This window comes from Gopherus evgoodei, chromosome 2 (genome assembly GCF_007399415.2).
Source record: "Gopherus evgoodei ecotype Sinaloan lineage chromosome 2, rGopEvg1_v1.p, whole genome shotgun sequence".
NCBI classification, from domain to species: domain Eukaryota; kingdom Metazoa; phylum Chordata; order Testudines; family Testudinidae; genus Gopherus; species Gopherus evgoodei.
Window position 1 is genome coordinate 262946849 of NC_044323.1, and position 1038657 is coordinate 263985505.

The window sequence follows — 1038657 nt, forward strand, 5'->3', positions numbered from 1 at the left end:
ACCAGCAGAGGGCGCCCCAACACAAAAAAGCAGGAAACATGACTTCCAGGGCAAAACTGGGTACAGAGAAACAAATCAAAGATGCACACCACAAGCGACAAATGGAAAAAAGAGAAAAGAGTGGAGCTGAAAGAAAGAGAAGAAAAAATCAAACTGGCAGCCCACAAAAGAGAACAAGAAGTAAAAGATGCGGCCCACCAACGAGATATGGAAAAGCAACAAAAACAAAGTGAAGAGAGGGAAAAAGAGATAAAGTGTGAACTAGAATTAGCACAGGCTAGGCAGCATGCTCCAGCCAATCCTAACAACCCTTCGCCAATTATGGTTCCACATCCCAAGAAATTTCCCACCTACAAGGCAGGTGATGACACTGAGGCCTTCTTAGAAAATTTTTGAAAGAGCCTGCCTTGGGTACAGCATCCCTGAAGACCAGTACATGATAGAACTGAGGCCACAGCTCAGTGGACCCTTAGCAGAGGTGGCGGCTGAAATGCATAAGGAGAACATGAACAATTATAAACTTTTTCAAACCAAGGCCAGATACAGAATGGGGATAACACCTGAGCATGCCCATCGGCGGTTCAGAACCCTAAAATGGAACCCAGATGTGTCATTCCCCCAACACGCCTACCACATTGCAAAGATTTATGAAGCCTGGATATCAGGAACAAAGGTTAACAATATGGACGAGCTGCACCTCCTGATACAAATGGAGCAGTTCTTAGATGGTGTTCCTGAGGAAATAGAGAGGTACATCCTAGATGGGAAACCCAAAACAATAACCGAGGCAGGGGAGATTGGAGCCAAATGGATCGAAGTGGCAGAAAAGAAAAAAAGCTACTGTCAAGGGGAGCGAATACCCCAGGGGGCACACTGACAATAAACCCTATAACCAAGGGCAGCCCAAGACCCTACCTACAACCAAGGAAAGCCCCAGACGCCCTATTCTCCCACCTCACCAGTCTCCAGTAACCCACCTCGACCCAGTGACCGGTCAGCTGGAAGATGCTTTAAGTGTAATGAACTGGGACATATAAAGGCCAACTGTCCCAAGAACCCCAACCGAGTGCAGTTCATTACACCACCATCACACCAACGATCCCCAGGCCCAGATGCTTCTAAAATACCCTCGGAGCGAAGGGAAATTTTGAGAGTGGGCGGAAAGAAGGTTATCGCGTGGAGAGACATGGGGGCACAAGTGTTAGCTATCCACCAATCCTTTATGGACCCCAAATTCATCAACCCAGAGGCCCAAGTGACAATTTACCCCTTCATGTCACAAGCTGTAGACTTGCCTACAGCTGAACTGCCTGTCCAGTACAAAGGCTGGTAAGGAATGTGGACTTTTGCAGTCTATGACAATTATCCCATCCCCATGCTGCTGGGGGAAGACTTGGCCAACCAGGTGAAGTGGGCCAAGAGAGTGGGAATGGTTACACATAGCCAAACCAGGCAAGCTTCCAGACCCATTCCTGTTCCTGACCCATCGACAGAGCCCCCGTCTGTGTTACCAGAGACTCAGACAAAGGTAGTGAATCCGGATCCCCTGCCAACGACTGAAACAGCCACAGTGAATCCAGTCCCAGACCAGGAACTGGAAAAGCAACCAGCACCAGAACCATTGCCAGCACTGATGCCAGCGTTTGCAAACCCATCTTCAACCCCAACGCCAGAGGGCGCCAGTGAGCCTGAACTGGCAGAAGCAGCAGACAACCACACCCAAGAGGCTCAGCCAGAGCCTGAAATACCACCTGGTGCACCAGCAGAGAGTGGTTCACCAGCAACGAAAACAACCCCATCACCTACATCGCTTCCAGAGGGACCAAGCCCAAGTCCACAGTCTAAGGAAGAACTGGAGTCTCCAGCTTCAAGGGAACAGTTCTAGACTGAGCAGGAAGCAGATGACAGCCTTCATAAAGCTTGGGCGGTGGCACGGAGCACCCTACCGCCTCTCAGCTCTTCTAATCGATCCCGGTTTGTTGTAGAACAAGGACTTTTATACAAGGAGACTCTTTCTGGTGGACACCAGGAAGACTGGCATCCGCAAAAACAGTTGGTGGTTCCAACTAAGTACCGGGAAAAGCTCTTAAGCTTAGCCCATGATCATCCCAGTGGCCATGCTGGGGTGAACAGAACCAAAGACCGGTTGGGGAAGTCCTTCCACTGGGAGGGGATGGGCAAGGACATTGCCAAGTATGTCCGGTCTTGTGAGGTGTGCCAAAGAGTGGGAAAACCCCAAGGCCAAGTCAAGGCCTTTCTCCAGCCACTCCCCATAATTGAGGTCCCATTTCAGCGAGTAGCTGTGGATATTCTGGGTCCTTTCCCAAAAAAGACACCCAGAGGAAAGCAGTACATACTGACTTTCATGGATGTTGCTACCCGACGGCCGGAAGCAGTAGCTCTAGGCAACACCAGGGCTAAAGCTGTGTGCCAAGCCCTAACAGACATTTTTGCCAGGGTAGGTTGGCCTTCCGACATCCTTACAGATTCAGGATCTAATTTCCTGGCAGAAACCATGAAAGAACTGTGGGAAACTCATGGTGTGAATCACTTGGTTGCCACCCCGTACCACCATCAAACCAATGGCCTGGTCGAAAGGTTTAATGGAACTTTGGGGGCCATGATACATAAATTCGTCAATGAACACTCCAATGACTGGGACCTAGTGTTGCAGCAGTTGCTTTTTGCCTACAGGACTGTACCACATCCCAGTTTAGAGTTTTCACTGTTTGAGCTTGTGTAGGGCCACGAGGTTAAAGGGCCATTACAGTTGGTGAAACAGCAATGGGAGGGGTTTACGCGTTCTCCAGGAACTAACATTCTAGACTTTGTAAGCAACCTACAAAACACCCTCCGACACTCTTTAGCCCTTACTAAAGAAAACCTAAAGGATGCTCAGGAAGAGCAAAAGGCCTGGTATGATAAACATACCAGGGAGCATTCCTTCAAGGTAGGAGACCAGGTTATGGTCTTGAAGGCGCAACAGGCCCATAAGATGGAAGCATCATGGGAAAGGCCATTCACGGTCCAAGGGCGCCTGGGAACAGTGAACTACCTCATAGCATTTCCCAATTCCTCCCTAAAGCCCTTTTATTCCAGAGACTTACAGATTTGTCAGTTTACAGCCCAGGGAGCAGATGACGCTGAGTGGCCTGAAGGTGTCTACTATGAAGGAAAAACTGACGGTGGTGTGGAAGAGGTGAACCTCTCCACCACCCTGGAACGTCTGCAGCGGCAACAAATCAAAGAGCTGTGCACTAGCTTCGCCCCATTGTTCTCAGCCACCCCAGTACAGACTGAACGGGCATACCACTCCATTGACACAGGTAATGCTCACCCAGTTAGAACCCCACCCTACCGAGTGTCTCCTCACACCCAAGCTGCGATAGAACGGGAGATCCAGAACACATGTCATGGTATATTTCCCCAATCTGAACCTTAGAGTCCAAAAGTTGGGGTACCAGCATGAATTCCTCTAAGCTTACTTACCAGCTTAGATCTGATAAGCTGCCACCAATCAGGAATTCTAGTGCCTGATACACTCTGGTCCCCTCAATGCCTTCCCTGGGGACCCCTAAGACCCAGACCCCCTGGATCTTAACACAAGGAAAGTAAACCCCTTTCCTCACCTTTGCCTTTCCCAGCCTTCCCCTCCCTGGGTTACCCTGGAAGATTACTGTGATTCAAACTCCTTGAATCACAACACAGAGAAATTAGGTCTCCTGGAGAGATAGACAGATTCACGCTCTGTGAATCTAAAACAAATTAGATTCCACCCTTCCCCTCCCTTCTCCTTCCCTGTTAAGTACAGACTCCATTCCCTTGAGCCTCAACAAGGGGGAAAAATCAGACAGGTCTTAAAAGCAAAACTTTTAATAAAAAGAAAGAAAAAAGTAAAAGGTGTCTCTGTACTTTAGATGGTAAAAGTTACAGGGTCTGTCAGCTTATAGAAACTGGAGAAAAAGCCTCCTCCAACAAAAATACAATTTAAAATACTTTCAGCCAAATACACATTAAAGCTCTACCAGCCAGATACACATTTGCAAATAAAGAAAAACAATCAAAAAGACTAAACTGCCTTTCTACCTTTGTACTTACTAAATTTGAACAGAATATTAGAGAGCCTATAGGTACATGTGGTTACTCTCAGAACCCAGAGAGAACAAAGCCAACCCCAAAAAAACACAAACAAAGGCTTCCCTCCACCGAGATTTGAAAGTATCTTGTCTCCTGATTGGTCCCCTGGTCAGGTGTTTGGTTCCCTGTTTGTTAACCCTTTACAGGTAAAAGAGACATTAACCCTTAACTATCTGTTTATGACACGCCCCCCAAATCACAGACAGTGGGGAACCTCACTGGCTATAATTTCTTCCTAGAACTTTAGAATAAACAGATTAATACAACACATGCACCTTTACATATACTACTAAGTATGCAAACTACAAGACTTTTTACATTTCAAGGACAAATTTTAACCAGTGGATTCTGGGAAACTTTCACGAGAGAGTGCATCAGCTGCTTTGTTAGAAGCTCCTGAAGTGTGTTGAATTTCAAAATCAAAATCTTGGAGAGCTAAACTCCATTGAAGCAGTTTTTTGTTGTTCCCCTTGGCAGTATGAAACCACTTTAGCGCAGCATGGTCGGTTTGTAGCTGGAACCGCTGTCCCCAAACGTATGGGCGTAGCTTTTCCAGGGCGTACACAATGGCGTAGCATTCCTTTTCACTGACTGACCAGTGACTTTCTCTCTCAGACAGTTTCTTGCTGAGAAACACGACAGGATGGAAGTTGTGATCCGGTCCTTCCTGCATGAGCACTGTTCCTATACCACGTTCAGATGCATCTGTGGTTACTAGGAATGGTTTGTCAAAGTCCAGGGCCCTTCGCACAGGGTCAGACATGAGCGTCGCCTTAAGCTGGGTAAAGGCCTTCTGACACTCATTAGTCCACTTAACTGCATTTGGCTGGGTCTTTTTGGTTAGGTCAGTCAGTGGGGCAGCGATTTGGCTGTAGTGTGGTACAAATCGCCTGTAATACCCGGCCAAGCCTAAGAAAGATTGGACCTGTTTCTTTGACTTGGGACAGGCCACTTTTGGACAGCATCCACCTTGACCTGTAGGGGGTTTATGGTTCCTCAACCCACCGGTGTCCCAGGTAAGTCACTCTGTTTTGGCCTATTTGACACTTTTTGGCCTTAATAGTTAGTCCTGCCTGCCTGATGCGCTCAAAGACTTTTTCCAGGTGTTCTAGGTGTTCGGGGCAGGAGTCAGAAAAAATGGCCACATCATTAAGGTAGGCAACTGCATATTCTCCCAATCCTGCTAGTAGACCATCTACCAGTCTTTGGAAGGTGGCAGGTGCATTTCGCAGCCTGAAAGGAAGCACATTAAATTCATACACCCCCGCATGGGTGATGAATGCTGACCTTTCCTTGGCAGGTTCGTCTAGCGGTACTTGCCAGTACCCCTTGGTTAAGTCTATTGTAGATATGAATTGGGCACATCTCAACTTTTCCAATAGTTCATCGGTGCATGGCATTTGATAGTTGTCTGGACGAGTTATCGCATTTAGCTTACAGTAGTCCACGCAAAAGCGTATTTCCCCATCTGGTTTGGGTACCAGAACCACTGGAGATGCCCATGCACTGGTAGATGAGCGTATTATACCCATAATTATTCCAGTGTAAATTTAATCCAATAGAAAACATTTACAGGAAAAGATTAAACGAAACAAGTGATATATAAGGAAATGTAGCAATTGAGCCCTAATGCATGGAAGGTATTTTAAACATTTTAGTTCTTGGAAGGCAAAGTTGTGCACCCCTTTACTTACGTGAATGGGAATAACTCACATGAGCAGGTGCAATGAAGACAACGAGCCTGCATGCGCAAGCAAACATTCACAAGGATGAGCACCAGGCTCCACAATCTGGCCCTAATAAAAAGGTAAAGTAGTAATATTTTAAAAACTAGTAAAAATACATTAAGCAGAGGTTATCAACAGGGAGATCACAGCCCAGAGGTTGCAAATAGGGGATCGTGACCTTCCTGCACTCCCCATATTACTAGATGAGAGAGGAATGCTAGCTAGACTGGAGCTCCTGCGTTGGTCCCTGCATAAGAGAGGCTGAGAACTTTCTGCTATAAAGATATCCAAGCTTTTCTAACTATGATGGTAAACATTGCCATTTAATTTTCAAAGGTGCATGGGAATCATTAAGCAAACAACATTAATAATGTAACAAACCAAGCAACAAATTAATTGAAATTACAATATCTCTTTAGCTCTTCTGGGGAGGAAGATGCTTCATTAGCTCCTGTCCTGGGGTAACAGAACCGACAGCGAGTACAACCCATAAAGACTGAGCAAAGGAAGAGGAGCAGGAAGGATAGAACTCAGCACTTCAGAATGTAACCAACCATCCCAATGTACATTAGCTGAGGATCAGGTGCACAAACTTTAAATTGTATTTTATGAGTTAATTTACTTGTTTCCTGCTAGTCTTGCATTTATGGATCAACTATTTGATGTCAATTCTCAGATTAAATTAAAATGATGCAAAACTGAAGCAAAAGATCTTAATACTTCAGCTACTTTGTCTTGATTGGATAAGCCTACAATTAATATCTAAAAGGAGCAAAATTTCTAAATTAGCAATAAGAGTGAATCTTAAATAGGTTTTACCCACAGTGTGCAGGTTATGTTAATGAAGGGTGCAATCTCTTACATCATTGATTACACTTTGAACCTGCACTTTCAAACAAAGCAGGTCTGTAAAGTTCCCATCAAAGTGCTCCTGCTATTAGTTTCTCAACATGTATTTCAGGCACATGTTGACATTTAGAAACTTTATAAAAGGATGTGTCATCTCAAAGTACATATTCTACAGGTATATGAAATTAGTTTGCCCAATTTACAAAACGAATCACGGTGGTTTATGTTACAGAAACAAAATTTGAGCTGGCTGTTACTGAAGTAACATTTATTTGTGCACAGAAATTAGGTGCATTCAACTGCATGCATCTCTCTTTGAAAATATGACCCTTTTATTGCACCATCAATGATAGTAGCATGACAGTCTTCAGCTTATCAGCTATTCTATTGCCATGACCATTTGCAACACCCAACCCCCCCCTGCACATTCTAAGGTTATATATTGCTGACAGAGAAACCTAAAATTATAAACTCTGTCTGACGTCTTATTTGCCTGAAAGTATCAGCCTGCAATGAGTCCTGTTTGGAACAGATCAGTTGCTGAAAGCCCCTTGCGATGGTACAACTATATGAAACCCACTTCAACAAACTGTGGTATAGTTCATCTTCCACCTGCATTGATTGTTTTTTTCAAATCTTAATAGTGGTCTGATGATGTACTTGCCAACCCAAAATATATTTATATAGCAATATCCCAGACACAATTCCCCAAAGAAGCTAGGGGTGTCTGGGGCTGATAGGCTACAGGCTGCAAAAGTTTGTCTGCATACTGGTTAATACAAGATGTTTTGCTTCTTTTATACATAATTTAATGGTCAGGGTCTCAAAACTGATGCACTTTTGAGGCTACTCTTATATATCATCTCCTAGGAGACCAAGAGGACAAAGCACAAATGATACTCTGCCAGACTACATTGTCTGTAACGTTTAGTGTATCATGCCATTACATCATTTCATGAGAATGTGTTTTTTTTCACAGAAAATGCATTTTTAAGGAAAATATTAAAAGTATAATGGGGAATATCCTAAAGATTCAGGCCCCAGGTTGGTTCAGAAAAGCATCCTAATTTTTGGATGCTTATTCAAGCCCTTGGAGGCTGCCCCTGAATCCTTATCCCTTCTTTGGTTCTCGCTATCTACTGTTCTTTCAGGACCAATTTGGGTGTCCTTCCTCACACTGGTAAGCATTTACTCATGACAGTAGAGCCAGTAACATCAGTGGAACTATTCACATGAACAGCTGCTCACCAGTGAGAGTAAGGACTCCACCATAGGGTTTTGTTTGTTTGTTTGTTTTTCTGCAGGGAAGCGTATGTGCCCAGTAGCCCCATCTGATATGACTGAGCTGGAGAGCTGGCCCATGCTCCCTTCCAGCACTGTCAGCAGTTCATGAGACAAACCCTCTACTAAGATGAGCTCCATAGTATGAAAAAAGATTGAGAACCCCTGTGTCATAGGTCATGCATACACCATCCCCTTTTGGGATGGGGCACAGGTCATTCTAGACCCCTTGCTAAGTCTGCACAACACCTATGGGTCTCAAAGTAATGTAACCTAACAGCCAAAGTCAGTCTACTCACCTTCTCCATTGGGGCAGGGTGGTCTACTGTCAGAGTCCCAGTCACCACCCGCTGTGCCACCTAGTGACCAGAGTCAATAGGGAGACTCTATAGAGTTTCTGCCACAATCAAGGCTGTGCAGCCTAGTGGTCGGAGTTAATAGCGCTTCTGAGGTGGGCCAGCAGCAGCCAGGATGGGGGACCCAGGCCCTCCCTCTCCACCAGGTCCAAACCCAGGGCCTTGTCAGTGGCTGGGTTGCCCACCACCAGCTCAGCAGGGATCCAGCTCAAACACACCAAGCTAGCCTCCAGTTCGCTAACCCACCTTCCCACAAAGACTCCCTGTGTTACTTCCTACCCACTTCTCTGCAGCTCATTGTTCCTACAATCTCACCTCCCTGTGTGGCAGCTGGAATCTGTGGGTTGGGGGTCATTGCCATCTGCTGGCCTCTGCAGTGTGGCGTGCCAGCAGTCCTTCAATAGGAACCTGCAGCACACCTCCTTGCTCTCTAGCAGGCCACCACAACTGAACTGGACTGCTCCACTTTAATACCTGGTCTCCAGCCAGAGAATGCCCAGCAAGCCCAGGGGTGTGTGGTCTCCTCAGTCCAAAGAGAGGAATTATCCCCTGAAGTTCCAGGGCATGGGATGCACACCCTGTCACAACCTGTCTATCCAGTATATACAATGGAGCATGTTGACACTGGTATTAAAGCATTCAGAGTGGGGTTTTCTAAACCACTCAGTACTGGCCTTGGTTGGATGCCATTGAAATCAAGGTGAGTTTTCTGAGTCCAATGATTGAATTCATAGAAGATTAGGATTGGAAGAGACCTCAGGAGGTATCTAGTCCTACCCCCTGCTCAAAGCAGGATCAACACCAACTAACTCATCCTAGCCAGGACTTTGTCAAGCCAGGCCTTAAAAAACCTCTAAGGATGGAGATTCCACCACCTTCCTAGGTAACCCATTCCAGTGCTTAACCACCATCCTAGTGAAAAAGGTTTTCCTAATATCCAACCTAGATCTCCCCCATTGCAACTTGAGACCATTTCTCCTTGTTCTGTCATCTGCCACCACTCAGAACAGCCGAACTCTGTTCTCTTTGGAACCTCCTTCAGGTAGTTGAAGGCTGCTTTCAAATCCCGCCTCACTCTTCTCTTTTGTAGACTAAACTAGCCCAGTTCCCTGAGCCTCTCCTCGTTAAGTCATGTGCCCCAGCCCCCTAATCATTTTCCTTGCCCTCCGCTGGGCTCTCTCCAATTTTTCCACATCCTTTTTGTAGTGGGAGCAAATTTAAACCAATCCTGGTGCTTTTGAAAACTCTAGTTGAAGTTTTTAATTCTGGCTTTTCTGTGATTACAGTTGCAGTAATATTTCTGCTTTAACATAAGGGTTTGACTATAATAGTATTCCACTTATTTAGCTGGTGGCAACAGTAGTAGCTTGGGTTTCTAGACTGTCTTACTCCTTGTTGAAAGAGAAATGGGTGAACAAAGTATTATATTTGTTTTTATCTATGTTTCTCTTAATGCTTTGCACAAGCAGAAAATAGTGACAAATCTTACAAAAGCAGTACTACTTTCGGAGCCCCAGCTCTGTCTTCAGGTCCCAGCTGGATTTTTCTTTTATACAAGTGGTCATCAGTGACTTGTGTTGGATCTATGAACCCCACACTGCCACAGCCATGAAAGGGTTAATGGGGAACAATGACTTCCCCAGCTAAGTGTCTGGCTAGCAACAGCTTGGGTAGAAGGCTGCAGCTCAGCCAGAGAGGGGTGGCTGTGAGAGAAGTTATTTCAAGGAGCCTCATCAGCAGTAGTCTGTCAAGGAGCTTCCCAAGTAACAGATTCAGAAGCCTGCTATGATGGGTTGGATCACAGAAACCCCCCGGGAGCTGTCAACCAGTGTGCCAAGACTACCTCTGCTCCTGTTTTCCCTGCCAGTTCAGGACTCCAGCACCCTGTCTTGCTGAGCCAGACACTCTTGTTTGCTCCAACACAGACCCAGGGTCTGAATTACTTGCCCCAAAGCTGCAGGTTTACCTGAAAACAGCTCACAGAAGTGTGCTTGTCTTTAGCACTCAGATGCCCAACTCCCAATGGGATCTAAACCCAAATAAATCCATTTCACCCTGTATAAAACTTACGCAGGGTAAACTCATAAATTGTTACCCACATGCTACCTTGAATGTCCTCAAGTAGACTTCTTATGTGGATTGGAGTCTTCCAAGCTCTTTTGTCTGTTAAGTGCTTCCGGACTGAGCACTTAACTTGCACATTCCTTTCCCAAGAAGTGACCAAATGTTCTAACTAAGGTTACTTAGAAATCAAGCAATTATACAGCCAATGTTCACAACTTTAAACACATAAATGGTGCCTGCATACAACTAGGATGAACATAACCAATAGATCATAACCTTTACATAGATAAGTTACATGGCAAAACTCTATTCCAATTATATCATACATATATTTATGAGCATCCCCTCATAAAGCCTTATAGGGTACACTGTCACACCTGCCATAAGGAGTATGGTAAGACTGCTGAGTAATAGCAATAGTAAAAGGGATGTATTTTTCCTTCCCTAGCCTAAAAGATGGGATGGAAGACAGATTTCTGGAGGACCATGTTGCCAGGCCTTGGAGAGACTACTATATAGTGTCAAGGAGTAACTGGCACAGATTCAGAGAGCTGGGAGACTGGGCTCTTACAGGACTAGTGTCTCATAATAACCTCTTGGGTAAGGGGTGAAGACACAAGCCCCTTTACGCTGCTATACAAAACTTTGTATTTTAACTCACCCTCAAACAAAGTGAAATCCCTGTGTAAGGACATATGCATGAGCTATCACTCTGCCCAGTGCCAGGCAGCTTTGGGATACCTGAATCAATAAAAAAGGAGCCTTTTTAACAACTTCAAATGGAAAAGAACTTTTTTCCAGACAAGACGTGAGACAATGCGGTAATGCTGTATTATGTTCCCAGCTCTGATGTCTTCAGTCACAGAAGTTGAGATTAACCCTGTGTACAGGGCCTGCACAACACCACAGGTAATATTTTAAGACTAATGTGGATGCTCTGTGAGGCCCTACTGCATTTCATCCTGTCATTACATAGTCCATTGAGGTATTTGATTGGACCCTCACATACTGTAAATCATCAGAGCATCAGTGAAATCAATGATCCACAACAGCTGAAGATATGGCCCAATAAGAGGGTTTCCTGAAATTATCTTTATATTTCATCATTCTACAGGAAGCCTCATCTGAGGCAGTAGTTTCGATAAACTTAATCTTTTCTTTTTTTTTTGTCCATCTCAAATGAGGTGTGTGTTTCCTCATGGAAGAGGTTTTAAATGAAAACAAACTAGTCTGAATTATACTAAATAAAACGTGTTTAATTATCCTCACAAAACTAGCATCTGCTCCCTATATTTGTCTGATTCTCCTTTCACTAACATCAATGCAATTTAGCGGATACTCTATTGAACTAATTGGCTTTACAGTGGTAAAACACCAGTGTAAGAGAAGAATCAAGCCTAACAACTGAGGAGCACAAGGTTTAAATTTTAATACTGTAATGTTAATAATTGCTATGAAGATGGATTTCTTTAGGGCTATTTGCTATGCTTGTTACACTACATTGACATGGAAACAAGTTAGCTAAATTGTAATGCCCCTGTGTGCAGAGTTCACTAGAAAGAAGGCTAGTCTGTACTACTTTAGTCTCTGTTTACCTATATGTCTGAGGATAACCTAGAACATTGGGGCCTTTCAATAGGGTATAACTTAGTAATAGAAATGAATCACTCTCTGGTAGTTTAGGAAGTAGAACAGAGATGAAAAGAAAATCAAAGTTTGCAGAAAAGTAAAGAAAATAGTTTGTTCAAACGTATGGTCATGGGAGAAAGAGCTTTTCTCAGTTAGGTCACTGGCTCAAATCCAGATCAGGTGGATATTGACTGAAGTCATTTATTACTATCTGGCTGATGTTCATTTGCCTATGTGAAATTATTTCAGTTGGAGTAGGTAGTAGTCTGTGTTACAATGTTTCCATCATTATTGTCATCAAACCCTGGCTAGCAATTCTAGCATAGGGAGCCAGGATCCAATCAGCAAATCTGACCCAACCTTAATCTTTCTGGTGACCCTTCCAGGGCATTGCTGATGCACATCAGGATACTAGGATGAGGAATCTTGCAGTAATGCTACCCACGCTGTGCGTGTTCTGTGTACAAAAAGACTTTGGTTTCCATGGCTGATATCCTTTTTGAGCACTAAATTAACTGCAATGAAAAAGAGGTCAAAGTAGGTAGAATACCATGTAATTCAAATGTCTCTTATGAAATCTGTAAAGAATAAAACAATATAACAAAAACAGAATATAGTGTGTGCATTAGGTAAATTTCCATGGGAGCAGGATTAGACCTAGAATCTAAATACTCAGGTAAATTCACTACCATTTCCTCCAAATCAGCTTCTGGATTGATTAGAAATATAGACTAAAAGGCCAAAGTCAGAGAAACAACACTGAGATACTACAAAAAAAGAATCTGGTGGCATTTCTGTGATGAGTAATTTCTTTATTGTTCAGAATTTGGTGATTATTCCTTTTTTCACATCATCATGGACAAATAAGGGCCAGAGGTTGAGAAAAATCATTAAAAACCTCTTTGCTGTCTCAGTGTGTTAAATGGCTCAGTTTGTTGCAACGTATCATTATTTGCACCTGTTGACTAAATTACATTCCTTTGGCTAAATTCAAGTAAGTGTAGTCTCAATTTTATACCAGGTGTTTTCTGTATGAAGAAACTATATCCTGCACTAGCAGAAGGATAGATCTGCTGTTCTGATGTCTCTTCCACTATAAATTCTATGATCTTATATAATAGAGAAGATATAGGAGTCCTTCATTTTGAGTATCTGAATTGAAAAAAGAGAATTTTTATTTTTAATTGAGATAAATTGACTTGGTTTAATTCAATGCCTTTTAGTATTGAATTAAACCAAGTCAGAGGCTGTAATTAGAGCTAAGACAAGAACTGGCTGGGGAAATTTTGATGGAACAGTTTTTCCATGGAAATGAATCTGTTTTGACAAATCTTTCTCAGGTTATAGTATAGGATTTCTGGTTATAGAGATACAAACCCCTACCCCACAATGGCCAGTAGTTGGGACACTTATCTGGCACTTGGAACACTCAACCTCAGATATAGGAGTCTCACCTTCAAGTCTGTAGTCTAAAGCAGGGAGAATGTAGGTGTTGTGAGAGGTTAGGCTGCAGCCAAGCAGCAGTTTTGCAAATTACTGTGGTGCCTAAACTGCAACTTAGGTGCCAAAGTTGGGGGTTTAAGTGATAAAATATTTTTGTGGATCTGAGCCATGCTGGCTGATAGAACCTGAAAGACCTAGAAGACAAAGGGTTAATTCCTCAATGAATAAGCATGTAGAAAGAGACTGGAAGGCCAGTACAAACTAAGTGAACAACCTAGAAATTCCAGCCATTAGCAATTAGAAAATGTAACTAATGCAATAGACAGTTGCTTTTATCTTCACTTAAAAGCTGACCACTTGATGTTCCAGGCTTCATAAAAAGAGGGAATGTCAGACACACGTGTTCTGCTGGCTTGGTGTGTTGATAGAAATAAGAGCTCGTAGAGTTAATTATGATGCTTATATACTTTCAGTAAAAGTAGGAATTGTACCTATAAGGAAGGATAGCTATATATAAAGGTAGAGGTATATGTCTCAGTAGGGAGGGATAGCTCAGTTGTTTGAACATTGGCCTACTAAACCCAGGGTTGTGAGTTCAGCCCTTGAATTAGCCAGTTAGGGATTAGAGCAAAAATCTGTCAGGGATGGTACTTGGTCCTACTGTAAAGACAGGTGACTGGCCTGGACTTGACTTGATGACCTTTCAGGGTCTCTTCCAGTTCTGTCAGATAGGTATATCTCCTTATATTTACATAATGACTTGTTAGGGGAAACCCCTCCCTGCCTCTGTCACTCTATTTTTAAGGGGAGGGTTTTTGTAATAGATTTCTTCATTGAATGTTAATGAAGTTCACACATGATGCTAACTGGGAAGTGTGAAACCAATGGGGATAGGGAAATCTACACAGCTTACAGTAAATTACTAAAAATAGGTTTAATTTTGGAGAAGTGCTGACTAGTTCATCCAAGAAATAATAATCAGAAATACAGATTCATGGGAGAGAGAAACCTAGAAAGCAGTATTACTGAAAGAAACCTAAACCTGAGAATAAATAGCAATGTAAACATTATGTGCAGCAAAAAAATTCAAATGCAATTTTGGGTTCACTATCAACAGACATTATTTTAAAGAGAAAGGAGGGAACAGAATCACTATATAGTCATTGGTTTGACAAGTTCTGCAGTGTGCAAAGAATATTACAATTAACTTTATCAGGGCAGTTGGATGGAATGGTGAAAACAATTGCAACAGGATCAGTTACTAGGCACAAATATTCTCTAGAATTTCAGCCCTAAAATGAAATTCAGCTTGAGAGAATGTGGAGGGGTAAGGGAAAGGATGAGGGAAATGCAAAGTAATACATCCTGAGGAAAAATAACTAGTAAATTGATACTCAAAGGCAGGGACAAGCTGAAATACTAAAACTTGGCAGTGATGTTGGACATTAAATATGAGCTTACAATGTGATACACAAACAAAAAAGACAAAGTCATCAGTTAATTTTTCCCTTGATGTCATTGTGTATTACAGCTTTCCTTTACCTGTAGGCACTGTTTCACTATTACCTATGATAAAACAGCTCAGGGGTGGTCTGTCTAGACTTTTCAGTTGTCCACTACAGTACTGGCAGTCTAAGCATATGGGCATTCCTAGTTGTCAGAATCTATTGTCTTCCTGCACTTTTCTATTTTTAGGTTCTAGTGCTGGTGCCCATCACCATAACATGTTGGTAGCTTCCACATCAAATAGATTGGCAATAGTAAAGCGACCAAGGACTCCATGGAGTCTCTAGCTCTTCCCCAGTTTAGAGTTTAAGAATATCTGCTTGGGGTAGCAGTTTTTGGAGGGAAAAAGAAGGCTGGAGAAGTTTTTGTGAACAATATTCTAGTTATGGTTGAAGAGGAAAGATTTACAGTATTCCCTAAAGGAGTCAGACTCATACCACAGATAGATTCCCAAGACAGAGAGCGTCTTGTCTTCTGGTTTTTGTGATCTGCATTGCCCAGAACAGCACAATTATTTTGTTAGTTCATTGGAGATGTAGTCTCCAATGTAGCTGAGACCTAATCCACTCATGGCTTTTAGGCACATTAATATTAACAAATTTGAGGGAGGACTCACAATGTCAAAGCCGTAATGCGGGCCCTCGGAAAGGATGTCTCATAAATAGACCTGACATTCTCAGTATTCTACTCTGCAAACTGGTGATTCAAACCCATAATTCAATGAGTACCTGTCACTTAGGCAGAGGTCCAAATAACTTCTGAGTAAGGTCAGTGTTGCTCTAACAATGTGAATGAGTTTCAACAGCAAATCCTCATAAAGTGCACAGCATGTTTATAGCTGAGTCCACAGTTCCCAGCCAGAAATGTCCCAGAGGCACCCTCAGTGGGAATAGGCTACCTAACCTGTTTTTCTTTACCTTGACCACACTTGTACTTGTAAGTTTTGCTTACCAATTTTAAATGCCTCCATCTCCACATGTCATATAGTCATGAGGATGTGCCATAGATGATCCAAGAGAACAGTCAATAAAATGAAAAGGTGGCAAATTTAAAACTGGTAAAGTGGTAATATGACCATCAAACTCATTGCCACAGGCCGTCACTGAAGCCAAGAATTTCGCAGGATTTAAAAAGGGATTGAGCATTATTATAGATAAGTTACATAACAGTGACAGTAAATGCTACCAACGTTTGGAAGAGATATTAAACCTCAAGCTACAGGGTTAAAGTCAACATGTAATTACAAAGGATTAGGAGGAGTCTAAATATGAGGCTACAGATTATTCCACTTCTGCCTGCTTTGCTCTGAGGCATCCAGTGTTAGTCATGGCTAGGGCCCTACCAATTTCACTGTCGTGAAAAACATGTTACGGACTATTAAATACACTCTTCCTTGTGAAACCTCCCCCTTGCTGCTGGAAGTGCCCCAGCTAGGGGGGTCCTAGCTGTGAGTCCCCACTGGGCTGAGGAGGGACAGGACTTGTCCTTCTCCTACATGGGTGTTCTGGGATGGGTGATGGGGTAGGGAATCACCTCCGAGTGCATCCCCTGCTGTGGGACAATGTGGGCTGGGCAGCAGAGGTTCCTGCAGCTGGTGGAAGCTTGTGGAGGTAGGTCTGATCTCCCACTTCTGCAGGAAGCACCTCAGCCAGAAGGCTCCTAGCTGTGAGTCCCCATTGCCAGAAAAGGGACCACCACAGCTACAACATCATGAAATTTCAGATGTAAACATCTGAAAATGTGAAAATGATCAGTTTTAAAACCCTCTGGCCATGATATTGATCAAGATGGACTGTGAATTTGGTAGGGCCCTAGACATGGCTAGAGACAGGATACTGGATAGGTGGCCTTTAGATCTGATCTAGTATGGTAGTTCCTGTATTCCAACTGAGTAGAATGTCCTTCAAGTTAAACATTTATGTGCGACCAGAGAGAAATTTGAATTTTATGATTGGAAAAACTTAAGAGACTCATAGACTTTGAGGCCAGAAGGGGCCATCATGATTGTAATGCTGGGCCAGCGAAGGTTAAACAATCAGCAAGCTGGGTGACCTGTAAGCAACCCTTAAGGATGTATCAAAAGGATAAAGAGGGCCATTCTTTGTAGATAATTATCAAAGCCATGTTACGTAGATTAATATGTTTAACCTGTTTGTCTCTACTGTTAGCAAATCAAAGAGTAAAGTGCTAAATGTATCTATGTTTACCTGCATCCTATTAGAAATCTAACAAGGTGATCTAATTAGCTTGTGGATATTAAATCCCCTTCCCATCTTATAATGCTTCATTATTGACTCAGACATTAAAAGAAGATATTATCACTTAGATGGATTTTGTGGTGCAATAATATTGTTATCCTCATCCCTCCTTGAAGCTTGCAATTACCCATAGTAAGCCACCTGAGAACTATTTTGATGGCTTGAATGGCTATTGCTAAAGGTATTGTCGGAGAAAGGAACCACTGAATCGAGATCACAAACTGTCGGCTCACTTTCATCCAAGCCCAAGTGGTGAAGTTGCCTGTTTATGCCCAGTCTGCTTCAAGTATAAAGGAAGCCCTGAGCCTGATCCTTGTATCTCACATCTGCTTAAACTTTAAGAGAAGCTCTAAGCCATAGGACCAAGGTCTCTAGGTAGTTGCCTGGATTATTCTGGAAAAACTAACAGATTCTACATTAGATTGGGCTATGAACCAATGAATTGATTCCAGAGAGACTTTTACAAGCCATCGTATAGAATATCTCTGCTATGATCCTGATCTATCAACCTTTGAGAATCATTTGTATGTATATTGATCTCTTAATCGGTTATAACACTCTCCTTTTTTCCTTTTATTAATAAATCTTAGATTTAGTTATTAAGGATTGGCTGCAAGTGTGTATTGGATCTGAAATATTAATTGACCTGGGGAGTAATGTGTCTGATCCTTTGGGATTTAAAAACATGATTTATGGTGAATAGGGTTTTAATAAACTCTCACTATATTAGACTTGGTTGTCTAAATGGGAGCCTAAAGTGCTTTTTGTTAATCAGTGTGGTACTTGAGAAGTGCTTTTTTTTACTGACTTGGTGAGTCTAATTATAGAATAAACCACCATTTTGGGAGATTGTCTGCCCTATTTCTTGCAGTCTTCCTTGAGTGTGTCATCTTCCATATGGTCCATCTGGGCACCAGGGTCACAGTGATCATCTAGTCTGACCTCCTGCACATCACAAACAACAGAAGCTCACCCACTCACAACAGTAACTCAGATAAAGGTTAAGAGTCTATTACAGAAATCCTCAAACCTTCACTTAAAGATTTTAAGTTACAGAGAACCCACCATTTACTCTATTTCTATCCAGAAAGTGACCTGTGCTCCATGCTGCAGAGGAAGGCAAAATAAATAAAAAATAAAAAAATAACCACCCCCCCACAAGGTCTCTAGCAATCTGACCCGGAAGAAAATTCCTTCTGACCCCAAATATGGTGATCAGTTAGATCCTGAGCATGTGGGCGAGACCCGCCAGCCTGACACCTGGGAAAGAACTAGTAGTAGTAACTCAGAGCCCTCCCCATCTCCAGCCGTTGGAGCTATTTGCTACTAGCAGTTGTGGATGCTTACAAGGGTATATGGTCCAACCTCCTCAGAACATCCCCTTGTACACTTATTAAAATCAGTCTTGAAGCCAGTTATGTTTTTGTCCCCCACTGCTCCCCTTGGAAGGCTGTTCCAGAACTTCACTCCTCTGATGGTTAGAAACCTTTGTCTAATTTCAAACCTAAGCTTAGTGATGGCCAGTTAACATCCATTTGTTCTTGTGTCAGCATTGGTCCTTAGCTTAAATAACTCCTCTCCCTCCCAGGAGATTATCCCTCTGATGTGTTTATAGAGAGCAATCATATCTCCCCTCAGCCTTAATTCGGTTAAAGTAAACAAGCCACGCTCTTAAGTCTTCTCTCATTAGGTAGGTTCTCCATTCCTCTGATTATCCTAGTAGCCCTTTTGTGCACCTATTCCAGTTTGAATCCATCTCTGTTAACATGGGAGATCAGAACTGCTCACAGTCTTCCAGATGAGGTCTCTCCAGTGACTTGTATAATGGTAATAACACTTCCCTATCTCTGCTGGAAATACCTTGCCTGATGTATGCTAGGATTGTGTTAGACTTTTTCATGGCTGCATGGCATTGTCAGCTTATAGTCATCCTATGATCAAACAATACACCCATGTCTTTGTCTTCCTCTGTTGCTTCCAAGTGATATGTCCTGAGGTTATAGCAAAAATTCTTTAGTCCCAATTGCATGACCTTGCAACTTGCATTAGCAAATTTCATCCCATTTTTATTATTCCAGTTTTCAAGATCAGCTAAATCTTCTTGTATGGTAGTCCAGTCTTTCTCCCAACTTTGTGTCATCCACAAATTTTATTAGCACATACCCACTTTTTGTGCCAAGATCTCTAATGAAAATGTTAAATAACATTCATCCCAAGATTGATTCCTGAGAAATCCACTAGTAACCTCACTCCAGCCTTACAGATGACCCAGCATAGTCTCCCCCTTAACCAGTTCCTTATCTATCTTTTGATTCTGATATTAATCCCCATCTTCTTCAATTTAACTATTGTCCCATGTGGAACTGTAACAAATGATTTATTAAAATCCAGGAAGTTTAGTTCTACTGCATTTCCCTTGTCTAAAAAAATCAGTTCGCTTCTCAAAGGAGATCAGGTTGGTCTGGAATGGACTACCATTTGTAAAATCATGTTGTGTTTCTATCCCAGTTGCCATTTACCTCTATGTCCTTATCAACTTTCTCTTTTAAAATTTGTTCCAAGACCTTGCATACTTTTGAATCCTCATTTCCATTAGCCACCCTGCCACTGTCCCAAGCTCCTTATTACTCTAATTAAAAACTGAGGCAAAGTATTTGTTTAGACATTGGACCATGCCTAGGTTATCTTCAGTCTGCACCCCATTCTCAGTGCTTAGTGGGCCCTCTTCTTCTTTCCTTGTTTTCTTTTGATTTATATATCTACGGAATCTTTTACTATTGATTTTAATTTTCTTTGCAAGATCCAACTCTAACTGGCTTTTGGCAGTTCTCACTTTCCCCCCACACTTTCTAACCTGCTATCCTAGTGGAGCATCTGTTACTTTTCTTCCATAAAGTGATTTTGTCCCAGACAGATTCCATTTTATTCATGCCATCACTTCTAATTTCTTTACTCCCTACCTTGTTTTTAACATGCAGTGATGCTCCACCTCCTTTACCTTTATTTTAGTTTTTCCTGAACAGCACATACTCTTCAGTATCTTATTCGATCAGGTCGACTAATGCACCTCTATTCCTATAATATCCGTTTTCACACCCTGCACCCATAATTCTCATTCTTCCATTATGTTACCCAGGCTCCTTGCACTGGTGTACAGACACCTTAGTTGTTTTTGCTTGGCTTCGTACAGATTTATTGCCCAATTAGGTTATCATTCTACTCCCAGTATTGGCTACCTGACTGTTACTCTCATTGGTGTTGGCACTGTTTTTCCTTTTGATGTCCATTCTCCTACCCTGTTTCTTTCTCCATTGCTGCATCCTGTCTTACTTGATTTTCCTCCTGCTCAATATTAGAATAAAGCATGGAGATTACATGAGCATCTCCCAGGTCTCTCATTCCTAGTTTAAAGCTCTTTTAATTAGTTGTGCCAATCTCCATCCCAGAAGTCTATTTCCACTCCTCCTCCACTTAGATGGAGTCCATCCCATGAGAACAGTCCTCTGTCTGTGAATGACTCCCATTGCCTCAGCCATCTGTTCTCCATCATAATCTTGTCTCAACTTCACTCTTCTCCACTGGGAACAAACAGCTAGAATCTCACTGGTGATCACTTGAATCTCTGTTTCTTTAAGCATCTTCCCCAGCCAGGCATAGTCTCCCTTGATGTGTTCCAGCAAGCATCTAGCAGTGTCATTTGTTCTGACATGAAGGACAATCAGTGGATTCTTTCCTGCTCCCATTAGGATCCTCTTCAGCCTCAGGTCTACATCCCATATCTTAGCTTCTGGCAGACAGCACACCCTTATGTTCTCCAGATCAGCTCTGGTGATTGGCCTGTCTCCTCTTCTTAATAGGGAATCCCCAGTCATTTAGATCTGCCTCTTACTGGTATTGGTGTTGTTCTCTGGACTTCCTCCTTCTCTTCTTTCTGGCTGCAAGTCTTCTTGTCTTCTGTTCTCACCTGCAATCTTCTGTGAGTCATCATCTATCCTCCTGGAACTCTGAACTCTGGCTACCTCCACTGACTCTTCTCCTTCTGTAGGACTAGCTTCTCTCTTTTTTATTGCCCTCCCATCTTCTGTTGTTGCTTGCGTCTCTCCTTAGCTTTCTAATTTTGTGTTCCTCAGCTCTGTTTCTCCTTTGCTACCCTGTCTCTGCCTCTGCCTTCCTCCCTCCCTCCCTCCCTCATCTGCTCAAATTCCTTTCAACCCCAACCATAGTTTCTACCTGCATCTACAAACCTCAGATCTTCTATTCCATCAGATTTATCAGGTGGCACTTCATACGAACAAAGTACCTTTCAGGTACTCTCTCTAGAATATATTCTCTAGAATAATGTACATTCAGTAATCTTCATCTCTTCCATTCTTTGGATCACTACCACTGCTGCTTCTGTAGCTGTAATAGCCTTCTCTCCTAAGCTCCTGTCACCACAAAAAAAAAACAACAACCAAAAACAAAAAAGCCACACACACAAACAGAACACCACTCACTCCATCACAAACTCCTACTCAAAATTCCCTGATTTCAGCTCTGTTTACCGGCTCCTGTGGTGCTTGGCTGCCTTTGGAGGCCTGCTGATTAGGGATGACACAATTAAGTCTGTGCGGTACACTCATAGCAGGGTATTGTCAAATCAGGTGACTCTTAGTTCAGCTGTAAACTCACATTCACTATGGGAGTGTTGCAAGGATCTTGGATCTCTGAAGCAAAGCACTTTCTGCTTCCCAGAGCTATGCTCACCTTGACGCATTTAAAGAGAGAGGTGGAAATACAGAGCTCTAGCAATTGAACTAGTGTTGTGTAAAATAAACACTTCCCCCCAAAAACCTCAACACTCATATGCTTAAATTAGGCATGTATTATTGTGGACAGCATTATTTGATTGCACTCTATTTTGTTTCATGGAAAAGAGCCAGCTTTGGCTGTCTGACGTCTACCAGAATCAGGTGGTGGACATAGACCACAAAAAACTTTAATTTTTTGCTTAAGTACTATTGGTGTTGGGCAGCTTGTCTGAATACATACCTTAGTGATAAGGTAGACTTTAAAAGGGGCAGATGTGTCTTTGTGTGAAATCCACTTCCCCAGTCTTCTTAAACGCAGCTCAGCAGGTTTGATAATGGATTAAAAGGGTGTCATCCGGTGTCATGGAAATCTGAAATCGCAGTAGTTGCTCTAAAGGTTGGCACTGCTCAAAGTCTCTGATCCTAATATTCCATCCTGAGCTTACTGTGAAAATCCATTCTAATTACAATGTCACTGGACAGCTAAAAACCTAACTGGGACCACTTTCAAGGAAACTGCATGATAAAACTAGATGTGACCAACACTTTTTGAGCATAGTTTTAAAGCAACACTAACATTTTAAGATTTCAGTTTTAAGACCCTCAACTAAAGAAAGACTTAGTGTGGGATGAGCAACATCCTAACTTAACAACTCAGAGTAAGCTTCACCAGAATGAGGAAAATGGAGGGCCATGTAATCGCTGCTTCTCAGGGAATAGGATTAAAACACATCTTCTAGCCTGCTTTAGTGCCTGACAGGGCATCTGTTTCATTTTGTTTCTCTTTTGATAAATGACTGTTTTGTGCATTAGTAAGACAAGGTGGGTGAGGTAATATCTTTTATTAGGCCCACTTCTGTTGGTGAAAGAGGTAAGTTTTAAAGCTTACACAGTGCTCTTCTTCAGGTCTGGGAAAGGTACTCAGAGTGTCACAGCTGAATACAAGATGGAACAGGTTGTTAAGCTAAGGAGTTAACACATGTTGCAAGAGAACATTCAAGGTGAAATGGCCAGTTAACTCCTCTGCAGTCATAAGACAAAAAAGGGGGGTTACAGACTGTTGCAATAAACCATCAACCGGTGTGTTTATTAAGTCCATGACTTTTAGTGTCTAGCAAAGTTATGATTTGCTTTGAGCATGCCATAGTTCCTGGTTTCTGTTGTAACCTTGCTAAGGTGATTGAAAAGGATCCTTAATCTCCAGAGATAACCCACCTCTGTAAAACCAAACAAAACAGATGTGATCACTGACTCTTTCTGGAGCATGATGTGTAGCGTGGAAATGCTGCTTTCATAAAGATGATGATTGATAAAGCTTTCCCCACTGTCACTATACCTAAGTCAGCAAACAAGCAGTTTAAATTCAATAGAATTAAAACAGAACAATACAACAGCCAATATGGGCTTATAAAAATCTATGATTATAGCCAAAGGTATGCAGTGTGGTAGTGAGAAAGCTAGAAACAGTTACTGCACTTGAGTGGTAACGTATGGAAATGAAGAGCAAACTAGAGTTCTGCAGAGAACAGACTTAGTACATGGAGAACTGCAATCAACGGCGTATGAGCAGGTTTCAATACACTGGGAAGATGGTCATCATTTTGAGATGGTGATTGTGTAGTGATAACTGATGGGAAAATAAAAAGGAGACAGCTGCTTTGAGCTGAGCCCAAAAGCTGGAATTTTGGGCCTCTAAGATTTCACTGAAAGCTTCTTAAGCAGGACCAGTTTTAAGTCTTTGGAAGACTGTGGCTTTATTCCACTGCCCATGTTGAGGTGAGGAGGGGTTGCACATTAATGGTCGTAATGGAGGTAAGATGCCTGAAGCAGGCACAAACCTGGGAATGCAAGGCAGAGCAGTCTCTGAGAACACTTTTTAAAAATATGAGTAGGACTACAATCTTGCACTACCACCTCTTTTTTGGGGGTGGGGGATGGAAGAGGTCGAATGTAATTAGGGTGACCAGGTGTCCCAATTTTATAGGGACAGTCCTGATACTTGAGGGTTTTTCTTATATAGAAGCCTATTACCCCATCACACCCATCCTGATTTTTCGCACTTGCTGTCTGTTTGCCCTAAATGTAATAGTCTAGATTCTGTAGACTTCTCATTATGTTAGTCCCCTGAATAGGGATGCAAGAAGTGATCCTCTCCTCTTGTGCACTCACAGAAAGTTAGATACACATTAGCCATAAGCAAATGATGAGCAAGTTATTGCAAATATAGCCTCTAACCCTAAGCAAGTGCCTACATAGATTCCAGTCCAAAGCTGAAGAAATCTGAGGAGCAAGGAATATTTCCCTTTCTCACAGCTGGTGAATGAGAAAATAGTAAGGGAATGAGCTGGAAGGAGTAAAGGGTGGAAGACTGTTATGACATTCTTTCACTTTGCATTGCTGATGACACTCTTTCACTTTGCACTGCTGATAAAACAGCACTTGAAGCTCCAAAGAGCTCTCCATTTACCAGCTCAGTCAGATGCAATGCTGGGCTCCAAAGGGTCCCAAAGAAGTTTGGAATGACAGTTTGCTTGGGCATCTCAAGAAGAAGATGCAGAGAGGGAACAAACACCAATGCCTGAGGAGGAAGGAGATTATAAATCTCTTGTGCTGAGCTCCAAGACATACTGTGCTTTCCTCCTCTTCCAAGCTGACATAGTTAACTGATGCTATACTGCTCCCAGAGGGTCCAGAAGAGGAAGCATTCTGCTGAGATGGCAGTATAGCTCTTGAAAGTTCCCCCCAATGGGTGAGAGCAATGCATGATGTGTGAGATCTAAGACTTCCAGACTTCCTTGCCACCAACAAGACAGTTGGACCTACTTTCCTAGGGTGGTGGGTTCGGCAGGGGTCTGGGAGAAGGGGGGCTTTGGATGCAGAGGGTGAGGCTTGGTGGGGTGGAGGTTCAGGTGTGGAGGCTTGGTGGGGGGTTCTGGATGCATGGGGGGTGGGCAGAGGGGGGCGCAGCTCCCTGTATAGTGACCCCACCTTCCACGACTGAGAAGCGATGGGGGCAGGAAGCGGGAGGCAGACAGCAGAGCTTCTGCAACCAGGGGAGGTTTCTAGGGGTGGGTCTGTCCCAGCCCCAGCTGCTCCTTGCAGGGGAAAAGGAAGTCACATCCTCCCCAGCCCAGGACAGCTCAGGACAGACTAGCAGCTGACCCCAGCACAAGATAGGAGCTACCAGCCAGGGCATACCCAGCCCCATTCTCCCCCCTACAGTGATTTACCTTTCTGCAGGCTGGCTTGGGAGCCCAAAATGATCACCCACACTGCTGGGTATAGGCACTTGACTTCTCTTGTGGCTTCCCTTTGCTTCCCTGTCAGAAAGCCATTTTTCCATGTGGAAGCCAAGAAGTCTGTGGGGGACATGAATTCTGCACGCACACAGTGGTGCAGAATTCTCCCAGGAGTAACATGGGAGTAGCTCTATCATCTCTTGTTTGTCCTTTTTTCTCACATAAATGGTAAAAATCCAGAGATCCCTGTCTTACTGGTAACAAAAGGGACAATAAGGCCAACTTTCAAATTCTCCGTACCATATTCTAGGCAGCTAATGACCTACTTCATGTTATTTCTCTTCTATAGTTTTATGCTTTTCAGTGTTCAATCCCTGCAGTATCTGCTGCTGTTGTAAACACAGTAGGTGGACAGTTTCACACACTTTCAGCACTCTATGTGTCTGGCATAGATGGTTAAATTGGAAATCTTGTTTCCATAAAAAACCTAATTGCTGGCATGTTGCTGGGCAACAAATGCAAAATCCAGTCACATTTTGACAATTGTTTCTTGTTTCGGGGATCTTTCCAAATAAAATCTGGGATGAGTACCTGAACTTATTTGATAATTTTCTCTGTAAAATTAGTTCTTAGAGGAGCTCGCTCACTCTTTTTGTACCAAGAGCATTCTTTTTGAAAAGTTCTGCATAAAAAGTAAAGTTGATGTTATAGAAATGCTGTTAAAGTTGTGACAGTTGCATTATAAAGTCTTTTTCTCTAGGATTTATGTAATTTAGAAATAAAAAGACTCTGACAGTACAATTTTTTAAAATATATTTTTGAAAAGAAACTCCTTATTTTCCTCTCTCTTTTCTGGTTTCTGAACCTTCCTTCATTCCAGTTGCCCCTGCTCCTGGTATTAGTGCCACAACTGCTTTCAATAGTGCTTATTTGCAGCTGCATCATCTTTTAAAATATACTTTCTATTTTTAAAACCTGGAGTTGTTCCTGCTTTAGCTTTCTTTAAAGTAACATGTTAAATATTTAAGGCTGTCTCAGAATGTGGGGGAGTACTACTATACTGAACTCCAGTCGGAACTGGCATCAAGCAGATAGCTCTGTTGTTGTATTCTTTTCCAGGTCACAGACGTTCACAAGCCTTCTCAGCATGACGTTGGTCTTGGGTTACTGTCCTTTGTTTCTCTGCATTGTTATTCATAAACTACAAGATATTGCTTATTTGATGAGAATGAATATTCATTTGCGGCAGCTGAAGAAAACAGGCCACTAAAATGTATGGTTAAGTCGATTTATTTTCCGTAGCCCTAAAGGTGTAAAACAATTTGATATTCCTCCCCATTCTTTTCACAAAGGTAAAAGCAGGGCTTGAAAACATCTATTGATCTGATGGAAGAGAGGGAGTTCCATTTGTTACCATTTGAACCCTGTATACATAAAATAATTGTTTCCCTCACCCATCTGCGACCCCCACAATAAGAAGCTGATCTGTCAATATCACTAGCTCATGAAGAGTCTAGAAGTACACTTTATGCACAGCATTATTATGAGACCAGTGTATCTTTCCCTTACACATTAATGGCATATACTGAAGAGGCTCTCAGGTTGACACTTGGCATACACTTAGTTTTGTTTTGTATGGGTGTTTGAATATATTCGACTAGTCAAAAATGATTGAAAGGAAAAGTATACGTTCAGCTATGACTGATCAAACCAGAATCAGCAAACAAGCAAGAGAAAAATTAAACAGAGCACCATCTAGATTAGCTAGTCAGAATGATAATAACCCTCCCCCAAATCAATATCTGTCTTCTTAATTCCCTGGGAAATAGAGGTCTTGATAGAAGTTCAAGAGACTTGGATGTGTCTGACAGAGTGCAGAAGATAGTTCTGTAGATGAGGGCCTCAGGTCTCAAATGACATACCACCCTCCCATAGTTTATTTAAACCAGATGAAGGTCAACTTGGTACTTTATCAGGTCTCAACTACTGTGGTATCACAAGGAGACAGGTAGTCCCTCTGGTAATCTAGACCCAGACCATTTAGGACTTGAAGTAATAGGAAAAAAACAGTGCTTTGAAGTTTGCTAACTGGAAGCCAGTGCAGATATCTGAATTATTTTGGAGAAGTTCTATGGTCTGTATTAAACAGGAACTCATACTAGATGATCACAGAGGTCCCTTCTGGCCTTGGAAAATATGAACATAAGTGTAATGTTCCCCTCTGTGAAGCCATATGAAGAAAATAGGCCACCAAAATGTGCATTAATGTGCTAAGTTTCTGAGCTCTTCAGGTATATCTTATGTATTATGGTAAATTACAATGCTGAGGAAGAGAGCCATGAGAAGTAGTAATTCTGATAACACTACTGGGGAGTAGCAGCAGCTCCTCACTCATGGGTAACTATTTTATTAGATTTTCCTTGCATTCTCCTTCCCCTGCCACCTAATATCAGTGGTCAAAATCCTCTTGTTTTTCATTAATCATTTCTGCATGTAGCTGGCACCTTCATGAGTCTATCTGCTTGGCTGGTGTCATTGAATCATAAATTTGGAAAAGTGGCAAAGATACATTTCTCATTCTTTAATGCATTTACAGTGAAGAACCTCTTCAATTTTAGCTGACCTGCTGTCAAAATGCAGTTACATGACCTCATCTATCAGCTACAAGGGTTCAGTCCTATAATAAGTTTTTCCTGAAGCAGTTAAATGGAGATCTTCAGAATGTGACCAACAGCTTGGCTGTCCAGCACTTTTTTTGACTTCTCCAAAAGGTCACAAGGATGGTGCCTTTGATTTCCACACTACTTGGCAGGTGGAAGATAGAACACCAGTCTTTCTTGTATTTTATTTCTGCAGAATTATAACTGTACTATAGAGGATGAAGAATACAAGTTCTGAGAGTGGAAAACCATGTGGCCTGTGCCTTTTGATTGAGCAGATGCAAGGTAATGGGCAATGCATGTAGCCAACAGTTAAGCTATTAAAAATACATATCTTATCAAAATTAGGAGAGTACTTGACATTACAATAGGGTTTACATTGTGACAAAATTCCTCCTCTACCTTGGTGGGTCCTGCACTTATTGGCAGATTTGCTCACCTCAGTGATCTTCCCCACAGTCTGGGTCAACTCCTCCTGTGTCTGATCAGGAGTTGGGAGGAACCCGGGCCTGCCCTTTACTCTGGGTTCCAGCCCAGGGCCCTGTGGATCGCAGCTGTCTATAGTGCCTCCTGTAACAGCTGCATGACAGCTACAACTCCCTGGGCTACTTCCCCATGGCCTCCTCCAAACACCTTCTTTATCCTCACCACAGGATCTTCCTCCTGATGTCTTATAACGCTCATACTCCTTAGTCCTCCAGCAGCACACCCTCACCCTCACCCTCACCCTCTCCCTCTCCCTCTCCCTCTCAGCTCCTTGTGGCTTTTGCTCCCAGCTCCTCACATGCACTTCCTCTCCTCTGGCTCCCCCCACGTGACTGGAGTGAGCTCCTTTTTAAACCCAGGTGCCCTGATTAGCCTGCCTTGATTGGCTGCAGGTGTTCTAATCAGCCGTTTACCTTACTTGGTTCTAGCAGGTTCCTGATTACTCTAGTACAGCCCCTGCTCTGGTCCCTCAGAGAACAGAAGCCTGCTTCCCCTGGGGCTAGTACTGGCTCTGCCTTCGACAGCTCTGCTGTAGAGGAAGGAGGGAGAGGGCTGCTACTGCTACTGCTGCTGCTGCTGCTGCTGCTGGGCACTGGGCCCTTGCTGCTGCTGTTCCTGCTGCTGTTCCTGCTGCTCCCCCGGCTGGGCTAGACACCACCACCCACCCCTCTCTCTGCTGTCTGTTTGCTGGCTGGCTGGTGGTTCCCCCCCACCTGTTACTGCTGTTATTCCACCTACAGCCCCTTGGGGGGGCTGCTGGCCTGCTTCCCAGAGAGGAGGGGAATGAGGGACCCCGGCTCCTGTTGCTGAGGACACCACCCTCTGAGCGGGGTCCCTCCTGCCTGGACGCCAGACCACCACCGCCTGGAGCTGCTGGGGCTGCTGTGGCTGTTGCTGGGGAGCTGTTGGTGCCTGGAGGAGGAGGAGGTGTAGAAGAGAACCACCTGCTGCTGGAGACTGTGTGAAGACCACTGTGGAGGGGACTTTTCTGGACTGAGTCTTTTTTGAACTGTGCTCTTGTGGTGGGGGTTTGGACTGTGTCTGCTGGGGCACCGGGGGTGTGGCGTGGAGCCTGCCCCCGATCCATCCGTGTCCCCCTTCGCCCCCGCCACCATCGTTGCCCCCTCCACCATCCCGCTGGCTGTTTTCCTTCTGCTTTGGACTCCTGCCTCTGGGTCTGAGCTGCTCGCCTGGCTCACCACGCCCACTTCCACCATTTGGGCCTGCAGCAGCAGCAGCCAACCATTGACTTTTTGGCACAAGTGCCTGTGGGTGCACCACCTCCCCCCTCCTCCTGGACTGATCCCCTGCCCTTTGCCACATTTGTCCACCCCACCTATTTCCCTCTGCCGCCTGATAGTTCTGCCCCAGCCCTGCAGCTGTCCCCGTGGTCCCTCTACCCCAATCCCAGCTCGCCCTTTCCCCCCACCCAGTGCTCCCCCAGCCCTGATCGGTCCCCCCCCATGTGCCCACGCCCCCTCCCAGGCGCTTGTGCCCTTCCCCATTTGGTTTTCCCTTGTTCACTGCACTCCCCCCTCTGCCGTTGTCCCCCCTGATCTCCTAGCGCAACTGGAGTAGCTGGAACCCCCCCTCTGCGTTGGTGCCCTGAATCCCTCCCTCCCTTAGGTCCTTGGTTGCTCCCCACGCCCCTTTAGCCTTCCCCTTCTGGCGCCCTCCTCCCCTGCCTGCAGCCTAGCGGGGAGGGATGGTCGCCTCCTCTCCTTCCCCTCCCCTCACTGTTTGTCCCCCTCCCCGCTCTCGTTATGGCGGGGGACGCGGCGGGGGAGACCCCTCGCGATGTTCCCACTGCCCCTCCTCCACCTGCCCCCATGTCCACTGCCCAAGCCTCTACCTCGACCGCCGCTGCCGATCCACCTACCACCGCCCCTGCTGGGGCACCGGCGGCGGCAAGTACTGGGGAGACCTCCGTTGCTGCCACTTCTCTCGCCCCTTCTGATTCGGGGGGAGCCCCCCCAGCCGGTGGGAAGGATCAGGGTGGGAAGAAGGGTAAGGGCCCCGCTAAAAAGACCAGACCCTCCATGGCGGAGAGTGCCCCTGCTGCCACAGCCCCGCTACCGGCTGCGGCATCCCTCCCTGCTGTTCCCTCCACCAGCGCTGCAGGTGTCCCTCCTCCGGCCCCCAGGGCGTACGCCCAGGTGGCGGCGGCCCCCCCGCCTGCTGCTGCTCCTCCGACCGCCGCTTCCGCCAACATCTACAGCGGCCGGGGCCCCTTTCCCACTTTGACCAGGAAGCACGGCATCCGTTGCCTCCTGGTGCCCGCCTCGCCCCACGTGGAGACCTACGTGCGGGCGTTGGCGAGGGTGGTGGGGCCCACGGCCATCGTGGCAGCCTCCAAAATGTACAGAAAGGTGGTCTTCTTCCTGGCATCAGAGGCCGCCACCCAGGAGGCGGTAGAGACGGGCCTGGCGGTGGGGGGCGTGTTCGTCCCCCTGGAGCCATTGGAAGACCTGGGGGTCCGCTTAATCTTGACCTCCGTCCCTCCCTTCCTGCCCAATGCCGCCCTGCTGCCCGCCCTTTCTGCCCTGGGACGCCCTATCTCCGTCATCAGCCCTCTCCCCTTGGGCTGCAAGGACCCTGCCCTCTGTCATGTTCTCTCGTTCCGCCAGCAAGTGCAGCTTCAACTGCCGCCGGCGGCGCGTGGCGGAGAGGCGCTCGAGGGGTCCTTTCTGGTCCCTTACCAGGGAGCCCACTACCAGGTGCATTACTCAACGGGGGAGGCTCCGGAGGGAGAGTCCCTTGGCACAGCACGGAGGAGCATCCGGGACCCCCGAGCCCCGGCAAGGCGCCGGCCCTGTCATCGCCGGTCCCCCTGGCTGCCCGGCACCCGAAGCTGCCCCTCCTCCTCCTTCTTGGTCCACCTCTGTGGAGGAGGGTGTGGCGGGGCTACCGCCGGACGTGGGAGAGGGCTCGTCCCAGGGGGAGTCCTCCCTGGTTTCTGCTATCCCACCACTGCCTCCCCGAGTCCTTGAGCCATTGCCCTTGCCCCCCGAGCCGACCCCTGTTAGCCAGCCCCCGGATGATGCCATGGAGGGCTGGTCCTTAGTGCAGGGGAAGCCGGGCAAGCGGAAGGCTCGAGTCTCCTGACATCCTTCGGATTCAGAGGCCCCCCCGGAAGAGCAGGAAGGGGGCACCGATGACGATTCTTCCGCCTTGCCCCCTGATGACTCCCGTTTTGTGGTGCCGGCTGGGGACGCCGTGGCAGCACTGGAAGGTGACACCGCCCCTCCTCTGGGGTCCCTTCCCGTGGAAGCCCGCGAGGGAGCTTCTCTCGCCCCCTTCCCACTCGACGCCTCTGCGAGCGCCGCAGTGGGTATCACCTCTGGTGCTGGCGGGGAGGGCCCTGGGGTGGTTGCTGGTGATCTCCCTCCCATCTACGCGGAGATCGAGGCCCTGGGTTTGATCCCGGTCACGCAGGGGGAGGACGACCCTCTGCCGGTGGGCCTCAATCTGGGCGACCTCACTACATCCCCCCGTCCCCGGTTTCCCTTCCCCTACCCGCTGTTTCTGCTCCCACCTCTGAGGGTCCCCTGGAATGTTCTATGGACCTGGCTGCGGGTGGCACTCTGTTGACGGCCACCGAGCCCCTTTGGGCGATGGCCAGTGCCTCGCTGCCGAGCCCCGCTTCCCAGGGGGTGTCCCTCTTGGGTGTGGAGGACCCACCCTCCTTCCTCAGCGGGGACCCCATTGACCACCATCTCTCTCTGGATGCCGAGGCTGCCGCATGTGCCACAGAGGCTGAGCCCAGCATCGTTAGGGGTCCCCTGCCCACTTCCCAGATCCTTGAGCCTGGCCAGGAGGAGCCACTGTCCGTTGTCTCAACTATGGAGGCTCCGGATCCTGCCTCTCCCTCCTTCCCGGATTCTCTCTCTGATCCCCGCCCTACTCCTGTTGGCTCTGTCCTTGTCCCCCCCACTTCCTGTGATGCCAGTGCCGCCCCTGGGAATACCTCCCAGGGAGCGGATTCACTAGTTCTTTCCTGTCCCGACCCCCCAGGGGCTGCTGTTCTCCTTCCACCGCCCCTTCTTGAATCTGGGAGCGGGGCGGGTCGTGTGGCCTAGGTCCATCTGCTGCCACGTTGGGGATCTGCCCCCTGCCTACCCACCTCGGTGGGCCACGGGGCCGTGACGGGGGCCCCACTGGGGGCCAGTCATCGATCAGTGACCCCACCCCCCCATGCGCTGAGGGAGGAGCTGCGGGAGTTCCTCGAGGACGTCCGTGGCTCCCGGAACAAAGTCCATCTTGCGCTCCAGCGGTGGGGGGATTTCCATCAGGTCCTCCGGGCCGCGAGGGCTCTCATGGGGGAGGGTAAGAGGACCGGGAAGCAGGCCGCCGTGGCCTACCGGCGGGTCCGTGTCTTCCGTGACTCTTTACTCACCTTTGGGGTTGGTCACGGATTGCTGCGCGGCCTGCCGGAGGCCGTGGGCGTGTCTGCCGGCGAGGATCCCCCCCCAGCCCTCCTCATGGCGCCGATCATCCTTGCCACCTTAAACACCCGGGGCTGTAGGATGAGTCTCTGCAGGAGCCAGGTGCTCACCTTCCTCCGGGAGGGGGGTACTCTGTGGTTTTCCTGCAGGAGACCCATACGGATCCTGCCGCTGAAGCTAGCTGGCGGCTGGAGTGGGGGGACGGGGCCTACTTTAGCCACTTTTCGGTCTGCGCGGCTGGAGTGGCGCGCCCGGCTCTTCTGCCATGACTATACTCGGGGTGCCAGCCGACGGCGGGATGCGGCAATAGGGCAGTTGGAGTGGGAGGTCTTGGAGCTGGAGAGGCGTCTGGCCGCCAACCCCAAGGATCCATCCCTCTGCGGAGCGTGCCGGGAGAAGCGGGAGGAGCTCCGGGCCCTCGAAGACCATCGGGCCCGGGGTGCTTTTGTTCAATCCTGCATACACCTCCTTCGGGAGATGGATCGCGGCTCCTGCTTCTTCTACGCCCTGGAGAAAAGGAGGGGGGCCAAGAAGCACGTCACCTGCCTCCTGGCGGAGGACGGCACCCCCCTCACGGATCCAGCGGAGATGTGCCAGAGGGCCAGGGCCTTCTACGCTACTCTTTTCTCCCCGGATCCGACCGATCCTAACGCTTGCAGAGTGCTCTGGGACGGGCTCCCAACGGTCAGCACGGGTGACCGGGACCAGCTAGAGCTGCCTCTCACTCTGGCCGAGTTCTCGGAGGCCCTCCGTCGCATGCCCACCAATAAATCTCCGGGCTTGGACGGGCTGACCATGGAGTTCTATTGCGTGTTCTGGGACGTCCTCGGCCCAGACCTGGTCACCGTCTGGGCCAAGTCTTTGCAGAGCGGGGTCCTCCCTCTCTCGTGCAGGCGAGCCATGCTGGCCTTATTGCCGAAGAGGGGAGACCTCCGCGACTTACGGAATTGGCGTCCCGTCTCGCTCCTCAGCACGGGCTACAAAATTGTTGCGAAGGCCATCTCCATGCGGCTAGGGTCCGTGCTGGCAGACGTGGTCCGTCCAGACCAGACCTACACCATCCCGGGCTGCACCATCTTTGATAACTTGTATCTGGTCCGGGACCTTCTGGAATTGGGGTGTAGGGATGGTCTGTCGTTCGCCCTCTTGTCCCTGGATCAGGAGAAGGCGTTTGACCGGATGGATCACGGGTATCTCCTGGGCACTCTGCGAGCATTCGGCTTCGGACCCCTGTTTGTGGGTTTTCTCCAGGTGCTGTACGCTTCTGCGGAGTGTCTGGTCAGGCTCAACTGGACCCTGACCGAGCCGGTCAGCTTCGGGCGGGGAGTGCGGCAGGGGTGCCCCCTCTCGGGCCAACTGTATGCTCTGGCGATCGAGCCCTTCCTCTGTCTCCTCTGCAAGAGGTTGACGGGATTGGTGCTTCGGGAGCTGGGGCTGCGGCTGGTCCTGTCAGCACACGCTGACGATGTGCTCCTCGTGGTGCAGGACCCAGGCGACTTGGCACGGGTGGAGGCTTGCCAAGCTGTGTACTCGGCGGCCTCCTCCACCCGGGTCAACTGGGTCAAGAGCTCTGGCCTGGAGGTCGGGGACGGGTGGCAGGCGAGCTCCCTCCCACCCGCGCTTCAGGCCATCCGGTGGAGCGCAGGTCCACTGCTCTATCTCGGCGTTTACCTTTCTGCCGCGCATCAGTCTCCGCCGGAGAACTGGCAGGATTTGCAGGGCAGGGTGACGGAGAGGCTCCGGAAATGGACAGGACTACTCCGGTGCCTCTCCCTTCGGGGGAGGGCACTGGTGCTTAATCAGCTGGTCCTATCCATGCTCTGGTACTGGCTAAACACCCTGGTCCCGGCCCCGTTTTTCCTGGCCAACCTCCGGACGGCGATTCTGGAGTTCTTTTGGCCAGGGACGCACTGGGTCTCTGCAGGGGTCCTCCACCTGCCCCTGGAGGAGGGGGGGCAGGGCCTGAAGTGCTTACGCCCTCAGGTCCATGTCTTTCGCCTCCAGGCACTTCAGAGGCTCCTGTTTGGTGCGAGTAGTCCGGCGTGGAGCGTATTGGTGCACGCCTTCCTCCGCCACTTCCGAGGGCTCCGATACGACCGGCAGCTCTTTTACCTCCATCCGAGAGGTCTTCCGCGAGACCTCTCCGGGCTGCCGGTCTTCTACCAAGACCTCCTCTGGACCTGGAAGCTCTTTTCAACGACCAGGTCCGTGGCGGCCACCGTGGGGGTTGACCTCCTTGCGGAGCCCCTGCTACACAATCCCCAGCTTCGTGTGCAGGTGGTGGAGTCCCCCACGGTGTGCCAGAGGCTGGTCTCGGCGGGAGTCACCAGGGTCGGAGACCCCCTGGACTACGACCGGGGAGACTGGCTGGATCCCCTGACGCTCGCTCAGCGCATGGGGCTCTCCAGACCTCGTACTCCCCAGCGCGTACTTCAGGAGATGAAGGCCGCTTTACTGCCTGCTGCTCGGGCTTACCTCGACCGGGTCCTGCGAGAGGGCACGCCCCGCCCACCCTCCACCCCAGGCCCCGTGGACATTTTTATCGGGCCCCTGCCCCGTGGACCCAATCGGTCCCCTCACCCTTTCACTGCCAGCCGGCTGCATGATCTGCAGCCGGTTTTGTTCCAGACCGCGCCACAGAAACATCTGTACTCGCTCGTGCTCCATACCCTTCACTACCTCACCCTCGCGTCCCGCCCCAATACCAAATGGCGGGACCTCCTGCCGCCTCTCGAGGGTGAGGAGCCCCGGTGGGCCAGTTTGTACTCTGCCCTGGTCCCGAGGCCCGCCAGGGATATCAGTTGGCGGCTCCTTCACGGAGCCGTGAGCACGGGCGTGTACTTGGCACGGTTCACATCTGTCCCTAGCACCTGCCCTTTCTGTGGTGAGAAGGAGACCTTGGCGCACGTTTATTTGGAGTGCGCCAGGTTGCAGCCCCTGTTCTGGCTCCTCCTGAATATTTTCCTGTGTTTTTGGTTGCACTTTTCCCCTCACCTTTTTATCTACACGCTCCCCATCCGTGGCCCCACGAAGTTGCGGGATCTCCTTCTCAACCTCCTCTTGACCCTGGCCAAACTGGCCATCTACAACACCAGGGAGAGGAGGTTGGCCGACGGGATTTCCTGCAACTGTAGGGCCTATTTTCGTTCCTCCGTCTGTTCATGCATCCGGGCAGAGTTCCTCTGGGCGGCGTCCACTAGCTCCCTTGGCGCCTTCAAGGAGTAGTGGGTGTTGTCCGGGGTTCTCTGCTCGGTGTCCTCATCAGGTTCCCTTCGTTTAGCCCTATGACGTCACTCCTGATCCTGTTTTTTCATTAGTTGTCCCCCATAATTACTTGGTGTCCCAGACCTGTTGGTCCTCCCCTTAGGCTGGGGGGAGGTCCTTTAGAAGTGGGCGGGCTTTGCCCGCCCACCCCCGCTGGATGCCAATAGGACCAGACTCCTGTACCCTACTGGTTTGGGTCTGTCACAACATGGAAAACATTTCATGAACTCTGCGCATAAAGCTTACTATGACATTGAAAACATTGGGCCCAATTCATGGCTTCTGTAAATCTGTGTAAATCTATTGACTTCAGTGATCACCCCCCCCCCCCCGCTGAGAATCTGTCCACTTATGTGCAGAGCAGAATTTTAATTTCAATGGCTCTTCTGGTTCTTCTCCTTTTCCTCATCCTGCCCCTCTGTGGACTGGTGGAGTGCAATAGTGGACCTTCTTGCCAATGGCCTTACCATTTGCACAGTCATTATTCATACAATACCTATTCTGAGGACCTAGACATGTAAATCTGACATGTATAATGGGCAAATTCCTTTGAACTAAGTGCTTATTTATGCTTCAAATATCTTGGCAATTGACAATAGGAAAAATACACTCTAAAGGTTCTTGCGTTATAGTACAGCCCCTATCTATATATGAATTCATGTCACATTACCCTGAAGAGTTGAAAGTGCTATCTTAAATATTCAATTTTCTGATACTCTTGTCCTGTATGCCTTTAAAGAGTGTAACATTACCTTTAAAATATTGCTGCTTCTATGTGTCAAATACTGTCAGGTTTATCAAGGTTCCCTATTATAAACAAATAAAAGCTATTCTCCAGTAAAATTAAGAGGTCTCAATGCAGCTGCAAGGACACTAATAAAAATGACATCTTGTTATGTATTGGATTGGGGAAGTGAGTGTTTTAGCATCTTAGTATCTGCTGCTTTACTGGGCTCTTATCAAAGCAGCAGCATCTGGTGGCTAACCACCTGCTATAACTCAGACACCGCCCAGACCTATTTAAAATATGTAGTAGTGGCATATATATTGCTAAGACATCCCCCAAAGCATTCAGCATAATCACTCATAGATTAAAAATAAAGTTCCTAAAGCTCAATTCCTTTTAAAGACTAGGCAATAAAATCCATGAGCAAGGATATTAAACAAATATTTTATCTCAATTCAATTTGCCTTTTATTGTGTTGCATGAACTTGAGGGAAAAGGAAACAGAACAATTGTAAAAGTATGAACTGTCCAGAATAAATTCAGCTTTGCTTAGCAAATGTAAAGATAATGAATAGAATAAGACTATATACTGTATTTTCAGCTTCTCTGTGTAAACAGCAGAGATGCTGATCATTCCAGTAGTACAAACACTTTCACGAAGGCTTCTACAGCTGTGGCCTTGAGCCAGAACTCCAGCTCTAAACAATCTGAACTTTGCAGCATGGAATCATATCTAAACACAACCTAGTGTTCAGAAGTTTGGTTCAGACTACCCTAAAATGTTTGCTTTTACAAAACTTTCTCCCTCACCACCAATAGGTGAGCCTGCCTTCCCTCCATGGGCCCCTGTGGCTCAACTTCTCATTATGACTTTCATTGGGTATAGTAGGTTGTCTTTCTTGTCAACAAATCCCTGTGGTGGGTTCCTACTGGGGTGCCACCTGGAACTGGCATACCTCTGAGCCCTCTGACCCACCAGCCTGGACTTCCTCTCACAATGTGCTGCTCTGTAGACACACTCCTGGTCTTACACTTCCTGCCAGCAAACACACACCCAGCTGTAGTTACATGCAGGCTCTCTGACCAGCCACTGCATTTGAACCAACAAAAGAGAGGCTACAGTCAAAATAACCCCCAGCTTTCCTGTCTAGGACCCCAGAGCAGTACCACCCTACCCTGGTCCAGACCCCAACCTGTATGAATTTATTATCCAGTTCTCCTCCCCCTCAATGTGGAAAGGAATATGCAACAACTCCTCTGAGCTAAGAGTCCCACACACTTCACTCCAAACTCACTGGTTCAAATTAAAACATAAAATAAATTTATTAACTACAAAAGATAGATTTTAAGTGATTATACATGATAGCAGACGGATCAAAGCAAATAAACAAAAATGTAAACTAAGCTTAATATACTAGATAGATTGGATATGAATTAGCAGATTCTCACACTAATTGATGGGACAGGCAGATTAGTAGATTCTTAAGGCACAAGCTGCATTAACTTTACAGCTTGGGTTTCTCAGGTCTTCATACACAGGCTAGAAATCCCTTTAGCCTGGGTCCAGTACTTACCCCAGTTCAGTCTTTTTTCCTCAGGTGTTTCCAGGAGTCTTCTTGTATGGGGAGTGAAGAACACCAATGATGTCACTCCCTACCTTATATAGCTTTAGCATATGGTGGGAACTCTTTGTTTCAAAACTTCGTTCCCAGACCGGTTTGTGGAAAAATACAGACATCACAAGACGGAGTCCAGAGACATGTGGCCTGGTCACATGACCTCGCAGTGTTATAGCAGCCATTGCTTACAGGCTGGACAAAACACCCACAGGAAGGTTAAGCTATTCCACAGTCCGTTGTCTTTGCTGATGGGCCATCCGCCTCATCTGACTTCTTCATTGTTATACCTGAAAGTCTAGCTGTGGGTGTTTTCCAGAATAAGCCCATTTGAAATACAGGTCTCTAGTCAATATTCATAACTTCAGATACAAAAATGATACATGCATACAAATAGGATAATCATATTCAGCCAATCAACTTTTTCAATGACACCTCACATGACTTATCATGTACAAAATGCATCATAATTATGCCATAATCATATCATAATGATTGATGAATAAAGGGTGCGGTGTCACAATCCCATTAATCAAAAAATATAGAACGTTCTTGGAGAAGATCCCAGCATGGGGCCCATAAGGTCTCCAGACTCTCTTGCTGTGCCTCAAAACAGTAGTTCCAGTTTGTATGCTAGTGACCTAGCGCTACCGGCTCTGTGTACATAATAAAGGCTATGTATAAATAACAAAATGGTGAGGCTACCACACGACATGCATTCTGTGGTATGTTATATACCAGATCTGTACTTCCTTGCAAAACACACAGGCAGGGTAGAAGACAGAAATGTCTGATAATTATGGTGGATTTTGGCCAGAATACCATATTGAAAGCTGTAGGAGGTAGGGAATGCAAATGCTGGGGATCCTGCTGTGCAATAGTGATCAGATTTAGAAGACTCAGGTTCTATTCTGGTACATTATTGAGGTTCTTAATGGGTAAGACATGGTTTGCCCATTCTTTAATGCAAACACACGCAGGCATACCAAAAGAAAGCCTGAAATTACGATATTACAAGATGGGAATAATGGATGGAATCCTGGCCCCATGTAAGTTAATGGCAAAACTCCTGTTGATTTCAACAGGGCCAGAATTTAACCCAATATCTTGTATTTTTCCCCTTCAAAAGAAGGCTACCATCAACCCCTTTCCTGCCAGACATTTCCTTGGAGAAATGTCTCCAATCAAATTTAGAAGTATCCTGGTATTGTCATCTAGAGCTGCAGTGCCATGTGCTTCTGCAGCAAAGAGTTACCTCTTCTGGATATTTAAATAACTGTACTGCTCCCTCTCACCCCTATTGGCTGTGATGGCCCTTCCTGCGAAAGCTGTGGGCTGTGATTGATCTGGTTACAGTAAGAGCCTCAATAAAAGTTATTGTGGCTGTCAGATGAGAATCCCACTCTTTAGTGGACTGAACGGGGGAAGAGAAGTGAGGGTGAAAAGCTCACAGAAACCTTTCGAAATGTACTAAAATCACACAGCCCTTCAGTGGCTGAGAACTCGGTAGCCTGTAAACCTCATTCATTTGAAAACAGAGAGGGGCCTGTTTTCAGTCCCCTCCCAAGATTTCCAAAGCGGGACTGGACAGCATGGACCATTCCAAAGATCTTATGAGAAGGTAGATACTGAAGGTCACCTGGACCCTCGATCAGCAGACAACACTGCTAAATGGGGTAGGGGGGATGAGATTTATTGGGGAAATGGATGGCTGGAGGCAGGATCCAGTGGGGAATAAAGTCTGTGGGAAGCACAGACAGGACTAGGGTGTGGGAACAAGGGCAGGGCAGTTTCTTGAAGCTTGAACCTGTCCCACAGGATTTGACTTTCAGATTTGGCCCTTTCTTAGAAGATAAGGGCTGATGATTTAATCTGAACTCACCCACAGTTCAGAGTATAGTGTCTGTTTCGGCTTTCCCTCTTATAAATCTTTATGAACTAAAAGAAACAGCACTCTCTGATCTGCCATCTAGGAATATTTATCTTTGACTCAAATCAGAATGGTGTGTCCACAGAACAGATTTTAAAACTTCCATGTTTGAGAAATGATTCCCAATTGAAAGCTGATGATTAAATCCTTCTCCCTGAGGAGAAAATGAAGCTCATTAATATTTAAATTACTTCAAAAATGAGCCTTTTTAGGTTATGAGATGTTTGAAAATCAGAATAAAACCAGACTTAAAGATCACTTATCTTCTACAAATGATGTATGAATCTTGAAAAAATGTCTGCTGCTCTTATAATGCATCTTGTCTGTATAACATAGAGGTAGCGAAGATGACATTTGATAGAGAATCATTCACACAATCTGCAGATCAAAAATGAAAACTCTGGCCAAGGAAATCCATTTGAGGTCTGTTTTACTTTCATTTTATTTTCTCTTTTTCTAAGTGGGATAATACCCCACTGACAGCACCAGGACAAAGGCGAAAGGAGGGAGCTAGAGCTACGAGGTATAACTAATGATGCTGCTAAAGCCTGAAGCAGTAACTTAAATAGTGTGACAGGAAGAAAGGCCATTATCCTTTTTTACAGTATTTCCCGCCTCCAGCTCATTTACATAGTGTGTGCTTGGCTCTTTGGGAAAATGAAGTGTTCTGTGATAAGACTGATGTAACATCGTGTGTTTCAGTTTTTAAATCCTCTGCAGGGCTATCAGCAGAACCAGACAATCAGAATGCAGAGTGGTATAAACCAGCATACAAAGAAATATGGCCCAATTCAGTGAGCAGTGTATGTTTGTATGTAGGAGCATAGAGTACAGTATGAAGGCTAGGGCACATGTCAGAGCTACAAAATGCAAGGTGCACAATCTACTGCACCCTGTTGCACACTGTGTGTGCAGAGTCACAGAGAGTGAAATGTGTACATGCTGGTGGGGCCTGGCAGGTCTGGGCATGGGTAAATGCAGTTCAACACACAGTGTGTGGGTGCAAGTGAGGTTTGCACTACTTTTGCCCCACCTTGGTCTGAGATGCTTCTTCAGCATGCTGAGGAAGGACATTGTAATGGACTCCTGCCAAGTTCCATACTTAAGGCAAAACAACACAATCCAGCTAGAACACATAGGGGCAATGAGGGCCTACACCATGCATGGCACAGCATGTTGTCCACTTTGATTTATTGCAGTCTCACTCACTATGCTTATTTCTCTGTTTTCATACCTGTAACTTTCCCTTATGCAGCACAGTCTGTGCTCATCAGCTGTTCTCCTTTGTCTCTATGCCCAGCTGCATAATGTTGCTCATGTAGGATGTCAATTACAAGGCTCGATGACCTCTGATCCACTGCGTGGGTTGACTCCCTGTGGTCACATGTGACCTGCGTAAGACTTTTCTTTGCCCTAGCCTTCTCTAAGTATACACGTAGCTATACATTTCTTTAAACAAAACCCACAACAATAAAACTAACAAAACAAGACACTCTACTACATGTCTTCTCCCCTCAGGACATGATGAGAGAACAAACAACATGTGACAGATGTGTAGTCATATTGCTTAATGCACTACCGGAAGGTGTGCCGGTACTACAGTAGTGAGCCTCTAAGATAAGAACCTGAATGGAACTGAATCACTGTCTCTGGTTCAATGGTTGGCAGCTGACAACGGCACCTGTTTCCCACTACCTTCCTGATTTCCTTTCACATCTGACTGGATACTGGAGCCTGTTGGAGGAAAACAAGTTGGTTAGATTTGACATTGCTGCTGCCTAAGAGCAGGAGGCACACATCTCTCCCAGCGCTGCAGCACCTAATTCACATCTGAATGAACTGAAATCTTCCATGATTTTCAAAAATTAGCAGTGGTTACAAATATTGATGCCAAAATGCTTCTAAGAATAGCTTATACTGCAGTGCTAGGTGCTAGGTGCTAGATTATTAAGACTTATTAAAAATCTGTCCATTTAATTTAGGCCTGCATAACATCTTGATTACCTTATGAGAAACAAAGTTTCTAATAAAATAAATTGCATTACCATGGTCTTGAACTATTAATTACATCACCATGTTAAGATGCAACTGATCCATGAGACAGTGCTCAGGAATACTCATTAACTTCGTTGTTAATTATATAAAAGGAGCTTAGTAAGGAGCCTTATGAACCATAATTTCTCTTTTCATTTAAGTTGTCAGGTTAAATTATATCTTGGAGACATTATTTATTACAAAATACCGACTATTTCTTAAACCCAAATAGACAAGGAAATCAAAACACTGAAAGAGCTCTACTTGTAATTTCCAGCATGGGGCTTGAGAATATGACATTAAATTTCTTCTACTGCCTCTTTGAAATAGTGCATCTTTGACAATAAATACAATAAATTCTAGTTCTTGGTCCAGTATAATTTTTATTTCTTGGTTTAAATGTAAACCTGAAATATTTTAGTTCAATTATTTAGATTTTTAGTGATATTCTGCATAGTTGTCTTCCTTCAAAATTCTTTAAGATTCACTTCTTTGCAACATCCCTTCAGAACAATATGATGAGTTATGTTATAACCAGTTTTTGTTTGATTGATTGAATGAGTCCTCCTCTACTTAAATTTAATTTGACATTGGAACATAAAATGGTTCATATGGACACCTTCCATTGTCATCTTTTCCATTATTGTACTCCTCTTGAACTCTATTGCACAGGATGATGGTGGAAAAGGAGTTGTAGATGGTTTTGCTGCTACCCTTTTCTCTCCTACTTTATAAAAGGAAAAAAACTGAGAAAGCTGGAGATTTCCTGTTTTGGACAGAGGGGAAAAGTGAAACTCTGTCTCTCCCTCCCCCCATCCACTGTAAGTACTGCAACATGTTGTATCTCTGTTCATATTCCAAAACTCGTCAGAGAGAGTCCTTTTAGGTAACTTTTGTAGTTTTGTTATTTAGTGAGAAAGAAATTCAGAAACATGATAGGTGCCTCCAGGGGCAATAATGATGGGCTCATGGGAGCTTATTTTAAAAAGTCCTTACGCCGACCTGAGATTGAGTGTATATTTGCACTAAGAACTCTCACATTTCCACAAATCAGAGTGATACGAAGATTCCTTCTGGTTGGTTTGCTGGTTGTCGTACCTTTAGTCCGTTTTATTAAAATCAGAGTACCTTAGGGCTAGTGTAAAAGTTGGAATGGAATGATCCAAGTGGGTGACTGAAGTAGCACTATAAAGATCAAATAAAAATATGGGCAATAGCTTGACCCAGTGTCACATACTCACTTTAACTTCTTCAGCCATTTCTTCAGAATTCTGCTGGAATGTTCCACGAGTCCATCCATGCATATACAGTACATGGAAGTCTGAATTGTTGCTGGTTTTAGCAGGGAGAACACTTCCCTCAATGGTCTAGCTATAAAACTGAGGCCTTGGTCAGTTAAAATCTCACAGACAATTTTCACCTTCAATAACTACGGCTTTTGTGCAAACTGACATTGATCTAAGAAGTATAGCCTCACAGTATGAACTGGCATAATCTAGAATCAAAAGATGATACCCAGATATGCCTTTTTAAGGGGCCTCAGGACATCTGCTTCTATTCTTTTATAGAAGCTTGATTGATTTACACCAGCTGAAGCACTGGCCCTCTGTATTTCCATGTCATGCAGACTGAGTTATTATTCCTCAGAAGAATTGTCACTGTTTTATCTGCATAGGTTGAACTACCTTTGGTGTGTTTCCCTTTGTGAGATTTAATGGCTCCAACCTGGGTACATTCTTCCTTAAGTTATTGATTATTTGCCTCATGCATTGCTGGCTCCGTTTCCTTGCATAGAATTAATACTCCTTGCTCTCTCCTTCTCCTTAATTATCAGTTATTTATTTAATAGTCACACCTAAGACTTTATCAACAGATGCAGATGTCATTTAAAAAAAAAAAAGCATTCTGAACAGAGGTTGGCGATTTTAAAAACACTTGCGAATTTGTTCTGCTTTTACTTTAGAGAATTTTCTCTTCCTGATCATAGTGATAGAAGCAGTCTTTACATGTGACTGGGAAAATAAAACTGAGCTTCTGCCCCATTTTTGATACATAGAGAAGGCCTGAAATGCTTGTCAAAAATATTTTTTTTTATTTGCTTGTTGTATTTGAAATCCAGGTCTTTTCTTTATCTAGACTGAAAGCTGAACAATTTAGTGGAGAGGAGTTTTAATCAGATTAATTAAAAACTCTAGGGATTTTGGGTTTTATATGTATAACTTAAATGGCTAATGAATACTTGGGAGAAATTATACCTTTTGTTTGAATATTTATGATGTTTAACTCTTCATTTCGGACACAAAACATCTGAGCTCCTGCAAAGGTCCTCTGTAGAAACTCAGGAAGACCAGAACTGACATTCCTGATCATTCTAAGAGGGTAAAAAAGCAGGAAAAAAAAGTCACACACATATTTCAGGCCTTTATAAATTATAAAGAAGCAAAAATAAAGGACAAAATCAATTTTTAAAAAATCCTTTGAAGGTCATTTTTAATTTGGATTTGAAAGTGCAAGCAAGGTAACCTAACAGAATAATTTATCTATTTTGAAGTACTGAAATGTTTGCTTCCTGCTCCAACCTGCAAATACAGACAGTAATGGCATAGAATATGCTATTACTGTCTGTATTTGCAGGTTGGAGCAGGAAGCAAACATTTCAGTACTTTGGAATAATTTAATTAGATTGTTCCAACAGATTTAATCACTGACAGATGCCAGATTTAATCATCTGTACAGACCAGAGTTCTTCATTTTCATCACTTTACAAGCGATGCAAATAAGCCATTTTAAATCTTTCCACTATAAAGACTAAGATGTCTACAAATTACAGTTATGATACTTGGTTACACTATTAAGTATCAGAGAGGTAGCCATGTTAGTCTGTATCCACAAAAACAATGAGGAGTCCGGTGGCACCTTAAAGACTAACAGATTTATTTGGGCATAAGCTTTCGTGGGTAAAAAGCCCACTTCTTCAGATGCATGGAGTGAAAATTACAGACACAGGCATAAATATATATTGGCACATGAAGGGAAGGGAGTTTCTTACAAGTGGAGAGCCAATGTTAAGGCCAATTTAGTGAGGGTGGATATGGTCCACTCCCAATAATTGACGAGTAGGTATCAATACCAAGAGAGGGAAAATTGCTTTTGTAGTGAGCCAGTCACTCCCAGTCTCTATTCAAGCCCAAATAGATTGCGTTAAGTTTGGACACAAATTAGACAAATAAATAAATGGATAAATGGATACAAATCAGACATCAGGAACGGTAATATACAAAAGCCAGTAGGAGAACACTTCAATCTCCCTGGAGACTCAAGAATAGATTTAAAAGTAGCCATTCTTCAACAAAAAAAACTTCAAAAACAGACTTCAAAGAGAAACTGCAGAGCTACAATTCATTTGCAAACTGTACCATATAGTGCAAAATATAGAGGTAAAATAGCCTTTCTGCTCCTATCCTGTTTATGCATCCCAGGATTGCAATACGTCATTTGGCCAGTGTCATACTGGGAGCTCATGTTTATCAGATAGTCCACCATGACCTCCAAATCTTTTCCAGAGTCATTGATTTCCAGGATAAAGTCCCCCATCCTGGAAATATGGCCTATATTCTTTGTTCCTACATGTGTACATTTACATTTAGCTGCATTAAAATGTATATTGTTTGGTTGCACCAAGTTTACCAAGAGATCCAGATCATTCTGAATTAGTGACCTGTCTTCTTCATTATTTTTACCACTTCCCCATTTTTCATGTGTCATCTGCAGACTTTATTGCTGTTGATTTCATGTTTTCTTCCAGCTCATTGATAAAAATATCAATAGCATAGGACCAAGAACAAATCATAATGCGACCCCACTAGAAACACACCCACTCAATGTTGAGTCCTCATTTACAGTTACAAAGCTGAGACCTATCAGATAGCCAGGTTTCATTCCATTTAATGTGTTCCATGATAATTTTATATTGCTCTAAATTTTTAATCTAAATGTTGTGCAGTACTGATTCAAATGCCTTATAGAAGTCTACTTACCTTTATCAACCAAATAGTAATCTCATCAAGAAAAGATATTAAATGAGTATGACAGGATCTATTTTCCATAAACCCATATTGAATTGCATTAACTACTTTACCCACCTTTAATATTTTGTTAATCAAGTCCCATATCAGCCACTCCATTATCTTGCCTGTGTTCAATGTCAGACTGACAGGTCTACAATTACCCGGGTCATCCTGTTTACTTTTTTTAAATATTTGTCACAACTTTGTCTTCCTTCCAGTCTTGTGGAATTTCCCCAGTGCTCCAAGACTTACTGAAAATTAACAATAATGGAGAAGCAAGCTCCCCAGCCAGCTCTTTTAAAACTGTTAAATGTAAATTATCTGGACCTGCTGATTTGAAAATATCTAACTTTAGTAGCTTATGTTTCCATTCGTCTAGTATCTATGGAGGATATTAAAAAGTGTTATCATAACCATATGCTATGACTACATCTTCTGTTTTCCCCCAGATATAGAACAATATTTATTGAATACTTCTGCCTTTTCTGCACAGAAGATATTGGGGTCACAGATCATCAAGGGCCCCTACAAAGTATGTGTACCAACAGGACACTAATTGTTTACGTTTGCTATCTCAGGTCGCTTGACTGGGGGAATTCATGAGTATTATCAGCATGAGCACCAGTGACCCACAGAATAGTGTTTTACCCTGTTATATTATATTTATCCCTTATTTAATATAATTATTGTGTTACAATATATTGTATGTGTTTTTTATTTCTTAGGAGTCTCCAACTATCTGGCAAATAAATGGGGTTACCCTATGGTTAGAATTTTCCTCCCAAGCTGCCCTGGTGACCCTGCCAGGAGAGCAAGGGGAGTGGAGACACCACCAAATAAATTAATATGGGAAGAAAATAAAGAAGTTATACCCTACTGAGTGGGAGACAGGATCCAGAAGAACTCAGGTCTGTCCATCAACACCCATAAGGAGACTGACACTAAAGGAAGTAGCCAGGTGGATAGGGGGCACTACATCCACATTCTTTATACTACAGTATCTGGCTTGCTTTCTCCCAAAGACAGGGAGAGAAGATGTGGGAAGGAGTCGTGGATTTTAGTTGGAATACTCTGTCTGCACACACATGCAAAGTCCAGAGCATAACAACTCAGCTGAAAGGGCCCAGAAACATCCAGAAATAGAGTGTGGCAGATACTAGACATGCTCACTAGCTGTTTCTTAAGCTGTATAGAAAGTTTTCACTGTGGGCAGTCCACAGTCAGAGCACAAGTAGTACTTTCCTCTCATGGTTTGACTGCTTTCTGATTACATGTCCAATGCTGAATAAGTGAATTTAAGGGACATTAGTTTCCGTCTACTTATTGCTTCCTAATACTTTTTTTTTTGGAAATTTTCTCATCTAAATGTTCCTGTATTAGGAACTGCTGCAGACATTAGAATGATAAAATGGATTGCTGTTAAAATTAGTACAGTTGTGCAAGAACATTGGCGTTAAACTTACTAAATTAATTGCAGACAGTTTTGCTCCGTCAACTAGTGGGTACCGGTGACCAAAAGCTATAACATATTCTGTCACTTATTCCTTCACATCTATGGTTCAGTCTACGGAACAAATCAGAGAGCTAAGCTTTGCCAGCCTTTATTTCAGCTTATGTGTTGGTTTGAGAAATGCATCATACTTGGAGATAATTGGACATACTTTTGAATAACTAAAAGGTATTTTTACTATTTTCAAAGATGACATGTTCTGTTCATGGATTCCCAGACTCATCTGCAATACCTGATTAAGGAGAAGGACAGAAGACCCATTATAGGTCTTCTTAAAAGCACTGATTTGCATCCACCGCTACGAGGGTCAAGAGGAAACAAGGCAACTGGCTGCAACTGGCTGTCCCATATTTCACCAAACATGGCTCCCTAAACAAGCAGCAAAGTTAACTCAAACTGCATGAATCTTCCTGGGCATTGGAAACAGAACCACGTTTTTAATGACTTTGGAAAGTCCACTTGATGTCCTACTATCAAAATACCTCTTCCCTGTCCCTTGAACTCTTGATATCAGCAGAGGAGGATGTGGGGTGAGAGGTAGCAGTGTTTTCATCTGCTCATGGATGCTGAATGAAAAATACTTGACAATACAGGCTAAGGTAGCCAAGCACAAAGTCACTTAGGTGATCCTAGCCAATTACAGTGGAGACAGAGCCAAGCTAAGAATTCCACACTAAATAGACACTTGTCCATAGCAGAGCCTAGGATAGAAGGCCTCTTAAACAGTGCCATACCGGCTGTGTGAGAAACTACTTTAGCTGGAAGTTTGATCAAGCTCAGTTTGTAGATGGGGTCACTGAGAGAAACATTGTTTGATATTTGTACAGAACTTTGAAAATTTAAAGTGTGTTAAGACTTTAAAATCTCTCCACTTGGAAATGCAGTCTCTAAAGCTTTCCATGGTAGTATAGAACCTTTTATAACCTTCGCCTCCTCACTCCAGTACTAAAGGAAGGTATTTCAAAACAGGTAATTTTAAGCACATATGAGAATCATGTGCATCATTGGTCTCTACCTGACAAATAAATACTACTTCAAGGACATCTCAGATGTTAAGATAAGTTCCTGTCTGCATCCTAAAAGACTTGCCCATACCGGTATTGCCCTGGCCTCTTCCTTTGTCAGTCAGTGTTAAAGGCATTCTGAACTATATGCATTTCCTCACCTTTTGGGGGCGAAGCCAGACTTTCAGGCACCTGCTCCCCTACTTGGTGTAAACTTTGCTTGTACCAATCAGAAACAAACCCACACAGTTTTTGGGCCCCGTCCCCTATGACACTTCTATTTTAGGTTGGTCTGCCATGTGCAGGCAGAAGAGGAGAAAGAAAAATGAATCCTGTGTACCTTGTACACACCCGTAACCGAGCCTGATCACCTCGAAGCCTCTCTCAGCTCACGTGTTTTAAGCAGAGTTTCTACGTTTGCCGGTCGTTATGAGTTGGTTTGTATTTGTAAGTATTGGTTATTACTAAATGCTGCATCTGAGTTTATAAATATTTTTTACTGCATCTTTGTTTATAAATATTGTTTAATAGTAAATACTTTAGCCATTGTATATTTTAAGTTCCATTAACTCTATTAGCTAATCATATGCTGCTCCCCTACCCCTTGTAACTATCCCCAATAAAACTTTTAATTAATTAATTTTAGTTGTGTGCATGCCTGCAGTTTGCATCGTGACCCAGACCCTCCTTGCATCCCTTACCTATACAGTCTATTGCCACGTGCAGCCTGGTAAATAACAGCTCTGCATTTTTCTTTCGCCCCTAAAAGTACGTGGCAATCTACATGGCGTCACGAACAGGCTGCACGGAGGTTGGGCCATGCCCGTGGCACACTGCAGATCACGCAGATAATGAAACTGAACAGTTCCAACATTTGCAGTTTCTTACCAGCCAAAATTCGACTAATCCAAAAATAGAATGGATCTGTTCTCTTGGCTCGGGCAAAACTCTAAAAGGTTATACTGTACCATTAACCCTGGCAGATATGGGATGCCTCCTTCGGTGCCACCCGAGCTTTAGGAGTCAGCCAGCCGATTGTTCCCTGCAGCCTCAGTGCACGGAGACTGTGGAAAACCTCGGTGCTGCAGATCCCTCTCAACTTTGGAGAGAATGTAGCCGCATTGTTAGAAAATCTGGAGGCACCGTTTCCAAATTAATTCCCCCACCTCAGGTAATACCTGCTGATCCGGCACATAAATTATTATGCCAAATGATAAAAGAATTAAATTTGATTAAGAAAACCAAAAAATTGCAACCCGATGAATATAAATCTGAGGATGTTTCCACCGTCCTGTTTAGCATGATATGCAAGGTCCTCGATCTGTGTTCTGTCCTCCATGGAGGCACAATGTTTGCAGCTAAACAGGCAGCCCCAGGCTCTCCTAAAGGTAATAATGAGAAGAAGACAGAAAAGGTAGAGCCCATCACTAACCCCCCTCCAAGTCCCTCTCAGAAAATTTTGCCACCCCCATATGAAGCTCCTAAAACTCCTCTGTATCCAGCTCTGCCAACAGCCCCAGAATTTGCAGAATCTGAAACCGTAGCAGAAGCTTTGCCTATTGCAATAACTAAAACTAAAATAGATGCACAAACAGGCAACACCACGCAGGTTACTGAACTGCGAACACATACTAAGGCCGAACTTAAAGAGTTTTTAAAGGAAACACAACGAAAAGCCGACGAGGCACCCATGGTTTGGGTCGAGTGGCTAGCCTTAGAACACGGAGCAGAATTGGTGGACCGCGAGGAGGCCGGCACCTTAGCCAAAACGGCCAATTGGGCACGAGGCTTCCCGGGTCACCCTTTATTAAATAATCGCATTTGGCCACTTACCACCCTGGCAGCTGCCATTTTAGCAATGAAAGGCAGTTTTAAAGGATTATATATCCCTCCGGGAACTTTAGTTACTCCACACGATCTAATATGGGCAATTGCAGGAGCTTCCATAGCCCTGTGGGATCCAATACAAAATCCACTTAATTTAACTATTCAACAGCAATTGGTGGCCCCACCCTTTATATACGTTACTGATCCCACCCAAATTCCTGTCTCAGCAGAGGCAGTTAATTTGGCATTAGAAGCTGCCCCTGGAGCTGACACCGGTGCCATGCTGCACTTGCATGCGGCTGTTGGCAGACCCATCTTAAAGTTATTTGAAGTGGTTAGTAAAATTAAGTTGTTACTGCCACCCCCGCCTGTTGTTCTCCCAGTTGATTCACCACCAAAAAACCCTCCAAAAAGTCAGTTTAATCCCCAAAAATATCCTGAGCGAGCTAAAGCTGAACGGGCACTATTTGGCTTCCTTCTTAACAAAGGGATCCCCAAAGAAGCCCTGTGTAAAATGTCAAACCAAGAGCAGCAAAATGTAGCCGAACAGCTAGGCTGGAAAAATTGGGACCTGACAAATAAATACTACTTCAAGGACATCTCAGATTTAGCCACTATCTTTTTTTCCCTGGTTACCAGTAATCTGATATGTGACCAAGATTTACCAGTATAAAACTGGAAATGAGTCAGCTGCTATAGATATATATGACTCTGTGCAGATGCACAGTCACTGCTGAGTCGTGACTTGAATAACCAACTGTTTCAAAGTGGCACATTATCAGAAGTGCTCTTTCATTGAAAAAAATCAGTAGGAAACCTGTTCTTACTTTATCTCTATTATATAAAAAGATGCATCTGTTGCCACATACTGCTATGCATAGATATTGCAAGGACGAAAACTATGAATGTGTTCTTTCTGCTTTTTATTCCTTACTGTCTGCAGTAAAGATGATAGACTGAATTATGCAGAGTTCTCTCACCCTCAGGCATTTTCAAGCCCATGTTAAATAGAATTCTACCCCTACAGAGATAAAAGGTAACTTTGAACAAACTCCTTGTTTTTGTTTTTCAATTTTTTCATTAAAGAGGATTTGTTGTTAACAAAGATATTAGGAGAATGGATAGCTCCAGAGCTTGGTAATGGGATCTGAATTTTTCCCCTCTAGGTCACAAGTCTTAATGTGGCCTAGGTGATTATTGACTAATTACCTAGGCCGCATTAAGACTTGTGACCTAGAGGGGAAAGATTCAGATGTCCCAAGCATGCAACTCTGCACATTTAATCTAGTAGTCTTTAAACGATGAAATATTAGTCCCAATAGCCTTAAAGTGATTGTGGTCCACAGGTTTGAAAAGTCACGAGTACTAACAAAGAGCAGTTCGCCATGCTTAGGGAGCCAGAATCTTCTCAACTAAGATGGACACAGCCTTAAGCATTCAATATTTCATTCTGCTCTGGGGAAAAAAGTCACCATTCCATTTAGATGTTACCGAGAGTCATCCTTTGGCAAAGACAGTAAATATATAATCCAATCTTTTCTTCGCTTCAGACTGACAAATGAGAAATATATCTGGACTTACTGAAATAAACATGTCTGTGGTAGGCTGCCATTAGAAAGATTGGAAACCTAACTCAGTTTGTACGACACTGTATGGAAAGAAAGCTGACCACATATATCACTGTTGCTACCACTGTTACACAATTGCAATAAATCTTGTACAAAGTTTGTCTTGTAAGGTATCATTGGAAAAGTTATGTGTAGCTAAATATAAATATTCTGTTTAAACCTACGTATCGTAATTGTATCTAAAGTTATGAATATTTGCTATATGTTGTAGCTCAGATATGCTGTGTTCCTGGATAACATCTGCAAAGACAGATTTGATTGGAGGCTAGTTAGCCATGTGTTGATGGCCCATTAAGGAGAATCAACTCTTCAGTGAGCCCCTCCGGAGGATACCTCAGGGAGCATGTAGGCAATGGATGCCTCATGACTCAGCAAGGCACTTAGAACATGAGATCCCCGACTCCATTTCTGAGACAGTAACTTTCCAGGTAATGCGGGGGTATAAATTGGAGACTGTGACATCACTTCTTTGCCTCTTTCCTGCTATCTCTGGACTATGATTTCTAACAAAGAAGAGCTATGAACAATGGACTAAGGAACCCATATTTGGAGTGGTCGAGAGAGACTGGCAGATTTAACATCACTGCTATTATCCTGGTCTACAAACTCTGAAATCAACTGTAATATATGTGTAAGAAGGGTCTGAATAAATGCTTCTCTAACAGCTAGCTGGGATGGGGAGAGACTTTGGGTATGTCTATGTAAATAAAGTTTTCTCTTGCTCTGCTAACAAATTCCGCAGATAGAGCGATGTCAAAGTGATCAACTTTGGCTGGTGTTGCTTTACCAATCACCTTAATACTGAATGCAGGGATAGTGAAATATGGTTACCTGTATTGTAATTATTGTGGGAAGTCACACAAATGTACCTCTGAACTTTGAGTCTGCACTGACCAGGAACAACAACTGTGAGTGGGGTGCAAAGGGGGGGAGGAGGGGCAGACTACAAGAACTTTGGTGTTGGACACAAGAATCTGAAGCAAAAGAAACTGCCCAGTGTACTCTGGGGAGAGTATCTTGCTCATGTTTTTTTGTTTATGAATACCTCTTGTGCTTTTTTTCAGATTAATGCTAGAAATTATTTCTTTATTAAAGAAACTCTTTCTACCTCAGAGTCTATGCTTGCGAGAGTGGAAGAATTGCCTCTTAGAGACACCTAGAGGGTAGAGTGAAATTTTCCCAGGTTACTGGGTGGGGACTCAAGCAGGGTTGAAAAGGAACCCCCCCTAGATATTTAACTCGGCTCTTCTTGCTATTCACTCCAACTGGCAGAAGGTTACATATGAGATTCATTTAAACCTCTTAATAACTCTCATCTTCCTCAAGTAGTGTCCCTGTGGGTGCTCCACTTTAACTTCAGGTGTCGGTGCATTCCTGCGCCATAGATTGTGACAGTTTGTCCGAGATTATTTATCTGCCAGTGTCAGGGTTGGTCAAATCTATGTGAGTTTTTATGTAGCTCTTTCTGAATTTGCTGAAAGAGCTAGTAAGTACACACCCAAAGAAATCCATAGGATCAGCTGAAGAAATGTATTGAATAGGGTTGTTCTTTGCTTCTTGAATATTTAAAGGGTTCATTTAGAGGCAGCATTTTTCTCTATGGGATTTGTTTCCATGCCTTTTCAGTGCTTCAGTAAATGTCACTATTGAAATTAATGCAATATTAAATTAGTTCTGTTCTTTCTTGACCGAGAGAGCCCGTGCTTCAACAGATTTAAAGAAATGCCTTTGAAATAACTGACCTGTTAGTAAAGGCTGGAACTGACCTGTTCCATCCACCAAACCAAATAATATACTGTAATAGAATGCATTCCCTTTTAAAATGAACCATTAATAAAAAAAAATTAAACCAAACCGTGTTAGTACATAACAGAAAGTTTCCCTGTTTCAAATAAGAAGGGCCACATCCTGTAATGAGCTCCAAATGGGTGGACCCCACTGACAGTACAGAGCCCCAAAGATTTCAAAGGTGCTCTGCACTAGTGCAGGGCTCTTCCCACCCAGAACTCATTGCAGGACTGGTACCTAAGTCTGGTAAATATATTTGGAGAGTTCTAAACCATCTTTAAGAAAACATCAGTGCTCTCTGCCATCATAGTAACAGATGCTTCAGGAGTGGGCTGGGATGCGAATCAAGACTGCCATAGTAGTCAAGGCTTTTGGACTCCACAAGAGATGGGGTTCCATATTAAATTGCTGTATCTGTGAGCAATTTAAAATCTTAACCAAAAGGTCACCCTCTGATTGGCCTACTTCAATTTTGCCAAGAAGAGGAGCCTGCCTGTGCAGCCCAGCAGAAACTTTAGGAAACACCCTGTGTTGCTCAATGTGTTGTTCCATGAAGCCAAAACATCTGTACGCAATAGACTGTAAGCAGGATCATCATCTCCTGGCCAGTAAGCACACCTTCTGCTTGGTAACAACTAAACTCTTGTCACTGACAAGAATGTTATTAACTCTGTCTTTAAAATTCATGTCTAGGGAGACTGAGGAAAATCCAAAAAGAGAATAAGAATACAGGTATCAGAGCACCTTGAATGAACCATCTGAATGAACTCGCTATCTCATTCTTATAGTCATTGCAATTGTGAAGTTGGGCTGGAGAACCTGCCTTCATCCCAGTTCCAGTGGTAGTGCCAAAATAACTTCTGTATGTTTATTGTGTATGCAAGTCAAAACTTAGTATATTAAGCTGAATGCCTCTCAGAAAGTATGTACCTGAGTTAAAACCCTCTGAATGACCAAACTGTATAATGTAAAACTGTGTTTAACTAACAAGTTAATCTCAGGCAACAGAGAGTCCTGTGGAACCTTTAAGACTAACAGATGTATTGGAGCATAAGCTTTTGTGGTGAATACCCACTTCATCAGACGTATGTCTGCTAATTATGCTAAATAACTACAGCTTGGCCTACACTACAAACTTACACCAGTTTAACTACATCACTCAGGGCTTGTCTACATTACCAGCTGGATTGATGGGCAGTGATCGATCCAGCAGGGATTGATTTATCGTGTCTAGTCTAGACACGATAAATCGACCACTGAGCACTTGCCTGTAGACTCCGGTACTCCACCAAGGCGAGAGGCGCAGGTAAATAGACTCCACAGTAAATAGATCTAAGTATGGTGACTTCAGCTACGATAGTCATGTAACTGAAGTTGTGTAACTTAGATTGATCCCCACTTCCCAGTGTAGACCAGGTCTCAGGGGTGTGAAAAATTGACACCCCTGAGCAAAGCAGTTATACAGCCCAAACTCCCAGCCTAGACAGCGCTATGTCAACGGAAGGCCTTCTCCCATTGACATAGCTACTGCCTCTCAGGGAGGTGGAGTACCTACGCCTATGGGAGAAGTTCTCCTGTTAGCATCGGTAGCGTCTTCACTACATTCTACAGTGAAGCAGCTGCACGGGTGCAGCACTGTAAGTGTAGACAAGCCCTCAGTAACTGAAAGTTTTGATGTCTGAGACATTCATGAAACTATATCTAGTACTGTTTGTAAAAGGAAACTGTGCTTCCCAACAGCAAACATTACTGTGAGAAACCCTGGGCATTTCAAATAGTTCAGCCTAAAATCATGCAGATTTTGTGGTCAAGATAATTTTCAGCTTCCTAGACAAAAAGAGGAAGAAGCTTTGAATTGGTGGGTATGCTAAAGATTTTAACACTATTTGAACCTTTGCTTGATGTGGCATTGGAGGCTACAGCACTAAAGAAATTCCAAGGAAATTAGAATAGCTTCAAAATTCTTACCTTGGTATTTTGTTCTGGGTTTAGTGTGCGGTAGTCGTGCATGTGTAAGTGGCAAAGTTTGGCTCCGAGGATCACCTGGGGAAGGTAATTGTGAAATGAGCTGACATCCTCTTATACGTAAGTAACTTGCCTAAATTCCTCAATTCTACTTTAGAATTGTTTGGTTGAGCTGAAGAAAGCAGTTCCACATGGCCATTAGCATATAAACTTGATTGGAAGGATTCCATGTTGATATCAAAATTACCTGTCCAGACTAGTATAGAACTAGAATAGAAGTTTCCCTTTGTGACAAGATTGTGATAAGACCGTGACTTAATTGAACTTATTTCGAGAAAATTGTAATATCCCATGATGAGTTCAACTTTTGATACTGTGAACACTATCATCTAGCCCTTTATTTTTCCTTTCCGCAGTTTCTTGTTTGCTCTAAAAGCAATTTTGGCTAATAAAATTAATAAATTTACAATTCTCCAGTTTGTACTTTAGCTAAGGAACACAGATCAAAAGGACAGTGAGAAACCGCATACAGGTAAAGAAGGTAATTACATTCTTTAACCAGTTTTATAACCCATCTTTCTCACACTAGCCCGCATGAATGGACATCGATCGAAGGTGAATATACACCTCTGGGCCTTTCTGCTTGCAAGCTGAACTATATGCTCCCATGATATGGATGCATTTATATTAATGCTTTCCATAGGCGCTGATTCCGTGGGTGTTGTGAGGCTGGAGCACCCATGGAAAAAAAATAGTGAGTGCTCAGCACCCACTGGCCACAGCTGTTCCCCACCCCTTCTCCTCAGCTCAATGGGGGAGAGGGGCCCAGCTGCTGCCCAACAGCTGATAAGGGGTGGAGGTGCCACCACACAGCTGATAGGGTACACAGAGAGCAGCAGGAGGGAGGGGGCCTCAGAGAGGGGGTGAAGCAAGGACAGGAAGAGGCAAAGCAAAGATGGGCCTTGGGGGAAGGGACAGGTGGGGGTGGAGCTCTGGGTGAAGTGGGAATTGAGCACCCTCAGGGAAAGGGAAAAGTCTGCACCTGTGATGCTGTCCTGGCCAGCACAGCTACACTAGTGATCCATTAACATGTGCATGTCTGGCACCAGCTGCACCGATGTTGCTTAGTTAACCCTCTTCTATCTAGGTCTGTCAGTGACAAATTCCTGCTGCAAGGAGACACCTCAGATGACAACTCCCCAAGGGATCCCTGCTTCCCTTCCCCCAGCTGGCACTTCCTCATGTGGACATTCACTGTGGCTCTGCCACTTGTAGCAGGTTTTGATGCTGTTGCTGAGTGAGTCCTGAGGACAGAGCAGAACGGACAAGGGTTGCTGTGAGCAGGGAGCCCTGGTGCAGGAGCTGGTCTCATGGCGGTGGCAAGAAATAGCAATGCTGGCTGCCCCACTGCCCACTCAGGTTTGGCCCAGTTCTCCATCATGATATCAGCACCACTCAGATTTGGTCTGTCTCAATGGAAGGGTGGCTGGGCCTAATTGGGGTGAGTGGAGTTGTGACTGGTGTGCAGGGTCGCAGCATCACGCACTCTGGGACTGCCCCCAATGAATTTGGGCCCTGGAGCCATGCCTGGTTTGCTTATGTGTTAATCTGGCCCTGGGTGTCACATCAGTGTTCTGCACTCATCATTGGCTCAAATGGCTTCCTTTACTAATTCCGGGCACTGATGGTTTCATTTTTAATGTTTTCAGTAGGTTGGCCAAAACTACATCAGGGATCACCACTCTATTCATGATCCATTGAGAGAGCTGTACTGTTCTGGGACAATACAGCTCTCAGAGAGATTGTGATTTGTCCAAAATCATAGAGTGCTTCCAGCAAAGCTACAGCTGGAACTCAGGAGTTCCCGCCTCACTGCCTAGGCTATGAACTAGACAGCTCTGCTCCACTACAGAGGAAAAAAGCATATTCAATGTTTGCACATGGAATATTGTGCTTGTCTGAACCCCACACTTTAATAGTTTGGTCAGATTCAAAAGGAAAATTCCACAGGTGTGTTTTGCTGGCAAGCTGCCAGCTAGGACAATTGCCATTTTTACTGACAACAAATCAGATGAATAGAGTGGGACTTAGCTGCGGTGAGCGGGAGGGTAAAACTTTCATGTAGACCTGTCACTTCAAGTGCTTGCTCTTGCTTTGACACTGTAGCAAGTAACTTTTATTATGCTCCCCCTTAGGCTTGTGAATCCACATATCTCTTTTGGCTTATTCCATAGGTAGATTATTCCAAGCTCTCACAGCTGTAAATCCAGCTAAAATGGAGGAAAAGGATTGAAATAATACTATTATCATGCAGAGTGGAGCAAAGCAGGATAGAACTGAAGGGAAAATAGAGACCTGGCTAGAAGCAATGAGTATACACACATGTTCCTCAAAGATAATAGGATCCCTTGCTCTCACGCCAGAAGGGTAGGTAAAAGATTGATAATGGACAGAAATTAAACTTCTGCTTTTGGATCAAAGGATCCTGATGTGGTAGTGATGGAGACTAAGAGGAAGAAGGAAAAGAACAGATTAGTAAGAAGAAATATTTTGGAAACAGCACAACTACAGTAATTTGGGGGGGCTTGCAGCTAGGGTGACAGATGTCCCTATGTCCTGATTTACTGGGGGCTTTGTCTTATATAGGACATTATTACTGCCACGCCCCGTTATTCGCCTGGTCCCCATCACAATTTAACCTCCCATTTATTTTGTAATTTCTGCTTAGGTTACTGTTTCTGTGGAATATTGTCTCAGAGTACCAAACCATCTGTTAGCATATAAGCCTGTTTGTCAGCCTGAAATAGAATTTGGGGATTGACCTTTGATACTCTTATATCTTTACTAATATGTGTGAACAAAGGACAAAGACACTGTGTATGTTGCTTCTCCCTAGCCAGATGGGTTTGTGAGTACAATGGGAACAGATAAGAGCAGTCAAAGTATTATAGGGCATGGTGGGAGTGTAATATATGAGCACACTTTAAGATTGCCCCTCCCGACTGGTTTCTTGACCTTGCCTTGAGATAGGGGTTGAGGCAAACAGGGATGGGAGGAAGATATATAACACTAAAAGACCAAAGAAATGCCTGTCCCTGACCGTAGCACAACCTCACTCCTTACCCCTCCCATGGGGTACAAAAGGGGTGCATTGCAGGTATATTCGGGCCTCCTAAGAAGGAGGAGGTGGGAACAGGGAATGGGAACACAGGCAAGGCTCTGCTGTGTCAGAACTTGGAACGGAACACTGGCAAACACACTCAGACGGCATGTAGAGCTATAGATATGCTTGTCTGGAATTAGCACCACTAAACATTGCATTGCCTGCACTTCGGACTTCTGGTCTTCTGCTTTCTGTCTGGGTGACAAGAACCAGCGAAGAGGGTGACGGGAAAGCCCTCTGATGCCATCTACCAAGAACGAGTGTGCTGATTTCTTTTTTATCACTTTCCCCTGTGTCTATGACAGGGCAGTCTAGTGATATGAGGAGATAAGTACAGCTCAAAGACACTTGAAACGTAAACAGGGATGAGTTGTATGCACATATATCACCTTTACTTGATCAATGCAATAGGTAAAAATCTGTGCAATGTACTTGATTATAAAGGAAAGCTGTGTCTGCTGGAAAGGCTGCTCTTTATACCAGCCTCTTAAATCTGTAATGAAGGGGTCTACATGGGCGCATTCTAAAAGCAGTGGGCTAAAGTAATTCCTGAAACCAATGGTGATGCAGCAGGGATGTTATAGGATGGGTTAGACCCTATTGTTATCATTTGGGTTAAACCTTGGTGTTAAAGGTCAGGTGTAACCACTAGCTTTCTTTCAGAACAAGCATAACAGAAGCCATTATAATCAGGTGGCTGAAACAGCTAAGCAGCCTCCACCCCAAACACAGGCCCAGGTCTCCAGCCAGAACAAAAGCACATCCAAAGCCACTCAGAAATTTGAATTATATGAGCAGGTGCTGGGCTGGGGTGTGTGTGTGAAGCAGCTGGAAAGCCAACCAGGCACTAAAAACCACTGGAGATGAGAGAGAGGAGAGCACTGGCTGGAAAGGCAGGCTTGGAACAGTGTGCAAAAGAACAGTGTTCTGCTGTGTGATTCCTATAGTGTTCAGGGAAACAGGACATTATGTATAAACTTTGTAAATAAACAAGATTGCATCAGAGAAAATACCTGACTGTATTATCCTTTTCTCCTCCTAACGCGAACAACCCACATCACTCATTTGGCTAATTGCTCAGGTCAAAAGGGATAACAGGAGGATGGTGGTTCATGCTCTGTAGCTCAAGCTGCTGTGTAACTGAGGAAACAACAGTATTTCGTATTTATCAGCTAGATTGTTACAGTCACTCCTTCCAGGTTGTGCAGGGGAATAGCACGGAGTAAAGTTCCCCATACTCCTCTGCCCGGGTTACTACTTTGGCTCTAACGGGGTATAGCAAGGGCTGTCCATCGGGTACCCACCCTCTGAGCAATGGGTGGGAAGTGGTAAGAGCCCTGGGCCAGAGCTCTCCTATTTATCAGGCAAAGCAGCTGGCCAGGACACAGGGAGAAGTAAGCTGCTCCATGAAAAGAGTGAAGTAACTTAGTCCCTTTTTGTCGCTGGTGAGGAGTTGTGACTGAATTAAAATCTGCTCTCTGGTCTGTTCCTGTGGCAGTGCAGGCTCACAGCACCTGACACTCAGGCTGATTCTAAAGTTAGAATCTAGCCCGATGTGTAGTCATTATAATGGTGCTAATGATTAAAATGCAAGTGCTCCAGGTGATGGGAGTGCAATGGCATCTGAAGGGCACTTCGGAACCACCCTCCTTTCAACAAAATGTGTCGTTCTTTTGTTTCAAGGGGCACGTGTTGGAAACAACCATTAACACTAATGCAGTTATACAGTGTCACAGACCCTTCAGTACACTACTGAAAAAATAGACCTCTTAATGGTTGTCTCTCAAACTTCCAGCAAAATTATAGAACATTGCTATGGCCAGTGTGAGATAAAGCTTCTGAAGTAGCACTTCACTATGACTTGAGTGCCATCTAAGGGGAACGTTCAACTGGTGAAAATAGGAATATAGAAGACGAATAACTTCCCCCTACCCCCCAGTATTGCCTAATCAATCAACACGACTGCACGTCTTGCCCTTTATTTATATCAGACATCCCTTTTATCTAAAGAATATATCTTTTGAACATCTAGTCTGGAGTACTAGTTCCAAATGTTATGCAAAGAATATTTTAAAATTAGATTTATATAACTAAACTGTGTATAATATAATCAATTATCCAGATGAATGATGTTATATATTTTCTTCATTCTAGATTTGCAGATCTTTTCCATTGACCTTATCTTTAATTCCTTTGTCCTTTGATAATAAAGTTAGCAGCAACTTTTTTATAGAAGTATATTTGTACAAGATTAGAAAGATCCCTGGAAAAGTACACCACTGTCAAGAGATTAATATTCTCTTCCTCCTACAGTAACTGGAAACATGATGACTCTGAATGAGTCAGATGTTATTCTGAAACATTCTGACATTCAGTAATAGCCTGTAAATGGAATTTGCTATATACTTCTGGCACGTCACTGACTTTTCCTTGTAAAAACTGAATGGGCTCCAGGTAAATTTGAATGGCAAAAAATTATGTATGCATTTATTTGGGTAATGTGTAGAATGAATCATTTCCGATTAGTCAGATATGGAGAATATATTTAAAATGCCAAAATTTAAATATGTATGTTAATATGCATAGCAGAAGCTATGTTAGCTTTGTAGTTAAAGAGAAAAATTTTATTTACTTTCTATAATGCACTTTTAAAAATACTGAGACAATGACCATAAGCCCTCCCTTATATACAGTAAATCTTTTTGGTTAGAATCTCTCTGATAATGCAGAAAATGTTAACTTATCTGACACTAATCTGTTCTTTCCTTGATGTCAGTTAAATTTGACTTTTTTTGCTACATTTCTTCAATCTATTTTCTTTTCCCCATAATACAGTGAGACTTATATAGATTGATGTGTATCTTAACAAAAATAAAAGTGTAAGGACAAGCAGAATTAAAGAACAAAAGTTAAGAATCCCAAACAGAGACCTGTCAAGTAGAGTCTTAGGACCAAATACAGTTGCATCTACACACAGCAGAACTGAATTTTTCCTCTAGACAATCACGTGGCAAAGGATGTGTGTCATTCAAAAGAGAAGTGGAGGCCTGCACTGGAATTTCACCATTGTGGTAGCATTTGCTTAACTGCAAAGATCATATTAATAGCAATGCAGGGTTTATTTTTATTCTCCTGGAAGTGAATTTTGTGCCCATTCTGTAGTATCAGCAGGACTGAATTGTGTATGCTATACCTACTGAAATAGTTTATATATAATAGTTTGTACGCCTTACTTAGCATGAATCCAGTTGGAAAACATACACTTGAAGAAGTAGCTAACAAAGTTGGCACAAGTTGTACTTACATCAAACCTGAAGTTGGTCTAATTTCACTAAACAAAGGTACAGAAGCAGCTTGAAAGATCATTAATACTATTCTTGGAAAATGTTATTGCTTTAGAAGTGTGTATTTAAATCTCATGCTGGCTGCCTTAAGATATGACAACAGTACACTGTTACTGCCCGCGCATGGAAATGTTCCCATGGTATATAATTTTCTTCCTGATAATGGAGGACACAAAGGCAGGAGGGTTATCTCAGTACTGACAGGCTTCACTCAGAGTCTGAAGCTCCTATAGCCACAGTCACGGAATGTAAGAGCTTTTCCAGCTCCAAAAACCGAAATAAATCAATGAAAGAAAAAATAAAACAGTAACTGTTTCAAATAGTTCACCAGATTATACAAATTCAGTACTGGCAGTAATTCTAGTGCTACAAGCAAGATTTTTAAAACAATCCAACTACTGGAGAGTGTAGCAGATTTTTTAAAATGGATGCATATATATATATATATACATATATAGGCAGAACAGATAGTGACATATATATATAGCTGGAATTGTCTAACATTTCCATTATAAACTTCTGTGTAAGTTGCTTATAATTTTGTAAGACTTGTTTGTGCTGAAATTCGCCATGTTTCTTTTTTGCCTCAACCTATGTTATTGTCTTTATTGACTGTAAGTATTAACACTCACATCCTTCTAGAGTCCAGCATATAACCCAAGCATCCTGACTCCCATAATAATCTATGAAACACTAGAGATGCCATACGTGTTAGTTGTGATGCTGCCCTTGTATTTTCAGATTCTATTCCTGCATGGGATCTGATCCGAAGGTCCTTTGAAGTCAAGGTTAATGAGTAACACCAAAATTAGATGAAGAATATTTTAAATAGCTGAAGTAGTTAAGTGTAATACCATACCATATTTTTTGTTACTTCTATAGTTCATCAGAGGATCTCAAAGCACTTAAATTAGCCTTATAATACTCCTATCTCTGTAATGACATGCCTGCTCAGTTCATTTGCAGAATGTGAACTTGGGACGTCTAGATCTGAAAGCATGAGCTAAAGGATCAAGTTCTTTAACTAGATGGCAGCAACAGACTCATAAACATGTTAAGTTATCTGGTCACTAGAGGGAGACAAAAGCTGTTAGTGTGCATTAAACAAGTATCAGTAGCACCATTTTCCAGAGCAGTGGTTTTCAACCTTTTTTCATTTGCGGACCCCTAAAAAATTTCAAATGGAGGTGTTCACCCCTTTTGAAATATGAGACATAGTTGGCAGACCACCAGGGGTCTTCAGACCACAGATTGAAAACCGCTGTCCTAGAGGAATAAAGTGAGATACGGAAAGATTAAGTAACTAGTACATGGTGAATCAGTGACAGGAAATTGATTTGTATCTGGAGCATTTTAGTTAAGAATTATATGCACTGACTAGCAAAAGATGGGAACTAAATTAAAAACAAAAATAGAAATGAAAATTATTGTCCAGCTTTTGACTTGAATATGCAATAAATAAACACAATATCTGGCATTATCAAATGACTGTGTGGGTAGATGAGAAGAGGTCTCTGTTTCCCTTTTTAAGCCAATTAAATGTTCTACTTGAAGATCCCTTAAAAACTCATTTCCTTATTTTGAGCATTATAAATTAGCCTATCCTATTCAATTCTGAAGTGCACAAAGTCAAAAAAAAAGTCAAGAGGACAGCTGCCAAGTGGAATCATTAAAAAGATTTCAGAAGATTTGTAGCAAGAAACAATAAGTGAAAACATTAACTTTCGTTCAAAGCATAGACAATGTGACTTAAAGGCTGATAGAGTGGACTGCAGTGACTGCAATGATTCAAAATGCTATTTGTGTGTTTTTTTAAAAAAAAGGTGATAAGTTCATAGAAAAAGATGTACTACCAAGTACCCTGCCCCTGAAGCGTCTCAGTGTAAGTGGCAAAACCTTTTTTTGTACACAGGATGCTGGGATTTCTAATAAATTAACAGAGTAGAACAACCAGTTAAAATAACTGTGGGGGGAAGCTATTTTTACCAAATAAGATAATCCCTGTGGAGAAAGTAAATAGTTTTTTGAGCTGCACTGCTAGAATTGTTGACTTGAAATAATAAAGCCCATCTTCTGCCATGTTCTCTGTGCAAGCCCAGAGGCATGCTTTTTATGACTTCTCCTTTATTTGTAAAGAAATATCCCTGAAAAGTAAACCACAACCATCCATCTGTCATATGTTGTGCACCTTAAGGCACCCAATAAATGCAGGAGATGTTTTTATTACTCATTACTACATGAGGACTGTTAAGACTTCCCCTCGGGTATCTTGTATGCTTCAGGATGCTATTGTAAATCAATCCTCAGGTTAGTGACAGAGGGCCAAATTTTCATGATATGATGTTGCATTGCTATGTTATGACACTGCATTGTTATTATTTGTTTGTATTATTGTTATTATTTGTTTGTATTATTGTACCACCTAGGAGCCTTAGTCATGGGCCATAACCCTGTTGGGCTGGATGTTGTACAAACACAGACCAAAAAAGACATTCCCTCCCAAAGGAGTTTATAGTCTAAGATAAGGGATACAGGATATAGACAGATGGGAGGGTACGGGGGAGTACAAGGGAACACTGTGATGTTTTAAAGAGTACAAAGTCATATTGTAATTACTTTGACCTAATGTATGACCTGGTTTATGCAGGTGCATTAGGGCATGTAGGAATGCTCTGCACTCACTTGTAGAAAGGGGACTTACATGCTTACTGTGTGTCTTTACATGGCTCATAAACTCATAGACTTCAAGGTCAAAGGGACCAATGTGATCATCTAGTCTGACCTCCTGCACAAAGCAGGCCACAGAACCCTACCCATCCACTTCTATAACAAGCCCCTAACCTATGTTCGAGTTATTGAAGTCTTCAAATTGTGGTTTGAAGACCTCAAGCTGCAGAGAATCCACCAGCAAGTGACCCATGCCCCACGCTGCAGGGGAAGACGAAAAACCTCCAGGGCCTCTGCCAATCTGCCCTGGAGGAAAATTCCTTCCCTACCCCAAATATGGCGATCAGCTACACCCTGAGCATGTGTATATATGTTGGGAAAATAACACCGCGGGGCACAGACTATCCAATAAGTTCCTGGACTGCATTGCAGACAACTTTTTATTTCAGAAAGTTGAAAAAGCTACTAGGGGGGAAGCTGTTCTTGACTTGATTTTAACCAATAGGGAGGAACTTGTTGAGAATTTAAAAGTAGAAGGAAGCTTGGGCGAAAGTGATCATGAAATCATAGAATTTGCAATTCTAAGGAAGGGTAGAAAGGAGTACAGCAGAATAGAGACAATGGATTTCAGGAAGGCGGATTTTGGTAAGCTCAGAGAGCTGATAGGCAAGGTCCCATGGGAATTAAGACTGAGGGGAAAAACAACTGAGGAAAGTTGGCAGTTTTTCAAAGGGACGCTATTAAGGGCCCAAAAGCAAGTTATTCCGATGGTTAGGAAAGATAGAAAATGTGGCAAAAGACCACCTTGGCTTACCCTTGAGATCTTGCGTGACCTACAAAATAAAAAGGCGGCATATAAAAAATGGAAACTAGGTCAGATCACGAAGGATGAATATAGGCAAATAACACAGGAATGCAGAGGCAAGATTAGAAAAGCAAAGGCACAAAATGAACTCAAACTAGCTATGGGAATAAAGGGAAACAAGAAGACTTTTTATCAATACATTAGAAGCAAGAGGAAGACTAAGGACAGGGTAGGCCCACTGCTCAATGAGGAGGGGGTAACAGTAACGGGAGACTTGGAAATGGCAGAGATGCTTAATGACTTCTTTGTTTCGGTCTTCACTGAGAAGTCTGAAGGAATGTCTAGTATAGTGAATGCTTACGGGAAGAGGGTAGGTTTAGAAGAGAAAATAAGGAAAGAGCAAGTAAAAAATCACTTAGAAAAGTTAGATGCCTGCAAGTCACCAGGGCCTGATGAAATGCATCCTAGAATACTCAAGGAGTTAATAGAGGAGGTATCTGAGCCTCTAGCTATTATCTTTGGGAAATCATGGGAGACGGGGGAGATTCCAGAAGACTGGAAGGGGGCAAATATAGTGCCCATCTATAAAAAGGGAAATAAAAACAACCCAGGAAACTACAGACCAGTTAGTTTAACTTATGTGCCAGGGAAGATAATGGAGCAGGTAATCAAAGAAATCATCTGCAAACACTTGGAAGGTGGTAAGGTGATAGGGAATAGCCAGCATGGATTTGTAAAGAACAAATCGTGTCAAACTAATCTGATAGCATTCTTTGATAGGATAACGAGCCTTGTGGATAAGGGAGAAGCGGTGGATGTGATATACCTAGACTTTAGTAAGGCATTTGATACAGTTTCGCATGATATTCTTATAGATAAGCTAGGAAAGTACAATTTAGATGGGGCTACTATAAGGTGGGTGCATAACTGGCTGGATAACCGTACTCAGAGAGTAGTTGTTAATGGCTCCCAATCCTGCTGGAAAGGTATAACAAGTGGGGTTCCGCAGGGGTCTGTTTTGGGACCGGTTCTGTTCAATATCTTCATCAACGATTTAGATGTTGGCATAGAAAGTACGCTTATTAAGTTTGTGGACGATACCAAACTGGGAGGTATTGCAACTGCTCTGGAGGACAGGGTCAAAATTCAAAATGATCTGGACAAATTGGAGAAATGGTCTGAGGTAAACAGGATGAAGTTCAATAAAGATAAATGCAAAGTGCTCCACTTAGGAAGAAACAATCAGTTTCACACATACAGAATGGGAAGAGACTGTCTAGGAAGGAGTAAGGCAGAAAGAGATCTAGGGGTCATAGTGGACCACAAGCTTAATATGAGTGAACAGTGTGATACTGTTGCAAAAAAAGCAAACATGATTCTGGGATGCATTAACAGGTGTGTTGTAAACAAGACACGAGAAGTCATTCTTCCGCTTTACTCTGCGCTGGTTAGGCCTCAACTGGAGTATTGTGTCCAGTTCTGGGCACCGCATTTCAAGAAAGATGTGGAGAAATTGGAGAGGGTCCAGAGAAGAGCAACAAGAATGATTAAAGGTCTTGAGAACATGACCTATGAAGGAAAGCTGAAGGAATTGGGTTTGTTTAGTTTGGAAAAGAGAAGACTGAGAGGGGACCTGATAGCAGTTTTCAGGTATCTAAAAGGGTGTCATCAGGAGGAGGGAGAAAACTTGTTCACCTTGGCCTCCAATGGTAGAACAAGAAGCAATGGGCTTAAACTGCAGCAAGGGAGATTTAGGTTGGACGTTAGGAAAAAGTTCCTAACTGTCAGGGTAGTTAAACACTGGAATAGATTGCCTAGGGAAGTTGTGGAATCTCCATCGCTGGAGATATTTAAGAGTAGGTTAGATAAATGTCTATCAGGGATGGTCTAGACGGTATTTGGTCCTGCCATGAGGGCAGGGGACTGGACTCGATGACCTCTCGAGGTCCCTTCCAGTCCTAGAGTCTATGAGTCTATGTGGGCAAGACTCACCAGCCAGCAGGAAAGAATTCTCTGCAGTAACTCAGATCCCATCCCATCCAACATCCCATCACTGCCCACATGGCATACTTATCTGCTGATAATCAAAGATCAATTGCCAAAATTAAGCTATCCCATCATACCATCCCTTCCATAAACTGATCAAGCTTAGTCTTAAAGCCAGACATGTCTTTTGCCCCCACTACTCCCCTTGGAAGGCTGTTCCAGAACTTCACTCCTCTAATGGTTAGAAACCTTCATCTAATTTCAAGTCTAAACTTCCTAGTGTCCAGTTTATACCCATTTGTTCTTGTATCTACATTGGTACTAAGCTTAAATAATTCCTCTCCCTCCCTAATATTAATCCCTCTGATATATTTATAAAGAGCAAGCATATCCCCCCTCAGCCTTTTTTTGGCTAGGCTAAACAAGCCAAGCTCTTTGAGTCTCCTTTCATATGACAGGTTTTCCATTCCTTGGATCATCCTAGTAGCCCATCTCTGAACCTGTTCCAGTTTGAATTCATCCTTCTTAAACATGGGAGACCAGAACTGCACACAGGATTCCAGGTGGGGTCTCACCAGTGCCTTATATAACAGTACTAACACCTCCTTATCTTTGTTGGAAATACCTCGCGTAATGCATCCTAAAACTGCATTAGCTTTTTTAATGGCCATATCACGTTGGCGTCTCATAGTCATCCTGAGATCAACCAATACCCCAAGGTCCTTCTCCTCCTCTGTTGCTTCCAATTGATGTGTCCCCAATGTATATCTAAAGTTCTTATTATTAATCCCTAAGTGCATGACCTTGCACTTTTCACTATTAAATTTCATCCTATCACTATTACTCTAGTTTACAAGGTCATCCAGATCTTCCTGTATGATATCCCGGTCCTTCTCCATGTTAGCAATACCCACCAGCTTCGTGTCATCCGCAAACTTTATTAGCACATTCCCGCTTTTTGTGTCAAGGTCAGTAATAAAAAGGTTAAATAAGATTGGTCCCAAAACCGATCCTTCAGGAACTCCACTAGTAACCTCCTTCCAGCCTGACAGTTCACCCTTCAGCCTTAGTTCCAAATTCATGAAGGGTGCCCTAATGACCTTGCCTGGTGCAAAATATAAATACAGATGAAATATTGCATAAAAGAGGCATGGTATGAATCATCCTTCAATGTGGATTGTGAGTCAGCTGAAAGTAACTGAGTTTGCACCACATGCAATGTAATTTTCTGCTGCTTGTGCAGCTGTAGTAGTTAACTCTCAGTTTGCATTCAAGTTAAATTGCTGTGACTGAAAGTCAGCTGACCAAAGCCATCTTATCTTATTTTAGAGTGTCTGTGCAAACCTCTTTGCTGATGCTGTAAGGAACCAGCGTAGTCCCTGCCTGGATGGTGAAGTAGGCTAATCACTCAGAATCTTGAAGGTGAGTGGAGTTACTTCTCAATGTGCTTTCATGTTATTGGAACAGCAGCTGGGTCACTCCCCTTTGTGCTTCTCTGCATTTATCTTTGTTTAGGCTAGATCTGTCCAAGAATCTCTATTCCACCCAATGCAACTGCCAAGCATGGAGGACAAACACTCTTTAAGATTTAGATTTGTGACTGCTCTGACTGCCGATGGAAGAACGAACAATGATGAGGAAGGATGGTGCAGTGGTTGGGGTGCTTGACGGAGACATGGACTTTCTATATAACTCTAGGCAAGGCACTTTACTTCTTTTGGCTCAGTTCCCCATCTGCAAAATGGGCTTAGAGCTGAGGTGGCTGTTAATCTAGGTGTGAAGCCAAGAAACCAGGAGAAGTTGGTCCAACCCACCATTGGTATTGGAAAAAGTGGGATGATGCATAGTGACCCCTGCCACATGACAGGGCATGGACCTTATGGCTCTGATCCTGGTCCCAGACACATGGTATGGAGGAAAGAACAGTCTACAAATAGCTCATGATTTCTGCAGAATTCTTCATTATTCAATATTGTTTTATGTGAACAAATCTCAGCCTATGGCCTACCAGCAAATACTTCACTGTGTATATGGTTTTGGGTGTTTTATATCCACAATTCAAGCTGTTTTGAATGGAAACAAAAGTCACATGGTGTGGGTCTGTTCCTTGACTGGATAAGAAATGTAAGTTAGAATTGCAATTCTAGAGCAACTATGATTACAAATTCAAAATTCAGTCTCCTCAAAATCTACAATATTTCCTCAGAATCAGCCATCACTGACATGAACACAGCTGAAGTGAATTCATTAAAGAAATGTTTACAAATATTTTGTCCAGTATTCATTCAGCTCTAATTATGCCACTGGGTGGCAGGCTTAGCAGAAAGGCAAAGGAATAAATACAAATGGAGGCTGAATTAACCATTCATCTCAAGAGATAATATTTTGAGACATATTGGTTTCAGTGTGGGAAAACCTGTCTTGCCACTGTCCAGTGGAGAAAGGGCTTCAATCCACAGGGCTGTCAGGCATCCTGGCATCTTTCATGAGCACTAAATTCACTTAAAGGGCTCAACGACATGGAAGTACTGAATCCTGAGAGGATGGGCAATGTGTGATTAGTCCTTGCATATAAACAACTAGGAGTACCATGTTACTACAATTGTTTCTAAGTAATACTGATTTAAAATTCAAAGCACCTGAAGATAAAACACGGTATTAAAACCCAAAATGCATCCATACAGTGTAATGAGGCATTAAATAGCTATGTTGGATTGCTAGAAACATTACACTAGAACCCATAAAATCCAAGTTCTTGGAGGGGACTCGAGGTTATTGAAGGAGAAAATGCATCACAATGATTAGAAAAATGGCTGTCAGAGGGCGTTGGCACAAAGATCCTCATGTGGAGGGGAATATCATAATAGCCAGGAAGCTCAGCCTTAATCTGCTTGGTGGATGCACAATAATTGTACTGTTAGTAGATTTAAAGGCTGAGGTCAAAGGCATTCCTGAAGCCAAGAGAAAAAAGAACTCTTATATAACAAAGAAAAATTCTCATCTCATCAACCACCTACCCAATAAAGGGGGATCTTGAGACTTCTTCTGGATCAGATAATATATATCAGGAGGATTTTGCTTAACAATTGTGGACATTAATGTAGTGTATAAAGGGAGAGAGCCTGCAGTATGCAGCTCGGCTCAACTCCCTCCCAGAACCTCAGGATATGTACAGTACTTTATATTATAACTAATGTTTATGCCAAACTTCCTTAACTACAGGGAGAACTGAACAAGCCAGCTTTAATTTGCCCTTGGCACATATTTAACTGGGATTTTAATCTTGAAATGTCTTCTGGGAATCCAGCATGTTTGGATAAAATCTTCTGAATGTAAAATATTCTGTTTTGCTTGCATAAATGCAGTGACTTAAAGAAAATCTGTTCCATCATATTATATCAAAAATATCCTAAGAACTGCATTCAATTACAATGAAAACTAAAGCATTGGAAGCACTGGGAGAATTTCAGAAATAAATTAAATTAAATCAGATAGGAAGCTGCCAATTTAACAGTGTATTGTATTGTACATTAAGAATCTTTTGACAATCTATGTCTTGCCAATGTGAGCTGCATTTTCTGTGTCATGTTCCCTCCCCTGGAGGGGGAAGTATCAGCAAAATGTCAGATCTCCTGGGGACACACTGGCACTATTTAAAATTATGACAGCTAGTGAAAAAATTACCAATTTTCTAAAAACTGATTGGCAGTTTAAATAGCTAATTCTTACATTAAAGTATCATCAGATGGGATTGTTAATATCTGGTTGAAACTAATGGGGACAGAGGAGTTTTTGACTTTGTATTACTGTTTTAGGCTCTCTGCAGGCTCAGGAAGGAAACACTGCATGTGATTCATGCTTGGAAGGTTTCCTTTACAAGGGTATGCATTAAAAACATTCTCTGTAAAAAAATTAAACTTAGATTTTGCAGAAACTGAATTTTGTGCAGGCCACAAATATATCAAGTGAGGTGAATCTGGTCTACGGGCTGGGCATTTGGCACCTCTGAAGTGGTGGAAGGGTCAACCAGAGCTGCAGATCTCCAGATGGATTAACGGATAGAAAGAACACCAGATCAAGTGATGTCATTGTGTTGGTTCTTGAGGTACCCAGGGCTGTGAGTAACCTTGTTATCCTCACCGCTAGTGTGAGGGAGTCAGCTCCCTACCACCAGAAGCCAGTTAGCCATTCAAATACTGTCCTCTGGGCAATGCCGGCCCTTACCTTGTCTTACAGTTTAACACTCCAGTTCCTGAGTCCCTTTGAAGTGTTCCCCTGTAATGTCCAGCCCCCTTGTCCACCGAAAACTCACAGAAATCCCAGGCCTGCTGTCCACAAAGGAAGAGTATGCACACTAGTTTGCATGATTCAACTCAGGATTAGCACTTTGCTGAATATCACTACACTTTGATCATAAACTTATTCTCATTTTCATTACAACTATATCTAAGATTCAAGGTTCAAGCGATAGTGAGGAAGTATATTGGAAACAAACGATAATATCAGAGGGGTAGCCGTGTTAGTCTGGATCTGTAAAAGCAGCAAAGAATCCTGTGGCACCTTATAGACTAACAGACGTTTTGGAGCATGAGCTTTCGTGGGTGAATACCCACTTCTTCAGATGCATGTGGTGGAAATTTCCAGGGGCAGGTATATATATGCTAGCAAGCAAGCAAGAGATAACGAGGTCAGTTCAATCAGGGAGGATGAGGCCCTGTTCTAGCAGTTGAGGTGTGAAAATCAAGAGAGGAGAAACTGGTTCTGTAGTTGGCAAGCCATTCACAGTCTTTGTTCAATCCTGAGCTGATGGTGTCAAATTTGCAGATGAACTGAAGCTCAGCAGTTTCTCTTTGAAGTCTGGTCCTGAAGTTTTTTTGCTGCAGGATGGCCACCTTAAGGGCTGCAATAGTGTGGCCAGGGAGGTTGAAGTGCTCTCCTACAAGTTTTTGTATATTGCCATTCCTAATGTCTGATTTGTGTCCATTTATCCTTTTCCGTAGAGACTGTCCAGTTTGGCCGATGTACATAGCAGAGGGGCATTGCTGGCATATGATGGCGTATATTACATTGGTGGATGTGCAGGTGAATGAACCAGTGATGGTGTGGCTGATCTGGTTAGGTCCTGTGATGGTGTCGCTGGTGTAGATATGTGGGCAGAGTTGGCATCGAGGTTTGTTGCATGGATTGGTTCCTGAGCTAGAGTTATTATGGTGCAGTGTGCAGTTACTGGTGAAAATATGTTTCAGGTTGGCAGATTGTCTGTGGGCAAGGACTGGCCTGCCACCCAAGGCCTGTGAAAGTGTGGGATCATTGTCCAGGATGGGTTGTAGATCCTTGATGATGTGTTGGAGGGGTTTTAGCTGGGGGCTGTATGTGATGGCCAGTGGAGTCCTGTTGGTTTCTTTCTTGGGTTTGTCTTGCAGTAGGAGGCTTCTGGGTACACGTCTGGCTCTGTTGATCTGTTTCCTTATTTCCTCGTGCGGGTATTGTAGTTTTGAGAATGCTTGGTGGAGATTTTGTAGGTGTTGGTCTCTGTCTGACCGATAATATGTAAAACAAAATCATAACATGCTTTCTAGAGACTAAATTTAACAGGTTAATCTCATATCTAACAAGCTCTATCTCACCCAATATCTTCTGCAGCTTTTCAACCATGGTTGGCTGCGGTCCTGTTTTCATCAATGTATATGCACTGCCCATTTACTTCTTATGTGTTGGATGATGGGGTGTCTTCTTTACATCATAAATATATTCCAGTGTTTATTGTCTTTCCACAGAGCCAGGATAACCACCTATGGTTTGTTTTTCCTGTGTGCTCCTTCCCAATTGACTTTACATGTCGATGCGAACATGGAAGTGGGCACCATTGTGTTAGCTTACAATGCTTAATTTACATTCTGACAAAGAGAGATACATTTCTGACCCTGTGTCTGAAGGAAAACTTGTTTTTCATCCCAGCCTTGTTATGGACTTTAAAGCTATATTTTCCATATATAAACATAAACTCTTCCCATAGTATTTGTACGTACATTTCACAATGATAATGATGACCAATGTGACCCTGGGCTTTTATTTAAGACCTCTTATGACTTTCTTTGGTGAACCAGAATGTACCTACCAGAATCAAGATATTCCTGTATCCCCTTGCTGGTTGGTTCTTGGGTCACAGTCATACACACTAACAGTATAAGAGAAGTTTTCCAAGTGTGGGCTTAGTTCAAAGGGAAGCAGCCTACACAGACATTTCCCTACTGACAGAGAACATATCTTGCTTGAAATGCTCAGAGTAGAGATTGCTGGCAGTAAGCTTCACAATAGCCCTAATGATTGGAGTGCGATAATAAAAGGATTCATTTTTATGTTCCTTTCTTGGGGGGTTCTTTGAATTCAGAAGCTGGAAGAAGAATGGATGCTGGTGAAAGCATGTTCCCACAGTACTCTGGGATTCTATAGAAGCTAAGCTTGGGGGAAAACACACAGATCTGAAAAGTTATTTTAGTGAGGCAGCATTATAGATGTTTTCTTCTTCTCTTACTGTTAATCTTTTAACACTGACTGATAGGTAGGTTTAACCACGCCATATTTTTCCTTACGAGTGGGATTTACTGACATGAAAACATCAGTAAATTGGTCTGCCATTAATATTAAGACAGTTTAGTGTACTTGAAAATACACATCCTGCTTCTTAACCTGTATGATTAAAGAAGTTCTATTTATTTTGTCCATTTGCTCTTTGCTATCACCTCTAATATAAAACCTTAGCGAGAAAATGTAAATACACTGTCAAAAAATCATTTTAGGAACATAGGAAATGCCATATGAAGATGAGACTAATGGTCAATTTAATTTGGCATCCTGTCTTTGACAGCAGCCGTTGCTAGGTACTTCAGAGAGAAACCCCAATATTGAACTCTTATACAATAATATGTCTATGAAGACATTTCTTCCTAACCCCAAGAGATAAATGCTTGGCTTACGTTCTGAAGCATATGGGTGCTATCTACTGGGTTCCTTTATCATCATGATCACCATCAGATATGGGTGCCTTGAGGGTTAATCTCTCATAACAAAATTCCTAGATATGGTAGCTGCAGACATTTTTTGTTCATATGAATGTCCTTAAAAATAATAATAAAAAAATAAAAAAATAAAGTCTGTCTAAGCTCCTTGCCTCTTTTCTGTGGCAGTGAGTTCCAATGACCGACTGGCATCTGTTGGTCTGTCTGTCCATCTGCTATGTAAATATGCTGCCTTTGTGTTTTCTTTTCTTGTATCATAAGATAGGATAAATATGACTGTCCAACTGACCTTGTCTATATAAATAGATGAAAATTGTTACTTACAGTAGATTTAGTTTTCTACAAATATATCCTCAGCATTGGTTCCCCTGGTATCCATATAGGTACCAAAATGTGAATTTAATACAAGGAACAGCTTGAAACAAATCAGATATTGAACTACTGCGTATAAAATATCCTAAGAAACCAACTTGGTTCAAGTCAGATATATTTAAAGGCAAAATAACAGAGATTTTTGTAATATATAAATTCAAACTACTAATGTGGTGCCCATATTCAGTTAGTTGCTCTTTGCTACCATTCATTAGATTCAAGCTTCTTGAAATGTTACTCAGCAACTGTCATTTTTAGTAATAGCAACATATTACTGACTCACTGCACAATTCATCCCTTTACATTGTCTGGGTATTTTTATCAAAGGAAATAATTGACTGAAGAAGAAAGAACTGTGAAAGGTTTTATCAGATCTTTCATTCAAGAATTTGGCTGATTAACCAAGTGAACAAAGTGGCATCTCCCAGCAATGTCTGTTCTTGGATGACCCCTTTTGTAGGTTATCAAGTTGCTAGATAAAATTGCATAACAGTTCATGATCTTACAGCCTTGGTTATTTGAAATCCTGCAACTGCGAGCACTTCTAAAAAGCAGTGTTCTCACTTATGGTATGGCAAGGTTGAATAGCCACAGGTCTTATATTTCCACATCTGAATCTAGTGATGCACTTACCAGTCAGTATATGATTGTTTGCTCTTTTTATATTTGGTCCTATTCTCAATGAGATACATTTGTTATTATTAAAAAACAATTTGCCAATTTAAGGCATTAAGGTAAGTGTTATACAATTATTATTCATAATTATTACTTTATTATGCCCATTATGTTCTCAGATGTGAGAATCAAATTGGCCCCCTGAGAATTCTGAGCCAATACGAGATTTTCTAACAGTTAAGAAACTTCTGGATCTTTAGCTGGTTTAAATGGTCCTTGTTCCACTGGTGTTATGGTCATTTACCTCAGGTGAGGATCTGCCCCTTTTAACCTTAACTGTGGTGTACATGCATGACTTCAGTGGAGCCACGATAGCAGAGAATTTGGCCTACTAACTATTCTTTGGTAAAACACATCTCAATTAGCCAGTATTGAAGCAATACATGTTTTAAGTGTTTACCTTTTAAATTACTTCTTTGTTCCTTGCTCCAGTTAAACTCATTATTGCTGTACTGATGATTTTGATTTTTAAAATAATGATTCTATCAACTAACAGTGAACAAAATAGTAAACATCAGCCATTTAAATCAAAGTTTGCAAGGAAATGGCATATCTTAACAATTTTGTGTTATGATTGTTTTCTTAAACTACTGTGTAGTCTTATAACAAGGTCTTTTTATCTATGAATTAGAACTGCAGCTTCAGTGTACAACATGAATATGATAATTTGTGTATACAAGATTTGCTCCCCAAATTGAAAGCATTGTGTATGTTCAAAGATATCAATAGTTGTATTTAATATAGTCACATCAACAAATGTTTCTTCCCATAGAATTAGTTTTGTCCAAATTGACAGGTGTATAACAGCTTCTCCAATAGAGGTGCACAGTGATTGACAATACAAAATACCTTTAATTTTGCATTTGATGATTTGGCTGGGTTATCCATAGTTACTATAAGGAATATTGTGCAGTTGTACATGCCTAACTCTGAAATCTGGTCCAGAATGTCTGCTGAATAGGACCTATTTTATTTCATGCTCCAATAGTCTCATGATCATCAAAGCACATCCCAAAGGGACCATAGCATTCTTGCAGATTTAGTGCCATTCAGATTGATCTCTAATTAGATTCTTTACAGTGGGCTGGCTGGATGTTCAATCTCTGTCCGTCATTGGCAATCTTATTGTGCCATCAAAGCTGTTGGTGACTACATGATCACCAACCGCATAGCAGCATTCCTTGCTGATTTACCCATACCAGTTCATAACATTTTTTGATTAAGGTCTCTGAATGATTCTTTTTTTTACATTTACCTGAAAATATTTGTCTGCAAAACCTTTTATTTAGAAGGTACAAGCTTAGGAACTTGACTTCCAATACACAAAACAAAACATAAGAAAGTGATTCCTAATGGGCTGTCTCACTCTTTATAGGATGCTTTCATACACTAGCTGACAGTTTTCACATAAGGGATCTCGACATTCAGCTTAAGAAAGACTTTTCAACTCTTCATGAATTATAAAGGCATTATAAAAACTTCTAAGATTAATCACAAGACAAGAATACTTCTTTTTGTACTTTTTTTAGTAATTATAACAGGAAGGCAAATAAGATTAGATCACAGATCTCCTGAACAAGAGGAAATACTAAACTAGCTTTATTTTGTCTCCTCCTTAGTATCAATGCTCATTGTCTGCACTTTCTTCCTGATTGACAAAGCCATACCAAGCTGAATGTGTTCCAGGACTCCAGGCAAAGTGCCATTGAGTAACTGAAACCCAAGCAAGTTTCATTTTAATCACTTTCGCTTTGTTTGAAATCAATCTACTGTCTGGGGGAAATCTATTATTTAAAACCCACAAGGACTGGTAGACCTCTTGACATTGTAGCATCTATTGGAACCCATGACCACTTTGTCAGTTGGAGGAGTACTTTGTCATTTTCTGTGTGTGCAGATTTCCTACCTTCCACGTTAGTCATTTTAAACAAAGTTTAAGATGAGTAAGTGAGTTTTAGTGCATGAATATAACTTAGCTACTCTAGATATAGAATCAATCACACCAACAAAAACCAAACTATTTAGAAGGGAGTTGAACAAAATGTAGTTAAAATGGTATTGACCTGTACCAGCTGGCCTTGCAGTCAAGCAGGGTTGTAATCAGGACCGGATTTAGGGGCAGGAGACCCAGGTGACTGCCTGGGGTGCCGGGCTTGGGGGGCACTGGGCTTGGGGTGCTGTTTTTGTTGTTAGCAACAAAAGGGAAAATAGAATGTGTGAAGTAACATGTTTCATGTATTCTGTCTGTGGATTCCTTTTTCACTAACTTCCTAGAATGTTCTGGACCTTTGTAGAGTCTCATGGAACCTTCCAGGCTTTCTGAGAATTACATTTTCCTTGAACCTTCTAGAATGTTGTCAGCCATGCTCTCATGAGTATATAAGTGGTGGGGCATCGCCAGTCAGTCAATGAGATATGACAATGAAGTGAAGTGAAGTGAGAGCCCACTTGTGATATTGTGAACTTTGTTTTATTGTATAATTGTGAAAGTGTACTTGTATTTTAAGACTTGAAGAGTATAGGTAGCGACTAATAAAGGATATATTTAATGATCACCAGAGAGATCCATTGAACCCCTATCTATGCAACATTATAAAAGAAATACTGTTACTTTTTTTGCAATGTTTACCATGTAATGTTTGATGACTTTCTAAAACTGTAGAGCATAGACTTTTGCTCTCCCTAATATTGTCTGTTTTCCCCTGTAGAAAATAAAAGATGCCCCTGAAGAAGCATCATATAAGAAGCAAAAAGCTCGGTTGCAATCTAGTTTGCAGCAAAGAATAATTTGGCTCGTCGGATAAGTTATTCACTGAACATAAAGGTAATTTCCTGTTTGGTGGCGCTCCTTGGGCAGTATGATGATGTCATGCCTGAACACCTATGTTGAATAGTTTGTCAAGAAGCTGTGGACCATTACTGCAGCAAAACAATTCAAAATGAATTGACTGACCTTGTGTCGTGGAAGATGCTTGATAACATATTGATGTGGCTTGGCAAAGTGAAGTACTATGCCATAATAATGGACTGCACTCCCGGCATTGGTCACAGTGAAAAGATATCATTTACAGTAAGATTTGTTGATGAGCATGGTTGTATCCAAGTAAAGGAACACTTTATTTATTTCCAGTCTGTGGATGACTGTACTGGAAGAGGCCTAACAGAACTGTTTATGAACATTTTGAATGAGAATAAAATAAAGCTTCAGGATTGCCACGACCAAGGCTACAACAACAGTGTGAACACGAAGGGAAGAAACAGTGGTGTACAGGCAAAGATCCTTGTGCTGAATCCAAAAACTTTCTTCATGCTTTGTGGCTGCCATTCCCTCAACCTGGTTGTGTCAAATGCAATGTCATCTTCTTTGGATTCAGTATCTCTCTTCAGAGTACTGCAAAGGATGTAAATCCTGTTTTCAGCATCAACTATCAGGTGGAAGAGCCTCACGGACAATGTTACAATCTGACCATTAAGCTGCTAAGTGACATTTGCCGGGAGAATGACATTGACAGTTTAAGGACAGTGAGGTGCCAAGTAACTGAGGGATAAGACACTCTGATGGAACTAGTACAGTTGAGTAAAGCTGAGCCTGGAATCCGACAGGAGGAGCAAAGCCTGAGAAACCAGATTAGTGACTTCAAATTTCTGGTCTCAACTGCGATTTGGCATTATATGCTGTTCCAAGTAAACGTTGTAAGCAAGACATTACTCAGTCAATGGACATTACAACCGCTACTACTTTAATGAGAAGCTGCCTTGATTTTGTTGTGGCCTACAGAGACAATGGATTTAAAGATGCCATCACCGCTGTCAAAGAATTGGTGGAAAACTACTGTAACACTATTTCATGCTGGTCTACTCAATGTTGGTGCACAGTTCAATTTTTTGGTGTTAGTACATTTCAGTTATTCTTAAAACTGAAACGTTTCTATAAGCCTACAGTAAATACATTTTTATTTACTTATATATGACATGAATATATACAGATTTACAGATCCTAGCATGCAAATTTATTGTCTTATATGACAGGGATAAATCATGCATTCACTTCGTGCATCGAAGTTGTGAAATGGACTACAAATGCAATAAAAAATAAGGTATTCAAAAGTTTAACAAATGGAGGTGGCGGGTTCTGAAGACACTTCTCTCCTTGGATGCCATTTGGTCAAGTGCCAGCCTGGTCGTAATGTATTACCATGCAAGTGAGTGAGCCTGAGACAAGCATTGTCTATGTTGGAAAGTTGTACCACTTTAAATATACTGGTATAGTTAAAATGGTACAACATTCCTAGTGTGGGTGCAGTTATACCAGGTGCTTTGTAGCTCTATAGCTATTTCAGTACAGAATAGGAATAATTCATGCTCATATAAGACATGATTATACCAATGTATCTTTGCCCCTACTGGGGTGGGGGTATTGTACCTCTATAACTATGCTGGTTTAAAAAAATGTCCTAACCAACTTACTTATACCAGTTAAAAATCCATATGTAGACCAGGCATCCAGTCTTTCATTCACAGGACACCATGCACTGAAAGCACTGCAGAAGTAGTGTGCTGACCCCACACATCTAGAAGGACAAATAACATCCAAGGGCTTGTCTATGCTTGAAAGTAATTAGAATTAAGGTAGGGTGTGATTTTAAAGCACAAGAGATATTCCTGAAAAGTTGTGGACATTCTGATTGTGGAATAAAAGTGCCTTTTTCCTGTTTAGCTTAAACCAAGTGGACTAAGTGGATTTAAATTGATTAAACTAAACCAGATCAAGGTGCTCTTATTCCAGAGTAAGTGTGCCTTGGTCAAGAAGGAATTTTCCCCATGATCAGTTTGGCAGTCACCCTGGGATCTTTTCGTGTTCCTATGTAGCATGGAACAAGGGTCACTTGCAGGTTTAAGCTAGCCTAAATGGTTGATTCTTTGAAACTTGAAGTCTTTAAATCATGATTTGAAGACTTTAGCAACTCAGCCACAGGGTCTATTATAAGAGTGGGAGGGGCTGGAGAGGTTCTGTGGCCTGCAATGTGCAGGAGTTCAGAGTAGATAACCATGATGGTCACTTCTAGTTTTAAAGTCTATGAGTCTACAACAGAAATGGACCCAAAGATACAAAAATGTTAACATGACCCAGTAACTGAAAACATTAAGCTGCTCTAAACAAGATTTGAGGTTTGGTATACAGCAACCTACTTAATTTCATGGCAAACAAATTTTTAATCTTTTATTAAACATACAGAAAAGGCAGGAAAACATTTAAAGCATTTGAAATGTGAAGTAAGAAGTAAAGCTTTTGTTTTAACCATAATTAGGGCCCTCCCAAATTCACGGCCATGAAAAACACATCATGGACTGTGAAATCTGGATTCACCCTGTGAAATCTACTCTTTTGTGTGCGTTTACCCTATACAATACAGATTTCAAAAGGGAAACCAGCATTTCTCAAATTGGGGGTCCTGACCCAAAATGGAGTTGCGGGGGGGTGGGTCACAAGGTTATTTTAGGGGGGGATCACAGTATTGTCACCCTGACTTCTGCACGGCCTTCAGAACTGGGTGGCTGTAGAGCGGTGGCTGTTGGTCAGGCACCCAACTCTGAAGGCTGTGCCCCGCCAACAGCAGCAATGCAGAAGTAAGGGTTGCAATACCCTTACTTCTTCATTGCTGCCTTCAGAGCTGGGCAGCCAGGGAGTGGTGGTTGCTGACTGAGGGCCCAACTCTGCAGGCAGCAGCGCAGAAGTAAGGGTGGCAATACCATACCATTGTGACATTATTGATATAACCTGGGACCATATAGAACATGGTTTGCAACCAAAGTCCTGTAATGGCACCAAATCTTATGTAAAGGGGCTCATATAAGGTGTCTAAGACCAGGTGATGGGTTGCTGGTTATGATTATGCTGTCTTATGTCTGTATCATTTTGTAGTTGAAGTTACGAGTATTGGCTGTATACTGTCTGTATTTCAAATTTGTGCTGTGTTTCTGGGAAAAATCCCAGACAAGTTGGTGTTAGCTCTGCCTAGCCTGCTTGATGGCCCATTAAAGACCATCAGCTACACAACTGACCCATTGAGAGGAGGCAGATACGCCTTGTAACTCAGCAGGGTGTGCAGGAACTTGCCCATGTGACTGCAGACTCCATTTTGCTGTAATTTTCCACAGTAACAAAAAAGAAGTGTTCTCACACCTGGAAGAGCCTATATAAGGCTGATGCCTCATCTCCATATTGTCTTCAATCCTGCTTCTTACCTCTAGAGGGAATTTGCTACAAGCTGAAGCTCTGCACAAGGGACTGATGACCCATCTCAGCTGGGGATGTTCTCCAGAGACTTGATTTGAACCTGCAGTTTATTCCATCACTGCTACAAGCCTGAACTAAGAACTTTGCCATTACTGTATGTAATTGATTCCATTTAACCAGTTCTAGATCTCATCTCTCTACCTTTTTCCCTTTATGAATAAACCTTTAGATTCTAAAGGATTGACAACAGCGTGATTTGTGGGTAAGATTTGATGTTTATATTGACCTGGGTCTGCGGCTTGATTCTTTGGGATCGAGAGAACCTTTTTCTTTTATTGGGGTGTTGATTTTCATAACCATTCATCCCCAGGACGAGTGGGACTAGTGGTGATACTGGGAGACTGGAGTGTCTAAGGAAATTGCTTGTGTGACTTGTGGTTAGCCAGTGGGGTGAAACCGAAGTCCTTTTTGTCTGGCTGATTTGGTTTGCCTTAGAGATGGAAAAACCCCAGCCTAGGGCTGTAACTGCCCTGTTTAAGCAATTTGTCCTGAATTGGCACTCTCAGTTGGGTCCTGCCAGAACCGCATCGTCATAACCATGCCATCCTTACTTCTGATAGGGAAAATAAAGTCCCCTCTACAACAGGGGCTTTTCTGTTGCCCCCCAGAGCAGGGACTTTTCAGTTGTGGGGATTTTGCAGGCCAAACCCTTGGCTGTATTAACCCTAACTTCCCTAAAACTTGTTTACACAGAGATACTGTCTGGAAAAGTACTAAGCTGGGGGCAAGGAGGGGCCCCTGGGGGAGCCATTGCAGCTTTGTGGGTTATATTGTAGCAGTAAGTGCTTGCTTAAGGTAACCGCAAGTTAAAGGTCACAGAACATTTAGGCCCACATGACCACCTAACAAGAAAAACAGGAAGATTGTGACAGAAAGCTGTTGGCTTTGCAATAGATGATCCATATAAGGAAATTATCAATTGTGTGTTGCTATGGCTTGCAAAATTGGCAATGTAAGTGCCAAATAAGGATGTATTGGATGTATTGCTGAGTGACGCTTTGCGGTTTTAAGCTCTAAAAGCTTAGTAAAATTTGTAATATGCAGAACAGCCGACCCTCTGTGTAGGGAACCGCTGTTTCTCCCTGTGTGCACACTTGTAATCAATAAAGGAGCCTTGGGCTGTCTGATCTAAAATCAACGGTGTGGTCGATTTTCCACAACACTTCTGTGCTGCTGCTGCTGGTGGTTCTGCCTTCAGAGCTGAAGCAGCACAGAAGTAAAGGTAGCAGTACCACAGCCAGTCCCCCCAAATAACCCTGACACACACACCCCCGCCAACTCCTTTTTGGGTCAGGTCCCTTACAATTACAACACCATAAGATTTCAGATTTAAATAGCTGAAATCATGAAATTTATGATTTTTAAAATCCTCTGACTCTAAAATTGACCAAAATGGACCTTGAATTTGGTAGGGCCATAACCATAATCCTTGTTCCATTTTCCTTTAACTTGAGATAGATTTTAGAAGGAAACCCTCTTCTCTGATGGTAATAACTGTCCTTTTGGAGAAGAGTGAAGGAAGTTAATTGAGATGGGCTGGAGATGTTGTTGTTACTCTTGTTGTTGAAGTCTGATTCTGTTTTCTAGAAGACAAAACAAGACAAACACAAACAAGAGGGGAGAGCAAAGAACAGCAGTGATAGAAAATGCAGCTTTTTATCTTTGGAATTGACTCTCACTTACAACCTTACTGCTGGAAACAGAGAGGGACAGCACAGTCTTATCAGCTACACTGAGACCTGACAAACTTGTACCAGCAACAGACTGTTTAGGCTATTGCATTTAGCTGCCTTTCTGGTCACAGGCTGACAGCTAAGCCAGACTCTCATTAGACAGAAGGAAAAAGACAAGAGATAGGAAAGAGAAGAAATAAAGCAGGGAAGGAAAATGACACAAAGTCTCCCATCCTTGATGGTGCTCCGGAGTTAGCTGGAGCTGGTATAGGTGGTGGCATCATCTGGATTCCTCTCTATGGCCCAGCCTGGTCAGGACATCTCTCAAGGTTAAGATAAACAAGGCATAATCGTGTCACACTGAATTCTGGGGTCCCAGGAGATAGTGGCGGTGGCCATTATGATGGTAAAGTTCACTCCTTTGCCTTCTCTTGTCTTTGAGACAGCCAGCATTTGCATTTTCTCCCTTCTATCAGCCAGCATTGCATTAGCCAGATTCCACCCCCCAACGTATCTTTTTGAGGACTCCAATAGGGAAGTGTAGGATGAAATAACCCTTGCCCTCATTATTTTGTCCACAAATTAGGCCTAATTTCTGACACACTAATTTTGGTTCATTTTTTTTTGGGCCCACACTTTTGTTTACCAAGCCCGATTTTCATACAGGCTTTGAGTTATATTAGTGGACCTATCTGTTTAGACTAATTTAGCCTTTTTCTCTCCCTTTTTCACCTTTTCTCATTAACATTTTTCCCTGTAGGCTATTGTGATACTTTATGAATTTTCATTCACTTTTTGTTGAATTTACAATTCAGGTTGTAGGACCAGTTTTTACAACACTATACACATGGAATTATTCCTGAATAGCTATTTCAAAATAATTCCATGTGTAGATAAATCTGAACATAGAAACATAAAATCATAGGACTGGAAGGGACCTTGAGAGGTCATCTAGTCCAGTCCCCTGCACTCATGGCAGGACTAAGTATTATCTAGACCATCACTGACAGGTGTTTGTCCAACCTGCTCTTAAAAATCCCTAATGATGGAGATTCCAGAATCTCCCTAGGTAATTTAACCACCAACATAGTTAGGAAGTTCTTTCTAATGTTCAACCTAAAACTCCCTTACTGCAATTTAAGCCCATTGCTTTTTGTCCCATCCACAGAGGTTAAGAACAATATTTTTTCTCCCTCATCCTTGTAACAATGTTGTACGTAGTTGAAAACTGTTATCATGTCCCCTCTCAGTCTTCTCTTTTCCCAACTAAACAAACCAAATTTTTTCAATCTTTCGTCATAAGTCATGTTTTCTAGACCATTAATCATGTTTGTCACTCTTCTCTGGATTCTCTTCAATTTGTCCACATCCTTCCTGAAATGTGGTGCCCAGAACTGGATACAATACTCCAGCTGAGGCCTAATCAGAGCGGAATGGAGGAGAAGAATGACTTACCATGTTTTGCTTACAACACTCCTGCTAATACATCCCAGAATGGTGTTTGCTTTTTTGGCAACAGCGTTGCACTGTTGACTTATATTTAGCTTGTGGTTCACAATGACCTGCAGATCTCTTTCCGCATTACTCCTTCCTAGGCAGTCATTTCCTTTTTGTATGTGTGCAACTGATTGTTCCTTCCTAAGTGGAATACTTTGCATTTGTCCTAACTGAATTTCATCAACATGACCCTGTAGCAACCTCTCTGCCAGACTTGAGACATCAAGTCTCAGACAGAGCAGCAGCCAGTATTTCCCCGCTGGGAAACTCATAAGCTCTGTTCATGTATTTCTGTTCATGTGCATCCATTACATGGCAGCCTTGCAAGCGACACACTTATGGAAGAGGCCTCTCTATACAAGGTGTCCTTCTGACCCATACTCCCAGCCAGAATAGGCTCCACAAATCTCTTCTTTCAGTTACTTTTCTGAAAGGTTAAAGGTTGTTTCAACTCTCCCAGTCAGCCTGATGATAATTTTCAGACAATCTATGACTGAAGCTGTCTAATTAAAAACAAGACTTAATACAAAGAGAGAAATCAATTAGAAGCAAAATAAATAGTATATTTTATAAAGTCTTATTTTCAACAAAAGCTAAGTGAGGAAGGTGGCTAAGTAGGTAACACTTGGGTTTAACTAACAGCAAGTTTTTAAAATGGCAAATGTCCAGAGAATGCATCTTTCTGCCCTTTGACTCTTTCAGCAGGCTGGCTTATCAGAGAGAGCCTTTTGTTACAGGTGTCTTCTGTTTGCCATTCCATCCCTTACCTGACTCTCAGGCTTCTTATACTTCTCAGGTTTTTGATGCCTGACTTGTCATACCAGAAACCAGGTATCTCTAGGTGTTTCTTCTGCCATATCCATTGTCCATGGTCTGAACCCATTCAAGGCTTTTCTATCTGCTTGGGATAAGCAGTTTGATTGCTGTTTTTCTGCCCAACCATAACAGGAGAAGCATCCCCTTGGGGCCCTTCTGGGTGCCCCAACATGGCCACAGGTCTCCCCAGGGGGGAAAATGTCTCTGCCTCTGGTGCCAACTGTAGCAGGACTTTGGCCCACCAGCTAATTGTCTCTTCAGCCTCTGGATGGGTTGGATGAGTTCAGCCCCCAAAAGTCCCACTACATAAAACAAATCCAGTTCAATCAGGACTGTCCCTTTACCCCACCTTTGCAGGGGGTGCCCCGTCCTTTCCTTCAGACTTGTTTCCCAAACTGTCTCTTACTTGTGCATCACTCACTCCTGGGGTCTAACTGATTCTCCCCAGTGGCTGCTCCAGCTAGCAGGCCTCTGTAACAGGAAGAGAGCTTGAGACATAAGCCCTTGTATCAGAGGCCTGGTATCAGGCAGGACCTGCTCACAGAATTTGGCAAGAACAGGGCTGATATTGCAGAAATACACATTCCTAAGAAGTGCTAGTCACAGAGTGCTCATGCAAACATATCCCAATATCAAGTGGTACCAGAACATCCTCATATCAAGAATGGTACAAAAACATTCCCTAAGGATAACAGGAACACACTGACTGCTCCTAAAAGATGTCAGGATGACAGTATATAATAGAGATGTTTTGATCAAACCAACATGTACAAAGTGATCAGTAATAACTAGTCACATTAAGGGGCAGTAACTAGTATACCTATATCAGAGGGGCAGTACTAACTTGTTTGTGTGAGGATATAAAGATGTATCTCAGAGGGAATATCTTTGTCTGGCCTAGGGAGGAATGGAAAGTCTCATCGGAACTGGTCCATTGTTACAGGCATAAATGTATTAGTGGTTTGTTAGAGTCTGCAGGATACTAGTACTGTGCTTTGTCAACAATAAACCTGGCCGGGTGCCTTCATCCCTTAACAGATCTTGTGGTCATTGGGGGGTTCACTCAAGATCTGCTGTGCCAGCTGTCTGCACAAGTTTGGGGTGGCATACAGAGGAAACACAAACACGCAGCCAAACATTTAACAACATCTAACCACAGACTGCACCTCTGCAACTGTGCAAGCAAAGATCCCTGCAGGCAGAGCTCTGTCCTCCAACTGAGTCAGGCTCTCTCCTGTTATTCCCCCTCCAGACTTGGTACTGGCTTCAACTACAGTGTGGCAGAGCTAGCTGGTTCCATAGGCTCTCTTGAGCCCCTTCTCTGCTGGTGTGAGGCCTCACTGCCCCATCACAAACCTTTTGAAGGTGGATGCTACAATAGATGTGTCTCAGACCACTTTTGCATCTTAAAACTTTACCCCATCACTATCTGCCATTTGTACCCTCCTAACTATTTACTGCAAGATAGTGATCAGAGCTAGAGCTGTCCCTGAAACCAGTCTGTTTTAAAGATACAAATTTAGATGATTCTCATAATTCCTTCAAAGCAGTCAATCATGAATCATGGATAGATTAAAACTACAGTCACTAGCAAAGCAAGGGCCGTTCTGATGGGTGGTGGCCATGTAGATGGCAGTGAGAGAAAGAATCTATTGTGCTTTCTAGAAACATTAAGGTTGTTACACTTTCCCCTGAAGCACATGGTACTGGCTACTGTTGGAGACAGGACACCTGACTAGGTGCATGCTGGGTCTGATTCGTTATGGCAAGTCCTATGTTCCAATAAAGTCATAATCCTTGGCAGTGAATAATTCAACAGCACACTACTTCTAATTCACTTGGGAGTGAATTCACCTCAGTGTAAACAGGCTGTACAGGGCCTCAAAACAGGGTTTAAATGGTGCATAGGCCTTGCATGGGTTCTTTGCACAGGGCAAATTTCACTCTTGAATCTAAACAAGTTGGCCCACTGGTTTGTTTTTTGAGAACATTGCCAATGCTTTCCTTTCCTACAGAAATTCCCTGTAAGTCTTGGGGCTGCATTGTGCCACAGGAACAATGTCCATAGAAAGGGACAGTGCCTTACCGCACCATTCCAGGAGCATTATGGAGAAAAAATTGTTGATCCAGGGGATAGGAGAATGCTGCTGGCCTATACCATAAGCAAACAATTAACCTACTCCGCTCACACCAGGTCATCTCCACTGGCTGGTACGTTGAGGACGGATCCAAAACTCTGCCCACTCACTACCCAGTTGCACTGGAAGGGAAAAATTGGGCATGCAGAGCTCACTTCCTTGATCATGCTCAATACCAATACCTAGGGTCAAAGTCCATATAGGGATATAAGGTACGAGAGTGGGAAGGTTAACTGTTGCCCCTGGATGGATGTGTAGTTCAAGTCACAGTCAAGCCCTTTCTCTTGTATGCTTGCTACTAGTATTGCTCAAACAGCTCAAATATTACACAGTGTAAGTGTTGGAATTCTGTCAAGCTAGAGCTAATGGCAAGAAGGTACTAAATGTACATACATGTGGTATGTGGTGTGTACACATAAACCATATTTCCATGTACAGTTATGCCACTTATAATATAAATGCCTAGTCCAGCAATAACTAAAAAAATGTAGAAGAAGGCCCATTACTTCAGTGTCCTGATGTGACTGAACATGAAACTGATCCAGTTTTTAAACTAAGCTGAAGGTAAAATGAATGGGTGTTAAATAATACTCTAGGTTCCTCTCAGCTTGCTTCAGTGACTAATTCCATTTTAAATTGTTAAATGGTTACAAGCTTTGAAATTAAATTTTAGGATGAATTGTTAAGCAGCACTCTCCAGTGTCTGTGAGAAAACACATTCCCTCTTGTAGAAACACTTGGGGTAGTAGATATGGGAGCAGATTGGTAACAGACTTTGGATTTAATTTGCTGAGCGTTGAAAGACTTCTCATAAAATAGTGAGCAAAGCACATTGCTGCTAGTTATATGTTTTAGGTAATTCTGGAAAAAATTAAGAAATCATGAAAACAAAAATCCTCTGAAATCTCAGTAGGAACCATCCAATAGAAATGTTTTATTTTTACAAGTAGTCACTTTGATCGGAAGTATATTTACAGGTCTTTAATCTGTGATCAAACAATTAATGAGTACAAGTGCTCTGTGTCCCTTAAGTCCTCAAAATGGGGCTTACGTGGGGTTTAGACTTACAAATTTCAACCAGAGTTTCTGCACTTTAATCTTTCTTAAGGAGCTTGTGGGGACAGGAAGAATAAAAACCAAAATATTTTAAAGGTCTGTTAATCAGTGTTTGATTTGGGAGGGTTGCTGGCTGTAATGTGCACCAATATTTAATGTCAGCATTGCAAAAATGTGTGCAGCAAGTTGCAACATTTTGGTGAAAAGTGTGAATTTTCATGCAACACATTAAAAGTCATGAACCCAAATACAAAATATCAAAAAATGTATCCCCAGCATTTATTCAGTATGTTGTGGTTTGCCTTCTGGCCATACACTTGATTATCTTATGCAGGACAAAAAAATAACGTTTTCAAAAATGCCTAAATAATGTAGGATCCTAAGGTATTGTGTCCAGCCAAGGTCATACCAGCCTAAGATAACGAAGTGTGTGGTTAGTTCCCAAGTTCTAGTAACAGCTCCAATGCTACAACTGCAATCAGCATTACCAGTACTAGGCCCTCAACACTGTGGGAGTGCTGCCACCAGTCTTCCAAGAAGAGTTGTTTTCAATTAAACATAACTGAGATTCATGTGAAAACAGCCCTATGGATCTATCTAAGCTAAGTCGCATGCTGTGCTCATACTGGTATAGTTATGAGCAGAACCTATGCAATGGCAATTCATACCTGTCACTCATGCTGTAGGGCAGCAAAAGCAAAGTGCTTAAAATGGCCGAGACACTCTCTATATCCTAGCCTTGAAATCTCTGAACCCATTGTTACCTTCCAGACTTCCAGGCAATGAATGCTGAGGAAGGTGTGTGTGACTGGAGTACTCCAGTGGATTTTTTTAGATCTCCACAATACATGTTGGGTGCAGTCATGCCCCCCGAAGATGTGATCTCATCAGATTTAATTCAATACGTGGAACTCTTGCTTCTGAGTCCTTGCTGAATGTTCCAACCCAGTGCCAAGGAACATTCCGTACTGTCTGTCCTTAGCTCTCTGTGAGGAATGCATGCTCTAAGCTTCAAAGACAACAGGAGGAATAATTATGAAGTGAACATAGCATACCCCACATGGGTGTGATGCTGTTCTCTTAGTGTCTTTAGCATTCATCAAGTGCAGTTACTCCAGTGCGAACACACACTCCAAAACTCCAAAGAGTTCTTGATTGCTCTGCACTTGGGAATTGTTGCTGTTCCTGAATTCTCCCTATCATTAATGAGCCGACCCCACAGAGTGGCAGCTTTGGGACTTTTCTGCAGGTCCAATAGCCAGCAGAGTCCAGGTCCAAATATCAGAATCTATGGCCAGATCCAAAGCTTAGTGAAAGTAAATGAAACATTTTTATTGACCTTAATGGATTTTGGATTAGGCCCACATTTTCAAAAGAAAAAAGCACCCAGTACCTGAGCCAGATTTTCGAAGTAGGGCAGCTCCCATTTTGACACACAAAAAAGTATGTAGATTTTGAAAAAAGTTCAGTACATTAACAGCTTAGCTCTTTTGAAAATCTGGCCACAAATATCATAACAGGAGCTTCTAGGAGCTGAGCCTTTTTGAAAATCTGGCCCTTGGCTTGTGATCATATAACAAAAAGTGTGTGTGTTTCTTCAAACTATTGCATTTGTTCCTATACAAGCTAAGTAATCAATGAACACTTTGACTATTTCAAGTCCTTGGCTTCTGTGTAAGGAGTCTGAAGATGTTATTTTTATTCGCTAATACTGTATTTCAGCTCTTCAAGTGTGGCCTTTTGTTTTGCAATCATTGGTATTAGGCTTCACAGATTCATTTCCTTCCTACCTCACATTTATTATAAATATAATAATTTGGCCAGGAACAGAAGAACAAATATGAAACAGAAGCACTGACTACTGTGATTCAAATTCTCTTGGCATTTTTCTGAGTGGTTTAAAGTGTTAACCCAATGCCTATGGTCAAATTCCAGTGATAATAAATTTTGAGTCTCTTCACTTTCCAATCACTGTGCAAATAGAAAGTAATTATGATCTGCCTACCTATTTTATTTTGTTACTCCAATTATATACAGTATTCACCTGGTCACATCCTCAGAATGCTTATTGGGGTAGGAAAAACTATTACTTAGGGCCTTCATTTGGCTTAAGTCGGAGGTGTAGGTGCACATCACCTCTCAAGATCTGGCCCAGTTTTTACTAGCGATGAGGTTGAGTCACATAATTCAGGTCAGATTTAGAGATCCAGTTAGGAAACTTTTCCAAAGTACAGGGAAGTTTGGCATTTGTGTTCTGGTTTAGTCTGTTGGGCCTGATTTAAGCTAGGGTAAAAGTGAGGCTGGAACAGAGCCTTCACTCGCAGACAACACACAGAAGGCTGTTTTTCATTAGGATTTTGCAGACATAGACAGATGTTCTCATATCCAAAGCAATTTCACTAGTGGTTTATGTTTACTGCCAATGTTAAATTCCATTATAGTGAAATTTTAGTGCATGGAAAATTTTCCCATTCAAGATTTTTTTCCTGTAGCATCTTTTGCTTTACCTTGTATCAGCAGAAAACTGGCATAGGTTTTGCATATCCAGTATGTCTAAAATCAGTCTGTTCTTGCGTTAAATCTGCTTTCTGATTTAATGAAAATAGCAACAATTTTTCCGTCTTTCAAATTCCTTTTCAGCTTAGCGTACAAGAAATGAAAAGAATCAAATTAAGGTTGTTATTAAAACATAATTTGCTTAAATTTCCATCATTATGGGTACCATAATAGCTTAACACAAACACAAATATTTCCAGTACCTGCTCTCTGGCACAATAGTTCCAAAAAGTAAACTTCTCTCAGCACAAAACACATGGACAGGCATGTTTCCAATATATGTCCCTCACTATGGTTTTTAACCATTTCAGTTGCCAGATTTTTTAAATATTTAGTGAGGATATATGCCTGAAACTTTCAATGGAAAATGGGAAACCAAATCTCAGAGTAAGCTTTGAAAATCTCATGTGAAATGTATAAGGTATATCATATCTCATGCTCTAGGGCTTAAACCAAGCCAAACTATTGTTCAATGTGCAATATATTGCACATTCATTGATTTTAATGTTATAAAATATTTACTCTTCTATAAACAATGGCTTAAGGAATGTTTGAGACTTCTTTTCTATTGTAGTCTCAGACCAAATGAGTAAATTAACTGTCAGTACATTTTGGTGTAAAACAAATAAGTAACAGCAAGCTAAATCCTAGACAGGGCCCTGGCCTCAGAGAACTATAGGTATACAATATGCAAATAGCAGATGCCATGAACATGTAAGTCCTGTGGCCTTAAACTCTAGAGGCTAAAGTGCTCTCTGATCCCATCTGTGGGAGAACAGGGGGAAAAACAGCAACAGAGCTGCTGTTTCTGCATGAACTATTAATCCAGAACTCCAGTTGAACAGAAGCTCCGGAGGAGAAGGAAACCTCCTCCTTCATATATGGGTAAACAAGGCGAAATACAACCAAGGGAGAGCTTCAGGGCCTAAGTTTTGTACCCAGCATTCCTCCAATGGCTCTTTGGGAGTCACCATAACTGAACACAAACTCAGAATTGGTTGGGTAGTGGAACTGATGAGTGAAAGGGAAAAAAAGGCTTCTGTTTCATAGTAAGGATTGTGTTCATGCTGGCAAGGAGTCTGTCTAGTTGTTTTATATGCTACTGGTATTCCTTCACTGATATTCTGGTGCTATTAGGAGAATAATTAAATTAGAAATAATGTGGTAATAACTCCTTGAAGAGGTAATAATACAGAGAGGCTCTTCACTGAAGCTATAGAGGACAGCAGCAGAGTTCTAGACCAAACCAGGGCTGTCCCTAGCCATTTGTCAAGTATCAGAGGGGTAGCTGTATTAGTCTGGATCTGTAAAAGCAGCAAAGAATCCTGTGGTACCTTATAGACTAACAGACTTTTTGGAGCATGAGCTTTCGTGGGTGAATACCCACTTCGTCAGATGCATGTAGTGGAAATTTCCAGGGGCAAGTATATATATGCAAGCAAGCTAGAGATAAGGTAGTTCAATCAGGGAGGATGAGGCCCTGTTCTAGCAGTTGAGGTGTGAAAACCAAGGGAGGAGAAACTGGTTTTGTAGTTGGCAAGCCATTCACAGTCTTTGTTTAATCCTGAGCTGATGGTGTCAAATTTGCAGATGAACTGAAGCTCAGCAGTTTCTCTTTGAAGTCTGGTCCTGAAGTTTTTTTGCTGCAGGATGACCACCTTAAGGTCTGCTATAGTGTGGCCAGGGAGGTTGAAGTGTTCTCCTACAGGTTTTTGTATATTGCCATTCCTAATATCTGATTTGTGTCCATTTATCCTTTTCCATAGCGAAAAGGATATGCAGGGACCCCATGGGGGGGGGGCTGTGTGGGGTCCCAGGCCTCCCCCTCTGAGAATCTGGGAGGCAGGAGCTGTGGGAGCCACTTTTGGGGGCCCCAGAGGCCTAGAGTGGCCCAGGGAATTAGCGGGGAGCTGGGAGTAGCCCACCCCAGCCCCAGCCCTGTCGCTTGGGGGAAGGGATCCCCCACTCACCAGACAGCAGTGGGAAGCAGAGAAGCCCAGCCCCAGCCCACTCTGCTCCGCCAGCTCCCAGTCATGGCACTCTGCTTCCCGCTGCCAGTGAGAGCCGAGGGTGATCCTTTCCCCAACCCGAGCTACATGGCTGGGACCGGGGCAAGGGAAGTGGAGTGGGCTGAGGCCACGTCTCTCTGCTTCCCACCACCGGTGAGTGCAGGGGACGATCCTTTCCCAGCACTCACTGGCGGTGGGAAGTGGAGCTCCACGGCTGGGAGCTGGTGGTGTGGAGTGGGCTGGGGCTGGATTGCTCTGCTTCCCACCACTGCCGGTGAGTGTGGGGTCGCTGAGGAAGAGGTGGAATGGGGCAGTGTAAGCCGGTTGTGTCGGGGCTCGTCCCCCTCAGGCGCGGCGGGGAGCCAGGGCGCCTCCTTGCGCGCCGCAGTCCGGGTAGGCTTAGCCCTCAGCAGGTGTTGAGCGGGGTACAGGGTCTGTAAACAGGGTAGAGCCCCGGCCCTCTAGCCGGGGTCGGGGCTCTCAAACTCAATAAGCCCCAGCCCTTGGACAGGGCGGGCAGCAATAGTTCAGGCTCAGGCCTTCAGCAGGCCTGAGCAAACACAGTATCAGCCCAGGCCCTTGAACAGGCCGGGCAGTAATAGTTCAGGCTCAGGCCCCTAGCAGGGGCTGAGCAAACACCGTATCAGTCCGGGCCCTTGGCTCGGGTGGGGCACCAAACACAAGTCTAGTTCGCTCTGGCCCTCTGGGTCAGGGCAGCGCAGTGGCAAAGTCAAAGGGGCCCAGCCCTTGGTTCGGGCGGGGCACCAAACACAAGTCTAATTAGCTCTGGCCCTTTAGGTCAGGGCAGAGCAGTAGCAAAGTCAACAGGGCCCAGCCCTGGGTTCAGGCGGGCCCCAAACACAAGTCTAATTCGCTCTGGCCCTCTGGATCAGGGCAGAGCAGTGGCAATAGGCAGGAAGAGGGGGAGTCTGCCACCCGGTTACGGTTGGCAGGGGGAACGCAGGCCCTCCCACTCCACTGCGTTCCAGCCCGGGGCCCTAGCAGTGGTCAAGACCCGCTGCGGTCAGTGGGGATCCTGGCCGCAACACACTGACATGGGTTCGGGCTCTTCCAGAGCCAAACCAGGGTCGGCTACCCCCGGGCTACTTCCAACCTCCCCCTCTCTGGGTACCTGGTTCTTGCTGGCGTCATCTGATGGGTCCCAGACCATAGGTTCCTCCGAGTACCAGTCGTGGGGAAGCTCAGGCCACTCCTCGGGATATCGGGCACACGGCAGGTCAGGCCGACATTCCTCCGGGTAGTGGGCGCGAGGCAGGTCCGGGCAGCGCTCCTCTGGGTAGTGGGCGCGAGGCAGGTCCGGCCAGCGCTCCTCCGGGTAGTGGGCGCGAGGCAGGTCCGGCCAGCGCTCCTCCGGGTAGTGGGCGCGAGGCAGGTCCGGGCAGCGCTCCTCCGGGTAATGGGCGCGAGGCAGGTCAGGCCAGCGCTTCTCTGGGTAATGGGCGCGAGGCAGGGCAGGCCAGGCAGGAGCCCAGGCACCAACATCTGTTCTCACCAGCGGCCAACTGAGTGCTGGGGCCGGGCTTTTATACTTCCTGTCCCGCCCCTTGACTTCCAGGGGGCGGGGACAGGCCATGCTGACTCCGCCCACTGAGGCGCCGGCTCTGGCTCGTCCCCCTCAGGCGCGGCGGGGAGCCAGGGCGCCTCCTTACAGGCGGGCTGGGGTGGAGCAGAGCAGGGGGGAAGGGGGAAGGGTAAGAGGCAGGGCGGAGGGAGCTGTCTGGGGCTCCACACCCCCTCTTGCAGGGGAGGCCAGCGAAGGGATAGGACTGGTCACTGGGGCTGGGATTGCTGCATATGAAGCATGCAGCTGCCTAGGGCACCATGAAATTTGGGGCAATTTGGTGCCCTAGATTTCATGGTGCCCTATGCAGCTACATACGTTGTGTATGCCTAAGGACAGCCCTGTACCCAGCCACTAAATAAAGCAGAAATCATTATGGATGGGTTAGGTGAATAGCTAAGAGTGAGCTCATGCTTACAGGGCAGGGCAATAAGGTCTTCAGAATAGCATTCTCAGTGCGATGTGACCTTACGCAGTGGGTGTGTGAGGTCACGTCACCCAGGGCAGAGGGGCGTTCTCTTCAAAATGGCACCCCCCATCAGTGATATCAGACTAAATTGCACCCAGTTTTGTCTCAATACCAGACAGACAACAAGCCATTTAAACACAGGATGATCCGGCTTAAAACCAGAAGAATGGCCTGTCTATATCCTACCCATCTAATACCATATGAAACCATGCTATGTGCCTGTGTTCAGAGTGCACAGCATGCTTTCCAAGCAATGAATCTGGCATTATATAACCAAGCAGAAGTAAAGCTGTTCTGTAATTATCACCACTCAGTACAACACAACTCTTCTTTAGCATCATCGCTATCTTTAACTTTAAAATTCACACCCTTTCCCATTACAGGTTCTAGGTTCTTGGTAGCAGTCAGCACCTTTTTAGCAGCTTCAGCTAATCAATTCATGGCTGACAATACTCAGAATTCTTACCCCAGGGCATAATTGCTAATTAAATTCTCATTCCAGATTTTATAGTTTCTAGTTGCCTTCATTCATGAGATGTGAGGAACAAAACCAGACTTGAACAATAGTGCTCTTCTTCATCTGGCTTCTTAAAGTGAGTCTACAAAGCTGAAGCTAGGCCTTTGAATGACGTCATTGGTGCTGTAAATCTGGTAGATGAGCTTGAGTGGGGGTTGTGGATATTGACTGCAAAGGGATTAAATCTTGACCACCTTGTGTGATCAGAGATTTAGTATAATTCACAAAGTTCACACACTCGTTGTCGGTGCTTGTGAAAAAAAAAAGCTGGCCAAGTGATTCACTACAGGAAACACTGTGATAGTATGAGCAGTCACATGTGGGATAACACCACCATCACTCCCAAAGCAGGTGTTTCCAGTTAGTCCATCCTCTCAGGGGCTGTTAAGAGTGGGAGGGGACCCAGCTCATTCTAGAAGGAGAAACAACAGTCATGAAGACTGGAGACATGCCAAGGTGAAAAAAACAGCTCCAGAAAGAGGTAGGAGGAGAGATACAATCACCACAGAGAGAAAAGGTACTGAATTTGCAATGAGTCGAGCACAGACTGAGGTCTGCCTCCTTGGGAAACTGTGGACTTGCCTTAGAGGTTAAAGAAATTATGGAGAAAAGGGACTAAAGACTTTGGTGGTAGACAATAAACTGGATACCGTGATGCCCCCTGTTATTAGTACTTCTACAGTCTCTCTGTTCTCCTTTTTTCCTCACATTTTCTGTGGTGATCAGGTCATCCTGGTCTACCAAGCAGTGGCTTGGTAACATTTGCAGCTGCAAGATTTGGGGCTTAGCCTGCAGGCCAAATCGCTTTATTGATTGTCTGCCAGAGAGTGGGAATGCACTGGTTCATATGCTGCTGGCTATCATCTGGATTTATCTGGTTATCATCATGTTTCCCAGAGATTGTGTAGGAAGAAGGCAGGTTTATTTTGTGACTGGGCACAATAGAAGTGCATCTGGCAGAGGGTTCCATTGGAATTGGCCATTTCCCTGAATGCTGTGGCCATGCCCCCTCCCCACCCAATTTTGGAGGTGCATGAGCTACCTGTACAGTTCCAAGTGAGATGGAAATGTAGGCACCTTGCAGTGACACAACTCCATCCAGGTGAGTGTTCTGCTGCCATGGCCCTGCACATGGGTTAAAACCAAATACTGAAAAACCAGGTCCCTTATCCATTTACCTGTATAGACATGAGCTTGGAGTAGTTTCCCTCCACACAGGAGCCGATACCTCAGTCACATACAGCATAGTAGGAGTAAAGGCCTCCTGTGTCTGATGATATCTCATTTGGCAAAAAAAAAAAAATAGCCTTGGGTTTCATAAGAAAACCTTTTAAAGATGAATCCCTTCTAATTTGATTAGAGTCTGGTACATCTAACAGCCACTTCTCACAAGGGGGAACCGATACAGCATGACATCTGACTACAAGGAGAACTTGAGTAAGTAAGGAGACACACACTCCAAATTTCAGGATGCACATCATTATGCAGGGCTCTGCAATTACAGTTCATTAGCTTATATTTTATATCTGTTGTGATACACAAGCCTTCTCTGTGTGTTGGCAGTGGAAGCTGGATGACCATCTGTCTTGGATGGTTTAGGCGCTACAAATCCTGCATCTTGGCAGGGGACTAGACTAGATGACCCTTACAGCCCCTTCTAGCCCTATGGTTAGGGATGCTGGAACAATTTTTATAGTAGAGGTCCTGAAAGCCATTGAACCATACTGTAAACCTGGTATATAATGGATGTCACTTCAAGTCAGGGGGTGCTGCAGCACCCCCCATGCTCCTAGTTCCAGCACCTAGCATATGGTTCTATGCCATGTGAGAGTAGTGAATAGAGCACTGGACTGGGACTCAGGAATCTATTTAAAGCTCTGCTGATTTCCTTGGGCAAGTCACTTCATTTCTCTATGCCTTGGTTTTCCCCATCTGTAATGAGGGAATAATGTTAGGGTCTTCTTTTGTAAAATGCTTGAAATCTATTGATGACAATACCTATGCCTATATAGTGATATTTATGTTGGATAAAGTATCTGTGATTGTGCAGGCTGAATGATTCACTCTGCCAAATGCATCTGATAACGGTAACTTATTTTAAAAGTAATAATTTCACCTTCCTTCTTCCAACCACTTTAACAGCTGCCAAACATGTCAGGTATATCAGGTGCTATGCTATACTAGAAACACTGTAACGTTCCATTGATTTCAGCAGAGATTTTCAAAGATGCATTAGGGCACATCTACACAATTTAAAAAAATACCCATGGCAGCAAGTCTCGGAGCCGGTGTCAACTGACTTGGGCTCACAGGGCTCATGCTGTGGAGCTAAAAATAGCAATATAGATGTTTGGGTTTGGGCTGGCACCCAGGCTTTGAGATGCTCCATCCTCACCTCTTTCAGAGCCCAGGCTCCAGCCCAAGCCTACACTTCTCTTTTTAGTGCTCACAAGCCCGAATCAGTTGACCTTGGCGCTGAGACTTGCTGGAGTGGTTTTTAGCTTTTTGCTGTGTAGACATATGCTTAGATTGCTTTGAAAATCCTAGCCTTACTAGTTTTTTTTTAAAGATGGATTCACAAATCAAACATCTAGCACAGCTGCTCTTCTGATTATGCAGATTTGACATCCAGCAAAAATGGGATAACCCATATATTATGATGAAAAGATCATGTACACAGAACTCATCATTGTAGTAGTATGCTAACAGAGCTGGATGAGATCATAATAAACATTTCAAATAAAATAGAAAAGTCATCCAGGAGCAGATCTTCCAGCTAAAAGATCCAGTGCCATTGAAGATGGCACAAATGCTGCCACTTTTTGGGATGGAGGGGCGAGGGGGAATTATCTATTTCAGCTCTCTTAAATCATTAATACTCCATGGGGGTGGCAATGTGGACACTTGATCTTTTAAGCAGTTCTGGGAAGATTAATGCTAGCCATTAAAATTCCATTTCTAAAATATGACAGTAAGGGACTGATCAGACTACAGAAAGCAAGAACAAAGTCAGGACTACAAAGAACTAAACTACCATTAATTTGGTAGGACAAACACTCAGTGTGTGAATACACAAGGCCTTTAGTATTGTCAGGGTGCAGCACTGAGGGAATGCTAAATGAGCATTGCTCTATGATGCACAGTAAATGTTAGGTAATGGAGAGGCTTATTAACTCTTCGCCACTTTTAACAAAGTTAAAATATGACTTCACTTGGCTGTTAGTGTTCATGAAATGTTAGACCAGCTAAGTAATGTCATTCATCATGGTGAAAGAACTTTAGATGAAAGAATGGCTATTTTGATTAGTTTTACTTCTTTTCATTTTTTTCTTCTCTTTTAAGCTAGCATTGACCTTAAGGAGCACACTTTACTGAAAGGCTTCAACAAACCAAGAAATCACTAGCTGTCTCCTGCTACTTGTATAGTAGTCCAACAATCAACTCTCCTCAGACCAGACTCTTTGGGGCTGACATTTCAACAAGACACTCTTGTGTCAGAATACTACATTTAATTAAACAAGACATTCAGTGATCAGGTTCAGGTTTTCAGACTCAACAGGGACGACTCACATGAGTTTGATTTCTCATTCAACCAGCCCTAGATTTTTCTGCAGGTGTTTTACTATACAGAATCCCATTTTGTCCAAGTGAAAGGGAGGTTGAGATAACTCAACGGCTGGTGCACCACTGCAATTTTTAAAATCCGACCATATCACTAATTCTTTCATATGGGGAAGGGATTGCTTTGTGGCAAGAAGTGGTGACTTGCTTCAAGGCCATCCACGAGCAGTCAGATGCCACAGTGACTGGTAGGGGTAGGGACACTATAGAATTGAAAAGGATGGTGGGGTGGGGGAATTCAGCATATTTATTTGTGAAAGCTTAACTTGCCAAGAAGACAGCTACATTTGAAGGCAGGGTGTTATTGTTTCTCTGGAGTGCATTCTGGACCCATAGATGTTTTCAGAGCATAGGCATAGACGGGACATAATGGTGCTCATGGGCAAAGAATCGTTCGACTTTATTAAAGAGCAAATTGGTATAATTTTGCAAATTAACTTCCCTCATATGCCAGATATGTTCTGTAGGAATTAGCCTGCTTAAAGGGTATTTAAATTATATCTACAGTAGGATCTGGGAAGCTTAATACCAACAGTTACAGAAAACCTGAAGAACTGAACTACAGCACTGACATATTAAAATAAGATTCTTTAACTTTCCTGTCAAGACTAATATTATTAGAGTTCCTTGCAAAGAATTGGAAATAGGATAAAATATTCACTGATTATTAGGCTTGCAAAGGAATGAGTTTGGCAGGCTAAAGAAACGCACATTTTATGGATGAGTTTGTTCACTCAAATACAAGCTTAAGCAGTTAAAGTTAATACTCTTTAAAATTGCTGAAGTTAATACCCTGTACGGATATATGCTCCAAAGTGCAATGCACCCAGTAGTGTATGTAAATTTTTAAACTGGTGCTTCTCAGAACCTGTAGTAAAGCAGCCAGACCTGGGAAATGTCATGGATATTAAAAGATAGGGAGAATCCAGGAATGGGATGGATCCCTTGGTGCAGGCAGGGCCCATAGTAGCTAAGAACCCTGTGCTCCTACAACTGTCAATGAACTAAATACATTAAAATTTCCAATAAAAATATCCAAAGGCAAACAAAATAAACTCAGCTTCTGGGCTGAAAAGCAGCAAGAGAAATTTCATGCCTAAAGGTAATTTGAGGTTTGGACCAAATAGTGATGTTCCCATTGTGTTCCAGAGTATTTGGATAACTAACATTTTCATCTGTATTAAAGTCATGCTGCACTACGAGGTTTTTTACATTGGCATACAGATGCTGTAGTTAGTATATTGCTTGTGCGCATGCATACTTGGCTCCTTGTATTAGTGCAGTATGTATTCACCAGGAATGCTTGTGTTGATGCACAGTGCGGTGCACCATGGGTAAGTATGCCAGTGTGCAACCCATCACCATTCAGCACATTGTCTCTTGAGTCAGTTTAGCTGGAACAGAAATGACTTGCGCAGAGGTGACTGGGAGCAAGGGGTCAGTGTTCCAGAATGCAATGTTCTCCATCCCATAATATCATCTCTACCCCATAATTTTGCACCTATTTCCAAATTCTCACAAACCCACCTGGAACTTGTCACTGTCTACCAACTCTGACAGAAGCATGGAGGCTGCACAGCTTTGCACTTTGTCATGAGGTTTGCAAGCACAGGATGCACAATCCTCCGGTATTTGCAGAGCCAGAAGAACTACTGTAGGGAATATGATGATTTCCTGGTAATCAGATTACTATGGGACCTGGCGAGAACCAATACAAGATTCACAGAGCAGCTACAAATGATGGAGGGCTGCATTTGGGACCAAGAAAAGAGCACTGACTGGTGGGATCACATCATAATGCAGGATTGGGATGATAAACTGTGGCTGCAGATCTTTCAGATGCTCAAGGCCACATTCCTGGATCTATGCGCTGAGCTCACCCCAGCCATCCAACATGGGGACATCAAATTGAGAGCCACGCTGAAAACGGAGAAGTGGAATCTTGCAATGCTGAATTGCTTCTGGTCAGTGGGAGGTCATTTTTGAAGTAGGAAAATCAATTGTGGAGGCTATTGTCATGCAAGTGTGGAGGGCCATTAATCATCTCCTGTTATGCAGGAATGTGCTTCTCAGCAATGTGGAGGACACAGTGGATGGCTTTGGACCTCTGGGGTTCCTGAGCTGGGTTGGAGCAACAGACAGCATGCCCATCCCCATTTTGGCCCCAGAGCACATCAACAGAAAGGGCTACTTTTCCATGGTTATGCAAGCATTGGTGGATCACTGGGGGCACTTCACTGCTATCAGCGTTGGCTGGTCGGGGAATGTGCATGATACTCATCTTTAAGAACACAGGACTGTTCAGAAAGCTGCAAGCATGAACCTTCTTTCCTGACTGAGTGATTACCATTGGCGATGTTGAAATGCCAATAGTGATCGTGGGGGACCCAGCTTACCCCTTACTCCTATGGCTCTTAGCAGCAGCAAGGAAAGATTCAGCTACAGGTTCAGCAGCTCCAGAATGACAGTTTAAATGTGCTTTTGGTAGATTGAAAGGACACTGATGTTGTTTACTCATTGGATTGGATCTCAGAGTGAAAATTATCCTAATGGTTATACCTGCCTGTTGTATCCTGCATAATGTTTATGAAGAAAAGGGGCTAAACTTGCCACAGATGTAGAAGATGTAGGAAAAGTGGCTGCCTGCTGAATTTGAATAGCCAGACACAAAGGTTAATTGACAAGCTCAGTAAGGATCTATATGGCTTAGAAAGGCATAGTAATGTACTGTGCTCAAACTGGGATAGCAGTTTTGGGGCCTTTTAGGAATTGTATGATACTTGCTGCACAAAGAATCATAGAATTATAGAATCATAGGGACCTTGAGAGGTCATCTAGTCCAGTCCCCTGCACTCATGGCAGGACTAAGTATTATCTAGACCGTTCCTGACAGGCTTTTATCCAACCTGCTCTTAAAAATTTTCAATGATGGAGATTCCACAACCTCCTTGGACAATTTATTCCAGTGATTAATCACCCTGACAGGAAGTTTTTCCTGATATCCAACCTAAACCTCCCTTGCTGCAATTTAAGCCCATTGCTTCTTGTCCTATCCTCAGAGGTTAAGAAAAACAACCTTTTACGTACTTGAAAACTGTTATCATGTCCCCCCTCAGTCTTCTCTTTTCCAGATTAAACAAACCCAGGTGTTTCAGTCTTCCCTTATAGGTCATATTTTCTAGACCTTTAATCATTTTTGTCGCTCTTCTCTGAACTCTCTCCAATTTGTCCACATCCTTCTTGAAATGTGGTGCCCAGAACTGAACACAATACTGCAGTTGAGGCCTAATCATTGCACAGTAGAATGGAAGCATTACTTCTCATGTCTTGCTTACAACACTCCTGCTAATACATCCCAGAATGATTTGTGCTTTTTTTTTTTTTTTTTACAACAGTGTTACACTGTTGACTCATATTTAGCTTGTGGTCTATTATGACCCCCAGATCCCTTTCTGAAGCACTCCTTCCTAGGCAGTCATTTCCCACTTAGTATGTGTGCAACTGATTGTTCCTTCCTAAATGGAATACTTTGCATTTGTCCTTATTGAATTTCCTCCTATTTACTTCAGACCATTTCTCCAGTTTCCCCAGATAATTTTGAATTATAATCCTATCCTCCTGTAATCAGAATCAGGATAAGCTCTACCCTGACATCTAGTGGAAAGAATTTCAGAGAGTGTATTTGCATAGGCATGCCTACCCTATCCCAGACTGCTGAGCTGTGGGACTGCTTGGTGACAAATGACTCACCCTCAGTTGGGTGGTATTTGCTAGACAAGGGACATGGGTTCCAAAACCCAGTGAATTGAGAGAGGCTGGGGACAGGTATCTGTGCCTGGTGGTGCCCTCAAGAATCTAAATACAGGTTACTGAGCTGAACTCACTTTGGGCTAATGGTGCACGCACTGGGGCTCCCCCACTAAGAGCTGAAATAACTAAAGAGCTTAAATAACTGAGCTGAGAGCACTGAGTACTGTGCTAACTAGTGGGGGAGCCTGAAGATATACTGTGGAACAGAACAGCTGGTGGAGTGGAGCAGTTGCGGGGATGGCTGGAGCGGATCACGGGACAGCTGATGGCAGCAGAGCGGCTGGCAGAGCGGAGTAGCTGTGGGGCGGGTGGAGCAGCCCACAGAGCGAGCGGAGCCAAGCAGTTCGCAGAGCAGCTCATGGAGCAGAGCAGCTGGTGGAGCGGAGCAGTTCGTGGAGAAGGCAGAAGCAGAACCCACGGAGAGGCAGGGCAGTTGGCCCCGGACCACGTAAGGTGCCCCTTTCTATCCAGGCTGGGAGGAGGGACCTCTACAGATAAACTCTTGAACTCTGGGGTGGCATTGACCAGAGACTTTTGGGTTGTTGGATTTTGGGGTAATTGGACTTAAAACCCTAAGGGGAAAAAGGACAGTGTGAAACGTACTTGGAGGTGGGTTTTTGTTTATGGTTTGTGTTATAACCCGGTTTGTGGTGTTTCTCCAATGGGATGCCGCATTGATTCCTCCCTTTATTAAAAAGATTTTGCTACACTCAGACTCCGTGCTTGTGAGAGGGGAAGTATTGCCTCCTAGATGCGCCCAGGGGAGTGTGGTATGTGAGTGTCCCAGGTCACTGGGTGGGGGCTCGAGCCGGTTATGCATTGTGTTACTGAAATGGAACCCCTGGATACTGAACCCGGCCCTTGTTGCTGCCAACTCAGAGGGGCAGAAGGGTTACACTCCAAAGCACTTGAAACCCCCTCTCAGCTTAGTGTCATCCTCAAACTTAAGCGTACTCTCTATGCCATTATCTAAATCATTGATGAAGATATTGAACAGAACCAGACCTGGAACTGATCCCTGCAAGATCCCACTCATTATGTCCTTCCAGCATGACTGTGAACCACTGATAAATACTCTTTGGGAATGGTTTTCCAACCAGTTATGCATCCACCAAATAGCAGCTCCCTCTAGGTTGCATTTCCCTAGTTTGTTTATGAGAAGGTCAGCATAGAATAGAATATTAGGGTTGGAAGGGACCTCAGAAGGTGACCTAGTCCAACTCCCTGCTCAGAGCAGGACCAATCCCCAGACAGATTTTTTACCCCAGTTCCCTAAATAGCCCCTTTGAGGGTTGAACTCACAACCCAGGGTTTAGCAAGCCAATGCTCAAACTACTGAGCTATCCCTCAAAGGCTTTACTAAAATTCAGATATATCCCATCTACCGCTTCCTCCCTCCCACTGTCTCCCTATCCACAAGGCTTGTTACCCTGTTAAAGAAAGCTGTCAGGTTGGTTTGACGTGATTTGTTCTTGAAAAATCCGTGCTATTACTTATCTTATTATCTTCTAGATGTTTGCAAATTGATTGCTTAATTATTTGCTCCGTTATCTTTCCGGGTACAGAAGTTAAGCTGACTGGTTTATAATTCCCTGGGTTATCCTTATTTCCCCTTTTATATATGCATATATCTGTGCATATATCAGAGATAGTGCACCTGTCCAACTTTGGGGGGGTCTGCAATTATGATGACAAGTACAGTGTTTAGCACTGATTTGATGGGTTGTGAGTGACACCACCACCACTTTCACTGCTTACAGGCATTATACATAAGGCTATATTTGTGTCACAGAGACCACCGTGACATTCTCTGCTTCAGTCCCAGGGGCCGAGGGACTGGAGCTGGCAGCCAGCAGGGCTCTGGCAGGGTTCTGGCGACAACCTCCTCATGGGATCCCCTGCCAGCGTTCTGGGGGGTGGGGGGAGGGGAAAACTCGAGTGAGTGGCTAGGGGTGTCCTGTTTCCTCTTCGGAAAATATGCTCGCCCTACAGCTCCCAGCTGCCACAGTGGTGGGGGAAACCATGGAGCCGCAGCAGCAAAAATCACAAACAGGTCACGGCTTCTGTGAACTTTTATTTATTGCCCATGAATTGTCCATGACTTTTACTAAAAATAAACATGACAAAATCTTAGCCTTAATTATACATTATGTTTTGTAAACTAAGAAAGATGAATAACTCAAAACAAAAGCATTTTATTCACTAACAAAAAGAGCTCCAAAAATCTGAAGAATGTAAAAGTAAATACATTGTAACCATTTAGGAACCCTAATAAATAAACAAGAAGAAGGAATACTGCTGTCCATTGTAGCTACACATACATCAGCTGTGGCTTTCACAGGTCAGTGTAGGTGAAACTGCAGCTGTCCAGGCCTTCCCCTGGTGTGGAGTGGTAGAAGTATGCATGTTGGCCCTGAGACCATGTGGAATGCCTGGGGGGGAAGGGAGGTGCTATGTTGCATTCCTCCACAGATGGTAGTGGGAGTCGACTCCGGGAGAGTTGAACTTGGAGATTCATCAGAGTCTGCAGCATCTGTGTTTTCTGTTGGAGAAGTCCCATTATGTCCTGATGCATTTCCGTAACCTTTTCCTGCGCTTTTCTCCTGTCCAATCTTTCGTTCTCCATACAGTCTGCAATATTCACCCTCCAGGCCCTCTGTTCAAGGTCTGATGCAGCACTGGCTTGAAGGGTCTCACAGAACATGTCTTTCCACATCTTTTTTTCTCCTCCTTATCTGGGTCAGTCAGTCCACTGGTGTGGACGGGGAACCCTCAAGGCTGCAATGGCCACAGCTACAGAAAAAACACACCAAGGTACCATTGTCAGTATAGTAGGATTGGAAAGCTTAAGATTCAAAATGCCCAGTTCCCTTGCTCCCCTAAAGTGTTAAATGGGACAAGCTTATGACACTTCTGCTTTGGAGTTCCTGATCACTGATGCTATTCTCAGCTCAAGCAATGGTTAGTATGACCTGCCAGGGGTGAAGGAAATGAGGGGGGAAGGCTTGGTTGTAGGAAACTATGGGTGTAGGGCAATGGCACTGACACCGTTTTCCACAGGTAGTGATGATTTTAGTTGACATTTCACTCGTGGGAGTAAAAAAGGCAGAGAGAGCACAGCTGCTGCTGGCATCCCAAAGGCACCCGGGCCCGTATACACTAGCCTGTTTACTGCAATGGTGCCTGACGAAGTTATTGCCATCTGGTGCAGGAAAGTGACCTACTGCAGGAGAAGAAATAAGGCTACCATTCCTAGAAACCTTCAGGAGAGGATTGCAACCTACTTCCAAGGATGTTACATCAATATCTCCCAAGAGGACTAAAGGGACATCCCTGTGCACATAAACTGCTCTGTGTGCCGTCTCCCACCCTGACTCTAGAGGGGAACAAAAAGCAGGTAGCAATTCTATCTCTCTTTGTTGTAGTGGTACTTCTACTATGAGTAAATTAATGAAAAGTCAAAAGCTGTGTCCTGCTGATTTGGGGTGCCATCCCTGTAATGGAAAATTTCTTTACATACTTACCTGAGGTTCCATCCCCTGCATTGGGCTCACCCATACTCAACTGGCAGGACTACCGTGGAGTCAAAAACAGGTCCTGGATCCCCTGGTTGCCTGTCCCTCATACTCTTCCTCCTCTTCTACCTTCTCCTTGCTGTGCATGGCAGGGTTCTGTGATTCATCGCAAATTATGGAAAAAATTCATTTTTAGTTTAACGCCAAATGATTTTTTCCCCCATTTATTCAGAGTTGCCAGTGAACCAAAAAAAAACATTATTCACCCAGCTGTATTGAATTGACTTCTTTTTTTTTGTAGACCTAATGGCCACACCCATAGAAAGAAAACTACTGCTAAGTGATGAAATAAATTGAATTGCCTTCAAGAGGGACTCAAACATAAGCCAGGAACAATAGCAGCAGTAGAACTATTGTTAGATTCCTTTGTTAATAAGTCACTTTGCATTGAATTGGCTATCACAATTTCAGGAATCAGAAAAAAATATGTTTATACTATTTCCATATAAAATACCATTCATGTGCATAATCATTGGCCTCTATAAAGGAAGCTGTTGTATCCTAGTGCAGAAGTGAAACATGAAACATGGACCACCAGGATAATCTATCTGAGAGTGAATATGAGCTGTAATTGGAATGTAATTGCACAGCTGTTGAATAGGGCTCCTTGTTTCTTTGAAATGTAAATATAATGTAGAATGCTGATTACACTACAATTACAAGAAGGACAAGCGATAATCTTAGTCTTTGGCTTTTAGTATTTCTTTCAAAAAAGCTTTTTCCCTTCGAGAAATTACTAGATGCTGCAATGTGCACAGGAGCATGTTGTATGAGCAATAAATGTCTCAATTAGCATGACTGTTTAGGTCATACCTAATGGTGGAATTCATATGAGCACACAAGTCCTAAAATAGGGACAGGAAAATAATTCAAAGCCTTCAGAGTTTAACAAGTGGGCGTGGACAGGAGTTAAGAGTATTTGTTTGTTGAAAATGCTCTAAGGTTTTGTAGTACTGAGCCCTAGCTTATGTTAAGCGCCTTGTTCAGAAGAACATTAAAGTTAGATTAAATTGCCCCTCAAATGTTTGATTCTGTTGGGGGAGAAGAGTGACTATGGGGCTGCAAACTCTCCCTTTCATGCTAGTATTTTGGCTAAAACCATGGGGGTGGGCGACGGGGGGGATGCAAACTCTTCTTGAATTTTAGAGCATACTGAAAATGAACTGGAATGATCCAGAAATGATCAGCCTGTGTAAAAGGGATGGATTTTATACTGGATTGGGGGGGATTTTCTCACTCTGACTCAACAATACTTATCGCCATCTTGTCTGGGCTGGATCACCAGCCACCTCCTTACCCCAAGCCATTTCCATCTGGTTGGATTGCATCCCTGGGATGCTACTGGGGAACAATCTTTCTATACACCACCTGTCTGAGCCTAGTTACTCAGTGGGTGAGTTAAGAGACTTATTGTGCCCTACCTATGAGTGTAGTAGCCAGACCTAATCTAACCATAATGTTAGTAATGATGGTGCAGAACAACTATACTGAGTTTATAGACATAGCCCCAAATAGCCCAAAGGATATTTATTCATGTGCATTAGGGGGTTTATGGTGATGAGAGCTCTGGAGGACTTTAGTGGAGATTATTGTAATATTTTAAATGTGCTTTAACTTCACAACAGGTTGGCCAATTACCAATTATAGCAGGTCATAGTGCACTCAGTTGCCTGCCCACAGAGATACACAGGCACATGACTATGCAGAACACTGCAATTTTGTTATAGACAGCTATGTGAAAAGCTTTTCGTTTACTCAAGCCCTAAGCAGTTAAACTCAAGGTTAACAAACAGTGCAAGGCTTTCATCTGAAGGAAAATAAGCTACTGTAGTGTCAAACAGCAGGGACTAACAGGTATTTATATTTCATTTCAGTGTTGCAGCGTTGGTGAACTTATAATTACCTGGGAAAACAGGAGGGGAAGGGACACTGGTTGAATGAATCACTTTTAACAGGACAAAAAATTACAGTTATAAAAGTGCAGATGGTGATTACATGACAGAAATGCCCATTTATGGCATAAATGGAGGCAGCAGCAGCTGCATCAGAGCATTGTAGCTAGACGTTGGCATTTGATAGTTCACAACTTACAAATCAGTGGCTGCTGTAAGCAGATGACAGCCTTTCCATATTACAAACAGAGTCAAACAGATCTAGAATTGCACCATATGCTCATTAATTTGCCCTAAATAACGTGGGTGGTAAGACACAGAGATGTAGATTGTTATAATTATAGAATATTCTTATGATGCACACTGTACTTTGTACCTGTGCTTCAAAGTTACTGCACACAATTAAATTCCTAGAGGTCAGAATCTTAGAGAAAAGGTACTAACTGAAATGTATGGATATATTTACTTGGGCCCTGTTCTGCAGCCCTAATGCACTGAGTAATATCAACTCATGTGACTAGTCCCATTGACATCAAATGTTTCATCTTCACAGACTGGACCCAAACCTCTAGTAAAAGTGGGAAACCACCACTAGTAATATAATGTAGTGTGAAGAGTTCCCTACCCACAGAGAGAAGGTGAGGGCTAGGGCTGCAGAATTGGTATTACTGGTAAGTCCTAAGGACGGGTCAGTTTTATAGAATCTGGATTGCTTGGCAAACTAGGCTCATTTGAACAACATGTATATTAATACAGCGACCTGCAAAGTCATGCATCTAGCAACACTTGCATGATAGGTCACTGTGTCCTAGAAAGCAGTGTCCCTGTAAAGGCCTTTAGTTAGTTATCCACCATGACCCTGAACTTGAGTGTCGAGCGTGATGCCATGGCTGAGAAGTAAAGTGAAACTTGTATGTGTCCGAATGGGAATCTCAAGGAAAAGTAGTGTGAAGCTATTAGCAGTGCATATAGTCTCAGTGAGAGTATTACTGGAACACTGTTTCTAGTTCCGGTGTCTGCACTTGAAAGAGGATGTTGAAAAATTGGAAAGAGCTTAGAAAAGAGCTACAAGAATGATTTGAGGTCTGGAAAATAAGGCATAACACCAATCTAGTGTCTGGAAGCTGAAACTAAGCAAATTCAGGCTAGAAATAACACACAATTTTAAAACAGCGAGGGTAATTAATAACTGTAACAACTTACCAAGGGAGGTGGAAAATTCTTTGTCACTTTTAAGCCTTAAGTCAGGAAGAGATGAAGTCTTTCCTTAAGATATGCTATAGCTCCAACAGAAGCTATGGGCTTGATACAGAAATTGGTGAGCAAAATTCTACGGCCTTTATTATGCAGGTCAGACTACACGGTCATAATAGATTTTAAGGCCAGAATGAACCATGAATTAAGCTCCCACTCTCACTAACTTCAAAAACAGTGCAAGGAAAATACAAATTCCTGTTAATTGCAGTATGTTTGAAGGCAGGTGAAGGGCTCAGTACCTCACACTACCAGACTCTAGACGAGTATTCCACTCTAGAATAAATTAAAATGAATTAGTTTTTATGTTGTTTGAGAAAGAACCCAGTTTCTTCAGAGCAGCTGAGTTGTGTTCAGTGCAAGTGGGTTGGACAAAGATGACACTAAGCCAGGGACATGCACAAAGGGCACAAGCAGGGGCACACCCTACGCCCAATCAGTGGGGCACAGAACTCCTCTGGAGCCAGGATGGGGAGAGCAAGCTCCTCCGGCCCCAGGTTGGGGCAGGAGGTCACAGCTCCTCTGGCCCTGGGGCTGTGGGGGGACAGCCAGCTCCTCTGGCTGCTGGGGGAGAGTCCACCGGTGCTGGGGCCACAGCAGGGGAGAGGGGAGGCAGCTCTTCAGGGCAGGGGAGGGGAAGGCAGTTCCTCCGGTCATGGGGGGGAAAGGAGATGAAGCAACTCTTCTGGCTGCAGGTCCTGCAAAAGTAGCCAAATTTTTATTCCTGTGCACACCCCTGCGATAAGCCATCTTTACATCTACCTGATCCCAGGGCCACTGATATTAATCTTTAAGGACTGATTGATCCATAGAACTGGCTCAAGCTACCTTGGCGTGTATCTCCCTCTTTGCATTAATATCCTCCCTCAACATCTACAGCAGTCAGCCTCAGGGTGCTGCTAACTGTGGGAGTCAAGGCCTTTCAAGCATAGGGCAAAGGCTTTGGATCTCATTCCCAGAGGTGATATATATTAGGTCGGGGCAGGCAACTATGGCACACGTGCTGAAGGTGGCACATGTGCTGATTTTCAGTGGCACTCACACTGCCTGGGTCCTGGTCACCAGTTCACGGGGCTCTGCATTTTAATTTAATTTTAAATGAAGCTTCTTAAACATTTTAAAAACCTTATTTACTTTACATACAACAATAGTTTAATTATATAGTATAGACTTGTAGAAAGAGACCTTCTAAAAACGTTAAAATGTATGACTGGCACACAGCACCTTAAATCAGAGTGAATAAATGAAGACTCGGCACAGCACTTCTGAAAGCTTGCCCACCCCTGTCTTAGGTCTTCAGCACACAATGCAAAACTCACTTCTTCAGCTTCCATAGCTGCAGTCAAACACAGCGAAGAAGAAGAGAGAAGCAGTAAGCCCAAGAAATTGAGATGGAATCAGAAAGGAAAGGAGGAGGAACACAGAAAAGAGGAAATAAATCTTTAAAAAATTACCCCCATCTGGTTCAGGAGAAGTAAGGAGGAAATTAGAATTGACATATTCTGATATTGGTGACAGCCTCTTGGATTATAGTGGGTACCTACCTATTTAATAGCCTAGATAGGTAGGTAGTCACTGAAATGTCTCATCTCATTAAAAAAAACTAGGCCAGCGAATTCATTTCCACAAATAGCTAAAGGCTTGACTTTTGTCACCCTTACAGGGAGGAGAGACTTTGTCTGAGTAGTCCTATTGATTTCAATGGGAGTACTCAAAGTATTACTCACTGTATGGATACCAGAAGCTGGTTCTAAATAGGATAATAGAGCAGATGAATAATGAAAATCAGAAACTGGGACTGAAGCTAAAACTCCGCCAAAGGAAAAAAAGCAGTGAAGAAAATAAAATTTTAAAGTAAAAATGACCTGTCACTAAATTGAGACACCTTTTGAAATTTGGCACAAGAAAGGTTTGGGTATTACTTTTACCCTATTTGGATGGAAGCAAATAGAGCTAGGATGTGTTTGGAGTACATTCATGAACACTCTGCATATCAGTCCCTTTAGCATGAAACTGAAAGCCAAAAGCTATGTGCCCCTCCAGTACCGACATTACATCCCTGGAGATGTTGTCTGTCAACAGCAATATAAAACACTAAGTTCCCATTACCCAGGGCAGGGGGAGGGAGAGAGAAGTAGGTCAAAAGATAAGTACCAAATATAATGGACATGACAATAAGTTAAGATATCAGACAATTCAGAGCAAGATCAAGAAATGCACACACTGTAGTTAGTGAGCATAGCCAGAAGAAAAAATTAACAGAAGACTGTTCACATGCTTACAAAGATGGAAGATGGACAGATTCCTGAAAGAGCAATAAAACAGATAGTAAAATCTATGGCCACTTCAATTATGTAAATTCCTAAACACAAAATCTTTGAGGAGATATTTATCTAGCACTGGAGATTTTGATGATGATGGCTAGTACTGATGAGAGAGACTGATTTGCAGCAAATTCATTTCATCATCACTTCTGAAGAAATTTTAAAGGCATAGGTCCCTCTGACCTGTCAAATTATTAAGGGGCTGATTCCCAGTACTTTACATGGGAAAATGGACACATATTTGCATGCCTACGCTACATATGCAAATGACCAACTAGAGGTATTTTTATATGTACATTTGTGCAGGCCAAGTTCTGAAAATCTGCCCAATTCTGAGTCTCTATGTAAGTGTAAGAGATTATACATTGTACTTAGCCAAAATTTCTCCATGCTGTTGTGCATTGTGCTGTGCACGAACTGGTTGCTGCCTTCCACCCCATGGTAGTTGTATGTATTTCAGTGACATTGTAAATATATGGTTCGTTGAGTTTTTGGGATATATAAAATCCATGCAAAATAATATCATGGGGAAATGTCTTCCATTATCTCATTCTGCCTGCATAACTGTACATTAATTTCTTCTCGTAATAGGGTACAACTTTAGGGTCTGATTCAGCAGTTTTACATCAGTGTAAATTCACTGACATTAATAGTTACTCCTGATTTACACCAGTGCAGGAGGAGAATCAGGCCCACAGATCATGGGGGCACATTTTTCAAATTTCAAGTCAGCTATATACAAATAATGAGTTTCATGCCATATGTTCCCCTCCTGTTCACTGTTAGACTTGTGCCTCTCCATTTAATAATCACAGTACAGTGTTTGGTCATGTGCCACAGCACTCAGCACATGATTAACTCCTCGATATCCATACTGGGGCCAATAAGTGTGATGTGTAAATCTCATCTTGTGTGCCAATTTTTTTTAAAAAATCTTTGTTTATTTTGGATGTGTGGTTGTTGTAAGCATCTCTAATTTGGAGACTGACAGCACAGGGCTGGCACATATACATGGGATACCCTTGTCTCACATACTGGGGGACTCACAAGCATATTTCATTGTGCACCAGTGAATGCAAGACTATTGGCATCTACTCTTTGTATACATCAACTATCTATACCAAGTTAGAAGCTTGGTGAGCTCTGAAAAATGCCAGTAGCTCCTAGAATTGGGATTGTCAGTGTCAGATTAGGTTAAACCACAAAAGGCCTCCCTTGCAGGCTGGTGCATGACCTAAGGAATGTAAGAATATCAAAATTTATTTGTTTTCTCTCTGCTTCAGCATTCACTAAGAGAACTCCAGCACAATGTGGAAAAGCCCTGTGGAAGAAAATGAGACCAATAGGATTCTATTGATGTGACGGGTTGAATCACAGAAACCCCCTTGGGAGCTGCCACCTGATGTGCCAAGACTACCTCTGCTCCTGTCTTCCCTGTCAGCTCGGGACCCCAGCACCCTGTCTTGCTGAGCCAGACACTCCCATCTGCTCCAGCACAGACCCAGGGTCTGAATAACTTGCCCCAAAGCTGCAGGTTTACCTGAAAGCAGCTAACAGAAGTGTGCTTGTCTTTAACACCCAGATGCCCAATTCCTAATAGAGTCTAAACCCAAATAAATCCATTTTACCCTGTATAAAGCTTGTACAGGGTAAACTCATAAATTGTTCGCCCTCTATAACACTGATAGAGAGAGATGCACAGCTGTTTGCCCCAAGTATTAATACATACTCTGGGTTAATTAATAAGTATTTATTAAATACACAAAGTATGATTTAAGTGGTTCCAAGTAGTTACAGACAGAACAAAGTAAGTTACCAAGCAAAATAAAATGCGCAAATCTATGTCTAATCAAACTGAATACAGATAATCTCACCCTCAGAGATGCTTCAGTAAGTTTTTTCCTCAGACTGGACACCTTCCAGACCTGGGCACAATTCTTTGCCCTGGTACAGCTCTTGTTCCAGCTCAGGTGGTAGCTAGGGGATTCTTCATGATGGCTTTCTCCCTCCTTTGTTCTCTTCCACCCCTTTATATATCTTTTGCATAAGGCAGGAATTCTTTGTCCCTCTCTGGGTTCCCACCCCCTCCTTCTCAATGGAAAGACACCAGGTTGAAGATAGATTCCAGTTCAGGTGACACGATCACATGTCGCTGCAAGACTTCATTGTCCACTTGCCAGCACACACGTATACAGTAAGACTTACAGGTAAAACACACCCATCTGCAGACAATTGTCCTGGTTAATGGGAGTCATCAAGATTCCAAACCACCATTAATGGCCCATACTTCGTATAATTACAAAAGGATAGAGTTATATTTCATATTTCTAGTTTCAGATACAAGAGTGATACATTTATACAAATAGGATGATCACATTCAGTAGATTATAAGCTTTGTAATGATACCTTAAAAAAGACCTTTTGCATGAAGCATATTCCACTTACATAATCACTTATTAGCATATTTTTATAAAACCAGATAGACTGGAGCATCACAATACACATTTAATAGGATTTGATAGAAATTACCCTAAAGACTTATAGGCAGGGTAGAAATCGTTATTCTAGCAATTCTCAAACTCTGCTCTGTGTACAATTTAAACAGTTACCTAGAATTGGCTACTTAGCTGGAAATGTTTATACTTGCTCAATAGCTGCCAAATTTTCAAAACTGACCAATGATTTTAGGTGCCTCACTTTGTGTTTTTCTAAATTCAGACACTGCGTAGGAAATCAGATTTTCCTAAAGTCGGTGCTCAGCAGTGAATGCCAATGGAGTTGGGCACCTAACTCCCTTACGGCCTTTGATAAAGTACATTAGCACAAGGATGGACTTGATGGCCCATCATTGTTATTTTCAACTAGCACCTAGGGCCTAATGTACCCCTAGGAGCCTTAAAAAAATACAAGAAACATTGGCATCAAAGTACTCAAAGGACTCCAGTTTACTTCTGCCCTTAGGCTGTCATTTGACACATACACCTCTACCCCAATATAACGCCACCCTGTATAACACAAATTTGGATATAATGCAGTAAAGCAGTGCTCCGGAGGGGGTGGAGCCGTGCACTCCGGTGGATCAAAGCAAGTTCGATATAACACTGTTTCACCTATAACACCGTAAGGTTTTTTTAATCCTGAGGACAGCGTTATATTGAGGTAGAGGTGTATTTAACTTATTAGTCTGTAGCATCAGTGGAGTGTCCTTTGTTTCACTGTTAATTCTTCTGTAACAGCTTTTGTCTGGGAGTCTAGTGCCCTGAAAATTGACAAATTAGCTCTTTTTACTTGGTTGTTTTTTTTTTAAATACTCTGTTCTAGCTGTAAATTTGTGCACAGAGATTGGCATTTTCAGAAGAGACTAGTGATTATAGGTGCCTAGATTTTGGGATGCTCCTTTGGAGGCAATTAAAATGCCCCTTGATTTTCAGTAGTGTTGTGCATCCACCTTCAGATCCAACCTCTTTGAGGTGTCTCAGCTTGGGCATCTCAAGCTTGAGGGACCCAAAGCATTAGATACTACTGGAAATTGAAGTACATATGCAGAAAGTAGTGTGAGTAACCAAGAGATGAAAGACAAGTACCACTATACAACAACCACTGAAATCATAGAAAGGTAGGACTGTAAGGGTCCTCTAGAGGTCATCTAGGCCATCCCCCACTGAGGCAGGATTAATTTATCAGACAATCCCTTTTCTCTAACACAGTTATGGTCTATACCACAGACCTATATGGATATAAATATGTTGCTCAGGGATGTGAAAAATTCACACACACCCCTGTTATACAAGCAACAGTTATATCGATCTAGCCCCTGGTGTATACAGCACTATGTTGGTGGGAGAGTTTCTCCTGCTGACACAATCCACCTCCCTGAGAGGCAGTAGCTAACTAGACTGATGGGAGATAGCTCTTCCATCAGGATAGAGCATCTTCATTAAAGTGCTACAGCAGCACAGCTGCATCTGCGCAGCTAGGCCTATGCTGCATTTTAGGTGTAGACTTGCCTACAGTAAGGCCTAGTTGTGACAATCTACCCCATGTTCACCAGTTTTTACAGGACTATGATGAATTTCGTACAAAGTATGCCCTGTGGGGTGTCATTTGAAAACTCAATTTACTGACCATTATTTTCATGGTAAATTGTGCATCAATATTGTATGTAGAGTTATTAGATTCTACTGTATGATGTTACCAACACATGTTCCAAGTCTGGGGAGCAGTCACAAACCAGTTCCTCAGCCAGATGTCAACAAAATCAAATAGACCATCATATGGTTAAGTGGCCATCTGTTGGCAGGAAAAAGGATGTGGGTGAAAAATCTAAATCTTGACAAAGAAACAACTGGGGGTTCCCATCTACACAGGCCTTCTGACTCCTGAACCTCAGCTGGGGATGACTCCTGAAGAAGAGAAAGTACTAAAAGAAGAGAGAGCAGACACCCCAAATTATCTCTCCTTTTCTCTTTACCCACAGATCAACAACACTTGAAGAACAAAGGAAGCAACATTGGATTGAGGAAGGAATCCTGACTGCAATGAATTCAGCCAGCAGAGACTGCTGAAATATGTGATGAGAGAGACCTTTGCTTTGAATTCACTTAACTTGTTAAACTATGTATTAGTTGCATTTTACTTTTATTTTCCTGTAACCAATCCCAACTTTTATGCCTCATTACCTATAGTCACTTAAAATCTATCTTTTATAGTTAATTAATTTGTTTTATTGTTTTATCTAAACTGGTATGTTTGAACCGAAGAGATTGGGGAATTATTTAACAGGATTTTTGCATATTATTTTTTACTAATAAAGTGACAGACTTTATGACAGCTTGTATTGTCCGAGAGTGCTGGCCAGTACAGGGCATACATTTCTGGGGAAAGTCTGGGACTGGGAGTTGCTGATGTTGCTCTGCAGTGTAATTCAAGAGTGGCTGGCTGCAGTACTCATATACTATAACTAGGAGTAACTTACATGCTGGCAGCTATATCTGAACAGACTAGGAGTGGTTGCTGTCACAGCAAAGTAATGTGACATCCCAGGTTAGAGAACTGATGAGTGTTCAGCTGTTCGTTGGTCCAGATTGTACCCTGGGTAATGTCACACTGGTTTACAGTCAGAAGTTTTACCAGCATAACTATGTTAGTCAGAAGCGTGTTGGAGTTTGGTTGCTTGTTTTTTACTGACATAGCTATGCCAGTAAAAGCCCTAGTGCAGATGCAGTTATACCAATATAAGGCGCTTTATACCAGTATAGTTAGTTATTTTGCTTGGCCAAACTGGCATAAGCTATACCAGTATAAACCTTGTATAATGAGGATATCATCTGCAATTATTTTCACCCCAGGCAGCCCTTCCAGCACTTGGATGAGTCTTCTCTGGAACCCCTCTGGTGCTGGGCCCATCAGCATGTGCAGCCATCTGTAGTGATTGGATGGTGTTGCAAAGGTTGTCAGCCTGCTGAACTCATTTCCAGGCTTATGTACCAAAACCTGATCCTCACATCAAACCATAAAGATGCTGGCTTTGGAAAGTTCTGGCAAGGTATCATCAGTTGTGGTCAGTCGACAATGGCATATTTTCTGTGCCTAGTTCAATGGTTTGAGGTCTGTTCAAATACCTAATTTGTCTGATGGCATCTTTACCAACACCTTGATGCTTATCCAGGCAGTACTGGCCTGTGCAGTTGCTATGATACCCCTGCTCTGCAGACTTTCAAGCTCCTTGTGTACTGCATTACATAGTGCCACTGGAATTTTACTTCATAATAAACACAGGTTCCACTGTAGAGTCAACTTCTAGTCACTGCTTTTCCTTGAGACACCTATTGCCTTTGGAAACATCCCCGTATGCATTTAAAATTCCCTCTATTGTTATGGGACTCCTCATTTCGCTTCTTTCATTGCAGCTATACAGTTCTGACTCTGCACCCTGACAAGAGAGGTCTGTGGTACCTCCACCACAAACTTCAGGTTTATAGGTTCGTTACTATTAAGTTGCATTTTCCTACTGACTGCACTATGCTCCCATTGTACATTAGATTGCTCCTGCTCTCTGTAATGGTTGTATTCAAGTCCAATTCACCCTACGGAGTCACACTGAGGGGTCCCCACTATCACAGTCGGCTCATGGCACCTGCACTGCAAGCAGGTTCTTGGGGTGGCCAACAGAAAGGGGCAGCATGTCTGGGTTTTCGGTGGCAATTCGGCAGTGGGTCCTGCAGTCCCTCTCGGAGGCAAGGACCTGCAGCCAAATTGCTGCCGAATAATGAAGCAGTGTGGTGGAGCTGCTGCCAAAGTGCTGCCAATCACAGCTTTTTTAAAAAAAAATTTCCCACCGTTTGGGGTGGCAAAAATTCTGGAGCTGACCCTGCCCACTATCCAGCTGAAATTAGATAACATTGGTGCATGCATTGAGGTTGATATTTTTCCATCTTGCTTTCCTGTCCCGGCAACCTGAACTTGATACACTCTTGGACTCAAGGACATCATGATTCTCTCATTACTTCCCTGTAATGTGCCATCCCCCTTTGGTACAAGTCTGACTGAATCCTTCTGAGACCTTCCTCTGCTCTGGAACGCTCTGCCATAATGGTTCAGCGTGCCACATTCCTTGCAATGTTCTCCTAGTAAGGGGTTGTCATAAACAGATAGCTAAGGGTTAATGTCTCTTTCACCTGAAGCACCTGACCAGAGGACCAATCAGGAAACCGGATTTTTTCAACTCTGGGTGGAGGGAAGTTTGTGTCTGAGTCTTTGTTTTCTGCCTGCCTGCTTTCTCTGAGCTTTGGAGAAGTAGTTTCTACTTTCTAGTCTTCTGTTTCTAAGTGTAAGGACAAAGAGATCAGATAGTAAGTTATATGGTTTCTTTTCTTTGGTATTTGCATGAATATAAGTGCTGGAGTGCTTTGATTTGTATTCTTTTTGAATAAGGCTGTTTATTCAATATTCTTTTAAGCAATTGACCCTGTATTTCATCACCTTAATACAGAGAGACCATTTGTGTGTATTTTTCTTTCTTTTTATATAAAGCTTTTTTTAAGACCTGTTGAAGTTTTCTTTACTGGGAAATTTCAGGAAAATTGAATCTGTACTCACCAGGGAATTGGTGGGAGGAAGAGATCGGGGAGATCTGTGTGTGTGTTGGATTTGCTAGCCTGATTTTGCATTCCCTCTGGGTGAATAGGAAAGTGCTTTTGGTTTCCAGGACTGGGAACGGAGAGGGGAAGTCACTCTGTTTGGATTCACAGAGCTTGTATCTGTGTATCTCTCCAGGAGCACCTGGAGGGGGGAAAGGAAAAAGGATTATTTCCCTTTGTTGTGAGACTCAAGGGATTTGGGTCTTGGGGTCCCCAGGGAAGGTTTTTCAGGGGGACCAGAGTGCCCCAAAACACTCTAATTTTTTGGGTGGTGGCAGCAAGTACCAGGTCCAAGCTGGTAACTAAGCTTGGAGGTTTTCATGCTAACCCCCATATTTTGGACGCTAAGGTCCAAATCTGGGACTAAGGTTATGACAGGGGTACTTTTTCTTCACCTGCTTATGTTGTTTTCCACAGTAAATGGGTATGGAACCACCAGCTCTCCTTTGCTGTTGTGTCACTGCATGTACTTCTGGGGGTCCTAGAACTTTCATCTTTTCTCCTGAGGCTTCAGCTGCATGCCCCATGTCTAAACTTCTGTCTAATGTGGGTAAAAAGGCTATAATGGTGAACCAGCAATACCAGTGTTGAATAAGGTGCATGCCCAGGCAGGGGCAGGCCATGACAGATGTAAATGGCACAGCATGGGCGACATCCTTATCCTTGCCTCTAGGAATGAGAGGACAGTCCCAATCTCCTTTCTAAGGAATTCATGGCCTCTATGTTGACATGGGTGCCAGTTAAGGTCAATTTTGATGGTAGATTTTTCTTTACTAAGAGCTGATAGAAAACACTGACTCACTTCACTCCACCACCAAATAAAAGGTCAGATTGTACCCTATTGATCAGTGGTAGCCCTTGAACCCATCAAGTCCAGGGATTCACATGGGGGTGAGGAGAAGGGGCAGAGAGAGCGAATGGTGAGCAGGCTGGAGTATGGGGATCTCTAATGGACGGTTGTGGCAAGGGTTAGTCTCCGGCAGGCAATCCCTGAAATGTGGCGTCAAGGGTTTGCTAATCTTTGAGATCTCTACAGGTCTTAGGGAATCTATGAGGTTTGTGGGCTAGACACAGTTCTTCCTTAGGAAAAAGGAGCAAAATCCACTCCCCCTGACAGAAGGATGTATAGGAAACTCCACAACAGGATCCTCACTTTCCTGCCTTCTTTATGCGTGTTATCAGGTAGTGGGAACAATCTGGCATAAGAATATCAGTATCACACCCGAAGAAGAGTTCTGCATAGCTCGAAAGCTTGTCATTTACCAACAGAAGTTGAGCCAATAAAAGATATTATCTCAGCCGTCCTTGCCTCAATTATGTCACATGAAATTCTGTACCATCTCTCTGAATGTGAAGTCTTATTTGCAATGAGAATTGTTATATGGCCGATACAGCATGAGCAAATTGATCAACATATTCATAGTTCCATTTGCCAGTCACAGGCACCCACTAGACTTCATTAATTTAACAAGACTGCACCTAAATTATACCATGTTCAGCAGGTAAAAAAATTATGCTGGCAATAATCCTAAGGACAATGCTATCTTCACAAGGAAGCCTTAATGCTTTGTTTAATTTTTTGAATCTAGGGTGCCAGACAGTATGTTCATACTAATTTTTTTTCACCAGCCACAATTAACTTTCCAGATAACTCTTTTCCTTGTATGTGTTTTAGGAGATGATAATTTGGGGGAGAGAAAGAAGCAATTTCATGCTTCAGGTGTAATATAAATTGAGACTCCTTATCCCGTACTCTCACTATGAAATGCAGTGTTGTAATATCAGACACTGCTTCTAATATGCATTCATTCTGATTCTGTTACTGCATTTGCTATGGTGAAGAGAGCCTCACTAGTGCTGATAGCTTTTGACTTTTAAGAGAATGATGGATAACCTTTGGAAAAGAGGGATGGCAAATGTCCCCAGTGAAATGTATGTTATCTATGCAATCTGCAGTCCTCAGTTTACCTTACATCTGATATGACACAATTTGCAATCTATTTAAAAAGCAGAGCTGCAGCGAGATGTTAGACAGAGATTGCCTTTGGCTAGCTTGCAATAAAGGGTTTTGTCTCCCTCAAAATAAGTTGTTGTTGTTTTCTTTTTTACCTCTTTACCTCTTTAAAGGAAAGAATCGACTGGTCTTTTTGCCTATTAGTTGTCACGTGTGATTGTCATGGAAAGAGAAAAACACCATTTTCTATTGTAATAAATAAAATTGCTCATCTAATAATACAAACTAAAGTTCTTCTTTTCTTCTGAAAAGAGAAAAAAATCCCATTAAACTGCATTGAGCCCTTTGTTGCTCTGTATATACATGATAGTGTATATATCTTTCCTCTCTGAGATAAAGTGCCTGCCCTATGTAAGACACTTATCTCCCACTCTGTGCAGTAGTGGCACTTGGATGTTAATGTCGCTGTTTGGAAGTTCAGGAATAGCTGGCAGATGGATGGAAGCCCAAAACAAACAAACAGTTGGCTATTTTGACTGTATTTCTGTAAAGTGAATATTTTGGGCCTGCCTTGTTAATATTGTGCCTAACATTATAGCAATATCTGCATGGGCACGTCTGCACTCTCTTTGTGCACTCATCAGCATTCTTTATTGCATACATCCGATTAAAAAAATTCCTGTAACCTTTGGCGGCAAATTTCCAAAAGCAGCCTCTAAAAATCACAGGTGCAATTTTCTGCTTCCAAGATTCAGGACCCAGATTTCTACACCTATGTTTTTAGGTACAAATACACAGATCACAACTGCAGTTGTGACACCATCTGAGAGTGGATACTTTGCCCTGCCATGCAACATGTTAAATTTATAACCCTAACCCACACCATATGATTGGGACCTGAATCAGAGTTACAAAGGTCAATACTCTATCATATGGCAGGGGTTAATATCCACTGATACCACTGTACAGTGAGACTTTGGCAAACCAGTAAAGTGCTTGAAACCACTGTGTCTTATTGTTAAAGACAGCCTAGTCAGCAAGCTGTTAAAAACAAGACTCAGCTTGACCAAGGCAGGAGGGGAGGGGGATATAGGGTGCCACCGAAAGGGCAGCTTGACACCGCGTCCTCCCTGATAAGAATTGTATTAAAATTGCTGATACATGCATTTGAAAAGAGCAGGATATACCCTCAGGAATGTCTATTGGGGTCTCAAGGCTGCAGGCTCTGGAAAGACCCACACCTGGTTAATCAATAATCAGAAGGAACCTCTTGCTCAATCATTAAAACTGCTTACTTAACAAGGTTTCTTTAATTACTAATGTATAAATAAGGGGAAAAAGCTTGAGATAGGTGGGACTCGTTTCAGGACTGGCCTCTCCCTCTGGATGCATCTTGTGTTCCCCAGCGGCAGACAGGCTGCCACTGTATCACTCAAAAGCCATACTCAGCTTTGGTAATTATCGAGGGTTGGGGGTGTTTTGCTAATTTTGTTGCAGATGTGTGTAAGTGCTTGAGACTAGTAAAGTTTAGCTTTAAGTGAAAGCACTCTTGTGTTGTCCTGTTTGTGCCAGCCATCCATCAGTCGGACAGCCATGTCTCCCCTGATTTATTTCCTGACACCTCCTCACACAGAATAAAAGTTACCAAGAGCTTTGGGTTGAAAGAACCCCGGGTAACACCACAGGTTACTATTCATCAAGCTGGATGAGCAAGAAAGGAGAAAGCCTATAAGGAATGGAAGATGGGATGGATCATTAAGGAAAGGTACTTTCTGCAGCTCAAAAAGTGTACGGAAAGAGTGAGAAAAGCTGAGCAGTGTTGGACCTTGCAAAGGAAATTAAAGACAATAGCAAAAGATTCTATAGCTATATAAATAAAAAGAAAAGAAGGAAAGAAGTGGGATTGCTAAACGCTGAGGAGGGGATGGACATTAAAGATAATCAAGGCATGGCCTAATACCTAAACAAATACTTTCAGTTTTTAATAAAGGTAATGAGGAGCTTAGGGGTAGTGGCAGGATGACTAATGGAAGTAAAAATTGCCACATTAGAGTGGAAGTCAAACTCAAACAGCTTAATCAGAGCAAATCAAGGGGCCTGAATAATCTCCATCCAATAATATTAAAGGAAGTGGCATATGAAATTGCAAGCCCAATACTAAGGATTGCTAATGAATCTGTAAACTCAGGGGTCATGTCCTATGACTGGAGAATTGCTAATATAGTGCCAATTTTTAAGGAAGGGGGGAAAGTAATCCAGGAAACTACAGACCCATTAGTTTAACCTCAATTGTATGCAAGGTCTTGGAACAAATTTTGAAAGAGAATGTTGTTAAGGACAGAAAGATATATGGTAATTGGGATAAAATATAACATGGTCTTACAAATGGTAGATCATGCCAGACCAACCTGATCTTTCTTTGACAAGATAACAGATTTTCTAGACAAAGGATCTAATCTACATGGATTTCACTAAGGCATTTGGTACAGTTACACATGGGAAATTATTAGTCAAACTGGAGAAGAGAAAGGAGATGGGGATGGATGGGGATGGCGATGAATATGAGAACTGAAAAGTGGATAAGGAACTTATTAAAGGGGAGACTACAACAGGTCATGCTGAAAGGCGAAGTGTCAAGTTGGAGGGAGGTTACTTGTGGAGTTCCTCAGGAATTAGTCTTGGGATCAATCTTCACTAACATGTGCCAATAAAATTTGCAGATGACAAAGTTGGGACATATTTCCAATATTGAGGACTGAACTATCATACAAGAAGAGCTGGACAACTTTGAACACTGGAGTAATAGAAATGGGATGAAATTTAATAGTGCAAACTGCAAGATCATGCATTTAGGGACTAGCAATAAGAATGCTTTAAGCTGCAGACATAGTTGTTGGAAGCAACAGAGAAGAAAGACTTGAGTGTAGCAGTTGATCACAGGAGGACTATAAGCCACCACTGTGATGTGGCCATGGAAAAAAATTGAATTCAATCCTAGGATGTCCCAGGTGAGGTATTTCCAGTAGAGACAGGGAAGTGTTATTATCATTATAAATGGCACTGGTGAGACCTCATCTGGAATACACTGTGTACTTCTGGTATTCATGTTTAAGAAAGATGAATTCAAATTGGAACAGGAGCAGAGAAGGACTACAAGGATGATCCAAGGAACGGAAAACCTACTTTATGAAAGAAGACTCAAGGAGTGTGGCTTGTTTAGCCTAATCAAACGAAGGCTGAGGGGAGATCTGATTGCTCTCTATCAATACATCAGAGGGATAAATAGAAGGTAGAGGGAGAAGTTATGTGCCAATGTTGATACAAGAACAATGGACATAAATTGGCCCCAAATGAGTTTAAGCTTGAAATTAGACAAAGGAATGAAATTCTGGAACAGCCTTCCAAGGGGAGCAGTGGGGTCAAAAGACCTGGCTTCAAGATTGAACTGTAAAAGTTTGTTGAGGGGATGGCATGATGAGACTGCCTACGATGGCTTGTGGCCCGTCTGCAACTGCTAGTAGCAAATATCCCCACTGGCTGGAGATAGGGAGAGTTCTGAGTTATTATAGAGAATTCTTTCCCAGATGCCTGGCTGGTGGGTTTGTCAACATGCTCAGGATCCAACTAATTGCCCTACATGGGGTCAGGAAGGAATTTCCCCCCGAGGGAGATTGGCAAAGACTGGGGGGGTTCACTTTCCTCTGCAGCATGAAACATGGGTCATTTGCAGGTTTAAACTAGAGTAAACGGTGGATTCTCTGTAACTTTGAGTCTTTAAATCAAGATTTGAGGACTGCAGTAACTCAGCAAGCACTGGGTGGGTCAGGTTCTGTAGCCTGTGTTGTGCAGTAGGTCAAACTAGGTGATCATGATGGTCCCTTATGGCCTTCAGCTCTATGAATCCTCTCTTTTTTCCAATACCAAAGTTTGGTAGGGCCAATTTATGACAGTTTCTTGGCTTAGTACCTAGACTAATAGCCACCTCAAGTCTATGCCCATTTTAAAGATGGGGAACTGAGGCACAAAGAAGCTAAATACCTTGCCAAAAGTCAGACAGAAAATCTGTTGCAAAGCAGGGACTCCAACACACATCCCAGGAGAGCATCACAACTGCTGGACCATGCTTTTCTCAGAGGATTCAATGAGGTGCCTGCTCAGTACAGCTCCATATCACTAACATATCTTTATTTTTCTAGGCACTTTAGATCCATTCTATTTAAATTCTTATTCTGTACTTATCACTGTAGTATCTGATGGATACTATGGATTTCATCTCAAATCATCGAGAGGCCATTTTCTACATAATCTCGTGTGTGTTGAATACCCGGGAAGTCCCATCTCTCCAGTCTACTGGCATAGGCCATAAGCCCAAAAGAATTTAGGAATGGTTATATTGCTTCAGAACAACAATGAATCTAGTCCAATAGCCCATCTTCTGATAGTGGCTGGCGCCAGGTGCTTCAGAAGGAATGAACAGAACAGGGCAACCATAAAATGATCCATCCTCAGTCATCTAGTCCCAGTTTCTGGCAGTCAGTAAGAATACCGAGTATGGGTTGCATCCCTGATCATCTTGGCTAATGGCAGTGATTGATCATCCTCCATGAACTTTTCTTCTTTTTTGAACCCAGTTATACTTCTGGCCTTCACAACATCCCCTGGCAATGAGTTCCACAGGTTGACCACGTAAGAAGAACTTATTTTTGTTTGTTTTAAACCTGCTGCCTACTAATTTCGTTGGTAACCCCTGGTTCTTGTGTTATGGAAAGGGGTAAATAACATTTTCCTATTCTCTTTCTCCACATCATTCATGATTTTATAGGCCTCCATCAAATCTCCCCTCAGTAGTCTCTTTTCCAAGCTGACCAGTCCCAGAAAATTTAAATCCTTGTCGTGTGTGCGGTGGACAGTCCATTACAGGAGACAGTTCTGGAGTTAACTCTGGTTGTGGTCCCACCTGACCCCTGGTCAGGGCCAGGGGGGACATGTCTTGGTTTTGGGGTTCATCAGATGGTGTGTGTAAGCAGGCCTGCAGACAGGTCTTGGATCAGATGCTAACCTTGGATCAGAAGCTAACCTGATGCTCATGCCAGAGGATGTGTGTGGATCTTGAGCCACCAATCATTAAAAGCCAAAGATTATGGGGGAGTGTGGTGAGTGGATTGTTCTGAACTGAAGGACCTCCTGATGGTCCTGAATGGCAACTCCAGAGGCACTGTCCCCAATGACAGGAATGAACCATCTATAGTTTCCAGGAGGTTAGGGACAGTCTGGGTATTCCGGTTCAGCCAAAAGGCTTGGACTGTATCAGCATCTATGAAGTGGTCTGCTGCTCCAAAGTCCACCAGCACCCACTGTGATGGGATTCAGTAAGGCTCTCCTGGAACAAGGAGTCAAACCTGGACTTCAAGGTGCAGTGAGTACTCACCATGCCTGGAGTGTGTCTAGGTGAGGAGTAGGAGGGCATTACCTTGAGGCTCACCCAGGCCAACCCCTTCTAGCGGGCTTGGGTTTGTTCATTTCCCAAACTGCTTGGGCTAGAGCTTGGAATGGGCAGTTGGCAAGAGTATGGCTGGATCCTCCACAGTAGAAACACAGCCTGTTGCAGAGCTCCCTTTCCTCAGGGTCACATGGCAGTGGATGCTGTTCAGCTGCATGGCTTAGGGGTGTGGGTTGGCAAAAGGTACCAAGGGGCCAGGTAATAGCACCAACATCCTGCCTTCCCCATATTGCTTGCTGAGCCTAGTATCAGTGTGTACAACAAGGTAAATAAAGGCATCCAAGCTGGTTGGAGCCACCTGGATCTCCTCATGTAGTCCCAACTGGAACTGATAGAGCTAGGCTGCTTCATTCCACTCAGTGTCAGAGACTGGTTGCCAAAAGTGGGCAGCATAGCAGGCGGCCAATCCCTGCCCCTACTAGAATTTTTGTAGAGCCACCTCAGCCAAATATGTACAGTGGGCATCATAGAATATGGCAGAAAATGCCAGCAATAAGGCATCCCAGTGCAACAGTGCCGGGCTTGCAATGCATCTCCCCACTAGGAGGCTAACTTTTGCTTGGTCAGGTGGGTAGGACTAGGGACAAAGCAGAAACAGCAAACAGCACTGATTAATAAACCTCCTGAGCTTTTGGTGGTCCCCATTAAAACACTCTGGGAGGGGAACTTGGTCCAGGTATGTGGCCGCAGTGCATGCCTATAGTGCAGCGTTCTCGTCCTGCAGCCAGGACACCTGTTCTTGTACCAGCTGATTATCTGTGGTGTGCTGTGCCAGTTGGGTCCAAGGCACTGCATTTTCATCATGGAGCTGGGTGGAGTGCCTGAGCAGTAGCCTGGACACTTCCTGGAATGCCCCTTGTGTTTCTACAGGGTGGGGAGGCAATCAGAAACCATGCAACTGCTGCTGTCAGACTTCTTGTGGGACTTCCCATGGTCTGTGTCCACAGTGGGTGGTGGGCAATAGAACACGGGCTGCTTATAGGTGCTGCTTGGTGGCAGCATGGAGGCCTGGGCTCTAGACCCAGGAGGCCTTACACTCCCCTCAGTCCAGGACATATCAACCGAAAGCAGCACCAGGACCTGCCAGAACAACAGATGCAACATCTGCAGACATAGCTCCACTGCTGTGATGATCAACACACACCACAACAGACCATTCAAGATCCATGGGTCCTACACATGCATATCACAACATGTGGTGTACCTCATCCAGTACACTAATTGTTCCAAGAACAATTGTATAGGTGAAATCAGACAGTCACTATGCTCTCAAATGAACTTATAGATAAAATACAAGAACACCATATCACCTGTGGGCAAATACTTTTCACAAAGCAATCACTCTATGTCTGACCTTTCAGTCCTCAGTCTCAAAGGAAATCTGCACAACACCTTCAAAAGATGAGACTAGGAGCTTAAATTCATAACTTTGCTAGACACTAAAAATCATGGACTGAATAGAGGCATCGGATTTATGGCTTGTTTCAACTGTCTATCACCCACTTAAACTGCACCCCCACCAGCTTTCTTTTTCCTCTCCTCCATGCCCCCCCTCATAACTGGAGGGATGTTAATGGGCCACTTCACCTTGAATGATTCCATTAAATATGTGTTAACTACTTATGATAAACAATCTAATCACCTCCTATTTATCTATGACATCCTGAGTACATTTCCCAAACCTGAAGAAGAGCTCTGTGTAAACTCAAAAGCTTGCCTCTCTCTCACCCATCGCAGTTTGTCCAATAAAAGCTATTACCTCACCAGGGCTGCCGAGAGTGGGTTTGGGCCCCAGTGAAAAAAAATTTTTGGGCCCCCCTAGCAAGAGCGGACTGGCTAAACAGGGCCAACAAAGCCAGGGAAGCTGGACTTCAGGCCTCCTTCCGGACCACCGGCCCCCTGTAATTTGTACCAGCTTCCCCCTCACTCTCGTTGGCCCTGTACCTCATACATCTTATCTTTCTAATATCCTGGAACCAACACAGCTAAAACACTGCACACAAAAATATAAAAGAACTTAAGAGTTTCTGGAACTCTCAGAGATTAATTTTTGTTCATTTTTATCTGAAAGAACTCTTTTTTAGAATATAGGAAGGTATTTATTTAGCAGCCTTTTGTTGAGAAAGTTATTTTGGATGTTCCTACACCAGCCTCAAATTCTTTTCTACTTGGAACATTTTCGCTTGCAACTCCTGATGGCATTAGAGAAACCCACAATTTAAACTTTGAAAGTTGAAGAATGACTTCCACTGATTCTTTATCATGGAGTAATATTTTTTACTGAACAATTCTCAAGCTTATTTTTTTACTTCAATAAATCAACAGGCTGTACCATGAGATTTAAAATCTGAGGAAGTATTTAATCCTGGTTTGGGGAAACACACACACCCCAGTCTGCAGATTTCAGAATCCTCTTAGAAGTTTGTCAGGTGTAGTAAAGGGAGAGAAATGAAGGATGGCTTGTCTAGTGCCATCATTAACAATAGCACATGATTTAAGTGACTGAATTATGCAATGACTGGCTGCCCCAGAGCCAAGGCTGCTGAGGAACTGCGAATTTGGGAGCCAGGGCTTGTAGGCTCTCAGCTCCCCATCAGCTCATCTAGCAGACTACCATGGTGTCAGGCAGGGGGGCTGCTTGGAACTTTGTCTCCATGAAATATTTGTATCTTGATGAAACGACAAATTTTGACAAAAGAATGCTTTGTCAGAATTTTCTGACCACTTCTAAGGCTATCTTTTTAAGCTAATGTAATTAAAGGTTTTCTCTGTTCAAATCTAGAAAAGTGGTTTTCAACCTTTTTTAATTTGCAGCCTCATAAATTTTTCAAAGAGAAGTGTGGACGCCTTTGGGAATTCAACTTGTGGTCCCCAACCATATAAGTCTTAGACTGAAAACTGACTGAATAGAATTCAGGTATAAATGTTGCATGTGCTCAGCACAGCATTAGGTGCAGGTGAGAAAGGGTGCTAAACATAGGACTTCTTTGGTAGCAACAACACTTCTAGGTTTGAGCTTTGCCCTTAGGTGGGGGTGTTCACATATTTATTTATTGATCAGAAAAATGAAATGCCTTTTCTGGGATCTGAAACATTATTTTCATAGTCACCTTTCATGGACCCCTGCATAGGTGCTGTAACTGGCAGGGCTGGGGGTGCTACTGCAGTAGTAATAACAACCCAAAATATGTGGTTTCCACTTCAGCACCCCCACTATAAAAATTGTTCCAGCACCATTGGGTCCATGGACCACAGGTTGAAAACCACTGATCTAGAGAATTCCAGGGAGTTTTGTGCTTCCAAAACAGAATCTGAGAGTTATTGGCTCCCTGCGTTGTTTGGTTTCCTCTCTGAAGTGGCTTTGGTGAAATGTGAAGTTTCATTTAGTCCCTATGTTTTAGGAATTCAGGAAGGTAGACAGCAGAGTTAATTTCAGTAGAGTACAATAAGTTTGGCCAGAGAAAGATACAAGGGGAAAAATATCATTAACCATGAGACATTTCTACTTGGTTACAAAAGAAAGGCAATAGAGAAGCAAGACAGCACATTAGCTTCTGCCAAGACTATTGCATATAATACCACAATAACATTTTTTTCAATATATACTTGCATTTCCTGACCAAACCTCCCAGACAAGCCTGAAGTAGCTTCCATTCTGTGACCCCTCCGCCATAGAATCATAGAATATTAGGGTTGGAAGAGACCTCAGGAGGTCATCTAGTTCAATCCCCTGCTCAAATCATCCCAGCCAAGTCTTTGTCAAGCAGGGCCTTAAAAGCCTCTAAGGATAAAGATTCCCCACCTCCCTAGGTAACCCATTCAGTGCTTCGTCACCCTCCTAGTGAAATAGTGTTTCCTAATATCCAACCTAGACCTCCCCCTCTGCAACTTGAGAACATTGCTTCTCGTTCTGTCATCTGCCACCACTGAGAACAGCCTAGCTCCATCCTCTTTGGAACCTCCCTTCAGGTAGTTGAAGGCTTTCTCTTTTCTATGTCTTCTGACCTTACTCCATCTTTCTGTTCCCTTGATTTGAATTCAGTGACTGATTCTTTGAGTCCCTCCTCTCTGTCCTATATCCCAACTATAGTATAATTTCTATGCAACTCAATTCAAGGCATCCTTTGGCTCCAGCAGGCATACATCTCCCTGTCCTCCTATCCTTATTGATATACACCTACAATTTAGGTCTACCTAACTATATCACTCACCTTGTTCTGGTCTGAAGCAGCATATATGGTGGGCCAAATTCTCTACTGGTGTAGTTGTCATAACCTTAGTCCCAGATTTGGACCTTAGCGTCCAAAATATGGGGGTTAGCATGAAAACCTCCAAGCTTAGCTACCAGCTTGGACTTGGTACTTGCTGCCACCACCCAAAAAATTAGAGTGTTTTGGGGCACTCTGGTCCCCCTGAAAAACCTTCCCTGGGGACCCCAAGACCCAAATCCCTTGAGTCTCACAACAAAGGGAAATAATCCTTTTTCCCTTCCCCCCTCCAGGTGCTCCTGGAGAGATACACAGACACAAGCTCTGTGAATCCAAACAGAGTGACTCCCCCTCTCCGTTCCCAGTCCTGGAAACAAAAAGGACTTTCCTATTCACCCAGAGGGAATGCAAAATCAGGCTAGCAAATCCAACGCACACAGATTTCCCCTGATTTCTTCCTCCCACCAATTCCCTGGTGAGTACAGACTCAATTTCCCTGAAGTAAAGAAAAACTCCAACAGGTCTTAAAAGAAAGCTTTATATAAAAAGAAAGAAAAATACATACAAATGGTCTCTCTGTATTAAGGTGACACAACACAGGGTCGATTGCTTAAAAGAATATTGAATAAACAGCCTTATTCAAAAAGAATACAAATCAAAGCACTCCAGCACTTATATTCTGCAAATACCAAAGAAAAGAAACCATATAACTTACTATCTGATCTCTTTGTCCTTACTTTAGAAACAGAAGACTAGAAAGTAGAAACTACTTCTCCAAAGCTCAGAGAAAGCAGGCAGCCAGAAAACAAAGACTCAGACACAAACTTCCCTCCACCCAGAGTTGAAAAAATCCGGTTTCCTGATTGGTCCTCTGGTCAGGTGCTTCAGGTGGAAGAGACATTAACCCTTAGCTATCTGTTTATGACACGACCCCCAAATTGCAGACAGTGGGGAAGCTCACTGGCAGTGATTTCCTTCTAGAACTTGAAAATAAACAGATTAATACAACACATGCACCTTTACATATACCCCTAAGTATATAACTAACAGACTTCTACATTTTAAGAACACTTTTTAAATACTGAATTCTGGGAAACTCTCACGGGAGAGTGCATCAGCAACTTTGTTAGAAGCTCCTGTGATGTGCTGAATTTCAAAATAAAAATCTTGGAGAGCTAAACTCCAACGAAGAAGTTTCTTGTTGTTCCCCTTGGCAGTATGAAGCCACTTTAGTGCAGCATGGTCAGTTTGTAGTTGGAACCGCCGTCCCCAAACATATGGGCGTAGCTTTTCCAGGGCGTACACAATGGCATAGCATTCCTTTTCACTGACTGACCAGTGACTTTCCCTCTCAGACAGTTTCTTGCTGAGAAACACGACAGGATGGAAGTTGTGATCTGTTGCTTTCTGCATGAACACTGCTCCTATACCACGCTAAGATGCATCCGTGGTTACTAGGAATGGCTTGTCAAAGTCCAGGGCCCTGAGCACAGGGTCAGACATGAGCGTTGCCTTAAGTTGGGTAAAGGCCTTTTGACACTCATCAGTCCACTTAACTGCATTTGGCTGGGTCTTTTTGGTCAGGTCGGTCAGTGGGGCAGCGATTTGGCTGTAGTGTGGTACAAATCGCCTGTAGTATCCGGCCAAGCCTAAGAAGGATTGGACCTGTTTCTTTGACCTTGGGACAGGCCACTTTTGGATAGCATCCACCTTGGCCTGTAGGGGGTTTATGGTTCCTCGACTCACCTGGTGCCCCAGGTAAGTCACTTTGTTTTGGCCTATTTGACACTTTTTGGCCTTAACAGTTAGTCCTGCCTGCCTGATGCGCTCAAAGACCTTTTCCAGGTGTAGTAGGTGTTCGGGCCAGGAGTCTGAAAAAATGGCCACATCATCGAGGTAGGCAACTGCAAATTCTCCCAGTCCAGCTAGTAGGCCATCTACCAGCCTCTGGAAGGTGGCGGGTGCATTTTGAAGGCCGAAAGGAAGGACATTGAATTCATACACCCCCGCATGGGTGACGAATGCTGACCTCTTCTTGGCAGGTTCATCTAGCGGTACTTGCCAGTACCCCTTGGTTAAGTCTATTGTAGAGATGAACTGGGCACGTCCCAACTTCTCCAATAGCTCATCGGTGCGTGGCATTGGATAGTTGTCCGGACGAGTTACAGCATTTAGCTTACGGTAGTCCACGCAAAAGCGTATTTCCCCATCTGGTTTGGGTACCAGAACCACTGGAGATGCCCATGCACTGGTAGATGAGCGGATTATACCCATCTGTAGCATGTTCTGGATCTCCCGTTCTATAGCAGCTTGGGCATGAGGAGACACCCGGTAGGGTGGGGTTCTGATTGGGTGAGCATTACGTGTATCAATGGAGTGGTATGCCCGTTCAGTCCGTCCTGGGGTGGCTGAGAACAATGGGGCGAAGCTAGTGCACAGCTCCTTGATTTGTCGCCGCTGCAGACGTTCCAGGGTGGTTGAGAGGTTCACCTCTTCCACGCCACCGTCTTTTTTCCCGTCGTAGTAGACACCGTCAGGCCACTCAGCATCATCTCCCTGGACTGTAAACTGACAAACCTGTAAGTCTCTGGAATAGAAAGGCTTGAGAGAATTAACATGGTACACTTTAGGCTTTAGTGAGGAATTGGGAAATGCTATGAGGTAATTTACAGTTCCCAGGCGCTCTTGGACCGTGAATGGCCCTTCCCATGATGCTTCCATCTTATGGGCCTGTTGCGCCTTCAAGACCATAACCTGGTCTCCTACCTTGAAGGAACGTTCTCTGGCATGTCTGTCATACCAGGCCTTTTGCTCTTCTTGAGCATCCTTTAGGTTCTCTCTAGCAAGGGCTAAAGAGTGTTGGAGGGTGCTTTGTAGGTTGCTTACAAAGTCCAGAATGTTAGTTCCTGGAGAAGGCGTAAACCCCTCCCATTGCTGCTTCACCAACTGTAATGGCCCCTTAACCTCGTGACCATACACAAGTTCAAGTGGTGAAAACCCTAAACTGGGATGTGGTACAGCCCTGTAGGCAAACAGCAACTGCTGCAACACTAGGTCCCAATTATAGGAGAATTCGTTGATGAATTTTCGTATCATGGCCCCCAAAGTTCCATTGAATCTTTCCACCAGGCCATTGGTTTGATGGTGGTACGGGGTGGCAACCAAGTGATTCACCCCATGAGTTTCCCACAGTTTTTCCATGGTCCCTGCCAGGAAATTAGACCCTGAATCTGTAAGGATGTCGGAGGGCCAACCTACCCCGGCAAAGATGTCTGTTAGGGCCAGGCACACAGTGTTAGCCCTGGTGTTGCCTAGAGCTACTGCTTCTGGCCATCGGGTAGCAAAGTCCACTAAAGTCAGTACGTACTGCTTTCCTCTGGGCGTCTTTTTTGGGAAAGGGCCCAGAATATCCACAGCTACTCACTGAAATGGGACCTCAATTATGGGGAGTGGCTGGAGAGGGGCCTTGACCTGGTCTTGAGGCTTACCCACTCTTTGGCATACCTCACAAGACCGGACATACTTGGCAACATCCTTGCCCATCCCCTCCCAGTGGAAGGACTTCCCCAACCGGTCCTTGGTTCTGTTCACCCCAGCATGGCCACTGGGATGATCATGGGCTAAGCTTAAGAGCTTCCCCCGGTACTTAGTTGGAACCACCAACTGTTTTTGCGGCTGCCATTCTTCCCGGTGTCCACCAGAAAGAATTTCCTTGTATAAAAGTCCTTGGTCTATAACAAACCGGGATCGATTAGAAGAGCTGAGAGGCAGTGGGGTGCTCCGTGCTGCCGCCCAAGCTTTCTGAAGGCTGTCATCCGCTTCCTGCTCAGTCTGGAACTGTTCCCTTGAGGCTGGGGTCACCAGTTCTTCCTCAGACTGTGGACTTGGGCTTGATCCTTCTGGAAGCGATGTAGGTGATGGGGTTGTTTCCGTTGCTGGTGAACCGCTCTCCGCTGGTGCACCTGAGGGTATTTCAGGCTCTGGCTGAGCCTTTTGGGTATGGCTGTCTGTTGCTTCTGCCAGTTGTGGCTCGCTGGCGCCCTCTGGCGTTGAGTTTGAAGATGTGGTTGCACTTGCTGGTGCGGGTTGCTGTTCCAGTTCCGGGCCTGGGACTGGAGATGCTGTGGCTGTTTCAGTGGTAGGCATGGAATCCGGGTCCACTACCTCTGTCTGGGTCTCTGGTAACACAGACGGGGCCTCTGTGGACGGCTCAGGAACAGGAATGGGTCTGGAAGCTTGCCTGGTTTGGCTACGGGTAACCATTCCCACTGTCTTGGCCCTCCTCACCTGGTTGGCCAAGTCTTCCCCCAGTAGCATGGGGATAGGATAATTGTCATAGACTGCAAAAGTCCACATTCCTGACCAGCCTTTGTACTGGACAGGCAGTTCATCTGTAGGCAAGTCTACAGCTTGTGACATGAAGGGGTAAATTGTAACTTTGGCCTTTGGGTTGATGAATTTGGGGTCTACGAAGGATTGGTGGATAGCTGACACTTGTGCCCCCGTGTCTCTCCACGCAGTAACCTTCTTTCCGCCCATTCTCAAATTTTCCCTTCGCTCCAAGGGTATTTGAGAGGCATCTGGGCCTGGGGATCTTTGGTGTGATGGTGGTGTAATGAATTGCACTCGCATGGTGTTCTTGGGACAGTTGGCCTTGATATGTCCCAGTTCATTACACTTAAAGCATCTTCCATCTGATGGGTCACTGGGCCGAGGTGAGTTACTGGAGACTGGTGAGGTGGAAGGGTAGGGTGTCTGTGGCTTTACTTGGGTGGTATGTGGGGTCTTTGGCTGTCCTCGGTTGTAGGGTTTATGGTCTGTGTGCCCCCTGGGGTAATCGTTCCCCTTGACAGTAGCTTTCTTGCTTTCTGCCAGTTCCATCCATTTGGCTCCAATCTCCCCCGCCTCAGCGAGATCTTTGGGTTTTCCATCTTGTATGTACCGTGTGATGTCTTCAGGAACACCATCCAAGAACTGCTCCATTTGTATGAGGAGGTGCAGTTCTTCCAAGGTTTGAATGTTGTTTCCTGTTATCCAGGCCTCATAGTTTTTTGCAATGTAGTAGGCGTGTTTGAGAAATGACACCTCTGGTTTCCACTTTTGGGTTCTGAAGCACCGACGGGCATGATCTGGGGTTATCCCCATTCTGTATCTGGCCTTGGTTTGAAAAAGTTTATAGTCATTCATTTGCTGCTTAGGCATTTCAGCTGCCACCTCTGCTAAGGTCCACTGAGTTGTGGCCTTAATTCTACCATGTACTGGTCTTCGGGGATGCTGTACCCAAGACAGGCTCTTTCAAAATTTTCCAAGAAGGCCTCGGTGTCATCACCTGCCTTGTAGGTGGGAAATTTCCTGTGCTGTGGAGCAATAATTGGCGCCGGGTTGTTAGGGTTGGCTGGCACATGCAGCCCAGCTTTTGCCAACTCCAGTTCATGTTTTCTCTGTTTTTCTTTCTCTTCATTCTCTTTTTGTTGTTTTTCCATTTCTTTTTGGTATTTTTCCATTTCTTTTTGGTGTTTTTCCATGTCTCGGCGGTGGGCCGCCTCTTCTTCTGCTTGTTTCCTTCGGTAGGCCACCTCTTCTTCTTCTAGTTTTCTTTTGTGTGCTGCCTCTTTGGCTTGTTCTTCTCTTTCTTTCATCTCCATTTCTTTTTGTTTTATTTCCAGTTGTCACCTGTGTTCAGCTTCTTTGATTTGTTCTTCGGCCTCAATTTTTGCCTTAGAAGTCATGGTTCCTGTTTTCTTGTGTTGGGGTGCCCTCCGGTGTTTATCTTCTGAACTGCAGGTTCTCTGTTGCCTCCTGAAGTCTGCCTAGCAACAGTGCCTTTAGCAAATCTTCAATGTTAAGTAAACCTGAAAAACCACTTTATTTGCATGTATATAGTGCTGGTATGACTCTCAATGGGAGTGCTATTGTGTGACAAAAGACCCTTAACAGTCTGGTAATGGCTTCTTGCTTAACATGCAAGCCACAAACTGCCAGAGAGAGCAGAAAAAAAAATTCTCTCTGGTTCCCTTTTTAAAACCAACTGTTTCTCTCTGCTAAAAAGCCCTTAGCAGAGAAAAGAAAAATATAATATTCCTACTGGCTTCTGGATTCTGTCTATATCCCACCACTGCCACTCATGTCATAACCTTAGTCCCAGATTTGGACCTTAGCGTCCAAAATATGGGGGTTAGTATGAAAACCTCCAAGCTTAGCTACCAGCTTGGACTTGGTACTTGCTGCCACCACCCAAAAAATTAGAGTGTTTTGGGGCACTCTGGTCCCCCTGAAAAACCTTCCCTGGGGACCCCAAGACCCAAATCCCTTGAGTCTCACAACAAAGGGAAATAATCCTTTTTCCCTTCCCCCCTCCAGGTGCTCCTGGAGAGATACACAGACACAAGCTCTGTGAATCCAAACAGAGTGACTCCCCCTCTCCGTTCCCAGTCCTGGAAACAAAAAGGACTTTCCTATTCACCCAGAGGGAATGCAAAATCAGGCTAGCAAATCCAACGCACACAGATTTCCCCTGATTTCTTCCTCCCACCAATTCCCTGGTGAGCACAGACTCAATTTCCCTGAAGTAAAGAAAAACTCCAACAGGTCTTAAAAGAAAGCTTTATATAAAAAGAAAGAAAAATACATACAAATGGTCTCTCTGTATTAAGGTGACACAACACAGGGTCGATTGCTTAAAAGAATATTGAATAAACAGCCTTATTCAAAAAGAATACAAATCAAAGCACTCCAGCACTTATATTCATGCAAATACCAAAGAAAAGAAACCATATAACTTACTATCTGATCTCTTTGTCCTTACTTTAGAAACAGAAGACTAGAAAGTAGAAACTACTTCTCCAAAGCTCAGAGAAAGCAGGCAGCCAGAAAACAAAGACTCAGACACAAACTTCCCTCCACCCAGAGTTGAAAAAATCCGGTTTCCTGATTGGTCCTCTGGTCAGGTGCTTCAGGTGGAAGAGACATTAACCCTTAGCTATCTGTTTATGACAGTAGTGTAGTTATGCCAGAAAAGAATTTGGTCCATGTGTTTTTGGTCTCAAGATAATCCCAGAATAGGCAGAATTTGAGGAGGGCAGTCTGCCCAGCCATGGTGGGCAGACTCCACATTTCAAGTACACACTAAGGCCCATGGATTTTGGGAAGGGATGATAAAGGTAGGAGATCTATGCTATCCAAGGACCCCATTGCTGTAGTACCTGAGCATCTTACAATCTTTAATATAATTATCCTCACAACATCCCTCTGAAGGTAGGAAAATTCTCTTATCCCAATTTTACAGGTGGGGAACTGAGACAGAGACAGAGAAACTAAGTGACTTGTCCAAGGTCAGACAGGAAGACTGTAGTGGAGAAAAGACTTGAAGCCTGATCTTCTAAGTCCCAGTGTAGCACCCTGTTACAGGCAGAATAGTCCTTAGATTGGGCAGAGGTGAGGGAAAGAGTAATTATTCTTTCTAATAAAGTTAAACCTTCAAGTAAGTTCAGGTTTCAGTCACATTTGGATTGAGGTTTGGACCAGCTCTTGTGTTGGTTTGGTTTTTTCAAACAGCTTCATCCACTCTGAAGAATACTGCCTTGTTCTGATCCTTACACAGACACACTGCACTGAAATTTAATTGCATCAGCTAGTCTCACATAAGGTCTGTAATTCCACATATCAGAAAAATATTACTGAGGAGGAATATAATACTGCCCACTAAAAAGAGACCCTGGATATATGGGATTTCAATTCTTCCATTTATAGTGAGAGATGGACCTCTTAAGTACTACACTATGGGCCATCTACTTCAATGGGAGCAGTATCAGTCCCAGAGCTTTTATGTCCTTCTGTGCCATCTGGTACTTTTGACTGGTAGATTTAAAATGAGCACAGAAAGGGAAGTGATTGTACCACCAACTATTTGATTTATGTTGTGTACCTGAACTTGTAGATTAAAAAAAAAACAGTTCAGTGTGGAAAGACTTAACAGAACAAAGGGCTCAGCATGTTTGAACTTTCTGCTGTTATATTTAGATCTTCAAAAGCTGCAGGAGTCTAGCAGAAATGGAGAAAACTGCATCAGTTGTTGCAGGAAGAGGCAAAATGGAACTTTCATGCTCTGTTCTAAGCCCAGTTTACACGAAGAACAGGGGAAGTAATTCAGGTTTATAGTGGGAAGATATTGGGCTGTGTTTTTTTTTTCTGAGAAGTGTTTTATGATTTCATAGATTCATAAATTATAAATCCAGAATGGACCACTGTGATCATCTAATTTGACATTCTGAATAACACAAGCCACAGGACTTGAGCATCTCTTCTGGAAAAATATCCCACTCTTGCTTTAAACATTGCCAGTGATGTGGAATCCATCCAAAGATTTAAGATATCTTCATATGTCATTAGTGTAGCTTGTAAATATGATCTGTTTAGAGGCAATGTACTTAGTCCCTGGGTGGAAAATGTGCTTTCTTAAAGTCAACAACAATCTGTACTGCTGATTAAAGAGCAAGTGCTGACGGGCTTTAAAGGGAGTCTCATCCGGTTTTCCTTAGCTATCGAGTTGGTGAGTAAAATGTGAGAGGAGATGGAGATGCTCCATGAGACATATGAAAGCATCCCTTCTTCCCCTCTCTGGGAAAAATAAGTGGTTTTGTTTTCTCTACCGTAGGAGTTCTCTCAATGTAGAAAGCTGGATCTAAAAAGAGAATTTCAGACTGTTTGATGATTATGAATACTGGGAATTCAAATGAACTTTGTCACCATTGCCAGTTTCATAAAAGAATAAAGTCTCCAGTAAAGCACAGATGGTATTTTTGAATGATTATGCCAAGAGACCAGCGTGCCTGGGAACACATTTTATTGATATATGAGTAAAGCTGTGAGAAAGACAGCTATGAAAAAAATAACCTGATTCCTTCTGGAACACCTGAACACCATGAGAAATTAGAAGCAGGGCAGAAGTTATTTACAGTTTTCTGCAGTTAACTTTCTGTGAATTATTTGAAACAATATGCAGCAATCCTGTGTGATTAAAATGGAATTATAGGACTTGAAAGCAGCAGCAAAGGGGAGAGTACAGGAAATGGCCCAAATCCTGCCCTGAGTCTCTAAACACTGACATATGTACTTTACTCAAGTGAGTAGTCCCATTGAGCTCAATGGTTTGAATCATAGTTGTAAAATTGAACAACAGAAGGAACCACGACATCATCTAGTCTGACCTCCTGTATGTCACAGACCACCAACCCCACCCAGTATCAACACACCAAACCCAGCAACTGAAACCGGACCAAAGCACCACAGCGCACAGGAGCCTAGACTATTATATGCCACAGGCAGAGTTTAGGAGGGACTGAGGTGCACAGTGCCTGAGGCCCTCACAGTGGCAGGAAAATGATTTAGACCCAGATAATTCTGGCAAATGACCTGTACCCAGATGCTACAGAGGAAGGCAAAACAAAAAACAAACCAAAAACCCAGAGGTCAGTGCCAATCTGACCTGGTGGAAAATTCCTTCCAAACCCCACTGATAGCAATCAGTTAGACCCTGACCCACTGAGCAAAACCAACCAACTAAGTATCTGAGAAAGAGAGAATGCTCAGTGCCACCTCAGAGCCCTTGCCCACCCTGTCCAAGTTCCCATCTCCAGCCATGGCCATCCTTGATACTGCATCGGAAGTAGATTAAAAAAACCCAACACATACTAGGTATGGGAGGCAAAATTCTTCCTGACTCCGCAGGTGGCTGGCTGAAAGTTTGATGCATGAATTTTAGGAATACAAGATATAAACTAGAAGTGAGCCACAGGGCTGTTGAGGCTTTCCCCTTATGGTCACAAGCACCCCATCATACAACTGCACTCAACTTTGTCCTGCTCATATCCTTGCTTCTGGCTAAGACCACACTCTTCCGTTATAGACTCCAGACTCCAAGGTCAGAAGGGACCATTATGATCTTTTAGTCTGACTTCCTGCACAACGCAGGCCACAGACTCCCGCCCACCCACTCCTGTAACAAACCCCTGACCTATGTCCGAGCTATTGAAGTCCTCAGCTTGTGGTTTAAAGACTTCAAGCTGCAGAGAATCCTCCAGAAAGTGACCTGTGCCCCACATTGCAGAGGAAGATGAAAAAACCCCATGGCCTCTGCGGATCATCTTCCTCTTCTGGCAGTCCACCTTCCAGTTCCTTTTGTTCGGCAGGTGTCTGTAAATCTTGAGTTCTGTGTGCCACCTCCTCTATTTTCTCTTGTGTTATACTTTCAAATCCCCATCTGAATTCCATTATCATCATCTCCAGCTGCATCTCAAATCCTTGGATCTTTTCTGCCATGAGTTCTATCAGGTGATAGTTCATGTATAGGTAGTTTCTATCGGACACCCCTTCAAGGATGATGTACATCGCACAGCTTCTGCATCTGACCATCTTCTTTGTCTCTGCTCCTCCTCAGGTCACTTCTAGTGCTGTCAGTAGCCATTACTGTCTTCTTTTCCTACACCCTATTCCTAGAAAAAAGGAAAGGAAGGGAAAAGGAAAAAAAATTCCCAAAATCCCACTTGCAAATTCCCACAGAAACTTCTCTGTTAGCTTCTTGTTGTTTGTTTCTCCAACATTTGCTAGTGTCTGACTTTTAAACCTAGCCAAACTAGGTCAGCAACACCCCCTCACAAAGGGATATCAGCAAGCACAGAATAAAGCCACATGCCTGGAATAAATCACTGCATCTTCAGAACACAAAATCATCACTCTTGTCTCAGGCCAAACTCCCACAGAAATTCCATCGATTGCATAAAGTTATGATGATGGGTATTTATGAGATCTTGGACCTCATTCCGATGTCACTTACAGTTTTACATTGCTTGAATCCACTGAATCAAGTGGAGTTACTCCTGATTTATACCTGTGCAAAATGAGAAGAGAACCTGGTCCATTGACTTCAGTGGGATTGCTGTGATTATAAATCAGGGAACCAGAGGGTCCTGTGTGAATTGTTTTAGTAAAATAAAACTAGAGAGAACATGGGAGGGGGAAAGAGTCACATGCTTTACCATCAATGAGATTTCACAAAACATGGCTCTATATTTGCCTGACTATTTCCAGCAAAACTTGAACAATATGCAGGAGCATCTCAGTAAGGTCTGCTGGAGTAGGCCGGTGGCAGGAAGCCTCCCAGCCCAGGTTAACAAACTTGGCTTGTGGGGCTCACAGTAGCACTCTAAAAATAGCTGCCTACTCTGCATTTTGAAGTCACTGTCAAGGCTGGAGCTTGGGCTCTGAAGCCTAAGGATGGGGATGGGTATAGTCTATACAGCTATTTTTAGAGTTTTACAAGAGCCCCATGTGCCCAAGTCCATTGACCTGGGCTGGGAAGCTTGCTAGTGCAGCCTGGGTAGATGGACCCTTTATGCCTACTGTGGATAGAAGACTCAGGGCTTGATGCAAGATCTCACACCAGTTTAAATTATGATTAGCTCCACTGAGATCAATAGTATAGTGGTAACTAGGAAAGCACCTTCTTATCAGCAAGATGACAAAAAAAAAAACAAAAAAAACCCACTAACCACATTGCCAGCATGGCACCCCCTTGTGGCCCTTCAGGACCTAGCCATGGGTCTCTGCAAGTACATTTCTGTATCTGTGAGGTGCAGTCCACCCTTCAGCCCTACTCCTTCCAGGGCATTAAGGTCCAAAGGTAATGGGAACAAAAGAAATATAGCTCAGGTCATTCCACAAACCTTCAGTGGGATCCCATCATTCTATTCAGGGCTCATCTCCCAAACAGTCCATGCTTTCACCAGTCTCCCAGGCTCTGGTTGTCCCTTCTATGAGGGCTGAACCAGCTAGCAAGTGAGCTCTGTCTCAGGACTGCAACCAGGCTTCTCTCTCATCAAAGTGTAGCCCCCCTCCTACTCACTGGCTCAGTATAAGTTTGTTCAAAATAGGGAAAGTCTGCCTCATGGCTTTTTATTCAACTTTGGGAAACTGGGCCTGAGGCTCCTCTGTGTGCTCTGCGTTGTGTGTATTCACCTCAGACCAGACTCACCAGGAACAAGGTTTTATTCCGTGAAGAAGCATAAGACAAGATTACAGTCCAGGAGCCTCCTCTCTGCTTTCCTGCCTCATGCTCCCAGTTTCAGTCAGTGCTGAAACTTCCTGCTGTGAGGGCAGAATGTACATCCTGGCAGGAACCAGGAAGTTCTCCCAACATGCTGCAGTTAATAGTCCACAACTTGTAGGTCTCACAGCTGCTGTTGAAGCACACTAGATCTTGGGCTACAAAGGGAAGCCAAGCTGTGCTCTCCTTCCTGGTCATCCCCAAACTGACCTAGTTCTCTTTTTAGCACTCCTCTCCATACTTGACATTGGCTGCAGGTGTAGCAAGGCAGGATCAGCTGGGTCCACCAGCTTTTCCTTATCCCTCTCACTGCCTGAACTGCAGCCTCTCTGCCCCATCACATGTACATGTAGCACTCTCAGAAAATATTTGTGCGAATGCAGGCGATGATGACAATATACAACGGATTAACAAAAGTATTTAAAGACTTCTCAGAATTTGTGCTGCATCAGACTCCCACATTCAACCAGCTTATCCATCAAGTTACATGGAGTTCCTGTTGAAACAAGTAGGATTTTTCAAATGCTCAGTCAACCACCAGAGGGAGCCAATACATTCACAGATGCAACTGAAAAGTACTGAAACTGCCATTGAAAAAGTACAGTAATTAAACTTTTAAAGAAAGGGGTGATCAATTCAATGTGCTACTTCAGGCAGAGTTGTATATGCATACTGTTTCATGATAATGAGCGCTAATACACTAGATGTTTCACTGCTCCAGATGGGAAGTACGCAGGGCCTAAGGCCAGCCACTATATAAGAGCAAAGACACCTTTGTTTACTTCCTTCCATCCTAACCCTCTTTCTCTTCTCATGTGGTCTGCCAGGAGACATAGAGGAAGACAACTCTATCCTACAGCACCTTTCCCAAGACTGAGCTTTCTACGAAGGGAGAAGATTGGACTTCCTAGGCCCCACTGTGAGAGAAGTGGTCAGAATAGAGAGCCCTCCTTTGGGTCTTTCGTTCTGTGGTGACCAGATGTCCTGTTTTTAATGGGACAGTCCCGTATTTAAGGCCTCCTGCAGGTGTCCTGATCGTTTCTTAAAAATGGGCAAATTGCCTCTTCACCCATCAGTACCGGCAGGTCCTGCTGCTGGCCAGATCCTGCTCACTAGGCACCCACCCCCCAGCAGTGAGTGGGAGGGTCCAGTGTCCGACAATGCGGGTGGAGAGTGCAAGTCTGGTGGCGGGGTGAAGTTGCAGTGCATGGAGCCAGGCCGCTCCCCCTGCCGATCAGTCAGTGCAGCCCCTATTGGGTCCGGCTCTGGAGTGGGGCGGTGGAGAGAGAAAAGCTATTTCTAGCTTCTCTCCGCCTTGAACCTTCAGGATCCACAGCAGCCCTCTGGGCAGGGGTTTAGTACCCTCTTGTCTGCTCTCCCACCCCACCCCAACCCCCACCCCTGCCATCACCTTGAGTCTTGTCCCTAGGGAGCACAGAGCAGCTTCATCCCCTAGGCACCCTCTCCTTCTGAGCCACCTGTCTGGCTAGACTCCTTGGCTGCTGAAGCCCTGGTGCACAATGCACTCTTAGGGCTTAACCCCTTCCTGCATGTGCCATAGCCGGAGGCAGCTGGTGTTATGTGAGTGGCCAGCAGCAGCCTGGAGTGTTAGCTGTGTTTCGACACTGTAGGGGCAGGAAGGGACAAGCTGCTTCCAGCCACAGGGTGTGGGGTGGGGGGAGGGAAGAGCTCTGCAAAGACACTGGCCAGGTCATCCATTCCCCTTCCCCTCCATCCCTGTGGCTGGAAGCAGCTCCTGGCCCTTCCCTCCCACACACTACTGAAAGGTTACTGCTGGTCATGTTCTGGTATGAATCCTGGCAGAAATCGGGGGGGAGGATGTGACCCTGTGTGCCCCCTTCTCCCCCTCCTCCCCCATTGCCTCAGGAACATGCCCAGCCATGGCACGGAGGGCAGAGAGTGCTGGGCAGGGAGGGTTGGTCACGACCCCTGTGTGAGAGAGATGTCCCGGAGCGCGTGTGTCACATCTCCCTGTGGGGGTGGAGGGGGAGGGGTCTGTGTGCTTTCCCTCTCCGTGTAAACCCTAAAGCTTTAAAGATAAGAAGGTAAATAAAAAGAATACAACTACACAGTATTTCTTTTTAATGGGGGCTCAGTCAACTTGATGTTAATTTGAATGTTTGTACTGCATAGTTCTGATTGATTCCCATTGAATTCACTTGAGTGAACAGTGTGATACTGTTGCAAAAAAAGCAAACGTGATTCTGGGATGCATTAACAGGTGTGTTGTAAACAAGACACGAGAAGTCATTCTTCCGCTTTACTCTGCGCTGGTTAGGCCTCAACTGGAGTATTGTGTCCAGTTCTGGGCACCGCATTTCAAGAAAGATGTGGAGAAATTGGAGAGGGTCCAGAGAAGAGCAACAAGAATGATTAAAGGTCTTGAGAACATGACCTATGAAGGAAGGCTGAAGGAATTGGGTTTATTTAGTTTGGAAAAGAGAAGACTGAGAGGGGACCTGATATCAGTTTTCAGGTATCTAAAAGGGTGTCATCAGGAGGAGGGAGAAAACTTGTTCACCTTAGCCTCCAATGATAGAACAAGAAGCAATGGGCTTAAACTGCAGCAAGGGAGATTTAGGTTGGACATTAGGAAAAAGTTCCTAACTGTCAGGGTAGTTAAACACTGGAATAGATTGCCTAGGGAAGTTGTGGAATCTCCATCGCTGGAGATATTTAAGAGTAGGTTAGATAAATGTCTATTAGGGATGGTCTAGACAGTATTTGGTCCTGCCATGAGGGCAGGGGACTGGACTCGATGACCTCTCGAGGTCCCTTCCAGTCCTAGAGTCTATGAGTCTATGAGTCTATGAATATGAGTAATTTTACCAGGTGCCCCATATTCAGTGTAGGGAAATATGGTCACCATACCTTTTCCCCTTGGATAGAGAAAGAGAGGAAGGAATAGACACCACTGGGATCTCTGTTTTCAAGTGAGAGGAGAGAATGAACAGAGGGTCTCATCTTCATTATCCATGTCAAGGGGAGAGAAGATTATGTTCTCTTTTCCTCCAATTTTGGCTAGCCCATGGTGTGGAGGATCCTGGAGAATGATCTCAACACTTGTAAGTCACATCCATTTTATGACCCATTTACAACAGTTTTGGAATATATATTTACCTTAAACACTGTTTCACTTAACATTACATTATGGAAAATTATAATGAATAATGCATATTGAATCAAACATTTATTTACATTTAAAATATTTAAGTAAAAAACATATACCGCACATACTTATACAATGGGAACATTTTCATTCTATACTTAACTATGCAATAGAGTTTAAATGACTGCAGAAGACTGTGTTCAAGGTGATTTCTCCAGATGCTTTAAGCAAAATTCCAATTTGTTGAAAATTATTGATCTGCTGAATACTGCCTGCACTTAAATATAATTAGGCTAAGTCCCATTTTGATGCTAAGAACATACAGTCTAAAGAGAAATGATACAAAATAAATATAAATCATTATCTGACATGATTCTGATGTAACATAAGCAGTGCCAAATGAGCACTTTGGTGAAAATTGCTATTCCGACGGGATGGGTGGCCTAAATTGTCTGCAACCACATTTATCACACAAGTAGTAAAGCAAATTGTACTGGGACAAAGCAATCTGTAACATTTTGAGTTGCTCATTCAACCTCACAGAAGATCATCAGCTGATGATTAAATATGAGACCTAAAAATGAAGAAACCTAGCAGAAAATGTAAGAGGTTGACCAAACAATGTGAATCATCCCCAAATCTGTATAATTCAGGATCACACTTATACCCTCATACAAGATTCAGGATCATGGTGACTTTGAAATTCCATTGCTAATGACACTGAAAACTGGACTGGATTACTAGAGGAATGGAGGACTAGAAGAAGGGGGAAGCAATTCTGCATTGGAAGTGGTATGATCTAAATGATCTAACAAGTCTTTCTCATCTCTGTTATCTTTGATTTCCTAATTCTGTGACTACCAGTGTTTCCTATGGTTAACATTTTGGGACTTAGGAGTCACAACAAATTGCTAACCCTTCCTATAAAGGAAAATTGACCTACTTCAAATGTTGGGCTGTGTTTAAATAATTTCAGTGCAGCAGAGCTAACAGTGTTCATAATTGTTTATTTTCATGTTTTAAAAGTTGCATTTCCAACATAAGTATCATCAATAAATATACTTCATTGAAAGTTTACATATGCTCACAAGAAAGACTATTTAAGTGGCATCTTATTCAACTGTACTTTGTGTGTACTCTGAGCCTTAATGGCTTACTTGGGTGACTAAATACACTTTCACTCAGAAAATACACTTTTCACTCACTACAGAGCTGACATTGGTAAAAAAGGATGGGCTGGACTGATTTCTTTCTTAAGCATAATCAACAAAATTGCTTGTCTATTACAAATGCAGGATTTTTAATTGCTTGTTATGATGAGTGAACCAAATAGATATAATGCTTGACTTTCAGTTTGTAGCGCTGGCATTGGTCAAAGCATCTTTGCACTTGCCAAATGAGTGAATTTGATTTGACAATCACTGAAAGACAATAGAATCCCATATTGTAATTATTTGGAGTATCACTTTTCTGACTACAGTACACTACAAAGGATCTCCTTACAGGAAATTCAACCCTTGGAATTGTCAATCTTTCTTTATTCTCTAGACATAGTTGGGCAGAGGGTGGGATCTAGATCGTGAAGGATCAGGTAATGAAGATATGATTTCCTTCTTAAGACAGACTGTTGCAATATTTCTAATGCAATGTATGTGGTTCCAAATATTGTGTAAACTCTCTTCCACTCTGAAAGAACCTCACAACCCACAAAAATATCTTGTCTCATCTCAGAATGATACTGAATGCAGTGCCATGAGATGGATGTCTGCAACAAGCATCACAGCTCAGAGATGCTTAGCCCTGCATCTGTGCTCAATTCATCATTCTGATCAGGGATCTGTATAAATCCAGGTGGCTGCCCAGGGTACATTTCAGGGAGCTAGTCGCTGTGATAATAATTTATTTCAGTGCAAGAAGAAGTCTGACAAAAGGACACTATGGACACTACTGCACCAAGCTCATCCCTGGATGTGTGTGGATTGTGAATGGAGTATGAATCGTTCAAAAACAAGTTTTCTGCCCTAGGCTTGATCCTACTATTCAAGCCAATAAATATTTCAATTGACTTCAGTGAGCATTGGATTGGGCCTCTTTTGAAGGGGAAAAGAGCAGAGATGGGCTGGGTAACTTATACAATGGAGGATAGGTGAAAAAAGGAGATGATGGATTCATTTTGCTGACTGTAGACCGGGGCCAAAGCAGTTCTTCTCCAGTTTTGCTCTAGCTTCACTATCATCCTGTTCTGTAGTACATGATTTGGGAACCACAGAGCATACTGGTGACTAAGAGTATAATTTTCACAGTTGCACAAAAAAAGATGTTTTGTAACACCAAAAAGTGGGATTTGAGGTGGGGAGAGACTTAGGCCTTGTCTACACCACAAAGTTGCAGCGCTGGTGAGGGACTTATAGCGCTGCAACTTAGGAGGTGTACACATCTGCAGGGCATCACCAGCGCTGCAACTCCCTGTTTGCAGCGCTGGCCGTACACCCGTTGAAACTCGGGTGTAGAGGATCCAGCGCTGGTGATCCAGCGCTGGTCATCAGGTGTAAACACTCACCAGCGTTTTTCTTGACCTCCGTGGAATAAACAGGTATCCCAGCATACCAGAGGAAACCTCTCTGGTAATCAAGCAGGTCTCCTTCCCCGTGGTTTGCAGGGGGGTTCGGGGAACGCGACAGCACACCGCGGGGAAGGAGATCTGCTTGCACGGGGGTTCAAAAAACACCGGAGCAAACCGCTGGGAAGGAGACCTGCTTGCACGGGGGTTCACGGAACGCAACAGCACACCGCGGGGAAGGAGATCTGCTTGGTGGGGGGTGTTCGGGGAACACTGGAGCAAACCGCGGGGAAGGAGACCTGCTTCCCCGCGGTTTGCTCTCGCGTTCCCCTAACCCCCCTTGAAGCCGCCCAACAGCGCTGCAGTGTGGCCACATCTAACACCACTTGCAGCGCTGGTTGCTGTAAGTGTGACCACTCTGCAGCGCTGGCCCTATACAGCTGTACTAATACAGCTGTAACAACCAGTGCTGCAAAATTGTAGATGTAGACATACCCTTAGTGTCTAGCCTGGAGGACATTTGTTAATGCAACACCATTAAAACAGCAAGAGAGGTACATATCCCACTGAATTTTGTTTTCTTAGTCAAAAATAGATCTGATGAATAAGGTTTATCATTTTCACGGAGGAAAGATGCATCAATTTGCAGAAATGCCAACACCTGGGTAGAGGTTAAAAATTCATGAATTTGTGAAAAATCTCATATTATACACATAAAGTTCACTCAAGTGATCGGATACAGCTGCTTAGTAGGATGAGTTCAGCTTTATCCAGCATGGAGTCTTTCCATGGACTTCGGAGGCTATTGGATCAAGCCTTGAGCGAAGTAGGGAACCAAGCTCCTTTTTCAAGCAAAGCTTTCACTGTTGTTGATGGGAGTTTTGACTGAGACAGGCATGCAGAATTAGGTTCTGTGAGCCCGATTCTCTGCTTAGTTACACCAATGTAAATCAGAAGTAACAGCACTAAAATCAATAGAATCACAACAGTGTAAAACTAGTGTAAATGAAAGGAGAATCAGCTCTTATACATAAATAAAAGAGAATGCAAAATCAGATATAGCATTTTAGCTGCAATTCTTTTTTAAAGCAATGACAAAAATAGAACCAATTATATAGGCCAAAAATAGTCTCACAATTAAAGTTCAACCTTTACCTCATATTTTTATTTTTCGCTGTACAGGATATTAATTAATCCATTTTATTTTGTCTCTGTCCCATCTTTATTGTCCCCATACATAGGTGTTGCTTAATTATCTCATCGTCAACCACAGCTGAGTAATTTAGGACGTTTCATAACAGGAATATTCTGATCAACTCCAGCAGATTGAAATTAGCTTTACAGGCATAAATCCTGATGAAACCAGCATAGAGATGCCGTTGAGTGCTGTCTCTCTGATCTCCATTAAAGAAAAAGGTACAAAGCGCCCAAACATTACTTAGAAGTCACAGCTAAACACACCAGACGTAATATGTCTGTGGAATTCATAGCTAAACTGTGCTGCAGGCCCTAAACCTCATGACTGACTCAAATGCATTCTTACTAATTAGCTTGATGAGGCTTTTAAGCATGCTCAGTGTTGTTACAGAGATGAGAGACACTAATCAAAAGGTCAGATGATCTGTTCTGATTTAAAGGGTAATGATTACGGCTACATTTTAGTCATGGGTATTTTTAGTAAAACTCATGGACAGGTCACGAGCAGTAAACAAAAATTCATGGCCCATGACCTGTCCCTGACTTGTACTATTTAGCCCTAACTAAAACTTGGGCTGAGGGTGCTCGGGGGGGTGGGCTCTGGGTGCTGTGGGTGTTGGGGGGGTTCCTGGACCCCTGCTGGTGCTGGGGGGGGAGGGCCCAGTGGTGGCATGCCGCCTGGAACCCCTGCTGGTGCTGTGAGGGGAGGGACAGGAGTTGGCAGGGCTGGCAGGTTCCCTATCCAGCTCTGTGCAGCTCCCCGAAAGCAGCCAGCATGTCCCTGCAGCTCCTAGTGGGAGGGAAGGCCAGGGAGGCTCTGCGTGCTGCCCCTGCCACGAGCTCCAGCTCTGCAACTCCCATTGTCCAGGAACCACAGCTAATGAGAGCTGCAGGGGTGATGCCTGAAGGCAGGGGCAGTGCACAGAGCCCCATGGCCCCTTTCCTTCAGAGTTGCAGGGACATGCCGGACACTTCCAGGGAACCTCCTCCTCCAACAAGGTAAGCACTGCCCTTCACCCCAACTCCCTGCCCCAGCCCTTAGTCCTCTCCCACACTCAAACTGCTGCTGCTGGGGTGGGGTCGGGGTGGACAGAGACTGCCTCCAAAACCGCCAGTGTGGCTGGCACAGGGGCTGCCTGATTTTCCGTGAACTCCATGACAGACATACAGTCTTAGTAATGATAAGTAGTGCACATTGCTGAGCGAGGGAGACAAAGAAAGGTGATATAACCACCACCAAAAGACAGGTATAGCCAAATTATACTCCCTGGTTGAACAGACCAGAAACATTCAGATGCCTGCCTAAATAAGGGGTTATTTTGAATAATTTTCCAATCCCAAGCCCATCTGATGCCAAGAAAACCCTAAATGAACAGACAAAAGGAGAAAGAGAGACAGAAGGTAGAACCTTGGCCTCACTGAAGTCAATGAAAAAAACACCCAGGGAATTCAGCGGGATCAGGATTTCACTCAGATATGTTTTCAAACTCAAATTGCTCACCACTAGTGATTAGCAAAACTAGCTCTGGAAATTCCAAGTAATTCCAAGTATTACAGGGCAGTGTTGTTTTTTTATGAACATAGTTTGCCATATTGGATGAGCTCACTGGTCCATCTATTCTAGTATCCTGCTTGTTGTAGTTGTTGGATCTGTGTTTGTGTCCATGCAGTCCATGATCTTGCTGGGCACATTGTCTGACAAATGTGGAGGAGCTTAATTATTGCTTGGAACAGAATTCAAAGGCTAAGAGACAGAAAAGATGAAAATAGTAGGTGCTGGCTTCAAGATACAGCATCTCATCCTGAAGCTCTCCCCCTCATCCAGAGGGATTGATGCCAGTGTTTATACATTAGCATCCTAAGACAATAAGTGAACAGACCAGTAAATATGAAAGCTGTTGGATGATTAAAGACCGCTTCTCTGGAATAAAGTTTTCTGCTTTGGTGAGTTACTGATGCATTTGATTTATTGTCTCAGGAAAGTAGGGGGATGCTTGGGAACGAAGCTCGTATTATGTAGTCTGTGCTGATTAGCTGGTTCAATGTATGGAAGAGCTCTGCTTTGAGAAGGGCAATGTATTATTAATTATTTTTGATTTGTTTTCTAAAGGGGTTTCTCTTCTCTGGAAGGTGTTGAGTTTTAATTCAAATTATTCAATTATTGAGCATACCATTAAACTAATCAAGAGGAAAAACATGAATCTTCTCTTCCTCATACCCATGTCCTGTGTGTCTGCACATTTCCACTGACTCTTTGATAGCCTTTTGCTCCAAACATTGGTGAGAAACGTATTTGGCACCCACAGGGGGTTCAGTGGCACAGAAATGTGTTCTGCCCCAGCCTTCACAGTACTTTATGTCCCTATATTCACACACTTACATGCAACACCAACGGAATGGTAGGCTCCCAATGACAGTGGCAGATTTGCTGCACCATCTGTTGCTTGTGATCCATGGAACACTTGTGCTCCAATTAGCTCCTCTCTTCTGTAGGTTCCTGGGAGCAAAGGAGGAAGGGGAGTTACTGCTTTAAGGCCTTCATTATCCCCTCCCCATCTTCCTGACAGTTCAGGGGGGCAGCCTCCTTCCTAGTCATTGTGACTTTCTATGTACAGATTCCTTCATTCCCTCTCCCGTGCTACGTGTTCCTCACCTCAGAGCCTCTCTGCAACTGTTGCTGCTCTCTAGTTCTGCTCCATCCCTCTTCCCTTTCCCCAGTAACTGCTTTTGTCCCAGCTTTCCAATAAATAGACAGAGAGACAGACAGAGCTAGACACACAGATAGAAATTCAATAAGGACAAATGCAAAGTACTCCCCTTAGGAAGGAACAATCAGTTGCACACATACAAAATGGGAAATGACTGCCTAGGAAGGAGGACTGCGGAAAGAGGTGTGGGGGTCATAGTGTATCACTAGCTAAATATGAGTCAACAGCATAATACTGTTGAAAAAAAAGCAAATATCATTCTGGGATGTATTAGCAGGAGAGTTGTAAGCAAGACACAAAAAGTAATTCTTCCGCATGACTCCACGCTGATTAGGCCTCAACTCGAGTATTGTGTCCATTTCTGGGAGCCACATTTCAGGAAAGATGTGGACAGACTGGAGAAAGTCCAGAGAAGAGCAACAAAAATGATTAAAATAGAAAACATGACCTAGGATGGAAGATTGAAAAAATTGGGTTTGTTTTGTCTGGAGAAGAGAAGACTGAGAGGGGATATGATAACTACTGCAGATAGCCTTCCCCAGTTCCATCCATGATGCCATCCTGACTCCCCTTCCCAACCTTTTAGTGTTTAAGATGGAGGCCTTGTTGGGCCCACACATTTAAATATGGTGTGATGATAGGGAGTGGAGAGCAAAGACTAAATCAGAGATCACAGAGATCTAAAGGGAGAGAGAAAGTGAGAGAGAGAGAGAGAGAGAGATGGCTAGTCTTGGAAAAGCTTCTTTACTTAGATGTGTATTTGAACTAGTTCTCTGAACTATTTTATCTAGATAACAAAGATAAAAATCTCTGGCAAGTTTTGAAGGGACAGCAGAAGATGTCTTACACAAACAACTGTGCTAACTCTTTGTGCTAATGCACAGTATTCATTAGCACTCAACAGTTCATTTTTCTCAGCTGTGACTAGGAAAGTTTAAGGGGGACAGTTCTCCTTTCACACTGGTGTAAATCAAGAGTAACTCCATGACATAAAGTGGTATAAGTGAGAGAAGTGTCAGTCCCAAGAATTTTGTTGCACCATAAATCTCAGCATGAAACCTGACAGAAGAAGAAACTATAGTTTAATTCTTTCTGACATATTTCATTGACACTGCCTGTCCAATACATCTGTGCTTTTTTACATACTGCATTTTTAAAAAGAGAAATGCACCCAGTTTTTACAATGCAATTGAAATAACAGGAACACACAGATATCATATGAAAATTTTAAAAAAGCAAAATGACATGAGTAAAGTAGGGGACAGGTTAAGTCTGGTCTTGAATATTCCACACTGCCACCTACTTCACTGCCAGCAACACAAGAGTACTTCAGTGGGTCACAGCTGAGAATGCCAGATTTGGGACAAACTGCTGAGAAACAGGGCAGACTCACCTCACACTAGTGGTTATTATACTAAGCCAATAACAAAATTAAACTTCTGTTTCACCACATTGGTTAACAAGATGTCAAAAATGCAGTCTCCTTAGGCATCCCAGAACTTATTTCACCACCCAGACACTAGACTGTGTGATGAGCGGTTATTGTAAACCAATTTAAACAAATAAAGTTTTTTTTCTGATCTCAAGATCAGCCTCATAGCCAGATTAATATATAACTCAGATCTTATATCTATAATCACGCTGTTGCCAATCCTTTAGTCACTAAAATCTAAAGGTTTATTAATAAAGAAAAGAAGAAGAAAGTTAAAATGCTTAATAGATCATATACATGCAATCATTACAGTGTTCTTATATCAGGTTTGTAGCAGTGATGTTACAGACTCCGGGCTTGTAAAGTCTCTGGTAACTTCCAAAAGATTGGAAGGTCCACAGCCCATAGTCCAATATGCTCCTTTAAGTTGTAAATCCAAAGTCCAGAGAATCAGAGTAGGAAAGAGGCAACATGGACATATTTCAGAGGTCTTTTATATCCTCTGCCATGTGCTTGGAATTTTACTGTCCCAAACACAGCTCACAGCCCCTGTGTGTGGAAAGTTACTGGCACAAGATGGAGTCCAGGGTCACATGAGCATATTACATGTACTTACATGGTTTGCTCCATCACAGGGGGCAGCCATTGGCCATATCCATGCTAAGGCATCTGCAGAGAGACTTACTGGGCAGGATGAATTTCTTCTATGGCCCACTGTGACAGTTAAGAGCCTTTAATGGGCCATCAACACATAGCAGTCTGGCTTCAATGTACATTTTACTTGGTGGGTGTTAGCCCAGGAACAAACACATTTGGAATATAGATATATAGCCAATATTCATAGCTTCAGACACAGTGATGATACATGGATTTAAACAGGATAATCTTATTTGGCAAATCATAATTTTTCCATTGACACATGAGATACTTTGGGCAAGATTTCTTGCAATTATCTAACAGTGTCAATATCAGTGATACAAATAGTCATATTTCATATTTCAATCATACAGCATCACACCCACATAAGCTGGTGAAAACTGTGATTGCAGGGCTGTAACTCGGGTGAGGTGAGAGGAGCAGAGCTGGCGGGGGCACAAAATTGAGGCAATAAAAGATCAGGCCCTGCGGCATCAGCGCCCCCAGGATTGGACCCGGCTGCATCAGCTGGAGTCCATGGGCATAATTGGGGGGTGGCATTGTCCCCCTGACAGAGGCCGGGGCCGGGAGCTGAGGGAGTATGGAGCTGCTTCTCCTACCATTGGTGTCGCTGCAGCTGGACGCTGCCTCCTGAGTCCTAGAGCCAGTCTGCTTCCACTTCTACATGCTGGGTGCCCTATATAGCCACCATCCTGTACAATGGTGAGTGCCTATGGGGGTGGGGAAGGGAGAGGGGTGCAGGGCAAAGGGGGTTCAGGGAATGGAGGATATAGGGTAAGGGAGTTGAGGGGGATAAGATGGGGAAGAGAAGGGCACAGGGAATGGGGGGGGAGTAGGAGTCCCACATGCAGTGTCCCCTCAGCAGCAGCAGTTGCTGGGGCTCCCCTGTTAAGCCGGCCTATCCCCCATCCCAGCACTGGCAGCCCACCTCTGATTGATACCTCTGCCGCAGATACCCCCTCCAGTGCCTCCGAATACCCCTTCCTGCACCCCCAAAGCTCTTTACAATACACAGACACCCCTCCATCACCCCCAAAGCCCACTCCAGCTCTCCCTCTCTCTCCCAGCAACAGTATCCTCTATTTGGGACTTTGAAATATGGTAACTCTAGGGGTCACTGCAGTCTCACAACCTTGGTTTTGGGAGCTGGCGGAAGCAAGTCTGCCCTGCCAGCAGCCACCTGCTCCCAGTGCCTGGGCTGCACACTGGGCTCACGTGGCTGAGCTCAGAACTTGGGCTATGTGACCGCGAGCCTGGCAGCCATGGGGCTAGGGCGGGGCATCCAAGCGGGTCAAGGGGGAGTTCTGCTTTGCACACAGGGAGTGTAGAGAGAGTGACCCGGCAAGTCCCCAGGTGGCGAGCAGGGTGTGATCAGGTGCCCAAGGGGGTGAATACTGCAGGGAACACCTCGTGTGACCAGGTGCCCATGGGGGTGAGTACTGCAGGGAACACCTCAGGGAGCATTTCATGGCAGCCAGGATCCATGGGCAGAGAGCAGATCCAGGGATGTGTCACTGACCAGCGCCAGGCTCCTTTAGGGAAGAGGCAGGATAGAGCATGTCAGAGACACAGCTCAGAGCTGTGCCACCTGCCCTGCCTGGGAGAGCCCGGCCAAGCAGAAGCAGCCAGCTTGGGAAGCAGGGCAGGGGAGGCTGCCAGAAAGCCAAGCAGTTCCTCAGCTCCCACAGCACGGACAGCCAAGGGTCCAAGCGGCTCTGTGCTAAACGGGAGGCAGAAATCTGGGGGGTCATGTGCCCCCGTGTGCCGTCCCCCTTCCCACGTGTCACCTCGACAGGGTGCAAATATGACTGCTAGATCTGGGAACTAAAATGCTTAGTTATGGCTCTGTAAGAATGTGAAAAATCTGATGTCTTCCCTTCTTTCCTACCAGGTACTTGTAGCCTACTAGCTAAAGCACTGGACTGGGACTCAGGAGAACTGGGTTCTGTAGATGGCTTTGCCATGGCTTGTTGTGTAACCTTGGGAAATTCACTCCATAATTCAGTTTCCCCATCTGTAAAATGGAGGAATGATATTGCCCTTGTCATAAACAGATAGTTAAGGGTTAATATCTCTTTTACCTGTAAAGGGTTAACAAACAGGGAACCAAACACCTGACCAGGGGACCAATCAGGAGACAACATACTTTCAAATCTCGGTGGAGGGAAGCCTTTGTTTGTGTTTTTTGGGTTTGGCTTTGTTCTCTCTGGGTTCTGAGAGTAACCACACGTACCTACAGGCTCTCTAATCTTCTGTTCAAATTTAGTAAGTACAAAAGGTAGAAAGGCGGTTTAATCTTTTTGATTGTTTTTCTTTATTTGCAAATGTGTATCTGGCTGGTAGAAATTTAATGTGTATCTGGCTGGTAGAGTTCTAATGTGTATTTGGCTGAAAGTATTTTAAATTGTATTTCTGCTGCAGGAGGCTTTTTCTCCAGTTTCTATAAGCTGACAGACCCTGTAACTTTTACCATCTAAATTGCAGAGATTTACCTTTTTTCTTTCTTTTTATTAAAAGTTTTGCTTTTAAGACCTTTCTGATTTTTCCCCTTGTTGAGGCTCAAGAGAACTGAGTCTGTACTCACCAGGGAATTGGTGGGGAGAAGGGAAAGGTGAATTTCCTCTTTGTTTTAGATTCACGGAGTTTGAATCTGTATTGCCTCTGGGTGAAGGGAAAAGAGGAGTGGGGGGGAAGGTAACATTCCTCTCTGTGTGGTGATTCAAGGAGTTTGAATCACGGTGATCTCCTGGTGTACCCAGGGCAGGAAAGAGCTAAGAGGGAGGAAGGAGGGGGAAGGGAAATGGTTTATTCCCCTTTGTTGTGAGACTCAAGGAATTTGGGTCTTGGGGTCCCCAGGGAAGGTTTTTGGGGGGACCAGAGTGTATCAGGCACTGGAATTCCTGATTGGTGGCAGCTTATCAGATCTAAGCAGGTAATTAAGCTTAGAGGAATTCATGCTGGTACCCCAACTTTTGGACTCTAAGGTTCAGATTGGGGAAAGATACTACGACAGCCCTCCTTTACAGAAGTGCTTTGAGACCTATAGATTAAAAGAGCAATATGTTACTGTTTACAGTATGTGTCCAGGTGATAGTTTTATCAGTATAGTTAGGGCTTGGCTACACTACAGAGTTGCAGCACTGGTGAGGGGGTTACAGCGCTGCAATTTAGGATGTGGCCACACTTGCAAAGCACGGCCAGCGCTGCAACTCCCTGGTTGCAGCGCTGGCTGTACACCTGGTCGAGCCTCGGGTGTAGGGGATCCAGCGCTGGTCAGCAAGTGTGGACACCCACCAGCGCTTTTATTGACCTCCGTGCTATAAGGAGATATCCCAGCATACCTTAGAAGCCTCTCTGGTAATCATGCACACTCCACTGCCCTGGGCTCAGCTGACCCCTCCTTTAAATGCCCCGGGAATTTTAAAAATCCCCTTCCTGTTTGCTCAGCCAGGTGTGGAGTGCAATCAATCATTCAATCAATCAGCGACCATGCCTCCACGCCCCAAACGAGCCCCAGCATGGAACAATTCAGAGCTGCACGACCTCATCAGTGTTTGGGGTAAGGAGGCTATGCAAGCACAGCTGCGCTCCAGAAGGAGAAATTATGATACCTATGGGCAGATATCGCAGTCCTTGCTGAGAAGGGGCCATGAACGGGATGCGTTGTAGTGCAGGGCCAAAATAAAAGAGCTGAGGAGTGCTTACTGCAAAGCCCATGAAGGAAATCGCTGCTCAGGAGCTGCCCCCACAACCTGCCTTTTTTATAAGGAGCTGGATGCCATACTTGGGTGTGACCCCACTGCCAATCTGAGGACCACGATGGAGAGTTCAGAGCAGGGAAAGTGGGGGAGGGTGTAGAGGAAGCCGACAGTGAGGCTACTGGTGTGGAGGGAGACACCCCGGAGTCCCAGGAGGCATGCAGCCAGGAGCTCTTCTCAAGCCAGGAGGAGGCTAGCCAGTCGCAGCAGCAGGAAGTTGCTGGTGAGGAAGAAGCTGAGGAGTGTGCTCGGGGTAAGCAGATTTTTATGTTTTGGGAGAGGAGGGTTTGGGTTATGGCTGCCTGCATGCATGCCTAAACGTGGAATAGCCCATTGATTTGCTCTATCACGTCTCTGTAATCTGCCTTGGTAATCTCTTGAAAAGTTGCAGCCAGAGCGTGGGCAATTTGCTTTCTCAAGTTTATCGGGAGAGCCACCGTGGTCCTTGTCCCGGTCAGGCTAATTCGTCCGATCCACTGTGCAGCGAGGGGTGGGGGGACCATGGCTGCACACAGGCAAGCTGCATAGGGGCCAGGGCGGAATCCACATTGCTGTAGAAGACCCTCCCTCTCTTCCCAGGTAACACGCAGCAGTGATATATCTGGCAGTAGGAAACCCTGTTGAGAATTTAGGGATACTTGAGTGCAGGGCGCCAGGTTTGCGGTACCCCCCCACAGCCCCGCGGTGCCCTCCGGTCTCCCCTCTCCCTTCCCAGCATGCATCCAGTCCCGCGGTGCGCTCCGGTCTTCCCCCCCCCTTCACAGCACGTAGCTAGCCCCGCGGTGCGCTCCGGTCTCCCCTCCCCCTTCCCAGCAGGCATCCAGCCCCGCGGTGCGCTCTGGTGTTCCCCCATCCGCCTCCCAGCAGGCATCCAGCCCCGCGGTGCGCTCCGGTGTTCCCCCACCCCCCTCCCAGCAGGGATCCAGCCCCGCGGTGTGCTCCGGTGTTCCCCCACCCCCCTCCCAGCAGGCATCCAGCCCCACGGTGCGCTCCGGTCTCCCCTCCCCCTTCCCAGCAGGCATCCAGCCCCGCGGTGCGCTCCGGTGTTCCCCCACCCCCCTCCCAGCAGGGATCCAGCCCCACGGTGCGCTCCGGTGTTCCCCCTCCCCCCTTCCCAGCAGGCATCCAGCCCCGCGGTGCGCTCCGGTGTTCCCCCTCCCCCCTTCCCAGCAGGCATCCAGCCCCGCGGTGCGCTCCGGTGTTCCCCCTCCCCCCTTCCCAGCAGGCATCCAGCCCCGCGGTGCGCTCCGGTGTTCCCCCACCCCCCTCCCAGCAGGCATCCAGCCCCGCGGTGCGCTCCGGTGTTCCCCCTCCCCCTTCCCAGCAGGCATCCAGCCCCGCGGTGTGCTCCGGTCTCCCCTCCCCCTTCCCAGCAGGGATCCAGCCCCGCGGTGCGCTCCGGTGTTCCCCCACCCTTCCCAGCAGGCAGCCAGCACAGCTGTGCATTTCCCCACTACCACCACCAGCAGGCCGGCATTAACGCGGACCCTCCCCCCACCAGCAGCTCGCCACCTTCCTGTTCACTACTGTCCCCTGTGCAGGACACCAGCTACCTCCTGTACCCAGTGCAGATAAACACCAGTGACCCATCGGTCAATTCCCCCTCCCAGGTGCACTCGGGGCAGAAACACTCACCCCATTGCTCGCCATGACTTAGCTTCCCTGGCCTCTGTGTGTTATGTGAGGTATGTGGGAAGGATGCTACAAAAAGTCTAAAAACTCCTTCACTGTGTGATAATAAACAATGCAGCCTCTGTGTATTACATGGTTCTATCTTTGTTTTTTCTAGTGACCTTGACTAAAGCAGCCGGATCACCGGCCTCACGTCGCTTGCAGAACTTGAGGAGAAATCCCAGAAAATCAAAAGAAGAATTGATCAAAGCAGTTATGAATCACTACAACAGAGAAAGTAGGAAGACACAGGAATGGAGAGAGAAAATGTATGAATGGAGAGAGAAAATGTATGACTGGAGGCAAACAGAAAGCAGGAGAAAGGAACTGGCTATCAAAAAAACCTCAAAGCAGATGATAAGCCTCCTGGCTCGCCAAACTGAGTCTTTCGAGTCTCTCGTAGCCATGCAGGCAGATATGTACCGTGGTAACCCACAGCCCTCCCAAAGCTCTCTTTCTTGTTCCCCAGTATTTGCACAAAACACCTTTCTCCAGCAGCCAGTTTCTTATTACCCCCAGCTGCCCCCAACACCTGTACGATCACCTACCAGCCCTGATAACTATAATTCTTACCCTGTGCACTCCACCCCCATTACCCTGCAGCATAGTAATCCTGAAGTGCAGCAGACATTGAACAGTAATCCAAACAGGACATATTCAAACCTCTGAATGTACAGTCCACCACCCTAACCCCCCTGGCCTTTTATGTACTGTACTTTGAATAAAGGATTTTATGGCTTTTACAATACGTTTTATTATTGCAGGAAGTGGTAAATATTGTACCCCAAGGTAGAACAAAGCACAGCAAAGGCACCAAACATTACTGTTGGCTCTGAGCATCAAATTGCTCCCTTAAAGCATCCCTAATCCTTGAAGCCCTTTCCTGGGCCTCCCTAGTAGCCCTGCTCTCTGGCTGTGCAAATTCATCCTCTAGGCGTCGAACCTCGGAGGTCCATTCCTCACTGAATCTTTCACCCTTCCCTTCACAAATATTATGGAGGGTACAGCACGCGGATATAACAGCGGAGATGCTGCTTTCCCCCAAATCTAGCTTCCCATAAAGACACCTCCAGAGGGCTTTCAAACGGCCAAAAGCACACTCCACAGTCATTCTGCACCGGCTCAGCCTGTAGTTGAACCGGTCCTTGCTCCTGTCAAGCTTCCCTGTATACGGTTTCATGAGCCATGGCATTAAGGGGTAAGCGGGGTCTCCAAGGATCACAGTGGGCATTTCGACGTCCCCTACTGTGATCTTGCGGTCTGGGAAAAAAGTCCCGGCTCTCAGCCTCCTGAACAGGGAACTGTTCCAAAAGATGCGTGCATCGTGCACAGGGCCATCCTTAGGATTTATGGTGCCCTAGGTGGGATTATTAAACTGGTGCTCCTGTGCCTGTCTTGCTCTTAGCAACACAAATATAAGCTTACAGTATTGGAAAACTTGCCACAGGCATGTTACTAAAACCAGTTTAACTTAATTAAGCACACTGTAATACTGATGAACTAACACTAAAAAGTTGCACTATAGAAAAAATTCTGATTTGATAGAATGATGCAAATAATATTTTTTTTAAATTTGTCAACATTTTATTGGAAATTTATATGAAGAGGTATTGAAACAAGGATTAGTTTTTAATTAAAAGCAGTCTTTCTGGCTTTTTTGGCTGCAAAATCAGTAATAATGTCATCGTATGACAAAGACAAAGTGATGTCTTGTTCGATTGTAAGAATAGCAAGACCAGTCAAGGTTCCTGACTCATTGTAGAGTGCAGATAGTTTTTAATGAGCTTTAGTTTTGAGAAACTCTATTCTCCTGATGCTACTGTTACAGGAATTGTCAGTAGAATACGAGTGGCAAGTTTGCTGGTATGAATAAACTGTACAATGTCCATCACTGATTTTGCATGTGGCAACAACTCAGTTCTTCGTACAGTTCAAGTCCATTTAAATCAAAATGATCACCATGCTTCAGGAGGCTCTCTAGGTCAGGGATCCACAATGTGGTGCCCGCGGGTGCCATGGCGCCCACAGGGGCTTCTCAGTGCACCCACATACTGGCCGGAGGACGAGCATCTGCAGAAATGTCGCCGAAATTCGGTGGCATTTTGGCGCCAATGCCTCTGGATGACACTGCTTGCCGTCGAATTTAGGCAGCATTTCTGCGGATGCTCGTCCACCACCACGGTCCTTCGTCTGGCGCACGCCAGACGAAAAAGGTTGGTGACCACTGTTCTAGGTTCTTGCACTTTGTCATTAGTTGCTCTTGTTTTCCTATTTCGTTGAACTTAGTCCCACTCAGCCTGCTGCCAGCTGAGTGAATAGAACCCCAGGCCGACAGCGGGTTGAATGGCTCAGCTGGGGTCTCAGCCGCTGGCCTGCTCAGCCTGCTGCCAGCCTGGGGTTCCTTGGGGGTCTCCACGCCAGCAGCAGGTGCTGAGTGGGGCTGGCAGCTGGGATCCTGAGTGGCAATGGGGCAGCAGCCGGAATCCCAGAGCAGCGGCGGGCTGAGCCATTCAGCCCACCACTGCGTGTCATCAAAAATCAGCTCATGTGCAATAGGAGCCTATATAAGAAAAAGACCCAACATATCGGACTGTCTCTATAAAAGTGGGACATCTGCTCACCCTACCGCAACCCCCTGTCCTGATTTTTCGCACATGCTATCTGGCTATCCCCAGCCCAGCCATGTGTGACCATTCCAATCCTGGCTGCCTGCAAGGAAGTGAGTCACTTTCACTGTCATTCCTCAGCAGGTAGGCAGCCAGCCTCACCTCCCCCCCAGCACCTCACCCAACACAGCCCTGACAGCCCTCATGCCAGGGGAAAGAGTCACACTCACAGGTGAGCATAGGCAGCAAGTTTGTATAATTTTTGGTGGTGCCCAAAATGGTGGTGCCCGCTCCCCTCCCCCCCCGCTGTCGCCCTGTAAGCCAATATAAAATGAAGCTACAATGCGTTGGCACCACAAGATTACAAGGGTCAATTAAAAGTGTAAACTCAGAAGCAGCACTTGCCTGCTTCAATATACAGTATTATATTTTGTTGCACTTGTGAAAAAGTGGGAATGTTCTAAATGTTTTCTCTGAATACTGTGTGGGTGCCTCAGTTTCCCCTGCAAGGTGCCAATTGAAGGTGCTGGGGACAAAGAGATCAGAAGAGATCCAGAAGAGACACAAAGGCTAGAGGAGGGAGTGTCAGTTTGGAGCTGGCTGGGGAAATGGGGAGAGGCCCAGAACTTGGGTCTAGGCTCCCCACCCTCCAAGATGGACCTGACTGAGGGGTCCTGTTTTCTGTACCTACAAGCTTTGTTTTAGACTGTGATCCTGTCATCTAATAAACCTTCTGTTTTACTGGCTGGCTGACAGTCACGCCTGACTGCAGAGTTGGGATGCAGGGACCTCTGGTTGCCCCAGGACCTGCCTCGACAGACTTGCTGCGGAAAGCGCACAGTGTGGAAGGGCATGCTGAATGCTCTGAGGTCAGACCCAGGAAGGTGTAAGCATCTTGCTCTGGAGACAGTATGCTCAGAGAGAGGAGGCTCCCCCAGAGTCCTGACTGGCTTTGTATGGAGTAGTTCCAAAGCATCCCAGCATCCTCTTCCACACCATGCACTTCCCGGAAGTCCAAACAGGCACTGACACTCTCTCCTCTGGCCTTTGTCTCTTTTCCAGGCATTAGGAGGCCACCTGATCTCTTTGTTCTCCAACATCTTCAGTTGGCACCTTGCAGGAGAGCGACTCAGGCCATCAGTTGCCCGGAGACAGGGTTTCAGCCATTCTCTGTGCAAACGGCATCACACTGGCACTCTAGGACTCTACAACAATCACACATCCTTATCCCACCATCTAGATCCTTGAGAAATGCATAGGGGAAACTGAGGCACCCACACAGTATTCAGAGAAAACATTAAGAACATTCCCACTTTGTAACACCTGTATACTTTAAAGGGTGTAAAATAATCAAGTATTGTGCTAAACACAATGATACTCCAAACTGACCACCAAATTTAAGTTGCATGTTTTTCCCCTCAAGTGAGGGCTCTGGGATGGGGCTAGGGATGAAGGGTTCACACTGCAGCAGAGTGCTCAGGGTTGGGGTGCTGGGGGCGCAGGCTCTGGCATGGGGCAGGGCTCGGGATAAGGAACTTGGGATGCAGACAGGCTGCCCAGGGCTGGGGCCAGAGAGGACTCTCCCCCCTCCTTACTGGCAGAAGCAAGCTCCAGGGAAGGGACCCCTCCTCTCTCTCCTGCCCCCCACCCGCAGCACACTCACTGTGCACCACAGTCACTGCACATGCTCCTAGTGACTCTCTCAGGTCCAGAAAGCCCACTCGCCTCCCCTATGATGGGTATCAGGGCGGGGGGGTTGCCATCATGTGTGGCCTCCCCATCCCTGCTGCTGCCACTGAGTGCCGGGGGGGGCGGGGGAGAGAGCTCCCAAGCATGTGTGTGCCTCCTTCCCCCTCCTCTCTTCCTCTTCCCCTCCCCCAATGCTCCAAGTGGCTGCCTCCCAATGATCTCTATAGCCTTAGGCAAAAGCAGCCCAAACAAAGGAGAGAGGCACTGGCTGTTTTCTTTCAGACAGGGAAGTTCCGAGGTGGGGGCAGAGGAGAAACCCAGCTCCAAATATTGGTGAAGCACAGACCCCAGCCTTGAATATTCCTGGTGCTTGAGCACCTTGAGCGCCTATAAGCTGCCACCCCTGCAGGTGAGTTCCTTCCCCTACCCCTTCCCAGAGACTTCCCAGCAGCCAATCTCCTCCCTCAGACTGTGCTGCATTCGGCTCTCTCTAGGACCCAGCAGCCCTGCTCTTATATTCTCCACTGCTTCCCCTCTGTCTGGGCTCCCTGCAGAGCGGTGCCCCCAGACCTTTTGGTATCCTAGGCAGCTGCCTATTCTGCCTATGGCTAAGGACGGCCCTGATCGTGCACCTTTCCAGGCCATCCTGAGTAAATGTCAGTGAAACGCCCACGGTGATCCACAAGCGCCTGCAGAACCACGGAGAAATACCTCTTGCGATTAACGTACTCTGATGCCAGGTGGGGTGGTGACAGAATAGGAATATGCGTCCCATCTATTGCCCCTCCACAGTTAGGGAAACCCATTTCTGCAAAGCCATCCACAATGTCCTGCACGTTCCCAAGAGTCACAGTTCTTCTTAGCAGGGTGCGATTAATGGCTGTGCAAACTTGCATCAGCACCATTCCAACGGTGGACTTTCCCACTCCAAACTGGTTCGCCACCGATCGGTAGCTGTCTGGAGTTGCCAGCTTCCAGATAGCAATAGCCACCCGCTTCTCCACTGGCAGGGCAGCTCTCAATCTCGTGTCCCTGCGCCGCAGGGTAGGGGCGAGTTCAGCACACAGTGACATGAAAGTGGCTTTTCTCATCCTAAAGTTCTGCAGCCACTGCTCGTCATCCCAGGCTTGCAGGACGATGTGATCCCACCACTGAGTGCTGGTTTCCTGAACCCAAAGGCGCCGTTCCACGGTGCTGAGCATGTCTGTTACTGCCACAAGCAATTGAGTGTCTTGAGCGTCAGGCGTTTCAATATCATCGTCTGACTCCTCACTGTCACTTTGCAGCTGAAGGAATAGCTCCACTGCCATGCGTGATGTGCTGGCAACATTCATCAGCAAGGTCCTCAGCAGCTCAGGCTCCATTTATAACAAGAGTCTCAGAAATCGCGCTGCAGAATCACAATGCCGCCAAACTGCTCGGAATGTGTAGCAAAGCACCACGGGGCATTGGAACAGGAAGCAGAAAGACCCGCACACTTCCTTCCCCTTCCCACAAGCCACAGCGCCAAAATGGGACGAGGTGCTCTGTGGGATAGCTGCCCACAATGCACCACTCCCAACAGCGCTGCAAGTGCTGTGAATGTGGCCACACTGCAGCGCTGGTAGCTGTCAGTGTGGCCACACTGCAGCGCTGGCCCTACACAGCTGTACGAACACAGCTGTAACTACCAGCGCTGCAAAACTGTAAGTGTAGCCATACCCTTAGATACAGTTAGGCATGTGAGTGATCCTTGTCCCTAAAGTCTATAGGTAATGCTGTTCTCTCTAATCTACCCTGTATATTCCACACTCTTATTGCATATGGAATGCTCATTAATGTAACTGAAGATCCTAGGCATGGAACAAGTACCAAGGATCTAACAGGGATCAGTACTGTGGATATTGTTTGTCCAGAGAGGATAATTTGGTTGTATGAATGGAATAACACTTACATGGAGCTATGAAGTAGCAGCTTTTCCCGAGGTCACATGTGGTGCAGCATATGAGGAGTAAAGGTAGTCAGTAATGTAAGAGGTGTATAAGCATATTGGGAGCATTATTTTAAAACAGCTAGTTTCTCTTTGTGCAGTTTGTGCATGATGGTTTTCAAAACTTTACAGCTCCATATCATATACACTCTTTTCCGGGTATTGGAAAGGCTGGATTAACCGATCATCCTGAAAAAGCTAGCCAGATTCCAGTTGGTTGTTCCTACCACATCCATATCTATTCATCATCAGTTTAGTCATGAGAAGGAACAGTCATGAATTCATCAATAAAAGCTCAGCCTGTCAACTATCATCAAATAAGAAAAGGTTAAGTACAGCAGTGACCATAAAACAAACCAAAGAAGCAGATGTCAAATGTTCTAAATAAATGATATAATTGAAACTATGTGAGACCGACAAATGACCTGATGACTTGAAAAGGGCAATAATGATAATACCAGCCATGAGAGGAACAAACTACAATACTATGGGAGTCCAGAAACAGGATTCTATATAATATGGCTGTAACTATTGTAAAATAACTGAATTTAAGGATTGCAGTGTTGTAGCTATAATAATAGGACATAAACCAATCTCCTAGAACTGGAAGGGACCCTGAAAGATCATTAAGTCCAGCCCCTGCCTTCACTACCAGGACCAATTTTTGCCCTAGATCCCTAAGTGGCCCCCTCAAGGATTGAACTCATGACTGTGGGTTTAGCAAGCCAATGCTCAAACCACTGAGCTATCCCTGCCCCATATGATGAGGCCCATGATATGAAAGAGATAAGGAAGGTGACGTAATATCCTTTATTGGTCCAATAAAAGATATTACTTCTTTCAAGTTGTCTACAGTGGCTCATGAGCATAAGTACCAACCTCAGGGCAGACTGTCAAGGAAGAGGGCACAAACCCCAAACTAGTTGTATGTTCTATAATTAGATTTCATCAACCAAGTAACAAGTGTGAACTCCTAAAGCACTATAACAGCCTTAACATGAAGTCACAGACAGTCCCCTTGGGATTCCAGTCTATCTCACCACCCAGGCAAGCCTGCCTTTGTAAGATATCATCTCTTACACCAAAAATCACAACAATATTGTTAGTCCCAATGGACTAACAATTTATTAATTAGGAAAAAGAAATGAGAGTTAATTACAAGGTTAAAGCAGGTAAACATGCACATAACAATGAGTTATAGTCTTAGATTTCAAAAGGTAATAGATGCTGCTGTAATATGCATGGTCTCCATGTCCTTTGGGGCTAACCCAAGCAAAGGAGCTTGAGGATCCCTTGCTTATGCCCCCTCCAAATTCCAAGCAGCAGATCTTTCCGGTCAGGGACTTTTATTCCCTTCCTCCAGAGTTCTAACTGTGATGGAATGAGGGTTTGTGCACATCCCCTCTTCATGGGTCTGGGAGGAACAATCAACAAAGGACTTCACTGATGATCCACAATGGTTTGTCTGGTGTCTGTAGGCTTTCTTTGGGTGTGCAGGAGATGACACCTCTGTGGTAAATTAGTATCTCACACTTGGTAATGCTTCTCTCCTGACTGGGAAGGGGGGGTGTTTCCCAGTTTCATATCAAATACCTTTAAAGTTACAAAGCACATTTAAACATTACCTTATAACACAGGATACAGATCTTATAAATGAGATTACGGCAAGCAGCAACTCATAAGCATTTCATAAAGTCCAAACAGCCAGCTGGAGTCCTGGGCATCGACCCCGCTCAACCCGTTGCCAGCCTGCGCGAACGGAACCCCCAGCTGGCAGCAGGCTGAACGGGGCCGGCAGCCAGGACCCCGGCTGGTAGGAGCCGGCAGACAAAACTCCAGACCGGCAGCGGGCTGAGCTGTTCAGCCCACTGCCAGTCTTGGTTCCAGCCACTAGCACTTGCCAGCCAGGGTCCCGGCCAGGCACTAACTATTCTAGTTTCCTTGCACCTGTCAGTGGAGCTGACCCAACCCAACCCATTGCAAGTTAGAAAGGGAATTTCTCTTCTAAGCAAAAATGAATGCATAATCTCTTGTATACAGCAGCCTGGCGATCACAACAAGAAGGCCTGACATGTGGAGCTGGACAGCCTGGGGACAATAAGAGGGGGAAAAAAACCTTTGAAAATAATTATTGCTGAATTTTATGTCTCCGGTATTTTTAATATGGGGGCAGAGAAGAGAAGGAGGGAATGAAGATATTTCCTGGGGAGAGAATAAATTAACGTTGTCACAGAATTGAGATGATGTTTCCATGGAATTTTGTCTCAGGCCCTGGCTTTGTTATATTGACCTGCAGTGTCAGATTTTCCTCAATATGTGATCACTACATTACTTTCTCACCTTTCCAATCTGTAATTGCCTGCTCAGAGAGAAACATGCAAACAGCCACAGAGACTTATGACCTCCTTTAGTGAAAACATAAAATTGCATTGTTCCTTTGCTTATGTACAAAGGGATAAAGAAGCATACCCTTCTACAGACCCAAGCTCTGATTCTGCAGTGACCTCTGCATTCAGTGGGGCTCCATGCACATGGAGCTTATTGTAGGATCAGGGTCCAAAAGTCTAACAGTTTGGACCTGTTCCCTACTAGTCTGATGCAACTCCTGTTAAAGAAATGAAAGATTACCATTAACTTCAGTTGGAGTTGAATCAGACCCTGACTGGAATAGTAGTTATATCATTGTGCTAACGCATTTCTTCTTAATTAAACAGCTGGAAAGAGCAAGAAAACTTTTTTTTATATTCCCATTGATTTGTCCAACCTTATAAAAGACTAACAGGAGCACTATGGTGTGGTAGGGATTGGAAGGCAGTATCAGAAAAGCAATCAATAGCAAGACTAGAACTATAGATTTTTTTTAAGACAGACTTACTAACATAAAACTCATCAGCTCATCTGTTTCTTGGCTGTCAGCAGCAGTGCCTTTCAAAAGGAACTAGAATTATAATGTTATAAGCTGTAAAGCATTAAATCACAGGTTTTCAGTAGGTCTCATGTCTATTATGAGCTAAACGGTTTTGTAAAATTCAAAAAGAAAGGTGGCAATAGGCTGAGTTATTAGTATTAGAGCAACAGTATCTCTCTAATTAATAACTGGATGGCTGCCAAGCTCTACAAATGTAACCACCACTCCCCTCCCCCAGTTATCTTACTACTGAGGTAGCTGACATAATACACATCCTTGCAGACTGGCTTAATAATAATGACAAAGGACAAAATGAAAGTGGAGGAAAGTGGAAAAGAGGAAATGATAGATGCTTGTTTGGAGCAGAAAAACGTGTCAAGTGCTTTGTCATGTGTAAGCCTAACAAAAGTGCCATAATTTAGAGCTCTGGTGTGAGGGAGTTTGCTAATAGTTGTGTAGACTCAACCGTAAGACTTTAAATGCTGTTTACTGATGTTATTTCTGTCCCTGGAGCAAATTGTTCCTTAGCTCTGAAATGGATGTTAATTAGACCACACAGAGCACATCGTAGAAGCAGGTGGGAAAAGAAGAATGATTCAGTTTGTAAAGTATGTGGTGGGTGCTAAATACTTGATCTATTGAGTTGTAATTTAAGATACAGACGCCTATAGCAGGGAAATGCAGAACACTTGTATGGACTACATATACTGTACCTGCTGAAGCCTCCTTTTGATGACATGCACGTCATTCTACCTGTTTTTCTTCCTTATTTGCTTCTCTGAGCAAGGAACAGTAACCCATCAACCTAACTCAACTGCAATTTCTTCTTCAAGGTTGTTCATCTAATTCTAAGAAAAAGTAAGCATACATCAGAAGACAACAGGGTCAAGAGATGTACTTTAGGGATGTGATGATTTGGGGAATCTGTCTGTATAAGTTATGGATTTTGATTGATATCATGGAAGATATTAAGAAGTTGTTATTATGGCAATTTCTGTATTACTAATGCCCTATGTACATGTGGAATTCACCATTTTGGACAGGATCCTCGGAAGGTCTGCACCAGACCAAGGACAAAAGGGAGTACTTAACTTTAATGATAGTGTTTTTTCCACATGATAGTCATGCTAAGGAGAGTGCCCAAAGGTGGAACCAGTTCAGCTAAGTTGGTCTTCTGGGAGGGGCCTGGGACTGGACAAACACAAAATAAAGACACCAAGGTGTTGATGCCAACATTTAAAAATCAGAGAGGCTGGGTTGGTCAGAGGGGAAACCCACAAAAACACCCACAGCAAGTTTGGGCAGTAGGAAGGAAAGGAATGGGCGAGCCAAAATCAGAGGAAAGCATGTGGACCTAGGGAGAGAGGCTCCCTGTTTCAGAAGAGAAGTCAGACAGCTGCAGAGGAAGGAATCTGGATCTCACAGAGGATCCTAACCCTATCCCAAAGAATGCTCTGGTGTGAGGAGGAAATTAAGGCAGAGAAATGCTTATTATTTTTATAGATCTGTGTATGTCTCATGGGATTAAGTAAAGAACAATAATGTGTTAGAATTCTGTACCAAGTGTTTGTGTGTGATATGCTATACTTACCATGTTCCCATGTTAAACTGTAGCCCAGAATGCTCATACCTTTGGCAGGGTTCTGTGAAAGGGTGATGCTACTGGAGGAGTTGTGGGGTTCCACATTGGTCCTGGGTGGGCTTCAGGGCTCCATTTCTATGAAGGGATAACAGACTGAGAGTCGGCACCCAGGAAATGTGCAGAAGAGGCTGAGTGAAGAAACAGTGCTGCAGCCTGCTAAGATCCAGGGAACCTTAGCACACATGGAGGATTCGGTGATGTACCCTCACCCTCTCTGTAATCTGGTGGGCCAAAAGCAGAGGGAGCCCGACCAGATTGGTGATGAGGGGAATACACATTTCCTCCTTCTACTACCCAAATAGCCTCTGGGATTTGGGGTAAGCAGTTGCTATGCATGAAGAAGGAGACACACTGAGACAGCAGGAGAGTAGGGAGGCAGCCACCAGGCACACAGGTAATAATTAGTGGAATCCTGGACTTGATGCAGAGTGCGAAGAAAGCAGGCCAGTTGGATGGGGCAAGGAAATTCACTAATTTACTTTCTGTATGAACCACGTGTTTGTAGAACATAGTGATCCTCCATCCCAGGCCCTCCCCAGTCTGTTACCCTCCCACCCCCTGTCCCCTGCCCCCTGCCCCATGCCATTCCACTATGCAAGTGTAGGTTCTCTACTTAGCACGGAAGGAGAACTAATAAGAAGACATCAAGAAGGCTGAGGTGTTCAATGCCTATTTTGCTTCAGTCTTCACTAAAAAGTTTAATGGTGACCAAATACTCAATGCAATTAATATTAATAAGGAGGAAGGAACACAAGCCAAAATAGGAAAAGAACAAGTTAGAGAATATTTAGATATATTAAAGTTAGCAGGGCCTGATGAAATTCATCCTAGGGTACATAAGGAACTAGCTGGACCAATCTTGGAATAGTTAGCAATTATCTTTGTGAACTCATGGAGGATGGGTGAGGTTCCAGAGTTCTGAAGATGGGCAAACATAGTACTTATCCATAAAAGAGGACAAAGAGGACTCTGGGGAATCAGACACCAGTCAGCCTAAGTTCAATAACTGGAATGATATTAAAACAAAATATTAAACAGTCAATTTGTAAGCACCTAGAGGATGGTAAGATTATAAGAAATAGCAGCATGGATTTCCCAAGAACCATCATGCCAAACCAACATAATTTTCTTCTTTGATATTGTTACTGGCCTAGTGGGTGTGGGGGAAGCAGTCATGTGATGTATCTTAATTTTAGTAAGACTTTTGATGGAGTCCCATATGACCTTCTCATAAGCAAACTAGGGAAATTGGTCTAGATGGAATTACTATAAAATGGATGCAGAACTGCTTAAAAGACCATACTCAAAGAGTAATTATCAATGGTTCGCTGTCAAACTGGGAGGACATATGTAGGGGGTTCCTGCAGGAATCAGTCCTGGGTCCAGTACTAGTCAACATTTTAATTGCTGACTTGGATAATGGAGCAGAGAGTATGCTTACAAAATCTGAGGATGACACCAAGATGGGAAGAGTTTGTAACCCTTCCTGTTGTAATGTCACCCACAAATTTTATAAGCATGATCTCAACTCCATTATCAAAGTTATTAATGAAAATGTTGACTACTACTGGAAGACAGGATTAGAATTCAAAACTACCTTGGCAAACTGGAGAATTTGTCTGAATTCAAAAATATAAGTAAAGACAAGTGCAAATACTTCACTGAGAAAGAAAAAAACCAATGCAGAGCTACAAAACTAGGAATAACTGGCTACATGGAAGTATTGCTGAAAAGAATCTATGGATTATTGTAATTCACCAAATTGAATATGAATCAACAATGTGATGCAGTTGAGGGAAACGCTAATATCTTGCTGGCATGTATTAACAGGACTGTCATATGCAAGACACATGAGGTAATTGTCCCACTCTACTCTGCATTGATGAGGCCTCAGCTGGAGCACTGTGTCCAATTCTGGGCACCACACTTTAGGAAAGATGTGGAAAACTGGAGAAAATCCACAGGACAGCATCAAAAATGAGGAAAGGTTAAAAAACGTGGTCATGTTTAGCCTGGAGATGAAACAGCTGTGGGAGTACCTGATAACAGTCTTCAACTATGTTAAGGACAAGAAATAATGGGCTTAATCTGCATCAAGGGAGATATAGGTAAGGTGTTAGGGGAAATGTTCTAAGTATAAGGGTAGATAAGATCTGGAATAGGCTTCCAAAGGAGGCTGTGGAATCCCCGTCATTTCAGTTTTCAAGAACGGGTTGGACAAATGTGTCAGGGGAGGTCTATGTTCAGTTGGTCTTGCCTCAGTGCAGAAGGTTGGACTTGATGACTTCTTGAAGTCCCTCTCAGCCCTACATTTTATGATTCTAAACCAGTGTTAGTGCTGACATTTCTGTAAAGCCCCTAATTTGTATTTGTGCTATCACTCTTGTGTCCACTTCTCCTCTGCACCCAGCAAAGAATCCTTCAAGGCCTCAGCTCAGTATCATGCATCAGAATCTGTAATCTTAAAACTGGACTTCATGACAGTGCAACAGTAAATTGGATCATTCAGATATAACCTTTCTCATCAGTTCCATGGGTGTAAATACCTAATACACAGTGAAAATCTGTTGTTGGGTCAGGGTTTTGTTGTTTGTTTGTTTGTTTGTTTTCCTGGCATGTAACATTTGACTTTTGATCTCACAGAGAACAGTCTTTCAGAAATGATGCAAACTGACAATTAATGTGTAGCTCATTGACATTTAGTAAGGAAATAATTTGCTGGCAGCCAGGACCGGCGCTAGGGGTTTGAGCACCCTAGGTGCACAGCAATTTTGCCGCCTCGCGCGCTGGTCCCGCGGCTCCGGTGGAGCTGCCGCAGTGGTGCCTGCAGAGGATCCGGTGCTCCATGGCTCCGGTGGAGCTGCCACAGTCGTGCCTGCGGGCAGTCCACCGGAGCCGCGCGAGGAGCCGACTGTCTGCAGGCACAACTGCGGCAGCTCCACCGGAGCCGTGGACCAGCGGACCCTCTGCAGGCACCACTGCGGCAGCTCCACCGGAGCTGCCTGCTGCCCCCTCTAGCAAAACGGCGCCCACCAATTATTCTGGAGCCCTAGGCAATTGCCTAGGCTGCTTAAATGGTAGCGCCGGCCCTGCTGGCAGCTTGTCCAGAAGAAGTTTCCAAAGCCTGCTAGTGTGCTTGTTCACCCAAAGCTCTTTCTCAGGGCCCATTCTAAAATGTCACTGGCACAACATAAACAGATGAAAAGTCATCCTAATTATAACTTGGATAGAATGATTTAGTGAGGCTGATACTAAGTACTAAAAAGGGGAAACATAAAGTATTCTAGATAAAATAAATGTGTATCTTAGATAAGGAGAAACAGTTCCTTTTTTATCCTGAAAATATAGACATATTTTTTAGTGTTTCCATTATTTTTCCAGTGTACTTGCTGAAATTCTGTAGATGACTCATTCTTATTTTCAGCAACATACCTAGCTCTGTTTTTCAGATGTTTCCACTTGGAAAACCTCAGAAGGGCTTGTGATAGTAAGCAAGTCTCCAAAGGTACTGGTAATGTGACGGACAGCAGAACAGCCCTGATTGCCTGGAAAGGGATACGTGAAGGACTGAGGACAGTGGCACACAGTGGACTGCACGGCAGCCTCTCTTCTTTCTCCTTCCATTACTATACCAAAGCCTGGCTCAATAATATTATTTTTAGGCACATTTGTCTGCCTAGTCATTTTCTTACTTTAAATCTTGTCATCAATATTTTCACCTCCAGCCAACTGTGTCAATGAAGCCATTTTGGTGTTCTACATTTAGAGTACTACATAAAAATGAAATGGACATTGCCTGGTAATCCACCATCCACAATCCACCATGGGCCCAGTTGTGCCTGGGAGGCACTGATCTGGGTGGTGCAGACTGCACTGCCCCAGAGAAATACCAGGGGGACTTGTGCCTTGGATATGGCACCATCCCTCTCTGAACTCCCCCATACACACTGTGGTGCATGGGCAGCATCATTAGAACAGCTTGCTTCCCCACGTGTGTCTGACCTGCTCTATGGGAATGGTGGAGCTTCCTATCTCTCCTTACCTATTTCCATGGAAAACTCTTCACTCTCCCTGCCTTGCACACTCACCACAGTCTCTTTGGCTGTTGTTCCCATCCTATGTATGGAGACCCCCTTTCCACAATTACCCCTGGAAATGGAACATGGTCTTTAAAACTACTTTTGGAAATGTCAAACAGGCTTGTTTTATATTTGTGCAGCTGGTGCCCGGACAATACCAGAACCTGCACTGAAGAGAACCTTGCCATATAGCAAGAAACAAAGTTTTACCTGTCCAGTGAGAAAGATAGAGCACAATGGGAGCAAATCGGCTAGTCACCGGACACAAATGAGCAGATTGAAAAGGGGAAACAATTTGACAGCTCTCGCTGTACCCTACTGTAGATATGCGGATTCAAGAGCAGGTTTTTGTCAGATATAGCCCTGGTTTTTCTGCATGACTTAAGAGTGAATAATGGATAGTGCTTCAGAAGATTTTATTGAATTCAGTTAGTGAACAGAATGCTAACAAAGCCTGTACTTATTACTTGGGATACTGACTTGGGGTAGAACAGGCAGCATAACACATTTATTGGAATTCCTGCCATTTAAGCCAACTTTAGTGTAAAAGGAAAAGGGTTAGCCTTTCATGTAAATGACCTCCCCCAGATGTCTGTATAATAATCAACCCATTGCCCTTGTGCGACTTTTTCCTTTCTAGAAGAGAAGTAGGAAGTAGAGCTGTCATGTCTGGGCACAGGCACAGAAATGAGTGGATTGCTCCCAGCCACTTCATCTCCTGTCACAGAAGGTCTGTAGTCTGGCTTGTCTTGGGGGTTTGGAGTGAAACAGAACTGGAGCAGGAAATTTCCATCCCATATTCTCCATACTGTGAGTGAGCTTTCTGGTGGATTTCTCAAAGCAATACACTGTCAGAATTTGGCCCAAATAGTTGCACAGCAAGAGTGTCTCTCAGATCTGGAGATCAGCCCCAATTTATCCCTCAGGATTCTGTCTTCTGTTCTTCATTATTATAAGAACAGAGCTTAGGGCCTAACTCAAAGCCCATTGAAGTCAATGGAAGGGTTCCAATTGATCTCAATAGTCTTTTGATAAGGACATAAGAGTTACATTTAAAATTACCTAGTTTATTTGTATGCATCACTTATAAGAAATAAATATAGTTCCACAATTCTTTACAGAACCATAATGTAAAACATTCTGTACTTTACTTCATATGCGAAAGTAATAAATATACACTGAGGGCTACAAGAGTCCCTTTCCAAAAAAAACCTGCTTCAGATCTGGTCGCTTCAGACTGTGATGAAACCAGAACTCATTTGTACACCATTTAAGCTGTGTCTGCTGCTGCTATGTTGGAATGTGAGCACAGAATTAGATAGTGCTGCAATGCTGCCCAATCTTTTTTTGAAGGCCAGGAAAAAAACCAATCAATGAGATAGCATGATGATGAACTTGAACATGATTTTTTATTTGACAGAGCCTAATCATTCAAGTAATAATTTAATAACATTATTTTCTTCTTTCATAACAGTTCTCTTACTGAAAATATTTTTTCATCTGCACCTGTTACAAGGTGCTACCTACACAACTTTATATAAATGAATAGCTGTTAAAGAAAATAGTGCATTCTCATGGGCACAGCCTGATACTTCCCATTATAAGCCCCTCTTTTCAGTTGTTTATAACTTTGCCAGTCTTAAGTGTTTGGGCTGAAATATTTCAAGCCAGGTGTCTATCTCAGGCTGAATTTCTTTTTTTTTCTTTTTCTTTTCACTAAAAATGGTTCAGCAACATCTGAGAACAAGATTAGGGAAGCACACATTGTCTACCCATGTTCAAATTCTGGCAACATTTTTAGAACCTCTAGCGCTGCTCCATTTTGGAGTAGAGACTTGAAATTGGGCAAGTGGGTGGCCTTTGTTATTCCTGTTAAATCTCACCCAAATGTAGCTAATTTACAAGTCTTTGAAAAATCTTAGTTCATGCTCAGTAGACTTCTTAGAGTTCAACAGCTAAAAGCTCTGAATGTGCCATTCTCACTGAGCATGCTCTAGCCCCTCACAATTTCTAGTGCTGACCAGACTGTGCATGCGCCATCCCCACAACCACTGAGCATGCTCCACCCAGAGCTACAGAGGCAAAGACAAAGTTTCCCTTCCATTGAAAACTGCTCATTATCTGAGCACAGTCCATCCTGTGCACTGAATGAGGGAGAGGTAGGGTAGGAAAAACAATACATCTTCATGTAATCATAATGAATACACACAGGGGGACTGAATTAAAATCACACAGGCAACCTTCTATAATGCTAATAATCTCCATTCTATGGCAATGCTGGCAGGGGGAGAATTTCAGTCTAATGCATGGATGATATACTTCATGCTGGTAAACTCACATGCTGCTTTTGATGTTATCCAAGATCAGTAAAATCAAGTGTACTTCCCACTTGGACTTTGCCAGCTCCCGAGCCCTCTTGAGAGTTTTACCAAAATAACTACAACTATGATGGCTACCAGCACCCTCTGACACCATTTCCCAGGATTCATGGAGTCAGGAGTGGGAACAGAATGAACTAGAAACCCCTGCTGAGGCTAATTGGAAAGTTTCTGTATGGGTGATCTGGATAAGCCAGTGGCTCTCAACCTTTCCAGATTACAATATCCCTTTCAGGAGTCTAATCTGTCTCACATAACCCCAAGTTACACCTCACTTAAAAACTGCTTGCTTACACAATCCAACATAAAAATACAAAAGTGTCACAGCACACTGTTATTGAAAAGTTGCTTACTTTCTCACTTTTACCATATAATTATAAAATAAATCAATTGGAATGTAAATATTGTACTTATATTTCAGTGTATAGTATATAGAGCAGTATAACCAAGTCATTGTCAATATGAAATTTTAGTTTGTATTGACATTGCTAGTGCTTTTTATATAGCCTATTGTAAAACTAGGCAAATATCTAGATGAGTTGATTCCCTGGAAGACGTTTGCATACCCCTAGGGGCATGTGTAGCCATGGTTGAGAACCACTGGGATAAGCAATCCACTGGACCAATAACAAACCAAGGCTGCAGAACCTCCAGTAAGGGACATCTCCACTGAAGGGGTCAGCCATTCAAGATGAAGTGGGAAATTAACACCACAACAGTCATAGGACAAAAGAGAGTTAGTGGATTACAAATTATGGACCCTATCAAGACACTGGCTTTATGTATCATTACAACACTCTGTAACCCACTAACCCTTCTTTGTCCAATGACTGTCTTTTCACCCATTTCTTACAGCAGGACATTGCAAGGGCAATCTGGGACCACAAAACAAATTTAAAAATTGGAGCTAGAAGCGGGACAGTGGAGAGGTACACAGACCTGGCAGATCAAACTTCTAAGAAGTGAGCCAGGTTGTTGAAGGTGCATATTTTAAGTACAGCCTGGGGGAAAAACCCTTCTAAGAAGTGAGCCAGGTTGTTGAAGGTGCATATTTTAAGTACAGCCTGGGGGAAAAACCCCTCAGCAACCTGACACCACTCTCACAGGAGGATGGGGAGAAGAGGGAGCAAAGAGTCCAGCAGCTCAGGGCAGCTCTGCTCCCTTCTGTGGAGAAGGTTGCAGGCTGACTTGGCAGGGAGCAAACTTTTCTAACAACAAGGTGGAACAAATCAACCTATTCATGGCCAAGCACGACACAATTGTAACTGGCACCTGTATGTCAGAACTCTCTGTATTTAACCGGGACAGGCAATGGGAGCAACACAGAGACTAGGTGAATGCTGAAGGCAGGCATGGGAGAGGATCTCAAAAAGATGTGGCAGCTGCTCTGGGAGCAGGCTGAGAGGGCCCTGCATGGTACTCCTGTGTGTGAACGGGATGGGGGCTGTACAGGGGGGACAGAGGCATCTCCTGCAGCTTGCAGCCTCCTCCACCTCAGCAGCTGTCGTAATGGGAGTGGGATCAGGAGGGTGGACACTTACCACAGATGCAGCAAATTTGCCCTGCTGGTGTGATGTAGTTTGGAGCCATTAATATGTGTGTTCAACATGACCTGTTTCAACAGTGGTACATATCCCCTTAGAAATGCAGGTACCCCCAGAACATTAGCATGTCAGCACCTCCCGAAAACCCCGCAAACGGCCCAGTCACCACCCTCCACTCCCAGATACTCACATAGCCATCCACCCCTCTGCCCATTCAGCATAGAAGTAGCCTACCCCATCTCAATTACACATCACTCATGCCTGAGTCAATAGTTCAAGCACCACTAGTTGGATGATTGGATTATAGCCATACTGCAGTGAAGCACAGGGATTCGCTCAGAGTTCAGTTCAGTTTCCTCCTTGCTAGCAGGCAATTTGTCTGTAGTTTTCCTGTTTCTGCCATTGATTGTGGATGATTACATGAGTTCGTCACCATACTATACAGCACCTATAAAACTCCTTCATGTTCCTCTGTAGCATGTATCTATGCATTGGGAAATCAGCATAGTAAAGGGTGTGCCACAGGAGTGCCCTCAGTCTTAGAGTGATCCAGTCGACAGTATTCCCAGGGCAGTGGAACCCTGACAGGCACCAACTGGGTGTTTCCAGTGTGTAATGATGCAGAATTTATTGTTGAGCACATTCCAAAGGTTTTGGAAGAATTTCTGGGTCAGTCTATATCCCTGTGTGCAGACCTGTTCAAGTAGCCTGAGGAAGTTGCTACAAGGTTTGTAGGGGTAACGGTGTGGAGTACGGACATAATCTCACTACCTCTGGCTCAGACAGCCCTTCCGATTCACATGCTGCAGCCACTGCCTCTTTTTGTCTAGTCTTCTCCATCTCCATGAGGAACAGAAGCATATAGCTGTTCCACATAATTTTCTTCTTTCTGGCCTCCCCACTCCCTGCACAGCTCCCTTCCTTCTTCCACCCATTGTTCATAGAATCATAGGGTTAGAAGGGACCACAAGGATCATCTAGTCTAACCTCCTGCCAAGATGCAGGATTTGTTGGTATAAACCATCCCAGACAGATGGCTATCCAGCCCGCTTTTGAAACCCTCCAGTGAAGGAGCTTCCATAACCTCCCTCGGCAGTCTGTTCCATTGCCCTACTGTTATTACAGTTAGGAAGTTTTCCTGAGATTAAATCTAAGTCTGCTATGCTGTTGTTTGAACCCACTGCATCTTGTCCTGCCCTCTGTGGCAAGAGAGAGCAACTTTTCCCATCTTTCTACGGCTGCCTTGCAGGTATTTGAAGACAGCTATCATGTCCCCCCTTAATAACCTCTTTTCTAGACTAAACATACCCAGTTCCTTCAGCCTTTGCTCATATGGCTTGCATTCCATTCCTTTGATCATCTTTGTCACTTCCCTGGACCGGATCCTTTCCAGTTTCTCCACATCCTTTCTACACTTTGGTGACCAAAATTGCACACAGTACTCCAGGTGAGGCCTAACCAATGCCAAGTAGAGTGGTTCTATCACCTCCCATGACTTGCATGCTATGCCTCTATTAATGCAACTAAAATTGCATGTGATTTTTTTGCAACAATATCGCATTGCTGACTCATGTTGAGGTTGTGGTCCACCCCAACTCCCAGATCCTTCTCAGCAGTACTGCTGCCAAGCTAGTTATTCCCCATTCTGTATTTGTACATTTGATTTTTAATTCCCAAAGTGTAGCACCTTACAGTTGTCTTTGTTGAATTTCATTTTGTTGTCTGTAGCCCATTTTCCACAGGTCTATGCTACAGCTGGGATCAACGCTCTGAGATCGAGTCACTGGTGGTCAATTTAGCAACTCCAGTAAAGGCCTGCCAAATTGACTGCAAATTGCTCTCCAGTCGACCACTCTACTCTACCCCCGATGAGAAGAGTAAGGTAAGTAGATGGGAGATTTTCTCCTATCAACCCTGCACGATGTAGACCCTGCAGTAATTTGACCTAAGGTACGTCGACTCCAGCTACGTTGGTCATGTAGCTGGAGTTGCGTAGCATAAGTCGACTTACTGCAGTAGTGTAGACATAGCCTGAATCTTCACTCTATCCTCCAATGTGTTGGCAACCCTCCCACCCCCACCATAGCTTGTGTCATCTGCAAATATAATCAGCATGCTCTCTATTCCTACATCCAGGTCATTCATAAAGATATTAGACACTCTTCTCACTCCCTAATCCTAATTCAGCTAAACTCGGGGATGCCCTCCCAGCTCTACTTCTCTGGGTTCCACCTTCCTCATCCAAACTGACTAACTAACACTTCCTTACACTCTTCTCTTAGCTTGTCTAAGTACCTTGCTAACTCATTGATCCACTAATCTAATCTCTGTCCTGCACTAGCTAACCTAAAACCTACCATTTATCTTTGTCAAATTCAAATATTTCTCCAAACCAAACATGTCTATCTCTCTGACAGAGCTATCTCATGCTCATCCTAAATTTCCCTTTACACTCCCATCCCTTTTGAATGGGCACGTTGCTGACCCTCATCTTATGGGTGGCCTGCATGTGGCTCTCCCAAAACACCTACATGATCTGGTCCCAGTTGCAAAATATACATGCCACCACATAGTTTGAAAATGTCGAATAGGTGCTCAAGGGATTCTGTTTCAGTTAGGGGGCTGCCAGATGGTGGGTGCAGATGTTCTTGTAGTTGGGTCTGTAATTTCACCTAGGAACGAGCCCTGGTTTCTGTGGCCATGACTAAGTGTCATGTAGGTTACTGACAGCACTTTGAGAAAGTCAACAGATGCCTAAGTGACTGTGGTACCTATGGGGTTTAGGCAACTCCTGAATAGTGCCTAAATGTTGGACCTAGGTGCCTACCTACATCATTAGGCTTTCATCTAGCTTTAAAAATTAGTCAATGAGACTTAGCCTTCTAAGTGCCTAAATTAATTTAGAAAATGGGGACCTAGGGCTTTTAACACACTTAAGTGCTCCTGAGAGTTTTGCCCAAGAATATTTGCAAAATAATGCATGTAGAGAAAAGCATACACTCAGAAGGTATATAAAATTGTGTGAACTTGGTACAGGCAGTGGGAAAATATTATTGAATGATCCAAACAATAGACCACATGAACTCAGAAACAAAAAAGCTGAGTTTTGAAATTATAGGTTGCCTGGACTGATAGGAAAAGCTTAATGCTTTTGCGGTGTTTTGATAAACATGTGAGAGCCAAATACAATGTGTTGTTGAATTCAGTACTGGCAGGGCAGAGGAGAAATCATTAAGAATTGTGCCAGAAATAACTGGGATGTGCATGCATCCGTCCTCCACTAAGCTTTTAGTCAAAATACTGAAACATTTCTGTGTGATTCAGATTCTAAACCAGGGGTTGGCAACCTTTCAGAAGTGGTGTGCCATTTCTTCATTTATTCACTCTAATTTAAGGTTTTGCGTGCCAGTAATACATTTTAACATTTTTAGAAGGTTTCTTTCTATACGTCTATAATATATAACTAAACTGTTGTTGTATGTAAAGTAAACAAGGTTTTAAAAATGTTTAAGAAGCTTCATTTAAAATTAAATTAAAATGCAGAGCCCACCCCCGGACCGGTGGCCAGGACCCAGGCAGTGTGAATGCCACTGAAAATCAGCTCGTGTGCCGCCTTCGGCATGTGTGCCATAGGTTGCCTACCCCTGTTCTAAACAATAGGCCTAATGGCCTATCTTATACAAGCATTCTAATAACATGACAGCAAAATTTATCGAGTATAAAGTCATTACAAAGCAAGTGATGTTAAGTGACTTGAAGATGAAAAATGCTAGCGATTGTGAGCTGTAGCCTGAAGTTTTTACTCAAGACTTAAGAAATGTTCTGCTTAAGTCTTCAGTGAGCAGACGTTGAGTCTAGACTAGTAATGGGAAGCTAGCACAGATACAGGCCCTGTTAATAGCTGAGGCCAAACATTCAGAATGCTTTTTGGGTACTGCACAGGAGTTCACCGGGGCTCAACCCTCTCCGGGGGAGAGGGGAGCCACACCGGCTCTCTACACACCCGGATGGATCCGGGGAACTAGTCCGGCCAGGGAGGTCTCCCTCGGTAGCCCTTGCGGTAGTCGGTTGCAATGTGGTTGCGTCTGGCCCTGGCTCCGACGGGACAACAACCATTGAGTCAGAAGGCTCAGGACCTCAGTCAGGGCTGAGCCGTAACACCAGTTATGAGCCTGGTCCTAGGTCAGGGCGGGGCAACAATCGCTGAGTCAGGAGGCTCAGACCCTCAGGCAGGGCTGAACCGTAACAGCAGTTATGAGCCTGGTCCTAGGTCAGGACGGAGCAACAAACGCGGAGTCAGGGGTGCTCAGGCCCTCAGGCAGGGATGAGCAGTAATGATAGGCTTTGGTCTTCTAAAGCCAGGGAGAGGGGGAGTCTGCCACCCAGGAGTTGGGTGGCGGGGGGACGCAGGCCCTCCCACTCCACTGCTTCCCAGCCCAGGGCCCTAGCAGTGGCTGAGGATCCACTGCTTAGTCAGTGGGGATCCTGGCCGCAACACACTGACATAGGCTCTGGTAATGCCCCCAGGACACTTCCACACTCCCCCTCGGGCCCTACCTGGGTCCTGGCATCGGCCTCCGCAGGGTCCTGGAGCATGAGTTCTTCATGGCAGGGGTTGGTTGGCAAGTCCGGAGGCTCCTCCAGGTAGCTGGCACAGGGTAGCTCCGGCAGCTCCTCCGGGTATCGTGCGCAGGGTAGTTCCGACAGCCTGGGAAGCTGCCTTGGGCCGCAGGAGCTTCCCAGTCCAGAGCTCCCCTAGGAACATCTGCTCTCTCTGGCAGCTGGGCTCCTATTGAGCTCTGAGGTTCTGCCTTTATAGTTCCAGGTCACCGCCTGACCCTTTGAGGGGCGGGCTCAGAGCTCCCTAGCTCCACCCACTCTGGCCTTTGGCTGGGCTCTTCCTCCTCCGGGGTGGAGGGGAGCCTCACCGCCTCACTACAGGTACCCACAAACTCCAACCTTGAAGGTGGCAGTAGGGTAATTGCATTCCTAACTACTCAGTATGTTTGTGTGAATCGTGTTGTTAGTCATGCAAACTGGAGTCATTTGAAAAACTTGGCCCTGTTCTGGAATATGCACTGCTAAGTATGGAGTCCCACTATACCTAGTTACTGAGGTATACAGCAGAGATACCACTTCTTCAATGTTATGAAGATTCTTTGCAGCACAGCATATTAAGTCAGGAAGAATTTCTTTGGGCTTTCTTGTAAATTTTTCATAGCCTTCTATCATCTCTGAAACAGAAAGTGCCATTTTCAAAAATTCCTCTGCTAGCTCTGGGATACAGGCTAATTCAAATAATCTAACGGGAGATTATCAAAGGCAAAAATGATGCCCAGCACCCACGGGCTTTCAAAGGGAGTTAGATGCTTAGCTGCCTTTTGTGCCTTTGAAAATGTTCCCTCTAGCGCTCTACAAATGACAAAGTGTATACAAATGGCTTCTATATTCACCAGGCTGGTTTGGCTCAGGGTCAGGCCCTGTTCCCACCTTTTTTTGCTTTAGCCATTGTCAATCAGTGTGGGATGATGGTGTCAAAATGAAGATTCATGAATTAAATAGGACCCTCTTCCATTGCTGGGCAACTGCTGAAGGCAGTGGAGCTCTCGGGAGAGGAGATGCTAGGCAGCAACATTCTTGGGGAAACATAATTGGAATTGGAAAAAAAACCCTCTGAAGCCCAAAAGGAAAATCCAAGTAGGGTAAGAGTGCAGCTCTGGTGGGATTAGTTTGGGGAAATGGAGTAAGGGAATGTATACGCTGTCTATCTAGATCAGGGGTGGGCAACCTTTCAGAAGTGGTGTGCCGAGTCTTCATTTATTCACTCTAATTTAAAGTTTTGCATGCCAGTAATACATTTTAACATTTTTAGAAGGTCTCTTTCTATAAGTATATATTATAACTAAACTATTGTTGTATGTAAAGTAAATAAGGTTTTTAAAATGTTAAAGAAGCTTCATTTAAAATTAAATTAAAATGCAGAGCCCCCGGACCGGTGGCCAGGACTTGGGCAGCGTGAGTGCCACTGAAAATCAGCTTGTGTGCCGTCTTTGGCATGCGTGCCATAGGTTGCCTACCCCTGATCTAGTTTCTAGGATTTTCAGTGCATAAGCCAGTCTTAATATGCAACTGTAAAGCAGCTAGCACAAGTTTGGGCACAAGATAATAATCACAAGGCAAGAATAAATTAAATGTATGTACATAATACAAGCACCTAGACGTTTCCCTTAATCTTCAGTAACCTCACTGAGTTCACACTCCTTATTGTTTTAACTACACTCTGCTCTTCTTCCTCATTCTGCAGCTTGCCCCAATATGATGTATCGGTTTTACACTGTTTAAGCTATCTGCTGTTATTTATTATATGCATTATTTTATCCACATGTACTGAAGAAAATTAATAGATCCAAAGTCCAGTAGTTCTATCATGATGGGGGCAATTTGTTACATAAGCATCTCTATTTAGTTGTTACTGATGGTATTTCTGTTGTATGGATAGTATTTGATGTATTGCTCTCAGAACCATATTGTCGTACATTGATTCTGGCAAACTTCAATTTATGAAGCAAAGAACATACATTATCTGGCATTAAGAATATTAAACAGAGGTTACAACAATTTGCTTTTAACAAGTCTTTGTGATATATCATCTTTCAGAGAAGCGAGCAGATGTTAAAACAGTTCCATACTCAGTATTGATTCATTTTTCCAGCTGATTCTTTTAACAGTGTATTATGATAAATAATGTATTGATGACTCACTGATGCATGAAGGCAGGAAGCATTTGAGATATATTTAGAATATAAACATTTCTTGCTAGCAGTCTAACAGCAGTTCATGTGGAAGGAATAAGAAAAAATATCAAAAATATATATATATAAAATTGTCTCTGTGCCTAGTTTTGTAGTGCCTTGCACCATGTATAGTTATTTACATCTCTGTGTAAATGAGTGTAAAATACTACCTGATCAGAGAAGTAATGTTACACTCAGTTTGCATCAGTGTGCATGACTAGAGAAGATGGAAAGCAATGGAGATTCAGGTCGCATGTTTAAATGAGGTAGTAATCAAATCAAATCTTTATTGTTGATACAGAATAACGTTAATAGAACTATGTAATGATTTCAATGTTGCAGGGAAATCTCAGTCAAATTCTAGACAAATCTTTCCCAAAGGACACTTACAATGGTGAAATGCATTAATTACAGTTCCTTCACAACATGATGCAATAGCAGTACCAGAAGATAATACTGCCTCTAGTAATCCTTGATTTATACTATTGTAGGAAATTGGGAATACACACTGAAAGTTATGCCAAAACAGAAGTATACTAAGACACCACTGGATGTGTACTTACAACATATGAGACTATAGAACACATAGAATGGAGGAGGGATGTGAAACTTTGGAAAATATTTTTTTACAGTACCTTATCAAAGATTTATAGATTCAATAATGTATGTTTATTGTGACTCTAAAAATAGGAGGCCATATCCTCTGTTGCAGCAAAGTTGCACTAGGATACAGAATCCAGAGTTTAGGGGGAGAAAGATGCCACTTTCCTTCCCTGATTCTGGGATATAGAGGGTCAGTTTGGTCTCTGGCATAATTAAAAGTAACCTAATAAGAACCCCTTCTGACTTCTCCTGGCAGTAGCAGTCCCCTAGGGAATATTGCATTAGATAGGAATTGCTGGAGTGCAAAGCCCATCCTGAACCAGCATAGACTGGACAGAAATTATTCTACTCTAGAGAATAACAGGTGACCTGTTAGAGTGACTTGAATGGGGAATGAAGATCTGGCCCAGCATCTTTATGTAAGAAGATTAGCTATACTCATTTCTTGTAGTTCTAGGTTTGTCTTTTTCCCCTGTTGTAGAGGGCCTTCATCTGTGTGAAATAAGGAGAAAGCTGAAATATCTCTGATTACATATCGGATAGCTTTCACTGCTCTACTTGGAAATGCTTTTTCATATGAATCAAAGAATGATGTTGAGGTATTTTTTATTGTTTTTTTTTAAATCGGATGTGAAACATCTCCCAAATGGCTGTGTCAAAGAACTTGTGTTGCAGAAGATAAGTGCTCTAGAAAGTTGTTTTAGTGATGTTGTTATAGCTATGTTGTTCCCTTGATATTAGAAAGACAAAGTGGGTGACGCCATATCTTTTACTGGACCAAATGTTGGTGACAGAGACAAGCTTTTGAGCTACACAGAGCTCTTCTTCAGGTCTTTCACCAACGGAAGATGGTCCAATATGACATTCCCTTACCCACTCTGTATTCTAGAAAGTTGTATACAGGCTCCAAATTAAAGACACATTTATCTAAATGTTCGGGTTTTCTGAGTGAATTCAAGTATGAATAGCACTTTATGTGGACCCCCAAGAAGAGGATATTACTTTAAGTACTCCAGGTGGTGGATAAGTTATTGGGAGAACCAGGATGTAACTGAGGGTGGGAGACCTGTAAGACCTCTGGCGGGCGGCTAGTGCACTTATTCCTGTTGCCTTAAGTTTCTGTCTCTTATCACTTGTGTTCTGGGATGGTACCCTGTCACAAGCCCCCACGTTCTTTTTGGAGACATTTTTAAACTCCACTGGGATGGCCTGCTATAAGAGTATGCTGGGTTTAATAAGAAAAAGAATCTATTGATTTAGGAGTAAATAAAAGAATGATGGATTGGACAAAATAATGATTCGTTTGCCAGGATAGCCTGGGAATGAATTACAATTCTACTTACACTAATGGTATTCTCTCCTTAAGGAAGCTAAGCATTATAGGTTGGTTAAATCCTTAAGTTGTCTGCTTCCTTAGAAATGAGTTAGTTGTAATTAATTCTGCAGATCCGTAATCCTGATGTAAGGCTTTCAAGAGGAAATTCTAATGGCTAGGGCTTTACTGGATGATATTTATTGCTGCATTTTGTTCACTTGTAACTTTAGTCTTTCTTTTGCCAATAAAGAAACTCCTTGGTTCTTTCCTTCATCCACCACCTCCCTCAAAATTGAATAATAGAGATTTTATATCAACACACTGAATGGTCCTTCTCTGAAAAGGCTAGTTAACAAAAAGAAACTTGAACTATTCAGTATATCAATTATTTTACAAGCTTTACTGGCTTCACATGTAGCCCTTGGAAGTTCCCTGAGCTTTTCATGTTTAGCTTAAATTAAATATTCAGCCAGAGCACTATGAAATATGTGCAGCAAGTGATGAAGTACTCTGAATCAGCCCTGGAGTCCTGAGTCAACTCAGGACCCATCTGTATATCTGTGGTAAAGATCATCCTCAAATGAAGGGATTGCCGATGATGATGATGGTTCAAGTTCAACTTTGTGACCTAGCAGTACTTCTTTAGAACTCTTTTATCTGTGCCTATGAATTCTCTAGGGGTGTTTTTGTCAACTACTTCTGCTCTATGTAGATATGAGCTAACTTTTTAAAGACTGAAGTTCAACACACTTTATGTTCCAGCTGAATTTGTTGGAAAAGTTTACATGGAACAAGTTAAATGGCAGGAATTACGTGGTGTGTCCCCTGTATCCCTGATGGCTGAACCTATGTCTGTCTATCTATGTAAGGTATATATCTAGTTGGAGGGATACATTACCATAGTATATGAGCACAATCATCACATTCAGGGAGGCAGAACAGTATTGCAAATGGGTAATGGAGGGGAGGTACTGAGACTTGGTGGAGAGAGAGAGCAAACTTTTATGTAGTAGTAATAGCACATAGCTTGAGTTATTTAAAATTAAAATGGATTTATCAAAGCACTTGAGTATATGTAACCCACATGCCTAATAGGGAGATACCTTTGTAAGAGATCTGTTGGGAGCGGGGGATGTAGGAACGTGTTGTATCTGGGTCCTTGTTGCTTGGCAGATGCACAATTAGCATTCCACACCCAGAAGTTCTGGAATTGAGTGTGGTAGTTTTGAGTATGCTCAATAGGTTCAAGAGCCCCAACCAGCTGCACCTGACCCCCACCTACCAAGCCCCACTCCCAGCTGTGGCTCCAGGCACTAGAGCTTCAAGCGTGTGCCTGGGGCAGCAAGCTGCAGGGGGGCCCTGCCAGTCCCTGTGAGGGCGGCAGTCAGGCTGCCTTCGGCGACCTGCCTGCAGGTCCCTGGTCCCGTGGATTTGGTGGCAATTCAGTGGCGGGTATGCTGAATCTGTGGGACCAGGGACTTCTCGCAGACAAGCCACCAAAGGCAGCCTGCCTGCCATGCTTGGGGCAGTAAAAAACCTAGAGCCACCCCTGGCCACTCCCCCAGCACCTGGACCCCCCCACTGATCCCTATGCACCCACACCCCTCTGCCGAGCCCCATCCCCCAACATTCAGACCCTCTTGCTGAGTCCCAACCACTTTCACCTCGACCCTCCTGCAGAATCCTGTTGCCCCTGCACCCAGAACCTCTCAAGCCCTCTGCAGTCAGATCTCCCACTGAGCTGCCTGCATCCAGATTGGTCCACACAGAACTCTCTCACCCCACCCTGAAACCCCACACACTGACCCCCTCCACAGTTGAAACCTGCTGGGCTGATCCTGACTGCCCACAGCTGGTGCCCCTGGTGCAAGGGCAGGGCCTCAGGGTGTTTCTGGGGGAGGCCCAGCCCCTGCACTGTGTCAGGGTTGGATGCAGCTGTCCCAGGGGGTTGGGGGCTGCAGGGTGATCTCCTACCTCTGTTCAGCCAGTGGTCTGTGCTCCCCACTGCCATGCTGGAGCCTCCACATTTAAATATTGACAAATAAAAGTTTCAGAAGTTTGCAAAATTTTAAAATATTGTGCACCATATTTTTATTTTTTTGGCACAGAATTTTTGTTCTGGTTCAGAATTCCCTCAGGAGTATGTTGTTAACACTCCAACAGGGAAGCCCTGGCAGTATTAAGTATAGAAAGGGAAAAATATTTTTTATTTGAACTGTATACTTTGAATGTTGTTTGATTTTAGCCAAGCTGTTTTAGTTAAATTGCCTAAACTATTATGATTCACCAACTTTTCTTTAAGTGTAATAATGAGGAAGAGTCACTTATTTTACTATTCTCAATTTTGTATTTTTCTTATAACAGTTTTTTTTTAAAATCCCATATACTTAATTGAGTGTTTTTTTAAACAGTTAGCTGATTGGCTAACAGTGACTTCAGCAGAGGAAGAGTCTGCATGGATTCCAGCTGAAGATTCCGACAAGCAAGTGGAGGGAAGATGTTGCTTTTGGCTCAGCAGACTGTATAGATTTTGGCGATCAAAGACTCTGAGACTCAGGTGAAATCTACCTTAGCTTTTGGGAACTCTGAGTTTCTTCTCACCTTGTTTCTGTGGGGACTGACCTGTTCAGATTTAATTTGTTTTCTTTATTTATGTTTATGTATAACTGTGTAGATAATGTATGTGGATTATAAAGTAGCCATGTTATGTTGTAAAAATTAAGTTATTATATTTTATTATGTGTCATCATAAAATTTTATTATGTAGGTACTTAATTAAATTCATTCCTTTTGTTCTTTTGAGGACTTGAGTGTGGGGAGGTTGATCCTATGTAATCCTTGCTGAAAATCCTGAGACCGAATTCTGGATCTCCAGGTAGTTTTCTATGGGAGCTGAGTTTTTTGGGCACTGAAGAAGGGCAATGAAGTGAACTCTAGGCTGCCCATAGGTTACATATACACTCTAGAAAAAAATCTTCTGGAGGATTGACAAGATAGCTTGATGGGACTTTCACATCTCTAATTTCTAATATCACAAATGAAATAGAAAGCCAATTTTTTAACTTGTCCCATTCCACAAGAAAAAACTTCAAAGGCAACACAGAGAAATAATCCATACAGAATTTATCATTAGCCCATGGAACTCACTGCCTCAGGACCTAAAAGCAATTAGACACAGAAATAAATAATATAACCTGCACTTACACTAGGTAGAAGAACAATTAAGAGCTACTAATCTACACTACATGACACCAGTTGAATTTATACAGTTCATGAAGAAATTTCCATCTATTCCATAAAACAATGTTTCACACATGATAAAATATTTTCATCTTACTCTGAAGCATTTGGTACAGAACATTAACTGAGACCATCTTGCATTAGATGTAGGCTAGAGCCAGGTGATCACCTTCATGAATGATATAGGAAAAGTATAGTTATTTTAAAATGTGTTTCTCTTTTATTTTATGCCAATAAGAGACATGGAGATACCTCAGCAATAGTTGGAATTAACCCTAGATAAAGTTTCAGGTTTGGTACTGATATATTTTGTTGGCATGAACAGAATTTTTTAGTGTTTGTTAAATGTGTCAAATCCCTATAAACCATATTTAACTATGAAGTGTTACCATGCAACATAGCCTCTGTGCAACACAGCTTAACTGGCTTTTAGCAGTGCAAGCTTGTTTCAGAAAATATTCAAATGTAATCTTGCCAAATTGGTTTGACTCTGAAATATAATATGAGACTGGACATTTCAGTGGTAATATTTTAGATGCTTGATGGAGCTGAATGACGATTTATAAAATGCTGATCTTTCTTCTTTCATTCACTGATTCAAGTTCCAGTGAAGTGCTGAGTTAAATGAGTATTTTCAGGTCAGCCCATATTATATAACAAAGAGAAGTTGACCACTCATAATCTCTGCACATAAAGTGTCTAGCCAGAATACATACAAGGGATAAGGAAACAATACCTCTTTCAAGAGTAAATGTATTTCATAGGGTATCTATGCTCTGAGTAGCCAGAGATGAGATTAGGTCCCCCAAAAGAGGGCTCAACCCACACTGACTGGGGCTGTTTCTGGTCTCTTTTATCAGTGTGAATCGGGAGCAATTCTGCTGAATCAATAGTTAGGCTGGTATAAAACCACTGTAAGTGAGATCAGAATCAAATTCAGTGTCTTATCTGAGGCATCAGCATATGACCGGACTTTAATCCACAGTAGCTGACATGCTGAATATGACTTGTTTACACCAACTTAGACATGGTCAGCATTATATTGACATCTCAACTCTTAACCGAAGGTTCTAAGTGTAACATTTTCTAGTGAAGACAAATTCTGAGAGACCAACCTAACTTCTACACAGTGAAGTCTGTTAAAGTAAAACAAAGTGGCTGTTGTATTGATAAAAATCTGCTTGTAGTTCCAAAAGTTTGGGACTTTTACAAAGTCAAGCTGAAGAAAATACCTATGAAAACTCCCTGATTTAGACAAAGAAGAGGACCCTACAGCTGAGGTGGGAAGACACCTGCACACATGGGCAGCAAACTAATCTTGTGTAAGACTTTCAGAACCAAATAAAACACATTTCAGTTGCTCCTGTGTAACTAAAAGGATTGCAAGGTACTTTGAGAAACTGAGGGTGCTTTATTTAAAGAACAATTATATTAACAGGAACCAGACTCAAACCCATCTCAAAAACTGCCAGGCAGTGCACAGGGCAGGCCTGGAGTTCCAGTGCTTCTTTGTATAAAAGTGCCCATCTCCATATCTGAAAAATCTCAAAACTTGGCTCCAGGCCAAACATCCTATGTTATCCACTAACCATAGTTAACAGCTGTTCTCAAATGTTCAGCAGCATATAGCATGTATATAGCTCAGCATTGCAATTTGTCATCTCTGATGACCAACAGAGAGATTAAGACCAGGTCTACACTAGAAACTTTCGCCAACATAACAATAATAGTTAGTGGGAGTGAATCTGTATGACATTTTTAGGCCAGTAAGCCCTAGCGTGGACACTGTTATACCACCCAAAAAAATCCTTTTCCCAGCGTAGGTTATTTTATGTGGGGAACTAGTATAAGCTATTGAAGAAAGAGTTCTTTTGCAAGTATAAAATGCATCTCCACTGGGTGGGTGGCTGGTTTCACTATATCAGCAATCTTGAGTCTAGTATGGATTAGGCAAGAGAAACTTGTATAGCCCACCAGAGAGCCCACCCTCCCTCTCTCAAGTAGAGCTGTGAAGAACTTCATTGTTATATTATTTATTTCTCTGTATAAAAATATGATCATTTAGCAAGATACAGTATTAATGTAATCTTTTTATAACTAGTGCATTTTTGATGAGAAGTCATAAACCTGCAAAACAGTCACTGAGCCTCTGGGGATGTGGTAGCCCCCTGACTTGAAGTGGTTTCCATCATAGACAGGGTTTACAGTTTGGTTCAATGGCTCTCAGCACCCCCACTATAAAAATTGTTCCAGCGCCCCTGAATGAGTCTGAACTTGAGTATGTAATTAAATAAAAAACTCAAATTTGATTCTGTTGTGAAATTTTGATGTGAAATTTTGATGGCAGGATAGAGCTTTAATACTGCTATGGTAGAAGGCATTAATAGCTGCCCACAAGCAGGTCTTTGATTTATATTATACTTACTCAAAGCCAATGAATGTGCTCAGCACCCTTCTTTCAGACTAAGAGGAAGAAGCAATTAAGGCCATGTTTACACTACAGAATTATACTGACCTAAGTTACGTCAGTGTTCAGCCGCTGCAATTGTTACATTGCTTGTGCATGTCCATTCTGCGCTCCTGCTGTTGGTGGTGTGCATCCTCACTAGGAGTGCTTGTATCGATGCAGAGAGCAGTATAAAATGGTGTGACAGGGTGTATCAACCCCACACTAGCAACATTGGGTTTAACAAACTGCTTTGGGCCAGTGGTGCTGGAATTGGGGTGGCCAGAAGGCCAAGGCCCATCCACTTTTCACCAGGGTGGACCCCACCCCCTTTCATCCCTCTTTCCCCAGAGGCCCCTCCCCGCTGGCCAGGCCAACATGGAGCCTGGCCAGGGATCCTGGCCAGCTGTGGGGAGCCGCGGTGGACCCTCCACCTGCCTGCAGTGCGGTAGGCCTGCCAAGAGCAGCCCCGGCCCATGTCTCTGCCCAGCCAAGAGCAGGAGGAGGTGCAGGGTCCTCGACACCACACCAACTTCCCACAGATGTGTGTGCAGCTCTCCCCAACCCAGCTTCAGCCTCACAGCCACTGCCTAGCCATGGTAAGAGTCACACAGGCAGCTGTGGGGAACCACAGACCCTCCACCTGCCCAGGGCGGGGTGCTCTGGAGATGGGGACACAGGCTGGGAGCTGCTCTTCGTGGCCCCCGCTCCCACCGAGGCTCCCCACAGCTGCTTGTGTGGCTCTTATCATGGCTGGGTTGTGGCTGTAAGGCACCCTTGCCGGAGCCAGGTCAGGGAGAGTCGCACAGGCAGCTGGGGGAGCCTGGGTCCCTCCACCTTCCCTGGGTGTGGGGTCTGGGGGATGGGAAGGACATGGGCCCCGCTCCAGCTTCTGGCTTGGTGGGGGGGCGCTCCCCCCTTTTGGGAGGGTTGTGGTGCCCCTGCACAAGAAGTCATGCCTCCTTACCTTTGCTGGGCATGCTCCCAGTGGAGAGAGCATATAAAAGGCAGCAGCTCAGCTCAGTCTGAACTGGGTGAGGAGAGTGAATGTGTTCTACCGGTGCCTGTTGAGAAGCTGACAGGACTTCAGGCTGCCAAGACCGAACACCCTGACTATGCTGCAGGAACCCAGTCAACTGCAGGGACCGAGGGAGCCTCAAGCCACTGCCAGTGGAGAAGTGCCCAAGGCAGGCCTAATGGTAGGAAGTGACTCAGGGGATGTGTTTGAGAACATGGAGAGCTGGACCCTGAACAGGGTAACTGGTTTCAGAGGGCCCTGGGTTGGAACCCAGTGGAGTAGGGTGGGTCCAGGTGATCCTGCCCTCCCTGTAATTGCCATTGGGCTATACTGCCCCTGGTTGTAGCAGTTACTGTGACTCTAACCATTGGGTGATACAGTCACTAGCTACACCAGATACTGGACTCTTACCACTAGGTGCCACCTTAGATAGGGCAATGCCTTGGACTATTGATCCAAAGCACTACTGCTACCAAGGATAGGGTGGCACCTTGGACTATTGATATTAGGCACTACTGCTGTGAGAGAGGATGGTGCCTTGAACTCTTACCACTAGGCACTACTACTGCCAGATTGAGGGCAGCTCCACAGACCCCCACTGACCCCTTTATACATGGATAGCTATCCCATTGTGCAACTTGCCACCATGTAGCGCAGGGTATTTTCAGAAGGTTTTGCAATGTCTTATAGGGCCAAAATGAGTCTCACAAGGGTGATGGGGAGCATGGGTTCAACTTCCCATAAGGCAGCATTCTCCATCCCATAATTTCATATGCATCCCATAATGTTTCATGCCTCTTTTGAAAATCACCTGCACAAATCCATGCTTCTCTCCTTGCTCTCTGACAGAATCATGACTCCTGCACAGCTCTGCATTATTGTCATGAGTGTTGCTAACATGGGCTGCCTGATCCTGCAGTATTTGCTGAGCCACAAGAGGAGCTGTGGGGAACTCAATAATTCCCTGGAGGCTAGATTGCTGTGCAAATAGAAAGAAACAAATCAAGGTTGTTGGTGATGTTCCCAGGGCAACTTCAGATGATGGAGCCTGGGTTCTGGGCCTGAAAAACAAGAACTGGCTGATTGAATCATCTTATCATGCAGGTTTGGGATGATGTGCATCCAAAAATTCTGCAGCCACCGCTCAAAGTCACATTCCTGGATCTGTGTGCAGAGCTCACCCCAGCTCCCCAGCGCAGCAACACTAAAATGAGATCAGCACTGATAATGTGGAAGTAAGTTGCAATTGCATGTGGAAACTTGCAATGCAAGATTGCTGCTGATCAGTTGGTAATCAATTTGAAGTTAGAAAATCCTTTGTGGGGGCTGTTGTGAAACAAGTGTGCAGGGTCATTAATTGCCTTTTGCTATAAAGGACTGTGATTCTGGGCAAAGTGCAGGACATAGTGGATGGTTTTGCAGCAATGGAGTTCCCAAAGTGCAATGGGGCAATAGAGTATGCATATTCCCATTCTGGCACCAGACCACCTTTCCACAGAGTACATCAACAAAAAAGGCTACTTTTCTATGGTAATGCAAGTGCTGGTGGATAACCAGGGATGCTTCACTGACATTTATGTGGACTGGTCAGGGAAGGTGCATGAAGCAAGTATCTTTAAGAAAATAAGAAAATGTTCTTTCCCAACCCAGGATAATTATTGGTGACGTTGAAATGCGAATAGTGATCCTGGGAGACCCAGCCTCCCCTTTGCTTCTATGGCTTATGAAGCTATACACTGACCACCTCCACAAAACCAAGGACCACTTCAACTACAGGCTGAGCAGGTGCAGAATGACAATTGAATATGTCTTTGGTCATTTGAAGGGTTGCTGGCATGGTCTACTCATGAGGTTGGACCTCAGTGAAAAAAATATTCCAACGGTTATAGCTGCCTGATGTGTCCTGCATAACATCTGAAAAGCAATGGGGGCAGGTTAGGGTTAGGATTAGTTTCCCTTGGGGTGGAGGTGGAGTGGCTATCTGCTGATTTTGAGCAGCCAGATACCAGGGCTATAAGAAGTGCTCAACATGGAGCTATATGTCTCAGGGAGGCTTTGAAAGACCATTTTATTGGTAAACCAGAATAGTGTCTGTTGCTGTAGTGTGCTCTACCTGGCCGTGGTCTTTTACAACCCTGTATGAATCCTTGGAGTAGTAATATAACATTACCAATACAACTACTTATACTGTCTGGGAATGATGTCAGTACCACTCTGCATATGTTCTGACTTTCTTACCACAAAATTCAGACCTGAGGCACCCCACAATGGCCTTCCTACCATAATAACCTAATTGTTAGTTTGGTCTGTTTTGGTACATAACAGGAGGTGGTCTTCCCTAGAGGAATTGCCGGGGTTTTACCAGGGAGTTCATCTCTGACTTGCAGAGGACTCCCAAGAACAAACTAGTTCAATTTACCCTTGGGAGGACACAGATACAGCCTTCCACTCAAAGGATTAACAGGCAGTAATTTCTTTGAAAATAAAATAACCTTTATTTAACACAAAATATTCACTAATACAGTAAGTCTAATGCATATACTAAAAAGAATAAACCATAAACCCTTTTAACATAACAGGTATATATTGAATACAAACAAACTTTACCAGCACATATACATATTCAAATACCCAATACTATGCTATTATACAATTAAACACAGTTTTAAGTGGTTACATTCTGAATTCAATGGCCAGTTACATGCAGAATGCTGACAGCAAGGCACATAAAACATTAAAAGACAATAAACAATGAACACACACTGTGACGGATTGTCACTCCCAAGGTGCAGTCTGGGAGCCGTGGGAACTACTGTGCCCCTCTAATCACCCAGCTTGTTGGGCCCTGCTCACATTGTTTTGTTGGCGATATAGCCAGCCTCCCCAGGCCCTGTTATCACCCAACACAACAGCAGATGATGCCACACCCCCAATTGAGATACCTGAGTACTTTACCTAAGCACTCAAAGACAGGCAGGAGACAAAGTCAATTTCCCAGCTCCGCCACCTTGCACCCTGGCTGGAGTATAAACCCAGAATTATACCATTTTACACTGCACAGGGATCTGTACAAAGTAAGCTTATTAATATGGTCGCTTTCCGCTCAATGTGGGAAAGATATGCACAACTAGCTTGTGTTAACCAAGCTGAGATTTTTCCCCAGACACTTTACTCAAAGGCACGCTGGTTTACATAAAGCATAAACAAGTTTATTAAGTACAAAAAGATAGATTTTAAGTAATAATAAGTGATAGCAAACAGATCAAAGCAGATTGCCTACCAAATAAACAAAAACACAACCCAAATATTAATTTCTCACCCTGACTGATGATACAAGCAGTCCAACAAGTTGCCATACACAGGCTAGAAATCCCTTTAGCTGGGGACCAGCACTTCCCCCAGTTCAATCTTTATTTCTCAGGTGTTTCCAGGAGTTCTCTTGTGTGGGGAGTGAGGCCAAGAGATGATGTCACACCCTGCTTTATATAGCTTTCCCATATGGTGGGAACTCTTTGTTCCAAACTCAGTTCCCAGTCCAGTTTATGGAAAAATACATGTACCAAAATGGAGTTCAGTGTTGTGTGGGCTGGTCATATGACCTAGCATGCTCTGCTGAGTCATAGCAGTCATTATTCATAGACTGTCTGGAGCATTCTCAGGAAGGCTCCCTAGGTGGGGCATAAGCTTTTCCTCAGGCCTATTGTTTCCCCTAATGGCCCATTACCCTGAATAGCCCCTTCACAACTAGCTCTCTAGACTGGAAGCCTTTTGCCTAGTGGGTGTTACCCAGGTGTAACCACATTTGAAATACAGATACATAGTCAATATTCATAACTACAGATACAAAAATGATACATGCACACAATTAGGATAATCATATTCAGCAAATCATGAGTTTCCCAGTGACACCTCACAAGACAAATCTTATACCATATGCATCACAATTATATTATAATAGCATAATCATACAATTATGAAGAATATGGGGTGCAGCATCTCACACACACATGCACAGACATCCAGATTTAATAACTCAGGCATACACATACATGCTTCAGTTGGAGTCTTCTACTAAAATCATCATGCTTATTTTCTCGACTGTCTTCTTTCCCTCTTCTCTGACTGGGTTCTTGTGTTCTGTCAACTGCTGCTCCACCACTTTGCTTCTTTCTTCAGACTTCATTGATTTCAGCTCTTTCAGCTGTTCTTCTTATTAATCTTCTCTTCCAACAACTGCTCTGCTGCTCGTTCACACCAGCCCCTTCTACTCAGAAGACACAGACTGACTGAAGCCTGTCAGCTCTCTACCTTATATAGAGACCTTGACCTATTCTTGTTGGTTATTGCAAGTCATATGATTAGAATTTACCAACCAGCTTCAAGCCCTTTAGAATCTGGCACCAGATTGGGAACCTGTGCCTTTAACTCTGGACTTGTTTGAAGACTTGTGTTCTGTCTGACTAACCCCACCCTTTGATGCTGTAATGACCTTTATTTCACCCAAGTCTCCCTGCTTGACATTGGCCAAATATTGTAAGGTCACCATTTTGGTTTTCACTGCATCAATTTATTGTGGCCACTATATTGTTTTCCCTAACTGTGACTGCTTTAAACTATCTTTATTGACTATTTAAATCTTTATAATTACCAAAAAAAATCAAATATTTATATACACCTTATCATTATGTTTTGCTGTCACCACTCCAATTTTACTAATTTTACATAAGCCCAAGTCTGGATCTCTCCCTGCGTCAGCTGATGATGACAGATCAGCACTATTGATGCTGGACAGCACCTAGTGCTGAACAGCATTTCCAGCATGCAGGGAGCAGCTGAAAAATCCTCTGTGTCAAACTAATAAAGATGAATTATGTTTCCAAAACCAGACTTTTATTCCATAACAATGCAAATAGAAAAACATTTATAACTTAATAAACTTAATAAATTAAGGTAAAAGAACTTATGAAGAGGAGAGAACAGTCATATCCATTTCAGATATACATACACCAACCATGTCTTTCATAGATCAGTATGTGTGGGGCTATGAATGTCTTTAATGTCCTCAGGTGTGTAGTGGTAGGGGTAGTGCAGTAGCCCTTGATGCCATGAAGAATGTTGAGGACATTCCTGACATGCAGTTCTCTATGGTCTGCAGAGGGAGATAAGCATGGGATTCTTGGATCTACAGGTCCACCAGATTCTGCAGCATGTCTGTTTGCACCTTGAGAAGCTCAAGCATCTCCTGCTGCACATCCTTCTCCTTTTCATCAGCACACTTTATGGTATTCATTGTCACCTGAACCAGGAGCTCTGACAGTCAAGTTCCGTGGTTCTGGACCTCAGTCTTCTGTCATGAGACATTCAACTCCATAGCATGGGCAGTGTTTTGGAGACACTAGAGAGTAAAGACAGCATCCATTACTGACTGCCCAGTGCAGCACCAGTCTCTTCCCAGTGGGTAGACTAAGGTGGGCTAAAAAATTGGAGGGCTGTGCTATAGTGGTGCAATTAGCTAGGCTGCTCTTGCTATATGGGGACTGGTTACAAGTACAGCCTGACATGGCTGCAAGATCTTTTTGAAGAGGCAGCATGCTGGAGGTGCCCAGCTGGAGCAAGGTGGCTGGAGAGTGCCAACCAGGGAGGAGCTGGCTGCTGGAGGAGGTGGAGCAAGAGGGGAGAGTTTGGAGTGGCAGCTGGGGGAGCTGCTGAGGAAGGCTACTGCGGTCTCAGAGAGAGCTCAGCTTGCCAAACACTCACCCAGCATCACTCTCTGGCTCTGTCCTTTGGTGACACAGAGCGGGGCAGGGAGTGCAAATCCCGCAGTTATGGCTGAATTGTGAAGGAGACAGAGCAGAGCTGGGCAGTGCAGCTGTGTGCATGTTTCACCATGAAGATCCCAATAGCTCCCCTGTCAATCACTCTGCTCCATGTTGCTCTGCAAATCTCTGCAACCCGGGAATCACCACACCTAGGCACTGATGCAGTGAGCAGCAGATGCAAAATGCCACCCAGCCTCCAGGCACCAGAAGGTTACACAGCCCTGTGAGCGCAATTGCAAACTTCTCCCTTCTGGTCAGTGCATGGGGCTCATAGCACAGCTGCTCCCAAGGCTCTCTGGGTGTTTCCCAGCAGAACTGCATTCGGTTTACTTCCTCTCTCTGACTCTTTACCTTTAGAGCCAGGTGTCCAGCCAGCAGCCACCACTCTCCGGCTACCCAACTCTGAAGGCAGCACTGCAGCCAGCAGCTGTGGAGAAGTAAGGGTGGCAATTCCATACCATATCACCCTTACTTCTGTGTAACATTTGACCTTTGCACTGGAAGCGATGGCTATGGGGGGATGGAGGTAAGGCAAATTTTGGGGTAGCTATAGCCTCCACAAGCTGCCCCCCAGTGCCGCTCTTGTGACTACCTAAACAGTGAAACTTGATTGCTGTGGATGATGATGTCTAGCAAGCAGAATATGAGCAAAGGTCTTTCCAGAGACTTTATTCCTAGATGATAATCACAAAAGGATAAAACCAGAGAATTTGCAGCTACACAGCATTCTGTAGCAGAAAAAATAATGCAAATAAGAACTTTCCCATAGCAGAAATTCCAGAGTATTTAACAAATTCTAGAGAAATTGATTTATGTCTTTAACAACTTATGGCTTCATCATTTGATGCTCTGACAAGCTAACAAATACAATAACTCCTCACTTAATGTTGTAGTTATATTCCTGAAAAATGCAATTTTATACGAACCGATGTTAAGCGAATCCAATTTCCCCATAAGAATTAATGTAAATGGGTGGGGGGTTAGATTCCAGGGAATTTTTTTTCACCAGACAAAAGACATTATATACATATACAGTATAAGTTTTAAACAATTTTAAACAAACAGTTTAATATTGTACACAGCAATGAATGATGTAAAGCTTGGTGGAGGTCCTGGGGTAAGGGGGTGGGATATTTCCCAAGGAATGCCTTGCTGCTAAATGATGAACTAGCACTTGGCTGATCCCTTAAGGGTTAATAGCTGTTGTTAATGTAGCCGCATACTCTACAAGGCAGCATGGACTGAGGCAGGAGGGAGGAAACACAATAGATGCAAGGCAGTAGCTGTAAACACTTCCCTGCAGAAACTGAACATGATGATGAGCCCATACTATCCAGCTGGAGCACACCACTCCCTCCTCCTGATAGCACATGCATGGCTGCACAGGTGCTGACTTTCCAAAGTGCTGGGGGGGTGCATGCATGAGTGAGAGAGACATGCATTGCCCCGTTAAGCACCCTGACCCCACTTCACGTACATTATCCTTTTAAGCAGATCAGCCAGTTCAGACAGGAAGCAACAACTTCCAGTAAGCTTGTCCTTTCTGTCTCTGAGCCCTGTCCCCCTCCTCCATGGAGAGGGGGTATGGAGTTGGGGGGCAGGAGCAGAGGGACATCTTGATATCAGCACCCATCTCCCCCTGCAAGCAGGAAGCTCCCAGGAGCAGTTCCAAGGCAGAGAACAGGTCAGGAGCCAGCCCCCGCCCCCAGTTCTAATCCTCACAAGGAGGCACTGCTCTTCCAAAGAATCCTGCAAACAGTGAACAAATCAGGCAGCTGCCAAACAATGTTATAAGGGAGCATTGCACAACTTTAAACAAGTTTTTTCCCTAAAAGATCAGCAACAAAACAACATTAACTAGGACAACATTAAGTGAGGAGTTACTGTAAGTGCAAATTCTTTATTTCTAGAATTAATAAATCTTTGTTGATTTGTTTGAACCTGGTCATCAAAGTGTTCTCTCTGTTCTGTAAAATGCCACAAATCTCTATATTGCTTTCTCTATAGAAAAAACACATTTTTGTGAAATGTAATGATTTCCCTCAGTAGCAGCTAGGTGGGTTAAACCAGACAATCACTACACTGTTGAATGAACTCACACAGAAAAATAAGACAAAAACACCCTATCACCTGAGGGCGAATATTTTTCACAAAACAATAACTCCATAACTGACCTCTCAGTCCTCATCCTTGAAGGAAACCTGCACAAAGGAAATCTGCTCCTTCAAAAGATGAGCCTGGGAACTTAAATTCATAACTCTGCTAGATATTAAAAGCCATGGCATGGATTTACTAAAGACACTTGATTTATGGCTCATTACAACAATCTGTAATCCACTAATCCTCCTTTGTCCCCCAGCTGTAGAGGTGTTTACTACCCACTGTACCTTGAATGGCCCCTTGCAACATGTGTAAACTCCGTATCTATTCCACTGATACAGAGGATTTTTCTGCTGCTCTCTGTGTGTGCTGAAAACAGCTGAAAACACTGTTCAGCACTAAGCACAGTCTGGCATTAATGGTGCTGGCCTGTCACCATTAGCTGAAGCAGGGAAAGATCATGATTTGGGCCTTCTGTAACTTAGTGAGATTGGAGTGGTGCCAGTGAAGCACAATGTTAAGGTGTACTGTATAGAGTTTTAAGTGGTCACAGTGAAGGAAAACAAAATGGTGGCCACAAAGAATCAGAGCTGTGAAAGACCTTACAATAATTCAGCCAATGGCAAGCAGGCAGACTGGGGTGACACAAAGGTCACTCCAACACCTGAAAGGAAGGGTCAGTCAGGTAGAACACAGGTCTTCAAACAGGACCACATTCTAAAGTCACAGGTTTTCAATCAGGGCTTGAAGCTGATTTGTGGCCCAACTGTACATAAGGGAGAACGCTGATAGGCTACAGTCAGTCTGTGTTAGAATGAGAGGAAGGCATGCTGGAGTGAGAGGAAGAAAGATCAAGAAGAGCTGAAATCATGAAGAGGGAAGAAGGAAGGCTGAAACAGTAGCAGTGGAGCAGTGGACAGTATCAACTGACAGAACAGAAGGACCGCCCAGAGGGACAGAAGACATCAGGAGAAGTAAGCCTAATGATTTTAATAGACTCCTATTGAAGTGTGTACGTGTCTGCTTGAGTTAATAAAGTTGGATGTCTGTGTGTGTATGTGTCTCTATGTTTAATATGTAATACCTTGCTGTCAGCATTCTGCAAGTGACTGGTCATTGCATACACAATGTAACCATTTAAAACTGTGTTACATATGTATAGTATCAAATTGTGTTAATCGTATAGTGTATATATATTATATAGTATCATAGTAGTGAGTACTGAATATTATAATACTGGATATTTGAATATGTATATATGCTGCTAGAGTTTGTTTATATTTTAATTTATGCTTGTTATGTGTATGGTTTATTCTTTAGATATATGTATTACACTTATTATATTAGAGAATATTGTGTGTTAAATAAAAGTTATTTTGTCTTGGAAGAAATTACTGCCTGCGTGTTAATCTTTAGTGCAGAAGGATGTATCTGTGTCCTCCCAAGGATTAACAGAACTAGCCTCTTCTGGGGAGTCCTCTGATGGTCAGAGACAAACTCCCTGGTAAAACCTGGGCAATTCCTCTAGGGTGGGCCACTTCCGGTAGCCCGCCAAAACAGACCAAACCGACAATTGAGTTGATAGGGTAGGGAGGCCATTGTGGGATGCCTTAAGTCTGAATTTTAGGGTAATACCATCCTTGTATTTAGCTGTAACACTTTAAGACCTTCCCCACAACTGAAGAAGAGTGCTGCGTAAGCTCAGAACTCATCTTTTCCACCAATAGGAGTTGTTCCAGTAAAAGATATTACCTCACCTACCTTGTATCTCTGATTTCCTTCTGGAATTTTCCATTTTTGCTCCATGGAAAATTACAGTCCTCTCTCTCCTGTCTCTCATGGTGGGGGAGGGGAGGGCGTTTGTGTGTAAATGGAGCTTTAATCATAACCATGATCTTGCTTTATATAGCTGTGAGACAAAACAGCTTTATATGACTTTTTCTTTTTGCTTTATATTTTATATACAAGCATTTACATTAATATATCAAAAGTTTTTACTTCCATTGACTTCAATGGGATTAACTGCATGAGTAAAATGTAATGTGTATATGTGTTTGAAAGATCAAGGTCATAGCCAGCACTTTAAAAGAAGCACTTTGTTTGTCTGCCATATAGACCATTGCTAGAGGGCACACTAGCATCGTATTAAGATTAGTGCCTCATTAGAGGATTAGGAATGTTTGGCTAATCTAACAGTTGTATTGGCTGATCCTGCCTTTGTGCTTTTATGATACTCTTATTAGTGAATGTTTCCAGGGAACAATGAATTGTCATTGTTAGTGCAGAAGTTGTTTTCTTCATGCTTGTCTGCTTTTATTTTTAAATTATTCTGAGGGGATGACTTTATTCTTTGCATTTCTCCCTCAGAAAGCAGCTCTCATTAAGGTATGCATTTTAATTCCAAACGCACAGGATGACATTTGAATCACTGCAATGGAAACCAGAGCCTCCTCCTGGAAGTGAGCTTAAAGAATCAACCATAAGTCAAGGCTGGCTGATACTTCACCTTCCTTTTTTTCAATCTGTGCTTCTTTTTGAAGAGAGAGATTCTTATTTAAAATCCATCATCAATTGAGCAAAAGCCTAGTAAATCTAACTGTTGTAGGGGATTTGGTATCTATGAGATTTCAAAAGCTAGTAAAATTTAAGTGAATTAAGAAAGGGTTAGATGTGAGGGAAGAGGGGGAACATGGAAATTAAAATAGGGTTATAGGAGCAACAACAGGGAAATCAGTGGTGGAATCTGCTCAGTTTCTTAGTTGTTAATAAATACATGCAAGGAGTATGGGGAATAATCAGGAAGAACTGGAAGTATTAGTACGTAAGGTAAATTATAACTTAATTGGCATCACAGAAACTTGGTGGGGTGAGTCTCATGACTGGAATACTGGTATAGAGAAATATAGCTTGTTCAGAAAGGACAGGCAGGGTAAAAAGGAAGGAGGTGTTGCATTATACATCAGAAATATATACACTTGTTCTGAGGTCCAGAAGGAGATGAGAGACAGACTAGTTGAAAGTATCTGGGTAAAGGTAAAAGGGGTGAAAAATAAGTGTGACACAATGGTAGGGGTCTACTATAGGCCACCAAATCAGGAAGAGGAGGTGGATGAGGCATTTCTAAAACAAACAACAGAAATATCACAAGACCTGGTAGTAATGGGGAACTTTAACTACCCAGGCATCTGTTAGAAAAGGAATAAGGCAAAACACAAAATTTCCAATAAATTCTTGGAATATGTTGGAGACAACTTTTTCTTCCAGAAAGTGGAGGAAATAACCAGGGGACAGCCATTGATAGTGAACAGGAAGAAATTGAGAGCGAATCTGAAGGAGACTGGGCTGGGAGTGATCATGAAATAATAGATTTCAGGATTCTAAGGAAAGAAAGGAGTGAGAGCAGCAGAATAAGGACAATGGACTTCAAAAACGCTGACTTTAATGAACTCAGAGAACTGGTAGGTAAGATCCTATGGGAAGAAAATCTAAGGGTAAAAATTGTTTAGAGCTGACAGTTTCTTAAGGAGACAATATTACAGGCACAAATGCAAACTATCCCAATGCAAAGGAAAAGTAGGAAGAATGGTAAGAGGCCAAGATGACTCCATCAGGAACTCTTTAATAACCTGAAAATCAAAAAGGTATCCTATGTAAAGTGGAAACATAGACAAGTTTCTAAGGAGGAGTTCAAGAGACTAGCACAAGCATACAAGAAGAAAATTAGAAAGGCTAAGGCACAAAATGAGTTACAGTTAGCAAGGAACACAAAAGGCAATAAGGAGAGGTTCTTTAAATACCTTAGGTGCAAGAGAAAGTGGAAGAAAAGTGTAGGCCCTCTACTTAGTGGGGAAGGGGAGCTAATAAGTGAAGACATTGAGAAAGCTGGGGGGTCTGGTGCCTATTTTGTTTTAGTCTTCACTAAAAGGGTTAGAGGTGACCAGATATCAACATGATTAATATTAACAACAAGGTGGAAGGAATGCAAGCCAAAATAGAGAAAGAACATGTTAAAGTAAGATAAGTTAGATGTATTCTAGTCAGCAGGACCTGATGAAATTCATCCTGGGGTACTTAAGGAACTAGCTAAAGCAATTTCAGAACCATTAGCAATTATCTTTGAGAACTCATGGAGAATGGGTGAAGTTGCAGAAGATCAGACATAGTTCATTTCTTTAAAAGGGGGAACAAAGACCAGTTATAGACCAGCAGCCTAACTTTGATACCTGGAAAGATTCAGGAACAGATTATTAAGCAATCAGTTTGTAGCCACTTAAAGGATACTAAGGGTATAAGGAAGAACCAGCATGGATTTGTCAAGAACAAATCATGCTATACCTACCTAATTTCCTTATTTCACATCATTAATGGCATAGTGGATGGAGGGGAACAGTAGATGTAAAATATCTTGATTTTTAGTAAGGCTTTTGACAAAGTCCCCCATGACATTCTCATAAGCAAACTAGGGAAATGTGGTTCTAGATAAAATTACTATAAGGTAGGTGCACAACTGGTAGAAAGAACCACTGTTCTAACTGTGAGGGTGTATCAAGTGAGGTCCCACAGGAGTCAGTCCTGGGTCTGGTTCTAATCAATATATTCATTAATGACTTGGATAATAGAGTGGAGAATATACTTTATAAAATTTGCAGATGACACCAAGATGGGAGGGGTGCAGGAGGACAGGATTAGAATTGAAAATGATCTTGACAAATCAGAGAATTTGTCTTTATTGAATGTATTCTCTTTGATTCCAGACAAGGGCAAAGTACTTTACTTAGGAAGCAAAAATCAAATGCACAACTATATTATGGGGAATAATTAGGCAGATGTACTGTCGAAAAGGCTCTGGGGGCTATAGTGAATCACAAGTTGAATATGAGTCAATAATGTGGTGAAGCTGCAAAAAAGGCTAATATCATTCTGGGCTGTATTAACAGGAATGTCATATGTAAGACATGGGAGGTAACTGTCCTGCTCTGTTTGGCATTGATGAGGCCTCAGCTGACGTACTGTGTCCAATACTGGTGTCACACTTTAGGAAAGATGTGGACAAATTGAAGAAAGTTCAGAGAAGTTTAAAAATACCCATATGAGGAAAGGTTAAAAAAACTGGGCATGTTTAATCTTGAGGGAAAAAAGACTGAAGGGCTACCCGATAACAGTCTTCAAATGTTAGGGACTGCTCTGAAGAGGACTGTGATCAATTGTTCTCCATGTCCTCTGAAGGTAGGACAAGAAGTAAAGGGCTTATCTGCAGCAAGGAAGATTTTGGTTGATATTAGTGAAAACTTTATACGGGTAGTTAAGCTCTGGAATAGACTTCCGAGGGAGGCTGTGAAATCCCCTTCACTGGAGGTTTTTATAAACAGGTTGGACAAACACCTGTCAGGGATAGTCTAGGTTTACTTGATCTTGCCATAGAGTAGGTGGCTGGACTTGATGACTTCCCAAGGTCCCTTTCAGTCCTAAATTTCCATGATTCCATAGAAGATGGAGCCTGGCCCATAGGAGAGAATGGAGACATCAAACTCTCCAACTACAATCCCCATGAAGCAATGCACACAGTGGTGAAATTCAACTTAATGTTAGACTGATTCAAAATGAAGCATTTAGGGTCAGTTAAACAAAACAAAGCAAAATATTTTGCTTTCCTATAGTCAACATTATTTTGTATATATTATGTGTTACAGGTGCTTTCAAAAACTTCCCCACTGCCAGCTAGTTTTTTTAAAAACAAACAGTACAGTCTTCATGACTTTTTGGGTATCTAGTAAACTATTCTTAAACAATTTCAAATACCATTCACATTTTTTCTGTTTAAATTCTTTCTCCTAGCTGATTTGGCTCAGTTGTTTTCAGCTTTGTGAAACTGGATCTTTTAAAGCTGTGTGAGTGTGTGGAGGAGGGGTATTGGTTTGGACTTTACATTTGTTGTGTGCAAACAAAATAATCAAGTCATGATTACATGCATCCATACAACCACTAACTTTAGTTCTGTGATCAATTCCTCTTTATCTTGCAGTGCTGTGAGGTACTACTCTTAAATAAAATCCATTCACTGAAGGAAGCACAGGTGGTGCCAACTGTCTGCTGAACTCACTGGTTAATAGAAATGAAGGCAGCGTAGTGATTGCTAAGAAGACTGTTCTCATTTTGAACCTTCTGATATACATGAAAATCAAAAATATGGTTTTCAAGAGTGGCTCTGTTCAGACACTTTAAACCTGTACAAGCACATTTAGATCAGTTAAATTGAAAACACAGTTTAAAGGTCTAACACTCCATTTATGTATATTCCAAACACAATAAAATTAATTTAATATTTATTGTTTTGAAAACTTAAAAATTCTATATTTTGTGCTCTTACCTAGTTGTTTTTCTTGGAGAAAGAATAGGGAGGAATAATGAAGAAAGAGTTCTGGTTTGGAGCAACATGGGAAGTTTCTTTTAACTACTAATTATCTATATTACAGTAGAGCTTTTACAGAGAGACAAAGACGTAGTCACCGCCTCAAGGAATGATACATGTAAAGAGAATACATCAATATAAGGGGGAAGAAACAATTGAATACCATTTGTTTTTTTTTTTAATTGCTAATGAGTAATGGAATATTTCCCACTGTGTCTGACTTTCGAATTAGATTTAAAAAAAAATACACATAAGACTTAAGCACCTTACTCCCATTAACTTTCAATGAGAGTTGTACCTTTGAAAATCTCCCCCACACTCAAATAACAGCATACAGGATACTTTAGCCATCCAAAATTCTCAGTAGGTCTCATATTTACCTCCCTTACTACAGTAATCAAAGATTCTGAAAAGGGGTGTGACTTAATCAAATAGGGAGGGAGCTGTAGCCCCTGCAGTGTCTTCTTTTTCAGTGAGGAAATGGAAGGAATTCTGTACTTATCTCAATGTAAGGAACACATATTCGATGTATTTGCTGGAATGAACTACAGAATGCTCGTGAGCCTTTTCAGATAAATAGGTAGATAGCTCTATCTGTGTTATATGTGCTTTCTTTCATTATAACATGTTGGGACCAAATCTTACAAGACCATCTGAGGGCTTCATCATTAATTCTGAATTATCCAACCCACCTCTTGTTGAAACAGTACTTCCCAGGTACTGCATATAGATGTGGCAGCTTCCTCAAGTGTAACGTTATTCAGTCTTCCTGCAGGGGCATCAATCACCCAAATCCACATGGCCTGTGGCTAGTATTATCTGCCTAAATTTGGGGGTATCTTGCTGAGTTTCATCTTCCTGTACATATCTATCCAGCAATGAAGAGTCTTGTGGCACCTTATAGACTAACAGATGTTTTGGAGCATAAGCTTTCATGGGTGAATAACCACTTCATCAGACCAATACGTCCGTTAGTCTATAAGGTGCCACGGGACTCTTTGTTGATTTTTACAGATCCAGCCTAACACAGCTACCCCTCTGATACTTGATATCTATCCAGGTTTACGATAAGATTACCTAATCAGTAAAGCAAAGATTATATGTTGTCTGCAACTGCAGAGCACAAACACTTGATCCCTGCAGGATCTCTCTTTTTCCTTACTAGCCATATTGCAGATTGTTCCACAATAATGTTCAAGAAAGATATAATTTTACACTGACAAGTGCTTTATACCGTTAGATTCCCTTTCATTGACTTTTAAAAAAAAATAAGCAGTTTGTATGTTCTTCTGGTTGTTTTGTATATTTTTCTCAACTTGTTTGCCATCATTAAAACCAATAGCTAACTCTCTTTTCCACACCTCTTTGTAAACTTAGTCAAACAGAGTTAAGACTATCTGGACATTTATTGTCTGTAATAATTGTCTGTAGTTTGTAGAAGACTTTTAACTCCTAGAACATAAGACTATAAGAATAGACATGATGGGTCAGACAAGTGGCCCATCTAGCCCAATATCTTGTCTTCTGGCAGTGGCTAGTACCAGATGCTTCAGAGGGAATGAATAGACCAGAGTAATTACTGAATGATTCATCTTCTACTGTCTGGTCCCATCTTCTGGCAGGCAGAGGTTTAGGAATACCCTGAGCATGAGATTGCATACCTGACCATCTTTGCTAACAGTTATTGATGAACCTAACCTTCATGAATGTATCAAATTCTTTTTTGAACTCATAGTATCTCCTGGCAGTGAGTTCCACAGATACATTGTCCATTGTGTAAGGGAATACTTCCTTTTGTTTGTTTTAAAACTGCTGCCTATTGATTTCATTGGGTGACCCCTGCTTATGCAAAGGGGTAAATAACACTTTCCTATTCACTTTCGCCACACTATTCATGATCATATAGACCTCTATTATGTTCCCTTTATTAGTCTCTTTTCTAAATCGAACAGCCCCAGTCTTTTTAATCTTTCCTCATATGGAAACTGTTCCATACCCCTAATCATTTTTGCTGCCATTCTCTATACCTTTTCCAATTCTAATATATCTTTTATTTGAGATGGGGCTACCAGAACAACATGTAGTATTCACAGTGTGTGCATTGATTTATTGTCTTATTATCTATCCTTTTCTTAATGGTTCCTAACATTCTGTTACCTCTTTTGACTGCCACTACACATTGAGCAGATATTTTCAGAGAACTGTCTACAGTGACTTTGAGATCTTTCTTGGCTGTTAACATTTTGTATGTATAGTTGGGATTATTTTTTCCAGTGTGCATTACTTTGCACTTATCAACACTGAATTTCGTCTGCCATTTTGTGGCTCATTCACCCGGTTTTGTGAGATCCCTTTGTAACTATGCAATCAGCTTTGTCCTTCACTATCTTGAGTAGTTTTGTATCATCTGCAAATTTTTCCACCTCCAAATATACCCCGTTTTCCAGATCATTTATGAATATGCTGATAGCACTGGTCCCTTACAAATCCTTGTGGGACACCACTATTTACCTCTCTCCATGCTGAAAACTGTTTATTCCTACCCTTTGTTTCCTATCTTTTTACAAGTTAGTGATCCATGCAAGGACTTTCCTGCTTATCCCATGACTGCTTACTTTGCTTAAGAGGCTTAGGTGAAGGACCTTGTCAAAGCTTTTTGAAAGTCAAAGTACACTATATCAATTGGGCCACCCTTGTCCACATGCACACCTTCCGAGAATTCTAGCAGATTGGTGAGGCATGATTTCCCTTTACAAAAGCCATGTTGACTCTTTTCCAACATATGTTAATCTATTTGTCGGATAATGATATTCTTTACTAAATTTCAACCAATTTGCCTGGTAAATTAGACTTTCCAACCTGTAATAGCCAGGATCATCTATGGAGCATTTTTTAAAAATTGGCTTTACATTAAGTATCCTCCAGTCCTCCAGTTAACTTCACTGCAATGCCCCTGTCTTCCTTGAGTGCTTCTTTAGCACACTGATCATCCATTGCTCATTTGTCAGGTTTCCTGCTTCTGATGTACTTCCAAAAATTAATACAATTCTTTGCTAGTTGTTCTTCAAATTCTTGTTTATCCTGCCTAAATATACTTTTACACTTGACTTGCCAGAGTTTATGATCCTTTCTACTTTCCTTAGTAGGATTTTACTTCTAATTTTTAAATGATGCCTCATTGCCTCTCATAACCTCTTTTACTCTGCTGTTTAGCCATAGTGGCATTTTTTGGTCCTCTTACTTTAGAATGAAATCAAGCAAGGTTTGGTGAAATTGAGGATTTGGATTTTTTTTTGTTTTTAACAATTCTTCGTTTTTTAATTGAAAAGCTGTCCTCTGTCTTGACATATGTAACTAACACCTAAAGTTTGTCATGGGTTATCATGCTTCTCTGGTCTGCAAATATTCATGGAAAGTTATTACAGAATTCTTCCAGGGCTTCCAAACATTTCATTGATTTCAACAGAGCCCAGCAGCACAGGATCTAAAGTGAAAGGCCATCAGGAAACTGTTCAATATCACTTTTCTTTAACAATCCAGCCTGAAAAATAGCTTCTGTCTGAATCCTAAAAAACCTGGGGTTTGTTTGGTTGGTTGGTTTTTTTGTGTGTGACACATAGGCTCCGACTTCTGCTGGCATGGTGAGTGCTTGACCCCCTCTTGCCCCTGCCCTTACTCCACCCCTGCCCCGCCCCTCCCATTCCTGTCCTGCTTCCATTTCAACCCCTTCCCCAAAGTCCCCACCCCAACTCCGCCCCCTCCCTGGCTCCCCGCCTCCTCCCTGAGCGCACCACGTTCCCGCTCCTCCCTCCCGGACCTTGTTATGCAGCGAAACAGCTGTGGGGCTGGAGGGAAAGGGGGACAGTGGGGGAGGGGCTGGGGGCTAGCCTCCCCAGCCGGGAGCTCAAGGGCCAGGCAAGATGGTCCCATGGACTGTAGTTTGTCCACCTCTCCCCTACTGCTTGTGTTAAGGGAGATTTATTTAACACTTTATTTATTTAGATTTAAACAATACTAAAATCTTCAGTACAAACAGCTCTGTGATGCTGTATGATTGAAACATGACCATTTATATCATTACTATTGCCACAGTTAGACAATTGCAACAAAACTTGTATAATGTATATCATGTCATTGGAAGAGCTATGATTTGCTAAGTAGGATTATCCTATTTAGATGCATGTATAATTTTTGTAGCTGAAGTTATAGATATTGACTATGTATTGGCATCCTACATATGTGCTGTATTCCTGAGTAACACCCACCAGGTAAAATCTATATTGAAGCCAGATGGCATATTGTGAATGGACTATTCAAACTGATGCCCATTAAAGAACACTTAACTGTCATCCCGCCCAATGAACCTTCCTGTGGATGTTTTAGCCCGAATATGGGGCATGTGATTTTTCATGGGATCCTGGACTCCAGGGTCTTGTGCCTATAATTTTCCACAAAGACTCAGAGCATTCCCTCCACATGGGAGAAGATATAAAAGACCCTGGAATCATTTCCATTTTGCCTCTTTCCTGCTCTGTTCTCTGGATTATGGGTTTACACTAAAAGAAGCATATTAACTATGGACTTCCAATCTTTTGGAAGTTACTGGAGATTGTATAAGTCAGCAGCCATTTAATATCCCTGCTACAAATCTTATCCAAGAACTTTGCAATGATTGTATGTATATGATTTTTCTGACCATTTTAACTCTCTCCTTTTTTTATATTCTCTAAATTAACCTTTAGATATTAGATCCTAAAGAATTAGCAACAGTGTGATTATTGATATATTGACCTGGGTATGTGGCTGATCTTTTGAGATCAGAAGAACTCTTTATTTGATGAAATTGATTTTCACTAACCACTCATTATAAAGCTTAGTGTCTGGGTGGTGAAATAAGGCCTGGGATGCCTAAGGAGGCTGCATTTGGACTTCTTGTTAACCAGTGTGGAGAGACAGAAGTTTACTTCTGTTTCTGGCTTGGTATATCTAATAATAGAATAACCACCAGTTTGGGGTAAGTCTTCCCTATTTCTCAGCCATTTGTCCTGAATCTGCCATCTTCAGCTGTGATCCACCCACAGAGGCATGGTGACAAGCTCTAGAATCCCTGACATTTTATAACAATCTGATAACAACTACTTAGCAGCAATTTATCCCACCAGCGACATTAAACAATAAAATGCAAATGAACATAGCAGGCCTCTAAATTAAAGGAACCAAAAGTGTGGTTCCATGCCCCATAACCCCCCTGGGAACACAGCCCCAACTGTCTCCAATGGACTAATCAAATAAACTATGAAGTACAGCTAGGAGGGAGCACTAACCAGTAGATCAGGGGTTGGCAACCTTTCAGAAGTTTATTCATGCTAATGGAAGGTTTCACATGCCAGTAATATATCTTAATGTTTTTAGAAGGTCTCTTTCTATAAGTCTATAATATATAACTGAACAATTGTTGTATGTAAAGTAAGTAAGGTTTTTATAATGTTTAAGAAGCTTCATTTAAAATTAAATTAAAATGCAGAGCCCCCCGGACTGGTGGCCAGGGCCCCGGCAGTGTGAGTGCCACTGAAAATTAGCTCACATGCTGCCTTCCGCACACGTGCCATAGGTTGCCTACCCCTGTAGTAGATTACTGTATCTCACATTTCAGTACTTATCACCTACCGTGTAAAATTGCTTTACAAATGTAAAGCCTAACCTCACTCCTGTGAGGTAGGTAATTGGTGTTATCTGCATCAGGCACAGAGAGGTTAAAACTGTGCTTTTCAAAGGCACCTCAGTTCTGTAGGAATAGGTCCTTTGAAAATCCCAGCCTATCTGACTTACCCAAATCACAGAAGTCGATAGCAGAGCTGGTAGTAGAACCCAAATCTCAGTGCTTGAGTGGTGTGCTTTAACTACTAGACCATGCTGTGACCCTTACTACACAATTACTGATACCGTGCCACAGCCACTATAAAGTTCTAGTGCAGATCTCAAGTATATTTTATAGTGCAGCACTCGGCTATTAGAGTTCAAAATAGGACCTTTCTACTCCTTGCCAGTGTTGGCTGGTGTCCTGCTTCAGAGGAGCACATAAACAAATGGTTAAGTCCATCCCTTCATAGGACAACACTTTAATCCACACTTAATTTTAAGCATATACTACCTCCTGTTCTGTGGACACACTGAAGAGCCTTCCTGATGCTGGGCCCGGATACTAAGGAGCTCCTCCCAAGCAGCCAAAAACTTCTCCAGCTGCTTTCCCACTCCTACCTCTCTCCCACATCTTCCATCTGCAGAAGTCATTTAAAAGTTTGTGCTGGGAAGATTTCATTGTCATTTCTCATGCTGTACCAGTTCTGAGGAAGGCATTTGAGTACTCAAATTCACATGGAAACCAAAATGCAAAAACAGGAAGTGGCACCTGACTGTCAAAATGAAAATATTTTGTCTTATCTGGGGAGAAAGCTGAGTGAAATAAGCAATTGCTTTCTTAATAGAAGATATTTTAAAAAAATTCTGGCTCATCAGAATGAATAAAAAGAGCTGTCCGGAAGCAACATTTGAAATCGAATTGTTAGAATTTTTATAACTCTTGCCCAAAATATAAGAAAGAAGGTTAGACCTAGGGCACAACATTTTCTAAGATTTAGCATCACAAAGAACAAGAATCCACACACTGTTGCTCAGATATCCACACAGTCACATATATGCTCTTTTAAAGCTTTTACAAATTCGCAGGCACTTTTGAGGGCATGCATTTTTTGCATTATCCAAAACAAAGAAAAAATTAGTACAGTGGAGACAAAATGATATAAACAAGTTGATGATTTTATTGTAAGGAAATGCACAGATAGCTTCTAGCATACCTGGTTACATTAAAAAAAGAAAAAGTTTGTTGCTATTACGTGTGAAACTTAAACCAGGAAAGAAGTTAAGGTCTAGCCCTACTCTGATTGATGTAATTGGCAAAATTCCTATGAACTTCAATGGTGCAGAGTAAAATCTTTTGACCAGGGGTCACTTCTAATGATTTAGATGAGAAAACTCAGAGAAACTGGAGATAAAAAAGACCTATTTTATGTTGTCTAATCCATTACCCTACAAATGCAGGCTTGTTCCATATAGTATGTTTTCTAGTGATTTGTTCAGTCTACCTTTAAATATCTCCAAGTATGGGCCTTAATAGAAGAGGACCTTAACAATGATCAATAGGCAGTACTCTATGGGACTAAGTTTATACATAGGAATAACAATCACATTTGAACCTCATGCAACTTTAGATAAATATCCAACATTTATAGATCTCTTTAAAAGGATTAGTTATGTCAAATACAAAAGAGTCGTGCTTTGCCTGTAATAGCAAAAATTACAGCCTCCTCAGCTTTTTGTATAAAAAGCTTATTTAAATTGACAATAACTAACAGATGTAGTTCTATCAATTATGAACTTTCTATCACTTCTGAAAATACTAGATTTTGCAAACATGTAATTGATTCCACATGCGCATACACACATTCACAAACATTATTAAAGGGATTTTGCTCCTTAAATAAATAAGGTGCAATACAGACTGTGAGAGCAACATTCCAAGAATCAGTCAAAGAAAGGCATATTTATTTAAAAGCAATTTGGAAGATTTATTTACCTGGCAAAGAATCTAAATTCAGATAAGCACTGTGCTCAAGCCATTACTGAACAAAAATTTTAATCTAGGCCAGAGGTTCTCAAACTTCATTGCACCATGACCCCCTTCTGACAACAAAAATTGCTACAGGACCCCAAGAGGGGAGACCAAAGCCTGAGACTGCCTGAACCCTGCCATCCTGGGTGGGGAAGCCAAAGCCTCCAAGTCCTGGAAAATGTAGATTTTAACCACCTCAGGCAAAACTGAAGCCCAAGGGTTTCAGACCCAGCAGGACGCCTATAATCCGAGCCCCGCAACCCAGGGCTGACGCTCTCAGTCTTCGGCTTTGGCCCTGGGTGGTGGGCCTGGGGCCCCAGCAAGTCTAAGCCAGCCCTGGCGACCCTATTAAAATGGAGTCATGATCCACTTTGGGGTCCTGACCTACAGTTTGAGAACCACTGATCAAGGCAATGTCCCTAAAAATCTGGGAGAACACACAGCTAAAAGAGTGCTATGCACTGTGAGTCAGTCTTTGAAAACCCACAATTAAAGCAGGTAATTGGGACCCTGTTGCTCATTGTGCTAAATGCTCTGCCTCTCATTTTATGAGGAGAGAAGCTTGAAATTGGAAGCTACCAGAAGTTTCTAGCTCATTTGACAGACCAAGCAGGCACCTGCTTGTGTTGCTGCAGCACACAAACATTACACATCCTGTTTGGAGTCCAGTGATAGAAATCAAGAGGGTTGTATTAGATTAAATATTGGTCCATGTCATGGTACAATTCCCCACTTTGAACCTTAGCGTCCAAAAGATGGAGTACCAGCATGAATTCCTCTAAGCTCAATTACCAGCTTAGGACCTGTAGCGCTACCACTAACCAGGAATTCCAGTGCCTGGTACACTCTGGTCCCCCCAAAACCTTGCCCGGGAAACCCCAAGACCCAGACCCTCTGGATCTTAACACAAGGAAAGAAAACCCTTTCCCCTACCGTTGCCTCTCCCAGGCTTCCCCTCCCTGGGTTACCTTGGAAGATCACTGTGATTCAAACTCCTTGAATCTTTAAACAGAGAGGACAATTCACCTTCCTCCCTCCTTCTCTTTCCCCCTCCCAGACTCTTCCTGAGAGAGAAAGTAATCCTGACACAGAGAGAAATCAGCCTCTCTCTCCCTCTTCCCTCCTTTTTCCCCACCAATTCCCTGGTGAATCCAGACCCAGTCCCCTGGGGTCTCACCAGAATAAAAAAACAATCAGGTTCTTAAACAAGAAAAGCTTTTAATTAAAGAAAGAAAGATCAGTAAAAATTATCTTTGTAAATTTAAGATGGAATAGGTACTGGGTCTTTCAGCTATAGACACTGGGAATACTCTCCCAGCCTAAGTATTCAAGTACAGATTAAATCCTTTCAGCAAAAATACAAATTTGAACTCCTTTCAGCCAAATACACATTTGAACTTCTTCCAACCAAATACACATTTGCAAATAAAGAAAACAACCATAACCCTAACTCGCTTTATCTACCTAGTACTCACTATTCCGAACTTATAAGAGCCTGTATTGGAGAGACTGGAGAGAAACCTGGTTGCACGTCTGATCCCTCTGAGTCCCCAGAGTGAACAACAACCAAAACTAACATCACAGCACAAAAACTTCCCTCCCTCAAGATTTGAAAGTATCCTGTCCTTTGATTGGTCCTCTGGTCAGGTGACAGCCAGGCCTACTGAACTTGTTAACCCTTTACAGTCAAAGAGATATAAAGTACTTCTGTGCTATTAACTTTTCTTATCTGTTTATGACAGTCCAAAACAGGCCAGATGCTTCTTTGCTGCGCACACACCAGCAACCATCTCCCTATCAGTCAATGGGACTTTGACCAGTAGTAAGCATTATACCTGTATTTACAAACTTGGCCACCTATTCTATAGCAGAACCAGATAAACAATTCCAGCTATGCTTTTGGCTTCAGAGGATAAGCAGCTGAGATGTATCTGCATTGTAAGACGGTAGCCACATCGGTGTTTGTAATCCAATACCTCCTCCTTTGCCAACCATTGGTACATATTGTGTAGCCTTTTGTAGTACTATGCATTACCCTGTGTACACTGGACAAGCAGATTACACCGAAGTTGCTGATCCCAAATAGTTTGTGAAGTTGCTTGTTGCAGTAGCAGCAAAACAAGCAGTACACTACCATAGAAGCATCTGGCAGGTGATAATTTCAGGTCCCTCCTTCCAGGCAGCTCTTCTTAAAGTGATAGAGTATTATATAAAACATATACAAGGGTCACATAGGTACAAAAAGCTCGCGTCCGTCCCCTGTTGGTTCATGCATGCCTTCTTCCAGGCTGCACCGGACGCATGGTGTGACCTCCCTAAATTAATTTTACAAAGACGGGTCTGTCATCATCACAGTGATGATGATGATGATGATGGTAAAGTAGTTAATGACAACACCTGGCCACATAGCCTGCCAGATTCATTAATTTTTATACATTATACATAATCAAAATCTGCACTCTCTGCCCTTAGCTAGTCCTTTTAACCATGCTATTACTGCTTCCCTTGCCATCCCCCTACCCAACCCCGTTTGCTGTGTGCTAAAACTGGGTGTTACTTTGAATTCATGCATTATGACAACAACTGCACACCTTGACCAGAGATTTCAGACAGTTCACATTGTCACATTATTGTTCTATAGTGTTTTGAATTTGGGGCTTGTTTGAATTTAGATTCTTTACGCTTTCTTAAAAAATCTTTTAAGTAAGTTACCTTTTGGCTGGCTGATTCCTGAATTTTACGTTTAAGACAGAGAATTTTGAATTGAATTTTTAAGTGGAATTACTTTTTGTTTTTAATTTATTTTTGTAATGGTGGAGATCAGGGCCGATGTAAGGATGTTTCGTGCCCTAGGCAAAACTTTCACCTTCTGCCCTCCCCCCTCACCGAGCCCTGCAGCAGCTCCCCACTCCCCCCTACACCCTGAGGTCCCCCCTGAGGCACCCCGCTCTGCGGCAGCTCCTCACCCCCCCCCACCTGGGGAGCCATGTGGCAGCTCCCCACCCCAGCTCGCCCCTGCTCCGCCCCCTCCCTGAGCCCTGTGGCAGCTCCCTGCCCTGAGGCACCCCCCTGCGGCAGCTCCCCACCTCCCGGCCTGGGGAGCTGTGTGGCATCTCCCCACCCCAGCTCACCTCTGTCTGTCTCCTCCCTGAGCCCTGTGGCAGCTCCCCAGCCCTCCTCTCTCCTGAGGTGCCCCCCCCACAGTAGCTCCGCCCCAACCCTGAGGGGCCCCCCCATGGCAGCTCCCCTCCATCTCTGGGAGCCGTGCTGCAGCTTCCCACCCCAGTTCACCTCTGCTCCCCCCACTCCCTGAGCCCTGCGGCAGCTCCACCCCCCACCCTGAGGCACCCTCCCCACAGCAGCTCCCCACCCCCCCCGCCCTGAGGCACCTCCCCCTTGGCAGCTCCCTCCTCCAGCCCGGGGAGCTGTGCGGCAGTTCCCTGCCCCACTTCACTTCTGCTCCGCCTCCTCCCCGAGCACGCAGTTGCTGCTCCACTTCTCCTGCCTCCCAGGCTTGCAGTGCCAATCAGCTCTTTGGTGCCACAAGCCTGGGAGGCGAGAGAAGCAGAGCGGGGCAGCGTGCTCAGGGGAGGAGGCAGAGCAGAGGTGAGCTGTGGCGGGGAGTTCCCCTGCCTGCCTCCCTCCCTTACTTGCTGCAGGCGGCCCTCCCCATGCCCCCCTGCCCCAGCTCCCTCCACCTAAATGCCGACGACGACTGGGGCGACCGAAGAAAATGCTGCCTCTCAAATGTCAGCGCCCTAGGTGAGCGCCTAGGTCACCTAATAAGTTGCACCGTCCCTGGTGGAGATGATTTTCTATGTGGTTAAAATCTACTTTTCTCAGGACTTGTGGAAATTTCATAAGGTTTTTATCAAATTCATGCATGTCTTGCTTTTGCAGCTGTGAAGCTAATTATCCTTAGAACAACTTCTGTTAGTTATTGTTAGTGACAGTAAGATTTTTGTGAGAGGGTAGGGAGACTGTAATCTTTACCACTGCAGGCAAAGCACAACTGACTGTTTTCAGCTTTACAAATCCTCTTACAGAGATCAATAAAAGTTGGAGATATCTCTATACTTTATTCTTGTATGAAGTCCAAAAAGTATGTGCTGCTGCTCTTATATGCACATTTCCTCCTGTGTATTTACTTATTCCCATGAAGTATTGCCTACTGGTCATTCTAAGTGTCCTCTTCAAAGACACAGTCGATCGCAAATGGTCCTTGTGGTTCTTTACAGCAGCAGCATTTACCTTCCTTAGTGGAAATTCTAGAAAACATTAACATAGTTTCTTGGTTCCTATTGATTCCAGTTGGCAACTGAGGGCCCAATGAGACAAGCACTTACTCCTGGTGCTGGTGTAGTTCCATTGATCAACAGAGACATTTGATAGTGTTCCCTTTGCATACAACCGCATGGCCTGTTTGGAATCAGTGACAGAAATCAAGGGGCTGTGTTAGATTAAATATTGATCTCAAACAGGCACACTGCTTTTTTAAAAAAATGTAGGCTGCTAGTGTTGCTGTCTTTGTCAGTGAGCTAGAAACTTCTTGGAGCTTCCTGTTTCAGCATGCTACATCTACCCTGATAGTAGAGATCTCATTGTATTGTCAATTTATCTTTATTTATAAATGTATCTGGATTTACATAAGATCTATTGAAATCTTTAGGCACTGAAACAATTTAATTAAAACTAAAAAAGGAGACAGTAATATATTCTTACCTCACTGGATGTTGTGTGGCTTAATTCATTAACGTTTAAAGCAGGTTGGAAAGGATTTATTATTAAAGTGACAATAACATAAGAATCCTTTCATGAAACATTTACAAGTTTTATATAAGCGAACAGGCACAGACATATATTACTATGTTCATAATGCATTGCTCAACTACTACCATCTTTGGAAATAAAGCAAATTAATCTTGTATACACATAGCTGTGTAATGTGTGAGCCTAATGCATGAACAGAATGACCTGCCCATACATTTCTGCAAATAGAACACTTATAGTCCAAGAGTAAAATATTTGCCCCAAACCTCAATACGCCTATCCTGAACTTTGAGTCAAAGAGGTGAGAGATTAATATTTAAATTCCAGGGTCTATGATCAAAATCCAAAGCCCATAGAGAGGCAATAAAAAGTAAATTATAGACTGATTAGGAAAGGGTACTGATTACAATGAAGTAAAATTGAGAGAGAAATATGGCTAGGAAAAATCAAACTGCTAGAAACACATCTGAATTTCTTCTGAGGAAAATCTCAGTCTGAAATCTACTTGGCTTGGCATGCAAGGTTATAAAACTGAATCCCCTTTTTACATTTTATAAGGCATTCATTTGAAAATTATTCAGCTCTTTTTTTTTAATGTTACATTTGGTACACAAGAAAAGAAAGGATCCTTGTAACAGCTCTGTTTCTTTAACAGATCATCTTTTAAAAGGCTGAGTCTGCAATCTTTGCCCAGGCAAAACTCCCATTATTGTCAATGTGGTTCTCCCATGTTAGTGTGGCATGAAGGACCCTGTTTTCTTTGTTCTGATCGGACTCCTACAAAATGAGGATGTAGGAATGAGACAAGTAGAAACAGCACTTGTATCATACCTTCATAGAGGAGCAAACCCTGCTCAGTCTGTTACAGGCATGGAAAGCCCTGATGGCAGCAGCACTGCTGTGATTCTGCTGTACTGGGGGGAAAGTGGGATGCCAGAAAGATTCTCTGTTTGCAGGGGGGATGATGGATGCCCACGGATATGAGGCTGCTCATATCCACTGATCATTCTTGCTAAGAGGAGTGTGTCAGCAGCAGGGGCTACATTCACAGCAATAACAACCATGAAACAGTATATGGGGTAAATTTCTATTCATGACCCCTGTGACCATCCTCTGCACCAAGCCTGTGTGCTCAGGCTTCATATTGGAAATGGGATTTGGCCAGTAGAAAGTTACAGTGGCCAGAAAGCTGCTATTTTTAACATATCCCCAAAGGCCACTTTCAGCCATACTGATTAATAGTGATAGTGAAACTGGGAATTTTATATAACGAGTTTTATCAAATTTAGGGAGGATTCTTGCAGTGTTACTCTTAAATTCTAACTATTGTCGCATCACACTACGAGCCTCAAAGTTAAGGATTTGATCACACTAACATTCTGAACTGTTTTTGAAAAATATATGGTGTATACATTTAAAAATCAGGATCCTTGACATTTTAGACAAATTAAACCCATCCTATTTTTCAGTCACTTACACGGTATCTTACTCAAAGTTTCTGTTTGGCCTAATATTTCTCATGCTTTGTTCCAGCCTAGATGTGATGGTTTTCAGAAAGATTTTAGAACACTCCAATTGCAGACTCAGCATACAGCATACTCCGTACTCTGATGGCAAACTTGAAGGGAAAAGGAGTATGTGGAAAATATGTATCTATTATATACCAGGTTATTGCTTACAGACTCAGATAGGACTATAACTTTCATGGTGCAGATTCTTCTTTGGGAGCCCAGGGCTGTGAACCACTGAACATCCATTTTTTCTATATTATTTTGTATTATTGTGTAATTATGTAGTGTTTTGTGTTTAAACTGTGCCTTTTCCCTAGTCTGAGAGCAACTGTCCCTATAGTTAGTGTGACAACCCTTCTTGTATTCTAAGGGATGTTACTTACTTAGGCCTCAATCCTGTATCTGGACTCTCCTGAGCAAATGCCTCTGCATCCATGGATCTAATTGTATGATTTTGGCTTTGGTGCCTAATGCTAAGTAGTATTTGGTCAGATAAAAAGTATGTTTTCAAGCAATAATCATCCTAAGTGGAGTTAAGTCAATGGAGATACACTAGGATAAAACTGGTGTAAATGAAAGATAATCAAGCCCAATAAATTAACACTTAGATGGCAAAATAATTCTTAATCCTAGAAATGCATAGGCCACCCCATATTTTGGGTTTTTAAAAAAACCTTCAATGACAGGGACTCCACAACTTCTGTTAGTAACCTATTCCATTACTTGATTATCCTTACAGTCAAAATTCCACCCCCCAAATATCCAACCTAAATGTCATTTCCTGCAAATTAATCAAATTACCCTCAGCAGTAGGACAATTAGAAAGACAAGTTAGGTGTGGTAACATCTTTTATTGGACCAACTTCTGTTGGTGAAAGAAACTTGCTCTTCTTCAGGTCTGGGCTCTGCGTAGCTCAAAAGCTTCTCTCTCTAATATCCTGCGAAAAACACAGCTACAACAACACTGAAAACAGTGTAGAACAATTGATCACCATTCAGTTTATAATAACTTTTTACATAGTTGGGGACTGTTGCCATGATCAGATTAAATATCATAAATATTAGAACCTTAACTCTAACTTTCCTGTATTTTTACCTTTCAGGAAAAAAAATCTCAATATAATGTTGTATTAACTTTTTGCAGTTAATGTGATCTATAAATGGTAAAGTCTGCATATAAGGTGAAAATCATCTATGTTCAGAAGATGAAACAAGTTTTGTTAATTAAAGTCCCACTAAAGTCCTCAAATCGGGTTTAAGGGCTTCTCTACACTACGTTAGGTCAACCTAGATATGTTGCTCAGGAGTGAAAAAGTCACTCCCCGAGAGACATAATTAAGCTGACCTAAGTCCCGGTGTAGACAGGTTGATGGAAGAATTTTGTGCGTTTCTAGTGTAGACATAACCTAAATTGCTAATATTTCTGAGCAAAATAGGAAGAAGGAGAGAGAAGCTCTCTCTAATATCCACTCAGCTGGCTGCCTCTGAAAAAAGAAGGAAGGCAAAACAAATAGTGAAGGAAAAGGTACGAATGGATAAGAAGGTAGAAGTGAAAGAGGAGAAATGGAAAACAGAAAGGAGAGAGGGCTTCTTGTCTCACCATTCTCCTCTCTTGGGTCCAAAACTCGCCTGTAACCTGGGCCCTGCCACTCAAGGCTGAAGCCAATGGGCTCAGACTTTGGTCCCGGGTGGTGGAGTTTGGGCTTCGGTCCCGGGCCCCAGCAAGTCTAACGCCAGCCCTGGCAATTCCATTAAAACGGGGTTGTGACCCACTGTGGGGTCTTGACCCACAGTTTGAGAACCGCTGCTCTAGAGGTCAATTATTTTCTTCCAACTGCATCCAGACCCAGACTGGTCCTCTGCCCCTCCCACACCTGCCGTATCCTTCACCCAAGAGGCTGCACTCAGAAAGTTGCATTCTTTATTCTGTTTGACACTATCATCAGGAGCTATAGCTCCATGCTAAAGAATTCCAGTAGTCTTTTAAAATGTTTTCTCAAAGTACGTTAGGGGCATTCAGCAAAATAGGCAACTATGTTTTTTATGTACTGCTAAGTTTGCAATTAGTTCCTGATGTTTCTTACAAAATATATTGCATCTGGGAATCTCATTACCTATATGAGAATGCAGTAAAAGTATCAAAGAGTGAAGAGACAATTAGTCATCATGATTCATTCCCATTTTAGTACTATAATCTTCATGATGTCATCTTACTGTTTCTTAAAATACTGCAGCAACGTTGCCACATAATCTTGTTTAATGACCCATCCTTCTGTATGTCAGCCTCTGTATGAAAATTACTTCCTTTTTCCTACTTTATTTGGTATTATTGCAGCTTAATGTTTCCTTTTCTGCTTATGTTCACCTGGGTGAAACTGAGAGCTGCTTCTCTTCACTAACTGTTTTGTCCAAGACTGTACTTGGTTTTGTGACTCCTGGCAATCACAGGATAATTTTTTTGTTTACATCACTTTTCTCCTCCTGCTTAAATAACTGGAGTTTTTAAATAATATGGCAATAATCTATATATTATTCTAAATGAGCTCATATCAGAATATTGAATGACCTTATGTTACCCTTCTTAGTTTACTCTTTCCAGTAGGTGAGGTTTTGTAGTTTATATTATCCATATTATAAAAGCAGTGTGTTGCAACTGCAACAGCAGAAGTCAGTACAAACACTGCTGGTGCACAAGGACACTAAAATTTGTTTATACTGTGTAGTGTGGTACAAATCTAAAACAATATGGTGTTGGTATCCTGTTTATTCTTACTGTTCTTTTAGGAAGGCAATGCCATGTCCCTGTACCCGCTATGGCAGTGGCCCCCAAACTTTTCCTCTCACGCTCCACCTTACCAGTGATAGAATATGTCCATGCCATCCCAGATCAGGAATGGAGTCACAGCTGGGAGCAGGGGCCAGGAGTCAAGAGCGGAAGACAGGGCTGAAAGCAGGGGCTTAGCCGGGTCCAGAAACAGATCTGTGGCCAGGGGTGAAGCCAGGGCCAGAGGTCTGGCTGAGGACTGGGGCTGGGACCAGAGCAGAGCTGGGGGCAGAATGCCACCCAGCCCCATTGTGGGGGCTGACCTGGGCCCCACTGCTCTCCCCTGAACATTCCTCCATGGCCCCCAAGGGGGAGGTGAGCCCCATAATTTGGGGACCACTGAACTATGGACTGGCTACAGAGCTTGCTTACACATACCAAATGTGTTCATCATAAGATCCTTTAATTTTCTGCCAGGTATGCCTGAGGTTTATTTAAATAGGGTATTTTACACAAAGTGCCACCCAGTGGCCGAACAGTATAATACAGTTTAGCATTCCATTACATCTCCGCCTTGAAGTTCTACATTCCTCCCATTTACAATATTTACATTATCACACTGACTTTGAAGTTCAGTACATATCAGTCTGTTAAGTATCTCTGAATCATACTATTTTTTTAATCACACAATCCAAACATGTAATAGCTTGGTCATCTGGCTGGCCATTAGTTGCAACAACTGACTGTGGCTGGTTTGAAATCCTTGTGTCATAATATATGGAGATATACCTAACTCAAAGAACTGGAAGGGACCCTGAAAGGTCATTGAGTCCAGCCCCCTGCCTTTACTAGCAGGACCAAGTATTGATTTTTCCCTGGACCCCTAAGTGGCCCCACCAAGGATTGAACTCACAACCCTGGGGTTCGCAGGCCAATGCTCTGAGCTATCCCTCCCCCATCATCATCTTCTTGTTCTGCGCTTGCCTTCTGTAGAGTTTCCTCTGTTGTTTCTCTGAGGAACAAACTGTAGATGTTGATGGGTTCTGTTGTATTCTCCACTGCTGATCTTGATAACGTATGATCTGGGCAGTTAATTATTTTTTTTATGACGGTTGAGTGTGAGGCTAGGCTCTATGACAGTGTGTCTGCTATTACTGGATTTTTCCCAGGCATATATGTAGCAATTGGGCTAAATTGAATTAACCTTACCAACAGACCGTGGCATCTCTAATTAGGCAGCGATCACACACCCAATGCATGGACACTGCTCGAGGTGGAGTGTGACCAACCAGGGACAGCCAAGTCATCTTTAGCCGCAGGCAGTGAGGAACAGATCCTTAAAAGGGGAAGCAGCCATGTGCTCAGGAGTGCACTCACAAGATTGTACCTCCCATGGAGGCCCTTTGCCCGGACTGCCTGGCTAGTGGTCAGCCGTGTTGCATTTCATCCTGCCTTGGGAAGACTTACCTTCATCACACTGTCCATTGCTGAACTGTAGGACACTTACCTTGAAGAATCCTGACATGGAGAGTGCCATGCCTGTCCTGGGAGTGTGATTACACAAGTGTGAGTGTGACCTCCCCCTTCTTTTGAGCTTAGCTATCAGTATAACAAAAGTGCTGCTTTCTGCCAAACTCTGGTGGGTTATTGGTCCTCCCTAAGTTTACTAGCTGGCCCAATTTCGAGTAACACAGGGCAAGCCTTATGTCATCACAACTGATAGATCCAAGAAACATTGGCTTTTGATTGACCATAGTATGAGTCAACTCCCTACTGCTTTGGTGCAACAAAGAGCTGCAAAATGTCCATATTTCATGCATTTATTACACTGAGCACCTCTGGCTGGACATGCATCATGTCTTGATGTTTTCCACATCTTGTGCCTGTAAAATGTGGTCCCTCTTAGCCTGGGAGTTCTCTCTCCTTGCCTCAGGGGTCTTATGGTAATGGCTTTTAGCACATATGCTGCATCTGTTTATAGCTTCTAAACCAGTGTCTTGTTTTTCAAGTTTGGCAAGTTGCTTTCGGTTTTTGCTGTTCCACCAGTTCAGACTCCTTTGCTATTTGAATAGTTGTGGCTATGGTAGTTCATGTGAAAGGTTTTCCCTGTTAATCCAATAACCAGCCTCTCTCTGATATTTTCATATTTTGCAGTTCCAAAATCAGTTTTCAGCCAATGAATGCCAAGCTCTTATAAACATTCAACATTTTCCCCTGGTTCTTGAATTCTCTGATGAAAACATGCTCTTTCATAAACATCATTTCTCTATGGTATAAAGCATACATCCAAAATAGCCAAAACCCTTTCATAGTCACCTTTGTGACTGTTCTCAGTAAAGTGAAAGGGTTTGGACTAGAAGACCTCCTGAGGTTCCTTCCAACCCTGATATTCTATGAAATATATGCTCTGATTGCTTTCCCATAGCACACATTAAAGATGATACCTGTACATCTCTAGTTTCTTTGTGGAGTTTGCTGGCAATTTAAAACCTTGCAAAAATACTGCTTCCAGTTAGTCCTCGGTGAAGGTTTTTCAAGGGTAAAGTTCTCTGTGCATTGAGGAGTGACAGGTTGATGAGATCCTGCAACTTTTGTTTCTTTGTGCCTTTTGTCTCTGTTCTTAGTTTACTCCTACCACGTCATGACCCTATTCCAGATATGGCCTGGCTACAGAATTTGCTTGTACACACCAGATGTGTTCAACGTAAGAGCCTTTAGAGCTCTGCCAGGTATGGCTGAGGTTCCTTTAAATCAGGTATTTTACACACAGCACCGCCTAGTGGCTGAACAGTAGGATACAGTTTATCATCCCATCGCAGGTAGGACATCACCACTCACTCTTGCATCCCAACCTTATATATTCACATTCAGGTTGCTTTTAATTTCTTTTCAATAGTTACCTAAAGCCATTTGACTAGCGACTGGGGCAGAGACGCGGGGTTGCGAGAGAGCGCATCTGATCTCTGTTATGGAGCCCCTAGGGCTAGGAAATGCCCTGCAAACGGCCTTCCCTTTCACACCAGGGAATATGTTTAAATGAATGACGACTGGTGCTGGGGTAGCCTGTGGATGCAGTTGGGATTTTCTGTCTCCCAAATCCTAGTCCCTACAGAAGCCAATACGAGGTGGCTAGTCAGGAAGAAGGGAACGTGCCCGGCTGCCACCCCTCCCCGCCAGGGGCTGCGAGCTCTGCTGCGGTGGGTCCCTCCTGGGGGCCCAGGGCCGGGCCACACTGCTCTGAAATAAGGGAGAGAGAGTTATGGGCTCCCCCGCTGCCCTGGGTTGAGCCGGCGGGTGGATCGAGTGAAATCGAACCTCTCCCTGGCTCCGCACACGCAGCCCGGAGGGAGACGCTTGGCATTGCCCCATCTCCCCGCATCAGGCACAGCCGCGGGTGGCCCCGTCCCGCTGGTCCCGGGGCCGAAGAACGGCCCCATGGGGACACTCGGCCGCGGCCGGCGGCGTTGCGAAGACACCGGTGAGCGTGAGAACCCCCCGGTGTGCACACGAATCGCCCGGGGCGGGCTCGGCTTGGTCCACCAGGGCAGCCCGCTCTGCACACGCGCTTCAGTAGGGGCAGTAGCAACCCCAGCAGCGCCGCGCAAGCGGCAGCCGGGGAGCGACACCCCGCGGCGGGCCTGGTTCAGCTCCCGCAGGCTGCTGCTCTTCGCCTCCCCCCACCAGACAAGGCCTATTTTTAGCTCTCTTTCGTTGGTAGCGTCTAGATGGCTCCCGTATCCCCCCCCAGTCTCAATGGTAGGGCCCGCCGAGGTGGGGGCAGAGAACTGAGCATGTCTGGCCAGGCTCCGGCAGCTCCGTCGCCCAGCGCCGGCTGAGCCTAGCGAGCGAACGCGCGCGCCCGCTCCACGCAGCGCGGGACCCGGCCAGCAGCCGGCGCAGCGCTCCCCGGCCGCCAAGTAAGTTTGGGTGAGTGCTTCCCCCCTCCCCCCGCCAGCGTCGGGGCCCGGCAGCTTCTCGCGCCCCGCGGGGGCCCTGGCGGCGGGCAGGCGCCGAGCTACGGGCAGGGCAGACAGTGCCCGCGCCAGCCTGCACCCTCCGCCGGAGTGGGGCGCTCAGCTCCAGGTGCCCTTGACATGCTGCCGCTGCTGAGCGGGTCAGTCTGCCCCGGGGGTGCGCGGCAGGGGCGAGAGACGGGCGCTGGACAGAGGCAAGGATGCCCGGGGGAGTGAGTGCCGGAGGAGGGTGCTGGGCGCCAGGCAGCGCTGCGGGGAGTGGGTGCTCGCGGCATGGCCGGACTGGTGCTCGGAGCAGTGCCCCCCACTGCGCTTGGCAGCATTAATACGCCTCTCTAAACCGCCGCGTTTGGGGGGCTTGATTGCTTCGCATTAGAGCTGCTGGAGATTGACGAGACGCTGCAGTGCCGACACACACAGCCCAACCCAGCCCTCCGCGCATCCCGGTACTGCGGGGGGTAGGTGCCGCTCCTAGGGGTGGCTGGCTGCAGTCCTCAGTGCAACGCGCGTGTGTGCGCGCGAGTGAGTGAATCCAGGTGGAACACGTCCTTTTGTGAGCGTGTGGCTTGGAACTACAGTCGGTATGGTACGTGTAACTTTAAAGTTGGGTGTTTGGTTGCTACATTTGCTCAGAATCTGAGAACAGGGAGTAGCATCTATTACGCTTAGGAAGCCCTGGGGAGATTATATAGCAGAAGCTGCATGTCTCTATCATCATCTCATGGATTTCCTTCTCTCTCCTTGGGAAAGCCATGGGATTGTTGTCTGTAGGAAAACAGGCAGTTTGTCCCCGCGGTTTCCACAAGTTAATTTCCACCCGATGACTTATTATAGATTAGCCCGTTTCCCTTTGGAGGAAATTGGCATGCCCTAGCTGTCAGTAAGACTTTTGCATCCTTATTTGTTTGCTATTTTAAGAGGTTCCCCGGTCTTTTCAGATTCCTTAATGAGAGGCTGCTTACTGATCTGATCAGACACTCTGTCTCTCTTTTTCTGCTGGCATGTTCCAGTGGAGATGCACTTTTGCACTGTACTCATTTATTCTCAGTAGAGCAGCCTCCTGAAATATGCATATCTGGTGAGATGATTACACCAGTGGTGCTATTGTTCTGTAGTCATCATTATTAAAGGGGGAGTTTAACTATATTAATGCACAAAAGTTTCAACAGAAGTAAACTGCAACCAAAATAGTCAAAAGAAGCAAATACAAAAACGAAGTTGTTTTTGTAATTAAAAATTCAAATTACATTATAAAAAAGTTATGCAGTAAAAGCATAGTTGTCAAGATTTTACAGGAGTTTCTGATAAAATGAAATTGTTACAAACAAAAATGGGATATAAAATTTTACTGGATTAAAATTTATTTTCTGCATTAAAACATTACATTAATTCTTCATTGTTTATTAATATGAAATAAATACAGAGTTCATATAGTTTAGTACCGATTAAGTGCTTTCTTCATTAAATGTCTGTCAGTGGAGAATATCTTAAGTACTAAACTAAAATACATGTTTATCACAAAGAATAGTTGGTGATATTTAACGTAATAAGCATGATGACATCTATTTAAAATATGCATATAAAATCATTTTAAGTGATGTTTGTTACTCATGTACATCAGAAAATTTTGGATGGAGCTAATGTTATTAATCTATATAGTAATCAGTTCACCTTCTTTAATATATAGGCCATATATTGCCTAAAATGAGAAGGATTTCAGAACCTACTTCTCCTTTCATATGGAGAATGAAATTTGGCCTGCTGGTTGGATTATTAGCTTGTCTGGGCTGGGTACTGACTGGGAGTGTGATTATTTGCAGATTGTAAATTAGATATCCATTTTACAAAGTGATTTAATAATGGAAAAAAATAATGCTTTGCAATACTTCTGTTGAATTGCAGGGAAATTGTTCTTGTTTATGAAAATATTTCTGTTAGGCTCCTGACTTGTGAAGCCTTGTAATGCCAATTTATTTGTGAATAGTTTCTAGTATTTTTCCATTTGATAGGGTATGTCTACACTATGGGATTATTCTACTTTTACATAAACCGGTTTTGTAAAACAGATTGTATGAAGTCGAGTGCACGCGGCCACACTGAGCACATTAATTCGGTGATGTGCGTCCATGTACCGAGGCTAGCGTTGATTTCTGGAGTGTTGCACTGTGGGTAGCTATCCTGTAGCTATCCCATAGTTCCCACAGTCTCCCCTGCCCATTGGAATTCTGGGTTGAGATCCCAATGCATGATGGTGCAAAAACAGTGTCGCAGGTGATTCTGGATAAATGTCGTCACTCAATCCTTCCTCCGTGAAAGGATTGGCAGGCAGTCATTTTGCGCCCTTTTTCCCCTGGATTGCCCTGGCAGACGCCATAGCATGGCAACCATGGAGCCTGTTTTGCCTTTTGTCACTGTCACCGTATGTGTACTGGATGCTGCTGACAGAGGCGGTACTGCAGTGCTACAGAGCAGCATTCATTAGCCTTTGCAAGGTAGCAGAGATGCTTACCATCCCTGTTGCACCGTCTGCCATTGTAAATTGGTGATGAGATGACGGTTATCAATCATTTTGTACTGTCTGCTGCTGTCATGGGTGCTCCTAGCTGACCTCGCTGAGGTTGGCTGGGGGCGCTTGGACAAAAATGGGAACGACTCCCTGGGTCATTCCCTTCTTTATGTTTTGTCTGAAAATAGAGTCAGTCCTGCCTAGAATATGGGGCAAGTGTACTAGAGAACCAGAGAGCACAGCCGCTCCGGGTCAGAGCCCCAGAGATCCCGCAGAAATGATGAGCTGCATGCCATTCTAGGGGGTGCCCCTGCAACAACCCCACTCATTGCTTTCCTCCTCCCGCAACCCTCCTGGGCTACCGTTGCAATGGCCCCCCATTTGTGTGATGAAGTAATAAAGAATGCAGGAATAAGAAACACTGACTTTTTAGCGAGATAAAATGAGGGGGAGGCAGCCTCCAGCTGCTGTGATAGTCCAGGGAGTACAGAATCTTTTCTTTAGACATGAAAGGGGACGGGGGGCTGGTATGCACGGTATACTGCTGCTTCGTAGGGTATGTTCAAGTGCCTCAGGTGACCTATGACCAGGATTCATCTCCAAATTTGGCCTGCTGGTTGGATTATTAGCTTGTCTGGGCTGGGTACTGACTGGGAGTGTGATGTGAACTGCTGATCCATCTCCCCGCTCCCACTCCTGCTGATATGCTGATGATGGTGGAAGATTGAGATGCTTCCTCCTTGAGCAACTCCATGGCCTCCAGCTGATGAAAGGGGAACAGGTTTCTTCTTTTCCCCATACATATAGGGCCCAACTGTCATTCATCATGGTCAGACAGATCCGCAGCAAGTTTTATGCATTTGTATGGGAGTTTCCTGCCTTTTATGGATAAGTAGATCAGGGCTCTAGATGTCTCTACAATTTATAGACAGGGTAACAAAACAATGTATTGCATGGTAGTTAACAAACTTGCGAGTCCAAATAACTTAGAAGAATAAGATGAAGGGGGAAATTAAATTTAATAATTTCAGAGGAATAATTGATTTGTGCTAGATATTAATTTATAGATTCCTGGATTCCAAGACCAGAAGGGACCATTGTAATATAGTCTGACCTGGATAACACAAGCCATAGGACTTCCCTGAGTTAATTCCTGTTAGAACTAGAGAATATATATTTTAGAAAAACATCCAATCTTGAGTTTAAAAGTTCCAGGGTTGGAGAGTTCACCACAACACTTTTGTAAATTGTTGACCCTCATGTTAAAATTTGCAACTTTTTTTGTAGTCTAAATGTTTCTAGGGTCAACTTCCAGCCATTGGAACTCATTATACCTTTGTGTGCCAGACTGAAGAGCTGTCTGTTATCACATTTCTGCTCCCCCTGCAGATACTGATCAAATCGCCTTTAACTTTTTGTTGAGCTAAATAGATTGAGCTCCTTGAATCTTTGACTATATGGCATGTTTTCCTATCCTTAAAATAATTCTTGTGGCTCCTCTTTGAGCTCCCTTTACCTATTAGTGCTTGGATAATATGCCTACTATCCTATTTTCAAGTCCTCAGGAGAGGCAAAATGCTGAAATATTTGGACATAATTGTTCCTTTCCCCAGGTGGGTTTCATCTGGACGTGCGTGCACCTTCAAGCAGCAGTAAAGCTGTTAGGTCAACATATAGCACGTTGGTAGGGAAAAGGCACTTGTTTAATGGTGCAGTCGAAACAGATGCAAGTATCTTTTCTTAAGTGTAGTTGTCTGATCAATACTAGATTTATTAGCAAAGTTGAAAGATAAATGAAAAAGCCAAAATTTTAAAAGGTCTAAGCAGAGCCTCTTGTATTTATTTTGTCTCCTCATAAATCATTTTAACAGATTGCTCACAGAATGTACTGCATATTTAGCTGATGAATAATATTAACAATAATAATAAGCATATGTATAAGATGTATCTCCGATGCCCTCTAATCAATAAATAGTCTGACTGATATATATGGGCTCTAGACCAGAACTGCATACTCATGCAAAGCTTTCATTGAAGCTGATGGAACTCTTTAAAGAGAATGAACTTCATGATTTGGCTAGGAAACACAAGTGAAGTTTGAATAATACAGTATGGAAACAAAACATTGAGTTGACAATCTACATGCTTAACTACTACTTGCTATGAGATGCATGATCAGGCATGTAAGTCTGTTCCAGTGTGATTATTCAGAATAATGCGCTCCTGAAAAGCAGAAGTACTAGCAAGCTGCTCCGTCTGTATCTCGAGCCAGATGTGTTTCAGAATTTTTAACAAATTAGACTTCATGATGTCCAGAGAATCAACCACCTCTGTTCAGGTTAAGGAATATTCCTTAAAAATATTTAACCCTAAATCACCTTGAAGTAGTGCTAAGCAAGACATTCCAGAAAACTTACAATTTTCTTTAAAAACAGAACACATCAAATGAAGCAGTCAGCCTCTGGCAGCGGCAGACAGACCCTGGAGCTGTTCAGTGGCTGCTGGAAGGGCCCCCGCAGCTCCCTGCAGTGCAGGGGCCCCTGCAACCTACCGAATGCTGCTGCTGACGGGCCCCCCTGCGCTGCCCAGCCGCCAGCAATGGCAGCAGAAGGATCCCGGAGCTGTTCAGCTTGCTGCGAGGCCCCCTGCAACTCCCCAGATAGCTGCTGCCGCTGTCAGGCCTGTCCCCCCGGCCCCCGCAGCTGCTCAGCCGCCGTGAGTAGCCGTGCCCCGTGTCCCCGCACCTTTGACGGTGGCATAGGGACCCCAGAGCTGCTCAGCAGCTGCTGGAAGGGGCCCTGCACAGTTCCCCAATCTCTGGCAGAGGTGGTGGGAAGATTCCCCTCAGTTTCAGCCCCGCAGGGCAATGGGGGCCCTGCAGTTCCCCATTTTGTCAGGGGTGTTTTTAGTAAAAGTCAAGGACAGGTCATAGCTTCCGGTGATTTTTTTTTTGTTGATTGCCTGTGACCTGTCCCTGACTTTTACTAAAAACTATACTATATAAATACTAAAACTGTAGCCTTAAGTATGAGCCATGCAGTAGCATGTCAGCAGGAGAGTAAACATTTTGTGGGGGCATAGAAAATATCCCTTGAAGAAGATAAACTTGAATTACATTGGTCTACAATTTTTGAGAAGTCGTCTGCTTCAGAGATAAAATGTGATATTTATTATGTATTTTGATGTGCTGAATTCAAATATGACAATTAACTGATTGGCTACTGTTTTTAAGATATTTAAGTTTTTACATTTTATGTCTATGTATATTGTGTAGATAGTAGAGTTTTAATCATAAATTGTGAACCTAGGTCTTTTCATGTGTTTATGGTTGCTTTACATGATAATATTTCACCTGTCCTGTTTATGTAACACTTTAAAAATCAACAAAAGGGTTATATAAATAAAATGTATTATGAAACAAAAGGCAAACAACTATTATGTACATAGTTTAGTCCTATTCAGTGTCTACTCGGAGCTTCTTGGCTTGTCTCTTGTATTCATTAAATGGAGCATCTCTTGTCACTGTCCAGCAATAGTCTGCAAGCATTGATGGGCTCCGTTTGCCCTGATAGCCTGCCAGGAGATTCCACTGCTGTAGTCTGGAGCCCAACAGCTCTGCCTTACTCTTGGGTAGTTCCAAATCCCTGACAAGGTCATTCAGTTCACCCTGTGTTATGAGGTGTGGTTCAGAAGAGGAGGATGGGAGAAAATGTGGGTCCTGTGACATTGATGGTTCAGGACCAGAAGTTTCATCCTCTTCCTCTTCCTCGTCTGACTCAAGTGAGAATGATTCTGGTGCATCAGGAACTGGCAGTCCTTCTCCGTGGGGTACTGGGCATATAGCTGATGGAATGTTTGGATAATGCACAGTCCACTTTTTCTTCTTTGACACACCTTTCCCAACTGGAGGCACCATGCAGAAGTAACAATTGCTGGTATGATCTGTTGGCTCTCTCCAAATCATTGGCACTGCAAAAGGCATAGATTTCCTTTTCCTGTTCAACCACTGGCGAAGATTTGTTGCACAAGTGTTGCAGCATATATGTGGGGCCCACCTCTTGTCCTGATCTTCAATTTTGCAGCCAAAATAAAGGTGATAGGCTTTCTTAACCATAGTGGTTATACTGCGCTTTTGTGATGCAAAAGTCACTTCCCCACAAACATAACTTCTGCTATCTATATTGTTCACACAAGTACGAGGCATCTCTGCTCACTTTGGCTAAACAGAAATGTGTCCCTTTGCAAAATCAAACACTGACAAAGAAGAGAGCACGACACTGTATGATTTCTAGAGCTGATATAGGGCAATTTGTTCAGCAGAGTGACGTAAGCTTCATTATGATTGCATCATCCATGACTTCTAGGAATAACATGATGCAATTCATATCACGTATGACGCAATACCAGCTTCAGATTGCATCATTCATTGTTTTGCCTAAAAAGCATGTACTGTCCAAACCCAGTCATAGATTTATTCATAGATCCAGTCAAAGATGTATTTTAGTCATTTCTGGTTTAAATTGAGATCCCTTCCCTTTATAAGTCACTTATCCTCCGCCATTCCCAAGTCAAGGGTCGTATATACTGACCCAATAGCATATCTTGAAAACTAGAGCCAATCAACAATTTTAAGCATCATTTTCGTTCTCAGTGACCCAGAATTAGTAAAGTTGGACTGCATTTATTTCAGAAGCATTTTGGCTGTAGAGCGTGTTTATGTGCAGTTTCCTCTGCATGGAGCCTGTCCAAACTGACTTGTAAACCAAAGCTGTTGCTGCACTGAGTGGATATTTAAGATCCCATGACACTTTTCAGAAAAGTAAGGATTTCCTCTGATGTCATGGGCTGCTACTCATTCAGTGATGCTGTTTGTGAAGGTATATACATTGTAAAGGTATCTAAGTGGCCCTCCTTATTAGGCAAGGTGCATCCCAGAGTATCCTCCAACAACATGAGTACAGTTCTACTACTCCATGGTTAGATGACTCCATTAACCAACTGATTGTCAGTCCTTTTAGGGGTCTGTTAAGAAGTTACTGTGGGTGTGTGAGAGAGAGAGACAGACAATGTAATACATACATTAAATGTCATTTTTTTATGGCCTGCTTCTGCAACTGCTCGAAATAGAGCAGTTCTGGGTTCAAGTCTTATTTTTATAAAAACCCTTCAGGTTGCACTGGAATAAAATCATTTCACAAGTAAAATATTCATTGTATTAGTCATTAGGATGGTAATTTAGAAAGGTATGAAAAATACTACAGGTATGGAAAGGTGGTGGAGAAACTTAACAAATTTCTTGAATGTGGCCAGGTCTATCTTTTGTGGCAATGTATAGCTTTGTCATCATGGGTGCATCCTCTGAAACGATGTCAAACATACAATTATTTTATTCCATACTCAGTTTGTATACAGTTATGAAATCAAGAGTTATTAAAAATATATATATATATTTTGCATATGAAACTGCTGAGGGTCAGTATTTCGTATTGAATACAATGGCATTAGATTAGGTTGTCTCTTTCATGATTGTATTTCTTTCATTGTATAAATTACCACTGTTTAATTACAGAACCCAGTGTATAGATATTGCTGATGTAAACCTAATCCATTAAGTTGTCTCCTTTGGTGGTAGCTGAGTCCCAAGCTGCTGTATGCATTAACTTGAAAAAAAGACAAGATTTATGATGCTGATCTAAACACGTTCCCAGATGATTAATAGATGATTGATATGTTAAAGCTGCTGCAGTTACTGAAAATAAAAACTAAAGCAGCTTTCAAATCCCCAGTGGTGGAGGAAGCAAAGTTTATTTTCTTTAGGAATCACAAGTGGTAGTAGCTGTCTAAGTCAAAAGAAGACAGAGGAAAAAATAAAATACATCTTATTTGTTTATTTCTGTTTTGTTTACACCTTGGGAATGCTATCTTGGTCCATACTTTTTATTTAAAAAAAAAATTTCCTCTAGGATTATGTTTGTCAGTATTCTTCTACAGTGAAGTTAATAGCTGAAGGACTAATGTTAATCTATTAGAAAATCTCAGACCTGTGGGTCATCATTTGAATCATCTATGGTACTGATTACAGCAAAAATCTTTTTCGTAGAGTTGAATCTTTCACTAGTGGATTCAGAATGTGAAATTAAGCCACTGGCAGAAGACCAACACATGGCTCTCCCTGCCACAGATCACTTGAAGTAACTGGGTGGGGGCAGGAGGAGTCTGCACTCATTTCCAGCCACACTTAGGGCTGGTCTACACTAGAAAATTAGATCGACCCAGCCAGTGATGAACTACCAAAATATTAACAACAGGTTCCCTCCTCCTCACCCCATGAGGGGGTCGTGCCCCGTCCAACCCCCCATGTTCCTTGACGCCCCCCCTGGGACCCCTGACCCATCCACCCCCCTTACCTGTCCCCTGACTGCCCCCTGCCACCTCATCCAACCCCTCCTCTCATTCTTGATGGGCCCCTTGGGACCCCTGCCCCATCCAACCACCTCTTCTCTCTGTCCCTGACTGCCCCCCACCACCTCATCCAACCCCTGCTCCTTCCTGACTGCCACCCCCTGGGACACTTGCCCTCATTCAATCCCCCTGTTCCCTGCCCTCTGACTGCCCTGACCCCTATCCACCCTCTCCACCCACCGAACTCCCCTGCCCTCTTCCAACATCCCCTCCCTGCTGCCTGCCCCCTTACCACACTGCCTGGGGCTGGCGCCACGGGGCCCAGGCCGGTCCAGGCCGGGGCCGCTCGGCCGGGGCCGGGACCGGGACCGGTGCTGCGGGGCCCGAGACTCCCTGGGCCAGATTGGGTCCACACGGCCAGGACCGGGAGCTGCGGGGCGCGAGACTTGCCAGGCCCGGGAGCCGTGCTGCGGGGCCCGAGACTTCCCGGGCCGGGGCTGGGAGCTGCGCTGCCGAGCCGGGCTGGAGCCACTGAGGCCAGAGCCGGGAGTGCTTGGCCGGGACCAGGCTGGGGCGCTCAGCCAGGGCTAAGGGGAGCTGGACAGGGCCACGCCACACCACGCCTCCCTGGAGCCCTTCTTATGCCTCCCAGCCCCAGCTTACCTGCCTGCCTGCTGCTGGTTTCAGGCTTCCCACGAACATCTGATTCGCAGAAAGCAAGGGAGGGGGAGGAGAAGGAGGGCAGAGCGTTTGGGGAGGAGGGGGACGTGAGCTGGGGCCGGGGGTGAGGTGGACAGCTGCCTGTGCTTTTGTTAAATTTTAAAAGCTTTTTTAGAACTGGTTGTCCTGGAACAACCAGTTCTAAAAGGGTTTCTAAATTTAACAACCGGTTCCTGTGAACCAGTGCGAACCGGCTCCAACTCACCACTGGACCCAGCTACATTGCTCAGGGGTGTGAAAAATCTACACACCAGAATGACATAGTTAGACTGAACTAAGTCTGCATGTAGAGAACACTAGGACGATTTTTTTTCTACCTAGGGATTGCTGATGGGAGAATCCCTCCCATCAGCATAGTTAGGGTCTATGCTGTAGTGTTTCAAGTGTAGACAGGTCCCTAGTTTGTATATGCTTGCATGGATGGGAATATCAGGGATTATCTGGGATGTAGTACATTGTATAGCACTGTGCCTGAACCTTCCTCCCTGACCCAGCCCACTATGTCTCTGTTCTCTCATCCTCCATGTCCCTCAGTAAATTCACTTTTCTTGAAACCCTACAAACCTGTATTCTCATGCCTCTGAAACATTTTAAGAAGACAGATAATGTGCATAGAGGCCACAATGGAAACACTATAAAAATCTAACTAGATACTTAAATGCAAGAAAAATTACAAAAAAATCCCCCCAAACCACACACTAAACAAAATTGACAGAACTAACACCACACCGGCTAACCCATCATTGCTCATTCCCTTTGCTTTATATTGCATCCCATCCTTCTGTATGTTGTGTATCTAAATTGTAAGCACTTTGCAGTTAAGATCTTATTTTTTACCTGTCTTCAAAGTGCCTACCATGCTCAATTGGCTGTATAGAAACAGTTGTTTGTTCAGTAGTTTATTTCCAAATTAAGTCATTAATATGGAGTCTAATAGGGACGCATGACTGAAAACACTCATGGCTATTCTTATCTTGAAAAACTGAAAGAACTTCAGCTGTATATTGAACTCCAAACAACTGAATACAGTCAGTAGGATCTTCACCTGGTATAAATCAGTGTAGTGCCATTTTACACTAATTGAGAATCTGGCCCTCTGAGCTTTAGTGTAACATCTGGAAAAAATTGAAAGACAAAAGCTGTCTCAATAAGTTATTGGAGAAGTAGTCCTGCTTATCTCATCATTTCACATTAGAATGAAAGGAAATTAATAGTGCATCTATATGTAGATGTCTTCATCAGATCTCACTTGACTTTCATTTTATTCTTGTTGCTTGATAGTAACAAGTTATATGGGCTTGTATTCTACTGATTTCTAAACTTGTTTTGAAAAATTACCTGTTGAAGGGCCTGAAGCACATGTGAGTAAAGCTGCTCAGACGTGTATTTCGCATTACTTCAGTTGCAAGTAACTTTACTTCTGGGCATAAGTGTTTTGCAGATTTGAGCCCAAAAAGTGGATATGAAGAAAGAACACGTCTTCTATCTAATCATTTTAATCACTGTTCTGTTTTTTTTTTTTTAGAGACTGGATCTAGATTAATCATTAGGGGCTGGATTCTACCATCCTTACTCACTGTGAGTATTATCTCAGTCCACAACTAGTCCACCTTGATTTGCACCTTACTCTGAGTAGTCCCCTTTATTTCAGTGTGAAAAGAGTAGCAGAATGTGGATACCTTAGTTGATAGCAATTTACTAGTAGGAGAATATATGCTGATTCAAAATGTACTGCACTTCAAAATAAACAGTCTCACATTGTTTGATCTCTTTAGTGGCATCTTTTAATACTCTAATATTGCAGTGTCAGGGGTTTCTTGTGCATCTGCATTTAAGTATAAGTCACTGATGGTAAAACTGTTGGCAGTGTTCATGTTAAATGTAAATTACATAGTGTTCTTGGAGCTAAGAAATGCTCTGGTAAGCATTTTGAGCCTGATTCAGTTGTCAGACCATTCTAACACCAATGAAACACTGTTGACTTCAGTGAAGGTACTTCTGATTCTCACTGGTGTAAGTGAGAGGAGATTCAGACTCCTAAAAGAATTCCCATAGTGTTCAAGGAAAACTAGTTAATGATGGCATTATTTATTTAGAACCTCCATTTCAGAGTTACATTTCTGCATAAGAAATGCCTAGTTATGCTGTTAAGTGGTGGTATAAACACATTTATTTTTGGTTTATTTTAAATATCTAAAATGCTCCTCTGATATGTACTATAGGCACATTAACACATGCTGCTGGGGAATTTTTAGTGAAGGCTGAGGTTGCCCATGCTTGGTCTAACCGGACCACGAGAAGAATGAGGTCCAGTGGTTATAACCCTGGACTGGGTGTAATGTGCATCTGACAAGACATGCTGCTGACTGAGCCAGCTGCCAAATAATCTATTAATAATAGCTTCCAAGAGGTCTTCAGGAGTAACCCCGTAACAAAGTGCAGAAGCATTATCTAGCTTCCAGTAAACAAGGGGTTCATTCAAACTCCCTTCCGTTTGGACAGGTCTTGAGAGATGGGCTGCTGGACAGACAGAAGGATGAGAATGTCTAGGGAAAGGCAGGGCTCCTTCCTCTGTCTCTGAGGATCCTCCTAATACAGCAATCTAGTGTTCTGTTTTTCCCTTTTTACTTGTTGTTTTGTTTGGCTTGTGTATTCAAATACTCTCTCCTGTTAAAGAGGCCTCACTGCTCGTAGCTGTGATTTGTTTCTGCTCAGCCATCCCACAAGGGAAAACACAATTGCCTCCATATGTTTACCGGTTGCTGACATTTGAGTCTGTTCTTTCTGTCTCGCTTAGCAATCTCACATGTTAAATAGGTTGGAAGGGAGGGTAGGTCCCCATGGAACCTCCCAGGTGAGAGTGCTGAAGTCCAAGGAGCAGTTGGCCACCCTGATTCTGAGTATGTTTTGAGAGGAAACATTGAGGCCATTTCAACAGCATTACAGAGGCTCAGCACTGCAGGGAGATTCTCTTTATTCCAAGGGAGTTCCCTGGTGGCATAAACCAGTGGTTTTCAAAGTTTGGGTCGAGACCAAGTACTGGATCGTGGAATGGAAGGCATTAGCTTGCCTTGCTCAGCCTCCAGGGACCATGACGGCCAGCCAGTAAAAACTAGTAATCTCTACCTGTTCTGATACCGCGCCGCCCTCCAGAAACAGCCAGCAGCAGGTGCGTCTCATAGGCAGAGGAGCCACAGCTCCGCGTGCTGCACCCACCCCAAGCACCGGCTCTGCTCCCATTGGCCGGTAACCAGCCAATGGGAGTTGGGGTGGCGGTGCCTGCGGGTGAGAGCCATGCAGAGCTGTTTGTACGCCTCCACCTAGGAGCCAGACCTGCTGGACGCTTCCAGGGTGCAGCACGATCTGCAGTGCCAGGACAGGTGGGAAGCCTCCTACACCCCAACCCCCCCATTCCTGACTCCACCCCACAGCCCTCATCCCTGCACCCCAACCTTCTTCCCTAGCCCTGAGCCTCCTCCGACACCCCAAACCCCTCATCCCCAGCTCCACTGGGTCATGGGCATCAAAAATTTTCTTCAACTGGGTCTCCAGAAAAATAGTTTGAAAACCACTGGCCTAAACTACAGGCTGTATGACCTTGTTGTACTGATGGGGCTATCGCATGGTATTAAATAAATGTCAAAGTCCTGTTCACAAAAGAATAAAACCTGCATGAATTTTGACCATGGAGCCACCTCCTCACTATAACAATCCTGTAACACCTTCTCTGGGCCACTTCAGAGACTGGCATATACTGTTTCTCAGCCTGGAACTATTATAGGCAGAGACTGTAGAACTGCTGAGTTAAGGTTGCCTGACACATTCTATTCTGAGACCCTGTTTTCAGTTGCTTATACCTTTTGCCAAACTTTTAACTGTTCATATTGAAATTTTCCATGATGGATGTTTGCCTCAGACTGTGTTTGTTTTTCTTGGGCAGCTTTACCTAAAGCTGTTCAGCTGTTTCAGAGAGCAGGGCCAGGGAAAAGGTAGTAGTTTGCCATATAAAATAATAGTACTATTGTTCTGGAGCAGAGACTTGAAATTTGGCAGGAGTGTCTCCCTAGGGTCAGGGATGTGTCTTTTGCTGCCTTTGTGAAAATTTGCCCAAATATAGTCAATTTATAAGTTTTGGAAAAACCTCAGTTTGCAGATGATTTGTAGAAACTTATTACACTTTGACAGCCGAAGGTGCTCTCTGTACTGATCATGCACCAGCCGAGGGATACAGGGGCTAAGCTGGACTTTTCCTTCAACTGCTCTTCCTGCTGCCAGAAGCTGTTGTGGCACAGGAACTGAGAGCAGGGAGGCTGGATATCCTGTGCTCAGTATGATTTTCCCCTACCCTGGCCCTAGCAGGCACCCAGGCTGCATGGCAAAGGAAGCAACCTGACTGAAACATAGAGGGAATAAAAGCTAGATTTGAAGGAGTGGATTGGAAGCTGAGTGGTGAGGGGATATTGGGATTGGTGGGCACAGAAACTGGGAGCTAAGTGGGGAATCTGGGATGGAGTGGTGGGGAAACTGAGGTCAGATGAAGAGAGACTGGGACTAGCTGGACAAGGATCCTCGAGGGGGATACTGGGATAATGGTAAGGAGACTGGAACTGAGATGAAAATTTGGATGTGGGAGACATGGGACAGGAATAGTACAGGGACATGCTGTGGGGGAGAAGAGCAGAGAGTCCGTTTCTCCCCCCTCCTTCCCTGACTCGCTTCCTTCCAGAGCCTGGAGTGGAACCCAAGATTCCTGAGTCTCACCATTCCTCTGCTGTCACCAAGTATCTGTGAAGCCCTTTGGCAAAGTGTGTGTGGCCTGGTCTACACTACACGTTTAATCCGATTTTAGCAGCGTTAAACCGATTTAACGCTGTACCCATCCACACTACGAGGCCCTTTATATCGATATAAAGGGCTCTTTATATCGGTTTCTGTACTCCTCCCCAACGAGAGGAGTAGCGCTAAAATCGGTATTACCATATCGGATTAGGGTTAGTGTGGCCGCAAATCGACGGTATTGGCCTCCTGGCGGTATCCCACAGTGCACCACTGTGACCACTCTGGACAGTAATCTCAGCTCGGATGCAGTGGCCGGGTAAACAGGAAAAGCCCCGCGAAATTTTGATTTTCATTTCCTGTTTGCCCAGCGAGGAGCTCTGATTAGCACGGGTGGCCATGCAATCCCAAATCCAAAAAGAGCTCCAGCATGGACCTTATGGGAGATACTGGATCTGATCGCTGTATGGGGAAACAAATCTGTTCTATCAGAGCTCCATTACAGAAGACGAAATGCCAAAGCGTTTGAAAAAAAAAAATACAGGCTACACAGTGCTGCGTGACAAGTGTAACAGGAAGCCAGAGACTCAAACGGACGCTCATGGAGGGAGGGAGGGGGTATTGAGGACTCCAGCTATCCCACAGTCCACAGCAGTCTCCGAAAAGTATTTACATTTTTGGCTGAGCTCCTAATGCCTGTAGGGTCAAACACATTGTCTGGCGTGGTTCAGGGAATAGCTCGTCAATTTACTCCCTCCCCGCCCACGTGAAAGAAAAGGGAAAGAAATCATTTCTTGACTTCTTTCAGTGTCACCCTATGTCTACTGAATGCTGCTGGTAGACACGATGCTGCAGCAGTGAAGAGCAGTATCCGCTCCTCTCCCCCACATTGCTTAATGTCCTGACTGGACTATCATAGCACCGGGAGGCTGCCTCCCCCTCATTTTATGTCACTAAAAACTCAGTGTTTCTTATTCCTGCATTCTTTATTACTTCATGACACAAATGGGAGGAACACTGCTACGGTAGCCCAGGAAGGTTGGGGGAGGAGGGGAGCAACGGATGGGGTTGTTGCAGGGGCACCCCCCGTGAATGGCATGTAGCTCATCATTTCTGCGGGATCTGACACAGAGCAGCTGTGCTCTCTGATACACTGCTTCTCTAGTACATTTGCCCCATATTCTAGGCAGGACTGACTCTATTTTTAGAAACCATAAAGGAGGGATTGACTCGGGGAGTCATTCCCAATTTTGCTTTTGCGCCCCCGGCTGATCTCAGCCAGGGGCACCCATGATAGCAGCAGACAGCACAGAAGGACAGATAACCGTCATCTCATTGCCAAATTACACTGGCAGCAGACGGTACAGAATGACTGGTAACCGTCTCTGCTATCATGCAAAAGCCAATGAATGCTGCTGTGTAGCACTGGAGTATCAGCTCTGTCCACGGCATCCAATACACATATGGTGGCTGTAAAAAAAAAAAAAAAAAAAAAAAGCTGAATGGGCTCCATGGTTGCCGTGCTATGGCGTCTGCCAGGGAAATCCAGGGAAAAAGGGCGCAAAATGATTGTCTGCCGTTGCTTTCCCGGAGGAAGGAATGACTGATGACATTTACCCAGGACCACCCGCGACAATGATTTTTGCCCCATCAGCCACTGGGCTCTCAACCCAGAATTCTAAAGGGCGGGGGAGACTGCGGGAACTATGGGATAGCTATGGAATAGTTACCCACAGTGCAACGCTCCGGAAATCGACGCTAGCCTCGGATCATGGACGCACACCGCCAAATTAATGTGCTTAGTATGGCCACGTGCACTCGACTTTATACAATCTGTTTTACAAAACCGGTTTATGTAAACTCGGAATAATCCCGTAGTGTAGACGTACCCTGTGTCATCCTCTGCTAACGCTGGTCCAGACAGAACATGGCAACTTGCTGCTTCTATCAGGTAATCTCTTAAATCAAGTGGCAGAGGGAGTTCTGTGCTCCACCCCTGCTGATGAACCAAATAAGGGTCAGGATGGTCATACATGGTAGGATTTCTCTTCTTACAGTTAACTGTTTAAAAAATAAACATAGAGGAATACACCCACAAATATTTTAAGGTTGCAAAGTGAAGCTCTCAAAAGTTAGGAAATGCAAGAAGGAAGGTTGCCTGTGGGCACTTGACCTTAATTTCCTCTGTGCCTCCATTCCCTGGCTGTGAAATGGGGACAGTACCATCCCCCTCACCTCACAAGGGTGTGGTGAAAAGAAATTCATTGTAGTTTGTGAAGAACTATTTATCCTGTGCCCTCAATGAGGCAGTGTTCTTTTGGGGGTGGGGGAAGTATGTGAACATGTAATTAAAGACTATAGCATAATGCATATACGTGAAGGGGGGGAGAGGATGAATTAAAGTTTCACAGGAAATCTTAAATCTGGCATTCGCTAATTTCAGTGCTTGATTTGCAACCTTAACTGTCTTTTAAATGTAATTTTTGTGTGTTGTTTGTAAATAATGTTGGACCACTACAAGCGTGGAAACAGTAAAAGCAGGGACCAGAGAGCACTGGGAAAATTTTTCCTGGGGGCTTTGTTAGTGCACAGAGCACTCAACACAAGCCAGTACCCAGGAGTCACAATTTGTACTCTAAGCTTATTGCCTTTAAAGGTAAGGGGCTCCCAGCAGTGTCAGTGCAGGGAGAGAGCAGATTCCTTGTGGCCACTGCTCCTCCCCTTGAGTAAATGGGTGCAGAGTGCACAAACAGTGTGGGGAATAGGTGGAGCCTTGGCTAAGCCAGCACTGAGAAGCAAGTAATTTTGTTCTTGGCCAGTAGAGGATTACCCTTCCACCTCCAGCGCAAGTAGGGAACCATAGAGGGACTTGGACTCACAGGGGTTTCCATAGTCTGCGCTGAGGCAATGCACCCATTTAGCACCCCTTACTTCTGACCCAAAGTCAGGGTTGGATTTTGAACAAAATTTGGCCCTATGTGATTTTATTTTTTAAATCAGTGACAGACCACTTCGTCTGTGGCACTAAAGGCTAGGTACTGGCTGAACAGCAGAAGTACGGTATGTGTAGAATATGTTGTAAACATAGTAAGACATCTTTCTCAAAGCTTCTCCAACCTGTGTTTGCCAAGGACTGTCTAAGCTCTTTATAAAAATACTTTAATTCATAAAAATATTTCATAACATAGACAAATGTAATCTGTATGCGACCATACACAATTCTATTCATTCACTGTAGGCAGGTTCAAATTTTGAAGCATGTTTGAATGCTGCAGGCAGAGGCACTCGGATTCTGTGGTGATGAGTGTTGTAGAAATGAATTTCCCAGGGGAGAAAGCAAGCAGGCTCTGACTTTCTATAGTTGAAGCTTCTGAGGGTATGTCTACACTACGGGATTATTCCGATATTACATAAACCGGTTTTGTAAAACAGATTGTATAAAGTTGAGTGCACGCTGCCACACTAAGCACATTAATTCAGCGGATTGCCCTGGCAGACTCCATAGCACGGCAACCATGGAGCCCGTTCAGCTTTTTTTTACTGTCACCGTATGTGTACTGGATGGCGCTGACAGAGGCGATACTGCAGCGCTGCACAGCGGCATTCATTTGCCTTTGCATGACAGCAGAGACGGTTATCAGTTGTTCTGTACCATCTGCTGTGCCATTTGAGATGACGGTTATCTGTCGTTCTGTACCGTCTGCTGCTGTCATGGGTGCCCCTGGCTGAGGTCAGTCGGGGGCGCAAAGACAAAAATGGGAATGACTCCCCGAGTCAATCCCTCCTTTATGGTATCTAAAAATAGAATCAGTCCTGCCTAGAATATGGGGCAAGTGTACTAGAGAACCAGTGTATCGGAGAACCAGAGAGCACAGCTGCTCTGTGTCAGATCCCACAGAAATGATGAGCTGCATGCCATTCGGGGAGGGGGGGGTGCCCCTGCAACAACCCCACCTGTTGCTTCCCTCCTCCCGCTACCTTCCTGGGCTACCGTGTCAGTGTCCCCCCCATTTGTGTGATGAAGCAATAAAGAATTCAGGAATAAGAAACACTGACTTGTTAGTGAGATAAAAATGAGGGGGAGGCAGCCTCCGACTGCTATTAGTCCAGGCAGGACATAAAGCGGTGTGGGGGAGAGGAGCCCAACATCGCACTGCTATGATAGTCCAGGCAGTACAGAATCTTTTCGTTATGCAATGGCACATGAAAGGGAGGGGGCTGATGGAGTTACCAGCCGTTCTGTACCATCTATTGGGAATGACCAGGAGTCATTCCTATTTTACCCAGGCACCCCCGGCTGGCCTCACCTGAGGCCAGCCAGGAGCACTCAGCAGATAGCAAGCATATTGTACCGTCTGCCACCGGGGAGGGAAGAGGAGTGGATACTGCTCTTTACTGCCGCAGCATCGCGTCTACCAGCAGCATTCAGTAGACATAGGGTGACATTGAAAAAAGTCAAGAAACGATTTTTTCCCCTTATCTTTCACGGGGGGGAGGGGGTAAATTGACGAGCTATACCCTGAACAATGTGTTTGACCCTACAGGCATTGGGAGCTCAGCTTTTCGGAGACTGCTGTGGACTGTGGGATAGCTGGAGTCCTCAGTCCCCCCTCCCTCCCTCCATGAGCATCCATTTGATTCTTTGGCTTTCCGTTATGGTTGTCACGCAGCACTGTGCTGTGGACTCTGTATCATAGCCTGGAGATTTTTTTCAAATGCTTTGGCATTTCGTCTTTTGTAACGGAGCTTTGATAGAACAGATTTATCTCCCCGTAAACTGATCAGATCCAGTATCTCCTGTACGGTCCATGCTGGAGCTCTTTTGGATTTGGGACTGCATGGCCACCCGTGCTGATCAGAGCTCCACGCTGGGCAAACAGGAAATGAAATTCAAAAGTTCGCAGGGCTTTTCCTGTCTACCTGGCCAGTGCATCCGAGTTCAGATCGCTTTCCAGAGCGGTCACAGTGGTGCACTGTGGGATACCGCCCGGAGGCCAATACCGTCAATTTGCGGCCACACTAACCCTAATCCAATATAGTAATACCGATTTTAGCGCTACTCCTCTCGTTGGGGAGGAGTACAGAAACTGATTTAAAGAGCCCTTTATATCGATATAAAGGGCCTAGTGTGGATGGGTACAGCGTTAAATCGGTTTAACGCTACTAAAATCGGTTTAAACGCGTAGTGTAGACCAGGCCTGAGGTAATTTGGGAACGCACTGATGGACTTTGAAAGGAGTCATAGTCAGCCTTCTTCAGCCAAAAAGGAAGTATGCACAATCCGAGGCTTTGAGGGGAATATGGCTATTAACTTTGATGTGAGGATTCTCCCAATTCAGGAATCACGGGGAGATCCTCTGTTAATGTCATCTATTCTCAAGTACTTTCGCATCATTGCTAATTGCCAAGGTATTGTGTGCTACCTGCTCCTCCTACCCAATTATCTAAGTAATGTCTCAATTCACTCTTAGTGACATCATAACTTGTTAAGAGGAAAGGGACAGTCTCTTCTGCAGCCTTTCTGAATGAATTCATCAGGAGGAGGAATAGCACATTTAAAATTTTGTTTTTCTGTCTCACTTGGTTTAATTTAGATTATCCCTTAACTGCTACCAATATGTGAAGCTTCATCTGTTTGGAACTGCAGGTTTTATCAAGCAACTTTTTTCTCTTCAAATTTTCCCTTCCCTTCCCTTCCCTTCCCTTCCCTTCCCCCTATAACTTGATTTTTGTGAAGCTTTTGTGTTTTATTCAATTTGTCCCCTTGATAAGAATGCGTATTCAAATGATCTTTAGAATGAATTAATGATCCTTGCTTAGTTCACTAGTCAGAGCATGTTTTAGAAAACAGACAATCAAATGGGCTAATGTTTTCTGCAGCAAATCAGATGGGGTTTTTTGTACACAGGTTTGGTTACTTTTCTGTGCATCTCTTCATATGTGTTGTACAGATTGTTAGAATTTTGATGTGTTTTGTCCTTTTTGAGATCCTGCGATTAATCAGTGAAAACAAGAACTTGGGCTAAGGTATAGCAATTGAGTATTTAAAACAGCCACTCTACATTTTTTGTAGTCTGTTCTTTATTTTTCCTACTCCGTTTGCATGCTGTTACTGAAGTACTCTGCTGTACACTTGTAGTCATCAGAAGTTATTTTTTAAAACTTGCAAATTAATCTAAATCATGCTAGTCAACTGGAATTTAAAGATCTTAACACTAGGATGGTATAAAACACTAAAAGATGGTGTAAGTGGCTCGTAGTTTTCCAGATGCTTATACCTGACATTGTGCACCAAAATGCTTACACATTAGAACGAAACACATTTCAGTGCACAGAGCATTCAGTTTCCATGCCAGGATTAAGTTACTTAAGTTTCATTTGGAGATCTTGGCGGTGGGAATTTTAAACCATTAGCTTTTTTTGTCCTTTGCCTCTCAAAAATATCCATGCAATTTTAATTTAACTGAAAAGCATTAGTTTAGCAAAAATCCGTTTTTCAAATGATTATTTCTTCCAGCCTTAGCATTAACAAAGGGAAGGAAATATTTATTTACACTAGTCATATACTGAATGGATTAACTTGAATGACAGCTCTTGTTACCTCCTTTCTGTATGTCCTTGTGTACTGTCATCAAAACACATGAAAAACTTTCTATCAGCTTGTATGCAGTGGTCTCAGGATATTAGAGACAAAGTGGGTGAGGTAATATGTTTTATTGGGCTGACTTCTGTTAGTGAGAGAGACAAGCTTTCAAAAAACACTTTTCAGAGTACTTTGATTAAACACGCTTTTTACTATCTGTGTTGCTGTCTTGTTTCCAATAATATTGTAGGGGAAAAAAGGTTTCAAGAAGAGGCTCTTAATTTTGTGTGTCCATCACTGTATAATCTACTGGTTGCATGCCCAACCACCACATTTATAGGAACGTTTGTGAATGCAAATGCAGACAATCAGTTGCTACATGTAGGTGCCTATTTGCCTATAAAAATATATTACTTGCCCATGCAAATTTGTGTGTCCATACAAAAGTCTTCCTAAAGCAATATTAAAGACCATGTTGAGGTTAGCTGAAACTTCTACACTTAAAACATTAACAGCAATGCAAAAGTTTAGTTACAAATGCTGGCAATAAATTTCAGTGTTTTAAACATTTTAATTGTAATTACTACAGGTCAATCATCTCACAATTAAATGCTGCCATTTTACTGTCTTTGGACAACTCGGTAGAAAGAGCTAGAGATGGGCTCAAAGTGCATAAGTTAGATCTGAGCATGAGTCCAGATTTTGAAACCAGAAGAGTTCAGATTTGAGGCTCATTTGGTCTGTTATAGAGAGGCCTTAATCTTGAAATTCACACCTGGATTTGTACCAGAACTTTGACTCCTCTCCCCAATGTGCATCAGGGGATCAAAGTCTGAGTTCTGTTCAGACTCAATTGTAACAGCAGACAACAGAACTGGCAACTCTGCAGAGGGGTACATGATGTGAAACCAGTATCTCTGGTCAGAACAAAGCTGAAATGTTTTGTGGAGACTTATCTATTTCCAAGAACCTTTTTTTTGAGTCCAGGGCAGGAGAGGGAGAAAGTGACACCTACCTCAGTGGCTTTATTCTCAATTCAGAACAATTATTTTTAAGTTTGCTGTAAAATGGAATTGCCATTCTCTAGTCAGCTCTAGAAACCAATGTGCTGTAAGAGAATACCACAGGTTCCTTCCCTGTGTAACTGGAGGGTCAGTTTAAAGCAGAATTCAGCTAAAACAATTCTGAACTACTTGTGAAGAATCTCAACAATTTCTTTGTCAGAGGAGAAGCAAATGGAGTAGCTCTGTGGATTTAATTGTATAAAATGGATAAGCTGTCCACTGCTTCATGGTTAGTTGCTAACGTGGCCCTATGTGCCTGAAACCTTTCCTGACACAGCTGCTGCATTGCTGACTGCTACGGATTTTTACATATGCCAAACCATTAAATCCTATCCACTGTAAATGGTGCACAGAATCCAACGCTATTTGCTTCAGTGCTGGTGAAGTTAATGAGAAGATACAAGGAACAACATGTTTATTCTGTAGTACAATGCACTTCTGTAATAGTTTAAATGAGAAAATAGGGGAAAAATAATCCTTTGTTTTGCTCTTGTTGTCTGGTTAAAAAAATAACTTATGTAAAATACATTATCTTACATAACACAGTGTTGTTGTTTTTCCTCTATTTGGTAAATTTCAAGTTGTTATACTATACCTACCAGACATGTAAAAAGATTACAGACAAATAGCAAAAACCTTAATGCTCTTTAACCCAAGTTAGTCCTTACTGAAATCCTATTTGTTTTGGAAGCAAACACTAGAAACATTTCAGTTCAGTTTTAGTATTAAATGGATATTGTTGAGGTCATGTTGATGTAAATAATGAGTGATGTGAAAAAAAGTGACAAATGAGTAGGCAATGGATTTTTGTATATAATTACTCATTTTTTCCTCAATGTTAATTTTTACACATTTCATACAATACCAAATTGTATAATTTGTAATATGAAAGTGTAGTTTATTTAATGTTTACTCCTGAGATAATTATGTGCCTAAAAATTATAAATTATGCACACAATATTTTAAAATTCTGCACATTTTATTTGTCAATAAATGAATGTGGCTCCAGCATGGCAGTGGGGCACACAGGCCACTGGGTGTATTGAGGTTGGAGATCACCCTGAAGCCCCCACCTCCCTCAGTACAGGGACTCGATAGTGAGGCTGCACCTGACGCAGTGCAAGGGCTGGGCCTGCCCCCAAAACACCCCAGGGCCCTGCCACTCTGTGTCAGGTGCACCAGATGTGGGGAGACAGTCTTAGCCCAGCATGGTCCAAGTGTGGTGAGAGGTTTCTGTGTGGGGCAATCTGGGTGCAGGTAGCTCAGTAGGAAATCTGGATGCACAGGGGCTTGTTGGGTGGTTCTGTGTGCAGGGGCAATGGGACTCTGCAGGGGATCCAGGTAATGGTGGTTGGGATTGGGGTTGGAGTCAGTATGGGGAGATGGAGCTTGGCAGGGGAGGGTCTGGGTGCTGGAGGAGTGGGGCTTGGTGGGGTCGGGGTCTGGGTGTGTTTGTGGGCTTGTCAAAGGGGTCCAGGTGTAGGGGAGTAGGGCTTGTCAGGGTGAGAGTTCGATGGGCCTGCTTAATGGGGGAGCCCCAGCTGCTGCCGAGTGGATGCCGCAGGCTGGGATCCCACTTCCCCTCCCCCTTCTCCATCCACCTCCCCTCTCCCTAACATTCCCCTCTCCCTGCCCTTTTCCACCCCTTTCCTTCCCCATTGCCTCTTCCCCTCCACCCCTCATTTCCCCCAACTCCGATTACCCAGCCCCACTGTGGGAACTCCCTGCTCCACAGAAAATAGGAAGGCTCCCAGAATACAGAAGGGGAGCACAACTGGCACTAGGACCCAGGAGGCTGCGTTCAGCTGCAAAGTCAGCGGAGCCCCAGACAAGAGGCAGCCTTCCAGCTGGGCAACTCTGCATTTGCAGAACGGAGGGAGGGCGGCAATGGCACATAACCCCATGTGCCCCTTATGCCTCACCTCTGTTTGGGGAGCAATCCCCCCCAAAAAAACTGCACATGTGGTCACTTCCCTGCCCCCCCCCTCCCTGCGGCTACCCTAGAATCATAGAATATCCTGATTGGTCTAGACCTCAGGAGGTCATCTAGTCCGACCCCCTGCTCAAAGCAGGAACAATCCCTAACTAAATCATCCCAACCAGGGCTTTGTCAAGCCTGACCTTAAAAACCTCTAAGGAAGGAGAGTCCACCACCTCCCTAGGTAACCCGTTCCAGTGCTTCACCACCCTCCTAGTGAAAAAGTTTTTCCTAATATCCAACCTAAACCTCCCCCACTGCAACTTGAGACCATTACTTCTTGTTCTGTCATCAGTTACCACTGAGAACAGTCTAGATCTATCCTCTTTGGAACCCCCTTTCAGGTAGTTGAAAGCAGCTATCAAATCCCCCCCTCATTCTTCTCTTCTGCAGACTAAACAATCACAGTTCCCTCAGCCTTTCCTCATAAGTCGTGTGCTCCAGCCCCCTAATCATTTTTGTTGCTCTCCGTTGGACTCTTTCCAATTTTTTCACATCCTTGTAGTGTGGGGCCCAAAACTGGACACAGTACTCCAGATAGCTCACCAATGTCTCACCAGCCTCACCAATGTCGAACAGAGGGGAATGATCACGTCCCTCGATCTGCTGGCAATGCCCCTACTTATACAGCCGAAAATGCCGTTAGAATATCAGGGTTGGAAGGGATTTCAAGAGGTCATCTAGTCCAACCCCCTGCTCAAGGCAGGACCAATCCCCAACTAAATCATCCAATCATGCAGGGAAAAGCAGGAAATGGGGTATGGGGGAGTGTTTTCTGCTGCGGGTGTGCCGTCCTACAGAATTCCCCCAGGACTAAAATGTGGACCATATGAATTCTGCGCCCCTGCAATGGCACAGAATCCCCCCCAGGAGTAAATGTTACTGAGACAGTAACATAATCCTCAATTCCTTATAAATTCTTTCTTCATTATCATCATCAGTGTAGACATTTATGCAAAATATATGTGAAATATATAAATATGGGCCAAATCTTCCTCTGTTGCACCACTGTAGCCCTATTGATAACAGCTGAGGTTACCGTGGTGTAATTGAGAGAGGAAGTTGCCTGTGAGATCACAGCAGTAATGATTGTCCAGTGTGAATAAATGAATGTGAAATGAAAGCCTTGCCCTTGAATTGTGTGACTAATTTGTGGTAAACAGTGGAAAATAATACAAGTATGTCATTGTTCTCATTTTTCCAATGTTAGTGTTCCAGTTTTGTGGTGCTTTTGAGCTCTCTCACAATAATAAAATCAATGTATCTCATTTTTAGCATAGGATAATTAACAAGCTGGTATGTGGGTCCAACCAGAAAGGCAGAGAGGTCTAAGTGATCTTAAGTGTACATCCAGACTCTGGTAACACTGCATCTGGGTTTAAAAAAAATACATATGACATAATTATTAAATCATATTTGTTTTACTTGAACAGAGAAAGAGAGACAGAGGGCATATTAACAAGATGCAAAACCCCCAAACTGTAACAGCAGAGCCCTGTTAGATATTTAAGAAACACAGGTAAACTGTGTTTGATTTTAGGTAAGAGTATATAGATAGGAGTGTATTTGGGTTATCTATGTTTACTAAGTACTGTATGTATCTTTTTTTTTTTTTTTTTGGTCTGTTGTTTTTCTCTAGGTCATGTGCAGGGATTACAGCTAAGAAGGGTTATAAGATAAGACCTTATCGGCTAAAAAAAGATCCCTGCTAAGCTTCAGAAAAAGACAGGCCTACATGCCTCAGAACTTCCACATAGTACTGTTCTGTCAGTAAGGAGGCTTTGTGGTTTTCTGTCCCCTGCTCAGTTAATGAGATCTAGAGGTAGCCAGTATTGGACCACCTCATCTGTTTGTGCTTCCAGAGATGCAAGGAACTATCCCATAAAGTGATCATTCTCAGCAGAGAGAGTCAAACTGGCTATATTGCCAGCAATAGTGTGCTGAGCTTTCAGTCTCTGGTACCAAGGGGACAGTAAGAGAAAAGACTTTTCATATTCCAAAATTTATGCTTGAATAAACTATTTAATCAGAAAAGGGCTTCAGAAGAGGTGAGAAAATACGATTGATTGAATTATAGTGCCATGCTGCTTGCTTAGATGTCTTAAAGGTGGTTGAAGCATTATGTCCTAATAATGACTTAAGTGCAAGCAGTATTGTTATTTGTACAGGACTGAACTTGATGGGAAAATATGGAGTATTGCTTTGAGTATTAACATTTTATTCTTCAGTTTTTTTTGTGGAGACCTAGTTACTTTAATATCAGATACAACTTTTATTTTAATAGTGCCCTACTTATGGAGAAATGTGCAACGAAAATATACATAAATTCTCATTCTTCCTTACTCTTTTTTGTCAATGAAGTGAAGCAGTGTCAAGAAATTCAGATTGTTTTCATTAGAAAAGCCATGTAAATGGTGATGTTAACAGAGGCATAATTAGAACTGATTTGATCCTCTGGTCTCACCAGTTCAGATGTCCCATGTGGGGGTTTATTAACTCAATAGCTCTGAAAATTTACAATTTTACACACTGTACTTTTCACTTGGGCCTCTTTTATTTAGAATATTATCAAAACATATTCAAATGTGATTTCTGAATCCCTCCTAGACCTGAATGACTCACCATGTTGGTCATTTTCCTGACTTAATCTCTTTCTCTCTCTCTCTATCCTTCCTCCACTTGCCCTCTGTCAGCATCTTTTACACCCTCACTTCATAACACATTTATTTAACAAACTCCAGCCTATAACATTCCATTTCCTCTACTACTTTCACAGTATTGCCAACCCCAGCCCTTCAAAACTCATGACTCAGGCCCCCTAAAATCATAAGATTGGCTTAAAGATAATGAGATTTTGAAAATAATAAATATGTTGTTCTTTGTTTTCTGTATTCTTTGCCTTTAGGGCTCTTTTTGCAATCACAAGATCTAGGCACTTCTTCTTTTAAATGAAATCTGATTCTAACTTAACATGACTCTAAAAAATGGGGCTTTAAGAAAATCTCCAGATATCATGAGTATTGACAACATTGCGTCTCTAGCCTTTTCCTCTCTCTGTGACCTCATTTTCTTCTGTGTTCTTCCAAGTTCTCAGCTCTACTCTATTTCTTTTGAGGTTTTTATTTTTAATATAAATTTCAATGTGTTCCCTCAAAGTGGGAATCTGGATTTTCTTTCAAGGCTAAAATTTATCTTGGTGTTACATCAATTATGTTAAAGATAGGGGAGTGCTTCAGGAAGGGGAAATGTATGGAAGTAAAAAGAATGGAAGTGTTGAGGCTTCCACCTTAAGGACTGAGGTGGGAAATACTGCATCATCACAAATCTGTAAATCCATGTCAGTGTAGAACATTGATATCAGTCAACCTATTGTGCACGAAGCATACTGAATGATGATACAGTCTGTGCTCTCTCCCCAGTCAGGGAGTGGCTGTGGCTTGATGAGCTCCCCTTGACCCAGTACAGCTCTACGAGGCCCCAAAGCAAGGCTATGCCTAATTCTTCCGCTAGCATCTGCTCTTTAGCAAAGATAAAGACATAACAAAATGACACCATCTTCAGTGAATTAATTGGTGTTCTTAATTTCTCATCGTTTCTCGAGGTCAGCCCCAAAGATTGCCTTGGGCTAGATTCCTTGTCGATTCCTTGGATGCTATTTTGGTCCTTTCTGCTGTATAAGCTACTTTCAAAATATTGCTTATTATGAACGGGAAGTCTTTAGGCATTAGTTTCTGAACTTACTTCATTTGGCAGTTAATAAAATCCATATCTCTATTTTTCATTTCCTTTTTTGGATTTTCAAGGTAAATAATGTTTTAAAATCAACCTTTGTGTATTTTATATACACGAGAAAACTGCTCCAGTATTCAGTATTCATATCATACAGTGTAGGTTCAACACAAACTGTTCTTGTGGGAATAGTTTCTTCTGCTAGTATCCAATTACTTCTAATGCCTTATTTTTCTAATTAATTAAAGTGTCCCAGCAGCATATTTTTCTTACTTTGAGGAAGGGGAAATAAATCCCAAACTACTAATTAAAAAAACCTGCTCTCATTGTTCCTTCAAGAGCTTGCCTTCTACCTTGCCTCAGACGTGTATCATTTTTTAATTTTTGTTTTTTGCTTTTAACTGGGAAACAGAAAAGAAGGTAAAACTATTCTAAAAGAAATCATCCCCCCCTGCTTTGGGATGTTATTAAACATAATAAAATTAATATATGTATCTGAGCCCATAGACTTCTAAAAATAATAGCAGGAACCAAGCTAAATGAGAGGCAGATTCTGATCTCCATCACACCAATATAAATCTGAATAGCTCCAAATTAGTCTGGGTTTACACTGGTGTTACAGGCATTAGAATATGAGCCAGTCTGATGGTGGTTAGGATAAGGAACAAAACTAACTCTTCCATGAGTCACTATGTAAGCTGGGACAAGCCAGTTAACTTTCCTTACCTTGATTCAGTCATCTATAAAGTAGAGATAATATTTATTAGGCCACATTCACCACAGCTGTACAAAAAGGTGCAATTTAAACATACCTGCACTTGCTGAGACTCTGGGAATCTACAGCAGATTGCCTGGCATCTGGGGTCAGTCTTTCCACTACCGCCTTTCTTCTATGAGATTGTCGGGGGCAACTTTAGTTCAAGTCAGACCTCATGTATGGGTAGCATTACCTGCACTTCGGGTTGTTCTGGTCCCCTGTAGTTTCTCTCTCTAAGCATCACTGAGGCTGAGGTTGCTTTATGTCACTGCAATTTGAAGCCTTGTGTCTGCTCCTGGGGACTTGGTGGGTTTGTGCTGGCATAAACCAGCATAATTTCAGTAATACTACTTCAGGAGTAGGCTAAGGCTTATCTGTTAATTCATTAATCACTATTCCTGTTTCATTTGTTTAAAAACTGAAAAGTAGCTAATGAACAGTTCTAGTTAGTCTGATTTACAGAAAACAAGCATTCTGTTTTCACCCACCTCCCAAATTGCACAGAAGTCTATTTAGGGCCTTATGTTGCAGGATTGATCTATTAGGGTGAAATTCACCCCTGTGCAGAGGGCACACATAAGCCCTATGTGCCACTGAAGCCTAGTGTGACTTATATGAGACCTGAATGCTGCACAGGCTTCAAGTGGATTCAATTACTGAAGAGGGATGGCATTTATTTGATACAATTTGCCAAAAGGAAAAAAAAATCTACTCATTATCCATTTGAATTCCAATTTACAGACAGTAAAATTTAGAGGAGCTATTTTGTTGATTTCACCCAAGGGAGTATCTCCCACTTTCATTCACATCAATGAGAAAATGAAAGTGTTCAGTTTCACCAATTCACTGTATGTATTCCTGTGCAGTTGGGTTTAGCTGTGCTGTAGATCCATGAAATACACAATGAGCTATTGCATAACTTTTCACTGGTGAAAATAGGGGAACCAGTTTTATTGTTTTTGCACATGAGGCTCTTTGGCTACAGCAAAATGATAAGCAGAAGCTCTGTGTTAATCTTATTTTGAAAGGAGCTTTCAGGATTGCAGATTAACAGATTCATAATCTGACTGTTTGTAAACAGCCACAACTGGTGACCTTAGTATTTACTGTAGAGGTGCTTCATCATCATAGCATGTGTAAGCTTGTAAAGCACCATTCTTTTTCACGATGTATGTTACACAAAAAAGGGACTAAGGATGACATCTGCCTACCTCAGATTTCTGAAACAACTGCACCCTTCAGCATCTCATAGATCAGGACATAATATGGTTTCATTTTCTTATGCAACACTATTAATAATGAATTATATAAATCATGTAAGAATTAGAACATTCACTTTCCCTCTCTTCTTATGTTATGCATAAAAAGCCATGTTAATACAGATATGCTTCCTGGATTGACCGAAATAAATTGACTACTAAGAAGCTGTATTTTAAGGAACTCTTGTTGGACCTGTTGTTGTGTTATTTAACTAGTTAACCAGCTCCGAAACATAAATATACACATGAAGCTCCTAAAGACTTTTTAGGGCTCTCATTTAATGAATTATATGATTGGATGTTAATTGGTTTTGTCATTAGTCCCAGTTTTGAGATTCAGTCCTAATAAGGCTACACTATAATAGCTTTGGAAGAAAAACAAATCTTTGATACCAAGGCAGTCTCAGGTAGGCTTGTTTTCTAAAGAAGTACTTCAAGAAAGAAAAAAATATGATTGATACTTGTTGTTCTTGAAGTTACCTTTGGAATGCCTACATCTTTTATGATGCTATTAAATATTAAATTCCAACTTGGATAATTGCTGCTAGACATTTTGAATAACTTCTTGAATAATAGTAGCTTACAGTAGAAGTTAATTGTGGCTATCGGAAGGTGCTTGAGAAGCAAAATAATATTTGCATATCTAAATGATTAATGATTATACCAACATAAATTATAATATAGTAGGTAGTATAAAACTTTTACTATTTATATACCTTGTAACCATGTTGTGATTTCTATCACGACCGTAATTACCAGGGGTGGTTGTGAAGGCCAAAAGTATATCTGGCTTCAAAAAAGAATTTGATACATTCATTTTCTTCAGTGCCCAGGACATGAATGTATACCCAGGTGGTCAGGGATGGAACCCCATGATCTGGGTGTCCCTAAACGTCCAACTGCCATAAGATGGGACTGGCTGACGGGATGGATCACTTAATGTTGCAGCAAAAATCTAGTTCCAAACCATGACACTTCACAACCTGCCACTTCCCATGCAGAAAAAACACCAAAGGGGAGTTATCAAGGGGTAAGTCACAGGCTTGTGTTCCTTTGAAGTTCCACCACATCCTCCCCTTCTGGAGGTGAGGCTGGCAGCAGAGCTGAAAGGCCGTGGTTGCAAGTTCTGCATCAGGAAACGGGGCCAGATCTCTCAGATCTCATCCCACTTTTGTTCCTTTGGGTCTGCTTTCCCTGCCTTATTGCCTGCCGCAGTTCTCTCTGTCATCCCCTCACTGCAGTGACGGCGTTACTGTTATATTTTGCTTTGGAAGTCAGCTGCCCTAAGAGGGAAACCTGCCTCAGAGTTTTTCACCCTACTCTGGTTGTCTACCTTCCCCCATTATATGTTGCAGTGGCAGAGCAGAGGGTGTTGGGGCCTGTGGAGTATGTATGTGGTGGAGGTGGGGGAAAGAACCCGCTAGTGGATATAGAAAGTCATCCCCTCTACATGGCCTCTTCACCTCACAGTATTAGAAAAATCAGAACTAAAAATGAGTAATCAAAATTACTGTGTAATACACAGCAGTGTTGGCTGTAGCCAAAGTTCCACTCCTGACAAATGCAATCCATTTACAGTAGCTTGTCTAACCAGAATGAAAACAAAATGCTGACCCAGAAGCAGTCACTGATAAAAATACCCTTCTCTACTATGCTTTTAAGTTTAGGTTCATTGATTTTTTTCTTGTTATATACATTTGCGTGAGGCTTGTATGCTGAGATGTAGAATCAATGCAGAAGCTAAAGCCTTTAAAAAGAGGGGATGGTGAAGGTGTTTTCCATTTGAAGATTTTGGAATGGTGTACATTGGAAAACTGTTGGAATTTCAAAACTTTTTATTTGCAAACATTTCCATACATATTATAGCAGAAGTATTTCCAAACCTGTTAATGATTTGGTTTTGACTTGCCAGAATTATATAGGCATTTCTGTTCCTGTTACTTTGGCCGGTACTGTAAAGTATTCCAACTCTGATGCTTTCCTCACCCTTCTTTGTGTGTACTGTATTGAACTGTGCTCATCTATGACTTTACATGCAGAGCTCACATTGCACTAGATCGGTAACCTGACATATTTTGGAGGATGCCACCTTGTTCTCTAGAACTTTGGGTTTAATTGGAAAATGAAGAAGGCATACTTCCCTGTATTGGTTATACTTGGTTCATATTTTGCATCATGGCAGGGGGTTGACTCTTGCTGTCTGTTGATTTTAAAGCTCTACGATTTTTAAAGCTATTGTTTTCAAACATAGGAGTTAGAAACTCTTTTTTATAAAAGCTCAAATTCTGATGTCTTTGGGGCCCTAGTCAAGTACGTATCTGTTGTGCCTATGTCTGAATCTAGCCTTGCCTAAGTGTGTATGTGAACTCCACTCATATCTGGCTCCAGGCACCAGTGAAGAAAGCAGGTGCCTGGGGCGGCCAGTAGAAAGGGGCAGCACATTTGGGTCTTCGGCGGTGGGTCTTTCAATCCCTCCGATTCTTCGGCAGCAATTTGGTGGCAGATCAATTGTGTTGGTTTTTTTTGTTTGTTTTTTCCCCTTTGCCGGTTGGGGTGCAAAAAAAGCTGGAGCCGGCCCTGATTCCACTGAAGGTGTTTAAATCATGATTTGAGGACTTCAGTAACTCAGCCAGAGTTTATGGGCCTATTATAGGAGTGGGTGGGTGAGGTTCTGTGCCCTGCAATGTGCAGGAGGTCGGACCAGGTGATCATGATGGTCCCTTCTGACCTTAAAGTCTATGAGTCTATGACAATCAAGCCTGAGGAGCCCTCTGTTTTTATTTTCTATTTTTTTTTTACATTGCCAAATGTGGTTTGAGTGGCATCTCATTTTGCCAGCTCAGGTGGGCAAAGCTTAGCATGTGGATGGAGCCGAGGAAGAATACCACTAGTGCTGCTGCTGCTTTTTTTCCAGGTTGAGTCAAGTTTGCATGATAAGCTCCTTGGAGGAGGGACTCTGTTATTTTGTCAGCACATTGTATAGTGAGATGGCAGTGTGTGCTGGCACATAAAGTTACTCTCCTCCTTTAGGTTGGAGAAAGGCTAGAAGGGAGAGGTAGTGGCAGGGCACACAGAGCCTGTAGCTTTGCTGTCCCTCTCCCTGGCTTCTGTGAAGCTTCAGAAAACCACACTATACAGAGCAAGGTCTGCTGTGTCTGCAGTAGGATGGGAGGGATAGGGAGATCACAGTCCTTGCTCCCTCAGTGAAGGGGTGGGAGGGTTCTGTAGCCCCAGCTGCTTTATGCAGATGTGTCGGGGTAGGGGGCTCAAGAAGTGCCCTTCTCCCTTGCCATTGTCCCTACAGTTGAGGGATGGACACTATGCTCTCAGACCCCCTCCCCACCCACAAGCTCCACTGCATTGTTTTTTTGCGGCAGGATAGGGACCAGTAATCCTCCTGAGAGATCCAACAGAGAATGAAGGAAGAAGTAAGTACATGTCCACAGCCCTTGAAGCTGTGTCTGTCCCACAGTAGCATTTCTGTGCCGTGATGAGGGAACCCAATGTGGGTGCCTTCTCAGTCATCTTGTCAGGGGTCAGGGTTTATTCCTGGTTTGGTGATGGGACCTCTCAGGCCTTAACCCTCAGTCAAGGGGATCTGGCTGTGGTCCAGATCTCCAAAAGAGATGAGACAAATTCAGAGTAGGACCACCTTTGGGTCACTGCAAGACCTTCCGCTCTGATAAAGCCTTGTCACCATATCCCTGTGGAGCTCTCCAGTGGTACCTAGGGTTGTGAAGCACCTCACCATTACCTGCCCTTAGCATGAGGAGGCCTTGGCAGTTCCTGCTGTAGATTAGCTCCCTGAAACTGCCAGTCCCTGGCAACACAAGCTCTGCCTTCCAAGCCTCCGCAGGCCTTGTGCTCTCTGTACAGGTAGCGAAAGGCATACACCAACCACTGAATCCCTTGGGGCTTTCCCAGCCATGCCCAGCCCCCTGTGCACTGAACATATAGAATTACCAGGCCTTCTGTTCCCAAAGGAACAGTGTGCTCTAGCTTGTAAGATTTAACTTAAGAACACCATTGTGATTAACACCACAGCATTTAAATATATTTATAATGAAAACAAGAATAAATTCATTGCCAAAGAACAGAGATTCAGGTAACAGTGAAAAATAAGAGTATTGGAAACAAATGGGTTACATATAAAGCAAAATTATAACTCACTTTTTAGAGACTAAGCAAACAAGTTATACTTTTGTCTAAAGAAGCCTATCTCACCCCAAGTTCTCTAGAGTGTTTTCAGCCAAGCCTGGTTGAGATTCCTCTTTCCTGGAGCAAATTCACTGTCAAATTACTTCCTAGGTGAGGAGTGACAGGATGCCTTCCTTGTCCCCCAAATATAGTAGAGTAAACCTTTTGATATGTACCTCAAGATAGAGTTTGACCCCCCTTCCCCATTTTCTTCTTTGTGTTACTTTTCTCTTCCAAGTTTTTCACAATCTGTCATTACCATTTGATTCAGACCAGTGGGAGGGGACCCATTATGAAACATACAATACTTATGTAAATAGACAAACATTTTTGGTCAGACAGAACCTATTTTTCACTTTTGCTGGTGACCAGTCCCTTGACACAGTCCCTTAAGAACATAATTTTGAGTGTGTATACGTGATTCCTTATACAACATCTATACATGCGTTTTGCAATTATCTTCATGACCGCTGTGACACTGGCTTTTATTTGAGGCCTGACATGACACATTTTGGTGAACTAGAATGTAAATACCAGACTCAGGAAATCCCTGTAACCCCTCTGCACCCCCTTGCTAGATAGCATTATGAGGTTCTTGGGTCAAATCCACAATAACTGATGCCCCCACCCCCTAAATCCAACCCAATACCAAACAGAATTTTCTGTGATCATGGGGAGTACCCTATGTCCACTAACTTAGAAGAGGCTTGGATACTGCAGAAATGGGAGCTAGAACGAAACCCTAACATAGAGAATTCCCCCCATACACACACCCACACATGCAAACTTTAAATACATCTTGTTAAAATTTTGAGCATCTTTGACAATTACTCTAACTCAAAGGAATGAAGTTTGTGAACGAGCCCCAAGACAGTGCTACATTCAGGCTTTGTTCCTTCCTTCACATATATTTTTCTTTCTCATCAAGCACTTCCTGAAAGTAGAATTCTCTTTGTTCCTAGATGTTACCCTATACGTAATCATACTATAACATCCCTATTGCCTATTGGCCAGCTATCATAACATTGTGGCTAATACATTGCCCACTATGATGAATGGTGGCTTACCAAAGGGCGATGCTATTTTGTTTCAGTTGAATTGTTTTCTAATCGGAAGTATCTGAGTTGGCCTTGGTAGCAGTGGAGCCCAGGAGGCCTACATTAGCTGTCTTATTACAATTGGGGATCAGTTTATTGTTTTTGTGCAAGACAGTTTCCAGGAGGCTATCTGGCTAAATTAATAGAAACTCCTAAATAAATAAAGCGAGTGTTTAACTGTATTGCTTGGTGCAAGGAAACAGCAGACTGAAATAATTCATTTTGCTAACGGGCAAGAGGGAGCAGTTCACAAGTTAGTGAGGAAAAACAATTTTTTATTCTTCTGTGTACAGTTTCATAGACTTCAGAAAACTTGGAAAAAAAAAAGAGCTTATTTTAGTTTATACATGGTTACTCCAAGCTGTTTATGGTATCCCTAGCTTCTATTTGCCAGAAGCTGGGAATGAACGACAGGGGATGGATCACTTAATGATTACCTGTTCTGTTCATTCCCTCTGGGGCACCTGGCACTGGCCGCTGTAGGAAGACAGGATACTGGGATGAATGGACCTTTGGTGTGACCCAGTAGGGCCATTCTTATGTTCTTATAAATTGAAATTGGTTTAAAAAAATTAGTTAATCACATCTTAATTCCTTGGGCCAAGCAAAATGAAAACTAAAAATTGTTTCTGCAATGTTCTTGTATTTTGTGTGGATTTTATATACTTAGTTAGCAACATCATAAAATCGTATCAGTTCATTTTAAACTGGGAATTTTGTTCAATGGTATAATAAATATACCAGTTAGTTTCTGGTTTGGCTATTTAGTGTTGATTACTTTTACTTAGTTTCAGATGCTCTGAGTTATTCCCAGTATCTTGAAAGAATTAAAGAGACACAGTCAAATCATTCTGTCTAACCTCCGAGTTTTACTTTGCCTTGTGAATGTTTTATAAACAGTTTGAAAAGTAATGTTATTGCTGAAGAACAGAAGAATGGCCGTACCGGGTCAGACCAAAGGTCCATCTAGCCCAGTATCTGTCTACCGACAGTGGCCAATGCCAGGTGCCCCAGAGGGAGTGAACCTAACAGGCAATGTTCAAGTCATCACTCTCCTGCCATCCATCTCCATCCTCTGACAAACAGAGGCTAGGGACACCATTCCTTACCCATCCTGGCTAATAGCCATTTATGGACTTCACCACCATGAATTTATCCAGTTCCCTTCTAAAGACTAGAAGACTTTAAAGATTACTTACTAGTGTAGTCCTGCTTCAATTTGAATGCTGATATCTTTCTACATTTTTTTCTTATGAAGACAAGGCTAAAATGGCTTTGTGCTGCTTAACATAAAGGAATAAAAATTAGAGAGTTAGGAAAAGTCTTCTAGTCCATTCTCTACAGCAGTGATTTCCAAACTGGTGTCAACAGTTTATCAAACTAAGACTTTGGCTGTTTCAACGTCTAGTCCACAATGGCTCTTAGGCTGTTCTAAACCCCAGTGTTGTTTTGGAATACTCCACACTCCATTGTATGTTAGAACATGTACAGTTATATGATAGGGCCTCTTGGGCATAGGGAATAAAGATTTTCCTCCTCCCTCTTGCCAAGCATATGTTAAGGCTACCTTTATTGCAGCTCCAAGCTTTTGGGACTGAATGGGATTATATAACAGATATAGCAGGTCATAGTTTTTTTGAAATATAGGTTTCAGTAAAGCTTTTTGTTGAAACTTTTTTTTATGCAACATCTCCCTCTGAGGAAATAGAGCTGGTTAAAATTTTCCAATGATCAAGAATGCTAATTGAAATTTAGACACTTTTTGAAAAAAACTATAAAAATGTTGAGAAAATTTCCTCAACATGTATCATTTCTTTTACTAGCTAGAACAGCAAATGCTCCCCACCTGAAAACAATGGAGTGGAGGCAAGGTGTGAGCAGATGTGCTAACTAGTTTTCCAAGCTGCATCTCATAAAGGACTCTTGCAAATTACTTGCCCCCTTAGCATAAAAGGGAATTTCCAAAGAGCACTCTGATTGAGGCACTGTGTCTCCCCGGAAACAGCAGTGTTTCCCAAACTAGGGACACTGCTTGTGTAGGGAAAGCCCCTGGCAGGCCAGGCCGGTTTGTTTACCTGCGGCATCCGCAGGTTCGATCGATTGCGGCTCCAGGCCAATGGGAGCTGCTTTAAGCGGCGGCCAGTATGTCCCTCGGCCCGCGCCACTCCCAGCAGCTCCCATTGGCCTGGAGCGGCAAACCGCAGCCAGTACAGCCGCGATCGGCTGAACCTGTGTACGCCGCAGGTAAACAGACCGGCCCGGCCCCCAGGGGCTTTCCCTACGCAAGCAGCGTCCCAGGTTTGGGAAACATTGCCATACAGGGTCAGACTCGTGATCCACCTAGGGTCGCCAACTTTGTAATTGCTGAAAACCAAACACCCTTGCCTCGCCCCCACCCTGCCTCTTCCCTTGAGGCCCTGCCTCTCCCCGCTCCCATCATCACTCACTCTCCACTCCCCCCCTCGCTCATTCCCCCTCCTGGGACTCACCTGCTGCCTGCAGAGCCAGGTTGGGAGTTGCTGATGGGGAGCCTGCCTGCCTGCCCAACCAGGGCACAACGCTGCAGGGGGGTGTTGGTCCCTGGAGAAAGGGGCCGGGGCACAGTGGGACACAGCGGTGTTCTGTTCCCGTAGCAAGGGGTCAGGGCCAGACAATTGGGGCACTGCAGGGATCAGTCCCTGGAGCAAGGGGGTGGGACTGAGAGGGGTCGGTCTCCCTAGCGACGGGCCAGGGCAATTGGGGCATGGCAGGGCAGAAGGGGGGGGCAGACAGGACACCACCCCCTGCCCCGGGCAACAACACCTACCTCTTGGAGCCCGGTCTGGAAGCTAGCCACTGCTCTCTGTCAGGTGTCAGCAGCTGGGCATAGAGCAGCTCCTCCATGTGGGTCCAGCTGGCAGCTGCTGCCCTTCCCATCCCACCCCACCCCCAGTGGCAGAGGTTGGTTACTGTGGCCAACTGGATTTTAGCATCTGCCAGGTTCCCGTTTCGACTGGATATTCCAGTCGAAAACTGGACACCTGGCAACCCTTGGTCCACCCAGTTCAGTATTCTGTCTCTGACCGTGCTTAGTGCAAGATATTTCAGAGGAAGGCATAAGAACCTTGTAATAGGATAATTTGTCCCCATGTTAGGTCATGTGCTGATCTCTAGTAGTTAGAGATTGGCTTAAACTCTGAAGCATGGGTTTTAATATCTATTTAAAAATTAAGAGTCATTTGTGCTACTAAGTCACTTGGGTGCTTTTTGAAAATCCCATCCTAAATTATTAAAACTGTAAGGCTCTTGTAGCTTCCCTTGGGAACTTCACTACCTTGTTTAGTTACCAAAATTATCCGTTCTTTCAAACATCAAGACCTCAATGAGCAGATAAACCATCCTTTTTGGTGTCCTGCTATTTGGCTTCTAGAGTTTCATAGTATGCAAATCTTTTTTCCCTTTAAACAATGCTACGCTTAACTGACCATTTTAAATCTTTCTTGTGATGTGTAGCAACAGAGATGGCCACCATGGGTACCTGAAAAAGGACAAGTCCTTTTTAGTGCTTCTAAAAATGAGGACAAGACTAAATTAAACAAATAATGTTCCATAGAAAGCATGCACAAGCCTTAGCTTATTGTCTGTTTCTTATATAACAGCTTCTTCTTGAGGAATTCTGGAAGAAGGTATTTGAACTCAGTATTTTTCTAAATTGCAGCAAAGCTGTAGTTCTGCTTCTACTGTGTCCAATTTCAATCAGTTACTTTCATTTCACCATGAGTAATTTATTAACAAAAATATTTTTTTCAGGATATGCATTGCTGCATGAAATGGAAAATATGTAAGAATCTTTTTTTTTCCTTCAAATTTTTGAAGTTTCCACTTCTACTTGAATTTGACATTTTTGAAAATCTTGAGTTATTTCTTTTTAATACGTGTGAAGTCTTGAAATTCTGGAGACAAAATGACTTCCTTGATTATACAAAATTCTTCATGTAATTTGTCCATATTGATAACTTTCTCAGCTTTGAATGTTTCAACGGCCTCTGTAAATTCTTTAAAAGAATGCTATTTTGCCAATAAGACAAGGTTATTTTTAGTGCATATTATTTTCAGTAAAGTCATCTCTTTTATAAATATTTTCTAGTCAACTGATTTTAAAAAAAGCAGAAAATCTGTTTCATACTTTTCTTCATTCACTTTGACTGAGATTCTTCCAAAACACAACCATAGCATTTCATTCATTATATATTTTAGTTTATTGTCTAGGTTGGACATCAGTTCGAACAATGAAGTTACTGTGAGCTAGTTTGACTTGAGAGCTTCAGTATTATCTGTGAATGTTTTTCAAGCATAGTTCAAGAGGAAGGAGTACAATTCAGCATCTCCAAAACTACCCCATATTACTTTACGGCATTTATCTTCCCCCCAAAGATTGAAAGTAACTTGTAAGCCCTTTTCAACACATTGCTAATTGTTCAATGAGCAACTACAAGTGACAGCCAAGGTGTGACTACATGACATAGAATTTTACTGTATTTTACTCCAGCAAATTGGCAAAGCTCTTTAAAGCTGTTGAACTCTCAGTGATTGAATTCTAAAATGGCTGTAAACCTTTTAAACTAGGTTTTCTACATCAGTGTTTAGTTTGGTCACTGCAAATCTTGTGCTGCATTGTATGACATGAGCTAAACAATTGGTAACAAGAATCACTTTTTTCTCTGTTTTTGGAAAACCGTTAAATTTAGAGTAATTAACACCCACATTGTCTTCTGTATATGCTGACACATTTGATAATTTTAGCCCAAACTCATCAGTCCTATTGATTAGGTTGATAGTGATTTCCTTGAGAAGTTGAATGACAGTCTTCATAAAAATCTAATAATATTGAATGTGGTAACACAGTGGAGTGCTGTAAAATATGTGGGAAACCTTTCATGGAATCTTTGTTGGAAATACCAGTTATTTTGAATAATAAATGTTGTTTTCTTTAAGGTCACTTGTACACTTAGAAACAGAATATGGGGCTAGCCCATTTTCACAGTGCTTTTGATTTACTTTTTCCACAGGATATGCTTTTAAGGAGTTTTGGAATCAGTGAAAATAGAACTATCAACTTTTGCTGTCATCCGCACTTTGATGAGTAGTTGCTTAACAACATGAAATGTTTTGGTGAGTTCTGCTACAGTAACTCATAAAGAGCATGAACTTTGGAAAAAACTTTGAATTTTTGAACTTTTTATCATCTTTGGCAGTTTTAATGCGATATATTACATTATCTTTACCTCAAATTGAAACATCAGGGTCACACAGTAGCTGCAAAACACATAGTTATCTCATTTCCTGCTTGTAATGAATTTAAATTTTTTTCTTAGGTCACTGAGAAACCTCTATTTTTGGGCTGGTGATTGGTGCACTATATTTATCACAGGAATGTGGTATAAAAGTGGCAGACCAATACAGGCCACCAAGATTTTTTATTTGTAACATCCTTGGAGTTTCCTTGCAGGGAGCTCAAGTATGATGGCTCCCACTTGCACTACCCAACAATCTCAGGGAGCTCAGGTAAGGTGGCCACCAGAGCTCCATAGATCCAGACCAAGCTGGGTTGAAGAAAAGGGTGGCTGGAAGCCCTTGCAGGTTGGGACCAATGAGTGAGGCTCCTACGTGGGAGCAGGAGGAAGGAGCCAATGTCTGAATAGGACTGCTGTGCCTGGAGGGGGAGTGAAACAGAAACCTAGAGCCAGTGTGACTCTGAGTTGGGAAGAGAGAGAAAGTCTAGCCAGAGAAGACGTAGCTACTAGCCACTGAGCTGGCAAAAAAAGGCTTGTTTCCTCTCTGGAGCAGAGCTACTTCTGGGGAAATTCTGTGCCACTGTGCACATGCAAAATTCATGTACCCCGCAGTTTTTTTTCCCTCCTCAGAATATAGATTCTGCTGGAGAGGTGTTGCAGTTACAACTTCCACCCAGCAGGGGTTGCTGTGGCACCATAAGAATGGGCAGCCAGCCGGTGGAGAGGGATGCGGAAGAGGCTGTGTTCCTCACAGTGGGGTCGGGTGTGGAGGCCCAGGACAGGCAGAGCAGGGTACATGGGGCTGCCTGAGGGTCAAAGACTGGGGTTCAGAAAGGCTAGTGAGGGAGACAGACTGGGGCGCGGGCTTAGGAGCTAGTGGGATGACAGCATTGAGCCAGGGGCTGAATATGGTGTGGTGGCGGGCTGAATGGGGATGGGGGTGCAGGAATGGGGGGTAGGTGGATGCAGGGACATGGGGGATGAGGGCAGATGTGCCTGACTGAATGGGAGAGACTAGAGGTCAGCAAGGTCTGCTTGGGGGAGACTCCCCTATTCCCTGTCAATCCCCCATGCAAACCCTGTTCCATACTTCTCCCACGCATACTCAGCAACCCTCTAGGTTCACTCCCAGGCTTCTCCCCTCCTCAGCTCCTCCATTACCCCTGACTCCCTTAAGCCTTTGCCCTGCTTCTGAGGGGTGCACGAAATACATTTTTGTATTATAGTGTAAATGCATTACTGGAAGTTCTATATTAATATGCCTAGTAAGGAATCTATTTGTCAAAAAAAAAATCCTGAATCTTTTCTTTTTTGGTCTGTAGTTGCTGACAGATCTTTTGAAATAAATTACCAAAATAATTGAAACTGGCGTGATGATGTTTTATTTTGATAAAATATCCACAATTTTGCAGAATTTTAAAATATTATGTGCAGAATTTTTAATTTTTAGCACCAAATTTTTATTGGCACAGAATTCCCTTAGGAGTACGGAGTGGCAACCCAGAGCCCTACCCCCAGTGAGAGCGAGGGGGCTTCGGGGAGGGGTTGCATATGTTTTTAGTTTTAAGATTTTATTAATCATTTTCTAAATTACAAAATCCAAAGTGTCAAAAAGAGGTCATTTAAGCATCATTCTCAAGACATGAGGAGGACCGAGGACAAATATGCCAAAATGACTGTCCTCCTTTAAGGAGGACAAATGGTTATCTAGACCAGGGATTCTCAACCTTTTTCTTGCTGAGCTCCCCCCCCCAACATGCTATAAAAACACCAGGGCCCGGCTGGGAGGGACGGGGAGAGTGAGTGTTGGGCTCTGGACCTGTGTGGGGGGACCCTTGGGCATAGGCATAGTTTTACTTCTGTTGTGGGGGGGCAAGGGCTGGTGGGGCTCAAGCCAGCTCCACACAGCAGGGTTCAGGGAGGAAGCACCACCTCCACCCCCTGACTCACTCAGGCAGCTACCCAGCCTGTCTGAGCTCTGGGGGGGATGCAACCAAAAATATAACTGAAAGAGGGGACTCAGTTCAAAAAGTTAGAAAACCGCTCCGGGTGCAGGGAGGGGGGTAGCTGTGGCTATACAGGCAGGGGAGTAGCTTAGGGAGCAGGCAGGAGGTAGCTAGGGGCTGTGTGCAGGCAGGGGGTTCACTCAGGGAGCAGGCATGGGGTAGCTAGGGGCTATGTGCAGGCAGGGAGGTAGCTCAGGGTGCAGGCATGGGGTAGCTAGGGGCTGTGTGCAGGCAGGGGGGTAGCTTAGGGTGCAGGCAGGGGGTAGCTCAGGGTGCAGGCAGGGGTAGCTAGGGGTTGTGTGCAGGCAGGGGAGTAGCTCAGGGTACAGGGAGGAGGTAACTAGGGGCTGTGTGCAGGCAGGGGGTAGCTAGGGGTTGTGTGCAGGTAGGGGGTAGCTCAGGGTGTAGGTAGGGGGTAGCTGTGGTTGTGCAGGTGGGGTGGTAGCTCAGGGTGCAGGCAGGAGGTAGCTAGGGGCTGTGTATGGGGAGGGACTGGGCCTCCCAGTACAGCTCCCAGCTTCAGCTGTGGGGGCATTGGGGCTCCCGGCTTTTCAGCCTCCCCACTGCTTCTGGCTTAGGGGAGGGGTGCCGGGATCCCGGCTTCAGCCCTGCGCTGCTCCCGGCTGGGGCGGGTGGCAGGGATGCCGGCTTTAGCCCCGCGCCGCTCTCAGCTTCAGCGCTGGGGCTCAGGGCACTGGCTTCCAGCCACAGGGCTTTGCAGCCCCCCTGAAATGGCTCGTGGACCCCAGGGGGGCCATGGGTCCCCAGTTGAGAACCACTGATCTATACAATAGAAAACAATCAACAATAATGGAGATCAATGTACCTTCCCTGCTTGTGGGACCTGGAAGTATGATGGTTTACAGAAATTCATGGAAAGCTGTAATAAATCTTCATAGAGAATAATATGCAGTAAGGCTATGCAGGTCCATGTGGATGGTTTCATTTAGTTAAAGTCGACCTTAGTGCATTTTTCAAATATGTTAAGATGTAGGTGTGATGGAATACTTGACATGAATTAGCAGTAAGAGAGAGCTTTCCAAAAGAAATATTAGATAAACCAGCAATATAGAGTAGGACCTAAGGTTTCTTTATGTTTGTTTTGTTTTATATCATTGAAAATGCATCTGGCCCTTTTGAACTTTTGCTGATAGCTGTACGGAATTTAAATGCACATACGCTAAATAACATCACTATTATATTTTCTCTATATGAAAATCCAAACTTAAATCTTTGAAGTGGGATGGGTCCATTAACTGGCTTCAACATAGAAAAGTCCAGAGGAGGAAGATAAAAAAGTGCAGTGTTCATTCACAACACATACATCAGTTGCAGTTATTCACAATTCTGTTACAGTTAGTGAATAAGAAATATAGGTTATTCAGTGTAGTGCACAGTCTTTAAAAGTCATCTCACTTTAATAAGCCAGCTTGGGTTTGATTCCTTCTCTCCCCCACAAGCCTGAGTCATTTAACTCGTCCTTGAAGACTTCTTTCTTCTCAACAAGAACTCAGTTTTCTAAAGCATTTATATTTTCCTCATTATTTCTCCTGCTGATCACAGTATTTTCACTGCACTTTTTCTAATTAAGGTCCCCTCTGTATGTTTCTTAGTGTCTGATTTTATTTTCTTTGAAGTTCATGGCAAAAATTCCATTTACTTTAGTGGGTGCAGGAGTGAGGCTTACTGATTAGTATTGCATTTAATCCTCAATCCTACTGTTACCCGCTATACAGTATATATTACATATCTACCTCTGTCTGATCCCCATAGGATATGAGTCTTTTAAAACTTTGAGCTACAGACCTGGTTGTTCAGCTGAAGCTGGAGAGACTTGTGATTTTTTTTTTAAAGCTGTGGAGATCCATGGTTCAGTCCCTGATGGGGACCAAGCAGGTAGTGGCTACTAAAGTAGGGGCTGTGAATGACCACATGAGGAGCTCAGCACCTCACAGGATCAGGCCTTAAGCCAGGAAACTATACTTCATGGGCCTTATATGAAGCTCATTTAAGTCAGCTGAAAGACATCTGTTGACTTCAGTTGTCTCTGGGTCAGACCTCAAGTATTTTCTTGTAAGTTCTGCAAAACCTTTATCTTCTGAAGAGATTTGTTGATATACTGTATTATTAACTGCCAACGTGACAATAGTCAAATCTGTTGTCTATTGATCTTTACAAGACACTAAAAGATGTACAAAGTGTAACTTCCAACCTGGAGAAGCATTTCAGATTTCCAGCTGACTTGGCCAAGGGAGGAGGTTCACTTTGCAATAGATGTTGGAACCCCATGCAGTTATTTTCAAGGCAATTGTATTACATTTATGAATGATTTAACGTATGATTGCATTCTATTCTACAGGGTGGGTTACCAGAGGACCTTCAGGAACAAGACAGTAAACAGCTCCAGAGAGGTACCACTCTGTTGGGTGGTTTTTGTATAATTACTCAAACTAGGTTTTCCAGAGACCAGGAAGCAAAGAAAGAACTTGAGGATATATAAATGGGGAGTTTAAACATACTAGCAGCTTTTATTTTGAGTGAGAAAATTGACATGACATTTGTCCAAGGAGAGGCCCCAATCCTGAGGTGTTGGAATGACTTTGGCCTTGTAGGCTCCATAAGGCTGATGGACAATTTCTGGTATGTTTGAGTATATGTGTAGGAACTTTTTGGTTTTTATATGATTTCTCTGTTGGCAATACACTGTTCATAGCCCCCAGAGAGAAAGCAGTTCACAGAGGCTGTCATTAAGCCATACTGGCTTCCTGGAGATATTAGTGTATGGCAGGGGGCTGTGAAGCCTTATAACACCTGGTGAGACGGGTGAGTGACAGTGACAGCTGGGTGCCTGAAACCTTGAGAGGGTGCTCTTGAAGGACCATGGAAGCATTTACCCTGAAACTGTGATGCACTGTGTTGTCTATAGACCAGCAGGGTTCTAGCTTAAGTCTTGGCTGCCATAGGTGGGACACAATGCTAATTCAGTCTGTAGATGAAGACTGTCCTATTTAGTAGGTTCCCATTCTTAGACAGGGCTACTTTGGGAAAAAATGGCAGACACCAATCCTAATGTAGCTATATTGCTCCCTTAAAGATAAGATACTATGAACATTTTACCCTGGCATTTTTATTAAATATTCCTTAATCCTACAGAAGGTGAGACAGAGTAAACAGATGATCCCCTCATTAAGTAAATGTCAATGGAACAACTGCTTGAGACTACAAATTAGATCCTTTACACCATGAAATATATTTTTAAAAGGGCAGATGGCTAGACAAGCAAGTTAATAACAAAGAGAAGACTATTACAAAGGGAAATCTCTGCAGAAGGACATTTTGTAATATAGTCAGGAAATTTTGCATTACGGTATACTGGGTCAGGTGCTTCAGAAGGCTAATGACTGGATATTCTTCATATTTTATGGAATAAATATAACTGCCATTCATTTATTATCTCCTTTTGACTATTACAAAATAGGTCTTGTGGAAATGACTGAATTTCGCCCTTAATAGAAAAAATGACATTTAGAAAAAAGTTGAATTATGCCACTGTACAATATGTGACAGTTTTGGAATAATTATAGATATGGGGTAATTACTAGAATTGTTGGTTAAAATACATATAGGAATTATTTTGTTAGGTTAAAACCAGAAAACATGAAACACAGCAACTTGTTCTTAGACGAATCTGCTATTGGCTGTTTTCTGAAGTTTATGTGGACAGGAACACTTCAAAAATCTAACACTTTCCTTGTCATAACAGCTAATGCATCTGCTTATGTGCTTGACCTCTCCTACCTTGCTTACTAGAATCTTCTCCCCTTGGGCCTTTCTAGTACTTGCGTTGCTTCACTCTAATCAGTCCACACCGCTACAGCCGAAATTACCTTCTGTTTCTTCAAGTTCCTAGGATTGTTTGCTGCCCAGAACCTCTGCTCTACATCATTTAATCTGTTATCTAGTTCCTGGATTTTAGTTCGTCAGTTTTAGCTGACTTTCATCCCAGAGCAGAAATAACTCTAATACTGAAGTGCAATGTTCAGGTGTTCCAGTAAATATCTGACTGCAGCTCAGGAGGGGTAAAGAGAAAGTAGCATGTGGTCTTCCTTGTCCTGAATGGTGCCATGTGGTGTTTCATCTCTCCTGTTTTTCCTATCGAATTATTTTCAACTTCTGCACTCCTCTACAACTGTGAGGCATAGTTCATCTGTAGCATTAGCAGAGGGTGCATAGAAAGCTGGCATTGGGGATCTTAAGCAACTTACAGTTAGTTCTGCTGGTGTGAAGCTCAGCTCTCTATACTTTGATTTCATTAAGCTATATTTACTTGAGGGACAACCAATAAAAATTGCCAAATGACCTGTTGGTTCGTTTTTTATGAGAATTGGACAATATCTGCCTTTCAGGATCTTCTTCTGAACAGATTGAATTGAGCCTGTAAATGGTCTATTAAAGCTTCTCTAGGCTTTAACATCCTCACTTTCCTTCTTGTACCCTGAGATGTCAGGCTATCTGTCTAAAGTAACATCAGTTTCTTCATCTTTAAGAAACAGCATACACTGTTCTTACACGTCTTGATTAGTGCCTTCTGTTCCTACAAGTCAGAGTCTTGATTTTTGGCAGATGTTCACCATCTTCATACATAATAACAGATGCAAAAGAACTGTTTAATCATCATTAATGTCTCAGGAGCATTCTCAAGAAAAGGATAATCTTTTCCTTTGATATTCATTTATTGTGTGGGTGCCTTAAAATAAAATCTTTTGATTCATCAGATTAGATGCTCAATAAGAGAGGGGTTTTTTTGTTTTGTTTTTGTTTCAGTTCTATTTTTTTCATACTTCGGTAGAGGTTTGTCTTTTTATGATTAGGGGAAAAAATAATTAAATTTTAAACCATCCTAGTTATTCCTGATTATGGACTTCTCAGTATGTGTCTTCCCTGCATATTTTCAGTGCATTTTATTAATGATAAATAATTGGTAATACTCTAATTGTGGCTAGAGAGAGATGATGTTTCTACTTTAAAAAATTTGGGAGAATCTCAAACACTGTGTAAGCAGGAACTCACTTTCATCCAAAAGTATCCTGAAATCACAGAAGAAGGGTCAAAATGGGCTGCCCTGAGGGTGGAAGAGGACAAAGTTATCTCCAAAAAGGAGATGAAATTTCGGAGTGACTGTCTGGCAGTCTCATTCTGTCTTCAGTTAAGAAGTACTTTATGTTGTTTTGTCTTTTTTAAAACTTAATATCAAATAAATAAGAAAAAGAGTAGGAGACTTCCTTTCCGCCATGAGAGTAGTGTAGATTTATGTCTTTGGAATACCTGCAGGCAAAGAATCAAGAGCCAAAGAGGAATGAGCAGTACAACAAGGATTTAATACAGTATTGTATTCTATTGTATGTGGATTATAATGTTTTTGTGACATAAATGCTACTATAAAAGCTAGGCAGTGAGGCAGAGAAAGATACCTGGTATTATGTGGAGAGGCAGGAGACTAAATGAAAGAGAGCAGTTCAAGGTGAAGGACATCTAGAAGGTATGAATCTGCTTAAGTTGGTCATATTGCTAATATTTATTTATTTATTAAGAACTGGAGAGCAATGGCTGATTAACTAGGCTGTCTAGAGAAACAGACTGATAGTGCTTGCAAGCCCTGTCCTGCAGGGATCAATTCTTGGCCCTGTGATATTTAACATTTTTATCAATGACCTGGAAGACAACCTAAAATCATCACTGATAAAGTTTGCAGACAGCACAAAAATTGGGGAAGTGGTAGATAATGAAGAGGACAAATCACAGATTTAGAGTGATCTGGATAACTTGATAAGCTGGGCACAAGCAAACAATATGTAAATGTATACATCTAGGAACAAAGAATGTAGGCCATACTTAAAGGATGGGGGACTCTGCAAAAAGATTTGGGGTTATAGTGCATAATCAGCTGACTGTGAGCTCCCAATGCATCGACTCTGTGGCCAAAGAGACTACAGTATTATAATTATACAGTATTATAATCCTTGGATCCATAAACAGGAGACTCTCAAGTAGGAGTAGAGTTTATTTTACCTCCATATTTGACACCGGTGTGAAAGCTGCTGGAATGCTATGTCTAGTTCTGCTGTTCTCAATTCAAGAAGGATGTTGATAAGTTGGAATGCGTTCAAAGCAAAGCCATGAGAATGATTAAAGGATAAGACAACATGCCTTATAGCGATAGACTCAAGGAGCTCAATCTATTTAGCTTAAAAAAGAGAAGGTTAAGGCATGACTTAATTACAGCCTATAAATACCTACACAGGGAACAAATATTTAATAATAGGAGTACTAGTGGCACCTTAGACACTAACACATCTATTTGAGCACAAGCTTTTGTGGGCTACCGCCCACTTCATCGGATGCATAGAATGGAGCGTATAGTAAGGGGGAGGGATAGCTCAGGGGTTTGAGCATTGGCCTACTAAACCCAGGGTTGTGAGTTCAATCCCTGAGGGGGCCATTAAGGGAACTGGGGTAAAAATCTGGGGATTGGTCCTGCTTGGAGCAGGGGGTTGGACTAGATGACCTCCTGAGGTCCCTTCCAACCCTGATAGTCTATGATATATATATATATATATAAAACATACAGAGAACATGAAAAAGGTGGGAGTTGTCCTACCAACTTTAAGAGGCTAATTAATTAAGAGAAAAAACTTTTTTAGTGATAATCTACCGATGTGATATGTGCCAGCAATGCCCTTCTGCCATGTACATTGGCCAAACCGGACAGTCTTTACACAAAAGAATAAGTGGACACAAATCTGACATCAGGAATCATAACATTCAAAAACTAGTAGGAGAACACTTCAGCCTCTCTGGCCACTCAGTAACAGACTTAAAGGTGGCAATTTTGCAACAGAAAAGCTTCAAAAATAGACTCCAATGAGAAACTGCTGAACTATGCAAATTAGATACCATCAATTTAGGCTTGAATAGAGACTAGGAATGGCTGAGCCATTACACACATTGAATCTATTTCTCCATGTTAAGTAGCCTTGCACCTTCTTGTCAAACTGTCTGTAATGGGCTATCTTGATTATCACTACAAAAATATTTTCTCTTAGTTAATTAGCCTCTTAGAGTTGATAGGACAACTCCCACTTTTAATGTTCTCTGTATGTTTATATATATATCTCCTTATTATATGTTCCATTCTATGCATCCGATGAAGTGGGCTGTAGCCCATGATAGCTTATGCTCAAATACATTTGTTCGTGAAGGAGAAAGTAGTTAAGGACATTGAGGTCAATGATAATTGGGACAAATTACAACATGGTTTTACAAAAGGTAGATCATGCCAAATCAACCAACCTGATCTTCTTTGAGAAGGTAACAGATTATTTAGACAAAGGAAATGCAGTAGATCTAATTTACCTCAATTTCAGTAAGGCATTTGACATGGTTCCACATGAGGAATTATTAGTTAAATTGGAAAAGATGGGGATCAATATGAAAATTGAAAGGTGGATAAGGAACTGGTTAAAGGGGAGACAACAACGGGTCGTACTGAAGGGAGAACTGTCAGGCTGGAAGGAGGTTACTAGTGGTAGTTCCTCAGGGATCCGTTTTGGGACCAATCTTATTTAACCTTTTTATTACTGACCTTGGCACAAAAAGCGGGAATGTGCTAATAAAGTTTGCGGATGACACAAAGCTGGGAGGTATTGCTAACACAGAGAAGGAGCGGGATATCATACAGGAAGATATGGATGACCTTGTAAACTGGAGTAATAGTAATAAGATGAAATTTAATAGTGAAAAGTGCAAGGTCATGCATTTAGGGATTAATAACAAGAATTTTAGTTATAAATTGGGGACACATCCGTTGGAAGTAACAGAGGAGGAGAAGGACCTTGGAATATTGGTTGATCACAGGATGACTATGAGCCGCCAATGTGATATGGCCATTAAAAAAGCTAATGCAGTTTTAGGATGCATCAGGCGAGGTATTTCCTGCAAAGATAAGGAGATGTTAGTACTGTTATATAAGGCACTGGTGAGACCTTATCTGGAATACTGTGTGTAGTTCTGGTCTCCCATTTTTAAGAAGGATGAATTCAAACTGGAACAGGTTCAGAGACGGGCTACTAGGATGATCTGCAGAATGGAAAACCTGTCCTATGAAAGGAGACTCAAAGAGCTTGGCTTGTTTAGCCTAACCAAAAGAAGGTTGAGGGAGGATATGCTAGCTCTTTATAAATATATCAGAGGGATAAATATCAGGGAGGGAGAGGAATTATTTAAGCTTAGTACCAATGTGGACACAAGAACAAATGGGTATAAACTGGACACTAGGAAGTTTAGACTCAAAATTAGACGAAGGTTTCTAACTATTAGAGGAGTGAAGTTCTGGAACAGCCTTCCAAGGGGAGTAGTGGGGGCAAAAGACATATCTGGCTTTAAGACTAAGCTTGATAAGTTTATGGAAGGGATGATATGATGGGATAGCTTAATTATGGCAACTGATCTTTGATTATCAGCAGGTAAGTATGCCCAGTGGTCTGTGATGGGATGTTAGATGGGATGGGATCTGAGTTACTGCAGAGAATTTTTTCCTGGGTGCTGGCCGGTCAGTCTTGCCCACATGCTCAGGGTTTTACTGATCGCCATATTTGGGGTCAGGAAGGAATTTTCCTCCGGGGCAGATTGGCAGAGGCCCTGGAGGTTTTTCGCCTTCCTCTGCAGCGTGGGGCACTTACTGGAGGATTCTCTGCAGCTTGAGGTCTTCAAACCACAATTTGAAGACTTCAATAACTCAGACATAGGTTAGGAGTCTGCTATAGAAGTGGATGGGTAGGATTCTGTGGCCTGCTTTTTGCAGGAGGTCAGACTAGATGATCATAATGATCCCTTCTGACCTTAAAGTCTATGAGTCTATGAGTCCCTAAGGTGCCACAAGTACTCCTGTTCTTTTTGCAGATACAGACTAACATGGCTGCTACTCTGAAACCTGATATTTAATAATAGGCTCTTTAGTCTAACAGAGGAAGGTATAACACAATCTAATGGCTGGAAGTTGAAGCTAGACAAATTCAGACCGGAAATATGGTGTAAAGTTTTAAGTGAGGGTAATTAGAATCATAGAATATCAGGGTTGGAAGGGACCTCAGGAGGTCATCTAGTCCAACTCCCTGCTCAAAGCAGGACCAATTCCCAACTAAATCATCCCAGCCAGGGCTATGTCAAGCCTGGCTTTAAAAACCTCTAAGGAAGGAGATTCCACCACCTCCCTAGGTAACCCATTCCAGTGCTTCACCACTCTCCGAGTGAAAAAAGTTTTTCCTAATATCCAACCTAAACCTACCCCCCTGCAACTTGAGACCATTACTCCTTGTTCTGTCGTCAGGTACCACTGAGAATCATTAGAACAAATTACCAAAGGTTGTGGTGGATTCTCCATCACTTGCAATTTTAAAATTAATATTTTATTTTTTTCTAAAATTCTAGGAATTATTTTGGGAAAGTTCTATGGCCTGTGTTATGCCGGAGGTCAGATTAGATCAGGGATTGGCAACCTTTGGCCTGCGGCTCGCCAGGGCCAGTTTGTTTATCTGCCGCATTTGCAGGTTCGGCTGATCGCGGCTCCCACTGGCCACGGTTTGCGGTCCCGTGCCAATGGGGGCTGTGAGAAGTGGCGCAGGCCAAGGAATGTGCTGGCTGCCGCTTCCCACAGCCCCCATTGGCCTGGGATGGCAAACTGCGGCCAGTGGGAGCCGTGATCTGCTGAACCTGTGGACGTGGCAGGTAAACATACTGGCCCAGTCCACCAAAGTGCTTACCCTGGCAAGCCTTGGGCCAAAGGTTGCCAATCCCCAGGTTAGATGATCACAGTGGCCCCTTCTGGCCTTAAAATCTATGAATGTTTGTCTGTCTCAGAATGAATACTCTAGGAAGCCCGACTGTGTCTTGCAGGGGATAGAATGAAACTGCCATAGTGAACTGTATGTTAAAATGAAGATCATGTAACAAACATAGCGTAATTAATAAAATACAATTACAGTATAAGAAGATTTAAATTAAAAGGCTTACAAACATAATCCTAATAAGCAAAGTTAGTTCTTTGGAAATTGTTAAAAGTGGCTGCTGGAAAGGACTGTTGACAGATGAAATGTTCACCAAAATCAAATGCATCAAATATAAGTAATTTACAAACAGAGTCCTATAGTATTTCTTTTCCAGATAGCAAAGGAGCTCTGTGGCAAAAACAGTTCTTGATAATACAAGGGTAAAATTACAAAAAAAAAATTAGAATGAATAATGTGAATACATCCCCATAGCCATAATCTTGGCAGGTCTAGTTATTTATGCTAAGAAAGTGAATTATTTATTCATTTTTACGACAGGACTGACCTTTGGAACAACAACAGATGGTAATTCTCCTGGTTTATTTCAAAGTATGACAATTTCTGTTGATTTATTTAGTCATAGTTCATGTAAATCAGAATTTACCTTTTCTTCTTGTATTGGCATTGTCTCTATTTGCAAAGTACTTAATTTTAGTGGTGTGTTAATTTTAATATGCTTAGTTGCTTAATTATGTAAAAACCCATTACAGTAGCGTCATCGGAATATCTCTGAGAAACCCCGCTTACCAAGGTAAAACTTTTTTTATGTAAGCGGGAGGGTAATTTCATTGCAAATATAAGTACATTTTGGTGGTTGGTTTTATAAATAAGCATATCAGGCAAGAAGGATGCGTCTTTTAATTCTGAAATCTAAACACTACTGATCCAAAGCGTTTAAGTATAATCTCACAACTTCTTTTCACTTAATATAAATAATGCATTATTTTCAGTTTAAACAATATGTCTGTGTAGATAATTCATAGATTTTTTTTTAAGGCCAAAGGGGACCATTAAATCATTTACTTTGATCTGTGTATCCCAGGTCAATAAATTTTACCACTTACCGCTTTGTTGAGCCCAATAACTTGTGTTCCAGCACATCTTCCAGAAAGGCATACTGTATGTCTATATAAACATTCTAAACTGAACTACTCAAACCACCAGTGGCAAATAGGTAGTAATCAGATAGCAAATATAATGCCAGTGTGTTGGCCTTCAAAGATCTCGAGGTTCAATGGCATCTGAAGTTGCACCCAAGTTCTTGAGTAGATGATACTCAAGCATTTGAGGAGGTGGTGTGGGATGAGGGCAGCTGGTTGGGATGCAGGAGGGGTTTCTGGGTGTCATCGGAATATCAGATGGAAGACTCTAGAAACCAGCATTTTAACTGTATGGCAATTTACAACTTACTTTGTTTCTGACTTCTTTACATTATCATATGGTACTCAAGAACTTGGATGCAACTTCAGATGCCATTGAACCTTGAGATCTTTGAAGGCCAACACACTGGCATTATATTTGCTATCTGATTACTACCTATTTGCCACTGGTGGTTTGAGTAGTTCAGACCAACTGAGAAGCAGCTCTGGAGAAATTAGCATATTAGGAGTGCAAGGAAAAGTGAATACATTCATATGCCAGATTTAAAAAAATCTTCCTGTATTACATTTCAACATATCTATAAGTTATTTCAATATGTCATTGATTGAGAGAGTTTTCTAAGAACCAGAAAATGTTTCTCGCTCACTCCTAATCTCCTGGATACAGGTTTAATTCCACTACATTGCAAACTACACTGAACTTGAAAATACAGTAAAAGCTTTGTTGTCCGGCATGTTGGGGAATATGGGTGTGCTGGTACGTCAAAAATTTGTGTTAACTAAGACGGAGGGAGTTTGGGTGCAAGATGGGGCCTGGGGTGTGTGTGCGGAGTACGGGCTGTGAGAGGGAGTTTGGATGGGGAAGGGGGCTCGGGGCAGGGGATTGGAGTGTGGAAGGGGTTTTGGGATGCTGGATCCGGGCGGTGCTCACCTTGGGTGGCTCACCACGAGCGGTGACATGTCCTTGCTGCTCCTAGGCGGAGGCATATCCAGGCGGCTCTGCGTGCTGCCTCCACCTACAGGTGCCGCCCCCGCAGCTTACATTGGCCGTGGTCCCCAGCCAATGGGAGCTGCAGAGCCAGTGCTTGGGGTAGGGCAGGGGCAGTTCATAGAGCCCCCCATCCATTCCTCTGCCTAGGAGCAGCAGGGAGATATCACCACTTGCAGGGAACCGTCCGAGGTGAGCACCGCTGGGATCTGACACCCTGAAACCCCTCCTGCATCCCAACCAGCTGCCCCAAGCTCTCTCCCAGAGCCCTCATCCCACACCACCTCCTCAAATGCTGGTTTCTAGAGTCTTCCAGTTGGTAAAGTGCCAGGTAACACAGCTTTTACTGTACATTGGGTAAAATATTCAAAAATTCCTATGCCCCATTTTCATAAGGGGAGGTTGTATGATTTAACTGGGTGCAGAAACACTTGACAATATACAAGGCCTGCCCTCAGTGTGAGAAAATTATGACTTTAGAGTCATATGACTGTTACATCTGACTGCATATACCGTATTTTTATTTTATATGTTCTGTGTATTTTTATTAACATTTTATACACTTTACATATTTTCGTGGGTAAGGTACTCATGAGGAAGGCCATTTTGTATTGTTAATGAAAAATTTTTAACAATGAAATGAGAACTGTAAGCTAAATATAATAATTTAATTGTATACCTAGCATGATATTGACTCCACTGGACAATTGTTGGGAAATATGAATGAAACTGGGTCTTATTCTAGTTCCTTTGACACTCCACTTATTGCTTCCTTTCTAAACAGGCTATGTCTAGAGATAATATGAGTAAATTATCAATTGCTAAATCAGTCGTTCATCCACTTTTGAATTTCATCATAAGGATGATACTTAACCATATATGCCACATCATTCTTTTAATGCAGCACTGTATCAAAAGCTGCCTTGAAGTGCAAGTACATTATATCCATTGTCTCATCCCTATCAATTCATTGTCATTTTTTAAAAGACATTAATATGAGGGTATGTCTATACTGCAATGTAACCCCAGGTTTAATGGGACTCGGACTCTGCTGAGCCTGAGTTAGAGAACCCAGGGCTTGAGCATCTACACTGATTGTTAATCCTATGTTAAGAATTTCCTAACATGGTCTCGAACCTGGGCCTCTGGAGTCCACGCTGTAGCACGCAGACCCAGAGCCATGTCCCAGACTCTCTAGCACCCTCCTATTGCATTGTGGGAAAACTTGACTGTGCACCATGCACATTACAGGAAGTTAGAACAGCTCACCAGCGCAACGCCAAGCAGTCTTTTCTGTCTGTGTGTGCCCAGCTACTGGAGCCAGCAACTTGGCAGAGGCAACTTTTTAAAACTTCTCTTGCTTGTACTTTTACTCCTATGTCAGGAAATGGGCAGAGCTTCTATGATGTACCGTTGACTGTTTCAGTGGCATTTTCTGACCTGCCAAAGGAACCTGACACAGCTTATGATGGAGGAGGAGGAGGAAGCATATCCAGGGATGGGAGACTCACACTGGCTGATGCTGTTCATGATACACTATATAGCAGCTAATGCCCCTTATGTGTACTGGCTCTTCTGGTGCAGGGCCACAAGCACGGACTTGTGGGATCATATAGTCATGCAAACCTGGAATGACCAGCAGTGGGTCCAGAACTTTCTCAAGAAGAAAGCTACATATTTGGAGCTTTGTGAGTAGCTTGTCCTGACTCTCCAGCATAAAGATACATGCATGCAAGCACCTTTGCTGGTCCAGAGGTGGGTTGCTGTAACCATGTGGAAGCTGGCTACTGCAGTTCCATTGTCACCAGTTTGGTGTTGGGAAGTCCACCATGGTTGAAGTGCTGGTGGAGGTTTCTGAAGCAACTGGATGTGTGGTTTACCCGAGGGTGGCAGGTATAAAAGGTATTCCTGAAGTTAAGTGCTGGCTTTAAGAGAATGGGGTTTCCAGTCTGCACTGGGTCATTGATGGGACTCGTGATCATAGTTTGCCCTCCTCAAGGAGCAAATGAGTGCATAATCTGCAGAGGGTACTACTCCATCATTATGCAGACCTTCATGGACCACAGAGGTCAATTTATGAACATCAGCGTGGGCTGCACTGGGAAGGTTAATGATTCCAGAGCTTTTTGCAGATTGGTAGTCTACATTGGTGGACAGGCTGGGACACTTTTCCCACCAAATAACATTGTCATAAATAGAGTTACTTTCCTCACCATTATTCTGAGTGATCCTGCATACTTTTGTCTTGGCTTATGAAATCATACCCAGACTTAAGAGGCTGTGGGCAAAATGGTTTAATGACACTGTCAGCAGGTGTAGAATGGTTATTGAATGTGCTTTTTGCAGACTGAAATCCCATTGGAGATGTCTACAGACCCATTTGGATTCCAGTGTCATCAATGCTGTCTGGGTTACTGCAGCTTGCTCTTCGCAATTTTTGTGAAGTCAGAGGTGAATGGGCCTATCACAGTGAGGGGCTGCTGAATTGATATGCTCAGCCAGAAAGTGCAGCTGTCACAGCTGGAGCTGGATCACCCAGGCAACAGAAGTCAGAGATTCTTTGTGCTACCACTTAATGGACTTGCATGGCCCAATGGAAGAAGGGGAATAGTGCCTTTATGAATGCACTTTTGAGGGATGAAGTAAAATGAATTGATTGTGTGCGGTTACAGTGCTTGGGGAGGGGTAGGGAGTTGATTGCCATGCAATGAAATTATGAAATGGTGGGGTGGGAGGTGTGGATTGATGTAAGGAAGTGATTGAAGTTTGGATTGCTGGAGGATTCTCGGGATCAGCTGGGAAGACCAACGCACTAACATCAACATTCTCTGTGCAGCCAACATCAGCAGTATAGAAGTGCAGGTCATGAAACACCAGCTCCACTGCGTACGTATGCCTGACACTCGCCTCCTGAAGCAAGTACTTGTCTCTCAGTTAAGTCAGGGTAGAAGGGCTCACGAAGGGCAGCGAAAGTGTTTCAAAGACAGACTGAAAGTACGTCTTAAAAAGGGAGGCATCAACCCAACAAACTGGGAGGGCTTGGCTCGGAACAGAACACAGCAGCGTCGCACCATACACCAAGCCACAGCCCACTTTGAGGAGAACAGACATGCTCATGAGACGGAGGAGGAAAGAAAGGGCACAACAGTCCAGCCAACAACTATGTCTCCTCCAAGATTAAACCTGCCACTTCTGTGGGAAAATCTGCAGGGCAAGAATTGGGCTCCTCAGCCACTTAAAAACTCACCAATGAGCCCCCTTGTCAGACATCATCCTCACATCAAGGGGTAGCTGAAGAAGCTATATGTACTGAAGAATAGTGTTTGCATACTAATTCCTAATTGTTCCTTATCATTTGTTTACCTCTATTTTAAATACACATTGAATATGATTTGATGCAGTGATGCAATAAACTTTGTTGATGAAATAAAAAGCTTTATTTATAAATATGTATTTTAAAAGAACAACATTTACCCATTGGCAGGCAGGCCAACTGCCAAAACCACACCAGTATACCTGTAACAATAGAACCTTAAAAGCCTGGAATAGGACAAGACATGAGATTATTCTCTCAAATAGCTCAGTGCAGGAGCATAGAAAAAATCCGTGGAATTTCAAGGGCATAAAATGTTACTTTTCCAGTGTAACTTTGATATATTGTGGGAGGGATGCTTCAAACTGCAAAAGCCTCCTGGACACAAGTTGATTCATTGCAGCAAAAGAAATGCAGAGACGATGATTAAAAATTCGAAGCTGTTTTTTGTTTTCTAAGAATTGCAGAATTAGTTGGGTTGGGAGTTGGGTGTGGTCAGTGGCCGTGCTACAAAAGCTTTTTCTATCATTTCAGGCCTACCACATTTTGGAGGACATAACAGTTCTTGTGGTGCCTGAATTGCAAAGGGAAATGTTATTCCAAGCTGCTAATGGAAAGCCTGCAGTGTATGCAATCAAAGTATTAAAATGTATATGAAGAGCACATCAGTGAGTGGAATGGGCTGCTCAGGTACTGAAGTGGCCCTGGAAAATGATGCGTTTCCCTGAAATGTGACTGTCTATCTGGAATTCCTGCTGCAGGGCAAGTTTGCAGCTATCAGCACCTAGGATTGGGTCAGAATTTGTGAGGGATCAGCAAGATTCTGTGTTAGTTTCCACGTGGCTTAGCCTGTTATAGCTGCATGCAAACACACAGAACTCCACACCCATTCTCCTTACCCGCAACACAGCGCATTTCTAGAAAAAAAATTCAAACTCCAGTCAAATTTGGCACAAATTACTTTGTCCCTATGGGCTGAATGGACTACCCATAATTGAAATGGACTAGCTTTGTAAATGGAAAACACTTCCCCGCCCGCCTGCAGTTCAGTGTTTCCAGGCAGCTTGTTACATGATAGAGTAGTTAAAGCACGGTGTATTTATGGGCATGGTAATATAAGGTGGTGGCTATTTTTAGGAAATAGGAATAGCCCTAGCAAAAATCTCTACCTTCTCAAGTAAAAATACACTTTCCAAGTGTTCTTACTGATTGCATTTCCCAGTCGCCATTTTGAACTGCATGTGGTGAAGGGGGAAGAGTGGGGGAAGCCAAGCTGCTGTTGGCATACAATCCACCATTAGCAGGTATGTGCTGCTAGCTGGTGCCTGTAATAACTTTTGCATTGTGTCATATATTGGCAATCCTTCCCATTACTGTATTAATAAACATTCAAATGGAGCCAGAAACTTGCCGGGCTCAGGAGCAGTTTTTGTCCCTTCTGTCTGTTGCCAGCTCCATGGTGGGTTGTTCCTGATGGAGAGCATCAAACAGCTCCTCCAAGTATGGTCTCAGGCTGTGTTGCTGGTTCTCCTGCTATAAAGCCTCCTTTGGGACTGATTTCAGCAACTGTAACTTCACAGTCCTCACTTGGCACCTGTTGCTGGGTCTCTTCAGTTCCCATGCTGGATTCTGAGGCCTGCAGGGTGCCATCCTGGCAGACCAGGTTATCCTGCACCTCTGTTGGCTCCGTGTTTGGCGCAGTGGCCAGCACCCAGTCAAACTTCTTGTAAAATGAGCATGACGTCAGCAAGTTGCCAGAGGCGTGGTTCTGGTCTCTGGTTGTGCTGTAGTCAGCCTTGAGCTACTTAATCTGCTCCCTGCACTGGTCACCGATCTGGTAAAATTGCAAAGCTGCCAGGTTCTTTACTATTTATTGGTATACATGGTCATTCCTGGTATTTTTACTGAAGTCCACTGTTTTGCTGGCCTTACACCAGAAATTTACCAAGAGCTGGCTGTACACCCCTGGCCATAAAGCAGGGTGCTTTACTAAAGACTCTTTTTGTTCAGTCTCTGTTGCAAACACAGGAGTCTCTCTTCTGGTGTGTTTGCAGCGTGATGGTCAGAAGATAATGGAAGGCTTAAACATTGACTCATTGAGCTGATGCATTCCACCAAGGAGGATTGCTTCTCTTTTCATTGGAGTTGATTGAAGATTCTTGGGATAGAGAGGAAAAGGAAATTGGCCTATGTGATTGTGGAATACTTTTGGCAGGCTCCCAGGACCGAAGTCGGAAGTGGGGGATGGGGAAGCAATGGGGCCCAAACCCTGGGTTCCAGATTGATATGGGATCAGACCATACACCTGTGTAGGGTCCTAGGTCTGAGCCCAAGTCTGAAGGATGTGTGTGTAGGGTCCTAGGTCCGAGCCCAAGTCTGAAGGATTTGTGTGTAGATGAAAGTGGGGTTTGGGCTTAACCCTGATTCTGAGCCCAGGCTTACATAGCAGTGTAGACATACCTTGAGTAGTTAAGTGTGAACTGTGCTTTATAAATCCTTACTATCTGTTTTACTAGTCATCTCTGTGTCCAAGAATTTCTCTTGCGCTCGCTTTTCTCTTTCCCCCGCGCCCATTGCTGTAGTAGTTTTCCCAGTACTGCGATTACGCTTATAGTTTCCTTTATCTTCCACCATCCTTTTAAAAACATGGATATCTGGGTCAGTGTCTCTCTACTCTCTAGGTTATACCGTTTTGAAGTGATAAAACTCTACTTAGTTACTAGGTCTTTAGTCTTGCTTAGAATTCTGACTTCAGAGATACTGGCTCTTGGAGCCCTTGTGTTGGTTGCAGTTTATTTTCTGTCTGTTATTATGTGACCCTAAGATTTCATTTTCCCATCGAAAATGTATATTTGTGCTGCTGCTTCTGCTTAAAGTTTGGTGCACATACTAGCCATACCAGGGCCCTGTTGTGTTAACTGCTCTACAGACTCAGAGCAGCCCTGGGCCCTGCCATAAACAGTTCACAATCTAATAAATACATGTAACTGCTCTTTCAAAAGTACCTAAGGTTCCACTGACTTTCAGTAAAACTTAGGCTCCTAAATGATTTAGGCACTTTTGAAAATTTTACCTGAGGCCTACAAGTCTTACTCTCTCTGGTACTATTTAAAAATGAAAAAAATCTCAGGCCAATTTTTTTTAAATTTTATTTTAATGCGTATCTAACGGTAGGTGGCTGAATAGGGAATTAGGAGCCTAAGTGGCCTGATTTTCAGAAGTGCTAAGTAACTATGAATACCAGGGCACTTTTATTTAGGTGACTACCTAAGAAACTAGGCATGGGATTTTCTAAAGTGCCTAAGATATAGTCAGGTGCCTGAAACCCATTGATCTTCAAAAAGAGCTGGTCACCAACTCCTTTGAAATTCCCAGAGAGGGAGCTTAACTTCAGTCATGTACTTTTAAAAAATCTCAATCCAGAACTCCAGGCACCTGACACCACTCAGTGGCTAGGAGAGCGATTGCACAGGCCGAGAATTTGCACAGGTTGATTACATTTGTGCTGCTTATCTAGGCGTGGTCTGCTGATTCTTTGAGAAAACAAGCATGGGAAAGAGGGGAAAGATCCCCTCCATCTTCTCTTTGCTGCTTTAAAAGTGGGGTAGCCATGCTGACAAAACCAGATACGCTGCAAGAGCACTGGATAAATTGAGACAAAAATTCCACTGCCCAAACCCAGCACAGTGAAACATGCAGCTTTAACAATCACTGCTTCCTCAGCCGGCGAGAACAAGACATTTTACCTGGAATGACTTGGAGATGGTTGTACTAATGTGAAATTCCCTCAAGCATTCTCTGAAATTAGGAAGGAGTTTATAGTTGAAATCTTCCCATCAATCACAGCTTTTTTCTAATGAACAAAACCATTTATATTAAGACTGCTTATTGCTGAGCATCTTTTGATTTCTTTCTTTTACATAGAAAAATCAACCAAACCTAGAGTATAACTCTTTTGTAGGCTGTGTCTTTTTGCCATGAATTGCAAACTTGAGGGGTGGAACTATTTTAGTACATGAACATCATTTTTCAGCATTTTCAGTTTTTATAAAAAAGGTTTTATCTTTTATTATTTAGCGATCAATCCTTGAGGTCCCTACTCAGTTTGCCTAAGTAAGGGCCAAGTAAGGAAGCAGTCATTGATATCAATGGCTGCTTTGCCTCAGGGAAGATTAACTAAAAATCTCAGGTTTCGGATCTACATCAGCATATATTTGGTTGCATGTATTTGCCTATTTCTGTAACACTTCTGAATGGTTGCTCATGAGTTCTGGTTAAAGAGGTTTTATAGTAAAGACATTCTTCAGGGCATTTACATCCATCTTCTACATGTCTTAGTCTGAAAATGTCTCTCTCTCTTTTCTTTTCTTTTTTGACCAGGTCAACTAGAACAGTCTCTGTAGTGCAGAACTCTCATAAATGTGAAGCAAACCATCCACCATTATGTTTGGCACTAAAAGGTCAGTCTCTGTATTCTGTTTTTCATCATTCAAAAAATGTATAGTGATTGTGACCATACTGTGAAGCGTTATTTGTGGTAAATATAATATTATGCAAGGTACATAAACAGGATACATTACTATTGTTGTTTTTATCTGTTTTTTCCCCTCCTGCTGTATAGTCCCTTAGTTCTTTTTCATTCAGGGAGCAATATATAAACAGAATTATATTACAGCTACCAGAAGCACAATGTGACACCTCTAATGTACGAAATAGAACATTTATATTAGTATCAGAGTACATCCAGCATTCAGAAGGAGAGATGCTGGAAATACACAAAATGGAGTAATACGTATCCCGTTTTCATGAGTGCAAACGTATCATTGCTGGGTCCATAGTAATGGGCTTCTAAAGCTGCAATTTTGTGGATTTCCATTTCTTGCTGATTATGTTTCAGGGTTGTGGGAAGTTAAAGCTTGTGCCAGATCAAATGATTCTACTAAATGTAATATTTATCCCATGAATTATGCTACAGTTAAACTGGGATTGATATTTGATTTATCAGTGACATAATTTAATCTGTAAACCACAGGTTTCAAAGCATTTTGTTCTTCTACTATCTCTTTATTTCTTCAGAGTTTTACAATAAAAGGCCAACAACAGGTTTCATCCATTTTATCCATCCAGTGGCCTTGGAATTTTATTCTTTTTATTCACCCTCAGATTGCATCTTAAATATTATGTAAATGAAAATTTTCCATACAGATTCCTTTCTGAAAGCCAAACACTTCTGTGTTGTATATGATAAGGTCAAATACATGCCAAGAATTATGTGAGGTATTGTTAGACCTTGGGTACAATAAGTTCTCACTGCCCACCTGTGAGATGCAGCTATTATGTAACATCTGTTTACTGTGTGTTCCCTACCTCAAACAGCTGTGCATCATGTACAATAGGTAAATGGTTCACTATATTCTGGAAGGATAGGGACAGAGTAGACCTTCCTGGCATACTGTAGATTTCTATGTATAAAGTGAGGAAATGCCTTTGACTAGAAAGATAAAAAGGGTAAAATGTGTCATCACACTGTGTTATTTTCAATAGATCGTGATCCCCTTGTTCAAATACTAGAAAATTGTAATGTGTTTAGGTCCAAATTTTGAAATGTGGCCATTAATTCTGGATGCCCAAATTTTGGGTGCTCATTTTAGAATACTCAGAGGTGCTGAACCTGCTAACCTCACAGGTTGACCCTTCCCCAAAAATCAGTGGGTACTTCTTTGAAAATTTCAGACTTCATATTTAATTGTCTGCTTATGGAAAAATACTGTTTGCAAGGAAATGTTGTGTTACATAAAACAGTTAACTTATGGAAAAAAAGAAGTAAGAGTTTGTTTTCCTCTAAAATGAAATCTGAATGAGTTCTAATATTGTGGTGCCAACTATAATACAAAAGAGTTATTTTTAACAAAATCACAGCACTTTGATTTAAAGCCTAAACTCTCTCATCATCAAATTGTCAAAAGCTACCAGGTATATTGTAGCTGAACTCTTTTATTTCTACCTATTGCTGTGTTTTATGTGCAAGGTTTGCATTCAGTGAATCATATCTATTTGAATTAGTCCTGACTGAATAATAAAGTTGAAAAAAGCAATTGTTCTATTAGAATAATTTTTTCGAACATGCAGCTTCTGAGGAAGGAAAATATTTCTAAGATGCTTTATCACAAGCCCCATTGACAACAGGTACTGACATTTTTAACAATAGATATGAAATCCCCTTCATTTCAGTTTAATTTAAGAGCTGATCCCATGCCTTTAAATACTAAACTGTCGTAAGTGTTTTCAGTATTCCATTCTCATCTTTTTTATTTACCATGCGAATTTCTCTGTGATTAATTGAATCTACAAAAGGCACCAGCATGGAACTAGTAGAGTTGAGTAGTTTTTCTCCCCAAATGAGTGTCTGATGTGATGTTTTATTCATGCTACATACTTACTCCAATTTTGCAAAAGCAATTTTTCATACTGTGGCCCAGACCATCCCTTTGTGGAAAAACCCGTAGAAGGGGAGTCTGGGGTAGAGTTTATATGAGCATTACCTTGCAGAGATCCCCTTCAGACTATCCTATTGGCATGGGTTGGGATTTTCCCCATCCATAGAAGAGCCTATGTGGTCTGCTGCCATACCTGGCAGTGCATCTGCGATTTACAGGAGGGTCTGGCTAATAGCTCTATCTACCTTCCATTGAAGGAGTTAGGCTACCAGGGATATCCCAGCTGTGACTATCTCTGGGTTCCCAAGCAGGGGCTACACAGAAGACATAGTATAACCCAAGGCTCCTATCTTTCTGAACTTATCCCATATGGCTAGAGGAGATTTCTATTCACTGGCCTGCAAACTCTCCATGCTGTCCCCCAGTACAGACCCTGCACTATACCATGATGTCAAGGGGGGAGCTGCCATGGAGGCAATTGCGGTCCCTGTATTCCTCTTTGTATCATACAGCACATTGACAGCACAATAATAAGTAAACCTGGAATAGGCTTCCATGGGAGGTTTTGGGATCCCCATCATTGGAGGTTTTTAAGAACAGGTTGGACAAACACCTGTCAGGATAGTCTAGGTTTACTTGGTCCTGCCTTAGCTCAAGGGGCTGGATTTGAGACTTCTTGAGGTCCCTTCTAGCTCTACATTTACATTCCTTTGATGCTAAATCAGTGCAGGCTCAAAATTTAACTTAATTGAAATTGTTAGTTTGGTTGGAAACATTTTCTGGATTCCGTGTGCATTTATAAACTCCATCAGTCCTTAATAAATTTGTAACAAGCATAGCTATAGCTGGTATTTATGAGGGAGACACATAACAACAATGGTTTGTGTCTTTGTGCTCTCTGCTGCTGGCTGTTTATTAGCAATTAACTAATACATTGTGGGCTGCTTTAGTTCCCCTTCCCTCCCCCCGTTAGATGGACCTGCATGATTCTCCTAAAGTGGAGACAGAGGACTTAGATGGAAGTCCACAGAGTTCAGGAAAGAGCTGGGGCAAGACTGGTGTGTTTCCTTTTTGGATAGATTGTAGAGGCCTTTGCCTTAGGGGAATAGGACTGGATACAACTGAAGATGATTACTTCCTGGAAAATTAGAAGCTGGATAAAAAAAGGGAAAGGTCTCCCTGACACACATGATCACAATCTCTTGTTGCAGGAAGTTGTGGGTGTTCTTTTTTGAGTTCTTCTTTGTGAAAACCCATTTGTTTCATTTAACTTTTGTCCATAAGATGTAGTTTTACCCTGAGGCAGATGAACAGTGAATACGGGCCAATCACTGTCCACTAAGTGTGTGTCTACACTCGTGCATGGTCATGTGCGTTATTGTGCCATAGCCCTCCTACTGTCCTCATCTGAAGTACATTCCTGAAGCTAGCATGCATAAGGGATATGGGTATGTGTACACCTCCGCTGTGGCATGGTCTTGCACTTCTATAGTGCAGTGTGGATTGGGGCAAGGAGTGTGCACCAGGTCACAGGTACTGATAGTCCTTTAGGGCTATTTGCCCAATGCACAGATCACTTTGCTGTCTGACGCTTACCAAAGGTATAAAGGTCCCTGATCGCCCATTGCCAGCAGTGCTGGGCTACACTGAGCAGTTTGTTCTCCTATGAACTGTACTGATCACCAGTGCTGACCATGGAGTATGTTCCAAGAGCTGCTGCCTGGTCTCTGGAGCACGCCAAGGTGCTGATTAATGTGTGGGCAGAATACTCCATCCTTCATAACTTTGCCTGTATCAGCAGGGACAAACACCTGTATTTGGAGATTTCACAGAGGCTGGAGGAGGCAGGCATTCACCAGACTCTATCCGTGTGCTGGGAACACATCAAGCACCTCAGGCTCCTGTACCAGAGGGTGAGGGACTCGTATACCCACTCTGGGAGAGGACTTAGCCCCTGCTAGCCTCATTGTACTGTGGGATGCTGGTGATGGGCAGTGTGAGAAGGCAGCCCAGGCCTCGGAGATAGTTCCAGAGGAAGCCATGGGAGACCCAGTGGATTCCACACATCTACCCGGCAGATCCTGTTGAGGAAGCCTCCTCTGAGGAGCCTGGGGAGGACCCCAAGCTGTGGCAGGAATGGGGATCCAAGTCTGGTAAGTTGTAATATGCCCCCAAACACCTGGTAAATATCCCCTCTTGCTCTGGTAATACATCTCTGAAGCCAGCCCCTTCTCCCTACCCATGCTCCACCCTGACATGGTCCCCAAACAAGACATGGCTGCAAAGGGGTGGTCGGGAGGGCTGTTCTCTGTTCCTCTTCCATGGGAACTCAGTCACTTTCCTCGTGAATTGCCAGCAAGTCCTGTAAATCTAATCCAGCAAATTTTTGTTTTAGACGAATTTGAAGCTGGTTCCTCAGGTTTAACGGCAGGACAAATATGCTTGGTCTCCCTTCAAAGCTCACCAAACTTCTCCACTCAGCAATATGAAGAGGGGTCACCACTATTAGAAACATCTCTCTTGCACAGGTGGCCAGGTGTTCTCCACAGTACTGGAAAGCCACTTTTCTTTTCCATTCTGGGGTAACTTCAGTACAGCTATGTTCTCCAAGTGATGGCCAGCTTTTAAAGAAGAGAAAGGTGACTTGGTAACATTACCCTAAAGAAACCAAACCCCAGCCCATGTAGTCCATCCATGCACTGTAAACTTTACATCTGAATAAAATTAATTCATGTATCTTACTATTTTTAACCTCAGCTCTTTCCTTGTGGGCTGCAAGAGTAGCCTGAAGGAAGGAGACTGTAACAGCTGTGTTCTTGGATTCTAAGTAGTATCAATGTTGTGGCCTTTGGCAGCACAGTTGTGTTATGTGTGGGGGAGGGGAGATTTAGGTACTTTCCAAAGAAAAATGAAATATAATGCTACCCTTGTCTTTGACTTGTTAGGACATTCTGATGCCAACAGAGAGCCTATTCCACTGGGAGGACAGAAGTGGCACTGCAGAGATAGCAGAGGAAGACACCAAAGGACTCTGGAGGACCTGCTTGTTGATATAGACAGAAGGAGTCAAGGGTAGCCAGGAGAGGATTGGGCTCGAAGGATGAGGCATTCCTGCACAGAGAGAACAGGATCTTGCACTCATGCAGTCTCTAGTCCAACTTGTGGTGGAATGCTTTTGAGTCCTGTCTGATGCCATGGACACTGCTCCTCTGTGGGAACAGGCACTACATGTTGCTCCTCCAGCTGCTGTGCAATCTGTTGCTGAAGTGGTGAATCCCAGTTCCCCTGCCAGGGAAAAGCATGCTGGACACCTGGCACCACATCCTCCTCAGTCACCTGAAACCCCTCTTGGAAGAATCCCTCCAGTGTATTAAGGAGGGGAATGATAAGCCTGACCTAGTCCCTATTGTCCAGCCTGTTTTCAGCCCCCAAATCCCACTCAGGACATGTCTACATTTGTCCTCCCATAGAATATTCCATGGCTGTCCCCCCCACTTGTCAGGAGGAGGGGGAGGTGAGGGGTGAGGAGATGTCTCCTGAGGGGATTTGGCTTTTTTTGTTTGTTTGTTCATTTGTTCTTATTACAAACTGTTCCATGTATGTCTGTAAATAAAAGTTACTGTTTCTTCACTTGTGTCTGTATCTTGTTTTCTGAGTATGATACTTGATATTTCCCAGAGATTTGGGGTTAGTAACAGGATTCGCAGCACGTGACCGTGTGATTTCTGTAAAAGTCTTGTGCCAAGGAAATGCTAACAATTCTATCCCTTCCCAACCCTTCCCCATGCACCTCAGCTATTAAGAAAAAATAAAAAAAGTTCATGGGTTCAGTGAAGTATACTGTGGTTGTCTAAAGCACCACAATGAAAAACAGAGGAGAATTTTATTGAGAAGTTTTTGTCTTGCTTAATAATAAAAGTGAATAGAAAGAAATCAGAACTAAACTAACAGTGAAGATACCTGACACCGAGCGGTATTTTAAGGACACATCCACCTGCACCAAACAAATACCACTGGCATCTAATGCCATGGGAGCAATCATAGAATTGTAGGACTGGAAGGGACCTCGAGAGGTCTTCTAGTCCTGTCCCCTGCACTCACGGCAGGACTAAGTATTATGTAGACCATCCTCTGTTTGTCTAACCTGCTCTTAAAAATTTTCAATTATGGAGATTCCACAATCTCCCGAGGCAATTTATTCCAGTGTTTAACTACACTGACAGTTAGGAAGTTTTTCCTAATGTCCAAATTAAACTGCCCTTGCTGTAATTTAAGCTATTGCTTCTTCTCCTGACCTTGGAGGTTAAGGAGAATAATTTTTCTCTTTCCTCTTTGTAACAGCCTTTTATGTACTTGAAAACAGTTATTATCCCCCCACCAGTCATCTCTTCTCCAGACTAAAGCTATCCGATTTTTCATTCTTCCCTCCTAAGTCATGTTTTCTAGCTCTTTAATAATTTCCGTTGCTCTTCTCTGACTTTTTCCAATTGTTCTACATCTTTCCTGAAATGTGGCACCCAGAACTGGACACAATACTCTAGTTGACACCTGATCAGCACATCAACTCTCTTGAACTGTTTTCCCTTTAGACTTGCCTTCCATGGGACCTTAACTACTAACTCCCTGAGTTTGCTAAAGTCTGCCTTCTTGAAATCCATTGTCTTTATTGTGCTGTTTTCCCTCCTATCATTCCTTAGAATCATGAACTCTCACATTTCATGATCACTTTCACCTAAGCTGTCTTCCACTTTTCAAATTCTCAACCAGTTCCTCCCTATTTGTCAAAATCAAATCTAGAACAAACTATCTCCTAGTAGCTTTCTCCACCTTTTGAAATAAAAAATTGTCTCCAATACATTCCAAGAACTTGTTGGATAATCTCTGCCCTGCTGTGTTATTTTCCCAATGGATGGCTGGATAGTTGAAGTTTCCCCACCATAACCAAGTCCTGTGCTTTGGATGATTTTGTTAGTTGTTTAAAAAACTCCTCATCCACCACTTCTTCCTGGTTAGATGATCTATAGTAGACCCATACCATGACATCATCCTTGTTTTTTAAACCCCTTTTATCCTTACCCAGGGGACTTTCAACAAGTCCGTCTCCTTTTCTATCTCAACCTCAGTCCAAGTGTATACAATTTTAATATACAAAGAAATACCTCCTTCCTGAACAAGCTGTACCCTTCTATACCAATATTCCAGTGATATGTATTGTCCCACCTGTGATGCCAACTAGATCGTAGTTGTTTATCACTAGCATTTCTAATTTTTCCTGTTTATTCCCCCATGATTTTCACATTAGTATACAGACATCTAAAATACTGATTTGATTCCCCACCTCCATTCTGTCTTGTCTCTACCTTATCCCTACTATGAAAGCCCATGTTCCCCTGGATTCCGACCCTTCTCTCAGGTCTCCATATTTTTGACTTAACTGTGGGCTTTTGTCTCCTGCTCCCATCGAACCTAGTTGAAAGGCCTCCTTTGTAGGTTAGCCAATCTGTAGCCAAATATGCTCTTCCCCATCCTCAATAGATGGACCTCATCTCTGCTTAGCAGTCCTTCTTCTTGTAATAGCATCCTGTGGTCAAGGAAGCTGAAGCCCTTCTGACGATACCATCCTTGCAACCAGGCTTTCACCTCCAGGATGCATCTGTCTCTTCATAAGCCCCTACCCTGGACCGGAAGAATTAAAGAGAACACTCTCTGTGTCCCCATCTCCTTCACCCTTATTCCCAGAGCCTTGTAGTTACGTCTGATCTGCTTAGGGTCACACCTTGCAATATCATTAGTGCCCACATGGATGAGTAGCATGGGGTAGTAGTCAGAGGGCCAGATGATCCTCAACAATCCCTCCATAACCTCTTGGATATGGGCCGCTGGCAGGCAGTATACTTCCCAGGATGCCATGTAGGGCTGACAGATGGGCGCCTCTGTCCCCTTCAGAAGCATCACCAACCACCAATACCCTACATTTCCTCCTGGAAGTGGTGGCTGCGATTCTACCAGCTTTGGGGGTTCATGGCTTCTCCTTCTCCACCTTTGGGGGTGATTCCTCATCACTTGTTGCTAGAGCAACATAATAGTTCTTCATCACCATGGTGGGTGTGTTGGGAGTAGAGGTGGAGCACTGCCTGCTGCCAGAAGTAACCAGCAGCCAGTGTCCTCCCCCGGTGGCATGATAGCAGTGCATAACACTTGATAAGAGCTACAGTGTCAGAGAGAACTGTGTGGAATGAATGTCTTAAGTCCCTCCCAGAACCTTACAGAACTGTTCTTAATAACTTTAAACAATGCTTCAGTGCTCCCTATAAAACAACTTAAAACAGAGCAGATAACATATGGCAAAACATTGCTATGGCATTAAAGTGCACTAACAGTCTCCACAGCACAAAACCACAGCCAAAGGTTTTAATCTCGAGGGTCCGCCCCCAAATGGCTGCTTTCAGTTAGTACATTACCTGTAAGGAATCAAAACCCATCAAAGTATCTAACAACGGAAATACGTGGCGGTGCTCAATTGAGAACTTTCAAGCAGCACCATAGCATCGCAATAGTGTACCTTGACAGTCCCAAGTCACCTTCTGACTCTCCAATGTTCTATTATGTATGAGCGCACAGCATCACAAATTTCCCTGGCCTGTTGGGAACCAGGAGCTGTGTGCACAGTGTGGGATTTGGCTACCTGTAAAGGTTTGGAAAACAGAAGTGCCCTGTGCCCAATCACTATAGCAGTATTCTCTTTTAGCCTCACATATATTATGCAAAGCACAGTATGCCACAATAATCTCAACTGTCTTGGCCATATTGGAATCCAGATGGGTCTAAAGGTGTCCCCAGTGGGTTTTCAGATTCCCCGACGCACACTGCACCACCATTCTACAGCTACTCAGTCTGTAGTCGAATTCCCTTTTTCTTGGATCAGCGATGTTGGGGTAAGGTTTCATTAGTCACAGTAGTAGAGGGCATATGGGATCCCCCAAAATATGTCTGCACAGAAACATTGTACATTGTCACATCGTTTTGTGGGAATAAAGTCCTTTCTTCCCTCCTGTAATACAGTCCCAACCTCCTAAGCACCCTGCTTTCATGGACCTTTCCCATGTGTCCCAACTTTGTGTTTGTGAACCGATCTCTGTGGTCTACTAAGCTAAGGAAAACCAGCAAGTGGTAACCTCTGCAGTTTACATATTCACTGACCCCTTTTGGTGGGCAAAGTATAGGGATGTGCGTGCCATCAATGGGCCTCCACACTGTTTGGAAAACCCATCCTCTGAAATCTTGCTATAATTTCAGGGACTTGGCTTATGGGAATCACCTGTGGGTAGATCACAGTATTGATAGTGTAGCAGACTTGCGTGACCTACAAAATAAAAAGGCGTCATATAAAAAATGGAAACTAGGTCATATTACAAAGGATGAATATAGGCAAATAACACAGGAATGCAGAGGCAAGATTAGAAAAGCAAAGGCACAAAATGAACTCAAACTAGCTATGGCAATTAAGGGAAACAAGAAGACTTTTTATCAATACATTAGAAGCAAGAGGAAGACCAAGGACAGGGTAGGCCCACTGCTCAATGAGGAGGGGGAAACAGTAACGGGAGACTTGGAAATGGCAGAGATGCTTAATGACTTCTTTGTTTCAGTCTTCACTGAGAAGTCTGAAGGAATGTCTATTATAGTGAATGCTTACGGGAAGAGGGTAGGTTTAGAAGAGAAAATAAAAAAAGAGCAAGTAAAAAATCACTTAGAAAAGTTAGATGCCTGCAAGTCACCAGGGCCTGATGAAATGCATCCTAGAATACTCAAGGAGTTAATAGAAGAGGTATCTGAGCCTCTAGCTATTATCTTTGGGAAATCATGGGAGACGGGGGAGATTCCAGAGACTGGAAGGGGGCAAATATAGTGCCCATCTATAAAAAGGGAAATAAAAACAACCCAGGAAACTACAGACCAGTTAGTTTAAGTTCTGTGCCAGGGAAGATAATGGAGCAGGTAATCAAAGAAATTATCTGCAAACACTTGGAAGGGGGTAAGGTGATAGGGAATAGCCAGCATGGATTTGTAAAGAACAAATCGTGTCAAACTAATCTGATAGCGTTCTTTGATAGGATAACGAGCCTTGTGGATAAGGGAGAAGCGGTGGATGTGATATACCTAGACTTTAGTAAGGCATTTGATACAGTCCTCGCATGATATTCTTATAGATAAACTAGGAAAGTACAATTTAGATGGGGCTACTATAAGGTGAGTGCATAACTGGCTGGATAACTGTACTCAGAGAGTAGTTGTTAATGGCTCCCAATCCTGCTGGAAAGGTATAACAAGTGGGGTTCCGCAGGGGTCTGTTTTGGGACCGGTTCTGTTCAATATCTTCATCAACGATTTAGATGTTGGCATAGAAAGTACGCTTATTAAGTTTGCGGACGATACCAAACTGGGAGGGATTGCAACTGCTTTGGAGGACAGGGTCAAAATTCAAAATGATCTGGACAAATTGGAGAAATGGTCTGAGGTAAACAGGATGAAGTTCAATAAAGATAAATGCAAAGTGCTCCACCTAGGAAGGAACAATCAGTTTCACACATACAGAATGGGAAGAGACTGTCTAGGAAGGAGTATGGCAGAAAGAGATCTAGGGGTCATAGTGGACCACAAGCTTAATATGAGTCAACCGTGTGATACTGTTGCAAAAAAAGCAAATGTGATTCTGGGATGCATTAACAAGTGTGTTGTAAACAAGACACGAGAAGTCATTCTTCCACTTTACTCTGCGCTGGTTAGGCCTCAACTGGAGTATTGTGTCCAGTTCTGGGCACCGCCTTCCAAGAAAGATGTGGAGAAATTGGAGAGGGTCCAGAGAAGAGCAACAAGAATGATTAAAGGTCTTGAGAACATGACCTATGAAGGAAGGCTGAAAGAATTGGGTTTGTTTAGTTTGGAGAAGAGAAGACTGAGAGGGGACATGATAGCAGTTTTCAGGTATCTAAAAGGGTGTCATCAGGAGGAGGGAGAAAACTTGTTCACCTTAGCCTCCAATGATAGAACAAGAAGCAATGGGCTTAAACTGCAGCAAGGGAGATTTAGGTTGGACATTAGGAAAAAGTTCCTAACTGTCAGGGTAGTTAAACACTGGAATAGATTGCCTAGGGAAGTTGTGGAATCTCCATCTCTGGAGATATTTAAGAGTAGGTTAGATAAATGTCTATTAGGGATGGTCTAGACAGTATTTGGTCCTACCATGAGGGCAGGGGACTGGACTCGATGACCTCTCGAGGTCCCTTCCAATCCTAGAGTCTACGAGTCTATGAGACTGTACAATTACTGCCCTGACAGTTGACTTCCCAGTCCTAAACTGGTTGGCAACTGGCCAGTAGCTGTCAGGTGTTACCAGCTTCTGAAGGCCATAACCACCTACTTCTATACTGGTATGGGCTTCTGAAATCAAGTGGTCTGGCACTGGAGAGTTGTGAGAACAGCTTGCACCAACTTCATGACTGCCTGCTTCCTCATTCTGAAATTCTGCAATCACTGTTCGTTATCCCCGTTTTCCAAGACTGTGTTCCCACCACACTATGCTGGTTGTCTGGGATCAGAAGTGGAGTTCCACCTATGGCATTCAACACATCTGTTTCATGAGACACAAGTGGATTTTCATTCCCCTTCCCCTGGTCAGCCAACTTTGCTGTCTGAAATCTCTTTGGACTGATTCAGTCCAGAGTCCAGCATTGCACCACATGAACATTTGCCGAATGAGTGGGAGCAGAACCACATCTTCACAGACTTACTTCATCTCTCCAATGGAATTTGGCAGAAGGGCGCGATGTCAGAGAGATGCAGGAGTGCTCGATCAATTTTTTATAATGTACGTGCTGACAGCCATTGAACCAAACTACAAACCTTGTATATAATGGAAATTCTTCAAGCTAGGGGGTGCGACATCACACCTAGTTCCAGTACTTATGAGAGGTTCCGTTGTCAAATGTGTGTAGGTGATGCACAGTGCTAACAATATGCAGCAAATCTGTTCATAGAGCATCTCCTGTGATGCACAGGAATCTGGGATACTGCCCTTGAAATGTTAGCGCTAATGATGCATATTGAAAAGGGGCATGGTGGATGAGGTTACATACACCTGTGTGCAGAGTGTACCTGTGCCTAGCACTGCGTATGTGAACACTTGGTGCAAGTATGGAGAACACGCACAAGTAACTGTTCACTTGAAAATATAGACATACCACTGCCCCCTAAGGGTAAATTAAAAGAAAAACTGTTCCGTTTTGCATTGTCATGCTTTCAACCATCTACTAAAGGGTCTTCTGGTTAAAAATGTAAGCATCAGACTAGCCTTTTGTACCATTGTAAATCCTGAGATTGTATTGTACCATTGTAAATCCTGAGATCCTTTTCTGCGGTTAGCCCCAGAGCCGTCAAACCTGTCACTTTGTAACTTCTCTTGTTTAATGTCACCACTTTGCTTTGTAGTTTATTGGTAGAGGAAAGAGGCATTAGTGTCCACTGCCTACACCAAAGATTGAAACACCATATCATCCCATTCATCGTTAATCAGAACTCCCCTTTGAACTGGATAGTTTTCTGAAAAAGAGATGGGATGATACAGTCCACAGCATTATGCTTGAGGCTTGATCCTGATTAATTCTATTCCCATGAGTAGTCCCATTGCTTTCACATAGTGGGCATCTGTGCCACATGTTCTGTGAAACCAAACACTGCATTTATGCCTGAGATCACTAATGGCTTTGTAAGGTATGTTGCGTTTTAAAGTAAATTTGTGGCTTAACATGTAGTCTGAGGTTCATATATAGACCTTTGGCCTCACTCCCTATGCCAGTTGCCACTGAAGTGCTGAGGAATCTCAGAGTGGGCAAGGAACACTTCCCAGTGCAAGTAGAGTACCGGCGTAAGGGCACGAGAGCTGAGAAAGCATTGTTCTAAGTCAGCCATATAAATGTTGGCATACTGAGGGGTATAGCAGTTTTGCTGACTTGAAGGTATAAATTGTCTCCAAATCTGAAATAGTTATGGGTGAGGACAAAGTCACAAAGTTCAGCCACCAGGTTTGCCATGATGGTATCAGAGATGCTATTCCTTATGACTTATAGTCCATCTTTGTGTGGAATGTTGGCATAGAGGGCTTCTATATCCATAGTGGCTAGGATAGTGTTTTCTGAAAGATCACCAAAGGATTGTTGTTTCCTCAGGAAGTCAATGATATCTCGAAGATAGCTGGGACTGCTGGTAGCGTAGGGCATGAGGAGAGAGTCTACATAGCCAGATAATTCTGCTGTCAGGATGCCAATGCCTGAGATGATAGGGCATCCAGGATTCCCAGGTTTATGGATTTTGGGTAACAGGTAGAATACCCCTGTAGATTTGTAGATTTGTTCCTGTGCTGCTTTAGGGAGTTTCTTGAGCAGATGGTGTACCTTCTTTTGGTAATCCACAGTGGGTTCAGAGGGTAAGGGCCTGTAGAATGTCCTGTGGGGTCAGAGAGTTGTCTAGCAGCCTCTTGTTCATATTCCAACCTATTCAGGATGACTACAGCACCTCCTTTGTCAGTCTTTTTTCTTATGATGTCAGAGTTGTTTCTGAGGCTGTGGATGGCATTGTGTTCTGCATGGCTGAGGTTATGGGGCAAGTGATGCTGCTTTTCCACAATTTCAGTTGTGCATGTCGATGGAAGCACTCTGTAGAAGTCCAGTCTGTTGTTTCTACCTTCAGGAGGAGTCCACGCAGAATCCTTCTTTCTGTAGTGTTGGTAGGAAGCTTCCTGTGTGTTAGTGTGCTGTTCACCTTCGAGTGACTGGCTTTGCAACTGTAATAACATTCTTTTAATGTAGTATTTTTGTGTGTAATCTAGATTAGATTCTCTAGACTAACTTCTGAAGGCAGCACAGACTCTCAGTGACTGACCGGAGGTCCAGCTTCTGGTAGCATTAGATTTGTTCACATTGTCGCCTTTAAATTTTGCACATCCCCATCCCTCTCATTTTTCACCATATCTGGCCTTTCCATTTTTCCTTCCTTTTTCCTTTCCCTAACTCACGTCCCCTCAGCCTGTCCTCTCAATTCTTAACTTCAGTTCTAATAGGTAAAGAAAATATCTAGGTAAGAAGTACGAGGATGGGAATGGGGAAGGGAAGAAAACTGGAAAGGAGCCATGAGAATGTCATGTCTTATTGCTTAAAAGAAAACACTGTCTCTGTTTATCAGAGACTTATATAACATTGACCAAATGCATTTATATTTGAAGATATGGTTACAATATTTTGATAAAAAGTGACTAATTGGTAAGACTTTGGGGGAAAGATTCTTCCAAACCCCTTAAAGCAAGTGGTCTGAGACACTTGTGAATAAATTCTGCACATGCCACTGCAAATCTTGTTTTGCCTACCATTTTCTGTTGCCACCACCAGCAGCCCTGGCATTTTGTTGGTTGAGTGACAATACAAGCCCCCTTTCTCTCAGCTCCAATACTCTCAGCTCTAAACTCAGCTCCATCACTATGATGACCAAAGTAACAAATGTCAAGGTGTAGCTGATGCTTCTCAAGCAGGGCCATCTGGCTCCTTTCAGCCTCTGCAGCTGCTCCAAGAGCTTTTAAGATGCCTGTGCTATTATCATGAAGATGGTTAAGGGAATGGCTGGACAACTTTGCCCTCCTGACAACAAAATTTCTTTTGACTCATCTTTGCTGTGCTTAAGCCAATGGTATGTTAAAGTACAAGTTCCTTGCATAACCCCAATGATATCCACAAGGCATATTTATAGAACAATAATAAAAAAGTTCCAGGTGGTATGTATTTGGCTAAACTATTGATATTTAGTTAAAATCGTGGGCCCGGCTGAAGTGAATAAAAATTTTGCCAAGCCACGATTTTGACATTAGAGACTGCCTTTACTTACAGATATTATGTAGATCTGCATATATTATGGTCATACAGAAAAAATTCACTATTTTTTCTTTTGCTTAGCACAGTTTGGAGGAGAGATGAAAAGTGCTTAATTGATAAGACTTGAGATATGCTGAAATCAATGAGAACAGAGAGTACTTAGGTCCTGACTCAGCAGTCCATCCCTATCCAGAAAAGCACTTAAACATATACTAAGTACTTTACTGAATAGGGGTAGACTTAAACATGTGCTTAAATTCTTTGCTGAATTGGGCCCTCAGTGCTTTGTTTTGAGTCCTTAGTATGCTAATAATTAGCTCTGATTCTGGATATAGCTCCAATTTTACTAGAACTGTTGTTCTTGTCAGCTTTTGGCCTCAAAATATCTGGAATCTCATGAGTACAATTTATCTTAATGGCAACATCTTTGAGATCTGCTGGTCACACAAGATACCAGCCATGATCGTTGAATTTTACTGAGACTTTTTCTCAAGATGATCAGTGCTGTGAAACCTGAAACCTAGCCCTAATTTGGAGCAATCCTAGTTTCCTCTTAATCTGAATATGAACCCTCCCTCCCCAACCTATCTGAAATGCACATGTCTGGTAACCAGTGTCTGATATAACACAGCAGCAGTCTCTAGGCAGGATCACAATACAAATAATAACTGCCTATTCTCTTTCAGATATAGAAATAACAGCACTTCATCTTTGGCCAAAAGGAGACGTTTCCTGATTAGGATGTCTAGTAACTTGCTCACTTAGGTATTTTTCTGCTGCTTTCTGCTGCCCTCTAAGCATCACAAGTGCATTGTAATGAAATTTTTTGTAATATTTTGCAGGTTTTTCAAACACTCCTTGCAATAAATATTTTTTTAGTTATGTTCATTTCTTCAAGTGCTTTTTTGTCCCAGCCCACAAATTATTACAAAGTCTTTCATTTGTCTTTTTGAACCTTTACATCATAACAAGAAATCCCAACAATCTGATTTTTTTGGTGATTTCTGTGATGTAACTGTAATAGCTGCATCCAGTAACAACTGCATTTTTATTTTATTTTATTTTTGTGTATAATGCCCTAAGGGTAAATTTTGAAAGTGGAGAATAGGAGCAATCTGCACAGATGTTATTTGATAATGGGATTTGTTCATGCAGTTCTCTAGCACCTTTTAAAGGCTCAGATTGGTGATTTACTTTATTATGACGTTCTAGAAGATAACTGGTGTAGTATCTTCAGTGAGCATTTGGTAACATGAACCTGTCAGAAGCAACTAAGCGACTGTGTCTGAGACTGTATTGCACCAACTGCAGATGGTACAGATGGTAGACATATGTTGTCTGCTGTATATTTTTATAGGGTCTGATCATAAATCATCCTTTTCATTGATACTTTAAACTTCTTTTCATTAACTTAAGGGAAGAGTTAGCACTGCTGGTTTTCTGGCAGGGAGTCTACCTACAACTTGGTATGCCTTGTGTGTCTAGCTAATGGTGCTTTAATGGAAAGTTTTAATTAAGCACATGTCTCTGCATGCAGAGAGGAAATCAAAGGCTTTTGGGAAACTATTCCAGACTCACTTTTGTGAGAGCACCAAATGAATTTAAATTAATTGGAATATATTTTTTAAATATTGCTGGAGAAAGAGAGAGCAGCTGCTATGTAAAGGAAGGTTTACAAATGTTAGTCTGTAGACATTTCTCTTATACCCCATTTTTTTTTCCATATCTGTTGGAAAATGTCAATGAACGCAGCAGCATTATTCAGAGCAGTGATGTTAGATACAGGAGGACTGTGGCTGACAACTGCCAGTTTGTATTTCATTATCCTTCTAAATTTTAACTAGCTTGGGAATACTGGTAGCCGATGTAGTCAGTGGTAAGGATATTTTTGATTTGCTATTCATGCAGCAGTTCCTAGTCCACTAAACATCCAAGTATATAGTGTTGCCATTTTATTGCAAGTTACGTGATATTTGTATTGTTCTTAAAGCCTAAGGTCTTGGAGTCAGGTGGCTTACAGGTCAGTTTTTATTTAACAAAAATGTCAGTTCATAGCCCTCAAGATTGCAGAGGAAAATTTGAAAACAGGAAAGGAGTGTAACTACAGCCACAAGGCAAACATATGTTTTTTAATAATATGATTTTTCATCCATTCATTTGTGGAGATCTGAGTCATGATTTTTGAATGCTTGTGGTTGGCAGTGCTGAGTATGGGCTGATCATGCCTATCTGTTTCGAACAAATGACAATGCTAAGGAATACAGTTTTAATCTTGGACACAGTGCCATTGTGCTAGGCACTGGGCATACACATCATGTGAGACAAAATCTATTTGTCTTGATCACCAGAGTCTGTTCATGTCCTCTGTTGGCTTTGAGTGTAGCCAGAAACAACATTTATTCAATTTTAAATCCCTCTGTGGGCCAACACCAATATGCGGCCTAAATGCTTATAGAGCTTTCTCAGGGGCTGGCCCAAGGCTGTGGGACAAACTCCCACAGGAACTCAGGACCATCACAGATTCGCCACCTTCCAATCCTAGTGCACGGTGCACTTCTCTGACCTCCCTTCTCTAATACAAATACAGAGCAGCATGAACATATAAAAGAAAAAAAACATCAAAAACCCTGCCAAAACAGTGTACCGTGAACACAGTTTTTCCCCTAGGAAGAGGATGAGAGAGGGAAGGAACCATGTGTGACAGATGTTAGTCTTGTCGCTGAATGCACTCAATACTGCAGGGATGAGAATGGTGTAAGAACCTAGACAGAATGACACTCACGCTGCTGACAGCCACTGAGTGTCTGCACAAGGAGCTAAATGCTTTTCCCGCTTCTATTCTATTGGAAGACGATGGAGCATTCAAAGATTGTTTTTTAATGCAGACTCCTTGTGATTTGTACTGGCAACCAAACCACCAATCTGGTCAAAAATTACCCTATTTTATTTTTGTTTCTCAGCATTATAGACAGAATAGTTTTGTGATCCTGCCCTCTTTGAACTACATGACAAAAACGTTCAAAATCATGTTTGTTTTCCTGAGGATGTGAAATTTATAAAAGATTTTACAGCATTTTTCTAATATCCTTTACCAATCCCATGGATATTTATGTAAAGGTTAATTTGATTACATAAATGGGTAGGGCAGGGCTGTTTCTTACACTGAACATAAGAACATAAGAACGGCCATACCAGGTCAGACCAAAGGTCCATCTAGCCCAGTATCCTGTCTACCAACAGTGGCCAATGCCAGGTGCCCCAGAGGGAGTGAACCTAACAGGTAATGATCAAGTGATCTCTCTCCTGCCATCCATCTCCATCCTCTGACAAACAGAGGTTAGGGACACCATTCCTTACCCATCCTGGCTAATAGCCATTTATGGACTTCACCACCATTAATTTATCCAGTTCTATTTTAAACGCTAGTCCTAGCCTTCACAACCTCCTCAGGTAAGGAGTTCCACAAGTTGACCTGTGCACTGCGTGAAGAAGAACTTCCTTTTGTTTGTTTTAAACCTGCTGCCTATTAGTCAATCACTGTTTAAATTCTAGTCACCAGTGGCTGGTGAGAACAACAACAAAAACAATACCCTTATGTATATTAAGAGCAAAAAAAAATTACTATTTAAAGGTTTGCTTATAAGAATAGAATAAGAATTCGTCAAAGGGTTATAAGAGTTAGTATTAGCTCTAGTTTAAGAGCAGCTCAGTAATTAGTGGAAAAACTTAGAGGGGAATGTGTTCTGGGAGGAGATGGGAATAGCATGGAGTTTACTATTATAAGCCATGGCTGAATAGGAAAGGGAAGGTCCTTGATATTTTTGGTACTGTTCTCAGTGCTGATATTTCTCACCCCATATATAGGCCAAACCTCCCCCACTCCTCCAAAAAACAAAACAAAACAGCCTTCTATCCCCCCCCAAAATCTTCTGCTCCTCTTTATAATGTCTGGAAGTCTGTAGGCAACAGTCCCCCTATCCCCTATCTTTTTCTTTTTTAACAATAGTATTTAGGTTCTTCCTGCCCTGGGAGAGTTAGTAATGGCCAGAGATTTTACAAAATTATGACACCACAGGAGTCAAAGAACTGAAAGCTGAGCAGCTCTGAGGAGAAGGGTGTTTTAGTTAGATAGTTTAGAGCTGTTTGATTTTTGTTTGTTTTTGATATCAGGTATTTAATTTCAGTGTTTAACAGACTTTTTGGCAGGTAGACATCTTTGTTAAAGATTCTACAGCCTACTTCTTTAATTAAAGTGCAGGAGCTCACAATACACATGCTTTAAAACCCATATGAGTTCCTCCAGGAAAACCTGAAAGACCAAATTTAACATTTCTGATATTTCTAAAGCCAGTCAAACAAACAAAATAACCAAATACCAAAAAACCTTTTATTTCTTCTTCATATACTATAAAGAAGCAAAAAAGGACACAACACCAATTATTTTAGAACTCATAGCTGGATGTTTATAACAACTTGCCCCTTTTACATAATCATATTTCAATAAATCTAAGACTAGGGTCTTGGGGGAAAATAAGACTTTAATCATCTGCAGGCGTAGTCTCCCCTTCATATGGCACCTTACTCGCTTTGACTAGAGAATAAATCATGGCAATATTTTAAACCTGCCCTTTTCTGAGAACCCTCCTGGTTGTGTGATTGTCCTTTTGGAGGAGGTTGTGATACTTCTTTACTTTAGGTCATTCCAGTCAAGAATGCAAATATCATTTTATGGTATTGCACTTTTGTTCCTTATATGCCATTAAGTACTCTATAAAACTATGTTCCTAAAATGAAGCAGTACTTCTTGGGTAGGTGATCATAACGTGTCGGACAGTGGCCATAAGCTGTGATAAAGGCCTCAGGAAACAACTTCTGTATGCTGTGGAATACCAGCATCTACCATGGAGAAGCATAAAGCATGTACAAGTACAACTGGAGCAGTAAGCCTGAATTATCAGAAAAGAAAATCCCATGACTTGTTAACATTTTCCCCATTAAAAATTACCAAAAACTTACCATGATTTAGGAATTTCTAGTCGATATACCGGTAGTCTCTTTACTAGGGAGGCCAAGAACTTTACAGGATTAAAGACTACGTTAGCAGTTTCCCCGGAGCTTGAATATTCCACTCTATTTTCATACCTTTAATAAAAAATAAACACATACACACTGCATGCAGGCAAGGAACTTGACTGGTACTCTGATCTCCAGGGAAAAGGTGCCATGAATGTAGGAGTAGGATACTAGGGCTGGGGTAACAATTGACTGTGGAGCACAGTGCTGATGGGCAATGTTTGACCCTCCTGAATAAAGCAAGAGATACATAGCATTGGGAGATGTAAAGGTTAATTTTTTCATGAGCTGTTTCCACTCCAGCACGGTTCTTCTCAGTGAGGCACCAACGGAGCCTAATGAATAGCTCAGCTAAATTTTCTGAGGTAAAGCCTCTGCTGGATTGAGAGTCAAGGACCTTGACAAATTATTATATATGAATATTGATAATGAAAATGTTGATTTGCGAATTGTTTCTTGATTGTGATATGTGTGTGTTTATTACAAGAAGGCTCCATAAGTACAAATATAGTTCTAATCTCTCTCGTTTTCTGCCAGGATAAGGAAAAGATTGTGTAGGAGGTGAGGGATTTAGTTCGGATTTTCTTGATGATCATGTTGTAAGAAGTTTGTGTGCCCTCGTCACTGACATTGTATATCTTGAAAACAATTTGACCTGACATGTACAATTGTGTTTCCTCTTCATTGTTACTTTGTGGCAGATGGCTGCAGTTAGTAATGTTGTTTAGGGCAGAAAGCCATTAATCCAGCCACAAGTCTGCAGACTGGTAACAGTCACTCAGATGTAGAAAATGATTCTCAGAAATGTAGCAGCACGTTTTTGTTTGTTTGTTTTAAAAAATCTTTAAAAAAACTGAGAAGAAATAAGAAAACTTAAGTACCCCTGTGCCCTCCCCCAAATTAATCATAACAAATTTGACAACAGGAGGTAAGGGAAGAGGTAAGGGAAAATCTCCTGTACAAGCTTTTCCTGCTCTTTTGCAACAGGTTAGCTTTGGATTGATGTGCGTGCACAATGCACATGGCATTTTCCAGGACCTATTGTAAAAATCTGCCTCTTGAAAACTAACTTTCCACATAGACCATATGGACTAGATTGTCTTGTCCACTAAAGTCACTTTGAACCACTTATGTGGAGCAAGTGGCCTTAAAACAGCTGGGGATGGTCAGTGGAGAATCCATTGTGTGCAAGGGAACTCTGCTTGTGCAAACCTGGTGAAGACAGCTCTGACTCCTATTCCACCACCACCACCCAGTGCGAGCGGAGGGTGGAATGCGTCAGGGTTGTTCTGGGAGTGGGACAGGACAGGGCAGGAAGGGGAGAAGGTGTGGCAGAGCATGACCCTCCAGTGGCATAAGTCAGCACTCCTGTGCAACTCAGAATTAGCTATCACCATTTCCCTGAATGCCCATAGAGAGTAACTTGGGGCCCTGGTACATCATGTTCACTGGGGCCTCATCCCCTTCCCTTTATTTACACAGACCTTACAGATGTTTTGGGAGCTCCTGTGAGCTCAGAGGCCCTGGTATAGTGGTCCCTCCTTTCCCCCCTTCTGTCAACCTGCCTCCCTGTGACTGACTTCTCTCCATTGTATCCAAGCCCAGCTCAGACAGAGTAGAGAATCAGCACTCATATATCTAGAAGAATAGTCTGTCTCTACATCGATATTTATTATTGCAAAAACAATGCATCCTTAATATGAACTCAGAGTGCAATTATCTAATCTGAAACTAGCCCTGGAAGCCGCACGTCACGAACATCAGAAATGCCTTTAAATGTCTTCAATAGAGTTATCCCAGATGTCATCACTTGTAACAGTGTGTGCTCCAGGACCTGCCTTTCAAGGTGGAGTCACTTGCTGCTGGCTTGCTCTTTAGTAAGATAAAGAAATGCAGCATTCAAACACACTTTGAACTACCTGCATGAGCAGGTGAGCTCTGATATTTCAGTTACAATCCATTGAGATACTGTAATAAACATCCTCATAAGAATACTAGCAGTTAGAAATATACAGTACTGCACTCTAATAAGCAACACAACTAATGAGCTTTGTCTCACTAGAGCTTTAACTATGTTGCCCTCAATGCCTATTCAAAATATGTTTACCTGAACTTTAGATACTTTTTAAGTGACACAAAGGTTTGGTAAAGTACAGAATAGGTGGAAGTAGATACTATTCAATTCAGGCATTTGTTCATTTGTGTGTATATCTTGTGGTAGTGCTTAGAGCAGTGGTCCCCAAACTGTGGAGTGCTCCCCCTAGGGGTGTGTGGAGGAACATTTGGGGGTGCATGCAGCAGGCCCTGGGCCTGCTCCCGCATGGAGGGGGGAGCACCACCCAGCTCCACTCTGCCCCCAGCCCAGCCCCTCTCTGCCCCCAGCCGAGCTCTGGCCCTGACCCCAGCTCCGTCCCCTGCGCCACACCCAGCCCAGCTCCACCCTCATTCCCTCTCCAACCCTAGGCCAGCTCCGCGTCTAGCTCCAGCTCCTCTCCCATCCCCAGTTCTACCCCCAGCTCCACCTTCAGCCAAAACTACTCTACTGAGGAAGCCTTGGTTGTGTAGTAATCAAGGGTGCGGGGGGGTAAGGGCAGATTCCATTACTGGTCGGGGGCGTGGCGGGGTGACAGGAAAAGTTTGGGCAACACTGGCTTAGAGGCAGCAGCCAAGACTGGGGCCCCATTGTGTTAGTCGTTGTACGAACAAGCCAGAACCTGTCCCACTTCACACTACATTCATTTCCGTTGTACAAAACCAGAGGAGCAGGAAGGATTTGTGCTGGGGACCAATGTTTTGCAAGGAGGTGTTGTGTACCCTGCTCCATACCCTCTACATGGGACATGTAGTCAGTGACTTGAGTTTGAGGATCCAGTAATGATAATTTTACTACCCTTGGCCTATTCACAAACCAATCTTCATCTTCCCATAGAGAAAGCCCACACAGAACTCTGCTCTGGTAAGCAATAAGATAAGTAGTGTCCTCCTTCTGTCCCTGCTTCCTGACCTCCAGGTGCAGTGGAACTATTGTGGTTACATTGACATCGTCTCTTAATAAAGCTGCACAGGAAGTCAGAAGATTTCACCCTGACGTGTTTGGAAAATGGAAGGAGAGTATTTAATGAATACCATATTAGCAGTTCTAAAAATATAAATATGTGGGCATTAATTCTTCCTTTTGATAAAGGCCAAGTTCTTCCCTAGGTTTCATATATAAGGCTTGCATTGACTTCCTATTGAATATGTTCATGCATTTGAGAACATAAATCTGTCTCTTACACTCTGAAAAATAACCGAAGGACCTAATAATGTCCTAGCAGCTTCCTTTTCATTTGCCAGAAGTATCACACTGTCTGCCACTTCAAAGGGATTAAGATTTCAGAGCTTCTTTCAGTTTCATAATTCCTGCTGTGAAATTTTCTTTCAGAAAATAATCTGCTCTGTACATGACTAGTCAGTATAACATATTTTTAGTTGCAAACCTTGTTGGAGGTGGTTGTGATGCAGCAGGTTTTAATCTCATATTAGAACAAAGTAATCACTCACTTTCCTAAATGGAAGAGATTGTTAGAGATGGAGCCTCTTTTCTATTTAAAAATAACATTTCTTCATTTCAGTTTTAAAGCACGTAGAGGGCTGATCACCAATTTATATGCAGGCCTTGCTCTTGTCTTCAAACACAGATATATAGCTATACATCTTATATATAAAAAATCACATGCATGCTTGAGTCTGATTTAATTATGCTGGTATTTCAATGTTTTCATATTGACGATTACCTTGAAAGCAAATAACAATACCTTCTGTCTATTCAAGGACATGGCCTGTAAAATTACTGTCCATTTGGGGGACAACAAATGGAGAAGTTTTAATGATTTAAAACATGTTGATAATATATTATAAAATTTTAGAAATTAGCTGATAATTATTATTATTGTTTCAGACAATAAGGTATACACTTTTAGTAGTGAGGTTAATTAGCCATTGGAACAGTTTACTAACACTGCTGTGCTTGAAATCTTTAAATCAAGATTAGAGGTCTGCCATAAAGATCTACTGGAATTGTACCATAAGTTACTGGGTTTAATTCAGGAATAATTATAAAAAAATTCTGTGCCCTTTGTTATCATAATGGTCCCTTTTGAACTTAAAATCTGTGAAATTATGAACTGAGAAATAAAACTTGTTTTGCCCAATTATAGACAGTGTGTGTAGAAAGATTAGCTGACCTTACACAACAGTTTGCAATGGATGGCATTCTACTGGAAAACCCACATGAAATTTTATGTTCTTAATTGGTTACTTAAAATTAACTGTGAATTTGAAAAATATGAATATAAGCCATTCTTCCTTTGCCAAGTGCTCATGGGAGGTAAATGTTGCTTGTTACAAATGTTGTAAACCTCATCACCGTGGAATGATTAACATTTGATACTTTTCATGGCTCCTGTTATGTGAATGGTACTTTAAAAATGTCACATTTTTTGCAAATCTAAAAGCAAAGACCATGTTTTGAAACATGAAATGAAATCCTGGCTCCACTGAAGTCAGAGTTTTTCCATTGATTTCACTTTCATAATCCTCTAAAATGAGGATTAATTGATTCATTAAATAATTGATTCATTACTACTAGAATGCTGTGAAGTTGTGAAACATTTTGTAAGCCTTTGAGCAGGAATTGAAGCATACAGTAAATGAATGTATAGAAAATGAAAGATATCATGCTATATGCACTTTTGAGTGCAAAATCTATTTACTGACTCCTCCTGTCACCAGTGATTTTATGAGGACATTTTAACCACCTCAGATATTATCATAGATAATTTTGCTGTTTTTTGTGATATAAGAAGGGATCATTGTGCGTGTGAGCATAGTAAGGGGCTTCTAGACTTGACAGATTAAATCTTGTCCTAGACACACATATTTATTGTGTGTCAAACATATCAAGGTTAATTACTTCACAACTATGGAAACATCTGTGAGAATCCGTGTGGTCAATTTAGGTCAGCCAAGCTAATTATCTAAGTTTGGCTTGTTACCCAGACAAGGTGGATAACGTGCCTAGTCTTGCAAGAAGTGTTATTGGGTCTTTAATGACCATGACCAGCCAGGATGTTTATTTTCAGTTTTACCCAAAGAGGGTGCCAATATAGGACATTTGTTCAATAATGACTTGGAGTGAAGATTCACAGCTACTTAATTGCCTTTTTATATGGCACCAGCAGGGTCTACATGGGGCAGTTGGAGTGCAACACAGTAGAGTGGCTTACAAATCACACCCCTTTAGGGCACTTTGCACCATGTAAACAAGCTCTAGTTGGCTTAAGAGATGCCCCATTCAGATCTTGATCCAACCTAGCCCTGCTTAGCTATATCAAAGCATAAGATTTGGTTGCAGATGTCTTCTCAATGGGAAGTATGGATAGACGAGCAACTCTAGGCTGGGATTTCGCTGACGCTGACACTGCCACTGGTGGAAAGTATTACAGTACTTACCTTTAGCTAAGTCTGCATTCATATCAGATAGTTAAAAACAATCCCCCTGTTCATTCATTTGGAATAATTCATTAACTCAAACGTTTCAGCTGTGATTGTGTAATGATCCATTGCTGGTGTGCATTTAGAGATCGCTGTTGCTGGTCAACTAAATATATGCAGCCCTGGGAATACAGAGGTCTTGCAACTTTTGGCTCCAAAATGTCAGGTCTCTCCCCAGTGGAAGATGGAGTGGCGCCACTAGTTCATTCAGTCAAAATGGGCAAATGTGGTTACATGAATTCTTCACAACTGATGTTTGTGGCCCTGTTTCAGGAAAGCATCCATGTTCCAGAACAGCTCTTAAGCAGGTGCTTAACATAAATATATAACATGCAACTTTAGAACATGAGCTGATCTAGTAAACTAATTTCTTTATATGATTTTGAAATTATGTAAATTTCAATTAAACCAGAATATAATAATCATAGTACTATAATTTTTCTTAACTTGACCAAAAAAAACAACAACGATGCTCTGATAACTGTTGCTGGACTCTAGCTGCAAAATGTAAATCCAGATTTTGAAACCCTAAACATGCAGGGGCTGTTTCAATTTGAGGTTTAGGTTCAGCCAGTTATAGAGATAGAAAATAGTTGCAGAATTAGGGTTTGGATTCCTAACGGCCTCTTCCCCAGGTTTGGGGGTAAGCAAATGTTTAGGGTTTTAGTTTAGGATTGGGCTCACCTCTAGCAGTAGAATTAGTATATTAATGAGCTTCTGTAGTGTTATATTTTATCATTTTTACTGTGAACTGTGTTTATCTTAACATACATTCTAAACTAAAGTGTTTATTGCATTGAAAATAAAATAATTTTGAATTATTGATGGCGTATTTTATGTTTACTTGATATATTGAGCTGTTCTGTAAACACCTAACTTCAGATATTTGTGTACTTTCAGTGAAAGCAGGGACTGTGACTGCATGCATAAGTCAAGTACAATGTATTGTTAAAGTTATTATATTCTAAGGACACATGGAGATGAATTTAGTATGTTGCAGAAGAGAATTGCTTAAGGCTGATTTGTTTCTTGTGACATGCACAAAAATCCCCCTGATACAGAATACGTTCTTCATGATGACATTTGAAAGAGGACTGTGACACTGAAGCACCTCGTGATTTGCTGTTACTGCTGTACAGCATTATTATAAAATGTATTTGTGCATGCTTGGAAGCTGCATTCAGAGGTGATTAAAGCATATTCACTAGGGAATGTTTTCATGGAAAAAATATATTTTCATTAGTTCAGAAAAGCTACCCCAGGGAACATCTATAATGGGATGCAGGGAGGGGGAATCTCTGGAAAGGATGCCTTTCTCAAATTAGGGTGGAAAAGGAAGCTTAATAGAGAATGCACTGAATATATTTGTAATGGTTGTACATTCCCAAACTTAGCTCCAGTAATTTTGACTTATTTTAAATGTGGATTCAAAACAAACCTCAGGAAAAGGACAGTCCTGAATTTTGAAGATGTTCAGAATCTACACCTAGATCCAGATCCAAATTTCAACACTGGCTACTCTCTCTAATATGCCAAGCTAAAACCCTGGTTTCAGCCCGTGATCTCTGGGGTGCCTTCAAAATCCAGATCTGATATTTCATCTTAATAGATTGCAAAATGATTTACAAACATTGGCAAACCAATGCAGACTTACAGCAATAGAGATCAGGAGGCCTACAACACCTGATTGAAAGTGAAGAAGGAATGTAGCTTAAATGAGTCGGAATTTGTCCAGGAGCCCATTGCTGCTGTGAAAAGTGTCATGGAATCTTTAGAGACCACAGTAAAGTAAGGACTTGTTAATTACTTCACCGAAAAACAGAACTTCCAGTAAGATAGTTACCACTAACATTGTGTTGTGATACTCATAATGAAAATAGCACAGTTACACTTCGGTTGTGCCTATCAACAGTGGGTCTCAAAGGATTTTTACAAATGTTAATTAATGAAACCTTACAATGCCCCAGGAGTATTAATCTCCCCCATTTTAGACAGGGTGACTAATGCATAATAATTAATTAACTGGTCCCAGATCACACAACAAGACATCAGCTTTGCTTGGAATAGAACACACATCTCCTGACTCCCTGCCCTGTGTTCTACATACTGGACATATTCTTTCCACCTATTAGTTCAATACAGGGTTAGGGGAAGAACATAATTTGCTGCAGCATGTGGGTATTGCATTAAGGTCTCTGTAGTGGGGTGGTTACCCTGCTCCTGCCTGAAGGGCTTAAAACAGCCCTGGAAAAAGGTTGTGGCTTGAAAGCTACAGCTCTAAAAGCTGGGCTGATAGGGGAAGTGGCCACAGGTGGGCCACACCCGGCTGGTATAAAGAGGCTGGGAGCCAGGCACTCAGCAGTCTCCTTTTGGCTGTAGAGGGAGATGGGCTTGGCTGCATGGAACTAGAGACAGGCTACCTGACTGGAGCAGGGTTGGGGAGCTCCAGCCTGGAAAGCCCCAGGCTGTGACCTAGCAGAAGGCCAAGGGGTACTGGGGGTTGCAAGGGGGCAGCCCAGGGGTAGGCCAAGGCAGCAGGTCCAAACCCTCCTTGCCACTGATGAGTAGGCTGATACTGCAGTCTGCCCCAAGGCATGGGGCTAGATGAGTGGCAGTAGCCTTATACTGAGGTGAGGTGGGAATAGTGGATGGGGGTTCCCTGGGGAGGGGAGACCCTAAGAGAGAGGGGTTACTGCCAGGGAGCAGCACCCTAGGTAAAAGGGCACTGGGTCCAGGGAGGGACATAGGGGCCAGAGTACAGGTGGATCACTGGGCTGCAGAGGGTGCTCTACAGGCTGGAAATTGAGCTAATTCCCAGAACAGACCAGCAGGAGGTGCTGCAGGGGCGAGTCCTCTTGTCTATGTTCTCCCATTCGAGTATTGGCTCAAATCAACCTTGCTGAGATTGGGATCAAGATTGGTCGTGATTAGTAGCAGGCCATGTTTTCATAGCATATTAACTTAATATTTTTGATATTTGCATCCAACATAAGCACATGAAGCAAATTCATCTCTGGTGTAATGCCATTGCCAATGATAAATATAATCTACAGAGTCTGTTTTTAGTTTTAAAATTAAAAGCAACAGGAGGATTACTTCCCTCTCTTCGAGTTAAATCTAGATAAATAAGACATTCTCCTAAAATGAGAAATTCCAGTGGTAGATATTGGCAACAATGCAGCCACAAAAGAAACTGATGTTTCTCTGCCTGCCAGTACACGCTGAATTTGAAACCTGAAGTTGATCAATCTTTTGTTGTTCCACCTTTTTTCCCCTCCTTTTTTTTTTTTTTTTTTTAGGCAGGCCAATAAAAGATAACGTTCTGAAGTTTGTTGTCAATTCTGTAGGACATAAGGAGATTTTGGGGTAGAAACAGACCTTATGTAGACAGAAAATTCAACCATCATAATTTCCAAGAGACCCATAGGACCTTTGGAATAGTTTGAGTCCCTAATCTATCTGTGACAGAGCACAAAGATTCTGAGTTAGGGCATGTCTACGCTGCAATAAACAACCTGCGGTTGGTCCATGCCAGCTGGCTTGGGCTAAGGGGCTGTTTAATTGTGGTGTAGACATTGAGCCTTGGTCTGGAGTCCAGACTCTAGGATCTTGTGAGCCCTGCAAGCTCAGGTCAGCTGGCACAGGCCAGCCATAGGTGTCTAAGTGCAGTGTAGACATGCCCTTTATGTCTAAACCCAAACCCTGTCTGAGATTTGGTGTCACTGTGTTTAATTTAAAAACACAATACCCACCCCATCTTAAGCTTTTTGCCTTAACTTTGGCTCTTTCTAGGGTGTCCTGAGCTTAGGGTGGCCCAACAGATGAGCCTGGTATTCCTATACAGGGTCTAAATCTTCCAGGGGGAGGGATAACTCAGTGGCTTGAGCATTGGCCTACTAAACCCAGGATTTTGAGTTCAATTCTTGAGGGATGAGGGGCAAAAATCAGTACTTGGTCCTGCTAGCAAAGGCAGGGGGCTGGACTCAATGACCCTTCAGGGTCCCCTCCAGCTCTATGAGATAGGTATATCTCCAGACATGCTGCAGTCCTACTAGAGCCAATGCTTGACTGGAGAAAATATGCATATGGAAGTGTTGCTTCTCACTGAAAGCAATTATGATCAAAGAGCATCACATCAGTTCCAGATAACAGATTCTGAACAATTTCATTTAGCCTCAGAAATTTACCTCACTAATACTATACCTAAAATGGGTAGTTATTAAAATCAAATACTGTAATTTAGCATTTTTACTCTAGAAACTCCATTCACAATTATTTTCAGGCCCAGTATCAACTATCTATATAAATTCTATCATCATAATTTGAGTGCCTCACAAAGATTAATGTATTTACAATAACCTTATGTGGTAGAGAAGTGTTAACTTTTACACATGGGAAACTGAGGCCCTGATACAAAGTCCTCTGACTTTGGTAAACCCATAGAGATTAAGGCTCTGACTGACTTCAGTGGGATATGTGCTTTGAATAGGAATGGGATTGCTCACGTTTTAAATTAATCATGTGTTTAAGTGCTTTGCTGAATCAAGGTTTAAGTGTTGAAGATCACTCAAAGTTTTATGGCAGAATTAGGAAGGGATTCAGCCCAAATTTCTTGCTTCCTAGTTTGCCACAAAATCATCTTTCCTCAAAAGATGCCTAATAATTTTACTTTGCAGTGTACTTGTACCCATTTTGGTCCCAGGATATTGGTCCAATAAAAGATATTACCTTACCCTCCTTGTCTCTGTCTTAATTTTAGTGTAATTTTTTATTTCATCGTTGAGCATTTACACAGTCAGTTTAGCACAAAGCAATGAAGAAGTCTGAGTTAGAAGATAATTTAATTGGCAAACTAAGCCAAAAGATCACATGTAACCTTTATAGAATTAAGGGCCTGCTTGACTTTCATATGTTCTTTGTTCAAAATGTTTAATTAAACAGTAGAATATCATCAAGCAGCAGTTACGTCAATCTCCTCAATCCCATTTACTAAATTGTGGATAAAACTGATGGATTAGTCTTTTACATTTCACCTTATTGATCCTGGTTCAAATAACTCATAGATCAGAATACTCCAAAGTTAACATTTGGTAAAATATGCAACAAAGTCATTTAACTTAGCTTTTAAAGGCTGGTTGAATAATTGTATAAAGTGCCACACTTCTTTGTATGCCATGCACATCTAATGACTGGCTCAATTTGGCCATTAGGACACTCCAAAGTGAACGTGAATTGGTCTCTCTAGAACAAGGTGCAAACAAATATTCCCTATAAGACAGTGCTCTTGTAGTGTGTCATCCATTTATTGTAAAGCCACAAGTAAAATGAAATGGTGATGGAAAAAGGCATATTGCTTTAAGAGTATTTATTTAGCTTCCTGCCAAAGAGCGGAAAATCGTTTTTCATCTGTGGAAGGTACAAAATGTATAGTGCCTAGAGATCCAACAGTGTCATTGAAATAAAACTGTATACCAGATTCTTGGCAAACAGCTGCTTTATTAGATGAAGGTGATAATCTCTGTGTAGTTAATGTTGCAACCAAGTTCCATGGTAATCCCTGACTGTATTATTTATTAATTTTTGCTTAGGAAAATCAGTTTGCTCTGAAAGCTAAACTTTTCTATAAAGTTTAAAGAAAACTGGTTGACCTTTTTAACCTATAGGATATTCAAATATTGCTTCAATTTGAAATGTCTTAATGTTTCCTTGAGTTCCTTTAGCTGAAAAATATATCATTACTTACCCTTCATATTTCCCTTATAATTAAATCTCCTCAATCTTGTGCATAGGTAATATTTTTTAAAAATAGGTATAATTAAGCACATTAATGATTGTTATATGTAAGCCAAACTGTTGTGGGGCTTGATTTTTCAGCCCTGTGGTTCTTACTGACTTAATTTGGGAGTTGTGGTTGCTTAATACTGCTAAAAATCAGCCCCATAGGATATAGTCAGGTTTTAGAACTCTGTGTGAAGAGCTGTTCTGCTAACCAAATGATTCTCAGAACTACTTAGCAAGAGAAAGGGCTCTGCTAGGTAACTGAGCAAGAGGAAGAAATAGGAAGTCCTATTGGAAGAAGCTTTGTGAGTAAATGACCCTGAGAGGAAGTTTTGAGTGAAGGTCCATGGAGAGCTGTTTTGGGGTACAGTCCTCCCTCTGTGTTGTTACGTGTGGTGATTTTTCTAAAGCCACAGAATAAAGGCAAATCCCAGGAGGAGTAAAGATTTGAACCAAGATCATCTTGTGTGTGTTGTGCACAGGAACACTGTACTAGATGCCACTGACAACCAGCTGAGCCTGACATGCATTCCCATGTGGATATCATCCTCTTGCTCTGCTTGCTGCACTGGCTCCTCATTAAACTCAGAGTCCCATCTTAGGTCTCTGTTGTGATATTTGAAGTCTGCCATAGGAGTGCCCCCTAACTGTCTGGGAGACAGTCACTGACTCAGCAACCATGACGTGTCGTGACCGCTACAGTCTACAGGAGCAATAAATCTATCTGTTCCTAGACGGAGACGTGAGCACAAGAAATATCCTATAGTGAGTAGAGGTAGCTTTGAGTGAACATTAGGTTGCTCTGTAGCTAACAGAGAGCTTCCTTAAACTCAGGTCACAGAATGCTATGTTTTTGGAGCTGTAGAAGCAGAACAGCTCAGCAGGTGCGAATGGTTCATGTAGTTATTGTCTTCTTTGTTTATTTATAACAGTGGTTTTCAACCTCTTTTCATTTGTGGACCCCTAAAGAATTTTGAATGGAGGTGTGGACCCCTTTGGAAATTTTTGACCATAGTTTGCAGACCCCCAGGGGTCCACTGACTCCAGGTTGAAAACCACTAACTTATAGGAATGGATTTGTTGTGGGACAGCACTTAACTGTCTTAGTCTGTATGAAAAAAGTTAGTCAAGCTGTTCATGAGATGCAAGGTTTGAGTAAATCCATTCTCTAGAGCTCTGTAGTTTAAAGTTCGTACCAGAGTTCCATTATACATTCTTTTTTCATTCTCCTTATAACTTGAAATGCATTTACACATATATATGTAAAGTGCGTGTGTATATATAATATATATATAGCTATACTGCTGCACACTTTTTTGGAAAGTTTGAAGGTGATTCATCAAACTCTTTAAGTTATGGATGACACTTAATTTTTTTTACTCAGGGTCTGTTTTGGGGATCCTCTAAAACAAAGCTTAATTGTAACACTTCAAAAGCTATACAGAGTTAATATAATTAAAATTTAGTGCATAGATTAATTAAAACTTGTAAACTGCAGAGGGCAGTATCATAAACTTAGTCCCAGATTTGGACCTTAGCGTCCAAAATATGGGGGTTAGCATGAAAACCTCCAAGCTTAGCTACCAGCTTGGACCTGGTACTTGCTGCCACCACCCAAAAAATTAGAGTGTTTTGGGGCACTCTGGTCCCCCTGAAAAACCTTCCCTGGGGACCCCAAGACCCAAATCCCTTGAGTCTCACAACAAAGGGAAATAATCCTTTTTCCCTTCCCCCCTCCAGGTGCTCCTGGAGAGATACCCAGACACAAGCTCTGTGAAACTACACAGAGTGACTCCCCCTCTCTGTTCCCAGTCCTGGAAACAAAAAGTACTTTCCTCTTCACCCAGAGGGAATGCAAAATCAGGCTAGCAAATCCAACACACACAGATCTCCCCCCTGATTTCTTCCTCCCACCAATTCCCTGGTGAGTACAGACTCAATTTTCCTGAAATTTCCCAGTAAAGAAAACTTCAACAGGTCTTAAAAGAAAGCTTTATATAAAAAGAAAGAAAAATACATACAAATGGTCTCTCTGTATTAAGGTGACACAATACAGGGTCAATTGCTTAAAAGAATATTGAATAAACAGCCTTATTCAAAAAGAATACAAATCAAAGCACTCCAGCACTTATATTCATGCAAATACCAAAGAAAAGAAACCATATAACTTACTATCTGATCTCTTTGTCCATACACTTAGAAACAGAAGACTAGAAAGTAGAAACTACTTCTCCAAAGCTCAGAGAAAGCAGGCAGACAGAAAACAAAGACTCAGACACAAACTTCCCTCCACCCAAAGTTGAAAAAATCCGGTTTCCTGATTGGTCCTCTGGTCAGGTGCTTCAGGGGAAAGAGACATTAACCCTTAGCTATCTGTTTATGACAGGCAGTACAAAGGATGATACCCTGGATAGCTGTTTAATCCATGCAACTCTAAAGCATTGCAGAGCAGAGAGAGCAAGTGAGAACTAGAAACTCAGATCCTGGCACCAGTGTTAAGAGAAATTTACTTCTATTTAATTCAAGAGAAAAGTCAGTTTATACTAATTTTCCAGACCAAGTTATACTTTTCTTTGTATCCAGTTTTACCACCCCATATACATCAATAACTCCCACTGGTATCATTGGGAGTTGTGGCTGTGGGTCTGATTCTACGTAAGACCCACAGCCACGATAAGAACATGAGAATGGCTTACTGGGTCAGACGAATGGTTCATCTAGCCCAGTATCCTATCTTCCCACAGTGGCCAATGCCAGGTGCTTCAGAGAGAATGAACAGAACAGGTAATCATCAAATGATCCATCCCCTGTCGCCCATTCCCAGCTTCTGGCAAACAGGCTAGGGATACTTCAGAGCATGGTTTTTGCATCCCTGTCCATCCTGGCTAATAGCCATTAATAGACCTAATTTATGATAGTTACCAGGTGACTTACCTATTCTTACATCTTGTGTGTAGTACAAAGACTGGCTCAGGTTCTGCAAGATCTCAGTAAACATGGTGATAAATAGCTAGACAGGTGTTTAATAATGGTCTGTATTAAGGTATGATATGATTTCAGAAGGCCTGATCTTGAGAGCCTTAAAGACACTCAGCACAAAGCGGAAGGTACTGAGCACCTTGCAAATCAGGCCCACTGGAATCCTGACACCATGCCTTACTGAAGAGTAATGTTAAACAGAAGCAATGTTTAATAAATCATCAATCTCAAAATGAATTCAGAAAGTGTTCCCACTTGTAACATAAAACCACATGCTGCTGATGTTGATCTTTCTGCTTTGATGTAAAGTAGCTGTTATGAATGATGTGCGTTGACTGTCAAAAGTGGTTTGTATGAGACGAATTTGAATAAAGAGGCAGCCTCACTAATGAAATGAAGCTCTTTTAGATGGTATCTGTATGTGCAACAAACTTTCTTTTTTAGAGTCAAGGTGACTCACTGAAACTGGAAATTTCAGTGCAGAAAGATTCCAGAAAGTCAATGAAGATGCATTGTTTTCTTTTTGAGTTCAGAGTTGCATGTCACACTGCCTTTTCCTCCATTTTCCTACCTAATCCCTTTTTAATAACTATGGGCTCGATCTAGTTCAGCCCTGTGTGAGTGGCTACACTAGGAGGAAAGGAAAGAGGATGACTTCCTCCTCAAAGTGAAAGGAGCTACAATATTCTCCAAACTTGATTCCTCCTATGAATTCCGGAAAATTCCTTTAGCCAAAGAATTCTAAACTGACTACATTTATCACATCATTTGGGAGATTTTGCTTTTGAAGATTACCTTTTGGGATTACCAGAAATTTTCCAAAAAAAGGTGGCAGAATTGTTAACCAAAAGAAATGGAGTTGTAGTTTTCATGGACAATATTTTTATATATAGGTTTTTAATAGAAGAACACAACAAAATCCTCATCAAAGTCCTAAGTCTGGTCAGTTGTGGAATGAAACTACACAAGGAAAAGTGTTTTTTCTCCCTACCTGAATTAAGTTTTTGGGACAGATAATAAACAAAGATGGAATCAGTCCTATCCTTGAGAAAGTAAAAGCAATTTGAGAATTGACTGCACCAATGAATGTACCAGAATTGAGACGTGTACTGGGAATGGTGAATTACCTTGGTAGGTACTTCGAATACCTTTCTATAGTGACAAAACCACTGAATGAACTGTTAAAGTCCAACACATCTTGCTTATGGGTGTCAGTTCAAGACAAAAAGATAAAAGAAAATATTTCAACCACTTCAATTCTCAATTACTATGATATGAACAAACCACACTGGTCAGTGTGGATGCAAACATCTATGGCAAAGGTAGGCAAATTACGGCCAATGGGCCACATCCAGCCTGTGGGACCCTCCTGCCCAGCCCCTGAGCTCTTGCCCCAGGAGGCTTGCCGCCGGTGCAATGCTCTGTGCTGCTAGCTCCTGGGGCAATGCAGCTGCAGAGTTTGGCCTGACCTGGTGATTTGTGCTGTGTAGCATGGCTGTAGTGCCGCCAGCCACCGGTGCTCCAGGCAGTGCGGTAAGGGGGCAGGGAGTGGGAGGGGCGGGGGGTTGAATAGAGGGCAGGGATGTTAGGGGTGGTGGTTGGGGGTAGGGGTGTGGATAGGGGTCGGGGCGATCAGAGAGCAAGGAACAGGAGGGTTGAATGGGGGCAGGGGTTCTGGGGGAAGGGGGCATTCAAGAAGGAGGGAGGGGTTGGATGGGGCGGCGGGGAGCAGTCAGGAGCAGTCAGGGAGTGGGGGTGGGGTGGAGGTTGGTCACACCCCCTTCCCCTAAGCAGCCCTCCATACAATTTCTGAAACCTGATGCAGCCCTCAGGCCGAAAAGTTTGCCCGCCCCTGATCTATGGCCTATGTGGTGTATTGTTGCAACAACATGGCTATGAATGGAAGCCAGCTGTATTTTGCTCTTGTACACTCTCAGAAGCAGAAGGACAATGTGCACAGATTGAACAGGAGTGCCTGGCAACCATATGGGCACGTGAGAGCTTTTACTGATATCTGTATGGATTGGATTCATTTACATTGATAACAAACCATAACAGAAAAGACCTGCATCAAGCACCCCTGAGAGGCCAACGTGTATTACTAAGGTTAATGCAGTTTAGCCCAATTGCTAAATATGTTCCTGAGAAAAATTTAGTGGTAGCAGACACTCTGTCACTGAGACAGCATCACACTCAACTAACTGTTAGTTTGAATATGACAAAAAGGCCGTTTTAATGCCTTCAGGCCTCATTAATATTAAAGAAAAATTTGCTTTCATTTATTGCTTGTGTGACACTTCTGCATGAAATAATTTCCTGTGGCAGTTTTTGGAGAGGGTTAGTGAATGACTTCCCTGAACAAGTACACTTTTATTAAATAATTACTCACGTTCCTCGCATGTAGATCTATCCCAGCTACTCCTTAATTGGTATTTGTCTTTAAAGTAACGTGATTATGGTGACTGTTTTCAGTTGGAGGAGCAGTTCTGACTACTTCTGAGAGCAGGCACGCCCTCTTGCAGCACATCCTCACATCTTGCTGCAATAGCCGGCAGAGTTTGATATTTCACTGCACAGGTCTCAAACATGCTGCATGTGCAGCTGCAGTGTAGGGAGGAAGGCATCCTGAATGTGAAGTGCTGATGTGCATTAATGAACACACCAATTCTGTGGGCCAAAAAAGCATAGATTCAGTTAGCAAATACCTGATTGGCCAGTGGAGCACTTTGGACAGGGTTAATTTTGAAGCTGGCAACCATGAGACCTGTAGCCGTGGATCTTAAAGCAAAATTTGGTCTGATGCCATTGGTATTATGTACTGCAAGGTACAGCATTTTATACATCTCTCTGTGTTATCATGGCTTTCGCCCTTTAGGCCTTATTCTTAAAAATTGTGTTTTGTGCCCTGCACTGACTCATATATTTAGTTTCTAATCAGCACAAACAGAGTAACTACGTTAGATTCTAAGATGGGACTTTCAGCCTCTCAGATAATGTAGTTAACTTTGTACTGGATGAAGCTTTTAAATGAATTAAGATTTTGTTCTGATTTTTCTGGAATCCGAGGACAGAGAAATAACATCATTAAAAATGATTGCTAGATTTGTCATCATTATTCAGGCTGCCCCCACCAGTATGAATTGTGAGATGCAGCATTTCATTTTTAGTAGAGGGTTGAGGAATACAGGAAACAATTGCAGTAATTCCACATAGCAATCAAATCATACTGAATACATGGGCATGTTTGTATTACATGTTTTTAGATTGTCCCAGTGCATCTTTCATTATGAGGAAACCCTGTTGATAAAGCTTCTGTGTTAAGGCTGCTCAACACTTCTAATCTTTTTTTTTTTAACTTAGGAAATTACACACACACACACGGTGTATTAAAAACACATTATTAAGGTTGAAAGTCAAACACTCACAAGTTAGGAAACGCTCCAATTAAGGTTGACTACATCTTTAATTACATGCTCTCATGCTGCTTTTCCCTTAGGATTGCTGATAAATTCATTGATGTTTGTGAGGCTGAAATAATTTTGTGTTGCAGAAGCTCATTGCAAAAGCTAATAGGGATGTTTAATAATTTTGTATTCAGTGCACAGGTTGCATGGTGTGGAGTAAATAAGGTATGAGGGACCTTCCATTCTGTGTACTGATTGATGCAGGGGTCCTGTGGAACAAGGTGAATGAAAAATGATTTTTTAAAAAAACATTGAATTTGTTAATTTAAATTAAGAACAGGTTCATTTTTAAAATAAACCTATTTAAAATTGATAACCAATGTTAAAGTCTAATCTTATTAACTATATTATATTAATATAATTTACATTAAATACAGAAAATAACATTAAGCAGTACATGTTTGCTGCCAAGTGTTAAAGAAAATCAAATCGCTGAGCTTGTGAAAGTTGCTGGCTAAGCATCTGGAACCAGAGTGTGTTGGACTGCTAAACTGGCTTTTACAGCAGTAGCCTCTTTTGCCAGTGTAAAGAGATTTCTTCATTTTAGTTTATGCAGCTAGTTCAGTACAATGACTAGTTCATTTAAAGTTAAGAAACCAGTTAGGAATTGAAAAAGAGGAAAGCTTGTTTTCCTCTTCCAGCCTGTGAATAAAAACAGTGGGAGAGGATGAGATCTACAAGTTCTAAAATCTTGACGGATATGGTGACCAGAAACTATGAGTTCAATTCATTAAATACAGATAATACTTCCTTTGTTTAATAAACCAGTTAATTTACAATGCAAAACATTTTGATAAGCTTTTTTTTCTCGTGTATCCAGCACATTTAAGGTAGTTTTATTTAATAAAAAAATGTGCCTTTTTAATTGTTTGAATTTCCATTGAAATAGAGCTTGACACAAATCAAAATGAATCATCAAGTAAATAAGAAATTATTCACCAATTTAATATAATAAAATGTAAAAATTAAGAGTCTGAATAAATGTAAGTCAAGCTATATACTTGCTTAAATAAAAGTGTATCGATATAATGTATCCCCTGGTCAGTAAAAAGAAGAACCAAATTTAGTTTAAAGGCTGTATTTAGTTTCAAATCAACATGTTTTTATGATTACCAACCAATGAAAGTCAACCTTTCTTTAGGAAAATAACTGAAGTGTACAAATGCAAAACATATTCAAGAACTATGATTTAAAAATCAAGGCTTTCTGCTTGCTGATTAGGAGCCTAAATACCTTTGAGGATCTGGGCCTAAGTGATTTGCCCAAAGTCACATAGAATCATTGAATGGTAGAACTTGACAGGACCTTGAGAAGTTATCTAGTCCGGACCCTGTGCCCAGGGCAAGAATAAGTATAGAATAAGTATAGACCATCCCTGGTGAGTGTTTGTCTAACCTGCTCTTAAAAATCTCCGATCTTGGAGATTCCACAACCTCCCTAGGCATTTTATTTCAGTGCTTAACCACCCTGTCAGGAAATTTTTCCTAATATCCAACCTAAACTGCCCTTGCTGCAATTTTCTGCCATTGCTTCTTGTCCTATCCTCAGAGATGAAGAAAAATTTTCTCCCTCTTTCCTGGAATAATCTTTTATGTACTTGAAAACTGTTATAATGTCCTCACACAGTCTTTTCTTCAGACTAAACAAACCCAGTTTTTTCATATCTTCCCTCATGGGTCATGTTTTCTAGATCTTCAATCATTTTTGTTGCTCTTCTCTGGACTTTATCCAATTTTTCCACATCTTTCCTGAAATATGGTGCCCAGAACTATACAGAATACTCCAGTTAAGGCTTAATCAGAGCGGAGTAGAGCGATAGAATTACTTCTCGTGTCTTGCTTATAACACTCCTGGTAATACATCCCAGAATAATGTTGTTGTTTTTTTTTGCAACAGTGTTACACTGTTGATTCATATATAGCTTGCGATCCACTATGACTCCCAGATCCCTTTCTGCAGTACTCCTTCTTAGGCAGTCATTTCCCATTTTGTATATGTGCAACTGATTGTTCCTTCCTAAGTACTTTACATTTGTCCTTATTACATTTCATCCTATTTACTTCAGACTATTTCTCCAGTTTGTCCAGATCATTTTGAATTTTAATCCTATCCTCCAAAGCACTTGCAACTCTTCCCAGCTTGGTATCATTCACAAACTTTATTAGTGTACTCCCTATGCCATTATCTAAATCATTAATTAACATATTGAACAGAACCAGACCCAGAACTGATCCCTAGGGCCCCACTTGATATGCCCTTCCAGCTGGACTGTGAAGGACTGATAACTACTTTCTGGGATGGTTTTCCAACTAGTTATGCACCCACCTTATAGTAGCTCCATCTAGGTTGCATTTCCCTAGTTTGTTTATGAGACGATCATGCGAGACAGTATCTAAAGCCTTACTAAAGTCAAGATGTACCATATCTACTGCATCCTCCCCTATTCTGAAGGCTTGTTACCCTGTCAAAACTATTAGGTTAGTTTGACACAATTTGTTCTTGACAAATGCATGGTAACTGTTACTTATCTTAATATCTTCTAGGTGTTTGAAAATTGATTGCTTAATTATTTGCTCCATTATCTTTTGGGGTACTGAAGCTAAGCTGATTGGTTTACAATTCCCCTGGTTGTCCTTATTTCCCTTTTTATAGATTGGCATTATAGTTGCTTTTTTCCAGTCCTCTGGAATTGTGCCTATCATCCATGACTTTTCAAAGATAATCACTAATGGCTCAGATATCGCCTTAGTGTCTTAAGCATTATAGGATGTTATTGGTAAAGTCATGACTTGAACGTTGGTCTCCAAAGTATGAGGCTACTGCCCTAACCACTCAATTGTCCTTCCCCTCTGCCTGCACAGAGCTCCTTAATCAGGACATGAGAGATTGAATTTTCATGTCCTGTCCATTGTGTTCTGCAATGCTCCTAAAGATTTTTATGTCTGCGGCACCCAAAAGAATTCTAGAGACTTTTGTGAAGAAAAGAGGAGGATGTGCTCCCTGATGAGTGTACAATCTCAGTGTAGATGTGAAGGTAAGAAACAGCATTACCAATGGAAGGTAACTTTAAATTGCAGATAGGAATCCACAGAAGATGGATAAGCACATGAGGCTTGATGCAAATCCATTGAAGTCAATAAGAGTCCTGTTGATTCATAACCCACTGATATCAAACCTTCAAAGAGCTGCTCACATATTGTGGTGACAAGTGTGCTATAAAGACTCAGTCCTGGTAAAGGCAGTGGGAGCTTTGCTATTGAATTCAATTGGATTGAGCCCTATTTGCCTAGACGAATAATGATAGATGCACCGAATCAGGACTTCTCCCAGTGGTGCTGACCGTGCCTCTTCCCAGCTAGGACTGACTTTTCTGGGACTGTGTCATCTTGGTGCATGTACTCCCCTGTAGCAAAGAGGATGCCAGTGCCCTGAGCCATCGCAGTCTCCTCTACAAGGGGGCTTCTCCCTAGTTTCTAGGGTATTAATCTAGCCCATTGTGTAATAAGTGCATTGATAGAACAATGATAAAAGCAATTTTAATCAAAGAACTAGATGATGCAATGCATTTTTATTGCTGGGTGATCTGGTTTTCGGCTTAGTTATTGGTCTGTTCTAAAAGAATCATTATAAACTGATACCTGTAGATACCAAGAATGTGTGATCTTTAAGCGACAGATCATCCTGCTTCGCTTTTCTTCACGGAGCAGGTGTGGATCAGGAGTTATCAAGCGGGTTTTCTCAGAACTAATACCCTTCTTAAGGTGTTTTCCATTGCAGACATTCCTGTTTAGAGGGCTATTTGCAGGAAGTGCAACTGAGGTCTTGCATTGTCATATGCATTTTCTGTGAAATTATAGAATAGTGTGCTTTCAAAACAGCAGCATTTTTGCTGCATTGTTTATTTCATTTCTAAGCCCTTTGGGGCTTGGGTGATGCATTGTCTTTATTGGTCTATGACTGTTTCCCTGCCTGGAGAAAGAACAAAAACGGACAGAAAGAAGGTTATTCATCCAAAGGGCAGAGTCCAATTACATTAAATAAAATAGCCACAACTCAGAGATGAAGTTGGGAGTCAGCCAAAATCACGACGTGACATTTTTTAATAGTCGGTCCCTGTATCTGTCTTTCCATGATTTACAAATAATGTAATTTTAACTTCCAGACTATTCACTTATTAATACTATAAAGTGAGTGCTGGTCTGACTTGATTCAAACAGTGTCAAACTAGCTCCAGATTGGAAGGCATTTTTCCTTCAGGTGTGTATTTTACTTTACCACTGGGGTAAAGTATCAGATACTGTGTATTTGGTAAGTAAATTATTATTTTTTGAGTATCTTGGCCCTTTCTGGATAATTCTGTTCCTGTAAAAAACAATCCTGCACTGGCAGGAGGATGGACTAAATTAACCAAATTACAGGAGGGATAGCTCAGTGGTTTGAGCATTGGCCTACAAAACCCAGGCTTGTGAGTTCAATCCTTGAGGGGACATGCAGGGATCTGAGGCAAAAATCAGTACTTGGTCCTGCTACTGAAGGCAGGGGGCTGGACTCAATGACCTTTCAGGGTCACTTCCAGCTCTATGAGATAGGGATATCTCCATATATGAAAATGAACCTAATAGGTCTTTCCCATTCTATGCTATTTGATCATTTTGTTTAATTTTAGTTGGTTTGGTTTACATCTCTGTTCCATTAAAACTGTTAATCTCTACTTTCTATGTGAGGTCACACTGTGAGGTATTAGATGTGATATGAGACAAATTTGACTGACTTTTGTAATGTGAGCAAATGGGTCTGAGTCACATGATGTCTTCTCTTAATTCCAGATCTCTTGGAGTTCATCTGGTGTGTAGGCAGGTGTGGTTGCTTAAGGACCAGAGTCCGACCTCATAACCCCCCCCCCCCAATTTCAATATAGTTGTAACTCAGTTTTGTCCCAATATATAGGCACTAAGTGTGACCTCACAGTCATGTAAATCAGGAGTGATGCCAATGAAGTCCACAGGGTTGCACCTGTTTGACACCAATGTAACTATGATCTGAATTATGTCCATTGTCGCTTCAGTGCAAGCACAAGTCCCAGTAGCATCAGTGGGAGTTACATATTGTGGCAAATTGCTGGCACTATTATGATGGGTCTCACGCTTTCTCTTCTTTGGGGGGAGTTCAGGGCACTATTTCTTGCCCCTGAATTGGCATATTAACTGCCCCACTAGTGTCCTAGAGGAGGGAAGTGGAGAGGGAGGGACCTGGGTGTAGGGATCGGTCCTGGCTGGCAAGCCACCAGATGATTGTTCCCTATAAACCCTTTATCTAATCACAAGATGGAAAAGTACAACATGCGCTGCGCTTCTGCTTTTCCACATGGGAGGAAGGGAAGGGGAGAGTCCCAAGGCCACCAATAGAAGGATAGTAAATAGAGTTGTGAATCATGCTAATGCTGTAGGAATGCTGTAACTGAAGATAATAAAAGGGCTGCCATGTCTGACGACGGGGCGCCTTCCTGAGCAAACAAGCTGTCTGTGTCTGGTTCCTTCCCGCATCTGGTGACCCCGACGTGATTCCAGCCCTCCGTACCCACCGGCTGGCCGAGCCGTGGTGCACCGCAGTGCGTCTTCGCACTCCCTCGTGAGTATGGGGGGGGATTTATCCGTGCAACAGAAGGCTCATGCGAAAGAGCTGGTTCAATTACTCAAGGTAACCGGTCGCACGACAGCATCGCAGCAACAAGTGGAGGAATTGCTCCACGCAATAGAGGTTAAATGCCCTTGGTACCCCGAGAGAGGGTCTCTCGAGGTTTCTGACTGGCAGAACGTGGGCGAACGGCTCCTAAGGGAGCCATGAGCGCCCATCCAACACATCTTGCTGTGGCAACATTGTGCAGAGGCAATCGGGCGTTTGCGGAAGGAGGCGCCCCCGCTTGCCTCTCCCACCCCTACTCCACCTCCTTCCTATGCCACGGAGGCAGGAACCCCTTGTTCTGCGCCCGTGGCGACGGCCCCCAGCCTCACCCCCCCGACTCCTCGCTGCCGTCGCCACCCCTCCCGCCCTCGCCGGCTCAGAGCGCGGTGCAAACAGCCCTCCAGCAGGCGATGGTGGCAGGCGCTTCTCCCTTGTTGGAGGAGTGGGAGGGCGAACTCCCAGCCCTCTACCCGGTCACTTATAGCACAAACGCTCAGGGAGAGGCAACCGCCACCCATCACCCATTGCAGTATGCGGTTATTAGTGAGCTAAATAAAGGGGTCCGCCAATCTGGCCTCCGATCTACTTATGTGGAGGGTCTTATCGAAGGGTTAGGCAATACTTATGTTATGTTGCCAACGGACTGGAAACATCTGTTCCGAATGATTTTATCCCCTGCCCAATATGTTGTATGGGACATCTCCTCTGCGGATAACATTCCCGACCAAATATATGGGTCGGGTGCATTCGCGGAGGTGATGGCACAACTGCAGCTCCCGGCAGCGTCCTTTAAACGCACCGCACTCTCCGTTATGCGGGCGTTTCGCCGGGTCCCCATTATCATCCTTCACTACACTAGCATCAGACAGGGGTCTTCTGAGCCTTTCCATCAATTTGTGGATCGGTTAAAAGAAGCCATTGCCCGGCAAATCGACAACCCAGAAGCCCAAGAGGAACTACTCCGCCGACTGGCGGCTGAACAAGCCAATGCTGATTGCCGCCGCATCCTTCAGACAGTCATTCATCGCGCGCAGTACTCTCTGGTGGACATGATTCAGGCTTGCGCCGAAGTGGGGACACAAACCCACACCATGGCATTACTTGCCGGCGCCTTGCGTGCCGGCAGCAAGCCTCTAGGTAATTGCTTCAATTGTAATAAGCCGGGTCATTTTCGCCGCGAGTGCCGGGCGCCGGGAGGAGGGGCCAGCAGAGACCAAGGGCGACCACCGGGAGGAGAAGGTGGAGGGCGCCCAAATAAAAAATGTCCCAAGTGTAACAAAGGCTTCCACTGGGCTAATCAGTGCCGCTCTGCCCCCTCGGGAAACTCCCAGTCGGGCCCCCCTCGGGCCCCGGTCTAAACGAGGGAGGAGGCAGTTTCCCCCCCCCCCCGCCACCTCTGGCAGTGCGGGCATCGATTTGGAAAACGCACAGGACATGAGCTCTCAGCTCCCCGGAGAAGTACTCCTGATGCCCACTCAGCTTCGGGGCCCCCTCCCTCCCGGAACGGTGGGGCTCGTGCTCCCCCGCTCCTCTGCCCATTATAAAGGCATTATGACTGTCCCAGGGGTAATTGACGCTGATTATAGCGGCACCATCTATGCCCAATATTGGGGGCAGCTTCCGCTGTCCCTTAAAAAAGGGGAATCCTGGTCCCAACTGTTGTTGCTCCCTTATTATTGTCCTGCAGTCTCCCAACAGGAACATAAAGGAGGATTTGGTTCCATGCGTGCCGAGCCCCTGCAGCCCCGGGCTGACAATAGAGTGGCAACCGACGCGACTTATCATCCCCAGGTTGCCGCCGTGATTCAGCACATACACGTCCGTAAGCCCACCTGCCTTTATCAGATTCACGGTAAGGTCTTGGCAGGGCTCTTAGACACCGGGGCTGACGTCTCCGTGATCGCAGGCAAGGAGTGGGACCCATCCTGGCCCTCCGAGGTGGCCCCCTCGGTATGGGGTGTCGGGGGCAGCCAAGCCTCTAGACGGAGTAGCAACTGGCTACCAGTGGTAGACCCTACGACGCAGCAAACAGTGGCCCAAATTAAACCATGCATTCTTCCCATAGAATTTAATTTGTGGGGCCGGGATCTCCTTTCTCAACTAGGGGCTACGCGTGTTTTACCCTGAACTCATGCACCCATATCACAACCATTATTATAGCGAAAGCTGGACTGAGTCTGATATTTATGCGGCCTTTGTTACCCCCCTCCTTGACGAAGGGGTCCACTGTTCTGACTCCAACCCGGGAGCACAATATGCCTATAGACTAATATGCCACCCCAATCATCGTATCCGGTTGTTTGTCTGGCGCTCCCTTTCACATACCTCCTGCCTTGCGGTCTTACGCCCATTTCTCTGCATTCGACAAATAGGAGGCCGTTTTGAAGTATATTTTGTAACCACCAATTCTAGCCACCCGCCTGCGGCGTTTTATGAGGCTGAATATAGCGAGGACCGTGACTGGTGCCTAGCCTTAACTTCCCTAAATCCCAACTGGGAGCAGCTGGACCACCTATATCGTGAATTTTTTCAACCTTTTAGTTAAATTAATCTAGTTTGTTTTTACATGGCAACCACTCCCACTGCATTAGCCCTCACCTGGAAAACGCACTCCCCTGTTTGGGTGGAGCAGTGGCCCCTACCCGCCGAAAAGCTGACCGCACTCTCCACCTTAGTTCAGGAACAGTGCGAAGCCCGACACCTTGAACCCACCACCAGTCCCTATAATACTCCTGTTTTTGTGATAAAAAAGAAATCAGGAAAATGGCGGCTATTACACGATTTGTGAGCCATTAATAAAATCCTAGAACCCATGGGCCCCCTACAATGTGGTGCCCCAAATCCCAATCTTATCCCACAAGGCTTCCAACTGGCCGTGATTGACTTAAAGGATTGTTTTTTTTCCATCCCTCTTCAGGAGCAAGACAAAAGGTACTTTGCCTTTACTGTCCCCACTCTTAATAATTCTCGCCCAACTCATCGCTATCAATGGACTGTTCTTCCCCAGGGCATGCTTAACAGCCCCACCCTGTGCCAACACTATGTGGATACTGCTCTGTCTTCTTTTCGACAATTTTTCCCCTCTCTCCTTGTTTACCATTATATGGATGATATTCTGGTTGCTGTCCCAGTCCTCCCACAGGATTGGCTTAACCAGCTAACCTCCTCCCTTCGGACTTATGGATTGCAAATTGCCCCGGAAAAGGTCCAACTCCATGAGCCGTTCCAATATTTGGGCCATAAGCTTCAGGCTGCCTATTCCACTCCGATCCTTCCCTCGCTACAAATACCTAACCCGATCACCTATGTGGTCCTACAACAACTTTTGGGGGCTATCAATTGGTTACGCCCCTATTATCAAATTACTACCAGTACCCTGCGCCCCCTCTTTTTGGCCCTTATCCAGGGCACTCATCCCTCTGATCTCATCGCCCTCTCCACCGAGCAATTGGCCGTTTTAGCCATGCTTAACCAGCTCCTGGCCCGCCATTGGGTGGACCGTGCCTGTGACAATGTACCACCGAAATTAATTTGTCTCTGTGACACCCTACAACCCTGCGCCATTGTGGCTCAAGATCCCGGTGTTTCCCCGCTGCGGATTCTTGAATGGCTCTACCTCCCACATTCCCCTCCTAACACCTTGTCTCCTCTGGAGCTCATGATCGCCCAATTAATTACCAAGGGCCGGCACTGCTGTCGTGCCCTTTTCGCATTGGATCCCGTGGAAATTGTTCTCCCGCTCCCGCTACGCGGTACCGAGTCAGCTCTTGCTTTCTCTGATGCCCTCCAACTGGCCCTGGCCGGTTTTGTGGGCTCCCTCTCCTATCACACTAATAAAGACCCTCGCCTGCATGCCATTCGTCACATTCCCACTGTGTTTCGTAATCTTTGCCAGCATACCCCGATTGTTGGTGCTCTTACGGTCTTTACCGATGGCTGTCCGACCCGCGGTGTAGTCTCTTGGCGTAGTGGTACGCAGTGGCATTCGCGTTTTACCACTCCCCAAACGAGCCCTCAACGGGCAGAACTTGCTGCCCTTTGTTTAGCCTTTTCTCACTTCTCCACTGTCCCCCTTAATGTTATTACAGACAGCCTTTATGTTGCTAATGTTGGTACCGCTATAGCTGGTAGCTACGTGACCCCACTCATGGAACAACCACTCCTTGCCCTCTTTCTTACTCTCCAACAGCTTTTGCGCTCCCGGTCTCACCTGTTTTTTATTGCACATATTCGTAGCTACCTCCCCCTCCCCAGGGTCTTGTCTGAGGGCAACGCTTATGCTGATGCACAAGTGCGTATTTCCTGGGTTCATTCCCCTACCTCCAGCCACGCCTTTCATCATCAAAATGCTAAAGCCCTCGCTCGGGAGTTCTCCATTCCCTTGGATGAAGCTAAGGCTGTTGTCCAACAATGCCCGCAATGTTCCTCCCTCCGCTCCTACCCCCCACCGGCATTAACCCCCGCGGTCTCGGCGCCAATCAGCTTTGGCAAATGGATGCCACACGTTTTCCCCCCTTTTCCCCGTGGAATTTTCTTCATGTTACTATTGACACCTATTCCGGTTACCTTTGGGTCACGCCCCACAAAGGTGAACGTGTTCGGCACGTTATCAACCATTTTGTCCGTTGTTTTTCTGTTATGGGCATCCCGGCCAAGCTAAAAACGGATAATGGGCCAGCTTATTGCTCTCAGCAATTCGCTGCCTTCTGCTCCCGTTGGGGCGTCGTGCACACCTTTGGCATCCCCTACAATTCGCAGGGCCAAGCCATCATTGAGCGCGCCAACCGCACCCTGAAAACAGCTCTCCTCCAACAAAAAACAAAAGGGGGAATCCCGCCCACATTGCCAGACAAGGAGGAGTGGTTAGCACACGTGCTCTATACAATCAATCATTTAAATCTTGTTTTTGATGGTACCCATTATATATCCCATTTACAGAAACACTTTCGGTGCAAGGAAGAACTCCCCGCCCCTAAAGTAACGTATCGACAACTCCCTGGAACAACGTGGAGTGCCCCAGTCCCCTTGATTACCTGGGGGCGAGGTTACGCAGCCGTCAACACACCTGAGGGGCCTGTGTGGGTCCCAGCCCGTTACATCCGTCCGTGGATGGAGGACTTCACAGGCGGCCCGCAGCATGGCGTGGCACCAGGGTCTTAACAATCCCATTCCTGATTTCAATCAGTTATTAACAACAACAGTTACGCTGTCTCAAGGACGGCGCCGCAGTACTCCCAATGCACCAGTGACGTGGGGACAAATAAAGTCCCTCTCACAGCAAGCTGAGCGTCTGCTGGAACAGCAAGAAAAGGAGAAAGCCCCAGAGAATTTGTTAACTGCTCTTATTGCTTGCCTGAATGCTAATTCTTGTGTGATGTTATGTATAATGATATTTGTTGCTTGTTTGCCTTCAGGTTATAGGGCATCGATGCGTTCTAAATTACCCCCGGCCGCTAGTGTGTGGGAAGCCCTGGCCCTATCTATCAATCGCACTGATTTTTGTCTTTCCCAGCAAACAGCGGTAGGGCAGCTTCTTGGGACATGTCTCATCCCAGTTTGCCACAATGCAAACGAAATAGAAAACAGCACATGGTTCTATTCCAGTTTAGACAGCAACACCACGATCAAAAATCTGGGCTTTTCAGCCTATCACAATTGGGGACCTCAATCCCAACACCTTCCAAGTGGGGCCATTCAGTTGCTTACCCCTTATGTTGCTGATTTGAACGCCAGTTGTGCGCGTATGACTAATTGCACTGCGCATACCTGTGTCACCCTGCCCGACTCCCCCCTTAATTGCTCTACGCAATATAATGCCTCTTATCTATATAAGCATATAAAACTGCCCCCTGGATGGTTTTGGACCTGTGCTGATCGAACCTTCAATTATATTCCTGCCAATCTCACTGATGGCACCCGCTGTTGCGTTAGCCATTTGTCTCTCATCTTTGCCCCTCGACCCGAACAGGCAATGCGAAGTAAGCGCTCTTATTCTCAATTAACTTCCGAGTGTGATTCTGAAGTTCACCTTCTTTCCAAAACCGAGTATGTAGCCTTGGCCACCTCCCTGGTTGGTATACCTGGCCTAACCATTATTAATAGCAATAATATTAACCGGCTTGCGTGTTCAGCAGTTAAAGCCCTTAATGCTACTTCTATTGCCGTGGCACTGCTCAATGAGGAACAAACCGAATTACGCCATGGAATTTTGCAAAATAGAGCTGCTATTGATTATCTTCTCCTATTGCACCACTATGGGTGCGAAAAGGTTAATAACATGTGTTGTTTTAACATCTCTGATCATTCTCACGCTGTAAATAATCAGCTTGCGCTGATAAAAAACCTAACTGCTCAAATTCAAATTCACAACGATCCCTTCTCTTCCTGGTGGGATTGGCTGTCTAACTGGCTGCCAGGATGGGGCTGGTTACACCAATTAATAACCTATGGGGGACTCTGCCTTTTACTTCTCATATTTACCTGTTGCAGTATTCAATGCGTCCCCTCCCTGGTTTTCTTGTGTACCCAGGGTTGTCCGTGGGCCAAACAAAAATATGTTCCTTATCCTTAAAAACTAAAGGGGGAGATGTAGGGATCGGTCCTGGCTGGCAAGCCACCAGATGATTGTTCCCTATAAACCCTTTATCTAATCACAAGATGGAAAAGTACAACATGCGCTGCGCTTCTGCTTTTCCACATGGGAGGAAGGGAAGGGGAGAGTCCCAAGGCCACCAATAGAAGGATAGTAAATAGAGTTGTGAATTATGTTAATGCTGTAGGAATGCTGTAACTGAAGATAATAAAAGGGCTGCCACGTCTGACGACGGGGCGCCTTCCTGAGCAAACAAGCTGTCTGTGTCTGGTTCCTTCCCGCACCTGGGCCCGGCCTCTACTCCAGGTCCCAACCCAGGGGCCCTGAGGATAGTGGTGAACCACTTGAACTGACGGTTCCTTCCCCTGGGCTACTTCCCTCTCCTGCCCTTCAGCTTGTGGGGGCTTTCTGCCCTCCCTCTGTACAAGCCAGGTGCCCCTTTACCTAGGATCTTGGACTTCTTAGCCCACCACAGCACTTCTCCAAACTTTCCTCTGCTTTCCTTCAAACTGTTCTCTGTTCCAACACCAGTCCTCTCTGCTCCAACTCCTTCAAACTGTTCTCTGCTCCAGCACCAATCCTTTCTGCTCCAACTCCCACACTGTCTGATTGAAGCAGGGGTTTTTATCATTTGAGGAACTGCAGGTGCTCTAATTAGCTTCAGGTGCTCTAGTTAGTCTATAGCAAACTTTCTTCCCCTTACAGGGAATAAGGCTCTCTTCTAACCCTCTCCTGCTGCCCTCTGGCCATGCTGTATCACAATATGTACTCCAGGGGAGAAGTATGCATTTACTTCTATGGCTCAGATGATGTAAGGACATTTAAAAATAGTAAGTTGAATGGATGTAAAATATAGTTCATTAATAAAATACGAGCCTCACTTCCATAGTCTGGCCTATGTTCAAGGTCTTTCAGTTGAAATATGTTTGTTTATTCCTCTGGTATATATTTTAGTCCAGTGCGCATTTTTCTTGCTAAAAAATAGGCATTATATTTTAGATGTGCTAAACAGAATCTACTCTATTCGTAACAGTAGAATAAAAGAATTTCCTGGGCAAATAAAAAAATGACAACATTGAAACAAAGTCCACATTCTCACAATATACAAGGAACACTATGTTATTTTGTAAGTGCCAAAAAATGTGCTCAGCACTGTCCTAGATACAAGTTAAAAACAGAACCTGTCCTGAGGAGTTTACGATCTATCTTAGGTATATATTCTGGCCCCATTACCCTAGTGTCTGAGTACCTCACAATCTTTAATGTGCTAATCCTCACAGTAACCCTGTGAAGTTGGGGATCCCTATTTAAGATCAGGAACTGAGGCACAGAGAATGACTTAAGCATGATCACACAGTGCCCTAACCACTGGATCAACTCAAAAGCCCCAGTCCTCCCCTTGACTGTGTAGGCAGACCCCTGAACCAACGCAGTGTCAGTTCCAGGATTGGAGTCTAAGGACTCAGTGTCATAAACACAAATTACCCAGGGTAGCATACTCCCAGGAGGAGTTCCATTGTCTTCAGTGCCTGTGGGGCTATCTGAGTAAACACTCCATAGGATTTGGAGGATTGGGCCCTAAAAAATGTTATGGCCAAATTCTGCCCTTGGAAGAGCATGCACAGATCTGAATGAAGTCAGTGGGAAACTCAGGGGCTTCATACAAGAACCGAATTTGGCCTTAAGTTTTCTCACTGAGTGTAAGAAAGAAATGTAACTGTATTTAGCTAAAATCTGTGAATTTCCATATTATTTAATTATACGGCAGCAACTAAAGCTGCTCTTGTCATAACTCTCCTACTCAGCTCTGAACCTTAGAGTTCAGAACATGAGAAGCTAGCATGAGACCTCCAAAGCTTAATTACCAGCTTAGATCTGATATCGCTGCCAGCAGCCAGAAGATTCCAGTGTCTGGCTCACTCTGGTCTCCCCAAAACCTTCCCTGGGGGACCCCAAGACTCAGATTCCTTGAGTCTCACAACAAAGGGGAATAAACCATTTCCCTTCCCCCTCCTCCCCTCCAGGTGTTCCCTCCCTGGGTTCCTGGAGAGATATACAGATTCAAGCTCCGTGAATCTAAACAAAGGGATTCCACCCTCTTTACCTCCTCCCAGATTTCCCCGCCCTGGGGACCCTAGGATACTCCCTGCTTCAAGTCCTTGAAACACAAGTACCGAGAGATCTAATCTCTCTCCCCCCTCACCCAAAGGGTATGCAAAGTCAGGCTTAGTATATTTAACACAGAGATTTTCCCCCTCCCTTCGTTTCTTAGCCTTAACCAGTGAAAAACACTCAAACAGGTCTTAAAAAGAAAGCTTTATATAAAAAGAATGAAAAAGGACATAAAAGGGTCTCGGTATTAAGGTGACAATATACAGGGTCAATTGCTTAAAAGAAAAATGAATAAACAGCCTTATCCAAAAAGAATACACTCCAGCAACTACACACATGTAAATACAATAAAAAAACCAATATAAACCTATTGTCCTACTATCCTTGTACTTACAACTTGGAAACAGAAGATTAGAAAGCCTGGAGATTCCTGTGGTCACTCTCAGAGCCGAGAAAGAGAACAGACCAAGAACAAAGGACTCACACCCCCAAAACTTCCCTCCACCCAGATTTGAAAAAGTCTTGTTTCCTGATTGGTCCTCTGGTCAGGTGTTGTTTGTTACCCCTTTCCAGGTGAAAGAGACATTAACCCTTAGCTATCTGTTTATGACAGCTCTAGTCATGACAGTCATATTCAATAACAGAATCCAAAGTGTATGTGTGTTGGTGGGGTGAAAGATCCATTTTATATCCACCTTTAAATCACAGCATTCTGTAGGAATATTGCAATCCAGTATATCATAGTTTCAGGGTAACTGCACTGTTTCCCACCGCCTGTTTGCCCTCCGTTTCTGGAAGCACTGTCTTTTTCGGAATCATTTTTGTTTGCAAAACTGTCTGCCTGGCTTTTTCTCTGAGTATATTATTGAAGAAGTGATGGAAATTTCAGTTTAACATATGAGCATTCTGGGATTTACATATAGAAACTTTAAACACAGAGCACTGTGTATTGCACGTGATGTGACTGAAAAGCAAACATAACTGAGTAGCTTAGCCATTTGCAAAACAGCATTTGGCAGGTGAAGAGAGGGCAAAGATCAAGACTTAGCATTTATATCTACCCTATTCCTATATAGAATTCACTAGAACTTAAAGTAAAGGGAAGCCTACTGCACGCAGTGGGATAGGGCTGCTTGTGAGCTCTATGCCCTGGACTGCATCTGCTCCACCTCATACAGCAGCCCTTAACTAACAACAGTAAATAGACTTAGCTCAGTGGTCTCCCTGTTCTCCAGTGTGAATGCTGATCATGGAGCTCCACTTCCCGCTAGATTTTTGTGGGTGTCATAACATTTTTTCCCAGATCTGGACCTTAGCGTTTAAACTATGGGTGTTAGCGTGAAAACCTTCAAGCTTAGTTACCAGCTTGGACCTGGTAATTGCTGCCACCAGTTAGGAATTATACAGTGCCTAGCTCACTGTGGTCTCCCCAAAACCTTCCCTGGGGGACCCCCAGACTCAGATGCCTTGAGTCTTACAACAAAGGGAAATAATCCCCTCCCCTTGTTTCCTTGTTACTTTCTCCCAGGCTCCCCTCCCTGGACGACCCTATGAGATTCCCGGCTTCCAGTCCTGGAAACACAAGTACCGAGAGATCTAATCTCTCTTCCCCCTCACCCAGAGGGTATGCAAAGTCAGGCTTAGTAAATCTAACACAAAGAGATTTTCCCCCCTGACTTCTTCCTCCCACCAATTCCCTGGTGAGCTGCAGACTCAATTCCCTGGAGTCCCCACTAAAGAAAAACTTCAACAGGTCTTAAAAAGAAAGCTTTATATAAAAAGAATGAAAAAGGACATAAAAAGGTCTCTGTATCAAGGTGACAATATACAGGGTCAATTGCTTAAAGGAAAAAAATGAATAAACAGCCTTACCCAAAAAGAATACAATTTAAAACATTCCAGCAACTACACACATGTAAATACAAAAGAAAACAATGTAAACCTATTGTCTTACTATCCTTGTACTTACAACTTGGAAACAGAAGATTAGAAAGCCAGGAGATAGAAAGATCACTCTCAGAGCCTAGAAAAGAACAGACCAAGAACAAAGAACTCACACCCAAAACTTTCCTCCACCCAGATCTGAAAAAAGTCTTGTTTCCTGATTGGTCCTCTGGTCAGGTGTTTGGTTCCCTGTGTTAACCCTTTACAGGTAAAAGAATGTTAACCCTTAGCTATCTGTTTATGACAGTGGGAGCAGGGGCAGAACTGAAGAAGGAGAAGAGGAGGGGAAGAGAGAGTGTGGCAAAGAGTGAGAGATAATGGAAAGACTGAGACAAGGAAGAAAGAGGGAACACATGGGCACGACTAGGAAGGGGGAAGAGAAGGATGAAAGGACGGAGACTTAACAGAGGAGGGGAGGAGGAGGAGAGAAGAATCAAAGCAAAAGTATAAAGAGAAAATATTCCAAGGGCAAAATACTTTGGAGTAAATTATATTGAATAGAAACAGGACAAGAAAATTAATTTACCGGGGAGGGGGAAAAAGACAGATGTGAAAGATGTATTAAATGGGAAAATTAATAATAAATGAACTAATATTTAGGCAGTAATTAGTAAATTGGTCTAATTGTTAAAGTATTCAGTGTGTAAAAATTAGACTGAAGCAAAAGAGATGCTGGAAAAGAGGTATGGGAGGGAGGAGCGAGAAAGCAAAGACTAATAGTGACCAAGAGAGGAACAGAAAGGGAAGGAACAACAAGGGCCAGGCAGACATGGTAACAACGTTCTGTTTGAATTTGTGTGAAAATACATTCAATGTGAAGGGCACTGAATATTTTCAGTGTCTTGCATCAGTATTTATTTTTTAAGCAAATAAATACCATTTCCCTCCATTTTGATTCATATCTCCAAGGATACAAAAAAAACAAATTATAGGACAATCTAAAGATGTATGTCACATTGCAGCAGTACCATCTTATCCAGAAGTCCCCTTGCAAAACCTACTGCGCTTTTCCAAGATCAGAAAGATTGGGTCCTGTGAGATTTCACCTTTGACGGAACAGGGCACTCATAAGCATCGCACGGTTGCAAACAGGTCTGGTTTTGTAGGAACGCTGAAAATCTCAGTGGATAGTACTCTTGCAAAGCTCTCTCTGGGCACAAAGTACTGAATTCATTCTGCCTTCTAAAAATGTCATGAGGTTTTCCTCAGTGATTACTGTAGGTCTAATTTTTGGAAATCTACCTTTTAATACAATTACTGATATTTTTCTTGATCTGTTATTGGAAAGCAGCTTTTGCACTTTGACCATTTTAAAGAAACCTTCAAATATCTGTTCAGTAAAAGGGTATACTTTAAGTATCATAACAACCCATGTATCATGTGATACCAATGATATTGCTGCAATACAAAACCCCTTATTAAAGGAACACAATAACATGCAATATGAGCTCCAGTTCCATCACCATTGTTGTGGTGTGAAAAGTATTCTTTTTGGAGTTGATTTCTTATTAGACTTGAGTTTTTTTAAATATGCAGTGAACATTTATTCATTTATGAAACTAAATGGGATGATGGAGGAAGTGAAGTACCTGAAAAGTAGACGGTGTGTGTCTGTTGTAGGGTAGTTTTCAATGAAGTAGCATCTTTCTAATCTGGTTTTCTCAAATACACTTATGCACATGCATTTTCTTCGAAGTGTGTAAGGGGTTGCAAGAGTGGGGCCCTATTGCTAATTCTTAAAAATTAGTACCATAATTCTTAATCGGTCTTTAAGTTTTAATGGAAATTAATTAAGCTCTGGTCAACTTCGGTGTTGACTTTAAATGACTATTATTGCTTATGAAAAAATTATTAAGTGCACAATGGTTCAAACAAATAGTAGGCCCTATGTCTGGAATGCTGTTTTAGGGCCAGTCCTGAAAGGTATTATGTTGTGCCTTGTACTCCTATTGAAGTCAATAGGAATTGCCTCAGCAACCCCAAGGAGGTGCTCAGTACTTGGCAGGATCTGACTCTCCAGTACTGAGTCTCCTGTGAATCCCAAATTCCTTCCGCACAAGCCATTTCCATTGCCTCCAAATAAAACCTTCATCTGACATGAAAACAATGCTTATCCTTAATTCCATAGAATGTTCTTCCCCTAACCAAAACCCAAAGCATTCAAGTGTCTACTCAAAACCACATCCATTTCTTCTTTGAAGATGAGATTAATCCTTCTGTGGGCAAGAAGGATGCCTGTCTAATGGTTATATTTGCCATCTACTTGTAACCACACACTCCTCCGGGACACTGCAAATCAGTACTGCACTGTCTGATAGTTTAAAATACTCTTTATTGAGTTTTGATTTTTAATTCCACAGACACATCAGTCCAAATAGTAGCACAGCTATTTTGTTAGGGTTTAAGCCTTTCCTGCACACACGTTGCCTCATTTAATCTGCTGTATTCAGCTCAGAGTTAAATGAAATAATAGTATATGACACATATTAATGTAGATATTATTTCAAGTAACTGGGAGTGACTTCAGTGATAATATCCACAGTCTCTTGTGGTGATTGGTTCATCTAATAATAATTGTTTTGAACATTGACCTCAAGATTGTTTTATGTTTCGGATATTCCTGTGTTATTTTGTTATGTTTTAAAAATATGACAATTTTGTCTAATCTATGGTATCTTTGTCTATCTCTAGCTACCTGTCTGTCCCATCTATCCAGATAGATTAAAAACACAAACATCTCGTTAGCATATTCTTTGCTGGCATGACTCCATAAGATAGCTGATAAATCAGCTGTATACACCTGTATCTGCACAGGGGGAAAAAAAGGAAGTTGTGCTACATTTTGAAGCATGCAAAGCAGAAGGTGTAAACGGGGTTCAGAGAGGTATAGAGAAGATTTCATTATGGGAAGAGATTGAAAAGAGTGGGTATATTTAGTTTATAAAAAGAAACAAGAGTGGGCAAACTATAGAAAGAGAGAGAGAGAAAGAAGGTGAGTGAGACAATATCTTTTACTGGACAGACATTGGTCCAATAAAAGATATTATTTCGCCACCTTGTCCCTAATATCTAGGGCCCAACACAGCTACAACAACACTGCTTGGACAAAATATAGTTGTAAAAATAAATGATATGGTAGGAGGTAACTGAATCCTCCTATTACATGCAATACTAAAAGAAGGGATATTTAATAAAATTGAAAGATGGTAAATTCAAACCTATTAAACTTTTTACACAATATGTAATTAACATATGGAACTCATTCCCACATGACGTAATTGAGGCCAAATGTTTAGTAGATTTTGAAAAGGATTTTATGTGCTGATAGAGAATGAAACAATCATTTTATTAGAAGGGATGAAAAAGTTCTTTTTTATAAAAGACAGGGTATAAATCTCAAGGTTCAGATAATAAACCAACCACTAACTGACAAACATTTGGAAGAAACTCTTCCTGTTGGCTGGTTAATTTCATAATTGTCCTATCTATGGTTTCCTACCCCTTTCTTTGTGAACAGCTAGCATTTTCCTCTATAAAAGATCAAATATTGGATTAAACAGACAACTGGTCTTATCCAGTATGGGAATTCCTATATTTCTAGAAGGTGTTTCAAGTGGAACCTTCATTCACTAGAAGGAATGGGACTAATTATGAACACAAAGCAAGTCCAAGAATAAATGGGAAAATATCATGTTCATAACAATTGTAATTGGTGTACCACTGATGTATGGTTCTGGTAGTGCATAAAGTATGGATAAAACAACATAAGTACTGGATGTGTTTTGCTTAGCATGATGGACAGACACATCCACTTAAGAGAAATGGTAGTCTATTTCAGCAATCATATGAAAGTTATTCATATAGCTCAACGCTACTTAGAAGAACATCTTTACATTTTGCAGTCATTGTGCTTTAATCCCAGTAATGAATAGGAATGTTAATTTTGTGTTAGTGATTATATTAGCAAGCTCTGCTGAAACAATATCGGTGAGTTTTTCTTATTTTATTTTGTTTGCACTATTAAATTTACGTACCTGAGCAACCTTATGGGTAATGACATCTAAAAATGCAATTTAGACATAACCTTGCAACTTCATACCAGAATAGCTCTTTGGGACAGGGAGTATCTTTTGTTCTGTGTTTCTACAGGGCCTCATGCAATGGGGTGCCAGCTCATGACTCTGGCTTCTAGGGCTATGATAACATTAATAATAATAGAAGATACTTCTTGGTAGAACAGCAAGCTCATTTACATGAATTTATCTCCTCGTTCTACCCTGAACATATCTAAAAACCCAGGCTGTGGAGTTGCTCCCTTGTATCAGAGTGGTAGCCATGTTAGTCTGTATCAGGAACGAGGAGTACTTATGGCAACTTAGAGACTAAAATTTATTTGAGCATAAGCTTTTGTGAGCATGCAGTGGAAAATACAGTAAGAAGAGATTATATGTATATATACACACACACACACAGAGAACATGAAAAATGGGTGTTGCCATATCCACTATAACGAGAGTGATCAGTTAAGATGAGCTGTTATCTCGTTATAGTGGGTATGGCAACACCCATTTTTTCATAGTCTCTGGGTGTATGTATATATGTATGTATATATATATGTGTATGTATACACACACACACACACACATACATATACATATATATCTTCCTACTATATTTTCCACTGCATGCATCCGATGAAGTGGGTCTTAGCTCACAAAAGCTTATGCTCAAATAAATGTGTTAATCTCTAAGGTGCCACAAGTACTCCTTGTTCTTTTTGCTCCCTTGTATGTTGTTCTGAACTCTTCCTGGCTGCTCTTGTGGGGACATTAGACACACCTCTGGGTACCTACCCCACTGGAGGAAGCTCCAAGGCTGGCCTGAAGACAGTGCAGAAGTGAGGGTGGCAATCCCACGATCCTCCCCTACAACAGCTTTTTTGACCCCCTGCAATCCCTTTTGGGTCAGGACTCCCATGGTTATAACATTGTGAAATTTCAGATGTAAACATCTGAAACCATGAAATTAACTAATATTAAAATATTATGGCCATGAAATTGACTAAAATGGACTGTGAATTTGATAATTAATAAATAATATATTAATCTGTGGTGAATCCTGGCTCTATTGCAGGCAAAGGGAGTTTTGCCATTGACTTGAATGGGGCCAGGATTGCTTTACTATTACCTACAGCCTCCCTGGGCTGTATTCTCACACTTCAATATATATTCATTAAATCTCTTTGGCCTTTTTGTATGAACTGTCTAATGGGATCAATGGTTTCATGAGATTGAGTTGCAAACTTGTCCCAAATCCTGTTCACTTTCTTTCATTAAATTTCTTATTGATGAAATGCTGGGTTGAAAAGTACAAAGAAGTACATTCTTTGCTAGATTTTCATATGGAAAATATAGCCTGGTAATTCCAGAGAGGTCTATACAATCACAAGACTAGTCATTCATGTGCTTTACCATTCTGCAAACTAGCTTGATGCAAGTTAAGATACATAGGATGTTCAGGTAGATTTGAAAAGGCAATTGAGAGTAACACATCCTTGAGCTTGATATTATTATAGAGGATTTTATGTGGAGTAGACGTTCTAGCATCTAAAATAAAACAGAAATTTTTTCTTTAGCATGAAAGTGCAGTGGATCAGATTAAGTAGACTTGGACTGATTTCTTGCTCTAGATTTCCATGTCTCCATTTCTTGTTCTAGATTTCACTTTAAGTAGTGGAAATACCACCAGGAAGTATTCTGCCTTTTTGTTTTAGGAAAAAGAAATCTGAGTGAACCTGATTTATTCTGATGATAGCAAATAGAAATTTTTACATGAAAATCCTATTCTGTGTTATAAGCAGCAGTAGACTATAGGTCATTAAAGTACTGTCAGTAAGTTACTGGAATTAATAAAATAGTATCTTGCTAGAAAAGCATAATACCTGACCCATGACCACACTTCCTTAAACAAGTCACTGTGTAATATACACATGTTGTGTGTGTGTGTGTGTGTGAGAGAGAGAGAGAATGTATTGGCTGTTTCATAAGTGGTCGTCAGAGGAAAATTCTGTTCCATAACTATAGTCTTTCTTCCTGATTCAGGATACACACATTTATAATAATGTTCTGTGGCAAATTTTCCAAAATAAGCAATTTTATTGCTGTATTGATGCGGTTGCCAAAAGATTGAAAATATTCTTGCATCTGTTTTTTGGCATCTCTTTGTAGGGCTAAGTATCATTCCTCTTTATCTTTTAATAAGATTTTAACTAGAGAATTATAGTCCATTTGAGACTACAGAACAGAATATGAACATTGATAATCTGGAGGGAGTCCAGCAAAGGATTGCAAAAACGATTGACATATTAGAGACATCCTATAAGAACAGGTGGAGACAGGGCTATTTAGGATGTTAAGGAAGAGGTGGCACAGTTGGAACATGACAGTTTTCAATTCCTGATGGGTAGAAGTAATAATGCAGTACAATAATATGGAAAGGGCAGCAGCTAGATTATTCCAGGGATGGCCAACTTGAGCCTGAGAAGGAGCCAGAATTTACCAATGTACATTGCCAAAGAGCCACAGTAATACATCAGCAGACCCATCAGTCCCCCCACCTCGCTCCCAGCACCTTCTGCCCACCGGCAGCCCCGCCGATCAGCGCTTCCCCCTCCCTCCCCACCTGATCAGGAGGTGTGTTTTGTGGCGTACAGGAGGCTCTGGGGGAGGAAGAGGGAGGAGCGAGAGCATGAAAGTCTGAGGGGAGGGAGTGGAAGGAGTGGAGTGGGGGTAGGGCCTGTGGCAGAGCCCGGGGTTGAGCAGTGAGCACCCTCTGGCACACTGGAAAGTTGGCGCCTGTAGCTCCAGCCCCAGAGTTGGTGCCTATACAAGGAGCCACATATTAACTTCTGAACAGCCACATGTGGCTCCGGAGCCGCAGATTGGCCACCCCTGGATTATTGAAAGCAGTTGAAGGCAAGAGAAAAGGAAATGATGTGGAGACAAACACTCTCCCCAAATTTTTAGCTACTATTGAGAAAAAATTCCTAACAGTAAGGACCAATCAGATAATAGAGTCATCTACTGAGGAATGTTATTGAAGCACCATCGTTTAGGCCTTGAGTCTTCTGCCACTGAAATCAATGGCAAAATTCTCACTGACTTCATTGTTGGCAAGATTGGACTTTAGATGCATGTCAGAGACTTAGGTTTACCACACAGGCCACATCCAGACTAGGGTATTAAAATCGATTTTAGATACGCAACTTCAGCTACGTGAATAACGTAGCTGAAGTCGAATTTCTAAAATCAAGGTACTCACCCGTCCAGACGGCGCGGCATCGATGTCCGCGGCTCTCCATGTCGATTCCGGAACTCTGTTCGGGTTGATGGAGTTCCGGAATCGATGTAAGTGTGCTCGGGGATCGATACATCGCGTCCAGACTAGACGCGATATATCGATCCCCGAGCAATCGATTTTAACCCGCCGATGCCGCGGGTTAGTCTGGACGTGGGCACAGAGAAGTAGTGTACCAGATGCTCTTGCACTGAACTAGATGACTCAGGAGTTTCCTGCCACAGTCATGAAAGACGGTTGATAATTCTTCACCCAGGTAAAAATTCAGTGTAAGCTGGTTAAAAATACTGAACAAAAAAGTGACCTTGTCCTTAGCTCAGTGCTTGTAGGCTATATTAATTAAGTTTCCTGGGTTCAAATTAGGCTTAGGCTCATGTAGTGTAAAATATGAGTCTTAACTATTTGACAGGAAGGCTACCCACTATACCAGTGCTACAGCCACTGAAGAACAGTCATGTTCACTTATGGACAGAACACCAATTGCCAAAACAACCAATCAGTGGATAAGAAGCAAATACATGAGTTAAAATAATTTGCATATGAATCAGAAAGAAGTACAGATCTAGCATTTTGAAAAAGTCATATGGCTAATTGAAGCAGTTCTCTGAACGCACGTTACCTGGGAGCAGCCACAGCAGAACATAGACTCATTGACTTTAAGGTCAGAAAGGACTATCATGATGATCTTATTTGACTTCCTGAACATTGTAGGCCACAGAAGCTCACCCACTCCTGAAATAAACCCCTAACCTCAGGCTGAGTTACTGAGTCCTCAAATCCTGGTTTAAAGACTTCAGGTTGCAGAGAATTCACTATTTATACTAGTTTAAACCTGCAAGTGACCTGTGCCCCATGCTGCAGAGAAAGGTGAAAAACCCCAGTGTCTCAGCCAGTCTGACTGGGGATAAAATTTCTTCCTGAACCCAAATATGGCAATCACTCAGACACTGAGCATGTGGGCAAAACCCATCAGGCAAATACCTGGGAAAGAATTCTCTGTAGTAACTCAGCCCTCCCCATCTAGTATTCTGTCTCCAGCAGCTGGGAATTTTTGCTACTGGTAGTTGCCAATGGGCCACACAGCCATCATACTATCCTCTCCATAAACTTATCAAGCTCGGTCTTGAAGCCAGTTAGGTTTTTTTTGCCCCCACTGCTCCCCTTGGAAGGCTGCTCCAGGAGTACCCGTGTAGCTTGATGATGTCCACTTGTTCCTGACTATTACACACCAATAGAGGTAATTTCAGGGTAGTGTTAGCTGTACAAGCTGTATACTATATTGCTTATTCCCTTTATGTAGTAAAGAGGAAATAGCTGCTTTTCTCCTTGTGTTTAAATGTGTGTTCAGGTACATCTGCCACTGCTTACACAGTCTAGAGCTCTGCTGTACATGACCAGGCACAACACTGTTGTTGATCCAAATGATGGATGATAGTGTGGAGATTACACAACTATATATCCACAAAGAGGAATTGTATATACTCTCAGAGCAGTTACCTCTGTGTGGATGTGTAAAAGAGTTCTAATATGATAACACAAATGTAACCGGGAAACACTCTTTTCTGTTGTATCAATGCATTTCTGGCAACGGACCACCATGGTAATATACCACAGTCTTATTGTTTTAGCAGCTTGTGCTGCATTATAAAGAAACTAAATTTTTGTTCTATGGTATGTCCACCAACTGTAGCAGTGCCATGTAACTGTGATCATTCAACCCATTTATCTCCTACCATAGTAGTGTATAAGAAAACTTTTCCATTAATATGATAGATCAGCGCAGATGTACTGAGCATTGAGTATGACATTTAAAAGACTTTTTTGGATTGTTGCCGGGGTATTGGACACAAACTCAGAGGATATTGCACCTCTTATTGAGAATGTGCAACTGTGTTATTAGTGAGTGGATTTCAGATAACTTTAGTGTGTGATTTTTCATGTTGTTTGGGGCTAGTTTAAAACTTACAAATGTGTATGTCCATTGTAAATTATAAAGTATCATATGTTAGGAACTACGAGTCCCAACTTCAAAGGGCGTTGCACATTCAGGCAGTTTTATAATATTTTGTTAAAGCCAAGCTAAACTGATTCCCCATGACAGCAGTTTTAATGAGGCTCAATAAATAGTACAGTCTATAACCTCAGGCCAACTGCTGAGCAGAAGCCAAGAGCTGTGCTACAGAATTAGTGAACCCATTACTGTGAAAGATGCTGGATCGTAGAGCAGCCTGAGTCACCCATTGCACTAGAGATGAAGCTCCGGTAAATCTAAATGAATATCCAAGATGACAGGTGACAACTTGGTGCAGAACTGACTTTCTTTGATTTGACAGTGCCTCTATATGGTCTTAAGGCATTTAACTTACTAGCAACCAATTACATTTCTAGCTGTCAAAGATTCGTTTTCCTTGCAACCGTTAACAGTGCTGTGTTGTGATTTCATATACAGTATGCATAAAAATTATTTTGTCTGTCTTCTTGCTTTTTATGGGCCTGAATTTGAGAAGTGCTGAGTGCCCGCAACTCCCTTTGAGGACAATAGAGGATCCAGGTGTTCAGTACTTGTCAGGATGATACCCCATTATTTTACCATCATATTGTCATTAAATTATTTTGCTAGGGAGGCAGTAGAAATGGCATTAGCTGCATTATGATTTATCATGCACATGAAGATCCCCCTGCCACTGATTACAACTTCTGTCACCAGACTATTTGCTCTTTAACCTTTAAACATAAGAAAATTAAATCTGATTTGTCACCTATCCTGATCTATAATTTTTCCCTGTCTATTTTTTATTTAAAGCATCCCTTGTTAACAAATATCTTCTTTTTTAATTTGGTGATTCTAATGCTCCTGAAACAGAGGGACTAAGAGCAGTGGCTGCTGCCAGGTGCAATGTTGGTACATACTAACTAGCTTTCCCATATCATTCACCCACAGGCCCACCAATGGGGGAGAGAGGGTGCAAAGGGGGCAACTGCCCAGAGGCCTGGCAGATTTAAAAGGGCCCAGGGGCACCGGGCTGCCGCCTCTGCTGCAGTAGCGGTGAAGCAGCTGGGCATCCCAGGCGCTTTTAAATTGCATGAGTGGGCTGCAGGGTTCCTCGGCACTCAGGTGGTGGCACCAGCGGCGGTGAAGGCAGCCAGGTGGACATGTGGAAGCCCTGGCCATGCTAGAAGAGCGTGCCCAGTAGTGCAGCCAACAGCTCGCTGGGCACCAGCATCGCCCAAATGTCAGGTGGACCTTTCTAGGTGGCCCATTGAATGTTCTGTCCTGGGCCTCAGAATTGCTGTCGGCAGGCCTGTTCACCCAATATAGTTCATTGTGGACTTGTGACATCTCTGCTGTTTCAGTATTCTGAGTAGAAACAGCTAATCATGCTGAATTGTTCTGGGATGCAAATAATTGTCTACTGGGGACTGCTATGAGACCACCAGATCCTTTCACTTCTGATCTTGCTTAGATTTAAAACTAGGGGTAAAAACTCCCTGCCTGGAGAATGAAGAAGAGGGCTAAAGTGGCTTTAATTCACCTTTGCACCTGCCCCATCCTGGGAGCCTGCTCTACAAAGAACTCCACAGATGCCCTGTCTATAGGTTACAGAACTCCCTGGAATGTCCTCAGCATTCCAGACTAAACAAACCCAATTTTTTAAATCTTTGCTCATAACTCATGTTTTTTAGATCTTTAATCATTTTTGTGGCTCTTCTCTGGACTTTCTCCAGTTTGTCCACATCTTTCCTGAAATGTGGCCCCAGAACTGGACATAATACTCCAGTAGAGGCCTAATCAGTGTGGAGTAGAGCAGAAGAATTACTTCTCATGTCTTGCTTACAACACTCCTGCTAATACGTCCCAGAATGATGTTTGCTTTTTTTACAGCAGTGTTACACTGTTGACTCATAATTAGCTTATGGTCCACTATAACCCCCAGATCCCTTTCTGCAGAACTCCTTCCTAGACAGTCATTTCCCATTTTGTATATGTGCAACTGGTTGATTGTTCCTTCCTAAAATGGAGCATTTTGCATTTGTCCTTAATGAATTTCATCCCGTTTACTTCTGACCGTTTCTCCAGTTTGTCCAGTTCATTTTGAATTTAATCCTGTCCTCCAAAGTACTTGCAACTCCTCCCAGCGTGGTATCATCCACAAACTTTGTAAGTGTACTCTCTGTACCATTATCTAAATCATTGATGAAGATATTGAACAGAACCGGACCCAGAACTGATCCCAGTGGGACTCCACTCATTATATCCTTCCAGCATGGCTGTGAAGCACTGATAACTACTCTCTGAGAACAGTTTTCCAACTAGTTTTGCACCCACCTTATAGTAGCTCCATCTAGGTTGCATTTCCCTAGTTTGTTTATGAGACGATCATGTGAAACAATATCAAAACCTTTAATAAAGTCAAGATATACCATGTCTACTGCTTCCCCTCATCCGCTGTTACCCTGTCAAAGAAAGCGATCAGTTTGGTTTGACATAATTTGTTCTAGACAAATCCATGCTGACTGTTATTTGTCACCTTATTATCTTCTACATGTTTGCAAATTGATTGCTTAATTATTTGCTCCATTATTTTTCCTGGTACAGAAATTAAGCTGACTAGTCTGTAATTCCCCAGGTTATCCTTATTCCCCTTTTTATAGATTGGCACTGTATTTGCCCCTCTCCAGTCTTCTGGAATCTCTCCTGTCTTACATGACTTTTAGAAGATAATCACTAATGACTCAGATAAGTCCTCAATTGTTTTCTTGAGTATTCTAGGATGTATTTCATCAGGCCCTGGCAACTTGAAGATACTTGTCTAAGTTATTTTTAACTTGTTCTTTCCCTTTTGTAGCCTTTGATCCTACCTCATTTTCAATGGCATTTACTATGTTAGATGTCTAATTGCTACTAATCTTTTTGGTGAAAACTGAAACAAAAAAGTCAATTAGCACTTCTGGCATTTCCACATTTTCTATTGTCCCCTTCCCCCCCCCAAATGAGTATCGGACCTACCTTGTCTTTGGTCGTTCTCTTGCTTCTAATGTATTTGTAGAATGTTTTCTTGTTTCCTTTATGTCTCAGCTGGTTTAATCTCATTTTGTTCCTTGGTCTTTCTAATTTTCTCCCTACAATTTGTGTCATTTGTTTGTATCTATTCTTCGTAATTTGACCTAGTTTCCACTTTTTGTAGAACTCTTTTTTGAGGTTCAGGTCGTTGAAGATCTCCTGGTTAAGCCAGGGTGGTCTCCTGTCAAACTTCCTATATTTCTTATGCAGCTGGATAGTTTTCTCTTGTGCCCTTAATAATGCCTTTTTGAAAAACTGCCAACTTTCTTGAACTGTTTTTCCCTTTAGACTTGCCTTCCATAGGATCTTAACTACTAACTCATTGAGTTTGCTAAAGTCTGCCTTCTTGAAATCCATTGTCTTTATTGTACTGTTTTCCTCCTATCATTCATTAGAACCGTGAATGCCCACATTTCATGATCACTTTCACCTAAGCTGTCTTCCACTTCCAAATTCTCAACAAGTTCCTCCCTATTTGTCAAAATCAAATCTAGAACAGACTATCCCTTAGTAGCTTTCTCCATCTTTTGAAATAAAAAATTGTCTCCAATACATTCCAAGAATTTGTTGGATAATCTCTGCCCTGTCGTATTATTTTCCTTGTCAGCTTTGAGCAAATAGGGAATTACTTTTTCTAAGATATAGTATCAAACTATTATTGATAGCATCACAATGGTATTGCCCATGCTTTTTGGCTGTTATTGTGGTTGGACATGCATCTTATGAACTTCTTGACTTCCAGTAGTACTGCAAATGTGTAGTAGCCTGTTAAATTATCTCTTTAGATAAACTTTTTACTCATAACATTTAAAGGCTATACTTACAGGTGCAACCCAAATGTTGTGATATAGTCCTTTTAACTTCATAATTGCATTTCTAGTGTGAGGATCAACTTAATATCTAGACATCTAGACACGGAACAGGTTTTCTTGGAGAATTTATTGGAGGTCTCAGAGCACTGTCAGTGCGGATTTTGTTGACCTGTGTCACAGTTTCATAAGTTTTGAGGCCGAATGCATCTTAAGGCTATTTTTGTCATTACAATTTTTTTGTTTTGATTATGTACAGGAATCAGTTTTGCATTATATTGAGTAGAACTTCATTATTGAGTTTGTAGTCTTTATTGCTGTGTATTGATGTAAGGAGTTATGCCTTAGTATGATTCTGCACTTGTGTCTGATTTTACATAAAGGTTTATTTATCATTAAAGTCTCAATTCTGTGTTTATCATTTGTACTTGCAGTAGCCCATTGATAGCTTTCACTTTTAGGTCGTCTTGTTGTGGTGTCTCATGCTGCCTACTGCCACATCTGTGGACATGATTGCCTGATCATTGCACTCTGCCAGGTCACTGGAATAGCATTGACACTCAAGTAGCTGGCTTCACAAGTGATGCTTCATATTTTGAGGTCCTCTGCTGCTGTCACAAGTGTTGGGGCCAATGATGTAGCTCCACTTGAGCTTTGCATCGCTAGACCTGCCAATTCCAGTGTGGAATTGATTAAGACAACTCCATATAGTTTGGGGCTGATCTTTACTGGGTAGTGAGTATTTGACTGGTGGGAGCCACAGTGCACAAGTTACTGGGTTTTCTTTACTCTTATTTGCCATAACTTAATGCTTGTCTCTTTGGGTGACAATATGAGGGGTTTAATGGTGTCAAGAAAACTTTGTCATAACTTCAGTTGACTCAGCTTTGGTGTTGTATGCTATAGGGGATACCTTAAATCTGTGCATTGCCTTTTGGGCTTGACTCTTCTAGTAAGTTCCTGGTGTACATCAGGAGGGGCAATACCACGAGGATTTAGAGGCTATTGACATGAGCGGTGTTAAGTACAGAGTCTAGTTTCTTTGTGTGAGGGGATCATGCCCACACTGCACAAATGTATTTAGCAGGGGAGTAGCAAAGTGCCAGTGCTGTTGATCTCAGAATGAATGGGTCTGCATCCCAGTTTGATGTAACCAGCTTGCTGAGATTGTTCTTTCAACTGCTAAGCTTTGGCTTTAGTTTTCTTGATGTGGGAGTCCAGAGTGCATATCAATGTACTAGAATTTAGGGTGGTTTGTCGAGCCTTCAACACCTTCCTCCCACTCATCCAATCCAGACAACATGGGAACGATATTTTATCTAAACAAGTGTGGGGTGGAGGATGAGATCTCTCCTTGAGTGAGTAGAGGCAGCCACCCTCTGGAATTAGGGTTACAGACTGGCTGATGCACCATCAGCAGCATAATTACCTGGGGTGCAAAACTCCCTAATGGGCAGTCTGAGCAGACATTTTTCCATCAATCACAAATGGGAGTTTCACCGTATGGGTTCTTAACAACATCTTCACCCAATGGGGAACACCAGCCTAGGATCCATTTGCTCCATGGGCAAACTGGAAACTTCATCTGTACTGCTGCAGAGCAGCCCTGGCTAAGGGCTCGATGGGAGACGCCCTTCTGATGTCATGGAAGGATCTCCTGGGGTATACCTTCTCTCCCATTCCATTGATACCACAAGTTCTAAAGAAGAACCATCAAGATAGAGCAGAGGTAGGCAACCTATGGCACGCGTGCCGAAGGCGGCACGGAAGCTGATTTTCAGTGGCATTCATGCTGCCCGGGTCCTGACCACTGGTCTGGGGGACTCTGCATTTTAATTAAATTTTAAATGAAGCTTCTTAAACTGTTAAAAACCTTATTTACTTTACATACAACAATGGTTTAGTTCTATATTATAGACTTATAGAAAGAGATCTTCTGAAAACATTAAAATGTATTACTGGCACATGAAACCTTAAATTCGAGTGAATAAATGAAGACTTGGCACAGCACTTCTGATAGATTGCCGACCCCTGAGATAGAGCTTGAGGCATCCTGATTGCTCACAACTGGTGGAGACAATTCTGGTTTATGGATCCATGGAAGCTAGCAGTTTGCCCACCCATGAATGGCCCTCCATTGCCACCCTTTCTAACACAGCACTGGGGTAGGTTTAGGCACCCCAATCAGGGACTGCCGCAACTCAGAGCTTTGTATTTGGATGGGCATTGGAAATAGAGGGCTGAGGTTCCAAAAGGGTGTAATGCATCCTTAGCCAAAGCAGAAAAGACTCTATAAGGAGTTGTTAGTCATGAAAATGGAAGTGTTTCTCCTCTTGCACTCACAAGCTCCATTTGTTTCTAGAATCTGCCAGGATCCTTGCTATCTTAGCGTGTCTACTTACCTTGAACTCTTTGGGTCTCATGCTCAGTTCTCTGCGAGTGCATTTAGCAGTGATCAGCACTTTTCATCCTTCAGAGGATAACCATGCGATCTTCAGTCATTCTGTCAGAACTAGACTTCCGAAAGGACTTCTCAGATCCTTTCCACCCTTGGTGAAGTTTGCACATCAGTGGGACCTCAATTTTGTTCTGTTGTCTCTCAGTAAACCTCCCTTTGATATCCACATACTCTGTGGCCCATTTGTCTGTGAAGACAGCCTTTCTGACAGCCTTTCTAACAGCTATAACATCAGCTAGAAGAGTCAGTGAGCTGTGGGTGCTCATGGCAGAGCTACCACATACTGTCTTCTATAAAGAAAAGGTCCAGTTATGCCACCACCCTTGATTCACGTGAGTCAGGTCATCCACTTACCATTATTTTTTCTTTAAACTACATGGCTTGGAGGAAGAGCATAGGCTGCATTCTCTGGACATCCAAAGGGCTTTGGCCTTTTATCTATAAAGAACAAAGGACATTAGAACACCACCTAAGCTATTTGTTCCATAGCAGGGTGATCAAGGGGTCAAGCTATATCTGCATAGAGACTTTGTAAGTGGGTCTTGGATAATATGACAGTTTGTTACCAACTAAAGGACCTATGCAACCAAAATGACTCTTAATTTGCAATTTTGGGTGTCTATTTTATTTTTTGTCTTTTTTGGTTATGTCTAATTTAAATATTGTGTTTGTCCACATCAGACAGCAAGTACCAGGGTAGTGACAGCATGGCATAATTTGTGCATTTTCTCTGTGCCTTGAGGAGGAATTCTTCATTCCATGTATGGATCATTTACATTTTTCTGCAGTGACTCCATAAAGTCAGAATATGTGTAATAGAAAAGGAAAATAAAAACTCTTTGTAGCCTGCTTTATAATCCACAAGTGGATCTGACGGTAACAACAAGCAGTGACTGTAGTGCTCCAGAATTCATAAGTGGTTCTGAAAACATTTAGTTGCTAAATATAGCAATGAGAGAGACAACAACAAAAGACACAATTGTGGAACATTCAGGGTAGATTAGCCAGGGAATAATAATAAAATACTCCTTCAGGTAGCACCATAAGAACTCTCCAAACTTCTGTCAATTTAAGGGGGAGAGAGGTAAGGCAGGAGATAGAGGCAGATGTGACCATGAAATTACTAAGAGAAAGGCAGATAACTGCAATCAAAGATGCAGTAGCAGTAGCAGCACAGCACGATGCAGGGCAGCAAATTGCAACACTAGCTCTCTTTCCTCCGCTTCCCAGTGAATAGACAACAATTAGTCCTTTTCTTTCCCTCAGTCTCAATATTATCACTTGAATAGCAACTACCAAAAACCTCAGCTGCCTCATTCCTCTACAGATGCATTCTTTGAAATACAAGGGGTGTATTTCAGGAAAAGTATTAACCATCCACTGAGATCATCAGTATTGGTGGCATCTGCTTAGCTTAGATTATAGGACATAGCCTACCAATGTCAATGGTTCTGAGTCAGACATCTCCTCTGACTCATAATATTAAAGGTGTTTTTATTGCTATGTGCATAGATGAATAGACTTGGACAAAAATAAGCAGAGGTACAGAAGCATCTGTTGCAGCAGGAGGAAATTTAAGTTATTTTCATAACTGTGGTTGTATGTGTTTTATCTTATATTTCTTAATAAAATGTTTAGGGAACTCTCATCAGTGGTGATTATGGTCATAGGTACTATAGCAGATTTTCTCTTACCAAAATAGCCTTATTTCCCTGTGTAAACCCTAAGCTGGCATACCTCTTAACCTAGTGAGTAGGGCTAGTAGAAAAAATTCAAATTGCAAAATTTTCTAATTGGAAAGAAAGGAGACATATTTCATTAAACATTGATTTTTTTAATTTTTTTTTTCGCATTTTTATTGGCTCTACTGCTAAGACTTAAATACTCTTTGTACTCTATATAGAGTCTTATACCACTTTACTCACTGTTGTACCTGGCAGGTTTCAGAGTGGTAACCATGTTAGCCTGTATCAGCAAAAACAATGAGGAGTCTTTGTGGCACCTTAGAGACTAACAAATTTATTTGGGCATAAGCTTTTGTGGGCTAAAACCCACTTCATCGGATGCATGGAGTGAAAAATACAGTAAGTAGTGTGTGTGTGTATATATATATATGAAGAATTGCCACTTTTAAGTCTGTTGTTGAGTCTCCAGGGAGATTGAAGTGCTCTCCTACTGGTTTTTGAATGTTACAATTCTTGATGTCTTATTTGTGTCCATTTATTCTTGTGTGTAGAGGCTGTCCGGTTTGGCCAATGTACGTGGCAGAGGGGCAGTGCTGGCATATGATGGCAGTTCTTCAAAAAAAAAAGTTCAAAAGCAGACTTCAATGAGAAACTGCAGAACTGGAATTAATTTGCAAACTGGACACCATCAAATTAGGCCTGAATAAAGAAGACTGGGAGTGGATGGGTCACTGCAAAAAGTAATTTTCCCTCTGCTGATACTCACATCTTCTTGTCAACTGTTGGAAATGGCCGATGTCCACCTTGATTGCATTGGCCTCGTTAGCACTACAAAAATAATTTTCCCTCTCTTGATATTCACCCCTCTTTGTCAACTGTTGAAAATAAGCCACTTCCACTGTGTGTGTGTGTGTATGTATATGTACACACACACATGTATATATACATACACACACTGCTTACTGTATTTTTCACTCCATGCATCTGATGAAGTGGGTTTTAGCCCACAAAAGCTTATGCCCAAATAAATGTGTTAGTCTAAGGTGCCACAAGGACTCCTCATTGTTTTTGTCGTACCTGAGTATTTGCCAGTAGTGCATTAATCTATGTGACATAATGTATGACGTATGTAATTCATTCTCTCTCTCCCCAGGGGGAGAATTCGTTGTGCAGTGTAGTATTTTATTCTGGTATGATGTTTTTTGTTTGTTTTAATATACATGCTGCAGTTTGTTAGAGAAACCTACTTTGAAGAAGTGCCCCTTGCACTTGGTGTGGAAGGTGGTGAGGTTTGTGATGGTCTTTGGTTCCTTGGTATTCCAGTCTCAGGCTGGCCCTGAGAAATCCCTGTCTCCTGCATAGAAGAGCTTTACCCTTTTGGTAGGATGTTCTATTGTGCCTGAGGAGAGCAGCTGACCATGATCTTCATCCCAGAGCTTTAAGTGACCTTTTAGACATGCTGGGTCCAGGCCATCGATCTCCTTAAAGACAAGGACCAAGACCTTGAACTTGACTTGATATTCTGTGAGAAGCCAGTGTAAAGACTGGAGGACAGGTTTGATGGGAAAGATCTAAAATGAGAGAGAAAAAAATTATTCCTTCAGGAAACTTGAAATGCTGTGGGATTAATTCCTTTAGTGTGAGTAACTTTCTTTAACTTCAGTTTCATGATTCTTAATTTCTGATGTAAATAAAAGAAATGAAAGGTCACTAAATTTGTGCAGAGCATAAGAGACTTTGAAAATAAATTTAGTGACATCCCTCCAAATGGAAATATGTGAAACATATATATTGGTTATTTTAAAGTATATCCGCTTTTAATGGATTGTGTTACTGTAACTATAAATAGCATAAGTACAAATAAATATTACATTGGAGCTTTGAGATGCTAATATATTATCCATTTAAGTTTAATGATTTCACTTCCAGTTTGTGTAAATAGCTGTTTTTTTGCACCAGTATCCTAAAAGTATGTTGAATTGGACATTTGTGCCACATAAAGATATCTGTAAGGTTATAGGATCTTTTGGCTTAAAGAGCCCTAAATATTTTCTGACAGGAAAGGGGTTAAAATACTTCCTGAATGGCCAGTTGCTCCTGTACACTGCTACTTGGGATTGGTAGTTCTGCAGGTTCTTCCAGTAGGAATCTTATTAAGTCTCATTAAAAGCAACTCTTAGATCCCATTGACAGCTGACTTCTAGAGGGGTGGAGTATTGTGGAGCAGCGGTGTTAGCTTCCACTAATAAACCCAGTTTTCAATGCCTCATCCCTCAAATTTTGCAGAACAAAATAATCCCCCCTAAAATTGCATATTCCATATTTCATGCCAAGGTAGAATTATATTGGAAGCTTGGGGAGTGGGGAGAAGGGGGAGAAGCAGAGCCATTTTGAAGTTATGGTCTTCAAATCATTTTCATGCCTTTAGATTTTTGAAAAATGTCCTGACATTTTTGGGGGGGCTTATTGTAGCTCCTACGCACCTTGCTCTACAAATTCCATGTTTATATTGTTTTGTAGGCCTTGCTGAGGGTAAGTGCTTTTTCTAGCTGACTGATGGGGGGATTAGATAATATATGCAATTTGTAGTCCAATGTACACATTTTACACTAAAGTAGACAGGGAATAGTTAATCGTGGGTCATCAGTGGAGGAGGACGCAGTGGAGGAAGCAATCTCCATCCCCTCTTAGGTGAGGTAGAAACAAAGCCAGGAAGTACCCAACCCAAGGCCAAGTAAGCAAGGAACAACTGGGAAAGTGATTGTCATGCTTTCTAACATGGTGAGGCAGCTGGCAGCGTCTCTCCTGTGGGTATGCTGCAGAAGCCCAGAGTAAGACCGGGGTATATAGTTTAAACTACAAATCTCTGTATTAGATATATAACAAGATGGCTCCTACAGACTCAGAACATGCAGACCCTAAGTGAGTCTGCCTCATGTGAGAGACCCCTCTCAGTGGGAGGTCCTCTGGTGGTTACATGACTACCTTTTAAAGAGACAATACGACAGTATACTACAATGACCATCTTGGTCTTTTATTAGTTAAAGACAGTTTCTTTATTTTCTCTCCTTTAAGCAAGCCATCCCTTGTGAACCAGGCTGAAGTTACCTCAGTCCTGACTCTTTGTACATTCTTCCAGGTGAAAGGAATGCAATACACAGAAGTGCATGTGCCTTAAAATGTGCATGTGCCAGAACCTAGTAATTTCTTGTTACCTTTAGCTATAGTTCAGGGGTAGGCAACCTGTGGCACGGGTGCCGGAGGCGGCACGTGAGCTGATTTTCAGTGGCACTTATGCTGCCCAGGTCCTGGCCACTGGTCTGGGGGTTTCTGCATTTTAATTTAATTTTAAATGAAGCTTCTTAAACATTTTAAAAACCTTATTTACTTTACATACAACAATAGTTTAGTTATAGACTTATAGAAAGAGACCTTCTAAAAACGTTAAAATGTATTACTGGCAGAACCTTAAATTAAAGTGAATAAATGAAGATTTGGCACAGCACTTCTGAAAGGTTGCTGACCCTTGCTGTAGTTCAAGCCAAGAGTTTCCTCTTGCTCATTCAGCCTGCCTGTTCCCCCTCCCCTTCTTTGAGAGCCTATGGTTAAGCCAAGCCATCCAGTGTTGTTTGGCCTTAAAGGGACAGGGCATTTTCTTGTAGGTTTTTTCTTTTAAAATAAATTGTACTGCATATTTATATGAACTCATCCCAGACATGCAGAATCCCTCACTTGTATCCTTTTTCTCAGGAGGACAAGGCTTTAGAAGCAGGACAACATGGAAAGAGAAAAAAAAATCATTAGCTTTACCTACTACTGTTGTAAGTGGCTTGTCATAATGTGCACACACACACATATATATAAATATAAATATATTACGATGTTCTTTGTGGAATATTCTGACACTACTAAAGATAGATGGACTGTGCAATGTTTGCATCTGTATTGATAAAACAATGATTTTTGCAATCTGTGGTGCCCCAAATCAAATAATCAATAATCAGGTGCTTGATCATCAGAATTACTATTCCATAAAGTGTTACAAAATGCAGTTGTTTTTTGTATCAAGAATTTCACCCTAGAACAGCTTTGCTTTCTTACTAGTTGTTTTCTTCTTAAAAGGCAGAGTCATTATGACTAGGGATACTACGTCAAAACATGCATGATGCAGACCCAAGGACTGTTATGATGTATTAGCTGTTGAATTTATAGTGACATGCACAGTATAGATATCTGGATGGTTTTAAAAAGTCATTTTTTTTCAAGCAGGTAATTGCATTGGGAGCAAGATATTGATTCTTTAAACAAGATTTTGTAATTAAAATAGTATCCCCACTTGGGTTTTTGTTTTTGTTTTCCTGCACTTGCATTTTTAGTACATTTTGGTTTTGTTTTTTTTAAAGGAATGTAAAAACACAAAAACTCTGGAACATATTTTTTGTCTGTGGCTAACTCAGCCATTGTATTAAGGAAATTTATAACACAATTTTTTGACTTTAAGAGTAGGATAAGATGCAAATTGCAGTGCCTGCTGCATTTAATAACTTTATCGCATCATGATTTCAACCATAAAGGATTCAGTCTTTTGCGGAGAGGAGTCTTTTTCTAATGCTTTAAAACAATTAATTGACTGCATTCTCTGGACTGCTGAAAGACAAACAAGACGTAGCTGAGTGAGATTATGAAAAGGGGGATTGAACTGAATGGGCATTAGCTGTTGTCTAGACAAACTAGGATAGTCACTAGCAGAGGGGAAGATTTCTAAACAAACACACACAAAACAAATTAAATTAAATTAGACACTCAGCAAGATAATGTGGTTGTAAATAGAAGAGTGCAGTCTGGACTTCAGAGTGCCTGAACAGTAACAAGGTCCCAAGTGAGGATTCATTCCTCATTAAAACATCCTCTGGGATATAGAATGGACACTGAAGAAACTAAGTCAGTCCAATGTGGGAAATGTTCTTTTATCTAGATGAAAACAGAAGTAATATCTACCTTGTATGGCAGACAAGCTGGGTTTCCTTTCAGAGGGAGGGACTCTGAAAGCAACTGAAATTACTAGGCAAAACTAGGGAAGACATAATGGGTGCTCTATAAAGAAAGACATCATAATTTGAGATTGCAGGTGGGATAGTTATGGAAGAATGTGAAAACTAAGGAGGAGAGTAGAGGGGAAATGTCTATGGAGTCATGTACCTACTAACAAGAATAGGAGTAATGCATTTTATTTAATATTGCCCCCCAGGCTGCTGTACCTCATGCCTGGACTAGAGACAATGTAGAATGGCCCACAAAATTAGGATACCCCCGTCTCTCCTATGCCAAGCAGATCTTGGATGATGGAGAGAATCTGATCCAAAGTGTATTTAAAGTGAGCGTATATAGATGTAAGAAAAACTAGTGTTACTAAATGACCGTGCTTGTAACTTAGTAGGCTTAACTAAAACCTGGTCGGATGGTTCTCATATCTTGAAGGTCAATATAGATCTCTATTGATGGGTAAATTACCAGAATGATGACAAATACTCAGCAAGATTCAAAAGGGGTTATGAGGATACCAAGAATATCCAGAGATACAACAGTTAATGCTTAACAAATTCTGGAAGGAATATTAAACTTCATGCTTCAGGGTTTAAACCAGTCTTTAACTATTGGTGGTTATGATGAGCCCTAATGGGAGGAGGCATGGGCAGATTACCCTACATCTGTCTAAAGTGAGGTTTCTACCCCATTTCTTGAGGCACCTGGTGCTGGCTATTGTTTGAGATGAGATACTGGACTACATGGACCATGGGTCTGATCCAGACTGGCCAGTTCCTATGTTTTTAGAATTTCTGTGCAAAACTGTAATTTCTCTGAAAAATAATATAAGGCTAGGTCAGTAATCTCTGGCAGAGTTACAGAGTAAGAGAACCCAGAATGAATAATAAATCAGATTTCCATAATGCATTTTCATTCACTATCTCGCAAAATCTTACTTGCAAAGTAATTTGGATTGTCATGGGTATAAATGCTGCCCATTGTAGATTGAGAACTGGTTGAAGGACTGTAAACGGAGAAATGATGAATGGTGTACGGGGCTGGTGGGAGGTGTCAGTGAATAACCCATAGGGCTTTTAGATTCAATCTTATCTGTCATCTTCCTTCAAAATGCAGAAAGGAGTCTCAGTTGCTTCCATCTCCCCTCCCTGGAACTCTGAGATCTCTTTGCTGTTCTGGGATCCCCATGAGTAGAGGGAAGGCACTGTGTGCGGATGCCCTGTGTAGAATTGGCCTGGTCTGCACCAAGGCTTGGAGGAGTGTGAGGTAATGGAAAGCCTTTATGCTCCCACTTCCCAAGAAGGAGAGGTTAGGCATTCCTGAGGATCTAGTACCAGTGATTTAATGAGACCCCTATTGCCATAATATCTTAGCACCTCACAGTGTTTAACTGTATGTCCTCATCACATCCCTGTGAGGTAGAGAAGTGCTATTATTCCCATTTTACAGATGGGAGACTGAGGCACAGAGAGACTTAAGTGATTTGGCTGAGGTCACACAAGGGATCTGTGGTAGAGCAGGGAATTGAACCCAGGTTGCCTGGCATAAGTTTCAGGCTATGCCCTTGGATGCTGGACCAGCCTTCTTCCCAGCTCATGAGAAAACAAAGTATCTCTTAAATAAGGACACGGAAAGTATCGTCCTTTTAAGCCTGTTTTAAAATGTGAATGGATGGAGCTTTCTGAATGATCTTCAGTGAAAATGAAATTTTTATTGCTGTTCTCTGTAGGTGGGTGCACTCGTACCAAATAAAAGTTTGCAGTTTCAAACTGCTGTCATGCTGGTGTCTGTAGCTTTTTCTAACACAGTAGGCTGCCAACATAAGAATGAAATTGATGTGATAAACGTGCACATCTGCACTTGCTATTTCATTTGTAGGATTTATTTTTGACACATTTAATTGCTCTCTCAGAGTGATAAAAATTGCAATTAATCCTTAAAATGGAGGAAAATACATACAGCTTCCTCAGAATTGGAGTGTGGAATAAGAATCTTATTCTGAGAGTTTCAGAAGCCATATTGTGCTCAAGACGCTTGGTATATATAATATTAGGTTAAGATTTTCAAGCAACCCAGAAGCCTGATTCTCATTAAAATTAATGGAAGATGGGCATCCATACCTTAAGCAGTTTTGAAAATATTATGAGCCTTATATGTTTCCTAGATGTAGAGAGATTCTGGGAAAGCTGGTCAGAAATAGTATTTTGTGCCCTCTTCTCCACTGCTCCTCAAATAAACCTTCCTTTTTTTCTAAACTTTTCACAGATTTTTTTATTTTTCATTTAAATGAAAAATTGCTATTCAAAACAATGTTTAGATTCAGTATTTTGGTTTATGTGGGTGTTTTACACTTCTTTCTCTTCCCCTGCCCTGATTTCTTTCCAGTGGAAAAGGGAGGGGGAAACTCAATAAAAATAATTAAAAAAAATTCAGCTACAGTGTTCAACCAAAATATTCCTATGGTTTGCAAATCCATTTTAAAAAACGATCCCCCCTCTTCAAAAAAAAATAATCAACCAACTCCCATTTAGGGACATTTTATAAGAAGGGAATAAGGAGCTGTTTCATTTGCACTTGCAGTCAAATATAGCCAAGAAAACAGGCGTGGATGCACAAAAGGCGTTAGGCACCTAAGTCCCAGCTTTGAGACCACTGCATAAAAGTCCTGCTGAACCCTATAGGTGCCTAAACTTACTTGGTGATAAGAGTGCCAACTTTCTAATCGCAGAAAACTGAATACCTTGGCCCTGTGCCCTGCCTTGCCTCTTCTTTGAGCCCCCCCCACTGACTCCACCTCCCATCACCTGCTCTCCCCCACACTTGCTCACTTTCACTGGCTGGGGCAGAGGGTTTGAGTGTGGGAGGGGGTGAGGGCTCTGGCTGGAGGAGCAGGCTCTGGGGTGGGGCCAGGGATGAGGATTTTGGATGCAAGTGGGGCTCTGGGCTGGGGCAGTGGCTTGAGGTGTGGGCTGCAGATGGGGGTGTGGGCTCTGGGCTGGGGCTGAGAGATTTGGAGTATGGGGGAGTTGGGGTAAGGGGTTGGGGTGTGGGGAAGGGGTATGGGCTCTGGGCTGGGGATGCAGGCTCTTGGGTGTGACTAGAATTTAGGGGTTCAGGGTGTAGGAGGGGGCTCCGGGCAGTGCAGGGTGTTGCTGTGCAGGACGGGGTGTTGGGTATGGACTCTGGGAGGGAGTTTGGCTACAGGAGGGGGTGAGGAGTGCAGGCTCCAGACGGCGCTTACCTCAGGCAGCTCCCAGGAAGTGGCCAGATGTCCATCTGGTTCCTAGGCAGGCCAGGGAGTTCTGTGCATCTGCAGTCGTGCCCTCGCAGCTCCCATTGGCCATGGCTCCTGGCCAATGGGAGCTATAGAGCCGGTGCTCGGGGTGGGGGCAGTGCATGGAGCTGCCCTGGCTGTGCCTCTGCCTAGGAACTGGACATCTGGCAACCCTACTTGGTGACTACCTTTCTGCTGTAAAAGTTCCTGCCTCTGAACATGTGCACTGCTGCTTCCTTCTAAGCATCTGGGTGCCTATCTCCTGCCTAAGCCCCGGAGTGATTCACAAACTTAGGGAAGACAGTGTCTGGCCACCTAAGTGGCATGTAGGGCCTGAGTGATAGGTGCTTCTGAGCACTCCTACTGGATTGGGCCCCTTTGGTAAATTCATGCAAAACATCCTGACGGGCAGGGGAGAGGAGTACCTCCCTCTTAACTTTTAGTTCATTGATTAGGAGACCTCCCCTCCAGCTCAAGTAGCCCTCCATGTGAGGGCTAAAAGGGATTTGAACAGGGGTATGCTTCCTGTCATGTAAATGCCCTAGTCACTGGGCTATGGGATACTCTGGTATGAAAATCCCTCAATCTCTCCTATTGAAGCTGTTGCACTCTGGATAAATAACAAACCATTTTGGACGCAACGAGCAAGAGAGCACACAAGTATGGGAATGACTCTGTAGTCTGATAGTTGGACTATCCCCAGGGATGGGGGAAACCTGGGGTCCAATCTCCCTGTTCCAATGACTTTTTGATTATTTATCCAGACTGCAACAGCTTCATCAGGAAAGACTGAGGGAATCTCCCATCAGAATATCCCATAGCCCAGTGGTTAGCAAACTCACCTGAGAGGTGACAGAGCCCTCTTCAAATCCCTTCTCCCCCTGAGGTAGAACCAGGGGTCTCCCACAGCCCAGGTGAGTACCCTAATCACTAGACTAAAGTTATGAGGGAAGGCCTTGTCCTTTCCGTTGGCTTCTTGTTCAGTGGCATAGGCACTATCTATAGAAGAAGATTCACCACTCAGAATTGCTGTCAGAAATAGACTCCACCCTACAGCCTGGATTTAGCTGAGAGGGATGGGGCTTAGCACACACCCCAGTGGTTGGTATCTCTGATTGGATTTTAGGGAGTTCCCTGCTTTGCATACGGGCTTTTGTGAATCACAGTTTAAGGGCATGTCTACCCTTACCGGTAGATCGGCACTGCTACAATCGATACAGTGAGTGTTGATTTAGCAGGTCTGGTGAAGACACGCTAAATCAATGGGAGAGCACTCTCCCATCGATTTGTGTACTCCATGGAAGTCAACGGGAGACGCTGTCCTGTCAACACAGTGCAGTGTAGCCACTGCACTTGGTAAGTGGATATAACTACGTCAACTTCAGTTACGTAATTCACATAACTGAAGTTGTGTAAGTTAGATCGATTTACCACAGTAGTGTAGTCCTGCCCTTAGGCAACTTATCTCTTCCCCTTTATTGGGTAGGGAGTCTAGACACCTAACTCAGGCTTTGGGAGTCACAGTGATTTTCTAGGTATCTAAAAGTTAGGCACTGTGATGCACAGTTTCACAGCACCTAACTCCTTTTTGTGTATCCAGGCCATAATGATAATTTACCATGCAAAGTATTTTGTTGGTCTGTAGTATGTGGAATGAGACATTGGCCTCAGTCTAGTTCCTAGTAGACAGGTGAATACAGATAATAGAAAGCTGTTTAAAAAAAAGTGAGTAATCCACAGCATCTAGAAAAGGTTAGGTCATGACTGTCCTACCACAGACCTGAGTGTCCAAAATTGGAAAAAAATCAAATGTATTCTCATTGCTAGAATCTACCATTAAATTATAGATTCAGAACATTTCAGTCATTACTGTACCATAGTGCTGGGAAGGGGTCACCAAATGGCACTGTTACACATGGTCTGAATTTTTTTTTTTCTTAGTGAGAGGGCAAGTTTTTAGTTTTGGAAAAAAATGCTGTCTTTTCTGATGTAGTTCTTTACGGGAACTATGGCAAACAGCAAGGAAGTTTCCTCACTGCCTTAATCTCTCTAACTAGAATAAGTTCTTGACACAGAGCTGCTCCCTGGGAACCAGGTATCAGTGACCGGGATGTAGGTGGTTGTGCCAAGTGATTGGAGCAGGCATCAGTAGCCAGGTGCTGGAGTCAGGTGTCGGAGCCCAGGTGAGAACTGGAGTCAGAAGGCAGGAATCGGCACTGAGGGTCAGAACAGGATTACCGGAAGTGAGGCAAGACAGGGAAGAAAAGAAGCAGCACAGGAGCTATCACAGCTGTGGGCAAATACTTTACACAAGCTACTGAACTGTTGCTGGACTTAAGAACGGGTCTGCTGACTCTTCCAACCTAACAGGCAGTGTAGCCAGTTAGGTAGCCTACTACAGGCCAGCTGCGCTTGTTATGTTTCCTGGAGACTGTCTCTGCTGCAGTCCCTGCTTCCAGACTGGTTCTGCTGCATGCCCTGATTTCAGACCCAGCATTAGTACTGGGCTGAGAATCCTAAAGGAGGGGCTTGCCTGCATTCAGTTTGTGATCAGCACTGTTCCAGGGGTGGTGTGTGTGTAAATAACACTAGTTACGCTAAGAATATACCCAAACGAGTCTCCCAGAACCTTGGCATCACTCCTGGCACCACTGCTCCACCTCACCAGTGCCGAAGAAAAGGGGCAAGAAGCATGGTTCCCCGGCACCGACAAAAAAAGGTCCCGTTGGCTTTGAGCAAGGAGCTGGTCCCAAGCTGCCTGCCTACACCAGAGCCCTGTGGTCGGTCCTCCGCAGTCAGGGCTGTCAGCCCGACAGAAGGTCCTCCTTTGACTCCTGCGAGTGGCACTTGACCCACTTACCTGCTGGCACCAACGCCTTCGACAGCCCAGGGCTCAACAGCCCCTCTGTGGTCTCCGGAAGGGGGCTCCTCCGGTACCGAGGGTCACTTCAACCTGTCACCTCAGCCTCAGAGTCAGGACTAGGCATCGGAGCTGACATCGGTGGAAGCTGGACAGTGGCAGCCAGGTTCCAGTCATGGCAATGCCCCCCTCAGTCCATTTATCAGCCGCCGCCAAATGGGTGCTAAGGGATAAATCTGCTCCTCCACTGGGTGCACTCAGAATTCCATGAGACTGATCTCTTCATTTTTGCCCATATGCTCCTCCTAAGCAGTCTCTGCTATGGAGCTTGTTCTTTCCAAAATGTTGTTCCATGGCACCTTCCCAAACTAAAGCTGCAATATTACTGCATTGTGCATGGAGATTTCTTAAACTGTTGCCACTACTTCCCTCCAGGAGAAATTCTGTCTCTGTAGAGGACTCCAGACAAAACAATGTATGCAAGCATTGAAATTAACAACCTACTAGAAGATCATTAGAAAGTTGATTAGGACTAGAACTAGCACTTCATGGGCTCAGCCCTGCTCTCATTACTCAGGTGAAACATGACTATGTCCTAAATCACCACATCTGTGGAAGCCAGCTGCTCAGTTCTCTGCTTCTGTGGCTTTTCTATTTAGTTCCTGGGTCTTTTCTTCCTTAGAAGATATTTGACTCTGATTTATTTATTTATATATAAATACGAAAATATGTGTGAGAGGTTCTAAGATGGAAAGGGACAGAGATGGGGTTTGGATCCAAATTCTAAGAAGGAAAAGGATACAGATTCGAGAGTGGCTGCCATACCCCCTGCCTAGAGAGAGAATGTGGAAGTGTAACCCACACTTGTGCAGTGTGGTACTCTAGTTAATGGCCACACATACATGTTGATGAAACATCCACAGCTAACAGACCTGGATCTCTTAGGAGCGGTCTTTGTAATGCTATATCAGCTTAGAAACCAGAATAGTACAAGCTCCTACTGTGGTTACAATTTATATTGGTGCAAAAGTGCTTCTCTTGGTATCTGTATACAATTATCTCTACCAACAGAAACACCTTTATACTGATGTAACACTAGTGGGTTGTACCACTTCAACTATATTGGTTTTTAAACTGATAAATATAGCAGTACAAAAGCTACTTGTATCTTAGCTCTGAGATCTGACCCAAGCTCTTAGATCCATCAGTCTTGGTTAGAGCTTTGTGGAAGATGACATAAGCTTCTGAAACAGGTACCTGGACGAACAAGCACAGGTAAGTATGCTCAGTTCAGGGGTATGCTGGGTAGCATACATGGCCCATACATGGATGTGGTAGGAAACTGGTCTACATTTTGTTCAGGCCCTGTTTTAATGGTTAGAATGCAGTGTGCAAATGGAGAAGCACAAGCCATTTAGCCTTCGAAGTGCATAGGAAGGGGGAATTTACACAGGAAAAAGTAACAGCTTTTGATACAGATGGTGCTTCCCAACATGAAGCATTTTTTCTGTATGCTTTATGAGGCTTTCGTTAATCCCTGATTGTCTGCACCACCTGTCTAGTTCAATTTCTGGTAGTAGGGGTGCTAGTGATTTTGAAACAGCATTGTGTCAGTCATAATCTTCAGTGAAGAAAGCTTTTTCTTTAACACCAGCCAAATGGAAGGAAGGTTTATGACTCTTAACATCAGTCGGATAATACATCACTTGACCAGCAGTAAAAGGTTGCAAACACCTGCTGCAACAAGAGGCTGTCATATAGAATGCCTGCTGTTTCTCCACAATCAAGCAGTTGTCTCTGTGGTCACACACACACTTTTGAAAAGTTATATGGAACCCTTCTGCCAGGTGTTGTCAGCCGCAACAAGGGCCAGATTCAGATTGCTGGGAGCCCCTTTTCAAACAACAAACACCATGATTCAAGCTCCCAACCAGAATTTCTGGATCACTAAATATCTCCCTGGGTGCCCTTAACAGTAAATACTTTCTTCACTTGCAAATACCCAACTTGTGCATGAAACAAGGAAAACTTCATTAGAGGAAAGGAAACACAGCATCAGCTTGGGGAAACACAACTACTACCTATCTAAATGAATGATAGTAAAACTCCCCCAAGTAACTTTGGCAGTGGTCTGTTCACTCTGCTCCTACCTTCCAGTGCAAATGTGCGATAGACAAATGTCCCGTTACCATCTTACTCCCCATCTCTCGTATGCTAAATCCCACACACAGTTTGGTGTCAGTAGGTAGCACAGTCCCAGGTGCGCTTGGGCAGGCCTGTCTCCATCCTTTGGGCATTCTCCACCACCTAGTCCGACTGTAAAGATTCACTTGATTTAGTGACTGGGTAGGAGGGACCTCACTCTCCTCTGCAGCTCAGCAAAGACCCTCTCTGTGTTGGCACCCCATCAAAGAGCCATCTCTGCATCATCCTCCCATTGAAGAATCCTTCCAACAGCATGGTTTTCTCAGTGGAGGGAAACCAGTGCTATGTAGCACCCTTGAGCCAACTCCTTCCATGAGGTAGGAGCAAATGAAACTTGCTATAGCTATACTTCTCCCTGTTCACCAGTAGATTGGATCAAAGAGCTCCTTCCCCTCTGCAGCTTCTGTGTGTCCCCGGTTCTCAAGATGAAGCAGCTCTGTGGCTGTTCTTTCCCCCTTTCACCAGTGGGTGGCAGCAGAGAGCTATTTACCCTCTAGAGCTTCAGGACAATGCGCTTGTATATATGCATAGCAGAATTCAATTTTTTAAATCATTTCAATGGATAATATCAATGCTTAATTTTAAGCATTTTTAAAAATATATTTAAATTTTCACAGTTGTGGGAAATTTTGGGAGGGGTTCAGACAATAATTATTTAATGACAGTAGATGTTGAGATTTAAAAAGTTAAAGCTTTATAACTGTTTAAACACAGCTTGTCAACATCACACATTCAAATATCCTTAAATATAATTCCAATAAGTTCTCAAGCAGCATTTTTCTCACTTTTCATATCTCAAAATTTTGATAATTATTGATGTCAGTTTGTATGTGGATGGTGAAATTGACATTGACCAACACTTACTCAGTACAAATTGAATCCTTTCAAACCTACAAAGTCAGAATAAACAGATAGCAAAGACAATCCGAGGCCTGCAAATTAGCCTGTGGATAGAGTTTAGGTAAATTCTCTCTACTTGTAAACAGAGATTATTTATCTTCACAAATGAACAAGTGTTTAAGGATCTCTCGTGGACATTTTGGCTTCTGTTCGATGAGGTGCAGCTAAGAAACTTTAAGCTGTTGCTGGTATTTTGGGTGGATAAAACTCTTTAGAGTCTGCAGTCTGCTGAACACATCCCAGTCAGAAATCCTCATAGCCACAGAGATAGTTCACATACTGGCAGGAGCTCCACATATCTGAAAACACACAGAGACCTTGCTGTGGTAGTTTCTTCAGGCACATCAAAGCCTCCCAGGTGTGGAAGAAAAAGATACTTTAAAAATGTTAATTTCAAAACAGAACCATGAACAGTCCTGTATTAGTGAATGCATGAAAAAAATGGATATGAATCATAGAATATCAGGGTTGGAAGGGACCTCATCTACTCTAACCCCCTGCTCAAAGCAGGATCAATCCCCAGACAGATTTTTGCCCTAAATGGCTACCTTAAAGATTGAGCTCACAACCTTGGGTTTAGTAGGCTAATGCTCAAACCACTGAGCTATCCCTCCTCCTAGGTGAGAGGCTAGGCTGTAAAACAAAACAAAAATGGGCAGTATTTAGCCAACTATTAAGGACTGGACATATTCATAAAAAGTTGAGATCTGCATAATAAATGTTAATATTTGCTTTGGCTTTAGTCAATAATACAAATTTAAGGTGCAAAATATAAATTATTATACCAAAAAGAGGAATTGTTAGAAATGCATGACTGCATGCACAGATGATCAGACTTTTGATAGTTTCAGGAAACTGACATTGCACTAGCCCACCTGAACCCAAGTTCTGTGAATGAAGTGTGGTTGGCAAAAGCTTCACTGGAAAAATAATTTGCCTTCTCTTCCCTCCTGCTCTGTGTGAAAAGGCTGCTGGAGTGTGAGCCTTTGGTTTGCTGCTTCTCCATATTGCCTGCTCTCTCCTGATACCTGTTCTTCAAGGATGTGTTACCAGAGAGTGGTTTCTTCTGAGCTGATAACAGTCATGCATATTCCATCTTGATATGATGAAGCCTCACAACAATGAGATGACAAGCTTGAGAAAGCTGCATTCAAACTAGTGATGTTTGGATTGATTTTTGGCAAACTGGAACATTTTTTTTTCTGATTTGTTCACCCAGCTTTAACGCAGGCAGAATGGTCATGGGGTAATTGCGCCCATGTGGCTTGGGGGATAGAATTTACCAGTGTCTCCTCTGTAGATCTCAAGGCACTTTACACAGGTAGGTAATCCTTACTCTCACTGTCCTACAGATATGCTGAGGCAGAGAAGTGAAGTGTCTTGCCCCATGTCTGAAGCCAAACCAGTGGCAGACTAATAGAGTTTAAATGAAAACTTGGGTCTCCTGGTAGCCAGACCACTAGCACATAGAATCTATGTAAAATCATAGATTCCCCTCACATAGCTTCCCCTCACAAGCCTCTGTTACTGGAGTCCCTTAACTTTCATTGATAATAGGCCTGACTGATAGCCTGTTTTTCTGGTGAGACAATTATAAATTCTCAAAGTCCTGAGTCCATCCAGTAGATGGCAGTCTTATAGAACCTTATGTGTTTGTGTATAACCACCAATCAAAGAATTCCTTGAAAGCATTTTTTTTAAATCTGAAGTCAGATCCCAAACTCCCATATGTGTTCAGTATTTATTACTAAGCATGGCACCAAATTTGCCCTGTAACCCATAAATAAACAATCTAAACATACCATAACTTGTCAGTAATCTAGCATTTTTAAATATCAGAGGGGTAGCCGTGTTAGTCTGGATCTGTAAAAGCAGCAAAGAGTCCTGTGGCACCTTAGACTAACAGACATTTTGGAGCATGAGCTTTTGTGGGTGAATACCCACTTCGTCGGATGCATGTATTCACCCACGAAAGCTCATGCTCCAAAACGTCTGTTAGTTTATAAGGTGCCACAGGATTCTTTGTAGCTTTTTAAATGTGGTTTCAATTTAAAATTGTCAGCTCATATTTTGGTTTAGTTTAAATTCTTGAGGCTGTAAACATTTTTTGCTACAGTAGAAACTGCTTCAGGCTTTCTTCAAAGCTCATGTATAGGTACAGAATTTCTTGAGGAGAACTGTGGGCAAAGCTAATGAGCTCTGAAGAAAGTCTGATGCAGTTTTTACTATATATTGTTTCCTTGAACCATAGTGGTAAACAGTGCTTAAAGGGTGGTAAAATAAAATGTTAATCAAATTATTTTAAAAATGAAAAAAGCATTTAAAAAGCTAAATCATAGTCACAAATGTTTTTTGTCCTTTCTGCCTGCAGAGGTGGAAGGAGCCTTACCAGCCCAGGTTTTCACAGAAAGTAGGGAGAGGCAATGCAGCAAAATCACAGAGTGGCAAAATAATGCTATATGATGGCATCTGCCTCCAGTACTTTTCTACCGACAATTGTCTTGGTTTAGGGATGCCAAATCTCAATGTTCCTTCCTTGGTTGCTGTGGAGCAAAGCCATATAAACCACAAATCAGTGTTGGGTATTATGTTTTTAATTATTGGAAGCTGCTCAAGGCAAACAGGCAATGTAAGATCTACATTGCATTTTAAGGGCACTTTTAAAGGCATCACTATTGATAATCAGAGAAGGTGGGTAATGTAATACCTTCTATTGCACCAACTTCTATTGGTGAAACAGACGAGTTTTTGAGATTACACAGAGCTCTTCTTTAGGTCTGGGAAAAATACTGCAGGTGTCACAAGCAAAGAAGGTGGAACAGATAAGGAATTATGTTACAAGAGATCATTCAAGGTAAAGTTGACAGCTAACTCATCTACAGTTGTAGGACAAAGGAGGGTTAGATTGTTGTAATGAGCCTGAATCTAGTGTCTTGATTAAGTCCTTGATTTTGGTGCCTAATACAATTATGACAAACACCTGTCAGGGATGGTTTAGATAATACTTAGTCCTGCCTTGAGTGCAGGAGAGTGGACTAGATAACCTCTCGAGGTCCCTTCCAGTTCTGTGATTCTATGAATTTAAATTCCCAGGCACACCTTTTGAAGGCATTATACACCTTCCTTTGAGGATGAGGACTGAGCAGTCAGTTACAGAGTGATCATTTTGTAAGAAGTGTTAACCTACGAGTGATATGGTGTTTTTGTCTTTTATGATTTTGTGTGTGAGTCCATTTGAGAGCATAGGGATTGTCTTGATTCACCCACATTTAGTGCCCTGAATGAGATACACCACGTGTAGGATCCATGGATCTTGAAAGATGTTTTGTGGGGGATATTGATCATTGTAGCATTGGAGCTATGTCTGCAGGTTTTGCAAGTGTTCTTAGGGTAGGGCCTGCTGTGTTTGAGGTAGATAGCTGAGTGTTGTCCATTGTCTTGCAGATATTTGAGGCATATGGCAATTCCATGCTTTGTGAGGGATGTTGGTGTATAGAGTGGTGACATCCATGGCAATAATAATGGTGTTCTGAGGGAGGCTGTTAATGTTGCACAGTTTCTGGAGGAAGTTCGTCATGTCCTAGAGGAAACTGGACTTTTGTGTAGTGAGTGGGTCGTGGATGATTTCTATAAGTACCAATATTCTTCCAGTAAGCGTAGCATGGTCAGATATGACAGTTCTGCCTGGATTCCTTTGTGTATCTTAGGAAGCATGTAGAAGGTACCTGGGATGGGTTCATGGGCGATGAGGTTGTAGAGTTTCTCTTGGGGTTGTCTGGGGGAGGATTTAATGATATCCGTAAATTCCTGGGTGAATTGTGGTTTGGAGTCTTATTTGAGTTCTTTACAGCCTTTCCATACCCCATTTTGTGCCCTTCTCTGTACTTTTTTCCAATTCTAATATATCTTCTCTGAGATGTGTACACTGTATTCAAGGTATGGATGAATATGGTGGCAGTATGATATTTTCTCTCTTATTATGATCCCTTTCCTAATAGTTCCTAACATTGTTAGCTTTTTTGACTGCCACTACACATTGAGCAGATGTTTTCAGAGAACTGTCCACTATGACTCCAAGAACTTTCTTGAGTGGTAACTGCTAATTTAGATCCCATCATTTTGTATGTATAGTGGAGATTATGTTTTGCAGTATGCCTCACTTTGCATTTATCAACATTGAATTTCATGTTGCCAAGTTGTAAGATTCCATTGTATCTCTTTGCAATCAGCTTTGGGTTTAACTATCTTGAGTAAGTTTGCATCGTCTGCAAACTTTACCATCTCCCCCTTTTTCAGATCATTTAGGATCATATTGAACAACACTGGTCTTAGTACGATCCTTGGGAGACCCTGCTATTTACCTCTCTCAGCTGTGAAAACTGACCATTTATTCCTATCATTGTTTCCTATCTTTTAACCATGAGAAAATCTCTTCCATGAGCAGATCTTCCCTCTTATCCCATGACTGCTTAAGAGCCTTGGATGAGGGACCTTGTCAAAGGCTTTCTGAAAGTCCAAATACATTGTACCCACTGTATCACCTTTGCCCACATGTTTGTTGACGCCCTCAAATAATTCTAATGGATTGGTGAGGCAATATTTCTCTTTCCAAAAGTCATGTTGACTCTTCCCCATATATCATGTTCATCATAATTCTGTTCTTTATTATCGTTTCAACCAGTTTCCTTGGTACTGAAGTTAGGTTTACCAGCCTGTAATTGCCAAGATCACTTCTGGAGCCTTTTTTAAAAATTGGTGTTACGTTAGCTATCCTTTAGTCATCTGGTTCAGAGGCTGGTTTAAGTGATAGGTTACATGCCAGAGTTAGTGCTTCTGTTATTTCATATTTAAGTTTCTTCAGAACCCTTGGGTGAATACCATCAGGTCCTGATGAGTTATTACTGTTTAATTTAGCAATTTGTTCCAAACCCACCTCTGCTGACACCTCAGACTGGACAATTCCTCCAATTTGTCACCTAAAAAGAGTGGCTCAGTTATGGGGATCTCCCTTACATCCTCTGCAGTGAAGACTGATGCAAATAATTCCTTTATCTTCTCTGCACCAGCCTTGTCTTCCATGAGTGCTCCTTTAGCACCTCAATTGTCTAGTGGCCCCGCTGAATTTTGGCAGGCATCTTGCTTCTGATGTGTTTTTAAAAAATGCTGTTAGTTTTTGTCTTCTGCTAGATGCTCTTCTTTTTTGGCCTGCCTAATTATACTTTTACACTGGACTTGTTGGAGTGCGTATGCTCCTTTCAATTTTCCTCAATAGGATTTTACTTCCAATTTTTAAAGGATATATTTTTGTCTCTAACAGCCTCTTTTACTTTGTTGATTATCCAGAGTGACTTTTTTTTGTCCTTACTGTTTTTTTTTAATTATTATTTTAATTTGAGGTAAATATTTAGTTTAAGCCTCTATAGTGGTGTTTTTTTTTTTTAAGTTTCCATGCAGCTTGCCAGCAATTCACTCTTGTGACTGTTTCATAGAATCATAGAATATCAGGGTTGGAAAGGACTTCAGGAGGTCATCTAGTCCAACCCCCTGCTCAAAGCAGGACCAATTTGTTGGTTTGTTTGTTTAACTAGCATCTTTATTTTTGAGTAATTCACCTTTTTTAAGTTAAACACTACTGTGGTGGGTTTCTTTGGTATTTCCCCCCCTACAAGGATGTTAAATTTAATTACATTATGGTTGCTATCACTGAGCGGTTCAGCTATATTCACTTCTTGGACCCGTGCTCCACTTAGGATTAAATGAAGGATTGCCTTTCCACTCGTCGGTTCCATGACTAGCTGCTCCAAGCAGTAGCCGTTAGTGGTATCTAGACATTTTATTTCTTCATTTCATTCTGAGGTGACATGTACACAGTCAATATGGGGATAGTTGAAACCCCCATCACACAGGCATAGCACTTTACTCCAAGGCTTTCTGACTACTCCCTGGGAATGTCTCTTGAAGGCATACTACCAATGTCTGCTTAGGGTGGATCTGTTGGTCTCTAAGGATTCCCCTTGCTTTTAAGTCCAAGACAAATTAAGAAGTTTTGCTCTGTTGTAGTCTAACCTTACTATTTAGAACAGGTTTCAGATGAACTGCTAATGGAGATGGGATTTGTATGTGTGGTAAAGAGGTTTGTGTCAAGAACATTTTGATCAGGATCTTCTCTTTGAAGAAAAATAATAATAGTACTGGTCATCATATGAAAACTTAAACCACTTTAACATGACCATCGAAATCATCAGAACAATTGGTCTGGTAATAAGATTTCAGATTTAAAGTGTTGATTCTTGCCATCTTCAAAGAAAAGAAAAGTAACTTCAGATTTTTTTTTCACATCTACTTTTAATTCCATTGATTTCAGCTCACATATGTCAGCTATTCCTAACAGATCTCAACTTTACATCTTCAGAGTCCCTGAATGTGGATGAAGTTACAAGAAAACATTTTTCAATTATCCATTGCTTATAGTTAATCAAAATAAAAAATTTTGCATTTTACACGCTTTAGCTCTTCACCAAAGATGTACTGTGCATAGTAGGCAAATATTATTCATTAATATTTTATAGCACTAATAGTGTGCTGAGATTTTTAAATGTAAATATCACATATCCTTTTGATATATGTTGAGAAGCAGTTTACAAGACCAAATCACAAAGTACATAGCTGCTGCTGCTAACTTTTGTAGCAGACAAAATAGGTATACATTAAAATAGAGTGGTGAACATAGAGAGCAAGTTCCTAATACCAGAATCACACATGATGTGGGGTTGGTTTTTAGTTTTGGTTTATTTGGTGTTTTTTTAGCAAACTGATTGCCATCAGTAGAAGTCTGAAGAATGCCAACATTAATTAGAAACCGTATTTTCAAAGAAAATAGATGATACGGAATACTAGCTCCAGGTTGAACTTTGTCTTGTGCACAGAGAAGATGAGTGCATTTAAAGAATTCTAATTGTCTACTCATGCTTTCCAAAAACCCTGTGGCATAGTCTCTGACCATGTCTTTTTTCTTAGTATTGCACAAGTTGATAATTTTATTACCTGATCTTTGCTGGTGATGATATGTACTCATCAAAAAAACCCAGAACATGGTGCTTTTAGATTGACATTTCCCTTACATCCAAATACAACCAAACCCTAAAAAGATATATCTATCCTCTGTTACAGTTAAATGGAGCTGAGTGCATTTCAGCTTCATTTCAGCGAAAAGCTTAAAATTACACTCCCTCCAAACATAATTCCACTAAAAAAGTGCCCAGTTCAGTTCCCTTTGTACCTTAACCACAATAAAAAATTGTACAGGCTCACGAATACTCCTAAGTATCATCTCTGACAAGTAATAATTTAGGATTATCAGATGTTTGTAGGATGTGTTGTTCTTGCCATTTACCCACAGGGTAATGGAATGTTGTCCTTTGGGCAGTGTTGAGAGTGATTAATTTTTATATGATGCTGTCTCTTTATGTGCCCATATTTTTCCAAAGTAGAGGATTTGTTTTATTTTGAAGTTATGAGCATCACACCACCCATTTTTAAGTTCTAAAGGCCCAGTTTTGCTCCCTGTGAAGACAATGGATGTGTTGCCATTGACTGCAGTTGGAATAAGATTGGTCCCTATGAATTAGATTGCAGGGTGGTGTTCTCATAAATCCCATAAATCTAGCATGTGGTTTTTATTGAGTATTGTCTCACTGCTTAATCTTCCGACTCCCTCAAAAAGCATTTTAACCTTTCTAATTTTTTCTCACTTACATGTGAATGTTTTAGTTATTTCCTATGGGAAATTCTTATACAGAATTCCACCCTACTAACAAAGGTAGACACTAGGCATTAGAAGTGGTACAACACACACTCAAACTATTTTGAATTGTTTCTTTTTGGAAATACAAAAACGTTTTAAATCATCAGTCTGTTTCTTATACTTTGCAATCCTCATTAACAAGAAAATGTGTGGATGAGTGACATTGACCTTTAAACTGTGATTCACAGTTGGCCTTTCTGGGAAATGGCTTTTAAATTTTCATTTCCTGATACCGAATATTAAATCCACTGGTCTTCTTTAATTCTTGAAATAATACAAATGGCATTTGATGGGAAGGAAGAATCTCTCTAATTTGGCCTATGCTGAGAAAAAGTTTTAGATTTCAAAGAGTTTGTGCTGAATTTTGTGTGATTTATATCCCAAGTCTAGTAAGATGAAGACAGTCAAAAGAACATTTTTCTGTCTGTAACAATTATACTGTGACCTTTTCTACAGTGAAAATATTCTGACATAAATCTATTTATGTCTGAAGAGACAATTGAGAGCCCTGATCCTGCAATGAGGTTACAGCACATTGCAAGGTCTAGGTCCAAGTTTGTCACATCTCACAATGAGACAAATCCCCAATTACTGAGATGTGAATGACTAACACATTTCATATAGAAAGACAGTTAGAGGTGGATCCCAGAGATGAGAAACTTTCTGCTCTGAAGTGGTACGATCCTGCAAGGTGCTGAGTGCTCCCTAATGAAAGCTGAGGTCTCTGGACTCCTCTAGCTCATCACAGGTGGTGGTGTGCACCTCAGAAGATCAGGCAGCAAGCCAGCAAAATGTACTGGAATTATTCACAACAGGAAAGGAATTCTCAAAATTAAATGGGCACCTACAGAGGAAAATTAGTATTTGGTAGATGAACACTAGATCCCATGAGACTGAAAGACAAAAAGAGAACAAAGCACTAAGATTATTTTTCTCTAACAGTGACTGCATGTTTCTGTGATGGTCATCACTCTTGAGGAGCATTGCCTAGTGGTCAAGGCATAGGCCCTTTGGTGTGTAGAGTTGGGTTTTGGTATGGGATCCCAGGGCCTTCTTACCACCCTGCTATTGTCAAAAGTTAGCAATCTATTGCAGGAGGCTTGGAGGGGGTCATCTCACTGCTTGGCACCTCTTTGTGGCCAGGCCTGGTGCGATAGTTTTCTCCCTCTTGGGGTGGCTGGTGGCTGCCTCCTCTCATGCCTTGGAACCTCAGGCCAGGTCAGTTCCCAGTCTCTCCCCTTCAGGCGTAGTCCATAAACAAAACACAGGGATTCAACACAAATAAACTGGATTAGAAGGTGAGGGGCAAAATGCTTCCTCTCCAGATATAACAAAAGCAGGTCCTCTCTTCCCTCAGGGAGTCCTGCAGGCAGTTGTTGAGAGAAATATCCTGCCTCCCCTCAGCCCTTTCTCAGGACCTGCAAGGTGAAGGTCCTTTCTCTTGCCTGGTCTGCCCACAGGTGAGCTGTTCTGCTCCCTTTTAACTCCTCCTCTTGTCTGTGCATCTCTTGCAAGTGTGGTGGGGCTGTCTGAACCCGGAGTTGATCCTTCACTCCGCGTTGCCCAGTGTAGGGTTTGTATAACCCGTCACAGTTTCACATTAGATTTTTATCTCAGTGCCATGTTTGGATGCTTTTACAACACTCTACACATTTTCTGTAAAAAGCAACAAGAACTGCAGGTCCCACAGGCCTTAACTGTTGAAACTTGGAACTGCAGGAGGCTTGAATGTTACTTTGGTTCATGGACATACAAGATGAAATTAACCTTTGAGTGTAATTCTAAGGGTTTAACAACATTTCAGCAAATAAAGGCAGAGTGGGGCATGTGGAAAAGCAAGATCTATTCTTTCATCATTATCGATGTCTCTGAAAAACTGACATAAAGTTGAAAGTTTAATCTAATCTAATATTGTGTGATCTGCCTCATTCCCCACACACGGTATCATGATATGATAAACTTTTGGTATAGAATGATTCTTTTCTGTGCTACAGACTTTTCCAGTCATTCCTATAAATCAGCACACACACAAATATGTGATAAGTGACATTTATTAATGGTAGTAATATACAGTAGCGTTCAGAGGTCCCAGACCGATTGAGGTCCCATTGTGATAAGCACTTACAAACATGCATTAAGCGACAGATCCAGTTTTAAAGAGCTTTACAACCTAACTTCAGACAAGGTACAGAAGATCTATAAAGATTACTTTATTTAGAAATTAGGCTTTTTTTCTCAGGATACTCAAAGCATATTATAATTAATGAAAATACAGAGATGAAAAGAACTTACTCTCCATTAAAGTCCAGCATACAGTTGGCTTCACTGCAACTGGACACATTACACTCTTAGTGTACATTTACACCAATATTTTCCATTTAAAGTATAAGAAATAACCCAAATATAGGGCAAAATTAAAAACCACAATGTGACAACTGCCCATTTTCTTTAATTGCATCCAATTGGTAAACTTTTAGGAGCTGAACTATTTCATGCTTTTCCACTCACATTTCTTATTGTCATTTGGCTCTTAATCACAATCTTGTAGTAGCTGCACATTTCTTATCAGTCTTCTACCCTAATGCTAATCTTCAAAATGAATGGAATCTTTTTTAGTGACTCATCTCTTATATAAGATCCATTAGCTGTTGAGCTTGGTGCAACGAATTTTGAAAATAATGCTTTTGTCTCGGTCTAACTTCAGAAAGCAGAATCCAGGGGTTGTGGGGAGGGGTGTTAGGTAAGGAGAAAAATATTATTTTATAATCTGTGCAATGGTAGGAACACAACAGTGTTTCATGACGTGTGTGTGTGTGTGTGTGTGTGTGGGTGTGTGTGTGTGTGTGTGTGTGTGTGTGTGTGTGAAAAAAACTGCACAAAAATGGATAATCTTGCTGCATGGCACCGAGATTAAAAAACGACAATGTGGCTTTTTTTCTTAAACCTTATCTTTTTCTTGAATGTGAGATGCACCATATGCCCCTGATCCAAATCACATTGAAGTTAAGGGAAAAAATCAATTTGACTTCAAAAGGCTTTGGATCAGACAGTATGCAATAAAGAGGTTACTCTAGTATGCCTTTAATGCATGCGTCAGCCCTAATTTTGCATATTGGATGAGCCAAACTTTTTGCAGGAAAGGGGGGCTGTAGTGGGCAGAAGTTGTAAAAGATAGATACAAATGTGAGTTTCTGCCATCACTGCACCTCCTAGATTTTGGAGCTGACTGAGTAGACCATAGAGCAAGGGTTCTCAGACTGGGGGTCGGGACCCCTCAGGGGGTCGCGAGGTTATTACATGGGGGGTCGCGAGCTGTTAGCCTCCACCCCAAACCCTGCTTTGCATCCAGCATTTATAATGGTGTTAAATATATAAAAAAATGTTCTTAATGTATAAGGGGGGGTCGCACTAACAAGCTTGGTATGTGAAAGGGGTCACCGGTACAAAAGTTTGAGAACCCCTGCCATAGAGACTGCCCTAACTTAACTTGTGCTGCACTGGATGTGTATAAGCAACTGCAGTTGCCCAGATTAGCTGCAGTGCAGAGCCTGGGCCTCATCCCTCCTCCGTGCACAGCCTTGTCATGACTCTGTGCTAGGATGCAACGGGAGCAAGTGTAGAACCCTATTCCCCCCTTAAGCTGAGGGGATTCCTAATGTTGTCTTCATCAGCTTTGCACCTGCTGTACACCAACCAGGCTAAGATACAGGGGCTGCTGCAGAGCCCAGATTTAGTATAAGAACAGTTTTGGAAATGTTAGTACTTAGCAAAAAAACATTAGTGATTAGGGACAATAAAGAAAGCCTTTGCAGAGTTTGAAACCGATGTCCACATTCTTTACTGGGAAAAGAGCGATGATCTTTAATTAACAGATAACTGTGTTTTCCTTCCAGGCAGGCTGCTGTAGTTTGTCACGTCCCTGGGGAAAACTCTTATGTCTGCTTTTTTTAAAGTAAATCCAAGATGTCAGTTCATTATTATTATTTTCTGCCCAAAGAAGGGTTTCAGGCTACATTATATTTATAAGCATCAATTATTATAATTAAAAAATATAAAACTAATGAATGTGAGGTGCAGAACAATGGCAGTTAGAGCTGAGAGCTCTCAATACCTTGTGTGGTTGAACTTTAGACTTCAGGATCAGACTTAAAGTGAAGCAGTGTTTCCTTGTATTCATTCTATGGGACGTCTACAGTACGGGATTATTCCGATTTTACATAAACCGGTTTTGTAAAACAGATTGTATAAAGTCGAGTGCACGCAGCCACACTAAGCACATTAATTCGGTGGTGTGCGTCCATGGTCCGAGTCTAGCGTCGATTTCCGGAGCTTTGCATTGTGGGTAGCTATTCCATAGCTATCCCATAGTTCCCGCAGTCTCCCTCACCCCTTGGAATTCTGGGTCGAGATCCCAGTGCCTGATGGGGCAAAAATCATTGTCCTGGGTGGTTCTGGGTAAATGTCATCACTCATTCCTTCCTCCGGGAAAGCAGCGGCAGACAATCATTTTGCCCCCTTTTTCCTTGGATTGCCCTGGCAGACGCCATAGCACGGCAACCATGGAGCCCGTTCAGCTTTTTTTTACTGTCACCGTATGTGTACTGGATGCTGCTGACAGAGGCGATACTGCAGCGCTACACAGCAGCATTCATTTGCCTTTGCGTGACAGCAGAGACGGTTATCAGTCGTTCTGTACCATCTGCTGTGCCATTTGAGATGACGGTTATCTGTCGTTCTGTACCGTCTGCTGCTGTCATGGGTGCCCCTGTCTGAGGTCGGTTGGGGGCGCAAAGACAAAAATGGGAATGACTCCCCGAGTCAATTCCTCCTTTATGGTATCTAAAAATAGAATCAGTCCTGCCTAGAATATGGGGCAATTGTACTAGAGAACCAGTGTACCAGAGAACCAGAGAGCACAGGTGCTCCGTGTCAGATCCCGCAGAAATGATGAGCTGCATGCCATTCACGGGGGGTGCCCCTGCAACAACCCCACCCGTTGCTTCCCTCTTCCCCCAATCTTCCTGGGTTACCGTGTCAGTGTCCCCCCTATTTGTGTGATGAAGTAATAAAGAATGCAGGAATAAGAAACAGTGACTTGTTAGTGAGATAAAATGAGGGGGAGGCAGACTCCAGCTGCTATGATAGTCCAGGCAGGACATTAAGCGGTGTGGGGGAGAGGAGCCCAGCATCCCACTGCTATGATAGTCCAGACAGTACAGAATCTTTTCTTTACACATGAAAGGGAGGGGGCGATTGAAGCTCAGCCCCCAGTTGCTATGATGAAGACAGTTACCAGCCGTTCTGTACCATCTACTGGGAATGACCAGGAATCATTCCTATTTTTACCCAGGCGCCCCTCCCCCAGCCGGCCTCATCTGATGCCAGCCAGGAGTATTCAGCAGTTATCAAGCATATTGTACCGTCTGCCACCGGGGAGGGAAGAGGAGTGGATACTGCTCTTTACTGCCGCAGCATCGCGTCTACCAGCAGCATTCAGTACACATAGGGTGACACTGAAAAAAGTCAAGAATGATTTTTTCCCCTTTTCTTTCATGTGGGGGGGAGGGGTACATTGACGAGCTATACCCTGAACCACGCCGGACAATGTGTTTGAACCTACAGGCATTGGGAGTTCAGCCAAGAATGCAAATACTTTTTGGAGACCGCTGTGGACTGTGGGATAGCTGGAGTCCTCAGTCCCCCCTCCCTCCCTCCATGACCGTCCATTTGATTCTTTGGCTTTCCGTTACACTTGTCACGTAGCACTGTGTAGCCTGGAGATTTTTTTCAAACGCTTTGGCATTTCGTCTTCTGTAATGGAGCTCTGATAGAACAGATTTGTCTCCCTATACAGCGATCAGATCCAGTATCTCCCATAAGGTCCATGCTGGAGCTCTTTTTCGATTTGGGACTGCATGGCCACCCGTGCTGATCAGAGCTCCACGCTGGGCAAACAGGAAATGAAATTCAAAAGTTCACGGGGCTTTTCCTGTTTACCTGGCCACTGCATCCGAGTTCAGACTGCTGTCCAGAGCAGTCACAGTGGTGCACTGTGGGATACTGTCCGGAGGCCAATACCGTCGATTTGTGGCCACACTAACCCTAATCCGATATGGTAATACCGATTTTAGCGCTACTCCTCTCTTTGGGGAGGAGTACAGAAACCGATTTAAAGAGCCCTTTATATTGATATAAAGAGTCTCGTAGTGTGGATGGGTACAGCGTTAAATCGGTTTAATGCTGCTAAAATCGATTTAAACGCGTAGTGTAGACCAGGCCTATGTTGAACCTGGGATAAAACTGAGCAAACGAACCCCAAATCCTAACTTTTGCTGCAAGTCCAGTAAGAAATCAGCCAATTAATTATGGCTAGACTCAGGAGCAGATGAGTAGCTGACATTTCTCTGTGACTTTTTAAAATGTTTTTAAAGAACCAAGTGTATTATTAACAAAGTTCTGGTAGCAGGTGAGGGATCCAATGAGAGACTGGTCCCCAGCACACTAGGCATTATGCATACACACAACAAAAAGATAGGTCTGCTTTGAAGAACTTACAGTCTAAAGCCCCAAACATTTCTTTTTTTTTTTCTGCTGTACTGCCCTAGGGTGACCAGATGAGAGGAAGAAAATATTGAGACACATGGGGGAGGAAAGGGTTTGCTGGCAGAGCAAAAAAAAGCGGAGTGCCATCGGTGGGTGGGTGGGGAATAAAAAGAGTAGCGCACAATATCGAGACAAATTGGTTTCTCCCATGAAATCTGATCTTTTATGTACTTTTACCCTATGCTATACAGATTTCACAGAGGAGACTAGAGTATCTCAAACTGGGGGTCCTGACCCAAAAGGGCACATGGGGGAGTCGGAAAGTTATTGTAGTATTGCTACCCTTACTTCTGCACTGCCTTCAGAGCTGGGTGGCCAGAGAACAGCAGCTGCTGGCCGGATGCCCAGCTCTGAAGGCAGCGCCTTGCCAGCAACAGCATAGAAGTAAGAGTGGCACTGCCATACCATGCCATCCTTACATCTGTGCTGCTGCCTTCTGAGATGGGTCGCTAGAGAATGGCAGTTGCTGGATGAGGGTCCAGCCTGAAGGCAGCAGCGCAGAAATATGGGTAGCAATATCAAACCATACCATGCCATTCTTACTTCTATGCTGCTGCTGGCAGCGGCACTGTTTTCCGAGCTGGGTTCCTAGTCAGCAGCCGCCACTCTGGCTACCCAGCTCTGAAAGCAGTGCGCTGCCAGCAGCAGCGCAGAAGTAAAGGGGCAATACTGTGATCGCTCTACAATAATCTTGTGGCCCCTTCAACTCCCCTTTTAGATCAGGACACCTACAGTTACAACACCATGAAATTTCAGATTTAAATATCTGAATTCATGAAATTTGTGATTTTTTAAATACTGTGACCATTAAATTGACCAAAATGGACGATGAATTTCATAGGGCCCTATCCATAGGGGCCACTCTACTTTGGAACTCCCTCTCCAACTTTGTTCATAGGAGCCTGACTTTGTTATTTAGGACATACTCATCTCTTTAGAGAAGTTCTTGGAGAGGTGGATGTTACTTAAAACTTCACTTTGAGGGTCCAGTCTACTGGTGGATGCTTTTTTCTTTTCATTTTAAGGCTGAATCCTGACTATTGCTGTATAAATTCAAGACTTGTAACTTAGCTGTTGTGATTTGTGATTTTTTTTTCAATAAAAGCTTAAAGCACCTAGCATCTATAACGCTTTTCTTTTGTAGTTTAAATAAAATTAAATTGATATTTGCTTTCATACATGAGACCAGAACGTCTGTCTCTTGTTCCCCCTTTTATTTCCATACCAGCATCTTAGATCTTGTAACAGGAATTAGTCACTACTTTCCTTTCCTCTTCTTTCTGAGTCTCCTTTTGCTCAATCTGTAGAGACTATATTGGGCATGAAATTCCAGTAGGATGAGACGAAAAGGGTATATGGTGTACAGTATTCTATGGAAAGGCAAGAGGACTTGAGAGTATTGATATGCCAATCATCAAAGGGGGAAAGCTGTTTGGTTTTCAGCCTTGTGAAACAGTGGTCACTAAAGAACACCCCAAAGAATAATTGCACTTCTAATCACATACTGCAGGACAAGTATGAGTGTGGGTTATTCAGGAATAGGCCTAGAGGATATGTTACAGTTTTAACAAATAGCAGCTGTACATGGTTCTTGGAGGATTTTCAAATGTTTGTTAGTGGAGGCAACTCTTTCCTTACCCGCAGGAGATGGAAGCTTATTGGTAGTTCAGCTGTACTGCAGATTCAGAGAGGGTTCTCCAGACTAAATGCAATAGTGGAAGATTCTGATGGTTTGACAACCAGAGGCTTGAATAAAAATGACTGCAGTCACTAAGGGTGAAAATATGATGCAGAGGAGAGAAAAGGCAGAGAGAAGCCCCTTTCTGAGTCTTAGGTGTGTCTGATGCCAGAATAAGTGATAGGCTGTCAGACACTCAGCTGGCTCTGGGCGTGGTTGCCTAACAACCTAATGAGCTCAACTGGGCTCAGTAAACCCCGTGACTGTGCTCCCAGATTGGTCAGAGGGGTCAACGGATCCCTATTGAAGCCTCCACTCCTTGCTTGATCCACTCCAGCCCTAGTCCCTGCCCATCTCTGAACCCCTGATTCATAACTCCTGGCTCTGGCTACTGGCTTGTCTCCTGACCATAACACCGGCTCTGCCCTTTGGTTCTGTTCCGACTCCTGGCTCCAACCATTGGCTTGCCTCCTGACCACACATCTGGTTCTGCCTCTGGTTCAGCTCCGACCAGTAGGTCACCACCTACACCTTGGTGTGTGATGTAGGCTAATACACTGGGCTCCTTCCCAGATGTGTTAGGCCCTTGACTGAAGCATGGGAGGAAGGTTCATCTCTTCAATGTTTGTGCAGGACTAGCCACAGTCTAAACCAGTGTTTCTCAAACTGGGGTCGGCACTTGTGTAGGGAAAGCCCCTGGCGGGTTGGGCTGGTTTGTTTACCTGCCCCGTCCGCAGGTCCGGCCGATCGTGGCTCCCACTGGCCATGGTTCACTGCTGCAGGCCAATGGGGGCTGCTGGAAGCGGTGGCCGGTAAGTACCAATAGCACAATAAGATGACCTCAGCCAGGTAGGCTGACCTCACTGGAAATCACTGTATAATGGTGAAATGAACTCACCAAAAACTTCTGTACCATCCCCTTCCCCATTCCCTGTCACTTTGTCACCAGCAAATATCTACGATAGAGAGATACTTTATGGAGAGTAACTTCAGAAATACAGTGTTGAGATCAGTACTCATAGTGGGATACCTGAGAGTTGAAAGAGGAACAGGGGAGGGGAGGAAGGGAGAATCTTTGGAGATGTGAGCGTGAGAAATGGGCCTGGCAGAATCAGAGGGTATTAAAACCGGAAGATTTAGAGGGAAAATTGGCATAGAGATTTATTTCTTATTTTTACTGAGAACTAGGGGATCCTCGATGAAACAATAGACCAGTGAACATAGAATGAATACATGGAAACACTGGTTCACTTTAAGTTTGATCCTGAAGTCTAAAGTAATTTTTTGCTCAGGCAAAACTTTCATTGATCTCAGTGACAGTTATGTAAGAAGTCAGTAAATGCGTCAGGCCCTCTGTAAAATAGTTTTTTGGCCCTCTGTAAATAGTTAATCCAAGGAATTCACTGGTGCAGGAAGCTATTTTGGCGAAGAGTTGGCTGTAATTCTAAAAAGACAGGATAAACATATGCTGTTAAGAAAGAATATCATGAAAAGAAGTTACGACATAGAGGAGCTCCTGGATGGATCTTTGGAAGAAGAAAGAGAAAGATGAATAGGGCTCCAAATGGGTAGGAGGAAGAGGAGATGATCTGTGCATGGAAAGAAACATACAGGAAGATACTGAGAAGAGAGAGTGAGAGATTGGCTTGGAAGTAGAGAGCTCCCAGAAAAGAGATTGCTGAGGCCACAGAGACTCCAGCCCTGAGACGTGTATCTCCAGGAGGTAACCAGTCTGAGAGGATTGTTTGTAATTACCTTCTTAATTCCAAAATAGTGTTGCCACTGTTTCTTTTGAAAAACAACATATTTTTTAGTTGTTAATAAACCCCAAACCCTTTTACAGCTCTTCCATCTATGTGTAAGACCTAGAGATTCAGTACTTAAAAGGAAAATACAAACAGATAATTGGTAAAACGCTACTTATGGAGGCAGGCAGAAGCAAGCATAATGAAAAGTGCATTAATTGGTATGAGGGGTTGGTTTTTAGTGATGTAAATAATGTATGTTTTAAGCATTCTTTAAGTCTCGTCTTTTTGAGAGCCTGCCTTTTTGGATGGTTCCTCAGACCTTCAACTGCAGCCTGATTCAGAATGCTGCAATGCAAATACACCTACACCGGTCCACCTTTTCTGCATACTTCCACCTTCTGTCTCTTTCTTTGTCTTCTTTCCTGCTCCTCCATCTTATTTTAAATGCTTCCTTAAGTGTCCTGTTTTGCTCACTACCCTGACCCAGCTGTCTTTCTACTATAAACATTCCTTGAGTGCCTCATTTCTTTACAGTTAAATGAAATGCCCTTGGTCTATGCGTCTTCCAGTCTGTAAACTGTTCTGCGTTATAGAGTGAGCAGCACATTACATACCCAGTGCTCTACAGCCTTCTCTTGCGTAAAGATGCCTCTGAATGGTTTCTTGGCCTCTGGGAAGTTATGCAGTGCAATCTGTATAGTGTGACTCAGATTCCAAGGCGCACACAGTGCAGCAGGGGGATGAAGCAGGTGGTAAATTAGAACTGCTGAAGTGTCTATCCAGTGCTTGATGCAGTACCAGAGCCCCATTCCAGATGACTCCAGTATAAATAAATGCCTACGAAAACATGCTATTTCCTGTCTTATTTACTTCTCTTTTTACAAAACTGTCTCCTGCCTGAGCCATCTCTGATCTGTCTTCTGCAAATTTTTCTTGCTTTGCTGAGGGAGAAGAGAGACTCCACCTCTTATGATTTATGCTGACGTCTCATTCTGAGGAGCAGCTGTGATAATAGATTAGACATGTTGCTCTGTTTCGCATGGGTTCTATTTCTGCCTGTACTGCTGACTCATTGCATGACCTTGGAAAAGTTTTCAAAGGCCACCTTGAGTGCTCAGCACTTCTGAAAATCAGGCCATAAGTGACTTACCTGATTTCAGAGTGAGTCATTGGCAGAATTGGGAACAGGAACCATGAAACCCAATTGCCACCCAAATGGACTCCTTTGAAGAGTTGGAGTTTAACTGATTAGTAATAATGGAACTTAAATTCAACATCTGCAATAGAGAAATGTACAACTTCTGATAGAAAAAAGGAAATAAATGTATAGTCAAATGACAGCCTGTATTGCAACAGGAATTAGGCCCCAGCTCATGCTTAAGTCAGGTCGTGTCCAGCAAAGCACTTAAGCATGTCATTGGAGGTTAAGCGTGTGCTTAATGTTATGCACACATTAAGTGTTTCACTGTATTAGAACCTTAATCTCTTTAAAGACATAATTTGTAGTCATGATATGTTGTGGTATGTTGATTGTAAAAAGTGGTGACGTGTGTAGGGCATAGTGAGTAAACTGTAAGAGCTACAGCAACTGGTAAGTGTGAAACACAGCTTTTTTATTTTATTTTTTTAAACAAACAAGCAGCCAGGATTAGATGAGTTTTTTATTTGTTTTTCTTTGTTAAGTGCAGTGCTTTCCACTTACCTTGATCAAATTTATTCCTAGCTTTTTCATAGCAGCTGCTCCTCTTTCCAGAGAACTTTTGTCTGTGGAGTAGCACAGGATCCAGTACTGCTACCTGAAATGCTCCTGCCATACGAAATTGTAAAATGCAGTGCCATTAATATGTGAATAACACTCATTTGTCTCTTTATTCAGCATGAGCAGTGCAGAGTCCTAGCTGTCCCAGTGTCTGAGGAAAATTGAAAAGTGGGTGAAAAAATTCTGGTTTATACACTGTTTTGGTGAAACTGGCTGTAGAAAGGAAAGCATTCTCAGAATCTGACGGGACTTGTAACCTTATCCTTCACTGCGAGTGTTATTGCCCCCTCTTTGTCAAAAGTACAATTTTGACTGATGTGCAGTCTCATAGCTGATCCTGAACACTGGCATAGCAGTAGGTCCTAGAAGTGCATCTCTTGTATCTGGCTAATCAGGAGACTATGCTCTTTCCTCTTGGATACAGACTTAACCCAGTGGTCTATTGCTCTAGGCTTCAATCTCTCATTCAGAATTTTCTGTGGCTGGTGGCTGAATTATTTAAACAGTCTCTACTGAAAGCTTCTGACAGTGATGGAAATAAAGGGTGGAAAGCTGTTAATTTCAAGACAAATGATTTAGTTCCTCGGGTTGTTTTGGTTTTTTAAAATAACCAGAAGATCTTATGAGCAGTAACAGTCTGATCTGCTTCACTGACTCAATGGGGAAATTCCCATTGGCTGTAATTGAAGCAGAACTGAATGACTGCATGTGGAAAACACTGGAGTACTGGAAAAAGTGAAACAGGCCATTAGTGTAGCAGTAGATATGTAGAAAGAGGTCTCATCCTACCTCCAGGCTTCTTGTCAAAATTTTTGTCTCTGTGTGCCTCTGTTCCCTAAGGTTTATTAACTGATAAATAAGTACATAAATAAATAAAATTAAAAAGCCCTTTTAGCAACATGCTGTTTTAGACATATGTATTATACAGTGATTTACAATTGTGAAAATCCCCATTTTAAAAAAAACTACAAATGGCATCATCCTGTGACACAAAGAAGCCTGTTTTGGTTGTAGCCCCTTTGTAAATGCTCTTTATAATGTATATATATAAAGAGAGAGAGAGAAAAAAAATCACATGAGACATCTACAAAAATTGATCTGATTGCAGATTACTCTCTCCTGTAGAGGAGGGAAGACAGTGCCCTACAAAGCATAGTGCAAAATGTACAAAACAAATATTAGGCTATGATTGGTAATAAAGGGTCACAACCTGCAACTTGATCTGCCTGGGCCCACCTTTCTGTACCAGCACCCAGGCCCATTGAAGTCAGCGGGACCACTCCAGTAGAACAACTTGCAGAAGTGAGGCCCCAGAGTGAAAGAAAAGCAGGAGAGCTTTGGAGACATGTTATTGCCCAGCATGTCAGATATTTCACAAGCCTTCACTAGGATGCTGATGCAGCAAAGCACAGAAAAGCAAACTTAATGTTAAGCATGTTCCTAAGTAACCCATGATTAGCAAAGCAAATGGTATTTAAGCATGTGCTTAACATTAATCAGAATACGAGTGGGATTATTTTAACATGTATTTTAGTGCTTTGCTGAATCAGAGCCTCTATGAAATCTTCACATCCATGTTATAATTTTCCCTTTCCATAAGTTTTATAGGAATGTACAAAAGCAACAGAGAGTCCTGTGGCACCTTGAAGACTAACAGATGTATTGGAGCATAAGCTTTCATGGGTGAATACCCACTTCGTCAGATGTATTAGTCAGACGCAAGCAAGTAAAAGTAGAAACTACAGGTGATGGCAAGTCAGGTTAAATGCAAGGCTTGTCCCAATATCTCACATTTAGACATATGTAATATACAGTGATTTACTATTGTGAAAATCCCCATTTAAAAAAAACTACAAATAGCATCATCCTGTGACACAAAGAAGTCACGAAAGCTTATGCTGCAATACATCTGTTAGTCTTAAAGGTGCCACAGGACTCTCTGTTGCTTTTTACAGATCCAGACTAACACGGCTACCCCTCTGATTCTTGACAGGAATGCAAGTATTTTTAAAAGACTGTGCATTCTTGTTACGTGACTTTATGAATGTCATATTGACTGTTGCCCTTTTTCTGTTTTGATTTGTTTTTTTCCTGGAAGAAATGTTTATTGTCAAGTGCTTTGAAATGTTTTCAATTTGTGCTTTAAACAAGAAAGCACTTGTATTCCACCTGCTTCATGCAGTGCCCTAATTGGAAGTACTTACAACTTAATGTGCTGGAAATATAAAGAAACATCTCTACCCGCTGTAGCCTGTTGCTCTGCTTATTATCTTCAATGTAAAAGGTGTTAATAATAATATGAAATGTCCAGTATTTTCAAACAGCCCTGGGTTGTATTCACTCATTTATTTAATACTCTGGAGCTGAAATTCAGCCTTTTCCAGAGGGTCTATGGCTATTAAATCTCACTTAACCCTTAAAAATATGGAGACTGTAGAGCAGTGGTTCTCAAGCTATTTACCACTGTGGGTTGTTTATTCATCTCTCTATGTGTTATGTGGGCCACATGCACACAATATAAAGTTTATCTGTATTGCCCTGAGGCTGTCACATGGGCTGCAACTGTGTACTGATTGGGCCACAAGTGGCCCACAGGCTGCGGATTGAGAACCACTAGTGATTTTAAAAGAAAGGAGAAAGTGGAACAGTTTGGAGGTAGGGAAACAGACTGGTCAGACTGGAGAGGAAGGAGAGAATTAAGGGAGAGTTAATCACCTGAGCGAAGGGTTTGGTTGGAAAAGGAGTAGAAAATGTGAGATATCGGGACTAGCCTTGCACTTAACCTGACTTGCCATCACCTGTAGTTTCCACTTTTACTTGCCTTGTGCTCCCTACAACATGCTGTTCAATAACACTGCTCTACAGCCAAAATGCTTCTGAAATAAATGTAGTCCAACTTTACTAATTCTGGGTCACTGAGAACGAAAATGATGCTTAAAATTGTTGATTGGCTCTAGTTTTCAAGATATGCTATTGGGTCAGTATATACGACCCTTGACTTGGCAATGGCGGAGGATAAGTGAGTTATAAAGGGAAGGGATCTCAATTTAAACCAGAAATGATTAAAATACATCTTTGACTGGATCTATGAATAAATCTATGACTGGGTTTGGACAGTACATGCTTTTTAGGCAAAACAATGAATGATGCAATCTGAAGCTGGTATTGCGTCATACGTGATATGAATTGCATCATGTTATTCCTAGAAGTCATGGATGATGCAATCATAACGAAGCTTACATCACTCTGCTGAATAAATTACCCTATATCAGCTCTAGAAATCATACAGTGTTGTGCTCTCTTATTTATCAGTGTTTGATTTTGCAAAGGCACACATTTCAGTTTAGCCAAAGTGAGCAGAGATGCCTCGTACTTGTGTGAACAGTGCAGATAGCAGAAGTTATATTTGTAGTGAAGTGACTTTTGCATCACAAAAGCGCAATATAACCACTATGGTTAAGAAAGCCTATCACCTTTATTTTGGCTGCAAAATTGGAGATCAGGACAAGAGGTGGGCCCCACACATATGCTGCAACACTTGTGCAACAAATCTTCACCAGTGGTTGAACACGAAAAGGAAATCTATGCCTTTTGCAGTGCCAATGATTTGGAGAGAGCCAACAGATCATACCAGCAATTGTTACTTCTGCATGGTGCCTCCAGTTGGGAAAGGTGTGTCAAAGAAGAAAAAGTGGACTGTGCATGATCCAAACATTCCATCAGCTATACGCCCAGTACCCCACGGAGAAGGACTGCCAGTTCCTGATGCACGAGAATCATTCTCACTTGAGTCAGACGAGGAAGAGGAAGAGGATGAAACTTCTGGTCCTGAACCATCAATGTCACAGACCCACATTTTCTCCCATCCTCCTCCTCTGAACCACGCCTCATAACACAGGGTGAACTGAATGACCTTGTCAGGGATTTGGAACTACCCAAGAGTAAGGCAGAGCTGTTGGGCTCCAGACTGCAGCAGTGGAATCTCCTGGCAGGCTATCAGGGCAAACGGAGCCCATCAATGCTTGCAGGCTATTGCTGGACAGTGACAAGAGATGCTCCATTTAATGAATACAAGAGACAAGCCAAGAAGCACCGAGTAGACACTGAATAGGACTAAACTATGTACAGAATAGTTTTTTGCCTTTTTTCATAATAAATTTTATTTATATAACCCTTTTGCTGATTTTTAAAGTGTTACATAAACAGGACAGGTGAAATATTATCATGTAAAGCAACCATAAACACATGAAAAGACCTAGGTTTACAATTTATGATTAAAACTCTACTATCTACACAATATACATAGACATAGAATGTAAAAGCTTAAATATCTTAGAAACAGTAGCCAATCAGTTGTTTTAATTGTCATATTTGAATTCAGCACATCAAAATACATAATATCACATTTTATCTCTGAAGCAGACTTCTCAAAAATTGTAGACCAGTGTAATTGGCAAGATCAAGACTTTAAAGAATCAGAGGGGTAGCTGTGTTAGTCTGGATCTGTAGAAGTGGCCTCATCCTCCCTGACTGAACTAAGTTCGTTATCTCTAGCCTGATTCTTGCTTGCATATTTATACCTACCTCTGGAAATTTCCACTACACGCATTCAACAAAGTGGGTATTCACCCACAAAAGCTCATGCTCCAGTACGTTTGTTAGTCTATAAGGTGCCACATAACTCTTTGCTGACTTTAAAGAAGACTTTCAAGAAATAATTTTCTTGACATATAATCAAGTAGTTTATTCAACTGAAAGAGAGAGGTGGTGGGACTGTTTAGTCAAAAGGAAATCTCAAGCTTTCCGTCTGCCCATTTTATGCCTCCACTATGCTATCTTCATGTTAAATTAGAATTTAGAGTCTTGAAGACCTTTTGCTGAGCTATCCAAAATAACAAGGCTAGATAGCAGGCTAGATTCTTTTTAGGGGTGCAGCAAAGTGGATGTTATCATCTTCCTATCCATATTACAATGCTCCCCCACACCAAAAACAAAAAGCCCAGACAGCCCTGAGCTTTCATTACCTTATATTTGATTTCATCCCTCTGTTCACAAAGGCAGATTTTATTACTTGCATTACTTTACGTCCCTTCTGCGGAAGATTTAATAAGTCATGGATTTATGGAAATCCAGAATCTTTTGTATGCAGGATGCAAAGCGAGACTGGCACAGTTACAAGTAAACACTACTAGTTGCAATTCTGAGCAGAAGTTTATTACTCTGTAGCACAACTCTAGAAGGTCAGTAGGCTGCTGCCTGTAAACTATGGGACTGATTCTCATTTACAATAAAGCATCTTTTCACCACTGGCAGTGTAAAGGAGCTTTAAAGTGAATGAAAACCTGTCAGCATGTGCCAGAGTGGTGTAAGGGATCTATGAGAACCAGACCTAATATATTATTTGACTTGATTATGTAAAGCAAGATTGTTTTTTCAATCCCTGAGGTGTGCTGGATGAAGTGGAGAAACAGAGCTGAAGTGGGCATTGCATTGTGCCTGAAGTGGGCAGATTTGAGTAAAACAGTTCATGGGTGCTGAGGCAGTCGGCTGGGGAAGTGGCAGCTCTTACTACTCTCAGACTTTGAAAAGAGGCAGCTGCTCCGCTTTTAGCAACTGCTCCTAGATGCCAGCAGATGTGCAGGCCCTTCCTTGGCAACATCCACCAGCCGGAATGTCTACTCAGCATTGGCTTTTTGGAGTGCCAGTAAGTAGCAAGCCAGGATTCCACCCTAGTGCGCAAGAGAGCATTCGATATATATTGTGGCTGGTTCCTATGTGGCTGATAGCAGCCAAGATAGCAGCCTTCTGTCTCATCTTACACCAGTAAGTATATTAGGTCAGAAGAGATGAGCATTTATTAAACTTAATTAAATTAATCTTCATTTCCATTCAAAGGAATTGCCCCAAAAGAGCCCATACAAAGTTCACAGGTACATTTCTGAATGATCCCTACCATTGGCTGTCTCAAGTTCTACACATTTTTCTTAGGTTCTTGAAACTACTCCAACAACTATCTCTGGCAATAGTGAATACACATTTATCTTATTCACTTTTGAAAGGGTCACTTTAACTCAGGTTCTTAAATCAGGGCTTTCATTTGTACTCTTTCACCAATTTGTTTGAACAGAAATCGAAAGGTTGAGCATAAAGCAAGTATCCAACACCAGTGATTTATTGGAGTTTTTTTGTCTCATTGCAAAAGGGATTTAAAATCACATCAGTCTGATGTGTTGGCCTTGGTATTTGCAGTCCTGCCAGTAAAGCACTGCTAGACCAGGGAGAAGAGACAAGCTTAAGATCTGATATTTTGAAACGCATGAGGGATGGAAGTGCATGGATGCTGGCCTAGGAGGGACAGGAACTATGTATATATAATAAATGTGGGATGGGGGGGAAGGGATGGTTATAGGTAGGAGGGATTAAATTAAATTATGATTCCTGTTCTGCAGGGCCACATCCCACCTAAAGGAGTAAAAGATCAGACTTACTGACAGGGAAGATCTGTACACCCTTTTCTGAAGGCCCCAATGATGAACATGTGGGGCCATTTGGAGTCCTTGCCAGGGTTGGTGATAGGATATTTTTACTTCTTCCAGCTGCAGGAACTCCAGAGGTTCTCATGGCCCTGTCCCCTTCTGAGCACAGTGGCTCCCTTTCTGGCTGCTTCTTACTGCATCCTTTTGAGTTGGTGCCATCACATGACTATTTGTGTAGCACAGTGTACAACAGCACACCTTGCACATGCCCTGGACCAGCTTTAGTTTACAATAAGAATGTTGGTTTGGGTGGAGGAGGGAGCACTCTGGGTATAAGGTGTTTTACAACAGGAAGGAGGGACCATCCTGGGTTGCCCCCTAGTGACTTCCCCAGTGGATCCACAAAGCAGAATTGATGGGTTTGTGCATGAAGGGGGGTACATCAAGCCCTCCCTCACTAGTGGGAGAGTTTCCATGACATGAGGCTTTTAATGGGAGCGGGGGAAGTGACAATGGAGGACAACATAATGATCTGTCTTGGGCTTGGGGGTCCCCTGGGCCAAACAGTAAGATAATGGGAAAGACAAGAAGTGCTACAGAAGTTGACATGAGAGAAGATTAAAGCAAGAACCCTGAGAAGGAATAAAAGGGAGCAGGGCAGTTTTGTGAAGGTGGATCCTACAGAGAGGCTGTGCCTGCAGATTCAGAAGAGAAGCAGCTGAATAAGAATAAAGAGCATATTGCCTTCTCTCCCAGCAGTCCAGCTTTGCTACTTAGCTAGTTTAAAAAAATCTGCATTGGAAGGTTTCATTAGAAATCTCAGCAACTCATATGTCCCTTCCATACATCACAAATCAATTTATGTGAAATCAGTCTCCAGGTCCAGGGATCACAAATCAATTTGTGTTAATTACATATCCTGTAAACTCTGTCTAGGGATCCTTAATCGAATGCTCTGGTGTTACGGTGTTGAAAATTAATTAATCATTTCAGCTGTTCAGTCTCAAGTCAAAGGCATGCAGAGTTTGCTATAATAGTTATAAATGCCTCTCTCCAAAATAACTCCATGTAGGCTTCATTCCTGTGTCCTCAAGGCTTCCTATGTGACCTTGGGCAAGTCACTTAATCTCTCTTTGCCTCAGTTCCCTGTCTGTAAAATAGGGGTAATAATGCTTCCCTACTTCAAAGGTGCCCCAGAGCGGAGACCGGCACAACTGGGATGAAAGCAATCACCCATTGAAACACTGTGAAAATGACACCAGTATGAATGATCTGATAACAGGATACCTACTACAGCTTTCAAAAGTGCTGAGTTCTCAGAAGCTCCAGTTGACCTCAGTGAGAGTTCCTGGGCGTTCAACACTCTTAGGCTTGTCTACGTTACTGACTGGCTCAACGGGCAGCGATTGATCCAGCAGGGGTTGATTTATCGCGTCTAGTCTTGACACGATAAATCGACCGCTGAGTGCTCTCCCGTCAACTCTGGTATTCCGCTAGGGTGAGAGATGCAGGCAGAGTTGACGGGGGAGCGTCAGCCGTCGACTTACTGCAGTTGAATACACCGCAGTAAGTAGATCTAAGTACGTCAACTTCAGCTACGTTATTCACGTAGCTGAAGTTGCATAATTTAGATCGATTCCCCCCACCCCCCCAGTGTAGACCAGGCCTTACAGTCAGGCCACTTCTTCTGGAGCCTAAATAGGGACTTAAGGTCCTAACTTCAGGCTCCTGTTTTTGAAAATTGTGGCTTAAACCATGAATCCATCGTGCCATCCAGCCCTCTCTGTATACATTGCTTTCTGAGCCTGGGAGATTTGCTAAACTAAAACTTCTCTTCTGTACAATGCAAACAAGGAAAACAGCTTGTTCTTTTCAGTAATCTGCTTCCAACTATCTTTCCTGAACATATCAGCAGCATGTCAATGTAAATTTAAAAAAAGAAGATTGTACTTTACTGCATAGCAATTTTTTTTAACATCCAGTGAAGTTGTTGAAAATGGTTGTCTAGCTGGCATACTGACTAAGCTTTGCTTTTTAAAGCATTGCAGGTACCGTATGTGCGCTCATTTCTATGACAGCTTGATGGGTAAAGCAGTGTTCTGATTGCTAAGGCAAAACTAATTGGAGCCACACATTCCTGGGTATCTCAAAGCATAACTTTTCTCCACACTTGTGTGTGCTTCGTAACTCTTACAAAGCTGTTTAGTTCCCCAAGAGATAACACCTGGAAAAAGAACCTCTTGAGGATGAGTGGTGGGTCTGTTTGTGGGTTTGTTCTGGAGGAAGGGAAGGGAGAGTTTGGGGGAGAGAGAGTAGGATGAGATGAAGCTGTGAGCATGATCATGTCAGGACATCTGCTGGGAGGGTTCAACCACTGGGAGAATATGCCATGTTGCTGGTCAGGAAAGTCCGTACAGGGAGATGATATAGGGACTGATTGGATTACTGGAAGGGTGTTAATTGCTGCATCAGTCTGCAGATGAGTTTGGAGTTGTCAGTATACTTTAAGTAGGACAAGCATACTCACCCTCAGCATTCAGCAGTCTCCCACTTACTGTGTTATTCTTCGAATGCCTGAATGCTTGATTATAGGCACCATGTAATGCCTTTGTACTAAGAATGATAGAGAATTCCAGAAGTTTCTGGCCCAGCTTGTGAGTAGCCCTACTATGGTTATGCAAGACAGGGAGCACACACCCATCCTCATCTTAAAGGTTGGTGGAGCCTTCCCTCTTTTCCCCCCACCCCAAGGCTTGGGAAGCTTAAAGAGGAATTTTGTATTATTCACTATTACATCATTAACAGTAGTTGTCTTGAGAAATCTTCAGCAACAACACTGATTGCCAGCTTCCTTATGTTGGCTCTTGTCATTAAAGGACTAGAATTAGTAGAGGAAAAATACAGAAAACTGAAAATATGTTGCAGTCATATTCATTTACTGATCTGGTCAACTAAAACTATACCGATAGCATGCACGTACTGTGGAACAATTCACTCCTTTTACCAACAGTTATTTCTGCAGGGTTTTCATTATTTCTGAACTCTGCAGACTTCTTTGTCTTTTTGACTTTACTTCTTTGTATAACAGAGTGAAGAGTGCTAGCTGCATCATTGCTTCAGCATGCAAGAAAACAGAATTTAGTAAAGCACTGGCACTGGTTTCCCTGATTTGTGGTACAGAGGAATTTCTCACTTGACAGGTGTTAGAGTTGGGAATGAAAGAAGCACTCTGGATAGAGCTTATTTTGGCAAACTTCATTAGCGCAGTCAGGAGTCTCCTGGAAAGGGTAGAAAAGATACACAACTTAAAATGAGCATAACAGTATAAATAATATCATGTTATAATACCCTAGGCATAAATACCCAGGGCAGCATAAAGTGCATTTGGCTTATTTGTAAAGGGATTTAGTAATGAAAAGTGCTGTTTGAATAAAGGGAAATTATGAAAGTAGACATCAGTGATATTGCTTTCTAAATTCATATTGCACTTTTTTAGTGTATTGAAAGACAAGATATTTCCCTATCAGCCATTCCCAGAAGCTGACAAATTATGCTAAAATAACGTAATCCTGACTCCCACTGCATCTTTTATTCTAAGATCTGGACAAGAGACAGAAATGATTAGAACCATTGTTGAATTTCACTGTTATTTCCTCTAGAACATTCCTGTCTGTTGCATAGACCTGAAGCAAAAAATAAGACCATTCATTTTACGTTTCCATTAAACTTTATGTTAATGATCCATCCCTGTGACAAGTAGTTTTCATTTGATGGTAAACAGAAGAAGTGTAGGTGTTGTGGTTGAGCTATCATTTTACACAGTAAGTAAACAGATTAGCCTGATACTTTTGTATGCCTGTTTCCTGTAAATGACAGTTAAATGGGAATAAATTGCCCATCCATGTAGCCACCTGCTTGGTGAACTTCATGGAGCTGCTCACTAGCAGCACTCTGATTGCTTCGCTGCCCTGTGCCATTTTTAGCTAACGTCAGTGCAAGTTGCTTTTCATCTTGCAAACTGGTTTTCCTCCTGGAAATTAAGGATATATGCATCCTTTCAGATTTGACCTTTAATGTTTCCACACCACCTAGGAAAAAGAAAACAAACAAAAGAAAGTAAGGTGTATGTTGCCCCAGGTTTTGGAGAGCTCTGAAAAGCTGTTGTTCACTAGAACAGTAAAATGTGACAGACTGGTTACAGAGAGCACTGATGTAGAGGAAGCACTGATGACTTCTGAAAGTGTTTCTCTAAAGTGCAGTTGGCTCTCCCATTAAGATGTGAAGTACTGTGGCAGTCCATCATGTCCGACCTCATATGTTGTACTGATGCGTACATGCTTGCGTTCTGAGAGCCCACTGGTGGGGAATGAGAGAGAAATAATGACTGGCTCACCAGCCAAAGAGTTGGTGCAATCATGACTCCCCTCACTATAGGCTTGATGCTCCTCTTTCCTTATGTGAGGCGAGCAAACAGTGCAGAAATAAGGTGGGTGGCAGGGAGGCAGGGGAACATGGCTCCATGGTACACATTCCCAATCCCCAGAGCCTGTAGAGCCTCAGCTGTTCTGTGTGCTGTGTGTGTGTTGAGAGGGAGCACAGGGAAGGAGTGGAGCTTGGGAGCAGGTGCTCTCCAAGCATGGTCCCTTCCTGGTTTTCGAGAGGAAAGCCACAAAAGGATTTCATGCTGCTAGAAGGAGCATCAGGTCTGCTACATGGTTTCTGTCTTTTGGAAACAGGAAATAATGTGCAGCAGAGCTCCTATGGGAGCCTGGGTGCATTGGGCAGAGAAGGATCCGAGGCAGAAGCACACTTTGAGAAATCATCCGTTGTATAGTTTGTTTTAGGAGCTAAATTAAAACCCATTGCTAAAACTCTTAAAACATATTTGCAACCTGACAGTGCTTGATATTTTGGATGGTAGCACTGATTAAGCAGACTCCCAGATCTGGCGATACATTTTACTGCACTTTAAACCCTGAAGTTCAGGAAGGCTCCAATAATTCTTGAGTGACAGACATAAGCCTTGATTCTGAAGGGCAGGCACTGACCTGAGTAATGGCTGATGTCAGTGTCAAGGCACTGGACTGCTATGAGTCACTTACAAAATAGATTTCTCTTGTCCAGGGTTGCCTGCTTTGCCAGATTAGAGTGACTTTTCTATTAATGCCACGGAGAGGAGATTTAGAAAAGTTGCTGTAATTTCCTAATGTGCACCTGATTCAGCTGAGTATATAGATAATGAGAAAAAACAGACTTGCCTTTTGGCATATGGTATCTACATGTACATATTATTTCTGAATTAACTGAGTTGTTTGCTTTAAAAATGATGGAGGTGTCCTGGTTCATAGCGGTGTTCTTGTGTGTGTGTGTTAGTGTGTGTTTGCATGCTTTTAGGACCTGTACTATTTCATATACACATTCAGGGATAGAAAATTCCACTCATTTTACACACAAACTTTCATGGTGTTATGAGAATATTGGAGAGAATTATGAAAAGCCCTTTATGGCTTACTACTGAATTAGTCTGCAGTCCCTTGGGAAAATTTGTTCAGGTGGATCCCCTGCATTCGGGTTGAAATCAATTGACGTTATGGGGACTCTGCATGGGCACAGGGATCTGTCTGTGCTGAGCATTTTGCAGGAATGGTATCTTAGGGTGTGTCCAGACTACCCGCAGTTTCGGTGGGTAGCGATTGATTTATCGGGGATCGATATATCACGTGTCACCAAGATGCGATATATCGATCCCCGAACGTGCACCCCATCAACTCCGGAACTCCACCGGAGCAAGCGGTGGTAGCGAAGTCGATGGAAGAGCCGCGGCCATTGATCCCGTGCCGTGAGAACGGGAGGTAAGTTGGAATAAAATACTTCGACTTCAGCTACGGTATTCCCGTAGCTGAAGTTGCGTATCTTATATTGACACCCACCACCGAGTGTAGACCAGGTCTTAGTGTGCATGTAAAAAGCAGCTCCACCATGGTAGCAATGGTAGGAGTACTTGAGTAGGGTTACCATATTTTGAGTTCCCAAACAGAGGACTCTGCTGGAGGAGGGAGGTTACAGTTTCTACTGTACAGTTTCTTCTACTTTGAATATCTAACATTTATAAATGAAAAGTGTAATGGCCTCAAAAATAAATGTAAATCAGATTTAAATGTACCGTTTTACATGCAGTCAGTCCTTTCCTACTGCACTTCTTCCTGTTGTGCCCATGTATATTTCTCTGTGCAGCATATCTTTCTCATCAGTTGTTGATTACTCATCAGATAGCCATGAAAGCCTTTACACGATGTGTGCCTGAAGTTGTATTGTACAAGCAGGATCCTTTTCAGCAACTCAACAATCAATACCATGTCATCCTTACTTCTTCGCTGCTGGTGGTAGCAACAGTGCCAGCAGCTGCTGCTCTCTCACTGCCCAGCTCTGAAGGCAGTGCCGCCAGCAGCAGCAGTGCAGAAGTAGGGTGGCAAACTAGTAAACATGCGTGCCGCTGTTAAGGCACGCCGGGAACTGCAGTTCTCAGACTGATGTTGGAAAAAGGACAAGCAAGGAAAAATCACAGATATTTGTTCATATTTCAAAAATTTGCCTGGATGGAGATGGGTGGACCAAAAAAGAGGTCATGTCCGGGAAAATCCAGATGTATAGCAACCCTATACTCATGCAGGCTGACCATTGGGTTTTTTAGCAGCCAAAGTCCTTCCCTCAATGTGTGTGTTGGGTGCAGGATGCTGTGTTCTGCTGCTGCCCGGCAAATAGCTTCTTATTATGGGGTTATTTGTGTCATTGCTGATCTCATACAAAAGCATTGGGAAACCCATACAAACAACTTAGGGTTTGTTTTGTTTATTAAAATCCTACCGGCAATCAGAGTGAGTCAGATATTCTGCAGAAATAAAAGCATATGATCCTATAATGTGTGTACACCAGTGGGCAAAGCTAAGATTGCCCATACAGTTTTAACACAGACATTTCCTGGCTTGAATCCCTCATCTTACAACTTGAATGTTTCTTTTAGTGTAGTTTTTTTTTTTATTGTGGAATATATAACACGTACTTCCACCCAGCGTTCATGAGTTAGTGAAAGGTACATCTTTACCCTCATTGCTGAGGGATGACAGGAATGACACAGTCTTACTTCAGTAGCTGCAGGGGAGATTTAGTCTGTCAGCAGGACTTCTCTGTGCCACTCACCACTTACTTCTGGCAAGGTGTATGGTCTTTCTCTAAGCCATGCTGCCATCCGAGAGACAGCCAGGGCAATTATTTTAGGGAAAGAAGAGGGGCCCCAAACTCACCGCGTCATTGAGTGGTGTATTAAGCTGCCAGTTGCAATAGGTGCAGACAGCAGCAAGAGGCACCTGAGAGACCCTCAACCAGGAGCACAAGCTGATTGCTCTGTAGTTTCTCTCACCACATTCTACAGGCTCTGCAGCAAATTCCAGACAGAACCTGCAGCCCTGCTCAGGGCCAGTGCAAGGTAGTTTCTCACCCTAGGTGAAACTTCCATCTTGCGCCACTCCCCACCCAGCTAACCCCGCTCCCCCATAGCAGCTAACCATGCCCCCTAGCCCCCACCAGAGGAGGCCCCCCCGCAGCAGCTAACCCAGCCCCCCCACCTGGGGAGCTCGCTGCCCCCCCCCGCAGCAGCTATCCCCCCTCTGCAGCTAACCCCACCTGGGGAGCCCCTCTCCATGGCAGTTAACCCTGCCTGGGGAGACTCCCCCCCCCACGGCAGTTAACCCTGCCTGGGGAGCCCGTCCCAGCTCACCTCGGCTCCGCCTGCTCCGCTGAGCACACTGGCGTCGCTCTAATTCTCCTCCCCTCCTAGGCTTGCGGCGCCGATTGGAGGAGACTTAGAGCGGGGCTGTGCTCAGCAGAGAAGGCAGAATGGAGGTGATCTGGGGCAGGAAGCAGCTTTCCTGTGCGTGCCCCCCCCCCCCCGTTACTGTGGGCGGCCCTCCCCGCGCCCCCCACCTCACCCCAGCTCACTCCCGCTCCACCTCCTCCCCGAGCAGGCTTTTAGGTGCCCCCAACCACTAGGCGCCCTAGGCGGCCACCTAGTTGGCCTAAGTGGTTGCACTGATCCTGGTCCTGCTCATCTTTTCCCTGAGCTCCCCAGTCTCCACAGACAGGACCCAAGACACGGGGCCTCATCTACTAGCTTTGCTTCTAGCACTTTCTCTTCCACTAGAGGCAGAGATAAAGGGAGGAAGAGAGGAATTCCATGTTTAAGCAGAGAGGTAAGGAAGGGATTGAATGTGAAAGGAGGAAGGGGAGACAGGGAACTGGCCTGTAAGGACAGATGATAAAGAGGAGATTGGCATGAGAGGGAGAGTTTTTGAAAAACTCAAATGACTGCCTGAGTGATCCTGAATTTTACAGAGCACATCACTCCTGAGAGTAGCCTTGCCTCTCTCCGTGCACCACTTTATGAAAGGAAGCCTGTTGCCAGGTTGAATGTCTAAGCATCAGAGTAGGAGCTAAATCTCATTCGGGGTACTGTCTGCTATTAATGGAAATAGAGTTTGAAATGATTATTTATACTAGTGACAGGTAGAACATACTTCACTGCATCAGCATGGTTAAGATTCTTCAAACATTTCTACTTTCAGAAGTTTCCAAAATTCAATTATTATTTTTCTCTTTTTAACAATACGCACAGAAATTCCAGTGGGAGGAAAAAACACCTTATGTTAATGTGCTTTAACTCTGGATTTCCTGGTAGATAGTTTCTCATCAGCCATTTTAGCCCTGAACCACTTCAGGTGCCTCTGGGAAGGATGGAAGGAGGAAAAGCAACTAAAGAAAGCTTGATAAGAAAAGTTAGAAAAACAGATGGGTGGAAGCAAGAGCTCAGTTGCTCTGGGAGAGATGGTTGGGAGGAAGAAAGACTAGAAAATGCAGCGTGGAAAGGAGCCAAAGAAATGGGTATGAAATGGGCACAGGTGGAGCACGACAGACAGGCAGCTGTGGATCGTAGGTGGTTTCACCCAAGAACGGTAAAGTTTCAAGTTAAATGGCAAAATTTCACCCTCAGACAGGCAGAAAAGGCAGCTTGCTTTTTCTGAGGCTTGATTATTGAGTCAAAAAGCTGCTGCGTGTGAAGTTTTTTGTTTGTTTTATAATGAAACTTCTTACACATCTTTGCATGGCTTTCACTAGCAGTGGACAGTGTGTCTTCCCTCTCTTTCTGGATGCCCTGACTTTTCTGTGTCATTTGCAAGCTGAAGCTGTATAAGGCCTTTCACATTTTTAGCCTCTAGGCCTTATTATGAGTGGATTTTGCAGAGGAAGAGAATTGCTGAGCAGCAAGAGAGTAAGTTGATTGGAGCCATTGATATGTTTTTTTTTCTGGTGGGAAAGTACAGCAAACTAAAACATTTAACACTCTGGAAAATCAGTTATAAGAAGGGAGAAATATGGATAAATGTTACCTTTCAGCCTGTCCTAAGAAGGCTCTCATCACTGGCAGATACTGGATTTCCAACTCCAAGAGCTGTCAATCTGGCACTTCTTATGAGCAGCAAATAAAATGTGAAGAGAAAGAAAAAGCTGAAGAAGTACAATATTCAGACTGGAATGGCCAGGCACTGCATTATACCAACACAACTTTAAATATTTACCAGCAATAGAAAAATAAACTTTTTAACTTTGATTAATGATCCTACCACTCATAGTTGCACCTTAAAGCTTTGGAATCTCTCCCTTTCAAAACTTTGTAAGCTTTATTTGAGAGGGAAAAACTCTAATTTTGCCCTAGGGCCGCAGGATAGGTACATAAAATGTATGCGTGGAAAAGTGTGCCTTGGCAGGGAATTTATTTGTGTTATCTCATTCCCTGCAGCCAATTGAAATAATATTGTATATCGCTCCTTATGGCTTGATGGTCTCTATTGTACACTTAATTGCTGCCCCAAAGGCATCTTTGACAGCAAGACACAGGGAGAATGTGGCCATTTCAAAATGCCAAGTCATTTTGGAAAAAAAATACCTGTCATGTTGGTAGGGTGTCAGGGCTGTGGTCAGGGAATTTTGCTTTTGTTTAGAGGTTTTTTTTCCTCCAGGTATTACAAATTTATAGACTTTTATTATGCAGGTTATTGAGAATGGTAATTCTGCTAAGAACTATATTTCAAAGAACACCAATATTGCCGTGATAGAAGTCTTAGTCACACTGCAAAGTAAACCCAAACAAATCTTTCCAGTGCACAAGTAGAAACTTGCTCTTTATGCCCCCTTCCACTGCTGCAGTTCCCTGAGCCTCCCATAGTTAATGGCTGTACTGCTAATGTGTGCGTGGCTGAAAAATGTTAAACGGGATCATGAAATGTAGTAAATGACAGATGTGGTGTTTAAATTTCCTTTTTGTAATACTTTAAAAATATATTGAGAATAATTATTAGTCTCAGAAAATACTCTTGGGACAGTAAGGAAATATCAGAGTTGTTTTATTTAAGTGGATTTAGTTCCCTGCATGACAGGTGCTGGACTGAGGTAATCTCTTTTGTTGGACCAACCTATGTTGCTGAGAGAGACACGCTTTTAAGCTTACACACAGAGATCTTCTACAATAACACTGCATAGGTGCTGGGCTGACAGCCTAGGTGAAAGAAGTCCTTATCTCCAGAAGGAGCTGCAGCAGAACCAGAAGCAGTACAGGCTTCCTCCACTGCTTTGCCAAAGTGCCTCAGTCCTGATCTTGGAGAGATCAAGGGTTAGAGGGTACTTTGGTCCCTTTATCCTTGGTTCCTTTAATGACAAAACAGTTAGTTTGACTTTACCATTTTAATGATCTTTGTTTAATTTTTTAAACTATAAAATATTTTTGTATTATATATGACATATATTATATTTTACTGTATTGTAAAAATCAAAATGAAATGTATCAAAATGATAGCCAAAATGATGTTTTTATCTTATTGAAACAATTTGACATGATGGTCCCAAACAGAAAATGTTTGGATTTTTCATTTCATAGGTAATTTTGAAATTTCAGCTTGCCATTCCAATTTGGAACTGATATTTTCTCCAAAAATGTTGAAATTTGCCCTGGAATGGAAATTCTTTGGGACTGATTTTTTTCCCCAACATGATTTTAAATGTCATTGGTTTAAATAGCAGATGCTAATTATTGCAATTTATTGTAGTCTTTGCGCTGCTGCAGCATGTACTCCTCAGTGGTCACTTCCAATCCATTGTATTTATTATCTGCCTGAATAACTTCAGCCACGGATGACCAGTGCTACTACATGAACAATACTAAAAGTTCTGAATTTTCAGATACAGTAAAAACTGCCTACACTGCACTATTGAATTTCAAACAGCAGAGGATACAGTATGCTAAATCAAATCTTAAATTGAAATAGAAATTAAAAAAAATAAACAGAAAGATAACTCTGTATTTTGACCACACAATGTAAAAGTACAGAGAATAAAGTTTAGAATAAGAAAGAATTGAATTGATATTTATCTTGGGAGCTGTGTGGCTGGATATACTGGCATTTTCTGTAGCTAATAACATTGAGGGGGTATTCAGTAGATAAATGTAATTCAGATCTGATTGTTTCAAAGCAAGGTTTTGGCTTATCTCAGAATATTTTTGGTTTATCTGTCTCCAGTGGTATCTATTGTGTTGCTCTAAACTGTTTATATCAAAATATTCAGTGTCACTCTTCCAGCTACCTGACAGGTTATTTCAGTTTAGATCTCATTTACCCAAGGCAAAACACTTGGCTGCTTCATTCAGTACTATCCTCTAGGTGCTGTCCAGTGTGCAGGCCTGGATGGGAGCCATCAGCCATCCAGACAATACCATGTTGCTAGGACAGAGTCTGTGTTGCTGGCCCTTCCTCCTCTCAAGGAATGCAGACATCCAAATCATCCTGCATGGGTTCACTAGCAGAACAAGAGGCTGTAAAGGCCTATTTCCTCCTTTTCCCTTCCCAAAGTCCATTGAAGTGAATGAAAAGATTCCCACTGATTTTAATGGGGTTTTTGATAAGGCTCCCAGTGCAAATATAATTCAGCCCCAAATTTAAAACTGTATGTAAAGGTTTATGGATCAAGTCTGGGTTTAATTTCGATATAGGATTCGTGATGATACATATAAATAGAAAACACCATTTTTGTTCTTCTGTTGATTTCTGCACCTACTTCTAAGCATCTGAGTGAGATATTTCACATTTTTATTTGCAGTAACAATTAGCAAGTCTTAATCACAATATTTTGATTTCTTAATAGTTATTTCTCATAGAAGACTTAACCAAGGAACAAAACACATTGCAAGATTAGTAAATGCATCTTGAAATCCAGCCAATATTTTCTAAACAGAAAATGTGATTTACACATCCTTTCTTTGCAATTAAGAGACAAGTCACTGATTTAGAAGGTAAAATCCTGACCGTTTTATTTTGTGTGTAAATCCTACTCCAACATTTTAAATCATATTCCTGATTTTATAAATTCTGATTAGGTTTTCTAACAATTCTTCCCTAAAGTTTAGCTCTAGTTAAGACACCAAAAGTTTATATGCCTCCAACCTTCCTCCGAACACATCATGTTAATTTTAAATGCTGCTGCTAGGCTTATCTTCCTGGCTTATTCTGACACAAGCTTCTTCTCTTCGTCTTTAAGTCCTTGTACCATTGAGCCCACCCTAGCTGCAGATCTGATTTCTGATCATGAGGTCAGAATTCTTGTGTTAACTCTGCCAGTGATACCAGCCTTGATCTGCTTCTTTCACCAACATCTTTGTGTTTTCCACCATTCTGCTATATCAACACAGAGAAAAAAATTCCCTATAAGAGGGAAGCATGCGGACAAAGGTGATACAGTTGAGATAGTATTCTTGGACTTTCAGAACGCCTTTGACAAAGTCTCTCACCAAAGGCTCTTAATCAAAGTAAGCAACCATGAGATAAGAGGGAAGGTCCTCTCATGGATCAGTAACTGATTAAAAGACAGGAAACAAGGGGTAGGAGTAAATGACCAGTTTTCACAATGGAAAGTGGCAACTAGCAGGATCAACCAAGGATTTGTACTGGGACCAGTGCTCTTCAATATATTCAGAAGTGATCTGGAAAAGGGACTAAACACTGAGGTGGCAAAGTTTGCAGATGATGCAGACTTACTCAAAATCTAAAGCTAACTGCAAAGAGTTACAAAGGGATCACACATGACCAGGCAACAAAATTCAGTGTTGATAAGAGGAAAGTCTTAATAAAAAATTGAGGGAAAATAATCCCAGCTACACATACAAAATGATGGGGTGTAAATTAGTGGGTACTACTCAAGGAAGAGATCTTGGAGTCATTCTGGATAGTTCTCTGAAAACATCTGCTCCATGTGCAGAGCAGTCACAAAAGCGAACAGAATGTTGAGCACCATTAGGAAAGGGACAGATAATAAGATAGAGACTCATAAACTCATAGACTCTAGGACTGGAAGGGACCTCGAGAGGTCATCGAGTCCAGTCCCCTGCCCTCATGGCAGGACCAAATACTGTCTAGACCATCCCTAAAAGACATTTATCTAACCTACTCTTAAATATCTCCAGAGATGGAGATTCCAAAACTTCCCTAGGCAATCTATTCCAGTGTTTAACTACCCTGACAGTTAGGAACTTTTTCCTAATGTCCAACCTAAATCTTCCTTGCTGCAGTTTAAGCCCATTGCTTCTTGTTCTATCATTGGAGGCTAAGGTGAACAAGTTTTCTCCCTCCTCCTGATGACACCCCTTTAGATACCTGAAAACTGCTATCATGTCCCCTCTCAGTCTTCTCTTTTCCAAACTAAACAAACCCAATTCCTGCAGCCTTCCTTCATAGGTCATGTTCTCAAGACCTTTAATCATTCTTTTGCTCTTCTCTGGACCTTCTCCAATTTCTCCACATCTTTCTTGAAATGCGGTGCCCAGAACTGGACACAATACTCCAGCTGAGGCCTAACCAGCGCAGAGTAAAGCAGAAGAATGACTTCTCGTGTCTTGTTTACAACACACCTGTTAATGCATCCCAGAATCACGTTTTCTTTTTTTGCAACAGTATCACACTGTTGACTCATATTAAGCTTGTGGTCCACTATGACCCCTAGATCTCTTTCTGCCATACTCCTTCCTACACAGTCTCTTCCCATTCTGTATGTGTGGAACTGATTGTTCCTTCCTAAGTGGAGCACTTTGCATTTATCTTTATTGAACTTCATCCTGTTTACCTCAGACCATTTCTCCAATTTGTCCAGATCATTCTGAATTTTGACCCTGTCCTCCAAAGCAGTTGCAATCCCTCCCAGTTTGGTATCATCCGCAAACTTAACAAGTGTACTTTCTATGCCAACATCTAAATCATTGATGAAGATATTGAACAGAGCCGGTCCCAAAACAGACCCCTGCAGAACCCCACTTGTTATACCTTTCCAGCAGGATTGGGAGCCATTAATAAGTACTCTCTGAGTACGGTTATCCAGCCAGTTATGCACCCACCTAGTAGCCCCATCTAAATTGTACTTTCCTAGTTTATCTATAAGAATATCATGCGAGACCGTATCAAATGCCTTACTAAAGTCTAGGTATATCACATCCACTGCTTCTCCCTTATCCACAAGGCTCGTTATCCTATCAAAGAACGCTATCAGATTAGTTTGACACGATTTGTTCTTTACAAATCCATGCTGGCTATTCCCTATCACCTTCCCACCTTCCAAGTGTTTGCAGATGATTTCTTTAATTACTTGCTCCATTATCTTCCCTGGCACAGAAGTTAAACTAACTGGTCTGTAGTTTCCTGGGTTGTTTTTATTTCCCTTTTTTATAGATGGGCACTATATTTGCCCTTTTCCAGTCTTCTGGAATCTCCCCTGTCTCCCATGATTTCCCAAAGATAATAGCTAGAGGCTCAGATACCTCTTCTATTAACTCCTTGAGTATTCCGGGATGCATTTCATCAGGCCCTGGTGACTTGCAGGCATCTAACTTTTCTAAGTGATTTTTTACTTGCTCTTTTTTTATTTTCTCTTCTAAACCTACCCTCTTCCCGTAAGCATTCACTATACTAGACATTCCTTCAGACTTCTCAGTGAAGACCGAAACAAAGAAGTCATTAAGCATCTCTGCCATTTCCAAGTCTCCCGTTACTGTTTCCCCGTCCTCACTGAGCAGTGGACCTACCCTGTCCTTGGTCTTCCTCTTGCTTCTAATGTATTGATAAAAAGTCTTCTTATTTCCCTTTATTCCCATAGCTAGTTTGAGCTCATTTTGTGCCTTTGCCTTTCTAATCTTGCCTCTGCATTCCTGTGTTATTTGCCCATATTCGTCCATTGTAATCTGACCTAGTTTCCATTTTTTATATGACGCCTTTTTATTTTGTAGGTCACGCAAGATCTCGTGGTTAAGCCATGGTGGTCTTTTGCCACATTTTCTATCTTTCCTAACCATCGGAATAGCTTGCTTTTGGGCCCTTAATAGTGTCCCTTTGAAAAACTGCCAACTCTCCTCAGTTGTTTTTCCCTTCAGTCTTGATTCCCATGGGACCTTACCTATCAGCTCCCTGAGCTTACCAAAATCCGCCTTCCTGAAATCCATTGTCTCTATTTTGCCATACTCCCTTCTACCCTTCCTTAGAATTGCAAACTCTATGATTTCATGATCACTTTCACCCAAGCTTCCTTCTACTTTCAAATTCTCAAGGAGTTCCTCCCTATTTGTTAAAATCAAGTCTAGAACAGCTTCCCCCCAGTAGCTTTTTCAACTTTCTGAAATAATAAGTTGTCTGCAATGCAGTCCAGGAACTTATTGGATAGTCTGTGCCCCGCGGTGTTATTTTCCCAACATATATCTGGATAGTTGAGGTCCCCCATCACCACCAAATCTTGGGCTTTGGATGATTTTGTTAGTTGTTTGAAAAAAGCCTCATCCACCTCTTCCACCTGATTAGGTGGCCTGTAGCAGACTCCCAGCACGACATCAGCCGTGTTTTTTACCCCTTTTAGCCTAACCCAGAGACTCTCAACACATCCATCTCCTATGTCCATCTCCACCTCAGTCCAAGTGTGTATATTTTTAATATATAAGGCAACACCTCCTCCCTTTTCCCCTGTCTATCCTTCCTGAGCAAACTATACCCATCCACACCAACATTCCAGTCGTGTGTATTATCCCACCAAGTTTCAGTAATGCCAACAATGTCATAGTTGTATTTATTTATTAGCACTTCCAGTTCTTCCTGCTTATTACCCATACTTCTTGCATTTGTATATAGGCATCTAAGATACTGGTTTGATCCTGCCTCCCAGCTTTGCCCTGACCCTCCTTTCTTTCTGCCATTATAGCCCACGCTCCCTCCTGTTTCCGACCCATCTCCCAGGTCTTGTTCCCCATTTATCTGTGGGGTTTGCTCACCTGAATATCATAATGCCACAATGTAAATCCATTGTATGTCAACACCTTGAATACTGTGTGCAGTTCTGGTTGCCCCATCTCAAAAAGATATATCAGAAGTGCAGCAAAAATGTTTAACAGCATGGAACTCTTTCCATACAAGAAGTAGTTAAAAAGACTGGGAGTGTTCAGCCTAGAAGAGAGACTATAAAATCAGGAATGACATAGAGAAAGTGAATAAGGAAGTGTTATTTATTCCTTCGCACAGCACAAGAACTAGTGGCCACCCAATAAAATTAATAGGCAGTGGGCTTAAAACAAACATCAGGAAGTACTTCACACAATGCACAATGCACGGTCAACCTGTGAAACTCATTGTCCGGGGATGTTGTGATGGCAAAAAGTATAACTGGATTAAAAAATAATTAGATAAATTCATGGAGGATAGGTCAATGGCTATCAGCCAAGATGGCCAAGGACACAACTCTACTGTCCAGGTATCCCTAAACTTAGGACTGCCAAAAGTTGGGACCTGAAGCATCTGGCATTGGTCACTGTCAGAAGACAGGATACCGAGCTGTGATGGACAATTCGTCTGACCTAGTATGCCCATTCTCTTGTCAAACTTGGCAACCCCCCTCCCACTCCCCCGCACATGCTTTTTTATCCTTTTTTGAATCCCTCCTTAAAACGTATCTGTACTGTGATATCTAGAGATCACTGCTGTCTGGCCTTGGTTAGGCTAGTGGCAAGCTGTAACTACTCTGACTGCTCAGACTAATGCTTTATGCAAATGCCACCATATTTACTGTTGTTCTGTCCCTTGTTTGTTTGTTTATCCACATCTTGCTTTTAGTTACTATCTTAGTGTTATAAGGTAAAACAGGCAGGAAGGAGATAAGGGCTACCTTCCGGTCAGATGACCCAGCAGGCAATGTGAGGGAAGAGTGTGTCCTCCTTCCAGTGCCTGAGAGTTTGTCTCCACTGCAAAGTTTACTCAAGTTATAACTTGAGTGTTGTCCCTACTCCAGTCCCATTCATATGCACAGACCCTTAACTGGAGTTTGGTGATGCTTTCAACTCAAGTTGGCTGGGCCATCAGGGGGTACAGGCTGGAGGCTGAATTAGCTCAACTCATCAGCTGCTAATGCAACCATTCTGCAGTGTGGATGCAAAATTGGCTCCACTCGAGTGACATTTGCCCTCAGTCCTTCCAACAATTCCCCGTGTGCTCAAAAAGGACAGACAAGTTCTCCCACAATTCTCTGGGAGAGAATTCATAGATGGGCTCAGCTTATTGCAGCACAAATGCCTACACAAGTCGTAGCACCACACATGAGTGAGTGCAGTGCCAGTGTAGACACAACCACTCAAGTGTTATGGAACCAGGCTAACCTAAGAGGAGTAACTATCAGTGTCCCTTGCCCTCCACTGCCCTTCTTAAGTCAGTGCCAGTGCTCCTGGTGAGGTAGTGTTAGGGTGACCAGATACTCCGATTTTATATTACCTATACCCCCATCCCTGTCCCGATTTTACATACTTGCTATCTAGTTACCCTAGTAGTGTGGACATGAAAAACCTCAGTAATTACTGCAGTGGCTGTAAGTCGACCTAACATAGGTCGACTTAATTGTGTAATGCAGATATGGCCTCAGTCTGTCGTTCTGTAACACCCTCACACACTTCTGGCCTCAAAGGCTGAAAAGCGCAGGGTTTTCAGGGTGAATGTTGACCTGAGTAGTACTCACAGGAGCACTGGGGCTTCTGATTTCATTGGAGAGGTGGAGTTTCTGTTTTGTTTAACGCCAAACATTGCGGGGACCAATGCAGGCTTTGCCCTCCCTGTCATTAGTATTACCTTCTGTAACCTGACACATGAATCAAGAATACAAAGAGAACAGGACCAGTTTCTATTAAATTTGTAAGTTCAAGTGTCTGATATAACCTACCATTGCCTCAGGAACACAGCAATTTGAATATGGTAAGAAAATTAATACATGTTAAATATATTTAAAGTATACCTGAGAATTAATGAGCTAATCTGGGGAATAGTTTCCACTTCAGACACAGTTGCAGGTTATTCAGGTTATACTTGGATTCAAAGGCAAAAACACTAAACTCGTTCTTCTTTAGCTATATCAGTAAAAGATACTTTGCCCAATTTCTGTTGTATCTTTAGGAAGCCAAAGATTCGTCTCTGAGGTAGGTTATACTTCTCCACAATGAGTCATCATGTGTACCCTGAATTCTGCATAGCACTAGCAACTACTTTGTGATCTCAGCAAGCAGGAATGCTAAAAATAGTCCTTTCAAGGAACACCATCCTTCCTTCTCTTTGCTATGAGAAAAATCGAGGCTTTATGAATCAGAGCTAATTGCTCATTCTAGGGTTTTTCCTCATTGCACTATGTAGCACTTTGTGGAAGAATATACTATATGCAAATTGCCATTACAACTAGCGCTATCTAATTGGATTTAAAAAACCAGAAGCAATTCACATAATGAATAAGGAGAAATTATTGAAGAGAGCTATTGACAGTGTTAAATGCAAGATGTCCTTCCCTTCATGGTGCCTTATTGAAATTTTCTCTGATATGGTATCATTTATAGTATAAAAGGGTCTCCTTTATGGGCTGTAAGAACCATGTAGTGTGTTGGTGGTTGTCCCTCCCCCTCCAGCTCGGAGGGAGGCCACTCCGCCTCACTGGGTCTCTGTCGGATCAGTCCAGCCGCAGGGAGGAGTTAGGGAATTGAGGGCTTTAGGAGGAGTGTAAGAGGCCCTGCCCCCCAGGCAGGATAGAGTAACAAACAGTCTAGGGGGCTCAGGCCCTCAGGCAGGGCTGAGCAATAGGCAGTCTTTCGCCTGGCCTCCTGTCTCAGGGAGGAGGCAGACAAACACAGGCCTCCTGGCCTAAGGGAGCAGACGACCACCCCAGGGGTAAGGTGGGCACAGAAGGTAGGCAGATCTGGGCCCACCCTGCGCCACTGGGTCCCAGCCCAGGACCCTGACACTGGTGGAGGGCTCCACCATGGGTCAGCGGGGATCCACTGAAACGTGCTGACCTGAGCACCAACAGCAAAACCAGACTAAAATCTGGTTTCCCTGGGCTACTTCCTACCACAATCCAGGTAGCGGGGCCAGCGTCCAGGGGTCTTCCGTCTCCTTGGGTATTCAGCCACCGGCAAGCTTAGCAGCTTCTTTCTGGAGTTGGTCTCCTCTGGGGGCAGGGTGCTACCCAGGTAGTTTCGAAGGGCTGCAGCAGACAAAAGGCATCTGTCGCTTCCCCCAAACTGAGCTAGAGGCCCTGCTTCGTATACTTCCTATCCTGCTTCTCAACTTCCAGCACGAAGGCCGGGCCGAGCCTGGCTCCGCCCACCCAAGTGCAGAGAGTGGTCCCTCCTCCTCCAGCTCAGAGAGAGGCCATCCCACCAACCAAGAAACTCCAAGAAATTCTTTTGCATTTTATATGATTAAAGCATTTAGTAGCACAGAAAATCCTTCTATCGTACTCAGATGGATATAAGCTCTTCATGTACATTCTTTCATGCTTTGTTCTGGAGATCTTTCATTTTCATTGAAGTGGGGAAAAAACTTCTGCTGGTCTCCTGCATTTCAACAGTGGAGCTTAAAACATCCTTGCTCCCTTTTCCACTTATTTATAAAATAGTAGAAATATACATGAATTCAATGCATGCAAGAGAAACCAAACTGGAACATAATTCTTCCAATACAATGGTGAACAAAATGAATAGAATAATGGATAGACGATGTGATAGTGCACATACTTCTATGAATAATTTATTATAACAAACAAAAAATATTTAAAAAATATGGTTGCTCTTATGGAGAGTACTTTGGGGAGATGAATGCACAGTCTTACAAGTAATTAATTTTTATGTAGTGGGTAACCCACAATGACAGTGTACTAAAAATTAATAGTTTTATACATTGTTTTATCCCCTGGTCCTCTCCATATATTCAAACAAACTAGCTATTTTTTCATTCTTTCAGTATATTATTCTTAATGATCAGAAGATCAGGACAATTTAACATTTGCATTTCTTATAGAGTGCAAATATTTAAGATAAGTCACAGATGTAAAAGAAGCCCATGCATGAAACTCAAGATGTATAATCAAATTAATGAGTGAAACCTGGGGCTGTGCTGATTTAAGCTTCTCTACAATACAACTGGGCAGATACTAGGAGCATAATATAGTTTAAATGACAAATGTACCACAACCCTTGCTTGCTTCTAACTTTAAACTCCTTAGCAGTAGATGCCACTGTCTGGTGTATTGATGCATACTCCCCGAGGGGACAGAATGTATAACACTAAGGGCTTCGCTACACTACAGAGTTGCAGCGCTGGTGAGGGGGTTACAGCGCTGCAACTTAGGCTGTGACCACACTTGCAAAGCACGGCCAGCGCTGCAACTCCCTGGTTGCAGCGCTGGCTGTACACCCAGTCAAGCCTTGGGTGTAGGGATTCCAGCGCTGGTGATCCAGCGCTGGTCAGCAAGTGTGGACGCCCACCAGCGCTTTTATTGACCTCCGGGGTATAAGGAGGTATCCCAGAATTCCTGTCCACAACAAACTGGAAGAAAGGGAGAGCTCGGAGTTCAGCCAAACTGCTTATTTAAAAAACAAACACAGCTCCTGTTTGCTGAGCGAGCTGAGGCAGGCAGGGGAATTACTTTGGAATGTTCACAGCTGTTTGCTTGAAGAGCGAAACAGCACGCTCACACGGCAGGGGGGGAGGGGGAAGTCCATGTTCAGCAGTTGCTGATCGGGTCTGACGGGTATTTAGCAGTACATAATTTGCATTTAGTGAATGAGAGAGGAGTGGGGGAAGGGAGTTAGAACTTTTAAAATGATTGAAGGTAGGCGCAGTCCTTAGAACTTGCAAGGCAGGGAGCTGAGAACAGTGTCAACTCCAAAAGCCATTCTGTCTGTCTCCTCCACGCTCCCTGTCACATTCCATCCCACCCCCCTCTTTTGAAAAGCACGTTGCAGCCACTTGAATGCTGGGATAGCTGCCCACAATGCACCACTCCCAACAGCGCTGCAAGTGCTGCAGATGTGGCCACACTGCAACGCTGGTAGCTGTCAGTGTGGCCACCCTGCAGCGCTGGCCCTACACAGCTGTACGAATACAGCTGTAACTACCAGCGCTGCAAAACTGTAAGTGTAGCCATACCCTAAGATTCTTGTTATTATAAAACCATTGTAATCCCCAGACTCCTTCACTGTCACTTTTTGATGAATGTAAAGGATGTTTCACATGAATCTTTGCAAAATTGCCAGGTTGGCTACATAAATGCATGTACACAGTGTTTAGATATGTTGTTGTAGGATCAAACTTTTTTGTATGTGCACATCCATACCACCACTAAGTAGTAAACAACTTGAAAAATCAGGCTCTGGGTTGGAATCAAAAAGATATGCATATACCCAAAATGAAATTGTTCTAAACAAAAGAATACAGATAAAGGATTTTGATGCACGGATCAGTACAGCACATTCCATTAGTACAGACAATAATCAGTACTCTGTTAAAACAGTTACACAGAAAAATACTACATATCCCATGTAGCAACATGCTTTGGTATAAGTGGAGCATACTGTGTCTCTCAGAACATGTCACTCAAATCTTATCAGACAACAGTGTAACCTGATTTTTAAAACACATGTCTGGCAGAAAGTGAGCTCTGTGTTAAACAGAAGCAAAATGATGTTCTAGGTCCTGCTCCTAGTCACATGCAAGTCAACAGCAAAATTCCTATTGACTTCAATGGGAGCAGGATTGGGCTTTTACCAAAGAGTCCACAATAAGGGTTACAAAAATAGATCCTTCTAATCAGAGATTTACTAAAGAAGCCTGGATTTCCTTCATAATACAATCTTAAAATATTTCAGATTATTCTGATCCCTTCTTCATAAGGTTAATAAATAACTCAGCAAACAGTAGGCTGTTACCATTTCTTTTAGAAAGAGAAAGAAGTGGAAACTCCGCTCTGCTTACAGGTTTAAAGTGTGACAGTAATTAGCAAAATCTACAGCTCTTGGACTTTTAAAATATCAGTATGGCTCAATCTTCACCAATTATTCTGCTGAGGGACTGGTGACAGCAAACAAGGTAGACACACTTCTACCAGCCATTGTAGACTTTTAATCAAGCCATCATTATACTATTTCATATATTAGGTTGTATTAGAGATAATCCTACAGCATTAAATAAGTATATATGAATAAAATGGAAAATATAGTCACCTTAAGCTATTATGCAGAGATGGGGCGGCCCTATGTATTTTGCTGCCCCAAGCATGGCAGTCAGGAGGCTTTCCGCGGCGTGCCTGTGGGAGGTCTGCCAGTAACGTGGATTCGGCAGCATGCCTGCAGGAGGTCCGCCAGTCCCGTGCCTTCAGTGTACCCGCTGCCGAATTACCGCCGAAACTGCGGGACTGGTGGACCTCCCGCAGCCATGCCGCCGAAGGCAGCCTGAATGCTGCCCTCAAGGCAACCAACAGGCCGCCCCCCGTGGCTTGCCACCTCAGGCATGCGCTTGCTGCGCTGCTGCCTGGAGCTGCCCCTGTGCAGAGTATCTCTATGTTGAATATGAAAGAGCTGGCAGTTTCAACAGTCATGCAAATTTCACTAAAAATATTTTGAGTATAGCTCTGGAAAAGCTTTTGTGAGAAGGAAGCTGGTGAAAGTTACTTAAATAGAGCATTGCAGCTATTAGCAAAATAGCTAGATCCAAAATAGTAATTTACATTTACACATTTTTATTAAAACCTTCTCCAAATCCAATGTAACTGTCAGCAAATAGCAAAGTAGGGCCAAAATAATAATAATGGAGATTTGTTGCCAAACTGGGTATTCTTCAAAAATTGATGTACTCTGAGAATCCAAAATGATGTTCTGTGAATGGAAATAAGGTAACTACCAAACATGATGAAACTCAGGGCCTAGCTGCTCCTCGTGTCATCATTTACATCTGTGCAAAGTGGCTGTAAAATTCTGCTATAGTGATTTGATCCCATTTTACACTTTGCACGTGTGTATTGTGATATAGCATGGCCAGAGGACAGCCGGAGAGTGATAGATGGGAGATATGTAAGCCCCAGGATGATGAGAGCCTTATTCTCTGTAGAGTGAAGAGAGGCTTCTACAGTTTAATTAGAGCACCTGAAACCAATTAAACCATTTAGAGCACCTGAAACCAGCCACCTGATAAAAAAACCCTGCTTCAATCAGACGGTTGGAGGAGTTGAAGCAGAGTGGTTTGGTGTTGGAGCGGAGAGCAGTTTGGAGAAGTGCTGTGGCGGGCCAGAAGACCAAGACCCTAGGTAAAGGGAAACCCGACTTGTGCAGAGCAGAGGGACTCTACAGACACAGGTGTTGGGAGAAACTTGGCCCAAGCAGAGAGAGGGCAGGAAGCCCCACAAGCTGAAGGGCCAGAGAGGGAAGTAGCCCAGGGGAAGGAATCGCTAGCTCAAGTGGTTTACCGCTATCCCTAGGGTCCCTGGGCTGCGATCCAGAGTAGAAGGCGGGCCTGGATCTTTCGTGAAATGTAATGCCCAGAACGGGACACAAAATACTCCAGTTGAGGCCTAATCAGCGTGGAGTAAAGCTGACGAATTACTTTGTGTGTCTTGCTTACAGCGCTCCTGCTAATACATCCCAGAATGATGTTTGCTTTTTTTGCAACAGTGTTACACTGTTGACTTATGATCCACTGTGACCTCCATTTCCCTTTATGCAGTACTCCTTCCTATGCAGTCATTTCCCATATTGTATGTGTGCAACTGATTGTTCCTTTCTAAGTGGAGTACTTTGCATTTGTCCTTAATGAATTTCCACCTATTTACTTCAGACCATTTCTCTAGTTTGTCCAGATCATTTTGAATTTTAATCCTATCCTTCAAAGCACTTGCAACCCCTCCTAGCTTGGTATTATTTACAAACTCTGTAAGTGTACTCTCTATGCCATTATCTAAATCATTGATGAAGGTATTGAACAGAACTAGAGCTGATCCCTGCAGAACTTGATATGCCCTTCCAACTTGACTATGAACCACTGATAATTACTCTCTGGAATGGTTTACCAACCAGTTGTGCACCCACCTTATATTAGCTCGATCTATGGCTGTGTTTCCCTAGTTTGTTTGTGAGACGGTCTGTCATAAACAGATAGCTAAGGGTTAATGTCTCTTTCACCTGAAAAAAAAAAAAGTAACCTGAAGCACCTGACCAAGGGACCAATCAGGAAACAGGATTTTTTCAACTCTGGGTGGAGGCAACTTTGTGTCTGAGTTCTTGGGTCTTCTGTCTGCCTCTCTCTCAGCTATGAGGAGTGATTTCTATTTCCTGCGCTCTAATCTTCTGTTTCCAAGTTGTGAGTACAGAGATCATAAAAACAATAAGGGTTATTGTTTTTTTTCTTTTGTATTTACATGTCTATAGTTGCTGGAGTGCTTTGAATTGTATTCTTTTTGAATAAGGCTGTTTATTCAATATTCTTTTAAGCAATTGACCCTGTATTTGTCACCTTAATACAGAGAGACCAGTTTTATGTATTTTTCTTTCTTTTTTATATAAAGCTTTCTTTTAAAACCTGTTGGAGTTTTTCTTTAGTGAGGAACTTCAGGGAAATTGAGTCTGTACTCACCAGGGAATTGGTGGGAGGAAGAAGTCAGAGGGAAATCTGTGTGTGTTAGATTTACTAGCCTGACTTTGCATTCCCTCTGGTTGAAGAGGGAAGTGCTTTTGTTTCCAGGACTGGAATTAGAGAGGGTGGACTCCCTCTGCTTAGATTCACGGAGGTTGCTTCTGTGTATCTCTCCAGGAGCACCTGGAGGGGGGGGGGAAGGGAAAAGGTTTATTTCCCTTTGTTGTGAGACTCAAGGGATTTGGGTCTTGTGGTCCCCAGGGATGGTTTTTGGGGGGACCAGAGTGCCCCAAAACACTCTAATTTTTTGGGTGGTGGCAGCAGTACCAGGTCCAAGCTGGTAACTAAGCTTGGAGGTTTTTATGCTAACCCCCATATTTTGGACGCTAAGGTCCAAATCTGGGACTAGGTTATTGACACGGTCATGGAAGACGGTATCAAAAACCCTACTAAAATCAAGATATACCAAATCTGCCATGTCCCCCCTATCCACAAGGCTTATTGCCCTGTAAAAGAAAGCTATTAGATTGATTTGACATGATTTGTTCTTGACAAATCCCTATTGACTGTTACTTATCACCTTATTATCTTCTAGGTGTTGCAAATTGATTGCTTAACTATTTGCTCCATTATCTTCCTCCTTACTGAAGTTAACCCCAGTGGTCTGTAATTCCCTGGGTTGTCCTTATTTCCCTTTTTATAGATTGGCGCTGTATTTGCCTTTTTCCAGTCCTCTGGAATCTCTCCTGTTTTCCATGATTTTTCGAAGATAATCTCCAATGGCTGAGATATCGCCTCAGTCTGCTCCTTTGGTATTCTAGGATGTATTTCATTAGGCCCTGATGACTCGAAGACATCTAACTTGTCTAAGTAACTTTAAACTTGTTCTTTCCCTATTTTAGCCTTTGATCCTACTCATTTTTGTCCAAGACCAATACAGGTTCGAGCAAGTTTTTGATCGAGTGAGGAAAATCAAAACGTGACAGATTTAAAGTTCAAAACCACGTGGCCGTTTATTGATGGGGGTTAAGTTGCAACTTGGGCTGGGGAGGAGCGCTTTTACCAACTAACAATACTATTAGAATGAGAATATTTACACAACTTGAAACAATCTATTTACAACCAACAACAGGAAACCAAATGATCTGTGATTAACTGCTCACCAGAAATTAGAGCAGATACACCATAACAATACACGGATATTACCGCAACTGAGGTAGAGGCCGTACTTGAACAGCTCGATGGGACGAAGTCGGAGGGCCTGGACAATCTCCATCCGAGGATATTAAAGGAACTGGCGCGTGAAATTGCAAGCCTGTTAGCGAAAATTTTTAAGCAATCGGTAAACTCTGGGGTTGTGCCGTATGATTGGAGGATTGCTAATGTAGTTCCTATTTTTAAGAAAGGGAATAAAAGTGATCCGGGTAATTATAGGCCTGTTAGCTTGACGTCTGTAGTATGCAAGGTCTTGGAAAAAATTTTAAGGGAGAAAGTAGTTAAGGACATAGAGGTCAATGGTAATTGGGACGAATTGCAACACGGATTTACTAAAGGTAGATCGTGTCAAACCAATCTGATCTCCTTCTTTGAGATGACGGATTACTTAGATAAAGGAAATGCGGTAGATATAATTTACCTAGATTTCAGCAAGGCGTTCGACACGGTTCCGCACGGGGAACTGTTAGTCAAATTGGAAAAGATGGGAATGAATATGAAAGTTGTAAGTTGGATAAGGAACTGGTTAAAGGGGAGACTCCAGAGGGTCGTATTGAAAGGTGAATTGTCAGGCTGGAAGGAGGTCACTAGTGGAGTCCCTCAAGGATCGGTTTTGGGACCGATCTTATTTAACCTTTTTATTACTGACCTTGGCACAAAGAGCGGGAATGTGCTAATAAAGTTTGCGGATGACACGAAGCTGGGGGGTATTGCTAACACGGAGAAGGACAGGGATACTATTCAGGAAGATCTGAACCACCTTGTAAACTGGAGTAATAGAAATAGGATGAAATACAATAGTGAAAAGTGCAAGGTTATGCATTTAGGAATTAATAATAAGAATTTTGGATATACGTTGGGGGCGCATCAGTTGGAAGCGACGGAGGAGGAGAAGGACCTTGGGGTACTGGTTGATAGCAGGATGACTATGAGTCGCCAATGTGATACGGCTGTTAAAAAAGCAAATGCGATTTTGGGATGCATCAGGCGGGGTATTTCCTGCAAGGATAAGGAGGTGTTAGTACCGTTATGCAAGGCGTTGGTGAGACCCCATCTGGAATACTGTGTGCAGTTCTGGTGTCCCATGTTCAAGAAGGATGAATTCAAACTGGAACAGGTTCAGAGACGGGCTACAAGGATGATCCGAGGAATGGAAAAACTGCCTTATGAAAGGAGACTCAAAGAGCTTGGCTTGTTTAGCCTGGCCAAAAGAAGGCTGCGGGGGGATATGCTTGCTCTATATAAATATATCAGGGGGGTTAACGTTAGGGAGGGAGAGGAATTATTTAAGTTTAGTGCTAATGTAGGCACGAGGACAAATGGGTATAAACTGGATATTAGGAAGTTTAGACTTGAAATTAGACGAAGGTTTCTAACCATTAGGGGAGTGAAGTTCTGGAACAGCCTTCCGAGGGAAGTAGTGGGGGCAAAAGACTTTCCTGGCTTTAAGACAAAGCTTGATAAGTATATGGAGGGGATGTTATGACAGGATTGTTAATTTGGGCAATTGATCTTGGATTACCACCAGATAGGTCTGCTCAATGGTCTGCGGGGAGATGTTGGATGGCATGGGAACTGAGTTACTGCAGAGAATTCCTTCTTGGGTGCTGGCTGGTGACTCTTGCCCACATGCTCAGGGTTTAGCTGATTGCCATATTTGGGGTCGGGAAGGAATTTTCCTCCAGGGCGGATTGGCAGGGGCCCTGGAGGTTTTTCGCCTTCCCCTGCAGCGTGGGGCACGGGTCGCTTGCTGGTGGTTTCTCTGCAGCTTGAGGTCTTCAAACCAATTTTGAAGATTTCAATAACTCGATCCTGGGATAGGGGTTGTTATAAAATTGGATGGGTAGGGTTCTGTGGCCTGCCTTGTGCAGGAGGTCAGACTAGATGATCAGATTGGTCCCTTCTGACCTATGAGTCTATGAGTCTATAACTGAGTAAACTATATACATTAACCAAATATTGTAAAGTACAACAATTAAGCACAATAGCAATCTATACAACAATTTAACTTTCATATACTATATACATAACTTGGTACCAAGTAAGGGAGGGAAAAAAAAGGAAAAGGCTAAGCAAACAGAAAGTTACAGAAATTAGAATACAAATACCGCACTCCAGGCGCAGCTGACCGGCAGTACAGACACCGAGAGCATGACAAATTGATGGGAATTAATCTCACCCGTTCCGAGCCGGCTAAATCTGCAGGAGACCTTTCTAGCTGGAAGGAGGATCCAGGTCTTCCAGCTAACATGCAGATACTCCTGCAGATTTTTGCACGAGACATGGTTTTATTCGAAGGCTCTTACTTGTGTCAGCATCTGATTGGTCCCTAGCTCCTTCGCCTTCCAGGTTCTGAGCTGGAGCCCTCCATGTAAACAGGATCTGCACACGGCACACTACCCTTATGCACATGGCACGCTGGTATTTTTGCACAAGGCACTAGCCTGACCCCTAGGTGACCAGGCAAAAAGAGCGGGAGAATGCACACGGCACTATGATGTAGCGCACCACACTACGGTGTTGCACATGGTACCAATGTGACCTTTTGACCGACAATTGGCCATACAGATGCCATGTTTGAACACAGGCTTAGGGCTGCGACAGTTTTCACTGGCATTCTCTATGTTAGACGTCCAATCGCTACTAACCTTTTTGGTGAAAATTGAGACATAAAAGTCATTTAGCACTTCTGCCATTTCTACATTTATTGTTTCTCCCCGTCCCACTCATTGAGTAATGGGTCGATCTTCTCCTTGGTCTTCCTCTTGCTTCTAATGTATTTGTTAAATGTTTTCTTGTTGCCTGTATCTCCCTAGCTAGTTTAATCTCATTTTGTGCCTTGGCTTTTCTAATTTTGTCCCTACATACTTGTGTGATTTGTTTATAATCATCCTCTGTAACTTGACCTAGTTTCTACTAGATGTGGTTCTTTTACTAGTACTCTCCTCTGGGGGACACTTATATAGCATTTGCTTATATTCAGAATTGCCAGCCTTCCAGATTCAAAAATCTGATTCAGGACCCAGAAAATCAGGCCACAATATAGCAGACCTTAAGGTGGCCATCCTGCAGCAAAAAAACTTCAGGACCAGACTTCAAAGAGAAACTGCTGAGCTTCAGTTCATCTGCAAATTTGACACCATCAGCTCAGGATTGAACAAAGACTGTGAATGGCTTGCCAATTACAGAACCAGTTTCTCCTCTCTTGGTTTTCACACCTCAACTGCTAGAACAGGGCCTCATCCTCCCTGATTGAACTGACCTCGTTATCTCTAGCCTGCTTGCTAGCACACATATATATACCTGCCCCTGGATATTTCCATTACATGCATCTGAGGAAGTGGGTATTCGCCCACGAAAGCTCATGCTCCAAAACGTCTGTTAGTCTATAAGGTGCCACAGGATTCTTTGCTGCTCTAACTGTCTTGGTGATTAAGCACTAGAATAAATTATCTAGGGAGGTTGTGGAATCTCCATCACTGGAGATTTTTAAGAGCAGGTTAGACAAACACCTGTCAGGGATGGTCTAGATAATTGTTTGAACTGTTAAAGGTTAATAAGACTTCCTCTGTTTTATGAAATTTTCATACAAATGATGGTATTTAGCATTCTCTGGAGATTTTTAAGAGCAGGTTAGACAAACACCTGTCAGGGATGGTCTAGATAATTGTTTGAATTGTTAAAGGTTAATAAGACTTCCTCTGTTTTATGAAATTTTCATACAAATGATGGTATTTAGCATTCTCTCTTGCCTGCAACAAATAAGTAATTTTCAAGAATCTAAGGGACATAGGCAAGAAACATATTTAGCTCTCTTATTTCTAAGGTGCTTATCGTAGCTCTGCCTTCTTGGAATTCCACAAAATAAGTCTAATATCCACCCTCGGTTTCACATATTTAAGTTTATTATGGATTGCCCATTTGCCCGCCCCGGGTTGGGGTAGAGAGAGTAGCACTGCACTCTTGATAAACTTGTTGGCTACAAGAAAGCATAGTGAATGGAATTCCAGACAATAAATGCACTGGGAGTTAATGGAGAAAGGATTGAGGGAAACCTTCAAAGTGACCTATCACTCAAAGTTGCTGTTTTGGAACATGGGGAGCCAGTTGGTCAAGTGGAGTTGATAACTGAAGCAATCCATAGAAGTGGTATGTTGTTGCATGCTCAGAATAATGAGTGTGATGGGTTCCCCGCAGGGTGACATCTGGAACTGGTTAAATCTGGTCAGTATATGGGTTTAAAGACTGGTCTGCCTTTCCCTCAATGTGAAGAGAACAATTCACAGTTGTGGTAGCCAAGCAGAGATTTTCTCCCAGCACTCCAGTCAAAGCTCACTGGTTTAGATTAAATGAAAAACAAGTTTATTAACTACAAAAGATAGATTTTAAGTGATTACAAGTGATAAACAGATCAAAGCAGATTGCGTAGCAAATAAACAAAAACGCAAACAAAACTTAATATACTAGATAGATTGGATATGAATTAGCAGGTTCTCACCCTGAGAAATGATACAAGCAGGCTGAAGATTCTTAAGGGGCAAGCTGCACTTGCTTTACAGCTTGGAATCCTCAGGTGTTTCATAAACAGGCTAGAAATCCCTTTAGCCTGGGTCCAGCACTTCCCCTAGTTCAGTCTTTGTTCCTCAGATGTTTCCAGGAGTCTTCTTGTGTGGGGAGTGAAGAATGAAGACCCACAGATGATGTCACTTCCTGCTGAATATAGCTTTTGCATATGGCAGGAACCCTTTGTTCCAGTCTGTGGAAAAGCACCGGCATCCCACGATGGAGTCCAGAATCATATGGCCTGGTCACATGTCCTTGTAGAGTAATAGCGGCCATCACTCACAGGCTGCCTGTAGCGTTCTCAGAAAGGCTCATCAAGTGGGAAATAATTGTCTCCTAAGGCGTATTGTTCTCCTGAATGGCTCATTGCCCTGAATAGGCCCTTCCCAACCACCTATCTAGACCAGAGGTGGGCAAGCTATGGCCTGCGGGCCACATCCGGCTGTCCCTCCTCCCCTACAGCCACCCTACTGCATGGGGAGTGCGGCTGGCTCCGGCCAGGCAGTGTGGCTGCCCGACATGCTGCTCTGAATGGCATGGTAAGGGGGCAGGGGGCGGTTGGATGGGCAGAGGTTCTGCAGGGGGGATTGGATAGGCATGAGGTCCGGAGTGCCTGTCGGGGGTGGGGTGTGGATGGGGTCAGGGAACAGGGGGGGTTGGATAGGCGTGGGAGTCCTGGAGGTCCTGTCATGGAGCAGTGGTGTGGATAGGGGTCGGGGCAGTCTGGGGACAGGGAGCAGGGGGTGTTTGGATATGGAGTGGGGTCCCGGGAGGCCTGTCAGCGGGCAGTGGTGTGCATAGGGGTTGGGGGGGGCAGTCAGGGGACAGGGAGTGTTGGATGGGTCGGGGATTCTGAGGGGGGGCAGTCAGTGGCCGGGAAGTGGGAGGGGGTGGTTAGGGGGCAGGGACCAGGCTGTTTGGGGAGGCACAGCCTTCCCTACCCAGCCCTTCATACAGTTTCGCAACCCCAATGTTGTCCTCGGGCCAAAAAGTTTAACCACCCCGATCTAGACTGAAAGCATCTTCTCTGGTGGGCATTACCCAGGTTAACTACATCTGAAATACAGATACATAGTCAATATTCATAACTTCAGATCCAAAAATGATGCATGCATATGTAATCCACACACCTCCTGGGGGTGGTGTTTTGTCCCACCTGGTGGCTCCAAGGCCACTTAGAGAGAGAGAGAGATAAAATGAGTCTGTTCTACAGCCTTAGCAAACAGTTAGTTGGCTTTTAGCTCATGTGACAGATGCTCATGCACTAAGCCAGGGGTAGGCAACCTATGGCACGTGTGCCAAAGGCAGCACGCTAGCTGATTTTCAGTGGCACTCACACTGTCCGGGTCCTGGCAACTGGTATGGGGAGCTCTGCATTTTAATTTAATTTTAAATGAAGCTTCTTAAACATTTTAAAAACTTGATTTACTTTACATACAACAATAGTTTAGTTATATTTTATAGACTTATAGAAAGAGACCTTCTAAAAACATTAAAATGTATGACTGGCACGCTAAACCTTACATTTGAGTGAATAAATGAAGACTCGGCACACCACTTCTGAAAGGTTGCCGACCCCTGCTCTAAGCTCTGGAGGTCTCTGGTTCGATCCTGCCCACGGACGACCAGGGTCTCTCACTGTTACACATACAAATAGGATAATCATATTCAGCAAATCATAAGTTTTCCATTGACATCTCACATGGCCCATCTTGCATAAAATGCATTATAGTTATGCTATAACCATATCATCACTATGAAGAATATTGGCTACAGTGTCACAATGAGCTATATATATATGCAGGGATTCCCTCTGAGACCTTTTTCTCTTGGCCTATCCAGGAGCATTTTATTGAGTTTTGAGAGAACACTTTATTGAGTTCTCTGGTATCCAAAAGCCCTATTTGATTCCACATTTATCACTGAGGTTTCTTTATTGGCGTTCCATAAAGCTGCTCCTGAGGTGGTCAGGCTCAGGAGTAGGGTGGTTGGCCAGGGTGCACCACAACTACAAATTACATAATTATAAATCAGATTATTTACATATTCTAAGATAGACTAACACATTCACATTACATTGTACACAGTACAAAGCTGCCCAGAGGATTCAGGGGGCCTGGGGCAAAGCAATTTCAGGGGGCCCTTCTATAAAAAAAAGTTGCAATATTATAGAATACTGTATTCTCATGGGGGTCCCTGTGGGGCCTGGGGCAAATTGCCCCACTCGCCCCTCCTGGGCGGCCCTGACACTTTACAATTGACTTGTCAATTTTGTGAACCAATCCCTGTATATATCATGACCTACCAAAGTGTGCTAGTAAGCAAAGCTGCAACTGCAGGTGTATCAAACATTTCTCTAATTATTATTTCTTTATCTACTAGCTACATATTATTTGCAAGGCCATTTGTGAATTCGTGCTGTGTCCATTGTTGACTTCTGTTTCCTGACTTCTGTTTTCTTTCATTCTTCATGCAAGGCCTACAATACAAAATGCAGTGGTTCATTAAAAACAGTCTGTATCCTAAGTGGTGTTTTTTCCTACAAAATCGTGCACCAGTCAGTGTAGCTATGCACAAGTATATATCACCATACAACTCAGGAACCACACATTCCTCCATGTTTAGCTGAATGAGCAAAACCTAGGAAATCTGTAGTCTGGCAGGATACTATGGGACAGACTTGGTATAACTGCCCCTGTACCAGTAAGTTAGTACAGCAGAGGATTTACTGCATAGACAGTCTCTGATGGCTGGAATTAATGAAGCATGTGACATCCGCTCTAAGTAAAATACTGTGTGGTATAAACAGAAACAAATGGCTTGCTTTAATGAGACGTTAGCAGTGACGCAACTGATTTACACCAGAAGATGTGTGAAATATATCTTTGTTTAATGCCTGTGCACCGCATCAAACAGTGTTTCTGAAAGATGTACCTCCTTTCTGGAACGAGAGGCTTTAGCCTTCCTTGTACATCCACAGTGAGTGCAGTGCAGTATCCCCTCTCATGTACCCCACTAATGCGCTACAACCCTTGAAGGACCATATCAGTCAATACGGCAGTAATTCAGTCATCATTCTCATTCAGTTCTTGGCCTATTGGATGAGCCGGACAGCTACTGCCAAATTGTGGTTTTCTCATATGAAAACAGAGTGACACGTATGAGGATGTTTATCTTCAAGGTTATTTGCCTGGGGTGATAGAATTCAAATGTGATCAAAAGTGTTTTCTTTTAATTAAAATTAAATACTGCGTTCAAAACAGCCTTATCTGTGCAATTGACTCTGGAGCCTACCCTATGATTAAGCCTGTATGTTTATCATGGTCATGACTTTTCTGACATAGATAGGGAGGTGCTTAGAACCTTGCAAGATTAAACTCTAATACTTATTGGTCAGCTTTGGGGATGCTTTTTGGTGGAAACATAGCAATTTTTTGGCTGCAATGACAGAACGGTATTGTGAAGAAGTCAATTGGCATTTTTCCTTCTCAAAAGGGACGGCAAATGTCATCATATCACTATAAAATATAGGCAAGCCAAGCTGTGCTAGTAATTTACTTCTAAGCATATCACATTCATAACAACGATCAACATGCACTGCACTGTGCAGCAAGCCATTCCATTAACTAGTTTAACATTGTAAATTCCAGATCTCTTAATTGAACTGTCTCACAGATAAGTTTGTATCCTGTTGAAACCACAGTGGAAATATGATTCAAACTGGCAGAATGTAATTGCTCAAAATTGGAATGTGGCCAAGTCACAAATTTGTAATATAAGTTTTCTTCCAAAAACATGCCATAGACCCTTTAATAATTAATGGTGGAAAAGACTGGGAGATCTCTTTAGTCTCTTGTGAAATATGGCATGTCCAGTAGCATAGCAGCACCTAAAACTATGCTGGGGCATTGAGTCAGTACTGACTGAGTCCTGGTTCAGCAAGGTACTGAATTCTGTGCTTAACTTTAAGCATTTGATTAGTCTCATTAACCTATTTAAAGGTAGGCATGTGGTTAAGTACCTTCCTGTATCAGGGCTGCCATGACCAGAGTGCTGCTATTCAATTGCCACCAGTTTCCATCAGCACTCTGGGTTTTCTTGGTGGCCTCTCATCCAAGGACTGATCACAGTAAATGTCCCTGCCAGGTTGGTGTGGGGGGGCAGAGGGAGGGGGAGCACATAGTGTTCTTCATGGATATGTCTCACAAGCATTGAATTAGTCAGGATCAAGTTGTTCTGGAGGCTTTCTTCATGATTTGCATATTGCCATCAGAGGAGTAAATGTCCTCGCTAACTGGGGGATGGACAAAGACCCTCCTAGTAGCACCACCTGACCACAGCAGTACCCATGAATTGCTCTCCGCGTCTCCACAGGGCTTCCTGAACAACACCATGCAGGAAATGAGCAGAGGAGTGGCAAAGTTGGCATCAGTCTTCCTGTCCTGTCCCAGTGAGGTGGCATTCGGGTTGAAGAGGCCCATTTTAACAATTGGTGCAGCTGGGTCAGGACAGGAAGTGGAGGGCAGTCAGTCATGCTTCCTGGGCCCCGTGGAGAAACTCACACCCAGCTACTCATCTGGGCCCTGTGTACTTGGATTAGACCCCCTCATTCATTATTAACGCCCTACCTGAATCACAGGACGATCTTCCAGTAATTGCGGCTGAGTTGCAGACAATATATGGAAAATCACAGAAAAGTAATTCTGGACCTTTATGAATAGCAGTAATTTGGAAAAGCCAGGGTAGACCTATTTGTTCAAGAAAATTTTTTGCTGAAACAATATAAACCCTCAAATATTATGATCTGCCTGCTAATATTTTTGATAACCAGACATTTTGCTACAACTATATTACATTCATTTTTTTTAAAGTGCCTGGTAAAATATAAAATTCAGAAAACTAGAAGTCATAACACATCTGCTGAAGAAATCAAGTGCAGTCACTTTAGCCTTTTTCATTTTACAGGCATTGAATGTTAGTGCAGTATACCTTGCTACAGTGGTCTCCTTCGTGCCCTGTCTTTGCTTTGTGAAGACTTGTCCATACTGAGATACAGCACACTCGGCAGCCACAGAATTAGGCAAGATTGATAGTGATTGCTTTGCTGTATCTGCTAACTCTGGAAATTGCTGTAGAACTGCAGGTGAATCCCCAAACTCTCCAAGATTATTTACTAGCCATTCACTTGCAAAAGAAATGTGTATGGGGCAAGCTATGTGTGCATGTTGCAAACCTCAGAATGTATGCAAAATTGTGGACTGTGCAGAACAAGCTAATTAAAATCAAAATTGCAATGGAAGGCTAATATTGCAGGATTCTCAATTTCTGTAATATCGTGAATGAAGTAGGGCCTTATTATATATTTATTAGGGTTACACTACCAATATGAATGTGGTGTGCATTACAGATGGTCCTGTCCTGTGGAGACCAGCTAATAACAATCATGATTATTATTATTTATTATTATTATAATTACTAAACCCATCTCCCTGCTTAAACCATATCCTTGCATTGACATTAGTAGCACCTTCAGCCATTGAAACCAGTGAATACAGTAAACATTCCTGGAAGTAGATACTATAGAGTTAAAAGGGATGCTGCTAAGCATCACATCACAGGGCACTGACACTTTTAATTGGCAAAGCAAAGCTTCCTCAGGTTCAGCATTATTAAAATCTGTGACCAGGGTCCCAGTGGGGCCAGCTGAAGTAATTCAATTAGGGTGAACTTCAAAGAATGAGGCAGACAAACCCCAAAGCCGGTGAATAATTCAATACTTAAATTTACCAAGCCAGCATAAAACAGCTTCTTTATTACCTCACTGGTTGCCCAAAATCTAATAATACAGTTCCCTTAAAGACCCAGCCTCAGGCCTCCATCCAGGTACCCAAGGAAATTTGATGAAGATTTCTGAAAATCTTATTTCATCATATAAAAAGAAAGGTTGTACCAATCCCAAAGGATTGGACACATTACCTCCCAGGTTAATGCATATTCCATGCATACAGCCAATTCTTATTAACTTAAACTGAAATTTATTAAAAAAGAAAAGAGAGAGAGTATGGTTAAAAGATCAATATACATACAGACATGAGTTACTTCTTGGGGTTCAGATACATAGCTTTGTAGTTGCAAAGAGTTCTTTCAGAAATAGTTCATAGGTTATAGTCCAATGTCTGATATATCATATCAGGGAAGACCAGTCAGCACTGGGATCCCAGTCTGGTGCCTTAAGCTTCCCCAATGAAGCATTAAGCAGATCTGAGATGAACAGGATCAGGACCCAAGGATCTTTTATACAATTTCATGTCTTCTTTGACAACTTGGAGTCCCTTGGGGAACAAAAGATAATTTCGATGATAAGGCAATTTGCTTGTTCGTGCCACCATTCACAGATGATTTTCTGTACATTTCAAAGAGAGATGAATACAGAGATATCCCATGTTTACAATTCATTTAAATTCTAGAATGTTCTTTTGATCTCTGAATTAGCAGAATATAGCATGGAAAGGGACTGTTGATTACATTGTCGATTACTACCCATAAATATGTAAATACACAAAAACACAAACATTATCTCCCCACATGTCTTTAAGAGTTGAGTGTGAGTCATTTATTTTACAAGATGTTTAACCCTTTCTGGCCATGGGTCACAACATCCTTCTGTCTCAAAGTAATTTTATAATGCAGTATCACAAATCCCTTTTTTTTCCAGAATCAAGTCAGGTATATATATTTTACAAACATTTCATTCAAAACTTGGCTTTTGAAAAATTTCTTTCACTACTGACAATTCCAGTGCAGTGCGCTTCATTACAAAATTAACATTTCTCAGCCAGCAGTGACTGCAGTATCACAGCAGCTCCTATTTTAAGTTTATAGGTATATGGTGGGTTCCTGAAATGTTGGATGCTGACTGTATAATACTATCCTCAATATGTTTCTGTTTCTTGTAAATTTCTCTCCTGCACAATTGGGTGGGCTGGATTACTTTTTTGCATTGCTGTTGTAACAATCTGTAGAGCATCTGAATGCAGCAGCTGAAATTTTCAAAGCCATCTGAGTGATGTACACTCAACTCCTACTGAAAATTAATAGGAATCAGTTTTTGTAATCCCCTACGTGGCTGTTGACTATCGGGACTGTCTACATAGGAAAGTTTTACCCATTGTATTGTAGGCCACAAGCCTAATGGGAAGAAATTGTCTCAAGTAAATTGTACTTTATGTTGCTTATTTTGCTAGCTTTGAATTAATAAGAAGAAATTGTTCTGAGTTTATTCTTTGCTGATTGTGTTAGTGATTGTTCTTAGATGGATAGAAGTTTTATGGCTGTAATTATTGCCTTATTAACTGTTTGGTATGTGAGTGAAGAATGTATGATGATTAACTGAGAAAAGACAGCTGGGCCGGATGGTCAAGAAGGGAGTGGAGGAGTTGAGAGGCACCAACTTTATTATCAGAATCACCCGGATGGCAGATTGACGACCCTAAAGCAAAGGCATGCACCCCAAGGACAAGATAAAGAGTGGAGCTAGAGGGATGAGACAAGAAACAGCTGCGAATACTCCCAGTAACAACCCAAATAATGCTGACTGGGAGCAGTGTTGACTACCTCGTGATTAACAGCTCCAGTGTGACACAACAAGTCCAGAGACTGGTATGGGAGCTTATTACTATAAAAGAAGGGTGTATTTCCATGGGACTTTGGGTTCGTTCTGCATCTGCGGTGCTTCAAACACCTTTGACAGAGGCCCAGCTCCCCTCTCTCTTCTGCAGTTTCAGCTAGCCACTGGAACAGACCGTGCAACACTAAGGACTGGTAACTATAAGATGCAGCTGCAGAACCTTTTGGTGTGCATGTATGTGTATGAATAGAAGCATGTGCTGATTTTAATGCTTAAATTATACTTTCAATAAACATGGCATATTGCCTTATTCCCTTTAAAAAGATTCTATATGCTTCTTATAAGCATAACAATATCAATATCGTTATACTGGTATAAATTCCTGTGTGGACACTGTGACAAAGTTCCTCCTCTACCTTAGTGAGTCCTGCGCTTATTGGCAGATTTGTTCACCTCAGTGATCTTCCCCTCTTCTGGAACCCACAGTCTGGGTCAGCTCCTCCTGTGTCTGATCAGGAGTTGGGAGGTTTGGGGGGAACCCGGGCCCGCCCTCTACTCCGGGTTCCAGCCCAGGGCCCTGTGGATCACAGCTGTCTATAGTGCCTCCTGTACCAGCTGCATGATAACTACAACTCCCTGGGCTACTTCTCCATGGCCTCCTCCAAACACCTTCTTTATCCTCACCACAGGACCTTCCTCCTGGTGTCTGATAACGCTTGTCCTCCTCAATCCTCCAGCAGTACACTCTCTCACTCTCAGCTCCTTGCCTTCTTCCTCCCAGCTCCTCACACACACTCCTGCTCCTCCCTGCCTGACTGGAGTGAGCTCCTTTTTAAACCCAGGTGCCCTGATTAGCCTGCCTTGATTGGCTGCAGGTGTTCTAATTAAAGTAGCTATCTCTACTGCCTTCTAGAAAGATTTTAATTGGCCCCAGGTGCCTTGATTAACCTGGAGCAACTTCCATTTGGTTACCAGGGTACTAGGGATTTGTTTAGCCTGGGGCTAACATACCTGTTTCTCAGTACTTTACTGTAGCCATCTGGCCTTGCCCCAATACAACACTCTTAGCCATGTATAAGAATGGCTTTTTTAGATTTAGCTTAAACCCTTTCCCAAGTGGCATAGCTAAAACTGAACAAAGGTACTTTTATACCGGAATAAGAGTGTACACATGTTGACTTATACTAGTGTAACTATTTCTATTAAATTCACACCTTGTCTTGTACCAATATAACTTTCCAGGTAGTCAAGCCCTCAGCCAGTGTGTTTATATTCTGCACTGTGTGCTCTAGTGGCTGAATAATTTTATTGCAACTTGTGTTTAGATAACGTAATCACAGAAGGGCATGGTGAGGGTGGTAGCCATATCACGAAGCTCAATGTGTACATGAGACACTGGAAAGACTGTCTGTTTCTGTTCATGATTCACTAGTATCTGTGTATGCTACAGAGTCAATACACTATTGTATCTTAAGTAAAGTTTTTAGTTAATTTGATGTATTAGGGGAAGAAATCTCTACTCGTTTTGTATGGGATCTGAAACTACTATAAACAAAATAATAATCATGATGTAATACCTGTATGTAAAGTAGGAAAAATATGAAACTACAGTCACTATGGACTGAGAAGAATGGTCTATGAATAAGGCATTTGACTGGGACTCAGAAGATCTGGAGTCAATTTATGGCTCTGCCACACATTAGAAGCAAGAGGATGACCAAGGAAAGGGTAGGCTTATTACTCAGTGAGGAGGGAAAGACAATGACAAAAAAACGCAGCTAAGCCAAAATTTTAAATGTTTCAGTTTTCACCCAAAAAGTTAGCAGTAATTGCACAGCTACCATAGTGGCCATCCATGAAAATGGGGTAGTATCTGAGGCGAAAATAGAAAAGTTGGCAGGGCCTGATGGAATACATCCTAGAATACTTAAGGAGTTGGCTGAAGAGATCTCTGAGTCATTAGCAATTTCTCTTTGAGAGCTCCTGATGGACAGAAGAGATTCCTGAGAACTGAAAAAGGGCAAATATAATGCCTATTAATAAAAAGGGGAATAAGGACAACCCAGGGAATTATAAACCAGTCAGATTAACTTCGGTACCCAGAAAGATGATGGAGCAAATAATCAAAAATCAATTTGTATGCACCGAGAAGAAAATAAGGTGATAAGTAACAGTCAATGTGGATTTGTCAAGACAAAATCATTTCAAACCAACACAATATCCTTCTTTGACAGGGTAACAAGCCTTGTGGATGAGGGGAAGTAGTAGATGTGATATGTCTTGACATTTGTAAGGCTTTTGATATTGTCTCACATGACCTACTTATAAATTAGTGAAATATAGCATAGACAAACCTACTATAAGGTGGATGCAGAGCTGGTTGGAAAAATGTATTCAGAAAGTAGTTATCAGTGGTTCACAATCAAGCTAGAGGGGCATACTGAGTGCAGTCCTGCAGAGATCTGTCTGAGTCTGGTTCTATTCAATGTCATCTTAAAGGATTTGGGTAATGGCATGGAGAGTACACTTATAAAGTTTGCAGATGATTGAAAACTGGGAGGAGTTGCACGTGTTCTGGAGGACATGACTAGAATTTAAAATTATCTGGACATGGAGAAATGGTTTGAAATGTATAGGATGAAATTCAGTAAAAACAAATGTAAAGTACTACGTTGAGGAACGAATAATCAGTTGCACAAATTCAATATGGGAAATGACTACTTAGGAAGGAGTACTTCAGAAAAGGATCTGGGGTTATTGTGGATCACAAACTAAATAAGAGTCAACAATGTAATAATGTTGTGAAAAAAGCTAATGTCATTCTGGGATCAATTAGCAGGAGTGTTGTATGCAAGACACAATAAAAATTCTTCCACTGTACTCAGCATGGAAAATGCATCTTTTTAGTATTGTGTCCAGGTCTGGGCACCACACTTCGAGAAAGATGTGCACAAATTGGAGAAAGTCCAGAGGAGAGCAACAAAAATTATAAAAGATCTAGAAAACATAACCTACAAGGAAAGATTGAAAAAACTAGATTTGTCTAGTCTGGAGAAGAGAAGACTGAGGGAGAACATAACAGTCTTCAAGTGTGTAAAAGGTTGTTATAACGAGGATGGTGATAATATGTTTTCCTTAACCACTGAGGATAGGACAAGAAGTAATGGGTTTAAACTGCAGCAAGGGAGATTTAGGTTAAAGATTAGTAGGGATCCTAGTTTTCTGTGATAGAAAAACCAAAATTTTCTGATAAAAAACATAAAAATCTGTGTGTTTTTCTGGGATTAAAATGAAATGCTGAACTTTAGTTTCCCAAGCCACAATACACAATGGAACCCCATATATCCAGTCTAATTGGGACTGGGCCAGATTGCATAATTTAAAATTTGAATAATCCAGAGAATGGGCAAATAGCCTCAGCCCCAGGCGGCTGGGCTCATGCTGCGATCCCTAGGTGGCAGTGCTCAGGCTTCAGTTAAAGCAGGAGCAGTGCTGCACTGAACTGACAGCCTGAGCCCCATTGCCCAGAGCTTGGGCAATCAGTCCCAGTTCGGTTAATATGGAGAGCTTGATAATGGAGGCTCACATAAACAGGGTTCTACTGTATACGATTTTATTTTTTCACAAAATGTAAAAACTAACAATTCTCTGTAAAGATGCAAATTCTGTGCTTTTCTGCGTTTTTCTGTGGGAAATGGATTTCTAGGATCCCTGGAGATTAGGAAAAACTTCTTAACTGTTAGGGTAGTTAAGCACTGGAACAAATTACCTAGGAAGGTTGTGGAAACTGTCATTGGAAGTTTTTAAGAACAGGTTAGACCAACACCTGTTGGGGTGATCTGCCTCCATGCAGGGAACTGGAGTAGATGGCCTATTGAGATCCCTCTCAGTCCTACATTTCTGAGATTTCCTGTGCCACAGTGAGCAAATTACTTAATTTCTCTGTGCCTCAGTTCCCCCATTTCTGACAATAATACTTCCTTCCTCCCATCTCTTGTCTGACTGGTGTGTTTAGATAATTCCTGCCCCACAACATTTACAGTCTCACTACTTATTTACCACAAAGACAGTCTGATCATGGTTGGGGTCACTTGGCACTACTGTAATATAAATATGTTGTTGATTTATTGCATCACTTTTCTTTGTAAAGTAAAAGCAGTTCAATATTGTAGCTATAAAACAATGATTAATAGCACATGTTTTCTTTTGCCTCTAGGTTAAAGAAAAAGTCCCAGTCTGTAGATGTTACTGCACCAGGCTACAATCCTCTGGCAGCAGAAGCACAAGAGGCCCCACAAGCCAGTAAATTGATACCTGTCACTAACACAGCTGCTTCTGAAGAGGAGCAGAACAACACCACAAATACACAAAGGCGCAATCCACGGAGGAGTGAGCTGAAGAGATACTACACCATTGGTGAGCTTAAAGCCATCATTCAGTTCAAAGGTTTTAACTAGCATGTGCAGGGCATCCCCCACATTGCTGGCCAATCAGGTGTTCTTTAGCTGGATGGAACAGAGTTGCGGACTTCCTAATTGCTCACCAGAGGCTATAGTTTTATCTGTTGCTAACATTAAAGCATGTTCTTTTGCAGAGAAATTCAGTGTTGTTAATGTGACTTTTCAAGTGACAGAAGCATTCCACTTGTTTTTATTAATTTTATTTTTATTTATTTTTATTTTTTTGGTTTCACTAGACCTGTCTCAAGTTTTAAAAATAATGTCAAACAGGAGACTTCATAATTATAGCTCACAGGCAGTATAAACTACCACGGGTAAACTTGACTTTTGACTTTTTAAAAAATGTATCTAGTGTTGTTTCCAAGCATCCTTTCCTTCAGCGTTTATTTCTGTTTTTACTTTTTCAAAATCTCACTCTTCAGCTCAGTACTCACACTCCATTCTTTCAGGTTAAGCTGTTGAACTTCAGCATCACCTCAGACAGCAACACTTATCTCCTTAGGACTTGTAGTGGTGTGAAGTGCTTTAAGTGAAATCCAAGTAAAGTGTTGTGTAAGTTAAGTACATGATGGTCAGTGAATAACGAAATCCTCTTCTCCCAACCTGGGGTCAGGATGTGAGGCTGGCATAGGAGCTCTCATCTCTTCACCATCAGCCTTTTTGAGGAGGTGGAAGTCATGGAAGGGAGCCTGTTCTTCCAGAATTATGTGGATCCCAGGTGGAATTCCCAATCAGCTGTCTGTCCAGTTCCAAAAATAGCATGAACTAGATATAGGCTGTTTTCCTGCTTGTCTCCCTCAGCTGCCCTGCTTCCGCTCCTTGGACAAATTCACCCCACACTTCTCCTCAAAAAAGAGAAATTCATTCAACCCCCAACAAAATTCTGAAATGGCACCCCTGTCAGGGCAGGAACAGAATTTGCCCCCCACCACACATGGCTCCTTTGATCTGACTGGAGTCCTCCCCCCAAATATAGAAGTCAAACTACGCCTATGAAATTAGGCCCCTGTGCTACAAAGACTTATGCATATGCTTAACTTTATTCACTGCGAGTAGTGCTGTTAAAGTCAGTGGTCATGATGTATAAAGCTCAGCATGTGCATAAATCTGTACAGGACTGGCACTTTACTGATTCCTTGGTTTATAATCTAGTATACACTTGATTAAAGTGAACGGATCTTTCTCATCTTGTAATGTGCGTGTTATGTTGATTAAAGTTAGTGGGAATTACTTGTTCACTCAGAGAAGAAGAACTAACATAGAAGTGAGGTTATGGACTCTTCGCTAGACACTTCTGAAAAGAGCAGGTATATTTAAAACAAAAAAAAAGGTCTGTAGTTTAATTTGGAACATGCTGCCTGTGTAATAATTATAAATTAAACTTTGTTTAAAAACAAAAAACAAAAAAAAACCCCAGCAACAGCAGTTATCTATATATTTTAATAAATAAAATGTAGTATGGACTAAATTTATAAAAGTGATTAGTGATTTTTGAATGTCTTTGTTTTTATTTGCCCAATTTAGGGATAACTTAAAGGGACCTTTCAGAAAGTGCTGAGCACCCGCCACCTGAAAATCAGACCCCTTTTTAAAGTGTTTCACGTTATCTCCCCCCTCCACCAAAAATGAGACAGAGTCATTTGTCACTTTTGAAAATATAGGCCAGTTCAGTATTGTTTTGGTCAGTATTTCCAAATCTTGCTTCAATCTGCTTCAATCCCCTGAAGATAAATGAAATGTGCAATTTGAATACCAGCTGAGAATCCTCGATTAACCTGCGTATGGAGGAATATGCCTCCGTAACTCGGCACTGAAAAAACACTTCCTGAGGTGTACACAGTAGCAGAAATTAGGTTCCAGTTTCTGGACAGAGTTATCAAAAGAAACAAGATTATTTAGTTTTCAGGGCTGGAAGTCTGTTTGGCACTTCGGGGCTCAATTGTTAATCAAACAAAGTTATATTTTAAAATGACAAGATGCTAATCATATAGCAATGTTTTGTAATACAGTCATCCATATTTTTCAGAAATATAGCAGTACAGACAGAGGCTTACATAGATAAAATCAAGAAAAACATTGAATTCTTTATTTCAGAGTTCTACTGTAGATTGATACATTTGAGAGAGAAGCATGGTCTTGGGCTCCTATTCAACTAGCTGTTCCGTGAGGGTGGATTTCTGTGTCCACACACTGCTCACCCATGTGAAGTAGGTTGCAAAGTTAGGACCTAAAATTGTAAGGCTAGACTCTCAGTTGGTGTGAATCAGTGTAGGTCCACTGAAGTCAAAAGAGCTAAGACAGTTTACATCAGCTGAGGATATTTCTCAACAGCTCTGTGGGGAAGGAGCTCTCTGCCTGTGTTTGCGGACAGCTACTGGCACACTGTGGGTACTATGAGAAACCAAATTATGGTAATGATGGTAGAGCCTGTTACATTTATAGTTAAGGTAGAACTGAGTTTTGTACTTATTTATGGCTCATTACCTCAATCAATAAGCCACTAACCTTCCTTTGTCCTAGTACTGAGGTGGTGTTAACTGTCCACTTTACCTTCTATAGTCTCTTGCAACATGTGTTAACTCCTTATACTAACCAATCTGTTCTGCATTGTGTTTAGCTGTGAAACTCAGAGTATCTTTCCCAAACCTGAATAAGAGCTCTCTGTAAATGTGAAAGCTTGTCTCTTTCACCAACAGAAGTTGATCCAATAAAAGACCTTGCCTCACCCACCTTGACTCTCTTTTGCTCTTGAAGCAATCACTTTTATGTGTGAAGGATACAATATATTCCCCAACCCCTAAAATTACAGTATTTACATGTTGAATACAGAATGAATTTTCTAAGAATTCACAAGTAAATCAGTTCATTTTGAGGTAAAATTAACTTTAAAATGTGTCCTTTAAGAAATTTAGCACAGTGTGTCAGATCATATTTTTGTCCCAAATGATCTTTATAGTGGATAAATGGAGACTCTTCAAACTTCCCATACCGTAAAATGTACCATGAGGGAAAAAATGAAAAATCAAATATGTCTTTAAAAATCCATTTAATCTGGGACTACAAACACTATTCTGTACTAATCAGAATTTACGGTTATTTCATAGTATCACTACAGGGCGAAGTTAAGATAGTTTGGGTATCTTAACTGCATATTTCCAATACATAGGTGTGTTTGGATTTTTTTTAATCTTAACTCTACTTTTATGATGTTTCTTTTGGGGTTCCTTAAACATCCCTGCAATATAGTTTACCCTAAATTACTGTTATGTATTCTTAACTTTAGCTCCATCTTAATGGAGGCTTTTTTTGTGGAGGGGGGATTATTAGTAATGATCAAGTGGTCTGAGCACAGGACTGTGTGAAGATCTAATCCCAGTGCCATAATCCTAAATGTCATGCATACCTATGGTGTTATATAAATGATGATCCTGACTCTGGCACACCTTTTGAACTCTTGGGCAAGGCACTGAACCTCTCTTTTTCAGTCTGAAGAAATGTAATTCTGTGAGAATTAATGTTTGGAAAGTGCTAGGAACGTAAAATGTTCTATAGGCCTGCATTTTGGGACCTCTAATCCACCTGTCCATGACATGTTGGATAAAACCTGTCTATACTTAGCTATTGCTGAATTACAGGACCTAATTTTTCTAGTGTAGACAAGGACCGCAAGAGTTAAGTAGTAGTATCTTTTGGTCTCTGTTTCATTTGGTTGGTCAATGATATTTATCTTTTTAAAAGTACATCAGTGCTTTCCAGTTCTACTGGTTTCCTAGAGAATTTTAAGCTTTCCTTGTCCCCTGTATGTGAAGTTTCTGTTGTTGGATAAAGTCAATTACAGCACTGTGCATCCTTGGCATCTATCAATACGTTTTTCTTTCTGACATGAAGATATTGATTGACATTTACACCTACAGTCATCAATGGATTTGTTTAACCAAACTCATGAGACTTATTTTAAAGTTAACTACTTGAAATTTGGTGCTGAGGAATAAAGACCTAAGGGTATTTTTGCAAGTTCTGTGCTCATGATATTGTTGCAATGGGAATCATTTCTGAGAGTCAATGACTTTTCTTTACCATTTAAAAAAAAATGAAAATTAACAATAAGGGAGCTGTAGCTTATGAAGATCATGTTTCCAAAAAAGGGTGGCATAAAGAAGACAATTTGGTTTACTTAAAACTGGGAAACCCATAACTGCATGTTCATTTACACTTATTAAGCCTGTAGGCAGCGTCATGCAGCTGCATGATAGCTCTTTCTACGTAGTAAGCTAGTAGGTCCCAGGAGGATATATCACTTATAATGTGACATTCTGCCATAAATCTTTACAGATATTCTAGAAAATAGAGAATTAAGTGATAACCATAAGTTTCCTTCAGAACATCTAAACACTTAACAGTCCCTAAATGTAAAATAAAACATATGCAGGCCTAGTTTTTGTAGCCCATTTTTTGTATTTTAGTGTTTGCTTTGATGTTTTTCAAGCTGTGTTTGAGAGCTGTTGAAAGGAGGGAAGAATAACTAATGCTCATGGTGATCTGAAAGAAAAACTGAACAGTCTGGAAACCAGAGAAAGTAGAGAGAAATAGCATCCTATGCTCTGCTAGTGACCACAAAGTTATGCAAACAGAAGCCTCTAATGTGTGCAAAGACAACAGCTTCGTAAGTGTTAAACTTCCCATAGATGAAATGATCTTCTGAATCTCTGAAATATTCTACAAGTATTACTTTTTTCAACTCACCAGGGATACCTAATCTAGGCAAAAATAGAAAGGCTTTGCTGTGCGCCAGCAGAAATATGTAGAAGGTAAAGCTTTAAAAATTACTGCCCTGGCTCTTGTATACTTTGAGTCTCTCGCTGTGTGTGAGAGAGATACATTACAGTACTCCATTTGGGAAGGAACAATCAGTTGCACACACACAAATGGGAAATGACTGCCTAGGAAGTACTGTGGAAAGGGATCTGGGGATAGTAGCTAAATATGAGCCAATAGTGCAACACTGTTGCAAAAAAAGCGAACATCATTCTAGGATCATAGGCATCAACCAGGGGCATCTCCAGGTACCAGCACACCAAGTGCGTACCTGGGGCGGCAAGCCTTGGGGGGGCGCTCTGCTGGTCGTAGTGAGGGCGGCAGGCAGGCTGCCTTCGGCGGCGTGCCTGCAGAGGGTCCGCTGGTCCCGCGGCTTCGGCTGACCTCCCACAGCCAAGCCGCCGAATCCGCAGGACCAGGGACCTCCCGCAGGCAAGCTGCTGAATCTGCGGGACCGGGGACCTCCTGCAGGCAAGCCACCGAAGGCAGCCTCCTGCTGTGCTTAGGGCGGCAAAATACCTAGAGCGGCCCCTGGCGCCAACTTTCCCCAGTGTCAGTGGGTGCTCGCACCCCCCCCCGGCCCTGGCCCCACCTCGACTCCAGCCTTTCCCCGCTGCTGCCTTGCCTCCATTCCAGTCCCTTCCCCAAAGTATCTGCCCCAACTCCGCCCCCTCCCTGCCCCTGTTAGACCCCTTCCCCAAATCCCCACCCCGGCCCCGCCTCTTCCCCAAGCGTGCCGCATTCCCCCTCCTCCCGCCCAGCGTTTGCCACGTAAAACAGCTGTTTTGTGGCAGGAAGCGCTGAGAGCTAGGGGGAAAAAGCGGGCACGTGACGCACTCCAGGGAGGGGGCGGAGCGGAGGTGGAGGTGAGCTGGGATGGGAATGCACCCACCAATTTTTTCCCGGTTGTGCTCCAGCCCCAGAGCACCTATGGAGTCGGTGCCTATGTCTGGGATGTATTAGCAGGAGTGTTGTAAGCAAGACACAAGAAGTAATTCTGTTCTGCTCTGCACTGATTAGGCCTCAACTGGAGTACTGTGTCCAGTTCTGGGTGCCACATTTCAGGAAAGATGTGAACAAATTGGAGAAAGTCCAGAGAAGAACAACAAAAATGATTAAAGGTGAAGAAAACATGACCTATGGGGGAAGAGTGAAAAAATTGGTTTTGTTTAGTCTGGAGAAGAGAAGACTGAGAGGGACATGGTAACAATTTTCAAGCACATAAAAGATTGTTACAAGGAGGAGGGAGAAAAATTATTGTTCTTAACCTCTGAGGATAGGACAAGAAGTAATGTGCTTAAATTACAGTAAGGGAGGTTTAGGCTGGATATTAGGAAAAAACTTCATAACTGTTGTCATAAACATACAACTAAGAGTAGCATAAATTCCATCCTGGGTAGCTGTACTGAATCTTTTTACCTGTAGGGGGTAAAAAGCTCAAATAACCTAGTTGGCACCTGACCAAAAGGGCCAATGAGGAAAGAAGATACTTTCAAATTGAGGTGTTGGGGTGGGGAGGAGGGTTTGTTTGTGCTCTCTTTGTTTGTTTCCTCTCTGGGGAGAGAGAGACCAGGGCAGGAAAAAAACATCTTCTAAAAACATATCTGAAATGAGCAACTAAGATTACAAAAATTGTAAGTAAAGCAAGGAAGTGCGTTAGATTATCTTTTGTTTTAGCTTGTGAATTTTCCCAGTGCTAAGAGGTAGTTTATTCCTGTTTTTAGAACTGTGAAGCTAAGTCCAAAGGGGAGTCCTCTGTGTTTGAAAATTTTTTATCACCCCGTAAAGTTACTTTCCATCCTGATTTTACAGAGGTGCTTCTTTTACCTTTTCCTTTATAATAAAGTTCTTCTTTTAAGAACCTGATTGATTTTTAGTGTCGTAAAAACCCAAGGGTTTGGCCTGTGCTCACTTCGTTAACCTATTGGTTAGTATATTATTCTCAAGCCTCCCCAGAAAGAGGGTGAAGGGGCTTGGGGAGATATTTTGGGGAAATAGGAACTCCAAGTGGTCTTTTTCCTGAATCTTTGTCTAAATCACTTGGTGGTGGTAGCAATACCGTGCAAAGACAAGGGAAGGATTTATGCCTTGGGGAAGTTTTTAACCTAAGCTGGTAATTATAAGCTTAGGGGGTCTATCATGCGGGTCCCCACATCGGTACCCCAGAGTTCAGAGTGGGGAGGGCACCATGACAATGGTCATGGTGGTTAAGCACTGGAATAAATTACCTAGGGAGGTTGTGGAATCTCCATCATTGAAGATTTTTAAGCAGAGGTTAGACAAATACCAGCAATGGTCTAGATAATACTTAGTACTGCTATAAGTGCAAGGGGACTGGATTAGATGGCCTTTTGAGGTCCCTTCCAGTCCTATGATTCTATTATTATAATTAATAAAAAAAATTGCTTTAATGTAAAGCCCCCTTACATGTACAGAATTAAAAGAAACTTCAGCAGATATTGTGATTTCTGACTTCCACCTATGAGCTCTTACATAAGCAACAAGCCACAATGGCATGTACAGTTAGTGTCCTATATTTGTGCTTCAGTTATGTTGCAGAGCACACAGTGCCTAGCACAGTGGGCTCCTGATTCCTGATCAGGGCTCTTAGATGTTAACATAATACAAATAAATAATACACCAACAGGTGTATTGTCAGTGATTTTACTGGGAACAGGATTGGATCCCAGGAGGGAGAGTTCTGAGAAACTCAATGCATAAACATTCTGATGAAAAGCTGATGCTTGCAGGAGCGGTGCCAGAGCATCTGGCGCCCTAGGCAGAATTCAGGGATCAGCATTTTGTGCACTCCCCACGGGGTGCGCGGGAGCTTCCGGTACCACTCCCATTGCGCCGCTGAAGAAGGATCCTCCGCTGAAATGCCGCAGGTGACAGTGACAGTCATGGAGCTGCTCAATTGGCTGCCGCTGTTTTCCGCGGCACGTCGGCAGAAGGTCCTTCTTCGGCAGCGCAATGGGAGCGGGACCGGAAGCTCCTGTGTGCCCCATGGGGAGCGCACAAAATGCCGTCCCCCAACTCCTGGCACCCTAGGTGACCGCCTAGGGTCGCCTAATGGAAGCGCCGGCCCTGGATGCTTGCCAAAACAGCTGAAAAAGGTGCAACATAGGTCACACAGGAGCAGCCAGGGACACAGCTGACAGTGGGGATGGCATCTCACTCACAGAAGTGTGGCTGGAGGACAGTGCAGTCAGTTAAGACAGTAGCTCAGAAGACTAACCTAGTGCAGTCCTCCCTTCACTGCTTGAATCCAGCAGCTTCTTCTGAAACTGGCGGTTTGTTCCATTTCACACTCAAACACCCCTGACTCCAGCAGAGCAGAGCACTAGCTCTGTCTGGCATAGCTTCCTCTCAGTAGTAATAACAGAAATGTAAGTAGTTCTTTGCCAAGGCTAGAGTGAGTGAGTGACATGGTACTGCCTGACTGGCAAGCAGGGAATGAGATGTCAACACTTGTTACAGCAAAAAATGTCTCTAATTCGCAGTAGGTCTCCCATCCATTAGTGAGGTTCTACTGGGTAGGAGTGAATGAGATTCTCTTGTACTTTAACAATTCTCTTCAGAATAGGAGTAAATGTATTATTTCATCCAGGCAGACACACAGTCATGGAAATCTGAAAGAACATCCTACTGAATTTGTAGTACATATGGAGGTACTGAATAATGCATTGAAACAAGGTTACATGATGACACTACAGGTGATCTAAAGTAGCACAGAGCATCTTGAGCAACTTAAAGGGCAACTTTTATTGTGGAGAAGCTACCACCTTTCCATAGTTAAGGTTGCAGCTAGCTTCCATTTTAAAACCCCATTTTTTTTCTGCCTCTCCATAACTTTGAGTTGGAATTTTAGTTTTGTCTGGAGATTCTGAGGTCCTCTGAAAGAAACAGAATTTTTCTGCAAAGTTAGAGGAAAATACTTCAAACTGTTTTTGAGTTATAGGAAAGGCTACGTTTGTGTCACGGAGGTCATGGAAGTCACAGAATCTGGGAGAGAAAGAGGGACATCTCAGGCGAGTGGCTCGGCGTGCCCTGTTTTCTCTTTGGGAAATATGGTCACTCAGCAGGTCCCAGCCACCAAGAGTGGAGACCCCCCAACCCCAACCCCCAGCAGCTTCCAGCTGCCCTGGGCGGAGGGGGAACCCCACACTCCCAGCCACCATGGTGGTGGGGAAACCATGGAGGTGCAGCAGCAAAAGGCAGAGACAGTTCATGGCTTCTGTTAATTTTTATTTATTGCCCATGACCTGTCCGTGACTTTTACTGAAAATAACCATAGAAAAATCTTAGCCTTAGTTGTAGGTCATCACAAACTATTACCCTAATATGAATTTTTTACTTTTCTCTAAGCTTCCTTGGTTTCCTCCTAGCTCAAAAATTGCATGATAATACCATTCCAAACTTTCCATATAGTAATTCTCTCTGAAAACTTATATGCTATCCATATTTGAAGAAACTAGGCAGTAACTAAGAAAAGTCGGAAGGTATATCACCTCCAGGCTTGAAGAATTATTGAGGAAATATAAGAGCCTGTGTTTCATAGAGTTGGATCTACTTATAAAATAGAGAAGAGAAGGCTTTCCAAAGCAGGGAAGTCCAAGGAAGGATTTCTTCACTGGCTAGTGGAATTAAGGACTGGTGCAAATCCAAAAGAAGAAAAGAGAGCTATAAATCATACATATATTTATTGTAACTTATTGAGCATCTTAAACAAAATCTTAAGTAATCCTAAACTCTTTCTCCCATCTCAAACACATGCCCATTACTGTAGCATTCTGTAACTCTGCAAGAACTAACTAAAATTACTTTATAAGAAATGAAAAAGAAACAAGGTAAATCCACATACAGCCAAGGTACTCCATTTCAGCAGGGCCGGCTCCAGCTTTTCTGCCGCTCCAAGTGGACAAAAAAAAAAAATTGACAGAAATTCGGTGGCGGGTCCTTCACTCCCTCTCCTCCTCTTCGGCGGCACTTTGATGGCAGCTCAAAGAGGAAGAGAGGAAATGAGGGCCCCGCTGCCAAATTGCCACCGAAGACTCGGACATGCCGCCCCGATACCGGAAGGAGTGCTGCCCCTTTGAATTGCCCGCCCCAAGCACCAGCTTCCTTAGCTAGTGCCTGGAGCTGGCCCTACATTTCAGAAAAAAGGGTTAACAGATAATCACTCTGTTCTGGAAAACCCTTCTGTCATAAACAGATAGTTAATAGTTAATGCCTCTTTTACCTGTAAAGGGTTAAGAAGTTCACCTAGCCTAGCTGACACCTGACCAGAGGAACCAATGGGGGAACAAGATGTTTCAAAAGGAAGGAGGGAAGTTTTCCTTTGTTTTGAGTTTCAGTTTCAGCCGGAGTGAAAAAGATCAAGGAACCAGCCTCTTATCAGAGTAGTAAGTTTTAGAAAGGGATAAATAGGTTTATGTTTATTTTCTTTGTAACTTGTCTTGGTACCATTAAGGGAATTATCAAAATTGGGTGTTTGGGTATTTTTTTGTGTAACTAAGTTTTTTGCCCAGGGAAACATCCTCTGTGTTTGGAATCTGTTGTCTGTGAGAGTAGCTGGTATGCTAATCTCTCCCAGAGGGTTTTCTTTTACCTTTCTTTTCTTTAATTAAAAGCCTTTTTCTTAATACCTGATTGATTTTTCCTTGTTTTTAGATCCAAGGGGGTGGATCTGGATCCACCAGGAGTTGGTGGGAGAAAAGAGGGGGGATGGTTAATTTCTCCTTGTTTTAAGATTCAAGGGGTTTGGATGTGTGTTCACCAGGGAATTGGTGAAGTCCCTCAAGACTACCCAGGGAAAAAGGTAGTGCTTGGGGGTGGTGGCAGCGATACCAGATCTAAGCTGGTAATTAAGCTTAGAAGTGTCCCTGCAGGTCCCCACATCTGTACCCTAAAGTTCAGAGTGAGGAAGGAACCTTGACATGGTGAGCAGTGGTGAGGGATTTTTTAGGAACCAAAAGCCAGATTTTTTTTTTCCTCCTTTGAGATGCTGGGGAAGCAATGAAGGAGAGATACCCTGAAGGCAAACAGAAAGGTTTTTCTAACAAGGCTTTGTTAGAAAGGATTCCAGCTGGGCTTAGCTGGAGGGTAATTAACAGTTTGCAAAGGACAAGTAACAAACCAGTGTTTCTGGTCTCTTCTCATTCTGAGAGGTCCAGTTAAAAGCTGTGGGGTTGGTTTTTTTTTACCTCGCAAACCAAGATACCTCAGGCAGAGCAGAGAAACATGTCAAGTAAAGAAAAAAAAATACAACAGGAGCTGGAATTAGCTAAACTCCAGGCTGAGGAGAGCCAAAAGGAACATGACAGACAGATGGTCAGAGAAGAGGCTGCCCACAAAAGAGCTATGGAGGCGAGAGAAAAAGAGATTGAGGAGAGGGAAAGAGAAAGAAAGCATGAACTGGAATTAGCAAGGGCTAAGCGGGATGTGCCAGCCAACCGTAACAACCCTTCTCCAGGTACTGTTTCCCATCCCAGAAAATTCCTCACCTACAAGGCAGGTGATGATAATGAGGCCTTCTTAGAAAATTTCGAAAGGGCCTGCCTTGGATACAGCATCTCTACAGACCAGTACATGATAGAGCTGAGGCCACAGCTCAGTGGACCCTTAGCAGAGGTGGCGGTTGAAATGCCTAAGGAACACATGAACGATTATAAACTTTTTCAAACCAAGGCCAGAATCAGAATGGATCTAACACCTGAGCATGCCCATAGGTGGTTCCAAGCCCTAAGGTGGAAACCAGATGTGTCATTTACTCGACACGCCTACCACATTGGAAAGAATTGGGATGCCTGGATATCAGGAGCAAGTGCTGACTCTGTGAAAGCTCTGTCCTTCCTAATGCAAATGGAGCAGTTTTTAGAGGGTGTTCCTGAGGACATAGAAAGGTACATCCTAGATGGGAAGCCCAAAACTGTAACCAAGGCAGGGGAGATTGGAGCCAAATGGGTGGAAGTGGCAGAAGAAAAAAACTACTAGCAATTGGAGCGAATATCAGAGGGGGCAAACCGAAACCAAACCCTATCACAGGGGGCAACCCAAGGCCCCACCTACAACCCAAGGAAAGCCCCAGACACCTTATTGTCCCACCTCACCAGTCTCCAGCAACCCACCTCGGCCCAGTGACCAGTCAGCTGGGCGATGTTTTAAATGTAATGAACTGGGACATATAAAGGCCAACTGCCCCAAGAACCCCAACCGATTACAGTTCATTATACCACAATCACACCAAAGATCCTCAGGCCCAGATGCCTCTCAAATACCCTCGGAATGAAGGGAAACTTTGAGAGTGGGCGGAAAGAAGATTATGGTGTCGAGAGACCCTGGGGCACAAGAGTCAGCTATCCACCAATCCTTAGTGGACCCCAAATTCATCAACCCAGAGGCCCAAGTGACAATTCACCTATTCATGTCAAAATCTTTAAACTTGCCTAAAGCTGAGTTGCCTGTCCAGTACAAGGGCCGGTCAGGAATGTGGACTTTTGCAGTCTATGACAATTATTCCATCCCCATGCTACTGGGGGAAGACTTGGCCAACCATGTGAAGCTGGCCAAGAGGGTGGGAATGGTCACACGCAGCCAGGCCAAACAAGCTTCCACACCCATCCCTGTTCCTGAGCCATCCACCAGGGCCCCATCTGTGTTACCAGAGACCCAGACAGAGGTGGTGGAACCAGATCTTCTACCCATGAATGCTACAGCCATAGTGAATCCAGTCCCAGAACTGGAACTGGTGAAGTAACCAGCATCAGAACTGTTGCCAGCACTGACTCCAGCGCTTGCAAACCCATCTTCAACCCCAGCGCCAGAGGGCACCAGCGGGCCTGAACTGGCAGAAGCAGCAGACAACCCTACCCCAGAGGCTCTGCCAGAGCCTGAAGTATCACATAGTGCACCATGGAGAGCGGTTCACAGTTAACGAAAACAACCCAATCACCTGCATCGTTCCAGAGGGACAAAGCCCAAGTCCACAGTGTACAGAGGAACTGGTGTCTCCAGCATCAAGGGAACAGTTCCAGGCTGAGCAGGAAGCAGATGACAGCCTTCAGAAAGCTTGGGTGGTGGCATGGAGCACCCAACCGCCTCTCAGCTCTTCTAACTGATCCCGGTTTGTTGTAGAACAAGGACTTTTATACAAGTGGACACCAGGAAGACTGGCATCCTCAAAGACAGTTGGTAGTTCCAACTAAGTACCGAGTAAAGCTCTTAAGCCTATCCCATGACCATCCCAGTGGCCATTCCGGGGTGAACAGAACCAAGGACCAGTTGGGGAAGTCTTTCCACTGGGAGGGAATGGGCAAGGACATTGCTAATTATGTCCGGTCTTGTGAGGTGTGCCAACGAGTGGGAAAGCCCCTAGACCAGGTCAAAGCCCCTCTCCAGCCACTCCCCATAATTGAGGTCCCATTTCAGCGAGTAGCTGTGGATATTCTGTGTCCTTTCCCAAAGAAGACCCCCAGAGGAAAGCAGTACATACTGACTTTCATGGATTTTGCTACCTGATGGCCGGAAGCAGTAGCTCTAAGCAACACCAGGGCTAAAAGTGTGTGCCAGATCTTTTTTTTTTTTTGCCAAGAGTAGGTTGGCCCTCCGACATCCTTACAGATTCAGGAACTAATTTCCTGGCAGGGACCATGGAAAACCTGTGGGAAGCTTATGGGGTGAATCACTTGGTTGCCACCCCTTACCACCATCAAACCAATGGCCTAGGGGAGAGGTTTAATGGAACTTCGGGGGCCATGATACATAAATTCGTAAATGAACACTCTTTGCCTACAGGGCTGTACCACATCCCCGTTTAGGGTTTTCACCATTCAAACTTGTGTATGGCCATGCGGTTAAGGGGCCATTACAGATGGTGAAGCAGCAATGAGAGGGGTTTATGCCTTCTCGAAGAACTAACATTCTAGACTTTGTAAGCAACCTACAAAGCACCCTCCGACACTCTTTAGCCCTTGGTAAAGAAAACCTAAAGGATGCTCAGGAAGAGCAAAAGGCCTGGTATGATAAACATACCAGAGAGCATTCCTTCAAAGTAGGGGACCAGGTTATGGTCTTAAAGGCGCTACAGGTCCATAAGATGGAAGTGTCATGGGAAGGGCCACTCACGGTCCAAGAGCGCCTGGGAGCTATTAACTATCTCATAGCATTTCCCACCTCAACCCTAAAGCCTAAAGCGTACCATGTTAATTCTCTAAAGCCCTTTTATTCTAGAGAATTAAAGGTTTGTCAGTTTACATCCCAGAGAGGAGATGACGCTGAGTAGCCTAAAGGTGTCTACTATGAAGGAAAAAGTGACGGTGGCGTGGAAGAGGTGAACCTCTCCACGATCCTTGGATGTCTGCAGCGATAGCAGATCAAGGAGCTGTGCACTAGCTTTGTGCCAGTGTTCTCAGCCACCCCAGGACGGACCGAATGGCCATACCACTCCACTGACACAGGTAATGCTTACCCAATTAGAACCACACCCTACCAGGTGTCTCCTCATGCCCAAGCTGCTATAGAACAGGAGATCCAAAGCATGCTACAGATGGGTATAATCCGCCCCTCTAACCATGCATGGGCATCTCCAGTGGTTCTAGTTCCCAAACCAGATGGGGAAATATGCTTTTGCATGGACTACCTTAAGCTAAATACTGTAACTCGTCCCGACAACTAGCCAATGCCATGCACCGATGAGCTACTGGAGAAACTGAGATGTGCCCAGTTCATCTCTACATTAGACTTAACCAAGAGATACTGGCAAGTACCGCTAGATGAACCCACGAAGGAAAGGTCAGCCTTCATCACCCATGCAGGGGTGTATGAATTTAATGTGCTTCCTTTTGGGCTGAGAAATGCACCTGCCACATTCCAAAGACTTGTAGATGGTCTCCTAGAAGGATTGGGAGACTCTGCAGTTGCCTACCTCGATGATGTGGCCATTTTTTCTGATTTATGGGCAGAACACCTGGAGCACCTGGAAAAAGTCTTCGAGCGCATTAGGCAGGCAGGACTAATTGTTAAGGCTAAAAAGTGTCAAATAGGCCAAAACAGAGCGACTTACCTTGGACACCAGGTGGGTCAAGGAACTATCAATCCCCTACAGGCCAAGGTGGATGCTATCCAAAAGTGGCCTGTCCTAAAGTCAGAGAAACAGGTCCAATCCTTCTTAGGCTTGGCCGGGTATTAGAGGCTATTTGTACCACACTACAGCCAAATCGCTGCCCCACTAACAGACCTGCCCAGAAAGCCACAGCCAAATACAGTTAAGTGTACTGATGAGTGTCAGAAGACCTTTAACCAGCTTAAGGCGACACTCATGTCTGACCCTGTGCTAAGGGCCCCAGACTTTGACAAACCATTTCTAGTAACCACGGATGCATCTGAGCGTGGTGTAGGAGCAGTTTTAATGCAGGAAGGACCGGATCAAGAATTTCATCCTGTCGTGTTTCTCAGCAAGAAACTGTCTGAGAGCCACCGGTCAGTCAGTGAGAAGGAATGCTACGCCATTGTGTATGCCCTGGAAAAGCTACGCCCATATGTTTGGGGACAGTGGTTCCAGCTACAAACTGACCATGCTGTACAAAAGTGGCTTCATACTGCCAAGGGGAACAACAAAAAACTTCTTCGATGGAGTTTAGCTCTCCAAGATTTTGATTTTGAAATTCAGCACATTCAGGAGCTTCTAACAAAGTAGCTGATGCACTCTCCCGTGAAAGTTTCCCAGAGCTAACTGGTTAAATTGTCCTTAAAATGTAAAAGCTCTTGTAGTTTTATATAATTAGTAGTATATGTAAAGGTGCATGTGTTCTATTAATCTGTTTATTCTAAAATTTTAGGAAGAAATCACCGCCAGTGTGGTTCCACACTGTCTGAGATTTGGGGGGGCATGTCATAAACAGATAGTTAAGGGTTAATGCCTCTTTTACCTGTAAAGGGTTAAGAAGTTCACCTAGCCTAGCTGACACCTGACCAGAGGAACCAATGGGGGAACAAGATGCTTCAAAAGGAAGGAGGGAAGTTTTCCTTTGTTTTGAGTTTCAGTTTCAGCCGGAATGAAAAAGATCAAGAAACCAGCCTCTTATCAGAGTAGTAAGTTTTAGAAAGGGATAAATAGGTTTATGTTTATTTTCTTTGTAACTTGTCTTGGTATCATTAAGGGAATTATCAAAATTGGGTATTTGGGTTTTTTTTGTGTAACTAAGTTTTTTGCCCAGGGAAACATCCTCTGTGTTTGGAATCTGTTGTCTGTGAGAGTAGCTGGTATGCTAATCTCTCCCAGAGGGTTTTCTTTTACCTTTCTTTTCTTTAATTAAAAGCCTTTTTCTTAATACCTGATTGATTTTTCCTTGTTTTTAGATCCAAGGGGGTGGATCTGGATCCACCAGGAGTTGGTGGGAGAAAGGAAGAGGGATGGTTAATTTCTCCTTGTTTTAGATCCAAGGGGTTTGGATGTGTGTTCACCAGGGAACTGGTGAAGTCCCTCAAGACTACCCAGGAAAAAAGGTAGTGCTTGGGGGTGGTGGCAGCGATACCAGTTCTATGCTGGTAATTAAGCTTAGAAGTGTCCATGCAGGTCCCCCCATCTGTACCCTAAAGTTCAGAGTAGGGAAGGAACCTTGACACCTTCCCATAAATTAGCAAAGGATTAGAATGGGTCAGCAACCTGTGGCACGCATGCCATAGGCAGCACACGAGCCTATTTTTACTGGCACATTGCTGCCAGCTTGGGTCCTGGCCACCAGCCCCACTCAGCCTGCTGCCAGCTTGGGTGAACGGAACCCCCAGCAGGTAGCAGGCTGAGTAGGGCCAGTGGCCAGGACCCCGGCTGGCAGGAGCCGGCAGATGGAACCCCAGACCAGCAGCGGGCTGAGCCGTTCAGCCAGCCACTGGTCTGGGGTTCTATCCGCCAGCCCGCTCAGCCCAGTGGCAGTCTGGAGTTCCAGCACCTCGGGGTCTCGGCTGCTGGCCCCGCTCAGCCCGCTGCCGGCCTGAGTGAATGGAACCCCTGGCTTGGACTAGGGGGCTGTTTAATTGTGGTGTAGATGTTCTAGCTTGGCCTACAGCAGGAGCTCTGGGTCCCTCCCAACTCACAGGGTCCAAGAGCTCAGGCTCCAGCCTAAGCCCAAATCTGCACACTGCAATTAAACAGCCTTTTAGCCAGAGGCTGAGACAGCTTGAATGGGCCAGCCGTGGGTGTCTAATTGCAGTATAGACACTCTCAAATTCCAGTGTTGTGTTCTGTTTACAGATGGATATAAAGTAACTAAAAAGTAGCATGTTTAATTTAATTAGGTCATCAACAGATTCACACAGAAATTTTACCTTGTTTTGACCTTGTTTGCACAGTGTTCTCTGCCAGAAGCAACCAGTGCCTGAGATGGAGCAACACAGGCTAATTATTACCATGATAAATGGATTAGGAAATTGCATTAAAACAGTGTCTGAGTGTTCTCTGATTCTCTCAGCCAGATATACTTCTTTCTGGGGTTCTTTTTTAATTGCACTATGTTAATCTTAAACCAATGGTTAAATGTCAATATTTATCTGATGATTAACAGTTTACTCAAACAAGTTCATGCTGGGTGACCCAGAGTAAGAATTAAAGTGGACATTGTTATATATTTAAAGTCCCAAATTTAAAGTGATTGCTCTGGGAGTTGTTCCGTATTCTGTGTAACTAAAAAGATCGCTTTGATGCTAAATTTTTTTTAAAAGGGAAACAAAATGATCACTGTTTATATAGAATATAGGGCCAAATCCTTCAGTTTTCTAGTGCAGGCCAAACTCCTGAAAGCCACTGCATAAGGATGACTACAGGATTGCAGACATGTTTTGTTTGTGTTCTGCAGTCACAAAGCCAACAGAGGGAGCACAGTTACCTCACTGCTATGAAACACCATCCAGTTCCATAGGCAGTGTACAGGGAAATCATAATTGTTTGCCAAAGGAGGTACAAAGATGTTAGATTTTAATTTTTAGGTGGTATTTTCAGAAGTGTTCAAGCATTTGTCTAACTCTGCCCCAGTTCAATAATGTTCAGCATTGGCCTAACTCTGACCTTTACATTCCTTGAGAGAGTGTGACAGATGACAGAAAGTAACACTAACAGTGCCATCAAAATGCAAAGTATTTGGTAACATCTCTTGTTAGTATTTTATGAAAAAACACATATGTAAAGAGACACTAACATATTGAGAAAAACTTTTAAAAACATACATTTTAAAAGTTTCTCAGTGTCTCATGTAACCATTTGTTTTGTGTTATTCTTGGCTCATTTTTTTATTAATAAACACACAATCTATGTCATAGTACAATATCAATTATTAACTGGTTACTTCAGCTGTCACATTACAATCCTTCCCAAGGGAATTAATTGTGATGTGGACTCATGACTAAGGAATAAGCAGTAGGAATACATGAATACCTAAGGATCAAAGAACCTTTTTTAGAATAAGTATAATAATCATGTACATAGAATTGTTCATCCTTGTACAGTTTTATCAATATCAGAGCTAATGTTTTCAAACCTGGGTGCCTAAATATAGGTACTGAAATCCATATTTAGACATGTATAGAACTTTTATGTTTGTACATAAATTTGAATCATCTTCAATAATCATCTTGCCTATTAAAAATATCAACAGCCTGCTTTATGAACTGCAACATACAATACCTACCACTTATATTGGGACTTTTTATCTGCCTATCACAATGTGCGAAAGAGGGAATCACTAGTCCCATTTAAAAAATGGTGAAACTGAGGCACAGAGAGACCAAAGTACAAATGTCAAAAATGGGTGCCTAAGATTAGGCACTTATATCCATAAGTAGGCACCTATATCAAAGTAGCCTAATTTTAAGAACTACCAAGGATACAAGGTTACCAATGAATTCTGTCTGGGTTGTGGGTGCTCAGCACCTCTGAAAATCAGACCTCTTTTATATAGGTATTGAAACTTTCATAAAAGTAGCTTGATTTTCAGAGTCCCTGCAGTGCCCATTAACTTCATAACTACCTGCAGTACTACATTTACTGAGGTATTTTCAGAATTTCCCATTATAGATATAGGATTAGAAATGGTAAAGGTAAATGCAGCAGTGCTGTAAATATTAATGTTTTTCTAATGAGACTAACTGTTCCTGTTTCCCTGTTCAAGTTACAATGGTCCAATAAGATGAAATGTAGAAAACATTAAGCTCTGCATTCGACAGACATATCTAAGACAAATGGAACTCAAAAAGCCTCTCAGATTTTGCTAACAGAAGGGATGATATAGGGGGAGAGGAATTGGTTCTGGGGTAAGACTGAGTACACTACAAATTACTTCAGTATAATCTACATCACATAGGAGTGTGAATAATCCACACCCTTGCACAACGTAAGTTATACCGCCTAAGCATTGGTGTGGACAGTGCTATGTCAGCAGGAGAGCTTCTCGACATAGCTGCCACCTCTCATGGAGGCAGGAGCTATTAAGCTGATGGGAGAGCTCTCTCCCATTGGCTTAGAGCATCTTCACCAGAAGTGAAGAGTAGTGTAGACATAGGCTGAATTTTGATGAGAAGAAACAACTGTCTCATTAAGGGCCTGTGGTCAGGAGCCTTGTAATGAAGGGTGGGCAAGGCTACCCTCCCTCACACTTAGCTAATCAGCCCTTTCCCCAGTCGAAACAAAACCCTAAGGGAAGAGTAGCACATAAGGCTCCTTGTACTCTCTTAGTCTAAGATTGACTGCCCTACCAGTAAACCTTCAACCCCCTGGAAGGGAAAGGGGTGACCTGGATTCTCTTCCCCTGGCTGTGGGAGAGAAGTAAGAAATCACCTCACCCAGAAGGAGCACTGGGAGGACAGACTTTTGTTATCAAAGTCTAAAGTAATTTTTGGTTTGAAAAGACCTTAACAGGCCAGGTGGATCTTGTGCCAGGAAATGCAAAGGAGCCACCCACCTCCTGTCACCGTGTCAGGACAAGACATTGGAGAAATAAAAACCACAGACCATATATTTTGATATACAGAGCGTATTTGCTCTTTTTGCTCCCAGTATTTATCAACTAACCCCAGTAAAGTAAAATTAGGATTATCAGACCCTTTCACACAATGTCTGTTTCCTTAGATCTGCATTCTAAGCAGCTCACTTTTTCCATCTGAGACAGGATGTGATGGAATAGCAAGACTACTGTGGTTGTCTCTTTAGAATTCACCATTATCTATGGGAGATTTATTACAAGCTTCAACTTTTACTTTGCAAAAGCCCAAATCCACCTTCCAGTAGCCATGCAGTTCCCATTGAAGACAGCGGTATTTGCACATGCATAGCGGAGAGCAGAATTTGAAAATATTAAAGCCCTTTTGGTTATTTGATACTGTGGAAGAGAAGAAAGGCGGGAGGTACTGGCTCTTCTCTTCGGACTATAGCCACTGGAATTTCTTGGATTCATGCTGTGTGCTGGCACCTTTCAATAGAGGAGGCAACACCATCATTCCTGTCTGCGTTTCGGGGACAAAAATCCCTTTAAAATGATGGGTTTATTTATTGACAAAAATCTAGCAGCTGGGCAACTTGTTCTATAAGTGTTGAAGGAAAAGTTATTTAAGACTTTTGATTGGCTTATTTTTCTCGTTATAATCAGAGCAAGATTTAAGAGTCCCCTTTATTATGTCATTTTCCCCAGTTAGTCTTCTGCTTCCCAGTTATAGTTCTCAGAATTTCTCATTTTTCTCTACATTATAGCTCCATTTTTGCTGCCTCATGTTGCTGCCCAGGAGGTCTCTCTCTCTAGGTTCTTATATGGCCCCATCATGTTACTTGAGTTTTATGCATGGTACATTAGTTCCTTGACCATATTCCCTTCAGAAGCAATAAATACTGCTCCTTCACCAAGTTGCAAGTGTTGCAATTAAGTGACACAAGATACTCCCACTTCTTCACGGTCAAGTAATGCTATCATCTGACTTCTCCCAGCCTTGACTTAAGGTGTGAAAACTGTGAACTGAATCACATGGCAGAACAGAACACTACCCCTAGGCCACAGCATCAATCTGTTATCTCACTGTTAAGAAATTTTTAATCCTTTTACAATGGAATAAAAGGCTCAAACTAAAAGTATATACCAAATTAAAAAAAACAAACAAAAAACCAAAACCTTACCAAGAGGACAAAAAAAAAGCCACCACTGCTAAAAAACAGGAAAAAGAAGTGGTTACAGACAAAAAAGCATCCTTTAAAATTGGAAGTCAGATCCTACTGAGGAATATAGAAATTAGCATAAACTCTGGTAAGTCAATTATAAAAATATAATTAGGCAGGTCGAAAAAGAATTTGAAGCACAACTAGCAAAAGATACAAAAATGAACAGCATTTTTTTAAGAACTTCAGAAGCAGGAAGCCTACCAGTCAGGGGGCTACTGGACGATTGAGCTGCAAAGGAGCACTCAAGGAAGAGCTGCAGAGGACCACATTGCGGAGAAGCTAAATGAATTTTCTGCATCAGTCTTCACTGCAGAGGATGTGAGGGAGATTTCTGCACCTGATCTATTCTTTTTAAGTGACAAATCTAAGAAACTGTTCCAGATTGAGGTGTCAGTAGAGGAGGTTTTGGAACAAATTGTTAAATTAAATGGTAATAAATCATCAGAACCAGATGGTATCCACCTAAGAATTCTGAAGGAACTCAAATATGGAACTGTAGAGCAACTAACTATAATATGTAACCTATTGCTTAAATCAGCCTCTCTACCAGATGACTGGAGGGATAGCAAATGGAACGCTGATTTTTAGAGGTGATCCTGGTAATTACACGCTGGTGAGCCTAACTTCAGTACCAGGCGAATTGGTTGAAACTGAGGTAAAGGACTGAATTATCAGATACATGGATGAGCATGCTATGTTTGGGGATGAGTCAACACATCTTTTGTAAAGGGAAATTATGCCTCACCAGTATATTAGAATTCTTTGTGGGGAATCTACAAGCATATGGACAAGGATGATCCTGCTGATATAGTGTACTTGGACTTTCAGAATGTCTTTGACAAGATCCCCTACCAAAGGCTCTTAAGCAAAGTAAGCTGTCGTGGGATAAGAGGGGAATCTTCTCATGGATCAGTAACTGGATAAAAGATAGGTAATAAAGGGTGGAAATAAATGATCAGTTTTCACAATGGAAAGTGGTAAATAGCAGGATCCCTCGAGAATCTCTGCTGTGATCTGTGCTGTTCAAAGTATTCATAAGTGATTTGGAAAAGGGGATGAACAGTGAGGTGGCAACATTTGCAGATGATAAAAACTCACTCAAGGTAGGTAAGTGCAAAGCTGACTGTGAAGAGTTACAGGGGGATCTTAGAAAATTGGGTGAATGGGCAACAAACTGGCAGATGAAATTCAGTGTTGATAAATGCAAAGTAATGCACATTAGAAAACATAACAATCCCCACTATACATTGTGATGGGGCAAGGCCAGATGGCTACAGTAAAGTACTGAGGAACAGGTATGTTAGCCCCAGGCTAAACAAATCCCTAGTACCATGGTAACCAAATGGAAGTTGCTCCAGGTTAATCAAGGCACCTGGGGCCAATTAAGATCTTTCTAGAAGGCAGTGGAGATAGCTACATTGATTAGAACACCTGCAGCCAATCAAGGCAGGCTAATCAGGGCACCTGAGTTTGAAAAGGAGCTCATTCCAGTAAGGTGGGGGAGGAGCCAGAGGAGAGGAAGCATGTGTGAGGAGCTGAGACTGAGAGGGTGTGTTACTGGAGGATTGAGGAATTATCAGACAATCAAGCATTATCAGACACCAGGAGGAAGGTCCTGTGGTGAGAATAAAGAAGGTGTTTGGAGGAGGCCATGGAGAAGTAGCCATGGAGTTGTAGCTGTCATGCAGCTGTTACAGGAGGCATTATAGACAGCTGCAATCCACAGGGCCCTGGGCTGGAACCCGGAGTAGAGGGTGGGCGGGCCCGGGTTCCCCCCAAACCTCCCAACTCCTGATCAGACACAGGAGGAGTTGACCCAGACTGTGGGTTCCACCAGAGGGGAAGATCACTGAGGTGAACAAATCCGCCAATAAGTGCAGGACCCACCAAGGTAAGGGAGGAACTTTGTCACAGCATACAAAATGATGAAGTCTAAATTAGCTGTTACCACTTAAGAAAGAGATCTTGGAGTCATGATGGACTAAAAGCTAACAGAATGTTAGGAACAATTAGGAAGGACATAGATGATAAGACAGAAAATATCATTATGCTACTATATAAATCCATGGTATGCCCACACTTTGAATACTGCATGCAGTTCTGGTTGTCCCACCTCAAAAGATATATTAGAATTGGAAAAGATTCAGAAAAGAGTAACAAATGATTAGGGGTATGGAACACATTCCATATGAGGAGAGATTAAAAAGACTGGGACTGTTCATCTTAGAACAGAGACAGCTAAGGCATGGTATAATAGATGTCCAAAAAATCATGAATGGTGTGAAGAAAGTGAATAGGGAAATGTTATTTACTCCTTCACATAACACAGAAACCGGGGTCACCCAATTAAATTAATAGGCAGCAGGTTTAAAACAAACTTAAGGAAGTACTTCTTCACACAATGCACAGTCAACCTGTGGAACTCATTGGCAGGGGATGTTGTAATGGTCAGCCTTACCTCAGTCCCTGGAAAAGTCATGGAGTAGGTCCTCAAAGAATCCATTTTGAAGCACTTGGAAGAGAGGAAATTGATCAGGAACAGTCAGCATGGATTCACCCAGGGTAATCATGCTTGACCGACCCGGTCGCATTCTATGATGAGATAACTGGCTCTGTATATAGAGGGAAAGTGGTGAACGTGATATACCTTGATTTTTAGCAAAGCTTTTGATATGGTCTCTCACATTATTCTTGCCAGAAATTAAAAAAATATGGATTGGATGAATGGGACTATAAGGTGGATAGAAAGCTGGCTAGATTGTTGGGCTCAACGGATAGTGATCAACATCTCAATGTCTAGTTGGCAGCCAGTATCAAGCAGAGTGCCCCAGGGGTTGGTCCTGGAGATGTTTTCATTCAACATAGAGTCACAGAAGATTAGGGTTAGAAAAGACCTCAGGAGGTCATCTAGTTCAACCCCCTACTTAAAGCAGGAGCAACATCTACTAAATCATCCCAGCCAGGTCTTTGACAAGCTGGGCTTTAAAAACCTCTAAAGAGGGAGATTCCACCACTTCCCTAGGTAACCATCTTCATTAATGAACTGGATGATGGGGTGGATTGCACCCTCAGCAAGTTCACAGTTGACACTAAGCTAGGGGGAGAGGTAGATACGCTGGAGGGTAGGAATAAGGTCCAGAGTGATCTAGACAAATTGGAAGATTGGGCTAAAAGAAATCCAGTGAGGTTCAACAAGGACAAGTGCAGAGTCCTGCACATAGGATGGAAGAATCCCATGCACTGCTTCAGCCTGGGGACTGACTGGCTAAGCAGCAGTTCTGCAGAAAAGGACCTGGGTATTACAGTGGACAAGAAGCTGGATATGAGTCAACAGTGTGCCCTTGTTGTCAAGAAGGCTAACAGCATATTGGGCTGCATAAGTAGGCGCATTGCCAGCAAATCCAGAGAAGTGATTATTCCCCTCTGTTTGGCACTGGTGAGGCCACATCTGGAGTATTGTGTCCAGTTTTGGGCCTCCCACTACAGAAAGGATGTGGACAAATTGGAGAGAGTCCATCAGAGGGGATTATGATTAGGGGACTGGGGCACATGTCTTAAGAGGAGAGGCTGAGGGAACTGGGCTTGTTTAGTCTGCAGAAGAGAAGAGTGAGGGGTGATTTGATAGCAGCCTTCAATTCTGTGAAGGGAGGTTCCAAAGAGGGTGGAACTAGGCTGTTCTCAGTAGTGGCAGATGACTGAACAAGGAGCAATGGTCTCAAGTTGCAGTGAGAGAGATCTAGGTTGGATATTAGGAAACACTATTTAATGGGAAGATGGTGAAGCACTAGAGAGGTGGTGGAATCTCCATTCTCAGAGGTTTTTTAGGCCTGGCTTGACAAAGCCCTGGCAGGGATGATTTAATTGGGGATTGATCCTGCTTTGAACAGGGGGTTGGACTAGATGACCTCCTGAGGTCCCTTCCAACCCTATATTCTATGATGAGTTGGACCCCCCTTCTGGGCTGCCTCCTGATGTACTGGGATTTCACTGAGCCTGCCTGCTCCACTAGTCTAGGCTCCCTCTGCTTGTTTTGCTGAATTAGGCTCTCTGGCCTCTTGCAGCACACACCCACAGGTCAGGAGCACCAACTGTAGAATTGCACAGAGTCTACAAACAGTTCTCTATGAGAAATTGCCCAGCACTCAAGTGCAGCTTCCCTCTGGAAAGTACACCCAAGGTAATATTGTCTTGCACTGTATAGAAGATTTGCACAGTGCCCTCTCCATCAATGTGAAGAGAGATATGCACAGCTTCTTGCTCCGCTCTCCCCACAGATATGGATTGCACAAACTGGGTAATGTTATAAGCAAGAAGTAAGTTTACTAATAAAAAAGACAAATTTTAAGTGATTATAAGGGATGGCAAACAAGAAAAAAGCAGATTACTAAGCAAATAAAACAAAACATACAAACTAAGCTTGATTCACAAAAGAAACAGGTTACAAAATGTAATTTCTTACCCTAAATGTTGACTTTAGGCAGGATCCAGTTTCTGTAGCTTAGATTTCCAGTGATTTCTTTCTACAGACTAGACTCCTCTGTCTCAGTCTGGACTCAGCCCTTGCCTTTCGCTCAGCTTAATTTCTTTAAAGTCTTATTGTTTCTTCCTAATGTTCCATCGAAGCTGATGGTCTGTTGTCTGATGGATGTCTCCCAAATACACACACAGTTGTAATTATTACATAGTCAATATTGCTTACTTTAGATGCAGAAATTATACATGCATACAAACAGGATAATCACATTCAGTAAATCATAACCTTTCCAATGATACCTTACAAGACCTATCTTGCATAAAATATATCTTAGGCCATATTCATATTATATAACCATATTTCTGTGAAGAATATGGAGAGTAATGTCACAGTTGTGAAGGCCAAAAATATAACTGGATTAAAAAAAATGAGAAGTTCATGCAGGATAGGTCCATCAATGGCTATTAGTCAAGATGGCCAGGAATGCAATTACATGTCCCTAAACTTCTGACTGCCAGAAACTGGGACTTGATTATGGGATGGATCACTCGACAATTGCCCTCTTCTGTTCATTCCCTCCTAAGCATTTGGCACTGGCCACTTTCAGAAAACAGGATACTGGTCTAGACTGATCATTGGTCTGACCCAGTATGACCACTCAGCACTGATGACAAGAAATTTAAGGCTTTAAATCCACATTGAAGTAAATAGCTTGAAAATAACTGTGTTGGCAAAAGCAAATGACAGCTTCTCTTGAAGTTGCTGCCATAACAAATGAAAAGTTCTGCCACTGATGTTGCCTTATTTAACGTTGTCAAAATAATAACTCGAGAAAAATACAAGGACGTAGGATTGCTGTCTAGAAAACAAGGATTTAAAGTCAAATAGCTATACTATCTGTCTTAGGAAGAAGTTAATATGTGTGGAAAGACATCCATTTAAGATTGAGTCAATGTTCATCAGGAGTAATTGTGCTTCCAAATCAGTCTATTAAAATGCCCATACTACTGCACCATCATATAATATCAGATTCTGGACTAGCTGCTGCCTGGCTTACCAAGCTGCAATGAAGCCTCCAGTTGTGTCTTCAGGGACAGAAGGTGGGATTTCTGGATATAAAATCATAAATCTCTACTGCTTGAGCTGAAGCAACAGATTCAGCTCAAGCAGTAGCAGATTCATAAACCACTATACAAGAATCATCTCCTACAAAGGAGCCACATTGTGTTAATGGCTGTTCTGAATATTCCACATAATCTAAGTTTAACTAACATCACCCTCAATATTCAGAAAAAGCACCAATCTTACTAATTTAAAATGGGCCTCCCAGTCATCCGTAATGGATCTCTCGAATCACTTCACATTTTACTAGAGTGGAAAAGGAAAACTGACAGATTTGCCTGAGTTTGGGATGAAGCATGACAGCTATAATGTCTGAACAGGATCTGAAGACTCTCAGCACATCCTGACAACTCTTTATTAACCAAAACAAAAGACAAGAAGAGTTAGAGAAACGGGGCAGTTGAGGGAAAAGAGCTGTCATATAGTGCTAAAATAGTGCTCACAAACATTTGCTTGTGCTTGTGGTCTTTTTCTATTTGTGCCATTTGTTCAATCAGATTTGCCTGAAAGTTTGAGAAATAGTGTTCTTTTCTGCTGGTAGGGCAGTTTCTTCCTCCCATATCTAGGAATATTTTCCATGTATGTTTTAACTTTCATTTCTTCCATCATGAATGTCAAGTTTTTATTTCCTGCCCATGTTGTTTACTTCTCAGCTGTTGGTAAATTGTTTTATTTCCCTCTCCTCTTTGGTACAGTAACTCCTCACTTAAAGTCATCCCAGTTAATGTTGTTTCATTGTTACCCTGCTGATCAATTAGGGAACCTATTGGGTGCATAACTGGCTGGGTGCATAACTGGCTGAATAACCGTACTCAGAGGGTAGTTATTAATGGTTCCCAATCCTGCTGGAAAGGTATAACAAGTGAGGTTCTGCAGGGGTCTGTTTTGGTACCGGCTCTGTTCAATATCTTCATCAACGACTTAGATGTTGGCATAGAAAGTACACTTATTAAGTTTGCAGACGATACCAAACTGGGATGGATTGCAACTGCTTTGGAGAACAGGGTCAAAATTCAAAATGATCTGGACAAATTGGAGAAATGGTCTGAGGTAAACAGGATGAAGTTCAATAAAGACAAATGCAAAGTGCCCCACTTAGGAAGGAACAATCAGTTTCATACATACAGAATGGGAAGAGACTGTCTAGGAAGGAGTATGGCAGAAAGAGATCTAGGGGTCATAGTGGACCACAAGCTAAATATGAGTCAACAGTGTGATACTGTTGCAAAAAAAGCAAACGTGGTTCTGGGATGCATTAACAGGTGTGTTGTAAACAAGACACGAGAAGTCATTCTTCCGCTCTACTCTGTGCTGGTTAGGCCTCAACTGGAGTATTGTGTCCAGTTCTGGGCACCGCATTTCAAGAAAAATGTGGAGAAATTGGAGAGGGTCCAGAGAAGAGCAACAAGAATGATTAAAGGTCTTGAGAACATGACCTATGAAGGAAGGCTGAAAGAATTGGGTTTATTTAGTTTGGAAAAGAGAAGACTGAGAGGGGACATGATAGCAGTTTTCAGGTATCTAAAAGGGTGTCATCAGGAGGAGGGAGAAAACTTGTTCACCTTAGCCTCTAATGATAGAACAAGAAGCAATGGGCTTAAACTGCAGCAAGGGAGATTTAGGTTGGACATTAGGAAAACGTTCCTAACTGTCAGGGTGGTTAAACACTGGAATAAATTGCCTAGGGAGGTTGTGGAATCTCCATCTCTGGAGATATTTAAGAGTAGATTAGATAAATGTCTGTCAGGGATGGTCTAGACAGTATTTGGTCCTGCCATGAGGGCAGGGGACTGGACTCGATGACCTGTCGAGGTCCTTTCCAGTCCTAAAGTCTATGAATAAACCTGCTTGTTTAAAGTTGTGTAATACTCCCTTCTAACGTTGTTTGGCAGCCGCCTGCTTTCTCTACTGCGGAGTTTCTCAAACAGGGGTCGCCGCTTGTGTAGAGAGAGCCCCTGGTGAGCCGGGCTGGTGTGTTTACCTCCCCTGTACACAGGTCAGTCCAGTCATGGCTCCCACTGGCCGCAGATCACTGCTCCAGGCCAATGGGAGCTGCTGGAAGCTGCGGCCAGTAAGTCCCTCGGCCCATGCGGCTTCCAGCAGCTCCCATTGGCCCGAGTAGTGATCGGCTGGACCTGCAGATGAGGCAGGTAAAGACACCGGCCTGGCCCACCAGGGGCTTTCCTTACACAATTGGCCACCCATTTGAGAAACCTTGGTCTACTGCTTGCAGGAAGAGTAGCCCATTGCAGCTAGCTGGTGGGGGTTTGGAACCCAGGTGGACCGGCACCCCCCATCAACTCCTCCTTTCAGCTCCCTGCTCCCGTAAGTTCCCTGTGCAGCAGCTGCCCAGCAGGCTAGCAGTTGCAGCTGTCTCTCCCTCCACTGCCATGTGCTGCTCCTGCCCTCTGCCTTGGAGCTGCTCCCCTGCTTGCTGTGCGGGGGAGAGGGAAGGAAGAGGGGGACTAATGTCATGGTGTCCCCCTCCCCCTTGCTCCTGCTCCCCGCTTACCCTGTCTTCCATAGAGCAGGGGGGACACAACAGGGTTCAGGACGGAGGGAGCTTGCAGAAGCTGCGGTCTCAGCAAGCTCATCTAATTAACAAGGCAGTATACTTAAAGGGGAAATGTGCATATCTCCCTTCATTCCTGCTGCCTTTTAGAGTGAGAGAGTTAACCCTTGAGGGCACAGCCAATTGCTGGTTCACCATTTAGCAATAAGGGAAATATCCCACCCTCTGACTCCTCCACCTCAACGAAGCTTCACAATCATCATCACCGTGTACCAGTATTAAATTGTTTGTTTAAAACCTATTGTGTGTGTGTGTGTGTGTGTGTGTGTGTGTGTAATATTAGTCTTTTTTCTGGTGAAAAAAAATTCCATGGAACCTAACCCCCTCATTTACATTAATTCTTATGGGGAAATTGGGTTCACTTAACATCGTTTCTCTTAAAGTCGCACTTTTCAGGAACATAACTACAACGTTAAGTAAGGAGTTACTGTATTGGCAATATCTTACTAATTTAATGTCACTATAAACCTAATGCTATTTCACATACACAAGTGCTTATATGTGTATACTTTTGCACATACCTGCTTTACATGGGAAGTCACTGCAGTTGTGCATGTTGTGCTCCCAGATACTGTGCACAAACATGAGTTGTGTAACCGGTTGCGTTTCTAAATCTTCACTTAAAAAAATCTTGATAATAAAGGATATATAGTCTTTCCCATGATGTGTGCCCAGCAGAAGTGAAAAAGTTAAGCATGTGAGTTGTGGAGAACATATCCCTTTAATTTGAAGAATTTTTAGAATTCACTATTTCATCAGCACTGATGCCACCTTAGAGGCTTCATCACTTTCAGTACAACACAAGACAGATTTATTTTTTATTTCATGTTTCCAGGCTTAATGAACACACAGTCTAGAGGGAAAATAACAGAGAGAGAGAGAGAAGAAGAGCAAGGGAGAAAACCAATGTTTTCAGATGAGATGGCAAACAAGATGAAGCTTCAGTGAAGTGGGGTGAGCTGTTCTGTGTGGCAGAGTCTGTAGACAAAAAAGGCTCTTGTGCCTTCAGTGGTGAGATTGTGTGAAGAAGCTATGTGGGAACTGCACAAAGAAACAAAGCTGTTTCAGGACTTTGGAGAGTTCTAGAAACATCAGCCAAGATTCTCAAAAAGTAGGAACTTCAAATTAGGCTTCTAATTCCATATGTAGACACCAAACTAAAGGGCTTGACTTTCAAAAGTGCTTAGAAGTGAACAGTTCTACTTGAGGGCAAAAGCAGGAGCTGGGGGCTCATCATTTTTGAAAAACATTGCCTGAGTTTCTGTTCCTCATCTAGGCCATGGAGAGTAATGTGACATGTACAGTGGTGCTGTAAGTTAGAGTTGTATAACAGCATGTTTGCTGTATTTGTTAGATTTTTTTTATGGTGTAAAAGGCTTTGTTTTCTGTTATAGTGGTGGCTGTTGCAGCCTGTTATTAACATCAAAAAGGGCAGCATTGACACCAATGAAATAGATATTACAGAATAAAATTATTTTTTTTGCATTTTTGTACTGGCAAAAGCCATAGTATGGATGCAGTTATACTGGCAAAAAAATGTTTTGCCAATATAGCTTAGTTTGACCAGAGAACTAATGTAAAGCCCTGTTTTGCCAGTATAAACTGCATCTTCACTGGGAGTTTTTGCTGGTACAGAAGGTTTGCCGGTGCACCTTTCCTAACACACACACACACACACACACTCTCTCTCTCTCTCTCTCTCTCTCACTTTATTTCCAATGCTCTATCTGTTCTTTTCTTAATCTTCTCCAAAAAGCAATTTCAGGAAACGTAGGAGGATAAGATCCTATAATCATAAAGCTCTGATGGCTCATTTTTCAAATTTACTTCATATCCCATTTGCCAAAAATGGAAAGAAAAACAGGTTTATTTTCCTCTTAGGTAAATGGGAAAAATTGTTGTTGTTCTTGTTATACTAAGGTAAATATTTTGAACTAATTTCCTTTAAGATGAGCCTGATCATGATCACTATTTACGTTATTGCAAATCCAGAGTGTGAATTTATTTTTCATTGAAAACAATAGTGTTACACCAGTGTAAAAGCAATATAGGAGAGTAATGGAGTAATTGGGCCAAACGGCTATAAATAATCACAGATTAAATGAATTTTGCTTCACAACATAGCACGCAATTAGCCACCACAGGAGAACTACATAACTGCAAGAAACTATTTCCTATAGTCTGCCCAAAGGAAATTTCATATGGTAAATACAAATTATGACAAAAATAACGTTTCACCAGGCAGTCATTTCAGTTTTACTAGGTTAATTCAGAACATCTGTGTTGGGATAATGAAATACATCTTTCAGAAAATCTAATGGAGCCATAAATGTAAGTAACATCTTGATTTATTATCACCATTATCATTAATAATACATAAAACACTTTAACAGAAAAAATCTTGTGGACCACACTGAGATAACATTTTATTAAAAGTGGGTAATTTGTAAGGGCCAGCTCATGTCCTTATTAAGCAAGGGTGAGCTAAATATAATTGGTAGCATACTGAGCATTCACTCACAGATCTGATCTGCTTTTACCTGCAGTGGAACTAATTTTGATTACACTTATACTATTGTAAATCTGGAATAACTTCACTGAAATAGAGGCAGTTATACTGATATAAAAGTATCTAAAATAGATGATGAAATCCATGTCACTTATAGCTGAATCAGTCGAAGTGTTGCTTCTGTTTACTTTCCTATAGGATTGTCGTCTTCGAAAATTATTTTTGGTTTTTAAACAGAGCAAATAAGTTAAATTTGTCATTTCCTTATTGTAAGGAAATCAATACATGTTGTAATCCTATGTCTGCAGGTATAAGAATGCTATCAAAACTTAGTTAGGGCAACCACAGTAAGATATAGCATATTAGTCCTGTGTGCTATTTATACTTGCATGTTATTCAGAATTCTCATGCTAACTTTTGTCATTCATGAATAAGTTCAGCAATATCTAAGTGCAGCCGTGTGAGCTCCTTAGATTATAAATGAGGGACCTTTTAGTATTCCCCAGTCAAACTTTAAAATGAGACCACCACCAGGGGTGGGATAGTTCAGTGGTTTGCGCATTGGCCTGCTAAACCCAGAGTTGTGAGTTAAATCCTTGAGGGGCCACTTAGGGATGTGGGGCAAAATCAGTATTTAGTCCTGCTAGTGAAGGCAGAGGGCTAGATTCAATGGCCTTTCAGGGTCCCTCCCAGTTCTATAAGATAGGTATATCTCCATCTATTATTATTATCAGTGTTTCAATACTGAAAAACATTCCTGTTGCTACAAGTCTAGTGGCACAGGAAATCAAATTTCAGAATCTAATGGAATCCATGTCCCCTGGATGCTATCAACCACTAATGAATGAGAAGGTATCTTGGGTGCTTTCTGGGAAAGTATATACATTTCAGATGTTGGGCAGCACTTCATGAAGTTCTCCCTGTTGCAGGTTCTTTGCTGGCACCTCAGTAAGTTCTCCCTATTGTAGATTCTTTATTTCTGGATATTCTTAAAGGGATTTGGATAGAGAGATAAAATAAACATAGGTTGCTATGCTTATTGCTGAGGATTTGTGTGGCAGAAGTATTCTCTTCTCTCCAAGGGTCTCCTAATCATTTTGAGGTTGAAGATATGTGCTATTCTACTTTTGGAAGATCGACTAAAGTCTTTCATTTTTTAAGTTTTCATACATTTTGTCTGTGAACTAACTTATCTAACATGCACACTAACAGTTTATTATTCTCATTTATTACTAGATCTGTTGTACGGTGTTGTAAGTGGGTCATCAGTGGAAAAGGACACAGCAACACTCCAGTTCAGAGTTAGATTTTCTGCCTTTCCTAAAGTTCACACACACTCATGGATCCTGACTCACCTTCTATTTAATGTACTTAAACTTTCTCCTCAAAGACACACACTGCTTTGCTAGATATGTCATTCAAACTGTTTTCTTTTGAGTGCAGTTTCAGAGGAATTTGGGGGTCAGGGGGATGCTCTGTTTTCCAGGTACTTCATTACCTATCAGAGTGATACGTAAAGTAAAACAGATTTATGCAACACATGGGTAATAAGGAAAGTGGTTTCCATAGCAACAGTTGCTGCGGAAAATTCTCAGTGCTGTTTCACTTTTCATGGGATTTTTATTAGCAATTCAGATCACAGAGTTAGTTAAGGTGAGCCCACCTCCATTCACATAGTTTTGTTTTTCTCCATTTGTTTTAGAATGTAAAAGCTAGAACCATCCGCAGGAGAAGACACTTTCCTTCTTTTGTCCCCGATTGATGAGATCCATTAGAGATATGCTTTGTATTCAATGTATGTAGAAATCAGCTGGGAATTGAGATGTTTTGTATCAGATGGGGGAATGACATTCATTCATATACTTTCATCTAAACACGTCCTTTTTCAGAACATCCTAGTTTTGTTTTTTGTTGGTATTTTTTAACAGTATGGATTGTTGACCTGGCTCATGGGATCCTTCTTCCAGTTCCAGGCTCTCCCTCACATGGGAGCAGTAGGACCCAGCGTGCCAGGTCACAATGGCTTTCAGATTTGTCCTGGAGTGGACATCATGCCAGCAAGGAAGGGGCTCCACCATTATGCTACCCACACCCAGTTCTGGTTACTGCCTCCCCATGGGTAGAAGTGCATCCTAGACTGCCCATGGCAGGGGGGTGAGAGAGTGCTTGGCACAATTCAGATGGGTTGGGAGAGTTGGGAGTCAATGAGAAGGCAGTAACCAGAATCAGGTCATGTGTGTGAAGAAGAGGTGGTTGGAGCAATGAGTGGTATTGCTAGCCAGTTGTCTTCCCAGTCCGCTCTGTTCCTCATCAACAGACTCCAAATCCACCCACCCTCAAATCCAGCTCCAGTTACTGCCTCTCCATTGGATATTTAGTTCTCAGCTTCTAAACAAACAGCCAATGGGGAGGCAGTAACTGGAGCTGAGTGTGACATGGGGTGGAGTTGCAGTCCTATGTTGATTGGGAGGCAGAGCTGAATGGAGTAGCATGAGGCAGCAGCAGCTTTGTTAGAAGACTGCACCTCTCAGTGACCCAGCTCAAGCTTTAAAATAAATAAATAAAATTTGGGGCTGCAACCTCCCTCACTTTAAGCACGGGGCCTGGTGCTCAGATTTGGGTGGGCCAGGATGTAAACTCGGTGGGCCATAGCCCACCCATGGCTGTGCCCTTGCTAAAGCTCCCTTTCACTCCCAAGAATATTTTTACCAACCATCTATGGTTGTTGTTGCTAATACATGCATATATTGATTTTTTGCCTCCTATAGAAAATGAGCGGACTCTCTTCCAAGGAAATAAGTGATATTGGTTTTTATTTATTTATTTTATTTTCCTTAAAATGTTAGCATAATGCTGTCTGCAGTGACTCAAGAGCATAACTACCAACCTCTGGTCACCCTGTTAAGAGCCAGGGCACAAATCCCAGATTGGTTTTGAATCCTATACTTAAATTTCACCAATTATCAAGTGTAAACTCCTCAAGCACTATAATAGCCTTAACATGGAGTCACAGACAGTCCCCTTGGTTATGTCGATCTAATTTGCCACCCAGGGTGAGCATACCTTTGTGATAGATGGTTCCTTACACCAAGAATCACAGCAATGTTCAGGTTACCACCAGTCCAAAAGGACCAATTACTTACCCCAGGTCAGTTGCACCTTAGATCTCTCACCAAAGACAATGCTTGTAGCCAATTCTATAATAAACTATCTAAAGATTCATCATACAGAAAAGAATCAAGATAATTATTTACAAGGTTAAATCAGGTAAACATATACACACAAATGAGTTACAATCTTATGTTTCAAAAGGTCATAGAAGCTTCTATAATAAACAATCTCTATATGTCCTTTGGGGCTAACCCAGGCTAAGCAGCTAGGGTCTCTAGCTTATGACTAGCAAACCTTGCTCCCAGAGTTCAAGCACCACATAGATCCAGTTCCTTCTTGTTAAGGGTTTCATCCCCTTCCTCTGAGCTGAGATGCAAACTCAGCTGACAGTAGGAATTCACTTGCATGATGCATCTTCATAGAAGGGTAGGCAGAACACCTGCCTTTTGTTCTCATTAACATCCCACAATAGTTTATCTGGAGTCAATGGACCTTTCCTTTTGGTCTGGACATAACAGATTATGTTGGAGATCAGCATTTCACACGAGTTAATGTCATTCTCCTATCTGGTGATTTACACATTTACACAGGCTGACCAGACTATGATGGCCATGTACTCAGGGTGGCCTGTCCCACAGCTCACACTTCTGTGGCTACATTCTATTTTTGGAGCACTAGCTCAGTGAGACCTAGTGTGGGAATGTCTCCTTGAACTGGGAATCACACACTCAGCTCCCATTATAGACAGGTCTCTAATCTATAAAATAAAAATAAGCCAACCCAATGGCGCACTGGTGTGTCAGCTCCTGGAAGTGAATTGTCCAGGACTGGCAGAGGGCTGTTCTCAACCAAGGACTCTCATTAATGGAAATTGCTTTCCCTGACATGTCATAAGAGCCTAAATTTTGCAATCTTTCAGGTATGGTGTAAGGCTCAGCTAAATATAAAAGCAGCTAATTTATTAACCACCTAAAGGAAAATATGATCATACAGAGCCACTCATTTTGGTAACTCATATTTGATTTATTTTGGAACACACCGAGATGGCCTGATAACTGGTACAGTTAGAGAACGTAAATAAACTGGTGTGAAAAATTGGTGGTATCTTTAAAAATAGGATATTTGGAGGCCTTTTTACTTGTTCATTATATGTCCCATTTTAACGGATTGATTATTTCAAAAATCTTGTCTACACTGTTCATAGAAGACTTATTAGGAGCACAAGAGAAAACTCTATTTCTTCGATCTGGGTAATCATTTCTGTTTTTGAAATGAAATGAGTTGTGGTGGCTGTGCTATCAGATTACAATAACATATGCAAAATTAGCAAAATGTCTCCAGTCTACTTGCCTAGTTTAAAACAAAAGTGGTGTATCATCCACATAGAAATGTAGAAGGGTAAAAATACAGGTTTTGAAAAGGATTTTACCTCAAACAGCTGCAGAAAGTGAGAGTTAATGCAGCAGTTTGGAGTGTGGATTACACTGTGTCTCTGAAGCTGATGTATTCATTCAGATAATGCCAACATACCTCATTCCTTACAAGATAGAATTTGTGAACACATTCAGCCCCCAAAGTTGTGGGATATGTCAAAAGGAAAGTATCAGAGGGTTAGCCATGTTAGTCTGGATCTGTAGAAGCAGCAAAGAGTCCTGTGGCACCTTATAGACTAACAGACGTTTTGGAGCATGAGCTTTCATGGGTGCATGCATCTGACGAAGTGGGTATTCACCCACGAAAGCTCATGCTCCAAAACGTCTGTTAGTCTATAAGGTGCCACAGGACTCTTTGCTGCGTCAAAAGGAAAGGATGACTGGCCAAATGTCATTGCACTCTGGCCTTCCTCTAGCTACTGGAATGACCGCTTATGGGCTGTTGCATGCAGCTCAGCATACCCTGTGGATGCATTATGCTGCTCCTCAGCACTGAACCAGAATTCAGGAGCACAAAAATAGCTTACAGCCATCTTCATTCACCCCAAGCTGCAAAACAACCTGCCCTGAGAAGCTGGCTCTTTGTTTCTTGCTTTGTCATGTTTCATGGTTTCCCATCTGTGATGGGATGTGCATACCCCACACTGGAAAAGAGGGGGTTAACACCACCCTATGGGCGGCAGAACTCCCGCCCCTCAGACCATGCTGGGCATGCTCCAAATACTGCCTCAGTATAAAAGGGAGCAGCCCGGCTCATTCTAGGCTGACTGCTGGAGGGGAAGGACCTTGGGCAGAAGCTCCAGGCAAAGAGCCATCACAGCCTTTGCCTGTGGGAACTGGAGACCCTGAGAACCAGACTGCAGGGCTGCAGCTGATGGAGCCCAGGCACACTGATGCTCAGTGGACTACAACACCTGAAAATGTGGTAGGAAATGACCCAGGGAGGGTGCACGCTCCCTCCCGAGAGAGTTCAGCGTGTTTCAATGGGAGTCCCTGCTGATCCAGTGGTGGACAATTCTGCTGCTGTCAGGGCCCTAGGTTGAGGCCCAGTGGAGTTGGGGATACCTTCTCCCCAGATACTGGCAGTCCCTCCCTCCTCTCGAGATACTGGCCACATCTAGGGGCTGCAAAATTGACTCTGGTCATTTGGTCCCACTGCCCTGCACCCAAAGGCTGTTGTATTGACACTGGCCATTAGGCCTCACAGCCCCACACACAGGGGCTGCGACATTGCTGCTGGCATTAACTCTGGCGCTAGGCAAGGCTACCCTAAACGTAAGAGCTGCTGTAACTGACTCTGGCCACTAGGCTGCACTGCCCCAAATGCAAGGCCTGCTGGAAATGACTCTAGCTGCTTTCAGCCTAATGGCGGTCGGGGAGACTGTAATGGTGGTGGTATCACAGTCCTGCCCCGAAAGGGGGCCGGGGTGTGCATACCTCGCGATACCATCATATTGTCGAGATCCATAAGGAACTGCTTTGATGAGCTGACCTGGAAATTAAACCAAAACCTAATAGTACTTTAGGATGAAACCATTTTATTTATCAGACATTTAGCTGATCTTTCTATCTCCCCTCCCAGGATCCCGTAGGAATGCAGAGGATTGTTGCAGAGCCTTGTTTTTTCATCCTAGGGCATGAGAGAGTTGGATTTCAGCATGGAATTATTGTAACATTTCTCAGTTAGTGTTGATTTTGGTGCGTTAGTGTGCACATCGGCATATATAAAGACATAAAATATTCAGCATTTCTGAACGATGCCGTTTTGTAAATTTAGATACTAATTGGCCAGATGACAAACTATCTATCTAGCAACAGCAGTACACCATGAGTCCAGTTAATCTAGTTGGTATGCCTGGTAGTGTCTCATCATTTTTAATTTGCATAAGATAAAATGCACATCTTTTCCTGATGCCAGGAAAAATGGGAGCAAGAATGATTTGCTATGTGAGTTATTAAAAGGTGTCAAGGCTGCATTAGCAATGTGTTTTCTTACACAATATGAACATATGTGACTGCTTGGGTATGTAATTAAAAGCTTTTGTGATCTACCAACATCTTAAATAATGTGTTTTCCCCTTTTTATTTAAACAATACTGAGGTTCATTTGTTTGCTTATTATTGCCAAGCTCCTGATAGGCATGAATTTTCTGAAACCTAGTCACGAAGAATCCTGCTCCAGACAAAGAGAGCCTGAGGTAGAGAATGGGTCCTGTGTGCAGTAATTTTGAAATACACACTTCTGAAAGCTTAATAAATGTCTGAGGAATCTGCCTATCCTTTTCTAAAGGGTACACTATATATGTTGTCTATGAGAACAAGTTATTTCTGACTGAATGAAACATCTGAGATTGATTATACACTGGCCAAGACATTCAAAAATAAGTGTTAAAGTTAATGTCTCTTCATGCACCAGAAGCCAACTGGACATCACATAGGAACTAGCAGCTCACATCAGAGTTGCTGATGAAAAAGTTACACATCGTCCTAGTAGCTTTGAAGCTAGTAAGATGCGATGAAATAATATAGGCCAAATTCAGTTTTGGTGTAAGCAAGAACAGCTCTTGTTGATCTCACTGGTGTTGTGCCTGCTTCCTCGAGGACTGAATTTGGTCCTGTGATGATCAGTGTGATGTAATAGCCTCTACAGTTTGACACTGAACTGCACCAAAAACATTACAGTATGCACCTACCTTGTGGCTGGCACGTGTAAAACCATTTTGATTACTCTTTTAAATAGGCTTAGAAATCTGTGTATTTTCTATCAAACAGAAAAGAAAAATGTAACCAATTCAAAAAATTAACCTACCGTCTTGTTTACAAGGGTCTTGCTGAGTACAGAAAACATAATAATATACTGGTAACCAAACCAAGCAAGAGTTAAAAACAATTTGGCTTTTTTTTTTTTTACATGTGGCCTTTTTGTTTAAGGATTGTGAATGATAGTAGCCTCCCTCCAGAAGGAATAAGTGCAAAGATTAAGGTAGACATTGTGAGAGACAGAGGAAGAGGAAGAGTTTGCAATGGGATATAGGGAGAGAAGTAGAATAGGAGGGCTAGTGTCGTAGAGAGTTTCCCGCTAGCATGTATGCTTTGAAGAGTCATCTTTCATGATGGGAATCTGTCCTGCCCTGGTTCCCAAGTGTGGTGTAGGGAGCATGTGTTATTACACCTGGAGATGGTAGATGTCCTCTCCAGCACCAGCTGAAGGCTTTTTCTCATTCTTTTTACAAAGGCACATTTGGTTTCTTTCAGTGCCACAGAGCAAAAAGCTGCTATCTCTATAACAGCAAGATAGAAGCAGCAGAGAAATATATTATTGCAGAAGGTTCTTTTTGCTGTGTTTTCACGTAAGTTTAATTTTTCATTATTCTCCTATGGGAGTCTGCTGAATTAGGTTATAAGTACCTACATAGGGAGAAGGTTTCTGTTAGTAGAGGGTTCTTTAATATCGTAGACAAAGGCCTAACACGTTTCAATGGATGTAAGCTGAAGCTAGATAAACTCAGATGAGAAATAAGGTGCAAATTTTCAACAATCAAGGTAACTAACCTTTGGAACAACTAGGGTTGAGGTGGATTCTCCATCACTTGAAGTCTTTAAATCATGATTAATTGGATGTCTTTCTAAAAGATAGGCTCTAATTCATCCAGACTTCATGGGCATTATTCAGGAACCACTTGGTGAAATTGCATGGCCTGTGTTACGCAGGAGATCAGATTATATGATCATAATGGTCCCTTCTGACCTTATAAAGCTATGAATAAAAGCATTTTGTTGCAGCCAGTTTACTTCTAGTTCTTGCTTCTATTCCACGTTCCTATAAAAATTTGTCACCAAATGTGTCATTTTGTCAAAGAACATTCCAGTAATTAAAGAACAATTACAGAATTTCAGGGGAGTTATTGACTAGTTTATTTGTTACTAGATAGACAGAAATCATTTCATATATTGTATATAGAAACATAATTATTCCTTTTTTTGTCCTGTTCTGGACTGGGACTCATAAGACATGTGTTCTGGTTCCGCTACAGGCTCGCGGGGTAGTCAGAGGCAAATCACGTCACATCTCAGTTTCACCAACAGTAATACAGGGAATATGAAAGTGCTTTGAGATCTCCTGATGAAGTGCCATATAAGAGATAGCTGCTATTATTAATAATCTATATAGGCCTGATACACTGTTATGTTAATGACCCTTTATACTATCAGTATAGTGTGTATATAATATACAGTACTCAGATATGTTGCTCATGCCATGGCTTCACTGGAAATATTAAGCCAACAATACAGAGCCTGACACTATATTGTCTTGGAGATGTTAAGCATGAATTAAAGTTAGACAATTAGGCCAAAACATACCTGGGAACATCTAATCTGACTCCTTCCCTCATTCCTTTGTCATGTGTGGTTTATTCTTTCACACTGTGTGTGTAGTGTAGTGTTGGGTTTTATTTAAATGTACATGCTACTGCATGTTAATGTTGTAAAAAAGTGTGCCTGGCGTTTGCAATGGAAAGTGGGAAGGTTTGTAATAATGCATAGTTTCTGTGGGAGTTCATTCCATAGTCTCTTGAGAGAACTTTGCTCTTATGGTAGGAAATTCCATATGAAGAGCAGAATTGTCAGCCAGTCTTCATCCCCAATCTTTTTAATTTCTTCCTGGGCAAATTCCTTTACTTCATTTGCATTGTTACCTTAAGGGAGGCATTTAAACACTGTGATCATGTTTCTTCTAAATCCTTCTGCTTCTATGTTATCTAAATATAGATCCCTTATTATCCCTCATTCTGTTGTCTTGCCTTATCTTCTGCAGAGTATTGGGGCTTATCTTACAGCACCCTCTTCCTACTGGATCAGATTTTGCTCATGTTGAGTCAGCTCATTCCCAGGGTAATTCTGTCTGAGCTCTCTCACAGAATCCAGGGAAGCAGTTTTCCGCAGGGTTACTTGTTTTATTTTAAGTCTTCTTAACAAACAAATCTAAGCCTCAAAGTCTCTTCCCTCAAAAGTCTGTGCAGGTCAAGTAGTCCCTTCCCCAAGTCTGTCCCTGACCCCACAACTTCAGCATCCAAATTTCCTGGCTCTTTCCTCATAGCCTCAGTAATAAAGGACTTCCTACAGTCTCTTTTCTGTTTGTTTGGTTCTGGAGCAATTCCTCCCTGCAGTAGCTCTAGCTGCAATCCACTGGAGCACCAACCCATCCCCTCAGCTTACCGGAGAGTGTTGCAGAGTGTCCCCTCCATTTCCTGCTGCCCTCTTCTATAAGGATCAGCTAATTAAATTACAGCTCTTTTCTCAGGTGCAGCAGGTGGAGTTTATAAACTACCCACCAGCTTCAGGCCTCTGACTCCAGAGGAATTATACCCTTTATACCTTCATACCCTCCAATCCCAAATCTGTGTGTGCATGTGTGATTGCTCTTTTTTATATTGTTTAGGAGCCAGAGCTGCACACAATGTTCCAGGGTAAAATGGAAAGATGGTGTGAAGTAGACAAACTTCCTCTTCCCTGCCTAGTCAGGCAATAATTAATCATAATTATTAACTAAACTCTGTTTATTTTATTGCTGTAGAAGGTGATTATGAGTAGTTTATTTTCAGTAAAAGAAAGGTAAGATATTGAAAAAGGCAAGGAGCGGCAGCCTTTGGCACATGGCCTGGGTGCAGGCCAAGGGATGTGCTGGCCGCCACTTCCAGCAGCCCCCATTGGGCTGGGACGGCAAACCGCGGCCAGTGGGAGCCGCAATCAACCAAACCTGCGGACATGGCAGGTAAACAAACCGGCCCTGGTGGGCCGTGGGCCAGAAGTTGCCAATCCCTGGAATAAGGGTTCTTTTATTAAAGGAAAAGCAGAAGTTTTAAAAGATAATAGAATTTAAATACTCATTTGCTGCATTAACCAATATTCTTTATTACCTTAAATATGTTAAATTATTTAAGACCTGTACATTATAAAATAGCAACTGCATCACCCTAAGGGGAAATCTCTTAACTAAAGCTAGTGCCAGAGCAGTTTTTACATGGACCTGTTTCTGTTACTTCTCTCTCTTCTCAAGTTCTAGCCAGATTAAGCTCTGTCAACAGGAATCACTTCATTGCAATACTACTTAGAAAGAAAATTGGTTTTACTTGATGCCTTGGAATGTCCATTTCATTACTACAGTATTACAACAAGTTGCTACTGCTGTCACCAGTGTCCCATTCTGAAATCAGTGTTACCCCTCTGCTGAGCAGTAGAAGATATCTGTGCCTTACAGTCACCTTCCTAAAGGAGGAGAAATCAGTGCTGCTTATTGTGGCTAGTTGTAACTTGCTTTATTTACACACTGCAGTCCTGAAATGAGATGGTCAGATAGCATATAGGTCATCTGTTCTTCCACCAATATCAGCCAATCCCCAGGGAAGCTGTTCTACTTCAGTAATTCACCCTCATCAGAGTCCGAGGCAGAAAACAAACACACAGCTCCCTCTATCCCAAAGCTGCCTTTGTACAAAAACATTGCATAATCTAAACTAACACCACTGCATGTCTTCCCAAAATTCAAAACTTGCTCACACACTAAGAAAAATAACTTGTCAAGACTGTGGGCTTGTCTGGAAAAACATTTAGTTCATGACAAGCTGCCCAGCCCTGAACTAGGAGACTAACTGTTCATTACTCCTGAGGGCATTCTGCACCAAAAAATTAAATTCTGCTCACAATATTTTAAAATTCTTGCAAAATTCTGCAAATTTTCTTTGTCAAATAAATGTGGAGGCCCCAGCATGGCATTGGGGAGCTCAGGCCACCGGCTGCATAGAGATGGGAGATCACTGTGCGGTTCTCCCTGGGACATGGACTCAGCAGTTAGGCTGCACCCAACTGTGACACAATGAAACACCCTGTGGCCCTGCCCCTCCTTGCCAGGTGCACCAGGTGTGGGCAGGCAGACTCAACAAGGCAGGATCCAAGTGTAGAGGGGCTTAGTGTGGGATGATTCAAGTGTAGGTTGAGAGAGTTCTGTGTGGGGCAATCTGAGTGCAGGCAGCTCAGTGGAGGATCTGGGTGTGGAGAGGATCTGGATGCCGAGGGGATTCTGGGTGTAACGGTAATGGGACATTGCAGGGGGGCCAAGTGAAGTTGATTAGGGCTCAACAGGGAGGGGGTCTGGGTGTGGGGGGGATAGAGCTCGGCAGAGGGGTCTGGGTGTGGGGGGATCAGTGAGGGGTCCAGATGCTGGGGGAGTGGGGCTCAATCGGGTAGGGTGAGATCCGGGTGCAGGTGACTCATCAGGGTGGTCCAAGAGTAGAGGGTGTGGGGCTCATTGGGGGGTTCTGAGTGTAGGGGGGGTGAGGCTTGGTGGGAGGGTCTAGGTATGATGGAGGTTGGGCGGATGGGGGAGCAGCTCCCTGCACAGGGAATCCCTCCCCGGCAGTTGAGGAGTGATGAGCGCAGGAAGCGGGAGGGGGGTGAGTCTGCAGAGCTTCCTGCAGCTGGGAGAGAAATTTGGGGATGGGTCTGACCGGGCCCCTAATGCTGTGCAAGGGAAGAAGTCCCATCATCGCCAGTCCATCCGGGATTAGCAGCTGAGCCTGACGCAGGGTAGGAGCCACCAGCTGGGTCTTCTCCAGTCCTGCCCCACAGTGATTTACCTCTCTGCTGGCTCCCCTGGACACCCGAAACATACTGCTGGGGAGGGTCACATGACTCGGTAACCTGCAAAGAATGGGGCAGAGAATCCCCAAAGCTGGTGGATATTCTAATACTTAGATTTACCAAGTCAGCAAAAACAGCTTCTATTATACATCACTGGTTACTCAGCAGTCAACAACACAGTTCCCTTACATTAACCCAGCCTCAGACCTCCACCTAGACACCCAAGTCAATTATGATGAGGATTAATGAATCTTAGTCATCATATAAAAAAGTTCTATCAGTCCCAAAGGATCAGTCACATTACCTCCCAGGTTAATGACTTTTCCAGATCTTACTCAAATACATGCTTACAACCAATTCTTATTAACTAAACTATAATTTATTAAAAAAGAAGAGAGAAAAAATTGGTTAAGAGATCAGTATACATACAGACATGAGTTCAGTTCTTGAGGTTCAGATACATAGTGGAGATGGTGAGCTCTGTAGTTGCAAAGAGTTCTTTATGTAATAATTCATAGGTTATAGTTCAATGTTTATCTTCAGGGAGGTCCAGTCAGAACTGGGATTTCAGTGCTTAGGCTTCCCCTGCATGAAACCTCAAGCAGATCTGAGATGACAGGATCAGGACCCAAGCCATTTTTTATACAGTTTCAGGCCTTCTTTTACAGTTTGGACTCCCTCAGCAAACAATAGACATTCATTTCCTAAGCATCGCTGGTAATTATTCACACAGATCAACATAAGGCAATTGCCTGTTTTCCCACCATTCACAGATTTGCTATACATTTCAAAGAGAGAGGAATATAGAGACATCCTATGTTTATAGTACATTTAAATGTTAAGATGTTCTTGTGATCTCTGAATTAACAGAATACAGCCTAGACAGGGACTGTTTGATTACATTGGTGATCTTTATCAATATATACAGGCGAGTATCATCTTACACAGGGGTTCCGTTCCACGGTTAGCACATAAAGCGAAAACCACATATAGTCAAAATTACATTGAGTTGAATGGCGGGCAGAATTGCCTGCACTACAGGTACAGTATTAAAATTGTTTTTCTTGTTTGTTTTTGCTGACCGCGTAAAGCTGAAATCGCACATGTTAAATGCACGTAAGATGCGATAGACCTATAGGTAAATATACAAAACCACAAACATTATCTACCCATATGTTTTTAAGGGTTGATTTTGAGTAATTAATCCTGCAGGATGCTTAACCCTTTCTGGTCATGTGTCACAGCCATACAATGCCATCCTACCATAACATTCCCAAATGTACTCTCAGTGGCCTACTACCATGAGTAACCCCATTGACTTCAATGAACAGTTAATTGTAGGATTGATCGCCTTACATTGTAAACATGGGGGCTAATTCTCCTCTCAGTTACACTAGCATAAAATGGTGTAACTTCATTGTCCTTAATCCTCAGGTATAGTGGATCTGTGCTTGGTAGACAACCAAGCTTGAGGGTGGAGGGAGGAATTGTGTATGCATTGTTTTTTTGGGGTCCTCTAATCCCTGGAGCTGCTGGAGTCATGTTTGGGCTGTGACAGCACAAAGGAACAGTGGCTTTGTCCCATTGAGGTCACTAGAATTACTCCTGATTTTAGTACGGATGAGAAGGTAAATCAGTTTTATTTTATTTACAGGATTCCCAGAGGCATACAGATTCATGTGTTTGTTATTAATTGTGATGACTTGATTTAAGATTTTTAGATATTAGGGTGCAAAATAATCTGCAATTATCATTTTAAAATGATGGTGACTTGTGACATCAATAATGATCCATCTGAAATGACTTATGCAAAGAGATTCTAGGAATACGATCAAGTTAATGGAAAAAGTTATGATATTAATAGAAGAGGACATTTGTAACTCTAAACAATTCTGCTAATACTGGAGACATATTTGCATAATTGGAAAGTAACTTCTTTATGCATTTTTCCAGTACATCAAGAAAAAATTAAATAAACAGAAGCCCATCACAACACAAGGTATTCAGGAAGAACTGATAATGGTAATGCAAAATGAATAAGGTTTTTAGATAACTTCCCTTTTCACTACATTCTTGTTTGTTAATAAATATTGAGTTTTAATTAAAATGTAAATGGAATTCATTGCTTGAAGCAATCTGCCACAAATGCACATCATACTTGAATAGATGCTACAAGTCACTGAATAATGGAAGCAGGGAGGAATTATTGGCTCCTTGTTAATATTTTGATTACTGTGTCATAAGCTCATATTTCCATGGGAAGTAACATATAAAGTTTCAGAGCATACTTACCTGATTCAGCTTCTTTTAAAGCTGACTGAATAATTAACAGCAAATAATTGATTCAAAGAACTCAGCCCTATTGTTATTCTGATTGCGAATTCAGTGACCTGATGACAATTTCCACAAATGGGGTAATTTTTCAGTTTTACCTGATATTTTTCCCTATTTAAAAAAAATGGTGGACATTTATCTGTATTAGGTAGTTGATACTCAGAATTCGAGCAGCCCTGCATAGTTGTGATTGGTCACATAAGTCGTATCATTTGTGCTCCATGATTTGAGTGTATCTTTTATATGGCCTGATCCAAAGCTAATGAAAGTTGATGGGCATCTTTCCATTAACTTCAATAGCTTTTAGGATTAGGCCCATAATCATTAGGCTTGAAGAAATTATGGTATACTAGCTAATATTCAAGATTAGGGTATTTTAGAAAATGTCAAATCTTTATTTTCTTAGCAAACAGGACTAGCCTGACGTATCATTTCTATAAAAATGAGGCTACTTTTAGACTTATTGGTTGGATGCAAAATTTAATTTTTTTTCTTCACATCCAAACAAAATAATTGCATGTGTGATCCAAGTTGCAAGGTGTGGTCAGATCCCTCATTGTCAGAGCCTTTGTCGATCATTTAGACCCTGATCCCATAACCACTTATGCACATGACACTTATCTCCATACTTATACCATCTGAGCATATTTTAACAATTGTTGTTAGTACAATAAATACTAGCAAAGATTTTTTAAAAATCAGGCTGATTTAAAAGGTTTACAAATGACAGATCAGACACTTTGGTAGCATCTCTCTTACAGCTTGATACAAAGCCCTTTGAAGTTAATGGGAGTCTGCATTGACTTCAGTGGGCTTCAGTCAGGCATGTAGACTTCTATCCAGCAAAACACTGAAGCATGTGCTAAACTTTAAGCACATCGTTAGTCCTGGTAAAGTCTTTGACTACTCATATGCTTAAAATTAAGAACATGTGTCAGTGATCTGCTGGGTTAAGGGCTTCAAATGAGAAATTGGAACAATTATAAAAGAAGAAAGGTGGAGAGTTACAGTAACAAGTGGATTTATGCTCCAGTTTCCTCATACCAATCAATGAGGTGAAGATTCTCTTTTGACTTTCTAAGTTGTAATATAAGCTGAATGCTCCTTACAGCTTCCAAAGACTCATGTAAGGGGAAGAGCACTGGAATTTCCAAAACAGACAGAACTCCTGTAGTTAGTTCTTATTAAGACTGTTAGATCACAAAAAGAAATGATCAAAGGAAGTGTGTATTTTTTAAAAACAAAAATTAATATGATTGCTTTTAAAACAGGGAAGAGTGAGTAGATCAGTGTGGAAGAATTGAAATTCTGTCGCTGCCCATGGGTTAAAGGGAATAGTTAACATTTTGCCATTATTTTATCTCAAATAATCCCCTTTGCTGTCATCATGTCAACTGTACCATCAGATAAATTTGTTGTATTACAAAGCAATGCTTAGCAGCTTATCCACTACAGTGTATTACAACATTTCCCTGCTTCCAGTTCATGCTTCAGTTTTACAATGATGTGCAGTACTCTAGATAAATGTGTCAGTGTCAGATTCTCCTAATCACAAACAAAATATCTTGGTAAATGGCAATACAAATACCTCATTAATTTACATTAATAACTAGAAACCCAGTAACAAATTATTGACATTTGTGAGAAATTCCATCCAGTGCAGATGGCCCAAATATTCTCTTATACGACACCTCAGACCCACTTATGCTGTACATTGAGGGCTTATCATTGGTCTTTCAGATTAAAAATGTTTGCATCCAGTGAGGCAGGGAGTGAGTGATGCAGTTCTACATCCCACAAACAAATTCTCTGCTACCAAATCCTCCACCTCAAAATGTCAGAGCTTAGAAATGCCATTTCTCACTAAAGGCTTGTCTACACTATGGAGCTTATAGCGACAAGGCTGTATCAACACAGCCTTGTCACTAAAAGTCAGCGTGTGTGAACACTCTTTTGCGGTATTTTGTCGGCACTTTTGCCGACAAAATACTTCCAGCCCCACGAGTGGAATAAGCTTTGTCAGCAGGAGAGCGCTCCTGCTGACAGAGCTGCGTTCACACTGCTGCTTGCGGGGGGCTTTTTTAAATACCCGGGAAAGACAAAAGTTTTCGTGACAACTGCGTAGGGTAGACAAGCCCTTAGACTAAGACGCCTCTGTGTCTCTTCCCCTCCTTCTTGGCTTAGTCTAAGGGAAGCCAGCTCACTTCTGTACTGCATTCAGAAGAACATGGACTTTCAGAAATTTGGGGTGCCATTGCAAATAGAAACATATATTTGGATTGTGTGAATAACAACAATTTGTACAATCTACAAAATATGGCCAGTTCTGAGCTAATAGGTGTAAATCCAGAGAAACTTCAGGGACATCAGTGAATTTTCTCTGAATTTACACCAGTTTAACAGAGATTAAAGTCTAATCCATAATTTCTAGAAGATGCTATTCTTCATAGTGCCACTTGTACGGAGCACTAAAGTCACTGAATCCATGGGGTCCCATGACCATACCTGGCTGACCATCCACATTCTCATTTACCAGCTATGAGACCAGTGTGGAAACCACAGTAGAACAAGTTTTAAGCATGCAGGGAGGGCCTTGCTTGGGCCCTCCACATTGGGTTGTATTTTACACTAAGAGGGTAATGATAAATGTGTTTCCTTTCAGTACCACAGTGCACAGTTCTTGTTAAAAACCTAAACTAGGGTGTTCAGGAAACAATCCAGCTGAAATAATGTTGCAATATTGGAACTAACTCCTCACAGAAGTAATTTGTACTCTTTACAAGGCTAAAATTGGTCCTATGTGAAGTCCAGTGACTTTTTTCCAAATAAATATGATGTGCTGCTGGCATATCACTTGAGAATTTCTAACTTTGTGAAACAGGATCTGATCACTGAAGTAAAGCTTGAGTCATATACTGTAGTGGAAATTAGGTTCTGGCTACTGCACAAAATAATCAGCAGCAAGGTAATAAGCCTCTCAGCTTCTGGTCATTCTTGCAGCACATGGTGTAACATCCTGTAGTTGTTATAGTTACTCAATAAGTGACCCAAAGCCATCTAAAGACAACTGTCTTTATGGTTTTTCTGTGTGTAATCAAATTAATGGGAGAATCTTGGCTTTTGCATAATATTTAATCTCTGACTGAGATAATATTAGCATTATAACAGAAATAAGTTTTCTACATTTGTTGTATGTTGTTGCTATAGAATTAATGTCCATGTGAGAGCATAATCCATGGCCCAGTATTTGACTGCGTAGTTTAACACTACTTCTGCAGCATTACAGAGTATGAGCATATTATATTTTTATCTAGAAAATTAATATGATGTGGAAAAACAGGTTCCTTTAAAAGTAAAGCTCTAGTTCCCAGACTTACAAATATTTTATGCTCTCAAGCTTATTTAATAAGGCTTCACGTTCCCCTCCTGTGTAACAAATGCACAACAGGAGTAATTATGTAAAGAAGTGTCATATCACCTATCTGCTTGTGTGGGATAAGTAGCAGCAAAGAAAGTAGGGAATGGTGGCAGATATGAGCTTCCGAGACCCTGTGTATTTTGGCCTGGGGTGAGTAATGCCTTTATTTCTGCCCTATAATGCTCTCCCCTCCCCCCCACCAACCGAGGCAACGTAATTGGTTAGATTGGAGAAGGGGTACTCAAGTGACTCTCTGAAGAAGCCCATTTGGAAAAGTAGTAGTAACAGATTGTGATTGTGTGTAAGATACCTTACTTGAGCTTAGAACAGCCATAGCTGGCATTGTATTAATGGCATGAGTCTTAAAGGCACACATGTATCTTTAAGTGGAAGCTATGTAACCAGGCCGTATATGGTTCATGACAGTAACTGACTCTGTTTAGAAAAATGTCCAAGTTGTGAACACCTAGAAAATGGTTGCTATAATCTGCATTATCTGTCTAGGCCCAGCAAGAGGCCAACTGCTGGTCAGGGTGGCTGGAGGTCAGTGCTGGGATAGGAGCCAGTTGCCAGTGGTTCAACACATGTTGGAGATTTTTCCACACCAGGGGACTCCATATTCTTTACCTCAAATAGTGGAAGCCTGGGGGGATGGGAAGTTGTGTTTTTTGACCTTTTTTTGTGGGGGTGGGGGGCAGAGTTGCAGCTGAAGTTCAAGTGTACTACTCCTGCTTGCCAGTCTGTACGAGTTTACACAGAAATTGTCCGTTATTGGCACCACATAGATTTTGTTAAGGAACTTCTGAAGTGTCCTCATATATTTAAGAAAGCCAGGCATATTATACACAAGAATGGCCATACTGGGTCAGACCAAAGATCCACCTAGCCCAATATCCTGTCTTCTGACAATGGCCAGTGCCAGATGCCTCAGAGGGAATGAACAGGGCAGGTAATTATCAAGTGATCCATCCCCTGTCGCTCACTCTCAGCTTCTGACAAAAAGACGTTCGGGAAACCATCCCTGTTCATCCTGGCTAATAGCCATTGATGGACCTATCCTTCCATGAATTTATCTAGTTCTTTTTTGAATCCTCTTATAGTCTTCCTCTGGCAAAGAGTTCCATAGGTTGGCTGGGCAGTGTGAGAAGAAATACTTCCGTTTGTTTTAAACCTGCTGCCTATTCATTTCATTTGGTGACCCCTAGAATTACTCACTTCTAATACTATAAAGAGTTTCTTTGAAACATTTTCCTGACTATGAATTTCATTAGATGGCGAGCAAGTAATGCATTAAGTACTTTCCTGTGTGTGAAATATGTTTTTAAATATTAACTTGGACACTAATTTAGTTAAATTTGATAGTGAGGACAAGTTGACATTGTTAAAGTTAATGCTCTACTTCTTTCTGAGACCAAACAGATGGAGAATCAAACTGATTTTATGAATTGCTTTATTGAACTTTGTGAACTACATTGAATGCATTTTTCTCAGTGTCTTATGGAGGCTTCCAAGCAATTAGTTTAATAATGGACTAATCTTTTCATTTAGCACTTTAATTTATTTTAGGGTCTCACTTTTTAATATCTTATTGAATTACATTTGTTTGTTTTAAAGGTAAATAAAGTAAAAACAAAAGTAGAGTTTACCATTTACTGCCTCACCCCTTTAAGTGTTTTGCTTCTTGTCTTTCTGACCTTGGATATATCTGGAATAACTGTTCCTCACTTTCTTCTTTGGTGGACGACCTTAGTGAGATCTTTGGCGGTCCTAAATAGTGCTGTCACAAGACTATAACCTATGCTGTAGCTTTCCTTCCTGGGAGTTCCTAATGCCAGATTCTTCACAGCTTTCATCTTATACAGTCATATGCTGCAGCTTTCCTTCCTGAGAGTTCCTGACGCCAGATTCTTCACAGCTTTCATCTTATAAGTCATATGCAATCATATGTATCTGTGAAAAGTGGATGTAAAATTCTAATAGTCCGGATTTTATGTCCACTTTGCACTGATGTTGTGCACAAGGTTCAAAGCAGTGGAGAATTTGGTTGTTAGCCCTTCAATTCAGCATTTCCTCCTCCACCTTGGGAAGACAAGCAGCAGTTCATATTACTGCCTTATATGACAACACTAAAACTCCTCTAGCAAAAGTGATAATTAAAGTCCTGAAGTTTCAATTTTTCTTTGAGTAGTGTCTGGGTACTGCACTGTAGGGGTGGTAGCGTGCCTGCGCCTGGGATTGGAGAGCTTCAGTACAGTGCCCTTTGGGTCACATATGCACTCCTCCTTGTATCATCCTGTGAGCGGTGTCTATATATAGCGTTATGCAGTCCAACCACCCTCAGTTTCTTCTCAGCTGCCCATGGTCTGGGATCGAATCCTTAGCAGAGTCCTGCATATGGCTTTAGTGCCCTTCGTAGTATTAGTGCTTTCGTTGCTAGTTCTTAGTTAGTAGTTGTTTCCTTTACAATTTTCTTCCCTTTATCACTTATTTTTTTTCCCTTTGGCTCTTTGCACCCCATTATTCTTAGATTAGCGTAGGTTTCCTTTTCTATGCCCTTTCCTGACAGGAAACTCTCACTACCCAAATCCCCTAGGTTTAAGAGGTGCCTCTCCTGTTGTGAGGTTATCCCAGCAAGTTATGGCCACTCATGGTGCATCAGCTGCCTGGGTGAAGGGCACATCTCAGAAGTGCACCAACTGCCTCAAATTAAAGGCATGGTCTCAGAAAGACGGGAACTGAGACTAAAACTTTTAATGATGGAGAGCTCCTTGTGGCAAGCCTCTGATCCTGGCCCCGATACCGCTCACCATCAGCACAGTCATCTGCCAACCCCTCTTCACCAAACAGCACAAAAAGAAAATCTGCTGTCTCCCTCGAAGACGAGAAGAAACAAGCTAACCCACCAAGGAACCACCTCAGAAAAGGGCATCCCCCATGAAGTCAGTAGCCTCAACATCTTCCGGGGTGAGACCTGAATCCTGTGACCATCTGGATGCGTCCAGTACCGGCACTGGTCAGAAGTCCAAGGACCCTAAGCCGCGCAGGTGCTGCACCCTTGAGGCCCCATCCCCATTCTTCTCCTTCCCCTGAGGCCCTGCCTTCCCTCTGCCTCTTGTCGCCCCCATTCCAGCCCCTTTCCCTGAGGCCCCCACTGGTCACTGCTCTCCACCCTCCCCCAAGCACTTCCTGCAGCTGCCAAACAGCTGATAGGAGCAGCTCCTCGAAAGCTGTTCAGTGGTACCTCTCCAAACAGCTGATTGGTGGCGCTGCCTAACAGCTGATTGGGGGCTCTGCTGAACAGCTGTGGCTGGTGGGTGCTGAGCACCCACTATTTTTTTCTGTTGGTGCTTGAGACCCCGAGCACCCACAAAGTCAGTGCCTATCCTAAGCCATCACTCAGGACGGAGACGGGCAGATCAAAAATATCAAAATCATCACCATTCCCCTCAACAACTTTGAGTGCCGTCCAGCAATCACCCTCAACTTGACCCCACACCTTCTCTCCCAGGAGGCAGACTAGATTATGTCCTTAAGAAGAGCAGAACTCTGTTATTTTTCACTGCTGCTTTCTCTCTAATACTAACACAACTTGCTATCAATTGTTCATACCGAGCACACTACTGTTTAAAGATACAATTGAACCTGTAGGCCCAGATGTGTGTTGGGGCAGAGTGAAGGTGCATCAGCCTAACAAAAAATCTAGGAAACATGCTCTAGCAGCTTCACAGGTGCTCCCTTTCGGAGTAGCCACTATGCAGATTGGTATGGCAGAGTCCCTGTCTGGAGGGACCACTTCATGGGTGAGAGGTTGATGCTTGGTCCATGGCTATTCACCCCATGGCCTCTCTGCAAAGACTACTGTAAAAGGAGCTAATTAGTGCCCACGGTGATAGTCTTTTTAAGATAGACACTACTCCACTAGAAAATTGACTCAGCCCATCAACTTAGCAACTTTCTCAGATGCTAACCACTATCCGATGCCACCAATCTGAATTAGTTCCAGGCTGTTGACCTACAGGTGAAAGAGGTCTATCTCCCATTACTAGTCTAATGAGCTATGCAGTGATGTTAGTAGCAGAGTTTCTGCATATTATCACGAGTAATAATGATGTCACTTTCTCCAGCAGTTTCAGTTAATCTCTTTCATATTTTTGTTTCCGTTTACAAGTAACTTATAATGTTCCCTTGCGAAAATGTCTGATAGAAGAATAAAGACTCCCTGCCACGCACAACACAAACTACACTTCCTATGTAACTGCACAATACAAGTATTTGACCCATCCATAAGAATAATACTCAATTATACACATTTAAAATATCGTCGTCATAATGTTGCCTCGGCAAAGAAAACATACAGAGCCTGATCATCACCTGAAAATCTGTACCATAATTGACACAGTCTTAAATTTAGGGTTCCTTAAAGGTGAAACGAAAAGGAAAAGAAATGGGGGAGGGAGGCATAGTGCAACTGCATCTCCATGATGTATAAGCAGTATCCTGAAGTCCCCCTTATATTTCTTTTTCATAATTTGTTGATTATAAGAGAGTTACTCACCCTGTGCAGTAACTGAGATTCTTTGAGATGTGTGTCCCTGTGGGTGCTCCACTCTGGGTGCAGTATCATCCCAGACATTCCTTGCTTACACGGTTTTTGTCTCTCTCAAAGACTTCTTGGTAGAAGTTTTAGTTTGCTTCCACTCATTGCTAAGTCATGTACCTTTTATGATGAGGTCATTATCATTTGCATAAGGAATTCGTGCCGAGTTTGCAATTGCAGCTATAAATCAAGAGGACAACTCAGATGGTAACATTCCTCCTTGGAATAGCATTTCAGAGTGCTTGTTGTGTTCCGCAAAGGCATGTTGCTTGCAAGGTTGTGTGGTATGTGATGTTTTTCTCAGAAACAGGTCAGATATAGATCATGAGTTTTTGATATTACTGAGCCACTAACTCACATTTGTGCCATATATGCATATACAGTTGTGCCAATTGTGCTAACAGAAACTGCTAATAAAAGTACCTATGAACTACTCTGAATTAATCAAATTACTCCTACTGTATTAGAGAATGTTGTCAAAGTTAGAATCAGGACTCACAATTTGTCAGACCACTCTGTTTTATTAGCGCAGCGCTCCGCCAATAACACCCAGATAATATGAGTGGCCATGCAAGACCCAAACAGTCTTATTTATACAGATAAAAGAGCGAGAATTAGACAAAGGGACAAAGAAAGCAAAACAGTAAAATTCACCTGGGGCACAGCATGCATATCCTACTTCCTTACTAACTCTTATTGATCTAAGGCTAATACTTCACCAGTTGCCCTTAAACTGTGCAATTGTTCTATGTTAATGTCTGTATTCCTGACACCTGGATTGCAGCATTCCAACAGTTTTGCTTAAAGGTACAGACAGCATTTCTTTAATCCTTTCTATTTTCACAATATAATTCATTCTACTTTCACAATGTAGTCACACTCTGTCATGATTTTGTTTGTCTAGAGCAGCAGCATGATTTTGTTTGTCTATGGCATGTATGCCGAAGGCAGCACATGAGCTGATTTTCAGTGGCACACTGCGTGGGTCCTGGCCACTGGTCTGGGGGGCTGTGCATTTTAATTTAATTTTAAATGAAGCTTCTTAAACATTTTAAAAACCTTATTTACTTTACATACAACAATAGTTTAGTTAGATATTATAGACTTATAGAAAGAGACCTTCTAAAAATGTTTAAATGTATTTCCGGCACACAAAACATTAAATTAGACTGAATAAATGAATACTCGGCACACCACTTCTGAAAGGTTGCCGACCCCTGGTCTAGAGTTTCACAACAAGAGTAGCACTTGCCCGCATAGATTTTTCTACATCTGCATGTCCAGACTCATAGCTCTGCATGCTTCACTCATTTATGAGTAGTGCTGAATTAGTTGTGCAATACTTCAGGCATGGATTTGGCACTCTCACTATGACGTGTGCAGCTACATCATTCCATGGGAGCCTGAGAACATAATGTTGTGCCTAAATGCAGGGGTGTGACAGGTGTGCAGGGCTTTTCAATATTTAGCTCTGTGTTACTATATCAATTGTATAATGTTAACTGTATAATTTTCATATAAAATAAATAGTCATGAGTTACTGTATCAAACTATACCAGTGTTTTATACTTCGGTAACTACAATCTGCCATTGAAGAACTGTCTTCTTACTTTATAGTTGATTACCAATGGAGAAAAAGGTAATATTTAACGGCATTGACTAATAAACAATATTATTTACATGTTTGTGAATCTTACAATATCACTAGGTAGAAATTCCCTTTCTTTAGGGATAGAGAAGCATTAGTGAACAGAAACATGGGCTCATCTGCATGGCCCAATAATTTGTATTCTTATATCCCCCTCCCAATTTTTAACTAATGATTGAAATGTAGCATAGAGGCACACAGCAGCTTGCTGCACCACCCTGTACTAATTTAAAACATTTCTCTGAAATAATAGTAGGAAAAAATGCCAGGTTGTAACAGAGCCATGTTATGAGCAGTGGGGAGAGGGGGCAATGGGTCATTCGTGGTGCCACCTTCAATTATACCTATTGGCTTGAAAAGGTGCCACACATACATTAAGAGTGCCGGGGCACTGGCTCCCCCTCACCGCCCACTCTTCTATTTAGTTCTGCCACTGATGCCAGGACTTCAGCTTTCCATGATCCATGGAAGGATCTTCCACAGATGACAGAACAAGGTGAAAGCGTCTATTCTTCGAGAAAATTGGTAGGTTCAGACCTGACATCTTTTCAAGTGATGTCACACACCATCATTTAAGATTTTTATGGTGCCATTTTATTAGCTTTATGAAGGTGACACAAAATAAATAGCCAGGACAATGCCTAGCGGGGCATGTAACAGTATGGCAGACTCTAAGATGCTGTATAGGCATTCAGGGCTCTTGTGTGGAGCCCCCTAGACTCAGGAGCTAACCTCTATATCATAATTCAGGAAAGCCCAGTAAGTCCATTTTGCACAAAGAGGATGGGAATGTGTCTCTTTTGGGTTAGAAAGAACTCAGACAAAGGAGCCTCTGGAGAGAAAACATTTTATTGTCGAAAAAGAGAGAAATAGAAGTTATGCAGCAATAATCATGAAAGTAAATTCAGTTTTAAAAGTATGTCAGGTTTGGCTCTATTAGTAACTCTAACATAACATAAGCCTAAGGTGTTACTAACAATATAGAGATAGAAATGTGTTTGATTACAATTTCTGTCTATGGTGAATACTGTTGCCCCTTTTGCCCAAGCAGTTGGCCAACATTCAGGGGGTTCACATGATTGATTCTGTTAAGAGGAGAAACTGATGACATAATCAGGTATGTCTTTGGTTCAATCCTGTGTACTTACAAAGAATGAACACTAAGTTTATTTTCCCTGAAAACAGTAAAACAAACAATAGCAGGCAGTTTCCTTGTTCACAATTTCCAAGCTGTTGTTTCCTATGAGTCCTGTGCCCCAAAACTTTCTGTTTCTCTCAGAGCCCCCCGCCACCCCCTCCCCCCCCCACAGAGTTTTGCCAAGCAGTCAGCTAGCCCTTGCATTTCCACTCAGCCCCTGGGAAATGCCTCAGACTATCTGTGTGGATTAGGAAGGGATTCCCCACCCAATGTACTCTTGGGGAATATTTTTGTTTGGCTTCTTCTGATGCATCAGAAATGCCCATGGCCAGAGATGGGACACTGGACAAAGCAGACCAACACTCTGCATCGAGCATTTTCTCTCTCAAGATTGTCTAGCTGGTTCTTGATCACATGCTCAGGGTCTAACAGATCGCCCTGTTTGGTGTTGGGAAGGAATTTTCCCCCAAGTCAAATTGGCAGTGATCTTGGGTTTGTTTGGATTTTTTCCCCTCTCCTCTGCAGCATGGGGTATGGGTCACTTGCTTGGATTATCTGCAGAGGTGCAATCCTAAAGTGAGAAGGTACCAGAATGCCAGAGATCTCCACCAGCCTGGCTCATTGACCCTGCCATTCTCAGCTGGATGCGGCCCTCCCCCAAGTTCTAAGGAGTGAGGAGGGTCAGGTCGCGGGTGGGGCATGCTGTGGAGGGTGGAGCCAGGGTTGAGGGGCAAGGTGCATGGTGCGTAGTTGATAGTATCAGAACAGCATTCCAGCTCCACTACACCACTGATTATCAGGTAGTAATTTCCCTGCCATTGGGGTCTCAGGCACTGTTGCACTACATTCCCTCCTGTGATCTGCCTATGGGACCTCATAATCTTCTGTGGGCTGTAATACTTTGGTCTAATTTCGGTTGTTGGGTGTAGCAGGTGGGTGATATTAGTGGACTGCGATACACAAGAAGTCAGACTATATGATCTGGTGGCCCCTTCTGGCCTTAAACTCTATGTTCCTATGGCTTAGCCCTAGTTGGGTGTTTCCATGTGGCCGATTGCCTTGGCTTCTATTATCTCCAGGTATTTTACTCCATAAGAGGGGTTTAATTGCTCCTTCCATTTAGCCTAAAGAAGGTGGCTAGCACATTCATCAATTTTAACAAGGTGTGTGATTGCCTACTGTATAGATTAGAGACCTGTTTGGTAGCAGCCATTAACACCTTCCAGCACAAAACTATCTTTATGTCCCTGTGTTTTAAGAGATCTGCAAGGATACTACTGTTGATCCTACTGCTGTGGACAGTTAACTCTCTGGCCCTGATGTTGCAATTAACCCTCTATGGGTAGATCCCTGAACCATTTTGGTGACCTCAGTGAGGCTCTGTTTGGGTGGAGCCCATGCAGAGTTCATTGAAAGAGTTGGGCATGTGTCTGCAACATTTTCAGAAATAAATGTTGCAGATCTCAGGAAGGCCTATGTACATGTGTACATGTTTTGGCCAAACTGTCAGCCTGAAGTGACTTTGTATTTGTAGCTACATTTTAAGGCATGAGTTCATGCACAAATGTTAAGATGTAGGACTTACCCTTAATTCAGCTTCCTAGAGTTCAGAAATGCTGTATAAATCAGATGATCCAAACCCCAAGACTGTGTACACTCCCCATTTTAATGTGACGTACCAAATAATATTTTTATAGCAAATGTGATGTTTTTGTATTTTAATACTATTTCTTAATACAAGAAATTGTACATTCCATGTGTAAAGGATGTGAGAGCTGCCTGTAATACTTTATGATTATATGTTCCACTTGCATGTCTGATTACTTTGTGCTGTTTGCTGTATGATTACATGGGATTCATTCCAACAGGAGCTAATGGCACATGTGCAGGAAGGCGCACAGTTACTTCAGATAGTCCTGTTTACTGGTACATACAGGGACAATGTAGGTGTTATTCACTGAGAAGTTTCACCTTGGTCTAGTTTAATCAGCTGGCTTGTAACCTCGTTGGGGAAGGGGGGAGAATAAGATCCAGGTGGGAAACTGGAACTAAACAGCTGTGGTGTGTAACAACACAGCCCCTAAAGCATGGGTGAGAGAGAGGCAGACAGAATGCTGGGAAGCAGGCTGACCCCCATTCCCCAGAGGCTGGGACGTCTGGAATAAGTTAGGCCTATCTAAACTGTAGGTAAAACAGATACACGTGTTAACCTCTTATTGTGTTGAAAACCACGTTTTCTCATTCTGCTGAGTTCCCACTATTGTGACTAAACAATACTTTGTTTTGAAAAAAGGGTCACTACTCACTGCTGGTCACAACTCCCAAAGGGCAGTGTTGCAGGGCATGAGCCTAGTCAGGCCTACTGAGTAATCACAGCTGGTGTCCTGGGACCAAGTCTGAGGGCAGGAGAATCGTAGGATTCCACCCAGAGCTAGTCAGGAATTTTGGTTTTTTCAGTGAAGAATGCCATATTTGTAAAAATTGAAATGCTTAGGGAAAAGTGTCAATTTTGAAGAACATTTCCACAGGGAAGAAAATACTTTGAAATTTTATTTTTAAAACTAGTAACGGAAGCTCCTGCCTAGCACTGATTGAAACAATTTATCTTCTTGTCTCCTGTTTTGTGTCTAATTCTAATTTGCAGGAAATTGCAAAAATATTTGTTTTGGGTCCAGTTCAGACTGAAAACAAACTTTGAAAATTTCCTGCAAACTGGTTCTAATTCTGCCCCTGGACAGATTAAGGCAACAGCCCTAACACCCGAAGAGGATGCACCCTGGGGGATCAGGGAGAGGTGAAAGTTACAGCTAGCCCTGAACATGACACCACTTTTTCAGTATCTTTTCCATCTCTAACCTCTGTCATTCACATATACCTTGGTGCTTATGTAATCATTGCTTCTGGATATTGATAATATGCAAAGAAAAGTTCAAATTGCAAACATTGAAAAATGCTGGATTCATAAAAAGAAATAGTACAAAATCACTACACAAGCTTGCTGCATGAGTACATTTCCTACAGCTAAAAAGGCTTCTGACCCTTCCTAGGTAAATGAATAACTTCCTCTTTGAACTTTAATTCCCATCCTGTTACCCTATTTTCTCTCTTGCGGCTAACATTGCTTTTCTCACATATGAAGTCTGATTGAACAAATGGGAAAGTGTAATTTCTAACATTATAATCTAAAGGGGAAGGATGGCTCAGTGGTTTGAGCATTGACCTACTAAAGCCAGGGTTGTGAGTTCAGTCCTTGAGGGAGCAATTTGGGGCAAAAATCTGACTGGGGGTTGGCCCTGGGGGTGGACTTCTTGAGGTACCTTCCAGCCCTAATATTCTATAATAGGAAATACTCTGCTTTTTCTGTTCCTAAGAAGAATTTTGTTAGGGCCATTTGGTGCTTAAATGTTTTTTGTTCAAGAGGAAACAACTAACTCAGTAAGAAGCCCAAATTTCTGAGAGGCTGGAAGTCAGCAAACAGGACACACATGCAGAATTTAGATGTTGACAAGTAAGTTCTTTGGTGTATGGTAGATTGCCACTTATGCACTCCATATTTGTGTTACTGGACTACTTCTGAAATAGAAGAGATGTAGCTTTAATATATAAATATAAAAATACTAAGCATCTAGGGTTCTCATCTCTGCTTGATACTTGCTCAGTCTAATGAGAGTCATAAAAATCCAAAAATGTTGAAACACTTTGTTTTGATATTTTCTATATAAAACATTTCAGAATTTTGATTTAAAATTACTTTCATTTTGAAATTTACATAATTTTATTTTAATATGTTAAAAAATAAGCTCAAATAAAACACAACATTGTGTTTTGGATTAAATGAAATCTTTCAATTGATCCAAAACAATTTTTTCCAACTTTTTGGATTCACTGACAAATTTGAAAAAAAATGATTTTGGGTTGACCTAAAATGGTTTTATTTTCTTTTTCAGAAAGGCCAGTGAACTGAAAAATCAGTCATTCACTCAGCTTAAGTAAATCTATATAGAGAAGAAAATATATTGGATAATAGTCTTAAAAACCTGCTGGTCCTTTTGAAAAATGTGTAATTTAGACTATTCTACATATAAAAAGGACATCTTCTGTATTTCATTTATCGAAAGCAGATGTTTTACTGTAAACTGACCAATTTTTAAACATGGGACTACCCCAAAAATGTCAATTAAAGCCACAGCTCCTGCAGAAACTTCAAGTGCCCGAAGAAGGAGGCTTTCGTGCAGGCAGATGGGCTAAATGTGCGCACAGCTGGGTGCACAATTAGGTGCACAGCTACCCAGTTTGGATACTGTGATGTTTTGGGAATCACCCAGACCAGTAAGTTCTGTCACTACCTGCCCTGTAACCTTGGGGTGCCTTGCTGCTGTGACTCAGACCCCAACACCAGTAGCCTGCCCACAAGCACAAGGTCTCACCTGGGCCTCTACCTGCATAATTACTCATTGCCTGGTGACGCCGACAGCCCTTCCAGTCCTGAGTCACCCCAAATCTGTTCTTCCCAAGTTCTTAACTACCAGCCTTTTGGAAGATGTGAAACCAGCCCCCCAGTTATCAGTTCACTTTGGTGCACACACACCTCACAAAGAGACCTGCTTGAGAATAAAAATAAACAAAAAATTCCAGATTCCAAGATGAAATGGTAAGGGACGACAAACACATACAAGTTACACAGAAAATAAACATAAAAATGCAACTTCAGGCCTTACACTTCTGCATTAGATAAAATCCCCTTTCTAATACAAGTTACCTATTTCCTTTGAACAGTTTCCCAGCATACCCCCTAGATATGAGAGAAATCCAGTGTTTCATGGACAGCTTCCCGCCTAGAGTGTATCCCTTGGTTTCTGGGTGCCTTTCATGTCAAACCCCTTCCATTTTAAAAGGGCTTGTCGTTTTTTGATTTAGTCACTATAGATATTCAAAGTGGGGAATCCCCAGTTGTCTCAATGTCTTTCTATTAACTATAATGGCCCATCATTGTCTTTTTCTGGGTTTTACCATGAATCATTACTTGGGGGAGTCTGGTTTTGTGTGAACACCTGGCTCAGTTGACGCCTGTCCCTGTCTGATCACTCACCTCCCAACTGGCGGGAGCTGACGTTTGTGAGCACTGTTCTCTATATACATAAAGTCATAACCACAGTCTGTATCTTATAATGACCACAAAATTCAGAACATTAAGTCTTTTATGAAAGCTTATCACTCAGTATATTTCCATAGTACAACAACATAGCATGCAATCAGTTGGTTCAGCTGCTTATTTTTGGGGCCTAACCCTTTTGTTCTCCCCTAGTGGTGTCTGGACCCTGATTGTCACACATACAAATTATGAGTTTTGAAGAGTCAATTGGTTTGTGTGTGTTTTGTGTTTATGAATATGCCAATGATTTATCTGCATCTGCTGCTCATTTGGGATACAATATAACCCCATGCAAGGCCAACGCAAAATGTATGGACTTCTGAAGCCCTCAAATTGTTGTTCAAGTTCAACTTGTGTTACACAGACCTTGTCCTGGTCCTCTGCACAGGAGTCAATTTCACTCCTTTCCCCTGAACTCTTAGAGTGAAATTTTGCCCCCATTGATGTCAGTAGCAAAACTGCCATTGACTTTGGCTTCAGGCAATTGGCTCGTTATCTTAGGTGCCTGTATATGAACACAAGAAGCCTGGGAAACAAGCAGGAAGAATTGGAAGTCCTGGCACAGCCTAGGAGCTATGATGTGATTAGAATAACAGAGATGTGGTGGAGTAACTCATGACTGGAGCACTGTCATGGATGGGCATAAACTGGTCAGAAATGACAAGTGGGGAAGAAAATGTGGAGGAGTTGCACTGTATGTAAGAAAGCAGTATGATTGCTCAGAGCTCCAGTATGAAACTAGAGAAAAGCCTGAGTCTTTGGGTTAAGTTTAGAGGCAAAAGCAACAAGGATGAGGTTGTGATGGGCGTCTGCTATAGACTACCAGACCAGGAAGATGAGGTAGATGAGGCTTTCTTCCGACAACTAACAGAAGTTTCCAGATCATGGTGCCTGGTTCTCATGGGGGATTTCAATCACCCTGATATCTGCTGGGAGAGCAATACAGCAGTGCACAGACAATCCAGGAAGTTTTTGGAGAGTGTTGGGGACAACTTCCTGGTGCAAGTGCTGGAGGAACCAACTAGGGGCCGTGCTCCTCTTGATCTGCTGCTCACAAACAGGGAAGAATTGATAGAGGAAGTAGAAGTGGCTGGCAATCTGGGCAGCAGTGATCATAAGATGGTCAAGTTCAGTATCGTGACAAAAGGAAGAAAGGAGCACAGCAGAATATGGACCCTGGACTTCAGAAAAGCAGACTTTGACTCCCTCAGGAACTGATGGGCAGGATCCCCTGGGAGGCTAATATGAGGGGGGAAGGAGCCCAGGAGAGCATGCTGTATTTTAAAGAAGCCTTGTTAAGGGGGCAGGAACAAACCATCCCGATGTGCAGAAAGAATAGTAAATATGGTAGGTGACCTGCTTGGCTTAACAGAAAAATCTTCGGTAAGCTTAAACACAAAAAGGAAGCTTACAAGAAGTGGAAATTTGGACAGATGATTAGGGAGGAGTATAAAAATATTGCTTGAGCATGCAGGGTTGTAATCAGAAAGGCCAAAGCACAATTGGACTTGCAGCTAGTAAGGGATGTGAAGGATAACAAGAAGGATTTCTATGGGTATGTTAGCAACAAGAAAGTGGTCAGGGAAGTGTGGGACCCTTACTGAATGTGGGAGGAAACCCAGTGGCAGATGATGTGGAAAAAGCTGACATACTCTATGCTTTTTTGCCTCGGTCTTCAGAAACAATTTCAGCTGTAACTGCTGCACTGGGCAGCACAGTATGGGAAGGAGCAGCCCTCAGTGGTGAAAGAACAGGTTAAGGACTATATAGAAAAGCTGGACATGCACAAGTCTATGGGGCCAGATCCAATGCATCCGAGGGTGCTGAGGGAGTTGGCTGATGTGATTGCAGAGCTTTTAAAAAGAAAGAAGAAGAATCTGGGGAACTACAGTCTCCAGAAAAATCATGAAGCAGGTCCTCAAGGAATCTATTTTGAAGCACTTGGAGGAGAGGAAGGTGATCAGGAGCAGTCAACATGGATTCACCAAGGGCAAGTCATGCCTGACCAACCTGATTGCCTTCTATGATGAGATATCTGGCTCTGTGGATATGGGGAAAGCGGTGGACATGATACCTTGATTTTAGCAAAGCTTTTGATACAATCTCCCATAGTATTCTTGCCAGCAAGTTAAAGCAGCATAGATTGGATGAATGGACTATAAGGTGGATAGAAAGCTGACTAGATCGTCAGGCTCAACAGATGGTGATCAATGCCTCGATGTATAATTGGCAGACGTATCAAGCACAGTTCCCCAGAGTCAGTTTTGTTCAACATCATCTTAATGATCTGGATGATGGAATGGATTGCACCCTCAGCAAGTTTGCAGGTGACACTAAGCTGGGGGGAGAGAGAGATATGCTGGAGGGTAGGGATAGGGTTCAGATGACCTTTGGAGGTCATCTGGAGGATGACAAATTGGAGGATTGGGCCAAAAGAAATCTAAGGTTCAACAACGACAAATGCAGAGTCCTGCACTTAGGATAGAAGAATCCCATGCACTACTACAGGCTGGGGATCGACTGGCTAAGCAGCAGTTCTGCAGAAAAGAACCTAGGGATTACAGTGGATGAGAAGCTGGATATGAGTCAACAGTGTGCCCTTGTTGCCAAAAGGCTAATGGCATATTGGGCTGCATTAGTAGGAGCATTGCCAGGAGATTGAGGTAAGTGATTATTCCCCTTTATTTGGCCCTGGTGAGGCCACATCTGGAGTATTCCATCTATTTTTGTGCCCCACCCCCAAATATACACTACAGAAAGGATGTGGACAAATTGGAGAGAGTCCAGCGAAGGGCAACAAAAATGATTAGAGGGCTGGGGCACATGACTTATGAGGAGAGGCTGAGGGAACTGGGCTTATTTAGTCAGCAGAAGAGAAGGGTGACAGGGGATTTGATAGGAGCCTTCACCTACCTGAAGTGGGGTTCAAAGAGGATGGAGCTAGGCTGTTCTCAGTGTGGCAGATGACAGAACAAGGAGCAATGGTCTCAAGTTGGAGTGAGGGAGGTCTAGATTGGATATTAGGAAAAACTTTTTCACTAGGAGGGTGGTGAAGCACTGGAATGGGTTACCTAGGGAGGCGGGGAATCTCCATTACAGGATTTTAAGGCCCAGCTTGACAAAGTCCTGGCTGGGATGATTTAATTGGGGTTGGTCCTGCTTTGAGCAGGGGCTTGGACTAGGTGACCTCCTCCTGAGGTCTCTTCCAACCCTGATATTCATGACTTCAGTGGGGCAGAGCTTCACCCTTAGGATCCAGTCCAGTTTCCATCCATCTGCATATAAGTTATGTCATCAATTAGAGCTTGTCGGAAATTTTCCAGCAAAATATTTTTGTCCCACTGAAATGTTTCACAAGAATGGTTCAGGTTGGATAGCCCTTCATCAAATCACAGGCATCAGAAACCTCTCTGGTGGGCTGCTGAGGAGCCTGGTCTTCCTAGGTCTGCAGCTCCAGAGCAACCCCACCATGCCAGAGCTTCTAAGCTTCCTTCCAAGGAGCCAGATGCCTAAAAGCACTGGGAGCCCCAGCTCTAACAGGGTTTGTCTCCCAGCTCTCCAGCAGGGCTCTGCAGCTCAAGCCAAGACTCTCAGGACTTCTAGGAGCCTTGCTAAGCAGTGGAGGACACCTCTGATTCACAGGAACTCCCCAGCCTACCCTTCAGGAGGGGTTGGGGCAGCCCAGGGAGTCTCTAGCAGTTGGGAGGGCATGAGGGGTCCCTGGGAGTCAGGGCAGCCAGTTGCTCTAGTTTGTTTCAGGAAAATCAAACCAAAACAATTAGGTTTTTGCAAAACAAAAAGCTTTCAGATTTTGCTTTCATTGGGGAAGTTCAATATTGCCAGTTTTTATTCCAAAATGGATTGAAAACTTTTTGGAATCTCAGAGGAAATCTCAGCAGAACAGAAATTCTGAGGGTATGTCTGCACTACCTGCCGGATTGATCTATCTGGGATCGATGTCTAGATGTGATTGATCAATCCCCAAATGCGCTCCCCGTGAACTCCTCCAGGGCGAGAGGTGGAAGCGGAGTCGACGGGGGAGCGGCAGCTGTCGATCTCGCACCACGAGGATGCGAAGTAAGTCGATCTAAGATACGTCAACTTCAGCTATGCTATTCTCGTAGCTGAAGTTGCATATCTTAGATCGATCCCCCACCAGTGTTGACCAGGCCTAAGTTTCAACGACTTTAGCCCTGATAAAAATGAAATCAAATCTGGACTGCTAATCTTCCATAGTCACTGCAAAGATGATGACTGTCATGTGCAAGGATTATGACTTCAGGTGTAGACTGTAAAAGGTCAGACATATTTTAAAGTAATAATGAGATATGCCTATATAAATAAAATTGGTAACAAAGAAGAACAATCCGCCTACCCCCAGAAAAATCTGCTACATACAGAGAGATTTATTTCTATGCAGAATGTTTTTATAAGGCATCAGCTGTTTATTAAAGACTAATTAGAATAATTTTGGGTTTTATGGAAATATGATTTGTTCCTTTATTCATGTGGCAAACTTGCTTTGGCCTCATTTTATAATTGTTTTTTCATAAGCCACTAATTAAAAATTTCTGCAGTCAGTATTTGTTTACACTTTAACTTTAGGAGTGGAGATCCTTCTGTCCATCAAGGCCTGACTAATGCAAACACTTAAGCACAAGTAAGTTTATACATGTGACAGTCTCACTGAAATCAATCATCACACATGATTCACGAGGAGAGGCTGAGGGACAGTTACTGTGTTGTCATGTTGTGGAGCAATGGTTACAAAATTCCCTGGGTCAGATCCTTAGCTGGTGTAAATCTGTGTAGCTCTGTTGGCTTCTTTGGAGCTACATAGATTTAAGCTTGTGAAAATCTGGCCCAAGGAGACTACTAATTAGAGTAAGTATTCTGCAGGATTGAAGCCTTAGTCATTAAATTTCCACTGAATACTTGTGTACCTACAAGTACAACTTAACTACAACTTAGCTCCAATGTGTAAGTGAATCATGAGTTTTACTCTGGACACAAATCAGACATTAGGAATGGCAATATACAAAAACCTGTAGGAGAGCACTTCAACCTCCCTGGCCACACTATAGCAGACCTTAAGGTGGCCATCCTGCAGCAAAAAAACTTCAGGACCAGACTTCAAAGAGAAACTGCTGAGCTTCAGTTCATCTGCAAATTTGACACCATCAGCTCAGGATTGAACAAAGACTGTGAATGGCTTGCCAATTACAGAACCAGTTTCTCCTCTCTTGGTTTTCACACCTCAACTGCTAGAACAGGGCCTCATCCTCCCTGATTGAATTGACCTCGTTATCTCTAGCTTGCTTGCTAGCACACATATATATACCTGCCCCTGGATATTTCCATTACATGCATCTGAGGAAGTGGGTATTCACCCACGAAAGCTCATGCTCCAAAACGTCTGTTAGTCTATAAGGTGCCACAGGATTCTTTGCTGCTTTTACAGATCCAGACTAACACGGCTACCCTCTGATACTCTGTTCCATTGTTTGCAAACTAGGTGACCCAAATTATGTTTAAATTCACTATGAAATCTTGAGATCTATTGCATATGGTAACACTGTTTTATTCAGCAGCTTTACTATGGTACAGCTCACAAATTATTTTGCTACAGTTCAGAAAATAACTTGCATCATTGTTAGAGCACTGGCCATATAATGTGTGCAGTTTTCCCATTTCAATTGCACTGCAACATATGTATCTTTAAAACATATGTTCCTACCATGGGAAATTAATGATCTACCCTTTCCAAAAGGTTGGGAGTGGATGCAACTCTGAAGTCAATGTAGTTGCATTTACTTATAACATGTCTGAATTTGGCATGGGTAGTGGTTAGGAATGGGTAAACCAATGTATATAAAAAAGATTCCTGGCCCCATTACTCAAACCTTTACTCAGAACCTTGTTAAAGTTCTGAAATGTTTGGTTGTGAGAGGTTTTGCTCCCTCTTCTCCTTATCTCCCACAATTATTTCCGGTTTCTCTTCAGAACTGGTAGGTTTGTGTTTTTGAGATTTCTAGCCCAATTTAACAAACTCTAAAGAGGTTCAGTTAAGCATCCAAACTTCTTTTATGTGTCTATTTGCACTCCAAATGTGAACCTCTTGACTTTCCACCATAACTGGCAGTGAGTCTGTACCCTGGACAACCCAGATCTTACCTAGAGCATCAGATCTCCAGTTTTGTGTATATGTTATGTTAAAATGTATTTTTCAACTGGGAGAAGATGTTTGTTATCAGAATGCAGAGATTTTTCCACTGCATTCATTACTTGAAAGACTCCTTTTTTAATAGCCTGTCTTTCACTTTTTACTTTGAAAAGATTTAAAACTGTTTTGCCAGAACAAGTAAATATTTGGTATGAGATTGAAATACACCTAGCTCAGTGATAAGGTACAGTAAACAAGAATGTCTAATACTGATCTCTATCCCATACCTAGCATACTGCTGCCCCCTGCTGCCTTCTAGTCTACTGAACCTCTTACTTAATGGAGTCAGTTTACATGACATTCCACATTAATTGTCTCCTTGCAGATGTATGTTCATTTTAAAACTATTATGCTTGGTTATTTTCAATCTCTCCTTCCAAAGAAAAACATAGACACCAGATTTGAATTATTTCCTGGGAATGATGAAGGTATGTTTTCGTATTTGCTTTTCTACTGCAAGTACAAAGTTGCTGTTTAATACAATTTTTTTAAAAATTTCATTGTTTGTAAAAAAATAAACCCTAGTTTTTTCTAACTAGGCTTTTTCCATTTAACACACATTGATTTTTGTTACTGGTTTTTAGAATGGAATTGAAATTATTATGGGCCAGGCTGTGATAGTCTTACTAATAATGAGTAGTACCTTAATCCACAAGTGGCACCATTGTTATCATGGTGCGTGGTATTTCAGTTGTTCTCAATGGGGGTACTCATACCCCTGGGGGTATGCAGAGGTCTTCCAGGGTGTACATCAACTAGTCTAAATACAATATTTGCCTACTTTTACAACAGGCTACATAGAAAGCACTAGCAAAGTCAGCACAAACTAAAATTTCATACAGATGACTTATTTATACTGCTCTATATACTATACACTGAAATATAAGTACAATATTTATATTCCAGTTGATTTATTTTATAACTATACAGTAAAAACAAAGTAAGCATTTTTTCAGGAAGAGTGTGCTGTGACACTTTGTATTTTTATGTCTGACTTTGTAAGCAAGTAGTTATTCAGTGAGGTGAAACTTGGGGTAAGCAAGACAAATCAGACTCCTGAAAGGGGTACAGTAGCCTGGAAAGGTTGAGAGCCACTGGACTATTTGATATGAGTAAGAGTGTCATGATCTGACTGAGTGGTTCCTTTTGTGTTACAGGTTTAACGTCTATAGAGCCTTAGCATGCCAAAGCATTTCTGATTGTGTTCTTTAGCTTCAGGAGTGTATTCAGTGAACAACTGCAGCTGTAGACCCAACTGACAGAGAGTACAAAAACATTGTGGTTTTCTAGGTTCTACTTCCTGTTTCTGCAAATACTTGTGTGTACAGTCATGCTTAGTCCCATTGGCTTAAGTGGGGACCCCTGTAATAGTGTATGCTACAAACAAGAGCAAATGTTTGCAGGATCAGGCCCATAGTGGCTAATTTCGGGGGTGGGAGGGGATAGAAGGGGTAGCAATTGAGTGGTAGATTTTACAGAAAATCTAGACAACTTGAATGCAGAGTATTTTCAACATCAGATTATAAGAATGTTAAAATAAATCAAATGATTGTATCCAGGGCCAGCTTCAGGCACCAGCTTAGCAAGCAGGTGCTTGGGGCGGCCATTCCGGAGTGGGCGGCACTTTCAGGTATTCGGCGGAGGGTCCCTCACTCCTGCTCGGAGCGAAGGACCTCCCGCTGAATTGCCACAGATCGCGATTACGGGTTGTTTTAATTTTTATTTATTTATTTATTTATTTTGGCTGCTTGGGTTGGCAAAACCCCTGGAGCCAACCCTGATTGTATCTAACCTTGAAGTGCCCAACTAGATAAAACTTCACAGTCTGTATCCTGTCATCAGGGGAAACAAGATCATTGATGTGCAAACTTCTAAATGGATTCAACTGGAGATGCCTGAAATGATATCTAAAGCTTTTCCAATTTTTAATTTTTCAGATCATGAGGGTGGCATAGAGTCAAAAGTGGACAGGCTTGTGGGAGAGGATGTTCTTCCCCTGGGAAAAGGTTGGGGAAATTAGTATTTCGGGTTGGGTTTGGTTTGGTTTTTTATTGTAAACCACATAATGACTATCAAATCTCACATCAAAAAACAGAATGGAGAAGCCCTTCTATAAAATATAGGGAGAGCTACTATATCCCGATTTTCCTTCCTCCTTTCCCTGTTTACTTTCTGTGCTCCACTCTTATCTGGATTTTGATACACATCTCTACCTTGATATAACGCTGTCCTCGGGAGCCAAAAAAATCTGACTGCGTTATAGGTGAAACCACATTATATCGAACTTGATTTGATCTGCCGGAGCGTGCAGCCCCCTCCCCCCCGGAGCGCTACTTTGCCACATTATATCCAAATTCATGTTCTATCGGGTCGCGTTATAAAAAAAGAGCAAGTTAAAAATCACTTAGAAAAGTTAGATGCCTGCAAGTCACCAGGGCCTGATGAAATGCATCCTAGAATACTCAAGGAGATAATAGAGGAGGTATCTGAGCCTCTAGCAATTATCTTTGGAAAATCATGGGAGATGGGAGAGATTCCAGAAGACTGGAAAAGGGCAAATATAGTGCACATCTATAAAAAGGGAAATAAAAACAACTCAAGAAACTACAGACCAGTTAGTTTAACTTCTGTGCCAGGGAAGATAATGGCCAAGTAATTAAAGAAATCATCTGCAAACACTTGGAAGGTGGTAAGGTGATAGGGAATAGCCAGCATGGATTTGTAAAGAACAAATCGTGTCAAACCAATCTGATAGCTTTCTTTGATAGGATAACGAGTCTTGTGGATAAGGGAGAAGCAGTGGATGTGGTATACCTAGACTTTAGTAAGGCATTTGATACTGTCTCGCGTGATATCCTTATCGATAAACTAGGCAAATACAATTTAGATGGGGCTACTATAAGGTGGGTGCATAACTGGCTGGATAACCGTACTCAGAGAGTAGTTGTTAATGGCTCCCAATCCTGCTGGAAAGGTATAACAAGTGGGGTTCCACAGGGGTCTGTTTTAGGACCGGCTCTGTTCAATATCTTCATCAACGACTTAGATGTTGGCATAGAAAGTACGCTTATTAAGTTTGCGGACGATACCAAACTGGGAGGGATTGCAACTGCTTTGGAGGACAGGGTCAAAATTCAAAATGATCTGGACAAATTGGAGAAATGGTCTGAGGTAAACCGGATGAAGTTCAATAAAGACAAATGCAAAGTGCTCCACTTAGGAAGGAACAATCAGTTTCACACATACAGAATGGGAAGAGACTGTCTAGGAGGGAGTGTGGCAGAAAGAAATCTAGGGGTCATAGTGGACCACAAGCTAAATATGAGTCAACAGTGTGATACTGTTGCAAAAAAAGCAAACGTGATTCTGGGATGCATTAACAGGTGTGTTGTAAACAAGACACGAGAAGTCATTCTTCCGCTTTACTCTGCGCTGGTTAGGCCTCAACTGGAGTATTGTGTCCAGTTCTGGGCACTGCATTTCAAGAAAGATGTGGAGAAATTGGAGAGGGTCCAGAGAAGAGCAACAAGAATGATTAAAGGTCTTGAGAACATGAACTATGAAGGAAGGCTGAAAGAATTGGGTTTATTTAGTTTGGAAAAGAGAAGACTGAGAGGGGACATGATAGCAGTTTTCAGGTATCTACAAGGGTGTCATCAGGAGGAGGGAGAAAACTTGTTCACCTTATGTCAAACCTTAGTCCCAGATTTGGACCTTAGCGTCCAAAATATGGGGGTTAGCATGAAAACCTCCAAGCTTAGTTACCAGCTTGGACCTGGTACTTGCTGCCACCACCCAAAAAATTAGAGTGTTTTGGGGCACTCTGGTCCCCCTGAAAAACCTTCCCTGGGGACCCCAAGACCCAAATCCCTTGAGTCTCACAACAAAGGGAAATAATCCTTTTTCCCTTCCCCCCTCCAGGTGCTCCTGGAGAGATACACAGACACAAGCTCTGTGAATCCAAACAGAGTGACTCTCCCTCTCCGTTCCCAATCCTGGAAACAAAAGCACTTTCCTCTTCACCCAGAGGGAATGCAAAATCAGGCTAGCAAATCCAACACACACAGATCTCCCCCTGATTTCTTTCTCCCACCAGTTCCCTGGTGAGTACAGACTCAATTTCCCTGAAGTAAAGAAAAACTCCAACAGGTCTTAAAAGAAAGCTTTATATAAAAAAGAAAGAAAAATACATACAAATGGTCTCTCTGTATTAAGGTGACAAAATACAGGGTTAATTGCTTAAAAGAAATATGAATAAACATCCTTATTCAAAAAGAATACAAATCAAAGCACTCCAGCACTTATATTCATGCAAATACCAAAGAAAAGAAACCATATAACTTACTATCTGATCTCTTTGTCCTTACACTTAGAAACAGAAGATTAGAAAGCAGAAACTACTTCTCCAAAGCTCAGAGAAAGCAGGCAGACAGAAAACAAAGACCTCAGACACAAAATTCCCTCCACCCAAAGTTGAAAAAATCCGGTTTCCTGATTGGTCCTCTGGTCAGGTGCTTCAGGTGAAAGAGACATTAACCCTTAGCTATCTGTTTATGACACCTTAGCCTCCAATGATAGAACAAGAAGCAATGGGCTTAAACTGCAGCAAGGGAGATTTAGGCTGGACATTAGGAAAACGTTCCTAACTGTCAGGGTAGTTAAACACTGGAATAAATTGCCTAGGGAGGTTGTGGAATCTCCATCTCTGGAGATATTTAAGAGTAGGTTAGATAAATGTTTTTCAGGGATGGTCTAGACAGTATTTGATCCTGCCATGAGGGCAGGGGACTGGACTCGATGACCTCTCAAGGTCCCTTCCAGTCGTAGAGTCTATGAATCTATGAATATCGGGGTAGAGGTGTACCTTTTTCCTTTCTTTCTTTGCTGCCCCTGTTTCCCTCACGCTAATTATTTATCCATTTTCCCCTTTAAAAACTCACACATATTAAAGATCCTCTTGTAAAATTCTAGTGGCAACAAGGTTCTGTAGTTTTACTGTAGGCAAACTTGCAGAGGTCAGCTACAGGCAGGAAGTGTAGTACTGGGTTCATCAAGCTCCTTCCCAGTAAACATGGCAGGTGCTTGTATCCACTAGGATTTTACAGTAGATAACCAATGCATGATAGTCTGATAGTTATCTTGCTGTATAAAAACCCACCTTTTTGGCAGAGAAGAGAAAACCATAGTAGCTAATATATTTGTTTTTTTAGTGCCTCAGATATTCCAGGTACACTTCCACCTTCCACTCTTTCCCTCACTCCTCTTCAGAACGTCTGTTTCAGTATTTGCTGCAAACTGCTGCTTCAGATTGAGGTAATGCCCATGGCCAGTTCTAGGGGTGGGTAATCTGGGAAGTTGCCCTGACTGGTAATTTCCAGGGAGCGCTGTGCCACTTAGTTGGTTTTTTGTTTTGTTTGTTTGGGTGACATTATTTGCTCCTGCGTCTTTATTTTATTTATTTATTAGCTCAGCTGTCCCAAAGGGGTGGGGGAGGCCCTTCCCAGTAAAAGGCCTATGGCCATTTCTTGTAGTTCCCAATCTTACTGCAGATCCAGCCATGTTACTGGCGACACCTCTCCCTCTCTCCTTGACGCTTATGATGCTTTAATAATTTCTTTATCTCCCCCCCACTTCCTTTTCTTCCAATTCCTGTTCTAGCTGCATCTCCCCTGTCTTGCACACTAGATCTCTGTAGCATTTGCATTTAGCTCTGATTACTGCCTCTCAGAGTTCCCTGCTGCTTTCTCTTTCACTGGGCATTTTTCTGCATGAGAAACTAAAACAGTACTAGTGTCTTTTATTCTCATCCAGGCTGTTACAAAACCGTAAATTACAGTGTAGCAGCTTTCCCCCAGCATAAAGCAGGTATGGAAAGCAGGGCGACCCAGTCACAGTTTTTGCACGTGTAGCTTACAGAATCTTGTTAGCATTCTTCCCACTGGAATCAGATGTAAAATGGGCTTAGATTTCTGCCTGCATCTTTCTGACTTGATTTCAAACTTGCCTGTCCTCTTTTTTTTGTTTGGCTACCCATTTGAATTTTGTAAAGTGTTGAAGTTGTATCACGTTTCAGGTTGCCGCTGTCACCTTGGATTGTTAGCTATATGGTTCATAATGTAAAACTGTGTTAGAGACCACAATTGAGTTAGAAACATGTCAATAATGACTGCATTTACACTCTGATGCATTTTGAATATCATCCTTTCTCCTTGTCATGTCAGCTATTTAGACTACTTGTCCCTTCACACTCAGTGGTTGTTCCTTTGCTTATGTCCTGTTAGTGCTTTGACTGTGGATCCCTGATCTCTGACACTACCTTCTGGTTTGTATGATAACTCCTAGCTTGCAGGTCTGGTGTATTTTCATGGAAATGTCATGGCTTTGCTATTGGTTTCTGTTGCTTAAAAATCAAAACTTCACTCATTTTCTTTTGCTAAAATAAAGAGTACAACTAGAGGAACAAATGAGAAATTCCCTCTTAATATTTGGGAGAATGAGAAATGTTAACCAGTAAAATAAGTAAAGGTCCTTAATAAAATGAACAAGTTGTTGTGTTACAAGACATGGTTGTTGCACAAATTTTATTGCTCTTTAGTGGGTTACGGAAGTGACTACCTAAGCAATGACTGAAAGAATGACAGACAAGAGGAGGAAAACAGAGAATAGAGGTAAAGGACACCCCCTGCCGTTTGCTTCTTCCCATATATTTCCTCGTTTGTAGATTTCTCTTAATTTTCATCCTGCTCAGTATGCAGATAGCCATACATTGTGAGACATACAATACACAATCAGTAATGGCCAGACAGGGATATTGGTATCAGTAACCTCCTGGTGACCTGCATTAGCTCCAAGACCTTAAGAATATAATTTTCAGCATAGATACACAACTCCTTAAATGGTTCCAGAGTGGTAGCCGTGTTAGTTTGTATCAGCAAAAACAGCAAGGAGTCCCTGTGGCACCTTAGAGACTAACAAATGTATTTGAGCATAAGCTTTCGTGAGCTAATGAAGGGAAGTGTAGCCCACAAAAGCTTATGCCCAAATAAATGTGTTAGTCTTACTGGTGCCGCAAGAACTCCTCATTGTTTTAACTCCTTAAATGTGATCCATGCATACATCTTGTAATTATGATGATGATTTGTGGGTTAATGGCTTGCAGTAGAGAGCAGAGGGTGGCATGTGAGATAAATTATTATTCATATATCATACCCTGGGGATCCCTAAACAGTCCTATGCACCCCCTGTGCCTTCTGCCAGTTGGCATCATGGGGTCCCTTGGTCACAGAAGCTTATTCCAGTGCTTAAATATCCTTTAATTACAAAGTTTTTCCTAATATCTAACCTAAATCTCCCATGGTGCACATTTAGCCCATGACTTCTTGTCCTACCTTCAGTAGACATGGTGAACAACTGATCACAGTCCTTTTTATAACAGCCCTTAGCATGTTAGACTATCAGCCCCCCCATATCATCTTTTCTCAAGACTAAACATGCCCAGTTTTTTAAATCTTTCCTCACAATCAAGTTTCTGAATCTTTTGTCATGTTTGTTGCTCTCCTCTGGACTCTCTCCAGTTTGTCTATATCTTTCCTAAAGTGTGGCATCCAAAACGGGACACAGTACTCCAGATGAGGCCTCACCCGTGCTGTGTAGAGAAGGACAGTTGCCTCCCGTGTCTTATATATGACATTCCTATTAATGTAACCCAGAATGTTATCATTTTTCACAACTGCATCACACTGAGTCATATTCAATTTATGATCCACTATAACCTCCAAATCCTTTTCAGCAGTACTGCTTCCTAGACAGTTTGGTAGTTGTGTATTTGATTTTTCCTTTCTAAGTGAAGTACTTTGCACTTGTCTTTACTAAATTTCATCTTGTTAATTTCAGACAAATTCTCCAATTTGTCAAGATCATTTTGTATTCTACTCCTGTCTTCCAAAAGAAACCATCATCATCTATAAATTTTATAAGAAACTCTCTGCTCTGTTTTCAAAGTCATTTGTGAAAATATTGAATAGTACTGAACCCAGAACAGACCTCTGAGAGATTCCATAGATACATCCTCCCAGTTTGATAGTGAACCACTGATTACTACTCTATGAATGTTTTTTGGGTTTTTTTTCAACCAGTTATGTGCACCCACCTTATAGTAATTTAATCTAGACCACATTTTCCTAGTTTGCTTATGACAACGTAATTTTGGACTGTGTCAAAAGCCTTATTAAAATAAAGATATATCATGTCTACAGCTTTCCTCCATTTACTAGGCCACTAACCTTAGCAAAAAAAAAGAGATCAGGTTGGTTTGACATGATTTGTTCTAGACAAACCCACATCTTGGCTCTTACTTACTACCCTACTATCTACTAGATGCTTACAGCTTAATTGTTTAATGATTTGTTCCAATATCTTTCCAGGTATCCAAGTTAGACTGAACGATATATAATTTCTCAGGTTCTCTTTGTTTTCCTTTTTAAAGATAGGTACTATGTTTGCCCTTTTGCAGTCATCTGGGACCTCACCCATACTCCATGAGTTCTCAAAGATAATCACTAATGGCTCCAATATTGTTTCAACTATTTCCTTAAGTACACTAGGATGAATTTCATCAGGCTCAGCCGATTTTAATACATCTAACTTATAAATAGAGTTTAACCTGTTCTTTACCTGTTCTGGCTTGTGTTCCTTCCCCCTTGTTGTTAATATTAAGTATGTTAAGTATCTGGTCACCATTAATCTCTTTAGTAAAGACTGGAGCTAAATAGGCATTAAACACCACAATTTTCCTGATGTCATCTGTTATTAGCTCTCCTTCCCCATTAAGTAGTGGACCCACACTTTCCTTCCTATTTCTCTTGCTCCTAATATAGTTAAAGAACCTCTTATTATTACTTTTTTTTTTGACCCTTGCTAGGTATACTTCATTTTTGTTCCTTAGACTTTCTGATTCTATCCCTACCTATATGTGTTATTCTTTTGAACTCCTCTGAGTAATTTGCCCATGTTTCTGCTTTTTGTAGAATTTCTTTTTGATTTTTAGGTAATTAAAGAGTGTCTGATGGAGCCATATTAGCCTCTTAATGTTCTTTCTATCTTTTCTTTACATCAGAATAGTTTGTTGTTGTTGAATCTTTAATATTGTCTCTTGGAGAAACTGCCAGTTCCCCTGAACTCCTTTTTCCCTTAGATTTTCTTCCTATGGGAACTTACCTTCTAGTTCTCTGAGTTTGTTAAAGTCGGCTTTTTTTAAGTCCATTGGCCTTATTCTGCTGCTCTCATCCTTCCTTTTCTTAGAATTCTGCAATCTATCATTTCATATTCACTTTCACCCAAATTGGCTTCAGTCTTCAGATATGCAACTAGCTCCTCTCTGTTAGTCAGAATCAAGTTTAAAATGGTGACCCGCCCCCCCCCCCCCCAGTTAGTTCCTCTTCTCGTGTATATTTTGTTGCAGAACAGCACTGTAGTGTCATGGATTATTTTGGTGCTGATGCTTGTTGATGTATAATATTTTTATTTATATCCCCAAAGCCTGTTGAAGACAAATGAAAACTGGAACATTTTGTTCAAATGGAAACTTAAAATGGGAGGTATAGTTTCAAAGTGGAGCATTGGGAGGGGAGCTATGTGGCTCCCATCTAGAGACCAGCAGTGCCACTCTGGGAAGTAAAGAATAAGTGGGGGGCAGGAGAGCTGACCTAGAAAGAAAAAAAGAGGAAGGTGAAGTTATGGACCCTTAAGCTGTGCTGGGGGTTCTTTTTAGGAAAATTGTTGGATTGTCAGAGTCAATAAGATGTCATCCATGTACATCAAGATCTTCTATTCCAGAGTTCCTAGACTGATACCTCTCCTCAGGCAGTATACTGTCTGTCTGAAGAACTGGTAGAACTGAGGAAATCTGTGCCTTGTGCCTCTGCAACAGCTCTCTGGGTGGACTTCCTGCCCTGGTGGTATTTTCAACCCAAGTGATGCTGGCAGAGGAGAAATGTAGGAAAGAACATAAGGACAGATAGCAATGAGTTAAATAACTACTTGAAGGCAGTAGTAAAGGCTACTATATAGGGGCTTATACTTTTTCCAGAGTAGTGGGCAGAGGCAGGTTGGGGAACAGGAATGGTGTGGGGGTTACCAATGCACTGTTGTGCTTCAGCTATTCCCATCTGGTGGATGGTCCCTTGGGGGCCATTCCCAGCTGGTATACTTAGAGCAGCCCCTAGGCTGAGGCTATTCTGGCAGACCCATAATAAGGTAACTGCAACTCAGCTAAAGAGAGAATTATAGGACAGTTTACAATGCTCAAAAATGTTTTTATGAAGATACTTTAAACTGTCACTAGCAAGATGGGGATTATAACATGAGTGACTCTGTATGTAACTCTGTGTGTAGGTGTGAGTAATAAGCCCACTCACACACTAATACAATATATGGTAGAACCTCATTTACCTGGACCAGGGCCAGACTGGATAAACAAAAATTCAGATAATCTGGAGAATGAGCAAAGAACTTCAGCTCCAGGGGTGAGACTCGAGCTGTCAGCCCCGGCCGATGGGGCTCCTGCTGTCAGCCCCACAATTCCATCCAGCTCCCAAACATGCATCTACAAAATGGTGTGCTCTGCACAGCGTGACCTCACAGGCACCATACTTGTGATATCATGCCACATGGAAAGTCTCTAAAAAGTCATGCAAGTGTAGAATTGAATACACAAGGTTTTAATCAGGACTCACGATTACGTATGTAAAGAGAAGACTCTCTCTCTTTGCACAACTCAACAATTCAATAATTATTAACGAGACCACATGCCTTTGTGAATTTCTGGGAAATTATTCGATTAAGTGCACTGTAGATGGTTAAGATATCTCTTTGAGGTTAGCATTCCGATCAGTGTTCCCTCTAATTTTTCCCACCCATGTGTGGAATGAATTTTATGTGCACCAATATGGAGGTGATGTGTGACACATCACCTTCATATCAGTACACATAACAAAATTCATGTGGTGGGGATAGGGCTAAGGGGTGGGGAGTGTGGGAAGGGCTCAGGGCTGGGCTGGGTGCAGGGGTGTGAAGGCTCCGGCTGGGGGTGGCGCTCGGGGGTGGGTCCAGGGATGAGGAGCTTAGGGTGCAGGAGGGTGCTCAGTGGTTACAGCAGGGAGAAAGGACTTCCCTGAGCAGCAGCACCTGGGTTGGGGGGGAGAGGTGCCTCTCCCCACCATGGCACCTCTGGGCTGGGGATACAGGATAGATGCCCCTCCCCCAGCTGCAGCAGGTCTGGCCCGGGGGAGGGTGCTCCAGCCACAGCTGAGTCCGGGCCTGTCATGGTTCCCCTCCTACTCTGAACTCTGGGGTACAGATGTGGGGACCCACATAAAAGACCCCCTAAACTAAATTTTACTAACTTAGGTTCAAACTTTTCCAAGGTACAAATCACTGTCCTTGTCCTAGTATTGCTGCCAACACCAAGTGATTTACACAAACTATTCAGGGAAGGGTCACTTGGAATCCTTATCCCCCAAAAATATCCCTCCAAGCCCCTTAACCCCCTTTTGTGGGAGGCTTAAGAATAATATACTCATAGACTCTAGGACTGGAAGGGACCTTGAGAGGTCATCGAGTCCAGTCCCCTGCCCTCATGGCAGGACCAAATACTGTCTAAACCATCCCTGAAAAATATTTATCTAACCTACTCTTAAATATCTCCAGAGATGGAGATTCCACAACTTCCCTAGGCAATGTATTCCAGTGTTTAACTACCCTGACAGTTAGGAACTTTTTCCTAACGTCCAACCTAAATCTCCCTTGCTGCAGTTTAAGCCCATTGCTTCTTGTTCTATCATTGGAGGCTAAGGTGAACAAGTTTTCTCCCTCCTCCTGGTGACACCCTTTTAGATACCTGAAAACTGCTATCATGTCCCCTCTCAGTCTTCTCTTTTCCAAACTAAACAAACCCAATTCCTTCAGCCTTCCTTCATAGGTCATGTTCTCAAGACCTTTAATCATTCTTGTTGCTCTTCTCTGGACCCTCTCCAATTTCTCCACATCTTTCTTGAAATGAGGTGCCCAGAACTGGACACAATACTCCAGTTGAGGCCTAACCAGCGCAGAGTAAAGCGGAAGAATGACTTCTCGTGTCTTGTTTACAACACACCTGTTAATGCATCCCAGAATCACGTTTGCTTTTTTTGCAACAGTATCACACTGTTGACTCATATTAAGCTTGTGGTCTACTATGACCCCTAGATCTCTTTCTGCCATACTCCCTCCTAGACAGTCTCTTCCCATTCTGTATGTGTGAAACTGATTGTTCCTTCCTAGGTGGAGCACTTTGCATTTATCTTTATTGAACTTCATCCTGTTTACCTCAGACCATTTCTCCAATTTGTCCAGATCATTTTGAATTTTGACCCTATCCTCCAAAGCAGTTGCAATCCCTCCCAGTTTGGTATCGTCTGCAAACTTAATAAGCGTATTTTCTATGCCAACATCTAAATCGTTGATGAAGATATTGAACGGAACCGGTCCCAAAACAGACCCCTGTGAAACCCCACTTGTTATACCTTTCCAGCAGGATTGGGAGCCATTAACAACTACTCTCTGAGTACGGTTATTCAGCCAGTTATGCACCCACCTTATAGTAGCCCCATCTAAATTATACTTTCCTAGTTTATCTATAAGAATATCATGCGAGACTGTATCAAATGCCTTACTAAAGTCTAGGTATATCACATCCACCGCTTCTCCCTTATCCACAAGGCTCGTTATCCTATCAAAGAACTCTATCAGATTAGTTTGACACGATTTGTTCTTTACAAATCCATGCTGGCTATTCCCTATCACCTTCCCACCTTCCAAGTGTTTGCAGATGATTTCTTTATCTACCTGCCCCAGAAGTTAAACTAACTGGTCTGTAGTTTCCTGGGTTGTTTTTATTTCCCTTTTTATAGATGGGCACTATATTTGCCCCCTTCCAGTCTTCTGGAATCTCCCCCGTCTCCCATGATTTCCCAGAGATAATAGCTAGAGGCTCAGATACCTCTTCTATTAACTCCTTGAGTATTCTAGGATGCATTTCATCAAGCCCTGGTGACTTGCAGGCATCTAACTTTTCTAAGTGATTTTTTACTTGCTCTTTTTTTATTTTCTCTTCTAAACCTACCCTCTTCCTGTAAGCATTCACTATACTAGACATTCCTTCAGACTTCTCAGTGAAGACTGAAACAAAGAAGTCATTAAGCATCTCTGCCATTTCCAAGTCTCCCGTTACTGTTTCCCCCTCCTCATTGAGCAGTGGGCCTACCCTGTCTTTGGTCTTCCTCTTGCTTCTAATGTATTGATAAAAAGTCTTCTTGCTTCCCTTTATTCCCATAGCTAGTTTGAGTTCATTTTGTGCCTTTGCTTTTCTAATCTTGCCTCTGCATTCCTGTGTTATTTGCCTATATTCATCCTTTGTAATCTGACCTAGTTTCCATTTTTTATATGATGCCTTTTTATTTTGTAGGTCACGCAAGATCTCATGGTTAAGCCAAGGTGGTCTTTTGCCACATTTTCTATCTTTCCTAACCATCGGAATAACTTGCTTTTGGGCCCTTAATAGTGTCCCTTTGAAAAACTGCCAACTTTCCTCAGTTGTTTTTCCCCCCAGTCTTAATTCCCATAACAACCAATTGCCTTAGCAATGTGAGCACAGAGCAGACCCTTTGTCTTCAGGACACTGATATCAATCAGGTTCTTAAAAGAAGAATTTTATAATAAAGAAAAAAGTAAAAGAATCACACCTGCAAAATCAGGATGGAAGGTCACTTTATAGGGTAATAAAAAGATTTAAAACACAGAGGATTCCCCTCTGGGCTCAGCTTCACAGTTACAAGAACAGGAATAAATCTACCTCTGTAGCTCAGGAAAATTCACACAAGCCAAAACAAAAGGTAACTTAATGCATTTCCTTGCCCTACTCACAGTTTCTGTGGTTTTAGATGGATTAGTCCAGGTATATTTTTAGGAGATGTTGTACCTGCTTGGCTTATCTCTCCATCTGGAGAGGGAACAACAAAAGAGAACAACAAACAAATCCTTCTCCCCCCAGATTTGAAAGTATCTTCTTTCCTCATTGGTCCTTCTGGTCAGGTGCCAACTAGGTTATTTGAACTGCTTAACCCCTTACAGGTAAGGCAGTCCAGTACAGCTGCCAAGAAGGGATTTTATGCTACTGCATACATAAAGGTTGCTACCGTTCCCACTATATTCATGACAGGGCCACTCTGGCTGTGCCGCCCCACCAGGTCCAGGCGCCCCAGCCATGTCTGGGGCCAGCCCAGATGTGCCGCTCTGTCCGGCCCAGGCCACCCCTCCACAACTGCAGCTGGGCCCGATCCTGCCATGGCTGGGCCGGATCCTGCTGCATGTGGTCCTGGGCTGTTTGGGGCCGGCCCGGGCCATGTTCCAGTAGAGTGGGACTGGGGGAGGGGTGCCCTATGCAACGGCTTGTTGGGGGCCAGGCTAGGTGGGGATCAGGGGAGGGGCGCCCCTCCCCTGGCCGCAGCAGGTCTCCGAGAGGCTTCCTTGAGCGATTACTCAGTGGCAAATAGGCTGCCACATGGCCACGCAGCTTACAGGGGACTTGGATTTTGATACCATGCATCTACTAAAACTTCACATATGCAGATAAGATCAGTTAGCAGATAGCTATATAGAGTTCATGATATAGGTGAGTTAATCTAGTGTATTTCTACATGGAGAACTAAAAAAACGTGATTGTAGAATTGAATACATTGAATACACAAGGCATTCAAGGGTAGAAATGAATGGTCCGTGATGGAACAGAGCTATCTTTTTGTCTGTCGTCTAAAAATTTGTTGCATGCCTTACAAAAAATGTTACCACCCACACCTGATATTGAGCAAAACCCTTAGGCCTTTACTTATTCCTTTGTGAAGCAACCCTCCCTATTAAGAACTCTCCCTGCCCTAGGATCACAGGGGTTAGAAGCCATAGCTGCACTCAGGGCCGGCTCCAGCTTTTTTGCCGGCTCAAGCGGCGGAAAAAAAAGAAAGAAAAATGTGATTGCACTGCCCCCGAAGTGCCGACGAAGACTGAAGCGGAGCAATTGAGCTGCCACTGAAGTGCCGCCGAAGAGGAAGAGGGGGACTGGTGGACCCGCCTCCGAATTACCACCCAGACCCAGATGTGCCGCACCAACAACGGACAGACTGCCACCCCTTTCTATTGACCGCCCCAGGCAACTGCTTCCTTCGCTGGTGCCTGGAGCCAGCCCTGGCTGCACTGCTGGTGAGTTGAGAGCTATAATGTCTAACCTGCTCCGCAAAAGAAGACCTGCAGCCATTGTAATCAGCCAATGGAAATTTTAATTGAGTCAGGATTGAGTAAAAACTGAGTGAAGGCCCAAGGATTTGGCTAATTATTATTATACTTTACGCAATTTACATGGAAGAGAAACTGAACTGCAAGATGACCTTCAGGTTTGACAGTGCTTACTTGATGGTTTCTGGGCAGCACTAACATTCAGGTATTGCTTAATGTGTTGTGCCATTACTGTCACCCTGACTAACATCAGTTCCTCAACACCCGCACAGCTGTACTGCTCTCAGTCTCTGCCTTTCCTTGCAAGGCACAGTAAGGCTATCAAAATGAAGGAAATTTAAAGGAATCGCTGCACATAAAGAAAGCATCAGAAACCATTCCTGCTGGTTTGAAAACCTAAACCACTCCCATAAAACTTTAGAACCTATAATCTCCTCTATGAATTAGCCTTTCTTCAAGATACTGTGAAATTACACACTTATTACAATGCTCCATCATGCTGAGATTTTCTTTTGTAAATTCTCTTCTCTGCGTCATTTGCTTTTGTCTCTTTATCCTTATTTTTATACCCTTCTTTCTCTTCTCTCATTCTCTCTGTCCAACACTTTCTCCCTAGGATTTTATTCTTCTCCCTCCCTTTGTTCCTTTCCTCTTTGTGTCTGTTTCCTTCTCCTCCTATTCAATAAGTCAAAGACTTTGATACAAAAGCTAAAGATTGGATTCTGTGCCTGCTATGCTCCATCTTCCTGGTTTGTGGCACAGCCATAACAGTATAGCTATCAACAAAAGGACATGGGGATCTCTATGTGAAAAATCCGTGTGCAGGGGACAAGAAACTGCTAGTTGTGACTCAGAGTAGGGAAAAGGGGGTTAGCACTCAGACACCACAACCATGGGTGTGGAATAAGCGCCATAGCTAGACTGGAGGCAAGACACATCAAACAGGCAAATGTCCCAACCTCAGCTAGAAAATCCCACATTATTATTATTAATTACTTGTATTACATTAGAGCTGACAGGCTCCAAATGAGATCAGGTCCCATTATGTTAGGTGCTGTCCGTACTCATTGTAAAGATCTTACCACCTCAAAAAATAAATCAGACAAAAGATGAGACAAATTTTTATCCCCATTTAAACAGATGGGCAACTGAGGCACAGAGAAATTAAATTATTTGCCCAAAGTCAAACAGGAAGTTTGTAGTAATATAAGGAATTGAATGTAGATAACATAAGAACAGCCATACTGAGTCAGACCAGTGGTCCATGTTCCTCAGTATCCCGTCTTCCAACAGTGGCTGGTGCCAGATGGTTCAGAGGAAATGAACAGAACAAAGCATTTATCAACTGATCCATTCACTTGTCATCCAGGCCCAGCTTCTAGCACTCAGAAGTTTAGGGATACCCAGAGCATAGACTTGTGTCTCTGACCATCTTGGCTAATAGCTATTGATGGACCTATCTTCCATGCACTTCTCGTATTCTTTTTTGAGCTCAGTGATACTTCTGGCTTTCACAACATCCCCTGGCCATGAGTTCCACAGGTGGATTGTGCATTGTATGAAGAAGTACTTCCTTATGTTTGTTTTAAACCTGTTGCCTATTAATTTAATTGGGTAAGCCCTGATTCTTGTATTATGTTTAGGAGTAAATCACACTTTTTTCTTCACTTTTTCCGCACCATTAATCATTGTATAGACCTCTAGCACATCCCCCTCCTCAGCTGTCTCTTTTCCAAGCTGAACCGTTCCAGTCATTTTAATCTCTCCTCATATGGAAGCTGTTCCATACGCCTAATCATTTTTGTTGCCATTTTGTTGTTCCCTGTACTTTTTCCAATTCTAATATCTTCTGTTTGAGACGGAGTAACCAGAACTGCACGCAATATTCAGGGTGTGGGCTTACCATGGATTTATATAGCAGCATTATAATATTTACTGTCTTCTTATCTGTCTCTTTCCTAATGGTTCCTAATACACCTCTATCTCGATATAATGTGACCCAATATAACATGAATTCAGACAGAATGCTGTAAAGCAGTGCTCTGGGGGGGGGCAGGGCTGCGCACTCCAGTGGATGAAAGCAAGTTCAGTATAACGCGGTAAGAATTTTTGGCTCCCGAGGACAGTGTTATATCGAGGTAGAAATGTATTCTATTAGCTTTCTTGACTGCTGCTGTACAATGAATGGATGTTTTCAGAGAAATATCCACAATGACACCAAGATCTTTCTTGAGTGGTAGCAGCTAATTTAGACCCTATCATTTTGTATATGTAGTTGGGATTATGCTTTCCAATGTGCATTACTTTGCATTTAGCAACACTGAATTTCATCTGCCATTTTCTTGACCAGTCACCAGTTTTGTGAGTTCCTGTTGTAATTCTTTGCAGTCTTCTTTGGACTTAATCATCTTGAGTAATTTTGTATGATCTGCAAACTTTGTCACCTCACTGTCTACCCCCTTTTCCAAATAATTTATGAATACATTGAACAGCACTGGCCCCATTACAGATACCTGGGTGACCCTGCTATTTGCCTCTCTACTGCGAAAACTGACCATTTATTCCTACGCTTTATTTCCTATCTTTTAAGCAGTTACCGATCCATGAGGGCCTTCCCTCTTATACCATGACTGTTTAATTTGCTTAAGACCCTTTGATGAGGATTCTTGTCAAAGGCTTTTTGAAAGTCCAAGTATCACCCTTGTCTACATGTTTGTTGACACCCTCAAAGAATTCTAATAGATTGGTGAGGCAAGGTTTCCCTTTACAAAAGCTTTGCTGACTCTTCCCCAACATCTTGTGTTCATCTCTGATTTCCTGTGTCCCAGTCTAAAGCATCAACCACAAGACTAACCTTTTTCCTTATACATCTTGGGCTTTCCACAGTAGGCAACACCATTTGTGGGATGGCCAAGTTCTACCTACTTCTCTCCAGGCCTCTCCAATATGGCAGTCATGGAAGCCATGCTCACATGCAGAGATATAACATATAACAAGTTGTGTAAGAAGAAAATAGAGTGCAAGTGCATAAGTCTGCATTTGTACTGAGGAAGTCAGCAGACTACTAAAAAATTGAAAGGCCATGCACCCCTCACTACCCTAACTCCAATAGTTGTTACTGTGCCATCAACTTTCCCCCAATGTAGCAGGATATTAGTGTACAGAGGGGAATTCCACCAACATAATACTCATATGGGAGCATAGTTGGAGGGTGATTGATGCCATAGAAAGTGGCCTTCCCATTGGCCCTGCACCCACCTGTCTTAGCATTCTTTCTTCTCCCCCATATTTGCTGTGTGGACTTGGGATGATGGGATTTCCATTGCTTCAAGGGCCTCTGCTGCTGCTTCCTCCTCCCTTCTACCTGTTGTTGCTGGGATTTTCTCCATTCTGTCTGCATAAGCAGAGGGAAGCATGTGGGCCATAGAATGGACACAGGAGTGATGGAAATGCTGTAGAGTAGTATCTGAACTTAGTCCAGACCCCTGCTGTCAGGACATGTCTTCATGTGTGCCAAAAAACAGCAGCCAGCGAGTGGGCACAGGTTAAAAACGAAGTAAGAAGACTGCATTTCTTCCACTAATGTGAACCATAATCCAGTGATGCAAAGTGGGGGATGGGATCCATTGTAAAGCAATCTGGCCATTTTTAGGAATATATTCTACCCTGTTCTGTCTGTGCTGCTCCCACCAAAATCAAGAGTTTTGCATAGAAATCAGTGGCCGAATATGGCTTTGAATACATAACTATGTGAATGTTCTCAAAGACAAAGTGTACTATATTTAGTCTTGTACTTTTCCGCCATCAAAACCTCTCTTCTCAAATGTGTGCAAAATGCCCTCAGGAGACACACATTTTTGTATTTAAAAAAAGAAGGTAAGAAAAGTATACCCGGCGCTAAAGAAATCTCTGTCAAATGCATTTGTTTAATTCTTAAATTATGTGCAGGGTTTGAGTTGAAAGCAGTTAACGGGGGGATTCTCCTCTCTTTTCTGCTTTCTCTTGATTAACCCTCAGCCACCAAGGCACTGGCCAGTTTTCTAATAACTGGGAACAGAATTTGCAGGGCAGGTAATGGATGCTAATGTGAGAAATCATAGATGATTTTCAGCACCTGGGTGGAAACAGGCCGCCGGTCACCTGGGGACCGGGGTGGAATTCACCCATCTGAGCACTCTTCTCTGCTGCTGGACGTCCTCACTGATCTCCAGTATGTACTTCCCACACAACCCACTTCCCGGTTGGTGGTTCTCATTCTGATTTAAGGCTGTCAGTTCTTGAACCTGGGGGAGGTGAGGCAGTCAAAAGTGCATGACTAGGAGAGAACTGGAATGGAGACTCTTGCTGTCATTTTTGACCATGCCCACTCTATGGAAATACACGGTACCTTGAAGCTGTGATATTTATACCAGCTGAGGATCTGGCCCATTGTTTCTGCACTGGAGGAACACTAATATTACTATCTGGATAAATTGCAACTATATTGGTTTCAACCTTGAAAACAGAAGTCTTCTTGCCTAGAGATAAAACAATATAAGACTCGCTCTTCTTGTATAGCACTGCTCAAAGAGACTATTAAAAAATAGTGAGTCAGGTTAAGAAGCTTGATATCACTCTTGATCATGCCCTGGAATGGAAAACCGCCTCAGAAATACTTCATTCAACTGTGTAGTTTGTCTAAAGGAGCTTTGCCAATTTACATCACCTTAGGATCTGGCTGTGAATTTGCAGATCACCTGGGATAAGAGATCCTACTATGTGGATCCTCCTTAAAAGAGAGCACAATAGGGCTATGGATTTCATTGAGCTCCAAAGGTGCTTCCTGGCTTGGTAGACTGGGGGACTAAAGGGCTTCTATATCACCTGCCCGTCGCTATCCATCAAACTGCCCAAATACTGGGCTTTGTGTAAAGGGAGGATTTAGGACTATGAGCATGTGTAATCCCATCAATTTTAATTGCTATTCACATCGGAGTGAAGACTGTACCTTTCTGTTATGTGATTGATTCAAGGTACAGAATGTAAAAATAGTGTGGTGAATTATGGGATCGAGGAGGCTTAATTACAAAGCATAGTTTATGAGAGCAGTTTCTCATGTAGTTGACTGCTCTTGACATAATAGTGTCAAAAAACTAAAAACTTATTATCTGGGAACTGTGTCATAAACTGTTTTCTTGCCCTATGGTGAGTTGCCAAAGTCTATGTAATGAACCAGCAGAATCTAGCATAAATTAAGTAATCTTTCAATAATTATCTTTTTGGTACCAAAGTTAACATGTATTTTTAAAAATCTCTTGAAGATGTATTTCCAGGCACTCCGTGCATATCCACAATATCAACTGTACAAAATGAACTGTTTATTATTATAAGCTGTGGTTGTTTGATGGAGACTGTTCTCTTCAGAAACAGTTAAGTTCTTAGCAATGCAGCTGTGAAAAATATCTAGGTAATGTAGCATATTCTTGGGAAGTATTGGCAGAGCAGGCTGTTTAGGAGAGCAGATTATAATTCATTTTTTCAGAGTACATCTGTTTTAATTGCACTTGCAGATTTTGAAAGGGATAATTTGTTCTTTTGGGATTGTTTGTATACTTTCTTTTCAATATTTTGTTCATCACTTATGTAGAGAATAGCAAAAACAAAAAAAAACAAAAAAAAAAACAGACAAGTGAGTCCATGGTTGGTTTATTGCCGTATGTGAGAACACTTCTATTTCCACTTACATTTTTTGCTGTGATAGTGTTTGATCAGTTATTGTAGAAATCAAGTGTTCTTTCTGTGGTGCTGCAAGAGCCTAGTCTCAGCTTGCCTAATGCCTGATTTGAGTGAGCAAACTACATTCTTGATTAGCGAAAGCAGAACAGAAAAGTTAGGGATTTCATTTAGAGAAATCCAGTGGTATTAGCTAAAACCTTTCATATATTATGTATTCAGAAATAATGCAAGAAAAAAGAGTAGACTTCTGAGAAATAGCAGTTACTTAGTCAAGTGCAACCAAATAAGTTGTGGTGTTCTTTTGTGGAAGCAATCAAATGCCTCACATGGCTAGTCAGCTACAGAACTTCCTAATGAATGTAGAAAGGAGAATTACTGTACTTAATATCAATTTTGTTTGCTGAAGCTAGGATTCGCAGGATTGTCCTGGAGTCTCCAGGAATTAAAGATTAATCTTTTATTAAAGATTATGTCTTGTGATGAAACCTCGAGGAATATGTCCAACCAAAATTGGCAACCCTACCTGAAGCCCCCTTTTTTCCCCATCCTACCACCTGCAACAGCGAACAGAAGTAGATAGCAATATCCTAAGAAAGTGTGCATGTCTTGTGGGGAGGGGGAAACTACCTGAGAATGCTTCATTGGGTGATGAAGATGATGGAGCTGCCCTATAAACATACACTCATGTAGCCTTAACATTTCACCTGTCCTGTAATAGATTTCCTTTCCTCAGAGTGAGTTCCACTCACTAACACAAAGTCTCTGTAAACAAAACACTTTCAAAGTATTGGAGTTCAGGCAGAATTGCAAGATTCCAATACCGTAACAAGTCAATGCCTCAGCCCTCCATGCATATGTGGTAGAAAAACACCTCTTGTGCAGTGACCTTGACGAACAGTGGAGGTAGCTGTCCAGCATGATTGCTACAGTTACTGTGCCAGGACTTCTGCTAGATTTTTATGTCAGTAAGATGTACATAACAAGGTGCTACATGGATAGCCTTATGTGCAGTGGAGTATCTGAGACAAGGGGGGAAATGTAATCAGAGCTACTAGCTGGTTTATGTGGATCTCTCAATTTTAAGAAAGAGAAAAGGGTTGTGGGGAGGAAGAGGCCTGTTTTGGGTAAAATGAGGCTCTGTAATGACTATCCTATATTTCTCCCCCTTACAAGACTTTCATCCTCAAAATGAGGTAAACTGCCTATGCAACAGCCATGGTGGATTATAAAAGAGAGTAAGATTGTTCTATTAGCAAGACACCAGCTGCAGCATGTCCTGTAAAAGGTCTAATTCCTTCTTGCAGAACATTTGAGGAGTTCTGCAGATAATATCCTTCATTGCCTAGTTCTTATGTTTTAGGGCAGTGATCCAGATACCTTTAGTTGGCATCATGGCATCCAAACAAATGAGGAAGTATTTAAACAGTCAAAAAACACTTTCCAGCAGAGAAGATCAAGTGGGCTGACCAGCCTGGAATTTTGCACCTGTGATTTAAGAAGAGAAATCATCGCCCTAAAACAGATTCATTTACCAAAAGGAAAGAGAGTAGCTCCCATTGCCATGTATGTGGATTATTTTGGTTATATTAGGTCAGGGCTAGTGCTGGGCAGCTTTGGTGAATAGAAATCATTTATACTGAGCCTCTAGTCCCTATTATCTCTTCATTAGAGGTCTGCTCTCCTCTTCTCCTTCAGTGGCACCAAAACACTCTTCAATACCGCTGCCAAAATGTACATCAAGAGCTTAGCAGCATTCAGAAACCTATTTTGCAGGCTTCTGTGCACTTGCATGTGGAAGGGGTGCGGAATGTTTATTATAACATCCAATTCCAATGGCCTTGGAAAGTAAATGTTGTTAATTGGTTGTGCTCCCTAATATTATCCCCATTATCAGCAATATAACAAACTTAACTGCCTTGGCAACTATTTTACATGTGCTATCCTGTTAGGTCTTATTGAGGTGACCCCAACACAAACCATATCAATATAAGTAAAGTGCATTTCGTAAGAGACCTTTTTTCCTGCCTTGGTCTCTGCTTTCAACATGCTGGTTTCAAACTGTAAAGGCATAACATCAATCGTCATAGCAATTAAGAACTGTGGCTTAAGTACAAAGGGCAACACCATACGGTGTAAGATTTACTGTGTGTCACATTTGCAATCAAATCCCACATTGCTCCATAAATGATAGTAAAACGGCGACTGCTTTGAGAATCACAGCTTGAAATATAGGATTTAATACCAATAAAGGTGTCGAGTTTAATGTCCACAGACAGAGAATGCTGAAGACAAGGGGCATAGTAAAAAGCTTACAAATGATAGCTTATTGAGGTGGAAAGAGGTTATAAGTGGAACATGCATTAGTTTAGGACTTATCATTAATTTAGGCTCTCAAAATATGCTTATTACGGAAAATAGTGATAGTACAATTACTAAGAAACATTGCAGACTGATTCAAAAGGGCATTCAGTATTTTAGTTCTGTGCTAACAAATGGCAAAGGCAGTTTCATTTAAACAAATATAAACAAGAGGCCAAACTGTCAAAAGAGTTGTATGACATGGAATAGTCATGCAGCACATGCTATTGATCAGAATGGAGCCCTGAGAATTACTGGAATGAGGGGAAAGAAATGCTTGAAACTTTCAAGTCAGTACATGTCGGCTGTAAAAAGGCCATCAAGGCCCTAAAGCTGCATAGGCAGAGGGGCAGAATGTGAATTCAAAATGTATGAAAATGACAGGAGATGAAGCATCTGTTAGACCTCAGCTGCTCTGCTTGATCTCTTTTCACCTTGCAAACAGGAACACAATAATTTCATTAGACAGGGTTTCAGCATAGATGAACCAAGATGATCTCAGGTCTCAGGAATCTCCTTAGATTGTAAACTTTTCAGGGTAAGGGTTGCTTTTTGTGTGTGAATCATAGAATATCAGAGTTGGAAGGGGCCTCAAGAGGTCATATAGTCCAACCCCCTGCTCAAAGCAGGTCCAATCCCCCAACTAAATCATCCCAGCCAGGGCTTCGTCAAGCCTGACCTTAAAAACCTCTAAGGAAGGAGATTCCCCCACCTCCCTAGATAACCCATACCAGTGCTTTACCGCCCTCCTAGTGAAGAAGTTTTTCCTAATACCCAACCTAAACCTCCCCCATTGCAACTTGAAACCGTTACTCCTCATTCTGTCATCTGGTACCACTGAGAACAGTCTAGATCCATCCTCTTTGGAACCCCCTTTCACGTAGTTGAAAGCAGCTAAGCAAATCCCCCCTCATTCTTCTCTTCTGCAGACTAAATAATCCCAGTTCCCTCAGCCTCTCCTCATAAGTCATGTGCTCCAGCTCCCTAATCATTTTTGTTTTCTCCACTGGACTCTTTCCAATTTTTCCACATCCTTCTAGTAGTGTGGGGCCCAAAACTGGACACAGTACTCCAGATGCCGCCTCATCAACGTTGAATGGAGGGGAATGATCACATCCCTCGATCTGCTGGCAATGCCCCTACTTATACACCCCAAAATGCCATTAGCCTTCTTGGCAACAAGAGCACACTGTTGACTCATATCCAGCTTCTCGTCCACTGTAACCCCTGAGCGCATTGTGCTGAGCACATCGCCAATGCTAAACTAAAAAGAACTGTACCAGTCTAATATTTTGTAAGAAATCTAAAGAGATTAGAGAAGTTGAAAGAAAACAGAAGTCTTGACAATTTATCATGAAGACTGATGTTATTTACCACTATCCTTTGTCCATCATTCAAAAATGATCTCTGCTGTGATCTCCTATAGTGTCAGAAACCACGATGGGTATGGTCAGACCTAGTAGTTGGAGCTGTGGAAGTCAGACCTAGTGATCTGGAGTGAGAGCCAGAATCAGGAGTCCAGAGCGGGGTTGGAGCAAGGGTGGAGCAGGACTAAGAACAGGGTGGGAGCAAGGACAGGGCTGGAGCAGGCCTACCCTTGGGGAGTCTGTTGCCACTATCTGGCAGAAGAGGTTCAAAGCCCTGGAGTGACAATGACCAAATTGAGCTGCTGTTCCTCCTGTGAGGCTTATGTACCTAACCTGAGAGTCCCCAGTCCAGATCAGTTCCTGGCTTATGGATTGGCTGGAGCCTAGAACAGGAGTAACTCATCACCTTACACATAGGGCCATAGGGAAAATGGCACCCTGGGCAAATTTGTATTATGGCACCCTTGGTCCCCCCCTGCCTCCCCAAGTTCCTCACCCATCTCCCCATCACCCAGGCCCCTGCTGCCTCCCCATCCATCCCCCTAATGCTTCTGGCCCCTGCTGCCTCCTCACCCATCCCCCTTGGCCACCACTGCCTCCTCAGGCTCTTCTTCTCAGCACCTCTTGGCCCTGCCGCCTGCCCCTCGTTGCCCCGAGCTCTCTTATGCAGCCTCTCACCCCAGGGCCGCTCTGCTCCTTGCCTCTTGCCCACGTTGCCCCCGACCCTGGCACCCTAGGCATTTGCCATCCATAAGTCAACCATGCGTGATGGGCTCAGTCCTGTGCCATGACACCAGCTGGTTTGCATTGCTGAGGCATGAAATTGCAACCAGAAAGTTGTCCTAAAAGAAGAGCCAAGGATTTCCTCTGCCATATCCGCTTTCTTTATGAACCCATGCCCACCGCCTGCATCATCGTAGGGGGATGTCAAGAAAATGGGTGATGGCAGGGTGGGGAGGGGCAAAGATAATCTTCCTCAGCCCTCTAAAGTTTCAGCCCTGTTGAAGACACCATTGCTCCTTAGGGTTACCACCTGTCCAGGTTTTCCCAGAATCATCCCTTTTTTGAGGTACCTGTCCTGGTTAATCTGTACATGTAGCCAGTTGTCCAGTTTTATGGGCTCAGGATCATCCCAGATGTTCCATCTTTTTGTGCCTCAGAGGTAACAACCCTATTGCTCCTAAAAATTTGAAGAAGCACCAGGTGGGGCCCAGTAGAAATGCAGCTTGACTACCAGTTCATCTGAGGGTAGGGCTGAGAAAGAGACCAGGGACTAGGGAAAGACGTGTGAGGGTAAAGAAGGCATGAGGGCACATTAGTCTGGTGCTTACCAGTGATGAAAGCTCCAGTCCGGCTCCTCTCTCTCGTAAAACAATACTACAATAATCATCCAAGGATTGCTGTGTCAATGTTGTAAGCAGCAGCCCCTGATTCATCATTTATTCTGCAGCTTGTGTGTGATCATTTACATCAGTGCAAAGTGCGTGTAAAGTGCTACCTTCCAGATCTCAGTGGTATAAATGAGCACAACGGTCAGGGCAACAGTGAATCAGGCTGCTAGTGTTTTGAACCCTTACAGTAGATTTCTGTAGTACTTCTCTGTAAGGGCAGCTACCAAAAACCTCCTAGTTGGGCCCTGATTACATTTTCATATAGTAGCAATAATCCTGAATTTGTTCTGTGTTTGTACAGCACCTTGCACACTAGGTTCCTGATCCATGAGTGAGACTCTTAGGCACTATGATAATACAAATATGAATAAACAAGGAAGGACAGCATAACACTTTCATTCAAAGAATTACAGAGCAAGTTTGTTTTGCCAGAGAACACTATTGAAATAAGTGGCATTAGTGTAAGGAAATACTGATTATTTTTGTACTACAATTTCATGATGTTATTGGGTTGAGAGAGTTCCTCTGGCTCCTCTTTACTGAGTCTCCTCAATAAAAGAGGGCCAAAGCCGGTCAGCACCAGCCCTAATTGTTCCCACTAGGAGCTGAGCATGTTGCTTTCACATGCCCCAAATTCTTGCTGGCTATGTTTGTAAGGTACAAATTCAGAACCCAGCCAGGGATTTCTGATTGCCAGAAAAGATGCTTCTGGCCTTTGTTTCCATGACTTTTGATATTTTTGTCATAAGGAATCTATACTTTTCCTTTAAAATTATTATAAAAAACTATGTTCCCAAAAAACCCATAGTCCCATTTTCAGAACCTGTTTTGAAAAGTAAGTTTTGGAATTGGACTTAAGTTATTTAGGAGCTTTTGAAAGTTTCAACCTTAGCTATATTTTAAAACCTGCAATAATTTTCCAGTCAGAGGAAGCAATAGTGAGTAATGTAGGTGCCATTTCTCTCTTTTGCAATGCCTTTGGGGGCCATTTGGAATGCCTGAAATGGCTTGTCACTTAAGAATATTTTTTTGAAACTCAGATTCCCTGAATTCTTCTGTCTGTTCATAATGTACAAGGTGCATAAAGCTGGGAGTCTTCATCTCTACCGATGCATCCCACACAGTGTTTCTCAGATCCCCATGTTCTTAGATAATTCTCCTCCCTTGGTGTTCATACCTCAACTGCTAGAAGAGGGCCTCATCCTCCCTGATTGAACTAACCTCGTTATCTCTAGACTGATCCTTGCCTGCATATTTATACCTGCCTCTGGAAATTTCCATTACATGCGCCTGACGAAGTGGGTATTCACCCACGAAAGCTTATGCTCCATTACATCTATTAGCCTATAAGGTGCCACAGGACGCTTTGTTGCTTTTTAGATAATGCAGTGAATGTAGCATATTTTAACTAAGGGTGGAGAAAAGGCTCTCAACATTCAGAATAATGAGGTTTGTATTTTATCAGCTGCTCATATCACTAGGGGAGAGAAGACTGTGACAAATGGTGCTCCCAAGAGCACAGCTCAGATGAAGGATTTTTTCTTTTTAAGATCTTTTTATCCAGTCAGTCACTATGTACTAAAAGTATCACCATTTAAGACAGTCAGCCTGGAAAAGGGCAGATAGGAAGATTTTTCACACATTCTCTACAATCTCAATCCTTCAAAGTAGTTCAAAGTCTTTTCCCAATGTCATAATTTTGAATGCCTCTCAAGTCGTCGAGATGTTTTTATCTTTTTAATGTTTGTAGTTTTGTAAAAATGAAAAAAAATGTTTCCTTTAAGTAACAAAAACAACAAAATTCTGGTGACAGATTTAACTAATTGTTCATCTTACCTTTTTTCATGGACACTTTCCAGCTTTAAATCCTCAGCTGACTTTGAACACCACAAAGAGCATTTGTAGAATTTATCACTTTTGTCCAATAAAATGTTTATAATTTCTCTGACCTTTAATTTATCAGAGGAGCCTTCAGTTGGTTTGAAAACTTTCAGAGTCGTATATCCTGATTCTGTACACCATTTCCTTTCATTCCCAGAATAGAAATTGTTGCACCTGGCTTCTCTCTCTGATTAATTTCTAAACTCAGTAGAACACAGAAAAGGGACATCCTGCTTGTCTTATGTGCTCACAATGGGTTTTGGGCTAAATTTTCAAACTTAGGGGCCCTTAGCTGCACATGCAAAATATGTCTGGAGGTGCACCCCTGGGTAATTGTTTCAGTAAAATATACATTTGTACTCATAAAATTAGTGTTTATGTGCACAAAATGGATATGTACACATTTGGGTACATGTTCAAGAACTTACTCGGTTATGTATGCATACCTGACATTCATGTTTTGTTGGTATGACTTTGGTGCCTAAATTTGCCCCATTGACTTATGTCTGTTTTCTCTTAGAGACAAATCTTGTGCCTGTAAAAGAATACACTCATAGAGTAAGAACAACTAGTTGAGTTCTGCTGCTTAAGAGTACCTATGCTACAGAAAACCTATGCAGGGGAAAACTGTTCCCCATATGCATTTACTGAGAAGTGTTCCAAGCCGCAGTAGGAGATGATGGAGACACAGCAAGTAGATCCACTGCTAGAAAGATCATAGAATATTAGGGTTGGCAATCAAGAGATCATCTAGTCCAACCCCCTGCTTAAAGCAGGATCAATCCCCAAATGGTCCCCTCAAGGATTGAATTTACAACCCTGGATTTAGCAGGCTAATGCTCAAACCATTGAGCTGTCCCCCCAGGCTGTGTTGTGGTGGAGAAGCACAGGAGTGTGGACACTGCTGCAGCCCTGACTAGTTGCAAGAGTTAGTAACGATGTTAAGCTTGTGTATTGTCTGATATATGCCATATCCAGCTCAGTATTTATTCAACAGAACAGATTGAAAGTCAATTTTAAGGATCCCTCACTCTGTGCACATATTTTATTTTTTAAGCAAATGGCTCTTTGACTATTTAAATAAATAAATTAGTGCTGGGGGTGTTTGCACAGTTAATTGCTTGTAGGCTTGAATTCCTCCCCATCTATCTGAAGATGCACTTCCATTGCACCATCCATCTGAAAATCTCAGAGTGGTTCACAAAGGCTAATAGATTTGTCTTACAAAACCTTGTGAAGTAGAGAAATATTATCCTGGTTTTCAGATTAGGAAACTGAGGAACACAGAGAGATACAGGAAGGTTAACATTTCAAAAACTCTTCTGCCTCACTTGAGTGATCTACAGGGTCTGATTTTCGAAGATGCTGAGCTTTGAGTGCTCCTGCTTATGGTTCTTAAATTGTTGGGGACCATAGCTGCTCAGCAATGAGGGTATTTCTATACCGCAAAGAAAAACCTTTGGTGCTGAGTCTCAGACTCATGCTTGGGGTATGCCTGGGGGGGCTGTGGAGCTAAAAATAGCAGTGTAGACATTTGGGCTCAGGCTAAATGGGGGAGGATCTCGGAGCGCAGGCTCCAGGCCAAGCGGGAATGTCTACACTGTTATTTTTAGCTCCACAGCCTGAGACTTGTGAGTCCGAGTCAATCTGAGCACCAGAATCACAGGCCACTTTTGAAAATGTTGGCCCAAGGAGGTTGTGTCTGAGCCAAGAATAGAAACTCACATTTTCTGACTCATCCTGTGCATTAACCACAAGACCATATTTCCTGCTTTGGGGTTTCTTCCTTAAAAGACATTTCAACTGGAATATTTACATTTTGCTACTCAAACTTTTATGGCACTTTAGGACTGTGTCAGTCTGAGACCTTTGTGACTTCTTTGCAAGCAAACTGGGGGTATATTTGCTTTGGTTGGCAGTGGATTTAGTGTTGTGCTCACTCTAATCGAAGTTATTTGTTTCACTTGACGAAAGGATATTCTTTCAATATTTATTTTTAAAAAGAGGAAAATAAAAAACACAACAAACAAAAAAACCTGCCCCCAAATCTTTGCATTTAGTGCCCTGTATTAGAGGCTCTTCTCAGTAATCCTTTCCTGATTAAACTGCTCTCTCATGGGATAACCTTAGTGTAACATGTTACCTTAGAGTATCAAAAGTTCAAGGTCTCCCCCTTCCTAAGAGCAATAAACTCTAAAGATCTGCTTTAATTGCCTGTTAATGAGATGTAACTCCCTTGTGCCAGCTACCTGTATCACGGGGTAGGAAGCAGCTCCTTCAGAGCCACTGCTTCCTCTTTTACACAAGGAATGGGTGGGCTCTGCCTCCCTGTCATGTACAGGGCACTGCAGCAGTGCCAGCACCCCAAGGGACATATGCTGTGTCAGTGTGAGGCTGGTGCAGGAAAAATCTCCCCCCTTTTCTGAGTCACAGCCTGTTTCTAGGGCTGCTCCTGGTGTAAAACATACATAGGACATGTGGCAAAATCCCAATTTAGCCCTTTAGTGGCCTGGCAATGTATCTTTTCTACATATGCCTTCTTTTGTAGAGAACAATTTTAGAACCATTAATACCTGGAAATATTGTAAACGCTCTTCTGGTCAGTGCATTTTGGTAAATTTCTTTTCCAGATGGGTACCTGACTTCACTACATATCTTTGAAGAGACGTTTTGTATGTTTTCTGTGCTTGATCTGAACATGTGTTTTGTTGAGGGATGATGTTTTCTGGGAGTCCTGGATATGGCAACTGAGGTGAAGAGGAGGCCTAACACATTTGGACTTTGGGATATGGGAGCAGCAGGTTGGCAGAGAGTGAAGCAGAATGAGCTATTAAGCTCCCTCCATACTGCAGAGATTGTCAGCTTCTGACTCACTCTCCCCCTTGCACTGCTCTGTGTCCTGCTAGATGTTCTTCTGGGCTCCTTCCCTCAGTCCTTGAGAGTTACCGCTACTCCTGCCAAGTAATAGAGGGAAGCTTGGGAAAGAAGCAGCAGGAGCAATCTCCTAATGTCAGAGCAAAGGTCTGCCAGAGTACAAGAGAAGTGTCCTGGCTACTGCTACAGGGAAGCACAAAGGTTAGCAAGTGAAATTCCACTTTTCAGCCCTGTTGTTCTCACTCCCCTCATTCTACACAGTTGCTTTCCATTTACTTTTGAGAGGGGGGCTCCTCTTGACGAGATGCTGTGTGGGGAAGACACAGCTATTCAGCCCACTCCAATCTTCTTAAATGTGTTTGAAGCAGCTGCAGAGTGATTTGGAGCTGGAGGACCGGACCTGGGGGGTCTCCCACATCCCAGGTGGATGCCCTAATCACTGGAGCACAGAATCAGCCCCCCCCCCAGTCTTCATTCACTGGCCCAATGACTAAGTATTTATCCACAGTGGAATAACCATTGGGCCAAAGAGAGAGAATGAGTGGGAATGATCCTGTGGTCCAGTGGTTCAGGCACCAACCATGGAGGTGCATAACCCTGGGCCCAGTCCCATACTCCCATCTCATTTAGCCAGAATGGAACACTTCAACTGAAGACACTGAGGGACCCCACATCAGCATATCCCATAGCTCAGTGGTTTGAGCACTCACGTGAGAGATGGGAAGACCCTCCCCCTTTCAAATCCTTTCTCCAACTGTGGCAGAGAGAGGGGAATTTAACCTGGGTCTCCCATATCCTAGACAAGTGCTCTAACCATTGGGCTAAAAGTTATAGGGTGGGCACCACACTTCCTTCTCCTCCTCCAGCCGTTTTGTGTGGTGCGAGGCAGGTAGCTCACTCCCACAAGAAGCAGCTTAGGTGTCTAAGCTGCCTGACTCTAGGCAGTGGGTACCCGTTCACGGATTGCAAGCAGAGGTAGGCACCTCCCTGCAACCTGGACCTACGTGCCTATCTCCATGAGAGAGATGGAGCGTAGCACATGCCGCTCAGTTGATGTCTTCCATTAGCTAACTTAGCTGGCTCCCTGTGAAGCGTACTAGGTTTTATGGATCACACCCTAAGGTGCCTATCTCTCCCTACTCATTGTATAGGAGCCAGACATCTAACTTTGCTTTGTGGATCGCAGTATTGTTCCTGTGATTTTCCTAGGCCCCTAAAAGTTAGGTGCGGTGGTTCTCCGCTTTGCAACACCTGAGTCCCAACATCCTGCCTTGACTTACCAAAAAAAGATAAATAGGAAAAGTCTAACCATTCAGGATGGAATTCATCATAGTATAAAGTGTAAGACCTCTATGCATAACTTAAGCCTTTTGCAAGCCACTTAAGTGGTGCACGGGGCTTAGTACCAGAGCTCTGTATTTGGGTGTGTTTATCCTTTAGAGACCACATTGAAAGTTGCCTTTTGTGAAAGCCTTGCAGCAGTAATCAAAGACAAGGAATTAAAGTGATAGAGAACATCATATAAGGCTGCTGAATCTAAGAAGAGCAACTCTATGCAAACTCTACATTCTTAATCCAGTGCTCATACTATGCTGAGTGGCTTTGAAAGAATATAGCTAGCTAGATACAATCTATTTTGATATTTCAGGGTAAATGTTAGTAACTGTCCCAAAAGGTTTCATGCACAAAGAGTGAGTAACTAGCCATATATTTCCTACATCATAATTAGAAGTGAATGCCAGTGGGGGAGGGGACAAGAGCGGGCGAGCACATGTTCCCTAAAAAGGAAGTTTTATCAGGAAAAAAAGAACTTCCTGCTAATAAGATCAGCATCGCTTGCTGGTTTTCATTCAAAAAAGAACTTCAAGAATGTCGTGCACAAATTTAGACAGCTCAGAAAAAGGTATGTATAACTAGGGTTTCAGCCACTGAATCAAGGTTATTTTAAAATAAATCAGGTGCATCTCAGCTAGCCAAGAAAGATACATAATTAACGCTGAATGAGGCATTAACTCTAGAAAGCATTGCCTATAAGAGCTATGTGTTAAAATAATGCTGAGATGTTTATGAGAAAAACATCCCAAGAGGAATCAGAAGAAGTGTAGGGCCAGGGCCTCTGCTGCCATTTTGCCCCATACTGCTGGTGGATTGGGTTTGAGCACTGGACAAACCAGGTCAGAAGAGGATCACCTCAGTCACAGGGGAGTAGGGGATATTGCCAGAGGAAAGGGGATGCATGTGGTGTGCCCCTGCACTATGCCATACTCTGACTATAGTTTCTGATACTTCCATTAGGATCTGAAATAATTTGGCTCTTTATGCAGCTGCTTGTGCTTTCTGCTCTTCATTGTGTAGGAACAGCACAAATTTGGCCCTACTGATAATACTGTATATTTTAACCTGGAACTAGAACTAAAATCTCCAGTGAATTGTTCTCCCCCTCAAGAGCCTGATCAGAAGCCAACCAAAGGCAGTGGGAGCAGTTGATATACATTTTATTGTGTCCTCAAAGAAACAAAAACTCTCTCATTTAACAAAATGCTTTTTCCAGAGGCAAGACATTGATTGTTCTAAGGTTGGTAGATCACATTGTTGATATTCAGAACAGGGGTGGTCATAAGGCTAAGAAATAAGTTTGTGGTCACTGACTAGGCATTCTTTGTGTCACATGACTCTTAATTCAAACCTTTCTAACACCGATACAGCATGGTCAAATGGTCAGAGGTGGGATTAGGGGCTAGGAAATCCTCTGTTGTATACTCAGCTCTGCTATTGATTAGCTGTGTAGCTTTGACCATATTAATTCTTTCTGTGCTATGAAGGAGTAGAAGAGTTGATTCAGGGCTGAAAGTCAAACTATATTATATTTGTACCAATAATGTATTTGTTTACTTTTAAATTCAGCATACTAGATACTGCTGAATATTTGGGGTGACAAACTGTGCTATATTAATGTTACTGCAAGGAGAAAGAGACCCAACAGGGCTGAAGTCAAATGTTAATGAAAGGATTTCAGTTTATGTTTAAAAATACTATGTTTATACATATAATATATGTTATATGGGAGAGTTCTACCACTATGGAATTTTGGTACACACATTAATTCTTTAACTGATACCAATGAAGTTATCTCAGAATATGTAAGTCTAGTAGCTATATAGCATGGGATATGAGTAGGACTTTAAGAAGATACTGCAGAAAATTTCCAACATACACAGGTTCATGTATGAGGTGATCAGTAAAAATGTGAGTACTGCCCTGAAACCTACTTTATGCAATTTGTGTAGTCTTGAGAAGGGCTGTAATATGGTACTGGACTTTCATCGCTGTGAGGATCCTTGTAGCTGCATTTGTTATGCTACTGGGCCTAATTCTCATTTGCACTAAGGCCCATTTAAACCACTCTACAGTATACTGGGGCCTAAGTGTAAATGAAAATCAGGTTCTATTGTCTTTAAGTAAGAGAGTTAGGAAGCTCATTATAAAGACACAATATGTTAACAAGAAGATGATGGACATTTAATGAGCTTTAGAGAAAGGACAGCTTCAGTTAGACTATACTGCAGGCATGAAAAAAGAGAAGTAAGGCACATATTAACTGTATTTCAAAGAATCAGATATGACTGATCTAAAATCACTTCTTGATTCTGCGTTCTGGAAACAGAACATAGTTGTATCACTTATGCTTACACGAAGAAAGAAGTGATTAGCTAGCAAATGCAATGAATCCATCAACAGCACTTCAGTCTTTTTCCAAATTCAGTTTTGAAATATTGTACATGATGAAAAAAACCCAAAAAATGTCAATAAGAGGAGGAGAGAGACACAGAGAGACATCTGTGTATGCATCAAGAATTAACTTTGTTCTGCTGAGGTCTCACCAAGTGGGTATCATTAAAAGAGAATGTTCATACACACAAACACAAAATTCCATTAAGATCAGGATTGATCCTCTCAAAAAACACAAAAAACTCTAAGCTGAACAGCTAGTTCCTTTTCTGATAAACTGATCTTGACCACTTAAATATGAATTGAAGTCCTAAAGTATATTTCCATAAACATAATGTAGCCATTTATATATATATAGATAGATAGATAGATAGATAGATAGATTCATAGACTCTAGGACTGGAAGGGACCTCAAGAGGTCATCAAGTCCAGTCCCCTGCCCTCATGGCAGGACCAAATACTGTCCAGACCATCCCTGAAAAATATTTATCTAACCTACTCTTAAATATCTCCAGAGATGGAGATTCCACAACCTTCCCATGCAATTTATTCCAGTGTTTAATTACCCTGACAGTTAAGAACTTTTTCCTAATGTCCAACCTAAATCTCCCTTGCTGCAGTTTAAGCCTATTGCTTCTTGTTCTATCATTAGAGGCTAAGGTGAACAAGTTTTCTCCCTCCTCCTGATGACACCCTTTTAGATACCTGAAAACTGCTATCATGTCCCCTCTCAGTCTCCTCTTTTCCAAACTAAATAAACCCAATTCTTTCAGTCTTCCTTCATAGGTCATGTTCTCAAGACCTTTAATCATTCTTGTTGCTCTTCTCTGGACCCTCTCCAATTTCTCCACATCTTTCTTGAAATGCGGTGACCAGAACTGGACACAATACTCCAGTTGAGGCCTAACCAGCGCAGAGAAGAGCAGAAGAATGACTTCTCGTGTCTTGTTTACAACACGCCTGTTAATGCATCCCAGAATCACGTTTGCTTTTTTTGCAACAGTATCACACTGTTGATTCATATTTAGCTTGTGGTCCACTATGACCCCTAGATCTCTTTCTGCCATACTCCTTCCTAGACAGTCTCTTCCCATTCTGTATGTGTGAAACTGATTGTTCCTTCCTAAGTGGAGCACTTTGCATTTGTCTTTATTGAACTTCATCCGGTTTACCTCAGACCATTTCTCCAATTTTCCAGATCATTTTGAATTTTGACCCTGTCCTCCAAAGCAGTTGCAATCCCTCCCAGTTTGGTATCGTCCGCAAGCTTAATAAGTGTACTTTCTATGCCAACATCTACGTTATTGATGAAGATATTGAACAGAGCCGGTCCCAAAACAGACCCCTGTGGAACCCCACTTGTTATGCCTTTTCAGCAGGATTGGGAGCCATTAATAAGTACTCTCTGAGTACGGTTATCCAGCCAGTTATTCACCGACCTTATAGTAGCCCCATCTAAATTGTATTTGCCTAGTTTATCGATAAGGATATCATGCGAGACCGTATCAAATGCCTTACTAAAGTCTAGGTATGCCACATCCACCGCTTCTCCCTTATCCACAAGGCTCATTATCCTATCAAAGAAAGTTATCAGATTGGTTTGACATGATTTGTTCTTTACAAATCCATGCTGGCTATTTCCTATCACCTTCCCACCTTCCAAGTGTTTGCAGATGATTTCTTTAATTACTTGCTCCATTATCTTCCTTGGCACAGAAGTTAAACTAACTGGTCTGTATGAGGGAGAGTGTGTGTGTTAAGGAAAATAAGAAAAGAAATGTGATTGAACTTTTTTTTTTTCAGTTCCACATAACCATATAGTGCACATTCTGTCATTTAATTTTGGAAATGATTTCCAGCATAACCGAGTAGGTTGTAGCCCACAGAGCCTAATTTTCAGAGTTGCCTAGCAGTTGAAGTCAATAGAGACTGTTGGTGCTCTGGACCTCTTTAAATCGAGCCTCAGGTCTCTAAAGTTATGTGTCCAAAACACAGACACACCCAAAACTGAAGATTATTTTTGAAATCTCTGGTTTCATTCAATTCCCCTGTTTTGCAGAAAGAGACTGTAAAAAGCATTTAATCTTTAAATTAGTCTTACATTCAACCTCTTCCATTGTACTGTGCAGAGCATTACTCTGAATTTGTTCATATCTCTTGATTGGACTGCAGTAATATCTTGTGCTTGATTGTACTGTATTATAATTTTATTTTCCTTCCACAGTCACAGCCAAATTTTCTTTAAATTATGGCATTCCTCTTTTTGAAATCCTTGCATAGATGCAAGAATAAATATTAGGCAGGTTTTCTCGCCAGAATTTCAGAAGTTCCTATAAAAGAGGAAAGAACATGTTGGGTAAACCATCACAAATCAGTAGCAGTTTGACCTTGGATTAACACTGAGTGTAAAAACTAAAAACAGTACTTATATAACTAACAACATGTATAACAGAGTAGACAGAGCCCATACAGGCCAGAGGAACTAATAACAAACTCAGATATCTTTACAATAACATCTGACGGGCATGACTTGTCAGTTTGGAACTCATTAGATTTGATAAGACAAAAGGAAACTTGAAGGCGTGTGGAATCTAAAACCCTTCAGAGAATGTTACAGTAATTAAATATTACAATAATTGAGTCTAAGGCAGGGGTGGACAAACTTTCTGGCCCGAGGGCCACATCGGGGTTGCGCAACTGTATGGAGGCCTGGATAGGGAAGGCTGTGCCTCCCCAAACAGTCTGGCCTCTGCCCCCTCCCACTTCCCAGCCCTTGACTGCCCCCCCAGAACCTCCAACCCACCCTGCTCCTTGTCCCCTGACCACCCCCTCCTGGGACCCCCACCCCCTATCCAGCCCTCCCTGCCCCTGACTGCCCTGACCCCTATCCACACCCCCACCCCCTGACAGCTCCCCCAGGACTCCCACCCCCTATCCAACCACGCTCTGCTCCTCATCCCTGACCACTCCCTCCCGGGACTCCTCCACCTTTAACTGCCACCCGGGGATCCCACCCCTTATCCAACTTTCCCTGCTTCCTGTCCCCTGACTGCCCTCCTGACCCCTATTCACATCCCCGCTCCCTGACAGCCCCCCCAGGACTCCCACTCCCAACCCTCCCTGTTCCCCATCCCCTGACTGCCCCTCCAGAACCTCCACCCCATCCAACTGCCCCCACTTCCCTGACTGCCTGCCAGGACCCCCCACTCTCTTACCCACCCCACCCCCCACTGCTCACCCCCTTACCAACAGCAGGAGCTTGCAGCCGTGACACCTGGCCAGAGCCAGCTGCGCTCCTGACGCTGCCCAGCGGGAGCAGCCGGCCAGATTGCAGCCTGCGCGGTGGCATGGCTGCTGGGGAGGGGGAACAATGGGGGACAGGCCGGGGACTAGGCTCCACACCCGGGAGCTCAGGGGCTGGGTAGGATGGTCCCGCAGGCCATAGTTTGCCCACGTCCGGTCTAAGGTCTCAATCCTGATAGGGAGACCCATCCTATTGTAAGATTGGGGCCTAGGTGATAGAGCTAACAGACAAGTGGGAAGCCTATCATAGATACAAACGCTAGTGATTTTCTTCCCTAACTTTTTTTAAATGTGCCTTTAGTATCAAATTAGTAAAATACTTTAAACTGGGGCACCCAGTTCCATATGTGGGTGCTAAAATATGTATTTGAGCATCTAAGCAGTAATTTGAGTTATGAATTGTGAAGTGGGTGCCCTTTAGGCACTCATATTTTAAAAGGAGCTTACAATGTTTATTTCCTAAAAGCAAAATAAGTTTGTACAAACTACTAAAATTGAATTTTCATATAGAGAGAGAGTTTATACAGTAAATAATATTGATTTTTAAGTGAATACCAAATTTCTGGGATTAGATCTAGACTAGATTTTCATCTCAGGGACCTGGTTCAAATCCTAATTCACAAGAAAAAATAAGGCAGCTGTTTACATCTCAGTCTTTGTTCACATTTGTCTGCAGCTCAGTAGTATTGGGAAATTTGGCAAGTATGGCATGAAAGAGGCTCATTTCTTTTATAGCAGGCATGTGTGTTGGCAGAATCCTGAGGAAGCTTGAAAAGCATTTGCTGGCATTTTGCCTGGTATTAGCTGCTGCAATTAACACTTATTTTCATAAGCACCAAATTTGTCCACAAGTAATTATAAGTCACTACCACATGCTGTTGTGTAGTTTTACCCTTTTCTCCCTTAAATCCCCAATTAGTTGTAATATTCTTTTCACCCTTGAAAATATTTCTTTTCCTATTAATTTTGTCCTTTTTTACTTGGCTAAGATTAATTTATCCTCCTCCCTCTCCCATCTCTTTCTAGACTGGATGCCACAATGCTCAGAGAGGTATAATTCTAAATTTGATCTGAGGCTGGGAAGTAGCCCAGGAGTTCCTAAAGTTGGGAAAAAAACCCACCGTGGGACTAAAATGTGTCTATACTTACAGCATTAGGAGACCACCAAATGTGTATTGTTAAATAAATCATTAATATAGTGCCATAAATTTACCTGGAGCTTTACAGAGCGAGACGCTTTCCCTCCGGGTTTTATGATATGATGCTGAAAGTGATTGAGGTCAACTCACATTAGCACTTACACCTTTACTAACACCAGCTGCACTAATGTCACAGATCAGAAAATAACTTTGAGAAATACCCATGCTCTTACAGCTCCAGCTCAGTGGCTATCATTTATATTAGCAGTGCTGAACAGTCACATGGAAGTAACAGCAAAGTTTCCTCAGCAAAAACTGTCATTGTGTTTCTGGATGCTGAGGGTTATAAAGCAAGTTTAATCAGGAAATGTTATTCTGTGAGGTTGTTCACACTATTTCTAATAAGAAACCAACCTAAGACGAAAAAAATCTTTAAGAAACATTGCAGAAAATCAGCTTTTTTAACAGAACATATAACTGTGGGCCACCATTGTGTCAACTCTCATAAGCTAGACAGGGTCAAACCCAGTCAGTATTCAGAATGGAGATGTTCAAGAAAATCTAGCTTCCCTGACATAGGATGTGGTATGGATAATGTTAATTTAAGAAGCAGTTGAGTCTGTGCCATGCTCAGCAGTGAATTTCAAGCCTGGCCCATCTAGGTGCAGTGTCACTCCACCGCTGAGAGAGGGGATACAGGCTACTGGATGTGGGACAAGGCTACTCCCATCATGACAGAGGGGCTGTGAGGCCAAGTCTGAGCAGGCAGTGGGGCAGCCAGCACTCTTCTTCCTCACACTACTGTCTGCACTGATCAAATTGCATGATCAGGGCCTAAATCAGTACTGAATCAATGCCTGGATGAGGTATCAGAGGACACTGAGCAAGTAGTGGTGGAGCCATTTTTAGTTGTTATGGTACTTCCTGCTTGAGATATATAAATCCTGCTGACATGGCCAAAATTCAGTTTAGTTAGGAATATCCTGTCTTCCTAAAATTGCCACTGTAGTTTCAATGGGAAAACTTGTTCCACATTTCACCTTCTAAATAGAAATATTGTTGCCTGGTGTTTCTGGTGAATCACAAATATGGCATACCACCTCAGAAGTGGCCACATTTCTGTAGGGAATGAATGATCCCTGTATAATCAGGTTTTAGAACAATTTGAGAGCCACCTGCATCAAAGTAGCTAAAATATTATCAGTCACCAAAATATCTTGAATGCTTTATCAAAATGGTAATTAAATTCTAATAGTAAATTTGCGATGAAATGTAGCAGTTATTTAACAACACATAGCAACAATACGCAGAATGTGGGACTGGAGGAAGGGATAGTTCAGTGGTTTGAGCATTAGCCTGCTAAACCCCAGGGTTGTGAGTTCAATCTTTGAGGGGGGCCATTTAAGAAACTAGGGTAAAAATCTGTCTGGGGATTGTTCCTGCTGTGAGCAGGGAGTTGGACTAGATGAGGTCCCTTCCAACCCTAATTATTCTATGAATTGAAGAAAAACATCCATTTGAAACTACAGGGAAAAAGTGTGTAGACAGACTGTAACTGCACAGACAGGTATATAGCCAGAATAATGGTGAACATGCCAGCCCAAATTATCCAAAAAGCTCTGCAGCTAGAAACCATACTCATGGGTATACTTACATAAAGATAAGTTAAGCAGATCAACCATATGTTGTTGATCCCCTAGATGAGAAAAATATATCAACAGGGCAGCACCTTGATGTACTTTTCTCACAGAAGACAAGATTCCACTTGTAATGAACTCCATTGTAAGTACAGTATTTTGGATTAGATCTTGTAAGTTTTTCTGGCTCTGTAGCTCACAGCCTGACTAACATCCTGTGGTATACACACAGTGACTCTGTATTTCCTGATTTAGACTCATCCATTCTGGAATGGACTGTCATTTACTCTACAAGTCATTGGGGTGTTTTTTTACTGACACTATGAAAAAAAATATTATTGTCAGTGGAAAAGCTTTATTTAAAATATGGTCTTGGACTGGGCCTCTCACCTAAACTGGCAGGTGCTTAAAAAAATGTAAGCTGTATGTATGGTTTAGATGAGCAACTCAGCAATTTAAGGAACAATCCTGCAAGGTGCTAAGTGCACTCAACTGCTATTAAGCTGAATGCCTCCCCTGCAAGATGCTGACAACCTCAACCCCCATTTAGTGGTGTGGCCCCTTCAGTGAGCACCCGATGGGAATTGAGGGGGGTCAGCACTTTGCAGGACTGGTTCCTTAGTCATTCTATTCCAGATCTAAGCAATATATCCAGCTCAACTCTTTTATTTTATTTTTAAAGCAGCTTCCAGGTTAAGATGCTATTCAAGCTCATCTTTTAGATAAAGTATTTGCACTAAAAAATAACCCAAAAGCCTTGATTAGGAAAATATTTTTCTAAAGTCAGAACAAAAAAATCCACCCAAACTGTAGTTCAAAGGGAATTGCAGGCTCTGGCAGGATTGTGTCTTAAAGAGATTTGTAGGGCTATGCCTATAGCATTGTACTGTTGCTGTTGTTTTCACATTAGTATGGAAAATCATTTACTTCTGTAAAATGTTCAGATTGTTTAAAAAAATAGAGAGAATTTCAATACGATTTTTGATTAAAACAATGTTTTTCATTTGCAGCTACAGGTACCACATCATTGCACCACATTATGATTAGAAACAGGCAAAGTAGTTTGGAAAAAATAAAAACTGGCATAAACCTTAGCGGGCTCATGACAAGAGTAACTGGATGAAATTCTGTGGCAGTCCCTACCAAATTCACAGTCCATTTTGGTCAATTTCATGGTCCTAGGATTTTAAAATCATAAATTTCATGATTTCAGGTATTTAAATCTGAAATTTCACGGTGTTGTAATTGTAGGCATGCTGATCCAAAAAGGAGTTGTGCTGGGGGGAGGTTGCAAGGTTATTGTAGGGGGGGATTGCAGTACTGCTACCCTTACTTCTGCGCTGCTGCTGGTGGCAGAGTTGCTGTCAAAACTGGATGGCCAGAGAGTGGCAGCTGCTGGCTGGGAGCCAAGCTCTGAAGGCAGAGCTGCTGCCAGCAGCAGCACTGGAGGATAGCATGGTATGGTATTGCCAACCTAACTTCTGCACTGCTGTCTGCAGAGCTGGGCCCTTGGTCAGCAGCCCTTACTTCTGTGCTGCTGCTGGTGGGGTGCTGCCTTCAGAGCTGGGCGCCCGGCCAACAGCCACCACTCTCCAGCCACCCAGTTCTGAAAGTAGCACAGAAGTAAGGATGGCAATACTGCAACCCCCCTGCAACTCTCTTTTGGGTCAGGACCCCAAATTTGAGAAGCGCTGGTCTCCCCCATGAAATTTGTATAGAATAGGGTAAAAGCGCACAAAAGACCAGAATTCATGCGGGGAAACCAGATTTCATGATCTGTGATGTGTTTTTCATAGCTGTGAATTTGGTAGGGCCCTAGGCATAGGAGATCAGACTAGATGATCTAATGGTCCCTCTGGCATTAAAATCTATGAATCCTAAATCCTGAAAAAAGCAGAACTTGATTTTTTGGTTCAACAACCCCCTCCAGAAACCATCTACCTCTATGCTAAAGTCTTGGACCATATTTTAACTGGGAATTTATGGTAGGGTTGCTGATGTCTTCAAGCTTTGCAAGTTCCAGGGCTTCCATGGGGCAGAAGTGAGGTCACTAGATTCTGGGATGCATAACTCAAGGATGCACCAGAGCACCACAGATGGAATAGAACAGTTATCAATGAGAGACAAATAAAATGCTATATCCAGTTACCCATAAGCTCATGACAAAGGAATAATAGGCTAACTGGGGAGCAAAGAGCATTGGGATGCCTAAATCCCACTGCCATCCACAATTCCCCCCTTGTCCCCTCCCCACAACTTGGCTCCCGCCTAGCTCTGTATATGCTTAAATTCACATGGTGCCTAAATTTCTGTTGAAAAGGTTCACTAGGTGCCTAAGTTCCTGTCTCTGGGCAGGTACACTGCTACCCCACTATAGTAGTCTAGATGCCTATCTCACACCTAAGCTAGAGAATGATCCACAAGCCAGGGAAAGATAGGTATTGCTCCACTGATCTTGCTTATGGGGCCCAATCTGATAGGCATGCTCAGAGGCTTCTTACTGGATTGCCATCTTTTAAAATTGAGGTTACATTTTATCTCAATGGTTAGAGCATTCACCTGGAAAGTGAGAGACCCAGGTTCCATTTCCCCCTCTGTCTGACTCTGCTTTGTTAAGTCCTTGTTGAGGATTGGGTCCTCTGGCTTATTCTTAGAATCATAGAATATCAGGTTTGGAAGGGACCTCAGGAGGTCATCTAGTCCAAACCCGTGGTCAAAGCAGGACCAATACCCAACTAAATCATCCCAGCCAGGGCTTTGTCAAGCCTGATGTTAAAAACCTCTAAGGAAGGAAATTCCACCACCTCCCTAGGTAACCCATTCCAGTGTTTCACCACCCTCCTAGTGAAAAAGTTTTTTTCCTAATATCCAACCTAAACCTCCCCCATTGCAACTTGAAACCATTACTGCTTGTTCTGTCATCTGGTACCACTGAGAACAATCTAGATCCCTCCTCTTTGGAACCCCCTTTCAGGTAGTTGGAAGCAGCTATCAAATCCCCCCTCATTCTTCTCTTCTGCAGACTAAACAATCCCAGTTCCCTCAGCTTCTGCTCATAATTCATGTGCTCCAGCCCCCCTATCATTTTTGTTGCCCTCCCCTGGACTCTTTCCAATTTTTCCATGTCCTCCTTGTCGTGTGGGGCCCAAAACTGGACACAGTACTCCAGTTCAGACTTCAATAGTCTCTGTTCTCCTTTGAGGCAAAGGGGAAGTAAAAGTTCCAGGCCCACCAGAATTTTATTGGCTCTAATTCCCCATGTGTTATGAGCTTTCTTTTCTGAGAGTCTCTGGCTGGGGAACCTGACCCACCCACTCCACTGAGTTCCAGCTCACAGCCCTTGCTAGAAACAGCCAGAAATAAATCCTCCACAGTCCATCACTGTTCCCTGAGCTAGTTCCTACCTTTGCAGTCTTCTTCAGTTTCTTAGACTGCTTCTCTCACTTCAGTTAGCTGATATACTTGGCAGCTTCTCCCCCATCTGCTGAAGGAATCCTCTCACTAGGCTCCCTCAGTCTGTGTAACCAAATGCACCCCTGTATTACCACCCTACAAACTATTGGAATAATCTTTGTACAAAATATACCTTGTAAGGTATCATTTGAAAACTACCAACTGGATGGTCAATAATTTCATTGTGAAATGTGTTTAGCAACATTATATGTAAAGTTATGAATATAAGATGAAATCATGACTGAAGTGTGTTTACCAGACAAGTCTGGAAAGTGGGTAAACCCATTTCTCAAAGACAAAGGACAAGTTGATGGCCCTAGCCAGGTGTCATCATGTATCTAGTGGCCATTCTTTGGCATGGAAGTGGAGGAAGACAAGAGACGAACAGATCTGCATTTTAACAAGCAGATGAAAAGCAACAGCATAACATCTTTTCCCCACCAGCCTCCATGTCTCCTTGCTCTCAGCTGGAAAGAATTTTATCTAGAGGTCACTCTCAGGAAAATGCATTTCAAAAGGGTGACTGAACTATAAAAGTGAGGGGCAAAACAGTCCAAGTTATCCATCTCTGTCTTGTCACCAAAGAAGACAAAAGAAACAGCCTTTGGAGCAGATCCTGACCTGAGAGTTTGATCAACAGCGTACTGAAAACCTGTGATAAGAATTTCACCTTCAACCAAGTCTGCTTTATTCAGTTTAGTACTAGGAAGCATTTTATTTTATATTTTTCTTGTAACCATGTCTGACTTTAATGCCTTCAAACTTGTAATAATTTCAAATCAATTTGAAGTTAAATAAATTTGTTTGATTGTTTAATCAAAACTAACCCAGTGTGGTGAACAGTGTGAGTAGCTCCATTTAAGGCTGTTGTACCTTGACCCCTTAGAGGGGCAACTGACCTGATATATCTAGACTGTACAGAAGAGGGCTGGACAGTGCTAAGCACATCTTTTGGGGGAAAATCTGGAACTCGGAATGTGTTCCTGACAAAAGGAAGAAAGGAGAACAGCAGAATACGGACCCTGGACTTCAGAAAAGCAGACTTTGACTCCCTCAGGGAACTGATAGGAAGGATCCCCTGGGAGGCTAATATGAGGGGGAAAGGAGTCCATTAATGATCTGAATGATGGGAGGGATTGCACTCTCAGAAGTGTGTGGATGACACTAAGCTGGGGGAAGAGGTAGATACACTGGAGGGTAGAGATAGGGTCCAGAGTGACCTAAACAAATTGGAGGATTGGGCCAAAAGAAATCTGATGAGATTCAACAAGGACAAGTGCAGAGTCTTGCACTTGGGATGGAAGAATCCCATGCACTGCTACAGGCTGGGGGCCGGTCAGCTAAGCAGCAGTTCTGCAGAAAAGGACCAGGGGATTACAGTAGATGAGAAGCTGGATATGAGTCAACAGTGTGCTCTTGTTGCCAAGAAGGCTAATGGCATATTGGGCTGCATTAGTAGGAGCATTACCAGCAGATCGAGGGAAGTGGTTATTCCCCTTTATTCAGCACTGGTGAGGCCACATCTGGAGTATTGTGTTCAGTTTTGGGGGCCCCACTATAGAAAGGATGTGGACAAATTGGAGAGTGTCCAGTGGAGGGCAACATAATGGTTAGGGGGTTGGGGCATGTGACTTATGAGGAGAGGCTGAGGATACTGGGCTTATTTAGTCTGCAGAAGAGAAGAGTGAGGGGGGATTTGATAGGAGCCTTCAGCTACCTGAAGGGAGGTCCAAAGAGGATGGAGCTCGGCTGTTCTCAGTGGTGGCAGATGGCAGAACACTGGGCAATGGTTTCAAGTTGCAGAGGGGGAGGGCTAGGTTGGATATTAGGAAAAGCTGTTTCACTAGGAGGGTGGTGAAGCAGTCGAATGGGTTGCCTAGGGAGGTGGTGGAATCTCCATCCTTAGAGGTTTTTAAGGCCTGGCTTGACAAAGCCCTGGCTGGGATGATTTAGTTGGTGTTGGTCATGCTTTGAGCAGGGGGTTGGACTAGATGACCTCCTGAGGTCTGTTCCAACCCTAATCTTCTATGATTCTATGTTGGGGGCACTCTGCATGCAATAACCAAGGCTGGTGAAACACAGAGCGTGACTGGAGTGTGCAGGCAGGCTGCACTATACACAGACACTCCAAGTGTAACCTGCATGCTGTTAGGCTATTTGTGAGTGGCCCGGCATTGCAAAGGTTGCAGGGCAGGGGTGACACAGTCCCTCAGTGGTCTGGATTGCACCTCAAACTGTCATAGTCTGTTTGGTAACCTCCCTGCCTCCTGACCTGCAGCTCTTTTATCCCAGTCTGCTCTGGCTGGGACTGCAGGCAGTTGCTTTGTTTCATTATTTGGTAGCTGAGCCAGCATGGGGAATATAGGCCCTATGACAATCCTGCTCGGTCAGCTCCCTTACTCTCACATTTATAATTTTGTCCTTCCATTAAATTTGTAGTGTCTTCATCAGCCATGTGCAAGGGGCAGCCTCCAGTCTGTTTTGTTAGCCATTGTCATCAGCCAAGTCTATGCTCTGTACAGTAGCATGCTCAATACGATCACATGGTATAATCTGACCTTTACTTAGGTGTGGAGACCTCTGCTCGACCAGATGTTGTTCATCCTTCCAAACAGTGGTGTTTGCTTTTCCTAATCTCGTATTAATATCTTTATTGCAGCCCAGCTTCAAATGTCATCACACTGCCCAGATGGCAGATCTCTTCTGCCTTTTCAATTTCCTTTCTATCCACATGCACCTTTGCATCTGTTGTGCAGTTTTGTACCTTCATAATTTTGGTGTTTCCTGCATTTACTTTCAATACAACTTTTGCTACTTCCTGTTCCACCACTGATTTAAGGGCAATAATTCCATTCCATATTATTGTTAGTAAAGCAATGTAACTGGCAAAGTCAGGGTTGTGTAACTCATCTTCACTAACCTATTTTACACCTTTTATTGTCCTCTTCACACCCAGTCTATTGCTAATGCAAGGAAGATTGGTGATAATATACATTCTTGTCTAACTCCAGCCACAATATCAAACCACTCATCCAGGCCTGCATCCTTACTTCACATCTATTTTAATCACATAAACTGCTTGTGAGAAACAAGGCAGAGAGGTAATATCTTTTATTGGACCAACTTCTATTGGTTAAAGAGACAAGTTTTGAGCTTACACAGAGCTCATCTTCAAGTGTGGGTGGACCTGAAGAAGAGTTCTGTGTAAGCTCGAAAGCTTGTCTCTCTAACCAATAGAAGTTGGTCCAATAAAAGATATTACCCGCCCACTGAGTCTCTCTAATATCCTGGGACCGACCTGGGTACAACATGGCAATTTTCTGAAATAGTCTGGACAACCTTTAAAAATCTTAGGAGTTCATTGTATTAAAAATACAAATGTTTATGTATTATTGTGGGATTGTATGCAATGTTTCTAGGGTGGAGACATTACTAATGTAAATCCTGGGAAGTTTTATGAGCTTCAAAGGACTCTTAAGCACTGGGCCATATAAGAATGAACATTTGTGATAAACTAAATTGACTGGGTTTCCTGGGAAATACTTGGGAAGAGGAGAATGCAATTTTCCACCTCCAGACCCAGCCTTTTGAAGCTAGCCCTGAGGAGAAACCCATTATCTAAAAATTACCTATTCTTAGATCAAAGAGCCAGGTTGTACAAGGGAGTAACTCACAGGTTCATTGGGATTCTTGTTCTGAGAAAAAGGTAACCTTATTAGCAATCATGTGGGCTCATTTATTGTTTTAATGTTTACTCTGGAATGCGTTCTCTTTAAGAATAAATGTGCTTGCTTAGGAAAAGCTGTGTGGCACCTTATAACTGTGGGTGATTATGCCATTTATAGCCTCTGAAATGCAAGGCCTGTTTAGGCAGTCTGACTTGCTAGGGAATTCAATGTAGGCGGGCAACTGCGCAGCCAGGAAAAATCCCACTCAGAAGGGAGAGAGACGCAGGTCTCTGCTCAAGAGGTGATAGCTCAGGAGCTGGGACGCTAAAAGTGGGTGCCCTTGCTGGATCCTGAGGAGGAATATGAGTGCAAGTGCCCTGAACTGCCTGTTATGTTAATCAGTTTGTCTGGTATCCCATAGATTCTGTGGACACTATCGAATGCTTTCTTAAAGTTGATTAAGATGGGGTTTTGCCAAGCAGTATCTTTTTCAATGATCTGTCAGTGTGAGTCTCCGCTCACAACATGATTCACTTGACAGAACATATTGTCGGCCGCGTATGTGGCCCACAGTTGTAAATAGATTGAGAACCACTGGTCTATGTGGTTGACAGTCACATTGTTGATCTCAATGTGAGCTTGCAAATCCTTTTGTGCTGGAAGAGACAGCTGCCTACCTATAGGGTGTTTGTGCTACAGAGATTCAGGAGCCATTTACCATTATCAGTTTGGAGGCCTTCTGCTGCTGTGCCCATGACTCCTTCCCAAACAATAGAGTTGTTGCTGATTTGTTCATTGAAGTTGCCTACCATCAACTTGATGTCATAGTTAGGTATGTCATCCAACACTGGTTGCACCTGCTTGTAGAGTGTATTGTTTTCCCTGTCACCTGCTGCATTTGTTGGTGCATATACTTGGATTATTGTACACTTGGCACATCTTGTTTGCTCCTAAGCCAACAGGATCTTCGCTCTGATGTTATCCAGAATAATTCCAACAGCTCTTTCATACTTTCCTCCTCCTGAGTATAAGATTGTAGCACCATTAGACATCATCTTGCTTTACTGATACCAAGTATGCTTAAATGGTATTTTTCATGTCTCTTGTAACCTATACCAGCTTCCCCATACTATACAAAGTACGTACATTCCACGTGCCCACTGTTGTTACAGATTTGGTCATCAGGATTTGATGTCTCTATCTCAACTTCCTTTCACCTTTCACTGGGATCTCTTAGAATTGGATTTAGAGCTCCATATGCATCGACAGTTCTGAAGTTTGGGTTTAACTTAGGGGTGGGCAAACTTTTTGGCCTGAGAGCCACATCTGAGTGGGGAAATTGCATGCAAGGCCATGAATGTAGGGCTAGGATAGCGGTTGGGGTACCAGAGGGAGTGCAGTGTGTGGGAGGGGGTGTGGTGGGCAGGAAGGGGCTCAGGGCAGGAGACTGGAGGGCAGGAGGATGCGGAGTGCAGGAAGGGGCACAGGGCAGGGGGTTGGGGTGCAGGAGGGGTTCAGGTTGCAGGCTTCGGCCTGGCGCTGCTTAACTTGAGCAGCTCCAAGGTGGCAGTGGCGTGCAGCGGGGATAAGGCAGACTCCCTGCCTGCCCTGGCCCCTTGCCATTTCCAGAAGCGGCCAGCACCACGTCCCTGCGGCCCCTGGGGGCAGGGGGACAAAGGGCTCCATGCATTGCCCTTGCCTGTGGGTACCTCCCCCGAAGCTCCCATTGGCTGCGGTTCCCCATTCCCGGCCAATGGGAGCTGCGGGGGGGCGTTGCCTGCAGGCAAGGGTAGCGCACGGAGCCCTCTGCCCTTCCCCCCCCCCAAGGGGCTGCAGGGACATGGCCACTTCCAGGAGCAGCACAGGGCCTGTGGCGCCATGGAGGCGGCAATCCCGTGGGCCGGATCCAAAGCCCTGACAGGCCGGATCCGGCCTGCAGGCTGTAGTTCGCCCACGTCATTTAACTGAACTGTTTGTGTTCCAGTAAGACTTTACCTGAGTGGGTTGCAACACTCCCTGCAAAACCCTCCTTTTTTATCCAGGCTTGTGACCAGCACTGTTGCTTACAGTTTGAGAAGTAGAAGACCTCTGTCCAAATCCTTTCTCCCTATCAGGCAGGGGGAGAATTGAAACTGGGTCTCCCACATCCTGGGAGAGGGCTAATCACTGGGATAAAAATTATAGCATTTCTTGCTAAAAAATGGCTTAGGCATCTAAGCTGTCTGACTCCATTAGGACAGGTTCCTGTTCATGAATCGCTAAGCACAGATAAGTACCTCCCTACATTCTGACTTAGGTGGCAAACTCCATGAGAGAAGTAGAATTTAGGACACACCACTCTCCCATTGACTAAGTTAGGCAGCTCCCAACTTTTGTGGATCCCCTTCTTAGGCACCTAGCTCTCCCCTTTCACTGTAGAGGGAACCTTGGTGCCTAACTCTGACTTTGTCGATTCCATTGTTATTCTGGTGATTTTCTAGGCATTGCACTGCTGAGCTTTGTGGATCCAGGCCATACTAACCAAATCTTTGAAGGTTTGCACAGCATAAATTACAATATAATACAATAAGTTGTGAGACACCAAAACCAAGGTAAAAGAACTACAAACTACAACAGTTGGTCCTATTTTTGTAATTTAACTATATTGGTGAAACACCTCAGTATTCACCCAGGTCCGAGGGGACACTATCAGCATCAGGGATTGTGTTGGTTTCCCACAACAAAAGGGGGAACCTCCCTCCCTGTAAGCTAATGAATAACCCAGACCTTCTTGGCACATCATGGAAAAATGATCAACTGGCACAGAAATATTCCTAGCCACAGAACTTTAAAAAACAATATTTATTGAAATGTGAGGATGGCAATGGCTCTATGTGAGATCAGAATAAAATAATAACTTGTGCATGTGACCTGGCTGCAAACCTTTGTTATTAAAAAATAGAAGAGCCTACTGTAATGATGGTGTATAAACAGTATTGTTTATGACAGTTGCTGCAGCATTCCAGGTCAGCATTTCTGCAGCATACTGTCCAGAATGCAGTTAACAGGTAGGCCATTTTGTTTCATGGGAGGGGAGAGGAAGAGTTTGTGTACACAGGCCCCCTTCCTCTTTTACATCTCAAAGAGCACCCAAGAAACAACCTCTAACAAAAATGAGATAATACACCGATTTTATGAAAGGGAAATTGCCACTCAAGCCATATGTTTTAATGCTGGATACACACACACCAGGGCATCCATCCAGAGCACATTCATCTCTGCCAGAGCGGCAGGCATTCTGCCACAGGACCGCCGAGAGGATTCAGGCGGCCTGGGGCAAAGAGGGGGAGCTGCGATGCTTGTACTTACCTGGAGGCGGTCTGGGTCTTTGGCAGCATTTTGGTGGCTGGAGGCCCTTCAGTCGTTCCGCGTCTTAGGCAGCACTGAAGGGCCCCTGCTGCCGAAATGCCGCCGAAGACCCGAACCGCCGTGGGGCTCCTGCAGGGCCTGGGGCAAATTGCCCCACTTGCCCCCCCCCCTCGGGTAGCCCATTTCTGCCATGCTCAATACATGCACAGTTGTGACACAGACACACATCTCCACAGCACACAGTATACTTGCCACACCCACCCACAGACTACAGGACACACACCCCACCCCTAACACCCACGCACAGCACCCCCCAACTCATATGACATGCCCCGCACCCTCACACCACACTCCCTAACACACACAGTACACGTGACACACCGCACCCAGGATACATGCACACCACACACCCCAAACTGCACACAGGAAACTACATGACGCCCCTGCCCCAACCCCATACACACAGGCCTCCCCTCGTGCAGGCGGCATGGCGCCCTGGCCCGTGTGGGTGGAGGGAGGGGGATCCCACCCGTAGCTGTCAAGCTCCGGCCAGACCAAGACGTGTTGTTCTGGGATTGCAGCCCGCCGCTCTCACACACCCCGCTAGGGGACGCGGCCCCTTTAAGCGGGGGCCGGGCCGGGGCAGGGCGGGGCTCGCTCGCTCTAAACTTTGTAGAAGTTGGTGACTGAGGCTCGGCGCGGCCAGAGTCTCTCTCCCCCCCCCGTCCCCGTATGGGGCCGCCCCCCGGCAGAGCCCCCTGAGCCCGGCTATGGATTATCTCACCATCTTCACCAGCAAGAGCGGCCGCCTGCTGCGCGGCACCGCCAACCGCCTGTGGGGGGCCGCGCCCGGGGCCCCCCGCCAGGTCCGCTTCCTCGACTCCCTGCAGGAGTGGGGCCCGGGCCCAGCGTCCGCACCAGGTGCTGGCTCCGCGCGGGGGGGCAGTAACGAGGGAGCTGGGAGGAGGAACAGTGCAGTAAAGGGGGGGCTGTGTCCCGTGGGGGGAGAGTGCAGTAAAGGGGGGGCTGTGTCCCGTGGGGGGAGAGTGCAGTAAAGGGGGGGCTGTGTCCCGTGGGGGGAGAGTGCAGTAAAGGGGGGGCTGTGTCCCGTGGGGGAGAGTGCAATAAAGAGGAGGGGGGCTGTGTCCCGTGGGGGGGAGCGTGCAGTAAAGGGGGTGCATTATGTATTTGTGAGGAATATCAAATGTGCAGGAGGGGCTGTGTGTGGAGTATTGGGGTGGGGTCGTGGTGAGAAAGGTGGTGTTAATATGCCCCAAGGGAGACGGGTATTGGTTGGGTAAGGGAAGAGGCCCTACACCCGTGTCAGGGCAGATGGATTAGAGCAGGGAGTCAGTTTGTAGGCATCCTTTGCCCTCCCTGTGTGGGCTGGGGTTGAGACACAGACTGCAGCACCCAGCTGGTCTGTGTATAGTACATAGTAAATATATAAAGAGAGAGTAAATACAGAGCAGCAAAGAATCCTGTGGCACCTTATAGACTAAAAGACGTTTTTGAGCATAACCTTTTGTTGGTGAATACCCACTTCATCAGATGCATCTGTATTCACCCACGAAAAATCATGCTCCAAAATGTCTGTTAGTCTATAAGGTGCCACAGGATTTTTTTCTGCTTTTACAGATCCAGACTAACACAGCTGCTCCTCTGATACTTGATAGTAAATACGGAGTTAAGGTTGTCTGGTGATAGTTTTTGCCTTTCCAGAATGCTGAGTTCACCAAAACACAAACTTCTGAAAACCAGGAAATAGAGGTAAGGTAAACAGGGAGGCAGCCTTAACTCTGACCTTCCTGCCCACGTGTGCCACCCCCCTCTGGGAGCTGGCAATAGCCACTGGCAATTATGTGCATACACCAGCTGCATTTGCATTAGGTGTGCTATATTGAATGGGAGAGGACTAAGTTGGAGCAGCTTTAAAGAGTTTTAATTGTGATATGAAGAGATCTTGGGCTGAGTCTCCACCACCCTTATGTGTGTTCTCAAAGGAAAGGAGTATATATGTACCTTGAGGTTCTGGTCTGCATCATTTCAATAGAGAATTGTGTAGGTTGTAGCAGAGCACTAGGGTCGTCTTGGCTTGGGATTGTCAATAATGAGATGGGATGTGAGACCAGTCTGTGGTTGTACTGTTCGGTGGGTGAAAGTATAGGTTTAGGTGTGTGAGTGTGAAGGGTTTGTAAAAGGTTTTGAATTGATACTAAATTTTACAAGTGTGGTATTCTGTTGGGGAAGTGGGCTCAGTTTTGAGCGTAGGGGAAATGCTAGTAGTGTCTGCTTATTACCATTAAGAGGCAGAGTTGGGAGTGTGTATTATGGGCATATAGGTGCATGGCTCAAAGAAAGCGGAGTTAAGCTTATGTGGACATTACCTTAGCCTGGCTTTCAGAAGTTTTTTTTAAACAAAGTGATTGACAATATACCATCCACAATTAACATTACACAATAATCCTGTTCCTTTACATTTCAGGACTATGATTTTGGGGGTTCCTTGTTTTGAGGGTATGATATGTGTATTTGCCTCAGTTGTTGGTATTAGAGAAACTTCCCAAGCCCTCTTGTTAAGAGGAAGGTGTAAAACCACAAAAGGCCCCTTGTATTTTCTCCTGTGAGGTTTTTCAGGCAAGCAAAACCAATGCTTTGTTGTCAGCAATAACAAAGACTGCTGATAAAGGTAACAAAACCAGCATGATTGTTTTTCTTGACTATTTTCAGAATTAGACAGCTATACAGTTTCCTTATGAAACTCGTGCTCAGAGGAAGACTGATAGGGATTGAAGATACCTATGAGATCAAGATATATCTGGAGCTCAAGCTGCTGCAATATCACTTTCTTAACCTCCTCTCCTCCCAAAAGGAAAGCTTCAGATAAGTAGGTTAATACCCAAATGCCCATACTGAAAGATACCTTCCTTTGATATTTTCTTAACAATCTTTTGAAAGTCTGCTGACATGTTGCCATTACAAAAGGATATTAACAGTCCGTTCCAATAATGTGCCCCAAACCTCTCTTATTCACCACTTGCGAGGAGAGGGATCTTACTAGCTGCTTTAAGCCAATGAGAGAGAGAGTTCTCCTGTTGGCTTAACTACTCCAGCCCCTGCGAGCTGTCTTGCCAATATAGTGCTGTTCACACCAGTGCTAATGTCAGTTTCTCAGGGGTGTGATTTATTCCCATCCCTAAGCAACATAAGTTATGTCAATGTAAGTTGTAGTGTAGACATAGCCTTATTGTGCAAAATGGGGCTGGAGGAGAACTCAACCACTGAATCTTAAATATTTTATAACTTTCTGCTCTGGCAGTGCCTCTGACACTTCAGCAAAATCAGCCTGAATCATACTGACTGTTTCCCCCCCCTCCCCCATTAAATTGTGTGTCAGGGTACAGATGCTTATACTGTGACATTTTTGCTTTGTAACTGTTAAGGCTAGAGTTAATATAAGGTGGCTTGTGGAGGTAGGGGTGCTGCTGACAGCAATGAGGGATGGATGGTTCTTAATATGGGGGAGGAGTTCTGCATGCTTCCATGTGCCTAGGTTGGGAAACAGCATTCCCCAACTTGTGCACAACATGCTGCAGAGATTGCTCTGTACTCGTTATCCAATGGAATCTTCTAAACAAAAGGTCAGTGGATTGTAGACAGAGACAAGTTCTCTTCTGGCAGGTTTTAACTAACAGTCTTAGATCATGCCATATTGTTTCATATAATAGTAACGACAGCATTAAGAGAGAATTCCAACTTCCATTCTAGTTGGATATGGGCACTCAATTGCAAAGTTAGGGTCTGCTATTAAAGCCTAAGGCTCAGCCCTTTTTCAAAAAGATGATATTTAGGTGTTGCAATGCCTAACTGAGTGAGTGTGAATCTCATTTTCAAAAGGGATAGACTCCTAAATCACTTTTGAAAAGGAGATTTATGTCCCTAAATCAGTTAGGCAGGACAACACTGATGGTAGCAATGTCTAATAGTTTTTAAAAATCTGGGCCCAACTGCTCCAAATTTCAGTTGTGTGTGCATCCAGGGTCTTGGTTCAGGCCCATGTCTAATCTGCCCTCCAGTCTCTCCAGTTCACCTATAACTATCTCAGACTCTGTTAGGGTTTCCATTTCATATTTGGTCTCAGTCGAAATGTGGGATGTGTGTGGTTATTTAACGTATGAACAAACTTCTGTTAAGATAAGTATGGAAAAATTATTCTTCTATGTAATTCAGAAACACTGATCTCAGAACTCCAGTAAAACCTTGTAGATTTCATGGACTTAATATACTTAAATTTTAAATAACATATTTTGGTATGTTAAAGTTATAAGCATGTAACATTGGAGATTTCATGCTTCCATGTTAGTATTTTGCTATTTGACTTCCTGAGATGATTAGCTATTATGCAGTATATGTTTTCTGGTTCAGGGAGTCAGGCAAATATTTTCAGATTTCATACCTTAAATTTAAATCTTTGGCCACCTTGCTGTCGTATTTGAGGCTGTCCTAATGGTGAGAGAGAGATTTCTTTAGAAAATATTACTGTAGTATGTATTTGCTTCTGAACATATACCTACATATTTATATGCTGAGCAGTCTATTGTATTTCTAAATGTGGAGGACAGAGTTAAGATACTGAATTTGCTGCATGTCAGAAAGAACACTAGTTTAAACAGTCCATGTTGTTTGTTAATAGTCAGCTCACTGAAATTCAGACAAAATTTCTCCGTAAGTTAACAAGTTTGACAGAGGATAAAAGTACAAGAGTACTAGAAATAGCGACTGTGAGATGAAAACATGGCTTTGCCAGAGCTGCTAATCTCTTTGACATAGCTGGGTTATTACTGAATTTCCTTCCATGTTACAGAATACAGTTGTGTTTTTCATATATTATCACTTTGTTTCTTACTATTTTTAAAGCTGTTGATGTTTCATGAAAACTCAGAGGAAACACTCTAAGTAAAAGAAAGTTTGCTTTTTTCTAGAACAGGGGTTCTCAAACTGGGGACTGGGACCCCTCAGGGCGTCATGAGGTTATTACATGGGGGGGTCGTGAGCTGTCAGCCTCCCCCTCAAACCCTGCTTTGCCTCCAGCATTTATAATTGCCTTTAAATATGTAAAAAAGTGTGGTTTTTTTTAATTTATAAGGGGGTGGGAGGTCGCACACAGAGGCTTGCTGTGTGAAAGGGGTCACCCAGTACAAAAGTTTGAGAACCACTGTTCTGGAAACTTCAGCTAGTGCAAAATGCAGTCTTCAGTAAGCAAGCATTTAATGCATGGATTGATGTGATGTAATCTGTAATGGCTTCTAATTAAGGCTGACAAGCAATTAAAAAATTAATTGCATGATTAATTGTGCTGTTAAACAATAATAGAATAATAGGTATATAAATATTTTTGGACATTTCCACATTTTTCAAATATATTGATTTCAGTTACAACACAATACAAAGTGTACAGTGCTCACTTTATATTTATTATAAATATTTGCACTGTAAAGTAAGAGTATTTTTCAATTCACTTAATCTCTTTATCATGAAAGTTGAACTTACAAATGTACAATTATGTACAAAACTAACTGCATTCAAAAACAAAACAATGTAAAACTTTAGAGCCTACAAGTCCACACAGTCCTACTTCTTGTTCAGCCAATTGCTCAGATAAACAAGTTTGGTTACAATTTGCAGGAGATAATGCTGCCTGCTTCTTGTTTAAAATGTCACCTGAAAGTGTCACTGTTGTATCCTGCATTGCAAGATATTTACGTGCCAAATGTGCTAAAGAGTCATATGTCCCTCTGTGCTTCAACTACCATTTTAGGGGACGTGCATCCACTCGGATGATGGGTTCTGCTCGATAACAATCCAAAGCAATGCAGAAATGTTCATTTTCATCATCTGAATCAGATGCCACCAGGAGGTTGATTTTCTTTTTTGGTGGTTTGGGTTATATAGTTTCTGCATCGGAGTGTTGCTCTTTTAAGACTTCTGAAAGCATGAGCCACACCTCATTCCGATCAGATTTTGGAATGCACTTCAGATTCTTAAACCTTGGGTCAATTGTAGCTATGTTTTGAAATCTCACATTGGTACATTCTTTGTGTTTTGTCAATCTGTAGTGAAAGTGTTCTTAAAACGAACAAAAGGAGCACCCATGTCTGCCCGGGAGCCCCAGAGTGACCTCACCGAGGCCGGCTGGAGGAACCAGGAGACAGCAGCAGATGGTGCAGTACGGCTGCTAACCATCTTTGCTAACTTGCAAAGGCAAGGAGCTGCTGGTATGTAGCACTGCAGTACCACGTCTGCCAGCAGAACCCAGGAGACGTACAGTGACAGTGAGCTGTGCGGGCTCCATGCTTGCCGTGGTATGTTGTCTGCATGGGTAACCCAGGGAAAAAGCAAGAAACGATTTTTTGCCGTTGCTTTCAAGGGGCGGAGTGGGGCTGACAACATGTACCCAGAACCACCCGTGACAGTGTTTTTGCCCCGTCAGGCATTGGGAGCTCAACGCAGATTTCCAGTGGGCTGCGGGAACTGTGGGATAGCTACCCACAGTGCAAGGCTCCAGAAGTCGACACTAGCCTCGGTACTGTGGATGACCTGCGTCGACTTAATGGTCTTACATGGGGGGGCACACACTCAACTATATCAAATAGATTTCTATAATGTCGACTTATATTAAATCGACCTAATTTTGTAGTGTGGACATACCTACTGTGTTTAACAAACAAGCAGCTGCATTCTGCATTAGCTTCCATTTCTGAATGGACTTAAGGTGTATTCCTTGTAGAATTTATTGCAATAGTCTAATATCGTGGTGGTGAAAGGTGCAGATCTGAGGAAAAGGGTTGCCATGGGGAATGTGAAGCTGTCTTGGGGTGGATGTGTGTTTTTGTGTATGTGTTTGGGGGGGGAGGGCAGAGAGGTGCTTTTAAAAAATGTTCGATAACACAGTTAAAGCACCCTTAACACCTCATGTAGACAGTTTAAAATTATGACTTGTAATTTGTAGGGAATAATGAAGTTTTAAGGAGTGTTTCAAGCAGTTAACACACTTTTTAAAAGCAACTTTTTTGTTGTTGTCAAGATAGCCAAATAGCAGTGGTGACCAAGGCATTATCTAGAACTGGAGTGGGCAAACTTTTTGGCCTCAGGGCCACGTTGGGTTTCCAAAATTGTATGGAGGGCCAGTTTGGGGAGGTTGTGCCTCCCCAAAGAGCCTGGCATGGCCAGGCCAATGCCCCCTATCAGACCCCCACCTGCTTCTTGCCCCCGACAGCCCCCTCCCCCCATCCACACCCCCACTCCCTGTTTCCTGATCACCCCTAGACCCCCTGCCCCTGACAGCCCCCTATAGCCCCATCCAACCACCCCCCCATGTTCCCTGCCCTCTGATCACCCCGACCCCTATCCATACCCCTGACCACCACCTCGAACTCCCGTGCCCCTTTACTGCGCCAGGAGCACCAGGACAGGCAGCCATGCTGCCCGGCTGGAGCCAACCATGCCACCGCGCAGCACAGAGCACCAGGTCAGGCTGCAGCTCTGCAGCTGCGATGCCCCAGCAGCTTGCAGCCCTGCCACCCAGAGCGTTGCGCCAGCAGCGCAGTGAGGGGGAACAGCAGGGGAGGGGCCAAGGGTTCAGGGGCTGGGCAGGAGAGTCCCATGGGTCAGATGTAGCCCCTGGGCTGTAGTTGGCCCACCTCTGATCTAGTACAAGCTGGCAAAGACCAAGACATCAGATTTGAGAACCGAAGTTTCAACTAATGAGCATAAGCCTTTGATCAAGGGACCAGTATAATCTCAAACGTTTCTCCCAGTTGTTGTCTTCAATCTATCATCACTTCTGTTTTATCTGGGTTGAGTTTTAATCAGTCTGTCTTTTTTACCCACACCCTTTGGATCAGGTAACAGGGAGACATAATAATTTTAAAAGTCGTCAGTAGGCAGAAATATACCTTCTTACTAAACCCTTCTAATGGTTGTTATGATTACAACCCATGCAGTGTTTTAGGATCATTGCATTAAATTTATGAATTGATTGTGTTCCGGTCCATGGGGCAGGGGTTACCACAGCCCCTCCAAGAACTAAAAATTGTGTATGTTGGTTGGGGCGGGGTGGTGGACGGAGAGAGGGCGGCTAAGGTACATTGCTGAGATTGTAAATCACCCCTTGGATGGTTTGTATACGCTGGTTCAAACTGGGTTTTCCAGAGACAGAGAACTGGAAATAGATAAAATGATTTTAAATGGACTTCCTTTTGGTTCAGCAAACTTAAGAAGCTCCAACCTTTGCTGAAGGATTGACAAGACTTTGGCCTACCCAGGTCTCTGATTTCTGGTACATTTAGTATGCATGTTGATTTGTTTTTGTTTTGTCTGTGATGCTTTTACCCTAGTGTTCTAGGCAGAGAGAGAGCCCTGTGGTAACTTAACTATTGGTGTATATTGATCATAATCCATGGAGAGAAAGCAAAGCACAGGTGCTTGCTGTTAGGCACAGTGGCTTGCTGGGCCTAGAACAATGAATGATGAGGCTGTGTAGCCTTAAAATCCTTGTTTGGAAGGGAGTGGGACACAGGTCCCTTCCCAGAGATAAGTGATGGCTGGAGACTGACTGGGCACTCCTGGAGTGGACCACAGAAGGATGGATACGGGTGCAGTTACCCTGAAACTTACAGCTGTATATGCACGATAAGCTGAAAAAAGACAGTGACAGAGAGGAACCCATATTAGAGAGCCATTGGGAACAGAAGACAAATTCTCCAAAAATACCTTCCAGAAACTTTTCTAATACAGACAAAATAATTAAGCCACCTCTATCATCTGTTCCTACTCCTTTCTACTCATACAAGTCAAAGCAAATGCTTCTGACAGACATACTAATCAGCATGCGTACCTGGTCATTTTCCTTTGCCAGGAGATCAATCAGTGTAATCTCTGTGCTGTGACCAAATCAGAATCCATATTGACCAGTCTCAAAGTAGTATTCAGGTACTGAGTTGCTTCCTTAGAACTGTTTCCATAACTTGACACGGTTGACTGATTGTTCAATAAGTGGGTGGATTGTCAGCATCAGCAGCTGATTTCTTAAACAAAGAATTCACATTTGCTTCCTTCAAACCAACTGGCTTTCTCCTCTCCTTTCAAGAAGGCATTAACTGTCTCTTCCAGCAGGGGACTAGAACTTCCCACAAATCTTCATCAGATATTGGGTGAAAGCCTGGGTTGTGGAACAACTTCCTGCCAAGTTACTTTTGTAGAGTCTTCAGTTCCAGCAGTATGTCTCTAATCATGAGCATAAAGTTCAAGAAGTTCACAACAGTCAATGGAAACAGCTCATACAAAGTATTTGCATGTTATAGTCTATCAGGGAACTGGTTTTATCTGCCTTCAAATTGCAATTTTTATCTAGATTTAACATAGGTTACATGGATGAGAGCTGAATGACTATGAAGTGGTCTTGTCTGTACACTCACTTAGCGCTTTTTCTACATCACCCTCTGAGTTTCAACAGCTAAGCTTTTGTTAGAGTAGTGGTAGACAGTGTGTCCAAGGAGTTCCATGGTCTTTCAGTGTTTCTAGTACAGCTAACCACAGTGCAGTAGAAAATTTCAGATGTGAAATCAGAAAAGCTAAGTTGCATTAACCGCCTGTGCTGTCCAGTTGCATAAGTTAATAGCCTCCTCCTATTACTGTTCCTGCCTTAATATAAAGGAGAAATAACAGTACCATGCTGGGGGTGAGGGGAAGGGGGAAGAGAGGGATAAGCCATTGTAAGGGAAGCAAAGTCAGTTTTTCTCTCCAACCCCCAATAAATAGTACATCTTAAAGCAATGAGTTCGATTAACTGATGTAAGCCAGAAACATTAGGGCAAAGTGGGGAAAGTCAGATTCCAGTTGTTAGGTTACATTACTGTTCATACCTACAAGTCAGAGTTCTAACATGAGTTCTGAGTGGCACACTTTGGCAAGCAATCCAGCAAAAGTTCTGTACTTAAATGATTATTCCACTGTATGGCAAACGAGTCAAGACAAGATAATTTTTCCCCACGCCCAAGCCCCCAACTTCTAATGTAGTCCTAGTCAGCCTTGTGCTACCCTGGGGATACTGCTGCTATGCAATAACTGTACTGGCTTCTCTGTGTTAGTATTGCATGAAACAAAAGGGACTGGGGGTGGGGAGACACATACATGATGTTAGACAGACAGGTGGTGGTGAAAAGGGGAGGGCAGAATGTAAAGGGAGTGTAGTACAGAGTTACAAACACCTCAGGAATGGAGGAGGTTGTTTGTAACTCTGATATGTTCATAACTCTGAATAAAACATTATGATGGTTGTTTTTGGTTTTTTTTCTTTTTCAAAAGGTTGCAACTGAACATTGACTTAACACAGCTTTGAAACTTTACTATGAAGAAGAAAAATGCTGCTTTTAACCATCTTAATTTAAATTAAACAAGCCCAGAAACAGGTTTCTTACCTTGTCAAAGCTTTCCTTTTTTTAAACTTTCCCTTTATTTTTTGGGTGGTTTTATGTTTAACAGAGTGTTTGCCTTTTTTCCCTCTCTTTCCTGGTTGCGTACTTTTGGTTCCAAATGAGGCGTGTGTTTGACCAGACAGTTTGTAACTCTGGTCTTCATAACTCTGAGGTTCTACTGTATTAGAAATGTTATGGCTAGTCTCTAATGAAATGTATATATTCTCTGTGTCTGGGAAAGTGAATGTATACAGTTCTTAAAAGTTAATGGGTTGAACTGCTTGAGAAAGTAAGTACTAAAACACTTGATAAAGTGTGATAATGGTCTGCATTTAAAATAAATGTTTAAGTGACAGTTAACCTAAAGTCCAAAAGAGTAGAAATGCATATTTAAGTTATTCCAAACATTCACGTGGGCAGCATGCAGGATGTGAGTTAAGTAAATTCAGGTCTAATTATGGTAGTATCACATGGATTTAAACTTATAAGAGAGATGTGTATGTGTTTTCAAATAATTGTCTGTGACAGTGATTCTCAAAGCCAGTCCAATGCTTGTTCAGGGAAAGCCCCTGGCGGGCTGGGCTGATTTGTTTACCTGCCATGTCCACAGGTTCGGCCGATCACGGCTCCCACTGGCCGTGGTTCGCCGCTTCAGGCCAATAGGGGATGCAGGATGGGTAGCCAGCACATCCCTCGGCCCACGCCGCTTCCCACAGCCCCCTTTGGCCTGGAGTGGTGAACCATGGCCAGTGGGAGCCGTGATCGGCTGAACCTGCAGACGCAGCAGGTAAACAAACCAGTCCAGCAGAGGCTTTCCCTGAATAAGTGGCGGGCCGGCTTTGAGAACCACTGGTCTATGAAATGTTAATACGCTATATGTAGTGTAGAATATGTATGATCTTGGTCTGTTGTTCATTTTTATTACATTGAGTCTGCCCCCAGTATCTGTAGAGTAGATTGAGTAGTGATGCTGATAAGGTAACTAGAATTAACTTTTTAAAACGTCAGAAACTTTGTGAGTAGGGGAATATGTGCTCATGAACTTAGAGTTGTTTTGGTGACATAATTAATGTCATTTATACACTGAATATGCTTAGAAAATGAGGAATGTAAATACGGTGGGGCTTAACTACACCATGATTCAAATAGATGTGAGATAAGGTTTTTATGTGTAAGGTAAATGGGGCTATCTTCTCAAAATAGTGAGACTTTGGCTATGTCTACACTACACACCTTACAGCGGCACAGCTTTAACGTGGCAACTGCACGATTGTACGGTCTCCTGTATAGCCTCTATGCCGATGGCAGAGAGCTCTCCCATCGGCATAATTAAACCACCCCCGATGAGTAGCGGTAGCCATGTCAGTAGGAGAACATCTCCTGCCAACATAGTGCTGTCCAGACTGTTCGTAGGTGAAATTTTGTCAATCAGGGATGTGAAAAAACAAAAACAAAAACCCTGACTGACATTAAGTGCTACTGCAGACATAGCCTTGGTGTCTGGATGTGGTGTTGGCATGTTCACCAGCCACAGTTGTACATGCATTAGGATGTTGCATATGTGCCTGTATGTTGAGAGGGTATGGGGCTCCCTGTTAGTCCGGAAGATAGTTGATGATCCATTTATAAGACTGTGTCCATAACTTGGGCGGTAACCATGAGAGGCAATAATCATGGGGATTTAAGCTTGTTAACTATGTGTGTTAAATAATTTAGTGTACACTTAACTTTAAGTTTTACCTTGCTTTCTGCTTTTTTTTTTTTAAAGGGTATTTCCAAAGTTAGATTGTAAGTTACTGTCTATATCTGCAGCATAATCAAGATTTATGTGAAAAAAAAAATTTTTTTAGCTTTTTCCTATATATTTTATGACCTCATCACTAAACAACTCGGTGTATGTTCTCTAGTTTAGAAATATCATCTAGATATTGATCTAAATTTTATAACGCTCCTATTCAGACAATTAAAACCTAAATATACTCTGCTAGTTTTATCTGTAGTCTGTCTTGAACTCTGTCAAAGATGGGAATTAAAGTTAATAAACTCCAGAGTGTCTAAAGCAGTGGTCACGAACCCATAGATCGCGATCGACTGGTCGATCCTGGAGACTCTGCAAGTCGATCGTGATCTCTGGCTGCTAAACAGTCTGGTGGTGTAGCAGGGCTGCCACTAAGGCAGACTCCCTGCCTGCACTGGTCCCATGCCACTCCCGGAAGCAGCCAGCATTGCCCCGCGGCTCCAGTGTGTGTGTGTGTGTCTCTGTGCGCTGTTCCTCCCTGCAAGCACTGCCCCCACAGCTCCCATTGGCTAGGAATGGGGAACTGCCGCCAATGGGAGCTGCGGAGACGGTGCCTGTAGAGAGGGGCAGCGTGCAGAGCCACATGTTCCCACCGCCCCAACCCCACCCCAGGGGTGCATAGACCAACTGTGCCACCTGGGAGCTGCACGAGCTAAGTGCTGTCCAGTGGGAGCTTGCCCCCGACCCCCTAGTCCTGAGCCCCTTCCTACACCTCAACACTCTGCCCCAGCCTGGAGCTCCCTCCTGCACCCAAACTCCCTCCCAAAGCTTGCATCTCTCACCCCCTGCCCCAGGCTCAGCCCAGAGCCCCCTTCCGCACTCTGAACCCCACAGCGCAGAGCCCACACCCCCTCCCGAATCCCAACCACCTGCCCCAGCCTGGTGAGAGTGAGTGACAGAGTGAGGGGGGGATGGAGTAAGCGGGGCTGGGTTTCAGGGAAGGGGCGAGGCCTCTGGGAAGGGACGGGGCACATCCTGGGTTGCATTTAAATTCAAAAATTGATCTTGTGAGTAAAAAAAAGTTGGAGACCACTGGTCTAAAGATATAAAAATCACCTTTATTTCTAAAACAGTCACAAAACCATGAAAGCCCTTTTGAAAATCAGACCATTTCATTAGGTGCTCATATGACTAAGAGTCTAACCTTAGACTTCGCAGGGCAGTTAGCCTTTCAAAAAGAGAAGTGGCTCACACACAGTGGTCTGTGGACCACAGCTGGTTTCCAGAGATTTGGCTGGTCTGTTGGTGCTGTCTCTTTCTTCCAGCTGTAAGACCGTGAATAGACAACTGAAAATGTATATTGCTGTAGTTAGTACATAGATGTTACATGATTGCAAATAGAGGGGAGACAATGTGAGACAATCACTCCATTGAGTAGAGGTCAACGCTGTCAGAAAAAGCAGTTTCAGAGTTTATAATGCTGGTTAAAATGATTCTAACTTTAATATTTGGGTTTTTTTGGTTTTGTGTAATAGATTACACACATCTAATTGCTGCTGAGTGGAACTAATCTAGTAAAGCTTTAACTATCTATGCCTCCTCTATTTTATCAATAAGCAAATGACAGCAAGTTGCTTCATGTTAAGTAGTCATTTACGAAAACATTTTTGAAAGAAGACTTGGGTGTTTTTTTTTTTCTTTAGATAATTTAACTTTAAATGTAATAAAAATTATGCCCTAGACCAGTGGTTCTCAGCCAGGGGTGTGCTTACCCCTGGAGATATGCAGAGGTCTTCTGGGGTATATCAACTCATCTAGATATTTTTCTAGTTTTACAACAGGCTACATAAAAAGCACTTGTGATGTCAGTACAAAGTAAAAATTCATACAGCCAATAATTTGTTTATACTGCACTGTATGCTATACACTGACATGTCAGTGTAATTATATGGTAAAAATGAGAGCAATTTTTCAGTAATTGTACTTTTCCAGTCCATTTGTAGAATTTCATAATAAACTAAAAACCATATTAATACATTAAAGTTGAGAAAGTAAAGCCCAGTATTGTGTTTAGGGTTGAACTAGAGAAATTGTTGAGCGCTTTAATGGTGAAGAATAAAGTTATTAATGTGAGGGAAGAAATCTTTGTTTCCATGAGGCAGCGCTTTACAGAAAATAATTTTGAATTGTTCAGCCACTCGTGGTCAGATTTTTATGCAGAGCACGAAGTACTTCGGTGTTTGCATTTGGAGAAATGTGTTGGAGCTGTATGCATTTGTAGCAGGGGTGATAAGGTATAGGCTGTTAACATGGGATTTGACTGCTCTTTCTGTTCTAACGATTTATGCGGGGTGGGGGAAGCTGTGATGTACTACTTAGGCTGGACACCACTGTATTAAAACTATTTCCCTCAAGGTAGACTGCATTAAAACTTGTGTTTGATTAAGCATTGAAAGTGTTTCATGAGCTGCATCATTTGTCTTTGAAACACTTAGACTTAAGTATCAGAGGGGTAGCCGTGTTAGTCTGGATCTGTAAAAGCAGCAAAGAATCCTGTGGTGCCACAGGATTCTTTGCTACTGAGGGCTTGTCTACATCAGAAAGTTGCAGCGCTGGTGAGGGAGTTACAGCGCTGCAACTTTGAAGGTGTACACATCTGCAGGGCACCACCAGCGCTGCAACTCCCTGTTTGCAGCGCTGGCCGTACTCCCGTTTTGTCTCGGGTGTAGAGGATCCAGCGCTGGTGATCCAGCGCTGGTAATCCAATGTAGACAGTTACCAGCGCTTTTCTTGACCTCCATGGAAGGAGGAAGCCTCTGGTAATCAAGCTGGTTTCCTTTCCCGGTTTGCTCTCTCGGTCCCGGAGCCACCCAGCAAACCGCAGGGAAGGAGACCTGCTTGCTCGGGGTTCCGGGACCGAGAGAGCAAACCGGGAAAGGAGACCAGCTTCGCCGCGGTTTGCTCTCGCGTTTCCGGAGCCAGCCAGCAAACCGCAGGGAAGGAGACCTGCTTGCTCGGGGTTCCGGGACCGAGAGAGCAAACCGGGAACGCCGCGGTTTGCTCTCTCGGTCCCGGAGCCAGCCAGCAAACCGCAGGGAAGGAGACCTGCTTGCTCGGGGTTCCGGGACCGAGAGAGCAAACCGGGAACGCCGCGGTTTGCTCTCTCGGTCCCGGAGCCACCCAGCAAACCGCAGGGAAGGAGACCTGCTTGCTCGGGGTTCCGGGACCGAGAGAGCAAACCGGGAAAGGAAACCAGCTTCGCCGCGGTTTGCTCTCTCGGTCCCGGAACCCCGAGCAAGCAGGTCTCCTTCCCTGCAGTTTGCTGGCTGGCTCCGGGACCGAGAGAGCAAACCACGGCGTTCCCGGTTTGCTCTCTCGGTCCCGGAACCCCGAGCAAGCAGGTCTCCTTCCCTGCGGTTTGCTGGCTGGCTCCGGGACCGAGAGAGCAAACCGCGGCGTTCCCGGTTTGCTCTCTCGGTCCCGGAACCCCGAGCAAGCAGGTCTCCTTCCCTGCGGTTTGCTGGCTGGCTCCGGGACCGAGAGAGCAAACCGCGGCGTTCCCGGTTTGCTCTCTCGGTCCCGGAACCCCGAGCAAGCAGGTCTCCTTCCCTGCGGTTTGCTGGGTGGCTCCGGGACCGAGAGAGCAAACCGCGGCGAAGCTGGTTTCCTTTCCCGGTTTGCTCTCTCGTCCCGGAACCCCCCTTGAAGCCGCCCAACAGCGCTGCAGTGTGGCCACATCTAACACCACTTGCAGCGCTGGTTGCTGTAAGTGTGGCCACTCTGCAGCGCTGGCCCTATACAGCTGTACTAATACAGCTGTAACAACCAGCGCTGCAAAATTTTAGATGTAGACAATCTTGTTGCCATAGAGAGTAAGGTAGGGCATTGACTTCAACTGCTCCCTCTGGGCCTTTGTGATGTGAGCTGGGAGTATTCTGAGCAGCTGTGGTCTTTTAGCTGCTAGTACTCAAGGAGGGAGAAGAGAGTTGCTTTCTTCAAACTTTTTGAAACAAAATGTTTGGCTGTCAGGGAGAGAATGTTGTACTCCACCATCCTGCACCTGGCTTTCAGTGTGCTTGAACACTGAGCAATTTTAGCTGCTTGTCTTCAGGAAGCCTTTAATATGCTGTGATGTCAATTGTTTTAATTGTAAAAACAAACATACATCTAGCCTGACTGTTGTGGCTAAGGTAAGGAAACACTACAATAAAATTGCAACATTCTGATTGAAGGAATTTCTGGGAAATTTAACTATTGTCTTCCCCTGCAGTTAAACCATTTTGACTTAATTCTTGTGAGTTTCATTAGTCCCTTTCAAACTTACCACTATCCACACCATAAGAACTGACTTCTGTTTTGAGTAACTATTTTAACAGATTGTTGTAAATATGGGAATTTGTCCCAAGATTATTTCCTCTCCTAGAAGGTCCTTATTGCTAGTAAGCAAAACCTAGGAACATGACTAGGGAGAGTATATGTGTGTGTGTGGTGGTTTGTTTTTTTTGAGGGTTTTTTTGGGGGCGGGGGGCAGGGGGTTGTGGGCATTAAAAGACTGTGTATGACGTTGTCTTTGTATAAGCATTTTGATAAATTTCATCTCTGTTCAGTAGAGAAATGGTGGGGGGCAGCCAGTGACTGCAAAATTGGAAAAGAAACTAGAGAGATTTTTATCTAAGCTTCTAAATCACTGTTGGGGGAGTGGGGAGAGGATAGTGGAAATCACTTAAATGTATGCCAAAAGTTTTTTGGCACACTTTAAAAAATATTTACCTATTGTGTGTTCATTTCACTTTCTAACATATCCCTTTTCAATTTTCTGACCTAGTTGTGGCTGAGAATTGTAAGAATTTTGTACTTAATTGAAAACTTGATTGAAATATGTAACGATTATATAAACTGAAGATATGGAAATAATGCCTCAACACAATCAGTAGCATGCTGCAGTAGAACCTAGCTAACATTTTACAAATCCACAAATCTGATTCTCTCTGCTGCGAAGATAGATTTTTTTTCTTGTGAAAGATTTATAGCAGAGTGCCAGAGTCAAGTCTCATAATAGGAAGATACTCAGATACTTTTACAAACTATACCTCAGTATTCCTACTTGTGTAAAATTAAATTTATAATGGTCAAATAACAAAATACATTTTATGTTGGTAAATTATCAAGCTAAATAACACAAGACTTTTTTTTTTAGTACGCATTAGCAAAGTTCTAGTATACCTGCATTAAATTCCGTTTCTTTTGCTGGATCCCAGTAAAGCTGAAGACATTGCAGGGTGATGGTCATCAAAAAATATTCAGTGTTGCATTGGCCAAGGAACAATGCTTTAAGTGCATCTTGACAGTAAGATGAAATTTATATGCATAGGGAGGATGTGCTTTACATCTTATTCCTTTCTAACTAACATATATGGAGAAGAGGAGTCTTCTAGAGTTTTGATTATATGCACAACTTGTTTGAGATAAATACTTGTATATAAACCACTGTGTATTCTTTACACCTTTTTCACCTTAAAAGCTGTAACTTTTAATTGCATCTAGTCTCCAGAAGCTGTAAACAGGGTCTGGAGCAGACAGTAATGACAGACCCTGTGCAACATAGAACCAATTAAAGAGGATCTTTAGAAGCATTGCTTGTGCAGTTGATCTATCCTTGCCTCTCTTGGTTTTCACACTTCAACTGCTAGAACAGGGCCTCATCCTCCCTGATTGAACTGACCTCGTTATCTCTAGCTTGCTTGCTAGCATATATATACCTGCCCCTGGAAATTTCCACTACATGCATCTGAGGAAGTGGGTATTCACCCACGAAAGCTCATGCTCCAAAACGTCTGTTAGTCTATAAGGTGCCACAGGATTCTTTGCTGCTTATCCTTGCCTGATGAGGGAGATCAATCATTTTAGTCTTTCCTGCATTAATAGCATTCTGGATGATAGCAGGTACTTATGTAGTTAACTGATTCCCAGTTGTCTCAGTAGTTTATATTGGTCAGATCCTTAAAGCATAGCAGGGGAGCGAAGTCCCTGTTCCAGCAGCTGTCTGTCTGTCAGAGTGGAGAGTCTCAAGGAGCAAGCTGAATTAGATGTCTGCCCACGGGGCTGTAATCAGCAGCCTGTGACAGTACTGTGAGCAAGGAAAATGAATTTAACACGCTCCTTGCCTCAATTTTTTTCAGATACTGGCCAGAAGAAGAACCCAGACAAGAAAGATGGGCGACGAATGTCTTTTCAGAAGCCTAAAGGGACTATTGAATATACAGTAAGTTGCTGCTTAAATATTGTTTTTGTATGGTAATGTGCATAGTCTTGAAGTTTTTGATATGTAATGTAAACAAAGTAGCTTTGATTGCCTTTGTTCTCTTCAGTCTGTACTCTACTTCTGATAGTTGATTACCTTAATAGGAATTAAATAACTAGTACTCTTAATGTTTTCCAGGAGGGATATGAAGCATACTGCAACAGTGAAACTGTTTCTATGCAAGTTAAATTGATAGTTGAATAAATGTCAATCAATAGAATTCTCTCTTGAAGGCTAATTATTCAATAATTTACAGTACATAATGATGCTGAAAGTGATTTTATAGTTTAACAATCCACTGAATTCAGGAGAAATAATAAAGATAGGGTTAGGTTTGTCTTGGTGGTACCTTTCCAGCATTCTCCTACTAATTTCCATTGATCTGTACTTAACAGAGCTGTACTCAGAAGTATCTGAAAATGTATTTCCCCAGCAGCATCTGAAAATGGAGCCTTTCTCTGACTGTTATGTTCTTGAAATGACCCTCAAACTGTGCTGCAGTCAGTTTTTCACATTTCTGGTTACTAGGGGAAACTGAAGTGAGAAATATCTGTCTTGTGTTGTGTTTTAGGCTATATAATTACTGCATATGAATTTTCAATTAACATGTTGGAAAATCAGTCAAGTAGCTCCTGAACAGTTTTGAAGCTTGGTGATGAAATAAAAATAAATATTTTCTTCTCTAAAAATCTGTAAATAGGATATAAAGAGGTCTAGTAAAGAAAATTATGGATTTATACCGGAGTTAACTTTGTCACTTTTTTCTTATCTACTAATACAGATTGCCTTACCTTCAAGAAATATTGTGGGAGGAGTTGGGGAAGTGGGTTCTTTAGATTAGTTCCAAGCTAACTTTATTAGTCTGGTTTACACAGAAGACAAAACTTCTTACACTGTTTTGCTGTTGAATCTTTATTTTATTGAAATTGCAATGTAAATTTAATCTTTCATATGTTGAATTTTTAAAAATACAAGAAATAGACCATATTTTCTTTACCTTTAATATACATGCAACGTCATAAAAATTATAATTGCTTCCTAATATCACTGAAATAGCTGGAACAGATTATCAGATTCAACTTTTTAAACCTAAAGTATCAAACTGTCCTTGTACAATTAATAAAACCCTTCTAATACTGCATACAGATATTCTCTTATGATTTGTATACATTCAGTTACTCTGATGTGTGGTGAAACAAAATAGGGCAGTGTAACATGCTATTCTGTAGAATAGTTAATCGAGGGGATGTATTCTAGAAATAATTGTATTTTTGTGCCAAGTAAGCACACGGTTCTGTATTGCAATAGCTGAGATTTTTTTTTTGTATTTTTTTTGGTGGGAGGGGGGAGTTTGAAACTTGTGTGGCTTAAGAGTTTGGTTGCAGTAACATTTTATGCATTGTAGATGATCTCTCCAACAGTACTTACCACTTGATTTAGTGAAGGAATATAGTTCACATAATATGTCTTCCATTAAAGGGATCCCATTTGTGCATCTGCATCACATGTGTTTTGATTTGCTTAAGAGTTCAGTATTGGTTTAGTCATGCAGTGGTCTCCTTGGTGAAATTTTTCTGTTCACGTGTTCTATTGCATCAGGCTTATGAAAGCTTGCAGTAACATGTACACACATTATTGCAAGCTATCGTAAGTTACCATACCAACAACCCATGTGCACACATTGAATTATAGAGCTGTGCAGCCTTTGTATTCAACACATGCAGAACCCCAAATCCTACTGTATCACAGATGGAACCATGATGACCTGCTACCACCCCAGTAACACATGTATGTTCGTATTGCACAGATTGAAATACACTTAGATTTCTGATTGCTTCCCTCTTTTCTATATGTGTGAAGGATTGGGCCTGCTTTGTAGCGCCCTCTTCCAACTGGACCGAGGCTGATGCCTGCAGAGCTAGCTCTCTTCCTGAGGAAATCCTGCCTGGGGCCCTATCACAGAATCGAGTAGGGTAGTCTCCGGACCAGTTAATTACTGTGGGTTTTATTTCAAGCCTTCTTAATGAAAACAGGATCAGAGCTTCACAGCCTTTCCCCACAAAGCCTGTATGGGTTATGTTCCTTTTCCCCCCAAATCTATCCCTTACCCCATGAGTTTATCAACCAAAGTTCCTGGCTCTTACCTCAGAGACTTTTGTGCTAATAGGATTTTTCCCAGTCTCCCTTCTGTCCATCTGTCTCTTGGAGTTGCTCCTCCTAGCAGTTGCTCCAGCCTCTGGCTGGTATTGCTGCCTCCTCTCCCATATGCTTCTCCACCTTTTATGAGGATGAGCCAATTAAGTTACTGGTCTTTTTCCCAGGTGTAGTCGGTGGGGCTAATTAGTCAGCCAACTGCAGGCCTCTAACACCTGAAGAATACTATTTCTAATGCCTTCCTAACCCCATCCTCACTCCCCACCCTCAAAAAAAAGTGGTATCAATAATATATTTTGCTACATGCTATTTTACATCTTTTTGGAGGACACTTGGGCCCACTTGGGCCCTATCATTTCTTCCATCTGCGGATTGTTTACAACAGGGAAAGAGACTTAAAGTTTGTATTCTGTAAAACTCAGATGGTATCCTAGACTTTAGAATCATAGACTTTTAGGTCAGAAGGGACCATTATGATTGTCTAGTCTGATGTCCTGCACAACGCAGGCCACAGAATCTCACCCACCCACCCACTCCTATATCAAACCCCTAACGTATGTCTGAGCTATTGAAGTCCTCAAATCGTGCTTTAAAGACTTCAAGGTGCAGAGAATCCTCCAGCAAGCAACCCTTGCCCCACGCTGCAGAGTAAGGTGAAAACCCCACAGGGCCTCTGCCACTCTACCCTGGAGGAAAATTCCTTCTCGACCCCAAATATGGCCATCAGCTAATCCTGAGCATGTGGGCAAGACTCACCAGCAAGACACCCAGGAAAGAATTCTCTGTAGTAACTCAGATTCCACCGCAGTGAACAGCCTATCACAGGCCATTGGGCATATTTACTGCTAATAGTCAAAGATCAGTTAATTTCCAAAATTAGGCTATCCCATCATACCTTCCCCTCCATAAACTTATCAAGCTCCCTCTTTTGCCCCCACTGCTGCCCTTGGAAGGCTGTTCCAGAACTTCACTCCTCTGATGGCTAAAAACCTTCATCTAATTTCAAGTCTAAACTTCCTGATGACGAGTTTATATCCATTTGTTCTTGTGTCCACGTTGGTACTGAGCTTAAATAATTCCTCTCCCTCCCTGATATTTATCCCTCTGATATATTTATAGAGAGCAATCATATCTCCCCTCTGCCTTCTTTTGGTTAGGCTAAACAAGCCAAGCTCTTTGAGTCTCCTTTCATAAGACAAGTTTTCCATTCCTCGGATCATCCTAGTAGCCCTTCTCTGTACCTGTTCCAGTTTAAATTCATCCTTCTTAAACATAGGAGACCAGAACTGCACTCACTATTCCAGATGAGGTCTCCCCAGTGCCTTGTATAACAGTGCTAACACCTCCTTATTTTTACTGAAAATACTTTGCAAGATGCATCCCAGGATCTTATTAGCTTTTTTCACAGCCATATCACATTGACGGCTCATAGTCATCCTGTGATCAACCAATACTCCGAGGTCCTTCTCCTCCTCTGTTACTTCCAACTGATGCGACCCCAGCTTATAACAAAAATTCTTATTAATCCCTAAATGCATGACCTTGCACTTTTCACTATTAAATTTCATCCTATTACTATTACGCCAGTTTACTAGGTCATCCAGATCTTCCTGTACGATATCTCAGTCTTTCTCTGTATTGGCAATACCTCCCAGCTTTGTGTCATCTGCAAACTTTATTAGCACATTCCCACTTTTTGTGCTAAGGTCAGTAATGAAAAGATTAAATAAGATTGGTCCCCAAATCGATCACTGAGGAACTCCACTAATAACCTCCTTCCAGCCTGACAGTTCACCTTTCAGTATGATCTGTTGTAGTCTCCCCTTTAACCAGTCCCTTATCCACCTTTCAATTTTCATATTGATCCCCATCTTTTCCAATTTAGCTAATAATTCCCCATGTGGAACCGTATCAGATGCCTTACTGAAATCGAGGTAAATTAGATCTACTGCGTTTCCTTTGTCTAAAAGAATTGTTACCCTCTCTAAGAAGGAAATCAGGTTGGTTTGACACGATCTACCTTTTGTAAAACCATGTTATATTTTGTCCCAGTGACCACTGACCTCAATGTCCTTAACTACTTTCTCTTTCATTTTTTTTTCCCCAAGATCCTGCATACTACAGATGTCAAAATAACAGACTTGTAGTTACTCAGATCACTTTTTTTCTTTTCCTTAAAAGTAGGAACTGTTAGCAATTCTGCAGTCATACGGTAGAACACCGGAGTTTACAGATTTATTAAAAATTCTTGCTAATGGGCTTGCAATTTCATGTGCCAGTTCCTTTAATGTTCTTGGATGAAGATTATCTGGGCCCCCGAATTTAGTCCCATTAAGCTGTTCGAGTTTGGCTTCTACCTCAGATGTGGTAATATCTACCTCCCTATCCTCATTCCCATTCGTCAGCCTACCATTATCTCTAAGTTCCTCATTAGCCTCATTAAAGACTGAGGCAAAGTATTTGTTTAGATATTGGACCTTGCCTAGATTATCCTTAACCTCCACTCCATCCTCAGTGTTTAGCGTTCCTACATCTTCTTTCTTTGTTTGGTTTTCTTATTTATATGGCTATATATGGAGGAGGGATAGCTCAGTGGTTTGAGCATTGGCCTGCTAAACCTAGGGTTGTGAGTTCAATCCTTGAACTCTTAGGGCTCTGGGGCAAAATTGGTACTTGGCCCTCCTAGTGAAGGCAGGGTGCTAGACTCGATGACCTTTCAGGGTCCCTTCCAGTTCTGTGAGATAGGTATATCTCCATTTATTATTAACCTTTTACTATTGGTTTTAATTCCCTTTGCAGGTCCAACTCTTGATTGCTTTTGGCCTTTCTCACTTTATCCCTACATGTTCTGACCTCAATAAGGTAGCTTTCCTTGCTGATTCCTCCCATCTTCCACTCCTTGTAGTCTTCCTGCTTTTTCTTAATCTCCTCTCTGAGATGCTTGCTCATCCAGCTTGGTCTGCAAGTCCTGCCTATGATTTTTGTCCCCTTTCTTGGGATGCAGGCTTCTGATAGTTTCTGCAACTTTTGACTTGAAGTGATTCTAAGCCTTCTCTGCCTTTAGCTCCACAAGTTCTTCAGTCCAATCAACTTCCCTAACCAATTTCCTTAATTCTTTTAAGTTAACCCTTTTGAAATAAAAAACCCTAGTCACAGATCTTTTTTTGTTTATCTTTCCATTTAGTTTAAACTGAATTAGTTCATGATCGCTCAAACCAAAGTTGTCCCCTACAACCATTTCTTCTACGAGGTCCTCACTACTCACCAAAACCAAATCTAAAATGGCATCCCCTGTTGTTGGTGCAGCAACTGCTTGGTGAAAGAATCCATTATCTGTTGTATCCAGGAAAATCTGAGCCCTATTAGTATTAATAGCACTTGTCCTCCAGTCTATATCTGGGAAGTTAGTCTCCCATGATCACACAGCTCCCATTAGTATTTATTTCATTAAAAACATTAAAGAGGTCTCTATCCATATCCAGATCAGATCTCGGTAATCTGTAGCACACCACAAGTAATATCCCAAGGGAGGCTCTAGTAGCTTTCTTCCTCAATGTGATTTTTGCCCAATCAGACTCTGTCTTATCCATTCCATCCCTTCTTATTTCTTTATGGTCTACTTCATCATTGATATACAATACTACTCCACCACTGTTGCCTTTATTTCTGTCTTTCCTAAACAGCACATACCCTTCAATACTATTACACCATGTATCTGTTATCCCTACGATATCTGGTTTCACCTCCTGCACCAGTAACTCTAGTTCCTCCATTTTGTTACCTAGGCTCCACGCATTGGTGTACAAACATCTTAATTTTTACTGTTTGACTTTGCTCACATTCTTTGCCTGATTAGGCCCAGATATTCTACCACCAGTATCACCTATTGGACTGGTATCTAAACTACCATTCATCCTTATGTTCATTCTCCTACCCAGGGCTGTATCCTTTCTTCCTTTGTTTTCTTCCCTCTCAGTATTAAAATCTGGTGTTGAGATTACCTGGACATCTCACCCCAGTTGCTAGTTTAAAGCTCTCTTAATCAGTTGTGCCAGCCTCCATCCTAGAAATCTATTTCCCTCCCTACTCACGTGAAGTCTGTCCTGAGAGAACAGTCCTCTGTCTATGAATGCCTTTCAATGGCCATACATCCCAAAGCCCTACTTCATAGTACCACTGCCTGAGCCATCTGTTGATCGTCATAATCTTGTCAGACCTTTGTTGCCCTCTCTAGGAACAAGCAGAATCCCACCGAAGATCCACCTGAGCTATATTGTTCACATATGCATAGTCAGTGTATTTGATTCTAAAAACAGCAACAGTTCATAACAATAATTAGTTTTGGGGCAAATCTCAAAGTTAGACATAAAAAATCATAGCATACAACTTTTGGACCCTTTTGCCCTTTCTTCTGGTAATTAGCGTCAACTTGGAAAAACTCTCTCTTCATCTGTCAATTCACAAGGCAGTGCCAGGAGATACGATACTGGGGTCTTGTGTTAGTCATGCCTGTACTACTGTCTTGGATAGATAATTGGCTTTGCATGATACAAAGAAATCTGGTCTCATCAGAAGTCACTACTATTGTAAATATCAGGTTCTTTAATTGTAGGATTTTTCTCCTTTTCTAAATATAAATCATCTGAGAAACATAAAAGGATGCATCATCTGCTTTAAAACTCCCAATTACAGTGACTGTTCCTACCCAATTGTCTCTGAAACCTGATACATTGCTCTGTAAAATTTCCTGAAACTATGTTCTGGGTTCTGTTGCTTAATAGACTACTTCTAGTAGAGAGACAATGTGGGTGAGGTAATACCTTTTATTGGACCATTTCTGCTGACGAGAGAGACAGATCTCTTCTTTCAGGTCACCTTGTCTCTCTAATACCCTGGGATTAACATGGCTACAACAATACTGCATACCTACTTGTAGTAGGTAGCAGCGCTAAAACCACAGAGATCATTAAGTATGTTTTTTGAATAGCATTTTCATACTAATAATATCTTACGTATATGACTCCCACTACTGTAGTATCTGAGAGCTTCAATTTTTAATGCATTTATTTTCATGTGATTTGTGTTTAGGTTGCAGCATATAGTAAAGAGCTTTCACGTATTAGAATGATGCCTGATACATGATAAAAGCAACCATATTTTGGACATTCAAGTGCATCTGGAAAGAATTTTTGTTTGGCTGATTTATGTGCATGGTGGCTGGCTTATTTTAGGGGAGAGGATCAGGAGAAAGGACTAGGAATATAGGACTAATGGGCCAATATTTTTGTTTTGTAGAGATTTTTGCTAGTCTGTCATGGAGGCTCCAAAGAAGGCTTGTTTTAGGTAGCAGTTTTAAACATACTAGTATAAGCACCTCCGCTACATATTCCTCAGACTTTGATGCACCAAAAACTTTTATGCTTGATTTTTATTGTTAGATATGTATGCTAGACATATTTCTGGATACCTCATCCATCCAAAGGTCCCGTTCCTTCAAATTCCTACTGAATTTGGCAATCTCTTTTCTTCCTGCTTTCTGCCTCCCCCATTTCTTTTTCCCAGGAGATCAGGCTAACCTAGAAAAGGTGGATCTTCATGCTGACTTGCTTCAAATAGTTCACTTCTTGCATGACTTCCTAAGAGTCTGTTTTATCACTTTTATTCTATTGATGGTTCTTGTTTCATGACATTAAGTCTGGAAGAAATTAGACTTAAGAAGGTGTTTGAGAAGGTTGATAGATGCTGTGAGCCCGGTTGCTGGAGCGGCAATACTGAGAATGCTTAGTCAGAGCAAATGCTATAGTCCGGTGGGCACAGACAATCCCCGAAACTGGTGGTTTATTCTATAATCAGGTTTCACTAAACCAGTAACAAAACAGCTTCTGTACTGCCTTACTGGTTACCAAGAAGCCAAAATATCGTTCCCTTTAAGCTATGGAGCAGGGGTCTCAAACTCCTGGCCCATGGGCCATCTGTGGCCTGCCAGCTTCCCCAATGTGGCCCGCAGGGCTCCAGTAGTTTTGGGGCCGGATCTCTCCCTTGGCCCCATCTGCTGCCCTGGGTGCTCCCCCCTCTGGGGCCCCAGCAGCACAGTGGAGCTTAGCGGCATCTGCCTGCTCGCACGAGTGCCTGCCAGACCCTCCCTGCGGCCCGGGGTGGGGCTATGCCTCTGCACGCTGCCCCTGCCCTGAGCACCCCTGCGGCCAATGGGACGCTGTGGGTGTGGTGCCTGGAGGCAGACACATGTGGAGGCCCCCAAGCTTGCCCCACCTTGGAGCCCCAGGTGAGTGATGCATCCTCCCAGAGCCTGCACCCCCATCCTCTCCTGCCCCCAAACTCCCTCCCAGAGCCTGCACCCGGTCCTCATACCTCCTCCTGCCTCCAAACTCCTTTCTGGAGGCTGCACCCCCTTCCCACAAACCTCCATCCCCTACCCCAGACCAATTCCCCCACCTAAATTCTGTCCCAGAGCCTTAGGCAGGTGGGTGGTGGCATTTTTGGGGGGCGGGTTCTGGGCAGCATGGGTGATATTGGCCCGCTGGGAGGATTTGAGGACTGGCACAGACCCTAAGGTAAATTGAGTTTGAGACCCCTGCTATACAGCCTTTTGCTCACACTGAGACAGCCAATTCTAATATAGTGTTGGTTACTAACAGCCTTATTCACCATATATAAAGTTTTACCAATCCCAAAGATCGGGTATATTGCCCACCAGGTCAGTGAATGTTTCAGCTCTTGCCCAAGTACATACTTAGAGCCAGTCCTTATTAACTAAATCTAAGATTCATTAAAAGAATTGCTATGATTAAAGATCATTATACATACACGTATGAATGAAGTTCTTATGTCAATTTCATAGCAGATGGTGACGCAGCTGATTTTTGCAAAAATCTTTTCTGGAATCAATTTAAAAGGTTATAGTCCAGTTGGCAGTCCATGTGCAGAGAGCTTGTTCAAATTCTTCCATGAGAATTTTCAGGGTGGATCCAGAATAACCTGGAGACTTCAGTCTTGTGGGCTTCTACTTCCCCTATCAAAGTTTAAGCAGATCTGAGATAGTCTCAGGACTGATCCTTGCTTTCTTTATAGCTGAAGTTCAGCAGTGATCTCCGCAGGCCCTCCTGGGCTGAAGAGGCGTTCATGTATAATGTTGCTTTGAAGCTAATCTATTTTCTAGGCATACAAGGGTAACTAGTTGCATGAACCAGTTCGCAGGTAGTTTACTACAAACTTCAAACAGAAATGAAAACAATAATATTACACCACAAGTCCCATCTCTAAATAATATCATCTGCTTCTGATCTCTGAATCAATAGACTGTTTAGCATCTACAAGCTAATTAAATCACTTTTTTAAACTTCTAACAAGATATAGGTAAGCACAGACAAATATAATTAGTATTTAATTCTCTACTGATACAGGCCTACATGTCAAGGATTCTAGTCTATTTAATATGGCTTTGCTAGCTATCTACAAGGAGTGTCCCTGTTTACTATTTCATTGTTCTAATATGTCCTTACCGGTGGCTTTTAAGTCATCCAGCCTGCTGGTTACTTAACCCTCACTGGCTCAGCATCACAGAAGATTGTAAACTCTCAATAGCTTAAAGACGCCCTACACTTGAGTGTCTGAGGACCCTTGTCTTAATCCTTGTGGGTCTTCAAGTCCAGTCTTTGGCACACACTCATTTTGATGACCTGTCTACCAAATGTAAGAGTGAAAGTGCAAACTGAATATTTGATATGTCCCTTGTAATGGACCAATCAAGTAGCTTGCCTGTAAGTTTTTACTAAAACTTTTGATCATAACTACAGTAGTTCTTCACTTAACGTCCTCCCACTTAACATTGTTTCAAAGTTATGTCATTGCTGAATTAGGGAACATGCTCGTTTTAAAATGTCATCTGGTTGCCTGCTCTGTCCATTGCTTGTAAGATTCCATGGAAGAGCAGCGACTTTACAAGGGAGCATTGCACAAGTTCCTCTTCGCCTCCTTCCACTCCCTCCCAGTGCTTCCTTTACTGTCAAATAGCTGTTTGTCGTTGCTTAGGACTTTCTGGGAGGGAGGGGGAGGAGGAGGAAGAGCAGAGAAGTGCCATGTCTCTGCCCCCCTCTCCCCCCCCCCCCAGAAAGTCCTAAGCTCGAAGCACTGGGAGGGAGGGGGAGGATCAGGGAAGCGCCACGTCTCCGCTCCTGCCCCTCCCTCCCAGAAAGTTCTAAGCACCACCAAACAGCTGTTTAGTGGCGCTTAGGACTTTCGGGGGGAGCGGAGATGTGACGTGCTCCGGAGAGGAGGTGGAATGAGAAGAGGTGGGCCTGGAGTGGAGCTGGGACAGCAAGAGGCGGGCCTGGAGCATCCCCCGGGAAAGTTGGCACCTGTTCTTCTCAGGAGAATCTGCTGCTACTGCTGCGAAGGTGCTTTCTAGCGTCCTTGCCTGCAGCAGGCTGTGCCTGTGTCAAGTTTATCCAGGGGCACTTCCCAACCACAGTATGGTACTGTACAGTATATAATGCCTTTTGTCTGCCCCCCAAAAAATTCCTTGGGACCTAACCCCCTGCATTTACATTAAATCTTATGGGAAAATTGGATTCGTTTTCACTTAAAGTTGCATTTTTCAGGAACATAATTACAACATTGAGTGAGGAGTTATTGTACTGAAAATGGTTGCCAGTAGTTGCAGAAAACTTGTGCCTGGGTGCTCCACTCTGATAGCTCACTTGATGGCCTTTACTGAAATCAGTACCCTTAGGAAATCCTCACTGTGAGAGAAACTGGTATTCAGAAACATGTCGTCAAGCAATGAAGTGGCCAGTAGTGCCTCTCTTTTGACAAGTTTCACCTGTGTCTACCCTCAATGGTTGCATGGTATGGAAGATACCAACTGCAGGACTGTGTACTGGCAGCTAGCCTTACTCCTTTTGTGCTGGATGGGTGGTTGTTGTTTTTTTTTTCTTCCTTTTCCCCCTGCACTCTACCCCATGTGAGTGGATTGAGAGAATGTGGCTTCTACCGAGTACAGTTTTTTTTATGTTTTGGAGGGAGGAAAAGAGGAGAAGAGCGTCTAACACAGGGGTCGGCAACCTTTCAGAAGTGATGTGCCGAGTCTTCATTTATTCACTCTAATTTAAGGTTTCATGTGCCAGTAATACATTTTAACATTTTAAAAAGGTCTCTTTCTATAAGTCTATAATATATTAACTAAACTATTGTATGTAAAGTAAATAACATTTTTAAAATGTTTAAGAAGCTTCATTTAAAATTAAATTAAAATGCAGAGCCCCCTGGACCGGTGGTCAGGACCCGTCAGAGTGAGTGCCACTGAAAAACAGCTTGCTTGCCGCCTTTGGCACACGTACCATAGGTTGCCTAGCCCTGGTCTAACAGTTCATGTGCTCCATCTGATCACCAGCCGGAAGGTAGATATCTCCATGTTTTGTGGCTTGGTTCTCCACTGACTTGAATCTTTTGTAATTGCATCTATGCAAAGTGAGTGTAAAATGCTACCAGATTAGAACTTTACACTTGCTTGGATAGATATACACAACTACACAAGGTGCAAGGCAGTGGAGAATAAGGCCGAATACATTCACACAGCTGAAATGGAGCTAGTCTGGTGACTGACTAATAGATAGGAAAGCTAGGAGGAGAGCTTTTGGGAGTGTGACTTTTTGCTTTTAATTAAAATGAGAAAACAACCTTCTCAGAAAGGAGGAAGCAAAGCTCTGTGTTTGCTTGTTAATAGTCTGTGGTGTAGACCAGACTGAGTGGTCCTCAATTTGTTTTATAGGTTTATCCAATGTGCTTCTGTTTTAGTTGTGTTTAGGAACTTGGATATAAAAAGAGTGGTGAAAAGGAGTCAAACTTGCTCACTGAAAATCTTTTGATAACTCCAAAATGTTTTAGAACAATTGGCCTGCTCAGGACTGGCTTATAGTGAGATATTACTGTGTGCTGGAAATAGATGTTAGATTATGGTGGTACTTGCATGAAAATTGAATTACCCTGCAGTTTAAATAGTGTACTTTTTTGCTCATCTTAAATCACAGAAGTTGACTAATGGTACAAGTTTATCCAGTTTAGCAACTAACAATTGAGTTCTATTGTGTGTATGAACATTGTTAGATGAAAGCCAAAGCAACTTTACATAATGAATTTTAATGAATGTTAGTGTGTAGAGTTCTGGATACAACACTTTACTTTCTGAGTTGACTGTCAACTTATTGCCATGTCTGTAATGAACAATAAATTCCTGGCTCTTGTTATGTTCCTCTGTGGCATTTGGTTTTGTAATACTAATTAAAAAGTGACATTTGGAATAATGGAGTTCTTTACTTCTGCATAAACACATTCAAAAATGTCAACACCACCAAGGAATATTGAAATATTAAGATGTTCATGACTCTAGAAGTTTCCAAATGTCAGTTGAGCAGTTGGTTACAAAATAACTAAGTTCGCACATGGCAGAAAACATATGCATAAAAGCATCTAGATAATTAGCTTCTTGCAATCGACCTGTTATGTCAGTGTACGCACTGCAGCCTTGCTTCTGCCGACATAAGTGTCGTCCTGCACTGGCATAATAACCCCATCTCCACAAGAGGCATAAGCTTATTTTGTGTAGTTAGGCCAATGCAGTGTCCCTGTAGACACTGTTACGTTCTTGTGAATTTCACTGTTCGGCTAGACTGAACGTAGGTCGATTTCAGTTTACAGGGTAGATGTACCCTTAATTGCGTTCACATGGTAGAGTCACTTCCATGTTAGCCTTTTTTCTAAAGTAAAGAAATACTTTGGCTTCCAAAATTGCAGTTTAAGAGCATATGATTGTGATGTGTTCTCAGATATGTCAAAAATCATCCCTGAAGCTTCCACCTTTTGACTGAGTGTTTAAAAAATCAGAAATGGGAAATATGTGGCTAAACTAACTATCTTTTCTAAAGAAAAGCCACTCTGCTAATAGTACTTAGTGAAATTTTACTAGTAGTACCAGTTTCTTCCAGTCCCCTGGGATAAAAATTACGAGATGCAAGGGAGAACATCCTTCAAAGCTGCCTTTTCTATTCATCCTTTATGATCTGCCTGAAAGAATCTTCCAGCTCCTTATTGTAGCAAAAGATAATGAATTAAACCTCACAAACCTACTCCTTCTTCCTGGAAAGCCATATTTTCTTCTTCCTATGTCCAGTACTGCTTACAAAGTTTGTTTTACCCTGCCAAGACATTTAGGTTGCACCACAAACCATTAAAATACAGCACAGTTTACAAAACCAGGATAACTAGTGGAATCCATATTTACCGGGGGGAAGAGTGGAGAAACCAACTAATGCACAAGACTTATTACAGCAACTCACTTCTCTCTTCTATATATAATATATGGAGAAATGCGCACACCCATACAGGTATTTGAGACACATTAAATTATGGCTGCCGCTGTCTGAATTTTCTTACTCTCTTAAGACTCAGCTATTGCAGAGCTGAGTATCTGCAGCACCTGTTGAAGATTCTTTTCACTAGCTTCCATGTGCCCACCATGGAAAAAGCAATAGTCAAATGTTTGAATCTTTGTGTTACAGTACGTGCTGTTCTCATCTTCTGAAGTTACTTGATTTTTATTCCTGTTTCTACCAACTGCCTTGCTCTGAAATGTTCCCTGTTTGCTTGATCTACATTTATCACGTGTTTCATTTATGCTACACCACTTAAAGGGATGCTCAAACAAGTCGTTTCTGAATTTTAGATTATGGGTTATTTCTCTCTTGGTTTTTTTTTTTAAAGTTAAGAACAGAAATGTTACTTTTAGTTGAAAAGTGTGGGGTGGGGTTGTGTGTTTTTTGGGGTGTGGGGGGGGAGGAGAGGGGGGTTTGTAAGGCTGACCATTATACTATTTCATAACAGAAATCAAAGATTGGTCGTCATAATCTTTTTCCATTATCCAAGTAGAGTGAAAAGCAAACTGAAGTGAACACCGTAAAGAAACAATTCTAATTATTATTAGGCCGTGATCCTCTAAGACTATCCGTCTTTCTTTCCTCAGTGTACTGCTCCTTCATATACAGGAATAATTTGGAGATGATTTCTACACTGTCAACCTGTGTTTGCTGTTGTCACTCAATTGTTAACAAATAATTAATTAACAAAGATAATGCTTGTCCCTGAATAGATCCTTGTGGGATTCCAGCTGTTCTTGTCATTAAATGTATTCCTTTTGATGTACTTTAATAATGGCCTCAAAATGCTGTTATCTAGGTGGTATTAATGACACTTGGTGGGATGATTCCCATGACAGGAATGTTAGAATCAATGGCTTTAACCTAGTTAGAAAGGACCGAGTGCCCAAAAAAGGATGGGGAATGTAAAAAATGGTATTACCTGTTTCCGAGTTACTGATAACTCAGAAGAAAATAATCTTGAATACTTATTGATCAGTGTCTTAACAGATAAAGCACAAGATTTGATTCTGGTGTCTGCTACAGACCACCAAAGCATACTTGTGGAATAGGATTAGCATTTCCTTACACACCTGATTGTAATGTGTAAGAAAAATAGCTGTGAGATCATGGGGGACTCCAGTTTCAGTGACATGTACTGATAGCAGGAGACCTCTAGCTACCAGTACTAAAACATTCTTTGAATTTCAAATGTTATAGATGACAACTTCCTAACTAAGTGTTGCATTCAACATGGGAGAAAAGTCTATTTTAGACCTCATCTTGACAGCTAAAGAGGAACTGATCACCAAAATAAATTAATGGTAACTCTAGGTACAAGTGATTGACTTGATCACATTTATAATGTGCAAACAGAATAAAATCCAGACCAATGAGATATATAGAGATATAGATTATAGATACGTGCTTTAAAACGGACTGTTCACAAAGCTGAAAACAGTTGAAGCAAATCAGTTGGGCAGAAGAATTTAATCAGAAAAATGTGAGTGATAATTGGGAATCATTTAAGAACAATTTACTAGATCCTCTAAAAGCTACAATTGAGGAAGGAGACCATATTGATTCTTTTTTTTTTTTTTAAAAGACCTGATTTAGAGGGGCAGTGAAGGCAGCTATGACTTTTTAAAAAAAAAAAGTTACAAATGGAAGAAACGAGATATTGATAGTAATGAATATGAATCAGAAGCTAAGGGTTGTAGAAAATTGATAAGGGAAGCAAAGGGACACAAGGAAAAGTCTGTCACCTGCAGAGTTAAAAGCAATAAGGAAGGAGGAGTTTAAGGTGATTAGGAACAAAAAGAATCCTGACAATGGCATCAGTCCATTACTAGATGGAAACTGTAGAATTATCATTAGTAATACATAAAAGGCAGAAGTATTCAATAAATATTTCTGTTCTATATTGGAGGGGAGGGTGGGGGGCAGGTGTTATGTCATATACGACTACACTCATTCCATTCCACTAGTATTTCAGGAGGATATTAAACATCAGCTACTAAAATTGACACTCTCTTCTGAACACCCCTCCCCCCCCCGCATCCTGTCCAAATAACTTGCATCCAAGAGTTCTAAAAGAGCTGGCTGAGGAGCCTGTTGGATTTTTAATGTTGGCTTTTTTTCAATAAGTCTTGCAGCACTCAGCTCTTGGCACTATGCTATTTAACATTTTTTATTGATGAAATGGGAAGAAACTATAAAGTAATCACTGATAGTTTGCTGATGACACATTGCATGAGTGGTAAATAATGAAGAGGACAGATCACTGTTTCAGTGCAATCTGGATTGATTGGGAAGCTGAACGGAAGCAAAGAATGTGCATTTTAATCAGTTCAATGTAAATGTATACATTAGGAACAAAGAATGCAGGTCAAACTTCCAAGGTCACTTATTCTTAGTATAGACTCCCCCCCAATCATGTAAAAGATTTGGGGGCTGTGGGGGACAGCTGAACAGGAGTTTCTAGTGTGACTCTTTGGTGAAACGGGCTAATGCAGTCCTTGGATGCATAAATAGGGATATCTCAAGCAGGAGTAGAGGATATTTTATTTCTGTATTTGGCAGTGATGTGTCTGCTGATGGAATACTGAATCCAGTTCTGGTGTCAGCAGTTCAAGAAGAATGTTAAATTGGAGAATGTTCAGAAGAGAGCCACAAGAAAACATTAAAGGATTAAGGATAAGAAAACATGCTTTATAGTGACTGAATTCCTTGAGTCTATTTATTTAGCTTAATAAAGAAAAAGTTAAGGGGCGACTTGATTGCAATCTCTAAGTATCTTAATGGGGAACAAATATTTAATAATGAGCTCTTCAATCTAGCAGAGAAAGGTGTAACATGATTCAAGGGCTGGGAGTTGAAGCTAGACAAATTCAGACTGGAAAGAAGGTGTGCATTTTTAACAGTGAGAGTAATTAGCTATTGGAACAACTTACCCAGAGTCATGGTGAATTCTTCATCAGTGTCTATTTTAAAATCAAGATCAAATCTTTTTTTCTGAAGATCTGCTCTAGGAATTGTTTTAGGGAAGTTCAATGACCTGTGTTATACTGGAAGTCAGACTAGATGATCAGAACAGTCCCTCCTGCCCTTGAAATCTATGAACAATTTAATCTGACCACAGCTTTTCTTTATCAGTTTTAGAAGACTGAAATGAGCACCCCACACTCACCCTCTGAAATTCTGCTTAGATAGCAAGCACTCCACAGCTCATCCTATCTTTGCAAGCAGCTGCTAGACAGATTAAAAAAAAAAGATTCAAGAAGGACAAGTTTACACTTAAAATGTTGCGTTGGTGTAGCTGCATTGGTGCAGTAGTGCCACTGTAGTGCTTTAGTGAAGATGCCCTATGCTGGGAGAGAGCTCTCCCATCTGTGTTTTGTAATCCATCTTCATGAGAGACAGCAGCTATGTCAACAGGAGAAGTTCTCCTGCCAGTGTAGTGCTGTGTACAGAGGGGATTAGGTCAGTTATAACTACGTTGCTCAGGGGTGTAGATTTTTCATACCCCCGAGTGATGTAGTTATACCAATATCTGTCTGAAGTTTAGATCAGACCCAAGAAACCAACCCTAGGAAAACCTTCTTACCAATTCATGTTCAAGTCTTGGAGAGAAGTTAACTAACACACTGCCAAGGGATTACATTTAAAACTCTTATCATGATTTTGCTAGTCTCAAGTTAAAACAGCATTTTAATATTCCTGCAGTTTCTTCTGTTTATCTACAAGAGTTAAACCATGGAATCCTGGACAGGAGAAGGGGGGTAGTGGGCTAATCAGTGGGGTTTAATGGGATTTAAGATTCTTAACACTGGTTAATTGTCCTCTCAAGACCACTCCTTAAATGGCTGCTTCTGAGTAGCTGATTTAAATATTTTCCTTGGTTTCATAGGATGTAGTTCAGACTGCTTACTTTTCCAATTATATACTGGCTAATTATTTTGCTAATAATGAACAGGTTCACCTGCCCTGCAACAAAGCTATTTTGCCCATCTAGTTATGTAAGGATATTCTAAAGAATGGATTCACAATTTTTGGGAAACAATATACTTTGGTCTTAATTTACCAAGAGGAAATCACACTTCAGAGGTATAATCTCTGCTAAGTGCACCACAATAACATGCAGAAAAGGTTGTAATGGAAGTAAATTATTTTATCTTTTATGTTCAGTTATTTGTGTTCCCTTTTCCTTTTAAAAATAATAAAATGGCCATGGTTATTAACTAATTATTTTACTTAGTCTTGATCATGGTGTCCGTTAAGGTATTTAATTAAGCTCAAAAAAACAAACAACAAAAAAAAGCAGACCCTGTAACTGAATAGTGGGAGTCCACACCTCTGAGTTCACAGAGTTACAGTTAGTAAGAGCTGACCTATTATTTCTTATTTCTCTAAATTGATATATTTTTTGTAATTTTTAAAACAAAATTACTTGGCATCCAGCAGTTTACAACTATCCCTTTCAACCCCACATATCTTACACAAAAGGTAAGTCAAAACATAGTTCTTCTTACTTTGTATTTGTTGTAAATTATTTTCAACACTAATTATGAATTTATAGTTACAACGAAGGTCAAATTTATTTAGGCTTGGCAGAAAAAATTTGATTTTTTTATGTTTTATAATGTTTAGTAATATTGATGTATTGATGTTTTGTCTTTAAGCATGTTAACTTTTATCACTTTCAGTTGCACAAAACTATGGGGGTCAGACAATTACTTAATGATATGCTGAGATTAAAAAAGTAAAAAAAATTATAACTGTTAAAATACAAATTGTCAACATTTGCATATCCAAACACACAAAGTAAGTATCCTTAAATCAAACTCTAAATTCTCAAGCAGCATTTTTCTTTTTTATTATTGATGAAAATATTTTTTATGTGTGAGAGTACAGTAATGCCTCACTTAAGGTTGTAGTTATGTTCCTGAAAAATGCTACTTTAAGTGAAACAATGTTAAGCGAATCCAATTTCCTCATAAGAATTAATGTAAATGGAGAGGGTTAGGTTCTGAGAATTTTTTTTGCCAGACAAAAAACTATATATATCCACACAGACGCAGACACAATATAAGTTTTAAACAAACAACTTAATACACAGCAATGATGATTGTGAACCTTGGTTGAGGTGGTGAAGTCACAGGATGGAAGAGGGTGTGATATTTCCCAGGGAATGCCTTACTGCTAAATGATGAACTAGCACTTGCTGAGCCCTCAAGGGTTAACACATTGTTAATGTAGCCTCACACTGTACAAGGTACCATGAATGGAGGGAGAGGAGACAGCATGACAGAGAGAGGCACGCGCGCATGCATACACACACAAGTAAGAGAGAGAGATGTGCATTGCCCCTTTAAGTACATTGACCCCACTCTTAAGTATATTGCCTTTTTAAGTAGATCAGCAATTTTGAGGCAGCTGCTGCTGCCAGCAAGCTCCCTCCATCCTGATCGCTGTCATCTCCCCCCCCCCCAGCTCTGTGAAGATAAGGTACAGAAGTGGGGGGGCAGTAGTACATTAGCACCCCTCTTCCCCTTTCCTTCCCCCGCCCCGCAGAGCAAGCAGGAGGCTCCCAGGAGCAGCTCCAAGGCAGAGGGCAGGAGCAGCACATGGCAGCAAGGGGAGGGGCAGCTGAACTGCCCAGCAATTGATAGCCTGCTTGGCGGCGGCTGCACTGGGAACTCTAGGGGAGCTGATGGGGGGGGGGGAAGGGGGACTGCTCGTCCACCCTGGTTCCAAGCCCCCACGACTAGCTCCACCAGGCTGCTCTTTCTGCAAGCAGTGGACAAAGCAGGCGGCTGACAAACAATGTTATAAGGGAGCATTACGCAACTTTAAGCGAGCAGGTTCTCTAATTGATCAGCAACAAAACGATGTTGACCAGGACGACTTTAAGGGAGGAGTTACTGTATTGTGAAATTAGTGTTTACTGATAAATCTAATCATTCCAAGTCTAAATTAATTAAATGACACTTTTAAAAACAAGCTGTAAATATCTGTGTGCTAACTTAATCTTTCTGGTACAAATCCCTGTTTTCAGCTTTTCATCCCATCTATAAAAATGCTTTTAAAAAAAAATTTTAGAACTCAGATCAGTTTACTCTCGGTGCCATGTCTGAAGGAATTATAGAACATTCTGGATTTCCTTTGCTCATTTAAGGCATAGTCCTTTCAAATGTACATAGTAGTTTCCCTACAAAAGGAATTAGGGTTTACAAGAAGAATACAGTAGAACCTCAGAGTTATGAACTGACTGATCAACCATACACCTTATTTAGAGCCAGAAGTACGCAATCAGGCTGCAGCTGAGACAAAAAGAAATATAGTATTGTACTATGTTATACTAAACTACTTGGGAAAAAAAGGGAAAACTTAAAAAAAAAAATTGACAAGGTAAGGAAGCTGTATGCTTGTTTCACTTAAATTAAGATGGCTAAAAGCAGTGTTTTGGTTTTTTTTCATAGTAAAGTTTCAAAGCTGTATTAAATCAATGTTCAGTTGTAAACTTTTGAAAGAACAGCCATAATGTTTTCTTCAGAGTTACAAACATTTCAAAGTTACGAACAACCTCCATTCCTGAGGTCTTCGTAACTTTGAGGTTGTTCTATGCCAACATTTGGTAACAATCAGTCATCAGCTGTCTTGTAATGCATACACTTTTTGTTTTATAACTCTCTATCGTGATAGGAAGATGTACATCAAACTGAAATCTGTTTCCTGTAATAGTAATTATATTAATCTACTGATGCCTCTCAGAAACTAAGAAAGATTTTATTTGGAGGTGTTCTCCCTCAGTGAGGTTTCATTATCGTTATCCCTTTCTTTCTGTTACCCTACTCTTTCCTTATTTTTGAAGTCACTGGCTTGAAAAAATAACTTGTTCTAAAGTAATCTCTTCCTCCTACTTAATTCCCACTTCCAGTCGTAATGTTCAGTTTTTGTTCAAGATTTTTTTTTTTTACTTTAAATCACTGACTCACTAACTCCTGTTTCAATAGAAAACAGAAGGAAGAAAAGTCTTCCATAATAAAAGGTTGCATACACTACTAGTGGAAACCCCTCTTATGGTGAGGGGTGTAGAGAGGTAAATAACGAGCTGCATGAATCCAGTCTCGTAGGCTCTTGTGTTTCTTGCTGAGTTCCATTGGAGCAGAGGACAGAAGCTTTGGCCTTTGGGCTAGTGTCTGAACCTTCAGCTGTACATGTGTAAGATGACTCCTGTGGTTGCTTGGGAACACAAATGTAAGGCTGGTGACTTTGAAGGAACCATCATTTCAAGGAGCATACTTGCATGGCCCTTGATACTGGCCTATGCCCCACTACTCACTGTCAGTCTGTGTGCATGCATGTGTGCAGTATAATGTACCTAGTTAAAGTCGTCATGCACTGTGTATATTACTAACTTCATCAAAAGTTTTATAAATTCAAACTGCACATGATAAAACATCTGTTTCCACTTTTTTTAAACTTTTTTTTTCTTTCCATTGATACAGGTTGAATCAAGAGACACTCTAAACAGTATTGCCTTGAAATTTGATACGACACCGAATGAACTGGTTCAATTAAACAAATTTTTCTCTCGAGCAGTTGTTCCTGGACAGGTATTATCTATTGATTACCTCAACATAAACTGGGTTGGGTGGAAATAGAGGAAGATGTTCACAATGCTAGTCTGCCACTTCTACTGAAAACAATGGGATGCTTTTCTCTCAACTTATAAGACATCCAATCTTTTGAAGATATATTTAGGATTCTTCAGTTAGAGTTAGTGAACTCCAGACACCCAGCTGGATTACTCAGCTGAGTAACTGCTACCAATGGGAGTTAGTCACAGTCTAACCCAGTCTTTACTATCTCTCTTAAATTAAATTTGGAAAGACTGATAAAAGCAAGCATGTTTAGAATCGTAAGGTAACTTTTTCAGGTTCAAGACAAATTTATATTTTTGTAAATGGATATAGGATAAATATTGGGCACTAGTAGCATTTCTAAAGCTATAAGCATGACTTACTGCTACTGTTACTTCCAGCTGCTGCAGAAGCTAACTGTGCAACACCGTTCATGCCATTCCCAAGAGAATGGATCTGAGAAGCAAATAAATTTAGAGTAACCTAGTTTTTGGCATGCTTTGTAAAGGGTTGAATCAGGAAATAGATGACCAACTTTTTTTAATTGGGATGAATACACTGAATGTCTTCCCTAGCAATACATCTTATTGACTCTAAATAATAGATTATTAGCAATCTATGAAAAGGCCAGAGAAATGGTACACTTTGTGCAAGTATTCATAATTACAGCACTGGACAAGTTTGAATTGGTGTTTCTGGGCATGCTGTAAGTTTCTTATTTTATGGTCTTCTGTTTACTTGGGTAATATCTGCACTATTATTTATGCTAACAGTCAGCCTTAATATAGGTTTACAGAATTTTAAATATTTAAAGGCTCAAAAATTCATTCTGCCAGTATATATTTACTCGTTTAATGAATTGCTTTAAACAAGTTGTTAGTTTTATTGTACACTGTTTGACACATCATGATGGAAACCAATGGGGGATTCTTTTATATGGCATGTTTCTTGATATGTCAATGCATTCTTTTTCTCATGAACCTATTAATAGAGAAGATTTTATTAATACTGCTTGCTTTGCTAGAAAAGTGTTGACAGTAAAATTGGTAATTCACAACTAGAACTGTATTTTAAAAAAAATTCTAAAGTGTATATTCACTCCAGCAGAACAAATTTAATAAAATAACTTGAGACAACAAATCTGCATCAAAATGTCAATGAAACTCTTAATGTAACTGTTAACTACAATTACCTGTGTTCAATTTCTTTACAGATTTTATACGTTCCTGACCCAGAATATGTTTCTAGTGCAGAGAGCTCCCCATCTCTTAGTCCCATAAGTCCCTTGTCACCTATATCTTCAGAAGCTGAATTTGACAAGGCTACAGTAAGTGTAGGTATATGTGTTTCAAGGGCAATAACAATCTTCTCCATGTTTAATGAGATGTGTGCAGTAACTGATGGGAAAGAAAGGGTAGGAATAAATTATCGGTTTTTAGAATGCAGAGAGGGGTAAATAGTGGTGTCCCCCCAGGGTTCTGTACTTGGACCAGTACTGTTCAACATACTCATAAATGATCTGGAAAAGGGGGTAAACAGTGAAGTGACAGAATTTGCAGCTGATACAAAACTATTAAAGACAGTTAAGTCCAAAGCAGACTGCGAAAAGTTAGAAACGGATCTCATAAAACTGGATGACTGGGCAACAAAGTAGCAGATGAAATTCAGTGTTGATAAATGCAAAGTAATGTACTTTGGAAAACATAATCTCAACTATACATATACAATTATGGGGTCTAAATTAGCTGTTACCACTACCAAAGAGATCTTGGAATCATTGTGGATATTTCTCTGAAAACATTCACTCAATGTGCAGAGGTAGTAAAAAAAGTTAACAGAATGTTGGGAATCATTAAGAAATGGATAGAAAATAAAACAGAAAATATCATATTGCCTCTATATAAATCCATGGTACGCCCACATCTTGAATACTGTGTGCAGATGTGGTATCCCCATCTCAAAAAAAGATAGATTGGAATTAGAAAAGGTTTAGAAGAGAGCCACAAAAATGATTTGGGGGCATGGAACAGCTTCCCATATGAGGAGATATTAATAAGAGTGGCACTTTTCAGCTTGGAAAAGAGATGACTAATGGGGATATGATAGAAGTCTATAAAATCATGACTGATGTAGAGAAAGTAAATTAGGAAGTAGTAGTATTTATTTTCTCATAACACAAGAACTGGGGTCACCAAATTAAATTTAATAGGCAGCAGGTTTAAAACAAGTAATAGGAAGTATTTCTTCACACAATGCCCAGTCAACTTGTGGAACTCCTTGCCAGGGATATTGTGAAGGCTAAGACTACAACAGGGTTAAAAAAAGAAATAGATAAATTCATGGAGGATAGATCCACCAATGGCTATTAGCCAGGATGAGGTCTCTAGCCTTGGTTTTGCCAGAAGCTGGGAATGGGCGATGGATGGATCACTTGATGATTGTGTGTTCTGTTAATTCCCTCTGGGACACCTGGGATTGGCCACTGTTGGAAGACAGGATACTAGGCTAGATGGACCTTCGGTCTGTCCCAGTATGGCCCTTCTGATGTTCTTATATGCAATAATTGCTCCTGGGGGAATCCTGTGCAAAAAAACTTCAAAATTCTGGTGCAGAATTGCAAAATTCTGCATATTTTATTTGTCAAAATAATGCAATATAATCACACCAGTTTCACTTATTTTGGTAATTTATTTAAACTACCATATAGAAAGAAAATCAAAACTGTTCTTCTTTTCCTAAACACATGAAAGTAAAGTACTTGGTAACCAATACCTTGTATTCCAGTTATAATCCTGGATTTTCATTTAAATTACATTACATTACTTTGAATTTGGTTTTTGGCGTTCTGTAAAGTAGAATGTCACTTTACATTGTTCAGACTTCACACATGAAGGTCATACAGTTTTTTGCTAATTATTGTCCTTCATTTTTTTTTTTAAATGTCTAAGTAAAATAGATTCTGAGCTGTAATCTAACCTGATTGTGCCTCTCTGGCACAGGAAAAAAGGGAGGAAGCACATAGACCTTCCTAACTGAGGATTCCGTTACTGTCATTTACAATAAAGCTCCTTTACACCACTATGGCAAGGAGACTAAGAATGGGAAAAATAAACTAACAATGGGAACGTTAGCAGGCTGCCTGCCTAGTTGTTACATTTCTGCTCTACCTCGGGGACAGAGCCTGCTTTACACAGCCCTATGCCTCCAAGCCCGGGATGCAGCAGCAGCAAGCGAGAGTGATAGAGTGAGTGTCTCTCGTTCGCATGCAGACATGCGCCCAGTCCCACCCTTAACTCTCTCAGTGCTCAGCCTCCCTTCTCCTTCCCTACCCCCTCCCAGTGGTGATCTGCTCTCTGCTGCCAGTTGCTCCCAGCAGGTGTGCCCAAGCTGCCGGGGAAGAGGCATGTGTTCCCCACAGATTTCTTTGCTTCCCCCATTTTGGAGCCAAGAAATCTGTGGAAGGTATTAATTCCCCCAGGAGTAAATAATCTAAAAAAAAAACAACTAGTTTTGGTAGAGACACGAGTGACCTTATATTTGTTTTAATTAACTTTTTTTGGATTTTTATACTCAAGATATATGGGCAAGTTTAAAATCCTACATGTAATATTCCTAAACTGTGTTACCCAAAACAATTTTTAATTTCTTCAATATAATTATTTCTGGGGGAATTCTGAGAGACTGTGGAGGCGCAGAATTCATGTGTCCCGCAGAATTTTTTTTCTCTGCAGAAAATACATTTCTGGCCAAGAAGTGGTGCAGTTCCACCTTTCGCCCACCAGGGCCTGCTGTGGTGGCCAAACAGCCAGCAGCATTAAAACAGCCAGCTGTTCTGGTACCACAGCAGTCTCTGGGGAGCAGAAAATGGAACTGCAGCATTTATGGGGCAGAATGTATTTTCTGTGGGGGTGGGGGGAAATTCTGTGTGTGCTCAGTGCTGCAGCATTCCTGCAGGAGTATAAGTTCATCACAGCACCCTGCCCACAGAACCAGGTTAGACCAGAGTGGGGCACATAGGGCTGGTGTGGGGTCAAACACTGGGGTTCAGAGTGGGAGGGACATGGGGCCTGGGCTCAGGACCTAGTGAGGTGACAGTGTTATCCGGGGGACGGGCTGCAGGGACACATGAGATCGGGGAGGAGGAGGGACCCATGGAGATGAGGGGTGCGGGGATCGGGGCAGATGTGCCTGCCTGAATGGGAGAGGCTTGAGATCAGGCTCCCCAGCTCTCTAACAATCCTGACCCCCTGCCCCTCCCCCCAAAATAAACCTGTTCAATACTTTTCCCACCCACACCCAACAGCTCACCAGTTTCACTCCAGGCTCCTTCCCCCTCCCTCAACTCTTCCATTACCCCTGACTCCCCCAAGCCTTTTACACTGCTTTTGACAGGTGCAGGAAATACAGTTCTGTATCGTAATTTAAATGAATTACTCAAAATTCCATATTAATATGCCATCTAAGGAATCTTTGTCAAAAAAAAATAATTACTTGAATCTTTTTTTGGTCTGTATTGTTACAGACGTACTTGCTGACAGAGATTTTGAAATTATTTAACAAAATAATTGATACTAGCATGATTATATTGTATTATTTTGACAATCTGCAGTATTTTAAAATACTGTGTGTAGAATTCCCCTAGGAGTAAATATAGTACCGGTTTTTTTTGAGGTTTTTGTACTTCATTTGGTTCAGATAGAGACATATAGATCAGTTGAGTCACGTTCACTAACTGGTTCATGTATGGTTTGATCCACAGCTCATTGAAACTAATAATCTCTTCCATTTCTTTACATTTTTTCGGATGTCAGTAATATGTAAAGGCTGAAACTAGCTTGCCATTGAAAACCTAGTTTATAAGTATCCCTTTTCCACAGAATGTTAGTCACTGTTAAGCAGCATTGCTCCCTCAGCTTGACATCTAGACACCCAGTCGGTCTTCCTGTCACTTCAAATAATGTTCATCAGACCCAGGTCATGGACCGTCACAACTGTCTGTCCACTTTCCAAGACAGTGGATCCATATAGGCAATTCTCAAAGAAGAAAGTTACTGTGATTCTTCAAGGTGATTTGCCATATCAATACATGCTCACTGCTTGTGTTCCGTCTTCCTTGGAGTCTTTTTACAAAGGATTCATGACATAGTAGAAAGAATTTATGGATGGTTGGGACTACATCATTGTAATCTCTTAGAAGTCTGCATGACAAATCTGTCATGGTGAGTGGCATAAAACAGATGCTGTTGTCTAGAAGAGACTTCAAGATCACTTGATCACAGGTGTGCGTATTCTCCAGGGATGGTGTTCCATAAGATCAGTTCTCTCTAAAAAACAGCGTTTTTGTGGTAAAGGAACAGTATTTATTCTTTAAAAAATTCTCTGTTTAAAAATAAAAAAGCCTGAAACCACAGTTAAGAGAATCAGCCACTTCTCCACTATTGCACAACCTTTCTTAACTTTTGTATTGGTCACACGCATAACTTTAACCTCATGTATTTGAGAAAACAATATGCAAGAATTAAAAATTTCTAGTAGTTTATTTGAAATCTTGCTTTCATTTCCATTATCCAATACAACACCTTTATTTATTTTATTTTTAACACACACAGAAACACCACACCATGAATATTGCTGCACAACAGATCAGTAATGTAGCCTAAAGTACAAATGCTCAAGCTCTATGGACCTAAGTCTGCACCACCTTATACATAATTTGTAATACCAAATAGGTGAATCATTCAGTTTATTCATAAAATTTTTCATCTACTTAAACATATTGTACTAGGAAACTTATCAAAGTTTGACTTAAACTTAACGCAGGTAGGGACTATATTCCATTTGAAATCTTTAGTACATATTTAATAAAGACATAGAAATCAAAAATACATGTGCATGTTACCATCAGAAAACAAAGCAAAGTGGCAAAACTAAGATTTGGTGAATAGTTCTATTCTGATAATGAGTGATGAAGGATTATATAGTAGTGGGAACTGGCCAGTTTTCTTGGTAGCAACAGAAGCAGTTTTTAAATTTCTGAACCTTAATTTTTTCTAAAAGTGAAATTCTGGGACAAAGTTTCCAGTTGGCAAAACCTCAGTTTCTCCCGTGAATGTCGAAGCTCTGACCCTCTTCATCCTCCTCCTTAGCTTCCTATTACTACTCCTCTCTCTGGCTGCAGAGCCTCCTCCCAGTTATCAAATTCTTACGTCGCCTTACTCTTTTTTATGCAGTCATGAATGGTCTTCTCTAGGAAACTGAAAGTTCTGCAAAACTGTAAAACTAAGGAAAAATCTACAAAAAGACATTCCTAACTTTTCGAAGAATAACGTTTTAGAAAATTTAGAATAGAGAGATGAATTCAGCAGACAGATTGAGAAATAAATCACTCAAAAGTGAAAGAAAAAGAACTGTGTCCTACCCATCAGGACACACAACTGTAAAGCTAACTGTCAGAATGTCCTGTATGTGCTAAGAAACAGTTGTTATCTTACTTGTTTTTGAGAGGTTATTTGCTCATTCTGAACATGGAAGTCAAATGGTACTGTAATCACTAGGATTTGTTAAAAACAATTAGCTTATCCATGGTAAGTGGATTCTGTGATCATTTTGATTTTTTTTAACTGTGATTGCCAGTTAGAATGTCTGTATCTTATTCAGAAGGCTTAATTTAAAAATTAAGCAATATTTTAAAAGGGAGGGAGTGAATTTCCACGTGACTTGCACAGAATCACTCTTCAACGTTAGTGAATAAATCAGCCTACTTTTTAATTATATCAAGTACTTGCAGCTTTCTGCAAAGTTGTGATTTATATTGTACATACTAGTGATGTGTCTTTAAGCTAATATATTTGTATTCAAACATGCTTATGAGAACCTGCTTTGGGATTGCACTCTGCCCTTCCAGCACAAGGACACACAGTGTATGTGGGTTCCTATCTACCAATCTGATAAACCATTGCAAAAGAGGCTCTGACAAAGGCGGTATAGCTTCTGAAAACTTGAAATGCCACTTTGGATAATGTTGAATACCAGTTATGAATCTAGTACTTCAAGAGATCTTTCAGAGCAGCAGTTTTAAACTAATTATCAGAGAGGAGAAATGTCAGTAATTGGAAGCAATACAAAATTTTTCCACCAGTGTCTGCGTGCTTTGTACCCACCTTTCCTACAGTGTCTCATTTGGCCACTATCACTGTTTAATCTAGTTTTGCTTTGCTTGGGGAAAATGTGATCTAGAAATAACTATAAATGATTGAAAACAGTGTACGATATCTCTCTTGAGTTGGAGAGAACTGATACTGAGGGGGTTTTATACAGTGCCATAAAGATGCATGGCTTTTGGGGGTGGGGGAGGGGAGAGGAAGGGGAGAGAAGAATTCTGCCTTGAGAAACTTAGCCTGTGGGCTTGCCAACACTTGGTAGTTTTACAATTGCCATTCTAGAGTATTCTAAAGTAACTATGTATTTAGATATCCTTCCAACTGTAGACAAGCCCTAAAGTAAGGTGAAAAACCAAAATGAACTGACAGCTAGATAACCATCTGCCACACCTCTGTGCTATATGGTACCACTAGTTAAATGTAGTAGTAATGGAGATCTGACAATGGGATAGCAGAGAACCAAAATGAAGATGGAAGTCCTAGAGCAGGAGTAGGCAACCTATGGCACGTGTGCCAAAGGTGACACGTGAGCTGATTTTCAGTGGCACACTCGCTGCCTGGGTCCTGGCCACCAGTCCAGGGGGCTCTGCTTTTTATTTTAATTTTTAAGTGAAGCTTCTTATGCATATTAAAAACCTTATTTACTTTACAAGAATAGTTTAGTTATATATTAAAGACTTCTAGAAGGAGACCTTCTAAAAATGTTAAAATGTATTACTGGCATGTGAAACCTTAAATTAGAGTGAATAAACAAGACTCAGCACATCACTTCTGAAAGATTGCCGACCCCTGTCCTAGAGCATAAATATCCTGCTAGTCAGTGTAACTGAAAATAGCAGTTTTTTTCTGTCAAAAAATGTGTTTAAAACATGAGTATTTTCCAGTGTTTTGTTTTTTAGTTTTGTTTTAAGAGTAATGTAGCCTTGAAACAGAGTCCCCCATCATGTTTCTCTATATATGCCCTAAGAGATTGTCCTGGTGTAGGTCCTAAGCTGCCATTTTATTTAAAAAATTGTCCACTGTGGGGTTCCATGTTTTTATGTCAATCACTTCTGTAGCAGATGTGATTAGTTATTAAGACTTACACTGTCTTTTTCCTAACTGCAAGTGCTGCGACCTCAGACTAGGATCTGAAAGTCAAGCTTTGTTTTCACTGTTTTTTATATATAGATCCCATGAGCCAAACATATCTCTGGCTTACATCTGTGATCTCCCATTTTCTTCATTCGTGTTGCAGAAGAGTAACTGAGGGCAGAGTTTGGCCATACAATTATAACTTTATTTTGACATGGAAGTCAGAAGGAAATCATACACATAGTTTCTCCCTCACCTACCTTTTGTGCAACATGGGCATTTCAAATACTACACTGTCTGCTCTCATTGCCTGATAGTTATGGTCAGGTCTTCAGGTAGTAAAAGTCAACATAGCTTCACTGAAGTCAAGCGATGCTTCAGTGGAGCTATGCTGATTTCCATTAGTTGAGGATATTGGCCCTTTTATATCTGGTCTGTTTTTCAAATTAACGTATTGGGAGCCATGATTTCAGTTGTTTTTCTTGCCAAACGCTCTTGGAACGAAAAGTAGATGACTTCTAAACGTTGAACTAAAACTAGTGAAGCATACGTAAATGTACAGGGATCATAGTGTTCTTTTTTTGTACTCTGGAAAACAATGCCTTTCCTTTTGTAGGATCCAGATGGGCTCCAGCGAAAAGAGGCAGCTGCTTCACCAGCTTATGCATGTTTTCATCCTGCAAGAGTGGTATCATCCACATCAGAGGAGGAAGAAGCATTTACTGAAAAATTTCTCAAAATTAATTGCAAGTACATGACTTACGGCAAGGTACTTAAACTCCTCACTCTAACTCTTAAACCATTCTGTATGTTTTTAGATAAACTTTCAAGTTTTGTTTTTTTTGTAAAATGTGAAGTACAAGTAATTCACTTCACTGTAATAGACAGCTATTTATTTCATACATTTTTGCTAAGCATTCTCTCTAGATTCTCATACTCTTTAGCCTCGGCAAATCAAGAGAACTGATTTATAATGCAACTAGTTGTGACAGGTTGCCTTGTAGCAACATTGTAAGGTGACTGCACGTGCCTTAAGGACATATAGGTTGTATAACCCTCCCATACTAGCAGACCCTAAGGGTGGCTTCCTTGTTGGACTCTGATGACAGTATATATGTATTTAAAGACAAGTACATATTTCTTGTTGCCTCTAAGATTTAGGGTTTGTTTTTTGTTAGCATTATAAATAGTCTTTGCATCCACTGTGTGTGTGTGTGTGTGTGTGTGTGTGTGTGTGTGTAAAATATATTTAAAAAAATTTAAAATCTCATATGCAATGGCAGTATCCCAAGTATAGCAAAAAGTCCCTTGTATGGTTAGAGCATGTCTGAAGCAAATGTCCTGAAGTCTGATAAGCTTTAGCCCAGTTCACAAGCATTGGAGCTCTGTCCAAGTACACTGGAGGCAACTGATTGATCTACTAGGAACTGAGATCTTCCTCCAAAGCCTTCAGGTAAGTCCACTAATGAAGAATTCCATGTCACCAGAAATGTTTGGGTCTAGGAAGTGGATCAGCAAGTCCTGGGGAGTCTGAGGTGCTTTATGTCTTAATGGAGGCAACTCATTCAGCTTGCATTCAAAGTCTTTTTGGTTGTTTTCTCAGTATGCTCTTTCAGCTTGCTGGGCTATAGATAAAGCTTCTGTTAGTCTTCAATCCAGGCCTATACTAGGAGCACTTAGTTGATACAGCTATGTCAGTATAGTGTATTAGCAAAGCACTGTTAGTGTGAACTCAGCTGATGCAGACCAAACTGCACTTCTGCCAGTATATCTTTTTTTCCAGCAGTCCTTGAATGAAATAATGTACACTAGCAAATTTGGCCCAGTATAACTGCGTCTATATTAAGTACTATTGCCAGCACAGCTATGTTGGTGGCAGCTTGAACCTCCTCACATCCCTGAAAGACTTAGCTATGCTGGCAAAATTTTCATAGTGTGGACCTGTATTCAGCGTACCAAAAAAAAAAAAAGCTGTCTTTGCTCGTAATCCAGTGTGGTACACAGTGGGCTTACTTCATTCCTGGTCCTCCTCTCATAGGTGGGACTCTAAATTGATGGGCTATCTCTTTGAGCTCTTATTAGCTTTTCCTTGGGTTTCTCTAAAGTACATTTTTCGAATTGCCATACTCTCAGGTGGAGAACTGCAGGTGTTGGTTATGAACTTTCCATTCAAAAGGAAAAACACCCCTGCTTCTTTATTCAAGTTACTCCCTAAAGATCAGCCAGTTACCTTGCTATTCTTTATTTCTTTGATTCATGTAATAGAATAATAGAAAATTAGGATTGGAAGAGATCTCAGGAGGTCATCTAGTCCAACACCCTGCTCAAAACTGGACCAACCCCAACTAAATCATCCCAGACAGGGCTTTGTCACACTAGGCCTTAAAAACCTCTATGGATGGAGATTCCACCACCTCCCTTGGTAATCCATTCCAGTGCTTCACCACACTCCTTGTGAAATAGTGTTTCCTAATATCCAACCTAGACCTCTCCAATTGCAACTTGAGACCATGGCTTCTTGTTCTGTCATCTGCCACCACAGAACAGCCGAACTCCGTCCTCTTTGGAGCCTCTCTTCAGATAGTTGAAGGCTGACTTTTCTCTTCTGCAGACTAAATAAGCCCAGTTCCCTTAGCCTCTCCTCATAAGTCATGTGCCCCAGCTCCCTAATCATTTTCTTTGCCCTCTGCTGAACTCTCTCCAGATTTTCCACATCCTTTCTATAGTGGGGGCCCCAAAACTGGATGCAATCCTCCAAATGTGGCCTCACCAGTGCTGAACAGAGGGGAATAATCACTTCCTTCGATCTGTTGGCAGTGCTCCTACTAATGCAGCCTAATATGCCATTAACCTTCTTGGCAACAAGGGCATACTGTTGGCTCATATCCAGCTTCTCGTTCACTGTAATCCCCAGATCCTTTTCTACAGAACTGCTGCGTAGCAGCCTGTAGCAGTGCGTGGGATTCTTCCATCCTAAGTGCAGGACTTTAAACTTGTCCTTGTTGAACCTCATCAGATTTCTTTTAGCCCAATCCTCCAATTTGTCTAGGTCACTCTGGACCCTATCCCTACCCTCCATCGTATCTTCTTCTCCAACTCTCTCTTATAGACATATTTTTTTCTATTTTGAAAAGGATAAGGGCATTGTGATGGGGTACACAAATCCTACAGTGGGCCAGAAAGGGTTAAAGGATGGTACTGAGCACAGATAGCCCTGCAGAGCATGCTCCAACTGGAGGGAGAGGTTTGAATAGGGAGCAATCCAATTTAGAGGGGAGGAGTACAGACCTACCCTGAAGTCTTCTTCCAAAAGGGGCCAGAGAAGCTTCTCTGAGGGAAGAGAAGAATATGCTGAGCCTGGCTGGTGCTGATGGCCTGGTTTCTTTTTCATTTTTCCTTATCTGGGGCTAGAAGCTGAGGGAGGAAAGCAGTAGTAGGAAGTAGCCCAGAGAGGGTAACTCAGAGGCCAAACACTTTAACTCTCTTAGGTCTCTTGGTCAGGACCCGATGGAGTGGGTGGTCTTCAGGCTCCCCTGTCACTGTCCTCAAGAGAGTGGGTGGACTTTAATGAGTAGGCCATGCAGCCCACCAAAGTCCACGTTACAGGCATGTTTACAGAAACAATTCACGTGTTTGTGGTCATGTCTAAAAAGATCACTAGGTAATTGTCCTCTTATGAAGTTAATCCATCGTGAATAGGACTCTGTGACATCTTCAGCAGCCAGTGTGGCTGACCCCACGGCCAGCTAAGCAGCTAGCCCTGGGAACCGCTGCTCAGGTGTTCCTGGGGACAGCCACACTGGCTGCAGCTGGAGCGGCTCTACAACCAGTCTCTTGGGTGGCCTCGCAGCCAGCCATGCTAGCTGCTGCTGGGACAGCCCCAACGTCCAGTGCCAGCCTCATTGGCTGCTGTTCTGGTGTCCCCAGGCAGCTGGCCCTGAAGACCGTCTTGGAGTAGCCGCTGGCCCCCTGCTCCGCACCTCCCCACCCACAACACACTCACTCACAATCACTCTCTGGCAGAAGCAGCTGGGAAGCCCCTCAGGGCTCCCTCCCCTGCCACTGGTGCCATGGTCTCCTCCCCCAGGGTTCCCCCCCCCCCCCGCAGCCACTGGTGCCGCGGGCTCCTCCCCCAGGTGCTGCGGGCTCCCCCCAGGGGCACCACCCCTCCAATCATTCTCCATCCCCCCGCCCCCCAAGATTCTATTGAGGTCTTTATAGTATAGGTCATGAACAAGTCATTGGCCAGGATTTTTTGTTTTTTGCCCATAACCTGTCTGTGACTTTTACTAAAAATACCTGTGATTAAATCGTAGCCTTAATCATTAACTTTTCAAGCCTCCCGTTTATTTTGAAGTCTACGCTTCTAGATTTCTACGTTCTGCTCTTCGGTATTTTTACCCTAAATTCTAAACTCTCTCTTTTGGCATCTTGAAGCATTTCCTCCACCTCTACTTGACTGGGAAACCTTCAGAGTTGATAGGTGATTTGTTCTAATAAAACCTTTATTTCTCCATATTGAACCAGAATTCCCTTCTGTTGTCTAGGGGATGGAAGAGGGTCCCTTTCAGTAGTGCTGTCATAGTATAATTCCCCACTTTGAATCTTAGCGTTCAAAAGATGGGGTACCAGCATGAATTCCTCTAAGCTCAATTACCAGCTTAGTACTTGTAGCGCTGCCACCAACCAGGAATTCCAGTGCCTGGTACACTCCGGTCCCCCCAAAACCTTGCCCAGGGACTCCCAAGAAGACCCAGACCCTCTGGATCTTACGCAAGGACAGTAAACCCTTTCCCTCACGGTTGCCTCTCCCAGGCTTCCCCTCCCTGGGTTACCCTGGAAGATCACTGTGATTTCAAACTCCTTGAATCTTAAAACAGAGAGGAAAATGCACCTTCCCCTCTCCTTCTCTCTTCCCCTCCCAGATTCTCCCTGAGAGAGACAGTAATCCTAACACAGAGAGAAATTAGCCTCTCTCTCCCCCTTCCCTCCTTTCTCCCCACCAATTCCCTGGTGAATCTAGACCCCGTCCCCTGGGGTCTCACACCAGAATAAAAAAATAATCAGGTTCTTAAACAAGAAAAGCTTTTAATTAAAGAAAGAAAAAACAGTAAAAATTATCTCTGTAAATTTAGAATAGGTACAGGGTCTTTTAGCTATAGACCCTGGGAATATCCTCCCAGCCTAATATACAAGTACAAATTAAAATCCTTTCAGCAAATACACATTTGCAAATAAAGAAAACAACCATAAGCCTAACTCGCTTTATCTACCTAGTACTCACTATTCTGGACTTTATAAGAACCTGCATCGGAGAGATTGGAGAGAAACCTGGTTGCACGTCTGGTCCCTCTGAGCCCCAGAGTGAACAACCAAATTCTAACAGCACACACACAAAACTTCCTTCTCTCAAGATTTGAAAGTATCTTGTCCTCTAATTGGTCCTCTGGTGACAGCCAAGCTCACTGTTCTTGTTAACCCTTTCCAGGCAAAAGAGATATGAAGCACTTTTGTTCTATTAACTCTTACTTATCTGTTTGACAAGTGCCTAAGGGATTTAAGAGTACAAGTTAGCTAGACTTGTACTCCTAAATCCCTTAGGCACTACTGAAAGTCTCCCTCTTAGTCTTGTTCAGTGTGTTGCTCCACCAGAATTGCTTTTATGAACCTTTCTTATTGAATTAGAGTTTGGGTGGAGGTGTTGAAGAAATGGGTTGTTTGCATCCTCGCTAATGACATATCTAGATGTGTGTGCTTATCTAACTTAAAGTTTTTTGAGTGCTGGTCCCTACATGTATTCCACATGTACGTGTGCATGCATGCCGTGTGCCAGAGTCTGGGGATTCTAACAAGCTGTGTCCATAGGCCACCACATGTGCAGTAGCTCTCCTCGTGTAGGGGGACCCCCTCCCTATAGTCTGGAACTAAGCCCAGAGTCCCAGGTTCAAGAACATCTGTTGCTCATTTCCATTGCAAACACACGAAGCTCCTGAGCTTTGATTAAGGAAACGCCTGACAGGGAAGTCTGAGGCCATGCTCTGACCTGGGCTAGGGAGTCGTCATCCCTCCTGCCCCCTCCCAATATATTGGACCCATCAGATGAGCAATGTCCCTTTGAGCACGAGCTTAGGAGCAGAGTCTACAGCTGTTAAGCCTAAGGAATCCTCAATTAGTGTAATGACCCAACCATTCCCAGTCTCTGTTTAAACCTAAGTTAATTGTATCTAATTTGCATATTAATTTGAGTTCAGCAGTCTCTCTTTAGACTCTGTTTTTGAAGTTTTTTTGTTGCAAAATTGCCACCTTCAAGTCTGTCACTGAGTGGTTGGTTAGAGAGGTTGAAGTGTTCTCCCACTGGTTTTTGAATATTATGATTCCTGATGTCAGATTCTATTTCCCTGTGTTAAGTTCTCCTCACACCTTCTATGGGTCATCTCAATTATCACTTCAAAAGTTTTTTTTCTCCTGCTGACGATAGCTCATCTCGGTTGATTGGACTCTTCCAGTTGGTATGCATACTTTCACCTTTTCATGTTCTCTGTATGTATAAATATCTCCTGTCTTCCATTCTATGCATCTGAAGAAGTGAGCTGTAGCCCACGAAAGCTTATGCTGAAATCAATGTTAGTCTCTAAGGTGCCACAAGTACTCCTGTTCTTTTTGCGGATACAGACTAACATGGCTGCTACTCTGAATCTTCGTTTAATGTTGTAGGTATGTTCCTGAAAAATGCCACTTTAAGCAAATGCTGACTCAGGCAAGGGTTGGGGTTAGTGGTACAAATGTGGGGTTATTTTGAGCAGCAGTTCCCAAGATAAAACCCCCTTAAATAAAACTCCCCAGCATTTTACAAAATCACCTGGTGGTTCTAATATTTGTGTGTGCAGCTGGGATGGTCTGTATTTCTCACCTGGTGCATAGCATGGCACCCCCTTTGCAGGGAAGTATTGAAGTTACTCAGGATTAAGCTTGGAATTCAAAATTAGCATGTGAGTAACTGAAGCCAGAAAGTCAAATGTTGCACGTGCAGTAAAACTAGAGCTCTGTTAAAGTGCTTCCAGGCAGTCTGTCACAGTAACCTGGTGGAAGGAGATACGTTGTGCCTATTGAACCTGAACTGTTACAGCGGTTCTCTCAACAAAATTTTTGGTGGCCTCAGAGTATGGCCACCAACTCTTGCTGGTGGCCACTCTGACAATTTTTCCTAAAATTCCTAATTAACTTTAGGAAAAACAAATATGTACATTTACGTGTCCAAATCATTGTAATTTATTTATGTAGAGTTTTTTATAGTCTCAATAATAAAAATAACATACTGTTGTCTCTGTTGTTTATTAGACCTAAACAGAATTAGAAACAAATAAGGTGCTTTGTGTGTTCTTATTTTTGGTCTGTTTTCTTTTGAGGTTTTTTTAAGACTTGCCAGTTAGTCTGCTTTTGTGAAAATTGATATTTGTATGTTAATGCCACTTTTTATAGCAGCAGACTTGCTAATTAGCTAGCTAACTAGCTGAGAGGCAGAGAAAAGTTATATTAGCAAATATCACTTTTAAAAACAGACTCAGCCCTAGCAAGCTGGGGGGCAAATTAAGCTCTGGATGGGAAGGTGGGCAAGGAGGCAGCTGGGGCTGGGAATGATGGGGGGGAAGGGGTCAAGCGAGGCAGCGGGTGTTGGGGGATGGATGGGGAGGTCGAGAAGCAGCAGATGCAATGGAATGGGTGCATGAGGGGCCAGGGGCAGTGGGGTAGTAGTGAGCCCTGCATTCACGGACCACAGGTCTGCACTCTAACGACCGAAGCCTGGGGCCACAGAGGACATAACAGGGACAGGAGCAATTGGGGGGTGGGGTGTGGAATGGCGACTGCGGCGTCAGCACCTCCTGCTGCACAGCTGGGAACTGGGGTCCTGCAGCTGGAGCCTGAAACCCTGTGGCGAAGGAATGGAGCTCACCACCCGCCACTCCAGGGCTGAAGCCTGAATCCCAAGCCCCACTGCCTCTGGGAAGGTGGGGTACTCAGAGCAGCTGCCTGCTTCTCTGGCATTTGTGGTTCCAGAGAGGGGTAGGGCCATACCTAGGGTAGGGCCCAACCTCTGCCCCCCTTCCCGCTACACACACACCAGTCACTACATAGGAGGCTGTGGCCACACGAAAAGCCCCTGGTGGCCACATGTGGCAATGGTGACCGCATTTGAGAAACCTGTTCTTGGTAGTTTTCAGAGAATGTGTGTGTTCATGTTCCTTGCTCTCTGCTTGTGTTCATCAGGGGCCTCTTTCGAAGCTTTGCCTTGAGACCAAAATTTCTGGTTTAAGAATGATATATTAAAGTGCTCTAAAATCCACATGTAGATTCTAATTTTATTTTTGAAGTATTTTCAAGGCATTAATTAATTCGAGAAGATAAAATACTTGAGGTCAGAAGCAGTTAAGGTAAATGTAATTTTCCTGAACGATGGGAATCAGGTTGATCAAACAGAAGCAAGTCATTGGGATCACTTGATCAAGGGATTCCTAGTAAACAGTGTGCCTAACATGATCTGCTACTAGCATTTCCACATTCCCTAGCTCTGTACCAAAAGTTTTAAGAATATGATGGTCAGACCAGTTGGCAGGTAGGTGGGCAGGGAGCAGATGGAGAGAAGGGTTTGGAGCATTGCAGATAGTGTGGTGGTTGGGAGCATCCAGGATTTGGGGCTTGTCTCCTTTTCCAGCCCTTGCACCTGAGGTTTGTGCTCTGACTCAGCTGCAGAAGAGCCAGCACACGCCTCAATAACTATCCTGATTAGTTCAAATGCCAATTTTTTGAAAATCCAGTTTAATAGCTAGATCTTTGACAAAGGAACTGGGTGTCCAGAAAAATAGCTTTTCTGTGATAAGTCGACAAATATTGTCCTCAGAGACCCTTGCTGTCTGGGAACACTGAAGCACTTACAGAACAGAGTCATAAAGAGGAAAGCTGAGCACCTTCCCCTCCAGTGACATATTTGAGGGGAAAGGGAAGTGGATTCATTTTTACCTTTCTCCTCTCCTGCCTGATTTCTCCCCATCGCTTCTCCACCAGTCCAAGGGAGGAGGTTCTAGGGCTCCTTTTTCCTTTACTGTTCCTCTTCCCCCCCCCCCCCAGGGGGTAGGAAACAAGAAATACTCATTCCTCCATGCTGCATCCAGTAGTGGGGAATGGGGTCCAGGCTCACCTTTCTCTCCTGCTCCTGCAGTTTCTAGGGGAAAGCGGAAGGCCAGGGTAGTGCAGGAGAGTGTGGGGAAGAAAGGAGATGTGACAAACGAAATTCAGTACTGATAATGCAAAGTAATGCACTTTGGAGGGAAAAAATGTAACTGCTTACACTTTTTAGGATTCTAAATTAACGGTACTTCCACAGGTAAGGGGCTTGAGTGTCAATGAACACTTCTGCTCAATGAGGAGATGGAGTCAAATAATAAACAATATGATGGGATGTGTAAGGAATGAGATGGTGAATAATATGGAGAATACTATAGAGCATTTATATAAATCTGGGGTGTGGTCCTATATAGAATACTATATATAGTAATGGACACCCAGGTCTCAAAAGGGTTACTGCTATATTCAAGAAGTTTCAGAAAAGGAGAATGGGAATTATTGAGAAAGCAGAGGAAAAACTCCCATGAAGAGAAATTGAAAAAATTAGAAGTGTATCTTAGAAAGGAGGTGAATAAGAGGGGACATGATAAAAGAATTTAAAATAATGAACATAGAGAGCTTCAGTCACTCCTTGTCTCATTACACAAGAACAAGGTGACATTGAAATCAGAAGGTTACAAATTCAAAACCAATAAAAGAAAATGCTTTTTCACACAACATAGAATTAAACTGTTGTGCTCTCTGCCATAGGAAATTGATCTTAAGAACTGAAGATTCAAAAGGGGATTAGACACACTTATATTCACATCCAGAATATTAGAGTGTTAATGCTTAGAAATTTAGTGGAAGGAATATTACACCTCATGCTTCAGTGCTTAAGCCAATCTTCAATTACTAGAAATCAGGATGAGACGTAATATGGGAGTGTCACCACTCCACACCTGCATTTTTGTCTCATTCTTACACCTTGTTCTTGAGCGTTTGGTGCTGACCACTGGGTCAGACAGGATACTGGACTAGATAGATCTTTGGTCTGATCCAGTCTGATGATTCCACGCTTCTCACATGGAAGTAATTGTCTATAAGGAATATGCTTCATGGATAATTTTTATTTGTAAACTGCTCCTGGAGGAAATCTGCACCTCTATGTGTGCGCGCAGAATTCATGTCCCTGCAGATTTCTTTGCTTCCCTGCAGAAAAAGAGAAGCAAAGGGAAGCTGTACGAGTGGTCACAGAACCCTCCCCAGCAGTCATTTCAGGCACCTGGAGCAGCCGATGGAGAGGTAAATCACTGCGGAGGCACAGGATGGGACTGGGGACACCCCCAACCAGTGGCTCCTACCTTGCACCAGGCTCAGCTGCTAGTACAAGTTGGGGAGGACAGGACTTATTCTTCCCCTGCATGGAGCAGCCAGGGCAAGGTAAGATGCAGCCGCAGCCCCAGAAATCTCCTCGACTGCAGGAAGCTCCGCACTCCTCCACCTCCTCACTTCCTGCCCCCATCACTTCTCTCCTATGTCGGGGGAGGGATCCCTGTACAGGGAGCTGTTCCCCTGTCCACCTGACCCTCTCTCCCCCTGCCAAGACCTCTGCACCCAGAACGCCCACTGCACCTGTACCACTGCCAGCCCCCCAACCCACCCACATCTGGATCCCCACCCCTGCACCCAGAGGGCCTCTGCACTCAAACCTCCACCCCGATGAGACCCCTGACTTGTCCCCTGCACCTGGATCCCCACCCCGCTGAGCCACAACCAGCTTCATCCAGACCTCCACCCCACCAAGCCTCAGTCCCTCCGCTGAGCCCCAACTACCTTCACCTGTACCTCTCTGCAGAGTCCCATTTCCCTTGCACTCAACGCCCCCGTACCCAGATTGCCCCACACAACCCTCTCACACCACACGTGGTTTCCCTCCCCCATGCCCCACTAAGCCCCTCCCTATTTGGATCTTGCTGAGCTGAGCCTGCTTGCCCCACACCTGGATCAGAAGCCAGAGCTTGGTGGGTGAGTGTGAGACTGTCCCTCTTGCTTACTATCTTGGTGCACCTGGCGTGAAAGCATAGAGCCCTGGGGTGTTTCTGGGGCAGGCCTGACCCTTGCATTGTGTCAGGGTTGGGTGCAGCCTCACTGCCGAGTCTGTGTTGGGGGACGAGAGGGGAGCACTGCAGGATCATCTTGCACCTCTATGCAACCAGTGGCCTGTGCTCCCCACTGCCATGGTGGAACTTCCACATTTATTTATTGACAAATAAAATATGCAGAATTTTAAGATTGTGCACAGAATTTCTTTTATTATTGTTTGGTGCAGAATTCCCTCAGGAGTAGTAAATTGGGTATCTCTCACTTTCACTCACTCTCTCTCTCACACACATTTTATCAGTCAAGTTAATTAGGAGCAAGAACAGTCCAAGCCATTATTTGAGAGAGAGCTCCCATCATTCAAGGAGAACTAGCCAATCTAGAATTGGAAATTCTCATACTACAAACTGGCTAGATCCTCTGAATGCTCCCACATCTTTCTAGCCTGGTACTATAGACCCTCAGAATTTCATGAGTGCTCTACTTTGAGTTTTGCTTTCCACACCAGGCATGATATCCTGTTGCTGAAAGGAGGAACAAAGACCTGCATGCTTTGCAGTTCAGTAATCCAACCAGGTTAAGTTAACTTTTTGTCATATTTGCATCTCAGAATTTTTTTGTTCCTCCTATCAACCCTGTCACCTTTAGACAAAACTGTGATAGGATAGGATTTTTACAAACTGGGACCAAGAGCTGTTAATGTGTTAGAAAACTTCCTTTTCTGTCACTTGTCAACTTTCTCAGATAACTAATTGACTGGAAAATGGCCATAAGATATGAAAGAGAGATTGGGATGGGGAGGGTGTGATTGCAAAACCACCAGCACAGTTGGCAGCACACTATTTGATAGTTCAGTTTTATGCCTTTCAAGCCTTAACTTCTCTTGAGACTATGTTCTCATCACTAAGGTCTTCATTCATTGGTAGGGACACTAACAGCAGCAGTAAAAAAGTTTCCATGCGGTTCCTGATCACTGTTAGTAGTCTGTACATACCTATGGTCTCAAGTTCCATCAGTTTGGCACAGTCAGTGAATATTAAATTCACAGTAAGTTTATATTAACTATTTATACTTTGTGTATAATGTATATGAATTAGGGCCGTCAAACGATTACAAAAATTAATCCCGATTAATCAGTTCTAATCACACTGTTAATAATAGAATACCAATTGACATTTATTTTAAATATTGTTGGATGTTTTTCTACATATTTTCAAATATATTGATTTTTAGTTACAACAGAAAATACAAAGCATACAGTGCTCACATTATTTTTTACTACAAATATTTGCTCTGTAAAAGCATAAACAAAAGAAATAAAATGTTTCAATTCACCTCATACAAGTGCTGTAGTACGATCTGTTTATTGTGGAAATGCAACTTACATATGTAGATATTATTTTGGTTACATAACTGCCGTCAAAAACAAAACAATGTAAAACTTTAGAGCCTACATGTCCACTCAGTCCTATTTCTTGTTCAGCCAATTGCTAACACAAATAAATTTGTTTATATTTACAGGAGATAATTTATTTTATCTTTTGTACAGTACATATTTTAATTAAAAATGTGAGCACTGTACACTTTGTATTGTTGTACTTGAAATAAATATATTCGAAAATGTAGGAAAAAAACAAAAATATTTGTAATAAATTTCAATTGGTATTCTATTATTTTTTAACAGTGTGATTAAAGCTGATTTTTTTATCGCAATTAATTTTTTGAGTTAATTGGGTGAGTTAAAATGGGATTAATTGACCACCATAATATGAATCAAATGTGCATATAATAAAGTAAACTTAGTAGTATAGGTTAGAAATCTGGTTTGAAGAGGTTTGAAATCTGAATGAAGAGACTGTCAAATCAGGAACCATCAGCTATTAAGAAATCCATGATTACACAGGCTTCTTTAACTTGTGTTTAGTCTGTATGAAAAGGAATTTAATGGGAATGAGTGAGCTCTCCTAGTTTTGTATACAGAAGAGCTGTAAAGGTTTTGTGACAGTTGTGACAAAAGTAGCATCCTGAGGAGGAGTGGTTGTGCATTTTCTTTCACAGCACAGAATGCTTGTCGTGATCCCAGTAACACTACAAATTGGAAAGTCCGATGGAAGTATTAGTGATGTATTGGAGGGCCAATGTGTTCCTTTTCAACTACTGAAGCTCTCTGTCGTAGAGATAAGGAAGCTGCCACAAGTTAGTTTTTCTTCAGTGAAAGAAAGAAATAAACCCTGAAATCATTACAGGTCCATAGCTGAATCACAGCAAACAACTTGCCAACAAGACTTGTTAGTTTAAAATAAAACAAAAAAACTAGACCAGCTCTTGGTCAAGAATTATGAAATCATACCCTGTTTGTTTGTTTTTTTCCAGGGAGTCTGGACAGGTTTTCAGCTGTTCATATTGTGCTTAAACATAAGCCTAAGAACACTATGGAAGTTTATAATGCACATCTAAGGACTTCCAGGGATTTTTTATTCCCTTGTACTATCTCCTCAGGCCCTGTAATATGGGGTATTTGGCTGGAGTTAGAACTTAAATGACTGACTTACACTATTGGCATTTAGGAAGAAGCAGGAACATTTTTTCCCAAACTAAATGCTCACAAGCTTTTGGTATTGCAGCTGTAGGACTGGAAAACTTGTCTTCCAGTCACTTCAAGGACAACTACCTAAAGATACAGGTTGCCTTTAATCACCAAACTTATCTTTTTGATTTGTTCTGGGAAACCTCCAAGTACAATAAAACACCCTTTCTTTGAGTTTGTCCTTTCCCCAAGGATATTAACAGAATTTCATTTTGGCTGTAGGCCCATCAGCAGAAAGTGCATTTATAATCCAGTGTGCCTCAGAGATTATCTTATAAAAGCTAAGTCCTATCCAAGTTCTTCAAAACTGTTAGGGTTTATCCTTGAAATAAATTTATTCCTTCATACTTCTCTTTGGAGTAAATGGAGACAAACTGTTTTAACTATTGTGGTAATACTTGTAAATGTGAAAAACGTGTTTGTCAGTATGTGGCAAGGTGAACTATAGCAGAAGTAAACATACAGCTGATTCTTCACATGTACCCTTTTGGATACTGTTTTAGTCTCTAGGATTCCCTTAATCAACATAAAAATAGCTTGCAAAATTATTTCATCTTGGTGACTGAAATCTGTTTTTCATATTGGTGAGTGAAATAACACTTTGTATTTTTGTTTTTCACCATCATGTTAAAAAGTGTCACATGTAGGGTGGAGAGGGTTCTACCTGGCCTGGTAAACTTTCGTGAGTATCTTGAAAGTCATGCATCCGATGAAGTGGGTATTCACCCACGAAAGCTCATGCTCCACTACGTCTGTTAGTCTATAAGGTGCCACAGGATTCTTTGCTGCAACTATCTTGAAGTGTCTGCAAATCCATTACTGAGAGCATGTATATGTCTCTCCACTTTAAATAAAGCTAAGCAGTTTGTCAGTGTAGGCAATAACAGTAAAGATGACAACTGTTCACTAATGAAAAATGCTTTGCTTTTAGTGCTGGCATTTTGGGTCCTTCAACACTGTGTCCTTGATCCAGTAAGGAAGAGCTACATAGTAAACAGCCCAAGTAGAGATAAAGATCCAATCCTGGAAATGTGAAGGACCCAGTGCAGGCTATAGTAAACAAATCAGATTTTTTTTCTTTTAAGTGTTTGGAGTCATTTGCCCAAAGCCCTTTTGCTCATGAGGCTATATAGCCTCACTGTTCAGTGTTGATTGTCCTGAAGATGATGAAATGAGGCATGGCTGATGGAGAGCTTGGATTATATTGAAAGCCATAAAGTAGACTTGCTGGGCTTAAATTTTGGATTACCTTTTTCTTTTAAATCCTCACTCACTTCTGTATCTTTGCCAGCTTAATTTTTTAAGTAATTTTCTGTTCAGTGTTGACTAAGCTGCAAAGTTAGTCCCAAGCAATGAGTAACCATATCTAGTTAAGTCTCTACTCTCCTTAAGACCAGGATTTTAAGAATAGTATTTTAAGTTGTTGCATGTTTTGAGATTGTTTTTAAGAACTGTTGCCCCTCTGAATATCCTGATTCTGATGTTCCACTCCAGTGAGGACTTTCCTTTTTTTAGTTCTGTGATGGTAAACTTTGGCAAAAGACTTGTGACTGCTGTATGTGCACTTAAGTACTACAGCAATGTAAGCAGTATAAAATTCCTAGGTATGTTTTTAGCCGCCATCCAAGTAATTGCAGGATTTTCTGTCTTAGAGGCAGACTATGGAATGATCTAGATCTGATCTAAATGTTTAACTGTGGTTACTACTTAGAACCTCATAATACTGTGTTGGCCTTCTCTCTGAATCCAGAGTTTGGCTTCTGGTTCCTGGCACCCCAGGCACTTTGATCTTTGCCTTCTCTGCTCTGGACTCTGGCCACACTTAAAAATAAGTACATTAAAAATCCTTAGGATTAGGCTGCAGCAATATCCTTTGTGTAAATTGTCGGATGTTGAACTGCTAGAGGTGCTGCCTTTCAGAAAAGACTTAACCATTGGTAGTGATTGATGTACTTCCATGTTTTAAAAGAAGTGAGTGTTGAATAAAAGTGATGGAATATTTTAAACAGACTTGGTCTCTGTGCATTCTTGGTTCTATTGCCTTACTTTACTGGCAGAAAAGCCTTTATTCTCCCACAACTCTGGGTGCCTTGTGGTGCTAAGTAAAGTCTCTTCTGTCTCACATCAGTGGAATTATTATTAAAATTGCAGTTGCACAGTCTTTTTGTTGATTATGCAGGAATCTGAAAGAACACTACTCTTTGTATTATAGGTTGAGTTTACAGAACCTGTAGTTGGGAGGGGGGAAGTGGCAGGGGGAATGGTCTCGTAAATGGGGCAAATTTTAACTTCAGAATGCCACTTTTGCCCATCTAAATGCTCCACTTTATCACAAAAGATGTTAAATCCCTGAGTATGTAGTGTACCTGTGAACTATTAATTAAAAAAAAAATTGTCAAATTGAAATCTAATCACTTTAAAAAATAGAAGTATTTTTAAAGGTACTACGCCATCTCTTCCGTTTTCCCTACCAATGTTATTTACAACTCACTTTCCTATTTTTAAAATGTATGTATTTTTTTCCTGTTGTGTGGGTTAGTGGAAAACCCATACAGATGGGCAGAAGATGATGAATGGCTGGAGGAGAAATAGTGAAATTTAGCAATACATAAAATGTCAGGAAATATGGAAAGCAAAATCGAAAAATATTTTCTAATCTTTGTTATAGTAATCTTAGTTGTTTTGTTAGAAACTTTCAGAAAAGAAGTTTAGTTTATTAAACAGTTTCAGCACCTCACCTAGGAGCTGGCTGAATTTCAGTGGTGAAGGTTTGAGGCTCTTTGAGAATTTGTGATTTCAAAACAAATACACCAGAATATCTAAAATATCTAATGTAATCTGATGCATTAGTGACAACCATTACTCTTAGGTGTCTGTTTCTATTGATTTCTAAGAATTAAAAAGCTATCTTAATTATCTCTTGCATGCATTAAACAAAAGGGATATTAGTGTAACATTTTAAGTGAAGTTTATTTTGTAGTATGTTACTTTTAATAATGTAAATATTAATATCTTTTTACAAAATACAGCTTAAAGTATTTATTACATGAATGGTCTCTTTATAATTACCTGATTGATGGGTCAGTGGATTAGATCAAGCAGAGAGGTTTATGCCAGACATAAAGGGTATGTCAACACTGCAAAAGATGAACTATGACTTGGGCTCCTTTTATGGGGCAAAATCCCCCCTTGCGAGGTCTCTCAGAGCCCAAGACTGAACCCAAACATCTACGCACTCTAATATGCACTGCTGCAGGTCGTCTCTTGCAGTGTAGAGATACACCTCTACCCCAATATGACGTGACCTGATATAACACGAATTTGGCTATAACACAGTACAGCAGCACTCTGGCGGATCAAAGCAAGTTTGATATAACGTGGTAAGATTTTTTTTGGCTCCCGAGGACCGTGTTATATCGGGGTACCACTTAGTATGAGGGGAAGCGGAGGCAAATGGCTAGCGTAAAATGCTTTCTCTGGCTTGTCCAGTTCAGAGATAACTCTGAGAAGGGTCAAGCAGCAAACCTTTGAAACATTGACTCTTAAGGATCTGAGTAAGCTTCAGAAGAAACTTATGGTCACCATCTGTAGATGAACATCTCATTTCCGGGGTTTTGCTCAGCATGCTTGCTGGAATTCTTGAACACTCAACAGCTCAATTAATGTGTAGGGCCGTCAAGCAGGGAAGAGTTGAGATTTTTCTTCCTGAAAAGTGGGCAGCATTGGTTCACATCTACTTGAAGAAAGAAGGTATTATCTCCAACAGTAGGGACTAGTTTGGTTGCAGAGCACAAGAAGGTGTTGTGGCATTATCGTTGGCTAGCAAAGTTTACTTTAGTATGGACAAACCCCAGAAAAGATGCTATTCTCATAGGAAAGATGTTTTAAAGTAGATTTTCTTTAGTTGAAGAACTAAGGATAAACTAAAACTTGAAGGAAACCTTTATCATGTTTTTTCCCCCTCTCATTTTAGGGTGCGGTCAGTGGTGTGCTGCTAGTGACGCCAAATAATATAATGTTTGATCCACATAAATCTGATCCTATGGTCCAAGAGAACGGCTGCGAAGAGTATGGTATCATGTGTCCAATGGAAGAAGTGATGTCAGCTGCTCTGTATAAAGAAATTGTGGACAGCAAAATAAAGGATTCATTACCTGTGTAAGATAGACTAGTATTTGTAAAACCTGGCAAAAGGTTGTATAGCATCTGCATTAGTAACTATATAGTAAAACAGAGTAAACATTTTTGAGAATATCCAAGATTAACTTGGACAGACCTGGAAAACTGCTTTATTATTTTCATTTTCTTGGTTTATTATATGTTCTACGAACATCAAATTAATTTTATCTTCATCTCCTGGACATCATCAACTATTTAGAAAGTTAGCATTTGGCAATAGTTACTATATTTTTGCCCATATCTTATAATTGCTTTCCTATTCTAACTGTTTGTTTGATGGTGACCACTGCAAAACACAATAGTTTTGAAATAGCCCCAAATTCTTGAGTAATTTTAGATAGAGATCTTAGTTATATCCTCCATGCTTGACTTCCAAAGAAGAAAATGTGCCTCTTTATAAAAAAAAAAATGTATAAACAGGCCTGACTGTGGTGGGTTTCTTTTGTTTTTTTTGTTTTTTTTTAATAGTAACAGGAAAACAGTGAACAGCAAAGTAAAGGATTAATTATCCATATAAGTGCTGGAGCACTAGAAAAATGAGCAGGATCTTTCTCACCCTAATGTCAGTTAATGTGTAAAAGGAGTCTGAAGCTTAAGCAAAGAGCCTTTTTCCCATATGTTCATTATATAATAAGTATGAGGCTTTTTAGTTTTTGTTTTTATAAAGCTTTAAATAGTCTGTCTCGAAATTCCTTCCTCTCAATTTCTTCGGGTTTATTTTAGTCACTTGGTGTTATCCTACTAGTTCTCCAGTTGTCCATATTTTGATCCAAAACAGAATAAATGAGACCTGAGTATCTTAACATTAAAACAAGGAAAACTTTTTAAAGAATCAGGCTACTCTTAGAAATCATAAAACAAAAGGACACAAACACTTTACAGGATATCTTTTTAGGCTGTTTACTTCCTATGTGTAACTCTTTCAAAAGTGTCTTAGTAAAGAATTAACATAAATTCTTGTGTTGTAAGTCAAAGGTAAAGCAATACCGTGTCTTTGATAAATGCCAGATAACCAGATGATGTGGATCAAGATGCCATCTGTAACATCTGTTCAAATGTATTTTTTTCAAACAACATAGATTTTCAGAGAGAAAACTGTAGTTAGACTTTGGCTATGACTACACTACGGTGCTTACAGCTGCGCTGCTGTAGCAGTGCTAGTGCAGACGCTCTAAGCTGGCGGGAGAGCTCTTCTGTTGACTTAATTACTTTAGCCCCTGCCAACATAGCGCTGTCCATACGGTCAGTGTAACTTATGTATGTGCGGGTGTGTGTTCCAAGGCATATTAACTTTGAAATCCACTTCTTTATAAATCTACTGCAAAACAACATGCCAAAGATCCTGAGAAATCTGAGCTGTAAACTTTGGTTTCTCTGTCACAAGTTCTGTAAACCAAAGGAATGAAAATAGAAGTTTAGAATTTAAGGCTCACTCTGTTAGAGTAAATCAGGGTTTGTGCAGGAAGTCTGCAACTTAGCTGTCAAAAATTTAAGCCAAAAATTTCAAAACTGGATAATATAAAACTTGGCAACTTGCTTTCATCTTTATGGTGTCAAACTAAGTACCTACTAAAAATCAGGTGTGTACATACAGATATGGAGGCCTAACTTTAGGCAGTTGAGTTTGAATGTTTTGGTCTTAGAGTGCTAACATACTCAAAATTCATTAATGTTTGTGAGTAGAGCTGTGCAGGAAATGGTTTTCCTGTCCTGGGAAAATATTTGGGATTTAAAAAAAAAATTACTGCCCCTTTATTGAACAAGCCAGAAAATTCAGTTTGAGTCACTTAAAACATACTATATTTCAATTTTGACAACTTTAATTTAATTTTTTCCCCTCTAGTAGTCTTAAATTTAGAAACAAAGTAGCTTCGTATCAAGAAACTAGAATTAGGGGCCTCTTCAATTTCAGGTGTGTTGTTTTTTTTAAATGTTTCAAGTGAAGAAATTCATGAGTCATCCCATACCAGTGAACAGTCTTGGTTTCAACGAATCAGTGTTTTTTGACTGGAAAATTATTGGCCAAAACATTCCCAACCAGCTCTATTTGTAAGGCACTTGGATGTTGGGCAGAAGGGGAGCGGTATAAGTACTTACAACGAAATTTGCAGTTCAGTTCCCTTTATTCTCTACCTGCACCACCAGATGCTCCCTCTTTGCTCTGCAAGTTAAATGATAGGTTTCCAGAACCCAGGAAATACCCTTAGAATTTTGCCCAAGGAGATGTTCTGCAGCATGGTAAAATAAGGACGGTCAGGCTACACTGTTGCTGGTACGTTGAGATGGACTTGTCTAGCTCTGCTGCATTCTCTGTAGCTCCAAAATACTTTGAAAACCAACCAGAAACAGTGTCCTCTGGACAAACTGAATTATAGGTCTTATAATGACATAGAGGTGGTATAAAGAAGCTGTAAAAATGACCCAAAATATCTCATGAAAATTATCAGTCTCTATATAGTAAATTTAACTGTGCTGCATAATGGGGTGGAGAAAGGGAGAGTTGTGAAATCTCCCAGTAGATCTTTGTTGAGAAGTCCTGATATTTAGGAAAGTCTGGCTTCAGTTTCATCCTATTACTCCTAGTTCAGACCTCCTTATATCATTGTTAAAATTTCTTTCCCTTCTTAGTGTTTATTTGTACTACTGTGTCCATATCCCACCCCTAGTTAGAGAAAGCTATATGTATTTAACTCTTATTTTTTCCTAATGAGTTAATATCTCTAGCCCCTCAATCATTTTTATTTTTTTCTTTGATAAATAGGTGAGAGGTTCAGTGCCTAGTAATGAACTGCTGAGAACTGAATGCAGTATTTCAGTCTAGTCTCTTCATAGCCGAGTTAGATGGTGACTATCATCTCAATGCTGCTTTGTTTGCTGCCCAAAATCATTTCTGACTACATGTGAATCTTTGGTGTACTTTGTTGAATTTTCCAAAGCATTGCTATCTTCCAGGTTTCTCTGAAATGACTTTTATTTCATATTATTCAGAGTTGCACTTCATTTTTCTTCCTGTGCTTGACACCTAAGTCATATTAGTGTTTCTTCAGCCTCATGTTTTTACAACATTTCAAAATTTAAACTTATTTGTTTATAGCATATGTGGTACTATGGGTGTGCCCGGTGTTTTAGATGTACGCCACTACCTCGATATAACGCCACACGATATAACACACATTTGGATATAACGCAATAAAGCAGTTCTCCAGGGGGCGGGGCTGCGCACCTTGGTGGATCAAAACAAGTTCAATATAACACGGTTTCACCTATAACGAGGTAAGATTTTTTGGCTCACAAGGATAGTGTTATATCGGGGTAGAGGTGTAGTGACAACTGGAGGCAGTCCCTGAATCAGACAGCTGAAGCTCAGAAAGGCATGAAGAACTGAGTGATGATCCAGTCATTTTCCTAGTCATTTTAAGAAACTGGAGAAATCCTATCAGGTTTACTAGCCATTTAGCCTGAATGCAGTGTCATTGAATAGCATCGTGGACTAACAGAACTCCACATAAGACTAATAGGACATATTCTCAGTATGTTTATTAGGCCAGTATAATAATGATATACATATTTACACATAGCAAAAGTACCTTAAAAGAAATGTCTGTATAGGCTTGAGAAGATTTATCAGATATTGACTGTGGAATCTCAGTTCTTTTGTTACTGGTTCCCAAACTGCAGCTGGAAAGCTGATTTTTTTTTTCTTTTTCTTTGACTATTACATTAGTTTTTCCTAATGACTGAGCTCAGAATTACACATTTACAAAGTAAGATGACGTCAGAGGCATTTACATTCAGATCCACAACTCCTGGAGAGAGAACACTTTTAGTGTTCTATAGTGTATATGTTTTGTCACCTTACAAATTGTGGAATTAAAAAAGGAGTATATAAAAATTCACACCAGCCTTCTGTGAAACCCTTATGTGTCAGGTTGCTATCTTAATTGTAAACATTTAAATAGAACCCAAATCTCTGGCAGTTCCATTACTATAATGGCAATCCAAATGCTGCTGTGCTGTAGCTCCTGAAAAAGTCATATTTGTGATGTTGCAGCAGCATGAGACCCAAATTTAAAAAATCTTAATCTGGAGCTGTGGTAGCAGTAGCTAAATTAGATTAGCAAACTATTTAATTTGGTTAAATATAGCTTCTGATTGGCTTTCCTATTTCTAATTATTTCTGCTTCTGCAGATTCTCTCCTGATTATCTGTTTGAAGAATTGCTTTCCCCCTCCTTCTCATTTCAAAAACTCATTCAATTTTGTAAGTCAACAATAAAAATCTGAGACCTTACCCTAACTTTCTTTTTTGTAAGGAGATTAGAATTCACAAAAGTAAAGAGCACATGTCGGTGTGTGTAGTCTTGTGGCATCTTTTGATTTAGTTAAGCTCAGATATATGCTGACAGTTGCAAGGAATATATTTAGCAATATTTGTATTCCATACAGATTTTGGTGACTGAGCATTAAGATTCCTCAAATGCATTTCCTATCAGGGCAGTTACTAGAAAATTGAGGAAATTGTCAGATTAGGACATTACCATCCAAACACACTTTAATTCGTAGCTTACTACCTAGGCGTTCTAAGGCCATATCTACACTTACCAGGGATCGATGCTACTGCAATCAATGCAGTGGGGGTCGATTTAGTGCAGGGGTCTCAAACTCAAATGACCACAAGGGCCATGTGAGGGCTAGTTCATTGGCCCGAGGGCTGGATCACTGACACCCTCCCACTCACTGCCCCCGGCCCTGCCCCCAGTCCACCCCTTCCATGGGCCCCTGCCTCTTCCCACCCCTACCCTGCCCCCATTACAACCCCTTCCCTGAAGTCCTCACCCCAACTCTGCCCCCTCCCGGCCCCCAGAGGGTGCATAAGGGGTGAGGCGAGGGCTCAGGGCAGGGAGTTGAGGTGCAGCAGGGGGTTGGGGTGCAGGCAGGGGGCTCGGGCCACAGGGTTGGGATATGGGGTGCATCGGGGGGCTCAGGGCAGGAAGTTGGGGGGGCAGGGTGCAGGAGGCTCTGGGGTGGCTCTGCTTCAGGAAGTAGCTGGAACCATGTCCTTGCAGCCCCTGTGCGCTGCTTGCCGCACGCCGTGCCTCCAGGTACCTCCCACGAAACTCCCATTGGCTGCGGTTCCCCATTCCCGGCCAATGGGAGCTGCAGTGGGGCGGTGCCTGGAAGCCAGGGCAACACTCAGACGGAGCCCTCTGCTTCTCCTCCCCCGGCCACAGGGATGTGATGCCAGCCTCTTCAGGGAGCAGCATGGGGCTCAAGGGGGGCAATCCTGTGGCTGTAGTTTGCCCACCCCTGGCCTGGAGGTAGGCTGGCGGGGTGGGCACGAGCTGCTTGGTGGGCGCAGGAAATAGCCCTGCGGGCCATGCATTTGAGACCCCTGATTTAGCAGGTCTAATGAAGACCCGCTAAATCGACTGCAGAGAACTCTCTGGTTGACTCTGGTATTACACTGGAACAAGGGGAGTAAGGTAAGGACATCACCCGTCGACACAGCATGTTTTAGGCATTGCAGTAAGTTGACCTAAGCTACGTAGAATAGCGTGACTTCGGTCGACTTACCCTGGTAGAGTAGGCAAGGCCTTTAGTCTGAAATGCAAGCTGAAACTTAATTGCAACCTACTATCTTAGCAAATACTCAATATATACTTAAAGAGGAGGATACATGCACTGGTAATGAAATCTTAATTTTACTGGGAATTTAATTCATTAGATATATGTGTTGTGGGATAAAATGTACTGAAGATGTCTTTCAAATGGAAGGTGGGTTTTTTGCTTCTTTCCCCAGAGAACGGGAACTTAAAGCACAGACTTCCTAGAAGGCACTTTCTGGAACTTTTGTTTTGTTTACTTCTGACTGTAAAAAATACAAGTAAATACAATATATACTTATTGTCCCCATCTTCTCCCAGTACTCCATATCCTAGCACCACTTGTGCAAGTTTATTCTGAAACCTCTCACCATCAGGGTGGTAATACATAGTGTTGGTGTTATACCCAGTGAGTAAGAGGTCAGCTTTATACTTACTGAATGAGCTCGGCTTGTTTAGCCTAACCAAAAGAAGGTTGAGAGGGGATATGATTCCTCTTTACAAATATATCAGAGGGATAAATATTAGGGAGGGAGAGGAATTATTTAAGCTTAGTACCAATGTGGACACAAGAACAAATGGATATAAACTGGACACTAGGAAGTTTAGACTTTAAATTAGAGGAAGGTTTCTAATCATTAGAGGAGTGAAGTTCTGGAACAGCCTTCCAAGGGGAGTAGTGAGGGCAAAAGACATATCTGGCTTCAAGACTAAGCTTGATAAGTTTATGAAGGGGATGGTATGATGGGATAGCCTAATTTTGGCAATTAATTTGGCAATTGATCTTTGATTATTAGCAGGTAAATATTTCCAGTGGTCTGTGATGGGATGTTGGATGGGATGGGATCTGAGTTACTACAGAGAATTCTTTCCTGGGTGCTGGCTGGTGAGTCTTGCCTACATGCTCAGGGTTTAACTGGCAGAGCCCCTGGAAGTTTTTCGCTTTCCTCTGCAGCAAAGGTCACAGGTCACTTGCTGGAGGATTCTCTGCACCTTGAAGTCTTTAAACCACAATTTGAGGACTTTTGTAACTCAGATATAGGTTAGGGGTTTGTTACAGGAGTGGGTGGGTGAGATTCTGTGGCCTACATTGTGCAGGAGGTCAGACAAAGTCAGAAGGGACCATTATGATCATCTAAAGTCTATGAATCTTTGGGTCAGATCTAAATCGGCTATACTAGCAAATCCTACTAGTGTACCATTCCTTGAGTGACAAAAGCATATTATATCAGTATAACTGTCTATACTAGAGCCTTTGCTGGTATATGTGTTCCCTGCTCCCCATCCCACCCCCCGAACCTTTGCCTCCCCCAAAAAACCGCAACAACTGATGTTGTTAAACTGGCAAAAGATTCTGTTGTAGACCTGGCATTACAAAATATTCAAGTACAATTTATTTTAAGTGACCTTTACAATAATCATAAACAGGCTTAGAAACTGTCAATAAGACGGACTAAATGAGCTTCCAAAGATCCTTTTCAGCATTCATATCTCTGATTTCTTTTAGGGAAAAAAGTTCAATAAAAGGCACTTTGTGGTGATAACTTGGACTCTCCTTTGCTTAACAGAGATGTAGAACCATTATCTGTAAGGGACCTCTGCCATTTCAAGAAAATTACAGGAAGCAATACAGATGAAATGGATTCAAGGGTTCGGGATACAGGGAATGACAGTACCAGCACTGCCCCTCGGAGCACAGAGGAGTCTCTTTCGGAGGATGTGTTCACAGAATCGGAACTCTCTCCAATATGTGAGGAACTTGTTTCTTCAGATGAGCTTCGACAAGACAAATCTTCTGGTGCCTCATCAGAGTCTGTCCAAACGATAAATCAAACTAGCGCAGAATGTTTAACAATAATTTCAGACTCAACTGATGTTCCCAAGGACTTAAAATCTAGTGTTGACCTGCCTGTAAATGACAGTGGGTTTGTAACCCATGTTATGGGTTCAGAAACTGTTGAAATGGCAATACAGGAGGGAGAGGACACTGTAGGGGAAAAAGTTACAGATGCCCATCAACAATCTTTGCAAGATATGCAACCCAGGAAAGAATGGGGCACAGATGTAGATGTCGTCCTAGATCAAGATTCCACACTAGAGAAAACACACAAAAGAGAGAGTGTGATAAAGGAGGAATGTCTACCTTGTGAAGACATCAAAGACTCTCAAAAAAAAGAGACTATAACCAAGGGAAAACTAGTGAAAGAATTAACTCGAGATTCAGACATAGACGTTGAAGAGCTTCGTGAACTCTGGAAGATTCACACTATGCAACAAACCAAGCAGCAAAGAGAAAACATGCAGCAAGATTCACAAAAAGAAATTAAGCAAAAAATGGAGATTGCAGCAGATGGACAAGTTGAAGGTAAGTGAGTCAAGGTCTAAGGTTACAGAATAAAATAAACATGCAGGTTTTTTTCAACCATCCTATCACCCCCTCACCACAACAAAAAAAGTTTCTTCTTTTAAAAGTACTAAACTTTCAATGCATTTACTAACTATTGTAGATCATTCTTAGGAAAACTTCATCTGCCTGTATGTGCATACTGAAATTTCTCCCTGGCTTGTAGACAGAATATAATTCATACTACTTAGCCAATTTTGTGGACCTTTTACCAAGGAGAAGGGTTACTATTGGAGGAATTGCATAGAGGGAATGGGAGATGGATTTGCATTCTTCCAGTCACTGTCTCAGAGCTTGATTTTACAGTTGTGTTTAAACTTGATGAAGAATCAAATCAGCTGATATCATGAGGACTGTGGCTGATCGATCAATGTAGAACCCAAAACAAATTGTGATCCTTGGTATGTTGGTTAAGTGATTAAACTGTGGTCCCAGAAAGGCGCTCTATGTTTGGATGAATTTCACCCTTGCTACTGAACATATGCAGTATGGCTGAGTTAAATGAGAACTCTAACTTTTTGAGTTTCATAACCTTTTGATGACTTGAATCTTTATCTTAACATTACATCAACATATATTTTTCTGCATTTCACTTAGGCCATGTGTACACTGCCACTTATGTTGGCACAATGAATGTTGCTCGGGGTGTGAGAGCGCACATCCCTGAGCAATGTAAGTTTTGCCAGCATAAGTGGTAGCGTGCACAGCACTGTGTTGGCGGAAGAGCCTCTCCTGCCAAGATAGCTACTGCTGCTTGTTAGTGGTGTTTTGATATGTTGATGGGAGAGCTCTCTCACGTCAGCATAGAGTGACTACACGAGAGATCTTACAGCAGTGCAGCTGCATTGGTACAGCTGTTGCCTCTGTAAGGTCTCTAATGTGGACATGGCCTTACTCATATTTTGTCATTGCTTTATGCTTGATGCTAAAATAGAATAAGGTTAAACATACAAAAGCCTTTCCCAACACAGGAGCCAAATAAAGAATTAATTCTCAGATGTGGAAAATGAATTTTTAGTTTTCTGCACGTCTTCATTCCTGTAAAAGGTCAGTTCTTCTTCAGGTGCTTGCTCATGTTGATTCCATTCTAGGTGTCCATGTGCCCACGTGTTCATTCATCGGAGATTTTTGCCTTATCCATAGGGTCAGCTGTGGCACCCCCTTGAGTGCCATACTAATGTGTTGGTATATCAGGTACCACCAGCCCTATGCCTTCCGTTCCTTCTTACCGCCCATGGTAGTTAGTCAGAGCACCTTTTCTTGTATAGCAAAGTTTAGTGGTTTCATCTCTTCTGACTTCTAGCCCAAGGGCCTTGTAAATAGTTTGTTTATAGTAGTTAGTGTTAAATAGTTGTGAAGGGTAGTTAGAAGTTAGTCCCATTGGGAACTTCACCCCAGGTGGGGCATACCCCAGTCTCTGGGGTTTAAGCCCTGCTTGGATTACAACAGGCCTATGCCTCTTAGTGACCCTCACAGCAGTTGTCTCAGGTGCTTAGAGGAATCACATGTGAAGGACAAGTATCCTATCTGTAAAAACTTTCAACCCAGGACCCAGAAATAGTGTGATACCTGTTTGCGGGCTCTCCTCATGGAGCCTGCCGTCCAACCAGCTTCTGAGCCATCCTCACCAGACTCTACCTCTAGTATTTCAGTCTGTGTGTAGCTCACCTATGGCACTGGTGCCCAGGAAGAAGACCAAGAAGCACAGCTCCCTGGCACCAGGCAGGTCAGGCCATGGGGTACCAGGCAAAGGACCCAGTTTGGGCTGCCCCATCCACACTGGAGCCAAATGGATATTCCTCCCCAGTCGGGGCTCTTAGCCCCCCCAAAGGATCCACTGCTGACTCATGGGAGCGGTAGGGGACTCAGACCTGTGGTGGGATTGACAACTTCGCAGGCTCTCCCAGCACCTAGAGAGTAGAGGCCTCTGCCAGCACCACGTGTGCTGCAGGAAACAGCAAAGGCTTCCTACAAGGTCAAGCCAGCTGCCAAGACCCTCCACGGGCAGTTGAGCACCGCTGAGCTCCTGAGCCAAGGCAGCACTCTCCAACTCAGTGCCACAGATCTCCAGAGGGTTCAAGTACCTACATTCCCACCCACTTCCAGACTCACTGGTCATCTCTACATCCAGTGAGAAGGACAAGTAGGGGCACACCAGTTCAGTCCCCCAAAATGAAGAGGGCAAAAAACTGGACCTTTTCAGGAAGAAAATTTATTTGACAGCCAGCCTGCAATTCTGGGTGGTGAACCACCAGGCTCTCTTGGGCAGGTACAATTTTAACTTGTGGGACTCCCTCTGTAAATTCAAGGAGTCCCTCCCCCAAGATTTGGCCCAGGAATTTGGCACCCTAGTGGAGGAGGGTACCGCAGAAGTGAGGTGCTCTCTTCAAATGGCGTAGGTTGGGGCTGACTTGGCAGCTAGGGTGGTCACATGATGGTGGTCATGAGGTGCAGCTCCTGACTTCAGACTGCTGACCTGTCCCAAGAAATGCAGACCTCAATCCAGGACCTCCCGTTTGAGGGGAATGGACTCTTTGCAGAGCAGACAGATGCAAGGCTGCATGGGTTGAAGAATACTTGTGTCACCCTTTGCTCGCTCGGTCTGCATATGCCACAGTCTGCGAGGAAGCAGTTCCAGCCACCCTCGCCACTAAGGTCTTGGCAACCTAGACAGGGGTCAGCAAAGAGAAAGGATAGAGAGACAAGCTGTAGTCGTTGCTGCCCCTTCTCCTCCTGATCACCTGCGCCGCCTGGCTCGGCAAAGCATCCTGGGGGCCAGAAGCACTCATTTTGAAGGCGCTCTCCAGACCTTGTTCTTTCCTTGACAGTCTTCGTCCCTACTGTTCAGCCTGGTCGTGGGTCACCTTGGGCCGCTGGATGTTGGAGATAATAGCCTCGAGATACTCCCTGCAATTCTCTGCCATGTCTGACCTGATCTCCTATGTGAAAAACCACCTGCTCATCACGGCTCACATCTGCCTGCAGTTGTTGGGCCACATGGTTGTATGTACATACATGGTCAGTCATGCCTGGCTCTGTCTCCAGTCTCTGCGAGCATGACTGGCATCGGTCTACATCCCCAACAGGCACGACCTAGACCAAGTAGTCAGGGTGCCAGGTCACATCCGGTTGTCCCTGGATTAGTGGTTGGACCCCAGGTTGGTGCTGGAGGAAGTTCCTTTTGCAGCCCCTTCCCCGTTGCTGACCTTGGTCTCTTATGCTTTGGACTTGAACTGGGGAGCCCACCTGGGCAAGCTCAGCATGCAGGGCCGCTGTTTGCGGGACGATCTAGCCCTCCATATCAACATCAGGGAGCCCAGAGCGGTTTGCCTGGTCTACCAGACTTTCTTGCCCCACCTGAAGGGCAAGGTGGTGCAGGTCCTCATGGACAATACTGCTGCAATTCATTACATTAACAAGCAGGGCGAAGCCAGGTCGTCAGCCCTTTGCCCAGAAGTTCTCCGCCTTTGGGACTTTTGTGTGTGGCATTTTGTTCATCTGGTAGCTACGCACCTGCCCAGAACCAGGAGGTATTAGCAGATCACTTCAGCAGGACCTTCTTGTCTTTCCATGAGGAGGTGGTCAGTATAATCTTCCAGAAGTGGGGGATTCCCTAGGTTGACCTTTTTGTGTCCAGGCAGAACAGGAAATGCCGCATGTTCTGTTCGATCCTGGGGATGGACTTGACCTCCCTGTCAGACACATTTCTTATCCCAGGGACTCTTATTATGCCTTCCTACCATTGCCGTTGATTCACAGGGTCCTCGTGAAGATCAAACAGGACAGGGAGCAGGAGTTCTCACAACAAATTTTTTGGTGCCCTCAGAGTGTGGCCACTAACTCTGGCTGGTGGCCATGCTGACAATTTTTTCTAAAATATTTAACTTTAAGAAAAACAAATATGCACATATACATGTCTAAATCATTGTAATTTATTTATGTAGGGTTTTTTCAAACTCGGTAATAAAAATTGATGTCGCTGTTTACTGGACATGAATAGAATAGAAACACAAATAAGGTGCTTTGCATGTTCTTGCTTTTTTGTTAGGTTGTGCTTCTTTCTTTTCTAAGACTTGCTAGCTGGTAAGTTTTCTGCTGGGAAGTGATATTTGTATCTTTAATATCACTTTTCACAGCAGACTTACTCAGCTCTGGAACGCCCTGGGACAAATTAAGCCCTGGATGGGGAGGTGGGCAGGGAAGCAGTGGGGCCCAGGGACAATGCGGGGGGACAGGTAGGGGGTGGTGAGGCTGCAGCCAGAGCCTGCCACAGCATAGACAGAGCCAGAAGCCCCATGGCTAAAGCCTGCCTCCCCTACCCCTGGGGAAAGTGGAAAATTCACCAGCTGCCTGCACCTTCTGCGTTTGTGTTTCCGGAGGGGGACAGGGCCTAACCACTGCTGTCAGTTGTTTGAGAGGGGCCAGTTCTTTGCGCCCTCCCACCCCCATCGCAGCCCAGGAGGCTGTGGCCACAGAAAAAGGCCCTGATGGCTGCATTTGAGAAACACTGTACCTAATAGCCCTCATGTGGCCTCACCAGCACTGGTTCGGCACGCTGCTGGACCTTTCGGTAGCCGCCTTGCTGCAGCTGCCCCTTTGGTCAGATCTGCTGTCCCAGAACCATGACAGAGCCTTCTACTCCCGAGCCTGGTGGCACTACACTGGACAGCATAGCTAAATATGGACAAACGGGAATGCTTGGACCGGGTTCAGCAGGTCTTGTTGAGTAGCAGGAAACCGTCCACCAGAGCAGCTTACCTGGCCAAATGGGAAAGGTTCACATACTGAGGCTCGGAATGGTGTATCCGAGCTGAGCAGGCCTCTGCAGGAGATCTTGGATCATCTTCTGCACCTCAAACTCCAAGGTTTGTCCCTGTCATGAGTCAGGGTCCACCTGGCCACTATTTCGGCTTTCCGCCCTACATTCCATGACAATTCAGTCTTCGTTCACGACATGATGGCCCGGTTTTTGAAAGGTCTGGAGCATCTCTACCCGCACCTCTGGAATCCTGTCCCTCCTTGGGACCTGAATCTCGTGCTGTCAAGACTCCTGGGGCCTCTGTTTGAGCCTCTGGCTTCCTGATCTCTCCTGCTTCTCTCCTAGAAGGCTTTGTTCCTGGTTGCAATATTGTCAGCCCACAAGGTGTCCAAGAACAGGGCACTCACTTCAAAGCCGCCCTATTCCTTATTCTATAAGGATCAGGTCCAGCTGTGTCCAGAACTGATGTTTCTGCCCAAGATGGTTTCCCAGTTTCATACTGGCCAGGACACATACTTAATGGCTTTTTCCCAAAGCCTCATAAATCAGAAGAGCAATGCAAGTTGCGTGCCCTGGACGTCAGGAGGGCGCTGGCCTTCTACATTGACAGGACAGAGACATTCTGTAAGTTGACACAGCTGTTTGTTGCAGTGGCGGACAGAATGAAGCGTTGCCCAGTGTCTGCTCAAAGGTTTTTGTCCTGGATCACTGCCTGCATCCGTTACTGTTATGAATAGCACACTTGACTAGGGCATCATTAGTGGTCTTCCTGTCTCAGGTTCCAATCAAGGAGCTCTGTAGGGTCGCTACTTGGTAGTCTCTCCAAACATTCTCATCTCATTAAGTACTTACCCAGCAAGCTCAAAACAACGCTGGCTTTGGTGGAGCAGTGGTGCAAGATGCACAACTCGGAGCCGAACTCCATGGACGCTGCTTGTGAGTCACCTAGAATGGAATCGACAGAGCAAGCACTCGAAGAAGAAAAAACAGTTGCCTACCTTTTCATAACTAATGTTGTCTAGGATGTGTTGCTTATGTCCATTCCATTACCCGTCCTCCTGCCTCTCTGTCAGAATTGCCGACAAGAAGGAACTGAGAGGGCGTAGGACCAGCGGTGCCTGATACACTAACACATGAACATAGCACTCAAGGAGGCACCACAGCCAACCCTACGGATACCGCTAAGGCAAAAATCTCCGATCCCGCACAACGGTGCACGCACACTTAGAATAGAATGGACATGAACAACACATCTCAAAGAACAATAGTTATGAAAAGATAGGTATCCATTTTTTCTGTGTGATTTTAGTTGCAAGTTACTGCAACAATCTTTGATTGCAACTCAGATCCAAACTTGCAGTTTATCAAGAATTTAAAATATCTGAATATTTGGCATTATTTCTAAATACAATCTTTCATGATTTGTGGTTTTGTTTTAATTGTCTGGTCCTTTTATGGTGCACTAATGAAGATGAACCAATACTTTAAACCATGCACTATGTATCTGGTTTTTTAAAAAACACTCAGAATAGTACTTATATGAAACATAAACTCTGAATGAATGTTCACATACAAACCAGTCCCCCGTATATCATTAAAAGTACCAATATGTTTAATTACAATATATTTTTTGGCTGGCTGGACTTCATTTTCTATTTCAACATCTGGTGTGGTTAGCCGTTTGATCCAGTTCTGTAACTGCATTTTGAAAGGCCAACCCATTTAATTGTTGCATCATTCTGTGGTAGTAAGTTTGACTTTAATACCCTAAATTGCTATGGGAATTGTTATATTACACAATATGTCCTCTAGCTGGGTTTGGCAATTTTGGATTGTATCTTTAGTAAGATCATAGGGAAAAGTACTCTCATACCTATCTCATAGAACTGGAAAGGACCCTGAAAGGTCATCGAGTCCAGCCCCCGCCTTCACTAGCAGGACCAAGTACTGATTTTGCCCCACATCCCTAAGTGGCCCCCTCAAGGATTGAACTCACAAAAATTGAACTGGGTTTAGCAGGCCAATGCTCAAACCACTGAGCTATCCCTCCCCCGAAGTTGGCAAGTTACTGTGCAGCAAGCCAGGGTGTGAATCCCTACAGCTTATTGTTGTTACTAAAAGTCCCATTATTGCACTAGGCACCATTCAGAACCTTTTGAAAGGACATCACATATTTAATAACATTGTGAATGTACAGTTCAGTTAGCATAAAAATGCTTGTGGAAAAATATATAGACCGTCTACACTGCCACTGTCCAGCACTGAAGCATGGATCACTTGGGAGGGTGGGGGGAAGGATGGTGTTGTTTCACACTCTTGAGCAAGAATATTTCAGCGCTGTAAAGTGGCAGTGCAGATAAGGCCTAGATACAAAATTACTAAAGATAGTTAAGACCCAGGCAGACTGAGGAGAGCTACAAAAGGATCTCTCAAAACTAGGTGACTGGGCAACAAAATGGCAGAAGAAATTTAATGTTGATAAACGCAAAGTACACCGCTACCACGATGTAATGCGGTCATGGGAAGCCAAAAAGCCCTACTGCGTTATAAGTGAAACGCTGTTAAATCAGGGTAGTGGTGGCAGGGCTTCAGCGGTGATTTAAAGAGCCTGGGGCTACGGCCGTGGGGAGCCCCAGACCCTTTAAATCGCCGGCAGAGCCCCACTGCCGCAGCCCTGGGGTAGTGGCAGCAGGGCTGCAGCGGTGATTTAAAAGGCTCTGTGCTCCCCGCAATGGTAGCCCCGGGCTCTTTAAATCACCGCTGCTGCCCTGCCACCACTACCTCGATTTAACAGTGTTTCACTTATAATGCGGTAGGGCTTTTTGGCTCCCCACGACCGTGTTATATCGTGGTAGCGGTGTACTTTGCGCTTATCAACTTTAAATTTCATCTGCCATTTTGTTGCCCGGTCACCCAGTTTTGAGAGATACAGGTTAGAGCTGGAATGGCTTGCCACCCTCTGCACACACCTGCACCTTCTGAGTTATAGGCCACAGTTTAGGATCAGGACCTTAGCGTTTTTCATTCTTGTTTATTTTTTGTTTTGTTTTCCTAACTTGACTGTTCTTTTTGCTTTTTAAAGGCTTCCTTCTGAATCAACTTGAAGTGTTGTGGGATTTGGGGATTTAGTCTGTCTCAGAGGCTGTTTATTTTTGTTTGTTCACTGTCCCTTTAGCTAAACTTGGCAATTTATACCTAATCACTTATCCAGTGTTTAGGAACCTAACAGTTCCATTAGTTCATTAGAAATACTAGAGCAAAATATAGAGCTACTTCATCCTGTATGTTTTATAACTCTAAAATATTTGATAAACACAAAGCTAATTTTAGAAATGTAAATAAGTCTTAATTCTGCATTGATGAATGCAGAAATTGGTTTCTTGAAATGAAAAGTAACTAATACGCTTACATTCAGTACATAAGACTGACATAGGTCTAAATATATACGTTAATCTTTTCTTTTGTGAATATGTTTTTCCACTATATATTCTATGTCACTTTATTGCTATCTGGTCACATTTTGTAAATTGGGAAAATGGATTATTTATTTATTTATTTTTTTAAAAAGGGGTTGACGTGGAAGGGAGAGAATTCCAATCTCAGACTACAGGTAAAATGTCTCTTTGATGCACGTGACGGGTGTACCTGGCCCTTCGTAACCCCCTTGATAGAGGCTACCCAGTCCTACTACACCCCATCCAGGAAGGAGCAGCAAAGGTTGCTCTTCCAGGCCTTCCTAGAGAGGTCTTGTGGAAATAGCCAATCAGAGCCCAGCAGGTGCCGATTAAAAGAGCTGCAGGGGCTTCGTAGGGCGGTACCTGACTGGGACCAGAGGGGCGAGGAAGAGTGCTCCTCTCTGGTCAAAGGGGCTTGACTGGCTGCATTTACTGACCCTGGGAGAGAAGACCTGATAACTTTAACGATAAGGTAATGGGTGAAGGGGCCAGGTGGGAGGAGGCCCAGGGAAACAGCAGTAACTAATTAAAGGAAGAAGTGCATGGCTGCTGTTTATAAGGTCCTTGGGTTTGAACCCAGAGTGGTGAGCAGGCCTAGGTTCCCCTACCAGCCGCTGGTGAAGGGGCAAAGGCTCCTTTAGAAGGCCAAGCAAAGGGCTGAACTTAAAGGGCCCAGAGACTAGGCTGAAGGGTATGTAGTGTGAACTCTGAACTACCTCAGAAGTGTTCGTTTTTGACTGTGACTTGGCTGGAGGGCCAAGCTACTGAAGACCTGTATAGTGAGGTTGGCAACCTAAAGTGGATTTCACAGCAGGAAAAAGATTGCAGTATCGCACCCAGCTCCTAGGAAGCCCTCATGAGGTGAGTCATTCCCCTCCTCTCCCCATTACAGTGTATTTTCAAACATAACTGAAATTTCAGTATGTACTGTGGGATTGAGGTGGGGGGGAAGAAGTTAGAAGTAGTCAAATCTGTGTTTTATTCATAGTTTTTATTGTTCCATGTGTATAAGTCAGCTTAAATATGCGGAATAGTAACAAATCTTTGTAACGAAAGAAGAGTATTTGCAACTAATTTCGGCTGCATTGGATCAATCATCCTAATATGTAGTTGGTCAATTGTATGGTTCAGCTTGTGGAGTAGAACTTGATAGAACTACCTGCTTTTTTTCCCCTTTATCTGTGATAGGTTCTGCTCCTATGAAGGAGAAGAGAAGACATCGATTTCACAAATTCTTGTGTCTCAGAGTTGGAAAACCTATGAGAAAAACATTTGTGTCACAAGCAAGTGCATCAATGCAGCAGTATGCACAGAGAAATAAGAAACATGAGTACTGGTTTGCTGTTCCGCATGAAAGGTAAAGAGGGATTAGGTTGTCAGATAAATATTTTTCCCAGCATCATTGTAATCTAATTTACCTTCCTCTACGCTTCTCAGAATCATGTATAAGTAATTATACCTTCCTTGTAATAACACAAGAGGCAAATCTTGCCCTTCTTCCACAGCTGTGGAGAGTGTCAGATACAGAACAACAACATGGTTCTGCTCAAATCAGGTAAGAAATTGGAAAGCTTGTGCATGTGGAAATACAACTACATGCTGGGTGGGCAAGGGGAGGAGTAGATGGACCATGTGGATCCATTGCTACTTGGAGCTATTAACTATTGCATCTCCATAGTGTGAGGACACAAGATTAGCCAGGATAGGTGCAGGAGTTTTGCTAATGTGAGGAGAAGGGTTTTAGTTCTATGTACCTTGTACCAATGCTGGCATGCCCCATTCTTTCTACTTGGCACCTCTTTTAATTAACCAAACTGTGCTACTAGCTAACTTTAAAGACTACATCCTTGGTAGGCCAAGTGGCTGTCCGTCATGGCATATATCAGCATGGAGAGAGATTCAGATGGACTCATCTCCATCCTGTTGTGCGAGAGATGGGATCAAGGAGCAGGTTATTGGTAATGTAATGCTTGATGTGTACATGGCACTAGCATCTTACAGTGGGGAAGGATGTTAAATGTTGGAGGCTTAACTAAGCTTCTTGTAGACAAAGTGAATAACTTTCTATTTTAAATACTAGTTTCTTACAGTTGTTGCCAATTATTAATCGGCATTTATTAGCTAGCAGTCTTGAGACACCAGTTATTTTGAACTGACATGGCACTGACACTGCTCCCATGCATAGGCAGGTAGGATTGCGTGAGGAAGCTTTCATTGTCATGACCTATTCTGCCTTGTTCAAAGTGTTCAGTCTCTAGTGTTGTCTATTGAACATCCTTTCAAAAGCACTAAAATTCATTTAGAATAAAAGGTTAACTTAAAGTTTAAACTGAACACTGTTTAGTGGCCTTTGATCTCTGGAAACAGAGTTACAAGGAAGACATAGTTGGAATCTTATAAGAACTTGCTGATATGCAGCAAGTGTGATTTCTGATAATCTAGTATCAGTTTGGGCAGGGTTTCCTTTAAGGAGAATAAATTAAATACACTTCTGATACACACTTCATCTCTTTGGGCCTAATCTTGTTCTTTGTGCTGACTTAAAGTACATAAACTAGCCACAAGGGAGGGCCTCAAGGAAGAGGAGAGGGAGGATCCTGTTCCACACCATAAAGCCTCAGGGCTGCTATAATCCTCACGACTGTTGTGTTCCTGTCCATGGTGAAGTGTCATTGAAGTTGTGGTATTGCAAAGCCACTGGTACTATCCCCCAAACTTCCCTCAGTGACTGCACAGGGAACTCTCATAGAACACAGTTCTGTAGCACATGAGGGATAGTAACTTCTTGTGCAATCTTCTGGGATCGTGCTCTCCCAAACTGTGAAAACATTCCACTGTTTCTGTAAAGCCTATAGAAAAGAGAATAGGATTTGCCACTTAATTAACTACTACTACTAGACTAATCTGTCTGTCTTTCGGGATCTTGTTATATGCATATCTTCTGCTTTCTTTCTTTGTGCCAGCTAGTAATGCTCAGTAGAATATGAAAACACTCAGAAGTGGTTTAGGCCCAAAGTGTTAGGTTTTATCTGGGGCAGAATGAGGCAAGAGAGATGCAAACCTTTCTATCCATATTTGGTTTAAACCTCCCATGAGTCTGTTTAAGCAGTTCTTTTATATTTTTAGAGTTTGGATATTTCAGTGGTTGGTACTATATAAAAACTCTTAAAATGAGAGCTCAAACAGTATTATTGTACTACTGTATAAGAATAGAAAATTAAAGCTGACAGATTAAAGCTGGTCTATTTTCACTGTCCAAGTTTAGTGAAATACCAAAAGTAAACAATAGCATAGTTAACAGATTCTCAACCATGTTTGTTTCTATAATCTCAGATAGATAGTGGTAAAACACAAGGAAATTATGGAGGTTTTTTTACATGCGTGTGCAATCCTTGATAAAGTCAACAATGAATGTGTTTTGTTTTAATTTGTGTTATTACTTGATTTTGTTTTTCAGGACAGAACACTTGTATGCCTTCTTTATTCAGTGGAGCCCAGAGATGTATTCAGAGGATACTGGGGAGTCTATTAGAGAGCCTGGGTTTGTAGTGGTAAAGAAGAATGAAGAACCTGAAACTGGTGATTGCACTAATGAAGCTGCTTCTAGAGAGTGGGAGGTAAGGAAAAGCATTGTCAGGGGATCTTTTCTTAATTTTTTAATAATATTAAATGTATTGAATTATATTTTTGATACAAGGAAAGATGACTTAAATAAGTTGAAAACATATATAAAGTATTTCATATACTTAATACTTTTTATCAATTCATTAACTAGAATTATTCAGTTGTGTACTTTTTAATTTGTGCCACCCTAACACTTTTTACTGTAACGCATTAGTTTGGGCAACATTTCACCAATTACAAACCTGCCCGTTTTTTCCCATCTAGCAAGCTATATTTTGGAATACACTGTAGGAGATTTTCCCAAAAAACAAAAAATCAAAATTGAAAGAGGTGTAAATAGAGCAGAAAGTACTACCTTTGTACAAAATCCATTTTTTGATCAAAAGGCTTACCATTGTTTAAGGAAACTATACCAGAGTAGACTGTTTGAGTATGTATTAGGTGCACGTGCATAGAGCCCTGAAAATCTGCAGATATCCACTTTATATCCATGGATGTCCACGTCCACGGACCATATTTGTGCATCGCAGATCAGATGCGGATACAAATGTTGTATCCTCGCAGAGCTCTACACATTCAAAACCCTGTGTGTCACTGCACAAATCTCATAATGTAAATATAAGGTGCTGTGAGAAAATAAGTACACTGTAAGTGTGTATATATACAGAGGACCTTTTATAAATTGTAGGGAGTTTTGCTGGATTAACTGGGAAAACCTACTTTTTTCGATTTAATAATATGTAGAATGTTGTTTGGATTAATATTAAAATGTATTACTGATAGAATGCATATATGCTTCCTTATAATAAACGTATTACTCCCATGTGCATCAGTGTACATTGTGTGTCTATGGACACATTACATGTGCATACAGTTAACAGATTATCTGTGGTTTTTTTAAGTGTCCATATGGAGAAAAAAGTCGCTTGTAATTTTCGTGTGCAGTCAGTTTGTCTAAAATTGAAGTGTCATAGCAAATTATTCCATTTTAATATTGTGTACAAGAGTTCAATATTGTCATTTGAAGCAAACGTATATTATAGAAGTATCCATCAGCATCACTTAATTTGGGTCCATGTAACCATTACAAACTCACTGTCAATCTTGCATCAGGATCTGCTGTATTTTATTGTTGTATATTGGAGTGCCAAAAATCCATGTTAATTTTTTGATAATGCCCTTTTTAATTCTAAATACCTTAGACACGTTTTTAACAAGTTAGATTCACTTTAGGCTTAATATGGATGCCAGTTTTCTTCTCTGAAAACTTTTTATCCTGTTTGTTTTTAAATTTCTGAAATTAAGGATTATAAATGAGAACCCTGAGATCCATAATTTTATCAGAAGCAAACTACAAACCACTGCTTCTGCAGTATAATAGGTCTTGCCTGTAGATTTACAATGCTACGTTCAGAACTTTAGCTTAGCCTCGTACATGCATATGCTGCATAACATCAGGCTCTCGTTTTCAAACTTGTACCTCTGTTACATGGGTATATTGGTGTCCAAGTATTGTGCTGGTAACAAATTGCAAAAAAAAGCATGTGTGAGTAATAGACTGAAAGTTCCAAATTGTGCCTAGAAAATTGGGGCCCAGATTGAAAAGTGTTTAATATACTGTGCTCTAAATATAATGTTTTTGTCTTGGATTGGATAAAATTTCCAATATACCTAATTTCCTTTCAAAAGAAAAATGTTGCAAGCAAAGAATGTGGATAGGATTAGGAAATGGGTGTGGGAAGCTTCTTCTATATCAGTACATTTCCTAAAGAGACAAGTTCATACTGCAGTTAGCTGGAAAAATTTCTTTGGGACTATCAGGAAAAAGTCTAATGGGGAGAAAGTGCGATGTACAATATCTGCAACTACCACTGATTCTGTGATAGATCAGGGATGCTATCTCAAATTTGACTTCATTGCTTTGATCCATAGTATTGTACAGTATAAAGCATTAAAACATTCTTTAAGTGAAATAATTCAGCTGTATTATATTAAACACTGCACTGGCTTATAAGAAACTGAGTTACTAGTGTAGTGGTGCTTAGTTCCACTCATTTTTACATCAGTTAACTTTACAAATAGTTCTAGCATTGAGCATCACTACCAATTCACAATTAAAGGATGGCAGGTGACATTCAAAAAATGTCAGCTCTGTATGGGATATATTAGATCTGTTTCTCTGGTTTTTCCTGTGTGTGTGTCTGTGATGCACAGGAATCTACTGTTTAGGACTCACTGGTTTGGGATTACTTGTGTCTATTGCACCTATCGCTGTGGCAAAGCAGTGTAGAAAGTTTTTATTCATTTGGGTCTTAAGGCTTAATTCTTAAGGCCCATTTCTGTGAAGCCTACAGGAAATTAAAAAACCAAGGACATGTCTACACAGCCCTGTAGTTCTGACTAAGAGGAACACCAGTAGCAGTGTGCACCAAAGTGCTACACTGTAACTCCCCCATGTGGTTGCTGCATATGCAAACTTAAAGGTCCCATGTTTGTACTGATGTCCTTTTCAAAGAGGACTAATATGCCCTATGACAATTTTTATATTTCTTAGGTAAGAAATAAAACTCTGCTTCTGTGTCATGTTCTGAACAAATGCATATCTTAACATTATCTCTGTCCATCCTTCTCACCCCTTACTGCTGCCTTGTCATGAGAAGAGATCGTCCCATTTTAAATTAGTTTTCAAGTTCATCAGGGCAGCGATATTGGTTTTTATCTGTATTGTGATGAGCTTAGCATACTTCTGAGAGCAGCAATAATGCCATAAATCTATTACCCTTAGTAATAAGGAAAGTTTGAATTGAAATGGGGATTTTTTGTATCAATGTTTATAGGCATACATGCTTGTGATGGTGTTTATAGATACAAAACTGTTCCTGCATAGAGATTTTCCCTAAAAAGGTGCCTTACATTTGCATCTAAGCACAATCAGACTAGGCATGAGTCTAATATCTTCGATCAAGTAGTTGCATAGTTGCCACGGAAAGTACCTTCTCCCCCAGAGGTTCACAATGTAAACCTGGGTGTTTTCAGCTCTGTTGTACCTGTGGAGGCTAAGAGAGACTGAGTTAGCTATGTTCTAACCTTTGTATGGGTTTATAGACTCTAAAATATAGATTTCGGAGAGCCTGCTGAGTTCATGAAATAGGTGTTCATGTGTTTGCACTAGCCTTTGCTACTCTTAGATGTGATGCTTGTGTGGGCTCAAAGCCCCTTTGAGGCAATGAGTATTGGAGACTGAAAGAGTTTACTATAACCTGGAGCTGTGAAAACATGGATCACAGTGCCATAAAAACAGGAAAAGATACTCAATCAGTGCCTTCCAGATTTCTTCTGTGCTTGATTGCAAAGACTCTCGGAAGCTTGCAGAGAATAAATGTTAGCTCAAATTCTACCATAATCTTGAACACTTGGCTTAAGTGAAGTTAAGTAATTGGTTAATGCATGTTTTTTTGTATAAGCCTCTTCAAAATTGGCTAGTAACACATTCTTTAGGGCAGAGGTCTCAAACTCAATTTACCTTAGGGCCAGTGCCAGTCCTCAAATCCTCCCAGCAGGCCAATTCACTCATGCCACCCAGAACCCGCCCCCCAGAAAACTCTGTCCCTCCACCTGTGTAAGGCTCTGGGATGGAGTTTGGGTGGGGAGGAGGTCTGGGGTAGGAGATTGGAGTGCAGGCTCTGGGACGGAGTTTGGGGATGGGAGAGGGTGTGTAGGAAGGGGGTGCAGTGCTTACCTGGGGCTCCAAGGCGGGGCAGGGGGCCCCCACGTGCTTCTGTCCCCAGGCACCAACCCTGCAGCATCCCATTGGCCACAGGGGTGCTCGGGGCAGGGGCAGTGCGTGGAGCCACAGCCCTGCCCCACTCTGCTCCACCCCTGGGCCACAGGGAGGGACTGACAGCCACTGGAGTGAGCAGGCAGACACCGCTCAGCTCCGCTGTGCTGCCAGGGCCCCTGAGAGGAGAGTGCCTGGGGGTGGCAGATGGGGCCAAGGGAGAGACCCGGCCCCGAAACTCCTGGAACCCCATGGACCACATTGGGGAGGCTTGTGGGCTACAGATGGCCCACCGGCTGGGAGTTTGAGACCCCTGCTTTATGATGTTTTGTAGCATGCCTTCTTTTCTGATCTCTTGCTGTGGAGGTCAGATATTTCTCTACCATGTATTTATTGCCTTTTTCATAGGAAAAATATACTGTATTTCACTTAAAGCAGATAACTTTTATTCTGCGAGCAAGCTAAGTTCAGTTTATGAAAGAAAAAATAGAAGCAAAAGTGCTGTCCTTTACCTTTGATTCTTTAATGTTTAAGCGTTTATCTGCAAAAAAAAAAAAAAAAATGGTAACTACTACTTCTGCGAGTATTGTCCCTATAGGTACTCCACAGATGCACATGTACCTCTTGAGCCCTAGCTTGGAGATTTTCCACTGAGCAGTGTCAGTTTGGCCAGTGCATGTGCTCTGTACAACTTTGTGCTGCATTCTGAGGATATATAGGACTGTGCAGATGAACCTCCCTTGTTTCCTTCTTTATCTGAATGACCAACAAGAACAGTCTGAAGCAGAGAGGGGAAGGAGGGTGAGTAGTGGAGTACCGATAGGGGGACACATCTGGAAAAACCAGTTAGTGTACAAGGCATTTCTTCAAGTAGTGTCCCTATGGGTGCTCAATTTCAGGTAACTCCTAAGCAATAGCCTGATAGGATATTCCAATCAAGGGCTTGAGAGGCACCTGAAGTGGAGTACCCATAAGTACATATATCTTGAACAGGGGTTCTCAAACTGGGGATCAGGACCCCTCGGGGGTCATGAGGTAATTACATGGGAGTCGCGAGCTGTCAGCCTCTACCCCAAACCCCGCTTTGCCTCCAGCATTTATAATGGTGTTAAATATGTTTTTAAAGTGTTTTTAGTTTATTGAGGGGGGGTCACACTCAGAGGTTTGCTATGTGAAAGGGGTCACCAGTACAAAAGTTGGAGAATCACTGATCTTGAAGAATCAGTTACTGCTCAAGGTGAGTAACATTGTCTTACATGGAAGGCAGTACTAGGTTTGCTTTTTAAATATTAAAGTTAAAAAAAATGGTCTACTTAAAAGTTAATTTTACTTTTAATTCTAAATCAAAATCTCTCTATTCTGCCTTTTGTTGTGCTTGGGTTAACTGCTGCACCTGCATAAAGCCTCACTGACTTCAACGGGGCTTAGTGTAAGTGCAGCAATATACCCTCATGTAACAAGCCATAAGATTGGGGCACGTAGCAACTAGCAAAGTAGGGTCCTGGTCCATGACTGGGTCTCTTAAGTGCTATGATAATACAAATAATAAAGTTGTAATGGGTCCAGTACTGCTTGGAGCATTACAGGTATTGGAGAGCTGTCCGATTGATTTTTCTTTTTTATTACAAATGCCTTTATATTTATAAAAATGACTCTTGGAATTTCTGCATATCTGAAATCTGCATCCCAAACAAAAGGAAAACCTTACAACGAAAGGCTCCAGACTCAGATGGAGAATAAAAAGCTATTAGGAGTGAGCAGGGAGCCTACAGAAAATGGAAAATGATTGATCAGCAATGACAGTTAAATCTTGGAAGTTGTGAAATGTAGGAATAAAGTGAAAATTACTAAATGTAAGCTCCTGACAAGGAAATTAACTAAAAAAACTCTTATTTTAGATAGAGAATAAGAGAGGATGATGTTGGGCTGCTATGCAGTGTGGACAGGAAGGAGATGAAAGATAATTTTGGTATTGCCCAAAAGCTGTATGAATACTTTGCCTCTGTTTTCAATAAGGATGATAATATGGAACATGGGCATGAAGGCAGGACAGCTGATGGAAATAGAAATGGAAACAACCATCCGTCACACCTTCATGGCACCGCATATAGGTCCTGCTGACCCACTGCCTCCTTAGTTCCTTCTTACCATCAGTGACAGTCTTTGGAGCTGAGTGTCTCTCTTGCTTTGGCAAGCATTTCCCCTAGTGATTTCTGAATCTTCAACCTTGTCAAGGTTTTTTCCCTACTTTGAACTTTAGAGTTCAAGAAGTGGGGACCTGCATGATTACTTTTAAGCTTAATTACTAGCTTCAATTTGGTATGCTGTCACCAGCCAGAAGTTAGTGTCTGGCACACTTTCTGTTTCCCCAAAACCTTCCCTGGGGAGCCCAAGACCCAAACCCCTTGGGTCTTAAAACAAGGAGAAATTAACCATCCCCCTCCTTTTCCCCCCAGACTCTCCCCTCCCTGGGTTGCCTTGAGAGGCTTACACAGATCCAAACTGCTTGGATCTTAAAACAAAGAGGAATTAACCATCCCCCTCCTCTTCCCCCACCAATCCCTGGTGAGTTCAGACTCAATCCCTTGGATTCTAAAACAGGGAAAAATCAATCAGGTTCTTAAAAAGAAAGCTTTTAATTAAAGAAAGAAAAGGTAAAAATTATCTCTGTAAAATCAGGATGGAAAATGCTTTACAGGATACTGAGATTCATATAGACTAGAGGGACCCCCCCTCCTCAGCCTGAGACTCAAAATTACAGCAAACAGAGGTAAAAATCCTTTCAGCAAAAACACCATTTACAAGTTGAGGAAACAAACATAAGACTAATCCGCCTTGCCTGGCTATTACTTACTATTTTGAAACATGAAAGACTGATTCAGAAAGATTGGGAAAGCCTGGAATGATGTCCCGTCTCTCTCAGTCCCGAGAGCGAACAACGAACAACACAAAAAGCGCAAACAAAGACTTCCCTCCACCAAGATTTGGAAGTATCTTGTCCCCCTATTGGTCCTCTGGTCAAGTGTCAGCCAAGTTTACTGAGCTTCTTAACCCTTCACAGGTAAAAGAGACATTAACCGTTAACCATCTGTTTATGACAAACCTGCAAATAGTTTTTAGTTGTAGTTAGTTTGTGTTTGGGGGTTCCCTGCAACCCCAGTTCATTCCCTTCTTTGGGCTCAGGGCATGCCTTGACCCCAAGGGTTTAAACCGTGCAGGACCTGCCACAAGCCCATGCCAAAGGGCAATCCCCACGACTCCCGCCTTAAGTGCCTGCGAGAAGGACATCAACCAGATTGTTGTGGGATCTGCAAAAGGTTTTACCCTAGAACTAAAAAGGAAAGGGACTTCAGGCAGCCCTGTGTCCTCAACCAGCTACAGGCCAGCAGGACATGACACCTGACACCTTTGTGTGGGGCGCACTGGCCTCCGTTAGAGAAGCTGTCACACCGAGGAAGGACTCTTGGCACTGTCACTCCCCGGGGCGGAAGACCACGGCAGCAGCACGGCTCACACTCACCAGTACCTTACAGGAGGCACAAGAAAAACAACAGAGAGCACTTGTCCCCGGTGAGAGCAGCCACAGTGCTAGTGGTGTGCGTCCCGTGCAGGGGCACCCGGTGTCAGTCTTGTAGGAAACGGCACTGTTGACTTCAGGCCCGCAGAGGGGTCTGTCGAGTGTCAGGTGGAGGAGATGGAATTCCCTTCCACTCTGGACACATTCAAGGCAGCCACGTACCTGATTCTATGACAGCACCACACTCCCCCACCAGGCAGGATAGACCCCCGGTGCTGCAAGGCACGGCAGCATCCAGAGACAAGCCTGCAATGATATGGCACTGCTCACTGACTGCCGCACTGCCGTGGTCTCCTCATTCTGAGTCTCTATCATCAGACTCAGAGGCAGAAACCTATTACTCAAGGCGCAGCTGGCACTAGTTGAAATGGCATCTGTGGGCAGGAGGCAGGCCAAGCTGTCATCCAGTACCGGCATGGGATCTGAACCTCGTGCTCTGCAGTTTACTAGAACTCCCTTCAACCCTTAGCAACATGCTCACTCCTCTACCTTTCGTGGAAAGTAGCATTCCTGGTGTCTAGGAGGATATCTGAGATCAAAACCTTGACATCTGAACCCCCATATACAGTCTTCTACAAAGACAAAGTTCAGTTGTGGCCTCATCCAGCCTTCCTGCTAAAGGTGTTATCTCAGTTTCACATAAGTCAGTACATTTGCCTTCCAGTGTTTTACCCCAAGCCACACACCAACAGCCAGGAACAAAAACTCCATTCCCCTGGTGTGAGGTGGGCTTTGGCCTCCTTTATTGAAAGGACAAAACTGTTCTGGAAGTCTAACCAGCTATTCGTCGCCATAGTGAACAGGATGAAGGGTCTCCCTGTATGGTCCCAAAGAATTTCATTGTGGATCACATTTGGGCATGTTATGACCTGGCAAAAGTGCCAGCCCCTATGCGAACAGCTCATTCTACAAGGTCACAGGCCTCCTCAGCCACTTGCCTGGCACAAGTCCCTATACAGGAGATTTTCAGGGCAGCAAGTGAGTCCTCAGTCCACATGTTCACTTAGCATTATGCCATCGTCCAGCATGCCAGGGACGGTGCAGCTTTCAGCAGAGCTGCGCTTCAATCAGCGAATCTGTGAGCTCTGACCCCTCCTCCAGTGGTCTGCTTGGGAGTCACCTACTTGGAATAGACATGAGCAAGCACTTGAAGAAAAAAATAGATCCTACCTTCGTGTAACTTCTTTGAAATGTGTTGCTTATGTCAGTTCCAAGACCCACTCTCATTCTCCTATGTCAGAGCCTCCGGCACGAAGGAAAAGATTTCTTGCTAAAAGTGCATAGGTGACTAATGCCAAGAGACGGTTTGCGGTGAAAATCCCAGCCAGAGGAAGGTGCCTCCCTGCATCCTTGACTTAGGTCCCTATCTCCAAGAGAGGGCTGGAGCTTAGTGCATACCTCTCTGCTTGGCATCTGTCATTGACTATTTTAGGCAAGGAGTTGCCTAGCTTACTGGCTTTTGTGAATCCCGTTCTAAAGCACCTGTCTCTCTCCATTCATTATGTAGGGAACCTGGGCAATGATCTCAGGTATTGAAAAGTGATTTTTCTAATAATCTAAAAGTAAGACATTGTTGATGTTCAGCATCACCATGCTTAAGTTTCTCTGTGAATCTATTCAGTAGACACTACATTTCTCTTCATTCCTCACTCTAGGTCTGTAGGTGTGCAGTTATTCAGCAAAATGCGCTCCCTCTCGTATCTTATTTCTGTAAGTGTGATAAGGTCATAATGCCTTTTGACAAGTTAGATAATATTGCCCCAGAAAAGCACATGAAATCTGAAAGCAGCGGGCTTCTTTTGACAACAAATAAGTAACTGATACGCAACATTTTGCCAAACTTTGAGCTTGATGGTGATGTATAAACCACAAAAATCTCAGCGTAATTTTTTTTTTCATTTTATCTTTAGCTGTTATTTTGGCACTTTTGTTTATTTACTCCAATTTATAAGAATTTCATTTGCTGACAAATTGCTGACATTTTAGCATAAAATTCTCCTTAGAAATGTGTAGATACTGTCATGTACTATTATTGCATTACCTCTGTCACATCACTATCTTTTAAAAATGATCAGTGTTTAATCAGCAGTCAACATGTGCATTCACGGGCATGTTTTTAAAAGACTGATCTGCATTGGAGGATTAGATTCCTTTGTTCTTTGGACTCCAGTAGTTGTATCTGCACATGATCCATACTATCATTACTGCCAACTCAATCTCTGTAATGGCAGAGATATGAATTGCTGGGGTAGGTTTGGCAGAAAGTAATGTATACAGATGCAATAAGATATCATCTTTAATCCATGACTATTATTAAAAAAAAAATTGAACAAGCATTTCACTGTTCACATGGGTGGGCTTTTAGGAAGTTTGTTGCTCTTAGATGCAAATCAGACATTAATATTGCAAATTAAAAACATACAGTAACAAAATGTAAATATTTGTAACTAAAACTGCAATTAGCAGTGGTTGATCTTAACCCACTCATAGCTCTTTGCATCTCTAATGCTGAGTGCAGTTTGGGATTACATATGTAGTATGAGAATAGTTACAATCTCTACCTTTTATGCATTCTGTTATGGGGGAGCTGGTGCAACCCCGATATGTAGGTTGCCTGTTCCTTATTTTTCCATTCTAAAAGATTGACTTTTTTACAAGCTCTGACATCTCCATTGCTTGCAGCAGTCCTTTCAAATTTATCAGGAAGAAAGTCCTGGGGCTAGGAAAGAGCGAACACTCAATTTAATGAGACCGAAAAGGACCCGCAGAGTTATAAAACTGTTGAAAAGTTGTCATTTTCCTTCTCTTATCTGTGTCCCCAGGAAAACCTTGTCAGCAAGACAAAATAAATTAACATTTTGAAAAGCTGGGCATAATGCATCAGCTCTCACTGTACTGGGAATGACTGGCAGCAGTTGTAGTGGAACAGTGGGGGAGAGCCAGCCAAGCCATACTCCTCATCCCCAGCCACACCAATCACATCAGGGACATTGCATGGAGGCACCAAGTGTGGGGAGAAGACATCCTGTCCTTCCTCCACTCACTCAGTTTCTGGGGGATGGGAAGAGAGGGCCAGTGTCTACCCCACCATCCCTTGGATATACTACATGGCGCCAGTGGCGTATCCCACCTCTCTGGGATAAAAACCTGCTTCTACTGTCAGCTAATGAAGTTAGTGCTGTAGCTCAACTGATAGAAGTCTTGTGCAGTGCTGATTCAAGGTCCAGACCTTTATGGTGGTGCATGAATATTTTGAGGGTGGGTTGTATATAAAGCATTTGTTTATCTTTTTGTTTTTTAAAAACCACCCTAATTCTACCCCCTTGTTCATAGGTGTTATGATATAGATTCCAATTTTATGATTGCATACTATTTCTCTTCTCCCCTCCCTATCCCACTCTGTACACATAGGATCTAAGTTCCCTCTGAGCTGCATAGGCCATGGGGGCCTGGACTGGAGAGGAGAGAGGTAGGGGATATGTAGGGCTGTGGCAGGGAGAGGCGCCTCTTCCTCAGCCCCAGCCCCAGAACTGCCCACACCATAAACCTCTCCTCTCCGGCCCTACCCCAGAATTCACACCCCCCAGCCAGAGCCCTCAACTCCCTGCCCCAGCCCTGAGCCTCCTCCTGCACCCTAAACTCCTCATCTCCAGCCTCGCCACACATCACCTCCATATTGGTACACATAACAAAATTAATTCTGCACATGGATGTAAAAAATTAGAGGGAACATTGCTTAGGATCCCTGCCTCATTCATTGTACAGATTGGATACAAAAAGGGGCAGAATTAAAGTTGCCCAGGCAGCTGCAATCTGAATTTGCAATCAAATAATTGTTTTTTAAATATAGAACTGTAGAGCTGGAAGGAACCTCAAGATGTTATCTAGTCCATCTTCTGCATTGAGGCAGGATTAAGTATATCTAAACAATTGATGACTGGTGTTTGTCTAACTTGTTCTTAAAAACCTTCAGGAACAGACATTCTGCAACCTCCCTAGGTAACCTATTCCACCACTAAATTATCCTTACAGTTACAAAGTTCTTCCTAATATCCAACCTAAATCTCCCTTCTGCAGATTAAGCAGATTACTCCTTGTTCTACTCACAATGGATATGGAGAACAATTGATCACTGTCCTCTTTATAACAACCTCTATGTATTTGAAGACTTATGTCTCTCCTCCACCCCTCACCCCTCTTAGCCTTCTCTTCACTAAAGATTTCCTCTTCTTTCAACAGTTTTCTAAATTTCTTGTTTGTGTTGCTCTCTTCTGGATAGTCTCCAGTTTGTCCATATCTTTATTAAAATGTGTGACCAAAACTAGATACAGTACTCCAGCTGAGACCTCGCTAGTGCCAAAAGAAGTGGAACAATTACCTCTTGTATTTCACAGATGACATTCCTGAGACCCATCCCAGAGTGACACTTGCCTTTTATTTTTTTTCCAACAGCAGCTGAGTGACACATATTCAGTTTGTGGTCCATTATAATCCACAGGTCCTTTTATTCATTAGTATTGCCTAGACAGTAACTCCTTAATTATGCATTTAATTTTTCCTTCCTAAGTATAGTACTTTGCACTTAGCTTTATTGAATTTCATTTTATTGTTTTCAGAATATCTCTCCAATTTGTCAAGATCTTTTTGGAATTCTAAACCTGTCCTCTACAGTCCTTGCAACCCCTCCCAGTTTTGTCATCTGCAGACTTGATAAGCATATTCTCCATTCCAGCATCCAAGTTAATAATTTTGAATAACACAGGATTCCATTAGAAACATGCTCCTAGTTTGACAGCAAACCATAGATAACTACTCTGAGTATGGTCTTTCAACCAGTTCTGCACCCAGCTTATAGAAAGTAACTTCATCTAAAATATATTTCTCTAGTTTGCTTATGAAAATGCCACATGGAACTGTGTCTAAAGCCTTGTGAAAGTCCAGATATGTTATGTGCATTGCTTTCCTCCTATCTATGTGGCTGGTTACCCTGTCAAAGAAGGAGATTAGATTGTTTTGACATGAATTCATCTTGTAATGGCCAACATGGATTTGTCGCTTCACCTTACTATGCTCTAGATTTAAACAAATTGTTTAGTAACCTGTTCCAATATCTTTCTGGGTCTGAAAGTTGGACTGGTGGGTCTGTAATTGCTCAGGTTCTCCTTTTTTGAAGATAAGTACTGTGTTAGGAATAAATGGTCAGTTTTCATAATGGAAAGAGATACATAGTGGGGTCTCCCAAGGAGCTATAGTGGGAAAAGTACTGTTTTAACATGTTCAGAAATGATCCGGATAAAGAATGTGAATAATGAAGTGGGAACATTTGCAGATGATACTAAATTAATCAAGATACTTATGTCCAAAGCTGACTGCCAAGAATTAAACTGAGTGACTGAGCAACAAAATGGCAGATTAAATTCAATGTTGATAAATGTGAAGGAATGCACATTGGAGAACATAATCCCAACTATATGTATAAAATGATGGGGAGCAGTTACCTGGAGTTCTCTGAAAACATCTTGTTAATGTATAGCAACAGTCAAAGCTTACAGTGTTAGGAACCATTAAGAAAGGGATAGATATTAAGACAGAAAATATTATCATGCCACTATATACATCCATTGTATGCCCACACCTTGAATACTGCATGTGGTTCTGGTCACCCCATCTTAAAAAAAAAAGACATATTACAATTGTAAAAAGTACAGAGAAAAGCAGAAAAAGTGAGTAGGGGTATGGAACAGCTTCCATATGAGGAGAGATTAAAAAGACCAGGACTATTCAGCTTTGGAAAAGACACAGCTGAGAGGAGATATGATAGAGGTCTGTTAGGGTTCCCTCCCCACTCTGAACTTTGGGGTACAGATGTGGGGACCTGCATGAAAGACCCCCCTAAGCTTATATTTGACCAGCTTAGTTAAAAAATGTCCCCAAGGCACAAATTGCTTGCCGTGGGATTGTATTGCTGCCACCACCAAGTGAGTTAGATAAAGATTTAGGAAAAGGACCACTCGGAGTTTCTGTTTCCCTATAATATCTCTCCAAGCCCCTTCACTCCCTTTTCTGGGAAGGCTTGAGAATAATATACCAACCAAATAGGTAACCAAGGTGAGTACAGATCAGACCAGACCCTTTGGGTTTTTAAGACACTAAAACCCCAATTAGATTTTTAAAAACAGAATTTCATTTTAAAGAAAAAAGTAAAAGAAACACCTCTGTAAAATCAGGATGGAAGGTAATTTTACAGGGTAATAAGATTTAAAACACAGAGGATTCCCCTCTAGGCAAAACTTTAGTTACCCCTCCTCCTCCCCCCCAAAAAAAGGGTGGGGGAATAAACCTCCCTCTTAGCATAGGGAAAATTCACAAGCTAAAACAAAAGATAATTTAATTCATTTTCTTGCTATTGCTTACTATTTTTGTAATAGATGTATCATTTTAGTAGGAGCTGGATTACTTGCTTGGAGACTTTGTCTCAGAGAGAACAACACACAGAGCGTAAAGCAAAAACCTTTCCCCACAGTTTTTTTTCCCTTATTGGTTCTTTTGGTTAGGTGCCAACCAGGTTATTTGAGCTTCTTGACCCTTAACAGGTAAAAGAAGGATTTTATGCTACCCTAAGCTGTATGTTTATGACAAGGTCTAAAATCATGAATGGTGTGGAGAAAGTGAAAAAGGAAGTGTTGTTGTTTACCTCTTCACAGAGCACAAGAACCAAGGGCCACCCAATGAAATTAATAAGCAGCGGGTTTAAAGCAAACATAAAGAAGTACTACTTCACACAATGCACAGTCACCCTGTGGAACTTGCTGCCAGGAGGCCAAAAGTATAACAGGGTTCAAAAGAGAAGTTCAAAGAATCATAGGACTAGAAGGGACCTCAAGAGGTCATCTAGTCTAGACCCCTACACTCATGACAGGACTAACTTTAGTATTATCTAGACCATTCCTGACAGGTGTTTGTTTAACCTGCTCTTAAAAATCTCCAATGATGGCTGTTCCACAACCCCCTAGGCAATTTATTCCAGTGCTTAACTACCCTGACAGTTAGCAAGATTTTCCTAATGTCCAACCTAAACCTCTTTTGCTGCAATTTAAGCCCATTGCTTCTTGTCCTATCCTCAGAGGTTTAGAAGAACAATTCTTCTCTCTCTTGCTTGTAACCTGTTCTGTACTTGAAAACTATCATGTCCCCTCTCAATTTTCGTTTTCCAGACTAAATAAACCCATTTTTTTTCAATCTTCCCTCTTAGGTCATGTTTTCTAGACTAGTGGTTCTCAAATTTTTTTTTCACAGGCCACCAGAACATTGCTGAGGGTCTCAGCAGACCACTTAATGATCTTCCAAATGTCATTTATACCGTTAGCTAACTACTGTAAAGCGCTTTGGATAAAAGCGCTATATTAAAAAAAAGTAAAACTTTTTTGTTCTACAAATAAAAGTGCACAATTCATATTTTAATATCAGTAGTCTTATCTTTCCAATGTGATGGATGTGCTCTCTCCCCCCTGCCATACCAGCCCCCAGCTGGCGCTGGGAAGGATAGAGGTCTCTCTCCTGCCACAGACCTGAGGCTGGAAAGGAGAGCAATCTCTCCCCAGCAGCTACAGCTCTGGAGCTGGGGAAAGTCGCCTCTTTCTCTGGCCGCCGCAGCCCTGCACATCCCAAATTCCCCCACTTGCTCTTCTCACCTTGCTGCCCCCTTCCACCTACCCTCTATTCCCTCCCCCCCTCAAGGCCACCACCTCACTTTATATGTGCATCTTCTCCAGGGTCCAGGCAGCTAATTAGCGGAGCCACACCTGCACGGCTCCACTAATTAAGTGGGTGGCCCTTCGTTCTTTTGTGTGCAGCCGTCCAGGAGTGCACCTTAGAGGGAACTACCTGCAGACCACCTGAATGGAGCTTGCGGACCTCTATGAACAGTAAAATTGTATAGTGTGTGTGTGTGTGTAGAGAGACAGACAAAACCGTTCAGGAACCACTCATATGTAGTCATTTTTGGGATAGCATGTGTCAGTTTTATTAGTAGCTAATGAATAGCAATGTTAGCCTTCTCTCTCTTGCATATGGCATCTGCAGACCAACATGGTATAGATGGAATGGTAGGTCCATAAACCATTTGAAAGCCTCCTCTGTGATATTGTGGATATCATCCAATTCATTTTTGAATCCATATGTGAGGCACTGTGTTATGTGTTAGATGGTTTGGATATTCTCACCACAGTCAAACAGAGGGAAATCTTTGATTTTCTACTTGTGTATCAAGTAGCTGCATCTTCCATGGTTTTTTCAGATGCAGTTCAGTGTGGTCCAAAGTCTGCATGGCAGGTCAAAACCAGGAAGATGGCTTGTTGAGTCAGTAATAAGGTGCTTGTTTAGAACAGTAGATGAGGTTCAGGCACTTTGCCGCTCCCTGGTTGGATCCAGAGGCATGAGATGGTCACATGTGGTCCATAGGGCTTTTCAGGATTTCACGCATTTTGGGGATATATTATCCATAACCTGTTGGATTGGAAGTTCTGGGTACTCTTCAGCATGTGTAAATTCTCATGCTGCGACTATATCTCAGCAAATAGCTGGAGGTTCAGTGTTTGCTAATTCAGAAAGCTACGGTACAGGTGTTAATTTTAAAGTTCCCATGTTGATTCATATGGTCTGATTCAGCTGCCTATCTACAAGTTGCACAGTACTCTGAAATGGAGTACACCAGGGCCAAGGCCAATGTTCATAGCATCAGGGCTGTTGATTCTCAGCTTGTTCTTGCTAACTTATGTTGATGTGCATCTTTGCTTTAGAGGCTCATTTTTTGAGGTGGTCATGAAAGGTCAGTGTGCAGTCAAGAGTGACACTGAGATATGTTGGCTTTTCACATAATGCACAATTTCATCACAAGTGTTTTGTGTGATTTTATTGTCAAGGTGGAAAGTAAAGGTTACGAATGCTTGGATTTAGTCTCAGCCGCCACTTGTGGAAGTACTCCTCCATGATCTTAAGGTGAGATACTAGTTCTTCTTTGAGTGATTGCTCATGTAAGTTCCAATTAGGTGTGCATGCGCTGCGTGCACAGCAACTGGAAAGATTTTACCTTAGCAGAACCCATCAAGTCAGTCCAGGAGTCCCCTGGAGTGGTGCCCCCACGGTGCAGAATATATAGGGCCCTACCAATCCGCCGCCATCTCAATTCCTTCTTACCACCTGTGATAGTTAGCCGGAGTGCTCGTTATATTCCTTGCTTCGGCACGCCCTTTCTGTCTCTCGGCAGTTTTCATCTGTAAAGGGTTAGTAATAATGTTAGTTGTATACAGACTTTCATTTGAGGGTACTCCCCATTTCTCCCCTTCTCCCATGTTACTGGGGTATTCTAGGTTAAACTTTCTGCTTGAGGTGTTCAGGAGAGGCCCACCAAAAGGACAGCTGCAAGATCCACGGGGATTTCACCCCAGAACTTGGAAGGAGAGGGACCAGCACCTCAATATCCCTATGATGGAAGCTGCCCTCCATCCCCATTCAGATTTGGTCAGCCAAGCTGACGCCGAGCACCTCAAGGTCGGTATGGAGTGCTCTGGCACCATCATGGGATGGATCGGCACCGAGGAAGGACTCTGACAGAGACCCTGAGCACCAACAAAGTTCCCAGCATTGGGGTCCCTGCTGGGTGGTGGGCGGCACAGTTCACAAGGAGAAACAACCCTACGGCTTTTCCCCCACACCCAAACTGGCATGGAAGGAAGCTGGCACCATGAGACCCATGTCAGGCCAAGTAAACATGGCACTGACAGCCAGGGCTCCATCAACTTCTGCTCCACTATGGGACCAGTTGAGTCCAGGCCCTCGACGCTCCCCTATCCAGGAAGATAGAAGGCAACTGTAAATGTTCCCTATGCTGGAGATGTTCGAGGCAGCCAGAGACCTCATCGACTTCACAGTACTGCCTTCCCCTCCGAGGCATGACAGGGCTCTGAGCTCCGGCTTAGAAATCCTTGGTGCTGTCCAGAGGCAGGCCGGTAATGGTACCATGCCAATCACCATCCCCTTGGCTCCGGTCACTGGGACTTTTGGCCAACAGATGAACGGGGGAGCCGCAGCAGTCCCAGGTTCCCGGCACCACTCTCCAACATCAGTAGGCACTGCCTCTCTGTGGTCTTCCTACAGTGAGTCTTCCCAGTCGGAGGCGGAATCCTGTAGGTCAAGGAGTCTCCTGGAGTCATCTTCATCAGATCCCAGCTACATGCATGCGCTGCTGTTTGCGGATCTTGTTGAACAGTTCCATGTACTGAGCCATTGTGTCACCTGGTCTGTAGATGCTGTTGTGCTTGTTGCCAAACATGGGATTCCGGGAGTGTGATTTCCCCATGAAGCTTTGCATGAAATGCATGAGCAGGTTCCAGCAGTCATTGGCTACCACACATGGACAGTATTCTACCTCAACAGATATTCCCGGGCACTGGGCCCCATGGTAACAGTGCCAGCCTTCACCAAGAAGTCACAGTACTGGTATCGTGTACCCCAGCTCTATCTTGTTTGCCTTTGGCGTTTTGGAAAAAGCCTTTCAGTTTCACCATCAGGACGTCAAAGTTGGCATCTGCTATGAGGCACGGGCCGTTTTCAAAGAGAGCGAAACAGCTGAGGTGATATTCAGGCACAGCCAATGGTCCAGATCGAACAGAGAGACAGCAGTTCCATCTGGTGCTATGGCCAGAACAATGGCAGACTCCAGCCCAGTGGCTTTTCTGGACCTCCTGGGCATTCCACCAGGCCCAAAGCCAAGGGTTCTATTCAAGGAGGTCGGTGGACTTTCCATTCTGCGTGCCTCTGGCATCTTACTCAGTGCAGGACCAGCTGCACCATGCTGCTCCAGCTGCCGCATTGGCAGTGTCTGCATTGGCACCAGCTGCCACAGGGGAAGACCCAGCACTACATGACCCCCTCGATGCTAAGAAGGGTAGAAAGCACAACCTGCTCCCAGCTAGGGCCTCATCCTCATCCTCACCTGATGAGGTGGTGGTGGGAACTTTGACGACCCTTGCGTTGGAGGACAGCAGCTGCTGAGACAAGTGGCAAGAATCTGAGGATCCAGGTTGAAGAGGTCACTGAGACTGTGTATCTGATGGCAGATATTCTAGCACCCTCTGGTCCTTCTCGTGTCACCCTGCCACTGATAAAAAAAAACATTCAGGACATTACTAAGCTGTTGTGGCAGACTCCCACCTCCTTACCACCAACTGCAGAGAGGACGGAACAGAAATATTTTGTTCCCTCTAAGGGGTTCAAGCATTTTTATATGCATCCCCAGTGGACTCCTTATTTGTAGCGGTAGCAAATGAGGAATGCCAAGATCACCAGGGCTCATCACCAAAAAATTAGAATGCGAAGAAGCTGGACCTCTCTGGATGAAAAATTTACTCCTCCAGAGGACTCCAGCTCAGAATCTCAAACCACCAGGCGGTCCTTAGCAGATACAATTTTAACTCATGTGGGGCTATGGCAAAGTTTATAGAGTGTCTACCAGAGGACTTCAGAGCAGAGTTTTCCTCCTTGGTAGAGGACGGTAAGATGGTAGCCAGGGCATCATTCCAGACAGCCCTGGGCATGGCTGATTTGGCTGCCTGCACCATGGTCTCCAGGGTGGCCATGCGAAGGAGCTCCTGGCTACAAGCGTCAGGACTACCATATGAGGTCCAGGAAACTATAAGAACCTCCCATTTGAGAGTTCGACCTTCTTTTCAGAAAAAACTGACTCATGGTTTCATAGCCTCAAGAACTCAAGGGCCACCCTCAAGTCCCTTGGGCTACACACTCCGGCTACACAGCAGAGGCGCTTCAGGCCGCAGTCCCCGTCTCATTTCTAACACCTTAGAACAAGTAGGATTTTTCTAGGAAGCATAATAGGAACAATAGAAGGAGACCTCTTCCCCCTCATCGGCTCTGGGCAGACAAAGCAGTCCTCAGGCCAAAAGCAGAACTTTTGATGGTATGCCCAAGGCGATGCACCAGTCGGAACTCTGGGTCCATCCTCCTTTACCTTCTCTGCTGACTATCCCATTTCTACCCTGTGTGGGCCCAAATTACATCAGATTGCTGGGTACTCCACATGGTAGAAGGGGGATACTCCCTCCAGTTCACCTCCTCTTTCCACTCCCCCCTTCCCTGTCCCTCTTAAGGGACCTTCTCATGAGCAACTTCTCATGCAGGAGGTGCACATGCTCCTAATGGTGGGGGCAGTGGAAGAGGTTCCTCAGGAGCTGACGGGCAAGGGGTTTTATTCCCAGTATTTCCTAATACCGAAAGTCAAAGGTGGCCTAAGACCCCTCCTAGACCTGTGAAACATCAACAAGTTCATATAGAAATTGAAGTTCCACATGGTCTCTTTGGCCTCCATTATCCCTTTCTTGGATCCTGGGGACTCGTATCTGCCCTTGACTTGAAGGACACTTACTTTAATATTTCAAGTGGAAGTGCAAGTGATCTTCATAAGGGCTGCTTTTGACTATCTGGGCCTTCTACTGATCGTACAGAAATCAACTCTATCCCCTGTTCAGCAGATAAGGTTCATAGGGGTGGTATTGGACTCTACACAGACAAGAGCGTAGCTCCTGGAGTTGCATTTCCTGTCCCTGTGCAATGACATACAAAGTCTCAGGCAGTTCCCTGCCATTACAGCAAGGAGTTGCCTGAAGTTTCTGGGACACAAGGCAGCTTGTACCTGCGTAGTTCAGCACACCATACTGAGTCTCCGACCTCTTCAGGCATGGCTAGCTTTGGTGTATCGGCCTATCCGGGATGGTCTAGACAAAATTGTCACTCTAGCGTGACTGATTCTTGAGTTCCTCCTATGGTGTCTCAGCCTGCAAACGGTGTGTGCAGATGTCCCCTTTGCCAGACCACGGCCATCCTTCTCGCTGGTGACAGATGCATCAGCATTGGGAAGGGGGGCGCACCTGGGAGACCTCAAGACTCAGGGCTTCTGGTCCCAAGCATAGCTCTCACTTCACATCAGCATCAAAAAGCTGAGAGCAGTCCATCTAGCGTGTCAGACACTCCAAGACCATTTGGAAGGGAAATGGGTATTGGTCATGATGGACAATACAACAGCGATGTTTTATATAAACAGACGGGGGTGCATCCTCCTCTTCCTTGTGGCAGGAAGCCCTCAAACTGTGGGACTTCTGTATAGCTCACTCAATACACCTGAATTCTGGGAAGGTATGATGCCTCCAGAATGAGTTGGCAGGCAGGTCCTTTAAAAGCCATGAGTCATCCGTCCACCCAGATGTCCAGAATACCATCTTTCAGCAGTGGGAGGTTCCCCAGATAGATCTGTTCACCACGCAACACCACAGAAAATGTGTCTAGTTCTGCTCCTACTTGAATCACAGCCTGGGCTCCATCATGGATGTGTTCCCCCTTCTCTGGCAGGGACACCTTTTGTACACATTTTCACCCGTTTCTCTTTCACAAGGTACTGCTCAAGGTTCGAAAAGACAAAGCCTTGGTGATATTGACAGCTGCAGCCTGGCCCTGACAGCACTGGTACACATCCCTCTCCTGGAAATATCTGTGGAAAACCCAATCATTTTATCGCTGCTCCCAGACCTGATAACCCAGAGTTATCAGAGTCTGCATGTAGGGGTCTCAGTAAAGGGGTCTGGATGCTGAGGAAATGGGGCTTGGAGGGGTGGGGGTCTGGGTGCAGCTAGTTAGGGGTCTCACACACACACACACACACACACACACACACGGCCGTCCTTAGGATTTATGGTGCCCTACGCAGTATTATTAAACCGTTGCCCCTATGCCGGATGGCAGCCCAAGCTCACAGCCTGGTGGGGTAAGGGGAGGAGGGACTTGACAGCAAAGGATAATGAGATGCCCAGCCTGCCTCATGATGGCGGAGAGTCACAGTTCCCCGCAGAGACTTCCTTGCACTCTCCCTCATGCAGAATGGACATGAAGAAAGTACCTAATTAAAAGCACTAAAATTTGGGAATAAAAAATGTCAGTCACAGGTTTTTTGATATGCCCTGAAGTTTGTCAGAGATTTATTTGCAAAAACTTCATAGTAAGGGTGAGTCAGCTGTCCTGCTGAATACAACATTACATATAATGGAATACATGATGCAGCTCTTCTCTGTTTTACATTTTCTTCATCAGTATTTCTAAATTGAATTTATATTTTAAATGTACTCAAATTTTAAGCCAGCATTCCAGATTACTACATATTTAACTCACTGAAACAAAGACATTCTTTTAAATTAATCAGAGAGGTTTAGTGTGTTCATAACAATGTTCATTGCTTTTAGAAAAAGGGAACAGTAATTTACTTTGTGTGATCTCCATAACAAGAGACATGGTTATGAAATTTCACCAACTTTAAAAAAATACGTTTCCAAAGATTTTAGGTATAACAAGGATTTTGTCTTACTAAGGTACTGATTTTGCTGGAGGGTTCTTTTAAAACTAGTTTGTCGGATAGTCAGAAGTAAAGAAAGGGAACTCTTTGTCCAGCTATCTGGAAGAGAAGGACTGTTGTCCCTTTAAGGGCTCTCTTCAGTGGGGAGTGGGGGGAGAGGTGGTGAAGGGATGGACAGAAAGGACAGGAAGACTTGGAAGCACTTTTTTTTTTAACTATAGTAATTAAAATGTGTATTTTAGATAAGGGAGGTCTTTTGAAGGATTTATTTAAAGAACTATGTCTGAAGATCCACACATTTAAGGCTAAAGATGATTGTGCATCTAAAACTCAATGCAAGCATTTTTTAGAAATGTGATTCTATAATCTTCACCAGCTCACTAATGAAATATTTTTAAAGCAAATTTTAAACTAGGGTCCTGTAGACTGACATGTAATATTTACACAGAACATTAATGCACAACTGTTTATGTCAGTAAAGTCAGAAACTGACAGTATAAAAATTTATTTGGGCATAAGCTTTCGTGGACATCTGATGAAATGGGTTCTAGTCCACAAAAGCTTATGCCCAAATAATTTGTTAGTCTTTGAGGTGACACGAGTCTTTGAGGTGACACAAGGACTCGTCCTTGTTTTTGCTGATACAGACTAACAGGACTACCACTCTGAAACCTGTCAGTATATATCTTGGGGTTGGCAAATGCCTGTTAAATGGCTTTATTACCCCTTGAATGTCTCTTTAACAGTTTCAATGTTGTGTTAATAGGTCTGGCAGGCTGGAGGTTTTTTCACTTTTAACTACTAGATTCCCTCCCAAGGAAGACTCACCAGGCTAGAGCAGCCATCTGTGGGAGCCTGCAGGAAGGGTCAGAACAGGGATAGGAAAACAAGCGGTGGACACTAAGACCCAGTGGTGCCCCAAATTTTCAGGTGCCCTACGCAGCTGCCTATGTTGCCTATGCCTAAGGACGGCCCTGCACACACACGCACACACACTTCAGAAGTGCCAGGATTTTATATGTGGGATTTAATCCTGGCTCTGTTGAAGTCAATGGGAAGAATTCCATTGACTTCAGTATGGCTAGGATTTGACAGTTAAATTTTTCCTTCAAGATCGTACATGGTCCTCCTGTTATTTTTTCTCAAAATCAGTTTAGAATTTGATAAGATCAGTTTTTATATGCATAAACTTCAAGTTTGCGTGGCTGTTAGTGTACTTTACCAAGCAGAAAATGTGCGTGGCTGAAATGATTTACTGTAAAGTTTCTGATGTTAAAAAAGAGATCTTCGTAAGTTCTGGGACCAAGTAATAACTTTAATTATTCCAACATTTCTTTTTGTTACAGGGAATTTATAAAGCTACTGCAGTTTAAAATTCAGTGCAAAAATTCTGTTAAAGATAATGAAACTGGGAAAAATCCCTGTCCTGTATAGACAGAAATGCATTTTGCTGCAGTATAAATTAGTATTTTGAAATATTCTTATCAGCAGCTTTGATTTCTATATTTTAGTTTTGCTCTTGAGAAAACTAAAACAAAATTGTTCTGTCTCTTTAAGTTATTTAACCTTTTCAACAATCAGTACACTGCAACCAGTCTTGAACATAGGAAACCTTTCCTCCCTTGAACTTTCACCACTCAGGATGCATTCCAGTGATAGATAGCATTTACTGATTAGTCCTTCCCCCTGTCAGTCAAGTGTGTGTATCTAGCAAGCTCTTCTGTCACCATAGTGGGGTTCTGTCTGTGCTTGGAATTGATAGCAGGTAGAGAGAATGCTTTGAAACGGTCCTTATGTGATTTTTAGTTTTACATTTTATTTTGGAAAGGAGATGTCTCGTCTATGGTATGGCAAGAAGGGAAGAAAACACCAAGCAATTAATCATAAATACACTCTGGTAATTTTTAGTGAAGTATTTTCATTTCTATTATTCTTGACATTCTTGTGATGGTGTGATGCACAATCTAAGCTACAATTTTTAGAAATTTTAAATTTAGAATTAGTTTACAGGATGATAAACTTGAGATTTTTGGAGGGAGGACATGTTTTGTATATGCTGTCAGGCTAAACTGGACTACTGCATTCAATTAACTGCTTATGGCTAAAGCTTTTTAATTATTTGATTAGCATTACATACAGTAAAATCTGTTTAGGTTTTGTAAAATATTTAACATTTTGTGATCTAAGAGCTTTCCAGTAGCACATTTTGTTTTCTTATTTTATTTTAACAAACTGAATTTGTCTTGTGGATAAATAGTGTTAAATAATTGGTTTTAATAGGCGTCTTAAAATATCTGAATTTCTACTTTATTTTATATAACTTTCCAGAAGTTACTATAAAAGGTGCATGAATGCTAAGTACAGAGAATTTCTAAATCTCTGTAGACTCCCAAGATGGTTTTAACAATTAATAGTGAACTTTCTATGCTTTTTCTTCTGCTATATTTAAGAAAATACAGTGAAGAAAATCACTCTTCTCTGCTTATAAAGCTTTAGAAGGCATAGTGGAACACTGGGGGGGAAATATTCTCAATGAGATTTCCAAAAATGGTAATACCTTCGAGAGATTGAGTTCAGTGCTGTAGAATTGTTTGCATTATTAGAGTGTTTCATTCCCAACTCCAGTTATAACAAGCTCCCTGATGGAGAAAGACTTGTGACTTGTACCACTGTGGTGTTGCTTCTCGTTTTCTGATACGTGCTTATAACTTTTTTTACCTGCTATTAATTTCTAATCAGGCTGTAAACACAAATGAATGTGAAACTAGTTTGTATAGTATGACAAGGACTTGATTTGTAAATGTGTACTTTTAAATGTGTTTGAAGTCATAAATCTCTATTTTGTAGTAGAGGAAAAACGTAATATGAAAAGCCTAGTTTAGTGTGTCTCAAAAAGAGTGAAGATTATCACAAGATGATCTGTGAAAGTTCTGGAGAAATGTGAAGTCTATCAAAATACTCTTTATCAGTTTTTGTTTTTTTTTAAAGGTCAGTTTCTATACTGCTGTAACGCGATCAGAACCTACCTCTCGTTCTTGCCTCCTTTTCTCTGGCCAGTAGTGCCTGCAAATGCAGTTCTTTTCATGGAGGCGCACACACCTTTCATGGATATCCCCCCTTCTCTGTTAGGTGTGAGACTGCTTTTTTTTTTTTTTTTTGGTCTTCCATCAGGGTGACACTCGCAAGCACCCTCTGGCCGCTGGTTCTCTCAGCTGGTCTTCAGCAGCTCAGCCCTCCAGCCAAGCCGCACTTGCCTTCCCCCCTTCTGGGGTATAAAGTTCCAAGGTCTTATCACGGCACTGGTATTGGGCCATGGCTCTTAGGCTTCTTCCCGGAGGCACTGCCTTCTTCAACCACCTAGCCAGGACCCATCTTCATATTCAACTGGTGTCCTTTTCAGCAGCCCTCCCTAGGCTCAGTCAGCTACCAGACCAGCAGGGCCCATCTCAGTACCCTCATCTGGTCTGGCCAGGTTTTGTGCTCAGTAACCTGGGCTCAGCCTGCCCGTACTGACCTTTCAATGGCTCTGCTACTAGTCTGTCCAGCCAGCTAGGCACCTGGTCTTTGGTGGCCTTTGCTGGGCTCAGTTCTGTTTGGTGAGCTCTCTGCAGTGAGCTATGCGCGGTCCTGCTGTTTGTCTAGCCAGCCAGGCACCCCATCCTCCCTAGTCAAGCTCCACACAGGAACTGAAGGCTCTGCTCTGCTGCTTGCCTTTTATCTGGCCCCTTACGGATCACTCCAACAGCTCCTCTGACTGGCTGCTCTTCTGCGGCCACCGCAGGCTGCCTGGAGGACTTCTCAATGCTCTGTTCTGGGACAGGGTGATGCAGGACCATGAGGCCTCCAGTAGGGGATCTCTGGAAGTAGTCCACCCTTCCACAGTTGTATATCCTACATTTTCGAGATCACCATTCAAAATTTTTTGTTTGTTTAAGTTCAAGACCACCTATTTAGAAAAAATACTATTCAGTGTTGTGAGCACATCATACCTGAAGACCAACTCTGTGGCTAAGCCCATATCTAACTTCAGTTCTAAGGAAAATGGAGTTGCTCTGAGATATATTCTTTTGGTTTGGCCACCCTCACTTTTATTTATACGTGGAAAGGGAAAAAACATCAAAAGAGCAGCTTTCTTTTATTATATAAAAATGAATCAAGCTGGGGGTGGTCAAGCTGAGGAAGGATAATAACTCTCACAGACCAGTAGAAATATTTCTGAGGATGGTCTTTCTGATCTGGGGAGACTGAGGTGTGGATTGTTTTCTCCGGTGAAGTAGCATGAAGTTGATGAGCTTGGAAGGAGCATGGAACAGAGCATCAAGCTCTTCATACTGTACAATACAGAAGGAAATTGGGAAGTTCACAGAAATAGTGGCAGTGTCTAAACAGATACTACAAGAATTTTTGGTTTCATTAATGTTCTTGTGGAACTGGGATGAAAGCTCAGCTGACATGGACTAACTTAAATATTATAGATTTCCAAAATGATTATAATAGTAGAAGAATCTAAATAGAATAGTCTTACTTTCTTGTTGGACATGACTTTCAAGCATCTGCATGATGCAACTTAAAACTACTTAAGGTTATTTACCTGAAATGTTACTGTGGCAATTGTGATGGATCTGAACTGGAGGGGAAATCTTGCCAGCCTATCAGTTCTTGTTTCAAGAGAGATTGAGCACCTTAGCTAGGTCTTTTTGCCCCTGGATATGAAAAAAAGCATTATGTCAATATTTCAGGAAAACAGAAAACATCAGCCTCCCACTTTTTACAGCAAATTTAGATGTAACTTCTCCTTTGTTTTCTCCTTTTGTTCCTGTGGTATTATAACATAGTAGAAGATGTTAATAGTGTTAGCATGGGTAAAATGTATAAAACTACTCACTCCCCCAAAGCATTTTGTGTCAATACAACAGAACATACAGTGGGTGTGGTCTCTTTAGTTGGAGTGCTTTGCATAGCTGTAATTCTTTGCAGAGTTTCTGTGCAATCTAGCTTGAAAAAAATCAGCATGTTAGTTTAATGCCTGATTTGGGTTGGGGGGAGAGGTAGGGGAGTATTGGTATATTCTCAGTAAGAAGTTGTTATAAAATGTGGGAATAGTTTGAGATTTCTGTATTTTCATAGGTTTGTGAGATTTACAAAATATGATAATCCAACTAACAAATCAAGAATCCTGAACTAATGGTGGTTGCTTTTTGTGTACCTTTTTAGTATATTAAGTTATGAGCAAATAAGTAATTTTAACATTTAGGTATATCTTCTGTGCTTTCTGCTTCGGCCTGAAATATTTAGGAAAGTAATCTGTACATGACATTTTATCTAACCTCCAGCTCAAGCTTAATCTACGCTGCACACTTCTTTCAGCAATATTGAAAGTATGTATATGGGTATTCCCCCTCACATCCCCAGTTCCACCGCCAGCATAGGGTTGAGTAACAGTGTAGATGGTCAGGCATGGCTGAACTCTAATCTCAGGGTCCCTAGGCACACATGCAGGGTTCAGACCTATCTGACACATCCCCCTCCAAGTGTTGGAACCTTCCAAACATAATGTTGACTCTTCAGAGTCAAGGGTATGTAAACGCACCCCTTTCCCACAACTCTACTCCAAAGATGTGAAGCTTCTGGTTTACAGTCTGACCTCTTGAGGTCATGCAGCAGTTGTGAAGCAGTCGTCACGTGCACACACTTAGCACTAACACTTTTATGCTCTCTTTTGCTTAATCCTGTAAAGCATAGGAGAGTGCGTATTTTACCAGACATTGAAACCACAATGTCTCTCACTAGCTTACCCTTCACTTGGAAGCCCTTAGGGGATCATGTGTTTTCCATGAGACAAGCAGGATCCTCCACCCTCTTGCTTACCATGCCCTGCTGCAGCTCCCCTTTTCTTAATCTGCTGCTTAATGGCTCTGACCCCTAAAATCCCCCTCTTGAGTTCTTTCATAGACTCTTGTTGGGGTTATCTGCTTCTTTTGGTAACTTTCCATTGCTCCCAAACTGTCCTCCCTTCTGACAACACTAGGAAGTGTCCTCTCAGCTAGAATAAATGCGTTGTCCTAAGATATTTTACTTTGAATAGAAGATAGAGTGCTGATCACCTACCATTCTTTGGCCTGGCAGAGACATGACACAACCCTGTTAACTCCTGGTGTATCCACATACATATAGTCTTTCCATGGCACAGTAATTGCATGATACAATTAAATAAAATCATCCATAGTTCAGAAGTGGTACAGACAGAACCCCTAAATCATTATAGCATCATAGGTTGACAATGTTGTTGCAGTAGTAACTAGTATTACTGGTAATTTCTCCTCTCAGGATTTCTGAAAATGTCCTTGACTAATTTTTATAAATAAACTTAAAAATGTATACTAATACTGTCTTTTGGTATCTTTTTAAATCTTACTGGAATTAGATCATGGATTTTGACTATCTGCAGTCACTTTCCTTTTCTGTTATATTCAGGTATACTTTTCTCCTAGATAACCCATCACAACCATGTACGCTTTTCTCGGGGGGGCAATCTGAACTGTGGGACTGCTGAGCCCTCTGTCCCACCAACCTGAGATAGCCCTCTCACACTGTGATGGTGTGACAAGCTACAAAACTCTGGCAGGTACTGCACATTACAGACATCCCCAAGAAGGGACACAGCCACTTGAGTTACATGAATGCTTCTCTCAGCCACTTACGAACCAACTATAGAGAGGCTCCCCAGCCTTCCACCCCAGAACTGTACCCTCTTGACCTGGTCAGAAGCTGATCAGTATAAGTTCATTACTCAGTCTTCCACTCCCTCGGTGTGGAGAGGACATAACTAGTTTTTGCAACCTGAGCTGAGGTTTCCCAAGCACTTTAACCAAAACACACTCTTTTAGCTGAAATATAAAACAGATTTATTAACTACAAAAAGATAGCTTTTAAGTGACTATAAGTACTAAGCATAGAGATCAAAGTTGGTTACCTAAAAATAAAATTAAAGTTGCAATCTGAGTTCTATAAACTAAGCAGGATTTTAATCAAGCAGTGTCTCACCGTGTTAGATGGTACAAACGGGTCACAAATCTGGAAAACACAGGCTGGAACTCTCTTCCAACCTGGGACCACCCTCACCAGTTTAAAGTCTCTTGTCCTCTAGACATTTGTTTCATGTGTTGAGTTGTGGGGAGACTGAGGCCGAGTCATGATGTCACTTCCCCTCTTTATAGTTTCTTCCAACTTGCTGTAAAGATCTATACTTGTGACAAGGGAGGTCTGCCCCCATTGGTCAAGCATCTCTATTGTCTATATGCTCTCTGAGAAGTCTTCATTGTTCCTGGAATAGTTGATTCTCTTTAATGGACCATCAGCACATCTGGCTACTCTGTTGTAGTACCTGAAGGGCTGGTTGCGGGTGTTCCCAACTCTGTGTGTAGGGGTCTCAGACCTGATAACCCAACCTTACAACATATTTCAGTAACACGCATGTAGCAAATCTTCATAACTTCACCTATGATAATAGCACATTATGGGATGTTAATGTTCAACAGTTCAAGACTTTCAAGGGGCATACTATATACAAACATACAATAATTCTATAACAGTGGTGAATATGGGGGCTCCAGGGTGGTGTTTTGATGTACAGAGTGCCACAATGGTATAAACACCAGCATGGTAAATATGCAGTTTGTCCTTCAGACAGGTTTTTTGCTATCTTGTGTTACTCACCCGTTTACTGGACAAATCTTAACTGGATACAGTAGCAAACAATCTGTAACTTCCGGAGAATAAATTAAGATTCATGGGAAATAAATGAATCAGAGGTAACTATTGTAGACTGTCTTAAGTGTTGTGTAAAGAAGGCAGATGGTGGTCTACTGGCAATAGTTGCTTTGTATCCATGAGTTAATCTTTTCATTTTGGCTCTTTTCCCCCCTGTTAGCTTATTTTCTTCCAATAAACTTCTTTTAGTAGTATGATCTCACTCATTAGCACTCATACTAATTCTGCATTTCTGTACAAAATGACAAACTTCCTAGAAAACATCCTTTCCCAGCACTTAATATGGAAGGAGAAGCAGTAGCTCATAGTATTGTGCGCAAGCAGTTGTGGTACCAACAATTCTTGAAGATTCCCTCAAGAATCACTAATACGTTTTTGGTACTATTGCATCTGTGAACTAATTCAATCGTCCCTCTATAGTAGCTTTTTATTTAAATTTTATGTAATTTTAATATTTCTGATGGCTTCACCATAACCAAATTTTGTGTAAAATAAAAAAGTCAACATTTATAAAAGGCTTGATTCCAAAAGGTCCTGAGCCCTCATCCTGCAGAGCACATAAATATGTGTAATCCTGTTGACTTCAGTCTCACACAAATACTAACCGAGTAAATGCTCTGTTGGATTGGTACTGAGCATTCTGGCACCATTCAGGATTAAGCTGTTAATTTTCACTAATAAAAGTGTAACAGCCCTAAAAAGTAAATCTTTTTTTTTTTTTTTAATGCATCTTCTGTGGTCTGACTCCAGATCTAAAAATAAAGCTGGCCCTTATACAACATTAAGACATTAAGTAGGAGAGCACAGGAGAGTGTCATCTGCAGACACTTGCAAAAAAAGCAAGGGTTGGATGTCTGAGGCCATGTCTACATCTAAAATTTTGCAGCGCTGGTTGTTACAGCTGTATTAGTACAGCTGTATAGGGCCAGCGCTGCAGAGTGGCCACACTTACAGCAACCAGCGCTGCAAGTGGTGTTAGATGTGGCCACACTGCAGCGCTGTTGGGCGGCTTCAGGGGGGGTTCCGGGAACGAGAGAGCAAACCGGGAAAGGAGACCAGCTTCGCCGCGGTTTGCTCTCGCGTTCCCGGAGCCACCCAGCAAACCGCAGGGAAGGAGACCTGCTTGCTCGGGGTTCCGGGAACGAGAGAGCAAACCGGGAAAGGAGACCAGCTTCGCCGCGGTTTGCTCTCGCGTTCCCGGAGCCACCCAGCAAACCGCAGGGAAGGAGACCTGCTTGCTCGGGGTTCCGGGAACGAGAGAGCAAACCGGGAAAGGAGACCAGCTTTGCCGCGGTTTGCTCTCGCGTTCCCGGAGTCACCCAGCAAACCGCAGGGAAGGAGACCTGCTTGCTCGGGGTTCCGGGAACGAGAGAGCAAACCGGGAAAGGAGACCAGCTTGATTACCAGAGGCTTCCTCCTTCCACGGAGGTCAAGAAAAGCGCTGGTAAGTGTCTACATTGGATTACCAGCGCTGGATCCTCTACACCCGAGACAAAACGGGAGTACGGCCAGCGCTGCAAACAGGGAGTTGCAGCGCTGGTGGTGCCCTGCAGATGTGTACACCTTCAAAGTTGCAGCGCTGTAACTCCCTCACCAGCGCTGCAACTTTCTGATGTAGACAAGCCCTACGTATACTTTTATCTTTAAAATACCACTGCATGTCTCTTTTGCAAAACTATCAGTGGAACTATTCAATTTAATTGTGTAACCGAAATTTGTACAACAAATTATGGAGTATATATGCTATTATTGTGTAGTAACTTGCCTTCAGACAGGCAAGGGGGAAATTTTTTTCCCTTGTTACTCTAGGAGAAAGCCATCAAAAATTCCTGAAAATCAGTTAGATGGGACTGCAACGTTTTATGGGTATAGTAAGGTATTCTTAGGTTACTCGAGAGGCCTAGTGGAGTTCTTGTTTGTTTTGCTTTTTTGATGAAATATTAGAATAGGGAGTGTGGATGAACTGGGTGAGTGGAGTGTGATAAGTAAGTCATGGCTATACCACAAATTGAGACCTACAGTTAAGTGAACCTAAGCCCCAGTATAGACAACAGTAGGTTGATGGAAGAATTCTTCTGTAAATCTAGCTACCACCTCTCAAGGGGGCTGGATTTACTACAGAGATGGAAAACGCCCTTGTGTTGCCATACCTAATGTCTACAGTAAAGGGCCATAGCTGCATAGTGTAGTGTAGACAGGCTAAGATAGTTGACCTGTTCATGAATGAATCACTTGAAGATGGACGCAGTTTTATGTGTTGTTTAGAGCAGTGCTGCTTTGAGAGTAATTTACAGAGGTGGAGATTTTTAGCAGTCAGTTAACTGCAGCGCTTCTGAGGTGACTGTCCTCCAGAGATGAGACCTTGTTGGAAGGCCTGAATCTGCTCCTTTTTAACAGAATACCAGAATTGCCTCTCTAAGGCTACAGCTACACTAAAGAGCTTACAGCAGCTCAACTGCGCCAATGCTGCTGCACCGCTGTAAACTCTCTAGTGTAGCAGCTGTAAGCCGATGAGAGAGCTCTCCCGTCAACTTAATTAATCCACCTCCAGCAGGCAGTGGTAACTTAGGTCAGTGTAACGTTCGGCATTCAGGGGGTGGCTTATTCACGCCTCTAAGCAACTACTGGGATAAGTGGTAATGTAGGCATAGCCCCAGTGTGCAATACAACCCAAGAAGGAAATTTCTCTTGTAGCAGCGTAGTTTGCATTTTAGTAACTTAACATTCATATTTCCTGTTCTCTTCAGAGTCTCTTGAGTCTTATACAACATTGCCCTAAAAGTATGTGATACAGCACAACGTTACAAAAAGATAATTTGCCTTAATTGGCCCACCCTCTTACCATACTACTTAAGCATATACAACAAAGAGTATTTAAGCAGATGTCTTAACTTCTTAAGCACACAGAGGGTTCCTTTGACTACAGCGGAATCGCTACTCAGGTGTTTAAGTACTTTGCTAAATCAAAGCTGTCTATATCTGTAAGGAAGAAAAAAATAAATCAAATGAGAGAGCACTTGGTCTTAGATCTTGGCTATTCTTTTCAAAATGATTTGTAAATGCATATCTTATGAAAATGTTTGGTCTTATACATATCTATATTTTATAATATATAAGTATGTATTACATACGGCTGTTGATTAATCACAATTAAAATATTAATCTCAATTAATCAGTTTTAATTGCACTGTTAATAGAATACCAATTGAAATTTATTAAATATTTTGGATGTTTTTCTACATTTTCATATATATTGTATTCTGTGATGTAATTTGAAATCAGTGTATATTATTTTTATTACAACTATTTACATTGTAATAATGATAAACAAAAGAAATTGTATTTTTCAATATACCACAAACAAGTACTGTAGTGCAATCTTTGTCATGAAAGCACAACTTATAATTTTTTTTTTTTACATAACTGCACTCAAAAACAAAACAGTGTAAAACTTCAGAGCCTACAAGTCCATGGGCAGCAGGTTTAAAACAAATAAAAGGAAGTTCTTCACATAGCGCACAGTCAGGTTGTGGAACTCCTTGCCTGAGGAGGTTGTGAAGGCTAGGACTATAACAGGGTTTAAAAGAGAACTGGATAAATTCATGGAGGTTAAGTTCATTAATGGCTATTAGCCAGGATGGGTAAGGAATGGTGTCCCTAGCCTCTGTTTGTCAGAGGGTGATGATGAATGGCAGGAGAGAGATCACTTGATCATTACCTGTTAAGTTCACTCCTTTTGGGGCACCTGGCGTTGGCCACTGTTGGTAGACAGAATACTGGGCTGGATCGACCTTTGATCTGACCCAGTATGGCCATTCCTATGTTCTTGTGTTCACTCAGTCCTACTTCTTCAGCCACTCGCTAAGACAAACAAGTTTGTTTAGTTTTACACTTCTCACTTTCTGGTGACATTGTAAATAAGAACAGGCATTTGCATGGGACTTCTGTAGCTGGCGTTGTAAGTAGGGTGACCAGATATCCTGATTTTATAGGGACAGTCCCGATTTTTTGGTCTTTTTCTTATATAAGCTCCTATTACCACCAACCCCCGTCCCGATTTTTCACATTTGCTGTCTGGTCACCCTAGTTGTAAGGTATTTACGTGCCAGATATGCTAAACAATTGTATGTCCCTTCATGTCTTGGCCACCATTCCAGAGAACATGCTTCCATGCTGATGATACTCGTTAAAAAAAAATATTAATTACATTTGTGACTGAACTCCTTGGGGGGGAATTGTATATTCCTTGCTCTGTTTTATCTTCATTCTGCCATATATTTCATGTCCTCATAAAATATCAGGGTTGGAAGGGACCTCAGGAGATCATTTAATCCAACCCTCTGCTCAAAGCAGGACCAATCCCCAGACAGATTTTTGACCCAGATCAGTAAATAGCTCCCTCAAGGATTGAACTCTCAACCCTGGGTTTGATAGGCCAATGCTCAAACCATTGAGCTATCCCCCAATTTAGCAGTCTCTGATGGTGACCCAGCACACATTGTTCATTTTAAGAACACTTTTGCTGCAGATTTGACAGAACACAAAGAAGGTACCAATGTGAGATTTCTAAATATAGCTACAGCACTCCACCCAAGGTTTAAAGAATCTGAAGTGCCTTCCAAAATCTGAGAGGGATGAGGTTTGTCGTATGATTTCAGAAGTCTTAAAAGAACAACACTCTGATGCGGAAACTGCAGAACCTGAACCACCAAAAAAGAAAATCAGCCTTCTGCTGGTGGCATCTGACTCAGATAATGAAAATGAACATGTTGGTCAATCAGGCAGGATGAGGCCCTGTTCTAGCAGTTGAGGTGTGAAAACCTCCCTGATTGAACTAACCTCATTATCTGTAGCTTGCTTGCACATATATACCTGCCCCTGGAAATTTCCACTGCATGCATCTGAGGAAGTGGGTATTCACCCACAAAAGCTCATGCTCCAAAACGTCTGTTAGTCTATAAGGTGCTACAGGATTCTTTGCTGCTTTTACATAGAAACAGTTTGTCTCCCACTGAGACACTCTCCCCTGACATTACTAGTGCAATAGTCCCAGGGGCTTCAGGATTCAGGGAATGTGCTTTCTGTCAGGACTTTATGCCAATGTCTGATGGACACTCACGCTGTGTGAAGTGCCTTGGCGAGACACACGTCCCTGCCAAGTGTGTCCAGTGCACAAGCCTCAAAACCAGGGCTTGTCCTGACAGGAACCTGTGGCTGAAACTGCTTCTCATGCAGAAATCCCTGCAGCTGCCTCTGGAGACAGGCAATGGCAAACCTTCTCCCTCACGCTCCCCTGCCAAGGCAGAACAGATCGGGAGCATGGCTTCACCCTCTCTGGAGCAGAGGCAAGAAGCTCTGCAGCTGCCTGTGGAGCAGGGCAGTAAACCCGCTCCCTTGCCAGGTCAGAACCGACTGGGAGCCCGGCTTCACCCTCTCACATGAAGAGGCAGGAAACCCTAATGTCTCCTCTCAGAGACACTCAAGAGGGTAAATGATCTCCTGCAGAGTCTTTACCCTTGGTGCTGTCAGCGCTGAGAGCAGGCAACTCTGACTGCCCCTGCATTTTACAAGCAACTCTCACGGGGCTCTAAAGCAGAGACTCGACTTCCCGCAGCAGGAAGCTCTCCTTGGCACCAGTTTCTCCAGCAGTGATAATGGACCCGGTGCCGACAACAAGTTCCACCCCCGGCACTGAGCCTGCGTGCTACCCCCGAGCAGATTCAGACCCCCTGTGGGGCTCTCACAAACAGCTCTCGGCTCCTGCCAAAGTGAACCTAAAATCACTCTGGGCTGCCGCTCAGACTTCATGCTCTGCAGCACACCAGCCTAGGGAGCAGCAACAATTCCTGCATCAGCAGGATATCTCTGTGGCCTCTAGGCCTGACTCCGCTCTGGGACAGGGAGCACTCATTGTTTGAACAGCAGCGCTCCCCACGTGACCTGGATACTTTCACGGATAGTGAGAACAGCGCACAGCAGCAGGCAGAGTTCTCCCTGCCTGAGTCTTCCCCCCCCACCCCCCCACCGGAGCCTGTCAAACCTTAGTCCCAGATTTGGACCTTAGCGTCCAAAATATGGGGGTTAGCATGAAAACCTCCAAGCTTAGTTACCAGCTTGGACCTGGTACTTGCTGCCACCACCCAAAAAATTAGAGTGTTTTGGGGCACTCTGGTCCCCCTGAAAAACCTTCCTTGGGGACCCCAAGACCCAAATTCCTTGAGTCTCACAACAAAGGGAAATAATCTTTTTTCCCTTTCCCCCTCCAGGTGCTCCTGGAGAGATACACAGAAGCAACCTCCATGAATCTAAGCAGAGGGAATCCACCCTCTGTAATTCCAGTCCTGGAAACACAAGCACTTTCCTCTTCACCCAGAGGGAATGCAAAGTCAGGCGAACAAATCCAACACACACAGACCTCCCTCTGACTTCTTCCTCCCACCAATTCCCTGGTGAGTACAGACTCAATTTCCCTGAAGTTTCCCAGTAAAGAAAACTCCAACAGATCTTAAAAAGAAAGCTTTATATAAAAAAGAAAGAAAAATACATACAAATGGTCTCTCTGTATTAAGGTGACAAATACAGGGTCAATTGCTTAAAAGAATATTGAATAAACAGCCTTATTCAAAAAGAATACAATCAAAGCACTCCAGCAACTATAGACATGTAAATACATGATCTCTGTACTCACAACTTGGAAACAGAAGATTAGAGAGCAGGAAATAGAAATCACTCCTCATAGCTGAGAGAAAAGCAGGCAGACAGACAAAGACTCAGACACAAACTTCCCTCCACCCAGAGTTGAAAAAAAATCCTGTTTCCTGATTGGTCCTTTGGTCAGGTGCTTCAGGTGAAAGAGACATTAACCCTTAGCTATCTGTTTATGACAGAGCCATACATACCCCAAGACATGGGGCATCATAAGAATCAGCCTCAGTTTCCCTACTTTGTCCCTCAGTGGCCAGGACCCATGTTTTTCCTACCCGGTGTCCTGGCTTCAGCGGTACCCATGGTCAGCTCCTGCCACCACCTCTCCTTGTGCCCCTTCTACCAGACCGTCCTATGCCTAGATCCCCAGCTCTATCAACATCTAGAGTTCCTGAACCCCCTCGCCATCAGCTGCAGGAGTCGCCCTTATGCCTCCATCTCCGCAAAACATGGATGACTTTATGCAATTCCACAAACTTTTTAAGAGAATGGCACTCAGCCAGGACATCCCTTTGGAGGAAGTCCAGGAGACACACCATAGACTTCTCAAAATCCTCGAACCCTCTGCACCTTCAAGGATAGCACTACCCATAGAGAAAGCTCTCCTAGAACCAGCTGGTACTCTCTCGCAGACCCCTGCCTCCATTCCATCAACATGCAAGAAAGCTCAACATAAATACTACGTGCCTGCGAGGGACATTGATTTCTTATTTTCCCGCCCGCAACCCAATTCTATTGTGGTTGATGCAGCAACATACAGAACAAAGCAGCCACACTAACGGGCCACTCTGCAGGACAAGGACCTCAAACGTCTTGACCTCCTGGACTGCAAGGTTTATACTCTCCTACTTTGCAATTTAGAATTACTCCATCTGATGGTGTTGTTCTTTCATGGTTTCAATCCCATGACTTAGCCTGCTCAGAACAGATCCAACATGTCCTCTTGCACAGTAGAAAGGACTCCACTCTTAAGACTTACCTGAAAAAGTGGAAATGCTTCTCCATCTGGTGCTCCCACAGATGCCTAATACCCCAGACTGCAACCCTCCCTGACATCTTAGACTATCTTTTCGAACTAAAACAGGACACATTTTGACTCAGTTTTATCAGAGTACGCCTCACAACCCTTACCACCTTCCATAACACTCTGGACGACTATTCACTTTCACTCACCCCACCATGAAACGCTTCCTCACAGGCCTGCAAAATCTCTACCCTGAGATTCATTCACTAGTAGCCTCCTGGAGTCTCAACCTAGTTCTCTGCGCTCTTATGAAACCCCTTTTCGAGCGCCTGGCCACCTCATCCCTGCTTCACATGTCCAGGAAAGTGGTTTTCTTGGTTACCATAACATCAACAAGAAGGGTTGGTGAAATAAGCGCCCTGATGGCCTAACCTCCCTGTGCCATTTTCTCTCAAGCTTACCATACAAACCTGCCCCAAATTCCTCCCCAAGGTGGTGTCTACCTTCCACCTTAACCAGTCAATACACTTACCTATATTCCATCCCAACCCTCACATGACTCCACAGGAAGTTGCATCACATACCCTCGACTTCTGACGGGCTCGTGCATCCTATTTTGACAGAACTAAACCATTTTGTGAATCCCCTAGGCTTTTGTTTCTACTACCAAGAGGTCAAAGGGTGACGCTATCTCTAAGCAAAGACTCTCCAAGTGGATCTCCACCTGCATCAGATCCTACTATCAGACCCAGAATGTTCAACCACCAGAGGGTGTTAGGACTCATTTTACTAGAGCAATGTCAACATCCATTGTCTTTCTCCACAGCGTACCTGTTACAGACATATGCAAAGTGGCCATGTGGACATTTGACCACACATTTGCAAAACATTATGCTATCACATGGGATACCACTGCAGACACCGTAGACGGCCATATGGTACTTTAAACCTTTGTTCCTCACGCAACTCCAAAATCCCACCAACCATAATGGGTACTGCTTCACATTCACCTACAGTGGAGCACCCACAGGGACAGCACTCGAAGAAGAGAAAGTTACTCACCTTGCAGTAACTGAAGTTCTTTGAGATGTGTGTCCCTGTGGGTGCTCCACTCCCTGCCCTCCTCCCCTCTACTTTGGATTATTAGTATGATTTCTCCACGGTAGAGAAGAAACTGAGGAGGATGCGGGACGCACGCACTCAGGAAGATTCCAGCGAGACGAGAGATACCAACTGAGTGCATGCATCTCGACCAGGCACTGCTATCGAAAATCTCCAATCAGCGGTGCCAGGATGCACCGTCACCTACAATAGAGCACCCACAGGGACACATCTCGAAGAACTTCAGTTACTGCAAGGTGAGTAACTTTCTCATCTCTCAGCATGAGTGGTCTCTCCACCCAGAAGTGGTGCATGGACTTTTCCAAGTGTTAGGAACTCCCCAGGTAGACGTGTTCGCAACTCGGCAGAACTGTCACTGTCTCTGGTTCTGCCCCAGTAGGGGCTGGGGTGGGGGGGGGGCGGGGGCGGGCGATCTTCGATGCCTTCCTCTTGTCATGGTCAGACCAGTTTCTCTGTGCCTTTCCACCGTTCCTACTGATTGACAAGGTCCTGGAAAAGATAAAGACAGAGCAGGCCCAGGTCCTTCTGATTGCCCCGGCATGGCCCAGGCAGCATTGGTATGGGACCCTTATGGGCCTGGCGTCGTCCTGCTGTGGCTGTTGCTGTCCTGCCTAGACCTGAACTCTCAGGACCAGGGCCACCTCCTCCACCCTAGTCTAGCGGCACTCCATCTCAGGGAGTGGCTGCTCATAGGTTAGATAGGGAGGAAATGACGTGCTTGGAAGGGGATCAGTGCATCCTCCTAGAAAGCAGGCGGTCCTCCACACACCATGCCTACTTGGCAGAGTGATCTCGTTTTTCCAAATGGGCAGATGAGCGGGGTGATGTCATATTCTGGACTACCTCCTTCACCTGGAGCTCAGGGCCTGGCACCCTCGTCAGTCCAAGTGCACCTGGCAGCCATATTGGCCTTCCATCCGCCAGTGTAGGGCCACACAGTATTCTCCCATGCTATGACTGGCTGATTCCTTAAGGAGTTGGATCGTCTCTTCCTGTATATTAGGCCCCCAGTCCCACAGTGGGACCTAAACCTGGTGTTGGCCTGTCTCCCCCGTTTTAGCTGCTAGCAACGTGCTCCTGATCACACCTCTCGTGGAAGGTGGCCTTCCTGGTTGCGATCACGTCGGCTAGGCGGGTTTCGGAACTCAGAGCCCTGACCTCCGAGCCCCCGTACACAGTGCTTCATAAAGATATGGTCCAGCTCCGCCCACGCCCATTGTTCCTCCCGAAGGTGGTCTCCGCCTATAACATGGGTCAGGATATTTTTCTGCCGGTCCTGTGCCCCAAGCCTCATGCGTCCAGTGAGGAGCACCACCTCCCCACGCTGGATGTGAGATGGGCTCTGGCTGTTTACCTGGAGCAGACTAAGCCATTGAGAAAGTCCTCGCAACTGTTCATCGCCTTGGCTGAGCGCATGAAAGGTTGTCCAATCTCCACTCAGCAGCTCTCCAGCTGTATCACCTTGTGCATCCGTACCTGTTATGACCTGGCGGGAATCCCTCCGCCACCAGTTGTGAAGGTGCATCCGACTAGGGCACAGGCCTCATCGGCTGCCTTTTTGGCCCATGTCTCATTCAGGACATTTGTAAGGCTGTCACATGGTCTTCGGTTCACACGTTCACCTTGTATTATACGATCATCCCCCAGACCAGGGAGGACACTGGGTTCGGCAGGGCCGTTCTCCATCCCAAGAGTTTGTGAACTCCTTCCCACCTCCAACAGATATAGCTTGGAATCACCAATTGTGGAATACAAATGAGCAATCACTTGAAGAAGAAAAAACAGTTACCTTTTCCATAACTGATGTTCTTTGAGATGTGTTGCTCATGTCTATTCCACATCCTGCCCTCCTTCCTCTCTTTCGGAGTTGTCTGGCAAGAAGGAATTGAGGGTAGGGGGAGTGCGCAGTGCCCCTTATACTGCACTATGGAGGCGCCATTCCAGGGGTCACCAGGGTACTCCCCTACGGCACTGCTAGGGGAAAAACTTCCAGCACTGGTGCACGTGGCGAGCATGCACGCCTATTGTGGAATAGACATGAGCAATGCATCTTGAAGAACACTTATGGAAAAGGTAACTGTCTTTTGTTTTTTATACAGTGCAAATACTTGTAATAAAAAATAAATATAAAGTGAGCACTGTACACTTTGTATTCTGTCTTATAACTGAAATCAGTATATTTGAAAATGTAGAAACTATCCAAAAATATTTAAATAAATGGTATTCTATTATTATTTAACAGTGATTAATTGCATGATTAATTGTGATTAATTTTTAATTGCTTGACAGCCCTAATTATATATAAAACAATATTAATTTATTTATCGTGCAGAAAGACTAATTTCCCCAGCAAGCTCCCTTTGGAATCAGAAGTTTCATGAATATTGGGCCTGTAGTGGAATACATATTTAGGGGAAAACTGAAAATAACTCTCACAGAAAAAGGCACTGTTCAGATTTGCTTCACTGCAAATGATGTAAATAACCTTTCACAACAGTGTTCAGTTCATGAATAGTCCCTTTATTTTCTTCGTAGGCCTCTAGAAATGTCTTAAAATATTATTCGGTTTCTAATGAGAGTTTGAATGAGATGAACAAATTGATTGGGGAAAGTTCCAGATATGCAAACATTATTTAAGCTTGATAATTTTTAACCAAATATTATAGAACTAAAAGTGGATCTGATTGTGTTGGAGCTGGCTCTGCAAGAAAAAAAGTGTTTTATATCATCCAGTAAAAAGGCACACTGTTTTCATCAAGCATGTATGACTTCACTGTGGTCTAGAGCAAATTGTTCATCTTAATTCTTTCAATGGTCCCCTCAATAAGTAACCATCACAGGTTGCTTTTATCTTACTCTCACTATCACCATGTGCAGAGGATAGAAAAGCTTCTGTTTTTTTGACCAGTAAACTTGTACACTGGGTGATGCTATTGAAAGAGCAAGGTAATTAAATTGGCAGATTTATTTTTTAAAAGAACAGTCTAGTTCTGGAGTGCCTTCCAATTAAGTAAGGAAGATATATGTTCCAGTTCTGTGTCCACTTCGTGGGAATACAGCAATACCTACTGCTAGCTTTTTAGGTGCATTTTATCAAGAGGAAAAATATCCCATTTAGACAACTGTTTGTATCTTTTTGCCAAATATACCTTAACATTTCCATTTAAAAACAAAAAAAACCTCTTCTTACAGTTTGTCTAAGCCTGCAGACTCTTGCAGGCATAGCTGTATTGGTCAGCGATGTGATTTGTGACTGACATTGTTGTGCCAGCAAAAGCCTCTAGTTTAGACGCAGCTATTCTGGCAAAACCTGTGTTTTTGTTGGTATAAACCAGGGGTAGGCAACCTGTGGCACGCGTGCCGAAGGCGGCACACAAGCTGATTTTCAGTGGTACTCACACTGCCCGGGTCCTAGCCACCGGTTCAGAGGGTTCTGCATTTTAATTTAATTTTAAATGAAGCTTCTTAAACATTTTTAAAACCTTATTTACTTTACATACAACAATAGTTTAGTTATATATTATAGTCTTATAGAAAGAGACCATCTAAAAACATTAAAATGTATGACTGGCACACGGAACCTTAAATTAGAGTGAATAACTGTAGACTCGGCACACCACTTCAGAAAGAATGGTCTAAACTATTTCTCTTGGGGCTGGTGGGCAGGGAAGCTGGAATTAGCTATATTGGCAGAATTGCCCTTTTGCCAGCATGAAGTGCAGCCATGCTATGAGCACTTAGCCAGTAAAGCAAAGCTTTCTGAGGGTAGCCTGGCCTAACTGAACATTCTGACATTTTATAAATATCAGTTTGAAAAATATAAATTGAACACCTTGCTATTTGCCTTACATTGTGCTCCTTCCATCTGTTTGTTGTATCCGCCTGTTCTCTGAAGTCTTCTGCTTGAACTCTTCAGGGCGGGAACCAAATCTTAGTTATATTCATACAGTGCTTATTAGCACAATGGGGCTTAAGGCCTTTAGATGCTGTCACAATACAAGTAATGAATAACCAGCTTTACTGGCCTAGAATTCAATAACATCCTTTCTTAGTTTCAAATTCAAACTTAGGGCCTTTTTTCATCTCCACTACTAGGCCTCTAAAAAAGCAAGGGTTGCAAAAATCCTATTTATGCACACTTCTTTAATGTGGGGTGTTATGTTTGTTAGGCACAGCCCCAAATGCATGAATTAACACTGTGCCATGGCTGTGTACTTTTTGCATATTTTCTTCTTTTGAACTAGTGATGATGGAAACTAGCATTCTTTCTATCCAGTTCAGTAAGGTTTTTTTTTCTTTTCACCCCCTCCCCCCCAAAAAAAAAAAAAAAAGTCTGGATCCTTCTGTAGCCTGCCCTCAAGAGGAATTGGGGACATTAGTACTGTGTGCTTTGGTGCTTAGCTTTGGAACTAGGTTTATAACAGCATTTGCAATCTCTCTCCCCTTCTTTTTAAAGGAGGAGGGGCAGTCTCACCCATATTGTTTCTGAATTAATTTCTCAAAGTTATGATCTTATTTGGGCTCTCTCTTTTTTGGTTTTGCTTCTCCATGCTTACACAGTATCAAACCCCCTTTAACTGGATAACTGTTGTGATTTTAAGTATCGGTGGGTAGCCGTGTTAGTCTGGATCTGTAAAAGCAGCAAAGAATCCTGTGGCACCTTATAGACTAACAGACAGTTTGGAGCATGAGCTTTCGTGGGTGAATACATCTGATGAATACATCTGACATGCATGCATCTGAGGAAGTGGGTATTCACCTACGAAAGCTCATGCTCCAAAACGTCTGTTAGTCTATAAGGTGCCATAGGATTCTTTGCTGCTTTTGTTGTGATTTTGAGGTTAGGATGTGAGAAGGAGGTTTCATGCACTCTCCAGAAAAAAGGAAATGCTAAAAGGAGAGGGATTAAAGGTTGAAATCTAAGCTGTGGAGACACTAACAATAAATGAAGTGAGGAAGAGGAGATATAAATGTGGGAATGTAAAAGGCTCAAAGAAGGGGAGAGAGGATAGAATTTCAGCAAGAGAATTGGATTGATAGCTGGAAGAAGAAGTCAGTACAATCTCAATTTACTCCTCCTACCCTAATCTTGGAATCTCCCACCCTCCAAGTTGCAATGAGCTAAAGATTTAAATTTAAATCCTTACTGTCAAAGATTCTGGCCCCTTAGCCCTATATGATTCTTCTAAAATATGTACACAGTTGTATTTGCTTGAACAAGCAATTGGCTGCTGATACTACTTTGTCATCAAAACCCTTACAGCCTTTCCCCTAACCTCTTGCCTCAGACAAGAGCATAGGGCACCCATGCTTGGAGAGAAATCTTTAACACTCAGGACACTTTGGAAAATACATTTTGTGTTGGGGTGTTTGTATTCACTGCCCTCTTAGCAGTAATACAAATAAAATAACAAAACAAGAGTAAGTAGGGTTAACCAGTTAAGATAACATGATGTATCCTGTGCAATCATTTCTCTGTGGTTGAGGCATCCTTGTAGTATTGTTTCTGTTACTACAAATTGATTTGCATTTATACTGGACTCCTTTCAATGCACAATAATATGTTTCTTTACGTTCTGTTTGCTTTTGCGAACAAATAACTATAGTACCTCTAGGTCTCTTCAGGCAAAGGTACCATTGCACTAGACCTTCAGTAAGTCTTGTGTTTGAAATATTTTATAAAATTTAGACCTCTGGCTTGCAAAGAGATAATATGTTGTTATATTTGCACAAGGTATTTCTTAGCACGAATGTTCAAATATGGAGACCAACATTTTTCAGCTTGGGTGGTTTAAGCTAGGTACCTGAATAAACTGCCTGATTTGTTTTTTTCACAAGTTCTGAGTACCATTCAGTTCTATAGAAGTCACTGGGAATTATAGCTACTCAACACTTCTGAAAATCAGGCCATATATTAAGTACCTGACCTCTGGTACACAAGAGGGAAAATGTTGGTGATGGTTTCTGCCTTTTTACTTTTTTTTTTTTTTTTTTTTTAGTTTCTAGATTGTATGTTAAATATTTCTCAGAATAGCTTGATATAGGGAACTAAAGGAGAGGTGATCTGTCGGCATGTGAGCTACAAATGGAAGGTGATCTTTAATGCAAGTATAGTATAGTTGACATTTGGACCATGACAAAACCTTCACAGGAATGATGAAGTATAGTTTAAAGGGTAGATGAAGTTACATGCAGTAGGAAAAGAAGCAGTGCTGTATGCATGACAAGGAAGAAAGCAGTGAATCAAAAGAAAAAAATGAAAGTACTGAATGGAGTACAATAAATGCACAATGTCTGAGGAAAAGGCTTAAGAGGTAATATAACATCTTGGCATTCTTTAACTTAACAGCTACTTGCCTATCAATTAGAATTAAAAATTGATTGATAGTAATCTTTTCTAGCTCTACATCCCCAGGATTTTTGTGAAGGAATAATTAGTACTATTTAGGCTTCAGTTTTTCAGCTTTAAACCTCTCCTTAGGACAAGGTTGACTTAAACTATAGTTATTTGAATAGTAACTTATGCTTTACTGTTCTAAAAGACAAACTAAGTGCTTACCTGTAGTTGTGACATACCATAAGGGGCTTAAACCATTATCACATTGTGCAGTAAGTTTTCTTGTGCACATTTGTTTATTTTAGCAGCATAATTTTATGGACTGTCGTATCAGATTTCCTTTGTAGTCATATATTAGGACATTGAGATGTGCCAGATCTTTGGTGCCATTTGTGTATGAAATTCTATCTTCATTGTATTTACTCATCATAAGTCAAAAACATCCTACATGAACATCAAGTCCTTGCAGATGCAAATGTCTGTAACATTTTATTTTTTTCTTTTGTTGTCATTGCAAATCCTTCCCCCCATTACACTTCTCCATTTTTCTTTCTTACCCTCCTCCTTTTTTTTCCCCCCAACTATCAGTGGAATTATTTTCTTCCTGTCTCCATATTCAGGTAGTGTCAGTGGCTGAGTATCACCGCAGGATCGATGCTCTAAATAGTGAAGAACTGCGCACGCTCTGCAGACGCCTCAAGGTGCCCTCTTCGTAGTTAAATCCCTTCTCCAGAGACTAAAACATCTTTCTCTGTAGTGGCCTTGATCAGGGCAAGTCCCATATTTGGTGGGTTTGTCTTGGCTACAACACTAGAAGAACCTGCAGAAAATTCCTTTCTCTTGGATATGTATTTATACACTGATAAAAGAGTGCTGTAGCTTTGTGACAAAACAATTATTCCAGAATTTAAAATCAGAGGAATTTTCTGTCATCTTTGAAACTTTGTTCTCATTACTACATGGTTTCCAGGGTGATGAGGACTTGTGTTTTAATTTCTGTTCTGATGTGGTGGTTTCAGTTGGGTAGAAGCTTTCCTAAAAAGAATGCAAAAGAGGCTATGTTTACAAAATTAAATAAGGACTTACTCAGCTGTATGTATATTTTGAAGTCTTAAATTCTTATATAAAAAGATCCTACAAGTATTTCAAACTTTTTTGCAAATATTAAGCCTCACAACTTCCATATAAGGTAGATATGTGTTTTGCCCTTTAGTGGAGCTGGAATTAGAATGCTCAATCCCTAAAACAGCAGATCAGAACTAATTCTGTAGATTTATCGGATATTAATCTTGAATTGACTCTTGCATTCTCTTTAGGTATTTCTCTATTTACTTTGGCATATGCACGCTTTGGAATTGATGTGTACATTATGCCGAGTTTACTAATGAAAGCATATCTAAGAACTTTTTTGAAAACATGAAATAAGCTTAATTTAATATGTGTTTCTATGTATTTAGCTAATGAAATGGTTGGAAGTTTGGATTTTCATTTTGTTTCTGAGTAGCTTTTGCAAAAGGCTATACAGAGAAAAATGCTTTCATGGGTTTACTGCCTCTGCTTAATTTGGTAGTCAAAGTTCTGTCTTATTGATCTGTTATGCTGTCAAAATATTAGTTGACAGTGATAATGTTATAATACTTTCTGTAGTATGTGTTTAAGAGCTTTAGATTCTGACAAGAAAGTTAACTTGTTTACAAGTGCCTTATGAGTGGTGGTAATTGTATAAAATCAACAACACAGACAGCATATGTTTTGCATGTGGTAGTGTAATAAAAATTAAAGAACCAAATAGAGTATAAACATTTTATGATGCTCTTGAACAGCAGTTATGTTTTGTAGAATCTGTACTCAAACGTGCCCTTGACAGTGTGAAATTTGGGACTGAAGAGACCAAATGGCATATGCTGCATAAGTAGTGCTTAATATTTGTAATTGGAAGATATTGAATATATATACTTGGCTGATGCTTTGTGAAATTATATGCTAACAGATGCTTTTAGTCTGAGATAAATTCTAAGTTATGGAAAGCTTGAGCCTTCTTTGGTGCTCTCCTCAAAATGACTAAATAAAACAAATTTTCTCAATTTTAAGGATTAATGTTAATATTGTAATCAAGTTACTATGATACAAATATTCCTTACCTTCATATTTTATAAGATTATTTTTAAACATATAAAAAGTATCCTGTGATAGGCAGTAAATTTGATTTTTCTTAGCTGTTTAATGGATTATTAGAATTTATTTAACTTCTGGATTTTTACTGGTTGAAAAAGTGTTTCACATAGAATCTGAAAAATTGGAAAGTTGTCTTTTTATGTCAAAACTGTTCACCATCTAAAAACTTAGCATTTGGAAATAGCTGCCACAAATTGGTATCTGAAACACTGCAGTTTTTTCCCTGTATTTAGAATAGGAGATGTATGTGCTAAACCATATTTTGGCAAATGTTGACTTCAAGTGTTTTCTGATGGATGCATAGGGGCCAATCAAAAATCCAATGAAGTCCGTAAGGTTCTTTCCCATGACTTCAGGGAGCTTTGTCTCTGGCTCTTAGGATAACAATGACCCCTAGCTGTTGTTTAGCACTTTTCATCAGTAGAGCTCAAACCACTTTACAAAAGAGGTCAATATCATTAGTCACACTTTACAGATGGGGAAAGTGAGGCACAGAAGGGCAGTGACTTGCCCAAGGTCACCAAGTAGGTCACTGGCAGAGCTGGGAATAGAACCCACGGCTCCTGAGTCCCAGTCAAATTCTTTAAGCAACTAATACTCACTTACAAAGCCTGCTTTCAAATATTCTAATTGTGTATTAGAAGCTTGAAAAGTTTCACATCATAACTGCTTTAAAATTTATTTTCTTTGGGTATTGATTAAAATCTCTAGCTTTTGAGCGATGAGCATAAAGCACTTGAAATAAACGTTCTGCATTTAAAATGTATATAACTCAAATACCTTTTTATTACTAGTAGAAAAACAGTACATTTTGCACAGTGGTTGAGATCATGTACTTTGGCTTTTAATTGTAGTCAATTCTAAAAGTCCATATTCAACGCCGAACATGAAGGTGTGTGAAGAACCTTCTCCTAAATATTAGAGTACATGTGCAAGCAATAATTTCACTGTAATATTTAATATTGATAGGTTTACCACAAGAATCCGGGATCTCCACGTCAAATGCCTAATGTAACAAACATAATTCAAAATTCCAATAATTAAGTACAATCCTAAATGCAGTGAAGATGATACTTCCTCTGTAAGAGAATTATGAATGCTTAGCATACCTTCTGGAGTGCTTATTTATTTCCTCCTGCCTTGCAGATAACAAGGGAAGACATAAATCCAAAGCAGGCCACAAATATCAAAACAGACCTGGAGCCTGAAGCATTTCGGCCAAATCTTAGTGATCCTAGTGAATTGTTGCAGTCAGACCAAATTGAAAAGGTATGATTGTCAAATAAAACTGTTGATAGAAATAATATTGTTTGTGTTCTGTAAGTATCATAAACATCATGTAACAGGTTAAGTATATCAAATAAATAACAGGGACCTTGTTCTGAAGAGCGTATTAAAAAAAAATGTCGTTACTAAATGCATAAGAGAATCTTTGTTGTTTTGTTAACAGCTCACAAAGCACCTTCCTCCGCGAACTATTGGGTATCCATGGACTCTTGTCTACGGCACTGCAAAGCATGGCATGAGCTTGAAGACATTGTATCGAACTATGCTGGGGCTAGACACTCCTGTACTAATGGTTATCAAGGATAGTGATGGGCAGGTATGGAAATAATGGCCAAAAAAAATCAGAACTGCTGTTTAAAACAGACAAATGAACAGCTGAAACATAAGTGTGTTTTAGTAATAAAATTGCCTGTGTGAAGTGTATCCGTCTTCATGGTTATGTATTGGTGTTACAATTGTGTCATTGTGCGGGCTATTTTTGATAATGGCATTTTTCTGGGAAATGTTTAGATGAAGCAAATCCAATGTCAAGCCACAGCTGTTGCAAATCCTCTAACATTTTATTACTGAATAACATTTTAGTTTCTCTTAAATAAAAAATGAGAACCAGACAGCTCAGATCCTCAGATGATTGATAAGGCACAGAATTTGTGTCCCACCCAAAAATGAGGAAGATGAATAGTCGTTGCTATCTAAGAGTAGATAGCCAACTTGCTTGACATAGGTTACCTATCTCTGTAGAGTTCCTTAGTGACAGATATGCACATCTTAGCAACCGTTATCTTGAGGTTACAGTGTTGATTAGGCCATTTGCACATTTGATGTAAAAAGACATTTATAGTAGTTTCAGTGGTGAATAATCAATTCTTCGAGTGACAGTCTGTATGGATTCCACTTCTGGTGCACATGCAACCAGTACATACAGATTAAATTCTTTTGGCCAGGGGTGTTTGTTGGGGCCACCCCAACCCGTGATACTCTTGCAACCCCATCCCTCCACCCGAAGCCATAAGTGGTGGAACAGGCCCAGCTGTTCCTCAGTTCCTTCTTGTCTGCTGTGGAACCAAATAGAATCCCAGCAGTGTCTGCTTACTTGGCTCACTGCACAATTAGTTGTTAGGCTATCTTATTGTTCATTAGGTTGAGGAGTTAGTTTATAGTTTGCCTGTTGGCAAAAGATATATATTGTGGGGGGGGAGGAGAGAGACGGGAGGGGGAGATAGCTATAGATAGAGATTAGATATAGATATAATATCTACCTCATGTATCTATCTAGGTTAGGTTATGTATTAACCCTGGAATTGGCTGACACTAAATCTTGGGATTTAAAACTTATCTCTCTTGCAAATTGCCATGCCTCTTGGGATGGGACACTCTACGAACCTTTTCTGCCTACTTTAAGAGATGGTAACTACGGTTCTTCAAGATGTGCTGTTAGCACAGATTCCATGACCCCACATCTACAGAGTGCTCTAGCCTCTGGATTTTGCATTGATGAAGTAACTGAGGGATGGTTGAGGGTGTGAAAACATCGGGGCCGTGCCTGTGCCCTTGATATACACTGCTGGCCAAAAGAATCTGATCTCACACACCAGAAGTGGAATCCATGTGGGCAACGTACTTTAAAGAAACAGTTACTGTGTGGTAAGTAACTGTTCTTTTTGTAGTATTTGCTGTACTACATCTAGAACAGGAGTAGGCAATCTATGGCACGGGTGCCGAAGGTGGCACGCAAGGTGATTTTCAGTGACACTTACACTGCCCGGGTCCTGGCCACCGGTCCGGGGGGCTCTGCATTTTAATTTAGTTTTAAATGAAGCTTCTTAAACATTTTTTAAACCTTATTTACTTTACATACAGCAATAGTTTGGTTATATATTATAGACTTATAGAAAGAGACCTTCTAAAAATATTTAAATGTATTACTGGCATGTGTCATAAACAGATAGTTAAGGGTTAATGTCTCTTTTACCTGTAAAGGGTTAACAAACAGGGAACCAAACACATGACCAGGGTGCCAATCAGGAGACAAGATACTTTCAAATCTCAGTGGAGGGAAGCCTTTGTTTGTGTTTTTTGGGTTTTGTTTGTTCTATCTGGGCTCTGAGAATGACCACACGTACCTACAGGCTCTCTAATCTTCTATTCCAATTTTGTGAGTACAAAGGTAGAAAGGCGGTATAGTCTTTTTATTTGTTTTCCTTTATTTGCAAATCTGTAGTTTGCTGGAAGTATTTTAAATTGTATTTTGCTGGGAGGGGAGGCTTCTTTCTAGTTTTTATAAGCTGACAGACCCTGTAACTTTTTACCATCTAAATTGCAGAGATAAACTTTTATCTTTTTTCTTTCTTTTTATTAAAAGCTTTGCTTTTAAGACCTGTCTGATTTTTTTTTCTAGTTAAGGCTCAAAGGAACTGAGTCTGTGTACACCAGGGAATTGGTGGGGAGAAGGGAAAAGTGAATTTCCTCTTTGTTTTAGATTCACGGAGTTTGAATCTGGATTGCCTCTGGGTGAAGGGAAAAGAGGAGTGGGGAAGGTATCATTCCTCTCTGTGTGGTGATTCAAGGAGTTTGAATCACGGTGATCTACTAGTGTACCCAATGCGGAAAGGAGCTGGGAGGAAGAAAGGAGGGGGAAGGGAAATGGTTTATTCCCTTTTGTTATGAGACTCCAGGAATTCGGGTCTTGGGGTCCCAGGGAAGGTTTAGGGGAGACCAGAGTTTATCAGGCACTCTACTCTAAGTCCTGATTGGTGGCAGCACTACAGGATCTAAGCTGGTAATTAGGCTTAGGGGAATTCATGCTAGTACCCATATTTTGGACGCTAAGGTTCAGAATTGGGAATTATATTATGACAGCATGCAAAACCTTAAATTAGAGTGAATAAATGATGAGTCGGCACACCACTTCTGAAGGGTTGCCGACCCCTGTTCTAGAAGCTATGGTGTGCTTTCAAAACAGCATAGGTTTGGTTGATGGAGAGAGACATTTAAAAACTTAAATCCGGCTCGTGCAAACTGCAGCAAGTTCTTTCCCTACTGGTATGGGGTGCTAGCTTTTCTCTGTTCACAAATTATATTGAGATGTTCTGAAACAGAAACATAAAATCATACCGTTAGTTGATACAGCAGAACCTCAGACTTACGAACACCTCAGGAATGGAGCTTGTTTGTAACTCTGTAATGTTCATAACTCTGAACAAAACATTGACTGTTCTTTTAAAAGTTTACAACTGAACATTGACTTAATACAGCCTTGAAACTTTACTATGCAGAAGAAAATGCTGCTTTCCCTTTTTAATAGTTTAAGTTTAACACAGAACTATATTTTGGGTTTTTGGTTGGTTGGTTGGTTTTTTTTGGTCTCTGCTGCTGCCTGATTGTGTACTTCCAGTTCCAAATGAAGTGTGTGGTTGACTGGTCAGTTCATGACTCTGAGGTTCTACTGTAGTGTATTCACAAAAATGCCCAGCAAGGTAGTGTAAAGGCCCAGCAAAGATAACCTTATAGTTTGCACAAAGCAGCATTTTCTGTGCTGGAGGATTAACTGGAAGCAAGGAATGTGCAATGAAATGCACATCTTGTACTATACAAAAGATCTTATATGTTGCTTTGGAACTGGATGTAGTGCCAGCTCTGAGGGTATTTGTATATTTCTTAGCTACCAGAGTTGTGTTTTTTAAGGAATAGCCGAAGCACTAGAGAAGTTGTGCTTCAAAGACTGAGTCTGGCTGTAAATCAAGAAATAATTTTAAGTGTACTATGACTTCTTGCTAATATGTGTGGTAGGTGAAAATATATCTAAGATTAATGTTTAAACATGAGTCTTGTTACTTCTGTGAAAATACAATTTATAAAACTAAAAGTTATTAGTTTCTAATTATCAGGGTGAAAGTTCTGATTCATATCTCCCAGACTCCATGTGTGTGTTTACCTTAATATAGGTATTTTATTTAAGTTCATTTGAGGAATACTGCAGGTAGCTTTCCTAAACTGTGAAATGTTCCAGGACAAAGAAAATAACTTTTTAGTCCAAGTCTCTCATAATCACAAAATGCATGTCTGATTTCCTTCTCCTGCAGAGGGCTTACTTTAATTCTTGTCACTGTCAAAATGTTTACAGGAGAACTACAATGCAGTCTAGAAATATGTCTTAAAAATAGCGCTTTGCATTTTGCATGATACAGATATATAAAACAAAACAAACTTACAAAAAAAAAAGATATGTGATGTTCCAAAATCTCCTCCGATACAACATAAGAGAAGGGGGAGCATATGATTGTAATGTTGTACTATACAAACTATACTATATGTTGTAATGTTGTACTTATTAAAAGCTAAATTGTAGCGTTTAGCCACTAGCCTGCTTTAGGGGTAGTGGAGAGCAATATTACACCAGAAATTTTTTGTGGTGTAATATGGGCAACAAAAAATGGGCAACAGTGCAGATTGCATCTGGTATAGCCTGATCTTCTTGCTTGAGGTTGGCCTGAATTATAGAGCCATAGTTCACCTCCTCCCTATTCTTCCCTTCCCCATGGAGAGATGTGCACCAGGAGAATAATCCCTGCACTCCTCTGAACACAGACTGCAACTTCAGTGGCTTTTGTGTGAAGCACTAGATGTTTTTTTTTATTGCTCGCATGCTCCCCCTAAGTGCCTTCCCCTTTTCCCCCACTATTTGTAAGGTGCAGTTACAACCTGATCCTGCTTGGTGTTTTGTGAGCATGTTTCCTCCTACAATGTTTGGTGAAATAGTGCACAGGCATACTGGTGCAAAGGGATGCCACAGATATTGAAATAATCGAATTCCAAACCGTACAGAATTGGGCACAGAGCTACCCCGTGTCTGGAGGCACAGCAAAATATAATTAACTTGGTCCCTGAATAATAGTTGAGAAATCAAAAGAAATGAAGCAGAGTACCTGACCTGGACAACAAGGCTTATTGTTGTACCGGCTTTGTATGTTCTGACTGGGGTCCATGCTATTTAACATACAGTATCAAAAAAAGATGGACAGGAGCACTGATGTAGAGTAAGTTTTGTGAATGTTTATGTTCTTCTTCGAGTGATTGCTCATATCCATTCCAGTTAGGTGTACGCGCCGCGCGTGCACATTCGTCGGAAAACTTTTACCCTAGCAACTCAGTGGGCCGGCAGGTCGCCCCCTAGAGTGGCGCCACCATGGCGCTTGATATATACTCCTGCCGGCCCACCCGCTCCTCAGTTCCTTCTTACCGCCCGTGTCGGTCGTTGGAACAGTGGAGCGCGGCTTAGCTGACCTCCACTTCCCTAGCTACTCGTTTTTCTCGTATATAATTATGCAGTTATAACACTTTTATTTATATATTTGTATGGTTATACATGTTTTCTTTGCTAACATGGTTAGTTTAGTTAGCGGGGTTCAGGAAGTAGCCCCTTCCATGAGCCCAGTGCCGGAGCCATGCATGGCTCACCGGGTTAAAAGGGGCCCGGCCTGCCAGAAGCCGCGGCCGAAGAGAGATCTACATGACTCCTGTTTGAAGTGCCTCAGGGAATCACACTTGACAGATAAGTGCCCCATTTGCAAGGCTTTTAAGCCGAGAACAAAAAGGTGCGGGACTTCCACTTACCCCTCCACCTTGGGCGCCGAGCGATGTTCACGCGGCGGGCAGAAGCGCCTCCTCGGCACCGGACCCCGCCGGTACTACCAAGGCCTTTCGGCACCGACCGTCGCCGGCACCGATGTCGACTCGGCACCGCTCCCTTCTTCCGAGGTCGAGAGAGTCTACGATTCCTGCTGGTGCCTGGCGGCTCCCCGGCACACGCCGTGGTTGAGCCCCCTGCTCCCGCTGCTTCCGTGCCACCTGCATCGCAGCCAGAGAGCTCGCCTAAGTTGCGTTACCCGGCACCGACACCTGCAGAGGCACCGATGACTTCGGCTCCGTCGATTCCAGTCCCCCAGGACCATGGAATCCGGTGCCTGGCAGCTCCCCGGCTCGCGCCGTGGTAGAGCTTACTGCTCCTGCTGCTTCTGTGCCAACTGCACCACAGCTAGACAGCTCGTCTAAGATGGCTCGCCCGGCACCGACGACGTCGGCACCGTCGATCCCGGTCCCACGAGGGCCGTAGAATCCGGTGCCTGACGGCTCCCCGGCACGCGCCGTGGTTGAGCGTATTGCTCCTGCTGCTTCCGTGCCAGCGGCACCGCAGCCAGAGAGCTCGTCTAAGTCGGATCGCCCGGCGCCGACACCTGCTACGGCACCGATGACGTCGTCACCGTCGATCCCGGTCCCACAAGGGCCGTAGAATCCGGTGCCTGACGGCTCCCCGGCACGCGCCGTGGTTGAGCGTATTGCTCCTGCTGCTTCCGTGCCAGCGGCACCGCAGCCAGAGGGCTCGTCTAAGTCGGATCGCCCGGCACCGGCACCTGCTGCGGCACCGATGACGTCGGCACCGTCGATCCCGGTCCCACAAGGGCCGTAGAATCCGGTGCCTGACGGCTCCCCGGCACGCGCCGTGGTTGAGCTACTGCTCCTGCTGCTTCCGTGCCAACGGCACCGCAGCCAGAGAGCTCGTCTACGTCGGATCGTCCGGCACCGACACCTGCTGCGGCACCGATGACGTCGGCACCGTCGATCCCCGGTCCCGCAAGGGCCGTAGAATCCGGTGCCTGACGGCTCCCCGGCACGCGCCGTGGTCGAGCTAAGGCTCCGGCTGCTTCCGTGCCAACGGCACCGCAGCCAGAGGGCTAGTCTAAGTCGGATCGCCCGGCACCGACACCTGCTGCGGCACCGATGACGTCGGCACCGTCGATCCCGGTCCCGCAAGGGCCGTAGAATCCGGTGCCTGACGGCTCCCCGGCACGCGCCGTGGTTGAGCTCCTGCTCCGGCTGCTTCCATGCCAACGGCACCGCAGCCAGAGGGCTAGTCTAAGTCGGATTGCCCGGCACCGAAGCCTCTGAGGCACCGACAACATCGGCACCGTCGATTCCAGTCCCACAAGGGCTATCGAATCCGGTGTCCGACGGCTCCCCGGCACGCGCCGTGGTTGAGCGTATTACTCCCGCTGCTTCAGTGCTGACGGCACCGCAGCTAGACAGCTTATCTAACTCGGTTCGCCCGGCACCGGCACCTACCGAAGCTCTGATGACCTCGGTACCGTGGATCCCGGTCCCACGAGGGCCGTCGAATCCGGTGCCTGTTAGCTCTCCAGTACACACTGTGGTTGAGCCTGCTGTTCCCTTCACGCCGGAGATGTTACCAACGGCGAGGGCTCTCAGTGCCATGACAGAGTCAGTGCTGCCTGACCCGGGCACCGCCGGTACGGGTAATACAGTCTCTTCAGGGGACTGTCCCCTGTCAGTACAGCAGAGCGGCACCGTTCATGGTCACGGTCCCGCAGACACTCCAAGTCCTGTCGGCACGCCGGACACCACTGGCAGTCCCGGTGCTGTTTTCCTCGGTACTGGTCACACTCGCTGCACCGGTCGGTATCCCGTTCGCCGACCCGCTATCGGCACCGTTCCGACATCTGGCACCGGGGCAGGTACCTTGACTCCTGTAGCCTTTCTCCGAGCCTCGAGATCTCGGTCGACCTCCCGACACCGTGTGGGTCTGGATCTCGTTCCAGGTACCGATACGCCTCCCGATGCCGGTCCCCGGTGCCGAGTTGGGCAAGGTCCGAGTGAGTCAGAGGCTCTGCCCGTGCCTTCTCTTAGTACCCCCATGGCCGTCCGGACGCGCATCCGTGTCATCCCATATGCGCAGATTTTATGCTCAGGACCACGATCCTGATATGATGGCCAGCGGGCGCCAGCCCCGAAGCAGAAAGAGGCTTGGCGAATGCAAGGTGTACTCTGCAGGGGCCCTGCAGCTCTGGGTAGCAAAGCAACAAGCCTTGCTTAGCTGCGATACTTATAACACCTGGGTGAAGGAGTTTCTCCCTCAAAACTCCCACCTGGAGTTCGCTGCCGTCTTGGAGGACGGGGGAAAGAAGGTTCCCAGAGCGTCCCTCCAGGCCTCGTGGACGCAGCAGACTCTGCGGCCAGCACTCTGGCCTTGGGTGTCGCCATGAGGTGCATTTCATGGCTTCAGGTTTTAAACCTCCGGCCAGAGCTGCAGTATGCCATTCAGGATTTACCCTTTGTGGGTAAGGCATCTTCGCGGCAGAGACAGCCCCAGACTGCGAAGCCTGATGGACAATAGGGTCCTAATGCGTCTCAGCATGTATACGCCAGCGACCAAACGCAGGTCTTTATGGCCCCAGCCGCCATACTCTGTGCCTAGCCAGAGGCAGAACTCTGGAAAACGGCAAGGCCAAGGTGGTTGCAGACAAACGTCAAGCCCCCTAAAAAGCCGAAGTCAAGGTCCCTCGCAATTACCACTGGGACCAAAGACGGACCTTCCAAGGTTCGCCGGAGGGCGGTGTACCAGTCGCAGGACGGGATCCCGATCCCGCTTTCTCCTGGCATGGCCCCAGTTACTTTCAGATCGCTGGGTCCTGCGCACGATGGAGCATAGGTACCACCTTTAATTTGCTCCAGCCCTGTCCCCCTTCAGCGGACGAAAGGGGCAAGGGGTTTTACTCCCGTTATGCCCTAGTCCCCCACTCGAACACAGGTCTCAGACCTCCCTGGTCCTGCATGGACTCAACTGGTTTAGGATAAGGTTGAAGTTCTACATGGTATCCCTGGGAACCATTATTCCCTCCTTGCCTCCTGGGGGCTACTATGCCGCCCTGGATATGAAGGACGCGTACTTTCGCAGTGCCATCTTCCCTCCACACGGGAGATGCCTCCGCTTTATAGCCAGCGGTGAATACTCCCGGTTTACGGCCATAGTCGCCGCCTTCCGTCGCTGATGTCGGATATGCGTTTTTCCGTATCTGGACGATTCGCTTATCCGAGGAGACTCTGAGACACAAACCGCTCAGCCGTGGGCATCGTCACGGTCTTATTCACAGATCAAGGCCTGATGATTACTATAGAGCAATCCACTCTGGTTCCCACGCAGAGGTTGGGCTTCCTAGGGGCTATCCTGGTCTCCTACCTAGCCGGAGCCTGCTTATCACAACTGCGGTTTTAGGCGAGGGCAACAATCATCTGAGGTCTGAAGGCTTTCCCAACGACCTCAGCTCGCTCTTGTCTCAGTCTCCTGGGTCCATGGTTGCCCGCAAGTTTGTAACCAAACACGCCAAGCTCCGCCTCCGTCCTCTCCAAGTCCGGCCCACCTCGGCGTACCGCTTGGACAGGGAGCCAATGGTCATGGTAGTCACCGTTCCCTCGAACATCTTAGGCTCCCTAGAGTGGTGGCTAACTCCCTCCTTGGTGTGGACAGGGATGCGGTTTCATCCGCCCCAGCCCTCACTGCCCCTGACGGCGGACGCATCATCTCACTGCTCGAGTGCTCATGGTCGCCTCCGAGCTTAAGGCCTTTGGTCTTCTAAGAAGCTGGCATTCCTCGTTAATGCCCCAAAAATGAGAGTAGTCCGCCTGGCATGCCAGGGGTTCCAGCGGCAGCTGCGAGGTCGTTGTATCTCGGTGTTTACAGCCAACACAAGGGCCAGGTGCTTCATAAGTATTCAGGGGGGACATAGTCCTCCCCCCTTTTTTGTCAGGAGGCCATCCATTTCTGGGTCTTTTGCATGGCCCACTCGATGGAGCTGGCGACGTCCTTTCTCCCAGGCGTTCGGAACGTCTTAACTCTTTGACTCAGCAGGTTTTTCCTGTCTTACGAGTGATCACTCTGCCCCATATGAGGCGTCCCGCTTTCCGGAAGTGGAGATGTTTCCTCACACAGACCTGTTCGCTCACCGCGAGAGCAGGAAGTGCCAGGTGTTCTGCTCCTTCCAAGGTCTCTCCTCGGAATCGATCTTGGACGCATTCCTGATGCCGTGGAGAGGCCAACTGCATTATGCCTTCCCACTGTTCCCACTGGTTCATTAGGTCCTGCTCAAACTCCGCAGGGGCAGAGCGCGCATCATCATGATCACTCCAGAGTGGTCCAGGCAGCACTGGCATACCACGTTGCTCGGCCTGTCAGCCCAGACCTCATCACTCAGGGCAATGACAGACTTCGTCGCTCGGACCTGCAGCCTCTTCGCCTCACGGTAGCTCCTGCGTACCTGAGTCGGGGTGACAGGCAGCCTTCCACCTGGTCAACGTACCGGACCAGGTGGAAGCGTTTCCTCTACAGCTGCAGTACGCTCGATTTTGCTCCTGCTGAGGTCTCGATCCCCTCTATTTGGCCTGCCTCTGGCCTTCAGCGGCAGGACCTGGCGGTATCATCGCTGAGGATACTCTCGGCAGCCTTCTCTACCTTCCAGCAGGCTAAGATGGACGTTCAGTGTCCCACGCTCTATGGGTTCGAGGTCCCTCAAGGGCTTGGAGCGCTTGCACCCTCGGGTGCGCCGCCCAGCCCCGCCCTGGGACCTCAACCTAGTCTTGGCCAGACAGGTCTCTGAGAGCAGAGCTCTTACGGGGGTTCCGCCGTACACTAGGTTCCACAAAGACAAGGTGCAGTTATGACCGCACCCGGCTTTCCTCCCTAAGGTGTTTTGGCCTTTCATGTTACCCACAGCTCAACGCAATGGGCATAACCGTTGCACTCCTTGGACATCTGTGGAGTGCTCGCATTATATTGACAGAATCATTTCCTAAGGTGCCCCAGCTCTGCCCCGGTAGCGGGCCAAAGGGAGGGCTTGCTTGTTTTCCTCTCAGAGGATCTCATCTGGGGTGATGGCGGACATCCCCACTTGTTATGATTTGGCTCATATTTCCCTAAGCCACATCACTGTGCCTTCTACCAGGGCTCAGGCTTCATCTGCCGCCTTGCTGGCTCGTGTTTCTACCCACGAGATCTGTCGCGAAGCTCCATTGGTCCTCGGTCCATACCTTGCTTCGCAGTATGCCCTGGTTCAGCAGTCAAGAGAGGCTGTAGCCTCTGGCTCAGCAGTTTTATTCTGCCACATTTCACTCCGACCCCACCGCCTTTGTAAGGCTTGGGATTCACCTAACTGGAATGGATATGAGCAATCACTCGAAGAAGAAAAGACGGTTACTCACCTTTGTAACTGTTGTTCTTCGAGATGTGTTGCTCATATCCATTCCGCACCCGCCCTCCTTCCCCACTGTCGGAGTAGCCGGCAAGAAGGAACTGAGGAGCGGGTGGGCCGGCAGGAGTATATATCAAGCGCCATGGTGGCGCCACTCTAGGGGGCGACCTGCCGGCCCACTGAGTTGCTAGGGTAAAAGTTTTCCGACGAATGTGCACGCGCGGCGCGTACACCTAACTGGAATGGATATGAGCAACACATCTCGAAGAACAACAGTTACAAAGGTGAGTAACCGTCTTTTCTGCCAACTTCACTTCGTTCTTCTTGTGAGAAGTTACCCAGGTCTGTTTGTTAAGCCATTTGTAATCCCTATTTAGGGATCTGAAGGTACATTTCCTGTCTGTTAGTGATAGGAAATGACTGTACTACTTCTTAGTCCTGATGAACTTCGTAGTCTCTTCAATTTTGCTGCCTTCCAAAATTTTCCACTTTTTATTGTGTTTTAAAGAAGTGTCAAATTGAGCAGCTGAGTAAAGATCAGGTAAAAATAAAGCACCATATTGAACACCTCATGAATTCCTCTTTTGGCAGAAAATGTGCAAAATCCTCTTTGAGGTAGAGTTTGAGGTTAAATTATTTTTTTGTCCATTTATCTCAACATAGTAGAAAAATTCTGTATTAGAATAAAGCCCTGTCAATAGAAGTCTTAGAATCAGATGAGCCAAATCATCAGTATACAGGGGCTGTTTTCTTTCATCTGCTCAAACACTTCTGATATTGCGGTCAGACTGAATGGTAATAGACAGTCAATGAGGCCTGAGTGCAGGCCACCCCTTTTCCACCAGTATCTCTGAGGGGAAAATGAATGAGAATACTCCATTGACTAAACTTGTGGGAGAGAATATTATGTAAAGAAGGAATTAAGTTAATGAGCCTTTGGACAAAAATAACCAAAAAAGTATACTTTGGACAAAAATAAGCCAATAAAGTGTGTATATATAAAAGAGAGCCCTATTCCTGTCATAACTAAAAAAAAATTTTAGGCATATACGGTGCTACCCGTGAAATAGCTTGCTTACTTTCTGTGAATGACATATTACAGATTGCTGGCATCATCTGAGCTGATTCTGTTTGTATGAAACTGTTTGAATTTTGGAACAAGGAGGGGAATAGTTTTTCCAACTAATGCATTAAGTGGTAGTGGTTTTTTTTTTTTTAAAGACTTTAGAATCAACTTGATTAGCGAGTTTGATTATCGGCCAATACAGCTAAGGGCTTGTCTACATCACAAAGTTGCAGCGCTGGTGAGGGGGTTACAGCGCTGCAACTTAGGAGGTGTACACATCTGCAGGGCATCACCAGCGCTGCAACTCCCTGTTTGCAGCGCTGGCCGTACTCCCGTTTTGTCTCGGGTGTAGAGGATCCAGCACTGGTGATCCAGCGCTGGTAATCAAGTGTAGACACTTACCAGTGCTTTTCTTGACCTCCGTGGAATAAGCAGGGTATCCCAGCATACCTGAGGAAGCCTCTGGTAATCAAGCAGGTCTCCTTCCCCGGTTTGCTCTCGCGTTCCCCGAACCCCCGAGCAAGCAGGTCTCCTTCCCTGCGGTTTGCTCTCGCGTTCCCCGAACCCCCGTGCAAGCAGGTCTCCTTCCCTGCGGTTTGCAGGGGGGTTCGGGGAACGCGAGAGCAAACCGCGGCGAAGCTGGTCTCCTTCCCCGGTTTGCTCTCGCGTTCCCCGAACCCCCGTGCAAGCAGGTCTCCTTCCCTGCGGTTTGCAGGGGGGTTCGGGGAACGCGAGAGCAAACCGCGGCGAAGCTGGTCTCCTTCCCCGGTTTGCTCTCGCGTTCCCCGAACCCCCGTGCAAGCAGGTCTCCTTCCCTGTGGTTTGCTCTCGCGTTCCCCGAATCCCCGAGCAAGCAGGTCTCCTTCCCTGCGGTTTGCAGGGGGGTTCGGGGAACGCGAGAGCAAACCGCGGCGAAGCTGGTCTCCTTCCCCGGTTTGCTCTCGCGTTCCCCGAACCCCCGTGCAAGCAGGTCTCCTTCCCCGGTTTGCTCTCGCGTTCCCCGAACCCCCCTTGAAGCCGCCCAACAGCGCTGCAGTGTGGCCACATCTAACACCACTTGCAGCGCTGGTTGCTGTAAGTGTGGCCACTCTGCAGTGCTGGCCCTATACAGCTGTACTAATACAGCTGTAACAACCAGCGCTGCAAAATTGTAGATGTAGACATACCCTAAGATGGGTATCTGCCAGGTTTCTTCAGCAGACTGCCAATAATTTCGTGAACAAAATCTAACTCTTTGAATTGACTTGCACAAAATTAGTTTGTGTCCCCTTTAAGGAATAGAGGGAGGAAAAAATCAAAATTTTTAGAATCAGACTGGAAAAATTGGGTTATACTCTGTGAACCAATTGGGAGCATCTTCACTTTTTATGAATTTGAATTATCAGTTATCAAATCTCAATTGTCTTTCTCCCTTTACTTTTCTGACAAGTAACTCCTCCTGCTCTAAGACTACAGTAGAACCTCAAAGATATGAACACCAGAGTTAGGCTTATTGGACAACTGGACAGCATGTGGAACAGGAAATAATCAGGCAGCAGTGGAGACAAAAAAGCAGCAAATAAATATTGTACTGCCTCTGGGCTTTAGCCCTATGCCTCAGGGCATCAGTCACAGGTAGTTGGGGCTGCAGCTGAAAGTGAAGGGGAGGGGAGGAGGGATAACTCAGTGATTTGAGCATTGGCCTGCTAAACTCAGGGTTGTGAATTCAGTCCTTGATGGGGCCACTTAGGGATCTGGGGCAAAAATCAGTAGTTGATCCTGCTAGTGAAGGTAGGGGGCTAGACTCAGTGACCTTTAAGGGTCCCTTCCAGTTCTATGAGATATAGGCATATCTCCATACATCTATCTGGGTAAGTCTTTCAAAGTTGTTTATAAGGCAAAACTTGCTTTAAAAATATTACTGTAACCACAGTTTATAATCTATAAATCTTTGTTAAATTTATTTAACTTTAAAATAACTTTGAAATACATGTGACTGGCAGACATTTTCAATGGGAGTAAATGAGTGAATGTAATTGTCTTTTTTAAAATCTACTTGGAAGGATAGTATCATCTAGAAAGCTTTGAGAAATCACATTTAATATTCTTACAGTGAATAGCAAATATTTATCAAAGGAACAGTATTATAAATAGTCACTGCAGTTTTCCTTTTTAAATAAGGCTCCATACTATTTTTACGTAGCTGCTCCTCCAGTTGGGTTTCTTTCATTTCAGTTGTAAATCTAAACCACCTCAAAACAAGGTCTCTTTAGGAGATTCTCTGGGCAAGAAACACCAATGTTAAGACCTGGTAAAGTTCCTATTACAAGCTGTCCTGACCTGAAGAATATATGGTGGGTCTATTCTAAAGCTTTATTTTAATTAGAAAATTGTGTTCAGATCGTGCTTATATAATATCCCTTAAGGATTGAGTTCTCCAAGGGGATCAACAAGCATGTGGACTAGGGTGATCCAGTGGATATATTGCACTTAGATTTTCAGAAAGCCTTTGACAAGGTCCCTCACCAAAGGCTCTTAAGCAAAATAAGCTATCATGGGATAAGAGGGAAAGTCCTCTCATGGATCAGTAACTGGTTAAAAGATAGGAAACAAGAGGTAGAGATAAATAATAATTTTTCAGAATGGAGAGAGGTAAATTAATGGTGTCCCCCAGGTGTCTGTACTGGGACTCATACTATTTAACAAATTCATACATGATCTGGAAGTGAGGTGGCAACATTTGCAGATTATATAACAGGGTTCAAAACAGAACTAGATAAATTCATAGAGAAATGACTGTATTAGCCAAGATGGGCAGGGATGCAAAACTATGCTTTGAAGTGTCCTTAATCTCTTCCTCTGCTGAAATCACTGTTAGCCAGTCAGCTAACTCATTAACCAATCACTCAGTTAAATGTTTTGCTTTTTGGGAAACTAATACTTGTTTAATAGGGTTTGAGTATGCTGTCTACTAGCAATGACTGGTAATAACTAGCTGTGTGTGATGGTCTTAAACAGGCCTAATAACCATTTCAAACTCTTACAGTACCCAGGAAAAGGCCCAGAGCCTGGATGAAATTAGGCTCTGGCCTGGTCTACACTGGGGGGGGGGAAGCAATCTATGACACGCAACTTCAGCTACGAGAATAACATAGCTGAAGTCGACGTATCTTAGATGGACTTAAATTGACTCACTTCATGTCCTCACGGCGTGGGATCAACGGCTGCCACTTCCCCGTTGAGTCTGCTTCCGTCTCTCTCCTGGGTGGAGTTCCAGAGTCAACAGGGAGCATGTTCAAGGATCGATTTATCGCATCTAGACGAGATGTGATAGATCGATCCCCGATAGATCGATCACTACCTGCCGATCCGGTGGGTAGTGTAGACATCCCTCCGTTGCCAGGGTTGAGGCGATTGTACCATCCCCTTCAGATTGTACCGTCCCAGAATGAGGAGTTATGGAAAGAGCCACTTCTGTTCCAACAAGAAACTACCCTAATGGGAAGATGGCCTATAATAAGGGACCCATGAGGATGTATGTATTTGTAATTCAGTGTATATTAATGGTAGAGGAGAAAGTATGCAACAGGAAGCAGGGCCCAGAATCTTTTTGGACCTGGGAATTACCCCCCAAAACATTTGTATCTTGCTGTCTCTTCAACTGTTGTGCATATGATTTTAATTTTTAATTCTTGCACTTCTTATTCTAGGCTGATTAGTCAGCAAAGAATTGCTTGACAGTTGGTTCATGCCCCTCCTTTCCAAAATCCTCACAAAACAGCCTGCAATATCTCCGTTACAGGCGGTATCATTAGATCTTTTGAGGTTTCTGTGTTTATCCCAAAAGCAGATTTCAAATCTACCTACATCTAAAATGATAACAGTATGTCAGATACCCACGTAAAAGAAAAAGATTTCATTAGTAAAACTACAAAGGTTTTGTTGATGCAATGTAGATTGTGTAGCTTCAGCATTCTTCTTACACTTTCGTTCTCAACTTTTTCTTCTCTCCTATAGGTTTTTGGTGCACTAGCTTCTGAACCTTTTAAAGTGAGTGACTGCTTTTATGGCACTGGAGAGACCTTTCTGTTTACTTTCTCTCCAGATTTTGAGGTAAGGAGACACAACTCCTTTACATCCTATTTAACCATTCAGTATTACAGTATCAACAATATTGACTACAAGAAGCTATGTTTAAGGGGTGATAAAGACCCAGTTACACCTACCAAGAAAAAATATCTAGCGTTAAGGTAAGAGCAAAGGAATGAGAAGGGACATAGGAAGTGGGATGATACTTAAATTTAATGGTATAGTAAAGGCTGTGGCATTCCACATATGCTGCAGTTTGGCTAGGGGATATTTGGGGATACCAGTAAAGATGGAGTTGAAGTAATTGAGACAAAAATTAATGAAAAGATGGGTATGGATTTGGAAAGATTGATAGGCTAAACAAGTGTACGTAGGCATTATTTTAGAGGTGAATTTGTTCACTGGAACTGATCCATTTGCTCTTTAAATATCTGTATAATCAAGAGCTGTGGATTTTCTCACTGACGCTAGAATCATGGGAGACTTCTGGGTCAGGAGTAGTGTGATAACACTTGGAATTCACAAAATTCAATTTTTCAAATATTTAACTTGCTATTCTCTACTTTCATTAGGTCTTCAAATGGACAGGAGACAATATGTTTTTTATTAAAGGAGACATGGACTCTCTAGCTTTTGGTGGGGGAGGGTAAGTCACGATTCATACTGTTATTCTTTGTGAAGAATTAATTACAATGGTCTTTGTTTAATGTTGTGTACACACAGTAAAACTGGTATTAATTTTAATTTTAGAAATCTCAAGGCCCAAGAAGCTTTAATGCTAATTATAGATATATGTATGTATCTATCAATTGTCCGATTTAAGAAAACCATTTAACACTCGTTGTAAACTCCAGTTTGTACATTTATTAGACTGTTTTGCATTCCTTTGCATTGCTTCAGCAATGGAAGACACAGAAAGTTTTATCTCGGATAGGTCAAGATACCTTTACATGTCCTGACTGACAGCATACTTGCTTTGTCTGAAACTGATACAAGATGTTAACATTAAAAAAAAAAAAATAATGACTAGCAAGACAATTGAAATATATAGTAAATTGCCTAAAATTATAAAAAATGTTGTTTTTGGCAGAACAGAGAATTGAACCTAGGTTTGCAGAGTCCCAGGTTAGTGTCCTAACGCTAGTACTCTGACAAATATGTCCCAAGAAATACTTTGTCAGAAAAATCTGTTTCCAATAAACCTAGGACATGAATACTTGAAAGCCTTGAAATGGTATTCCATAATCTTTATTTTTTTCCCCCAATGGAGCACCCATATTTTCAACTTACTTCTATATATTTTTAAATCACTCTCTGCTCTTCTAGTGCAGACATTTTGTTCTAAATTACTAGAGTATTCTTCCATAAAAGAAGAGCAGCGGCCGGTGTGGCTGGCCCCAGGGATAGGGCCGCTCCAGCAGTGGCTGGTGCAGCTGCCTGCAGGGCTGCCTGAGCGGCTGGCTGGACAGCCGCTCCAGCTGTGGCTTAGCAGCCCTAGGATCAGCCACACTGGCCATTGCAGAAGTCAGAGGTCACAGGAAGTGACAGAATCCGTGACTTCTGTGACAAACACGGAGCCCTATTTATAATTCTAACAACTCTAACTGCATTTGTTAGGTTAACTTTGTTCTTCTTCGTGAATTATTTTTATGTAACTTCTCTATGTTCCAGGGGTGAATTTGCTCTTTGGCTTGATGGGGATCTCTACCACGGAAGAAGTCACTCTTGTAAAACATTTGGGAATCACACACTTTCTAAGAGGGAAGACTTCATTATCCAAGACATTGAAATCTGGGCTTTTGAATAAGTGTATATGTGTCTCTGCAGGCTATTGTCCCAAACCTGACATGAATCAGTGCAGCTCTAAAAGCCCTAGAAGCAATAGAATACAGTATTTTTATACTATAGTTTTAAAGTTATCTTCATGGTGATCCAGATACAATTTTGAAATAGTATATTTAAAGTTGTCATACTTTATTGTATGCTTAAGATATTTCTATAAGTCTAGGCCACATGGGCTGAAACTGAATGTCAGTTAAGTTAATCTTGCTGTTGTGGGGCCAGCCTCCCAAATTATCTGTCCTTTAGTCTACCCCTTTGTCTCTTCAGTTCCCTGAAACATCTGTCTAGATCCCTTCAGGACTGCTTTGTTATATCTCAGTTAAGATTATTTTTCTATTAAAACTGTATCTCTGAATGGAGCTCCCCCTTCAGGGCCTGTATAAGAGGAAAGTTTTGAGTGTGATGATTTGGCAGCAACGCTGCAAACACTGGTCCAGACCACTGATTGATTCACATGGTGCTGCTGCTAGACAAGAAGTTTAGCATTCTGTATTGGAGCATACCATTACCTTAGTCCTAGTTAGAAAATTCATCCAAATTCAGTTGTGCCACTTGTTTTATTAATGTCCAATTTAGAAAACACATGTCAGTTACATCATAGTAAAAGTTCTACTTGTGTGCTGATCATATTAAAGGGTATTTTGCACATGCTGTTAATGATCTGCAGGTTTGGGACAAATGAGGACAGCATTGAGCTATGTGATTAAAAACATAAAATAGCAAGGGAATGTGATAGTTCCACTGGGTTTAATGGATAAATCAAGTAAAATTCAGTGAACAAATTTGTAGCTGTAGTAGGGCATTATGCATACAGACTATGAAATTGATGCATTTTTCTTCAACATAAAGTGTCAGATATATACTGTTCTATAGATATACTGTTGTAGCCTTGTAGCACATCAACTCTAAGAACATAGCTTATTCCTGTCCAAAAGAAAAAAATAGTTGTGATGTTTTTGAGTGGATTTATGTTGTAAACTACAGTTAGCACCAGCTCTGATAAAATGGGGTAATGTACTATAGGTAGCCAATATTGTAACTCAGTAGACTTGTGGAATATGCAAATTTACTGTCATGTGACCTCAAAAAATGACAGGCTAGAATACAGTGCCGGTAGTTCTTGTTCACTTTTGTAGGAAAACTGATAAGCCATTGTGGCAATAACAGCTCAAAGCTTCTATTCTATGTTATGCAAAAAAATTGCTGTTATAAGTGTGACAGTGACTGACTTTGTGCTGAAATTTCAGCTGTTCCAGATAAACATTGTATATTATCTTGTAAATTAATGTTTAAAAGTAGTTTTGTTATAGAAAAGTGTTGATTAACGGGTTGCTTATAGCACTTTAAATTATTCTAGAAATGGAATAAAAGCCAAATGGGTTGGCTTAAATAGATGTAGTTGTATAGTATTTCAGTATATTTAGTTCTTTGAAAAGTTTTAAAAACTTATCTGAGGAAAGATTACTGCTGTGGTAATGAAAAAGGGCAGATGCTCTATGTATAATATGCTAATACGCAATATGAATAGAAATACAGGGCCCCATTTCCTGTCTCTATGTATAGCTCTTTACCCTTGTTAGAGCTTAGTACAGTATGTAGATTAAATGTTTACAAAAATAAGGAACTGTAAATATATTAAATTGCTTTTCTCCCCATTGATCTTCCACAGCAGTATTATTGTCTTTGTGGAGTTAAGACTGACTATAAACAATCCTGTAATGGATTTCAAGTACTATAAGGTCATAGTGATACATATATAGCAAATAAATCTAAATACATGTAAAATTAAATTTGAGTTTGAATTTATTTAGCGAAATGGTCAATTATTGCTATTTTCACAGTAACTTCCTGAATGTAGGACCTTCTCTATACCACTTTTTTATTTTGGTATATTATGATGATCTACAATGTAACTAAATAGTTTCTTCCAGTTTTTGGAACTGGGGGAAGAGTAAATATTTATAAACTTACATACCAGTATCATATAACTTTCAGTGTATGATACTGAGAGTGAAGAGCAGTTTTTTAGATTTCTTTTGTATTTACCTTAAGCAGTATATGTAACACATCTCATCAAAACACTGTCAATTCCTGCTCTCCTGAGAGTTCAGGTGCTGCATTCTACGTCACTTTTTCCTTCTGCTGTATAATCTCTGATCCTTTAATTGTAGAATTAGACTTCTGATTTAAGTATAACTAATTTAAATTTGGAATAATTGACTTTGAGGACATGTATTGATATAAAATTGTGTATATTCTTCCAGTGATAAGTAGGTCTGTCTCTTTCTCTCTTGTACTTTAGGGCTGTGTTATTCTCCTGGGAATTTAGCACCTTCTTGAATGGAGGCTCCACTTTGAGGCCAAATTCCCAAGCATTAACAATTTTATGTTCAGAAAATATAAGCTACATCAAAAAGGCCTTGACACAAAATTCAAAGTACCTTGAGTTTATGGGAGCGTTAGTGGCTAGTTAAAGTCTCCCCAGAGGCATTTAATGATCGGAAAACAACAACATTCTGTAACAGGATATAACACAAGATTTGTCTAAATACAAAGTTGAACCTATTTAATTAAACTGGTGCACACCTATGTATGGACACATTTGTATCAGTTTGAAACTGGTTAATTGATATAAATCAGGTTTGAATTTGAGTGTGCACACAGTTGCTCAGACTTCAGATAAATTGTTTAAAATAATGTCTTTAACTAAAGGTGTTATTTTAAACAGTTTAAAATCTGTGCAGCTGTGTGTTGACCACACCGAAGAGATCTTTGTTCTGACCTTTAAATGTCTCCTTGCTTCAGTCTCACCAGGAATTTTACAGGATATAGTTCCCTTCCACCTTACTGCCAAGAACCTCATTGCTCCAGTGATTGCAAGAAACTGAGGCTTGACACAGACCGAAGAGAGAATCCATTTTATAGATTGGATTTTGAATGAGTCTAGTGCCAGATCTAAATCTGTATCATGTCTCAATATTATTAACTCAGTGCACTGAGTCGATGTTTGATCAGATTTACATTGCATCAAGAATTCCAGGTCTTATCAGCTATATAAACATCTGATTTTAAATGCTGCTTTCTCACTGAATGTTAGTATGGTCCTTACTCAATTTATAAATCTCGATAAAGGTCCTGTTCTTTCACATGTAGTCTTCACTTATGCTCATTTGTTGATTCCCAGTGAAGCAGATCTGCAAATGAAAAGCCTTTGGGATCAGAGAAGGAACTCAGTCTGTGGGGAACATGGATCACAAAACTGAAAGAGCAACTGTCTGGGATGGGGGAAGGGGGCAGAGAGGCATGAAATTACATGCATCAGGAAGAAACTTGTATAATTAAAATACATCTCAAGCCAATAAAACCTTTAATAGAAGATAGATATGTAAGTATATTTTCATGCTGTTATTGTACTGTCACTCTTCACACTTGGGGCTAAAAGGTTTTGATGTTAAGTATCTGGGCAGTAACTCTTGTAGGCATCTATAAAGTTGAAGAAAACATAAAATGGAGAGGGAGGGAATTTTTGAAAGAAATTGAGTGTTAGTAACAAGGAAATCAACTATTCAGCTATTTTATAGCAAAACTTAGATAACCTATTGATTACTCAAATATTTATTGCCCCATTATTTAAAATGAGTTTCATAAGGGAGTAACAGTAAAAAAAAAAAAAAAAAAAATACATTGGAACAACCAGAGATTTTGGGGGTGGTTTTCAAGAGGATTTTTGTTTGGTATTTAATATTGAGAAAGAATCATTTCCCATATTTCAGCTAGTCTTTGTGGATTAAAGTCACTGCAATACAGAGGATCCACATTAACCATCTCCATCCCAGTTTGTCTCAAGGACATTTGGTAAATAAATATGTCACAAGAGAAAAAAAGAAAAAAAACAATTTAAGGACTTGCATGATACTGAGGACTTTTTATGGTGCCCTTCATGCTGGTGTGAATAGGGCAAGTAACATTAACCATGAGAGAGCATTCACTGTATTCAGTAATACGAGTTTATTAAAGTAGCTTTATTGACACAGTGTTTAGGGTCTCTGAATTCTAAAACTCTGATGAAATGTAAAAGTAGATTATTTTTGAGTGCTGTATACGGATGTTATGTGTTCGGTTGATTTGGGTGGTTGCCGCTGTGGGAGTTTATTAATGGTATTTGAAATCAGTTGTGGCTTTTATCCGAGATAACAGGTAAACATCTAAATAGGATATTATGGGGGGGGAAATAGAAGTCTGTGTTGAATTGAAATGGTGAGAACCAAAGAACAAAATAGTAAAGATGATAGTGATCACTGTTACTGCTGGAGGTGTGTGCAGCCAAAGGTGCCAACTTAGCAATTCAGTTCTTCTTCCTGCTTAGGTCCGCATATACCTTAGGCCAGGTCCACACTACAGCGTTAAATCGATTTAATGCTGTAACCGTCCACACTACAAGGCACTTAAAATCGATTTTAAGGGGTCTTAAAATCAATTTCTATACTCCAGCTAAACAAAAGGAGTAACCCTAAAATCGATATTACTAAATCGATTTAGGGTTAGTGTGGACAGATATTGAAGTTATTGGTCCTATTCTTTTACTGAGCTACCCAGAGTGCACTGCTCTGGAAATCGATGGTACCCTGGGACCATGGACGCACACCACCGAAGTAATGTGCCCTAGTGTGGACGCATAAAATCGATTTTATAAAACCTGTTTTATAAAATCGATTTAACTAATATCGATTTAAAGCTGTAGTGTGGACGTAGGCTTAGAAAGGGTACTTCAGCCTGCTTCCAGATTAGGGGTGGAGGCAGAACCAGACCTGTCAGTCACTGGCAGCAGGGGAATGCCGCACTCCCTGTAGTTCCCTCCAGTTTTCTCTACCTCCTTAGTGGCCCATGGCTGAGCCAGCCCTCCTTGCTGCAGAACTTTTTAGAGGAGATCCCAAACATTAGTTAAGATTTTTAGGCTAATACTTTGGCTCGAGGCCATGATGGTCCAATTCCCAGCAGTGTCACTATGCTGTGTTTGCCTTTTGAGGAGATCACCCCTCACTCCGTTTCCCCTTTGGAGGCATTTCCAGTAGCTGGTGCCTTGCAGGCTTTAGGGACCGAGCCATGATCAGAGAAGCTAGGGCTGTCTCTCTTCTCCATCCCTTTTATCGAGTGACTCGTGGCGGGGAGGTTGGTGTCTCTGGGGGTAGGATACTGTTTCCAATACTGCTTAGATGGCTGGGTTTGGCTCAGCCCCCCCCAGCTACAAAGGAGCGTGGCAAAATTGGAACTGCTTGCTGTGGGGCAGGAATCCCCATTTCTTATGAGGACATTGAAACCAAGAGGGCAGTGCATCAGCTTGAAGATCCTGCCTGAGTCCCTATAGGCTGCACTAGCAGCTACGGCTCTGACAGCAGAACTCAGTCACTTCTCTTCCTTGTGAGTCATGGATGGAGACCACCAGACATAGCACAGATGTTGTCCATAATAGAGATTATGGTAAGGGACCTTCAGGCCTAGCTTCCTCCCTACCAGCTCTATAACAGGCACCTCCACATACACTCCAGGGCATGCCTTATGAGATCACAGGAGAAATGCAGACCCATCTAGCCCATGTGGTTTCCATGCAATTGAGAGGGGAAGAGCTCCTGTGGAGCCCATCCTGGACTGAAGATAAATGGGGCTGTTTTCCCTGGTGCTTCAGGAATCAGTTGTTCTTCAAGAAGTGTCCTTGTGGGTGCACCACTTTTGGTGTCTTGGTGTACTTCTAATCAGAGATATGTAGTAGGAGTGCCCCCAGCCAGTTCATGCAGCTCTGAGTGGTTACCCCGCGTGCACAGCCAACAGTTCCTTCTCTGCCGCCTTTGGCGTCGGTCGGAACAACAGTAGCACCCTCACAACTTTAGATACTTCTATTATTTCAGTTCTTTCCCATGTAATACCCTCTCTTCCTTTTATATTTTAAAAACTTTTTTGTTTCCTAATCCTCCCATTTCCCCCGCCTCAAGCAGGTAACTTCCAATGACAGACGAGGCATAACAAAGGGATTATTCCTATTCTTGCTTTCAACATAGCCTCTCAGAGATCCCTGGCTCTCCAGGTTTCAAATGCTGTCTCACTTGCAGACTGTCTATATCGGTCTCTGACAGCCACGCACAGTGTGTCCGGTGCCTGGGGGATACACATAGATATCAAAAGTGTCCCCACTGCAAAAAAATGACAGCTAGGACAAGGAAGGCTTGAGATCTCCAGTTGAAACTCCTGACAATGGAGAAATCCCTCAGACCAGCCGCCAACCCGGAGTCCAGGACACCTTTGGGCCAACAGCTTCCTCAGACATGGGATCCTCCTCCAAAATGGCTACTAAGGACTCTGTTCCTAAAAAAAAAAAAAAGAAAAGAAAAGAAAAGCCACAGAAAAGCAGTCTCTTCATCGCAGCAAGATTTGCCTCAGAAAAAGTGATCTCCAACCACAAAGTCTGCCCCGGTACTGACGGCACCGAGAACGTCGGACCGCGAGGCACCAGGAATGTCCAGTACCGAGACGTCCTGAGGAGCTTAATACCCGGTGTTTCTCCATCAGCTAAGCTTGCACTACTCATTAATGCAGCCATTATGGACCCTGCAAAAATTGTCTGGCAGACACCAGCCACAGCTCCACCTTGTATAGGTGACAAGACAAGAAGTTACTATATACCAGCTAAGGTGGCTGAGTTTTTGTTCACCCACATTACCCCAAACTCATTGGTGGTAGAAGCAGTTAATCAAAAGGGGAAGCATCGTCAGTCGAGAACCACCCCTTAGGATAAGGACTGGAAAAGGCTAGACCTTTTTGGAAGGAAAGCCTACTCATTGGCTACCTTCCAACTCCACATAGCCAACTACTCAGACTTACTAGCCAAATTACATAGACAACATGTTTTCCCAGATGTCAGCCTTTTTTAAACATCTTCCAGAAGACAAAAAAGAGCAATACAAGGCCAACATTGCAGGAGGTTCCCTCATTGCCAGAATGGCCCTGGAGGCTTCTCTTGATTCTGCTGACATGGCAGCACGATGTATCACTATGTCTGTAGTCTTGTGTAGGGCTTCCTGGTTCTGTATTTCCAGGTTTCCCAGAAAAGTTCAAGCAATCATAGAGGACCTACCTTTTGAAGGCCAAAAATTGTTTGCAGAGAGCGCAGACATGTCCTTGCATACCTTGAAGGATTCCCAGGCAACATTAAAGAGACTTGGAATCTCTGTTCCTGTGAACAAAAAGAAACCAGGCAGATTCCATAATCCAACGAATCTGGATTGCCCCATACACCCAGTCTCAAAGACACTATGACCAGCGCCACAAACAAAGGCAGAGGAGACGCCAACAAACACAAGATCAGTCATCTACGTCTCAGGCATCTACTTCAAGGCAAATGTTTTGAAGCATTAGTCGAGGACATGAGAACCCCAGATTCTCCAATCCCAGAGTTGCAGCAAATCTCCAGCCCATTTGGTGGCCGCCTCTCACCATTCAACCCAGTCTGGAAAACCGTTACCACAGACAAATGGGTTATGGAAATTATCCAGAAAGGCTACTCAGTCCCTTTTATCTCTATTCCACCTACCCACCCCCTTCCCGTCCCTCTTCAGGGACCCCTCTCATGTGCACCTGCTGGATCAGGAAATAAACCATCTCCTACAATTAGGTGCCATAAAACTTGTACCAGCTCAACACGGGCAGAGGGTTTTACTCACATTACTTTCTCACTCAGAAGAAAACAGGTGGGTGGGGGCCCATTCTCGAATTGCAAAAACTAAACAAGCTCGTGAGACAGAATGTTTTAAGACTCTAGCAACTATAATTCTGGCATTGGAGAAAGGAGATTGGCTCTTGGCCCTCAACCTGCAATACACTTATTTTCATGTTACCATCTGTCTCCACTTAGACGACTGCCTTTTGAAAGCACCAACATACCAGGCAGCAATCGACTCCACTCACACCACTATAACCGTGTTTACGGACTTAGGGTTACAAATCTACCTTCAGGAATCCACTTGGACACCCACCCAACAGTTGGATTTTATAGGGGCACACCTTGACCATCTCACAGCAACAGCACAACTATCCCAACAGTGCTTTCTTACCTTAACAAATCTAATTACAACAGTAAGAGTCAGCCCACAAGTGTACGCCAGAACGTGTTTACAATTCCTGGGGCACATGGCGGCTATGACGTTTGTCATGAAACATGCCAGGCTCCACCTGAGGTGCCTCCTCACTGTCTCTATTCCACACAGGCACTCACTCAACAGACATCTTACAATGCCCAGCAGGGTAAAAAACTTGCTCACATGGTGGATACAGTATACAAATGTTTTTTTCAGGTATCCCCTTCCAACAAAAACCTCCAACCTTAACAGTCACCACAGATGCCTCTCTGGTGGGATGGGGAGGGCACACTTGTGTGACAATACCATCCAAGGTCACTAGCCCCCAGTGGAGTCCAATCCCCACATAAATCAACTGGAGCTAAGGGACGCCCAAAAGGCCTGCCAGCGCTTTCTCCCTCTAATCCGCAAAAGACTGTCCAGATTCTCATGGACATCTTGGCAACGATGTTTTATGTAAATTGCCAAGGAGGGGCCCTATCTTATCTCCTCTGTGCAGAAGCAGTCACCTCTGCCAGTGGTGCATCTCCAACAACATAGACATCATAGCATTTTACCTGCCCGGACGCCAGAATGTAACAGCAGACCAACTAAGCAGGAACTTTTCACAAACCCACAAGCGGGAGATAGATCCTGGAATACTAAAAACTATATTCAAACAATGGGGATTCCTCTCAATAGATCTCTTTGCCATGGCCCACAATGTCAAGTGCCCACAATGCTGCTCCAGGGCTGGACTGGGCCACGCCTTTCTGGGAGACTGCTTCCTTGTGAAATGGGAGGCTGCACTACTGTATGCCTTTTTTCCCCACTTCCCCCCCTGAATCCCTCTATTGAGCCATGTCCTTCACAAGATCAAGCAAGACAAATCCAGGGTCATCCTCCATTGCACCAACATGGCCCAGACAAACGTGATTTCCATACCTGAAACAGATGGCTGTGAGACAACCACAAACCTTTCCCTTGTGCCCCATCTGCTGATGCAGGATGCCTCCATCACCCCAACATTTCAGTGCCCCATCTCAAGGCCTGTCTAATCTATGGATGACAGGACTTGAGACAGACTGTTCTAAGGAAGTACAAGACATGCTACTGAACAGTCAGCGGCTGACCACATGAAAGACACACGCACAAGTGGAAACGATTCTGTACTTGATGCCAGGACAAGCAGATTATTCCACAGTCGGCCCCACTACCCATAATCCTAGACTACTTATTGACACTCAAAAAATCTGGCCTATCTACTAGCTCACTCAGAGTGCATCTAGCAGCCATCACCTCCTTCCAATCTGATGATGTCACCATCTTCGCTCATGCACTGATTAAACACTTCCTAAGGGCATAGAGAACACGTAGTCCACACTACAGGACCCGACCCCCATGTGGGATCCCAATCTTGTTCTCCGTGCCCTGCTTGTTGTTGCACCTATCCATGAAGGTCACCTTCCTGGTAGCTATCATGTCAGCAGGAAGGGTCGGAGAGCAGAGTGCCCTAATGGCACACCCATCTTATACCACATTGTTCAAAGACAATGTAATCCTATGATCACAACCTAAATTCATAGCCAAGGTCACCTCCCCCTTCCATCTCAACCAGCCCATTTACTTACCTGTATTTTTCCCTAAATCACATGCTGACAACAGGGAGGCCTCCCTTCACCCGCTGGACCTCCACAAAGTGCTAGCGGTTTATATAGAAAGAACAAAAACATTTATAAAGTCATCCAGACTGTATCCACAACAGAATGTTCCCATAGTCAAACAGTCTCTGCTTGGAGATGATCTAAATGGATATCTACATATATCCAATTATGTTATCAAACCTATAAGCTGCAAGCTCCGTCTGGACTTTTCACACACTCCACTAGAGCACTATCCACATCTGTAGCCTTTCTCATAATGTACCCATCATGGGCATTTCTAAAGCAGCTACATGGGCATCCGCCCATCCCTTTATCAAACACTATGCATTAGAACAACAATCAGCTGCAGATGCTCAGTTTGGACTCTTGGTGCTTTCCTCCTTACATAAATCAACTCTGAAGGCCCTCCCTTCCACTGAGGGGCACTACTTTACAGCTACCTAAAGTGGAGCACCCACAGGGACACTCCGAGAAGGAGGAGGCGACGACAACTCATCTTGTGCTGTAATGGAGGTTCTTCAAGAGGGTTGACCCTGTGGGTTCTCCACTACTCACCCTCTCTCTTCTTCAGAGTTTCACGTCGATCCTCTGGGGTAGAGAAGGAACTGGGGAATGGTTGGCTGTGCGTGTGGGTAACCGGAGTGGCGTAAATGGCTACTGCACGCACACAGCCAACCTGGGCATGGCTACTAAAAATCTTCGATTATAAGCGCAGGGCATCAAGACATCTAAAGTGGAGCATTCACAGGGACAGCCATCTCGAAGAACTTCAGTTACTGCACAAGGTGAGTAACTTTCTCTTCTACCTGTAGAAGATTCTTACCTGAAAGAGCAGCCTGCTGACTATACAGGTCCTTCATAGACAACTAAGTCCAGGCAGGCATTGTCTCAACCTATTTTAAGCATGAAAAGTGAAGGCAACAGAAATAAAGTATGAAACATCTGACATACTAAATACCCCCATATGCTTTTATAAGCACTGCTAACATGGATAGGCAGGATTGTAAGTATGCTTCCTGTCAATCTAAAAAATTCCTTGGGCTAAGAACTTCTCCCTAGAAAAGGAGGGGGGAGGGGATGTAGGTCTCAGATCTGTTTCCTGTAGGCATAGGAGGCTTTTGGTTCTTCAGATGAGATGGTCAGAAAAATCAGTTCCTAGCTATCCACTTGGCAAAGCTGGATGAGGGCTCTGCTATATATGTCTTCCCCCTTCTTCAACCGCTCCTCAGAACAGTATTTTGGATGTCTCTATCTCACAGAGGAGGTCTGCTATTGTAAGATCAACCCTCTATCTGAGGCACGTTTAAAATGAATACTTGGATGAAGTGATCAGTGTTCCCATAGACTCCAAAAGAGAAGTCAACAAATAGAACTTATTTTGCTGTCCAGTCCAAATTCCATAATTTAACTACCTTATTAAACTAGTGGAACATAGCCTTGTGTTCCCCCAGGAGGGCTTTATTTTAGATGTATGAGTGTCTGTCAAGGTATTATTTCCACTTTGAACTTTAGCGTCCAGAAAGTGGGGACCTGCATGCACCCTTCTAAGCTTAATTCCTAGCTTAGATCTGATAATGCTGCCACCAACCAAAAATATAGTGTTTTGGTACACTTTCTGTCCCCCAAAACCTTCCCTGAGGGACCCAAGACCCAAATCCCTTGGGTCTTAAAACAGAGAGGAATTAACCATTCCCCCTCCCTTCCCCCTCCCAGACTTTCCCTGAGATATACACTGATCCAAACTCCTTGGATCCTAAAACAGAGAGGAATTAACCTTCCCCCCGTCCTTCTTTCCCACTCCCAGACTTTCCCTGAGAGAGACACTGATCCAAACTCCTTGGATCCTAAAACAGAGGAATTAACCTTTTCCCCCCCTTCTCTCCCCCCACCACTCCCTGGTGAGTTCAGACCCAATCCCCTTGAGTCTTACACAAGGAAAAAAATCAATCAGGTTCTGAAAAAAGAGAGCTTTTAATTAACGAAAGAAAAAATAAAAATTCTCTGTAAAATCAAGATGGAAAATGTTTACAGGGTCTTCAGCTTATGTAGACTAGAGGGATTCCCTCCCCCCTAGCCTAAGATACAAGTTACAGCAAACAGAGGTAAAATATCCTTCCAGCAAAATACACATTTGCAAATAAAGATAACTACCATGAAGACTAATCCGCCTTCTATCTAGTACTTACTGTTTTGAACATGAGAGACTTTCAGAAAGATTGGAGACAGATCTGATTGCACTTCTGGTCCCTCTTAGCTCTAAGAGCGAACAAAGAACAAAACAAACAGCACAAAGAGAGACTTCCCTCCACCAAGATTTGAAAGTATCTTGTCCTCCGATTGGTCCTTTGGTCAGGTGTCTGCCAGGTTCACTGAGCTTGTTAACCCTTTACAGGTAAAAGAGACATTAACCCTTAACTATCTGTTTATGATAGTGTCCAAGTAAAAAAAAAAAAAAAGTCAAGTTTCTGTAGTGTCATGTGTTCTGCAGATTAAAAAAAAGATACCAACATTAAATGCTTTTTTAGAACATCAATCCTGTCCCAACCTTGCAAGGTCATAGAGCACAACCACTGAGCCTGTACTGGAGATATTATTATACTTCCTGTCCATTAGAATAGGCTTCCTAATGGCTGTTCTTGCCAGTCAAATGAAGTGGAGTGTTTTTTTTTTAAGTTGGTAGCTTTCTCTAACAATAATCAGTATTGTAATTATCATTCCGACAGGTAGTCCTTACTACTGTAATAGTATTTATTCCCCGAGTACATTTGTGACGGAGATTCCATGGGGGCCAGCTGTGGTCACTCAGTTAGGGTGAACTGCAAAGAGTGGGGCAGACAATCCCCAAAAAGCAGGTGGATATTTTCAATACTTAGATTTACCAGACCAGCACAAAACAGCTTCTTTATTACCTTACTCCTTACTCAGAAGTCCAAACAACACAGTTCCCTTAAAGAGATCCAGCCTCAAGCCTCCATCCAGGTACCTAAGCCAAATATTATGATTTCTGAAAATCTTATTTAATCATATAAAAGAAAAGGTTCTACCAATCCCAAAGGATCAGACACATTACCTCCTAGGTTAATGAATGTTTCAGATCTTACCCAAATATATGCTACAGCCAATTCTTATTAACTAAACTAAAATTTATTTAAAAATAAAGAGTATGGTTAAAAGATTAATATACATACAGACATGAGTTCAGTTCACTAAGGTTCAGATTCATAGCACAGACGGTGAGCTTTGTAGTTGCAAAGAGTTATTTCAGAAATAGTTCATAGATTATAGTGCAATGTTCAGATATATTCAGGGTGTATCAGCATAACTGAGACCTGAGTCTTGCTATTCAAACTTCCCCCAATAAAGGTTAAGCAGATATAAGATGACAGAATCAGGACCCAAGGCTCTTTTACATAATTTCATGTCCTCTTTGACAAGTTGGGAGTTTTTCTGGGAATAAAAGGTAATTAGGATGACTTTGAAGGAGCTCCATCACCGGTACTTAGCTATACGAATTAACATGAAGGCAGTTTGCTTGTTTCTCCACCATTCACAGATGACTTACTATACATTTCAAAGAGAAATTAATACAGAGATATCCTATGCCAGGATATTGTTTTGATCTCTGAATTAGTAGAATACAACGGAGACAGGGACTGTTGATTATTGTTAACCCTACTCATATATATGTAAATACACAAAAACACAAACATCATCTTCCCACATGTCTTTTGAAGGTTATTTATTTTGCAGGATGTTTAACTCTTTCTGGCCATGTGTTACAACATTCAGAAATACTTCACCTTTGTTAAACAGCAAAATCCAGTACATAGGTGCTGGAACTGAGGGTGCTGCCACACCCCCAGCTTGAAGTGGTTTCCCTTATATACAGGGTTTATAGTTTGGTTCAATGGCTCTCAGTCCCTGGTCCTTAGGAGCACTACCCAGGAGATCAATGCTGCTGCAATTGATGCAGCAGGGATGGTTTAGCGGGTCTAGTGAAGTCCTGCTAAATGGATAGCAGAGCACTCTCCAGTTGACACCAGTACTCCAGCTTTCTGAGAAGAGTAAGTGAAATTGACCAGAGAGCATCTCCTGTTGACTCAATACTGTGTAGACACTGGGGTAAGTTGACCTAAGCTACATTGACTCCAGCTACATATATACTACTGTGTGTGCGTGTGTGTGGAGTAGCATAACTTAGGTTGATTTATCCCTGCAGTGAAAATAAGCCCTCAGTCTTCGGGCAGGTTAGTCATGTCTCCATCAATTAATAACTGCACCTAACTGCATATTAGTCATCCAGTCCTAGCCAATGTAATTTCCTTTCTTTTGGCAGAAACTTTCTCCATGCCATAGTGTCCAGGGGACGGTGTAAAAGATATGTAAATATAACCTATCTTGTTTTGGGTGTCCTATTTAAAGAATGATCCTGCTTCCCAGCTTGAATATACACTGCTATGAAAATCCCATTACAACAGATCTGTGGACCTTAGCACAAGGATGAGTATCTAACAGGGTAGCAGCTTGGAGCAGGGGAAGTTCACATTTTAAAATGGCCTGTTAATGTATCAGACAATATGTGAATGAACACGCTTCTCTTCTAAGTAGGGGTGGAAAAAATAAGCAAGCATGGTACTCAAATTAGTATTTTATTTGTCATTCAGGTATTGTACTTTGACAGCCTTTTAAAGGACAACAGGCAAATGACTTAATAATTAAATAGGTATAGCGGTATTTATATGAAGAACCACGGAGGGTAATACATACAGCATTTCATATTACAATATTTATCTGCAAATTAGAGCCTGGTCCTGCAGCTCTTATTTGCATGAGTAGTCGCATTGTCACCAAAAAAGCTATTGGATCAGACCTGCAATGTAATATGTTTTTATCTTGGCTAACTTCACAATCAGTTACCTTGCTTACAATGTTAATATTGTTTTAGAACAAGATGTACTGTAGGAGCATATTATTTGGTTCTTGAATTATTTGCCTGTAAAAAAAATTTGAGGTCTGTTTTATTTGCTTACAAAAAATATGCCTACCAGGAAGTTCAAACTGGAGTATTTGTGTTTTAATGCTAAATTAACAGTTCTTGGTTTACAAAATTGAGGCAAAATGTACGGATACCCTTTTCTTCTTCAAGAAGATGTTTGATCTTTCAGTTTGAAAGAAACTTATCAAAGGAAATAATTTGGGTTCTCATTTTTAACTGTATGTAAATTGTTTGCCCAAACTTTTTTCCTCCTAAATGAATATTTTCTTCTGGCAATAGTATATACTATGTGAATTTTACAAAGTAATAGTCTTGAGAAGCTGTTATCTTTATAATCCAGTATGCGTTGTACACAATATAGAAATCTATACTATAGTACAGCATAGAAGTAAGGTACATAGTGTAGAAACACCACTTAAAACTTACATTGCTGAATTCTGCAACCTTTACCCACATTGAACATTCCTTGGACTGAAATTGTGCCATTGACTTCATTGGAACAACCTAACATGAATAAGGGTTGTAGAATTAGGCCCACATTCTGTAGAATGGGGTAGGCAACCTATGGCACGCATGCTGAAGGTGGCACATGAGCTGATTTTCAGTGGCACTCACACTGCCCGGGTCCTGGCCACTGGTCCGGGAGGCTCTGCATTTTAATTTAATTTTAAATGAAGCTTCTTAAACATTTTAAAACCCTTATTTACTTTACATAAGACAATAGTTTAGTTGTATATTATAGATTTATAGAAAGAGACCTTCTAAAAACCTTAAAATGTATTACTGGCACACAAATCCTTAAATCAGAGTGAATAAATGAAGACTTGGCACACCACTTCTGAAAGATTGCCAACCCCTGCTGTAGAACATCTTATGAAACACAGGCTTTCTGAATAAACAGAGGATGTATTCTGTTCGTTTAATTAGGAAAAATATTGCTCATGTATTCCTCACTCACGGAAGTAGGCTCTGTCTACTGGAAAATGCTCCTACCATTCATTACTACTCCTGCATCTTGATCTTGTAAACGGGTGCATTACAGAAAATGTACAAGTGTCTAGCACCATATGCTTAATTTCAGGAACAAGTAGAGAATATGTGCTGTATGTTAATTTCCCTTTATTGCTATAGATGTATTGATTAGGAAATCATTTCTATATACTAATATGCAGTAATTTTCATGAACTTCCATATCCTCTATGCATTCAAGTCTTGCTTTGTTTTTAGTATTTTTCTGTAGGGGATGTATGCCACCATTCCATCCGTTTCTCGGTCTTAAATATAAAGCCCTCTTTGTGCAAGTTTTATCTTACTTTATGTATGAAATGTAAGGGAAAACATCACAGATACAGTGCTTACCATTAAAACATCAACATTTGTCATTTAGTTACTACAGCATGGTAGTGTCTGCAGTAGTATTTTGCTATACTTAGAATGGGGAATAACTGGTATATTCTTTACCTTAGTTGTAAATGCAGATGACTGTACATTCAAATTCTATTTGTATGCCCTTAGATAGATTTTTAGTGACTTAATTATGAAATGTAGGACAAGACTGAAGGGTCATTTTAATAGATTGCGCATTCAAGTTCATATTCTCAGTTGGTTCCTGATCCAACCCACTTTATAACTCCAAAAATCTCATCTAAGTTAATTTAGGGTGGAGGAAGTCTTGTATGTGAAAGCAACTCAGGGTTGGGATTGAGGTGGAGCTGTCTCTGCTGCCATTATGCTTTTACATTTATTTTGGTGCATTCAATACATATATTCACTTCAGTTCTTCCACATCCATCCTTGTCTGAGTGGTAAATAACTTTATAATGCTGCAAACTCTGTTGGTAAATGGCACAATACAAAGGGGATAGAAAAAGGATGATTGGTATCGCAGGAGTAATTATAAAGCATCTGACTCCCTAGAATTAATGTAAGTATCTGTCTGACTGCATGGTAAATGCCTATATTCAAAACATTGACTATTTAATGGTGCAGTAACCGGTAGCAATGGAAAAATTTGATGTATTTTAAGTTTACCATAATGGGTGGTTGTACATTTATTTCAATAAAGTGATTATGACATGATCATCCCTGCCTTGCCATAGCATTTCTCCCTCAAAGTCCACCAGCCCATGTTTCCTAGCTCTCATGAGAATCCCAACAACCTTGTCTGAAATATGGACGTATCTGTCAAAGAGTTCCCCAAAGGTGACTTGGATCTTTCCATCACGCCTCAGCCGAGCCATTGTTGCAATGATAAAGCACATATCTCTTATCTCCCGGTGAATGTGATTCTCTGCTCTCCTGGCCCTTTCAGCAGTTTTAGTCCCCTCTTTAGGACGACCATAGCCCTTATCTCCTTTGTGCAGGCGTGTCGACTGGGCCAGGTGGTAGTCAAATTCCTCACTGAAAGGATTCAGCTTCTGCGTTATCACATGCTGGTCTGCCCATTGCTGCCATCTGCCCTTCAGAGCATTAACAGGACTGTATTTCCTGTGGGCCTTGCTGCTTGGTTCTTCTGTAAACCTGCTTGTACTAAAAGAAACAAAGATAGGGCTTGATTTTTTTTTTTCATTTCACCACTTTTAGGGGCTCATTTTTACTGTTTTCTTTTTTAAGACTCAACTTTTTCCAGTCCAGAGTACTAACCCACTAGGTGGCATATTTTTACTAATTGTAAGGTTAGTTCTTCAGTGTAGGCATATTCAATTTATCAGTTGTGTATTTAAAAGCCACACCATTCATTGCTAGGCTGATCTTGCGTAAAACATCAACTTATACACTGGATCTCAATTTTGTTAGCCACATTTTCTGCCCAGCATTAACCCACTCTGGAGAGGTAATTACATTCATGCTTTTGCACCCACAATTTACTTGCTCATTTAGCTATCCTCCTTGTTTCTGTCAGTTCATCAGGGGCCTAGAAATTGAAGTGCAATTATTGGCACTTCAAATTTAATTTAAGTGGCAAATATTGCACCCACCGCTATTCATGATTGAAAGAACGGGGCCACTGTCTGAAAATCTGTGCCTTACAGTCCATTTTGATTTAACTAATATAACAGGGTGCATAAGTATAAGACAAATACTGCCCCATACAACAGGAAAATACTTACTTTTCATTGGTGTAAGCCCCAAATAAAATATGTGACCCAACATTTTTAGCTCATTTAAAGATTTTCAAAGGCCCAAAGGGCAGGAAGGTGTTGTCCTGACTACACTCTAATCCCATTCAACCTTGAGCCTGCTAAAAATATCCATGGCTACAATGTCATTCATAGGTATTGGGCCACATCATGAGATGCAGTTATATTGCAGAGTGCAAATCAGGACAAATGTGCAAAATGGTTTAAATTCTTGATGCTGTTACTACTCTGAGGGCAACTTTAACCTACCACGCTGCAATGGCCCAATGGGACCACAATGCAACCAAGTTTCCCAGCCACAAGCGCTTCTCTTCAGCCATACCCCTGCCCCTGCTCTGCTGGTAATGGAGAGAAAGGGTGATTGGTGTAAAAGCCCCTATCTCACTTCTTTGCCACTGGAGGACACCTGATCTCCCTGGGCCAGTTAGGTTGATTTTTAAAGTCAGTTGCACCAGTGATGTGTAAAGCACAGGACAGTCATGGCCATAATGATGTAAAGCACTATTTTGCTTCCCTCTGTTTTGCAATCATGGAATATTTTGTGTGTGTGTGTGTGTGTGTGTGTGTGTGTGTGTGTGTGTGTGTGTGTGTGTAAGATGAAGGTCTGGAAGAAGAGTGTTACAATATTACATTGCAGTACTATCAGCAAACCAGCTGTGCAGCTTGTTGTCCGGTCAGCAGAGAGAAATTGGTGAGCTTTTGACTGAGTTATTGTTCTGTTGTCCTGTTTGGAGGCGAGTTCCCCCACATAAAACGTGCAGGGAATTTGGTTTCTGAAACTTGCAGATCTCAGAAGATCCACAAAGGGCCCTAACCCTTTACACAGCATCCTGCCCAGCCCTGGCCCCCATCGGGTTCCTTGGCTGGCCACTTCCCCAACTCAATAAAGAAGGTATGTTGTGGAGGGAAAACTGAGGTAAGTTAATGCTGACTGAGTCTAAAGTAATTTATACTGATGGTTTCAATGGGGCTAAAGGGTAAACACCATAGAGGGTGTGTCTATACAGCAACTAGACACCCACAACTGACCATGCCAGACGACTCAGGCTTGGGTTCACAGGGCTCAGGCTGCAGGACTGTTTCATTGCTGCATAGACTTCCAGGCCTGGGCTGGCGCCTGAGCTCTGGGAACCTCCCACCTCAGAGTCGCAGAGCCCGGGCTCCAGCTTGAGCCTCGAAGTCTATACAGCAATGAAACAGCCTGAGCCCCACGAGCCAGTGGGTTTTCTTTGCTGTGTAGACATACCCTGAAAGTGGTTTTCCCTTACTCATATGCTTAGCTTGCTTCCTTCCTACTCCCTGTGGAGCTCTGCAAAACTCCTGTAACAGGAATTTCCTGGGATCAGGAGAAGTGAAGGAGGCAGCATAGTTGAACTGCATTCTCTGATCGTTCTTTTATTTACTTTGTCTCCTACATTTTCTGTTCCCATGTAGCTCTTTAATCCTCTGTTCTAACCAAATACTGTTATTGCCTTCCCATTCTAATCTTCTCCCTAGCTGCCTAGATTATCACCACTTTATTTCACATTTACTTTTTACTCTCAAACCCTACATGGCTAGGGATAATCTAATTCTCACTTTGCCTCTAATACATGCATCATACAGTTTAAACCCTTCCTGCTTTTCACATTTCTGTTTTGCCTCACTGTCTACTTTCTTGCGGCGTTAACCAGTAAATACACTGACTTCCAGTTTATTTTTTCAGATTAGTCTCTCCCTGTCTCATATGTTGTCAGCTGCTTGAGGCAGAAAACATGTAATCTTCTGTGTTTGTACAGCTCCTATCACAATGGATCCCCGATCCAAACTGGGACTCAGGACACTACCATGTTATAAGTAGTAATAATAATAATAATAATAATGCATTTTTGCAAGAATGCATTCTGTATTTCTAAGGGGATATTGTCCTTTGCACGATCTGTGCTGTCAATTTCCGTTGTTTCTTCGGGTGCTTAATGCATGAGAACTTCCATGCTCTTTTCTTCTGTGTGGCAGTTTTCATTACTCATGCACCACCAGTTTTGTTTCTAGGTACAAACTAAATATTATCATCCCAGAATGTTGAATTTGCATGCAGTTTGCATGCAGTCTGATTCCAGCTAGAGTTACAGCTGGCATGGATGTGGGTGCTGATGTGAGAAATAATTACTGGGACGGTGTGTTCTCACTGAAACCTTGAAGGGAAACAGAAGACTGCCTTATTTAAAACCAAACAAAACCAAAAAGTAAGTTTGTGGTTGTTAAAGCAAAACTGAATGATTAACAAAAATATCAGGTTTTATATGTTCTGAGAATATAAATTTAAAATGAAATATGACTGTTTTAAAAAATATATAATCGCACTATATATGCGAAAAATTATTCTTTCCAAGCAGATTTCAGTAAGGCAGACAGCTGTAAGTAATATAAAAGGTATTATTTTACCCTCAGTATGTATGGTTAATCTTCTGTTCTCTCAGGTAACTGCACTAAGATTTGACATATAAGATATTCGAGATATTCAGGCAACCCCAGTAGAAAGATAGTTACTTCCTTGCTAGTTACATTTTATTTTTAGTAAGCAGTTCAATTTAATTTGGTTTGGTTCCAGGTCACATTATTAGTTGCAGATAACACCCCTTGCAAATTTATTCTCTTTCCACCCTGTTTGTGAATTGCCAACATACTGATCCTGATTTCTGAGCCTGTACAATTCACTTTATTTGTATTCTCTAATTATTATGGGTGATCAGTTCTCAGCCTCTATTTGAGAACTCTTTCATATTGGCTATTAGCCATTCATTATTTGTGGGATGCGATTAGTCATCTGTATAACATGGTATTGGTCTGTCCCCTGATTGGATGACTGAAACAGAAGAAAGATGAACAGTAAATAAGACCCTTCTGGTTTGAATTTTCAGAGCTCTGTTTGTGCTAAAATTTGTGAAATATGAACACTTTCTGTGAATAGCTGCTGATGTTTATAGATAACTAATGATGTGACCCCAGGGATAGCAGTGGAGCAGAGTCCATCTGTTTGTTTGCAGATGGATTGATATATCTGTTTTGGCATTATTCCTCCAGCTCTACTGCCAGGGCTCTTGTTACTGACATGGTGATTCGGATACAGTATGAACACGCTGGCCCTGATTCTCCACAGGCCTGGTGCCTGGTGGAGCTTTTTTTACATCCAGGCTAAGTGTGTTTAAAGTGGGTGTAAAATCCTGCTATTCTGATTTGATAGGTTTTGCATTCAGTCTGCTCTTACTTGGCACAGGTGTAGATGACAGCACACGATGCGAGACAGTGGAGACATGGCTCCTGATAGGAAAGGGAAATACGGGGCCAGCTGGCTCCCTTACTCAGTGAAACCTGCAACAGGAGGAAAACTCTACAAGGATCCACTCATTGATTTTCTCCCTCATTGAATAATCACAGTAGTCCCTTCTGGCCTTAGAGGCTATGAATCTATGAACGTTCTTCCAATAGAGGGGGCGGGGGTTGTCTTATTGAATAAATAGCGAGGCACTGCAATGCTGAACCCCAAACTGATTTAGGAGCCTAAATATTTTCAGAATGGACTTAAGCACTTAGGAACCTAAATCCTACTGACCGTCAATGGGATTTTGACTCTTAAATCGTGAAATTCCTTTTGAAAATGAGCTTTAGGCTCCTAAATCAGTTGGATATTAGCATGCTACATTTAGCAATGCATCAATAGCTTTACAAATCTGGGCCTAAATTCTTAGGCTGGGATTTTCAAAGAGGCTTCAGGGAGTTCAGTGCCCAGCTACCATGGGACGTTTAATGGATTTGGGTACCTAAGAGTTAATGTTGCAAAAGTGCCCAACTCATTTAGGAGTCTAAGTCCCATGACTTTCAATGGGACTTAGGCTCCTAAGTGAGTTGTACACTTTGGAAAATTCTAGCCTAAATCCTGCAGGCTCTCTTGCAAATCCCAGCCTTAGATGCTGAATTTGAAAGTGATGTCAAAAATAAGCTGAAGCTAAGAATTACCTCCAGAATCTTGAATAATCTAGGCCAGTGATACTCAGACTGAGGCTTGTGAGCCACAAGAGGGTCTTCAATGTATCTCGTGCAACTCTTCACAGCACATGATATTAAACCCCTGTGTGATTTAATTATTAACCAATCTCAGTTATTAACCTATCAGAATGCTTTTACTATGTTAGTAACCAACTCTGGTTGATAGGATGATAATACTTGATCAGGACATGGGCGGTGGGTGGAGCCCCCCTTTGGGGAGGCTAGCTCAGCTCCACCCCTTCCGCCCATATGCCTCTGCTCCTGCAGCTGAACCACCAAGACGCCATGCCCCCCAGGGCCGTCCAAAGCCCCAAGTGCCCCCACACACACCTGCCCGGAGGAGTCCCAGGCCAACTGCAGCCACTCCACACCTCTCCTTCCCTTCCCTCCTCAGACCTCAAGCAGTGCGGGGAAAAGTGTCTCTCAGGTCTGGAAGAAACTTTTGATATGTCCCATGTAGGTTCCGGGGTGGCTGAGGAGGTGGTATTTGCTACTCAGCTTCTACTCAGACTCCAGGGAGATTACTGATGAATTCGGGAAGCTGAATAACGCATACTTCCTCCTCAGCTGCACTGGAACCTTCATGGGGCACAATAAAACTTCCCCCCCAAAACCCTGCAACTGGGAGTCCAGCAGCCGCGGCACCCTGGCCTATTATACCTGCTGCCCATGGATCAGTCATTTTGCTGTGAGATATTCTCTCTCTCTCTCCACACACACACACATCTATTTACTCGCTCTCATTTTTATATATATATATATATATATATATATATATATATATATATATATATATATATATAATTTGTGTGTGTGTGTAGAGAGAGAGAGAATATCTCTCAGCAAAATGACTGATCCATGAGCATTATATATATATGAATGAGAGCGAGAGAGTAAATGAAACAATGAATTCACACTACTGTGGGTCTTTGGGTCATGTTGATCTCTAATTTGGCTCCTGAACAACTGAGGTCTGAGTACCACTGATCTAGGAAATATTTTCTCTTTTCCCTCTCTTCCTTTTTCCAGGTAGTTTCTATTGCTATCCTACAGGTGGCAAGGAGGCTTATACACATCTGTTAATTTTTTTCTTTTTAAGGTTTGCAAACAAGTCTAGCTTGCTTTATGTCTATATGCAGTGCTCTTCAGGTAAGGCAAATGTTTACAGTAGTATTTACTTTGTAGGAAGTACACTTTTAAATATATAAAATCAATTTCCCTCTTGCAGTCTCTGGTATATGGATAATTTGTTTTCCTGAAATCAAAGGGACTAAGCTACAACCCAACTGTTTGCAGCCTTTTCTGCAAAGTTTGCTACGTGGGAGACCTTGTGAGGAGCTGTTAGACATCAGGGCATGTCTATTCCTCTTGGAGCTACCTCTGTAGGCCAAATCCTGTTTGTATTGAAATGAATGAAAGTTCTCCACCGATTGCAATATCTGGATTTTAATCCCCTGATTATTTTGGTAGCACATGGAGTCAAAAATTAACATACAATTTTTGTTTGTAATCTTCAGACAGGAACCCTTACAAGGACATATTACTTAAAGTTCAGTTTGATGCTAAGATTTAGACTTACTGTTTAATTCATTGTAGGAGAGGTATGTTTTTCATAATAATTCTTTCCACGTATATTTAAAATGAAAGTTAAATACGCTGCAATTCTTAACCTAAATAACAGATTGTGCTCTCTGTTTTCCTCACACCATGTTGCAGACATAAGGGAACCGCCTACACATCAGATTGTTTCTGAAGGATAAAACATTGTTTTGTAAGATTTGATTATAGTGATTTTTCTGACATGCCAGGGATTTCACACTTGACAATTCATACTTGGTGTTAAATTCTGTTGAGAAATGATACCAAAGTATAGTGTATTTCTTGACTAACTAAATAATCAGACCAGTTCCATATCTGAGTTATAACCACAGATGTTTGCAGCAAATGACTAGATTCCTAGACCCAAAGGGACCATTGTAATCATCCATCTATAACACAGACCATAGAATTTCCCCTAAATAATTCCTAGAGCAGATCTGTTAGAAAAACATCCATTTTTGAATGAAAAATTGTCAGAGAGGGAGAATCCATCATCATCTTTGGTAAATTGTTCCAGTGGTTCATTACCATCACTGTTAAAAATGTATGCCTTATTTCCAGTCTGAATTTGTCTAGTTTCAGCTTCCAGCCATCACGACCCCCAAATCTTTTCCTCATTGTGTGTGAGCATATATGCAAGAGAGTGGGAGTCAAATCTCAGTTTCAAAGGAGTCTCAACTCAGCCTCCATTTTTGTGCATACAGGTTTGCATCCAAAATGACTGTGCTAAAAATATGCACAAACACATGTATGCAGGTGATATACCAGGGGTAGGCAACCTATGGCACGCGTGCCAAAGGCGGCACGCGAGCTGATTTTCAATGGCACTATCACTGCCTGGGTCGTGGCCACTGTTCTGGGGGGCTCTGCATTTTAATTTAATTTTAAATGAAACTTTAAACATTTAAAAAATATTATTTACTTTAAATACAACATTAGTTTAGTTATATATTATAGACTTATAGAAAGAGACCTTCTAAAAACATTAAAATGTATTACTGGCACGCGAAACCTTAAATTAGAGTGAATAAATGAAGACTCGGCACCCCACTTCTGAAAGGTTGCTGTACCTTGCGATTAAGTGCATGCATATGTATCAGTGCTGGAAAAATTAACATGTGAATGGTTGCAAGTGTGTACAACTCTGCATCAAGGAATCTACTTTTTAAAATATTGTCCTAGTCATGTCTTTCCTTCTAACATCAATCATCTGTTAGACTCAGGTGGGTGTATTCCAAATTATAAATGTCCTGTGACTGGAGGTTAGAAGGCGAACTTTGGTAGACCTTGACCCTTCCAATCTTTTCCTTGTTTATTTCTATTAAAGTTTGGAATGCTGTTCATCGCAAATAATTTATTCAATGAATTTAGCCAATTTCTCTGTTGATCTTTATCCACAGAGTGAGTTCAATTTTTAGCAATCTATTCAAGATTCAAACTTTTTTATCACATGATTTATGTAGATATGTTTCAGCCTATGACTGAACTGTTTATCACAATAATCAATATGAGTATTTTGCTCATGCTGTGCGAGTAAGGATCTAAGTCTCATGATATTACCTTTGTGAGTCTGAAGTTATCAAATCAGGGGTGGAAATGGGGGGCTACCTTTTCTTAAAACTCGATAGTCTCCCTTTGGCCCTTATCCAGCTACTAAAAATTTGGCTTCCCATTTTCTCCTCTCCCTCCTGGAAACCCTCAGGGACTAACAACCATTTTGGTGCACTCTAATAAAGTGTTTGTTCACTTACAGTGATGGCATGGGTCGTTTAATCCTCATAATGTGGTCAGATTCTACTTGCTGGAGTCTGCCTTCTACCTCGCCCCCATAACCACTGTCGTCCATATCCAGGTTGTCACTGCGACATTTATGTAGCTCCAACTCTGGGACTTTATCCTCTTGTTCCATCTGTTTCCAACCCTTGGTTAGCTCAGTCACCAGATTTGAGCACTTCCTCTGCCTTGTAGGAGACATTTTGTCACCAAGGATTTTGTCAAAATTACTTGACTCTTCCTTGCACCCGCAGATCTCTGGGCTCCCATTATCCTTCTCGTATCTATCACTGAGGAGGCTAATGTAATTTCCTCTTTCATAGACTTTACTTACAACGGTTTTGGTCACCTCTTTGCTTTTAATGTTAAGCTTTCTGAGAGCTTCATCAGATTCACTTGAATCTTTTTCTACATCCCTTTTAGCCACTGCCTCCTTCCCTGAGGATTTTTCCTCACTCTTTTCTTGGTTGCTCTTAGTAGAAACTGGCCATCTTGATAATAGCCTTTCTTTTGGTGGCTCGGCTGGTGGTTCTTCTGCATTGGGCATCCATCCTGGGGGCTCTTGGGCTTGCTTTGTGTTGTGGTCACTTGCCCACTGTTGCCAGCCTCGTGCCAAGCTGATTACTAGGCTGGCAGTTCGGATCTTTTTGATGGCCCTTTTTGCAGGTGTAGCTTTTTGGCTTTCTTCTGGAGGCATGTTGCTGTCTGCTGCTGCTGCTTCTCTATCTCTTGTGGTAACCACCTGGTGAATGAATATCCTAGACTGACTAACTTCCAGAGGAGAGAGCTACAGGGATTTAAATAGAAACAGGAGGAGTTTGTGATATTGGAAACTATGTGAAGCATTTCTCACAGATATAGTGCCTCTACTCTGACAGTGTTCTTTTTTTAATACCCCAGGGCTTGCATTTTATCTCAGCAGATGGACACTGCATAAAGTAAACAAGGATGACACAGACTGCCTACTTTTTTTTTTTTTTTTTTTTTAAAGTTGAGAGCACCTGGAGTTTTTTTCTCTGCCTAACGGCAGGGAAGTTAACGTTCTGCAGGAGAATTCACAAGTGTTTGGGTTTTTTTCAGGTTAGGCTAGGTTAAGCATAAGAAGGTTAGGATGACAGATAGTGAAGTCCAAAAGAAATTAGAATTAGCCAGATTCAAAGCTGAAGAGAGAGACAAAATGAACATGATAGACAGATGGCCTTAAGGCACTTGGAGTTGGAGGCACAAACAGCCAGAGAAGAGACTGCCTACAAGAGAGCTATGGAAGCAGAAAGAGCCAGAGAGGAGGCTGCCCTTAAGAGAGCTATGGAGGACCAGAAGCATGAACAGGAGGAGAGGGAAAGAGAGAGGAAGCATGACCTCACTGTTATGAAATTGAAAAGACAGAACCCTTCAGCAGCTGGCTCCACTTCCCCAAAAATAGGAGTGACTATGTCCGCAGTATGATGAATCCAGTGATATTGCTGCATATTTCATCATCTTTGAAAGACTGTGCACCCTCCATGCTATCCCTGATGAGCACAAGATGACCACATTTGGTAGCAAAATTGACTGGAAGAGCTCTGGACATATTCAATAAGATGCCTATTGATGATGCTTCTGACTATGGTAAATTTAAGGATTTGGTTTTAAAACAATCTCAGATTACCCCTGAAACATACAGAGTAAAATTTACTTAGTCCAGCCCCTCTCTTAAAGGCTCTAATGTGTCTTATGTAAACCAGGTGAAGGATCTGTTAGATAAATGAGTCAAAGGAAGGGATGTAATTAGCTCTGATGGAATGTGTAATTTGGTTGTACAGGAGCAGGTCCTGACTATGACCAATGATGATGTAAAACCGTGGTTATGGGTTAAGAAAATGGACTCAGCAGAAAGTCTTGCTTCTTATGCTGATCAACATGAGAAGTCCCAGAACTCCAGAGAGGCGGGGAAAATCGGAACAAAACAGGTGGAGGTAGCAGAGAGGAACAACCCTGGTCGCAGTTTGGGCAGATACCAGAAGGGACACCCCGAGACCACACCATACCACCGGGGGCAGCCCACGACCCCACCTACACCCCAAGGAAAACCCCAGACATCTTACTGTCCCACCACATCACTCTTCAGCAACCCACCTTGTCCCACTGACCAGTCAGCTGGTCGATGTTTTAAATATAATGAGCTGAGGTATGTAAAGGCCAACTGTCTGAAGAAACCCAATAGAATACAGTTCATTGCACCGGGGTCCCACCAAAAGTCCTCAGGTCCAGATGCCTCCCAGGTACCCTCAGAGCAAAGGGAAACTGTGAGTGTGGGTGAGAGGAAGGTTACAGTGTGGAGGGACACTGGAGCCCAAGTGTCAGCTATCCACCAATCCTTAGTGGACCTCAATTTAATCAACCCAGAGGTCCAAGTGATGTTTCAACCCTTCAAGTCAACTTCTTTTGACTTGCCTACAGCCAAGTTACCTGTCCAGTACAAGGGCTGCTGAGGAATGTGGATTTTTGCAGTCTATGATGATTATCCCATTCCCATGCTGCTGGGGGAAGACTTGGCCAACCATCTGAAACTAGCCAAGCAGGTGGGATTGGTCTCCCACAGTGAGGCTAAGTAAGCCATCACACCTAGCTCTGTTCCTGAGCCTTCTACCAGGGCCCTGTCTGTGTTACCAGAGACCCAGATAGAGGTGATAGAACCGGACTCCATGCCAATGTCTTTGACAGCAGTAGTAGAACCAGGTGCAGAGACCCAGCCAGAGCCAGTCCCAGAACAGGAACTGGCAGAGCAACCAGCACCAGAACCATTGCCAGCACTGAATCCAGCGCTTGCAAACCCATCTACAACTTAAATGCCAGAGGACACCACTGAGCCTGCACTGGCAGCAGTAAATAAACCTACGCAAGAGGCTCAGCCAGAGCCTGAAATACAGCATAGTGCACCAGCAGAGAGCGGTTCACAGTCAATGGAAACAACTCCATCACCTACATCGTTTCCAGAGGGATCAAACCCAAATCCCCAATCCAGTGAGGAACTGATGTCTCAGCATCAAGGGAACAGTTCCAGGCCGAACAGGAAGCAGATGAAAGCCTCCAGGGAGCTTGGACGGTGGCACAGAGCAACCCACCACCTCTCAGATCCTCTAATTGATCCCAGTTTGTTGTGGAAAGAGGACTTTTATACAATGAAATTCTTTCTGGTGGGCTCCAGGAAGACTGGCATCCTCAAAGACAGTTGGTAGTTCCAACAAAGTACCGGATAAAGTGGCCATGCTGGGGTGAACAGGACCAAAGACCGTTTGGGGAAGTCCTTCCACTGGGAGGGAATGGGAAGGATATTTCTACCTATGTCTGGTCTTGTGAAGTGTGCCAAAGAGTGGGAAAACCCTAAGACCAGGTCAAAGCCCCTCTCCATCCACTTGTCATAATTGGGGTTCCATTTCAGCGAGTAGCTGTGGATATTCTGGGTCCTTTTCCAAAAAAGACACCCAGAGGAAAGCAGTACCTACTGACTTTCATGGATTTTGCCACCTGGTGGCCAGAGGCAGTAGTTCTCATCAACACGAGGGTTAAAAGTACGTGTCAGGCACTAACAGACATTTTTTCCAGGGTAGGTTGGCCATCTGTCATCCTTACAGATTCAGGAACAAATTTCCTGGCAGGGACCATGAAAAGCCTTTGGGAAGCTCACGTGGTGAACCACTTGGTTGCCACCCCTTACCACCATCAAACCAATGGCCTGGTGGAGAAGTTTAATGGAACTTTGGAGGCCATGATACATAAATTCGTAAATGAGCACTCCAACAATTGAGTCCTAGTGTTGCAGCAGTTGCTCTTTGCCTACAGGGCTGTACCACATCCCAGTTTAGGGTTTTCACCCTTTGAACTTGTGTATGGCCGCGAGGTTAAGGGGCCATTACAGTTGGTGAAGCAGCAATGAGAGGGGTTTACACCTTCTCCAGGAACTAACATTCTGGACTTTGTAAACAACCTACAAAACACCCTCCAAACCTCTTTAGCTCTTGCTAGAGAAAATCTAAAAGGTGCTCAGGAAGAGCAAAAAGCCTGGTATGATAAACAAGCCAGAGAGCATTCCTTCAAGTAGGGGACCAGGTCATGGTCTTGAAGGCACTCCAGGCCCATAAGATGGAAGCATCGAGCAAAAGGCTATTCACAGTCCAAGAGCTGTTAACTATCTCATAGCATCCCCCACCTCAAACCTAAGGCCTAAACTGTACCATGTTAATTCTCTAAAGCCCTTTTATTCCAGAGAATTAAAGGTTTGTCAGTTTACTGCCCAGGGAGGTGATGACGCTGAGTGGTCTGAAGGTGTCTACTACGAAGGAAAAAGTGAACCTCTCAATGACCCTTGGACATATGCAGTGACAGCAGATCAAGGAGTTGTGCACTATCTTTGCACTGATGATCTCAGCCCCCCAGGACAGACCGAACGCACATACTGCTTCACTGACACAGGTAATGCTCACCCAATTAGAGTTCAACCTTACCGGGTGGCTCCTCAAGCCAAAACTGCTATAGAAAGGGAGATCCAGGACATGCTACAGATGGGGGTAACCCACCCCTCTAACAGTGCATGGGCATCTCCAGTGTTCTAGTTCCTAAACTGGATGGGGAAATACGCTTTTGCATGGACTACCGTAAGCTAAATGCTGTGACTTGCCCAGGTAACTATCCAATGCCATGCACAGATGAGCTATTGGAGAAACTGGGATGTAACCAGTTCATCTCTACATTAAACTTAACCAAGGGATACTGGCAAGTACCGCTAGATGAATCCGCCAAGGAAAGGTCAGCCTTTATCACCCATGTAGAGCTGAATGAAGTTAATGTGCTCCCTTTCAGACTGTGAAATGCACCCGCCACCTTCCAAAAACTTCTAGATAGTCTCCTAGCATGATTGGGAGAATCTGCAGTTGCCTACCTTGATGATGTGGCCATCTTTTCTGATTCATGGGCAGAACACCTGGAACATCTCCAGAAGGTCTTTGAGCACATAAGGGAGGCAGAACTAACTGTTGAGGCTAAAAAGTGTCAAATGGGCCTAAACAGAGTGACTTACCTTGGACACCAGGTGGGTCAAGGAACTATCAATCCCCTACAGGCCAAAGTGAGTGCTATCCAAAAGTGGCCTGTCTCAAAGTCAAAGAAAGAGGTCCAAGCCTTCTTAGGCTTGGCCAGATATTACAGGCAATTTGTACCACACTACAGCCAAATTGCCGCCCCACTGACAGACCTAACCAGAAAGAAACAGCCAAATGCAGTTCAGTGGACTGAAGAGTGGTAGAAGGCCTTTAACTAGCTTAGAGTGACACTCATGTCTGACCCTGTACTAAGGGCCCCAGACTTTGACAAACCTTTCCTAGTAACCAACAATGCATCTGAGAAGGAAGGACCAGATCAAGAATACCATCCTGTCACGTTTCTCAGCAAAAAACTGTCTGAGAGGGAAAGCCACTGGTAAATCTGCCAAAAAAGGAATGTTACGCCATTGTATATGCCCTGGAAAAGCTACACCCCTATGTTTGGTGATGGTGTTTCCACCTGCAAACCTACCAAGCTGTGCTGAAGTGGCTTCATACCATCAAGGACAATAACAAAAAAACTTCTCCAGTGGAGTTTAGCTCTCCAAGATTTTGATTTTGAAATACAACACATTTCAGGAGCTTCTAACAAAGTAGATGATGCAGTGTCCCATGAAAGTTTCCCAGAATCAACTAGTTAAAATCATCCTTGAAATGTGGAAAATACTGTTAGGTTTTATATAATCAGTAGTATATCTAAAGGTGCATGTGTCTTATTAATTCTGCCTTCTCCTAGAGTTCCAGGAAGAAATCACAGCCAGTGTGGAGTAGGCTGTCCAGCACCATCTGTGATTTGGGGGGCGTATCATAAATATACAGCTAAGGGTAGCATAAAATCCCTCCTTTACCTGTAAAGGCTTAATCCCTCCTTTACCTGTAAAGGGTTAAGAAGCTTAAATAACCTGGTTGCACCTGACTAAAAAGACCAATAAGGGGAGAAGATGCTTTCAAATCTGTAGGGGAAGGTTTTTGTTTTGTGTTCCTTTGTACTATCCGGGTCAGCGAGGAACCAGGGCAGGGAAAATACATCTCCCTAAGCCATAGCTGAACTAAGCATCTAATCTTACAGAAATAGTAAGTAATAGCAAGGAAATGCGTTAGATTATCTTTTGTTTTAGCTTGTGAATTTTTCCTGTGCTAAGAGGGAGGTTTATCCCTGTTTTTATAACTTTAAAGTTTTTGCCTGGAGGGGAAATCCTCTGTGTTTTTGAATCTCTTTTGTTAACCTTACAGGGTATCTTCCACCCTGATTTTACAGAGGTGATTCCTTTACCTTTTCTTTAAATAAAACTTTTTTAAAGAATCCGATTGATTTTCAGCATCCTAAAGACCCAGGGTATTGTGATCTGTGCTCACTTTGTAACCAGTTGGTTAGGATATTATTCTCAAGCCTTCCCAGGAAAGGGGGTGTAAGGGCTTGGGTGGATATTTTTGGGTAAGAGAGGGCTCCAGGTGGCACTCCCTGAATGTTTGTTAAATCACTTGGTGGTGGCAGCATACCATCCAAGGACAAGGGATTTGTGCCTTGGGGAAGTTTTAACCTAAGCTGGTAGAAATAAGCTTAAGGAGGCTTTCATGCAGGTCCCCACATCTGTACCCCAGAGTTCAGAGTGGGGAGGAAATCCTGAGAATGGCTATGTGCTCAAATGGTACCTCTATTATTGGAAGGGGTATCAAAGGGGCCCGCAAGCGTAGGCGAGGGCTATGTAGCTGACACTCCAGATAAGAGGTGCGCTATCGCCAGACATCTTTGTGTACTCCTGGCCAGAACCACCTCCACAGGATCCGTGCCTGGATTTTCTCTACCCCAGGTGTCCTCCAAACAGATGACTGTCGGTGAGGCTCAATATGGGTTTGTGTTTTTGTGGCACCAGTAGTTGTATTTCTTGCTCCTGTATTTGAACCACCTGGTACAGACCTTCACTATAAAGTAAGGTCCTGGACCCCAGACCCTCCCATTCACGGGTATCCCATCTATCTTGGCTGCCTCTTTCCTGGCGTTATCATATCTGGGGTCTTCCGTCTGGTCCCGCCTGAAAGTCTCTCTCCCGGGACCAGATGGAGGACTGCCCAAGCTCCCAGGGGCCGGCTTCTGCTTCTTCCAACTGCTTGCTGCCATCATGACTAGGGCTGGCCTCCAGCTCACCTTCTGTGGTGGTAGTTTCTCTGTTGGCTGCTCGTGTCCATCTACCTCCTGGGGCGGTCTTCTGGCCCTGGATCAGGATCTGGGTTCCCAAGGCCTCCACAGCCTTCCTCTCTTTTTTTTGGTCTTCCAGGTCTTTCGGGGGGCTGAGAACAGATCCTGAGAAAGGGGGTTCCAAAGAGGATGGATCTAGACTGTTCTCAGTGGTACCTGATGACAGAACAAGGAGTAATAGTCTCAAGTTCCAGTGGGGGAGGTTTAGGTTGGATATTAGGAAAACTTTTCCACTAGGAGGGTGGTGAAGCACTGAAATGGGTTACCTAGGGAGGTGGTGGAATCTCCTTCCTTACAGGTTTTTAAGGTCAGGCTTGACAAAGCCCAGGCTGGGATGATTTAGCTTACCCGATATGAGGTACAAGCACTGTAGTCTCTGCTCCATTTATCTTTACCGGCCTGGTGTAGTTATGTGGGGCTAATGCAATCCCCACAGGATGGATAAGGGAGCACAGGACCTCCAAATCCCCCAAGTTACATTGCATAGGCTGCTTGGTGCTGGGACACTGCTGCTATGTGTCCCCACTCCCCACATGCAAAACATCTATAATTGCTTCTAGTCACTCTATCATGTGGGTTTAGTCCCAGGGTTCCCCCCCACTCAGGCCAATCCCTTCCTTCTGGGGTCCCTGCTGGTTTTCATCCTCCCCCTCCTCCTTCCACCTAGGACTCCCCGGGGATTTGGCCACCCAACCTTCCAGGGTTGGGGTCGGGTGCTTGCCTTGGATAGTTGGGTCAATTCCCTGGCTGTCATCCATCTTTCTACCAGCCTGATCATTTCATCTTAGATGGACGGATTCTTTTGGCCTACCCATTTGTTGAGGTCTGGCTGCAGTCCCTGGGTGTAATAGTCCATTACCAGGGTCTCCAAAATCTCCTCCAGGCTGCATGCCTTGGGCTGTAACCACTTCTGCACAAGGTGTATGAGATCGAATAGCTTGGACCTTGGCGGTTTGTTCTCCTGGTTCTTCCACTCATGGAGCCTCTGGGCCTGTACCGCTGCTGCCACCCTGATCATGCTAGGATCTCTGCCTTCAGCCAGGGATAGTCAATGGCGTCCATGGCAGGCAGGTCAAAGTAGGCCTTCTGAGCCTTCCTGCACAAAAAAGGGATGAGACTGCTGACCCACTGCTCCTGGGGCCATGCCTCATGCTGAGCAGTCCTTTCGAATGAGAGGAGATAAGCATCTGTCATCTTTGGCAGACAACCAGCAGCCCTCAGAGTTTGCATCCCGTCAGCCCCCCAGGCCTGGGTGGTGAAGATCTTCAGCTGGTCAACTACCTCTTGCAAGAGGGCATGATCTTGGGTTGCCTGGCCGAATAGTAATTGATTGGTTTCTTGCTGTAGCCACATAGACTCCTTTTGAACCATTGCCTGAACCCAGGTGGCCTCCTACTGGGCTGCTGTGACTTGCACCAGCGCTGTCACCACCTCCTCCATTGTGTTACAAAACAAAAAAAACCAAACCCCAGTGTACTTTCTTTTTTTAACCTTTCTTCCATCACACTGTGAATGATGATCCCACTTTTAAGACCAGGTGTGACAAAGCTCTGACCTAGTCTCAGTGGGTCCTGCGCTTCCAGGTGGATTACGCTACCTCAGAGGCTCACTGTGACCCTCTGCATAGCCCTTCTCTCTCTAGAGGCAAGGTTCATGGCCTACTAGCCATTTTCATCATAAGCGAGCAAGGGAGGTGAGGAGAAACTACACTCCCTTGCACAGTCTCTGTACTCTCCTGGTCTCCATGAGTAATCGAGGAAGGAGTGGGGGAGTCCGGTCCTATCCTCTATTCCAGACCCTAATAGTAGCAGGTATTGGTAGCTTTTACCTGGGCCACTTCCCCACAGCAGCCCCAACTTCCTCAATATTTTCTTTACCCTTACTTCTGGGCCTCCTTCCTTTTTCCTGATAAGGTTTGTACTGCTCAGTTTCACCAGCAGTGCAGCTTCCTCCTACAGCTCCTGACATGCACGCCCACCTGACTAACTGGGAGGCTTTTAACTAGCTTCAGCCAGCCCCTGATTGGCTTCAGGTGTCCCAATCAACCTGGCTGTCTTCCCTGCTTTCTGGAAGGATTGTTATTGGCCCCAGGTGTCTTAATTGACCTGGAGCAACTGCCATTTGCTTAGCCTGCTTACAGGGATTTGTTTAGCCTCCCACTACTTTCCTATAGCCATCTGACCTTGTCCTGTCACAGTACTCTTTGCCTTATTTTTCTAGAAGAATCTAACATTTTTATATGTGGTGCTACTACTAATAATTAAGACTATGTTTTAGTCATGGGTATTTTTAATAAATGTTGTGGACAGGTCACGGGCAGTAAACAAAAATACATGGCCAGTAACCTGTCCATGACTTGTACTATATACCCCAGACTAAATCTTGGGGGAGGGAGATGGCTTGGGGGCATTATGAGTGCAGAGTGGGTTGGGTGGTGGCGTGCGGCCTAGGATCCCCACTGGTGCTGGGGAGAGGGGGGTTGGTGGGGCTGGCGGGATCCCTATCTGGCTCTGTGCCTCCCCAGAAGTGGCGACATCCCCCTTCTTCAGCTCCTAGGTGGAAGTGTGGCCAGACAGCTATGTGTGCTGCCTCTGCCCCGAGTGTTGGCTCCGCAGCTCCTATTGGCCAGGAACAGTGGCCAATGGAACCTGCAGGGGTGGTGCCTGCAGGAAGGGGCAGCCCCAGGCCCCAGCATGCCAAGTGCGTGCTTGGTGTGGCAAGCCGCGGGAGCGCTCTGCCAGCGCCTCGAGAGCAGCAGGCAGGCTGCCTTCCGCGGCTTGCCTGCAGAGGGTCCGCTGGTCCCCCGGCTTCGGTGGACCTCCCACAGGCAAACTGCCAGAGGCAGCCTGCCTGCCGTGCTTGGGGCAGCAAAATCCTTAGAGCCTCCCCTGCCTGCAGGCAGAGGCAGTGTGCAGAGCTGCCTGGCCACACCTCTGCCTAGGAGCTGATGGAGGGGGATGTCACTGCTTCCAGGGAGTCCCCTGAATTAAGTGCCATCCAAAGGCCTCACCCCATCCTGTGCCCCAAACCCCTGCGCCCCCACACCCAAACTCCCTCTGCTGCTGGAATGGGGGCATGGTGGCCCAAGACTGCCCCAGCAGCGGCCGGTGCAACTGGCCCAAAGGCCACCTGAGCTGCTCAGGCAGCCCTTGGGCCAGGCACATCAGCCACTGCAGAAGTCATGTAAAGTCACAGAATCCGTGACCTCCGTGGCCAACTCACAGCTTTACTAAAAATTAATACTTTACATTTATATACTAGGTTATGTCTACACTACGGGATTATTCCAGTTTTACAGAAACCAGTTTTTTAAAACAGATTGTATAAAGTCAAGGGCACGCAGCCATACTAAGCACATTAATTCAGTGGTGCATCCATGTAGCGAGGCTAGCATCAATTTCCTGAGCAGTCTCCCCCGCCCATTGGAATGCTGGGTTGAGATCCCAGTGCCTGATGGGGCAAAAAACATGCCTTTGGTGCTTCTGGGTACAGCCTCACCTCTCCCTCCATGAAAGCAGCAGCAGCCAACTGTTTCGCGCCTTTTTTCCTGGGTGAACTGTGCAGATGCCATTCCACGGCAAGCATGGACGTTTTAAACACCTCACGCATTCTTGTGCAGTCAATGCTGAACTGGGACCTGCAAAGTCAGGCAAGGAGGCGGCGGCTACAGCAGAGCGGCGATGAGAGTGATGAGTACATGGACACAGAATTCTGTCAAACTGCGGGCCCCTGCACTTTGGAGATCCTGCTGGTAATGGGGCAGGTTCTAGCCATTGAACACCGATTTTGGGCCCGGGAAACAAGCACAGACTGGTGGGACCGCATAGTGTTGCAGGTGTGGGACAATTCCCAGTGGCTGCGAAACTTTCGCATGCGTAAGGGCACTTTCATGGAACTTTGTGACTTGCTTTCCCCTGCCCTGAAGTGCCAGAATACAAAGATGAGAGCAGCCCTCACAGTTGAGAAGTGAGTGGCAATAACCCTCTGGAAGCTTGCAGCACCAGACAGCTACCGGTCAGTCAGAAATCAATTTGGAGTGGGAAAATCTACTGTGGGGACTGCTGTGATGCAAGTAGCCAAAGCAATCTCTGTGAGAGTAAGGGGAAGACCGTTATGGTGGGGTGGGAGGCTGAGGCAAATCACCTGGCCACTGATTACGCACAGCCAGACACCAGGAAGCAGTGCGCATTAGAGAAGCTTTGAAAACCAGTTTCATCACTGGCCAGGGTACAGTGTGACTGTTGTGTTTGCTTCTCCTTGATGAAACCGCCCCCCTTGATGGACTCATTCCCTGTAAGCCACACTCACCCCCCTTCAATCACAGCTTGCTTTCTAAGGAAATAAAGTCACTCTCTTTTAAAAATCATGTATTCTTTATCACTTAATTATAAAAAGAGAGAGAGAACTGACAAGGTAGCCTGGGTGGGGTTTGGGAGGAGAATAGTAGGGAAGGAAAAGGCCACTAAAAAAATTTCATAATAATGAGAGCCTTTTGGTTGGGCTGTCCACTGGGGTGGAGTGGGTGGGTGCATGTAGCCTACCCCCACGAGTTCTTACTTATCTGGCGGGTGAGGAGACTAAGAAACATGGTGAGGGGGGAGGGTGGTTATACAGGGGCTGCAGTGGCACTCTGTGATCCTGCTGCCGTTCCTGAAGCTCCCCCATACGCCGGAGCATGTCAGTTTGATCACGCAGCAGCCCCAGAGTTGCATCCCACCACCGCTGATCTTCCTGCCGCCACTTCTCATCTCGAGCGTCCCTCCTGTCCTCATGTTGGTCCCTCCTGTCCTCATGGTCACTGGCATCTTTCCTGTACTTTGCTACCATGTCCTTCCACTCATTCAGATGAGCTCTTTCATTGCGAGTCTCTTTCATGATTTCCAAAAACATTTCTTCTCGCGTCTTTTTTTTCTGCCGCCTTATCTGAGAGAGCCTTCGGGACGGAGTAGGGAGGCTTGAAAAATTTGCAGCTGCATGGGGGAGGGAAAAAAGGGAGAGAAGTATTTAAAAAGATACATTTTAGAGAACAATGGTCATACTCTGTCACGGTGAACAACACTATTCACCTTACATAGCACATGTGTTTTCACTACAAGGTCGCATTTTGCATCTTAATATTGAGTTCCTGCGGCTTTGGTGTTACAGATCACAGACACATGTCCGGGCAGCAGAATTCGGCTTGCATGCGGCCATGGTAAGCCATTGTCTTTCATCTTCTGCAGCCTTCATCTATCCAGCGCCCTCCTTTCCCAAATAGCAAGCAAAGCCCGTTGAGTGCTGCTTCTTTCCTGTTAATGTGCAGCAGCAGAAACCACCCCGTGGCTGGTATCATGGACGGTCACTGCTAAACACCCTCCTTCCCCCCCCCCCCGCACCGCGTGGCTGGTAGCAGGAAAGATCCCTGCTAGCCAAATGTGGAAAAGCTCGGTGCCAATCGCGCCCCCTCTCCCCCCACTTGGCTACCTGCAAGGAAGGATTTCTTTTAAGCCACAGGCAAACAGCCCAGTAGGAATGGCCATCTCTGTCTCCTTACTTAAATTCCTGAATTTCAACCAGGTTACCATGAACGATATCACTCTCCTGAGGATACCGCAGCGAGATAAAGAACGGATGTTGCTTGAATGCCAGCAATCACCGGGACCATACGCAGCTAGGCTTTGTCATGCAATGATATCAGATTACTTGCCATATGCATGGCGTGATCAAGTGTCCTACCATGGAGGACGGAATAAAGCAGCGCTGCCCAGAAACCTTCTGCAAAGGCTTTTGGAGTATCTCCAGGAGAGCTTCATGGAGATGTCCCTGGAGGATTTCCACTCCATCCCCAGACATGTTAACAGACTTTTACCATGAATGCATCCCAAGTCCTCAGGGCAAATTAATCATTAAAAAAATGCTTGCTTTTAAACCATGTCTTATATTTACAAGGTACATTCACCAAAGGTCACTTCCATGGCTTCATTGTCTGGGATAGTTGCTTGGGAGGGTAATTCCGTCAGAGTGAGAAAAAGCTCCTGGCTGTTGGGGAAAACGGAGTGCTGTGTGCTCTCTACAAGTTCGTCCTTCTCTTCCTCCTCATCTTCCCCATCCGCAGAATCCTCAGCCATGGTTGTGATTACCACCCCCATCTCAGAATCCACGGACAGGAGTGGGGTAGTGGTGGCGGGCCCCCCTAGAATTGCATGCAGCTCAGCATAGAAGCGGCATGTTTTTGGCCCTGCCTCGGACTTTCCATTTGCTTCTTTGGTTTTCTGGTAGGGTTGTCTGAGCTCCTTAACTTTCACACGGCACTGTACTGAGTCCCTGGTGTGGCCTTTCTGCATCATGGCCTTGGACATTTTTTCAAATGTTTTTTCATTTCATCTTTTGGAATGGAATTCTGTTAGCACAGAATCCTCTCCCCATACAGCAATCAGATCCAGTACCTCTCGTGCAGTCCATGCTGGAGCTCTTTTTCGATTCTCAGGAAACTGCATTGTTATCTGTGCTGATGAGTTCTGCGTGGTCACCTGTGCTGGTAAGCTCTCCACTATGGCCATACAGGAAATGAAATTCAAAAGTTCGGAGGTCTTTTCCTGTCTACCTGGCCAGTGTATCTGAGTTCAGATGGCTTTCCAGAGCAGTCACAATGGTGCACTGTGGGATAGCTCCCGGAAACCAATACTGTCGAATTGCGGCCACACTAACGCTAATCCGACATGGTAATATCGATTTCAGTGCTACTCCCCTCGTCGGGGAGGAGTACAGAAATCAGTTTTAAGAGCTTTTTATATCGATATAAAGGGCTTCGTTGTGTGGAGGGGTGCAGCATAAAATCAGTTTAACGCTACTAAATTTGGTATAAACGCGTAGTGTAGACCAGGCTGTATCCTTAGCCTGAAAACCCCCAAAGTGGTTATGTTTAAGTGTTTCTTTTTTAAAAAAAAAATCCACTTTGCTTCTATTTTGGTCTTAAATTACATATTAAAGACTTCCTCCACACCTTCAGTTCTTCCGTTTTCCTAGCTAAACAACTTGACTTCTCCCAATTAATTGAATCTCATGCCTGTCATCTCAGCTACCTTTTCAACACCACTGACTCACTCTTCAAATCTTCCCCCACCTCCTCCCTTTGCTTCTCTCACTGCAAGGCTATCGCCAATTGAAAAATGACAAAATGCAACATGATCTTCCCTTACTTTCCCCTCTCTTACAACTCACTCCTCTTTCTCCTTATCACAGACGCAGAAGTTTATCATCTGCTTTCCTCCTTAACCTCTCCATTTGCCAGTGATCCTATCCAATCCCATCCCATCTCTTGAGCTTCTTTGTGCCCACTTTCAACTTCTCCCTTATTCTGTTCCTCAACCTCCCATTCTCTTCTGTTTTTTTCCCTTCACAATACCAACGTGCTTTACTGTCTCTCATCTTAAAAAAAAGTCCTTGACCGCACTTGTCTCCCCAATTACAGCTCCATCTCTCTTCTCTATTTAATCTCTAAACTCAATGATTGCAGACAGCACATTCAATATCTGTTTTTTCTTTCCTCCAATTCCATTCTAGACCCTCTCTTCTGCCCCTTGCACCCCATTGAAACCACTTAACTAAAGTCTCTAATGAAAACTTCCTATCTAAAGCTCCAAACCAGTACTCCACCTTCATCTTCCTTTATCTGCTTCATTTTCCATACTCCTCTTGAAAACTTGTCTTGTGTGATGATGTCCTCTCCTGATTCTCCTCCTACTTCTCTAATTGCTCCTTCAGCTTGAGGGTTCTATAGTGCTCCTTCCGTCTTCCCTTCTCTTCTCTTTCTACAGCTTATCTCTGGCTAATTTCATCCACTAACACAAATTGAATTACTGCCTCTATGCTGACAGTTCACAGATCTGCCTCTCTACTCCAGACCTGTCTTTTTCTGTCCAAACTAAAGTCTCAGCCTGTCTCTTTGACATCTCCTCATGCATATCTGGCTATCAACTCAGCATGGTTAAAGCAGAACTCCTAATCTTCCCCTCAACACTACTTCCTTTCTTGATCACTCTGAACATCACCAACATTCTGCCTGTCACTCAGGCCCTTAACCGGAGTGGTCCGCTTTGACTTGGACCTCTTTCTAGGTTTTGTAAAAGCAGAAAAGAGTCCCGTGGCACCTTATAGACTAACAGATGTATTGGAGCATGAGCTTTCATGGGTGAATACCCACTTCGTCGGATACATGTAGTGGAAATTTCCAGAGGCAGGTATAAATATGCAAGCAAGAATCAGGCAATGGAATTTAGGCATCTCAATTCTGTTGAAAGTAGATGTCTTGGATGAAGTGTTCTACCAGGTTTATTTTTGTTATATATTATTTAGGTATCTTGAACCCAATCCTGCAACTATTCTCTCATGAGTAAAGTTCGGGAACAGTCACACTGAAATTGATAGCACTGTGAATAAGGATTACTCTTGTGACAAAGGGTTGCAGGTTCAGGACCGTATTAAATAACCTTAAATTTAAATAATGTATTTAATTTTTCTAGAAACAATTACCTTGGTTTATGGGTTTCATTTTTTCCCTACTCTTAAATTAAAAAAAGTGAAACAAATCAATGAAACTAAGCAGCAGCCAGAAAAACTTGTTCAATCTACTGTCAAATCAGTTCTGCACTGCAATGTGTGAAATGAAGAATTTGTATTTAACTCATTATTTTAAAATTGCAGTTATAGCTTGTAAGGTATGTCTGTGACTTGTATAGTGTGGACAGAGTTTAAAATAATCATCCTGGTGATGCATATGTTAAATATGATTAACATTAGTCTGTGTTGTCTAGAAAGGATCAGATAGTGGTTTATTTTATATGATGTGCTGAATGATAAATTAGACTTTGAAAGGTGCAAATCATGACAGGTTACGTGCTTTGTAGAATTAGGGCCTCTATGAAATAAATTAAATCATTTGCTGTGGTGAGGCACTTCTAGTGCTCTATTTCCTCCTTCCAAGCTGTGTCAACATGTTCAGAATTTGTAAAAATGTCTGCGCCTTGTCTATACTATACACTTCTCACCATTGCTACCACCAGTGGTAAATTATCCATTTTCTTTCTGGCATGGATGTTGCCTGTCGCAATAGCAGCTTCTGCTACTGTTACAATTTCTAAGGTAAGAGACAGGCTCAAATCAAAACTTTGCTTCTGGAAGAGAAATAATTAGTTCAATGTGGGATAGAACTTGAAGTAGGTGTGACAATAAGTGGACTGATAAAGGTGTACTGGAGAAAATAACAGCTATGGACTCATTGTGGTCCACAGCCTTAATCTGTGACTGCTGGACTGCCCAAATGTAGATAGGAGCAAAACATGCAAAGTTATTTGCAAATATTGGGTTTGAAATTCAGATGAATTAATTTGTCATGTTTTTGTGGGGTTGTCTGTGAACATTTGAAAGATTGACTTTCACTGGCAAAATGGGTCTCGCAAAGTGAATTTTGAAGCCTTATGCCCATAGATAGCCCTGAAATGAGAGAGCTATGCAGAGAAAGTTAGTATGGTGTTTTAGCAGGAGATCAAAATAACTGGATACATTTATTCTTCTAACATTCACTTTAATTTCACAGCAGTATTGCAAAGTTCCAACTGAATTTGTATTCTTTCTGTACACAGTTTCCCCAACTGTATCTGTATCTTGCCAGGTGTTTTCCAATACTGAGAGTCGCTTTGCTCACTTGGGTAACATGAAAGATCGTATATACACTGACATTTAAGTTGAGGATATTTTAGGAGTTTTGGAATTGTGGAATAGGGCTGGTGTCTTATTGTAATTAGAGTTGAGGGTCAGTTTGTCTGGGGAAGATACTCAGACGAGGTAGTAATGGCAGAAGGTAATGGGACCATGGGTGCCTGCTGTCACTGTTATATTTTAATGCTCCATTGATTTCAGTCATAAATGTTGCTATTTAATGAGAGATATCATATTATCCTTCGACCTACATACACGCTTTTCCTGGATTTTAGTCTCCTTTGACATTTGAGGACAAGCTTTCTCTGGTTCTGGAGGACTGTTGTTGGTTTTGAATTGCTGCTTCTTATTTAATACCTTGGACTTCCTGATTCCAAAAAGTCACCTAGGACAAATAGATATTTTATCAGTGTCAGATGTATTTGCTGAGTCCTTCCAGGTGGATTTTGCTCTGTGTCTAATGACGTTATTATTTATTTTTTACTTTATTTCCTGTTTCATCATGTGGAATATTAAGAGATTATGGGGCACCTATTTGCCAGTGGTAGAGTTTTTTAGGATCCTTTCTGTTTTATTTATCTCCAGCAGTACAAACTAGGCAATCCTCAACTTGTCACATGATGTCATTTTAAAAGGAGACTTATTTCTTTCATTCTATGCTTTACCTTGCCAAACATATTGCACATAAACTATTCAGGGATTTTTGATGTCTTTAAACAGGAAATTTCATTTTCAGGCCAATTGTAGGCGGAAAATGTAAAATCTTGTTCTTAGAATTCAGCGATGAAGAATAAGGACGAATCTTTCTTAATAGCTAAGTATAACCAGCTGCTACAATCAACAGGAATCTGGAAGGTAAGACCTTCAGATTTCTTTTCATCATGAAACTGTTAAGTATGTTGTATCAGATCATTACAACACTCCCACCGATTGCCTGAAACTTTTTCAACTGATTAGAGTTCTCTATTTTCCTAGTTTTTTGTTTGTTTGTTTGTTTTTTTAGGGTTCACATCAAACATATCACTTCCAAGAACAGTAACAGTGTTTCATTTGATATACAAATTTGGGAAAGTCCAGCATTCTAGAGTTCTAAAATAGGAATTTTAGGAAACATATTACTGCTATTCCTTTGTATAAAATCCTTTCCATGTGTTAACAGTGAAGCTTTATCATTCTGGTTGACATAGTGTTGCCTTAATAAATTCTTTTATGTTTCTATCCTATACAAAGCCATAGGGTTTCCATCATTCTGCACTTTAATTTCAATCTTGCATTTAATTATGCTTAATTTCAGGATGCAGCTATGAGAGATGACCTCTCATCCATGACCTGCCGAAAGAGTTACACTCTTTGGGAGTTACTTTTTGGGGGATATATATCTGTAACAGAACACCAGGACAAAGTGCATTTGAACCAGAGGTAAAATGTTTTTTGTTGGATCTGTGAAGGGATTTAAATCTCCTCATCTATTAGAAGCTGTAGCTGATCAATTTTAGAGCACGCTATAAGATTCATAAAAAGGTTCTAAACGTTTCTCACCATAACAGAAGTTATTTAAATACCAACCAACCAAAGGAGAAATAGCTTACTAGACCATGAGAGAAATAAAGAGCAGAATCCTTCATGAGATTCATGGTATGTATTGGCAGGGAGGGAGAGAGATCTGGCTTGTTAGGGATGAGAGATGCCCTGCAGGGAAGAGGAACTCCTGACCAGGTCCAAGATTCACAGAATAAACTATCCATCAATCTCTCTTTCATATCTTAGGGACTTTATATGATCCTCATTACTGTAGTATCTCAGCACCTCACAGTCTATTTATCCTCACAACACCCTTGTCAAGTATAGAATAGGGCAGTGTGGAAAGCAACAATTCCATTTTATGGAAAATTTTGTGGTTTGGGGATTTGGTTTTGCCAAATGTAGAATGAAATCAAGACCTCACCAAAAAAAAATTTGTGAAAATGAGAGAGACTGATAGGCCCACCACTGCAGAATAGCCAAAAGCTGGCGGTTAGGACAGTACCTTGGGTCCCAAGTCCCAAGCTAGTGTTTCAAACAGTCTGTCTTGCTGGCCCAACGAATATTTAATAACTTCTACAAACTTGAAGGGCTCCAAAATGAGATTGTGAGAAAAACAGAGAATGACTCGCTAGCCCAATGGTTAGGACACTGGCTGAAAATTTTGTGAAAATCAATACATTTCTGTAAAACATTTCTGTTTTGACAAAACAGCATTTTCTGAAGGAAGAAAACGTTGGCAAAATGTTTTCAATCAGTTCTAGCAGGGCAATATTATTATCCTCATTTTACAGATAGGGAAATGAGTAGGGCCTTACTAAATTCACAGCCATGAAAAATGCGTCACAGACCATGAAATCTGATCTCCCTCCATGAAATCTGGTCTTTTGTGTGCTTTTACCCTATACCATACAGATTTCCTGGGGGAGACCAATGTTTTTCATATTGGGGGGGGGGTCCTACCCCAAAGGGAGTTTTAGGGGGTCACAAAGTTATTTTAGGGGGATCGTGGTATTACGACCCTTACTTCTGTGCTGCCTTCAGAGCTGGGCAGCTAGACAGCAGCAGCTGTTGGCTGAGTGCACAGCTCTAAAGGCAGCGCCCCACCACCAGCAGCGCAGAAGTGAGGGTGGCAATACCATACCATGCCACCCTTATTTCTGCACTGGTGCCTTCAGATCTGGGTGGCTGGAGAGAGGCAGCTGCTGAGTGAGGGCCCAGCTCTGCAGGTGGTAAGGATGGCAATACCATACCATGCCAACCTTACATCTGTGCTGCTGGCGGTGGCTCTGCCTTCAGAGCTGAGCTTTTGGCCAGCAGCTGCCTCTCGCCAGCTGGCCAGCTCTGAAGGCAGTGCTGTTGCCAGCAGCAGCACAGGAGTAAGAGTAGCAGTACCACAATTCTTCTCACTACAATAACTTTGCGACCCCCCCCCCCCCCACTCCTTTTGGGTCAGGACCCCTCCAATCACAACACCATGAAATTTCAGATTTAAATAGCTGAAATCATGAAATGTATGATTTTTAAAATTCTGTGACTGCGAAATTGACCAAAATGGACCGTGAATTTGGTCGGACCCTAGAAATGAGGCACAGAGAGATTCAGTGTCACACAGGAAGGCAGTAGAAGAGACAGGTATTGAAGCCAGATCCCCTGAGTTCTAGTCTAGTGCCTTAAACACAAGTCCATCCTTTATCTGAATATTCGTACAAAGTGAACACAAATGGGAAACAAGTTCATATGAAAATGTGAATGAATATTTGCAGAATATTGTTTGCATTATTTGCTCAGTTCTGTTTGCAATAAAAAGGACTCTCTGGGGTCGCTGTTCATTGCAAAAATGTAGCCTTGGTAAATTGCTTGCAAATATATTGCCTTTCAGTATTACATTTACCATGTTTTCTTCATAAATACATTATTTTAATTTTTTCCAATTAGAAGATGGTCTGACATTACATTATGACCACTTATTTATGTAGTTCCTACTTGTTAGCATATCTTAGCTTGCAGAAGAACAGGTCAGTCTTAGAGAATTCTTTTGTGGCTGCAGCATGTGAAACTGTGATCTTATTGGCTGCTGATGAACACTGTTGCTGAGCAGATCACTCTGATGGAAAGGAAGTAAAATCTCTACAGATGCTCTAAGCTGCAATTTGAGATGGGCAGGAATTCGATCAGAATGACTTCTTAGAGAGAGTCTGGAATTAGCTATATAGCTGCAAGACTTATTGGTTATATGATAAACCTACCTCAAATATTTATGGGAAAGAAATGATGACAAATATTTTATTAAAGAAATCTAATGAGAAAAATGTTACAACAGCTAGAGAAATAGTTTAATCAGCTCCATTATCTTCCAAGTATTAATTAATAATGACAACTTTACTGTGCATTATAACATTCTATTTCCTTTAAATTAAAATCAGCAGCACATTTTCTGCTTATCAGTGCTTCTTAAATTTCAAGACTGTCTTTTAGGATATAAAAGCATGAGAGAGATAAATATCAGCCTCAAAAAATGCTCATTTCAGAGGCAGTAGCTTCTGATGATTTAAAATGTAGCACTTATGTTTTATATAAAAGAAAAGATTGGTTATCTTTTATAATACTATTTTAAATGGCATTTCCTTCCAGTTATTACTGGACATGCTTCACTTTAATTTTTCACCTGCATTGTTTTTATTGACTTTCAGAAATATTTCAACTTTGATTTAATATACAGTGTAAAGCGCAAGTAAACATTACTCCCCACAACACAGACACACATATAACTATCAGTTTTTCATGTGGCCCTTAAAAATTTGTGATTTTTATCACAATTCTTACAATTTTGGTATTTTCTTAAAGCCTCAGCTCTTGCAATCATGTGATTATGAGAGAATCTTAGCTTTTATTTTCTTTTGGTTACGGAAGAAAGTTTGAAGACATGAACCATAGAAGGTCAAAATCTGGACGACAAAAATAAAAAAGAACCCAACATTTCTTAATTTTTTAATTGTCATGATTTTAAAGTTAATCACATGATTTTGGGGGGTCAGACTCATGATTTCTGAAGGTTTGAGGTTGGCAGTAGTGCTAGTAAGATAAATAGACAAAGTCCTTAGTATCTGTTTCATTATTCTGTTGTACTTGCTTATAATTATTGAAGGAAATACCTTGAATACTGAAGTAATCTATTTATTTAGTAATCTAATGCAACTTTAAAGTTTTTAAGGGCCGTCATTCTACCTATTCTATGGTATTACATATTCATAAAAGTTCAAAGACTGTAAAGAGGCCTATTAGTTGTGGGAAGTTTTGATGGCATCTTTGCCAACTTAACAGAAGGCCCAAATTCATCTGTCTTTGTCTTCAAGGAAATCACACAGAAGGGATGAATTTGACCCTTTGTATCACAGAAAGGCAGAACATGACTTATTCAGGAAAGAGAAGAATGAGTAGCAGAAATTTCCCTTCTAACCCAAACAATGACAGGCTTGACACTGTATCCTGAATTTGCAGACAGCCATTGAGGGATGTAGAACTTCTCTCAACTGATACTTCTGACTGTTTCCTCTCTCTGACTGGCAATCTACTTCACGAAGTGACACTGGTACACTCGAGGCTTAAGCTGCAGCTGTTGATTCTTGACCTGCAGGAAATGCAAACTTAGTCTCCTGGGTGTTGTCAACTCTATCAACTGCCCCCCATCACATTCCACTGCAATGGGCAAGGCATACTGTTGTTTATTATTTCTTATTTAACCACTAACTGCTTTAACAGTCTAGAGTTGTGTTATTGTTAGAAAAGGTAGCCTCCTAACTTGGTATTTCTTCAACTGAGTGAGAAGTGCCATGGTCATACTATGACAGCAATGCTGCTATACAAAGCTGCTTATGTGAGTTCAGCTGACATTAGATGTCAAGAAGTGAATGATGAGAATTCTCAATAGAGCAGGTGGTATTTACACTGGCATATGGATATTTCCAAAGCTCACAACGGTACTCTAACCTTCAAGGAATACAGAGCTGGGATGACTGAGGGTCTTTTGGGGATAACCTTGATTAAAATTTACAAGAAAGAATTAGATTAAGACCTAATGTTACCTCCTTTTTAGGTGAGCTACTTTAATTAACCAGCCTCAAATGCATCTAAATGCTGTAGTAAATAATAGCACACACCAATCCAAAATTTTAACTGTATAATTTCTTTCAAGGAAGGGCAGGAAATACAAGGAAAGTCCGTTGAGGTCTTCTCCCCATAGAAATTATTTGAAAATACTTGAAGACAAGGCGGCTGAGGTAAAATATTTTATTGGACCAGAAGTTGATCCAATTTTATTGGTCCAGCTTCTGCTCCAATAAAAGATATTACCTCACTACCCTTGTCATTCTAATATCCTGGTACCAACATAATTATAACACTGCAAACAATATTGAGAATACTTGTCACATTGAAATTTGGTCCTTTTCAAAGATAAAAAAGGGTTTACCTTATTGCCCAGGAATAAGTCATCTCTGGCAGCAGCAGCCAGAAAGTAAATTATACTGGGAGCAGCAGGTAGATCTTTTTAGGTTGGTGAGATAATGTTAATGAAGTTTCCCAAGAGACTGCTCAGCAAACACTGGGCATACTGGTTTAATTCAATCCATGAGTTAGTTGTTAAAATCTTTGATACCAGACAATACAATGGAACACTGTTTTCTTGACTGAATTGAGAAACTAGCAGTTTCTGGCATTTACCTCATAGGTTGTAGCAACCAGATCAGCACAGAAACCTGGAAGAGATGGTCACCTAGAGGCAAATTTTTGAAGGTTTCTGAGTTTTTGGTGCCCACCATAAGCCAGAGATGTGGATCACCCCAGAGCCCACTGATGTGCATAAGAATTTGCTGGGTTCAATCTTTACTGACCAAGGCCTGTGATGGGGTGTACAAACACCTCACTGGGCAACAAGGGGTTAAGGAACTGCTTTGGGCTCAGCCAGCCCCACCCTGCCACATCTGTAGGAAATACTCCAACTGGAGAAGGAGTTAAAAGGCAGAGGAGCAGATCATTTAGGGGCAATCCAGGGAAGAGAGCAGACCTGCAGTGCCAGGGAAAGCTGAGCAAAAGGCAGAATCTCTCCCCAACTAACTCTTCCGCAGGGAAGGGAGGACCTGCTACAGAAACAGTTTGAGAGGGAAGCATTCCCTGCCCCCTCTCATATGGACTCTGAGTTTTGTTAATTCCCCTTTATTTTGTTTGGCCTACTCCAGCAGGGATAAGCCCTAGGACTCAGTTGACCCAGGAAGGTGGGCCACACCGTGGGAGGAGGCAGTTGCTGCTCAAGAGAGGAAGTTACCACGCTACATGCAGCTGCCAGAAGGTGCCTTGTGGTGAGGTGGGCACTCTTCATGTTACCTTAAACCAGATGGCGACTTCGGGTCGACAATCACAGGAGGGTGATAGGAAATGGCCCATGGAGGGCAACTTTGAGCAGCCTTGACTGTCAGAGAACTGATAGCCCTCAAAGGATCTTGGGTCAGACCCTTGGGGAATGGGAGGGGGGCGCTAGGCTTCATTACCAACAACACCTCTGTGCATCATGGGCCCAAGCCCTGACCATTAGGCTATGCCAACCAACCCGTGAGTGAGGACCATCACCAGGTCACGCAGCTACTCAATCAAATAGCAGAGACTAAAACTCAGGAAATCCTGGCTCCTTACTCAGTATGTTCAGAGCCTACTGTTCCTCAAGTTCCAGAGTGGTAGCCGTGTTAGTCTGTATCTGCTAAAACAACGAGGAGTCCTTGTGACACCTTAGAGACTAACACATTTATTTGGGCATAAGCTTTTGAGAGCTTATGCCCAAATAAATGTGTTAGTCTCTAAGATGCCACAAGTACTCCTCGTTGTTTTTGTTCCTCAAGTGTTGATACACCCTGACACTACTTAGCTTGTCAGCCTATCTGATAGGATCACAGCACAAGGTGCTATGGCTGAAACAGTGGGTGATTAAAATGCTGTTATACACTACTTTCAGAATATGCCCTTCAACTTTCTAGGACCCTTCTGTAAGAGAGAGTCCAAGGCAACATGCTGGCTCAACAAGAAAAAACAAGAGGAAGAAGCAGCACAAGACGAAGGCTAAATAGTGCTATTGCCATTGCCTTTAGTGGAGACAGTGGTCGCGGCAGTGGAAACTCCTGCATTCTCACTGGTAATCTGTTCTTTCTGTGGAACCTATAGATGGATTTGGTCCTTAGGGCATAACATGGTCATCCTATATAAAAACAGCAGGCGAAATTAAGATAGACCTAAGCAGTTGGTTTATTCTTCTCCTTTCCTCAGCAAGGAGAATAGGGGAACCACAACGAATATTTTTGCCTAAATTTCTTCACTATGATTAAAATTGGCCTTTATTTCTCTTTTTTCACAAACTGATTTATACACACCCAGCTGTATCTAAGAAGTTACCTGTCATAAACAGATAGTCAAGGGTTAATGGAACAGAAGTACTTCATGTATCTTTTGCTTGTAAAGGGGTAACAAGTTCAGTGAGCCTGGCTGTCACCTGACCAGAGGACCAATCAGGGGACAGGATACTTTCAAATCTTGAGGGAGGGAAGTTTGTGTGTGTGCTGTCAGTTTTTGGTGGTTGTTCTCTCTGGGTTCTGAGAGTGACCAGACGTGCAACCAGGTTTCTCTCCAATCTCCCTGATACAGGTTCTTATAGATTCAAAATAGTAAGTACTAGGTGATATGGCGAGTTAGGCTTATGTTTGTTTTCTTTATTTGCAAATGTGTATTTGGCTGGGAGGAGTTCAAATGTGTATTTGGCTGGAAGGAGTTCAAATTTTTTTTTTGCTGAAACGATTTTAATTTGTACTTGTATAGTTAGGCTGGGAGGGTATTCCCAGTGTCTAATTAAAAGTTTCTTGTTTAAGAACCTGATTGTTTTTTTTATTCTGGTGTGAGACCCCAGGGGATGGGGTCTGGATTCACCAGGGAATTGGTGGGGAGAAAGGAGGGAAGTGGGAGAGAGCGGCTAATTTCTCTCTGTGTTAGAATTACTGTCTCTCTCAGGGAGAGTCTGGGAGGGGGGAAGGTGCATTTTCCTCTCTGTTTAAGATTCAAGGAGTTTGAATCACAGTGATCTTCCAGGGTAACCCAGGGAGGGGAAGCCTGGGAGAGGCAACGGTGAGGGAAAGGGTTTACTTTCCTTGTGTTAAGATCCAGAGGGTCTGGGTCTTGGGGGTCCCTGGGCAAGGTTTTGGGGGGACCAGAGTGTACCAGGCACTGGAATTCCTGGTTGGTGGCAGCGCTACAAGTACTAAGCTGGTAATTGAGCTTAGAGGAATTCATGCTGGTACCCCATCTTTTGGACGCTAAGGTTCAGAGTGGGGAATTATACCATGACATTACCTAAGACGGAAATAGAAGCAGAATGGGAAATCTTAACTGTTATGAGATAAAAGGGGGGCAGGGATGGCAGGGGCAGGTGGAGAGGGGTCCCTGCCATGAACTCTTAAAGGTTTGAAGGGGTTAGATGGACTGTGGCACATTGAAGTTTTGCCTGGAGTGGCAGATTGATTTGAGTGGCCTCTTTGCTGTTAACTCCCTTTTCTAAATCAACAACAAACACAGCAAACAAGCCCATAGTCCAAACTTAGGGGTCCTGTTTGCCGTGTGTGTTTGCAAGGGCAGAAAAGAGCAAGAAGACCCTTTGTGCCCCGTGCAGCATCCAGGCATAATTGCAGAACCTATGAAAGACACGGGACAAAGCGAAGGATAGGATCATGGTCTTTCTCCCCTTACCCCTGGCACACAAGAGTGAATCTGATGCACCCTCAGATGCTGGGACACTATAGGAAGCAGCATTCTTCCCGGAGCTCTCCACAGGACAGCACAGCTCTGCAATGCCCCATTGTGAGGCTTATTGCTCTAAAGGTATGTGCTGGGGCTTTTTTTTGTTTTTAATAAAAGGAATTAAGTTTGTCCTGCATGACTTGGTCTTTATAAATCAGCCTTACCTATTTTTCATGGTTCCATTACTAACAATGGGTGAAATCCTGGCCCCACTGAAGTCAATTGCAAAACTCCCATTGACTTCAGTAGGGCCAGGCTATCACCCAAGATGTTTAGTATTTGTCTTTTATTATTTGTTTCCCTATATTCTAGATAAAGAAGTTAAACATACATTATGGGGTGGTAAATACTGGTCAGAATCATGCCTATTTCCTTTATTTTAAATCTATTTCCTTAAATTTGTTTAAGTACTACAGTTGCTTTACTCCAATCTTCCAGGATTTCCTATTGGCCATGTTTATTTTAAAATAAGTTATCGGTGGTTCAGGAGGACAGATGACTAATTCTTTAGCATCCTAGGATGTGTCATAAGGATGAGCTGTTTTGTATGTATTAATATTTGACAAATATCTTTTCTATCCTTTAGCAGTACTTATTTTTGGTAATTGTCACTTGAAATTGTTTCTTGCTGTTTATTAGAAAGAGGCCAAGATGTAGGAACTCCCAGATTTTAAGGGAGCTCAGATCCAAATCTGGATCCAAATTTGTGGCTCTGCTGTTCAAAGAAATAATAGTATTTTCTGTGTAAAAATAACGAGATGTCCTTTCTTTTACATATATATAAGAGAAGAAAGATAAAATAGTTTTGTTTTAATGAACAAAGTAATTGAAATATAGTGAAAAATATTCATATAGTGGCAGATTCTGACACCCTGTCCCATGCTACCTGATGCAAGTAAGAGTTATTAGAGTCTCATCCATTGAAAGAGTGATATGTAAGTCTTGACACTTGCTTTTTGCCCAGTTAAGTGCCAGTTGGTTAAATTGTGTGATCAGAACTAGAAGATGTGAATGAATGTGCACAAAACCACAGATAACAGACTTGATGAGTTGTGTAGAGTGGAATAGAATTTAGCGCTGTTGACTGTTAATTGCATGGGGGAGGGTGTTAAAGGACTGAAGTGGTGATTTCACACTTCAGAATGTTTGTTAATGTAATAAACACTATATGAGCATCAGTGGCGGATTAGTCACTGGGCCGACAGGGCCTGTGGACAGGGGCACTGGCCAACTGGAGGCCGTAAAAAAAAAAAAATCCACTGCTGGGTGGCAGAAGCCCAGAGCCCTGGCTGATGGGCAGGCAGTAGTGCTAGGCAGGTGGAGGGGATGGGGGGAAGCCCTCATGCCCTGGCAGAAGCCGGGAAGTGGAGGAGCCCCAGCGTGCCCCGACCCTGTCCCAGCAGAAGCCGCGGGGCAGCAAGGTAAGTCCCTGTACCTGACTCCACTCTCCAGCAGAAGGGCCAGGCAGGCAGGGCAGGAGAGGCCTCAGCTCCCCGACCCTGGTCCCACGTAGAAGTGCAGGGGATGGCGAGGGAAGCCCCACCCCTGCTGCAGCCCTGGGACTGAAGGAGCTCTGACTACCTGCTGCTGCCTCAGGACTCGGGAGCTCTCACTCCCTGCTGTGGCCCAGGGCCATTGCCGGGGGACAGAGCTTTTTTCAATCTTGGGGCCACGGGGGGGGGGGGGGGGACAAAGGAGCAAGCAGGTTGCAGGGCTGCAGTGTGGGGGAGAATGGAGAAGGACCTGGGTGGAACAGTGGCGGGGACCAGGGAAGGGGCAGAAAGGGCTGGCATTGTGGGCGGGGCAGCAGGTGGAAGGAGTCAGGAGGGGCCCCCCACTTGCTCTGGCCAGAGCCCCAGGAATCCTTAATCTGCCTCTGATTAAGCGCAAAAATAAGGCTGTGTATATGGTCACTATTTTGTTCAGGCCTGGCCGTACTGTGAAAGTGATAGATTCTACCATGTCAGTGTAACAGTAAGGCCTTTCCATTTCATGGTTAAAACCGCTGCTGACCTGACAGTGCCCAAAAATAACAATGAAAACAAAAACGAAGTGACACTGAGAATTAAAGAGACTTAATTCCTAAGTGCCTAAAACCCCAATCCAGCAGAGACTTGTGCCGATGCTTAACTTCTCTGCTGAGTTCAATTGCTGGCTTTCACTTTAACAATAATTAAGTTTCCAACTTGAAAGAGCATCTTTCAGATGTAACTGCCTCTCTTGCTGACTTGGCAGCTAGCAGAGAGAGCTTGGTGTCTGACGATGGAAGGTGCTCCATGTGAGAGTCTTTCTTGTAAAATGATCTGCTGAATTAAAAAGTTGCAGTGTGTTTGCCACAGGAAGAACTGCCATTACTCCTAGAAAGTCTCTTCTAGTTTCTCTCCATGAGCAGGAGAGGAGATTAAGATAGAGAGGGGAAAAAAACACCGCACTGGATAGCAGAGTCCTTACCTTTGTTCCTGGCTTATCCCTGAATTAGATTAATCCTTAAAGCTGCTTTTACAGCTCGTTTCCCCCTTCCTTTTTTATTTCTCTTTTTGAGGATCTATTTATTTCCTGCTGATCTTGCTAGGAATAAAATTTAAAAATTGTGAAGAAAAATCTATGCCTCTCCAGGTTCCCATCTTTACAGAACTGCTGATGGGATTTTTTCTCTGAACAGGAGAAAAGCAGTTGGGCAAGCTCAGCATAGATTATCAACTATTTCTAATTAGTGCCTAGAAGCCCTAATCAGAACCAGAGCCCTACTGGCAGCTACAGTCCCATTAGAAGAGCTAGGAATAGAATCCAATTCTCTTGGGTTCCAGTCCAGGGCCCTATCTGCTGCCTCTCATCTATAATATGTTACTTTAAAACATTGTAAACAAAGGAGGAAAAAAGTGAGTCAGTGAGAAATTGCCCCCTTTAAAGACTCGTAGGGTTAACCCTAGGTACACAGATAGTGCAGGAAGAAACAAAGATAATGGTCCTTTCTGATATGGTTATCTCAGTTGTGGCTCATGTGTGCCACACTCCAAGCACAGCTGCCTCTTCCTGTTGAGCTTCATCTACCTCCTGGACAAGACTGATTGTGGCAACACAGATCAGACTAGCAGATATGTACACAGAATTAAGTGATTTCTGCCTTTCAGATGTGACTGCTCTGCATTTTAAAGGGACAAGGCAGGTGAGGTAATATCTTTCATTGGACCGAGGTCTGTTGGTAGAAGGTAAAACAACACTGAAAAATTCATTTTAAATATATTTTCATGATGGCAAATAATTCTTTCATACTCGCTTCTCCCTCCTCCCCCGTAGTTTAATTCCTTCTTGATAGGCAGTTGATGTGTGAATTCACAAGTTAATTTTCTCAGTCATACAACAATCAGTATATTTCCTATGTTTAACCTGCTCAGGTACATCTATATTCTTAGACCATTACAGCATTTTAAAAGAATAGATAATCTTCTGCTATGCCTGGCTGTGCTTAAATAGAACTGCTGACCTCAGAGCCAGCATAGATAGGCTTCTTTTATAGGAATAAATAAATTACTCCTGGAGTTGGGGTGATGTCAAGTTTATTCCAAATTCTTCTGCAAGTGGAGAGTTGGACATAACTGAGAGATCAGCAGACATGAGGTTAATGAGGTCACATCGTCAGGGTTTGGTCTAGGTTTATTATAACATGCGTAAAACGTCAAGTCTGTTCCTGACATGGAATGTTCAGAGCATATGCTAATAGCTATAGCTTCCCAGTACTGATAGGTTTGGAAACCTGAAACCATCTTTAGTCAGCCTTCGTCTTGCTGCTTGACACTGCTAGATGACATACCATGCCCTTACATGTGAAACCACTTAGGCAACCTTCCTTTAAATTAATTCCAAACCTGTCTGTCAAGGAGCAAGATTTACTAATGGAATTGGTCCTTTAAATCAGAAGCTGTACAGTCTATGCAAAAAGGTTATCAAAGAAGTTGCAAGTAGCTAATCAGTGGCTTTTAAAAACTGATTTATCCTCCCATTTAGTTATATATTCAGCTTCTGTTCACACTATGTAAAATACTATATTCATGGAACTAATAACAGTAGTGGGAGGAAAGGCCTATTAGATCTTTTAGTCCACCAGTTCTCTCTGCCCATCTGCAAAATGGGGACAATATCACCCCTTTACTCCACAGGTGTTTTGTTAAGATTAATTAAAGTTTGGGTAGCACTTGCATATAATGTGATGAGAGCCATAGAAAAGCCCATGAAGGAACTAATAATTCTTCAGAACTCAATTTGAATAGGCTGCTGTAAAGGCATGGATGAGGATAAAATAAAATATTCAATAGTTGCTCACTCTGCACTCAGGCAGGGTCCTGTCGAGAAAATAGTATGTGATCATGTAATTAAAGACTGCCATAACTCATATACATATTAACGTTTAACAGGCCACCTTAAGTCTGACCTTTCCTAACTTTGAGTGTGTGACTTTGCAACCTTAATAACTTCTTTTAACCCAATTTGTGTGTAATAAAAGTATCCTGGTGGCACAGTTCCTCCAAAACACACGTTCTTATGTTTTATTTTTCTATAATGGACTAGGCTGTTTGACAGGTCAGACAAATTTTAAATGCAGGTCAGGGTTACTTTAATGAAGGCAATAAATCAGTGGATCAGGGTTATATTTTGCAACTGATTTAAATCTTATTGTATATTGTCTGCAGAGATAAAGTTAAATGTAATTATTGTTGTACTTCAATGGCTCCTTCATATCAATATTTCCATCTCCTGAGATGCTTATCTGAATTGCTCTTTAGTACTCCTGTGAATAAAGTTAATTGCTTCCAAGAGGTCTATAAAGAAAATGGTCATTCAAGTCAGAGTGTGTGTTTAAAATGGTGCCGTAAGCTTCGAAGCATTTCATTGGAATCTTAAACTAAGATGCAAAGGTTAAGCGTCAACAGACTTCTGACTTGCATTTTCCTCCAGGGGAAACTGATCCCGAAGCCCTGCCAATGCACATTGCTATATAAAAAAGTGAGCAACGTGTGGTGATGACAGATCAACCTATGGGAGTCCCAGCCCAAAACTTGTGAATCCAACCCTGGACTTTCCTGGCTGATGTAAGAGAGTCATGAGCAACTAGTGCCACTCATGACAACATAATAGCTTATGCCTCATTCTGAGAAGGAATCCTGCCTTCCTTCTTCAAATATGCAATCATAGAATATCAGGGTTGGAAGGGACCTCAGGAGGTCATCTAGTCCAATCCCCTGCTCAAAGCAGGACCAATCCCCAACTAAATCATCCCAGCCAGGGCTTTGTCAAGCCTGACCAATAATTTAACCAACACTGAAGAAACCCAACTTGGAACACTGGTTTTAACCAACTATCTCCGAGTTTCAAACCTTTTTATTCCTGAGCACACTCCTAGAGAAGACCAAGGTTGGTTACAAGTGTATCTAATTAAAGCATATCAAATATTCTAGACCTAGCAAAACTTGGATTCAGGTCAAGATAAGGGATAGAAACTGCTTTAATGGCATGATGGATAATCTCTTCCTGTCAAAGGATGTTAGGCAGACATTAAGTCATACCTCCTTAATCTCTCTGCAGTGTTTGACACTGTTGACCATGAGATAATACTGTTCCACGTGAGAGTTGGGGGTCCAGAGAAGTACACTAAAATACTTTAAGTCCTTCCTGGAAGGATGTATCCAGTGAGAAGTAATGGGAAACTGAACCTCCACCACTGGATCCCTCACTTATGGAGTCCCACAAGGATCAATTCTCTCTCTGGTCCCACTCAACCCCTACATGCAGCCATTAGGTGAACTGGTCAGATGACATGAACTCAAATATGCCGTGTTGTAGCCATAGCTCTCCCACGATATTAGAGAGACAAGGTGGATGAGATCTTTTATTGGACTAACTTCTGTTAGTGAGAGAGAGACACTTTTGAGGTTACAAAGAACTCTGTCCAACAGAAGCTAGTCTAATAAAAGATAGAACCTTACCCACCTTGTCTGTCTAATGAACTCAAGTGTCAGCAATATGCAGATGAGACACAGCTCTACCTATCCTTCACCACGTACAACCACCCATTAGCATCAAGAGAGCCCAGTGCTAGATGAGGTCAGCTCATGCATGAAGAATAGTTGGATGAAGCTGAACTCAACTACATAGAGGTGATGCTGGTAGGCAGAGGAAAGCACTTTGAAGTGTTTGCAGTCATGGTGGAGTTTCCTTTGGTTAAAGGTGCACACCAACAGCTGTTCAGTCAGTCTGTAGTTTAGGGGTGCTCCTGGATTCCCCATTCTCTATGCTCTCAAATAGCAGCATCTACATGTAATGTTTTCAACCATCCCTACTTGTCTAAAAGACTCCATCCCAACCTGGTGGATGATGACCTGGCCTCAGTTATACATGCCTTTGTCATCTCCTGTCTTGGATTACAGCAATGTGATATACCTCGGAATCAAGTCATTAGCCCTTAAGAAACTCCAGCTAGTACGGAACTCTGCAGCTCATCTCCTCTGTAACACAGGCTACTGTGAGCACATCCAAAAATTGTCCTCTGCTCATTATACTGGCTTCCTATAGAATGTTGAGTCCAGTTCAGTGTCTTTCTCTTCAAGACACTCAATAGTATGGACCCAACATATAAAACTCTGATAAAATAGAACCTTTTACCATAACAACAAAATGTGTGCAGGAGAGCTTTTTGCAGGGCTGGCCCCAAACTAAATCAAATTCCCATAAGAACTAAGAACCATCACAAACATCCCTACCTTTCGCTCCAAGTACAAAGGATGCTTCTTTGACTTGCCTTCTCTAACATAAACGCAGAACAACATGTATGTTTTAAAAGAAGCCAGACAAAATGGTCAGTGCAATTCAGGGTATCTTGGGTATCAGGGTAACGTCAGTAAGATTGTTCCACTTAACACTGTTGTGCAACTGAGAGCAGAATTTCACCCACGAAATAATGCTGTAATCCATTAAAAAAAAACAAACAGGGGAAAGCTTTTATGCCTCCCTGCAAGAAAAGGCAGTAGACACAGTTGAGCTGCAGGCAGAGGATGACTTCATCCTCAGCAACAGGGACCATGAAATTGGACCCACAGTCAGATTTGAGCACAGTTGCATTACTTTAATGGTATTTGTGTCTGCTCTGGTATTTGTGTCTGCATAGGCATAGCTAAAGCTTGTGGATTGGCACATAGTGCTATTGCTTCCTTGGCAGTGGCACAGATTCCAGAATTACTAGCACCAGCTGCAGTCTATACATTCTGTCCCTGACTCAACTGATGTTATTTTAGAGTTATGGAGGAGGACACTGATAAATCCACATTCATGCTAATATATGCTATAATTCCGGATCCTCAACTGGTATAAATGACTGAAGACTGGTCCACCATATTGTTCTTTGGGATAAGTGACTAGTGCTGTTTCTCACAGATTTTTCGTTGGCTGCTGTACCTGTATAAAAGGCTGCAATGCATTTTCCTTTCTAAGACACTACTTGACCTGCTCTCTCTCCAACTTTTTCAGGGGCATTTTGCCTTTGGTCTGGAACAGTTTGAGAGTCTCTGTGTTTATGGAGAGCTGGCTGATCCCATGGTGCTGGCTGTTCCCTAAACCTGCTAAATCAGGTGCCCAAAATTTTCCTGTCATGCTCCCTCCCTGCCTGTCCCCAGTAATGGAATCTGTTGGAGCCCCCTGACCCCCAATTACTGCACAGTTGACTCAGCAGAGGAGCTTGGGCTGAAGGCAGAGCCAGGGGCAGAACTGCAGATGTGGGAGAAGAGCTGGTCTCGGGGCAGCCAGGGAGTGATGGAAGAGATGGGCTGGATCCAGAGTCAGGAGCAGAGCCAGGGCTGGGGCCAGGAGCTGGGTAAGGTGCCTTCTGGCCGGTTTTTACCTGGACAGTCTGTTATTTGGCTTCTGTGACTGGGTGCCATTTAGGGTTGCCAGATAACCAGTTTTTGACCGGAAATTCCAGTCAAAAAGGGAACCTGGCAGTGTCCAGTCAGATGCAAGATTGGACACCAGAAGCCTGGTTACTGCGGGGTGAGGGAGGGGGCAGCACTGAGTCATTAGCCTGTGCCAGCCCCTGCTCAGCTGGGGCCACCTCTTACTTTCAAGCAGGCTCCTTGTTGGGCTGCAGCAGCTCCCGGCCCAGCCCCAGAGCAGAGGGAGCCCAGCTGGAGATGATCCAATGAGTGATTGGGGGGTGGGGAGAGGAGTAGTGAGTGGATGTCTTGGTCTAGCCTAGGGGGCAGTGAAAAGTCCCGCCACTGACTGAGCCGAGTCCATTGTCAGGGAGCATATATGTACTGGCTAGCAGCACCTTGGACTTCGTTTGCCTGGGAGCTGGAGACTATGTTTCTCTTCGACAATAAACCTGTCCGACATGCCTTCGTACCTTACTAGAGTCTGTGATCATTGGGGGTTCTCTCGGGGTCTGCTGTGTTAGCTGTCTGCGCAGAGCTGGGGCAGCACACAGAGGGAACACACACACACAGCCGATTGATATCAACATTGAACAGATCAGAGCACCACAATGGTAGCATCTGACAACACCCCCTATGGTGGGGAGTGGGGTGCACTCCACTGTTTGGGGATCACTGTGCTAAATATAAATAAAAATTTTTTATTAAATTAAATATTTTCCAAATATTACATTTCCGTAGATCTATTTGATCATCTTCAATAAAAAGCTTAAAATACAAAATTGAAATATAATTGCTCCATATATACATACATATATATGCAGTCAGTCTCTCTATGTATAGCTATTTCTATATTTGTAGCACCACCACTACTTTAGCTTTCCAAACACTTTTCATTATAAGCCCCTGTTTTCAGTTGTTTCAAACTTTGAATGTTTGAGCTGAAATTTCTCCTGCTGGGTGTCTGCCTCAGGATGACAATTATTTTTGAAAGTTACAGCAAAAAGGGTCCAGCCAGTTCTGAGACCAGGATGAAAGAAAAACCCATTATTTTACTCATGTTAAAATTCTTTCAACTGTGGTGTTTTTTTGAGAAGTTCTAGTAGCTATTTGCTCTGGACAAGGGATTTGAAATTTGACATGTAAAATCACCTTGGTTTCAGGGATGTGCCTGGTGGAATCCAGGGAAAAGGAGCCCCACTGGGTGCTGGATAGGAGCGGGGTGTGTGTAGGACAGGTGGGAGTGGGGGGGAGAGAGGAGTAGGGATTGGTGGATGGATAGGACAGTGACAGGCTGGGGCAGAAAAAGCTATAACTCCTGGAATATATTTCCCTCCAAAACCTGTACGTAGACCCAGGAATCTTCAATCTCTGTTTCTCTGCTTCAGCAAATAGCTATGAAACCTGCTGGCAAAGTGTGTCTCTTCTCCTGGCTAGTGACCGGGCCATATAGAGGATAACAGATTACTACTGCTAACAGTTACTCCATTAGCTAAAGTGGTATAGATCTGTGCTGTAGATCTCAAGGTCAGAACCCTGTTGATGACACAAATTAGGGTGGGGGGTGATCAGTATGGTGCCACATCAGTGGATCTCAACCTTTCCAGACTACTGTACCCCTTTCAGGAGGCTGATTTGTCTTGTGTACCCCTAAGTTATACCTCACTTAAACTACTTGCTTACAAAATCGGACATAAAAAAGTCACAGCACACTATTACTGAACAATTGTCACTTCCTAATTTGTACCATATAGTTATAAAATAAATTGATTGGAATGTAACTATTGTACTTACATTTTGACACTTGAGCCTGTTTTTGACTTGTGAGCCTTGTGTGAAGCCTGAGCTCTGCTGCCCAGGGCTGAAGCATATAACTTAGCTTCATGGAGCCCCCGTAGCCCCAGGCAGTTGACCAGCTTGTCACTCCCTAAAGCTGGCCCTGCCCTTGCAGTCCCCTCTAAACCAGGCCTGTGACCACGTTGGGGGCTGCAACCCACAGGTTGAGAAACACTTATCTAGATGAGTTGATGTATCCCCTGGAAGACCTCTGAGTGTACCCCGAAGTATATGCATACCCGTGATTGAGAACTCCTGTTCCACATGATGGTATTTCTGTCCTTTTTAGTTTAGGTTTTGTTTTTTTTAAACAGTGGCTACTGCAAAGAAGACCAGTTGCAAAGAAAGTCCTGCTCAGCCCCTACAGCCTCAAAATGTAGATAAAATATTTGGAGAATTTACAATTTGCAGAACTATAAGTCCCTAGTGAGCACATGCAAACTGAGACTTTTCAGAGGTTTATTAAGTGGCCCCATTTGGGTGGATTTTCACAGGGGCAGCAAAAGGCACACCCTGACAAAAAGGTGATCCTTTTCATCCCAAATTTCAAGTTGTTGCTCCAAACTAAGGGAGGCACTACACCTTCTCAACAAACTGCTTATACACTTTTTTAAAGATTAGTGAAACAATGTGTTTTCGCTTAACTGTCTTCTCGGAAACAGCTAATCTGTTTTAGCTGGAACTTCCCCCAGAAAATTCTGCCTGAGACAGACACCCACCATAGAAAATGTAAGCCTGAATGGTTGAAGTTTGGCAAAGTTATAAGCAACTGAAAACAGATTATTTTAATGGGAAGTATCAAGTATTTAAGTATAGCCAGCACTACCAGCTCCTCCGTTACTATATATTATAAAAAAGCAGACACAAAACCACAAATTCTCAGGGAACATACAGACAAGTCTAAGTAATTTCTTAGCATACATATTTTTATACAGTTTATTGTATATAGTTACTCAAAAGATAATAACAAAATGTTTAAGTACATCAGAAGCAGGAAGTCTGCTAAACAACCAGTGAGGCCCCTGAACGATCGAGATACAAAAGGAACACTTAAAGACAATAAAGTCATTGCGGAGAAACTAAATGAATTCTTTGCTTGTCTTCATGGCTGAGGATGTTAGGGAGTTTCCAAAACCTGAGCTGTCCTTTGTAGGTGACAAATCTGAGGAATTGTCACAGATTGACTAGAGGTTTTGGAATTAATTGATAAACTTAACAGTAACAAGTCACTGGGATCAGATGGCATTCACCCAAGAGTTCTGAAAGAACTCAAATGTGAAATTGCGGAACTATTATCTATGGTTTGTAACCTGTCCTTTAAATCAGCTTCTGTACCCAATGACTGGAAGATAGTAAGTGTAACTCCAATATTTAAAAAGTACTACTAGGACCTGCAAAAGGGGCAGTGTTCAGTCTGTTGTATCATACAAAAGGGAGAAAGGAAGCCCTGCTTCGGGAAGTAAAGAACAATTCAGCCTGGGGAGGAAGGAACTCTTGATTCCCTGCTACAGACGGTACTTAGTAGCTGCTTAATTAGGAAGCCATTTGCAGAGAGAAATTGCAGCAGCTTTGTTGATTTGGCACATTGCTATGCGTCAGCAGAAGGTGCTCTTTCTCTTGGCTATCTGCATATTTCACACATTAATACAGGGCAATATTTGTTTTGCTTATTGGTGTAGACTCTGATTTCTGACCAAAGAATGGGAGGACTTTTATTTTGGGTGCCAGGCCAAATCCCTTTACCAGCCGAGGGAGGACCCTCCAGAGGAGACAAAATGGGGCCCAGAGTGGAAACTGAGGCATGGATGTTTCCAGACGTCAGAATGGTAAGCTGCAGCCCTAGATAGAGTTTTAGAGTGTGCCCTAGAGGCTTGATTCTAAAGCGTGTAATACTCAAATAAGTGGTGATTGTGTGTGTGAGTGTACACTGATTTCACCATCTTCAACAAAGGTAGCAGGTTGCATTTGCCATGTGTGAGTCTATTATATATATATATATAGGTCTTGTAACTTGTACACTTAGATTTTGGATGAAAAATTCCCCTACACTTTATATATTTCTCTTAACAAAAAGCTACCAAACCCCATTGAATTAACCCTTAAAATGAAGAGTCTGTAGCATTTTCTTCATGAATCCATTTGTGCTTTAAAAAAGACTGCCATTGTTTGTTAACGCCACAAGGAATTTCTGCCCCCCTACCCCCCCCCCCCCCGTCTTGAGAACATCTTTCAGTGAAAAGCATTTTATTCCCAGTTGTTCACTATTTATGCACCCAGATTTGCCCATTATTAAGACTATTAGCATCAAGTTGGAAAGTGGAATTTCACTTACTCTCTAATGGAAGATGTTTCAGTTAAACTGAGTGTAAATATAACACAGATATGACTAGAATCCAAATCATTTATGATTGGGAATGATTTCCCAATGGCATCACATGAGCGGACACTCATTTTACAGTGCAATTTTACTTTAGGTTACAACAAGCACAAAGGACTGAACTGCCCCACCAAGAGTTCAGAAATCTTAATTAAAATCAAACTGCCTGAAGGTGCTTGCTCAGCATATTGGCATTTTATCCTACCAGTGCATCCTCACAGAGCTGATTGAAAAGCCCATTTTATTTCTCCCTTCCCCCTCTCCTCCCAAAAAAAATTCCCAATGAGAAATTTTCATTTGAAATTTTTTCAGTAAAATTTGCAACTAAACAAATTCATATCTTTTTATTTTGATTTTTTTAAACAAATGTTTTTGAATTTCTTTTTTCCTTTTCTCTCTTTTTTTTTCCTGAAGGTACCAAGCACAACCTTAAAATTACACATGTGTTTTGCTGGGTAGGGGTCCAAGTTAACATCTACAGGTAGTTTTAATGTTTTTTCTAATTTACTCGAGATACTAAGATTTGTTTCTTTTACTGGATTATGTTTAGGGTTTTTGTTTTTGGGGGTTTATGAATTTAATCTTTGGGATTATTTTTAGCAAATTTTGATGTCTAAAAATTGTTTATATAGATGTCTAAAAATTGGGATTTTTTTCAGGGCCCACTTTCTTTGCATATACTGTAGTGAGTAATGTGTATGTATAATATATGCATATTGTGTACATTACTCATTACAGTAGTATATACTGTATACACGGTAATGAGTCATCTCTTTGTAATGTTCCCTAGTGTGATTTAAAATAGTACCATTTCAAACAATTACATTCAAGTGCATTAGGGAACCTTTAGTGCGTATCAGAGATGTCTAACCAATTAACGCAAAACATGTTAGAACTCTTTAGTAATCACACCCCTGTTAGTCAAGCCTTAGATACAAGTAACCATTTTGAATGTTTTTCTGGTGTGTGTTGTATAAACACAGATTTCATTTTCTTTCGTTCTGGGGGTGTTTTATCAGTGTATCAGTGAAAACTGAAAACCACAAGCCCTGATAAACTTGAACAGCTTGATGGGACAAAATCGGAGGGCCCGGACAATCTCCATCCGAGGATATTAAAGGAACTGGCGCGTGAAATTGCGAACCCGTTAGCGATAATTTTTAAGCAGCCGATAAACTCGGGGGTTGTGCTGTACGACTGGAGGATTGCTAACTTAGTCCCTATTTTTAAGAAAGGGAATAAAAGTGATCCGGGTAATTATAGGCCTGTTAGCTTGACGTCTGTAGTATGTAAGGTCTTGGAAAAAATTTTAAGGGAGAAATTAGTCAAAGACATAGAGGTCAATGGTAATTGGGACGAATTGCAACATGGATTTACTAAAGGTAGATCGTGCCAAACCAATCTGATCTCCTTCTTTGAGAAGGTGATGGATTACTTAGATAAAGGAAATGCGGTAGATCTAATTTACCTCGATTTCAGTAAGGCGTTTGACACGGTTCCGTATGGGGAACTGTTAGTTAAATTGGAAAAGATGGGGATGAATATGAAAGTTGTAAGGTGGATAAGGAATTGGTTAAAGGGGAGACTCCAGCGGGTCGTATTGAAGGGTGAACTGTCAGGCTGGAAGGAGGTTACTAGTGGAGTCCCTCAAGGATCGGTTTTGGGACCGATCTTATTTAACCTTTTTATTACTGACCTTGGCACAAAGAGCGGGAATGTGCTAATAAAGTTTGCGGATGACACAAAGTTGGGGGGTATTGCTAACACAGAGAAGGACAGGGATACTATTCAGGAAGATCTGGACCACCTTGTAAACTAGAGTAAGAGTAATAGGATGAAATACAATAGTGAAAAGTGCAAAGTCATGCACTTAGGGATTAATAATAAGAATTTTAGATATACGTTGGGGACACATCAGTTGGAAGCGACGGAGGAGGAGAAGGACCTTGGGGTATTGGTCGATAGCAGGATGACTATGAGCCGCCAATGTGATACGGCTGTTAAAAAAGCAAATGCGATTTTAGGATGCATTAGGCGAGGTATTTCCAGCAGGGATAAGGAGGTGTTAGTACCGTTTATATAAGGCGCTGGTGAGACCCCATCTGGAATATTGTGTGCAGTTCTGGTGTCCCATGTTCAAGAAGGATGAATTCAAACTGGAACAGGTCCAGAGACGGGCTACTAGGATGATCCGAGGAATGGAAAACCTGCCTTATGAAAGGAGACTCAAGAGCTTGGCTTGTTTAGCCTGGCCAAAAGAAGGCTGCGGGGGAATATGCTTGTTCTATATAAATATATCAGGGGCGTTAACGTTAGGGAGGGAGAAGAATTATTTAAGTTTAGTTCTAATGTAGGCACGAGGACGAATGGGTACAAACTGGATATTAGGAAGTTTAGACTTGAAATTAGACGAAGGTTTCTAACCATTAGGGGAGTGAAGTTTTGGAACAGCCTTCCGAGGGAAGTAGTGGGGGCAAAAGACTTATCTGGCTTCAAGACTAAGCTTGATAAATATATGGAGAGGATGTTATGATAGGATAGTTTAATTTGGGCAATTGATCTTGGATTATCACCAGATAGGTCTGCTCAATTGTCTGCAGGGAGATGTTGGATGGGATGGGAACTGAGTTACTGCAGAGAATTCCTTCTTGGGTGCTGGCTGGTGAGTCTTGCCCACATGCTCAGGGTTTAGCTGATCGCCATATTTGGGGTCGGGAAGGAATTTTCCTCCAGGGCAGATTGGCAGGGGCCCTGGAGGTTTTTCGCCTTCCTCTGCAGCGTGGGGCATGGGTCGCTTGCTGGTGGATTCTCTGCAGTTTGAGGTCTTCAAACCAGTTTTGAGGATTTCAATAACTCAGTCCTGGATTAGGGATTGTATAAAAGTGGATGGGTAGGGTTCTGTGGCCTGCCTTGTGCAGGAGGTCAGACTAGATGATCATATTGGTCCCTTCTGACCTATGAGTCTATGATAATGTTTCTGTTGCTGTAAAGATATAGCATAATTTACAGAAAAACTAAAACTAACTCATGGGATCTATAGGTGTGGGACTCTTAATTTAGATTAATAGCAATTGAGAAACATTGTGCTGGATATTCCTCTGTTCACTTTTCCTTCTAGTTGCTACTGTACTGTACTGTACTGTATCTTGGATAGTGAGGTGTCTGTAGCACAACTCTTTAGATACCTGTAGGGTCATTCCTGTTTTAGAATTTAGATGATACCTAAGCGCAGTTGCTGAAAGTTTCTGTCTCCACAAGCATGTTCTTGTAAAGTGCCACATATAAAAATACAAGGGCGCTGCTCTCTTCTGCAATACAAGTAGAACTAATATTGTCAAAAGTATCAGCAATAGAGTTATGGGAATAACTTATTTTTTGGTCTGCTGGAAATTCTGAAAAGTGTAAAAAAAAAAAAAAAAAAAAAAATTTGGGTTGGCCTGAAAATATATTTTTTTAATTCTTTATTAATTGAAAAGTTTAAAAAAAATTTAATGTCAAATTAAATGTTTTATGTGACCCAAAATGAAACATTTCATTTATATTTTGAATGTTACATTTTTAAAAAATAAAATTGAAGGAAATTTTGAAATGCAGTCACTGAAAACTCAAAATGTTTTGTTCAGAAAACATCAAAACAAAGTGATTGAGCTTTTTTGGATTTTTCTTTGTGTTTTTTTTCACACACACAATTAGATGGAACCAACACAAATAATAAAACATTTCAGTATTGCTGAACCTACATTTTTCACCAAAAAATGTTTCAGATGAAAAATTTCTCCTAGCTCTAATAATCAAACAATTTTTTTCTCTTTACTTCCAAGTACAATCTGAAAGTTTCTAAAAGGCAGGGCACTCTACCAACAAAGTGCTTAATTGTAGAAAGACTTAGCTTCTATTGGTGTGAGATGAAGTAGCAAGCTTCAAGGACAACTCAGTATATAAATTAACTCTTGGTGTTTATACAGGGTTTGTATGATTAGTCTTGTGACCTTTTGATAATATACCTTCAAAAATTATCTGTGATTAAGCCAGGAGTAGAATAATCTTCAGGTTTTCTATCCAGACTTGCACAGACAGATTTTCTTATGGAAGGGATTGTTAGAAAAGGTTTAAAAGAGGCCTTTTAATTAGGCTCCAGTAGGATCCACACAGACCCTTGTGCCTATGTACCCTTCATTGAAATCAGTGGGACCTTGCATGAATGCAAGTGTCCAGGGTGTGGCTCAGACTGCAGTTCAAAGTCTCGGTTTGCCCTTTGCTAAATTTTATTTTTAATATAATCTACAGCTTGGAGTATATCTTTTAAAATGTTTTTTTTTTGGTCCAGTTCCAATTTATCAGAGCAGCCTTTTTTTTCCATGTATGGCCACAGTGTGTTAATCATTCTCAATAACCCCAGGAGGAGCTAATGTACTTCCCATTTTCTAGCTCATACTGACATCTGGTGGAATCCTGCTCTGAAAAAGAACAAAGTACTCCGGTGACTTTCAGGGAAGAGAGCTAGCCATTCTGTCATCCTGACGCTGCTACTTTCTTTTGCTTCTCATTGTACTTCTTAATTTGCTTCTTAAACAACTTTAACAACAGAATGTCAGCACATCATGTACGTAATTAACATTCTCTGGGCCAAATTGTGTCTGACTTCGTGTGAGTGCACAAAGATGGGCAGAGGAAACACAAAGTTGCTCCTTCTCATTATCTGTACAGTGGACATAGGCACTGTGCTGGGCTGGCATTGGCAATGCTGCTAGCCTCTTGTGACAGGGCCCGCTGCCTCCTGCACACCGCCTCACAACCACAGATGACTTTTTGGCATGCTGCCTTTGTTTCCCCCTGTACAGGGTCCCTTGAGAACTGCACACAGAGTTCTCTCCCAGGCTATGTTTACACTACACACCTACGGCAGCGTGTAGGGTATGTGTAGCTACTTGCTGCAGTGAAAATCAGGTTGCATCCACATTGCAGTGTGTAGCTATAGATGTCCATGAAAGAATCTGGCAGAGCCTCTGCCTTTCACCTCCCAGTGGTGGGGAGGCAGCAGGACACAATGCTGCTAAAAAATAGAAGTGGGGGGCCCCCGTAGGTGCATACTCACAGGTTTCAGGTATGTCTTTACTCATCTCATCCAAGCAGTCCCACACCACCTATACTGCTATTTATACCCATGCTACGGGGGCTAGCTGTGTCTATACTGGCTACCAGAAGGGGTGTTCAGTATGGAGATACCCTGGGCTACCACCACTGTTGCTTGGGGCTGGGTTAACAACAGAAATGGTTTACAACAATCATCAGGGTCCTAAAATAAAGTCCCTTACCACAACACAAAACTTCAGTCTTAGCTCTGGCATCTTCTATCACAACCAGAGCTGCTCTTCTTACATGGCCAATCCTCTCAGCTCTTCCTATATGGCTCTGGCCTTTAGGTCCAAACCCAGTCGTGGCTTCCCACAGGTGTCTCCTGCTCACTGGCTTCTGGCTTCCAATGCCAAGGTCTTCCCAGCAGAAGTGTTTCTCACTCCCTGGCATTTCCTCTCTCTCTCTGTCAGCCAGTTTTGTGCCCTTCCAGCTCTACTCTCAATGAAACTCCCTCAAACCTTTTAAAGTCCAGGTGCAGCCCTGCTCCCTTTACTGGCCCAGCTCTGGCACTGGAGAGCTGGACTTACTTAAATCATAGGAGCCAGCCACCTTGTGACGCCTCTCAAAAGATTGCAGAGGAGTGGGTAGGTGCAGGGGCCATCAACACAGTCCTCTATCTACCAGTTCACAGTGCCAGCTCATTGCGGACGCACTGCACCCTGTAGATGCTGGTACTACAATGACTGAAGGCAAAACCCTTTTATTTGTCAAAAAATGTTAATTCTTGAAAACCAAAACTGTCCATGAAACAGGGTTGGATTTGACAAATTTCCAGACTCAGAAATTTAAGGAAAAAAGTTTTGAAATTGTTGAAACATCCTGTTTGGACATTTTCAGACTGAACAGTTCAAAGTTTTCTAGTCAAAACAACTTTTCCTTTTGAAAGTTTTGTAAATTTCAACTTTAAAATGTTTAAAAAGAATAAAAGGTTATAATCCAAGAGAAACATCTTAAAAATTGTCAAAATGAAACATTTTGAATCACCCGAACTGAACTTTTTGGGGGATTTTTATTTTGAGCACAGCACTAGCTCACAACATTGGACTATGTAAAATGTTGTGTTACTGAGAGACTAAATAGTGATTAGAACACTGGGTTATCCTTTACTCTGGGTGTTGCACTGTGTTAATCAGATCTCTGGCACCCGCAGGATCTAAATGGGAAAAAAATGGTTGAAGTGCACTGCCTGAGAATAAACAGGCGTCTGGAACGGAGAGCTGCCATCTTGTGTGGAGGAGTGAGACTGCAACAAAACAGGCTAAACCTGTAAGATTTTTTCTTACACAGTATCATATCTACAGAAACCTTTAGTACAGATAAGCTGTATTTTAATAACAGGCTCAGTTCTTTGACTATATTTTTGTTTTGTTTTTAACTAATGCAAATGTTTACATGAAGGACTGTTTAATGTTGCAAAATAACCATTTTAGCAGGGGTTGTTTGTGAGATCTGTTTTTTATTGATGGTGGTTAAATTTGTCACAGAATCATTGAGGTTAGAAATGACATAGTAGCAGTACATAGCATGTACATAGTGCTTTGCATGGAACAGTTTTCCAACTTTAACTAGTGAATGGATAGGCCTGTTAGGTCATCCTCTGCATGCCACTGCAGGATTTTTTTTTTTTTAATTAGAGCTCTGTTTATTTTCCTCCTTTGTCTGGTTAATTTTTGTTCTATTTCAGAAGGGGGATTGGAATATCTGGCTTCTTGCATTCCATGGGCTTTAAGTGTTGTAAGGTTGTTACTGTAAGTAAAGAATCAAATATATAGTTTGTGTAGATTAAGACATACAGATATTTATGTCCTTCCAGTAACTCTCATGAGTGGAATAGGCCTATTGACAAAACCTGTCCACTGGGAAATGACTGAGACAACTACATTCATTTCATATAACTTACCATACCATAAGCTCATCTGATATTAAATGACACCCTAAATCAGCGGTTTTCAACCTTTTTTCCATTTGCAGACCCCCTACAAAATTTCAAATGGAGGTGTAGACCTCTTTGGAAATCTTAGACATGGTCTGAAGACCCCCAGAGGTCCATGGACCACAGGTTGAAAACCACTGTTCTTTGGCAATGACAATCTTTTTCAGACCCCTTAGACATAGTCTGGGTCTACAGACAACAGGCTGAAAACCATTGCCCTAAATAAATACATTCTATGAAGGTATTGCAGGATAGGTTTCTGAAGTCATAGAACATAGCAAAAGAAGTACTGTGTCAAGAACATATACTTATATTCTCATTTGTAGCTCCAGAATCTGCAGAGATTATAGGAGCAGTTCCTATAGTAATGGTTTGTCCATTAATTATAGGTCTGATTCTGTACCATTAAAACCAATTGGCATTTCAAGCATTAACTTCATTGGAAGCAGAATCAGGAGCATTGTCTTTCAGGCCCTGTTTTGTTTGTCTGTGTGGTCCTGGTTGCTAAGGTGGTTGGTGATGGGACAGAAGTCCTTTGACTTCTGTCACTAGTTCAAAGTGAGTCAAGGTCATCTGACAGTTCGGTAAATTGTACAGAATGAGTTTTGATCTCTGTCCAATTCCCCGTGAACATGTCACATTAAGAGGCCAGTCTCACTTATCTGTATGTTAGTGAAATGAAATAATCATTGGAATGCCTTGTTCATGACTAGTCATGTTTGTTGGCTGCTCACCTGTACTGAGAGAGAATCCCAGCTGAGGGTATGGCTTGAAAGGTACCTACTACATACCTAACCTGTTTATCTCTTAGTGAAGCCTACTTTCCTTCTGAAAATCCCACTCTGACTGGGAATGGTGCTAGTACCCCTTCAGTTATCTTACCGCTGCATGAACAGCCTGGGGATCTGTGTATGATAAGCCCCTGAAGGAAATGGTCAGGGGGAACAACTGGGATCACTGTTCTTGTCTTATTTCCGTTGTCGACAAACTTCTACCTTTCTGCCCTTCCTCTCTGCTGATGCTAATAGTCAATGAACCAGATAGAAAAGAGGGTTCCTGCTTTGGCCTGCTGAATCTGCCTCTCCTAAGATCTAGTACTATATGGTCAACAACAGACAGGCACCTTAAACAAACCAGCTATAGCCATCTGAGAAAAATTAACTTACAAGTATTACCTTCTAGGAAAGCCATGCAACAAGGCCCTGATTGTGAGGTCTTGCACATGGCTCTCAGCAGGTCACTTGCTTTCCTACCAGAGGCAATAGTAGATGCTAGAACTATAAAGCAGAGCAGAGTGTTAAAATCTGGCCCAGTAACTCATTGTGCAGACACCTGCATGTTGTACGTGTACCCAACTGCTGGGTCGCACAGGCTTCTAAGCCATCTGGGTATGGATAGCATTAGTCACTCTTCCTAGCTCTGGGGATACTTGGGCTCAGGCTTCTTATCTGACACTCTTCCATAAGACATGGAGTGTCACCACTCGACCAGGGTAAATCCCTAAATCAATATCTCCTCCACCCCCTATCACTTGCACACACACCCTCATAGTCCCACTAAGGCTGTGGATGCTCTGGGCTTCTAGTTTAACCCCTCTGGGGACAACGTGGCAGGAAAGCAAGGAATGCAGGCTCAGCAAAGGAATTTCTTAACCCCAGCACTTTACTTGCAAAAGCACTCAAGAGTTACAGATCTTTGAAAAATGACAAAAGTCCTGAAATTCACCTTCCTCTAGCCTGAGCTCATCCCTTCTGTATGTCCCATGGTTGGCTGCTTTTCTGGCTGGGCAGAGTCCCTCCTGCCCTCTTTTTCCCTTGTATGTCTTGCTTACCAAGTGGCTATGGTCCTTCAAGAAGGTGTTAAACCCCGATCCTGGGCATAGTGGCTGGGTGGAATGCAATTCAGTAAACGGCTTTGAGCAAATTTAGACATGTATTCATCACATAATACAAAATTGAGTTCACAATTTGATACAGATATGTCCCACTCCCAACCCTGAGACTGGAAGAAAATGAGCATGGTTACCTATTTCTTTCCTCTTTCTTTAGCTGCATGTTCCAGATGATGCACATTTCTTTAAATATATGGATAAAAGAATAAAATATAATCTGGCTTTTGATATGTTAAACAAGATAAATAATTTTTATCTGTTGTGTTTGCAGAACTGAATCTCTTAAAATGCAGAATATATTTAAGAGATAAGCTGCAATAGATTATCTGGCATGTGGTTATACAGGAATATTTTGGGTAGGGCTAAAAAATAGCAGCCATGCCATTAGTCAACTTTCTTTTCAGTACCCTATCAGATCCGCGTACTTATCACCATAGACAGCCACCTACCTCTTAAGCAAACACAATTTGAACTAACTTTCTGTACTCTCCACCTGGCCAATTCATTAATTTTCTGCGCACACTGCAATGGTTCTATGAACACCCTGCTGCTGCTACTATAAATGTACAGAGTGTTCACATGTAAAAAGTCTGTTGCACTGCTTGATCCCTGCTTTAGAAACAGGATGATATGAGCAGCAGTAAATCTACTTTGGTTACTGACTAACTGTGACAGTGTTTGACCTCCTGCTGTTTGTCCTGGAAATTAGCTTGGTTCTCCAGTGCGCTCTCGTCTGGTGACCCCCGCCACCATCATGTCCACTCCAGGAAGTGCTTTATCCCAAAGAACGCAGCATTCTCTGCAGTACACAGTCCTCTGGCTGCGTCACACTCTGTTCTCCATCCTTCCAGGGAAACCATAGTCCACTGTCCAGCCACTTCCTCAGTGGTGAATGGGGGCAGAGGGGACCCAGGCCCACCCACTACTCCAGGTCCCGGCCCAGGGACCCTGTAGATGACAGTCACGTGCTGCGACCCTTCTAGTCCCACAGTCTATTTCCCTGTGCCATTTCCCCATAGCCCCAGCACTTTCTCCGCCCTTGTCTCAGGGCTCCAGCATGTCAGCAGTCAGACGGGAGCTCACTCTAACTCCCGTGATCCTGCCCAGCACTGGTCTGTCCAAGGTGCTAGCTTCCCACTGTCTGCAAGGCAGCCAGTTGTCGTCGTCGTTGTCGTCGTCGTCCTCCGCCGCCTCCTCCTCTTCCTCCCTCCCTAAGCTCCAGGAACTGACTGACCTGCTCTGCCGTGCGGCTTTCTTTTTATATGGGCCTGCTCCTCATAGACCTCTCCAATTGGCTGCCTACTTTGCAGCCTCCTTAGGGTTCTGTTAACCCTTTATGTGGGGCAGATGCCCTATCACACTAATCCGTAAACTAGTTCTAGTTCAATTTCACTTACATATATTAGACCAGATAAATTATCACACAGATGCATGAGTTTGAAGTGTCCCAGTTTAATATTAAATGATACCAGAATGACAGAAGATGAGAGAAGAGAATGAGAGTAGCCTCTTGTAATGTATTACCAAAACAATCAGTAAGAGAAAATCCTTTCACAAACTGATTAAGAAAAAAAAAGACTATGCTTGAACTGAAAAAGAAGGTGATACGCTCAGCATTTTCTCCATTCTTCCCTCCTCTGGCCCCCTTTTGATTTCAAAGCATGGAGTTGGCATACTCATTTCCATGCCCCTGCCCCAAGATTACAGCACTGCTTGTGCTGCCAGATACAGGAGACACATCGCCTGCTGGTCTATATTGACAGAACAATTCCATTGACTTTCATGGAGCTGTGGCAACAGAATGTTTGGCCCACACTGTTCAGTTCCATAAAATATTCTTTGGTATCAGTTGTAGCCTAGTGGGCCAGCTTACCTGTATTGTATTCATTGCTTTATTATATTAAGTAGTATATATTCTGTATATTGCCTATATACAGAAACCTGTAGGAGAACACTTCAACCTCCCTGGCCATGCTATAGCAGACCTTAAGGTGGCCATCCTGCAGCAAAAAAACTTCAGGACCAGACTTCAAAGAGAAACTGCTGAGCTTCAGTTCATCTGCAAATTTGACACCATCAGCTCAGGATTAAACAAAAGACTGTGAATGGCTTGCCAACTACAAAACCAGTTTCTCCTCCCTTGGTTTTCACACCTCAACTGCTAGAACAGGGCCTCATCCTCCCTGATTGAACTACCTCATTATCCCTAGCTTGCCTGCATATATATATCTGCCCCTGGAAATTTCCACTACATGCATCTGACGAAGTGGGTATTCACCCACGAAAGCGCATGCTCCAAAGCGTCTGTTAGTCTATAAGGTGCCACAGGATTCTTTGCTGCTTTTACAGATCCAGACTAACATGGCTACCCCTCTGATACTCTAGCATCCGGACAGAACCTCCAATCGCAAAGGTGCCATGACAGCAAATTGACGTGTATGCTAATAGGGTAACAACATACACATACTAACCTATAGAAAATGGACACCTTAAGGGGAGGAAATACAAATAAGGGCCTCTATTGAATATGCATTGGTCATGGCAGCATCAGTGTAACCTACTATAAAAGTAACATCCCAGGGGCAGCAGATAGGTTGGAGAGCTATAGACTTTGGGAGGGGCCAGAATAATGGCCGCTGGGGAAGATGAGGACAAAGATGGTGATGAGAAAGATAATGGTTAATATGAAAGATAAGGGTGTAAGTATGGATGTCCAAATGTACTTTCTGTATTATCTAGGGTGACCAGACAGCAAGTGTGAAAAATCGGGATAGAGATTGGGGGGTAATAGGAGCCTATATAAGAAGACCCAAAAATCAGGACTGTCCCTATAAAATAGGGACATCGGGTCACCCTGTATTATCTCTATTTGCCTTGTTGAGTTTAAGTGTGTGTATAACGTTGTTAAATTATTAATAAATATATATATAGAAGGAGAGTTCCTATAGTGTGAGTGTTGCACCTGTGCATATCAGGGTTCCCAAATTATATGATAATTTTACAATAATCTTACTGGGCCTGATCTTGGGACAAGAACCCATTCATCCTCAAGTTACAATTGTATATATCCAAGTTTGGGTCGGGCTACACAATAACATTCAAGTAATGACATGATTAGTGTCATGGAGTCTCTGGACGATGCTCTGGAACTGCTCTCCATAAAGCCAGTCAGGACTTTGGGGAGCCTCCTCTCCCCTGGAGCAGACTTTTTCAGGGCAAGAAGCTCGCATGTCTTCACTTCCTGGGTCTCTCCTTGGAGCATTCAGCATCCTCTGCCCCTCTGTGCGCTTCCCAGAGCGAGTCCGCCCCAGTGGGGTCCTGGGGAAGCCACCAGGTTCTGCACCCCCACTTTGCAGTCAGACATGACTCTCAGCCAGCCAGTAAAACAGAGGTTTATTCGATGACAGGAACACGGTCTAAAACAGAGCTTGTAGGTACCGTGAACCAGACCCCTCGGCCAGGTCCATTCTGGGGGGCAGTGAGCCAGACCCCCACGTCTGCAATTCACTCCTCGTCCCCAGCAAGCTCCAGACTGAAAACCCCTCCAGCCCCTCCTCCTCTGCTCAGTTCCTTTCCCAGGCCAGGTGGTCACCTGACCTCTTTGTCTCCAACACCTTCAGCTGGCACCTTTGCAGAGGAGGAGCCCAGGCCATCAGTTGCTAGGAGACAGAGTGCCAGGCATTTAGGTGCACTGGCCCTTTGCTCTGTAGCAATCACACACCCTTATTCCACCACCTGGATACTTAAGAACTGCATAAGGGACACTGAGGCACCAACACAGTATTCAGAAAAAACATTAAGAACGGTCCCAGTTCATCACACTTAGCAACTATTGTAGACCCACCTGTTGGAAAGATGAGCTCTTCACACTTTATGCAGTTTAATTCCTCTTCCCTTAGGGATCATGGCACTGCACTGGCAACTAAACTACTATGATAATATTGTGCATCTGGCTGTATTTCAATTTAAAAAAACAAGCAACTAACGAAAAGCCTAACAAAGTAATATTAAATGATAATCAAAGAAAGGAGGAGGAGTTTTCTACCCAGGACCCTTAGATCTCAATTTTCAAACCTGTATCTCTTAAATTAGGCTTTAAACACATATTTAGGCAGCCAAATAAAATTGATTTGATTTTCAAAGGGGTTGAGCACCCCGGACTTCAGTTTGATTTATGGGTGCTCAGTGCTTCTAATGTAATTCCGTACCCCATCATGTGTTCTGCCACTGATGGGCTACTGTGGCAGAGCTGTATATACAGCTGCACACTCATAATCTTGAGTAGACGCGGATCATGGAATAGATAGATCATGGAATCTAGGGTGAAATAAATGGGGTGCAGAGTTGAAAATTCCTGGTATATTTCCACTCCTGTAAATTTTGCTATTCATACATGCACGCCTAATGTTGCAATGACTCTCTGTGAAGGCTGAATCAAACTTCCTTCAAAGCAGTTAATGTTACTCCCATTGTTTAATAGGCATTTCCATTGAGCAAGTTAAGTTTACCCACCCTATGCCTTCCCACCACTCCCAACCATGTTGTCCAGCCTGGGTTTTAGGCCTTGGCAGTGAATAGTTCTGTTATCAGGCTATCGAGCTGGCCCTTTATGAATGTGCTTTTGAAAACGTATATGCAACAAATCACATTTTCCCTAGGGCTGAAATAATGTGCAATCTTAATTTATTGCATTCAGTAACTAAACAAATTCTTCCTTGTGTACTGGAATTGCCACCCATCAGCTCTGTAAAGACTGTCTCTGTAGTATCACTCCAGAAAGATGGAGATAAATCTTTCAGTAATTAGTGCACACACTGTTATTACTGCCTATACAGTGCTGGCTGCAAAAATAAATCTCCATGATTCTTTGTTATAATTTCTTGTTTTTACTCTGACAGCTAATGTACTCAGTGTTCTCTGAGGAAAATCAGTATTGTTGCTCTCATACTTCCAGGGTTAATGGCATCTCAGTTCCTCTATGTCCCCTCAAGGTCAGGGCTCATATATCCAGCTGTTACCTCTCTGTGCATTAACCTGCATTTCTCTCCCTCTGGACCAGTTTCAGGGCTGCAGTCCCCTGCAATTCACTGTACTTATCCCTGCAGGTTGGACTTTAGTCCAGTGCCTGAAGTTTCACTCTCTCCCAAGGGCTATAGACAGTGCTTACCAGTTACCAGCAGTTTTCACAAAGCATGGTACATTTATTTTGGGAAAAAAGCTTTACAGAGAAATCATATCATAAAAAAACAGCCAGTCTGCTCACATGCTACACTTATCAGATGTCATCCATCTTCCACATGGAGACTCCAGCAGGTTCCAGAGTCCTTCAAACTCTTCTAGGAGTGTTTGCCATCTTGGTTAGAATCTCAAGTCAGGTTGTGGATCAACTGAAGGACCCTGAGTCAGTTCAGGCTGACACTGTATACAGTTTGGGGTCTTTGTCCCCAGGCCTTCTGAAAGAGATAAAAACCAGTCAATGCCCCCTTGCCCAGGGGGTGAAGCTTCTAAGCCTGGGTGTCTGCATAACTGGCATTGGGCTTCTGCAGTAATCACCATCACTCCCAGTGATTTCATATTCCACAGGAAACCCACCCAGTGAGCCAGGAACACAAAGAGACACACAACACTTATTGACACAAAAGTCTATGAGTATCCTATATCCCATAGCATCTGTATAGTCTGTGCCATAGCATCTGTATAGTAGTCTGTGATGTTTTCTATGTATCCGAAGTATCAGATCTCTGGCTTCTCCCTGCTGGAACAGAAACAATTAACGTTTTTGCCCAAGTAAAGTTGTAAGGGGGGAGGAGGAGAATGAGTCACATGTATTCTTTCATAAAAAAAAAATGAGAAGTTTCTCAGTTCCCCAGAGTTCCCAACGCTGACTTATCTCCTTTTGCTATGAGCAATATCTCATCTATGACACACAGATGAGCTGTTGTAGTGCCATCCAATTGAGTGTGGATGTGTACACACATACTACCCGGATCCTTTTTTCTATCTTGACAGAATGTGGAATAAGCCTGGGGGATAGTGAAAGAGAATTGTGAATTTGAGAATCAAAGTAAATTTGGAGCATTTCTTGTAATGAAAAAGATTTTGGCTATATGGCATATTACCTCTTCTTCCTTTCTCTTGTTCTCTGCTCCAACTCCTGAAAGCTCTTTCCTATGCCTCAGCTCTCTATGATTTTCCAAGTGTCCTTCAATTGTTGAATGCTAATAGTACTGGTCAGTTAACTCTCTAATCAGGATCAAATTCTGACAATTTGTTATGTAAAGAGAATGTCACATTCCAAGGGCAGAAGGGATCATTGTGACATTCTAGTCTGATTTTATGTAGAACACAGGCCACTCTCATATAAAAAACACCTGCAACTGTAGAGAAACTTTCAGGCTAGTGTGGGTGAATTGTTTTTCTTAAACTGTAGAGAAAAAAACAGATCTAGTCCTGATCTGACTTAAAAGTTGTAATGTCTGGTTTTTTTTTTAATGTGAATTTTAAACATGACTGCACTGGGTATGTTCATATGAGTGAGGCCATCAGGAGTTGACCACCCATGTATGTTATCTAGTAGTGAATAATCGAGCAGAGGAGTAAATTCTAAGAAATGAATATTCTCACTTAAGTGAGAGACAGGAAATCTCTGAGGAGAGACGGCAATAAGTATATCACACAAATCATCATTGTTATGAAAGAATATGGTTTATTGGCTAAAAATCCAAGATAGCTATGAAATACATCTGCTATCTGTATTTATAGTTACGCTTTTCCATTGACTTAACTTTGTGACTTTCAATTTGAGTAAAACACCCATCAGTTTCAACAGAAATCTTACTCAGACAAGGACTTTTGAACTTGACCCGTCTCAGAAGAGGAATGGCTGTAGTTATTTTGGCCTGAATACAGTCACTCTGCAGTTGCAGGTGTTTCTCATATGGGAATGAAGAAAAGTGATTTCCTTACAGCTACTCTGGGTGGACTTCATATGTATAGAATATAATCTCCCATTCAGCCTGCTTAACCCTTTGATCTCTCCTCCACACGGGTTAGTCACAGTATGTCAGGCAAAGAGGCACTTGTTTTTTTTAAATAATAGGACACTGTGCGAGTGTTATAACTAGGAATCCTGATGGAACAGGAGCAGTTGCAAGTCTACTGATTAAAGGTGAACAGCCACAAATATGTTCAGTCCTACTTTCTAAAAAGGATCTTTTGAATAGATAGAAAAGGGCTATTCAATAGTACATGTAAACAGGGAGCAACACGTTTCTTCCCTTTCATGAGTTACCTTTGATCCATATCCCTGTAACAGAGTTACAGTGTGGACGTTTGGTTCTACTGTGTATGGTTCAATGTCACTTGAAGGTGCTCTGCAGTAGATATGTTAGGTCATTTGAAATGTAACTTTTGTTACCAGCTTATTTATTTATTTTTTCTGCATAGTTTTGTGTTGCTGTTAACCTAAAATGATTTAAGTTTGAACCCTTCTTCTAAGAGATTGTATAACTTATTACTGGAGTATATTTCCTGTATAGTCTGAAGACATAAGGATCCTGGTACACTCAGTAAGGCCTAAATAAAGCCTGTTTTATAGGTAGCATGACAATATGTTCTGTTTTAGCGGGACATTCCCCTTTTTAAGCCCTGTCCTGGATGTCCCGACTTTTTTGGCAAAATTGGGTATTTGTCCCATTTGCTCTGGCCAGCCAGTGGGAGGGAGGCTCAAATTGGTAGCCCCAGGGCTGAGCCTCATGCAGGGGGGAGGTGTTGGGTAATCCCCGTGCAGGGGAAGGGTGTGGGGAGGGGCGGGGCTTGGGCTGTCAGCTGCAGCCCTGGGAGGCAGGGCTGAGGCAGGCCCTGCATGTGGGGGTGGGGCTCAGGCCAGCTCCATGCAGTGTCCTATTTTCCCTTTGGAAATATGGTCACCCTATTTGTAGCTAGAGTCGCCAGCTGAGACTTCCTCAATGAGAAAATATATAATCTGTTTGGATACTTCAGTGAGGAATGTGATATAAATGCCTAGATAAATAGAGGCTTGCAGTGTTGTTGTGGCCATGTTGACCTGAAGGAGATGCTTGTCTCTTTCACCAATGGAAGTTGGTCCAATAAAAGATATTTCCTCACCCACCTTGTCTTTCTTAGATATCCAGGCTTTGAAGGAGGATCCCAGGACAAGAGGCTTTTAGGCACAGATGGGCTGTGACTGTGAGAGCTGTAAACAGAATGGAAGAAATTCATAAGAAACTTGAAAGCAGAACAACAGGGGTTGTTTGGCTTTTGGAAATTGAGATGAAGAGATCAGAGCTGGAACTCTAGTCTGCTCTTACTTAGGTCTAACTAAGGGAGTTGATTATATGTGACCCGAAGTTCTCAGGGCTCAGAGAGGGCTCTCTGAAGTGCTTGACCTGCAGTGAGTAAGGCAAGGAAATGGTTTCTTAAACTAGAGGGCAGAAGCGGCATAGATACCAAGGTGAAACAATTTCTGCTTGACTGTATTTACTACCTTAGATTAGACGTTTGTCAGGAATACATAGTGGAGCTGCACCCATTTACAGGAACCTGGTTCAGTCTCTGTGCACATGAAAAATATGTGAACATCACTTAAGGATTCAGATATGACAGGCAGCACATTTCTGGGCTTTTGCTCCATATCTCAGGTAGCTGAAAGCCAAGTGACCACAACCACCTGAGAAATGCAGTAATCCTCTAGAAATATACAGCTTGGAGTTTTAATGCTAATATGATCTGAAAAATGCTGTTCTAGATTTGTCCCTAGAATGAACCCCACTGATGCAGTCCTCATGGGGTGACGTTCACTGCCTTTCTCACATTCATGATGTTGTGGGAGTTGAGATCAGCTACGGATCTTTAGTCATCAGACCATATATTTAAGTGTGAGGAGGCTGCAGGCAGGGCATTCTCAGTGGATGGTACTGCACTCTAAAACTGGCTTCCTCAGGCCTGAAAAAGCCTAATCTTTAGTGCACAGTGCACGATCCATAACTTTTTTCAGGCAGTTATCTTAGCAGAGGCTTGAATAGGTGGGGAGTGTTTCCTTTACCTTTTGCTTTTTGATTAGGACAAAAATTGTGACCAAAATTTGACAGAAATAGGAACAAAAAGTTCAGCACCTAAGGGCTGGTCTACACTGGGGCGGGGAGGGGTATCGATCTAAAATACGCAACTTCAGCTATGTGAATAGCGTAGCTGAAGCTGAAGTATCTTAGATCGATTTACCTCGGGTCCTCACGGCACGGGATCAATGTCTGTGGCTCTCCGTGTTGACTCCGCTACCGCCGCTCGCTCTGGTGGAGTTCCAGAGTTGACAGAAGTGCGTTTGGGGATTGATATATCGTGTCTAGATGAGATGCAATATATTGATCCCCCAAAAATTGATCGCTACCTGCCAATACGGTGGGTAGTCTGGATGTACCCTAAATTACAGCCTAGCTTTCAGAAATGCTGAGCACTCACAGGTAGAGAATGGAGAAACATTTTCTATTCCGGGGGGGGGGGGGGGGAGGAGGCTGCAATATTCACTTCTGCCACCATGTGGAGCTGTGTGAAGCCATAAGTGGGCACTTCCAGTTCTAGCATCAATTGCAGGCTTCTAAGATGGCTTCCTGTAGCAATTACTTCTGGTTTCTCCAGGTCTAGACTGCTGAGGAGTTATTCCCCTGAGGTATAAGAGTGCCCCACTCTTTATTTCTATAAAATAAGTGGCAGGTCAGTGGAGGAAACGGTCTCTGCAGTGTGCATTTAGCAGCAGTAAGGTCTGCTCGCCTTCTCTAGGAGATTCCTAATTAACTCCATGGAAAGAAATTAGTATAAATTAGCACAATCTGCTGGGTTAATCCTTCAGCTTCTCTTCTGTTTGGGGATTTCCTCTTCCACAGTGGTGGGTTTCTACGTCCCATTGACCTGAAGCCAAAATTGGTTGGGATTTGGATCTGAGATTTGGTTCAGGCCCATTTCTAATCATGGCTTTTATTTTTAAATTTCCTCTGACTCATTAAATATTAGACACAGTCAGTGACTAAAAGCACCATTGGTTCCAGGCTTCTTGACTCAAGGCTATGTTCTGTTAATGCATGCATTTAATATGAGCTAAAGGTGACGTCCTCTGCCAGTTGAGCTAGAGGAGTAGTTTCTGGAGTTGAGGGGCTGTGGCAGCAGGGTTCCACCGGCGATTTAAAGGGTCTGGGGCTCCCAGCAGCAGCCGGAGACCTGGGCCCTTTAAATCACCACTGGAGACCTGCCACCGCTACCCCGGAGCTGTGGCAGCGAGGCTTGGGTGTTGATTTAAAGGGTTTGGGGCTCTGGCTGCTGCGGGGTGCCCCAGGCCCTTTAAATCCCCACTGGAGACCTGCTGCCCCTACCCTGGAGCTGTGGCAGCGGGGCTCCACTGGCGATTTAAAGGGTCTGGGGCTCCCCGCAGTGGCTGGACCCTGGAGCTCTTCAAATCACTGCCGGAACCCTGCCACCCCTACCCCAATATAACGGGGTTTCAGCTATAACGCGGTAGGAATATTTGGCTCCCCTTGACCATGATATTGCTGGGTAGAGGTATAAATGCCTGTTGATCACTTTAACACTGACATAGATATACTACAGTCTTCTTTGTTGAGCTCCTCAGTCACAACAAACTCTGCCATATTGTATTATGCCCTGAAGCCAGTGAAATATACGCATCTAGATAGAAGAGGGTTTCTCTTCCAAGTTTTATTTCATAGTGAAAGATGCTAAAAAAAATTCTGCCTTCAAGACCTTGCAGTGTTTAAAATCAGTGGGATCTTTCCATTTAAATCAGAGAGAGCCATTAGCTTCTGAGCTGCCATATTGTGCCTCGGAATCCAGTGGTTTTAGAAATGGCTTCATAGTTCTCATGTTTGCAGCATTCCTGCAACATCCATTGTACGTCTCTTGAAGAATGCTGGCATTTTCCAGATTGCCAGCCAAATAAGTACTTTGCTGTATGTAGCTTCATTTATAGATGGAGATCTTTGCTTCTGAAAGAACCCTGTTTTGTACTGCAATTTCAAAAGGAGAGATTTCCTCATGGAGAGTTTGATCACTTAGGGAGCTGATCGTGATAAAGTGTACCATAAAAGGTGTGTTTGTAAAGCTGAACTAAAGCATATCAAAAATTGTTTTTCATTTGTGTGTACCTAAGAAACAAATTTGTTCGTTACAAAGTTTTACCAAGTTGTCACTGGGTGTTTGTAGCACATTTTGTTCTTGGGTGAGAATAGGTCCAGGTATATCAGATGAATGCATTTTCTGAAGTGCCATCTTGGCTGGTTCAAAATGTTTAGAGCATTCTTGGGAAAATTCCAAAAAAATTGTGCAATAATCTACCCTAGTCTACTACAAGTGGAGAGGCACTTGAATACCAAGTGAAAGTTATTTTGCATTTCTTTGTCTTACAGTCCCACACAGGGGATGGTTTAAAGCAGGAGCATTTCATTAAACTTTTGCCATAATCAAAACAGCCCAAACAGCTTGCACAAGCCCACTGCTGTGGGAGTCTTACAGGAGCACACTTCAGCCTGCTCATCAAAGCTATGTCCTTTATGCCTTTAGCAGAGCTACTGTGCTTGAAAAGAACAGGATTCAGGAAAATAATCCTGGCATTGCAGCTGGTTCTTAAACAAAAAGATGAAGTCCCTACCCCAAATAGCTTACAATCTAAGATCCTGATTATTTAAGTGACTCAGCGTGGGAAGAACCTGCACCTACCTGGAGCCCCTTGAAGTGAATGATATACTGCTTGGGTGAAGGGACATCTTGTTTGTGCTTGAAAAATGTGTAACCAGATGCTAGCAATAGTACAGCGCACCAGTGTTAACGAATATGGTCACTATAAAGATCCACCCAAAACACCTGAGTCCTGTTTACACTAGGGCTTAAAACCAATGCAGCTGCAGTCGTACTGGAAGTCAGATATGGGCACTTGCAGGAAGGAAGATTCAATGACGTTGTTGTATTCATTTATTGGTAATGAAAACTTACCCTCAGCCACATTTTCAAATATTCAGAAATAATATCAATTTTTGGTGTTTTGGCCTTCCAGTCTCAACCCCATCACACTCCTCATCCAAAAAACTCACACTCCGAAACGCCAGCGTAAAACTAACCCTAAATCTCCAACCATTGTTGCTTACAGTCTAGTGCAATTTATATTGTACTCCCATTAAATTGGTCCCCCTGTTCCCTTCTATTTTGTACAGAGGTAAAACTTGTTAGGTGCTCAAAAAGTGAGGAAGTAGCAAAGAAGACATTGTCTCTAGTAAGGACTGCTCACTTGATCCTAGGTGCATGAGTAGCAACAGAGAAGACTCTTTGGCTAGTCTCCCAGCAGAAGCTATATAGATGTTGCAGTTATGGATAGAGTGGAAGCACAAGTGAACAGGAAGGGGGTTGGAGAAAGTGGCCTAGAAATTTGGGGAGGGTTCTGAGTTACTACAGAGTTCTCTCCCAGGTGTCTGGCTGGTGGGTCTTTCTCCTTTGCTCAGGGGCTAAGTAAGCCATATTTGGGGTCAGGAAGGAATTTTACCCCGGGTCAGATTGGCAGAGACGTTGGGCTTTTTTGTCTTCCTCTGCAGCATGATGCACAGATCACTTGCAGGTTTAAATTAGTGTAAATGATGGATTCTCTGTAACTTGAAGTCTTGAAACCATGATTGAAGGCTTCAGTAACTCAGTCAGAGGTTAGGGGTGTATTACAAGCGTAAATGGGTGAGGTTCTGTGTCCTGCAATGTGCAGGAGGTCAGACAAGATTATCACGATGGTCTCTTCTGGCCTTAAACTCTATGAGGTATAAAAGGGACGGACCATATTCTGACATGAGGGAAATTACTACCATAAAGATGATATGCAAGTCACAGGAAAAACTACAGCAAGACTCCATGCATTTGATCGCATTTTCACTCCACAGAATTCCTTGACTAGATTGTCCTGTTTAACTTAGAATTCCTTTCCAAGAACAATATTGAATGCTAAGGGTATGAAGTGATCTTGCGAAGGGAGAGAATCAAAAGGAGAAAAGCAGATGCCAAGAAAAATAGATATAAACATTTATTTGGGATGGAAGACATAAAAAGTTGGCTATACATATATGTCTTATGGAATCTTGTAAAACACGCCTTAACTGTGATACACTCCATAGGCTTAAACTTGTATCTTGTATAGTATGTCTCTCCATTTACTTACATGGCCCTTGTCACTGTAGAAACTGAGTGCCTCACAATCATGAATGGATTTCCTCTTTGCAAAACCCTTGTGATGTAGGGAAGTATTATCTCCATTTTACATATGGGGATCTGAGTCAGAGGAGAGATTAAATGACTTGCCCATGGTCAGGTAGAGAGTCTATGGCCCAGCTCAGAACAGGTCTCCTGTGTCCCAGGCTGGTACTTTTTGAGACCATCCTTACTTGCTTAGATTGCTTGTGCTTATATTAATAGTTAGAGCTGTGGAAGATGGAGGTTCCATTTTGTGAAGGATTTGAAAATTTTGCTTTGTTCTGACTTGGAAAGAACTCAACATTTTGAAATTCTCACACAAAGGAAAACTCAAAAAAATATTTGGGGGTCAATCAAAATGTGTCATTTTGATTTCAGGCTTTTTGTATTGTAATATAATCAAAATGTAATACAAAATCAATTTCAAAATGGAAAGTCATTTTGAAACAAAAATAAATGAAATGTGTCTTTCTGAAAACGTCAATGGGACTTCTGGCATTGTTGAAGCTTTCTTCTGGTTTCCTTCGTAAACAAAATTCTGGTGGAATCCACCTGGTTTTGCAAAGCATATTGATATAAATGGAACTGCATATTCCAATGGAATATGGGTCCATCAAAGCTTCTTTGCCCAGCTCTTCTAATCATCCTTTTAGCCATTTGTTCTGCACTCTCAGATCTACTTAATCCCTCTACTTGCTGACAACATACCACTGTGCTGTGCTTTGATTGTGGAGGTCATAGTATCTCTTGCACTCTGTCATGCAGCCTCCAAATGCCCAAAACTACTCAGACAAAAGAGGCATTAGCTATAGGAAAGCAATCTGAAATGCATCACATTTTTGTTTTGAAAAATGTGCGTGTGGTTAAAATAGTTAGAAGGAAATTATTTTAATGGAAATAAATAGCTGCATTTAGGTAATCTTACATGAAGAATAGAGTTAAGAGTCTATAGTCTTATTTTTAGAGAGTTCAATATATGATTGTGAGATGGCCTTGATTAGCTCGGTAGTTCATCTTAGTTAACTTTCTGTGGCAGAAATCAGCCTGTAGATGTCCCCCAACACATGTTGTGCTATGCCTAATAGTTCTGCTGAAAGCAACTATCGTCTGTAAATTACCAGCAGCTCAAGTTAAAAAGAACAGGGGAGATGAAAAGCTGCCCAGGAATGGTTATTCTGTGGGAGGATAGTGGAGGGTAATGACAGAGTGAAGAGCATCTCAGACCCAGGGAAATATGAGCTAAACAAAAGCTGATAAGAGAAATAGGAGTGAGAGTCTTAAAGGAGAGTAGTTCACTGAAGATGTCAAAAAAAGGGAGCCAGAAAGTGACACACTTCATGGTGAATTTTAGATATGGGAATGAGAGATTCTCCCCTGACTGAGAGTTGCAGAAGTGACCCTAGTGCAATAGTACGGGATGAAAAGAAAGCAGTGCTGCCTTGGTAAAATGACAAGCTTGTGAATATGTGGCTTCCATGGTAAACCTTGGCAGTTTAGGGGGCAGGATAATATCTCAGCCACTTGAAATCACATTGAGATGACTCTTGGTGACCTTTATTGGTATAATTAATTACTGAAGTAACTCCACTGACGTTAAAGGGCTTGCACCCGGGATGAACTTGGTTCTGTGTTTACTAGTGCCATTTGAAAAATGGAAAATGTTCATAAACACGTTGGAATTCTATATAGGTGTTTGGTTCAACCATTTCAATCCCGAACTGTTCTCTGCTAATAAGCATTCTGGTTTTGGTTCACATAAATGTTTGATAAATGGCTGCTGTTCATATAAATATTCATATTCCCATGGAAACAAGTGTATTTGTGCATGATTGAATATTCACTGGTCATTGTTAGTTATCGGTCTGGTATTTTTCATTTTGTTATTCAACTTTTAAAAAGTTGCAATTTGGGAGCAGAAACAATATCAGATGATCTGTCACACATCACAGATAAGCAATAGTCAAAACAAACAGATTATGAACAATCCCTGGACTGAAATTTCTTATTCCACACTGTATTATAATATTACTTAACTTCTATTGGTTATCCTAGTGCTTTTTATCCGCAGATCTCAGAGCAGTTTGCAAAGGAGGTATTATCCCCATCTTCCAGGGAAACTCAGGGATGGTGGTGAAATGACTTGTCCAAAGTCACCCAGTAAATACGAAGACATAATTAATGTGTGAGTAGGAATCGAGATCTCTCTCTCTCTCTCTCTCTGTTACTTACACACACACACACACACACACACACACACACACACACACACACACACACACACACGGATTCAGTTGAACTGTTAATTGAAGAGAAACCATTCTAGAATATATTACATGTATTTGCTTCTAAAAGTCAGTTTGTGGTGAGAAAACCACAAAAAGTTATATTAATAAAAATGCCATTTTTATCTCTCTGTTATAGGTTATATGTTTAATTTTTAAACTTAGCTTTGCCATGTTATTTAAGTAATGGGCAAATCAACTCTGCTGAGTAAAATGTTTAGTAAAAAGCATGGTGCACTTTCTTACAGTGTCTTTAGCATTCCAATGGTTTTGCTCCAAGATCTGAAGTAAATTGTTCATTCTGTGGATGAGATGAGGTGAAGAAGCTTTTTGTAAGCCCCCTGTCCTTACCTCTCTGAGAAAGTGTAAATGGACTCTGTTGCTTGTAGAGTGAACCCCAACCTAAAGGAGTGTTAAAATTTACACTATTGAGCTTGTGAGAAATTGAACCAGTTGCACACATGGGACTTAATTATTGAAAAGTATGGTGCCAGAACATTCATAACACGATAAACACATGCAACATGGTCTCATGCTGCAGAATGATTGATAGAGTTTTTTGTATTGTTGTGCTTTTCGGTTGCTTTTTTCTGACACAAGCCTGTAGCTGGTTTGAATAGGAAATGTGAGGACGGGGAAGAAGACTCAAGCAGCTTGAACTGCTGGTTGCTTCAGTGAGATTGAGGGAGAAAAGGGCAGCTCATGTGTAGTTTTAAGTTAGCTCTGAAAAAGCATCTAATAGTGTGTATACTGCAGCAAAAAAACCGAGGTTGAGGCTCTCAGCATCCAGGGCAATTGACAGAGGCTCGAGCTACAGAGCTAAGAACAGCAGTGGAGACGTTCAGGCTCTGAAACCCAGCACGGTGGGTGGGTCTCAGAGGCAGGGCTCTGGCTGAAGGCCAAATGCCTACACTGTGCTTTTTAGCCCTGTGTTGTGAGCCCAAGTCAGTTGAGCTCTCATGTTAGTTTTTTTGCAATGTAGACAGAGACTGAGAGGAGTGTGTGAGCAGTACAGTTATTCAGTAAACATTCTGAATGAAATATTTAACTTGTCTTGACTTATTTATGTATTGTTATCCCCCAATAATAATTAATGACTGTGTAGGGGGGTGGGGAGGGGAGTGGTGGTGGGGAGGAGGTGTGATAAAGACTGATCTTAATGATGAATTCATTTTGGTATTGAGGGGTTAGGAGAAGCAGGATGTGGACACAACATCCCTCCCCACTGGGTAGGGCGCAGAGTAAGGGAATGTATTCTGCTGTGGAACAATCCACAGCGTTGGGAAAGTTTAGCTTTCATAATCTCCCCTGTGTCATTGGTGATGGTTTGAGCCTACTGATCTCACTAGACCTGAAATACAGTTCCCTGTGGTCTGTTGGCTCCCTAGCACTACCTGGGCCTACAATATCTTTGGTGTAGGGAAAGGTTTGATTTCAGTGGAGCCAGGATTTCATCCTTCTGGTAAGGAGTAGAAGATGCGACTCTTTCCCCTTGCACGGAAACAGTGGCAACTGAAGAGTGAAGAGGTCATATGTATTGGGTTTTATGGAGTTGGAGAGAAGAGAGTGATTCCATGTTGGTTTAACTCCCCTTCTTCTGACAAAATTTTGGGACAATAAGACTTTCTGTCCATTTCTCTCCCTTCTGTAGAGAGAACAATGATCTTGCTAATGAAATTAGATTACATTGTGTTGAACTGAACATCCTAAATACTTTGTCAGAGGAACGTCTCTTTGGTTTATGTGCCTGGTAGTCCCAAGTTGTAACAGCTTTAGGTCTAGGTGTATACATTATATTTCAAAGAGAACGTACTTAATATAAAACATCATCCACGTTATTCAGAAACTAGAAGTGTCTTTGTAGAATAGACTGGCTGAAACTCCTCTTCCTAATGGAGCTGTTTAAATGATAAAATTCTTATGGAAACTTGAGCCCTGTATTGGGAAACTGTAATGTCTCATTGATGACTAAGCCAACTAAACAGCTTTTTTTTTTTAAACAAAGAATAACACATGTATATTGTTTATACCAGCTGAAGATCTGACCCAAACTGGTGTTGCTCCACTGAAGTCAATGGAGCTCCATGTCTTGCCCCTTGTTTGTATCCTGTACCATCTGAGGGATATTCATGAGAATTCCAGCTTGGAGCTAGACTGTAGGCAGTAGGAATTTCAACTATAGCAGTAGGATTTCCTTGTGGGTTTCTCTCAGAAAAATACATTTTCCTTTCATTGGGATATGGGTGAAACTTGCACTTTGAAGCTGCCTTGGTAGACTACAGGAGAAAGTTTTTCTAGATCAGAGCTGGCAAAAGTGTTTGAAGTATTTCATGGGGGGAAGCATGCCCTCTTCCTGGAGCATTGCTCTTACCACGCTGCATGCAGTAACAGGCCAGACTGTGATTGGCCCTGGGGGGATGCACAACAGGAAGAGGCCCCAAGGAGTCCCTTGAATATTGTGCTTTACACAGAGGCCTGCCACCACATGGTTGAGGAGTGCAGACCCTGCTAGTGTCCCCATATATGCTTCCTGTCCAAACGAGGGTAGGAAAAGGCAGGGTGAGGGCACTACAACTCTCACCACAGGACAAGATGCAGAATAGGGGAGCATATTTCAATCTCTCCACCGGTGTGTGGCAGTGTGCTATCCAGGGTACCCCTCTTCTTCCTAAATGCCAAATTCTTTATGGGGACTCTGGCTGTAGCATGACCCAATCCCATCCTCTCCAGCCAGTCTGAGAGTTCTAGAAGGCTAAAATAGTTGAGCTTGAGTGGCTAGCCTCAGTATTGAATAATGTAAAATGTAATACACAGTTGATGAGGTTTGAAAACATGTAACTAAATTTCTGGTTACTTGATGAAATCACTGTGATTTCTGTTGTATTCTGTGGTATAGAGGGAAAAACTGCACAGGCTTTAATTCCAGATGACAGCCTTTCTCTCCGTTTATCACAATATCAATTTACAGAAGGTTGTAATACTTAGAAAAATGCTAATTATTCACAATCATCACATTGTATTACATGTTGGCCACCCACTATAAACATTACACTACAGATTCTGAGGGGAAGCTAGAAAGTAAACTTTGCTTTTTACGTAAACACTCATCATCAATCTTGCTATTTTTTTCAAAGTCTCCACACCAATGCTTGACTGAGTACCTAAATTATACGGTTTGAAGGCTAGGCTGAACATTTTTTAGTACAGATAAACAATATTCTTCAAAGTAAACACTGCTACACAACATATGCAAGCTTAGAAATGTACTATTTTAATGATTACCACTGAATAAAATATAGTCCCTGATACTCCTCTGTTTACATTGATGTAACTTCATTAATTTAGATGGAATTACTCCTGATTCCTACTGGTGTAAGTGGGAGAAACTGGGGGCCTGATACGCCTATAACTGTATTTGATTTCTTACTTGGCCTATTATGAAGAGAGGGGTTGTAATTGCATGTCTGGATCTTAAACAGCCCCAAAATTTGGGAGTGTTTCTATGTGGGGGTTTGATTTGAGGCTCTTTCTGTTCACATGTATTCTGTTTCCTCTTGCATATGTAGCCACGAAACTGTGATGCCTCCAAAGAGGCACAGGAGGCACGTGCCTAGAGGGCACTGGCATATAGGGAAGCCTAAAAGTTACAAGTGAAAACCATGAAGGTCAGCTCTGGGGTGGGGACAGGGGGAGAGGCACTAAAGATGCTGTGCCTAGGGGCACATAAGGTGTAAATCCAGCCCTGGGTGCCTCTAAAGATTGTGTGCTGTACCATGTTACAGACACCTTACTCGCTTGAGTTATCCTATAGCAATATTTGCTCACCAGTGTGAAGAAGGAACCCCCAATCTGGCCCTAAGCACAGTTCTTGTGTGGACAATTCAGCAACTGTTTTGTTCTTAGGGTTCAATTAAAACTTTTGAGAGAAAACACACATTATGTTCTGTCTCATGGAGCCTTTGCTCTTGTTTTGTTCTCTTACTCTAACTTACGGTTGCTCTGACAGTATCTGTGTGCTCTTTGTGTCTGGAAGAACACACTGCTCCTCATTAATTTAAACCAGTGTCACTAGAATTTCTGAAATAAATGGTATCACAGTTTGTATCCTCCCAGCCTGCTTTCCTAACATGACTTCTTCATGACAAGTGTTGCACAGCAGAAGCCAGTGTGGAACACACTTCTGAGAAGAATAACAGTTTGAAATGAAAAATTACAAGAGAACAAAGAGTTTGTCTTTGTGGAAAAGATAACTGTGTGAACCCCCCCTTTAAAAGAGAGGAAAGTGCGTTGGTGAGGTTAGGTCAGCAGGCACATGTTTTAAATTAGTGGTTTCTAAACAAGGAAGTGACAATTATTTGTTATGATTATTTTTCAAATAATCACATCTGTACGTAATTACCACATATGCTCCAGTGTGTGCATTTCTCACTAGGAAGAATTCAACGGGAATAGTTTGGGGTGTTAAATTTTCAGTCCGCCTTTATTGGGCGCACACGTTCAATACAGTGTAGTGTTAAAAGTTATAGATAAAATTCCTTAGAGCTGGAGTTGAGCCCACTCTTTATCTGTTGTGTTTACAAAGAATGGGAATGAATCCCACACACACACCCCTCGTGATATGAGTTTCTTTCGTTCCCAAAGATCCTAACTTCTGATTGGATCAAATATTGTCTGTTTTCTTTTTGCAAAACTAGTTGTTTTATGCAATAAACCAACTGCACATGGGGCTGTACAACATGCTAGCATGATGGACAAAAGGGGGCTGGCCAGGCCAAACCTGCATGGTGCTGCAACCCCTTGTGCCAGAGTGGGGAACTGGTCCCAGCCTCACAGAGAGTAGTTGTTGGAGCCTCCACTCTGGGGTGAATTTTTTGTTTTATTTCTCTTTATGCACTGACTTTTGTTTTATTTCATGTTATCTTGCATTTGTGAAAAACACAGGGCTGTTATCACAGTAGACAAGCAACTCAGTGTGAGCTCCCATTGCGATGCCGTGGCAAAAAAGGCTAATGCAATCCTCAGATGTATACACAGGAGAGGAGGGAGTTGGGTTTCCCTCTGCCTATGCCAGACAAATTCAATTTGGAAATAAGGCACAATATTTTAACAATGAGGGTGGTTAGCAGTTGGAACAAACTACCAAGGGAAGCAGTGAATTCTCCTCCATCTCTTGATGTCTTCACATCAAGACTGGATGCTTTTCTGCAGGTTATGTTTTGTGAAACAGTTACTGGGCTCAATACAGGAGTAAATGGGTGAAATTTAAGGGCCTGTGATATACAGGAGGTCAGACTGAATGATCTAATGATCCCTTCTGGCCTTAAGCTCTGTGAATTATAGGTTCTTTTCACATCATTTTCTATCATGCCCAGCAAATGTATTATTTTTTCCTACAGTATAATTTCTAAGGCTGTGCCTAGTCTAGTTTTAAGTGTCCCAAATAGAGCTGATGAATACTATCAAAAAGTATTTTAGCATTCATTTGAATAAAAATAATGAATTCTCTTTGACACTATTCACAATCTCTCTGATGATTCTTGTCTCAAATTCCATTCACAAGACTGTTAGCAGAAAGGGGAATTGGAAGTATATATTTATATTAGTGTTTGCACCAGAGGTGTTTGTGCATTCATCTTGAAAATTTTTGAGTTTAGGCATTATTCAAGGACCATGGAAAAAATAACATGGGCTTTAGGTGACTGATCACATAGCACAAACAGTAAATTGGGACTCCTCAAAGCGGTAGCAATGTACAGTTCAGGGGCAACCAACAAGCTGAGATGTTTGCAGGGCTGGCTCCAGCTTTTTTGCTCCCAAAGTGGCGAAAAAAAAAAAGACAAAAAAGAAAGAACCGACTGAGCTGCCGCTGAAAGCGGAGCTATTGACCTACCACTGAAGTGCCGCTGAAGAAGGACAGAAGGACCCACCGCCAAATTGCTGCCACAGGCTGGGATGTGCCGCCCCAGTAATGTACAGAGTGCCGCCCCTTTCTATTGGTCGCCTCAGGTACCTGCTTCCTTTGCTGGACTATTCATTTGCATGGACTCTTCATAACATTCTGAATAAATAACAAATCTGTACAAATCAAACTCTGTTTGTGGATAGCTGTCAACCAAAAGAGAGGCTACATTTGTCCAAATAGCTTCTTGAGCTCAGGCCCCAGCAACAGGCCTTCTAACTCTTCCATTGGAAGACAATCCCATAACCTCACAAATCATGTTGTCAGCAGGTTATTACTGATTTCAACCTAACTTTTGCATTTCTTAATTTTTGAGAGATGATAAACTTTCTTTTCTCCCAAAAGCAACCCTGGTCTTTCTTCCTAGCCTTCTAGTCTCTTTTCTGATAGTTTGCTGTATAATCTTTCCTGCACAGCTTTGTAGCTTGTACAGAAAGGACTCTGAAGCATTTTCATCATTTGATCACATAACAGAGATATTTGGTGAGATTCTGAGAATACTTTCAGCTCCAGTGCGGGCTAATGTGTTTTAAGTTATCCTTGTGCCTATTGATTCTGGGCTGCTATGAGTGGAGGGAGGCTGTCTAAATTACCTGGCTGCACCTGCCTATTGGAAACAATGCTGCCCAGAATCTCCACAGTGCTGCATGCAGCGGCCTTCCACCCCCCACATCAGAGCTTTTGAGGTGGTTCTTGAAATATAGGGTGCCGCTGTCATCCTTCAGTTCCTGTGCTGTGTGAGCTCTTCCCCAGCTGGATCTGGGTTTCAGAACTTCTCTGAGCCATTTTGGCCCTTTTACCCATCTTAAAGGGGTTGGAATGGGACTGAGAATTTTCCCCATTGTTTTGTGGTCTGCATCCACTCCTGTTCATGGTTAGAAAATACCTGTGACAGCTACAGATATTGTCTCGATGGAAAAGTTTTGGGGTAGTGATCAGTGGATGCACTCATCCTTGCTTTGGTGATTGTCCTATGATTGCTGTTTACTGCCAGGGCATGTGATGCTTGTCCATTTGGGGAGTTCTGAATGTTGCAGTTCAGGGTTATCTGCACCTTTATTCACTCTTTTGGTCTCTCTGAGTTTACCCTTTACCCTTGCGCCTTTACTTCTCTCTGGGTGGAATCCCTTGATTCTCCCACTCCCATTCTGAGTTACTGGGCTACAGCAACCTGTGCACCAATCATGACTACTCAGCAAAGGATACGAGAAACAGAGAAATGTAGGGCTGGAAGGGACCTCGCAAGGTCATCTGATTCAGACCCCTGTGCTGAGGCAGAACCAAGTATATCTAATAGAAGGTTTTTAACACACTAAACAGTCTATATGCAAGTCTCTTATCTGAAGGCATAGGTAGGCTTATTTTACCCCAGATCCCCAAACTCTGGAGTCCACATTAGCTCAAAATTTCTTGTCTTCCTATAGTGAGATGGAGTGGCCTCCCTCCGGACTCGAGAGCAAGAGACCACTACACTCCCCCTGGTGGTCAGAAGTACTAGGGTGAGACAAGAGTAGAAAGGGAGGATCCTGCAGCTCAGTTGAGCAGGAGCAGGGAAGGAAACAGACAGTTCTATTCTGCTGCAGAACTCAAGTGCAGTTGAACTTGTGCTGTGTAGCACTCTGCCCCTGGAGGAGACCAACCCTGGAGCGAAGTTGCTGGGACTGCTGTCCACTGTGTACCCCAAGGAGACAAAGGACCCATGGATTATGGAACCTCCCACCCAGACTGTGCCGGAGCAGGGGTCAGTGTGTTTCAATAGGATCCCCGCTGACCCAGGGGCAGAATCATTTGCCACTGTTAGGTCCCTGGCCTGGGACCTGGTGGAGTAGGGTGGGCCCGGGTCCACCTACCCTGTGCTGCCAACCCCACCCCTGGGATGGCAGCCAATTTACCCTTAGGTCAGAAGGTCTGTGCATTACTTGTGTCTTGCCTCAGCCAGCACACTGTGGGCACAGACTGTGTGTTTGTGGGCTGCCTTAGACGGGTTAGAGTAAAGACTGCTTGTGCTCTGCCCAGCCCAGAGGGCCAGAGCTCACTTACAGACTGATAAATACTGTCTGCCCCAGACACAAGGCTGTGGGCTAAAGATGGTTTATGCTCTGCCCTGCTTAGAGGGCCAGAGCCCTAGACTCTTGATTAAGGCAGCCCTAGCCTGGAGACTCTGGGCTAAGGACTGATTACTGCTCTGCACCGCTGGAGAGGCTAGATCTCCAGACTGTTAATGGTGGTTTGCCTCTGCCACGAGGCTCTGAGCTATAGACTGCTTGTTCTCTCCTGATCAGTGGCTCACCAGGAGGGCAGGGATAGACTTCCAAGCAGTTGTTTCTGCATTGTCTCAGGTGTTTGCAGAGCAGTTGTCACCAGGAGTCATCATTCACCCTTCCTGCCTCCCTGCAGCTATCCGCTCCTTGAATTAACCCCTTGTATACATATAGTAAACAGCACAATAACAATCAGACAGAACATATAACATTCATATATTGTTACAGCGCAACCACACATTCTTCACATCCAGGGGCAGCTCCAGGCCCTAGCACGCCAAGTGCGTGCTTGGGGCGGCGAAATGTCTAGAGCTGTCCCTGTTCACATCTCCCCAAATTAAACATGAATGTAACTCAGAGACCTAGGAGAGTTCACATGTACCCTCCTGGCCCCCCTTTACTCTCTAGTCAGCTTTGGGGATTGAAGCTGGGACCTTATCTTGTCACTTCCTCCTCCTATTCATCTAGTAGAGTGTGAGATGGATGGTGAGCTCTCTTTCATTAAGGTGCCAACTGCCTAGGCTGCACCTGTGGGTTTTCCTTAAGGTTGCATAGGACTCACTGCTTTGATCAGTCCAGATGGACAGGACTGTCCTGGCTCCTTGCAGAGCTGGCCTTACCCAAGCATTAACCCCTGGTTTCTTATGACGTAGTGTCAGGTGGGACAGAGATTTGCACCCCACCCCAGCTTTTACATGTCCTCCCAGAGTGTGTCTTCTATGCCTGGGCTATGTGTATCTGAGGAAACCATTTCACTTCTCAGGGGTGAATTCTCAGAGCCAGATTCATCTCTTTGTCCCACCTCCTTTCCTATGGCAAAGCCCTGGTTTCCATGATAAGGGGAGGTTGTGAACTTGCCTTCTGAGTTTGGACTCTGGGTGCCTGCCCTGGAGCTAGTTGCTTCACTCATCCCAGCACGTATGAAACAAGTGTCCCCTCCCCCATCCCCTGATCTATTTGCATTTTCATTCGGCATGGGATGGTGAGACACGCTGAGGGAAAATCACTCCCCCCATCTTTGCAGCTGCATTGTTTGTATTTTCACAAGCAATATTCAGCTGTGACAAGATATCAGAGTCTGTCTCGATCTTTCTGCTCCCACCTTCACTTAAATGGGTGGCAGAACCAGAACTGTGGTAAAAATTTACAACATAATTTCCTAATCTATCCCAGGGATTAGGACCCTACCAAATTCACAGTCCTGAAAAATGCATCAGGGACTGTGAAATCTGGTCTTCTCCCGTGAAATCTCAGCTTTTGTGTGCTTTTACCCTATACTATACCGATTTCACAGAGGAGACCAGCATTTCTTAAATTGGGGGTCCTGACCCAAAAGGGAATTGCTGGGGGTTTGCAAGGTTATTTTAGGGGGGTTGTAGTATTGCCAACCTTACTTCTGCACTGCCTTCAGAGCTGGGCAGCCGGAGAGCAGCAGCTGTTGGCCAGTTCTTCTTCGAGTGATTGCTCATATCCATTCCAGTTAGGTGTACGCGCCGCGCGTGCACATTCGTCGGAAAACTTTTACCCTAGCAACTCAGTGGGCCGGCAGGTCGCCCCCTAGAGTGGCGCCACCATGGCGCTCCATATATACTCCTGCCGGCCCACCCGCTCCTCAGTTCCTTCTTACCGCCCGTGTCGGTCGTTGGAACAGTGGAGCGCGGCTTAGCTGACCTCCACTTCCCTAGCTACTCGTTTTCTCGTATATAATTATGCAGTTATAACCCTTTTATATATATATTTGTATGGTTATACGTGTTTTCTTTGCTAACATGGTTAGTTTAGTTAGCGGGGTTCAGGAAGTAGCCCCTTCCATGAGCCCAGTGCCGGAGCCATGCATGGCTCACCGGGTTTTAAAAAGGGCCCGGCCTGCCAGAAGCCGCGGCCGAAGAGAGATCTACATGTCTCCTGTTTGAAGTGCCTCAGGGAAGCACACTTGACAGATAAGTGCCCCATTTGCAAGGCTTTTAAGCCGAGAACAAAAAGGTGCGGGACTTTCACTTACCCCTTCACCGTGGGCGCCGAGCGATGTTCAAGCGGCGGGCAGAAGCGCCTCCTCGGCACCGGACCCCGCCGTTACTACCAAGGCCTTTCGGCACCGACCGTCGCCGGCACCGTTGTCGACTCGGCACCGCTCCCTTCTTCCGAGGTCGAGAGAGCCTACGATTCCTGCTGGTGCCTGGAGGCTCCCCGGCACGCGCCGTGGTTGAGCCCCCTGCTCCCGCTGCTTCCGTGCCACCTGCATCGCAGCCAGAGAGCTCGCCTAAGTTGCGTTACCCGGCACCGACACCTGCAGAGGCACCGATGACTTCGGCTCCGTCGATTCCAGTCCCCCAGGACCACGGAATCCGGTGCCTGGCAGCTCCCCGGCTCGCGCCGTGGTAGAGCTTACTGCTCCTACTGCTTCTGTGCCAACTGCACCACAGCTAGAGAGCTCGTCTAAGATGGCTCGCCCGGCACCGACGACGTCGGCACCGTCGATCCCGGTCCCACGAGGGCCGTAGAATCCGGTGCCTGACGGCTCCCCGGCGCGCGCCGTGGTTGAGCTACTGCTCCTGCTGCTTCCGTGCCAGCGGCACCGCAGCCAGAGAGCTCGTCTAAGTCGGATCGCCCGGCGCCGACACCTGCTACGGCACCGATGACGTCGTCACCGTCGATCCCGGTCCCACAAGGGCCGTAGAATCCGGTGCCTGACGGCTCCCCGGCACGCGCCGTGGTTGAGCGTATTGCTCCTGCTGCTTCCGTGCCAGCGGCACCGCAGCCAGAGGGCTCGTCTAAGTCGGATCGCCCGGCACTGGCACCTGCTGCGGCACCGATGACGTCGGCACCATCGATCCCGGTCCCGCAAGGGCCGTAGAATCCGGTGCCTGACGGCTCCCCGGCACGCGCCGTGGTTGAGCTACTGCTCCTGCTGCTTCCGTGCCAACGGCACCGCAGCCAGAGAGCTCGTCTACGTCGGATCGCCCGGCACCGACACCTGCTGCGGCACCGATGACGTCGGCACTGTTGATCCCCGGTCCCGCAAGGGCCGTAGAATCCGGTGCCTGACGGCTCCCCGGCACGCGCCGTGGTCGAGCTAATGCTCCGGCTGCTTCCGTGCCAACGGCACCGCAGCCAGAGGGCTAGTCTAAGTCGGATCGCCCGGCACCGACACCTGCTGCGGCACCGATGACGTCGGCACCGTCGATCCCGGTCCCGCAAGGGCCGTAGAATCCGGTGCCTGACGGCTCCCCGGCACGCGCCGTGGTTGAGCTCCTGCTCCGGCTGCTTCCATGCCAATGGCACCGCAGCCAGAGGGCTAGTCTAAGTCGGATTGCCCGGCACTGACGCCTCTGAGGCACCGACAACATCGGCACCGTCGATTCCAGTCCCACAAGGGCTATCGAATCCGGTGCCCGACGGCTCCCCGGCACGCGCCATGGTTGAGCGTATTACTCCCGCTGCTTCAGTGCTGACGGCACCGCAGCCAGACAGCTTATCTAACTCGGTTCGCCCGGCGCCGACACCTATCGAAGCTCTGATGACCTCGGTACCGTGGATCCCGGTCCCACGAGGGCCGTCGAATCCGGTGCCTGACAGCTCCCCAGTACGCACTGTGGTTGAGCCTGCTGTTCCCTTCACGCCGGAGATGTTACCAACGGCGAGGGCTCTCAGTGCCATGACAGAGTCAGTGCTGCCTGTCCCGGGCACCGCCGGTACGGGTAATACAGTCTCTTCAGGGGACTGTCCCCTGTCAGCACAGCAGAGCGGCACCGTTCATGATCACGGTCCCGCAGACACTCCAAGTCCTGTCGGCACGCCGGACACCACTGGCAGTCCCAGTGCTGTTTTCCTCGGTACTGGTCACACTCGCTGCACCGGTCGGTATCCCGTTCGCCGACCCGCTATCGGCACCGTTCCGACCTCTGGCACCGGGGCAGGTACCTTGACTCCTGTAGCCCTTCTCCGAGCCTCGAGATCTCGGTCGACCTCCCGACACCGTTCTGGTTGCGGGTCTGGATCTCATTCCAGGTACCGTTACGCCTCCCTATGCCGGTCCCCGGTGCCGAGTTGGGCAAGGTCCGAGTGAGTCAGAGACTCTGCCTGTGCCTTCTTTTAGTACCTCCATGGCCGTCCGGACACGCATCCGTGTCATCCCATATGCGCAGATTTTATGCTCAGGACCACGATCCTGATATGATGGCCAGCGGGCGCCAGCCCCGAAGCAGAAAGAGGCTTGGCGAATGAACAGGCTTGGCCGCCAGGTGTACTCTGCAGGGGCCCTGCAGCTCGGGGTAGCAAAGCAACAGGCCTTGCTTAGCTGCGATAATTATAGCACCTGAGTGAAGGAGTTTCTCCCTCAAAACTTCCACCTGGAGTTCGCTGCCGTCTTGGAGGACGGGGGGAAAGAAGGTTCCCAGAGTGTCCCTCCAGGCCTCGTTGGACGCAGCAGACTCTGCGGCCGGCACTCTGGCCTTGAGTGTCGCCGTGAGGTGCATTTCATGGCTTCAGGTTTTAAACCTCCGGCCGGAGCTGCGGTATGCCATTCAGGATTTACCCTTTGTTGGTAAAGGCATCTTCGCGGCAGAGACAGCCCCAGACTGCGAAGTCTGGTGGGCAATAGGGTCCTAATGCGTCTCAGCATGTATACGCCAGCGACAAAACGCAGGCCTTTCTGGCCCCAGCCGCCATACTCTGTGCCTAGCCAGAAGCAGAACTCTGGCAAACGGCAGGGCCAAGGTGGTCGCAGACGAACGTCAGGACCCCTAAAGAGCCAAAGTCAAGGTCCCTCGCAATTACCACTGGGACCAAAGACGGACCTTCCAAGGTTCACCTGAGGGCGGTGTACCAGTCGCAGGACGGGATCCCGATCCCGCTTTCTCCTGGCATGGCCCCAGTTACTTTCAGATCGCTGGGTCCTGCGCACGATGGAGCATAGGTACCACCTTGAATTTGCTCCAGCCCTGTCCCACTTCAGCGGACGAAAGGGGTAAGGGGTTTTACCCCCGTTATGCCCTAGTCCCCCACTCGAACACAGGTCTCAGACCTTCTTGGTCCTGCACGGACCCAACCGGGTTAGGATAAGGTTGGAATTCTGCATGGTATCCCTGGGAATCATTATTCCATCCTTGCCTCCTGGGGGCTACTGTGCCGCCCTGGATATGAAGGACGCGTACTTTCGCAACGCCATCTTCCCTCCGCACGGGAGATGCCTCCGCTCTATAGCCGACTGTCAATACTCCCGGTTTACGGCCATAGTCGCCGCCTACCGTCGCTGATGTCGGATATGCGTTTTTCCGTATCTGGACGATTCGCTTATCCACGGAGACTCTGAGACACAAACCACTCAGCGCGTGGGCATCGCCACGGTCTTATTCACAGGTCAAGGCCTGCTGTTTATTATAGAGCAATCCACTCTGGTTCCCACGCAGAGGTTGGGCTCCCTAGGGGCTATCCTGGTCTCCTACCTAGCCGGAGCCTGCTTATCGCAACTGAGATTTTAGGTGATGGCAACAATCATCTGAGGTCTGAAGGCTTTCCCAACGACCTCAGCTCGTTCTTGTCTCAGTCTCCTGGGTCCATGGTTGCCCGCAAGTTTGTAACCAAACACGCCAAGCTCCGCCTCCGTCCTCTCCAAGTCCGGCTCACTGCCCCTGACGGCGGACGCCTCATCTCTCTGCTCGAGTGTTCATAGTCACCTCTGAGCTTAAGGCCTTTGGTCTTCTAGGGAGCTGGCATTCCTCCTCAATGCCCCAAAAATTGAGAGTAGTCCGCCTGGCATGCCAGGGGTTCCAGCGGCAGCTGCGAGGCCGTTGTATCTCGGTGTTTACAGCCAACACAACGACCAGGTGCTTCATAAGTATTCAGGGGGGACATAGTCCCCCCCCCCTTTTTTGTCAGGAGGCCATCCATTTCCGGGTCTTTGGCATGGCCCACTCGATGGAGCTGGCGACGTCCTTTCTCCCAGGCGTTTGGAACGTCCTAACTCTTTGCCTCAGCAGGTCTTTCCGGCCTTACGAGTGATCACTCTGCCCCATGTGAGGCGTCCCGCTTTCCGGAAGTGGAGATGTTTCCTCACACAGACCTGTTCGCTCACCGCGAGAGCAGGAAATGCCAGGTGTTCTGCTCCTTCCAAGGTCTCTCCTCGGAATCGATCTTGGACGCATTCCTGATGCCGTGGAAAGGCCAACTGCATTATGCCTTCCCACTGTTCCCACTGGTTCATTAGGTCCTGCTCAAACTCCGCAGGGGCAGAGCGTGCATCATCATGATCACTCCAGAATGGTCCAGGCAGCGCTGACATACCACGTTACTCGGCCTGTCAGCCCAGACCTCATCACTCAGGGCAACGACAGGCTTCGTCACTCGGACCTGCAGCCTCTTCGCCTCACGGTGGCTGCTGCGTACCTGAGTCGGGGTGACAGGCAGCCTTCCACCTGGTCGATGTACCGGGCCAGGTAGAGGCGTTTCTTTTACAGCTGCAATACGCTCGATCTTGCTCCTGCTGAGGTCTCGATCCCCTCTGTTTGGCCTGCCTCTGGCCTTCAGCGGCAGGACCTGGCGGTATCAGCGCTGAGGATACACTCGGCAGCCATCTCTACCTTCCAGCAGGCTGAGATGGACGTTCAGTGTTCTCACGCTCTATGGGTTCGAGGTCCCTCAAGGGCTTGGAGCGCTTGCACCCTCGGGTGCGCCGCCCAGCCCCGACCTGGGACCTCAACCTAGTCTTGGCCAGACGGGTCTCTGATATCAGAGCTCTTACGGGGGTTCCGCCGTACACTAGGTTTCACAATGACAAGGTGCAGTTATGACCGCACCCGGCTTTCCTCCCTAAGGTGGTTTTGGCTTTTCATGTTACCCACAGTTCAACGCAATGGGCACAACCGTTGCACTCCTTGGACATCTGTGGAGTGCTCGCATTATATTGTGCTGACAGAACCATTTCCTAAGGTGCCCCAGCTCTATCCCGGTAGTGGGCCAAAGGGAGGGCTTGCTTGTTCTCCTCTCAGAGGATCTCATCTGGGGTGATGGCGGACATCCCCACTTGTTATGATTTGGCTCATATTTCCACAAGCCACATCAACGTGCATTCTACCAGGGCTCAGGCTTCATCTGCCGCCTTGCTGGCTCGTGTTTCTACCAACGAGATCTGTCGCGAAGCTCCATTGGTCCTCGGTCCATACCTTTGCTTCGCAGTATGCCCTGGTTCAGCAGTCAAGAGAGGCTGTAGCCTCTGGCTCAGCAGTTTTATTCTGCCACATTTCACTCCGACCCCACCGCCTTTGTAAGGCTTGGGATTCACGTAACTGGAATGGATATGAGCAATCACTCGAAGAAGAAAAGACGGTTACTCACCTTTGTAACTGTTGTTCTTCGAGATGTGTTGCTCATATCCATTCCACACCCGCCCTCCTTCCCCACTGTCGGAGTAGCCGGCAAGAAGGAACTGAGGAGCGGGTGGGCCGGCAGGAGTATATATGGAGCGCCATGGTGGCGCCACTCTAGGGGGCGACCTGCCGGCCCACTGAGTTGCTAGGGTAAAAGTTTTCCGACGAATGTGCACGCGCGGCGCGTACACCTAACTGGAATGGATATGAGCAACACATCTCGAAGAACAACAGTTACAAAGGTGAGTAACCGTCTTTTGTACAGCTCCAAAGGCAGTGCCCCGCCAGCAGCAGCAATACCGTACCAGGCCACCCTTATTTCTGCACTGCTGCCTTCAAAGCTGGGCAGCTGGAGAGTGGAGACTGAAGACCCAGCTCTGCAGGCAGCAGCGCAGAAGTAGAGGTGATAATACCATACCGTGCAACCCTTATTTCTGTGCTGCTGCTGGCAGCAGCTCTGCCTTCAGAGCTGGGATCCTGGCCATCAGCCGCTGCTCTCCAACTGCCCAGCTCTGAAGGCAGCGCCACCAGCAGCAGCAGCACAGAAGTAAGGGTAGCAGTATTGCAACCCCCCCGCCACAATAACCTTGTAGCCACCCCCAACGCCTTTTTTAGTCAGGACCCCAACAATTACAACACCATGACATTTTAGATTTAAATAGCTGAATTCATGAAATTTATGACTTTCAAAATCCTGGACCATGAATTTGGTAGGGACTTGCCAAGGATATATCAAAGCGAATATAGACTGTCAATAGGAATGTCATCTAGTATTCCCACCACCAATTTCCAGGACCCCTTCTGTTTTCATTAGGAATTTGGGCTACAGGCACAGCAAATGGTTTGGCATTGGAATCTTCTCCCACATCTCTGCCTGCCGCCCCCGATGAGATCTCACCACATAGGGTTTTACCATGGAGTGAGCAGTTCCATTGTCCCTCTACCTCAGAAATGTTTCCCCATTAACTTCCAGTCGCACTGGGGATCAAGTTGTCTGTATCCATGAGAGTTTAGCAAGATATATGTGCACATGTCTAGAAGGATTGAACTCACCAGTTTGTATGTTGTATGCCACAGATGAGTTGGCTGTGTAACTTTCTCCCTCCGGAAACCAAATAATATGTTTAGCTCCATACAGGTGAGGTGAAGGCTGCCCCTTTGGCTGGGCAGTAAGTTACCCACGATGACTCGCTGCCACCCCCCTGCCACCAGAGCAGCCTGCCTACATCTGCCTTGTCTCCTGGTAGTTAAAACACCCAAGATCTGTGGAATTTCTTGGACCCACCTGCTATCCTCATACTCACAAGCCAGCCAGCCTGCACTACTGAGATGTTTTGCCTTCTGATACCTTACCCACATTCTAGAATGATGTGAATACACATAAAACTTTTCAAACTCGACCATTTCATGCAGCTTGTTTAAAACAGTAAGTCCTGATCCTTTGCCCCATTTGTGGCGGTAATCCCTCAGCTGATTTCTCACTTCCATATAAGTTATCCCCCTGTGCTTTTGAATCCCCTAAAGATATTTTCCATAAGCTTTAGGAGTCAGTTCAAATTTAAATTTCTCACTTCCAGGAAAGGGGTGAGAAAACAGGCAGTCTTCAGGATCTATTTGATTTAAGTCACAAGCCTTCCCAAAGATAGTGAGATCCCTCCCTTCCCCCTGTGAAACTGGGCCAACAATTTATCCTCTTCTTCCTGCTGTGTTGGCATTCCATCTTCTATCCCCCGTTTACTTGATTACTAGGTCCGAGGTTACTGGTTTCTCTGTTGTGTGAGGTCCAGATCATGTTGTCACTGTGCCTCCTCATGTTGGTGCTGCTTTGCCTAGTCCACAGGTTTTCTCCTTCAGATGCAGTCTTTGAAAGAGAAACTGCAGCTTTTCCCTTTCAAACATCAGCATGGCCTCAGACATCTGTGATCTTTTCAGGGATCCTTCCTGTCCTGTGAATGAAGGATGTTAGAAGGCAGAAGGTTCTGGGAGCGAACTGCTGGCTAGATAAATGGTTTAGGGTGAAGGGTTTGGGCTTAGTGGTACATTGATTTATTTGCTATGGGGAGAGAGAGCTGAACGTCTGGAGGGCATCCACCTCAGTAGAAGAGGAACCAATTTTCTAGGGGGAAAATGGCTAAGCTAGTCAGGAGAGTGTTAAACTAACAACAAATGGGGCACGTGTAAAAGGGAGGAAATTAACACTTGCTTGGCACAAATTTAAGATTGAGAACAAAATTAATGAAGGCATCAAAGAATGTGAAGAGAAGACATTAATTGCCTATACACCAATGTTAGGAGCCTGGGTAATAAGAGGAACTGTAATTACTAATTTGCCCTAGCCTGTGTTACTGAAATCCAGTGGGACCGTTAGTATGGTTGGAATGTTAATCTATTTAGGAAGGAGCAAGTGGTCAAAAGGGAAAGGAGAGTGGCAATCTGTCAAAAATGGTATTCCTTGTATTTGAGTCACTGACAGGTCAGAAGCAAATGATCTTGAATGACTAGGGATTAGTTTTCTAACAGATAAAACACAAGATGGGGTATTAGTTGATGTCTGCTACAAACCACCATATCACATTACAAAACAGAATGACTATCTCCTTGGTATTTAAAAAAAAGCTGAGTTATCATGAGGGACTTCAGTCTGAGTGACGTGCTGGAGGTCTGACGCTGTCAATACTAAAGCTTCTTCAGAATTTCTAATTATTATACTTGAGAATTTCCTAACTCAAAAAGTATTGCATGGGGGAATTCTATATTAGATCCCATCCTGACTGATGAATAGCAATTGATCACAGAATGAAAAATTAGTGGCAGGTTTGGTGCAAGTGACTATGATTTGATTATTCGTTTTGCATGTAATAAATGTAAAGTCCAAACTGATAATATATGTACTTAGTGCTTTAAAAGGGACATTGAAACAAACCTAAAAACAGGGCCCAGGGCACAATATGGATTCAAGTTTCTGACAGATTTAAAAGGAGTTTAGGGAGAAGGTGGATGTTGGTGAAATATGAAAGCAGTTAAGCAAAATTTTTTTTGTTTCCTGATGAAAATCCCACACTAGAAGAATTCAGAAGCTTCATTGACTTTAGGCACAAAAAATAGATGCAACTCATACTTTAGAAGTCATTGTAATCTATGCCAAAATAGCACAAGTTTTTTCCAATAGTCAGTTAATAATAACAATGTTAATTTTATTTATACAAATGTCAACAATAAAATCAAGATGAATTTTTACAGCTCTCTGGATGTTGTCTTTACAGGAGTAGCATACCACCCCCCACCCCCCACATCCTCTTTATAACTGGAGCAACTATTTAATATTAATGCTTCCTGTGGTGGTTGGCACTCCATGTTTAGTCCCCCACTTACTGGAATATTAGGTCCCTGATTGTTATTAGATCCCAAAGCTGAAAAAAATTATTAGATCAGCTGGAAGAGGGAATTTAAACAGAAAAATGTGAATGATAATTGGGAACTGTTTAAGAATTTTTGGGCACCTGGCAAAAGGCCACAGTTGAGATATCTATCTATCTAGATACATATATGGAAATAGTAGTTGTCAATAAAAAAACAGAAAAGGCAGAATCATTCAATAAATATTTCTGTTATGTATTTGGGAAGAAGCCAGATAACCTATTAGTATCATGTGGTGATGAAATACTTTCCATTCCAACAGTAACTCAGGAGGATATTAAACAGCAGCTAATAAAGTTAGACTTTTTAAATCATGTTCAGATAACTTTCATCTAAGAGTCTTAAAGAGGTAGCTGAGGAGCTCCGTGGATCGTTAATGTTGATTCTCTCCCCACCTTCAGTAAATCTTGAAACACTGGGGAAGTTCCAGACATCTGAAAGAAGGCTAATATTGTTGTGGAAATATTTCAAAAGAGCAAATGGAATGACCTGGGTAACTTTAAGCCTGTCAGCCTGACTTCAGTCCAAGGCAAAATAATGGAATAGCTGATAAGGAACTTGATTAATCGAGAATTAAAGGAGGGTAGTATAAGTAATGCCAATCAACATGAGTTTATGGAAACTAACTTCATATCTTTTTATGATTTGATTATGGGGTTGATTGATGAAGGGAATAATGATGATATAATATACTTAGACTTCTGTAAGGCATTGGACTTGGTACCATATGGCATTTTGATTAAGAAATTAGAAAGATACAAAATGAACATGGCACATGTTAAATGGATTAAAAAGTGACTGATCTGCTTCAAAATGTAACTGTAAATGGGGAATCACCATCGAACAGGTGTGTTTCTAGTGGGGTACTGCAGGGATTTGTTCTCGACCCTGTGCTATATAAAATATAATAGCTTTTTACCAATGACCTGGAAGAAAATATGAAATTACTGATCAGATTTGCGGATGACACAGCCTGGGAAAGTGCTAAATAATGAAGACAGGTCAATGATACAGAGTGATCTGGATCACTTGGTAAGTTGGGCTCAAGCAAACAATATGTGTATTATATTGTCATATATTGGGGAATCAAGAATGCAGGATATACTTATGTAGGGACTCTGTCCTGGATAGAAGTGACTCTGAAAAAAATTTGGTGGTCGTGGTGGATAATCAGCTGAACGTAGCTCCCAGTGTGGCCAAAAGAGCTAGTGAAATCCTTAGATGTATAAACAATATTAGGTAGGAGCAAAGAGGTTATATTATTTCTGTATTTGGAACTGATGTGAGTGACTGTCCAGTTCTGATGTCAACAATTCAAGAATGTTGAAAAATTTGAGAAGATTCAGAGGAGAGCCATGAGAATGACAGAAGAATTAGAAAAGATGGGTGATTTAATCACAGTCTGTAACAGGGGTCTCAAACTCAAATGACCACAAGGGCCACATGAGGACTAGTACATTGGCCTGACACCCCCCCACCCCGCCACCACCATTTGCCCCGCCCCCACTCCACCCCTTCCATAAGGCCCTGCCCCTGCCCAGCCTCTTCACACCCCTTCCCTGCCCCAATTCCAACCCCTTCCCTGAAATCCCCACCCCAACTCCGCCCCCTCCCTGCCTCCACGAGGTGCAGGAGGGGTGTGGGGTGTGCCAGGGGCTCAGGGCAGGGATTTGGGGTGTGGGGTGCAGGAGGGTTGAAGGGTTATGGGCAGGGGGTTAGGGTGCATCAGGGGGCTCAGGGCAGGGGGTTGGGGTGCAGGAGGGATGCTGGTGCGGCAGGGGTTCAAGGCAGGGGGTAGGGGTGCAGGGTGTAGCGGGTGCAGGGTGTGGGGTGCAGCAGGGGGCTCGGCACTGGGTTGGGGTGAAGGAGGGATGAGGTGGGGGCTCAGCAGTGGGTTGGGGTGCAGGAGAGATGCAGGGTGCAGCAGAGGGTCAGGGCTCAGGAGGGGTGCAGGGTGTGGTGCAGGCTCAGGGCAGGGAGTTTGGCTGCAGGAGGAGTTCGGGGGCCAGGCTCTGGCCCAACATGCACTGGGTGCAGGGCAGGCTCCTTGCCTGCCCTGCCCTGCCCCTGCACCGCTTCGGGAAGCCAACGGAACCTGGGGAAGGAGGGGTGCAGGGGTGTGTGTGGCTGTTTTACTATGGGTTTTCTACTGGCGGGGAACTAGCTAACATTTTGGGTTTGGGCCCAAAATGCAACGTCCAAAAATTTCCCTTCTCAGCAGACATTACAGGGGGTTTTAACTCCTTGTATCTGTACATGGATATTGTAGAACACCAGTTTGTGGGGGACTTTTCTGTTCCCCTGTTACGCTGCATCCCTGTCCAAGGAAGGAACAATGAGTTTGTTACCATCACCGATGATAAACCTCATTACGTTCCTGTTAGTAAACACCACATCGACACCATTACCATTGAAATAAAGACAGATCAGAACAGACATGTCTCATTTCGCTTCGGCAAGGTGATCATCAAGCTGCATTTGCGACCGCGGAGAGAGCGAGGTTTCTAAAAAGCAAAAAAAACACTATTATGACGATCCTAAAAAATTATGGCGACCCCACCATCTACAGGAACTATTACAAAGCCCAGGCTGGATACGCCCTTCCTGGATATCATGGGGCCCCCGTGATGTATGGGGCTGGTGTGGGTGGAATATTTCGTAGCCTCTTTCGAAAAGCTGTACTGCTTTTGAGGAGGGGGCTAGAGATTATTAAGCCCCACGTAAAAACCGCCACTCAAAACATAGCTAAAGATGTGGTAGGTCATGTCTCCCATGCTGTTCTGGAGAAGGTGGGGAATACAGCTTCACAGGAAGGATCGGGGCTGATGTACATTAAAAGGAGGAAGAAAAGAAAGAGAAATACGTCATACCCGCGATGCACACGTCCCCCAAAACCTTTTAAAAGAAGGGCTTTGACACGCAGGGCCGGCCATAAACGAAAGTCCAAGAAGCAGCCTGGGCAAAAGAGGAGACGCGCTCTGCCTGGTAAAAGAGACATATTTTAATCAATATGGCTTTTGTTCACTGCGGGTCTGAAGAGCGCACCAAATCCGAACTAGACTTGTTTCAAATAGCCCCTACGCAGACCAGCATCGAGAAAAGCATTTACATTGAGGTACCACCTCTATCGGCCGTTACGGAGTCTGCCCCCATTGACTTTTTTATAGCAGGGAATGGCACGTGTCTTATCAACGGATCCTTACACGAAAAAGAATTTTTTAGATGTGTTCCCTTGTGATTGGCTCCCTGGAAGCAAGCTGTCTCAGAGGCCCGTAGGTTTGGTGTTGAACACGCATCCACACAACCAACCGGGTGAACACTGGCTCGCCCTGTATCTGGCGGAGCATAACTGTGGAGAGTTTTTTGACTCATATGGGCAACCCCCGAACAGCGTGTTGTTTCCTAAAAGCATTATGAAATTTTTAAACAAAAATGCCACAGACATGGTGTTTCACAATAGACAATTACAAGACCCCCGCTCCGTTGCCTGTGGCTATCACTGCGTGTTTTTTTTACATCATCGTAGCAAGGGTTTATCTTTTGATCGGATTTTAAAATTGTATTCTGGTGACTTAGTGCAAAATGACCGGATGGTGATAAATTTTGTAAAAAATAAATTTAAATTTTTGGGCAGGCCTAGCCTTGCTCAAAACATGTTTCAACAAGCCCAGACATGTGTATCTTGTAATGATTTTTATAGCCATGTTACCCAATAAAGCACCCCAGGTTAGGGGTTTAAAGAAATTGATGTTTGTTTGTTTTTTTAAATGACCAATTGAAAAAATTACACAGATTTTTAAAAAAAAATCTAGAAATGTTTTATTTAAAGCAAAACATTACAAGTTTTAAAATTTTTAGAATGTGAAAAACGTTACACACTGAGCCATTGGGCTCTTTTAGCCAATCTTTTTTTTTTTTTATAGGGCAAAAAAGGGGTCACGGATTCCTGATCTACCCCGGTGTCAGCAGTCGAGGCCTTGAGGCGTTCCAAAAGGTCTCTGTTGGCTGCATTGCCCATGACAGAAGATGGTACGTTCAGTTCCGCCATGGCATTCATAAACACATCCCATCCTTTAGGTACACATTTGCTAGGTACAGAGCGAGTTTGGGTGACAGCCCTGACTAAGTCAAGCATGTTAGAACCATTAACAACAGAGCCTTTGTACACAAAAGACCCTTTATCGTTCCATGAAGAGAGATTTTTATCCTGCCCCAGTTTATTTAGCAATACTATTGCATTTTTTTTTATAATGCTTATTCACATTATCCAGCACCTCCTGAGTAACAGAGTCTGAGTTCTTTGGTGTTTCTGGGGGTTTGGCAGTTACGCTTTGTTCCTGTTCCGGTTCCGGTTCCGGTTCCTGTTCCGGTAGAAACAGACTTATTTTCCCTTTATCCGCATCGCTTTGCTTCATGTACGTTAGGTACCTTTGAAGCACGGCGCTGTAAAGTTTAGCCTTTTCGTATTTGGCCAGGTCAGTTCTTTGAAGAACAGACTTCATTTCAGCGTCCAGTAAGCGAGTTGCTGTTGTTCTGATATTTTCCTCTGCTGGAGGGGGAGCCCTTAATTGCTCCAACTTGTGGCTGGGCACCAGGTACATTTTTTCTGCATACTCCATTATCGATTAGTTAAAAGCCCTGTTATCAGAGGGATAGCAAAACTTAACAGAGGCCCAATAAACCCCCCAGACTGCTTTACCAGATGCTTTTTTCTTTTAAGTGAAACGCTCTTATTACACAAAGTTTTGTAAGCGTGTGTTTCTTTTTCAACACACGCACTTGATTTTGTGTTAAAGGTATGTTTCCTTTGAAGGTATTGAGCGCTATTTCTGAGATGGCCACTACTAGATCGTCAGAGGCCGAACACAGAATAGCCTTCCTTTGCTGCGGGGACGATTTGCTAAGTAATTTTAAAAGGCCCAGGTTTCTCTTCACGCAGCTAGACATGTTTTCAGTCAGCAGTCCCAGCTGTTAAAAAGGGACCTGCCGATAAGTCATTTCTTTTTATATCTAGCTGTTGTTTTTTTAAAAGTATAAACCACTGGCCAGTCTGGAGGGAAAAGACCGGTTCTTAGTCTATAAGCTTCCAGTGTGGAAGCATTTAAATCCACCACCAGGTAGCCATAAGGTCTTTTGGTAGCATCCTCAAAAGCTTCTAGAAAGAATTGAGCTTTGCCAGGGTACATTTGCCGAGCGAGCGTAGCGATTTGTAATTTATCCCTGGCGGTTTTGAACAGAACCATGTACTTTGTGTTTAGGTTAATTGTGCGACTCTTTTTTTCCCTGACAAAATACATTCTGAACTATATACATAATGCTCAGGTTTCTGTGATGCACGTACTTGGTAAAAGCTTTCTCGATTTCATCGCTTTCACAAGCAGAGTTCATCAGATAATCTATGATAACCATATTTACTTTATTAGTAGGAAACAAACTGTCATCATCCAAAGCATCTGGCAACCCCTCCATAAAATTGATAAAGGGATATTTACAGAGCGGTTCTTTATACAGAGGTTGCCAACAACTATAACACCACACGATATTCTCAGGCATAACAGATAGTGTTTGTTTGGCATTATTCAACACATTTTTTATAAAGTAACTTTTTCCGCAGTTGCTAGGCCCCGCAAGAATTGCAGAAAAGGGGTGTTTCCACCTCGTATCCATTTTTTCAAAAGCTGTAGGGCAGGGTTTTAAAACCTTTTCCTAGGACCCTCTTGTTATAAACCACTTTTTGTGTTTTTTTAAGGGTTTTTGTTTCTTACGATAGAGGGCTGCTGCACCTCTATCTTTTTTGAGGTGGTTTCGTTATCTCGCAGACCCATGCAGTAGTCCAGGACTAGATCTTTTAAACTGTCAAAGTTGATTTTTTCACAGTTTGCTACATTTAGGGTAATACCTTTGACTTTTATACAGGCCTTTCCTCCAGACAGCTTATACCCATACGTTTTTGGGCCTGCCGACACAAACTCGGTGATGTGTTGATCTGGCGGGAGCTCACTTGTGAGCTCCCCTAAATAATCCCCCAGAGGGGGATTCCAGGCACCCTCCCTTTTCACAAATATCACTGAGTCAGTGTCGTGGTACAGGCACCGCTCTTGCAAACCGTCTAGCAGACTGTATAATTCTAAGCGGGCATAAGCGGTGGTGAAACAGGCTATGACAACATTGGTATTGCCAGAGACAGAGTACCGTTCTTTTGCATGCTTCCAAGACACGCACGCTGTTTCATCATCGATAAACTCGCAGGATGAAACCTTGTAATTGGGGGAAAATAGGTACTGCAAGAGTTCGTCAGGGTCTCTCACGATGCTGGTGTTGGGTAGGTTGGTTCTTTGGCCGAATTTACCCCACAGAGAATTTTAAAACAGTTTAGCGATTTGGCGTTTAGCAGGGTTTGATCCGATCTCATGTTGGCGTAAACGCACGCCTTCTTTCTGGTAGAAATCGCTAATGTCCTTATTTTGTTTTTCCTCGTTGGTGCACCAACTGGGATACCCTGAAGCCTCTTGTTTCTGGCGGAGGTGTAATTTTATGTACTCTGAAAAGAGTTTATTAGATTTTTCATTAAAATGCCAGATTTCATAGATTTTAGCCACCACGTACCCCTTCACTATAGCCGCGTTCAATTCCGCCGTGCACCAAGTCCCCAGGATGGCCCGCTCCTCGTCAGTATGGGTGCATATCTCCCGCTGCTCGGTTTCCGCACAGGGTTGGCATAGCGGGAACATAAGCTTGCCACCCACTCTGACGGGTAACAATGGAAAAAAGAGACCTCGTGGGGGGTAAACTTTAACTTTTGCAATTCCAAAATAATTTGCCAGGGGTCCAAATTTGTCATAAAGTATATCGGGGTGTCCGATAGGGTATTCTTTGGTTTTGTTTACGAAAGGGTACAGGCTGGTAAAATCATAATAGTGGATTTCTTCCCCGGGGTTAGGCTTGTAATACAGGCGGATAGCGTTTGTTCTCCCCCCAAAAAGAGCATCTCTAGGCACAAGAGGCTGGGGTAACTGGGCTCGGTTTAAAAAGTCTGCCAACTCCCTGTCTGTTTCTTTCATCACCTCCCACTCGTGCTCCCAAAGAGTCCTCACTACAAAACCAAGTCGTTTCAGATAGTCAGCTTTGAGCTCCGTCTTATAATAAAGAAACCCAAAAGATGTCCCCATCATAGGATTTTGTGCTTTTTCACAATAACAGGTGACACAGCCGTGGAAAAAACATCCATTAAATTCAAAGGCTGTGCGTACCCCATCCACATCGGCATAACCGTCTAAAAAGTAGGGGCCTACCTGTAGTTCCCCACCCTGTAAAGCATGCCGTATTTGTATATTTTCTTTGTAAGAGATATACAACAGCCACTGAATAGATGGGGTTGAATATCTCTTTTTCTGCCTGTGATAGTTGTCTGGAGGAAGAAGAGCTACTGTGTTAGGCTCCAAAAACATAAACCTGTACATAGCCATGCAAACAGATGCCAGTGTTATGTACTGGAATGGATCTATGCACAATTTTACTTCGGTGAATTTACCAGGTTCATTCTCTACTACATCTCCCTTCTCCGTCATTTTCATAATCTCTTTTCTGTACAGAATACAAGCCTGTCTCAAAATTTTGACATCCTGCTGACAGTAATAAGCGAGCTCTTCCTGCAAGTCAAACACCTCAGAACTGTGGTCCTGATACCAGTCGAGAAACTCTGTTTTCTCCCTGGGCATCATGCTTTCTACACCATAGTGTGCCACACTGGGCATAGGTCCCACATAATTTTGATTTTTTACAGTGTTAAAAAAAATGTGGAAAATAACCTTTGCACCCTTCAAATCCCAATGCCTACGGTAGCTTGCTAAGCTTCATAGGCAAGAAGTTTAAAGAGTCTATAAAACAAATCCCCAGGGCCTTCACGTCCACGTACATTAGTTTACTACCCTGAGTGATCAGTTCTATGCACATCTTTTCCTTCAGTAACTGCCTAACGATGAAGTACGCATCATAACCTTTGGAATTGTGCGCTAGGAACGTGTAGTCGTGAAACTCTTTGCCGATAAAGGTCTTAACAAAGACAGACAGACACTCATCGCCCTTAAATTCCCAGGATTTTTCTGGATTTAAGGACATAGCAAAAATGTAATTGGGAGTGTGCAACCCAGTCTCCTGCATGCATTCAAAATCATAAAAAATATACTTTTCTGAGGATTCAGGCTTTCTAAGGCTATCCATAAAACAAAAGTGACTGTCTACATCACCAACAATCAAACCCTGATACTGCTTACATCGCCTCCCTTTACACTTATGCCGCTTGTTCACGTAAGACTGACACTTATCACACACAGTTTTAGACAGGCATTCAACTTGGTTTTTTGATGCACAGTTGACATGTCTGTCTAAACATTCTTTGGATTGACAATACAGTCTACAGCTAGGACACCGCAGCTGCACGCCCACGCTGTCTGAGCACGTTACACTCAAGCAGAGGCGGCAACGATACCTACAAGAGTGGTCGTGGCTGTACACCGTGTGGCAAAACTCACAATAATTTTTCGCTCCGAACAACTTTTTCGCATCCAGAACTCCATAGTAATGCTCATCGTGCAACAGGATGAAATAAGTCTTGGGGTACGTGAGACCTCCTGTTTTAAAAATGCCCCAGCCACCTTTTTCCGTATACAGCACCACGTGTATGTTCACTCCTAAATGCTGTTCAAACTTTGCTACGTCACTGACCAGAATCTTTTCTTGATCTGACCACCCCAGTTTCTCATACAACTTTCTCGCCTCCGCTAACAATTCCGTGTCCATAGGTTTACGATCGGACATGATGGCCAAAAGGCCACCCGCAAAACACAGATTGGTACCGGTGTAAGTCAGGTCTACCAAACACTGTCTTTTTTTATGAATAATTTGACTACTAAGGATAGAATTTAAAACTCTACGAGTGCCTCCACCCCTGTTCTTTACATCTGTCACAACAAGGCGCAATGTCCCATCGAGATGCAACTCTCTATTGCTCTGTAGCAGCTTTGAGGTCTGATTTAAGAAATCCTCAGCAGATAGCTCATCTCTAGTTCTTCTGACTGAAAACAAAGGGTTAGCTAAATTACGGCTCTCTAAACGTAACTGAACGTAATCATCAGGGCCTACCCTATCATTAACATCATCGAGCACCAATTGTATTCCCTGGTGTATGGCTTCAACAACCTGCTGAGCTGAATTTACTTGCTCAAGATTCACAAAATGAAATTCCTCACAATATACCGACCCCCCAAATCTAGGTAATTCACGTTGCCAACTTCTCACTCTTTCCATATACACCTCTGCATTTTCAGGGTTACTTGGGGGTTCCTCTATGGGATCATTAGCGGGATCTTCTACATCAGATGCTATTTGGGAGTCAAACTCTGAGAAGCCTCCATGAGGGTCATTGGAGGTAGAATGGGGCCAGTCTAGAGAGCCCTCTGGGGAATTTGCTAAACCAGAGTCTGATTCCATCTCCCCATTTTCAGAGAAGCCAGTCTGACAGCCTCCAGTAGGAGGCATCTCTCTTTGTTTTTTTTCCCTCATTACCTCTTTAGCCCTTTTTAAGATTTTTACAGCCACCCTGGCCTGAAACTTTTTGGCAGCCATCTGTTTATCCCTCAAGCGCTGTCCCCCCTTTTGTTTACACATAAGCTGATGTGTACCCTGGAGGGTGCCCCTTTTACCCAGGCCCCTTTCCACAACTAGTCATGCCTGCTCAGAGACACCCTGTCTTTTAACATTGCTCTGAACAAAGCATCATATTTTTCCCAAGTCTTTCTAGAAGGCCGTTCTTTTAGACTCCCCGAGGATACAGCATCCATCACTTTTCTGATGGAAGCATCAAACTCTTCCCAAACACTAGAACTTGGGGGAGCTGTGGCGACCTTATGGTTTTGGGAGAATGTTTTGTCAGTGCTCGGTGTTTTATTCACAACCCCTAGAGCGCATGCTCCGGGTTTGTGAACGTGGGCATTTTCTTTCACAGTTTTCTCAGGGCTTGCTGTGGCGGTGGCCGCTGAGGAACTGGAATTGTGTTTGTGTGGTTGCAACACCTTGGCATCGCAGAAGCTTCTAGTCCGTGGTTTTTTATATGGAGCCCATACACCACATGCTCCAGGTTTGCGCACCTTCAGAACCCCTAGAGTGCGTGCTCTGGGTTTGTGAACGTGGGCATTTTCGCTCACAGTTTTCTCAGGGCTTGGTGTGGCTGTAGCCGCTGAGCAACTGGCGTTGTGTTTGTGTGGTTGCTTTTTACCAGAGTCTTTTGTTTTGTCCTTGGGTTTCACGTATATGAGGTCTGGGCTGCCCGGATGCTTCATCTGCACTTCAGTGCTGTTTTGCGTTGTTAAAGGTCTCAAAGCAGATTTTTGGTTCTTTGGTGGTTCTTCTGGAGGAGGTGTGCTTGTAGCGCTGACTACAGCATTTTCAGAAAGGTTGCCCATGCCTGTGAGGGGAAAAAAAACATAACAACAGTTTACAAAAACTGAATTTTACCATCTCTCTCTCACCCACACCTATGTATTTACTTAAAATACAAAACCTCATAGAACAACTAAACTAATAAGCAAAATATATTTACTAGGCTTCATCCGTCCATCAGTCACTGATGCTGGTGAATTTTCCTTTTCAGCTGTCTCCTCTCTTTTTCTTTTGAGTTTGTTTTCCCTCTGGTCATGTTTTGACAGTACCGTGGAGCAAACACATAAAACCATCTTGTAAAACTTAGATTATATATATTCATTCAGCAGTGTGTTTTTCTATTTAAAAAATCATAGCTTTACAACAAAATAATCCATTTCTGGCCCTACAATAAACATCTTATTTTGCAAAATAAAAACCCAAAACTGCTTTTTAAAAATCCATTATGCACAGTGAAAACCAAATACTTTTTAAAAAAACCTATGCCTTATACACACAGCTTTATATCACACACTTTTCAAAAGCCCACATGCATTTAAAAACCAGTTGCAAAACAACCCCCCCTGCATTTAAAAGCCCATGTGTTTGGGCCTTTTCCCCTCAAAGCCCATTTTTAAACACACACCACATTATGTACAGTAACAAAAAAACCTGTTTAAAACAAACCAAATACTTTTTTAAAAAAACCTATGCCTTCACAAATCCCCCTTGCCTCCCCACCCCAGCTTTATAACACACACACCAAATCATGCTTGCAGCCACACACACTTTTCAAAAGCCCACACGCATTTAAAAACCAGTTGCAACCCCCCCCCCCCCCCGCATTTAAAAGCCCATGTGTTTGGGCCTTTTCCCCTCAAAGCCCATTTTTAAACACACACCACATTATGTACAGTAACAAAAAAACCTGTTTAAAACAAACCAAATATATTTTTTTAAAAACCTATGCCTTCACAAATCCCCCTTGCCTCCCCCCCCATCCCAGCTTTATAACACACACACCAAATCATGCTTGCAGCCACACACACTTTTCAAAAACCACATGCATTTTAAAAACCAGTTGTAAAAAAAAAAAAGTTACCTTTCACTATGGGATAAAGTGTTCCTGGAACATGATTGTTCTGTACCCCCCTATGTGTGTGTGGGCCTTCAGGTTAAAAACAAGCAAACATGTTAGCATTACCACCAAATCCCTATACTTTTTTTAAATTAACAGTATTAAGCTAGCTATAGTTAAAATGGTTTTTACCTTGGCCTGGTGGTAAAATGCAGTTTGAAGTTACTGGTTCCATGCTAAAACAGATCACACTGCAATAAGCATAGGCACCATTATTTACTAAAGACAGCATGGGCAAAAAGTGGCATTAGTTTCAGAGTTAGAGACAGCAAGCTTACCTCTTTTTGCAGTCCAGCAGTTATGTAAAAAGATTTTCTGTTAAAAGGACAGACTGCAGCATACCTAAGGTTTTTATACCCTCTTAGCCCCATTGTTTCAACATAGTTGCTAACAGGTTAATTTAATCACCACAGCTCTCAAATAATAGATTCTGCAGAACACCTTTTTGTATCTCTGTTGTGGGAACCATGCTATATACACAATAGGGCTTCCTCCACCCCTGTAAGTTAAAATACATTTGTGGCTTTCTTACAGTATTAAACAGTACCCCATTTCCAAGTGCAGGCTCCCCTTTTGCAATATCAGTTAATGTCTTGGGGTTGGTTGTTTCTTTCATGCTTAAAGTTTGGGGGGTGGGGTGTTTTTCTAGCAAGAATGACTCATAGCATTCCACCAACTCCTGGGTCCTTTAAACTGCCCAATAGTGCTCCACCTTTACCCCAGGGGGTTACATTTAAACTGTCCAATAGCATTCCACCAACTCCTGGGTCTTTTAAACTGCCCAATAGTGCTTCACCATTACCCCTGGGTTACATTTAAACTGTCCAATAGCGTTCCTAAGGTTTTATTTCATATTAATCAGAACTCACCATCCAACTCACCAATCAATTGTAACCCTATAAGAACAAAGGTAAGTAATTGCAAACTTTCTGGCTATTCAGTGAGGGTGGGGTGTGTGCTTAAACCTATTTATTTCAACAAGCAGGATAGCTCAGTGGCTTAAGTAATGGCTTGGTAAACCCAAGGTTGGGAGTTCAATCCCTGAGAGAGCCACTTAGGGACGTGGGATGAAAAAAAACAACAATATTTGGTCCTGCTGGTAAAAGCAGCTCTCCATAAGAACTGTATTATACTCAAACATGTCTGAACTATCCTGTTTGGTTTTTAGGATTTTTTCCCCTCCCACAACATGCATTTCAGCTTTTTGCTATAAATGAATGTCTTTTACACACACACACACACACACACACACACACACACACACACACACACAAACTAATTCTCACAAAAACTATTTATTTATTTTAAAAAGACATACAACTCCTTAAAAACAAACCAAGATGCTTCATTAAAACTTAAGGGCCAAAAGCCTTCTAACAAAACACAGATAGTCACAAAAGCCTCCCTCTTTTTTTTTTAATTTACAGCTACCAAGTTTTATATCACATGTTTGCACCCTCACCATTCTCTAACTTAATCCTTTTAGATTTCTTACAAATAGTCTTTTTCTTAAGCAGGGTTCTGTAACTTCTTGTGCGAACTAGACGGTCAATATAACATTGTAAGCAGGCATCTTCCGGCTTAGTCATTTTCTTTAAAACACGGTCAGGGTCTCCACTGAATTGCACAGCATTTATCAAAGTCACCCCTTGTGCTAAATGTTCTTGGGTTAGGCACAGACATTGCATAGCATAACCTATGGCAATAACAGTGTTTAGTAAGCTTTCCAAACACAGCTCAGCACACAGGGCCCGGAGCTTGCAGTTTATATCCACTGAAGTCCAAGTCACACAGTCATGGTGCCGTTGGGCTGGCGCATCTATGACACAGCCCTCACAATCTTCAAAAAGCTTTTCCCTAAGGCAGTGTTTAAGGACAGCATAAACAGCAACGCGTACAATAATCCGCATAACTTTTTTACGCTCACGACGTGGCACTGGCTCAGACAGTTCTATGCCTAGCCTCCTCCTAAACTCTTCAAACCCATCATCCTCGGAGCCCTCTTCAACAATTTGTATTGGTGTTGAGCAAAAACATGGTGGGCCCGGTTCATCTTCGCTGCTTGATGCAACGCTGTCCAGTGGCTCTGGGTCCTCTAGAAAGGCATCATTGAGCTGCTAAAAGATTTTTCAAAAAAGAAACAGTGTAAGTACCTCAGCTGCTGGTTTTTTTTTTTAATTTACACAACTCCCCCGGTTCCTAGTCTCATCACCCCCCGCACCGCCGTTTCTTAATCGTTCATTTACCTGAGTGCCATCTTTTCCATTTGCCTTGTCCACCGGTGACTCTCCCAAGTGGCGATCTGAGGGGGTGGACAAAGAGAGGCCATCAGGCTCTTTGGGATGTCTCACAAGAGTTTCAGGGTTGGATTCCGGCGTATCCAACAATGGCTGTGCCAAAGGGCTCCCCGCGGTCACAACCTCCTCCTCCTCAGAACTGTCGCTGATGTAACGTTTTCTCCGTGGATGGTCAAAGACTCTCAGGGGTAAAACAAAGTCCGAAGTTCTAACGGGGGTGGTAAAGGAGTCCATGTTTTCCTCTGAGCAGCCTTTCCACGCTTTCTAAAACACATGTCCTTGGTAAGAAAAATGGCCTACTCTGTTCGGCGCTGGTACTTATGGGGTATTGGTGCTGCACTCGGGTTGGCGGAGGGCCTTGGGAGGAGTTCTTAGAGGGGTCACCCCGGTTGGTCAAAATCTCCTCTCGGGGTGGTCCTTTCGGGAGGAAACCCCTCCTGATTGGTAGAGGGTGGTGGGAGGAGTTCTTAGAGGGGTCACATGACCCACCTCTAGGCGGGGTCACCCACCCCCAGAAGTCACCCTGATTGGTCAAATCTCCTCTCGGGGTGGTCCGTTCGGGAGGAAACCCCTCCTGATTGGTAGAGGGTGGTGGGAGGAGTTCTTAGAGGGGTCACATGACCCACTTCTAGATAGGTCACCCGCCCCCAGAAGTTGCCCTGATTGGTCAAATCTCCTCTTGGGGTGGTCCTTTTGGGAGGAAACCCCTCCTGATTGGTAGAGGGTGGTGGGAGGAGTTCTTAGAGGGATCACATGACCCACTTTGCTTCCGGTCATGTGGCCATCTTGACCCCGGAAGTAATACCCCCATAGGGTGGGACTTCTGGTGATAGGTGGGAGGGACTAGAGGGGTCGAGGGGCGGGGTTAGGGGCGGGGTTAGGGTTTGATTGATGGTAGGGCCCTTATACTACTGACATGCTCTAATTCAAACAGTAATTAATTCAGGAAAGTCCTATGACCTATGTTATGCAGGATATCAGACCAGATGATCACAGGGGCTATTCTAGCCTTAGAATTTATGAATCTATGAAAACGATGTCGGAACAAGAGTTGCCTCTTGGGAGGGAAACAAAACATCCTGGGTGAACCTTGGTGTTCCCTAATCTGACTACCAGGCATTTTATGAGTAACACACAACCCCACAATGTAACTAAGGTACCTATTACAGTAAGAGAGAATTATCTGTATGATTTGATCTTGAACCATCAGGTTTTTTCCTTTGGGCAAACTGTAATTTGTTAAATCACTATGGCTAGTTACTTTTTCCTTAAAGACGGAATCTGAAATTGATTGTGTACTATGCTTTCTTGTTTCTTTCATACATGTCTCTGCCCAGCCAGGCCTAGTAATAATAGACTAATCATAATTATTCTAATCATATAGTACCTGATGCATCTTGATTTTTTTTTCTTTAGAGCAAATTTACAGCACATAATATTGTAAATGACTGGGCATTTCGTTTGTAAAAGATCTCTTGAGTTTCTCTTAGGGTTCACATTGGTAAGGTGATTGCCATTCCAAAATGGTGCCTAATATATACTACTCCATGTTTCCAAAAGAAAATAATTTTGTGTATTTATTGACAAATGTTGGCTTCTTGTTGGTTCCCAATAGCATTTATTAATGCAATATAACACACTTTTAGGGCCAAAATCTACCCTTGGATGACCTGGTATGTCTCCTATTGCCTTTATGAGCAGCATAAGTGTTTCTAAGCGTGCAATTTGGCTAACACTGGCAAAACCTTTCAAAAATTAAAGTAGTTAATTTACTTTTGGGCACTGTCATCGCTTCTGTATCTGTAGCCATGGTGTAGCCTCTGTGTGTGTGTGTTTTGCAGAGCTGTACTGCACCAGCAACTAGTTGTCACTGCCACTGTACCTATGGAGTGCCAAGGCAGACAGAATGCCTTTGTGAGCACCAGGAGAGGCACGCTCAGATGTGGCTCCTTCTTCTTTTTAGAGGTGTAGTCCATGTTTCTGATGGCATTGGCTTCCAACCACCATGAGTGTGAGCGTGCATGTGTGTGAGACAGAGGAGACTAAGAAGCGCCTTTTTTGGGGGGGACGGGATGATTCTCAGTAATATAAAGAGGCTTCATTGTTCACCTTCCTTCCCCCATAAAACTATCTTCATGAGGATCTCTTCTAATAAACATTTTGGGCTAAAAGCATCTCTGTGTCATATTGTTTTTACAGGACTTCTCTTTGAATGTAAATATGTTCCAAAAAAGAGCTTTTCTCAAGGGTATGAATGCATCTAAAGTATATGAAAACCCTCCATTGAAGTTTTCTAGGAAGCTGAAAATCTGTGTTAGATATTCAAATATTCTGCTATAGAGTGTTTTATTACCCTACATATGCACAAATGTAAACCCTTAAAAGATTACTATAGTTACTTCTATCATTTATTTTTATTTTCAGATATTGGGTCTTGAATTGTTCCGAATTGTAGCCATTTGCAAATACTTCGAAGTATGAATCTATGGGATTATTGTGCTTCCCAAAAATAACAGTCCTGCTGCCAACACTGTTTATGAAAGACTGGATGCTATTAAAATTGGAATTTATCAGTTTTATGTTTACTCTGACAGTTTTACATTAGGAGTTGGGAAATATTCTTTTAATTTCACTCATTTTTATCTACCTGTTTGGCTGAACTTTCCTAACTTTCACATAACCACCAATAATATTGCTGATATGAGCATCTTTTCCTTATAAATCTTTGCAAGAATGAGTCTGTGCATATATTCAGTGTGACCGGGTGGGGTAGGTAATCTGTTTTATTGGACCAACTTCTATTGGTGGGAGAAAATAAACGATATTCCCTCACTCACCTTGTTTCTCTCATATCCTGGGACTAACATGACTACAACACTGCATATATTCAATGTTTCATTTTAAGTGCCACCTTGTGACTGATTGTGGGTACTGCAGCTGTAAATTTACAATATTCTCTACATTCTGTGAGATGATGATGATATAAATGAGTAGTAACATGGCAATGTGTGTTCAGCATTAGTAAAAAGCTCAGTTCTAACACATTCACTTCCATATTTCAGTACATCTCACCTTAAATCTGAACCCAACTGCTACACTTTTTAATATCCACTTTCTCTTTCTTGACACAGAGTACCTGTATTGCAGAAGGCCCTGAAGGCATAATGCTCAGCGGCCTAGAAGTTGACAGATCTGTAGAACTCTAGGGAAATCTCTCCTCAGCACAAACTAGTAGACTGATCGGGAAGATGACGGATGATGTAGTAGATTAATAGGTAAGATGATGGAAAAAAATTACTATATTGGATCAGACCATTAGCCAAACTGAATAATCTTCCTTGATTTTTCATTCACATTTCATTTCAATTAGAAGTTTCCATAAAGTTGTTGCAATTTCATGAATTTTCGGAATTAAAAAGATGGGGAAACCCTGTCAAAAACATTGCTATGAATATTTCAGCTTGTTCTTGGGTGAAACAAATTTCTTTTATTTGTTCTACATTTACTAGCCATTCATTTATATTAGTGTCCCCTTGTTTTTTATAATATGGAAAGTGTAAAAAAGGATGGACTGATCAGGAGTTTGTATTTTTTAGGGTACTTAAATGTCTATAATTAGGATCTGTATGTAAGATCTTTATATCACATCAACATATGTTTAAATCAGGATGCTAACATAGCTTCAACTAACAAACCACAAACTCCTCTGAGTTTCTTGGCTCAGTGCCAGAAATACTAAAACAGATGAGTCCTTCTTCTTAAGTTAGGCCGGAGTCATGCCACCTACCAGTAATGGCTCACACGGTAGCTTTGTACCCTGTGCTATGTCAGTGATCTGGGATGTCATTCATAGAAGGTGTGATGTCTGAGAACTGATGGCACAGTACCAACCACTCAGTGTTTTGCTTGCTGTAATAATATCATTCCTGAAGTGGTGCTTTGGTGGTAAGACTTCTGAGAATAACAACAAAAACAAAGCCGCTCCCTCAGTGCGTAAAGAATGGAGCTGAAAAATAAATACTTGGCCATGCACAGAGCTGCTACTAACCTTAGCACTGGATATGCTCCCTCAAAGCTCCTATCTTTGGTTTGTTAGCCAAACTCCTCCTGACATGAGCATGTTTTTGGTGTATTTCTGTCTTACAGCCCTTGTTTATGTCAGTTTTGATGTAGCTGCTATGTTTAAAATCAAAATCAGCCTTGTTTTACAATCCCTGCATTGCCAGTGGAATCTGAGCAGTGTACGCATTCCATTGGCAATGTTGTTTCTCTCTCTAGTCACTGTCACACTTAATTTAACTTGATTTTTACATTTGTTGTAAAATGGCAGCCACAAAAGTAAAGAAGAATCTGATTGGTCACTGTAATACCTTTACCACAACGATTTGAGAGACAGCATGTGGATATTAATCAACTAATAACCAGAAACCTTGCTTCGCTGATGGTACTCAGCGGATTCATAACCTGAGGTGGTATGGCTGTAGGCCATGTTAATAATTGTCCAATCCAGTAGGTTCGCTGCAGCTCAGTGTGTTGCCTTAGAAGAATGTATGTTTTGGATGGGTTGCAGCTCTCTGGCTGTGAGGGGCTGAGAATGCTGAGCAGTTGGGCAGGAAGGAAAGGGCTGTTTTGTTTAGAAGCGGATGGAAGGGAATGGGCAAGCCTCAGAATTTAGCCATAGAAAGAGGCATGTCCAGCCCTACCAGCTAGAGGGGCATTGGACATGGGGCTTTAAATACAATTAAAAGGTTTTATTTTCTGGTAAAACACACTTTTTAAACTTCTTGAACAGTTGTTAGGTTTAAAACAAATTTTAACGTCTGTCTGTCTGATGGGTAAACTCTCAAGAGTTCTGCTTTCTGTTCATAGCTCCTCTGAGAAGATTTATCATTTTGTTTCCCTTTAGTAACATATTCTGTTTCCTTACAGCTTACCTTGAGTATTGCTTTTATTATCATGCTCTGACTGCCCTTCAGTTTGCAGCAGGAGGGGTGGACAGAGACCTGCATTGGCATTTGACCAATTAGAAGGCTGATTGAAATTAATGATAGCTCAAAATAACTACTACTTTTTAACAAGGAAAGTAAAGAAGTCTGTAAAATGAGGAAGTAAGTGAGACTTGTAAAGAGGCAAACTACTGACTGACTGACTTCATTTTGACTTTATCAGGTAGTGGCTGCATGACTGGGCCCATGTACTGTAGCGGTAGGTAGATCTACTCAAGGTATCTATAACAGCCCCATTATAGTAACTAAACACAAAACAAAGATCACTTTTTTTTTCCTTTGGCTGGAGTCTCTGCTTTCTTGGTCACAGAGTTGTCTTTATTTTCCACATAAATTAGGAACCTCTTTGATATCACATATTTGGCTTTGTCAAAGTTAGACTCAGGACTCACAGTTTATCAGACCACTCTGTTTTATTAGCACAGTGCTCTGCTAATAACATCCAGATAATGTGAGCACCATGCAAGACACAAACTATCTTATTTATACAGATAAAAGAGCAGGAATTAGACAAAGGGACAAAGAAAGCAAAACAGTAAAATTCACCTGGGGCACAGCATGCATATCCTACTTCCTTACTAACTCTTATCGATCTAAGGCTAATACTTCACCAATTGCCCTTAAACGGTGCAATTGTTCTATGTTAATGTCTGTATTCCTGACACCTGGATTGCAGCATTCAAACAATTTTGCTTAAAGGTACAGACAACATTTCTTTAATCCTTTCTATTTTCACAATATAATTCATTCTACTTTTACAATCCCTCCTTTTGGTCAAGCACATGCCATGACCAACAGTTACTGGGTTCCACAAATTAACCGTTCCTTATCTCTTTGTTCATCAGCGATATTCAAAATCATCATATTAGCACTCTGTTTTGGGGCAGTCACCTGAGTGACACAATTCTGGATACAACAGGAGATTAACTGAAAGCATACAAAAATCACTAAGATTCCAAACTGGATAGTTAGGGCTCCCTGAAACAACCAGTTTCCTATGCCAGAGAAATTGAACAGGTTACTTAGCCACTTCCATAAAGAACTCGACTCTACTTGGGGAAGATATGCGATTTGTTCTAAGTGGCTAGTGCGATCTATTACCTCATTGGTATCGTCAGGTATAAACAGACAACATTGTTTTCCAATGAGAGCACAGGTCCCTCCTTTGGCCGCCAGCACTATGTCTAATGCCTGACTGTTCTGGAGGGCCACCTGTCGGATCACCCCTGTTTCTTTGGCCAGGGCTCTTAAACTTTCTCTGGTTTTATTTGCCATTATTTTAACTGCTGCTTGTAACCTCAGGAGCCTTTTTGCCTGGTGTATTACTCCCCCAAGTGGGATAAAGGAACTGCCAATAGCCTCTTCCCAAGTGTCATTACTGTTCCATATTGTGTTAAATGGACAAGGTCTTCCAGTGAGGTCTGGGGAATTGAGTGGGATAGCCAGGACAGGAACACCAGTTTGAGAGTGGGCTGGGATGTGGCTGCAGACCCAGCAGTTAGAAATAATAAGGGTCTGAGCTATCCACACTTGCTGCTGGATAAAAGAATTGTCATAGTGGACTCCCCAGACCTTAAGACACCAGCAGTTGAGGAACAGGCACCACCAGAGGTGCATGTTGGAGGCAAGGCCCTTCTGGTTCTGACAATCTCAACTGAGGAAACCACAGTCACAGTTTTATGTCCACCAGGCAGCAGGCGCTAGGCTCACTACTGCTTCTTCTTCGGCCTTGCTTTAGGTTGTCGTCTGCTTCTGGCAACCCTTATAAGAACGTAGATTGTAAGGTATTGCAGGCTGTTCCTCTACATCTTCTTCTGGAGTCACAATTGACTCTGCGTGGTCCTGAGGTGGTGATTGGTTCACTGAGGGTAGTGCATTTTTACACAGCGAAGCATGTATCCACTCTGAGATGCCAGACAGTTTAACAGCCATCAGGGTAGTACGCAGTGTCTGGTGATTCTTTGATGTTCTTTAAGTCTCTTTACTACTTCTTCCTTGACTCTGGCTATAACAATGGCCTTCACACCTTTATCTTTTCCTGATGCATACATTCCTCATTCACACAAATAGATTGAGAATACAAACAGTAGTATTTTATATCGAGCAAAAAAGCATTGCAAATTAAACCTTACTAAGTTTTACAATTAATAATCAAGACAATTTACATTGAGACCCAGGCCTTCAATGTTTCTCTAATTTACTTAACATAGACACAATAAAGAATCCTGTCTCTTACTACCTAAATCTTAAAACAAAGAGTTAGAGAGGACCCAATTTGTAATGCATATGGGAAAACAGAATCTTATAGTCTCAGGGGGTCATTTCTTTCTGCTATTTAAAAAAGGTGGCTAGCAGGATGAAATCAAATTATACTTTAATTCTTATGGGACATTATAAAATCCTGCTCCTACATATCCCCCTTTTGACACTAAGATTATTAATCGCCAGTGTCACTTCTTATTTAGTCCACATAATAGAAAATACTGGGAGGTGATCTGGGCCTGTGGCTTTAGCTTTGCATACATTTGTTTTATCCACCAGCACATTTTAAACATTTCAATTAAACACATACAATTTAAAACCAAAAACAATTAGGGGTAGTAACATTAGTATGCCAGTAGTTGTGGGAGACCATCCAGAAAATATGTTATGTCAATGTCAATGGTAAGCTGTTGTGTTTTTCTGCAGTGGCAATTCTTAACATGTCCCCATTTGCGTGTATAATATGAATGGTCCAGTTTTCTACAATTATTTTTTTTTTTTGGAACTATGTTATCTTTTTACCTTTTAACAGATGATTGGTAACTGTTTGCCATTCAGTGCCAAGATTGATAGAGAACTCAGCTAAATCAGTGCTTACAGTAAGCTGAGACTCTTTTGTTGTTGTTGTTGTTGTGGCAAATAGTAAATGTGATTATTGGTAAACACAGTACTTATATTACATTTACATTTGTCTTCTGGTGGGTTGCTAACACTTTTTAAACACTTTTCCCCAAGAATTAACACACACACATAGCCCATTATACAGTACTTTGGATTATCTGAAAGACAAAAATAACATTTTCTACCCCTTTTGGGGTGGCATTGATTATTACTTAAAAGATTCCTTTCTTTTACAAATACCCTTGCTGATTGCAGGCAAAACAGAGGAATTACCCCCATATTTTCTTGTGTTTTTTGTTCTATAGGCAGGCCAGGCTTTAATGGGTTCTACTTTTTAAGGGTTATGCGGAAATTATTCCACTGTTCAGTTATTAAATTCATGAGGTGGTGTACCTCAAATTTTTCCTCTTATATAGCAGACCAAGTTTGTAATGTTTTTCCTGCTGTGTTAAGCTTTAAGTTTATTCACAGGTAATAGCTGAGAAGCATCATTACCATATTACTTTAAAGGATTTTTCGAAAAATCATACACACTACAAGTTGTTACAGGGGTACTTACTAACATTAAAGTTATTTTAATGTTTAATATTAACAGTAACATTAGCATCAAATCTATTAAAGGTATCTTGTTATACCATGCCTATTATGTAGGCAATTTGTTTGCTGACCAAGTATGTTCTTTATTTGCAGCTTCTTTTGTGCTGGCAGTTCTCACCTTTCTTTATCAGTTAGGTAATTTGCATCAATACAGGCTTGGCTTTTGGATTCAAAGCCATCAGCAGAGCTCAGAGACTCTGGGCTTGTCTACATCACAAAGTTGCTGTGGTGGTGAGGGGGTTACAGCGCTGCAACTTAGGAGGTGTACACATCTGCAGGGCATCACCAGCGCTGCAACTCCCTGTTTGCAGCGCTGGCCGTACTCCCGTTTTGTCTCGGGTGTAGAGGATCCAGCGCTGGTGATCCAGCGCTGGTAATGAAGTGTAGACACTTACCAGCGCTTTTCTTGACCTCCGTGGAATAAGCAGGTATCCCAGCATACCTGAGGATACCTCTCTGGTAATCAAGCAGGTCTCCTTCCCCGCGGTTTGCTCCGGTGTTCTCCGAATCCCCCCCCCAAGCGGGTCTCCTTCCCCGCGGTTTGCTCTCGTGTTCCCCGAACCCCCGTGCAAGCAGGTCTCCTTCCCCGCGGTGTGCTCTCGCGTTCCCCGAACCCCTGTGCAAGCAGGTCTCCTTCCCTGCGGTGTGCTCTCGCGTTCCCCGAACCCCCGTGCAAGCAGGTCTCCTTCCCCGCGGTTTGCAGGGGGGGTCGGGGAACGCGAGAGCAAACCGTGGGGAAGGAGACCTGCTTGCACGGGGGTTCGGGGAACCCGAGAGCAAACCGCGGGGAAGGAGATCTGCTTGCAGGGGGGTTCGGGGAACACTGGAGCAAACCGGGGAAGGAGACCTGCTTCCCTGCGGTTTGCTCTCGCGTTCCCCGAACCCCCCTTGAAGCCGCCCAACAGCGCTGCAGTGTGGCCACATCTAACACCACTTGCAGCGCTGGTTGCTGTAAGTGTGGCCACTCTGCAGCGCTGGCCCTATACAGATGTACTAATACAGCTGTAACAACCAGCGCTGCAAAATTGTAGATGTAGATATACCCACTGTCTTAACACACAGGGATCTGAAAAAGAAAACACAGCCTATTGCGGCTCTTTTTGGAGCCCTAACAGGATTTTAATTCAGCAGCACGTTTCATTTGCATTTCTTTTACCCCTTTCTACAATATACACGGCACACGTCCTAGGGAAAATGCACATTCCTTCTATACTATAACTTTTAAAAAACATTAGCCATATTAATTTTTACATAAGGTGTAACTGTTTCTTTTGTTCTTACAGAGTTTTCATGTACCCTTATCAAAGTGACAGTCTGATTACACAAAGCCATTTTAAGGCTCAGTGTTTTTAACATTGCTTCTTTTTGTTTTGGGCACCTCACCTCTGCTGTTGCTTCAGAGGGTCACTGTTAATTTCTTATTCTTTCATTACAGCTCTTATCTGCTATTGTTACAAAAACAAAAACAAACCAAACAAACAAAAAGACTCCAGAATCTCTACCTATTCTCCTGATTTTGACTGCCCTATTGCAGCCATGACTTGGTCTTTATTTAAAAACATTTTAATTTTGTAAAGAATCAAGTTACCCCTTAAGGGTTAAATGCTAAATCCCAAACAACACTAATTACCTGTATCTTGCAAAAAAAAAAAAAGGTCTGTCAGTTTTGCAACTTTGAATTAAAGAGTCAAATGAATTTGTAGTGATATTAAAAACAAAAACAATATCAATTTATCTTACACCTACAAAACAGAAGTTTTACAAACCAGATGTGCTGGTTTAGATTCTTAGAACTTTACATATTTTCACAGAAAAATAGATATATACACATTTTCTTTTCCTTAACATTCCTTTACACTGCTTTGTTTTTACATAGCTGTATATATATTTGGATTATTTACAGGCATTCTTCTGGAAAAGGGCCCATTTTCCCTTCAGAATGGCTGCAAAGAAACCAAGAATTCTCTCTCTTTAACATGGTCCTTTTTTAACATTTTCACAAAGAACTGCTTAATGCTCTCCAGCCTCTGTAGAGTTAACTTTTCACTCATTTTCCTTAAATCACTTGTTTATGTCCCAAAATGACATCTTTATCACCTCAGATTTCACCATTTTAAGTATTGTTCCAGGGGTTCATGCCTGCACTTACTGCTTTTCTTACTCCTGACACTATTCCCTTAGGGCTTCCAACCTGTTTCTTTATCTGTTGCTTGCCTGCTTGTCTGGGCCCGATCCTGATTTTTCCAATGAACCGTTTGTGAGTGATATTGTGGTCATTTCACAATTTTGAAAGAAATGTTCAAGGAAAAGGACCAGGAAGGGTGGGAGCTAGTTGAGGAGCCCACCCTTCTTGCTGAATTGGTAGTGGAACACTAAAGAATCAGTTTTTGAGGCAGACAACAAAGGGGAACAGAACAAGGGGCTTTTTGTCCTTTTTACAATGAGATGGGAGTATGAAAGGGGTTGGATCGATCCGGGGTTTGGAGAACGGGGTAAAGGGGAGCGCTCGGTCTGGTGGTGGGAGAGAAGGCTTTTAATAAAGCTTTTAACTTATTATTTGAATAATTGAGAGAGGCAAGTTTTGATTTTGTCCACCTACGATTTGCCTCTTCCCACCACTGCATGAAACAATTAACCTCTCCTTTAGCCAATTTAGTTTTAGGTTGGCCGAGTTTGTCTTTTAAGACGTCCACTCAGTCTTTGTTCCAAGATTTTAACAGTGGCCACTGAGTTTTGGGATCACCCTGAGTTAGCCTAGAACATTTTTCCAGAAATTTACGGGAGTCTGGACCCTTTTTACAGGAGTCCGGACCCATCCTAAATACATAAAATGAGCTGGCTTTCATTTAGGGTGCTGTTCCGACTTAGACGTCTGGTTACCAGTACAGGAGGACTTCACACACCAATCTCACAAGAAGGAAATTCAGGTTCGACAGAGCGATGCCCACTGCAACACACAAAAGGAGCCCACAGGCTACTGCCTCAATTGCCCTTGCTTTCACACCAGGGGTTTTACCCAAAGTGCGGTTCAGCTGTGATTGTGCAGATTCCACTCACTCAGACCGCGGGGACAGGAACCCCTTGGTCGGCCGATCCCCAGACAGAGAAGGCACCCAGACTCAAACACTCCACAAGAGGACAGATAGACACAGGGACAGGACAGTCCTCAGTCTGGACAAACACAGAAATAATTACCTGACCAGATTCCTGATGTCAGATCTCGGGATCCCTACCAGAACAGAGTGGGAACCAACAGGTTCTATGGCGTAGACTTCACTGTGGTCGTGCGCCTTTCCGCCCTAGTGGAGGACCGCTCGGTCCAAATGCCCAGGTGCCGGCTGCCACGGTCATCCTACAAAAACAGTCAGGAATCACAGGGCTCCAGTGAAGACGGTTGCCATCTCGGTGGGATCTCCAAATTGTCAAAGTTAGACTCAGGACTCACAGTTTATCAGACCACTCTGTTTTATTAGCACAGCGCTCTGCTAATAACATCCAGATAATGTGAGCACCATGCAAGACACAAACTATCTTATTTATACAGATAAAAGAGCAGGAATTAGACAAAGGGACAAAGAAAGCAAAACAGTAAAATTCACCCGGGGCACAGCATGCATATCCTACTTCCTTACTAACTCTTATCGATCTAAGGCTAATACTTCACCAATTGCCCTTAAACGGTGCAATTGTTCTATGTTAATGTCTGTATTCCTGACACCTGGATTGCAGCATTCAAACAATTTTGCTTAAAGGTACAGAAAGCATTTCTTTAATACTTTCTATTTTCACAATATAATTCATTCTACTTTCACAGCTTTGTTAACCTGCAGTTACCTGAACAGATAAAACCCCATATCCTTGCCACAAGAAGACTGAACAAAGTTGATGTTTTTGTAGGAGCCTTGATTTTTTCCCATTTCCTGAATTTTTAGAAATGATAACTTCATTGAGCTGCTCATGTTATTTGCTTTGGCTACTAAATATTTCATTCTGCATTTTTGCCTCCATGTGTCTGCAGAATTTAACTTCACAAATATGTTGTTTGCTTTATTCTTCCTTAAATCCATGGCCCTCTTTATCTCCATGTAATAATTACATAGGCTTTCCTTTTATTATTGGTCTTTTGGCAGTTGTAGAAGAGCTCTTAAAATACTCTCTCTCTCTTTTCAATTTGTCTCTCAATATTTCTACCCATGAATCCAAAATTTAATTCCTTTACTGTATTTTTTTATAACTCTCCACACCAGGGGTTCTCAAACTGGGAGTCGGGAACCCTCAGGAGGTCATGAGTTCATTACATGGGGGGGGTCGCAAGCTGTCAACTTCCACCCCAAACCCCGCTTGCCTCCAGCATTTATAATGGTGTTAAATATATTTAAAAAGTGTTTTTAATGTATAAGGGAGGTCGCACACAGAGGCTTGCAATGTGAAAGGGGTGGCCAGTGAAAAAGTTTGAGACCCACTGCTCCACACTATCCTGGCTTTGATACTTATAGTTCTCCTGTCTCTGAAGATTGTAAACAAGATCATTTTGTGAATGTGTTAGGTAATAAAGCAAGTGCTCACTTACCTCTCCAACACCCGAGGTTGTGCGGAGTTGGAATATGGGCCCACAATTCTGTCAGAGACCAGACACAAATGCGTTGATCAACGGGCACACACTACCCCAAAAGCTTTAGAATAAGTGTGGCCCCTTTATTAGGGGTGGGCATCAATATTTATACACAGAAGTAAACAAAGTGATTAACAAAAGATAATGGTCATGCATAATCAATCAAGATTTTACAGGAAGAGCAAGTTTAAGAAGTAAATGCATAGAGATAAAAGGCTAATGGCTACTTGAGGAAGGGGGTGTCATGAGTAGTTTGCAGGTCAGTGCTTTGTTCAAAAAAAGGTTCAGAAAGGATTATGCAGAGACGGCCAGTCTGGGTGTTTTTTGGCTCCAAAGTTTACCAAAAGTTTAGACCCAACATTCCTCCATTTGTAGCTTTGAGATAACTATTAATCAAAAAGCTACACCCTATTTCAAGATCTCAAGGGCCGCTTGGCAATTTCAGCCTGGGCCAATTCGAAGAGAGTAAGGCTTTTAGCTGAAGTGGGAAAAGAATAAACTGACTTACATGAGTTTATGAGGGAGGGGACACACTGAATACAGCAACACAGTATTATAAGGACTACCATGGCCCCAACAACACCCACCAAGAGGGTTTTAACCCACCCAAATCCGGGCAACCAATTCCATAAGGCTCCCCACCAATCATAAGGTGGCTGGCCAGAGGAGTAGTTTTTAGCCATTTCCCTTAGGTGTTTGGTACGTTGAAAAGTGTCAGAGTAGGTGTCATTTACAAAAACACAGCATTCTTCATTTATGAGGGCGCAAGTTCCTCCCTGGGCTGCTAACATCATATCTAAAGCCATTCTGTTTTGCAAAGCCAACTGGCGCAGCTGGGACATTTTCCCGGCCTGGTTCTCAAATAGGGTTGCAGTTTCATTGGTCAAAGATTCTAATAGTCCCTGTAGACGGATGATAGCACCCTTCAAGCTAGTGTGACCAGCCCACCGCTGCCAGGACAAACCATCACGGAGATTAATATCTCTGTCAGTTTCACGGATGTTACGAACGTGGGGAAAATGAGGGGGGGTGAGGGAGATCCGAGAAGGCGGTGCTAGCCATGCCAAATAACATGACCCTGCCCAATCAGGGGAGAGGAAATAATAAGCCTTGGGCCCGCACACCCAGTATGTTCCATATAATGCGTTTTGGATATTCCATTTCTCAAAGTAGGAGGTAACCCACCGCCCGTTGTACCACTGTTCCCCTGGTAACGCAGAGGGGTCGTTGTGTGAACTGCAGAGGCACAATTTGGTAGTGTTGTCCTCAAAGGGCAGTGTAGTACTGCTTGAGCAGTTGTAGAAGGCAATTGTGTATCCTTTAACAATTAGTTGGACACCCTCGAGCTCTGAGCAGGGCTTTTTAAAAACTGACTCTGAAAACCTGCCCCTCCATGAAAAAGTTGAAAAGGTTGGATCGGGGTGAGGGATCCACATATGGGATAAGTGGGATGCGCAAGGCTTGAAGCCAAGATTTTTACTAAAGGCGGTGCCATTAAAATATATGTTGCATTTACTTGTTCCCACAAAAGTTGACCCTTTTTCTTTAACAAAACACAGTGATCCTGTTTGATTGGTTACCCTGAGATATTTGTTAATTGGCACTTCTGTTTTGTCCCATGTAAGATTGGGTTGGACTGGATCTTTTATTTTAGTCGGTGGCATCCAAGTCATATTAGCAGTGGTTAGGGGAATGGGTGTGAAGGGGAGTCCCTGTGCTGCATTTACTGGAAATTGAGTACATACCCAGCAATTACTTCTATTTCCTAAAATACGAGTTTTAACCTCATGGGAATATCTAATAAAAGCATTATCTTCATAAGCAGAAAATAAACTGAAAAAGCATAAAAAACATACAGTTGTCAGAATAAAGGGTCCTCTCATTTTTTTCGAGTTAATTTAAGTCTAATGTCTGAGAGAGGTAAGCTGGTCCACTGGTCGAAGGCAGTGTCCTCAGTGGTGACAAGAGCTGCTGGTCCGTCACTGTGGTCCACTACGGCTGGCTTGACGTGGGAGTGGTGGATCCAAGATTTGCGTCCTTCCAGGAACACTGCAGTCTGGGTTGTCAAAAGAACCTGGTGGGGTCCAGTAAACCTTGGCTGGAGGGTGTCGTCACGAACGAACTTTTTGGCCCAGACGAAGTCCCCTGGTTGGAACGGGTGGATTTGTTCCTCCAGCGGCACGGTCTGGGAAAACTGCGAGGCTTTCCAAAGGGTACGGAGGCGAGCCTGTAGGGACAGAAACTGACACGCAGTCATATGATCCCCTCCCAATAGTGAAACATCAGCACGTGGTAGCGCCCCGCCTTTGAAAGGGGGGTGTCCATAGAGCAGTTCAAAGGGGGATAATCCCAATGCGCGGGTTGGGCGAGTACGAAGGTGAAACAGGACCAAGGGAAGTACCTGAGGCCACTTTAATCCTGTTTCCTGACAGTATTTAGCCAATGTAAACTTAAGTTCCCTATTCATACGCTCAACTTTCCCGCTAGACTGGGGGTGGTAGGGTGTATGAAAGGAGTGTGAAATGCCCAGTCTTGTTTTAAATGGCCAAGGACATGACCAGTAAAGTGAGGTCCGCGATCTGAGTCGAGCACAAGAGGGATGCCAAAACGGGGTACAATATCTCTAAGGAGAATCTTCGCCACTGTGGCAGCAGTACAATTAGCAGTAGGAAAAGCTTCGACCCAGGAAGTCAGAGGGCAAACCAAAACAAGGAGGTGCTTTTTTTCAAAAGCCTTTGGCATATCTGCAAAATCAATTTGAAGATGTTGAAATGGAGCAGCAGGCGGAGGTTTTCCACCCTTAATTTTGTTAAGAGGTGGAGCAGGTCCATTACGCTGACATGTGCTGCATGCTTTCACTATTGATAGGCAATAGGGTTGAATGCCTGGAGCATACCAAAAGCGAGCGATAGTGTCCACGAGGGCGTGCGTGCCGTAGTGACCCCCTTTATCATGGTGCCAGCGAACTGCCACAGGGTATGTGGAGCGAGGGAGGCAGGCTCGGCCATCTGGCATAAGCCAGGTCCCTTTGACCAGAGTGGCCCCGAGGCTTTCCCATGATTTTAGTTCAGCAGCGGGTACTGGTACGGGGTGCGGTGGAGTAAAGGAGGAGGTTGCAATAGCCAATGTGGGCATGGCTAAAGGTAAGGTGGCAGCCTTCTTGGCGGAGGCGTCAGCCAGGGCATTCCCACGGGTAACGGGGCTGCTATCTTTAGTATGGGCCCGGCAGTGAACTACAGCCAGGACGGAGGGTTTTTGGAGGGCGTCCAAAAGCTTGTGGATGAGGGGGAGGTGCTGAATGGGTTTACCGGCAGCTGTCTGGAAACCTCGAAACTTCCAGAGGTGGATATGACAATGCACAACTCCAAAAGCATATTTGCTATCAGTAAAAATGGTAACGGTCTTACCAGCGGCCAACTGGCAAGCTCGGGCCAGGGCATAGAGTTCAGCGGCTTGGGCTCCCCAGTTGCCTGGCAGTGAGGCGGCCTCTTGAATGTCCCATTCAGAGGTGACAGCATAACCAGTGAAACGCTTGCCATCAACATAGAAGGAGCTTCCGTCCGAGAAGAGGATGCAATCGGGGTTGTCCAGTGGCACGTCAAACAGGTTGTCTCTTATCTGTAAGATGCTGGAAACTACTTCCACACAGTCGTGCTGGTCCTGGGGGACTGGCAGGTCAGGAAGCAAGGTAGCTGGATTAAGGGGTCCACACCTTTTAAAAATTAGGTTAGTGTCTTCTAAGAGTTCGGCCTCTAGCTGTTGCTGACGATGGGCCGAAAAGACTTGGGTTGTGCCCCTACGCAGAAGGGCTGACAAGGCATGAGAGGTTCAAACCGTGGTAAAATGACCCAGGGTTAGGCTCTTTGCCTTTGTGATCAGCAGGGCAGCTGCTGCCAGAGTCCGGGTGCAGGATGGGGTTCCCTGAGCGACAGGGTCGATTTGCTGAGAGTAAAAAGCAAGCGGGAAATGGTGGGGCCCGCTCAGCTGGGTAAGGACACCACTAGCAATTCCGCCCCTCTCGTGGACAAAAAGGTGAAAGGGTTTGCTGTAATTGGGGGGGCGGAGAGACATGGAGGAGGCCACACTGTCCTTGAGTAACTGAAAGGCTTGAATAGTGTCCGGGGACCACTGCAAAGGGTCAGGAGCAAGGTTAGCAGTGAGTCGGTGGAGCGGTTTGCTTAACTCCCCGCAGGACGGCAACCAGGGGCGACAGAAGCCAATTAATCCTAAGAAACCTCGAAGTTGTTTCTTGGTGTTCGGTAGAGGGCAGTTTTGAATAGTCTTTATGCGGGCTGGGTCCATCTGTCTTCCTTCTGGGGTTAACAGGAAGCCCAGATATCGGACCTTCTGTGAGACCCACTGAATCTTTTTAGGGTCTACCTTGTGGCCTCTGGTGTGTAGGTATAATAAAAGTGCCTTACCATCGATGCGGAGGGCAGCTTCTTCGCGATTACCTAATAGGATGTCATCTACGTATAGGACCAATGTGGATCCCTGCGGACTGGTGAAACCTTCCAAGTCGTGGCGGAGGCACTGGCTGAAAATCGTGGGGCTGTCTCTGTAGCCTTGAGGAAGTCGTTGCCAGACATAACTTTGTCCCTCCCAGGTGAAACCAAAGAGATACTGAGAGTCTGGGTGCACAGGAATGCTGAAAAAAGCTGATTTTAAGTCAATAACAGTGAACCATTCAGCATCCCAGGGGATTTGGCTGATGATAGTAGCTGGGTCAGGAACTACTGCATGAAGAGGGACCACATACTGATTAACAACTCGTAGATTCTGTACAAAGCGCCAACGAACAGGGTCTCCGTCCTTTTTAGGAGGCTTTTTGACAGGCAGTATAGGGGTGTTACAGGGAGTGCGCTGAGGGCGGACTAGCTTTTGTGCAATGAATCCCTCAATAATGGGGCGGATGCCCTCCCGGGCTTCCAGCGACAGGGGGTATTGAGGGACTGACGGGGGGGTTAAGGAAGGCTTTACCTGAATCCTTACAGGCTCTGCCGAAAGGAGCAGGCCAACATCAGTGTCAGAAATTCCCCAGAGGGTTGAAGGCAAGTCAGTGAGGTCAGGGGAGAGAGAGGGGGGTGTTTTCCAATTACCCTGAGTAGGGGCCGAATCTCCTAACACTGTCATCAATAATCCTACCCCTTCAGGAGTGCAGGTTAAAGTAGCCTCAAGCTTACAGAGTAAATCCCGGCCCATCAAAGGGATCGGACAAGCTGGGGAAAAAAGAAAACGGTGAGAAAAACATTTATCAGCATAAATAACATTCAAAGGCAAAGTGAGTTCCAGAGACTGTGGGTTGCCCTCCACCCCAGTCGCAGTTTTAACCTCAGAGGATAGCCAGGGAGAGGGGGCATGATTTAAAAGAGAGAAAGTAGCCCCAGTATCAATGAGGAAAGAGACAGGCAGTCCCTGGACTGAAAGGGTTAAACGAGGCTCTTCGCTGGGAGGAGAGAAAGTGAGAAAGGAGCCGGCTAAAGACATTAAGGAAATAAGACCATCACATTGTTTGCCTTCGCCCCCGGGGTACCGTCATTGAGGAGGCTGAGTTTGCTGCGGCTGCTGCTGTTTTCCATAGTTGATCCAGGCCTGGGGGATGGGCTGAGCTGGTGGTGCAGGGGTGTATTCCTCACTTGTGTAAGCATCTGCGGATGCAGCCAGACCTTCTGGGCGTCCCCAGGGGCATTCACGTTTAAAGTGACCAGGCTGTCCGCACTGAAAACAATTTCCTGATGGCTGGGGTCGCCAGGACCCTCTTCCCCGGGCACCCTGGAATCCCCTGCCACGGCCACGGCCTTTGCCTCGAACACCACCGTGAAAAGCTAAAGCCATCAGCTTATATTCTTCCTTTTTCTCTTTCTTTTTACTACTTTCCCTTTCTTTCTCCCAGGCAAAATCAGCTACTTTCAACACTGAAGTGACTGACTCACCTCCCCAACCAGGGCGAAACTTTAAGAAGTAATCCCTTACAGGGGGCACCGACTGATTCACAAAAAATGAAATAAGAGTAGGGTGGTCTGCTTCTCTCTCAGGATCCATCTGAGTGAACATTCGGGCCCCCTCCAATAGCCTCGACCAGAACTTTCTGGGCGGCTCATCAGATTCCTGCCGAATCTGCATGAACTTAGCCTGATTAGGCGAGCGGCGAGCCATTTCCTTGAGTCTCTCTAACAATCGCTCTCTATCTGTTCGCAGCTGAGTCAGCCTTAGCTGAGTTCAGTCTAGGGGATTCCAGCCAGCGGCCAGATCCCGCCTATCCATCCAAGTAACATTAGCTGCATTGCTATCTCCCCATGTCCTTTCTGCCATCCACAATCTACTACGTTCTTCTCCAGTCAAAACTCTACTTAACAACTGATCCACATCCGTATAAGTAGGATTATAACTTAAAAACAATCTTTCTAGAAGTTCTATGATCTTTCGGGGATTTTTCCCAAAAGACCCTGACAACTGTCCCCACTCTTTCAAATCCCATTCTAGCCATCCTTTATATTCCACAATACTAGCATGTTGCAATCGTCCATCATTGCTCATATAAGGTTGATCGTGCACCTGTAAAGGCATCTCTATAACCATACTTTTATTATTCGCAAGAGATTTGACAGAGACATCCTCTAGGCTATCCTCAGGGGGGGGGGCATGCACCCTGCTGTACCTGCTTGGACCTAAGCCTAGTAACTACTCCTCCCAAGGTTGGCCCCTCCAATTCCTCCTCATCCTTCTGCACAAATTCCAATCTGGGATCCTGCAGATTCCCCTCTGCTACAAGGAGAGAGTTCCCCTGCGGAGGAATAGGGGCAGGTGCAGAGGGGACCAGCTGACGAGTCAAAACACGCCGTGGTCTACACCCTTCATCGAAATAACCTGGAGGGGGTTCACTCTCGGGAGAGTACCTGACTGCCATAATTTTTAAAGATTTCCACAGCTCTGCTGCTGTGTCCCAACAAAACCAGTAACATAACTGTCCCGGATGGTCTTTTTCGATCTGGCTCTTTACTCCTCTTAAGGCAGCCTGCTCGAAAGAGCCATACGAAGGCCACCTCATCTCCGAGTCGGCCAATACCGCGGTATACCCAGTCCAATTCCTTACACATAGTGTGTACAACTTCTTCCTAGACATTCCTGTCTGTACTGGGAGTTTCCCTTCATTCCATAACTTATTTACAATCCCCAACGGACTCTCAAGAGGCACGCTAGTCCCTTGACCCATGGTGTCTGACAGGAGCCCTCCAACTGGCGTTTACCCTGCTGTCCAATACACGACCCCTCAATATTGAATTGGCTAGGAGAAATCTCCTGTGGCGCCTTGCCAATTCATATATGAGTGGTCTGACCACTGGACAGAGGTACCGCACCAGAAGGAATCCCGGACGAGCCCCCAAATTGTTAGGTAATAAAGCAAGTCCTCACTTACCTCTCCAACACCCGAGGTTGTGCGGAGTTGGAATATGGGCCCACAATTCTGTCAGAGACCAGACACAAATGCGTTGATCAACGGGCACACACTACCCCAAAAGCTTTAGAATAAGTGTGGCCCCTTTATTAGGGGTGGGCATCAATATTTATACACAGAAGTAAACAAAGTGATTAACAAAAGATAATGGTCATGCATAATCAATCAAGATTTTACAGGAAGAGCAAGTTTAAGAAGTAAATGCATAGAGATAAAAGGCTAATGGCTACTTGAGGAAGGGGGTGTCATGAGTAGTTTGCAGGTCAGTGCTTTGTTCAAAAAAAGGTTCAGAAAGGATTATGCAGAGACGGCCAGTCTGGGTGTTTTTTGGCTCCAAAGTTTACCAAAAGTTTAGACCCAACAAATGCTTGCTCCAAGTGTCCACCTTACTTCCAAGTTTTCTCTTATTTCCTCCCTGTTTTTCAAATCTAAATCTAAAATTACATTATCCCTGGTTGGTTTCTCTAGTTTCTGGAACAAGAGATTATTTTCCACACAATTCAAGAATTTGCGGTCTCATTTTTTTATTGTGTAGGAAATTAGGATTTGCCACATCAGATCAGAGGATTTGTCTATCAAACCTCTGTGTGTGGCCTATTTTTCTTGATGGTTTAGAAGATGAAAACTGCTACAATGCAACTAGCTAATTGTTTAGCATTGTGCAGGGGAGTCAGGGAGAGGGGAAAGGTGGAATCCTCCAGCAATCATCTTGTGTCCTGAGGTGTGAGATTTGGTTACCCTGATCATGGCAGCACTGACTACAGAGGTCATTGCAGCTCAACAGTGGGCCTAGGTGAATGAGATAATGCTAAGCTTTTCAGAATGCAGCTTCTGAGGTGATTTTTGGTTGTTATTCAGTTCAGGAAGAGGGCAGACTAATTGTTTCTCTAATTCATTAAATTGAATATCTATAGTACTGATCTTCATGTATTGCATTTAGGGCTCAATTCTCCCCTATGTAAAATATCCCGGATAGGGTAGATATAACTCCCTGTGTTCTCAGTGGCAGTGGTTCTCAACCTTTCCAGAGTACTGTACCCTTTGCAGGAGTCTGATTTGTCTTGTTTGCCCCCAAGTTTCACCTCACTTAAAAACTCCTTGCTTAGAAAATCAGCCATAAAAATACAAAAGTGTCACAGCACATTATTACTGAGAAATTGCTAATATTCTCATTTTGCCATATAGTGATAACATAAAACAATTGGAATCTAAATACTGTACTCACATTTCAGTGTATGGTGTATATAGAGCAGTATAAACACATCCATTGTCGGTATGACATTTTAGTGCTTTTTATGAAACCTGTTTTAAAACTAGGCAAATATCTAGATGAGTTGATGTACCTTCTTAAAGACCTCTGAGTATCCCCAGGGTTACACATACCAACTGGTTGAGAACCACTGTCCTACGGAATACTTGAGGCTGGAATTCCTGTTCTTTTTTTTCTTTTCTTTAAGTTTTGGATCTTAGGGGAATTGCAAGAGGCATGGAACATCCATTCTATCACTTAGTCCTTAGAGAGCACTGCTCCCACAGGAGTACATTTCTAAGGCTCACCTGAGACCTCACAAAGGGAATTCTTAAGGCACGATATATAGAATGTTAATTCCGCCTCTGGCTTTCCCTGTGGGTTTTGAGTGGAGAGAACTGGAAAAGGAACCCGCAGTTTAACACTTGATGTAGTGGGCAAGAGGGAACCAGGGGAGACATTTGCGGAACACAGTGGCATTGTCTGATCAATGGATAACTTTAGCACAGCTGTGTTTTGGATTGACAGAGGGAAGTGATCTGGGAATCAGGGAATGCTAGAGAAGAGGTTACAGTACTTAAGGCAGGAGATGAGACAGGAATGAACAAACATTCTGGTTGTCAGGACAGAGGAGGAGGAAATGGCAGGACTTGGTAGCAGCCTGGATGTGTGGGGACAGGGAGAGGAAGTGTGCAAGGCTGAGTGAATGAGGAGAAGTTGATTGTCTACAGCAGTGGATGAAGGAAAGAGGACAGCATCGTGTTATGGTCAGGATGCAACTTGGGAATCAAGAGATCTGGGATCAGTTCCTGGCCCTGGTGCGGACTTCCTGTGTGACCTGCATCAAGTCACTAATCTCTTTGTGGGCTTCAGTTCCCTTCCTGTAAAATTATTCACTTTGTCTTGTGTCTTACTATATGATTATTAAGCCCCTAGCACAATGGGGTCCTCAATCTTCTTTGTGTTCACCAGGCGCTACTGTGATATTTCAACCCCCAAAACCCCTGCATTAAAAGAATGTTAATGTTGCAATATCGAGCACTCAAAAAGTAGGAAAAATCAGAATTAACATTGCCTGGACAACCTCAATTTGCCCCCTCATGGGTAAGCATTGAGATACAGTTTTAAATTACAGCAACTCTTCACTTAAAGTCATCCTGATTAACGTTGTTTTGTTGTTACGTTGCTGATCAATTAGAGAACATGCTCTTTTAAAGTTGTGCAATGCTCCCTTATAACATCGTTTGACAGCCACCTGCTTTGTTCACTGTTGCAGGAAGAGCAGCCTATTGGAGCTAGCTGGTGGAGGCTTGAAACCAGGGTGGACCGGCAGCCCCCCCATCAGCTCCCCTGAGTTCCTTGTGGGGCAGCCAATTGACTATCAATTGCCAGCAGTTCAGCTGTCCCTCCCCCCCCCCCACCATATTCTGCTCCTGCCCTCTGCCTTGGAGCTGCTCTTCAGAGCCTCCTGCTTGCTGGGCAAGGAGGGGGAGGAAAAGAGGGTCTAATGTCAGGGTGTCCCCCTCCCCCCTGCTCCTGCACCCCACTTACCCCATTTCCAAAGAGCAGTGGGGACACACAACAGGGCTCAGGATGGAGGGAGCTTGCTGGCAGCAGCTTCTGTCTCAACTTGCTGATCAATTTAAAAAGACAATGTACTTAGAGTGGGGTCAGCTCACAGGAACTGAACAAAGATCCTCAGAATCCTATTTCAGAGCCTTAACCACAAGATCATCCTGTATCTCAAATTAACCCTCACTGCAGGACTGTCTTTTTTATTTGTTCTGTAAAGGTCTTGGCACCCTTTAGCTTCTGAATTGATCATAAATAATAGAAATACAACACCTCCTCCCCCTATGAGTTATTACTGCTATTGCATAATAATAGTATTTCACTGTAACAAAATGTATGTTGCTTCTGCATGATCAGCAACTATAGAAACCTCACTCCAGGTAACTACTGAGAGGTGCATATTTCAGGACCTGAATGAAAAACAAGTTATAACCAACAAACATCTTTTTTTTTAAAAGTCTTCTCTTTGTTAAGAATGTGACTAACAGTTCTCAGTGCAGGAATTCCCAACAGATGGTTACCATTTCAGCATCAGATGGCAACAAGCACCATAAATAAGCAATTACAGAGCTTTTTTGATACAGAACCAACTGAATAGACTGGCAGACTCTAGTAATTTCTCCCAAATTAGACACACCTGGCCCACCAGAAGGTGTTGCAAGTTATATGGTGGAGGTGTGTGCTGAAAATATATTCTTTGTGCCACCAGCCACTTCTTGAGGTCAAAGGCCTTCAGTCAAATGGCAGAATACTTAAAAATTACCTTTTTGTTTTACATTCTCAATTTAATGAAATGTTGTAAACTGACCAGTAAAATAATTTAAGAAATGCTTAAATAGGCCAGATTGTGTTGTTTTCATCTGACATTTCCAAAATATTTCACCACCTTTTCAGGAATACTTGACAGCATGTGCTTTTTCTGCAGCTCTGTCTTAGGACCTCAGCTTAGGACTGACTGCCTTGGTAAGGGATCTGACTTGGATCTGTAATGTATCCGACTGGACTTGTAAACTGGCACTTTGCCTCTATCTCTTTTTTCCTAATTTATTTACTTGCTGCATAGTAAACTCCAAGTGGCTGGAGCCAGTGGGAGTTTACAAACACTGGGGACAGAACAGTAGGGATGCTGTGGATGGTTCTGAAAATGGGGACAATCCAGGCTTTTGGGGCCTCACGTTCACCATAGATAGGTATTTAAATAGCCAAAAAGTGCAGTTAGACTAACTTGGTTCCCCACTCCCAAATTCTTAGGGCTCATAAATCCAGATAGGAGAGTTCTGTATTGGGGATGCACAATAAAGTTGGCTAAGGGATATGTTTTGTTTAACTTGGCCATTGAAATGGCTAATTCTTGTCTCACGTGGCTGATGTTGTGGTTGTTTAATCCTGACAGACAGCATGGCCAAGACAATATTTTTTTCTAGCGTGGCTACTTTCATATGTTTAGGATCAGATTTCATTTTCATGAAAATCAAATTCAGAAGAACTCTCTGTGTATAAATGATACAAACTTAGACAGCTGATATCTGTACTTTTTCATTTCCCTTTTCCAAATTATATTTGACTTACTTATTTTATGTTACTATATAAAATAGCCTTTTACGCTGAATACATGGCAGAGAGATGCGTCAAATTGAATGCAGTAAACATTGCAATGTAATTGCTTTGGTTTGAGATTTGGGAATTAGTTATATTTAAGTGGACTGGATTTCAAGACATGATTCATGGAGTTGCATGCTTTTGTCTGTTCACTGGAACAACCTCAATAACACAGTAAATTTGTGCTTAGTACATTGTAACTCAATTTGCTCGTTATTTTCTCAAAAAAATCAAATGTATCTGTATACATGTTTTTACTGTTGAAACAAAATAATGCAGTAGGTGGTCAGGCATTCGCCTCATCTTAGTTCTAGGAAGATGCTTAAACACAAATAGAGAAAATTTAAAAGAAACTAACCAAGCAGTATTATACTGCAACATATTTCCAAACCCATCTTTCACCCCTCTTCCAAAGAAGCCCAACCAACCAAAAAATCCTCTACAGAAACAATATGCCTCTATTTCTCCTTAATCTTTTAAACTCCACTACACTGCTTGCTACTTTTGTCTTTCATGCTTTTCTTTCAACCCAGCATTTTCTTTGCAATAAGATAAAGTATTTGATTTCTGTTCTCAGGATTAAACATTTTGAGATTGTGTGATTTCAAGGCACAGATGATGTTAGCCATTTTGTGATGTGATTAAGTGCCATGATATTGCAGAGCCAGGGGTTTAACCATGAATGCCTGCACTTCCTGATGCAGAGAAGATAGTGCTGTTGAAAGAAAAGCATTTGGAAATCCCCATTAAGGGAGAAGGGATTAAGAAGCAATTGGAGATTTGTTCTTTGAATGAGGTGCAGTTAATGGTGCATATAAATTGAAAGAATCTGCAGTGCTTTAGTTTGCTGCTTAAGTCACCAGTTTTCTCATAAAACAGGTTGAATGAGTAGGGGGAAAAGAAACTTATATTGCCTCTGCAGCAGTCCACATTGATAAAGATAATTGGGAATGGCAGCTTTAGACAGGTGTCAGGCATTGCTGGGGTGTCTTGTATTGAATGACAGGTGACAAATCTGTCTGGTGAAATCTGGTGAATTATGATCACAGAACTACAGCAAAGAGATAAGTAACAATCATGCAAGGTCTAAATTGTGTGCACTCTTTTTTTTTTTTTTTAACCTGGTAGCAGATGCCGTGTCTGACTGGCAAAAAGCACCGTTTGTTCTGTTTCCATTTCAACGATGGTAAATTAGTAATCTAGCAAATTTGCATGATTAACTATGGAACTGGACTGTTATAGCAGCAGCAAGTGAGACATTGCTGGTTTGCATACCTATCAAATGTAATTAGACAAACATCTTGTCCCACTTATATTTTATCAGAGTGACCCTTCTGCTTCATAAATGATGTCAGCTGTATCACCATATTTGGTCCACTTCTCCCACAACTGTGTCTGTGCTTGTTTGTGTGGTGCTCCCTCTATGACCAGAATGCTCTTCCTGAGCTGTTCTCCAAAGCTGCTACACTCTCCCCATTTAAATCTTTTCTGAAGATCCACTTCCTCTAAGAATCCTACAAGAAAGTACTTGCCTAAATTATCTAGATTAATACATTTATATATATATTTAATCATGAATGAACTGAACTGCTGATACATAGGCTGCGAAGGGTTAGAGGACCACATCGGCACTGAATGTGAAGAAGAGAGTTAGTCTGGTGAAAAGATGACAGCTGAATTGTGATGGGGAGAGGAGGATTTAGTATATTTAGCTAACTAAAAGAAAACCATATAATTATGAAAATAAGCCTATCATCACTCAAGATGACCCAGCATGTATGTTATACGTTTGTCCCTCATTCTTTGCCTGTGATTGTCTGGCTAGATTATGTAATCTTCAAGGCAGTGATTGTGTTTCCTCTGTGTTTTGGATGTCACCATGATCTGGGGCCCAGATCTGCAAGGCTATAGCATGGGTGGACCAGTAGACCTGAGTGGAGCTCCATTTAAGTCATAAAGGGCTCTGCATAGGTCCAGGGGTTTGCCCACATGGAACAGATTGGAAGATCATGGCCTTAATAATGATGAGAGGTACCAGGAGTTTGGACTTTAAAGAGGAAAATGTGGTGAGGGGAAAAAGGTATCAGAGATCCCCATGAAGTAAGCTCTTCCTTTCTTGTGTTCCTATATCCCATCAAGCCTCATTTCCTCTGCTCTTCCCTTGGATTCTCTTCTCCCTTCTTGAACACCACATTTCACCTAGCCCTGAACTTTAGGTTTTCTCCTTTTGGCTTCTCCGCCAAAAATACCCTCTCCTCCCCTAACTAACTAGGTAGCTAACATGCATTACCTATTTTACTCTAAAATCCTAGTGGAGATACATCACTGTTGTTTTTTCCCCATCTCTGTATCTAGATGAAGTCAACTCTATAACTCCGTCAGTGGTTGATCTTGCTTATCCTAACTAGCAGTAAAAGCCACAACACCTTACCTCACTAGGATTTTACCAGTGGAACAGCTAATGCGCATTAGTTATCCTGCAGAGGAAGGCACACTACAACTGCTCTAACTCCACTTCCATATGCTGCGCAGCTTTACCGCATTATATCCAAATTCGTGTTATATCGGGGTAGAGGTGTAACTAGCAGTTGAAAGCCCATGCTGTCACACAGGTGGCAGTTAGGCCAAGTAATCTACCATCTGTACAGTCTCTTTCATACAGCCAATGAAACTGTTACAAACAAATAACTTAAGAATAAGAGTGATGATTGGTTGAGTTGCCTCTGATGTCACAAAGGCCTAAGGCCTAAGGCCTAAGACTCTTGGCATGGCATAGATACATGCCTTACTGTAGCTGTACACTGCATAAGTGTAATTCATAAAGTCAAAATGGTGGATAACTTAAAAATTAGACAGTAACAGACCATGGATCCCAGTGATGATTGAACCTGGTGATATTCTGAACAAAAAGTTCTCAACCATGTTTGTAGCTGTTGCCATAGCTTCACACTGACAATATATATTCCAGACTTCAGAGTGACAATCCTGGAAATTTATTATATAGAGAATATACCTACTGCTCTAAAAAAATGGGTGCAGGAAAAATGGGTGGACTAGGACTCATTTTCAAAAAGCTAGCAGTGTCCCAACAATACCTTGAAACTCCAATGAAGGAAAGAATAGCATTGCTTAATTTTATGAGCAGTGTAACGTGCAGTAAATATGAAGAAGTACCAGATATAGTAAACACTCTAGATATAGACTTTAACTTTAATTTTTTTGTCTTGCCTCCCATTCTCCCATGAAAGAATGAAATAAAATTCTGGCACCAAGTATTACAGTTATACCGATAAAGAGCTCTTGTTTAAAAATGTGGAACTAATAAGTATATGCTAAATGGCATAATTCAGTCATCTTGCTTAAATTACATCCATTCCCTGACTCTATCTGCTTACACTGTAAACTCTTTGTCTACAGGCCTAGACAAGACAATCAGCCACATCGTAAGAAAAACTGATATGATGCCAACTGACCCTGCCCTTAGAGTATTCCTTAAGCATAGAAGACTCCTATAGTGGCATAGACCCACCACAGTAGCGCCTATGCTGGCTCCTGTGTAGATTGTAGTCTCTGGCCAGCCCCAGGAGCAGATGGCACAAAGCCACATTTACCTTCCTCCACCTCCTAAGCTGAGCTCTGCCTGGCTGAAATGCAGCCCCTGATAATAATACCTGGTTCCGATATAGTGTTTTTCATCAGTAGATCTTAAAGCATTTTAGAAAGAAAGTCAGAAATAAATGGTCGAAAGATAAAAGTTCCTCTGATCAGTATTAAAGTGTCTTGGCAAATAACATCCCCTCTTGTGAGGCTGCAGGCAAGGCACACTACAGGAATGAAAATCAATAGAAATGGAACTAATCTATCCACTCGGCAACCTGTGATGGGAACAGGCGTTAACATCTGCTTTTGACTGTGTTGCTGTAAGGAAAGTGATGCACTGTGGGTTTGACACCTTGGATCAAGCTCTTACAAAGGACCCTGTAATAGTCACCAAATTCATTCTTGAACTTCATGGTATGATACAAAGGTGCCAACTTTCTAATGTGCTCAACCTCCTCCACTTCCGGCTCTGCCCCAGGGCCCACCCCCACTCCATCCCTTCCCCAAACCGCCACCTTGGCCACGTCCAGACTAGGGTATTAAAATCGATTTTAGATACGCAACTTCAGCTACGTGAATAACGTAGCTGAAGTCGAATTTCTAAAATCGAGGTACTCACCAGTCTAGACGGCGCGGCATCGATGTCCGCGGCTCTCCGTGTTGATTCCGGGACTCCATCAACCCGAACGGAGTTCCGGAATCGATGTAAGCGCGCTCGGGGATCGATACATCGCGTCCAGACTAGACGCGATATTGATCCCCGAGCAATCGATTTTAACCCGCCGATGCCGTGGGTTAGTCTGGACGTGGGCCTTGCCCCCCACTCCACCTCTGCCTTGCCTGTTCCTGTCCCGTTCCACTCACTCCCCCAAGCGTGCCCCACCTCGCTCCTTCCTCTTCCCTCAGTGCCTCCTGCATGCCACAGAACAGCTGATCTGCGGCAGGCAGGAGGCATTAGTAGGGAGGGCAAGGCACTGATCAGTAGGGCACGCTGCTTGGCTGGGGGGAGGAGGGGAACTAACTGCTGGTGGGTGTTCAGCACCCACCATTTTTTTCCTGTGGGTGCTCCAGCCCTGGAGCACCCATTGAATCAGCGCTCATGGCATGATATGATTGTTGTGGGACAAGATGACAACAAAGAGGTCAGTATCAGTATTCACATTTTACGGATGGCGAAACTGAGTCACAAAGAGGCAGATGACTTCTCCAAAGTCATCCAGTAGGCCAATGGCAGAGCTAATAATAAAAACCAGGATTCCCAAGTCCCAGCCTAGTTCTCTGTCCACTAGGCCATACTGTTTCCCACGGGCTGAAAGCCAAAGTCAAATTGTCTGTTTTCCACCTAATGTACTGATGGTGCTAGTCAGATCCCTTTGGCTAATTTATAACTTTTAATAAATACAAATAATTGTGCAAACAGCACATTTCCAAAATAGTGGGCAGTAAAATGTGTGAAGATTCCAATAATAGCTATTCTGTTGCGTAATTTTGTTTTTTTTTAAATGTATTGTCCTTCTCTGCCAAATGTAGTTGATTACCGTAGTATTAAACACATTTTGGAAAACCAGTAATAACAGAATCCTTAGATGCTGCTCAAAAACAACAAACGAGTCCCTTTAAAACTTTCCCAATTAATTATCTCTTGTCAGATTTTAATCTACTAGGATTTTTTAATAGTGTTGTTATTTCATGTGCAATAATGGAAGTCTGGCAATAGATATGTTTGTATTCTAACCTTTTTTGGCAATAATATTTTCTTACTTGAGGAACTGCAGTAAATTCCCTCCCTCTCTCTCATGGAGACAGGGATGAAGTCACAGCATCATGGGCAGTCTCTTAGATTACAAATCCATTTGTAAGTTATTATTTATACGGAAACTGCATGCATTTTGTTTTCAACAGGGAAGGGCAGGCAGAAGGAATTTCCTCCGAGAAAGAAAAAAGACGAGTAAGGCATCTTTGTTTTAATTAAGCAACAAGTACCACAGCTGCGGTGACACAACTTATGTTGTAAATACATGTGAAATAATCATAGTAATTAAAATGAAATAGCGGTAATATGGGACCCAGTTTACTTAAAGATTTATTGTAGTGCCTTACTGCTGTCTGGTGTCCACCTGTCCAGGCAGTGAGTTCCTTAAAGTTTAATGAAATATTATTAACAGCAGGAATTCTTGACTGATGTCAAATTGATCCCAGCTTTTGCTGCTAAAGCATCTCCTGTAATACAGAGTAAGACTTGCAATGAGCACCTCTAGTTGTGCATAGAAGTCCAAGAATGATATTTTGATTGTATTTTCCAACTCTGGCCTGAGCCATAAATCTTACCATACTGAGCTCTGTAAATCTGCAAGATAATTCAAAGAAATTACTGCTATATTCAGGCAAGTGTTTTCTCCCCTGCGGCACTATATTGAATTTAGTGTTGAAAGGTGTGGGATTGACAACTTGACCTCAGCAACACTCCCCTGTCAGGCCTCAAGACTTCCCCTTATTTATCTGAAAGTTTACAGAAAGAACATCAGAAACAATTTTTGTTTCTGAGAGACAAATTCATGGTATTTAATGCAGGTGCCTAGCTGCTTTTTCAAAACAACTGGTTGGTGTACCTTGCCCTGCTGATGCTACCAGTGTGCTGATGGGTGTTTGCAGCACTTTTTTATAGACCTTCACAGCACATATACTGTAACTCGTTGTATAGGACATAGAGTTGATTCCTTGTAGACTGAGAATTTTGAGTACAGTTCTCTGCAAATCCCATCCCTATGTTTCTGTGCCTTTAATAACAGGAGTGGCTCTTCAATGTCTGCCCACATGACAGAGAGACACCCATTACCCTCCTCTCCCATAGATCAGAACTCACTGGTGTCTCCATATTCAGTATGATGTTTGGACCAAGATGCAGCTGACAATGGATGTTTCTGATGTGTCCTTATAATTTTATCTGAAACATCATCAGTTTGGGGTAGCAGAATGCTGCAGTAGCCTCACCTGGAGTACAGTCCTGGCCTAAAACTTTTTTTCAGGAGATCCTTTCAGCAGGTGTAACAACCATCCACAACTCACTCAAGAAGCATCTGCATTTTTGGTATCATGTATGGTTCTTGAGTATGACCCAGAGCCTTCTTGGCTTTCTGATGAGGGTTCAAGAGCAGTGAAGGAACATTTTTGGATTTGTCTCCTAGTGGTTATAGTGGTAGCTGGATACCATACCCTATTGTGACAGATTTCTTTTGAAAATTCCCAAGACTAAAACTAGATGAGTCTTCAGAGTGCCCAGGAGCTCTGGTGGCTAGAGCATGTTCAGAACTTCTGGACCACCAAATCTCAGGTTTGAAAATTCCCTGAAGTTTAAGTGTTTCCATGTTAACTATGATTTGTATTAAAATGGTGCTGTGAGACCCCAGATAAGATTGGGGCCCAGATGTGCTATACTTTGATATAGTCCCTGCCCTGAAGGCAAGGCAGACAAAGGGTGGTGGTGGGGAAATTGAGGCAGAGAGAGGTGAAGTGACTTTCTCAAGGTCACACAGCAAATCAGTGGCAGTGCCAGGAACCCAGATCTCCTGACTCCTAGTCCAATGCTGGGTCTAACTCCTAGTCCAATGCTAGGAACATTGCTCCTCCTTCAATAACTGAATGCTCCAATTCTATGTTATATGCCCCTTTGACAATTGCCTTACATGTGATTTACTCAGGAATCCTGTGGCAGACCTAGCAATGGAATTCAAGCCTTCCCATTCCTGTGGTTAAAGCACAAGACCATGCTCCATCCCACTAGCACAAGAGCTTTGTAAAATAAGAGAATAGGAGATGAACATGCATACATAAAAAAATATAAATGCATAAGGATTAGAGGTGTGTAAAACTGCCCAGATAACTGACCCACAAATAAGACCTTAACCAAATCTAATTCAGACTGAACCTGGTAGATCGAATTTGATGGTTCAAAATACCTTCAGATAATACAAATGAGTAGAGGTGAAATTTTTCATTTCCATGTGGCAGCTCCACTTCTTGGCTGTAGATGGGGTCAAAAGTAGAAATGCCAAACACTGCCAAGATCTGCTTCCATGATATGTTCACACCAATCAGAAGCAGAAAGTGATGGGATTATTCTGCACAGATTAAAATGATACCTGAGGTCATTCATACGTACAGGAGGCAACACTGTGACCAATATGGGCACGGTTGCAGAAACAAGATATTAATTGAATTTATTGAGAGATTTATGGTTAAAGCCAGAGATGAAAAATCCTACTCAGAATATTATTATTCTTATGCTCCTGTGGACAGTCCATAGATGCTCCTGTGAGAACATCCCCAAAAGGTGTAGCAACGTGATTTGTTGCAAGCTATATAAATTATAGTACTGACATATTTTTTTTAATATACTCTTCCCCACTCTTTATTTCTGTTGCTGAATACAATGACTGTTTTTTTCTTATGGAAACTTTGTCAGACAGCACAAATATTAAGTGGAATGTGAAATATAATGAAAATATAATTTAGTTATGCTTGGCACCAGTGGGTTAAAGAATATCAAGCAGTATCAGCAAGAGATTTTCCTTTTCTGATGGAACATGATATGGTTGTACAAGAAGGTATGGTAGGAATATTTTGAAATAACTAGATTGGCTACAGCACTTTAATTACAGATTTGATTTGAAAATAGTGTATTTTTAAATTAAGTTTGTGCCTATTTTTAACAACTTCATGTGCCTTTATCTCTGTTTAATGAATCAGAAGTTTTATAGGCATGGGTTATGTACTACAACATATTTATTGCTGAAACTCAGCAGATTCCCTGCCAAATAACATCCCTAGTTGTTATAAGTGCCAATAAATAACAGATATGCTTTTTCACTGACTTTTTCTCCACTGTTTGGATCACTGAAAACTTCATAAGGTGAATATAGTTATCCACTCCAAGTGGAGGTCTCATTAGCTAGAATCCAGATGTTTGCTACTTCAGACCAGCATATCTTAATATTTTAGTAACATCAAATAGAGCTTTGATGTGTGACTCTTCACCGTTTTCCACTTTGTGTAGTAATTTATGCTTGACAAACCCATATTTGAATATGCAGATTAACTGCATATATAAATAAATACTTATCCACTGAACTCTGGTCTCCAATTAACTTTTTGTCTGCAGAAAGAGGGTTTGTGCACACAAATGTAGGTGCATACGTGCTCAGATGAGTTGGGGTATTTTGCATGTTAATCTCAGAGTTTCGAAGATTTGGCCTTGTAAGAATAGCAAATGCATAAACTTAGGCTAGTGCTACATTGCACTTGAAAAATTAAACATATGTATCAGGAAATTCTAAAGTTGCAGTTCAGGTCCCAAATTTGTCTTGTTTATCATCAGCATATTTTGTTAACCTTACGCTTTTTCATTTCCTACTTTTGTGTGCTTGATTTCTCACGCATGCTGTGTGATCACTTAATTCCTTCCTTAGAGAAGGAGAAAGGAGATGAGAAAAGCATAACTGAAGTGCTCAAAAGATGCCTCATTTCTGCTTAATGTGATCAAGGGCTTGTCAACATGGTGAGCTAGTATGCACCAAGCTGGTGCGTGACAGATTCACACATTGGCATGCTAACATGCTAACTCACAATGGAGGCAAGCCTTTAGAAGCACGTCACATTGCTAATTCCTTTTACTAGTGCATCCTTAACTTATTAAGTTTATGGAACTCTTAGCAGTTCACATTTCTTCAGCTGTAGATTGATCTTGTTTTATCACTGAGGATTATAATCCTACAAATTTAAAGTTTCTATTTTCAGCTGTTTTTGAGTTATTTGACCACAGAATTTAGGAAAATATTTTGTCATACCTGCATAGTATTATTATTTATTAACAATCTGAATTATAACAGCACCCATGATGTACTGGGCAAGGATGAAGATGTAGTCCCTGCCTGAAGAACATTTTCTAATGCAAAAAATGTCTGCATCAGTTTTATTCAAAATGAGACCAAATATAGAATTATAGGACTGGAAGGGACCTCAAGAGGTCATCTAGTCCAGTCCCCTGCACTCATGGGAGGACAAAGTATTATCTAGACAATCACTGACAGGTGTTTGTCTAACCTACTTAAAAATCTCCAGTGATGAAGATTCCACAACCTCCCCGAGCAATTTATTCCAGTGCTTAACATGGAAATATTTAGACTAAAAGAAAGCTTTTTCAGAAAGTTACTAGCAAAAGAGAAAGAGGTTTAGTATGGAAACATCTCTTCAAAATCAAGTGCTATAATTAACTACTAAAAGGTTGAGCCTTCTAAATATCAGATTTAATAACATGTGGGATTATTTAGCATTTTAAGGGCCTGATCCAAAGCCCACTGAGATCAGTGGAAAGAATGCCATTGATGTCACTGGGCTTTGGATAATGCCCTAAGAGGGTAAACTAGCATCTGGATTTTTGTTGCATGTCTGCCATTATGTTTGGTATTCCTTCATTTTGAACCTTCAAATTGATATCCACATCACTGCTCAGAATGTCACCACCACTTGCATTTACTTCAAGGGATTGGTAGGGAGCTGAGAAGTACTAAGACAATCAGCAGTTTTCACTACCTTAGGTTGTGGTTTGCCCAGAGCACTAGGTGGTTCTTTCCTCTATGTACACCGGGTATGCCTGTCTTTGCAACATGTGGTAAATTGAGTGCTTTGCAAAGGCTTTTTGTCTAATACCTCCACAAGTATGTTTAGAGCTTTTCCCCTATAAGTATTCACCTTTTTAATTGTTTGTTGTTGCAAGCCTAAAGTCTACAAATAGAATATAATGTAACTATAGCTTCTGGTCTTTCATCTGTGCTGATGGGAATCACCATGTAGACTGTTTTATTACCGAACTTGTGGTCTTGTTTGGGGAAGATGGTTATCGGCAGTAATGTGACACCAGGGTCAGTAAGTGAACAGCTCCACTGAATGTCGGTCAGAGATCTGGTTTCTTCAAACCAAGAATACCCAAGAAAACATTTTTGCTAACATTGTGGTCATTGTAAATCACAACCCTGAAGTTTCAATGTTTAAAAACATGTACGTGGGGATTTGCAATAATCACAAAGCAAGATTTTTCTCCTAATCACTATAATAATTAATCTGTTCATTCTGGAGAGCCCAGCCTTTTATTCCAGAAAGATCCATGTTCTGTCCTGCAGGTGTTCTGTCTTGCTCTGTTCCCTTTCTTCGCTCTGGCATCCACTGCCACAGGTTCTTACTTAGGACTTCCCTGGTGTGGGGAAGTTTGCCCAAACTGCTATAACGTTGGCTGGGTCAGAGACTTAGGAAGCCTCAACTCATTGTTTAGTCTCAACTTCTCCTCTTTTTCCCTCTCTCCTGGGTTGCGGCCTGGGTGAAGGGAGTCGTACTTTTTTAGGCACTCTCCTAGCTTGGACAGTCATATATTCTGCTCTCCCTGGGGATCCTGCAGATCAGCAGGGAAGCAGATAGTGGAGCAACCAGAACTACTATCTTTCCTCCAGAAGGTGGACAGTGGGGAAACTGGTGAGGTGAGCAGCTGCAGCGGGGAAGGGACATTAATGGCTCTGAGCACTCCCAATTCACACTAGTACTGCCCCTCTTGGGTCTGCAGGGAAGTGGTGGGAAACCACTGGAGAGGAAATCCCAGGTTGTTAAAGGTATTTGTGTGTTGCTGCGTTCAGCTTTGTGACGCCTAGTTGATTTAGGAGCCTAAATCTTATTTTCAAACAGGATTTAGGAACTTTGGAACCTAAATCGCATTGATAGCTGATAGGATATAGGCTCCTAAGTGCCTAAATTACTTTTAAAAATGAAATTTAGGCTCCTAAATCAGTTAGGAATTGCAACATCAAGTGCCGTAACACCTAAATACCTTTAAAAATCCTGGCCTTAGTGAAGTGACCCCTGTCTTCTCCATGTAGTGACAGGGCAGATCCAGACTCTGCACTTTAACAGTCACGGAGTGAGGTGCAAGGGACACATTTTCAATTCATTATCAGATCTACATTTTCTTCTTAACATAGTCTCCCTTAAGGTTCACAGATTGGACACCATTGATTTATGCAATCAAGTTATTGGCATCTTGATCACTTTTTCATTGGTTAGCTTGCCAGAAGCCAAGCAGGCATTGTTTTTTTAGGAGACATTTGTAGTTATGAAAAACAGGTAAGAGGTTGTAAACATCAGCAATTAAGATAATTATACTTCACAATAGAATTCAAAATCCAGATCCGTGTTAGTGTTTGTTAGAGTTAGAAAATGAATGTTATGAAAAAACATGTATTATTGTTAACATTCACAATCACTGGTTAGTATTTTAGACTGTTATAAAAAGGCAGTCAGCAGTGAACCAGCTGAGCATCGGACAGCGGAAGCTAACAGAGGGCGTTTGTCTGGGAGTTCACCTGGGGAGAGCCCACTGAGGCTTTCATCTTGCAGGCTTCTCTGAATACTTATTGCAATAGCTAAGGATGCTCTTAGAAGGAAGGTAATTTGGAAGGTGAGTGATTGACTGTTGTGAGCTGCACAGGATGTGCCATGTTTGTCTTTCTTCCACAGGACAAAATCGACTTTGTCTGTACAAAGTGCAAGCTTGTCTCCATATTGGAAGAGAAGGTTCGAGGTCTGGAGAAACAAGTATCGACCATGCGTTGCATAAGAGAAAATGAAGATTTCCTGGACAGACGTCAGGATATGCTTTTGCGGGCACAACATTCTGAAGAATCAGAGCAGGCTGCGCAATGGGGACAGAGGGATGGTGAAGAAATTTGGCAGCATGTGACCTCTAGAAGAAGAAAGAGGAGCATCCATGTACCAGCAACGGAGACACAGGTGAGCAACCATTTTCATATTCTTTCCCCAGGTACTAATGCGGAGAGTGTATAGATGATACATCTGAGGGAAGGGAGCAGAAAGACACTCCACTGACTGGCAGACATGAGATGCACTGTCCTAGGGATGGGGGTTCCACGACCACCGCTCACAAGAGGAGGAGGAGGGTGGTGGTGGTCGGGGGCTCCCTCCTCAGGGGGACTGAGTCATCTATCTGCCGGCCCGACTGGGAAAACTAAGAGGTCTGCTTCTTGCCAGGAGCTAGGATTCACAATGTGATGGAGAGACTGCCAAAACTCATCAAGCCCTTGGATTGCTGCCCCTTCCTGCTTCTCCACGTGGGCACCAATGATCCTGCCAAGAATGACCTTGAATGGATTGCTGCAGACTACGTGGCTCTAGGAAGAAGGATAAAGGAGTTTGAGTTGCAAATGGTGTTCTCATCCATTCTCTCTGTGCAAGGAAAAGGCTGGGGTAGAGACCGTCGAATAGTGGAAGTCAATGAATGGCTACGCAGGTGGTTTTAGAGAGAAGGCTTTGGATTCTTTGACCATGGGATGGTGTTCCAGGAAGGAGGAATGCTAGGCAGAGATGGGCTCCACCTAATAAAGAGAGGGAAGAGCATCTTTGCAAGCAGGCTGACTAACCTAGTAAGGAGGGCTTTAAACTAGGTTCATTGGGGGGAGGAGACCAAAGCCCTAAGATAAGTGGGGAAATGGGATACCAGGAGGAAGCACGAGAAGGAGAGCACAAGAGGGGAGGACTCCTGTCTCATATTGAGAAAATGGGACAATCAGCGAATTATCTTAAGTGCCAATATACAAATGCAAGAAGCCTGGGAAACAAGTAGGGAGAACTGGAAGTTCTGGCACAATCAAGGAACTATGATGTGATTGGAATAACAGAGACTTGGTGGGATAACTTACATTCTGTCATGGATGGATAAAAAACTGTTCAGGAAGGACAGGCGGCAGAAAAGTTGGGGGAGTTGCACTGAATGTAAGAGAGCAGTATGATTGCTCAGAGCTCTGGTATGAAACTACAGAAAAAATGGAGAGTCTCTGGATTAAGTTTAGAGGTGTGAGCAACAAGGGTGATGTCGTGGTGGGAGTCTGCTATAGACTATCAGACCAGGGGGATGAGGTGGATGAGGCTTTCTTCTGGTAACTAACAGAAGTTGCTAGATTGCAGGCCGTGGTTCTCATGGGAGACTTTAATCACAGGAAGGGAACCTCAGGAGATCATCTAATCTAACTCCTGCTCAAAGCAGGACCAATCCTCAGACAGATTTTTGCCTCAGATCCCTAAATGGCCCCCTCAAGGATTAAACTCACAAACCTGGGTTTAGCAGGTGAAAGTTCAAACCACTGAGCTATCTCACCCCATATCTACTGGGAGAGCAATACAGCGGTGCACAGATAATCAAGGAAGTTTTTGGAATATGTAGGGGACAATTTCCTGTTGCAAGTGCTGGAGGAACCAACTAAGGGCAGAACTCTTCTTGACCTGCTGCTCACAAACTGGGAAGAATTAGTAGGGGAAGCAAAAGTGGGTGAGAATCTGGGAGGAAGTGACCATGAGATGGTCGAGTTCAGGATCCTGACACAAGAAAGAAAGAGGAGCAGCAGAATACAGACCCTGGACTTCAGAAAAGCAGACTTTGGCTCCCTCAGGGGACTGATGGGCAGGATCCCCTGGGAGAATAAAATGAGAGGCAAAGTAGTCCAGGAGACCTAGCTGTAAGAATTCTTACTGAGGTTGCAGGAACAAACCATCCTGATGTGTAGAAAGAATAGTAAATATGGCAGGTGACCAGCTTGGCTTAACAGTGAAATTCTTGCTGATTTTGAACACAAAAAAGAAACTTACAAGAAGTGGAAGATTGGACAAATGACTAGGGAGGAATATAAAAATATTGCTCAGGCATGCAGGATTGAAATCGGGAAGGCCAAATCACACTTGGAGTTGCAGCTAGCAAGAGATGTTAAGAGTAACAAGAAGGGTTTCTTCAGGTATGCTAGCAACAAGAAGAAAGTCAAGGAAAGTCAGGGCCCCTTACAGAAAAAGGGAGGCAACCTAATGACAGAGGATGTGGAAAAAGCTAATGTACTCAATGCTTTGTTTGCCTCTGTCTTCACAAACAAGGTCAGCTCGCAGACTGCTGCGCTGGGCAGCACAGCATGGGGAGGAGGTGACCAGCCCTCTGTGGAGGAAGAAGTGGTTAGGGACTATTTAGAAAAGCTGGCTGAGCACAAATCCATGGGACCGGATGTGCTGCATCCGAGGGTGCTAAAGGAGTTGGCGGATGTGATTGCAGAGCCGTTGGCCATTATCTTTGAAAACTTATGGCGATCGGGGGAGGTTCCGGATGACTGGAAAAAGGCTAATGTAGTGCCCATCTTTAAAAAAAGGAAGGTTGGACTAGATGACCTCCTGAGTCCCCTTCCAATCCTGATATTCTATGATTCTATTCTATTTCGAATAGAAATGTCTGAATATAGTTAAGTATTTTTCTTTTTCAAGTATCCTCTGCATATTTCCACTCTTGGGATATGCATTGATCAGGGTTGTTGAATGGTGCAGTGTTCTACTAGAAGTGCCTAGTCAATTGCTCACTCACCCCTCTTCATCTCCTCTCTCAGTCACTGAGCACGTTCTGAGGGCATGTCTATGAAGGGGGATGTGGTAGCAGTTACCACCTCAGGGTCCTTCCAACTGTTGATACAGATGGATATGATTATTCTATGGATCAAGATTCTTCAGATAGTTATAGTGTCTTGTTCCTTGTTTTGTAGATGGTGTTAGATATATTTTAATGTTAGTGTTGTTCTTATGGATGAATCTGAAGAGCAGAAAGCATGGAATTAAGAGAGATGTGTCATGTTCATCAGTATCCAAGATTTGGATGCCTATGCTCGCTGCCTAAAGTGCTTAGTAGGACAATCTCCTTCCAATTGTTCGATCTGCAGCACTTTCATACCACGAGCCAGAAAGCAGAGGCAGAATAGCTGTCTTTCTACAACAAAGGGTAAATCCTGAATGGCATACCGCAGCTCCGGCCGGAGGTTTAAAACCTGAAGCCATGAAATGCACCTCACGGCGACACTCAAGGCCAGAGTGCCGGCCGCAGAGTCTGCTGCGTCCAACGAGGCCTGGAGGGACGCTCTGGGAACCTTCTTTCCCCCCGTCCTCCAAGACGGCAGCGAACTCCAGGTGGAAGTTTTGAGGGAGAAACTCCTTCACTCAGGTGCTATAATTCCCGCTTTTTGTGCCAAGGTCAGTAATAAAAAGGTTAAATAAGATTGGTTCCAAAACCGATCCTTGAGGAACTCCACTAGTAACCTCCTTCCAGCCTGATGGTTCACCCTTCAGTACGACCCGTTGTAGTTTCCCCTTTAACCAGTTCCTTATCCACCTTTCAATTTTCATATTGATCCCCATCTTTTCCAATTTAACTAATAATTCCCCATGTGGAAACGTGTCAAATGCCTTACTGAAATCAAGGTAAATTAGGTCTACTGCATTTCCTTTGTCTAAATAATCTGTCACCTTCTCAAAGAAGGAGATCAGGTTGGTTTGGCACGATCTACACTTAGAAAAACCATGTTGTAATTTGTCCCAATTACCATTGACCTCAATGTCCTTAACTACTTTCTCCTTCAAAATTTTTTCCAAGACCTTACATACTACAGATGTCAAACTAACAGGCCTATAGTTACTTGGATCACTTTTTTCCCCTTTCTTAAAAATAGGAACTACGTTAGCAGTTCTCCAGTCGTACGGTACAACCCCTGAGTTTACCGATTCATTAAAAATTCTCGCTAATGGGCTTGCATGTGTGTTTTGTTTTGTTTGATCAGTAATCTGCTTTTTTCTGTTTGCTGTCCCTTATAATCACTTAAAATCTCCCTTTTGTAGTTAATAAACTTGTTTTTGTTCATTATAAAACCGAGTTTGTGCAATTTATAACTGGGGGGGGGGGAGAATTTGTGCATATCTTCCTCCACATTGAGGGAGGAGGTAAATTTATGAGCTTACGTTGTATAGATTTCTCTACAGTGCAAGACAATATTATTTTGAGTCTACTTTACAGAGGGGAGCTACACTTCAGTCCTGTGCAATTTCCTAGGTACGTCTTCCCATAAAGATCTGTTTGCAGACTCTGTTTGATTCTATAGCTGGTGCATCCCTCCTGGTGGGTGTGTGCTGCCCGAGGCCAGAGACCCTGATTCAGCAAAACAGGAAGAGGGAGCCCAGGCTAGTGGAGCAGGCAGGCTCAGTGAAACCCCAGTACATCAGATGGCACTCTGGAAAGGGGGTCCAACCCGTTCAGTGACCACAGGTTGCTCGTGGCCATGGGGAAATGGAAGCTGAAGGGAACTCAAACCACACTTTTCTAATGATTTGATGGTCTAGCCCTTGCAGATGAAAGTCTTGAACATGAGCAAATCAATGATTTGTGGGATGGTTTCCAGTCTTCTATTATGGATACTACTAACTAAGTGCTAGGGAAAAGGTGCCTCAGTCCTAAACATCAATGTCAGCAGACCCTGTATGTCATAGATAAACAATGCGCAGCTCACTTAAACAGGAATAATCAAGAATACTGATTCCCCGAATGCCTTGAGTAATGCAGCTTTAAAGCAGGACCATGAGATGTTTTGGGCAAATAAGTCTCAATTCCTGGAAGCTGCATCAGCCAGAGATGACTATGGCTCTGTCTATAAAGAATTGTGCACCATAAAGCCAGTCCACGAAATAAATCCTCACTTGTCAAAGATGGACGTGGAAACATGCTGAACACAAAGGCGGAAAGTTTGAGTAGATGGAAGGAACACTTTCAAAAGCTTCTTAACTACCTCATCAGAGCTGCAGATCCACAGCACCAGGAGGATGAGAAGAAGTCCAGTGACTATGTAGAGAGAGAAGTCCAATGACCATGTAGAGACCATGTAGAAGTGCGTGCAATGTACAGGATGTCACTGTCAAGGAGGTTCGAAGCCCAGCCTCTAAGCTTATGAATGACTCTGCTGCTGGTATTTGTGGTATAGGTGTTGAGATGATCAAGCATGCTGGGAATTCCATCTTGAAGTAGTTGTCCTATATTATCAACAAAGTATGGATTCATGAGAAACTACCTGATGATTAGTGCTGTGGGCTTATTCTCCCCCTTTGGAAAGGGAAGGATATGCTGTAGTGTGTTCCAGTCACCATGGATCACTTTGCTTTCCATTCTAAACAAACTGCTTATGCTGGTTCTTTTTGAGCATGTTAAGCCTGCCATAAGGAATCTGTGCTGACTGCAGCATGCTCGGTTTATTCCCTGGCTGGTGAACCATGGAACAGATTTTTACCAATAGACAAATTATCAAAAAAGCCTAAGAGTTTCGGCTCAGGAAGGATAAGATGTATATAGCCTTTATTGATTTAAAAGCTGCCTTTGACTCTATTGATCATCACTCGCTTTGGCTGTGCTTGCAAGCTGCTGGTGTGCCTGGCAAGCGCCTCAACTTTCTTGTAGAAATGCGTCATCAGAGTGAGAGCTGTGTCTGCTTAGGTTCTAGGATGTCCCACTGGTTTGAATATAAAGTGGCCTCCATTCAATCTATTCAATACCATCATTGTCTGAATGATGGAAGCCATCACTAACTACATACAGAAGGTGGTACTGGATGACTTCTGCATAACAGATCTGGACTATGTGGATTACATGGCTATGTTTGCATCCTCACAAACTAATCTCATCAATGCCCTGAATATATTTACAGAAGAAGCAAGTTTGGACTTCATATCAATTGAAAGAAGACCAAACTGTTGAAAGTGGCTGATGGACCTTTACATTTACTTATTATAATTGATGGACAAGAAGTTGAATTTGTCAATTCATTTGAGTATCTTGGCTCCAATGTCACCAAGGAGGGAGGTGCGTTGCTGACACAAGCGACTGAATGCTGGGTCAGGTGGCTTGACCATCTGCTCAGTATGCTGCAGTCCATATTAGCCCACCAGCTTTTTCTATTTGATCCAACAAAAGCTGGATGGAAAAGTCCCTGCAGATGGCCTCTCACATGCTGTTTATGGCTTCCAACATCACTGTCTCAGCCTTCACCTAGAACAGGCCGTAACATTGGCAGGAGAACAGGTTCTCTGGAATCTGGTGATCTAAAGCGTGTACTTTATGCTCCACAAGCAGGAGAATGAATGAATGTAGGAGTGGATACTCAGTCTCTAACAGATGTTCCTCCTCAGCTGAGGGACAGAGCTTATATATGCTTTCCTGCTTTTTCCTGTATTGGTGAAAGAGGTGGAAAAAATCAGACAGGACGTGGCAAGGTTGATACTGATTGCCCCAGTGTGGCCGAGAGAATAATGATACATAGACTTGCTCTTTCTTTCCAAAGGAAACTACAGATGCTTACCAGTGTTGACAGACCTTCTGATGCAACAACAAAGAAACGTGTACCATCCAGACCTGTTGTTCATCACATCTGACAGCATGGGCAATATGACTCCAATGAAGTTGGAGAAGTCTTTCTCTACAGATATTCAACATGTTCTACTTAATGTTAAAAGGAAATCAACTAGAAAATGTTATGAGTTAAAATGAAAATGATTTTCACTACGGGTATCTGATAGGGGTATAAATCCTGGGTCAGCCTCATTCCATTTAAATTAGAATATTTGCTATATTTAAGCATAAGAGTTAATCTATTTCATCACTAAAGATATATGTAGCTGCAATAACAACTTCTCATTTAAAGGTATGGTAAATCAGTATTCCCACCTAATATTGTTAAAAAGTTTTTTAAAGAGTTACTAAATTTGTACCTACCAGTGAGAGATCCTGTTGCACCATGGGACTTGAACTTAGTGCTGCCACAACTTATGTCTCCACTCTTCAATCCCTTATCTTTGTGTTTCTTATTTCATTTTTCAATTGACTGCTTTTATTATAGCAATAACATCAGCTAAGAAGATTAGTGTTTCATGCCTTAATGGCTGACGCTCCATTTATGACTTTTATAAGGACAAAGTAGTTCGTCCACATCCTAGATTCAGACCAAAAATCATTTTTAAGTACCATGTGAATCAATCCATTGTTTTTTTCCAGACCTCATTCAAGTAAGGGTGAATCAAAATTGCATTGTTTGGAAGCAAAAGAGTTTGTTATCATTCTATTTGGATAGGATTAAGGACTTTAGATCTGAGCATAACTTGTTTGTTTCATATGCTGGTGACTGTAAAGGAAATCATATTTTAGCACAAACATTACTGAGATAGGCCGGAGAGTGTATAATAGAAAGTTATGTGTGCATCATGATCTCCCCATCTTCAGCTGAGAGTACATTCTAGTAGAGTGATGGAAGTCTTGGTGACATGTCTGAGACATGTTCCACTACTAGACATTTGCAGAGCAGCCAAATGGATTTCAATACACATTAAACTAAATATTATCTGTTAGATATTGCAGTCTGGTCAGATGCAGTTTGGTAGATCAGTGCTTCTGTCTTTGTTTAGTTAGGACTCCTTACCCTTAATCTGAATTAATATGTATGTTACTGACTAAAATATCCCAATAGTAGTGAATATGCAGAGGACACTGAAAGTTATGAAGGTTTCTTTACCTGTAACTGAGGTTCTTTGAGATGGACTCTGCATATTCATACTCCCCACCTTCCTTCCCCTCTTTTGAGGAGTTCTATTTTCTACTGGCTTGGTATTAGTGGTGCAGAGAATGGAGACAGTAACCACTGCTGTGGCCCATTTTATATACACCCTCAGAATGCGCTCAGAGGCTGGGGCTGGGGGTGCAGGGCTGTATGTGAAGAATCTTGATTATGGTTAAGTGACCTTCATTTCTTGATGAACAAAAAATTAGTCTATGCTTATTTTATTCGGAACTGATTTAGAAATGAATAATTCAATATTAAATGACAGAAAGGTAAATATATGGATTTTATCTCTGTTTATACTGATATGCACATATATGTACATTATAGTTTGTAAATACATACATATATAAATATATATGTGTGTATGTGTGTAATTTGAGTCTATTTCAAATCCAGCACAATAGAACCATCTTCAAATTTTGATCTTTTCACAGTTATTTGGTTTAGATCAGTTTTCAGTTGATGGGAATAACTTCTTGTGTTTAAACCAACACTTTAAAAATATATACCTATATATAAAGTTGTTTTCATTTTGTACGGTTTTAAATGGACCCATTTTCAATTTACATTGAAATGGTAGTAAAAATATTTTGAAAACCTGTTTTCTGGTCTACGGTTTCCTATAACACTTTCGATAGTGTTTTTTTTGATAAGTGTAACAAACATTCACATTTTGAAATTTTTTGTTTTTGATTTAATTTTTTTAAAATATTTCAACCAACTCTAGTCTCTAGGTGTCTCTGACAAACATCAATAATATCAACATATTCAAAAGCACATTCTCCCTCCTGCTAATAGTTACAATTAACCAGACAGAGAATTGGGACAAAAATCAAGGGTTCATTATCACCTCCACTCCTCCCCTCAAAACTTTACCAATATATATATATACTCATATATTACAATGATGGGAATGGTTTAAGAAGTTTGATGGGTAGATTAGATGTTAGGTCAGTGTTTCTGACATTTTTTTTCTCCCTTTCAGATACATTAAGTGACAAGAAATAAAATTGTGTAAAGTGAAGGATGTGACATTTGAAAATATGTATTCCCAATGAGCTCCCTCATGACTAAACATTGGCATAGGCTCAAAAACAAAGTTTTTATTCCATCAAAAATCAATCTCAACTTGTGGATATGAAATGGGACCTTTGGGAAGTGAGGAAATGTTTAACACAAAAACAGTCTAGTGAAGGATTTAAAAATGATGTACATTAAACCATATTCTGAGCTGGTTAAGATTCTCTCCCAGATTATGTGCCTTTGATCTCCATTGGTGATACTGAAGTGGGACAATGCACTCTCTGATCGTGGGATGGCATACTCTATGAAAACTGATGCTGAATAGACATTTGACACATCCTAGATTTGTGTTTGTTCTGAGGATGGTTGCTGTAATGAAAGCCTTCTGTTCTCACTTTGAATATGGCCTAACATTGGCAAGCTCTGATATTTACATGATCTGATGTTGACATGCTCCAGGATTATTAATCTGATACATCTGTGTTTGAGTTTTATACACATACACATGCATCCTGAGGATGAAGGATGTGTTGGGCTTTTTTATTTTTTTTTTTAAAAAGCCAAATATACTAGCCTGAGGGGTAATCTGTTTTGATGGTCATTCCTCTGCTTCCCATATTAGACTCGTTGGGGGTAGAACAAACAGCGGATACGCTGCATGACTTTTAGTGGTATGGCTGTAGCGACACAGCCATGTTGCTAAAAGCTGTTTAGTGTAGATATACCCTGTAGTGAGGCGGTGTGGCTCCCCTCCAGCCCAGAGGAGGAAGAGCCCAGCTGGAGGCCAGAGTGGGCTGAGCTAAAGAGCTCTGAGCCCGCCCCTTAAAGGGTCAGAGGCCCTCAGAGTTCAGTCAGGGCCCAGCAGCCGGAGCGAGCAGACATCCCTCAGGGAGCTCGAGACTGGGAATCTCCTGCGACCCAAGGCAGCCGCCCAGACTGGCCAGAGCTCCCGTTTGCTGGCTACCTGGAAGAGCTGCCGGAGCTCCCCCGCATCTGCTACCCGGAGAAGCCGCCAGAGCGCCCCCGCGCCTGCTACCCGGAGAAGCCGCCCGAGTGCCCCTACGCCTGCTACCCAGAGGAGCTGCCAGAGCTACCCTGGGCCGACTATCCGGAGGAGTTGCTGGACCTACCACCCAGCCGCGGCAGCAACAAGCCCATGCTCCTGGACCCTGCAGAGGCTGACGTCAGGACCCAGGTAGGCCCCGAGGGGGAGTACGGAAGTAGCCCAGGGGCAGCCGACCCCAGTCTGGCTGCAGCCTTACCGGAGCCTATGTTGGTGTGTTGCGGCCAGGATCCCCACTGACTGAGCAGCGGATTGTTAGCTGCTGCTAGGGCCCCGGGCTGGTACGCAGTGGAGTGGGAGGGTCTGCATTCCCCCTGCTACCCATCCGGGGTGGCAGACTCCCCCTCTCCCTGGCCAGAGGAGGCCGAACCTGGTTATTGTTGCTCAGCCCTGCCCAAGGGCCTGAGCTTCCTGACTCAGTGTTTGCTGCCCCGCACTGACCTAGGGCCAGGGCCTTAACTGTTATTGTTGCTCAGCCCTGCCGAAGGACCTGAGACCCTTGCCCCCACAGGGCTGGCGATTGCCATGAGGACTGCCAGGCTATTTCCCGGACCCATCGGTGTGTAGTGAGTCAGTGTGGCTCCCCTCCTCCCTCCAGAGAGGGTCGAGCCCCAGCTGCACTCATGTACACATGGTACCAGAAGTGGGAGATCAAACCCTTGCGCCCTGTGAGAAGAGGCCAGAGAGGAAAATCTACCCCAAAGAACCATGCAGATGGAGCGCTTGTTTCAGCTGCTGGCGGAGAACCAGGACCGGCAGCAGACCGCCCAGCTACAGCAGCAGCAGCAGGCAGCTGCCGAGCTCCAACAGCAGTAACAGCGGGATGCCACCCAACTCCAGCAGCAGCAGCAGCATGCCGCCCAGCTAGAACAGCAGCAGCAGCAGCTTATTCAGCAGCTTGGAGTCCAGCTGCAGCAGCTGGTGACCGCATTGCCACACCCCATAGAACCATCAGCAGGGGATGGTGCTGGGACACCACGCTCTGCTGCCCCACTGCGACTAACAAAGATGGGCCCCGACCATGACCTCGAGGCGTTCCTGGTAACGTTCGAACAGGTGGCCCTCGTCGCTGGGTGGCCCTGAGACCAATGGGCCACCCTTCTGGCCCCGTACCTGACCGGGACTGCCCAGACGGCATGCTGGGGGCTGGTGATAGAAGAAGCCAGGAATTATGGCCGAGTAAAGGCCATTATCTTGGATGCCCTGGATGTCAGCTCCGAGACTTTTCGGCAGCAGTTCTGGAGCCAGACGTATCCTTCGGGGGCCCGACCTTGGCTGGTGGCCCAAGCCCTGAAGGAGGCGTGTCGGCAATGGCTACAGCCAGAAACGAGGACAGCAGAGGAGGTCACCGAACAAGTTGTCCTGGAACAGTTTGTGCACCCTCTACCAGCCCAAGGATGGGCCTAGGTGCTCTGCCACTGGCCAGCAACATTGGCTGTGGTCGTCTTGCTAATGGAGGACTTTCTTGCGGCCAAAACGTCCGTGGGGCCACCTTCCGGCCTCCAAATCCCGGACTCAAACGCCCTAACTCCGACAGAAAGAGAGACGCACTGACTGGGCCACTAAACCCTGGCTGCGGGCAGGACTCCCATCCGGGCCCTCAGTCCCGGTGCCCGGATCCGGCCCCTCGGTCCGGAACAGCACCCTCCGGGCCGGGGACCCCAAGGGCCCATTGGAGTCCCCTCAGAAGTCCCAGGGGAGCCCCCTCCGGGGGCGGCCGCCCTGAGCTTGGACCCTGTTTCCGTTGTGGGCAGACTGGACACCTGCAGCGGGACTGCACAGAAACGGACTGCAGCTTCAGGCAGGTCTGTGCAGGGGACACCCGGGCTTGGCTACCACAGGCCCCCAAGATTACGGTCCCGGTAGTCGTCAGGGACCAGGCCACCCAGCCTTTGATTGACTCTGGCTGCAGCCAGACATTAATCCGCCAGACCTTGGGACCCCCGGCAGACCCCTGCCTGGGAACAATAAACCTGCAATGCATCCATGGGGACGTCCGGTCCTACCCTAGTGCTTGCGTCCCATTGACAATCGCTGGCATCACCCAACGACTCGTGGTTGGCTTAGCCCCTTGACTGGCATACTCGGTGATCCTGGGGAGGGGCTAGCCCACCTTCGAGGACGTCCTCCGGTCAACACTGGCGCTGGATTAAGTGGATGGGACCCCGGGGACTGAAGCGGAGAGCAAGGAAACCGATAATCCTCGGCTGGAGCCCGCTGTCGAACCCCTCCTTCATACTGATTTTTGTCGGGACCAGAGGGCTGATCCTACCCTTAGCCGGGCCTATGAACAGCTCGTGGCAGTCGATGGGGCCATCATCGACCCCCAGCGTGCAACCCAGTGGCCCCACTTCGAACTGCGCTGGGACTGTCTCTACAGGATTGACCATGACGCCCGCATGCAGGAACCCCAAACGCAGCTGCTGGTGCCCTGGTGCCACCGGCTGGCTGTGATGAAGCTGGCCCATGATATCCCGGCGGCCGGACATCTAGCCATGAGAAGATCCTTGCTTGGATCTTGACATGGTTTTTCTGGCCTGGTATTTACCAGGAAGTGAAGAGCTATTTTGTAACTCCTGCCTGGAGTGCCAGTTAGCCGCCCTGCCACAAGTGCCCAAGGTACCCCTGGTCCCCATGCCTATCATAGAGGTGCCATTTGAACGGGTGGCCATGGACTTGGTAGGCTCGCTCCCAAAAAGTGCTTCCTGTTTCCAGTATGTCCTGGTCATCGTGGACTATGCCACCCGTTTCCCCGAGGCCATTTCATTGTGGAGTACCACTGCCCGGACCATCGCGGGGGAACTGGTGAAGGTCTTTGCTCAATTGTCTATTAGGGATGGTCTAGACAGTATTTGGTCCTGCAATGAGGGCAGGGGACTGGACTCGATGACCTCTCGAGGTCCCTTCCAGTCCTTGAGTCTATGGCCTCGTCCAGACTAGGGGAGGAAAATCGATCTTAGATACGCAACTTCAGCTACGTGAATAACGTAGCTGAAGTCGAATATCTAAGATCGAATTACTCACCCGTCCAGACGGCGCGGGATCGATGTCCGCGGCTCTCCGTGTCGATTCCGGAACTCCGTTCGGGTTGATGGAGTTCCGGAATCGATGTAAGCGCGCTCGGGGATCGATATATCGCGTCTAGACTAGACACGATATATCGATCCCCGAGCAATCGATTTTAACCCGCCGATACGGCGGGGTAGTCTGGACGTGTGGGCTATGAGTGGGTCTGCCCCGGGAGATCCTAACAGATCAAGGCACCAATTTTACCTCCCGGTTGCTACAGCAGGTCTGTGAGCTCCTGGGGCTTAAACAGCTATGCACCTCCGTGTACCACCCGCAGACGGACAGGCTGGTGGAACGATTCAATCGGACCCTCAAGGAGATGCTGCGGAAGTTCCCCCTGGAGGAGCTATGCAGATGGGACCAGTTGCTCCCGCCCCTGCAGCTAGCTGTCCAGGAGGTCCCTCAGTCATCGACCAAGTTTTCCCCGTTTGAACTATTATACGAGCGCCTTCCACGGGGCCTGTTGGACCTAATGCGGGAAACCTGGGAACAGTTCCCTCCCCAACCCAGGGACTCCTGAAGTATGTCCTCCAGCTGCAGGAGTATTTTGCGCAGGCTGGGGCCCGTGGAAACTTAAAGACTGCACAGGACCGACGGGCGGACCTACAACCAGGAGGCGTAGGTGCGTGACTTTGAAGCCGGGGATCGGGTCCTGCTCCTCCTGCCCTCGAGCGAGTCGAAGTTACTGGCCCGTTGGCAGGAACACTACGAGGTACCTCGGAGGGTTGGGCCCATCTTGTATGAAATTCACCAACTGGACAAATGCAAAAAGACCCAGCGATATCATGTGAACTTGTTGAAGCCCTGGCGTGACCAAGAAGGCCTGCTAATCAATCCTTACCTGCCCGAGTCGGAAGTGGGTCCCCATGCACCCCAGACAGAGGATCTCGCTGCACCCCTGCTCGGCGACACCCTTACGGAAGAGCAGCGCAAGCAGGCCAATTGTCTCCTGCAGGCTTTCCGGGGAAACTTCACTGCTCTACCAGGGTACACGACCCTGCCCTATCATTTGATCCAGACCAAGTTAGGGAAGGTTATCCAGGAAACAACCAGGCCACTGCCGTACAGGATGCACCAAGAGGTCGAGGAAGAGGTGCAGGCCATGTTGGCCTTAGGAGTCATTGAGTCGTCCCAGAGTGAGTGGCGCAGCCCAGTGGTCCTGGTATCCAAGCCCGACGGCACCCACCGGTTTTGTATAGACTTCCGGACGGTGAATGCTATCTCCAGGTTTGATGCCTACCCGATGCCCTGCGTGGACGAGCTGCTGGGCCACCTAGGGGAAGCCTGGTTCATTACCATCCTTGACCTCAGTAAAGGATACTGGCAGATCCCACTCGATGATGCCTCGAAGGAAAAGATGGCGTTCGCCACTCTGATGGGACTCTACCAGTTCACACAGATGCCTTTTGGACTCTATGGGGCTCCGGTGACCTTCCAGCGGCTAATGGACCACCTACTATGGCCCCACCGGGACTATGCGGCCGCGTATTTGGACGATGTCGTAGTCTATAGCCGCCACTGGGAAGACCACCTGGATCGGATAGCTGCAGTCCTGAGGTCCCTGCGACAGGCGGGGCTGACGGCCAACCCAAAAAAATGCCACATCGCATGGCAGGAGACTACGTATCTCAGTTATACTATTGGGGGAGGATGAGGGAAACCCCTTGTTGGGAAAGTGCAAGCCTTGGAGGCCTGCCTGACGCCAACTACGAAACGCCACGTCCGACAGTTCCTGGGCCTTGTCGAGTACTATCGGCAGTTCATCCTCCAATTTGCCTCCATCGCAGAGCCCCTAACTGGACTATTGACAAAAAACAGCCCCCGGCAGGTATGGTGGTCCCTGGAATGTGAAGAGGCCTTCCGGACGCTCCACGTGTGTCTCTGTCAAGAGCCAGTCTTATATAACTCCGACTTCAACCGGAGGTTCATCCTCCAGACGGGCACCTCAGAGGTAGGGTTGGGGGCTGTCCTGTCCCAGGAGGTTGATGGAAGGGACCACCTGGTTCTATACCACAGCTGAAAGTTATTTCCTTGGGAGAAGAACTACGCCGTGGTGGAGAAAGAAGCACTGGCCATAAAGTGGGCATGTGACGCCCTCCGCTTCTACCTCCTCGGGGCTCCGTTCATGCTGGTCACGGACCATGCCTCCCTCCGACGGTTGATGAAAATGAAAAACAATAATGACTGACTAATGCGCTGGTGTCTGGCCTTACAACAGTATGCATTTACCATCCAGCAGAGAGCGGTTAAGTAACAAGCAAACGTGGACTTCATGTCCCACCTAGGGGGGATAGAGCACCTGGCCCCGACGAGCAGGCACCAGACTTGGGGGGGGAGGTGTAGCGAGGCGGTGTGGCTCCCCTCCAGCCCAGAGGAGGAAGAGCCCAGCCAGAGGCCAGAGTGGGCAGAGCTAAAGAGCTCTAAGCCCATCCCTCAAAGGGTCAGGCGCCGACCCAGAACTATAAAGGCCGGCCCTCAGAGCTCAGTCAGGGCCCAGCAGCTGGAGCGAGCAGACGTCCCTCAGGGAGCTCGAGACTGGGAACCTCCTGCAACCCAAGACAGCAGCCCAGACTGGCTGGAGCTCCCCCGTGCCCGCTACCTGGAGGAGCTGCCGGAGCTCCCCCGCGCCCGCTACCTGGAGGAGTCACCAGAGCTCCCCCACGCCTGCTACCTGGAGGAGCCGCCAGAGCTACCCTGGGCCAACTATCCGGAGGAGTTGCCGGACCTACCACCCAGCCCTGGCTGCGACGAGCCCATGCTCCTGGACCCTGCAGAGGCCGACATCAGGCCAGTAAATTATTTGGCCAGTAAAAGTTCAGTGCTGAACACCTGACTGTATCTGCCAGGTTTTAAAATTGTTACAATCATAGTTATTAGGCTGCTACATAAAGAAAAGAAATGGGATTATCTCTGCTACTAACAAAATTGTCTTGGATGCATCACCCCCGACCCCAGTTACCATTGCCCTAAACTGTTTTATAATCCTGGTAATTAGTGCCCACAACTTCATGGCTGATAGGACATGTGAAGCATTGCACTTTTAGGTACAGGAAGTCCTCATCCTTATGACACAATTCATTCCTCACAATTGCATTGTAAATTGAAATGTAAATCGAAACTGCTTTTCCCATAGGAATCAATGGTATGAAGGGAGATTGGTTCCTGAACCAAGGCTTGATATACTATTTTCACCACAATAACCCACCTTTTTGTACTAAATAAATTATAGATGACTAATATTGCAACATCAGTGCATTTACTGTACACTGTATTTTGTAAACAACATTTAGATAAACACATAAACTTACACATGCTGCTCAGAATGCTGGCAACGCAGGCTCAGAAAGCAAGGGAGAATGGTACACATGCTGAGCTTCAGCCAATCACTGTTCAAGCTTTGTGATTGGCTAAGCCCGAAAACTCCCTGTACATTCAAAAAAAATTTCACACTGTGTCACCCTAAGTATATTGACCTAAGGACTAGCCTCTCACTGAGGTGGAGTTATTAGGTCAATATAGTGGGCAACTTACATCGACGGGAGCACTATTGTAGTGTAAACACTTACATAGTTAGGTCAACATAAGCTGCCTTACGTTGACTTAACTCTGTAGTGTAGAACAAGCCAAAGTAGCTTCTTTAGCAACTGTAGTATGCTCTTATCTGCTTTTGTTTATCACTAGAGGGGGACAAAGACACAATTTAGCATTAGTTACACCAGCAGCAACCAAGTTCAAGACTATAGTTTTGCTCTGTGTTGACAACTAACTTATTTTGTAGAAACACATTGAGCGTGGTTTTGAGTGAAAGATCACAGAAGATTAAGCACCAGATTGTTTTATGAAATACTAAAAAAGAATTCTGAAACTTTTCTGAGTCACCATCATATTAACACTTAGCCAAAATCATACATGGGAGAATAGCAAAAATAAAATAAAATAAAATAAAATAAAATAAAATAAAAAGTTATATCAGTCAAAGACATTACAATATTTGCATGAGCATGCTGCAAAAAACAGAAGCTAAAATACTGATTGACCTAATTTCTATCAGTTGATTATTCCACCCCATACTGTGTTAGATAGAAATCCTATCCGACGATCGCCAGTCTAAGTAAATGAAATTCTCTCTATCATACCAACAACACATTGTCCTTGTCCTTTTAATACTTATGGTTATTGCACTTATTGTCTTCCCATCAATATTTGTTATGAGATTATTAATATTGTAATTATCTATTGAATTAAAATTATATTAATTGAAGTGAAAATAATTCTTTATTAAACAGAGAGATAGAGAGATTAGGGTCAGACAGCAGCTGAACTGACTCACACAGCAAGTTTTGCAAGCTTTCTGTAGGGTAAAGAAAGGATGGGACCCCAATTATTGGGAAATAAGGAGACAGAGAAATTCTTGTGACCCCACCACACCCATTCTGAGACACAGCCACGATCACCACCACTTCAAAGTCACCTAAATTTAAACGCACTTAGCTCTAATTTTAAAACATTTACCTTTGATTCATTCCCTATTGTGATCCAGTTAGCCTAAGAGGTAGTGCTATATTAAAACACCTGGGATTTGTCAAAAATATTCTTTTATCCAGTGGTTTAGTTTGATCAATCCAATATGTTCAACAGCTAAAGTTACATATGAATTGTAAATTGTTTTTGGCCAAAACCAGGTTCAGCTTCCCATACCTTAAAAGTGGAAGGACTTTAAATAGGTGTGCGTTAGAACCAAAGACATTAAAAACATTTTTTTTTCAAGTAGAGATGAGCTGGTCAGGTTACATCAGTTTGTATAGTTTTACTGGCAGGGCTGGTAGCTCCACCTATCATCAAAAATGCTTGACAGTTCCCATAAGACTCTGTTTTCTGTTGCTTATAATTTTGTCAAATTTTAACTATTTGGACTTAAATTTTCCATGCTGGGTATCCATCTCAGGCTGAATGTTTTGAAAAATTTCAGTCAAAATAGGACCTTGAAATCTGGGAGAGGGTGAGCTTTGTGTCAAGATTGTGCCTTTTGCCATCCCCATTAAAAAACAGCCCAAATCTGGCCAAATTATAAAAAGTCTGAATTAGGATGGCCCAAGATCTCAGCCTGTTTTGGGGCTCACAGTGGGAGCTGTCCCCCTCCCCAGGGCTGAGAGCTCAAGCTGTGAGCCTAGTGCTAGGCTCAGTTTCATAGCAAGGAGCCTATCAGCAGTGAAATTGACATTCTTGTTAGTTTCTCAGCTGCTATTATTTCATATTTGGTCTCTGGCCTCTGCCCTCAGCCCTGGAGCTAGGTGCTCCATCTGTGAGGTCTCGGTCGCTGTTAGGGTCCCACACTCCGGCTGTCAGTGCTCCACAATGTCCCATGTCAGTCGATGCAAGAATTCCTGGTGAGGATGCAAATGACTGGCAGAAGGAGGGTAGTGTGGACACTAACAGCCAATTCAATTACTGTGGCGGCTGTCAGTCATCCTAATTTAGGTCGACCTAATTTTGTAGTGTAGACAAGCCCTTAATAAGTAGTGGATGCTCATGCCTTTAATGCTGTCTCTCCTGAGTTTAAACCCTACTATTGACCCAAGCAGGGTCATTATCATACTGGCACCCAAGTTTTTCAATTGTACATTTACTTTTACCCAGCTTAGGCTGAGTGAGGAGTAGGCTTGAGACCTACAAAATTAAAAGCAAGCTGTTCTTATGGCTTGAGTTTACAGGGTATCTCCTCTAACTGGTAGCTCTCAAATACATTTATCATTTATGTGGACTAACAACTAGAAGGGATTAAAAATTCCGCGTTGTCCCCCCTAGTATGGCTTACACTGGCATGAGTCCAGGTGCATTGTGGGAATCTCTCTCAAAATTTTAGGGCACGTCTTTGCTCAGAGGGACCTATTTATTTCTTGTCTTATTGTTTCTGTGGAACTGTGTTTCCAGAGCCATCTCCGAGTACTCTGCATCTAGGTACCCCAAATCTCTCTCATTATTTTTCTTTTTCTGCTGTTTGAATCTTTTGCCATAATCTTATTCATTGCAATAGGGAACTGTCATGCAGCTGTGCATGTATGCGCCTGTGCATGCACACACACACACATGCCACTCTCTGAAGTTGTATTGAGGAGAGATTTTAACGTCATGTTGACATTTGAAAATGTCAGTGTTTAAGTCTGTACTGCATCATACATATATAAAACCAAAGTTTTATTTTCTAGGATGGACTGGGGGGATATACTTAGCATTTGTCTAGAGAGGCAAGCGTCTCTTCCCAGAACATAGCAATTCTGTCCCATGTTTGTTTGCAAAACGTTTTTAAAATTGGCTTATAACAGCTAAGTCATCTCACAGTGCTGTTGTTTTTTTAAAAATATAAAAGTGCATATTGTCAAGACAAATGCAAGAGCAATGTTATCTACAATCTGATTTGGATAAAAGCACTGCAAGGATACATTTCAAATTAAATTAAAAACTTGATCAACATTCCAAGAAATTTAAAGCTAATATATTAAAATAAGTAAATCAATCATGGCAACAGAAATAAAATATAAATACCATGAACAAAGTTTGTGTTCACTTTCCATTAAAAGGAGACCAACTTTGTTATAATATTAAAAATGATATTTTAAAATTAACATTCATGATCTAATCAAAAATGAAAAAAGCAAGATAATGCCAAGATAAGGCTGTACTATCTCACCCTGTTGTTTCAAGTCTCTTGGAGTAGTGAGTGATTTTGTATAAATTTATGATGTGATGCCCTATGTGTAATAGAGTGAGGATAGGCTGGGAATTGCAGACATATGTTGAATTTCCTTGGTTGGTTATTTTGTTGGACTCTCAAAGCCTACATTTCAGACTGAATGCTAATGTTTGGCATGAAGATTTAACACTTTCCATCGTTTGGATAATTGTGCTCCTAACTGTATGTGTCTCAATCATTCGCACACCTTAATATGCAATGAGTGTCAAAACCCAAAACAAAGTAAAGGGTACCAAAATATCTGTTATACAAGAAACGTAAAATGCAGTAGGGTTCATTATTTTAGAGCAAATAAACGTCTATAACCTCAGTTATATGATTCTTTATTAATTCTGTAAATTTTCAACAATAAAAGTGAAGGGACACCACATTTGTGTGGAATATAGAGGCCTTTGGCACTGAAATGAGGTACACTTGAGAGTATGCCTGCCTAACTACCTCACTGTTAGTAACTGCACTCTTTGATTTGTATGTGCACAATTTGTGCATGCAGTGTGAGGGACCAGTTTGAAAATCTGGTTCAAAGATTTTGTTTGGTAGTGAAAGCATACAGAGATAGAATGCGGAAGAAGAGGAAGTCTAAGAACATCTTCCCTCCTTAATGTGACTTTTGTTTGTCTAACTTCTGGCTTCATGCCTCTTTTGCACTGTTCCTGGTGCTTGAAATAACTTGCAATTTCCTGGGCCCCAAGCGTCCTCCATCTCCATGAAAACAACGAGGAGTCTGGTGGCACCTTAAAGACTAACAGATGTATTTGGGCATAAGCTTTTGTGGGTCAAAACCCCACTTCTCCATCTCCATGTTAAATCTCCCATTCAATGTAACCTAGCCTGCCATTGTTCAACAGCTGCAACTGTCTGCTCCCACCTTCATGCCTCATTTGTAAACTTACGCATTGGACTGATACTATGTGGTTCCACTTTCAGAGCTCTGCACGAAAGGGTTCATTTATTGCTCTTACTAGCCTAGTCTGTGCTTGAGAGGGGGAGGTGTTGCACTGCTTGAACAGATGTTCCACACGGTCACTATACCTGGGAAAGGAATACTTCCTCTAGAGGCCTTGTGGAAGGGAGGCATGCGGGGAGATGAACCCCAGCCCAGCACTCCCCCAGTGCCCTTCTATTTCCCAATGCTGGGACCCAAGTGGTACCTGCATGTAAAGTGATACTAATTGTCACTTGAAGAGTCATCATTAGCCAACCATTAGTCACAGAGGCATCTGAAATATTGTTATTTTTCTCCTGTAGGTAAAATAGGAGATACGTCCGGTACTGGTTGGCAAATGCTGAATTCTTAGTGACGACTGTAGCTCTGTTATGTGAGGAGATTTTTGGAGCTTCTGTTTCAGTTGGTGCTCTTAATTCCTGATCCATTTATATTACAGAGGTGGAGCCCTGAGCCTATACGGAGCCTGCCCCCGTGGTTCCCTTCACAGAACTGGAGCTTTTGAGCCTCTCTGTCATGACTATTCAATCCACTCGCTGCTGAGTGAATTCTCTCTGGCACTAAATGAAGATCAGGTGTCCATGCTGATTATATCTGATTTATCAGTTGCCCTCAGAAGCACAGATCACGCAGTCTTCGTCCCTAGTGTCTCTGTCATGAACAAATACTCAGGGCCAGCGCTTCCATTTAGGCGACCTAGGCTGTCGCCAAGGGTGCCAGGATTTGAGAGGGCGGCAATTTGTGGGTCCTTCCACACTCTGGGTCATCGTCGGCAATTCTGTGGCGAGTCCTTCACTCGCTCCGGGACCTGCCGCCAAAGTGCCCCGAAGACTGGGAGCGTGGAAGGATCCCCCCTGCTGCAGAATTGCCACCAACGACTGGGAGCGCGGAAGGACCCCCGCCTAGGGCGCCAAAAACCCTGGCGCCGCTCCTGCAAATACCCAATTAGCAGAAGAGCCTTTAGTCTCAGCATTTCCTTCTCATCATCTCTGTAAATCAGGAGCTACAGTAGGTCTAGCAGTGCTAGGCCCAGCTCTTTATTAGTTACAATCATTCTATAGGTTTTTTTAATGTAGAGATCTTGTTATTTAGTGACTAAGGGCTTGTCTACACTATAGGTTACGTCGGTATAACTTATGTCGCTCAGAAGTGTGGATAAGCCACCCTCCCAAGCAACGCAAGTTACACTGACCTAAGCGCAGGTCTTATAGCTATGGCCTTTTGTGGAGGTGGTTTTGTTATGCTGATGGGAGAACCCTCTTTCGTTGGCATAGAGCATCTTCACCAGACCCACTATAGCAGTGCTGTAGCACTTCTAGTGCAGACTAGCCCTACATTTAATAAGAATGAGCCTTTAGGAGCTTTATTTTTCCACTGAGTGGGCCAGATCCTTAGCTCATGTAAGTTGACCTCGCTTCATTGCATTCAATGGAGATACAGTGATTTGCACCAACCCTGGTTCTTTGATGCTGTATGTGTAGCTGCTGTAATGTGCTAATGCTGTTACTGATTTGCTGGCCGATAATAGACCCATACTTAAGCTCAGTGAGCAACAAAAGAAATAACTGGTGTATTAACTATTTGCCAGATTTATGTATTAAAGTGCTGTTTGGCAGAAGTACAAACAAAAGGGTCCAGCTGCTAATGTATGGTCTGACAGCATCCTCCAATGGGTCCACCAAATCTGGTAGTCATTTTAAATTTCAAAGGCTGAAGTGTGCCACAGTGGGAATAAAAATATATTCTCTTCTGCTAAGACTAATAGCATGGATTGTTGTCAACAGGGGGCTGAGAAACAGGATTAAATGTTCAGTTTCCTTCAGATCAATGGAATAAATTTTAAACTTTTATACAAAAATCACCAAAGCAGATGGTGATGGTGATTAAAAAGTCCACACTTTGAATTTAACCATAAATTATTTTGGACACCTGCAAAACTGAATTATTAGCCAACTGATATAAGTGGAATAACTATCCATCATACTACTCTTTAGGAAATGGAAAGACAGCCATAGCAGACAGACTGATTTTTAGACACGGTAAAATGGCAGCATATGAGCAATTAACTTACAAAATACAAGACATGATTGAATTAGCACCACATGGGTGGAGTTTTGTTGAATTAAGGATGCAGCAGATGTGAGACTTGTGAGCTCTTTATAAAATGAGAGAAGAATAAAAGACAAGTGCAGTTTTGGGCAGGTCGGGAGTTGGTATGATGGGGGTGTTTTACTACTGTTATTAGCCTTGGCAAGTCGTCTTGTTTTCAGGTGTGAAGACTGGTTTATTGGCAATATACAAGATCGATCAGAAGCAGGTGCAAGTCCCAGCAGATTTCTGTGGACAGTCATTTAAATTACTGAAATGTGCATAACTGGCAAGGGCCAGATTGAGTCAAGCCTCTCCATAGGGAGTGCAAGGAGGCCCTGACCCAGGAGCAGAACAAAATTACAACAGTGTGCTCGAAAGTGCAGAAGTGACCCGTACCTGCTGATAGCAGGGGGACAGAGTGAGGGCAGCGCTTCTGCAGACAGATGTTACTGAACATGCTCAGTCCACGTAAATACAAGCCAAGCTGCAAATCTGGGGAGGAGGGCATTATGTCACATGACCACCCCATGTGCTGCCTCAGCCAAAGTGCAAGGGCTGCACAAAGCTAATGCTCACAATTACATGAGCCTCTCCAAAAGGAGAAGGAAGGAAATGAGGAGTTAATGCTGCACCCACTGAATGGATGGTGCTTCAGCCATTCCCAGACGACTGAAGGTATTCTGCATGCCTGTGGCACAATGCAGGTGCTTCAGCTAGAACACTGCATCTCAGGCCATAAGCTTGAGTATATTGAGCCACAGGCACCTGTAAGTCAACATGCTGGTGGCCCTATCCTCCTGCTGTTGATGTCATTGTAAATTTTGCCATTGATGCGAATGGAAGAAGGGGTAGATCCTGGTTTATTGAATCAATGATTTTTAATGTAACTACAAAAATGCTTGAAATTTGACCGCTGATGCAATATCTGAGCAACTTGAAATTGTATTCATTTTTGTCCCTCTTTATGCTATATAAATTATGTTAAAAATTCAAGGTAAGGGGATCTGTGGATATCCTTGTAAGAATCTTATGAAATATTTTTGTTCCTCTTTACAAGCACTACAGATAATCATATTGGACTCAGTGTGACCACTCACAATGCCTAATATTAAGCATGTGCATATCTTTGCAGCATACAGTGTAGTTATAGCCATGCTGGTGCCAAGGATATTAGAGATATATCTTTTGCAGGACTGTGGCTTTAGTAATTGTAATGAAAGGTGCAGTTTACCTTTCAATGGACAAATTGCCACCACTTCCATTGAGTGCCATTATAATGAAAGACCAAGCCACTAAAAGCACACAGCACTAATCAAATCAGACTTGTGTTAGGGCTGTTATGTACACAGAATCAGAATCAGAACAATGCAGCACTAATGTGATCGTGCTGCTGTTATAAGCAAAGCTGACCCCATGCTGATGCAATGGAGAGTTTTGTACTGGAGCAGACTGCCAATAATTTAGTTGCCATAAAAACGTGAAGCGTTTATTAAGGGGTTACTTAAAACTGTAATCTTACACCTTAGAGATTATATTTCATCTAGTTAGACTGGTTTTGTATTAAGCGAGTAATTGTTCTCTCTGTTTATTTTAACCAACTTTGCTTTGCCAGTAAAGTTTAGAAAATGTCTGACTTATTTCTTGAGAAGAATCTTTATGGCACAGATTTATCAGGGAAACATTTTACTGCAACACAGTTTTGTCACTCTACCTTAAACATCTGCTTAAAACTGCCCCTTCATTTTTTCTGCTTAACCAAAACTACCTGATGCATGGTGTTTTAAAACCGCTAGTGCTGGTTGACTGTCCAGGAAAATTAGACTTTGATAATAGAAAAGTATGACTTTGCATCCGAAATAGCTGCCTTCAGCAAATACTCAGCATTTCATGTCTTTCATACACTTTCCAATACTTCCAGATAGTAATTCCTTTTTATTTTTTGGTTATTTTTAAAGAAAGCAAACTGAGTTTTGAAATATGTCTTTCTTCTGTGCTTCTGTTTCTCCTTGGAAGATGGGCATTGGTAGAGAGGATTTCAGTTGCAAATTGTATACTTGCAATATTTGTTGCTATTTGGACAGTAAGATCTATGGGACATAGGTTGTCTTTTACTGTAATGGTTGTACAGTGCCTAATACAATGGTATCCTGATCCTGACTGGAGCTTCTGAGCACAACTGTAATACAAATAACAGCAAAGAATCCTGTGGCACCTTATAGACTAACAGACGTTTTGGAGCATGAGCTTTCGTGGGTGAATACCCACTTCCTCAGATGCATGACATGCATCTGAGGAAGTGGGTATTCACCCACGAAAGCTCATGCTCCAAAACGTCTGTTAGTCTATAAGGTGCCACAGGATTCTTTGCTGCTTTTACAGATCCAGACTAACACGGCTACCCTCTGATACTTGATAAAAATAACAATTTCTACTGTGTTATATTGGTTCATATCCTAAGAAAGATATTACCACATTTTGCTAAGCACAGCCTTTGAATATTTTGCTTTTTTTTCTTTATAACAAAATTACATGTTTTCAGCCAAAGCTTGAAAAGAAATACTGTCCCTGTCTGTTGCATCAACCAGTTGGTTTTTATCTTTTATGAAGATAGCCATCTCCTTGGGGCTGGGATTGTATTTTTGTTAAGTGTTTGTACCATGCCTAGCATGGTGGGACTGGGGCCCCAAGGCAGTACTGCAATAGAAATAATAACTAAACAACGCGGATACAGTATCCTCTAACTGGACATGGGAAGTCCTGTGAGTTTAACAGTTCTGAATAGATGAATAGAACAAAGAGGAAGGTAAATTTGAAGTTTTTCATTTTCATTTTTCTAACTGGGAAATCCTTGAGTTTTCCAGTGGTATAACTGCCACCAGCAGCCTGTGCTCAGCAAACTCTTCAAATTTGTTTTCATGGAACATCTACTGTGCCAAAAAAACTCGAAAAAACTTAATCACAACAACATGACACTTAAGGGAAAATATAGCACAAAAGATTCTGGAGTTTACATTTGCCACTATGCTATATTATAGTAACAGTATGATTTGCTTTTATCCAAGTAGGCTAAATGACATCATTATTATTGCACTGTGTGAGAAAGAAGTAGGTTTAACTTGGAAATGGCATTTCCAACAACATCTTATCAGTCCTATTTATGAAAGTATTAATATTACCTTGGGGAAAAAAATTGAACTGAAATCCTGAAAAATGTGTTTTATATTATGAACTTCCATAAGCCATAGACGCTAAGCAGCATTAGCATTTGGCACAAATGTTTTCTCTCTGAAATCTGTTTATGGCAGAGGAACAAAATTTTGTTTATCATATTTTCTCAGTTCTCAGATTTCTATATTATTGATTGATACATTTAAGGCATCTGTGTGCCGTGTGTGTGCATGTATGTATAGATATATGTAGACAGACTTCAATAATTCAATCGTTTAATCACATACTGAGCCCAAGGACCCTGCAGGAGGTTAGCTAGAAACATAAGAAATTAAATGGTCTTGATTTAAGTTGACCCCAAAAGAACAGCATGTGCCATTTTTCAAAACTTACAGAAGGACTCTTCTCAGTTTTCTTGGGGAGTTCCTTGGACCTACTCTCCAATTCTGTCCAGACTGAACCACAGGTGGTAATTGTTTGTGCACATTTTGGCATCCTCAGTGCCCTCATTCACATTTTCAAAAACATTTTATTTAGCTTTGTATTACAGTTTGCTTCCTCTATAGAAAGGCCTTCTCTAAATGTGTTAAATCAGTGCTTGTTGTTGAACTGAATGTCTCAGGCCTATGGTGCAAAAGTCTTTCATTTTTTTGTTCTCAGAATAGGAAGTTAAGGTTTTTAAGAAGAGAATGTTATCTGGATGTTTTAATTGAAGTTGACTGGTTTTATAAATAAGCCAGAGCAGCAAAAATGCTTGAGACATGATTGATGGGAAACATAAAATAACTCTCTCCTAAAAAGATCTTCGGTAAATTAATGTGACTGTGTAAATTAGAGTGAGACACTGACTGTGTAAATTAGAGCATGACACAGAGATGCAAATAGCTGGAATGGAGAGGAATGCAGGGTGCACACTAGACAATAGCAGAACTAGCATTGAGACATGCTGTCCTTTGAGCCTTAGAATTTCTGCTGGGACTTCCACTTCAGTGTGGTTTGTTTTTTATCCTGTTTCCCTCTTCCCCCCTCATTTGTGATACTAAGGAAACGAAATAAGGGTAGATTTAGGAACAGAAATTCTACTGAAAATCAATGTGGTCTGTGCTCCTAAATCCCTCTAGGTGCTTTTGGAAAATCCTTTCAAATTAATATCCTCATTTCCCTTAGTCTGTTAACTGGCACACACAAGCTTGAGTATTGCCTGTGTTGATGATATCCATGGTTACTGTGTGCTGAACTCTAGAAAAGTTTGTATTCAGATTTGCACTCTGTGGCTGTGGTCAGTCTAATTTTAACTTCAGATTTCTGACTAGATCCTGCAAAGAACTGTTCTCTTCAAGTGGAGTGTGGCTGACTAGGGTGACCAGATGCCTTGATTTTATAGGGATATCCCACCCTCTGTCCCGATTTTTCACACTTGCTGTCTGGTCACCCTATGACTGGCATCTCGGAGGAAGTGCTCAGCACCCGACAGCTTCTTGCTGTTAAAGGACCCCCTTTTCTTTTCCACTGATTTTCACCTTGATCTCAATCGGTTTCCAAAACTTCACTTCTTAAATCTCTTATGCTTTTCCTACTAGTGGAGATGTTTATTCAGCTCAGGTTTAATGGTATATGAGATGGGAGGTCAATGCTTATGTCACGTATGGGGAAAAGTGCTTGATTATATTTCTGCTGGAAATAGCTATTATTGATGATTTAAGAGATCTGCCCTCTGGTGAGCTCAAGTATCATGTTTCCATGTGTTTTTCATGCTTGTTACTTGACATCTATCTGTGAAAGTAAAACCACGTTCTTCACCCTACTAACACATTTCTGCATATACTGTAATATGCAGGCTTGGGGAATTGGCATAAGAAAGGAATCACAAGAATCAAAGGTTCATTGTTTCCCCTATGGCCATACTATTGGACCAGGAACATCCATTTGCAGGAAATACATTTAAAATTTATCGAATTACAGTAAAAACTGCACTCATGTTTTATTATCATTAGAGGTTAAAGGACTGTTTCCACTTAAGAGCTAAATAGCTTAATGCTGTCACAGATATAAATGAAGGGTGGGAATTTCAAAAATGCCTATGGGACTTAGGCGCACAAACATCATTTGATTTTTTTACAGGACTTGTTATCCTAAGTCAGTTGCTTTTGAAAATCTCACACTAAAGTCCTTTTTGTGTGATTAATTTTTATCCCTGTGCAAAATCTTACCTAAAACAGTGTGATCCTGGAAGGTTCTGACCTTTCTGATCCAAGAAAACACTTACTGTAGCTTCAAGCATGTGAGTCGTTCTACTGCAGTCAATGAGACTACTCGAGTTTAAAGTTAACTATGCGTTTAAGTGCTCCGCTGGATCAAGGCCAGAGTGCTCAGCACCTTGCAAGATCAAGGTTATAGTGAGGTACTACCCGTACACATACTGTGATCAAAAGACTTTCTGAAAAGTTGGCCCCTGTGAAGGGTTGGTAACTCAGACACAAGAAAGCTGAGATACCATTCTCACACTACATCATTAGAATGAGCACAGGGCCAGCTCTAGGTTTTTTGCTGCCCCAAAAAACCTCTGGGGGCGCAATTGCCGAAGCAAAAAAATAAAATAAAAATGCCGCCTCTGAAATTGTGTCGCCCCAAGCACGTGCTTGGTTTGCTGGTGCCTAGAGCTGGCCCTGACTGAGCACATACATGGAGTAACCAGAACAAAAATAATGTGCACAACAGAGAGAGAGAGAGAGATAGATTTTGGATTTCAGTACCTATTTCTATCCCTAGTGCAACAAGAAAGGGCCCTTAGTTCTCAAGGTGCCGTCTGCATCTCATGCCAGTGCTCCTGTGACGTGTTGGGGATTCACTCAAACCAGTGAGAGGTTCTGTCTCTGCTTCCCTGTAGCCTTCTGTGCCTTTAGGCTATTCCGCTTTGTCTCAGACCATAATGCCAGTAGTACACCTCAGCATAAAGGTCTCCTCCTGAGCTTCCAACAGTCCAGCGACTCCTTGCAGGGTGACCGCAACAGCCCTTTTAATCCTGAGTCTCCCCCAAACCGTCTCCCTGTAGCATCCAGTCCCTCCTACTGGACGCTTATAGAGGTGACACTAAGTTTGCTGCCTCCTCCAAAGAGCCTCTACGTGCAACAGATTGTTAGCTTAACTGGAGTTATACACTCCACCTTAATACACTGCCCGGAGATGGCTGTTAGTAAAACTGAGAATAAGTTTATTAACAAAAAACATAGATTTAAGTGATTTCAAGTAAGAGTGAAAGACACATAATCAAAAATAACAATCTATTGTCTAAAATTTAATTCTAGCAAGATATAGCTTTATCTAGCTCCCTTTCACACTCCCACCAAGTTGTCAGCATTCTCCAACTAGTTTTAGCAGGAGGATCCCTCTTTCAGAGATACAAAGCATTGGCTTTTTTTGTTCTCCGAGGTGATGGATAACCCCAAGTCTCTTTGTAGCTTCTTATATCCTCCAAAGTTTATTGTCCTAGTGGTTAGAGCCATGAAGACCTGTTAGGAATCAGTCCCAGTGTCTCCCACTGAGCCAACATGATGTTACTCCTTTTGCCCCTGGAGCTTTCAAATGCAGATGTTTCTCCTACAAATTCTGCTGCAAATGTCCCTGGCTTCTTCCTGTTATATTTGCATGGGAAATGGCTGTCTCACCCCTTTTTTGGGAAGGATAGTCCTTAGTCTGTTTACAGACTCCAAAACATAATATTGGAGAGTGCCATAATTTCATGTGCAGCATTTTTACATACATTTCATGGTGCTAGTAGTCACCAGCATGTTGTTAGTTTTCAAATGATATATTAAAAGACACCTTTTAAGTAAATACCATGACAACAGGGTGTTGGGACACTCAAGGCATGTGTCAGGGCTGATGTAAGGTACAGTAAGGAGTGCCTTCTGCCAGTTGGTACTGAGGGGCTTCCAGAGTCACAGCTCCCTAGAAAAGATCCCAAGTCTTCCAACAACTCTCTATTAAAGCTCAGCTTGGAAATCCTTGACCAACTTCACAGAGCTCCCATTGAAACTCAGCATCATTTGGCAACCCTGTTTGACACTTTTGGTATTCTTGAACTAGCTATGTAAGCCCCAGTGTCCATTTTCTAGTAACTCAGTAGAAACAATTGGTATAGATTAACTGATATTATCAGAGGCCCAGTTTATGGTAGAGAAATTGCATTCCTGTGGCATGCAAAATACTGACTTCATTCCCTCCGACTTTGAGTTAGGAATCAAAAATACAGATGTGAACACTGTTTGATGCCTATAGTGTTCCCCCTACCCCCTTCATTAGCTGAGATTTACCCTCCACTTCCTGTCTTCTATTTTAATTTCTGAACATTGGAAGAGTGATTATTTTTAGTATCTCAAGTGCAAATGTAATAAAGTCAACATTGCTGATTTAAAAAAGTAAAAAAGATTCTCAGCTGAAAGGTTAACAGCAGCATGTATCCTTACCTGCAACAACTTAAGGAGAAAGAAAAATGGAATGAGAAATAGAGATCTGTAAGAAGCATTGGCAAAGATTTGCTGTAAATTTATAGTACCGTTATCACCTCTATTTAGGTCATGTAGAAGAGCCAAAGAAAATGGAGGGAGCTGGGGATTTGCAGTTAAAGTATAATTTATATTATTAATGCGTCTTCTCATTTGAGAATCTATTGAAAACCCGATTTATCTATTATGGATCACATGTATTTTGCTTATGTTCAGAAAGGTTAGCAAAGAGGTTCTTATTACAAACTTTATTCATAGCCAAAGTTCATTTTTAATGTAAAACAAAGATTATATTGTTTTTGGCTCTTTGTGAATTATTTGTAGATGCACTAAACAGTGTGAAAGCAAGACTTGAGAGGTCAATAGATATAACAGATATTGAAAGTAAAATTCCTATTAGCTGATGCCAACAAATAAAAAATGCAAAATATATCCCCAAAAGAGAAGACAACTTTATGTTTACAGCATAAAATCCATGTAAAATCCTTCATGGAAGTGAAGGTAACATGAGAGACTGAAAAAGATCTGCTGGATGACAACCTCCAACATCATTTCTTGTCTATCACTGTTTTTTTCTATGAGAATTCTTGAGGTCTGATTACCTTAGTATCTGGGTCTTTGAGTAAAAATTTAAAAACATACAATTCAGAAGTGGACATTCATAGTGAAGTGACAGCAGGAATATCCTAGGAACTTTTAAATAGGCTGATAAGGCATCATGTAAGAAGCAGTTTCTTAAGAAACCAGGTCTCAGACCATTTATGAATTTAATGATTTATAATCAGCACCCTTTGAAGTACACATGGGAAAAAATGAATAGCTAGTGACATGTGTACTCAGGACAACCTATAGCACCCAACAGGCAAACAGCCACCTTCTGACCTAGCTACAGGTAGTAGTTAAAGCCTAGTTACAGCTTCAGGACAGTCCAAGTTTAGCACTAAATAATGAGCATGGAAATAATCCTGCCTGAAAGTGACAAAGGCTTGGATGATTTATAAAGACTACATTAGAGAGGAAGATCTCTAATGCAGTGGTGTTTTAAGTGTGTTGGTCCCAGGATATTAGAGAGACAAGATAGATGAGATAATATCTTTTATTGGACCAACTTCTGGTGGTAAGAGAGACAAGCTTTCGAGCTACACAGATCTCTTCTTCAGGGCAAGAAGCTTGAAAGCTTGTCTCTTTTGTTGGTTCAACAAAAGCTATCCTCTCACCCACCTCATCTTTCTAAACTTTTGGATGGCAGTTGATGTGATGGTGAAGAGAGCACAACAGTTGAAGAACCAACACAGTCCTATGGCCCTGTCATTCAAAAACAATGTTTCCTTGCCAGCTTGCCCCACTTTTAGAAATTGTAGCTTTAATTGTTACATCATTCAGGTGGACCCTCCTCTGATCATGCTATCAGACAAACACCGGTTTTGTTTTACATTGTTTTATTATCTTTGTCCATTGATTTGTGGAAAGTTCCAAGAGTCAGGCACCACACGTCCCTTTGGGCTAAATTACAGTGCAGTCCATAGAAGGTAGAGCTATCCTGGGGAGAGAAGATTATGGCTGATGGCAATACAGTCTTTGCAGTGGAAACAGTAATGAGGAAAAGCTTTCACTATAACTGTGCTCCTCCAGAGCTTATTGGTGGGTGGCATCTGGTGCATATGTGGTTGTGATGATGTCCCTTCCTTCATCTCCTGTCCTTTTAAAGGCCTTTGCTAGCTCTGCAGATACTGCTGCCTGGAACTCCAGAGCTGCTGCAGCTAAATTATGGTGGCTTTCTGCAAAGGTAGACTTGTGAGGAAGAAATTGCCTGTGCCCACTTTCCTCTAAATTTGAAGAGATGATTAATTTGCTTCTGTGTTTTGTGCAGAATTGAGCACACTGTCAATACTTAATACATTAATAATAGAAGCTACAGCATAACTGATCTCACTAAGTGGAGACCTGTTGCTTCTCTGTGATGCTATATTTAAACTTACATTGTTACTTTTGATCTTGTTTTCAACTGAAATCTTTTCATTTTACTTTGTGGGTATTTTCAGGCTCTGTCTTACCTTGACTAACATTGTCTTTATTTAAACCTAATGTATGTTCTTGATTTAATATTGAATTATATGCTTGCTTGTTCTCCAAGCTCCAGAACTGTTGGGGTGCTGTCAACACCAACCTTCAAAATGAATTCCTTTGGATAGCCTATCTTAAACTGCTGGGCCCATCAAAGTTTGCCCTGGTGGAGGGTTGTCTTGCTGATTCAATGTCTGTGTTTAAAGCACGACTTTAATTTTGTTTTCTTAATGGCTTCCACTTATTGAGTTACTGTTTTCTTTGTAAATCACCTTGGGAGGCCATATGAAAGTCTGTGGTTATAGAGAGACATATTGTATGCAAGGATCTGAAACTGTAAAGGTATTATTTACCCTCCTGTATCTTAAAAAGTATTCTGTAAAATGCAATTGTACAGGCTCTTATTCCATACCTCAGAATAAAAATTAAAGTTTAGAATAGCCAAGAAATCAAAATGTAAAGGGTTTACGTATGCCCACCACCTCATTTAGTATATATTCTCATATGTTCAGTATTAATTTGTACCCATACTGAGCAAAAATAGCCCTCGTTGTAGTGAACAGTATACTTTGGAAGTAATAGAAAAACCACAGAAGTAAAATTTTGGGTTGACCTGCATAAGTCACTTGTGATTTATCCACTCATGGGTAACCTAACCTTTCCAAATGACAGTCAATGAAACCTTTATGACAACCCACACTACCCCAGTTCCTCTAATTTTCTTTCTTTGCTGATTTGCTTTTCATTACTCTTCCCTGTGCCAAACCATGATAATATCCTAATGCTGCAGAATGCTGGGGGAGAGGGAACTACTTGAACCTAAGAATATCTGTCCGCTACATGATAAAAGATTTCTTTGAGGAACAAATTGAAAGACAAGCCAGTAAAATATAATGGACAATTTCTTTTCTCGGATACACCCATACAATTTAATTGAACTGAGTCATCTTGGATGTAAGTTAGAAGATAATTTTGCCCATTATTGACCCAAAAGATTAATATTGTGCAGACTTCAACATCAAATTGTATTTCAGAGAGTATTGTGGGAATATGTGTAATAAACACCCCTAACTCTTGATAATTACCAAAGCTGAGTGTGGCTCTCTAGTGGCACAGTGGCAGCCCATCTGCTGGTGGGGAACACAAGATTTATCCAGAGGGAGAGACCAGTCCTGAAGAGTCCCCACTATATCAAGCTTTTCCCCCTTATTTATACATTATTAATACAATGACATGTCCCTTAAAGAAAACTTGTCAAGCAAACAGTTCCAATGGGCAAGCAAGAGGCTCCTTCTGATTATTGATTAACCAGGTGTGGGTTTTTCCAAAGTCTACAGCCTTGAGACCCCAATAGACATTCCTGGGGCATATCAGCAACTTCAACACAATTCTTATCAGAAAGGACATGGGGTCAAGCTGCCCTTTCTGTGGCACCCTAAACCCCACTCCCCTCCTGCCTTGGTCAAGCTGCATGGCCACTTTACAGCCTGCTGACTAGGTTGCTTTTTAACAATAAGCCATAGTGGTTTTAGGCACTATACTAGTTTGCCAAAGTCTCCCCGTCCATGTGCATGTCTCAATCTTGTGTTAAAGAAATGAAGAGAAATATAATCCAATCACGTTCTGATGTTTCTTAGAGGTGGGAATAGAAAGAAGACTCATATTTCTTCAGCTATTTTTATAGTCCAAAAACACCCCAACACCAACCCTCTGTCATCCCTATATTAAGGATGGGCAAACTATTGGTTTGGATAAAATAATAACTGACCTGGACCTTTGCCCTGTACCCAAACAAAACTGAAGATGTGGCTTTCAAGAGAGAGGATACGAAAATTATTTATAAGTCAAATTTTTAAAAATTATTTTGGGTGTGTCTGTACTTCTTGCTTTCACTTGGGATCTGACATAATGCCACTGTGGCTGTTCTTGTATCATATCCAGCCAGAGCCAAACCAGGAAAACTCCAGTCTTGTGAGATTTGTAGCTTGCTCTTCATGCTACCATGACAAGGTTATGTCTACATTACAGCTGGGAGTGAGTTTCCCAGCCTGGGTAGACAGTCTTGTGCTAGCTTTGCTCAATCTAGTGATCTAAAAATAGCAGTGTGGATGTTGCGGTTCTGGTAGAGACTCAGGGTAGCCACCCAAGCTCAGATGCAAGAGGCTGGGTGAGCTTGCGAGCCTGAGCTGCCCCCAAGATGCAACATTCATGCTGCTATGTTTAGCACACTAGCACAAGCCTGGGTGGTGCGCTACCAGCTGCAATGTAGACATACCCAAAGACAGGTTCTTACTTGGATGGCAGCAAAACTCTCAACTCTCCTGAGCCAGAGTTCAGAGCTCCCTCTATGAGGTTGCAAGAGGGGTTGCAGAGACTGGGGCCATTTGAGGTTGAAATGCTAGGGAGTGGGAACATCAGGAGCAGGAGCCTGAGGCTAGTTACAAACAGGACAAAGCCCACAACTGATGTATGTTTCTAGCAGATAAAGGTATATCATGATCCAGTAGCTGAAAGTTGAAGCTAGGTAAATTCAGACAGAAAACAGGGGTTATATTTGTTACAATGAGGGTAATAAGTGGTTCCAATGGTTAACCGTGGGTCACGGTGGATTCTCCTGTCACTGGCAATTTTAAAATGAAGATTGGATGTTTTTCTAAAGGTATGTGCTAGGAATTATTTGGGGAAAGTTCTATGACCTGTGTTATATAGAAGTCAGACTAGAAGATCATAGTGGTCCTGTCTGGCCTTTGAATCTGTGAAACTGTGATTATCTATGAATTGATGGATTTCTGCTCTGAAAAGTGACTACACTATATAAACAATAGCATCTTATTGAACTGAGCTGCTCCTTGTGTGCACTCACTGGTGTACCTGCTTATTCTGGGCTAAACTGTGCCACTTTGAGAGCAGGGAGAATGGAGTTATATGTCAGGATGCAAAGTGGCTTGGTTCCCTTTTGACTGCATTGACTTCCTGAGAGGTTCAATAACATCACCCCTCTTCCTCTTTTCTGTTCATAATTTTTTTTTGGCATGTGGTGCAGTCCTGCGGTCACAGAAGGATAGTCCTTGCACTACTTGAGTGGATGGACTGCAGTTGTCCCTCGTTCTTGGACAGGACTGCATGTGGCTGGCAAGCCTTTTGTATCCTCTCACTCCTTCCACACAGACAGGGGTGGCTCCAGGCCCCAGCACGCCAAGCTCGTGCTTGTGGCGGCAAGCCGCAGGGGGCGCTCTGCCAGTCTCCAGGAGGGCGGCAGGCAGGCTGCCTTTGGTGGCATGCCTGCAGAGGGTCTGCTGGTCCCGTGGCTGCGATGGACCTCTTGCAGGCGTGCCTGCGGGAGGTCCACCGGAGCCATGGGACCGGCAACCGGCAGAGCGCCCCTCACAGCATGACGTCTTGCTTGGGGCGGTGAAATGTCTAGAGCCATCCCTGCACACAGCCATGCAAGGGTCAATGACAACTGGTCTTTTATTGAGAAGAAAATATTTGTAATTCTTTGCCATTACATTGACGGTTCAGAGCCAATACTGCTGAGAGAGAGCAGGCTATATTCCAGTCTGGCTTGCAAACCTAAGTTCTGTTATCACCTACATCTGTACTTTCTAGATGTATCAGGGTTGGATTAGGTGCAACAGATGGAAGAATTTAGCCTTAGGAATAATTGCTGCTGGTGGTGATATGTGGGCTTGCTTAATTGCCAGATCCCTTGGGTGAATTTGGAGGGATGAAAGTAAAATCCGTATGCCTTATTGTTCACTCTATTATTATTTATTTGTTTTAACACCTACTATGTGCTAGATGCTCTCCAAACACTTAAGGAGGATGGCCCCTGCTGTGAGGAGCTATAGTCAAAGGATAAAGAAGTAGACAGCAGTTGGGAAAGGGGACTATGTTGAGTTTTTATGCTGGTGTTGTTATAATGAAAGCAATGTAAAACTGCAACTCTTTTTAGTTGTAAATTGAGCATCTATGAGCTGGATATCTTGGAGACAATAAACATTAAGCCTCGCCATACAGTTCTTGCAGAGACCCTTTGCAGAGTAGGATCTCACTTCAAGATGCTAGGGTTTTATTCTAATCTCAAACCTGGATTACTGTACATTCAATTTAAGCAAAAATAACTGATACGGATATGAAATTCTCCTGAACTGTTGTGCTATTAGAGGTAGCAGAAACTTGGCTAGACTGTAGATTAAGGGGCCAGTACAGGATAACACTGGAAAGCACAAGTGATTTATTAAACTGCTTCTGGGAAATATCTTAAAACCAGCTAATGAACATTGGGAAATTATTCTGGTGTTTAAGTATGCCCTCCTCCCCATTTATTATCCTCTTGCTGGTATTTTTATTCCTTTTCTCCCGCTACTAAATTAGTAAATTACAAGAAACTGTCATTCATTTATGTATTTTTATCAGTGCAGAATGACATCATTTTACTTTCATTGCTCGTACTCACTGTGATTGAGCTTCTTTATATCTGTTTAGTGTCTTATTAAAGATATGGATCATCTTGTTCTTTATTGCAATAAAGTATCATTTTTAGTGCTAATTAGACACACGCGACTGTTTTCAGTGCTATTTTAAAGACAATATTAACAAGTCTTTTTTCAGAAACAGATTGATTAAAACCTAAACCAAGCAAACACAAGCAAAAACAAAGAAACAAAAAATAAAACAAACAAAAAAATCAAAACCAAAAACCAAGCACAACCCCCCCACCCAAATACAATTCCCTGCCACCTTTCTATTGCCTTTAGGAAAACAATTTCAGAAGTCCTGTAAGTGCTACATTTTGCCTGTTCCATTTGAGGATCTGAAATAACTTTAAAACAATTTAGATAACTCAGAAACAATTAAGCCTGCAGCAAGGGAGTGACTTGCTCTGTGTTACAGAACAAGTCACTACTGGGTTCAGGAATATAATTCAGGAATCCTGACTCTCGATCCCTTGCTCTAACCACTAGGCATGATTTCTCCTCCATTGGGTGTACGGTACTTATGAATTTCTATGTATTTGTTTTAAATTCTACTCTTTTTTTTTTTTAGAGATTGAATTGAGGCTATTGAGTTCTTTTTAAGTATCAGAGGAGTAGCCGTGTTAGTCTGGATCTGTAAAAAGCCACAAAGAATCCTGTGGCACCTTAAAGACTAACAGATGTATTGGAGCATAAGCTTTTGTGGCTGAATACCCGCTTTGTCAGATGTGACAAAAGCTTATGTGCCAAAATGTCTGTTAGTCTATAAGATGCCACAGGACTCTTTGTTGAGTTCTTTTTAGTCATTATTCTGTCATGTACATTTACAAATGGACAGTGTACATTACTAGATATTCTGTTACCCATAAAATGGAAATATGACTTCAATGATCATCATACAAAGAAACTAGATTTTCAAGGCACCATCCAAACAACTGCTTTTGTTTGGCATTGGTGAAAATTGGCTTCAGTGCAAAGGATTTTCCTTTATAATCTGTAACCTAGTACTCGGAAAAGTAGCAAAAATATCAAAATAAAGAGTTGCATCCTGGCACTAACCAGCTGGGCATAATATGGTTGCAAAAGAAAGACCTATACCATATATATCACTGAATGAGGCTGCTTTCAATATACTTTGAAACCATGGTAAAATTAAAAGATAATAATCATTCTTTGTATCCCTCAGGTGTGTTTTGATGTTTCCAACGTTCTGCAAATTAGTTTTTTAGGCTATATCTACACTACTGCGGGATCGACGCTGCTGCGATCAATGCACCGGGGGTGATTTAGCAAGTCTAGGGAAGACCTTCTAAATCAACAGCAGAGTGCTCTTCGGTCGACTCTGGTACTCCACTGGGAACAAGAGGCGTAAGGTAAGTCAATGAGAGAGTACCTGGGTATCACCAGCAGGCATGACAGAAAATCAGATCGATCATGTCTGCATTAGCAAGAAGTTCAGAAGATCCTTGCAGGACGTTAGAGTTAGAAGAGGAGCAGACGCGGCGTCCGACCATCACTTAGTAGTGGCCAGGTTGAAGCTGAAGCTGAAAAAGAACTGGATAGACGCATCAGACAGAAGAGTGAAGTACAACGTCAGCCTTCTGAAGGACCATAAGACCAAGGAAGATTTTGGAATGATGCTGAAGAGTAAGTTTTCAGTATTACAGGATCGGTCTGAGGAAGAGGAAGACAGTGTACTAAACAGATGGCAGAAAGTGAGAGAGACACTTAGGTCAGTATGCCAGGAAGTGCTTGGAATTAAGAAACACCAGCAGAAAGAGTGGATCACAGCAGAGACCTTGATCAAGATAGAAGACAGAAAGAAGAAGAAGGCAGCAGTCAATAACAGCAGGACTAGAGCAGCAAAGGCCAAAGCTCAAAAAGAGTATGCTGAAGCCCATAGAGCAGTGAAGAGGAATATCAGGAAGGACAAGAGAGTATGCGGATGAACTGGCAGCAGAAGCGGAGCAGGCAGCATACAGCGGTAATATGAAACAGCTGTATGATACTACCAAGCGACTGTCTGGAAAGTTCAGCAAGCCAGAACGTCCTGTTAAAGACAAGCAGGGAAAGTCTATAACAGGAATAGAACAACAGATGAACAGATGGGCGGAGCACTTTGAGGAACTCGTGAACAGACCAGCACCACCAAATCCACCAGATATCAACCCAGCCAACGAGGACCTCCCAATTAATTGCTATAAACCAACCACAGATGAGATCAGAAAAGCCATCACCATCATGAAGAATAGGAAGGCGGCTGGACCTGATGACATCCCAGCAGAGGCCCTGAAAGCAGACCTGGATGCTTCAGTGGAAATGCTGTATCCCCTCTTTGAGAAGATATGGGAAGAAGAAGTGATTCCGGTAGACTGGAAAGAGGGATATCTCATCAAAATCCCCAAGAAAGGAGATCTTAGCAACTGTGCCAATTATAGAGGAATCACACTCCTGTCGGTGCCAGGGAAGGTCTTCAACCAAGTCCTCTTAGAGAGAATGAAAGATGCCATTGATCCACAGCTACGAGATGAACAGGCAGGTTTCCGGCAGAATAGATCATGTACGGACCAGATAGCAAAGCTTCGCATCATAGTGGAGCAGTCTGTGGTGTGGAACTCCTTGTTGTACATTAACTTTGTTGATTATGAGAAAGCGTTCGATAGCATGGATCGAGAGACCCTCTGGAAGCTCCTTCGGCACTACGGCATCCCAGCAAAGGTGGTCAACCTGATCAAGAAGTCATATGACGGTATACACTGTAGAGTGATCCATGGAGGACAGCTTACTAACAGCTTCCAGGTGCAAACTGGAGTCAGGAAAGGATGCTTGTTGTCACCACTTCTTTCTCCTTGTCATCGATTGGATTATGAAGACATCCGCTTACGAGCGTAGGAACGGAATCCAGTGGACGTTGTGGACCCAGCTTGATGACCTGGACTTTGCTGACAACCTTGCACTCCTTTCGCACAGTAAACAGCAGATGCAAGAGAAGATCAACGTAGTGGCAGCCACATCATCACAGGTTGGCCTCAACATTCACAAGGACAAGACCAAGATCCTTAGGAGTAACTCCATCAGCAATGACCCAGTCACACTGAATGGAAGCCCCCTGGAAGATGTGCAGTCCTTCACCTACCTAGGTAGCATCATCGACCAGCAGGGTGGCACAGACGCAGACATCAAAGTAAGGATTGGTAAGGCAAGAGCAGCCTTCTTACAGCTCAAGAACATCTGGAGCTCTAGAGAGCTGTCTTTGGCAATAAAAATTTGACTGTTCAACTCCAATGTGAAATCATTCCTACTGTATGGAGCTGAAACCTGGAGGACAACCAAAACAACCATAAGTAAGATCCAGACCTTCATTAATAGCTGCCTCAGGAGGATTCTCCAGATCCGCTGGCCAGACACCATCAGTAACATCCACCTCTTGGAGAGGACCTGTCAACTCCCAGCAGAGGAAGAAATCAGAAGGAGAAGGTGGGGTTGGATAGGACATATACTACGTAAGCAGCCAACTAACATCACCAGACAGGCACTGCAGTGGAACTCCCAAGGCAAGCGGAAAAGAGGCTGTCCAAGAAACACCTGGCGATGCGACCTTCAGGCTAATAGCAAAAAAATGGGCTATACCTGGAACCAGCTAGAGCGAATGGCCCAGGATAGAGGACTCTGGAGATCTGTGGCTGGCGCCCATACCCCGATTGGGGTGACGGGCATGAGTGAGTGAGTGACGTCGACTAGTAGTGTAACTTAGATCGGCTTCCTGCAGTAGTGTAGACATGGCCTTATTTTATGTGTTAGAAGTTGGATGGAAGCACTGGTGATACAGTGGGCAAAATGCATTGTTTGTGACTGGTGACCCCTACATACAGTACTATACATATAATCTTCATAGTGAAGTGTTCCAAATATTACTTTAATGTCTAATGAGTTCCTAATGGATTTCTATCTATTTTTAGATGGTTTTCAAATCTGTATAGTTTGCATGAACAAACTGCCTCTTTTTCTAGCTCAGTTCTGCAGGAGACCCAACTGAGGATGCTTTTCTTCCAGAATCTGAATGTTTTCATCTTGCTAGACTGAATTTTCTTTCTTTGCATTCTCCTCTTACTTGTCTAGTCCAGGCAATATTTACCCCAGCCATAGACTGCAGACAGCAGCTCCCCATGTTCCATTTGCAGATCACATGCCAGAACATATAATTTTGGGGTGACAATATGCTGCAGTAACCCCATATCTGCTATATGATCCTCTTCTGCAATATTTTCTTGCACCTGGATTGAGAAAGGTATGAACAATGTGAGGGATTGCCCATATCAGTTTGAGAACTATTTGCATCTCTATTGTCTTGTGTGTTTACTGAATCTTGCTATTATTCAGTGCTTACTACATTGGCTGTGTATGGCACTCTGCCGAGAATGTGAACCCACAGCAGGCGAGGGGTGCTGTGGCAATAAATGACATCACCTCCTGAGTATCATAGCTTTGTATGACTGCTAACTCTCGAAGGCCCAGGTGACTGAATACAAGCTAGAGACAATGTATCCAGGCAGCTTGTGTTCCTAAAGCAAGGTCTAAATTTTCAAAATCTCCTCACCTTTGCTTGTTCCTCAACTGAGTGACCAAGCTCCTTGCAGCACATCCAGAGCATCCCTTTTAAAATCCATCTGACAGTGGTTAATTTCTCTTATGTTTGAAGCTAACAACATACTGGTTTTCTGATTTGAGCTTTTGTGTGTTTGTCACCTTTACTTCTAAAATAAATAGGCTTTCGCAAAAGGAAATCTGGCTTAGGAAGGCTTGAATATTGTCCTTTGTTAGCCACTGTCTCAGATAAGATAGCACATTCTTCAAAATAAATTTCCTTCTACATGTGGAAAATGTTATGGATATATTCCATGTATAGAAAATCGCTAAGAATTTGAGTCTATTACTATAGGTATTGATGGTTACAGATATTAGGTAACTCTGAGGTTGAGTGTTATGGATGCTGATTCCAGTCTGGCTTAGGTTCTAGCTCAGAGTGACATAGGATTGATAGTCTTATACTAGCTCTTGTGGGATATCTGTCTGTATCATGAAATCACCGCACAACTGAGCACAACTGGTAGGAGTTAGGTATTTGGCTTACATAGCATTTGCCTGTGAGATGGCTCGCTCTGGCTAGTGCTGATTACATTCTCACTGCAAGAGGTGCCAAAACTATACAATCAATCACCAATTGATCATATAAAAAATTAAAACAAAATCAGGTATTTTCCATTCTGCCTTTATCAGTTCTCTCAGGTGATGAAAATATTACAGAAAATGAGATTCTGTAATACAATAATTCCTGAACCTAACATATCAAAAAGTAGATCCTAATGTGATAGGCACTTTGTACAACCCTTAATCACTGCATTTATCTGCTATCTTTATCCATCCTCTGGCAATATTTTGTCCAATACCTATCTGTGCATCACTCCCTTTGCACTGATGAGATAACCTCTCTTTGTTTCTGATGCAATCTCTTAATTCATTACTAATGAGATAAACTGTAGCGTGGAAAAGAAAATGATGGCAAATAGTATGGTTGAGGATGGAGCCTGAAGTATTGTACTGTTTGCTCTTGAAATCTGCTTCCCCCATAAACCCTTCTCTCTTTTAGAAGAAGGGGCTTTATCATTGGGATCTGGTAAAGATTAAAATAAAAATCATGGTGCTAGATTCTAATCTTACTTACATTGATGTGAACTGGCAGCACCTCCACTGAAACTAATGGAGTTACAACTGTGTGAAACTTCTGAGAGAGCAGAATAAGGCCCATTAATTTACATGTGTTTTTTCTTTGACTCCCATTTTAATAGCTTAAACAAACTGTTCACTCAATATAGCAAATGAGGAATGTTTGCTGGAACTGGAAATATTTCTAAATATCTTCAAATCATTCTATTAGTACCTTTAAAAGAGCTCTGCTACTTGTCTCTTTCTGAAATTGTAAAGAGCTGTCGCAGAGCATTTGAGTGAGAATAACTACATTGAAATGCAGGTGAGTAGTTATTTGGAACTGCCCATACATCAAGAAGTAGACAAGAGGATCATTGGAGTCTCTGTTATGCCAGATAATTTTTTTTATTTAAAGGTTTTAAGTTGTTTGGACAATCAAACAAACAACTGGGCTGTGCATGGACAGCTGTTAATTTTCCCTCCAATCTTTGAGGAGATAGGAATCCTTCCATTCAGTCTAAATTTTGACAAAACCCAGAAATCATTTGTGAGACTTGACAAAAGAGACTTTCTCCTTAGCTCTATTGAAACTGCATTTGAGTAATTCTTGAAACACTCATGTTCTGGGATTTATAAACCACAATATACTATACCAAGCTTACTGGCCCTCTGAGCCACATACTATAATCTTCAGCAGTTTGAGAGCCGCAAGACATGCACAATCTTTACACATGTATTTTTAAAAATATTTTCATCCTACTTACTGTATTATGGCTAGAGCTAGATGCCTTGTAGGTCTTCATCCTGGTTGTATGTCTTTGGAAATCCAGTTGATATGTTGTCATCAAGGACATCAAGGTATAAAGGAGATTGGTCAGATGTCATAGAATATTAGGGTTGGAAGGGACCTCAAGAGATCATCTAGTCCAACCCCCTGCTCAGAGCAGGACTAATCCCCAACTGACCCCCTCAAGGTTTGAACTCACAACCCTGGGTTTAGCAGGCTAATACTAAAACCACTGAGCTATCCCATTGATTTGTAAGCACTTCATGATGTTTTGACTTTATGAACTTCATCACAGAGTACAGTGATTTACTGCAGCATTTTGTGCTGAAAATTGTCATCTTAACACTTGTTTTCTTGAGTTGAGGATACTTCGTTCCTGGTGCTTGCTTCCAGAACTCAATTGCAGACTGTGATTTATGCATTGTCTTTAGAGCTTGGTCCTCCTGGCATTCCAACAGTTCAATTTCTACTGTAGATGTTTCTGTAATCATAGTTTAGGGAATGGGACAGCCATCATTGATCACATCAACCATAAATGGGATTACAAGAAAGGTGAAGCAGAATTTCACCTTCTGCAAGTCTTCAAACCCTGGGCCAAAAGTCACCAAACAGTCTTTGTAATTTACTTCTGTATTCCTCGAGTTTGTGATCTTTTACTTGGTTGCAACATCAGCACTGATCTGGGAGATATGCCTTTCCATAAAGTGGCACAAAATTGGAATTTGCTTTATTAGTCATTGAAGTTTTGTGTTATTTGGATCTAAAATTACAACTACTTCTGAAATATTCTTAACAAATTGTCCATCACAATATGGATGTTTAGCATGAGCAATATTCCATGACATAACAAAACTAGCTTTGGTCCTTGTGTCAGTTTATTAACTGAATGCCAAAAGTAGTGTCTGTTGACTGTTTAGGTGTAATTTTAATGTGGTTAGCTGTTTTTTTTTTTTAAATTCTGATTCAGGAGGGTATTTAGATGAAAAGTTATTGTGATTATTTAGTAGTGACGTTTCACATTGTTTGCTTTGTAGTGAGTGAGTGATGTATTGCAAATAACGCAGAAGGGTTTGCCACCTTTAACAGTGAATGCAAAACCTTCCTCCCATTATGGCTTAAAACTTCAGTTTTCTTCTTCATACTTGCAGTTCTTACAATTTGGAGATGTCATTATCATCCATGAAATTAAGATAGGGTTAACACTTCAGTCTAAAACTATTCAAATGTGACTTATGAACAGTAAACACAGCCTGTATTCTGCAGAATGCAGGGAGATTCCAAGCACCCAGGGTCCACAAAGCACAATGTCTGAATACAGAATGATGCAATTTCCTGATATAATGCGCATGTGTGAGCTTCTCTTTCTGTTGGTTTCACACACACTATCTGATTCACCAGGGCTTAAATTCTCTTGAAATATTTCCCAGAGCTACCTCGTGTCATGAGTTCAGTCACAGAGACCCCTTTGAAGCTGTCACCTGACATTATGGAATTACCTTTGATCCCATTTTCTACTGCCAGCTTGGGACTCCAGAAACCTGCCTTATTGAGCCAGATGCGCTAGCCTGCTGCAACACAGACCCAGGTCTGAACCACACCCCTAAAGCTGCAGAATATAACCAAAAACTGCTTAGCAAGTCACCTATCTCCAGCACCCAGACACAAAGTTCCCAATGGGATCCATACTCCAAATAAATCTGTTTTACTCTGTATAAAGCTTATACAGGGTAAATTCATAAATTGTCCACCCTCTATAACACTGATAGAGAGAGAGATGCACAGTTGTTTGCTCCCCCAGGTATTAATCACTTACTTTGGATTAATTAATAAACAAAAGTGATTTTATTAAGTATAAGAAGTAGGATTTAAGTGGTTTTAAGTAATAACAGACAGAACAAAGTAAGTTACCAAGTAAGATAAAACAAAACAAGCAAGTCTAATACATTTAAAAAACTGAATACTGGTAAATCTCATCCTCAGAGATATTCCAATAAGCTTCTTTCACAGACTAGACTCCTTCTTAGTCTGGGCCCAATCCTTTCCCCTGATACAGCTCTTGTTAATTCCAGCTCAGGTGGTAACTAGGGGATTTCTCATGACTGCAGCTACCTTTGTTCTGTCCCACCCTCTTTTATATCTTTGGCATAAAGTGGGAATCCTTTTTCTCTCTCTGGGTTCCCACCCTTCCTTCTAAATGATAATCACCAGGTTTAAGATGGATTTCAGTATCATGTGACATGTTCACATGTCCTGTGAGACTTCAATTACTCACTGGCTGGTGCCCACATATACAGGAAGGCTTACAAGTAAACAGAGCCATTACAACCACTTGTCCTAGTTAATGGGAGCCATCAAGATTCCAAGCCACCATTAATGGCCCGCAGTTTGCATAATTACAACTGGACTTCAGAGTAATACTTCATATTTCTAGCTTCAGATACAAGAAAGATACATTCATACAAATAGGATGAACACACTTTGTAGATTATAAGCTTTGTAATGATACCTTACAAGAGACCTTTTACACTCATAAGCATATTTCTATAAACATATGGAGTGTAATGCCATCCCCCCCGCCATTCTCCACCTACTAGACTCAGGAGCGGGGAAAGCTTGGGGCTTCTGCCCTGTAGGAGGGGGATCTCAAAGGGTGTGACATTATCTGACTAAAATATAACCGTATAGATCATTGTTGTGACCACTGTTGTATAATTGCAACAAATCTTATGCAAAGTATGTTATGTAGGGTGTCAATGCAAAAGTTATGGTTTGCTGAATGTGATTATCCTATTTGTATGCATTCATCATTTTTGTATCTGAAATTATGAATATTGGCTGTATACCTATATTTCAAATGTGTTTGCTCCTGGGTAACACCCATAAGGTATTTACGTATAGTCTAGCCAGCACCTTGTGAAGAGAATATTTAAGTTGAAGGCTCATCAATGAACAGAATCAGACATAGAAGAAGCTTATCCACACCTGATGGGCTTTCCGGAGAATGTTTAGCAAATGACTAGAGGATAGCTAATGTGATGCCAATTTTTAAAAAGGGCTCCAGAGGTGAGCCTGGCAATTACAGGCCAGTAAGCCTGACTTCAGTACGAGGCAAACTGGTTGAAGCTATAGTAAAGAACAAAATTGTCAGACACATAGATGAACATAAAATGTTGGGGAAAAGTCAATATGGTTTTTGTAAAGAGAAATCATGCCTCACCAATCTACTTGAATTCTTTGAGGGGGTAAACAAGCATGCAGACAAGGGGGATCCAGTGGATATAGTGTACTTAGATTTTCAGAAAGCCTTTGACAAGGTCCCTCACCAAAGACTCTTAAGGAAAGTAAGCTGCCATGGGCTAAGGGGGAAGGTTCTCTCATGGATTTGTAACTGGGTTAATAGATAGGAAACAAAGGGTAGGAATAAATGATCAGTTTTCAGAATGGAAAGAGGAAAGAGTCCCACCAAGGGACTGCACTGGGACCAGTCCTATTCAACATATTCATAAATGATCTGGAAAAGTGTAAACAGTGAGGTGACAAAATTTGCAGGTGATACAAAAGCTACTCAAGATAGTTAAGTCCCAAGGAGACTGCAAAGAGCTACAAAAGAATCTCATTAAACTGGGTGACTGGGCAACAAAATGGCAGCTGAAATTCAATGTTGATAAATGCAAAGTAATGGACACTGGAAAACATAATTCCAATTTTACATATAAAACGATGGGGTCTAGATTAGCTTTTATCACCCAAGAAAGAGATCTTGGAGTCATTGTGATTAGTTCTCTGAAAACATCCACTCAATGTGCAGCGGCAGTAAAAAAAAGTGAACAGAATCATTAAGAAAGGGATAGATAATAAGACAGAAAATATTATATTGCCTCTATATAAATCCATGGTATGCCCACATCTTGAATACTGTGTGCAGATGTGGTCTCTCCTTCTCAAAAAAGATGTATTGACTTTGGAAAAGGTTCAGAAAAGAGAAACAAAAATGATTAGGAGTATGGAACAGCTGCCATATGAGGAGAGAGTAATAAGACTGGGAATTTTCAGCTTGGAAAAAGAAACTAAGGAGGGATATGATAGAAGTCTATAAAATCATGACTGGTGTGGAAAAAGTAAATAAGGAAATGTTATTTACTCCTTCTCATATCACAAGAGCTAGGGGTCACCAAATGAAATTAATAGGCAGCAGATTTAGAATAAACAAAAGGAAATATTTTTTCGCACAGTGCAAGTCAACCTTTGGAACTTCTTGTCAGAGGATGTTGTGAGGGCCAAGACTATAACAGGGTTCAAAAAAGAACTAGATAAGTTCATGGAGGATAGGTCCATGAATGGCTGTGAGCAGGGATGTGCAGGGATAGTGTCCCTAGCCTCTGTTTACCAGAAGCTGAGAATGGGCGACAGGGGATGGATGACTCGATGATTACCTGTTCTGTACATTCCCTCTGGGGTACCTAGCATTGGCCACTGTTGGAAGACAGGGTACTGGGTTAGATGGATGTTTGGTCTGACCCAGTATGCCTGTTCTTATAGTCTTTAATATGTGTAGTGGCCCCTACTATGACGCATTGAAGCATGAAAGGGGATGTGACCAGATCATGTGGTACTGAACTCCATCTTGTGTACCTGTACTTTTCCGTAAACTGTGCTGAGGGCTCTGCTTGGAACAATGAGTTTACCTCCATGTGAGAGAAGCTATAAAAAGGCCCTGGAAACATCTCCATTTTGCCTCTTTCCTACTTTGTTCTCTGGACTATGGACTTATACTAATGGGCGCATTCTAATCAAGGGACTGAGAACCTTCCAATCATTCGGAAGCAACCAGAGACTTGATTTAAGCCAGCAGTTTATGCCATCACTACTTCAAGCCTGATTCAAGTGCTTTGCAATTATTGTATGTATTTGATTATTTTAACCATTTTTAACTCTCAGATCTTTCTTTTCTCTTATAAATAAACATTTAGATATTAGTATTGGCAGCAGCATGATTATTGGGTAAGATCTGAGTTATATATTGACCTAAGTATGTGGGTGGTTCTTTTGGGATCAGAAGAACCCTTTGTTTGATGAAACTGGTTTTAAATAACCACTCATCATTAAGTCTAGTATCTATGTGTTGAACCCAGGACTGGAATGCCTAAGAAGGCTGCATTTCTGACTTCCAGTGTGGCGAGACAGAAGTTTACTTTTGTTGCTGGCTTGGTATAGCTTATGGACGAATAACCACAAGTTTCGGGGTGTGTCTGTTCTATTTCTTAGCAGTTTGTCCTGAATTTGGTATTCTCAGTTGTGACCCACAGAGGCATGGTGACAAGGGGCTTTAGCCCTGGTGGGGGGCACTGGGGCTCAGAGCTTCTGCACCTACTGAGCCAGGGCTTCTGAGACCCGCCTCCCCACAGGGCAGAAACCCCGAGGTCCCACCCCCCAAGTCTGGTAGGTAGAGAATTGGGAGGGAATGGAGGCCTCCAGGAAATAGTTCAAGAGAATTTAAGCCCTGAGTGGGATTACTAATTCTAGCCGCAAAGTGTGTTGGACCATAATTTCTCCGCAAGCTGCAATTTAATTGTAAAAGAGCCACATGTGGCTTGCTTGTAGAATGGGGAACGGATGCATTATGGCTATTATCCACCTTTGTGAAAAACCCTGTTTTTAGCATATGGAATAATGGAGCAGAGTGGTGCCAATTGTACGTCTAATCCATGAGTCCTCCCACTGGTATAAGGCAGAATCTCTCAGGGAGATTTGGGTTGAACGTGCTGTCACATATACTTCCCTGATCTGTTAAAAGGAATCTCTGTTTTCTCTGAGCACATGGGGACTGCCCCCAACAGCTTACACACCAAGGAGAGGGTGCTTTCCTGCAGCTCTTCCAAGCACCAAATCTGGCCCTATTGTTGTTGCGTAAGCCACATTGCAGCTATCGAAAGCAGCTCCTTAGCCTTTTGTTAACACCACAGGGCAGGATGTGGCCCCAAATGAAGGAGAAATCTGTTCACAGTTGTCATGTGTGCATATTTCACAATGGTCAGAGGGGTAGCCATGTTAGTCTGGATCTGTAAAAGCAGAAGAGAGTCCTGTGGCACCTTATAGACTAACAGACGTATAGGAGCATGAGCTTTCGTGGGTGAATACGTCCAACGAAGTGGGTTTTCACACACGAAAGCTCATGCTCCTCTACGTCTGTTAGTTTATAAGGAGCCACAGGACTTTTTTCTGATTTCACAATGGATCATTCAGTGCCCTCCATTGTTTGTAATAAATGGTTAGGAAATGGTTTGGTAGTGTTACAGTCTAGAGTGACATTAGACTTATAGACTGCAATACTGTGCATTGCCAATTTCCAAGCGTTAGGGAGTATTCCATCTTGTAATGGTATATTGGAAAGGAAAAAAATATAGAAGGAAAATAGATAGTAAGTGTAGCCAGCATCAACAAATGAGTTTCCAACTCTTCAGGACCTAAGCATCTACTTCATTTCATCCTAACCAAATGATCCAAAATGTCATTCCTCAAATTCTGAGAAATATAACGAAATATGTGAGAATGAGATCATTTAGCTAATGTACATGACCAGCAGAGCTGGCGTAATATGAGAAAAGGCCAGACCATATGGAGAAAAATGTGGGCCAAGGCCCGAGAACCTGGGTAAGAAAATGTTTTCATTAAGCACAATAATTATAGCCCTGCTGTCTATTAGTTATTGCTCCACGAAAAACCCAGGTTAGTATCTAATGTCTGATACAGTGGCTCCACCTCAGCTGGCGTAAATCTGATGATTAACCCCAGCTGTGGATCTGGTGATTATTCTGTGAAATTTTTTCATTTACCTAGAACTCTACAAAATGAAATGTCTATAGTAAATGTTTGAAAGTTAAACATTTATTCTTTTCTCATTTCATACCAATGTTCTTGGTGAGTTTAGTGCTTGTTGAAAGCAAAATAATAATAGCACTGGCTAAAGCAACGTATAATGCTGGCAGATGCTGTGCAATCTTTGTAACTCTGTCACAGTGTTTCAGTCCTGACCTGTATTGACCCCGCTAGTTAGATGCACACACTGCCAAATCAAAAGGTGAATTTGAGGTGTTGACAAATGGCTAGAGACAATAATGACGCCATCATATAAGTGCTTACTGGGTGACTTTGGCAAAGGAGAAAGTTGATAGTCTTTTCAGTCTCCAGCTAAGTCCATGCACACTTAAGGCCTAAGCAGGACATAATTAAGCAGATGTCTCTGGGGTGGGAGGTCTAAACAATAACAAGAACTGTTACAATAGTTGCCAAATCTTAGGATTTATACTTATTCATCTGAACATTCATCTATTATACTTACTGTAAAGAATGCAGACATATTCAGTCATTTTAAGTTGACAAGACGGGTCTACATTTTAAGTATGATCTAACCAGGTTAATCTAAATTGTTACAGAAAGCTATTACCCACATTACATTTTGCTAATAAAGTATATTAACTCAGACAGAGAAATACAACAAGGAACAGAACATACATTGTAAATGAGATTATATATTGACAATAAAAATTGATTAGGTATGGAAGCAAGTACAACTTCTTACAATCAGCAGAAAAAACACTGAGACTATTGATCACAAGGCATTGGAAAAATGATGTTTCAAATCCAGATCCTGTTTTCATAGCTTTAATAGTGAATTCAGAGTGAAAACAATCCAACAGCTGTAAGATATGGAATATAATTTTGTCATTATGTTACAAAATATATGGGCTGTTAGCCACAGAGCTGACCAGTGTGAGACTGTGTGAGGAATACTCCCTCCATACATGATTGTATGATAGTGCAAGTCTATCATATTAATTACAGGAAGTCATGTTTACTTTTGTAAATGTGGACTATGTACTCTGTAGAAATGAACTAGAAATACCTAGACTTCACTTCCAGCCCCAGTTGCTTTGGAGAGGCAAGAGGGTTAATAAGCATTTTTGGCTGCTACTAATGCAAATTTAATACCATATCTGATTTAATATGGCCAAAGGAATTTCAGAGCCCTCCATCCCCTGACACCATCAAGGAGGGTGGATGAAGAAATGGCTACAGTTCAGTCAAATGTAGCCAGAATTAAAGATCAGAAAGAATAGAAATGAACTTGTATAGGCCTATAACTTTTGAACAATGTTCTTTTGGGATCATACTGTATCTGGTACAAATTATAGGGTAATGTATTGAAACAAATCTAATTTTAGTTCTCTTTGGTTGCAGTTCAGAAATACTTTAGATATATTAGGGTACCTTCCATGAAAACGGTAGACGTTTTAAAATTCGAGCTATTTCATTGTCCTTTCTTTTGAAACACCTTTGGCACCTGGCTATTATATTGTAATTTATGGAGATTTTTCTTACTACCTTAAATTGATACTTACTAAATATGAGGATGAGAGGAAGCAGAAGCACTGCAATGCTGGGCCTCATTATGAGGCAGGTGCTCCAGGACTGTGAGTTGATTGCACCAAGTCGGGGCTCCTAGCCCCAGGACTGGCACTAGGGGTTTTAGCGCCCTAGGCGCATGGCAATTTTGTCACCCCACGTGCTGGTCCTGCAGCTCCGGTGTAGCTGCTGCAGTCGTCGCTGCAGATGGTCGGCTATTCTGTGGCTCTGGTGGAGCTGCCGCAGTTGTGCCTGTGGGAGGTCTATTGGAGCCACGCGAGCAGCCGACAGTCCCCAGCCACGACTGCGGCAGCTCCACCGGAGCCGACTGCCGCCCCCTCCAGCAAAACGACACCCACCAATAATCCTGGCATCCTAGGCGATTGCCTAGGCTGCCTAAATGAAAGCGCCGGCCCTGCCTAGCCCAGAAACTTCCTTCACTGCCCCACCACCCTTTCAAAGGAGATTGGAGAGGGTGATTGATCTTCTTTACAGCTTATCCCATCCTACGGTTTTGCAGATCTTCACAATAAGGCCAGCTAGCTGTGAGCTTTTTTAGAGAAGCTGGTTAACCCTTTCTTGACTTCCCCAGGGATGAAGTGTACTCGTTTAACTCCCTCATAGGAAAGGCACTGTGCAGAAATGACAAGTCCACCTAGGCATGGTCCTTCACTGGCTGCCAGTGCACTTGGAAGGAAATTCTATTCTGTATAGGTTTTTATTAGGGCTGTCAATTAATCGCAGTTAACTCACGTGATTAACTCAAAAAAAATTGTGATTAAAAAAATTAATCGTGATTAATCGCAGTTTAAATCTCACTGTTAAACAATAGAATACAAACTGAAATTTATTAAATATTTTTGGATTTTTTTTACATTTTCAAATATATTGATTTCTATTCCAACACAGAATGCGAAGTGTACACTGCTCCCTTTATATTATTATTTTTATTACAAATACTTGCAGTTGAAAAATAATTGAAACAAAACAGTATTTTTCAATTCACCTCATACCAGTTCTGTAGTGCAATCTCTTTATCATGAAAGTGCAATTTACAAATGTAGATTTTTTTTGTTACAAAACTGCACTTTTGTAGCTGGCATTGCATGGTATTTACATGCCAGATATGCTAAACATTTGTATGTCTCTTCATGCTTCAGCCACCATTTCAGAGAACATGCTTCCATGCTGATAAAAGCAGCAAAAAATCCTGTGGCACCTTATAGACTAACAGATGTTTGGGACCATGAGCTTTTGTGGGTGAATACCCACTTCGCTGGATGCATGTAGTGGAAATTTCCTGGGGCAGGTATATATATATATGCAAGCAAGCTATAGATAACGAGGTTAGTTCAATCAGGGAGGATGAGGCCCTATTCTAGCAGTTGAGGTGTGAAAACCAAGGGAGGAGAAACTGGTTTTGTAGTTGGCAAGCCATTCACAGTCTTTGTTTAATCCTGAGCTGATGGTGTCAAATTTGCAGATGAACTGAAGCTCAGCAGTTTCTCTTTGAAGTCTGGTCCTGAAGTTTTTTAGCTGCAGGATGCTCACCTTAAGATCTGCTATAGTGTGGCCAGGGAGGTTGAAGTGTTCTACAGGTTTTTGTATATTTGCATTCCTAATATCTGATTTATGTCCATTCATCCTTTTCGGTAGAGACTGTCCAGTTTGGCTGATGTACATAGCAGAGGGGCATTGCTGGCATATGATGGAGTATATTACATTGGTGGACGTGCAGGTGAAAGAACCAGTGATGGTGTGGCTGATTTGGTTAGGTCCTGTGATGATGTCGCTGGTGTAGATGTGTGAGCAGAGTTGGCATCGAGTTCTGTTGCATGGATTGGTTCCTGAGCTAGAGTTACTAAAGAGTTAGTTCATCTGCAAATTTGACACCATCAGCTCAGGATTAAACAAAGACTGTGAATGGCTTGCCAACTACAAAACCAGTTTCTCCTCCCTTGGTTTTCACACCTCAACTGCTAGAACAGGGCCTCATCCTCCCTGATTGAACTAGCCTCGTTATCTCTAGCTTGCTTGCATATATATAGCTGCCCCTGGAAATTTCCACTACATGCATCCGACGAAGTGGGTATTCACCCACAAAAGCTCATGCTCCAAAACGTCTGTTAGTCTATAAGGTGCCACAGGATTCTTTGCTGCTTTTACAGATCCAGACTAACATGGCTATTCCTCTGATACTTGATTCCATGCTGATGATACTCATTAAAAAAAAAAAGTGTTAGTCAAATTTGTGACTGAACTCCTTGGGGGACAACTGTATGTCTCCAGCTCTATTTTACCCACATTCTGCCATATATTTCATGTTATAGCAGTCTCAGATGATGACTCAGCACATGTTCTTTTTAAGAACACTTTCACTGCAGATTTGACAAAATGCAAAGAAGGTACCAATGTGAGATTTCTAAACATAGCTACAGCACTTGACTCAGGGTCTAGGAATCTGCACTGCCTTTCGAAATCTGAGAGGGATGTGGTGTGGAGCACGCTTTCAGAAGTCTTAAAAGAGCAACACTCTGATTCAGAAACTACAGAACCTGAACCTCCAAAAAATTAAAGTCAACCTTCTGCTGGTGGCATCTGACTCAGATAATGAAAATGAACATGTGTCAGTCCGTACTGCTTTGGATTGTTGTCGAGGAGAACTTATCAGCATGTATGTACGTCCTCTGGAATGGTGGTTGAAGTATGAAGGGACATATGAATCTTTAGCACATCTGACATGTAAATATCTTATGATGCCGTCTACAACAGTGCCATGAGAAAACCTGTTCTCACTTTCAGGTGACATTGTCAACAAGAAGCGGGCAGCATTATCTCCTGCAAAGGTAAACAAACTTGTTTGTCTGAGTGATTGGCTGAACAAGAAATCAGGACTGAGTGGACTTGTAGGCTCTAAATTTTACACTGTTTTTTTGTATGTAATCCTACATTTGTAAGTTCAACTTTCACGATAAAGAGATTGCCCTACAACACTTGGATTAGGTGAATTTCTTTTGTTTTTTACAATGCAAATATTTGTAATAAAAATAAATATAAAGTGAGCATTGTACAGTTTGTATTCTGTTATAATTGAAATCATATATTTGAAAATGTAGAAGACATCCACAAATATTTAAATAAATGGTATTCTATTATTGTTTAACAGTGCGATTAATCGCGTGATTAATCGTGATTTTTTTAATTGTACGATTAATCATGATTAATTTTTTAATTGCTTGACAGCCCTAGTTTTTATACTATGCTCATCACCATCGTATCTGAGCAGCTTCCACTAGTGCCGTATGTAACATTACTGCACATCTGTGTAGAACTCTAGGACCAAATACAAAAGCATTGTGCAGTGAGTCATATTCATCCTCCATTAAAAGCAGTTTGAACAGTGTATGGTTGGTAATGGGATAGCCCACAATATGGTAGCAGACCGAGTCAACAACCCACTTCATAGTCTCTGTAACAATCATTTTTTCATGAAGGAAGCGTTTGCAGCTGAAGTATAGGGCTGGGGGTTCTGAGGTCAGTTTTGGGCGTAATTTAGGCTGCTATCTTTAAATTTGGGAAAAGTGTTCTGGTTAAAATCTGAACAATTCCTACTTCCACCCTCACTTATATATGTCACTTTGCTGTGGGCCATCCTTCAATGAACATACCGTGGAGGAATGATCACTTTTAGATTTAAGAATCTCGATGGTTTGTCAGTAGATGAAGCCTTAAAAGATGAAGGACCTTACTAAGCTATAAAGATGGGAGCGATTATTATTTTGTATTCCAAAGTCAAAGAAACTTCAATGTAAATGAATATACATCGATCATAGATATGGCTCTAAAACAAAGAACTAGAGAACATTTTGTTTTAACAGCGACGTTCCGACATTGTATTACATTAGTACCCCGAAGACAAATCTGATTTTGGCTGGTTTGTAAGTATTTATTAAACTGTTGATAAAGTGATATTCACATTTGTACATTTCTTTTATTAATTACTGTCATTTGGACAAAGTCATAGAAGATGCATTAAATTTACAAATATCTGTTCAATAAACTTTGTAATAATTAACATGAATTTATCTGCCATGATGAGATTCATGTTCAACAGTAATTTGGAGAGTCCATGTGTGGTGGGTGGAACCACACTTCAGGGATGCTAGCCCACAGCTCCCCCCCTCCCCATCCCATGGTTGGATCCCTGAGACCCCCTTCCCGCCCCTCAACCAGAGGCTCCCCAGGCCAGCTGGAGCCCTGATCCTGCCCACAATTTTGCCCGGAGGAGCCCTGGGCCAGTTGGAGCCGTCACAGCTGCACCTCTGCTTCGCAGACCCCAAGCCGCCCTGCGAGAAAATTCAAAAGCTCTTCTCCTTTCTGGAAGAAGAACCTGAGCTTATGATATGCCCCATGCAGGTTCCAAGGAGGCTGAGGAGGTAGTATGTGTTACTCAGGCTATGTCTACACTACGCAACTTTTAGCAACATGGTTGTGCCACTACTGCCATGCCGCTAAAAGGTGCACAGTGTAGCCACTGTTTGTTGGCAGAAGTGCTCTCTCCTACCGACAAAAAAAAAAATCCATCCCCAATGAGCAGTGTTAGCTTTGTCAGCAGGAGAGCGCTTCTGCCAACAAAGCGCTGTTCACAGTGTCGACAAAACTGTCGTTGGCAAAACTTCTGTCTTTCAGGAGGGTGTTTTTTTTTAACACCTCTGAACAACAAAAGTTTTGTTTTTCACTTGCCAGTGTAGACAAAGCCTCAGCTTTCTGGGTTCATCAGTAATCTCTCTGGAGTCTAGGGAGATTATTAATGAATCCTGGAAGCTGAGTAACACATAGCGCCTCCTCAGCCAGCTTGAAACTCGCATGGGGCATAATAAAAAGCAAAAATTTTCCCCGCCAAACCCGCAGCTGGGGTCTGGCAGCAGCAGCTGAGCCAAGGGAGGCTATTATACCGGCTGCCCCTGGAAGAGTCCAGAAATCAGATCTTTTTGGATGCAAGCATCTTTCCGAGCAGGAGATAGCTGCTTTCAGTATTTACAGAGGTTCATAATCGGCTTTTCTTCATTTAAGGACCTGACTAATTAAAACATAACACTTTTTTCTTGGCCATCTCAAAGTTTTTATATGATCAGTGCAAAAGATTTTGGCATCCCTGACTTGAACTTCTATGATGTCTAGATTAAAACTGAAAGATTCAACCACAACCAAAAACCAAACTGAAACTGGGATGGGTTTTGGGTTCTATGGGGTGGAAGCCAACAAAAACAATACAAGGCCCCTTTCTATTAAAGATGCTCTCTAGTCACCATATCTGCTAAATGCTTCAGGTAAATGACAGCTAAGGAGCTAAAAATATTCACACAGTAAAACAGTGAAGGAGTAGAGCAGGTTGAATTTGATTTATCAAATTTTATTTGATCTAAAATAAAAATAAATTCTGGATGTATGTGCAAGGGAGTTCCCTTTATATCCACCGCACCTGACAAGATGATAATTATAGATGGTTTCCTACAGGCTGGGGACCTCCATGGACAATCACACAACAGAAAGCACTTGGACCCGCTGGGAAGCCAGAATGCACATAAATCTTCTGGAACTGAGAGCAGCATAAGAGGCTTGTAAAACATTCCTACCCTTCACAGAATTCCAACAGAACCTGCTAATATTGGACAACATAATTACTATTTTCTATATAAATGAGCAGGGCTGTGCACATTCTGTCGCTTTATGTATAGAAGTGGTCAGCTTATGGAACTGGGGCGTATGCCGAACCACATCATTCTATTGGCAGTGTGCCTCCCAGGCACTCAAGAATTCACAGGCAGACAGCCTCAGCAGGCATTTTGCTACCAATCATGAGTGGAAGTTCTGGAAGTTATGCAATTTGGTAGTAAAGAGCATCTTCATTCAGTGGGGAGCTAGCATCTGGGACATGTTTGCCTGTCAGGCATCCAGGAAGTGCAACATATATTGCTCCCGGGGAGCTAAAGGTCAGTGCTCCATAGGTCATTGCTCTCCTTGTACCTTGGACAGAACACTTCGGTTATGCCTTCTCTTCCATCCTGCTACTACCTCAGGTTTTATGGAAGATTCAACTAGATGGGGCACTAATTATCTTCATTGCCCCCAGATGGCCAGGACAATTCTGGTTTCTGAGCCTCCTGCAAATGTCATCCTGTTCATCTATCAGCATTTGGACCCTTCTGGATCTCTTTTCTCAGAAAAATGGCATGGTCAGGCATCCCAACTGTGATGTTCTTCATCTCACAGCTTGGTTTTTGGATGGGTGTTGAGCCAAGTATGTTCCTGCTCTGAAGCTGTGCAAATCATTCTTAATAACAGCAGAAAAGATTCCACAAGAAAATATTACCTAGCCAAGTGGAAAAGTTTCTCTGTCTGGGCCCAGCAAAACTATATATCTCTAGAGACAGTGGATATTCCTGCTTAGTCTCAAGATGATGGGCCTTTCTCTTAGCTCACGGTGGGTTCACCTGGTGGCAGTTAGTGTGTGTCACCCAACAATGGACACTTACTCGATCTTTACCCACCTAGTAGTAGCCACATTCTTGAAGGCTCTGATCCCGGGATAATTTCTGCCAGTAAAGAAACCAGCCCTTCACTGTAATCTTCAGTGTTTTCAGCACTAACCGAAGCCACCTTTTGAACAGCCAGCTACATGTTCCAGGTCTGACCTTTCAGTGAAGGTTGCCTTCCTTACTGCCATCACCTCAGCCAGAAAGATAGATGAACTTGGGGTCCTACTGGCAGATCCAGAATACACAATATTCCATAAGGATAAGGTCTCATTATGACTACACTGAAAATTCATTCCTAAGATAATTTTGGAATTTCACTTAAACAAGTTGATTTACTTACCTGTGTTTTTTTCCAAAGCCCCATGCCTCCAGCAATGAGAGGAGACTTCACAGTCTCAGTATGTCATGAGCATTTGCATTCTATCTGCAGAGAATGAAACAGATCAGGAAGTCAGCTAGACTGTCCATTACTGTAGCACAATGAGTACAAGGACAAGTTGTATCTTCTCAGAGGATCTTGAAGTCGATCTCCAGCTGTACCCTATGTTATCAGTTGACACAGCTTCCTGAGTCAAATGGGGTAAGGGCTCACTCTACAAGGGTACAAGCAGCCTTACTAGTATCACTTCAAGAGAGATGCTTGCTTGATATTTTCAGGGTAGCTACATGGAGTTCCATCCACAAGTTTGTGAGACACTAAGCCTCGGTCCAGGACTCCACTGCTGATGCATCCTTTGGAGGCAGCGGTTCCATAAGCACCTATACTGTCTTCATCCTTGCACCCTCCTCATCTCTGAGTACTGCTTGCCATTCACCCACAGTGAATACACTGAAGGACCAGCAAGTGAAGAAGAAAGGGAAGTTAGATACCTTACTGGAACTGAAGTTCAAGGTGTGTGTTCCCGATCTGTATTCCACTACCCATCCTCCTTCCCCTCTGCTTTGGATCATGACTAGATTCATGATAGACAATGAACTGGTTCATAGCCCCAGAGGGACACAGGCATGGACCAGTGAACACTGCTTGCAAGAATTCTTTGGTCTCAGGTGCATGGAGCAACTACACATACACAGTGAAATACACAGGGACCACACATCTCAAAGAACTCCAGTTACAGCAAGCTAGGTAAATTCCCTTTTTCTTTCATTCCGTTTTATTTATTAATTTATTTTTGCATACATGGAAAAAAATCTGAACATTTTCTAACAAAAGAAAAATGAACTTCCCTTTCCTTTTTTGGGGTGGGGTGGGATGGGGTGAGGGGAAACAGGTCATTAAATGGGTGGAATGTAACCAGATCTACTAAGAAGGGAGAGGAATTGCAGATTTTTTTAAAAAAATAACAAATGTCAGTTAGACACCTAACTCTAGTTTGTAACATTTGAACATTTATCTTATTGTCTGGAAGAAAGGGAATAACCAGAAATGACTGGATGCTATGAAAAAGGGAATGCTACTGACTATAATGAAGATCTTCCTTGAGAGTAAGATGTATTAGGTTGTGAAATTCTCTCCAAGAGCATGGGTGGAAGATCCATTAATGGAAACATTCAAAACTAGACCTGACAAAACACCAGTAGATGTACTGTGGAAAACAAAACTGCATTGATATTAGTTTCTCTTACCCAAGTATCGGCCCACAGCCAAACCCTGAGAAAGTCCCCTGGTGAGGGAGTTATGAGTACATTTCATCCCTGGGGAAGTCAAGAAAGGGTTAACTAGCTTCTCCACAAAAGCCCACAGCTAGCAGGCTCTATTGTGAAGATCTGCAAAGCAGTAGAGTGAGATTAGCTGTAAAGCAGATCAATCACCCTCTCCAATCTCTGAAAGGGTGGTAGGACAGTGAAGGATGTTTCTGGCCTAAAAGCCCTGACATGATGCAATCAACTCTCAGTCCAGGCGCACCCACCTCACAGGGTATGGCTACATTTGGAATTTCAAAGCGCTGCCCCGGCAGCGCTGTGGGAGCGCTGCCGTGGCAGCGCTTTGAAGTGTGAGTGTAGTCAGAGCGGCAGCGCTGGGAGAGAGCTCTCCCAGCGCTGCATGTAAACCACATCCCTTACAGGTGTAGCGTGCAGCGCTGGGAGCCGCGCTCCCAGCGCTGCTGCCCTGATTACACTGACGCTTTACAGCACTGTATCTTGCAGCGCTCAGGGGGGTGTTTTTTCACACCCTAGTTGCAGCGCTGTAAAGTGTGAGTGTAGCCAAGGGCATAATGAGGCCCAGCATTGCAGTGCTTCTGCTTCCTCTCATCCTCATACACTATAATCAAGCGGATTGGAGATCAGCACTTTTAACTAAGGGTATGGCTACACTTGCAGCTGTCCAGTGCTGGGAGTTAAATATATCTTCGTACAGCTGAGTAGGGAAAGTGCTGCAATCTGTCCACACTGACAGCTGCCAGCGCACTGTCGTGGCCACATTTGCAGCATTTGCAGCGGCGTAGTGAGTGGTGCATTATGGGCAGCTATCTCGCAGAGCACCTCTTCCCATTCTGGCCCCGTGGGTTGTGGGAAGGGGGCAGAGGGTACAGGGCATTCTGGTTCCTGTTCCAACGCCCCGTGATGCATTGCTTCACGTCCCAGCAATCCCTGTGTTTCCGTCCACATTTGGCGCCATCTTTAAATGGTTTCTGTGCAGCGCGATCTGTGTTCCATTTTGATCTGCAGAAAATGGAGCCCGAACTGCTGAGGAGTATGCTGCTGAGTCTCGCCAGCACATCACGTTTGGCAGTTGAACTATTCCTTAAGATCCAAAATGACAGCGAGGAGTCCGACAATGATAGTGAATCATGTAATGCGTACGACACGAAATTGCTTGTGGCATTCACGGACATGCTCAGCACCGTGGAACGCCGCTTTTGGGCTCGGGAAACAAGCACTGAGTGGTGGGATCACATCGTCATGCAAGTCTGGGATGACAAGCAGTGGCTGCAGAACATTCAGATGAGAAAAGCCACTTTCATGGGACTGTGTGAGGAGCTCGCCCCCACCCTGCGGCGCAAGGACACGAGATTGAGAGCTGCCCTGCCAGTGGAGAAGCGGGTGGCTATTGCAATCTGGAAGCTGGCAACTCCAGACAGCTACCGATCGGTTGCGAACCAGTTTGGAGTAGGAAAGTCGACCATTGGAATCGTGTCGATGCAAGTTTGCAGGGCCATTAATTGCATCCTGCGAAGAAGAACCGTGACTCTGGGGAACATGCAGGACATTGTGGATGGCTTTGCACAAATAGGTTTCCCTAACTGTGGAGGGGTGATAGATGGGACGCATATTCCTATTCTGGCATCCCCCCACTAGCATCCGAGTACGTTAATCGGAAGGGGTATTTCTCTATGGTTCTTTGGGCGCTTGTGGATCATCGTGAGTGTTTCATTAACATTAACGCAGGCTGGCCCAGAAAGGTGCGTGATGCACTTATCTTTCGGAACACTGGCCTGTTCAGGAAGCTGCAAGCTGGGACTTTTTTCCCAGAGTGGAAGATCACAGTAGGGGACGTTGAAATGCCCATTGTGATCCTTGGAGACCCCGCTTACCCCTTAATGCCATGGCTCATGAAACTGTACACAAGGAGCCTTGACAGCAGCAAGGAATGGTTCAACTGTAGGCTGAGCCAGTGCCGAATGATTGTGAAGTGTGCTTTTGGCCGTTTAAAGGGTTGCTGGTGATCTCTATATGGGAAGCTGGACTTCGGCAAAAACGGCATCCCCACAGTTATAGCCACGTGCTGTACCCTCCATAATATTTGTGAAGGGAAAGGTAAAAGATTCAGTCAGGCATGGACCTCCGAGGTTCAATGCCTGGAGGCTGAATTTGCACAACCAGAGAGCAGGGCTACTAGAGGGGCCCAGCACACAGCTGCAAGGATTAGGGATGCCCTATGCGGGAGGAATTTGAGGCTGAAAACCAACAGTAATGTTTGGTGCCCTGCATAGGAGTGAAGTGCAGTGGTTACAATGTTAGTAGGAATCTGTGTTTGCTTTCCTGGGCTAAGGTATCTTTTACTTTATGCAATAATAAAGAATGTTTTCAAAGCAAAAAAATACATTTATTGAAAAGAAAATTAATTTATTGAAAGAAACTTCTTGGGAATCAGAAAGGGCAAGGGGGTGGGGTGGGGAATGGTACAATCACAGATTTGCATATGTCTTGTCTGGAATGTTGTGCAATGAGTGCTGCACTTCAGGATGGCTATATTGCATGGTGATGGGGGTTAGTGCTGAGGGTAAGGGCTGGTTGGTGAACATACAGGTGCTGGAGGCAGGTGGTGGTAGTAAGAACCCGGATGTTGGGGAAGGGGGGTTGGAGCTGACATGGGGACACAAGGGAAAGAGCTTTGGGGCAAGGGCTGCGGGGGGGAGGCAGGAGCTATAGTGCTCCGCCTGCATGGCTACAAGTGCCTGGACAGAGTCCGCTTGGCGCTCCAGGATGCTTATCAGCCGCTCCATGCTTTGCTTCCAGTGTGCTGCATTTTCCTTGCTTTCCCTCTCCCTCCACTCCTGCGCTTTTTGATTCTCTGTGACAGATTGATGCATCACTTCGTGCAGCATGTCGTCTTTGCTTTTTCGTGATCTCTTACGGAGTTTTTACAGTCTCTTAGCCAGTGATAACATGGACAGCCGAGATCTCAAGGTTGTATCTGTAATGGCAAAATGCAACACTTAACAGAAGCAGCATTGTTTATACCATACAGAGTAATGATTCCCTTGCACTTAAGGAAGGAACACACAGTCTACACAATAGCATAATTTTCCTATCCCAAAGAGAGCACACGGGAGCCCCGAAATGGTGAGTAAGGGGGACTGATTGTTTCAGGGCTATACTGTCCTCTGGGTTTCTATGCCTTGGGGAGAGCCAACAGCTGCAGGGGTCACCTACACTCAACACTATCCTAACATTTTCCACAGGAGTTTATCCTGGAAGATATCCCGCTGCTGAGGGTTACCTGGGAAGCAAGGGAGGGTCTTCTACTGCAATGCAGCTTCCGCTCTGGCTCCTATGCAGCTTGCCTGTGTGCAGCAATGGTCCCCCCCCACCACTTGCGGCACAGTGGTGCGGACACGTTAGCTTGAAAGGGACAAGGACCATAGTGGCTCTCCCAATAAACCTGCATTGCCCACGTTCTGGATGAGACTTTTGAAGAAATTACCTAGGCCGATTACTGCTATGTGATAGACCACATCAATGCGCTATTCCGCACTTAGGCATGCATGCTTGCAGCCCTAACCTTCCTCTCCCGAAAAATTTCCATCCTGAAAATAAAAGCCACTTACAGGGGACCTGCTCCTCTGTTTGTCCTCCACCAAGTACCGGCTGCTGCGATTGGCTACCTTCCTCCTGGTTTGAGAAGAGCTCCTGGCTGCATGCCTCCAGGGACTCCGGGGTGTCTCCCCCCACCCCAGTACCCTCACTCTTGCTTTTCTCCTCCTCCTCCCCCCGAAGTGTCCATGGTAGTCCTCGGAGTGGAGGTGGGGTCACTCCCATGTATCGTGTCCAGCTCTTTGTAGAAATGGCAGGTCGTACATGGGGGCAGCACCGGAGCGGCAGTTTCCCTCGCGGGCTTTGCAGTAGCCACTCCGCAGCTCCTTCACTTTAACCCTGCACTGCAGTGCGTCCTGGTCATGGCCCCTTTCCATCATGGCCCTTGATATCTGCACAAAGGTATCATAATTTCTATGGCTGGAGCACAGCTGGGACTGCACAGCTTCCTCCCCACAAACACGGATGAGGTCCAGCAACTCACCATTGCTCCACGCTGGGACTCGTTTGGCACGTGGAGGCATGTTCACCTGGAAAGATTCACTGATTGCACTCCACACTTGGCTGAGCAAACAGAAAGGGAATTTTTAAAATTCCCGGGGAATTTAAAGGGCGGGTCTGACAGTTGGTCACCTGAGACCAGGGCAGTAGAGTTCAAACTGATGAGCAGAGTGGCTAGAACAGGCATTCTGGGATACTACTGAATACTTCTGGAGGCCAATCACAGTGCTTTGGGTGGACACAGTGCCGGTGCAACGCTGCACCAGCAGCGCTATACTCTTTATTTGTCTTATGGGGGTGGAGTACAAGCAGCGCTGCAGTCGCAGAAATACAGCACTGTATGTGCTTTGCCAGTGTGGACGGGGAGTGAATTACAGTGCTATAAAGCCACCACCAGTGCTGTAACTCTCAAGTGTAGCCAAGGCCTAAGAGTTAAAGCACTGCAGTATTTTCAGTAGTCGTGAAATCCTGCAGTACTCAGAAATGAGGAGAGCTGGAAAGGAAAGTCAAGATGGCAGTCTGATCAGATGAGGTGGTAGAAATGAGTCTGAACTTTTCTTCAAATAATGAGCAATGCTGAGCCAATAAATGTCCCCAAATTGTTTCCAAAACTGAAGCAGGGTAACGATCTGTTGCAAATCTAGAGAAAATTTACAGAATTTTACCATTTTATCGCCAGTGACAGTCTATAAAATGAACCAGTATTACTATAATAGGTCAGTATAACACCTTATGGTTGAAAGAATAAAAGCCATTCTGTTCCATCCTTTTTTGACAATAACAGCTGTTTCTGTTATAAATGATTCAACATGAATTATTTTGTGGTCTTATTTGATAACTGTAAAAATAATATTTCTCCCTCGGCAACTCAGCTGCATTGAATTTTATAGATGGAATGCTCTGCTATAAAAGAGACATTAAATATGTGCATTTTAAAATTCAGAGGATTGTTTTCTGGGAAGAAATTAATTTTTACATCTATATCATAGGTTGTACAGTGAGATGGGACATTACTGGGATTTGCAAAGATGCCTATTAGATTCAGGTGCACAATTCCCATTGAATTTCAGATGGTCATCCCATCCCACATCCATCACAACTCCACTTGTATGAATGTGTTTTGATTTGTTTTCCACCAAATGGGCAGATAAACAGTCACTGGGATTGTCCCACTATGCAATACAGTAAATTGATAGGAAACTTTCTCTTTACTTCAAAGGCCCATAGCAACTAAATGCTAGCTGGTAATTCTAAATTTCATAAACAGGGACACTAATTTCCCAAGGTAGTATCTTTATAACATATACACACTAGTTTTTGTATGTGTTATGTAACACAACAAAAAGAACTTCTGAATTTTTAATTTAAAGAGCCTGGAATTATCTACAAGATTTTTTTCAACTATTTCCAGTCTATATCATCCATATGTTGTTTGAAGTGTTGTTGTCGCCATGTTGGTCCCAGGACATTAGCGAGACAAAATGAGTCTTTTATTGGACCAACTTCTGTTAGTGAAAGAGACAAGCTTTTGAGTTTACACAAAGCTTGTTAGGTCTGGGAAAGCTACTCAGTACGTCACAGGTAATACAAGGTGGAACAGATTGTTAAGCATAAGGAGTTAATGCGTGTTGCAAGAGACCTTTCAATGTGAAGTGAGCAATTAACACCTTTGAATGAAGGACAAAGGAAGATTAGTGGATTACTGATTGTTGTAAAAACAACCAGGAGTTCGGTGGCACTTTAAAGACTAACAGATTTATTTGGGCATAAACTTTCCTGGGTAAAAACCCTCACTTCTTCAGATGCATGGAGTGAAAGTTACAGATGCAGGCATTATATAATGACACATGAAAAGAAGAGAGTTACCTCACAAGTGAAGAACCAGTCCTGACAGGGCCAATTCAATCAGGGTGTATGTAGTCCACTCCCAATAATAGATGAGGAGGTGTCAATTCCAGGAGAGGCAAAGCTGCTTTTGTAGTGAGCCAGCCACTCCCAGTCCCTATTCAAGCCCAAATTAATGGTGTTAAATTTGCAAATGAATTTTAGTTCTGCTGTTTCTCTTTGAAGACTGTTTCTAAAGTTTTTTTGTTCAAGAATAGTTACTTCTAAATCTGTTACAGAATGTCCAGGGAGGTTGAAGTGTTCACCTACTGGCTTTTGTATGTTACCATTCCTGATGTCCGATTTGTGTCCATTTATTCTTTTACGTAGGGACTGTCTGGTTTGGCCAATATACATGGCAGAAGGGCTTTGCTGGCACATGATGGCATATATAACATTAGTAGATGTGCAGGTGAATGAGCCCTTGGTGGTGTGGCTGATGTGGTTGGGTTCTCTGATGGTGTCACTAAAGTAGATATGGGGACAGAGTAGGCAACGAGGTTTGCTACAAGGATTTGTTCCTGGGTTGGTGTTTCTGTGGTGTGGTGTGTAGTTGCTGGTGAATATTTGCTTTAAGTTGAGTATTTGCTTCCGTAGTTGCTTCTGATTGTTGTAATAAACCATAAAGCTAGTGTCTTATTGAGTCCATGATTTTTAGTGTCTAGCAAAATTATGAATTTAAGCTCCCAGGCTCATCTTTTGAAGGTGTTATGCAGGTTTCCTTTGAGGATCAGGACTAAGAGGTCAGATATTATGTGATTATTTTGTGAAAAGTATTTGTCCATAGGTGTTTTTGTTTTTTATTAATTTTTCTTTGTGAGTTTATTTGAGAGCATAGTGATTATCTGGCATCATCCACATAGTTGTTGTTGGGGCATTTAGTGCCCTGAATGAGGTATACCACATGTTGTGATAGGAATGTGTAGGTTCTCGAAAGGTGTGTTGGTGGGGGTCTTGGTCATCATAGCAGTGGAGATATGTCATAGAATCATAGAATATCAGGACTGGAAGGGATCTCAGAAGGTCATCTAATCCAACCCCTTGCTCAAAGCAGGACAAATTCCCAACTAAATCATCCCAGCCAAGGCTTCATCAAGCCTGGCCTTAAAAACCTCTGAGGAAGGAGATTCCACTACCTCCCTAGCTAACCCATTCCATTGCTTCACCACCCTTCTAGTGAAAAAGTTTTTTCTAATATCCAACCTAAACCTCCTCCCACTACAACTTGAGACTCTTACTCCTTGTTCTGTCATCTGGTACCACTGAGAACAATCTAGAGCCATCCTATTTGAAACCCCCTTTCAGGTAGCTGAAAGCAGCTATCAAATCCCCCCTCATTCTTCTCTTCTGCAGACTAAACAATCCCAGTTCCCTCAGCCTCTCCTCATAAATCATGTGCTCCAGCCCCCTGTCTGCAGATTTTGTACCTGTGTTATGGCAGGGTCTGGTGCCACTTTTAATTGGTGTGTCTTGGTCTGTGGGGAGCTTGCTTCTGATGATGAGCTTGACCAAGTTGGAGGGTTGTTTGAAGTCCAGAAGAGGAGATTCAAAGAGTTCTTTCATGATGTGGTTCCCATCAAATATGGGTTGTAAATTGCTTAACGATACCTTGCATGGGTTCCAGTGTGGGGTGTTTAGGGATGGTTGTAATGAGCCATAAAACTAGTGTTTCAGAGACAATTTGTAATCTACTAGCCCTCCTTTGTCCTATGACTGCAGAGGTGTTAACTGCCCATTTCACTTTAACTAGTCTCCTTCAGCATATGTTAACCCCATATGTGTAACAAAAGTGAGACAGTGACACTCTGATTACTTTTTTCAGGGCTGAAGAAGAGCTCTGTGCAGCCTGAAAGCTTGTCTCTTCCACTAGCAGAAACTGAAAGAACGAGGAAGTGGGTTTTAGCCCACAAAAGCTTATGCCCAAATAAATGTGTAAGTCTCTAAGGTGCCACAAGTACTCCTTGTTCTTTTTTGCTGATACAGACTAACATGGCTACCACTCTGAAACCTAGCATAAGTTGGTCCATTAAAAAATATTACCTCATCCACCTCATCTCTCTCATGTCCTGGGACCAACACGGCTACAACAACACTTCAGATAACATGTGATAAAGCATGCAATGCTCATGGCTGTGGTGCATGAAGGACAGGTTTCACTATAAATCATCCATATATAGTGTAGCGTATGCAAACTAATTTAGACAAATGCAGGAAATAATCTGTCATAAATAAGAAAATTGTTAATATTATGCTGCAAAAATATTTCTTGGGTCAAAGATATTTTATACTGAGGATAAAATCTCTGTCACAATCAAATAAACTTTAAAAATACACAGTATTGTAGTCATGATTAATAATCAGAAAATAAATTTTATATTATGGCTAAGAACCAGAATTTTAACACATCCATCTTTAGAAGATTCTGTGTTCTCTTCATTTAAGAAGAATGGCCATTCAAAATGATTTTGGCCTCAGTCAATTAAAAACAAATATTTCACTGCAATCTAGACTGCATCATTTAGCCAGATAAAACACACTTGAGAGAGTGCTGGTATGAAATAATTCATCTTTTAAAGAAACAAATCTTCAGTTAGTATTCTGGGCCTAATCTTGCCCTTATTAAAATCAGTGGCAAACCTCCCATTGACTTCAATGTGAGGAACATCAATATCTTTATAAAGTTCTGGCAATTTTGGAAAATAGGATCTCCAGGCTTCTCTAGGTCTAGGAGACACTTTTTTTATTGCTACAGCTCATATTCAGTTTACAGCAATAATTCAAAGTCTACATAATCCTGTGTGTAACTCTTCTGTCAGGTGGTATTGGCAGCAACAAGGGCTGGGTTCAAAGTATAGAGGTTCCTCTTAATAATACAAAACAGAACCTCGTTGAGTCCCCACCTAGTGATCTGGGAAACCTAAGCACTGCATTAGGTGCCTCTAAGATGCAATGCATTCCCTTCTGCACACACTGAGTCTGTGTATAACAAAAGAGAACATTTATTAAAAGGGAAAAGGGAACTCAGCATTAATTTGAGAAAATGTCACAACTAGAACTCAGAAGCATGTGACCATAAGCAAACATCTACCCCAAAGTACATTGGGCAGTGTCCTTTGCCTCAGTTTCCCATCTTGCTGTGTGAAAGTCTGACAAATGAGGGTCCTTTCCCTCCACTGCACTTCACTCACAGGTGGTTGTCCTTGGTCAGTGAAGACCCAGAGTTCAGAGGTGCATTCATGTGGGTTCACCTCACACCCTGAAGTGGGGTGGGGAGGGTGGCTTTCAGCAGCGTCCCTGCTGCATGCCTCTGCAACTGGCTCACTGCTGCTGCTAGCTCTGCCAACATTTGTGGCAGCTGCTGCTCACCACTGCTGCCACTGTTTTCTCTGTCACCACTTGCCAGTCACTGCCACTTTCACGATGCCATGTTCTGAGGCTCCACACCTTCACCCAGCTCTTAGCATTTTCACTGAGTAGCAGGAAGCTCAGTGTTAGTGCAACCTCCACATTGATCTTTCTCTGCAGCACTCTCCCCCTATTAGATTGAACGCTTAGCCCCACTTATCAGTGATTCAGCTCTAGCAGTTACAGAACAGAAAAAGGAACTCTCAGTTGAGTCTAATCAGCTCTGTCTACAAACACTGGAGAGAAAAAGTCAAATAGTGTCCAGGATGCTAAGCAAAATCCACACTACCCAGTAGAAACATCTATCTCCATACCCTATCTCTTTCACTAGCATTTGGCATCCCTACCACTGCTTAGCAAATGAGGTTCCGTTTAGGGTGACCCCTTCAATCAGGGCATGCTAAGTACAGTACTGATGACCTTTACTCATACAATAAGGATGATAACATTTCATTCCCCCTGCATTCCATAGTAAAGTGAGTTGTAAGCCAAAATCAGCCGAAACTGTTCACTTTGGCAAAGCAGATCCATCCACCGAGTACCTAGGCAGAATACGTATGTCTATGCAAATTCTTTTTCCCCTAGTTCACCACTAGATGTGACCCTGTTTACATTCAGACCCTGCTTACATCTGCAAAGAACTAGGTGTCATTGCAGTGCCAACTATGAAACCTAGTAACAGCAGATTTCCAGCTTTAAATGGTTCTCCAAAGTATTCAACTGCTATTTTGAAATCTGGCCCTCCAGACAGTGGTTCAGAGCCAGAAAATGGATGTTGAGGAAGTTGACAGATTACCGTCTTTGTTGTCTACTGAGTGTGGCTTATAGACAGTTTCCCTTGGGGGAGGAAACATTTGATTTTTTAGCTTTGGAGCAATACTCACTAAGGCTGCAGAGGCTCCAAGAAGAAAGTAGGGGCACACTAACAAATTATCAACTCTACAAGTAAACCAAAACCGAAACCCAAGTGTTTATACTGATTACTCAGTGCTCATCAAAGAACTCAGCAAGGATGCACTTTTCCATGGATGGGTATATGCAATTCAATCCTGAGTGGTGGAAGTGCCTTAATGTGGGGAGACCACAGGCACTCGAACCATGGCCCCAACCTCCCACCACTCCCGCTGAAGCTCCCCCACCCTTCTACTGCCCCTTCTCCCCAAACCCCTGTCCTCACACAGCCCCTTCCCCTCAAGACCTTGCCTCCGGCTCTCTCTTCTCTGCCTCTTACCCCCATTGCTCACCCTTAAGGCTGGTAGAAAAGTGGGGGGCCATGGCCCCCACCACTATATTCCTGTGCCTCTGAATTTAATATGAAGGAATAACTTTTGTAGCTATGTGCATTGTCCTTTGTGGAAAGGGACTAAGAGAAACAATTTTAGCTTCTGGGTCAAGTTGGCCTCCCAGTCAAGTAAATGGAAGTTTTAACTCTGGGAATAGGATACATATTTCACAATCTCTCTTTTCCATAATTGTAGTGATAAGTTATTTCTTTAATATGAATGACACAAACCCCACTGTAATTTTAGGTTAAATTGGGGGCGTTCCTGAAATTTGTCTCTGTTAGATGGTACAACTTGTGCAAAGTTCTTCAGTGTGAGTATTACTGTATGGAAAAAGACTATTTGTAAGTCTAGCTTCTTATCCAATGCAGAGAGTTTAAAAATGAGCTCTGGCAGTGTGACTTGAAGACTTAAATGGCCAGACATGAGTCTATACATGTTGTTTAATCCCTGAGTTTATAGCATTAGTTTTAGCTGGTAATAAAAAAGTTGCCTAATATCCTCCTTGACTGATCAAGTCCTTGTGGTAAAGTACACAGACAAGAGGTTATTCCTAAGGATTGTTCAGAATTGCCATAAATCAACTATAGTAAAATTGGTTGGGAAGTGACCTGAGCCTTTTTATCACCACTCTTAATTCTGATTGCATTTAAGTCAGAAGCTCTGTATGCCTTGACTACAGTTAATAAAGTTGCCAATTTTTGTGATCATTGGCAGAGAATATTTTTATTTTTAATGTTGGTGGACAGCCTAATGGACCAAAATGGAAGAAGAATTTGAATGTCCTGATTTTAATAAATAAGATGTACAATCACATGAAACAGTTCCTTTAAATCTTCAACTGAAGCAAACATAGATGCAAATGCCATGTGATTTGATTGCCAGTTAACCTTTGAAACTAAGGTGTTTTTTTTTTTACTTTGATACTAACAATGCTTTAAAAAAAATGTAAACTGAAATCTGATTGCAAATTGAAATAGCTTTTCTCCAGTGTTGCAATTTGGGTTTTGTCAAATAATATTTAATGAATATTGAGGTAATTTTCTTGTTAATAGCCTGGTCTTTTCTAGTTAATATCTACGATCATGATATACTGTTGGGTGCATATAATATATGGGAAGTTGGCAGGGTGAGCATTTCTAGCCATCCCTGTCAAAATATAATAGCTAGCTGGCCAGCTCATTAGTCTGCTTTTGATAAGAACTGTTATTCCAGGATTTCCTATCATTTAGAATTCATCCAGGCACACCCTTACTTACATGGGCAATCCTTACTTAGGTAGCCCTATGGAAGTTACATTGACTGACTGCTTGACAGAATAAGGATTACTTATATGTAGTAAGTGTTGCAAGGTCAGGCTCTCAATCTTCTAAACAAATCTGGGGCCCTGTCATGCATGCATTAAAGTCATAGGCAAAAGTCATTGACTTCATTGTGTCCACAATCAGGCCTTGGATTTGGATAATCTTTTATCCCATGGGTGAAATTAAGGTGTTACAAAAATGAAAGAGATGGAAGCATCTCTTAAATTAGAACAAGGGAGCAGGCTAAATATCTTTGATCCCCCTTTTCCATTTATGAGCAGATGTATAAAGTTTTCTGTGTGTAGGATCTTGCAATAGATACACTGTAGGTATAAAGATTCAAAAATGGTTTCTCAATAAACTCTGTTTAGCCTGTCCTGGAACACAAGTGAAAAAGGGTATTCAGTGGAAATACTCAGTCCTCCCTATTCCCATCCTAGAACCCTTTTATCCTTTAGTAATATTGCTATGCAACCAAAAATTGGTAGGTGTTTAGGAAAACATAAAGAAGCCTCCTTGAGCTAAAAGTAAAAATTTAAAGAAAACCAGTGTGGGCCAAGAAGCTCAGAAAGAAATCTAGCCACTCATATGTGTATCAGACTCTTCTCTCCGATCCCTATGATATATAAAACTCCCTACTGCATGCATCTCTGAATAATAGCAAGGCCTGATTATATTTTAAATATAGCGGTAAAGCAGAATTAATTACCACCATGCTGACCATGGAGGGGAAGAAGTCTAGGTACTTTAGCCATTTGGATGGCATTTTAGTATATTAGTAATCTTAAAATCCTAATAAGGAGAAACTATGACATCAATAACATTGCAAGGGACAAAAAAAGCCCATCCGTTTCTATTGATAAAGAGCACTTCTGTAAATAATACAGTGAAGATACTTGTACTGGCATTTGATTGGAATGCATAGAAATGTAGTGTTAAAAATTTTTCTCCCAGAAAATCCCAATGGAAAATATTAACCTTTAAACTCTTTTGGCCATTTTGAAAGACTGTTCATAATTTAATTTAGAGGTTTTAGGTTTCATAATGCCAGTTATTGTGTGAAGATGTCTGAACTGTGAACAGTATGCTTAACCACTTCCTGAGTAATCTTAATATGGAATGATCTCCTGTGCACCAAAAGCAAAGAGGCTTTGGAGAATTTGTTTATTTCTGAATTGTTCAAGAAGAGATTTTAATTTTTGACAAATGTTTGCACTCTGTAATTGTTAGACAAACACGTCATGCAAACAGGTTTCAGCATATTGGTTATTTCTGAATTGTCTCCACTGCATGTATTCATTCTTTGTTATTACCACTCTGTGACTGATCACCATAGTAACATGATAGTTTCTATTCCCTACTCAGTATTTTCTAAACTTTTGGAAGCTGAGTTCCCTTCAGGAAAATGAAATGAATTGTGCCGCCTCCTGCTGCCCCACTATATGCTTTCAGATATCTTCCCATCCTAATTTCCTGTGCCCCCCCCCCCCGGCTAGTCCTTTAAGCAGTGAAGTGGCTGACATTATTAACATTTGAAGTATCATCACTGACATCTGAATAAGGATACATTGGCATGAATGGGATAGCTCAGGGCTCAGAGGTATTGTTTCAGACTGTCTGCGGTCAGGCAGACAATACTTTATAGACTCATAGACTTTATGGTCAGAAGGGACCATTATGATAATCTAGTCTGACCTCCTGCACAATGCAAGCCACAGAATCTCACCCACCCACTCCTGTAACAAACCCCTAAACTATGTCTGAGTTATTGAAGTCCTCAAATTGTGGTTTGAAGACCTCAAGCTGCAGAGAATCCTCCAGCAAGTGACCCATTCCCCATGCTGCAGAGGAAGGCGAAAAACCTCCAGGGCCCCTGCCAATCTGCTCTGGAGGAAAATTCCTTCCCGACTCCAAATATGGCGATCAGCTACACCCTGAGCATGTGGGCAAGACTCACCAGCCAGCACCCAGGAAAGAATTCTCTGTAGTAACTCAGATCCCACCCCATCTAACATCCCATCACAGAATACTGGGCATATTTACCTGCTGATAATCAAAGATAGATTGCCAAATTAATTGCCATCCCCTGCATAAACTTATCAAGCTTAGTCTTCAAGCCAGATATGTCTTTTTCCCCCACTACTCCCCTTGGAAGGCTGTTCCAGAACTTCACTCCTCTAATGGTTAGAAACCTTCATCTAATTTCAAGTCTAAACTTCTTAGTGCCAAGTTTATATCCATTTGTTCTTGTGCCCACATTGGTACTAAGCTTAAATAATGCCTCTCCCTGTCTAATATTTATCCCTCTGACATATTTGTAAAGAGGAATCATATCCCCTCTCAACCTTCTTTTGGTTAGGCTAAACAAGGCAAGCTCTTTGAGTCTCCTTTCATAAGACAGGTTTTCCATTCCTAGAATCATCCTAGTAGCCCTTCTCCATACCTGTTCCAGTTTGAATTCATCCCTCTCAAACATAGGAGACCAGAACTGCACACAATATTCCAGATGAGGTCTCACCAGTGCTTTGTACAATGGTACTAACACCTCCTTATCTTTGCTGGAAATACCTCGCCTGATGCATCCTAAAACCACATTAGCTTTTTTAACGGCCATATCATATTGGCGGCTCATAGTCATCCTGTGATCAACCAATACTCCAAGGTCCTTCTCCTCCTCTGTTACTTCCAACTGATGTGTCCCCAATTTATAAACAAAATTCATGTTATTAATCCCTAAATGCATGACCTTGCATTTTTCATTATTAAATTTCATCCTATTACTATTACTCCAGTTTGCAAGGTCATCCAGATCTTCTTGTATGATATCCTGGTCCTTCTCTGTGTTAGCAATACCTCCCAGTTTTGTGTCATCTGCAAACTTTATTAGCACATTCCCACTTTTTGTGCCAATGTTAGCAATAAAAAGATTAGATAAGATTGGTCCCAAAGCCGATCCCTGAGGAACTCCACTAGTAACCTCTTTCCAGCCTGACAGTTCACCTTTCAGTACGACCCATTGTCATCTCCCCTTTAACTAGTTCCTTATCCATCTTTCCATTTTCATATTGATCCCCATCTTTTCCACTTTAACTAATAATTCCTCATGTGGAACCGTATCAAATGCCTTACTGAAATTGAGGTAAATTAGATTCACTGCATTTCCTTTGTCTAAAAAATCTGTTATCTTCTCAAAGGAGATCAGGTTGGTTTGGCACGATCTACCTTTTGTAAAACCATGTTGTATTTTGTCCCAATTACCATTGACCTCAATGTCCTTAACTACTTTCTCCTTCAAAAATTTTTCCAAGACCTTACACTCACAATCCATGTTTTGAAGGGATTCCCGTGACCTCAACCATAAGAGCTCATAGGTGCTGGAGCTAGGGGTGCTTTGGATGCGGGAGGTGCTATTGCACCCCCTGGCTTGGAGAGGTTTCCAGTATATACAGGGTTTACAGTTTGGTTCAATGGCTCTCAGCAGCCCGACTATACAAATTGTTCCAGCGCCCCTGCAAGAGCTAGAGACTGGCTTCTTAAAAAATGAAAACGGATACTCTGCAGAACAATTGAGGTCTGTCAGTGCCAACTGCCTCTCCCCAGGTTAGTCCTTTGCATGTGCCTACCCCACATTTAGAGAAACAGCGTCTTCTTAGTGGTTTGAGCATTGGCCTGCTAAACCCAGGGTTGTGAATTCAATCCTTGAGGGGCCCACGTAGGGATCTGGGGCAAGAAAATCAGTACTTGGTCCTGCTAGTGAAGGCAGGGGGCTGGACTTGAACTTTCAGGGTTCCTGCCAGTTCTATGAGGTAGATATATCTCCATCTGCTAGGTTGGGCTGGGGATATTCCATTGCCAGTGGCAGGAAGCTCTCATCTGCGGGCAGGAGGAGGAATAGCTCAGCTCAGTGGTTTGAGCATCAGCCTGCTGAAACCTAGGGTTGTGAGCTCAATCCTTGAGGGGGCCATTTAGGGAAGGCAAAAATCTGTCTGAGGATGGGTTCTTCCTTGAGCAGGGGGTTGGACTAGATGACCTCTTGAGGTCCCTTCCAACCATAATATTCCATGACTCTTGCAGTGTAACTAATAAAGAGGGGGAGATGTTACCGGGTAACAATGCCTTTGATTCCCAGGGGGAAAGCATCAGAGTAGTTTGAGGCATAAGAAGGACAAGAGGCTACCAGGATTAGAACATTTTTAGCAATTTTGAATCTTTTCTTCTTTGGGCCAGTCTAGTCAGGCCTTGTCTGAGACCTCACTGATAGGAAATTTAGGTTATTGTATGAGTCATATAGTTGGGGGTTGGATTTAAAGTCATTGTTTGTCAGCACAGGATAATTATGCACAACATGGACATCTGAAGTTGCACTGTGTTGGTAGCAACTGTGGGACATTTTAAGAGTAGACACAGCCTAAAACCTAGAGCTGGTATCTCTTGGTCAGGGTTGAAAAGCACTGGTAGAGAATGAGGAAACATTAGTAAGAAGCCCCTGCTCATGCAACAGTAATCCTTCCATGTGAGAAAATGAAGGATTTCAATGTCTGGAACAGTTAGTCAGGTACCTCTCACAAGCACAAAATCAACAGGCCTGGATGTGGCTTTGTCTGACATATATTTAACCTAAATAAAGCAGTGTGAGAGCTGGATATTTGACAACAATGGGTTTGTGAGCCAATGACTAGGGACATTTTGGGTTATGTCTACACTGCAGTTGGGATCGAGATTTCCAGCCCAGGTAGACAGGCTTGCAGCTGTGGGATTTGAGCTAGTGTGCTAAAAATAGCAGTGTGGACGTTTGGGCTCAGGCTGGATCTCAGTCTCTGAAGCCTACAGAATTGTGTGGGTTTGAGAGCCTGAGCTTCCACCCAAGCCAGAATGTCCACACTGCCATTTTTAGTACACTAGCTCAAGCCTGGCTTGTGTGAGTCTGACACCCAGGCTGGGAGGCAATCGCCTAGCTGCATTGTAGACATAACCCTAGGGTTTTTTTGCTTAGATAAAAAGGTAGACCCTAACTGATTGCTGTGCTTCTGTTTCCCTCTTTCCAGGCCTTCATCTCTCAGTTTCTTTCCTAGAATGCTCCAGTTGGTGACCATGTGTGGTTCTGTGCTGAATGGTACTCAGCAGATCTGCTCTCTGGCTGTTTTGAGACATATATTTGCCTATGATAGTGACAAAAGTATATTTTTACGACTGTTCGCTCTTGCAATCATATGAAGATGATGGAAGTTTGACAGGTGTCACTGTCTATAGATGCCCTTAGTGGGCATGCACAGTTGTCCGTCAGGACGTAAGATGGATTGCTGATCCTTTAATGGTGACAGTGCACAAGAATAAAAGTACCTAGCTGAACTCTAAAGGCCTAGGTTTTGGTTTGAGGACTGGCACTTAGAAAACACTTATTTTTTACTTATATAAACTCAGCACATTAGATAGAGAAATAAGAGTCAATAAGCATTGACTCTCACAATGCCTTTTCAGGGTTGATTTTTGGAGTAGAATCTTATTTTAAGTCAAACTTCCCTCTAGGCTGCCAATCTCCACTTTTTGGAACTGTCAGTTTTAGAAGTAGCCATTTTATTAAGGAAATAGAAGAGCTGCTGTTCCTGGAGATGCTGACTCTGGGTATGTCTACACTTAAACCACTACAGTGGGCACAGCTGCAGCACTACAGCTGCACCACTTTAGCAGTTGAAGTGTAGACCTACCTACCTACTAAGGTTGTCCCTTTGGCATAGGTAATTCACCTCCCTGAGAGACAGTAGCTAGGTCAATGGAAGAATTTTTCTGTCAACCTATAGCACTGTCTACACAGGCAATTAGGCTGGCTTAATTATGCTGCTGGTGGATTTTTCACAGCGACAGCAATGTAAGTTCCCAATGTAGACGAGCGCTCAGGTAGCCTTGCAGGAGCTATAGTAAGTGTCATGGTTTTTACTTTTACTTTTTAATGGACTCGGTGGCGGTCCATACTGGGATCCACACTGGGATCTCAAGGGTTAATAGAGCCCTAGGGAGGCTGCGCCGGAGGCAGCCAATCACAGGCCTCTTAGGAGCAGCCAATCAAGACCGGACTGGCCCATATAAGAATAGCTGCAGGACAGAGAAGCTTCAGTCAATCTCTAGAGCTTGAGGAGGGAGGAGGACTGGCTGCCTTGCAGGTGAAGGGCAGCAAGCACCCTGGACATAGCAGTGCTGCAGCCTGAGGCTAGGGCAAAGAGGGTGCTGGGGCCATGGGGAAGTGGCCCAGGGACCTGTACAGAGGAGTCCGAGGGGACACAGTAAGTGGGGACACAGTAAGGGGAGCTGGGCCTTCTGACTCTGGGCCCCATCTTCAGGGTCCCTGAGCTGGGGCCCAGAGTTAGAAGGCCCAGCTCCCCTTCTCCCCCCTGACATGGCACTGAGGAAGTGGCTGGACTGAGGGACTGCGATACTGTCCCCTGGAAGGGGGCAACACAGAGTGCAGCACAGCTGGAGGGTGTGTCATAAAGAGGATGCTGCGGTCCTGGCAATGACATGGGTCCCTGGAGCAGAAGTGATGGTGGCAAGACACCACCAGAGGAGAGCGCACTGGCATAGAGAGTAATCCCCAGGACAGCCAGCAGAGGGCGCCACAGTGGTGAGTCAAACCCTATCCCAGGCCCCTTTATAAGTTTGATACTTCTGAAGAAATCAGAACTCAAGATGATGTGTTCAGACTTCTGTTCAGCAGTGCTTAATATGAATTTTATAGAGTGTAGTTTTTTTGATAATGCAGCAGCACGAATATGCATATAACTGAAGACATTCAGTCCCCAGTTGGTATGGAGTTAAAGTTGTCTAGTCTCTTTGTAATATTAGCAACGAGAAATACAGTTAAATGTGGAGCTAATGTTAACATACCTTCTTGTCTCTGTAATGTGCTTTCTCTCATGGCCTTGCAAGCTTGAGGGTACATGTAAGCTACAGAGATCGTACTGGCATAGTTACACTGGCATAGCTAAGCCAGCAGAACCCTTTAGTGTAGATGCAGCCTACACCTATGGAAGCATTCTTCCGTTGACATAGCTGCGTCTACACCGGAGGGTAGGTCGGCATAGCTATTTTCTTCAGGAGTGCAAGTTTTTCACACCCCTGACAGACATAGCTGTATTGACCTAACTTTTCAGTGTAGATCATGCCTGAGTTGTGGAACCCTATGTGCCTTACTAAGGTCTATCTATTCACTCAGGCTCTGACTCTCCAAGTATTTAGGCACCTAACGCCTAGTGATCTGGGTCTCAGGCTTTTGCATGAGATGAGAGTGTTGCCAGCTGTCGCAGTTTTGTTGCAAGTCTCACAATATTTGCCATTTTTTTAAAGCCACAGCTGCAGGAGTCATGTGAAAACAGGCAATCTTAACCTTCATTTTTAAAGCCTATAGTTGGGGTGAAAAGCTTGAAAACATAACCAGAGTGCATCATAAAGCTTCAGGAAATAAAAGTGAAATAAAAGGAACCCTATAGGTGTAATATATGATTTTAAATCTAATTTTACGATTTTATGGAACCTGCTTCATGGTTTTGAATGCTTGGGTGGGCGGTACCAGTGGTGTCCTGAGGCAATGTGTGGTATTGAGGCACAATGTTCTTTTTTGTGCTTTTTATCACTTTAGTTTTGGTTTGTGTGGTCTTCAGTTGACTATATACATGCATTTAGAAGGTGTTGACAGAGGAAGTTTAAAATTGAAAAATAAGATGTGCTCCAAATCCGAACGTTATTATGAAGATGATTTTTCTGCAATGTAAGGTTGAAATATTCAGTAACTATGGCAATCAAAGTGCCATTTGTGGTTGAGAGTATGATAGTATATTTAGTACATTAACAATTTTCTTTGGTTTGCACTGTAATTTTAGGACACTGAGAGGTTAGAAAGGAAAGATGCACGATGAGAAAAATATTAATTTGGCCAATTTAGTTACCAAGAGGACAAATGTGTTAATTTGTTGGCTCCCAACAAATCTTCTTTTGAATCTGGGCATTCTTTGCAGGTCAGGCACTTTTTCATCAGTTCCTTTGAGAGACCCTCCTTCTTGGTGATGGAAAAACATAAGTTGGAATGTTTTTTCACTCCTGAAGAAGAATCTGTTGTAATAGACAAGGTGTCAGGAATAAATAGCTTTGGCTAGAGTGGAAATACATCACTTGTAAAGAATTCCAACTAGAAGTGTTGATAAATATGTTGCTATTTTGCCTTCTTTCTAACACCTGTCTAGAGATTAAACAGAATGTAGCTTGTGCTTTGTCACTTACACTTGGAGGCCAAATTTATCTCTGGTGTAACTTCCATCTATTTAAATACAACAGTAGATAAACACTAAATACCAGGCTATAGACAGTCTTATTCTTAAAATGGTTACAAGATGACAGCATGCCAATTTGAAGATCAGGCCATGTCTTCACCAGGTGTTTTATTTTCAAAGTAACAATTGGGATATAACTAAAAGCCATGATTATGCCCTCTTTCATGTCTCTCCACTGTTTTAGCACTTAATTGAATTATAGTGCACCTCACTCTTCATCTCTAGGTAGTTATAAGAAGAATGTCACTTCCAATTGCCAGATGTTCTTGTCATCAGCATGAATCTGTAGAAAATTTAAAGGGAACGCTGTCTTACACGATTTCTATATTTCCCTGCACAGTGGAAATGAAAGCAAGTGATGAGTGTTTTATTGGTCAGAACATATGAAGACTGTCAGTACTTGACCTGCCTGTTAAATTGAAATTTGCAACATGTTATGGATTTGGTGAGGGAGTTTCTCCTCTGTTTTCATGAACTCTACATTAATAAGACTAAATTCTGCTCTTAGTTGATCTTAATGCATAATCCTGTTGTCTTCAATTAAAGGTTGATTTCAGTGAAGTTGTGCTGGAATTATTGTGATCTGAATTTAATCTTGTGTGTGACTGAACTTTAATACATAGTCAAGGAGAAGTATATTAATAGAATAGCATGAATAAACATTCATATCTTTAATGTCAATATACATATGGTGTGTGATGTTATCCTCTCACATGTGTGACTGCTATTAATATTTATGAAGAGTTACTTTTTTGTTCTGGACTGAATTCTGCAACGGCAATAGGAGTCTTTTCATTAACTATAGTAAGCTTTGGATCAGATCCTATGTGTGAATTTCTCATGGACTTCAAGTGGAGTGTCATGCAGGGAAGAGCTGTAGTATGAGACCCTCTAAAAAAATATTGTCCATTAGGTATTGAAAACCAGTAACATTTTTCAGAGATATTCACAGTGGACACAGGTATTGCTTTGTTTTGTGGAATTAATTTTGGATGAAATCTTGGGGTTTGTCTATTTTCTGATCAACATTGCCTAAAGGGCCAGGTTTGGATTACTACAAGCTCTGGCACTCGATATCCACTTTTTCTTTGCTCATGACTGTGGTTCTCCTACAGATGGAAGCATTCTGCTGTTATGGAAAATAAGAACGGCTCTACCTGGTCAGACCAAAGGTCCATCTAGCCCACTATCCTGTCTTCTGACAGTGGCTAGTGCCAGGAGCCCTGAAGGGAATAAACAGAACAGGTAATCATCAAGTGATCCATCCCCTGTCACTCATTCCCAGCTTCTGGCAAACAGAAGCTAGGGACACTATTCGTGCCCATCCTGGTTAATAGCTTTAAATCTTTAAATCTGAACTTTAAATCTGCTTGATTTAACTTTAAATCTGCTGGCAACTTATTGAAAACTGAAGTCAATGTAGCTATGCCTATTTATACCAGTTGAGGATCTGGTCCCAGGTATTTTTCTAAATATCTTTACTAAGATAATCTTCAACTCATTTTATTTGTAATATAAAATTGAATTGGAAAACAGTTTTGGAAATAATTAATTTTTAAAGCATTTAAAAGGGGTTACTTCATTTTTATTACAAATGTTGATTTTGTAGATTTAGCTGCTAAGAAGCCAGCTTGTCTAATGAAGTAGCTCCACCTAGACAGAGGCTGTACATTACCCAGAAATTTGGCTAAAAGCCATAGTTGTCACAAGTCTTATTACATTTTAGTTGAAATATAAAGGGAGCAGAAACTGTATTTAATAACATATCCTCCCCCTCATATATATATATATATGCATGCACAGGGTTTGATTTGGTAAGGTCTGGATTTTAAGCGTTGTTGAAGAATATTGGTATTGAAATTATTTTCAACCCAAAGGAATTATATATGGAATTACATTATATCCAATTTTTAAATGCTTATACAGTAGACTCAGGAAAACAACTTCTATATAAAGCAACAAAGAGTCCTGTGGCACCTTATAGACTAACAGAAGTATTGGAGCATAAGCTTTCGTGGGTGAATACCCACTTTGTCAGACGCAGGGTATTCACCCACAAAAGCTTATGCTCCAATACTTCTGTTAGTCTATAAGGTGCCAAAGGACTCTTAGTCTGGATCTGTAAAAAGTGACAAACATGGCTACCCCTCTGATACTTAACTTCTATATAGAATATTTTATGAGTAGACAGGATCTGTCCACAATTAAAAATTATATATGGTACATGTGACATTAAAAATATCCGTGAATTCTTTACTCCGCCCCATGTAATAATGGAATGTAATGAAAATGTCTAAAATTGAACAAGTCATTTAACAAGGAGCAATAACTTCCTTAATAGATAATAAAATTCTATCCAACTGACATTTATTAGGTGTCATATTTCAGTAGCTGAAGTGTTCAGTATATTTGAGTTAATTGTTTTACATTTTCATTTAATCTTTCCTCTAAAATTAAGAACAAGCTTGAAAAAGGTTTAGCAATACAGTTTTGTTATAGCTAGCATATAAAGAAGAAAAAGAAGTTTTCATGTTCAGTCCAATAAAGATTAAGATTAGATTAAGTCAAATAATTTTATTTCCTTTCTGGGAGGAAATTCTTTTTGACGGATCAAAATTGGTTTCATATTGAATACTCTAAAAAAAATTATTCACAAAAGAAATTTCAGTGAGGTGTGGGAAACAAGCTTGAAGGACTATTGTTAGAACACTTTCAAGGAGGACCTGCAATTTGTCTGATCAGGTCCCGAGCCACTTTTCTGCTTTCACAATCTTGGGACCTTCCTGGCACTCATCTAGTCTCCTTTGCCTAACAGTTGCCAACAGCTGCAAGGGGCCATTCCAACAGCCAGGAATTGCCAGGATTTAAACAGCCCCTGGCCACGCTCCCTCTCCTTGCAGATGCCCTTGTATTAGGTGCCGGGAGGAGAGTGCTGGAGGAGCCAGCATATATGTGTATGCCTAGGTAATATGAATTCCTCCTTTGTAGACATACACATTGGGATTATAGCATCTAGCAATGTTGCTCTTGTATTAAAGTAAATGTGACTTCCTGTATGCTAAAAGCCTACAGAAAGAGATCGTTTTCAGATTGCCTGCCCAATCAATGCAGGGGAAGATGGGGGTTTATGTGAGTGCATGCATAGGTGCACTCTTCAAAGGGTCATGGTTTTCAGCCTGTTTCTGTATGTTGAACAACAGCAGTCAGTGTAGATGATCCAGATCTTGTTGTATTGGTTAAACAAGACTAGCTTGCGCACAGATTTATTTGATAGGGTGGGCTTTGTTTTCTTTTAAATGTGCATAATTAGTTTTTACATAGAACATAAACATTTCAAAAATATTTACACATAGCAAGTTACAAGTGTCAGTAATTTTGGGTCAACACTTCAGAAAGGAATTAATCACTTCTGTTTAATAGAACAAAAAGATCAGCAATAAAGATCAGATTTTATTTGAACCGCCTAGTAATTCTGCATTTGTATGATAACACCCTGCTCTCCTTACATAACTCAAAGCTCCATATTTTACTCTTTTGAACAGCTGTTCCACTCCTATGAATCATCTATCATCTACAGTTCAATCTCTGCATACTGTACTAACACGATATGTGAGCAAATAGCGGCATAAATGGATGCTCAGATATATGGGGATGGTGGCTGTATGAAAAGCAGCATGGGATGGAATGTATGTAAGAGAGATTTTATTTCATATAAAAAGACAGCAATTTTCCAGTTGCTATCAGGATTTTTTCTAGGGCTATATAGGGAACAAGCATGTGCCTTCCTGTTCACAGAATGTATTACTATTTATAACTATATATTGCCATCAGGGTGCATGCCATATTACTAACATGGGAGAGATCATTCATTGTGCCCCGTGGTAATAAGAGTTTAGAGTACTCATTACTTGCTGAATCAGGCCCTATATTAGCTCATAGAATAGAAACCTACATGGAACATGAAAGACTGTCAGGCAGCTTTCTTAGCATCCACATCCCTGCTTAAGAGACTCCTTTACAACAGATCATTCAGTTCTTCCAGATTCTGCTGAATTCCTACCATTATCTAACTCAAGTACTACCTTTCCATATCCAGTTGTTCTTGCCAGATCCATAGCTGGATTCATCTCCAGCAATCCTGCCATGCCCTTCCAGTATCTGAGATTAACAATGTTTGCCATTTTCAGACTCACGGCAATCTATATCTCCTTGTCCTGGGGGAAAATGTTTTACAGTTAAATAATCTACTGGTATACACATAGTTGGCGATAATATTACTCCTTTTCAAATATTAAGTATAACATTATTCCAGAAGTTTTTTATATTCAAACATTCCCAAAAACTCATGATTATAGTTTCCTACAGTATATGCTTTTGAACATCTTCAGCACCAATTTGTGCAGATGTAAGAGAGTATGGTATAGTTGATCACATAGTTTAATATACATTTATAGGCTGCCATTGCCATTTTTCATAGTAGTTTAACTGTTATCCTACCATCTAATTTATATTCATCTGTCTTATTATTAGTATTGATGGTTTCTGTGCATAGCTGAGTTCTTTAACAAGTTCCTTAAAAACAGAGTATTTTTTTAAAGTATCAAAAGGTTTTTAACATGTGGAATAATTCATAGATTTAAAGAGTCCAAGGCTAGATAGGACCATTATGATCATCTAGTCTGCCTCCTGTGTAACACAGGCCATAGAACTTCTCTAGAATAATTCTTAGAGCAGCTCTATTAGAAAAACATCCTGTCTTGATTTTTGATTTGATCTTGATTGTCAGTGATGGAGAATCCACCATAACCCTTAGTAAGTTGCTCCAGTTACTGACAGTTAAAAATGTATGCCTCATATCCATTCTGAATTTGTCTAGCTTCAACTTCCAACCATCAGATCTTGATATACCATTCTCTGCAAGATTGAAGAGCCCATTATTAAATATTTTCCCCCAGATAGGTACTTAAGGACTGTAATCAAGTCAACCCTTAAGCTTTTCTTTGTTAAGTTGAATAGATAGACTCAAGAAGCTCAATCACTATCAGGCATGTTTTCTAATCCTTTAATCTTTTCGTGGCTCTTCTCTGAACTCTCTCCAATTTATCAACATTCTTCTTGAATCATGAGTGCCAGAATGGGACACAGTATTCCAGAAGTGGTCTATTCCTCTCTATTCCTACTTGAGATTCCCCTTTTTATGCATCCTAGGATTGCATCAGCGCTTTTGGCCACAGCGTCATACTGGGAGCTCATGTTCAGCTGAGTATCATCCATGACCCCCAGATCTTTTTCAAAGTCACTGCTTCCCTTGATAGAACCCCTATCCCATAAGTATGGCCTACATTCTTTGTTCCTAGATGTATACATTTATATTTAGACATATTGAAACACACATCGTTTGCTTGTGTGCAGGTTACCATGTGATCTAGATTGCTCTGTTTCCTTGATCTGGCCATTTCATTCTTTACCATTCCCCATATATATCACTGGTCTGGACTTTATTTTGTTTGCGTATGATAAATGTGATCATGTTATGCTCACACACTAAAATGAAATGATGTATTAAGGAGTGATCAGTCCTTGAATGAGAACAGGTCTAATCCTTTCTCTAATGGTACCTTGATGGTGGATGAGCTCACCTAGCTAAAATCAGCATACTACTCTTTTTATAATCAATTATATTAAGGCTTCTTAATTAATTAGCAATAAATCCACCTTTTTACCATAATCACATCATTTCTAATTTCTCATTGTCTGTTTAACATTAAGCATCATTGTAATTAACATCTACATAAGTGCCATATCAATAATCAGTACAGATACCATTTTCCAAAGCATTAATATTTTATCTTAAACACTTGTAAAAATCAGTTGGGACCAAAACATGTTTACAGCATGACCTTTGGTCATGTCCTAACATATCTCTAACTGCCTGTGAGCTGTCTCACTTTACTTCATTCATATTATACCAGGCCTCGCTGGGCTATTGTCAAGCCTATTTTTAGGAAATAGATTTTTGGGTCCACTTAAATTTCAACACATTTCTACATAACATAAGCAATCATCATATCTATAGGTGACAACTGGCAGCAGGAGCCCTCCGGCATAGGTTGCTCAAATTGAAGTGTCCCATGATTATGCAGCTTTTTTCCTACACATTATAAGCAGGAGTGTAAGGAAATGGTCATCCTGTTCCCTAGTGTGATTTGTTGGTCTGTACGAGACACCAATTAATTCTGTCTTGTGCTTTTTCTGTTAGAACATTGATCCATAAGCATTTGGGATCATTTGCTTAATAGTGCCTCAAAACCATTTTTGACATGAAATGCCACTCCTGTTCCAATTTTGCCCATTTGATCCTTCCTAAATAGGTTATAACCATTGATTTTAACATTCAGTCATGGGAATCATCACACCAGGTTTCAGTAATACTAAGAGATCAAATTTATGCTCATAAATGAGCAATGCTGATTCTTGTTTGTTATCCAGGTTCCTAACACTGGTGTTTAGGCAGTTAAAGACATTTTTTTGATTTACTTTTAAGTTGTTATAATCTAAATTAAAGTTTGCAAAGAGAAATTGACATCCTTAATACTATTCATACATCAAAAACTTGGTTGTGATGCAGTTACACTTGCCACACACACACAACACATTTGAAACAAACCACAAAAGCAAGGAAAGGAAAGGTTCAGCCATCTTACAGGAGCTGTCATCTGCTTCCCCACCCACAAATAGGATTTGAAGATAACCTTGAAAATATGAACAAAGTATGACCAATGCAGTGTTGCTTTCTTGGGTCTACAGACAGCCTGAAACAGTAGCTCAGAGATGTGAACTGCCATATCCATTCAAATGGGGTCAGTAACTCTGAACCCAAAGAAGCCAACTTATATGTCAATATGAACCATATCACGACTGCTTATTTGAGCAGAACCATTCAAACCAGGCATGGCTGTGGTGGAGATGGGGACCTATTAGGGAGCCAGTGATTCTCAGCCACTTGGCCAGAGTGTAAAATTAAAGCTGCAGAGGGACAACTTCAGTCAGTAAGTATATGCAGCTGGCATAAAATCTCATCTGCCACAATAGAGCCTCATTCTGCCATGTTCCTTACCCTCCCCTCCCAGACATACTCTCTGCCCTACCTTCCTCATCCTCAGTATGCCCTGCCATACCCTGAACAACCCTGAATTCCCCCTATGCTGGGTGGCAGAGTTCCAGTGGAAGAGGCAACAAAGCCACCTGTGCTAGCTTTGCACCAGCAGAGATTTCAGCTGTGTGGGGATATTCTCCAATGCAAATCTCCAGCTATCTCTGAAATTTATTTTGCGTTGTGAAATTGGAAAACTGGAGAATCCAACCTGGTGAAAAGCTGCCTTTTGTGAATTCAGAGGATTTTTATCTTTGTCCCACTCACCATGTTTTGCAGGATGACTAGATTGGCATGATTAATACAATACTAGTGCTCAACTTTGTGAGGTGAGCAAAACTGGAAGAAATGAGAACATCCACTCAAAAGGCCTGTGACCAGCTTCCCGCTGGTCACTCTGGGAATTAGCTCAGTCCTTGGTGGGGTGCCTGCTTCTGGTGGTGTCCCGTCCATCCTTTGCTCCTTTGTTGTTGTCTGGACTCGCATTGTTTCCTACTCAGCGGCATCCTCTTCAGGACACTGCCCTCTGGTAGTGCCCACTGCTCCAGTCTCACCCCTTTCCAGGGGCCTGGTGTTATGAGCAGTCCTTCTCTGTGCCCCAGCCACCGTAGTCAACCACACCCCCAAAGTTTAACCCCTAGAGTCAGGGGTCTGGTGCAGTCCACTATCACCACATCCACTAGCTGGGTGTTTGTGCAAGAGGGAAGGGGAGACCCAGGCCAACCCAGAGACCCTTTGGTGGCAGCCTTCCTGCCTCCCTTCTCTCCCCTTGTGTGCTTCTCTCCCTGGGCCACTCCCCCTTTGGCCCCTTTGCACCGGCTAGGCCCCTCCCTCCCTCAGGACCTGCAGCCTGGCAGGTAGCAGGCTGGAGTACCCTTCTGCTCCCCCGAGCCTGCCCAGCACTGCGCTGTCCCAGCTGCTGGTCTCCTCACTCCGGAGACATACCTTCCCCTCTGAAGGTCTGGGAGAGACTGCCTGCTCCTTGCTTAGGCAGCCTTTATATAGGACCTAGTCTAGCCCTCATTGGCTGACTCTAATCTTGGCACTGATTGGCCCCCAGTAAGCTCTTTTCTAATTGGCTGCCAGCCTGAACAGCTGCTCTGGCCTACTCTAGCCCCTCCCACCACAGGGCCGCTCTGTGAAATCTTGACTGACAAAACTGTAAACTAATTGTGTCATTTTGTCACTGAGATTAAGTTACCTCTCACAGGACATATAGTAAATCATCTGTACCTATATTATACCATTTTTATTATAAGTTTTCTAGGGCTGAGAAAGTTAGGTATAATAATAGAGCTCTTTCCTTCTCTTTTTCTAGTGAATTATTCACAAATACATTAAAGCTGTATTATGTAGACATTTTTATAGTATTTAATAGTGAATTATATCTCTATCACTGAATTCTGCAGGATAATTAAAAACAACAATAGAAAAGAGATTTCTCTATTAAATTCTATGGATTTTTAGAGTAATTTCTGTAGAAATGATTTAAAATTTCTATAGAATCTAATTGTCTTCATCTTTACTTAAATTCTACACAAAGTTTTAATAAAGAATGCTAATCTAGACATAATTTTCAGTGTATGACATGCTCTGTCATTCAGGAGCATGGAACCAATAGGGCTTCTATAGGTATTTTAAAAAAGATGCTTTTTACATTTTAAAAAGGCATGAGTGTGTGTGTATGTGTGGCACTGAGATACTGTAGTGATGGTGGCCATATCAATACATAACTAATATCTGCTATCTGTATACATATCTGTATAAATGTGGGGTGACTGAATTACTCATGAGTGGTGAAACCAGGAGTTAATTATGCAGGTTACGTAAAGGTTTTGTTAGTATTCACTTGAGATAACTATATTCTGTATATGCCACACTTTACAGAAAACCCACTTTGGGAATCCTTTAAGAGTTTAAAACCCCCAAAACTATGCTCATATTTGTCAGTTGTCTTAAGTATCAAGCTTCAAACTGAATCACACTCAGGAGGTGGTTAAAAAACACTAAAAAATGCCTTAAATGCCACTTCTGTAGTTAAAAATGTCATGAATTCAAAGTCTGTTCTATCATGACCTTCCAGAATTAGTAGCAAGTGTTGTAATTTCTATCATCCAGTGAAATAAAGTTCCTATTTCTAACCCTACAGGGCCCAAGATAAGAGATTTCACAATCATGATTGATAGATATAAATGTCACTGATGCAGGACTGATTTTTTGCCTATCCTGGATCTCAGGCCAAGGTAATTTTAGGAGCAATTTTCTCAAGTGAGGAGGGAAGGAGAGAAAATTTCTGTGGCAGGCTGATTTAAAAGAAATGTCATCTAATCAACATAGTTTAATCAAGAAGGATCCAACATGATATATTTTGACAGAAGTCTATTATTCAGAGAAACTCACATTTTCTTGGAGAATTACAGTCATTTTCAGAACTGCATTTGCATTGAGCCTAACAAGAGCTCATTAGAGGAAAAACATTTTACCAAAGGACTCTCTTCAGCACGGAGTACTGTACATTGTGTCTGGGCTCAGGCATCTGGAGGACTGTTATTTATTAGTTTAATTTTTGTGACCTCGCCAATCTTTTTAATCTTTAATGACACCTATGTAAGCACCATGACAACACCATAGCTAATTAGATCACAAAGGGAATAGAATCATGATCTTCTTGTTTAGAAACACTTGCGGTTTACCCCCTAGGTTAAAGCAGTGGTTCTCAACCAGGGGTACACATATGCCGGGGGTACACAGAGGTCTTCCAGAGGGCCTCATCTAGATATTTGCCTAGTTTTACAACAGGCAAAATAAAAAAGCACTAGTGAAGTCAGTACAAACTAAAATTTAATAAATGACTTATTTATACTGTTTTATGTACTCTACACTGACATGTAAGTACAATATTTATTTTATAATTATATGGTAAAAATGAGAAAGTAAGCAATTTTTCAGTAATGGTGTGCTGTGATACTTTTGTATTTTTATGTCTGATTTTGTAAGCAAATAGTTTGTGATGTGAAACTTGAGGGGTACACAAGACCAATCAGACACCTGAAAGGGGTACAGTTGTCTGGAAAGGTGGAGATGCACTGGGTTAAAGGACAGTATCTTCTGTCCATAAAAAATGTCTTCCTCACCAAAGTGAGATGTAATAACTCTTTATATTATCGGTTTGCTGTTTGAAAGAAATCAAATATCCTTGAGAATGCCAATTAATGACAAATTCTACAGAACCAAAATAAATGAAATAATACAACTCTTGTTTTAATTATTCTTGTTGTAACCAGTACTTCTAAAATTCCTTCTGTTTAACACCCCTTTACAACAACAATAATAATAATAATAATTTGTTTTACAGAAATGCACAAAACCCCCAAACAGAAATAGGACCCAATTGTGTTGAATACTGTACAAATACAGAGGAATCAGTATGTCTGGGTGCTTTATATGACCCACAACATCATAATCTTTTTGTGCCTAGGAGAAAGAGTTCCTGACCTGTAGGGCTTACTGTCTAAAAATAGTGTGGTATCAAATAATTGTGTTTGGTAGTATTTTTAAATTGTATTGTATATTTTGGTTAATATATTTCCATAGTTTGCTTTATGTACATGATTTACGGTATTTGCCTTATACATTTTGTGTACTTTTTAAAGTTTTTTTTTCTTTTTGTGTGTCAGATTTAATAAGATATTAAATATAGTGTCTGTTTTTAGATGGTTTATTAAAGATTAAGGGCCTAAACCTCTGGTATTCTGGGTACCCTCATTTCCCACAGGGCCAATGAGAGTTCTGCAGAGGACAGGCATTCAGAGAGGGTCATATTGTGTTTTATGCTTCCTATGCTGGTAATCCTGTAAACTGTTCTTCATGAACAAACCCAATATTGAGCCATATTCTGCCATCCTTATTCGTGTGAAGCAGTACTATTGGACCTGATCATGAAACTTTTTGAATGTGATGGATGCCTGTGCATCTGTGGAGCCACATTGCTTCAGCAGAGCTGACTTCAGGTGCGGGGGTTCACCCATGCAGTTAGCCATAGGTGCAGAGCCCTTCTACACAAGTAGTTCAGTTAATTTCAGTGAGACTACTTGTGGGCTGAAATGCTACTCAACAAGAGTAAGGATATCAGATTCTGTCTCTTTGTATATTCTCTTGACTAGATTTTGCAATCTTTACTCACGTTGAGTAGCATCTGACCCTACAAGAGTGCCCACTGAAATGAGTGGGACCGTTTATGGAGTAAGGTACTACTCTGAGTAATAGCAAGCTGCATTCCATTTTTATTCTTATTTGTAATTTTTCTTTGTTTATCTGTTTTTTCTTAACAAGTTCTTATCAATTTATTTAAGTATGTTCTTCTTTCCTTTGTTTGTGTTATATATTTGTTTCTGATTTTTCCCTTTCATATTTTTTAAGACTTCCTTGATCACTATTAATCCTCCGTTTAGACATTTGTGTTTTCTTTTGAGTGTGTTGTGGTTTATGGTTTTAAAGTGCTGCTTCTTGATCCTTCTCTCAGTTTTCATTATGATTACCTACTTCACAGCGTGATTTTGATGTCTTTGTTTAGATATCTTCTCCATCTTCTGATATTAGGCAGATTTTTCATATTTGTTTTTTGTCTCTTATTTTTTCACTTCTTAACATTTTACAAGTGCTACGCCAAAGTAGATATCTGGTTTATTTAGGCTCAGAAGTGCTGTGTAGTCAAACACCCTATCTCTGTATCTCAGGGAGGAGCCCAAGTTTAGGGTTTCAGGTCACCAAATTTAATCCATTCTTAGGTTCTGCTGGTTTACCATCCCACACTGTATTCTACAAATCACTTATTGTTGATGCTGTGAGAAACTTCTTGGTTTTGACCTGCAGAAGGTTAGAGGAGCTGTTCTTAGTTTCGCTTCCTGCTGGCTCCAACCCACTGAGTTTCACTTTGATTTTCAACCTGAAAAGTTCAAGTGGAAGTCACCTAAAATAATCAGCTATTGCTTGGGTTGGCATCAAACCATAAATTAGTCCAGGTTGGATTCAAACTTGGCTCAAAGTGACTGAAACTCAACCTGTGGTTGCTTGAAACTTGGCTCAGGTTCTCCAAAAGTGCACAGTCTGGACAAACTAGCCTGAGATTTGGATTTGTTACAAACTCAAATGTGGGATTTTGTGGTGAAATGTTCACAGCTTTTCTTTCTTTCTTTCTTTCTTTCTTTCTTTCTTTCTTTCTTTCTTTCTTTCTTTCTTTCTTTCTTTCTTTCTTTCTTTCTTTCTTTCTTTCTTTCTTTCTTTCTTTCTTTCTTTCTTTCGTTGCATTAGCAATAACAAGAGCTAGTGAGCTTGATTTATCACTATGCTACTTGACCAGTTAGGGCCCGTTTTTCACCAGGCAGCATCCACTTGTGTGGACATAATCTTTATTGCATCAATACCTAAAAGCACAGGTGATGCAGTAGTTTCTATCCCTTGAACATTCAGGTGTTAGAGTCGATCTATCACGCACAAGTGCACATGCATATTTGCTGGCATGCGCATTTTCACATGTACAAGTAAAACTGAGTTTTATTCCTCAGTCCTTGATTTTCAGATGTGCTGAGCATGCATGTCTCCGACTGGAGTCAGTGGGAACAATGAGTACTCAACATCTCGAAAACCACTGTGTTTAACTTCAGATCTGATCCTGCTGAGATGTAGAATTAGTTAATTCTGAAGCCTCAATACAAGAAAAGAAGGCAAATCCCATTTTGAATCGTTTCTTTGTTTTTCTAACTTCCATCACTCTTTCCAGTCACTCATTCCAATGGAATTCACCAAATTACTAAAACACAGTTTGAAATGTAACAAGGGACACAACTACAATCATCGCCATTTATTCAAAAATAACTCATGTTTTTATATGAACTTTAATGCATACCCTTGGGCAGTATTTATTCCATATAATATCTCTTTGGACCATGAACACCTTCTTTAGCCATGCCCTAACAAATATAATGCACAAGAACAATATTTTACCAACTAAAATTTTGGTTTTATAATCTTCTCATTCATCTACAGAAATTCCTTGTTTTGCGGTATGCTTTTATGTCATGCATGTGCATTACTGGTCTCTACAATTCTTAAAAAGAGATCTGTTTTGTGAGGTGTATGCTCCTTGGCTCTGCAAAGTAGTATAATATCGTGCAATAATATAAATGCAACTTCTCTAAGGACCACACTAAGGGAATCTATTTAGGTCCCTGTGTATGAGCATCTGAGGGTATGTCTACAGTATAATTAAACACGTGCAGCTGTCCCATGTCAGCTGACTTGGGCTTGTGGGGTTAGGGTTAAAGGGCTATTCAACTGTGGTATCAATGTTTGGGCTTGATACCAGAGCCTGAGTCAGCTGTCACAGGACAGCTGAGGGTGTTTTAATTGCAGTATAGACATACACTTATAAATGTAATATTGTCTGTCTTGCTCAGAGTTGTCCAGTTAATCGTAGAGGTCAAACAGGCACTCACAGAACTCACACTTTGGAGCCTGAGGTACGTGTAGAGAATCCTAGCCCTTCTGAGCAGTCAGTACGTTTTTTAGGGAATAAAAATATTAAACAAACTCCTCTCTGGTTTCTTATGAGTTTTGTTGGCACCACCAGCAGATTCAAAGAGCAGTACAGCTCTGCTTTCCTGATAGAAAAGAGGATGGGCGAGAAAGGAGAAGACTGAGAGATTACAGATCACATCTTCTCTCCTCCTCATTTTTGTCAGTTCTTCTCCCACATCTCTCATTTGTTTCTCTCCATTCACTAGCACTTCTTCCATCCACTCCTGAACATTCCTATCTACTCATCTTCTCATTCCTCTTCTATCGTGCTAGCCATTGTCATAAACAGATAGTTAAGGGTTAATGTCTCTCTTACCTGTAAAGGGTTAACAAACAGGGACCCCAAACACCTGACCAGAGGACCAATCAGAAGACAAGATACTTTCAAATCTCATGGGAGAGAAGCCTTTGTTTGTGGGTTTTGGGTTTGGCTTTATTCTTTCTGGGTCCTGGACGGGACTAGAGCTGCAACCAGGTTTCTGCCAATCTCCCTGCTACAGTCTCTTATCTATTCAGAATTGTGAGTAAGAAAAAAGGCGGTTATAGTCTTTTAATTTGTTTTCTTATTTGCATATGTGTACTTGCTGGAAGTAGCTTAAATTGTGTTTCTGCTGGAGAAAGTTTCTTTCTATTGTTTATAGTTGAAAGACCCTGTAACTTTTTACCATCTAAAGTGCAGAGATAAACCTTTTATTTTTTCTTTCTTTTTTTATTAAAAGTTTTGCTTTTAAGACCTGTTTAATTTTTTTCTCCTAGTTAAGGTTCAAGGGAATTGGTGGGGAGAAGGGAAGGATAAATTTTCTTTGTGTTATATTCACGCAGCTTGTATTGCCTCTGGGTGAGGGAGAAGGTAACACTCCTCTCGGTGTGGTGATTCAAAAAGTTGAATCAGGTGATCTCCTAGTGTTCCCAGGGCGGGAAGGAGCTGGGAGGAAGAAGGGAGGGAATGGCTTATTTCCCTTTGTTGTGAGACTCAAGGAATCTGGGTCTTGGGGTCCCTTGGGAAGGTTTTGGGGGGACCAGAGGGTATCAGGCCCTAAAAATTCCTGATTGGTGGCAGCCTATCAGATCTAAGCTGGTAATTAAGCTCAGGGGAATTCATGCTAGTACCCATATTTTGGACACTAAGGTCCAGAACTGGGAATTATACTTGACAGCCATGCAAGGGGTGATGTTCACTTCCAGAAGCTCCTTCAAGCAGCCTCCATGCTCTGATTGAAACCCCTGGACTGAAAAACCAAACTGGCAAGTGCCTCCCCAGTTTAGCCCTCTGAGTCAGGTTGAAATGGAAGCCTCAACAAAGGCATGTAGATGAGCAGTTAGCAGTGTGTTCTCCATCCTTTCTCCTTTTCTCTACCTTCACTTTCCCCTTTAATGTGGTCATCATATTACCCTCTCTCTTGCACATATATGCATGTCTGTGTATACATAGTGTTTTACATAGAACATGCTGAAAGAACCTGTCTGTAGCAGAGCTGGTAGTTGTGAATCCTCTTCACTGTTTGTGCTGGCCCTTGAGAATGGATGTTACATATGTTGGAACCAAAAGGGCTGAGGCATGCTTGAGGATCATCACTGGTACATACAGAACCTTGTGTGAAGTACCTGGAACAAAAGATCTTCCATTCTGTCTGAGGCCATGTCTACATCTAAAATTTGGCAGCGCTGGTTGTTACAGCTGTATTAGTACAGCTGTATAGGGCCAGCGCTGCAGAGTGGCCACACTTACAGCAACCAGCGCTGCAAGTGGTGTTAGATGTGGCCACACTGCAGCGCTGTTGGGCGGCTTCAAGGGGGGTTCCGGGAACGCGAGAGCAAACCGGGAAAGGAGACCAGCTTCGCCGCGGTTTGCTCTCGCGTTCCCGGAGCCACCCTGCAAACCGCAGGGAAGGAGACTTGCTTGCTCGGGGTTCCGGGAACGAGAGAGCAAGCCGGGGAAGGAGACCAGCTTCGCCGCGGTTTGCTCTCGCGTTCCCGGAGCCACCCTGCAAACCGCAGGGAAGGAGAACCGCTTGCTCGGCGGTTCAGGGAACGAGAGAGCAAACCGGGAAAGGAGACCAGCTTCGCCGCGGTTTGCTCTCGCATTCCCGGAGCCACCCTGCAAACCGCAGGGAAGGAGAACCGCTTGCTCGGCGGTTCGGGGAACGAGAGAGCAAACCGGGAAAGGAGACCAGCTTCACCGCGGTTTGCTCTCGCGTTCCCGGAGCCACCCTGCAAACCGCAGGGAAGGAGACCTGCTTGCTCGGGGTTCCGGGAACGAGAGAGCAAGCCGGGGAAGGAGACCAGCTTCGCCGCGGTTTGCTCTCGCGTTCCCGGAGCCACCCTGCAAACCGCAGGGAAGGAGAACCGCTTGCTCGGCGGTTCGGGGAACGAGAGAGCAAACCGGGAAAGGAGACCAGCTTCGCCGCGGTTTGCTCTCGCGTTCCCGGAGCCACCCTGCAAACCGCAGGGAAGGAGACCTGCTTGCTCGGGGTTCCGGGAACGAGAGAGCAAACCGGGAAAGTGAGACCAGCTTCATTACCAGAGGCTTCCTCCTTCCACGGAGGTCAAGAAAAGCGCTGGTAAGTGTCTACATTGGATTACCAGCGCTGGATCACCAGCGCTGGATCCTCTACACCCGAGACAAAACGGGAGTACGGCCAGCACTGCAAACAGGGAGTTGCAGCGCTGGTGATGCCCTGCAGATGTGTACACCTTCAAAGTTGCAGCGCTGTAACTCCCTCACCAGCGCTGCAACTTTCTGATGTAGACAAGCCCACAGACAGCGTAATGTGAGTGGTTAGGATCGGGAGAGAATAATTTACAACCTTATAGAAGGAAGAAGGGCTCAAGAAAAGGAGAGCAGAAAAAGAGAAGATGCTAGCATGGGGAAGGCCTGTGCTCTTGGCTCATTTTTCAAAAGGGTAAAAAAGCACATAAGGAAGTTTTTAATTTACCAGGTGTGAAAGAGAATGAACTATACTGTGAAAATAGAAAGGATTAAAGAAATGCTGTCTGTACCTTTAAGCAAAACTGTTGGAATGCTGCAGTCCAGGTGTCAGGAATACAGACATTAACATAGAACAATTGCACCATTTAAGGGCAATTGGTGAAGTATTAGCCTTAGATTGATAAGAGTTAGTAAGGAAGTAGGATATGCATGCTGTGCCCCAGGTGAATTTTACTGTTTTGTTTTCTTTGTCCCTTTGTCTAATTCCTGCTCTTTTATCTGTATAAATAAGGCTGTTTGGGTCTTGCATGGCCACTCACATTATCTAGGTGTTATTGGCCGAGCGCTGTGCTAATAAAACAGAGTGGTCTGACAAATTGTGAGTCCTGATTCTAACTTTGACACAGGAAAACTTTCATTTTAACTGAAAGTGACCAGCAATGAGCACTTGGTACCTTGGGGCATTCTTGTGAAGCACAAAATGCCTCTGAGGTAACAAGTGCCCTCAGTTTCCATTGACTTTAGTGGAACTTGAGGATGCTCATCACCTTCTGAAGGCTCTCAGCACTTCACAGAATTCGGCACTATACCTATTCTGTGATAGTCTTCCATTTGTAATACTCATCTCTAATCAATACACAGTGCAACAGCAACCTGCAAAGAAAATCCCAAGACAGATATTCTCCTTTAAGGTACTGGCTGCCACAGCTCAACCAGATCTGTAAAACCTGACAGAACAAAACCAAAGCAACCTTGTCAGAGAACAAGAAGCTCTGTGCCTTTAAATATCTATTTTAAAAAAGTATAAAGGAACTCATGTGATTTTGATCCAACCCTTTGAGGACCCTTAACAAGTCTGATTGTGAGAATAGTAATAAATGGCCAACTTCTACAAGGCATTTTGGGTAGAATTTTTGAGCTTAAAAAGGAAACGTTGAGAATCTAAAAAAGAAAATTGTCATTGAATCTAAGGATAATATGGCCAGAGAGTGATCAGAAAGGATTCTGATGAATGCTGGAGCCTGAAGGAAGCTAAGAAGTCAAGGGAAAAGCAGTGGCCTTTCTGACCTAACTTGGAAGCCTGCTGTGTCTTTTGTTCAGGTAATGTTTAACAGTCTGCATGTACATTGTCTTGTTCTATGGTCTATCAAATATTGCCTAGAAATAGGCAAATAAAATAAATGGAATTGCTTTACAAATGTGTGTACACACAGAATATAATATAGGTTAGACTGGTAGTGCTGCCTACTACTAAGGTTGCCTAAAGGCCTGACGCTTCCCATTATAAGACCCTGTTTTCAGTTACTTTTATTATTGCCACACTTTAACCATTTTGACTGAAATGTTAAATGCCAGGTGTCTACCTCAGGCTGAATTTTTTTTCCTTTGGAAAAAATTATTCAGCTGTTTCTGAGAATGAGGCTATGGAAAAAACATTGTTTTGCTGACTTTTAAAAAGTTGTGGTGACCTTTTCTTGGAAAGTTCTAGTGTCCCCCATGCTTTGGATCAGGGACTTGAAATTTATCAGGGAACAAGGGGCATTTTTCCCTCAGCCTTTTGCTATCCCCATGAAAATCTGCCCCAACTTGGCCAAATGTCTTTGAAAAATTGCAATTCTGACATGCTCAGGGAGACAGACTTCTTAGATTTTAACAACTGAAATCTTCCTAGATCCCATCCTCACTGAGCACACTTCAGCCTCTCACAGCTCCTGTGTGCCATCCCCATAGAGCAATGGAGCATTGGGACTCAGTGTAATGTCTTCTTTCAGCTGGTCTGATGGGGTGTAAGGCATCACTGGAACTAAGAGCAGGGATCCTGTCTCTTGTGTGTTCTGAATGAGGCACACCCACCCTCCCCCGCTGGCACCCAGGCAACATAGAGGAGGAAATCTTCTGATCTGAATGCAGGGGGAGCCAAAAGCCAGTCAGGGGGTGGGAAGGAAATAGATTGGGACAAAGTGTCTGGTGAGGCTGGAGGGTGTTGGGGGAGAAACTGGGAATGGCAGGTGGGAGGCTTAGACGGGAACTGCTGTTTGTGTGTAGAGGGCAAGGAGATTATGACTGGGAGGTGGATGGGAAGAACACGGAAACTGGGAGCCATTAAGGGAAATGGTGTGCTGGGGGATTAGGAGCCAGTTGGCTGCAGAGGTGATGAGGTGGCAGTGAGCATGGACAAAGAGCTGGGGGGAAAGGGGACGATTTGGACAAGGAAACTGTGATCTAGGCTGGGCAGACATCTGACAAAGAGCTGGTGTGTGTGGGGAGAGCTGGGACTCGTTGGGCAAAGAGACAGGAACAACAGGCCGGGAAAGGGTGAGACAGAGAACCAGGAGGATGGTGAAGAAGAGACTGAGATTGGACGAGGAGGTTAGGAGGGAGGCTAGTACTGGGAACCAGTATGGGGAGAGGGGAGTGACAGATCAGATATCAGAGGGGCTGGGAAAGAGCAACTGGGAGTAGCTGAGCAAGGAGACTGGGGACAAAGAGTTGGGGCAGGGGGTGGGGAACTGGGACTGGCTGTGCAAGGAGACTGAGACCAGGATGAGAAGGCTTGAGGAGTGGAGACTGAGACTGGGAGAAAGAGCTATGGATGGGAAAGAGACTCCCTCCCCCACCACATAGGAGGGGACAGGGTACAAGAGGCCAAGCTTGGGGGAAACAGGCAGAAGAGTCTGTACCTATTAGAGCACATTCATTCCCAACTCCTTGTAATGGAACCCAAGATGCCTGAGTCTGACTATTGCTCTGCTGTCAGAAAATATCATTGAAACAAAATGTTCATCTTTTGTCCCCTCTAGTCCTGGTCCTCACAGAGAATGAGTTAGTCCATTAGCTCAAGTGACAGAGGTCTGTGTGGTGGACCTAAAGGTTCCAACCCTGATGCTGTACCATGTGGGTGATGATAATATGATGGTGTCATAGTATAATTCCCAGATCTGAACCTTAGCGTCCAAAATATGGGTACTAGCATGAATTCCCCTAAGCTTACCAGCTTAGATTCTGTAGCGCTGCCACCAGTCAGGAATTTCGGGGCCTGATGCCCCCTGGTTCCCCCAAACCCTTCCCTGGGGACCCCCAAGACCCAGTTTCCTTGAGTCTCAAAACAAAGGGGAATAAACCATTTCCCTTCCTCCTCCTTTCTTTCTCCCAGCTCTTTCCCACCCTGAGTACACTAGGAGACCACCATGATTCAATTCCTTGAATCACCCCTTCCCCCTCCCTTCTTCCCCAGAGAGAGATACAGAGATAAACGCAGAGAGCAGGTTTTTCTTCCCTCCTCCCTTTCCTTTCTCCCACCAATTCCCTGGTGAGTGCAGACTCCCTTCCCTGGAGTCTTACAAAAGATAACCAAAAAAATCAATTAGATTCTAAAAAAAAGAGGAAAACTTTAATAAAGAAGGAAAAACATAAAAATTGTCTCTGTAATCAAGATGGTAAATATACAGGGTTTTTATAGCTTATAGACAATAGAAAGAAGCTTTCTCCAGCAGAAACACAATTTAAGCTACTTCCAGCAAGTACACATCTGCAAATAAGAAAAACAAGTTAAAAACTATAACCGCCTTTTTACTTACTAACTATTCTGAATAGATAAGAGACTGTAGCAGGGAGATTGGCAGAAACCTGGTTGCGCCTCTAGTCCCGTCCAGGACCCAGAGAGAACAACCCACAAACCCAAAAACCCACAAACAAAGATTCCCTCCACCTAGATTTGAAAGTATCTTGTTTCCTGATTGGTCCTCTGGTCAGGTGTTTTTTTGGTTCCCTGTTTGTTAACGCTTTAAAGGTAAAAGAGATATTAACCCTTAACTGTCTGTTTATGACAGATGGCACATGATTAAGGATGCACATCTGTCACGGAGGTCATGAAAGTCACAGAATTTGTGATTTCCTATGACCTCTGTTACTTCTGCAGCAGCTGGTGCTGGCTCAGGGGCTGCCCCGGCAGCAGTAGTTTGCGTGTGTGGGAGGGGCTCAGGGCTGGTGGTTGAGGCAGGGGCTCCCCGGATCCCACTGGCATGTCCCTGCAGCTCCTAGGCAGACAGTCAGGGGGCTCTGTACACTGCCTGTACCCGCAGGTGCCACCCCCCGCAGCTCCCATTGGCTGCAGTTCCCAGCCAATGGGAGCTGTGGAGCCGGCGCTTGTGGCGGGAACAGTGTGTGGAGCCCCGCTGGGTGCTCCTCCCCCTAGGCACTGCAGGGACATGCGGAGATGGGTAGGGAGTCTGCCAGCCCTGCCAACCTCTCCCCAGAGGGGGTCCTGGGCAGCACGCCCTAGCCCAGACCCCTCTCAGCACCAGCAGGGGTCCTGGGCAGCACAGAGCAGCCCAGCCCCCCCAAGCCCAGCACCAGTGGTGGTCCTGGGCCATGCATCACCCACCTCCCCATCCCTCCTAGCACCAGCAGGGGTCCTCGGCCGTGCACAGCCCACCTCCCCTCCAGAACCAGCAGGGTTCCCAGGCCACCCTCCCAGAGCACTCATAGCTCCCCACCCAAGTTTTAGTTGTGGGTATATAGTAAAAGTCATGGACAGGTGACGGGCCATGAATTTTTGTTTGCTGCCTGTGACCTGTCTATGAGTTTTGCTAAAAATACCCATGACTAAAATGTAGCCTTACACGAGATGAAATATCCATTTTCCTATTCACTTCACTTGCAGCTGTGGGTGCTCAACACGTCTGCAAATCAGGGTGCAGGGTGGGTACCCAGAAAATGAGGAACACACTGTTGGTGACTGCCTGTGAAAAGTTTAAGTGACTTGCCCAGCCTCACATAAGAGCTCCATGGCACAGGAAGGCATAGAATACAGTTCTAAAGAACAGCATTCAACTGCCTTCACCTTTAGACCACCCTTTCTCTTCCTGCAGTCCCCTGCCTCATTCACTGCACACTGTTCAAGTTCTACAATAAGTGAGGCCTGGTCCTACAAACAGCCTCCTTCACTACAGAATCCCGACTCAATCCCAGAGCAGTGCACTGAATGAGGCAGTGGGTCCTGTGGAAAAAATAGTATGTGATCACTTTAATTATGGCATTTCCTAACTTTTGAATGCTTGAATTTACGACCTTAATACTGTTCTTTTAGCATAGCTTTGCATATATAAATAAAATGAGAGTAAGCGAGAGAGCAGCTGGCAATTGTGAGTTCTGAGGCTACTATTCCATTGACGTTTTCTGCAAGAGTGAAGCTCGGGTGAATTATGTTATCACCAGAACTCCAGGATGGAATTTGGAACAGACCCTCAAGTGATATAACGAGGTGTAGCCTCACTGACATCAAAGGAACCTTGACAATTTACTCCAGCTGAGGATTTGGCCCTATATTGTTATATTGCATGGATCTGTCTTATGAATTCTATGTAGGCTTCTCCCTCCTCCTCCCTTTTCTATTTCTACTATGTAGCATCCTTAAAGGGCTTCCCTTGCTGCTTCTCCCTCTTGTATCTTACAGAGGGTTCTTGACCTCTTCTCAGTTCCCATGTGGTACATCTTTTTAATTTCTACTGATGCCACCTTTCCCTACTGCTCCGGGGAAGGCCTTACCACTTCGTTATACCTGGACTTTGCAATGTCTTATAAAATAAAAATGCACACGGAAGTAGAAAATCAGAACTGTTCTTGTTGGGTTAACATATACTGTTTTAAGGGAGAAAATTATCCCAAAGCACTAAATATAAGAAAGGCGTCTGAGCCATTAAATTCAGATGTTCCCCTAAGTCTAAGAGGTTTGGATTCACACTTCTGCTTTGTGCCTATCTCTGCTAAATAGTTAAAGGTTACTGATGTACCATGCCTGAAGTTAGCTAATATGAACTTTCTTCCTTAACTGCTTATATGGGTAAAACTCTCTTGTGGGAAGACAAATGGAAAGGGAAAAAGAAAAGGTTGCTTGTGTGCCAAGTTGAATGAAGTGCCCTAGGATTCTGCTAAAAAGAGGTGCAGGATGGAATTGCTATCACCAGATCCTGCTGAATTTCCCTTATCTTCATCATAAGATTCTTTTAATGTCGCTGTATCTGCATGTCACCCTTGAGCCTTGAATATCTACTGAGGCACTATGAAGTGGTGGAAGCAGCTACAAGCACGACTGAGAAATCTGTTTGGAATATCACCACGTTCAATCATCACTGGATTTGCAGTCTGTTTCAATACAAACTAGTATACGGAGGCACATGGCTTTAGGAATTACACCTATGAAATGGAATAGTCTTTCAGCTAATTGTAGATAATGTTAAAATGTGATAAGTAGAAGCTGGAGCACTCATAAAACTTGCAAGTAGGAGAAGAGGAACTGTTTTTCAGTTAGAGGAAGGAAGTTGAGTCCTGTATGGAGTCAGGACTCCTAGGTTTTGTTTGTAGCTCTAAATTACTACCTGACTTAGCCCATGTGTTAAATGTCAGTTTACTCATCTGCAGAGTGGTTATAATAATACCTACTTCAGAGGTTCTATAACTAATTAATTTTTGAGCTGTACTTAATGTTTGTGAAGAGTGTGAGCTTCTTAGAAGAACAATGCTTTATAAACACATCATTAATTAAGGAAGGACTAATTTATAACAGTGATGTTTTTGAAATCTGTTTTAACTTGCATTTGTTTCTAAGTGCACTGTTTGAAAGAATAACAATACTCTCTACAGCTCCGACAGCAATGTGTTTCTTATCACTTAAGAAGATTTTGAAATGGACAAAATCAAAAATATGTTTATAAATCACATTTGATTCTCTACAACATTATAATCTCCAGTGATATTTGAAAAAAAATTAAAGGTGATTTACAAAGTGTGTGTGTGTGAGTTTGCACCCTTTTTAATTTTATATGTTCTGTCAAAGAAAGCTAAAGCATGTTGTAGGATGGAGGTTTGTTATTTTTCTTTTTTTATTCTTTTCTTAACCTTAGAAATATCAGGAATATCAAGTGTGATCTACATAAGTGTTGCTGGAGTACTTGGTGATCGTCTCTTGGCTATCTCAACTGTCTTCTGCAAAGATAATATGCCTTTCACACTATCTGAATAAAAATCCTGTTCTGTAATTAGATTTCACCTACTTTACAACTGTGGTGTCGTGATCCTGCAAGTTCTCCAGTAGCCTGTATAGTCTTTGAAGCGAGACAAAATCTGATTTTCTAATGGAACACACACACACACACACACACACACACACACACACACACACACACACACACACAAAATGCATTTTTTTCCATCTATAACACAGACTCGAAAAGGGTACAAACGCTTTTTACTTTCTAGATCACCATTCAGGTTGAAAATATACTGAGGCTAAATCTAGTGATGGGGCAATACTGGAGATATTTATGGTTTTGTAAAATCTCATTGATCTTCTTTTGCAAACCCAGAGCTTCAGACCTGAGCTTCAGTTGCACTAAAGGCACAATGTTTGGGAAGTGTCCTGTATGTGGTTCTGGTTTTGGCCCATCTACGTTTCAGACAAGTAGACAAAACTAGACTGATGGTCATTTTGCAAACTATGGTTGATTTAGTTGTTATACAAAAACAAGTTCCCTTCTATCTCAAATCTTAACCACCACCCTCTCTCTTCTTTGTGTGGTTGGATAAATTTTATTAATTGTGACTGTTCTCTAACTGGGATATTCACAGTGTTAGGGTAGGTTTGGCTGTGTTCCCCATACATAGAAAGAAAGTGAGAGTTTATTCTTGGACTACAGCAAGTGACAGTGATGAGTGGAACAGGAAAAGAATCATGCCTCTGAGAGTGATAAATCCTGTCTATACTAATAGTAGATTACTTTCCGCAGTACACTGGTTCAGCTGCGCTGTCTGGCAAGTAGGGTCAGGCAGAGGCATAGCTCTGCACGTTCATAGCCTTGCCCACTTCCTGGCCACCTAAGCAGGAGTAGCTACCCCTGCAGAGACTGATCTCTCTGCCACACTGTTATTTTTTATATGAGGCTGCACTCTACATCCCATTGCTTCTCTTTGTAAGTATGTAAAATGAGAGACAAACTTGTGCTCGGTGAGAAGTCATCAGCACAGTTTTCTCATGAGATAATCTTGTAACTAAGCTTCTGTATGTTCAACTGGAAGTAAATCTAATTTTACAAATGTCTTTGTTTTAAAACTTATACTTTAAATGAAAATAAATCATCTTTTAGAAGATGCGCCCCCTTAGGTTAATAAAACATACCATCTTTTAAAATTAAACTAAATACATTTTGATTTTTTTTTTAATGTAGCACTTTATTTTTTGTATTCAAGTATATTACAAATGGTTCAAGAAGCTTTAATTTTCTACTTTATTGAGAAAAAAACCCCAGCAGGAAAGGGAGATCAAAAGATATGTGACTGCTGAAAACTAAATGCTTTAGTGATTTAACTTCGACATAGGGTTGTACTCACGAGTCAGTTCACTCTTTTCAGGTTGTAATGTGGGTGGGCTATTAACAATAAAGTCCCTATGTTGCAGGCTTTTGTTGACAATAATTGTGTCACTCCCTGATAATACCAGTCTATGAAATAATTACTAAAATTTTGCAACCAGAAATCAAAATGTAGGTTGTAATGGTGAAATATTGTGACTTATCTCTTCTAATTTTCAAAACTCTTGCACTAAAGGCAAGCATAATTTTTCTTCAGCATATAAAGGAAGAGTGTGTTCAAATGAATGTATCAAAATATATACATACTTAGTAATATTGCAGCTAAAGTGTTCTTTGTTGCTTTACAAACTAAAACAGAGTAAATTGGACTGGAACATCAAATCAAGTCATCAACAAATAATACATTTCATAGAACCAGGGATGGAAACACAGGCAAGAACAATGAGAACTCTCTGAAAGGACATACTCAAATTCTGTTTTGTTCCTCTCAAACATCTCACCTTCCACCTCCCTTTCGAAACTCAATCTCTTGTTAGGTCACCCTCACCTGTTCTGTTAAAGCCTTATCTTCCTTTGTCAGTTTTCTCACTTCCTCTTGCATTCTCTGTTTTCATTCTCACTGCGGGTTTCAATGTGCCTGCTAATGAACCTCATGACCATCTTTTTACTGACACTTTTTTAGTCTGTCATCCAATTGGTCATCTCTCCAAAAAACACTTGCATGATATCATTGGCAACACTTCATCTCTCCTTTCCTATTTAGTTTCGGATCATGTCTTCACTTCTTCTGGGCTATGTTTGAACACCCTCTCCACCCTCACACCGCTAACAAAATTACCATATTTTATCACTCTGAAGCACTTTGATCCCACTAGACTTCAGCCTTTCTTGCTTATTCTTCCCTCTAATCTTCAGCTTCCCCTAGTCTGAACCTGAATTCTTTCCATATCTTAAATTCTCCTGGTATACTGACCCATTATAAATAACGAAACTTAGCATTTCAAAAAAACAGTGGCTTGTGTCTCAGATCCACTTACCTTCACCATGCACAACCATCACCCAGTGCATGGACAAGAATGATTCTGGATTTCTTATTGACACCAATCTCTCACATAGCAGAATCTATGAGTAATGCTTTCTACTATCTCCAGTTGGTTAGAAGGTTATTCTATCCTGGTGGACAGTGGCTTAGACTCAGTTACATATGCCTTCATCACCTCCTATTTGTACCAAAGCAATGCCTGAGGAGGTAGCCATCAGCGTGTAGAGAATTCCACCTAGTACAATAGCAGTGCATCTATTCAGCAACATGAGATACTCCAGGCACTTCAAACCTGTCCTCCATGTTCTGCACTGGTTTCCTAAAGAGTATCTAATGAACTTCAAGATCTTGGTCTTTATCTTCAAGGTGCTCAAATGGCCTATGCTCAACAATTCTAAAATGCTGACTAAAGCTCTGGGATTAAGACTGTGGTGACAACTCCTGTCATCGGGCAAAATGGAATTTTCTGCATTAAGGATAAATTCTGTCTGCACAGGAATCAGAGCTTTCTTGGGGACTGGTTTGAAACTGTGGAACAAACTCCCTCAGGAAGTAAAAACCATCCCAAACTCTTCACCTTCCATTCCAGCAATAAGGTGCACTTCTGCAATATTCCCCTGTCTAACATAAATACAGAGCAGAGTGTCCATTACAACAAACAAACAAAATTACCAAAACCTCTACTGGACACACAATTCTGCCCCTGGGCAGAGGATGAGAGAGAATAAAGCACAGAGTCAGATGTTAGTCATGTTGCTTAATGCACAGCTGGAAGCAGCTCAGATATTTCTGTACCAAAAGAGTATAAAACCCTATATAGAATAGAATAGCTTTGTGTCTGTTACAAGAGCTGGAAACTTCATCTGATATGCTGTTGAAGTGCTCTCACTGTGGCTTAAGAGTTTTAATTTTTACTCCATCCTCATTACCCAAGATTCCTCAGGCCTCATTCCCTGTATGTACCACTAATTCTTCATTCCCTGAGGTCTCATTCCCTTCCTTTAAACAAAAACTGTTGCGCCTCTGTCAGCCTGACTGACTCAAAAGCACACCCCAAATATTCTCAGTGCATTAAACTTCTGAACAAGATGGTGACCCTGTTTCACATAATCTAAACATTGAAGAAGTAAAATAGAAATGGAAGAATTTTGAAATGGGAAATTGATTGTTTGGTGACTTGTCAAAGCCCGCACAAAATAAATGCAATGTTTGATGAAGTACTTTCTTTTTTATGTAAAAGTGGAAAAATTAAGGGTCATAGATTTAAAAACCTCCTGGGAAAGACTTGATCTTGTTCTTCATGAGTTCACTCCACTCATAGGAAATTCTGACAGATGTTTCGGATGGAAATTGTAAGGTTGTTTGCAGTTATTCCCTAAGGCCTTATTTAATCTTTACTAATGTTAGGTAAAGAATTAAGAATCATTCAACTGTTGCTGGCTATAATCTTAGTGTAATTAAATCAGTGTGCTAAATGGAGTCAAAATCTTCTTTTATCAATAGCTTTAGGCACTCCACGGTGCTTGTTCTTTCAAGTATTACTTAGATGCTATCATTTAATTGATCCTAGAACACCTATCCTTTTGTGCATTACTCTATCTTCTCTAATAATAGACATTTTTGAACAAGACGCCATTGAACAAATCTGAATGTTTTAGATGTCAGAACTTTCTATAGCTATAAGAAATCTTATGCACTGATACTGCAGCTGTAATTTGTTGCAATATGGAATTAGTGTTTTACTGAAAAAAAAAGATTTTTTTTCCTGTAACTAAGGCCATGTCTACATCTAAAATTTTGCAGCGCTGGTTGTTACAGCTGTATTAGTACAGCTGTATAGGGCCAGCACTGCAGAGTGGCCACACTTACAGCAACCAGCGCTGCAAGTGGTGTTAGATGTGGCCACACTGCAGTGCTGTTGGGCGGCTTCAAGGGGGGTTCCGGGAACGCAAGAGCAAACCGGGAAAGGAGACCAGCTTCGCCGCGGTTTGCTCTCGCGTTCCCGGAGCCACCCTGCAAACCGCAGGGAAGGAGACCTGCTTGCTCGGGGTTCCGGGAACGAGAGAGCAAACCGGGAAAGGAGACCAGCTTGATTACCAGAGGCTTCCTCCTTCCACGGAGGTCAAGAAAAGCGCTGGTAAGTGTCTACATTGGATTACCAGCGCTGGATCACCAGCGCTGGATCCTCTACACCCGAGACAAAACGGGAGTACGGCCAGCGCTGCAAACAGGGAGTTGCAGCGCTGGTGGTGCCCTGCAGATGTGTACACCTTCAAAGTTGCAGCGCTGTAACTCCCTCACCAGCGCTGCAACTTTCTGATGTAGACAAGCCCTTAGTTAGCATATTTTTCATTTACAGTTAAAATTCAATGAACTTTTCATTGCTGGTTCAATACATAATGTCTTTGAAGATGAAATGAGGAGCATTCTTTTGTCCACGCTGCATTTGTTTCCAGATGTATAGATGTACAAAACTGTAAAAATGATAAAAATATTAAAGAAAATGGTGGGTGGTTATAGTATATGTGAGAATGTTACATTAATCTTGCAAAGTGGATAATTCTGTTTTATGAAGCACGTAACAACTGTAATCAACACATTTATGCATGAGGGGAAACCCTTAACGATTGACGTTCATTCTTTGTTTACAAATGTTTATACCTGGGGCATAGACTAATTATCCAGCGGCTGGTTTGAGGTTGGGAAAGAATTTGAATGTGGAATGAATGAGACAACCCTGTTGGCAACTTCTAACTTCATTATTTCAGAAGATCATAGAAGTCAGAAATGAAAAGACCTGCTTGGTGATCCGTTCCCTTGCAAATGCTGGATTGTTCTCATCAGTTCATTTATAGAGCTTTATCTAGTCTAGTTTTCAATGTCTTATGTAATGTGTTTTCACCACTATTCCACGAGGAAGTTTGTCCTATGTTTCTCTAGGTACTTTCTTGTGCAACCCTCAATGTTTCCTTCCCCCTCTTTGGAGTGTAAACCCTCAAATAATTGTACACAGCAATAACTTGGTCATCATTTGTTCACGTTACATTTGTTGAATGAAATTCTGACCATCTTGAAGTCTCTGAGAAAATTCCTATTGGTTTCAGTGGGATCAAGGTTCATCCAATTTATAATAATTCTTCATATGTCCAGCCCAATCCCTTAAGCATTTTGGTGATCTTCACAGACTTGCCTTCAATTTGTAGAGAGTCTACTTCATGGCAACTAAAAATTTGAGGATGTTGGGGAGAAGGTTTTGGGCACTTAAGACATTAGACTCAGACTCAAGTGATCTGGGTTCAGTTCCATGGTCTGCTACAAGCTTTCTATGTATATTTGGGTAGGTAACTTATTATCACAAGTCCTGAGTTCCCCTTCTATAAATGAGGCTAATACTAATGTTACCTTCTTTTCTTGTCTGTTCTGTAAGGTCTTCAGGGCAAAGACTGTTTTGTCATGTTTATATACAGTGTATGTTACACTGGGCCCTAGATCGTGACTGAGGCCTCTGTGTTCTATTTTAACCCAAAATAATAATTCTGTGAAGCTTGTATTGGCATCCTATTTTTGTAGCTGATTTTAAAAGCCAGTTTTATCACTGAGACCAATTGCAGTATAAGTCTCCTCAAATTGAAGTCCCACTAGTCAGTAGAAAAAGAATTGGTGGCCAAAACAAAGGAAAGAAAAATAGGAAACTCTCAATCTGTATCTTTTAAAAATGCCAGGCAATAAATTTTTGTAAAAAAGGTCTGAGCATATAAAATTCACCTTCACCTCACAAATATCCAATCCATTTGCTCATTGAACTCCCACATACCACTTTCCTCAAAATCCTTATGGAATGAAGCAAAAAGTATAAAAACCTGCTGGCCAAATTTTTTCCACCTTGTGTGGCTGAATTTATTTCTGTGGGTGCAGTGAGTGATCAGCCCTTATGAAAACAAGACAGTTTGGTTTAGGAGCCTGATTTTAGCATCCCAAATTTTCAAATATAGGAGCCTATTTTGAAAAGAGAGTGTATAAAGATATTCAGTAAGGAGTTGGGAGAGAAAATGAAAAAAAAATATTATGAATTCCAATAATTATATCATAATGAAAGTCTTCTAACGATTCACATACTGACAAGTCAGCCCAGATGACCACTAGAACCAGGCATTGTCTGCTTCTCACCAATATCAGTTATTCCCTGGTTGTATTTGTAAACTGGGAATTAACAGTTGTTCATACTTTGAATCAAGCCTCCTCTGGAAATAAAGTCTTCATATATGTTACTTAATCACATATAAAACAGACTAATGGCAATTTTATATTCTAATTCATAAACAAAAAATGGAGGGAAACATTCTTGTTCAGTTAGCATATCCTTAGCTTGGGTGGGCAGATGGGGTCCAAACTTGTTAAAACTGAAACATTATACCTGTGGGGGTACTGGATAGCAACTGAAGTGTAGCAAAGTGTGAAAGAACTATTTGATGAATGTCAGGGACATGAGCTAATGTAGTATAATAGCTATTTCCAGAGTGAACATTTACCCCTGTGCAATGGGATAATACAAAGCCAATGCTCCACTTCAGTCTGTTTTATGAGCCTTCTTTTAGGGTTTAAATGGGGCTGAGCTGGGGTATTGGCTTTGTGCTGGTGTAACACTGACAGACTGCAGTTGTTGTGAGTAGGATCATACCTGGGACCTCTGGAGCTAAATGCATGAGACTTTGCTGCATGAGCTAAAAGCCATATGGCTCTTAGCTAAGGCTGTAGAGCAGACTCATTAATCTCTCTCTCTCTAAGTGGTCTTGGTGCCACTAGATGGGACAGAACACCATACCCAGAAGGCATGTGGTTTTCACTGGTTCTAATATGGATGAATTTGATCTGAATTTGACCAGAAATATACACATGGATGGGCTTCAGAGCAAAAACTGGCCTACGGTAATTTGTAAATTTCATACATTTTTCATTCAAATTAAACTGCTGAACTATACAATGTTAAGGCCAGTGTTTTATAAATTGGCAGCAAATTTCTGTTTCAGTTACATTGGAATAATTCCTTTAAAGTCAATGGAGTTAGAGCAGAAACTGATCCTATACCACCACTTGTGAAGGTAGTCTTCTTTGCTCTCCCTTACAGACCCAAAACTTCAGTTCTCCCTTCTCAAGCTCTGATCTCATCAACACTAAACAATCAGGCCATATTGAATGGGAAAGCAACCTCATTCAAAATGAAGGAGATGGGCATGCTGTCTAGAGTGCATTATATTAAGGCTGATGTCTTATGAACCCTGAGCCAGATTCCCGTTTCAGTTACATTGGTGTACATCTGGAGAGGAGGAGGAGTCATACATTGGGGCTGGTGGGCCACCAAGCTTTCTCCAGAGACCACTTGTCACTTTAACGATGAGGAATAAGAGAAACGAGAGATGTTTGTCACATAACACAGTCCAAGCACCTCATCTTCAATTGTTGAGGCTATCAGATTTCTCTTTCTTCTAAGAAGACTCTCCTTCACATTTGTAGTGAGGGGTGATGAAAGTTGGGGCTGCCTTCTCTCCTTTCTGTAGAAGGAGATGGAGGAGGGGAAATAGAATTTTCTTAAATCTCAAATAAGAATTAGATTTGGTTGAAGTGATGAGTGAAAGTGGAAGGAGGCTAACCCAGCAGCAGTTTCTGGAGCTTCACCATCAAACAAAGGAGACAATCTAATCTGGAGTTAACCATTTTTGAGTGGGGTAATTTCACAAATAAGAGATGACCTGTTAAGCATTTTGGGTCATGGTTATGCTCTTTACTTGAGCTGTACGGGAACTGGAATTTCTGTCCTGTGGAAAACATTGAATTTCTGAAGTACAAAAATTGTTCCCAATTAGAATGAAAAATTGTACATGAACATTTTTCCATGTGAGGGACATTAAAAAAAATTGGAACCAAACTGGAATTTTTCAAAAATGTATAGTCCAAGCTTCCCATCAGCTGGGTAGCTGATGAGCCTGAGAGCATCAGAACCTGAGAAGGCTTATTTCTCATGATCTCTGCCAGCCAGGTGAGGTGGCAAGAAACCAGGCCTGACTGGTTTTGGTTGAAAGTTTCAGTGGATGTCAGCCTGATGTCACATGAGCCTATAAGCATGGGAGAAATGGATGGCAAAATCCAATGGACTGTCTCCCCAGATTATAACACGTTTAAGATAGGTGGAAATGTAGACCTGATTTAACACCCTTCTCTTACGTGCTCGCTCCCATTTCCTAAATATAAAATTTGTGCCTATTTCCATCTCTTTTAAATCAAAGCTACCTGAAAATTATTTAGATGCTTACAACATGAAACTCTCAATCATCATTCTCTTCCATTTCTTTGATTTAAAATAAACTTGGTTACAAAAATATAGAGTGCCCTCTGGTTCAATGACCTGGCAGTTTTAGTTTTTCCATTGAGTGAATTTTTATATCTTTGTAGGAAGCAGAGGTTTAGTGAAATGCTGACCCAAATTAAATTGCACTTATGCAGTTATATACTTAACCTCAAATGCGCTTATGAGTTTTTATTATAGTGCAAGAGAGCTAATTCTCAGTTTGTTGAATAGTCAGGTACAGTTACTGACTTTGGAAAATGTTACTTGCTGGAGATTACAAGGATAAATTAAATAGGAAAACATTATACTCTTAACAGCCTGATGTTACATTCCTTCTGCACCCTAACCTCTTGTTTGCACAAAAAAACCTGGATTAGGCACTGTGGTAATTTGGAAGTATTTCTGCACAGTTTATGAATTTGGTGTGAGATTATGAACTCTACATATCTGTGTCAGGCCGAAAACTCTTCACTATTGCCTCTTTGCTTCCATGTTGGTCTGAAGTCCCAACATTTAGAGATACAGAGCTGACAATAGAGGGTAGTTGACTGTAAGTACCTAACCACTGGAAACCTATTCACTCTAGACAAAAGACTGGTCCCTGCCCAGAAGAACTGGTTTAGAATGGGGGAGATTGTGTTGGCAATAAAGTCACTTAGCAGAAAGTTGTGTTCAGATGGGGATGTGGGGCAGGGGTGCCACCTGGCAGAGGGGGCTATAAGGTTTTTAAAGGGCAGAAACTGTTCTGCTCTGAGGCCATTTTGTCTCTAACTCAACAGGAGAAAGCACAATCACGCAAGCTGTGGAAAGATGCAAACAAATTGGAAAGAGCCCAGAGAAGAGCAATAGAAATGATAAAAGTTTTAGAGAACATTACCTATGAGGAAAGGTTAAAAAAGTGGGCATATTTGTCTTGAGAAAAGAAGACTTGAGGGGAGGTGGGACCTGATAAGTCTTCAAATATGTTAAGGGCTGTTATAAAAAAGACAGTGATCACTACTACTCCTAGAGCCGCTAAGTTGCTGGACAGCAGTCTTCTGGTCTCAGAAAGGAATGCCAGATGGAAGATCTGTGCTCTGTTTGTGTGTCTAGGGACCTCCAAGATTGAAGCAGTGGCAGGGTTCCATTCAAGATTCAGGAGCTTAAAACACCTGTGGTATGCAAGGTACAGTGGTTTGGATTTCCCTGACAGAACTCCTATGGGTGGCCAAAAGGGGGCACCAAGCTGGATCTATGACAGGCACCAAATGTTCAAACTCAATAAAAAAAAATGTTGAAATTTAAATCTTTGGGACTGGATTCTCATTTATGCTGTGGCCATTTTACACCTCTCTGGCAGTGTAAAGCGACCTTATAATGAGGGCAAATTGTATTTACAAGAGTTGTAGAAAGTGCCCTTAATGCAAATGAGAATTGAGCCTTTCTTCTAAAATAGTAAGTACGACCCCATGAGTCTTGAATAGAAAATATATCATTTTTGCCCGTCAAACCTTTCACCGTACTTTCCTTTAGAAGGAAAGTTGGCAATACTGATATACTTTTCTAATTAATACCACAGTAAGAAGTTCAATTGTTGCATCTTTGTCCTTATAATTACAGATTGATTTATTTATGAGAGCTCAGAATGATTGACTGGGTCGAAATTAGCTTCCTTTTCTTTAATGGTTCTAAGAAATGTCATCTACCTTAAAATATTTTGCATGTAAAAGATTACATTCCCTTTGTCTTGTGTCTCCTGTGAAGCTCACCTTCATGAGCACTGTGCCCTCGAGAGACCATGGATATGTGCCCCTGAGAAGAAAACAATTGACTCATTTGGTTTTGTGGCAGCCATGGCTATGGCTGAAGAGACCCACTCGAGAGACACAATCTCTGCCACATCAGTCACATTTAAAGGTGGTGTTTCAAACTTCTGGGCTCTGTCTTCTGCAAGCTCTTTTCTCCTCTGCTAAGCTGGACTACTTCCTCTCATAACTTGGGACACATTTGTTAAACTCTTGTTTCCAAAGACTGTGGTCCCGAGTATGATCTTCCCAGTTATCCTCATCCACGTCCATTTCTTTGAGGTCTTGCTTGCAGCATCAATTTCTAAACAATTACCATTTTAATTAAAATATTAAGTTTCTAACACCAGTGAATGGTGAAGATAATCCTTCAAATGTTAAAGTGAATGAAAATTGGTGCAGTGTGTTTTTTCCTAAATCTGCAGATAGACAAGCCCCAGTGCCTCTGTTGCTGCTCAGAGTTGTCCCCAAGTATCAGAAAAATGAAATGAGCAAGAAACTGGTCATTTTCAATGTAGCTATTCAGAGCTCTACTTAGGAACTGAAAACTAGCTGGAACAAGCATTGGAATTGTTTTCTGGGGAGAAGAATAAGAGAGAATAGGGAAGGGTGCAGTAGAGAAAATTTCTCTCCTTCCACTCCTCCTAGCTGAGGGAAGACCTCCTCTACTTGCTACTTCCAGGAAGCTCTAGTAGAGCAATGGAGGGCTCCTGCTTCTGTAGCAGCCAGTAAGACAGAAAATTGCTTCTACCTTCCAGCAGCCTGATGGGGTGGGTTTAAAATTGATCAGACTTCTATTAGCCAGATGCTGAAATGAAAATGAGAGTCCCTCCAGCAGCAGGCAGGGAGAGCATTGTGGAAGAAATCTTTTCCCTCCTTCTCTCACTCACACCCACAAACTATTCACAGATGGGAAGAGGTTCCCAGGTGGTTGGGTTTCTGACCAAGGCCTGGTTTTTGGACTACACTAGTTGGGCCCCTCTACCCTTGTCTTTCATATTTATCTCAAAAAGTAGGTTTAGTCATCTGGCCAGTATGTTTTCCTTTAAACTTTAAAAACCCGGACTGTGCACAACTGCGATGATATATTCATACTAAATAATGTAAAATGGGGATTACAGGTGAGAAACAAGTTATAAACATGAGCTGAAAGTTTAAATTGCTAGTTCAAAGCTTCAGATTGTGGATCCAGTTAATAATTTCCATGTGCACTCTGCTGAAAACAACCAGCTTGAGACTGCATGGACAGTTTCAGTAATTCTGCTGTCATAATTACAAAATAAACACAAGGGAGCAGATGAGAGAGTAAGAGAATGAAGTTGTCAGCTGGAAGGCTTAGAAGAATGATGTTCTATGACCTTAGGCACCATTCAGCACAACTGAACCTTCTCTATACTTGGCAATATATTCACGATAAATGTAATGAATGTTTCTCTCTGAATTTTGAGACTATATAGAATTGGTCTACTCCATGAAAATAAGACATTCAGTAATCTCTTTGCTTATGGGTGGTCTTCATTATGCTGTGGTTAGGCTACAATACAGTTTAGAAACAGTTGTGTATCTTGCTTGATATCAAGATTTACTTTGAGGCGGCCAGAGTGGAAACATATATCCTTTGTCTTCATTGTTCTCTGGAATAGAGACCCACCATTATTCTCCTTTTCATACAGTGTTTTTGAGCATTATGTGCACACAACTATCAATGTACTAGTTTTTGTGGTGCTTTTTATTACCTGAAGTCTTCTGCATTAGGCTATGTGATGTTAAATGTACAGTGATTAATTATTATTTTACCAGTAGCCATTACAAAGCATAGCACACTTCCCCAGAGAGAGTTTCCCTTTCAGAGACTTTAAGCCCAGAGGTTACCATTGTGATCATCTAGTCTCACCTCCTGCATATCACAGGCTATAGAATCTCACCTACCCACTCCTGCAATAGCCCTCTGGCTGAGTTACTGAAGTCTTCAAATCATGATGTAAAGTCTTCAAGTTTCAGTATGACCCATTGTAGTCTCCTCTTTAATCAGTTGTTTACCCAACTTTTGATTCACATATTAATTTCCATCTTCTCCAATGTAACTAATAATTTCCCAGGTGGAACTGTATCAAATACTTTACTGAAATTCAGGTAGATTTCTTTTGTCTGGAAAATTGGTTGTCTTCTCAAAAAAAGAGGTCAGGTTGGTTTGGCACAATCTACCTTTTGTAAAACCAGGTTGTGTTTTATCCCAGTGACTGTTTACCTTTATGTCCTTAATTACTCTCTCTTTCAAAATTTGTTCCAAGTCCTTGCACACAACTGAGGGCAACAAATGGGCTTGAAGTTTCCCAGATCACTTTTGTTTCCTCTCTTAAATATAAGCAGTATATTTGCAATTCTCCTGTCACCGGGTCTGACCCCTGAGTTTATAAATTCACTAAGATTTGACTTGCAATTTCATGTGCCAATTCTTTTAATATTCTTGGATGGAGATTAACTGCAGCCCTGATTTGGTCCCATTAAGATTTTGAGTTTGGCTTCCACCTTGGATGTGTTAATTTCTACTTCCATATCCTCATTCCCATTAGCCACCCTGCCGCTCCCTACAAGTTCCTCATTACTCTTATTAAAAACTGAGACAAAAAGTATTTTGTTTAGGTGTTGGGACAGACCTAGATTAGTTTTAATCTTCATGCCATCTTCAGTGTTTAGCAGTCCCACTTTCTCTTTCCTTGTTTTCTTTTCTTTTTATTTAAATGTCTAAAGAACCTTTTACTATTGGTTTTAATTTCCTTTGCAAAGTTCAACTCTGCTTAACTTTTGGCAGTTCTCACTTTTCCTGTATGCTTTCTGACCTCCAAGAGGTAGCTTTCCTTGCTGATCCATCCCTTCTTCCATTCCTTCTAGACTGTCTGCTTTCTATTAATATCCTGTTGAGATGCTGATTCATCCAGTTTGGTCTGCAACCCTTCCCTATGAATTTTTCCTCTTGCTTGGGATGCAGGCTTCAGATAGTTTCTGCAACTTTAACTTAAAGTAATTCCAAGACTCCTTCAAAATCAAATCCTTGAGTTCTTCAGGCACGTCCACTTCTGGAACCAATTCTCTTAAGTTTTAAAGTCTTTTCAAATAAAGGACCCCAGTTGCAAACCTAATTTTTGTTTATTTTTCCATTTACTTTAAACTGAATTAATTCATGATCACTCAAGCTAAGATTGTCTTCTACAACCAGTCCTTCTATGAGGTCCTTGCTACTTACCAATACTAAATCTAAAATGACATCTTCTCTTGTTGGTTCAGTGACTATTTGATGAAGAAATGTTAGCTACTGCATCCAGGAATATTTGGGTCGCACCATTATTAGAAGCACTTGTCCTCCAGTCTACACATGGGAAATTAAAGTCTCCCATAACCATACAATTCCCAGCAATATTTATTTCATTGTAAATATTAAAGAAATCTATATCCATGTCCTAATTGGATCCTGGTGGGTCTGCAGTAGATCCCACGTGCAATCCCAGTAGATCCTTTGTTACTTTTCTTTCCCAAAGTGCTTGTGAACCAAACAGATTCCATTTTATATATTCCATCACTTCTAATTTTCTTTACACTCTATCTCGTCATTAATATACGATGCTACTCCACTACGTTTACCTTTATACCCGAAGAACATATAATACACTTCAATACCTGTATTCCAGTCACTGCTGCTATTCCACCATGTTTCCATTACCCGTATAATATCAGGTTTCACTTCCTGTATCAATAGTTGTAGTTCCTCTTTTTTGTTACCCAGGTTTCTTGTACGGGTGTATAGACATCTTAGTTGTCTCTGTTGGCTTCACTCAGAATGCTTGCCTGATTAGGTACAGTTATTTGATTGCCAGTACCGCCCACTTTACTATTACTGTCAGCATTCTTGGTGCTATCTTTCCTCTTGTTGTCCAGTCTCCTACGCTCTGTTGTTCCTTTGTCCATTGCTGTATTGTCTTTTACTTGATTTTCCTCCTGCTCTATGAGAGACTCAGCATGGAGATTACATGAGCACCTCCCAACTTTCTTCCTTGAATTCCTAGTTAAAGGTCTTTTAATCCACTGTGCCAACTTCCACCCCATAAGTTTATTTTCCTACTTTCATAGTGCCAAGCAGGAGAAAGTAATTAGTAAGTAGAAAAAAGGAGCTTTCAGCATTCAATCTGCTTTTAGCAATTGTAAAATACTTGAAATGTCACACCCAAAGCAGAACTTATGGACAAGCCAATAAGTGTCCATTTTACTTTGACAGTTTTCATGTACTTCTAATCATTGTTATTTGCTTGATCTAGGGTAAATGAAGTCACAGGCACTATGCTTCAATACAAAATACCTATTGCTGCACTCTGCTGAAAACCAAGGGGGTTAGGTTTTTAGAACTGTGATCTCTCTCAAGGTGAAGTAGTACAGGAAGCTGAAAGAGTTGCCATAGTATAACAGTTGTAGAAACAGTTTTTTAAAATCCGATTGACCCTTTAAAAATGTAGCTTAGCTAGATGGGACCTATATTAAAGGGGAAAAACACTTTTGCCCCTTTTCAACCTGAGCATCTAACCAAATTTTGGAGTGCTGTGGGTGTTCCAGGTGGAAGTAGAGTTTGATGGAGATTGGAATTTTCTTTGTTGCAATCTTGTTTGTTTATAAGGAATGTACAAAGTCCTGCTTCTCTGAACACAGGAGGAACCAAGACCAAAAAGGTGTCCGGATGCCTAAGCTCCAGAGCAATGCATGAACCAGAAGAAGATGGACATTCCTCTATCTAAGTCATCTTTGGGGCCTGATCTGGTAAGCATGCTCAGTGCTCACGTACTGGATCAGGCCACTATAGGAGAGCTTATGCAAAACAGCCAGGCGAGCAAAGGGAAGGAGTAGCAGGAGGATCTCCCTCATAAGTTTTAGCTCAGTGACTAGGGTACTCACATGGGATGTGGGAGACCCCCAGTTCAAGTTCTCCCTCTGTTGGAGGGTGAGAAGGGATTTGAACAAGGAACATCCACCTATTGGCAACATGCTCTAACCTGGGGCAATGTCAAAGCTGTTCCACTGTAAACAAAAAACAAACACCCCCCCTACACAAAACAAACAAAAACAAACAAGCAAAAAGCTTATTGGCACAGGAGATTGGATTCTGGGCCTCCCACATGAGTGATCTAACTACCAGGCTACAGAGTCATTCTCATGCTTGTGTGCTCTTTCTCTCTGGCCCAATTACTGTTTTCTGTTAAATGTTAATGTTGCCTACTATATGACTTCTTAAAATGTCAGATGATACATGTGAATTACCTCCAATGATCTGTTTGTAATTATGAATACATAGCTACTGAAACACTCCCTTGAGGCTTGAGAGAGACCCAGTGTTTGGAGTTACTGTAATTGTTGTTACAGCCATTGGCAAAAATTTCAGTTTTAGGCAAGGAGACTACAAATTTATTTTTCCTTTTGGACCAGATCTTCATGTTGAGGCAGATCGTACACACCAATGTCTAAATGTCTTTGAAATGCCTTAGAGAAATATTCAGTATTAAATGGAATGAATTTATAACAAATGCTAAGGTTCATGAGAGTTTGACAATTTCTAATCTCCAAAATTGTCCAGAAAAAGAAGATGGAAATATCTGGGACATGTTAAGAATGAAACCTGAGTCTACCATGGCAGGTGTGCCACTGGGCAGCTGGAGGAACCTGCAAAAAGGGCAAACCACGTAACAGTGTTCAGAGGGCAAAAATTTACAGGAAGAAACAACATAGAGGAAAAGCAAAGAACAGCTTAAGATAGACAGTGATGGTGGAGCCTTGTTCATGCCCTAAATATTGTCTGATGGTATGGGTCCAGATCCGTAGCTAGTGTAAGTTGTTGTAGCTCCATGTGTACATCAGTGTTGCTCTACTGAAGTCAATAGCACTTCACAGATTTATGCTTGTTGTCACATCAGTTTACTTCTGATGAGGTTCCAAGCCATGGCTTGTAACTTTCAGGTTCTTTGATTTCTGAGATATGCTAAGTCTCTCCTTTGCTGGCATACATCTGATTTCTGAATTCCATTTTTAAGATTCAGAAAAAATATCTGAACTTAATCAAGAACTGCAAATTTGGTGTGGAAATCTTGTGAGATTTCAGATTCTTCCTGCTTCTGCTTGGATTGGAAAAACCATGACAGCTGTCTTTTTACTGCAGTATTTTGTCAGTTGCACCTTCTGGCTCCAATGAAACCAGAAAATGGAGAGGCTGGCAAAAGTGAAACATAATAATTAAAAATTATATGTGAACTTTTTCAACCCTCACAAACTATTCTTGTTTCTCGTTGTGGTTGGTATGAGTTTTTGGTGAAGGTACAAGTTGGTTCTTTATCCAGTTTATTCAAACCATGTTGTCCATCTGTATTTCTGTGTGCAAAAATTATTTGGCTCATCTAGTGTAATTTTAACATCACAGTTCTACAGAAGAGGGTATTCGCAAGACATTCCAACTCTCCTATTGATGTCAACCAACAGCCATTTAGGCCAGCCAGATAGCTGTTTAAAGATGTAAGCAGAACAAAAAGGAACAAGAAAAAAAAAAAAAAAAGAACATCAAGGGCCATGAGCCTTCCAGTGAAAAGGAGAAGATTCCCCAATGAAGAAAAAAATCTGAAGTTGTTTTTCAGCATAAAAATTATTATACTGTGATTGCTGAGCCCACTTTCACAGCCACTCACTCTGCTTGAGTTAATGTGGCCTTGGGCTAAAATACCTCTTTCAACCACTATACTGATTGCTTGGCCAGTTCAAGCAGATATCCTGGTTCATTCAGTGGATCCATGGTAAGAAAAGAAGTTAATTTAAAGTATTTCTCCTCTTCCTAGACTGCTGCACAACTGTGGCTTTAGCAATGAGAGAGATTAAGAGGAATCAGGCACTTCTTGAGTCCATCTAGTTGGTCAGCTTTGTCTTCACTCTGTAGCTACAGGGAAACACAGGGCAGGATTACTTTAGATATACTTTTTTGTTTTCTAATTTTACCAGAAAAGAAAATACCTAGTGGGCCAGAGTCTCAGACGATGTATATTGGCCTAGCTCATCAGAATAGCTCCAATTTACATCATCAGAGGATCTGGTGCATTGATCTTCAGTCTGATATTGCTTTGACTAACAGTTAGAATGATGTGACTTCACAGAGTTTGGAAAGTTCGCTCTCTGAGTGTGGAATAAAGAAGCTAATTATTTAGAGAAGAAAAGAATGGCCATATCGGGTCACAACAATGGTCCATCTAGCCCAGTATCCTGTCTCTTGACAGTGGCCAATGCCAGGTGCTTCAGAGGGAACGAACAGAACAGGACAATTACCGAGTGATTCTGTCTTCCACTCCCAGCTTCTGGAAATCAGAGACTAGTGACACTCTGAGGATGTGGTTGCATCCCTGACCATCTTGGCTAATAGCCATTGATGGACCTATCCTCCCTGAACTTATCTAGGTTTGTTTTTTTTTTAACTCCATTGTAGTTTTGGTCTCCACAACATCCCTTGGTAATGGGTTCCACAGGTTGAATGTGCATTGTGTGAAGAAATACTTCCTTTTGTTTGTTTGCCATTTAATTTCATTGGGTAACCCATGGGTCCTGTGTTATGTCAAGGGGTAGATAACACTTCTTTCACATCAATTACTATTTTATAGTCCTCTATCATAGTCCATCTTAGTTGTCTCTTTTTCAAGCTGAAAAGTCCCAGTTTTTTTAATCTGTCCCCATACCTTTTCCAATTCTAATATATCTTTTTTGAGATGGAGTGACCAGAACTGCACACAGTACTCTAGGTGTGGATGTATCATAGGTTTATACAATGGCATTATGATATTTTCTGTCTTATTATCTATCCCTTTCCTAATGGTTCCTAACAGTCTGTTAGGTTTTTTTTGACTGCCGTTGCACGTTGAGCAGATTTTTTCAGAGAATTATCCACAGTGGATTTGTTTGATTGCTTCTAGCACCTTATTTTCTTTCACTCAGGCCTGATCTACACTACGTGTTTATACCGATTTTAGCAGCGTTAAATTGATTTAACGCTGCACCCATCCAGACAACGAGGCCCTTTATATCGATATAAAAGGCTCTTTAAACCGGTTTCTGTACTCCTCCCCAACAAGAGGAGTAGCGCTGAAATCGGTATTACCATATTGGATTAGGGTTAGTGTGGCCGCAAATCAACAGTATTGGCCTCCGGGCGGTATCCCACAGTACACCACTGTGACCGTTCTGAAAAGCAATCTGAACTCGTATGCACTGGCCAGATAGACAGGAAAAGCCCCGCGAACTTTTGAATTGCATTTCCTGTTGGGCCAGCGTGGAGCTCTGATCAGCACGGGTGGCAATGCAGTCCCAAATCCAAAAAGAGCTCCAGCATGGATCGTACGCGAGATACTGGATCTGATCGCTGTATGGGGAGACAAATCTGTTCTATCAGAGCTCCGTTACAGAAGATGAAATGCAAAGCATTTGAAAAAAAACTTCAGGCTATGATGCAGAGTCCACAGCACAGTGCTGTGTGTTGTCAGAGGTGTTGTCAGATGTGTGTGTGCTCAGCTCTCTCCTTGTTGGTATCACTCAGCTGCGTGCATGTGTTCCCTCTTGTGCTGTCCCAGCTCTGCAGATAGCTGACACAGCAGACCCAAAGAGAACCCCCAATGACCACAGAGTCTAGTAAGGTACGAAGGCATGTCGGCCAGGTTTATTGCTGTATGGACACAATTGCAGTTCCTCTGAGATTGTTACTCTACAGGGCATACTACGAGAAAGTGTCCCCGGTCAATGGACTCGGCTCAGTTAGTGGCGGGACTTTCCACTGCCCCCTAGGCCGGACAAAGACGTCGCCACAGGGATACATTTTTATACACAGGTACAAACAGTTACATATCACTCCTGACGTATTGAGGTGCAGCCCCTCTATGTAGTAAGATGCCGCCTCTCACCTTGTACACGTTGGTTCGATCAAAACAACTCTATCCATCATATTACCCTTTTGCCCCTGTCATTGGGATGGGTCAGTCTGTTCCTTGTTATCTGTGTGGAATGTGCAAGCATGTGAATGTTCTGATCTCTAGTGTTCAGTACCTTTTAGGTACGTATCTTCTTGCAGCATCAGCCCTTTCCTTGCCAGCTTCTGTGAGCAGGGCCTGCTTCTGGCTTAGAGCTTCACTTTGCTTTATGTTAGCAAAGTCTTGGCCATTATTTTAGTTCAGGCCTCAGGCCTCATACTGGGCCTCTATCAGGGCCTTCACTTACTACACTGTGTGACAAGTGTAATGGAAAGCCAAAGAATCAAATGGACGCTCATGGAGGAAGGGAGGCGGGACTGAGGACTCCAGCTATCCCACAGTCCCCGCAGTCTCCGAAAAGTATTTGCATTCTTGGCTGAGCTCCCAATGCCTGTAGGATCAAACATGTTGTCCGCGGTGGTTCAGGGTATATCTCGTCAATTTACTCCCCCTCGCCCCCCCGTGAAAGAAAAGGGAAAAAAATCATTTGTTGACTTTTTTCAATGTCACCGTATGTCTACTGCATGCTGCTGGTAGACACGTTGCTGGGGCAATGAACAGCAGCATCCTCTCCCCTGCCTTCCCCAGTGGCAGATGGTACAGTGCAGTAGGACTGGTAACCGTCCTCGTCATCATCCTGGGAGTGCTCCTGGCTGGCCTCAGATGAGGTCGGCCGGGGGCGCCTGGGTAAAAATAGGAATGACTCCTGGTTATTCCTGGCAGATGGTGCAGAATGTCTTGTAACTGTCCTCATCATAGCAACTAGGGGCTGAACTCCATCAGCCCCCCCCTTCATGTCTAAAGAAAAGATTCTGTACTGCCTGGACTATCATAGCAGCGGGATGCTGCAGTCCTCTCCCCTCCACCATTTAATGTCCTGCCTGGACTATCATAGCAGCTGGAGGCTGCCTCCCCCTCATTTTATCTCACTAAGAAGTCAGTGTTGCTTATTCCTGTATTCTTTATTACTTCATCACACAAAAGGGGGACCCTGCAATGATAGCTCAGAAGGGTTTGGGAAGGAGGGAAGCAACGGATGGAGTTGTTGCACGGACACCCCCTAGAATGGCATGCAGCTCATCATTTCTGTGGGATCTGACATGGAGCAGCTGTGCTCTCTGGTTCTCTGATACACTCGTTCTCTAGTACACTTGCCCCATATTCTAGGCAAGACTGACTATTTTTAGATACAACATAAAGGAGGAAATGACCCGGGAGATCATTATCATTTTTGTCTTTGCGCCCCCAGCCGACCTCAGCGAAGGTCAGCCAGGAGCACCCATGACAGCAGCAGACGGTACAGAACGACTGATAACCGTCTCTGCTACCTTGCAAAGGCAAATGAATGCTGCTGTGTTGCGCTGCAGTACTGCCTCTGTCAGCGGCATCCAGTACACATACGGTGACAGTGACAAAAGGCAAAACGGGCTCCATGGTTGCCATGCTATGGCGTCTGCCAGGGAAATCCAGGGAAAAAGAGCGCAAAATGATTGTCTGCCATTGCTTTCACGGAGGAAGGAATGAGAGACATTTACCCAGAATCACCTGCGACACTGTTTTTGCACCATCATGCATTGGGATCTCAACCCAGAATTCCAATGGGCGGGGGAGACTGGGAATTATGGGATAGCTACGGGATAGCTACCCACAGTGCAACACTCCAGAAATCGACTCTAGCCTCAGTACATGGACGCACACCACCGAATTATTGTGCTTTGTGTGGCCGCGTGCATTCGACTTTATACAATCTGTTTTACAAAACCAGTTTATGTAAAATCAGAATAATCCTGTAGTGTAGACGTACTCTCACTCACATGACTATTGCCATATATCTCCAGAGCATACTTTGCCTACAGTCCCCTAATATGGATGCAAATGCAAGGAATATTGTCTTTGGTTTAAAGGTCTATTCAAGGGTGTTGCTTGAGTCCCAATTCTTTTTTATTATGCTATGGCTGATAGTAATAAAGTTACAGAGACAAGGTGGGGGAGATAACATCTTTGATTGGACCAACTTCTGTTGGTGAGAGAGTCAACCTGTTGAGCTTACACATTTCTCTTCTTCTGGTCCAATAAAAGATATTACTTCAGCCACCTTGTCTCTCTAATACCCTGGGACCATCATGGCTACAACACTGCATACAATAATAAAGTTACGATGCTATACAGTTCTACCGTGCTTGCTGATCTATTAACTTTCATTTTAAAAAATATATTGCAGGAAATAGTGACTTTATTATTTTGACCCAGACAAATTTGCCAGGAGTCCTGGAAAATGTTAACATGCAGTTACTAAAATGATGTAGGACACATTGGATAATGAAAATGTCTCTCCATGAATGTCAGGAAAGACGTTTCAAGATAATAGAGGCAAAAGTTAAAGTTCATAGTTTGTCATGTAGCTAAAGATCCTTCAGCTACTCTACTGTAAAGAACTATAATGAAAACACATTGCAAACATTGAAAAACAGGCATAAACAATACCTATGTAGGTGACAAATTCAGTAAAGCTGACGCAAGGAGGTATGAATGATCTATCTTTCAATTTCTCTGCTAACTTGAACTCCTTGCACTTCAGGAGGAGTTTATTTTTTGGGAGGGTGGTTGTAGTGAGGTTGCTTTCCATGGTTTCCACCTAGGATAGCTTGACTATGTGCTGGATGAGTTCTACCGCAGTTATGGTGGTGGAATATACTGAATCAGCACAATCTCCAGCTAGTTTGAGTATTCTAGGATGTATTTCATTAGGCCATTATGACTTGAAGACAACTAGCTTGTCTAAATAACTTTTAACTTATTTTTTGCATCCTTCTTTCTTCAGTGGTCTTTCTACTAGCATGGGCTACCAGTAGAGTTAAAACCACTGTAAGTCCTAAGTGGCTACAGTCCTATGTGTTAAGAATATAATATGAATTATATTCCTCTTGTCTCTAATGATTAACTTATTTGCTTTACAGGTTGCCTTAAATGAAGCAGACCATTTGCTAGGTGTGCTCTATACATTTTAATTTAAAATCTAAATGTAATTCTTGTCCAGCTCCTGCCTTATTTTGGATGTACTGTATTATAGGTGATGCAGACTGTAGCTTGTATTGTATTGTAAATAGTAATGAAGTGAAAGAATGCCATTCCTTTGTCCGTGTGTGTTCTGCATATCAATTGCTATAGTTTCTACACTAGCCTGAGGATACAGGCAGGTGCAGCTACAATAATAAACAATAACCAGCTGTGTCTGTTAGCATTTAACATAACTGTGAACATGATAGTAATAGATGCAAATAGGTGTGGTGAAATGCTATTCTATAGCTATTTTAAATGGCCCTACGTGGGCTTAACAACTTTCTTTCTTTAATTACAGTAGATCTCTGCTGATGAGGTGAGGAAGTACAAGGTAACACCCAGGACTACCTCTGTACTTCTGAGCACTGATCTTGTAGATGTTTTCGGCAGTATAAAATCCTGAAATAGACAGATAAATCAAGAATGGAGATCTTTTCCACTGGTGCCCAGTAGCTGAATTTAAAATTATATTTTTTCCCAGCAAATGATCATATGTATTTTAATGTAATATCCCACCTCTGTATCTTTTTCCCTTGAAAGGCTAATGCTGATGGAACTACAAACTACAGCTTGTCTGTTGGATAAAAATGAGAGATTATTTATAATGCCATTTTCCACATATTTCACTATCAAGAATGAGAAATTGGTCTCCAGGGTAGCTGATGCATGAGACAATCAAGCCAAGTGCCATCTAAGTACCAGTTCTCTAGTGAGTTGAAGTTGCCAAATATGCCAACTTTTAATGAACTTTATCAAGCAATTGTGTAATGTGGACATTAAATCTGAAACTCCTCATTTCAGTTCTGGCCACAAAGTGACCTTTCAGTGGAGTGTATGATGTGAAAGGACAATGCTTTATTGAAAAAAATCTTCCATTCCTATTTGTAAGTATTGATATAGCAATTTGGGCTTGTTCCTAGAGAAATTCATTATTCAGCAATACATTATAGGAAAAAACTGTGCAATATCTTTAGACACAGTCTTACTTTAGGGCCAAATTCTATCTTTAGATAAAAGTGGGATTGTATGATGGGGGTGCTTGTGATGGTAGGGTTAACAGCCCTTGGGTTCCATTCTGGTTTATGCCTTAGGTTCCTAGAGCTCATGGTTCAGGGCATCATCCAGTCAGCAAAAGGGTCAAGAAGGGATTCCCGTCCCAAATGTACTCTGTGTTTTGTGGGGGGCGGGGGGTTAGTCTCCTTCCTCTGAAGCATCAGAGATGGCCATGGCTAGAGATGGGACACGGGGCATCATGGCTCGGAGATGACATTGAGCATTCCCTTTTTCATGTGCTTAGCTGACTGGGTTTTGTTCACATGCTCAGGGTCTGAGAGATTGCCATATGTGGGCTTGTGAAGGTATTGTCCCCCAGTTTAGATTGGCAGTGACTCCAGGTTTTTTTGCCTTCCTCAGCAACATGGAGCATGGATCACTTGCCAAGATTATCTGGATATATTTACCTTAATCAGTTCTCTGCTCTTGTGGGGGCCTTGGGAACTGGTATACTTCAGTTTCTCCTACATTCTGTATGTGGCACGTAATAGTCTAATCGCCTATGGGCTGTAATACTTTGGTTTCATTGTGATTGTTGGGTTTAGCATGAGGGTGCTGGGTGGAGCCGCTGGCCTGTGATATAGAGGAGGTCAGACTAGATGATCTAGTGGTCTCTTCTGGCTTTGAATTCTGACTGTTAGTTAGTGGAATTATACACTAATATTGGGGGAAATGAAAGCAGACTTTGGCCTGTTGATGTCAATCAAATTTGCATTTTGATTTCTGAAGGTAGATTATGACCTAGAGTATGCCCCCATTGATTTCAGTGGGCTTTTGACCAGATCCTAAAAAGACCTTTTGAATGAAAAGTGTCACTATATATTCAACCATGACTGTTTAAAGAAGAATGCCATGGCCACTTTAAGGGTTTGTTCAAATTTTCAAAGTTATTAGCAAATAGTTCAACTGAATCTCTTAGCCAAACTCTGACCTCATTATGTAGTGTAAATACAGGATAACTTCACTTCAGTCAATGATGTTACTCTGGATTTACACCAGTGTGAGAGCAGAATCCAACCTAATGGGACTACTCATTTGAGTAAAATAAGCATGAATTGCCTCTTTTAACAAGATAATCTAGACAAAAATCTGCTTTAAAGACCTCAAGAACTTTTTATAAGGATGTGTTACAGAAGTGCATCTGAAACCATTTAAAAACCCCAAACTGTTAAAATTAAAACATTTGGTGCAGAAATATTTCTTTCTACTTTAGGAGCTTGGGTTTCAAATTCAAATTAAGATTTTTTTAATTCTGAACTTGTAACTAGATATGCACAGACTTGCTTTTCAGTTAATGTGGGGTTGCAGGAACATTTTCTTTGGTTTTCATATTGTTCTTGGTTTTCGTATGTTCCCTATATGTTCCAGTTCAGAAAAATCAAACCAGCTATTTAGGCTCCCAAATATGGAACTAAGAGTCTGACTTTCAGTATCCACTCCTTAAAATCATGGCCCATAGGCACAGCCTGACAACAGGAGGCAAAGCAGGAGGGAGAAGTTTTGTATTCAGCATAGGAAATGACATAAACTATTTGGCTAGCACAGCAGAGATATTTTGGATTAAAATGAAAGGTACAAAGTGTAAAAGAAAGATCACAGGAAAATATTACAGAGGAACAGGCTTTATGATAAGACAGATCCGGAAACCTGTATTTAGATAAGGGATGCTTTTCAAAAGGATGGAACTTCATCATGTTAATCCTCATTAGAAATGGATTTTTAAACCTATGCAACTGGTTTATATAACAAGTGTGAGATTCTTAAGGAACAGCAGGCATTCTGGAACATACAAGTTGTGCAGATTCGATGTTACACATCATTCACCAAGTAAGGCTGCTGTCTTATTCTAATTCCACAACACCTCCCCCGCCCCTAGTCTTAAACAGAAATCCAGGTAGAAAAGTGAAACACTAATAGGTAATAAGCCCAGAAGGGACCGCTTTGATCTTCTAGTCTGACCTCTGATATAACACAGGCCATAGGACTTATCTGAATTAATTGGTGCTAGAAATAGGACAATCTTTATATTGTCTAATGTGAGAAAGGACTGTTGTACAAATAGAGACTGTGCTGGATGAACGTATGCCTCAAGAAATTGTGAGCCAGATTTTTAAAGGTACTTAGGTGCCTGAAGATGCAGATAGCAACTAGTAGGATTTTTGAAGTCTCTAAGCACCTAACTCCCATTGGTAAGTTAGGAGCCAAGGCTTCTATAAAATCCCATGAAGCATTTGCCTGCATCTTTAGGCACCTAAATACCTCTTAAGAATCTGGCCTTGTGTGCCCATGTAACCCACTGCTCAGTGTGTGTTGGGTGTCTCCTTCTGTGCCCAGTTCACAGAGGATGTAATGTGCCACAGCCCCCACTATGGCATCTGCCTCTTTTGCTCAAACTCATGCTTTTAACTCTGGAGGTCACTGGTTCAGTCCCACATGGGACAGCTGTCACAGACATGGGGGATAATCTGGGATTCAAATGGCTGTTGGCCAAGACACGTGGGATGAGCTTCCTCTTTCCAAAGGATGTAGGTAACTGTCAGTGTCCTCTGGTCTGATCCACAGAGAACGTGAGTCTGTTACAGCTCTCAGATCTGTATACAAACTAGGATGTGAACTGCATCTCAGGCTGGCTTCTCGAGTGAGGAATATAACAACTAAACAAAGAATGACTGCCAGTCCTGTATTTTAAGTATGGTCCCTTTTTTGGTGTCCAATGGCCTGTGACCCATATAAGCTAAGGAGCCACAAGAAGCATTATGTCATATAAAAAAGTGCTAAAGTAATAATTACGCAAGGAAAAATCTGTCCTCTGTCAAGTACCACACAGCAAGATACAAATGTACAATATGCTTTTGTAACAATGTGGAATTATGTCTAAGTGTAAGAAAGCTTTCATTTTTTCAAACGTTTGTCCATAATTTCCTTTCAATATATGAGAATCAGCTTTTCAGGCTCCATAGATAGCAGCATCTGAGTTTGTGTGTGATCCTGGTTACAAATCTTAAATTGACCTCTTGACCAAGAATACAAATTAATGGTGTCTGGTAGTTTGGTCTCCCATCCCTGCTGTGGTTAGGACCTCGGGGAATGAGGGAGAAATATTCTGAGCCTACCCTTCTGTGCCAATGGGGTGATGAGTATCAGAGGGGTAGCCGTGTTAGTCTGGATCTGTAAAAGCAGCAAAGAATCCTGTGGCACCTTATAGACTAACAGAGGTTTTGGAACATGAGCTTTCGTAGGTGAATACCTACTTCATCAGATGCATGTAGTGGAAATATCCAGGGGCAGGTATATATATACAAGCAAGCTAGAGATAATGAAGTTACTTCAATCAGGGAGGATGAGGCCCTGTTCTAGCAGTTGAGGTGGGAAAACCAGGGGAGGAGAAACTGGTTTTGTAATTGGCAAGCCATTCACAGTCTTTGTTTAATCCTGAGCTGATGGTGCCAAATTTGCAGATGAACTGAAGCTCAGCAGTTTCTCTTTGAAGTCTGGTCCTGAAGTTTTTTTGCTGCAGGATGGCCACCTTAAGGTCTGCTATAGTGCGGCTAGGGAGGTTGAAGTGTTCTCCTACAGGTTTCTGTATCTTGCCATTCCTAATATCTGATTTGTGTCCATTTATCCTTTTCCATAGAGACTGTCCAGTTTGGCCAATGTACATAGCAGAGGGGCATTGCTGGCATATGATGGCGTAAATTACATTGGTGGACGTGCAGGTGAATGAACCGGTGATGGTGTGGCTGATCTGGTTAAGTCCTGTGATGGTGTCGCTGGTGTAGATATGTGGGCAGAGTTGGCATCGAGGTTTGTTGCCTGGATTGGTTCCTGAGCTAGAGTTACTATGGTGCGGTGTGCAGTTACTGGTGAGAATATGTTTCAGGTTGGCAGGTTGTCTGTGGGCGAGGACTGGCCTGCCTCCCAAGGCCTGTGAAAGTGTGGGATCATTGTCCAGGATGTTTGTAGATCCCTGATGATGCGTTGAAGGGGTCTTAGCTGTGGACTGTATGTGATGGCCAATGGAGTCCTGTTGGTTTCTTTCTTGGGTTTGTCTTGCAATAGGAGGCTTCTGGGTACACCTCTGGCTCTGTTGATCTGTTTCCTTATTTTCTTGTGCGGGTATTGTAGTTTTGAGAATGCTTGGTGGAGATTTTGTAGGCACTGATCTTTGTCTGAGGGGTTAGAGCAGATGCGGTTGTACCTCAGTGCTTGGCTGTAGACAATGGATCATGTGATGTGCCCGGGATGGAAGCTGGAGGCATGAAGGTAGGCATAGCGGTTGGTAGGTTTTCGGGATAGGGTGGTGTTGATGTGACCATCACTTATTTGCACCGTGGTGTCTAGGAAGTGGACCTCCTTTGTAGATTGGTCCAGGCTGAGGCTGATGGTGAGGTGGAAGCTGTTGAAATCATGGTGGAATTTTTCCAGAGACTCCTTCCCATGGGTCCAGATGATGAAGATGTCATCAATGTAGCGTAGGTAGAGAAGGGGCGTGAGTGGACGAGAGCTGAGGAAGCATTGTTCCGGGTCGGCCATAAAAATATTGGCATATTGTGGGGCCATGCGGGTGCCCATAGTGGTGTCACTGATCTGGAGAATATATATTGTCATCAAATTTGAAATAGTTGTGTGTGAGGATAAAGGCACACTGCTCAGCAACCAGTTGTGCTGTGGCATCATGAGGGATAGTGTTCCTGACAGCTTGTATTCCATCTGTATGTGGGATGTTTGTGTAGAGAGCCTCTACATCCATGGTGACTAGGATGGTGTTTTCTGGAAGGTCACCAATGCATTGTAGATTCCTCAGGAAATCAGTGGTGTCACGGAGATAGCTAGGAGTGCTGGTGGCAAAGGGTCTGAGTAGTGAGTCCACATATCCAGACAGTCCTTCAGTGAAAGTGCCAATGCCCGAGATGTTGAGGCGTCCAGGATTCCCGGGTTTGTGGATCTTGGGTAGTAGGTAAAATAACCCTGGTCAGGGCTCTAAGGATATGTTGATTTGTTCCAGTGTTAGTGTAGGGAGTGTCCTGAGAAGATGGTGCAGTTTCTTAGTGTATTCCTCAGTGGGATCTGAAGGAAGAGGTCTATAGAATTTGGTATTGGAGAGTTGTCTGGCAGCCTCCTTTTTGTAGTCAGACCTGTTCATGATGACAACAGCACCTCCTTTATCAGCCTCTTTGATGATAATGTCAGGGTGGTTTCTGAGGCTGTGGATGGCATTGCGTTCTGCACGACTTAGGTTATGAGGCAAGCGATGTTGTTTTTCCACAATTTCTGCCTGTGCACGTCGGCAGAAGCATTCAATGTAGAGGTCCAGACTGTCATTTCGACCCTCAGGAGGAGTCCATGTGGAGTTCTTCTTCTTGTGCTGTTGGTGGGAGGGTAACTGTGTATCAGTGCGCTGTTCAGTGTTGTCCTGAAAGTATTCTTTGAGTCGGAGACGGCGAAAGTAAACTTCCAGATTGCCGCAGAACTGTATAATGTTGGTGGGGGTGGCAGGGCAGAAAGAGAGTCCTCGAGATAGGACAGACTTTTCTTCTGGGTTGACTGTGTAGTTGGATAGATTGACGATATTGCTGGGTGGGTTGGGGGTACCACAGTTGTGGCCCCATGAGGCAGGTAGGAGCTTAGACAGCTTACAGTCCTTTTTCCTTTGTAGAGAGGTGAAGTGAGTAATGTAGATCTCCTGTCTTATTTTTGTGAAGTCCATTTGTATGGAAGTTTGGTTATTAATGAGAGTCTCCAGGTTGGAGAGCTCTTTTTTGGTATTTTCCTGTTTGCTGTATAGGATGCTGATCAGGTGGTTCCTCAGTTTCTTTGATAGAGTATGGCATAATCTCTCACTGTGGTCTGTGTAGTATGTAGATAGCAGTGGATTTTTTACCTTTAGTCCATTTGGTATGATGTCCGTCCGTTTGCATTTGGAAAGGAAGATGATATCTGTCTGTATTTGTGCAAGTTTCTTCATGAGGTTGATGGATTTCCACTCCATACGGCTAAATGCAGTGCCTTGCATGGTATCAAGTATCAGAGGGGTAGCCATGTTAGTCTGGATCCGTTAACTGGCTGCTGAGCTCTGTGCCTTTATCTTCACACACAACTATTTCAAATTTGATGACATATCTCCAGATCAGTGGCACCGCTATGGGCACCCGCATGGCCCCACAATATGCCAATATTTTTATGGCCGACCTGGAACAACGCTTCCTCAGCTCTCGTCCTCTCACGCCCCTTCTCTACCTACGCTACATTGATGACATCTTCATCATCTGGACCCATGGGAAGGAGTCTCTGGAAAAATTCCACCATGATTTCAACAGCTTCCACCTCACCATCAACCTCAGCCTGGACCAATCTACAAAGGAGGTCCACTTCCTAGACACCACGGTGCAAATAAGTGATGGTCATATCAACACCACCCTATCCCGAAAACCTATCAACCGCTATGCCTACCTTCATGCCTCCAGCTTCCATCCCGGGCACATCACACGATCCATTGTCTACAGCCAAGCACTGAGGTACAACCGCATCTGCTCTAACCCCTCAGACAGAGATCAGTGCCTACAAAATCTCCACCAAGCATTCTCAAAACTACAATACCCGCACAAGGAAATAAGGAAACAGATCAACAGAGCCAGAGGTGTACCCAGAAGCCTCCTATTGCAAGACAAACCCAAGAAAGAAACCAACAGGACTCCACTGGCCATCACATACAGTCCACAGCTAAAACCTCTCCAACGCATCATCAGGGATCTACAACCCATCCTGGACAATGATCCCACACTTTCACAGGCCTTGGGAGGCAGGCCAGTCCTCGCCCACAGACAACCTGCCAACCTGAAACATATTCTCACCAGTAACTGCACACCGCACCATAGTAACTCTAGCTCAGGAACCAATCCAGGCAACAAACCTCGATGCCAACTCTGCCCACATATCTACACCAGCGACACCATCACAGGACTTAACCAGATCAGCCACACCATCACCGGTTCATTCACCTGCACGTCCACCAATGTAATTTACGCCATCATATGCCAGCAATGCCCCTCTGCTATGTACATCGGCCAAACTGGACAGTCTCTATAGAAAAGGATAAATGGACACAAATCAGCTATTAGGAATGGCAAGATACAGAAACCTGTAGGAGAACACTTCAACCTCCCTAGCCACACTATAGCAGACCTTAAGGTGGCCATCCTGCAGCAAAAAAACTTGAGGACCAGACTTCAAAGAGAAACTGCTGAGCTTCAGTTCATCTGCAAATTTGACACCATCAGCTCAGGATTAAACAAAGACTGTGAAAGGCTTGCCAACTACAAAACCAGTTTCTCCTCCCCTGGTTTTCACACCTCAACTGCTAGAACAGGGCCTCATCCTCCCTGATTGAAATAACCTCATTATCTCTAGCTTGCTTGCATATATATACCTGCCCCTGGATATTTCCACTATATGCATCTGACGAAGTAGGTATTCACCTACGAAAGCTTATGCTCCAAAACGTCTGTTAGTCTATAAGGTGCCACAGGATTCTTTGCTGTTTTTAATGGGGTGATGGGAACATGGCATGAGATTTGGGGATTTCTTGGTGCAGTAGTTTGCTAGGGGACTGAAAACCTGTTTTAATCTGAAAACAGTCTGTGCTTAGTTAGACTTTCGGTTTAGGCCTTGTATGTTTAGAAATTAGCATCATATGGATATTAAAATAGGGAGGAGGCTAGTAACAAAATCCAGGCTGCTGTCACTTGAGTCACTGCTAGGATTTACTCTCCTCACATATTATGTTGTTTAAAGTCACTTCAATAAATGACTTTTGCTACTATATCTTACCTGCCTCCTACCCCAGCCCACTTCTTTGTCTAATTTACCTGTTATCTCTTGTTTTTTAGGTTGTAAGTTTTTTGGGGGCAGATAATATCATTTCTATATATCTGTACAGTGCTTAGCATGACAGGACTGTGGCATGGTTGGTCTGTAAATGTTACTGTAATATAAACATTGAATAATAATAATACATGTATGGCCTTTTGACCATTCTGTAAATAAGGATGATGAAAGTCTCAAATAATTTAGTGGCAAAAATATGTGAAAATAATGCAGTTAATTACAACAGTAAACTGGCTCTCAATAGGAATAGCACTCAAGAAAAATATATTGTTCACTAAACAAAATTCATGTCCTAATGCATATTATGTCACTTATAACTACAATAGTTATATGTTGAAGGAATGCACCTCTGGCCAGAATATATTTTCTATTAAAAGTCTGCATTTACCACGTTTGTACTATCTAAATAGGTACAGTGTCAGCATAGACTGCTTTCAGAGGGGTAGCCGTGTTAGTCTATATCAGCAAAAACAATGAGGTGTCCTTGTGGCACCTTAGAGACTAACAAATTAATTTGGGCATAAGCTTTTGTGGGCTATAACCCACTTCATCAGTGGAGTGAAAAAAAGTAGGTAGGTATAAATATAAATATACAGCACATGAAAAGATGGCAGTTGCCTTACTAAGTGGGGGGTCAGTGCTAATGAGGTCAATTTAATCATGGTGAATGTGGCCCATTCCCAACAGTTGACAAGAAGGTGTGAGTATCAACAGAGGGAAAATTATTTTTTGTAGTGACCCAACCATTCCCAATCTTTATTCCTGCCTAATTTGATGGTGTCACATTTGCAAATTAATTCCAATTCTGTAGTTTCACAGTGGTAGATGTTCAGATGAATGAGTCCCTGATGGCGTGGCTGCTGTGGTTAGGTTCCATGATGGTGTCCCTTGAATGGATATCCGGACAGAGTTGGCAATAGGGTTTGTTGCTGGGATTGGTTCCTGGGTTAGTGTTTCTGTTGTGTAGTGTGTAGTTGCTGGTGAGTATTTGCTTCAGGTTGGGGAGCCGTTTGTGAGCGAGGACTGACCTGTGAGGGTGAGAGATTGTCTTTCAGAGTAAGTTGTAGAACCTTGATGCCCTGAAAAGGTTTTAGTTGGGCTCTGTAGGTGATGGCTAGTGGCATTCTGTTACTTTCTTCATTGGGCCTGTCCTGTAGTAGGTGACTTCTGGGTACCCTTCTCCCTCTGTCAATCCATTTCTTCACTTCAGCAGGTGGGTATTGTAGTTTTAAGAATGCTTGATAGAGATCCTGTAGGTGTTTGTCTCTGTCTGAGGGATTGGAGCAAATGCGGTTGTATCTTAGGGCTTGGCTGTAGACTAGGGGTCGGCAACCTTTCAGAAGTGGTGTGCCGAGTCTTCATTTATTAACTCTGATTTAAAGTTTCACGTGCCAGTAACACATTTAAAATTTTTTAGAAAATCTCTTTCTCTGAGTCAATCGTATATAACTAAACTATTGTTGTATGTAAAGTAAATAAGGATTTTTAAATGTTTAAGAAGCTTCATTTAAAATTAAATTAAAATCCAGAGCCCCTAGACCAGTGGCCAGGACCTGGGCAATGTGAGTGCCACTGAAAATCAGCTCATGTGCCTCTTTTGGCACGCGTGCCATAGGTTGCCTACCCCTGCTGTGTGGATCATGTGATGTGGTCTAGATGAAAGCTGGAGGCATGTAGGTAAATGTAGCTGTCAGTAGGTTTCTGTTATAGGGTGGTATTTATGTGGCCATCGCTTATTTGCACTGCAGTGTCCAGGAAGTGGATCTCTTGTGCAGATTGGTCCAGGCTAAGATTGATGGTGGGGTGGAAATTGTTGAAATCCTGGTGGAATTCCTCAAGGGCCTCCTTCTCATGGTTCCAAATGATGAAGAAGGCAGATAGAGTTTGAAAATGAAACCTGAGGAAATAGCTGAGGTGTAAAATTATTATTTTGTATCTGCCATTGCAACTGCAAAAGGTGGGGAAACAAGCCAAGAATGGAGATGGTGTTTCTATGGGTATCAAACGAAAAATTAAAGACTGTGTTATCAACTTTGGCAATGATTATTAAAGAGTTAGGGATGTTATAGCTGACAAGGCAACAAGCCAAACAATATACGTCCAAGACTGATAAAAGATGTTGGTTAGAAATTGGAGAAGCTTTAGCAGATATTTTCACAAGTTTGTTTGGTTCAGACAAGATCCCCAAGGACTGGAACATGGTTAGCATAACCCCATTCTGAAAAAAATGGCCCTGGGACTCAAATTATACATCAATCTATTTAACCTAATTTGGGAGGAAAGTGTTACAAGTATTTCAGGAGATCAAATGGAGATAAACTTGGAAAGCCCACAGCTTGATTGAGACCAGCCAGATGTTCTCAGGAAGTGAAGATCATGCTTTAGCTGGTTGGAATTCTTTGGGGATATTATTACTGCAGAGGTGCAGAGTTGTTTGCAGGAGTGGCAGACAAAAAATATGAGGCTTGCATGGTTGTTATTCAGCATAGATATTCAGATCATATAAACACTTCTTAAACTGATATTGGTGAATGTATAAAGTGTCAGCCTCTGCCTTAAAGTAGAGCTCATCTGGTGCACAGAGCTTCGTGTGCCTCTGAAATTCTTTTGATTTTGAGAGATTTCCAAGTTATTATCTTACTAATCTTGTCAGGCTCTGAGAGTCAGAGACTTTGTTTGAGTTTTGGATTCTCAGCATCTTGCAGGATTGGGCCTGCTGGCAGAGCTAAAGCACATGCCAACATGGCCATTGGGGGGGAGGGGCAGCTGTGAAAATGTTGCCCCCTCCCCCAACTGCACACCTCAGGCAGGTGCAGAATTTGCCCACCTCTCCACTCCCCACACAGCCTTTTTGGCCTGACTGGAGCTACCCCCCCCATATAGAAATCAAACTACGCCTATGCATGCAAGTGCTCTCAACACCCTCTCACACCTTTCTCCTCTCATCTGACTGCCATCAAAGTATCTTCATCTTTTCTGTCGCCTGTCTTGTCAGAATGACTTTCAGTTGATGGGTGAAACCAGCCCCCTCTATGAGATGTCAGAGAGGCACCAAGAATGCTCTGCTCTTCCCTTGATATCTTTTCCCTAGGCTCCACCTGCCCAAAATGGCAGGTGGGGAGCACCAAAATAGCACTAACCCAGAGAAGATGGACAACAATGCATCTGTCTAGTGGGAATTTTCTTTCTCAGGATAGGGAGTAGCCTCTGTGACTGTGGAACCCGGGTACACCTCATTGTCCATGCAGAATCCACACCATTGGAGTAGAAAATGTGACTTCTAATGATTCTCATTTTTTGATTGATTTACTAAATTGTTCCCCAGATTTTTGATTTAGCACCAGACCCATTTTTGGCTCTGGATGTACTGAAACAGCTAAGCTTATTAGATGTAGATGTTAGTCCAAATGGAATTGAAACCAGATTTTTGAGGAAGGGAATCTAAAGTAACAAATTATTGACACATTTCATTACTTCCAGTGCAGACTAAAATATTGAACAAATAAGTAGAGTAAATTCACAGCTTAGATGGTTCTTGGAACCAAGGGGAGGCCTTGAATTCCTGACAATAAAACATTAGATCTAATCTCTCAGCTAACATGGATTTGCTTAAAATTGCAGATGTAATTTTTGGATTAGATTTTAAATCAGGTCTTTTTGATGAGTGAAGTTTTGGATGATTTACTTTGTTATATGAATTAGCCTATGTTATGGTCTGGGGAGCGGGTGCGGGGTGGTGGTGGCGTGAAATCCAGACAAACTTGGCTTTAGTTATTCAGTTTTAATGGTTTAATTGTTATTTATAAAAGAAAATGGTACTGTGTCTATATCAAGTCTTCTCCAGAACTGAGACTAATTCCTTGGGTATCCCCAAGGATTCGTATCTATATTGAATCATATTAACTACAGTTCTTACACAGGCCCTTTCTCCTCTTCTCTCCCTAACACACCGGCCTCACTCCCTTAGGATAGATTGGCTTGGTATGCAACCAGTTAACATGGCCTTCTGGGACTTACACACACCATATTGCCTTATAAATACCTTCATGATTGGGAGCCTATATTTGCACTTTATATTGTATCAAGTTTAGTGAGGAATCTAGTGTGTGTTGTCTTGACAATACTAAACATTGAAACTTTGTTTATGGGCTGAATACTTTGGTTTCAGGGCATAAAGGGGCATTGCTTCAGGAGGCCATAGAGAGATTGTACGCTCCCTGCACAGATCAAATTCCATGAATGTGGGCTTCCTGGCTGGCAGTGCAGGGAGGTGGGTCTTTGAAAAGAGGGCTGGGACAATAGCTTGAGGGAGGTATCACAAGCAAGTCTGACGTTACCTAGCTTAGAGTTGGGCAAAAAAAAATTGAGAAATAATTTATTCACTGAAAAATGCCAGTTTGGATGACCTGAAACTCTTCATGAATTTCACAAAAATAGTTTCTGCCATTCAGAAAATGGCCAGAGGAAGAGGTGGCAGGGCCCTTGTTTAGCCCACTGGTTAGGGCACTCAACTGAGTTGTGTGACACCCACATTTGAATCCCTGCTCTGGAACAGGCTCAAAACAGACTCTTTCAATTCACTGAAAATTCCAAAGAACTCCAAATTTGGTTTGACTCAAACTAGTTTTTTTTTCCATTTTCTAAACCTAAAAATCAGTTCTTTGCCCCACTCTAACATAGCCCCTCAGTCTTTCCTACTCCAACCATTTGGCTAGAATAGATTTGAAGGATGATCCTTCCCCATTTCTCATATATCTCCCAGTAACCAGCCATACTCTGTTATTATAAACCATAACCTGTTATTGAATGAATGTAGGGAAAATATTCATTCTCATAATCTTTTACTTTGTATCTATTAAAAATACACACAATGCAATATTAATGTCAATCTGATATGGACAAATGATCACATCCCATAATTTTGCACCCATATAATCTGATGATTTTTCCTTGTGATTTTTCACCATGTTCTTGTGTTCAGAAAACACTAGGAAAGCCTTGCTGTGCTTAATTCAACACTCTATGTTTACATAATGACAACCAAAACTATGCTGTTAGCTAGTACCCTAATCTTGCAAAGATATTGAGTTCAGAATCCATTGGTTCCAATTCACACACTTACGTATGTGAATGGGATTTAAGCACTAGCACTAGTTGGAAACATATTTTATATTTTACAAACATTTTGAAGGAAAAGAAAATATTTTGTTTGAACTGAAATTTTTGGTGGATTTTTTTTTTTGGCAAGGTGAAGGGGTTGTTTGTTTAAAAAAGAGGAAAATCCCCAAAATGGAAAATTTGTCATAAGAGTGTTATAAACTGTGACATTTTTGAATTTTGATTGTTGAAAACCAAAACACTTCTTTGTGGAAAATTTCAGTTGAGTCAAAAAGACATTTTTTTACTCAATTTTTTTTTTCAGTGAAAATTTTTCAATCAGCTCTAGTAAGTAGTTTCCTGAATAGGGACCTTTATAAACAAAATTAATGATGTCTGATGAAATTATTTTATATAAAAGGCAATTTAAAGAACAGGAATGTGATAGCATGGCCTTGCTCCAAAACAGCATCTTTCTGGATAAAGCTAACCAAAATAGATGAAACTTCAATGAAAACAAATGAAACTTCAATGAAAACAAATAAAACTTGAGACAGCTAATTTTAGCTAATGCTGAAATAAAGGATGAAACCCCTGCCCCCTAAAATACTGGTTAGAATGTTATGTCTAGTTAGGAAATACCTTTGGGACATTGCAGTCATTTTTATCACCCTTTTACAGATATTGGTTACCACAAATGTAGCATTTACTAGAATTGAGAAGTCACATGTTTTCAAGATAAGCAAAAGTAATTATTGTCTATTTAGTCCCCCTCTTTGATTACTTTTGTGGTATTTGACTAGCCTGCAACCAAGGAATGACTGAAATTCATGAGGCTGTGGTGTTGCTTTGTAAGCTTAAAAATGAGCTGTCCTGCAGTTAATAGGGAGAGTAAGAAAATGTAGATTGTTCTAACGTTGTTGTATTTAAAAGCAATAAGTATTTGAAATATCAAAACAAAACTGTACATTAGACAGTGGTTACTCATCTAAAAGGGTGAAGGAGTTAAACAAGAGCTTCAGATAGAACTGATTTGTTCACCCATTTCAGAGGTGCCATGTGTCTATTGTTACATATATTTTACACACCTAGAGACATATTTGGACAAGGAGCCCATGAAAATGTTTTGTATATAGGAGATCATGTCTCTAATATGGTATCATGATTGTAGCCCACCCACAATAATGGCATATTGAAGTAGCTGGTTGCCACCAGCAATGATTCAGTTAACCTTTGATTAAACGCTGGAATTTAAACTATGTAAAGGCCTGAAATCTGACACAGTCCTTTGACACCATGCTGTCTGTCATTGAAGATAATCCTGCATTAGGTACTGAATTCTGAAAAGAAAATTAGACTACTTCTGTTTTCAACCTTAACCTTTCCATATTGTAAACTGATCCTGGCTGTGTTTGGAGATTTCCTACTTCATCTTCTAACTCTGTGTGTGTGTGTGTGTGCGCGCGCGCGCGCGCACAAACCAGACAACTCAACCAGCAGTAAAAGAAGCAACTGCCAAGTTTGTATCAGTCACTGGGTCAGGAAACTTGCCCACAAAGGCCTTGTTGCTCGATCAACCTTTTCTCCCTGCACTAAATGGTCAGGCCATCAGCCAAACAGTCTCACTGGGTTTTTTACAAAAAAATCTTTTCTATTATAGGACAGCTTCAATGCTCCGAGGCTCACCTCACTTTAAGCTCCCCTTCTCCCACCCTGATGACCCATATCACAGTCACCGTCATGCTGCTGCATGGGACTCTTTGCGCCATCATTGGCAATCATTACCAGTTAAATAAGTCGCTTATTAGCTGGTAGCTGACAAATCCTGCCCCTTATTTCCCGTCCCTTCTTATCGAAGAGAGAGTTAGTAAGAAACTCCACAAGGTGAATCTCATGGAGTTGCCTGGCCCTTCCATGTCCTATCTTGGAATTTTGCCCTGTCGATTATATTAGATGCTGCTCTGTTTGCTATGGGGAGTAATGAGGCACTCCATCAGTTTGCTGTTTTGCACCTGGGCATATACAGGAAAATTATTTAATTTAAGGAGCACAAGTCAACAGCAAATTTCTTTTGGCAAAAAGATTGTGGCTTTCTTGGGAACTAAGATTAAATAATTTGGATCATTCAATGGTTCAGTGAGCTGTGAAATTGCACTGCTGTGTGATGAGTTGTTTGTGAATTTCAGTTTGGAGCCTCTGGTCCAACTGAGCTGTGCGCTACTCAGGATGAGAGGAGAAAGATGGTTTACGCTGTCTTTGTAGCTTCCTGATCTTGGGGCTGGTTGGTCCCTGCTGCAATAAGTTGCATCTACTCACCTTTGGCACCAAAGGCTGTAATGGAGCTGATAATGTTCTGGCCCTCAACTTCTCAAAATTTAGGCTATGGTTACACTGCACTTTCATCAGTAAAACTTTTGTCAGTCAGTCCCACCCCCTGGGACCAATAAAATTTTTACCAATGAAAAGCACTGCTGTGGCTAGTGCTGTGTTGGTGGGAGATATTCTTCTGCTGACAAAGCTACCACCCTTTATTGGAGCTGAGTTTATTTTGTTGGCAACAGAGCTCTCTCCTGACAAGAAGAGGCTACATTGTGTACCTTACAGCAGGACTGCAAGGTACATAGTGTAGACATACCTATCTATCAGAACTAGAAGGAACTCTGAAAGGTCATCAAGTCCAGCCCCCTGACTTCACTAGCAGGACCAAGTACTGGTTTTGCCCCAGATCTCTAAGTGGCCTCCTCAAGGATTGAACTCACAACCCTTGGTTGGGGGGGGGAAGGGGTTTGTTTGTTTTTTCCTTCTCTTTTCTTTCTCGCTCTCTCTCTTTCCATGTGAAGGAATTTTCAGGTCCCATGTAAAGCTAGATTCAGAAAGTTTGCAAAATTATTGGGTGAAATTTACCCTGCTATAGGGCTGTGTGTTGGGTGCAATATTAATGGCTTTCAAAGTTAGTAGGTTGCTATTTTTAAGATTGTGTGGAGGGATAGCTCAGCGGTTTGAGCATCAGCCTGCTAAAGCCAGAGTTGTAAGTTTAAGCCTTAAGGGAGCCATTTAGGGAATTGTCTGGGGATTGGTCGTGCTTTAAGCAGCAGGTTGGACTAAATGACCTCCTGAGGTCCCTTGAGACCCTAATAAATTATTTAAACAATTCACCTCCCTCCCACCACCAAATCAGCAAAGCTTGAGTTTAGTGTATACAAATATAAACAAGCAAAGACAGTGGTGTTTAAAATGCTTCCCTCGGGAATATAGCCTTTTTTAAGGGAGGAGGGTGAAATGTTTAACTCTTGTCTTTGGGGTTCATTTCATAGTACTGTAAAGTGCATGAATTTTGGCAGATTGTTCTTTGAATTATGCAACATCTGGTGCATAATTGTTTTTGATAACTTGCTGGAGAAAAACACTTTGGAATAAATGGCGTAACATAATATTTCCTGGTGGGATACTAAGTTTAACCCATCTGTGACACTAATCTCATAATTCACTGGCTGAGTACTAAAGATCACTTTTACAAATTAGATTTATTTGATAATCCATTCAGTGTTCTGACATATTTGGTATGTTCCAGCTAATATTCCTTCCCATCTGATCTGACAATGCCCGCAAGAGAAGCAGAAGGCTGCAGTCATGAATATTATTTTTTTCTGTAGTCTGTGCATGATGAGGGAATCGACAGACATTAAAATCGTCTCTGTAATTAAAGGTGGGGCATGTTGGCATGATAAACCTCTTCACTTTTGCGTTCAGAGACACTAAAAAGAAATGAATTTAATGTCTTCCCCAGGTTCAGGTTTGAAACATGGAATTCGATGCTTTGGTTATTTATTATTAGCTTGTATTTTGGTAGTGCTTACTGGCCCTAGCCAAGATCAGAATGCCTATTGTGCTAGGTACTGAACCAACACACAGGAAGAGACACTCCATGCCCCAAAGAACTGTGTCCAAATAGACAGAGTAGTCAAAGAATGGGAGGAAGTATGTATTATTATCCCTATTTTGACAGACAGAGAACTCCGGCACAGAGCGCTTAGGTGACTTGTCGCAGGTCGCACAAGAAGTCTCTGGTACAGTCTTAATAAGAAGACGATCTTTCCTCTAAAAGTACTGACAGTTCTAAAAGCAACATTCCCGCTGGGATATGTGGTACATGTTTGTCATTTTCTTTACAAACAAGCAATTTAAACTGGGACCTTAGCTGCAGTATATATTATTCCGTACCAGGTTTTCACTACTGTATGGATGAAATTGAATAAAGCTGGATGTGCAGCCTAGACACCCCAGAGGCAGTGATGAGTAACATGTGCCCATAGTGCTCACCTGCTGGGTTATAGAACATGAGGATAAGTGATGTGTTTCTGCTTTTGTCTTCCTTGCTGTTCATTTTTATTTGTTCAGAGCTTCTAAGTTCATGGGTTTTAAAACTGAAAATGGAAAAAAAAATACCATGAATGACTGGATTTCTTCAGCTCTCTAAATATTGATTCACCACTAGTTCCTTCAAGAAAATAATTGTATGTAGAGTCCCAGTAGAGTCTAAAGGTTATCTATGGTCTTGTGGCCTCTGAATCCTGACTGCTATGCAACTGTGGTTGGTACGGTGGAAAGTGAGAGGTCAAAGAAACTAGATAGCTTGAGTATAGCAACAGGATTAGCAGTTTTGGATGTTCTGCTGTTATTAATTTGAACCAGGGCCTTATCTGATAACAAACGTTTCTCAGATGCCACAAAGAGGGAAAAATGTGTTTGCATTTTGAAAAGAAATTGTATTTTTATATTTCTAATTGATTTATAAATGTTTTTAAGAGTAAATATAGAGTTCAGAATAGATGGATCCTTTCTCGCTTTGACAGTTAGGGATGTATTCTTAGGGTGTTAAATGTGCTCCACAATTCAAAATTAGTATTTCAGTCTGACCTTTGGGCACTGAATGATTCAGGGACCCTGTAGAAGAAACAATTTGGGATTGTTTCATTAAAGACTGTATCATAATGCATTATGCATCGGGGAACTGAACAACAGGGGCAAGGGCAAGCTGCATTCTTGCATTTTTTGAATGCTTGACTTTGTAACCTGGCCATTCCTTTAATGTTGTCATTTTTTTAAAATCTAATTTAATAGCACTCACAAAATATAGCATGCCTCCACCATCTTGCATTTCTCCTTCTGCACCCTCCTTAAGCTTCCTCATGTGTGTTGCATTTGCTTACTCCAGGTCTGTTCAATGTTTATTAGACATAACCTGACCTTTTAAAGATGTTGGCTTCCTGCTTTCATGCATGCACATGACATCGCATATCTCAAATTCTGAAAACCAAAATACGGAATGAGGAGATTGCCAGTATCTGCAAAATATTGATTTGAGTGCCTGTCTTCACCCAAGCACCTGTACTTTCTGGTATACACATCTGTATTCCTCTTTTGGAAAGTCCATACGCTTACAACCATTGTATTTTTAATACATTTGAAGTAAGATGAAGTCGATGGGAGCTTAGTTATTTACTTATTTAAAACTGAAAGCACTTATTTAAGTACCTAACTATAGACACCTTTGGGCAACATGTTTGAAAATCCTGGCTTTATCAGTCCCTGTAGGTTTTTTTTAGATCAGCATTCCTTCATTCCAGCTCAGCTTCTTTGGGGTTCAATCTAAACCTTGTAAAACCTCAATATTGAACTACTGGTGGCAGCGAATGTCAAAAACATCAAGGATAAGGAATGTAATATATTTCAGAGTGGATTGTGGCTCCTGGATAACTTAAACTTCTTGCTTCATCATAAGATGAATTTATATATATATATATATACAATATACACACACACACACACACACTCACACACCATTATTTAACAAGGCTTATTCATTGTGCATTTCAGTTTATTTGAAATGGAATAAATGTCTGTTTCCAAGCATCTCAGCTTTTAGAGCGATATCTTGTAGGCCAGTTGAGCTGAACAGTGGTGTAAGTGCAAAAGTGGTTTAAAATTCATTTTTGTGTTCATTGAGGCCAGATGCTTTGTTGGTGTAAATGGTCATCCCTTTCCCCTTAGCATTCAGAAAACTGGCAGCTGCTTTCTATTTTACATATGTACCTGTATTTTCAGGGCTGGTGCAACCATTTAGGCAACCTAGGCGGTGGCCTAGGCCACTGGGATTTGGGGGGCGCCATTTTCTTCAGCAGCAACTGTGGCAGCCGGAACTTTGGCTGCCGCGGTTGCTGCCTGCATTTAGGCAGAGGGAGCTGGGGCAGGGGATCGCGGGGAGGGCTGCCTGCAGCAAGTGTGTGTGGGAGGTCAGCACGCAGAGGAACTCCCTGCCTCAGCTCACCCCTGCCCCACCTCCTTCCTGAGCACTCCGTGGTTGCTGAGCACTCCGTGGTTCTCCCGCCTCCCAGGTTTGCAGTGCCTAAGCTGATTGGTGCCGCAAGCCTGAAGGCGGGAGAAGTGAAGCAGCCACGGGGTGCTCGTGCTCCTGCTCGTGCACGGAGCAGGGGTGAGCTGGGGCGGGGGAGGTGTTTCAGGGTGGAGGGTGGGGGGTGGGGAGCTGCCGCAAGGGGGGCACCTCAGGGTGGAGGGGGTAGCTGCTGCAGGGGCGGGCACCTCAGGGCGGGGAGGAAGCTCTCATGGGGGGGGGCGCCTCAGGGTGGGGGCACGGGGGGGCACAAGGTGGAAGTTTCACCTAGGGTGTGAAACATCCTTGCACCAGCCCTGTACATTTTGATAAAGCAACAAACACAGTCCTCCTGCATGGTGTTCTTCAGCTAACAGAGTTATAACTATTAAAAAATAAATAAAATACAGTTGTGTCACCTTAGATCTCTGATTTCCAACACCTGGCAGACTAAGGGCCAGAGTCTAAGCACAATTAAGGCTGCTTTGAGCTGCTCCAGGGGCACAAAGCTCTAAAACCAGCTTAGCTGGCAAGTGGACCATTTCCTCCTGTGCAGCAGAATCCTCTGCTGGCAAAGGGCCACTCAGGTGGCTTCTAAACCATATTATTCCCAGACCCTTGTGCATGGAGCTTTCCCAGGAGCAAGGGGGCATAGCCAGGATGCATCTATGCACTTATCGTCCCTAAGTGTTGTAATAGCTTCTGGAGAACATGAGCAGCTAGTACCAAGTAAGTACCCATGAAGCTGATTTGCTTTTTGTGGAGGGTGGCTGGGCCCCAATTGACCCCAGGATTGAGGAGAAGAAAGATGACTTTAAAACCACATTGAGCCACTCACACTGGAACTTCTCAAAGTGCAGCTTTGATGTAAAACAGACCCTGGGACTGTGTTTGTCTCAGGAGTGAATTTTTATGTCAGAATAATCCCCCAGAAGTCAAAATGAAGGGTACAGAAGGGACAATAAGCAACGTGTGGTACTTTGGTGCTTTTCCTGCCATGAGAGCTGCAGGCACGAAGGGAGACCAGCGTATTGCAGTCAAGAACCACTATATGAATTTTGCTTTGTCTACACTGGACTTTTGTTGGTAAAACTTTTGTCATTCAGGGGTGTGAAAAAAACACATATCCCCCAATGACAAAAGTTTTGCCATTGAAAAACACTGGTGTGAACAGTGCTCTGTCAGCAGGAGAACGCTGAAAAAAGCCAATAAAGCTACCACCTCTCGTTGGGGAGTGGAATTTTTTTGTTGGCAGGAGAGCTCTCTCCTCATGACAAAGAGTGGCTACACTGCATGCTTTTTAGAGGCACAGCGGTAGCAGCACAGCTGTCACTAAAAGGTGCGAAGTGTAGACATAGCCCTAGAAGGGAGAATTTTGCTCAAAGACTTCACAGTACTAATCGTGTTGGGTGAGGCTCTCAGAAGAGGAATCAAATAATAATCATGGGTGGGTGGAAGGTGAACTCTAAAGTGGAAAACTATAAATGATAATAAAGTAAAGAATTTTACTTCAAAAATGTAAAAGCAAAATATATGCCAGGGAGTTCTGCTCCATTACCCAAAAGAAAATAAACCTGCAGTTCAGTGCTGCATCTGAATGGGAACAGATCTGAGATTTGTAGTTTCCTTGAGAGCAGATACTGATTCTAAATATAAGCATGAGGGGGCTGTGCAGGGGCGGAGATCCATGTCTTTTAGTGGAAGAATAAATATTATCTGAAGCTGATTTAGCTGACTGAAGGATTCTTGTCTCGTTAAGAGAATACTGTTTCTCACAGACAATGTCACCAATGGTTCCACAAGGAAGGGGCCACTTCTCTGGGCTTTGTTTTATATTTTGCAAGATGTTGGCATCTATTTTGCACTAGAAGTATTAAATAAGAAGAATAAATGAAAAATGCTATCGTGTTGCATTCATACATTGGCTAACTAACTGATAATGATTACAGACATAAAACAACTGTAATATAACCATTCAAAGGGAAATTATTCAGGCTAAATAGAGGCAGATCCTCCAAAACTACGCCTCTCCAGACATGCTTATGGGTGTGTGAATTTATTTAATAATATTAGACCAGATCTGCAGTCCATATGTAATCAAGCTGCTTGAATGCAGCTACAGGTTCTGGCCCATCATATGTAACACTATGTTTATTCTATCATGTTATAACACTTGTATAAAAATAACAATAATAAAATTGTCTCCTTTCTTTTTGTTCTGTTCCTTTTCCCTTCCTTTTCTTAATTTTCATTGTCTTGAAATGCCTTTTCATCCCTCTTTCTTTAATACTATTTTCTCTGATTTTTCTAGTGTGAAATTTTCAGATTATTTTTTTAATACAAGACCATTTCATTTAATCTCTTCAAAGACATGTTGATTTTCATCTGCCTACAAGTTATTTGCTCTGCTTCCTTCATCTCTCTCTTCATTGTCTTTCCCCTTCTTCTCTTTCAGTTCCTGTGCTCTCACCTCAGTCTTTCCTACACATTCTTTTTCAGTTTCACTGTCCTTTTCTTTCTTTGCCCATGCCCTCTGATTCTTCATCTCATCCTTCAGAACCCCCGACTACATATTCTATCAGCTTCTCCCTTTCTTCCCCCACCCACTTCCTCTCCTCTCCCTGGAAGAGGTCCACAGAGAGGGTATCAACCTGCCTCCCACCTCCCAATCTAACTGAAGGATATCCTTGTAGAAACTCAATTTTTTACCCATAGAGCATAGAGGGATAGCTGGCAATGGCACCTTCCCTCCAGCTCACTTGCCTGGGAAGCAGGGTGCTTTGGTAGCACTTTTATTGCTTTTGTGAGGCAGCCCAATGTCCTCAGGCCTTGTGGAGCTTAACTTCTGCTGAACGCTGTGAGTAGCTTAGAAGTGAAACAGACCTACTCTTAGTGCGATGGCACTTCCATGTCATAAGTGGCACAGACTGGGCTCCAGACAAGAGAGAGAACAGGAGCATATTTTTGTACCTCCCAGTTCCCCCTGCCTAGAAATAGAGGCTAAGGTTGCCAACTTCCTAATTACACAAAACCAAACCCCCTTGCCCCACCCCAATACCTGGTCCTTCACCTTTAGCCTGGGTCCAGCACTTCACCCAGTTCAGTCTTTGTTCCTCAGGTATTTCCAGGAGTCTCTTTGGGTGCGGAGTCAGTGAAGAGCCACGATGATGTCACTCCCCTGCTTTGAATAGCCTTTGCATATGGCGGGAACCCTTTGTTTCAAAGCTTGTTTCCCACGCCCAGTCAGTGGAAAAACACTGGTATCCCAAGATGGAGTCCAGCACCAGGTGACCTGAGCACATGTCCCTGTAGTGTCACAGCAACCATGAGTTGGAGGCTGTCTGCAGAGTCTCCCAGGTGGGAGATAAGCTTCTCCTAAAGCCTATTGTTTTCTCTTAATGGCTCATTAACATGAATGGCCCCTTTCCAGCCAGCCATCTAGACTGAGAGCCTTTCGCCTAGGGAGCATTCCCCAAGTGTAAACACATTTGTAATACAAGTATATAGTTAATGTTCCTAACTTCAGATACAAAAATGATACATTCATACAAATAGGACAATCATATTTAGTAAATCATAACCCTTCCAATGACACCTCAGATGACTTATCTTGCATAAAATTTATCTTGCAAAAAATGTCATAATCATAACAATATCTCTGTGAAGAATATGGGGTGCAGTGTCACAAGCGCTATTCTCCACAAACCAGATGCACTTCAGTCAGTGGGAGAATGTTTTGTAGCATGCAAAACTGAAACTTTTAGTTACACAACATTTTTCATAAAGAATTCTGCTGTTTCATTCCCAACTTCTGTAATTTCATGGTATATTATTAAATAGCATTTTTCATATCCAAACACCATGCATTTTCTCAAGTGATTGATGCTGAAGTCATCTTAGCTTGAAGATAGACATATACCTACTCAAAAAAAAATTGCAGTCCTTATTGAAATTGTCCATTGACAATTGAGTTAAAAATGCTACTTCCTCCAAAAATAAAACAACTAAAAACTCCTCCATGATATTTGAGTTGTTCTTCATTTGGTTTCATATACAGAGCAGGATTTGTCATGTCTCCCTCCCAGTTTGCTCCAGTCTTGTCGTAGGAGGCCCGCTGTCTGTGACTAATGGTTAGCTCAGTCTCTGTGACCATTCAGTCCTATGCTCCACCAACAAAGAGGTGGATTAAGAGGGTGTGCTTTCTGACATTCTGTTAGAAACTAGATGGAAACTGCCAACTCATTTTATATAGGCTATTGATTAATATAGACCTGATCAATAGTCATCTGCGCTAGAATCATACTGGTGTCCTCATCGTAAAAGGCTCCATATCTCACATGCATCTGACAAGGGTGGGTATTCACCAACGAAAGCTCATGCTCCAATATGTCTGTTAGTCTATAAAGTGCCACAGAACTTGCTGCTTTTACAGATCCAGACTAACATGGCTATCCCTCTGATATCTCATTAATAATTTCTTGAGCCAGCCACTCCCTCCCAGTATCTCCCCAATACTTTGATCTATTTTATGCTTGCTTTTAAAAAGTAGATGTTCTCCACTATCTTTTTTTTATGTTGAATCTCTTTTTTAGCAAATGATTGAGTTCTCCATATTTTCATCAATTAAGGATTTATATTTCTGAATTGTTGAATGCTGGATAATATCAGAAGAAGAGTTGATGTAACAACAATCCGGTGATGTGCTAGACAGAATTAGAAATCATTTCAGATTCTATCTGGTGTGAAATACACCTCTCCTAATTTATCTGCCCTCTGTGTATTTGTCACAGTAAAAAGTAAAAACGCTTAAAAGATATTTATCAAGCATTCTTAAAACTACAATACCTTTCTGGAGAAATGAGGAAGCAGATTGACAGAGCAAGACGGGTACTCAGAAGTCACTTACTACAGGACAGGCCCAACAAGGAACATAACAGAACACCACTGGCGATCGCATGTAGCCCCCAGCTAAAACCTCTCCAGCACATCATCAACGATCTACAACCTATCTTGCAAAATGATTCCTCACTCTCACAGATCTTGAGAGGCAGGCCAGTCCTTGCTTATAGACAACCTCCCAACCTGAAGCAAATACTCACCAGCAACTACACACCACACTACAGAAACACTAACCCAGGAACCAATCCCTGTAACAAACCTCGTTGCCTACTCTGTTCCCATATCTACTCTAGCAACACCATCAGAGGATCCAACCACATCAGCCACACCATCAAGGGCTCGTTCACCTGCACGTTTATTAATGTTATATATGCCATCATGTGCCAGCGAAGCCCCCTGCCATGTACATTGGCCAAACCGGACAGTCTCTATGTAAAAGAATAAATGGACACAAATCGGACATCAGGAATGGTAACATACAAAAGCCAGTAGGAGAACATTTCAATCTTCCTGGACATTCTGTAACAGATTTAAACGTAGTGTGGAAGTACAGAAAGAACGGACAGGGATTTGTAGGGGAACTTAATGCATGACTGTCTCTGTTAGCCAGAGTTAGGCTAACTGTAACCCTAATAACGCGAGATTTGTAGAAGCGAGGATTGTGTGAGGCGAGCAGAAAAGAACTGTGTGAGAAGTTGTTTTGACCTTGTGTAGATAATGTGTAGATAGACTGGCATCTCTCAGAAGTGAGAAAAACAAGATATCGGGATGACCTATATATAAACAAAATGCAGCTGTTGCTTATTATTGTCTGTAACAAAAGTATAAATGCTTGTTGTAATTGTTTACCTATTGAGAGACCTGTCTAGGAAGGGGAGACCCTATGTCCTAGTGCACTCTCTCCCTGTTGTAGCTGCTAAACAGAATAAAGTATCTGACTTTGCTGCACCCAAACAAAAAACAAGAACTGAGTTTTTCTCCGACAGTAGCCGTACTTGGACAGTATCTGACTCTGCTGCACCCAAACAAAAAGCGAGAACTGAGTTTTTCTCCGACAATTTGGGGGCTGGTCCGGGATGGCAATGCCTACTGAGACACAGGCAGCTGCTATGGATCATTCGCCTTCGAACCCCATGGCGCCACAAGAGAGGTATGAGGCTTTTTGAAATCTCTATTGTGGTGTTAGAGGAGGACTGTCCGTGGGGCCTTCTGTCCCTGTTGGGCTTACGCCATCTGAACTTATTGACTGTGCAGCAAGATCAGATGCAGAGTGGTATTGGGAAACGGTTTTGCCACCTCCAACAAGGTTAGGTTGAAGCAGTACTGGGTAAATGCTTGGCTGGCCAACAAGGTAATGCATAGGGAACTGCATTAGGTAATGCATAAGGAAATGCATTAGGTATGCACCGGTGCTGAGGGTTTTTTTTACCGCCTCAAGAGGGTTTGTTATACTGCTTCATGGTATTGGGTCCAGACGTAAGTAACATCATGGTATATGGAAATAAAAGGCCTTGGTGTGTGTGTGTGTGTGTGTGTGTGTGTGTGTGTGTGTGTGTGTGTGTGTGTGTACACCAGTATGAGGACTGTTACTGGAAGATGCCCAGAGTACTCTGTGAAGCAAAAGCTCGTGACCAGGACTACTCTAATGCAAGCCCGGTAACTAGAGGATCTTTAGAAGATCCGACTCACAGGGGGCTGACTCAGCCTGGCTTCATCCAGCGAGGAAGCTACCTGGGTCTAGGAGCATGTGAACCCATCTTCCCTCCCCCTTTCATTTCCATGTGGGCTACTGACAGTCTGATCATCTCACTGGATGCAATCAGAGTAAGCGGCGCCGTCTCCCTGAGACTAGCTGATGCTCTTTGCTGAAGGGAGATGTAGGAGGGTCATGGCCATCCTCGTTAGTCTCTCCTGTGTGAGTACCCTGTAGGGAGAGAGCCTTAGTTTATGTGCTGCTAGTGCGGACAGGGCATCCTCCCTGTGTGTGTGTGTGGAAAATGAGTGAGGGACAGTCTAAACATTCCACCTCATCCCCTAAGGGTACCCTAGCATATTTCATTTACGTACATTATGGTCTTAAAACCTGCAGATATTTAGAGAATTGGAATCTTTACATGAGTGAAAATCCATCTAAACAATGCCCACTAGAAGGTACCTTCAATCTAGATAAGATCATACATCTCAGAGGAGCTTTTAATCACCAAAAAGCCTCTGACTTAGTGTGAGCAATTTGTCTATTGAGGAAAGGAAAGGGTTAATTTGAAATTCAGCTTGGCCCAGAGGTAGGGAAAGTTGCTCTGTGTTCAAGATCAAGAATCAATGCAGACCATGCTAAGTCCAGAGAAAAATTGCTTTTGGCCCCAGCTGGCTGTGAAAAAATATAGACAGAGGCAAACCAAAGGCAATACAAGTTATAGAACTGAGATTACATTTGCAAAGCTTAACTGTCCAGTGAGATCCAACAGTATGCCTTTGTGATCCTGGAGCCAATGTGGCTTGGTGACACTGAAGAAGCCACAGGCAGCCGACCTGGACTGGAATCTCTGAAAGAGATGCCACAGGAGATTCCAGGGTGTAAAAGAACAGCCCTCCCAAGAGCAGAAGCATGTTGGAAATTCTGGACAAGCTGAATAGAGGATAATCTCCCATCCACCTATTCTCCTTCTCTGAACGTTATACACAGACGTGGCCAGTCTGGACATGTGTGAGTATGAAAGTGGCTTAGGATTTGGGGCATTAATGTTTTTCCTGAGTGATGTGGGAGCATTCTCAACACTCTCCATTGTTCTATTATTTTATTAATGAAGCTTTAAAATTCAGTTATATGGTGCGTTTTCTTTATCTTCCCCCAACAATCCAGCAGTATCAGCCTGATCACCTGACACGAGGGATAGATTGGTAACAGAAATTTGTCACAGTTTAGTGAGCAACTGAAAAGGGGGGAGCCCTGCAGAATTTACACCATCTATTTGTTTCACCCTTGTTATTTAATGTTTGCTTTGCTTGGTACTGTTGGTGTTATATGTTGAGGACTGCATGATTAAAGGTGTGCCCACTCTCAGCTGCAGTAAGTCTGAGAACTGGAGCGGGGTTTAGCATTCCTCTTTTCACCCCGGTTGACCGGGAAGGGTAGCAGGTGGATCTACCCCCCCATCGTAGCAGGCTTGGGCAATAGAGAAGTTGGAGAAAAGGGAAGAGATGTGTACTTGATAACTAGAATTGAGCAATTTAGAGCACAGATCATGAACCAGGCAGCAACTCAAACCTACGCCCAGGGCAAGTTGCAGGCCTTGAGACAGGACTTCCAGGTAGAAAAGGAAGCACTGGCTAAGCAAGTATCCGTCCTTCAGGGACTTGTCAAAATGTAACCATTTGTGCTCAGCATACACCATAACAGCAATGTGTTTGCTACAAGAGGAAATTGAATAGTTAAACGCCAATGGGCCGTGTGTTTTTGCCCAGGTGGCAAGCCTCACGAGGGAGAACTCGGGTAGTCTTGTGAGTAAGAATGTTTAAGGGAAGAGACCAGGAAGGGGGGGCTAGTTGAGAAGCCCACCCTCCTAGCTAAACTGGTAGTGGAACAAAGTTGGTGCCCATGGAAGGGACGGTTCAGCGAGAAAAGCAGGATTGGGCCCAGGGGGACAGGCAACAGACAGAGAGATTGAAAAACAGGTTGGAAAATTTTGAGGGTGTAGTGGAAGGAAGGAGTAAGTAAGTGTAAGCATGGGGATCTCAAATACCCAGGACAATACTTGAAATGGTGATTTGAGTGGAAAAAGTGGCTGTTGGGAGACAAGCAAGTGATTTAAGGAAGAGTGAGAAGTTAACTCTGTAGTTGCTGGAGGGAACAGCAGTTGAACTTTGTAAAAATGCTAAAAAGGAAAGTTCTTGGTGTCTTTGAAATGTTTGTAAATAAATTCGGCAAAGAAATTTAGATTGCAATTATTTGGCTATGAAAAATTTAGTCGAATTAGCTAAAGAAATGTATACAGTGCTATGTAATTAAAACTCTATTAGGCTCTAAGGGGCCACTATAAGTAATGATGTTTTCTTTCAGTGTTTGAAAGCAGGAGTTAGAAGTTAAAAGCCATCAAAATTCTGGTAAAGTTAATTATGTCCCTTTTAAGGTAAGAATCTTTAAGCTGTGGATAGCTTTGGATCCAGAAGCAAGCCAGAAAGCATCTGTATTAAAGCAAATTATCTAACTGATAAGGTAGAAGCCACTGAAACCTGGGCTGCCTATGAAACAAATACAAGAAAATATGGGATAATTCCTCTGTTTTGCCTGAAATCAACAAGGGTATTTGTATATTTTAAGCGATGATTGACTGCCCAGAAAGGTAGACCTCTGTTTTTTGTCTTTCAGATAATCAGAGAAAACTGATGCCAGCTGAACAGCATTTAACATACCATGCATTTACTGACACAATAGGAATTATGTTTTGTGTTCTATGTTCTGTCTTGTGGTGTTTGTCTCTTGGCCAGAATTGTTGTTTAATATTTTCATAGGATCGTCTAGTTTAAAATCAAACAAAAGGGTTAAATTAAAATGCAGATACTTTTTTTATTCAACTTGGAATACAAAGTGATTGGATAAATCAGGAAAATGTGATATACTAAAGTCTAATACATTTCCTTAAGTAAGAAAAGAAACTTGACTGGCCAAATCTTTTAATTGAAAATTGTTATTAAAATTTGCATGCCAACAGTCTTTGGAAGCAAGGACATGAAAAGTTAACCCACTCCCCATATTGTACCTGAGATTCTTCTGGCTACCATAGATTTCTAACCAGAGGGCTGGGGATGGTGGGAAGCTATTGGACACCAGAGGTTGTATTGAGTGAACTCCTCAAAGTGAGTGTGCTTGTCCTGGCTTGTTGCTCCTAAGCTCTGTAATAAGTTATTTTAGTGGAAGGGTATATGTGGCATACATTGAATAATAAGACTAATGTACTGTATAATGGCAATGTTTATGTGTTCATTGTTGGGAAAAAGGTGTATGAGTGAAGAGTGGAAGTTTCATTTGTAGGTTAAAAGAAGCCAAGAAGGGAAGAAGGAAAAAGAACAGAATGAATTAACTGGAAAAAATACCTAGCAAGCTCAGGCTAAAGATAAGACACTGGCCGCATTCAAGGACACTGCTCACAGCTAAGACTTGGCTGACAACCAAGAAAAAGGGGGGGTTGAATGTGCCAAAGCAGCTATGAGATTTGCAAAATACTGCCAGGCATTAATGAAAAATGTTAGGTTTCTTTTCTCACAGGTAAAGTAGCGCTACCCAATAACCCTAGCAGCCCTGCCACTCCTTGGAACCAGGAGACTGGATATATGTAAAGGTCCACCAACAAAAGACTGCTTTGCCTCCATGCCGAAAAGGCCTTTATTAAGTCCTGCTGACTACCAACACCGCTGTGAAGTGCCAAAGACTGACTGCCTGGACCCATGATTCTCACTGCAAAACAGACCCCTCCACCTCGGGAGGATTCTCGTACTGATGATTAGCCTATTCCTCCTTCTAGCTCTGCTGTGCCTTCTGGACAGCAGGGAAAAAGGACAAAGTGAAGTGCTAGTAACCTCTCCCTTGTCCACTGACAGATCTACTGTGCTTCTGGATTTTTCTAGAAGAATCAAAACCATTACAGGGTGATGTGCTGGTAACCTCTCCCCAGTAGGATGCTGAACCATGACTGTTTCAGGAAAGAAGGAACACTCACTCCATTGAAATTGCCAAAGTCCAGGAATTCCTGACTAGAAAGAACATTAAGAACTGATCCTGGTGAAGAAACAAAGAATTATACACTGGCAGGAAGAAATTTGTGGGACCCATGCTTGGGAATGTGGTATTGATTGGATTTTGGGGTTTATTTCACAGGCTGCGCCCTGTGTTCTGGATAAATCCTTCAGTATGTATTGCTCTCCCTAATTGGATTTTAAATGACAAGTACCAAAGGCACCTTGTTGCAACTACCCCACCATCTCCTCCATTACACTATTACTCTTGTAATACACCCAAATACAGACAATGCTATATACCAATGGCCAAAGCCTTCACACTTTAGTGATATATTTAAAGATTGTTTGGGAAAAAAATGTTTAAAGTTCAGGATATCCCATATAAGCAAACAATTGAGTGGAGAATAAATGGATCAGTGGAAATAGAAGTATATGATATCACTACAAATGAACCCCAAGAATCTGTAATTGAAATTGATGGGTTCCATAGTGAAGTAGATATGATGGCTATTCCTGGAATTTGTACTGTGTTACATGAAAGAGGCCCTTATTGTTATTTGGTCACCCAATTAGTGATTAATTAAACAAATACCCAAAGAGTTTGTTCTGCCACTGGAAATTTTACCTGTATTGAAACCATTCCAGTGACTAATAGTGTAACCTGTACCTTATTACAATACGCCCCCTTCTATGCTATTAATGTTAATGCCTCTTGAAAGTACCTGAGAGTAGTTAAAGAACAGATGTGATATAGTACTACACCAAAGAGAGATGTATTAGGATATCAATGGACTGTGATTAATACAACACTAGGAACTGTCAAATTTACATTGCCCTTATCCAGTTTCCAGATCACCTCTACATACCCAAATTGCTCACAAGGGGCTGCCATTAGATTAGCGCAACAGAGGACCTGGGTTATTTCCTCTGGAAGAAGAGGGACTTGACCGGATCCCTATGGAATGGGGCCAATAGTGCAGCAGCCATTTGGAATATTCTTAAAAGCCAAGAACATGATGAGAAATTGGGCCAACTAGAAAAGGCCACTAGCCTTATTTTTGGAGCTCAGCTAACCCAAGTAAGGGCTGGAGTTGGTGAGTTACATGTCATTTCCACCCTTAGTTCTATGAAAGAACTAGAAGTTACTGACAGAGATGGTATTGAATATCACTGAGGCTGGGAAGGCATTGCAGTGGGATCTAGTATGTTTAGAAATTCAGGATTTCCTGAATGACCAGCTGATGGCCATTCAGAATGATCTTGAGCACCAGGCTTGGCCCACTGCCCTTACAGACACATCAGGAGTACCATCTGATCTGTGGTCATGGAGACATACCGGAGACGTTCTGGGTGGAAGTGTGGACATTCACAGTGCTCCTTCCAAGCATATGGACTGGTTAGGGGGATGTGGGCTCCCACATACAGAATCCTGATGGGTCCATGGGGAGGATGCATGTGGGACTGGATCATTCACCGAGACATCTGGGAAATTAGACCACCTGGTATACCTAACTGATTTATAGTCAGTGCCCCTAGAATAACACCTGACATTTTGGATAGGAATAGGGAGTCAATGGACATTTTGGCTGTTAGAACCCCTACAGCTTCAGTGTATCTATAAACTGAAGCCAGGGGAAGTTGTCACTGTTCATGATAACATTTGCTGGGAGGGTAGAGGACAAGGAACTATCCTGACAGGACACCTACTTTTTAAAGCTATTGATAGCTGTGTGTATGTTAAAACCACTACAGTGCAAGATATACATTTTAATCTCATTACCACTGCAGGCAATCATATTGTTTACTGGCCTGAAGATAGAATTTTGCAAGTAGCCTTAGGTTCCAGATACCCTTTAATTGGACTAGTTTAGTACCTGAATGGTTTCAAGATTTGCTTTCATTGTTACCAGAGGTTCAAAGAATCTCTGAAGTAAAAGGGCAAATTCATGTTTCAAAATATATATCAAGTTGAAAAGTATGCCTTTCATACAGCTTATAGAGTGTCTATTTTATGTATTAAGTATAAAACTATACAACAACCCCATCATATTATTGCTATGGAAATGTTATTGCTTATATTGCTATTAGTTAGTTTAGGATTATGATGTTGTTGTCGTTGTAGTAAAGGATGTACTAAAAGTAATACCTTTCATGTCCATGCTAATTATGCATTGTCATTACATCCAATCAAAACCCCTAAGGTTGAAACATCTGATGTAGAAGCTGAAATCCATGGCTTAACGCAAATAGTGGTTTGAAAATATTTGTTGTACGAGAAGTACAAAAGGGGGGAGTGTGGAAGAACAGAAAGAACAGACAGGGATTTGTAGGGGAACTTAATGCATGACAGTCTCTGTTAGCCAGAGTTAGGCCAGCTGTAACCGTAATAACGCGAGATTTGAAGAAGCAAGGATTGTGTGAGGTGAGCAGAAAAGAACTGTGTGAGAAGCTGTTTTGACTTGTGTAGATAATGTGTAGATAGACTGGTGTCTCTCAGAAGTGAGAAAAACAAGATAACAGGATGACCTATGTATAAACAAAATGCAGCTGTTGCTTATTATTGTCTGTAACAAAAGTATAAATGCTTGTTGTAATTGTTTACCTATTGAGAGACCTGTCTAGGAAGGGGAGACCCTATGTCCTAGTGCACTCTCTCCCTGTTGTAGCTGCTAAACAGAATAAAGTATTTGACTTTGCTGCACCCAAACAAAAAACAAGAACTGAGTTTTTCTCCGACAGTAGCCGTACTTGGCCAAAAAACTTCAGAAACAGACTTCAAAGAGAAACAGCAGGACTAAAATTCATTTGCAAATTTAACAACATTAATTTGGGCTTGAATAGAGACTGAGAGTGGCTGGCTCACTACAAAAGCAGCTTTGCCTCTCCTGGAATTGACAACTCCTCATCTATTATTGGGACTGGACTACATCCACCCTGATTGAATTGGCCCTGTCAACACTGGTTCTCCATTTGTGAGGTAACTCCCTTCTCTTCATGTGTCAGTATAATAATGCCTGCATTTGTAATTTTCACTCTATGCATCTGAAGAAGTGAGGTTTTTTACCCACGAAATCTTATGCCCAAATAAATCAGTTAGTCTTTAAGGTGCCACTGGACTTCTTGTTGTTTTTGTAGCTACAGACTAACACGGCTACCCCCAATACTAAAAAAGATAAAATCGAGACTAGAAGTGATGTTGCTATTATCACTGATAAGTTTTTAAAAAGCAGTCTTCTTACTCATTTTCAGGGCAGTTGTTCTTTTGATATAAATCAAAGCCAAATAAAAGCCTTTTCCATTCATTGTGCCTCTTCAGTTGCATACTGCAGCATTTTTAGTTTGAAGGGTAAAATGTGGTCTTATGGATTTATTACACTCTGGGTTTTATATTGCTTTAGAAAGCTAGGTTGATCTGAATGTGTACAATGAACAAGTCTAATTAAGATGAAGTTCCTGAGAAAATGAGTATAAATGGACTACAAAGAGAAGTTGAAACTGGTCCCTCAATTGTTGAGAGGCATACAAATGGAACAAGAGGAATTTCAAGGGGAGAGAACAACAATCAGTTGAAATTTGCCGCTGCCAGACACCATGAACCAATGGGTGATTAAAGAACAAACAATCAGAAGGGCAAGAAAAACAACCAGTGCACTTTAATTTGTATATTAGCCAGTGGAATGTGAGAGATTAAAATAAATTTGAAAGCAAGTTGTATTTGTCAG

The 1038657-nt window shown here is 42.8% G+C and overlaps 3 protein-coding genes and 1 pseudogene across 8 annotated transcripts; 1 reads left to right on the forward strand and 3 right to left on the reverse strand.

Annotated features, from left to right (window-relative positions):
* The first annotated feature begins 230538 nt into the window (after window positions 1-230538).
* OXR1 (oxidation resistance 1) lies at window positions 230539-718943 on the forward strand. 6 transcript variants are annotated; one of them, XM_030553697.1, is made up of 18 exons: window positions 230539-230562; window positions 241763-241815; window positions 292622-292701; window positions 447148-447347; window positions 585344-585426; window positions 606557-606664; window positions 607905-608024; window positions 615542-615694; window positions 632688-632872; window positions 640064-640860; window positions 649227-649268; window positions 650302-650470; window positions 652571-652730; window positions 700725-700847; window positions 701029-701181; window positions 716964-717059; window positions 717608-717681; window positions 718707-718943. In XM_030553697.1, the coding sequence occupies exons 3-18, from the start codon at window positions 292685-292687 to the stop codon at window positions 718840-718842; spliced, it is 2616 nt and encodes an 871-aa protein (XP_030409557.1). In that variant the 5' UTR covers window positions 230539-230562; window positions 241763-241815; window positions 292622-292684; the 3' UTR covers window positions 718843-718943. The 6 variants fall into 6 exon arrangements, with proteins under 6 accessions (XP_030409557.1, XP_030409555.1, XP_030409558.1 ...); XM_030553695.1 differs by lacking the exons at window positions 230539-230562; window positions 241763-241815; window positions 292622-292701; window positions 649227-649268 and adding an exon at window positions 698024-698104 and having other exon boundaries at window positions 447128-447347; window positions 607905-608018; XM_030553698.1 differs by lacking the exons at window positions 230539-230562; window positions 241763-241815; window positions 292622-292701; window positions 649227-649268 and having other exon boundaries at window positions 447128-447347; window positions 607905-608018.
* On the reverse strand, window positions 670241-673117 carry LOC115647259 (annotated as a pseudogene).
* A 15488-nt stretch (window positions 718944-734431) lies between the features above and the next one.
* ABRA (actin binding Rho activating protein) lies at window positions 734432-744933 on the reverse strand. The gene is made up of 2 exons (XM_030549598.1): window positions 744159-744933; window positions 734432-736171 (listed from the first exon to the last, which is right to left on the reverse strand). The coding sequence occupies exons 1-2, from the start codon at window positions 744875-744877 to the stop codon at window positions 735694-735696; spliced, it is 1197 nt and encodes a 398-aa protein (XP_030405458.1). The 5' UTR covers window positions 744878-744933; the 3' UTR covers window positions 734432-735693.
* Window positions 744934-839121: 94188 nt separating this feature from the next.
* LOC115645063 lies at window positions 839122-840210 on the reverse strand. Its single transcript, XM_030549465.1, has 2 exons — window positions 839926-840210; window positions 839122-839796 (listed from the first exon to the last, which is right to left on the reverse strand). The coding sequence occupies exons 1-2, from the start codon at window positions 840208-840210 to the stop codon at window positions 839122-839124; spliced, it is 960 nt and encodes a 319-aa protein (XP_030405325.1).
* Window positions 840211-1038657: the final 198447 nt, after the last annotated feature.

Coding starts and splice junctions, on each gene's coding strand:
- LOC115645063 (XM_030549465.1), bottom strand. CDS start 840,210: ATGGACTCCTTTACCACCCCCGTTAGAACTTCGGACTTTGTTTTACCC. Junction 839,797..839,925: donor ATGGAAAAGATGGCACTCAG/GTAAATGAACGA, acceptor AAAATCTTTTAG/CAGCTCAATGATGCCTTTCT.
- OXR1 (XM_030553695.1), top strand. CDS start 447,128: ATGTTTTCTTTTGCCTCTAGGTTAAAGAAAAAGTCCCAGTCTGTAGAT. Junction 585,427..606,556: donor AAGGGACTATTGAATATACA/GTAAGTTGCTGC, acceptor CCATTGATACAG/GTTGAATCAAGAGACACTCT. Junction 700,848..701,028: donor AGTCAGACCAAATTGAAAAG/GTATGATTGTCA, acceptor TTTTGTTAACAG/CTCACAAAGCACCTTCCTCC.
- ABRA (XM_030549598.1), bottom strand. CDS start 744,877: ATGCCTCCAGAAGAAAGCCAAAAAGCTACACCTGCAAAAAGGGCCATC. Junction 736,172..744,158: donor AAACGACCCATGCCATCACT/GTAAGTGAACAA, acceptor TGTTTCTTTTAG/TACAAGCAGGTTTACAGAAG.